Below are 965,212 nucleotides of genomic sequence, written 5' to 3'. Positions count from 1 at the left end.
AAAACTCTTGAAATACTATGCAGAAGTTTCCCATGCAGAGAGCCCTAGGAAGTAATGAAACAGTTACATTTTACACTCACATTTGCAACACTGTTTTGCAGAGCAGTAACTTGGTTACTATGTCATAAATACTTTATTTTCTCTACTGACTTTGACAGTAAAAACGGGTAAAGTCCTATTTCTGAACCATCAATGGAAAAATATGGGGCTACATCCATGTTTTAAAAAATTATTTGAAAAGCCCAAAGCTTTGTTGAGAATAAATGATTAATTCTTGAATTTTTTTGCGCATTTAGATACAGACATAAAAGCTGAAAAAGTACAGAACTCCTTAAACTCCCTGATTATGCTTCCTTTAAGTAATTCCTCATTAAAATAATTTCATGCATGTCCTCCTATCATGAGTGAAAATTAGACTGACTGTTCAAAAAAGAAAAAAAATAAATGCGAGTTTTCTTTCTTATTGCAAAACCAGGTTGAAAAAAGAACATCAACTCCCCTCTTTCTCCCATCCACCCACTCGCCCTGTTTTTGTTTAGTGAAGATCTCTTTTTTCATTCCTACACCTTTAGACCTCCCCCAGGTCTTCCTTCCAACAGTGCCCTGATCTGTCTGTCGTGTGACACACGACACAACCCAGAAAAGTTTTGCAGCCCCTACTAAACTCGGTCAGATCTCAGCTCTGCTGTGACTGTGAACAGGTTTGGGCAGGGTGTGGTCATTCCTCCTTTCCAGCTCCATGCCTAGCCCCTGCTGAAAATCAGGTACTAGGTTCCCCAAAACCTTTTTCCTACAAACAGCTCCAACAGCAAAACTCACCCCCACCTTTTGGTCCACAGAATTAAGAGCTGACACCTTCCTCTTACCTAGAAGCCAGCATACTGCTTGTGTGATGAGCAAGAAAAAACATCTATTTTCTGTCCAGAGCTTTCAACCTGCCACATGTTCTCCATGTTAATGCATTTAAAAACAAGTTACTGGAACTTCCCAGTCCTTTAAACTGTTCCACTGTGCATGACAAAGAAGTAGCCACTTGATGACACCAAAGACAGAGATGATGTGGGATATTATATACACATTACAAACATAAGGGTGATCAATTCTTTCTAAAAAGATACATGGATTTGAGGCCTTGCTGCAAGGACTATTTAATCAGACAGTACAATGCTCCATGTGAGCTCCTTGTGTTCTGACCTTGGGCTAAAATGTCATTCCTCCTCTCCCTTGAATACATACAGTTATGTACTTTTTGTAAAATAAAAAAGCTGCAATATGAGAAACTGAAAAATGCAGGTGCCTTATCATCAGGCTGCCAAAGGGAGCTGATCACAGGATTTTTACTTACTGAATGGACATTAACCATTAGATGGTGGGAAAAAATGGCTATAAAATATGGTTTGTGCACGTAAATGTCCTTTCCTACAACTTAACATGGGGCATAAAAATGTTGTAAGAATTTTTACACTCATATTGAAGACACCAGTGTATCTCTTTCTTGGGCCCACTCTATACACCAGATGAACATTAATTATCAATACGTAATTTATTCTTAGCCAGGTTTATAGCTCTAGTTTCCCCTGACTACTTGAAGTTAACTCCACAACACCATAACTCTGCAAGACCCAAGTCCTCCTGGAGTCCTCCACCTGAAGCCAGTGCAGTGTGTCTTTGACAGATGCTTACCCAGCACTGAGCAGTCAATTGCTCTCTTCTGCAGGAGGTTTTAGAAATCAAGGTGACAATTTACTGTCCTGACTGGGGACTTTGGGCTCCACCTGTTTAATCTGCTTGAGAAGTGTCACCACAGCCGCTATCTGCAGGTTCTGAAGTTGTTACACATTTTTTGAAGTATATAGATAGAATTTTTTTTTCCCCCAATTAAGTTTTCCTATTCCCATGGTTTCCAAATGACACTTCAAATGAACAGTAGCTGATTTTGGTAGCTGTTTTACAGAAATACAGCATTTGGAGCCTTGCCCACACAACGGCAAAGTTTTATGGGTATTAAGAAAGGCAGAATTTATATTTCTAAAAAATTATGCCTATGCTTCCTGCAGCTACTAATATCAATTTGTCTGAAGATAACTGTTATATACATTAGTTTTAATATTTGGAGTTCCCATATGAACAAGGACACAAAAATATAGCCATACTTCACCTACATGTATCCATTTATGCAGGAATGTAGCACAAGAATAAAGGAATAACATTCAGTAAGTTTAATTTTCAAAACATTTTACAGCTTTTAGCAAAACCCAAGTCCTGCCTCACCACTGCTTTTTCCATGCTGTTTCTGGCATCTCTCACAATGTTGTAGCTATCCCCTAAATGAAAACCCTTTTCCCACCACAGGAGTCCACCCTGCTGCTGCTGACCTGAGTTTGTGCCTCTCTGCAGGTGTTCCTGAGACACCCTTGGCTCAACCACACAATTTTGGGTGCTGGTAGGACCCTCCTGTGTGAGATCTACTGAGCAGGGAGGGATCTCACCTCTCTGACACAACCCAAAAGTGCAAAGGGCTCTTGGAACCCACAGCCAAGTGATTCCACCCACTTCTTGCTGTTGGCAGCTCAGTTATTTCTCTGAGCCTTGTCAAAGATGCCTCAGAGGAGCCTGGATAGGATGGATTTCACTGAGTAGATTCAGATTTTTAGTTTGTTATCAAAGAAAGCTCCAGACACCAAAATTAATTTTAGCACTGATTTGTTCAAGCAGGAAAAATGAACACCACCACCTTACAGAAATGGGTCTGAACCTTGCATCCAACATTTCAGAGAAGACAGACACATAGTAAGGAAATCAAACCCACTTTCCTGTAATATTATAAAGTATCAATCTGCATCTCTTTTATTCATAGGATTATCATGTTCCATTATAAACATTGTGCCATATGTCGAAGTACAGTTTGATCAGACTTGCATGAAGAAATTTGTTAACAGATTCTGGAAGTAATAATAAATTATTGAGGTAATATAATGACTTTTATTTGGACACGATTGTAAAAATTTATTCTAAACAATAATTATGTTTTCTCATTTTTCTGTATAAAGGTAATTCAGGTGTCATCCTTGGGAAACAGGATTATTTCTAATTCACTATCAAAACCTGTTTACTATGATAGGTATATTAACATTTCTAAATAAAAAAACCCAGTAAAATATTACTGTCATTCAAAACCAGTTTTAAGATAATTCTCTCTCAAATCAGGGCTTGGCTAGATTTACATTAATTTTTTTCAAAAAAGAATCTCTAAAATGCAGGAATCTTCAAACAGTTACATCTGATTAAACATGCCATGTACAGAGAAGGAACAGCAAAGATTAAGAAGGAAAAAAAAAAAAAAAAAGAAGATTACATTCTCCATGACTTTCCTCCTAGGTTTCTAACTAAATCCTGTCTAATGTAGACAGCAGTGTTTTTTAACTTCCATCTACTACTCTGCAAATTATTTTTATGTCCTGTTACATAAGTACATCTTGAGTGCAATAATGCTTTAGAGGGATAATAAATAAACAGCAACATAATAAAGAATGTTATGCTATAAAGAGCAGTGCATGGGGAAAGTGTTCTGTCCAGCTGATTCCTTCCCAAGTGTGTAGCCCACAAATTCAGAAATATATCATTTAAGTTTTAGCACTTGAGTATCAGATTTTCATTATTGTTCTAATAAAATGGAATAATAGATTGATGCTTCACTGTACTAGTTGCAAATTCATCTGCACTTGTAAATTTTGCCAGGCAAGGTGAACCTAAAGCTAGGAAACAGAGGCAGAGGATTATTTTAGGGCTCATCTGAAGAAAATGTGGGACAGCCTGAGAAAAGTTTGTTACCCTTGTAGATAAAGAAACTTTTAAATAATTTTGAATACCTCAAATGTAATTACAAATCTTCTTCTTCCCTTTGGCTTCTTCAAGGCCATAATAGCATCATTTTCTGTGTCAACATAACTATGCAGGGCACTGATCTTAGAATCACCTGCAGGAATTTTGTACTTCTTTAATGAGCTATGCCCGTAAAGAAACTGCTTATTTGTTTAAAGTTCAAAGCATATTTAAAAATGTGTGCATTCAGAGTCTAAATCCATTTGCATTATAGAACAGAATCACATAATTCATTTAGGTTGGAAAAGACCTCTACGATCACTCAGTCCAACTTAACACAGCACTACCAACTCCACCATTAAACCATGTCTCTCAGTGCAACATCTACACATTTTTAAATACCCTCAGGGATGGTGACTCCACCTCTCCACTGAGCAGCCTGTTCAAGTGCTTGACAACTGTTTCAGAGAATAAATTTCTCCTAAATCGAAACCTTCTCTGGCACAACTTGAGGCCATTTCCTCTTGTCCTGTCATTTGTTACCTCAGAGAAGAGTCTGATCCACAGCTTGCTACAAGCCCTTTCAGGTAGTTGTAGAGTGATAAGGTGCCCTCTGAACTTCCTTTTCTCCAGGTTAAACAACCCTGACTCCCTCAGCCACTCCTTGTAATGTTCCAGAAACTTCATCAGCTCTGTTGCCATTCTCTGGATATACTCCAGAAATGTCCTTAGAGATCCCTTTGCAGAAAAAAAAATAATGTAAATCTTGCCAAGCCCTGACTTGAGAGGGAATTACCTTAATAAAGTCCTCTTCAGTGTCCTCCCTTCAGTGAGATGCCCAAACTGAACACAGAATTTGAGATGTGGCCTCACCAGTGTCGAGCACAGGAGGACAATCAGTGCCCTGGTCCTGCTGGCCACACCACTGCTGATACAAGTCCAGATGCCATTGGCCTTCTTGGTCCCCTGGGCACAGCTGGTTCATGTTCAGCTGCTGTTGACCAGCACCTGCAGATCCTTTTCCATCAAGCAGCTTTGCAGGCACTCTGCCCCAGCCTGTGGTGCTGTCTGGGGGGGTTGTGGCCAAAGTGCAACACTCAGTCTTGTCACACAAATGACCTCAGCCCCTCAATCCTGTCCAGATCCCTCTTCAGAGACTTCCTTCCCTCCAGCAGATCATCACTGCTACTCAGCTTTGTGTCATCTCCAAAGTCATGGAGGGAGCACTTGATCTCCTTGTCCAGATCACTGACAGATATTAAACAGGACTGGCCCCAGTACTGGGTTCTGGAGAACCCCACTGGGGACCAGCCACCAGCTGGGTGTAACTCCGCTCCCCTCCACTCTCTGGGCCCAGCTCTCCAGCCAGTTTTATCCCCAGTGAGCAGTGCTCCCATCCAGGCCATGATCAGCCGGTTTCTCCAGGACAGTGCTGTGGGAAATGCTGTCAAAGCTTTACTGAAGTCAAGGCAGACAACACCCAGAGCCTTTCCCTCATCCACTGTGTGGGAGACCTGGTCAGAGAAGGAGCTCAGGCTGGTCAGCAGGAGCCTTTGCCTTTCACAAACCCCTGTTGGTTGGGTCTGATCCCTGCCTGGCCTGCATGCTGGCACTTAACTGTGATGGCACTCAAGATGTGCTCCATAACCTTCCCAAGCACTGAGGTATTGTTTTGCATTGTCATAAATCACAGTTTTAAAACAGGCTACAATAAATTTTCATAGAATATGCTGAATTGGAAGGGACTCACAAGGATCATCAAGTCCAGCTCTTAAGTGAATTGCTCATATGAGTATTGAACCCACAACATTTGTGTTATTAGCACAATACTCTAAACAACTTTTGGGAAAAAGAAATCCCCAACCCAAACATAAAATAAAACAAAAGTATGAGTATACTTTGATTTTACCCAAGTATTACCTCACTGACCAATTTAGAAGTTTAAGATAACAAGGAACTGTTGCAGTACTCTTTATTCTAACTAATAATGGTCAATTGAATTCAGTTTACCAACAACAAGCTGCTATTATAATAAATGGCTACATTCATTTACTAATTCAGTCTGGTGTAGTAGATACAACAGCCATTTTTATTTGTTAGCCCAAATAAGGGCACTTAAGAATGCTTATTCCTATTACAAGAAAAGTGAGCTGCATGGTGAAGGACAGAGCCACAATGCAGTCCTAGAGTTTATTAAGTTCTGATGGTCAGGAAGCAAGACTGTAGAGTACAATGTTTGTCCTGCAGTCTTAGAAGAAGGGATAATTATTGTGCTTTCTGTGTTAAGTCATCCTGAAGCATGGAATATATATATAAAAAAAATCCAAGTCCCCAAAAGAGTTTACAAATCTGGATTCCAGCCAGACACAACAGTGAGTGAAGCAAGCAGATGGGAGAATAAGGGCTAGGATAAGGAGCAAGTTTCTCCTGCTAAGTAGTAGTCACAGCGTAACACCTGCCTACTGCCATCCTCTTATCACTGCAGAAAGCCAAGTGTTAGTAGTAACAAACACTGTCAAGTGCCATGCTTTTGCAAAAAGGAGGGAGCTCCCAAAGTGTAAGCACTCGTAGCAGTCAAAATCGCTGCTAGAATCACAATTTCTAGAATCATAAAAAGCGCCTGTGATTCAGAATAAAAAAGCACAACCAGATACATTCTTTGTAGAAAATTTATGTTGCCTTCTACATCTCCAGCAATTATCCTAGAAAATAATCCAGTATTCAAACGAAAAAACTAGACTTATAACTACTCAATAACATATAAATGTCAAACTAAAGGTAAACCGTAGGATATATGTACACACAGTAAAATACTGAAGTTCAAAATAAATCATGAAGAACAGAAATTCAAGTTTATTTTAACTCTTTCACACTAGGATTAAAGTGAGTCTTCTAATATTCACAGAGACTTTGTTTTGATAATTAATTATACACACATGTATGCAAATCAATTCAATGAAGTTTAATACCATCATATTTACACCTTGAAGAAGTGTAAATTACGTGTTCTTTTTGGCTGGAATAGACTTGCTACTTCTAAATCACAAAATTGACTTATTTCCCTTAAATGTGTAGAAAACAAACAAACCTTGAAATTTTGACCAGTTTTTTTACCTGCCTGGTTATTGCTGTCTAAGAAACAAGGTGACTTTTTGCTCCCTTACAATGACTGAAAATGCTCTTCAGGGAGACTTCTGTAAAAGATGCTGAAAGTCCTAGTCTGATTCTTTCTTTGCTGTGGATTTTTTTTTCCTAACAATAAACTAGCTGGCATGAGAAGACAGTTTCAAAATTCATGTCTTTTAGATTTTGCATTGGTACAATCCAAAACCAACAGCTTTCAATATTTTTTTAGGTACAAAAATAATTTTTAAAAAATCTGATTATCTTTATTTCATTTGAAGACAATGCTAAGATGATGGACTTCAGCAGAAGCTAAGGTACAATACTGTGCAGATCTTCTTTAGGAAGATGATTGCACAGACAAAATTTGCAAGTGGAAAGCTGTGTACTTTCTGAGAGAAGGGCATCCTGAGGTTACTGAATACCAAAACTGAAGAAGCAATATCAGGAAAACAATTAAGTACTTCAGAAAATAATATTGTTAATTTTGAGTAGGTCAGACATTTTCCTATACTAATACTGCAGGGAAACAGCTGCCAGTGCAGCACTCATTTTTTAAGTGCAAGCAAGGACAAAAGATTTGTTCTAGTGACACTTTTAAAATGCACACCCCATAAATAAATGCAGCACCAGGTGGGTCCCACTGAAAATTTGGTTTCACCTGAAAAGTAGTAAAAAACAATTCATTATTAGCTTATCTTTGTAGGATTAATGCAGTATTTTCCTCTATTTCCAGCATTCCTTTCTGAAGTGTACCCCACAAATGATAAAATTCTGTCAAATTATCAATTTGTTATTTTCTCTCGTCACTGGGAGAAATCAGTTTGAATCTGAGATCAGCTGAACTAATACCAATTGCATCCATTCTGTATTGAAGGAATGCCAATGTAAAAACCCAGTAAATACATTATTAATTCTTTCAGGTCTCCTAGGTTTGTAAATTAAGAGGGTTATTAATCTGGGTTTTAAAGAAGTGTCTTAATAGCGTCAATTAATTTTTAAATTGAATTGCATACTAAGAGCTTAACCTTCAGGTCAAGAGGTGCTCAGAAGCCAATTTAATATAAAAGTCAATGGGACAATTGCTACTCAGGAGTACTGCTCAATCTAATAATTGCAGAACTGGTCTCCATCCACAACAATATTGCTTTCGTACAACTTCATGGCAAAGATGATGTGGCTCAATGAGCAGCTGTGTCAGAAGGCTCCAGAGACTTGGCACACAGCCACACAGAATTACTGCATTGTTGAGATTAGACACGACCTCTGGAGGTCACCAAGCCCAGCCCAATGCCCAGAGCAAGGTCAAGCAGAGCAAGCTGCTCAGGCTTGAGCCCTGTTGGATCTTAGAAGCCTGCAGTGAGTCAACCTCTCAGCAGAGCTTATTCTAGTGTTCAGTCACTCTTAACATCTATTATATGCTCAGAAAGTGATCTTGGAACTGTGTGATCTTGCCTGATTTTACCCCTATTACCCATGATATTTGTACTAAAATCTGTTCAGAACATAAACCCTGACTTATGATGTAAACACATGGCACAAAGCTCATAGTGATGGTAGGAGTCCTAGGAGAATTGCAAGTAATGGTGTCTGACAAGAAGTTCATTGAATTTAAAATCTAAAGTGAAAACAAGACCAAACCAATATATATCACAAAGTCTTCAGGAAGTAATTTAATTCTTTTAAAAGTTCTTTCTAATTAGAGTAGTTCATTCCTTCTTCCTGTCCACTCTTTTAAAACCTCTTTTTAAATAAATCTCAGCCCTGATGTTAGCCTCCTTATTTACCTATGGTATGCTCATTATTCCACTACTTCATTATTAACCTTGGGGTGAAAAAGAATGGAGTGAAGCACTGCAGCAGCAGAACTGTGGATTGGAGTCACCAATGCCTACATCTGAAAGGGACAAAAGAGCAAGTGTTACTGGCTTCAGACACAACAACCCAGGCACTGGCTATGACAGAAAAGAACACGACTCGAAAATAAAGAATCCTTATCAGAATAAAATACCATGATAACATGGTATTATATGATATAACAATAAATATCATGATGTCACGATAACATGAAGGTTATGAGAGCTCCAATATTATTTAGATAGAAAAAAACTAACAAACATATCCTTCAATAAAGTGTCAAATTGATTAAATAAGCTGTAAAAAATTGCAAAAATAATCTAATTGCCCATGCAGTGGTTCTTCTTCACGTGTGATTTTAACTACACAGTGACTGAGAACATTTTTCCATTGATAAGTGATAGAAAATTCAACACCTAGCAAACACAGTATTCCTTTTATCTCCAGCTATCATATAACAAGGCAACGATAAAATATGGTATCTTTTCCTCTCAGCTCAAGAAAACACATTTCCAAAGTCAAAATAGGTATAATTTGACTTCTGAAAGTTTTAAAATCTATTTTTGTATGTTGTGTATTCAACACAGATCTCTCAACTGACCACAGTAAGGGCTAACTTGCACCTGTCTTGCTTCATGAGGGTGAGCCATGCTTCCTTCTTCAAATTCAGTGGAGGTGTCTATCTGGGAGTTTTCCCCAGGATAAGCAGGATTTCTGGTCAAGCATCAAATATTCCTGGAGACTGTGGCCTTGACCTACAATTTACAAAAGCAAAAACCTTGAGTTGAAGTTTGATTGAGGGTTCTGTCTTCAAATCATTAGATTTAGGTCATTACATCAGCTGAAGCTTATTTTTCCCCTGAAAACGTCATCCAAGAGCAGCATCAGTGACCTGACAGTTCAGTGCAGTCCCATCAGTGAGCTGCTATTGATGGAAGCCCCTGTGCAGAAATGTTCAAACTGAGAATCGTGTACAGCCACCAGCTGACAGAGCATGGAGCCACATTCTGACAATAACACCAAAACTGCACAGCAATGTAACTCAGCTTCCCTGAAAGCACTTCTGTTTATCCTCCCAAAAACACAGCAAAGCCCATCTTGTGCTTCTAAGCATGCGTGGACCAATTCCAGGACTACATAAACAAAACTGAATAAAACCTCAGGGAGTGCAAATGGTGAAAATGCCCTTATGTCACATCATCTGTAGCACACACACTTTGGTTGTGGGGCAGAGAAAAGGGCTCTAGATTTATCCTAGCATTCAAGTTTTTGAGTATTTATATATCCCTCTGAAATAAAGCCCTGTTAATTCAAAACCATTTTTGTCACTAACCTCAGTGTGATGATACTTTTACTTAAACATGTCTCCATCACCAGATAATCTAGCAATACAACCAGCTAAAAGCAATCCAAATGTTTCTGCAGTTGTGAAAAACATCAGCAGCAGGGAGTGAGGACAAGCTGGATCCTGATCCAGCACCCCCTGATCAGACAAGGGATACCCTGTCCTTCAGCTGTCATGAGGCAGCACGAATCAGGAGCTCTGCTGAATTTAAAAGTGTGGTAGAGCAGTGGAAATCAGACATCATCCTCACCAACTGAATTCATTAAAGCTTCAGGCTTTCTAAGGTAAAAATGTTGAGAATTTGGCCAGTTCAGTGCTTCAGCACCACTTGCACTGAAGTGCCAAATTGACTGAGGTGTCTGTTCTGCTCAGTTTGGCTCACGGATGGCCTCTGAGCAGTGACAGGCATTGGGTGAGTTTCTGCAGGTATTATTTTAGAGTCATTTTCTCCAAACTCCTCATTGCACCATGCTTTAATATTTATGGAAATGCATCTACAAAACATGTAACCTCTTATAAATTTCCATGGTGATGTCTGTGTGAATACTTCTAACTTCAGAAGTATTTGTTAATTTTCATGACAAAAAGGCTTTGCAATCACATTAAGTGCTAGAATTTTGACATGGAAAAGTTATTCCTCTCAAAGATGAGAGAAATGTGCAAATAAGGTTCTGAATGGACATGCTGTCACAATTTTACATGGAACATCAACAATACATCCCTAGAATAATATGCTTTCATTTTATCTTTTATAAGTTCATAAAATATTCATCTCCTTTCCCAGCCACGCTGTGAGATCAATCTCAGCAGCACTGTTACTTCATATGAAATGTAAAATGAAACCAATTATAAACATGAAAGAGGAAAGTCTCATTTTGTCTAATCTAAGGGAAATGAAAATAAGGCAAGGAAAAAAGAATTCAGAGAATAGGTCCACTGTAGTTTGCTAATCTATAATCACATACCAGAAACAACCAATTGTTTATGGATATTTGAATGGTGAGGTAGATCACTGAATATTAAATATTAAAATGGGAAAAAGGAGAGACTAGAGACAGGATAACTTTAACTAGCAAGTGCACAAACTTGTGCCATGGTGGTAGAGAAGTCATCAATTCAAACCCAGGCTCTTACTGAGCCACTTTATCTGCAATTTTTCAGAATACCAGCCAAAACTCAGCAGCAGTAATTCACAGTGAGCCTCACACTTCTCTTTCACTATAAGAGATACTTGTGGGTTTGCTATCTTTCTACTGTCAGGACAAATTTAAAAGATTATTTTCTGATAGGGTGTTGTGTGCAGTTTTGTTTCTGTCTTATTCTGTCTTCTCCTGTGGATATTTACTGGCATGCAATTTAAACTTGCATTGCTGTAGAAAGAGGCTATCATTTGTGTATTTCAATGGCTCTTTCCAAATTTATTTTGACAGACTGTCTCCAGAACTTTGTCCCTGGGGAAGTTTTTGACCTCCAACAAATCTTCTATATCTCACCTTAATCAACTCATGAGCAGCCAGCAAGAGCACATGGGAAGTATACAATAGCAAGGCTTGACAGGAAGTGTACCATACCAAAATTTGGTAGCAATAGAGAAAAGTAACTGGGAAAGATCACATTTAAAACAAAAGCCAATACAGAGATGAGCAGGAGGGAACAAAATGTTTCCTGCAATCCTATAAACCTGTTGTAAACTATACTATTCACATGAACTTCAGCCTTTGATTTTTCTCCGCTCCCAAAAGTTGCATTTATCTTTCAGTACAGACATAGAGACTATTTTCTTCACATACAGGAGTGATCAGATTCGCCCTCTGCAAGAGCTATTGCCAAAATAGAAATCCTCCAATGGGTTGAGACAGCTGAGTATTACCCATTACTTCCCATTTTTGCCAGATGTATGATTTACAAAATGCTGAAGTTTAAAGTTAAATAAAAAATTATTTTGAAGCACTGATGGCAAAAACTATGGAACATTTTGGTCTAAGACAAATAAAAACCTAACCAAACACACACAATAATTCTTCTTTTGGTCTGTAGTATAATAAAACATGTATTTTTTATCAAACTTGAGAATTTGGAGGACTTGGGAAAAGTTTTTAGATAAATAGCCTGAGGTTTTAGCCTTTCTGAAGCAAGTGTTCTCAAAAGCTGAAGCTGGGAAATAGGAAAAGATTATACTAAAATAACTCTAGCCTCATACTAGTAAAACTAAGCTCATAGAAGATGTGTGTGACTGTAGTAAATGTAGTAAGAAATTTCTAGTGTTTTTTTGGTGATACTTGCAGCTGAGAAGGTTAGGAATTTTAAACTTTTATCCAAAGATATAAAGGACTTGGAATTATCTCAGAATCCCAAGGAGTACATTTAGAACTTCAAGCAGAATAAATCAACTCAGACCTCTGGAGCTCCACTAATAACAAGATTATCTATTACAAATTTTTCGGCAAGTAAGGGTATAGGGAAAATATTTGTGATTTTGGATTTAATCATCTGAATTCCTGATCCTAGATGAATACATGTCCTTTAGTGAATCCATATTGTAGTGCTGAAAAGATTATTTAAGAATAACTGTTGGGTGGCTGACACGCTAAATAGAAAACTGTAGAGAAAAGAGGAATTATGCCCATACTAAAATGGAAAAATAAGAGATAGCAATATCATGTAGTTATCATCCAGTCACACAGGAAGCATGTGCTAAAGAAGGAAATTTAATGTCTTCTGAGTTCAAATCCAACATTACAAACACAATTACAAGGCAGAGAACTCCAGTCCTGCATAAATAATAGAAGGTAATGGATGTATTTTCTTTTTATCCCCTTTGGCATGAGCAATACATCATTTTCTGTTTGAGGAATTCACTTATCTAGAAACATGGTATACTGAAAATAAAACCAGAATTCAGTTACTTTTTTACTGAATCTGTAATGTTACAGTAGGAAGGAATCCTTTCCAGCTACCAAATATAATAATTTATGAAGTCTCACACTTCAGCTTATTCATGTGCTCAACTTTACTCCCAAATGTACAGAGCCTTACTGGTTCCTGTGTTTACAGGCTCAGATTTAAAGGACTAATAAAGGCATTTGTGTTGTTTGGTGAATGTGTTTCATTATGTGCTGCTGTTACTTTTGCTCACAGGAAATCCCTTGTGTTAGATATCCTTACATTCACACTCAGGACCAGTTTGCATGCCCTCCTGGGATGAGCCAATGGAAGGGACTAACAGAAAGATCTTGGCAAATCACTAAGTCCTTTTCAAGATCTTCAGGGGCCAGACAGTAAATCTGCTCACTCACCCCCTCAGCCACATGCTGGGACACTCTCTATCAGAGACAAGAATAATCTTGTTGCACAGATACCCCTCTACCCCTGGAAAAATTAAACTGAAGTGGCTGAAATGGTGCAAAGCATACTATGCATTTCTGATATTACTGCCCAGACCCAAAGCACATAAGGCAGTTATGATATGATGGTAAAATTTAATTCATATGCAGTCAACTCAAAACTCTAAAATGTTATATCTCCTGTAAGAAATGCTGCAGATAAACACTGTCTTCAGCCATCCTTCACTCTCTCCTTAACAGGTAGGACCTGACATTCTACTCATCATGTTTTCTAGGTCTCTGAACTTGCAAACTGCCATCCTTTCCTGACATGAGGATCAACTGATCTCATGACCTGATAACACACAGACCTTCTTTGGGGAAATTGTTAAGGCTCCTTCCATCTAATCTTCCACTTCTCTGCCAAACTCCACATGCCTGTGCTGGGTCTGTGTGGCTCACATCTCCACACGGGCATCCCTGCTGCCCATCTCCAGAAAACAAACTTAATGCCCCTGGAACACCAATTCCACCACCTCTACATGGTATTATTTCAATTAATGCAACTGCAATTAGACATGAAGGGTTTATTCAGCTGGATTTATCCACATCACATGTGAAATCAGAAATGCTCTACCCATTACCTACTGGTAATGTCATCTGTCTTAAAATGGTAATGAGCACTTAAAAAACTCCGATCAATAAATTACTAGAGACTCCTAAGAAACAGAAAAATAACACCCACAGGATGATCGTCCCTCATCTAGGGATATTTCCAGTATTTGTTGACATATTTATTAAAATTTGCATTTTTGGCAGATGTCCTAGTGTTGTACATATATTGTGGTAAACATGAAGTTACTTAAAAATTTATTTTAATTATAAGACAAATCAACAACTGCAATACTATACTAGCAGAATGACTACAAACTCTAAATTAAGAAATGGTGACCACTTTAGTAGAGTGGATTTTAGTAGAGCAGATGACTCAGCAAAGATTGTGGTAAAAATTGTGAAACTGAAGGATAATGAGATGTTATGTCTTGTATTCCTCTTTTCAGCCACTTGCTTCCTACCTCATCTCTGAACTAAAAACCAAGACAAATTGAGAAGGCAGGGCAACAAAGAAACAAACCTACAGATTCTCTTGCTCTCTTTCCAAATGCCATAGCCTCTTTTTGTCCAGACCACGGACTCTGCTCCCTAGTGACAACAGGACATTGATGATGGTCCTTGGAAAAGGAGACCATTACATAACCCTTGTCCCACCAGTGAAAACATCTTAGTACCTTCCAGTCAAGGCACCTTTCCAGCTCCCCTCCCATCTTCAGCTGTCTGTATTTTTGCATTTCATATTTCCAGATATGAGAAATCCACTTGGATTTGTTTATCCTTTGAGCCCACTTTTGTAAAGCCACTCACACACAGAATTTTGCATTTCTGACCAGGCGCCCTCAGCAAAACAGGTGAAATGGCTTGCAGAATACAGATGTCAGCAATTTCTCAGTTTTCTTCCCTTCTGCATGTGTCTGTTCCACCTCTGGAACAGAAGTAATTCTGAGGGAAAATGAATTAAAGAATCCTGGTTTCCCACAGACTTATAGTGAGGCTGATAATGAGCTGTAATTGAAACTTTTCTCATTACCAGGACATTTATATGGTCTCTCAGCCATGTGAATCACTGTTTAATAAGAGGCAAGTTCATGTTACAGCCTTTGGGACAGGATCTCTCAGCCCTACACAGCTGCCTATTTTCATGAAATAGCTTAATTATATTTGAGATAGATTTGGGTGAAACTGCCCAACAGCTTCAAAAGTTATTGGAGAAGTAAAGGAGACAGAGCCAAGCATGATCACATAAAGGCCCGTTTCCATAGAAACCAAGAGGAAAAACAGCAGTACAATTTGAAAAAATTCATTGCAGAGTCATTTTAATTGAAATTTTAAAAATATCTGACCATCTTTAAATGACATGCCATAACACAAAGTACATTTCTGCTGCCTTATCCCATTCAATACCCTGTCTGAGACCCCTGCCTTCATGTGTGCTGCTCTCCTGTATCCCCCAGGCACATGCTTCTTAAAGTCAGGATGTTGTTCTGAGTGCATTTTGTCAACCTCCACTTCGGATGGAAACTGTTTTTTTAGTCCAGGCAAGTTTCCCAGACAGACATGCCGATAGCTACACTCCATGGCTCACACACATGTGAGGCATATGACAGAACTAGTGAAAGGGGGAGCTCGCAGGAGGAGCTACAGTATCACCTGCTGAACAGTGTGTCTCACTGCTGGGGCTCCAGGGAACGTGTGCAGGCTGGAGCGTGGGATTTCGGCCACTAAGGACAAGCAGCAAAGGGCAACCTGTGCGAGGGTGGTGAATACCTGCCGGGTGAGGTCAGTAAATTTCATGGGAAGGACTCTCCTTGTCATACCCTCTTCAGGTGTAGCACCCACCTGAGCCATCAGCTCTGGCCACAGCAGCCAGCGAAAACAATAATGTCCATGTGCAACTCAATAAACTGAGACCTCTGCGTGGAGCGAAACCACTCTGCAAACACGCAGTGACTCGGAGATCCCCGGAGCGAACAGGTGACGCTCGGTTTTGTAGCCACAGCCCGAAGCACAGATGCCTTTGGTCCTTCCCGGCCGCGAGCAGAGCTCCTGGACCGCAGGGCCCTTCTGCGCCCTTCTGTCCAGGCTCGGCCACTTCCCCCAGCCACGCCATGGCCCCGCACGCTTCGAGCCGCTGCCGGTGCCTGGCGGCTGCAGCGCGGGGCGGTGAAGGGCAGGGTCCGGCCGGGGCGGAGCAGGCGGGGCTGGGCAGTGTCCGGCCTGGGCAGGCGGGGCCGGGCAGTGTCCGGCCTGGGCAGGCGGGGCTGGGCAGTGTCCGGCCTGGGCAGGCGGGGCCGGGCAGTGTCCGGCCGGGGCGGAGCAGGCGGGGCTGGGCAGTGTCCAGCCTGGGCAGGCGGGGCCGGGCAGTGTCCGGCCTGGGCAGGCGGGGCTGGGCAGTGTCCGGCCGGGGCGGAGCAGGCAGTGCCGGGCAGTGTCCGGCCTGGACAGGCGGTGCCGGGCAGTGTCCGGCCTGGACAGGCGGGGCCGGGCAGGGTCCGGCCGGGGCGGAGCAGGCAGTGCTGGGCAGTATCCGGCCGGAGCAGGCAGTGCCGGGCAGTGTCTGGCCGGGGCGGAGCAGGCAGTGCCGGGCAGTGTCTGGCCGGAGCAGGCAGTGCCGGGCAGAGTCCGGCCGGGGCGGAGCAGGGCAGGGGGCAGGGTCAGCGCCCTCGCTCCCCCTCCCTCCCCCTCTCGGCCGGGGTAGCGCTGGGGGCCGGGCCGGGGTCGCCGCTCTCCCTCCCGCCCGCCGAGCGCCCTCGCCCCCCCGCCCGGGCCGCTCTCCGCCTTCTGCCGGCCGTGCCAGGCAGCCTCTCTCTCGGCCTTCACTACCGGGTCAGGCGAGGCGGGAGCGGCGAAGCAGCGCCCGCCTCGCTCCGGCACCGACACCGACACCCCTCCTCCTCCTCCCCGCGCCGCGGCCGTCCCTCCCTCCCGCTGCCTCCCTCCCTCCTCCCTCCTCCCTCCTGCCAGTTTCTCTACAACTAGTGCATCCACGCGCAGGAGGGTCCGGCCGCCGCGGCTGCCATGGATATCAGCTAAAGCCGGGAGCAGCGGGCACACAGGCGCTCCCCGACCCAGCTCGCAGCCCGCGGGGCCGGAGCCGCGGCCGCTGCCGCCCGCCCCGAGCCTGCCCGGAGGAGCGGCTGCCCCGGGGAGTGGGGGCAGAGAGGGAGGGGGGGAAGAAGCACAGACTGCAGGGAGGGAGTCGGGCAGAGCATCCCCACGGCAATGTCCAAGGGCTTGAAGAAGAAAAGCCACTGGACAAGCAGAGTCCACGAGATCGTGATCGTGAGGAACCCGGAGGGACAGCTGGGCTTCGAGCTGAAGGGGGGCGCCGAGAATGGGCAGTTCCCCTACCTGGGGGAAGTGAAGCCCGGCAAGGTGGCCTATGAGGGCGGCAGCAAGTTGGTACCGGAGGAGCTGCTGCTGGAGGTGAACGAGACCCCCGTGGCCGGGCTCACCATCAGGGATGTGCTGGCCGTGATCAAGCACTGCAAGGACCCCATCCGCCTCAAGTGCGTCAAGCAAGGTAAGGCGGGCACGGGCCCTGGGGGCCAGGGCAGGTCTGGGGGAGCGCAGGGGGAGCAACTTTGTTGCTGCAGTTTGACTTTCCCCCTCCCCGCCGGAGCCGCCCCCTCCCCGGCGGCGGGGGGAGGATGCGAGCGGCGCTGCGCGGTACCCGCAGCCGGGCGAATTAAATGTGCGTCAGTGACAGCGCTTCGCCATGCCGGGGGGGGCGGCGGGGGGCGGCCGCAGCTCCCCCTGCAGCCCCTGGCTCACCGGGACGGCTCCCCGGCCGACCCGCCCCGACCCACCGGCCCCGGCCCCCGCCGCCCTCGGGGTGCCGCCGGCGCGGCCGGGGCCGGAGCGGGGCCGGCTGCGGAGCGGGGCGGGCTGCGGAGCGGGGCTTGCCCTTGGCTCGCTCCGGACGCCGTGGCGGGGCACGGGCGCTGCCGCCGCACGCCGGGTTCTGCTGGCGCCCGGCGCGGCTTTAGCATCTCCTAAGTGTCATTAGCGGAAAAGTCATTCATTTGATCCCTGGTGAAAACGATCGCTGATCCCGGGGAACGGGGAGCTCAGAGCAAGTGAGAGGACAGGCAGAAGGAAACTTTTGGGAGAGAACGGTATACTCTTGCCTTGCGTCTGTTTCGCTTATTTATTTTGAAGTACTGTAATAGGTTAATGCGTTTCCAGGAAAGTCAAGGGAGAAGAGGCGCCGCAGATGTTGTTTGCGTGTGTTTCTGTCCTCTTTAAACTGTGCTGAGTTGAGTTCTCTGCAGCTGAACGCTTGCGAGGAGGTTTCTGCTGCCCCAGCAGCATTTTTGGAGCACAGGAGCTGCTGTGGGAGCCGGGTCTGTAGGTGCTCCTTGGCCATGGGTGGTGCAGCGGCTGTAGGCGGATCACTGAAGTACGCATTCCAGCCGGGCAGCGAGCCCAGCCATTGAAAACTTGGGAATTTCTGCGCTGGGAAGTTTTTAGATACCGTGCATCAGAGGCGCTTGTGCTCTGCAACTACAGCCATCAGCCTGTGCTCAGAGGACACAGAGGAGAATCTCTCTGACACTGGGTATAATTTGGCAATTTTACTTCCTCTCTGTAATTGATGGCTTATTATTTAAAGTATAATTTGCCATACTTCTGAATGCTTGAAGCACATGCTAATTATTAGTTTATCCAGACATGACAGGACCAGTAGAAAGGATCTGATTTCCACTCAGGCCTCCAGAATGTACTTTATTGTATATTCAGTTATCTTCATGAGGTCAAGCTCTATATACAGATATGATCTGGGACTTTTTTATTTTACCTTATGGGTAAGTTGTGCAATATGCTGTAGATCATATCTTGACAGTCAGGCTATGCAGGGAGACACAATAGTTCATGTGATAAGTGAAGATTAAAAATGAGTATAATGGATTCTTGGCAGTCTTGGCGGTGTAGTGTCATCTCTGGGCACCTGAACTCCAGGAAACCTGCTCTGCACTGTCCTCTTTTTATTAATAATTCTAGTGTGAGTGGTCTTACTGTGACAGTATTCAAAAAGAAGCATCAGTTGAAGTGTCAAAAAGATAAGGGTAGATTGTAATCCAAGGGGTTTTTTGTTTGTTTGTTTGTTTCAGAAATCCTATAAATTCTTTACAATAAGGCAAATTTAGGGTTACTTAGAGTTGCTATGTGAAACATATGTCCTATCTCTTCACTGTTTTTCTAATATTTCTCTTGAAGTCAAAGCAACTACCAGTGATTCATTAATGTGTGCACCCTTAATAAATTACCTGTCATATGTGAATTAGGGACATTAGTCAGGCTTTTAGTCTGGGAATTACTGTGAGCTTCTGCATGAGACAAGGGATAAATTCTAAATTCTGCCTAATTCTGTGTTTCTGTACCTGTATCTGTACATATCCGAGGAGTTTCAGTTCAGTATGTTAACTCACTGCAGTTTTAATGCAAGTTCTCAAGGCACTGGCCACATGACTGTGTGTTTGGAAATGACAGTTCAGCACAGATTCTTGGACTGAGAAAGACTTCCTGGCTGGAATGATCTTTCGTGTGCTTCAGCATCCCCTGTGCCAAAGAGAGAGGCCTTCTGGATCCAACTTCCTATTTGAAAAAAAAAAAAAAAGTCAATGATTTGTGCATTTTACTACCTGACTCCTCCTTCAAGTGTAAGCCAGTGCGTCCCTGCCCCTCGGTGACAAAGCACAGGCAGCCACGTTTCAGCAGCATTACTGATCCCTAACAGTGCTTTGCAGCAGTGTGTAGGAGAGAAAAGGCTGAGCTATAAAATCTTTATATGTTTTTGTAACTTTTTGTACTCCTTTTAATTATAAGGCACCTTTAGTGTGCTGGAACAAGGTTAATGACTCCTTTATCGTTGTGTCCGCATAATTTATCAATGCTATCTCTGTCAATTAGAATAGCATGACCTTGAATGCACCATGTGACTATAGCTGCTTCTTCAGTGCTGCCTAGGAATGAAGTCAGAGAGAGAAATGTGGAGGTAGGACACAACTATTTATAATGTGATCTTTAAGAGACTGTGAGTATTTCTCTTGTTTGAAAGTTTTGACAATTCAGCAGTGAAAATTCACTTGTAGATGAAATCAGGGAATGGCTAATTCAAGAATTAGCTGTTTTGAAGCATAGAAAAGGTGCTTTCATGATTTTTCCTTTTATGTTGTGTTTGATTAAACACCCGCCTCTCTGAAATAATGAAATACTTCATCATTTATCACATTACTAGATGAAATACTTCTTTTGAAAAGTGAGATGAAATATTGCTGTTTTGTGCTAGCTAAACATCATGAGTTATAAAAACCCCAAACATATAATGTAGGAGTTGCTGCATATTATGAGGAGGAGTAAACTTCATGAGAAACTGATTTGCAGTTCCATGACAGCATTCAACATGAATTCTCCTAGGTATGACACCTGATAAATAGGGTTTTAATGCAGGACATTTTGCCTGGGTTTGCACAGGGAGAAGAGACTGTAAGAATCATGATGATGATGATGTCTTGATTGTAAAAGTTCATAAGAGATGAGTCTTGGAGACTATTTTCTGTTTCTTTTTTTGTTGTTGTTGTTTTTAGTTGTTTTTGTTCTTGTTGTTGGGTTTGGTTTTGTTTTGTTTTTTTGCAAGCCACTTGTGCTACTGTTGACAGAATCACAGAGGGTCTCTGGGAACACGTGGTATGGAATCTTGGCCTAGAGGAAGTCAAAGGCAGAGCTGTCCCTGACATCAGATCAAGAAGGCAGGGTTTTCTCTGCCAAACCCCATGCTTTTTTGAATATATACCCTTCCAATGAGAGAATTGTGTGAGCAGTTACATTAATGGGGTGTATTGCAAATGTACGTTCTGACCTTCTGCTACCTTGGGTGAAATAAGAGCCTTGTACTGTTTCTTAAAGAAATACTTCTGAATTTCAAATGTGTTTGTTTTTACATGCAGAACAGTTTGGATTAAGTGCTGTCTTCTTCCCACACATGTACAGATGCGTAGTTGTAAAAGCAGCAGTGTGTTAAGGAAAGGCATCTTAATTTGGATAAGTAATCACATGGGGAAGAGTCATACGGGGAGCAATGTTGCCTCCAGTTCCATTCTGTGTCCATCACTGCTGGCTCAGATCCACAGTGATTCCCACCAGAGGCTGACACAGATCTGTGCTGTGCACACTCACTCCTTGAAGGGCTGCACAAACAACCCACTTGGTTGTGCTGCATAAACCAGGATCTTTATTTGTTAGATAGTGTTATAAACTTCCACAGATGCCCTCAGCAGAATCCCAGTGAACAGTCTGAAAACATGGATTTCAGAGCTCAGGAGCATTCCAAAACATTTTGTCATGGAGCTTTTGCCTGATGCATGTCTTTCTCATGGTTTGGATGTATTAAGTAACCAGGTGATCTGACCAACTGAGCCATTTAATTTATTTTTGGAAGTATTTAGTGGTATGACTATATGAACTATTACTAAACCAGACACTTTATATGGACACTTTCTAATGGCTCTTATCTGACTCTAAATAGTCAAGCTTTAAGCATCAACCCTGAATTCTTTAGCTTCTTATGCAAAAAAAGGCATTTAGTACACATAATGTAATGAGGAACTAAAAACCAGTTTATTTTCTCAGTCCAATCATTTGCTTAATAGTAAGCATATGCTAGAATGTTCTGCAGACTATAGATGTACTTGGGCATATTTTCAAGTGCTTTCCCAGTCAGGAAAAGGTTTGGACCCTCATTAGGATGGGTACAAGAGCAGCCAAATTTGGGCAGACTGCATCCTCCCCATCCTATTCTTGGTGGCTGTGACTGTGGTTGCTGAGTGAAGACTGCAAGGACAGGATGGTACTGTCCCAATACCCACTGATTTGTGGCTAAGGGGTTTAGTAGCCTTGTAGTGTTTTATTTTCTTAATAAGTTCATCCATAAGCTTTGCAATTAAAACCTGGCTTAACTTATTTTAAATTTTTTTTTTAAAAGTCTGTGACAATCCTTTTGACAGAGAAATGCAGGAATGTTGTGATTTTCCAAAGTTCCAACTTTTGCAAAGTTTCCTGCAGACTACAGACTTTTTCCATACACATATTCCTATCTGTAGTTATATTTTTTAAAAAAATCTTGTTCTTTATGGTCATAAATAATTTTCTTCTGCATTCATTAAAACACTTGGTGCATATAGATGGTCTTTTGGTGACCTTTTATTGCTTGATGTCACTAATACTATATTCCAAGATGGGAACATTGGATATAGTTATCTTCAAAAGAGGAACAGTATTTTGCAACAGAAATCTGCATGATTTTCCAGAATAAAAAAAATCACAAGGGTCTTTCAAAAACCAGAACCAAAGAACCCTGAAAACCTGTGTGGTTGTATTTTGTGACTTTTGCATAGATAGTATTTGAATATCAACTGTACTTCAGACCTAGTCCTTTTTTCTAATTTGTGCTCCTTGGGATTTTACTAACTCCTGAAGTGAAATTCAGAATTCTTTTTTTACCCTTACTTTATGTTATTCTTATGCTTGTCCATCTTAATTTAAAGACCATTGAAGCTGACTTCTGACTCATGTAGCTTGTGATTTATTCTTCAGCTCCTCCAGAGAGCTTGTGATGCTTCATGTCAGGGACTCTGTTCACCGGCAGCAGAATTATATTCATCAGTCTTCTTCCTTCCCTGAGAATTACAAATGTGCCATTAAAGGACAGAGCCATGACTTTGTTAGTGCATCATTTCCTTGAAGAAATTAAATAATTGACAGTGCTCTGCTTAGTTCTGTTTAGTCACATAAGGTAAAGTTAATTTTACAGTAAGACTTGTCCATCTGTTGGTACTGTTGACATCAAAGGAAAGTACTGGTGTGTGGGGGTGGAATTGTGTCTGACTTCCTTTATGCATCCCATAACCTCACCTGCATTAATTCAGCGTTTCATCAAAGATATGGATTCTGAGCTTTTGCTTTCAGTGTTCTTGATCTTCTCCTTGCTCTTTATAGATGAGGAGCTCCTTTCATGACATGAAAGATTCTATAAATTATTCATCTGCATATTTTGTATACAAGAAGTGGTGTATACATGGAAAAATACTCCTTCGAAAGGGATTTATGGGAGGAGGTGGCCACAACTGTGATTTAGAAAGGGTGATGGAGAGGAAAGCACTGCAGTGGTTGTAGAAGCAGATGTTTCTTGTTCTTCTTTTCCTCATGGTGCTATTAAAAAAAAAAAGGTTTTTTTCTTTTAAACTGGAGAGCATCAAGACAAAGTTCAAAAGACATAGTGATACTCCTTGACTGTGTTAACATTCTGGAACTAATTTTTTTGCTTACGTGCCTAGGTGTTAATAAATATAAGAATATACATAAAGATTTGTACAGTTTTGGGGTTTTTCTGCAACTGGTAGGAATTTTCATCTGTGGGTTGAGATTGTGTAAGAACTTGTATAGTACTTCTATACAAGTATTGCTACAGTACTACTCTAGAATATTTTTCATTAACGTTTTGGTGCAAATTTATTTATGATTTATACAGTGAACCCATTCACTCTGGTGGCCAAGCAATGTACAGAATGGCACAGGATTCTGCAGTAGGACATAAAATAATCATAAACTTTAGCATGAGATTGACTAGATGCCTATCCAAGCAGGTGCAGTCTAGAGCACAGAGTTGGAAAGTGTTGATTTCAGTGGTAAAGTGCCTGTCATTGGGTTTTTTTGCTGAATGCCATTGCAATCCTGGCCTTAACTGAATTTTCTCAAACCTCAGGGGCTCTGATCCTAGCAGTATCTCTTCAGCACACCTAATTTGTCACAAATCAGCCTGTCTTCAACCTCATAGAAATCTATCCAGGAAGAAAGTGTCATTGTTTCCTGGCCATTTGTTTAGCTTTCTAACTGTAGGCTGAAACTACCCAATGAAAAGTGGAATGGTGGCAGAAGTAAGAGAAAATAAACATACTTAAGGGATTTAACAAAAATTTTTTAGAATTTTTAAACTGGACAGAAATCCTTGTTGGTAAATGATAATCTCAAAAACAGTACTTATGGTTTGAATGTTCTTTTAATGTTAACCTAAAATCTCTCCTTTATTCAAACCTGCTATCCACAATTTGGAGACTTCACTAGAAGCTGAACTGAAAGAAAACTGTTGTTTCTGTGTATCTGCCATGTATTTATCCTCTTTACATTATTCTTGAACTCCTAGTCAGTACCTTCAGATTGCTAGAATCCAGAAAGCTTAATCAAAGGATAGCTTGCTGTCAACACAGCACTACCAGGTGTCTTCTCATTCATACATACATTATGATTAGTAATATATGAATAATGCTGTTTCGCTCTGCTTATCAGCTTCAGATGTTTCTCCTGGGTGTCTTTGATTATTTCCGCAGTGCATGAATTTGAGATGAAGGAAAGTAAGACAAGGAACAAAATGGAGAAAGTAAAATTGTGTGAAAGTTCCATTAAAGTACATTTCTGGTACATGTTATGTCATATTCAAGAGAGTGTATGGCCTTGTGCCTCCAGCACAGGAAAAAGCAGCACAGGGAACATGTGTTTCCTCTGTCTTAGTTTCTCAAAGCATGTTGAAATCTTAGAATCATTTAGTTTGGGAAAGACTTTTAAGATCATTGACTCCAACCATTTACCCAGCACTTCCAAGTGCACCATTAAACTGTAACCCTAAGTGCCACATCTCCAAGGCTGGCTGGCTCAACCACTTCCCTGGGCAGCTTGTTCCAGTGTTTGACAGTGCTTTCAGAGAAGAAATTTTTCCTAATATCCAATCTAAACCTCCCTTGTGCAACTTGAGGCCATTTCTTCTTGTCCTGTTGTTACCTGGCAGAGGAGGCTGACCCCCACCCAGCTACACCTCCTTTCAGGCAGTTGTAGAGAGTGATAAGGTCTCCCCTGAGCTTCTTCATCTCCAGGCTAAACATCCCTGGTCCCCCAGCTGCTCCTCATCAGATTGTGCTCCAGACCCTTCCCTCCATTGCCCTTCCCTGGACACGCTCCAGCACCTCAGGGTCTGTCTTGTGATGAGTGGCCCAGAACTGAGCACACAAGATCACTGAGGAGGATATTGAGCAGGCCTGGCCCAAGGACCGAGCCCTGAGGAGCCCCAGTGGTGACTGCCACCAGCAGGATGTCTCTCCATTCCCCCTCTCTGGGCCCAGCCATCCAGTCAGGTTTACATGCAGCAAACGATGTGCCAGTCCAAGCTATGACCAACTGGTTTCTCCAGAAGAATGCTGGTGTAAAGCTGTCCCTCTAAAATAGGCACAGTGAACTCATTCCAAAGGAAGAAACTGCATTGCTGCTTCTTCAGATGAAAGCATGAGTTATTGTTAACATGTCTGTGTTCCTGTCCTGAGTTCTCATGAAAGTGGGGTGAAACAATGGTGCTGCCTGAGAGGTGGGGGAGAAACACGTATTTGTGGAGGATGACTTTCCTGTGTGTGTGATGTTCCTACAAAAAATGACATTTTCCATTGTTTCATTATGGACAGAGCTGCATGCTGGGTTTCTTGCTGCTGAGGCAGCACCTCGGCCTCCCTGGCTCTGGTTCTGCATCCTTCTTCTCTGGTGCTGCCACAGTCGAGTGTCATGACCATGAACACTAAGCAGTGGTAGTGTAGGACCATAAACACCCAGCTAATTACTGCTTTTCAGGCCTCTGACCTTGGGAAACAAGGGCAGCATTTCAGGTATTCAACACCACGGGAAAATGGAATTAAAATACCAAACGTACATGTGTTTTATTGTTTTCAGAGAAGATAGACTGGCTGTCTGCTGCCACATCCCTAAGTGACATAGTGCCTTTCTATATATGTTTCTATATAACAATTTTGTTACTTCCTTGAGTCATCCTAGGTTCAGATCAGTGCACTTCATGGAGGCCCCCCATACATTTGCATTCTTCAACTTTCTTCTTTCTTGCCTGCTCCCAGCCTTTTCTGCTAGTGAAACACTTTCCTGTGTCACTGGAATTCACCTTGAACCTTTCAGGCAGCACATCTTTCAGGTCTGGCATTAGCACCAACTAGTTTATTCTGCCAGTAAGATATTTCTGCCCTCTGTGCTTGAGTTCACTTCAGAAAGCATGCAGAAGCTTGTTTGGACACAGAATTCTGGCATGCCATGACTCCAGATGATGCCTGTTCTAATGGGAGAAAGCCTGGTGTAACAATCTCCCGTTGTGCCTGGTGTGGGAGGTACGTGACACAGCCTTGACAATATATGGTAGTCTCTATAGCCAGTGATGGCAATCATTTCATTGAATTATCCAGAATTATTAAATTGTTCACAGAGTTCCCAGATTGTTACACTGGGGGCCCGGGTTTTTCTTTGATGGTCTGTTAGGTCAGACACTGAGGACAGAATTGAGATCGTTTACTCTCTGCAGAGTCACAGTGTGTTTGTTTTTAAAAACGCTGGAGAAGTACTGTGTCCTCATTGTGCAGGAAAAAAAGGAAAAAAACCCCTAGAAATAGACTTCATCATTATAAGTAGTACTCGTAGATTTTCTATACATAGCAGAACAATGGAAAACAGTGGTAGAGTATAATGAACAAAATTTTCTACTCTATACTAGCAAGTACATCATGTAGCTGTGTTAATGTAACATTAGTATTCCAGAGTGGAATTCTTTCTGCAAACAGGTACAAATTGACTTTTATTACTTATCTATTTATTGGTATCTTTGTGTCTCACGTTGTCCTTGCATTTCTCAAAATGAAATGTGTGAAATTATTTGTCAATTGTACATTTTAAGGTTCTTTTTGTAATAAAAAAAATTTAAAAATCTTCCAGATTTGTTTCTGTCATGCCAATCATGAATTAATCTGCATATTTCTGATAAAATATTTCCATTTCATAAAACAACACCTAACCTGTCCTACAGAAGCTGAAAGGAAACAAAATTGGGGCATCGGTCTCATTACAGGACATCCATTTCACATGCAAGTTCTTGTAACACATACCATTTTTGTCTATTTAAATTTAGACTGAAAAGTGATGAGCAGTCTTATTTGTACCCCATATGAGTTATACTGAAGAGTTTCTGTCATGTTACAGTCTCAGAGCTGATTCTTTAACTTGAGTGAAATGGAATGGCTGTGTTCATTTCTGTTATTCCCTTACTAAGTCCTTTTTTGTGCTAAATCTGCATTAATAAATGTCACATAAGCCTCTCACATGCTTCCAAAATGGTATGTTAGTATAAACAAGTATTAATCCCATTATATTTTAATTCTCTGTCCTTGTTGTTTCTTTTTTAATAGGAACAGCAGTTTTTATTTCAAAGCATTGCAGAGTCCTGCTATCCTAAAAGCTAAAAGATCATGCAGGTGCTCCTCTCATAGAATTGAAATCCTTGTGAAGTGGGAAAGGGAGCAGCTGCTGAACTCTTGTATCAGACTGATGGAGAAGCTGAGCAGTTCTTCAGATTAAGCTATTGAGTGCTTTGCTTAGATAAAGTGTAATTACCCCCCAAATTCCCTGTTCAGCCACTACACTACTCATTGGGAAAATTCTCCTCGAAGCTCAGGCCCACTGGGATGCCTGTTCTGCACTTGATATTTCATGTTTTCCTCTGACCCCTCTTTGTTTTATATATATATACATATATATATAGTAATTATATAGTCATTATTTTTACTGGCATTTCTGATTTCTCTTTCCATGTGGGTTTGTTATATCTGCTCTTGTCTCACTCATGAAATCTGAAAACTCTTGGTGAGAGAAACTGCCTTTTTGTTGTAGCAACTAGCATGGCAATTTCAAGTTGAGAGTCTCTCGTTTCTATGGCAATATAAGGAAATATTCACATTAAATTTAGGGTCTAACATAATGAATTTCGTGGAATTAGTTGCTGGAAATATTCTGTATCATTTTAACATAGGATCTGTAACTCAAATTGATCATAATTCAATCTTGGTGATACGAGCTTTAAAGTGGATAAAAGTTGAGCAATATTTTTTGATTTAAGAGAATATAGTAGTTATTACTAATGTGGAGCTTCTATTGTTGGTAATGCTGGTCTGTTGTCTTATGTTTTTTATCTATTACAGCTACTGCTAGTGAAGCCTATTCAAAAAAATCTTTGTGTACAGAGAGTATGTTTCCCAAAGAATTTGGTTTTTCATTTTATCTATTTCATTACAGTGGAAGAATATTTCTGCCCTGTAAACTTCTAGAAGAATTACTGGAATTTCTGATAAGCCAGTAAAAAGAGCTTTTTCAACGTTCACTCTGTTTGGTCATTTTCCAGTAAAAATAGCATAAAAGATTTCAGGAAAAGAATCCATCACAGTACAGTACTGGAGGTTTTGTTAAGAAAATAAAATAAAATAAAGATGTTGGGTTTGCTTAATTAATTTTAAAAGTCAGTAATTGAAATATCAATTAAAAGATCTTCTGGATTCCTATTTATGTTGAGTTTTTATGTTAAGCCTGTGATACTTATGTACTAAAATAGTTTTCAGAACAGATGAACCCATAAAACTTAAAAATGCCACTTTTAAATATGTGTGAAATATTGTATGGGTTTGTGTACAGTTAATCTGACTTGCAGAAGTGTAACAGCTGCTTTGCCTCAATAGGGATTCATGTGCCTGTGCTTTAAGGGTAGTGAAATTAGGGTTTCTGAGTGTAAAAGTCAGAGAAGCTGAAAGTTTGGTTTTGATTTTTTTGCATTTGTGAGAAAGCACCTCCTGTATGTGACTAGAGCAGTTCCAGTTCAAGAAAAGTACTAAATCCAATTAGTATTCTTTGCAGGGGGGTCAATATTAAGAAGATTTCTGGTAAGAAGTAAACAACTTTCTCACCAATTGCTGTAGGAACAGGTTGCATGAGCTGCAGAATTTGTCCCTCTGTACCTGTGCACTGCTGGCCAGCTAGTGGGGATGCTGCTGCTGGGAAAGAGATTTACACCTGGGATGTTAAAGCAGAGGTCTTCACTTTTATCCCTTTAGATACTAATATTGGCCCTATCTGAATAGTTTCCAGATTCTAAAAATCATTTACAAAATCTTACTCAGAGTCCCAGACAGAGAGTTACTCTTTATGTCTTCAGCTACATCTGTGAAGTTCAGTGTGAGGAGGGAAGCTGGGACTGCATCAAACTTCCTTCTCTCTTTGGTCTCCTGACCTAGGCTGTAAGATAGAATTCTTAGAAAGCATTAGAAAATTACTGAGTTTGACAATCATTATGATTTTTGTGCTCTGTGCTGTCTTTTTATGATTTTGTTTTTCATTTTTTATGAAATTTATTTCATTATTAAAGCCTGTCCTGTTTTTTAGGAAGAAGGGATCTTTCTAAATATGTATGGATTGCCCATAGAACTGGTGCTGTATTTCTCCAGTATAATTGCTTCATTTTTTCCTTTTATTCTTTAAAAAATTAAACTCTTACAACCTGAATGTTGTTATAGCCTATGAAGCCAGCTGAAATAAGATCCCATGGTGACAGGTACTACAAGCTGGCAGTGAAAAACACTTGCTGCCCCAAAGGGTTTATAAAGGCAAATTAGACACAGAGGATAGGTAGGAATAGAGAGAACTGCACAGTGGTGAAATGGCTTGCCAAAAATCTCAGATCAATCAATAACAGAGTGGAGAACACTGCAGTGTAATTTAAAAGTCTATGCAAGCAGTACTGCACCCAAATAAAGGCACAGAAACCACACGAAAACCTCTCTCCTGTTCAGCGAGGGTGTCTATTGATTGCTTGAGTAAAACATTTTTGTAGGTCTTTATTTTGTATTTTACATGACAAGTCCACTGTAAAGCAGCAGCTTTTTTAATAACAAAGAAGCACAGTCATGCAGAGGTAGCTGCAGATGAGAGAGTGTGATGGAGTATTTTCTCCTAAAATGAAATGCATTTCAGAAATATATTGGAAGTGGTAAACTGTAAGAAACCAAAGTTATATAAATTTATATATTTTAATGAGATACTTATGTTTGTTTACACTGCTAATTGGACAAGTAGGAACATGTGTCACACCTTATGAGACATTTATTAAAATTCTTTTGGCCTGTTAAAGCCACTGTTTGACAAATTACAAATTATAACTAATTTTTGTGGGGCTTCTTTTGGGGTGTTTATTCCTCTGCCCACCCCCTTTGTCTTTTTGTTTTAAAATGTTTGAGAAATACGAGAAGTCATAAAATTGTTACCATAAGGCAGAGTTTGGTTTGCTGAGTGAAATATACAGAATACTAATTAAGAACCCAGTGGGAGCCTCTAACTTCTCACAGTGGTGGAGGACTTCAGGTTGACTTCCTTGGGTGGTGGCTCCTTTCAGAGCCCTGGTGTCACCTTTTGATCCAAACTGGATGGGGATGGGGTTAGTGGCAGAATCTTAGATTTACCCCAACTTGACACCCCACCAAATTGATGAGGCATTGTGGAGAAGTGAGCCTGTCCTGATGTTACGAGGACACCTGGGAATCCCAGGCAGAGCTCTGTTGTTGCTGTGTCAGTCGTGGTTACACCTGGGGTTTCCTTTGTGCCTCTGTCCCTCTGTGAAGAGCTGTTGGTGCCTCTCGGCTTTCACCTCCTCTTCGGCATCAGTTCCTTGTTTCTCACTGGAAACTCTTTGCTCCCACTCCCCCTGGAGAGGCTGGTACACAGGAATGTGTTGCCTGCTCTGTAGGAGTAGGTTTCACTGTCTAGGAGGTCTCTGTTCTCCTCTTTCAGTGCCTGGGGCCTGTGTGGAGTTAAAGCAGTGATCAGTGAGAGGTCAGGGTAGGATTTAGCTTTGCACAAGCAAGGCTGCTTAGGTCTTGAATCCAGCCTTTGTTTTCAGGAGAAAGGAGCTGCATAACATTAAGATGACATCTAGCTGAGGTTCTGCAATCCTTCTTTTAATCCCCTTCTATGTACCACAGTACTTCTAGATCCTTTAAATAGAGCTGGCACAAGCCAATGCAGCACATTCCTGTTTTTTTGTTCTGTTGAAGCATTCATGTGTTCTTTTGACAGGCACGCAGTCCTGTTCGATCTGCAGCACCCATTACTGTATAGTTAGCCTGACAGGACTTTGGTCCTGAAGCTGATCATGGGCACACTGTTGCCTTGTTTGCATTATTAATTCCTCAGGCTTTTTACAGGTGCAGTCATTGGTGGGTCTGAGGACAGAGGAAGCCCTGAAAAGCTGATGACTCCAGCTGCAGAGCGAGGGCAGCTGGTTCACAGTGCATGGTCAAACTGCTCAACAGTTTGCTGCAGAAAGTGTGTAATGCTCTGTGTGTGTGGCCAGTATCACCAGAGAATAGGTGAGATGAGCTGGCCTTTGGCTCAGGCACCAGACTTACCAGTGTGTACTCCTGTAAAGCAGAGGTCAGAGCAGTACTTGATGGAATAGCACTGGCATCATTACCCTCCCTGGACCAGGTGTCCTGAATCCAGCCCGGGGTCAGGGCTCTTCAGGCATGCCAGGTGTCCTCATAGCAGAAGGTAAAAAACCCTGTGTTTAAAGGGTGCTGGCCCATTCTGCACTGGTGAATATTCATTTTCTTATGCCTCTGTATGTGTCTCCCACAGTCTTCAGAAGGATGGGACAGCTGAAGCTGCACAGAGTGCTGGGACCAACCACATTCTAAAATAGACACTGGAGTAGTGCATTGCCATCTTGGGTGAGAGGGAGCCTGAGCCTGCCCTCTGGGAATGTTGTGTGGGGCACCATAAAGCTGGTGCTGAAGACACACTTGCAAGCAGGTGACGTGGACGGGCTCCAGTTTGACCTGTGGAGCAGGTCTGTACAATAATGTCCTTGGTGCTGGACTGCACTTGGGTATAAATTCCTCAACTCATGTTTGAAAGATTGGCTTCTTTCTCCTCCAGTTTATTTCTTAAAAGCAAAAAATGAAACCAAATGCCAGTGATTTATTTTTTAAAAGCAGAATCCTTGTTTTCTGACCAGTTTTTCTCAGTTAGTTTTGTCTGTTTAACTCAAGAGCAAGTGCTTCCTGCTGCTTTGCCTGGCCACATGTTATGCACACTGAGAAGTGTCCTATCCACTCAATCACCAACTAGTTGCAGCTTTCCAGTTGCTGTTTGGAAGCCTTTCTTGCAAGAGGTGACCCCATCACATCATGTTTATCTTCTAAGATCTGATAGATTACAGAACTAGTGTGGCATTGCTCTGAATCAAAAGTTTATGCACATGTTTATTCATGTTTTGCCTGAAAACAGTATTATGTGTCACTGCTGAGAAGTGATTTCTGATGAAATCCAGGAGTAGCCAGGCCTCTGTGGATCTAAAGCCTTTTTAATTTTTTTTTCCCCTCTGGCTGGTAGCTACAGATAAGTGCTGTCTCTTGGAAACATCCTGCAGTTAAGGTGGGTGAACCTGCAGAATATGATTTACACAGGAGTTTTTCAGCAGGGCAGCACAATAGAGAGGAGAAAAAGCCCCTAGCAAGATGTTTCACCCAGACTGGCAAGTCAAGAACCCCTCCTTATATATTTTTACATGTATTTTTCTGTTACAAAGAGCATATCTGTTGAACCTGCTGTAATTATTTTGTAAATCAAATATTTAAATTTTATTATAATATAGAAATAACTTTACAAAGATCAGATTTTTTTTTCTGACCATTTTTTCCCCTTTATTACCCTAACCAGCACACTGCAAAGGCTTTGTGTTCAGCCTTTGGATTATATGTAAAATATATCTTCAATAGTAAATGGGACCTGTAGCAGAGAGGCTCCATTTTTAGCACCTAAAGATATTTTACACATATGGGTTTTATATAAGAAACAAAGAACTCCCTGGAGTGAAATTTTTTTACAAGAGTGTGTAGTGATAGGACAAGGAGCAAAAGTTTCAAATTGAAAGAAGGTAGGTTTAAGTTAGAAAATAGGAGAAATTAGGAAGAAATTACTTACTGTGAGGGCGGTGAGGTGCTGGAACAGGTTGCCCAGAGAAGCTGCAGATGCTCCATCCCTAGAGGTGTTCAGGTTGGGTGGGGCTCAGAGGAACCTGGTCTAGTGAAAGATGTTCCTGCTCATGGCAGGGGGTTGCAATAAGATGGTCTTCATCATGATTAAGTCTTATAAGTCATATAACTTTAAAACTTGGCTTTGAGGGGCTAGAAACTGCAGTTTCCTCAGAGAACATAAATTGCAGGTGTTCTGTAGCTTTCAGTATGAGGTGCACATTTCTTGCAATCTCTGAGCCAAATGGAGCTGCCCATGCTGAGCAGCCCAGCAAGGCCCAGCTGGAAGTGGCTGTCATCGCCCAAAATGCTTCTCAAGCCTGCTGGAGCCAGCTCCTGCTTCCCCTAGGAGCAGCCTGTTCCCAGTGCCATCCTAGCACAAACAATAGCTTCCCACTGCTCCAGCCCACGAGTGGTCATAACTGTTTCCACCTGGGTTTTTTCATTTGTCAGCTTTGAGATCTTCCTTCAGCCCATTTTCCTTTGAAAAAAGTTTGTTAACAATCAGCTGGGCGTCATGTTTGCTTGCAAAACACCTGCAACAGCCCATAATTTCTGCTTTGCTTATGTCAAACAAGATCCAAGGATTACATGCCCATGCTGACTTGCTGTTTGGAATTACATTGGAAATGCATGAATTTTGTGTGTCCTGCTGAGCTTTGCTTTATTTTCACGTACCAGTATCAGCTGCTCAGGGAAATTTCATATCAGTTTTATCAAGTACAGCATGGAATATTTCTCTTATAGGAGAATTCCCAATCAACTGTTTTCAGATACTGCATTTCTGTATGATGGAAGTGTATTTTAAAGGTTTATAACTGAGTTGGTTACTAAACCTGTCTGTAAGCAATGCCTGTAATTTGTTTCTGTCTTACAACTGTTCATGAAACCAGGAAATTTCTGATTGTCTTTTTTTTTTCAGAGATGATTGCAAAGTATTTCAATCAATTGCAAATTGTTTACTATGATACCAGGAATAATCTGGTCAGCAAAGAAAAGTGAGGGAAGGGGAAAAAAAGGTAGGAGTGGAAAGCACTCCTGAGTAATTCCATCCTATCCTAGCCTAAGAGGCTACAAAGATTTGTCAGTCTGTAGTGCTGATGCTACTGCCTGAGAATTTCCATCGTTTCAGATGACATATTCTTTCACGGGGCTCTTCAATTGTTTTTTTAACGAAGACAGCATCTAATTAAGAGCTGGGAAGTTTCACTGGGAACTGGAGATGTCCTGCCTTTGGAGCCCTGGCTGTGATGTGCAGGAAGGATTGATCTGCAGTTCAGCCTGGAGCTGGTGCCCTGACTCTGACAAGAGTGGAGAAGTGAGAGAGATGGCTCAACCCAGTGGGACAATTCCAGGTCCTTGTTGGAAACGATGGGAGACCAAGGGAGTTGTGCTTTCAGCTGGGCTTTGTTCATGGGGTAGAAGCCAGTGCCCTTGGCAGGCTCCTCCACAGTGCCTTGTGAGCCAGAATCCCCATGCAGACATCAAGTGGAAGAGTCTCAGTGTAACAGATCATTAGAGCTGTTTATTGTCCTTCATTGTACAATTCAGATCAACACAGGAAATGAATGTACTTGGTTTAAAAAAATTCTGTGTTCCTCCCAAATTTTATGAATGTGTGTAACAAGAACCTTTGGAAAAGCTGCATGTTAATGCATAAGTGGTTAAGCTACAGTAGCATGAAGGATTTGATTTAAACCAACAGATTCAAGGATTTCCAATAAAACCGAAAATCTGTCTTTTCATCCAAATTTTGTTAAGCGTGTTGTGTATGTAAAATATCCTCTTTTGTGACTGTTTTCATGGACATGCTTCTTTTCATTTTATCAGTGGAAGAGGTTCAGTTTTTCTGTACTACATTAAAGCAGATCCAGAGCAACTAACTGATGCCGTCTGTTTGAATCCTTACTGGTGTGTTGGAGCACGTTCAGCATCAATCAGATAAACACTCCTCTCTATCACAGTCCTTGATCCTGTGATTTGATAGGGGTTATGTGCACAATCTCACTGTGTTTCAAACATCTTGGCTCTCTTGGCTCTTTTCACACTTCTGCCCTGTGTTGTAAATATGTTTTATTATGTAGCTCTAACACTGGAACACTTAATACATGGAACCATAGAAATAATTTGGAAAAGACTGCCGAGACTGAGTCCAGCCTTTAACAGATCACCCTGTTCTCAAGCAGGCCTCAGTGCTAAGTGCCTCATCCAGTAATTCTTGAATACCTGAGGATGATGACTATGTATGTTGTTGCTATCACAGAATCACAGAATGGTTTGGGTTGGAAACAACCCAAGGAAGATCATCTTGTTCCAAGCCCTCTGCCATGGGCAGGGACACCTTTCACCAGATCAGATTGCTGAAATACCCATTCAGCCTGTCCTTGAACTTTAGGGGTGAGGCATCCACAACTGTTGTGAGCTACCTGTTCCACTGTCTCCAGTCTCCCTTTTCCCTCACTGTAAAGAATTTCTTCTTAATATCTAATATAAGCCTATTCTCTTTTCTTTTGAAGCCACTTCTCCTTTTCCTATCACTGCATGTAGTCCTTTTCCTGCTCTCTTGTAGCCCTTTGGGTACTGAAGGATGCTCCAAGGTCTCTGGAGCCTTCTCATCTCCAGTCTGAACAGTCCCAACTCTCAGCTTTTCTTCATAAGGAAAGGTGACCACACCTGTGGTCATCGTTGTGGCCCTCTCTAGGCCCACTCCAGCAGCTCCATCTCCTTCTTATGTTGGGGCCCCAGAGTTGGACACAGCACTGCAGATGAGACCTCACAAGAGTGAAGTAAAAGGCAGAATTACCTCCCTTGACCTGTTGGTCATGCACCTTTTGAGTGGTTGGCATATTTAATGGCCTTGAGGGTGGCTCCTGGAATGTTGATAAAGATGCTATCTGAAGGAGTAAACCAAACTAACAAATAGACCAAGTGAACAAACAAACAACCCCCAAAACAACAAAACAAAAACCTCCAAACCCTAAGAAAAAAAAAGAGCAAACAGAAGGGAAATTAAAGTAAAAAAAATAGAGCATCCAGAAGATGCTTTGTAAACTCCGTAATTTAAAACCAGCATTAATCCATTTGAAGTGATGTGATGCTTAAAAAAATAAAAAAAAAAAAAAGAAGCATACAGCTTGCAGCTGTTCTAGACCGGGAATATCTCTGCTGCAGTTCATCAGTGCCATGGCCAGGGGAAGGAAACCAGGGTGCCACTGCTGGGGGTGTCAGAGCAAGCTTGGCAGGAGCAGCAACAGCAGGGAGGGGACAGCAGTGCTGGGGCCGTCTGAGCCTTGGTGGTGGTGTCTGGCTGGATGGAGAAAGGATTGGAGGTAGCTACTACCACTTCTTGCCATCCATGCCAGATCAGTGCATCTCTTTGAGAGCTCTTGTAGTTATTCATATGCAGCTGTACATGTGAAGGGTCTGTATGCTAAAGTCATGACAAAAGAATGGTTTTTAGTACCTGTGTCACTTGATACGGTGCTGAGATACAATAATGTCATTATTGTGTTTGTTACTTGTTTTAAAGTGGCAAATGTACTGGTGGTTTCCGTATTGTGAGGTGTTTGAAATGTGCAATGGTGTAGATTTTAAGATGCTTAAGTAGATTAGGCAATGGGCAAACACTCAAAGATCTGGGCTCTGTCTGATTCTCTAGAAATCTTAAATAAATTTCTCAGTCTCTCTACCTTAGTTCCCCAATGATAACAAAATCACAGAGATTATTAAACTAATAATAGGTCTATTCCTCAGAAGGAGTTCTGTGGGAACTCAGTTTATGATTGTGATGCATTTGTCTGCAATAGCAGTCAGAGTAGCATACTAATATGACTTACAGACATGTAATTGTGAATTAATCAGTATTGACCTGATCCTTGAAAAGTAAACTCTGGAAGCTGAATCACATATTGTGTAAATATGATATAAATTATAATTAATTTTTTTAAAATTCAAGAGTGTGTTCTTCTTTATTCATTTTCTCTGTATATAGTGCTCTGGCTCAACATGCTTTCCATATCAGTTTTGAGACAAATCTCTGATCAAGTCAGTGATCTTTTTTATTATGTCTTCCTACATTTTTTTTTCTTTAGCTGTGCAGAATGGGCTTTTCCCTTTAGCTGAGAAATATTTTTTCTGCTATTATTATTTTTCCAGAGGGTTAGTCTTTTTTTTTTGCTGGATATAGTTAAGGTGAGATGCTCACAGAGTGCATTATGCTTCTCCTTTTGCCATGGTAGCCTGTGTGCTAAAGGTTTTATTTAAGCACATAAAGATGTTTATGTAAAATTGCTGGCTAAATGTTTGGACTGTGGGGCCGTTCCAGACAGTTTAATTCTTACTTTCCAACAGAACTGTAGTAGCAGAAGTTTGTTTGTGGGTCTTATCTTTGGACTAGATTTTTCTCCTGCATGTTTGTGAACATTTTGGAAGATATCTGGCCAGAAATATAATCTGTGTTAGTTTTGTTTTCTTCTTCATCATTGTTATCATTCTGTGGTTTGTCTGTTTTATTTCTTTGTATCAGAAATCTACATTCTGCATTATATCTCTTTTTTTTCTAAAGTTTTGCTTTTCATTTTCATCCAAATGTGGTTATTCTCATGTTGGTTGTAGATGCAACACTGAAAGTGAAGAGAGTTACAAAAACCTCAGTCTCAGAGTCAATACTAAAGGTAACTAGACCGAAACCTTTATCTGTATTTTTTTGCATTCTGAGCAAAATTCAAACTCTCTTGTCAGATTTAAGTTTTAAAAATCCTTCATCAGCTGTGATGCAGATAAATAGGCAGATTTTTCCAAAAAGCCTTGAGAACAGTCTTGTATTTTAATTATAAATGTCTCATATGAGAGCTTTTTTACATGTTCTAATATAAACCCTAAAGTTTAGCAGTAATTGGAAGCTACTACAGGTTAATTCATAGGGTGGTTAGACTTAGCGTCAGGTTTGCCTTGTGTATTAATAAATGAAAAAATGTGATAATTAACACTTTTACCTAATCAATTTTATTGAGGGCCACTGGGAACTGATTTTTTCTTTTTACAGGCCTACCTAAGAATCACCTGAAAATTGGAAGTATTTTGGAAATTATTAGAAGTTGTTTTGATAATTTGTGTTTGAGCAGTTCTAGCTTTTATTGATTCTAGATTTATGGATGCTTGACTTTCTGGATAGTAAACTTTGATATCAAAGATCTAAATGCATTTGTTCTGAAGCTGAGTTGGAATGGCTTTTCATAGCCTCTATGAATCATTGTTAATCTCCCTAGGAAATATGGACATGTCATGATTTTTGGAAAATCATATTACAATTTTGGGCAGTACAGACCATGGGGGGAAAAAAAAAAAAAGTTGAAGTAGCATATTCACTGTTGAGATACTAGAGTATGAAAGCCTAGAGAAAAACATGCCAAGACTGGGATTTCAAAAGGACACAAGGGAGCAGGAAATCACTGAAATAGAATTCCCCTCATGAAACAGAGAAGTTCTCTAAGAGAATAAGATTGCAATACAGTGTTGGTTTCCTCAAATAATTTTATGATCTTGGGGACCCTGAGAGAGCTGTGCTGAGCACTGATGATCACTCGGGATTGAGGCCAAAGCTTGTCCTGTATTGACAATAAATGCAACTTGACCTCAGTCAATATCACAGTTGTCTTTTGTTCTCCAGGATTCCAGTGTAGGAACTAAAACTGGTAGGGTTATTAGTGAGTCTGGCTTCTGCTGTCCTGTAGTGCATGATTTAGTCTAGTAATTTGTTTAAAAAGGCCATCTGATCATTTTAGCCACTGATTCCATTTGGTGCTGTCTAATTCCACTCAGTAATATACAGGTCTTCATTTCTGCAGAGTCCATTATTCAAGGGGAGGAAGCATATCATATTCCTTCATTGTGTACACATACAAAATAAGAGTCAGGATTTACAGAAAGGGAAAAGGAAGTAGCCATACACCTTGAAGACAATAGTTGATTATATTTTTAATTTATGTTGAAAAGACAAGTAACTGAATGATGTAAAGAGGAGGTGAGAATTTGTGTTGGTTTGGCTTAATTTTTCTACTGGCATTTCTTACATTCCCAATAAATTACTGGGTGAGCATGGTGGAGTCAAGTGTTTTTTCTCTTGATATAATATACTGATTTTCCTAGGGTAAATAACACCAGAGAAGTGGTAACTTGGGAGGTACCTGTAATGCCACACTTACATGTGAGTTCCTTCATACCAAGAATGGCTCACCTCCTTCTGGGAAGGTCACCTGGTGGCTTTCATGGTGTGGATTCTGCTCTGTGGGAATTAGGAATGAAAAAAAAAATACCTTTTTGGTGGGTCACTGCCTCGAGATGCTTGTGTCAGATCTGGGCAGTGGCCAGGGTGCAGCTCTGAGGAGCCCTGGGCTGCAGGTGTTGAGTGCACAGGGACAGAGGTGTCCCTGAGGTGGATCTGTCTGCCCTGCAGGTGTTGAGTGCACAGGGACAGAGGTGTCCCTGAGGTGGATCTGTCTGCCCTGCAGGTGTTGAGTGCACATGGACAGAGCAGTGTCCCTGAGGTGGATCTGTCTGCCCTGCAGGCGTTGAGTGCACAGGGACAGAGGTGTCCCTGAGGTGGATCTGTCTGCCCTGCAGTAACTCTTGACACTTTTGGCAATGTGTGTGCAGTAAGGTGGTTCTTTCCATCTCCTGCACCCATTCATGCAGAATTTCTCCATCTTCCAGTTGCCATAAGAGTTCAAAAAACTTTGTGGGTGCCTTGTAAAAGAGCAGATTACTGGTGTATGTATATATGATAGATTTGGGAGGTATCAGTGACAGTTGTCATGCAAATTTATTGCAATTTCCAATAACTTGTACTCCTTAGAACTGCAGGCTTCATTTCAACACCTGATACAAAAAGCAAAGTTTGGGTTTTTAAAGAAATCTGTATTATATTTCTGGAATTACTAGGAATAATCTGTGAAAGTGAAATAATATGAAAGTTGTCGTCACAACCCAAAGAGTAGTTTTGTGTGACAAAAACAAAAACAAACAACAAAAAAAAAGAGTGTAAATTAGCTAAATCTGGTTTTATTATGTATTAGTGGGGGGAAGAGCAAAATCATGTTCTTCATAGCATAATAAGATGCCTCAATAAATTGTTGTCTCCATGTAGTTTAACACTCTTTTATTTTATTGGTCTGATCCAGGCTACAAGATTCTTCCTTTTGTTTGGCCATAGCTGGTTATAGCTCATGAGCATCAGTATTCACTGAAACAATGTAAAACTAGTGGAGGAGAAAAGTAAAATCCCCCTGTTAACTACAATAAATAAGTAGCTAGGTTTTAATACATAAGGATAAATCAGGGAAGTAATGCCAAAGGTGTGTCAGAATTCAAATTATTATCTACATGGTGAAATTAAAATTGTATCTCCATGGTGAAATTGTGCAGGAAATTCACTTTATCTGCAGAATTGTTGCCCAGAATTCTCTAACTTTGACAAGCTTAAAATTATTTGTGTTTGAGAAATACAAATGAGTTCAAAAGGACACTTTCTACAAAGCAAATTTCAAGTGAGTTTCAGTAGAGAGAACACAGAAGCAGACTCAATTTATGTCTGACTGAGTTTATTAATTTTTTTACTGAATGGTAAAAATGCCTTTCTCTGAACTCCTGTCTGACTACTGAGGATAAAATTTACCTCATTGCTGTTGATTCACATGTTGGAAAAATCTTTTGTACAAAAGAAAATCAGATTTGGTCTCTTATTTGTGATGTGCTGAGAATCATGTGACTTAATCAGTTTGGGTACTAACTGGAACAGATAATCCCCTTGGAGCTTAAGGAAGTGTTCCAAAATCAGGGTATGATCTTTTAGCCCTCAATTACTTGATTACTTGACCAAAGACCATCAGCCCTGTTTTTAAAAATGGGCTTAGTTGAAAGATATAAAAGCAGCTAGTGGGGTTTTCAGGTGGTTGAGGAACTTAGGCAAACTTTGCTTATTAGCTGGATCTTTATACACTCACAGGCCTTTATGTTTTAATAGGGGATTATGAATGGGACCTCTTATTTTATTCTAGCCTAAATATGCTCTTGATTAAATGTCAGAATGTAGATCAACCAGTTTTAATTCCTAAATTGATTAAAGAAAAGTGGAGTGGACCTCCTCTTTAAAAAGCAGAGGGGATTTCTTCCTCAGTGGTTTGACTGGCTGTCCTCTCCTCTCTTTGGCTTGTTGACTGAGGTTGTATGGATGCAGCAGAGAGGAAAAAGCTGCTCTCAGCCAACTTCCAGCTTTTTGGTTTGTTGGTTGGAGCACCCCTACCCCTTAAAGATGACTGATAAAGGGTAGGTTTTTTTGTGGTTTTGCTTCCCTGGGTACCTGTTGCTAAAGAGATAATGCCAATTCTTTGTTTTGAAGAATTGCTGCGGTAGTTTTTAGTAGCTGTGGTGTTCAGGAGCTCACCAGCCCCAGACAGAGTGGTGGCTCTACAGTGCCTTCCTCCCTCCAGACAGCCCTGAGCAGCAGCCAGGGGCACAGGGAGGGGCTCTGGGCTTCCTGGCTCTTTTCTCAGTTCTTTGGCTCACTACATCTTCCTCTGTCCTGTTCTTCCACGTGCTGTGTCCCACCGCTTGAGGAAAGGCCATCTCTTTAATGCTGTACAAAAGACCTTTGTTTACACTGTAAAACTTTTGTTACATTTGCACAAATGGGGAAATTCGAGGAAGTACATTCTTAAACCAGGGAACAGGTTGTGGAAAATAGTTGTGTTGAGATCAAAGCACACAGGCTATTGTGTGAGGAGAGTGGATGTTGAGCTTCATGGATGCTTCACGGATGTTGAGCCCCTGTGAGGAAGAAAGGTTGATGGCGACAGTGTAGGGTTTTTTCTGTGAACCGTAGCTAAGCTGAATTTTAATTTTCTTTTTTTTATCATTTGTGGACAAAGTATTTGAAACTGTTTGAAGATAGCTCCTAATCTAATTATTGCAGAAACTGAATACCTGAACATAAATAAAAAAATCTGTGCAGGATTTTTTTTTGCTTAGGCTGCTTAACAGCTTATGTTTGAAGAATGATTTAAGCATATCAGTTCTAGAATAGAATACCAATACCCAGTTCAGACTGAAGAATGTTGCTTTCACTGTATTTTAGTGAACAGCAGCAGCCTGAAAAATCAAAGCATCTGTACCATATGCCCCATAGGAGCATGTGCAACCACTGTGCAGTAGTTTGCATGCTAAAATACATATTATCCAAACTGGGTGAACAGTTTTGTAGGTTGCCTCCATACATATTTATATGAATGAATGAATGATTAGAGTGTCTTGCTTCTCCTTGCACTTCATAGTTGAAATTTATTCCTATATAATCAGGTATCCATTACACTATGACATTGCACTGCCAAGTCACTTTCCTAGAGGATAATTTATTTATTCTTTTTGTCTCTTGTTTATAAAACTGGTATAGAAAGGAGTTTTACATAAGGGAAAATGAGGTTTTGGCTGTAGGGAGGAAATAAGGAGCCTAAGAGAATAGCTAGAAACCCTGCAGGCAAAGAGGATGATCTGTTTCTTGGTGCTGTTACATCCTTCAGGGGTACATCAATACTATATTACATCGGAAGCAACCCCTGCAGTTTCCCAGCCAGAGTGTCTTGTGAAGCCTCTGAGTCAGCAGATAATGGAGACAAATTTGGGATTTGAGAGAGTCCTTAAAAGAGACTTTATTCTTTTCTTTAAATTGTCATAAAAACAAACAAAGCTTCCTAAAACCACTTTCTTGGTCTTTATATATTTAATTTCTTTTGTTCTTATTCAAGAGTTATTTTTGTAACACTTCTTTTCAGTCTGGTCTGTTTAGGTTTTTTTACCATTCTCATCACTATTGTTTCTGAGTGCATTTGAATACTATATAAAATGACATGACAAACATCTGTCACATGTTGCTCTTTCATCCTCTCCCCAGGGAAGAACCATGCCTGCAGTGCTGTATTTTTGTAAGACCTTTGTTGTTGCTTGAGTTTGGATTTTTTTTTAGCTGTATACATGCTGCTGTAAGTTTATGTTAGAGCAAGATGGCTCAGAAGAGAATCCTTTGTACTTGGAGGAAAAGGAGAGGAAGATTTTGAGTTACTATCTGAATGTCTCTCCCATAAATATGGGAAAGGATGGCATTGCTCAGACACTTTACTTTCAAAACCTCCTGATATTTTTGTGGTACTTTTTGAGCCATGCTATAAGATTATTGTGGGAAAGTTAGAACAGAGGACTTAGGTATGCCTTTGGTTCAGCACGTGGTAAGTCAGCAGCTGTCCTGGTTTGTGTTTGTGGTGTACTTGGAGCTCCTGTGAGGTTTTGTCTCATGGACAAGCCCCCTCCCCTACAAGTGACAAGCAGATACACCCTGCAGGTGCAGTCAGGTGCCCTGAGCACTGTCTGGTAGCACAAACCCTCAATGTGGTAGTGGTGGTGGTACTTTTGGCAGGATTGTCTAGTCCAGAAAAGGGGGGATAATCATGACCTTACTGGAGTATGGCATTATGTCAACAGTAGATTGAGACAAACACTTTTGCAGGCAGAGTTGCCTGCATGGCCCTGCCACAGTGACTGCTGTGGTAGGAGCCTGTCTGCAAAGTCACATTACTGGGCAGAGAGAGATCACTGCAAGGGAGCTCCTGTGCTCTCAAGGCACCTGGCTGCAGCCCTGGCTGGTTCAGTTCTAGCCAACAACTCTTGGTTGCTGAGGGAAACATGAGAATGGTTGCTTGAGTCTGGGATGAAGAAGCTACTGGAGTGGGCAATTCTTCCCTTTAAAAAATGTGCAGAAAATATATGGTCCACCTTTAACAGAAACAGCTTTAATTTTCATGACCAATTACATGATTTCAGAGCTACATTTAAATTACTTTCTCATTTCCGTCACTATATTTCAGGACTGTATAGGATGTAACAATACTGATTTGTGGGTGAAAGTTACTTTTACTCAGTAACGTGATGGGTGACTGTGCAACATCATGCCTGAAGTCACAGAGACATCTATTCTGGACATGTGGATTTATCAGAGAAGGTTCAGCTGAGCCTGGCTTTACTTGCATTACATCTTCTATTGTATTTCATTTCAGGATTTGCAGTTTTTCAGTCAAGCAAGGTCATCACCATTACAACTATTGACTCCACCTCATACTCACCAAGTGATTTCTAATAGATGGGTTTTTAATGAAGGCCATAAGTTTTGGAGGTTTTGAATGTTGTTTTGTGGCTCAAGCATATCTCTTAGAAATATGCACCCTCTTGATTTAAGGATCTTAAGGGATGAGAAATTCGTGATAGGTGAAGTGTTCCATAGCTAATTATTCAAACTCTTAAAAATCTTAATTACTTCTTGCTTGTATTTCTACCTTCAGCTTCCAGTTGTTGAACTTTGTTAGACATTTGAGTGAAAATTAACTCAAAAATATGCTCATACTTAAATCTGGAGAGGAAAACTAAATTGCTTCTTAACCTTCTATGTGTAAACTACACACCTGAAGTTTATTGGGTAATATGCATTTGCCAGCTCTCCAGTTGTTTCTGTAGCTCCTTTTGAACTCTTTCTAATTGATCAACAGCCGCTTAAAACACAGACACCAAAGCTGAGCCCAGTATTCCACTGATGATTTTAGGAAGGCAGAATGGTCCTGCCAGTTCTGAGCACTGTGTGAATGCTCACCTCGTTATCCATACACTGATCTTTTTCACATTAGATCACCTTTTTTCATCCACTGCTTATTATAACTATAACATTTCTTATTCTGAGACACAAAAAGTCATAGGATTTATGCTCTATTAGACAATAAATCTGTGTGAACAGAGTTATGGATTGTGAAACTAGACTGTCTCCTTACTTGCAGGCTTCAGAATGTGTGTGTGTATCTTGCAATTACTTTCAATGTCATAAGTGTGATGTGAAAATAACCATTCTGACAATTGCAATGGGAAAAAGGGCGTAGGTCAAATAACTAACATTTTTTGCAGTGAAAAAGAAATCCATATTAAGAGGTATCTATCAGAAATCAGAATTATATCTTTGCTAAGTGATGTCCTCTATTAGTAATCCAGTTGTTAGTGGGGACTCTTAGGCATAGGCAATTCTGTGAGCTATGGTAGGAAAGGAAGAAAAAATGTTAGAAGATTAAATAATTAATGAGTCAACAAGATTAGATAGGGCTCTTAATCACAGTTACAATTTTGAGAGGGTAGTGAAGCAGTCAGGTTGCTGTGTTACATTCAAATGCCATAGCTGGTAAAGGGAAAAAAGGAAAAGACAAAGTCCATTTTCTTCCCAAAAGGACAGAGTGTAACTGGCAATAAAGACTCACACAGGTGAAGGGATTACAGCCATCAGACTGCTTGGAAAACCCATGCTGTAATTACTGGGTTTAGTGGTGATGGTGATGATGTCTTGGACTTCAGCCTTGCAGGTCAAGCTTGGTCTTAGCTGGATAAAGTAGGATGCTTTGAGCTGCCCTTCTCCCTCCTTAGATGTGTCTGATCATTTTGGGCAGCTTTTTGCAACATAAAAACACATGGCAGGTGTTGGCTGTCCTGGGAGATAACGTGAGGTCTGCTCTGGTATCAGCTCACACAGAGGCACCCTCTGGCTGGCCAGCTGTGGGGCAGCTGTGGAGAGCAGGTCTGGAGCACCTCCCCATGTCTGAGCTCATCCACATCAAATCACACACCAGGAGACACGAGGGAGGACACTAGTTAAGGGAACAAGTAGATGGATCTGCCACTGATGAGTATGAGTGGTTAGGGCTGAAGAGATGAAGAAGAGAAAATGTGGCCAAAGGAGGGCTTGAAAGAATACAGGGGGTAATAGGGAGAGATTTGAAGAATAATGGGGGTTTGCAGAGGGCAAAAAAGATATGTGGACAGATGCGTGGGGAGGGAGTTGGTGAGACACAGGGTGTAGTGGCAGAAGATACTGTGAATCTCAATGTTGTTAAACTACAATCATTAAATACCAGCTGATCAGCACCCTATCTGCCTTGGGCATCATTTGCATGGCTTATGTAGCAAAAGCATGTGATTTTCTTGGGAAACTGATTTAATCTATAAAAAGCAATTTAAGAAGCAGGCTATTCAGAAGGTGCTTAGGGCATGAAGGATGATATGGCAGATAGGAGTACAGTGACTTAGAAGGATAAATAAGAGCAACTTAGCAGCATTATTTGCATTTCTAAAGGTTTTACTAGAGCATGTGTCAGTACAACAAGTAGTGTTTTATGTCTTATCACAGTAATACTCAGCACATTTATTCTACCAAGCAAAGAATAAACATAAACTATAAATAACTAGGGCTTCAGATAGTGTGGGGCTTTTTCCTCTGACTTTTCAGATAAGATACAAAATTGGCTCAGCAGAGCCCTGCTGGAACATGTCTGATTGTTCTTACTTCCCTGCTTTCTCCTGCAGTTTGGGAGTAGTCTGTTTAATTGTCTTGGGTCTACTGGTCCTTGAGACTAAAGTTTACTACCCTAAAGTTACCATCTGCATTGCAAAGGGGGACTCAACCCCAGTTTTTTCAAAAGATACCTAAAAAAGGTGCCATTTACATATATGTGTGTGTATTTGTACGTATTAGCCTATATCATTTATATGTAATAGCCTAATGACTAGATCCCTTGCCAGGAAGTGGGAGGCCCAAGATGCAAATTCTCTTCTCCGTGATGCGATCTAAAATGTAATTTGCCATCTTCTAAGTACATGTCTTCACCCCAGAGGCCAGGCACATATATATGGTATAAGACCCACTCTACACAGTCCATTTTAATTTACACAGCTGTGAAGAACTGAATGCAAGCTGGTCTGATTTATCATTGTGTAATTTCCTTTAATTTTGCCCTTAGAGAGTGAAGTCACTGAGTTCTTCATCACATACAATGGGGGCGTCATCCCATTTGAGATGTTCGGATTCTGAATCATTTATTCCAGCAATTAAATAATTTGTTTGGTATATGAACTTTTCAAAAGACTAAACTTAAATGTTTAACACCATCCAACCCTCTGTTCTATATGTAAATCAACATAAGAGTGTTTTACTTAATTGAGCCTGGTAGGTGGTTACTCTTCTGCTATTTGGCAATAGGTCAAAATTTGCTGAATGTAATTTGTCATGGACAGAAATAACACAATACCTGTGAGGAAAGCTGAACTGTGGTTCTTGTTTCTTCTTTTCTTCTTTTCTTCTTTTCTTATAATTTTTTATTATATTTTTTTAGCATATCACTAAAGAAGTATCAGAAGTATATGTTTAAGATTAAAGCTTTTTGGGTGTTAGCAAGGATTGCAAAATTTAATTCTGATTAGTGAAGCAGAATTTTTGCCTTACGCAGTTGGGGTGAAATCATTCAGAATCCTTTTTGCTCTGAGATATGTCAGAATTACAGTCAGCTCCATTCCTCTCGTTCTGTGCCTTCTGTGTGAACTGAGGTCAGGCTGTCATTCACTGTGGTGAGCTCCTCTCTGGCTGTAGGGTCAGGTGAGGAGTTACACAGAACCTTGGCCATTGGTGGCCAAATGTGTCAGGGACCTTTCACATCCCTCTGGGCTCACTTGGAGAGTCCTTACTGAGGGAAGCAGTGATAAATCACCATCTGCTCCTTCTGATGTGGTCTGGCAGGAATGCTGGGGAGCTGGCCAGAGTGGTGAATTAGCCTTGATCTACGGCTGATATCTCCTGAATCTGGTAAATAATCAGCCTGGGGAGCTGACCAGAGTGGTGAATTAGCCTTGATCTACGGCTGATAACTCCTGAATCTGGTAAATAATCAGCCTAGGGACAGCTCATGACTCCATTAACATTCCATACCTGCATTAAGATTTGCAGGAATTTCATTGACCATGCTGTACATTTGCTATAGTTGGATGTTTATGTAAACAGATCTCTAGAGAGTGGCACAAAAAGCCACTGTCCATAGGGGGATGGCCGAGGTGGAGCTGCTTGGTGAACTTTTAGGGTGGGGAAATCACTGCCATATTTCAACACTCTTTGCACAGTTTACTGGGCATGCCATGTTTATGTAACTGATAAGGTTATAGCAAGTATTTTAGTTCTTACTCCAAAGTTATGATTACTGTTTAAGCACCAAATTATTCCCAAGTAGCACAAAGAATTATATAGATATCCACAGTTCTGAGCTTTCTTCACTTTTGGCAAATGTGGATTCTCTTGTAACTCTGCTGTGTACTGCTAAGTGCTCAGTCTTATATTAGGTCAGATTTTGGAATGTAGTGTCTTTCACTGTGGGAAATAAACAGCATAGAAGGGACACAGAGAAAATTTCAGGAGAATTGAGCCTTACTGGACAAAGCTGTGTTTTCTACTGCTGCTGCAAACTGAAAGACACACATGAAGAATTGTCTGGATGTTGAGACTTGAGATGTTGAGGTTCAGTTTCATGCCCACATCTTTTTTTCTGGGTAGAATACAGTATAAGAAAAGTAATAGCTCAAATGCCATGCGGGCTGAATTCACACCACTGACAATAAGCTCCTTAACACGGAGGCTTTTCCTTCACACAGCAGCAATCATTATGGGCCTTGATCTCAGGGCTGTTTTGTGCAGAGTTCTGTACAGTCCATAATGGTACCTGAATAGCCATGTCACTTAGTGAAACTCCTGTCTATGACACCATAAAACAATTTTTGTTGGAAGTCTTCTATGTATAGAACTGTGAAGTGTTTAAAAATGAGCTCAGAAACTGCCTTGTGTGGGTGTGGAGTGTCCCCATTTATTTTCTTTACAGCTGGAATGCACCTGATTGTCTTAGACTGGTCGATTTAGACATTTTTACCTATGACTAAATCTTTTTTCTTCGTAACATTAATTTTGGAATCTTACTGTAACTGTTTAATTATATTTTGCAATTCAGTAGTTGATTCTTGACTTTATACCAGAAATTACATAGATTCTAAGAGAGGTAGGATGTAAAAGGGATGGCTAATTATCTGTGCTATTTCTAAAGTGCAGTTTTCTAAATGGCTACTTTATTAGCAGCACATCAAAGCATTTTTCTAGAAAAAAATAAATCTGCTCATGAAGGCTGTCTGCAGCCAGAAATGCCTACCAACTTTAAACTTGGTAAGTCAGTGAATCAAAAGAATATACTCCTAATCTGAACACCCAGCATTTTATGAAAATTGTGAGAGTTAAGGATACATAAAATACTTGAGAACTGGTCTTTAATCAGAAGTTTTTATATCCCAAGTTTTGTTCTTGGATAGCCTTCATTTCTGGGAAAGTTAGCTAATTTGGTTGGTTTTTAACATACAGCTATTTCTTAATATATAACTTATATTTTACTGTAATACATATAAAAATTAAAAATAAAGGTTGCATAGTTGTTGTTTTTTTTTTAATCCTTTGGTGTTGGTTTAGATGTAAAAATAGTGAGACAGATGAAATTAATTTATTTCTACTTAGGCACCCTCTGTGGTTTCTATTCAGTCAGTAAGCCTTACAGTGTGCAATCCATGTTTAAGCAATCACAGATGCATAGTTCAGGCCTGTATGGAGTAAGAAGTTCTGGTAATTTTGTGCTTTGCAGCAGGTATCTCTCATCTGGTTCTCTAGCTCATGGTGTCTAGTTTTGGGCATCACATGGGAAATTTGGTAGAGTTAAAAATTTGTGCTCCAATATCTTGTCTGTAGGGATCTTGCTCCCATCAAACTAATAGGAGTCACTCACTTAACTTCAGGCAGAGTGTGTATATCTGTTTGTAGCCACAAAAAGAAGCAAAAACATGACGTTTGTCTTTTCAGTTTCTTCCTGTGAAACGAAAACCTCATACTCACTGAAAGGAAAGCAAGCCAGTATGCAAAGAAAAATGCCCATCCCTTCCTAAGATTCACATGCCAGAGGGTCCTGAGAGTTCTCAGTTTCTCAGAGCTGTATAAGGCTTGGCAGCTTTTAGTCTCATACAGTGAAACTTATTGCAATATGAAGTCATCCAAAGGAGCTGCATGTTTGCACTTCAAGAGATTTTATAATCTGTAAAATATGGAGGAATTATTTAGCAATTCAAGGGAATGAAAGAGTTGCTGTGTTAGCTGACCACGAGGATAGTCTCTGGAGAGAATTCCCCCTGCTCTCTCTGCACCTGCATTGCAGTAGTACCTAGATATATAGTTTTTAATTGCTTCCCTCTAAAAATCCCCTTTGGTGCCTCCTAGAAGCAGGATTCCAGGTGGTACAGGCAATTGATATAATTTGCTATAAGAAGTGTTTTACTATTAGGTAAATTTAAATAATGAAAGAAATATAACAAAGTGAGTGATACAAATAACCAACCAAAAAAAAAAAAATCGAAAGCCACACTAATTTAGCATGGCATGTGACCAGTCAAATCTAGACAAGAAAGAGTACAGCTGTACAAAACAGAAGTGTCCCTTGTGATGAGAGAGGAGCAACGCATATCATGTGTGCTACTGATTTTGAGAACAATCATTCTATTTTTGGACTGTTGTGGCCAACTGTGACACAATATCTCATAGGGAAGGCTATTACAGAACTACCCATTATTTCAGCTACGCTTAAAATTCTACCAGCATTTGCATGATAAATGTATTTCTAAAGGCTACAGTGAGGCGGTAAATGTTCATTCTGCAACAATGGCAGCTGCGATTAGACATTTTAAAAATATAGAAATAGAAGCAGAAGTTAACAAAAACAAGCTCAGATTCTGACATTTGTTTACGGGAATTCAGAAGGTGGATAAACACTGCAAGGATGGGACATGTCACTGGTGTGAGATTGTACAGAACACAGAGCAACAGCTCTGTCTACCTTGGTTTGTGAAAAAGCTGCCGTGTGGTCTTTAAGACCCCAAACCTCTGATTATCCAATTTCTCAGAGCCATTAGAAGTCCCAGATTAAGTGCTGTGAGTGATAATTTTGGACCAAGTCGAGGTTTGAATGACTGAAAATGTCAGGAAGAGCCTGATTTCTGTGAGGCTGAAAGACAAATGCCATAACCTTTCCCCCTGTATCTTTACACTCTCTTGTTGGGTTTTTTCAAGACTTTGCTTGGCACAGGTGACCAAGTATCAACTGGTCTCAGAGGACATCTGTGTCTGTTCTTCCCATGGGAAGAGTGCAGTTGGTACCCCAGCTCTGCCAAAGCCTCACTTGTGTAATGAACTCACTTACCTGTGAACTTCCAGCAAATGGGTCCCAGTGCTACATCAGGGCAGAAAAACTGGAGGAGGTTACATGGTTGAGTACAGTTGCCCTTGCTTATAGGTGATACCTGCTTCTGCACAGATAAGGTTTTATGCAACTTGCTGGTTTTGCCATCCAGTTCATGTTCTTAGGTCAGCCTGTCTGTGGTATGGAGAAGCACAATGCTCATCTCTCTGGAGAGAAGTAGTTTCAGATTTCACCTTAGGTGGAAGTGTCCATGTAGGCTCAGGTTCACCTTTGGTAGGCTTGCACTGTGATAGTCAAGATTGTGCCAACAGCGTGGGAGATCAACCCCTTTCCAGAAACATTGTCCAGTCTTTCTTGGCATGGTCCTCATAATGCAGCAGGCAGCACTTATGCCTGAAACACTCTAGCCTGCAGTCTTTGCATTGGAACAGCCAGTCCTCCCCTTCCTCCTCTTGCCAGCAGGCTCCAGCTCACAGACACGACTCAGCTATTTATCTTCAGGCCATCCCCACCTGATGGTTTCCTGAGAGCCCTCTGACTGGACTGTACACATTTGCCAGCAGACAGGGGTCACGGCTTGTTCTAGGCACCCAGCCCAGAACATGCAGGAGAAAGTTCTTCCTCACGCCTGCTGGACAACAGGCAGGATTAGGACATTGGTGGTCTGGGTTTTGGTCTCATGTTTGGGAGAGGGAGGACAGGTTGAGGTACCTTTAGGTAATTTTAAAAGGTGCAGCTCTGGGGCTATAGTCACATGAAGGCAAGGACAAGCAGGCCTCTGAGAAATGGGTCTTTCACATGAACCTTCTTTCACTTAGCACCTTGCAAGTTTTTTGGTTCAGAGTAGAGCAGCTTGTTCGGACTGCCCAGAATGAAATGTACCTGTTCAGCTACTGCCTAAGTCTGACCCACCTCTGGTCAGGATGGCCAGTTAGGAGTGACAGCCTTGTCCCTTGCTTTCTCCACAGAGCCATCAGGCAGAGTGTCTCGGTGTGATGGGTTTTCCTGTGCCCCACTACCTCTCCAGCAGAAGCCCAGGCTGCAGAGGGCACACCAGCAGTGTGACATCCCAGACCTTCTGGCTCCAGTAGACCTGTACGATGCCACAGGCCAGAACAAAGCTTACCAAGTGTGTAGATGGGCAAGAACAGCTGCAGCAGGATCGTGTAGGGTGGAGGTCTGGTGCAGCTGTGAGCCCATAAGGTGGAAGAACTCAGTGGGGCGTGAGGAGTTCTGGCACTTCTCACATCAGATATGAGAGTTTGACTGCCAATTTTCTGGAAAATTCCATAATGACCTGTCAAGTGGAGACACTCAGGCATCCTATTCCACTTCCATGCAGAGAAAGTGTTTACAATGACTGGTCTGCTGGCTCACTTTTGAGCCCCTGTATTCTCAAGTCAAGGGATTCCACTCACATAGCTGGGTCAATGTGTGATGCAGCTTGGGAGGGCACACCTGCAAACCCATTGATGTAGTGTAGTAGTGTAATGTCCATACCCTTTGATGGGACTTATGCTCACACTATTCTTTGTTTTTTTTAAATGTTATTGTTGTTGTCTTTGACTTTGACATTCGGAGATGCCCTGTCACAGAGTAGTAACTCCAAAATTGGATAAATTGATCTAATGAGCAAGTGGACAGACTGGACCACAAAAATAGGGTAGAAAATACTAGAAATCTTTGTGTTATTAGTACATTTCAACACTCATATGCTGATACTATACACACTTTTATATCAGGTTACCCTTATGATCACAGAATATTTTAGTTCTATTTTTCTCTGTCATCTCATTCAGAAGGATAAAGCTGTAAGAGTGCTGCTTGGTGCATGTAATTTTTCTGAACTTCAGGTCTGTCTCAATAAGGATGGTGAGTTTCTCAGCCTTGTGTGGCAAGACTGTGCCCAATCTCATCTGGTCCTAGTAGACAAGGGTGACCTGTATGAACATATGTACAGGAGATTTCTACTGCTGGACTCCGAGTGTGCTGGCTGCAACAAGAACAGCTGCCTCATTTTGAAATGTCTTCTCTATTTGCTTACTGGTGTCCCATTGTGGTAGGTAATCCACAGAGTTAAATATTGGTTGGCTTTCAGGTCTGCTCCTTGCCAGCAGCTCTTCTATATAAGGTTAATACATTTGCCTTGCACTTGTCAAACCGGAAAACAAATGTGTTCACAATTAAAGCTTATTTTGCACTGTACAGTATGTGACTGTTCTCTGTACTCAGTGTCCTTGGGGAAGATGCTGAGCTTTGTGACTGCCTCAGCCTCCTGTGGAGTTTAATTGCCACTTGTCGCAGGGTCAGGGGGTAGTTTTGGGATGAACTCTCATTTTCTTACAGAGGTAAATGGGGAATTTGGCATGGTCTGAGGGGACCTGACCCTGCAGCAAAAATGCTGTACTGAGGAAAGAATGAATGCAGGCAAATGCATGACTACTATTTTCTGGGCAAACCTGTGGACTTGGCAGGCACCTGGGACATTTGCAGCTCTTCCTTATGCTGATTACAGAGTAACCCTGTAGTTTCCCATGACCCTTGCGATGGATCAAGCTTCCCTAAATTGTGTCTACCAAGCTGAAACAAGAATTTCCCTACATTAAAAATGTGTTTTGGGTGAGTTCAGGGAAGTTTGACATTGTCTAACTCTTAACAAAGCTCCTGTCCTTTTTCACAGCAGAGGAAGAAGGATCTGTTGTCTCCAAGCCTTCTCCAGTCAGTGATAGTCTGTGTCTGTTGTATCAGAAAAAAAATGTGGAAAAAAAAAAGGAGAATTTTTTTTGAAGATCAGAACAGGAATTTGAAAAGATTGGAAAAGCAGGTGAGCCTGAAGTTGCAAAATCAAGCTGATGCAACATGCTAGTATAGGAGGATATTGGTAGTGCATGGGAGTCTTTGCATACCACCCTTATTTGGAGCTGCTGTGTTACCATAGCTGTGTTCAGGGTTATGCTGGGCAAGGGCTGCAGTGTCTCATCCTCAGACAGCCCCAGCAGGATTTTTAATGGCTCCCCGTTGTCTATGCACAGATTTGCATCAATACCTTCTCACTGGCACTGCCACGCAGCACAAGCTAGTGACTGGTTAAACTGATTAAACGTGCTGGTTTATGGCACTAGATGATGGAGAGCTTTGCCAGGGAGTTCCTGTTCTTTGGCAGGAGCAGGATACCAGCATGTCCCAAGAAGTACATGCTGGAGCTCTGATTGTGTGGGGGGTACATGGTTTTACCTGTGGACTTTTTACATCATCATGGAGATTTCTGAAGCCTGGGCATGTGGTGGGTTTATATCCCTTGTCATCATAATGATCATGTGCTTCCTCCTGTAGTGTTGAAGGTGAGAATCTATCACATTTGAACCCTACATCTCTTGGCTTTGCACATCTTCAGTGGGGAATTACAATCAGTACAGCAATGGCCTTGCCAGCCTGACAGATCTGCTGACAGTGGAAGAGTTAAGAAGCCCTTAAACCCAGTGCCTGCTACTGCAGCACTGATGATTGCACTTTTCCATTTTCCTGGCCCTCTGTGGAGCCTTTAGCTCCCTCCTGCTTTTACTGAACCCTGCAAGGGTCCCTCTGTCATAGCAGGGTTGTGCAGTGAGATCAGTGTGAAGATGGGAGGTCTCTGACAAACTAAGCCCTGCTGAGGGGATCATTGATTACCTGTGGAACAGGCAGAGGCTCAGAGAGCTGGGAGGAGCGTGCTGGAGCTTTGGGAAGTCTCTCCTGTTTGATGGAGCACTGAGGCACCAAACACAAGGTCAGTAATTCGGACACCAGCGGGCAGTGGCAGCTCACAGCTGTCCCTGAGGTCCTTGGCAGGTTGTGCCTTCCAGTGTAGGGCAGGTCCAGGCAGTTCACTCCTCGTGCTTTGTTGGACTCTTCAATGTTTCAGGTTTAGTCAGGGTGGTAGAAATTTTAGACAATTTGGTAGGTTTTGTTACCTTTTCGTGTCAGATATCTTAGGGCAAAGTGAGAGTTTACAGTCACGAGTCTTTAAGTTTTGAGGCTAAGATGTGCATAGGGCTTAAAGGGAGCCTAAGAGCTTCATCTGTGATGGGGGGAGGTGTCAGCTTAATGTTCTCAAGGTGTTCACTTAGACCCAGTTCTTCCAGTTTCTGGTTGAATGGCTTAAACATTACTTTATGTTAAATATTTAATACTTTCTTATAAGTTAAAGATAATGGGTAATGGCCAGCATTTTTCTTCCTTTGAAGGAACGTGGCTCTCTCTTTTCAGCTGGACTGAAGATGGTATATTTGTGGCATAGCAGGTGACTTTAGAGCAACCTAACAAATGAGACACCTATGGGGATGTCAGCAGTTATTGCCAGAATACAAATTAGCACAGGGACTTCTAGATGCTTTTTTTGGTTTCCTTGTGGTAAGATGCCTGTGAGATGTCAGGAAGCTGTGCAGTCAAATTGGATTTCCATGGCTTGTTCATATGGATTTATTAAATTTCCTGTTTGTTGTGAGTGGGTAGTAGGACATCTGTACTTGACAAAGGGAGTTTGAGGACAGACTGTTAATAACTGTTGAGTGTTTATATAGAGTCTCCCTTATGAATGTCTTCCTAAATGTAAGAGTGCTCAAATACTTGGGATTTATCAATTATTATTAAAATGCACATAGAGAAAACATTGGTAGTGAGGCAACTATGACATCTTTTAGTTTGGCTGTAGTATTAGATCAATAGGGTTTTTTTAGAAGGAAAGGGAAAAAAATCTGGCCAAATTTGTACAAGATAATTACCATGAGAACAGAATAAAAATTATTGGGCCTAAATATAGGGATAGCAATATAGTGCTAATAACTGTTCTTTATGGATAATTTTTCTAATCAAAATCCAGACTCAGTCCTGGACATGGTACATGCAAACCAAAAACTAATTTTTAGAATAAAATCCCTACAATCCTATTATTCTAAGTAATACAGTAGTGTGAATTTACTGTGTTTTCCTCATAAGTACCCTTTTGAAAGTACCTAAATAAAGTTCAGATCATTTACTACAACAGTTCTGATAAATTTCTGCAAAAATATTCCATGTCTGGAAATTTCCATACAAGGTAGTTTAGCTGCAACACATGGAATTAGGTAGCAAGTTCATATGTGTGGTTTGTAGAAGTTTGTGAACTAAAATACCATCTTAATCAGAACCTATAAATAAGAACACTTCAAAGTGAGAAACTTTTCCCTTCTTTAGGATGCCCCAACTAACCCCACCTTAGGCAGTCTCACGGCACAGCATGAAATGGGATCTGCCTCAGGTGTTGAGTTATATTTGCTTTTAAAACACATCCATAAAGAGCACTCTAGAAGATGGTTTGTGCTAAAAAGGAAAAGCTGTCCAAAGTTAAGGCTCTGTGGGAGATCTTTCCCAGGGCACACTCAGACACAAAACTTGCATCTCACTGCTCAGTGACCCTGATGCTGTCAGGTGCTGAGTGCCTTCAGGGTCCTTTGCTGTCAGTGGGAAAAGACCTGCACACCTCAAGATCAGGCCCCTGGCCTTCAGTATTTGCACACTCATGCTGGCACTGTGTGCAATGGGATGGATGTTTGATGCTGGCACCAAAGACTGGCACTGCAGCTGTCCTGGAAATGCCCGTGATAAAAGCTGAAGGAGCATTTGCTTGGCTTACAGGGTAAGAAGAGCTTTAAAGCTTCTCTGGTATTTCCTTTTGAGATTTCATGCTAATATTTATGGCTTTCTGCTTCTTTCTGTGCTTAACATTTTCTAGCTTGCAGCTAAGTTACTAGTTACAGCTAGTTATCTCTTGGAGACTGGAGATACCTCCCCCATCTCTTCTTCTTCTCTCCGAAAGGTTTCACAGTCTCCAGTAGCCCCCAGTGCTGTGGCCCCAGGCTTCCTTCAGTGCCCAGACCCCACAGGTCTCATCGTGGCTGCCCTGCTGGGCTCTCCTCTGTGGGCACAGCCTGCACAGCTTGCCCAGGGCACCAGTGCCCAAAAACAGGGCAGAGGTGTCATCACTGTGTGTAGTGAATGTTCTCTGCACTGATCTGCTGCAGATTTCTCTGCTGATGTATTTTCTGCTTCTGGATGATCAGTAAGTGTGGCAATTCCTATTACTAATTCAGTGACTTTAAACAAATCCTAGGAAACTACTGAGGCTTTTCTCAAGGGAGAGTGTACTGAAAAAGATAAATGGTATAGGTTTTTTCCCCTTTGGTATTTTCTTTCCTGAGTATACCTGTGCATTTATATAATCATAGAGCCAGCACTACATGAATTTTTGTTAAATTTGAGTTGCCTTTTTTTTTTTAACCCATCACAAATTGTGTTACTGGAAACAAGATGTACATCTGGATTGTGACTAACATGGTTGTAGTTTTATTGGCTAAGTGTGGACTATATAAAATGTTTTCATGTGCCTTGAACTCAGACAAGAATTTTACTTGCATTGATGGATGCATTTCATGGTCTTTCAGAATTAAATGGAAAAGACAGCCTTTCAGGAACCCTTAGTGCCTTTCCATATGGAGGCACTGCCTTGTTGTGCACATGGTCTTTGATTTCTTTTCCGTTCTGAAATTTCTTACCTTATGGCATATGTTCCTTCATTATTTTTCTTTTTAAAATTATTTTTGTTATGTATTTATAATGCTGGAACTTTTCTTGTTTAATGGGAGAAGTTGCAAATATAATTATTCTATAACAGGAGAACAGGTTGCTATATGAAATTGGAATGATTTGTTGTAAGGCCTGTTTCTGTCCACAGAACAATAATATAGGATATAGATTTGTATAGTATAAGAAATACAGAAAATGAAACAAAATAATACTATCAGAAGTACTTTTTTGTGTGTGCTGGGTGTGATTAGCTTTTCTGGTTAGAAATTAAAATAGAATGAATAAACTTAAATAGAGTTTTATGAACTGTAAGGTTAAATTGGAAAACTCATCTCAGGTTTACTGAATGTTAACTTGACTGAGGTTACCTTTTCTTTGTGTCAGGGAATTTGATTTCCTCAACCTTAAAGAACTGCCTGGTATTCAGATGCTAGGACCCAAAGTAAAATCCAGTGCACTAAAATCTTTGGAGGCTGAAAACCCACCAATCCAGACAGCAATCCAGCAAATTTACTTTCCTGAACTGCATAACCTAGTAAACATCTTTCCTTACCTGAAAGCTTCCAGGATTCCTGTTATGGGGAGATAAGCACTTACCTCCTGCCTAGACTGTATTTGCAATTGGATTTAAGGAGGGAATAATTTATACCTCAGCTGGGTCCCTCGAGAAGCCCCAGAAAGCCCAGAATTTAAATTACTGTTTCAGACTGAATTCCTGTCCATCTTTCCATGCTCTCTAAACAGTACCCACAGTACTCAGCTCCCGTGAAGTGTAAGGGTGAGGACTATATGAAGGCTGATGCCACAATAAATTAGCATTTCTTTTAGTACATCCCTAAAAATAGCTCCTGATGGAATGATATTAGCCATGAAGGGAATCCCTCACTCTCAGGGCTGCTGTTCATGGAGGAGCTTTCACCAGATGTGAAATGAGGACAGACAGTGTTGTCAGAGTCTGGATGAACCTTTCAGATGTGGGTGCTGATCCTTTGGGTTTGAATTGTTCTGTTAGGAGAGGGGGCAATGTGGAACAGAGATGTTTGCCTTTTTCCTGTTATTCAGCAGTGTCCCTTAGAACCTCTGAAAAATGTGAGCATGAACAGCTAACAGGCTCAAATTCTGTATTCCCTGTAGCTCCCAACCAATGTACCACACTATTTGCACATAGGAGTGATAATGTGATAAAGCATCAAGAACAGCACTGTGCCAAGCTTCCTAGCATTTTACTTATTGCTAGTATTGTCATTAATTAATCCCTGTGTACAACATATCACAGTCCATTCATAATTCATCTGAATTTTGTATTTTCCTGGTATTTCATCTCCTCTGCTGTGAGTGTTCAATTGTTGGCCTAACTGTGAGCATTGAAGCAGTTCCTGAAGTGATGGAAACAGTCTACAGTGCCTCTGCAATTTGAGACCAGGGGTTGTGCTTCATCTGCAGTGCCCATATTAATTTGAGATATCTCATCTATAAACTGGCAACACGAAGCCTTTTAATTTGTATTTAATATAAGCAGTGTTGTCAGATGCATCTCTCCTACAAAAGACGGAAAAGAAGAGGTTTTTTTCATCAGTATACTTCCAAATAATCTTAATAAAACTGAGTAACTTCAGCTTTAAGTCTGATGGCACATGTATGTAATGTTAACAAAACCAGCTGGAAACCAGACTCTTACTGTTACTATAGTAGAAAATTAGAAAGGTTTCATCCAGCTGAGCAATGTTCTCAAAGTGCTGAGTACCCTTATCTTCCAGGAACTTTAATGACGTTGAAAGCACTGAATTAACTAGATTGACCTGGCATGAATTAATCAAGACATCCCATCAGCCATTTAGCAGAGTAAAGCTGAGCAATGTTTGAGTGGTCAGATCTCATTGTATAAGACAGTGCTCCAATTCTCAACAGGAAAGTTATGTATCTGGAGTAGTACATGATGGTTTCATGCTTGATGGATGAGTGACCTCCAGGATGATGCAATAACTGGTGAAAAAGGCTTTTATTCAATTTGCTTTTAGAAAACTTCAGGGGTGTTTTTTTGTTTGTTTGTTTGTTTTTTTAAGAGCAACATCCATTTTTTAGCTAACTACTACTTTAGTCCCTTTTATGGACACTAATTACGGTAGTTTGAAAAGTTCATTGGAAAGAAATATATATCCTGTTCATCACTGCTATGCACAGTCTAGCATAAGAAAATGGAGACGAATACACCATTTTAGGTCATACACCATTAGAAACTACTCTGAGAATGCTGCAGCTACTGAAGTTCTGAGAAAATGATGATCTGTACTCACCAAGTCAATGAGAGCTGACTCATGCTTATGTAGCAAATAGCTGCTGCACTGAAAGGGTACAATCAGCCCTATAATATAAATGTGAATTGCAGATGCCCACACCTTCAGTTACATCAGTAAAAATATGCCGTTGTATCTCAAATACACTTCTATCAATGTTCTGCAGGTACTTGGAAAGAAACTTTGTTGTAGTGGGGTTGAATCCAGATGGTGCAGGATGAGGGGTAGGACATCTTCTGCAGTAGATCCTGGGCCTTGGAACTACATCCCAGAAGAGGTCCCAAAGCCTTTATGGATTTAGGAACAGGATACTTATTTTTAATACACTTATACTACTGCATGCGTTTTATGGTACATATGCATCCTAATGTACAGAGCAGAGGAATAGGAATTTTTTTTTTCTCTAGTGGAAGTCATATTGTTTTATAATTGTTTGTCATTTCTGTACCTGCTTCATCACTGAAAATACAGTTTAGCATTTGGATGGCACAAGCTTTTCATTCAGGTGTAAACACAGGCATATGCAAAAGCCTGTTCAGGCTGTGTCAGAGTGTCTCAGGCTCACACCTGCTCCCTCCATACTCTGCAGCTCTCCTGTTGCTTGGTTTTGGCAGCAGCTCTGGAAGCATTATTTGTGTCTCTGTGTGTAGCCAGGACCTCCCTCCAGCTGACCAACCTTCCAGGGACACACAGAACACATGGCCAGATATGCTTGGGACATAAAAAGTGCTAATGGTCCCAAGACATCCATGAGTTACAGACAGGAGCTGCTCTGTGTGACTGCTTCTTTGCAGCTGCATAGGCACATCTGGGGACTTTAAGAGGAAATGCTTGGGGTTTGGATTGGTTCCCTGAATTTTCCATCAGTTCTTAAGGAGCTGGAACTGTACCTACAAAAGGTAAAGCTATTTGTCTCTTCAGACTATTTGCTGAACCACGTAACAGAATAATTTCTGACATTTTTCTGTTGAATCGTGGTTTTTATGGGCAAAGACATTATAAATTCTTATTAAAAGAATCGTGTAAAAATGGAGATTACATTTGAGATAGTATGTCCAAGATTCTGCATGCTTGACAGTGATAAATTAGACCATTTAACATATCAAAAGTTCAGTGTAGCAACATTTCAAGAGAATCCCTACAACCATTAAATCCTATAAATTAATGAAAACACACAGAAACTGGAGGGTAAAACTCAATAAAAAAGCATGTATTTTTAAAGAAAAGCAAGAGGATATAGCATGGTTTATGTATTTAGTCCACGTATTCTCCCATGAGTAAAGTATATTCCTGAGTGAGCAGGAAAATTTTCAGTTTATGGTCACTTCCATAATTTGTTTGAATTTATTCATCATAAAATATGTCATGAGAAGATGCATGGCACCCATTGCTTCTATTGTTGGCAAGACTAGAAAGGAAGCTGCATGTTATATACTGAGGAATGCCACTTCTGAGACTAATATTGAGCCTAATGCTTTTTCACACACTGGAAAAGAGAGCAGAAACTATTCTGCTCATGTGAGGTACTGTTTTCTCACATACTTTCTGGTTTTGTTGTTAGAGAGCCTCTGGCAGAAATCATGCTAGCTATAAAAAATTGGTGACAGGGACTTAGCTCTTTGCATCACAAGCAGCAGAAGTTCTTGACATTTCTTGTCATCTGCACCAGACATGCCTTCACCAGGTATTAAAAATTAACCTAATCCTGCAGCTGAGTCTTTCTGGAGTTTGTGTGCCTTTGGGATTTCTGTTGAGGCAGAGGAAAAAGAAAAAATCAGGGAAAAACAACAAGAATAAAAAAAAAGAGAGAGAGAGAGAAAGCAATCAGCCTGGACTCAGAAATAAGTTTCTCTTCCTCTAAGACTGTTGGAAACTTCTCAGTTTGCTTTAGAGAATCAAAGAATTATTTAGGTTGGAAAGGACCTTTGAATCCAGCCATTAACTGCACTGTAAAGTCCACTGCTAAAACTTGTCCCTTGGTGCCACATCTACATGACCTTTAAATACCAGGATTGGGAGTCTTCATCTTTGCACTAGCAGCTCACAACTCAGGCTGTTGCTCTGAATACTGTGCTATTGGGTCAGCAGAGTTTACTCAGGGAACATGAAACTTCACAATTCTGTTGCACCCTCAGTATTCAGTGGGTCGTGGCCTTTATACCTTTCCCCAGAACTCTTTGGACTGACAGGGACTCTTTTCTAGTGTCTGGTGTGTATGATTATCATGACCCTGGCTTCTGGAGCTTTGTCTACAAGACAGCATTTGCTACAAGCATTATGCTATTGTCAGTTCACAATGTCCTTTATAATACAAGCCTGTTATTATAAGCTCACTAAGTAAAAACAAAAATCCAGAAATAGTTTAATGGGGTTTTTTCTGACCAGGGATTCTGTCCCCCACTGTCACCACAGCAGTGTCTGCAGCAGTCTCAGTGTCACTGCAGCAGCAGTGCTGAACAAAGGTACCACACAGACACAAAGATGCAATGGATCTTCCCAGTGCAGTCATCTGTCACTGATGGCTTATCTCCAAAGCAGCACATGTGGTGCCTGAACAGTGTCTTATCCCATTCCCACCATCATCTGCAGAACTCAGCTGTGGTGTTACGTGTCCTGCCTCCACTCTGATTCTTTATTCATCAGCCCTTCTTCCTAGGCTCAACAGAGAGACACAGAGATAGCAGAAAATAGTACCAAAAAAGGCAGGGTTTTCTTGTGTTTTTCTTTCCTCTGGGGAAATTCATCTGAAAGATTCAAGAGAGACAGCAGGACCCACAGTGAACACACGTACACCAAGTACACTCTGCATCCTCACTATCCTTACAAACTTCAGCTGTTGCCAGTAAACATCTACCCTGCTTGGGGGATCTGAAAACATATCACAGATCCGAGAGGTGTTAGGATGGATGAGCTAAAACCCCTTACTAGTTGTTAGATACAAATAAAGGAAGCTGTCTCAGAACTCTGCTCTTTTCCCCATTTTCACTTTTTTTTTTTTTTAAGGCATAGTACATACCCAAGGGAATAATGGATGAAGACAACCAGCCTGTATCAGGATAAAAAGGCCCATAGAATTAAATTCTCCTTTGAACCTGGACTTCAGTATAGCCTTTCTGTAAATGCTAGAAGAAACTGAAGACATAAAAAAAAGTTAAAATAAAAAAATATGGTCAAATTTCTCAAGAAAGTGAGATTAGAAGAGTTTAACACTGAAAAATATAGGAATCGGAACAAAAAGAAAGAAGTTAACTTTTTCTCTTTTTCCCTACGTTTACAAATCATTAAACTCTGACCAAAGCCCTCCAGATATCAGGACATTCTCTTCTTCACACATAGCCTGCAAGAATTTTTCCCTGTGTTGTACCATGGAACAATTCCACAATAACAGCATTTCTTTAGTCAGGTGTGTGAAAGTAAAAGAGTTCATTCCTGCAGTTCTCAGCAGAATCTACTCTAAATTTGGAAAACATTCATTTTCAATTCTAAATGGAAATTTTGAGTGGTATGAATTTTCTTGGTCATCCTCTTTTCTTGGACAGAAGCATATCAGGAAATTGAAGCTATTGGAGCCAGTTTTACAATGGATATGGATTAATCAGTTCCACTACATTACCCCACCATTTCAAGAAATTTGATAATAGTGAAAGATTCAGGTCCATGGAACTGTGGTTCTCCTGCTTTTGAGACCTGGAGGAAAGGAAAGGGAACTTATATCTTTTTCTCTTTTGTCAAGAACACCAACCCAGGAAGGAATGGGAAGAAGTATTACCACTGTCAATATGCTGAAAGCCTGCAGCCTCTATGCTCTGCATCTCCCAAATCCAGAGACTTGCACAGGCTCCCCAAAGGAGGTGTTGAAGGAATCCTCCCAGGTGCATGAGGACTCAAGAGCAAGTTGAAAAGCAGAAGTTTTGTCAATACCCATTTTAGTTCAATACTGCACACAGGCATAAGCTGCTGCCTAAGAAATGAAAAAAAAAAAAAAAAGAAAAATAAAGAAAAAAAAGTTATATTTCTATCATTACTGAAGTCAATTTGGCTGTCATACTGTTTTCATCTAGATAAAAGGAAGTGCTCTGAGAATGTCCATCATTATAAGAATATGATTGCATTACATTTCAGCTCAGAGCACTTCACAAAGCACAGAGCTTTGCAAGCATAGATATTTAAGCCTCTATAGATAGAGAAAAAATAGTGGTCATAATAAAGTACAATCCACAAAAGTGGGAAGACTGCACAATGCATAGAAGTTTCTTGTAATCCAAAAAAAATAGATAGAAGGGGTGCTTTGTGGTCTTCATGCCATTCAATTTGCTACCATGTAAATAAAAGAAAAAAACACCCGAATTCCAAAAATACCTTTTCCAAATTTACCTTTATTTACAGCAAAATTTATCACCTCATTGACTTCTTGTTTAATATATCTTTAACAGTTGTTTTCTTCAGCAGTCTGTAATTAACTATTCTTGTTTTCAACTTAATGAGATTCTCAGTTGCTGAACTGGTAAGGGAGATTTGGTCCTGTGTACTTAGGGTATATAAAGTCCTTGTCATAATTATTTTTGGCACTTTGATCTCTCAGACTGAAAGGCCCATGAAATGCAATTCCAACTTTGACACTTGTAACAGCAAAAAACCACAAGAGTGTTATGAACTCGAGTTTTCACTGTTCATACTTTGCTAGTCATGCTCTGTGTGCTTGAGAAATGGACTCTTGCATTGATTTTTAGGGAATTGTACAGAGAAATACAAATTTTCTCTTATTTTTTCCTGGGAAAGACTATTTCGAACACTTGGAAATTAGAGCACCTCCTGCTGAATATAATTGCAACAGCCATAGGAGACATGATTATTTTTTATTTTTGATGATTACCTTACATTATTCGGTTTAGCTTGACCTGATACAGTATCTTGTCACATACATGATATGAGATATGATATAAAGATATAATTAAAGCCAGTTTCATTTTGCATCTTGAACAACTGATAAAAGGATCATAGCTTGTTTGTGAAATAGTTTATCATCAAAAAACTTCAAATTGTGCTTGCTTTCATAATTTATTTTATGAAACTCAAGAATTAAAATAATTCGCAGCACTAAAAGTTATTTTTAAAGGTTGCAATAAGTACATTATTTTCTAATTTGATAATAGATATCTTGATTTCTGGTCTAAATGACCTTCACTGCCTTGAAGGATTTTTTATTGAACACCTTATGAAATTGTTGCCATTATAAATTTTATACATCATTTCAATCTGTGTGAAGAAATACAGCATCATTGGAATGTTGCAGTGAAATCTGGCCAACTAGATTTTGTCTGTCCCATCTCTCACTCTATGTCTCAACCTTTCCAGCTTGGTGACCTCTGTTCAAAGTGAAGAACTTCACACTCCTCTAGATTTAGTATTAAAGTAGTAACAAAAAAAGAAGACATATTAACAATGATAAACCTGTGTACATTAAAAATGTGTCTGTGTTTTGAAAAGCTAATGCATAATATTCAGCCTTGAAGGAGAGAAGCTTTATGGAATAAGCTGTTCAGTTTTATGTTAGATTTCAACATGTAGCACCTTGCAAGTTTCTTCTGATTACCTTTTCGTAATCCATGGGAACTCCAGAAAACCTCCAAATGTCATGAATTGCAACTGTGAAGTGTTTGTAGAAATAATATACCATGTACATGGAAAGAATTAAATGTTCAGATGGCTGAGCTATGTCTTTGAAACAGGGTCTGTGTAAAGGGATGCAGAAACTGCCAGAGACCTAGGCCAGTATCCAAAAAGAAGTCAATAAATTGTTCCCAAGAACTGCATCTTAGTAAGAATAACTTAATGGAAAGTAGAACTTTCTGTTTTATGAGCACATAGTGAAGACATTGTCCTTTTTTATTGACACTCAAAAATCTTTAACCTAAGAGTTTACCCAATGACCAGGAGAAATTGTAAAACACTGGAGTTTACAGAAATCCAGTGCAAGACCTGTTAATATTGACTGGATTCTGAAAGCAGAACATGGACCTCAGCTTTGGGTTGATCCAAAGAGATTACAACCTTGTGTGACTGAGGAACATAATGTACAGATGATAAACTGACAAAGAATAATGATGTATAAAAGATGAATAATTAGTTGGGACAAAGCACCAGAAGATATACTGCTGAGAACGGAAATAAAATAATAAAATCCTAGTACAGTATAGCTACATTTGTGTGACTGAAGAGGAGTGGTAAGACAAGCAAGATGCAAAAGAATGGAAATGGTTATGGAAAAAGGGAAGGGGAGGTTCTTGTCAGTAGGTTTTCTTCCAGTAGTTCCTAAGAGGTTGGATTGCTTTGGCCTCTGCAGATTGGAAAATTACCCAAGATCCAGAAATGTTTGACCACATATCATGCAACCCAGCTACTTGTGTCACCTTAAACTTCAGTTTATTTCCAAACTTATGCTACTTAAAATACAGGAGCTGTAATTCCAAGACTGCAGAAGAATTTGCACATATAACTGCAGAAATTTTTGTGGGGGTTTTAGGAAGCCTTAGACAAGAAAAGAATTTTCTTCAAGTCTGTGTTTCCATCTCCTTTCCATTTTCTGTGAAGCTAGTTTAATCTCTAGATAATGTGGGAAAGGAGCACCAAACCACAGAGATAAACCTTTTCTATGTGCAGGGGCACTGTACATGGGCATCCTTTAAAGACATGAAAATTGTTCCTTCTCCCTACTAAGCATACCGACATCAGCTGTATTGGTTGCAAAATAGGCAGATCATTCCTGAGCACTCCAGTAAATTTCCAGCACCAGATTTGAACTTCTATTCAACAGTGGATAATCAGAACAGATAAATACTTCCTTACCTCACTGCAGTGCAGGACAAAGATAGACATCAGTACCCCAAATGAGGACAAAGAGAGGGAACTTTGCCTTATTATGTTGCTGCTCAAATTATTAAGAAGCAAAAAAAGCTTTAAGAGAAAGTTTTTTTTCTAGATTAGGATCAATAAATATAACCAGAAGAGGCAGTTTTCAAGTGATACATCTCTAAAGCTTAGCATAAAACCTCAAAAAAGGCAATTTATACTGTGGGCATCAACCATAATTTTCTTTCTTTTTGTGCAAATCAGTCTAAGAAGTTTAATACATAATTCATGTGTGTGAGTAAATTTATTTATTGTCATGGCATGAAATGATATTGTCTAAATAGAAAGGGATGTGAAAGCCCATTCAGTAGGATGGTAAGATAGGATTCATTATGTTCAAATGTATTCTGTGTGTGTTGCCGATGGATGATTTAATGTAATGCAGCTCCATTGCCAGTATTCTTTATGCCACACAAGCTTTAAAAGGCATTATCTGGCTAAAAGGCAGAGGTGGCCTTATTTAGAGCTCTACTTATTATCTGATCTCTGAAAGTGAAGGGAGAAAAAGTCCACCGACTTTAAAGGTTTTTCATGTTAAAGGGAGATATTGAAACCCATTAATTTAAAGCTGAGAAATCTTCCAATGGCCATGGGATGTTGAGATGATATATAAAGGGACAACTTTGTAATTTAAATTCCTACCTACTGCTATTATTTTGCCAACAACATTTTCAGCCTACTTTGTATAAATTCCTGTCTTCCTTACTTCACATTAGACTGTGCTTCAGGAATACCAGCAAATCAAAGATAGGTATCTAGATAAAGGTAATGTTATATATCCTGTGCAAAACCACTTTTTTTAGAAAAGCAGTCTAAAGTAACTCTTCAGTGGATATTACAGTAACACCAAAGGATCAGAGATTCAGTCTTTATCCATTCCTAAGGCTACAAAACCAGAAGCCATCCTGCAGACCCTGGGAGCTCAAACCTCCCAGCACACACTGGGCTCTGGTAGAGAGGGTCTGAGTGGACATTATGCAAAACATCTTGTGTTTGACAGACAGGACACCCTGGTTCTCAGAGTGTTCACAGCTTCTCATCTCAAGTGATGCACTGATAGTCTTACCTACATTGGATAGAACTCAGCTGCTTCATTTGTTTCAGAAAGTGTAGTCTGATGATTCAAGGGCAAGAAACTCTTTGGATTCTAGGTAGGGAAAAGCAGAGTTGCAGGGTGATGTTGTTTATTGAAGCCTGGGAGAGATGCAGGTTTTTTTTTAAGATTCTTGTGGGAGGCAAATAGTCAGGCAAGCAGTATCTTATAACACTTGGCATGATTACATGAATTTTCATGCTTCCCTAAAATTGTTCCTAACTTCTCAGATTTGTTTGGTTGTCCTATATGAAGCAGCTTGTATGAATTACATGTTTGGCTATTTCAAGCATGGTAAAAATGGAGGATTGTTCATTTAAAAGGTCCAGATTTTTGTTACAGCCTCACAGTTTTGATGCATTTCATGCAGAATTTGGCTAGAGTGGAATTATTTCAGGTTTTTTACTGAAGAAGTTGTTTTCCCTCAAAACAATGTGGTATCCTGTAACAGGTCTATTTCTTGTTCAGTGCCAATTCATTACATCCAGAAGCTGAGCTGAAAATACAGAAGTCAACATTATTTAAGGCTGTTTTGATCTCCATGACATTGTTGGCTGTAACTTCTTATCCCAGTAGTATTGTCATTGAGGGTACAGGAATGACCTGCTGGAGAATTTCCAAATAGGCTTGTGCTTGTGATTCATTATTCATTAAAGGAGACAATCTATACAAGGTTTTTAGGGTAGTCTAGTATGATGTGCTGCTTTCTTCTTCATCCCTTGTTTTTCTTGGTTTTTTTTTCTGCTGATTAGAAAGAGTCTGAGTTTTCTAAGATAGAAGGACAGCTTGATTAAAACAAAAGGCAAGAATATCACTTTAAAAAATTAAAGGCCTTGTTTCACAAGGAGAAGTTAGTGATGTGTAGGATACATTTAAGTGACAGAACTCAAACCAAGAGCCATGTTCTCAGCATGCAGATTCTTACTTGTTGCTCCTTATTCCATCTCAGCACCAAGGCAGGGATAGTCCTTGAATGTCTTTTCTCATTGCCCTCATTGCATGAAGGGCAGAGCCCTAGAAGGTGATACTTGATTCCCCAGGTGAAAAAAAACCCAAACAGGTGACTCTGAATTGACAAGGACAAAGGGCACCTCTGTTGCACTAATCTCCTAATAAAAAAACTGGATTATTTATGATGATGATGACTATTGTGGAGTGAAAAGTATAATTAGTGGAAAAATATTAATAAACAAATCATTAAAGAAAAATAAACTAGTGAAAGAGATAATGATAAAGTGAAAAAAATGAGCTTTCTACAGTTACAAAAGTTACTCTGATGTCTGTTTTATACTTGAATGTAACAGCCATTTTGCAAAGAGATAAAGAAGGACATTCCTTCTCTCATCCTAAGCATCTCTCAGACAAACAAATGTAATAAGTGATGTGAGTCAGCACTTCATTCACTATCCAAAATTTAAGAATGCGAGCTACTCAGTTTATTTTTGATTAGTCATATACCTCAATTGAGAGTGCAAATGCATAATTTTAATATAAATATTTAATGTTTGTGCTCTGTAAGTAGTGACAAGTGATACTGAATGTCGAATTTTGAATAATACGGATCTCATTTTCTAGGGCATCTGTGACTTTTTAGAAATGCTTTAATTTGTCCCACGCAAAGACTGTAGTTCAACAAATTACCTACATGTATCCATAGTTTAGTGTGTGTATATTGATTTTAGCTTAAAATTTTGGTCTTTAAAGCCTTAATTTGTTCAACTGCATTGCTGAATTAAGGTAAGAGTTGTTTAAAAAATGTCTTGAACTGAACTCTTTGGGATGCTATAACATTCAATTAAAATTTGCAAATCACTTCCTAGAGCATCAGCTATTACCCATTAATTTGTATTTTATTTAATGACAAGCACAGGATGAAAGTCTCTGTACCAGACGTGGGACACACTGCTTTGCAATGATTCCACCGTGCACCACCCAAGGAGGAAATGAAGTTTTGAGGCATTTTCCTCTGGCAGCATTTTCCAGCATCACTAGAACACAAGACTGTCCCACAACCAAATGTTGAAAGAGGGAAGTGCAGGCTAAAAAAGAGGAAGAAAGCATTCACAGGCTGATGGGGCAGAAAACACAGTTGTAGAAGTGGGATGTGACATGATTTGCCTAGGTTGTTTTTTTCACGTTTGTGTTTATTGGGTTGGGTTTTTTTTTTAGGTTAACAATTCCCTTGACATTGTTTTGTCTGTAATTGTAAATAAGCTGTGCATAGGACTGAAGTAACTCTCTAGGGTTAAGTCTATAACTAGTCAGAGTTTATTTAAGTCAGAGGATTTACAACAGAGCTTTGGCACATGGAGGTTTAGTTAGTCACAAATGTCTCCTCTGATGGAAAGCAAAAGAAAACCAGCTTGAAAGATACTGTGCCCTTTGAGGGTCACTATAATCCTGTCAGTATCTAAAATGGATTTCAGTATTGGTAAATGTGACTGAAGTTGGGTCTGCACCAGATTCCCGGTTCAGCGAACAAAACCTAAGAGTTTGTGTCACTTTGAAGATAAAATAATCTCTCTCAGGACATGCTGTCAAAAGTCTGATGAGATGAAATACTGCAGCTTTGACTGGTTCTTTAGTTGTGCTTTGACTTCAGAGTCCTTTGGGTTATTCTTTATTAATCTAAAGAAATCACACCTTCTGGTTATTTCACACTGTTTGAATTGCTAAACAAGTCTGGCTCCTTGATTTCTAATTCCAAAGGAGTCCTCTGGATCATATGAATGACCTCAGGCAGTATTGCTCGTACCTGAAAACAATTCTCTGCATTTAGTTCCCAGCAGTGTAGTCAATATTACACAGGCTTGTTTCAGGAATTTCTTTGGATGCAGAGAAGTCACAGTGGCAGTACTTGACTTTGGGACTCCAACTGCAATTCGGGGCTTCTTCCACTCTTCTGGACTTAATATTCCATTCTCCATGCTCTGGATCCTATACTAGCAACACTCTGAAATTAATGACTGTTCCAAATTAACTATAGTCACTAGGTTTCTTTGATGTTGAAGTATCATTGCAGAGTCTCCACCTTCCCACATGGACCCTCTAAAACTCAACGTACAGTTGAAAAATCCTTCTTACATAGAACGTCGGAGCAGGTGACTTTTTTATTAGTTTCTTACTCTGTATGTAGTCACTTGCTATCACAAAATACCAAACAAATAATAGTATTGGCAATTGGTAATGATTTATGGGGTCTGGAGAATCATCGTGGGATTATTAAGGGAGTTTTGAATTTACTTCATATCACTGTGTTGACTATAAGCTCCCACAGCCAACTAGGAAGACTTAGTCCTCATCCTAATGAATAGTTGGTTGGGCTTTTTCATTTATATTATTTCACTTGTGCTTATTGAATGTTGAAGTTACTTAATGACTTAGAAGGCAATGTATTTTGTCTAGATCTATTCATCCCAGAAGGCAGAGGTTTCCATTTCCCTCTTTTTGTGCTACTCAGTACAGAGTAAAAGCAGACTGAGTAAGAATTCAAGAGGCTGACAGTAAATATTCCCTTGAGAGTAATTTTTTCTCAGGTTGGAGACATTTGGCTCAAATTCCTTTAAAGTTCTTTTCTTTTCTGTTTTTTTTTTCTTCTTTTTTTTTTTTTCCTGTAACATTTAAATTCTACTGAGTAATTGTACTCTGATAATAACTTCTCTGAAAGGAGATGTTATTTCTTCTGACTTTATTAGCAGTGGTTATTATTATTAGCAGTGGTTCCTGATGTAAAACATTGTGGAAAATGAGAGATTTGCAACACAATAGATTATTCATTAGCTGTTCCAGTAGATAAGTTTGGCGCAAAATCATTTCAATCTACTGATTATATGTTCTGAGTAAAATGAGTTTTAAGTTTTTTATAAAATCCTAGTTGGTCTGAATATTTTTTATCCTTCTTTAAAGGATTTCTGTGGTACATGTTTTTTAGAGGTAATATCTGCAAGATGTGGAAAGAGCCTTCCATTCCCTCCATCCCTGCTCCGTAGCTTTGTTTCCCTAAAGCTCCTGCCCCTGCCTTGGATCCCCCAAGTCCCTGATGTCACTTTGATGGACTCTCAATCCACTGAGTTGTCCTTTCGATTTCTTAATACCTGCAAATTCTCATAGCTCAAGCTTTCCCTGCTTCACCAGTGCCTATTACCCTGTTGTCCTGCTGGTCCTGACGGCTCAAGTCCTCCTGATGAAGCCTGTGAAGTTTAGGGCAGCCAGCAGGATGCAGAGAAATGGGGCAGCATTTCAGGCTCTCAGAAATCTGCAGCAAATCACTCAAATCAAATGGCAAATGCAAATTTTAGTCACAGTGTAGAGGCAGACCTGACCTGCACAAGTAAATCCTTAGTTGTTATGGATATTTTGGGGCATGCAGACCTTGGTGTGTGGAGCCCTCATGGCTCAGTGCTTAACCTGGGTCTGACACTCTACACTGAGTCCCACAGCCTGGACTGGTACCACAGCTGACTGAAAGTTCCTGTGTGCATCTTTGTGGGCAAGATAAGGAGATGTGTCCTGAGGCTGGCAAGTGTTTTGTGTAAGGATCATCAGAAAATGGTGGGAAAATGCTGTCTAAGGGAAATTTCTGTTTTCTGTGACAAAGAGTCAATATTTTTCACTGAAAAATCTAATGAGAATGAGACATTGTATTCTGGGAAAAGATCTGCAGGGCAAAAATGAATTCTAATAAACTCTCTGAGTTTTATTCAAATATTAATTTGCTTCTCTTGCTTCTATTTCTACTCATTTCTTTCTCATTTTTCCTCATGCCAACTGCACCACTTATGACCCTCACATTCCCTTATATCCTTTCAGTTCATTTGTTACCTCATCTGGCAGCACCAAACACATTTGATCTCACTGTATTTTAACATGTTATCTCCTGCCACAAAATAAACTCCCCTATTTGGGAAAGATTTACACAAACTCCTATTTTCTCAGTTGTTTCTGAATAGTCACTTTATGCTTAAGCTCTTCAGACTTGCACTTTGGCTATAAACTCTGTTTATTCCTTCATTTATTAGATTCTTATCGTCCCGTGGGTAATCCAGTTCTTTGTCTTTCCTTTGCATTGTAAATTCCTTTTGTATTGGTTCTCCAGGAATTTATAGTGCATCTGTTGCTCTGACTCTGTGCCTGGCTTTCTGTTAATGATATTGAGCTACTTCATTTAAATCTATGGCAGTGAACAACTGCATGACCTTCAGACATGCTTTGAAATTGGGGAGTAAACATTCTGGATGATCAACAGTTTTCACTGGAACCATCAGAAGATTACATTATTTGTTGTGTAAGGGAGGAATGTGATTGTGGTATTGAACCACAAGTTCATGAATCTTGAATATGAATCTTGATCCAAAAAAGTTAATTCCACTTTGATGTCACATTTATGACCATCCCCCTGCTAAATCAAAGGCTGTTGGTATTGTTCTTGAGAGGAAATACTGCTTATGTAGATTAATTTTTTTCTGAGTATGAAAGGCCACAAATATTTCCAGAATGCTAGTGACATTTAACACTGTTTGGTTGTTGTGTTGCCTCATACACTGTGCTGTTGATTTTCGTCTTCTTTCATTCTTCCCTTTTTCTTTCTTCAGAGCATGGAAAATAAAATTAAAAAAAAAAAAAAATTAAAGCTTGATAATTTGTCTTGTCAAAGGTGAACCAGAGCCTAGATGGAATAGAAATATCTCCTGATGGAATAATATTCTGTAACTGAGGTGTTGGGAGTCATTCTTTAAAACTGTGGCTAAAACAAACATTCAACTCCCTTCTAAATTTATTTTATAGTAACAGTGTTGCATGGAGGATAGAGCCTGAGATGCAGAAGGAAAAAAGAGAAGGAAGACATGTTTGGGGCTTGTTTCGTTTGTTTGATGGCACTTAGGTACCCTAAAGACATTGGGTTTGAGAGCTCACATTTCGTTTCAACTATGGAAGATTTCCTGGAAGCCTACTATGTATTAAAATCACATATTTTCATTTATTAATATCAGAACTTTATGCCTTCTGTTGCACACTCCTGACTTTTCAGTTGTTAGGAAATGAAAAGAATATTTCATCAGATCTCAGAAATTATGATAAATGTGAAAATAGTATTTTGGGGCAAATAGTCGATTTCCAGAAGTGTGCAGACTGTTTATTTATATTTTCATAATAAATTCCAAATTTTTTATTTTGAGCTTTTGCATTTCTCTGGGTTTAATAGTATTTGAGATGACAAGAATACTATAAACCTTAACCACCTCACTGAGGAGGTTTCAGTATCCTGCTGAGTGATTACCTGAAGCTGTGGATGCAGATGAGAGAATGGAGTCCCTGTTTGATGCCTGCAAGCTCTCTTCATGGGCAGCTTAATTGTCACCAGCGTGGTTCTTCAGAGGACAACAACAGGCTTTGATTTTGAACTTGTACATTGAGCTACCACTGCAAACTTATGTCAAGAAGGAGGTTATTTTTTCCTTGATCTTGCTATTGTTTCTAAAATGCAAAAAACAAGTAATGGTTTATAAATCTATTATTCTAGACATAGAATAATAGAATCCACAAAGCCTTCTTTGAGTCACTCTTCATTACTTACTGTCTCTTAGCTGGTATTTCTGGTTTTCAGTGCTGAAATGAATGGGGGTGAAGATGTCCCTCACAAAGGCATGGGGAGTATTAAGTGATTTGTGCCACTCTTGAGCAGCTCATGCAGCTCTTAATGGTTCCTTTGTAAATAGTGAACAGGATTGTTCTCAGTGATTTATTTAACAATATATGATTCACTTCATCCAGATGATTTTCTTAACTGTAAGAACTTCATACACTGAGAGCCATTTAGAGATCTTGGTTAAAGACCTGTCTTCAGCTGAGTCAGATGGAGTTCTGTAAACAGTGCAGATGTTGGCATCTAACTGATTCCCTTGCAAGCCAGGTGCAAAACTCATTTCTGACTATACCAATAGATGGAAAAGAACTGCAGCCAGACTGTAGTGGCATGGATATAACTCTGTGTTGGGTAATGGAAAAGTATTGGTTAATGAGAAAGTATCTGAGGAATTCTCAGATGGCTCAAGGAGGACAGAAGTGTTCAGGTGAGGAAATCCTCCTCCCTTGACATCCAGTGGAGACACACCCAGCATGGGTAAAGATCTCTGTTCATTTTGGTGGATGCAGCCTGCCCTGTGACAGTGCTCTTTTGACTCACAAGCAGCTGTAATGAAAATACACAGCAGTTTTAATTGCTCAACACTGCAAGTGATAATTTAAATATTGAGGTCTGCTGTGTGAGTTTTTAAGGCTGTGCTTCTCTCTGAGTGCTTTGGTTTTCAGCTCTGTGCAGTGTAGTAGACTAATTCTCTCTCAAGGAAAAATAGATTATTGAACTTTGATGTTTTTAAATACAGGCAACTCTCCAATAACTGTAATTGTGATGCTTATTTATGTAATGCCACAACCTTGATTTGTGGTTTTAATAATTTTAATTGGAAGTTTTATTTCAATCTAAACTTGGAAATAAGAGTATCATCAGAAGGTGATTTCTTTGACATCACTGCTACTACTGAATTTGCCATTTATCATGTGGGGAAAAAACCTGCTATTGATGGAGTTTTTCTTGTCTATGTCGTTTTTAACCCCAAGGAAGTTGTAGTTTGCCAGTGTCAGGTATTCTCAGTGAGTGTGCTGAGTGGCAGTGTGAGCACTTTCTGTGTCTGCAAGGGCAAACTGTCTAGTTAAGTGATGCTACTTAGAGAGTGACTACAGATTCTTCTAACACTTTTCATTTGGTGAGAGACTGGGAGTTTGTAGTGTCTTTTCATAGCCTCAACTTAACCTGAGTTTCTGCCCATTTTCACATAAGCTACTTCTTCTCTGTTAGTCATTTCAGTTGTTATGCTACTTGTGAAAATAATCAATAGCCTGCTCTAGGAATATGGTCCTCATGCCTCTCTCATTTCAGGCTGATGGCCTAATAGTCCTGGGTGGCCCCGATGCCTTTTCTTCTGCACAACAAACACATCTTCCTTCCATTGGTTTGAGTGCACATGCACCAATCCATCTGTGATGTTCTTTCACACACTCCTGGCTCTCTTGGGTCAGACCTGACTCTCCTGGGTCAGCTTTTCTTACTCAGTCCTGATTCTTTGACCCTGTCCTGTTGCACAGTCTAGTTGCCTGCTGGCCCGGTGTGGTTATTTTCTATTCCTGCTCCACAGACAACGTCATTAGGAGATTTAAGAGAAGATACTTTTTTTTTTTTCATATTTAATCTTTGCACACTTCTATGTTTTCTGGAGAGCTGAGGTGAATCTTTTCAGTGTTGCCTGGAAAGATGCTTGGCATTGTGCACTGATCTGAATAAGAATCTCTCCAACTGTTCTATAGCCTGCTCTAGTTGTCTTTCTGATAGGTATTGTTAATAACAGGATGACTTTTAATGTAAACAAATTGAACCCAACTCTAGGGTGCTCATAATTATTTTGATTTTTCCGCCTTGATAGCTGGTTTTCTGGTAGTGTTTGAAACCCAAATTCAAACAAGCTTGCTGTTGTTTGTACCTGCATCATCTGATGTCCTCAGATTTGGAGGGGATTTTTAAACAGAAAGTCCTACTGCATCAATTCCCAAACCATATAAAATTTTCTGTAATTTTTAACCATAATTTTCAGTTATGCCATATCTGGCTTTATTTTCATGCTTAGAAGTTTAATATTTATATTTTCCTGTCCTGTCAAAATACTGTTGTCATAAAATCTCACTATATCCTCTGTACCTGGTGACTACAGCATATTGCAAATATATTTGCTATTTGCCTATTGCTTATTTATGAAACATATGCCCAGTGTTTTTCCAATACTCTGGAACACTTCACAAGAGGCAACATACGGCACCTGTTCTTAGTTAAGGAAAATGTTGCTGAATCAGAAACTGATTTAGGATTCCTTTGCTTCACACCCAAAATTCCACTGCCTGAGGGGAGAAAAAAAACCTGAATAACTTTGAAAGAAAGCACCATTCTGTTGACAAATGTCTGCCTAGCTGCTATGTGGTGCTCATTCAAATCCTTCCTCAGGATTTCCCACCATGCTGCTGCACATTCACAGAGCTCAGTAGCAGCCAGCAATCTGCTAGCTGCTTGTGAAGCTAATCATAAATTTATCCTGCTGTACTCCTTTCACAAGTATTTGTGGTTTCTATTAATTGTTTCCTCTCATGCAGTTAATATGATTGTAAAATTGTTGTTCTAAGCTTTATTCCTATCTGAGTCTGTAGCACTTTTTATGTATAGGTGCATACATAATTCAAGTAAATAATTTTCAATAAATTTCCAGCTTGCTGCAAGAGGATTTAATCTATGGAGAGCTGTTGTTTTCATTCAGGGGAAATATTTACCTATCCATCCCCTCAGGCTGTGCAGGAGATATACTTTAGATAAGAGAGCAGGCTCTGTGCAAATGAACTTGAGATTATTCCCTACCTTGAGATGACAAACAGATCACTGTCTGCCTGAAGATTCCCATGGACTTGTGGAAGCAGGAGTTTCCCTCTCCTTAGTTTTATTTAGGATCTTCTGCTTGTTTTATGGCCTCATTATCCCTTCTGTCCCAGTCAGAAATAAAAGTCTCATCTTTGATTTTCAGTCAGCAGTAATTTGGAATTATTTTTATAAATGTATATGATTTTTCCTAAGATTCTTCAGAGGAATGTAAACTATTCTTAATATTGGTACTTTCACCACTAAATTGAGAAATTTAAGTTAAATTAAGAAATGGAGCTTTATTTAGAAAGAGGATTTTTTCCATGCAAAAGAATTATTTACCAGGAAATTGTCTGTGAGACTAGCATGGTATTATACATGACGAATATTGAGCTCTATGCAAGTTAGTGTAAATAGTCTAAACTCATTGCAAGTTGTGTTCCTTTCTCTACTGGGCTGACAATAATAGATGAGAAGGTAAGTAGGGATTTTAGAGGGTCTTTTGTTGTTATTGTGCATTCTTTTTTATATTTTGAGCTATTTTTAGCTTGGAATTTCTTTCTTATCTAAATCCTTTCCTAGCAGTATTTTCCATACCACAAGCCTAAATAATCTGCAGTCTGTCTGATCCTACTATACCCATTGACTCCATCTGAATTTTCCATATAGAGCAATTTTAAGATAAGGTGTTAAATATTAAATCTGCAATAATATTTTTTCATCATTTGCTTGAAGTGTTGTTGTATTAGATACAATGGGCAAAGCTGAGCAGGCAGCAGAGAAAAAACTGTTCACAAAGTCAAAGAGTATGATGTACAGAGATGAAGGACAGAGAATCTGCATGAATCAACCTGCCAGGAAGAGACTCTAAGTCTAAATGAGTAGCCAATTAAAGCAGGTTGTTCTCACATAAAGACTAAATGCCATATTATAACATTGATCCACACCTTAAACACTCATTGATTTTTACAAGGTGTTTCATCTGTGAAACGGTGGTAAAAGATACAGATTTTAATGAAAATTCAGTTGAAGAGGATAAATGAAGGTATAATTGTATAATTTCAGATCACTTAAGATCTTCATTTTGGGAACAAGTGCATTTTATTGGCACATGCTGTGTCCAGAGCTGGGCTGCCCAGTGCATGGACTGACTGCAGGAAGTCCAAGGAAGGGACACAGAAACACAAAACTTGCACAATCTTCTATTTAAGGAGATTCTTAGGGAGCTGGGAAGAGAGAAATGCCACGTGGACCTCAGCAAAGCATGAAGGAAGGGGATAGAGAAAACAGCCAGGCTCTTATCAGTGGTGCCCAGTGAAAGGACAAGAGGCAAAGAAATTCCATTTAAGCATCAAAAAACCCACTTTTACTGCTGGAGTGGCACTGTTAGAGTTTTAGTGTTAGAGGAGAATACTAAACACAAGCAGGACAGGTTACCCAGGTTGTAGAGTGTTCATTCCTGGAATAATGCAATGGGCACAGCCCTGAGCAAACAGCTCTGACTCTTTCCTGAGCAGGAGGCTCGATGAGATCTCCAGACATGTGTGCCAAGCTCATCTGGGCTCTGATTGTGCACTTCTGTCACACTGGGCAGTTTTCTTACTGTCAGGAAAAGATTTCCAGGAGCTCAGATTGTCTCCAGCTTCTGCAAGACAAGATTAATTGTATAGATTTTTAAAGGTATATGTAGGAGAAACACTTTTTTTATGGTCACATCCATGGATTTTTTTGCGAAGAAAAATGTTGTTGTTCTTCCCTAGACTAAGTGGGTCTGAAGGACCATAAAATATTTGTAAAGAAGAAAATACTTCTCAGAGGGTGGAAAACATGAAGAGTTCCCTTTGGAAAAAGAGAGGTATTTTTGAAAGACTGTGTAACGTTGGTTCAGGGTAAACATCTGCAGAATGATAGCCTGTATTGTTCTGTCTGGATGCTCAAAATTTCCGTGTGAAATAACTTTTTTAGTACTTACTTTGCACATTAGTAAATTGGGCCACAGAGAATATAAAGAAGCAATGCAGTAACACGGTGTCATACACAGAAATAGAAACTTATCTAGGAGGTGTAATTTCTGGACTTGGATTTAAGGTTCCATTGCATTAATTGAAAATTACATTCTGCTATACAGTAAGTTTTGTAATAAGGAAATTCTGATTGTTAAATTGAATCCATCAGAAGTTAAAATTAGTAACTTGCTGTTCAAGTGACATTGTAGAGAACAAGTTTGTTCTTGTTCTGTCAAACAGCTGGTTTTTGAGGGACCCATAATGCTGAAATCACAGCTGCAATTGAAATTTAATAAAATCCAAGTTCCCAAGTCCCACATGTGCTTTCAAAAAGTGTACCTTCTATGTCTAACAATACACATTTCTATAAACTCACAGAAAAGTGGCTGGAAAATGGTGCAAAGAAGATGTTTGCAGAAATAAGAAGTTGGGTACAGCTGTTCTAAGAAAGCATGAAGCTAAAATAGCATAGGAAATGGAAGCAAGGAATTCTTTTATGTTTAAAATATGAGTCTACATAGGAAGAGATTAATGAGAATAGTTGTGAAAATGAATTCATTTAAATATGAGCTATTTCCTTTTTTGGACCTGTTAAGTTACGGTTTCATGAATATTTGTCAAAGTTAATGTTGTGAAGCTGAGTTGTTGCTTTTTCTTGGAGAATAATTTTTGTTGTCTTCCTTTGTGTTATATATTCTCTTTAAGAAAACGAAGAGAATGGAATGATTTTTATATATGCTGCTAAATCCTCATGCATAGCTTGATTCAACTATGGAACAAAAACATTTTGCTTCTTGTGAGAAAGTAATGAACTGTATAAATATAGGAATCAAAGCTTAAAGTTGGCTGAAAATGATGAAGGGCTCTTCTCCTTGGGAACTTAATCTTTGTTCTGTTTCTTGACATTCAGATAGGAAGAGCCATTGGGTTTTTCCAGACTTGCTCATGCAGGGTCACATCCATTGTGGTGTTAAGGCTGACGGGAAGAGCAATGCTTTGTCCAGTTGTGAGGAGGTGTACTTGGGAATAATACAGCTGCTCCTGCAGTTGTACAAACAAACAAACAACCCCCTTCATGTTTTACTGCAGTGAAACAGTAAAGCAAAACTGTTGTTAAATGCAGCTTGCATATGTATAAAAAATGCTATTATTAGTTTTATTGATATTATATAAAATTATATATATGCTCTATAATATATGCTCTATAATATATAATATATGCTCTATAATATATAATATATGCTCTATTATATATTATATATTATATATTATATATTATATATTATATATTATATATTATATATTATATATTATATATTATATATTATGTACTGTGTACTATATAATATTATCTACTATATACTATATATAGTGTATATTATATAATACACAATATATATTTTGTACTATAGTATATTGTAATATTATATGATTATATATATAGTATAATGTTATGTAGTAGTTAGAATTTTAATTATATTGATAGCTTCTAAATTCTAACTGCACGAAGAGCAATGAGATGTATACTTAATTTTAATTTTTAAGAAGCCAGTATAATCATGCATGTTGGGCCAGAGACAGTATTCTGCCTGTAGTAAGGGGAGGTGCTCTAAGCACAGCTGCTTGCCTGAGCACTGCTGAATGGTCAACCAGAGCCATGATTGTTTGCACTAATGCCCTTCAACATTCAAACACAAGGAGCTGCATTCTGTTCAGAGTGGTAGGACCCCAAAGTGATGTAGTCTCTTCTGTGTAGACTTTGTTACATAAGATATAGACCTCGATGTGTTGTAAAATCTCAATGTGTGCTTATAGCATGGGAACTTTAAATACTTGGACAAAAAAGTCCCTAGCATTTTTTAAGTCAAATAAAACTTTGCCTTAAATGGATTTTTTTTTCCTGTACATTGGTTGAATGTTGAAAACTTGGTTTATGGTGTTGTTTATTCCTAACTGTTTTCGTGAGGAAGGTAGGTTTTGCCCCATGGAGATACTTTTGAAAGTTAAAATTAAGGCTTCTGTAGTTTCTAGGCTTATTAAGGAGAAATTTTCCTCCATGTACTGAAGTTGTCTCTTGAGTACTCAAAAGTTTGCTTACACATATAATATCTCTAGTGCCATGCCAGATGGCATAGACTGTGGTATGGAATGTCTAGGAAAGAGGTATGGTAGAACATGGATGATAGAACTCCTGCACTCTTAGGACCACAGGAAGGATATCAAAAAATATCTCAACTATTACTGGAAACAATTAGGCAGTTCAACTCTGGGCCCAGGTTATGTGTAGATACCTAAATCTAGATTCTCATTCTGGATCTGAATCTCTGCCTTTGTTCATGTAGTATAAAGGACCTGAGTAAAAGGACACTGTACTACCTTCAAACCACATTCTCTACTTGAAATGTGTTCTTATGTATATACCTATATTTATATATAGATATATATGTATTTAACTGTAAATGAATACTCACACATGGTACATTGGTGTTGGTTTGCATATGAGATCTTTCATCATTGGAGATTCTCAAAAGCCATCTGGACACAATCCTGTGAATTCTGCTGTAGTGACTCTCTTTGTGCAGAGGGGTGGGACCATGTGGCCTCCAGAGGTCCCTTCCAACCTCAGCCCTTCTGTGGCTCTGTGGGATATTTGCTTATAAGCAAATTTTGAGCTAATAGGAATATGCCAGTAGATGGTGCTCATGAATATATAGGTTTGTTCTCACATAATTAACAATTTTTTGGTATTGAATGTTACGAGGATTCCAGCATATTGTTTATGTGGTTCTTTTAACAGCTGCATAATTAAATATGCACATACATAATTGTTTGCAAGGTAAGAGCCTAAGTTATGTCAGAAGGTTGTAGATGAAACTGATCCCATAATAATTCCCTCAGCTGCCTTCATGCTAGCATGAATCCTCCAAAATCAAATTATTTCTAATCTGTTTGAAATTCCCACTGCAGGATGGCATTGTTCCTTGGCTCCAGAACTATCCAAAATCAAAGAATTTTGAACATGTCAGGAAATGTTGAACATGAACTGCTGGCCTCATTGCTTTATCACAGATAAATTAGGATAGTAACATATTCTGTTTGCTCAGGATGCAGGAACTGACCTGAGAACTGTGTTGGACTTGACTCTGTTGAACAGATGTTGTAACAAGATGATAAAAAATCCAATTTGTTCCACAGAGAAAAGGAAGAGAAAAGCATTTTATTTACATGAAGGGCAAAACCACATTAAAACAGTTTGATGAACACGTTATACATTTCAGAAAGTTGTTGCTGAATACAGTTAGGACTAGGGCTCATAAAAGACCCATTTACAATCTGGTGTGTCAGTGGTTGCTGTAGACATCCTGACCCCTTGAATATGCTGGGAACTGGGTGCCTAAGCCCCAGGAAACCGAATGGGCAAGACTGGAAGCTTAAAGAACCAACTTGAAAACCTGAAGCTGAGTGAGAAGCCATTAGAAGTTATCTGTTAATGTGGAAGAATGTTATCTGAATTCCTACCTCATGGCAAGAGCTAATCTCTGTCCTTGGATCTTGCAAAGAGATACCATTTGGAGTCTAGCCACTTCCAGATTTATTTTTATGGAACAAGTGAACAGAACCTACTGCTGTCATTGTAAGGAAATGTGATAGTACCTTTCATAGGCTGTAGTAAGTGGATGGACACTTCCCAGGAAGCAGGAGAAAGCTGCCTTCTGCAGCCTCCACTCACGTGCCTCCCAGGTGAGAATTTCAACCACCCCACGGCTGCCTGATGCAGGTGAGAATTCTCTGCCCAGCCCAACAAACACAGAGATGTGACTGAACTGAGGGGGCAAGAGAGAGCCTGACCTGCAGCTTGGTGCCCTGGCATGCACTGGTGAGCTGTGCAGACATGGACAGGTCACATTAGTCTCTGGTAAAAATGCAGAAACTCTCCAGAGACGAGGCACCATGATAAAACTCTCCATTCTAGGTGATTTTCCCATGTACTTGAGTAGAGCCTGTTCCTCCATGCCTTGTCTTCCTGTGTGCCCACAGTGCTTGGTTTCCTGCCCACACAATGGCTCTGTTTCAAGAGCACAAGAGTATTCCTCCACCTGCGCCAGCCTGCAGCCTGCTCATTCATACATTATTGGCAGTGTGGCTTTTGTTCACCTCAAGCTAAGGAGGAGTTCTGTCCAAAGTCATCTTTATCCCAGGAGAGGGTTCTCTGGTGTAGATCAGGGTTTTTCTCAGCTGGTGAAATAATTTCCATGCACATTTGCAGACATGTGACCTATAATGGAGCTGGTGATTTGGGGAATTTCTCATATTGACTCACTCCCACACTGAAGAGCTTTCTTGCTTAGATCTTACAGAGAATTTGAGCGTGGCCATTCAGCTCAGGTCCCAGAGCAGTGCAGGGGAAGAGCATCTTCCTGGTCAAGAGCAGGGGGAAGAGCATCTTTCTGGCATCTTCTTGGCATGGACAGGGTGCAGCCCACCAGGAAATTGGTCAAGCTGCTTTTGGATCTGACTCATACCTGAATGAAATGCTAAAATTATTTAGTAGCTCATGTGAGTAAAATCATGCTTTTAAGTGATAGGAAAATGGGGGTTATGAATTTTACACAGAAGAGCATACGCTACCCTTATTTTAGTGCAGCATAAGACAAAAGCTGAATCTTTTATGCTAATGGATTCACATACTGTTTACATTATATTTGTATTGTTTTGTTGGTCCTTAAATACAAAAAATCATTATAAATATTTTAGATATTTTCAGCTTGTAAGTTCTTTTGCCACAGCTGGTGGTCTATTTTGCAAATTTGGATTAAAGGAACGTCACCAGTTGGAAATCTAATCCATTTTACAAACAGAGTTAAAAGCAGAATAATTTACAACACCTGCTAATAACCCCCCAGCCTGTTTCCCTGTTTCTTTCGCAGGTTTGTTCTTTTTTTTCCCTTCTTTTCCCTCACGTGCCAGGGTTTGATAATTGACAAACTGCTGTGAAAGGCAGCATTGCCACCGACTTTGGGTGCAGGCTTTGAAGCTCTAGAGGCGGCTGCAAGGCTGAGTGTGCAGTGGAAAGCTGCAGAGCTGCAGCTGTGCTGTGTGATGGACTGCCTGGAGCTGCTGTGGGGCCACCCCACACACATCAGCACTCTCATTTCTGCAGAGGCTGCTCTCAGCAGAGGCTCTGGCATTATCTTTGAGTCAGCCAGCTCAGCCTGCATGTGGCAGAGCAGAGCTGGGGGCAGGCTGGTGGGATGTGCATGTGCCCTTGGAGAGACAGAGCGACTGAAGGAACTGACTGCAGAGGGAACCAAACAACTGTGCCCAAAGGACCAAAACAGGCACCAAGCCACAAATTCAGGGGAGAGGAGGAACAGCAATGCTCATGAATAAATTGAGAGCTTGTGTTGTGTGCTTGTAAAATTCATTTTGTAGCACACTGACTCTCAAGTGCATCATCTTCCATGAGGTACCTAGAAAACTTGTGAATGTGAGAGCACTGCCAGCAGATGGAAAGCTGCTACGATGAGTTTACACCAAGTTGCCTGTCAGTGTGACTCATCCACCCACCTGGGCTGTGCTGCCAGTGAGGTCAGACTCCACAGGTGCTCTGCTCTCTCTGCCTTGTGTGCATTCCCATTCCCATACAGCCCATGGGAGCCTCCCCAGACCTACAGGGACACAGGACCACCCTTCCCTGCTCTGCTCCCTTCACACCTGGGTCTGGGATGCCTGAAGTAAATGAGGCTATCAGGAGTGGGAAAATACCCAGACAACTGGGTAGAATGTGGGTACCTGATAAAATCATACCATTTCTTTATCAGTAGTCTATTAGATTTCCCAGCAGCTCCTTACCAGAACGTGTCCTCATCTGCCCCCTCTCTGTGCACACATGTACACATAACCTCTTGGCAGCCAGACCTCCTCCCATTTACTGTTTTGGAGGCAGGATAGTGGCTGAACTGCCTGACACTCATTCACAACTCCCAAGATCACCAGCCACTGCCACAGTGCATCAGTTCAACCATTCATCTCCTACAACATCTTGCAACAATCACTTCCAAATACTGCTCAGAAATGTCTTACAGTATGCAAGTTATACAACTACAAGCCTTGGAGGAGAATTTTTTTTAACCTCAGGCATCATAGCATCTAACTTTCCCTGTTGACATTTTTTTTTCTCTAGGCCAGAAGGATGTTTTTCTTTGTCACATGCTTACCTTTCCCAGCTTCATTAATATAAAGGTCTTGACAAAAATGACTTTTTTTTTCCAGACCATCTCAGCCAAGAAATGTTTTCCATGTCCTCTGACATTAGTCAGTGAAACCCTATTCCTGTGATGCATAAAAAAGCCACCTTCAGCACTAAAGTAATCTTTAATTTATGCAATGTTTGAATGATTTTCATCAGTTACTAGATACAATGATTTGATTTTCCTGTATAATTACTTCATCTTAGATATCTCGCTTGCCAAAAAAAGCGTGACAGAACTGATGTGAACACTATTTTTTATTACAGTAAATTACTTTGTATTCAGATTTTTTTACATTTTGATACTTGATTACCTTAATAGATAATTCAAAATAATTATACTTGTTTTTCATTTTGAAGTTTTGTTCTTTTAAGTGAGTCACTGATAAACCTGTTAATTCCCTCATGCAATTCAGAATCCAGTCTGCTATTTTAAATAACCAGTTACTTCACAAGGAGTGCAAGTGCCCAATTCCATATTCATGTGGTTCAGTCTGCCAACCATAATTTTGTTTTTTCTCCTTTGTATTCCACAGAGGAGCTTCTGAAGATGTACAGGATCCTGTCTGCCTCATTTAAATACTCCCTGCTCTCCTTTGACTGCGTGGGGTTTTTCAGCACCTTGAGAGTCTTATTCAGGTTTTCTGCCTTCACAGAAATGGAAGGAAACAATACAAATGTTAGAGAAATAGATTTGACACCCAGTCAGCCCAACCTTTTTTGGCAGTGTGTAGTAGCATCCCAGCAGCCACCCTATGCATTTTGATAAGGATGCTTTTCCAACCATGGGGATCTGTGGGCCTATAAAGAACCAGTGAAAAGGAATGAGGACAAGACAGATAATCCTGGTCATCTTAAAAGCACTGTGCAGAGCCCTGCACTTCTATATGCATTAAGGTTATATTCATTTTCCCCGCAGAACCTTTGTTTTTACATTATATTACTGTTGTATAAAACCTCGTGCTGGTCCAGGAAGCAATGCTTAGATCTCCTCATTTTCACTGATGCCAGACTTCAGTGTGCTTTTCCTTAGGACTTCAGCACTCACCTCTGGGGTAGCTGCCCTGCTCCTCGCATGCTCAGGATTCCAAGAGTGGATGCTCAGGCAATGTCTGGCAGCATAAAATGCTGTACCAATTTGCAAATACAGAAAAACTAATATCATGGAATCACCTCATACTTGGTTGATTAAATTAAGGCAGGCAAGGAATTTTCAGACTTACTGGGGAAGTACCTAATTAAATTTCCTGGAAAGCAGAGAGTGGAGCAACATGTAGAAATTTGAGTGGGCTGTGTAGGCCCACCTCCTTACTCAGATAGAAACTTCCCCTTGGTTTACCCTTTAATAGCAATAGATTTGTGCAAATGGCATTGCAAGGTTCAAGCTGGCCTTCTGAACCTGACACCAAGGAAGGTCAGGAGATTATCTGAAAGCTAACATTGACATAGTTTGCACCTTACCTACCTTCAGTAACACCTTAATTAAGGTGTAAAGCCCACACCCTGGCTGATGGTTGACCTTTCTGTTATACTTCCTGGGCTGGAGGCAGGGAGGAATAAGAGGAATAGAAGCAGAAACCCTCAGAACAGATTTTTGCCTAAGTGTACAATTTCGGAATGCGATCTAATTAAAATACACGTAACTTGTAAGTCAATGTTTTGATCCTTCAACAAAATCAGTCCCTTACTCTCATTACTTCTGTGACGAGTCTCAATAAACATAGTTGCCAGAATGAGATACTGAGCAGAGAATTTGATGTACTGCCTGCCTACACAGGGATGAGCTTTAGTTGAGCCTGTAATATTAATACACACATCTACAGATCAAAATCTCCCATTACTTTTTCTTCTAGGGGAGAAAGACTTTTGCCTATATCAGAGAAAAAAAAAATAGTAATTACTACAGCACTTATTCTTCCATATTAATTTTGTATGTTTTTTTAAAACCAAAAGCATTTACATACCTATGAGCATGTCCTTATAATAATTAAACTTAGATGTATTCATAATCTGACTAGTAATTATTTATGAACTATTCGAGACTTAATTTTTTCTTAATGCTGTTTTGGAGACATATGCAATATACAAGTCTCTTGACTGCCATGGTAGAAAGAACAAAGCTTTCTCTTCAACAAGAGTAAAGTAAAAGAGGATACTCCTTTTTTGGCTAAGCATTAAGATGGTTCTGGTTTGTTTGGGTTTTTTGTTTCAAGATTTATACTATTTTAAATTCATCAGCAAAGGCAACTTTCATTACTTTACTCATTCCAATTAATACTTCCCTAAACAGCAGTGCTGAAACACTCTTGACAAACTTTTACATGCATTCATCAAATATATATTTGGGTGACTATTTCAGCTTTTGATGGTACCCCAGGAGCAACAAGAACATGATTTCCCTGCACTGAGTGCCCACAATCTCACAGACTCACAGAACAGTTTGGTTTGGAAGGGGCCTCTGGAAAACACCTTGTCCAACCTCCTGCTAAAGCAGATTCACCTAGAGCAGGTTCCACAGGATTGTGGTTTTGAGAGTCTACTGAGAACTCACAGAGACTCAGCCTCTCTGGGCAGCCTGTTTCACTGCTCTGTCTCTCTCACAGTAAAGTTTTACCTCATATTCAGATGGAATTTCCTGTGTTTCAGTCTTTGCTCATTGACCCTTGTCCTGTCATTGGGCAGCACTGAAAAGAATCTGACCCCATCCTCTTAAGACGTGCCCTTAAGATACTTGTATGCATTGATCAGATTCCCTCTCAGTTTTATCTTCTTCAGGCTAAACAGACCCAGCTCCCTAATCCTTTCCTCGTATGAGAGCTGCTCCAGTCCCCTAAACATCTTTGTAGCCCTCCACTGGATGACCCTCTCCATCTGGCAGCAGACATAACCAAAAAAAATTTCAATTTGCATAAAATTACATACTTTTCCAAAACATCAGGCCTTCTGGCACAAGTTATGCATCTCTTCTCTCCCTCCACCCAAAAATACCAAAAAGGTAATTGATTCCACATCCTCCAGCCCTAAGTTCTTCACAGAGCTGTACTGCTCACAACTCCACCAACAACAGTCCCACAAAACCCACTCTGCAGCCTCTGCTCTTTCACAGACACACACACAGCTCTTCCCCCATCTGCCCCAGGATGCTCCCTCATTACCCAGCAAGGTTCAGGAGTGCTTTACCTCCCCCAGCTTCAGCACAGGCCCTTAGGAGAGGTGGAGTGTCAGAAGGACCACACACTGGCCAAGGTGACAAAGGAATCAGCCAGACCCACTGACACTTGCTATATCTCTGTGTACACTGACTGAGAAATGTGTATACTTGAGAGAGGACACCACTATTAGCTGCTTTTTAATTATTAATCTGAAATCATCCTATTGACTTCTAACTGTTTGGACTCTTCTTCACCAGGTAACTGCAGGAGTGGTCCTGATTCCCCTCATGATTCCCTTGATGTATCAGAGCCAGGGAAATGCCTCTCCCTGTTGTAGGAGAGGAAGGAGAAACAAACAGGTCTCTACCACTCTTCCAAGAAGTAAATTGGATTCTTAATCATAAAGAGTGTGTGCAGCTTGGAGTGGCCCTTGGTGGCAGAAGAGCATTCAGACTTTGGTGCTTGATCTGGTCTGTGGTAGTGAGGCAGTTAGAAGTTTTTGGTATTATACTCATTTGGAAGGACTACCATCAGCATAGAGACAAATGTGATTTTTGAATCCATAATGTTCAAACCCTGCACATAACTCAGGTTCCTAAGAAAAGATTAGATAGTTGCCATGAGTTCCGGATCCTGTCCCTGTGTTCAGCCTGTAAGAACTGGAAAACAATGAAAAACTTTTCAAACAACTAAGCATGGTGTCTTCTTACCCTGTTTGTTTCCTGAGCATGCTGCTACTCATTTTTGTAATAGACTTGTCAATGTGTAAAGATTTGATTGGTTAAAAAGCGCTAAATCATTATTTTTAATCATTATTAAAAGATTAATAATTTAAATAATTATTTTAAATCATTATTGTGTTAAAGAATGGGCTAGAAAACTACAGGGAGGTAAAACTCAAGTCACATTTGAGCCACTTGAGTTGAAATGTAGTCTGTGTTACATAATGCCCATCATGAAAAGCCCATGAATTCTTAAATATGTACTTTGATACTGCCTGACAGATTGATTTACTGTGCACAGACTCCATCACAGGCGTGCACCCTTCCCCTTGTACCAGAGCTCTGAAGAGAATGCCAGGGGAATCCTTCTCCTGGAAGGATTCTAGGCTGCAGTAATTCCATTTTTGTTGAGACCTAGTGTCAGCAACTCTAGATTTTTCTTCCTTTTTTTTTCCCCACCCTTTCCCTTTTTTCCATTCTTTAAAGCATTGTACTTTTAATTACATGCAATTTTTGCTTACAGATGGGAAAGACAATTGTGTTACATAACAGACTTTGTGAAATCTATCTTCTTTTCATGGTGTTTTTGTGTGACGTGTACTAACAAATCTTCTGTACTTAAGGAACAGAGAATTTTTCCTTTATTTGCGTTCCTTAAATGTTCTTACTCATTTTAGTTCAGTTGGAGTAAAAGTTTTTCAGAGCAGGAACCAGTTCTTAACTTGTAAGAAAGTCTTGCACTGTGAGTCCTTGTACTTTCACTAAAGAAGTACAAGTTCTTGTACTAAAATCTTAACTTGTACTGAAAGTCTCCTGATCTTCCTGAGGCCTAAGGACATTACTATGGAACAACAACAACAAGAAAAATATCTTTATTTTATTGGTCCTCCTGCAAAACATGTTCAGTAAAGTACCTGTTCACTCTTAAATCTGTTGTGTAACATTTCATAAGGAATGAAGTGTATTCTTGGGCACATCTCATAAATGATTGCTGCCCTTGTTGAATGTATAATACCCCTTGGCTGAGACACTTCAGGTAAGAAATACTGTTTATTATCTCCCCACAATATGTCAGTCCCTGAAGAGGATCACAAACTCCAACATCCCTAAATATCATGTGGCAAATTCTAATGCTTAAAACCTTGTTTTGCTGCAGTTAGAGATTTTAGTGTTTCTCAAGCCACAATTGCATGTCTTGCTACTGCTTTGCTGCTTCTCCATATTTTGACATGCCATGCTTTATAAGATTTTTAAATTGTTGACAGTTGTAAGCCGCTTAGATTGATATGTAAAAATTATCAAAATATTTTGTAAACACATTATTTTTGCCTTTGACTCTTGATTGTTAATTAATTTTCAATAGAGAGGAAAACATATATTCAAAAAGATGCAAATATTAACTAGTTCCCAGTCTACTTCCTTGAACCTGTCTCCTTCCTGTGCTGTCTCTGCAGTCCTTGAATCAAATAAACTTATAAGTCCTTTTTCTATGCCAGAACTGTCCTCTCCCAGGAACTAAATCACTCCCAGGAACTGCTGCTGTATATAACATGCAGTGGTGTATACATCTGACATACAGAAATTGAATGTTTGATCACTGAGCATTCAGCTGGGATATTTCTATTGTGAATAGTTTATAAGCCAGAAAGTGCCAATTTAAATTTTTCAAGGAAGTGCAAAACTTCCTTATGTCTCAGTGCTTATGTATGCATGTGTAACATGGTCTAGCTGTTGACTCTGATGTATTGATTTAAAATGAAGCTATTCTATTCCAGAAATATATTTTTCCCTAGAGACACAAGTAAATTGAAATAATCTCATGAACTTAGTTTCATTATGTATTTCAGGCATAGCTGCAGATGCTTGTGAATCTGAATACTTTGGTTACTAGGTCAAACTCACTATTTTTCATTTATTTTTACTTTTATATAGAACATGCTGGTGAAGGCTTACAATTTTTAAATTAAATTTCTCATATCTCACTGTAATTCATCTTACTGGTGTGTTTCAGGGATTTTTGTATTCACTGAGTATGCATATCATAAATTGTTGTAATTATGAAAACGTAAATAATGGTGTTCCTTAGCAGCAATATAATTTCTTATTACTCAGTTTTAAGTTGTGCCAAATGACAAACAACACTATTGTGTAGTGCTGAGAACACTACAGCAAATAAAACTTTAAGGATAAATAAAAGGCTTCTGTAGAATATGTCAAACTGAATTTGCTCCAGTCCTTTAGGAATAGCAAACTTGTTCATGATCATTTAAATGAAGAACTGGAAAAGTGAAATGCAAACAATACATGAAATCTATGGCATAGAGTTTATGCTATAGATATAATTAGGTTATTCTGCTTACAAATCAGTTCAAATGAATTCTTTAAACTGTTTTCCTCCACAACAAAAGGTTTATAAAAATCTTAAGGAAATAGATTGCATGTATGCAACAGAAAATGGCTGCTAGAGACTGCAATCTTTGCAGATCTTTGTACTAAAGCAATGATATAATAACTAGGAAAGATTGAGTCTTCTGCACAAACATTGCTACATATCTAACAAATAATTCAGCTTTTTAAAAAGTCTTCTAAATGTATTTTTCTCTTGCAGTACCATTAGACTGGAACACATCTTTTGTTTATAAAGGACCATATACAACTGCAGCACTAAGACTTTTATTAGTAATTAGGTCAATAAAATTCCCATTTAAAATCCCTTAGTTATCTATGTAAGTGACAGATCAACCCTCAGAAAAAAACAGATAGACTCATCAGACCTGTAATGCACACTTAAAGGAAATCTCTAAAATTGATCAGTAGTATACCCTAATACAGAAAGCATGCACAGATCATGTTATCAAATAAATCTCCTATATCTTTACTCAAAATAAGCTAGACAAGGTTTATACTTGCTATCTTTACAGTTAAATTGTCATGTTTCTTGGATGTACTTGCTTTTGTGTGTAGAGCTGCCCTATCCCATATAAAATGCTTCATCTGTTCTCCATAGATCTACTTTAATAATAGAAATTATATTTAGCCCTCCAGAATAACTTTTATGCATTATTGTCCAAAAAAAAAAAAAAAAAAAAGGCTCTCTTTGTTTGAGTGGGTTATTGAAAACCTTTCCTGTGTGAATTGTTTAAAAGCTCATTGAGAAGCCAGTTGGTTCTCTTATACAGCCCAAAACTTTTTTTTATAGCTAAGGAAATTTTCTCTGTGTAGCGTGGCTGGCATTGTCTACCTCAGTGCTGTCATCAGTGCTCTAGGGTGTGCTGTACCCCATGTCAGTCTCTCTCATTAATATTTCTCTTGCAAAGCTGTCCTTTCAAATCAAGTGTTCTTCCACTTTTAATGCCGTCTCCACTGTTACTGAAAGCAATTACCTTGCCAGACAAGGTGAGAATAGAAAAACAGCTTTTCTTCTCCTTAAGCTGGCCACAGATTTCCCTCTGAGGTCACAGGAGTCACAAGTGTATTGCATTTCCTACAGCAGAAATTTGGGTCTGTGTTCCCTTGTCAGCACTTTGATGAGGTCAGCTGGGATATTTCCACTACAGCGTGCTGTGTCCACTGAGGGACAATTAGATTGTTGCTGGGTATGCTTCTTGTTTTCTGAGCACACTTTGTATTGCTTGGGGTTGTTTTCCCTGAACCATGCATGTATAATAATGATTTTGCTCCTGAGGGATTACTGCTTCTTTTATGGATCTTAGTATTTGAGTCTGGCAAAGGATTCCCACCCAACTTCCACTTTATCATCTTTGGCAATTGGTAGAGAGCATTATCTGTTGTTTTTATTATCTCTCTCTGTACTGATATTCTGTCTTAATTTACTTTCCATGTTGCCTTTGTGTATTTGACAGAAGATCTGCTTTTATTTGAGAATATGTTCGCTGAACTTCAATTATTTGATTTACCTGGGGGGGAATATTCTAAAATGGTATTTGATTCTTCTGTGAAAACACCGTAGTCCTGCAACTTTAATTTGGATGTAAATATTTCACAGATTGAGGTAATAAAGACTATAAATTTATGTGCATAAATTAGCATAATAAAATACCTTATTGCCACACACTTTGTGTGTGAGTTTAAGGACTTGAGGAATTTTCACTAATGTCAGTTTATTTATGTGTTTGTACCCACTGGATTTTTTCCCCTCTCTTTATAAATTCGTCTTTATTTTCCGTTGGAAAATTAAAATATTATACTGTAGTAGGAAATTTGTCTTTCTTTTCATCCTGGAAACAAGCACTTAACACTACATTTGGATGACATACCAGCTTTGTGTTTTTGGCGTGAGTATAATAAATCCTGACTAAAAAGCTTATCTAAATATATTTATATTTTAGGCTGAATGGGATGGAGGGAAACATCTTAAGATGATGAAGCTACCATCCCCTGGTCTGTGAGGCTGGGTAGTTCTGCTGCAGCTGAAGTCACTGTCTGAGCAGTGCAATGGGCAGCACTCGAGGCTTGAAGAACAAAGTGGGAGCAGACTCAGGAGCACAGACTGTGGCATCAATTGCCATTGCGGCACTGTGATAAGAGATCCTATGGACCATAAAGTCACTGTAGGTTTTACTGTCATTAATTTGGGTGCCCTGGTCCTCATCTAATTCCACATACTTACCACATATGTACCTTAAGGCATGAACGTGAAAATGCTTTGAAACTGTCACGCTTGCCTGATTCAAAGTGGAGTAACACAACAGCTTGGACACTGTCACAGCTGATGTACATGTGTTTGTTAAGTGAACACAATGAATTCTTGACTTGTGTTCATTGACATAGTGTTTAAATGAGGTCCTAACATCTTAAAATCATCTTGTTGAGATGATGTGTTCATGCTGCAACAGCTTAATTCCTGCTACTCTTTTGTCACGACTGGATAAAATGTCTGGTGATTTTTCATATTTTAAACATGGTACAGTTTAGGAATTAGAGGGAAAGAAATGCTCTTGAAATGGAACAGAGTGGGTGAAATGAAGCTCATTAAGACTGAAACTTTCAAATACGGTACTATGCTGCCAGACAGACACGTAGACAACCACCTTCTTACAGAGAAACCTCTCTTTGAGGCCATGAGGATGGTGAAGAGCTGTATGAGGAGCAGCTGAGGTCACTTGGTCTGTTCAGCCTGGAAGAGACTGAGAGGAGACCTCATTGCAGTTACAGCTTCCATGTGAGAAGTGTTGGGACAGACACCACTTCTCTGTGGTGACCAGGGACAGGACCTGAGGGAAAGCCCTGAAGTTGTGTTGGGGGATGTTTAGGTTGGATATCAGGAGAAGTTTTTTCACCCAGAGGGTGGTTGGACACTGGGACAGGCTCCCAGGGCAGTGGTCCCAGCACCAGCCTGGCAGAGTTCTAGAAGCATTTGAACAATAATCTCAGTCACAGGGTGCAGGGCCAGGAGCTACACCCTGTGATACGGGCTCCTTCCAAGGAGCCAGATTCTGTGATCTGAGGGAAACTTTCTTTATGCCTTTTTAAAGTGAAATAAAGTTATTTTGGGAAGATAGAGGCTTCAGAATATATTGAATGTATTCCTGCCTCGACTACACCTTGAGACTTGCTAAAGTCTGTTTTCAAGTCACTTACCCTTGCTCGCAGTATTTGCAGGAGGACTGTTGTGTTCTAGTTGTCATTTCTCTCCTCTGGCAAGTCAAAATACAGTGCCAGCAATCTGCTTTGCAACCTGTCAGCTCTCCAAGGTTGTCTCTGCTCATGCTGGTTGAACAGATTTTTTTGAGCCAATGTTTTTGAGTGCTGGGTTTTGGGTTTTTTTTCTTTTTTTCTCTCTTTTTATTTTGGAGTTGTATTCCCTTTCACTTCTGCTATTGCTTAAACTTCTTGCTTTTTTAGCTACCCAATTGTAATGCACAAAACTAGAATCTGTGAGTTGGAATTTGTTATTCTGAAATTCTGGAAAGCCTGGGAGCAGACTACAGATTTGTAGTCAGACTGCTCTTCATGGAGGATTGGCATGTGTGTGTTTTTCATCTTACAAGTATCATAGTATCTTTTTGTTAAGAGAATTTTCATGAACAGAAGTGTGATTCTGTGGGACACTGCGGAGAAGAAAGTCTGTTTCATCAGGACAAATGCTTCCAATGCACTTGGAAAGGAGTCTTAAAGGTGCCATTGGACCAAGTCCCAAAATATTGTGGCAGTAAAGCTGGGGCTGCCACTGAGCCTTCAAAAAGCTTAAAATGCAATTGTTATGATGGAAGTAAATGGGAGTATATAGAAACATATTAATTGAAATTTACTCTTTTTAGATGAGCATTTGGATTGATTTGTTCTTTTAAAGTTAATCTTTATACTATTCCACAGACCTGATGTTTAGGGTCATGTCCTTATGGCATTAGTCAGCCATGATGCAGACCTTCTCAAGAGCTTGTGGCTCATGATGCACCTGTGATATTTGTTAACTCAAAAAAATTAGCACTAATTAAACTCTGAATTTTGTTGGGTAGGAAATATTTCCTATTTGTGATTTTCAGCTGCTGATGTGTCCAACAGTCCTTGCAGAGACTGCAAACCCAAACTTGCCATTTTCACCCAAATGTCCCATGCAGGTGGCCACAGACTCAAATCTAAGCTTGCTGCCTCCTTGTGCTAGCAGTTCACAAAATGTGGCCACTCTGCAAGAGCACTTGAAACTGAGGCAGCTCCTTGGCCTACCTTCTCTATACCACAAGACTTAGTCAATGCCTGTAAAAGAGGAATTTGGGTCCCTTGAAATGAGGAACTTATCACATTGGAAGTTATCTGTGGCTCTGAGAAACTGTTGGATAAAACTGGGGCAACTAGTTCAACTTAAAAGAAAGTGATGACTCCTGGCCGTCCTTGAAAGAAGACTGTTGAATGGCTTATGAGTATAAAAAAGAATTCCCAAGACTTTCAGGTTAATATTAAAGGTGCACCTCTATCCTCTCCCTGTTTGTAGTAACTGAAATAAATACCTCCGTGTTCAAGCAGGTCTGCCTTTCTGCCACCTCAGCCCCTGGAGATGTTTATATAAGAAGTAAGGACCAATCTGATTGCTAACCTTTTAGAAGAGCTTGATTATCTCCCCAGTGAGTAGGTGAACTCAGGGTGACTAGCTTTGATTTAGATACCTGAATTCTAGCTTCCTAGAGCTGAAAAATATTAATCTCCTCTTTTTCTGCTAAATGTCTCAGAGTAAGTGAATATCCCTTTCTTTTTTACTTATCAATACAATTTATAATATTTTTACTCTTTTCAAGGTTTTGTGTAAACCTTAAAAGGCTAGTTTAAGTAAAATTAGTTATACTATTACACTAACTTCTGCTTCTCCAGGGCATAGTTGCCCAGAATTGTCAACTCTTGTCTAATGGTTAAATACCATGATTGTGAATATACTTGAGGTCGCACAACTTTTTGTAGGTGCATTTGTGTGTTTTCCTCTTTTTAAAAACTTCCTGTTTATTATTACCTGACCTGAATAGCTATTGTACATCTTACTCTAAGTAGTTTTACTAGAGAATAGGGATAAGGAATTGGCCAAACAGGCCATTTCTGATGGATGATCCTGCTAGTAGTGACAAGTGGATTTCTTAGAATGGTTTGATCAATAAAATTACCCTGAATTTAAGATCTCATTGTCTCGTTAAAAAGTAACAGTGCTGTTCTTGTAGCTTGGTCAAGCACTTGATTTCTGAGGTGAAATTTTATGCTTTGCGCAGTTGAGACTGTCACTAAGAGGTTTTGCAATTTTCAAAATCGTAGTATTTGTTATTTCAGATCAGGTGAAGAATTTACTCAAATGACAACTGAGGCAAGTCTAGTCTACAAAAAAAGCCTGTCTGTAAGGGCAGGAAAGGTGGCTCTGTGGACAGATGGAGGTTAGGGTTATCTAACAGCACAGGTCTGTAAGGAGAGGTAATCAAATCTATCGTGACATCCCTGAGGCGTCAGTACTGGCACTGGTGCTGTTTAATATTTTTGTTGGCACTCACAGTCCTGAAAGCCAACTGTGTCCTGGGCTGTGTCACAAGCAGCGTGGCCAGAAGGTTGAGGGGGTGATTCTCCTCTTCTGCTTCAGTCTTGTGAAACCCCACCTGGAGTTTTGTGTCCAGTTCTGGGGTCACCAACATCAGAAGGATGTGAACCAGTTGGAGTGAGTTCAGAAGAGTCAGTGAGGATGATCAGAGGGGTGGAACAGCTCTCCTGTGAAGACAGACTGAGAGAACTGGGGTTGTTTAGCCTGGAGAGAGAAAGCTCTGGAAAGACCTTGCAGCAGCCATACAGTTTCTAAGCAGACCTACAAGGGAGCTGGAGAGGAAGATTTGCAAGGGCATGTAGCCATAGGACATGGGGGCTTTGAACTGTAAGAGAGTAGGTTTAGATTAATGTGAAGAAGAAATCCTTTCTTGTGAGGGTGGTAAGGTGCTGGAACATGTTGCCCAGAGAAGCTGTGGATGCCCCTGGAAGTATTCAAGACCAGGATTGATGCAGCCTGGTGTAGTGGAAGATATCCTTTCCCATGGCAGAGGGATTGGAACTAGATGATCTCTGAGGTCACTTCCAACCCAACCCATTCTGTGATTCTACTATATGACAGAGGAGTTAATGCCAGGAAATACATTTACTCACCACACTAATCCTGTAGCTTTTGACCAAAGAAAAATGTGCCAAGAATTCCCTTTAAATGAAATTAACTGGTTGTGCTAGCTGGCAGAATTCTACTTCATCTTAGTTTTTCTAAACAGATATCAGATCTTTATAGAATAAAGCCTAATTTCTCATAAATGCTGGTCATAAACGTATATAAACAATTCATGCAGAGTTATTTTGTGGGAGTTAGAGGAGTGGGGGAGTTAATATTTATTGGTACAATGTACTAGGAATGCAGCCAGATATCCTCTGATGCAGACTGTGCTCAGTAGCAGTGAATATAAGATTAGCAGCACATGGAGTGAAAGACTGGCAAAGACAGGACTCTAATTCATAAACAGAGAAGTTGGGTTTGTGCATTAAAGTTGTTATTTGTGCAACACTGTACAAAAGGCAGCACTGGAGAGCAATTTGCCTTGACTTTCTCCCTACTTAACTAATTGTTCCCTCCTAGCTGCTGTTATGGTTATAAACCTCAGCATAAAAGCCTCCAGGTTGCACTGTAATTGATCATAACAAATCTTTTGCTGTCAAAGCTCAACTGAACCTTTTCAGTTTAGTATACTAACAGGTATTCTTACTGGTCTCTCTCCTAAGACTGACATATCTTTAATATAACTGAAGAGGCCTGAGCTTGTCCAGATTATTTACATAAATCTTACATGTATTTTTTTTTTCCTTTTCTTTTTTTTTTTTTCTTTTTTTCCTTTTTTTTTTTTTTTTTTCTCAGAGGCATTTTTAAGATATATTGCTTTTACCTGGGCAGTACTGGAGATCAGATAAATATATTCCATAAGCTTGAAATACCTGTTGGTTTTTTTTAAGGAAAAAAGAAATTTCAATCCAGAAGGGCCTTTGGATATAATGACCAAGACTGAATTTATGTTCTTAATGATTAAAAAAAAATAATCAGCCAAATGGCCTGTGGGCTTGCCTAGCAGTTATGGGAACTGCATGTATGGGAAATGGAATGATTTGGGTTTTGGCTGTTACTCCTAAAGGAAGGAGCAGCTTCAGTGAGGGTAAAGCTAAGGAAGGATGCCTGTTGCTTGCTAAACTGTAGTCTTGCTTTGCATCTGTGCAAACAGTTTTCTCACTAAAAATATCTTGAAAGAAATAGAAAAGGATAAATTATCGGCATTATCTAATAGGAAAACAAAACCAACTAGATAATTAATCTTTATACTAGGTCCCTTTACTAGAGACAATTTTTTACGCAGTGTGCCTGCAATACTGTTCAAATGGCAGCTCCTTCTGTTGATGTCATTGGGCTTGTTCTTTTGGTCCAGGAATTGTGCTGCACAGCACCATTTATGCTGGAGAGGAGGACTTGCTGTAAGGAAATGTCCTTCATTGTAGGCACTTTTTTATTAATGGGGCCACTAAGCAGCAACAACTTCTTCATTTCTGCATCAATACGTCTTGATGCTTTACAGGATTCCACTCCTCTTCTAGAGTCTGTTTCCTCTTGAAATGATGGCCAAGAGTGGGATTCATTAATAAGCAGCAATAGGCTTTACAACAAGGACAACTTAGAGAAATATTAGCATGGCAGTTGTCTGTGGGGTTATCCAGCCAAGGAGGGCACACAGACTTTGTGTTTTGCCCAAAGAAGGGCTCAGAGGACTTGTAGAAAATCCATTTGTGCTCCCACTGTAGGACTTGTTTAAAATACTTGTACTTAAGTATGAAATGCTGAAGTTTTACCTCAGTGTGGCTGTCTTGCCTGTGTCATCAAATGTCTGTGACTTCTTTCATTTTTCATTTCTTCTTCTTTAGTTTTTTATTAGGTACTGTATAAAATGTGATAGTAATGTGTATCAACAGGTGAAAAAGAAGATAAAATCCCAGGCTTTTCTTAAAGTCAGTATTTAATTTGCATGGTACCAGATGGTGTGGTGGATCTGGTGAGGTGTCTGTTTGAAATTAAAATATATTTTAGTTTTACTTCTTTAGGGATTAAAAAAATCAAAATCTTTTTTAGTTCCTCTAATAAAAAATTTTCAAGTTTATGGCTAAGGATTGCAGAAGTTTTTTATTCTGTGTGGTTGGGGCTGGTTTTTGTATTAGTACTTGAAACTCTTAGATTGTCAGTTTACTGTTTGGATAGAACTGCCTGGCTTTCAGTGAATGTCTTGCAATATTAGTGTTTTTTTGCTGACATTAAATGTGTAGGTACATTTTCTTTCTGAGCATCTAGGTTTTTCTTTGTGTAGTGGAGGGATTTGAAGTTTATAGCCTGGATATGCTTTTTTACTATGCCTGTAAAAATCCACCCACATTTGGCAAAATTACGAACATTTGAAAAATTGCATTTCACGCATTCTTGGTCAAGTTCTATTAGATTTTTAGCAGTTGCATTTCCAAAAGATTACATATATATTGGATGTTTGCCTCCCTTAAGACAGGACTTTCCTTGAATTTGCTGCCCTGAGTTGAACAGGTCAAACCAGTACAACCAGAGGAAGTGACACCGAGGGATTTGCCTGCCATGTTTCTAGTGAGCATCCTACCAGTGAGCACAGCAATGTGAATTCAACATTGAGGATTTAACTTCAGCAGGGATAGGAACTGGGCAGGTGGGTGGGAGTGGTTATCAGTTAATTGTAAGTAAAAATGTTTGTTTGCATGGCTAAACAGCAGTGGGCACAGGACTAAGATGAGGATCATAGAAAGGAGCTCTGGCTGACCAAGGGGCAGGAGATGAGCTGATGATTGGGTTGCTGGATTGCATGGAGAGACTATGCTGCAGCTGGAGATAAACCTGAGAGGGGAGAGAGGCTGGGTGGGATGGTCTTGATATTGTAAAGCAGAGAGACAGCCTGGATGTGCTGGATAAATAAAATCTGTGTGACTTCAGTCTGAGTTCTGCCAGGAGATAAAGTATTTCAAGTATGCAAGATGTGTGCTTGAGAACAAACCATGTGGCACCAAGGACAAGTGCAATGAAAACTTTTTATTACAAAATTAATGCATTAAAATGCTAATATAGATGAATTCAGTGTCCCCCAACAATACTTGCATGTGTTGATACACAGCTTCTCAATCATTCAGTTATGTTGGCTGCCCCTTATAGCCAAGATTTTTGTGATCACTCTCTCTCCAATGTTTTTGGCTAGACCTTTTTCCTTTTGTTTTGCATTGTGAAAAATCCTTCTGTTGATGGACAAAGATCCTGAAATTGTTTTTCTATAACTTTTGACTACATTTACCACCTACAATTAGAGAAGAGCCAGCAGGTTGTCCTTGGTGTCAGTAGAGAAGCTTTATGCAACAGAATTTATGAGTTTCCAAGGTTTAAAAAAGAATTTGTTTATCTATTGATTTAGTTCTCTTAGGAGATCATGCATTCTGTCTGCTGTAAGTGGAGACTACATGCCTGCCTTTGTTATTCTTTCTGAAGTCCAGGGTATGGTAACCTTCAGTATCTTCAATTTTATTTGGAACACTGCTGTAGTTGCTTAGTGTTTTCTTGACCTGTTGATATCCTCTATTAGACAAGAGTGACTTTCACATAAATTTAGCATTCCTTCTGTAGTCACCCAGGAAGAAAAAAAGTCTCATCTCTTTATTCTCTTTTCTTTTTTGCTATCTGAGGGTGTACAGGTTTTATAGGCCTTTTATTTCTTCCCATCTCTCAAACAGTCTTGCATAAAGAACAAAAACCAACTGTCTGGCAGAAGTGAAAATCAAATGGTGTGTCAGCAGAACCTGAAACCTCCTGAAATAAATTCTGTGCCCTGACCCACTGAGCTGAAGCTGATTGATACAGCTCAGCATAATTGTTTCAAGCAAAAACATGGGGAAGCAAAGTGAGCATTAAACAAGTATCTCCTTTGTGAATCACTGTATAGCCTAAGAAAGAAAATAATTTCATGACTTTAGGAAGTACACTTTTTTCCTCTATGGATCTGCATCACTGTATTTTTGGCCCATGTGCAGCTGAGGAGGTTCCCAGTCAGAGGAAGCTCCTCTAAAGACAGAAGTTCTGTGTATCTACATCTACACCTTGCATAGAAGTGAATGGTCTGAAGCAAGAATGTCTGTTTTTCTGACTTAATATCTTCCTTCTGAATGTCAGTTGAGTGACATCATTCTGGAAGGTAGAGCAGCCAAAGTATAGCAAAACCTGATTTCTGTATTAAATGATGATTTTTCGACTATGACAAAAAATTTCTAAAGAAAAAAGTAGGATGATACTGCAGCATCTTACCGAAAATCTTAATATTGAATTATGGGATATCCCCTTTTCTAATAGCATTCAGTTGTTTGCTTCAAAGGAGATGGGAAAGAAAGAGCCATAAATTGCTGAATTTATTCGATGTTTTGATTTACTTTATCCTGGCTAAGACAAGAAAATCAAGTAAAGATTCAAAACTATACAGCTTTCTATAGTTGCTTGCTTTTTCCTGATTATAATGTGTTCTTTATGTTTTGGAATCCTAAGAAAAAATGATTTATAACCATGCAGTGAAATTCTTTTGAGATGCATATAGTGTAAAATCTGTTAATGCCCAACAGAAAGGAGACCCAGGGTAGAATTATTTGGCTTCTCCTAGGGCATATGATGAAAGTTTGACCGCAGTTTAGAAAGAGTAATTTAGACCCAATTCAAATTGCATTGAATTGAGTGGAAATTCGCAGTACTTTTAGTGTAAAAAGAGTTAGGGCCTTTATTAGTAACTTTAATGTAGTACTGTCTCAAGAGGTTGCATTCTGCTGCATTTTATGTTTGAATATGACTGCCTTCCTGCCAGTGAAATGGTTATTGCAATTTCAGCAGCAGCACACAATGTCTTGAACAGATTACCATTACAAGTAATGGCACGGAGGGAGAAAAGTTTATTGTCTCCTTGAATATTTTTGTGGATGAAGCACTAGAAACACAAAGGCTTAAAGAGGAGTTGCATTCCTTAGTTTAAGTGCACACTGCTTGTTACAGAAAAAGGGGAGATAAGGGAAAATACATGTGCATGTGGAAAATATGTCGTGAAACAGCTGATTCACTGATGGCTGGAGCTGAGGTGCTACAAAAGGTCCCAGGAAAACAGTTACAAATCTTTGACCAAGCATTGTCTGGAGACAGTGGAGCAAAACTTCTTCCATTCTAGTAGGAGAAATGTGGACCTGTCTCCTTGCTTTACTTGTGGATGAAGCATCTGAGTGCCACTGAGCAGTGCTGGAGCTGGAGATGAGGCAGTGGTGCTGATGCTGGGCTGGGGCAGAGCTGTTTTATGCTGGTGGCCCCCTCTAAGCTCTGGGTAGGACTTCCAATGGGACAGCAAATATGTTACCTACAAACTTTTGCAGGGGTTAGCTTCTTACTTTGCACCTTCATCCATCCTGGGAAAGGAAAAGGACCTTACTATGGACTCTGCTCAGCTTTCCTCCTGCCATGCTGGAATAAATTGGGAATAGCTCCCAACTCCAGACGTGTTTTCACATTCTTCAGTATATCTGTGTGTAGGCTCTAGCTCTCACCTGAATGGCTTCTATCTTTTAAATTTAGAGCCAGCTTGTTGGGAAGCAAATTACATCTATCTGGGTGATTCTGTACGGCCAATTCTAAGTAATGCCTTTCTGAAGCTTACTTTGGTTTTGGCTCCTGGATGTTTAGTATATTTCTGGATTACTTACTTTTTCCTTTAAAGGCAAAATTTTTCATTTCTGTAAATCAGCAAACAGTAAAAATGTTAGATAAATTATACCCAGATGGTTTTCTGACAATTTCATTGTCACATACATAGAAATGAAAGTACAGCATTGATTAAAAAATCAGAAAAGATTTAATTTTTTTAAGCAAATAAATCCAAGATCCATTAAAATTTACTTTTTTATGTCTCTTTCCTCATATTTTAGGATATAAAAGCATAGCATTGTGAAGTGCTAAAATAATAAAAGTTAAAATTTGCATTTCTTTCCTGATTTCAATGCCGATGTGAGGTGGCCCTGAAATAAGATAGGAAAACACAAGTTCCTTATACTTGTCTAAGTGTCATCGTTTAAACATTTAGGAAAACAGGTAATTTCACAAAGACATTAATTTTAAATATTGTCCCGTAAGTCTATTGGGAACCTATGTTAATATCACAGTGTGTATTGAATTTTTTTTAAAGAAGCTGATCCACCTTCCTTTATGGAAAGCAAATTTTTGAAGTCAGCATGGTCTCCAAATAAGGAGATGGAAGTGGGCTGTTTTATAGTGCTAACGACTTTCCTCCTACAATGTTCCAGAAAGGTTTTTTATTGTGACCACACCCAATTCTATTTCTACTCTTCTGTCTTTTTCAAGGTCTTAGACTGTTTCATCAGCTCTGTCCAGATCTCAGTTGATGCCACATAAAGATCCTATTTGACACCCCACAAAGAACTTGGATGTTGGGCATGGAAGGATAAGAGATGCAGATTGCAAAATTGCTGGGTTAGCATCAGTCCAGCCCAGTGGAGGATCTGCCAGTGCATTGGTCACAGGAGGAGGCAGCTGCTGCTTTTCAGTGTTGAGCATTTACTGGTGCATCCATTGGCTGGGTGAAAGAGAGCATTGTTTGGCCCTGGCACCAAATGTTTTGTGTCCCTAATTTTCAGCAGTTTGCATGGGATTAAATACTTACAGATGTATATTTACTAATTAGTTGTGTGAGTGTTTGACTCCAAGTTTTACTTCAGAGATATCTAATTCATATTACATATGAATTCATATTACATATTACTGATTTCATTTACTCATTCTAACAATGTGCATTAGCTAAAAGTGCCCGTCCTGCTTATGCAGAGCACGAGTTTCTTTCCAGAGCAGTGCCAATGAACCTCCTTATCATCAGCTATTCTAGTGCTTCATTCCAATCAGTTTATTATGTAAAGCCAAAATGTCCATTACTCTAGCTTCCAGATAATCACAAATCAAAGTCTAGACTGATTTTCTGCCATTGTTTCCCTTGCAAGGGTTTGTATCTACAGCTTCTAGAATGGAGAACTGATGTTCAGATGCAGCGAGTTTTCTGCAGTATATATTATAAAAGGGGCTAAAGTGGTTTAGCATTGATGTTTCCATTAGGTAAAAAATATGAAAATTTTCTGTAGGAAGCAACATTAAATTAGTACAATTATATATCACTCTAATCTCAGCAAAGAGCATTATTATTAACTGCATTTCCACTAACCACTGTGGGCATGAAGTAATAAAAAATTAGAAAATAAAGAGAAAAACAAAAAAGCAGGGACATGCATAGTACCATTTTTGTTTTTCCTGAAATTAGCAAGTGGAGGGAGAGTCAGTAGAGCAGAAGGCTTGTAAGAAAGAGACTTAGGGCTAAAAAAGCCCTGGGTAAAAATCCTTCAGATATCTGGAGACCTGTTTTCTTTGCCTTGGTGGTGTAGAAAGAACACATTTTGGGGGGGGGAGGGGGGGGTGTAGGGCTTGCCTTTTTTTTTTTTTTTTTTTAAATACACTAATTGAATAAATATTCATTATAATAACCATGCAACTTCTGTGACAAAACAACACCACAGGAGTCCAGGGGGAGATCATCAGCCTTTTCTTTCACCATGTTATTCGCCTCTTTTGTCCAGGCTGGCAGTTTTTTTGGTTACATGTGCCAAATACTCAGGATTATTTGTTTGGCCACACAGCAACACTGCATGGATTTTAACACTTTGGCCAGTCACCTTTAATGCCCCTCCTTTGATTTTTTTTTTTTCTAACACCATTTTGTTTTTTGCCCAGTGGTTGCTAATTTTTTTCAATTAAAAATAACCCTTTTCCAGTGCTGAAATATTTCACTCTGTTCTATGGAGAATTAAAAATTTTTCACTCTTTCTAATATTTTCTTGATTTTGCACTGGATTTCAAGGCTGCATATTACAGATTCTTATTTGTTTCCTATTTAAGGAACCCTGAATTCAGAAAATAGTTATAAACAGAACAAATTATCCAGCAAGTTTAAAGCTGAGAATAGCTATGTAGTTAAGGTGTACATCTCTTGTGAGATGGTATCCAAAAGCTTGTGTGAACTGAGAAATTAAAATTAGTGCTTGGAAAGAAATTCACTTAAATTTTCATTCCATCAGAAATATGCCCAGAGAGAGCTCCTCTTTTAAAAAAACCCCAGTAATTTAAATAGTTTTATACTTACCAAAATTATTTGCATCTCTAGTTGCTCAAAAATAGTTGTTATTTTTTATAGTTCATTCTAAATTTGGATTGTTGCTTTCATTTATTAAACTAAAAATAAAACATTATATAAGTGAAAAATGTAAGTTGTTGAACAGGCACTCTCTAGTGAAGATTAAGGTTTTGGTGTGTGCTGCAGAATCTAGTATTAAATTAATGCAGTATCCGTATTAAATTTTGTGGACATTCCTGTAACCCCTTCTCATTTACATTAGTACTCAGGTGTGGATTTTTTTTCAAATTCATCATCCTTTTGCTTTTAGGTTCATATATAGGAGAGTGATCATTCATATTTTCACAAGTCTGATTGAACCTTGAGAATACACACCCTTCAGTGTTTGCAGAACTAGGTCCAATAATAATAAAGAGAGAGTTCACAAATGTCAGTTTTGTAGTTCATACTACCCAACTACTATCATATCATTTATTCAGGGCAGAAGTAAACACTGATTAGGCTAGTAGGATACTGCAGGGGAAAATCTGAAGGATTTGGATATATCTGTGTAACAGTAATTGTATTTTCTGCCTATCTTCCATCAAGAGAAAAAAATCGCTTAGACATGTGCTCAAACACCTTGTGGAATGGGTTTTTTTGGTCACTTATTCTTTTTTCTTGAAATAATGCATTGGAGAATTTTATTATTCTGTGATTCGGTATTTATGGTTTCATTTGACCCTTCTCAGGATTCAAAATGCACACAGATTTATGCTATGTGCTACTGAGAAAATGCTTTCTTGCATTCCCTTTCAGAGATACTAAATTGAGGAAAGGGGCTTGATTTGTTGCATAGCTCAATCACTTGACTCTTTCTTCATAATTTTGAACTTTGAGTCTTAAATAGACACATAGCCATCTTTCCATCACTGGGCCAGATGGGAAGTAGCTTTTTCACTTAGCACAAAACAATTTGACTTGAGCCTATCTCTTATTTATTTTAATGCATTCCATCTCATGTCTCCAAATGTTTTCATTTTTACCCAGCTCTGTGGGTCAGTTCCAAAATTCACATGCTAGAACCATTCCTCTCCCCACCTCTACCAGAATGAGCAATCACATTTTATTCCTTATTCTCCCAAGTGAGCTACTTCTGCCAGACTTGTGTTTGTTTTGTTTGCCTGCCAAACTCCACCAAATGTCTTGTTTTAAAGATGATGGGCCTGTCTCCACATGGATTCAGATTGTTCTGCAGATTTTTTGAGGGTTTATTTTGGTGAGAGTTTAATTTCTTGTCTTTTGTTTTGGGCCTCTTTATTTAATTTTTACTTGCAGATTTTTTAGTCTGTAAGACATTGCAGCTAAAATGATCTTCAGCTGAGGAGTGAATTTTGTTCTGTTCTTCCAGAATGATACATGTTAAAATATACTTTAAAGCAACCTGGAATTCAGAGACCTGCATGGCAAGATCTTTCACTCATTTGTGAAAGAGCTATCACCTGTCCAGAAATGTGGTTTAAACACAATATTCACAGCTAATACACCTTAACAGGTCTTCACTTTGTTTACATGGCCTGTTGAGGGCAAAACTTATGTTCACTCATATTCTTCTACAATCAGTGTAATCCTAAAAACTGCCATGAAAGTTCGATTTCAGTAGTTCCCTACTGACATTTTTATGAAACTCCTCTGGGATGTGAATTTTTATTTCACTGCTGTGGGTAATGCCTATGTAAATCTGTCTGGGAAAATAAATCAAATTACATGCAAGGCTGAAATAATTATTTAATTTTTTCCCCTAAACTATTTATCAATTCTGTTCCACTCTAGAAAATAATAATGGTGTGGCTGTCCAGCTGTCATCTGAATATTACAATGGGAGTGGGATATTTTCCGCACAGTTGAGAGCTCAGCCAAAAGAAATAGCTATGTTTGAAATATTCTGAGTTTGCTTTTTTAACTTTTTATTTTTAATGTGAATTAAAACCCATAAGTTCCATGGTGCTGTAACATAACTGCCTTTATAGGAGAAATAGATTGATGTGTCATATTCCCAGGGAGGCCATACAAGTCCCTGGGGATCAATATGTCACAAGTTTTGGGTGGTGGGGAAGGTTGTGTGGCCCCTCTTCTAAGATGCTGCTGTCACTTGCTGTCACTGTTTTAGGGAATGGCTCTGAGTGGGCTCTGAAGAAAAACAGGGAATCCTAGGAATGTGTGCTGATGTCAGTAGTGGTTTTCCTCATTAAAATTCTTGTGCTATGCCTGGAGAGGTGAGCCAGATAGGTGAGAAGGAACTCAGTGCAGGGAGTGTGTTATAATCTGTGTCTTCTTCCTCTGGTAGAGGAGTCTGTGAAGGACTGAGAGAGGTGTCATGACCAGTGTTGAGGCCAATTAATATATAAGAGAGTATATTTTTCATAATTAAGACATTACAATGAGTCCTTTCTTCTACTACTTCCTTCCATCTTAGATTTTTCCTGCTTCCTCAATGGTAAATTCAAGGAGAAAACCATTGCTGTTAATCCCAGGCAATAAACACATAGAGGCAAGCAGAAAAATGAGTAATTTCCACCAGTTTTCCTGTTCCCGGCCTATGAAATCTTACGTCACAAACTGGTTATCAAAAAAGGCAAGGGAGGGAGTAAACAAGACATATAAAATAATTTCCTTATCCAGTTTTGCAGCCTCATAACAGTGAAATGAAAAGAGGGATTTGGCATTTGTGAATTGCCCATGGATTTAGCACTTTCAGGCTGCCTGCATTTTGGAGACATTTATCCTGATTGATTCTGCTGTCACTGAAGCAAAATAATCTAGGAGAGTAAAAGTTTGTGGATCTTTTGATCCCAAAGTAAAAGTCACTGGTACTTCTGAATGTCTTGAAGTGTGTGCAGTCATTTACAGCCATGACATGAGACCAGATCATTGTGGTATTATTTTACTGTAACTCCAGGGAATGTATAAAACATCTGTAAGACAGTAGGTGGAGGAACACCTGACCCACTCTTCTCCAGAGACTAATGTTAGCATGTTAATTTAATGTTACCAATATTAGAAATGGCTATTTAGCATATATTAAGTGCATAGAATCATTCAGGTTGGAAAAGATCATTAGGATAATTGAGTCTCAACTGTAGATTTGAAGATGTTGATTTGAAGTTTACATATAATCTGCTTCAAGGTATGGATGAAGAGCTCCCTGTGCTTTCCTGGGGCTGTGTGGTTGGTTGGTTGCATTTTCTCACTTATTTTTTGTCTTTGTTTTTCTTATAAAAGAAGCAAAACATAATGAGGCAAAAGGGATGTACCACAAACATAGATCTTGAAAGGGTCAGTGAGATTTTTACTTTCTTCTCAGCAAACCTGAGGTAGCTAGAATTAGAAAATTCTGGCCAAATATTTAATTTTTTAAAAAAAATTGGATAAGGCTTCCTGACAGACCTTTTTTTGGATCTTCACTTTTTTTCATAGAGTCATGGAATATGCTGAGTTGGAAGGGACCCATCATGATCACTGAGTCCAGCTCCTGGGTCTGCACAGGTCACCCCAAGAATCACACCATGTCTAAGAGCATTGTCCAAATACTTTTTGTACTCTGACAAATTTAGTGCTGTGACCACTTCCCTGAAGAGTTTGGGTGTTTTGTTTCTTTGTTTTTTAAAACCATGTATTAATCATTGCCTCTGAGGTGTCCTTTGCAGAGAGTTAAATTTTGGACTATGGCAGTCAGTTTTGTTTATCTCTAGGTAGCAGTGTGTAGGGGATGCTTTGTGGAAATTTTACTCTATGGTGATTATTCCTTGAACATTTGCACCACAGAAAAAGCCAAAAAGCCACAAATCTGCAGCATTTTTAACACAAGAATTTTAGAGTCCAGCATTTTAAGGCCAGTTAAAGACTGCAATAAAGAGAATGGTGATGCAGCTTGTTGCCACTAGTAGATCATTAACGTTGAAGAGAAGAAAATACAAGAGAGAAAACAAAGGAAAACAAGAGACAAATGGGATTCTACCTCTGCATACAATAACTGGACTAGGAGACACTGCAAGATCAGTGAGGAGATGACAAGTCATGAAGTTTGAATATGCAAAATATGCCTTCTCTGCTATTTTGTTCGTGATGCAGATAATGAGAGACTCAGAGGTATTTTACCATCCTCTGTTGCCAAAGAGTGGATTAAAATAGAAGTGCATCAAATAGATTGATCCTTCAGGGCTTTTTGGGGCTTTGTGAGTGCTGATTTCCTGTGGCAGTGTTTGCCTGCTTCCAGGGAATTGCTTGTAGCGACTTTAAACCGGGTGTAACATTAGACCAAGAGATCAAATAGCATCTTTCCCTTCCTAAGGTGAACTGGAATGTGATGAAACCGTGGATTTGGAGCACTCTTATAATAGCAAATGATGATAAATTAGTTTAAAGACAACCTTTGAACAGGACTAGGATTTCAGTGAACTACCACAGAAACAGAAATAACTCATCTGCAATTACATTTGGCTGTGTGATGCACAATGGAGAAGTTACAAATGGTGTTATTTACCACAAGGCTATTTTTAAGTGCATGTACTGAACCTTCAATGGAAAATTTATAGCTGAGTAGTACTACTTAGTGACTAAAGCTTGCATGCACCCTATAGGAGGCTGTAACATACCGTGGATTTTTAATCTAGAAGAAAAATTACTTTAAAAATGAGGAAAGGAAAAGTGTGCCTCACATGCCCTCTCTTGCTATTTTTACTAAGATGGACTTTGCCAACATGAAAATATTAAGACTTGTCCTCAGAATAAATTTCGAGCCAACCAGCAAATAAATCATTACTTGAGGAGAAGCTATTTGTCTGTGTGCATGTGTGTTTTTCAAGGAAAAGCCAACATGCTTGCACACAAAGACGTGACATGATTTCCTTCAGACAGCTTTCAGGACACAGAAAGAACAAACAGAAGTCACTGAGTTACATATTTGAGGCAGATTTTTGCAGACATGCACAGCATGGGGTCTGCATGCCAGCTCTCCCATCCTCAGAGCAGAGGCTGCTGCAGAACCTGGGCTCAGGGCACATTGTCCTGCTGAGGTCTCTGAACAGGGCCTTTTCTGGGGCATGTCATAGAGGTAAAGCCTTATTTTGGAATACACAGGTGCACATATATGCTGCATGGATGCAATTCTATTGTATTTAATTTCATTTGTCAAAAGAAATGCAGGGAACAATAAGATGTTAAATGCATAGCAGGAGTGAAGAGAGGAAATCCCCAAACCCAACTATATGGTAATGAACACTTCCTGGGATGGTCCTGGTTACCTGAAGGTAATGGATTTGATTTTAAACTCTCTAATTCTCAAAAGTGCAGCTTTGTTTTGTAATATCTGTCTGTCTTTTTCTGATGGAAAAGCAAATCCTTTAGGGTTTTTATAAATTTTTTTCTTTCACTTTCTTGCTGATGAATAAATATATCATGGTAGAGGACATTGGACTCACTGGAACTTCTATCCATTGATGGTGGCTGTAAGCTGACTACCCCAATAACAACATGAAAATGTCAGACTTGTAGGAACTTGCCATTTCAGTGCATCCTTATCTGTAAAGACCGGATTTATTACCAGGCCTATTTCTGTACCTTCTACAGCTGGGTTGGAATAGTTGTCACTGAAGCTTTAATAGACTCACACATCAGACAAGCAGAAAGAAGAGGAGAGTGGCAAAAGCTTTTTAATACTTCATCAAAATTTTATTTCTTCGCTTTTAATAAAATCTGGTTAGGGAAATATATTTATAGTGCTTCTAGTATATTTATGAATTCTGAAATATAAGGGGAAAAGTCTCCCACACTTGCATAGCTCTAAACCAAAACATTGCTCTTCAGACACTTTTTTTGTTCTTCTGTTTTGGGTAACATCTTACTGAGTGAATAACACACTGTGCTAACTCCCACAGTCTGCCACTCCGTACCACAGCCTCTGCTGTGCCATGCTGGATGGAGCCTGTACCTGTGGCTTTTCCAAACACCACTTTGCACTTCAGAGAGGAGCTGCTGATCCCAGTCTGGCGTTTGCCCTGGCTGTGGGGCAGCTCGCCCCGATCGCGCTGTCAGGACGCACCCGCCCGCCTCGCCAGCTCTGCCTGGGCTGTTCTGCTCTGCTCCCATCTCACCCTCCCTTCTGGCTGCCAGGAGCACAGGAGGACATTGTGCTGACAGACGTCTCCATCTGACATTTCCAGGTGCCCTGTCAGGCAGAGAGATCCGCTGTGCCCTGTTCCTGCCAGCCTCCGTGCTTCCCATGCCTGCCTCTTGCTGCGTGCCCACACAGGCCCCAGTGTGGTGGAGGGGTGCTCAGCTGCTCCCTCCCAAACACACGTTCAAGGTGTGCAAGCAGAGAAAATGAAGCAGAGAACCTCTCTGATGTTCTTGTTCCAGTCCTTAATTCTCAGCGACATGAGCGTTCTGCAGGCTCGCTCCTCATCTCGGCCATCTCTGATTAACCAAAGGCTGCAGTGATGCTCCTGAGCTCTTCTCTTCACAAGAGTTAAGGTCTACCAGTATATAACCCTGAGAGGTCTTGAAGAACTCAGCATGTAAATGTAGAATAATTTACAAAGGTTCTTTTATAAATACTTCTCCATGGAAAATTTGGAAGCGCTCTCTTCTGGATGAGGGATTGCTTGCCGTGTCTAACAAGAAATCATGAAGAATGAGCCACTGATGTCATGATGTTATTATGATTAAACAGTCATGATGTTAATCAACATTTTTTATTTCGATCACTGAGAAAAGCAAAAATAAGCAAGTTATAGCTTGTTTTTTTCCCTACTTTTTGCTTACATTTTTTTTAAATTAATGAAATAGCTCATTATTTGACTGCCCAGGATTTCATAAAATGGTTTTTATTCAAAATATTCACTTTCTTTTAAATTTTGGTTGCGACTATTAAATGCTTGCTTATAATAAGTTTCAAAAGGCCTAAATTGCTTTCTAGAAATAAAATCTGCATGTGAATTTTGTACTTGAATGAAGGTGACAGTCTGAGAGTGCTACCAGAGTCTGTGCAATTCTGATCTTGCCCTTTGTAAGTTGTGTTAGGAAAGGTTAATTATAAAATAAGGCAGGCTAGAGGAGCAAATTCAACATTTCAGCAAGAATATGTGTGCTGGTTTTTAGGGGTGTTTTTTTGATTTTAATTTTTTTAAAATTATTTTTTAAGTGCTTCATAATGAAATATTCATGCTTCATTTTATTTCACTTGTAATTTGGTCACATGCTTCTGGAGGAGAGGATTGCCAGGCATGACTGAGCTGTTGGATCTTCCTCAGTGTTGGTCCATTTCTGTTTTACAGATTTAATTGCCTCCAGATTCTCTCTGCTGAATACAAATGTATTGTTTGCTTAAAATCCTGGAATGCAAATCAGACATAGGTCCCACTGACTCAATGGGATATCATTCCCAAGAGTTGTGGGACTGAACTAGCTGAACCTGTTGTGCTTCAGGAAGGAAAAGCAGTATTAATGTCTTTGATATCAGAATTGCATATAAAAATATGATCAGTCTCTCAGTTAAGCAGCAGCAGCTCTTCAAGTTTTCACTCCAGTTTTACTTCTCTTGCAGTTAGACAAAAATCCCCATGGGTGGGGTAAAGCTCTGTGAAGACTGAGGTTGACCAAGCTCTTTTAGGTTTCCCTCCGTGTTTCCCAAATGCTTCACACAGATATTCTCCTTTCTCTGCTAGTTTTGGTTTGCCTCATCCCAAGGAAGCCAGGCTGGAGCCAGGGTAGTGTATCAGGCAGTTTCTCTGGCTGGTGGAAGGCAGAGCCCGGCGTGCCCCGAGCGCTGCTCCGAGCGGTCCTGGCACGGTCCTGGCACGGAGGGCGGCGCAGAACCTGGCACACTGTGGGGCTGCTCCTGGCTGAGCTGGCAGGCACGGGTCAGTCACAGTGTGCAGCACTCCCGAATGCAAAGGCACTGCTGAGGTATCTCACGTTGATCTGGAAATTAAAAGGGATTTGCTTTGTAAAGTATGTAAGCAGAAAGGTCGTATGCTGGCTTATTCCTTGCCACAAGTCTGCAGAAACAAAATAAATTAACAAAAGGTACTTGAATTCAGTGGGGATGAGAACAATCAAATGAACATCTTTGCTGATGCCAAATACAGTCACAGATTCTCACTAGGTAACTTTCCCCAGAATTTGGCAAAAATATGACAATAACTTACGGTAAAAATCAGGGTTGCATTAACTATACTCTGATAGCAAAATCACTAAAGCCTCATTAAAATTCTTATGTAAAACTTCTAAAGTGTTCATAACTACTTTCTGAAATAAGAGCACAAGCTTGTCATTTAGATAATGGCTGAAAGGAATTTCTTTTAAATATAGTATACAACAAGGGCCTGAAATGGATTCCTCAGTCAGAGTAGCTCTGATAAGGTACATTCTTATGTTGTGAGCAAAGGTGTTGGAGTAAATAAAATAATTTGAGAACCTTAATTTTGGTGCTGTGGTAGTTGATAGGATGCACAATGTTTTTTTATTTCTATGTGCTTTAAGATGTAGCAATTTCCCTGAATAATTAATTCAGTGTCAGGACTAATGCTGCAGTAACTGTGGGGTACAAGAGGATGAGATGAGCTGCTGCTGCCCATTGCCCCCAGTTTCAGAGGGTTTCTGTAGGTTATTTGGGTAAAGCAGAAAAAGCTTCAGCCCTACTGTATTAATTCAGTTGTGGCTGAGAGCAGAGAAGAGTTAGCTGGGATCAGGGAGTCACAGTAAAACCTTTGCTGGAAGGGACAGGTCTTGGAGGACAAGGTCTCATGTCCTGAAGAGGAGGAAGCTGGAAGTAAAAGGGTTTCTCCAGTTGTGGGATAACTCGCTGCTACAGAGCTTCCATGCCAAAGCCAGTTTCTCAGAACAGTGCACTTCACAGACTTACTGCCATGTGTCACACTGAACAGAAACAACCATGTCTCCTGAGGTAAAAGGGAAATTAAAGGATTAACTGGAGATGGGACTTCTTCCCCTCGGTAATTAAATAAATTACTTTTATTCTGGAATGGAATTCTCACTGCATCGCAGCAATTCTGGTGATTGGCCAATCTACACCTGGTTTGGACAACTGAATTTAAGCACATTTCTGTGAAATTAAATTTTGAGAAGTCTCCACATTCCTCTGAAATTTGGCTCAGCTATGGCTTGCTTTTCCCCATTTGGAAAAGTGAAAGAGGCATAAGGATTTAAATGTTATCAGGAATGTATTGTTTGGGAAATAAAGGGTGTAATCTTTGCTCTAAAAAAAAACCCCAACTGCTTGAAATCAGTGAAATGAGAGAAGAAAAAAAAAAGAAAGAAAAAAAGGAAAGGAATGTTGGGAAGAGTCCAAATCCACAAACCCCACAGACTTTCCACATCAGCAAATGCCTTTTGTTTTTGATGATGTTCTAAATTATATTTTGGGGGTAGACATAGCATATTTTCCACATAAATTCAGATGATGGCTGCCTGATAAAAAGAAAATGTGTAAGTAGTGATGTTGTTGAGAGAGGGTGATAAAGGTCTAATACCAGGTAACCAAAGAGAAATATTTTAAATGTGTAGATAATTGATGGATCTCACTCCTTGGTCCTATATTTGTGCTATAGATACTATAGGAAGAAGCTACTGACCAACTCTCACACGTATTTCATGGAGGTTGTGATCCACCAGGACTCGTGTGTGTGCCCAGCTTACACAAGGGGTGTTTACCTAATAGGATTTTTCACATGCCTGAGCTTACTGAGATGCTGTAATGTTAAGAGCAGACTCTCTATTTCCCCGAGGTGAACAGCACTGGGCAGAAACCAGCGACGTTGTACCCCCAAAATTCAGTGTAAGGACAAGTCCCAGGTACGAGGCACAGTCTAAACCATGCAGTTGTATGACTGCATGTGCACATGTCTATCTTGTTTGGCAAGGAAATAGGAAAACACTTTCTCTATTTTGACAGATATTAGATCATTCATGCTATAAAGTTCTGGTCCGTTGGATAAAATTATCTGTAAAATGGGATCTCCTTCACTAGCTTTTTGTCATTAAGGAAAACTGTTACATTAGCATCAAAGATCAAATCTATCCCATTTTATTTATAATATACTCAGTTTGGGCTTGTGGCTTAGTAGCTATATACTGCAAATAGTATTTATGATTAAAATGATAACTGATAAAAGTTACTGTAGAAAAATTGATTGTAAGAGTTTATTGGGGGTTTGAGTTTTTTTTATTTTGAGGGGTAGAAAAAGAAAATTTGGTGTCTTTTGAGTTCTTCAGTGAGAGCATACCAGAAGTTTCTGCTAAAATAATTTAGAAATGAGTAATAGACTTACTTTATCATTTTGGTAATTACTAAAAATATAGAAATTGTATCTTTGTTACTTAGAATTAAAATAAGGAGAGGGTTGCCTGGGAACTTGAGAACTCATCCAGCTCCTGTCTTATCTGGAGGCTGGATCAACTATACCTACGTACTTCCTGACAGATGTTTATCTGGCTTTTTCTTGAAAAATTGCAGTAATGGAAATTCCATAGTGTTTGTAGCCAGGCAGTCTGTTCTGGTGCCTCTCTTAGAAATGTTTTTTTCCAACTCTCTTACCTGAATGTGCCTTACTGCAGTTCAAGGTCATTCTGTCTATGAGGAGAAGAGATTCTTTTATTTGTAGCAGCAACTAAAATGTGTTTATTTAAAGAGTTATAATTATCCTTCCAAGTCTTCTGTAAGTTAAACACTATTCATTCTTCACTTAACATTTATCCCAGGATTATACTGAAATTTAGAATCTGTAGTGAAGGGGATATAACTGCACTTACTGTGAGACTGATTTGGAGTACTTTAATTACAGCTCTTAATTATACCTGCTTATTCCAGCAGATAGCTGTGATGCCACCAATGATTGTCATGCCAGAAAGGGAAGAACAGAAACTGTGCAGAATATCAAGAGCTTTTTACCCTTTGGTTTGTGGTTGTGCCTGTAGAATTTTGCTACTGTGTACCACTACTCTGGATACTGTATTGCTGTTACAAGTTTTTGTATACTATTGAAACAAAGCAGAGACTATAAAACCAATCATATTAATTATATCAATTATATGAATTTGGGCAGTTTTGTTATAGAAACAGTGTGAGATATGGGAATCTTTTTGTTGTTGTTTAAATGTAAAATTATAAGGAATGTGTTCAGAGGTTGAATTGGATTCAATTAAAAGATTGCAGCAAACATTAAGATTCATTTGTAATGAACTACAAGCACTAGGCAGACTTTTCTAGCTCTTACTGGTCTTGATTTCATTTCTTTTAGTAATGCTGCAATTCCAGAAGCCGGAAATTTTCATTTTTCCTTTTTTTAAAATGCAGAGGAAATTGCAGCTTGAAGTTAGATGTTCTGAATTATTTTGAATATCTCAGATTTGCATTTGTGTTTGGCTGCTTGATTGGTTTTGTTTTCTTTTTGTTTTCATCTGGAAATAAAAGGAGAATGATCCTAAATATATATATATTATTGAAATGAGAGCCCACAAATAGAGTGTAAGATGGAAACAGAAAGATCTCCAACAATGCTGTTTTGCAGAGTATCCCAGGAAGGGTTTTAACAATGGAGACTTGATCAACTTGAAAATTCATTTATATGAAAAAACAAACCAAACCAAAAGAGTGGCAAAAAAAAACCCTCGATCTTGTTCCAAATGGGAAATGTGTGTGCAAACAGATTTTTGTTTCTGCCAAATGCAGGGCTAGGGATAGCCATGAATGGAACAAAGGAGAGGGGATAGGATGAAGGGGGCTGTCCATGCCACCCCCTGAAGGATGTGCTGAGCTGGACCTCCAGCTTGAGTGCACCACATCAGTGTCAAAGACAGCCACCCCTCCTCCAGACATCGCCTGGAGCACCAGCTGGGGGTAGAGTGTACATTAACATCTCTGATCGTTCTTTAGATTCTCTGCAAACCACCCAGTGTTTAAAGCAGTCTTTTTCTAGATGTGAGATGGATTTCTGTTAATTTAGTTCTAAGAGCTGTACAGCCACAAGCAACTTCCTCATGTTCTCCTGCCTTTGAGGTCAGCCTGTTGGAGGGGGCTGATACACAATTCAGAGTTACTCATCCATAAGGGCCGATAGCTTGTTACCCACCATCTCTGTGCTCTTGTTCTTAATGTTTTAAAAGAAAACTTTTTTTCTTTTTTTTTCCCCCTTCTTCTCTCTTTTCCCTGAAGGCATAGGCCAATAGCAAACAGAAAACATCTCCTTTAACTTCTAGTCTACGCAGCCTTTTGAAAATCTCATGAGCTTCACAGCTGTGGTATTCAGCTGCCTTTTATCTAATCCACTGTCATTTTGTGGTATCTCAGTGACCACAACTGCTCGCAAACACATTTTTCTCTTTTCTGTGGGGATGGCAGGTTCTTCACACGAAGACCTGGATGCAAGTCATTGTCCCACCAACAGGAACTTGGGGATCATTAGGGTAGGGTGGGAGTGGGGCTGAAGATCAGCTTTGTACAGGTAGCGGATGTTGTGGATCACAGAGCAAGGAAACCCATTGATCTGAGCCCTGCTAAGTGCCTGCTCGGACGAGTTCTTGAGATGCAGGAAGCCTATTGATCTCTGAACTCAATAGGTCAGCAATCCATTACTGTAGGTCAGAGGGACAGCCTTCCTTTTACATTTGTGATGCTTTTACCCAATGCACTGCAGTGGTTTTTCATGGTGACTTTTTAAATGACGATTCCAAAGAATCATGTCTTTTCAGTCTTTCCTTTTTGTGGCCATTGTTCCTTGCTATTATGTTGGCAGATACCTACATAGAGAGAGATAGATGATAGATGGATATAGATATAGACATAGATATAGATACAGATATAGATATAGATATAGATACAGATATAGACTAGATATAGATATAGATATAGATATAGATATAGATATAGATATAGATATAGATATAGATATAGATATAGATATAGATATAGATGTAGATATACATATACATATACATATACATATACATATACATATACATATACATATACATAGATATGAATGTATGTAGTAACCCAAATTACGATTTCGTCTCCGGTAAAGTGAATGTTGTTGCAAAAATTAATCAAAGATTTGCTAAGTTAATAATAAATTTCTTTAGAAAAATATGAAATTAAAGGTGGAATTCATCTGACCAAATGTATTCAGCTAAAATAGATCCTAAAAGTGTTTTCATATTCCTACAGAATATGAAAGGAACTTGTTGTGAACTAGATATATGTATCTTCAGTAGAGATTTTAGGGTTGGTTTGCTTTGCGGTGTTTGGGAGGAATAGAATGTTCTCTAGATCTTGCTGTAATTGATTTCTTGTGTAGAAGTGTGTGTTTTTATTTTTATATGTATGTATTTTCATTTATAAATACATATTTATATATATGTAAAAAATTCTGACTCAACTGTGTTTGTATAATTAAGCTTAGCCCTGAATAGCACAAATAAGTATGAGCCTGTAGATAAATACAAGGGGAAAAGAAAGTGTTGACTCAAACACCAGCAGAGCTGCTGCCTAGTTTCTGCATTTTAAATGTATAAACTAAATAAATAAGCTAACGTGATTGTGAAACATTTAAATTGAATTATGGGGCAAAAATAATTTCTTCTTTGAAAACAAGAACACTGCTAGCAGAAATTCAAGTTGCCATTATTAAATTAATGCAATTTCAAGAATGTAATTAAAAAATCTAAGTTTCAGTTATTGAATTAATGCAATTTTAGTGAAGTAATTAAAGTTAAAGCAGAAAATTACTGTTTTGGCATAGTATCAAGCTATAGTTTCAGGTGGTATTATCCTAAACATGTGAATAATAAGCAGATACTTAAATGAAGCACGTGCCAATAAATTAAGAGACTTTCAAAAGTAGAATTTTTTATGGTGACTAATTAAAAAAAAACCCCATGGACTATAGTCAGGAAAATGGAAGTTAAACCAACAACAAAACCCCTTGGTATTGTAATGAATATAGAATTACTGGTGCCATCTACTGTTGGCAAAATAGAGATGACAGAAAGATGTTAAAAGAGTGGTGAATATGAGCATAAGAGAAGAGAGGTCAAATAATTCCATTCCTTAATATCAAACCGAAGAAAAAACATGATGGAAAGGTCAGATTAGTTTTTCATGTTTTTGAGTTCTTACCAAGAGAAAAAAAAAGAAATAGAAATAAGTGAGACTGTATTTGAAAACATCAGACTTTTTTAGTCCCTCAAACTCTATGATTGTTCACTGAGGAAAGCCAGAACCAGATATGTGCAATTCAACTATTTTGGGATTGGAGTTTGTCTTGATAGCTTTATCCTGTTTTTTCTTTAGCTTTTAAATCTGATGGAGTCAGTCCTTCAGCTTGTACAAACAGGTGTTGTTTAATTAATGTTAGTGTTGAAATGCCATACTAAAATGTGACTGTGAGGAATGTTCTCCCCCCCCCCCCCCCCCACCTTTTCCCCTTTGCTTGTCAGGAACAAATTTCCTTCTTTGGCTTCTAAAGAAGTAGATAAATATTGGAGTAGTTTGAAAAGTTTCGGCAAAAATAGCACAGAGATCAAAAGGATAACAGCAATAGAAATAATTCAAGTTTTTAATAATTAAAACAACAGTAAAGGACAAGTCTCTCAACATAAGAAAACATGTTAGGAATTTAAGAAATTCCACTGCTTGTGCTTTCCAAGTGACCTTGAAGCAGTGACAGAGGCAAGCACAAGATGCCTTCTTGTGTGCAGAGAACTTTGAGCACTCTCCTGCTGGTGATTTAATGTCTCTCATTATGGGCTGGGCTGGGTGTTTCTTCCCCCTTTAAAAGTAAACACCGTTTTCATTGGAATCAACATCAAAGGTCTTGATTACTTTAGCCTAGGTAGGGTTTCACCCATAAGTGACCCTGAAATAGGACACTTGTCCATCTCCTGGACAGAACCATGCTCTGGATTGTAAGCTGTTGTTCCCTTCCAGTGTTCCTTTGGAACATGTGAGATAACTCAACGTGACCAAGATTTCATTTAAAGTTCAAGGTCAAGTAGGTGATCACTCCGTCAGTAGCCAGATTGAAATATTCCTTTAGAGGTCAAGTATTTTTCCTTCATGTTGCTAGGAGCTTGCCTGTAAAACCCAACAGGACTTGAAACACCACTGATGAAAAAGAAATACCACACAGAAACACACAGGTAATGCATTGGATATGTTTTAGGAAAACCTTAAAGACTTCATTTTATTTCAAGTGGAAAAAAAAGCAAAATATCCAAAATGTAAACTTGTGCTCTCATAGTTCATACATGACTTAATTAAATTCAGGACAGCTCCCCAGCAAAGCAGAATGCCAAGTGTGAACTGTTGCTCAAGCTCCTTTGGAGATTGTGGGTGAGGATGAAGCAGCTCTGGTTGGTTTTTTGGAAAGCTGTGTCTGGAGCTATGAACCGCTGGGTGTTTCCTGTTCACTGGCTCCTGGGCCTGAGGGAGGATTTGAAATGCTCCCAGCTGACTCAAGGCATGTGCAGTGGTTAGAAATGGTACAGCTGAGCTGTGGTACCAGTGTCCTTCACTGGTTATAGAAAGTGACTGATAAAACGTCCCACATCAAGGGATCCCAGCGTTCCAGACTCCGGAGCTGTGCCGTGCCTTCTCAGGCTGAGCAGCCTTATCCTGCTATTTCTCCAGCTCTCTGCTGACCACGGCTGTGCTGCAGCCTAGGGCATTGGGGTCAGGACAGACACACCTTTCCTGATGTCCCCACAATCCATGTTGTGCAGCCGTTTGGTTACCAGCACCGCCGCTTCCCTGGCAGGGAGCAAAGCCCCTGCAGTGCTGCTGCCATCGGGCCACGTCCAGCTGCTCTTGTGTTGTCCCATTGCCCGGTGTCCTGGTGGTGGCTGGTGGTGCTTGCCTGCCAGAAGGAGCTTGGGTTGTGTAGATGTTGGTACACCTGCAATAACACCTTCACAGTCACATTATTTTAATGTGCCTGGTGCAGAGCTGATCCTCTCCTGCCTGAAATGCCAGACAGAGGGGTGTGCCCACTTCCTTATGGTGCCACTGGACACATCCCTGGGGGACAGGATGGAGGGGATTTAGGCAGAAGGGTTCCTGCACATAGGGAGAGAAGGAAATGGGAGGCTTGAGAACATTTGCAGACCAAGTCCAAAATCGCTCTTTATACATAGAAAACAGTGACATTTGTGGTTCCCGTGATTCTCCTTGAATTATTTTTGCAGCTTTGCTTCACTTCATGCAGAAACAAACTTTACACATGGTGGAGTGAAGCAAACTGGAAGATAGGAAGAGAAGGGACTACCTTCTGTTTGAAAAAGTTCAGTGCTGCTGTGAAGGACTGGATTATAGTAATGCCACTGAACTCCTATATTGTTTAATCAATTTGTTTAAATGTGAATTTTCACAGAAAACAGAAGCTGGGATTGCAGTTACAGGTATGCTGAGCACTCACAATTAACAGAGAAGTTGAATGCTTTGGATATGTAAAGTCCAAGCAATATGAAGAGCTCTAGAAAATAACAGATTCTATTCCTTGCTAAGTGGGCACCAAATCACTAAATATGTGCAAATTTTTTTTCTGTCTCAAAGTTCTTTCTCTTAAAATTTCAGATAATACAATTCTCTTCCTAGAAGGGGTCTGATGAAAATGAACTAATATTTCTAAAATTTGAGATCATGTCAAGGAACACTAGAAAAAATCCACTAGCAAATAATTTGCTTCTGTTTGCAGAGCATGTTTGAATGGGGCATGGTAAACTAAAGCATATGGTCACACAGTGAATACTGAGGAGAAAGCCAGATTTTTAAGTGTCTGTTCATTGAATGAACTTTTCCATCCGTCTTGTACATTAAAATGGACAAAGGTCTTGCAGAAGAGTTTGGTTAAGGTCATGCAGATAAGAATGACATCATATTGCAGACACATGGAAGGCTATCACTTAAATATAGCTTTCTGTAAGTTCTTTGAATGTTTATAAAGATATAGCTGAAGTTGCTCTAAGCAACTTCATCTTTTTAATATACCCTGACCTTTTGCTTTTACACCCCTACCATTTAGTTTGTGTATTTTCTATGTTGCAGCTCCTTTGCAAACACTGTTCTCTGTTAAACTGCTGATTCAAGAGTGAATCAATACATATCAATGTATGTAGACTGAAATTGTATCTTAAAATTACTTAAGGCAAGCTTAGGGAAAAAATTAAAATCTTACACTAAATATGTTTTCCTTACCCAGATAATTGATGATAAGACATATTTTATGTCTGTGCCAGAAATACAAATCATTGCATAGATGTCTCTGTACTGTGAAATTGCTCAGCCCATCCAAGGTCTCCACTACTTAAAATATTTAGTATTAAATATATTTTCACCTGTGTGTAAAATCTGAATAACAGCATTGTACCTTCTTGCTACTTTTCAAGGTTTTTCCTTGAGATTGATTAACTCCCATTTAGGATGTTGGTAATGCAGATAAAACAACTGGATTAATCTTTTTGCTGTGCATGCTTTAGTTTCAGTGTATGTTGCAACAAAAGCTTTTCTGTGCTGTATGTGTATGGTTTTGTTTGAACGTTGCTAGCATTAGCTATTGTTCAATTTTTGTTGGTGTTAGATTAATGCTGCAGCACTGCTGTAAAGCTGTGGTGGTGCAAAGGCACAGCACTGATCTGTGTGCATGGGTAGGAACAGGCTTCTTCTTTGGTTGCTTTTTTGGTGTGTACATGTTTATTTGTATTTTTGGGGGGTTTTATTTGATTATGATTTTTTTTTCTATTCTGGGGTGAGTTTTGTTTTGTTTTATTTTGGTTTTGTGTATTAATGCTTTAGGATTAGTCAATCTATTGTCTGCTGCAGAGGTACTTGTTTGTCCTTGGGGAAATGAGAAGTATTTTCAGAAGCATATTGTACAGACTCTGAATAAGTGATTTGTGCCAGTCTTCCCTTCCCTTCCCTGGCTCCCAGCCTTGATTGAAGTGAAAAGTGATTTCTACCGTACCACTCAATGATTTGATAGCATCTCTAAACCTGGATGGGTCAGGGGGAGAAGTCTGTGTGAAGATTAAAACTTGGCATGAATCCAGGTTAAAGATTTCAGCAGATCCCTTTAAATGAGCAGGGTGACTCAGGTGCACAGCTGTAAGAGCACTGCTGTGTCCCTGGGCAAACTTCAGGTTTACCCCTTTATAAAATAATTTTGAATTGTTTAGTGGTTTAGTATTTAATCACTCCTTGTTTGTAATGAAAAGTCTCAGATGTAATATATTACCAGACTTTCCTTTCGAGATGCTTCCATACAAACTTCATAAAGATGTGTGAGCCAGATGGGTAAAACTGGAAACTTAAGTCATTTTTACCCTAATTATGTTAAAAGTACTTTGCCAACAAGATACACTAACCAAGCATATCAGACTAATGTATGGGTTTGCATCAGTTTGTGAATCTAAATTATGGCTTCATTGTATTATAACACTGGTAGAAATCTATTCTAGATCCAGCTAATCTAAATATCAGTAATGTAAATTTTCTTCCCTTCTCTTCCAGTCCAGAGAAGGTGCCTCAGCTGTTCTGGTGACTGCATCTGGCTACACATTTAAATAGCAATCGTTTTTCTCAAGTGTGAGAAACTCTGGAAACTGTCATTTTTAATTTATTATAGTAGATATGCATATTTTAAACTCTGGAATTGAGATAGCAGCAGCCAAAGTCAGTGCTTGTGGTTTTTTTCAATGTAGGTTCCTCAAATGATTTCTATTCCGGTCTAACTTGAGTGAAATAATTTGAAATCAAAATATCTAGGTTTCATTTTAGTGTATTCAATATGGTTTTTTAAGGCTTTGCATTTGAGTTTCAGATCCCATCAGAAGACAAACTTGATAACACTTCTGGCCTGAACCACTTCTGCTTCAGGGAGTCTTTTGTTGCAGAATGCTTCCTTGGTTTTTGTTAAGCAATTTCCCTTTCTCAGTCAATAGAAATTTGTTCTGGTGGGGTGAGAGAGGAAAATATCAATTTAAGCTTTACAATATGCTGTTGTTGTTGTTTTTAGTTAAAAGCAAAGTGATATTAGACTATATGGTACCCAGACCCCTGGTGAACGAGCTGTTCCTTGCAGTGACCACTTTCCGGTGACTTGGCTGTCAGTGCATTTTCCAACAGCAAAGTGACACTGCCATGAGGAGATTTGTCAGATTTGGCAATAATTAGAATCACTGGAGGCTTAGCAAAAAGCTCAAGGTCAAACTGTTTCCTTGCACTGTTTCTTTTTTCCTCTTCTAGGGATGTGATCCTTGCAGAGAGGGGTTGAGGCATCCCTGGGGTTAAATGGGGAAGGATAGATTTTTGCACTTTTCTAGATAATTAGAGGCCTTTAGTCTCTGAAGTTCTCATTCTGCAGCTTTCATGAGCATTGATTTTTCACTGGAAAAAAATTGGGGAAGGGAGAGAGAGAGAAAAAGAAAGCAGAGGAGGCTGCAGGACACAATTTATGAGAACTTAAGCTAAAATCTCAAACATATGCAAAGGGAAGATGTGCTTAGTGGACTTGGTATTTTTTAAGTGTTTGTTTTCCTCAGAAGACCAGCCTGCCACTGGGTTGTTTTAGCAGTGTCCAGTCAGCAGAGTCCCAGCCACGAAACAGCAGTGACCTTGCTAGTGCAGGGATATTTCTTTAGCAGTGTTTGAGCACTGTTCAGATCCTTCCCTCTCTGTGATCGTGCTCAGGTTAGTGATTTTATATTATTTTTTTTCTTTTGAGAGCTTAATGTTGCATTTTTAAAAAGGGAAAATGTAAATGAAGAAAGTAGATTGAAGAGATGTATTTTGGACTCCTCAATTTAAAAATAATACTTTAAATGCAAAGACTGAAATTAAGCATGTTAATCTTTTCTTAGAGTCAAGATTTCCTCACTCTTCACTGCCAGAATAATAGCAGAGCTGTTCTCACCATCACTGTCTGCATGGTGTGTAAAGGAAGCAGGGGATATTGCAAGTAATTATGTTGGTCTGGGAAATTATTTATTCAAATGTAATTAAAAAAGCTTTAGGATAAAGAACTGACCAATTATTCTATGATATTAACTACCCTCTTAAAAACCATTTGTTTCTGGAATCATCTCTTGGTAAAGAGTCATGGCAGTTTCTGCCTTGCTCATGAGTTCCCATCAGTGGTCTATTTCCTACATACAATTGATGAGAAATGATCAGCCACTGATTTTGTTTTTTCTTTTTTCAAAGTAGGATACTGTAATAAAGCAGTAAAATGCAGACAACATTGTGGTTGCTTATTGGTGAGATGACCAAAGGAAAGGTCAAATAATCAATTAGAGCATCTTATGACAGATAACTCTTAAATTTAGCTCTTGGTTTGGAGTGTTCTAACTTACTGGCAAACAGTAGCATTTGGAAGCAGATCAGGCCACTGCCCTCCCTGCTCTTTTTGAACAGTTAGGAAGCTGTTTCCAATTATTTTTTTAAAGAAAAGAGAAATCAGATGAGCTCAGTTTTATATAATGAACTGGTAGTTCTGGGCTCCCACATTCAAACATGATGTTCTCCAAGTGTGGATTACTTACACACGCTAAAAATTTAGTGTATAGAAGAACTGCAGCATTTAGTTTCAGGGGGTTCCTTGGACCGGTGGTCAGGGAGCTGTGGGTGGGGAACAGGATCAGACCCAGAGAGAGGAGCAGCAATCAGACCCAGCCAAGAGTGTATGGGGAGGCTGTGGGGACAGGGATGGGCCAGGACAGGGGTGTCTGGTTTGGTGGGGTGGGATTTGCAAGCTGACATCCTAATTCCTGCCATTGATATGTGAAACAAGACATAATGGGGAGTATTAATTCTGGGAAACTCAGAGCCATCAGCTGACATGGTGCACCACAAAAACTTAAGTGAGGCCAACTCCATACAACACCATTTTATCTGTTATGGAAATTACTGACAGTAAATGTGCCACTGGCTCCCAAATGTGCAGCCTTGTGACTTTCTCTTCCCTGAAGCACCTCAGGGATGTCACAGAGAAGGGTGGGCTTTGAGGACACTGAATTAGAGATTCACAGCTGTATCCCTTCAGTGGCTCTGGCAGTGACTGTGCTGAACGTGGGCTGGAGGTTTCCTTTTTGCTGGTCAAGTATCAAAGCTCACAGTTGGGTTCCAGCTGTGCTGACTTGGGAAAAAGAGGATTATGTGCCCTTGCTCTCTCAGAAGAGCTGAGTGCGAAGTCTATTCACTTCATTTTATATTGAAAGCTGAAGAATGTGTTACAGTGCCTTTTCAGGTTTGAATGTTTATTTCAGAAGGTTTATTACAAGCTTTTGATAATCTCTGCGAGCTCCTTAAACTGTGTAGTTGTCTAAATGACATCATTGTAGTCTCTATACATCATTGATTTCTAAATACAGAACCACTTGACTAAAACAACCAGGGGGGAAAAAACCCTTATTTAGTCATTTAAATTCATAACTTCCTATTTTGAGCTCCACAGTGTCTTCTAAAACCTAAGATCTGGCATTACTGTAAGTGTTCTGTATTGTCTTACTGAGCTCTGTGATTCGTGTCAGAGCCTCAGAGCTTGCTTTAAGAAAACCTGGGGTTAGTCTCTTCCTTAATATTGCTGTGCTTGAGTAGCCTTGTATCTTGTCCAGCAGTTCTTGCACAGAGCAGGCCATCAGACACATCAGACAGTCTGTGCTTCTTCCTGTGCAACAGGAAAACAAACCAACAGTGTCTGAAAGTTGACTGCGCTACAAGGCAGAAACTGGCTGGAAGAATTTGATCTGCAATGAAAATTTGTGCTCTGAAGAGCAGTGGCATCTCAGTGTGCTTGATGGAATGTGGTTTATGTCTCTCAGGTTGTCTAACAAAGAAAACAGTCCATAAGTTACATTATTGTGCAAAACGTAGAGTAAGAGCAGTGAAAATAAATTGAATGTATTAAAAAAGTATCTAGTCTCATAGTTCTAATATAATAACACTGACACATAGTTCTAATATAATAACACTGGCTTTAAAAATATACAAAACTCACTTTTCTACTTATAAGTGCATTACAAATGTACTTTGTCATTAGTCTGAGTTGCAAAGAGAACATTATACTGTTATTGAAATCCTTCTCCTCACTGGAGAGTTCTTCATCTTCATCCAGTGTTCTTCAAATTATTCTAAATATAACACTGCAATGTCTTTATTTATTCCTTTATTTCATCTCAGTCCAGTGGAATTTGTGGCCCAAGCTGTGCAATAGTCAAGTTTGGCTATTGATTTATTGTTCAATGCCTCCTTGCTGGCATGCTGAACTCATGGGCATGATTCCCTTTGGAATCCCACTGGGAACAGAGTTCAAGAACTGCATTGTTTGCCTAAAATATCCTGACTGCAGAGTGGTCATGGATCACAGGTGTGGCTGTGTGCAGTCCCTCCCACTGGTTAGACCCAGCTCTGGCAGGCTCTGTCCTGCTGCCTGTGAATGGATTCGGTCTTGTGCTTGTTCAGAGATCTCTCAGATAATTTCACTGTCCTCACAGGAAACCATATCAGTTTATGAAAACCCAAGATCCTTTCCAATCCAAACAATTTCAGGACTCTTTGACGAGATTAGGTGAGGGCAGTGGGGGGAAGTCATATTCACCTGCCTGCTCTGCCCAGTCTGCTTTTTGTTCAAGAACATTTTGCCTCTGCAGAATCCCTGTCAACCCTCAGGGCAGGGATGTTTGGTCTCAGTGAGACCATGATCTGCTTTATTGCTGTGAGCAGATGAGTGCTAAAGCTGTGTAACATGGCCAAGGTGAGAGCTATGGGCAGTATTTTTTTCCGGAAGAGTGTATCCTTTGCAGAATGATTGACACTCTTTGGTTCTGGTGTTAGGATGAGCATTTCCAGAATGGCAGTAGATGGATCTTAGTTTGTGCACACAGCTCTCTTCTGGTTGTTCATCACTGTGGTTTGTCAGCCTCATTGTTGTAACACATGGCAGTTCTTGGGAAAGAGAGAAGTTATTTATTCTAGGCTTGGGAAATGTAATTTATTATTCTAATTTAATTTTTATGAGTCGGTAGATAAGATTGCACCAATGTTCTTACCTATTTTTGTTTTGGCTTGGGAAATGTGATATGTACAAGATGTCATAAAAAATCAGCATATCAATATAATTGTGATAGGTAGTAGTGTGCTGTGCCTCACTTTCTCCTCACAGAGGCAGGGACCAAAATGACAAAGCATTTATGGTGCTCCTGATATAAGTGTTCTGTGCATTGGCTCCACATATTAGCTGGTGGGAGACTTAGCTTTTGGGTGGGTTTCTTTTTGAGTTGCTTTTCTTAACGCATATTTGCTAAGAGCACTCTCATCAACCTTTATAAATTAATATGCACAACAGGAAGTTGTGCATATTAATTTGTAAAGGTTAAATTCCTGTGGGTCAGGAGTTCCCTCAGCTGCAACCTGTTTTGAAATACAGAGTATGCTAGGCAAGTACACTTCTTTCACATCATTGTTTCTATATCCAGTTTTGGTGCCTGTTGGAGGCAGGCTCTCAGATGATGTGGATCTTTATAAGAAGATCTGTACTGAGCCAGAGCCCTTTTATCTTATGTTCTTACGATATTCAGGATGGACGTATGCAATAAGCAAAATCTCAACTCTGAATATGTTAACAAAGTTTTTTGTAAAATCATCTCACAATGAAGCAGATATTCTGTCCTATGATACTTGAATTCATTAAAGATGAATAGTACAGCTTTTGTTGAACATTAGAGAGTGTTCAAGTAATATAAAAGCAGGAGACCTTTTGGCCTCAGAGTCATTGGAGAGGTAATTACTGTAATTGTGCTGTACTGCTTCTTTTCATCACAGCTTGATGCAGATACTGTGTATTTTGCTTAATATTTGTATAAAACCTGTAATCTTAAATAACACATGCTGTTCTTTGGTGCATGAAGGTCTACAGTCTATTTCAAAGGAAAAAATTGATGTACTTCATGGTTGGAGAGATGCAGTGTGAGCAAGGACAGCAGACAGAAAGATGGATCAGAGCTACCAATCATTATCATTAGGGAAGTGTTGATGAAAGCTCTCTTGCCTTGTAAAAACCTATTGGGTCAGCTTCAGAAGTTCTAACACTTTGGCTAATAATTTAGATTAGTCATCCAAGTCTAGCTCTTCCTTTTTCCTGAGTCTTTCTGCCTGGATGCTGACAGCACTGTTTTCAAATGGAGGAGAGAGAGCCAGAAGGAAAAGGAGATACCTATTTCAGTAGCTTTTCATAGCACACAGAGTAGCTTTGGGCCAGGAGAAAGAGAACACAGCTGGTGTTCTGGTAGCTTGGCCCAAGTGTGGAAGCTTCAGGTGTGAAAGGTTCGCTGCTTCCTTTTCCCTAAGAGATTCTCTCTGCCAGTGGGCAGTGAAGAGCCACCTGTGTCCTGAGAGCTGTCCTGGAAGTCATTCATGTGGCTGAAGAATGCAGCTTTCTGCACTCAGGCTTGACCATGCAGTCACAGAGCTTAGTGCTGCCTTCTTTTCTGTGCCAGCCCTCTCAGGACATCAGTCCTGGTATCTCAGTCCTCCAGGGACAAAGCTGATCAGAATATTTGGGTCTTGATTTTATACCATTTCCTGACCTTCAAGTGCATCAAGAGTTGTTTGAAGAAAACTGAATTCCTAGAAATGTCTGCATTCAGTTTTGCTCATCTTTCCCCAAGAGAATCAAACGAAGAGATTCCCCAAAGTATATAAACAGGTGTTCTAAAAGATAATCTGTTGGCACCAGTTTTTCTTACATTTTGCAGTCCAATAGGGAGGACTAATCTTTTGGCCTTCAGTTCCCCTTCTGCTCTCCCAATAAATGATGGAGAAGAAAGGATAAGGCACAGATCTAAGCTGATTTGCCAAGAGATTTTTGGATTTTGTTGGCTTTTTTTCCCCTTCTACAGGGACAAAAGCCACGTAACTGAACTGGGAGATTAAGTGGAAGCATCTGTGTATAAGTAGTGAAATTTTAAGGAGTGTGAATGTACTCTTAAAAGGACTGCAAGTATGGCTGCCCCAGAAAAGCAGTAGCCACTCCTGTGTTTAATGCTGCTTGGCAAGCTGAAACTTAAGGAAGAAGGCTTTCTTCCTCTTGTGAAAATCCAAACCAGCATCTGTGTGTTTTCACAAAGTACAGGTACCACTCTGAGTTTCTGTGCCCTTGTGTCTGCAGGTGCAGATTATGTTTTAGTCCTGCTTCAGATGACAGTGTTTTATTCCTGCTTCTTTCTTCCTGTGAGTGAAGGGAAAAAACCTAATATAGAGAAAGAAGTGCCCTCATGCTAACAATACACTTACTAGCCTACAGTTCTGCCTGATTTAATCCCCAGAGACCAAATCTTCTCTATATTTTGGGAGGCTATGGAATTTATCATTCCTGGTAATGTCTGATATACATGTCTGTCTGAAAAGGATTTGTCTCTTGTTTTAACTTAGGGATGTTTTTCCTTTTTCTTGTTAACCTTTCCAGACTTCAAATCAAAAATAAAACTTCAGCTTCCACGTCTCTACATTAAAAAAAAGCTTCAAAACCAAATTTTTGTCACTTAATACTAAGGTAAAGCCTGAAAGGTCATGAAACACTGTGGCCTTGCTTTCACCAGTGATCTAACACTGGTGCTCAGTGTATGATTTCTGCTCTTTTTAAATTTAAAAACCCAAACCTCTTTAAGAGGAGTGAGATACAGCTGTGTCAGCTTGTTTCACACAGTCCTCTGCATCCCTTCTTCCAGAGGTTTTTCTGTAAAAGTGATATATGGGCACTGAAATTAGATGCCTTGGAAAATCCCAGCTCTCAGTGCCAGAGCAGAAAATTGTGCTGAAAGCGTGAGACTAACCAGAATCCATCACAGTTTTTTGTGAGCTTTTTAATTTCTTTTATTCTTTTCTGCCAGAAGTGTTTTGTGAGCTTTTTAATTTCTTTTATTCTTTTCTGCCAGAAGTGTTGAGTGGCAAGTCTGAGGCAATCCCCAAAACAAAAAAAAAAAAGGAGTATCACTTTGGAAGCAGTTTCTGGAATAACTCCAGACCTTAGAACAAGCAGTATGGCTCCTAACCCACCCTTCCTGGACTCGGTCCTTGCAATTAGGAAGGAACTTTAGTCTGGGAAATGACAGCCAGCTATAGCTTCAGACTAAAGGAGAAAAATGGGCATTGTCCAGAGGGGGAAACTAGTGGAGCTGTACAAGAGTCTTGCTGAAAAGTTGTCTGTGGAGTAGAAACCACGAAACATGGATGTTGGATCCTGGTGATGTAGGATCTTTGAGCATCTTTGGATAAAGCCATGAGAAGCAATTTACAGATTCCCTCTATAAATACCTCCAAAGCAGGTGCTGTTGTTAGATTCCCACTCACTGTCCACATCTCCTGCAGTACATAGGTGATTCTATTAATTTAGAGCATTGGCTTTTCTTTGCTACATATACATATACATATACATATACATATACATATACATATACATATACATATACATATACATATACATATACATATACATATACATGATGTTTCATTTTATCTTAAAAATATTTCTAAATATTAAAAGGTCTCCTGGGTTACATAAATATTAAAGTCAGTGTTTAGAAAAATAGAAGATGGAAATGTGTTCTGCTGATCATTTCCTCCAGAGACAGCAGAAAACCTATATGCTCTTTCATGCAATATCATGATTTGTGATTAAAAACAGACCTGGTGTAGTAAGTGCTATACTAGGAAGCCTGGATGGAACATGCAGCCTCATTTAGTAGAAACTGATTTTGGAAGGATGTTAGCTGTTCTTGAAAAGATGGTCATTAAAGACATGTCAGAAAAAAACCCCATAGCTGCTAGGGAAATCATCTGGGAACCATGATTTCATTTCCAAGTGTGCTTCAGTGACTTGGTGTTCATGTTAATCCTTTCCAGTAATTTCCCCATACTGCATCATGTCACCCTACTGGTAGAAGTCAAGATCCAAAATTTCATTAATTTATAAGGGATTCACCTCTTTAGCTGGTGAATGATCCTTAACCATGTGCTATCAGGAATAGCAAAGTGGAATAGTTTGGGGACTGGATAGCTAATAGAGAAGGTGTAATATTCCCTGAATCTCAAAGGACCATTGTCATCTGTCATGAATGACTGCTTTGTTCCTGCTAGGACAGCCAGTGTGCGTGGCAGACTCTGTGCAAAGAAATTGGAAGATACATAATAGTACCTTGTAGCTGAAAAAAATCAGCATCTTTTGTGGACTAGGTAGTAGTACCAAGGGGAAAACTCATCCCAAGGATTACAGGGTCAATGGCATGGAGAAAAATCTGTCCCCAGAATATCCTTGTCCATTGTGTGTGTGTATGTGTGTATATATATATATATATATATATATATATATATACACTCATTTTTTTTTTTAAACTTGATACCAGTTATGAAACACCTTGTAGTCTCTTCAAGCATCAGAACTCGTCTGAGCAGGTGATAAATGATGTCTTGCAGATTGGAAAGGTTGCAGCTATGTATCTTCACAGAGCTCTTCAGAGCCAGATAAAGTACGTGAAGGAAGCAACAGAAGCAATGTTCGTGCCTTTTTGCCAAAAGGGCTTGGCAATGCTGATTAGCATAGGAGAAGAATTTTGAACATACTTCTTTCTTCATTAGGATGTTTCAAGTTATCAAATTCAGCTCTCAGGTCATAGCAACTCAAATAGATACCAGCATGAAAGGATGGTCACTTTCCTGAACTTCACAGCAAAGCCAGAAAACCTGTCTAATTCTTCTACTGAAGTCAAAGCATGACTGAATTTGTTGTCTCTAGTATCTTAGTATTTGTTGAGTTGGAAGCCTTCTTGGATGAGACCCAGAATGATACTTATACTTTGGAAAAGTGCTTCTAGTAGCCATAACCAAAATTTTTGTCAGTAAATGTGATAAATATTTATTTTTTCCTTTCAAGCATAAACATTAAGAACATTAATACTGTTACTGTTACAGTGAAGGCGAGGAAATTGTATGTCCTTTAATGAGATCTGCTTTTTAAAATGTGGTGATGTAGTGAAAACATTAGTATGGGCTTTTGCCAAGTAATTTGTGATGGTCACTTGGTGGCAGATTTGAGCAGGTGTCTTTTTCAGTGGTCAGAACTAAATAAAAATGTGTCATTCTGAATTCTGAACTGTCCATATTCAAAGAGTAATTACATTTCATACACTGGAGTTGATAATGCAGCAAAAATCCTCTTTAGGTAATTCTCATAGAATCATTACAATAAAGAATAGGCAAATTTCCCTCTCCTTCTCCCTCTGCTTTTCCTTTTCCCTTTCCTTTTCGTTTTCTGATGCAGCGAGATGTATTTGCTTGGTCATCACAGAGAATATTTTCCAGGTTTAAAAATGTAATTTTCTATCAGAAGTTTCCATTATATTGAATTGGAAACCTGGTGTGCCTGTGATCTGTGATAAGAGACACTAAGGAAAAACACCAGGTAGGCATAACTCCTCTGTAATTGAGGAAAGCAGAGTGAAATAATGGTTATAAGAGTTGTACCAGAAGATTAATTTCCGGGGTGCTTATTATTATTAGAAGAATGTGACAGTTATTGTTATGATGGAAAGCTGCCATCCATTTTAATGGATCTGCACAAATTATTAAAGAGCATAGGAAGAAAAGCACATAGTTTACAGTTGGGGTAGGGTAAAATGTTTTAGTCTGTTATTTTGTGAAGCTTTGACTGCTGACAAAGACTTCCCGAGCAGAAAGAATGTGGATTTGCCAACACTTTTTGCACGAGAAAAAAAAAGTGTTTGTTTCCTCAGAGAAAAAACCTTCAGAGGTTTTCTGATAATTTGGCTCTTTTTTGGTGCTAAAATGTTAATGAGCATTAGTGGCTCATTTCCATTCATCTCCCCAGGGGAAATGAGACTTTTGCAGTCATAGGATCTCTGAATGCAGGTAGTGGGTGATAGTTTCAAAATCAATTGTCCAATTTAAGCCGGGTTTGACAGAAAATTGGAATTCCAGTGATCATGATACTGAAGGCTTTGGAAAAGGGAGAGTCAGATGTAGTTCAGTTTGAGCACAGGAATATTAGACACTGGAGAATTCACATGGGAAGGAGCTGGTGGAAAGGGCTCATGATGGAATGATGCTTTTACCAATACTTGCCTTATTTTGTTTTTTGTAAATAAAAGGTTGTCAAATGCAGATAAGAACAACTTTATCAGCTTTTCTTCTGTTCCTGTGTCTGATCTAGTGCTAGGAGGATTCACACTGGCACAGGGAGACAGCAATAGAGCTGCATCATGTTCTGCTTAGTTTCGTTCAGAACATAACTTTGTTTCTAACATGGCTTCCGATGTTTGTAAATATCACTCCTGTTGTTTGTAGATTTTTTGAGGAAAAAATAGAGGCTCATTTTTCAAAATGCTGATTTGACTTAAGGTTCATGCAATAAAGTCAGCCAAGAAACACCTTTTACCTTTATATTGTCCCTAAAAGTTTCTAAAAAGGTGTGTCCTTTTTAAAGTATCTTGGGAGTCTTGCTCCATCCCGAGAGTAGGTTGATTCCACAGTATGCACTGCCTCATCTTCCATACCTCTCAGTTTCTGCAGCAAGGAAAACAGGCAAATTCCAGGAAAATCCCACCTAAGGAACACTTGATCTCACAGCTTTGACACAGTCAATGAGTGCTATCCCTTGGGTTGACCTTCATCAGAAGAAGAAAGATGATCTCTTTTTTCCAGTATTTGTCTCAATTCAAATGTCTTTTATAGAGGTTTACAGATGTATAAAGCTATTTCTTTTTCTTCTTCCAACTACTCCCATATTCATGTCTGTACCTCCCTTAATTGCATTGGATGCAGAAATCTCTCTTAATAGAATGAGCAGCACATTTTTCAGTGTCACAGCAGTCCCATCCATCAAGAACTTTATCCATCATCTAATTGTATTAACCTTGAGTGATTTCACTAGGTCAGCAGAACACAGAAAGAAAAAAGGCTTTACCAGTTCTGTCTCTGTACTTTAAATGTAGAAAGTGCTCATATATATATAATAGAGGCAAATAAGCCCAGACCTTATGGGAAATCAGTCATTAGACTGTTGTCCCATTGCAGTGGGCAACAAAAAAAAATCAAATCTTTCTGGGTCTCCTTTTGACCTAGAACATACTTCCAGAAGCCATCTCAGTATCTGTGCTAATCATATGGACAACATGAAACAAGGAAACTTATACATTTCCTTGCTAAAATCCAATTCTAGTTAAGTCCTTGTAGAAGACAGCTGAGTCCCCACGAGCTTCTCTTTCACCATGAGCTCCAGCATCATCTCAGAAATTTAGAAGAAAAGGTCATGAAAGTTTTTGGACATAAGATGATCCAGTGACTTTTCCTTGCATAAAATATAGAAATGTGTTATTTGGGCACAGATTTGGAGGAAAAAAAATTAGTAAGAATTTTTTGGGGATAGGGACTGGTGGTATATTTCTTACAATTCCAGAAATATATTGCCTTATGATATAGGTCATCTCAGTCTGCATTTGACACAAAATAATCATTGAAAAGAATTCTATTCCTTTGTGAAAACATGTCCTAGATTTTGCTGAACACTTTGTATTTTTTGAAGAGTCTGTTTTAAAAACCCAGAGAAACCATTAGCAGGACTCACAGAGCCTTAGAATCTCTATTTAAAGACTTTAGTTCTTAATTTGACCCAGCTTTGATGTAATTATGTCTGGAAAGACGTTACATACTAAGTCCCTAGCTTCACTGAACATGAGCAACAGTTTCCACTGTTCCAATTACAGCAAACAGCTCTAATTCAGTGGCAGTTTGAAAATCTATCAGGAGAGGTGCAAGATGTGGTTATCACACAATCCTGTAGAATACAGAAAGAAGCAAATGAAAAATTCCCTTCACGTATACATAGGTCACTGCTCAGGACCATTTGATCCTGGGGTTATAGCAAATGTTTTCCTGTCTGCCATGCTATAATTACTGCTGCTTGTTAAATACAATGGACAAAGATAATGGTAAAAATTCAGGGCTGTTGTAAGGGCTTTTAAGCAATCTGTAACAGCAGTTGTCTATGTTTATTCTGGACATCATAAATGCTTATGGTAAGGCATTTTGCAATATAACCCTCTGTATCTTCTACCTTTGTCTTTGCTGGGGAAGGTGAGCTTTACACAAAATGTCTTTCATTTTTTATTTGCATCTAGTATTAAGAAAGTAGAAACTGGTATTTGCCTTTTGAATAAAGACATTGAAATGAATAAATAATTGAATTAAAAATGGAGAATTAGCTAAGCATAACATTTGTTTAGAAATTTGTCTTCACAGTGCCACTGTGTATGTATTTCTTTTCTGCATGATAGTTGATTAATCTGTTTCGACAGCAACTTAATTTTACGAGCTAAGATATAGGGCTGAGCATCTATTAGAAAATATTTCTTGTGAGGCACTTGCCTGAGGCTAGTTTCTTATTTAAATGAAGAACCTTCTGAAGCACATCAGCTAAGTAAATGTACCTGGGTGCGTTTGAAATATTATGCATGTCTGTTACTAATCAGAGAACAGCATAAAAATGAGACTGAAAATCAGTGAGTGAAAAGCAGTTTTAAGATGGGGTTATTCCTCTTTTGAAGAGGAACTAATTAGTATTTGCTCCATCCTCCTTTTACTTTGGTTATAAATTTTTTTCTTTTAGGATGCTCTTATTTTAGCTATCCCCATATGTATAAAAAAATTTGACCATGTGTAATGTACAGTGATTTTAAAAGGGGCAACATTTGTGCTATTCTGGCTGATCAGAGACAGGCTGTTGAGAAATCCTAGCGTTTGAAAGAAACAGGAACCAGCAACCTCTCCTGTCCACATCTTTATCCTGAGCAGGAAAATGAAGTGTAAAGGGTGAAGTAGAGCTTGGGGCTGCTAATGTAACAGAAGTGAAAGGTGCAGCAGCCAGGGGACAGCACTGTGCCACGCTCACTGCACCCACAGCACCAAGGGACAGCTCTGTGTCACCCAGGGACAGCTCTGTGTGATACCCACTGCACCCACAGCACCCAGGGACAGCTCTGTGTCACCCAGGGACAACTCTGTGTGACACCCACTGACCCACAGTACTGAGGAACAGCTCTGTGTGACATTCACTGCACCCACAGCACCCAGGGACAGCTCTGTGTGACACCCACTGCACCCACAGCACCCAGGGACAGCTCTGTGTCACCCAGGGATAGCTCTGTGTCACCCAGGGACAGGTCTGTGTCACCCAGGGATAGCTCTGTGTCACCCAGGGACAGGTCTGTGTCACCCAGGGACAGCTCTGTGTCACCCAGGGACAGATCTGTGTCACACTCACTGCACCCTCAGCTGCCTCTTCACGCAGCCAGGGCCACCCAAGCTTGTCTCAGGCACAATCTGTGCAGATACAACCAGGGCTGCTTAAATAAGAAGAGTTGCTCCATGTGCCAGGGAGAGATTAAATTATTTTGTATCCAGGTGATGTTCTAGTCTGCTGCTGTTGAAGGCATTTTTAATACTTTCTCAGTGCTCAAATGAAGCCAGAAATGTGTTCGTACCATTCTGGGGAAAAAACACCCACAAGCAAACCAATCAACCAAACAAAAATACCCAAACAACAACAACCAAAACGCCAAGCAAAAACAAGCAAGCAAACCCCCACCACCAAACAAAACCTGAAGAAGGGACAATGTTTTTTGCATGTTTACTGTATTAAATTCTCAAGTAGCCACAATGACTGTGACACAAGAAAAGATCTGATGGGTTAAGGAATAATGTTGAACATCTGAGTAAGGAGTAAAATGTGTGATGCCTCTGAATTCCCTTTTTATGAGGGATTAATCACCAAAATATTTGGAGAAAGAAACAGCTCTTTGAAGAAACATGAGTTGTGTTTGGGCCTAGAAAAGTAAGAAAAAAGTGCATTGGAGAGATGGAATGGGTGAGGGGTAATAACTTCTGATTATAATTTACCTGAATTATAATTAGAAGTAAAAAGATAACTATTTCTTCAAGAAAGAAGTCTTTCTAAGCTGACCTCTAAGCCTATTTTTGACCTTTCTTTTTATCTTTACTTTCGAACAGATAACAGTTAAAGGGCCATTTTCTTTCCTACTGAAAGGTTTTATTTCCTTTCAATGTGCTTTCTGTCTTAAAATGACTATTCCTCATCCTGGCCTTGTGGCATTTCAATAAAATGGAACAAAATGTGTGTATTATCTGAACAGAAGCCACAAGAAAGGACAGCCATAAGGAGAAGAACATTTGTGTAAAATCGTTGGAGCTGTGATGTTCTTTTGCACTGCATAACTAAATGCAAATATTGTGTTGAATGAAAAATGCTAAAGAGAGCCACAAAGACTGGAGAGTAATGGGGAAAAAAAAAAAAAGGGCACATGAGGTAAAAACCAAAAAAAAAAAAAGAAAAAGGTGGATTCTGACAGGGCATATGTGACATCAATGATGCAAAAATACAGAATGGAGCAGTGTGTGCAGGAGAGGACAAGAAAAATGACTGTAATAGATATTTAAGGGAGCAAAAGAAAAAGTGGAATAAAAGAGCAACAGAAAGATGAAGAAAAAAACTAAAAGATTTGAAATAAGATTGAGTTTTAAGTGGCTAAATGGGGAATTAAAGCAATAAGCAAATATAATCCAGAGTTGGGGTAAAATGCTGTCTTTAACAGTTGATTCTCTATAAACTTTGAATGATGCATGTAAATTTTCTCAAATACCATGTTAATCTGGTGGCACTAATATTATTTAATCTTTCAGGGAACACTTACCACAAAAGTAATTTACTGGACAACCCCAGGAATTTTGAGTTTTAATAAATAAAAAGCTGCAAGCAATTAATGGAACTGCTCTGTTAAGTACTTGCTAGTAAAAATCCCTCTTAAAATACTCTTTCTAGGATTATGCCCCCTGTAGTTTTTTAAATATCCCAGAAGTGGTAGAGTTCCCACAACTCTCCTCAAGCAATTATTTCACAGTTTAAGAAAGCTGTGAAGATAACTTCTGAGCTCAGCTTTGGTCTTTGTCTTTTACTCAGTTAATTGCACAGACACGGGCTAATGAGAAACAACTCATTCAATATTAGCTTTTGTCCCCTGGAAAACTGCTCCCAAGTCCCTTCACAAGCTTTTGTTTAGCTGAATTGCAGATGTATTTGAAACTACTTTCTTAGGTCTTTCTTTCATTTCCCAGGTCATCCTGTAGCTCTCCTGTGGTTCTTTTCTGGACTCTCTGCAGTTTTTCCTTCCTTCCCCTTCACTCTGCAAAACTGAGCTTAGATTTTATGTGGGTGCCATGGGGTGTTACAACTAGTGCAGTATCTTTACCTGCATTGTCTCTAACATTTAATGTGAAGGTCAGAATTAAGTACAAGTAATCAAAGTTTGATCAAATCTAGGGGGTTGGGGGGGGGGGGGGGGGTGTTAATGAGATGTTGGATAGTTTGGGGTTTTTTTCTTTTTTCTCTTTGTTTTCTTAATTTCTGTCACAATGGAAGTGGCACCTCCACCCTGAGGTGCCACCCTGTTGTTTTATGGCAACACTGCTGAAATTAAGGACACAGCCCCAGATTTGTTCCCACATATCTCCAGTGCTTGTAGCCAGGGAGAAGCTGGAGGGCCCTCACAGCAAGTCCTGTGCAGCCCCAGTGCTTTCTCCAGCATGGATGTGAACAAAGGCTGCAACCTGCCAGTGGATTCTTTAAGCATCCACATGTGCAATATGCTTGGAAGTGGTGTCAACAAGCCCCAGGAGGGATGTGCCCCAGGCCTGGCAGACCTTGGAGGGACAGGGGACGTGTGTGTCCCAGAGCCTGGACCCTGGGATCTGGCAGCTCCTCAGACTCTGCTTCCAGCCTGGGCATCTGCTCAGGGAGGGCCTAAGGAGGCAGGAATGGGGCACAAGGCAAGCTTGATCTGTCCATCAAGAGCTTGACTCTGTACATGAGTATTTTAACTTTTGGGTTTTATAGACTGCAGCCAATAGAGTTAGAGGTCTGAGATCTCCTGCATGCCCCGAGCTGGATGTAGTTTGCTATGCTGAACTGTTACATTTAATTACAGGCATGTTCAGCAAGTGTATCTAAGTAAGATGTTGCTTTCATGGAAAAGTAGCTGGCAGGTAGCTGAAGATACCACAAATAAACAGGGACTTTTGGATGGCAAACCACATTTGTAGACAGCTATTAAATATTCCAATAAGGCAATGATGCAGTGGTAGTAAGCCTGAGCTACTGCAGGCCTACAATTAATTTTTTCACTAGGGTATTTCAATTTTGTCAAGTCCTGCTCTGGACAGAGCATGGTTTTCCATGGGGATTTTGAATTTGGTTTGTATGACCGTGCAAGTCTCTAATTCCAGTTCCACATCTGCAGTATTCCAGCTGCAGAAACACTTCTTGTTCTTTCAGTGCAAGTGCTGCTCCAATCTTGCTGTGTTCGAAACACAGGCTTAATTACCACATCGATTCAACAAGGAATACAACTAGGTAATTTTTACCTGAGTAATCTGATTTTGGTTGTACTAAACCCAGACCTGAAATCTATCCATACACTCAGCAGCACCTGCCACAGGTGTTTAAGAAGGCCTTTAAGACAGGATCATCTGGTTGAGAGACTTTCTAGAATACTTAGGTGGTTTCCACCACATCATAATCACAGATCTCATAAATGTTAGGAGAGGACTTGCTACTCAATTGCTGCCAATGGATTTTTCTTCCATAAAGTTGGCCAGCCATTTTGTGAACTGAGGTGAACATTGTAAATCCTTTGGGAAGTAATATCATAACATCTTTATAGTGAGATATATAGAGAAATATCTCTTGTTCCATCCTGCTATATGATGCCATTTTTTGATGCCCCCTAATCCTTGTTTAACAAGGCAGTGAACAAATATTACCTATTCATTCATCATTCCAGATTTCTTAGATTTCTTTCCTGTCCCACTCCAATTTTATCTTTTCCAGGTTCAGAAGTTCCATTGTATGCAGTCTGTGTCTTCTGCTGTAATATTTCCTATTTTGCTTTATTTTAGTTTGGGTTACTGTGCCTAATGGACTTTGCATTCATTCCATCACTACTTCATAACACTCGATACGGTCAATGATTTTCCTTCTCTGAAACCCTAACCTTGAGATCTTATTCCTTTGTGGTGATAACTATTTCAGACTCAACCACAGCATACAGTTTGTTTCCTTACATATATCACTTCATTTTAACTTATATTTCATTTTGTCTTTCTTGCCACTCAGTGCCTTGAAGCTCTTCTGCACCATATCGAGTTGGCCTTTGTCTTTACTCCATGGAATAGTTCATATTATCCCTCATATTTGCTGCTGCACTGTTCATTCCCTCATCCAGACAGAACCTGCCCTTTTCCTAGCTCTTTTTTTTTTCTTTCTTTTTTGCTGTTCTGGCTTTAAATATGCAAGAGAAAATAAAATTGAGATCTCTCTCAGTCTTGAAGAGGTTTCCTAAAGCTTCAGGCAAACTTGACTCAAGCCTGTGGGTAAACCTTAACAGCTCTAAAAATAACAGCTTTACCTTCTCCTCTCACTGACAGGCTATTCCACCTGCCCAGCTAAGATAAACTCTCTGCCTAAAGGAGACACAGCAAGGACAAGAGCAGATACTGCAGAGGCATTTAGCAGAAGAGGTATTCACATCAGCAAGCACAGAAGAGGCAGATGCCTGAAACTTAGACACAGAGGTAGAGAGGACTGGGGAAATGGCAGCCAGTCAGATGTGGTTTTTCCTCCAGCTTTTGCTGAGCTGGCAGGGATCTCAGTTTTTACAATGTCTTTGCAAGGTTTTGAGGAGCTCAGAGGCCCTGGCTTGCTACTAAACTGAGGTGGTGGTAGTTACCCTCCAAGGAGCAGCAAGTGTTCCTAACAAGCTGCTTCATGTGAACTGATAGTTTATAGGTCAGTGTCTGTAGATTCATTACCCAGTCCTTGATTCTTTTAGAAGAAATTATTAAGACTATGGAAAACAGGTTCGGTTTGACCATTTGAAACTGCTTGAAACACATGATTAATGCAGACACTTTACCTTTTATGTCATGATGTTTGCTCTTTTTTCCAACTTCCAGATCTAGGTACAGCTCATTAAGCACACCTCTGTCCATACAACCATGACATATTTTGTCATTCAAGATGCATCCTCTGGTAGTAAACTGGTGCTCATGCCCTGCAGGGTTTGTTTTCTTTATTAACAAAATAGCCACAAATGTGCTTTTTAAAGAAATATTACAAGGAGCTCTGCTGCTTCCAGCTTGCTCACCAAATGGACATTGTGCACTGTGAGGAACGAAAGCAATCAAATTCACTGAGTCAGAAGTTTTCATATGCCTGTTTCTCATTCACAAAGAACCACTGACTACTTCTTGTCCAAATATTATTTGTGTGATTTACTCTAAAGGACCAGCAGAAATGCTATTTCTACTGAAGGTAAAATAACCATTTAGAGCAGTGTTTGGTCTAACTGTGAATTTACTGATTAAGCATTTGATTGTTCACTTTCAGGGTCAGTTCAAGAAACACTATAGAAATATCACAGAATGGTTGAGGTTGGAAGGGACCATAAAAATTATCCATTACCAAGCCCTCTTCCAGGGGGAGTTCAAGTCCTTTTGCTTCCCGAAATAGCCATTAATATGTAATTTGCTTTAATTACTGTTATTAATTATGTAGCCTGTGCTTATCTGTACAGTTTTGAATAACTTAGGCTGTATTTGGCTAGATAAAAACATTATTTCTGAGTAGGTAAAGACCCCTACTCCTTTATCCCAAAGGAAGCCAAACAATATGTGGATGTGGAATATGCACAATGTAGTGGTTTGACTTAGCTGACAATTTAAATAGGATCTGTCATCAAGTACAGCAGCTATCCTTTATATGTAATTGAAAGAATTGTTATCATGGGAAAACAACATAGAAGAATTTTTTTTTTCCATTCAAAGTGGGGTTGGTTTCTTGCTTTCTTGGTTTTGGTTTTTGTTTGTTTGTTTCCCCTAAGATACCCAAAGCAATTCAATCTGAAAAAGAATGTTTGGTAAATTTAAGTAAAAGAAAATCACCAGTCTTTAATTTTGGTGACTTATTTGTTACAAAGCCTTAGAGTCCAGCAGGTCATGATCTTTTGTTGCTCAAATTATTCTGATAATCTTTCTCTGTCATATGCAGGAGGTTTGTTTTAAAATTGTTGCTTTCTTCTATTAGAATCTGGACAAGTCAAATTCCCCAAATGCTGGCAGTGGCTTTTTTACTGTTACCAATAATCCTAGAAATATGAAAAATCAGAATATTATGACAAGATTGATTACACAAGTTAATAATCTACAAAAACTACAGCAAAGCTTGTAAAATAAAACCTGTTAATTAATCCTATGTGCCTGAATAGATGAAGGAGAATAGGAGCTTCTTAAACAGGGCTATCCACAGTAGGCTATTCAAGAAAACTTGCTCAATGTTACTGTAGATTTTTCAGTATTTATTCATTCTTCCAAATTATTTGTATTTGTCCTACTCAATAATACCTTTAAAATTAGTAAATTCGACTGTACTAAATATATCTTCCATTTTTAGTTATCAAAATCGTGCCCTATTTGCACCTGTCTTCTAAAACCAGAAGAGAACAAATACCCAGTTTTCCTAACAAAGTCCCTTAACTCGTGTCTGGCAGGAGTGCTGGCAGCAGCCCAAGGCATTCCTGGAACACGCAGTTAAGGCTGTGCACCAGGTGACAGGCAGTAAAGGTACCAAAGCCTACAGGTAGCATTTAGCTCCCAGCAGGCAATTCCCAGCTGTGCTGCTTTGTATGTCAACCATAAAATTTGTGTTGTCTTTCTGGAGCCTGACTAAGCAGCTTTGGATATTACAAAGGCTCTGCTGCATCTTTTAATTTACATAGATTAGTCTTTCTCCTTTTTTATTACATTGACTAATCAGGAGAATATCTTAGCCCAGACATGTTTATAACCCTGTGTGGCTGTGTTTGGCTACATAGATAAAATATCCTCTCATTTGCATGATTATTGCATGAAAGCAGTAGTTAGTGCTTAGAAGGCCTCTTAGAAGGCCAAAACACTAATTTAATAGTCCTTCCCTGCCTCTCTTTTTACTTCCAGACTCCAATTGTCCAAATCCCCACCTTCTTCCACTTCTTTGCTTTGGTGAAACCTTTTTGTGGCACAGGCTGAACTATTTGGTTCAATTCTCAGGCTCAGAACCAGGGGCAATGTTGGATGTGGATTTGTCAGGGGTGGGTTTGCTGGGGCTGGAAGTTTTGCTGCTCAACATTTCACTGCTCAACATTTGCTCTTCCCCAAGTTGTGCTGGGCAAACAGGACAAGTCCGGGTGTGAGGAAGGAATTGAAGCCATGGTGGGAACAGAGAAAGGGAGATATGGATCAGTAGTTCCCTGTAGAGAAAGTCTTGGGGAAACTGAGGACAATCTTCTGGGTGTTTGCAGGCCCACCACTGAGTGGCTTTTGTGGCTGCAGCCACTTCACAGTCCAAGGGCTGGCAGGAAGGAGGAAATACCTCAACGCTGAACTGCTTCTCCATGCTCAAAATATAAACTGCTCTAAGTGGAAAAAGAAACAATGAGGGTCACCTAAAATTCAGTAAAATAATAGTTTATTTTTTTCATTTCAGGAAACATAATTGTGTCAGTGTTACCAAATCTGCAGAAATACAGCTATAGTAGTTGACTCACTGAACTTTACAAATGTGGGATAAATTCGCAAAGAAACATCTGGCCTTGCAATTTTTCTAACAGATGGATAAAAGAATGGCACAAATTCAGGCCTGAATACTCCTTCCAAGTTTTGTTTGAGATCTGTATTAGCAGCTTTAAGCTTTGGTGTTTCATATCAAGTGTTCAAACCCCTGTAATGAAAACAGAAGACATTGGCTCAGATTCTGATAATAAGGAGTGAAGCTTAGAAATAATAAATGAGTCAAAAAGAAAACAAATTTAAGGATGTCACATCTGAACCAATCTGTCGTTTTAGTTTTGTAAGATTTTCATAAAGCATATTGGATAAACCTTCATCAATGACTACTAACACAGTTCTGAGAGATGAGAATGCCATTTGAAAATGTGGGATTTTTAAAATCTCTTTTGGAAAACTGGAATTTTTATTGTGGAAATAGAAATCGTGTGCAACTTTAACCTGAACTCAGCAAATAATTATGGTAAAATACTTGAAAAATGCTTTGGAAAACCTTTGGAAAAGTGACGACTTTTAAAATTAAGAAATGTTAAACATTAAAAATGTTGCTCAACTTACTTAATTTCAAACACTTTTTTTTTAGTTCACCAGAAAATGTAAGACACTCCTCTTCCCAATGAGTGATCTAGTTACAGCAACTGGGAAGAGCAACAGTGACTCTCATAAGAGTTTTGGGGAGACACATCTCTCACAGCCTCAGCTTATCACATCTAACCCCATTACAAACCAGCACTGGCTGCTTGCTCCCACTGCTGTCGTAAACAATTCATTTAGTTTCTTATACACTCATCTAAACATTGTTCCTAGCAAAGAAAACAGAGTAAACTGTCTTCACAGATGGATGACTCTGCACTCTGATTTATTCTATTGGTTCTGCACAAACAGCTGTTTGACTTAGCCCGTGAACTGCAGTGGCCATCAGAGATCAGGGGAGGATGGCTGATGATTTCAGAGACAGGTAGAGTTGTCCTTGTCCTTGTGCTGTCACAATAAAAACTGTCAGGATGAGGTGTTGTTGTGCACTCATGTACATTCTTGCTTTTCACCTGGGCTTTGACATTTATTTCGTAGCTCTGTCAATCTGTGTGTTCTAGTTCTAGTGCTGACACATTCACACCTTCCAAGTTAAAGCATGGGATCATGGAGCCCTCATTTGCTCCAAATCTACTTGTATTTGAAATAACTACAGTGCACAGTAGAAGGGTTAACTGCAGAACTGTATCATCACTTGTAGCTTTCCTCTTCTTTTCTTTTTCTCTTGTCTTTTATTTTGGGAGCAAAATGCACGTTTTACCAGCCTGACATCTTTCCCTTTATATACCTATTACCTTTGTCAGTCAGATCTCAATTCTAAGCTGAGCATCTGTGCTCTGCCAAAGTATAAATGCTTCCAGACATGTCCTGGATGAGTGGGGAAGTGTATCACTGCACCATACCAGAACATCCCTTAATAGCACTCTTAATAATGGTTTCCTGAAAATGTTTCCTAGTAGCTATGAAGATTCATTCTTTACCCTTATCTTCACCTACATTAAGAGTCTTTTTGCTAGAGATTGTGTGGTAAAGTGTCTGATATTATTATTAATATTTGTTTAAAACATGGTTAGGAAAAGCCAAATGTATAATTTTGTATTCATGGCTTTTAACACGTGTCTGATCTTACTTACTCTGTCTAGTATTGTACAAATCATCTGAGCTTGTCTGGAAAACTAATTTTGTGTTACTTCTTGTTCAGAATAGTAAGTTCTGAGATTTTTTTGGTATGCATGCAAGTGTAGTTTCTTGTTACCTCAATTTTGGGGAGAAAAATGAGACAGTAGGGGTAATGACTTGTGTCTGGATTTCCTATGCCTCTTGTTTTTTAATTTCCTTAGGGTATGGTGAATTGTGGAGAACACCATAATGGTTGGGACATGATAGCTTTCTTTTTCATTTCATTGTATTTAAATTATAGAAATGAAGGCAGCATTTCAAGAGTCAGGAACTGTCAGTCCAGGCTGGGTAGTCAGTGCTTCATTGAAATTCAGGCCCATATTACTGTGATGGTAATAATTTAAAAGTGAATTTATTGAAACTTAGTCATGTGACCAGCAGTTTCTGGTAAGAATTAAGTTTGATAAACATGTGAACAATTTTGCCTTTGACCAATCTGTCTGTGTCATCATAAAGTTGAGTATTTATCAAGTAAGCCTACCTAGGCTTGGAAGTTTTCTCCACATTCTGAGTCTTGCAGATTATTCCATTTTAAATCACATGAATATCTTGCAGGATCACGCTGTCAGATTTCTGTTTCACTAATTGTTATAAACGGTAGACTATTGCAAGTAAATCAGAAAATTTAAGGCAACACCTCTTAAGGTTGTCTTAAGCTGCTTATATTTCAAATCAGTTGATTTGCATAAACCTGTCTTGCTTCCTTCTTACTCAGCAAAAAATAATGTTTTTATTCCTAGAAGACTTAGGTAGGACTGAAAGGTACTTCACAGTAGTTGAATAGTGATGGCTTTTCGCAGATTCCTGGTTTTAAGGTGAAGTAATTTGAAATTTTGATGTACATGACCCCTTTAAGTGCCAGTGACACATCTGGCACATTCAGCTGGCATTCTGTGTGATAGCTTTTGTTACATTAATGATGAAAACTGATTTACCTTTGTCAAAATAAATGATGCAATCATCCAAATAAATAACCCAACCAATAAATTAGAGTTTGACAATATTCTCTAGTCAGTGATTCAAAAAAGTAATTTGCTTATGATTCATTCATGTACTTCTGTGATGGCCTGTCAAACCACCTGATTCTAAAAATGACTCATTAAAATATAGAGCTGTGTCAAATGCATCTCAGTGAATTGTATTCCTAAATGTTTTCATTTTGGTGTCTCAGTTTCATAATGTCTAAGAGAGATGTCTGCTACCTTCCATGTGGCTGGAAGCCAATCCAATGTCTTGTTTCTTCAGTATTGCCTTGAATACTGTCATATCTAACTTTTAGTTCCTTCCTGCTTTTGGCTGACTTTACACAGAGGATGTTGTGACTAAAGTGTTGATTTTGATCTCTGGGTTTAATCTCTTTTCTGAGCGGAATTTTGCAAATCTATGTTGTGCATTTATTCTTTTTTCTATCACTAACTTTAATCATGTCTGTGAGTAATTAGGGTCAGGATGTCAGACTAGATTTCCGCTTAAGAGGTGTGCCCAATAATCATGCTGATCTCAGATGATAAAAAAGATTAATTACTGTACTCATCCTGGCTACTGCTGGAGATTTTGATAGAAGGAACAGCAAGAAGGAGTGCAAAGCAATTAATTAATTGCACTGCATGCATTCCACTGCTTGTTCTCTTACTCCTTGTAATACTTGGGAGTGCTATTTTTTCTGAAGCTTTTATGAACTCTTGTGAGTATTTAAGCACTTTTGAAAAATTACCTAACAAATATAATCTGTGGCACTCATGTACATTATAGTCTTCTGTCCCTCCAGATTGCTTGAGATTAGTAAAGCATGTTGTAAGGAAAATAAATGGCTATTAGCCTTTTCCCTCCACATCACATGTGGCAGCAATTGAGTGCAATTTTGGCTGGTAATCTAAATCCATAAGCAAACATTAATATAGAAAGCATTTACAGTGATTTATCTACCTTTTTATGAAGAGTAAAACAGGTGTGAAACATGCCCAGGATTTTGTACATGACGAATTTTATTTGACTAGCATTTCTCACTTTACGTTAAACCCACAACCAGCTGCACCACCCACCGATTTTACACAGTGCCTGTGGACTACATGGATGAGAGATCAGTGCATTTCCTACTCTTTAAGTTCTTCTCTAAGGAATGAAGGTATCAGTTTTAGTAGAAGCTGCTCAGAGATGATGCAGGAAGTGGAGGAAACATGAAGCAGTTCAAGCCCATGCAGAAGAGCCTACCTGAATTGCTGCTGCTGCCCCAGGGGTGTCAGTGGGGTTTGATGGAGGCAGGGTGATGGGTAACAGAGTGTGCTCGAGTTCCTGGGCAGGGCAGCTCCTTCCTTGGGTGGCAGAATCCTCCCTCCCAGCCAGCAGCAGCAGTGGGAAGGGATACAGACGTTTCAGTGACCTGACTGAAGTTCTCAGCCATTGTGGTCAGTGGTTCTCTGCACTGCCTCCCCTCATTCCTGGGGTGCTATTCCTGCTTCTTGCATTTCTTGGTATTGGCATGGCACTCTTTTAACTCAGTTTCTTAAATAATGTGCAGTGGAAGCGTTTGGTCTTTGTGGAGGTATTTCTGTTCATGAAGACATAGATTGCTATCATTTATTAGTTGTTACAGTGTGGCAGATAAGCCCTAACCAATTATGGCCACACTATACGAGCCAGTGATTCAGCACAAAACCAGAATGTTGTTCTGTCCAATAGCTTTACAGTTCTTACTTTTCTGTTTTATAGAAGGGAACTAAAGGCAGGGCATGAAGATATATCTTTTTTAATGTCACATAGCAAGACACTGACAGAATCTGGAATTTAAGACCTTATTAATCTTAGCCCACTGCTGTAACCAGAACAGCATTTTCTTGCCTTCCAGCAGCTGATATTATTTACTCAGTGTAGCTAAGCTTTCTTGCTTGGTTGGTAAGGAACACTATTAAACTGTGGTATAAGAACACCATAAATCTAAGACAATTAACATTATATTCACTTGGGCAAAGACTTTTGTGTTTTTAATATTTAGAGGGTGTAAAGGCTATTTATTTTTTTTCTTTAAAGCAAAAATGTGTGGGTATGTTGTGTGCAAAAACTGTATTTGCTTGTGTTTTGCTTTTTCCCTAAAGGAATGAACCAATTACTTCTCTCAAACAGAGCATGAAATACTGGAGTAAATGCTAAGAAAAAAAAATTAGTCAAAGCTAAAATAAATAGTCATGGTAAAAACAAAACAAAAGCCCTCTTACAATTCAGGAAATGTGAAGTAAGACTGCAGCATGTCAAGAAGAAAACTACAATAGGAATTTTCTGTATTATAAATTATGCTGCTCTGCAAGCAAGGATTATGTAGATCTTTCTACTTCATTAGGATGCATTCACCTGTGAGATTATGGGATTCCCTGCAATCCAAACGAGGACATGCCCTCCCATAGGTGCCTGAAAAACAGCTCTGTGGCAGTGCAGGGGGAGAGGGAGAAATCCAAGCAAAATAATATTGATTTTTATTACTTGCAATTTATTTGTAGAGGAGGAAGAGGAAATGCATGCTGTTTCTCAGATCTGGTATTTACTATGCTCCTTGAATATTTTGCAGAGACCCAAGCAATGTAAGTGCATTTGCTGTTAGCAATTCAAAGCCAACCCTCAGCTCTAGGAGGTGTTAGAGTGTTCTCAGGTCCAGCAACCCCTCCATGGCCCAGCTCACAAAGCAGGGCTTTGCTAAACTTTGCAAATTGTAGCTGTGTTTTGTGAACAGGGTTTATTGAGTCACAGAATGGTTTGGGTTGGAAGGGACCTGTAAAGGGCCATCTAGTCCAATCCCTCTGCCATGAACAGGGACATGTTCAAATAGATTGGGTAGCTCAGAACCCTGTCCAACCTGGCCTTGAATGTTTTCAGGAGTTTAGGGTCTCTGAAGTTGATTGTACCCAAACTTTATTACCTTTGTCATGTTTTTGTGTCAAGGTCTGGTACTTACAGAGTAGGACTCTCTGTGTATGGGTGATCCATAAAAGCAAACTAATCTCTGTCAGGATTGTGACTGTAGGCAAAAGTATCAGGAAAATCTGTTCTGGAACATTTATAATGTTCCTGCTAAAATTATCCTGCCTTGAATATCCACATTGTTTTCCCTACTTGTCTATTCAGGTCACTGTGCAGAGCAGCAGGAGGGGCTGTTCAGGTACAGAGGAACCCCCTTAGGACCCCTCTGAGAAAACTGGTACATGGAGGAAATACCTCAAAGGCTCCCTGTTTGCTGCAGGAAAAGAAAAGAGTTTGAGGACAAGTGGCATCAGGCTAGAAGAGCTGGAGGTGTGAGCAGCCACGGCTGGAGAGAGCTGTGGTGTGACAGGGGAATGCAAGTCACTGCCACAGAGCCCCTGTGGCTCGGAATATGTGGGAGGGACTGCCCAGCTGAGGGGTTTGTGTTCAACTGGGAGCTCACTGTGCATCAAGGACAACCTGCACAGTTAGAGGTGATATATGTGCTTTTGAGCAGCTGTGTCTCATAAAAGATATTACCTCTCCCTGATAACCTGGCTCTGATAGTCGAGGTGGTCTCAAGGTACTACATTTAATGCAACAGCACTTCACTTTATCTGCATATTTATGTGTAGAAAGACCTGGCTGTTTGGTCCTCTATAAACTTCCCTCAAAAAAAAGCTAATTTCATCCTTCTGAGTTTGAGACAACACTGTGTGTCACAAGAAGTTAATGCCTCAATAATGTTTTCGTAATTAATGAAATATTTAGCTAAACTAAATGTCTACTCTGATAAAACTAGAAATTTAAATGTTATTTCCCTGCTGATAGGCTGACAAAATTTTTGACCATGCAGTTAAAGATTTTCTGGAAAAAAATCAAAGCAAAACAATGAAGAGCAAAATCCACAAAACTTTATTCTGCTGACTACCAGGGAGAGTTATAAGCTTTTAAAATCCTTTTTTCTTAAATTTTCCTCCCCAGCATATTAAGTCACTCTTCAGATTGAAAAGAAATGAAGTGTAATGTACTTGAAACTCTAGAGAATACCTGTGTAGTTCAAATTTGATGCTCTAACTGAATGTAAAGATCTATTTAAATGAATATAGCCAAGATTAAATGGCTGTGGTACTTACACTGTAATCACAGAGAACCTGGAGTTCTGCTAATAAGCAAAGGACAATTGTTTATGAAAATTATGGATGTTTTTATGCACAGTTGAATTCTGTTGCCTATATTCAATTTAAAAATGAAAAGTTTTGTATTATAGTAATCAAACCTGCAATTTTTTGCTAAAACTACCATAGAAATAAATCAGTTAGTGGAAGTTTTCATCTAGATAAAGGCTGCTGGTTTCAGTTTGTAATTACAAATGTATTCTAAATGATTGTCATTACAGCTCCATTATGGAAGGACCAGACACTGTGGCTCTGATTCTGATCTTAAGGTAGGGTAAATCAGGCATGAGGTCAGTGAGGATACAGGTACATAAAATACAGGAGTAAAGCCTGTCCTGCCATCTCTGAGCTGGGGAGAATCAGCCTAAAAATGATCCTTCTCACAGCTCACTCGTGTTTTATGCAAAATGGTAGAAAACATGAATGGTTAAGGCCTAACTAAATTCACTTGGATCTTGATTCCTTGCCCCTGCCTGGTGTGTAGCTTACCTGAGACCACAGACTGCAGAGCTGTTTTGTTAGTTGTTAAATTCCTTGGAGATGAGAGCAGTGCACACACAGCATCAGGATAATCTTTCCAATTGTCTTTGCACTCTGCAAGTTAAAGAGAGAAATCTTTGAATTTCAAAGTCCTGCAGAGCATGTGGACCAAAGATTAATGGAAGTTTTTCCATTCATTCCCTGGGACATTCTGGCATCATCAGCCATTGTTTCTGTGGAAGCTGGTGTTCATGCAGGAAATTAGTGGCTGTAATGTATGTAAGGATATCTGCTGAGACCTGTAGGATTTCATTATTCTAATAAGTTACATATAAGCTTATATACAGAGGAAAGGCTAAGAAAATTAATTTTTTTAAAGGAAGAAAATTAATTATTTAAAATTTATAAAAAGTACAAAATTCTTACAGTACCTCTTAGATCCTGCTTTTTAAATAAATATCCCCTGCTTTATTTCGGAAACATTAACAGGTAATGTGTGTGTAGTAAATTAGGAAGCAGGAAGCTTTCCTTCTGCAGTTGCTTCATTGTTACCCCTCAAGTTTAAATATGTGCTGACTTGTACAGTCACACACCTAACTACTTCCTTTTTAAGTTGAACAAGACTTGTTTTATGATAGCAGGTGGCAAATTAGTTTATAACAATCTTGCCCACCAAAAAAGTAATTATTTCTCTGCCTTATTTAAAGGTTTTGTTTTAAACTGTGCTTTTCATGCTGCCTTGGTTATTTTCCAAGCTTAATACACCTTTTGTTAACTATGATCTGTGGTTGCCAGACTAAAGGCAGCCACTTGTTTGGACAAATAGAATGCAATATTTTTCAAGTAGGTATCCATTATAAGGGATTTGTCTCTCCCAATTTTGCTATCCATAGGATATAAATGAGCTTTACAGTTGAATTAAAACAGAATTAATGTTGTTCATAACAATCTCTGAATATGTTAAAACTTTATTTTTATTCAAAATTATTAAAAATTAAAAAAAAAAATCTCTGAACCTTCATAGTCAGAGTTTAGGTGTGTATCCAAAAACTGTATCTGCAAGAAGCAGACATGCACGGTGAAAATCAGGATGAAGAATAAAGATTATTTTAATTTTAAAAAATTTAATGTATAACATAATTAGAAAGATAGATTAAAGAATGCTAAATTTACCAAAGAAGGAAAAGCCAAATTTCTTTGGTTGAAAAACATTATTTTCTAAAGAAAAGGAAATTAATTCTGAGCTGCCTGAGTTACTAACTTTTTTTTTTTTACCAGACTAAGCTCTGTTGTAGTGAAATTCTCAGATATGTATTTGTCCTGTTTTAGGGCCAGTTTGGGAGAAAACAAGCATCATAAAGTTATCTTAAGACAGTAACTAAAAAATTAACCTGTGTATGGCCAACATCCAAGGAGTGTGACAGTGTAAGAGCTTACAAAAGGAGCATGAGTCAAACTGTGAAGCTCTGTGAGGGGAATTGTGAGTGAGGAAATACAGACAATTTCCAGAATAGGAAAATGCTTTTTGTTATGAAAAAAGCTCATTTTTTTTCAGAAAAAAAAATCCATCAAATATCAGTTAAGAATTTTTTATGACTGTGGGTCAGTCTAGTTGATGGGCTGCTTTTAAAAAGTTATTTCTCTTATGTACTGCTGACCTCTATTGGCTTATTCTCACTATATGCTGATGTTGTGGCACTGCTGTTTTCCTCCCGTGGGAGATACGAGCTTATGTTTGATTTAATTTAGGAAGGTTTGTAGCAGAATGACAGAAATTTAGGCATAAATATATGTGTGTGTGTGTGTGTTTCTTGTCATGAACAAGTACACCCATTAAATTACTTTTCAGTCTCAGGAAAGTCATTGGAAAAGCCATTATCTTGGAATAGTGATTTTGTAGGGGCTTCTTGTGTCCATGAATTTACAAATATGCTTAAATGGTTTTATTGAGGTGCAGTCCTAGATGTAGTATACTATAAAAATGAAAATAAATGCCGTAATTGCAATTTCTTTTGCTTCTGTTAGTCAAAAACTACCTTTTTTTTTTTTTTAGAAAGGATAATTTGGCAAATCATCAGACTGTAGCATAGTCTAATTGGTTTTGAAGCCACAACATAAAATTTAAATTGGGGAAGATATTTAACTGTGTCAGATATTCCATTTTTTCGCTCACAGAAGTCAATGCCATAGTGTCATTTTCTTTGCATTTGCTCTTATCACTTTTAAAGTCTATTTCTGGTTGATGAGAAGCGCAGTGTGACTTGGCAGTGTGCACTGGCAGCCCAGAAAGCCAAGGAGATCCTGGACTGCATCCAATGTGGCCAGTATGTCAAGGTTTAGATTAGATATTAGGGAGAAATCCTTTCCTGGGATGGTGGCAAGGCACCAGCACAGGGTGTCCAGAGCAGCTGTGGCTGCCCCATCCCTGGAAGTGTCCAAGGCCAGGTTGGATGGGGCTTGAAGCAGCCTGGTCTTGTGGAAGGTGTCCCTGCCCATGGCAGGAGGGTGGAACAATGTGATCTTTGAGATCCCTTCTAACCCAAACCATTCTACAATTCTAGGATTCACATACTTCACACCGTCTTTCTGATATTTGTACACTGAGGCGTAATTGTATTTGCTTTTGTAATAACAGTAATGTCTTGGATCAATTCATAGCCTAAAGCCACCTGCACTGACAAATGCAAGTATTAAGACATTCAAGTTCATACTGAGCCTCCCTACCCCAGCCTCGTCCCCAAGATAAGACTTTTATAAGGCCATTCTTTTCATCTTTGAGAAGTGCAGACTGTAATGGAGATTTAATTTCCAGGTTTGCATTTATCAGAGGGAGGGCCTGTGGTTAGCTCTGTGACAATGTACATAGCCCTGTGGAGTGTATGCTGTAGGTAAAGTGATGCTCAGCATGCGCTTTTTAAAAGAAACCTTGGTTTGGAATTATTTTTAGAAGGAATATTTGCTTTAAAAATTAATTGTAAAAATTAATTTTTAAGCACCTTTAGGATTTTGCTGCTTAGAGTACTGTACTGGAATTTCAGATCTTAATGACTTCCCTGTGTGGAGAGGACAATTCAGGGAAATGAATGTCTAAGAAATAAGTTTTTACATCATGGCAGAGTGTGCATGGGTTATAAGTGTAGTCTGTGAGAGCATGATGCTTCTCCATGTAAATGTTCTGTAATCACTCGAACCAGGCTTCAATTGCTATATTAGGCTCAAAATTGCAAAGAATCAGGCCCAAAATAGTTTGGGATTTTCTTATTTAATTCTCTCCAGGGAAACATAGGAAGCAGCACTGAGAGGATGAATAATAAGGCTTAGGAAATGCCATGTCCCTTTGGGTAGATTATATAACACATGCCCAAATAGCAGACTTTTTTCTTATTCTGTCTTAGAGTTGCCAGAGAAAGACCAAGAAATTTCTAAACCCTTGGGATTCCTTCTGATCTAAAACTATCCCATTGTCATGTAGTCATAAAACATGCAGGCATTCTTTTTGGAAAGGAAACTGCTGTTCTGGCTGTTCCCTACTGAAATTTCTATTGGGAAGAAGCATTTCAAAGGTCAGTTGCACTTCCAGAGAAATGTTTTATATTTCTTGGCTTTCCTAGCAATCAAACCTTTGCCAGTGCCTGCTAAGTCAAAAATATCCCATTTGTAGCAAGCTGAATTTAACTGTATCAAGATTCTTTATAGACCATGATTATTAGTGCTCTTGCTATATCCTGAAGATTTTTCCAGCCAAGTGGTCTAAGCTAGTGAAACTCTAATGATGGAGCTACTCACAGTGAAACCTTAGGTTTAGGCTCTGGGCATGTAGCCAGTCTAATGAATAGCAGAGATCAGAAGGGTTTGCTGTGGGGGAGGCAGGACACAAGGTCTGGCACACAAAACATTCATGAAGCAAGTGGAGTTGGGCAGGAAGAGTAGGGACAGGTTTGAATGAGGCAGAGAGCAATGCTGGAAGAGACCTGGGACTTAGATCCAGACTGATGTGAGGATCAGAAGCAGATGTTGAGCAGCACTGACTCCGTGCTGGGCTGGCTGCCTCTGCCTTGGAAAAGCTCATCTCCCAAAGAGGGGTGGTACCTACCTACCCATCTCCTGCAATACCTGCAGGCACTGTGTAATCTCTGCCTTTCTGGAGCCTTCTGGAAATAGGTTTGGGATAAGAACGACCCAGAGCAGGGGAGATTGAAGTTTAAGAGCCTCTGTGAGCACAGCCCAGTGTGGCTGCTTTACAGTGAGTGGAGAAGAGCCACAAAACAGGAAATATGGCATTCTTTTTTCATGAGCTGCATCCTTGACTAACTGGTATCTGATGACTGAAATATCCAGGTATTTCAAGAGTTCTTTTAAATTTTGCATTAATAGCTAATTGTCTCTATTCACCAGATCACTCTCAGTGCAGCTAACCATATTTTCTGTCATGAGAAGGACTTTTAAAGGGTGTTGTTTAATCTTGCCTCGTGAGTTATGTCTTGACCTGCTTGGCATATGCTAATGACTTAAATACTGCCTTTTCTGATTTGGGCTTTTTTTTGGTCTTTTTTCCCCATGAGAACTTTATAGTAATATTATTTTTGGGGAAAAAATAAAATATTAAATAATTGAAGAGAAATTCACTATTTCCCCCTGAAAAAATTTTAAAATTAAAGCGAGAAAAGTCACTCTCCTATTTCCTTTTCTTATTTGAGTAAACAGTCTTGAAAAGCTTCAGATTAATAGAATATGAAAATATGAAAGACTGCATGTTCAACTCAGACTGGTTTATCTGATTCTCACAAGAATTTTACAAATTAGAGCTCTCGGTGTCTCAGTGACTATACAGTTTCATAATGATGATGATTTCACCTGCACTGGTTTCAGAAAAAGATCAAACCCAATACTGAAAAACATCTGATAGGCTGGTACAGTTCTGCTTGCAGGTGGGGAGAAGTCTATTTTAAGAGGCTCTACCCATTTTTTTGTGTTTTCTTGTGGAAAAGCAAAGAGGCATCATACAACACCATGGTGCTGTTAAGACAAGTTTTAGAAAGCTCTAACTGTAGTTGCCCTTCAAGCTTACATTCTTGTTTAGTTGTGTTCCAGAAGTTTAGAAAAACATTGTGCACTGAGTCTCTGTTAAGCCTTTGTCAGGAGTATTTGATATTTTGATCTTGTAGAGAGCAGTGAGTGAATTATGTTAATTAGCACTATGGTTCTCCTGTCTCAGTGGTAGCAAGAATGTTTCTTAAGAAACATGTCTTTAATAAGGTGTCTCTTGTACATTTAATGTGTAAATTTATCCTCTTAAAATATTTATAATGAAGGGATTGTGTACCTGCTCTGAGGTAGGTTTGTAAAGGGGACAGAGCTGTGCAGTGGGTAATTGGCCACTGGGGAGAGGGGCAGAAAGCTCTTTGTGTTTCCCTGTACAACTGCCAGACCAATGTAGTTCACAGCAAAGGCAGGCTGAGAAAAAGTCTTCTGCATTCTGTAGGATTCAGTCTTGTGTATAGGATTAAGCTTTAAGAGTATGTATTATAGCCATAGATTTGCATGAAGCTTAGAATTTAGAAATTCTGTTCCTCAGACACTGAGGAAAAATCCAAGCTTTAAATAATAAAAGTCATCCTTTCCCAAGATCATCCCCATCGTCTGGCATAGCACTAAACAAGTCTAACACCTGTGTGACAAGAGATGTGTAACTCCATGTTTTCTTCTTCAGACTTTCACTCAAAGAAATTTCTGCCAGCATTACCCCTCACACCAAGGACACACTCTGGAAAGTTCCAGGGCTCCATGTATTTACTGCACTTTGTGGCTATAGGGGTTGTTTTCCTCATGCTGTGCAGAGGGCTAAAAGAGTCTGATGTTTTCTGGAAAAAGCCCTGTTGTTCCAGATATAGGTTTAATGGCCATTTGTTTTCACACCTTTACAATGCACATGCCCTACATTCAGAATTCCTTGTTCTTTCTACTTCATCTGGTCATGGGTTGAGGGGGCAACAGTGGCTGACCCATCAGAAAACAATTAATTGTCATTAAAAGTGCTGTTGTCAGAAGTACATCCATCTGACTGGGTGAGAACATGTCCTGATTTACTTTGTTTATTTTTCAGTGCCATCAGTCTGACAGTTGTTTCCATCCAGTTTGAATTGTAGGAACGTGGCCATTTCCTTGGCAGTTTTCAAAAGAACAGAACAGTTGCAGTGAAAGGCTGGCTTTAAATAAAGTACTTATTCCTACAGGATTTCAGACTTTTGTCTTAAGTTTTAGGATAAGAGAAGCTTTGCATATTTGTTTTAACAGGCCTTTCATCTATAATAATAATAACACTTAGCACTTTTCAGTTTCAAAATGCCTTACAAATGATAATTTCACAACACCCAAATGATACAGTAAGGATTTCATTTGCCCAAGGCAATAAAGGGAGTCACCACCAGAACTAGGATTAAAGTGAAAAGAAGAAGTATATATATGGAGAGAAATATTTTTAGGAAAACTCTACAACAATTCTTTATTTCCTATGGGTTCTTCTTTTTTCTTCTCTTTTTCCAAAATACACATTTTAATGCTGAAGTCCTGACAGCAGTAGAACAAAATTAAGGGAGAAGATTGCAGCTTTGGATTTGTTCATGGACATCTCACCTTCCAGAGCTCATTGTACACAGAGGTTTGACACTTTTCTGTATGATTTCAGTATTGCTCTTAAATGACCAGACCAAGGTAAATGTGTCTTCTGGGGAGGTGAGAGGGAAGTCCAGTGCTTGAGATTATTTAATGTACTGAAAACAGTGTAATACTGCATGTCCTTTAGTGGATAACCCAGGCCATAAAAGTTAGAAAGGAGTTGCAATTCCACTTTCATTGTCCCAAGTTTCCAGTTTTTGCTTGTATCTAGAGAGGGCAGCAAAGAGCTGCAGTCTGAAACTTCTGCAGCAGGTAACCTGCCCTGTCTGCTTTTTCTTTGATTACAGCCTTAAAATAACTCATCATGAGGATATTTTCATAGTGTTTCTCTGTTTTCTGACTCCAAGTTTTTTGGGGGTAACTCTAAGTTATGAGACAGAATGGTCAGAATTAACAACTTGACCACAGGCAAAGGATGTTGGCAAACCAAGCCAGTGTCTCATAATCACAACCTAAACTCAGTTTATCAGTCTCAGTGCCTCCAGGTGATTTAGGATATTAGAAACAGAATTTTTATTAAACCTTCTGGAAACCTATTCAATGTCAAATGCATTGCCCTGAAAGAGCAGGCTGGTTGTGTATCCCAGACAGATTTAGCAGACATTAAAGTGAAATTCACTGATTTCATTGCTCTTCAAAAGGAAATCCTACTCCCTCATGCACAAACACTGCAGGAGCAGATGAATTGCTGGCAGAGAGGGCGAATCTTTAAAAGTGAAGGAAGGGAGGTGATCTATGGCATATTTGGAGGGCAAATCCATGAACATCCCATCATTAAAGAAAAAGGAGTGGATTTCAGTGGGTTCAACAGAGATGACTCCTTTGGAGCAGAGATGTAAGCACAGACATTACTCTGAAGTCCAGACACTTAAAACATCTGAACTTTCCCTCCACTGTTCATTATTCCCAGCTGCCTGGCTTATGTACAAATTTTTGTCTTAAATGAGTTAGTGGGAATTTTGCCCCCAATTTCAGGAAGACTGGCATCTGAGGTTAGCAGCAGTGTCCTTACTGAATGTCCTGTGTTCCCTTGTGCTCATCTACAGCATAGCTGGAATATATCATGTTCACAGCTACCCCTGATCACCAGCTTGTTCATTTTGTGGTGTGCAGCTATCCCTGTCAGCCTGAAGAAACCATGGTTTTATACCAGTTGTATTTTTCTCATATCCTGGGACCTAAAAGGGCTCTATTTTTACTGGAGCGTGCCACTCACGTACTTTGATTCTTTAGACAGGCAAAGTGCTGGCCGTGACCTTATGTGCTGATTAGAATTGATTTCCATAACATCTCTCTTCAAAGAAAGGACTGATATCATCTTTAAGTGGGAATTTCTGAAGGAGGGGGATCAGTGGGATGTTATTAATGTGTACAAATATCAGATGGGTTGTACAGAAGGCAAAGTCAGGCTGCTCAACGACAGAGCAAAAGGCAACAGGCACAAAAAATACAGGAAAATCTATTCATGTGTAAAAAATATTTTTTGTTGTTTTTTGAACTGTTGGAATGGATAGCTCAGAGATCTGTGGAATCACCTTTCATGGAGATATCCAAGAGCTGTTCATGACCCAGAGCAAATGGCTGCAGGTGACCTTGCTCAGAGCAGAGGGGTTGGGTGGGAGGATATCTGGAGTTCCCTACCTCAACTATTCTGTGATTGCCCAAATAGATCTTCTAATCATAACCTGCTGGAAAACAGCCAACAATTGTGCAAATACAGTTAAAACTGCATGAAATGTTTATTTAAATATAAAAAATATCACTCCTTGTAAATTAGTTTGATTCTTTTCCCTAATAGTCTCAATAAATTAATGCTTTCTTTTTAAAACATGTAGTAAAGTATCTGTTTAAAAGATGATCTCCTTATCCTGCTGCCTGATTTTCAGAAAAGATTTCTTTTCTTATATCTGCAATGCTGTATAAATTTCCTTTAAATATTCCATTTGATAATCTTCCTTCCATTATAAAGTTTTTTGAACTTCAAATGTGATTTGAAACCCCTGAGCAGAAATAAAATATAAATTATGATGGATATAAAAAAAATGGGCATGTGTTTTGTTATTCTGTTTGTTTTATAAAAGTTGTGACATTTTGACTAAAAAATAAAATACAGCTTTTACAGAACTGTGGGAAAACAATGACTGAATTTTTGCTAGTCTTAACTGAACATTCCTGAAAGTCAATGCATTAATTTCTTACATCACTCTTACAGCCTCAGTGCTGTTAGAGTGAGAACTTTCCTAGACATAGAGCAACACTAAAAATAATCATTATTAAAAAAAAATCACCCTAACAACTCCCCCTGGGGCTGTGTGGAACATTCAAAGAGTACCTGGCAGAGAGAAACAAAACCAATTCAGAAACAGCTAGAGCATGCTGCTTGGCAAGAGGAACTTTTCAGCTGAGCTCTTCAGTAATTTCATCTCTTATTAATCATTCTTAGATCTTGGGTCTGTTATTTGCTAATACTCTCTACCAAACATTACTTTCTTACTCTTGGCAGCAGCCTTTTGAGTAATTGAAGACTGTTTTCATGCTCTCTCTCTCTTCATTGGTCATCCTATTTTTAGACTAGATTGTCATGACTATTTGTTGGTTTGTGGTTCCCCACATCCATCTGTTTATCCTGATTGCTGCCATGTGGACTCTGTCCAGTGGTTAATGTCTCTTGTGTTGTGTGGATATGCACCAACCATGCTGTCTGCCAGCCAGCACAGACTGCTACAACAATTTGCAGTTGCAGTTTTGAAGTATATGCTTTTTTTTTTTTTTTTTTTTTTTTTTTTTTTTTTTTTTTTTTTTTTTTCAAAAAAGGGCATTTCGAAGAGCTCTTCCCTATCTGACCCTTCTTAATTTGGATGCTTTTCAAGCCTTAAAGCTGGAAAGGAGATCCTGGCCCTTGTGGTGCACATGTTTATTTGTAGAGAGGAAAAGCTGCTCTTTTGTGTTCCTGATGAGTTAATGTACTGTCTTAAACTGATTAATGCTGATCACAGCTGTCCAATTGTGCCAATTCACCTGGGCTGAATGGATTGAAAGGAGATATGGCTGATTATGTCCTCCTGGTAAGATGTTTGCCCTCCTGAGATAGCCTGAGACAGTTGACATATAGTTCCCTCTTATATTCAACTTGAGTAAAAGCATTTTTTAAAGTATACTTTCAGTTTGTCAAGATTTAATGATGCTCTTCAGGGTACTGGCAGTTCCTCCCAGCTTTCCTGAAAATTTACTTTCGGTCTATTACCAAGGTCCTTGCTGCTTCTGGCAATTGTTATTTTTTGGAAAGAAAAAGGAGTCATGTTGACCGGACAATATACACTCATCAGTAAATTTCTATGTATGGAGAGAATGTACAGATCATCTGCCATCTGAGTAGCTGTCCTTTCTTCATCATCCATATTTCTATCCCAGATACCCAAACAGTGTGACTGAGAGCATCTTATTTACATTAAAATATATTACTGGATGTGGAAATTTCTATTTTGAGAGGTGGTGTGTAAATCCACCATTATATGCTGTGAAACTTTTTCTGTTTGTCTGCTTGATCAGTATAGCCACAAAAGTGCCTGTATTGCTGTAGTTTGCTTGGAGAAGATAAACTGGAGAGGGTTGCAGGTCACTGAACCTTGGGGTGCCTGAAATGCTTCTGCAGGGCAAGGGTGTAACAGAAGAGACATCTGCTCCCTCTCTGGGCAGACAGGTCAGCCTGATCTCATTAGCTCCATTCCTGAGATGGAAGAGCAAAGAAATTGGGTGAGAGAGAGTAGTGAGAGTAGTGAGAGAGAAGTACGTGAACCTTAAACGTGAACCTTAAACGTAAACCTTATTTAAAGTCCAGCCCTGGGAGCAAAATTCAAGCTGTGTATTGTTAATGTTCTTTATTGTCAAACAGAAGACAAGTCAAGAAATGAGTGGGTGAGGTTTGCTAATATCAGTGGGCTTGTTTATGTTGATAGTGATTTTTAAATTTCAGCTATTCACAGTTCTCTGTTTGTTTTAGTTTGTTTGAACATAGCTCAATTTTAATGAATTAGAACACCTATGCCTAAAGGAAATCATAACAGAGTGAAACACTGTATTAAGAAAACCAACTCAAACCTTCCTGAGTACTTACTCTTGGCATGCAGAATAAAAATTAATTGAAGATAAAGGATCCCAGAAGAAACTCAGAGATCTCAGAGAAAGACAACTTTTTATTTTGAATGAGTGCTATTTTTCATGTGACATCTAAACTCTCTCAAAAAAATTGTTTTGACCCTTGTTGTGACAAAAAAAACCCAGCTAAGGAACCGGAGGGGAACAGACTTTATGAAATAAAGATTGCTTCAGTCTCAGATAATTTTTTAACTTCCTTGTTTAATGCTGCATAAAGTACCAATAAATCTCCCTCTAGGTTTTATGAGACCTACTTTGTAGGTGGCAGATCTCAGGCATTGATAGGCAGTCAAGGACTGGGGAAAATGAATGTCATAGGAAAGTTTGGAGGAGAGAATATACCCTGATGACATAACAACAAAACAACAAGAAAAAAAGCATTCCTCACTGTTCAGGTTTAATACCTGCAGATTTGGAGCAATGTTTGCTGGCTTTCAAATACATCTCTAGTAGCACTGAGTTGCCAGAAATGAATTCTGAATGGTTCTGCAAGTAAGTGTTTCCTGCAATGTCTTAATTATATATTTGTTTTTACCTTCTTGGTGGGATTCCACAAAGCCACAAGCGTGCATTTTAAGATGAACTATTAAAAGGGAAGAAAACAGTCACCAAAGCTTCCCCAGTGACTAATGTTGTGTAAATACTGTCATGGTACAGTTGGATTTATTTTTAATTATTAGGCCAGCCTGGGGAAGTGCTGTCAGAGAGCAGTGATAGCCTGTCCATTGCTCGTTTGAGCAGAACAAAGGGCTTGACTTGGAGCAAGTTGCAATGCAGATAGTGTTGTCTGAGTTCATTCTGCCTTTCTTGTTCTCAAGCAGGAGAAATTTAATCTAGAGCTGCAATGGAATTTAATGCTAGGGTAGATCCCTGTGGACTTGAAACTCAGCTATATATTTCTTAAAATAACCACAGTTTCCCATTTTATTTTTTATATGATTTTGACCATAGTTAGGAAATCATAATTTTAGTCTATCAGAGGTGTTAGTCTCATTCATATGTTCCCTCCTTTACTTTTTCTTTTTTTTTTTTTTTAATTTTGACTTATTTTTCTTCTGAGAAGTGTCTCATTCAAATTGGCATTGGACCCAATATACAATCTTAGGACCTTTTCCTGTACAGATTTGTTCTAATTTTGTTGCTTAGGTTTTCAGGAGTCTACACATATGGAAATACTGTTAAAATAGAATTGGAGTGAGCTAAGTTGGAATAAATAACTTACACAGTGTTTATCTCAACGTATTGTCCTGCATACATGTGCTGTCTTTTCTTATCCTTTCCTACAAATGTTCTGTTTTATAAATCCTCTGTTCAGTCTGACTCAGTGCTGCTGCTTTACAGACGTAGATGTGCACTAAAGATGATGGTTATTTTTTCTGTTACAGAGCTGAGACACCTGCAATTTTGGGAGTTTATTCTATTTGTTTGAATGAAAAAATGACACATGGGAGTAGCTTATGTTGTGACAGTTTGATATTTGGGATATTTCCAGTAGTGGAAACAACCTGAATAATCCTACAAACTCAGAGACCAGTAAATAACCGGGATGTTACACCTGGAGTATGACTCTATTGCTTGCCTATGCCTACCTAATGCAATTTTAGATGTCCTGCAATATCTCAGGTATTTGCAGAGCATATATGGATATGGCACAGGAGCTAATGAAGACTTGTGCTGCCCTAGATGTGCATCTTGGTGGCCAAATGTCCAAGAACCACGTAAAGTAGCCCCAGATGTCTTCTTTATTTTGGTAGGCAATAAAAATTGGCCCTGCGCTCTAAGACAGCACAACAGTCTTGCAGTGAGAAGTGTATCCCAGATGTTTTGGTGTCTTTATTTCATCTCTTTTTCTCTGCATATCCCTGCCCCTTTATGGGTGTGTTTTGTTTGTTTGGTTGGTTGGTTTTTTTCCTCCACACAGAAGTCCTGACAGTCTGGAAGCCAGATATAAGGCAATACTTTCAGACCCTGTGAAACTTAAGTTAGTTTTATGTATGCATTTATATATATAGATTATATTAAGTTTTAGGGGCCTAGATATGGACTCCTTAGCCTACATGTTGGATCTCCTGCCCACACCCTTCTTGCAGAGGTGATGTCTGGCTTTGTGCAGGGAAGTTCTGCACATTGCATGTAGGAGTGCACTTTGTGGGTGCTGAGATATTGGGACAGCCAAACTCATCTCGAGCTCATTGAATTCAGAGGATTAACTGTGCCATAAGCTGTATTTAGTGTCTAAAGGAGCTGTGCCTTATTGAAATCTCTGCCAGATGAAATCTTCTCCTCCAGCAGGCTTAAGTACATACATTTGAAATGTTTAGGATCAACAACAAACAAAAAGTTATTCAGAACTTAATTCTTAGGGTCTTGATGAGGAAGGAAGGTCATGAAAGTACACTGCACGATTTCAATTTTGGCCTTTTGTACTAGAAAGGAGGCATGGAAATACTTGTGACCAGTCTGGTGCACACAAATAGTGCCTAACATCTGGACAGCAGAGCGGTTTTGAGTGGATGGGGAAAGACTGTAAGCCCAGCAGAGACAGATAAGCAGAATTATTTTAACTGTACCTTTTGAACCAATTTAGAAGATCCTGGGGATTCAGGATGGGAACACAGCAAATACTGGCACTCACTCCTTGCAGAGCATCAGGGTATTCTCACAGTGTAAAGAAGATCTCTAAGCAGCTGTAAAAATACTAGAACTTAAAATGTTAATGTGTTTAATTGCAGGAAGTTCAAGGAAGGGTGAAAATGTCACATACAACTTACATTTCATGCTTCCTAGGCAGAATTATCCAACTCATCACTGCAGCCATTTTAGTGAGTGTCAGCTCCAATCCCCCTAGAGAAGTCAGTTCTCATTTTATAAAGGAACAGAATGGCAGAAAGGCTAAATTATTATTATTCAGAGGGACAGGTGAGAAGAATCTGTTTTCTGAGGCTCTGTGTACATATAATAAAGGTATGTTCATAAAAGGACAAATGATCAAGGTAGCTTCTCCCTCATCTGAGAACCCCTTATCTGAGAAGTGGTTACTGCATGTACTCTCCTTGTCACTTGGGAGAAAACACACGTGAGCTGATCTGCTGTCATGGGTAAAGGATGATAGGGGGTGTTGGTTTAAGCTTGAGTGAAATCTCCTGTTCATGTTGGGCTATAAACACACATGTGATGACTTGAGCTGACAGACAGTATCTTGGTTAATCTCAGTAACTGCATGGTGGGCTCTCAGCCCAGAGAGATAAATAGAGCTGCCACCCCCCTCGTCTGTCTGGGGGCTGAGGAAGCCTGTGAGAGCCTGAAGTGCATCCCCTGGGTCCCAGCCAAAACCTCTATCCACCAACAACCTTCCATATTCTTCACAATCTGAAAAATCCTTAAAAGCTTTAGTAAACTTTCACTTTTCAGCATCTGAGATGGAAATGCCAGGCTGTGTTGTCAGTGAAATCTTGAACTGAAAAGTCTTGCAGTTATCTCAGAGAAAGGTAATGGAAATCAAAATACAGTCTCTAAAAAAACTGATAATGCTGTTCTACATTCTGTTTTTATTATCCTTTAAATTTCCTTTGCTTTTAGTCATGCATATAAGATGAATAAATTATTTGCATTAACTACTTGATGCTTCCCAAGTACTGAGAACTGGAAATTATGTGAGGAAATATTTTCTTATCTGTGAGTTAGATTAAATTAGGCCAAATTAGACCATATGTTCTGGAGTTTGTTCCTGTGATGCAATTGTATTTTCTGTGAAGACATTGTCACAGTCTTTCTTCCCAGAAGGCATAACTGTTGAAAACCGTTTTTTTACGAGACTTTTTTTGCATAACAGGTTAGAAATATAAAGACAATGTCATGTGAAAAGTATGTGTGCATTAATACTGACAGCCTTATCCTTTCTATTCCCATTTAGACTTCATTCACTGCTTTAGTCAAGCACCTTATTAAGAGTCTACTGTTTCATGATTTCTATTTGGATGAGAAAGTAGTATTAAGCATTTACAGCAGGTAGGGTTTTTTGGGGGTTTTGTTTATTCCTGACTGACATTGTAATGATAGAAAATTGGCAGCTATCCACTGGTTTCTATCTACAGCTATCTACAAATTTCCTTCTATTCAGAAAAGTTCTGAGAAAAATGTAAAGCAAGTATTCACAGAAATTTGTTCAAATGAAAGTAAAACATATCATTTGAGCTCAGTCTTTCCTCTATTTTGATAATATTATATAAATGTTCTAGTACAAAAGTTAAACATAGAGTTCTGCTCTTAAATCCATTAATTCTCATGGAAAATTTTCTAGCCTGGACTTCCATTAGTGATTCAATTTTCTAACCTAATGCAGAAGGTGGAGACCTCCCTAGTTAACCTGTGCTAAATTACATGTCAAAAGCAGCCCATGATTCATCAAACTAGAAATGTGTTCCCAACATGTGTCTTAAACAGGGACCTCTACACTTACTCTTATTTGGATTTAAATTTTAAGGGAAATAGAGATCATAGACAAAATAGATATATATAGTTTGTATAGATGCAACTAGATGAGTAATATGAATATAAACAGGAATATCCTTTCTGGCTCCTATTGAAAAAATTGTGTTTATTCCTTGGGAGATTGGAAACATGTTAAGTGTGGCTTATTTGTTGTTGACATGGTTAATCTGGTATCTCCTTAAATACCAAACAATTCAGCTGATACGTTTTGTAAATTTTAAATAAATGTTTGCTGTTTTATAAAATATTTAAAAAGTGGTAAAAATGAATGGCATGTAAATATAATAAAAATAGTCATAATCATATAACAAAAAAGCCCCACACAATTATACTTAAAATTCTAAGATATCAGTGCTCCTGGCTGTGGACAAGGACTTAAGAAAACAGTAAAATTCTTGGTTGCTTACCCTGCAATTCCATTTTCATTACATGTAGAAATTAAGTGCCCAAAGTCTTGATTTCCTCACTTCCTTTCTCTTTCCCTGTCATTATTTTTATCCTTGTATCACACCTCCCTTGGCTCTGTAATCCCCTGAAACATTTCACAGTCCTGATTTTCCCATTCCAGCTCTCCATTTTTTCCTGTGCCCAGTCAGCTTTGTGTCCTTCATAATCTTTCCTGCTTTCATGCACATGTGTTTATCTCTGCATCCCCTTATCTATTCGCTCCCAAATCTCCTTATCCTAGATTCAGACCATACCCTAACCTTGCTCATGCTGCAATCTCCCCCTTGCTTTGATGATGCTCTCAGCTGCCTGGCCCTATGTACATGTCAGATTGCTTTTCCTCTGCTACAACTCTTTCTGCCCCACTTGGGTGCAGTGTGAGCAGGGAAGCTCAAATGACTTGTGAGTATCAATGCAAAAATCCCTTTTTTGTCACATCCCACCTGGTGACAAAACTAATATGCTGGTAATCATTGCAGGAAGCTGAAGAAAGATAATTTTTGCTGCAAGAAATGCATATCACCCGTCTTTCAAACCCTGGTCCCTAAAACCTTTGAAAAAATCCCATTATTTTTATAGTAGGAGTATTGTTAATTTATTAACTAGCTCTAGATTGTGGAAGTTCATAAGGACACTAAAAGATCATAGATCTTTTGGGTTTAATCAATTGAGAAGCCTGAAAAATCTCACTGTCAGTATTTAGGAATAACACTCTTAGTCATGTACAACAGCTGTAGTTACAGGTTTACCTGGAGTGGCCCCAGCAAGAGCTCCAACCAAGGATCTCCTAATCATCCACTGCTTGGAAATGTGTCTTTAGCAGCTACTGAGGTGATTGTTGCTTCTTTCACTCTCATTAATAGATAGTTAATAGATAGAAGTGACTTTTTTAACACAATAATGTGTCTGAGGCTTCTTGCTGATTTCTTGATTAAGTATACCAAGTATGTTGAGTCTGTTGTTCTCCAGTTTTGAAGCAGAGTGATTTGGGGGAGAACATGCTAAAACCATGTAAGTTACGTGGAAGAAAGCTGGTGCTGAACTGAGATGTTCCGCTGGTAGAGAGCATCTGCCATCGGTCAGAAAGAGTATGATGCATTTATCCAATTTCACTTTATTCTTAAATTAACACTGAGCTTTCAGGTAGGGCTGGATTTGGTCCTATGTTGTGGCAGTCAGGAGCAGATAAAGGGAGAGCTGAAATCTTCCTTTCTTTCCTGCCTTGTTCCTCCCCTCTTAGCCTCCTTCACAGAGAAATGACACTGACTGGGTGATACAGCAACAAGGAAGGGGAATTTGATTTCTTCTGATGCTTGTGAAAATGCTGCTGCATTTTTCTTAATAGGCATCTCTGTTCTCTTAGAGAGGAACAATTTAATGCACATGGGCACACTTTGCACTGATGGTTTATATAATGTAGTTTAGATGCTGGGTATCATTTCCATTGAATTCAGAGGCTCTGCTGATGTAGATGTACAAATATCCTGTGTCCTGAGATGCCTTTGTAAATTACTTTTTCTTCCTTTTTTTTTTGTCCTGTCTTCAGTGGCTGATTTGTGTTACTCAACATCTGTTCCCTTTTATCACAGTGATTTTCAGCAATAGGCAGAGTGATTCCTGTCAGTTTATATATAATTTTTAGTGTAGTTATGGGAGAAGTAGGAATGAAACACTATACAAATACTGTTAAGAGAAAAAAAAAACCCCTCCAAAACCAGAAAAAAACCCTCACACCTCAACCAAGCAAGCAAACCACTCTGCTGCTGTGTGAAAAAAATAAGTGAAACATGTTGAGTTTCTGTTTCTTCTTGTGGTAGTTTAAATCTTATGAGTGGTTATTCAGATTTATTTCTGCATGATAAAAATAAGTAATTTGATTTATAAGACTATTCACCATTTTTCACAAATGGTCAAGACCGCATTGCATTTAATCAGTTTTTGAAAGAAAATGAAAATTTTGTAGAGAAAAGACCAAATATGACATGAAGATGTCACATGTCAAGTGGATGGTTTGGACCTCCTTCACTCTTTTGTCAAAACCTGAACAGTTGCTTTGAGTGTTTTTGATCCCTGAGATTCAGTAGGTGATTGGTGAAAACAACTCATGAAAAGTTATCAACAGGAATATGATCAGAGCTGAGTAAGCAAAAATTGAGTTACTGTATTAAAGAACTTCCTTCAGGTTTCTAAAGAGAGAAAACTTCCTTTTTTTAACACTCAAGAAAACTGAAACTTTTCATTAAGACTTGGAGGTCCCAAAAGGACCGAGTAGTTAATTATTTAGTATGAGTCGGGTTATTTCATTAGCATCAAAGGGTTTATGAAACACAATACACATGTGGAAGCTCAATAAGCAGGAAAGAGAAGCAAAGGCTCTGCTTGTGTCGTGCAGAGGTGTGCAGTGTTTGGAATATGCTGTAAGACTGAACTTGCTGTATGCAAGGTCCTCAGAGAAGATGCCGATGGGGAAGGGGTACAGGATACAGCCTTTGTGTTCTAGAGCCTTATTTTGTAGGAGTGAAAGCAGTATGCAAAGTTCATAAGACTAATGAGGTAATTAAGTGATTTTCTTTTTTAATGGCCTCCTTCACAGAGACAGGGAATCTGCCTCAGGTTGAGGTGACAGTAGACTATGTTACAGAAAAATAAGGAAAGAATAAGATGCAAGAGAATATGCTTGCACTGGCTAAAAACATTCAGAAAACAGGAGATGACTATGATTTTCATATTAGAGGGTATTCAGTGGTAGATTTTTTAAAAAAATGGTGGGGTTTTATCTGGTCATGAATCAACTGGAAAATTGCAGTGAAACTTGCTGATGATAGTAAATTATTCTCTATAGCAAAGACAAATGCCAACCTGAAAAGCTGCACTGAATAATTGAGAAATGCAATGGCAGAGAACAGGATGTTCAGTACTGAAAAAAAAATGATGCAAATGACAGAGAAATATTTCCTGCTTTTGGCTCAGTAGTAAGCACTGGGATAGGGCCATTTTGGTTTCTATGCTTATAAAACATCCGGGTTGCCTTTTTGTTGTTGTTGTTTTTCTCTATCATTTGATAATTTCAGAGCTGGAGTTACCAGCTGGTGGTTTTCCCTAAAAATAGTTTTCGTGTGAGCACAGTATGTGCATTTTCTTTCACTGATTTTGTAAAGGTACATTACTTGTGGTACAAAATAGCCATAATTTGCTTTTGGATACTAGAACTACACAAAAGATGAATGGGGCATATATCTACTGTATAGACAGCTTTCCTTTTGTTGCTTTGGGCAATCATATAGTTAAGTGATAATATTCCTGGAGATTGAGTCCATGAAGCAATAAATGGCTTTTATAGTTTATTAAATGCTGAAGTGCAGCTGGAGCTACAAAAGCCATCTCAAGCAGTAAGTATGTTATTACCATTATGGAAAAATAAAAGGAGAATATCATGGGAATAGGAATTTCTAAAATCTTGAGGCAGGGATAAGAAAAGAAAGGATAATATTTTCATTAAAAATATTTATACTTACAATGTTCCACCTTAAAAATATACTTATAAAATCCCACCTTATTGTAGGGTAGATATCAACCAATGTTGTCTCTAACCTTTGCAATTTCAAACAAATCCAGATCCATAATATGCAACTAAACATTGATAACATTATCTGTAAAATTTTGAAGCAATAGAGTGGAAAAAAAGAAAATTGAACTGGTTTGGATCTGAATTGAGCTGCTCTTTTCTCAAAAAAAAAAAGCACTGAGAAGGAAGACCAGTGGACTTTTGCAGCAAGAGTAGTTTTGCACCATTTTCCTAAATCAATAAAAGTACCAAATTATGCTGGTATTGGAAGCTGCTCTGTTAATTTTTCTTTTTAATCTCTGGCCTCCTAAGGCATGTCCCTGCCTCTAGCAAATGTCTATTATTATTACAGAAGGTTTGAAAAGGAAGCAACTGTGGAAAGGACAGGACAAAGTTCTTTCTGACTCTGTCTCTAGTTAAGCAAAGTCCTGCAGCAGCTGAACACATCTGCTCCTGGTTCAAAACCACAGAAGTGAGGTTACAGCTCCTTTTCTCAGGTCATGGGTACCAAACTTGATCAGGCCAGGACTGAAGTGAACAGAAGCCTCTTGTGGAGGTGCTATAGCTAGGACCCTGGTCATCAAGTAGTCATTCAGGAAAAAATCTTGATGGATTTTGCCAAAAACTTAATATCACTAAGCAGTTGTGCTTTACCCTAGGTATCTGAACAGACTGATTTTTTTGCCTTCTCTGACCCAGTGAAAGATATAAGAATAACTATATGATACAAAGCAATCCATAATTGTGCTGAAAATTATCAAAAATATGAAACAAATCTTCCCCAGTATTTACCTGAAAATCATATCTTTACTTTTGAACCAGCTCTTCAGGATTGGGGAAGCAAATACATCAGGCACCTGAGGGCATGAACTGAGTGGTGGCACATTCTCTGTCCTAGCCCATTTGAGTCATTGTCATTATTTTATGCAAAAAAAGCAACTGAGTTTACACTGCAGTACTAGGAGTTTAAAACTGTAGCCATCAACTGCTGGCACCTGCAGAAGTGATTTTATGTCACATTTAGCCAACAGTGTTGTGAGCTCAGACCTTGTAACCAGAGTCAAATCTCCAGCAACTATGGCCCAGGGTATGTGTCCTTGAATTCAAGACCTAAATATGAGTTAACAAACAAATAATGGGCTGAGCAGAACTGCTTCTTCATGGCATTTCCATTGCCTGAGATGTGTGACGATCTCCAGGACAACACCTCTGGAGTCTTCCATTTTAGATTAACAGATGTGTCTCCACATATTTTCAGATTCATGAAAAATGATTCAGTAATGAGGGCCCAATCTGTTCCCATGAAGTCAACGAAACTTTTGTCAGTGACTTACATGGAAGCAGACCTGAGTCCAATACAAAAGCATCCTGTCACTAGAAAAGCAAACAAAAAACTCAATTTAACGAGGCATACTTTGGGTATTGTATTGTTTAGATCAGGATGTCTACATGTGTTCCAAGTCTGTACCATAGTTTTAGCTTTAACTCTCCATTGAGCTTGAAATATATTTGTTATAAATAATATTAGAAAGATGTTATTTTCACTAGATCTTGTATGTAGATCTCAAATGGATTATGTGACAATTCCTGACAGCTGTCTTTCTATAATGTGATCCTGATGAACAAAATCTCCCAGGAACTGAATGCCAACCTTTATCCTGAATTACAGTGTTGCATGTCTCTTTTTTCAGCCATTTATCTAAATCTTTGCTTTGTTTCTCTAAGGAATTTTTGAAGTCTTAGGAGGAAAGCAGTCTTTATATCACATTACTCTTTTATATAGAAACTAATATACACGTTATCTTCTTTTGCCTTTGCTAAAGGCATGAGAGAAAAAACATACCTGCACTTTCTCACATAAGTGTACTCTTCTGGCTAGCTCTTGAACAGATTGCAGTTCTTAGCTGAAAACTGTAACTTTGTCAGGTAATTATAGCAGCATATATTCACCCAGGTGGGAAAGGTCTCAAGAGTCCATGTGCTCAAAGCAGAAGCAACACTGGATTCAGAGCAGGTTGCTCAAGGCTTTGTCCAGTGGATCTTGGAAAGTCCAAGAATGGGAACCTGCAGGCTCTGGGAATCCGGTCCAGTGCTTAATTATCCTCACAGTGATTTTATTTTTTTCTTATACCCAGTAGGATCCCTCTTCAAGTCATGCCCGTCACCTCTCTTCTGCAGTTCAGTAGAGAGCTCTCTTCTTTATCACCCTTTTGATATTTATTGGCAGGATGAGGTAGCTTCCCCTGAAGCCTTCTCTTCTCTGGACTTAAAAAAACCCTGATCCCTTAGACCACTCTTGTGTCTTGTGGTCTACAGTGTCTTTAGCTGCAAAGCACATAATTAATTACATATTCTGATGTGTTTTTCCTGAGGTCAGATCATTTTTAGCATCATTCTTTACGAATTTGAATGTCTTTTCAAAGAGATAACTAAGCAAATGGCTTATAGGTGTTAAAGATTAGTCACAGACAATGTCTGTCTGAAATTATTTGAACTTATAATTGCATTTTCAGTCAATAGAGTCCATTACGTTTGTGTGTTTATTTCAAAAAATTGAGGTTCATACCTTTATACTTCATGTGCTTTAATCCTTAAAACATCAACTGTATAAGGAAGTGTCAGGTTCCTTCAGCCTGCTTTCAAATGGACATTTTAATGTAGGGTGCATACAAACACATCCTTTTTGGAGCAGGACAAGAATTGAACATCTGCCTGCTGACACACACACCAGGGATCTCTTTTTGTGCCAGTCCTGTGGTCATCTTTAGAGGCAGCAGATGTACCAATCACAGGCAAAGGTAGCCCATGTGAGCCTTGCCTTCATGCTTTTATTATTTCATAATTGCTGACTCTACCCCAGTGAGGCACAAAAGTTCTTCCATTATTAAATTAGTAACAGAAATCTCAAGTGAAAGCCATGAAAATGTTGGTGTTCTAATTAAATGAGTGTGTATCACATCAGTGCTTCAACATGACAGCTCAGAGATTTCTCAGCAGGCCTTGTTCCTGTAGCATCTCTGAGCTGTGGGGAGCTGTTGAAACCGTCATGTTCATGCTGTGGGACCCATGTTTGAGACTAAATTATGTCCCTTTTTTCTCAGTTGCAAATATGTGGATAGACACTCATAGCTGGTACATGGCTTTGGTAGCTATCCACAAGATTTTCACATTCAGTTAGAGGGAGTGTAAACACAGCTGCTTACTTGTTTCCTACTCTTGTGACTGTAATTGAACCAATGCAATGTGTTTCACTTTTCAGAAAGTGACATAGGCATCCATTGCTGACATTTCAGCTAATGACATGAAATGCTCCTATTCTAACCCATGTTCCACTAGAGTTGTTACGGTCTGTGGAATTTCAGAAACAAAATTACAGTTTGGACCTTGTTTTTTTACCCAATAGCTCAGTTTAAAATAAAAATGGACAAAAAACATTTCCCCAAACAAATCTAATAATCATGCTTATTTTTCACAAAGACTGACATCTGAGTCCTAGCAAAATAGTACTTCATGTTTTGTTTTGTGTTTCACCCATGGAAGCAACTGTTAGGTAAGTGATCTGCTGTTGATGAAAGTGAAGGTGTGCAGGGTAAATTGGATTTCATAAGCCACTGCATTTGAGGGCATGGGACCATTCGGGTTCCTGATTCATGGCAACTGTAGGGAATCAACAGGCATGTGAACAAGTTTTTCCTAGTTGCAAGAAATATTTACAGACAGCCCACTATGTCTAGAATATTTAAATGATTTAAGTGGTGCAGACCTTGTACAGTTCTAACGTGAAGGTTATATGTTTCTGGTAAAATACACAATTTATATTTCTTTAAGGAATTGTGAAGTGTAGATTTATACATTTGATGGCCTTTGGCAATGCAGTATATAAACAAGAAATGATTCTCTGACTTGGGGCATACATGAATCTTTTTTCTCCATTATTTAATCCAACAGTTACACAGTAGGTCATTCTGTCTTAGATGGTGGATTTCTGTGTGATAAACAGAGATATGTTTATTAGGGGCATTACTGACTGAGAAATGAGAGGTATTTCACCTGCCCTTGGCATTATTATTAATTATTTTTGTTGTCCACAAAAATATGCTAAGTACTTCAAAGAACCATTTAAGCAATTTAATGCATTTTGTAGTGGTCCAACAACCAGGGATTTTTTTTACACGTATATTTCTCCTTATGTAGATAATTTTACAAGATATGCTGCAAGCAGTTACCTACCAGCTCCTTGTGTCACCATCATGCATGATGTGATGTGATTTTTCCTGCTGTCTTATTCTTTCCATTTCAAAAGGGATTCTGGTTTATATAGTCACAGTGCTTTATATCTTAGTGTGATAGTTGTTTTGCATTAATTACAATATAGATTTGCTTTCTGCCCTGTTTGTGTTAAACCTGTAGATGTACCCAAAGAGAGAAGCTGAGGACTATCACCGTGGAGGTCCAACCAGGAAAACAGACTGGGGACACAGGTCTGGGTGCAACAACAGCAGCAGGGCAGAAGACCTGCCCTTAGTTTATTTTTCCATTTTATATCTGTGTCAAGGTGACCATGGATTGGAGAAGGGTATCGCCACCTCTCCTGTCACATTGGTCCAGGAGGCTGTCATTCAGCCTCCCCTTCTCTTGGAGAAAGTATTCATAACATTGCCAATATTTACAAAACATGGTCCTGTGTTTACAATTCACCAGCGTGAGAAACTGCACGTTTCTCCTTTAATATGAACGCTCAGCAAACCAGGAAAATTCATGGCAACAGAGGACAGCAGGTGTTCATATGAGCCCACACTTGCCAGAGTTGTACCCTGAGGGAATTTGTTTCAAAGGAGAATGAAAGTGCCTGATTCTTTTGGCGTAAAGTTAGCTCTGGTTGTCTTACAGGTGGTGAGGATATGTGAGAGAAGCAGCCCTGCAGGCACCCGGGTGAGTGCAGAAGGAGGGGCAGGAGGTGCTCCAGGTGCCAGAGCAGATCCCCCTGCAGCCCCTGTGGCAGCCCCTGGTGAAGCAGCTGTGCCCCTGCAGCCCAGGGAGGTGCATGGGGGAGCAGAGATCCACCTGCAACCCCTGGAGGAGTCACCCCAGAGCAGGTGGATGTCCAAGGGAAGCTGTGACCTCTGGGAAGCCTTTGCTGGAGCAGGCTCCTGGCAGGACCTGTGGCAGGAAAGGGGAGCCCATGCTGGAGCAGGTTTGCTGGCAGGACCTGTGGCCCTGTGGAAAGAGGACCCCATGCTGGAGCAGTTTTTCTGGCAGGATTTATGATTCCTGCATCCCACAGAAGGGACCCACACTGGAGTAGTTCATCATGACAGCCTGTGGGAACAACTAGCCTGGGAGAAGTTCATGGAGAATTGTTTCCTGTGGGAACGACCCCACACTGGATCAGGGGAAGAGTGAGAGGAGTCCTTCCCTTGGGAAGGAAACTGTGGCAGAGACAATGTGGGATGACCACAGACCCATTCCCCATCTCCTTGTGCTGCTCAGGAGAGGAGGCAGAGAATTTAGAGATTCAGCCCAGCAAGAATGGAAGACTGCAGGGAAGGTGTTTTTAAGATTGATTTTTATTTCTCATTATGCTATTCAGATTTTATTGGTAATAAATTAAACTAATTTCCCCAAGTCAGATTTGTTCTGCCGAGGATGGTAACTGGTGACTGATCTCTCTCTGACCTTATCTCAGCCCATGAGCCTTTTGTTGTATTTTCTCTCTGTCCAGCTGAGGAGAAGAGGGCTAGAACAGTGTTAGTGGGGACCTACAGGTGCCCATGTTTAATCCAGGCAGAGTTAAACCACCACATATTTGTACAAATTTATGTTTGAGCCAATCTCATTAACATTTTTTCTACATAATTTGTGACAAGGGTTCATTATTATGTTGTTAAACCAAATGAGGATACTTTCACATGTGATATCAAATCTTGCATGTTTAAGCAGCCATCTAGAATGTAAAAACCAGATGGACTGTCACCATCTCTTGTCATTCCTAAGCAAACCTAAATCACATCTTCTTAATTAAAATGTAACTTTTTCTTGCATTTGCACTGACTTGGAATGAACTGTAATAAAGAGCAAATGCTGCTAGGTTTAATAAGAATGAAACTTATATGGGGCATCCAAGTGGAGTGTTGGAATCAGACCTTGTTAATCAGATTGGAAGGGGTTTTTTTGACATTGTAAAAGGGTCCAGTAGCAAAAGACCATTAAGTGCTATTTGAAATAGAAGTGTGCCATTTCTATTTGTATATGAGTTTTTGGAGCTCCATATATACTAGGTCCAAATAAATGTAAACTGCAGCAAATATGCTTCTGTATTTAAAAGGCAGACAAAATTCATAAGATATGGAAGCCAACCTAGTAATTTGAGACAGTTCCACAAAGTAAAGAAAAAAAGAAGAGGAAGAAAAAAGGAGCTCAGTGAAGCATAACTGATTCCATTTATGTGCTGAAATAAAATCATAGTGATAAAGATTTGTTAAAACAGCAGCTCAGGGCAGATTGGAAGTTGTTTTAGAAACAAGTGTGTGTTTTTAGTGCAGGTTTTTAATGGTAGAGCTGCTATATTAATATTTTTCTTTTCAATTAGAGAAAGACAGTGTGTGTTTATGTGTGCATGCATCCTCTTGGCGTTTAACATTACTTCCCTGGAGGGGGTATTGAAGCAGTTTGTTTAAAAGATCTGGAATACAGAGACAATATTTTCTTGATATCCAGAGAGTAGAGTTTGAGTTTATTTTTATAATACTAGAGGTAATTTATAGAACTCTTCATCATAACACATCCCAGAGAGCTCTGCAAGGTTTGAAACACAAATCTACCTACCTGGAGGTATTTATTGCAGCCCCTTACCAGCCTGCAGGTGAAATAGAAAATGTTTATTAGTGCTTTGTCAGCAGCACATGCCTTCATCAGAGAGGGACAGGGTAATTTCTTTTAAGATTATCTGCCTAAGATATGCTTTATTATTATTTTCATTCCAAAGTTGTCCTCAAGTCTATCCAACTTATGTAAAAATGTTAGAGGGTTGTTTTGATACCTGAATGTTCCACATGGTGTCACTTGCTCTTCCACCCTCCTGCTTATGGGTGGTTCTGTCTTGCACACACATGCAAGTGCTTTCAGAGCCCCCACTGTGCAGGCTTCTTCGTTTGAGCTTGGTAAAAGTGTTTGGAATTGGAAAATGAATCAGGCATGACTGAATTATTGTAGTAAATTCAAAAACCTCTTCTGACAACGGTTAATTAATTGATTTGTCCATAACAGATCTTGCTGTGGAAATGGGGAGAGCTTTGATCCCAGTCTAAGGGAGCAGTGAAAAAGTGGCAAATGCCCACGGGCTGTTAGCTCTGGTGCTGTGGTGATCCAGCTCAGTGCTGAGCCCCAGCCCCATGCCAGTGGCACAAGCATCCCCATTGCCTTCATCGTTGTGCAGGATGGTGTTTCCTATTATTAATGAATTATTAGAATTATTAGAATTATTAATGGCTGCAGGAAGGTTCTTCTGCCTTTGGAGGCCAAAGACCTTTCCATAATAAAGCATTATTAACTGTCAAATGCCCTTTTATTTTTTTCTCTGTTTTGCTTCTGTCAGAAATAGAAAAAAGCTCAGTTAAAATCTATTAAATTAAATCCTTGTATTTAAAAGGTCTTGAGATTAATTTCATTACTGAAGCTTACAGAATATCATTATTCAGCATTTTTTATGCCTTATTCAAATTGCTGGGGCTTAGGAATTGTTTGCACGTTCAAGTGTAAAGATTGCTCGGAGGGATTTGACGCTTCAGAAATAAATTGCTCCATATTTATTGCTGTAAAGATAATCTTCCAAACATGAATTGATGCTGCTCTGACTTCCTGGGAATTCAGAACTTCTACTGTAGAAAACCTTCCCAATCAACAAAAGAGGGAAGCTGCTGATTATGTTGATAAAATTTGCTACCTGGAAGCCTGAAGGACAGAGATGGTGTGATGTGACCATAAGTACTTAAACATTCATGGAGAGTTAAGAAATCACATGGATAGTTGGTGGCTAGGAAATGCTTCTGAGCATTTAACAAAAGAATTTTTTTAATTGTAAAACTATGCCAGACATCTTTTTCACTAAACCAGTTTCTATATGCCTTTAGTAGGTCTAATGATCGTAATTCTTCAACTGAGACATAAGATACACTCCTGTATTTGGTCAAGTTGGCTCCATGAAATTAAAAAAAAATGCATAATGGAGAAAGAAATTTTTACTATGAATCTACCACATCACTTTCTTGCAATTTTATTTTGCCCCTGTTGTCTTGGAGATTCTTTGCACATAGGAATGAAGCAAATGGTGGAAAATAAGATAATCTCATAAAAATAATTCCTGTCTTCCTGCTGTTCCAGTCTCCAGAAGAACGGATTGGTTTGGGCACCTGTTATATATAATATATGTTTTGTATTTTTCTTTAAACAACTATGGTGATAAAGAGTTAAGAAATGATGAATTTTAGACACTGTAGGTGCTGAACAAACAAATCCAGAGATTGAATACAAGTCAAAAATGTCTGCAAGATGAATTGCTAAAGGAACAGGATCAGGATGCCTGGGTCAAGATTGATAGTTTGTTTCATCTTAACTTTTCTAGACCTGCGACATGGGGCTTGTGAAGGCAGAGGTAGATAAAAAGGGTATGTTTGGCTGAAAATCTGGGGAAAGGTGGATCAAACCATTAAGCAAAGTTAAAAAAACCCCAACAAAACCAAAAATGAAAAACCAAACAGATTTGTTTTACAAACTTATTTTCAGTTTAAGTGGAAAAATGTAGCAGCCTTAGACTAGGCAAAAACCCCTTAATGTTTTTTATTGGTTGAAATGCATTATCTTTGAATGAGAAAATCAATCCATTGTTGATGCGATTGGCAAAGACTTGTGCTCCTCAAGATTGCTCCTGACGGATTAATTTTCAGGATAGAGGTGCCATTGTTTGGAGTAGTATGTGACATATTTTTGTAGTGCTTTCAAATTACTGAAATCATTGCCTTAGGAAACAGAAGAAAACCTAACGCATTTCCTCTGAATACAAATGTACAACATGTTCCTTTGCCTTCTAGGAGCTAACCTGTGCCTTCCATTACAGGTCTTTTCTATGAGTATGCTGAACTGAGTCACATGTGACATGATAGTCTCATTTCTTACATATGTGACAAAACCAAAGCCATATTAAAAATTGAATTATTTTGAATTTTTTGAAGACACAATCTAAGTTTTTTGAAATAAAACATACACGTTTCAGACCTGTATCTACATTATTGTCTAGTCAGTGTCTCTTTTAAACCTGGAAATATCTATTTCCATTCTTTTAAGGATATTATCCACTGCTACTGAAGTGAAAAGTGAAAATTCTTCAGATTTCATTGTTGTTGGGGTGCTATTGGCAGTGACAAAAGATATTCTAAAATTGATAGCCTTCTTGCTTCTTGGTCATTTCAATTTAAACTTCAGAATCAGAAAAGATGAACCGCATAAAGCCCTTTCATAATCAGAGAATGTATTTCACTGCAGTTATTCAGCACAACAGAAGCACACACCACAATTCCATCTCTCTTGTTAAGGTTTAGAACCTGCTCCAGTGCTGAATAACTTCTAGAGGTGAATAAGCCACCAGCTTCTTTTCTTTCGTGAGTTCTGTCATCCACTCCAACCCATTTAAATGTGGAAGTGATACTGGTGAAATGCAGGCTCCACAGAGATCCTGGGATCAGTTGTCTTTCATGTTGTTACCTCATTATCTAATAAAATCAGAAATTTTACATTAACTTCATATCTTTTGTTAGATTAGATAGAGTCAGTGGGTCTAAGTGACATGTTTTGATGTTCCTTTACCATCTTTTTGTATGTGTTGTGCACATATTTTGTTCTGTGCAAAGTCTTGATGAAAAAGTAGCTCAGCTTACTGCCAACTTGAGACTGTAGTAAAAGAATTAGAAACATCAGGTGGTTTGGTTGTCGTGAGACAACATCCTTTAAATATTTGTACACCGTTATAAAAAATTGCCTGTTGTTGTCAAGCCGAGAAGATCAAAGAAGGAAAATGCTAGTATTAAATATAACACATATGACATTTACATACTCCCTAAATAAATAGTAAATGTTTGAGTTTGTGGGGCATATTTGAATGGTGTCCCCAATAATAAAATATAGGGCTAAATCTGTAGAAACCTTCTTTCCTATTAATCAAGTTAATTTAGTAAAGCCACGTTCCAAATAGCCTTGGACTATGTTCTTCTCAGTAGAATAGAAATAATTCCAATTGATTAATCGATTACAAATTGAAGAAGTCCCAAGTGATGTTCAGAGTAAAGTTCAAAGTCTTCTAGAGTATAGCATGAAGTTCAGTCTGTTCTCTGGCCCCTGGAGCAGCTGACAGAGTCTGGCTCACATCCCTACTGCTGTTCTCTTTTCCAGTGGCAGCAGCACTGCAAGAAACTTCATTATCTTATCCCTTACACTTTTTCCAGTGGAAAATTTCTTCAGATATGTTTTTCACAAATTTAATCTGTATTTTGGGGCTTGAGAAGGTTTTCAAGTGAGTAATCTACACCTTCTTACGTATGTTTGCAGGCAGCTTTAGGAGCGGTTTATACAATTCCCTGTGAGAATTTTCAGTTAAATTTTCACTCTGGTTTACTTTGTAATCCACTTTGTTCCCAGGATGCTAGGCTGCTATTTAAAGATTAGAGCCTGGCATGTTTTTCTAAATGTCAACAGGAGTGGCATCTAATACATTTTTATATTAAAAGGTATGTTTTTATAAATATCCTGATCATCTGTGAGTGCTTTCTACTACAAGGAGATCCCAAATAGTTAAACCGAATCAGCTTGGAGCATGAACACTGTGTTGTTGGGCATGCTCTGCTTTTCTGCTTAGAAAACAGTGGCATAAGAAGGCAACATGAGGAACAAATACATGAGGAGCTGTAGTGCTTAGTGAGGTCTTCAAGGTGAGAGCACCAACCTGGAATTTCATATTGTGCTAAAGAAGGTGATGGGATTTATGATTTTGGCTCCATTCCAGCAGTGTACTTAAAGCCAAAGCACAGTCCCATTAGATAAATCTATTTACGGAGGTAGATATGTTCCCTCTTTAATAAATGCAGGCAATCATTCACATTAATAAAATTTGTGAGTAAACAGTAAGAAGAAAATGTAACAATTAGTTTGAACAACAATTCTTTTGGGTTGGTTTTGAGTTGTTGTTGTTGTTGAGGGTTTTTTTGGGGGGGGATTTTTTTTTGGTAATAACATCTAAACTTTGTCTACAAAAAAAAATACACGCATTAGGTACATTCACATTATATATCTGAGAATCAGATTCTTTTGGCACACAGAGAGCATACTGTCTGTCACATTCATGATTTCAGCTGCAGCTTTTGGTGTACAGCTTTTATTTAAAAAAAAGAACTGTAAATTATATTTTTGAAATCATATGGAAATTTAAGGCAACATCCATAAATATGCTTATTTTTTAAGAATGGAAACCCATTGGTAGTCCCCCTTCTACAGTGTCTTTTAAGAAACTATTCTCATGAATTGTAGGTCATTGATGCATCATTTATTACAGGATCCTGCAATTATTGATGAAAGTTCAGAAGATTAATGTCTAGAGGTTGAAATAAGCATGAAAAAGAAACTTATTCAACAGGCTCTGGAAAGAATAAAGGGATTATTTGATACAAAGGTAGAAGAGACTACAGGCAACTAAATTTTGACAATATATGTTGTTGAGTTACCTTGGAAAATAAGTAAGAAGTAGCAGAGTATTATCTGTGCTTTGGATTCGAATTCAGACAAGTACTGCCTATTACAGAACTGCTGTTAGGTTGCTGAAGCATGACAATAGTTTCAAACACAGCTCTCTTGGGAGTTCAGTCTGTGGGGAAACTGCTAGGGGATTGGCAGAGAGCAGTGAAGGCGGCAGGAGATAAGACCCAATGGAAAAGGAAATAATTTCTTCAAGGTACAAGCAAAGGAAAGGCTTAGCAGAGGTGGAGAAGAAAAGAGGAGCCAAAACATTGTGAGAAGGGAATTTGGAGGCTGGAAGATTCATAAACCTGGGGCAGGGGATGCAGAGGGCAAGGAAAAGCCAGGGGTGATATAGCAGAGCTGGGTGCTGTGGGTAGGCCCGGCCTACTGCAACCCCTAGGCCGGGATCTGTTAATTCTCAGCTTACTTACTACTTACTTACTCATCTACTTACTATTGATAATGAAAAATGTTCATCATCAGAAGCAGCTCAATGCCGCTTGTTAATTCTGACAAAACTGAGTATTTTTGGCTCTAAGTACAACAGAAAAATCTCTGCAGCGTGGGGCAAGAGTGGGAGCACCTCGCTCTGTTTGCATTGCCCTGTCCCAGGCCCACAGGCTGCTGCTGGTGGCAGTAGAAACAGCAAGGCCCTCACCTGGGGCAGTGCCACTGAGGAGAGCTGACAGCCAGGACAGTCTGCCAGAGTGGACATTTACTGATTTTGCCTCTGCCTGAAGCTGGCCTTATGTTCCTTTCTGGGTGGTAAGTCCACATAGAAAGAATGTCCTCTTACTGCCAGCCCCTAGTCTTTCTTCTCGAGCAAGCTATCTTAGCCTGGGCCATGTCCCTAAATAACACTCTAAGACTTTTTTTTATTTGTTTTTTTTTTAAATACATGAAATTGCTTACAGTTTCCTACTTCCTTCTTTTTTCCTCAGTGCCCCTGCACCCTTGTTGTCTCCACAAAATTGTTGTCTCAGTCAGAGCAAGGGATAAGTGGTGATCACTGAACCAGTAACAACTCAATATTTCTTTTTAACATCAGCCATATGGTAAGTCTGTGATCATTGCTGAACTCGGTCAGGGGCTTAGAGACACAAAGCTTCTTATGCCTTTGTTAGGCCAGCTGTTTCAATTGGGAGGCTGAATATCAAGCATCCATGGTGCTGAATTTATCTAAAAAATACTTAATGTGTAGGGGAAGAGTTTTAAAAACCTGCCTCTCATATGTGCTGAGCATTCTTACCTAAGAATTCTTACCAACTATCCAAGGCTAGCCAGAACATGACATTCCTTCTTTCTTATCCTTTTTGCTGTTTTTCTCCTGTTCTTGATCAGCCATCCATGTATTTTATTTTAACTGATTTTAGCAACATCAGAAGGGGAAACAAGAATATTTCATTTCCATGTTTATTTTAAGCAGAGTTCAAAAGTTTCCATAACAGCTGGTGGTAATGCAAAAAACATCTTCTGTCATACTAGTGTAAAATAAACTTTCCAGCAATATCACAAAAGCAGTAGCATTTTGATAAAATTAATTAATGACAGTGCAATTATATGACAGATGTCTAGTAACTTCTCACTTTGCTGCAGATTTTAATCAGATGTGTTTTAAATGCACCTTATCAAATAACACTGTCCTTAAAGCTCTTCAGAACATTAATAAATTTCCTGGTGATGTCATTGCTGGGAGAGGAGAGGAAAAGGGTTATTATCCAAAAAAAAAGGAAAAAAAGCTTGTATTTTTCTGATATACATAATGGTTTTACACTGAGAATAGAGCTGGCTGCTGAGTTGGCTGTGGGTGTGTGCTGTGGTCCCAGGCAGAGACTGCTCAACTCTTGCTTTTGGCTTGCCCCAAAGCTGTCCTGTCAGCTGATCCCATTCCCATAGATGTATCTCCTGCTACTGTAAATTGAAGCAATTGGATAGACAGAAATTATGCTTGTCTTGTGCTTGAAAGGGGAAGAGAAATGGGTTGAAAAAAACTTATTATCTGCCTCTCTTCCTTAGCTTAGGAATTGTGTTAGAGCCAGAAAGCTTCTGAGGATGTGTTAATCACAAAGGGGTTGCACACCCCTTCATCCTCGCTGTGTCCCCCCAGTAAACAGTGCTGGTAAACTGGTAGTGGATGAGGAGGAGGTTGAGGTATTCAACAACTTCTGTGCCTCAGTTTTCAATAGCAATGGGGGTGCTGCTGGATGAGAGGCTGGACATGACCCAGCAATGTGCAGAGGCAGTCGTGTCCCAGTCTGCATCCAGAGCAGCGTGGGCAGCTGGGGAGGAAGGGGATTCTGCCCCTCTGCTCTGCTCTGACCCCACCAGAGCTGCATCCAGCTCTGGGGTCCCCAGCACAGGAAGGACACTGACCTGTTGAAATGAGTCCAGAGGAAGGGCACTAAGATGAGCAAAAGGATGGAGTCTCTCCTATGAGGAAAGACTGAGAGAGTTGGGATTGTTTGGCCTGGAGAAGAGAAGGCTCCAGGGTGTGCAAATTGCATCCTTCCACTCCCTGAAGGGAGCCTACAAGAAGAATGGAGAGAAACATTTTACATGGACCTATAGTAACAGGACAAGGAGGAATGACTTCAAACTGAAAAAGTGTAGGTTTAGATTAGATACTAGGAAGAAATTTCCCGCTGTGAGGGTGGTGAGGCACTGGAATAGGTTGCCCAGGAAAGTTGGGGATGATCCATCCTTGGAAGTTGGGCAGGTTGGATGGAACTCTGAGCAACCTGGTCTCATGGAAGGTGTCCCTGCACTGGAATGAGGTGATCTTTACAGTCTTTTCCAACCCAAACCATTCTATGATTCTTCTGTGAATTTCTGTCAGTCAAAAAGTTCTGTTCTTGAGTCCAAATGCCCAAGTAGAAGTAATCAAATGGATCGTTTAAGATCAAAGTTACAGAGCCATTCCTGTTGCAGAGTCTGCACAGAGGATTTTTGCCCCCTGGAACAGGAGGAAGAGGAGTTGCAATCCAATAAACAGAGCTGCAGTATCAGCTACTCCTTATTGTAACTTTTTACAGTATCTCACAACACATGCTTCAATAACTGCTGGCAAGTATTGACTTTGGGAACGCTAATCACCCTGCCAGCTTGTTCATGGTACCAGAGTTGCTAGTAACAGTGTGTCAGCAGTTGTAGTTACTGCCTCCAGGTTAAGAGGCATTTTCCCATGCTCTGTAATTACCAGCCAAACACCAAAGAATTGACTCTGTCCGTCTGACAGATTCGGTGATACTGTGTGTGATTGCTCCCGCTGAAGCAATAACCATTCACTGACCGACTGGTTCCTGCAGGTGACTTGTTTTATAGCTCCATTCAAACACATTTAAGAAAACAAGAATCTATGAGAGGCTCTATGGCATGATAAAAGTAAAGCTACGATGCTGTAGCTTACACATTGACATTTTCAGAGCTTTGATTTCAGACACCAAATTGTACAGCCATCGGGGCAATCAATTTAGAAATGACAGAAAACATTCACATAAACACAAAATCATCTGTTGCATAAATAAAGGTACAGAGAAAAAAAAGAAGATATAAATTCGACAGTGGAAGGAAACAAATAAAAAGCCTGTCTATAGAAGAAAGCTCAAATAAAACTGGAGTGAAGGAGGGGTTCTCTCCAAATATCTGTTTATAATGTGCAGTCATTTCAGTTTAGCACCATGAAGAATGAAAACTATAAGCCAGCATCCAGGGCTTCAGGCCAAACCTAGTGTTCTGGTTGTCAGCAAATGGTGAAAATGCTGTCAATTAGCAAAAATCGTTCTCTGTCCTCTCACATCAAAGCAGCAATAATGTGCCCTTTGATTGCCTGGCAGCACTAGGATGAGAGAAAGCAGCCTGCTGTTGGGAAAGGGCCCACGCAAAGAGGAACAGCCTGGGTAAGGGTGGAGGGGCTCCTGCAGGGAGCTGTGGCCATGCCATGGCCAGGTACCTATGGGATGGCTGATGGGCTCAGGGGGAACAGCATGAGCCAGGGGGCTGGAAAATGAGAAAACCTTCATTTTCTGCTTATTTATGTCACTTGGTGATGCAGCTAAATCCTCCCCTCTGCTGAAGGAGTGAGGAAAAGGAGACTAGTGGATCCCAGGTAGACATGAATGACTTTTCATTAGTTGTTTAGCATTTAATTTCATTTCTGTCTTGGTTCTGAGATGCAAAGGAGAGTGAGACATTATGAAAATCAGATCCAGTGCCAAAATATAACCAAGAATTATTTAGGAACCATAGATACAGGGGTGCAGTTTTTATTTTTTTTAGCAGAAAAGCTTCACAGGCACTGAAGTGAAATCTGATCTTGATTATATTGCTATAAACTGGTAGTAAACATAGCTGAGAGCAGAAATAGATCAATAAAAGTCAGTCATAAAATGGAAAATACAGAGAAGTATTAGGAGTTTGTAAAGTGGAAAAGAATATGAACATAACAAGTGAAAGCCAAACCCCTTAGCTGGAGATTCAAATTTGGTTCTACTTATCACAAAGTGATCCTGCAGAGTTTCCTGCTGCACAAGGGCAAAGAAACTGAAGACTTGAAACTGGTCACCTTTTGCTTCAAACTGTGGTAAATGGGAAGCAATTTTTCATGATCTTGTTCTTTGAAGTTCTCAGATCATTGAGTTCAACAATAAAAATGACATCAACAGCATAAAGTTTAAAGTAGCGAATTGATTTTTAAGCTCAGACAGCCAAAGGCAAAAGTTCTCAGGAACATAAAAATGTTAAGCCATGGGGTTCTGGGTCTAAACGTTGCTGTAGATCATTTCCACTTGTAGCACAATGTGTATAGGACAAATCTATATCTTGGTAAATGCCTTGCTTTGAATTTTTCCAGCACAAGTACATTAAAATCATTCATAGGTACTTAGAGCATCAGCATCTGAGTAAAACGTTTGAATGGGAAAGAATCTTCTGAATCCTGTAAGTCCCTGTAAGTGTAAATTCTGTATTACTAAAAGGAAAAGCGTTGCTAATAGATATTCAATAGTGAAATATGCTATTTAAAAATGTAAGAGAAGACCTAGCTGATTAGGCAGTGCATGGCTTGTCCAGGTCAGAAGTACTGGTCTGTCATCACATTCTTGGCTGGATGCTTCTCTTAATCCCAGTTCTCTATTGTTAATTGCACCTTTTTGTTGTCTTTCTTGCAGTTTTTGTGAAGGTTTTCAGCCTTTCAGAGCCAAGCCTTTTTCTGCTACAGGCAGCCAACACTGCATAGCACAGTTGCCACAGTTGCTTACTGCAGTAGTAGAGAATTGTAATGCAGGTTGCATCTGCCTGCTCAGTACACTTGAAACTTAATAGAAAAGTCAAAATATTTTGTTATTTGGAAATTGAAAAGACAATACTCAATTAAATTGGAGTTAACAGCAAAGCCTGAAATCACTGCTGATATTAGGAAATGTGTGGTATTCCTTTGCTTGCATTTTGCCTCTGCAATTTCATTGATAATTTCATGCTGCTGAGCAACATTTAATTTATTAATATTTCTATGCTTGTGTCTCTGTGTTTTGAAAAGCAATACTTTCGCACATTTGGGAGCATTTATGTAATAGAAAAGATTTCAATAGAAAAAGATATGTCTCTTTAACCTCAGGACGCATTCTTCTTGCTGCTGCCAATGAACTTGGGGAGAGCTGGCCTTTTCCTGAGAGTGTTGACAATATTATTCCATGTTTATACTGCATGGGGATGTTTTAGACTTTCCCATTTCAAAACCTGGAAGTTGCTAACCCTTTCTACCATCAACTTTTATTTTAAATCAATGTATAGGGCTTCTGATTGTGGGGTTTACAAGATCATGGTTAGTTTGTATTTAATATTTATTTGATATTGGTGAGTAAAGCAGTAAAGGACATGGTCTCACCTCTGACGATACTTTGGTGGCAAAAGGGATAAAATTATTTCCTTCATCCATCTGATACTTTGTGAAATTTCAGTGGGAGCTTTGGGTTAGTGTTTCTTTCAGCACTTGCCAGTCATGTAGTGAGTAACTTTCATAAAACTGCCTGAACTAGGGATGGAAGGAGTGAACAGGAATGTGCACCTCACTTGTGTCCATCCCAGGCTTGATTTTAAACCTTGCAGATTCTTTTGCTGTGGGGACATGTGGACCTGATATTTTTGGGCCTTAGAGAGTTTAGCCTGCTGGTAGCTGCTCACTCCTTTCCCTAGGGAAAAGTTTCTTAGGAAAGCTTCTTCACAAAACAATCTTGGCAGAACAATTATCCTTTCCCAAAACAATCTTTCTGGTTCTCAGAGAAAAACACTTTGGATGTTTCTCTAGTTTGACCAACAGGACGGAGGAGGCGTCAGTCCTGTTCACCAATTGTGTTAAGTCTGTATCAGAACACCTTATAAAATTAGACAAATGTTTTTTTATGCCTTTTGACTTCTGAAATATTTGGAGCCTCTCGTCTTTTGTTCGTGTCCTACAGCAACAGGGACAAACCTGCAAGGCCTCTCTAGAGATAAGGTGTGAGAAGTCTCATCTAAAAATGTGACAATAAGCAAGCCAAAGTAATGTTGAGCACTTGGAGAAAAACCAGCATCAAACTAGATCTAGCAGAGGATCAATGAAATTAAGGACTTCTAAAATTTATCCATTAGTTTCCCCACTGGGCATGTCTGAAGTGTAGGTAAATAGTTACAAGGCAGAATGTTGTATAAACTCCTATTTTTAATTCACGCAATTTAAACACAGCCCCTACACAGGAGCACAGATAGTTCCAAAAGACTGTTATTAACCTGGAGGAAACATTAATCTTGAAATATAAGGTGGTTCACTTTATATTCTGTTATGGATTATTTAGTGCTTTTCATATACTATAGCTCAAAGTGTTTTACTGAGCAATGAACTATGGTAGAGATGTGCCCTGAATGCAGAACTCACCAGAACTAGAGAAAAAAATGCTTTAGAGTTATTTTTTCTGTCTGAATGCTGTCACCTGGATCTATACAAATGATGCATTGGGATAAATCCTTTGCAAAATAGATGTTTGCTTTTATGGACTAACCAGAAACTGTGAATCCAGGAGTAATATTTGCAAAGAGGAGAGGTGTCTTTGAGATAAAGATTTTTACCATCCCATGAAAACACAATTGAGTATGTGTGAAAAGTGCAGGCAGAAAAAAATATTAGTAAATATGAAGCTTATTTTTTTTTAATTTCACCAACAGCTAGAATTCCACAAAATAAGCAAATGCCAAATTTTATCATGCATTGCAGAAGTGTGTGAGAGGAGACAGTTACTCCCAGAAAACCTTTCACTCTGGATAGACAGGACAGGAAAAGGGTGGTAGTGGCAACTAAAAGATGAGAGCTGATGTTCGAAAGCAGATGAGTTACAATTGTATAACAAATTAATGCTGAGCAGCTGCTGAACAGTGCACATATTTTTACCCTGTTCAGTCATGAGGTCACAGTAATGTGCTCCATCATCCTTCACTGGAAAGGCAGGTGAGTCCTGGCTGCTCTGAAGTGACTTTGTTCACTACTGCCACTTGATGCTGTTTGGTCATTTGCCTACATCCTCAGTCACACAGATTAGAGTGGTTTGCACATTCTCTGATATTTGAATCCTGCTATTTCTGTTCCTCTTTCAAGTATCTTGAACCCTCTTATCTTTTGTGGAAGTCTTCTGTCTCGTACTGTATTTATTGAAGCTTATGAGAAGATAGAGAGTCAGGATAGAATTTAGAAAGTAAAGAGAATATTATGTATCTACTGTGCTTCCTTTAAGTCTCATCCTTCTGTAGCACAACAGTATAAAGACAGCACTCTAAGACTCTGGGAATGAGAAAGAAGAAAGGTATCTTAAAAATTAGATATTAAAATTAACTTGAGTGTCTCCAGTCATGTGGTATGTTTACAGCATTTCTTAATGGATACCTTGGGCAAAGTGAGTATCTTCAGTGCTTACTGCTCTTACTGGTTATCACAGAAAAGCAATATGAAGGTTGTTTCAAGTAGAAGAAACAACATTACATTGAAGCAACTACAGATCCTTTTCTCTCATTCTTCCCATTCTTCTTGTTGTCTTTATTCAGAGGAGTTTGGAGGATCATTGAAGTCAAATCATAATAATTTTCAGAACTAAAGTTTTTTCTTATTCTAGAAGAACAGAATCCCCATTTTTCTGTGTATCTCATGCTCATGTAAATGGTATTGCACAAAAAGCACAATTCAATTAATATAATAATTGGCTTTAATGACATCAGCAGCAGAAAACCACAAGAACATTGCCTTTTGGAAGAAATGGATTATGATCTAAGTAGCTCACTTTTGTAGTATCAGTTCTTCATGTCCTGCTGCAGGAAACAGTCCAGTACCTTATCCTTTGGACTAGAATGCTCAAATTTGGGTTTTGAGTGTGGTTTTATTTTGTTTTGTTGCATTTTTGCATCTGTGCAGAAAGGTTGTGGGGTATATCTCCTTCAGGCCTTGGGCAAAGTTAATTTTTTCTATGATTATTAGACTGTGTCTAGTTATTCAATGTCTCTACTTATGACTCTGGAGTTACCTGATTTAAAAAGGCATTAAACTCTTTATTTTAATTAATCTTCTTATTCTAAGGAATGGATAATCTGGTTAGGTGAGCAGTGAAACTTTGGCATAAACACTCCAAGCAGATTGAATAGACCAGACCCATTTCTTTTAAAATCTTTCCTGTTTTATTCTGTGCCACCACAGGAGGTCAGTTCTGATGCCCTACATGATCTTCATGGCAGGTCATTAGAAGAAACACAGTTTCCTCTGTGGTTATTTTGCTGTGGGAGTTTAACAGTCCCGCTGTTCTGTGCTATGAATTGGTTGGTTCTTGCTAAAAGCACACCAGAACATTATTATGTAAAAAATTGTAAAAAATTAAAGAAAAAAAAAATGGGTGGCCTGTTAGCATGGGGTCTGTGTTCGAAGACTGGCCATGGCTTAAGATACCAAGATTTGTGTTCTGACCCTCACTCTCTAACAGCTTCTTCTCAGCCCCAAGCAAGTCACTTTAACTTTCTTCTCTGAGAACTATGGATGACAATGAATACTTCAATATCTCACAGGGTGCCAGAAAACAAAAACTCTGCTGGATAATTTGCAAGGAGAAGGTAGTATGGCAAAGGAAAGATACATTATTAGGCATAAGTTGAAGCCAAATGTGATTAAAATATCAATAAAGTGATATGTGTTTCAAGGAAATGTACCTTCTGAGTAGAAACAGAAAGTAGCAGCTATTATATGCTGTCAGGAGTGGAGAATTAAAATGTGAAATGTGCTCTGCTTTGCTGCAGTGTTTGATGCATTTGTTGTGTGCTCCAGCTCTCAGATTGCCTTTGTGTCTCTCTGGACTGGGGGTGTCTGGCTCATGCTGGAGAGCCCAAGCCAGAACATGTTCCAGAGCTCCAGTTGTACCCTCACCTGTGCCAAAGTGAGGTGGGAATCACTTCCCATGAGAAAGTCACATGGTGCAGAAAGTCATGGAGTGCAGGAATAGCTACTGCCTCCCCTGTTTAAGCTCTTCCAGAGCCTAGTACATGATTTCTCTCTTTAAAACCATAGAAGTCTCAAACACTTTAGGACTGGAGCAATATGAATTCATCATTCTTTTGCCCTAAGGATCCTGGAGGGTGGAGGAATCTGTAGTATCTTATGTGTAGAAAGCCCAGGGTAGTTAGGAAGTAGCCCTTCACTGTTAACTGCTGAGAACCAGTCTCTCTGTGGAACAATTTCATTCATGTTCTTGCAGTGCATGTGATATATTAGTTGCCAGAGAAATAGAATTGTCTGACTCTTCTTATGCACAACTTTTAGTGTTGTGAGTATTAAAAGTTTGCTAGCAGAGACAAAACTGCTGTCAGGAGTGGCATGGTGAGGGAACGATGCTTTCCAGCTATGCCTGGCAGTTGTATAGGAAAACAACTGTGAGAGAAGTCACCTATAAAACAAATGAAATGACTTGGCATTGATAAATACCATGGCAGTTATGCAGAAGTGAGGAGTAGTAGTAAATGGGAAAATATGAAAGCTCATTTACTGAAGTGCATGAATATTGTAACCAAAAGAGTGAGACCCTGTTTGTCACTACTGTTACAAGTCAGTTTGTGATACAGAACATCAGGACAATATTCCAGTATTTGGTGTGCTGATTACAGCACAGCGAAATTGCTTTGCAACTTGTCAAACAGCTCTGTAAAATGGGGAACTAATCTAATGGGTTATTTTTGCTTACTGATAATGCAACACAATTGATATAAAAATATGCACATTTATCTACATAAGTCTTCAGTCACCTTAGAAGAATACCTATACAGGTGAAATCCTTATTTCTGTGGTTATGCTCTGGTTTGGTGAAAATCTATTTTCATGGAAGGGGCAGCAATTGGATCTTAAAGTACATAAGCAATCTCTTGTACTTGACTAACATTTAAAGCTGTCTTATGGAATCTGTTTCTTGCTTTGCTCTTAGCCATTTGAACTTTCCTGTTGTCAGGAAAATCTATAAAAAATGACAAGAGGAGTCTGGTTTATACACAAGTGAACTTTGAGCTCTTCTGAGACAGCCATCACAAGAAAAACCTAAACATTTCAGAATTGTTATTATTGTTATTATTAATTTAGAAGGAACCGATGTCTGATGATTTAGTGCACTTGGTGTTCAACTCGTCCAGCAAGATTCTAAAAAAAAAAAAACAACAAAACCTTTTCCTGTAGTACTGCAAAAATTATCCTTGAGTAACTGGATTCAAGAAAGGGAGACAGAGTGTTTCTTAAGTCAAATGCTTATTTACCCAGCAGTATGTTTTGGACAGCAAACTGAGCAGATCAGTTTTAGCTGCTGTTTGGTTGTGGTGGTCTGTATGCAAACATGTCCAGTGTTTCTGTGGTCTTCAGCTATTAAGACTGTCAAAATATTTCTGCAGGAAAAAACGTCATAGGAAAGCCATGGCTTCACCTTTGAACCACAGCGAGATGTTTTTCCTTATCTAATACAATACTGAGTAAAGTATTGCTTGTTTTGTGCTTGTCTGCATCTATTTCTAATGCATTCGCTGAATTTCTTTACAATTTAAATTCTGTGCTCTTTTTGGATAGGATTCAGAGTGGCTTTTTAAAATATTTTCATTGCATTTATTTCCTGGGGTAAGTATCGGCCAAGGTGTGGTCTGGGGAACAAGTGTTCTTTGAATGCCTAAATGAGTATTGCATTGAGGTTTTACATAAAATTCTAGTCTTCATGAGATATTTGTAAGAAATTACTCTCAAATTGCATTTGACATATGCTTCAATTCTCAGTAGTTTAGGAGGTGACATCTAGTATGAAATATATTCAGAGACATCAGGTACTAGATACAATCAAATTGCTTTCCTGATTCCATGGCATGCTTTATAGAAGCTTGATGAAAATGCAGATATGAGGTTTTCTTTTTCTTTCAGGACTCTCTGGTGTTATTTGGAACTTCTTTTAACAGATGAACATTTAGGTGTTCATCTGTTACAGTATTAGTGACTTCATGTTTAGAAGCTCTTTACAAGATTCACGAAAGTGCAAATCATTTATATTAAGCTGTACCTTTCACTGTAGGTGTCTGAAAGTACTGTTCAAATGGATAAAAATAAAAGCAATTTCTTAGGTATATTATGTTTTATTTAATGTTTTTCAATATGTCTAAGGCAGCATTGCTATGTTTCAACCAAAATTTAAGACTAAAATCTCATATTCACATATAATAATTGTACAGTGTGGAATAAATCATATGTGGAGTATGTGAAATGGTTTGGTCTGAACAGGAAAGGCAACAGCTTTGCTGTTTGATTCCTGACATCTTTAAATATGAAAATAGATGTATAATTCTGCTTGGAAAATAAGCAGCAGGGAGTGGATTGGACTGCTGCACACCTTTCTGCTTTCAGCTGGAAGAGTTTGCAGGCTTCACCAAAGGTCAGGGAGGATATCTGGGGGATTATGGATCCCCTTTGTTGGCAGATGTTACCTGATAACTCTTGATACCAATGCCAGCTCCAGAGGCTGTGCAGGTTTTTACCAGCCAATTTGCCAAAGCACTAAGAAAGGGCAAAATTTACCTGCAATTATCCTGACAAAGCAGGTCCAGTCCAGAGAACCTCAGGCTAAAGCCAGGTATTCTCATGGACAAAAATTTAATCATGTGGTACCCAGGGAGTTTGTTGTATAGTTACTCTTTTTAGATTTTTCAGTATTATTTAATATTAGATATGACAGCTTTGCTTTTTCTTTTCTGTGTTTCTGAGTGCATATAAAACTCCCAATATAAATATATGTGGAAATAAAAATGTTAAAATAATGGAACTGAACAGAGCTACAGGGATAGCCAAGGTCCTCTCTTAAAAAGATATATTTTGAATTGTCTTTATTTCTGTGTCACAAAGGTTCACATCTTCCAAAATGTATTATTAAAAGCTTTTATGACCATGCTCAGACAATTTATACCAAATAAGTCTGATGAAAAAAATTATTGAGCAAGATAGAACACTATGTAGTTATGATAAGCAATAGTTCATGTCCTTGCTAATTAAGAAATGGAGCAAGATAATATTTCACTCATTTTTCTACTGCAATGAGTTTAAAAAAAAATACTTAACTAAATTAGAGAAAACCAGTCCACTTTCTTTATACCTCTGAAATATTTCATTTAAACCCTCTCATATTTTTAAAAGGAAAAGAAATTGTAAAAAGAAAGAGTTATATTGTCACAATCACAATATCAGAAATATGTTTAGAATAGGTAATTTGATAATAAAAGTTATTGTGCCTCTTCTCAAAGGAAAATAGAGCTAGTAATAAAAAGGTATGCTTAGAAAAATACAAACTAAAATAACAAAGAATGAGCCACAGTATCTTTTAATAAGTCCACTTTTGAAATACTATGTACTTACTAGACTTTACATAGTTTTAAGTTAGCTGCCCCAATATCCACCCCAAAATGAAATTGTTCATAGGCAAGTGAAAGCCTTTGCATCACCTGCAGCTGGTAGCAATAAACAAAATCAGATTAAATAAGGATGAGAATGATAACCAGTCTGAAGAAAACTGACCCAGTGCTGATGATCTCCCACTAAGAAAGAGTAGACAAACGAGGGGTTTCACAGAAAAGCAAAGTAAATGATCAAGGACTTGTAGAAAGCAATTCTCATGGGAAAATAAGTGTTAATAAGACTGAAATTGTTTTTCTTTTTTTTTTTAGAAAGAGAAATAATAGTAAATATGTATTGGAGTAGACCTAATAATATGAAAAATATTCTTCAGAATTTTTGATCATAATTAATTTCAATTTTTTAAAGACTGTGAAGATGTCCACATCAAATCTTGTCCGAATCTCTATTGTTAGAAGTAGACATTGATCGAGTACTACTGCACATAGATATGATATGGGCTTCTTGCACCTGTTTCTGGAACATCTGTTACTATTAGGAAAAAGATGCAGAGCCAACTAACAATTTGTGTAGTAACAGACTTGAATTTCCTTCTGATTATGATAAGCTCAAATCCATCACTGGCTCACTGCTGTCTCCAAACCAAGACTGTGAGCATTTCTATCAATCTGTGAGCACTTTTAATATTTGCAATTTTGAATCTTCCATTCATAAAAATAAATCTGTTTTGTTGGATAATCTTTCTGGTTTTCTTTCAGTCTTTCTGGTTCTCCAAGGAATTAATCTTGCTGTCCAAAGGATCCCTTTAGAAATGAGCTGAATTTTTTTGTTGTTTAGTAGCTCAGTACAATGCACTTGAAATGCAGCAATGGCCATGAGTATTTTGAAGGCTTCATTACTCTTCATGTGAAGCTCCTCAGCAATGGGATCAGTGGATATTCTGGTTTTAACTTGCATTGTAAAATGCCTTATGGTCTTTATATTATACTTGGAAATAATATTGGTGTATTATGATTCTCTATGAAAGAAAAAAAAGGAAAAAAAAATTATCAACTATTTTTTATAATTTTGAAGATGCAGTTTTCCCCTTGCTCACATGCTGGGGACTACCCTGGCAAAGGAGATAAATACTGAAGGTCCATCTATGGCCTATACAACAGGCCTGCACAGAAAACTGACTTCTGAGGTTCCTCCCCTGGGAAGCTCGTAGCTGGTTTGATCACACCTACACACAGATGTTTCTGAAGTGCAGCAGCTCCCCACTATGCCAGTGGAAACAGAGAAGGGCAATTCCAGATGGAAATTCGTCTTACTGATTTCCCTGAGGAAGTTGCCCATTTCTTTTGTTGTGTGTAGAGGCAGTTTATGGCAATTATGATGTAATTATATTCACCTAATTTTAGATCTCTGCAGGTATTTGTAGAGTCTGGTTAGTGCAGCATATACTGAAGCAGCTGCTTTAGGGTGAGATGAATCATGTCTGAAAATGTTCATTCCTCCCCATTTACTGTAAGGGAGATCTGTGTAACCACCTCTTAAGAAAATGTCTCCGTTTTCTGTGTAGGAGAATAATTAGGCCATCAGCATTTTCTGTGATGAAGGTTGTAGTCTAAAGTCTTCTCATAAGAGCTGTTCTACTTGGCCTAAACTATTATGATCCATCAACTAAAAATAAAAGAATGTTAATGAATGTTAACATAAAAAAAATGAGGAAAATTTGATGGTCACAGTTAATTAGCCATAGCACCGAGGAACACTAGTTCTGGTTTCAGGAAGTGCTGAGCAAAAAGGTACAAGGACTGGAAGTCAGAACTACCATCACAGAAAAATGCCCTAAAACTAAGCCTTGCACTGAATCTGTCTCTTACCCAGCAAATATTTGTGCAAAATGGAAATGAGAAACGATTTAAAGTTGCCTGCAGGGGCCCTGGAATACCTTAGATTTGTGCTTGGTGAACCATATTAGTTAGGCTGAACCTGAATGGGTTTGAATCACCTTCTGCAGAAGAAGGATTTGAATGCAGGTGTCTTCACACATTTCTGAGCATATTACTTAAAAGCTGAAAGGCAGAGAAGTACCACTGGGGAAACAATCACCACTCATTCCCTTCAGCAGTGTTTTGAAGGACAGTACTCATTTCTCCCTGACTTCTGAAGGACCTGCCTCATGCTCCTGCCTGCAAATGTTGCTTCAGGTCCCACCATGCCTGTGTGAGGTTCCTGCATGTTGTAGAGTTCAGGATGGTTTTGAGGTAGGGGTTTCCTATTCCTTACTTTGTGGAATTTCACATGCAGCAGATCTATTGCAGTGCCTTTCATTTTGTGCAGTCCAGCTCTTCTCAGCATTGCCATCAGCCTCTCTCGTACTGTGGATTCTGCATGGGAAACAGGAAAAATCAGTGTTGCTTTGTTCCTTTAGTGCTGGACCTTTCCAGCCCTCTTCCTATACGACCAGACTTCTTGAACCATAAAGGACATGCCTTCTGTCAGCTCACAGAAGCATTTCAATCTCAGCTGAAAGTCTTCAAGGTTATTAAAATAAATGGAAATAGAGTATGTATATGTGCAAATTACTTTTTCACAGAACAAAAGACAGCTCTAAATTTGTTCCTTCTCTATATTCTTTTCATTACTTAGTGTGCTCCCTGTGTGAGATCTGTTTCATCCTTCAGGCATATTGTCTACCCTCAAAGTAAAAGACAGAGGACACTATATTCTATGCAATAGTGCTGATGCCATAGCTAAAAAAACATTAAAAAATAAATAAGTAAACCCAGACACTTCCAATGCTCCAATGCACTTGACAGATAAAAACCACAATTTTGCTCTGTTCAGTCTAGAATATGTTTGATAGTAAGATCCTATAATTATGCAGAACTTTCCATTTTGTACATTCTGTATGTGGTCAGTAAAGAGACAATCAGTTCATGTGCCACCTTCAAACAAACAATGAGCAACAGAACAGGGAGAAAGTAGGAACCATCTGACCAAAACCAAACTTTTCTAGACACTGGAATTGATTCCTTATTACTTCTTGATGAATTTGCCCTTTGTTTAATCTGAATGAATGGACTAATAAAGTAGCACATCAATTTAAATGCTGCCACCGTGCTTTTCTGATTGCCAGTTTGCCATGTGAATGAGTGTACTTTCACAAGCAGATATTACTCCTGAATTTTTTAATGCTAAAGTTTATCATAATAAAAATATGCATGCTATTGTCACACAGGTGTTAAATTAGATACTTTCATTTATTGATGGAATGAACCAAACAGTAAGGAAACCCAGAAAGAATCAAGGGTAACACTAAAGATGAAGCTAAAAATTTCAGATGCTTTAGTAATTGAATAATGTTAATAACTTTAAGTTATATTTTTTAAATTGACAAGCTTCTTTTTTTTAATAATGCTCCTACTAAATTTTTTATTTACTTCCAAATAACTGCAGTCTGTCATAGTTCATGTATGAAGTATGCAATTAGAAATTAATATGCAGCTATGAAATTTAGGCACACTTAAAATCAGGTAATACATATCTATGCTGTGTTTATTTCACTGTCCTTTGAAACATCTAGATTAGCTACAATCAGGAGTTCACTTTGACTAAGAGAACTTGAACTCCAAAAGCAATCCTATTTTTTGATGCCTGGAAAGAATTATTTTAATTTTTAATTACTATTTTCCTATCAGTAAGCTTGGATAATACATGCACCATAAGGAAAAAAAATCATTATTTAGAGTTCTTGTTGAAGCATCTATGTATTTTTTATATAACCTGAATGAAAACAAAAAAGGAAAATAAATGAATTCTGTCTAGAAGCATTTGTAGTTTGTGATCATTTACTGGTTTTCTCAGAAATCATTGTAATTATTGTGTTGTTTATAACAGAACATGGAAAAATATCAGTTCATTAGCTAGCACTTATTTCAGGCTGCACAGACCCTTGTAAATGTAGTTTACAGTGAACCACCCATGAATCATCATATTTTGCTTGTGAATGTTATGAGGCTGTACAGAAAAAAATCACAAACAATATTTCTCAGGTGTTTTGGGACCTGTCAGGGCAAACATTTTGGTATTTATAACACCGACTGTGTAACTTCCTAAGCCACACTGAGAGACATGATTGGCCATCCAGTGGATTAAAATTGTATTAATTTTTCTTACCTTTTGGAAAAGTGCTTTGCAAGGACTCTTTCTTCTGCACTGAACAAAAGTGGCTGTTTTTTACACTAAACATACTGTATTCAAATATAAATTTAGAACATAAAAAGCTAATAAAACTTAACTCCAAATAATGTGTGTATAGTTAAGACCTGAATATTTGCTGTGTGCTTTTTTTTCTCTCTCTCTAAAGAATAATGATAAAATGTTGGCCTTTGACGTGGATTAGAGGACATATGAGTCACCAACATGCCATGGGAATATCCAGTTGTCAAATCAAATTTATCATTTGTGTTAGCAGACTTGTTTAAGTAGAAATAATTATTTCACATTGGACTTTAGACAATTAGGTCAAAACTTTATTTAAAAATGGAGAAAAAATAAACTGCCATTCTACCCTGCTCCACATCTTACCTGAAACTTATGTCTTGTGAGAAATCACTGTTTTCTAAAAGAATTTATGAGTAAAGAAGAAATTACCAGATCCTTAGGCAAACAAGTAGGTTAAGAATATGTATAATGTGCAAAATAGAATTATTCTTATAATGAATCATTAGAGTTTATTCACTTACATAAATGCACAGACATCTCAGTTTGGCTGAACCCATTGCAAGCAGAATTATAACTCTGCTGGTGTCTAAACATGTCTAAGTGAGTATATTCTTTTTCCAGGGAAAGTATGCCTCTCCAAATTGTTTCTTGCAATTTTTAAGTGGCTTAGATAAAATAGCTTCTAGATTTTGCTGTTTATGAAACAAAGGCTGTAAGTACAAAAAAAAAATTAAAAACAATGAAACAACCAACCAACCAACCAAACAAACAAAAGAAACCACCAAACCAAACCAAAAAAGACAACACCCCACAAAACCAAAATAAAACCAAAACACAACAGCAAACTGAAAAACAGGAAAAAATTACTAAAACATTTTACAAAGGACAGCTACAACTGGTATGTAGAATAACTGAATAACTGCTTCTTCTTCTCCATTTAAATGCTGTTGTTCCCAGTGTAGATCCCAGTAGAGTTTCTAGGAAGACAGCAAAGACCTGTTCCTCCAGGTCAGTCCTTTTCTTGCACAAATTTTCCTTTTCTGCACTGGCTTTGTGCCCACTTAGGGCACCTGGGGCAGCCAGTGCCCGGCAGCAAGAGCTGTGGACCTGGCAGTGGCTGGGGAAGAAGGGCACCAGTGAGTTTGTCTTTGCAGCATCCAAACTGATTGCAGTTTATTAGCCCTAATAAAGAGTCTTTAGCATCCACTCTTATAGCCCCCTTGGAAGCCTTTTACTCAGACACAGAGATAAAACTGAAACCAGCTCCTTAGGAGAGCTAAAGGACTGCCACCCAGAACCATGAATAAACTGCTTAGCCAAGAGCAGCTTTTAGCTTCTCTGAGCAGCTGCTGAGATCTTAAGTAATTACATAGCTCCACAAAAGCCTGCAGTTTCAATGTGTTGTGTGGGGGAGTCTGTATTCAGTTCATTTACCCTGAACAGCTATTCCACAGCTGAGATAGGAAGCTATCCCTTGTCTTTTTGTCTCTGTTTAACCTATAATTATGGTTTCTTAATTACATTTTAATACCATCTGATTTTTAATTCTGCATGCGCCCTCTAGGTGCACTTTAATTCATGCACAAGATGAATGTATTTTTTATTCTAATGTTTTTGCAAATAGGTAATTTTGTTTGGTTTTTAATTACAAAATGTATTTTAAATTATTTAAAAATGCCTAGATCAATTTTCTTATATGTTTCAGCATTGTAATTAAAACCCTTTAATTAGAAGAAAAAAATACAGTCTTACAACTGCATGGAAGGTCATTGAGTGGTAAAAATCATGATTAAAAATCTCATCTTGAAAGTTACCAGCTTCTGCACAACGTACTGCTATCAAAACTATTCACAGGAAATTTCTTAAATTTGAAAAAATTGTGAGAGCCAATCCTCACTTGATTTCTTTTGAAAATATCTGGGAAAAGCTTCTTCTTGCAGGCTTCGTGCTGAACTGCCCAATTATGTTACCAGTTTAAGAATAGCCCACGGTACCTATATTGAGTTTTTCTTCTTGAAATGTGCATTACCCATATTTTCCAATTCCTACTTATGCAGCATCTGTGCAGTTTGGTTGACTTTGGTGGAATTTTTTTTTGGTAAAGAATGGACTATCCTGGGTGTAAACTGTGTGAATTCATGGCTCTTTGTGCTAGAATTCAAATGACACTTTTCCAGCTCTGCATAAACGTAGAAAATACAAAATTGTCGGCAGAATATCTTCTGGGAGAAGTGTTTTGTGCCTGTGCTTAAAAATTAAGATTTTTTTTTAAGGCATTCAGTTAAAAATGCTTCCTGTGTTAAGTACTTGCTGAAAGAAAGGGTTAGAATGTAGTTAAGCATTGGACAGGTCATGCTGTGCACCCATAAAATATAAAGGATATAAATAAAAAGGCTATAGCTATATAAATATGAAGGATATAGCTATTGTGGGTGTTTGACTGTTCAGAAAGTAGAAAGCAACAAATTAGGCAAGGATTTTAGTAAATCTTCAGTGTGTATTCTGTGTGCTGATATGTACAGTAATCTGAGAAAGTCTTCCTAGTGCAGCAGACCATGAACTGAAATTGTTCCTATTAACTTAAACTGGGTCATCTACTCACCACACTCCTACCAGAAGCACACTGCAATAATCTCAGAACCATCAAATGGTTTGGGTTGGAAGGGAAATTAAAGACCATCTCATTCCAATCACCCTGCCGTGGGTAGAGACACTTTTGTCTAGACCAGTTTGCTCAACATCCAACCTGGCCTTGAACTCTTCTCAGGGATGGGGAATCCCCAATTTCTTTGGGCAGCCTGTTCCCAGTGCCTCACCTCTCTCACAGGGAAGAATTTCTTCCTTATCTCTAATCTTCATCCACCCTCTTCCCTGAGCCTTCTCTCCTCCAGGCTGAACAGCCCAAGTCTCAGCCTTTTTTCAAAGCTGCAGCCCTTGGATCATCCTCATGCTCCTCCTCTGGGCTCATTTCAGCAGGTCCGTGTCCTCCTTGTGCTGGAGGCCCCTGAGCCACATGCACCTCTGAAAACAGTTTTGCAATAAAGGAATTATGTTTGAGTCATACATGGGTCACTACAGAAACACTTTTAAGAAATGTTACAAATGTTCTGCACTGCAAGTGGTAGCAGTGCAGAATACCTTGATTTGAAAGTAATTCTTTCTGCCAGAAACTTCTGTAGAAAAAAATCTGGGTTTAAGATTTGAAGAAGAGGTTAGAAGTTAAGGAACTGGAGAGATTACTTACTTGAACTCATACATATTTTATTTCATTTAATACCTCACTTTTCACCCCAGCAAAACAGCTTCTAATGGATTCTCAAGTCTCTAGAGATGATTTTTAACATTATTTTTTGATAGAATAAAGTGCATCCATATGTCTGCTTTATTGAATGTTCCTAGTGCTCCTTGGAAAATCGCCCTTCTGTTGACAGCAATGCTTTTCTGCCTTTTTGCCTTATTTTTTTTTTTTTTTTTTCAATTAAGCATTTTGGAAGACCAGTCCATACAGATTTAGTCTTAAATTCTGATTCTGGTTGCACTGCTATATAATGTGCAGGTTTGACATTTCAATAAATGCCTGAAAAGAATGAATTAAAAGATTCTAGTTTCTGTGTCACTTAGTTGTGTCCTTAGTCAGATAAGGAATCAAAGTGATATTCTTAGGACAATACAAGTAAAACTTAATAAGCCTATTCACTTCCCATATGGTATTGTAAAATGAAGTTAAAAATGAAGCTCGAGGGATACTTTAGCAAATTTTCATTGCTATGTTTGGCTAGGAAGTTAACTGTCCTAGCATGAAATCTAATTAAGAATGATGCCAAAATGTTGGAGGTGGAGGGAAATGCATGGGGAGGAGTGACAAGGCTGTTGGTGGAAGGTTTGCAAGTGGACTGCAGGCAGTCTTATGAGACACTGTGTTCTAAATGCCAGTGTCATGTTTTCTTGCATCAGCCCAGGATAATTTTTTCCCTCTTTCTCCTGTATGATTCTACTTCTCTTCTGCCATCTCTAAAATCATGTCTACATTGTTAGTCAGTGTATTAACTGCCAAGGGAAACCAAATGACTAGTTCAGACTGGATATCTCATTCTTATCTAAAGATGAATCATATTTGTTCTATGGTATCATTTAATTTATCCCCAGTAAGTGAGGAATGGAAAATGAATGGAGCTGTGAGAGTCATGAATCTTTCAGCTTCAGTGGTTTGGGTGCTTTAAACTTTAATTTTCGTGTTCCAGTCACTGTAGCGTTAATTCTGTGACAATTCAAAACCAGATCAGGGAGGTGTTTAAGAAATTAAAGTCTGAAAGCAAATGAAAGCAAGCAGTGTATGATGGTGAAAATGGATGAGGAGTAAGGACCTCTGTAAGAATTGTGAGTAGCCCAGGTGGTGCCTCAGGGTACCTGAGGACAGCCAGGCATGGCCACCTCTGTCCCTCTGTGGCCTGTTTGGCGTTTGCAGGTTCAGAAGATCAGACACAGGTATTTTCTTCTCTAAAAAAAAAAAAAAAAATGGCCTTCAATTTTGCAACTGACCTAAAGGGATTTTGTGAGGACTCTGAAATTCATACCCTTGCAGATACCAGACACATGGAGTTCTGCTTCACAGTATTAATAGAGGAGTGAAAGATGAGAAATGTAGGACGTGGGAACAAAAGCAAATGGATAGCAAGTTAAATACAAAGAATTTGACTTATTGGCATTCCTTTCTTCTGTCACTGTAACTCTCTTGTTTTGTAAGTACAGTATTTTTATTCATTCAGGATTTTTATTCATATTTTTATTTCTATTCAGGATTATGCAGTGTAAGAGCTACAATGCTGCCTTATGTTGGGAGAAAAGAGTGCAGAGGGAAGCAAATCAATTTATGAGAATAAGTGTTAACAGCATAATATCTCTACTTTCATGAAGTTGAATCTTCGAGTTTGTTAGGTAATTTTTTCCTTGAAGAACAAGGACTGTATTTCTGTAATTATGGTAAAAATCCTATTGGAAGCCATCCCAAGCATTTTCAAAGACTCATCAACACATCAACATTTTTTTAAAGCCCTTCTCTAACAGTGCAACAATTTGATTTTTGTTAAAGTTAAATCTTGCTATGGCTACACACGTGAAAGCACCACCAAGGTATTTTTCTGCAAAGACATTTATGTCCAAATCACAAGTGGTGAAGCACAGCAGGAGATTAGCTGTGAAATTTGATCTTACTCATTTTCTGTAGGTATGTAGAATTAGAATTTCCAAACACAGTAAATTTAGCAGTTGCCTGATCCAGAATTCAACTTCATAAATGTTTTGGTTTTACAAATGGATTTCAAATGGTGGTTTCCAAGGCTGCTGAATGATCTTCTAAGGCAGAACCTCAGTAGCATTTTATTAGCCAGCCTGGGAGGTGTCATTTCATTTATCCCCAGTACTTAAACTGATTCCAGTCTATGAACAGGAGGGCAGCATTACTCTGATTGACCTTTGGCACATAAAATCCAAGCAGCTTTTTTGACCACCAAATAAACAATGGAAAGAGAACAAGGCTTTATTTTAAATGTGTATATACTTTAGCAGATACTTCAGCTTTCTGGTGCATCTAACATTTTTAAGGTAGCCTATATATTTAATAAAGAACTCTATTGGGCTTTTTATAGACTTCTATCACCTGTTAAATGTTTGTTCTTCAATGGAAAAGTCAATCATATTACTGTGAGATAAGAGAAGTTCCACCACTGCTCAGCTCCTCTCTTCCACCTCTAATGCACTCGACAGCAGCAGGTCTGGTGTCTGTGATGAATCTGTTCCAGGAAGCCCTCGTTAAACAATTGTTTTCAGTCTAATGCCAGCTGCAGCACCACAATATGTGAAATCCTGCTCTTCAGAAGAAGCCTGGTACACATTTCACTGATACTCTGTATCTTTTAATAAAAATATCCTGTAAAGAAATGTTTTATTCCAAGAAAAGCATCTTCCAAAATAACTTTTGAAGGAATACATGATATTGGAATAAATAGGCAATTGTTACCAAATAAAAATAACCTTTATACACAAACTTAAATTTCTTTTAAAATACAGCTTTAATTTAATTTTTCATTAGTTAAAGCAAGGAAGCTATATTTACTCTTTCTTTCTTGAGACTTTCAAATGCAACAGCTGGAATGAAATTTGATATTTCCTCTCTTAGGCATATGAGCACTGGAAACAAACAAGCAAAAATTCCTTGTTGAGAAACAGGCTCAAAAAGTCCTAAAACATCTGTCTCTCTTAGAAGCTTTTTCTAAGGGAATGACAGTTCATATCTCTTGGAGAAAGAACCTGTCAAAATGCTTGTCTTTAAAATGCAGACAGTTACTTGCAGCTAAGAGTATTTTGTATCTAGTTTGGAATGTAAAAATTAACATACCAGTCACAAAGGATTGAACCTGTTTCTGAAGGTCAGGGCAAAAATTGATTCGTTTGGCACTGAAACTTCTGGAGGATGGAGGAAGGCATCTTGAGGCCTTGAGTGATGAAAAGTTTTAACCACAGTGTTTACAAGCAAGACAAGCTTATACAGGTATACAAAAAAGGCTAGAGTATAATGAATTTTACATGTCCTGTTTTGCCACAGGAATCAGCTCAGAGAAGTGGCACTTTAGTTGGGCAGGTCAGCAGTCTTTCAGATGCAGGAAGACATCAGAGCACCTATTTATCCTAGAAGAGCTTGGTTGTGAAAAAGGTCTTAGTTACAGAAAAAATGTGAGTGATATACCATACCCATCATTATAGGAATGTGCCATAGCTTAGGGCATGATCTAGGAAAAGCAGGGAAAGGTTATTGTTACTGTAAACTGAGAGAATTTGGGAGAAAACTAAGAATTATCATGTCAGATAATCAACAATTTGCTCTGTGGACACTGACTGCTGTATCTTCCATTTCTGAGGGGACTTTTATCTACAGGAAAATAAATGTGAAAATGAAACACTTCATTTGAAAAATCATGTTAGGTAGAAGGACTAATATAATCCTGCCCAGCAAAATGGTATCCTGTCTTCTGTGGTATGCCAAAAGGGGTTTGGAAATTTCAACATACATCTTGTGTTCATTAGAATAATGTACTCATTATTTTGTCCTGCTCATCAGCAATACAGATTTTCCTCTGTAAGTGCAGCAGCTATTTAGCCATCAACTGAGTGCTTTGGGGAGAGGGAGGGACAAGCAACCTAGCAGCAATAACATTTGCCTTAGCTAAAAGGGTGGTGTAAAGAACATCCCTCGAGTGCAAGAAGAATGTTAATGTCAGACAATTAAGCCTTCAGAAGCAGTGAAATTTCAGTTAATATAGCATTATTAACTATTGAATAGTGTTAGCTGTCCCCCATGCACAGGGATTTCCTAGTATTCATTAATGGTATAATTATTTAAAGTTTATCGTTCAATATTGTAAAATGTCACATGTTCTTCATCTGCGGCATCAGACCTGTCTCTGTTATTAAACGTGGGCAATAACAGAAGCATTGTTAATAACAAAAAGGAGATAATTTTCTATTGGCCTTCCCATATGTGTACAACTGAAAGTGAGTAAGACTTTAAATATTTTTATTCTCATTTAAATTTGTTCAAATATTTACTAGATAAAAGAAGTAAAAAAAACCTTAACAAACAGACAAATTAGGGATGGCGAATCTCAGTGATTAGCTCATCTCAATATAATTTTTTCTCATCAAATTGCAGTTTCTTATTTTCTTAAATTTCAAAGATTTAGGAATTAATTTTTTTCAATAACAACAATAAATGTGAATCTACCATAGTATCTTTGGACTGTAAAATTCAGAGTTTCTTTTGCCATAAGCCACTTCACCATTTAGGGATATCAGTACCTATAAACTTAAGGCAAGTAGGTGAAAATTGTGAAACTGTATGAGTAAATGCAAATTAGAATTTTTAGAGATATTTGTGCAGAAAAGTGAAAGTTCCGTTTTCATGTAGGAAATAATGTTTAAGACTTTATTGTTGTTTCTTGCAAGCATTTTTCTATTTGTTTTAAAATAGTCCAGCTTTTGTCCTGCAGTTTTATCTCACAATGCTGAAGTTATCTAGGCCCAAATCACAAAAAAATATATAGCCATGCACCTCCCATTTTAGTGGCTGACTTTGAAATCATAATAAATACCTTTGTCTTTTCAAATAGCCCTTAGAGCATATTTCCTACTGGTCACCTGTGCTATTGAATGCCATGATTGATGGTTTTAATAAAATAGTTCCAATTCTTGTATCGTAATTTTCCTATTTCTCCTAAATAGTTGTGTTGAATCCTCTCATTTTCTGTGTCCTGTGACAGCCTATTTCATAACCATTAGAAGCTTTCCTGTTCTGATACTGAAATACTCTTAAATACACAGAGTTCTGTAGGCACTATGAAGAAATGAGAGGCTTTTCAGAAGTGTCATGAGTTCATTTCAGTAGGTTCCTCTAAAGAAACATCAAATATCCTTCAGTTCCAGTGGTGGTACAGTCATGGGTCCTCTGTGGCTCTTGGTGAGGCAGTGAGGAGTCTGTGTCCAGCTCTGCTCCTATCTTTAAATGGGATATAGACAAATTAGAAATCAGCTGCAGGTGAAAACATCCAAGAGATACAGAACCAGAGAAATTTGTTCCCTCCGTTTGTTCAGTTCAACATTAACAAAAAAAGCAAAAAACCAAAAAAACAAACAAACAAAAAAACCCCAAAACAAAAACAAAAACAAACCCAAAAAGAGCAGGAAAAGGAAGAGAGTTGAAGGAGAAAGAAAGTGGTTTAATTTGCAGCATAAACTTTTTTTCATGGAGCAGTTGCAGGTATTTTATTATTGAAGGGAGAGAGGGGTAATGTAAGCAAAGGACTGGAAACAGAAGTCAGAGACATTCCAATTAAAATTTAGGCATACATTTTTAAGAGTAAGGTCAATGAAGTCACCACAAAAAGAGGGAAGAGTCTCCAGCTTTTCACATCTTCAAGCCTGTAGATGTTTCTGGAAACAGCTGTACCAACATGAATTAATACACTTAGTACAGGGGTCACTGTACTGGTTTAAATAGCAAATCTGGCAACATGAGAGGTTAGACTAAAAGATCTAAAGGGTTTCTCTGACCTTGAACATCAAGCATTAGCATCTATAACTTTAAACTATAACTGCATGCTCATGTTTGGGGTGGTTTTTGATCTTTCCAAATCAGCAGCCACTAAATGACAGATACGACTTATCTGTGTTATGCTTTTAAATTCCCCATATTTTTGATACAGATATTCAGATATCATTTTCCTTAAACAGAAAAGAAGTAATCTTAAGACTGTCTCTTGCTCAGTTCCATGTTTAGATACATAAATATTGCTCAGTGACATTTTTCTAACCCAATCGTTGTTTCAGTAGCCTTTGGCAGCCTTGCTAGTTTGAATCTGAAACTCTGAATAAATTATTTCTAATATCCAGCATTTTTCAGTAACATGTTCTTCTTGTTTGTGGTGTAGTAGTTGGCTGCCATCCCAAAATGCATCCTTTTCCCTTCGTGGTGTTCTATTTTTGGCACAGATTAATACAGCCATGAATGATGATGATGATGATGAAAGTAGCAATAGTACTGAATACTGAAAGTAGCAATAGTAAAGAGTATCTTTTTAGGTATTTTTTAGGGCATCAGATAACTGCTGTGCTTGAAGAACAGAAGCAAAAACAAGACATATAGTGTAAGTTAGTATAGCATGAAAAGAAATAATTTCTAGCATGAAAAACATATTTGCAGTGAGAAATTAATTTTATACTTGAGTTCATCCTCAGTTCAGTATCACAGGATGCTGGCTGGATTCATTTTGGTTGATGATAAACCAGAAAGTACCCAGCTGAGAGGCTCAACGTGAGTCCATGGGCTTAGACTAGTTGGTAGTTTTTAGGAGATGCTATAGTGCTGGCAGCATCCTCAGAAGTTAGCTTTCCTCTTGGCTTTCCTTGATGTATGGCATTCCTTTGTTGTCGAAATATCTGCAACCAAAAAAAGCTGGTGTCTTCATACACTGACCATTCTCTTTCTGAATAAGGGCATGTGCCAGCTCTTCTTTGACAACTGGTGAATTAGTGCATCTTTTTTGTGTTCCTTAAGAACAAAACCCAGATCCCCTTTTCATGGTGTCTTTGGTCTATTGCTGATTAAGAGATGCCTCCAGACTGCAGTACAGGACAGACTGCTCTACTCAATTTTCTTTGAAATGTCTCTCCTCCATTTGTTTAATTAAAGCACCAAAATTCAGATGCCTTTGTGGAATACCTCTGAATTCACCTCAGGAGTAAGATCATAGCTTCCACTGAAGTCAGTCTCTAAACTGCCAGCCATGGATGCTCAACTCCAAGCTTCAACCAACATCACACATTTATAACTTTTTCAAGTGTTTTGGTTTCTTTCTTTTTGCTGGGACAAACATGATTTTCACTTTCCTCACTGTCTCAGTTAAAGCAAGAGAGTTCCCCTGCTCTATATGTTCCCCCTCAGGAGTCCACTATTTTGATGTAGAAGCTAGTTCTTAGTCTGAGTTAAACTGACATTCTGACATCATTGCACCTTGTTATGTGTGCAAAAGAGATCTGATCATTAGCAGGGGATCTAAATAATTTTTTTTGTTTATAATGTTCTTTAACTGCAAGCAAAAAGATTTCTTCCCCTCAGTATTATAAAGTCTGAAGGTCCTTGGTGCAGTTGGCTTGTGCTGTACTGATCTAGATATGTGTGAATATTTCTTTTTTAATGAGTAGATCTGACATCTGTTTCAAGAAAGGGGTATAAAGATAGAGATTTGTTAGGTTCATGTAGATTTATGCAGACCCAATACTTGCTTGTTTGGGAGATCAAGAGCCTTAGTCCTGTGGGGTTCTCTTCCTCTGAGGACACAGCAAGGCTGGCAGGGCCAGTAGGACCTGCTCCCTATTAATACTGATCCTCAAGCTGCACTGTGTTTTCAGTTATCTGTACAGTGTCTGAGAACTTGACATTGAGCGAGTCCAATGCAGTCTTTAAGTTCTTCTGTCACGTAAACTAACTTACAGATTTGGAGCATCACTTGACAGCTCAAGGAGCCTTCAGAAGCAACCTCAACATTCAAATTGAACCCTTAGCATGTTTCAGTCTGAAGGGCCTCCTGAAACAAAAAACCTCCTTCCTGATGTGCAGCGGATGATATGGTTTATTTATTGCATGAAATATGCATTTTAAAGTCATTGTTTCATCCTGTGCCATCAGCCTTTGCCTGTCTTCCTAAAGCAAAAGAGACACTTGCAGAGTCCCTAAATGTAACCATCTGGTTTTTTCTGCTCTGACACCTTATAACCCAAAATCTGAATGCAGACCTACTCTGATGTTAGCATTATTTGGGCTTATTAGTATAGGATGAGAATCTGACTTGAACACTAGCATTGTTCTGCCTGAGTTCACCAGTATTTGTCCAAGAAGCCTCATGGTAGTGTTTCAAAATGGACAAAGGTAAAATACTTCAAGCCAAGTACTGAAGTAATTCTGTTTCCTTTCAGTCTTCAAGTGTATAGAAGAGAACACATGAGATGAACAGAAATTTTCTATACTAGACCTGCAAAAGCGTCCAAGAATCTGGCCGTTTATTGTTTTAATTTCCTTTTTTATTGCAGTCTTAGAGAAACAGAATTTTTTTACTAGCTTCCTGATTTAAAACCGTAAATCTCTCCATTATCTCTGCATCCTAGTTTAATACTGTCAAGCATGTTAAAAATAGAAAAAAGTAAATTGACTGCTGACATTTCTTATATGGTGTAAAATTTACTTACAGTATATTGGGCCTGTAGCATTAAATGAAGGAAATGGCACTGGGAGCTCACAGATCTAATATTTTATGGGGTATGCATCAAAATCTCAACAGAGAGAGCCAGGTGAAATTACAGGTGCATCCTTCTTGATAATGTTCATGTTTGAGACTCTTTTAATGGCTTTGTGCCATATGCAGACTGATATTGACCTTAACATGCACAGATAAAACGAGAAATGTGTAACTATTAATCCACACCTCAGTGGCTTGCCAAATTCTTTATTGTCCCATGATTTTAGCCCTCTAGTTTTCTCTTCTAATTAAGTAACGACTGTGAAAATGTAATAAATTCTGTGCAAAACAACTAAGCATAGTCCTGAACTACAGACTGTATTGATTTCAGTCCAGTAGATCATAGCCATGGGGACAATGTGCCTGAAGGTAACAAAGTGAACCTACAGCTCTTTCATCTCATTTTTGTCCCCTGATGTGACACCTTTCTGCTTCTGGGGATGCAGAATGAGCAATTTTAGTCCAGCTGTAATTGTCTGTTTTGTTCTGTGGCTCAGCAAACTGGGGTATTAGAGAAATGCAGCAGCAGTCTCTTCCCCAGAGGTTGAGGGCATTGTGTCTCTGCAGGCACAATGCATGATCTTGCTGGAGTACCCACCATCTGCCTGCCTGCAGCTCCTGGGAACAGGAGCATTTTATTTCCCTGTTGAAACATATTATGTAAGCACACATATTTTTCACTATCTAATTTTGCACAATACACAGTGTCTCTTTTGGTCATTTGCATTTTCCTGCAGTGCTAATTAAATCAGCATGAGGGGACACAGCTAACCAACTGAGACTGTCCCAGAATATAACAGCCTCTTCATGCATCCAGCAGCTGGTTCAGTGCTCCAAGACCAAGTGCTTTCTTTCATGCTAAAGTACCATTCTACACAAAAGGTACCTTTGATGGCATAAAGATGTTACTCGATTGGCTACACATACAGTAATTTTGAAGTGTTTGTTGAGTGGCATTAAAAAGACTTCATTTTTTTTTATTTTAAAAAATCAGTCCCATTTTTGTAGCTTTTTGAGACCAGGCTAATTTGAAGCTACATTGTGTTTGCGTGCTGGGGATCTATTTTTGTGTGACCCAGAGACATGGGCTCATGCAATCTGGCTGTGCCTAGAAGTGAAGAACCGTGTTGCACTGCTTAGAAAACTCTGTCAGCAGTAAGTACATGGCAATCGTTTGCTTTGTCATCTGCAAATCTCCATGTTGTATTCGGTGGTTATTTATTTGCTTTCGTTTCATCCTGCTGGCTTATCTCTGAGACAAGTACGAAGATTTTCCTTTCCATATGTGTAAAAAAGAGTGACTGTAGGAATTGTATCCTGAGTGGGAGTGACTCAGAGGCAGAATTAGAGAGAGCGTCTGCCCTGCCACATTGCAGCAGCCAGAACATCCAGACTCTGATGGTTCTGTTTGCCTTGATGAAATTTTTGTCACAGACAGACCACCAAATATAATGACCCAGAGTGTGACCCAGAGCAATAGTTCTCTCATGTGAAATGTTCTGGTACCTGGAGCTGAGTGCTTTTATGACAAATATGTTTAATTAACACCTAAGTAGGGTGTTAATTCCCTTTCAGTGGAATTGACAGTATGTATGGTCTTCTTGTAAATCTCTAAATATTACATCTGCTGCTAGTCTAGTTATATCTTGTTTGATTTGTTTTTAAGCCTAATAATGGCTTGTTCCACTAGTAGAGCAGAATTTGTTGCAGGTGACCTCAAGCACTCCAATGTCTTCACTCTCTTCTGCCTTGACAGAAATGCAGATTTCTTAGTGTGCAGGACTAATATCATCACTTCAGTGTTATCCTACTCCTGCACTTGGCTTGGGGACAGAGTGCCACTTGCTCAATTCCCAGCACGATTCGTTTTGGTTTTGTGTGCTGAGAAATTTCCTGCCTGTCCTGGTTAACTTGTGTGATAACTGTGAGGTGGTGCCCCTGTGGGCTGCAAGCTGAGAGGAACATCCCACAGAAACAAAATACAGAGGGTTGTGACACTTCACTGGTGCTGAGTATTGTAATGTTTAAAGAACTGGAGGATACCTTCTCAGCCTCAGGCTTATTTACATGTTTGTGTTGCTTTAATTTCCCATTGCTGCAAAATAGCTGCAAAGCATCTCCCCTTTTAATTTTTCTCAGCATTTTACTCTTGCTTTGACTTTGACTTGTGATATGAATGCCATGACACTTGATTCTATAAATAGCATTTTCAGGGAAGGAACACATTTGATAATATGTATGCAATTCAGTCTCAGAGATTATCAATACTTTTGTGAACTCTGAAAATTCAGATTATCTATTGCAAAACTGAGTTTGCAATTGACAAGTTTCTTGAGTACAAAGTTTGCAAAATGCTGTTGTGCTGTTTATAACTATCAGAAAACAAGAACGTAATGTATTATGGTAGTGATTTTTCATGGTACTTTATGAGTTCAGAGTGAGATGCTACAAAGACTTTAAAAAACTGGGCTGCCATGATTCAGATACCAACCTTAATCATATTTTTAAACTATTATTAGAACTCCTACAATGGTAACCTCTGTGAGCTTACTTCCCTCATAAATTGTGTATTACTGGGATTCTTTTACCCAGATTAATTTTTCTTTTTAAAAAGTGTCAGCAGATAATTCACAGCCTATTAATATGGCAATATTATTTCCAGAACTAAGGAAAATAAGTCTCTATCTCTAGCAATTAAAATTGTGCAGCTATGATTTAAGTAAAATACCTTTCAAATAATTCAAATCTGGTAAAATTATGCCACTATTCTAATTCAGTCTTTCATATTTTATTTAAATACATGTCAGACCTTAAAGTTCCATCACAGTTGTCTTCCACAAAGATAAAATGAAAAGTGTATTAGAGAAAAAGAATATTTGTGTCCCTAGTAGACGAACAGTTGTAGTGATGTATTAATGGAAAAAGAGTATTAAACAGAACAGTAACTTTTCCATTAAAGGTGAGGAGCAGTTTCTGTCTACTTTTGCAAGGAACTGGTTTTACCCATTGCAAAGCAAGGACAGGAGAATGTTTGTCCACTGGAAGAGAAATTTAATCATGTAAGTTCTGCTTTTGCTTGAATAATAGAACTTGTGACAGAATCTTCACGAAGACTGATGGTCTCTCCGTGTAGCTCCCAGCTCAGGGTTGTAGGGGCAGGTGGCCCAGGATGGAGCTCAGAGGGGGCTGCAGAGCCTCTGGATGTGGACAGCAGAGGTGGCTTCTGGTCCAAGTGAGATGTGTGTGACTGCTTCCTGAGGAGTATTGTCCAAGCAGACCCCTCTTCCAGGTGTTCTGGGCATCCACCAGCTGACCCCAAGAGAGCCTGCAGGCTTTCAGTGCTGGGTGAGTCACCCTTGAAGCACAGAGAATTGCACTGACAGTGAGGCATCATTTGTATCCAGCCAGAACAAACGACGTCCCCATTATCACCATTACTGTGTATTACAGATTAATGCTGCCTTTTTCAGAGAAGTCAATTTGTCCTTTTTTTCTAATGAACATGTCAGTAAGCAGCACATGGGTGTTTTTTTCCTTCCAAGTATACACATAAAAATATTTTGCTATAGTCTGATGAAAAAATTCTTACAGCTTTATGACATTTTTTCCTTAATAATTAAATTTTCCTGTTGGACATTTCTGACTTAATATAGATCTTCCCAGAATACAAAACATCTTCCTGGAAATATGTCCAACTCAAATAACAATTTAAACGTTTTTCTGAAGCTAAAACCAGCCTTACTAGTCTGCTGAAACGTTTTTAGTATGCAATAGTTAATCTCTGGTTAAACATATTCTCTGAGTTTTCATCTTTATGTGCCATCAGTTTTCAAAGACAGTTTGCCGTCAGAAGAATACCAATAAGATGTGTTATTTTCCTTTTCCAATTGACTTCCTGAAGTCAGTTTCTAGAACTTTCTTTGGGAGCTGTATCTGGGAGCTCAGTTACATAACAAACATTGGTGTTAGCAAATTTCAAACTCTGTTGTGGCACCCTTTAACCAAATAGAAGGAGATTTCCTGGAGTGGGAGCATCTGAATGCCAGGTAGTATTTGGCTGCTAGTAAAGGCTTCTGTAAACATGTACAAATTTCAAGAGAAACCTTGTGCAAATATTGCTGGCTTCTATATGACTGCACAGGTTGAGTGTGGGTTTTGACATTCTCATTTTGTAAGTAAATGTATAATCTCTTACAATTTTATGTTTGTCAAAAACATCTGTAAACATAATTATTTGCCTTGTAGCAAGTCTTGTAGGAACAATATGAGTCTTTTAAATATCTCAGTAGCTTTAAAGTAGTCATTAAAGTTTTTGTGCAAGTTAAAAATCAAATCATTGATAAACTGGAGGCATCTACAAACAGCTGGTTCATAATTAGCTTTAGCACGTTTGCAAAACTGGAATAAAAGGCAGTTCATGTCAAGACAGGCTTTGTAGAGAACAGCAGCATTATTTGAATATCGCTTTATTTATGCACCTATTAACTGGAAAACCAAATAAAAGATGAGTACTCTAAAAGCAAAGTGCCCCAAACTGTCCTCTCTATTACAGGAATGATAGCTGGACATTTTTTTACCAGCCAGTTAAATCATGGCATTTCCCAGCAGCTTCAGTCTAGAACTGTGCTGAGCAGTAAATCAACAGAGGAAAACGAAACAACATACCTTTAAATAGAAAAGTTACAAAATTATTTTACTGGGTAAATTTCCATTTTTTGAGGTTGACTTGGGGTAACTTTGAGATTAGAAGGGCCAGGTTGCATGCTGCTAGCACCCTCTGGAAGGTGCTCCAGCTGGCTTTGCAATGGAAAACTCTCTGTAGCCATGAGGAGTGGAGCTCTATATTGCAGTAAGAGCTGAAGTTCAGCAATCTGAGGTAAAGTACAAAATGCAGATGTGTTTGGCTCAGTTGATTCTCCTGCTGACACAGCCTCTCTGTATCATTACAAACCACATTTTTGCTTCCAGCACAGTGCACACTCGCATCTTCACATTTCAAACAGAGGCTTGGGGCTAGCCACAAAAACTAAGAAAATAAATCCAGGGAATGATATGCTTTTACAGTGTTCTTAGAATCAGTCTTCCCCTGTGGTGCTGGTCTCATTTGTGGCTGCTCCAGGGTATCCTGTTTATCTGGTCCTCAGACTACCCCAGAAGGCACAACAAAGGCAGGTGTAACTCAGTGGTGAATTGAACCCAGGGTGTCCTTAGGCAGCGAGGACTCCTCTGTTCCCAGAAACAAGGTGGAAACTTTCTCCACTGTGAAGATCAAAGAGTGTGCGAACCTCAGCCTGTCACTTGGTCTGACGAGAGCAGGTGGAATATATCATCTGTAGAGATCAGGGAATTACATATTTGTAAAGAGACCTACATCCAAATATGAATTCTAATAATGTAGAAGATCAGTCATTGGCTAGAATTTATTGCAGATTTTTTTAATACAGTCTGTATGTAGTGCCATCCCCATGAAGTTTGACTTGGAAGTCCTACAATCCTGTATTTTAAAATTTTGAATTCAAAATGCTAGAAGGAAGAAATCAAAGGATAAAGCTAAGGATGCAAATCTAAGTGTTATAAGTATGATGCATGTATGATATATAATTTAAAAGATCCATAAGCAAAAAGGTTAGTAATATAATCCATACCCAAGGAGAAAGACCACAAAATAGCAGGCTATGAAAGAGAAGGCCATTTTCCATCAATAAATTAGATCTTGAAATGTTTTTGATTGTATATAGCACATAGAAGAATATCAAGATCTAATTTTTTTTCCAAAACCTTGAAATTTGTTTAGATCTCCATTAAAATATCACAGAATACAATTTATTGATGTAGCCCCAAATATGAAAGAAATCAATTTTCTCTTTGAGGGTTTTCTTGCATGATTCCTTCTTGATTCCTTGTTGATTCTCACACACGTTCCACAGAGCTGCTAGCTCAAAGGTTTGAGGCTCTGCAGGTAAGTCACATGGCAGACTTGGCTGAAGGTAGTGGTGAAAGGCAGGCAGAAGTGCAAAGATGATGCACAGTTTAATGTAGGGATAGAAGGGCTTTAAAACAGAATGTGTGATCTTCAGCTGGTGACTGGTAGTGTAATAAATGCTTCTCATAATTCACTAAAGTGTTTTTTTTTTACTGTTATGGTGTTACATTTTACGTGGAGACCTGAAGGAATATCCCGTGTTGAATATGCCCATTATATCATGGCTAGTGAAATGCCAACATCATCTTTATACTACTCTGAGCACTTGATAGGTTTGTTGAGAATAATTTCCCTTAAATAACAGCCTTAGCTACAGGCTGTATTTTAATAACGAATCCTTATAAAATCCAACCAAGAGTTTTCATATTACTTGAAATTTTCATATTCGCTCTTAAAAGTGATTTTTCTGTTTAACTGTTGCCAGTTAAAGAAACTATTAAAGTAAATAATACTGACACATAAGTTTTAAATGCCTGAGATCTTTATTAATCAAGCACTAAAATAAGACATATTTCATTTGTTTAAAAAGTATATTTTTTACTACAAACAGAAGGAAATCATATGAGTACTGGTAATCATATTTTTTTCTATTAATGAAGGCTTTCTAAAGGATATTTTTTTGAAGTTTATTACAATAAAATATCACTGAACTTGTGAGAGGGAAAAAGGAATTGTCATTCTCTTCCAAAAGGATCACCTGGGGAAAAACCTGGGGATACAGCAGGAAATTTTGGTTTATGCTTAATATCTGTCAGGGTGTAAGATAGAGGGAGTGTTTGGTAGATGTGGCTGACATTTCTCAGAGCTGTGTGGTGCCCATCCCTCACTGCTGCTCATTGCTGATTTTTGTGCATCAGCCTGGATGTGTGTGGGTCTGGAGAACAGGACAGGAAGAGGAGAATTATAGGTCACCTCACATTAGGTTGTATATGACAGAATGAAAAAAATGATAGAGATGTTTAAAGATAAGTGGTCATGGTATCACTGAAATGATTGGGATGACTAAGATGGGTTCTATAGGGTAATTTCAGGCATTCTGGATTCTTACTGGACCATTTAAAAAGACATTCAGAAATGAGCAATTAGACCATGCACACAGCTTTTTACCTGTGATGACTATGATTTTCTTGATATATTATAGAGAGAGTCACAACAAAATACTCTTGCACTCACCTTCCTGGATAAAAGAATTTTTTATCTCATTGGTAGAGAAAAAAACTAATAAATCAGATATTCCTGATATGGCTGATTTATTGAGTTTAGGTCATCATTTAAGCTACTTATAATAAAGGTCAATTATCTGGGAACAGTGAAGGATAAAATAATCTAGCAGGTATCAAATTGTGCATATTCTACTGAAGAGGTGCAGAAGAAACTTGAGCTGCTGTCAGATGGCCATGGACCCACCCAGTGGTATGGATATAAAGTTCCAGGTACATCTGAACAAATCATTTGGATGAGACTCTCCAGTAGAATACTTCTGCTGAAGCTGGTGAAAGCCAGGTCATTTAAGGCATTTGATTTTGCCAAATATATGGCTTAGGTTTAGAGTCAGAAGTAGAAGCTTGTTAAAAACAAAGGGAGAGCCAATCTGATTGAGCAGTAGAAGAGAGGGGGTAGTTTATACTGAAAGTTTATGGGCTTGTCTGCTGTCACAGAGTAACAGTACTAAGACATTTCCTTTAGTTTCCCCAGATGCAGATCGTGTACAGATGCAAATATGGATCTAAAGGTCTTGCTTGCACATAGATATTTCTAACCAGGAGTATTTATAGAAGCCAGGGAAATTGAAATCTTTTAAATTTTAATCCCAGCAAATAAAATGTCTAAGGCAAATTATTTGCAGATGAGATGCAATTGATTTTACTGTTAAAAAATCCAAATAATTTACCACACCACATTATGGGAAGTCAGTTCAATAAAAGATTATGATACAAGATGAGCAAGTGCTAATGGGTGAATACTCAGAAGTGTTTGTTGAAAGTTTGCTCCAATAAAAATGTGGTAAGGGTAAAACAAATTATTTAGAGCTACTATTGCAGGAACAAGAGGGATGTTCTTGTTTAGATGTTCTTCATGGAAAATATAATGGAAGTGTAGAGTCCAGCTGGAGCATCAGTGAGTTACCGCATAGGACATTACAAAAAACCTGCTAGAATATTTAGAATTAGAGAAAATTATAAACCTTTATTCCTGCCATTTTCTTGGAAATGGCTATTATCTTCAGGTTTGAATCTTCTAATGAGCTAGAAACTATTCAGTACCCTTTTGTCTGTGTGTTCTTTATTGTACTTCTTTTCTGATTGGAATTTTCTACTAGATTTTATAAAGACAAGCAAACATGAGAGAAATGCATTAGAACACTGTAAAAAGTTATACATTGTTCATTAAACTCATAAGTATAACATGAAAACAGAGGAGGTTTTAGTTCAGCCAAGTGTGTCTTATTTTATAATGTCTGGAATCAACTTCAGTCGTGGTTATGAGTTTTCTGTCATGATTGGTAGCTGTACCTAAACCACACATACATTATGCAAGAGATCATTACTGGAAGTATTTAATTCACATCCTATGTTTCTCAGCTAGCAAAGGAAAGGGATTCATTGGAGTGAAATGAAACTGAAACAGAGCACAGGCCTCAAGCCAGCAAAATGAAAAAGAGAAAAAAAACCAACATAAAAGCACTGCATGGCTGCAAGCCAGTGAATGCTCCATCATGCAGTTGTCAGCCTCCTCCTGTGGCAGTGGCCAAAGAACCCTTTAAATTACGGTCTCTGGGTTGGGTTCCCATAGCTTGAGCTGTATTTTACCTCTGACACACACCAGTGCTTCCTGCTGCTGTCACATGCAGTGAGCAGGACGTGGCCTGGGGGAGCTCCTTCCCTCTGAGCTTGAGAGCCACAGGGCAGTGCCGGGGGATTTGTGGGATGGCACGATGGGCACCCGTGGGCCCTGAGCACCATCCCGAACTCCTCCACTGCAGGCAGCCTGGGAAGAAGGGAAAAGAAGAGGGTTAGGGTCATGTCAGGAATTTTTCAGCATCTCAGTAATTTTCAGTGTTCTACAAAAAGAGAAAATAAATGGAAGTTGAATTCTACAGAAACCAAGTCAGTTACTTGTCTAACTGGGCTGGATAGGACCATTAAATAGTAGTTACTGACTGTAAAAATGCTTTTCCCCTGTCTCTTTTTCTATGAACTTGCTGTCAATCTCACTGTTCTTTGCCTCTAAAGTAAACCAAATGATAATATTGTCAGCCTTTCAGAGGACATAGTCCTATTATTATTATTCATGTTATTCTTGATTTATATAGTCTGTAAACACAAACTGTAATTCACTGCTGCTGAATCAAGGCTGGTTTACATATTTGCAACTCACTATAGTTTTCTTGCAAAAAGTCTTATGGACCCATAACTGCACATGCAAGATGTTGTTCTGATTGTACTTCAAAAGCATCAGGCTGCTTTAAAGCTCAGGTACTATAAATACCACAAAAACACGTCTGGAATCAATATGCTTTTAAAAACATCAGGTAAAACTTTTTAGGGGAGAAAAGCAGAAGAATGACAATTGAAAGGATGAACTAAAAATATACTGTATCTATTTTTCAGGGCTCTAGAACTATTTTATTTTTTGCAAATTCGTGGAGGAAAAAGTCATTGTTTTACCAGATTAAAAATAAAAAAGGTAGTTTATGCCCAGAGAATTGAAAAACATTAATTAGTTCACACAACAGAATGACTTCTGAAGCAGAAAATTTGTAATTATACATACATTGACTGTAGTTAATCTGACTGCTCTTTAAAATCAACAAAACTCTATAGTATATACTCAGATATTAGGAAAAAATTATATTGTTTCCATTGCATTTGAAAGATGCTAAGTTTTATTTCCTCTGCACCATGATTTTATTTCTGTTTATTTTTGTTAGAAACTTGCTTTTGAATTGCATGCAACAAATGCAAGGCTGTAGGCATGTCTTCCTGTAAATAAACATTTGTATATCTAGTTTGGAATATGCAATTTGCCAAAAATATCAGGTGACTTTTTTTATAAAGTGCTTAGGAGGTTTTAGTACATTCATTACACATCTTGAACAAAATGAACTAAATTAACTAAATGGCTGTGTTTGACACAAGAGGCTGTAAATAAAAAATGCACTTTGAGGGTCAGAAATCTGTGTAGGTTCCTAAACTTACTAATGTTATAAGTTGAATGATTCGTGTTTGTGTCAGTGGGCAGGCTACAGCTGTTGTTCTTGAACTGGCATTTTCTCAGGCTGCCAAAAAGCATCAGCATCACTGGGCATGTTCTGTATATTAGAGTGAGTAGAGCAAGAGCTGCAGGACCTTCACTGTCTGCAGCCGATCACGAAGGACAGCAGACTCAGAGAATTCCTCTACAGCCTCCTCGGACATCTCACAAGAAATCAGCAGTAAGGATGGTCTCATCTGCAAACTGAACCTATTGCAAGAAACAGGGTTAGTGGTACAAAGCAGTAGATCAATTAGAGCTTGGGGATCCTGGAAGAACTGAGATCCATATGGAAATTCTCAGCCTCAGGGGACCAAGCATACAGGTATTTTGTGTCTTATGAGCTGGGGTGCTTTTTTCCTCCTTCATTTGATTATGAAAGTGTGCGGCATTTTTTGCCTTTAGCTAAAGAAGAGAGAAATTATTTATAAGCTTTTTATAAACCTGGAACAAAAGGTTTTGAAGTTACTGACAAAGAGCAGCAGTAATAACATTATGGACTTATAAAAGGCAGATAAATAAGAATAGCTGTAAGAAGAAATATATTTTAATTTATAACTCTTTGTGCTCTGTAGTGACTTTCATATAATTAGGTAGGGATATTATGTGTTCCTATTTACAGGAAAATCTTTATATAGTCAAAGTCAATAAGACTTTTGGCAGAGGGTTCAATAGCAAAGGCCATTTGAAAAAATGTTTTAGGGTTGTATGTGTGAAGCAACAAGTTAGGGATCTATCTACTTGCAATTTTTCGTTTTGGGAATATATGTCAAAACTCAATGTACTAATGATTTTCTATATTTTTCCTATGTAAAAATTTCAGAGAGAGAAGAAATTGAGTTATTTATAGACTTCTTCATAACTATAAATGTGATCCCTATTCAAGGTTAAAAGAAATGGGGAGGAACTATATTGGGAAATGCTTATAAATCATGTCGGATTAGATTTATAGATATCCTTTCACAGTGGAACATGATACACCAGTCAGTGGCTAAACAGTAGTTTAAATTGTTTTGTCCTAAAGTTATAGTGAAAGTGGCAAATACAAGGTTTTTTACTCAGTTTTTTCCACATTTTCATTGCTTTGCTGAAATGTTGTAATGGTATTTTTGGTGGTGGACATAGAATATGAACCCTTGTTTTTGGTAGTGTCTCTTTCAATTGTAAGTTCTATCAAAAATAAATAAAACAAAACATATAACATTTATATGTTTGCTAAGTACAGCCACATTTTATTCTGGTAACACATGGACTAAAATCACTTAACACTGCAGAGATTTTTGGTTTAATAAGAAATGGCAAATTGGTACAAGGTCATGTACATAAAAACATGTAATAATACATATTATACCTAGCATGTAAACATAATAACATCTAATACTTTATTATTTAGATACATATGTAGGTAGTTGTATAAAAGCAATATGTTCAAGTTTTGTGCAGAAAGAAATTTGACAGCTCCGTCTATATTCTTATATGTATTTTCTGAACTGTACAGACTTAGCTAGTTATTTGTCATGAACTGTTTTTAACCTTTACAATTATCAATAGTAAAAAAAATACTATAGCAACCACATGCTTTAACCAGAAAGCTCTGTGTACTTTTGTTCTCCATCATGACAGAAACGTGAAGGAAAATGAGCCACAAAGTCTTCAAAAGTGATTCATTGCCTCCATCAAACCAATATAATTTTAAATTGTCCTTTCATTTGTCTTTTCCCTGACAGGAGGCATTGTTGATAAGGACCTTCGTCACTACCTCAATCTACGGTTCCAGAAAGGTTCAGTGGACCATGAGCTCCAGCAGATCATAAGAGACAATCTCTACCTCCGCACAGTGCCATGTAAGTAGGGTGGAGATGGACAAACCTGGCTTTTCAGTGGCAATAGACTGTCTGGGGGAGTGCTGCTGAGGCCCTTGGCAATGCATGAAGAGGTGGTCTGTGCATAAAACAGCCTTCCTGTAAATAGAGTTGTGGCTTGGTTTTAGTCTTACACATTACTGCTGAGAAATTCAGCTGTGCAATGCTGATGTTTTTGTGGTGTTTTCAAAATTGTAATTTCATAAAGTCTGGCTCTAGAATAATAATAATCTTATTTCTTCTGTAGTTTTAGAAAGCACAAATTTAAAGAGAAAGAAACAATTTTCTGGGCTGGTTCAGTGGATGTCCAACAGAGAGAGTTTGACCTGCCTCATGTTTCACATATCCATTATGTAACAATGCTACTGGATTTAGAAAGCAATAGGGCAACAGAAGAAATGTATAAACTAGATTTTGTTTGAAAGCAACAGGCATGGCAATGAAAGTTATTACTGTCTTGCATATGTGTTTGTTGCCAAAGAAGTCAATATTCAAAATATTCTGAAACTGCTAAAATAATTTTTGTTGCATTGACAATATTCATCTATTTCAACAGCAGACATGAAATTAAGCAGAGTCACGTAAGCCATGTCCAAATGTCATGGCCATGCTTTCAGAACAGATCTACTTGGCTGACAGACAGTATATCATTTAAAAAAGACTGAAGTTCCATTATTCTTCCCTCATAAAATAATTGCTTAGCAGACATAAAATAGGTCTTCTGGGGTTTTTTTTGCAAAAAAGGGGTGCACTTTTGAATTTACAGGCTTGACACTGGAATGATTGGCAGTGGAAGGTACACTGAATAAGTGGCTGTGCTATTTATATGGTAATGGGTGGATGCTCTTTGAAAGCTGAGTTGTTGTGAATGCTACTGTATGTTTTTTCTTTCCTAATATTAAAGAATGAAGCTTTGAAAAGCTCCCCCTAAAAAATAAATTCCTAATTTCTAACATTTCATTTGCAACTGATCAGAAAGGAAGGTAGAGAAAAACATTTAAAAGTTATTACCTGTATGGAGAAAACAAAAAATGTTATATTTATGTGACACTTATTATGAGAATTAGGTTTGTCTGAAAATGCTGAGAAATATCACAGCTGAAGTGGAAATGCAAGCACAAAAAAGTTTTGAGACTAAATCCCACTTCCAAGGATGCCTGGGAGCATCATTAGCCTTAGGGTATCCTTATTATAACCCCAGTCAATGCTCATTAGGGCTACAGGTCCAGAAGAAGAAGGAAAATACAACAATATTGCAACTGCTGCACACACATTGTGTATGACAGACACTATCTGTCAGCAATGTGGGCACAATGAGTATTTTTGAGGTTGTTTTGTTTTCATTCAAGGCAATAATAAAGTGTTCTCGTGTCAAGTAAAATACAGTACTCACAGAAGCAAATTCATCATCCAAAATGAAACACTACAACCACAAAGACTGCAATTTGGAATCTATAAACATTACAACATTTTCTTTCTGCTGCAGCTTCTCTATCTTCTGTGTCACTTTAGGTGGTTAAATTCTTAGGTCATTGTTGTATTATATAGTGAGTGTATTTGACTGAGTAAAAACTATATTTTGAAAAATACTATAATGTTGCAGATGGCAGATGCTGATTTGCCAGGTAAGCTGGTATGCTCTTGGAAAGTGGGGGACTCTTTTCATTAGTAGTGGTAGGGAAAAAACAAATAAAAAAACTCCATAGTACCTAACTGGTATATTTTCCTCAAAATGTTCTTGAAAATTCTATGAAAGTAATCCTTCTTAAAAGTGGGTATTTAAAATAAAAGAAAGTATCAAGTGCAGACAGGATGATATGTGGTTAGCTAAAGGATTTTTCATAATCAGTCAAATAAAAAGGATACCATCACATAGGTTGCAACCCAAATTTCCTCTAAATCATAATTGTGGGGAATTTTTTTTTAATGCAATTTTACTCTTTCCCCAGAATTCATGCCTAGAAGGGAAAATGTTCTCAACTGTTTTCTTATTTTCATATATCTTACCTAATTTTTGAATCACAAACTTACCTTTCAAGAGCATTGGTATTCAGAATCTTCTACTCTGGGCAGTATTTTGTTTTTAAGCTCTGTGCATAGTCTACGCGTGTTGGTTGGGTGTCCTAACACTGTCAGTATACAGTGGTAATGTTTAACTGGCTGTACCACTGCCCACAAGTTCACTTAATGAGTGCACCTAACCATGAACTTATTACAGATCTTGCCACAGATGCCAACAGCAAAAGCAGCTCTCAGTTTTTTCAAATTCCTCTGCAGAAAAATAGAGAGGGAAACCCAGACGTAGGCAGCATAGACTTAATTTCCAGTGACAAGGTTGTAACACAAAGAGAACAAAACAAATTGAAAAATTGGTGACAACATTTTCCTTTCAAAAATGTGTCTACAATCTTTGCTGTTACAGAGGCATAATTGCCAGTAAAACCATGAGAAGGTTTGTAGAGAGTCCTTGACCTTGACTTTTTCTGTTCTTTGCTTTCTGTTCACACTGGCAGCACTGGCCCCTGCAGTGCAGTGGGAGTGACTTTGGGTTTCTCAGCCATCTGCGTTAGATTAATTCATCATTCACTTGCATTGAATGAGTGAGTATTCTCTGTGAAACCATGAAGCAGAGAACTAATCCATACCTGTTTTAAATCAGGATAAGTCAACTCAAGTTAGACAACTGAACTAGTATTTACTAGAAAGTAGATAAGGTTGGGCCTTGGACTCAACCCTGGCAGTATTTAAAGCCAGGCTGGATAAGGCTTTCAACAACCAGCTCTAGTGGGAGGTGTCCCAGCCCATGGGAGAGGGTTTGGGACCAGATGGTCCTTAGGGACTCTTCCAAGCCCTTAACATTCTATGACTCTATGACTCTAGGTAAGACTTTGAATTGTCTGTTATACAAGTGTACATCCCTGTGAACACCAAAGAATAGATGGGCCAGAATCACATGACGTGAGGATAATGGGTCAGTTCTGCCCTCAGAAATTGTAGCCCCTGGTAATTGGATGAATTGGTTGGGCTCATGATCCTTACATTTCTCTATTTTTGCCAATGCAGTGCCCCTTTCTACTAAATTAGAAATGACCATGTAACCCTGAGAGTCAAATGCTGCCTTCCATAAGTGTCGCAGTTCTCAGTGCCATATGAAACTGATTTTCCCTGCATTGCCAAACAGGAGGGATATATATTATCTCAGGGCAGGATGGACAGTTGTATTTACAGCAGTCAAGACACAGCTGTTAACAAAGCAGTTTTAGGGGAAAGAAAAGTTCCTCATTTTCCAGTTTCAGAAGACCTAGCTGAAGTTCGTGTCATGCATTTTCTTCCCCTTTTCCTGTTGTGTATAATTTCAGCACTTTTCATATCCTAAACTTACTCCTGAAGATATTTAGGAGCACTATTGTGGTTGTCCTGCAATACAGAAAAGCAAGAAGAGAAGCTCATTGATATCCTTTGGGATGTAACCTCAGTTTGACAGTAGCTTGCATGAGTTGGTCTATCCTGCTGCACCGTAGGAGGATGCAGCCCATGAATGCTTTCTTCACAGTGAAAATGGGGAAAAATAGCTTTAAAAACATTATGGGGATGAGGAATCTTCCTTCCTAGTCTTTGAGTTTAGGAAAAAGGAATGATGTAAGAATAGAGAGACTGGGTATGTGGATCAGCCTTACAGCACTGGATATTGAAGTATTACCATTAGCACAGAAATTGGAAGAAGGATGTTTTATTCAAGACACTAATCAGCAGCATAGGAAAAAAAAAAGTTTGTAACTGAGCCATATACTGTATATGAGGGACCAGGGACAAGAAATGGAATCATTATGAGCAGCAGTTCCCCACACACCAAATCACAGTAACAAATCCTCCTTTTTCTCAGCTTGCCTGTTGATGCCATAGGTGTGCTGTGTTAGGTGAATATAATTAACATTGCACTGCAAATATGACACCTATGAACACCTAAATAGTCATTTAAGTCACTTCAGCTGTGGCTTAATTTTTTTCCATCTTCTGTGAATATTTAGATTTAGGCCATTTTGAGTCAATATAAATAAGACACTCATTTTCAAATATAGTTTTGTTCTATTATATTTTGTTTTAGTCTGGTCTATATATAAATTTAACCCACATGCTGCAATACTGTCTGTGTACTGTTGAAATGTTATATCTTACAGCATGCTTTTGTTTGTTGTTTAGTCCTCTTCCCAGAAGAAAAAGTATATGCAGTGATACTTTCTTTTTTTCCTGGGTGTTTGTTTTATTTATCATATATAGTAAACCTGGAGCCATTAGCTTATATTCTGGTGACACTAAAGTCAATAAAATGTGTTTATACTTGAGGCTGCAAGGGAATTCACACTTTCAGACCTGAAGAAATCTCCATCTCGAAAACAGTGCAAAACAAACAAGGTCTTTCCCTCTGTCAGAGAACTGTAATATATTGGCAAATCTTATTCATTCATAATCTACTTCATGGTATCTATCAGAAATAAAGAACTTCTGGGAGTGTGTAAGACTTTCCTCTCCCAATGATAGATGTTATCATAGTTTGTATTTCTTCTAATACTTTTATTTTGGTCACAATAATTAGTAAATACTAAATTAAATCCCCATTACATACTTAGGTTATCATATGAGGTTTCTAATTTCCAAGCTGAGGAAAGATTGCAGAATTCAAGTGGGCAATAATTGTGTATTGGTTGAGAGTGGCCCAGACTCAGAAGCTCCCTGTGCATAGTTCTGCTGCTCTGGATAAGGTTGTGAGGTATACCTGACTAATCCATATTTGGACAGATATGAAGACTTGAAAGTTTTTTTCTGAAAAATACTTTTTGACTTCTTTTAAAAAGTATATAGCCAAGAAAATTCAAAGGGAAATGTGTGAAGCAGACTTGCCAATAGCATATTTTTCTTACAAGTTTGTTCATGTCAAAAGTATCTTACAAGAGGTATTGTCAGTGAAAGAGCTGCCAGTTTGACATCATATGGAGCTATTGCTAGGATAAAATAACCTGTGCTTAGCATACCATACTGCCAAGAAATGTCTGCATCACTGGAAATAGCAGTACCTAACTTTAATGACTACTTTATTCTTCCAGTGTTAGCTATTGCTTAGACTTTGATGGTTCAGAATACAGCAATGCAGAGCTCTTAAAAATGTTCCTGTTGTTGTGTATCTCATGGAGCACATATCCAAAGTGTACTTAAAGTGAAATCATCAGCATCTCAAGCAAAATCAGGTAATTATGTGAGATGAGGGCCCTACTGTGCTGGTTGCAGCACAGCCACGTGTACCAGAAGATGAGAAAGACATCACTGCTTTCAGTAACTGGCAGCCTAGATAGAAAATAACAGCTGACAAAAAATCACAGAGCACCAACAATGCCTGGTTGTCCTGCATGAGGTGGAGTGGTGGTTAAACTGTTGCCTGTGGACTTTGCTTTCTTTTCCACTGCTGCATTCACTATTCCTAATTACCCACTGAAAATGCACATGGGACTTGTTTTTCTGAGGACACTGGGAATGCTGGTCAAAAGAGTTTGGCTCATACATCTTTGTATTGACTTTTCATGTTATTTTATGAGTCCTATTGCCTGTTTCAGAGCAGGGTAGTAAAGGTTGGAATCAGCACTTGTGCTTCTTCTCCATCAGTTTGTACAGAGCATTGCCTGTGCTCAGAGCATCTTCAGGCTGCAGGCACTGCATTGCCTTCAGCAGGAAGTGGATAAAAATAAAACCAGGGAAAAAACAACTTTTAAAATTTATTTATCAAAGTGAACCATAATTTTTATTAAGGGTTAGGGTAAACAGATGTCCAAACTATATCTGCAAATAACAACACCAATGGAAAATACTATACTGTCTGTTAGCTATGGGAGAGAAAATGTATATAATTTCTGTCTTTTTTCCTCAGAAATTTCTCAGTTCTACATACTGGGGACATCAGCTTTCAGGTATTCAGTGACTAAGTACTCACCTTAAAATAACATGTATGCAAAGAAAATAAATACAGCTCAAGAAGAAGGGGGGAAGGAATGTGTCTGTTGTGGTATAATTGCAGTAGGAAGTGACAACAATTGTGACAAAATGGAGAACAGTAGTTGTGTATCATGTCTGATATTGCAACTTAAATGTTCCATAAGGTTGTATGAAGGCATTAGGATGCTTTCATTGGCTTTACAGTTCCAACAGTTCTGTTTCTCAGAGATCTTTTCATCCAAATCACATCTGCAAGACTCCAAGACTGATAATTCTGTCCCCTGCTCCCATTTTTCCCACTCCTTTATTCCCTCATTTCTGCCTTTTTAAATAGCCTGCTTTTCCCCCATTTTAAAAACCAAATCATTCAAAATTAGTATTTTTTTAAATAAAATAGTGCCAATATAAATTATTTTTCTAACAGGTAATCGGATGCCCTGCCAGCTGGAAAGTTGATACAATATCACTAAAGTCTAAACTAAAAGTTTTAGCAGTGAAAAAATGGATAAGAATATGTTCTGAAATTGCAAACCCAATCTTTCTAAAGCAGTTTTCCTACAAAAGAGTACCACATATCTCCCTTAACTGATGTTAGCTGGCATGTGATTTAAAGACTAATATCAAGCATCTTGGGTTGCTCATCACATCTGTCTGGAATTATTTATATGTGATATAGTACATGCATAATTCCAGACTTGAGTTTAGTTACAAGAATTGTGCTGGTTGTCCCCAGGAATCAATATGTGTTTATTTAAACTTTGGGGAGGCTCTCTAGTGTGGCAAAATAGATTCTCTTATTCATGTGATATCAAAAGCATAAAGGATAGTGGCAGTTTTAAATGAATTTTTATGATAGTCCTAATTTTATTGACTACTAGAGCAAACTAGAAGGGCAGTAGCATGAATCTGATGAAGCACTTTGCCTCAGCAGAACAAGAATAGCAAACAATAGAAGAGGCCACAAATAACTTACTTCACAAGTACAAGTCAAAGTTCTTGAGTAGCCTAAAGCAGCTTGAAGTTTGTGTAGAGGCTGTATCTCCCAATGACAGAAAGCTTTTTTAAGCCTGGAAGGTCTTAGACATACTACTGACCTTTCTCCTTAAATAACCAAAGTATCTCAGAAATTTAGGAATTACAAATATGAGGAACAATACTTGCATCATTGTAGAATGTAAGCATTCCTATGACTTCAAAAGCATATTTTATTTCCTACGTGACCTTTCCAAATTACCTTTTGATGTTAAAAGATTTTTAAATATATCCTCTAGATAAATTTAGCCTCCATCTGTAGTCAAATAGGACAAATTTGATTTCTTTCTTAAGGTAAGCTGAGATACTCTAAATATCTGTGTTTTTTCTCAGTCTGGAAAAGATAAACTGCCAGGGACAATGGATAATCTTTACTTGGTGATTTTTTATTGAAGAACAACTAAACAATGAACATGGAACACCAACAGCTGTCTTTAGAAATTCAGAACAATATCAACAACAACAGAAGAGTTGTGTAAAAGAATATTTTGAATTGACCAGTAGTTTAATAAATCCTTTTGAGAAGAAAAAACATTAGAGAATGAAAATTACAGAGGTGGTCTAACACCTGAAGAGGTGCTTAAGACCTGAAGAGTGAATAAAACTTTGGTTTCATCAATAGGGGTGAGTTTAATTTATAATTTACTGGCTGAAAAACTTTCCTTTTCTGCAAGTCTTTTTTTTTATTTTCCTGTATCCTGAGGATACTGCTGTCCTGATTTTGACCCATGACAGTTTGTCAAAACTTTATATTTCTCCTTTATCTCCAGGTTTTGATTCTACCTAATCCATTTTTCTTTTTCTAATGTATTACTGTTATTAACACATCAACCTCTTGACTAGCTATCAATCTATTATGGATTATTCAAATAATTCTGTCAAATTTATTTCATTGAGTCTGAATAGAGAAACTTTCTTACTGTGGAGATGGCAGAAATACATTTTTGTTAGAAAAATATAATTAGAATAATGCAGAGGTTCCAGACCTCTGTATTTCAAATGAAAGCAGATATCTGGATTTAAATGCAGAACAGTGTTGTAATTTTAGCTTTTAAATTCTTGTCTTTGAATTTTAAAAGCTTACATGGAGATATATTACAGGGTCTAGAAAACACTATGCTTTTCAATTAAGAAACCAGTTATTTCAATAATAAATTTTGCAATAAATTACATTTGCTATTATTTTATCAATGTATCTTTGTTAAAACTAATCACTAGTACCTGTTATGCGTTGCTAAGATATTTTCACATTGCTCATAAAAAAAATGGATCATTTTGTATGTATGACAGCACAAAATTCACTCTAGGCTGCTGAAGGTGCGGTCTCCACATGTGTTGTAGTGGCCTTTAGCTAGTGACAAAATGCACACCAGCACTCACTTTAACTCATCCCTAATTTCTGATTCTGTTTGTGATTTTGTCTGGTTATTGAGCTTTCTTTTTCAACTTGGTACTGCTGTGATTTCTTCAGCTCATATTGGTACTGACTTGACCAGTTATTTCATTTGGCATTCATTAATACAGAGAAACCCGGAAATATCTTCTTTTTTTTTAATAAGCTTTAAATCAAAACCATTCTACCTGTTCTTGCAAAAATTGATTTTTTTTTCTGCACTAGAATCTGTGGAGCCCTTCCTGATTGCAGGTGTATCAGAAATCTTGCGGTAAAGCTAAGCCCTGTTAAAGATTCATTCATTTCACAGAACACCTCATTTAATTGGGAAATACACATTGCATTGTACTCCTTCTTAGAACACAGAGAACAGACTGTCATTTCATTACCTTTAATTCACTGAGAATTGTATGCTATGGGGGCACTCAAAATGGTGATTTGGCAAGATTTCCTTTCTTACCTAAAAGTAGAAGTCACTTTTATATACAATATCCTCGTAGTAGCAGCATCTATAAATTTTTTTTCTTGTTCCCTTAGAGATGTCCTGCTTTGACTTTCACTAAAAGGCTGAGTGGTTCTGAGCCTCTGCACGTTGTTGGCTCCATGTTTCTAAACCCTGGCGGACTCTGCTCAGAAAGCTCGTGCTTTGGTGTCTGACTCCAAGCCTTCCATAACTGGTCTAAAGCTAAGACTTCAGGCTGTAGGTTTTACACAGGTTAAAGAAGGTGGCTTTAACCAAAGCTGATGCTTAGAGCATGAACCTTTGTAACTTTAGTTCATACAATAAGCAAGGCCCATTTGCAAATATATTGCAAGGTTTGTCCTCTAGATGGGCTAGTGCAGCCACCTTCTCAAGAGTAGGAGAAAAATCAGGCTGGTTTCATATTTCTCTCTTCTGAGTCCTGTGAGGACATGGTGAAAGGTACAGCTGAGTAGTGACTCATTCGACTGTTCAGGGTTTCATTCAAGGAATATGTGAAATGTGACGCTCCCCATCAATTACCAAAGACAAAGATTATTCCCCCTTGTGTGTCATGTAAATGAGGCTAGTTGTAATGTGTATTATCTAATCTTTCGTTTATCATTGTATACTTCAAAAACAATGATTATTTCCTATAAAGCTTCAAAACTTGCCATGAGATCATCAGTCACTTTTATCTACAATGCAAATGCATCTGTACTTGTATTAAGAGTTGGGCACCAACAAACTATTATTTAAATACACAGTTAAAATTGCACTGACTGAGAAACATGGCACTTGGAGCCAGAAACAATTTAGTAATCTGGACTGTAAACTGTCAGAGAATAGTGGTTGTTCTGTTTTTGTACTTTAAAATGCAATGTCCTGCTGGAAAGTGATGAATTTTGGACAAAATCCTTTCTTTCATCATTTTCACAAAAAGAGAGCATCTAATCACTCCTGTCATTATCCTCGATTTGCATTGCCCAGCTCTGGCATGTCTGGTAGGCTTTTGCAGGGAGCTTTAATTTTCAGAGTCTTCTGAGTAAGATACAGGGTTATTTCTGTCCTGGATCAGAACTGTTCAGTCTGAACTGGAGAAATCAAGTGGAAAAAAACCCAGGACATTTGAGGAATTCAGTAGTGACCTTGCTTCCACTAGCTTACACATTTAAAAAAAAATATTAGAAGTCCACGTGGCACTGTGTTTCTAAGAGCATTTTTCCCTACACAGTTGAGGAAAGTAACCAAGCTCTAAGTTTTGAAAAATTTATTTCTGTTACATAATTCCTACTATATTTAAATTATTTTAAAATTCTGAAAAAGCAATAAAGTCTAAAAGAAAAGAGAAGGCTTCTGTAAGATGCAATTATATTGTCTTTTGTCCCTCTTTATTAAGTGTGGAAGATTTAAGCAACAATAATAAACAGGAGAAAATGTTAGTTCTTGTATAATCTTCCATTAGCATCATAAAAGAGAATTCTGAATAAAGATTAAAAGTTTATTTTTTAAAAAGAAAAAGCCTTCCAATAAAAGTTCTCTCTTCTACAAAACAAAGAGGCTTGAAAGATGAAAATAAAGGAAAATGAAAAAGCAAAGCAGAAGAATTTGTTCAACAAGGGGCAGTGATGGAATCTGCACGAGGGATGGGGCAATCTTGGATGTACAGACAGACGGGAATGAGGTGACACAGAAAGGGACCTAGGGTCCTGCTTGATGCAAACTTGATCATGAATCAGCTCATTAGTCACTGCACCCTTCTGATGGTAATTTTGACTGAGTTTGGAAACATGGAGGGTTGCTGAGGGTGTGTGTTTAACTGCATTATGGGCAGAGGGCAGATCATGCTTTCACAGGAAGGCAGAAGCTTTCCTGACTCGGGCAAGAGCTTCCTGAGGAGCACAGCATCATTGCCGGTGTTAAGAACACTCTGTGTCATAAACTGCTATATGAAGTGCAATAACTGGGGTTTTTTGTCTGCTTTGGGAATGTCTGTGCTCATGAACTGTTACCAAAGACTAGGCAGAAGTTTTAAGAATTTTAAGAGGATAATGAAGGTTTTGGAGAGACAGTAAGCTCTGACCAAAAAATGCGCCTCCTATCCTCCCATGGAGTGACACCTCACAGGTCTCAAGGTTTATGACAGTATAAATGAGGCAGTTGTCTGTGAACCCATTTGGGTGGTGGAGGGAATACCAAAGGTAACTGTAGAAGGTAAATTTATAAACATCTGTGTGATAAATTGAAAGCTTCCTACAGTTTCCTGACTTTTGTTAATACTCAATCTGAAACCAGATCATTGTTTTAGACTGAAGTCTAAAACAATGACTCATTTTTAGTCCAGTTAAAAATGTACATGCAGTACAAAAGAAGAGACTCTGTATTTCATTTCTTGAAGTTTTTCTGATGTGATTACGATTTATTTACCCATTTCTGCTCTGGCCAATCTTAATGGAAGGAAAAAAACTGCCACCTTAGCTTGGCTTAAGCAGTGAAAATAAACTGTAAGTCACTTGAGGGATGATTTTAACCCATTGGGTAAGAACATAAGGAAAATTACATAGGAAGTGTGCAGAGGAACAGTCATAACTTGGAGCACAATTTTTACTGTTCAAGTGAAATATCATCATGAACTCGCATTGAGTTGAAGTGAGAATTAATTTCATTCTCTGTGTCTCTTGTAGAATTTTGTTAAATTATTGCAGACCTTAGTTTTCTGCAGGCTAGAAAACAATGCACCTCTTCCCCAGATAATACAGTGAGGTTTATAGGAGCTTAATTTTCTTTCATTATATGGTTCCATGTAGGACCTATAAAGATGTGATCTGCACAACACTAACAATCCTTTAAAGCTAAAGCTGGAACAAATCAATGTCTTCAGGTCCATTAAACTCAAGCACAAAGCACGTCACGTTCCTGGACAGAAGGATTAATAATGGTGCAAGAGTACACAGAAATAAGAAAACAGTGAATAATTACAGAAACTAGACTCAACCTGATTATTCCAGAAGTCATTCACAGGAGGTTCTGTAGTGCTCTGGCTCTGTGTTCTTCCACTCCACGTTATTCTGGTGCTGATCATGGAACAAAATAGAAAATATCTTTCCTTCCTGTTATGTGGTCCAGCAGAGGTGTTTTAAATAGGTTCACAGAAACTGCTTCTAGTTTAGTGCCATATCAGTGCAGAAAGAGAAGGGGGATTTTAGTGAGTGAGAGGAACATTTAAAATGTGTTAGTCTGGTGTTTTGGTTCCAACCATGTATGTACCTCACTGTGCAGAGCTGCTCTGTTCCCCGTGGTTGTGCACTGTCCCTGTACAGACAGTATTGTGCAGTACTGCAGATGTGACAGAGAAATCTGTCTCCATGCAATACTCCATATGGTGCTGTAGCCCCCCTTCACATCCCAGTTCTGCTTTCACACCTCAAAGAGACATCAGAGAAAACGTGGGAACACAATTACCTTGGCCAGTGTGGAGTGTCCTCATTAACAGTGCACAGTCCTAAGCATTTCAAGGTGATGGCTGTGTCTGTGCCAGAAAAAAACAGAGATGAATGGAAAATAATGAACCTTTAGGCTGATGGGAACACATTTCTTTCCCTTCACCTCCACTTATAAAAACATATGATGTAGTTAAATGTTCCCTTTGTTTGTCTCCACTACTCCATCCATCTCCTATAGAGAGATGCTTTGTTAAATCTGGGCCATATACTACTCCTCCTGTATCACTAAAAAGCTTGAGCAGAATAAAGCAGTCACAGCCCTAAAGTGTGGAAGAGACTTGCAGTCTCAATATTTTGAGGGATTCAGTAGTTCACCCTTACCTTCCCATCACCCTCCAGCTCCTCCATGAGCTCTGCAGTAGCATAGGGGAGAGAGGAGTATTGATAATCAGTCTGCTCTCACTTCATGGGTTCCCTCATCAAGGCCAGGAGTACATGAGCATGACTTGCCTGTTCATTCTCTGCAGGCACCAATGCCACTCTGTTTGAGCTTGTTTGCTGTTCACAGAGGCAAGGATTTGGTTGTCTAAATGTCACTGTATCCAATAATGCTGCAATAAAACCATTGATTGGGTAAATCCTGCTATTGTTCATGGCTAACACTTGAATGATGGGTCAGCAACCATATAGATATTTCAGATGATTAATGCCAGGAAAGTAAAAATAATTGTTGATAGAGCAGTTTGGTGATTTGAGGAAGAATTCATATTTTACATGAATGCAAAGTAAAGGGGTTGGCTATCAGATAAACCCTTCTTCACTTCTTAATATTCTTTTCCGTTTCATGTTTTGTTTTTTCTCCTAAACTGTATTATTCAAATTAAAATTCAGTGCATGATAACTAAAGCATGCCTAACAATTCTATTGCTTTTTAAAAAGGCTGAATTTTCTATTTATCCCCTGGTGCTTCAATCTATGAAAATGTTACATTAATTATGATATATGCTGTTCCCTGTTGATCCTGCCTGGAGTTATGCAGTTGCTGTATTCGTGCATGTTGAGACAATGCAATGCCTGCAGGACTGCAGATGTGAAGGGATCCATATGTCCTTGGTGGGCCACCCACAGCACGTTGTAGGATCAAGGTATAAAGTGTTCATAGGGACTTTGGTGGAACAGGGGACTTGCGAGGGTCAAAAGCTGTGTCTTATTGATGTAACAGCTGAATTAGATCTGAAGGTAGAACTCTTCTCATCCTCTTCTGCAACTTATTCTGTAAAATGAATTTTAAGTTATTACTCTTAAGAGTTTCCAGTATACTGAATGCATACCAGCAACAATTTCTCTGCTGATGTCAATCAGTATAACTTCATTACTGTTGGGGATTTTCAGAAATTAGCACAGTTTCAGGCTTTAACCTTGTTATGATAGCCGGGAAACATCAAGTTCATTTTCCAAATGATTACTGAATTCTAACAGCTCTCTTGATGTTACTGATGTAGATTGGCAAAACTAGCTTTGTTCAATGTTGAGCTAAATATGTTCCTGAAATATCAAAATAATTAAAGTTTTGTACCATTTTTCTGTAGAGACTTGTAAATTGCTTGTTCTCCTGAATTACAGAAGAAATTAGCTAAAAGTTTAATCATAAAAGTGTAAAAGGTTGCAAATCAGAAAAGCATGAGCAGCTTGTTTTCTTTCAATAATGTACTGTTATTGCCATTTTCATAGTTTAAAAACAAACCAGAAAAGCCCAAATCCCAGTGCTCACCCTAAGGTTTAAATTAGGAGAACTGTTTTCATTCAGTTTTATGTTTTTGAAATAATTCACTCTGCAGGGTAATTTTACAGCATGGTGAAGATTGTCATAATTACTGCCTAGGAAGGGATACCTTTGCCAGTGTCGTTTCTGTCACTTCTCCTTATTTATTTCTTTGGCCTTTACCTCTGAGAACAAATGTCATGTTGTGGCTTAAGCACTATTATAAGCAATAGCATGCCTAAGTGCTGCTGTAATTGAGGATCTACCTATTGTTCCCTTTGCAGAATTGGTGTAGGCTTCACAGCTAAAACCAGGTGCTCTGATCACAATTAGGGGCAATTTGGAAAACCGAAATTCTGTGTGCTCTTATTTCCATAAACATTATTTTGATGGGGTTATTTTAACCCACATGTGCTTCTGAAAACAGAAGCAGGGCAGTAAGACCCCGGGCCAGCGTTTTTCACATAGGCAAGAGGTATCTATTTTCTTGAAAGAAAGAACAGTAGATACTGGAATGAGACAGTGTTTTTTATGATGGTTTTTGCTGGGTTTTGTTTTGTTTTGTTTTAATTCTCATTCATGCTGGTTTTCTGCATAAGGACTAAGAACTAGGAATGTGTGGGATGAGGCTGCACAGTGGTCATGAGTTCAGAGACAGCAGCTGGGAAGATGGACAAGGGGAGCATGGGGTTCTCTAAGGTAAATGAAAATAAGAGTTTATATTTTTCACAAGACTGACTGAAGTGGCAAAACCATGGGGGAAGTAATGTGTTATAGGTTTATTAAAGATTTCATTGTAATAGAAATAAGAAAAAAACATGAATTAAAACTGCTAAACTATGACATTTTCTAATTTTAAGTGCTATGGTTTATAAGTGTAGTAATTTTCTTCTGTCAAAAGTTACAGTGTAGCAAGAATCATAAAACTTTTTTTTTTCCTTTCAGGAAATAATAACATTTTAAGGGGGTTGTTAAAAAAATTAGACTTTTATCTTACTTTATTTCTGTTTATTTTTATCTTACTGTTTCTGCTAAACAGTACTTTGGGGAAAAAAAGTTTTCAAGCTCACTTTAATGTAAAATAACTACAGCTCTCAGTAAATGTGAAGACTGAAACAATTTCTTAATGGAAGACCCCTTTAAATATTAAAAGAAAAAATTTAGTTGGCATTCTCAGAGAGACTTTCTTCCCATAAATTTGCACTTTTTCAAATCATTAATTAGTTTTATGCAATCATTCTGATGTAATTAGATGAAAGAAAAATAATTAAATCTGTGTTGGCATTTGCAGCTAGAAACCTTGAGTGATACAGAAAACAAAGATAAATAAAGATTCTGAAAAAGTGAAAGCTTGCTAAGAGTATATCTAGTCCAGCGTTCATAAAATTGAGATTATGTAGTTTATTTACAGCACTTCTGTAAAGCTTATGTGAATCATGAAATAATTTATAACATATGAGAGAAAATTAATAACATATGAGTACCTGACCATTGTGCCAAGCAGGCATTTAAGTATTAGCTGGAAAAGTCAGCAGCATTCTTAAAAAAATACAGTGGAGCTGTGTCAAAGGAGAAGAAAAAAGTTGTGATTTTTTGCTGTCAGTTGATGTGGATTATGCTCTTTTAATCCCAAATATTCTCTAGGGTATCTCTTAAACTCAGAAGCATTTCAGATGCATTGTGAGTGCTGGGGTAGCTCAGAAATATATTGCAGTGGTATCCTGTTTAAAATGAGAGTCGTTTTTGTCTAAATGATAGTGTGGACTGGCTTTCAAGGAGTTTTCTTCAAGCAGCAGTACTAGACAGTGTTCCTTACCAAAAAATGTCCATGAACTTGCAGTCAGAGGTGCTCAGACGTGTCCTGGTTCTTTATGGCTCTTGTGAGGAACCAGGAGCGACTCCAAACTCTGCAGGAGGGAAAGAAGAGGGATATAGATGTTCCTTATGAGAAATGAGATGGGTTTGACCAAATCTTGGAAGTAGACTGCATCAAAAAAAACAACAAAACAAAACAAAAACAACAGCAACAGCAACAAAAATTCTGTGCTTAGTTTATCTTCAGGGGCTTAAAACTTTCTAGATTGGCCAAATATTTACAACAAAATCTTCAGTCTTACTCATTAGTTGGCATTTACCTTTGATTCTAATATATGTATACCTATTTTTCTTGACTCAATATATTAACATTTGAGCAAAATAAGAATGTAGATGTAAATAGTTTCTTGGGGTTTTTTGTTGTTTTTGTTTTTGTTTTTGTTTTTCAATAAGTATTTTTAGTCTCATCTTCACAAGTTCTATCCAGGAGCTGGAACAGCTTCTTGTTAATGACATGTCAGAAGACCCAGTAGAAAAATATTCTTGAAATGTATTTTGTGTTGATTTTAGTCACAGAATGACTGATCTATCAAGGGTGTTCAAATTAATGAATAGTGAAATTATGTAAACATGTTTAATTTAATTTAATTTGAACACAAATAAATGATCATGAAAGTCGTGGTTTCTGTTATTGGCAAAATGCAAGCATCAGTTTAGTGCAAGAAAGATAGGTGAAATAGGAGCAAATCCCAAAAATGAGACACCAGTTTGACCAAGAATTTTATGCTGAATCTAGAGATATGTTCTGTAAAAAATTAAGGTCATCCTGTAGTTAGAATGGAAAGTTATTTAGGGTTCAATAGTATTTACTTTCATTTTAGCATGCATCTTTTTTCCTGTGCAAACCTAATAAAGTCACTAAACTTCTGCTGCAAAATCATTTTCTTCGTATACAAACAAAGAGAAATAACAGCCTTTGTAAGTTTCTCATGAAGGCAGATTAATGAAGACTCGTTAAGTGATTTCTTATCACCAAGTGTAGTGTGAAATGGAACATCCTATCAATAAAATGTAGTTAGTACTGTCAAAATCAAAGTCTAAAAAATTACTCAGAAAAAAACCCATCTCCAAGTAGATTTCAGATAATGACATACTACAACACCCAGTGGTTTTAGATTTTGTTTCTGCCCTCTTTCTGTAATAACTTCTTCCTATGTGTTTTAATATGTCACAATACATGTAATCCTTGAGCAGGGTGTTTTTGTTAAACCCTAAATTTGTAAGACTTCATGATATTGTGCGGGGACTGGGATTTTTTTTATTCTTTTTGAATTAAAAACAAGATTTTTACTTTAATGGTTATGGCTAATAAACATATGATTTCATATCTTTCAAGAGAGAGAACATTTGTTGAGAAAAATGCTAAAACATTCTTTATATGAGTAATTTCCTCAACTTCATGGTCCTCTAATGCATTAAGAGAGCCTTGGGGGAAGAGGTATTTCACGCCTATGTTAGGTAGTTGATTTTGATTATTTTTCATAGAAAGATGGTGCGAAAAAAAAGATAAAAATAAAAATAAATCAAAAATTTCAGACTTGCTATCAATACAGATCTACATCCATGAATAATCCATAGCTCAATACTATTTTTGGTTTATAGAAGTTCACTTAAATGGAAGTTCTGCAATATATTTGACCAAGGCCTATTTCTTATCTCTTACTCAATTCTGAGTTAAAGATTTGAAATTAAATTTGGTGATTGTAAGTTTATTACAGGCCTTAGAGGATTTCTACTTCAGCTGAGGGTACCTCTAATTATTATTCATTTAATTTATTGTTTACAATTTAAAATATATAAACAGATGTTGACAGTACCCTAAGAAGTGTGTTCATAGCCCTGAGAAATGTTTCATGAAGTATCCAGATATTGTCACTTGCACATACAAGCACAGTTTATATGAACAAAAAGCATTCCTGCTTCATTTTGGTAATTTGTGTTGAAAACTGATGCTTAATCTGTAAATAAAAACATCTTCAATTGGGCTATGGCACAAAAAGCATTATAGCTAAGTCACTGACTTAGATGTCAAGGCCCTCAATTACACTTTTATACTCTAGGAGAAAGTAACAACTAAGGAAAATATGAAGTATAATTTCAGTGGTGTACCACATATAGGTGAATTAAGCTTAAAATATCAGTTTTCAGATAATGCCTCATAGCTTTCCATTCAGAAAGCACTAAGATAATAGAGTTTTGATCAACGGGATAAGAAAAATGCCAGTCAATTCCACAAAAAAGTTTTCCTTTCACATTTTCCAGTTTTATTTCCTCCTTTGGTAGGAGAAGGTAAGAGTGCATGACTCAAGTGAACACAGTGAGGAGCTGTACTGAGTCAGTTGACTTGGGAAATTTCACAGATGGGGTAAAGCTTCTGTAAGATGAATGTGTAAATGCATCCAGAATTTTCTTCTAGACAAAGGGAAAAGAAAATCAGAAGGAGATTCAATGTTTAGCTACCAAAAAAACTTATTAAAATATTAATAGTAAGTGAAGAATTTACAAGGAACAGCAAAGACATTTATTGGACACTCTGTTGTTGTTCCATAAAAGATCTCCATGTATAAACTGTCATGGAAGTTGTTATTTAAAGGCTATTGTTGATTTAAAAGCATTATAAATTGAGTAAAAATATAACAAATCTAGAGAATGGAGTGAGAGGCATGTTCCAGAATGAGGGAGTATTCATAAACAGAAACACCTTTTCTTTCCCATATCAGCTGTTTCTAGTGAAGAAGGGCCTTTGCAGAAAAAGACAAAAAAGTGTCAATCTAAAGCTGAGGGGTAGTTTGTATAGCAGAGGAAAGAAAAGAAAAGAAAAGAAAAGAAAAGAAAAGAAAAGAAAAGAAAAGAAAAGAAAAGAAAAGAAAAGAAAAGAAAAGAAAAGAAAAGAAAAGAAAAGAAAAGAAAAGAAAAGAAAAGAAAAGAAAAGAAAAGAAAAGAAAAGAAAAGAAAAGAAAAGAAAAGAAAAGAAAGAAAAGAGAAGAGAAGAGAAGAGAAAAGAAAAGAAAAGAAAAGAAAAGAAAAGAAAAGAAAAGAAAAGAAAAGAAAAGAAAAGAAAAGAAAAGAAAAGAAAAGAAAAGAAAAGAAAAGAAAAGAAAAGAAAAGAAAAGAAAAGAAAAGAAAAGAAAAGAAAAGAAAAGAAAAGAAAAGAAAAGAAAAGAAAAGAAAAGAAAAGAAAAGAAGTACATTAAACCTTTCCTGATGCCAGGGAAGAAATTATACTTATCCTATTCTAATCCCACTTCGTCATGTTTGTGTGTGTCTAAATTAATTTATAACATAACTGTACAAGTTAATTTTTAATAACTGCTTTTTATTTATAAGAAATGAGCTCTACACAGCAGATCAAACACAACACTTCTGCTGTTTAATGTCATCTCATCAGTACAGAAGTGCAGAAGGTCACCCACCCAATGCACTGTGTATCCTCGAGGAAAGACACATTTTGCAAAACAGAAGTAGCTTCAAACACATATTCTGTGTAAAACAAATCATGTACAGTAAAAGCAATGTGACTGCAGTCCTTAAATACATTGCATAAATATTCTCACATCTCCAAAGGGTTGTTTGCACAAAGACTGTCATTGCCAAAAAAGAAAACAAAAATTTATCAATATAATGGTACAAGAGATAAGTACCTTGGTAGTTTAATACCCTGAAGCTTTTTTTGTTTGTTTGTTTTGAATAGAAGACTCAAGAGCAATAAGGAAAATATAATTGACAATGTTGAATTAGATGTCTGTTCCTAGAGTTTCAGATGAAAAAGCGTCAACAGAGAATTTCAAGTAGTGGTTCTCTTTAGGAGTAACTGCTGGATAGGGTGACATAGTATTTTAAGGCTGTTTAGGTCATCAGCATCATCCACAGGGTGTACATCACCCAACATAACTACTTTCCTCATCTGTATGGAATAGTCAGTAGTAAAACTTGTTCATTTCAAATTCTGTAACTCTGTTTCTGGTTATTGAAAACTAAAAGCCTTTGGGTTTTATATTCATTTTCAAAAATAATTTCTATGTCAGTTACATTGTTACCTGCCATCAAAACATTAATTTCTCAATAGTAAGTTTGGGAAGACTTTACACTGGCACAAAGTGAATGCTAACACTTTCTGTTAAGGGCAAAAAAACCCCAGATACATCAAGAAATGGACTTGACTGCAGAATCTATTCACAGGAAATTTTACATTCTGTCTTATGAGAAGGTGGGAGCATTGCTTCTCAATTACAACTGTGCACATTAAACCATTCTGTTAAATTTCTTCATCTTTGAATAGTAAGCTTTTAACGTATTGTGGCATCATAGTTTTACTAAAAATATCAATCTAGAAAATCAGCAATGTCACACCTAGTTAATCTCATTTTAACTTTTATATTGACAATGCATTAGGTGTTTTTCTGATTTGAGATTTTAGAACTTCTCAGTTATTACCAAAAATTCTCAAAAATAATGCCTCCATTTATGAAAGTCTTTTAAAAGGAAAACGTTTAAAATTTCTTTAAAAGCTATCCAGGGGGCCTTCTAATGGTCTTTAAACCATGTGTGTCTTTCATGTAGATTGAGAAAGATACTCAATGAGTTAGGCAGGACTTTGCAGACTATCTGTCTCTGTTATCATCCACCAATGGCAGTGACACCAATGGCAGTGACACCAATGGCAGTGACAGCTGCTATCATTGCAGATCTACATTTATGCACAGAAAGAGAAGTGTAATCTCCCTTCTTTACTTTCTAATCTGGAACCTATGTATTATTGTCTTCTATTTCCCATATGCTCTTCTCACTCTCCCTCAGAGTTTTCTTCATTCCTGAAGGAGCCCCAAATCACCCCTTTGCTGCTTGAAGGGACATCCAGCCTAAGTCACAGTATAATCATCTCGATACAAGCAGGGCTAAAATTGTTGTATTTTTCCCCTGGTTATAAGCATGTCACATTAACCTTTTTCTATATCTCACCCAAAGAATTCGTCTTTTTAGGTAATAAAAATTTTGTTCCGAGTCACACAGCTAAGATGATGCAAATATTTAATGTGCAGATTTCCTTACAAGAACTTCTCATCTATGTAAATGTTAATACATGTGGAATTTATTTATTACCAGCTTTGAACTTGTCATGAATACCATGTTCACAACCTGTCAGTGTCATTAGCTTTGTATATCAGACACTACTACTTTTCTTTATATTTTGCTTGTAATTACTATAATAATCCTTTCCCTGAAAACATAATTTTGGGATTCCAGATCTCAGTGAGCACTGCTTGCATCAGTACCAAAAGATTTCTTTCGTCACATCCTATTAAATTGTGATAGGAACACCAATGTTGCTTTGGTCTCACTTGTGGCGAACAAGGCTGCACCACTGTAGAGTTGTGGTTTTGCTTTGATCTGTTTCTGAATGTATTCCAAGCCATGCATTTGATCAATTCTGACATCTATACTGGGAAAAATTGTTCTTTTATTTTCAACATTTATACATACAGGCGTAATAAGCATTTTAAACACAGATGTCTAGGTACATAAAGTCGGAGTTCCCTTCCAGAGTCACTATTCTGTTCATTGACCTCTTGCATTCATGATGCTAATTGCACTTTTCCTATGTAAATTTTCATCTTTCCCTTCAGCTGGTATTTTAAAATCTCTGACGAAGGCAGTTTGTCAGAGGGGTCCCAGCGGAGGCTTACTTCTAGTGATTTTTGCATTCAATATTTCATCTGGAACCTTTTGTATATATTATATAAGTGATCTTCAACTGTGTCTAAGTTAATTCCAAAGGGGGCTGAAGGAAACCTATGGAAAAAGACCAGAGCTGATGTTAAAAACACAAGGACTGAACTGCATGCAGCACTACCAAATGCAGGCAGAGCTATTTTGTGGCTAATTCCATAGGTGAACAACTCACCACCACTTCCCTGCTCCAATGATGTGTAAAAAACGGAAAAAAACCAGAAAAAACATCACTAGTGCTATATTCCATTGACTCTTGTTCAACTGAAAGTGAAATAGAAATTAATGGAGTTTGTCTGCACTCAAACTCCATGGATCTTACTTAATCCTTAACTTATTTTACATTTCTTCATGACTCTGCAAATGTGATAAAGTTACAAAGCTGTAAAACCCAAGGTAAACTCCCCTTTAAGTCTGGCTTTTCTGAGATATGATCTTTGCAGAGACATCCATTTTGGATGTCGGGAAACACCCTATAGCAAAGAGACATTGACAAAATCTATTTTCTATATTCAAGTAAAACGAAATTGTCATCCTTTTAACATGAGGTAAAAATGAACAGGGGAAAAAGCTGAATTAAGTATCTTATTGTACGATAGTGAAAGCCTGAGACTGCAAATATTTCAGTTACGACTCTGAGACTTTTTTTTCTTTCCCAGTGAAGACATGAAGAACATATCAAGCTGCTTCTGTCCAACCAAATCCCTTTTGTGTTCATACAGAACCCATAACAAGACCCTGACGTTTATTAAAACTTCCAAAGTCCACTGTATAGAGCTGATCATAAAGATTACACTGCCAAAATTATAATTAATATAATCCTGATTTCTTCTGTGCATACCCTGATTTGTTGCTGCCATTTTCTTTGAGTCAAATGAAAAGAGAATGCTTGAAATAATTTAAATAATCTAAAGTTATGTACAACTGTTTTTTATTACGTGTTTGGCAGCCTGAATAATGACATGCTTTCTTTGGCATGTCATAATAGGCTGTGGTAAAAGATATACATTATGATTACATGAGTTAGTAACCAAGGAAACTAAATTGCTATTGTACCAGTGTCCTCCAGGACATATATAATTAAGAGCCTGTCAGGTTTTCTGAGGAAGATCTCCTGTCTCAGGACTTAACATCCTTGTGAAATTCTGATATACAGACTGCAATGTATGAGGTGAGAGAGCAGGTACTGCATAAGCTGTAACACAACTTGTCTTTGTAAAGGTGTTCAGCAGACTATATACACAGCTTTTATGTTTTTCAATGGCAATTTTGATGGCTTCTCAATTGCTCACTGAGAGCAAATGCCTCAAAAATAAAGCCTTCCATTAAATTGAAGCCAACTATTTCACTGAAATCAGAAGCTGTTGATAACGTTAGGCAACTTCCCACTAGATAAGACTGTAGCATTAGAATTATTTTTGACGTTCTCTACATTAAGACCTTCATTCATTTCACCTAACCTTAAGTGAAAAGCCAGTCAATTTTTTCATGTACCCTACTTGAATCTCAGTCCTATGAGCACTCCTATGGGCACCTTTTGCCAAGGCAGAAAGCAGAAGTATCTCAGCTAAGGTTAAATTGGATAGCACTTCGAAGACCCTCAGTGAAAAATCATATCCACTTGAATACCTGAACCTAAATTAGACAGGGATTTCCTTTTCCACTTTTGTTTTCCACTTCTTTAAAGCTGATGCATTTTGTTTTGAAAGTCCTTTTAATTCCCCATTTCAGTTTAATCCAGCTATGGGTCATCTTCTTCTTTAAGATAATTTTTTAGAAAACACCTGCTTAGATATTGCTAACAGCCCTTGTTACCCAGCCAATTTTGCCAAGTGTTGTCCTTGAAAGTCCCCCACAGAAATCCCCTTGTTAAGATCTTACATTAACTAGGGACAGCTATGTAACAGTGAATGCTTCTATTTCTACGCATGAAGTTCTCAAATTTTATTGTCTTACTTTTATGATCTCTTGCACTCTGATTTTTTTTTTCTTTTTTTTTTTTTTTTTGTCATGCACTAGGGCTGTATCCTGACAGTACAATTAAAACAGTGACTTAACACTTCCCTCAAAGCAAGCAGTTGAAGCTTGACAGCTTCATAGTATTTCTTATAATTTTAAAAGAGCACATACTGCAACTCAGAATTAGTTTGCTGTGAACCACAAATAAAATTTTGCAATATGCTCATAATAAGAAATCTGAGAACATCACTTTTCTCTGGTTGGAAAGCATGGTGATTTCCCAGTAATCTATGTCACTTAGTAAGTTTGGGTAGTATGCAAAACTCCTCTTGCACTAAGGAACAAATTATCTGACATTGCATCTATTTATCAAACATCTGGATGCAGAAGAGGACTTCAGAGCACAGAAAAAGAAAACACAGCTTTGTCTCAAGGTGCTCATCTGCTTAAACAACAGCAATCTCTGCTTTCTTTTCCTAATATTTTCAGTGATCAAAAATGGTATCCTGAAAGGGATCATGTAATTTCTGAACACACAAAATGACCAGAGTCATTGGGTGATAGCTCCTAAACTGATGTGTGTGGAATAACCCCTTCTCTTGTATGAGTCTGAGGCAGGGTGCCCAGAGTTTGCTGCCAGTAAGTTTAAGTGATTTCTCCAGTATGTTCCTAAAGAGGTAGAGGCATAGCATAAATATATGTAATGTTTGTAATTTGAAATATCAAAATTAAATACGATGATCTGGTAGCTTCTATTTTGTCACAAATGGAAATTATTCATACTTTTCACAGATAAGAAATTCCATAGTTTGGAGACTTTTTGTCAACTTGCATTTAAATACAGCATTGTTTTTGTAAAGAGCTCATTTGGTTTTGAGGTATTTAGACAATTGGGTGCATTATGAACTTTCTACTCCTTGTTAACTGGCCATGACAGGAGTTGCACTTCTAAAATCAAACACTACAGAGAAGAATCAAGGTCACTTCTAGCATGCAGCAGAGATCAACACAAAAAAGAAAGGTGATTGTTATTTCCAAACACTGTATTATAAAGATCCAGGCACTTTAATATTTTTCTGTCTGCATGCTCCACAGTTGCATGAAAATAATATGGCACAGTGCAAAAATTGTATCATAAAATCATTCTGAAACCTCCTCCAAGCTGTTGTCATGGCAAAGAAATCTAATGAGAATGCTTTTATTTCAACAATGTTTCAGTGGGCCTTAAAAAATGTGAGTTAGAGCCAGATAGAAAACGTTCATGAGTGAATTACAGCCTGGCATCATCTCTGTGTATTTTAGATAGTTTTTCATCATAACCCCAGCAGCAGGAATATTGGAGGGTGAGATCCTTCTGCTTTATACATTGTCAGAGGTAATTGCTGGACAACTTGCAGTGTAATAACGGTGAGGAAGGAATCACTCCGTTGATATTCCCAGTCCTTACAGAGTGTGTGGAAAATGTCACCACACTGGGAGGCCCATTCTTCACATCTCTGAACCTGAAAGATGTAAAATTATCCTCGTTTGCACTCTTTTATGGCACAACTGGAGAAATTTCAAATTACTTCTGCTTATGATTTCAATTTAGGAATAATTTCAAAATAATCTCCTTGGAAAAAAAGTTGAGAGCATTAATTTTCTCTGTAATTTTCACTGTTTCTAAGGAAGAAAATAAAGAGATGATTGGTCATTCATCTGTTCAGTGTGGCGGCTGGCATCTCTGTGCCAGCAAACACAATTAGGGAACAGATTTATTATATGAGCATTTCGGAATCAGTAATAACACTAATTAGTTTTCTCTCTTCCTGGAGAGAAACCCAAGTAACCCATCTTTGTGTCTGTGCAAAAAAAGTAGTTCAAGATCCAACTGCTGGAAATAGAAATCTAAAATATTCAGATTGAAAATAAAATGTTGCTTCCTAACAATGAGGGCAATATGCCACTGTAAATTTCTTGGAATAACTGATCAGAGAAAATGAGAAATTCCTCTTTACTCACAATCAATAGTAGCAGGATCAAAGAATGGCTGAGGTTGGAAGTGACTTCATGGAGGTCATCTCCTCCAGTCCCCTGCTCAGGCAGGGCTGTCTGGATCCAGCTGCCCAGGACTCTGTCCAGACTCCAGTTTCCTACAGAAACTGGAAAGGTTTTTAAATTTCTTTAAGTACAAGATGATTTTTAATTTCATAATTTGAAAGACTAATTTTTTTCTGTAAATTAAATTATTTGCTGAGGGTGCACTGTATAGGTTTGTCGATACAAAATTAGTTGTTCTGGCCTAAAAAATGCCAAAAATGTGAGATGCCCAACATGAATCAGGGAGAGTGGTCTGAGTTTTAGAAATATAACTGCATTTTATTACTAATCTAATATCTTTTTCATTCATGTTAAAAAATTACATCAAGTAAATATTACCAGTTAAGCAAATCTCTGAATTATTTTATCATTTCATGTCATGAAGTTCAAGGGAGAACAATAATGACCAGATGGTTAGATATTGCCATGTTTTAAATGGTTGTTAAGCATTAATTGGCTTATCACTATAAACAAACTGTTTATAGAAAAATTTATATTAAAAAAAAGTAGGTTCCAATTTTTATTATGTTACTTATATCTCACAAAATAAGTAAATATTCATATTACAGTTGATCCATGGTTTTATTTTCTTTATTTCAATTTTAATTAAAATTTATCCATCTGATGGAAATTGAAGATATGCTACCCTGCATTTTTCTTTCCAGGGACTGGAAGGCTTGAAGGCAATACATAGAAGCTCTCATTCTAAATGCAGAAATTTATTATTTACACATAGTTTAGAAGTAATCTTAGTGAGTCTTAGTCTCCTGATTTCAAATATGAAAGAACATGTAATCCACCCTGAAACAGAAGGATGTCAGGTTTAGCTATTTTAATAAAAACAGAAATTTTCAGAAGTGTTCTAGATCTTAATTACTGATGACCCCATTACTGCCCTGGACAGTAATTGCAAGAAAAATAGTATTCTGCTTTCAAATCTGAACCCTAGTTGAAATGCAACAGAGTGCCTGGCAGAGGGAACTGGCAATTTTTTTGAGTGAAGAACTGGATTTCAACAACAACTGTGGCTCTTCCAGGTCAGTGAAGGATGTCTACTAGACAAGTATAAAGATAATCCTGTCACCAGGAAAGTGAAAAATAAATATGAACTCAATAGGGAGCAGGACAGATTGAACTTGAATGCATGTAAGAGCAGTGAAAGCAGTGAGAGGATAGGTAAGTGGTGAATAAAAAAGACAAACTTGTAAAATTCAGTTATTCTACTTGAGAGAGAAAGCAACTTAGAAGCGTGGTAAGGGCATTATCTGAGGTAACTGCATGTCAATCAGTTCTCCCAGTCCTTGTGATACAAGAGTACATCTTTTCTTGGCTTTCCATTGGCATGTAACTTGGCCTTGGACCAAAGAAGGTGAATTAAGTGGATGCCCTAGGAGATCATGATGAAATGAGCAATCCTGCAATGAGTTTAATGATCAACCTGTGTGTGATGTAACCTTTGATTACAAAGTGAGCTGCAGAAACACATTAAATTGTAAAAGAGCAGTACTAAGATAAGAGTCTCTTTGTTGTAAAGAAATAAAATTTCTTGGTGTGGTGTATCTGTGTTTATGTGTATAAAAATCCCAAACCAGAAGAATATGTGCTCCAGGTACCCCAGTTGTACACTAATAGGAGCAAGGACAGTGTAGTGCAGGATAGCAAAGAGATTACTGAGTTTGTAAAAAAGCAGTTCTATCATGCCTTAAGTGACTTACAACACCTGATTTCTACTATACATCAGAAGAAAAATTAATAAAAATACAGGCCTTGAAAAATAATTGAGTGTGAGGAATAGTATCCATAAAGTAATTAACTTCTCTTTATGATGAATCACAAGTTAAAACTTCCTATCCAATGCCTCATTTTTAAAAATAGGGATGTCAAGGAAATAGGGGAAGAGTTAGAACTAGAAATGAGAACTCAGTGTTTAGTTAATCACAGTCACAGAAATGTCACAAGTGAGCAAACTTTCAAATGGTCACGAAAGTAAGAACAGCAATGTACCCATGTGGAAAGGATGACATAGTTTTTGAGTGGGGACGTTATTTGCTTTCTCCTGAGCTGAGAACTTCATAAACTCTAAATAAACTCAACTACACTGAGTCATTTATCATTTTAAGTTCCTTCCTTAGGAAAATGAATAAAATGTTTGACAGTTTTGAGATGTTAAAATGTGTTGCTGTCTGACATGTCTGACATCATTTTTTGTTCTTGCAATTCTGCAAAGTTATAGCTACTAGGATGAAAGTCTTTTATTTATAATTTCCCTTATTTCCAGTAAAGGGGCATGGTATTTAATAATATTTTAGGGTGTCCTGGTCCTTTTTGTCCTTCTGAACTCACAAGTATTACCAAGATGTATACTAATTAGTAAAATGATTCTTCCCCCCCTTCATCAAAAGTAGAATGAAGCTTCATTTAAAGGACATGGGGTCATAGAAGCAGTGATATTATCAGGGGAGATGATAATCAGGAGCAGTGGATATGGGCATTCCATGGTGCTCTGGGTAGAGATCCCTTCCAAAAAATACCCAGACCCACTCTTTGGTCTGCTGACAGTGGTACCTTGAATGGAGGCTGGAGTATCTCTGTCCTCTCCAGATGTATTCATGCAATTTTAGATGCTTTTTTCCTCACAGAAACACACGGCTCCCCTCAGAGAGCACTTTGCCTTTTTTCTTTTCTTGTATGCCTATGACATTTCTAGGGTGCTTTTAACAGCTTGAATTCTGCTTTCAGCTATCTCTGAGAAAGGCCTATTCAAAGGGGCAATTACATGTATGGCAACTGTCTTCTCTCAGTAATTCCTAAATAGCCCACCAACAAAACCTAAAAGCCATGCATGGGAACAGCATTTATCCCAACATTATTTGTATAAAAATTGTGTTTAAAGCTGTTTTCTAGAAAAGTCTCGAGTACAGAATGTAACACTTTTTATATTTTCCCATTTAAAATGTCTCCTAAGGTAGTGTTTCAATTGTGAAAGTGCTCTCTTGATTACCCTGGTCAGATTTTGCTAGAGAAATGTGAAATAAAGGGTACCTCCACAGTTAAAAAGAATAGCAGTGCCTTCTAGATGAAGTGTCACAGAATACTGATGCCATCAGACAGTTGGCAGGTCTCTTGCTTTTTGTACCCAAATACTAAAATAAGTTATGTAGGCTGGTGCCTACCCCTCCTCATGATAAGACCCAGTACTATCATAGTCACTGTGCATAAAGCACAGTATACATACACATAAAGCAGTAAAGAGAATTATAAAACTTATGAGTAATAGGAACGAAAACAGGCTTGTACCAAAAATACTTTAATTAAAGCCAATGGAATAATTACAGGATTTTTTGGAAAGAAAAATTAATGAAAAATCTTATTTCCTAAGATAAAGCCTTCAATAATGTCACTCCTATTTGGTTTTAAACTGAACTATGTTTTTCATAGGCTCCACTAGAAGATTAGATGAAATATTCCATTAAAAAGTGTTCTTTTAATAAATGTTTATTTTGGGGTTAGATTGCAATCTGTTAAAAAGAGCAACTCTTCCAAAACTGTCAGAGTAGATCATGCAGGAATGTGAAAGATGCAGAATATTTACTTAAGAGGAAATGGCCTAAGGAATTATTGCTAATTTTAATTAAGTTTTTTGCATACCCAATTGGTCTGCTATATCTGGACGTCCTTAGAACTACGTATTTCCTGCAGAACACATTGCTCCATGGCTGCAGCAGTACCTTCTGGTAATTCATTCACCAACATTGCTTGATCTTTATTAATGCTAAAGTGGAAGAAACAATTTATTTATAGTATAGTTAAGAAAAAGTGTTTGGTGAAAAACTAATTATGTGTGATACTGTGTCTTCACTGAACTTATTACATTCATAATTTTTTTGCTCTTTGCTGCTTGTGTATCAAATGAAATATCCTGACAATTTCTCAGTAATATCTACATGTTTCTCTTTTCCTGTTGAAAGTAATTGGCCATTTGAGAGGCCACTGAGAGTACTGAGCCCCAGAAATTTTTCTTCAAAGTCAGCTGCAGAGCCCAAGCTGCACTCAAAGACAGTTTGCTAACTGACTCGTGAAGTTTATGAAGGACATGAACTTGCTTGACGTGCCCTGTAATAACCACTAATGGTCTATTCAGGGTAGCTAAGGCATTCTCCTCTTTTCCATCTCTTCTCTTCCATCACTGACCCTTTTTAGAAAATTACTAAGACCTAAAGATAAGTTTAGTATTCCTGTAAAAAAAAAAAAAAAAAAAAAAAAAAAAAAAAAAAAAAAGTGAAAAAAGGCCCAATTCTTACAAAAAAAACCTCTACCCATAAACCAAGCCAAAAACCCCCAAAAACTTCCCTCCCCAAAAAACCCTTACCAAAACAACCAAAAACTACTCTATCCCTTAGCAAAACCTGCATTTTATTCAGAGTAATGACACAAAAGAACAACAGTCCAAGATGGGCTGTTCTGTTGTGTTTTTTTCTGTACATACACATAGTCTGTGCAGTAAAAATCCATAATCCAAAGAGCAACAAAACCACAGGTGTAGGGAGATTATGACAAGTCTGTAGGTAATTACCCAAAGCATTGGCGTTTGAGTTTTCTGTTGTCTTCATTCAATGGCTATAATTAGACTGCGTATTTTACAAAAAGCTTTTTAATTAGCTTCCCATTCCAGTTTACTTGGCAGGTACCCAATTTATCCCAGGAGATTTCTGATTACCTCCAGTGAGTTGAAGGGAAGTGACCTGCCAAAACTACCCCCATTCTCTGAGCAGGGGACCATTTTAACTCCATGAAGATAACTTATTTAGAGATCAAGTTTCTTAAAAGAGCTTAAAATTCAGCAACTACAAATTATTCCTCCTGCGGGTGAGGAGCCCTTCCTGGAAGCCAGGAAATTGCTAGACACCTCATAGTTCCTCATAAGTTGATTGAAAGGAGTTTATTGCCATGGCAATCACCAATTCTTTTTTCCCAAGTGAGATGCTGTTTTGTTACAGTCTGGTACCAGCAGCCAGCGAAGGTCACTTCAGAGAATCAAGTGGGGAATAAAGTGCAGAGTTCTTTGGATATAATGCCTTTTATACAATATCTTTACTCAGATCTTTTCCCTCTTTCTCACCAGCTTAGGTGGGAGAATCTCACTTCTTTCAAAGAAATGGTTTTAACTTAGTGTTCAGAACTTGAACTGGATTATTTTTATTTGGAAATAATGTGTGATTGATAAGAGATAGCAGTGCGCAGTGGGAGGCCTTTAGATCAAAAGATGTCCAATCAACACAAGATTTTTTGGGGTCAAAAGTGTTGATTCCGTGGATACATTTGTTGTGCAGTAAGTTCTCTGTGTCCATGACAATGCAGCTTTCTGGTTTTCTGTGTTTATAGGGATTTGCCTGAAAGATTTTGAAAAATTCTGCCTCCACTTGACTGAATAACTGGATCTGCAAATTCCAGTCTTCCACAGGAGGTTTTATTTCAGATAAAACAGCTGCAGATTTTGGCAAACTCAAGCATGAGTCTACTCTAAATGAATTAATATAACCAGGCATCAGCTTCATCAAAGCCAATATACCAGCATTCCACCTCAGAAAGATTAAAATCCTGTAATTGTAACAAGTCATTAAAAATGCCCTTCCACAGAAGGATTTTGGCCACATCTGTCCTGAACCCTGCAGCACCTGCAGCACCCTGCAGTTGTCATGGGCATTTATTTGTGATCAAAAACTCAGCACCATGAGCAAGAGTTTGGCTGTTGATGATCAGAAAGAGCCTTTGTGAGTAGACCAGTGTTTTCATCAGCCTCTGTGCTCTCAAGAAAACCAGACACAGCAAGATATCTCTACAGGGGAGGGCATTTTCATTTGAAGAAACAGCAGTTTCCATGATGAACATTTTTTTTATCCTGATGCAAAGCTAAGTGACATTGATAGTGACCTGATAATATTAAAATATAACTTGCTCTTTAAATCACAAGTAAATTGAGAACCAATACAAAGAGAAGGTGGGTCTATTGGTAGGATTTTTTTTTCTATCTTTCCCACTGATAGCATATTTCTTAAACATATGCTAATGTAAATAGGGCTTGCACAGTGCAGTGAAGGGTGTGTGTCTTTAATGACTCCTTAATTTTAGATATACTTTACAGTTTCAAAGTGTTGGAGAGTAGTCTCTCCCTACTTCCTCTCATCCAGCTCTTTCCTCACTGCTATCCTATCTAACATGTTATGCATCCCAGAATAATTTCTGTTGGCATGATTTCCAAAACTCATTAAAAATTAATAGGGCAATAGGTACTTTTTACTTAAAGCACTTGTTAGATATTTTCCCTAAGGATGACCTGATCCATCTTAAGGTAAAGTGTTTCAGCTGTGAGAGTGCTCCCTTGGCAATAAGGAATGGTAATAAGTAATCATGAAACCAGTTAGGACATTAATACAAACAATGTGTGTTTAAGCTGGGGACTAACTCTTCATGCCACCAAAGTGAATGTCTGTGAGAAGAGCACGTTTGATAATACCTTTTGTCTGCTCTTCCTGGCTGCACACCAACACAGAGACACACTCTCACACTCATTCCAGCATCCTGGCCAGCACTGCTAGGAAGGTAAAGAATATTCCCTTATGAAAATAAAAATAGGATTATGGGTAGCACTCAGATTTTGCCTGGACCAGTGAACCAGTGTCCATTTTGGCATTCCTAAATCCAGGTGGGAACTTAATCTTGTCAAAACACCACACTAGGGCAAGGCAGGCAGACATTCCTCCCCTAACTTATTTTTGGTGTGAAGGATGCTCAAGAGCATATCCTAGAAGGGAAGTGTTGATCTCTGGTTGGGATGGACAAGGCACCAGGGCTGACCATGGTGTGTATCTGTACTTCAATCTGTGTGTAGGCAATCTGTGCTACCCAGGGTGTCCTTTCCTCCACGGGATGTATTGGATGGCAAGCCTGCCTCTAGTGCACCCTTCCTTCTGCAGGAGCTTCTTTCATCTTTTCGTTCTAAGTAATGAGGGATTAAAAGTCTGAGATAAAAATAAGGTCAGCTGAAAGAGCCTTTTTATGACTGTACTTCTCATTTGTACAAAACCTTAAATGAAGCATCTGACTTGGTATGAGAGCTCAATGACAAGAAAGTTAATATCTGAGAAATGTATTCATGTTTCCTGAGAAGTTAGGAGTACAGTTGTAATTTTTTTCCCCTTTTTAGATCTAGGTCAAAAATGTCAGTACCTATCAAAGAGGTGAAGCCAGTAAAACAAAGAAGAAAAAAAAAAGAACAAAAAAGAAAAATCACTACCGAGTGTGTGAACACTTCCAGTATCACTGCCAGTCTCGAACAGGAGAGAGGTTTTACCATACACCAAAAAGGGTATGAGCATATGTCATGGAAAAGTGTTTTTTAAATGAATATCAGTAGAGGGAAAATGCAGAGGTAAATTTCACTGTCCAACCAGAGTCTGAATATAGTTTAATATTTCATTCTCATTCTTTTTTTATTTCCTGAGAGGAAACAGTTCAAGTTCTTCATTCCAGACAATGGAATAAAAACAGCTTTTAGGCTAAAGTAATTACTCATTATCATAATCTTCACAAGAACTTTCTCAGACGGACATGAGTGTACCTGGGGATCTTTAATCAAATTGAATGGATATTTTCCTTTTGCTAATTAAAGCTAGGAAGTTTGGTGTGAAATAAATTAGCAGAATCTGGTTGTTCTATGAAATGTTAATACAGTACTAGCATATCTTGGTCTAATTGAAACCCAGTATGTCATACATCATAATGAATTCTCTAGAAATGCACATGGAAAAGAATAGCACTTTGAGGACTGTAAAGAATTATATTTCATTTAGGAGGTGGAAACACAGGCTGATACTGCAGAAGGCCATGTATCACTACCTGTTTTGAATAAATGTCAAAAATTTTCATGTTTCATAAAACACTAGAAAAAATTGATGAAATTATATTTACTCATTATGGTTATACATGACATAGATTTCCTAGAAGAGAGAGAGATTTCAATGCAGTTGTAGTTCCTTCTCCCACGCCCACTGGCCTGTGAGGCAAAGACAATGCCTAATATTTTAGGACTGCTTTCCTGCAGGTCAGCAGCAAATTCAGTGAAGGTGGGTTTCTGGTTTAGCTGTTCAATTTCATTTTTTTTTCAAATTTTCTACTGTTTTAATGTTTAGACAAACATATCTGAATCCATGCATATGATATTCAGCTTAGATGTGCCTCTGCTTTTTCTCTGGTGCTTTTTTTTTTGCCATTTAACACGTACAGCAAACTTAGCTTTAGACAATAATTTCATTTCAGAAACCTAAGCATCAAGATTAATTAGGCACAAGCCATTTTTGTTTTAATGTTAAAATGATTGCCTCCACAGAGGATGTGTGAATTTAACTCCACCTAAAAGGATAGGCATATCTAAGTAAAATCAGTTCAGCAGAAAAGATTAACATTGGGTTAATTTATGTTCTGCTAATGTCAAGGTGAACCAAACTGTGACAAAATACATCACTCTCTAAAACAAAAATTGGTTAAGGTCTTAATGTAGCAGAAGAAGTTCAATGGAGATTGAACTGTGAGTTCAATCCTATTGATATTAGTGAAACAATATACAAGTACATGGAGGATATTCCTAAATAGTTTTCATGGATAAAATCTGTAAAAAAATATATGGCCGTGTGTAAAGTGTACAACCATCATGCTATCAACAAGAACTGCATTTAAGATCTTAAAAATGCAAAACTCTATATAATACCTTCTCATATATGACATAACTAGTCAGAAGAGATTGACTCAGTTGCAGGTACAAGCATAATGTGTTAATTTGGCAGTATTTGAACATGCAGCTCAAATGGATTTGGAAATCTGCTGCATCATGTTTATTTTAAAAGCACATTCACTCTGAGGAAAAAAATCTCTGTATGTGCAACTGTAGCAATCTGTCCTTTCTTCATTAAGGCCACAGGAATGACACAGCCTCATTGATGCTCTGCAACTGTTCCTTTGCTGGTGTGTAATTCCTGTGCACTTCCTTCCCACCTCTGCTCCTCCACATAGATACTTGACATTCAAACTGTGTGAATGTCCTTCTGTGGAGGACTTGGGCATGGAAATACATAAAGCTCTTAAATTAGGCCATGATGTTCAAACTCCCAAATGTAAGGCAGTAGATTTCAACTAGTATATGGAATAGAAATTGAACCTAGTTTCAATTTCATTGTCTAATTTCAGTGCTGAACGAAAAGTTAACAGCAGAATGAGATTAGAAAGGGCCTTATGACTGCCTGGTATTTTACAGTTTTCCAATAGTTAATATTCAAAGCAGGATATTTCTTTTGTCACTGTTTAATAAGTGGAATTTTCCCTACTTTTTTTCTACCTGTCAGTGGTTCTCATATGCCTTTGAATATTATAAGCAGTCTCATGTATTTCTATGCTGTCAACATTCAGGTACCAGATGAAGTTCCAGCAAGTTTAGTAATTCATCCACCATCATAAAGCACAATGAACTGTGACTGAGGAAATGATGAATCCTGCAAAGCTTGTGAGTGTCATCTGTCTCACTCTTTGAGTTCCAGTTAAACAATTGTCACAACATGTTCTGAAAGTGGTGAATTGCTACTAAAGATCAAAGAGATGAGTAATAGCAGAGGATCTGAAACCTTAAACTGTAAAAGCAAAATTCCATGGCCAAGAAAATACTCTAATATAGAAACACTATAATGCATCTGGACTAGGCCTACTTAAACTTGCAGATTTCTTGAGGAAATCAGATTTTAAATCTTCCTTTACCTCAATGAATTCTTGCACAACAACTAAAACCAACACAACTTTCTACATTGTTGACTAAGCAATTATCTGTGCATAGACAATTTATATATCACTGACATTAAAGATGCAGTTTCCTTTTCAAATAGTGACACTTTCCCGAGGCTTTCAAATTATGAAATTTCCTTTATTCCTGTTGTGAAGTAAATTCCCTGGACAATACTTTTTGTACTGAACTGTGAACAGTTACTGAATTGAGCAATACATTCCTTCTAGCATCAAGGAAATCTATCATTGTTTCTATGTGGTTTGGTCTTCTAGTTCAATATGTCACCAAGAGAAGACTTCAGTTTTTCAGCCTAAGAACTTCAGGTAAGTAAACAAACTGAGTAGAAGTAAATTAAATGTTTACTTTGCAAATTCTTAAGGAACAGCTTCAGTCACTCATCCAGTAGAGGGAACTCTAATACAGTACATGGCAGGTGACCTGGGATTGCAGAAGAGTAGGATCACAAATACAAGGCAAGTGTAAACTGTATATATGCAATATATCATGTGTAAAGCAAATTACCTACCTAGATATGCCATATAATTTTTAGTGAGCTTATTCCATTTTGTTTATTTCGTTTCCTTCTTTTCCATATATTCGGTGGTAACAGTTCATATATGGCTGCCAGATTTAAGGGATAAATTGCCAAGGACAGAATCACAGGTCTAATATTCATAAATATTATAGATCATATACCACTGACCATTTAGTTGAAATTCGGCCAGAAAAAAAAGAATTAGTTAGTTTTTTAAGATGCCACAATTTGTGGAAAGAGGCAGATAGCAGTCTCTCTTGGAATGACTGTCACACATCCTTTGGAGGAGAGAGGAGCAGTTCACAACCCTAAGACACAGTAGTTACCAAAAAACCCCAATGTTGTATTAAGCTGCCTTTCTATAGAAAGTCCCAAAGAGGAATTCACTCATTTTCTTTTTTCTTCTTTTTTTTTTTTGACCTTTATCACCTGAATATGCTTTCAGCTGGTGTGTCACTGTTTCATTGTTTTTAAGGCTTGGTGTCTTCACTCAGTCATCATTCTGTCATTTACTGCTTTCTTGTTGTTGTTGTCCTTAGAGACAAAATGTCACCACATTGGTTGATCACTAAATAGGCTTCTTAGAGAAAATTGTTTCTTGTTTCTTCCAAACTGCTAGAAGTCAGAAATAGATGTAACATTTCACTGTTGCAATTTGAACTTAAGATCCTTCCCAGGTTTACCTTCTCCAAAGAGCCTTAGTTCTTCTCCTACACGATGTTGGAGGTTTTGTTATTTCTATAAATTGAGGTATTCTTCATCTTTTATAAAAGGTAAAGAAAAGTTTAAAAAATGCAAAATCTGATGACATCACTGAACATTTTTCAAAGCTTTTTCAGAATATATGCACCCAGGATAGAGTATTCAATATTGAGATCTCACATGGAAAGGGATTGAATCATGTAGTTTTAACATGTATTTGTTTTTATAGAAAGGAAAAATATTCTTCTCCCACAGCCACTGGCCTGGGAGACAAAGATTGGCAAAGACAGTGTATGCCAAAAGTTTTAGGACTGTGCCTTAGCAGAATGCAAAAATATGCATAGAAAAGATTTAAATTTTTCATTTTTCCATTTCTGACCTTAAATGTTTACTATGTTCAGCCTCAACATAATGATATAGAAGAGGGGATTTATTTCTTTCCATTTTGCACCTTTACAAGATCATATACAGGTAGTGCTGTATACATCTCTCCCAGGTACTTCTATGATTCCATTATTGTGTTGTCTGGGTATTTCACAATTTTTACTTATATATTTTACACATGATGTGTTGGCATTTCCAGTGGCAGCATTTCAGATCCTGTGCACAGCTGTGAAACAGAGCAAAAGTCTAACCCAGCATCTGCTGTGGACTTGACAAGTGCCTCGGCTGTGGCTGCTCAAGCACAGAACAGTGGCCCCTGCTCTGCTTGCATGCATTTCCAGAATTAAAGTTGCAGAAGGACAGGCTCATTAGCTAGCTAATCTGCCTTTTCCATGAAGTGCTCTGAGTATTGGTGTTTGCAGATGAAACTCAACTTTCCACCATATTTAAGAAGTATCTTTTTTTGAGAGGGAATCAATATGATTGTTAATAAAGGAGGTTTCAGGAAACTGAATTTAGTTCAGTTACATGCGTACAAAAAGATGCTCAAAGAAATGCTCAGTTGGTTAGGGCATCATGTCAATACTGCCAGGTCTGTGGGTTCTGTCTCTGTTTGGGAGACTCACTAAGAGTTGGAGCCAGTTACCTCTGTAGGTCCCTTCCAACCCAGAATATTCTGTGATTCTGTGAGAAGCATGATCTTTAGTACTGTTAAAGTCAATGCAAAGCTATTTTTTAGCTTCTGCAGAACAAAGAAGCAAAAAATTTCAGGAATGAATACAATTTTTACCAGTAATATTTTGTAGTTGTAGGGGAGTATAAATTTTCAACATAAGTGGAACCAAATGAAATATAGATATGATATCTAGTCTTTCTCTTTATTTAAATATTTTGCCGCATCCCTAGGAATAAGTCTAAAATGCTAATTTTAAGTTGTAGCACAAAACCTAGGAGAAAATGAAGCCATGCATTCCAGAGAGCAATTCAGAATGTCCTGAGGATGCCAAAAATGAGGAGAAATTAACTTCATGTTTACCTTTTAATTCCTGTATTGTATTGTATGTATTGATATCCAGATACAGGAAAAGATATCTCTGAGACTCCAGGCTGTGTGCCTGCATAAATTCCCTGTTTAGTGTTTTGTATTAGCTTCCTGTAGACTATCCTCCTATGCAATGGAGGATACATTTTAATACATTAAATATGCTAAAAGCATCAAATCTTCCTTAAATGTGTCTAAACACAAGGGGGAGAAATAGGTGCCTCAATTCATCAGAATTCTGCAGTGGTTTCAGACTCGAGAACATCACTTGAGCTCCCTGAATGATTACACTAATGCCAAATATTTCATTATATAAATTACATGTCTAAATGAGGCATAAAGTGGACAGTCAGAATATTTCCCTTATTCAGGATACTCATACCATAGGTTACTCTCAGGTTGGGTTTTCTATTCTCTGGTCATTTAGGATGGCAGAGCAGGATAGCTTGATTTGTTTAGGAAAACAGTTTCAAAAATAGAAAACTGCAAATGCATATTTATCCACCTAAATAATCTTAATGAGTCTTAACAGATATCTCTAGCTGCTGAAGTACAAATGCTAGATGATAATATTTGTAGAACCTCGACACACCCTGTCTTGTGTGTGTTTACTTTTGGGTTTGGTTCAGAATAGTTTTTACTGATTTTTTTTCCCTCTGTTTTCTGATCTGTATCTAGAGGTAATTAACAAGTGCCAAACATCTCCATAGGATTTTTTTTGATCAAATAAGCAGGTTTGTTCTACAGGAAAAGGACTACCTTGAATTCAGTCCCTTCTCCAAGATGCTATGCACTGTAAATGCTAATTGGTATTGACAGAGGTAAAAGGTATGAAGACATTTTCATTAATTGTTTAAAAATTGATTGTTCTTTGTAAGAGCAGTGCTATAATGATTCAAAATTGCTTGTGTGGCTCTTGCATTTTCCACACATTTCCCTTTTCTTGGCATTTACACCAATTGCATAGAAAGCCTTTGCTTTTGTGTGTTGTTATTTTTGTTGTTGTTGTTTTGGTTTCGGTTTTTTGGCATAAATACTTCTCTGTATATACCGTGCAAGGCAGATCTGTGCAAATAGATTTCCAGTTTATGTTCTCATTTTCCTGATACTGCTGGCATCTAAAATATTTCTCATTTAGCATGTTAGAAATTTATATGGATTGTTAATACATTACTCTAAATGATGGAAGGATAATAATTTCCTAAAGTAAATGCAGATCCTATCATACAATATTAAATAAAATGTGTAGAGGGACACATTTATAAGACAGGAAGGTAATTTGATCTCTGTTAAATTATTTAGAACACATTTCCATTTAAGTAAGGAGCTAATGATAAGCAACCAGGTGAAGATTTGCACATTGACTTATGTATTTGTACTAAAGATTTCACATGATTGATTACATTTCAGCAAGTTTGCAGGGTTTCTCTTGTAAACAGACCATTTTATATTCTGTATATTGAAATGAGAGTTGATGTTTAGTGCAAATGTGTAACAGGACAGATGTAAAAGGGCAAAAGGACAGTTACTAAATTAAAGATTTTCTTTTTTATTGGTAGTCCTTCTGTCATATACAGTGCTAGCAGAACCTCAGGAATGATAGATTTCTTTAACGATTTTTTCAGGATATCAATATGCTCTATTTGAAGAAAACATTGGGATGTTTTAAAAATTTTTACTATCTTGAGTTGTTTCGAATATTGTTAATTAGTAGATTGTGCTATAAATAATGTACAATGGTTGTCAGTGATACAGACAGCAGGGTGGCTGGACCTGATTTATTGGAAAATATTCAATGAGCATTTTTAAAGCTGATACTTTTAGCAGATTCAATTCGTCACTGAAGCCAAAATTAAATCCAATGTATTCATCTACATTATCATCTTTTATTAAATGTATCATGGCTAACTTGAAGGCGTTTATTTTCTACATTATATTTGTAACATAATATTCACTGAATGCTCTGCATCAAAAGATAACCGATGCTAACCAGAGAACAACTCCACAATTCTCTTCTTTCTGAAGTGCAAGATGAGAGAGAAGCCAAGTGCTTGTCTGGCCTTGCATCTTGGTGACTGTAGTACCTAAACTTGACTGAGTGAATTTCCTGATTAAGTAACAGTTTTCCTTGTGGTTTGCTGACCTCACTTGGAGAATGTAGACGAGGTGTTCCAAGCAGCAGCTCAAAAGCAGTCCTTGGTGTTTGGTATTCATTTGCAGCCATTCTTAATCTTCACATTGACTGCTCCCCTACACAACATGAGCCAGAAAGCTGCACTAAAACTGCAAAGTAAATTTGTAAAGCTTGTGATGCCTTGAGCAATGCACCTGCTCAAACAGAAAATCCAGAGGACATATCTGCTCTCTTCAACCCTTAAAGAAAGGCACCATAGCCCTAGGATCAGTGGGTCTAGAACTCTGCAAGTACAACTGATGGGGAATGCATTAGAATGATATTCCAGAATCTCCAGCTGATTTCAAGTCTATGTCTTTAAGCATTAGTGTAAAATTATTTTCTTCCATGTGCAATGGGATTACTCTTTTGAATAACAGATGAGAGAGAATTCAATCTCAGAGAATCTTTCATCTCTGCCAGCTGGTTCAACCAAGCAGCCTAAAGAGGTGTGCAAATTTCCTATATATAAACTAGGAAGAAGAAAATCAGCATTTGATCAATGAATTGTGAAAGTCAAAAGGGCATTTGTAAAAATAGCTGATAACGTTCACTTTATCTGCTTGCCAGTCTGCTTGTTCCCAAATGTTTGCTTTGTGGAAGATGATAAATACACAGTGAATTTTCTAGACATGTATGTGCAGACTTGTGCCTCAGCAGAAAGCAAAATTATGCATATAAAAGATTTAAATTTTTCATTTTTCCATTTCTGACCTTAAATGTTTACTATGTTCAGCCTCGGCATAATGATATAGGAGAGGGGATTTATTTCTTTCCATTTTGCACCTTTACAAGATCATATACAGGTAGTGCTGTATACATCTCTCCCAGGTACTTCTATGATTCCATTATTGTGTTATCTGGGCATTTCACAATTTTTATTCTGTAAATTTATGGCACCTTTGCAAGCAAGAAAATGTAATTGGACCCATTATTCAATTAGGAACTTAGACACACCATTAGGGAATGGTAAAGGAAATAATAGTGGGTCTAGTAGGCTTCAAAGTGTTTTTTTCCCTTTTCTGGCACTTTTTGAAGTGACTTTTAAATTCAGATAAAATGGAAACTGTTTTATATCTAGTATGTCTAATCCAACCAGACCTCTAATGCAGAACTAGATTCCTCTCACCTATGATTGTACTTTTATAATGCAAATTTTGCATTTGAACTAGTTGCTAAACTCATGTTGTAGGCCCTCAGTGGCACCTGGGTGTTGAGGGCATGAGTTATCTTATTAACCACACAGGGAACCTGGATACCTAGTTGAGATATCTACAGAGAAGATGACTAATTAAGCTAAATCCAACTTAAAGCAGCTAGATAACTTAAAGCAGCTAGATAACTTGGTCATGACCATGTAAGAGTAGAACAGGAAGCTGAAGTAGTGTTTCACCATTCCCAGGTCTGTGTGCTAACCTCTGACACAATCTGTCTTTCCATGACCTCTGGGTTCTGATTATAGAACATGTATTGTTGAGGTAGTTATTCCACTGATTATCAGTGGAGATTAGAGGATTATCTCAAAGAGTGTGAGCTTTTTTAGCCATAAAATGTTCATTTCAAACAGAACAGATGAAGGCAACTGAGAAACCAGACATTTGGAAAAAAAAAACCCCTACACTAATTAATTTCCAATATTCAGAAAAAATGAGCAGGAGTCTCATGGCATGATTATTTTTCAGCTTTCTATTGAAGTCACTGTTTGGGATTTGATCCCATTCTTTCTTCAGAACAGCAGTTGCTGTGAAAAAGCATTTGTGTATGGATTTTATACATATCATATACTTTCAGACTACATTCTTGTTATTATCAATCTCTTAGATAACACAAGTTCTGTTCTTTATGTGTAATTGAAGCACTGGGATGAAGTAATTCACAACAGGACCCATATTAGTGATGTAACTTGAAAGAAGTAGAACTTCATGTACTCTTGACAAGTTTATCTTAATTTATCCAGTAAAATTAGGGTCTGTAGCATACAGAATGATTTCTACTTTCTGAACCAGAATTTTTATTGCATGCTCTGTTCTTTGAAAGTAAATTGTGAAAGTAATTGCAGGTAAGTTTTATAGGTTTTGTGCTCCTGTCTGGTTAGAGAATCTGCTCAAGGTGATTTCAAGTTCTTTTTTTTTCCTTTTCTTTTCTATTTGTAGTTCTTTAAATGATATATGAACTCTTGAGACAAGAGGTCTTGTTGTATTTCATGAAGGAGCTTAGGACAACCAAGGTGATGAATTGTGTGATCGGGAATATCTCTAGGAAGCCTCTGGTTTGCTGAGATTTACAACGTAGTGAAGGCTAGTCTTGTACAGTGACTCAAAGAACATATAAATCAACGAAGAGATTTTGATTTGGGTATCCTTTTCATTCATTCAATCTCTGAAAAGAGCAGAATTCTTTCTCTACATCCCATTTCTACCTCTGAGTCTCACTGCAGATTCTGAGGCTTAGAAATGTTGAGATATGACTGCTTTTTTATTTTGGACTATCTTTTATTTGCCCTCTGTAAAGAGCGTAACAAAGACAGCTTATAAAGGTTCAGGAAATATTTTTAAAGTTTTAAAGGGGACAAGGCAGAAAATGGTGATAAGTGGAGTGATTTTCTGCACCTGGGGTTTCTGTTGAGTACTTATTAATCACCCATACTCTCTTTGCCCTCAGAAGTCAGTAAAACCACTCAGCTGAATAATTGTGTAAACTTTCAGGAAAACAGATGTCAACAGGACAGACATTACAATGAACTCAGGTGAGTTATAATATCAGTGAGTAGAAGTGAAAGTATTAACTGCAAGGAAAACAGAACTCTAAAGAGAGAATGATATTAAAAACAACAGAAGAGTTAACAGGGAAAGGAATGGGAATGAGAATGAGAATGGGAATGATGATGCTTTTACTCATTTTGAGAATAAGCCTAATGCTATTATCAAAATAGCTATTTTATAAAGAAAATCAAAGAAAAAGATGGAATTTGCAAGCTGTACTGTAATATTTATGTTCAAAGCCTTAAGGATTTCCCTTTTCTTTGTAGTTTTTCTTACCACATGCTGATAAAGACACAAAATATCTGTGTTTCTAATGAATACAACTGAATAATGTAGCTGTACAAGCAATTAGGTCTGTGTTATGAAACAAGGTGCACACATATTTGCATGTGGCAAAGTGCAGGAAAGAGTTGTGAACTCTGGTCATAGGTAGAAGCTTCATAATAAGGAGTTAACAGTGCAAATATATGATCATTTAAGAAAATAAAAAGAAAAAAGTTTTACTAGGCACTTAATATGAACCTATCAGAAACCTGAATGAACAACTTGAGTCTTGCAGTCCTCAGAAAATCCCAATGTAAAATAAGTGCTGACTGTTGAGGACTCAAAGGAGTTCAAGTGTTCAGTATTTGCTGTACTGCAATACTAGTGAAGTAGCAGCAAACGGAAATGGATATTTTATATGTGTAGTGTGGGGAAAGAAAAGCAAAAGCAAATGAAAATAAAAGAGTTGAATAAACATTACTCTTCCTTCTATTTAGGTCAGCTTCTATAGAACGTGGGAACCACATGCTTTTGACATAGTTTTGTGCCAGATTTGAATAATTTTATTATTTGGCTAAGGAAATAATGTAGAAAGGTTAAGTTCTGAATAGCATGCAATGATATTAAAATGTTAGCTGGAACCAAAAGCTGTATTATCAAAATGAGGTAATAACAGTGCAGTTAGGAAATACTGAAATTAAAGCCACACTTGTGGCTTACATCTCAATAAACAAAAGAATAGCAAGGTCAGTTTATGATTCAGAGTTCAAAGAAATAGACTTTATCTGAACAAGTGGTGGTTTTGTATCCCCTTCACAGAGAGCATGATATGGGATCCTTATGCTTTTCCTAATGAATAAAACCAGGGCCTCACACTTGTGGAAAGAGAAACAGCTCCAGGTTTTTTGTTGTTTCTATGGAAACAAACTCCCACTTTGTTTACGAGGCAGAGGAAATGCTTTTTAATGCATGAATTAAGGGGATGAAGCACTGTTCAAAACAGGTGAGCCTCCAAAAATCCTAGGAGTCAAGACCAGCAAAGCCAGTTAGGGCAGAGTTTAACAAGAGCTCATCTGCGCACTTTGCTGGTTATACAGAGGAGAAAACTAAAGCATCAGCTGCTGCTTCAGGGAGGATGGATCACTGCTGTTATACCGACGAGTGTTTCAGAGGTTCCTAAATTGTCTTCTGTCTCACACTCAAAACTGCCACATTTGAACACTGAAAAATATTGTTTCACTTCCAGCTAAATGCACTTTAATGGCTTCTAGACAGCCATAAAGCTGAGCAGCAGGCATAATTCTTCCAACTGGATATAACATCCAGCGTGTTTCTTGATTATCCAGCTCAGTCTGATGCTCTACAGATTTCCAGTGCTTCACACTTTTCTATAACATATATTTCTAACAGAATGAATTCATTTACCAGTTTGGATATCCTTCTTTATGTAATACTGTGAAGATTTATCAGTCCCCATCAATCTGTATTTTATCAACCTACCCTCTAAATTTCCATAACAAGAAATGATTTTATTTCATGATCTTCATAGCTTCAAGGTCATATTTGGCTTTCTGCAACATTTTTTCAACCCAGCAACTTAGAAGTTTGACTGCAGGTCAGTAATTTGGTTTTAGTAAGCCCAAGTAAACAGGAACATGAGGAAAATTATGGAGTTTTTAAATGCTTTGTAGAAAGTATTTTCTTTCTTGGAGTCATTAGGAAAAAAACTCAGTAGTCAAACCTGTGCATCCACCAGTAACCAAAACTTTACTGCTATCCTCTGAATATCTTCTTTCACCTCCAATGGTCTGCAAAAAATCTGTACTAATAAAGAAGAATATCATAGAACATCTCAAATTGGAAGGAACCCATAAGGATCATTGTTGTTCTAGGTACTGGGTATTTTACTTTATTAGTTACATCTCTGTAGTAAATTAATATTTTAGAGTAATAGTGAGACAAATGCTCTTAAACAGTACTTTCCACAAACTCACTGCACCAAATCATTTGCATAGATGTGCTTCTACTCACTAGTATTAGTAATTCTGAGACTGCTGTGCTGGCTGCTGCCTTGTCTGCAAAGTTCAGTCATTGAGACCGGTTGTTTGGCTCTCATTCATATTGTTTATTCCTGCATCTTAAGTGAATTGATTAACTTCAGGGATTTTAGAGGCTTTCCTGAATGAGGTGGGACGGGTCCTTTTTCTGCAGTAACTCAGAAGAATGCATGGTTGTAATGTCTGGTGAATCTCGAGCATGTGACAACAGATTTAAAAGGCAGGAGATGGCTAAGTATCCAAAAGAATGAAGTTAGGATTAACACTGGCTTTTTGTTTGATTCATTCAATCAATGACATTTGTAACAATCTCTCATGACAGTTGGTTTTCAAAGCTACCCAGTAATCCCAAAGGCAGTGGCATTTTTATTAGGTTCAAATACAGTTATATTGTTCTCCATTCTAGCTCTCTGACATTTTGATAGTAAAATTAAAAAAAAAAACAAACCCTGTAATCTTAGCCATCATTCTAGGGTCATGCAATTTTTAGAAAATAAGATTGGATGAAACATTAGGTATTCACTTCCACGCATTTTTGTTTCTCTCAGCCTTCCAGTGAAACTGTTGGCTCTTCCTGATGCATGGTGAATACCCATTCAAAACCAAAATGAGGATTCATTTACTGTGGTGACAGAGAAATTTATAAATACTGACTGTGATACAATAAAAAACGAAAAAGGATAAAAAAGACCTGGACAATGTGTACTATCGTCTGATTGCCCTGAAATTTCCTCATGTTATTTGATCCTGCATGCTATTCAGTGGCAATTTTTTTTTTTTTAAACCACTTTTAATGCTAAGAAAGATATTGAATGTTGCACATTAGAAAAATCTATTGGCTACATTTTGGTCTCACATATAGCTAGAAGTCTCCTAGTATGATAGGGATCTTAGGAGTCAAAGGAAAAACAGTTTATACACTGAGTTACTTTGTTAAATTACATGCAGAAGTACCCCTGGAGTTTTCCTTCCTGATGATGCTGTCTTCATTTTGAACTGCTGTTTTGACATTTGTAGAGTTTTAGCAAATGCCTCAGGAAAAGGTCAGTTTATAGCGACATTTTCCCTTTAGAAAAACCTGTGGAGAGGACACTGAATACAGGTTAACTTGATAAGCCATTACAGATTTTAAAAACAAGTCTTTTTTTACTATGTTTTTGAACACTTGTTTTTCACAATCCTTTCGTGTTTTTGAACTGTGCTCCAACCATTTACGAGAAAGTTCTTTCCATAGAACTCAGTTCTGAATGTTTTCCTTGCACACTGTTAACTTTAAAAGTATTTCACAGCTTGGTGGTTTTTGATACACGAATGAAGTGTTCAGAAAACATAGGGCTAGGGTATTAATGTTTCTGACTTTAGTCCAAATACACTGAAAGGGTTTCTGCAAAACCTCCCTGCATGTCTGGAGGGTTGTGCAGTGTTTGCTCCTGGTCAGCTGGGCTGCAGTTCTATGTGCAAATGTTTTTTACCCCCCCATTCAGCTGGGCCATTTTCACTGTCAGTTAGTTCTGTGATGGTTTGAAATCCACTAAAATAATTAGATACTGTCTAGTAACATGAATCAATACTTTCCAACATAGCCAGAGCTTCTGTCAATGATGTCATTGAGTAATTTACTGTTTAGGGAATAAAAGCCCATTTATTAATGAGAATATGTCATCAACCCTTTTTCATATTTTCAAAATCAGCATATTCCAGGAATTTCTCTCTGACATATTTTACAACAAAAAAATGGTTCTTAAAAAAAGTTGTCTAAATATTAAGAAATAGAAAATATCTTTTTCAAAAATATAGAATTAGAGCATGAGAAAATAGATTGAGAAATGTACTTTTGTCTGGATATAAGTATGTTCCACGCCCCTGAGAATTCTGTGCTTTTAGGTATCCAGGAATTATATTGGTGCCTTAGTGAACACAAAATTTGTTTCTATCAATGCAAAGCCTCTTAACTTCAAGTAATAAATACTTAGAGAAAACTTTTAAGAAGCTGTTCAATGTTTCCATGGATGAGGTGAAATAAATATGATAGAAAAATGTCCATAAATATATCTTTTAACCATGGTATTAACACCATGAATGCTGTATTTTTAATGATTGAGGGAACTGGCCTTTAGTCATTATGTACTATACACTTTTTATACAGCAATGAGACAGAATATGCAAACTGACCTTTTCTTTGAATGAATTAGAATAGAAATTCTACTGAATTCTCAGGACTGTGTGTACGGAACTCATTAGAGCTGTCAAATTACCTGTGCTCAATGAGCTGATAGGACACTATGAGAGCAATAGTTTATGTGGCCATGATAAATCCCACGAGGAAAATGACTGTGTTTAACTAGGATGAAAAGACTAGCCAGGATATGTCAATGACGTATATTTAGTCATTCTATAGCCACTCTGCCACCAGAAAGCAGAGAGATCTGATTAGAAATACTTGGTGAATCTGATGGATGAGGAGGGTGAAAATACCCACACCAACATTATCCCCTTTTGAGAGTCTGCAGACATTCATGTCAATTTTCAGGTTTTGTTTTCTGTTTTTCAACTTCTGTCATTTTATAGGGTTTTATTTTTCAGCATGTATGAGCATGCCCTTACTGATACACTCAAAGATAATATTTTTGAGTCCATCAAGTCCAAGCAAATTTCTTCCCAAATTGTTTACTTCTCTTTTGACTGAACTAAATTGTATAACAAGAGCATCTTCAAATAAAATCTATGTTCATATGCAGTAAATGAGAAGCATGTGGTTATTAAACAGTTATAACAGTGTTATAACTAGGCCAGTGAGAATATTCATAGCAAGTACTCGTCTGAACTGCTGCTCCATTATTTTTTTTGATAGATTCACTTACAAAGTGTTCATGGTAGAAAACTTTGCCATATCTTAAGTGGAAATACCATAGATGTTTCATTATTTGATTCTTTACTTTAGAGGAAATACATATATTTTATAAATACAAGATTTTATAGCTTTTACCCCTTTAGCTTTCAGTTGTGTAGTGTTGAACTGAAAATTGCAGGAAAATGGAAGTGCAAGTGATATGCAATATAACATTCAAGCATTAATGTTATGTGCAATATTGAATTTTTCATATCTTCCTCCAATAAAAAAATCATCAACTGATCCATAAGAACTTTAAAAGATCTTTCCTTGCAATATTAGCCATATTTTTTAAAACTATATTGTATAAGATTTGTTCTATTTCACCCAATTTGACTCAACATTATTTCATGGGTTTCTGTTGGTAACTTCTTCAACTATAATAATTTATTACCTTTCATTTTTTGTGTTCAAGCCAAATGAACAGATTGGATGAATTATTTCTTCTCCATACTAACTGATTCCATTAGACATTTTTAAGAGAGTTTTTTTTCATTCTTCAGCTCAAGTAGTGAAACTTCCAAAAATTTCCAGCTTAAGCTCTATGAATGAAAATCTCTTTCCTCTTTCCCTTTCCTGTCTTGTTTCTCCATGAAAATTCTGTAGTGGAAAGAAACCTGCCAGCAGAGCAATTGCCCATCTGACCTAGTTCACTTAATCTGATTCATAGTCCATCCTGTCCATAACTGACTAGTGATTATTTGGGGAATTTCAATCTTCTGCCTTTTATGAAAGGGCCTAACTGATTTTTTTTAGCCTAAATGCTAAAAAGTGCCAGAAGGTTTCAGGTGAGACTCAATGCTCCTAAACATGTATGTAGGAATTAAATGCTAAATACTGAGAATACAATTTAGTTTTGTTTTGATTTTGAGGTGGTGATTCAAAACTATATCCTTACCACAGGTCTGTGTACCTGCTGGGGTTAATGCATGAGTGGCCCTGCTGAAATTGTTGAAATTAACTATACATAGAATTAACCATGTGACTTTTTGTTTTCCTAGTCCATTACTTTAATGCAAAAATGAAAAACAGTTTAATAAGGCTTGTAAGCTACCTGAAACGAAATAGAAGAGTTTATCATGTTTATTTATGCCACTACATTTTCTAAAGACTGTAATGGTTGTCAGCTGGAGTTATTTGAAGAACATAATTCTAAGTTTTCAGTAATGTAAGAGATTAGAAGTTTCATGACAGAAGTAAGAGATGTATCCTGTTCAGTAAAATCTGCATATTTGGAAAGTGTTCAGAAAATAACAGTAAAATAAGACTGATTCTAATTCTAGAAAAGCTGAGAGAATCCAAATAATCTGAAAATATAAAGTATAAAGGAAAAAAGAGAAATGAAGATCTGATTTGATCATGCAAGAAAGTACTTAAGAGCCAGTAATGGAAAAAGTAGTTTCTGAGAGGAGAAGGATTTTACTTTAAAAGACAAAGAGTAATAAAAGCTGCAGTGGGGACTGGATGTAGAGAGACCCAAAAAGAAATGAAGGAGAGCAGGTGGCACTGCAGCTCACTGGAGATCAGTGGATTGTTCACTTGATTGTTCAGCCTTCTATAATCTTTTACAGTGTTGAATTGATTCCTGTTGAACATAATGGTCATTAAAGCGCCGGGTTTAAGTGGAGACTCCTGTGTTCAGGTTTCTAAAAGCAAGTCATTCCCTTCATGTTTTTCTTAGGAAGAGCCTCTAGGTCCATGAGACACGATTGATACAGGATTCACCGTATGAAATCCTGTGTGGGCCATGCCTTTGAAAAGGTCAGATTAATCTATCACATCGCCCTGTGAAAGGCATTTTCTTACAGCCTGGAGCTTTTCTTAATTGCTTGCTGTGCCTACATCAGTAGTAGAAATAATAAAGAATTTTCTAGATGCTTTGTCAAATATATCAGCTGAGCTTTCAGGTTATGCTGTGTATTTCTGGATGGTTTTGGTAATGATCATGTATTTCTTCCCTTCTGTTAAAGAAAGGAAATTCATGGCTTATAGCTAAGTACTGAACCTTGCACTTGGCTCAGACGTCTTTCACTGGGAGCAGGGAGGGAGGTGCACTCGTGTGTATTCCACAGGGAATGCACACACGTGGGAATGCACAGGGTAGTTCAAGGGCCTGCTGGAGCTCCTGGGTGCTGATGCAGCAAGTGAGATTGTGTAAAATCATGGGCTGGTCTGATGTCCCACTTGTGTTCCTGGATGATGGTGGGCAAGTCAAACACAATGACAGGAGTTTGTAAGCCAATTACAAGTGGTAAAGGTTGCTTCTGCATTAGAGGTTAGCATCTGAAATGCAGCTGAATAAAGACAAGTGAAGAGTTTGGAAGAGATTTAGGCATAAAATTTATATCCTGTAATTCACACCATCTCTTTTAACTTGAAAAAAATCCTTCTTTTAAAAGGTTAAAAAAGTAATAAAATAAAAAAAGTAAAGAAGCAATTGCATTTATATATTTTTATGCACTAGGCAAATGCTGATTTCAATATGCCAAGTAACCAGAGAATTACATATCTAAATATTTCTAATTACTTTAAAAGTAATGCTGCATATTCTTTCATGTTAATGCAGTGCAATGCCATTTTCACTATCTGTGAATAATATTATTTTCTTCTAGCTGATTGTCAGCAAATTTCAAAATTTGTTGCTCTAGTTTGGTCATGCCAAAATGCACTTATATTCTTCATGGTATCAAAATTTTTTTTTTTTCTATTTGGTCACTTAAAACTTATCATGTTCTGTAAAAAGTATTGAATATTATAAAAAAATCAATTTGGGGTCAAATATATATTGAATGTATTTTCTGCAAGGTCATAAAATATTTCAGAGTGTAAATGAATGCTAAATTTTACATTTAGTTAAGAAGTTCATCACCTTTTAAAGTTTCATATCATCTCTCTTTGAGATTTGTAATCACTTCCACTGGAGCACTAAAGGTTTGTAGTTCACTGGAGCAGTGGTGGATGTTTTCCAGAAACTGCTTGGTCAGTTTTGTTTTATTAGTGTGTAAAGTGCTTTGAAATACCCTAAGTATTAAAGAAATGTTTTTTAGAAGTTATATTCTGTTATGTGTAATTCTAGGCACGCATTTCCTGAGTTGTTGCAGAGATTATCAAGGAGGTCAGACTGGCTAATCACAATGGTTCCCTTGGGCTGTAAAAAAAAATCTAAGACTAAGTAACTAGAAGGAGTTTTCTGTGAATAAGTGAAAAGATAAACACTAGTTTAGTGTTTGAAAAGTATTGCATGGGTATTTTTTTACTTCTAATAAAGTTAGAGAGAAATTGCAGTTCCCTTTTCACTTATGACATCTCATATGTATTAATCTCTTTGAATTTTATCTATTCTGTTTTAGGAGGGTAAGTGAATAATTTCATCAATTTTGTATTACTTCAATGTTTCTCCTCATTTTAAAGAAAACCATTGTAGTACTCTCTAATGATTTATATAACATGTTTTTACAGCAGGAAGAAAAACATCCTCAAGCTATAACCTCTGTTCTCTACTAGTGAAATAACTAGTATTTATTCAGAGTCAGAACTCTGAAAAATATAGTCAAAAATCTTATCACAAGATATTATCAGACGATCAAAATTTACCTGGATTAAAAATTTAGAAGTGGCTACCCTATTACTTTGCTGAAGAAGTGCTGAACCCTTCTCTCAGATGAGATGTGAATGCTCTAAAACCTGGGCTACAAGCTTAACTGTACAAGGAAGATGGACATATATATTTTAAATGCTACTTCACAGTGCAGTTTTTTTCATTCATTTTTTTATCAGGAAGCTTCTAGGTTTGTTGGTTTAAAATAGATACCCATATTAAAATTAAAGAATCCAACACTTTCTTCCATTTCAGCAATATTAAATCCAGCTGCATTTTAAAAAGTTTAAGGTACACAAACTTTTTCAGCCATCTAAAATACAAGGAGTATCTGCTGTTTCCTTCACATGCTTTGTGTTTTATACAAAAGGCAACATGTGAAGTTGAACTGAATGCTGAGAGCCTATTGTGATATTGGCAGCACTACTATGGCCCTTCTGAGGAAATGCAAAAGATATCAAGGACCTGTACATCATTTTAGTGAATAAAAGAAAGGCATGGGGTATTCTGATTTGTTGAGATTTCTTTACATTTTTTCTTTACCATCAGTCCTCCACTAAAGGTCGTTGCAAGATTGTGACAGGTGCATCTTACATTCCAGAGATCTCTCAGTCTAACCTGGCTCTCAGAATGAGTTTCTTCTGGTGAAAGAAACTTCAGTGGAGCTGGAAGGCCAAGGCAACAAGTGATCATCTTTGATGTTCACAACAGCTCCTTCCAGTTCCGTTTTTTGCACAGCAATGAAATCAGGGAACTTTTCCCCCAACTTGGACAGAAGGACTGTGCCAGGAAGATTAACTAAACATATTAAGGGTAGTAACTTCTATGACTTGTCTAACAGAACATTCAGTGACGTTCACAATGCAATATGCCTACAGTGTTACATCTTTGAACCTATGGCCAGGAATGTGCTCTCTCAGCATGGCATAAAGCAGTTTAATAGGGCACAGCAATACTATAAAGCCATTTGGAGCAGGAATAAAGACTGCCCTAATTACATAAAATTCTAACCAGAATTTTGCAGTAGAGTAGGAACTTAGGTAAAAAGACCACCACAACATGATAGACAGAAAAAAACCCAGAAGTCAAAAATCCAGATCATTACAATAAGTATTTAAGAATTTTAAGAATCAGCCTAAGTCATGTTTATCAGGCTTAAGAGTCTGTGTTTCCTGCTTGAGACAGTCTTTCTCATAACATGATGGGAACTAAGGAAAAAAAGCTAACAGAAACATTGGCAGTTTTGCTTACAGTTAGTAAACCTATCTTTTACTGACAGACTTTTATCTCACAAAAGTGAGATCTGACCCTTTAATGGTAAGAATATATGAATTAAAGAATCCTCTTTTTGAGTTTTTGTGTATATGAAAAACCACAGTGCCGACAAAAGTGTCCCTTGTGTATGTAGCTGCTCAACTCATGAAAGATGGGTTTGTGACCTCTGACTCCTAAACTGCAGGTGTGTGCAGAGAGGATCAGACCTAAGCATAACATTTGAAAATAATTTTAACTAATTTTGAATGTCCATATGCCAGATTTCATCAGTATTATGGATCAGTTAGAAGACACTTTCATGTGTACTGCATGTTTGAAAACTCTTGTTCCAAATACAACCACTTAGATAGCAACAGGACTTAGCAAACCATGGTAGAAGCCCAACTACATGTGTGGTTTTTCTTGTAGTCCTGGCTGTTCCTCAAGGTGGCTTTGAAGACTCATAAACCCATCCTCCCTTAGCCAAACATAAGGTAGCTTGATTTGAAAACAACTATCTTTCATGCTATTTACCTTTCTTATGCTGCACCCAGAGTATCTTGCAGGCTGGTTTTTACACTAATAAAACCCAGTGGAAGGCATGATTGGGGACCATTAACCTTTAGAACACAAAAAGCTTAAGCTCAGGGAATATTTCTGAGCTGCCTCACAGGGCTTTGAAGCCACTGCTTCCATCCTTCATCTAAATTGCCTGAATTCATTTTCAGGGCTGATAAACTGTCAAGTGAATTATGAGACATGGGCCTTGGGTTAATTTATAGAAATGCTCCCGCACCAATGCTAAGTAAATCCACCTTTCTTTGTTGACTATAACTGCTTCAGCTTTCAGAACTGATTTTGCCCCTTTACAATCTCTGCATTTCAAATTCTCCTTTCTTCATTTTTAAAAAACTCATTTACTAAACAGATTATTAGGGAGGGGCATTTTTCTATCTCATCTTTCATACTCCAGACACAGTAGTTGCCATACAATATGTAAACAGATGGTCAAGTTGGCCTATTAATTATTTTTTTAATAAGCTGAGAAAGTCTGTCTCACTGCCAGCACTTCACCTGTCAAAAATGAGTTCAAAGGAATAATTCACCTTTTTTCTTCCTGTATTCAATGGCTAGATAGACTGCAATTTATGCTTATCTGGGTAGCTGAGTTCAGAGGGAATTAAAAGGAAATCCTGTATTTGCCAGTTAACTTTCAGTGTTGAGTTTTGGCTCTTTATTTCCATATCTATTTAATATAGGTAATGTGGAACTGGAAATAGCTTGGCTGTCCTTTTTTAATTAACTGTTTTGCATATTTTATAGATGAAGGAGTCAAGTACCTCAAGCTGAGATATTTAGAGTGTATTCCCATGAAAACTGCTAACGAAAAACAATTAATCACTGCTGTGTTTTCCTACCTTTGGGTGGCTCTCAGATTGACATTATTGTTCATATTTAAATATTTGTATCATTGGACATTCAAATATATAATAATGACTTGAGTATACATTATCTTACTGAGGGAAAAGTTGTGAACATATTTTGTTGGAAAAAGAGACAAAAGTAAACTATTCACACTAGTTTGTGGTTTCTTTGCATACATCATTGTCATCTCTTAGTGCTTCAGTTTGGGTAAAAATCTATTTATACTTCAGTCTTTATAGTATATGCATGATTAGTTTTCAAATCCTGTATCAACAAGATCCTTTCCATGGTAATGGTTGTAAAGACCTTGCATGTATAGCAATTATACATAATATGCCCCTAGAGAACACTTGGATTTCTTAGTACTATATAAGCATCTTGTCATGGTTTAACCCCAGCTGGCAACTGAGCTGCATACAGCTGCTCACTCACTGCCCCTGGAGGGGATGGGGAAAGCATCAGAAGAGCAAGAGTGAGAAAACTCGTGGGCTGGGATAGAGACAGTTTGGTAGGTAAGGCAAAATCACTGTGTGTACAAGCAAAACAAAAGGAATTCATTCACCATTTCAGGCAGTTGTACAGCAACCTACTTAAAAGCAGAGCTCTGTCATGCACAGTGGTGACTTGGGCAGAGAAATGCCACCACTGAAAGCCTCCTGCTTTCTCCTTCTTCCCCCTGCTTTGTGCTGAGCATGAGGCCATGCTGTTGGGGTCAGCTGTCCCAGCTGTGTCCCCTCTCAACTCCTTGTGCACCCCTTGCTCAATTGTTGGTCGGATGGGGTGAGGAAGAGAGAAGACCTTGACTGAGTGTGAGCTCTGCTTAGCAATAAACTAAAATACCCCTTATAATCAACACTCTTTCCAGCACAAATCCAAAATCCCATAACAGATACTATAAAGAAAATTGTATCCCAAGCAAAAGCAGCACACATCTGGAAACCTAAACGTCCTGTCAATGAACAGAGTTCACCAGGCAGTCATGAACTGTAAATGGGCTGATAGAAAGTATTTCTTGTTCAGAGAAGAGGTACTATACCTATCACCACCTATCTAATGGTTATCGGCTCTATTTTGGTCACTTCTCTACCAAGAAACCTCCATCATGTCTGCACCCATTACAACTGTTTTCAATAATGAAATAAGGATTAGTAAATATGCATCCTGTTTCCTGCAGCATCTCTTACTAAAAAAAAAGCACCACATTGCTATGGCATACTCCAAGCATTTAATGTTTGAAAGCAAAATGCGTAGAATGGTAACATAAACCCAACAGAGTTTTTAGCTTCAGAGGTCTTTAAACTTTGTTATATATTTAACAAAAAGAACTGTGAAGATCTGCAAGGAGAATGATTTGATTTTTTTTTCAATTAGAATACTTTGAAGCAAGTTTCTTTTTTTGCTGTAAGTTTTTTCCTGACCTGAATAATTAGAATGGTAATTCTAAGTGTTCATAGATCAGCAGTGTATTCTGAAACTTAATTCCCTCAGCACCATAGACAATCAGTATTGAAACAGTAAGCATTATTTTCTGAGGTCCTGATCATACAAAAAGCACCTTGTAAAAACTTGGAAAGAGCAAAGTCACTGTGTGTGGGGAAGGGATGTGAAAGGAGATGAAGAAGATGATAGAGGTTGTGGTTGACTGGCACCACTTTCATCCCTACTGTGGAAATGGCTGTACTGGTAGGCATTTCCCACTCCTTGCCTTCCATACATACACAGGGGTTGTCAGCTGTCCTGAATTTCTTCACTTTCCTTCCTGTACATCATCAGAAAGACATTCTGTCCAAACACAGAAGCCTTCAGATTTTATTGCAGGGCCTCGATAGCCCCATGTAGAGATGTTCTCCCCAGTCATAACACAAAGTTCTTCACCCACAGTTATCCAGGTAAGACACAGCTGCACATCCATGCAGCATTTCCATCCAGTGCAAACCACTGTAGCTTTACAGAGGTCATAGCCTCAGAGGAAGGACTGTTCTCTAGATTTTATGTTGCTCTCACTGTAGTGTCCAAGCTTAATAAACAGAATGCAATAAGAAAAATTGCAAAATGTACAAGAACTAGCCTGATCAGACATGTTTATTCTAGCTATGCATTTTTTTCTGTTATTTACCTTTGGAAGGTATATTTGGGTTATAAAGACTGAATTGATTGTGTTTTCTAATTAAGAAGAAAATGAGGAAAGGGGCTGAATATTTATTTCAGAATTGCAGTTTACAGTATTTAAAATGCATGACGAGCTACAGTCTTGCTTCCTAATTACTTAGTCCCTGTCACTTCTCATTAACATGTAAATCATGTCATAAACATAGTAAAGGTGGAGTAAAATATGTCCTGAGGGGAGGGGGCATACTGGAAAATTGCTTTGGGCAGTGTGGTGATGAGAGTGTTTCATTTGCAGCTCATCTGTATTCCAGTCCTATGGGAAGATGCATATATGAGATTTAAGCAATCATATTTTCTTTGTCCTAGGCTGGAGTGGTTGTTGCACTTAAACAAATCGACCTCAAGGTTCTAAATTATCTACAAGGAAATTAGCATACAAAATCTAAGACTAGCCAAAATATTGAGAATAAATTTAAGGAGTAATTGTATTAAAATTAAAATTTGCTTGCGATTTTAGGTGATAGTCCTGAAAATAAAAACATTATTAGTAAGATGTTTTGATTCATAGCAATACAGCATTGCCAGCAAAAGCCTCTTGGCTCACTTGCCTTTTAGTATCTAATATTTAATATTTGTAACAATAATTGTTTTAAAAAATCGTACAATATCATTAACACTTTTTACCAACTCAGAGGAGTCTGCTTCTGAAAAGACATCAAGACCTATAATTTTAATGAGAAAATCAGTTTATGCGTATGATTTTGCTCTTAATTTACTTACCTATCACTGACTGAATGAGGAATAAGGTAGAAGTAGAAGATCTACTTCTCAAACACTAATTCAAATATGGGGGAAAGATACATACTTCTAAAAAATATAAATTTGGTGCTTTTTTCTCTGTGGACAACTACTTTGGAGTCCTTTACCTGAATGAGAAAACTGAATTTTAAAATTTCACCTTCTCCTTGTAGTCAAATCTTACAATGGCTCATGAAGAAAAATACTTGGACTAAATATTATAAAGGAGTAAGTGGCTTATATGTATTTAGCATAGTTAGTAATCTGATTCAGCTCAAATTTCAGTGAGATGGTGAAAGAGAAATAAAGGTTCTAGAAAGACAAAAAAGAGAAACGAGCATGTTATTGTTTCATTAAAATTACCCTACTTCACATAATTATATATATTATGTGTATATCATGTTATACTGTACTTTTTAGCACTTTCCATATGAATATGGCAGCACATTTAGAAAAGAGATATTGGCAAGTGATTAGTGGACAGCTGGGACTTTTGGCATGAAGGACGTGTATTTCACACATCTAGAGCTTACTGAAACGTTTAATACTGAGGAAAAGAGGAATTTTCTGTCCCATCTTGAGAAAGGGGAAACAATTTGCTTTATTCTGGGAAGAAGGATTATCTTATTCCCCAGCTTCTGCAGATTTTCATGACAGCTGGTTTCCCTAGACCATGCCCTGTTATCTGCCATTACATCCATTTACAAAGCATCATTTCAATCATTCCGCTAAATGATGTGTGTTAGCAATAGCGTAAGTGAAAGTCGCAGCTTTGATTAGAACAATTGGCTTGCCTCTGAGTCTTCTTATTTTAGGAAGCCAGTACTCTCAGGAAGATGTTGTTCTCAAGTTTAGCGTTTTCTTCACAGACAAAAGGGCTGGAGATATATGTTGTAGTGAATTAATTGAAATTTTAGACACTTCTTTGCGGTGTATCTTTTTTAATTAGATGGCAGTGACACTACAATAACCACTCCCTCATCTTGCGTTGTGGTTTGCTGGACATACAAGGCTCTCAAGCAAAAAGAAGATAGTGTTTTCAGCAAACAGTAAATGAACTTTAAACTTCCCGAGTTAAGAAAATTGAAGAGATTTAAAAAACGAAAATGAGATGAGAGTTTTGGTGAGGGGAGAAAGAAAAGGGATGTTTCTCAGGATGGCTGTATGCAGGGATATGGGCTGAAATAGCTGTCATCACATATTTTGGTAGAAGTCAGTGTTTTAAAAAATCTGTTGATTATTACAAAAAGTTAAAAGTAAGAAAGGTGACATATCTTCAGCTAAAAGACCTTGCATACAGCATACCAGGAGGCAAATTAAATTGGGGTAATCGTTGAATTGTGATGTTTTTCACTTAAAGAGACGGAACTTAGCTCATACCTGAAGCAAGATTCTGGCTAAAGGGTCAGAATCTGTAATTTCTGAACAAACTAACAATAAAATGGATTTACAGACCCTGGTAAACTTGTGTGTTTGAGTCACACAGGAGGAAAGGGCTTTGCTCAGAGTGGTAGGAAAAGGGAGGAGATGGGAAGTGACAGGTTCGGGTCTCTCGGTGGCTGCGTGAGGCAGTGCCAGGCAGGAGGAGCTGAGGCTGCCGGGGCAGGGCCCGGTACCGGGACAGGAGGAGCTGAGGCTGCCGGGGCAGGGCCCGGTACCGGGGCAGGAGGAGCTGAGGCTGCCGGGGCAGGGCCCGGTACCGGGGCAGGAGGGGCTGAGGCTGCCGGGGCAGGGCCCGGTACCGGGGCAGGAGGAGCTGAGGCTGCCGGGGCAGGAGGAGCTGAGGCTGCCAGGGCAGGGCCCGGTACCGGGGCAGGAGGAGCTGAGGCTGCCGGGGCAGGAGGAGCTGAGGCTGCCGGGGAACGGGCCCGGTACCGGGGCAGGAGGAGCTGAGGCTGCCGGGGAACGGGCCCGGTACCGGGACAGGAGGAGCTGAGGCTGCCGGGGCGGGAGGAGCTGAGGCTGCCGGGGCGGGAGGAGCTGAGGCTGCCAGGGCAGGGCCCGGTACCGGGGCAGGAGGAGCTGAGGCTGCCGGGGCGGGAGGAGCTGAGGCTGCCGGGGCAGGGCCCGCGGGCCGGGTCGGGAGGAGCTGAGGCTGCCGGGGAACGGGCCCGGTACCGGGACGGGAGGAGCTGAGGCTGCCGGGGCAGGAGGAGCTGAGGCTGCCGGGGCAGGGCCCGCGGGCCGGGCAGCTCAGCAGCACTCGGTCCCCAGGGGTCAGCAGAGCCTCCGTGGGGCTGACAGGAGAGGTGGCCCTTGCTCTTGCCATCTGCAAGGGCAGAAGGGTTACAAGTGCTGAAGTTGCAAGGCAGCCCCTTTCTGAGCCTCCAGGGGGCTCTGACTCATGAGGGACAGTACTTTATGCAGAAAAAGATGCTCTTTAGCAAGCGTGGAAAAGGGAATTCTCAAAAGCCCATAATTTGGGCTCTGGCACTGCTGTCCTTTAGTTACTCAGTGGCGCTCCAGCCCAAAGACAGTTCCCAGATAGGTCAAGCTGAGTACCCTGTTGATCACCCATTTCCTTAAGGCAATAACCAGTTATGTGCCATCATAGCACCGTTTCACCCTGCCTGCTTCATTGGCTCGTAGAAGGGCATGACTCTAGGACAGGCACTTAACCTTCCCTTTGAGCCATCCCTAACCCAGTTTCCTGAGGGCACTTTAACTCCCAGAGTATTAATTCCCAGCCACCCGCCTTGCAGGAGTCTGCAAACTCACTCAAAAGTTTTGCCCAGTGTCATGTATAGGGCCAGCAGGAATCTGTGACCTGCTGGAAAATAACAGGAAAGCACTGAAAAGGTGACCGTTTTCGCCAAAATAGAAAGGAGGATCTGGAGGAGTTAGCACAGAAGTACAAGGTGCTAAAATGCCTCACATACTAAGGGCAAAAATATAGTGGGAAAAAAAGAGATTAGCACCAAAAGTAACCTTTGGAGGACTGCAATAAAGAAAGGGTGGGAAAAAGAATGATTACAGGATGTGGGTGGGCATTACAGTGAATAGGTTCCAAGTGATGTTCTACAGAAAATAATTTTTTTTCTTCTGTACTTGTATTTTGCTGTCTGTGTGGTTTCTAAATGGTTATCTGAAAAAAATAATCAAAAGACTAAGTTGTGTAAGAAATACCAACAAAAACTGTTAGTTTCACTCAACAATAACCAGAGAAGAAGAGTTAAGTAAACCAGAAAATGGACAGTTAAGAATAGTTTCCTGGTAACCAAAAAATTATGTGAATCACAAAGCAGAAAATGAAAATTAAAATAGAAGCTGGGGAGAAGCTATGCACTTTGGTTAAATTTTTCCATTTGAATTCTGACCTGTTATTAAAATTTTCTGAGCCAGACAAAAAATTGGAGGCAGCCTGGGAACTGTGCTCAATGACAGTGACATTTCCTGACAGAGCAATTCTTTGCATATCACTTGTACTAATTGTATTCAATCTGACAGCAACAGTTTAACCCATTCACCAGGGGAATTGTCTTGCTGCGAGACCAGTGATCTATGTTTTCATTTAGATGTCAATCTAGCCTTGTGCTGTATATTTTAAAGGTAGAATTAGCCTTAAATGATTGTACTAATATGATAAACATCATCTCCCCTTGAATTGTTGCACAACAGAATCTTAAAAAAGCAACTTGTTTTCTCCTACAGAAAAGCTTAGAAAATTAAGGGGTTTTGCCTTTTTCAAAGCCAGGCTGAATAAAATCATTTATTTCCTAAGGCAGTTTTCTTTATTTGACCATAAAGGAAAATAATTTTGGGCATCAGAAAGTGTTTTGCCTCCAAATATATCCGGAGTGCAACAATTATTTAGTTGCAACAACTGAAATCCAAGTGCCTGTGCCATTTTCTTCTAGTATGAGTGGGGTTTTATTTTTTACATGAGGGACCCTATCAGGCTGGAAGACAGAAACATCAGATGAAAATCAGTTAAATACATCCATTCATTGTAGGAATTATGCTGCCCATAGAAAACTTAATCGTGGGTGGAAATGGAGAGAGATGAAAATCCTGTATGACTGGCCAAGCTCAGAGGGTTGGAAGCTGCTTTAGATGCACATTCGGTTGTCCTTTGAAAACTGTCAAGCCTTATAAATGCTTCCCAGGCCTGTTTCTCTGCTTCCACAACACTGCTAGCTTCTGCAGAAAATATCACCAGAATAAATCTTCAGAAATTACACCCTGCCACTGGGTTGTACTGAAGATGATGGGTGCCTGAATAGACTTTTGAAATACAGCTAAAGCAGTCACTAAATACAGTTATGGTGTGAAAAACTCACCAATACAGGATAGTCTATTAATAAAAGGTGTGAGCTTAATTACAAAAGGGAAGAGAAGAGGAGAGGTAGGGAGAGCACTGTAGGTAACTTTCAGGACCCGAAGACCTGCACCTTTTATATATGGCCGTTTTCTGTGTGGTGCTATTGGTTTGGGTGGTAAATTGTTCATGGTAAGAATTATGGGAATAGCCCACTCTTCTAAAAGACTGGGCAAAGAGAACAAGCAGAAAGTTTGAAGACAGTTGCAAGAAAGAAAAAAAAAAAAAAAAATAAAAAAAAAAAAAAAAAAAAAAAAAAAAAACACCAAATAAATCAAATACTAGAGAAAGAAGGAAAGTTTTATGGAGAGATTACGGAAAGAATGGGAAAAAAAAAAGAGATGGGGAAAAATAATGAAGATAGTTTGTGTTTTGCAGAAAATTGATACATGTTATCTTAAAAAAAATCTAATAAATTGTTTGATATAACACAGAAAGCTACAGTACATTTATCAGTTGACAACTTTTGCAGAGCCATGCTATGAAAACATTTACCTGGTAGCCCAGATTCAATTGGTGTGGTGAAAGTTTTTCTTTAGATGAAGTCTGATCTCTTTTTCCATGGACCCTTGAGAAATAAAGGCTGTAACGCACTCCTGTAGAGCTTTTAGTGGAGATACTTCAAAATTTTCTTTGCAGAGTGATGAGAAAAAACTTAAACTAAGTAAATAACCAACGTGATGGTGACTGAATGTTTAACTGAAAGTAATGGTCACTGATCAAATGCAACGTTCTTTTAACAGACCTTGTTTGCAGGCTCAACATTTACTTGATCAATGTATTTACACCCAGGTGAGGGATCTGTGCATTGCTGTATAGAACGCAATGAGACATCATGTTATTGTTTAACTACTGTCTAAAAATCCTTGCAGATATAAAAATAAATACAGTATTAAATGCACGTATTCCCATGCCAGTCCTTAAATGAAAGACAGATGATCTGAACAGGTTTAATTTTATGTAACTTCAGTCCTGTTAAAGACAGTTGTCTAATTTCATGCTAGTCACAAAGGCTTCCTTTCCAGTAAATGGAATAAATAGGCATAGCTGAAAGATAAATAATCTGGCCTACTTTAGAAGCTATTTTAGGATGAAATGTACTATCTTTTGGAGGTGCTCATTTCTCTTTGACAACAATGAAGAGAACTGACTGTGACTGACCTAGGTTTAACTTTCAGACCCCCCAAACATGGCAAATCAGTTGCATTCTTTGTCATATGAAGAAGGGTCAAAGTGAAACACTGGTCTGCTGACAAGAAGAGTTTTAATTTTATTTTCACAAAACATGGGTTGTTATCTGTTAGTAATTCGGATATGGAATAATTCAAGAATCTCCTTTGTTCTGCCTTGTTTTCTCACTGTTACCCACAGCTTTTTCTGGTCTATGCTTCAAAAGCTATATCATAAAAGTTTATGAGGAATCTGAATATGATGTATTATTTTTAAAAAACAAGACTATTTTGTGGAGGATTTATATTTCCATATTTTGTATGCTCCACTGAATAGCATAGTAAAGTTAAAAATATCTTCCAATATGAATTTTTTAACAAACAAAATGTCTTTAGATGTTTCTGAAAATTGTATAAAAATAGAACAGAAAAAAAAAATCAGATGTAGAGCAGCACATAGAAATGCAGCTTATTTTGATAGATGACTATAGATTGCTTATTGTTTGCTTTCACATGGTGACTAGTTTGGAACAGCACAGCAGCAGTTTCCCAGAAGCTGTCCTGAACATTTGTACCTGTATTCAAGTTGTGTGCTTCTCACAGTACCACACTAAAGATGGTGTGCTCATCTTCTGGACATTTTCCCAGTGTTATGTGGAAGCATTCTTGTACATGGATCAAAATATGGTATTTCCATAAAATATACAGTCATCTATTTTCCTTTGAATATTTGGAGCTCGCTGTTGTGAAACACTGATTGTAATGAGCCCTGTTGTTTTAAGTAAATATTTGAGGTTCCATCTGAGCAGATCTCTTCTTATGTGGCAAATGGCCTTGCTACAAACTGCCAACGAGATGCAGTGCAGAGCATACACAGGTGTGGTCCAAATGCATACAGCTGCATGTGATTCACTGCAGAAACTGAAAACCCGATAATGTCATTTGCAATTACATCATTTTTCTCATTATATTAATCTCTTTTTTACCATTTTGAAGTTATAGGTTCCTGCTAAGTAAACTGTTGGCTGTTTTATTATTTTTTTAAGGATTTTATGTTACTGTTTATTGAAAGGGCTTTAAAACAGGAACCACTCTTAGCAGAGCTGCTGTAGTGTACAATTGTGATGTTAAAGCTGTCAAGGACACAAAATAGCATCATAACATTTTGACAGAGTATAAGTGACTGTGCTGTAGTTTTGAGATTGTGGTTTGCAAGTCAAATGTCAGTAGAGGTAACTCATTAGCTACAAGGCTTTCAGTAAGAGACCATGTAGTGGATTGGCAGTCACATAATGTTCAACTGTATCTTCATGAGTGGGGTGAGGTTTTTTTGCAGAACACAGCTTCTCAAAAGGTTTGCTTCTAGGTAAGCAAATGTATTTTGGGTCCCTAGACTTCAATCTCTTCCTTATTAAAACACCACCACCAAAGGGAGACTGTTACATTTTCCAAAGTAGGTTAAGCTTTTTCAGAGTAGGCTAAGCTATGAGATGAGCCATCATCTTGGATAAGGGTTCAAAATTTACAACTATCCTGGAACTTGCTGGTCTCTTTTTCCAGACCCAGTGTAAGCAGAGCAATGGGTTTTAATGAGCTATGTCAAGGACCAGATGAATGGGTAAAAATGCTGTGCCATATACACTCAAATGTCCAAAGGCAGCTGGGGATCATGAGAGGTTGTGGAGGCAAGGAGTTCTGGATGTGTGTATGGCACAATTCATATGACGGATTGGTTCAGTGAAGGCAATGAATATCGAAGACTGAGGCTGTTTAAAAAGGGTGGTGGTATTTGCCTGTGAACTGGTCCAAGTTAGATTCACCATTTCTGTTTCAGTAAGGATAGAAGATGAAGAAGGGCTATTTCTCTGCCCTGACATTAAAAAGAAGGGAAAAAAAAGAAGAAAAAAGAAAAAGGGCAACAAGCATGCATGCACAAACATCACCTACAGCCCCACCCCAATAGCAATATTTAACAGTTTAACAGTAACAGAATAAACAGTCACTGATCAGAGAACAGTACAACCATATGCTGACTGCTTTGCTTTGGACAGTCATCATTTGTGTAGAACACCCAATATTAGTGCTGTTTTGAACTGATGTTGTTTCACTTTTTTGGTGTAAACATGATTTCAGATAATATTTTCTTCTGATGTTGAACCTCACCTGTATCAAAACTAGAAGAGGAAATAGAGCATCTCACATAAGAGGTCTTAATAAAGAACACATGAGCAACTTCAGTTTTCTACAGTCATTAAGGGTGCTGATTAAAAGTACATTTTCTTACCCTCTCGTTGGACTCATGTGTCAATCATCTAGAGAAAAGTCAATAGTGTCAGCAAGGTGACAGAAATTTTCTTGAGAAGTTTTGATGTCTAAAAAGCCGATCTTCTTCTGTAAACTGCCATCAATTATATCTAACATGTCTTCTGGATTCTATATTCAACAGTGAAAACAACTACAATTTCTCTCTTTCTAAGCAGTAAGTTTATATCGGGTTTTTCAAAGGTATTTCAGCCAAGAGAAATGAAAAGGGGATCTTTTTTCAGGAAGTGAAAGAATCTTGTTTGAATCACCACAGGCTTCCTCTAGACTTGATGGGAGTTTGAATAATCTTAGAGACAGTTTTAAGTGAGAGTGAAAAGGACTGTCGATAAAGTATTTTATGTATGTGGTATGATATAGGTGTCTAAATAATACAGGAGCTGTTGGAAAATGGAGGACCTACAACAATCTTATCTCAGTCATATAGTAAGGAAAAGAGGCCTGAGGATTCTTTTTGAGAAATACATTGGTCTGTTTGAGAGAAAGATTCCAACAAGGCCATGAAAATTTTCCCATTTAGTTCAGTTCAAATCAAATAACAATTTGAGACAGAATATGAACTTTTTGGTATTTGGGGGTTTTTTGTGTTCTTAAGAAAGAAATAACTTTTTTAAAAAATAAGATGCCAAAAGGTAATAATATTTCTGCCTGTATTTTCAGGCTATGATGTCTTAAAGATATCTAGAAAAAGTGTCCTGTGATTTCTAACTTCTTTTATTATTGAATAGACACCATCGAAGACTTTTAAGTCTTACCCATGCTTTTTGAGCAAATCAAATCTGGCTCTGGTACTCAGAGATTACAATAAGAAAACGATGACTCTTGGAACACCAACAGCTACACCACAGGAGCCTTAGATCCTAGATCCTAGCATATCATGCGTCTAAAATCTTAAATCATGAAATAAGTGAGCAATGGAACATACCAAACATGAAAAGATGTGTCTCTGTGAGTCACTTATGATATTGGTCCACTAAGGGCATGAGACTATGGGAGGCAGAGCTCTTTCGAACACTTTTTTTATCTGTCACCGAGAACAATAGTTTTGAACATGGATGTTAAAGAAATACTGCTTACTTGTGTGAGAAAATTTGTCATTCATAGTCAGGAGGAATCTAGTCATGTTTTTGTGAGTGCACCCTCAGCAGTTTTGCCGCTGATACCAAGCTGTGCGTTGGAGGGAAGGGATGTCATCCAGCAGGACCTTGACAGGCTTGAGAGGTGAGCCTGCGTGAACCTCATGAAGTTCAGCAAGGCCAAGTGCAAAGTCCTGCATGTGAGTTGAAGCAATCCCAAGCATAAACACAGGCTAGGTGGAGAGTAGATTGAGAGCAGCCCTGAGGAGAAGGACTTGAGAGTGAGCTTGTTGAAACAAGCTTGGCATGAACCCGCAATGTGCACTTGCTACTGTGAAAACCAATTGCATCCTGGGCTGCATCAAAAATGGAGTGGCCAACAGGTCTAGGGAGGTGATTTTCCCCCTGTACCCTGCTCTTGTGAAACCCTCCCTGGAGTTCTGCATCCAGCTCTGTGGTCATCAACATAAGAGGGGCATGAACCTGTTGGGAGTCCAGAGAAGAAAGCAAAGATGATCAGGGGTCTGGAGCATGTCTCCTATGAAGGCAGACTGAGAATGAATGATCTATCTAGTCTGGGGAAGAGAACATTCTGGGGTGACCTTAGAGCCCCTACCAGTACTTAAAGGGGGCTTCAAGAAAGGTGGAAAGGAACATTTTCCAAGGGCATGTAGTGGTAGAACAAGGAGCAACAAAGAGGGCAGATTTAGATTAGATATTAGAAAGAAATTCTTCACTGTGAAGGTAAAAAACACTGGACATACTGGAACAGGTTGCCCAGGGAAGTTGCAGTTGCCCCATCCCTGGAAGTGTTCAAGGCCAGGTTGGATGGAGCTCTTCCTGGTCTGCTGGAAGATGTCCCTGCCCATGGCAGGGGGGTTAGAATGAGGTGATTGTTAAGGTGCCTTCAAATCCAATCTGTTCTTTAAATCTTTAAAGCACAGATTGTTCTGTTTAGTTGGTGTGGAACTTGTGATTGACTGTAGTAAAGACATGGTTATTCATTGTCATAAAAGAGTTATCCTTCCTATTAGTGTAAGATTATAAAAGGCCTTTGCAGTGATTTGCATCCTTAGTATTGTACTTATAAAAAACCTATATATTTCTCTTATCTGACTTCACACTGAGAAATTATTTTTTTAGAATTTATAGGACTTGGTATCAAAGTAGGAAACCACTTCCAAAGGCTAGAGAGGTTTAGATGATGGCAATATACTGTTTTAATCAGTACCTCTGAATATGAATTAAAATATAATGCAAATTACAATGTGGAAAGATCAGATGGGCCTATGTAAGTTTTGGGTAATATTTCTTCTAGATGGAACATTAATGACTATATATCGTAGAAGTATTACAGTACTTCTTACAAGCAAGTAGCAATAATATGTCAACAGTGTATCAAAATAATCACAACTCCAGCAAACTGTGTTTTGACAAATGAGGTGGGTTCATTTTGTTTTGTTTTATCTTATCTTGAATAGATGCACTAGAAACATCTACTGCAAACCATTAAGTCTGCTGGAAAAAGAGGAAAGAATATTTCCAAGATGCTTAAAATACAGTATATCTAAGTCAAATGAAATATTAATGGTCTAGATATCTACTGGTACACCACAATCACACAAACAGACATCAAAGGATTTCCTAGGTTATAAAAGAACTACCCTTGTGATTGTGGAAACTGAGATTACATCTGGAAGAAAGGCATTCTGAACTGATTCAAAAAAAAGATTAAATTCTCTGAGAACACACTAATAGGAGAGCTCTACACAAGTAACTGTGAAATCAGCAAGGATGTAGAATAGATTCTGTATTTAAAAATAATTCACAAAATTACTGTGTGAGCTAATTAAAGAAGACTAGAGGGAGTTTTATTGCTTGGGGTGTTAAAAATTAGAGTGGATGAGACACTAGGGGGCCTGTTCAAAAACCTTTGAAACCTTTTGAAGTCATCATAAGCTTGTCCCTTGAATTTCAGCAGGCTTTGAGTCAGCCACACAGTGCTAAAAGAAGTGCTCTCCATTGTTAAGGTATGCAGTACATCAATGCAAAGTGTTTTCATTTTTTGACTTAGACATATGTAAGTGTGGGAGAATACAAACACTTATATTTTTATCTCGTGGAATGAAATTACTTGTAATAGGAATAGAAAAGAAGATAGATGTCACATTTATATGACATAAAGTTATATATTTCCCTATTTCTCAGTATTGGTAAGGGATATAAACTCTGTTCTTTGCTGAAATTCTTGATGTTTTGCTAACCAAGATACAAAGATAGGAGTAAATTTTCCAAGCAGAAAATTACTGCTTAGAGAAGAAAATTTAGTAACTGAATTGGGAGTCAATAAAAAATGTAATTTTTCGTTATCATAACTAATTAATTAGGTTGTAAAGAAGTGTGGACTTTAATATGGAACCTAACAGGAAGGAGCCATCTATTTCCCATAAGTTTTTCATTAGGTATTCCAACATGCTAGAATAAAATTTTCAAAATACTTTAAAATGGATGAGTACATTCCACTAGACTTGCATATTCATAACTCAGTTGTTTTTTTTTCTTAATAAAGACCAAGAAAGTCCATGTGAAGTTTAACTTCTCCTCCTGTAAGTCTTGTAAAACTGTATTTTTTAATAATAAGTGTATTCAAAATTCTCTGTTTGTGCAGATATTTGCATATATTTAGACTTGCATGTGCAAGTGTGTTCATGTGCTCCCTGAAGAGCCAGGTGGATGCAAATTACTCTTCCAATCATTAATGTAGTATCAGAATTGGATGAAAGTGCCAGCCATGTTATTTTGCAAATGTCTCTGTGATCAGAGTCAGTGCTGACCCTCAGCTGCAGCAGACAGAACAAAGTGGAGGAGAACAAAATCACTGACCAAACACCATCTCCTGCTCCTGTGCCAGTGTCCAAGGGGATGTGCCTGTTCACTCTCTAGAGCCATGTGAAATAACAGCAAAACAAAAGTGGCTGATACCTGTTCACTCAACCTCCCTTCTGCACTGGAGCTGCTGCAGAATTCCTAACTATTCCACTTCTGTCTGAAGTGTCATAAATTTATATTTCTAAGTAACCCAATTTCATAATTTCTAACAATCCAGTAAATGAAACAAACATTTTTAAGATCATTAAAAGATGGCAATTTGGAATACCTTTTATATAACTTAGAAATCAAAGCTAAATTTTTAGCTTTTTTTTTTGGTCATAATTTTCTACTCTGTAGACTTAGAGCCTGATCCAACTAGTTTTTGGTTAGCTGTGAATTCCTTTGATTGAGCACCATTCATCTGTATCTTGTTTACACAGAGTTTAAGGGAAAAGATTTTTATTTACCAAAGCTTGAGTACCCATTTAAAACTGAAAAATTGCAGTTGAAAAGAATTCCAAATTGATCCCTTGAAATTTACAATTTCCATTGATCCCTGTATGATGAATTTGTGTCTTTAGATCTTGAATAATCCACTCAGTAGTTTCCACTGAAACAAAACCAGGTAAACAAAGAAGTGAAGCTGAAATCCAAGATAATGATATTTTAAAAATATCTATAGACATCATTTAATTGTAAGAGAGCCTTTACTTATCACATTTTATTATATCTGTATTTTTCAGAGAGGAGTAAACAACAGTTTGTTTTTTGTTTTTTGGGTTTTTTTCAAAAATTAATTACATTCTGCTCAGCAATTTGATTGGTTTAATCACTGGGTTCCACAGACAATGTATGCAGACAGAAAAATACCCCAGCCCCACAAGCCTCTCTTATAATTTTACTATAACATCTCACTTGGCGTAAGAGGCTATTAAAAATTAAATAGAAATTATGCAATTGATGCAACTTCAGTAGTATAAACTTGAAGTTAGTCAGAAAAAACCTCTTAATTTTCTTTTTATTCTAACTAAATACAGATTTAAAAATATGCAAGTAGCATTCGAAATCAATATGAAATATGGAACAACATAAGTTTAGGTTTAGTGATCCCTTATTAAAGTATCTGTTTATGTTTGTGGTACAAAGAATAAAATTAAAATTCCAGTGCTGTTCATATTTTTTGAAAGTCTTTTAGAATTATAACAACATGAAAAAGTGATATGAACCTAGGATAACTCTGTAAGGGAGGCCAGTCACTGAGTCCTGACAAAATGGGTTGAAAGTCATTCTGATCTTTTGGCTATAAACAATCCCCAGTGAATAGGATTTGACATCAGATTTTGTCAGTGACTTGGTTTATATAACAAAACCTTTACAGACTAGACGGAAATGGCATGCTCCACTCAGGGAAAGCTTAGGGGAAAACAAGAGCTATAGGCATTGCATAATTTCTCTTCAGATACATGAAGGATGGTTTTCATACAGTCTTGCAAAAACCCCAGGACTGACAGCCCCTGGATTGGCAGCACCTTGGACAAGGCACAATTGAGTATTGACATCAAATAGAGCATGGGAAATATCACCTTTTCTTTGACCATCACAGGAAAGGCACCATGATGAACAAACTGGGTTTGATAAGACGTTTATATGTCAAAACAAACCAGTACCAACTAGTTTTGCTAAAGTTCAAAGCATCACTGCATTTTCCAATAGTGGGAAAGATGCATCACAGAATACTGTTCCATATTGTCCCTGAATACTGTTAATTTTTTTTTCTTTTATTGCTGCTTATCTGCTTATCTATCCATAAGTAGGCTAGAATGACTCTTCATTTAATATTCTGTATATATTAACATATATCCTATTTTCTTCCAGTATGTTTCAGTTACCTAAAAGCTACTGTTCTACTGAAAACAAACAAAAAACCCCAAAACCCAACCAAACAAAAGCAAACAAATAGAACCACCAACAAAACTGCCATGAGAACAAAAATAGGAAGAAATGGTAGTAATTCATAGTAGCAGAAAGTTTTTACTGTTACCCAGAGTTTTTTCATCTCCAAAGATAAGGCTTAATATTTTTCAAGTATTTATAAAATATTTTCTGCTTAAGCAATCAAAAGACTTTGAAAAGTTTTAAATCAGTATTTATTTGTGAAGATGTGAACCTGAAAATATAATAAGCCACATAAATTTCCTGAGGTCACATGTAAAGCTAGTAGAAGACTGAGGAATAGACTTAGCATTTTTTTCATAATTTAAGACTCCTTGCCAACCAGAAGTTGATTTTAAATTCATTAGATATAGGTTTTCCCACAATTCTTGTGAAAGAAAATATTTTCTCTGTATATGGGAAAATAATTTCAATGCCATTTATGACTTTCCAGAAGTTTCTTCTTTTTTTATGAGACATGAAGATTTTTGTAGCATCATAGAAATTCTTGGATGCTGTAAGGTTAAGGTAGTTTGCATATCACTACCAGCAATTTAAAGGAATCTAAATATTAGGAAAGGCTTTCTATGATTCATGAGTTGACTGATTTTAGGTTTTATTTTTGTTAGTGCAGTTAGTGGCAGCAGAGGTATTAATAACCAGACATTTGAAAAGTAAAAGTTATTTTGAAGTTTCAGTAAGATTTAAAGATCTATTTTGTTGTTTGCTATCAAAGCACAGAAAATGTTTGACCCAGAAAACTAATTTCTAGTAAGGGATACAAGAAAATGAGAGTAGTGTCTTGGAATATGACATCCAAACAAATGTAGAGATGAATTGTGTATCAAATTTCCTCCAGGGCTCAAACCTATGAGCATGGAAACTTGCTAATGCAACCTGAATGATTAGGTTGTGTAACTCCCTAAGTCATTTCAAAATTTATTTTCTGTGAGGAAATGCTATTTATATATGAAACAAGTTGGATGGAAAAATCCTTAGGAGGAAAGGTGGAAGCTTATTGACAAAATGAAACTTATATTTAATTATGTTATTCTTCATCCATTCTTAAATCTAAAAAATTGCAAACATAAACATTTATTTATTGCATCAAAAGTTTTAAATCAATTTTCTCAAGGAAGGTAAGCTTAAATTTTAATTTAACTCTGCAGAAATGTCTATGTGATGTAGGAGAAAAAGGAAATGGAAAATAGTGGAAAATGCATTATGTCTCAGTTATCTAACAGTGCTTGATGATACTATGAGTACTTTTATAAATTCTTTTCATATTAGATTTATGAATTGGTTACTAATAATTTCAGACCATATTAGGCATTTATTTCTGCAGTCCTCATTTACAGTGGGCCTTTGCTATTCACACTTCAATATATAATTGCCTCAAAAAAAAATATATTAACTGAGAGGTAACTGAATATTTTGTGATATTGCAAACATAAGTGTTAGTTTACGTTGATTATAATAATAAAAAATCTTGATAAATAAGGTGAGGGAAATTTAGAAAATTAGCTCCATCAAATAAGACTGTCCTGATGCACATGTAATTGGTCAGATGCTTCTAACATTCTTCCTCAGCAATGTAATGTTATTTGCACAAAGACATTCTTCTAGCCTTAGACATTATCTCTCTGAAAATTAGTAGCTGATAAATTAGGTGCTGATGGGGAGCCAACAGAGTGCAGTCAACTGTGAGTGTGAAGATAGCACTATTTGCATTCCTTATTATTCATAAAGAATTACAGGACGCCCACACATCTGACATGATTAGAACACATGAATAGTAGATTAAAATCATTCTGTATTAAATAGAGAAAATGAAGTAGAAATGAAAATAAATTTTGGCCATTGTAAGAAAGTGATGTTTGTTCAGCATTTCAGTTAGTTCAGCTAACTGATCTCTGTTTCTGTGCCAGCTGTCTTTTCAAGCAATAGAAAGCTTTACCTTTTGCTGGAAATTCTTTGCTTTAGATTTCAGTACAACTTATTGCCTAGGAACTACATTAGAGGCTGTGTTGTAAGCCCTAAGTCACACTGGAACTGAAAACTCCGAGGTGATGTTTCCACCTGCCTTGTTTCTTGGGTTTGGGGGTTTTCTTTGAAATTGTGGTATTAATTATCTTAATGTGAATTTCTAATAGGAAAGGTTATTATTGAAGTTAATGCATCAGTCTTAAAAGGTGGCTGAATCCTTATATTCTGTAAGCAAATGTAAACGTACCTGTCCTTAAATAACTACAGATAGCAATGTTCAATCTTGCAAAAAATAGGACAAGAGAAACTAAATGTGCCTGAAAATATATTTGTCTGGAAGTTGGTGTGAAAACTCACAGGAATCAAACAAGAATGTATTTTGGATCAGCCCCGTGCTCCTGTAATCACAATATATACCCAGACGTGTGTTACTGCTTTCATTTAACTTGCAATTTTCACAAGTCTTGAGTTCCTGTGAGAGCTTTCAAGTCACAAGAAGTTCATTGGCATTTTGTGACAGAAGTCTGATTGACATAAACATATATACTATCCCTGTAATCAAAACATCCAAACTCTATAATCAGACGCTTAAATTCCACTAGACACTTATTCTGATATTTACATTGGTATACTGGAAACCAGTAATAGTTACACTGAAATTCCTCTGATTTGGGTATCTTTTCATGAGCAGACACAATCATTTGTTCACTCTGCCTGCAGTCCTGGTCACTGGTCAGCAGTGGTCCCAGTGCCAAGGAGCTGTATTGGAGTGGTGAGCCTGAGGTTATATACCTATTTCAAAATCACACAGCTTCTGGATCAGGAGGCTATAGAAACAGTGATTTTGTTTGATTTGACAATGTCTGTCACATTGCTTGAGCAAAATTTTTCAAACACTCTCCAGGAAAGATCAAGAGCAGTAGAGGGGATTGCAAATTAAATCACAATAGTTAAGGGTTAGGCATACTTAGCTTCTGAGAGACTTAATGAACCTTTATTACATAGTTGGCATGATAGCAAAAGAAATTTGGAGATGGCAGATGTAAAGTAACGAATACTAAAATATATGTTTGAATTATCTATGTACCTCACTGGGCCTAAAGAGATGGAAATGGCTCCTGCTGAGGAACAAGGTGCCATTTCAGGGAGATTTTCTAATAATTCTGTTTAGAGCACAGGAACTTTCAAATAGACAAAGATGTTTAAGAGATCAAAGACTAAGTAGAAAATAAAATGCACAGTATTCAGTATCATCAGGTTAAATTTTTGATGCTAAATTTTAATCACCTCATTTAAGAAAAATTGAAAGAATTTTGAAGAGCAAAATAAATAGTAGCTGAAGACTTTGAAAGTAATGAAGAGAGCTCGAGAAGTCTGACACTTGCTTAACAAGCAAGATGTAATAGTAAGATGTAATAAATTGGAAGTACTGACAATGTAACCATAGTCCCCTATTGAATCTTTTACCTTTATACCAAACAGGAGTACTCCAATTAGAATTGAAGATAGTCACTAATATTGAGTTATAAAATGATTAATTATTTTCTATTGCTTTTTACTTTGTATGACGCTGAATTTATCTTTGAATAAATTGAATTTCAGAGTTGAAAGTATTAAAAAACACAACAAGAGATACACAAGACTGAAGAATACCCATAGTCATATCAGATAAAGCATGTCCTTTGAGAAGGGATACAGACTCACAGATTTCTGAGTATAGGACAAAACATTAACTAATGGCATTTTTTTGCCTATGGGCTGATTGTTTCATAATTGTCAACTGGAGAGTTCCCTTCACCTTTATTTGAAGCATGAGGTGATGGCCTCTGTCAAAGATGGGATAGTGGATTAGATGGATAATTGGTCTGATTCCTCATGACAGCTCAAATGATTCTATGTAAAGTCAAAGTAAAAGAGAAGAAAATCAAGCTCATACTTTTGTCTGAAGATGAAAGCAACTGTCTAGTGTGGTTTTGTGGGAAGGCTAATTCTTGTAAGCATTTCTGCTACACCTAAATAACACTGCAGTGAGAATTTCTGGAGATTGCTCCAAAATGCAATTCCTTGTAGAAGTAGGTTGTGCTAATTTAAGTTCTGGAAAAGGTTTAGAGCTGTATGAGCATGGCCTTCCGCCTGCAGTAGTATATTTTGCTATGCTGCAAGTCTCATTCAGCCAGGCACAATGCACCAGTAGGTAATGTTCCTTCTGGCATCTGAGCCAGCTTGCCTTTGACCACTGAAATACATGTGTGGGGTCCCCCATTCTGCTGTGTTTATTTATCCTTGCAGAACAAACATCACAGGCCACTTAGGCTGGTTATAGACTTTTTAAGCCTTTTGAGTCCATTAAATTGACAAGATAAAAATAGATGCAGCTATGTTTCAACATCTACATGATTACCAGATCTGTATAATGAAGTCATCTCTTCATCAGAGAAATAGCAGGAGCAGTCCTTTTTATGCTGAAGGGTGCTTGAAAGAAAGAAGAGTCCTTTCCTTCCGTCTTGGCTTGCTTTTGGCTTTCAAGGAGAGTGTGCACAAACAACCCTGAGTTATATTTAATGAATGCAACAAACTTTTCCTCCATGCAGTCTCTGTTGCTTAACAAGTACATCAGGACATAGAGAACATTTTGTTTTTCTTCCATGTTCTGTTGCTGTTTTTGTGTCTGTTTTTGCACTGTTTTGGGCAGCTGTGGTCACTGGAAGGACAAAATGCTGAACACAAGATGAAGGGAAGCTTAGAAACAGAAAAGGAGACAGCGTTTCTGTGAGGAAAGAGAATATATGGGTAAAAAAATAAAATTATAAGACTCATTATTCTCAAACAATGTATCTCATCTTTTCAATAATGAATAATATTGTGAGTTCTGCATTCCTCCAGTGTTACCTCTTGATAGAGGTTTATTATCTACTTTAGACCATTTGTAAAAATTCCAATATGATTTGGCTAGTAAAAGATTGCTGTGGAAAATAACAGAAAAAACAACATTTTCTGGAGAGACTGCTTGTCAAGCGGCAAAAGAAGAGTGAGACTGTAGAAATATGAGGTCAAATGGTCTTGGCCACCATGAATTTACAGCAGTAGCTTTTAGAGCAGCACTTAGCTCCTAATCGCTAATGCCAGACACATAGTGAGATGTTGAGCAAGTCATGAATTCCTTGTGTGCATTTCTTTAGATAGCTGTGTGATGGCCCTTTCAACCCTGTGCTTCCTGGGGCTGTGGGGCTCCTGGGGCATCTTTAAACACATCTAAGTTGTCTTAGAGTCTTCCAGGCTGTCAGACTGGGTGCACTGAATCAGCTCTTTGGTCAGCTGACCAGCAACAGCCCTACTGGGGGATCAGTGAAATCAGAAACACGAGATGGATTTTCTTGTACTCAGTGAAGTCTGAGAATAATGCATGGCATGCAAGAATGATGGAACAAATTTTATAGATAGGGTTTTCCATCTTCTTCATGTAAAGTCGGCTGGCTGTTTGTTTTTCTAGCAGTTTGGTTAGTTGTTTGTTGTGTCATATCTTTAGCTAGCTAATGTACCTGCAAAGGTTAAAATGGCAAAGAGTCCCCTAAGCAAGAAGCTGGTAGTGTTTTGCTTTGCCTTGCTCACGATGTAGCTTCTCTGGAAATATTTTCCAATACCCAAAATACAGATAGTTCCAAGGAGAAATGTAGTACAAAATCTGCCAATAGCTCCCTACACAAAGGTGTCTTGGACTCATTTAATTCACTTATTTGTCAGTGCCTTTAATTTTAGTGTTTTCTGACGTTATAGTGCTAGGGACTGAAGCAAATCCTCCTGTTGATTTGCCCACATTCTTCCATGCAGTGCATGGGTTTTTCTGGGAAACTTTGACCAGGAATTGCAGTGATATGGAAAGCTGCTTAGCTCATGCAGTTGAAAGTGGCAATTCAAATGTCAAGCACTGAGCGAAAAACTGATTTCCACAGTTTCATAATTAACTCCTTTCTTATGCAGCCTTGCTCATTTTGTGGTCCCAGGTGTGAGAAGCAGCTGGTTGGCTGAGCTTGCGTGGGTGGCCAGCTGTGCCTGGCACGTATTCACACGAGAGGAAATTGCAATGAGAAGGTGCATTACCTAAGAGAACATTCTGTGTCCACAGGTTGGTATCACACCCTGCCCCACAGAGCAGCCAGACCAGCCTCTGCTTTTCAGACAAATGCATAAATAAAATGTAACAGTTCCACAGACTCTGTACATGTCCTCATGCAGGGATGGTGCAAACAGCAGATAAGACCAACTGAGGAACCCAGAATGGCATTTCATGCATAGACTGAATTAGATATCTACTTTACATCTAAGTGCATACATACATTTTGTGTCTGAGTCACACAGTTTGACATCCATAGGTAAAGGTTACAAATCCGGTATTTACAATTAGATGTTGTTCAACGTGTACCATGATGCTGCCCCAGGATTCACTGAGATAATAAAGTCTTCATGTGACAAGATTTAAATTTGTCCTAAATGAATAAACTCTATTTAATCTTGCAAATGTTAATATGATTAGGAAAAAAAAAAAAGTGTTTATGTCAATGTAGCTAAATGCCCATTTTTGAAACGATGATAATATGTTTTTCTTGCATTTTTAAGAAAAGATACAATTCTAATAAATGAAAGATTCTGTATTTTTCATTATCCTTGATTGCAAATGCTAGTATTAAGGTTTACTGATGTACATTGCACAAGTATGATGCTTTTAACTATGGACCAAAACATGAAGTAAACAGTTTCATGTGGCAGAGTAACGTGTAATCCTGGACAAGCACAGGCTTACCAGTAATACAGCCTTTAGGCTATACAGTTTTGTGTTCTTGCTTTATTAGACATTCTTAAAAAGAAAAAAATCCTTCTCAATTATTAAATGCCCCAGTTGGACAAAAAACTGCATAGACTGGGTAAGAAGGCTGGAGAATAGATTTATTTCCAATATGTATATATCTCCTCCTAATCCGATTTTTGACACTTACCTACAGTCTGTGCATGCAAAGCATTCAAATACCATTTTCCAATCACTTGTAACAAGAAACAGCTTAAAATATTATTTGGGGTTTTTTGTTTGTGATCTTGTTTCACAAGTTTACAAGATTCTCAACAACATTCTAATTTTAGAAAGGTAAGAGATGTACTTTGAATGTTGAAGAGACATAATAGAGAATAACAGAGTAAAGGTTGTTTTGTGATAGGCAGACAAATAAACCTGAGCTGCTAAAGCAGAAGATGGGCAAAATGAGGTTGGAAATAGTAAATAAGTACTGGACATTGATGGATCATGGGTTTACAGAGAGAGATGGAGGAGAAGAGATGATTCTGAAGGAGGTCAAATGCATCCATTGAGACATGGAAAAGGAAACAAAGCAGAAGGATGACAAGGTTGAGCAAGTGGTAAATGAAAGAGTTGAACCCTGACTGAAACTCAGTCTGGAGGTGGTGCTAAGGAGTTGAAGGGGATGTCATTGCAGCTGTGCCAACTACCCAGTATGAAAAAAAAAGAGGCTTGAGTAGAGGAGGAGGAAAGTCAGCATTATTTTTCTCTTTATTTTCCTCAGTCTATGTAAGCTTTGAAATATTACATGTATCCTATCTACAGGCTCTGAATTTTGGCCATGTCTGTAGTGCAATAGGTACAGTTTGAGTCATAACTCTTTTTCTTTATTTGAGTACTCACTTAAATGGATATAGATTTATGTGCTCAGATATATATTTAAGGAGATTGAAGCCAGTAAGATCAGTTGGTAAACTGCAGTTTTTTCTTACATTAAACATGAAAACACTGCTAAAGCTGTCATCATCACACAGTCAAGGTTGAGGCATCATTGTGGAGCTGGAGGCTCAGGACCTAATCTTTTTGAGCGCTTAAAGAAATTAGATGAAAAAATCTGATCAGGGAAGAAAGTTCTTACGTGGATAGATGGGATTTATAGGCAGCCTCGTTTGGCTTCTGATTTTAAAGAAAATGTCCTTGTCTGAAAGATGAAGAAAATCATGTTAACAAGATTTGTCCACAAGTGTCATTTGGTGTAGGAAAAGAAAAACTGAGTCGAAAGGCTCTCTTCTCTTGGGACTCTGCTTCAGGGACTCCTCAGACTTTGGAGACAGCTGCAAAGGTGAACTGGCATTTTTGCAGAGTATACATACTCATTACTACTCTCCTTTAGTGTTATTTCATCTTTTTTCTGTGTTCCTGGATTATAGAGGGCAGATATAATTTGAACAATTTAATTTTCAGTGGGTAATTAGTATGCCAGTATAAGTGGCCTGATGCTTTTCCCTCAGACAGAAACAGAAAGGAGCACTTAATATTTCTTTTCAAGTTCAAGAGTTAATGTCCTAAATTTGGGCCTGGGAAAGATCTTCCTAAAACCCAACACTCTGAGACTGCTTATGTCCTGTGACCTCTTATGCCACTGCTGTGACTGACCTCCACAAAGTCTCATTGTGCGTTTGTATGAGCTCTAACTAATTTTTTAATTTTGTTAAAAAGAAAGAGATTCAGTGGGGTAATTTATTGAAGCCAAAATTTTACAATATACAGCAGTTTATCCTGCCATGAAAACCAGTGCCTGACAAATAAAATTACAGCAGCTATAAAAGAAAAGTGTCTTGGTCTGCAAAGTCAATGATATCTTTGGTAATTAAGTTACAAAACTAATGTAAACACTGCAATTCCTTAGTTATAGCAGAGCTCATAAAGTGCTTTTGTCTGTTCTGTTTTCTTTCTGACTGAACATATAATAAGTTTATTGTTTAAGTTGAGAATAAACTGAATTACAACATTAAGCCCTTAATTATTTGACCATTTGGAATACAATTAAGTATCTCTAAAAATTGGTTAGTAGTTTAGTTAGCACTCCCAAGTTTTAAATGAAAAACTGAATGATATTTTAAATCTAATTTACTTAAACAGCCAAATCAAATCTTGCTGTGAGCACTTATCAAAGTTAATCTCCACTTGTGCTTTTTATAAATTGGGAAAACCAGCTGTTTTCAACCTCTTCTTTAAACCTGGGATTTTTTCAGTGGTAATGAACAGACATCTGGTTGAATAGGCATTATCTTGAAATAAAGAATTTTTTATTTAAAGGCATGCTTGCTGTCATGTGATGAAAAAAAAAGGTGTAAAAACCTACTAAAACTTTGAAAGAACAGAGGATATGGTAGTAATCTTGCATTTAAATTGTCTTTCCTGCAAGTAGCTATGCAGGCTTTTCAGTTGGATATTTGAATGATCAGTAGGCACTTTCATTTAATTGACTCTCATGATTAAACAGTGAGACTATCTTTTTCCATCCAATTTCTATTTATTCTGCATTGTCCATCTGGATTCATAGAAGGAAGAGAAACAAAATGTTCTGAAATATGTTAATAAATGTATTTGTGATTTGGTGTATTTTTGACATAATAACCCATTTTGATGTTACCTGATTACAGAAGAGATATACATCAGCATCTGGCTGTAATTTGATTTTATTCTGTCCCCATTTCCTGCCTGGTTCTATTTCAAACTGTATTTCTAACTATATGTGCAGCAAAGTTTTCTGGCAATAAAATCTGTGGAGCCAAGTAGGTATTTGCTACCAGATAATTTAATCCTTAACTTTCTACACCATTTTGAACTCATCTTACTTTGTTATCATTTGAACCCCACAAGCCAACAACTCATATTTCCATGAACATAAGCAGAAAAACAGAACTTGTCTGATGATTGAGGGAGCTATATAAACACTGACTGCATTTTATTTTTAAAGAGTGTTGCATTGAATAACCTCTGAAAGATGAGGGGCTGTATTTTTATCTGTATAATGCTGACCAGTGTCTTGGCTGATAGTTGAATTTATTTCAATTTGCTTGAATACAGAACAAAAAAACCAATATGATAATAATATTTATTCAGACTGCATTGACCATTTGGCATTGATATCTACCCAGGATAATAGAAATATCTCAATGTACCAATAAGCTAAGAGTTTGACCCTACTCCATGTGAATTTCAACATTTCAATAGTTTCTGTCTTTAAGTACAGAGATCTTAGACAATTTAGTCCTATGCCAAAACTATGTTGGATGAAAGGGAAAAAAGTGAAAATTAAAATCAAAATAAGTGCAAAAATTATATAAATCTCTTTTTCAGACTGAAAATACTGGTTAGAGTTACTATTTTAGACATGCACATATAGAAGTCTGAATAGAATCATCCTGTCTCTGAATGTTGAGTGGGCAAGTGTGAATAATGGCTACTTTTCCAATTTTGTCAAAGCAACCTGGAGTAGTAAGAGCAGAATATCTGCTCAGTGTAAATGGCTATAACAGCCACACACAGGCACCCTAATGTGGTACCCACAGTTGTAGTCAACAACTACTGCAATCTGTCCTCTACAACACCTCTTTTTATTTTTGATTACTTCAGAGCTTAAGGCACCACCAGGCAAGTTGTTTCCTTCTCAGCAGGAGCTGCTGCAGCCTGTTGTGCCGGTGCTGTGAAGCGTAGTGAGGCTCAGGGTCACTGTGAGATTGAGAGATGGGCAAAGAGGGAAAAAAAAAAGGTAGATAGTCAGGACAGAAGGGGAAATGGAGCAAAATCTCATTTGTATTGGATAGGATTGTGTTGGTGCCCTGGTACAAATCAGAAATCCCTGGATGTGCTTGACTAGATGTCCAAGTGATCAGGGCTCACTATGAAGGTGTAGAGTTTCTAGACCACAACAGAGGATAATGATCTTTACAAGGGATTACTCCAGGAATTCTTACCTCTTTCTTTTTGAATTAAAAATAAAGTGGGAGGAGGTGAAAAAAGGAGGGAGAGAGAGAGACAAGAATTTATTTAGCCTCATTTGTGAGATCCTTCTTTCAGTGCATAGTTTTCTTATGTTCTTTATTCTGATCTGATGGTGAAGTTCCTAGCAGACCTTGAATTTCATTGTCTGTTCTTTGTGTCTGTGTTTAGTTGGAGGTTTGTTGCCTTCTTGTGCCCTTGCTATCAGAATTCCATCTTACCCATGAATGTATCACTTTATCAACTTTCTGCAGCTGAGATGGTAATTGAGATAGATCTGTGGGACCCAGTACCAATGATAAGACACAGACACAGTGGGTACTGAGAAGCACTCCCATACAGCTTGGCTACTGTCCATCACTTTCATATCAGTTTCTCTCTCACAATTCTACTTAGGGGATTTTTGTGGCTAGATATTACCTGTTATGCCTATTTGAAAAAGGGACAGAATGGTACCCCATGGATCACCAGTGACTGGTTTTAGTGCTTGACCTGAAAAGCACTGAGAGGATAATTGTTTTTCTAAGACCTGCTGATGGAAAATTTGCTGCTATTTTAACTGAGCAGGGGGATAGGCTGCATGGTTACCATGCTGTGTGCCTCAGAGACAGCTTTAGTACCTGGAAATGTTCAGGGAAGCTGAGTGAGGAGAGGAGACTTCTGATGTTCTCAGTACCCATACACTGCTGTGAAGACTCTTTAGAGATACTCCTGGAGTACTTCTGACAGGATTTAGACATCCCTTATATCAGCTGTTTCTAAATTCATTTGAACTTGACATCACCTTTCTTCAGTTCATAGGGCCAAGCACAGTAATTCTTCAGCTGTAAGAGAACATCTCAGAAGTTTGTCACCTAAACAGTTTTTATTGTTGGAACAGTCTTTTTTTTTTCTTTTTCTTTTTTTTTTTTTACTTTGTATGTGAAAAAACATGGAAAATATTTTCCCCAATAGGATAAATACATGTGGTTTTTTGAGCCACGTGTTTACATTTCTTTGCCTCCTGGTGAATTTCTTCTTTTGTTATTGGTTAAGTTGACATAATTGCTACAGACAGAGTAAATAATGGCATTGTTTGTAGGAGACTCACAGAAGGCCACTTCTACAGCTGTGGTCTTATTTTTACTTTCTCATGTCCATTTCTATTGGTATCCCCTCACACCCGCCCAAAGCTCCACATTTCTGTTATAACCTTTACCTGGAGAATACCTAAAGAAAGGTGAAAAGTCCTCTTTTAGATATATTTATTGTATGTTCACTGTTTTGTCATCACAGAAACACCTCTGGAGATCATCCAGTCCAATCCCCTGCCAAGGCAGGGTCACCCAGAGCAGGTGACACAGGAACTGGCCCAGGTGGGTTTGGAAAGTCTCCAAACAGGGAGACTCTACAACCACCATGGGCAACCTGTTCCAGTTCTCTGCCACCCTCAGTGTAAACAGGACCTTCCTCATGTTGAGGTGGAATTTCTTGTGTTTAAGTTTATAGCCATTATTCCTTGCCCTCTTGCTGGGCACCACTGAAAAGAGTCTGGCACAATCCCCTTGTCACTTTGAGATGTTTATACTCATTAATGTCTTCTCCAAACACAACAGGCCAAGCTCCTGCAGTATCTCCTCATAAAAGACACATTCCAGATTCCTAATTGACTTTGGGGCCTTCCACTGGACCCTCTCCAGTAGCTCCTTGTCTTTCTGAACTGTGGAGACCAGAACTGAACACAATACTTCAGATGTGGCCTCACTAGGACAGAGTAGAGGGTCAGGATCACCACCCTCAACTTTCTGGCCACAGTTTTCCCTGATACTTTGGGTTATTCCTCTCCCGGTGCCAGACCCTTCTCTTGCCCCTATTGAACCTCATTATTCTCTTCACCTAATTAATTCTCCAGCCTATCCAGGCCTGGTGAAATGGCAGCACAGCCTTCAGGTGTATCAATGACTCACCCCAATTTCATATCACCAGCAAATCTCCTGAGAGTGCATTCTACCCCTTCATCCAGGTCATTGATGTTGAACAAGTTGAATAAGAATCAAAACAAGCTGAAGAGGACTGAAACAAATTTAATGAGACTGGATGATGATCAGTTAGAGCTTTAGGTTGAATGGCTCAATGTTTCTGCAAGCACAGAAGAGATTTTTCTTTTTTATCATTATTTGTACAGAAGGCAAGGATCACAGATCCTCCCTGCCTGCATGTGTCTGTGTCTTTGGGTTCCCTTCAAAAACTTTTGAACTTGATGCATTTTAACTGAATGTGACAGAAGTAGAGGAGTCTAATTAATTAAATAATTAGATTTCCACAGATTTATAAATGTTTCAGTTGGACACCAAGGTCAATCAGTCACAAGACACTTCTGTAATGAATGCTGTTTTATTAGTTCCAGTGACGTCAGATTTTACTGTTGTCTTTCACTAAACATTCAATTTCTTTGGTGCTAGAGGATGTACAAACACACACGATAGATGTAGATGGCTTTAAAATCCATGACTTTTGAACAGTCCAGATTTTCAAACATATTTAAAAGCAAGTGGGGTGGTATTTGAGCATCCAGTAAAATGTCAAACACCTAATAGGTTTCATTATGGAAGCCTTGGGTGTTAAGTAACTAAGCATTTTTAAAAGTCTCTGTGTATCTTTGCAAGCATATGAGAGAACATCTGTTGTACTTTTGTAAGTATGAGCAACAAAGGTTCCTTTTCAGTCCACTGATGTGCTCATTTTTAGGAAACACTGATGCTCTGAATTCCCAATTCCTCTCTGGTTCCATAATTTATATCTATGGACAAGGAAATTTTTAAAACAAGCAAACAAACAAAAATATGGACAAATAATTTTAAAATAAAGCTTCAGATTTTTCAGTCAATTATCTGCAGACATTTTTTTTTCCTGAGGTGCATTAAAAGTGTTCACAAGTAAGGTGTAATAATCTGCTAAACATATAAATCTGAGATAGTTGCCTAGGATTTCCTAACAGTCAGCAGAAAGAGATAGGTGGTGCTGGAGGTTAATTCCCCAGATAAGTTAAGTACTAAAGCAAAGTGGAAAACATTGCCCTGTGGACATTCTTGTCTCTTTTTGTAAGGCAGACTAGATGATTAGGTTATATTTGACATCTATCATTCCTGTTGCTAAAATTAGCCAAAATTACAGCCCCATCTAGTCTGCAAATTGACATATCAATTTCTGTGAAGTAGAAGTGTTCCTCAGTGTGAAACAGGTAAGATCTACCCCTTAATATTCCTTTAAATTGTCTGTTCTATTTCATGAGATTCATCAATATAGTTTTGTCATCATATTTAAAACTTAAAAAATGAGTTCCAGTATTCAAAAATGAATATAAGTTCCGAATTCTTACCTATTCAGAGACTAAAGCAGCTTCAAAATTTCTTTAATCTGTTTTAGAGCTCAGAGGTTGGCTCTGATCGTGCAAGCATTTTTTCTATTGATTCCTATTGTTTGCAGTGAAAGTCTTGTTAATTGAGAACTATTTGCCTTGACCAGTCAAAAATCATCCTGTCGCATGTTCTCTGAAATATTTATCTTCATCATTGATAGATAAACTGTGGATAATCAGCTCAACATTCAGTGTGAAAGTGGAGCTGAAAGGGTTTTTGCCACTTATTAAGAAATACTAAAGATGGCAATTTATCCATGTGTCTGTAAATATATTTTCAAATTCTGCTAGGAAGAATTCAGTCCTAGAATCACTTAGATTGTTTGTGAGGAGTTTGTGTTGTTCTCCTAATCCAAAACAAAACAACATACCCTCTTCTGGGAAGTGTGCAGTTCACTGTCTCCACTCATAAAGTAATCTCAGGCTTGAGAATGTGGACAAATTCTATTTTTTTAAAATTGTATTACATTTTCTTTTGAAATCTCTCAGTACAAAAGATCCTAGTAGCAATAAGCCTGCAAGCAGCTTTCATGCTGCTTCTAAATAAAGCTTTTATTCCAGGCTCCCCTTTTTCTCACTTTACACACACAAGCACACAAGGGACTCACACTTGGCAGTTTCTGCCACTTTGTCTCCTAAAAACAGACAATAGTCTGTCATCCTAACTGTAAGCTCTTCATGTCCTATTACACCAGTGACAATTCAGGCAAAGAGAGCTTCCAAGCTTGGAAAAGGGTAAAGTCTCCTCTCCTGCCTCCTGTTCATTCACAGAAGTCTGTTGGAAGCATGAGAAGAGGGATGGAGCTCACGAGTATCTTTCATAGCCACCACCATGCCACGAAGCAGCAGATCTGACAGTACCACACTGGCCACACTTTAAGGGACAGAGCTATAAACCTTTTTCTCCCTTGTACCATTATTCTTATGCTCATTATCAAGCCATTTTCAAGGACTAACAGAACCAGTTTCTTCCATAACTGATATTTCTGGATGTCAGGACAGGAAGAGCCATCTTCAGATTCTGCTAAACAGGAGGTGGGTTTGCCTTGGTCTTAGAGGACATTGCAGTATCTTGCAAAGCAGCAAAAATAGAAATCAGTCCCTTGTGTCACTGGAAATCTACTTTTTTTGGAAAAAAAAAAAGAAAAAAGTTATTTACCCAATATTTTATTTCTTATTTACTATAATGTGTAAGAACAGAAATAAATGCCTTCTGTTCCTCAAGTGTAAATCTATTGAGAAAGTATTTTTATACTGCTAATTCACATTGGCTGAATTTAGAAAGGGAAACAGTATTCATTTTGAAGGATTGTTTTGGCTTTTATAGAAACTATTCCCAGATTTACAGAGGTGTTGCAACTATAAGAAAGGGATCTGGGTCTTATCCCCTTTTTGTACAACAACTAGACCATAGGCCAATACCCCTTGGTCAGTCCAGCAAAGGATTATGCAGACATGGGGGGCCAAGTGTGGATGCAGACACTTTATACTGGAGTCAGTGGAAATCCTGAACACATTTGCTGTGGAAACCACACAGAACCACAGTAGAAGTTGGTACCCAAAGCAATGCACCAGACAGAGCAGAGGTGCACTGCTCCCTGCAGAGTTACATCTCTCCTGCTGGCATGTGCTGTTACTGCTTATCAGTCCCCAGCAAGTTAATTTCTCCTAAGAGTGTATGTCACATTTGAAAAGGTGCTTAAAGAGGACAATCAGTGCTATCTAGAAATACAGCAAGCAAGGGGTTTAACAGTTAAGTTGCAAACACCAGTGCATGCTCAGTCTACCAGCTGAGCTGTGCTTTCAGAAATGTCTTTTTTTTTTTCCTTTTTGTGATGTAGTATTGTTGGGAAATCAGATGCAAATAAACATTACTTTGGGAAAGATGGAGAAGGAGGACATTATCACATTCATTTAAATAAAATGCAGTGAGCACAACTGACATTTTTTTTCCTTCACTGCTCAGTGTGGTATAATAAATCATCCTTGATGTTTCCCCATTTTATTATCATTATCTGTGAACAAACTAGAAGTAAGTTGATTCTTTATCAGCTCTGACATTCATCTAAAAAACAAGACTAAAAATTCAGTCTCCAGAGGAAAAAATTAAAACCATTAGGGAAATATGCAACAGAATGCCTAATCAAATGATTATATTGGATGAAGGAAAACCATGATTTGGCAATGAAGCATTTTGCTTTGTAGTCAGAATTAACTTGGTAATTATAATGAGTTACGAATTTTGCAATTATTATTTTTTAGAAATGTGTAACTGTCCAAGAGAGTGAATTTCAAAACAACAATGTTTTCAACATCAGGAAAAAATACACTAAAGTACTAAATAGAATTAAAACTTATATACACACAAAGCATAAGTGTAACTCTGCAAGTAATCTTAGTTTGCACCAAAACCACTATTGACTGGTGAAAGCAGGGAGGTGTGATCTGGGAGGGATATGGAAACACTGGACAGACATGCAGGAACAAGGTTAGAAATGTCAGAGCCCTTCTGGATTTGAATCCAGTAGGGAACATGATGGGCAATAAGAAGGTTTCTACAGGTATATCTGCAGAAAAAAAAAACAAAAATAGGGCAAATGTGTTCCTGCTACTGAACTGTAGAGAGTACCTGGTGATGAAGGATGTGGGAAAGGATGAGGTGCCCAGTGTCTTCTTTGCTTTGGTCTTTACTGGTAAGACTGGCTTCAGCAGTGCCAGGTCCCTGAAGCCAGTGAGAGTCTGGAGAAGGGAAGAATTACCCTTAGGGAAGAAGGACCAGATAAGGGAACACTCAAGCAGGCAGGGCAGGATAGGACATGCAAACGTATGAGTGCATCCCAGAGGGTTTTTACCCATTAGTGCTGGGGGAGCTGGCCAGTCACCACAAGGCCACTGCTGGTTGTATTTGAAAGGTCACAGCTGTCTGGAAACATTCCTGAGGACTGAAAGAAAGCAAATATACTCATATATCTAAGAGGAGAAAGGAGGAGGATCCAGGGAACTGCAGGCTTGCCTGCCTCGCTTTAGTCCTTGAGAAGGGGTTGGAGCGAAAAATCTTGGCAGCCATTACTAAATGCACTAAGGACAAGAAGGTGATTGGAAATAATCAGCGTGAATTTATGAAGCAGAAATCAGGCCTGATCATGCCTTTGTGCAGTAAAATAACTAGCTTGGTGAATGAGAAGAGAGCAGGAGATGATGTACATCCTGACTTTAGCAAGGCTTTCTGCACTATCTCCCATATTATGCTCATAGACTAACTGATTAAGTATGGATTAGAGAAATGGACTGCGAGGTGGATTGGAGACTTCTTGAACTGCTGGTGCAAAGAGTTGTGATAAGCCACCCAAAGTCCAGCCTTTGAGGTAAATCTGTGATGTGCAGATCTGTAATATGAGTAACAATGAAGCAACAAAAGCATCCTGCTTAGCAGGTGTCTGTGAAATTCAAAGCACTCTTTGTGGACAGGCTGCTGCAATACAGAATAGAATTTTTGGGGGGTAGAGGAAACAATTATGCTTAAGTTCAGAGTAGTCATATCTTAAAGAGCACCTACTCCTTTGTGCTGGCATGGGCACTGTGTGGCTTGTAAGCAGGCTTGGGACAGGATTTTTCCTATAAAAGGACCTTGGTCAGCTTTGGGACAGATCAGCACCTTGAACCAGCACAATGAACGGAGGAGGAGAGAGAGAGGATGAAGCCAAGGCAAATTCACTCTGCTCTGACAAAAACTGCTGTGCCTTTCTCAGTGTTAAACTATAGGAATAAACCAAAGAGGAAGATTTCAGGAGCTAGACCAGTAAGTGGGCACAGTTGCAAAGATTTTTTCCTACTGCAAATACATCCTAAATTATCTTTCATGTATTTATAGAGTGATTATCTTTCACTGTATAAATCACTTGACACTATACAATAATGTTGAAAAGAATAGCAGTTTAGGCAAAGGCACACTTCTCACATGGAAACAGGACTGCTTTGAAATGTTCCCATTAGCTTGACTTTTTACATATCTGTTTTAAATTTTACTGAGCAAAGAAATATTCCCTTTGAAGCAGTGGATCTAGATCTATATTTTGTTACAAATAAGGTTAGAAATATTTCATTATTGACTGTGTGATTAATTAGAATGATAGCTAGAAGGAAACCTATATTAATGTTCAATTGAATTTGGCTTGTTTTTCTTTTATTGGATAAAGTACCAACTATGTCAAGGGAAATTGCTTTGGAATGGATCAGCTGACTTAAAAGGGTTAACTGCATTTCTGGAAGGGCAAACCTATTTATTTCCTTATCTGTCTTGTACCAGAGAAAAGCAGCTGGCATGGAAAGTATTTTATAACTGTGCCTAAGCTGTTAATTAGAACACTTCTCAGAAACAATGGATTTTGTAAACAAAATGAAACAAATCTTTGAAGAGAGCTATTCAGAGTAGTTAGGTATTGCCCATTACAATTTTCTGCATATTATAATTTAGGAGTTTCTGGTTTTTAAAATATGTGTTTTTAAGATTTGTAGATGCATATTGAAATGTCTTTTAAAATGTGTCTTAGATCGAAAAATACACAAATCTACAAGTATAAGCATAAAACTGTAAGAGCACAAAATCTTTTAGTTTCCTTCTTTTTCACTTAAATGTGCACATCCATAATACAAGGCATTAAGGAAGTGATAATCATAGGCTTAGTTATTGGTGACTTTTTTTCTGAATAATAGTATGTTTCCTGAAAAATGCAGTTCAGGGATAAACTCCATGAGATCTTTGCTTTAAGCTCTTAGATGAATTACAGAGAGGGAAGGAAAATATCTCCTTTCAACTTTTTTGAAACTAGATATTGCAGGTTTTTTATTCGAAAGTATAACATTTATAAAGCATTGTATAAAAGTGAGATTTTGTTGTTGTTGTTGTTGTTATTAAATGCACTGGAGAAAAAATACTTTCTTTTTGAGGTGACCTCAGACTTGGTAGTGATGTTACATGAATGCAAAGGAACTTATAATTTGATTAATTATCACAAAAAAGTAAGAACTGTTCATGCTAGGAGAGAAACAGATGTCCAGAATTTACTTGACTTTGCCATTGTTGTGTAGTACATTATGTATGAAAGCTAAGATTGGAATGCAGTTGTTTCCACCTGAAATATTCCTCAGAATTTTAAGTAGTGGGATATTGGGTTTAGGCATTCATTTGCATTCTGGAAGTTGGTTTTTGTTGGAGCTGGGTTGAATAAAGTGCAAGTCCCCTAAAATATTGAAAGAGTAATATGGATAGAGTCATTATATCATAATGTACTATTATTACTGTAATGTTTTTTCTTTAAAGAATGTCAGTGTCTGCAAACCTTATCCATTTATATTTCTAGTAAAATTTGCTTAAAGGGGAGACTTCTGCATTTGTTAACAAAGATATCAGAGCAAAAATTAATTCTTTATTGTCATTTATCGCTCCTAAATTAAAATCATGCAAGATAATCAGTCATTGTCACTGATGTGGATTGGCAGCATGAGGAGATAGGGAACTTTACGGACTTGGTGTGGAAGCTGAGGTGGAAGCACTTCCACTTTATGTCAAGCAGCTCTTCTCCCACCAGATGGGAGCCAGGCTGGGGAACATTGTGAGGAACTGTGCAACTCTTGGGTTTTATTCATTGTGTGATGGTATGAATTACTAGGCACATTTGCAAAAAGAAACAAAACAAAAAAACCCAAATGAACAAAGAAACAAAAAAAGGCCATGAATGCCTACTTTTGCTTTTATAACCCAAAACTCAGCAGCTGAAGTGTCAGCTAAGGTCATTGGAAAGAATTATTGCTGAACCCTTCAGAAAACAGCTGAAAAGACCTTGATCAGGCAGTGGCTGAGAGAGTCTCACTCATAGACCTCTTGGGTTTTAAAAAAACAACCAAATGTAAGACCAAAACTCCTGCTTCCTTCCTCCAATGAACTACAAATCCAAGGTGACCTATGAAAACTGGCAATTCAATATAAGCAAGTAGGTTTTAAAGCACTTTATAAAAAAAAAATGTAAATCTTAATGTAAATTCCTAAAAATAATTAATGAAAAAAAATCTATGAAAAGGAGAAATAATTTTGTGGCGTGAAATGCAGTAAAGGAGAACTTTCAAAATCAGTTGTTTAGTTACCTCACAAATACCTATATTTTTGCATTTGAATATACAATCATTTTAAACATTTTACATTTACTAGAATCAAAAGAAAATTTTCATTTTTTCATTTCACAAAATGGGGACTTCTTGCAAATATAAACATAAATAAAGCACCTGCACCTGTTGAGTTTAACCACTAAAATCCACTGCTTGTTACTGGGTAGCCACCAGTTTTCATTTGCCGTGAAAACTACAAACTGACAAAAGAAATTAAAAAAAAATTCTTTAGTGAACAAGAAAGGTTTTACAAATATTGAGATTAAATTTGTGATGTATTGTCTGTGTACCACATGTATGCATCTAAGAATGCTTATCTCTCTTTTGATGCAGAGACTGCAAATGACAACCTCTTATATACAAGGTGAGAAATAAAGCAAATACTGAATTCTATTCAGACTGAATAAAATAGCTGAAGAAAATGGTGCAGAAAGATAATCATGGGTCATGAATTTTAATTTTATTATGTATATGACTTTATTTGAGTTTAGCTAGAGAAATAAGCTGCTTCTGGAGGTGCTTGGAGAGTAAGAAAATCAAGCATTATTCCTTATTCAGAAATAACACTGTATTATATGTTACATTAGTTTTGAAGCACCAAACCTCTCAGTGAATTGATTCTATTAAAAAAAAAAGGTGCATGTCCCCAATATACACACCTGTTTTTACACCACTCTGGATGGCAGTATCATTAATTAAAGTAGATATTGAGTTTTTCTTTGTGTACCCATCAAATTATAACTAAAGGCTGCGGCAATCTGAAAGGAATTTGCTTTAAACAGAATTATCTCAAAATCTGCAAACTACCTTACATGAGGGAACTGCCTCTGGAACCAGCATTGTGCTGCATCCCAACTGGTGCATTTTTGCTATCAAATGAAAATCAGGCTTTTTTTTTCTCCTGTGCTCCTACTGTCCTGCCAGCACACTGACAGAAGATGATGAACATCTTGAGATGTACATGACCAGTAAAAGTGTGATTTGAGGACTCACAGTTGGTGACTGAAATGCAATGTTGGTTTTGTTTGGTTTTTTTTTTTATTTTCCTTAACTTTGCCATTGTCTCAAACATAAGCTTCTACATTCAGTTTTACATCATCTGTTCCTACTGATCTTCATGGATCCTGAATGTGCCTGATTTTAAATGCTATCTCAAGTACTTAAACATGTAATTTTTTATTTTTTGTTGTAGTGAGTAGGTAACAGAGCACTTCAAAGGCTGGTTTCCTGTGGCATTTGCTTTCCTAGTTATGGAAGGAATTAGAAAATCCTATTCCCAAGTACTCTACTGCAAGTCCTCCAGTGATAAGTTTGGAAAAGTGACACATTATATTGTTGGGCAATCTTCCTTTCTAACAGATCAACTATTAAATGAATAAATTTACTTTATAACAACTTTAGCAACTTATTCAATCACCGAATCCTCATCAATCAGTAATATACTGATATCATACCTGAAGTGCTAGTTCACCTAACCTCCCAAATTATAATCAGTTGGTCATTCTTGTCAGTACTTGTGTTTGCTAATTTACTCTGCATCACCTATCCCTCTCTGTCTTTACAGAAAGAAACACAGAGATTTCTGTTTGCCTTTAGTCTCTTGCCCTGGAATGAAAATTAAATGCCTTCTTTCCTTCCTTTTCTCAGGTTTGGCATGTTCACTTCTGCTGAATGAGCAAACTTTTTCCATATAGCCAGTTACTTCCTTCAAATCTAAATGTTTTGTTTTGCTCTTCAGAAAAGTGATGTGTTTGCATGAAATTTTACACAGTAGTTTGTCAGCACTTGAAATAAGAAATACTGTTCAACAAATTGTCCATACTGGAGTAATGCAGTTACAGTATAATTAATGCAGCTTTCAGGCCTCTCCTGCCTTCATTAGTGAGTAAGGATATTTTCCATTCATAATTCTCTCCATGACAACTCATAAAATGAACAGTTTGTGCTCATTTTGTGCTAGTACTCGTTTTGTTTCTCAGTCATCCAAGACCATCTGCACACTCCTTTTACTCTAAAGATATATATTTCCATTTCAAATCAACTCACAGTTTGCTGAATATAGCTACCCAAATACTGTGATTGAAGACCTCTTTAGATAAACTCAAATACTTTAATTTCTTCTTCTAAAATTCCTGTAGACTAGGTACTTCTTCCAATTGTATCCTCTCTATTGAGTATGTATAGACATCTAATTTTGTCTTTAATTCAGAAGATCCATAATGATTTGCTGTTTTCCATGCTAAGTTGAATGGGTTTTAAAGCATAGATCTGACTTTTCAATTTGCACAATGTTATTTATTCTAAATAATCTCATCCCCAAACCCAGAAAAAGTTTGGAACAAACTTGGGGCTGACTTTCTAAGAGACAAACCCTTAACTGGTTCTTATGGTAGAAAAAAATTTCCTAGAAAAACTGTCTCCTTCTGAGTCTGCCCCATTTCCTTTCATGACATCAGAAACTGACAATAGTGAGAGCACATCTGTCCCCCCCAATACATTTTTCTGTAGTTTTTATCTCTTCTTTCAAGAATACAGTACTTCTGCACTATCTGTGTTTAAGTAAAAAAAAAAAAATAGGGTGAAGCATTTTGAGATAGCTCTCAAAAATGTGGGAATTTTTTGCTACATAAATGCTATATATTTTGCTGATTTGTTTTAAATTTTGTCCAGAACTTTCTTTTCCAACCTCTGCCTATATTATGTCTGATTTTTTTTTTTAGCTGCAATTTAAAAGGTAAGTTCAATGATTTAGAGATGGCCAGGGGCAGGCATATAAAATCACGTAAAAAGAAACAAAGAATTTCAGTCATGAACACAAGGGCTGGGAGGAAATAAAGTAACATTTATATATTTCTCTGCTCCATAACATCCAGCTCAGGTTATAACTTAAATAACAAGCAGTTCATTTTCCCATGCTCAGGGACCAGGCACGTTCTTTCACAAAGAACCAGCAACCCAGGACACTCCTTCACCATCCAGGCTTCATGCTGATCATTAAGAACCCCCTGCAAGGAGCCTGAGGCCAGGAAAGTTTGGGCCTGTACATATTCTTTCAAAACTATAAATCTGTAAAACATCTGCCTTCTTTTTTCTACTTAGAAGTAGTGTAGCACACAGAGCTTGATGCTATTTAGGTTTGAGAAAAACTAACAATCCATCTCTCTTAGTATCTTAGTAACTCCAGCAACCAGTGGTGGGAATTATAGAAATAATGGGAACGATAATTACTCTTGTGCTGTAGTAATGTAGTCAGGAGTGGAAAAAAACCCAACTTCCTTCTGCCTAATTGCAACAGTAACTCAGCTTTCAACTTCTGCAATAGCTATATCCACCTAAATCAGCTTCAAATCTTGTATAAAAATGGATTTGCTTTTAAATTTTCTCATCCACAGATCTTCACAAAAACAAAATTAATGTTTATGGAAAGCAGTCCAATGTATTAACTGAAATATATGAGTTACCTGCACATCTATAAATTTCCCTCTGTAGCCTGATTCACAAGCTAACCACCACTGCTTTGACCTGTCAAATTATAACTGTGGGAAATGAGGAAATTTAAAATTAACCTTAGTGCTGCCCTTGCTAATCCATGGCCTGCTGTATATATTTTGCATTCTGTTTTTGCAGATAATATAAAAGAATCATGGAAAAAGCACTTCACTTACTTCACAGAAACACTTTTTTCCCTTTAACTCACTCTATATTTCACCACTCTGCCCTGTCATGCACTGCTTTTGGAGATGGGCTGTCACAGATATTCCCAGTGGCTTTTGCAGAGGTAAAATTGGAGTGAGTTAGACTGAGCTGTCATGTACTGTAATTCTTTATTTTATGCTTTTCAGAAGGCTTAATTTTTCTGAAGTGATGCTCTGTAAGAGATACTAGGGAGAATCTTAATTGTGTGTTAACAAAGTTGGTTTTTGGTTTGGTTTTTTTTTAATCAGAGAATGTAATTTCTTAATGTAGGAGGATACAGGTTTGTATCTGATTTCTGCCATATAGGAATGTTGTCTTAAGATTGAAAACCTAACTGAAACATAGAATCCTTCTACAGCAACAAAACAAAGAAAAACCCAACCAAAAAAATCCCCACAAAACAAACCCCATTAAGTTACCCAAACTAAAAGGAAAAAAAATAAACAATGAAAGACACTAGAACTGAATTGGGACTGTTTGGTACGTCAAAGGCACCACACATGCAAGTTTCTCACTATCTGAAGAAGCAAGGACATTTAGAGAGGTGCTGAGGATGCAGTTGCCTTTTCAGCATGACAGTATCCAGAAAAAGGTATATGTAACAATGTTCTGAAGTTTCATGGTAAATGTCATAACTAAAGGTATCACGTGGCATTGGAGCAAGGATCCAGTCATGGTTTGTATGTGGCACCATTATGAACTATAGACTTTTAGATTTTGATGCGTAACCTTGAATATCTTCCAGACCAATATCAGAAAAATACCCAGAAGGTTTTAGATTTTTACATGTGGGATGATGAGTGTTGTATTCTTAGCACAATTATAAAGTTTTCCCATTTTATCTTAGTTTTGCTTTTTCTAATTATGTGTAATTTACTATACAATGATGGAAAAAAGTACCATCTTTACACCTCCAATCCTGCAGATTACATGTCTTTTATTTTTCAAAGAACTGTTGATACAGATGTTATGCTCGTAAAAATTCACATGCATAAATCTCCTACAATAATCCCCTGTACCTTATGAGCATAATTAAGCCCCACAGCATAGTTAATCCCATTCTGGTTTCATAAACAGGTAAACTGAGGCATTGCAGTCATGACTTGCTTAAAATTACACCATTTTAATGATAACATTATTGGTGCAAGCCAGAAACTCTGACTAGAAATTGTTTGGTCCAAATTGTAAGAACATACAGCATTCATTAACCCAGACCAACTTCAACTACAGCCACCCTTCTTTATAATTTTGTACTACAAATGTTTCACTTACATTAAGCTATAATGGTTGTTGACATTTATATTTCATCAGCTACCTCAGTTCCAAGTACCCCTTTCAGAAGGCTCAGCTTTCTAAAGCCACATCATCAATCCCTTTTAATACACTCATATTTTCCCCCTTATTTCTTTCCATTGAGTTCCCACCCTGCTCTGCAAAGCCTCGTCACTCTGACCCTGCAGTGTGCTAAGCACACTTTAAAATTCTCTTTCCTTTCCTGATGATTTGTTTCATTAGTGACATTCTTCAAGCCAAATGTACCTAATCCATGGTTCAGTCTACTAACAGGAAATCGGTTCAGTGAACAGGGGTTTATATAACAAAAGAAGTGCTCACTTAGAGAGTACTTTTAATACTTTGTTCATTGAAAAAAATGCTGACCTTTGGATTTTTCTGGCTTTAATGCTCCAGTGTTTCAGTTTGGATTTAACTGTAAATGAAAGCCTTCAAAAGCCATATAATCCATCGATCTCATACTTGCTGAAGCATAAGTTCCATGGTACATGAGTGGGTTTTATTTCTTTAATTTTTTTTCTGTTGTAATTATGTCAGCTATGTTATTTCCAGGCGTGCCTAATGCTGCTGTTTGTTCTGCTTGCATCTGAGTTCATTTGATGGGAGGAGGAAATGTACTCTTTTTTATTCTCTCTGTACTTCAGTTATTGGACTGTTGGGGTTTAGGTGTTTTGCTCTGTGATTTGGGTATCTAAAGATTAAGTCATCTTACTTGATAGATTATTGTTGTTGTTGTTGTTTACACAGACTTTTAACTATTTCCTGAGAACATTTCCTGAGATTATTTTGTGCATTCTGTCAGGAATATGTTTTTATTTCACTTTGCCTTTAGAGAGGATACAGATATCAGAAACTACAATAGCCTACAGACCATAGATTATTTTATCATCTCTCAAATCAGTTTCACTAGCTGCACAATTCAGTGTTCCAAGGAAATACCAAAATCTACTGTCACCACCACCACTGTTAGCTTGGCTGGCTTTCAAAATTATTAATCTACTGGTAATACTCCAGAAAGGGAGAAAGATGGGCATTAAGGTCAGGGAATGAAAACAAGAAAGGCCAATTATGCCAAAGAAACTCTGTCTTGAAATTGAAAGTCTAAGGAATTATTATGCCAGTTAAATACATTTATTTATTAATTTGTTTCTTTCCTCAGGGAGCAATGATTCCACAGTGTTATTGATTAGAATATTTAGATCCTAAAGTAAAAAAACATTTTTACTGAGTCATGTCATGATTCTTTCATTCCTTCATTTTCAAATCTAGTAAAATAACCTCTACCTCACAGAACACAAATGACCTTGTGCAGCTCAGCTATCATTAAATTATTAATACAAATACATTTTATAGTAGAAGCATGCATGGTGATCACATTTCAAGGAAAGTGAGTTTCTCAAGAAAGGAGGTGAGAAGAACCCATCCAAAATGTGAGCAAGAATTATATAACATGATTTTTTATTCCTAGTATATACTTGAAGAGCTTTTTTCTTATGATTTGTCTCATGGATTTTCTATTGTTCTTCAGTGGGATAGAGGTATTCCTTGAAAACCCTAGCCACAGAATCATGAGATGTGCATATTTTCTATATACAGATCCATAATTTTCAGAAAGGACTTGTTGTGGTGCTTTCTGTCATTACTCCTTGAAGTGATCCTCATCACTCATCTCTGACTATTCTCTTCCTTCCCTCTGGAATACACGTCTCATGAAATGAGATACATAGATGGCAGTTTTAACCATGTCCTAAATAGGAAGGAATTTCCTCCTGATACATCCTGCTCTACCTTCTAAAAGAGGACAGAAGCAATCCAGCTATTCATTATCTAGTTTTCAGTTCAGAATGCACTTTATCTGACTGTAGCCTGGTTTAAAAGAAATGAGTTCTCCCCGTTTCAGTCATCTGTTTTTGCTGCAGTGATGAAATGCCAATAACACTCAATAGCCCGTGCTGCTGGCAGTAAGATCATTGTATTGATTAAGGAACTCTTCCTTAACTGGGACTACCTGTAAAATAGAATATTTTGCTATGATGTGAAAAAGTTGAATGGCAGAAAAAGAATTCCAAAAGCTCAATGTAGCATCTGCAGTACATCCCAGTACTGACAAATAAGTGTTCTTTATTCACAGACAGAAATACCCTTAATATTCTACTTATGAAAATTGTTGCCTGTTCTATCACTGGAATCAGATGCAAGGCAAAAATCCACAAGTGCTCTTATGATTCCTCTAGGCAACATGAGACCAGCAGTAAAGATCTATAATCTAGTCAAAGTTTCAGCTCTCATTTTGAAGTAGCCATATATAAGTTGCTCCTGTTCTACTCTTTCGATGAAATGAAAAATCCTTCTGTATCATGCTTGAATGGAGTGGCAAGCTAGAGATATTTGCAATACAGTATTCTGTTTGTATTTTTTGCTTGCTAGGCTACAAGATTTTGACAATACTCAAAAGTTAGTTCTTATTTTATCAAATTCCATATAAGAAACTGGAAGGGTTGAATGTATATGCACTGAATTTTGGTATCTGTAATCTTTGTTCACAAGAATTTTTTTGTCAGTGGAGAACAGTGAGGTAAACTGTGATATCAGAAATCTTGACATGTGTGTCAAAAATGGGTTTCTCTTCATGTGTGAAGGTGTTCCACAGAATATAAAAAGATACAGTAGAAGAAAAAGTAAATTTAAGCTCTTGGTGTTGATTCTGACAACTGGATACAGGCCTGACACTGGAAAATGAGTAGTTGCAGTTACCTACCTTCTAGGAGAGTGTAAGCTGTGTGCTTGGGATGCCAACTCATAACTGTAAACCATAACACTTCCACCTAAAGTATCATTAAAGATTGAGTGTTTAGTATTTATTTTTGACTTCCACATATCAACTGCAATTGTTCCTCTGTCCTTAAACTGTTTCTAATGTTCCCACTGCATAGCATATAAGACTTAGGAAACCTTAATTTTCTGTAGTTGTATGTCAGGAATTCCTATTGATAACAGTCGCTATTTATTGCCAGTTCTAACTTTTAGCTCACATTTGAATTCACAGATTTCCTTTAAAATCTTTACTTGTCAACTTTCTTTTGCCAAATGGGAGATTTCTTAATTCCAGAATCCTTATAGAAAAAAACCACTGCTTTAGGAGGTTAAATAAGTTTTGATTTCCATCAGAGTCAAGTTAGCAAAGATTCTTCTAGAGAAAAGAGTTTTATTTGTGCTAGGAATAGAGACCTATAGAAGTAAAATATTATTTATTAGGAGCATACTTTACCAGTTTTGGTTTCCATTTGACATTCAGTCAGTGCCTACAGAGTGAGTGGCCTTATTTGCTCTGCTTTCGAATCTGAAGGCATGGGATATCAGTAATAATAACAGCTCCTTCCTTGCTATGAGGATGGTTTGCCCTCCTCTTTCACTGCATATGAAGGTAGGACCTGTGATTTTGTGCTGAAGGAAGAGCTTCTTCAGCCCAATGAGCTTTGTACAGTCTAAAATTCACCTCAGACTTATGAAGTTTGTCTTCCAGACACACTGTTTATCTTCATTGCCAGGTTATTTAATGACCTATATGTTTTCCAAATTGAGTTCTGAGTGATCCATAGTAAGGTGTTGATTCATTGATGGTGTTTGAACGTGTCAGGCACCTTTGACTTATTCTTGTCCAAAGGATACATACCCTTATTCATGCAAATATGGGGGGTTTACCTTTCAGACCTCCCACTGTATATCGCCTGATTTTCCTACTGTGCATTGATAAGTGCTTTGACTGAAAGTGGATCTTAGGTAAAAGGTGCCTTGGAGTTGCTGTAAACAGTCCATTATGGCATTGCAAAAGTTTGACTGTTTTCTTTCGTGGATTTTTTTTTCGTGTGTCTGAATCTTCCAAAGAACATTGCATGCGTGTTTTGTTTACTGTGAAGAAAGAGAGGCTATTTCTTATTCTGATGGAGCCAGTGCTGAGGATGCACTCTGAATTCCATATAGCAGAGTAAACCTACAAAGCCACATATTGAAAGAGAGACATGAAATATATTGTGTGAACTCTCATGGCTTTTGGAAAGAAAGAATGCTTCCATGATGCCAAATCCACAAAAAGGGTCTTTTATGACTCTTGTGGTTGATCTCCAGAATGTACTCATTATTCAGGCCTTCCTGATTCCCCCTGCCCCTTTGTATCTTCACAAAATTCTAAAAACTTGAGAGGTTGAAGATGACTATTGTTTCATAAAAATCATTTGAAATTGGCCATTGTGCTCCAAAACAGTTAGGGAGGCTGAAGGACACGCAGACAAATGCATGTTTGTGTACGTGCCATACCCACATCCTCCTTGCCTTCCTTCTTGCCTCCCTCTCATAATGCCATTACAAAAACCTGATTCTCCTCCTTAAGAAACCAAAATAAAAAATATTCACTGGGCTACACCAGGGAGTCTGTACTGACTTTTGGGAATCACTCTTGATTTATATCTCTGAGTGTTAATTAAATTCTGAGTCTTAGTGAGATCATTGAGGATCAGATCTGCAAGAACATGCCATGTGGTTTTGTGCAGGTGAATAGGTCCAGTGAATGGACTGGGATTATTAACCATTGTAAGTTTTTGCAGAATCAAGTTTTTACTTATGATTTTTAATTTTAGCTCTTTTTTTCAAGTTTTGAAGAGAATCTGAAATATTAAAATGTTTTTAATAGATGCAAGAAGATTTGTAAGTACAACTGCATTGTTATGGCTGTACTGAACTACTTCATATGACTATAAAACCAGTAATTTCTGATTCAGGATATCTATAAAGTAAGTTCTTACAATACACAGTAAAAGAATGCAGTGTATCCAACCAGGTACATATTAAAGCAACAAAACTGTAATGCATAATATAATAGTTAGATTGAATGTCCCATGATGTTATTATCAACATTAAAGAAAAGATATATAAAGATAAAAATAACATAAAAACCAAAACCTAAATTAAAACCAAAACCAAAATAAACAAACACCCCCCCAAAAAAAAACCAAAACAAACCCTCAAAGCCAATACACTGTAAAGAATGAAAGGGAGAGCATTTTGTTTCAGACGAAAAGTTGCTGCAACAGTAAATGCCACTATAAGAGAAAAAGACAATTTGAGGAGGAGGAAGGGAAACATGGAGCAGTCATAAGGGACAGAGTAAGAGAGGACAGCAATGAATGGAACGTGAGAGGGCAGGGCGGGGCTGTGCGGGTTTGGGCCAGAGCCGCGGCCAGCGGGGTCGGGGCGCTGCTGCTCTCCAGGGTCCTGAACGGGAGAGCCGCCGGCTTGGTCAGGAGGAACGCGGGAGAAGGCTAAATAGGGAATTTGAAGTGAATGGGGCCGGAATTGCTGAAGAAATTTAAATGTTGGATTAAATTGTTTGTATAAGTAAGAAGATTCGTTAATTTATTTATCTACTTATTAATTTCTTTACTTATTGCAGTAGGGATTGTGTTTTGTATATCCTGTGCTTTTCACTATGGTTCTTATGGGGAATGTGCATGCTTTTGCATACTCATGCACAATATTTAGAAAAGAGTTTGATGTGTTCTGCTGACACAAGCTTCCCATTGTTGCATTCCTTGTGCATTAGATCTAATCAGAGATATGCTTCCATTCTGCTTTTCATACTGAGTTAATTCCCTCTTCCAGTGGGCAAGCACACCACAGAGTGTTTCATTTACTTGTCATGGTGAGATCAGGAAATCTATTGTTAATTATTATGGCTTCAATTCCCAACTCAGCTGCCTATGTCAGATGTGCCACTGTGTGAGTGTTTGACTATTAATGACTAGATGGAATATTACTATGTACAGTATGAATATGAGGCTTTCTGTCTTTTTTTAGGCAAAATCTTCTATGAAGAAAAAAAATCAAAATGGTACCAGAAAAGTCTCTTACACATTTGTCCACTAATTGATTAAAATACAGAACTATCAGTTTTATGTGTGCATATAGGAATTAAGTGATAGAATTCTTTGGACTTTTAAAATGCACATAACATGCAAACATAACATTTAAAACACTGCATGAATACAGAGTTGGATGCTATTAATAATAATAGCAGATTCTTGTTAATGATAAAATATGAAATATTAAATAAAATCATTTAAATTGTAGCTATCATACCTCATACTTATATAAAGACAGAATTCTTTTATATGTATTCTGAGTAATTTAATGATTGTCTCTTTCTAATAGGAAATGAAAAAAATTACAGAATTCCAGTTTAGACTCCTAGCCTATAGAAGCCCCAATGAGTTCCCCACATTTGAAGTTTCAGAGTGGAAGAACAATTGTATGAAAAATGCTTACCTCCTCTTCCCATACAACACAGCAGGAGGGGGGGGGGGAAGGAAAAATGTGTCATAATTTCCAAATGCTGGGTTTCCCCAGCACAATCATATATAAAGTTTAAAATCAGCCACTTCCCAGTAAAATATTGTTGGCTTCAGAGGAGTATTATAGTCTTTGATCAGTAACCATTAGGAGTTACAATAGTGAGTGTGTTCCCTTTCTGTGAATACCAAGCTGTGGAGTTGGACTATTTGTGCAAATAGTATAGACCTTCCATTTTCTTTTGCAAAGGTATTACAGCAACCCCATAGAAATATGACTTATTTTAAGCAAGGTATCTTAATATAGTATATACAAGCATAACACTGAAATGTATTTTGCTTTCTTTAATGAGTTTCTTCATTTTAATATGACATTAAATAAAGAAAAACATTTTTATAGTCACAATTAATAGGAGTATAATAAATTAGTAGACTTAATGCTTTAAAATTTGGTGTTCTTAATTTTTTATTAGCATTATCTTAATACAAAATATGCAATAGAATTTTTGAGAATTGTTTTAAAAGGGGGTTGTATCATATACAGGGATAGGGAGGACTGAGCAAACATGCAGTTGAGCAAATAATCTCTAGGAGGTAATAACTTGGAAGCACAGTGCAATAATACTAGTTTGAGAAGGCTCAGTAAAGAGTCTTGGTATTTTGAAATATTACATCCATTCCTCCTGCAAATTTAAATTTTCCTATTCTTTGTGTTTCATTCCTACTAGCAGTAGCACACAGGGTTAAGGAATTTTTGCTAAAATGTAATTTAGCTCTTCTGAAATCATGGTGAAATAACGTTTGAGTAAAAACATAGTCGTGACATTAATGTTGATATAACCACAGTGATTTTTCAAATTTACACTTTAATTTACATTTACAGGGCAGGAAATTATTTTTCTCTATGAATAAGTTTTACAAAACTTATTATGCTTGGCTATTAAACAGGAAAAAAAACCAAAATTGCAAAAATATTTTTATTTTAAATTGTATTTAATCAGGATATCATTTACCTAAAAGGAGAACCGGCAAAATCTTTGACCAGTTTTCATGGATTTAGGTAATTGTCTTTGCAACATACTAAGTGCTCTTAGCAATAACATTTGGCGTCTTTATGGTTTCAGATCTTAAACTGGATGACAGAGCACTAGAGAACACTCAGAAAGATAGATTAAGGATTTATTCTCATTTAATTCTTTCACATAACTTAAACACTTGAAACCTAGAAAGATTCTTTCCAAACATTATATTTTCTCAAAAGAATAAACAATTTTTTTTTTTCCTATCGGACAAAAGATAGTTTTGCATAATTCAAAAAATTGTATCTTCCCTGTTCCATAGAGGGAAACTATCAACACATGGGCAAAGTCATAGGTGCAGGAAGATATTCCAACTCTAGCTTCAAATAAAGTAGGTCACATGCTATAAACTCAGACTAGCTGGAGCTTGATTTTTTGCAGTCAGTGCCACGAGAGTTGTGTGATTATGCTGCTGTTTAATAAAGAATGGGGCATCTTGGTGCAATACTTATTCTCTGGGAAGAGGGGAAAAGCTCCTCTAATCAGAGAAGTGAGTCAATCAAATGCCTCTGGAAGAAGAGTGAGCACTGTGAATAAACCAGTAATTGACATCTTGTGGTTACCCCTATTGTAATTCAATTAAACTGTATTGAGTTCCAGCAGGGGCAAGCAGTAGGGGCACAGGTCCTCATAGCCATGCCACCATAGACCATTCTACTGACAGGCACTGGAATCCAATTTAAAAACTTACTTGTCCAAAATAACACGCTTAATGAACACACTGCCTGAAGAGGACTATAATTATCTTCTCCTTCTCCTCATGAGCCTGAACAGGCAATATTACAGCCTCAAAGAGAAACAGTTGAACTATCCCAAGAAAGTTAAATTAATATCATCAAAAAAATAACCAGACATTTTTATGGGACTTATTTCCCATCGCTACCCACTGGCTTCTGCCAAAGTTATTAAGACTTCTGTGTTTAGCACAGATGATGTTTAGATGAAGACACTCAGTCGTCTCTGAAACACAAGTCTCAGAACTGGCTGGCAAAGCAGTTTTGTTAAAGTTTTGCTGGAAGCTGTACATTCCATTCCCCAAATCCTCCATAAGTTGAATTTTATGGAATTTAATTGAACCCTGTTCAAATTTTGTACAAGGGATTGAGTTTCCTCTCTGCTGAGCCCTAGTGAGGCTGCATCTGGTTTACTGTGTCTGGGCTCCTCAGTATAAGAGAGACCTGGTGCTCCTGGAGAGGGTACAGTGCAGTTCTGTGGGGATGACTGGGGGACTGGAGCATCTCTCTTACAAGGAAAGTAAAAGCTGAGGGAGCTGGGCCTGTTCAGTCTTGAGAAGAGATGACTGAGAAGGGGCCTTAAGAATGTCTGTAAGTATTTAAAGGGAGGGTGTCAACAGCATGGATCGGGCTCTTTTTGGCGGTGCCGAGCAACTGGAAAAGAGAAAAGTGCAGAAACTGATCTGCAGGAAGTTCCACCTGAAGACAAGGAAGAGCTTCTTCACTGTGTAGGTGACCAAAAACACTGGAACAGATTGCCTGGAGAGGTTTAGCAGTCTCCCTCACTGGAAATAATAAAAAAAAAAAAAAATCTGAATGCAATCCCCTGCAATGTGCAACAAGGCAAAAAAAAATAAAAAAACATGGACATTCCAGCAGACTTGATGGTGAATTTCTCCTCACTGTCAAAGGAATTTTGTTACTTCTATTTTATCACTAACCTGCTTTTTAAAGAAGGGAAGGTTTCTATAATTTCTTCTTGTGGCTTCCCATAATTTGACAAGGAAAGGTCATGAATTTCAAAGGATATTTGTATTAATGTCGCTAATCATCTCTCAGTTCTTTCTGTCTGTTTTAAAGTCAAAGATAACAACTAATCCATTCCATGGAAAGGCCTTCTATAGAGGCTTTCTCTAGCATGAGTCACAGACCACACATCAAATGGCTTATTTATAATGTAACTGGATTCAGACCACATCTCTATCTCAGCCATCTTTCACTTTCTTCTTTGCAATCTTTAACCTGTGATGACAAAGGACTGTAGATAAAGCCAAAACCCAAACCAAATCTACCTCAAAATTGTAAAATTTCCCAATTAAAATTTACAGTATTTTTAAGGGTGGAAGATACTTTAAATGGTGTAACTACCATTTTTGTTGTGGTTTGCCCCATTGTATAAATTATGCATGTAACTTGGGTGCACATGGATATTTTCATTCATCAATAATATTGATGTAAAGTATCTGAAGTCAATAGCTGTTTTCTTCCTTTAGCTAATTTTGAAACATAGACTTGCAAATTCTACATCTGAAGAGTAATGGAAAAAGAAGCCATTTGTGCCTGTTTGCTACACAAATTCAAAAAGACTTCATAAATACATGACATACCCGTTTTCTTACTGATTGAATGTAGTTTCATTTTTAAGGATATACCTTTTTGCCTTGCATATAAATGAACTGTTAAAAAGATGCAACCTATTTCTATGGCTTCTTTTAGGAATAAATCCAGCCTTAAGGCTGATATTATTATAACTAAAATAGGGAATTTTATTGTTATTTTATGTAGATATATGCATTTTTTACTGTTTTGAAATTAACATTGCAAATACTGAGACTATTTCTATCACAAAGTAGACCATTAATTTATTTTTGTCATGCCTCAATAATTTGATTATGTCTGTGTTGTTGTTTGAATTAAAGCTCTAATTTTTAAAAGAGCATGATTTAAAACTAGTGATTCTTCTGGGAAACTTTCAAATACCTCTCTAAAGATTACAGGAGATAAACTTAATGATTGAAAAATCCTGTATTTATTTCTTGAGTAAAGTATCAGTTTGTACTGATTTTTATTTTGATAAATATTACTGCACACAGTTTCCAAAACATAATTGTTATCTGCCTGGTTGAGACAGGTTTTCATCCATATTTATTACATTGTTTTATTAATTATGTATACATGTCTGTACACATTATTTACATACCTACTTGCATGTATACATACAGCCTTTAGATGGAAGATTAGCCTCCAATTTCTTCCAGTGGATTAGACCTGTACTTTTTATAGCATCAACATGTAAAGTCTGAATGTCTTCTTCCTGTCAATGTGTATGGCAGCCCAGACATTACAAAAGGGGTTGGTGTGTTGGGTTTTTTTGGTTATTTGGGGTTTTTTTGGAAGCCTAAAATCATTGCTCTGTTTCTTAAGAAATGAAATTACTTTCTTTTGAGAGTTGTAAACCATAATTTGCAATAGGCGGGTGACCACAGCATTTCATTGTTGAAGAGCTCTACTGTACTCAGCTTTGCTAAAGGGAACATTTTGATGACTGTAATAAGAGTGCATAGGATGTGATCCTCTTGCTTATCGAGAAACTCATCACATTCACTGGGAGTCCTGTGTAGAATGACACAACCGCATTCTAGTAGTTGATTACATCAGAAATTTTGTCAAGCAGTTCATTATTTTCATACCATTGTAACTACTCCTAAGTACCAGGAAGGAATGATTTGTGTCTATTTGCCTTTTCAGCAATAATAGTTTAGGACTATGTTTTTACTAAAACAAGTTTTATGTTGACTTTACAACAATGATAAGAAGGTTGACAGCATCCAAGTTAGAAAACACCAATCCATATGCAATTCTGAGTTCTGAAGACATGTAGCTTAGCTGCTAACCTCATCAGGTGACTTACTCAGCTGGCTCTCTCATATTTGACCCATTGCAGCCAGTAAATGTCTCTACTCTGCTTGCACTATTGTGGCTTCTGGAAAATGAAAGGAAAAAACTATTAATAGAGTAACTACATGTGGCTACACAGAGTGCCCAAAAGAACTGCAGAATTGTCCTGTAACCAGAAACTCAGACAACTGAGATGAAGTTGCTTGGTTCCTGTCTTGTGTCGGTTCCTATGACCTTCGTTGTTGGGATCATCTTAAACGTGTTTTACTGTTCAGTGTGCAATAGTTGTTAGATATCTTTCTACAAGAATGTGCTTACCTGGGCATGACAAGTGTCCCACTTCTGACTTTTTTTTCAATATATAATTCAATGAAATGTAGCAAAGCAAAAGTCCAGTGACTTTTTTCCTCATGAAGTCTTGTTTGAAATAATGCTTCATATATATATATACATATACACACACAATAATTATGGGAATTTTTTACCAGCCCCTTGGAGTCAGTTTTGGCTTCTGCCAAAAGCTCATGGACTGTGGCAAAAATTTTGGCTATTATAGGAATGATGTGAAACACTCTTACTAGAGCATTACTAGAAAGGATGTGTCAGGGTTAAAAACCTTAAGTCTCTGGAAGTCAGAGAAGATAGAGTTGTTGGTGTCAGTCTAGTAGATACAATAATAGCCTAAAAATATGGTGAAGGTAATCCATGATCTCTCATATAACTCTTTTCCCTCAGTATCCTAAAAAGAATCCATGTTGCTCCTTTGTGTACCTATCAAAAGAATCACCTTACATCATAAGAGTGATAGTACAGAAAGTTAGAGGTGGAAATCTGCATTCTGTGTGTAGTGCCAGAAAAACTGAGGTGTCTGTGGGCAGATCTGCAGTGAATACAACATAAGGAAATGGTTATTTGTTATATTGTTGGAAGTATTAGAAGTACATTGGGAAATATCAGAAGTTCCTGTGATGGATGGTGGATGGATGAGTAGGCTTCCTGGTTTAAACGTGAGTCTTTAGGAACATGGTCATAGGAAAATGGGATTGGATTTCTTCTGGAATAGATGGTACATTACATCTACACATTTAGTTTCTCAGAAAGACTGTTAAAATGCAGATGTCTACTTTACCCTTTGTGCCTAGTTTTGCAAATGTTTGCTGTTTGTTACCATTTATAATGAATGCATAGGAGTATTGGGGGTGAAATTGTGGTCTCTTTAAACATGATAGAAAAATTTTTAATGGAAACTGGGGTTAAAAATGCAGTATTTTATCAGGACTCACGGTTTGTTTCTTATAAGATTTTCTTTTAACATACCATTTGCAAGTAATTCTGACTTTTGTAACAATATCTGGGTATTTCTTATTACTTGGCAATAACTAGGATTCTCACAGAATCAGAATTCTTTCAGTCTTTTAGAGCCTAAATTCCAAAGCCCTGCACCGTATGGTGGCTTTAATCAGGGTAATCCCAGGGAGCAGGGCCATTGGATAGCTTACAATTCAGACAGTCAGTTTTAAATATAATAGTCCTTACATCGAAGATACTTTGAATTGGAATAATAATATGAATAAAGAACTAATAGGTGTTTTTAGTTGAGTACGGACCATTTGCTGATGAGAAATTAAATATGGCTTCAGCATCAATATTTAAAGATGGTATTGTAAAAAATGTGCAATTGGGAAGAATCTGTAAAGGGATACAGAACCAGCTTAGCATGTAAAAAAAATGTTATGTTTATTTAAGAATAAGCCCCTAATTTTAAATATTTAGGAGTTTCATGGTATCCAAAGTATGTACGATTATTGCCACTGAAAAGTTTATTTGCATATCCTTGCGCTGTACCTTCTTGTGTGGATTGCCAGCGGAGAGCTGGGAAGCAGAAGGATGCCTGATGATCTCCTCCGAGCCCTATTCCCCTCCCTGCTTTGTGATGTAAATGGCTAGTTTGAATCCCACCACGGCTCCGTGCGCTCCATCCCCGAGCATCCTCTGGGTGTCTAAGCGGAAGATCAGCTGATCCCCGCTGCCCCTTTTCGGAGCGGGCTGGGCTAGGTGGCGGCCGCGGGGGCCGGCGGCGGAGCCCAGCGCGGCCGGGGGCGGAGGGAGCGCCGGGAGCGCCGCTGCCTCAGCCCTGGAGAGAGGGAAAACAAAAGAGCTCAGCTGCAGTTTTGTGTGGCTGCGTCTGGCTTAAGCAGAAGATTCTAGACATTCGTGCCGAAAAATCAAAGCGCAGCTGAGACTACATCTACCGGGAAGATAATTTGCGTCCCCAGAATGGGCTGGATCCAGTACAGGTGGTTTGCAGATCATGCGAAGACAGACGGGCTGAGAGCCATGGAAAGGTGGGATAAGGCGCTGCCTTCTTTTTCTTGCCTTTTTTTCCTTTCTCCCTCTCTGGATTTGTACAGCAGCACAGCTGGAACCTGAGGCAGGGTCACTTAAAGAGATTAAAAGGGGTTTAATCCCCCAAAACAAAACCAAAATGGGAGGCACTACTGTGTTCAGACAGATGTTGAATCCAAACTTGGGCTGAGTTGGACTTGCTGTGAGCGATCCTTATGTAGCTTTTGATGTTGTCTTTGTTTAGAATAGTTCCTTCGCGAAATACAGGGCTTTAGGACGAGCTGCATGCTTCTGTAACAAATAGCCAGATGACTGTTCCAATGCTAGTAGATTTTTACTAGAGGAGCTGCAAATGAAGGCTTTGGAGGTGAGTTTATGGAAATAGGAAGAGCTGTTGACTTTGAATTCCTTGTGATGCAGGCATGGTTAGAAGTTGAGCCGTGCTTGTTGTTGTACATTGTCTGAATTGTAACAATGGGCAGTTCAAGTAGAGCAAGTTTGAATGGTGTTTCTTCAGCATTACCAAATGCATTTCACTTGTATAATCTTTGGCTTTTCACAGAAGGCAAGGAATTTCTTCCTTTTTTTCTTTTTTTTTTTTTTTTTTTTTTTGAGGAAAAAGCCAAGAGATTTTTTTGAAATACTGAAGAAGAGCAATTATTTGAATGGTTGTTGTTAACACCAGCATGCCTAAACATCTGAAATATATCTCAGCAATTTCTCATTTCTTTTGCTGAGCAGATGCATTTCTTTTGTTCCTGAAAATTTTCCCTGCCTCTTTGGAACAAAGAGCATTTCCTTTTATTTCTTTTCAATGGCAGCAAGAGAGTTATACACAAATTAGCAATTTTATACAGGTTAATGTTCTGCTTCATTCTGAAGTAAACTGCCTGAAGGTATTAGGAGGAGAGGGGGTGGGCAAACCGGGGGAGGCTTGACCGATGCCCAAGAAATACTGAATTTAGATGGATTTAGATCATACAGAGAAGCAGACATTTATCTGTAACTGGATTTCAGCTCCATGTCATGCAAAATCTGCAGACTATAGCAGGAAGACTCTTAGCAACCAATAAATCAGATTTGTAATGGGCCTTTAAAAATGTCTGTGAGGGGTGACTGCCTGGGTCCCCTTTGGCCAAATTAAGATGCAATCTGACAGTACAGTAGCATCTGTGTGCTGACATTTTCTCGTGAACCTAGTGAAAAATGGCTCCAGATCTCTTCTTCTGTCCCCAAAAGACAGTTTCTGAATAGCCATGCATTTTCCCCTTGTATTGTTGTTTGTTATAATCATCATTCTCTCTGGTAATGTCTGACTGGCTTGTTTTGCTTTGCTTTCTTTGACTGTTTGGCTGAGGGGCTGTAGTGGGCTGTGGTTGTTTTACCTGAAATCAGAACCTCAAGCCAATACTCCTGCTTACAAAAAAGAAATCATTTTAGAAAGTGTCTATTGCAAATATGTTGTATAAATACTGCTAATAAAGCAGCTTCTGCCCGTTCTGCTGGAATTAGTAAGTGGGTTGAAAAATGTGTGTCTTAAATAATGTGCCACCCACGATACAGGTGAAAAAGGAATGCCAGCCAGCAACTGCCAGGTAAAACTGAAAATCCTAACAAAAGGCACTGGAATAAAGTCCTTGAAGGCCAGATGTATGTGTATGGGTACAAGTGTTTGTTTATCCAAGGGAGAAGTTCACATTCAGGTAGTCCAAGAGCGAGGGGGGAGGAGGAGCAGGAGAGGCACTCCTTTAATTGTACTACAAGTGTGCTGGGTGGCAGCAGCCCCGCATGGAATGGCCATTCAGCCTGATTCCGCAGCTCTGCTCCAGCATTCCTGAGCAGCAGCTGCAGCCCAGAGGTGGGAGCAGCCTCTGGCTCTCCACGTGTGGGGTGATGGCAGTGGGAAAAGGAGGGGACCGCGTTTCTCCAGAGGGCTCTGTGCCAGGGGATTCATGGCGCGACTGGGAATTCCGCTCCAGTGAAAACCACTTCTTTAAATGTTCCCTCAGATAAGGTGGCTCCATAGCACAAAAGTAGGGCAAGTAGGAGGCAGAAGGGTAGCTGTGAGAAGTTGTCAGTAGTATGGATCCTCTCCAGAAAATGTGGCCAGTGTTTTTTGTGACTGCTTAATAGTGCCTGCTATTTTTGTTGGTGCTTAGAAAGCATGTTGTGTGCAGTACTTACAAAACCCCCAAATGTTACTTGCCAGACTTGTTACAGTCTTTTGAGATCAATTTTCATAGACCTAAATGCTTCCACTACTGCCAGAAAGGAGCAAAAAAGGAACTTTACCACTACGTGCAGATCCCATTGCTCCTTCTGTACAGGTAGATAATTTGACAGTAGTAAACACTTGCTTCATGGCAAGTGACACAATTGCACACTGGGATTGTGAAAAAGAAAACAAACATCTTGCAAACCATCAGACAAGCAGAAATATCAATGAGAGATGTTCAAATAAACAGAGTTTAAAAGCCTTGAGTGACAGAAAGATTCCAGATGCCTTCTTCACACTGACCATAGTTACAAAGCACTGGAATGCAGCTGCAGTTTTGGAAGGTAAACCAAACCAGGATTTTCTGGTGTGTATGTACATAATCAGAATAAAATGGGAGTCTACTACTGAATAGGAACAAATTAGATTTCGGAACTTTACACATTAAGAAAAAACTGGATTGAAGATCCCTACAGGCAGAAAAGTTTCCAGAAGAAATTAAATGAATAAATTTAACTCTAAAGAAATACATACATCCAACTAGGACCATTGTCTATTGATTATGTGATTATTGACAACAACATTATTTAAAGTTGGATTTACCAGTGAAAATCTGATTTAAGAAATTAGGCATGACTTTTGACTTTTATTGTCATTACAAAATGAAAACTGCCCAGGGACTTTGGTTGGAAATGCACATTTTCTCATGGTGCAGCAGTGACACACTGGACCTCTGTAAAGGGGGAAGGGAAACAGAAATGAAACGGTGGCACTAGGAAAATTTCTCACTATCACTTTCTGAAAGCTGTGTAAATATATCCTGAAGATAAACATAAAAGTCAGGATTGTCTTCTGGTTGTGATGAAAATAAATAATAACAAGAATTAGATAGATTAGTATGTACTAACAGAAAAAAAGACTCAGACCCAGAGTACTGAAGTCTGAGAAAATTATATTTACATTGAAGTAGTCCAAGTAGCAATTGCCAGTGTTCCAGCTGACAGACTCATCAAACAGCCCACCTATTTCCCATTTCAGTAGCAAATGCCTATACAGAAACCATCATGCTCTCACTGAAAAATAAGCTTAAGAACATTAAAGGCAATATAGTATTCCCAGCTGCCCTAACGCAACCAGTTTAAATCAAGTTTGTTGTAAATGATGTCACTATAACAGAGCTGATTGTAGCCCATAGGGCCAAGAAAAAAGTATGGTCAGCATAATTTACTTTTTTTTTTCCCTGTAAGACCATCTCTACTCCTATTCCTATTCCTCTGTCATTGCTTCCTAATGTACATAGCATACCCCAGACCCACATGTCTGATAAAAGTACCAGACAAAAATTTCAGAGATCTCTCTCTCTGATCACTGTAGCAACTGTTTTTTGACTACATTATGCTGTGGGATAAAGAGGATGGTTCTTTTAGTGACCTTTGGTGTTTGAGTAGAAAGGATACCTATGTTTAGACTGCTCATTGTTTTGTAGAAAACTAAACATCAATAGTAGAGTTAGCTGAAAACTGTAAACTGAAAGTTGGCTGGGTTTGTTCTTTCTCTAACCATGGAAGATTAAGTTGACTTACAACTAAATAAAGAAAACCACTCTCACCTGGAAACATGCAAGATGCTTCTAACCTGACATTACAATCTTTTTCCTGTCATCCTCCTAATTTCTTTGTATTTCTCCTCTCATACTTTTTTTCTGACTCTCCACAAACTTCTTTATTTATGTAAACTTCCTTGATTTACCCTTACCAACCATCTGTGACTTTTCCCTTCTGCCCCAACTCCATGTTCTGGGACAGTGAGAAGCAATTTCTGCCACCAGCCCCTTCTTTTGTCCAGGTGAAGACAGAACTTGGTGCTGGGTTATAGAGAGGTTGTAGAGAGGTGCATATCCAGGTGCCTACAGAACACAATACTCTCAATCTCATCAGTCTTTCTATGACAAAAAGGAAATCATTTTTCATCCCAACATCAGCCAAGTATACCATAACGAATTTAGCCAATATTCCCATGGTTCAAACTGCTGAAGAGAGCAATGAAAGTTTGTGGCTTTCTTGGGACAATTTTATAATCTGAATCTGTATCCTGAATACTTACATGATCATATGAGTATACTAAAGGAGAGTGGTGTTTATGGCTCAGTTCTGCCTCTGCTGAAATTGGTGCCAAGTTTCACTCTAGAGATGAGACAAGAGAACATTTAGTAGAGAAAATCTGATCTTGCAGAGAGGCTCAGGTCAAATACATTTTATCACCTTCCTGGAAAAGAAAACAAGCAAATAGGATTGATAATGGGTGATCACTGAACCTCTAAACCCCCTAACTGTTATCCCCTATGAAAATATGAACAAGAAAAGTGCCTGGGAAAAATTCTTTAATCTGAAGGTATTAGGAGTTAAGTCTTTACAGCCATGACAATCCCCATTGACAGAATTGCTCATAACCCAGAGGTGATGGAATACAAATGGGCATGGATGAGGGAAGCATTGCAATAGAGAGCACATCACAATAAAAGCTCTCCTTCTCAGTTATCCTTTCTTTTCCAGTCAAATAAATAAATTGCAGTGAAGTACAGTGTGAAGAATTATTTCCACTAGAGTGCTTTCCTGATGACAGAGAAGATGTAAGCTGTAAAATTCTGTCCTAGATAACAGAAATTAAAGATTTCTGGAAGTTCGTAAAGATTTAGGAACTCTTAGAGTCTGGATTGATTCAAGCAGACTAATTGGATATGGATTGTGTAACTTCAGACTTGGTCATCTGCTGAGAAACCAGCTCTGATGGGAGCAAAAAGCCTTGGCACTCCTGTGCTGCTCTTTCCCTCCATCTGTCACCTCTCCCAAGGCTCTGGCTTAAATCTTCAGGGTTGCTTATGACGTTGGCCAAAGTTATTGGATGATTGTTCTCATCTCTGTGACGGCAGAAGCCACGATGAGTCCAGGAGGTGATAATATTTGTGATGAAATATTGGTGAGCAGAGCCTCTGCAGGGACAGGACCTTCAGGGCAGAGTTCCCTTTCATTAAAGGATTTTTCACCTTCAGAATCAGCTTCTTGGAAAAAATTCTGAAAGGTAACTTGGCATCACCCTGTAATGTTATGCAGTCAGATACAATCCAGCATTTTGTGTTTTAACAGTGCCCATAACCCAAAGATGCATGAGGAGCACTGCCTTTGTCACTAATTAAGGTTCTCTATCACATGGTTGGGATCAAGAACATACAAAAGCAAAGCTTGATTATGACACCAGCCACTGGAATAGTCCATAAATCTAGAACATCTGGGGACAATTGTATATGGCTGAATAAAGGAGCTTGATCAAATCATAATTGTTCGCTGATCACACAATTGACTGGGGCAACTGGAAGTGTCTGTGCCTCTGTCTTCAGAGTTCTGCACCTCCTGACTGACAGAAGGAGACTGCAGTTTTGGTGTTTCTTGTTTAGATGATGAAATAGAAAGAGGTTCTGGAAAACACAAGTGAATTTGTGGAAATGCACCCCAGAAATCCTTACGTGATGAGTGGTAGCTGTCCCTCAGACAGCACTTGGAGGAATTTGCTGCACAAAAGGAAAAGGTAACTCCAAACTTTCCTAGATTTTGCATGACTGGATTTTAAAACCTGGAATAACTGAGGGGATAGTGTGTTCCCATTCTGTCATTGCAGCTGTCAAATGCTGTTGTCGAACCAACTGCAGCGACATAACCATCAAAAAACACCTGCCTGTGTGCCTATTGGAAAGTCCTTCTGAAAAAGGAGGTGTGCCAGTAGGGAGCTCTTTATTGTGTTAGGTTTTTTTCCTTCTGCAGATTCAGCAGGTGCTATATATTATCCTTTACAACCTTCAGCCATTTGGAGCTAGGACACTGTAATTATGTTCCCTGTCCATGGAAGTTACTGACTATTACTGTGTGAAATACGAGCTCTGCTCAGAATTCAAAACTAAACTGAGGAAGCATGTTTGCTGCTGTTCTCATACCAACAGAATAACAGCAGTGTTCATTTATGCTAGTAAATGCTCTCTGCCCTTTAAATGGTGGAACCTGTATAAAAATACCTTATTGCTGATATGTAAAGAAGTCAAATTTCCAGTGTTTGCAGTTCTCTCCTACAAGTAGTAGTTTTCATTTGTGTAGTTAATTTTATAAAAAAATAGGTGTTCACTCCTTTGTAAATGTGAAAATGAATTGTGACAGAGAAAGTACAGAACCATTTTTTAACAGAAGTAACTTTCAGTCATCTTTGTAGAGATAGTCAGGCTCTCAGGGCCCTTCCCAACGAGTTGTCTTAATTACACATTGCTCTTGGATTTGTATATGGGTCTGTCTGTAAGTACCTGCACCTGACTCCCCCAATGACTCAGTAGCACAGGAGAAAACAAAGCTGGGTTTTCTATCTTCTGCTGCTCCTACTTTTGCAACCTCATCCACATGAGAATTGCCTTCTGTGAGGTTTCATCACTTTCTGACTAAAAAAATGTAGCCTGTTTTTATCTTGCTCTGTTCTCTCCTGAAGTTATTCAGAGGAAGCGAGATATGGGGAGGGGTGCCTTGCACACTATTCCATTAGGATAAATAATGTATGCTGTCTATTGTGTTTCAAAGAATGCTTCAAAGAAAACTCTCCATGGCATAGTTATGATAACAAGCAGGAAAGAAATAAAAGGAAAGAGAACACAAGAAAATGTAGGTGCTTTGGCATTATCTGCTAGTTCAGCATTACAGTGCTTGATACTACTGTGCTTCTTTTGCCACAGCTCTTTGCAATAGCCACAGCAGTCCATGGAAAATGATGTGTAGCCTACAGCTGCCCCAAGAACATGGAGAAAGTTTTTGTTGCTCTGTATCTCCAGGAGATAAGGTGCAGACTGTCCTTGGCAGAGGCACACTGCAATGTGACCAGCTCTTGAATATTTTCTTGTCCTGGTCATTACTTCTTCCTACTTTCATTTTAATAGCAAAGTGCCACGTGCCCCCACAGTCTCTCAGGGGAATGACCATGGCTTTTTAGAAGCACTGATGTTCTCAGATTGAGATTCTTGGCCCACAGCAGGTGAATGACTCTGTGATAATTGCTACAAATGTTGGTGCATCAAACCCTCCCACTCAGGTGTGGTAGCTCTTGAAGGTAGAGAGCACACTTTTACCTCCTACCAAGCATTATTTTTTTATTGTACTCTGTGTTTTTCGATCACTTCCGTGTATAAAGCTTAGTATACATGAATTATCCACTGTAATAAGAATATGTGACCAGGCAATCTAGATTCCACCTCAACAGCAAATACAAAAATACTGGCAAAATATCCTAAGTGTTTGATATGGAATTTGCTTCCCCAGCTGGAGTAACAGCAGGGTATTTGGCCCAGCATTTCTGCTTTTCACACTGGGAAAGTGTAGCAGCACTAGGCCATGTGGGGTAATACTTTCCTTTTATGCCTCCCAGTTTCCAATATAACTTGTCAAGATACTAGGATATTTTCCAAGTGATATGACATTCTTGTTCTAAAGCACAAATTGATATTTATGTGGCCACACAATGCAGAAGAAATGTCATTTCCAGCGTTGTTCTCATGGCTACACGCTCAGTGGTGTGTATGTAACCAGACCTTTACACCCCAGTACAGGGTGACCCAGTCATGGAGGAAAATTGGTTTGTTATGCCTTCACCTGAGCTTACTGCTGCCTTGTTGATGAGCCTTATATCTTCAAGCACATCAGACCTTCCTGCCATCATTAGAAACACTTCAAAACTTGAAAAGTCAAAAGCTGGGAGTTTTGGCTAAGTCAGCATGTAAATCTGAAAATGTGTTTCATTTGTGATAAAGACATTTCTGTGCATATGAGTCATGCCTGGCAAAGGCAAAGTACAGTAATCCAAAAAGAAAAAAAATAAAAGGAATCAGAATAAATTCTTTTTCAGGAAATTACTATCAAAAAAAAATCTAGGAAAGTGTTTGATGTAGAATGTGCCTTCTCTTCTGGGATCTTAGTATTCTCCATCAAATCACCTCTTCTCTGTTGTGGGAATATTTTTCCCCCTTTTTTTTGCAGGCGTGCCTTTGAAATGCCAGTTCATCTTATCACTTTGCATATTAATTTGTTTTGCCTATTTGTTCATCCATTTTAGGGTTCTGCCACCCTTCCCCAAAGGTGTGAGAGGGGATTGGATTGAAATAGGTAGATGTTGATGAACAAATGCTTTTTCCTCTTCGAGTGCAGTTGTGTGTAAGAGACAGCCTCGGTTTGCCCTTAAAATTACTGACCTTCTCTCTGAAAGTGGCTGTCCTTGAACCTTGGCATGAACATCTTACACTGACACAGAGAATTGGCCATTGTCAACAAAGGTTTGTAACCAACTCTCTCTGCACCAACAAGTCTGTGGGAGGGAAAGTATTTAACAAGCTGGGTGAGTGGCACAGAGGAAGACAGGGCATGGAGGGGAGCTGAGAGCAGAGGGCTTGGAATAAAGCTCCAAAAAGGAAAGAAATCCAAAAATTCATAGAGAAATAGAAAAGGCAACCATAAACAAAATTAAGAAAAATGAGATAGAAAAATTAAAATGAATGATGGCAGAAACAGGAATCCTTATGCACATCCTCAGGCTGTCATGGTAAAGAATATAAGGCCAACAGCTTTTTCTTCACTTCTCCATGGAAATAAAACAATTATCAGGAAGCTATTCTATTTTATTCTTCAAAGAAGTTATTTAAAAGCAGTTCCTCATTGTGGAAAGACTTGACATCAAGAACAGTTACTGTCTCTCACAAGCATTCTTTATGGTTACTGCTTAACTCAAAACTGACACACCATGCTACTTAACAGAAATGGATGGTTTTGCCTTATGGAAGCTGAAGAGTAAGGAAAAGAAAAGTCTTTGAAAAGAAAAATAATTGCGAGGTGAATTGTGTCCAAGGAGAGTTAAGCCAGGGATACATTTTCTTCCCCAGGTGTTAAGGTTTTCAGGGCAGTGAGGTCCTTCACTTCCACCCCAGGCTCTCCTCCTTGCTCCTGATGTTCATGCCATTCCCCTCTTGCTCTAAAACATCTGTATCCCACCATCACAATTTCCTCCCGCCGGAAGACCCCAGTGTCTGGTGTGCTGTACTGGGCCCCTCTCCACCACTGCAGTTTGGGGAGGGTTGATGTCAGGGCTGTCACTGGGGCAAAAAGTCTTATGCAGGTTTTCAGCATGCAGGTTTTCATGGGTCATTGAGGAGGAAGAGGGTGGAAGGCTGAAGATGGAGAAATCCAGTCATTGTGGCCACTACACAGCATCCCTACTCATGAGAAAAGGCAGAGAAGGAGCAGTGTGAGAGAAAGGGTCCAAAATCCTGGGTGCTTTGTGGTGTAATATTATATGAGAGCAAGAGAAAACTGTAGTTTTTGACAGAAAGTCACCTGCTAGCACTTTGACACTCAGGTTCCTTGAAGCTCAGCCTGAATGAAACCTGGTTAAATGAAAATCTAAAACATATGCTTTATCTTAAAGTCTTTGAAGAAGTGTCTTCCCTCCCGAAACACACTGAAGCTTTATTACAAGCCATACTCTGATCTGAGGCACTGTGGTGTAAATCTCCAATTACTTGCTCAAAATCAGTGGTATTTTCCTAGCAGTTGAAGAGAGGAAGTTCACCCCTTCCTCTCAAGCAGGGGGATGGATTCCTTCTAAATCGTTGGCACTGTAAACGTCTAATATAGTGCTGGCAGTTACTTTCATCTGGAAGATTAGAATTAAGTATCACCTTGATTTTACAATTATACTAAATTAAGTTAAATCATTATGTTTTAAACCTTCTGTTACACTGTAGAAAACTTACTTCAGCTAAAACCCATACTTATTATTTTACTTTAAATCCTATGCTTTGGAGTGTTTCCCAAAACCTGGGAATGCATGTTAAAAACATGGAGAGCTAGTTGTCTCTGCAGTGTTGTTACCACTATTTCTGTTTTCACAGTTAGAGATGCATTAAATTTCAGGGTGGTCCAAGGTTTGTCAGTTTGTAATAATGACAGAAGTGCTGGGTTTATCAGAGAAGAGGTGTAGATGGTTGTTAATGAGAAGTCAGTGTTGCAATTTATATTAAAGTGGCAAGAGGCAAAGACTGAATATGAACAAGAGAGGTGAATAATTTCATTTGCTTAGACACTGTATTCTGCATTCCAGGTGGTAGTGTCAAACTGAGAGGATATTCCAGGAAATAATCAAAAGAGTTCTTTTCTAGGACCATTAGTCCTAATCCTCTCATCTTTTTTTTTTTTTTTTTTACGCTAATATCGTGCGCTATTTTAGTCCTCTTTACTGGTCCTTCAAAAATAATTCCTTTTTCACCTCATTAAGATGACTATTTACTTATTAGTGATTGCCTCGGATGCAATAGGTACTAGAGATCTTGATCAGTATCATTTGTACACATTTATAAACAGAAATTCAGTGTTCACCTTAAAGGGGTCGGGGACATGCACTTCTGCATTTGGCATGTTCTGTAGCTGTACAATTGCATTCTACTGTTCAAGGATTTCAGAATTCTTAACATAAAGCATGTTTTGCAAGGTTATTTTTTAGAAGTGTAAAGCATGCAGTATTAAAGCATTTCAAAGAACTTATTCATCCTTCCATCCATCCACCCATCCATCCATCCATCCATCCATCCATCCATCCATCCATCCATCCATCCATCCATCCATCCATCCATCCATCCATAATAGAGAGAGGTTCATATACATTTTAGTTTTCCGCTGATTTTTGCATAGGAAGGACCAAACCTAAGCCTTTCTGCATTCAAATTAAATGATTTGACAATTTCCTGCCAACGAAAAGCAAAATAGGAGCCACCTATTGAAATTACTGGAATTACAGCACTGTATCAGAGATTGCACATTCCCTTTTTAATTAAAATACCTGTACCATTTTTTCAGAAGTGTAGAACTGGAAGAGACCTCAGAGGTGTTGAATTCAGTTCCCCTATAATCACAGGCAACTGAATCATAAAATCTCCTGGATAAGCAAATCAGTTTTCTGTACTCAATGTGTGGAGCACCAACTATGTTCTCATCAGTTATCAATGTTTTTCATTGATTTCAGTGCTGTGCTCTATTCACCAATTAACTAGGCATATCACCTTCACTGACCCAAATACAGACATTTTGCAGAATAACCTCTCATCCAGCAGCCAGATTTTCTGCCTTATACCCTTCCACCTGTCTAGCTGCATTGTGATCATTTTTTTTTCCTACTGAATTATTTTCCTTTTTATTTGTTATTTTAAAGCCACAGTCATAATATTAAGTAACGGGTGATTTTTAGATGTTTCAGTCAATAAAGGGGAGAATAATTTCTAATTTATGCTTTAAAAATGAATTTATTTAAAAATTTTGTTCACAATACAGATTGGTTTGACTTTTGTTGCTACAGTGCACATCCAATTTGTATCAAACAAATCTAATAATACAAATCTAGTAACACAAGCAAGCATTGTCCTTGGTGCTTGAATCAAGGCATGTACTACACAAAAGAGATCATTAAGCTGTTAAAAATGCTTGATGGTGAGACTTCCATTGTGCCAAATCTTCTTCTGAAGAAGATCCTGGTTGTATCTGTGGTAATGATGGATCAGTGAAACAACCCTCATATATAAACATGATTGCTGTATTGGGTGCACTCTCTGTTCTGGATGTCTGACATTTCATTAAGTATATCCCCTTTAACTGTGATTTTTGCTGTGTTCTTAAGTCTTACATGTTTTTAACTTTAAAGGAGAAATCTTGCACCCCTTTAATCACATCACATTTATTAATTTTAATTTTTTGTGCTTCCACAATTTCAACGTTCTCTTAAATCATTCTCCCTGTGACCTTGCTTGGTCCAGACTTTCAATAAAGGAAATTCTTAGAAAATTAATACAGGCCATTTCTTCTACACTGTTGTGTTGTAGGGATCTCAAAAAATCTGTAGTTGACAATTAAAATTAATATTCCATGAGCTACTAGAACAAACCCTTGAGTATTGGGAAATAGCAATGAAGAAACATTTTTTGTCTATAGAGCACCCAACTCTTTCTATTAATAGTCATCCTTTGATCTCCTCCTGGAGCTGACAAGATAGGAAGCAAACTGGTAATTTTCAGGGTTTATTTCTTCTAAAAGAAAAAAAAGGAGAGAGAGAGATAACTGCAAAAGCATGTGTTACACCAGTATGGGACTTGCCTTGCTAAAGATCCAGACAGGCAACAACAACAAAAAAATCTGGGTTTCAGATTTTTTTCAGAATTGCTGGATTGAACTGCAGTTAAGGTACTGTGCTAACACAATTCTTTGGTAAAAATATATATATATATATTATTTCCTGCTCTTAAAATAGCCATTTGTGACATAAATCCTATTACACAAACAAACTATTCTGTGCAGGTGAGGTACCTTTTTTTTCTTGAGTATTTATGTAGCTCTTTGGTGCTACTTTGGCCATGATGAGCTGCTGTGACTCTGGGCTGTTACATGTCCAGAGCCCTTGGTCAAGGAGAACTCAAACCATTTGTGGTTTACCAGCAGCATTGCCTGCAGAGAAATTAGAGACTGAACTCAGTAGTGGAGTGGTAACTTTTAGCCATATTCACGAGTGTCTCTCAGCCCTGAGGTGTCACTTGAGAAAAAGCCACCATTCCAGAATGTTTTGAGATTCTGCTTTTGAAGTGACAGGAGGAGACTGACAGATGGGAGAGCAGGCTAAAGTCAGGTACAACAGGAGTAAGAAATGGCCACATATGGACAGCTGGATGCTCTACCCTTTCATGACAGAGATGAGCGACTTAGAATTTGTACATAAAAGCAGATGACAAACTTTTATTGGCCACAGCACTTAAGACAATCAAAGTGAAAATTCATTTATTTCCCATTTGGTTGGTGAAGATATTTAGCTTCCAGAAACACTTTTTTTTCTTTTCTTTTTTTTTTTTTTTTCTGTAAGAAATGTTGTATAACTTGTAAAGAGATGACTGAAGAATAGAAGTACCACCTTGACCAGTGAATTCCTCATGAGAAATACACTTTCACATAAGACTTCCAAAACAGAGCAGAGCTTTGTAAGCCCCAGAAAGCTGGTATTTTGGTAAACACACACAAAACATTACTGGGAGATTTCTGCAGCTGACATTAGAAATGGAAATTAAAAAGAAGTTTAAAAAACTCTTCACACATGTAATATCAAGTAGGAGGAGTGTGTGCCATGCTTTTTGTCCCTTGTAGCCCACTGACCAATGCTGATATCCCAGGAGTGAACTTGTTATTGGGTTTGGCAGGCCGTGCAAAACCAATACAACAGGAAAGAAATGTGATGAAATGACAAGAAACCAAAACACAACAATCCAAGGATTGTACATCCATATTTATGAGTGCTGAATCAAAACTAAAAGAAACCAAAGAGGTATAAAGTCATTCCAGGAAAAGTGCTAGGACCTGTGAAACAGCTTGTGGTAAACGGAGAAATAATAAAGAAAAATGTTGTGCGTTTGCTTAGAAAATAACAAAGGGATTGACATAGTAGGAAGCTGTGTAATTGCTAAAAGAAGAATATTATTTTTTCACATTAACCTGATGATGGGTTAGTACAGAAATCAAATCTGAAAAGGAAATATTATTGTGAAAACAAAATCTGTAAAGGTTGTTAAGCAACTGGAGGAATGAGTAGAAATTGTTGACATGCATTTCTAAACAGGCTGAAATCAGGAAAAAACCATCAAGATTAACTCAGTATTTTGGAAATTACAAGGAAAGGATTCAGTGGCCAGCACTTTACACTGTGCTGTCTTTATGTGATTGCCAAGCCCGTACTGGGGCAGTATATTTGGGTATATGACTGTGTCCACTGAAACAGAGCTCAGTCCAAAACGGGAGTGGGAAGAAACAGGAGGCACTGGGATGGCTCAGGTCATTATTGCTGCTGTTTTACACAGCAATTCTGATCTCATTAAGATTCCTATAGTTAATGGAAAAAAAAAAAAAGGCATGTTTGGGAGTTTGAGAAAGACACTTTTACTTTAAACATAATCTATATTATATAAAGCTTTCTGTGTTTACACTGTGAAAGTGCTGACACAAGCTGAGAGTCACTCATAAAGCAAGTTTATTTTTCAAATACATCAAGTACAGAATGCACAAAAAAGCTTACGAAAGATGGAACCGTATCGCAGAAAGAAAGAAAAAAGATCCAAAATACATTTTATTAGCCTAGAAAAGATGCTGGTTTTCATATAAATCTTTTATTTGTTTTCCTTAAAGACTTAACCATAGTCTGTGACCGAAATTTAATAACTCTAGAGATACATTGCTCTCAGACTCATTGCGAAACATCCAATATTCTTTCTTGAACCTTCATATAACCTTAGCTAGTTTTACTTAAGGCTAAAGCTTCTCATGAAGAATTAAGGCTGTCCCAGCTTTTCCCATTTCATTTCTTCAACTCCATGGAGTTGAAGAAATGAAAGCACTAATCCTTCTCAGCGTGGCTTTTAGTTCCAGGCAGAGCAGGTCACAGAGCAGTTGGACTGTCAGGTTGCGTCACTCTGGAAGCCACATCCACACTGCTGTGGCAATGACATGCTGGACCTCCTCCTCTGAAACTGTTCCCAGAAGGTGACAAACACGGGTTGAGCACTGCAACCCATTTTGGAGTTTTTATAAACCATTTTTGGTAGGGATGGGTTGTGGAGTCTGTGTGTGAGTGTCCTGTGTAGTTATATCAGTAAAAATCTGACTTAGCGTGTGTTCGCATAGGCTCTGGATAGCAACAGAACTCACCAGCTTTCCATACAAACAGGTTATGCTATGACAAGTGTATTCTCCTGAATCTGGGAATTATTATTACTGATCTCAAGGACACCAATACAAACACAGATATTAATGTTTGTGGCAAAGTTGGGTATTTGAGGCAAGTCCTTTTATTGTGCCCTTGACAGATGTGACTTGGCTGAGTTCTGTTCGGCAGAATAAGCTGTGATTTGGCTTCCTAGAAGAAAAGACAACATTGGAGGTGGGGCTGGGATTCTGATGAGTTCTGGATTTGTTTGGGTTCTTTTTAATAGTGGTCTAGTCTATATTCATACCCAAGTCCCTAATGCCTTTGATCTTTTGACAATGAAATACAGAAATTGTTAACTGTGCTAGTCCTTCTATGCAACATGCTTAGAGATCTGATTATGTGATTTTGTGTGATTATGCATTTTTCCAGAGTGGCCTTGTTTTTATTATCAATAATAAGAATTATAGCTTCTTACAGGTAAGATTTGATGTCTACCCTACATAAATACTGATTAACTCATTTTTAAGGGCTTGTTGCTAAATACTCTTTTGACATCTTATTTTTGTCTGTATCTTTCCTGAGAATGTTGACACTTCTGTCAGGTGCATAGCAAGTTCCATATATATCCACCTCTGGGTGTGCAAGGGTAGGGAGAAGACAGCATACTTATAACAAAATTGCACTCAGATTTCACATATGTTAGCTTCTTCTGCATTGGAAGGTATTGGGAAATGTGAGATGGAAGAAAAGGATTACACTTCTCAAATACACTCATCTTACAAGACTTGCTCTCTATTGATTTTTCCTCAGGATCTCTTTGACTCATGCTAAGTTGATGACAGAAATCCTTGCTCTATAGGGAAGAAAACACTTCAGCTGTGTAGCTTTAAAACTGATGAAAGGTTTGTTTAAACACTGGGGGAGTAATCAAGTCACCTTAAAATCATCTCTGTACTTGAGATGAGCATAGTGTTGTCTCAGTTTGGGAAAATGAATGCTGCTGATGTGTCTAGTACTTTTTTATAACTGCAGATACTGCGTATTTAAAAAGCAACACATCAAAGTGATTTAATGCATTAATTGGATAAAAGGAAAAACAAGTAAGTCTCTAAATGAAGGAAACTTAATAAAGCTGGCAGATCTTTTACAAATAGAGAAGTATTTTCTTTGTATAATGCAGAATTCTTCTGAAAGCGAATTTTTCTTTGATTTAGCCTTGATTAAGTGTTTCAGGGGTAAAAAATCCAATTATGCCTAAACTCAATGTGTTGAAAATACTCAGAAGAGAACTTAAAGCTAATTGATGTATCTGAATTCATATTCAAAGTGAGGAATTACCTAACATATGTCTGTAAAGCATTGTACCAAGGTGTTCATTTCCTTGCAGCGTCTTTCTTCTTTCAAGATACTGCCCTCAAAACTTTAAATCAAAACAAGCAAATCCAGTATCACAAATGCACTGATTGCTTTTCAGACTGTCTGAAGAGTTCAAACTACATGGTGAATTAGTGGATCAGAATTCTCTAGAACACTTTCCTTGACTCCAATTAACTTGTTTTCTGACCTTGAGGGAAGTCATTGGACACTCTTTTAGTCTGTGTGTCAGTAATATAAGGATAATGATGTTTATGAAGTGATGTTTACAGAGTTTCTTTAAAAATCAATTTATACAGAAAGACAAAAATGTGAAGTCCTACTGTTAATACCTTTCAAATCTCTTTAAACACAAACATCTCCAATCTGATGATACTTTTTTATGTTTCTTACTTCCTGCTCCATTATTGTGTGATTATTGGGATGTTGGTAATGTTGCCACACCTTATCAAGGGCAAAGGTATAATGTTGTTTCAGTGGCCTAAGAGTACAGACACCAACAAAAGAAATCAGTGAGAGAATAGTGACTTTCCAGTTTCTCACTCTAAGGAAAGAGCATACTTTGGGCCTCTTATATGAGAAACGTGTCATTTTTCCTTGTCCTTATGAACTGAAAGATGAACTTTTCTCAGAACTGAGAAAGATTTAGGACTACACCAGATAAGGTGGCTTATTTTCTTGGCAGTACTCATTTGCTTTCCTCATGCTGTGCAAGCTGACATGAATAGGTTGTAAAAAGAGGTGATAATACAATGAGAGATAGTTACAAAGAAAATTGGGGGAAAACAATTTTCTTGTAACCAATTCATTTTCCTTTAAAATGCAATTTAGTATTTCCAAACAGCAATAAAGCATAGGTATTTAGGATAGTAAATGGAGGTATGTATATGTCCCAGATGGACTTTTAACTGATATCATCATAATGATATTGGTATCTGCTAAAAATCAGTGAAGACAATTTATATGTCACGTTAAAATAGTTGGAAAATTATATTTCCTGATGGATTTTAGATTTTTACATATGGTCAAATTTCAACAGCAAGGGAGACACTGAGGTACTCCCTTATAGAGCTAAATTGTGCCTAGCAAGATTTGCCATAGCTGCAGTGGCTGGAATGAGTCCAGAAAAGCTTTTTCAGAGCTGGTCCAGAGCTGGACTTGTGGAAGAGCAGTGGATGCTGTGCTGATAGCTGAGTGCATCTGCAGCACCATGGCACAGCCTGCAGTGGGCTGCAGGGAGCCCTGGCACTGGGGTGGCCTCGGAGCAGGGTCCAGAGCAGGATGGCGTGGGGCTGGTTCTGGCAGCACAGGGGAAGGGAGGAATGGAGGTGTCCATTCCCTGCCAGGTCAGGCCCAGGGCTGCCCTGGGAAGGGAGGAATGGAGGTGTCCATTCCCTGCCAGATCAGGCTCAGGGCTGCACAGGGGAAGGAGGAAGGGAGGTGTCCATTCCCTGCCAGGTCAGGCTCAGGGCTGCACAGGGGAAGGAGGAAGGGAGGTGTCCATTCCCTGCCAGGTCAGGCCCAGGGCTGCCCTGGGGAAGGGAAGAATGGAGGTGTCCATTCCCTGCCAGGTCAGGCTCAGGGCTGCCCTGGGAAGGGAGGAATGGAGGTGTCCATTCCCTGCCAGATCAGGCTCAGGGCTGCACAGGGGAAGGGAGGAAGGGAGGTGTCCATTCCCTGCCAGGTCAGGCTCAGGGGATGGGGGGTGGCTGCTGTGTTCATGTGCCTGAGCTGGCAAAGGAAAGCTGTTGTGAAAGCCACTGAGGATGGTTTTGCATCTGCCTCCCAGCCTCAGGGACAACATCCAGCAGACACAAATGGTGTGTCACTGCTCAGCCCTGGCTGATGCCACCACTGCACTGTGTATTCAGAGTGGTCATGTAAACACAGGGACTTCAAAGGCATCATATGAAGGATATAGCAAAGGCTCTGGTCTTCTTTCCTTTGATGTTCTGAGTTGTGGATGAAGTCTGCTATGCTAAAAGAATTTTTCTGTGTGAGGTCTGTTTAGCTCTCAGTTTAGCCCCAAAAACCTGAAGGTGTGCTGTTTTTTGACTTGGTGTTGTTACCAGTTTTTACACAAAGCTGTAAAATGGATATGTTTAAGAATAATTTGAACAGTTATTTCTAGTGTGCTTAATTAGAATTAAGTGAGGACAAACCCAGAACTTGGGAGTGACTTCCACTTAACCAGAGATCACTGGTCCATGAATCTTTTTTCTATTAATATAATTGCTTCTCTCCATTTTCAGGTTGTATTGCATGGATGTCTGATATGAAAGATGTTCACTAATGCTTACTTTGCTTAACTTGGGGCATATCAGAGCATTTAAAAGTGCCTAAGAGGATACATGTGTATAGGCAACACATAGCAGCTGCCTATTTAACTCATTGCTTTTCATTCTCATGAATACATCATCAGTGTCTCAGATAAGGGTCAAATAAACAAATAATAATTAAATATATTTGATGGAATTAGCTTTATTTGCATTGTTATTAACTTCATCCATTCCGCTTTTGTTCTTGGATGATGTGAGTGAACTTTTCAGCTGTTAGAGGCCCTCTTATCAGTTTTGCCAGTGATATGCTTGTGCTTCTCAAAGGAAATGCACTTTTCTCCATGGCTTGTTTCGGAGAATAAAAAGAAGTTTTAGAAACTGTGAAATGTATTATAGAGAATGACTGTTAATTCCCTATCTGATATAGCTGGACTTCAGTCAACAGAAATGCTGTGTGGCTGTAGGAGTTTTTGAACTATGGAGACTGAGATTAAAAGTAATCAAATACTGATTTTTTAAAAAGATATCTATGAACCCTGACTCAATAGAAGTATATTTAAATATTGTTCTTAGATGAGGTAGATATTTTCTTAGTACCTCATGATTTTACTGATTTCAAGTCCTGTAGCAGGACTTGAAATATTAAAATGACAACAGTCAGTTCAGTTATAGAGAAGGTTTGTCATCTTTATATGTATCAATCTGCCTGTGTAAACTGTGTGAAAATGTGTTTCAGATGTGTTCAACAACAGCGCTTCACGAGTCAAAGCATCCCTCCCAGAAGGTCTTTGCCAATGCATTGTACAAGGGTGAACTGGCAAACTGTTCATGTAATTTCACTTTCCCTGTAATCTCTGGTAGCTATTGCTTCATCTTAGCAGGCAGATGAGCTCATTGTGTACTTTAGGAAGCAGTTCACAACTGAGAAAATACAGTTCTGTCCCCTGGAAATCAGTAGTAAAACTTCAGATGATTTCTACAGAGTTGGGACTGACATAGTCCTATGCATATCAAACAGGACCAGCAGAAGCTGCAGCATCAGTTAATCTTGGGGATATCCAGAAGTTATACTTTGCCCACACCTAACATTTGTTATCCAGCAAGAATTACACTGGTTTTTCCCATTAGAAAACAGGCATGGGTTAGCCTTTGTCAATAATCTTCGAGTTTGTGTTCAGCTTTGTGCGTGGGGATAAACTGACCCATGCAAGTATCCAGAAATGCCAAGCAGGCAAGCCAGGGGCACTGCTCAGTGCTGCACTGCAGTCACAAGCTTTCTCCTCACCAGTAAACATACACTCCTTTTTTTTTCAGTTTCTCTACAGCATAAGAACTACAACAGAAACCAGAAAGAATGCTGTCTGCTCCCACTGATTTTCGGTCTGCTGCTAATTGAGACATAGCAGTAACTCTGTGATGCTGGTGTATGTGACAACTCACACCCATTTACTGTCTATTAGTGTTATTCTTCTGGCTTCAGAAACTAAATCTGGCATCCCATTTTACAGTTTGGGAAAAGATCCTAGGAGGAACAAAGCACTAAGATGCAGTCAGAAGTGTCTAGTCACTAATATCAGTCACCATCTCAGCTCACAAAAGTGCCTGGATTAGTGTCTGACAGAAGCCTATTTGTTAAAAGAAGGAAAAGGTTTGTTTTAAAACACAATGTCTTGGTAGGATGCCTATTAAAATAACAATTACAGCCTATAGAAATGGCAGTTTTGGAGGAGCCCTGGAAATGTTCTGCTTGTTTTCTACCCATCCAGTGCAAAACACTTGTGTAGCTGTGATGTCTTGAGTTCATTAAAGGGACATCTGCCAGGCTGACAGAACAGGAATCTGAACTCCTAAAAACACACAAGTCAACCCTACAGTTTTTTCCCCATATAAAAATATTGCAGTCATAGCAAACATTTCAAAGATTAGGCATTTTAAAATTGCAGCAAGCAGGGGACCACTTGAAGCATTGTTCAGGAACCAGGGTTGTTCCTTCTTTTCTAGGAATGCTGCTTCAAATTAGTTAGTAATTTAGAAAATATCTGTACTGCAGAGATACATCAATGTATCCCTTCATTGTTACCACAAACAAAACATGCACAAAAATGGCTTCTTTGAGTGTGCTGGCATGTGAAACCTGCCCTTGCCATCTCCTCCCTGCCCTGAGATGAACTCTTGCTGCACTACACAGACTTGCAATGGAGATAAGCAGGTGGTCAGCTTTCCCTTTCTTGATGCTTCCCAAACCTTCTAGGCTCACTTTTGAGTCTCTAGTTATTTATTCCTATGTTCTGGTATGGAAATGCCCTTCAACTTTAATAAATTGTAAATAATTTTTGGCCCAACTCTGTCCTTACAGCATTTATATATGACTTCTATAAAATGTTTCCATCCTTCAGCCAGCTGTCTGCAAGGCAGCTGTGATCCACTGTGCTGCTCTGGTCTCGGTGATTAGGGAACTTCTTCCCTTTCTGTAAAGTCTGCTAAGTCAGATAGTCCCATGCTCAGGGATCCACATGAGGCCCTGCCACAGTTTGCTGCTATCTGAAATTAATATTTAAGCCTGACAACATATTCAAGGACCTGTGGTGTAGGATTAGGAAGATTCAAGCTTCAGAGCAAACCCAGAACTTCCCCAGCATTTTCTCTCCAAAGTTAGCTGGGAAAAAAAACCCCACAAAATTTCTGTATATAACCACCAACTTTGGAAAAGAGAAAATCCACAATTCCTAATGCAGCACTTATCTTAGAATATACTTGTTTATTAGGAGGCTGAACCTTTCTTTGCCTCAAGCTTCTCTGGCTGGCTCAGAGAAGCTGCATCTGGAACAGACAGTAGCACTCACTACCTCAGTGTACCTGTAAAAAGCTGCTCAGGGAGAAAGAAACCATAAAGATTAGGGAAAAAAAGAGAATAGAGAAAGGGGGAGAGTCATATTTCTTAAAGGCAGGACAGTATGAGAGCATTGAAAGGTCAACACTGTCTGTTTAGGGCCAGGCTCTTAATTTAGTGCACTGAAGGATGCTTCATGCTAGAGGGGAGGCTTTTCAAGCAGTGTCACTTTACATTTGGCCAGAGGAAGAAGGATTATCATCTCCTTTCCTGCAATGTGGAAAGGAGGCCACCATCCCACTCATCTTCAGGCATGTGGAAACAGTGGGGGAAATTAAACTCACGACAGCTCACACCATTTCTCGTGTGCCAATTGGAGATATCCAAAGCAAACACTGCTTCCCATGTATTGGCAGCAGGGCCTCTGACAGACTGCAGTGAGACTCAAATCACTGCTAACTGACAGCGTTTTTATAGGCATTCAAACCTTAAAGAGGGACAAATGGCTGAGGAAATGGGTCTGTAGCCCTTGCAGAATCTTCCAACAATTTTTTTTTTAGTATCTTTGGGAGTTCAGTTTCTGCAGGCTGGCCAGATAGAACTGCAAAAGCACACAGGGCCATCCCACACTTTCTTTGGATGCCTCAGATCTAGCCTACCTGGCTAGATACCCCAAACTAAATGAGCACAGCAAGCTTTACAGAGCCCGTCCGTGCTGCTCTCTGGTGCAGTGTGTCCACAGGCCTGTACAATGGGCCTCACACCATGACCCACTCCTCACTCCTGCTTCACACAGGGCACTCCCACAGCTGGTAGAGATATCTTGTGGCTCCACAAAGGACTTCATTCTCAAGATTGTCTATTGATCATCATTTGTGAGCCCTGCAACTCCCACTATTGCTCTCTTGTGAATCATTCCAAGCTACTCTGAGAAATTTGCTGCCCTTTCTGCTCTCCTGATAAGTCACCACCTCCTTCTCATGAGCTGGCAGCTGATTGAAACGGATATGAGATTTTCAAAGCATTGAAATAAAATTTAGCATTCTAATTATATTTTTGTAGGTGCTAGTAATAATAATGTAGTATTGATTCATCACATCTCAGGCTGGAAAACTCAACAAGTCAGCAAGATTGGAAAATGCAAAATTATTTTTAAAGGCACTCTGTAATGAAATACTGACTAAAAAATTGTGAATATTTCTGCACACTTTTCCCTAAGTGAAAACTTTAAATTGCAAGATACCGATTTTTATATGACAGAATTATACTAGAGCAAGGGAAAAACAAGGAGTTAAAACGATTCGTACTGGGTTGGGATGAAAGGACAGCTGAAAGGAATCCTGTTGAATCACAGAATAAGCTGAATTGGAAGGGACCCATCAGGATCATTGAGTCCAGCTCTTAACCCTGCACAGCACCATCCCCAAGAGTCACACCCTGTGCCTGAGAGCATTGTCCAAACACTTCTGAACTCTGTCAGGCTGGTGCTGCCCTGGGAGCCTGTTCTAATGCACAACCACCCCCTGGGCTTCTCCTGATATCCAACCTAAACCTTCCCCAGCTCAACTTCAGGCCTTTCCCTCTGTTCTGTCACTGTCACCACAGAGCAGAGATCAGTGCCTGTGCCCCCTTTTCCCCTCATGAGGAAGTTGTAACTGCAGTGAGGTCTCCCCTCAGTCTCCTCCAGGCTGAACAGACCAAGTCCCCTCAGCTGCTCATTCTCTCAAGGCCCTTCACCATCTTCACTGCCCTCCTTTGGACACTCTCTAACAGCTTAGTATCTTGTTTATACTGTGGCTCCCAAACTTGCCCCCAGCACTGGAGGTGAGGCTGCCCCAGTGCAGAGCAGAGTGGACAATCCCCTCCCTTGCCTGGCTGTGATGCTGTGCTGGATGCAGCCCGGGACAAGGTTTGCCATCCTGGCTGCCAGGGCACTCCCACTGGGGTGGTGGAGTAAACTCAGGGGTGAGCATGAGTGCTGGAAAACAGAAGATCGAGGTGTGAATTTCTGCCTTATTGACTGTATTTCCTTCTTTGGAATGCTTGCTAGTGTTAAAATTAATTTATCTTTCTGTGGCTGCTCCTGTGAAATTCATTAGCTTTTCATAGGCACGGAGATCTATCGGGCAGGAGGGGCACTGGGTGAGAGGAAATTTGCATTAGTGTGGTTGAGGGTTCATGGAAGCTCTGTGGCTGAGAATATGACTCTTATTTAGTAAGAAAAACATTCCTGAGGCTGCAAAGCCTCAGAAATTGGTTGTTATTCCATCCACTGTGCACACATCTATGCCTCTCTGCTGGTGGTACTGAACAGCAGCTGCCAGCATAAGAGAAGCTTTGGAGACCCCAAGGACAGTTTAGCTTTAGGTTTAAGACATAATCAAGGGGAAGAGGACCCGTGGAACAAGAATGCCAAGAGGTCACAGAGAGAAAAGGCCATTTCATCCCTGTTTTAACAGCTGCCACCTGCATGGGCATGATGAAGAGATGCTCAATGTCTGGAGATCCGCGTGAAGTTGCACACAGGGCACGGGCAGCTCGGGTAAATGAGTGCTCCTCACCTGAGGCAGCTCTGTAATTGCCACTGCCAGTCTGTGGCTGAGCAGGTCTAGCTGCCTGAGGACTTAATATTCCCCAGACTTGCACAGATCTCTTCCTTAATGTTCTCTAATGGATAAATGCCAGCACAATGCAGTAGATAAATATGTGCCCCTAGTACTATTGACACTGCAGATCAGGCATTCGTACTTAAGGCTTATTTTCCTCATTTGTTACTTACTTAAATAGAGAAAGAAAAGAAAAAGGTGCAAGTGGCTTTTTTTGAAGGAATAGCAGCAGTAATAACAGATCAGTCTAGTTATTGAAATGCTTAGAGCTGTCAGAAGGTAAGAACTTCCTGTTCATTTCTGATGGCAAATGGGGAATGTAATCTATTCCCCCTTCTATCCTCTTGTTCTTGAGAGAACTAGTCCTTTCAGCAGAAAATTTGAGTGATGGAATTCATATAGACTTCAGAAAGATCAGATGCAGATGCCAATGGCATCATAGAGATGACATCTTCAAGCTGGGGTGGTCATAGTGCTTATTTAATGGAAAATCATGCAGCTAGCAGACAAGCTCTGAGCAGTTACCTCAATTGCCTTTTCTTAAAAGAGGGGCCTCAGTACTTTACATCCAAAAGCTGTTCAGTGAGTTCATCAGGGATCTAACAAGCAGTTTGAAGAAATAGCATGAGCTCAATTTTAGACAGATTTATGCTGTATTTGTTTTTTAAAGTTCTAGTTACTGCAGAAAACTGCTTGACTTTTAATGCTTGACAGTAAGTGCATACACATAAGCAGGTTTGCTCCCTCACTGCCCTGTACCTTTGTTGCTGCAGGCAGACAGATAAGTGGGATATGCAAAAATCCTACAGTCGTGTTCTGTGAAGTTCTCACAAAGGCAGAATTTTTAAACGTTTCACCTCATCACCATAATAAGAAAACAGAGCAGACAAATATGGCTGGGAAGAGCATGATACGTAAATAAATCTCAGCCTAAACCATAACTGCTTGGTCAGATCTTCTGAGAGCAAAGACTTTAGCTCAGTATCTCTGGTAATAGCATTCATTTTAGCACACACTCCTAGCCTGTCGATGAGAATGGGTTTGGATCAATAAATGTTTCTTGCTTTTATACCAAACACACCAGAACAAGTCTGAACTGAATAATTACAGAGCAAACTCTGTGGAGCAATCGAAGGGCATGAAATAACATCACTTCAGAAACCCTACATATTCCTAATAAAAATTTCAGAATTTGTCTTTTCTCATTAGAAAAAATGTCAACAAAATTTGGAGGCCTTCAACTTTGGAGTTTTATTATGGTTCATACTGAACTAAGAAACTTGCTGAAGTTGTGATTCTGAGTTTAAAGGGGGAAGGGACACAGATGGCTCCTGTAAAGTTGGTTTTTCTCCAGAAGTTTTGTTTCTACACTAACTTCACAAATGTAGCTAGGATTTATAAATAGGTATCGTATGAAATGCAACATGGCCTGTGAAATTGAAGCAGCTCTTGGCCTAACCTCCAAAAGAGTGATTTGGTTTAGCTAAACCCTGCCAAGTCAGGAGTGGATTTGAAGGCAATTACCAAGCCATACATTGTCCTTATCTTTACACAAACAAACCCTTTTATTCTAGCACAACTCCTGCACTGTCACGTGTTCCCTTCCAGGACACAGCCCAGTCTCACAGCAGTGGCTGTTTCCCTTTTGACAGTGCCCACCTGTGCTCCAGTGCACTGGCTGCCTCCACTGCCCTCCTCCCAAACATATTTTGGGGCTTGGCGGGCACAGCAGCCTCCACACTCATCCAGCTCCCTGGGCAAGATGCCACGTGAGCCATTGCCAGCAGCACAGGAAAGGGGAAGCAGGAGGTGTGATCATTAAAATCAGCAGCCACTGCCTGTGCCCATGCAGGAGGAGGTCCCAGGGTGCACCTCACATGTGAACTATTAAAAATTACAGTGATGGTCAAGGGAGGATGCAAACTGGCCCACAGCCTGGAATAACCCAACAGGTGAACATGGCTTTGGTTCTGCTGCGTGCTGAGCTTTAGGGACCATACACTGTTGATGTTGGTTAATAAGAGAGGGGTCATGATAGTTTTATTAACATTTATGTGCACAGAGTTCAGTAAACTCTGGACAAATCTTGGGAAACAGGCAGGGAGTTTGTGTTTTGTGGGAAGGGAAGGGAAGGGAAGGGAAGGGAAGGGAAGGGAAGGGAAGGGAAGGGAAGGGAAGGGAAGGGAAGGGAAGGGAAGGGAAGGGAAGGGAAGGGAAGGGAAGGGAAGGGAAGGGAAGGGAAGGGAAGGGAAGGGAAGGGAAGGGAAGGGAAGGGAAGGGAAGGGAAGGGAAGGGAAGGGAAGGGAAGGGAAGGGAAGGGAAGGGACATGTACCCTTTCTCCAGGGAATAAATGCACTATTGTTCTTCTCCACTACTTTGTAAAGCTTTCATTGTTCATTGATTTGCAAAGAGACACCTGTACTTTCCATGAGACCAGAAAGAATCCATAAAGTCCCTTATTAAATACACCTTACAAAAAAGCCCATACTACCATGATACTGCAAGACTTCAGCAGTGATTTCTGAAGTCTCATGCAAAATTCAGAATTGTGTTTAGCACAGGAGATTGTTCCACTACAATGTATTCTGAGAAATCAGCCTGTTAAGAATAGGGCCACAGGTGCAGAACTTGGAGTACAAAGTTCAGCCTTCAATATTGCCCAGATTTCCTGTCTGACCAGGAATAAATTTCAATCTTAAGGTTTTACATTTTTAAATTGAGATTATGATAGTGCTGAAAGTCCTGCACGTGCACAGCATCAAGGGATAGAAATGGGCACAAATTGGTAGCATTTCTTATCAATTCCATTTCTAAACTATCCATCTTATCCAGCCCTAACCCACCCTATTTGCAAGACCATTCTTCCTTTTCAGATGACTGTGTAAATCAATCCAAGTTTGATACCAGTAAACATTGTATTTTCTTTAGTACTATGGAAGGTACAATTCCTTTAAAGTTATGGTAGAATTCCCTTGGAAAGCCTGTGCCATGACTTCCAGAATGGGATGTTAATATGAAAATAACTTATAATGCCAGATACGTAATTCATACCAAATATTATGTTATATTCTTTGGGGTTTTGTTTAAATATATTTTCAACTTTGAGAACTTCAAGCAACAATCTTCAATATACATTGTCCTACTGATTTTAAAATGGTCTGCTTTTTAATATTTGCATTATTTTTCAAAGACTCTAAATAATTCTTGTTTTAAAAGTTTTATCAATTCATCCTAATTAGAAAGATGCATTGTTTAGCCTTTATACTCTAGGTGGTTCATGAGAGATAGTTGCATAGATATTCATAGCTAGGAAGGAACATTCTGGTCCAACTTTATGCATTTCTTTAAACACAGAATTTCACCTGATAATCCCCAAAGCAGAGGGAATTATTTTTCCTTACTGTATTAGCAAACCTTATTAGCCCTAAGAACCTCTGGTAGAATTCGAGCATATCTTTATGAAAGGCTTTGTATCCTGATTTAAAGATGATTTAAAGATGAGGATGCATTCCTGGTGCCAGCCCATCCCAGTGCTGCAGGCAGCAGAACAGTGGACACATAGGATAATGAGCAGAAAATGCAATGGTCCTTTCTCTTATTTGCCACATCTTTAAATGGAGGACCCTCTTCTGGAAGCTCAAAAACAGGCACAAAGACACCCTTTTCTTTGCCTCTCTTGCCTGTTTCCTTTCCTTAAAATGTCATTAATAAGAAAATGCAATTTTTCCTTGTTCAGTGCACATGAAATGCCAGTTGTGTCATTGCTCTCTTGCTGCTCCGTGCTCTTCACTAAAATCCCTGCATTGTTCCTTCTTCCCGCAGCCCCCGTAAGCCCAGCACAACAGAGGAACACACCCAGGACATGACAGGGTCCTCTGCCACTCCCTGACCTTGCTGCTGTGCAGGGGACTGCACACAGAACTTTTTTGAGCACTGCTGATGCTGTGTTAGGCCACATCTGGAGTGCCAGTGGGAGCACAGGGCCAGGCTGGGGGCACCTCGCAGGCAGAAGTTTGCTCAGTGGCAGGTGATGGACTAATGAAGCTTCAGTGATGCTAAATCAGACTGTGGGGCATTTAAAGCAAGGAAGCAAGGTGTTACACAGTCACACTTGGGGGAGAGGAGGAAAAAAAGATCTTTAAATGATCCCAGATTAGCAAAAAAATTGCTGAATTAAAAGTGTGGCTTTAAAATGCCACTTAGTGTGTTGCCGGCAGGAAGCTGTGTCCTGCTCTCCCATCCATTTTATAGCACAACAATGCCATTGACTTTGCTGTAGTTTTTCCTGATTTACACTCATCTGAGATAAACACAAAGCCCAGTGTCTTTCCAAGCCATCCATCTTTGTTTGTGGAGAAGCACTAGTGAGAGAAACAGCTCAGCCATGCGTAAGGGGGAGTCATAATCTGACTGCACGATCTGCAGTAGCACATTGTGTTATTAGCTCCTGAGTACTCTGGTTTATAGCACAAATGGACTGAAACATGCCTTTTTCCCCCAGCTTCTGAGAAACTATTTTTTAATGCAGATTCAACCATGTCAATAATCTAACATACTAGTTTTTTCTATTTCGTTCATATTTTCACTGTATAAAAACTTGTGCTGCCTTGGTGTATATTCTGCAGTGAATTTGAGCTTGTTAAAATTGGAAAATACATTCCAAAGATGTGAAGCTCTCCTTCCAGAGACCTTGATTTTTATTCCTTTCCCAAGATCCTGAGGTAGATTATAGCCTGCACTGCCTGCAAGACCTACTGTGTAAATTGTGAGCTCTTTAAGACCAGCATCTGGTTTTAGTGAATCACATTTTCTTCTTTGGTGTATTTTTTTTGCTTCCATTTGCAAACACAGGAGGAAAGTAAAATTATACATCCTACAAATATACAGTTCTAAATTGATGCTGGTTTAGGACACACTCAAAAATAATGGTTTTTTCTGCTGTACACAGTGAGTGTGCAGAGCTGCACACACAAAAAGATGAGGTGAAAATAATGTAGATTTCTTCTTTATTATTCTAGTGTACTTTAGGTGGTGATTGCATAATGAGATGAAAAAGATGTTACGTATTATTTTATTTTAATTCAAATTAGTTTCTGTACATTTGCCCTCAGAAAAGGTAGAAGAACAGGAATATTCCATTGCTCTTTGAAAAGCTTTGGATTATTTTTTTCTTTACGTGGACATTTCCAGTTAAAAGGGATGATCTGCACTGTAATTGCACAGCCTCTCCTAATTCTTGGAATGGGGATTTTTTCCAGTTGCTCCATATTTGCTGCAGAGAGCAAACTGGAAACAGTGTTGACCATATATTTTCTCCTGGAACTCGGATCTGTGTGATGTATCCTCCCTCTGTGTTCCTGTTGTCCTTTTCCACACTCTGTAGTCATGCTGGATTCATACTGAGAGTACTCCAAGGCAGTCACTTCATCTCGTGTCTTACCCGTGCTTTGGTACAGTTCTTCTATCTTACCATCATCATATCCATAGTGAAATGTGTGTAGCTATGTATGGAAAGTAAATGGGAGACTAGCTTTACTTTAGACAGTTAATTTATCCTTATACAGTCACTTTTGGAGGAAATTTTCTGTAGTCATTTTCTGGAGGAAATTTCTTGTCACTGCTAGTAGCAGTTTTGTTGGAAAGCTGTACTAATAGCAGTGGTATCCAACTTCTGACTAACTGATCTGTGTTATGGATTTTGCAATACTACAATGTCAGCTCAATTTTCATAAAGTAGTTCCTTTGATCAAGAACCTTTGGGAATATTTATAACTTTGGGGATTTGCTTTGTAATTATTTTCTGTTACAAAATAAAAGTCAAGCTATATACCTGAAAAACTGAGCAAAATAATGCCTCAAAGTAGTAAATAGTGCAGTGAAATACAGGGTACAGCTCACCTTCCATAGTTTTACTGGAGATATTAATTGATACTGTACACCTATTTATTTTCAGAAATTTTCTTTCTTAAAAAAAAAATCTGAAGTAAAAGATACTGAAACATTCTGACCATTCAGTAATAGATATTTTGAATTAAATATCAGTTGTCCCTCCTGCATGAACCCCTGATTTTTACATATACTAAATTACTTCAGATTCAGTAGTTGGAAAATGCTCAGAATTCTAGAAAACTGTGAATACAGACTAAGGTGCCTTTCTTTAGGTGCTCACTTTTGAAAAATATGGCCACCATGTGTAAATACTGCTTATCTATATGTTACAGAGAATGTATCAGCATTGTTGTATTTCCTTTACTGGCTTTAGATCATACTTCACATACCTCTTTATGTGCCAGTGCTGGTGTGTTGTAATGCTAAGGCTAATTATAATAATAGATGCTGTAGTGACTTTTCAGCACTGGATGGATTTTTCAGTAACTTATTGAGGTCACTAATTCCTTTCATGCAGGCTATGAATAGAAGTGATTTTCCAGCACTACTCTAGAAGAAAAATACTCTGTGATCTGTTATCAATTCATAAATCTATGTCTCCTAGTTCTCACAAAGTGACAGATAGTCTATTAAAAAAATTAATGTAAAAAGTGATGTACTGCATACAGTATCAAAGGTGTAGGTTATATTTATACTTCATAATAGAACATTCTGTACACTAAAAGTAGTGCTAATGATTCCCCTGTTATAATTTCCAGCTGCAGAAACTGCAAAGATATGTGTTTTATTTAAAACATATTATGCACAGAAGAAGACTCTAATCAGAGTGCATTCGCCTTTGAAAAACCAAAATTAGTGGTAGTACAGACTTCTGAAAGCTTCTCTGATGGTTCAGTGCCAGCCTGTAGCTCATTCTGGTGCAGCTGGAGCTGTGTGTGTCTGTGTGAGTAGGTGCTGCTGTGAGTGTGCTAGAGGACAGGAGTACATGTGCATGACTTTGGCATGTGCGTGACAGTATTTGGTTTCCTAAAGGGACCAGAAGCCATATGACATGAGGATTTCACAAAAGAAACAAATGCCTGTCTGTTACAGCCAGTTGGACTATTCCTGCAAGCATAACCTCAAGATTTTTTATTGACTGCATTGATGAGGGGATTGAGTCTTTCATCAGTAAATTTGGAGATGACACTAAGCTGGGAGCATGTGTTGATCTGTTGGAAGGGAGGAGGGCTCTGCAGAGAGACCTGGAATGGTTGGATGGATGGGCAGAGTCCAATGGGAGGAAGTTTAATAAGTCCAAGTGCCGAGTCCTGCATTTTGGCCACAGTAACCCCCTGCAGCAGTATAGGCTGGGGATGGTGGGGCTGGACAATGCCCAGGCAGAGAAGGACCTGGGGGTTCTGGTCAGTAACTGACTGAACATGAGCCAGCAGTGTGCCCTGGTGGCCAAGAAGGCCAAGGGCATCCTGGCCTGGATCAGGAATGGTGTGTCCAGCAGGAGCAGGGAAGTCACTCTTCCCTTGTACTCAGCACTGGTGAGGCCACACCTCGAGTGCTGTGTCCAGCTGTGTCCCCTCAGTTTAGGAAGGACACTGAGTGCTGTGTCCAGCTCTGGCCCCTCAGTTCAGGAAGGACACTGAGTGCTGTGTCCAGTTGTGTCCCCTCAGTTTAGGAAGGACATTGAGTGCTGTGTCCAGCTCTGGCTCCTCAGTTCAGGAAGGACACTGAGACCCTTGAGTGCGTCCAGAGGAGGCAATGAGGCTGGTGAGGGGCTTGGAACACAAACCCTGTGAGGAATGGCTGAGGGAGCTGGGGTTGTTTATCCTGGAGAAAAGGAGACTCAGAGGTGACCCTATCAGTCTCTACAGCTCCCTGAAAGGTGGCTGTAGTCAGGTGGGGGTTGGTCTCCTTCTTCAGGCACCAACTGACAGAATGAGAGGACACAGTCTTAAGGTGTGCCAAGGGACATAAAGGCTGGATATTAGGAAAAAGTTTTTTATGGAAAGGGTAATTAAGTACTGGAATGGTCTGCCCCAGGGAGGTGGTGAAATTGCCATCCCTGGATGTGTTTAAAGAAAGACTGGATGTGGCACTCGGTGCCATGGTTTAGTTGAGGGGGTGTTAGGGGTGGGTTGGACTCAATGATCTTGGAGGTCTCTTCCAACCCAGTGAGTCTGTGTGTGATTCTGTGTGTGAAGATTTAGATGTAACTGGCAGGGTGCCAGTTTGACACCTGCACTTTGTCTGCATTTTCTGTGCTCTTCACTTTTCAATGGGAAATCTTAAGGCACTTAAGAGGAGAAGTATTTCATGTGTTATGGTAATGATGACTGACTAGGCAGAGCATTCCAAACTAAAGGACATTATGGCTAAGAAAAGGTCTTTCTTGTAAATCTAGGCAAGTGTGACCGTATGTATTTGATTTCAGAGATTTCATTGAAAGCTACCTTAGACGGAAGAGAAAAAAGGGAGATAAAAAAAAAAAAGGCATTAGGAAGCATATCTGTAATCTTTCTTCACAGGAATCTCTAGAGTCTGTTAAAGGTAAGATTTTATCTATGGGAAAGGACATTCTCCCTCTTCCCTGTGCTGTCTGGTGACCATTGTTCTTCAGTCACCACTGTCTGTGACTAAAGGGAAGAATAAAAAGCACTTTAGTAATAGTAATACTTCTAATATTAGCAAGGACTATATAAACAGGGAATATGGGCTATTAACATGTGCCTGAGCTGCCTTTTGGAGGGTGTATTAAAACTGTGGTTAAAACTGGTTTTGCTGTCCATCCACACAGCCAGGTAGATCCTTGATACAGTTACAGATTATCCTCAGAAGAAAATGTGCTTGGTCCTCACCAGCAGGAAAATGTGGCAGCAGGACATTGTTAAGGTGGCTTAGCGTGTATATGCAGGTGGAGCAATAAATGACATTGCAATTCTCTTGTCTTTCTCTTCATCCAAGTTCTTGAAAGTTCAAGTCATAAAGACACAATATATTCACTGAATGACACTTTAAATGCTGGTTTTAAATGGCAACTTGTGGGTTTTTGTAATATAAAGAAACTAAGGGCAATTAATTTTCAATAAGAAATAAATCTAAAATGCAAGTTTAACATTTGCAATGCACATAGTATTGTACTGCTTGTCTTCTGAACAAAGTCATAATTCCTTTTTACTGAGACACTAAAAATAGCTGTGGCTGTAATATATGTCATGAGTCATAAATCAATAAGAATGTTCTGCAAGACAGGCTATTGATTTAGTGCAATTAAAGTAAAACATCTATTTTGGACTTCTTGGGTGCGTGAAAAGGGTTGTGCTTTTGTCAATGGATTGTCTTTTGGATAAAAGGTTTGTACAGTTCTAGGCTGGTATTATTGAAGCAGGATATTTGACTAAACACTTCCCTGTAGTGCCTAAAACACTTCTCTTTAGTGCCTTGCTCTTAACCAAATCTCCTTATTTCCTGAGATAGGCAAACATGCAAAATAACAAACACATAATAATGTGTTTGCACTTTAAATGAAATTCTTCATTTAAAGTGCAAACATAACGATTTTTAAGGTGCATGGCATTAGTGATAAAATTATTACCTGCACAGTTTTTACACAATCAACGTACAGTTGAAAATGTGACACCATAGATAAGTTTGGAAATATGTTCCAAACATATTTTCTTTTCAAAAAAGTGAGAGGAGCCACTGACACCATGTGGAAAACTTGGAAAGTGCCTGTGACAAAATAATTTCCAACTTGGTAGTCTGTTCTATCTTTCTGACTCATCCACTGTTATTAAGAGAGGGTGAAGAAGGAATGGTTTTCCACCAGTCTGCAGTCTTTTAAAGGTGAAAATGCTGTTCCTTGTACTTAAGGCCACGTCCATCACAAAAACCCATGGAGTAGGCTTGACTGAGTTGGATTAAAAGAATTGATGTCAACAAAATCATACTGTGTGGTTTGCAAACCTGAGAGTCAGGGGAGGCTGTTAACAGCAGTGCCTTAGGGATAAAGGTGGGCAGAGTGTGTCTGCATGCATTCTGTGTCTGATCATAACAGCTAATGTGTCTTTTTGTGGGCCAGGCCCCCCCTGTAGCACCAAAACCCTGTAAATAGAGACAAAAATGTCCCTTATCTTCTGGGGAGTCAGGAAAAAAAACAGTAGTATTATCTTCTTTCTCAATATATATTTTTTTGTCTAATGATAATGTTTCTAAGAATAAATCTTCCTCCTCACCAAATTTTGCAGCAATATTTAGATCATCACATTGCGTAAAACAGAATTTAGTGTTGCCTTCAGAAAGAATCTTATCAGGTGGGAAATGTCTCCTATAGACAAGCTACAGGAGACAAAGACACTCTTTCAGAATTAAACCTTTTTATTCAATATTCCTGGAGATAAAAATGTCCCAAATAATGTACTAGGAGAGGCAAGAAGCATAAATACACAGGGAAAATGACTCAGACATTGCTTTGTTGGAATAGAATGGTTTTGAAAGCATAGAAAGACTAAGAACTTTCTCATGGTGCAGTTTCTCAAGAAAGATATTCACCATAGCCATCATAAATGAAACGTTTGTTCCTTCTTTTCTGAAGGATATGTTTAACAGAATTATGATGCACCATACCTATTTGTGACAAAAACATTTGAATGAATATTTGAAAGGTTTAAGACATTCAGTTCAGCTGCAAAAGAAAAAGCTGTATTAAAAATTTTTTTACTTCATTCAACATTTTCTTCAGTAAGTGCTTCTGTTTTGCTCCGGTGTGCATGATGTGTGCTTTAAAATTAGGATTTCATTCATTTTCTATGTAATTATTTAAAATTGTCTGCTTTCATTATTGAACTCATTCATAATTAAGTGAGACCCATTAGGGTCTTCTAGAGTGCTGTCATTAGCAAATCTGGATTGTTGGATCCCTTTTCTGCAATTAATTGCTTATTATATTTTTTGTGTCCTATGTTTTCTTTTGAATTATTAGTAGTATTATTATTACCTTCTTTGAAAAAAGCATTTAATTAATAAAATATATAACGAAGTACCAAACATTCCCACAGGTATCCCTCCCAAATTTGCCCTAAACCAGGACACCCATTTCTCATAATTTCCAGTTTATTTTTCAAGAAATTTTTGTTTTTATAGGAAATCTATTTATTATATCACATTATTTAAATTAAAATACTAATTGATGAGGGAACATGATAGCTTTTATAAAGAAAGACAGAGAAGTAAATTTGATGTTTAGGTCAACATTTCACAAGTAGATCAGCAGAAACCAATAATGAAAAGTGCTTATACACTTAAAATATGCAATCACACATTAAAGAATGACACACAGATGTTCAGTATCTTATATGAGATGATTCAACATCTCTGTGTAGACTTAAGGTCTAATAAATCTCAATGATTTTGGTGTTTATTCCTATTCACTGTGTCTACTGCTTATTTAAAATAGGTTCTATTAGTCTGTTTGTGCTCAGGTGCATGTAGCATAAAATCATAGCAGTCACAATAAGCCTGTGATTGAAGGAGCTGTGTAATAAAATAGTATCTTGTTTTTTAGCGTGTATTTTTCTGTAGCAACAATAAAAGTACTGATGGAATAATCTTACAGCATTGTGACATCCCCACTATTTTCAGTGGTCATTTTTCATTCCTGTTTGGGCTCCAAGTGATGGTTATTTGGAGGGACACCTACACCTAATCAGATCCCTTTTTAAAGACTTAAGGAGCCCTCACGAGTCCAGAAACCTGTCCAATTGTGGAAAATGCAGAACCAGGACCTTGTTGAAAAAACCCAGGACTTAAATGAACACCAATTATTTTTATTGTATTTAGTTTAACAATTTGAGGATTTTCAACTTCATATATTCCTGGCATTTGGAGTTGAGAAGGAGGAGATTGTCTTCATTTTGCTGCACACAATTGTTATTTATAATTATTTTGGTATATTATCTGGTCTATATTCCCTGTCTTTATTAAGTAGTTTTTTCAAGAATATTGCCTATTGCTGACATTCAAAACATTACCTACTTTTCATTTTTCCTGTAGGTTTTAACTTACATGTTGTGTTTATAGCACCATTCAAATACAATTTTATAGTAAATTGGAAAATGATACTGCAGTTGTTATTGAGTCCTTGTGGCATTAGAAACATTTCCTCTGTAACCTGTAAGATATGAAAATTCTAACGACCTAGATAAGCACTTCAGTAATATCATCATTAAAGCACTCTAAAGATCTGAAGGTCTACTTGGAGACCTACCATTTATGTCTCCTTATTTCTGCTGCATAAGAAGTTACTCCTTGGTCTTCATTAGTTACTTAGGGAACTTGGGCTTTTATTATAGAAACAACTAAAATGTGAGCAGGCAACTAAATGCTATCACACAAATGCTATTTCCACACGTTGGGATGAAAAAAGTTATGCTGAATTACTCATACCATGATATAATATTTAAGATGTTATTACTTGTATATGGGAAAGTAATATAGTCTCAACTATTAAAAAAAAAAAAAACCAAAAACAGAGCTTTTTTCTCTTCTTACATCAGTTGAAGCAGTGTGTTTTGACACATTATATGGCTTTAAAAAAAGCACAGGCAAAAGCTATGAAAGAGGTTCCACATACCACCAATCTTATTTCCAGCTAAAAATACCTGATGGAATGGTAGGCACATGGTGTTTGGAAAAGTCTGACAATTCTTGTGTCAGTTGCATGAGTTGGAGTTAGAAGATTCATGTAACTTTGTGCAGGAGACAGGGCACTACAAACCAGTGACAGAAAGTTTCTCTATGCCCTTTGGCCAGTTACATTTCAGGTTTCCAGCAAAACCATTTCCTGCATCTCCATTGCAAGCTGCAGACTCCACTGTCCTGTTCTTCAGAAGCCTGTAAAGCAAAACTTTGGTATTTTCTTCCTTGTGTTAGCTGCCTGTTGGACATAAAAGGACGAGTAACTCCCACAGTTCTTTTCCTTTGGCTGCTGTGTGGATGCCAGATGCCAAAGTGATACTTGGAGTGGCTGTTGTGTCCTGGTGGCCGCGGGGCTTGAGTCACTCAGATCTCAAGGATGCTTCCAAAGCCTTCTGCATATGTGTTGTTGTGCACAGAATTACATCCTTATCCAGGCTTTAGCCACACCAAGGCTTTAGTGGCTCTGGGCTTTAATACCCTGCTCTCTATGTCAGCCCCATAGACCACTTCCAAAGAGGAACAGAAAGCTTCTACAGCCCAAATGAGCTCTTGGAAGATTGCTAAGGAATGTGAAAGACATCTGAGGAAGGAGATAACTTCTCGTCATGCTATTATTTGACCTGGACATTGGTATCAAGTAATTATTTTTCATACTCAATCTAAAAAAGATATATTTTTTATTTACAAGTGAAACCAAGAAAATTGCATTAGAAAAATATGCTGAAAAGGTTTCTACACATCTGCTTTCACTAGTGACTGATTTCAATAATTAACAGCTAACATACAGATCCATATTTGTGCCTTCAGATACCCATGTTTAATCAAGTATTAATTAATTAAAAATGAACATAATTTATCGTGTTTGATTTTCAGCAATATTCTCCTTACTGCATTGGTATGAAAGGAGTAAAATTTGAAATGGGAATGGAAACTCCAGGACTTTTTTATTCTGATGAGCTTCATTTCACTATTTTTAAAATAGCTAGTGCCAAAATTTTGAAACATTGGAAAAACTGAGTCTGAGTCATGATAAACACACTGAAATCAAGGCTCAATTTAGTGTTCCTGCATACAAGATCAGGTGTCTGAAAACCTATGTTTATATTTAAATATGGCCAAATCTGTTATAATCTGATAAAGTTTCCCAGTCCCATGTTTTGCCAATCATGCAGAATTGGTGGCATTTTTTGAAAGTTATGGCTTAAACTAATTATTGAAAACTAGTCTTTCCTTCTTTCTTTTTAAGGCTGGCCATTGTTCATGCAGTAAGACCTCAGCCTGCTGGTACCTGGTGTCAGTAACTCACTGGAGATGGTTGGGATGGCTCAAGTTCCCAGTTTAAGCTGGTTCAAGAGGGTTTTCAAGGAAGAGTCACTTGCTTGCTGCTGTCAGATTTGTGCTTTCTCAGGTCATTTGACAACTCATATTTGATTCAGGGGAGCTACACAACTGCATTTATGCTGTGTTAGCAAGAGCAAGCAGTACTGAGTTTATGCTGCTTTTAAAACATGTTAGACTTGCAGAAAAATACCTGGACTCCAATGCCTGGAAGGGGAAAAAAAAGCACGTCCCATTATAATTAAGCTATCAGAAATATTTTGACGTGTTTGAAATGAGAATGTGTTAGAACAGGATCAGAACTCTGTGTCATGTAGTTATGGCATCTTTTATCTGGTACTAGGAACCCTAAAGCTGGATTTACTTTATCACTGAACCTCATCTGGGAGTCAGCAGAATCATCCACATGGGAGGTTTCTGTTTGAAAATCCAGACTAAGACACTGACATCTGGGGTTTTTTCCGCTTGTAATGCCACCAACATTTATTTTCTAATAGCTGATTTTAACATATTTACACAGTAAGTAAAGAAATTTATAGAACCTATATTTATCATATATTAAACTGCTCTGAACTGAGATCCAGCAGACTAGAATTGCTGCAAGTCATTCCAGTACATTGGATAAGTACATAATTACTTACATTATTTAAGAGACAGAGATAAACATATAGTAGAGGCATCAGTGGGGAAGGTCTTTAGCTGCTGTAAATTGTTACAAATTTCTATGTAGAACATTTGTAGTAGCTTAAGTTTTAATCAATATTATGCATGTATTTATGGTCTAGACTGTTGTACTACTTATGTTAAATGAATAATAATGCCATTAAAGCAAATACTAAAGAGGAAGTTATCATGAATTTTATTGTGTGAAGAGCAGATCTTTACCCATGCTTAATAGTATTGATTTTAGTTAGAATATATATGAATTCAGCTATTCTTTTCCTTAAATGTTTGTCAGAACTGCTTTTATTAGATGGGACCTAAAGGAGACATCTTGTAGGCTGTATGAAATGCAATTTTCTTCTGGTCAAGTTTTGTTGTAATTCTGACAGTTTTGAGTTTTTACACTTAGAAATCAGCATTTTTTCCTCGTGGTCCTTATTTATTATACAAAAATAATGAGATTCAGCTAATCCTATTCATTCTCAATAGGGTTAAGAGGACTTAGTGAGTCAAGTTATTCATTCTTTAATATGATGCTCATTAAACATGAACTCCAACAAAGTTAAAATAGACATTGCTGACCATGGGTGAGATATACCCATGAGACATAGTTTTGCAAATTCTTTTGCTCCTTCTGGGTTCTTTTGCTGAGATCTTGAGGCAGCCTGTGTTACCTACCATGACATGCAGTTGCTAGAATCTGAAATGAGATGAGTTAATGGCATTGCATTATCTCCTGATGACATATCCCTTAGAATATGTCACTGCTCTCACTTATAATTCTAGTCTCTGCTTGTTTGGTGCTCATTGCAAAAGAAAATATGCAGGTTTTATACTTCCGTTTCTTTACAAATGCTTTGCATAGCTTTATAAGGCTGAGCAAGACATTCAAATGAAGGGCTAATTTGTGTGTTCTAATGGCTATACATAGATTTGTTGTCTTAAATTATTTAAAATCTTCTTTGTCAACTGGAATGACCTACAGTATATAATTCATAATTGTATTAATTATGAATTGCATGGGTTATTTTACTCTACTAAAATGAAATATTTAGATAGCTATTCTATACTCTTCTTGAATAATCTGCTTTGCAGCAACTGTATGCAACATACTGAGACAAGTTTTTATTGTGTTTTACTCTGTGTTAAAAGATACGGGATGACAGAAAGAAGCCTTCTTGGTCCTCATCTTTACTGACCCTCTCGGGACAGAGGTCAAGGCAGGGCAGCACTGCAGAGCCTGGGAACATCTGTGCATTCCTGCATTCCCTAGGATGTGATGAGTTACATTAATTTGGCCCTTTGGGGTGGTGTCACTTATGGAAATCACTGTTCAAACACAGGGCAGGACTGAGCTGGGAAGTAGCACAATGGTTGGCAGACACCATAACCTGTCTAGCTGTTGAGTTTTAATTCTGTTCTTTGCCTCCTGAATTCAGTGCAATAGGCATGAAAGATTTGTACTGAGAATTAGAAGAGAGATTTTTCTGACTTTGGTGAGACAAGGGCCAGCAGTGAGGGAGGGCAGGAAATGTGGTCAATGCATAATAGTTGGAAAAATGCAAAGGGAAGAAGAAGTGGGAGAAGTGAAGTCAGAAATGGATAGATAATTGTCCTGGGTGGAGGCAATAATGAAACATTGATCTTTTGAAGTGAAGATCAGGAATCTGTAAGCCATAGGTGGGGAAGAAGTTATTATGGTCAGAGAGTCAGCTAAAGTAGGGGCATAACTCCATCTACTTAAGAGCAGGGTATAATTGCCTTGTCAGAATACCAGTCAGTAAAATAACTATACAATACTGCATTAAATTTTTTAAAATAAATTGGTTGAATAGCAGACTTAAATAATATCTGTAACTACATCAGTGGACAAGGGAAGAGCTGTGTGTTCTATCTGGACTTCTGTAAGGCCTTTGACACAGTCCTTCACACCCTTCTCTCTAAACTGGAGGGATACAGACTTGATAAGTTCAGTGGAAATGGTTGGGTGGTTGTATCCAGTGCTCAATGGCTCCATGTCCCAATGGGCATCAGTGACAAGTGGTGTCCCTCAGGAGTCCATGCTGGGACCAGTACATTCAATATCTTCAGCACTGAAACAGACATTTGCAAATGACACCAAGAAGAGTGTTTCAGTTGACCAACCTGAAGGAAGGGATGCCACTCCTGGACAAGCTTGAGGAATGGCCCATGGGAATTTTGAGGTGTGGAACAAGGCTGAGTGCCAGTGCTGCACCTGGGTCAGGGCAACTCCTGGTATCCATACAGGGTGGGGGATGAAAGGATTGAGACCAGCCCTATAGAGAAGGACCTGAGGGTGCTGGTGCATTGAAAGGTGGACATGAGGCAGCAATATGAACTCACAGCCCAGAAATCCAACCTTTCTCTGGCTGCATCAAAAGCAGCGTGGGCAGCAGGTCGAGAGAGGGATTTCTGCCCCTCTGCTCCTCCCTGGCACAATTTTACCTGGAGTGCTGCAGCCAGCTCTGGAGTCCTCAGCACAGGAAAGATATGGGCTTTTTGAAATGGGTCCAAATTCACTCCTCCCCACCTTTCTGTGTTCCAGAGAAGGGTCACAAAAGGGATCAGGGGTCCGGAGCACCTCTCCTGTGAGGACAGGCTGACACTGTTGTGGCTGATTCCCCTGGAGAAGAGAAGGCTCCAGGGAGACCCTATTGTGCCATTTCAACACTAAAGTCTTCATTTTGGATGGAATAGTTAATTTTCTATCTAGTAGCTGTCACAGTGCTGTGTTTTGCATTTTGTATGGGAATAATTTTGATAACGCACTGATTGTTTAGTTGTTGCTCTGTACTGTTTGTTCTAAGGACTTTTCAATTTCTCAGGCTGTGCCAGTATGCAGGTGCACAGGAAGCCCAGAGAGGGCATGGGCAGGACAGCTGACCCCAACTGGCCAAAGGGATATTCTATACCACAAAATTACACCATACCATATACCATGCCCAGTATATAAACCATGTGGAGTTGGCTGGAAGGGGTTGATCACATCTGTGTGTCACTTGTTTTTCTTAGGTTTAGTTCTTCTCTCTATAGTAATTACTATTACTGTTGACACTTTTATTATTATATTTTAATTTATTTCAGTTATTGAACTGTTCTTATCTCAAGCCATGGGCTTTACCTTGTTCAGACTCTCATCCCCATCCCACTGTGGGGTCTGAGGGGGAATGAATACATAGCTATGTGGTACTTAGGGTGAAACCACAAGAGACCTACTAGAAGGGTGGGATTATCTGTTGTGATAGAATAAGGGTTAATGATTTAAAACAGAAATAAGGTAGATTCAGATTTGAGAAAAGGAAAAACTGTGTTACAATGAGGGTGTAAAAAACTGGCTCAGTTTGCCCTGAGAGGTGGTGGATGTCCCACTGCTGGAAATATTCCAGGCCAAGTTGGATGAGCAACCTGATCTAGTTGAAGATTTTGCTGGTTATTGTGCAGAGTGACTTTTAAACGTTCCTTCTGACCCAAACTATTGTATGATTCTATGAAGATCAATGGTCTTTTTATAACAAGATATTTATTATTTATTTTTAACTTAACGTGTTTGAAATCTTAAGTAATACACCCTACATTCACCCTACCTAACTTTAAACATTTAACTGATGCTTTAAGTTAGGTCAAATACCAAAGTTAAATAATGAATTGGTATTTAGTAAAGCAGTCATATTCCAGGAAGTGCATAAACTCCTTAAAAGTATCCAAGAAATGAATGTCTGAGCAGGAAGAATTTTCCCTCCTAGCATATGTACTTCATTTTTATTGTCTTCCTAGGTATTCATATTCTATAAATTTGTCTATTCATTATATGAATTCTTACTGAGCGTCTCCTATTTTATAAGATTCATTGCTAAAGTTATGGCCCCATATATGTTAAATACCTACCAGCATAGAAGTTCAGCTCGTTTAGCCAGCTTTAGCTGTCAAATTCTAATTTACACAGCTTCAAAATTTAGCACACACATTTCAAGTTCCTTCTTTCCCCAGTAAAGGCCTTCAGGCAGAGAGAATACAGCAGTGGGGACATTTTATTCATTAGTATTCACTCATTGTTCCTTGTGTTATTCTTTTATGCTTTTCTTTTTCCATTCTAGTTCTCTTTCTCTTTTCTTACAATGGGAACTGATGAGGATTCTCCATTTTAGGGAATCATGGCATGTTTTTTCAAGGCTGACCATGCAGTGTTTAAATTAATTGGCAATGGCTTATGATCTACCTTTTCTCAGTTGGGTTAAAGCAATCAGCACTGCTCAGTGTTACTATATAGGGCAAACACAGCACCATAAAAAGGACAAAAAATGCAAAGTGGCTTTAGACTGCGGGCATAAGAAGGGCAGGTTTTTCTGTGTCTACCTCAATACCTTCTAACATTTAAATCTCTCATTGTTTTGTTCTGACCTTTGGGCAACAAATTTTAAATTTCTTCTTTTAAGTTTGCTTTAAATTTACTATTACAGTTTTCTTCTGAGTTCAAGATATTAGCTGCTTAGGAAATAAATTGTTATTAAATGTTCAACAGATATAGAATGAGTAATTAGGCTTCTCTGGAAGTACTTAGCAAAGGAAGAAAGCCCTCACTGCCACCAATTTATTAGAGACTGACCAAGGCAGAAAGGTAAGTTACCTGCTACCTTCATATTTCCAGGCTGATGTTTTTACACAGAACCTAAGCAACATTTTACTGCCTCAAAGTTTGAAAATTTTCAGACAAAATCTGGGAATCTTCCAATTCTATATAAAAGAGGTTTACGTACCCTCGGTCTTGCATGGTGGTGAGCAAACTCTTCATTCACTGACTTTGGTAGCTGAGAGCACTCAACATTTATTAGATGAAATCCTTTCTAATTATAAATGGGGAATGAGTCAGGCTGTTCCAGTCATGATAAATGAACCTGATTAAACATTTTGTGTCAAATATAGCACAGTGGAAAGGAAAGTTGGGAGTGAGTGGATTGAAGGGCTGCATAATTACCAGGAGCAGAGCTCATTCATTTCAGGAGGCAGCGCAGTGCAGCAGCATCAGTGCTGCGAGGTTTGGGGGAGAATTACAGGAAATACAGGATCTCCATTGGAAATCAGCCTGGAGGATGTGGATTTAGCTTTCTGGCCCCCAGACACCCTCTGAGCTCTGTGTGGGTTTGCTGTACACGCCTCAGACTTTAAAGGTGAACTGAATGACTGCCAGTGACCGGCTCCAGCCTTTATTGGAGGGTTCATGAAACTTCTGCTGGAATTGCCAGTGAGGTGCTTATGCAGGCTTCTGAGCAAATGCCAGCTGAAGCAGATAAATAAGACAAGGATATTATTAATAATGAAATAAATTTAAATATGTTCTATGTTATGCCATATTTACTCTATATTTTAATTGATTTTGAATCTTAAATGTCTGATTTTATAATTGCTGATAATTATTAAGGCAATTTTTAAAATCTAAATAATTTCTTCTTGTATTTCTGCCTTTGAAGGGTTGTTGGATAGTATTCCTCTTGATTAGGAAAACAAAATTGTTTGCTTTTAAGTTTTGCAGGGAGTTCTGATATATACTGTCAAATGAATGGAAGTGTAAAAAAAAGAACACATAAGTAATGGTTTAATGTTTTCTTGAGATTTAATAAGTGAATTTTTTCGTTACCTAAACTGAAATTTATAGAGGTGCTGGACAATGTTTGCTGCACAGGACTGGAATTTTAATTCCTTGCTGGGATTGTTTGCTGTAAGGTTTTTTGCCATAGCTACATTGAAGTTCAAATATGCAAACTAATATTAGTATGGCCACCCTGGGAACACTGGAAGCTGGCAGTTAGTGAATCCCATGTTTCAGATGAAATATCAATAGCGCAAAAATATGCAATCCCACAAGGATCCATGAGCTTGACTCTGCATACACCATTAAACCATTGAGGCTATTCAAGGGCTGCAGAATTCAGCATTTGCATCAGGATCAAACATGGGAGAATGAGTGAAAGCCTCTGACATTTTGCCAGTCGTGGGCACTGCAGGAATCAGTGGCAGACTTCTGTTTCCAAGCACAGCTGCATTTCTCAAAACAAATGCAAACTTGTCATCAAATTTGTATCATGAAAATGGCAAATCTCACCCAGGTTTTCATTTTCATTTTCAAAATGTTTTGTAGTTATTTTGTTTTGCAAGTAGGGTTCTTGGAGTGTAGAGTAGAAGTGTCTCTCTTGTGGTTTATTAAGATCTCACAAATTCACTAAGCTGAGAACAAATAGTACTGGAAACATCTGGCATAATTTGTACTGCAAAAATAATTCAGTCTTAATTTTTACGAGAAGAAATGTCAAAGGAAGATATAGAATCTTCGATTAGTTTTCAAAATTATCCATTTCTACCTCCTGATCACATTTCAAGGACACATGTTTTAATGATACCCATTCCACTACATTTCAAAGACTTTGTGTACTCTTACATAACAAAGAATATACTCCATGTACTTTCGGAAGGATACTATGGGTACAAGATATATTGAAAAGGGATCAGTTTACAATAGAATAAAAAGCACACACAAAACAGCAATTTGCTTTTTCTCTTAGAGAATAAATTCAACTCTGATACTTTTGGAGAAATTAAATAATCCAATTCCATATCTCTCTGGACATGCATGAACATTTTTATTTCAGAAATACAAGCAATAATGAAAAAATAAATACTGTCATACTCTGACACAGAGTTCTTCTTCAGAGCTCTATGATTTAATAATGATCATTTTAAAGTTCTATTCATAAAAATCTTGTATGAGCAGAATCTGTGTGCTGAGAGAGACCTTTGCTCATGAGGTGTTGTCATTACATCCTGTTTAGCTGCTGAATGTGTTATTAAAAACTAATTATTTCTTCTTCATCATTAGTGATTTTTTGTTTTATTTACTGTGGATAAAGTCACCCAGAGGTTGAAAATTTAAAGATTACATTTCTTTGTTATAGTAACTCAATTAAGATCTTTCAGTTCCTGTTGCTAACTAATCATTGTCTAAAACAATGAGATTTTTTTCTATGTGTTGCAGTTCCCTATAACTCAAGACTGATCATGTTTGCCTTGTGTCCCCCACCCTTCTTGGACTTTGTCTCTTAATGTCTTCCTGGATTTAGCTCCTAAATCCCCAAAAAGTGAGAGCTCATTAAAAAAAGGTGTGCAAAGCATAATCCTTAGAATATTCTGGACCATGATGGTAAACTATGGTGCCATCTGAAACAAAGAAGAAAAAAAAAGTACACTTTGTCATTAATGTCAAGTAATTATTGTTCAAAGACAAGTCAACCTTCCAGTTTATTGACAAGAGTACATTAATAAAATTGTGCTTATAAAATTAACAGGCTGTAAAAAAGAACACTGAGTGAATTTGGGAAGACAGGTCTTGTAAGTAGCAGAAGAGTTAAGTGAATACTATAAAATAGTATTTGAGGAACACCTATGGCTAGATTATCCCCCACTAACTTGTACATCCTTAAAGCAAAGGAAGTACTCCAGCTTTGGTCTCCTCAAGACTTTTTCCAGGTAATTGTGTTGGAAGAATCATGCTCCTTGAATTCTTGGCTCATCTAAGCACTGATCAGGAGTTGCTGCTGACACTTATGAAGAATGAAATTTAGTCAGAGGATTAAAAGGATTAGAAGGTGTTTTTAATTATTCAGAGAATGAGGATCTGAAATGAGTTTCCAATATACGGGTCAAGAACTTGCTAGCTTTCATCTGAGGGTTTGATCACTTGAAGTTCAGGGTTATTTGGTAGGGTGAACTCCAGCAGGAGGCAACTGGATTGAGGACATAAGCAATTTTTCTTTTGGTAGCAGTTGATCTGACTGAAGGCCTTCTCTTGAAGAAACTCTGAAGTCTTTGCATTAGGAAAGATGTAGTAGAAAAATGCTGGCATGATCCTTTCCCTGTGGTTGCCTGAGGGAATCTCCCTAGATGTAGTCAGGCGGGCAACAATACAGCCTCAGGCTATAGACACATTTTGGGATAAAATTCCTGTCTCCCCCCTGGAGTTCACCAGATCCAGAAAAGGCACCATTAATTACTGAGGTTTATCTCTCTCAGACATGTACCATGATTGGTCTTGGACACCTCCAAACCTTTCCTGGTTCTTTGTAAAGGTCCTTTGTGGTAGCAAGATTTTCAGTCATTTTTAGTGGAGGAAATCAGGCGAAGAGATTTTTCAGTAGGATTTAATGCTCTGCCTTTTGTCCTGGTAAGAAAGGATTTTTGCACTGACAAATAAACCCCATCTCCAAGGACAGCCAGAGTGGCAGAACTTTCTGCTCTGTGGTAGCTATTACCTGCTACAGCACAGTAGCTCATGTCAGAGGTAGTTTGGCAGAGCAGTGCATTTTTTCAATGGACATACCTGACTTTCTTGCCCAATTCTTGCCCAGCTTTTTTGAGTCCCCAGACCACTGCCTCATTTCAAATTTGTACCTGTGCTTTGACTACATAGAGACATTTTGCAAACATATGCCCTGAAAGCTGGAGAAACTGCCAGTGATTGCATGGCTTCCTTAGTGAAAAAAATGGTGAAAAGTAACTGAGACTCCAATCAGCTGTGATTGTCAACACCTCCTTCAATGTTGGCAACCTACTGGCAATGCTAAAACAGTCTATAATCTGGCCATGGCTCAAGAAAATATCATTCTAAACTAGTAATCTTGCCAACTGTTATCCCAGTTCTAATCTTTTCTACTTCAGTAAGGTAACTGCCTCGATTTTACCTCAAAAACCAAGAACCTTTTGAATATATTTTAATTAGACCAATGCATATTCTTTTAACAATTAAGGAAAAATATACATACTTTTAAATCTCTATCAGATTTCACCCTGGTTCATCAAGAGATTTAAAATGCTTAGAGAAGCTAGCAAACAAAGGCAAATTGAGCTGATTCTGTTATCTCTCCTTATTGAGATGAGTGGTTGTTTCCTCTTGCCAGGCATTCTTATGTCAGTGTCCCTTTACCAGGTCCTGTTTTTCTGAAGTCTTCATCTATTTTAACAGAATCCTACCCTGAAATAGAAACTCAAGCAGTATTACTAGAAAAAAAGTTCATTCTTCTTAAGCAGTATTCAGCTGCAAACTTGGCACCATGGTTGTTTGCCATTTCTTGTATAAATATCTGCATGAATGTATGTGTGTGTCTCAATAATGTCTGTCTCTTCTTCTCTGGATCAGATGTGTGGACATGACTTCTGATTGTTTTCCTATTTTCTCCTTAGTTTTCGTCCCTCTTCACCCTTGTATCTCAATACCTAAATAATTGCAACTTCCTCATAAAACCCAGTTCTGTCATCATAATTAAAATACCTCATCGCTAAATGCTTTGGTTTTGTCTTCACTAATTGAAATATGATTATTTCTGCCAGGTGTATTCAAAATCTCTAACTTTCCTTCCCTCCTGGAATCCCTCAATGGGAAAGCATGGGGAAGGGTCTCTTCATTATCCCTTTTTTATCTGCCACGCACAGTCCTGCTGTTCTAATGTAAGTGTGAAGGCACCGTGAAGAATCTCGACGCATTCTTGATCAAAGACAACAAGGAACAATTTGATTTATGCACATCCAAATGTCGTGGAATTTTGTGGGAAATGTCAGCAAAGTCAGGAAACTTGCTATATGCTGAAAAATTCTGAGGAAGTGAGGAAACTGAGCTCTGAGAGATAGGGGCGTTTAAATTTAGGAGACATAAAATAAGATGTTTCTATCTTTGCTTTCTGCCCACAACTTTGTTAAAGGTTATAGTACCAGCAGCAGTTGAAGCAGGAGCAATATTCTTGTGCTGATTCCTCAGTTGCTGCTATTCACAGTCCTATACTTTGTCTAAAAGCAGCTTAAGCTGGGATTTATGTTAATACCACCCTGTGAATGGCAGTGCCTGGGAAACCGGTGTGTGTTTCTTCTGACATGACAATTTTGAGACTAGTAATTGCTTTCAGAGCACAAAGTGGACTGAAGTACTGGTGTCACCTTCCCCTGTCTCAGCTGTATCCAAGACAGACAGTGTCCAGCTGAAGTCTTTAGAAGTCAAAAACAGAATTAATGGGAAATAAGGAAGTCTTACATTTGGCTTGAATATTTTTAAACTAACTTTATGAGTCCCATTAGTGACTAATGTGTTGTTCTCCATAAATCAGCTTTCAATGTATGTGGCCATGCTGCCTTCATATCATCAGAAAGATGATGTAACATCACACTGCACAGTACAAATGTCACCCAGATTGTTTCTGATGCTTTCTGTGTTGTTGTGACCACTAAGAACCCTCATACATAGAAAAAGTCATTTAGATGATGGGATTTTTTGTTTTGTTCCAATTCAAATTGCACAAATTTGTTTTACCAGTTGGGGGTGTCACTGTGGTGTTCCCCTTAATTACCTTGCCTGGAGAAGTTGAATCACGTGCTAAAGGTCTGGTGCCTTATTGTTACATATGTGTGAACAGCTTGAAATGAATACAGACACTAAAGGATTTCACATAGCTCCTGTTTCCAAAGAAACCACTGTCCTCTTGTCTGGGCTTGTTCAAAGAGGGTAGGTCAATTGTAAGAGCAGCATAAACCTTGCTCTGGTTTCGTGCTGAGAAAACAAACAAGTAAAAAACCCAAATTATGATAGAAAAGCTGATTGTAAATAGCAAAGCATTAAAGAAAATTCTTTCAACACTTGGATGGATGAATGGCTGAGAAGGTGTCTCCAGGGATAAAAACACAAGTTTATGGGAATGTCCTCAACTTTTCTGAGTTTCTTTGATTACTTTCTTTCCTTCTTTTTTTCCTTTTTATTTCCTGTACACAGCTGTTTGAATTGGACCAAGGGAAGGGGAGCTGAGGCAGGGTGAAATATGTCTCGGGAACTTTAATGTTTACATGTAGCGCCTTTTTCCATACTTTCATTATGGGAGACAGCATTTATAAACCTTTTCTGGCACATGTTTTTTTTGCTGAGATTTAGATTTACATTTATCAGCATTATCTTGCTCTTCCCACATACAAAAAGACCTTAACCACCTAAAATCCTGGGATTCTGATCCCTGGACTCTGCCGTTTTGCCCCCAGATCAGATGGACATTTCATCCAGCCATGCTAGCAAGCACAGCAGTGACCAAGGCCACACTTGAGTTGCACATTAGAAGAGGAGGACTGCTAAATAGCAGGATGCAGGCAAGGGCAAGCAAGTGTTAAAGAAATGACTGATCTCTAAAGCTTGTCCTTTCCTTCAGTGGATTCAATACAACAGTCTATACTGCAGTATTGGCTAACAGGTACTGTCATTAAGAGCTGTTCTTCATTTCAAGGCACAACTCTCAGGAAATATTAGCTCTTGTGGGGAATCAGCATGGATCAGTACATTTCTCTGCTGCCTAGGAGAAAAGAAATAAACAAGCTGTTCAACTAGGAGGCAGAGTATAAAAATCTTATTTGATCTGGATATTTATCCTGCATTCCCCCTCAGTCTACCCCAGATACAGACACCCCTGTCTCCCTTAGTATGGTATTCACTCTTTCAATACCATAAGTTCTTCCAGCCCTCTGGATTGGGGTGTGATTTCCACTGCACTCTTTCCTTTCCTGGTGATGGGAAACCAATCTGAGCCTTTCCTTTTGAAGCATTTCCATTTGGACTGAGTAATGAAATCCCTTTCAATCTGTCTGTAGTGACGGGATAGCATTGACAGAGCAGAAAATCCTTGAGGAGACTTTACAAAATCAGAATTTGGAGGGGACCTCTAGAGGTCATCTGATCCAAGCCCTGTGCTCAAGCAGGACCAGCCAAGTTGTCCAGGACCATGGCCAGATGCCTTGGACTTTCTCCAAGGATGGAGACTCTGCAGCCTCCCTAGGCCACCTGTGCTAGTGCTCAAACACTGAACTGCAGCAGCTGGTCATCCCAGTCCAAACCAGAATTTTTAAGGTTTTATTCTGATCACAGTTAACTGTAAATCTGCTGAAGTCAAGAAAGTGACACTTCATTTATACTGCTGTTAGCAAGATCAAAATCTGCCCGGAGGCTCTTGTTCTTACATAAATGTCTTGCAGGGAATGATGTGCTCTTTAAACACCCAAAATACTGGTTTTTTTGTTGTTGTTGTTGTGCTTTGGTGGGGGGATAGGGGGAAGAGAAATGTGCAAGAGATTATTTAAAATTAAAAACAGCAATAATGTACCTGGAACACATATCTGAGGCTTCTTTATAACAAATATTTATTTTCCTGATATAAAATAAGAATCGTAGCAACAGGTTCCTAACCTATTTTTCTTCTATTGAGAAACATGAGTCACTAATGGAAAGACTTTAATTAATTTATCTATAAATAAGAGTTCAAAAGTTCTTTTCAAGTCATCATTTATTGTCTTAGTTTTGCAGGGGGAAAAACAACCAAACACCAAAGTAACAAAAAACAGAATATCCAAAGTTTCTGTAATACTTGAGTGGAAACTTTTTTATTGAGAAATAAAATAATTCTATTTGGGGAGGCATATTCTTTCCTGATTTGTTTTGGTTGGCTAGATGAATGGCCCAGCAATTATGAAATTGTTGTACTGCTAATCAGTTCCTTATCAGACCTTCCACTTGAGAATAATCTCATGTCCTTGGTGGCATTTGCAAAGTACAAAGGAGTGCACTGAAGATGAGTAACATTCAATACTGGTATGAAAATTATAATATGCCAAGTAATACAAGTTGTATATTTTAATTGGTGTAAGTGGTATGTCAGACATTGATGCTTCAGGCTTTCACTAAATACTCAGAAATCTTTTTATGAGGTGTTTGGTTTGTATCTAGATGCTTTATCAACACTAATGTGCACTTTCAAGAATCTAATTATCATAAATAAAATACAGCATTATGGTAGAGCACTGAAAGTTTATCTCACCCATACCATCTTTCATACTGCATGCTTCTGCAATCCTCTACTCTGTTTTTTCTGTTGCTATTTTTCATATAGTTTTCCCCCTATTTTAGCATTCAGCTCTTTACCAAGATTTGCTTTTATCACTATTCCAAACAATTTGTCCAAGACAAAGTTGTATTCAGAAGAAAGAATCTTCTGAAAAAAAAAAAAACCTATGGGCACTTCCCTATGCCAACAGATCTATCTAGAATGAAATTATTCCTTCTTTTTAAGGTATATTGCATTCTTTATTCTATGTTTTTGTTTTTAACAGTAACAAGATACTTTTCAAAGATAGTTTAATAGATCATGCTAAGTATCTCCTATCAACTTAGTAACAATTAAATCTGTGATCCTAATGCAGTACATTTCATCTATTTTTGAATTTCCCTTTTGAGTGTTATCCACTAAGGATTTCTAAAATCTGCTTAAAGTAGATATTATACCTATTTTAAAAACTTTGATCCTTGCCAAGTTCACACAGTTGCTTGATCTGGGCCTAGTAGCAAATAATATACTATTTGTTCACATTGCAAGGCTGAATTCTGTGAAGCCATAGATTCATTTTTATCCCCCTGCATTTGTGTTGAAACAATGGAAGACAATCTGAATATATTGGCTGTATGACAGTCCCCCAAAATAAACCTTAGCTGCTTCAAGAAATATTCCTGAAAACCTGTCATTGCTAATATTTCCTTCTCATCCTTAAGATTTAGATTCTGTACTTAGCTTATTTAGATTTAATATTTAAACCACTGCGTGGTGAACTGGGAAACTCAAGTTTCTCTGGAAAAGCTGAAGTACTAAATACAGCAAGAGGCACCACTGAAGCCTGCAAGGGTGTGTCTGGGTTTTTTGTTTGTTTTGGGTTTGTTGTGGGGTTTGTTTTTTTTGGGGGGGATGGGTTTGGGGTTTGTTTTCTGTTTGTTTTTTTGGGGGTGGGTGGGGTTTTTTTGTGGTTTTGTTTGTTTGTTTTTTGTTTTGGTGGTAAAAATGAGAGCAGGACATTCTCTCTCTGAAGATCTTTGTAAGAGATTGAAGACTGGAGTGAAAGGCATGTATGAAAGTGTCATTTCTTCCTAGAAAACTTATAAGTGATAGAATTTACATTAATAGGCACGTTATTTTCCAGGACCCTTTCCTTTCTTCCTCCCTTCCATTTGTCTATATTGTGGATCAGTAAGGCCATAGGATTTCCAAGTAGATTTTTCTCGTAGAAATAGAGTGTTCTCCTTGGTTCTGGAGTGGTGGGCAGGAGGACAGGTCCTTGGGAATCTCACTATACCCGCATCAGATTCCCCCAGGAGAAAGCCTGAATCTTAACTTCTTCCTGAGTGGACCTCAGAGAAGACCAGCTGGAGGGACAAAGTGCACAAGCACATTTGTCTCTTCCATAAACTCATTTCTCAACTGATTTACCTGACAAAGATTCCATAAAGTTTTAACATTCTGTTTAATTGCAAGGTTCAGCAGCACAATCTTATGTTTATTTTTCACAACCCTCCGTAATAAGCCCTATCCAATTCAGGAAAGTCCTTCTTAAGAAACAGCTTCTAAAGAGTCCTTGAAGAACATCTGCAGAGTCAGGACAGTTTTTTGTTGAAAACAAAGACATCTTGGAATTATTTTGGCTAGATGGTTCCCTTTCAGGCTGATGCAGTGTGGCAGATGACAATTTAGGGCACAGGCTTTCTGAACAGAAGTCACTCATTTGCAGTTGCTATCCATTATTTTCAGAAATATGCTCACTAAAAGCAAAATTATTTGAGACTATGGTTCAAAACAGTAATTTAGTATGTCCAGTTGTAACAGTCCACATTTTAATTCATTCTGTATGAGAAGAATCTAGTGAAATGACACTACAGTATCAGTAAAAAAGGGATCTAAGTCCAAGTGTCACATGCTTATTTGTTCAGTTGAAATGAAGTTATCAGCAAGGATAAATTATTCTATCAAACAGCAACCTTCCTTCACTGACTTCAAGGAGAGTTTAATAAGAAATCTTTTTTCTTTTTTTTCTTTTTTTTCTTTTTTTTCTTTTTTTTTTTTTTTTTTTTTTTAAGAGAGAGAAAAAGCCAAATTTCCTGTTAAGCTCATGATACTTTTTAGTCACTCTATACTGTTTCTTCTATATTGATTTCTTTAAACATTCTTCGAAAAAGATGTCTATTTCAGGAGTTACTTATTCCCTCCTATACCAGAATTGTTTAGAGATGCCCACACACATCAGAATATTATTATACTTACAGTAGTTGCTCTGAAATGTACATATATTCGGAGAGAAAATTCCTACTTTTTCTTTAGGAAATAAAGTGAGCGCGGTCAGATAGGGACAGAGACAGAGAGCAGAAGTTCTGCAATGCAATATGAGGGTTAAAACCGCAGCAGTTTTGGTCACAGTGGAATATGGGTAATGTCCAGCTGTAGCATGTCCTTACTAAAAGCAGTGAACTCCAGTTATGCCCCTTTTGTCACCAAACAGTCGACAACTCGTGAAGAATTTTTGCTAATTTATTGTCTTTGGACTTACTTCAAGCAAAATATTGCAGAAGTTCCTATAGAAAGCAGACTGAATGCTCATGAGTTTATTCAGTTTAACTTGAATGGAAGGATAAACAAAATAGGTCTGCAGTTAAACAGTAATTTTGAATAGGGAAGACTGAGAGATTAAGAAAACTAATTGGTCAAGTCAACTGGAATGAAGAGCTAAGAATTTTAATATAGACAAGACCTGAAATGTAGAGGAACATGCAAAAACTATGAACAAACTTTGAAGAGAAATAATAATTAGGGATATTACATATATCTCAGGGAAAAAAAAGCATTTAATATGGTGTCACATAGGAAATTATTAGGTAAATCAGAAAATGAGAATTAATAAAAGCATTATGGGGTAGTGGACCATAAAGGAATCTAGCTAACAGCAGGCTTTGCTAAAAGGCCACTACTGCTCTGAAAGAGATTTTATAAATAGAGTTAATAAGGACCATTATTAGAACAAATTGTATGTAATGATTTCTTCAGTGGTGTTAGTGTAAAATACAGGATACAGATGAATTTTCAGTACAAAGGATGAATGGAATATCATAGAAGAGTTCAAGTAAAATGAAACCTATGAATGTTTTATTAAAAAAATCTCACAGCTTTGCACTAAATATTTCTGCTATAATTTGGAGACTCATCAACATGAAATGTTGATGGAGATAAAACAGTGTGGATTAAACAGCACAGACTAATTAAACTGATGTGACCATGTCTAGAATTTTATGCATAGTTGTGGCAATGAATATTTGAGAAGAGAAATTGGAATTGTGTTAGGAACAGAAAAGGATATTGTTCTACCGGTCGTAATGAGAGGCTGTTTCATGACAGGAAAGACAAAGAGCTTGATACAAAGAAAAAAATGTGTGTTGATAAATGATCACTTTGTTCCAAGGTGCAAACACAAAGGTGGTAAAAGGTACTTTACTGAAAGTGCAATCTTGGCACAAGGATAAATGGGAATAAATTGGCCATGAACAGATGTTGGCTGAAAATTGGAAAATGTGCCTTATTACTCAAAGCTGCCTGACCAGTTTTTCTGAGAGAAGTGTAAGGGTAAAATCTTAGTTTGAAACAAAGCTGGTAGAATTAGGAAAGTGCAAATAGGATCTGTCTTCCAGGAAGAGTGGTGTGAATTTGGTAACTCAGACATTTCTGTTGTTTAACATATGCAGCCATAAATGCAGATAGATTTTGTCTGCCTTGATTGTTGCCTTGCCAGTGTTTTTACTCCAAATTGCTTTGAACTTGGCAAAGCAGAAGCATTACATTATTCCTAAAATTATTTATGCATAGTAGCTATATAATGCATAGGTTTTTAAAGTATTCTGTTGACATGTCTGACATTCCAACAGTTTCCCAAACACATTAGCTTGCTCAAGGTTATACTACATGCCAGTGGCAAAGATCACACTGGGGGTCCATTAGACAGAAATGGCAATTTTTAGTTGTAAACTCCAAAGTACAGTGTCATTACTTTTCCAGAACAGGGTATGAATGGTTATGAAAGATGTTGGCATGAACTCTTTTTTCCTAATTAGGGGTTCTTCAAAACAAGATTATTTCACTTACAGTCCTTTTGTTCATTCTGTATCAGCATCACCCAAGCATTGCTCATTGCTATGCTTAGAAGGTAAGACTAAAGAGTCTGTGGATAGGTAAGCAGGCAAATAATACTAATTCCAAATAGTAATAAAATTATAGGTATGTAAACCCAAGATGATCTCATTAAAGTAATAAACCCAGAAAGATATTGAAGACCAGATGGAACTCCAAATAGGAAAATCTATAATGGGACATAAGGATGCAAATTACCCAGATCAGAGTTTTTCCACATTTGAATGTAGTTCCTTATGTCATAAAAAGATATATACATAAAATACAATCTGTTAAAGTATTTGTATTGAAATCACAATTTCTAAATAGATATACTTCGAAGGCTTCTGAATTAATGAATATGTATGGAAATGTTTTCTTTCATGCAAAGATTCAGTGGAAAATGTCAAACTTTGTATGGTGTGTGGAATCAAAATTTTCGCATTTAACATGTCCCCAGCTTCTCAGAGGCTCTATACATATTTACGTGTATGCACTTGAAAGTATTTTGCTGAACAGTTTATCTATAAAATATTAAAGAACTTATGGATAACTACAGATCAATTGGATATTTCTTGTTTAGTCAGCGTCCATTATTCTCCCTTTATCTGTCTCTCTCTTTGGTAGTAGAAACCATGCCAAAAGGATATGATCTGGCCAGAATCTGGGCAGTGAAGTGCAGAAAGAGCCATCATACTGGTTTTAGAAATCCATCTGTTCTTCTTATGCAAATAATATTGCAGTACTGGAAAAACTGGCTGCTTTGAACATCCCTTTATGACTATCATAGATCTTGCTTAATTAGTATTTTAGGATGACTATCAGAACATTTCAGTGTTGGAAAAAGTCCTGTATATCTCTCCCCAAAGGCTTGTAGTGTCTTTCTGTCAAATTTGAGACTTGTGTCCTACAGCCATATAGACAGTCCCTCTCCAGCAGTCCATTCTGGCTTGGTGGGGTTATGTTTGTCTTTTCTGTGGAAAACACATTTGGCGTGGAAAATTATGATGCATACTGGAGAATGGAATAAGTGGATTAGGATGTCTGTGTGGGAGCAATTATTGTCTCTGAATAAGTTTCTATCATATACAGACAATATGTAAGAATAAGGCACAAGGAGGTGTTTGCTGGGCTTTAACCATTTGTATCCCCAGAATCAATGAAAGGGTGTGTGCAGCTCCACTCTTACCTGCAGTGAATCAAAGGAAGTAGGAAACAAGCACAATGAAGTTGTGAGTTCACTCACTGGACACTGTGTGTGGTATCATCCTGTGGAGGGCTCCAGGGGGAAAAGCAGGCATTGTTCTTATTGTCTGGTTTTCCAATAAAATATTATTGAGTTCTAACAGTGCAGTGACAGTGCTTAGCACTTGTTTCAGTTGTTAGTAGCACTGAAAAATGGATAGTTTAACAATGGCCCAAGTTCTTGCAAGTATGGTAACACTTTGACTTTGTTTCCCAGACATGCTGGCTAGTCCTGGCCTGGAGATCACCCTCAGTAGCACTTCTGCAGCAAAAGGGGAATAAATGATGTAGCAGAGAAATGTCAGGTGCAAATCATTTTATGCTTCCCTCCCTTCTGCTACTTCTTTCCCTTAGTTACTAGTTTTAAAGAAGACTCCTATGGGGGGTTGGCACAAGGCAAAACAGAGCAGCTGGTGAACCCTCAACAGCACAACAATGCTCGTAGTCCTTTTGCTTTAATTGATCTTAAGTCACTCTTTAAACTACATTGCTTTACACTTAGGTCAGTTTGGTTTTCAGTCAGTTTGGAAATCATGGTAGCAACTACAGGGTTTGCAATCAGCTTGATCTGTTCAGCTTGAGCTGTTTCTGTAATCTGATCTTGTTCTAATGAAAGGCAGGTGAGCTTCTTCACAGTAAAAAAAATAGTGAGACCACATGAAAAGGCTTGGCAACAAATTTCTTAATTGTGGACTGGAGAGCGTAATGGCAATTGACATGAATATTTGGGATTATTATTCTGGATGGCAAATGTTCAAAAGCACCTTTAAGCCCCACTTCTAATGTAAAGTCAGAAGGTACAAACCAGCTCCATCACAAAGCTCACAGCAGACAGGCAGTGTGTATCTTGTACTGGACACTGCTGACCATGTTAAAGTAGGGTTACTTTTAGAAAGCAGTCAGCATGTGATGTGGATTGCATTCAATAATGAACTGCCAGATTCTGACCTCACCCTGTTTTCACTCCAGCAGGAAACTCCAGTGGAGTTAAAGTCAATGAGCCTATTTGAAATTTACACCGGAGGATATTAATTTGGAATCTTGCCCATGCCTGTGTGGCATCTTCTGAAGCAATGTTTCTATTCCAGCAGCTCTCTGAAGTTGGTATTTTCTGGTTATGGGAGTTAGAAGATTACCCTAACTTTATTTGGACAAAAAAATAGCTATTCAATAAAAATGGAATATTGAGTAACAATAGCACTTCATCCATTTTCAAATTTCACATGCTGGAGTCTTCTCTTAAGCCATGAGTGATTTTGAATCATATTTCAGTTTCTAAACATAGAAAATACTAATGTCAGCATGGGGCATGATATATAATCAGCAGCAAAACAATTAAAAGCAATATAGAGACTAGTTTTTGTGAAAGTATGGACTACACAAAAACACTAATATATACAAGTTGTTAATCCTAAAAATTCTGTAGGCTTAATTTCATGAACTACATTGAATAAGGAATTTTCGTTTGTTATTTCACCTGACTTTTCCAGACAAAACAGATGGTCAAATATATATATCTTTACCCTGGAATCCCAGGTCCATTTAGGCAAGTGTGACTTTATCCTATTTGTCGTTACTATTCATAAATTTAGATTATGAGGAAAGATTGATAATTCTCCTCATGTAACAAAAATGAAGATGTTTCAATTTCAAAGTTTAAAAGCAGAAGTACTGTGGATTTATTTTTTAAATGCCGTTTTTTAAAAATATTTTTCACAGTTTGTGAACTCAAATTATTTTGTTAGTTGGGAGTGGTGAAGCCTGAGAAGAGGCAGGGGAGTGTCTGATGGTGGGAGGTCCCCAGTAAACAAAGCTCTTCTCTGTACAGACACCTTGTGGTGCAGACTCATCAGGGTATTGATTCTCCTGGGAGAGAGAACCATGCCTGAGATGAAGTTGTGAGAGGTAGTCACTTTTCAGAACACAAAAAAGCATATTGAACATTTAAAGAGTGGAAAGTTTTTCTTTATACCTTTGTGAGTCTTTCAGTGTGGAATCATAGCATGAGTTCATATTTGCCATCAAGGATGTAAGTGGGTATTTTAGACTACATGTCATTTATTTGCAGAATTAAACTTCCCTAGGAGTCACTGGTGAGCAGTTCAGAACAGATTAGCCGTACAAGGAGGTTTTAAATACTGCTTTAAACCAGTTTCTTTATTCTCTATTTCTCTCTCCATTTACCTTCAGAATCCATTTACAGCACATGTAGACAAAACTATTATTTTCTGTCTTAAAAAAATAAATAGAGCTGGGATAATTGAACTAATTGTTTGGGTTGTGTGTAATAGCTCTTGAGAAGGTATTCATCTGAATATTGTACTAGGATTTCATACTTCCTTGCTGAGCCACAGTCCACTGGATACAGGGAAAGAAACTTCTAAACAAAGTCAAGATATGGAAATATATATCTAATTTCACTTGTATGTATCCAGTCTCTCAATTTTATATGGCTGTTCTGACATGCAAAATGACCAACTCAGTTGAAGTGTGTAGAATATATATTGTCTTCTTAGTTTCTACACACCCCAGTGTGATGATCTTCTGTTTCCCCTGAGTGAAGAGTAACAAAATGCTCAGGGTTTCCTCTGACACCTGCCAGGTGTGATGTCAAACTTACCATGTGACTGGATGTAGCAGAGGTGTAAGGTCCTAGTTTCCCAAAGTTTGAATTGAATCATTTTTTCTGAAAATATAGGATGTGTGGGGTGAGGACAGGCTTTCCAGAAATAGTTCAGAAAACCTGTATCTTCCTTTAATAATAATGTTGATATTTCTTCCCTGTGTAAGATTTTTTTTTAATATCTAAGGTCAGACTGAAGGTGGGAATAGGAATGAGGGGTTCTAGAATAGAATATATTGATTCAGTTTTACTTTCTCAAGTGATGCCACATCAGGATCAGTAATTCTATCCCTTTCTCCCTTCTCCAAACCATGGAAAAGTCTAATAATTGCACAGATTTTAGACTGCTTAGAATGGTTGACCTTTAAGCAGAAAATTATTTTCTGTCCTAGTTAGAGAGAAGATTTTACTTTGCTGTGATAATTAAGGGAGCTGGGGTATTAAAGTAAGTTTAAAGTATATTCATGGCAATGAAATGCATTATTATTAGAATTTAATCATGATGCACGAGTGTGATTGGGAAATTTCATATGTGGGGAGGAAATAAATGTCACTCATCAGTACTGAGCACACCAATGGCTTAAGTTAACCCCTCTTCTTCACACTGCAACAGGCTGGGAACACCCAGCATGTCTTGCCTGTCATCCAAGTATTGGCAGTTTTCATCTTAAAGCTGCTAATTCCTTAAGATGAGCTAACTCTGCTCCTTGAAACCATGAAAGCAGAACCTGTTGGATAAATTGCACACAATTTCATGTTTTACCCTTGTTATTCAAGGAGAAGCAATGGCATTTGGGAAATAAGAAACAGAAGTGAGCAAGTAACATCAACTCAAAGTTAAAATTAAGTAACTCAATTAGTTCCTAGAGTTTTGAATTGATCTATTTCCTGTATTTCCCTCAAGACTGGCAGAAATTACTAAAGTGCCTAACAATGCTATTGAATAGAAAAAGATACTTTGAAATTATAGAAAAAATGGTGAGGGTGGATTTGGTTTAGTTTGGTTTGATTTTAATAGTCTGAAATATTTGACATATTTGATACTTAAGATGTTTTAAACAGGCAGTGGCAGTCCTTGTCATGCATGCTTGTTGGCTCCTCTGTTGGATCTTTTCCTGTCTTTTTCTGATTAAGTCCATTTGCTGCAAATTTTCCCAGACCCACTCTTCATTGATTTGCAAAGTAGAAGTGGTCATTTCAAGCATCCATCATGTCTGACTACATGACACAAAACCCAGACTTCTACAACTGTTTCTCGCCTGAACCTCTCATCTTCTCATAGGCATTATACCCTAAATTCATTTTAAAGGCTTCATATCAGAGAAAGCTTCCACTCTGGAACTTGGCCTCTCTGCCCTGGGTTTTTGATTTTTCCCCCTTGAAGTACATTTAAACTAATGCTGCACATTTACTGATTTTTGCCAATTTCAGTTATAACAAATATACTGAGCTAATTTGTCACAAAAAAATGGCAGTAGTGGGTGGAGCAATACTGAAGTGAGTTGTTTCTTCAAGAAAAAAAGCCTGTTAGAGCCTATTGAAGACAGAAATCAGTTATGTGATGCCATCTGACTCTTTTCCTGTAATACTAGGGTATTTAAATTTTCATTCAAGTCTACTGAAATTGATGTAAAGATAATAAATCATTGAATGAAGCTCTCAGTTATTAGTTGAAGCCCTAAAGCAAGACCTCAGAAGCCTGCAGATTGTGAGGTACATGTACCCTGGCTCTAGGTAGGCTAAACTGGTCCTGCCTGTGCAGTTACATTTTATTAGCACCTGGCTGAGCTTTCAAGCTTTGCTTTTGGGATTTTTCTCCAGAATAACTGTAACCTCACTTGGTTGGCTGTCCCCAAATTTGCTCAGTGACAGAAGAGATTGCTGGAGTGGCACTGTTCCAGATGGCAGTAACACCAACCACATAATGTGCTCAGATCTGCAGGCTGAGCCAAAGATTTCACCCCAGATTTGGCTACTTCCCTCCTTCAGTCCTTCTCTCCTCCAATCTCACCCAGAGCAAACTAATGAAAGAAAACAACCCACAAAATAAAAACCAGAGACTGTAAGAAGGGAACAGGTCCACCAGAGGTTCTCCAAAACTTCTATAACTTTCCTTTTGCAAACAGTTTTGCTGTTTACAGTCTATGATTCTTGTGGTTTGAAGATTTTAGTCAATAATCCTTATGGTTTTCAGCCTGGCTGAGTCAGACTAAGGTAGTGCTACAGCTAGGATAGACATCTCAGCCTACCTGAGTAGTCTCTGTAAAACTAGATTATTTATGCATTGGTTTGTAGATTCTGAAATTATTCATCCCTGCAGTGCACATAGGAGGTCTATAATTTTGATCAACTTGTATTCAAAACTTCTTTCACATGGGACTTTATAAACCATTAAATTACTTTTCACTTTACTGCTTAGAAAAAATATTGCGAAAAAAGGGGAAAAAAGTTTTTAACTGTGTTGAGAAAATTATGTAACTTTTTTAAAAACAGAATGCTGTTCTTGGAAATGGTGTTAACTCATTCAGAGAAATTCAGAAAGCTGCACAATAATTATATTTAAAATCTTTAGCTCTTCTTCAAATTTGCTCAGACAATTCTCCATAGAAAGGTGATCAAACCACATTCTTTAGTCGTGCTTCTGAAGCTGTCTTGGACATTGCAGGTCTCACTTTGGCAGTTCTCATACCTGCCAGACAGCACAGAGAAAAACGGTGCAGCAAACTTGGGAAAGAGGTTGAAATGGATTTTTCTTTTTGTGCTTTCTTGTCCTCCTTCCTGACTTTCTTTGCTCTGCTTTCCCCTTTTTCTCCTTTTTCTTTCATCCCTTCTTTTTCTTTCCATCCCTCTCACAGTCACTATCTCTTTTGCTTTCTCTTTTTCTATGTTGGTTAGTTGGGTGGTTGGTTTTAGCTGTGCTGTGGCTTAGTTCTGTGTAGAAAAATCCTCTTTGAAACTAGCCATTTATGAAATGACAAGGAAAGCTTTTAGCCTAAAAGTGAGAAAAATCAACAGTTTTAACTGAAATATTTGAAGGGTTCTATTCCAAAATTATGTTTATACTGAAAGGAAAACAAAAGTGATCACAGTGATATTTTTTAAAACTATTATAAGCTTAGAAGGCAAAGTTGCGTATTTAATTTTGATTAACAATAAGTACTCCATCCACACAATGTTAAAATTGATTATTTTACATTTAATTTTCAAATTTACTCATGAAAAGTAAATTTGTTTTCATAGCTCTAATCAGAATTCTAACTATCTGTGCTTCCTTTCTCAGCTTCCCATCCTTCCTTTCCTTCCTCCCAGAGAACAGTGCTACAATTCTGTTATACATCAGTTGATCTTTAAACATTTTTTGTTGCTGGCTCTGTGTGCTCTGTTATGTTTCCAATTACAAAAAAAAAATATGACTTTTAATCCAAAATCTGAAGGTCACTAATTAGCTCATTTCTGTTCCATAACAAGAGAAACAATGTTAACTTCCGTAGCATCTAAGCTGAATATCAATGCCTCATTAATCTTAGACATATGAAAGCAAGTATCCGAGGATGGATGTCAGTGTAGAAAAATAGCCCTGGAGAGGAAGACAAAGAAAGATCAGACACTGTTTATTACCATAAAGACATTCTTATGTGCTCCATAGACTACTTAATATCAGGGCACAGTGCAAGGTTCCGAAGAAGTAAAGATATTCTGTTGAGAAAAACATTGTTTGTAAACAGTGAAGTTGATTTCAGGTTCAAGAATTCCTGCCTAAGCCGTGCCAGAAGCTCTCCCAGAGCAATACTCAGCACCTTATTAGTTTTTAAAGAAAATTGTGGTGGTTAATATCCTCAGTCAACAGAAAACTTCCTTCAGAAACAGGGCACTTCCACTTTATTTCCATGTATTTTATTGCTCTCTTCTCATGGGCTTTTTGGGAATGCATTAGGAAGCCTGTCCAGAATCTTGCTGGACTCAAAGCAGGGCCCTGAATCAGAATTTGTGCAAACACCAAGCTGCCTCCCATCTGGTGGAGGCAATCTGCAGGTGGTACAGTGTTCATTTAAGAGAATTAAACTAATCAGTGGATCATTTGGATTTTACATAATCACGTATACGTTGGAGATTAAAACACATTCATTAAAATTGTGAGCTAATTATTTGTTAGTGCTAGTGCACAGCAAGTCACAGAAGTTTTCATATGTAAAACTATAGATACTGATATTATCATTCATTCCAGTTGGACTGAATAGTCAAACTTGATGGGTTTGGGAATATTTCAATAACAAATATACAATATTAAGTACATAAAATAATATTATAATGCATAAGCCAAAATGAATAAGGATGAAATAGTAAAATCCTAATGCCTCATTTCCACACATTTGTTAAAATTTCTTAAATTGACATTTCTGACAATGCATTTTGATTATTTTGAAGCTGTCTTTCCAGTTGAAGAATCTTCCACTGTAGTAATTAAGATTCTCTTAGTTTTCCAGTTAAAATACCCTAGAGAATTGTTTATTCTTTCAAAGTGTTCCTTTTCAAAGAGAAGCAAAACAAACCCCCCAAAAGCTAACAAGCAAACAAACAAAACCAGCAAAAAATCCCACTACCATTTCCTTTAAAAAAAGGTTTGTCTCTATTAAATCTAACTTGGGCTAAGTAATTCTTTGATGAAATCAGGAAGATTTCCTAATGGCTCTTAGTGAAAAACAAAAAGCAAACAAACCCCCAAACAAATCACCAGAAACACAAAAAAACAAAACCAAAACATAACAAACTATTCTTCCCTTATCAACATCCTTCCAGAAATATTATGGGAGCATGTGAGAAACTTGAGACTGGAGAGATCTGTGGTTGAGATTTTTTTTGAAGAAAATTTTGAACATAATCTTAAGACCTTTATATACTTTATTCAATCATCTGTCTATAAAACAATTTGCCATTCACATCCTAGTGGCTGTAGCTGTGAAAATTTGCAAACTATGATATCTTGACCTACAACTATCCATGTTTATTTTCTAAACAGAGAACTAGAAATATTGAAAATAGAGGAAACTGAGTACCACCTCTTAAACTGAAGGAACCTTATTTCTTCTCTGGTTTAACTAATTTTTCACTCTGTTCCCTGAATGGAACTTCAAGAGACAATAGTAATATTTTCTTTTCCCTTATTAGTGTTCCTGGGAAAATCTCACAGAGGAGATTAAAATATGATTTCTGCAATATTAACAGACAGTGCTGTGTCTCAGTGCTACCTTTGTTGTTTGTGGGAAAGTTTTATTTGATCATTGGAAGTTTAATTTGAAGAACCATAATTTGGATTTAAGAGGACTAACCTGTTTATAGGAGACTATACTAGAAAGATGCATGAGATAACTTAAAAATTAAAGATTCTTTTATTCCAGTTGTATTTTTGCTTCCACAAAAAGAAATACAGTGTGTTAGAAGAGACAGCAGTCTCAGATTCTGTTTTAATAGCAAAGCTGTAACATGATGGTTGCTTAAATGAAATTGAGGAAATATTAAAAAAATAAAATAAAAAATAATTTAAAAAAAGAAAGAGTCTCTGGCCTCCTATATAAACAATAGCCTTTGTCTGTTACATTATCACATTGTAATTAGATTTATTACGGCTGCATGCCCCTGGTTTGAGTAAGTGGAATATGTGATGTGAGTTTAATTGGCTTATTTGTCGTGTTGAGTTCACTAGTGCATTAGAGCCCGCCTGGTCCTGCTGCTATTAGAAGTATCTCTTGTTAAAAAAATCAGCCATTCCACCACAATGTTTCAGAAATATTCCACTGCAGCCAATGCCAACATTTTTTCAATTAGACTTAACCCATCAACGAAATAGCTGTTACCTCCTGCTCTTCCCCCACTTCTCATCACATTTGAGAAACCTCTGTCCTTCCAATTCCGGTGCAAAACCCGCTCATCAAAAGCACAAATTCTCTTTTTATTTCTGCCACAGGCCTCAGACTATTTCTAGCTGCTCAGAGAATGAATAACACTGGGCTTCATCTGTCTGTATCTCGATATAGCAGTTCTGTGAATAGAAGGAATAAATCTTAACCCATTTGGAGACTGCTGAATGAGCTATAGAGTAAGAGCATCGTCTGTAATTAATGTTATGGATACTCAGAAATAATCATATGGAGTAAGGGAATAATAGAATTGGCCATGTTTTAGGTCTTCCAGCCTGTACATTATTCCAACCATATCAAGGTGATTTTTGTCTAAGGAATTAGAATCTACAAGTGGATGGACTGAATTTGTTTCTCTTTTCTATCTATTTATAAAAAACAGTTGTGAGGTCTATTTTAATGTCACTAAAAATATGGATCAAACCTAAATGGAATTTAAATGAAAACAGGTAAAAATAGGGGCCAATTAATTTAAACACGATCCAAAGAAAATGTTCATATCCAGTGCAAGGTCTTACGGAGACTGAAACCAGCTGATAAATTTTATGATTTTCTTTGAGGGAGCTGTTACTAATAATAACAGGTATTCACTGCATTTCTGTGTAGACATTTTACAAAGTTCTCCTATTTATATTACATCATCTGTGGATTTTTTTTCACAAATAGATTTTGTGAAATCAAATTAAAAGTGTGCATTCATATATTTAATCTCTAACTTATTAGTATATTAAAAGTGTGCCTTCATATATTTATCTCTAAATTATTAGTAAAAAAAATGAGTTTTTAGTAAACACAGCCTTGCTCTTTAGATAGAGAATTGATGGCAATTTTCTAGTTGCAGCCTCAACTGACATTGTATATGGATTTTTGATTGTCTTGTTATCTTAGAGTGGAGGGTGACCTTGCATTTCAATCATCCTACAATAATTAACAAATAAAATAAATGACATTCGAATATTTGTCAGAATCTGTGAGTAATCTAGACTGAGCTATGGTCTGACATCCTGTCTGGTCAGATGAGATCATTTGAGTTGTCATTGTGCATCCTGAGTTGAAATTTCCCTTTTGTTTGGAATCAGTAGGCTTGCATGGATGGTGAAGTCCTGTCTGCGCCCTTAGGACATCCATTATATTGAGGACTTTAAAAAACAAACGAAAGTTAAGTCTTGGGTTTTGCCAGGTTACTCCATAATTGTGCAACAGTTCTCTTTGTTTCCTCTTCCTTTTTTTAGGAAGAGAATTCATTTGTGGTGGTGATGAGCTCTAGACTAGCTGGGCTTTTTGTTGAAGGATTTATAAAAATAGATCCACGTCTGTCGAAGAGAGAAGTTTGAAAATGCCATCCAAATCAATTAGTTAAATAAGCCCACAAAGTAACATGCAGAGGTCTTTATTTTATAGACTCTATGAAATGCACATAAATCAAGCCCTGAAATAAAATGCAGTAATAAGTATAACCTGTTAAAAATACTATCCTTTGCATACAACTCTTTTTATTACGATCTTGACGAAGAGTATTTGTTGGATTTTTTCAAAAATATACTTCAGATATTTTTAAATATACTTCAAAAGTATAGTTTAAATCAAGGTCTTTGGTGCATGATGGTTTGCAGTTTTTCCCTTGTCTGCTTTGTGGGTGGTGTGGTATGATGTTTACTTCCAAAAATACAAAATTTAGTAATAGAAATATCCTAATCTTTGCTATAGAAGAAGAGTCAATTATGTATGAAACTTCAATTGCTGTTACATGGTTTTGGGAGAGAAGGTGAATTATGTTTTAAATTTAAAAAAGAAATGTGTGCACAAACTGCAGATTTTTTTTGCTGAGCTCTGTGATTTTAAGGACATATTAGAAATTGAGTATTAAAAACAAGTTATCTATGGTGCAATCAGCAATGGCAAATTCTGTTTTAAATTACTCTGCTAAGTGTTAAAAACTGTGTCTTGATCTTGAACTGCTGAAATCATGGGAACTTTATCATTGTCTTCAGTCGGTATGGAATAAAGGAAGAAGAAGAGGGTGAAGGAGTATAAACTAGAAAAGATTCATATAAAAGAATGGATTTGAAAAGTAGGAACTGACAAGGATGGTTATAGATCTTGCCATGTTCACTGGAGGAAAATGGAGAGGAGAAGCATAAAAATTATCTACCAATATGTAAAAATACCATAAAGAGTGATGGATTATTTTTCTTAATTAATAAATACATAACTAGGAGTAACAGCCTTAGTCTTTTAAGTCTTAAGCTTAAATGGTAGAAATACACTTTATAGAACATAATTATACAATGAAATATTCTGCCAGTGGAAATTGTGTAATTATTGGTACAGGAGGTATTTAGAGCTGAACCTTGTAATACATGTGTAGAAGAAGCTTCGTCATGACAAGACATATCCAGCTTTGAAAATTCCAAGTATAGGAGCACAAATCTAGCCACAGGAAACAGGTATAAAAGAGTCCTGCAGTGTAAAAGCTGTAAAAGGCTCCAGCAGTGGCTCAGTGAGCAGTCCCAGAGCCCAGAGTTCACCTTGCAGTCTCACTGAGCTGCTTGGTGATCTCCTTCTGCACAGGAGGATTGATGGGATTTTCTTCCTGCCTATGTTCCAGCTATTAGACCTAGACATTTTAAGGTGTCTTAAGTTGTGGGATAAAGAGAAAAAAATATAGATGGATGGAGAAAAGAGGTGTGTCTGTATGCAGGGTGTGTGTTTGCACTTGCATTTATTTCCTGAATTGCTGTAGTCTCAACTTTTCCTTGTTTGAGAATAAAACCTAAATATGTACATGCACCTGTTTGGGGAAAAGTGGTTTTGAAGGTTTTTGTTGTCATGTCTCCTGGTGAGGTCTGCAGATGCAGTCTGTAATTAATGTAAAATATTGTCAGGTGTTTGCAACTGTACATTTCCATCTGTGAAAATCTGGCCTGCCCTGAATCTCAGTGGAAGGCAAATGTTTTTGAAAGCACTGAGCTGAACCCACAGGAGGACTTGCTGCAGTTGTTTGAAATGTGAAATGTAATTTATATTAAAGGAAAGACGGATTCATGGACTAAATAGTTTTTGTTGTTTTGAACCTAGTGGATTTACATTAGGAGTGTATTTGGCCTTTATACATTATCATTTAAAAGCTGTCACAGCTCTCAGATTCTTCTTCCAGAAATTGCTCTGTAAGAGTTCCCACAGACCATGTAATCTCTTCCATACCAGGCTGTGAGTTTGATTTCCTGCCTCTCCAGGAAATAAAAAACTGATTTCTGCTATATAGGATAAGGCCAATCAGTATATGAAGGCATGAATCAGCATTTCAGTACATCTAGGAAAATGTTTTTGATTCTGCAGGAGGAATGGCATTATTGTTACTTCCTTCTTTTTAGCAAGTAGGTTAGATAGATTTGTAAATTCCTCAGTCAGTAGTAAATAAATGGAAATAGCATCACAAGATAGGGAACCAGCTAAAGAGCTGAGCTTCTGCAAGTCTGAAATGATTTTGAGACTGCCAAAGTAAAGGATGCTTACCAAGAAATCTGAGCCACTGAATCTGTGAGTGATATTTGTATGTCTCAGACTCCATTAAGGGATAAGAGGCAGCAATAGAAATGATGCAACTGAATATGTGCCTGCTCAGTTCATTTTGATGTAAATGTTCTAGTACTGCTCTTAGCAGTATCATATGAACCTTTACTGAGTTGTTATTCTACAATAAACCATCAGTGTTTTGCAATTATTCATCTGAAGACTAATTATGAAATGTTTGTGTGCTTTTAGAAATACAGAATGAGTGTTTCAAATTGAGCGTGAAAATTTTGTAAGAACTCATGTGAGTATAAAACAAAACAAAGTTGTTAATGGTCTTTATTGCACACTGTTTTCCCAAATGCTTTACAAATTAAAAAAATAAGGCCATAAGAATTAGGTGAGAAAAAAAAGGGAGGAGGGGGGATTATGAAGAAATGGGGTAAGTAGTGGTGAAGGGTATTTTCAGTTGGCATTGTGATAAGTAAAAGAGAGTTGCTGAAGCAGAGACTTAACAGGAGTCTAACCCAGACAACATGGTCTGCAAGGACTTAATTGTCCATCACTATTTAGAGAGGAATTTTCTGTATTGCAATTTCCTTAGTGCTATTTGCCCAAGTCTATTAGAACAGGTAGTGCAAGTATCTAGGACCAAGGCAGTTGTAATAGTCTGTGGATACCTGAAGACATCTCAAACTCTAAAATGTTACTTTATGCAAACAAGCAGGATGAAGGTAGGCAGGGCTCTGCCCAAGCTGCACCTTTGGAGCCATTTCCTGTCTAGTCTGTAAATGATCTGAGTGATAATAGATGATGACAACCCTGTAAATACACACAGTCTGTCATGCTATTGTTATTTTTACAGTCCCATGTTTGTCTGCTATCTCTGGCTTGAAATGTTTCTGATTTTGGCCTCAGCACATTTTCTGCAGAAAAAGATAACATCAGTGTTTTAAATGTCTCATTTCTATGAGCTGGAGAATGCACAAGCTCGTAGATACTTAATTCCTGCAGAAGAAAGAGGTCACAGACAGGAGGTGAAGCAGCACTGCCTTAAAAATTACAGCAATGACAGTGAATGTCTGCAGAACTGCTCTACAGGAGACAACTCTTTCTTCCTTACTGCATGCTCAAGACCCCCCATCCTCAGGAGTCTGAGCTATTTTTGCCTATAAATAGGTGTGTTTATTGCTGCTATAACTGGCCACAGACATGGACTCTGAAATTAGTCCTCTTTCTCTTCCTCAGTAGGTGGAATTATTTTAAGAGCATTCAAAGTCTTTTAAAGTCTCAGGAGAAATATTTTTACATGGTTGATGCAGAGTCCCTAAATGGAATTGCCTTCAGGGCGATTCATGTATGTTTCAATTGATTAAATATTTAAAATCCAACCTGATGAAAGCAGACAGTCATGTACACAGTGGAAGAAGTTCAGGAAGGATCAACAGAATTTATGTTTTAAACCAAATCAAGAGTAAAGAAAGATTGTTATATGTTACAGGCATATTTTTATAACATACATACTTACTGTATTTTCATATGTGTGTGCATATGTGCCTATATGTATTGCAGAAAAATCTGTCATGTAAAATCAGCAATAATATGCAAAATGCAAACATAGCTATTTCCCCAGACCCAAAAATGATCAACTTAAAGATAATGAATAAAAAAAAATCTGTATACCTCTTTTCCAAGGGTGATAGAAGTAGCAATGTTCTTCCAAACTGTCTCTTTAAATTATCCTTAATGAATTAATATGCTACTATGGAGTGAGCAGAGAATGCTGAGGTGTCTTGGGGATGAGATGTATAGTCCAACTGTTGAACTTTACTAAAAATTACTTGAACTTTTTTTCTGGCTGTTCTGCAAAAGTGTCCAAAAAGAATTGTTGTACCCTTTCCACCTCTTGGCACTTTATTTAGAAAATTGTTAGCCTGTCTTGTGAACATTGCATTTGTCCTCAATATACGTCTTTACTGTCAGACCTTGTGGTTGTTCTGAGCTCATTTTTTTCTCCCATATACTTGGGGAAAGTAATCTGAACAAAAGTTAACCAGCCCCAGATTATTTGCACAGTTAGACATCAGTGGTGGTACTTGATCTCTACATTAACATGAGCAGAGGCACTATAGACAATTAAAAAAATGCATTTCTTAACTGTTGGATGCAGACCAGACACCACAATGCATATAATCATATGAGAGTGCTTCTGGAGCTGAAGGAGTGGGTTTTGTGATCTTACTCATGATGAAACTCCAGCTCCTGTATTTGCTACCTCACCCATTATTTCTGTAACACTGCATGATAGCATAAAGATATCAAGAATGCATTATTGTTAATTTTTAGCTTGAATAATTTTTCCATCTGTCCTAGCACTTTCATGCTGTGGGAATAAGTACTGAGTTATTAATTTTGCCACTGTTACTGACATAGTGACGAACAAAATTACAGTAGAATACAATAGAACAGAGTTTCAAAAGATTTTTCAGATGTGAGGGTTCTAAATATTACCTGAAATCTTTAATTAGCCTTGTGCATTCAAGGTGTGGGGCAACATCCCAGTAAAGTTTGAAGTTTTGCTGTATTTGTGGTATATTTATATATTAGGTCCCTGAATCAGTGACTGTTATGGCCTGTATTTTCAAAATATAACTTTAAAAACAGAATTTCTGAGTATTTTGTTCCAGACTTTATCCTGTTTCTCAGACTCAGCTGAAATCTGCAGTGGTGGCTCTAGGTGGCACATTCTAACTGTTTCACTAATCCAAAATGAGGATGTCACCTCTGGGTCAGCACCTCACTAATGAGAAAGACACAGTGAACGTACATGGGATAAACATGGGTGAACTCATTCCTGTACCTGCTGGATGGACACCACATTTGGAGCAACAAATCAGTACACTAATCAGAGGAGACTGAATTCTCTTCCTGTGTGAAGAGTTGGTTCTTTCAAGGACATGTGAGCAGAAAGCCACAAGACACTTCATCTTTTGCAGCGTTATTTTTCTGGTTTTTGTGTGTGTAGAAGAGCATTGCATTTGTAATTTTCAGAACGGGTATTAAATAGGAGAGATTTTTTGTGAGAAAAAAGAGTGAAAATAGACAGTAATTTCATAACAGGTGCAGTATGTGCATCATTTCCTACCTTTCATTTATTTTAGGTCAAGGTTTATATGTCAAACTGCAATGTAGGATAACTTTTAAAAAACACTTTTGAACTCTTAATTGAAGGCATTTCTACCCAGTATTTTTTATATTGTAGCAAAGTATTTTAAAAAGCAACAATAAAATATTGAAGTATTAGAAATAAAATTTCATTTTTCATTTTATCATTAATTATCTTAAAATAAACTAGTTTAAAATCTGGATTTAATTTTACCTCTTTTTGCAATATTGCTAAGCAATTTGAAGTCTGGAATATTCTTGATTCCATGACATAAATTGTTGTAATAGTACATTTTATTGCATGAAGGTGCAATGATTTCCCTTCATGCTGTGAACTAAATATACGAGATCATACTGCAGCTGGCCTAGGAAATTTATAAAATGAATAGTCATTATGTTTCTGAAGCAATGGATGTTAAGGGGAAAAATACTCATGCTATGAAAAAACCCAGTATATCAAGGAAGGACACTGGGTACCTCTAAACACAGTAGAGGAAAAGTTTTTACTTCAGGCTTAAAGTGGAATTTTATTGTTCACCTTTCAAGGCTAAAAAACTTCTACTACTTTTACTACACTCCTCTGGACTCTGGAGTATAAATGTCTTAGGTGTTACATTTAAAATAACTTACTTCTTACATTCAATATTGCATTGCTAAGAACACAGTTACATCAGTTGTACTGTCCATATTTTATATGAACTATCACCTGCTCTAGGACTTTTGTTGTCACCTTCATGCCATTTTCTGCTTTCTGATTTTGCTGGTAGTTTTATGCTGTATACTTTGCATGGTTTCTATTCTCTCCTTAATGCTTTTATTTAACTTTAAAAGTTACAAACAGGACCTATATAAAATAATTAAGAATCTTAATCTCAGGTGTGGTGAGACATCAATTTATCATTATTAATTATATTTCTGCCTGCTGTTCATGTGCCAAACAATGTGAAGTGAAATCATTCTATAGCACTTAGTGTTATGCAGCTAAAACCTCTAGAATGTGAAATGGAAAGAAAGATGAAATTAAAAAGATCTCCTTTCTCCTAAGTAGAATGTAATTCCCAATCAGAAGAGAAATAGTACACTTATGTAGCCAATGTATAAAAAAATCATTCAATAAATATAATGTTGAGTTTTATAGGATTAGCCATACTATATTTATTTTACTTCAGTAAAAAATGCCAGCAAAAAATATTATCACTGCCAAAGAAAAAATAGCTATGTATTAACATTTCAAAAAAACCCAAAGTTGTACACTTGAAAATACCTCTTCTTTTATGGGATATGTTTTTATGCAAAAGCAGCTCTTTAGAAGTTTCTTACAAGTAACATAATAATGGGTATCTCATCAAAAACCTTTCAACAGAAATGTAGATTTCTCAATAATGAACTTTTACAAACATTCTTAAGTTCTTCATCAAAGTATCTTGTTAAACAAGCTGCAGAATCAAAAAGTCCATGGAGAATGAAAAGTTAATTTCAATTCTGTTAATTAAAGCAAAGTAAAAAAGTGTGTTGCCGATGGGAAAATCTGTGTCTCCTTCACAACTGTACCCTCATGCAGGTTAAGAAAAATAGAGAAATTACAGATTCCCTCTAAGGTCTTTTCATGCCAGCGTGCTGTAGTGCCGTATGAGGTAAACACAAATCCAGTCATTAGTTTTCTTTGACAGCATAAAATAATTTTACTAAAAAGAAAAAAAGAAAAAAAAAAAAAAAAAAAAAAGAAAAAAAAGAAAAAAAAATCATGGTATTCCAGTAAAGCTGCTGATGTTAGTTCTGTATTCCCTGATGAACAAAACTGAATGATTATAACACCACGAGGGAGATGGCTTTACAGGGTAAGATTTCAGGTTCATCTGTGTCCTGCTCCTTGCTATGAGTATCCTGTAACATCACCCTTCCTCAGCAAACATGCAGCTATCCCATTGTGTACAGCCTGTTGTGTTGGTAACATCCCTTCTGTTAGTTCCAATTAACAGGGATGAGTTCCTTCAGGGCTCCTGTGGGGCTTTAGAAAAGGGGACTGCTGAATATCTTCTGTTGCTTTTTTCAATCAACACTACTACCATTACTTTTATGTAACATTTGCTTTTTATTGTGGCACTACATCTGTTAGCAGAAGGCAGATAGACATTGTTTTTCATAAAGAACCAGATCATTCTTTAAAATATACAAAAACTGAATTTCCCATTTTTAATTCCAAGTTACTGGCTTACTGTAAGCAAAATATAATATATTCCTTGGCTCCATTTTTACATCAGGTAACACTTTCTTAAGTACTCCTGTTTGCAGGCCAGCTGAGGCCAAGAAAGCAGAAGGGTAATTGAACATTCAGGATGGACTTTAGAGCACATGGCACAGTTAGTAGTGACAAATGCTACATGTTTTGGGAGTTGTGTTAGACACTCCCAAGTGTGGAACTGAAAGGAATAGGAGTGTTCCCTCCTAAATGCAGGTTTTATTCTAGATTCAAAAGCACAAAACAAATCTCAAACAAAGCCCCATGCTGCTGGTGCATTTGAACTTTGCTTTCAGAAAGGCAGCATTCTCCTGGGCATTTCTAGTTGCATAGCAGTGGCCACCTTTTTTACTGATAAAGTCCATTATCACAGGATCATCTCATCATCAGCCTGGAAGGTCTCTCTGGAGACCGTTTTGTCCAACACTTCTCTCACAGCTAGAACAACTGCAAAGTTATAACTATCTTGGATAGTAGATCACGTTGCTCAAGTCTTTGTTAAGCTAACTTGGAGAATCTACTATGATATGCAGTCTTTCTGGGATACCTGTCCCAGTGCTTGATTACTTCTGATGTAATTTTTCCCATCTTAATATTTTAATTTATGGTGTTTGGAAGAAGGAGGAGAAGACTTGAAGACTTTTTCTGTCTGTGTATTTAGAATAATTATGGGAGAATTTAGGCTGAGAAAGTTAGTTCCCCACTCATTCTTGGATGTCTCTTAATAAAAACACTGTAATAGTAGATCAAATTTCACTTGGCAGCAGTGGATATTCTTTTAAGTGAAGGAAGAGTGACTGCAGTGTGACAGTTAGAAGTCTGCTTGTGTAAAATATTTGAGATTGGTCACCAGTTCTTTATCAGCACTGAGAAGGTTTTTAACTCTGGGACTGGAAATCCCTGAGATCTAAGTACGTGAGATAAAAGTCATGTCTCTTCCAGAGACTGTCATTTATCCCTGGATGGATGGAGGTAAGCTGTCCATACTATTGGAGGCTGGTGCTTCTGTGTCTGTCTCATCCAGTTACCTGCCTTTGATGAGAGGCAGCATGAGGAAGGAGTACACTACCCAAAAATGAACGTGCTAATAGTTCTGTAGCTAAAATCATCACTGACTTCGTGCTGAATTCACAGAGTCATAAGTTCTACAGCCAGAGGGGATCATTATGTTCACCTTGCCTGACCTCCTGTGTTACATAAAGGATAGAGTTCTTCAACCATTTTAACAATTAAGACAATCCCTATGAAAATAACCTTAAAGATACACAGAATCTACTACATGATAATAATTCAAATTGTTAATTAGCCTCGATATTAAAAACTTACACCTTTTTCTAGTCTCTGTGCATGAACGCTCACCTTCTAGCTACTAGATAGGTCATGGTGCTGAACATTTATTAAATCCTTCCATTGTGGGATCCTAGAACAAACATACTTTGGACTTGCATCTGATTTTGCTCATGGGAAATCCTGTTATCTCTTTATATCCTATCTGCTGTAACAGAGTCAACATATTGTAAGTTCATTTGCTTTATGTGTGTTTAAATGTGTCCCTACAATAGCACAAAATCTTCAGGAACTCTGGGATCATTTGGATAAAGAATGTGCATGTAATTCTTGGTTTTTTCTTTCTTTTCTCTAATGGCTAGTAAATTTATTTCTAGTATATAACTATTCATCGGGTTTTACTGTACCTGTGTTGTTATTACCAAAATGCAGTTAGCAAATTTAAGTATGACTAATGTATGTTTCAGCTTTTGCAACATTGTGACTCTCAGCTCTGTCAAGAAAGAAAAACAATGAGAACTTTTGTCACTCAGTTTTACTTTGTTAGAAGGACAATCATAATTACTTTTAAAATATCCAACATTTTAAACTCAAGACTGTCTTCAAAAACAGCACATCTACATAGCAACATCCAAGGTCAGAGAACCATAAAAAGAAGAAATGTCCACATTGCTATAAAACAAGGTTTTCTGGGATATTGCAGCATGAGGTGACAGCAGAGAAATTGGTGCTGTACATTTGTTCTCCATTCCTGTGTCTTCCTCTAAGGGGGTTTTTGAAAGAGCTTAGGATCCATTACATTTCTCCTTACATTTTCTTTCAGCTTTTTCTTCATTGGGAGAAATGAGTTTGCACTCAGTAAAATGCATTTTTTATTGAGATGGCCACCATAGAAAACCAATTTCTTCTGCAATACTAATTGCTTTATCTTCCTGCTGTTTTCTTTGTGAAGTCTCCTCCTTCTTCCAAACTTTGCAATATGTCAAGATTTTTTCTTGTCTACATTTTAGTTAGGGGGCACATTTATGGATCTCATAAAGATTAACTATTTGTTAAATAACAACAGCCCACAAAAAACTCTACGCAGAAAGGTTTAAGAGGTGATACAGTGGTGCTCTGTGATATTAGAGAACTAATTCACCTGCAGTGAATTCCCTGACTTTATTGGATTCTAAGATCGAAAAAGCAGCAGCAAGAGAGAGATTGTTATTTATTGCAAAATTTTAGATTTAAATTAATATTAAAGTATGAGGAAATTGTAATGTGTGATTTATAAGCTTCATTTCAATTACATGAATTTTTTTAAAGCCACAGATCGGCTTCTTGGCTGGTATAAATCAATGAAATTGCTGTTATTTATGCTAGTTGCAGGTATGATTATATATTGTTAGTTTCTTCATAACTCTGTTCTTTCCTTCAGGTATTTCACAGGAAAAGCTCCATAACCATACTTCAGAATGTCAGGAACTGTAGAATTGATTCTCATGAGAGATTTTCATCAGCTGAGCCCACTTAACTTGATTGTTCTTTATTTGTAGCTGATCAAAAATTCAACAGCCTGTATTGTTCCTTTACCTCTTATCTAGTGCTAGTTTGGGACTGCTCTGAAAAGACAAGAGATGGGAGTGTATTTATTTAAAACTTGGTTTACAATACAGGAAAAAATTGTGAAAGAGGTACAGACTTCAGGTAGCTAATAGGTTATTTCAGATAGAAATATAACATACTCCCTCTAGTGATTAATAGATCATTTCCAAAATCTTCCTAAGTTTATAAGATGACTTATTCAAAATATTGTAGGCTACTAAAAGCTTTAAGCAATCCTTCATGTTCTGGTGGTACATGGTATGAATATGCTTTACTGCATACATATTATTTTATATCTATATATATATATATATCATACCTATATTTAGAATAATATCTCAACAAGTTGAAATGTTTCATTAGATGTACTTGAATGCAAGATTTCTGGACATATATCATCATCATTAGTTCCATTTTTTTTTTAAATCTCCTGTGAATCACAGAACCTATCAGTAGTGAATTAATATTCTCTATGCAGATAAAAATAAATAACAACTGTGAGTTAAATAATAAATAGGCCAATTTGCACTCATAATTCTTACATCCTAAATCTTCATAAACTGTCATTAAAATTCAATGTTCCTTATACAGGCTGATGTGCAAGCAATACATATTTCAAAAATTAGGTTCAGTGGATATGCAAGGGGGTGGGTTTATGCTGTAATTATAGCATTACTTCATTTATAATTATTATCTTTATTAGATGTAATTTAGCCAACCAGTATAATTTAGATATGCACATGCATCTACTACTTTAATAAAAAGTATGCTTGCTGCCCTTGACAGCTTTCTGCCTTAAGCAAATACGGTGTATTGAAAACTCTCTTTTTCTTTTAAGTTTTTTTCCTGTGGAGTTCAGCAAACATAAAACTTTGTTATTGCTGCCCTATTTTTATTTTACTTTCAGAAGCTGTTTACTGTAGCTGAAAGCAAAAAGTCCTTGGTTCTCATAATTTTTCTTCCCCAAGGTCAACTGATGTAGCCATTAGTACTTGACTAGGTTTTCAAAACCTAAAAGAAGTGTTATTAGATTTATCATTTTTTAATTCAGGGAGTCTTTTATACTAGAATTCAAATTAAAAATTTTAAACACATTATTTTAAAACAAAAAATAAAACCACAAAAACAAGCAAAATAGATAATAAATCAATTAACTCTAGTGTTAAACTGTGGGGATTAGACATTAGTCACAGCTTTATGTGAACTGTATTTACTTGGTCACTGAAGATACTACACTATTTTTGTCAAGTGGTTGACAAGGATGCTCCACCAGAGCAATCTGTGTAAATCTATGTTTCCCATAGTTAGGGAAACATAGATTTACACAGATTTACATAGGGCTAATTAGTTTTGTCTGCATAATTTCTTGAGTTCCATGCCTGTTTCTGGTAATCTAGTCCATACAAAGTTGGCGTTGAAATTCAATCTGGTAACCCATCAGAGAAAGTTCATGATTTGAATGTTACTCCCTGTGAGCTGTTTCAACAGCTGTATGGGAGAAATCCTACTGAGTGGGAAACCTGAGGCTTGTTGGTAAATAGGAGAAAAGTCACTTCCCATGGTGTAAATGACTCCTTCCTTCTGCTGAGCATGGCTGCACAAGGGTTGATGTTGGTCGTGTTGATGTGTTTATATGGTGTTGTTCCCATAAAAACTGCAGCTATGGCTTGTCCTTCCAGAGCTCACTGCTGTTCTCCCCTGGAGAAATAATTGTAGCTGCAGAATTAGCTGAGGTTTGGAAGTCTGAGTACAGCAGTATATCCTGACTAGTACCAAGTGTGCACAGCAGTACTCATGTTTGAACAGCTTAGTGACAAATGCCATGTGCTGCAAAAACACAAGGAAGGAGGCTGAGCCAAAATAAACTCCGTGTCCTGGTGTTCTCCACCACAATGCCCATGGCAGCCAGGCAGCCCTGCAGTGTAAGTGTGGGGACACCACCTTTTCCCAGAAAGTGTCACAATGCTGAAAGGTGTGCCAAAGGAGAGAGCTCTCCCCCACACATTATTTGAGATAAAAACCTGTTCAGCTAGAGATTGAGCACTGCTCGAATAAGGAGAAGCTTGGCTGGTGTGACAATTCCTAGAACTGAAGTGTCTGAACTTGAGCCATACTTCATGACAAGCACATATTTGTGGATTTGACAAGCACAGAGCAAGCTAAGGAGCAGGCAATGTATGTATGCCATGTACACTACCTGAAGTAAATTGACAACTTATAAATTCATCTCAAATTTTACATCTATTGAATGCAGAGGCATTTTTACATACTGGGATGAAGGGACCACTGTCTGAATGGCATGTGGCACCAGAAAAAAATCCAAATAAACAAAAAAGAACCCACAACAGCTCAGGATTTGTATCAGAGAGATGGTTAGTGTGAAAAAGCCATAGTGATACTCTACATAGGTATACAGAGCTCTTGGACTGAACTTTGAAAGAAGTAGAAATCCGAAGATGCTTAAAAGGAAAGAAAGAGTGTCACTGAAAAACCAGAATATTCAAGTTCTCTGATTGCTGGGGAGGTAGAATCATTGACCCATGCATTTCAGGGAATTTGGTTTTCTAATACTAATTATTAGAACACAAATTCGTAAATAATAATTAATTGCATATATAAAAACAAGAAGAGGGTAATTAGATCTACCTCAGTTTGAGACAGGTACTTTTAATTTGCTCAGGTATCATCAGTAGCAACAGATGCTAGTTTTTGCTAACTCTTTGGAGTGAAAATAACTGCTCTCTGGTGACTGCTGAATTGAATGTTGAAAGGTTGATTATTAGAACCCATCATGTCAGAAAAGGAAGCCTTACTATATATGAAAAGGATCAATTTTTATTAACCAACCACAGCAACATTTGCTGCTCACCAACTTTTCTTTAAGTTTTGTCAAATACAAGAAAAACATCAAGTTCACACCTGGGAGTGAAATCCTTCAGGTTGTTCCAAGCACTTCTTTATCCAAACATAGCATTAATGTTTTTCTGGAATAAGGGTTTTATCCATTAGTTGGACCATGTAGTCCTCATGAAACAACCTTCACCATGGTATAGTTACACCTCAGAAATAATTCCTGTTGGAGATAAAAATAGCAATGGGTTTCCCACATTCAGAATTATGTGTCATTTATTTCCTCAATTTCATTGTATTTGACTCCTTTGAAGTTAAATCTAAGCTTTTTTTTTTTTTCTACCTTCAAAAGAAGAATTAACAAGGTTTTAAAACTTGTTTTAAAAAACTGAAGATAGTCATGATATCTAAGTTTACATCATGCACTTTTAAGTTTGTATGTTATAAAATAATGACTACTGTATAAATAATCCATTGAAATTCTTATGGAGGAATGTTTTATTTTATTTTTTTTAATTAATGTGAGTTAAACTGAAAATAGTTTATTTCCTAAAAACAGATGGGAAAAATTCTGTTTCAAATACTTGCATTTTATGGGAAGTAATATTTTTAGGGAAATTAATTCAATATAAAAACTAAAATGGTTTGAAAATAGTAGATTTCTTTTTTGTATACCACCATAGAAATGTTTCATGATGCATTCATTGATGTGAAAGAAGAATAAATGTTTTTCCTCTACTATTTTAAACTGGACTTGGTAGAACAGAAAAATAAAACACTGTGTTTCCTTGGAATTTACTGCATAAGGTCTTAGTTCAATGAAATCTTTATGAGGAACAGTGGAAGAAAAAGAGAAACAAAAATGGGTTTTTAGAGGTTGTTACCCAGATAACATGGGTACACCATGTTCTTCTTAATAGATCCTATGGTGTGGGTTAGAGTGAAATTACACTGAATGACTTATGTTTGTAAATATATATATATGTGTATTAAATATATATATATATGTGTATATATATATATGTGGTTTATTTTAGAATAATTTGGTCGAGTTTGGTTGCTAAGGAAAGACATTTTGGCTATTATTGTCTATAGTAATAAAGCAATATGAAAGCATAAAAATATCACTTCTGAAAATGTATAAGGGGAAAGAAAAAAAGAGAAAGATAACTATCCACAGACTCATAATGAGGTTTGCTCATTGCAATGCAGTTTACCATTGGTCAAAGTGATGGTCTTGATCCGAAGGGGGTGGGAGAAGAAACCCCTGAAACACAAATTCCCATGGGTTAAGATAGGCTCAGGCTGGGTGGGGGTGCCCAGGTACCTTCCCCATGAGGAGAAGGTACATTTACACTGTCTCTTGCAGTATTTTAATCATCTGCAGTCATCTAATGGAAGGCCCCAGGGTCTGGGGGCCCTTCGGGGTCTTTAAAGGGTTGTGGTGCCTTCTCAGACACGGCACCTGCCTCTCAGCACAGCCGAGCCCCATCAGCCCTTCCCTCAGGGGCAGTTTTACCCCTGACACTGTTTACAGGACAGTGACCATTACAGAGAGCACCATGCCAGACTGCAGGGTTTGAGCCTCTCCCTCAGGGGTGCAGGCCTGGCCTCAGCAAATGAGGCTGTGGGCTTTGACCTCCCCCCTGCTGAACCCAGCCAGAGCTGCTTTTCAATATAGCTCCTGAGAAAGGCTTCCTTTGTGGTACATTCTTCTCTCTGCAGGCTTGTTTGCTTCTCCTTAGACTTGAGATAACTGGACAATAGCACCAATTGAGGTTTATCTTGTCTCAAGTTGCTGCCAGGTGCCTTAAGTCACAGTCCATTTCCAGTCAGGAGACATGTTCTGGGAGGGTTTGGTGTTAGTGGTCACAGATGAGCAGTTTGCACAGTGGACAGAGGTCCCTCCTTTGGTGATCTTAACAATGTTTAAGCTATTAACCATAATATTTCAATCTCTCACAGGGGTTCACACCATTATTGTGTATATCCCACTTTTGCTCTTTGTACTGGAAAGCAAGGGGGGGAAAGGAGGAACAAGCTGTTTTTCTTACTCTAGAAGCAGACAAGGAAGCATGTGCTTGCTCTCCAGTGTGCCTGAGAGGTGCAGCCTTCCACAGTCTGCAGCCTTCGGATGAGGACTGTGCTTCCACAGGGACAGAGCAGTGCTGCCATGGAATCAGGCCCACAGCGTGACTCCTCCTTCTGCTCAAAGCCCTCCACGGCATGTGGTGGCCTCCCACAGTGACAAACCTGTCTAGCACTGATGGGATCCCTACTGAGGCACTGGCGTTCCCTGGGGCTTGGCAGAGCATTTGCTCTGCTGTCTGGATAGCAGTTGGCCACCAGGGACTTCAGCTGGGAACCTGCTGGAAGTGTTGCACACAGTACTCACAGCCACTCATTCTCTTTGTCAAACTTTGTTCAGTAAAAATGACTGCTCTTACATCTGAGCGCCTTTTTGTCAGCAAACCAAGGTCTAGTCCGGTGTCTGGTGAATGGTACGCAGTTTTGGCTGTGTGTATCAATTTTTGGGCTGAAAGCCAAGGAATACAGCCATTGGAACCAGCTAGGAACAGGCAGATATGAAGCCCGAGTAACACGTAACTCTCTTCTACCTTTCAGACATCATCCATCGTAGTTTTTGAAAGAACTTCTTGATTCAGAAGTGCTCTGGGTTGGGTCATGCTGGCATGCCTTGTGGACAGATACTGTTCAGAGGTGCATCAGAACATAAATCTGAAGGCTATGGAGAGAGAATAGACATATCTGAAGGCTGCCACATTTTAAATACAGATTTTTTTTTTTTACTCAAACATGCTACGTAGTTGCCTATTTTAAGCATAAACTCCCCTCATTTTTCTGTTAGTCATCTGCCCTGATACCCTTAAAATCCTTTTATTGCTTAATACTATCTATTCATTATTAATTGTTCTGGATTATTGACACAAATTTAAACAACTGAAGTGAGTTTGGTTAAGAATACATGTGTGGATGGTTTCTATGGTAGCCTATTTCACAGTCTCTCTTTAAATCCTCTCAAAGTAAGACTGTATATTTAGAAAATATATTTTGAAATATTTCCAGAGATTTAGTAGCAACAGCTAACGACTTCACAAATCCTTTAAAAATGTTCTATTAAATAGACGTTATACAGAGTGGCTGGCTTCCCATGGTTGAATAAAATATAAAAAGCAAATAAGAATATTAGTGGTTTTTTGAGTTGAAATGTTATTATTGCAGGCATTGCAGAACCTTTCAAGGTACAGTGTGGTGTGTGTACGACTTAAGAGAGTTCTTCAGCTCTGTGTGGTAATAAGTACAAGCTGTATAACAGAAGTCATCCATAACAGTTTATCTATAATGTTAATAAAATCGGGTGGTAAAAAAGCAGGTTCTGTTATTGATAGCAGAAATGTTGTCCTTTACTCTAGAAGTGGTGCATTTCCAGGATTTCTGGAGGTATATTTGAATGATGTGCTGTATAAATAGATGTTTTGGCATTATAGCTGAACAAGTCATCCCAAATCTCACTTAATAATATTTTCACTGATGTTCCAATCCATTGAACAATCAGCAGGAAAAACAAATTTGCTAGTACTGGACAAAAATTCATCTGTAATATCTCACTGTTTAGCAGAAATACCCATGCCAACTGACTACTATGCAAATAATCCTCTAACTATATCATCTATCCTCTTGAAGAGCTGCAAAAATCAGGCATTTCCCAGAAAAGACTTTGTTCTTCTAAAGACCCTAAGAAACCATTTTCTAATTAAGCTTTTTTCGGAGTAGAAAGCATTTTGCATGTAATTAGGTGAACTTTTATTTTATTAGTAACATCAAAAATTCCTGTCTGGATCTCATTAGCAAGTGATTTTTATAAATCTGTGTGGCAGCATAAATGTTCATGCATATATGAGTCTCTCCTCATGATGCCCTAATGTGTGTCTTCATTATTCAGGTAGTTCTCTTGTGCACATATATTTATTTTCATGTAAAACCTGTTCTTTATAATTATAGTGAAGATTTATGGGGGTGTAAACAACTATGTGCCATAGGAATCATAGTCTTAGTCTTAGTGTACAAAAGAGGTAAAAGTTTGTCATCATAGTTTAGTTTATATCTTTACCTGAAGGAGTGAAAATCCGTGAAAAAAAGAACAGTGACTGTATAAAGTACGTACAAAAAAAAAAATCTTGGACTTTACTAATTATTAGCTCAACAAGTTCCTAGTTACCCAAAATAAAAGCCCAGACTTTGTACCCCACAATCTACCACACATTAATTATTAGATTTTCAAAGTTTTGTTCTCAAATGTTTCTTTTATCAAATCTTTCTGTTCTCAAATGTATCTGTTTGGAAAGCTGATACGGAATTTTCATTTTCTAATAAGCATGAAAGATATTGGGATATATTGCTGGGGTATTTGCAAAGACATTAACATGTTTTCTGAATAAAATCCTAGTGTCTTCTGGAGCTTCCTGGCTGGTACTAATTTTTACTTTAAAAAAAAAAAGCAACCTACCAACCAATCAAACCAAACACAAAAACCTCTTGAGACAGGCAGTAATGTGGAATCCAAAATCATTGATAGCTGATTTTCCTTCTTTTTATCTTTCCCACTTTTTGAGCATTGAAAATCAGATTCCTTTAGGGACTTGGCTAACCCCTGTAGGGTCTATACTTCCAAATGCCAGAATAGCCAATTTCACAATTTGGCATTTTCCAGGAATTATGAAGAATGTAATTTAAGTGTTTAAGATACCTGCATTAGCAACAGCTTTTGTGGAGTTTTTTTACAAGTATTTTCTGCAGTCATCCATGCCTAACTTTACAAAACGTATTCACACTTCTGGAATCTTCAAATCTTTGAAGTTTATTATTAAGATTTTGAAAACTACTATTGGCAAAGATAATGAAAAATAAGCTATTTTATTTGCTCACATTCTGTATTGGCAATGAAACTTGGATATCTGGCTTAATACTGGGCCAGAGCTCTCAAAATAAAGTACCCTGCAGACTAAATGAGAATTCACCAACTGCAGGAAAGTGACCCAGCTGATGCCACAATAACCAGCAATGTCAGATACCCTGAATAGGGAACACACAGTGCCAAACACAGGAAAAGCTCAAGGTTCAGTATCCAAATCCTTGCACTGTGCAAGGATAACTCTGGTAACTTTGCTTATTCCAGTAGTCCTCTCATAATTAACCAAATAAATAAACAAATATATAATGTTCCTACCCGCAGTCTTTAGCTAAAACTACTGTCATTTGCATCTCTCAGTTTTACTTTTCTGTTCAGCTCCAATATGACTTTATTTTACAGTGCATAAATTATCTTAGGGCTGTTCACTGTCTGTCACATTGCATGAAACCAAGAGAACAAATAGAAAACCCAGACTGTGTTTAATCAAAGGCTTCTGAATGCATACTGAATCTAAAAATAAATTTTTAAAAGGTATTTGAAAGGATGTCTGCATATGGAATCTAATAATCCTGCTAACCACCAGGCAGGAGCTTATCTAGCTTACCTAATCCATATGTTTCAAGTTTAGAAATAATGAAGACCTAAAGAACCATTTAAAGAATGCATATTCCATTAAAGACATGCTTATTTGCTCCTATGTGAATTATAAATCCCAGATTCAGGAATTTGTTGTTTCTATTTTACACTACAAAATATAAAATATTTGTCCTAAGATTTATGTGGTGTTGTAGGATGTGTGCTCTACAACCCATTGTACAGTTCCTTAACACTGCTTTTCAGTCTTTTGTTCAGCTTCTTCAGCAAAAATCAAAATATATCCAACAATATCATTAATCTCAAATTGTAATACAAACTGTGAAAACCATAGGTGAGGCTTTTATTTTCTTTTGACATGAATCAAATTCTCCACCTAATTTCAACACAGTAGAATTGAGCCATGTAGTTCACCTGTTATTTCTGCTGCTCTCAGTGGATGCTAATTATGCAGAGAGATTGCAAAATTTCCTTTATAGTTGGCATGAATTAAGCACCTAGACATGAAGCTTTTAGTTCTGTGATGAAGTATGGCTAAGTGCTTTTCACTTTCTACTAAAACTTGATCAGATGATCCAGGAGATACTGCTTCTTCAAAATAGCATCTGACTTCTCTGTGTACAGGTAAGTTTGCAAATAATGCTGCAGGCTCAGAGCTCAGCAGTTGCTAAATCCCTGCTTTCACAGAATGACTGAGGTTGGGAGGGACCTCTGGAGATCTTGCCCAACCTCCTCCTAAAGCATCTGCCCTTCACCTACACCAGGTTGCACATACTTGTGTCCAGGCAGACAAGTCTCCTTCAAAGGAGACTCCACAACCTCTGTGGACAGCCTGTTCCACTGCTCTGTCTCCCTCACAGTAAAGAAGTTTTTCCTCATATTCAGATGGAATTTCCTGTGTTTCTGTCTGTGCTCATTGACCCGTGTCCTGTTGCTGCACAGCACTGGAAAGAATCTGATCCCACTCTCTTAAGACCTGCCCTTAAGATACTTGTATGCATTGATGAGATCCCCTCTCAGCTGTGTTCTTGCCTTGATGTCTTCAGTTTTAGCTTTTATGATCTTAGCTGTTATGTTTTTCAGTTTCTGTGCTGCCTAGGGGTGTCCTTCTGAGCCTCATATTAAGTGTCAGTCAGCTCTTCACAGAGTAAGTGGACAAAACAAATCCTTTTCCTCCTGAAGACCAAGGACAACTTTCAGGCTCCAAAGCACAAACAGTGGACTGAAGAGAGAAACAAGAAGGATGGGACTTTATAACCTGAAGCTGTAATTGGACAAATAAACCTCAATATGCAAATGGACCAAAACTTATAAAAGTATTATAAGTGACTGGTCATCCAGCCCTGGCCAGGCTCTTGCACTGCCCAAGGTGTACCCTAAAGGCCTTTCAATAAATATCTACTTTATTCTCTATCTCTATCCAGCCTCTGTTACAGGTCAGCCTTCCCAAGGCATCAGCCTCACTGTAGAGCATTCAGCATCTTTGCTAAATTTGAATTGATTAACATCCAGATCTTCTTCAGGATCGTACTTGCCAACTATTAATGCAGTTTGCAACTATTACCCCTGAAAAACATTTTCAGGAATCTTGAATTCATTCCTTTGCTTCTGCAGCTTTTTTTTTTGTTTGTTTGTTTAATAGGAATACATCAGAGAAATTGCTGGTATTGCACACTTGGAAAGGGGAAACACTTTTATTCTTCATGACCATTGGCAAGAAGGGACCTATGCCATCATGGTTTATGTTGTTGTTATGAGAATTGTCATAAACACTTGAAGCTTTTGGCTTTGTAGTACATCTAAAATCACTTTACTTGAAAATCATGTTTATTATTCTTTTCAGCTGGAAATTCAGTAGATCAAGACAAATGTGGTGCTTCTCTGCCTAATGCAGTTGGTAATTTGACAAGATAGGTATAATTTCCCCATACATTTCAGTTCCTCACAGTAATTGTGTTCCAGAGTAATATGGCAAGCAAACAAAAGACCTTATTAAGTACTGTTGAATTTTTCTAAGGCAAAGTGTATACAAGGTCATACCAAGGGCTCAGCTGAAGTTTATTAAAGATTAGCAGTCTGTTTCTGCAGGAGGGATCCCTCCAGCTACTGTAATGTATGACAGCCTGGCAGACCATGTTCCACAGCAAGCTGTTGAACAGAGCAGTTACAGAACAAATTCTCAGTAGAATGTCTAATAAAAGGGCTTCATATATTACAGATATTTTTCTCTTTGCATTATGTTACATTTGGAAGAGATAAGCAAAACAAGACATTATTTGCTTCCATACATTTGGAAAATCACTCTAGAAGTAGGCCATTATGCAAAAAGGACTGGGTTATTCCCATGCTCTTCACTTAAACTGTAAATCCTTGTGGCAAAGACACACCTTTGCTTTTGAAATTACCGCATGCAGTAGGAACCAGTCTGTGAATCCAAATATAAATCAGCTAAATATGTGCGAAGATGTTTGGATAGGAGTGTGCCAGGTTTGCCCTTAACTTCCCAAAAAAAGAGTAATAATTTAAATATTTATAACATGCCTGTATGCTTGGAGCATTGAAACCTGTGAGCCCAGTCTGTGAGTTGGTGATGGACCATGCATGGAGTAAGGCCTTTACTTCTACTTTTCTGACCATCATATAGGCTCTACAAGGACACAACTAGTGTAATATTAGCCTTGTGATGCTGCTAAAGTCTGTAAAATACTTACAGATTATTTGCTGCAAGGATGAAGTGTTCTTTAAAATATGTCTAAAGTGTTGAGTGAGTCTGTCCTGTCATAGCTCTGGGAATTTCAACTAATATTCATATTCTTGTGCTGACACAAAAACAAATAAATTTGCCTCTTTTTCTTTTCCGTAACTATATGGAGTTAGCAAAAAAAAAAATTGAGGGAATACCTTTCCTGCTTTTGAAAGTAGCAGAGCTAGACAGAGACTGTGAAGACTCAGTACCTCTAAGCAGGAGAAATATGTTCATAGTCAGGCTGTGCACTTTGCTCTCAAATAAGCAATAAAATGTTATAAGTATGTAATTGAATTTTGAGATTAAAAAGACGTATAAATTCCTAGTTGTTCTTCTGCCTCTACAAACTGGTGTAGAGCTTTCCAACGCTGGAATTCTTCTAGAATCAATAATTCTATACTTTTTTACTGTTAAAGGTAATGTGGAGTGAACACTACATGAACTGACCGTTTTTTCCAATCTACACTAGAAGTCAACATAAAAGTTCCATTTATTTATTGTTCCCCAAGTTCATAAAAGCATTATTTCAAAAATAGTTTGTTGCTATTAAAATCACACACTCCTTTTTGTTGTTGTTTTTTTTTAAATAAAGGTGAAAAGGTAAAGATTTCTTATGCCTGCCCTCAGGTGCCTTAAAATCATGTAAACAGCACTTAATTCCTCTCGTGGAATATAGCACCATCCTACAACACACACAAGCATGGAAAACCTGGACTCAAGTATGGCAAATCACCATAATTTCCCTGTAGAAGAGAAGAAACCAGCTGCAAAGGGTCTTTTTAAAACATAATACTAAGAAAAAGATATAGCACATACCTTAAATATTTTTAAACTGCACCAACTATCCATCTTGAAGCTATAAATCCAAACAAAATAGTTGCTCACTGAATGACCTTAATATTGGTTTTGTGAGCAAATTGTTTGGTGAATGATGCAAGAAGTGGTCATGAAGTCAAGGAAGGTCAATACCAGCCCAGATCTTGTAGACCAAGGTCCTGAAATTTCTAAGGTACCTACAGGTTGTGTACAGCACTTGCATGACTGGACTGGTCATGGTTACTTGACAGCTTCTCATTTCGTGTCTTCAACAGCACCAATAAATTGCATTTATCAGAAATATGCATAGTGCAAATACCCCTTGTTGGTTTTGGTCCTGAAAGATCTAAAAGTATAATATTCTTTCATTGTGGAATTCAAAGACAATTTTTCATAGGTTGCCTTGGTAACAAAAATCTGAGTTCATTTTTCCATTTTGCATTAATAAAGGGCTAAATATTATAAGTAGTAACTACCGTGTCCTATTAAATCTGATGCTGCATAACAAAAGATGTGTTTCCGTAGAAATGGGAGCCTTGGAATTAGTCCTTTGTTTTAAGTCTTGAATCACCATAAGTTTTAGGCCTGCTTATCTGTCTATATGAATGTTAAAGACAAAATCTATTAATAAGTGTAGCTCTCAGTTAAAAGCAGGGAAAGGATTTACCTGTGGTCTGTAAGATTCTGATATATAGATCTCAATGTTCAGACCCTGATGGGTGTTTAAGATGCTCCAGTAACTGTGTCCAGCTCTGTAAACAAGCACATTACAAAGTTTCTTGTGCTTACAGAAAAATTATAAAGGATGACAGAAGTATTCTTAGCTACAACTCAGTTCCTCCAGGGTGAAAAAGAGGCAATAACCATTGATTATTCCATTAGCCAGGGAGTTGCTTTAACCATTTCCAAGATCTCAGGTCCTCCAGCCTGAGGGAATGAGAACAGATGCAGAAGGGAAATGGGACTCAGCAAGATTTTATGAAGAGCAATAAAGTTCTGCTGGGGATGGAAGCTGCTGGGGTAAGAGTCACCCTGAATTCAAGCAGCTGTTGATCATGGTTTGCTCCTTTCTCCTTCTTTTTGTTGTAGGAAGTGACTGCTTGATCTTTTCTAGGTCTGCAGCCCTCAGTGCACAATAGTGCAGAGCTCTTGGAGCAGGCTCCCTGAGTACTGTAAGGAGGTGGAACCATCCAAGTGACAGTGTTATCTCCTACTGTTTTCTAGGCAGATTAGACAGACTATTTAATTAATAGTTAATTAATGCAAGACGTATGCAAAATGTATCATATCTCTACCATAAGTGAAAAAAATACATGACTGAGTAATAAAAGGGCAGAAAGATTAAGTCTTTAGCTTCCAACTTAAGAGAGGGATTCAGAATCTGAAATTTAGTCCATTACAGTTTTCTAGGCAAGTTGAAGAAAGACTGTGACCAAAGTAGAGAAGCACAGGGACAATCAAGTCTGTTGTTGGACCTCCTGTGAGACCTTGCCATCATCCCTCATGAATGACTGCTGAATATACATGTGTTTAAAACAAACTAGGGTGTGTTAGCACTAAATAGCACAAAATCATTAAACATTTCAATTGTGAGGGAGCTCTTTATATCATCTGATTCAAATTTGTGCTCAAAGCAGGGCTAACATTTTATGTAATTTGTGTTTTTGTTTGATTGATAAACTGGTAATCCAAGCTTGTCTACATTAAAAAAAAAAAAAAAAAAAAAAAAAAAAAATATTAAGAAACAGTAAGCTAGAGATGCTCATCTAAATGTCAGTTTCCTCCCTGTGCTGTGTCTGGGAATAGCCTTGATTTGCCAGAGCATTTTGTGAGGAAGATACAGTTTTTGTCAATATTCTTTGATAGGGAAAGATTTCTCAGGAGAGGGCATGCAGAAAAAACCTCTGATGTCTGTGCTGCTAGCAGAGCTCCCTGGAGCTCAGGGGCACAGCAGAATCCCTGTGCTTAGTTCTCACAAAGGGCTGGAGATCTGCTGCATCCCCAGAGGTCAGATAATCCATGGGAGATAAATTCAGAGTTCTTATGGAGAATCCAAGTGTCTGAGTGCTTTAATCACACCATCTCCAAAACTCAAGAGTAATCACAGAATCACAGAGTGGGTCAGGTTGGAGGGGACCACAGAGTGGGTCATCTCTGCCAGCCTCCCTGCTCTAGCAGGGTCAGTCATCCCAGAGCACTCGGCCCAGGGTTGCATCCAAATGATCCTGAAATATCTCCCAGGAGGGAGACTCCCCACCCTCTCTGGGCAATCTGCTCCAGTGCTCGGTCACTGCACAGTGAAGAAGTTCTTCCAAATACTCAGATGGACCTTCCTGTGCATCAGACACTGCCTCATGTCCTAGTGGTTGGCACCACTGAGCAGAGCCCGGCTTTATCCTCTTAGCATTCTCTCTTTAGATATGTATACACATTAATAAAGTCTCCTCTCAGCCATCTCCTCTTGAGGCTCAGCAGGCCCAGCTCTCTCAGCCTTAACTCATCAGAGAGTCTCAAGCCCCCAGTCATCCTTGCTGCCCTCCATTGTATCCACTTCAGGAGCTCCACATCTCTCTTGTACTGCCGAGCCCAGAATTGCATACGGTACTCCAGATGGACAGAGCACTCCAGATAATAGTATGAGAATTCCCAGAAATTAACAGCCAGTTTTAGTTGTAAATGTTGAGATGAGAAGGCAATTGGAATCATAGAAAATAAGGGAAGACTCTTATAGATTTATCAAAATATATTCCCCACGTTAAGTACTGAGATATTATCTTGACAGGCTCATTCTGTCTTTGCCATGGACTTCAGGCTGTGTCTGAGAGGAAAAAGACTTCTATGACAGGAAATAGAGTTAATCTAACACTTTTCTGTCTCTGTGTCTTCAAGCAACAAAAAGGAGTTTGGACAGGTTTCTAGCCACTTCCCAATGTCAACAGTCTTAAAACCAAACCCTGCAAGTGTGAACTAATCAGTACAGTATTGATAAGAATTGATTAAGATGTTTCAAATACTTTGAGACTGAAGAGAACCTAAACCTAATTAAGTCTCAAAATTCCATTTCCAAATGGAGTTTTGAGACCTAATTAGTGGTTTCAGTCAAAGCAGGGCTAGTCTGACCACAATAAACTGGACCATTAGGAAATCAGGTCAAGTTCAGACTCTTCCCTGCTGACATCCCAACTTCTGCTGGCTAAGCCAAGTCACTTGTCAGGCTGTGTGTAATATCATCTGTCAGCTTTTACAGAGTTCTGTCATCCAGAGATGACAATAGAGGCAATAACTAAATGTAAACACCTTTGCAGTTTGACAGCATGGTTAGCAGGTGATTTTTATCCCATGGGCCCTAAAGCCTAACCATTTGTCAAGTCCACTTATGGCACTGAAGCAAGCAATGTGAATATAACCCTTACAGATTTACTTACAGAGACATTATCTTGTGTTCTAAACAAATAAATATCATGAAGCAGATTAATTGTAGAAAAGACTTTGTTTTGTGTTACCTCTGAATGCCTGATGTCACCAAGTGTCTTTCTAGGAGGGTAAAAAGAACAGTATGATAGTTTTTCATTAGTGAGAATAAATATGGATCCAAATAATATCTGGCATGATTTTAAACATGCATCTCATATACCTCTGTCAGCTTCAACAAATATAGCTGGATTGCTTTGAAAGGCATCCTCACAAGGAAGATGCACTATGTAAGACATTGTGTAAATGGTTTACTTTGTGACTTTTCCAAAGCTTCCAAAAAGATCATTCTACATTTAGGCCATGTGCTTGACAGTGTGTCTTTCATCCTATTAACAGGCACTACAAGGCCACATAAGGAGGGGGAAGTCCCTGGTGTGGACTATATTTTCATCACTGTTGAAGATTTTATGGAATTGGAGAAAAGCGGTGCTCTCCTAGAAAGTGGAACATATGAAGGTAAGCACACTTTTACTGCTAAGTCTGTGTCATGTTTCCATTGTTCTGTTTTCTAATGTGATGGAATTGCACTGGGATATCAAATACAAATCTGATACAAATGATACAAATGATACAATGATACAAATGTGTCATTGCTACTGTTATCAGAAATTTGTGAAGAGCCATATGGCCATTGTGAAAATATTTTCATTTGTAAAAGCTAAATGCAGATGGGTTCGTTGCAATTCTAGTATATTATAATGGTTAAGAGAAACGTGATACTACATTACATACACAGGACAGGAATACTAGTCCTTTACACCAAATACTTGAGGACATTTCCACAGAATTTCAGCAAACAGCTGCTTTTCTAACATAGGACAAACACATTCTACAACAGAAGTCAGGTGTAAGGCTGACACTTTTCCTTTGCATGTGGGATCCTGCAATTACCCATCTATATCAGAAGTTGAAACCTCACTACTTAAATAACAGAGGAAGAATTTGCTATGTCATGTCTTATGGGGTTTGTAAAGTTATTGAAAAGAACTCATTAATTTTTAATATTGCAGAGGGATAGGGGCTGTCCTAATGGCTTTGTTAGAAATGCCTGTCTGTGGGGCAGAGCCAGCTCACTGCATGACTCTGCTTCCCAGGAGAACTGATGATTCATCTGATTTTAAACCTATTCCTAAACACAGCTATCCTGAAAGTGAAACTGTTGTAAAGAGGTAGGCAGTTACATAGCAGGGTATTTTAATAAAACCAGAATAATTATACACTATTTCAAACCAGATGTTTCTTGCAAATACACTAGTATTTAAAACAACGGGGTAATGGATAGTGGTTCAATATTCAGAATTAGAGGGAACGCTCTTTATAGGAAAAATATGTCCCGTAATATATGGGAATACCTGGGTGAGTAGAGCCATTTTACAAAAATCAACCCCATATTTTCACCTTGTGGCAAAAAAAAAAAAAAAAAAAAGAAGACTTTTTTGTCCTGACTTTGTCCCTGACAAGAAAAGCATCTGAAGATAAATAAGAAGCTATTCACCCCAAAAAATCATTAGCTGCGTTATAAATAGCAGCAAAGAAGGTAATTCTTTCCTAACTAATCAGCACAAAGTACCCATTGTCCAGTAAATAAATTTTCATTAAGAGTTTTATCAATACAGAACTTGTAACAAAGATTTCCATTAAAGAAGGTCAAATAAAGGAAAGTATGTCATTTTTCAGGTTTTCCCTTTTTTCACTACATGTAATGGTACAAGTTACCTAAACATTAATACCCCACCAGAATTTTACTTTTATCACAGGTTAATTTAATAAATAACAAGCCTTTCTTGAAGTGTCTTTTTGTCACCTTAGGTGTTTGAAAGTAACATTAGAGAAGCTTAAATGGAGCACAAGTCTGTCATTGCTTGACCATGTAATTTCATTAGTTTGCAGCAAGTTTGTAGAGATTGAACTGCTGCAGTAAATTAATTCACAGTGCTCTTCTGTCCCCCTAGGGATACTCAGATGTGTTTTTTAATACCAGCTATCAGAGCTGAGTGGACAGCAAGGTGAATTATTGGTTGAGGAAGTCTGCATAACTCCTCAAAGCAGCTGAGCACCCAGCTGAAGAGAGGTCCAAAGTCGTGACTGTGCAACATCTGTCACGTCATTTGCTTATCACAGGTGACAAGTTCACTGAAGCCAAGAAATCAGAAATTAAACATACAACTAACTATCGCAACAGACCAATTCTGCCTAAATCCTGTCTTTGATTCCCAAGTTTTCTGAACACCAGATGCACATTCTGACAAAAAAAAAAAAAAAAAAAAAAAAAAAAAAAAAAAAAAAAAAAAAAATTTCAGCCTATCCCTGATGGAAAAAAAATAGGTAACACATGAGAAAATATAAGTGTTTTACAGATGTTATTTCTTCTGTTCCCATGCAAAGTCTTTTGGACATGACTATGCAAAGTTACACCTCCAGTTTCATGGTTAATTCTTGGCTGTAATGCCTTCTTTGGGGAAGAATTTTACTAATCATCCTATCATAAGTTGTTTTTTTTTTTTACGACGACAATGATTAAGATTCCTGATGAAAATTATACCTACTAAAGCAAAGAAATTTTCAATTTCCCTCATGAGGAGATGATTTTTGAAGTCTTGCATAGATCAAGCAACTTATTTGAGCATACATACTCTGGGAGATGAATTTTCCTCTCCTTGTCAATACTGATTATTAGATTTATGAAACAAATTAGCTTTCTTTTTTTAATAGTTCTCAGTGTTAATAGATTGGTTGGGAGATTTCTTGTTGTTGTTGTTGTTGTTTTTTATTGTTGTTTTTGTTTTAAGAAAATCATTCTGTATTTAGCTAAGTTTCTATGCAGTGTAGCTGAGTCAGTCCATGCTGATCATCTAACCACAACTGGTATGAACCAGTTCATCTCTACCAGAAAAATGCTTTAAAGATGAGATTTCTCATTCAGTTGAGATAAAAATTCAGGCTGTGTACGTGTGTTGTGTTCGCTTTTTTGACTAGAAGGTTTGTTTCAGTTAATTTACCTTCTATTGTGTGATTTCCAAAGAGAAACAGAAACATCCAGGTAAGCCAGAGGAGAAGGAGGTCAAGTGCAGACTTACCTGACACTGATTGTTTCTATTGTTCATTGTGGTACCTGGTATTGTCAGGAGGGCAATATTTTCTCATAGTAATGACAAAACCAGTAAAAACAATCAGAAATGTTTTGTTCCATTGCAGTAACTAAGAGTTGTGATTCCAACCTGAACAGGATATAATCTAAAAGCGAAAGCAAAATATATTCTTAGAAAGGTAGAGTTGTATAGTTCTTTTTATTTTTTCTTCGAAGCACACTTTTTTTTTTTTTTTTTTTAGTTTTAAAATAGATTTTTAAGTTATAAATTCTTTAGAATTAAAAATAGGATACTCTGTGACCTCCTTACTGCTTTAGGCTTTGGATATGCCTTTCTTTGTCTACTGCTTTTGTGACGACTGTGAATGACTGTAGTATTTCCAAGTGCCGTAGAACAGCAATAGTATGTTCATGATAAAAACTCTGCAAAAGTCTTTTTTTTTGCAGTTTTGAAAATATGAAAATATTTCATTTCAGTAGGACTAAATGCGTTATTATTTTGACCTTTTCTTCTTATGTCTTTTTAAGCAACTGCTGGTAAGAAAGGTATCTTTTTAGATATTAATTATTTTAAGCATACATAACGTTACATAAACAGTTGCTATATTTTGCAGCTTACCTGTGGCTAAGTTCCCTGTCAATTTAGATAACATTATCCAACGCAGAACAAGAGAAAGGATACAAGAGGCAGTTCCCCTCTCATTCTTTTTAACGGTCAAAGTCATGTCAACTTCAGGGACATTATCATTGAGTTTTGAATTTGTAATAAAATTACAAATTTTGGTATGCACTTTTATCTAAAAAATGTATTATACACCAGCACATTGCTATTTGAGGCAGGGGCTGTTTGCCTAAAGCACATCAAACATTTATTTCAAGGTCTTTGTACAGTAGCACAACCGAATCCTAAAGGTTTCACTTTGTTTGCTTTTTAGTAGAATTTTAATTTACTGTACTGATTAAAGGAATTCTGAATTGGTTCAAAATTATAACATCATTTCCAACACACTTATTTATGACATAACCGTGGTTCTATAACCAGAGGAGGTGTTCCTGTGCAGAATGAGAGCCACTACCATTCAGACTCGTGTAACAGGGAGACACGACCCAGCAAAATAACCCACATCCCTTTCCTTGTTTCTGGGATGGAGATCAAAGATGGTCCTTGAATTGACACAATGTGTCAGCCTATAATATGCAGAGTAGCGAAATCTGTGATGAAGACACAAACTGTGTGTCTCTGTGTGTGCGCAGGCTTTTACAACTTCTCCTGTAGGAGGTTTGGCTCAGCACGCTGTCATCTCTCCAATGTGTCAAAACTTGCATGGAGACTTCATGGATCACTGATATCAAATGTTGCTCCCATCTCCTTATTAGATCAGCAAAATTCTTAGCCACTGCAGTGTATCAGTAGAATTAAAATGTATTTGAACTGTATATTGCTTAAGAATGCCAACACTCATTAACAGGAATGTAACAGCTTCAATATTTCCAAGACCCAGATATGTTAATACACATGACTGAAGGTTAGAGTAAGATATCATTGTGAAGTGTTAAAAATGGAAGAGTTTAAGTGCAATGCATGCAACAGGTAGAATTGCCCCTTAAAAGTGACATATGTAGTGGCATTTCCAGAAACAAGGAGATATGTTCAATGTATAAATACTGCAAGAAAAAGAAACATGGTTGTTGGCAATCCATAAGGATAGAAATGTATTTCAATACATTAAAGCAAGACGTATTTTAGCAATGTGGAACTCTACAACAGGTGAAAACGTGAAAAAGCCTGTCCATGACTGTTAGATGTGGCAAAAAATAAAAACATAAACTCATTTGACCAGTACACTTACCAATAATGCACTAAGTAAAACTCTTTTTTTTCTATCAAATTTTTGTTTTCCTCAGAAAATCTCCATAATAGTTGTTTTGTAAAAGACATCTTATTTGCTTTTAATATAGTAGTCCTTAATTTATTCCATGGAAAGCAATGATTTTAGTTATTGTGCCATTAATTTTGTTCAAAAATCCACTTTTTTCAAAATTTGAAAACACGCACATATATATGCGTGTGTGTGTATGTGTGTATATATATATATATGTATATATAGATGTATGTATGTGTGTTTGTTTGTTTGTTTGTTTGTTTGGAATTGTCTCAAATTCATTCACTGGTGAAAATTCCAAGATCACTGAAGCCATTTAACCACTTACATGGTCATGGACTCTTTGGCTCCACTGAATTCCATGGTAAATTTCCACCTGCCTTAAAAGAAAACAGAATTTCATCCCCTGATTTTTCACTGCTGGAGTATTACTTGACAGAAAGTTGTGAGTTAGCTGGAATTTCCCTAACATTCCAGAGATCTGTAATTATCAAGTCTTTAAAAAAGAGGTTGAGTACATCCCTTGGGTGAAACCTTAGTGTTTTCTATTATTTGATTATTCAAGGACAAAACTTCCAGTTGTTGTAGGCACAGTTTTAGGGGGTCAGCATTTTAATGAGCTCCTCTGGGGCAGAGAATGTGGGTCACAGCCAATGTCTTGCCTGTGACTCTTCCAAAATCTGCACATAAGCAACACTGGGAGGTGCTCTGATTCCATTCACCTGGAGACAGTCCCCATCCTGTCTCCTTGAGAAGACATTAAATTTTACATCAGCTTTTATTTCTTCTCTCAATCCAAATTTAGCCTAAATGATTAAAACCCTTCTGTTCAGCTAATGCATTTTCAATTAACATTTCATTTTAATATCTGTAAATTTTAAAATGAGTTAAGGACTGTTCCATGTAGGCAATGGAGATTTTAATTACTGCTTTGTGGTAAAAATGGGTTTATAAAAAATGGTGTTTGATTCCAGTAGTTTTGATTCCATTCTTCCTTGTAAAAACTGTAAGGTATTCAAAAATTCCACCCACTTACTGTATGCAGTGTTCCCTTGTGTGCAGGACATCCTGAGCACTTCACAGCAGATGGATACAAAGGAAATTAATCAACATAAAGATAATAAAATGCTACCCTCCTAAGACCTAAGCACAGTAGTTAATGAAATATTCTGATTTAAAATGGAAAACGAAGGATTCATGAGGATAGATGCATAGAGATAAAAATAGTAGTCCTTCAAAAGCAGAAGGTGTTTTCAAGGGCGTAGAAGAATGAAAAGAGAAACTTGATAGTAAAAATCATATCCCTGTTGAAAGTGCCTCTTGAAGAGTAAAATCTCATTTTAATGTGATGTCAGCATTTCACCCCCATATTCATCCCTAAATGTGGACATTTAGGTCAACAAATAGGAGAAGAAATCTTAGATACAGTCAGTGACTTCTTGATCTGATATAGTTCTTGCACTTGTTCTTTATTAGTAAGATTTTATGGGCTTTGTTGTGTTTCCTGTCTTACTCTTGGGGCAGAAGCAGGAGCTGGATTTCATCAATAAATATGAAATGCAAAGAACATAAATGGTCAGAAGCTCAAAAATATAATGGCAGTGAATATATTAACATGTATGAAGAATCCTGTCTGTATTTTTTAGTTCATTTTAAGTCATAAACATAATATTTTAAAACTTTATTTAAGTATTTTGTCCAGCAAATGATAAGGAAGGAATCAAATTGAATACATATTATTTCCTTTTTGTATGAAAACCAGCTGCCTTTAAAAATTATACTATTGCATTGTAAATACCTTCATAATTTCTATAGTGCCTTTTTAAACTCTGAAAGGAGTAGTGTTGCAGAATGTATACTTGGTGTCTGTTCTGAGGCTGCATAAATGCTCATTATTTTGATAATTGATATTCCTGGTGTGGGGTTACCAGCAAGGTTTATGGTTAGAAGGTCCTGCCCTATGTGGGTCCATGGCAGGTCACCATCCTCCACAGCACTGCTGACACTGCTGGGAAGCTTACAGATACCTGAGGCTGCAGAGCATGTCAACAGACAAATACTATTATTCCATAAAAATTTAAGATATGGTCAGTTTTGATCTACTGCAAGAATGTAACCAATAAGAAAAGATAACATCCAGATGCACATCATAATGTAGCATTAAAAATGTCACCTGAGGCCACATGTGTCAGTTTAGGTCAAGCCCATTCCCACAGGCCTCCAGGAAATAGAAGCTTAAGGACTGTGGTTTGACACATGCAATTCAGAGAGTGGGGCCATTCAGCCTTTAAACAGACAGCATCCTCCTCCAAAGGTCTGACCATCCTTCATCCTGTGTACTTCCAGAGGAATCCCAGAGATCACTGGCTTCTAACATGGTTCAACTGAAAGCAAACCAACAACCATTGGAATGATCTGTCTCCAGGAGCATCTGTCAGCTCCACCCCTGCCCAGCAGATAGCCATGGATACATTTGATCTGTGTGTGAGTTTGGAAGGCTCTGAGTGGGATGCACTTGGCTGAGCTGTGGTGCACTCAGCATCTCAGCTGAGCTCCCTGGCTGGGCTGTCAGACAGCTGTGCTGCCAAGGGGGCAGGTTGCAGGAGGCCAGAGCACTTTGTGGCTGTACCAGGACGCTGGCTGGTGCTCCTCCTGAGTCAGTGTCTGTAGGAGAAGGGGATAGAGGTGAGCTGGCCCCTGATAAGTAACAGCTATATTAATTACCCAATTCAGCCTCGCTGAGCCACAGCTATATCCAATAAAGATAAGTATGATAAAAAGAACGGGGTGAGCTTGTGAGGGAAGAATGGAGGAGGAACCTCGAGGAGGATGAAGAAGGATCCTGGGGAGAGAGAATCACTGCTGTGAGGTCAGTCTGTGTCTACACTCACAGTCTAGCTGGGTAAAAGCCTCCCTTCAGAGTCTGCACACTGATCCCTGCAGTCCCAGTGCAGCAGGAAATAACCAGCAGTCAGAGGCTGCAAGGGAAACCTCCAGCAGGAGCTTTCTCCAGTCAGTGAATAGTTGGAGTCAGGCTGGCTAAGCTGTAAAGAGGAATAAACCAGGACCCTTTTCATGCTGTGGCAAACAAGAAGTCTGTGTCTGGGCTCATTTCTACCCTCTAACAAGAGGGCTGCTACTACAAGTGTCCAGTGCTCCTTTCAATCACATGTGTCAGGCACAAGGTCCCAGACTAAGCCACAGTCATGTGTGGGTTGGTAGAACCCATAATTCTGCTGGCTGGGGCTGTGTAGTTGAACAGGGACTGTGTGGACATTCAGTTCATCTGATCTGGCATTTGTGGAGATTCTGTGACTGCTACAAGCAGAAACTTGTTCTCAGCTCAGAGTTGCTTCAAATGTTACTGGCTGGTAATTTTCCCAAGAGAATTGGAGGGATGTCTGTTCACCAGGCAGACAACACTCTTTTTTGCCTCACGTGTGTTCCCAGGATGTAGAGCAGGACTGGGTACAGCAGAGCACAAATTATAGGGGTCTGAGTGCTCCAGAAACTCTGTCTGCTCAAACAGGCTCACTGAACCACTGTCAACATACTTTATTTTGTATCAAATCTAGATCAGCACCAAGAGCATCTCAGTTGCAGGGGAATCAAGAAAGAAATTTTGCCTTTGTGCCTTTTCCCAAGCTGGGTTGACCATGTATCAGCTCTGCCCCAATCTTTAGAATTCCATACAGTTACTACTAGAAAAGTATTAACAAACTGAAGTGCCCAGGCAAAAGCAATGCAAATTACCAGGAGAGCTGTAGGGGATAAATTTAGAGAACTCATCAGATAGGGCTTTGTTGAGTAATGATTGAGAAGCTCAAAGAATTTAAAATGTGTGAACTACAATGGATGAATAAAGATAATTCAAAGTTGGGCAAATAAGTAACCAGGGCTAATGTGATGAAGCTGGAAAAGATGAACATTTCAATTTAATATTGGGGGAAAAAAATTCTCATACCTATGTGATTTAAAACCTAAAATAACCTTCAGAGGTGTAGATACAAGTTTCATCTCTTAGAAATTTTAAAGGTAGTTATTAGTAGAAATATTCCTGCACTAGTAGAAGGATTAATTAAAGGCTGTAGTGTAGTATTGTATGCTTCAGTATAGTATATATTAATGCTGTGTGACACATTAGGTTTTGATCGTGGGGTTTTTTTTGTAAAACGGGTCATAACCAGTTCATGTTTGCATTTCAGTTACATTTCTAAGTGAACTTTGCCTGCAGTACATATTGTGTAGCTTTAGTTTAAATGCAAACAGTGTTATAAAAAAAAATCAAACTGTATAGCCTGACTTACCAGGCTATCACACTGATAAGCCACATACACCTCTAGGTATTACAAAAGATGTAAAGAATTTAACATTCAAATTGCAAATCATTCTGTGCTCTGCAGAAATGTTTATCTACATTTCTCAGTTACAGATATCTCCATTTTTCACTATATTACTGGAAAGACACAGTGTTTGTCATATCCAGTTTATATGTATCTCTCATGTTATGTTTTTGTGAAGCTGCTCTGGAGTTTATATCCTTTTGGATGCTACACATTCATATTTGATATTCCTCAATATTAAGCTTCAGATCACCTTGCTGTATCAAATAGTATTCTAAATACCATACACTGTAGTTCAAAAGGTGTTTGTGAGGTTCTTTAGAAAGCAAATTGAGAAAATCCCTTTTCTGTTTCTCCCAACCTCAGAATTTTCCAAAAATATTGAAGCTGTTATATTTTCTAAACTCAAGGTATATTGAAGCTTTCACAGTACCTCTCTATTAACATCTGTCTATGCATCAAAAGATTGGCTTTTTTCTGAGTATGTTCCCTAATTTTTTCTTGCCTTTTTTGAAGACTAAAAAGTGTTTTCTTTAGTCTTTGCTCTCTTGCTCACAACTTTTCAAACATGATAGAGAATGGTCCAGAAAAAAACCACAAGCCAGTTTCCTGGCCTTTTCAGATGCATCCTATCCAGTCCTACGAACTTTCACATGTCCTGCACATTAGCTGATCTAATTAGTACCTAATTTGATCCTTCCTTCTGTACCATGGTAGTAGCTGTCTCTGCCATCCTTTGGTCCTAAGCAAAGACCTGAATGGCCTGGGAGTGAGCAGAAGACTCTGCCAGTAAAGGCTGAGGAAATGAAGATGTTGAGTCCTTCAAACTTCCCTATCACAGGTTACCCTTTCCTACACTCTCCATCTCTTGGTCACCTATCACACTGTCCCACATTCTCCCCACTCTTCCTTTAGTTGCTGCTGTGGCTGTAGAAGCCTCTCCTGTTGCTCTTGATGTGCTTCAGCAATCTCAGCTCCACCTTTTCTTTGGCCTTCCTAATTCTGCCCTGTGTATCCAGGAAACAATTCTTTATTTTTCCTTGCTTGCCTGTCCATGCTTCTGCCTTCCTGACACATCTGTAGTGAGGAGGTTCCTGGGAGGAAAACTGACCCTTAAAGTCCTCCCTTGTTTGCACAATGTTCTATGAAATCAGTATAATGCCTCTCTATACTAGCAAAGATTGCAATTTCTGTTTTTTCAGCACAAATTTCTTTGCAGCAAGACACAAAAAATTCCATGTTATGGCCTTGGAAGAAATTGTGTTTTGTTTTTTTTTTTTAACTCTCACTTTGATTTCTCTGTTTCAATAGCAAGGTATTGTAAGACTTTGCAGTCCTGCATGCAACCCTGGCCATTGTTGCTATGGTGGACTCCAGACAGGTGGGAAAAGTGTGCATCTTTCTGCCTGCTGGCACAAAGTAAGACAGGAAGCATCCTGTCAGGATGACCTTAAAATAATGAAGGACTTTGAGAGAAGTGGGTTGTGCCAAGTGCGAAATAATGCAGTATGAGTGTGGGAAGAAGGCCTGGATTTGTATGGTTTATTGAAAAGAAGGATTCAGCTACTGATACAGCTTTTTCTGCAATAGAGTTACATTACTTCCCAAGTGAGCTAATTAAAGCAAGATAAAAGACCAAAAAACCACAAGCACTAGAAGAAGTGTTTGTGTTTCAAATCAAGGAGTTTCTGATTAAAAACAAAACAAAACAAATCTGAAACCCCCTATTAAAAACAAATGAACAAAACCTTTCAAGTGCAGGGCAATCTCCATATTTGATTTACACTGTTTTCAAAAATAATGACTATGTTTTACCTTGTGTAAATGAAAGCATAAATAGAATTACAGGGGGTTTTGGCCAATGGAAAGTTCTCCTTGTATTTCCAATAAAAAAAGTGGAGAAGCAATCAGAAATCAAGGTCAAATATGCTGCTAGAGAATGAAATATAAAGCACAGGTGATGACCTACATTTACAGTTATTTTATTTTGTGCATAGAGAAAAGAATAGCCAAGAATACAGAATAAGTTTTAAAAGGCACTACTGATGCAGCAGAAAACTACGCCTGCATAAAAAGTTCACCAGCACTGGAAGTGGTGCAGGAGAGGTGCCACAGTCTGCAAAATGAGTGGCTCTTCTGAGATTTGTGTTTCCAGACTCAGTTAAGGGTAAGGTGAATCTGCTTCAGTCATCACCAGGAAGAGATAGGATGCAAGATAGCCACGATCATGACAGGTTGATATCTGACATAGTTTTGAGCATCCTCAAGGCTGCTGAAGATCAGAGGAATGCAAAGACAAAAATCTTGCTTTGATCTAAGTTCACCACCAAATTATGTTACATACTCTATCAATGAATTCAGGACTGAGTATGGGAGAAAAAAATCTACAATTTAAAAAGAAAAAACCTTAAAGGCTTTCTGAATAGCATAACAATGTGCCTGATAGAATACTGAACTTTCAAATTGGTGATTGGGAATCAAATACTTTTACTATCCATGGGTAGACAGATTTGTGGGGTCTTCCACAGATATTGAACTCAATTGTAGGGAAGTGATACTGTTGTTCTTCCTTCATGTTTTGTGTACATGAATGCTCTTCCCTAAAAAGGTTTTAGGAGCTTTGGGTGAAAGAATTGTTGCTATTTGTATTTATGCAGTTTCAGAGAACCCCAGGCATAGACTGGAAATCATTGCCTAGGTACGGCAGAGGCAGAGAAAAATAAAGCCCTTTCTTCTGTGAATTTATGAGTGTATTGTAACATGAAGGACTAGAGATGAAAGCAGTCAGTAGGGAAACCAGCTGAATGCCAAGCAGTGGATGTCCCTGGACCAGCACTTTGACTGCTGTCACGGCTGTGCATTGGAACATTAGAGATGAAAGAAGTGAGAAAGAGGTAAATAGAGGTCTTGAAGAGGCAATGGGCACAAACAGAAACACATGTTCTGTCTGAATATCATAAAACACTTCTTACTGTCACAGTGTCCAAGTGCTGGCACAGGTTGCCCGAGGAGGCTGTGGAGTCTCCATCTTTGGAGATGTTCTAAAGCCATCTGGCCATGAGCACCCTGCTCCAAGTGACCCTCCTTAAGCAGTGGGGTTGGACAAAATGATCTCTGCAAGTCCCTTCCAGCTTCATCTGCCTGAAATTGGTGACATCATAGTGTGGCTATAAATAACTCTTCCTTAGGGCACATCAGGAACAGCAGGAGATACAAAGAGATTTTGTAAGAGCAGGTGCTAACAAGAACAGAAAAGGTAGAGCAAATGCTGCGTTGAGTAAGGAGTTATGCAAGTGGGAAAATAATGTCAGTATGGAAAAGAAGTGAGGAGGGGAAAGAGATGAGTGCTGTGATGAGTAAAAGGCTGCTGGTGATGTGGCAAAGTGTTTAAAAGGTAGGTAAATACAGTGAGCATTGAATGGTTCTTGCAGCCAGGAGTGTAGTGTTCTTTCACTCTGAGGAGCTGGAAGATCCCACCACTGGGAAGATCTGGAACTGGTGTAGCTCACAGCTGCTTTCTTGCTCAATTTTAATAAGAAATATGTTGTATTACTTTAATAACCACATGTTAAAATGAGAGCAGCTGAATGATTTCATCATTTAAAGCTTAAAACTAGGAAAGTTAATTCACAAATAAAAAATCCTTAAAGCACAGATTCTGTCATGAACAATATTATTGTCAGCATTTTTAACACATTCTTTTACAGAGAATTATATTCCGTATGGTTCATAATAATTCCAAAGGATTTATCCAAAACAAGTTGGTTTCATACCTTCTACTACAATAGGCAGGACAGGCTGTGAGCTATCACAGAATATCCCATTAACAGTCTTCTGTGATGAGGCTTTGAAAGGCTTTTACACAGAGACAAAGAGAAATGTGCAAGTCTTTCCTCCTCCCGTGCCCAGTGTGTGCCAGGCCTGTTAGAGACCCCGTGGCAAAGAGTACAGGCTCTGGAGCAGATCCCTGCTTTGAGGAGCTCTTCATTTGCTGTGGATGGACTGAGTGTGACAAGGCAATGAGCATCCCCCTCTCAAGAGCTGGCACCTGGGATATGTCAGGCACAAGTTTTTCTTTACAAGTTAGACTTAACCAAAAGCCGCTGGCTGTTGTAACTTCGTAATTGAGAGTCCTTTGAGAAAAATTCTGTCTCACCTCCCTGTGGAGATTTTGGTTGCAGGTACTTGTGTTGGTAATCCCTAGCACATGTTTTGTTGTCATATTGTTCCCAGCTGTATTTGGATACCAGTCAGGTGAGCATAAAGCTTCACAGCTAAAAGAAATAGAAATAAAATCTTCTGCAGGTTCCTGAAACTGTTATTATCTTTGGAAAGCCTCTACCTCTCTGTGTGAGACAGGATAAAAATCTCTTGATCGATGAAAATTGAAATTAAAACTCTGACTGACTCAGCTGTAAAAATATGAAAGAAGACAGATGGTATGAAGATGTGCATGATTATATGCTCAGTGGCAAAATTTAGCTGGAAAGAGAAAGGAAGGAAATCAAAGTGATAGAAATGAAGGAGCTGCCCTTATAGCACTATTTAACAGTTTCCCTTCATAATCTCACCTGGCAGTGCTTTTGCAGTATCAGCTCTCAGCCTTTGGTGCTTCATTGCAACCCCCACATTAAGGGGTTATCATCAAGGCTAAAGTGGATTGTTCTACCTAAAGGAACAACCTTGAGACAAAGGCAAGTGTGCTTGGCTGATTAGGGAAAAGCAAAAGTTTGGGTTGCCACCCATAGGAGGGGTGGTGCTTTTGCCTTTTCCATACTGGGATTATACTGGAGAGAGAGGTTTAAACCACTGACAGGAACACAGTTAACAGGAGGTGCTTTGTGAGGAGGCTGAGCTGACCACAGCATAGTAATCCTCTTGCCTCACCTTTAATGCAAACTCAGAGAAAAATATTTTTAGGGACTGTGAGGAAAAGATTTGGTATTATCTTCTGTGTTGAGGCTTGGGTTGAATCAACTGGAACAGAGTCTGCATCTGTGACCTTCTGGACTTTAAGCAGTCTTTACCTAAATTCTGGATGCTTTTTTAGTTTTATCAGTTATGAGTAATTTCCTTCATCCTAAACTATTTTTGGCCTTTGGTACTACTGCTTTGGTCAGTGAAAGTCACAGAGAGGGGAAAAAAGAAAATCATTCCAAGCAAAAGATTAAAAGACTGTCTTTTCCTAAGGAAAAGGTTCTGGTTTTTGAAAATTCCATCATTTCTCCTCATTGTACATATAAAGTGTGTTTGGAGTGTTTATCTGAATGGTATGTGACTTGTACAGAGCCTAATTTTTGCCTGTGTCTTCAAGCAGCTAATATGAACTCAAGAGACCCTTTTTTGGAGTGTGGCAATCCAATTAGATAAGCAAGATTTGGGAAGAAACCTCAAATAGATAGTAATTTGCTAGAGACAGCTTTTTTCTCCACAGAAATCCATTGTCCTGCCAAAATGCTGTTAATGTATAGAAAAACTAGGTCAGGGAGGAGGAGACCAGGGAAAAGGTTTGTTTTGTTGCTTGAATGACAGGATGCAGTTTCCACTGTTTTCAGCACTGCCATAACTTTTCAACTTATAATCTTTATTTGTAAGAAAAATATTGGGCAAAGCATAGTGGTCACACATTTTATAGTGGTCTTCATGCAGCTGACCTGCAACTTCCAAAATAATTACTTTTCTTTGCTGCTTTATCTCTTTCTTTCCATTCCTCATTTCAAAGATGCTGAGAAATACATTGGTTTGTGAGATAGCATTTACTTTCAGAAGTGACATTCCAAGTAAGTCATCAAGGCAGAGGAAGGTAAAACAAACCAGCCATGCCTTCTTTGTATTTTTTGATTAGGTAAGGAAAACATTCTTCACAGCACCTCTACTTTATCAGTTGCAAAAGTTTGCATAATACATGTTATAAAGACACACAGTATTCAGATAAAAATAAATATTGACTAGCCTTCTTTCATTTCATTCTGTACATTTTCATTGTATGAATGAGTCAGGAATTCACCAGGAAAAATTGCATGTGACTGAAGGGTTATTTACGTATTTATGTAAATTAAAGTCTTTAACTTTAGTGCTCCTAATCATCCCCTAGAGGCATTCAAATCTTTTTATTCTCTGTATTGAGAATTTTAGTGCTTAACTTTAGGGGCACTAAATTACAGGGCACTTGCTGAAGGAGTTAAGTAGATGAGGTGAACACTCCTGTACAGCTGAAGACCTGCTTAAGATGCCCGAAGAGGCCCTTAGCAGAACAGGGACTGTATTCCAGGACTGGTGATCAGAGGACAGGAAAACACATCAGTGTTTCAACCTGTTGGGTACAGATACAGAGATGAGCTACCATTTCCACCAATAGCCCTGATGAACACCAATTCAGAGGAAGTCAGTTCTAACATTCCCTAGAAATGCAAAAGAAGCCTGACAGGTGGGGGTCGGGTTCCAGGTTTACCCACATCAGTGAAACCTGATATTACTCAGTGCCAACCACTTTGGCTGTGCGGTGGCTGTCTGAGTTCTGACACACAGATTGCCACAGTCTGTCTGCTCTTCTTGTCTGGCACACACAGATGGTCACCCTCAAGATCATAGGCTCACAAAATTGCTTGGGCTGGAAGGTGCCTCTTCAGGTCATAGTGACCATCTTTGTGAATGATGAGAGGGCAGCAAATGTCTCCTGCCTGGGCTTTAGCAAGACTTTGGACACTGTTTTCAACAACACTCTCATGGACAAGCTGGCAAAGTATGGACAAGAGAGCAATATTTTGGATTGAAAACTGGCTGAACAGCCAGGTCCAGAGGGTTGAGATCAGTGGTACAAAGTCAGGTTGGAAGTAAGGCATTGGTTCTGTTATGCCAGGGGTTGATCCTGGGACCAATAATCTTCCACAAACATCTTCACTAATGATCCAGAAAATGGGACAGTGTACCCTCTACAAATTTGTAGATGATACAAAACTGGGAGTGACTGATAGAGACAGTTGTGTTACCATTCAAATGGACCTGAACATGCTGGGGCATTAGGCTGAGAGTGAACTCATAAAGTTCAGCAAAACTGAGGAAGAATAACCAATGCACCAGTGCATTATCCCCAGGCCCTATCTTTCCAAGAGTCTGTACCCAGCCAGTTCAGAAATTTAGTTGGTATTGCATCATGTCTCCATTAGTTCAATGACTGTAACTGCTTTGTGGTTTTCCTGTTGGTTTGCCCATGGTTTTCCTGTTAGTATGACAATCCATTATTGTCAAGCACTTCAGAGAGGCACCCAGACATGTTCACTCACCAGAACAGTCTCAAGGTTTGTTTCATGGGCACCTTCTTCTTAATGGACCAATGCTTAAAGTGATTCCACATCATCACTGGTTTTGTTGATTTCTGTGACTTCTCTTCCCATCTCCCCTGGGCTGTTACATCCTCAGCTTGGTCATTTGCTTTCTGAGGAATCCCCACCTCTCCTGTAATTACCAGTTTAAAGCTCTGAGTTTGGCTGTCCTTGACACACACTGTGTTCTTCTGGTCGCATGCTTTGGACACAAGAACCTCCTCCCTCATTCTGCATCATTCTGTTCTTTCTGCTGTTGTAGACTTATCAAGCTCTAGCTCACAATCATAGAATATCTTGTTTTTATTTCATATGAACATATTGCTCTAGAACATCACTCTTCATCTACATAGAAAATTATCTCTAATTTCTGTATTTTGTTCCTTATAAGCCAACATCATTCACTTTTATGTCAGTACTGGATTTCCTTTACATGACTCTTTGCTTTGGTAGCTAATCAATGGACTAAACATAATTGCCCTTTTCATTTTTGATATATCCTTGAGTGTGACTGATATCCGACATACTTCCTATGTAGGACTGGAAGATATTACATATGACCTGTAAGTATTGCACTTTTCTATAATAGTTTCTAGAGACTACACAGGACAGACTACAATGTGTGAAATGGAACTAAAAATTATGTTTAAATAGTGGTTAATTTTTCATTTTACACTTACCCCTTTACTCATCACCCCTGGCAAATGTAGAATTCTTGTTCTGCTAAGCTGGATGAACCCATGTTGGTTTAGTCACTTCCTAAGGGTTCACTAAAACACAAATTGGAGAGAGACCAGGTTCCTGGTTTTTGACTTCAAAGTATGTTTTAAAGTCCTGTCTAGTTTTGAGGTCAGAACAATAGGCCACTGTGTACTTGGATATTTTTCTTCCTTTCCTTAATATTAATATTTTATTTGCTTTTTTTCAAGCATAAGATTTGATATATAAATTTAATATCTTCACTGCCAGTCCAAGAGGTCCGGTACTGGGTTTCTGGAAGTTACCTGTTATCCCTGTTTGGAGAACGCTGAACACTTCTTTGCCATTTTGCTTTCTCCCCCACATTCTGCAGTGTATAATTACAGATATGTTAATTCCTTTTCAATCATGGAAAATAACTGTAAATAATATTAAAGAGGAGAGTAAAGTGAATTTCAGTATCAGAAGTGGATTAAGAATCAATTAATCATTTTTTTTCTCTGTGTTGTTTTCCTGTAAATTCCCCCAAAGCTTAAGGCTAAATCTTCTCCTTTCTCTGTTTAGCCCATGGTGGCTGGAATTGGGAAAAAAAAAGGAAAAGCAAATTAGGTATTCAGTCCTCTGAAATACATGCTGAAAAACTCAGGGGAGCAAATTTGGAATGTCTTGCTGCTCAGACATGAGTGTTTTCTTATCAGCACTGTCTTCTTTTCTGCTGCTACCAATTCTGCCATGGCATTCTTAAGAAGTGTCTGAAAAGGTAGATATTTCAAGCAGTAGGAGTCCAAAAATAAATGCTCTAACAATAATCATCCCAGGTATAACTAAGTCTTGTTTATGTATTTGATTACCCCTGGCTGGCTCACCTTCTGGCGAGGAAATATTTGTCATTTCAGTAGGGGGGAAAGGAGGAATGTTTTAAAATAACTTCCTAAATAATAACACAAACCAGACCTAGTCATTAGATTTACCTATCAAATGTCTGAATATTTATGACAATTTATGTATTTTTCATTTGTAATGAGTCACTTGAGGAAACAAATATATGAGTGCTACACAGAATGCTATTTTTTCTCATTTTGTTTAATATGAGCAGACTAAAATTAAATGGAATGACAGAAAGGAGAGCTGGTTAAGCCTTGTCAGGTCATTGAGGTTGTCTGCCTGCCAACGAAGCTATGTTGCCTGAGGTATATGCAGGTGCTTTGTTTCAGTCTAATTGTGAATGACTCATACAGTGAAGCTCCTTGCACCACCTCCCTTGGGAGACAGCTCTGTGATCTGACATCCTAACAGGGAGAAAATTCTTCCTGATACTTGGCTGGAGGTTTTATTGTGCACAGGTTTAATCCACTGTTCCTATTTGTATACACAAATACAATTTTTTTGAGGACTTTCAAAATCTTTTTTTTTCTTACTCTGAGTCTGACCTACCTAAGAGAGGTAATAATCCTATTTCCCCCTGATTTTTCCCACACCGCATTCAGACTTGTAACTGGTTCAGTCTAACTAAACTATTCCTAAATACTGTCTGAGTATTCCTAGAAACATTGCATATAGTCTGATACTATTCTTTCATTTTTTCACACTTTTTTTTGGCACTGAAATGCTTCAAATTCTGGATACAAGGTGTAAGTTATCAACATGTCACTTCACTGCAGCTCCTTCAGTCAGTGTTCACTGCTGTTTCTCCACCAGCTTCACTGCTCTAACACCCTCCTCAATGGCACTTGGATGGGTTTGGCATCTGTAACCTGGGACCTCATCACAGAGCATGGCAGGAGGGAGAAGAGGAATCAAGCTGAAAGAAATGGGTATTTGCAGATTAAATTAGAGGGAGTGAGGTGGTATTAAAATTAAATATCCTCTAGTAGAGATGGGAAATTGCAGGGTGTTAGCCTGGAGGAAACTAAAATTTGAGTATTACAAATTATGCAAAATGACTGGAATCTAAGTATATAATATAAGGGGTAAAAAACTGAAATTTAGACAATTCTTATTACAGCAAAAAAGTAATCTTTTTTTGCAGAGAAAAAAAGCACAGAAAGTATGCTTTAGTTCACTAGAATTGGTTTAGAAAAGCCTCATATTCTGTGTCACAGAGGAAAATCAAGTTAATGTTGCTCTGGTCCCTGTGGCCTCTTCACCCAGGCCTGCTGCTCAGAGCAGTGGGGTCTGAGCCAGAATTCCAGTCCTTCCCTCAGAAGGGCTGGGAAAAACTCCCTGCCCCTGGAGGCAGCCTGGGAGCTTCACGCTCTCCACTAGCACCTCCTGATTCATCTAGCAGCACTTGGGTACCAGCTAGCATTACTTAATAATTTTGCTTTATGCAAGAAATTTTCTCCTGATACATTGTATTTGCAAGTCAGATCAAGCACAGCATATGTCCTTTTTCTCTTAGCTAAAATTTGTTCATTTTGTCCTTCACTAATGCATTTTTTTTCCTGAATGCCCTCACTGACTTGTGGCTCTTTCCTAGACATATTATTGTTCTTCTTTTCATGGCAGCAAATATTAGTTGCTCCTGAAGGACCCTTCTTGTCATTTTTTTAGTTCATCTGGGATGATGCTTGCTAGTGCCCAGTACCTATTTGCACCTTTTAAGCTTCCCCAGCATTATTTTGGGTAAAGGGTTTCAGTGGTGCCTTGTGAAGAACCATAAGGAACTTAAATCACCAAAGAATTTATTTCTCAACAGTTAATGCTTTTGCTTTCATGGAAACCACTTCTTAATAAATGCAATCAAATACTCATTACCATCTTCACCAAATATTCCAGTGTTCATCAGGTCATTTATTATTTCATATTCTAATAAGACAGATATTTATTTATTGCACTTATTAATTATTTTTAATTTCTAGACCAGGAATTTCATCTAGAAAATTTAATTTTTTTTCTGTTCTGGTCCTTTTGTGGTATGTTGTGTAATGATACCTTTTCCTCTAGAAAACTTACGAGTGTTTTTAAAGATTTGTGTTTAAGATGTATTTTTATACAACAGAGACATTCCTGAATGGTCCCACATGAACTCTGAGTAAATAACTGAAACTGAGTATCTTTCACCTATAATTGGAGAGCAAAGATTGCAATTGCATTGAACTATGGTAGCAGGAAGTTTAGGAAAATAGACATCCATGAGGCTGAGTTAATACTGCTCCTGAAACACAGCAATAAAATGAGATTTCAAACATATGTGTGAAAAGGGAACTAAATCTGATCACTTTGTCTCGTGATATACAAGGGTATCCATTTAGGTACCAGGTAAATCAAAATTACCATAGCAGGAAAAGATACTTCTGTTTTCCTCCCAAGCAATATAATTTTTTTAAACTAAAATGACATCAGTAGGATGAAAGACAAATTCGGCAGTCACAAGAAACAGAAAGGAAGATGTATAGACATAACCTAGAAGGTTTCTAAAAGGTCTAATAAGGACTTTCAATATTAGAAAAATCATCTTCTAAAAAAGACAAGATAAAAATACTGAATCTCAAGACAATTCTGAGATATATACAATACCTTTGGAAATGTCAGGAATGTTATTAAAACTTGGAATATGAGGTAAAATATTCCTAACGTTATAATAATCATAGTTATTATATAAGTTAATATTAATTAATTTATCCAGTGAAAGCATTAAGACTTGAATAGTATTAATTGCTAATTGAATTAAAGACTTAACACTAAGACATATTTGCTGATATATTCACATCAGTAAAGCCTTCTGAGAAAATGTGCCTTATGTTAGCAGGAGAGGTTTTATAAGGACAGAACTCCCACTGGTTCCATGAATAAGATAAACCATCCCAACAAGAGGCGTTCTTTGATAGTATAAATATGTCCACTCTGAGCCTTTTGCCAAGGCAGTCATGTTAGCTGAGGAGGCTGTGAGGGATTTTTTTTCACACTTCCAATGAAATTACTGTGACAAAAATCTTGATTAGTTCTCAGTCATTTCAGAATTAAGGAAAAAATTTGGAAATCTAGATGATCTTCCCATGACTGTTCTAAGGAGACCATCGAGGCACCTCTGATGTTTTTGTTGATTAGGAAGAACAGAGTACAACAAACTGTAAAATTAAAAGAAAGACACATCTTTATGATCACATTCTCTCGTTTATTTTATTTCATCCCCATATGAACTATTAGAATAGTGAGTAAAAAAACTCTTTCCACAAATGCTCAGAAGAAAGTCTTTATTGTCTACAGAAAATAATTAATGGGGCCCATAAATTTTCTAATTTAATTTCATATCTTCAGAGTTTTTGATTATTGCAGGAGCCTATTGCAGGTTCCTGTATTAGGAGTCACATTTCCGGTATTAAGCAGTTTTGTTCTCAATTATCTCAGCATTAGCTAAAATAATGATATAATTTCTAAAGATTTATCTAGCATTTGAATCCAGTTACTTTAGGTTGAAAATTATGTAAGATGATTGAAAATACTTGTAGCAAAATCTTCGAAGTGCCAAGGTGAATTAGATGCTTAAGGTGCGTTGAATGCTGTTTAAAGTTTGCATTCCAGGTAAGGTTTACAGTAGTATTTGGGGAACAAAAATAGACAAAGGAGTAAGCTGTAAATAGTGTGGATAAAGTAGATTTAGAATTACTCAGAGTATTTATATTTATTCAATTTAATTTTTTTATCAAGCACAGAGAGACCAGAATAATGAAAAAGATTAAATGATTTATATAACTGCAGTGAAAAAGTGATTACAAAACATGCTCTCAAATATTTGAAATGTGTAAATGTCAGCAGGGAAGAGAGGTTATTTACGATGTTGTGAGCAGTATTAGCAAAATAGCTGGATTAAATTTAAAAAGAAAGGATTTCATCTAGCTCTCAGGGTTAATTTCTGACAGCAAAATCCTTTGGGTTATACAATGTTTTTGAAAAGAAGCAGCAGCAAAGTTCTCTTTTAGGAAATCAAAAGTAAACTAAAACACAGACTGAAAAAATTATTTGGGGAAATTATTATCCTGAGTATCCCTGGAATCCAGCTCTAAGAACAAAATAAATCTTTCCCATCTGTACTTTTGACCAAAAATGCTAATTTTTGTGTTTATTTGCCAAGACTCATCTTAGTATTCACATGGTGAATAAGTGTTGTTTGTTTACATTTTTTAAAAGATTGGAGCAGCTTTTGATTAGTGCTATGAATTAAAATTCCTATTTAAAGCTAAAAGGAAAATTCACAGCAGAAACTAACATCTGTCTGCAGATAACAGAAATTTGCTTTCCACAGGCAGTAACCTACCCCCATGCCTCTTGCTTATATATTAATTGCAATTTGTTCTCTAGTAACTGAAGATTTTAGTAATGCTAGGTTTTCTTTTGATGTTTAGTGAAGGGGTTTTGAAGGATATTGGATGGGGACAAGAGCATCAAGGGACTCTGCTTGCCTAGCAGATGTCCAAGATCACCCACAGCCCTTCAACCATTGCCAACACAGGATGGGGCTGTAGGGTGGCTGAATTTTTTCTAGGTAACAAAACTATAGTCCCTAAAAGATTATTGTGATGCTGACACAAATGGTGGGAGTCTGTTCCATCCTAAGACAGGTGTGTCTAGGGTTCTGATGTCCCACTGCTATCTGTTAATGAGATCCAGTTAATTAGCCAAGGGAGTCTGGAGAGGGATTCAGCGATCAGCCACTGTACGTCAGCTTCAGGCTGGACTGAACCATTCCCTCCAGTGTCAGGCATGGGGATTTCAGCTGCTCAAAACAAAGCCCTTTAGCATCATTTTGGAAAATGTAGCCTGCCTTTGCACTGGAATGTAGCATGGGAATATGGACAGAGCTCTGCCAGAGGAACCACTCACATGCTCTGGTTCCAGTTGTGACTGCGAGCATCCTGCGGGTCAGGCTCTATCCCAGCCTTGCCGGTTGAGCACACTTAGGGGGCAGAGGGCATTTTCTGTGTTAGTTCCATCACACTTAGGGGGCAGAGGGCATTTTCTGTGTTAGTTCCATCACACTTAGGGGGCAGAGGGCATTTTCTATGTTAGTTCCATCAGAAGAAGGTGCAGCCTGTGGGCTCTGAGATGGCTCCACGTGCACAGCAATGCATGGGAAATGGGAGCAATGGGGGGTTGCATCACATGTGCACTTCTGATCCAAAGTCAAATGCCCAAATGTATATGCAGGTGTGGTATATCTCACTGCACCTCCAGCTGCTGTTCCAGAAGGGCTTCCCAGGAGTCCTGTTTCAAGTCTAGCAGTCCTGTGTGAATGCCCCAGGCATCTTACTGACATCAAAGCTGCAGAGGGCATTTGTATTTATTCGGCTGGCTTGTAACACTAATCTCCATTTCATATCATGGAAGATTATACACTAAAGGTAGACATGTGGGTTCAGGATTTGTTATCAATTGCCCAGCTCCATACAGTGAAATAGACTGAAGTTACAAAACTCAGTCTCTGCTAATGTTAACAACGAACTTTCAATTGCAGCAACTGAATCTGGTTGTTTTTTTTTCCCATTTTTCTGGCATTGCCAATTGTTTCTAGGTTCACTTCATGCTCTAGTTTCACATACTTCATTTTTCATTTATATTCATGTTTGACTGATGTAATATTTATACATTTGGTCTTGGCATCCAGTGAATAGTAACAGCAGTTAGATGTTCTCTCAGTCCCAGAAGAACCAGCAAAGAATTTTGTAAGTTACACATCGCTTATCACATAAAATCTCAGACAAGTATTTGGCTGTGTGTCAAATGCCTCTAGATCACAATTGTAGAATTAAACTATGGAAGATTTGGAAGTGATCTATTTTCTGCTTTATTGTAGACCAATATTTCCAGTTTCCTTAGCTGGTAAACTTGTGCTCTTTATTTTATTCAGCAGCTGGTAACCACAGTCTGGAGTGAAATTTGTTAGTTAGTTATGGCTGGAGTATGCAAGAGTTTCCTTTACCCAAACTATAATCTTTTTTTTTTTCTTTAGTTGGATGTTCTCAGAAAGAATGATGAAAAACAGGTTGGTCTAAAAGTAGATGTTCAGACAAGACCACATCCCCAGTCTGGTACATATCCCTACAGTATTTTGGAGAAGAAAAGGTCCTCACCAATACTTACATTTATATATATATATATATATAACTGTATGGGATAAATCATCTTATAAATAGTGACACTAATCTCTAAACGTAAATGCTGAATAGATGTTGTGAATGCTACCTGACAAAAGCAGACTGATAATGACTCCTTCCAAACAATTACAGTTTGGTTTTCTCATTTTATTTCCCTTTAATTTCCTGCAACTTTAATAGCCATAGGAAAAATACATTTGCTGATGAATGACTATTGTAGGGTGAGCTGAAGTGGCAAGAGAAACTCAAAATGGTTGAAACTGTGGCATGGTCTAGTTGATCGGGTGGTGTTCAGTCATAGGCTGGACTCTGTTATGTCAGAAGTCTTTTCCATCCTAACTGATTCTGTAATTCTGGGGTGGGTAACAGATCTGGGGATAATTTGGCTGAGGGTTAAGCAGTCACAAACTGATTCAAGCCTACTTCAGAGCGCTGGATCCAAATGGCCACTCCATTCTGTGATCTGTTAATTAACTGCTGCTTTTTCCCCATCTCTTGATCATATTGAAAGTATAACCCATGCTTCTGCTAATCCCCAATATATTATAGCTATCAGATCAAAATGCTAGTAAAAATGAAGCGTAGGAATATTTTGCACATGGCCTGACACACTAAAGTATCTCATTAAATGACTCGCTGAATATAAAATGAATTATTCCAAATGCTGGTGAAGCAGAGTCAGCTGACGCAGTAGTTTATAAATAGCACAAATACCTTTGCTTGCTTTCCTGCTGTTTCTAGCTATTGCAGTTCATTAAGATCAGATGCATGTTGCTTTTCTGTGCTGTTCAGATTATTCAATCCATTAAGAAGTGAGAGAAAAAATCATGAGAACTTTTGTTCAATATTGTTGCCAGGGAACCTCTTTTTATTTCAGTGCATGGGACACTGCTGTCACTTTGAGTCTGAGTTGCAGAAAGACAATTTCAGAGGAAAAGATCAGGGATGTAAAAGAGAATTAAGGAAATCCCAAGCTATCATTTTAAACAGAAAAAGAATAATACCAGTTGTTCCAGAAGCATCCTGAATGGCCTGAAAATTTGGTGGTTTGTTTTTTGTTTTTTTTATAACTCTGACTAGAATTTTGAAGGGAATGTAAACGACTTCTTGGTCTCTCCAGAAATATCTTAGATAGTGTTCCATAGCTTTTTCTGTCCATGCATCATTGTGGTGTATCACCTTTTAAGCAGAATGGTGAATATCTGTCTGGAGTGACAAGGAATTTTTCAATCTTTCCAGAACTGTCCTCTGTTCAGAGGTATCTGTACAAACTCATTTGTACCCCTCTATGCCTGGAAGGGTTTCCTGACTTAATCTAAACACTTTAACCATCCTGTAATTTAAGCAGCTTTATAGGCCACATTTCTTTTATGTATATGCAGTTTTTGAATCAGAATAATTATGAATTTAGGAATAAAAACTAGAAAAAAAATGCAAATAAAATCTATAGCTATGAAGTCTATGTAACGGGAGAAATTTCATCACTGGATTGCCTTATGTCATTTAAAACTCATTTGACATTTTCATTTTGATCAAATCTTCCTGAGAATTAAAGTATACATAAAAGCAAATTGAAGAAGCACCAGTAAAATGATGCTAAAAGTAATATTTTTTTTCTTCATTCTTTAAGGGAAAGAAGCACTGACAGCAAAAAAACATTGCAACAATAAAGTTGCAACATCTCCCCACCACCTATGAGGAGTTGGAGTAATCAGGTGGTGGCTGGATAAATAATGTGTAAAGTGCTCTTTTCAAATTACAATATTTGTGAGATCCTGATTTCTTTTTTCTCAAAGGAATTTATCATAGTTATATGCATTTCTTATTTGGAAGGCATTGGATTTAAAAAAGGGAATTCATTACAATTTATTTTATACCTTAAATATATTTAAAATAGTCACAGAAAAGCAAAATAACTGTAGGGCAAGCAAAACATCTATGTCGGTAGGGGCTGAAGAAGATAATATTATGTGTTTTTTCTGCCAATCATTTGTGATGTTTTAATCCTTAAAGCACCTGGGAGATGAATGGTACTAAATAAATAATAAGTTTTGAGTGATCTTTTGGAACACTAAAAATCACAAAACTTTTTAGAGAGAGTGGAAACGGCAGTGAATCCTAAATAAAACTAAATAGGTTCCTAACATCAAAGCCTGCTGTCTTCACATTTATCTCCTTCTTAAATTTCTTCTTTCTATTTCCTACTCATGAGAAGTCAAAGCTGGTTTTTCATGGATCAGTATCGGAATTGGGTGACAGTCTGAGAAAATTTATATGTTCAGGGTTTTTTCATTCATTTTGAGAAAACTGACATTTTTTAGTTATATTTATTGATGTGTGATTGACACAGAGCGTTTCAAACATAATGTAGGAGAATGTCTTCCTTAATCAGTCACATTAGGATAAAAACTGTATGTCAATATAGCTTGCAGCAGGTCAAGAGGATTAAAATTCCAGTTCCAATCTTTTTTCCACCACATCACATACTACAGCTGTTAGTAAATGTCTGAGTATGTTATGAACTGGATGAGTGCGCAACTAGATGAGTGGAAACCGGCCATAATTTATTATATACCTTACAGATTTATGCATATTTTTAGTATTTTTATTAAAGAGTTTATTTAAATAAACCATGTATGATGAACAGCTAATTGTTTTGGTAGCCTAACTAGGGGTGAAAATATCTAGGGAGCTTCTGTAATGTGGAATGTTATTTAAAGTCTTGATATGTATATGCCTCTTGCTTGAACATTTGAAAAAAGTTTATTAAAGCAAGTGTGAAGAGTCATATTTACATTAGATAAAATTCAGATAAGTTGAAATCTGACTTTGCACTTGCTTGGTCGAGGTTACAGCGTTTCAGTGGCCTGTGGTACATTCACTATATTGTATAACATTTATTCTCCATTTCCAAAGCTGTAGAGGTAACTAATATCATCTCATGTCACATTTTTGCTCCAGCAGTTTGTCATGCAGTTTCTGTCAATAACAGGCTAGAATCCATACCTTTATACATGCACAAATGCCTTTGTTTCCTGAGATTTTGATACAGGTCCTTCTGTTACGTAAACTTGTGTATATCCAGCTCTCTTGAAGGCTTCTCAGTCATAATGACTCATTAGGAAGCAAAATATTTCAAGAAAGTATTTGTGTGTCTGTGTTAGCTTGTCACTGTTAGCCTTAATTCATTTTGTTCTCACAGCTCCTTCTGTGCAACAGACCCACAGACATCTTTCTTATGCTTCAGTAGGTATAAAATGGTATATAAAAATTGTTTTTCTGGTAGGCAGACACCATAGCTTTCAGAGTGGTTGTATACTACTCTGTCTTAGAAACCCAATCCCAAACATGTGAGATGTTTTACTGAGTGGGGAGCTGGTTGCTAAAAGGCAGGTGACCAGTTCTGCATTAGAGGAGCTCAGTAAATGATGGTAGGTTGTAAACATGGAGTTTTTTTATGAAGGGGTGATTAGTCTGGGGCGCATTTATACAGCTCATGATATTTTTTCTCACAATTGGTGGTAGTTAAAGAGCATAGCAAACCACATTAAATGGCTGTGGGTCCTGCTGTGGTGTTAGGGCAAAGAGATAAGGTGTCTGTAAGCTTGTAGGACCTGAGAGGTTAAACTATCTTTGTGTATGAAGCTGCTTGAAGCTCTCCCGGCTGTCTCTGTCCAGTTGTGGTGGATCCTGTGCAAGCAGGAAGATGACAAGTTGGAGAGGAATTCATAAGAAATATTAAAGTCAGACTTGAATCTGTTTGCTTTAGCACCATAAAGGTGAAGAGGTGACTTTGTCACATTTTTCAAGTATTTCTGCAGTGTTTGTAGAAACAGATACCAGGTAATAGATAGTCCTTCAGTCTCACAGCCAAAGTATAATACAATCCTCTGGCTGTAAGTTGAACCTGTTCAGATTAGCCATGAAGCACATGTTTTTAGCAATGGAGGCAAATAATGAGATATCCTGGGTAATCATGTATTAAATTTTTAAAACTAAGGTTGCTTTTTCCAGTCAACAATTCAAATGCCAAAATTCAGGGGTGGGTGTGTTCCCAAGGGTACCATGATATGTTACAGTCTGAGAAGCTGGATATGATCCCCTCTTACCAGTTAATAAGATTCCTGTAGGGAAGAAGAGGGGTGGCTTGGTTTGGATCACACTGGCTCGTGCAGAATGCTGCTAGGAGATTCTTCTGCATTCCCAACAGAGACAAATGCCAGCAGGCCGGAGAGGTCAGAGCTGGGGTCACCCTGAGGCAGGAGTCCTTTCTCTGTCCGTGCTCAGGCTGCAGGCTGAGCCTTTCCTGGTGCAGTGCTGCTGCACAGCATCACAGGTGACTCTGTTCCTGGCATCCTCTGTGTTCACAGCAGATGGGGCCATCTAATAATTTTGGCATTCCCGGAGTTCCACTGCTGCCGGCGGGACTCTATGGGGGAGGCAGACCTGCACACAAAGAGATGCCCTGGCTGTTCTTAGGGGATTGTGAGGTCAGTGGTGCTGCCAGAAGGCACTTTGTGAGGTGCAGGCGTGGCCCTGCACCCCAGCCAGCTTTTGGGAGCACTGCAGTGTGCCAGGAGCTGTGCAGGTGCCTTTGCACCCCGGTGCAGCCGCCCTGCTTGGGCATCGCACGCACACGGGCCTTGTGCACGCGAGGTTCTGGCTGCTTAGCAACTGCATCATGGGGCTGTCCCAGAAGAACACACCGTCTGGTTAGTCTATGAATGTAAAATAGCTGGTTTAAACCTGCACAGTACATCCTAAAGAGCATTGGAGCACTCTCTGTTTTTATAATGCCAGGGGTATTTGGCATTGTCAGAGCAGCACCTCCCCAACACAGGAGCAGTGCCAGAGGTGTCTGTCAGACTGTGACTGCACAATGCACTCACCCCTTCATCCAGTGAAAACTCCCTCTGATTTTCCTCCTGTCCTTCCTGTCCTTGTTCCACTCTGTAGAGAGCATCATCAGCCAGGAAATTGCTTCATTTTCAGTCAGTTTAATTAAGTATCAATGGTTTGGAAACTAAAAATTCACAGTGAGTATAGGAAACAAGTGTAAGTTTCAAAGCGTGCACAGGCAACGCAATTCTTAAAAAATATGTTTCTTAATCTCAGATGTATTCTTTTATAATACATTTGTAAGAAGCTGTAATCCAAATTAAACAGACAAAATACCAGAATGCAAGTAAATGAAGTCACAAGGATATCTTTGCTAAACAATTCACATTTCTGTTTTTCTAATACTTAAAAAAATATTTTCAGTTCAACAATTTTTACTTGACTTAAAATATAACGAGCTGAATGACAAACACCTTCTAGCTTTCCTCAGAGTAAATAGTTTGGCCTGTTAGTTTTTCAGTTTGATCTAATGAAATGGCATGTCAGGAGTAGTAAGAAAAGGGAAATTAACATGTGGCTATGTCTGCTTTTCATTTGGTGACTGGTATCTACATTGGTAGTGGATAGGTTAAATTTAGCTCAAAAGCTTCCATGAAGAACATTCTTATGCAAAGAAAAAAAACAAACAACAAAATGTAAATACAAGGAAAAGTAATTTTCAAAGTAATTGATTATCTTCATTTTTCTCTGAAAAAGAGAGTCAAGTGATTAATCAGCATGGCAATTTATAAAACATGTCACTTGGGTACAAAAAGCATCCATATTCATGGCCATCCATACATTACTTTCCTCAGATAAAGTCTGTGGATGGATTTTGTCCAAGGGTTTCTAACCACCAGGTAATGATGTTTTAAAACTGTCTCTCCCATAAACAGTCCTGCTGTTCTGTGAACAGACAGACTGACCTATGAGCAGTCAAGCTCAAAACCTCTTTCCAAACTGAAGAGGTACTGGCAGATTGGAGCACTTCTGATTGTTTTGTTTTCACATTTACCCAGTACAACTTTACATACACTTACTACCATTCAGGTGTCTTAATTTCTCGTTAGTCATTTCTCCACTGCACTCAGTGTACAACAGTCTTTGTTTCACAGTCATCTGAAGGACACTGAGTTCTGCATCTAGAAAGCTTTTTTGATTACTAACCTGAAATACCTGTATTTAATCCAGGCTTGCATGAAACTAAAGGAGATTTAGAGATAGAACACAACAGAATTAGATATTAAGCTAATGCCAGGTCCAAAAAAAGGTTTTTTAATGAGTTAAAAGTTCCTTATCCTTTGCTGTGCAGTGTTTGAGATGGATTCATTGTGTCAGTATGACAGCTGGATTTCACTCCTCTGTTGGGGCATTGACAGACATCCCACCCAGCACCAGCTGGTGGAGAGCTGGCCAATGTGGCTGTTCACTGTTCTTTCTCCCACCCCTCTCTTTCCTGTAGTTCCCATTTATCTGCCAGAAGAGCAGGTTTTACTCACCAGCCCTCTGATCTGCCTCAGACACAATCAGCTGGGAGCACCAGAGTGAGCTATCAGCAAGGATGATGGTCCATAGCAGGGCAATGATGAGGGGGATCTGGTACAACCTTCACAAGTCTTGGATTTATTCCAACTTCCAACACTGCTGTAGCCTAAAAGCTATTTTGAGAGCTTCACACAAAAATAGGTCTTGCTCAGCAAGGTTGGTGAATATAGTGACAATGACATCATTAGTTCTTCTGGACAGAAAATGTGCATGGAAATTCAGCATTTCCAAAGAAAACACAAAACTTCCTACTAGAGAGGCTCTGATGTGAACACAGCACTGTTATGTTAGCACAGCATTTGAACTAATGGCACACAGCAGCAAGTTTTAGGATCATTCTGAATGACATTTTTAATGTGGAACATCCAGCTTAAAAATCAGAACTGACAGTAGCTCTGTAAGTTTTTCCTTGCAGCCTGCTCAGTGATCATCTAATCTTGCCTTCTGTCTGAGAATCTCATTCTTGTGCATTCTCCATGCCTGGATCACCTTTCATCTTCTGACACTGTGAACCATTAATAGCAAGGCTTACACTGTTGACCTCTTTTGCAGTAGTGACTATATATTCCTTTGATTTCATATAAATTTTGGTTATACTATATGTAGTGTCCTAACAGGGAAAATGTCTGCATCACCTTGTCATTACAGCATTATAGCTTCAACCTGGCCAATCTGCAGTTCTTTAAATTTTGCTCTTTAGACGTACTGAGTCAAATTCAGCAGCATCAGCTGCCCATAATACCATCAAAACTCTTTAGAACTGAGAAGATTTTGACAAAATTATTAATTTTGCAATTTTAGCCTGCTATAATTGTGTTTATTATAAACAAGTGGGACCAAGTGTTAACTACGTACAAGAAGTATACTGTTTTTAGATATATGGAAGAATTATCATTATTGTCATTGTTTTATTATTATTATTACTATAGATTAATCTTTAATCTGCTTGGCTTTCATTTATAGGATTAAAGACACTGATTTTAGCAATGGTGTTCTGGGTCTACATCACAGTAAGAGAGTTCCTTTCTGTGTTTAATCTTAAGAAGGGATTGTTGGTATTGCCCAAAGAAATTGTTCTTCATGGGCCTCTGCATATTCCCACTGGTAACTCCTAGTGACCTAGTTAGGGTCAAGTTAAAATATGACTCTCATATCAGTGGATGAGAAACCTTGCCTGAGCATGATATTACTACTGTGTGCACATAAATGTATGTTCTTGGGCACATCTCTGGCTGCACAAGCTGCCATCTCTGCAGATGCTGAGAGGAATTACAGCTTGCTCCACAGAGTTTCATTATCTTATCTGCCAGTTACTGCTTTCTGTAGAGGAGTGTACCTCATGATTCTGCACACATAATTTGCCAAGGTCATAGACTGGCAGTAGTGCCCAGAGGGGACTTGTACCCATCAAAACTGGCTGAAGACTGACACCCGTGTCTACTCCCAGTTCCTTCTTCTTCTTTGTTCTTTTGGGGGCAGGAATGTGAAATGTGGATCTCAGAACCTGCAGAAACATAGTTCTTCAGAGGCTCTGAGAATCTGAAGTTCATCCTTTACACTCTGCTGCCCTGGCATGTGAAGTAACCCTGTAACTGCAGCCCCTTCTTGTCTCAAGACCATCCTTGGCTGCTAACTGCTGTAAGGGCATATGCCCAATGCCTGCAGATGCCCAGCCAGATTTAAGAAATATTGTCAGGAATTAACTTGTAAGAATCCAACTTATTCTGCAATAATGTATCCCAACCTTTAAGGGAGGAAAGGTGGCAGCAGCCTCGTGAAATTCCATAAGGCTTTGCCAGTCTAGGCAAGAATGATGAGGAGAAATGTTTCCTGCCCTGAGAGTGCAGTTGTGTGTTCCTCGCTCTATCTCCTCAGCCTACACTTTTTTGCTGCTTGTCTGTCCCTGCTGTGATGTCTGCAGGTTGGATGAAAGCCTTTGCTGTGGAGCTCAGGTCGGCAGCGGGCAGAGCTGGGCGCCGCCGTTGCTAAGAGCAGCCCGTCCTCTCCCAGTTGCATGTGTGTGCCTTGACAGGGTCAGAGCGCAACCGAGGAGTGAGAGATGCACAAAAGCAGGGAAGGCTTGAAATTAAATAGTCTTTGAAGCTTTTTCTTGACTAGTCTCACTCTGGCACAGACCCCTGCCTTAGGGGGGGTGATCCAGTGGAATAGCAATGACCTAAAGCTACTGATCTACCTACTGAAACATGCAGGGAGGAAAATTTATCTCAAAAATGACAGTATGAGAATATCTGGGCTGCAGATAAATGTTTGTAAAAGATCCACATTAGCATTATAAGAATGAGGACTTTAAATTTTTTTCTGACTAAAACTGGAGCTTTTTCTGAAGTACTAAATGCTACACAGAAACAAAAAAAGTGGGAAAAATCCTGGTGAGTGAGACCTTCATCTCTCCTCTCATTTATTACTAGTACCAATGGAGTAGCTGTCCTAATTAAAAAGAACTTGCCCTTTCAAACAGAGGAGCTGAATTCTGATCCAAATGGCCTTGTTGAAAAGAAATTGGTGAATGAAGTCATTACTCTAATTAACATTTATGCTCCTGATGTTAACAATGTACTTGTAAAAGGAACCAGTAGCATCGATATTACTCTTTAAACCATCTCACGATCTGGCGTGGGTACTGATTTTAATTGCCCTTTGGTTATCAGTTTAGACAGATCTGTCAGGAGTAATTGCATTCTAAATCAGATATCTCAAGAAATTCACTAATGAGCTAATGAATGATAGTTATTTGTGAGATGAAGCTGATAATGCTTATTTAGACAAATGGTGTACTTATGTGTTCTGTGTTCCATATGGAGAGATGTGGTCATTCAGCAGTAACTAGGTTACAATGTCTTAGCTGTTATTCCATCTACTCTGGAGTTGTATCTTCCATTTTCCAGGAAGTCCCTGGAAGGCTCTTTCTGTGATTTGTAATTCACAGAACTGTAGTTTGGAGTCCTGCATTTCCATTTGACTTTGTTTACATATTTCTTGTCTCCCTTAGCATAAATCATAATGACAGCCTAATTGGTTTACTTTTCTGAAGCAGTTTGAAATGTGAAGTGTTGAGTAAGTGTTCAAGGTTGTTATTACTTTGTGACTCTTCCCAACCATTTTCTGTCCAGAATGAAAATTAAAGAGAAATTATTAGCCATTTACAAGAATAAATGCAGTGAATCTTGTCATAAGTAATCACTCAAAGATCACCAAAAAACACCCTTTTGTTTCACAGAATTGCACTTTTTAAATGCTTGAACTTTGCGTTTCTTTTATAACACAGTAAGTCCATTAGCTTCAGCAGAAATATTTGATTTATGTTCATGCAAAAGGGGAATCAGATCCTTGATATCTGTGAGAAGGTACTTTCATGGTGGAATCAAGGTTGTGGAAAACACAGGTCTTCTCTGAAGATTTAGCTATAATTAAAACACTGGGACATTTGATAAACTTAAAATTTGAGATTGTGAAATGTTTATTTCACAGGAGGGATTTGCGTAGTTGTACCAGAATTTTAGAGATTGGAAGATTCCTTCATTCACAGATGCATAGTTTACGTAAATTATTTAATCTAACAAACTAATTTTTCTTTTTCCACAGAGCACTAACCCTTTAGCTTTTTCAAAGGATCAGACCAGTGCCTAGTATTACCAGATAATTTTTATTAGGTGCAGTTTTCAAAAAACAAAGTCAAAACAAGACAGATGCATTTAATTTCCTTTGTTGCTTCTGCTAGCTCACAGGGCAGAGGTATCCATGACAAAGTAGAGAAGTCTTTTACCCCAGAATGGGATTTTAGGATCAGAAATGAAGCAGGCAGGCAAAACAAGGACAGCCAACAAAAGGTAGCCTGGGGCAACACAGTGTGTCAATGAGAAAGTGAGAGATAAGAAACACTTGGACAGTTGTGCATGTTGGCTTCAATCTGTAATGACTGTGCAGACCACACATCAAAAACATTTGGCTGTCCTTGACAGAGAATGAAAAGAGCACAGATATTTCAGCTACCTCTTTTTTTTTTTTTCCTCCCCACTGTCAACCTGGTGAATAGCAATTAATTTCCTTTACTTCTGGTTTTAATTATTTGTCTAATGGCCTTCAGGCAGTTGTTGTATATCATCTTTGAGAGGCAAAATGAGACCTCTTCATCTTTTTACAACTGTTCTTTCTGCTGTTGGTCAGATGGATCTACAACTCTCACTGTTTTGAACAACATTTCTATTGTACCTTTCCAATGTAAATTAAGGGCAGCATTGCCACCATCAACTCTGGTAACACTTAATTCAGTCAGCACTGGCAGCTGCTGCATTTCTGCTGTACTGGCATTTCTGAGACCTCCATGACCTTGGGACCACAGTGTCTATTGGTGCCTAAATTCTGTCAGAGTCAATAAATGAGTGGAAAGCACCTATTTTTTTTAACCCACTTCCCTAGCAGTCCTATCCACTTGCATAGATTGAGTAATACGAGTTGGCCAAATGGCAAAATGTCCAGGCTCTGATGGTGGTTATGACACTTTCTTGGTTGCCTCATGTCCAAAGAAAAGAATTGGTGAATGGTCAGAGTTTATTTAATGTCTCACCTTGCCGTCCTGGTGAGTGGCTTAGCTCCTGAATGAAGGTGACCCTCCATTCCTTCTTTTGGGAAAATGACATTGTGAAGGTTGTAATTTGTGGGGCCTGAAGAAGAGCGTGCCAGAATGCCTTGTTATTCAGCTTAGGAGCAAGAATTTAGAGGGAAGACTCATCAAGCATGATCAAGCTTTTTCAGTATAAACTTCAGAACTCTCTTTCCCTGTTTTGTTTTTTTTTCTACTAATATGTGATAAATTCACCCCAGGCAATATCAGCTACTTCATTCCTCAATATCTCTTAGTTTGTTTCTAATCAGAAATTTTCTGAATGATTCAAAATAATTAGTTCTTAAACCTTCTTTTTTCTTCCTGGCTTAAAGTTGTATTTTAACACTGGTAGGTCGTGTGGTTTTAGGACAGGTTCTTGGGGCTGTGGATTGCCTCATAGTAGATCTTTATGTAGTAAGTGAACTCTGGAGGAGCTGAAATGTCTTTTTGTAGCACAGGACCTCATTGGCAGTAAAGTTAAGTATTAAAACTCACATGAGAAAGGTAAAGCTCTATATCTCAGTCATCTCAAGGCAAGGTGGTAGACAGAATATTGAGGTAAAAATACCACTTTAGACAGAGGTATCCCACTGGCTTTAGGGAAAACGGGGAACACAGAGCCTCTGTTAAGTGTTAGTTATGGCTTAGTATTTTGAGTTTATAATTCGAAATTACCTTCAAAAAATCTGATGATTATTATGGCAAAATAACAATCTGTTGATGAAAACAGAATTTATGCAGGTTTTTTTCCTCTGGGGTTTTGGGAGAGTTTTTTGGGTTTTCTTTTGTTTTTTGAAGTTTGTTTGTTTTTTGTACCTGGGATCACTGTGAGTCTCTGAGAAGTATTTTTATTTATTCTGACAACTCCTTAAGGGAAGACCAATAGGGAACATCTGATTTATTCATGTTTTGCAAGATGACTATCCAGGACAATCTGCAGATGCCTTTTTAGGCACAAAAGGAAAGGATTCCCTACATACCTCTCCAATTGACAAGATGACTTTCTCTGGTAGCAGCTTGAATAAATGAATACAAAAACTGATTGATTACAGGGATCTCTTTTCTTCCTCAGGTTTGAAGAAACTGTCAGATGAAATTAGCAGTCTATAGTGGCTTCACAAGGTTGTCAAGGCAGTTGGAGACAGATTTCCAACTATAACACAGAGAAAATGCTACTCTGAAAATGTATAAGGTGTCTATGAGCACAGCTTATAAAATAAGCTTAAAGTCTTCTGAAAAAAAAAAAAAAGGAAGAGACACAGCACTGATCAAACCAGGAGTGGGGGCATTAATCCAGCTTCTTATGTCAGGCAAAAGACAGATGAGACAATTGTCATGACTGTAAGACCTCTGCAGTATCATTTTTGAATAAACTTCACATGGGCCCTGCTTCCCTACACATGGCATTTTCAGATAGATCTGTAGTAATAATACATTGATTTAACACATGGGTAATCTCTCAGAAATTCCTGGCATAGTGACTCCATGTTCTTGAAATTCATTCCTATTTTTTAACCAAACCTTCATCTGAAAAGCTAAGCATATCTTTTCCTTCATACCACCCTTTACAGAAAAATAGTTAATTTGTACAACTGAAATGCATTTATTTTTATTATAGGAAGCTTATAATTTTACTTGCTTCTGTTAGAACATCTTTTATTTCTGTAACTTTTTCCTTTAAAAAGTCTGGGCCAATGCTGTATGCACTAAAGTTCTTAACCACATGACGAGCACTGCATGACCTTCTCTTCCTTCAGCTCAGTTAATGATTCTAGCTTTGCTTATTATTTAGCAGAAGGAAGCTGCTACTATACAGTGAGATGTCTGCATTAATGCCAGTCTGACCCTAGAAAGAATAGTAATTTGCAACAAAATAGTTATCTGATTTGCATTAATCAGTAATAAATTTCATCTAACACGATAAGTTCCCCTAGAGTTATATTTTTTCCTCATTTTTAAGCTTTCTGAAACATTCATTTCTGTGGCCCAGACTGAACTAGATAAAATTTTGTCTAGAAATGTTCTTAGATTTTCTCATCTTTCCAGATAATTTGTAAGGGTGTAAAACCATGTAGGCACTACTGTCAAAAGGGAGGGGCTCTGCTGCAAGCTGTTTTCTAATATGGCAAAGGATTTTTACTTCTACAAGAATCTTACCCATAATGTATGAAATATACAAGGGGAAGCAGAAAATCTTATCGTTTTCTTAGTCTAAATCTTTAAATGAAGGAAGAAAGTAATAGCATGATTTAGTGGGTTGGGACCTTGGTCATTAAGGGTCTGAATCACATCCTCTATCATTAGTAAGCTCAAAGGTGTCTGGACCTTCTTGTAAAGTAACAACCAAAACCCAAGTATACTTCCAGAGGTCAATTAATGTCACCACCAGGGCAGATGGGGGGAGAGAGTTCATTATTTTGGGTACTGAACTTCTAAGCAGAAAAGTGAAATTAGATAAAAACCCACTCTCTGTATCACTTAAGGATCATACACATTAAGGGACAAGTGATTGCTCAAGGGTTCCATGCAGACAACGGCAGCCAGCTCACAATTAAAAAGATAAGTGTGGTGGGAAGAAGTATCTGGGTATCTGTGCTTAGCTGCAGTAAAGAACTCACTGTTTAGGATTTGAACCATGTCTCTTTTCTGGGAAAGCAGAGGTTTCAGATTATACTGATTCTTCTTAGAAGATGAGATCAGATTACAGAATTGCTTTAAAGTGTGCAGAACACTATAAAACAGTTACTAATGTATTTATCAAGCTATATTTTTGCATAATCTTGTTCCAATAGGCTGCATTCATAGCTTTGTGTTCCTACTTTTGAAGCCCAAATTCCATTTTGTATTAGTTACTCACTCCTTGCCCTTTGTCCATGTCCTTATGTATGTAAGAGTAGCCTTTTCAAGAGATCTGTCTAGATTTTTCACTTCTGCTACACTGTGCTCAGTAGAAGATCAAATTATGAAAGTTAAAGGTCATTTCATATTTGCTGGTGGTTGGGAGATGTGTGATGATGTGCACCGTGTGCAGCACTCTGCTGCATCTGATAAGCAGTCCTCTCTCTTCCAGGCCATTATCTAAAACTGATGTGTTCTGCTTCTCAGAAAGAAATACAAACCTAAAGAATTTTGGGAGAAATAAGGTCAGGGCCTTAATCTGAGAGGAATCTTAAAGCAAGACAGTTCCCTCTCTGTAGCCACCCCCACCCGGACTTAACACAGGATTGTTTATAGTTGCTTTATCTGAAAGGTATTTACACCTTCAACCCATGGGATTCCCACATCTGACAGGAGAAATGTTATTTCCCAGCTGTGAGAGATTTAATGCTCAAGAGGATTGTATCTGTTCACATGGTTGGTTTTGGTAGAAATTAAAGGGATGATGAAAACAGTTCAGGCAGTACCTGATTTGTAAAGGTGAAATTGTTCTTTCTACTTGCTTCTTGTACTCTTACATAGAGCTTTAGGGATTAGTCTTGCATATGTGCCTAAATTTGTAGATGGGCAAACAGCTAAAAGATTAATTAGCAAAATCTAAGGAATGCAGAGTATTATTGGATAAAGCCACCCTAGTACTTAAAAAGGTGGGAGAAAAAAAAAAAATAAAGAATACTTCTATGAAAAGGAAAAGCAGCTATGTAAAATGAAACTATGGAAACAGTGGTGAAGAAATCCTAGAAGTCTGAACTCTCTGAAATATGCTAAAGTGTGAAGTGATACCTCTGAGGAAAAAATATTTTTAAAAATGAGAACTAACTTATGTATGTTTTTATTTTGGGATCTTCAAAATTTCTGGAAATCAGACCATGCCCTATGCCTATCTGCTGTATTCTAGCACCACCTTAATGTTAAGAAAATTCATTAGCTACTGATATTTATCTTGAAAAATACCAATTAAGAAACAAAAACCTGAACTCATATATCCTTACTTATAAAGGATATATGTCTTTCCAGTCTGTATGGATGGAAAAGAGATGGGGACAGTTGGTGCCCAACAGTAAGAGAACAGCAGCTTTGTCATGTTGGAAGCTTTGACAGCTTGTCTTGTCTCCATAGCTTTATTTGTGAATTTAGAAACTTCCCCTGCTATTGCATTCATTGGGGGCCAGAACACTCTTGGGCAAAAATCCTCAGCTATAATTAGTGACTTAATTTTAATGCAGATGAATAGACAATCCTGAAGCCAGTTATTAAAATGTCATTACTTGACACAGAAGTTAGCATATTTGCCTAATGTCTGTTAGCAGAAGCTGCAGAGACCAACCCAATTGAGAATTCTGTCTGGGGAAGAGGCACAGCAACACAAGGCATCAAAAATCCCCCAGCCCCTGGGAAACAGCTGGATAGCCCCTGCCAGAAAATGCTGAAGTGTTTCTGGGGAATGCACAGGCAATAACTCTGACACCTCTATTCTAGCAGAATCCTGGGATGTCCAAAAGGTATTTCTTTCGAGTAACTTGATTTATAGCTGAAGCCCAATGCAGTTAGGAAATGGAAAAGGGAGAAAAAACAAACTTTGTAACAAGTAGCCCTGGGGATGTCGATATCCAATGAGTATGGAATTAGATCTGTGTATCGTGTGTAACTCGTTCAGACAGCACTCCCAAAGTAAATAAATTTTAATCTGTATTTTTAATTCGGGCTTTAATTTAACAGCAAGGCTCAGAGAACTAAGAAATCTGGATTCAAAGGCTTAGTTAGTAAAAAAAGAGCAAAGAGATCTCCGAGACCATCAGTCTTCTGTCTAAAAGAAACTCAAAGTAGCCACAAAGAGTCATAGTAAAAGTATAACTTTGCTTGTGAATATTTCAGAGAACACAATAGAAGTGAAAAGATGTTGTTTAAAAAACATAATTGTAAATCTATATTTAATAACTTTTTTCCCCTGAATTCTGGGAGATCTGAACTATCACCTTTCCTATTTCTTCGCCATTTTAATGACACAAGTTCATAAGTAAAAATAGCACCAATGTAAATCTAAAATCTAAAGGCTCCATAAGGCTTCATTTTTTAATTCCACTTTCTTTGGAGTCACTTCTTTGGAGTAAGAGTTCTGCAACTTTAATCCATCAAGCAGCTTTACAAAACCATCATGAAAATGTATGAATCCAAGAACAAAATCTACTCACCCAACCTTACAGCAATGATTAAAAAAAGCCCTAATTATAATATAGTCACCCGTCAAAATAAATTACTCAGGGTGAGTGGGTGAAAAGAAGTTTGCTAGACTTCCTTAAGGAGGTGGTAATTGTCTTGGATTTTGTTAAAATACATCACTAATTATATTTTAACAAAGTCTATGTACTCTTTTCCTCTTTAGGAATTTTATAAAATGTTGGTAGTAATACAGAGAAGGGGATTTTTCAGTTTTAGAATGTTCTATACTTGTGTGTTTTTACTGCAGAACAAAAGAGACATACAAAAATGCTCTAAATTACATATACAGATGATCAGAAATGATAGAATAAAGTGATTTCATGAGAAGGTGGCAACTGATTGGACATACATCTATGGCAAAGTGATGTGTGTGCACAGTGAAGTGAGAGCATGCTGACACCACATGCTTGGTTCATGGAAGTCCACAGAACCTTTAAGAATTTAAGCATTCCTGCATTTTAGAGTTCCTTCTTGTCTTTGACATGTATTGCATGCAAATGATGCTCAGGAAAGTGGTTGAATCATCATGGCTGAAAATGCTCAATGAACTTGTAGCTGTGGCACTTAGGGACATGGTTAGAGGTGAACATGGCAGTGTTAACAGTTGTAACAGATGATCTTAGAGGTGTTTTGCAGTCTTAACAATTCCATGGTTTTAATACTAAATCCTTCAAAGAAGATATCTGCAACCCATATTCCTGAGATATGTTGTCCAGGAAATCTTTACACAAAATTTGAAAACTACCAACCTCATATGGTGGTACCCTGCTGGCTGTATCCCCAGGGTCTGCCCTGAACAATACCAAAACCATGAATTTGTTTTCTTGCTGTCCTCTGGAGGTTAACAGAAAGCTACACTTAAACTCACACCCCAAGAATGCACAGGATGTAGACCCTGCAGCAGCAGACATCAGCTTGATATCCCAGGGCTTGCAGGCTGGGGGTCATTATAGATGGGGATAGTTTTTTTTAAGCACTTCCTGGAAGATGATTGCTTTACTTAATACCAATTAAATACTCCATCAGATAAACACGTAGAGCTAGGTGGAGTGAATATAGACCATAATAGTGCGTTTGCAGACTCCAAAGCAGGTTAAGTTAAGAAATAAATATCGTGTTAAGAAAAGATCATTAATTTTCATAGAATCATAGAAAAGTTTGAGTTGGAAAGGACCTCTAATGGTCATCTAGTTCAACCCACTTCAATGAGCAGGGACATCTTCAGCTAGACCAGATTCCTCAGAGCCTTGTCCAAGTTGATCTTAAATGTTTCCAGATGTGGGATATCTATTACCTCTCTAGAAAACTTCCAGAGTTTCACCATCCTTATAATAAGAAAATGTCTTCCTTACTATTGAGTCTAAATCTACCCTTTTTTTTTACTTTAAAACCACTATTCCTGGTCCTATTGCAATGTCTTTCTAAGAAGTCATCCTTTTAAGCCCCCATTGGGTACTATCTGGCCACAATAAGGTCTCCCTGGAGTCCTCTCTTCTCCAGCACGAACAAACCCAACTCTCAGCCTGTCCTCGTGGAGTGGTGCATCACTTTTTTGTCTTTCCTCTGGACTTGCTCCAACAGGTCCATGTCTTTCTTGTACTGAGAATCCCAGAGCTGGATGCAGCCCTGCAGGTGGGGTCTCATGAGAGCAGAGCAGAGGGGCAGAATCCCCTCCCTCACCTGCTGCCCACACTGCTTTGGATCCAGTTGGATCCAGTTTGGATCCAGTTGGTTCTCTGGGCTGTGAGTGCTCCTGGCCAGGTCATGTCCAGATTATTCCCAAAAGCACCTCCAAGCCCTTCTTGGCACGGCTGCTCTCAATCTGTTCATGCCCCACCTGTGCTGACACTGCTGTTGCCCCACCCCAGATGCAGCACCTTGCAGTCAGTCTTGTTAAACCTCATGGGCTCCTGGACCCACTCCTGGAGCTTGTCCAGGTCCCTTTGGATGCCATCCTGTTTTTGCAGGTGTATCAACCAAACCTCTCAGCTTAGTGTCTGCAACTGTGCTGAGAGTGCACACAGTTCCACTGGTGATGTCACTGATGAACATGTTAAACACTGTTTTTCCAATATGGACCCCTGAGGGACACCACTTGTCACCAGTCTTCATCTGGATACTGATTGTAAACAGACATAAATCATGAACAGATGCTTCTTGTTGTATGCAGTTGGCTTCTAGTCATAAATAAATTCAGCCATCTTCTTTTAATCAAATTATAAAATATTCATATTTGTTCACATTATTATTTTATTGAAAATTAAGCTCATTTCTACCTACCTAAATCTCTATATACCATTGTAAACTAATGCATTTCCATTTGTTTGTGAACTGTTAAAATATGAAATGTAACGCAAATCTAGACAATAATTAGACTTAGGAGTACTTCCCCTTAATTTATTTATCCCTTAATTATTATGTTCCCTTAATTATTTATCAGTAGTCAGTGATCACAAAAGCAAATATGTAGAGGTTTAACATTCGTCATAACATTTGCAGTTATTGTTCTCATAACTGAAAAATAAGGTTTGTCTTTTATTTCCTAAAGTTGTGGCTGACTCACATAATTTTGACTGATACTTCAGCAATTCAAAGCTGTATAAACAAGAAAAAGACAGATCAATCTAAGTGAGGGTGCTGAATAAGCAGAGGCAGGTGTGTATTTGTAGCTGGGTATTGTTTCATCCCACTCTAAAAATAAGTGTGAAAAGGAATGTGTCTCTGCCCTGGGCTCAGAATGTGAGTTACACCATAGCTGGAAGTGTTAGAAATTCATCCTAAAAAATTCTGGCTCTGACACAGCTCTTGTTTTCTGTCTGGTTGTTCATTTTTTCTATAATTTCCTAATTCCTCATACCTATTTTAACTTTTAATAACACTCACATTTTTAGACCAGGGTTTTTAATTTCTTAGATGGGATCAGTGGAGCTTCAGGAGCCAAAGGATGCTCTCACCAATGATCCCCTTTCTCCACAATGGCTCAGGCTGGCCTGGCCCAGGAGCTGAAGGAGCACATCCTCCTCCACAGCCTGGGGTGCAGGCCTGGCACAAAGCCCTTCCTCTCCCTTCTCTTTCCAGAAGGATGGCAAGTGGAAATGTCCACTCCATGCTGCATTTTGGATCTTTCCTCACAGAAAGGGAGAGAGACTGGGAAGGTCAGGCAGAAGAAAATGTGTGTAGGTCAGTCCCTGCAATGGAGCACAAAGTAGAGCACAACACAAGAGACACTTTTACAACCCTGCCCAGTGACTGGGATCACTGGGTGTCAAGCACATCAGTACAGGCACTGGCAGTATATCTGAGTCTGGTTAACATTTCAGCAAAAGGATTTTTCTGCTTCTTTACTACCACCCAAAGGCTCTTTTTTCTTCCACAAAGGCTTACCTTTTTCAGGAAGCAAGTTAGGATATTGCTTTATCATCAAACACTTTATTGATAAAATAAAAGTCTTACTACATCCTGACACAGGTGAACTAAAGTTAAGGAAAAAAAGTAAGCTTTTTCTTCCTCCTTATTTCCTCGTTTTTCTACTCCTTGTGACTTTCTGACTTCCTGATCTGGCCTCTGTCATCAGAGCAAACCTACCCATTAATTTGTGTGGCTCTTCCTTGCAGAATCAGGGTGCTGATCAGGGTTCCTGCAGCTCAGGGGTGACAAGGGACAGGTAATTGTCCTGTCACTGTGCTATGGCTCCCAAGCTGCTTCAGCAGCCAAGTCAAGTAGTTTAGCCCAGAGCATCTTCATCCCTCAGCTGCACTCAGGACCACTGGGAGCACTGAGGCAATCAGGAGCAGCAGCCAGATGGGTTCAGCAGTGCTGCTTTTTCTGCACTGCCTGGCTGAACAGAGGCTTTGATTCAGGCCCAGCAGGAAGAACTTCCTTAGGCTTAAGCTGACCTCTTGACTGTGAGGAGTGGCAGGTGAGTACACACACATTTTTTTGAGTACACAAAGGAGGGACCTGAGTAAAGAGCAGCAGCACTTAGTCAAATGGAGGGAAAATGTCTCTACTACTGCCGCTTGGTAGATCACAGAATCACTGAGATTGGAAGAGACCTGGAAGATGTTAAGGCATAAAATACAAGAACACAGAAAGCGAGTTACATTCTGCACTCTACCAATCTGATTGTATAGAACTCTTGATTCAGAATTTGTACCTGGACATTTAATAGGCTTTCATGGTCTTTTTTTTTTTTTCTATGACTTCGTATAATTGCTTTCTGACTCCATTTATGGTATTGGAAGCATGTGACAGCAAATGCCACTATCCTCTTACTTTTTTTGCTTGTTTTAAACCACTTCTTTTGCTTGTTTTAAACCTGCTAATTTCATTGGGCATCCTCTTGTTCTCTAGTAGTGGGCAGCCAAGCATCCATTCATGATTTTCTAGGCACTTTCCCAGGGTTGTCCTGTTTTTATACATATCTGCCATATCCCCCCTCAGTCGTCCCATTTCCAAGCTGAAAACTCAAAATTAATTTAAGCAGTTTCAAGCGTTAATTGCCGTTCTTTAGTTCCCCCATGTAATTTTTGAGAGGCAAATACAAGAACAGCAGGCAGTGTACAAAAGAGAGGGTACTATGTGGTTTTGTATAGTGCTATAAAGGTGTTGTCTGTTTTGTGCTCCATTAATTTTTTAAAAAATCTCCTAACTGCTGTTTTTTCTGACTGACAAAGAGCATGAGATTTATGTTTTCTTCTAGTACAATTCCTTTTTTTCTTTTTTTTTCTTTTTTAAATAATTCCTTTTCAAAAATTAACTGCAGTTGAAATTGTTTATTTGGTGTTCCATTTTTACCAACAGGAAAATGAATTTCAGTACCTTATGATTAGTGTTTCAACAATAACCTATTGAACCAGCCCTAGCCTTGCTCAGGGAAGACGAAAAAGAGATCAGAAATTCTCAAAATTTCATGGCAACAAAAGTTATGGGGTTTAAACATTTAGTCTCTATATTATGCCTAGGTATAACATTTGCCAAGGTTTTATGAGAGTCTCCCATTATCTCCAATGGGTCCCAAGTCTTAAGAAAGGAATTTCAAGAAACTGAGAATCTCTTCTTAATAAAAGATACAGTTTACACTGATTCTATTTTTTCTGTAATGGAGCATTGGTCCTTCATTGAAATGGCTGGACATCTCACCCTATATATTTTTTCCACTGGAGTTTAACTAATTTTTTCATGACAAGCTGATTGTATCAATATGTGTATAGTTTCTTATTTTTATTCACATTGTTTGTGCATATTTTTGAATTAAAGGTATAGTATAGACCAATAGATAGGTAGCAATAAATAATTTAAAACTCACTTTTAAGTCATTGGTTATTGGATCATAAATCACATAAAGTGTTACATTATGGGACAGAAGTTAGAAATTTTACAGCATTTTCAGTTTGAAACAGAATGAGTTAAATCCTCTTTGGTGCCTGATCTTACATGTGCAATTTTTTCTTATATTTTTATATATGTGATATTCATAGAGCGTTTTTGGGGTTTGTTGTTTGGTGGGTTTTTTGGTGAATTTTCACTCTTTCACTAATGCATCCAGTCAGTCAAGGTGAAAAAGTGTCCATTATTTTAAAATAACATGAGAGTGTCCTTCACTTAAAACACCTCATCTACTATTCAGTATATTAGCATTACTGCTAATTACTACTGCACTCAATTTTATGTGACAATGACAAAACTAAGAACAAAGAAAATAAGCCAAGATACTTCACTTTAGTTTCACAGTTTGTGTCACACTGCTGCGATATCTCTGGGATATCTCTTCTGATCTTCAGGCAATCAATGGAAATCAGTGCATATTTGACAAGTTTTGTCAAGCTTAAGGCCTCTGAGGCACTGGCTGAGACTGGCAAAATGGCTTAGGCCAGGGAGCTTTTCTAATTGAGGAAATCTTTTTTCAAAATATGTGATATTTCAGACACACAGTCTCACCAATAAAGGTAACATGATCTTAGAGCAATACAAAAGTAGACTTCCAGTTGAGCACTGTTGGTTTCCAGATTCTCTCAAAACAGCCTGTACTGTCAGAGCATAGAAATTTGACTGCAAATTCTGATTTGATCTTGACATTTTTTGGAGGTACACTTTTGTGAGCAGATCAATGTAGATTTTCTTTTTCCCTCTTAGATCTCAAATCCTACCCCCTGCTTTAACTCTGGCAGTCAGAGAGCTCCTACAGTCACTCCTGCAGAGCCACATCTCATTGCCCTACTGGGGCTCTTGGTTAGACCTGCTGCCAGCTCACAAAATCCAAAAAAAAATCTGCCGTGAGTCAAAGTTTCATTCAGACACCCCTAAGTCCAGAGTGACTATGAGTGTAATTTAACACAGAACATTTTTACTGGGTATTACAATTAGAGAGACATCTGTTACTAATATTGCTTTGCTAAACTGCTGTGAAAAATTGATTGAGTATTCAGTAGTTGCAAGGCTGTTCAGTTACTTGCCTGGATTGAGGTGGTCATGTGGCTGAACATTTTAAGTCCTTGGAAACACACAGAAATACAAGTGCCAGTAATAATTTTTACTCTGACTGCAGAATGTATTTTATGATGGTTTACTGTGCATGTATAACATATGCATTTATTTTTGTCATACCTGTGTGTGGTTACAATAATATTGTCAGTTGCTACTGCTATTTGATCATACAGGAGTCCTAAATAGTGGGAAAGGAAATTTTAAAAGGGTCATAAGGTCTACAAATATTGTCATTATCTTGATATGCTTACAGAGGCGCACTTTTTTTTTTTGGCTGGGGGAGAAGTGGGAAGAGAGGACAGTTTCTCAGGCCTGGACAGTACTTCTATTTTCCCATAATAACTGCTGTAAATCTACTTGTAAAACAACCTGCTCATTGCCCTTCAATGCAGCTTGCAGTTGAAAAAAGATAACTGCATAAATACCATGTTTTCATCTTTTCATCTTATACTACTATTTCTGTTTTTTTCTAGAAAGCAGATGCTTTTTAAAATATTATTTACATTACTGATCTATTTTAACCCTATTTTTAATGAAAAATTTATGATATCAGTAAGACCCTAATTTAGAGGTCAGATGTGCTAGAAATGCAAACATACAGATATTGATAGATAAGATGGGACTGTCCATCTAATCTAATAATCCTTCTCTCTGAGATGACTCAGAGGAAGTTGCCAGAAATTTCAGGAGACACAAATAGAGGGTAATCTGTCAGCCACCTTAAGTCTTCTCAGAATTCTGTAGTACTTTGAGATAATGTTAATCTCTAAAGCATAAGGTTTCAACTTTCTTTGAAAATATATTAGCATTAACTATTACGAATTTTGAAGTCGTGAATAGCAAAAGTTTGACAAATATGGAAAACAAGATAGTGAAAGTGTTACTGAAAACTGCAAATCCCTGAATCATTGGATGGGTTTTTACTTTATAAGCAGTTGAGATAATTTGATAGACTTAATAAACATTAATAAGTATCAGATAATAATAAAAATAATAAATAATCAATATTCTCATCATCATTTTGATCCTTAAGAAACTCTTGTTTTGTGGCATAAATGTGGCAAAACAGATTTGTCCTAACTAATAATTTAAAATGAGAGAATAGCTCTGGTACACTGCAAGTTGGTCAGGTATTTGGATGAGAGCAATGTAAACTTAACCTGTTACAGTTTCAGACATTGTTAATAAGATGTATGTTTGTGAGCATGATTGGATCACTTGTGCTACCACCAAGAAAATTATTTACCATTTCAGGAAAAGTAAATATTCAATTTTGCAGAAAACATTTTGAACTATTCTTTATTTCAGCTGATGATCCAGATCCTACCTCACACATCCATTAATCTAAGACAAATGCAGCAGCAGCCTGTGTATTTCTGCAATCTTAGGTGTTATTCCTTTTCTTTCCTTTCCAGACAACTATTACGGCACCCCGAAGCCTCCAGCAGAACCGGCGCCGCTGCTGTTAAATGTGACAGACCAGATCCTCCCAGGCGCCACTCCCGGGGCTGAAGGCAAGCGGAAAAGGAACAAGTCTGTGAGCAATATGGAGAAGACAGGCATTGAACCCCCAGAGGAAGAGGAGGAGGAAAGACCTGTGGTCAATGGGAATGACGTGACAGTAACACCAGGTCTGTCCTTCCTTCTTACTTTGCAGTGAGTTTCTGTTATTGAGTCCTCAGTTACCTCCTTCTGCAGTGAGAATATGCATGTCCAGCTAAGGATGTTCTTGCGAGAGGGAAAGGCAGGAATCCTGAGTATTAGGATTTTTCTGAAGCCTAAAAAAAATTACTTAACCTCTGTTTTGGGGAGTAATCTCACTTACCTCAGCTACTGTAAAGATTTCTGTCTGAACTAGTCTCTTTGAACCCTCCTTATAGACCAAAGAGAAAAATACCTTCTTTCTGAGCATAGATTGTGACCAGTTTTAGGTTTCTAGGTTAGGAAATTATCCACAAATGCCTGTTCCTCTCTGTTGACTATAGAGGGAGTCTAGAGAACTGCAGTTTGTTCAGATAAATAGTCAGCACTTTATGAAGTGAACTTTTGTAAAATGTCATGAAGACTTAGCAATACAGTGGAAGGCTGAAGTCACCACATTAACAAAGTTGTGGCAGTGCCATTAAAACTTAGCTGGCAATACTGTCTGGAGGAGACTTTTCAGGAATATTTCAGAGCCTGCATAAAGCTGATAAGGGTTTCAGATGTCAAGTCCTGGAAGACAATTGTTTTACTGCTTGGATCACAGTGCTTCAGAAAAAAAAGGGGTTCTGGGTACTGACTGGTACCTCAAGTGAGAGCATTCCAGCCTATTCTGAACCAGGTAATCAACTTCCCCCTCAACCTGCCAGCAAGATAATATTTAACAGAATTTATTAATTCTTATCCTGAAATAGAATTTAAGAAATTGTTTTGTTGTTGTTCATGTAGAAAATTAAAGAATTCAGATTTCTATATGGCTGAGAAATAATTCTGTGAATACTTTTTGGTAAACTTAGAAATTCAGAGACAGATTGTTGAAGTAGAAGTCTAGTGACAATCACATGGATGAGAACATAAAATCAAATATTGCAGGTTCTCTAAATGTATAGGTTACTGTGAAACAAAAAAACTATTACCTAATCTTTTAAGCTCTGTAGAAGGATTTTCATACTGCAAAGTCTCTATGTACCTTTTTGATTCCTGGTTCATTACAAAGTATACTGAATTTGATATCTTCCCATGCAGGATGATTTCACCATATGCTTTTCTTTAGCTGTTGCCTAACATTACATATAAGGGAAAACCCCTGTGCAGAATCCGTCCCCCTCTACCCGAGGTGTCCAGGAGCAGTGGGGTGAGGGTGGGTCTGGTTCTTCCCCCTGGCTCTCCAAAGAACTGCAGTATTGCTCCCTGGCCACTGCCACCACACGCTGCACCAGCCTTGCTCATCCCTTCCACACCAGAGTGCCTCTGTTGGCATTGCTCTGGCACTAAGTGCCTTCCCTACACAGCTAGGCAGGAGAGGATGAAACCCAGAGATTCTAGCATCAGCACTGCCACTGTTGCCAGGATACTTCCACAGAGAGAGAGGCAGAGGCAGGGTTTGGTCTCTGATGTGTATTGTAGAAATCGTTAGAAAGAGCATTCTTTGTAGTTATCCGAAATGTGCCACATTAGAGACCATTGCTGAGGAGCAATTTCCAGGACAATATGTTTCAGCTCCAAATAGATCAAGAGGCAATATTTACCTGCATTTTTCCTTGAATTCTACACCTATAATATGCTTCTCCCAGGCAGTTTCTGTGTGAACAATGACTAGGCAGCAGCCACGAAGCAGGCTCTGGCATGTGCTGTGTAACAAAATGAAAAACATGAGCATGGGTGTAAGGCAGCCCCCCTTCCCCCTCCTCTCCCCCCCAGAGTAAATCCTGTCGGTGTGGCCAGCAGAACAAGCAGTGCCTGTGTTGGCTCTCATGGTTTTATAAGCAGGGTTTTGTTGTTCAGTTACACTGATTGAGGACTTTGGGGATTGGAGCAAAGCAGCTCTGTACATACATGCTGTGTTGCCTTTGTTGGGCAGTGTGGCTCCCACAGACCCTGTTACTGCAGTCATTTTCTCTGTGAGCTGACAGAGGCTTAGTCACCTCTAAAATGTCAGTGCATTTGTAGTTTGTGTCTTTGAACAATTAGGAAAACTGGAATGTTTTAATTAATTTATTTTTAAACTCTTGGTGGAGAGACCATTTTAGGTTTTATAAAGAATCAGCAAAGGTAGGACATTTGTTATTGCCAATTCTTTTAGAAAGTGTGTTCTATTTTAAATACTTCACTTCCAGGAGGAGGCTTTTATTAATTATAAGGCTCCTGGGACATCTGAAACATTGATTCATTTTTTATAGATGCTCAGCAATTTAATGGCTTATTAACTGCATATCTGAGCCTGTCAACTCAAAGGACTGCTCTAACATAGAGGACCATGAGGTGGAGATAGTAACAGATCTAAGATGGTTCTGAAGAAAAGAAACCCATCCTTATCAGACCAATTAGGTGATATCTGTGGTTACAGAGATCTTTGTGCTTTTGCTCTGAAGTTTCAAGGAACTTTTCAGTGTCTGTTGGCATAATCTGTGCAAGTGTTGAGCTTTAGCAATTTTTCATTAATACCTTCCATATGCTTTGCTTCATGGCCATCAGAATCCTTCTCAGGGCTCCAAGATGGGGCTTTTGGCCCTTTCAGGATGGAGCACTCTCAGTCCTTCATCCTGGATCAAGTTCTCTCAGGACAAAATAATATGATTTGGGAGATGGGATTTATCTCATTTATGCCTAAATGCCTTACTTTTTTGTTTGAGCTATTTGTCTCTGAACTGTTGATATAAAATAAGAAGAAAAAAGAAATTTTGAAGTGTAAGAGAGCATAGCTGCTTTAGATACACATTTTAGGGGATCACCTCTACAATTTAGAATTATTAACTCAGCCTACAGATACAGAAGAGCCTCAGTGGCTAAATTTAAATTAAGAACCTTACTATTTGCCAAGAAACATATGAGAGACATAATCTACAGATTAACTGTTAAGATGGGCAAGTCTAGACTTAGTATTGGGTTTCTTATGCTTAGTGTAATTGTCCTCATTACTGGGTGAGAACTATTGCACCTGAGAAGAGTTTCCTGATGGACACTGTGTTGAAAGTAATGATTTCTGCAAAACTGGTGCTTTGACCTGAGAGGTAAAAAAGTCTTGATCAGATTGTAACCAGAAACTTGTCAGACATCCAGCAGTTTTTACTGCTGTCACTGTTTATGTCTGCAACAGATTGAGTCAGTCTCCTTCACAACCAGCAGCAGTATTTGGCACTGTGTTGGTCATGTCACATTTGCTTTCCACTGCTGACTGATGAAGTTTATCATCCAAACTCCAGAAGAATCACTTTAACATTGAAAGCATGCTTATGTATGTGCATTATTCTGACAGTACTTGAACAATGATAAGTTGCACCCAGAGAATGAAATTCTGTCAGGCTCAAATTAATTGAGGTATAAGATATGACATAAAGTTTCAAAATCATCATTCCAGGCCTTAGGAATGAGCAAAAGACCAGAGTCCCAATGCCATCAATCACCATGCAAGGTGCACTAATCCCAGGCAGCTGGTTGAGTTTATTGTTTTATTATTACACAGCAAAGACAGCCAGAGGCATGAAAACAACATACAAAGCTTCCGAGAGCCACGAGATTTAAAAACATACAAAAGTCGGTATCCATTGATTTTTTTAGGTGCATTCTTTAAACTCAATTTATCACAGCTAAGTCACATTCTATGACCCACAGCATACCCTGTTCTCACCCAGACTCCATGACTCGTGCTTTCCTTGCCCAGGTCAGCTCCTGGTTCTCACTGTGTCAGGAGTCAGTGGGAGAGGGGCCTTCATACCAAAGCACCAAGCCCTGGTTATGGCTACAGCCCTATGGGAAAGGGAAAAACTCCAAGGCTGAAAACTTACATCTTTACAAGAAAACAAACAGATATATTGGCAAACATGAATTAAACTACTTCTGTATCCGACAGTTATTTTAAAAGGATGGGGGTTTTCCCCAGAAAAGAATTTAAGAAATTAGCCATTTGATACATTAAAGGTATAAAGATAGGAAATACTTTTATTCAGAACTGCTAAAACCACCCCATAAATTACTATTTAATAATATATTTTTATTTTGCTCATATTACTTGGGTCATGTTAGTTGGTTCTTCTGGATAAGGAGACTAAGTTTTTGAACTTCTCTGTATGAATAATCTGCAGCATTAAAATAAAGGAATAAAGTGACAAGGTCATCTTACATGTTTAGATGGTAAATTTCAAGAATTAGACTGTAAATAATAGAAACAATTTTCACTTTTTTCTCTCATCATAATAGCTGTGATTTGTTAATATAGTTATTGAAAATCACAAATCTGACCTCTTCAGATCTGTTGGAAATAAGCTTTTGAGGAGGAACACATGTTAGAAAGATCATGGTAAAATCCCAGGACACAGCAGTGTCACCACATCTGTGCTCTATCAGAGGAATTGGCTGATCAATAGTCATTGTGTGTGATGCACCTGTGCCCCAAATGAATTTGTTCTACTGTGATCATACCTGCCATGTGACCTTATGTCTTAGATTCAGTTTCATCTGCGTGTCTTCCTTCCTGTGGTAGAAATGTGGTCAAGGCTGCAGAGAGCCTCAGGAATACAACTCACAGATCTGTTAATAATGCCTGAAGCAGATGAGGACTTTTGCTTTGCAGAGATAAGAGCAAAACACCCCCAAAATTATTCAACAATTAATACATTGTCCTATTGTCAGGGGAAGTGGGGACTGTATATCATCTCTGCTTTGCAGGAAGCTTTTACGTATTTGAAAATGCTACAGACAGAGTGATGTTTCAAAACAGCATAAAATGATTGTAAATCCACATAGTTCAAGCATGAGTTAAGATTTAGCAACATGAGCTGCATGTGGATGCAGAGGTGTAGATCATCACCCTTTCCAAGGTTGAATCTGGGGTTTTTTGCATGCTGTTCTGAAGTGTTGATGTGTCAATGTCAAAAGTATGTTTGAAGATCGTGGTATATACCATTTATCCCCAAGCAGCAGCACCTTTTACTATGTCATGTAAAGGAAAAAAAAATATTTTGACACAATTTCTTCCTGAAAAGTCTTGACAAATATTTATGACCTCTGAAGAGTCTACATGTAGTTGGTTTGATTCTTACTTCCAATCCTAGGAATTAACAAGAAAAAGATGTGCAGTTACAGTTTCATGGATCTTCCTCCTCCATTTTTGTTTTAACAAAAAGACAAAATGGCCTAATTGAGGAAATCATTTCAGAGGAAGGTTGGGTACTCAGAAATTAAGAATATAGAACTATCCAAAAACCTAAATCATAGACACTTTTCTGAAACCAAGGTTGTGTTTGTCCTTTCCAAGTTTCTTTTCCCCATGAAGTCTGGAAGGTGTTGCTGTTACTTGGCTTGAGTCTGCTGAGGTGGTACTCTGTACCCTAAGTTCCACTTCATCCAGCTTTGCCTATGGAGAAGAGCTGGTAAATCTAAGTTTCACCTGATCTGTTCTCAGCCCACTCCACCTTCTCTAGCCCTATTGCTGATGTTATGTTAGTCATTTAATCACAAGTGATTTTTTTTGTACTAGTGGCTGAGGCAAAAAGAGCACTTGGGGTTTTTATGTGTCATAAACCATTAGCTTTCCTTCCCACACAGTAGCATGAATCTGCTTTTTGTATTATTATTTTTATTTATCATTTGTTATTATTGTTGTTGCTATTGTTATTATTGCACTTATAAAAAGTTTTCTTGTTAGCCCTAATGTCCTGACTGTATCCCACTTTCTAGACTGACTGTTCTATTTTGCTGTTAGATGCCCATGTTGTTTTTCTGTGCTCATCCTTAACAATTTGATCTAGTTTTCACCTTTTGTACAGTTCTGTCTCAAGTAGCAGATCCCTGTAAATTCATTACTTAATTATCTTGGATTATATTTACTATTTTTTTTCATTAGAACAATTTGTACTTGCATTCTGAGTATTGCTTCTTCAATCTTCACTAGTTCTCCTAAACTTTTTCTCTTATCGTTGTTTGCCATAATATCACATTTCTTGATTCTGTGGGTTAATTACAATCTAGGCCTTTATAAACAGTTTTTGGTAATGTTTTGTTGCTCTTGTCTCTTGCTTTTGTAAGCATGACTAATTAAAACAATTCACCCAAGCTGTCTTCCACCTTCCTACATGTTTCACAAAGGTATCTGCGTAGTTCCTTGCTCTAGGTGCACTGTTAGATCATTTAATAAATTGTCATCTTCTTGAACTTTACTGTAGACTATAGTGTTGACATGTTGAAGCATTTGGTATTGGCTGTGGGAAACTAAGCCTCCCACAGGTCATACCAGCAATGAAATCATAACCACTTTCTATGTGGTTAATATATTGCTATGAGTTGATGGCTGTCATTGGTTTCTTTGATGTATGGATACAGATAAAACAATTAGTGCACATGCTTTTTTTACATGAAAAGGATCTGTAGTCTGTAGTAAAACAGTGAGGTCATTGTTTGATGTGTATATATGTGTTTATGAGTATAGTTTGAAAAGTTAAGACAAGAGACAGTAGAGCTGCTGGATATGAAGCTGCCCTCTGCTCAGTGCTTACTGCTGGTCTGGAAGGACTCCTGGGACAGAATGAGCCAGAACTCTTTACTAGTTCCTTGTTTCAGTTTGGTTTTATTGCTTTATTTTCTTTTATTGTGTTCCAAACAAAATGCATCATCAGAGGGACCCTTGTGTAAACCAAAGAAGAATTTTCTCTTTATTTCAAGACTAGCACTTCACAGAGACTTGCACTCAGTAAATTCTTCACCATGAAGATGAATGTCCAAAACCTGTAATTTTTCTTCTGTTGTAGAATCAAGTGAACATGAAGAGAAGAGTACAGCTGTCTCAGGTGAGGCATCCAGCACCCAGCCTTGTCCTGCACCAGGATATGGTCAGCCTGAAGAAGCAAAGGAGGATTCGGATGTAACAAAGCAGAGTAAACCTGAAGAGAATGATGACTTGGGCCCACTGCCTGATAACTGGGAAATGGCTTACACAGAAAAGGGGGAAGTCTACTTCATTGAGTAAGTCTTATTTCTTCTGTTTTTTAATAGCTGTATTGTATTTAACTGGGTGGGAAAACGGCTTGTATGGTGAGGTGGATCATTGCACTCCTCCTCATTAAAACAGCAGGAATGCTCTGGCTGTCAGGGCCCCTGAGGGCTGGTGGCAATTCCTGCATTAGTGATTTAGAAGGAAGCCTGCTGTGTTTTAAGACAGGTAACTGGTCTGCTAACTTTGATGGCAGGAATTAAAGCTTTTGTTTCTTCTGTTGAAAGCAAGGCCTTCCTGCACTTCTGGTGCTTTCTGCTGGGAAAGTAACACAGTCACTGGTTTTGTTCTTTCCTTATGTGGACAGAGGTGGAAAGCATGAAGCTTTTTGCCATTAAAAGGAAAGGCAAATGAGTGGATTAAAAACTAGCCAATGAACAGTAGAGGGAGACTATGCTGTATATAGAAATAGTAAAATAAATAAGTGGACTACAAGGAGAATTTGTCATGTGTAGAAACTTTTCCCTGTTGGTAGACTATAGATACCTGTTACTAATTAGTAAACTCATAGAAATAATGGATATGAAAGTTCTTTAAGCTCTATGTGCTCTCATTAAGCCATTAGAGAGCTTTCAAAGGTGGGCCACTAGGATGGTGAAGGGTCTGGAGGGAAAGCCTTTTGAGGTGCAGCTGAGGTCACTTGGTTTGTTTAGCCTGGGGAAGAGGACACTGGGGGTGATACCTTGAGAAGGCTGACCTGGAACAGAGACTGGACAGAGCTAAGAGAATAAACTAGGTATTTATTTATCAAAAGGCCTTAAAGGATACGCCTTGGGCAGTACAAGAGCCTGGCCAGGGCTAACCCAAGATGGACCCAAAATGATCACAAAAATGGACAACCAGTCACAAGGTTTGACAATTTTACACGTTTTGGTCCCTTTGTATACTGGGGTTAATTGTCCAATTATAGCTTCAGGTTATGAGGTTTCATCCTCCTTGTTCTCTCCCCTCAACTCTCCATTTTTTATGCTTTTTTGGGCCTGAAACTTGTAATGGTTGTCCTTGGTCTCAAGCTGGAAAAGGATTGTTTTATCTACCTACCCTGTAAAGAGAACTCACTGACAATATGAGGCTCAGAGCTACACACCTTGGCAGCACAGAATCTGAAAAAATATGAAAGCTAAAACTTAAGGCATCAGGGGGAGAACTCAATGCAGTCTGCATCTTCCTCATAAGGTGAAGAGGGGGGGTAGACACTGATTTCACTCTTGTGGCCAGGGACAGGACTCAAGGAAATGGCCTAAAGCTGTCAGGGACATTTAGATTGGATATCAGGAAAATTTTTTTCACCACAGAGGGTGGTTGGGCACTGGAACAGGCTCCCCAGGAAAGTGGTCTCAGCCCCAGGTCTGACAGAATTGAGAGGGTTTAGACAATGCTCTCAGGCACAGGGTGTGATTGGAGGGTCCTACACAGGGCCGGAGTTGGACTTGATGATCTTGATGGATCCCCTCCAACTGAGCACATTCTATGATTCTGTGATTAATGTACATTACCAGGATAAAAATGCAGCAGGTTTCTGTGTTGTTATAGCATTATGTTCCTGAAAAGAAAAAAGAGAATGGACAAACCAACATTTTCATCAGTAGACCTCTGTTACAGAGCTAGAAGGAGCTTTTATATTTGCTTTAAGGAACTGCCACAGCAAGGAGCATTATCTGTTATTCTGATTATTAGTAGGTAAAAATAACATTTGGTGGTGTCAATTATGCATGAAATCCTGTATTTAATTTAAAATGTTGTGACTATCACATGAAGTGTAAACAAATGTTAAGAATAAAGTTTGTGCATGTGACTTTTTAATGAATACTGGCATGGCCAACTATAGCTTCTGGCATATACAAGGCTGAAAATAGCAGTAACTATTCAAACATAAGTTTGTTTGCTGAAAAGGGCAAAAATATGCTTATTCTCGAAAAATTATAATAATTTTGTACAAGCAAGCAGAGAAGAGCTAGGATGACCTCAGGGATAGTTGAAACCCTTGTTTCCTTCTTACCTTATTCCCAAATTTAAATTTTCTGCACATATTGAATGCTCTGAGAGAAAGCAGACAATTTTATATAGCACTTTTGTTTCACTTGTAACAAAAACCTGTGGTACATTTGGGGGACAGAGGAAGGGATGATGGGTAGGTCGCTAACACGCCAAACTATGAGAGTAGTAAATACTGCAGGAGGTAATTTAATAGAAAATAAATATATATTTTGTAACAAATTCAGTTAATGCAAAGAACCCTGACACTCTACAGAGCAGCCATTGCACTCCTCAAATTCCTTTGATGTTACAGCATACTTCCTATCCTGGAAATGCTCTGGTTTACACTGCAGTTCTGACAATGCTCATCATTCACTTCCACTAGCTGAATGTTATGTAAAGCAAATAAATCAATCAGAGGTGCAGACTGAATAGAAGGGCTGTTGTAAGGGCTTCTTGCTTTTGTGATTATATTCTTGAACAATGTACTTGCAAAAAAGTGCAATTACACGTCTGTAAAAAGATTACATTATTTACTAGAATCCTAGGAAAAGGAACAACTCTCTGATCATTTGAGTTTTCGCATTGCAGTCTTTGCAGGGTTAAGTGGGAATGTAATGCTGTGGGGATGCTGTTAAATTGCCTCTTTGTTTACAAGTCACTTTGGTTAATGGCATGAAGAGACTCCATTTGCTTTCACAAAAAAACGGAAAGATAAAAAGACAACAAAAACCTATTTGTCTAACAACATCTCCCTGAACAGTAGTAAAGATTGTACTAGATTATTAAATAATGGATGAAAAACAAACATTTTTAAAGTGTACATCACAATGAGTAGGAAAAAAGTCACGCTAGGCAGCTTCTTTTATTGCTTTATTTGAGGCTCATGTGAATTGTGCCTTTAAACACTAAAGCCTTCCAGCAGCAAACGATCCCAAGTTCCAGGTTGTCACAGGTATACCCAAACGTCTTAGATTTCATGACAGCATTTTCACTCATTCACCTCAAAATAACCTCTAAAATTCAGATGTGATCTCACTTACCAAAACTGCCAGCAGAACAGTGTGGCACATTTACAGTGAGGGAGGAAGTGATTTCATAAGGGGAAAGATAATTGTCTATAGACAGGATTATTTATTTGTTAATCATTAATGGTTCAGTTAACATTTTGTAAAGCACAGTGGAAGGAATTTCTTCTGCCTCAAGGACTACAAAGACAACAAAAAAATATCATCTACCAGATTCACTGAATGATTTAGAGGATGGTTGTATTTTAGAGCATGTCTTGGTCTGTTTCTTCCTTTCGTTCCTTTTTTGACATAGGTGCATGACCTTATGTTTATCTATTTTAGCATTCACAGACAGAACAAGAGATTTTGATCATCTCTTCTTGCAACGTAATACTTACCAGTGTTTTTCAGGAAGAGCTACTTAAGTACATTTCTTGGGCTGTTTCCAGCCTCCCTTACATATGAATCTGAATTTTCAAATACAGGCGCACACTACACAAATAGGACTCCATCTCTTACATTTGGTTTCACTGGGAACATATGCTAATGAGAACATGCAATAATTAACAGACTGTATATAAATTGGAATGCCATCAAAAACCCCTCATTTTGCTCCTTCTTTCCTGCTTTAAATATGGCTGATAAGTGTGGTATATTTTGGCATGCTTAAATAAATCATAGTCATTACTGATTTTTAGCTTTTTCCTCTCCCAGGGCTAAGGAAAGGCTGTGATTCTCCATAGCCTTCAGGCCTTGCCTTGCCAAACCACATACTAGAGACCCAAGTTTGTGTTGTCCTCACAAAGTCAGCAGATGCTGGTTGTGTTAGATCCCAAGCAATCAGTGTTTGCTGTGTTGGTCCAGTGCAATGCTGAAGAGAATAAAAAAGGACCCAGATTCTAGGTGTATGTGCTATCATGTGCAGTCAGCCTGAAATGTGGCCCTCACCCAACTATCCAGCTCCAACCCATACATTATTACATCATAAACTGTCCTGTACAGTTGGCTACACATTTTAATACTTTTTTATAGAAGGCAGAATTGGTTTTCTGTCTGTCTCCAGCCTTCTCTCCATGCATAGGCAGCAGAACTCTGAAAGGGCTGCAGGGACAGTAGGACATGAAACCAAAGCTATTTGTCTCTATACTCTTCAAAAGTATGTATGGTTTCCTTTGCTTATACTACAATAATTGTTTTCTTAGTGGAGAAATGTCTAGAATAAATGCAAACCACCATAGAACATCTTTAAAGGATTATCTTTTTTCACTTGTGCTGATGAATTTTAGGAGAATGTGGCCACATAAGGTTTAACAAAACACCTTCCAGTACATCTTGCAGACATTTGGTCTCTGACTACTTCAACACCTACTTCTTAAAACAGATTAGTCAGCATTGATTTTGGACCTGTTGCAGTATCTTTTCTAGTTGTTAAAGATTTTTTTCTTCATAAATGTACCATAAAAGACTAAAAAACAGCTATAAAATAGTCCTTTGCCAAGGACTCCCCTTTTCACTGTAAAAAACAACCATTAAGGTTTTTAATATAGCTGGTGCAATTTCAGGTGATATCTGAAGGGTACAGCTACAAGAATATTGCTATGGACTTCAGTGGGATCAGTTTTTATTCCTAGTAGTTTTTAAGGCAGAAAAGTTTTTTGACTTCAGAAATAACATTTATCTCAACGTCTTGTTTACCTGAAGAATCATGATATATTTAGTTGTTCCTGATTGCTCTACCAGTCCACCATCAGAAAGCAGGATATTTTAGTTAAGCCTGAATACACCATTATTATATTTTGTACTAGAAGATTCTAAAAGTACTGGGTAGAAGCATGCCCTTCTACCTACAGCATAACCCTCTAACTACAGGAACTTTTTAAAGTTAGTTTGGCACTTCTGTGATTATGTTACATCATTGGAGTATCAGTCCATAATACTGAAATGTTTTGGTTGTCTGGATATTTCTGCTACTTGAATTATGTAGCAATTAGGATTAAGGACTTGGGGGGGTGGGTGTGTTTGTTTTGTATTGGGGTTTGTTGGGGTTTTTTTTTGGTGGGTATTTTTGGGGGTCTTTGTTGGTTTTTCCCCACATACTGTTATAATATTCACTTCTTATGGGATTTTTCTTTGAGAAATAAGACATCTTGTATTAGTATGATACATTGTGTAGACAATTTTGATCCATCAGGGTCTTGTGAATATCACTATAATTGTAATTCATTTGCTTTGTTTATTTGTTGGATGGGGTCCATCAGCTTTGGTCAGCATAAAAAATCAGATTTCTAATGCACTTTGGAGTTCAACATGACATACAATAGGACAGGCAGCTGGAAGAAACTGAGAGGGATCTTTTCTCCTGAGACCACCTCCTTGCTTTATGACAAGTTAATTGGGGACATGAAGATGTAGAACAGGAAAGAATTTGTGGAATGCTGAATTCTTTTTTTTTTTTTTTCCTCTTGTCTATTGATGTTATAAAGACATTATCAGTCTGTACTAGTGGTGTGCTGTCCCTTGCTCTCACTTGCTGTTTTCATCTGTGCTGACATCCAGGTCAAACTGCCAGCTTAACTCCTCTTGTCTTTCTTTACTTTCTTATTTCTGGTCTTTCCCCCAAAGGTCTCTGCTGCTGTGCTCTGCAGAATTAATCTTCCAGCACATTTCCTCTGATATTTGTAGTGTTGTTATAACTTTTCTCCTTTGTATTTACTGAACTAGAAGAATCAGCTCACCTGCCTTGCCATATAGCATTAGGTATCTAACATAAACCAGTTGCCAAGATTCCTTCTGTGGTCAATGGAGAGAGAAAATTTCCTCCAGAGGCTGACTCATCCTGTCCATGTGTAAGGGCAGAATTAATTTGCCAAAATACAGCTGCTTCTACCAGTAAATATGTCTCCAGATAGCCAAAACTATGTCTGCAGTAGTATGTAATTTGTTTCAGGAGTACACTTTTGAAAGAAATCTTCTGGTTGTCTTCACACGCTGTGATTTAGCTCACATTTCAGTGTACCCACATTGGATTCCTTTCAGATGAAATTGAAAAAAAGTTGATCCCTGGGAGTGCACTTAGTTTTCTATAACCTCTGGACCCTGAACTCCATCCATGAGACCAGATTTGAGTTAAAACCAGTCTGAGCTCCTTCTGATCTAAATCGTTTCCATATCTAAATTAGCAAAATCAGAAGACTGCAGAGGGAAATTCCTGGTGCTGATGACCCAGCAGCCACAGCTTTCAGGTCTTTTCGGGTGCCATGGGCTGCATGCTTGTGAATGTAGTGCAGTAGGTGAGCTCCTGCTGTGCATCTTTTGGTTTAAATTCAAGTGAAAAGCTTACAAGCTCGCAGAATGCTTAGTGTGAAAAAAAAAGATAACTGAGAGAGGGATTCATTTGAAAAGTGATCTCCTGATCTAAGCCAAAGCACCACTGTAGAGGCACAGTAACAGCCCAGGACATCTCTATTATCGTGACAGATCTGACACAGAACGTGTCAAAACCAGGACCCTTCTGGAGTGACAGCCAGAGGCCATTTGGGAGATGACATACCAGCATTATGTCACTTAAGAGCATACGGTTAGGTGGTTCTGCTGGATGATAGGTAAGATAAATTATTCTGTATAGGTGTCTCTCCCTTGAAGAGAGACAAACCCTACACAATTAGCTATGTAATTTTTGTAGTCACGTGAGATGAAACCCATTCTTTGTCAGACATTAAACTGCCTCAGTCAAAGAGAATTACTTCAACAGCAGAAATTACCATAAGAGACTTTAGGTATTTATATATTCCCCAGAAAGTCTTGCATAAGCATCTTCTGCTCCTGTGAATGCCTAGAGGCAGCACCGCTGTCTCTGGGCTGAGTGCTTAAGTGCTTATCTACTGCCCAAAGCCATCTAAGATTCACGGGAGAGGAACTCCCAAACCCAGGTCTCTTAAGGACCATGAACTCTGAGCACACTGTGAAATGCAAGGCAAGCTGGCAGTCACAGCTGCTGCTGTGCAAACCACTGCCAGAGGACAGCTCCCTTTTGTGTCTGCTCCTACATGTGTGCAAGAAGTTTAGGTAGCATCCCACTATGCATGGATTGCAAAATTGCTGGCTTCATTCTCTGTTTTCCTATCCGTGCCCCTCCACACACACAAATCACTTGAAGATCATTATTGTGCCACTTGGACATCTCTGCAGATCTCTTCAGCATAAAGAAAAAGAAGGGAGGGGTTAGCATTTTTGAAGTTAGGAGAAGGCCCCCTTTTTTGAAGTTACAGAGCAGGCCCCCTAACTTCCAAATGTGGTTTGTGATTTTCTTCTTGTATGCTCCCCTTTGCTCAAGCTATTAGGTTGAGGACCAGCTTAAATTTAATTATTCACAATAAAAACCCAAACAAACCCATATGTGCTGCCCCAAACACACTGAAACAGCACACTGGTAAATGTCCATTTTGAAATGCTTTTCACAATAACATGCAAGTTACATACCTTGCAGGATGCACAATTTAGACTAGGTTTGCAGTGCTTTTAAGGGATATTAAGGCTATTCCAGTCTGTAAGTACTTTCTATATTTCCTTCAAAAACATTTCAAGAGATTGCCTGAAGGCTTTGTTAGTACAAGAAACTTTATCTGTCAAATTGTTTTAGACTGATTGTTAACACCAATCCATTCTATTCAAATCGTAAGTAAAATAATATACTGTCTAAAAAATAATTATAATAAAAAGATAAAACTTTGTTAAATAAGAAAAGCCATTCTCCTAGTGTTTTTTACTTCCTAAAGATATCAAGTAGTATCCAGTGGGATTCCCAGAAAGCCTCTGGTCCTGGTACCCAGCTCCAGAGCTATTAATAGGGAACAGAGGCATTCAAACAGTCTCTGTGAAGTCTTAAAAGCAGAGCTGCAAAGAAAATCTGGAGAAGAACATGAGGTTGAGTCAAGGCTTCTGGGAAGTATTCTGTGCTTTCTTTCACTCTGTTGAAACCAGTTGAAGAACATTTTTTCCACAAATATTTAAAATTGTGTGCAACTAATACCAGATGACTCTGATTTTAATAAACTCTTTCTGCTAGGTGCAAGTACTTGGCAAAGAGAGAGGATTTAAGTTAGTTCAGCAATAATTATTTTCTTGACTTTTGGCTAAGCTATTAAGCTCCACTGCTTTACTGAATGACCTTAAATAAAAAACAAACTGCAGTACACTTCAGGCCTGTATGCAGTTTCTATTTTGTGCGTAGGTAACAAATTTGGATGAATTTTAAAAGGTTATGCTCTTTCCATGCTCCACCCACTTCAAGTAAGAAAAAAGAGATCCTTTGTTAAGGAAACTTTGCTTTCAAGGTTCCAAAGATTAGCATTTTACTTTTGATTTTTAGAGAGATTCTAAGACATGCATTGTTGATTTGCCAGTTCTTATCTCAGTAGTCCTAACTAGTAAGCAAAATAATTGAAATTAGGTAAAGATGGGCTTTCTAGGCATGTTTTTAGTGATAAGGTATTAGTTATTGCCAAGTAATGAAGCATTGGTCAGTGTAAAATATTGCTGGAGCCACAGCTGTATTTCTCATAGGATGCTTTTTTCCCATCACTTCACTCTCATTCTGTCACTGACAACTCCAAAAGCCTGTTTGAGCATTTATTCTCCAACTGCTGCTGCAATTGATCTGCAGTTCATTCATAAGTAATCTGTAAATCCCCAGCCCCTTTTCCCTCTGGTCTGTCTGTAAGACTTCCCAAATGGATACACATGATTAGACCTAATGGGAAGGTAGGCAGGTTATGCCCCCTACGAGGTTTTTAGTGCTTAAAAACTCAGTCTGCACAGCCTATGCAGCAGGTATGTGTTAATGTTACTTTTGCCATTAGTGTTAATTTGATCAGTTTCCTGTTCCTTCTGTCTCCTCTCCCATAGCTGAAACTTTCCCATCAAGGATTCCTTTAAATTATATTAAAAACAATTTAGGGGATAAAGGTTGTTTCCCACTAGTTTTTACAGATTCTAGTCCTTTGCAGAGCTTAAGAGGGAATAGCTGACACAAGGGAGACTGGACGAACACCCTGCCAGGTAAACCTCCTGTGCAGGACAGAAGTAGATATCCATAAAAACCACGATGCTGTACTCCAGGGCTATTCATTTCCTCTTACTGAGAGCCATGTGACAGTAGCCATGCCTGTCCTCCTTGAAGGAGTCTGTGTGTGTCGTGTACCTGTTTGCTAAGATGATCCAAGCAAACAGCACTAGGGAGAGCATAAGAGAACACTGATGGAATTGTGGAAGTGTTAGAAGTCAAGTGGGGTTGGTTCTGCCTTCTTTTAAGTCCTGCCTTCAGAGCAGGAAAGGATTTTTTACCCACTAAAGCACTTGTCTAGGAGCCTTTAAAGTCCCATTGCAAGAGTTGTTTAGTCCCAATGCATTGTATGTTTAGTATGGATTGTGGAGAGGCAGGGCAAGAGAAAAGGCACAGATACAGGCAAGGAGAAGAGGGATGGATTTCAAAAGGTTCTTTGCTCCTGCAATTATTTGTTATAGATAACAGTTCTTGTGGATGAGTTTTGCTTTTACTAAGTAGATGAACAGATTTGACAGATATCACCTAGAAGAGGAGATTGAGTGCTGTAAGTGCTGATCTAAATGAAATATCATCTCCATTCTGTGAAATTTCACTGCACACTGCAGGATCACTCTTCTGTTGGAAGAGCTGTTGATTTTTTAGGTTTTTTATGAATTTGTTTAATATGACCGTCTTGCACAGAACTGGGACATCAGTCCTGCTGGGTTTGTGGAAGCCACATTTATGCTAAAGGGAACGGTAACTGCTTGCTCTTCTCAGTTTCAACAGAAGCCTTGAAGGTTGTCATTCAACTAATTTACATTTTTAAATGTATTGATATTGGATTGGGCTTGTTTTCAGTTTAGTGGATACTTTGCAGATACTTGAAAACTCTTTCTAAAAATATTGTAGGGGTATTTTCAGGGCTGGTGAATTGGCCTAGTCTGATGGGTGGACATTGGCCAGTTGACTTGCAACAGAGCTGGCTTTTAGTACTGCTGCTGTCACTGGCTTGTTTGGTGGCTCTGGACAGTGATTTCATGACTCTGTGACCATTTTCTTGCCTTTAAAACAGGGCTGGTTATTTTTATTTCCTTTGTAAAATGCTTTGAGATTTGCTCTATACCACAGCAAACACTGCTAGTAGTAGTTATATATGGCTCTTTTAAAGCCATAGGAAACTATCTGCGATTCTAATTTAGTCCCTGCAGTCAGTGGGGGGTCCCTAAAATAATTCAGAATTAAAGCTGGGAGAGAGTGGCTGTTGCCCAGACATGCCCACACTCCAGAGATGCAACTGCAGCTCCCACAGGTATGCCCAAGCTCTCTCTGAGCCCTGGCACTGCTCACAGGATATCCTTTGTGGCATGGAGCTCAGCATGTGCTGCTGGATGCACCCAAGGAGCTCAGGGCATGGATGCTGGGGTGATGAGCCCACGCTGAGCTCCCTCCTGCAGCACTGACACTGTTGGAGCATCTCCCCCAGTTAATTTAAAGCTAGCTCAAGTATGTCTGCACAAGCTGTGGTTGGGCTGTGACTGCAGCATTAAAATGCACCTACAGGAGACCACAGGCAGCCAGAGCTTCTGAGAGAGTGTCTTAGTTACACTTGCAATCAAGCACAGGCTGCTAGCATAATTTCAATTCACCTTACCTTTGGCTCATCATTCTTCATCCTCTGCAAATATAGCTCAGCTCTCAAAGGGAAGAGTTTATCACCTTGACCTGTCATACATGGTGTTCTAGACTAGGTAATGTTTTTAAGAAAAAATAAACACCTCAATTTTCGTTTTAGTTGCCATTTTATCCATACATGACTCTGGTCTACCTTCTTTCCCATTCAAAATGTGCAGTAAGCTTTAACATGGTGACAGTTATGCTGAGAAGTAGGCACTGTCTCACTGTTTTGAGAGAGAGGGAGAAATAGAGGCAGAGGGAAATTTATCTGCCATGGAAGACAAGGTGGGAGAAGGAATTGGTTCTATTTATTCATTTTTCCCTAGGGAAACCAGTGGTGTTGGGATCACATGGACTGTATCAGTAACTAACAAACAATTGCATCCTAATCCATTTTTTTTGGCAGGTCCCCTGTTTTTGTACACCTTATACCAATGTTTATAAGAGAAGTCGTAAGCACACTTTAAAATGACACAGCAGATTAATAAAAAACTAAATAATTCAGTATTGTATGGAATGAGCTTCCTCTAGGACGTAGCAGATAAATAAAACATGGGTTAGAAGTGTCTCTGAATGATGGTATTGTAGAAAAGGCATCTCAAAAAATCAAGGAGTAATGATCACATCATTTTCTGGTTTATAGTCTTTTTTAATATATTTGCAATATTTGGCTCCAAATTTAATTGCTTATGGGTAAGGTATACATTGAAAGGATCTGGCTTTAAGTCTCATTAGCTGTGCTACGTATCAATTCATTTAGCAAAATAATCTCCCAGAAAACAATTTGTGCCAGTTCAATGCTCTTTGGTGGCTGATTTCTCAAAGATCTATTCTGAGTGTAGAAAGGAGCCACATGATTCATTCTGCTTGTGCATATCTATTTTATCTCTATAGAAGGATTATATATGGAGAGATAAAGGTTTGTTAAACAAAGTATCATTAATCACCCTGTCCGGAAATGTAGACTTTGCAGGAGCATGCTGTAATTTGCATCACTTTTGCTCTGCCTTGTCACTGCTGCTGGAGAGAAATAACATACCTGTATTTATGAAAAGAACAGGTTTAAGATGAAAATAATTCTATCCGAAACTGTGAGAATGGTACAGAATCCTGTCGCCTGCACTCGATCAACGGGAGAACACTGTATTTGTAATAAATTCCTTTTGCTCTGGATGAGTTCTGCATTTTCAATGAGGTTAACTTGGCAACATTCTAGTTGATTTTAATAAAAATAGCTGCTTTGAGGACAGGGAGCTGAGGTTGCCAAATTTACAACTGCCTTGCACAATTACTCTTACACCTCCTTCAGGGCTACTTAGAACCAGTAAGCAAATTAAGTGTATCGATTGCAATTTTGTTGGACTAACCCTTTTTTCTTAAGGAATAAACTTGATTCCTTTCAGTATGTGTCTGCTCAGAGTGATCTCTTTCCTTTTCAGCCATAACACAAAGACAACATCATGGCTGGATCCACGACTTGCGAAAAAGGCTAAACCTCCAGAAGAGTGCAAAGAAAATGGTAGGTGATTAAGTTTTCCTTGCTGCTCAGAGGGGATTTTCCTTTGTGTGTGTGTGTGTCTTTCAGTTCTTATAAAAATCAGGCATTTGGGGGGAATGATGAAAGGTGTTTAATTGCTGCTTTGGTTAGAAGCCCGAAGTGATACCAGTTCTCAGTGTGCCATGTGTTTCTGCTTTTTATTCCCCTTTCTGATGCTATCCAAAGCTGAGGATCACAAGTGTGTTTTCTGCCTGTTGTGTGTGTGACTCCGGGACTGACCCTCTCCCTCATCTCCTACAGAGAACTTTGGTCTGCAGAACAGAATCCTTTTCAGATTCTGAGCTTTTAATCTACAGGCGATTCAATGCATAAGGGAAACTAGCAGCACCGTGGGAATATGAATATTGTTTGATTTGTATTTAAAGGTACAGTGCTATGCTATTTAGTAGCCAATTTAAACAAAATAGTGGCTGATAAAACAGGGTGTGGGAGGGAGAAAAGAGATCAGTGTCTGTCAGAGTTCAAGGCTGGATTCGGGGGGTACTACATTGCTAATGTTTTAAAATTTAAAAGCATACATACTGCTGAGGATGCTTAAAGGAGCTGTAGCTGCTGTGCAGGAGAGATTATACTGACAGATTCAGAGATTTGAAATAATACAAATCATATCAGTATAATTTCTAATTTTTCTCTGGTAAAGTTTATCAGTAATCAAAATCATTTAATAAAGTCAAGGCAAGAATGTGTTGTAATCGATCTGTTTCTGATAAGGTTTTTTTTCCATTGCTTTATACTTCCATGTCAGCTTGATTAGTCAGTTGTTATGATTGCCAAAATCTGCTACTTATTTTATTGTTGTGAGATACAGAGCATTAAATGCATGTATGCTGTGTGCGTTAATTCAAAGCATTTTTAAATATTTTAAATGTATTCATAAGTTTTCATCCACTGCATCTGATTTATTTTAAATTTTCCAAAATACATTCACTTGGTTAACGTAAATACTATTAAAAGAAAGGAAACTCAGCGCTGATTAAGAGGTCACTGTGGAGTCCTGGCTATATGAATTGCAGGGTCAGTTGTTTGGTAAAAAAATATTTCTGGGTTGGATTTTTTTTATAAATGGCTTTCTTTTGCTAGATTGCTATATTCCAAAATGCACTTCCTTATTTCAGCAGCAATTCTGACGTTCTCTTCTGACATCAGAAATTACATGTCTGAATGATTTTGTGATGCTTATTCTAGCACAGACAACGTGAGCTCCCAGACTGAATTCTACAGTGTTACAATAGAGGTCTGATACTGAAACAAAACAAGGGCACAGGAGCTTTGCTTTCTAAATCTCTCACATTACTTGTGTGAACCTATATCTCAGCCTGCTCCTTAGAAAATATTAATAGAAAAAGCAGGAAAAAAATTTCACCGATATCTGTGGAGTAACATTGGACAGAGTTACTTGGAGTACATATGCATTGTTTTGGTTTTTTTTTCTATTTCAGTTAACTGTTGTATACTGCGATCAGAACAGCACTGAGATATTAAAAAAAATACCTAAGTATCTGAAAAAAATTAAAAGAATATCAGTGCATTGAAGAAAAAGCATTATTTTATAGTTATTTGACTACTGGATTACTGAATTACTGTAGTATGCTGGGTCATGTTGTTCTTTTAAGGTTGCTCAGCTCATTAATGCAAAGTACTTGGAGTGATGCATAAAAGACTTTAGGGAGAGATTTTCTATTCTTACAGTGATTGTTCTTCCAACATCCTCTCTTTTCTGAGGTTCTTCTGTTTTGCAAAATTGTCATTCGTCTTTTTTTTTTTTTTTTTTTTTTAAACCAATACCTGCAGAGGAAAAAGTTTTTCAAAATCACTTATATGCCCTAAAATGACTGTACCTTGCCATGGAGGTCCATCACAAGGGACTTTGCTATAGCACAGAGGGATTTGAATTTTTTGTTTAAATTTAATCTAACTTCAAGAATTAATTTCAGCTATGGCTTGGTAGATTTTTTATGCCAAGCATCTTTCCTGCTACACTTTGTGATTTATTCTGGCATATGTTACTCAGAGATAGAAAATTGTAGAAAGACATCAGTGTTTAGATAGGAAATGATACTTACCTTGATGCTTTATCACTACAAGCATAACTCTTGCTTTTCAGTGACATTCATTTGTCACATCTGAAACTTGTATTGATTCTCTGAGATACATTATGATGTCTTTATCATCTACCAGATTCTGCTATCAGGTTTTCATTGTGAATAACCCAACTTTGGTGTTCTCCTTTCAGTGCAAATCCTGCCAAATCCTCCTTCTTCATTCTGCCACAGCACACAGTTTCCACACCAGACAATGTCCAAGCAGAGTACGATATCAGAGTCCTGATGTTCTGGGCTGCTGATATTGAAGGCCCCCTCTGCTCCAGGCAGTTCCTCTCTTCCACTTTCTGCTCTTCAATATTCCTTTGACAAATACGATTTCTTCATTATCTCTGGCTGCTGTAGCTGCAAATGCCAGTGCTTGCTCATTTCCTTTCACAAAATCTGAATCAGCCTTCCAGCACATCCCTCCTCTTGAAAAATTCTCACATGCTTTTGCCAAGAGATTGACAAGCTCTACCAAGTCAGGCTTTCTTCACCTGCATGCTGTGGGTTCTTTCTGTTTTTCTTTAATGACACCTACTGCTCTAAATCCCTTTGTAGGTCAGGAGATTTTAAGTGCTGATCTTTATTTCTGTCTCTATGTCGTGGAACTTCTGTGTGAGTTTCAGCAAATTACTTTGACTTGTGCTCTGTCAGACCTACTTAGATAGGAGGACTTTGAAGCAAGAACTGCTTCTTATTCTCTGTTTTTACGGTGCCAATCTGAGTTTCATAATAGCAATAAGTAGAAATCTTGAATAGAATCTCTATTGGCAGTTCTACAATAACAGCTGCAATTTTTTACACATTTCTGATTTCCTCCAGAAAATCTTGACCTTAATAGAAATAACTGTGTTTTCCCTGTTGAAAATATAAATTAAATATTTTTGACTTTCTGAATTTAAATACTACTTCTAAATTATTTTTTCACATCAAAATTGGTCAAACAATTATTATGTGTAGAGTACTAGAGAAGTTCTGCCCCCTTTGCATCTGTGAGCTAGATTCTCTCATTGCTAAATTTCCTGTAAAGTCGTGTAACATAGCAGATTCCCAGGCTTTGCATGATTATGGGTATGAAGGGTCTTCTGATTCTGTTCTTCATGAGAGAATATGGAAAAGAATGACAAGTCCCATAAGGCAATAAGAAATGTAGTTTAATACTGAAAGGCAGCTCAGCTGTAGTGACATGAAGTATCATAGGTTTTAGAAAGTTCACTTTTCATTAAGAAATGTAGCAATTAAATTTTTCAAATTCTTTGATTTATTTTAGGGAACTTTTATTCTGCAGAAAAATCAACAGTTTATTCTAATTTTCAGATTTAACAGCTCTCGAAATTTCCTGGGATCAGATATGTCAAGTTTCATTTACTTCCTCTAAAAATTTCACTAATTTCATTACTAATCCATCTCAAGCCATAGTCACTCTTATCCCTCTCTTTCTTTTTATGTCAACCTCCTTTCTTCTCTCCCGTAGTTTTCAAATACAAGTAGGCCTACAACTATAAATAAAACTTTGATTTCACCTAGCATTCATCCGTCATCTCTTTCCATCTCTTCTACACCCACCAACTTGACTGCAAAATATGGATATTTATGTAGGGTGAGCTGAGTTGTCTTTATGCTTCATTGACTGGGAATGTCAGCTCTGCTTTGGCACTTAGGGGCACAGACCCCTGATTGACCTGTGTGAGCCCCTGTGCAGACAGACAGACTGCTGCATTTCCTTGCCTTCTTGTTGAACTGAACCCCACCCACCCCGTTTTGTTGGGATGTGCTCCCCATTCCTGCAGTCACAAGCAGTGCCTTTGGTGCTCTCACTGCCCCACACAGCTCTTCTGCAGAATTTGTCATTGCTTACCTGATTCCTTACTGTGCTGCAGTAAAAAGTACCAACCTTTCATGGTTTTGTTTTATAGATGCATTTGGGTATAGGCCTGCTGCTTTTATGGGCAAAGCATGGCTTCTTGATTCCCTTACACATAGTTCTCACTGGAAGCCATGTAGCAAACTTTTCTCTTATATGGATACTGTTTGTGTTTTCTGATGCTTGCAACTTGTAGAGGATAAATACTTTCCTACAAATAGTTTTTATTTCATTGTTTTTACTTAGAACTCCCTTTTGCAGATTATTAACCCCATTTTAAATATTATTTAATCAGTTTTGTAATGGAGCTGGCATTACTTGTAATAATATTGATCACAGCGTGGTTTTTTCTGTCATTATTTGACATATTGAAAATGGTTTTCTCAGCTTGCATTTTCAATTTTGAGTAAATTAAACCATAACAAAATATCTTGAACTGTTATGACCTTTGGAAGGGCATTTCATGCTGGCAACACCATCTGGGCATTCACTGACCCAAACACCCTTCCATGCCAAACTCACAATAACAGTAATAAAAATAAGAAAAGGGTCACCTCATTAGATTTTCTTCCTGGGAGAAGTTCAGAAGACACTTCTCTGGATAACCTGGTTCAGTGACACAGCCTATTAGAGTAATTCTCCATCCTTGTATAAGTTTCAAGACAAAATATCTGTCCACATGTGCATACCTTGGCTGTCTGTGCCCCGGGCAACTTTCTGGTGTCTCCGTGGGAGAGGCCTTGCATACAGTGATGCTTTCTTGGAGGACACTTATCAGTGTAAGAGATAAATCCTTTAAGCTTTAATGGACTACTAAGTATTACTTTGCCTTCAAAACCATTACAGTTTCTCACAGTCTCAGCCATACAAATCCCTGTAGAGTGCTAACACTAATCTTAAATAGAGTTGCTAATTGCAAGGACAAGATGGAGTAAAAGTAGAGAAAAAAAAATCTATTTTTCTTGATTATTTAGCATTAATCTATTTAGAGCACGTGGCTCCCTTGCAGTCACTGCTCCCACTGCTCACCAGTGCATTTAAATGGGGATGTGTCAGGGACCCAGAGGCATCCACAGCTGCTGCTCTCACAGCACACAGCCTGCAAGGATCCCTGTCTTTGAAGCCATTGGCAACCCATAATAACACTTCCACTTAAATCTGAGGAGGTTGCTAAATGCAGGTTGAGGAAGCTACTGGCTTGTCCCATGGTCTCTCATGAGGAAAACCACAGGCTTTCATTCTAATTGTTTCATGATGATATGAAAATAAATCACTTCAAATTTCTGCCTTTTATGAAAGAGGGTCATGTAAACACACCTTTCATGTGCCTGTGAAGCTTATTTGCTTGTAAAGTGCACTGAGATTCACAGCCTGAAAGGTTCACAGAGATATTATTTTTGCTAATGGCCCTTTATGCATAAAGTATTATAATATTTATAGCAAATGCCACCTGTAAGGAGCACAGTGTGTTCATCAGTGGTGTAAGATACAGTGAATAATGCATTTTCTCACAGCAATAAAGGTTCAATGTTATTTTGTAAGACTTTTTCAGATTATCATTTAATTTCAGAATAAAATAAACACATTCACCAATGACATACCCCAAAACAAAGCCAGCATACTGGAGCTAAAATGATAATATACTTTAAACTACACTGCTGCTGAAAGGTGAGGTCCAAGGCTACATGACCACCACAGAATGGCTATGGTAGCTTAAGTTCCTGCTGGAGCTGCTGAAGCAACTCACATCCAGTTTCTGAGGGCATCTCTCTTTCATTTTGCTGCCAAGTTAAATGGTTAAGCTTAAGTGGTTTTCAGCTAGAATGTGTAATGAAATTTAGAAGGGGAGGGAGAGAGATTTTGTAAAGTCATTGGGAGAAACAGGACCAGAGTTTTAGCAATTCACATCTTTAATGAGCAATGAATTGGATTCCAGTCACCACTGAAGCAAGCAGCAAAATTCTCATTGACAGCACAAGGCTGGTTTTTGCCACTAAAATGCAAATGTGTGGTGTGAGAATAGAAGTGGCCTGAAATACTCCTACAAGGACCATTGAAAGGAATGGTCCTGTCTTTTCACACAGAAAAGAACTCACACCACAACATTATGCAAAGATCAAGGCTTTGATGCCAGTAAAGAACAAAAGGTTGAAATTCCTTCTGAAATATGCACCTTATTTAATCATAGGCAGAAATCAACGTACATGACTTTTAATTCTATTCTCCCTATAGCTTTCATCCTTCAGGCTCTGACTTCTCAATGGCAATGAGGCATGATAGATTTAACAATGGGGGGCTCGTGGGATTATATTCATTACAGTATGTCCAGCTACCTTTGGTTTTGTTATTTCTCCTCCCTCTGATTTTCTGTGAAAGCTCTCATTTTTAACAGAGATCATTAATGAAAAAGGAATGTCATTCTTCTTTTTAAAAACTTCTTCATAATCATCTCATTTTGAATTTCATCTAGAAAGTCAACTATTTTATCAAGTTTAGAAGCCAAAAGGCAATTTGGTGTTCTTTGATGGAAATTTTGACTTGTTACAAAGAGTGGTTGGCTATTTCTGGCAATCATTTTGAAGTCCATTACTGCCAAATAAGAAATACGATGACTTGCTAAAATCTCTAGTAACACTTGTTATTTTGAAGATAGCTTTAAGATGGAGTATTTGTCATTAATTCCAAACATTCCTTGACTGCTCTTTGCTTACAAGGCATTACAATTAAAGAGAAGATGTATCCAAAACTTTCTGGTTTCTTAGCAGTTGAGCTTCACAAATACAGTTACCTCAGGGTTTTGTCTTAATGTTAAGGGAATTCCTTGTATTTATGATTTCCAATTCTTTTTATTTTTGCAGTATGCTTTTAAAAATGTCTCAGTTATTTTCCTTTTGTGACACCTGGTCTTTGATTCCAGCCTAAAATCCTCAAAGTGTGTGCTGGAGTCCCTGTTAAATAGAACTGGGAAATCCTGTCTGAGTGCAGATATCCTGTATTTAAGATTTGACAGATAATGCAGCACTTTAAAAAGCCTCTGTCTTTCATGACTAATACCCTCAAAGACCAAGTGGCAGATAATCACTGTTTGTGGGATAGGGGAAGAAAACGTGGTAGCATTTCAAGTTTTTTGAGAAGTGTATCTGCCTGAGTGGGAGGAAGACACAGTCACTTAGTGTGTGGATGGGAGACACTGCAGAACTGTTGGGAAGGGAGGAACTGCATTTGCAGGATTCATAGTAGAAGGCTTTGGAATAGAATAAGTGCCTATAAAAGGTGGAAAGTATAAAAAGCAGAGATGTGGAGAATGTGTTGCTGGCTATATAAAAAATATTTGGATTTGTGATGTCTTTAAGCATCAGAATTATTTCAGCATAGAAACATGAAGAGGGAAAAGTATCTCTGGATATGAGCAAATCATGAGTCCTGGTAAAAGGACTGATAAGGCAAACAGGCAGGATTTTGGAATCCTGACAAGAAATGTTAGAATTTGTTTCCATTAAACATCAAACCTTTATATGTAATTACTTTCTACAGAATATAGTCTAATGTTTCATCAAAATAATAATTTCTGATTACACATTCTGGTGAAGCATTGGATCTTTTTGTCTATGCAACTGTAAAAATTAAAAGGCCATTGAAATGCAGAATGATTCCAAATGAATGTAGTCACTTGCTATAAACACAAATGAGCCTTACTTAGATATCAGTGTGTGCATATTTCTGTAGCCATGCAGGCCAGGTTCTGGTAACTCCTGAGTCTGTGAGATTGCCCAAGGATCTTCCAGCACAAAGATGAAGCACTCAGCTCTTCTGTTGGATCCTCTTCCTTCTGGTGCATGAAGGAGGGGAAAGATTAATATGAGGGGGAAAAAGCCATATTTTACTATCAACATTATCAACAGCAGCTCAAACTAGCAATTTTGTCTGAGAAATTATTTAGTCTAGATAACATCTCACTACTGATAAGCTTTCTATACTGGCATTGCAGTGATAACATTGCTCTGCTTTACTCTGGAAGTAACAGAAGCTAAAACTTCTTTTGTCTGCATGCTTAAATGTACTGGACATTGGACTTTGTTTCAGTGTACTTTTGCTCAAATAGACTGAAAATTTTGAGAAATGTTTTAATTATAGAAAATTTTATTTAATATTTCAGCTCTTAACATCACCATGAAAGAAAGGAATTGCTCTGCCCAAAAGTTTTGTTGTTTTGGAGGGAGGTTGCAGAGATGGAAGGAGAGATGGATTTATATTTTTAAAATGCTTTTTCTTCTTTCAATCCCAGCTGGATTTCTCTTATCTATTTTCTTTTAAGTAGTCTGCGAGTTTCCCTTTTTACAACAAAAATCTTTGCCTAGAGAATTTAAAGTTGTAGTTTACCGTCTCTATAGTAGAATATTTACTTGAGAGAGCAAGGTTTTTCCTTGCAGAGGAATACGGTAAATGGTATTGCATTAAAATTTCATTATGCCCAGCTTAAATTCTGTATTGTTTCAATAACTGAATTTAACACATGTTTTAAAAAGTAGAATTTGGTCTAGCAAGGAGTAAAAGCAAATGATATTCCCCCCCTAAGATTAATACTGCAAGAAATACAGTTCTGAGGTTAAGGAACATTTGTCTTAGGAAAGAACTGAAGAATTTTTTTCTACCTGCACTACCACTAGGTAGGCAAAAGAACTAAAATAAATTGTTATGGATAAAGAACATTAATAAACAAATTTTAATCTCTTACTTAAGCACAAGTAAGATTATAAGTGACACTACTACAAGAGAAGAAGGCAGAAAATCCTGTTGTGGCTTTTTTAGATTAATTTTGAAAGAGCCCTACTGATTTCTTTTTTGTTTAGAGAAGCCCAAACATATTCTCAGTTAGTGAAAGGTGATAGGGGACTTCTTCAAAATCCACTGAAAGGCTTCTGTTGAAGAGTGTTGGATTAGGTGGAAAGATTATACATCTATAAAAAGGAGGATTTGCCTTTTTCTCGGTAAGCTTCCATCATTGATTGACTTGAAGGGTTCCCTATTCAGACGAGGAGTGTGCTTTTTGAGATTTTGTTTATGCAACACCAAATATTCTAATTATGTGCTCATGCATATTCTTTCCAGAGAGAACAATATGCATTCTTGTGGCAGTGAAATCCCCATTTAAAATGTGTGTGCCAGCAGTGGTTATTCTGGATTGTTTGTGCCTTTGTAAAACACTTTCCTTTTCTCACTTCTAATTGTTTTTGTATGACTGTGGCAGTGGTCAGTGACAATTATTGACTGATGGGCAAATTGCATGAGTGCTGGCTTTGTTCCCATGATTATGGGGACACTCTAAAAACTAAAATTAACACCACCCTAATCCCCCACACTTCTCTTCAAACCATCCTCTCTGAGATACTGAGCTGCTCATGTTTCCTTCATTTGTTCTTGGGGTTTAAAAAATGTAATAAATTTTCTCTCCTTGCAACAACTTTTAGTAATGACCAGATTGATAGAGAGCCCAGCTATAGATAGAGAGCCAGAATACTTAGTGTGTCAAGGTATTTTTTGTTACATAGTTCTTAATCTAAGAAAGACACATTACGGCAGGTTCTTATTCCTTTTCTGGGATAGTATATGTGCCCCATTATTGCAACAGTAATTAAGTTAGGCATTGTTGTTACAAATAGAAAAGGCTTTGAAAAATCAATAGGAAAACCTTTTAAATGTTTGTCTAGTGGAAAGGTGGAGCTGATATTTATATAATGTCCTTCTTTGCAAAATAAGACCTGTGTTCCCAGGAAGATTAATTGTGCTTTATGCTCCTGTTGTACGTACAGAGTTACACAGAGGTGGTGAATTTGCACAAACTTCAGAGTGCATTTACTGTTGTTGATGTGGTTTATTTAATACTTTGGGCAATAGTGAGGGCATGCTCATCTCATCCTGTTGATCTAATCTAGCTGTTTCTACCATTCTAATCATTATCACTTTTGAGCTGCAGGTTCTGTGTTTTGCTCTCCTGCCCTCCTTATGTATGCAGATCTCCCATTGATGTTGCTGGAGGGAGCTATCTAAGATAAGAGGAATATTGATATTCATTAGTATCATGTGCAGCAGAGAGGAGATGTTTGAACTGGGAATATTGCCCTTCAGCTTTGGCTGTTGTACATTGCCTTTCACATGACTAAGTGCCCAGCAGCTGAGATTTCATAGAGACTTGAATTTGAGGTTGAAATAATGCCACCATGCATTTGATCCTTCTGAGAACTGAGCCACAGCTTTTATTTTTCAAACATTATGTGTAGCCAAATTCTAGTCCAGCTTTGTGTATATTCAGACACACAGATTTTGCAACACCAAGCAAAGCAAGATAAGCTTTAAACTGGTTGAAATAATTTTGGATTTCTGCTTGGAATTTCTACTTCTGTGTAATGTATTTCCAACACTGTAAGTCTTTGAGATTACTGCCAGAGATATATTTTCTCCACTAACTTTAAACATTGCCTTTGGGAGTTGCTCATCAAAGGAGTTAAACTAAAGGGATAACAGGGATCAGGTGTTCCTAGGCTGCTTAGTTCCTACAATGAGGATTTTTGTCATGCTGTGATGAGAGTCCCTGATGAGAGTTGAGAAATACCTTGCTATCATTAAAATTAAAATCATGTACAGCTACCTCAGCTTGAATTTATAGAATGTTGTTTTCTACTGGGCTTTAACATAGTTTTAAGTTGTATTTTTTCTGTGAAAAGTGTTTCAAGAGAATTTTGGGGGTGTTTTTGAAGATACAGGAAGTCAATTCCTTCAAACCTTTAGGACCAGAATAATGCACTAGGGTTGTCTAAAAGCAGCTCTGTGCATTGCAGTTCTTTCAAGCATTTTAAATGTTGGCATTTTTCATGAACTGTTGTCAGAACTGGGAAAGTGTAGTCCTGCAAAAAGTTTTGTAAATATCTGGATTACAAGCTGTATAAGTCTTTTTTGGTCTAAACTTAGGTGTGATATTTGACCAGAAAAACTAGACGCACCCATTATTTGAAAGCAATTTTTATTCTTGGATAAATTAAACATAGTTTTCTTTTTATTTTAGCAACTATTTAAGTTATTTTAAAAAATCATACATTTTTAAGTGAATTAGAGCTATTTATTTATATTAGCATGTTAGATTTAGAAACAGAATTCTGGAGTCTTTTCTTGTGATTCTGTAGCTGAAGGAAAGTTGAATCTTATGCTGAATAGAGATAAATTCCTACTTTACACATCGTGAGGACAACATAGTAAAAGCACAAAATCTGTTTTACTGGCTCAGAATAGCTCTCTGTCTAACATGTATCCTGTCTCTAAGTACTGCTTGGAGCAAATGGTTCAGAAAAGGCTACAAGAAACAAAGCAGGCATAATCTCTTGCACCTTCCTACTTTTATCTCTCACTGTGTTACAGAATGTCTGAGCTGGTGATGGTCTCAGGATCACTGTGCTCTAACTGTCCTTTCACAAGTGTGTCTAATTCCTTTTTAGAGCCATTTAAACTTTTCCACCCACTGGGAAAGGTTTCATATTCCATTATCATATCCCTTAACATGATATTTCAGCAGGAGAACCCTAGCCCACAAAATCTCACGTTGGCAAATGAGTCATCCAAATCTCTGACAGCATTATCTCTCCCTCCTGCACCTCTGCAGGTTCTGCTACCTGTTTTGTGGGTTTTTTGGTTAAATGTCCATAACTACACACAGTACTTAGAGTATAATTCCACTATTGATGGTATAATGGTGTTTCCTGTTTTAGCTTCAGTTCCTTTCCATTGCTGACATCATGATTGCTTTTTGACTACCCATGGCCTTAAGGTGGTTTCTTGAAGATGTTTTCTCTGAGTGTTAATATGTACTTTAGAGCCCATCATTATGTGTGTACATACAGTTAGCATTATTTTTTCACTTTCTGCGTTTCTTTGCATTTATGGAGATTAAAACTAATCATCTATTTTACACTCAGTGTTCTTGAGAACATGAGAATTGTTCTTCAGGTTCTCACAAGCAGTTTTAATTTGATTATCTGGAATAAGCTTTCTGAGTCTTTCAACAATATCTCGGAATCAGGAAAGTGACTTCAGCATCAAAAGATCTTGAGAAGGAATGTGTGGCAATTTTTATTTACCTTCTTTATGCTTGATCCCTTAAGATGATTATTTGCCTAATTTTATTCACCAGTAAAATGGACTAAAACTGTGTTGAAAGAGAGTTAATACAATCATCTTGTTTCTGAAATGGAGGCTTTAGGAATGCATGGTAACAGCAGCTCCATTTAATTAGCTGAATTTAATTACTCCACAGAAATGAAACCAGCTGGCCCAACTTAGTGATGGAAAAGTGAGGTGTTGAAATCCAGAGCTGGACAGCAGGGACTCTTTGTATCTGTAGACAGGTCCAAGGAGGGTTTCACCCCACCCTTAGCTTTCATGCTAAATTTGATGGATTTTCCTTCTGACACCCCTGTCTACCCAGGTGGACCTGAAGGGAATCAGCAGAGGTCGACCGTGGGTGAGAGTGACATGGAAGTCTTTGAAGGATGTGAGATGCTTTTCATTTCAGTCTTGGCAGTCTCCAAGAAAAGCCTTCCCCTTTATAGTGCTGAGGCAACTAGGTTGGGGGATTGACAGAGAAATTTATTTAGTGTGGGATCTCCAGCAAAACTGGTGTGACAAAGCAGCAGCAACAGCAGGCAGTACCTTCCTTTTCTTCTGCAAGGCACTTTGAGACTCTTAGACTTGTCCTTTATTCCTCTGCAACTCCTGTTGGTGCTGTGCTACTGAAGAGCTGTGTAAGAGGTGACAGCAGCCAGATCTGCTAGGGAATGGGCTTCTGCCTTCACTTTGTTGCTTTGAGAATGTTTTCTAGAATCTGCTAGGTGTTTCGTTCTTAAAGGAAATAGTTATGCTCTGATAGAGCCTGGAGTCAGGACTTTATTTGATTAAAACTGGAGGTAAAGGGAAAATTTTGTAATATATATACACACACACAATTTTTAGTTTTAAAAATAATTTTTCATGGTGTTACCTATCCATCTAAGGGCTTTGAAGAATTTGAATGAAAGAATAAAGTTTAAATTCATTTGATCCAAATTTTGAAATGTGATGCATCAATACCATAGTAGCATTAAAATTGTTACACTGTTTTTCAAGATTAATAATTTTAATAATTTCAGGAAATAAAACTTGTAGCTTTAGAAGATTTTACTACTGTGTCACATCTACTGAGTAACCTTAAATAGCACAGAGAATAGGAAAAAGAGGACTTAACATTAAGGGAACCTTTTGAGAAATAACGCTAATGTTTAATTGCAACTTGGTGACCCAGTACCTGGATTATTTTGGCTTATTAAGAGTATATAATACTCAGAAATTCATATTTATTTGTGATATACTAGCATCACAGTTTAGTGAAACTCTCCTATAACTTGGTAAACTGCAGGACACTGCATCTGGGAGTTTCTGAATAATTTATCTGAAGTAACGAGGATCACCATGTGATGCTGTATCAAAGCAACTGCTCAAATGAAAGCCAGCTGGGCACAGCCGTTGTATATCAAATAGCTGCTTGAGTTGTCTCTCTGGAAAAATTAGAGAACATAATGAGCAAAATTAGAAAACCTGGGGAGCAGCCTCCATGGATACCTATTAGCAAGAAGTAATTTGATTAGTGTGAAATCTGTGAAAGTTCATTATTTACAAAGCTTTGTAGTTTTATAAGAGGAATACATGTCTACATACACACATCTATTTATAGAGCATGAGCGTAAAAATATATAAAGTATGAGATGAGTACTAGATGTACTTATTTTTCTGTATCAGCTTTATGAAACACTAATAGAATATTGGCTCAAAATCTAAGGACTCATTTTGTGCCCAACAGAAACTTTTGGGTTGTTTGCCAAAAGGCTTTATGCAGTCTCACTAAAAGCAAATGCTTCAAACACAAGATCCAGGAGAAGCTGACAAAAGAGATTTGCTAAGGAAAGATGCACAGCTCTGTTAAGTATTAGAGTGATGCTTTTATGATGTGGGTCTATTGGAAGTGCCATTTGTGCCCACTCTGCCTGATGCTGACTAGGAATACAGAAACTGAGATGGGCAGAACTGAGAGAAGGGCAGACCTGCACAATTTTCAGCAGAGTCAATGGATGCTGCAGCTGGCCTGCATCTCTCGGGATCAAGCCCTGCTTTAAACATTATAACTGTTTTTACTAGCTTCTGTCCTGGTCTCCTAGTTAATCTAAGATCAGAACAGTTTAACAATGAAGTCATTTATGGCACCTTTTGGATCCACAGTTTGAAATCACAAAACTAATTTGAGGATCTATTTGTGTCAATGGCTTTTGTAGCTATGGCTAATTGTTTTTTTCTGAGAGACATGGGAGAAATACTGCTTCATAAGGTTGTCATTAGCCTGAGAAAAAAGAGGCCATTGATTAGAGGCATGAATAGAATGGCTTGTAAGCCAAATTACCAGTTGGGGATTCCCGAATGGCCAAGGGCACAGCCTGTCTGATCTTAGCAAAACTCTGCATTGCAGTGGGGACTCTCTAAAGGATGCATTATCTTGTGATCTTGACCTTAAATCAAGTCTTTTTTGGAGGAAGTAAACCAAAAGTCTTTCATTTTCAATAACAGATTTGTAATATGCTAATTCAAATATAATCCAAAACCAGAAAAATTCTTTAGCAGTTCACAGTGACAGGCGTATTTTTTATATATATTTAGGTACATGTTTGCAGTATATGAAAGCAAGAGAAGGATCCTTCTATAGTACACGAAATGTGAATATTGCATCATTATTACACAGGAATTTGAAAGGGGAGGATTGCATAACAATTCTCTTAGATATACTAGTATAAAGCAATTACTCTCTTAAATTGTAAAGATAACCAGAAAAAATGTACATTGAGACAGTACTTTTGTTTCTTTTCTTTGAAAGATATTTTATAAAAATATTCTTTTCAAATGACATTAAAAATGACAAAGTGGAATCTTTAGGTATCCAAAGACCTACTGATACTTTGTTAAAATTCAGTTTGCTAAAAACATCATACAAACACTAAAGGTGTATTGGAAAATTCTTATGATTTATTGAATTTTGCTAGCTAATATCTTTCCAAAGGAATAGATATTAGTATATTCCCTAACCTTCATGTGAAGTGGTCCATTCCACATATATGTACAGAAATGTGCATCATCAGTACATCAACTTGTTTACAATTTAATGATGAAAGGTAAAATTAAAAGAAAATCAATTCATAAAAAGCAATTTACAGTAGTTACAGACTGAATGAAGCATTTTATTATTTGCTTTCTTTTTGGTTTTTTTGTTTTGTTTTGTGGATTTTGTGTTGTTGTTTTGTTTTGTTTTGTTTTTTGTCATAAAGGGTAATTGAGTCAAAATGAAAAGGACAAAACCAGTCTCTTTTACAAATTGTAATTTGACCTACAGGTTTTGGACCATTACAGGAACATAGATATTTGTAGTGAAGTCCACACTATTGAGATTTCTAGAATGTCATATTTTAATGATTCAAGTTAAATTGCTAAATCAGTGATGAGCAAACAGAGCTTTCATTTAGCCTTGTCAATCTCACCCATTAACCTTTTAAGAGAGCTAACATCAGCTAGCCATGAGTAGCACATTGTGGCACCTAAACCTTCACTGAAATCTTAAAATCCATTTATCAAATTACTAGTTAGCATAGATGGGCAAAGCTCAATACATTTAGAAGAAATACCTTTACAGGAGCTTTAAGCACACTGTCCCAAGAACCACAAAGTGTTCTTCCAACTTCCCCTTTGTGGAGAATGAGGTTGGTGAGTGGGTCTGCAACACCTCTGTTAGAGCACTGTCTGTTCTGCAGAGAACTGCTGTAGTGGTTGCTGTTTGAGGAGCTTTTACCTATTTTTTTTTTTCTTGATCCCACCATTGATACTGTTCTGTACTACCTCTTTTGCCAGTAATTGAATTCTGAGTGTCCTCTGATTTTCACTCCCTTCCCTGGAAAGGCAAGGCAAAACAATGATACAACTTAGTCTACTGGCACTGGAATTGTGAGTGTTAAATGCTCTATCACCACTGGGCTGAAAATTGAGTTATTTATTATCAATTTGAATGCCATTCTGGAGTTCCACTACAGTTAGTGCTGCACTACTTTCATTATAAAATCAATTTCCTGAAGATGCCTATCTCCACTGGTTTAATATATACCACACTGAAAGTTGGCATAGAGGAGCTGGTGCTCTTCCAAGGTAGAAGTATTGACTGCTGAAGAGGAGGTGTAGTAAAAATAGGAAAAAGCAGTAGATTCCCCATGTTTCAGACTGGCTGATGCTCTCCAAGCCTAAAGGACACCTCTCAGTGATTTTTTACTTAAAATTCCCCATTCCCACTTTAGCTGTGTGGGGAGCAGCTCCCATTCTATCGTGTCTTTCAAGAGGGACCTCCTGATTAATCCCAGCTGCCCTTTTTCTCTCATCTCTTGGGTGTCCTTTAGTGAGAATTTTCCCAGGGATGTGCTCTCGACTCCAGCTCAGTGACCTCCACTGCTCCAACACCAAGGCCACAGAGGGCCAGAGCTCTTTCTGGGATCACAGACGGGGCTGCCTGGCTCAGGGGGCCCCACGTTTCCTGGGGTGCTCTATCATTGCAGGCACTCCCTGCCCTGCAGAGGGGAGCTGCTGTGCCCAGCTCTGAGCAGCCAGCTTGGTGTGCTGCCAGCAGAGCACAGCAGGCTCAGCCACCCTGCTCAGAGCAGGGTCACCTGTGTCCTGCAGATTTCAGACTGGGAAATCCCCACAGCAACAGGGAATGTAAAATTTACTCAACATGGAGAAGTTTATAGCTGCCTCTGCTTATGCTCTGGCAATGTCACTGCAATCACAAGGTCACAGGAACAACAAGGACACTACATCATGCTATTAATACATCTAGTTTGGGGCTTTTTTAAGAGGATTTTGCAGCTTTAACAGTTTTATGTGCCTACAGATACTCTTAGTCATGGATTTATTAGCATATTTTTTCTCTTTAAGTATTATTAGATATATCTTCAGAAATGGGGTTTAAACCTGTCTCTTTTGAGGTAATTTAGTGTGTATTAAAAGCCCAAGTTTTCTTCCTTTAGACTAGAGGGCTACTTCAACTCTTAAACTGTTTATCATCCTCATAACCTTCCTTTATCTCATTTCTATTCATCCTATTTCCTTTTCCATCTCTCTTCCCCTCCTCTCCCTTTAAGTGATCTTAGCAGATGCTAAAGATGGCAGGCTGATGGCTCTGCAGATACAGACTCTTTATCAGACTTTAAAGATGTTGTTAATTCAGGAGTAAGCAATGCCAGTTCTATATCACAGATTATCTGTCATGGACTTCACCCAGGCCCCTATTTAGAGAAGGAAAATCTATACAGCATGTTCTTTATCTTCCTCAGTGGTGACTGCTGAAATATTTGCAGATTGACCACTGATGATGAATTAGTATGTAAGAGGTGTATGCTGCTCTGCACCGTGTCATTGTGTCACAGCTCCATGTTTGATGGCGTTTGGGCCATTAACCAGTTACAGTCATGGTGATTTAGTATTTGCACCACATAATGCCCCAGATAACCCACTATAAATTAATCATTAAAAGCACAAAACTGAAGGCCACAAATGCTGAGCTAATTAGAAAAAATACTAGGCAGAATGAAAAAAGGAAGGAAACAGTGGGTTTTTTTAATATATAAATTATTAAATTCTCCCCTAATTCCCTCTTTTTATAACAGTTTAACATTTAGGTATTTTCCTTTTGCTGTGCATCATAAATTAGGCCCGTTTTCTCCTGCATTTTTTCTTTTTAAAAACTTCAACCTATGTGTTTCTGTATTTTTTTTTAATTTGTTAAATTCCCCTTTTCTGCTTGCGTGTCTTTTAATTAGGCATTTGCCCATTGTCCCTCCTTCTGTGGAGTTTATCCAAACTCTGAGCCCCTATTTCTGTAGCCTGCCCTTGGATTTCTGCAGGCAGGTGTCTCTGCCCAGACACAGACCAGTGAGCTACAATGAATTGCAGATGTCATTACCCTGCAATTATTTTGTGTGTATGTACATTGTTTTGTTCTCTCAGTAATTATTTTTTTCCCCTAGATCCTGGTTGGGATTTTTTCCTTACCAAGGTCCTCAGACAGAGGATGTCTTTGTTAGACAGGCAGCCCTAAAATCCCTCTCTAGGGAAGGAGGCTGCATGTTTACAGTGTTGGGCATGTAGAGAAGATTTCCACTCAGCAGACCAAATTAGAACCTAAAGGATGATTTTAGCTCTGCTAGCTTCCCATTCCATCATTTCAAGGAAATGTTTTGGAATTAGGGTGTATAAAGCTATCAAAAACCTTACCATGGTTTATCAAGCTACTTGCTCTAGTTTCAGGATTATCACTTTCCACGAAAAGAAAACCTATAGTCTTGTTCTAACAAAAGATAGATGAATGCATTACTGCATGAAGATAATCCTTACCAGTTCCTTTTATTTGTTTAAAATACCTGTTGAAAATCATCACTATGAAAAAGGCTAGTGATATCAGCCTAGAAATCTGAAATATCAGCTCAGAAATCCACCATCTTATTAAAATCAACTTTTCAGGCACTTGAGGTGTTACTGTACACCATTAACAATATAAATTTAAATTTAGATCTTGGCAATTTAGAGTCAAAGAGCTTGGCAAAAGAGAGTCACCTGCTTGGCTGTTATGTAATGACATGTCCAAAGTTATTGAGCTGTTAAATTAAACCTTGCCTGTTTTAATGCTGATAATCAATACACTAATATTTATATAAATGTGCTGTGCAATCTGGGGGGCGGGAAATTATGTCTGTAGTATACTTTTTGCATTTCAATTTGTTTTTTACAACAATTGAATTGTGCAAGCACTGTCATCTGTTACTGGAAAGATTTACTTTGCTGTCTGGTCCTAAGCTCTAGCTAGCCCTAACCATCTCGTCCTTCCTTAAGCTCATGTGTATCAGTAGTTTGAAGTCTCTTACATGAACTTGCTCACACCCAAGGTGCAGTCTGAACTCACATGTGCTTTTGTCTTTGCTAGTCCAAAATGCACCTTGTGGCTATTGTCAGACTTTGAGGGGATTTAGCAGTAGAAAGCTGCTCCAAAATCTTCCTGGTACTACAAATACCACTGGTCAGCAATATCAACCTTTTAATTGTCACTAAAACTTGGGGTACTCAGTAAATGACCAGCTTTTAATCACTTAAAAGTGCAAAAGTCCTATTCCCTGCTAAAGATGGTTAGAGTTAACTTGTTAAACTCTGCACCTCTATGAGGCAAACTTATCTGGCAGAATCATCTCTGAAGCTGGTGCACAGGCAAAGGTTTGACTGTACCTTGAGTTTTTTCTTAGCTCTCCAGGAGTGCCCAGGGCTTTATTCTCCACAGAGTATCTAAAAATACAGTTAGTCAAGGTGTCACCTTCCTGAGAGAAAGGACTTCATCAGATGATTGATAATGGCATCCTGATATAAGCAAACAGCTTTATGAAGACAGACAGGACGTGTTTTGTTGGCTCTCACCTAGACTTGCAACACAGACCTGTCCTTAAAACTTCTGACAGGAAAGCACAGAGACTTTTGAAAACCAGGCCTTTTGTACCAGGTTCTTTATCACAACCAACTCTAATTCAGTAACTTAGTGTTCATCTAAATGCATAATACAATGAATAGTCAATCATTTTTCATTTAATAATGCAACATGTCGTTTTTCCCGTTTGCCACTTGCAGCTGGCATTTTTGCAATACATTTTATTTTTCAGACGTCTTTTACTGAATCACCAGATAGAGCAGCTGTGGCAGCTATCCATTAATTATATCTCTGTATTAATGTCTAATGAAAATATGACTTTCAAGGGAAAGTCTCCACTAGTGCCCAAGTAGCAGCAGTTAAACCAGCACTATCTGGTAGTTGAATTGGTGGTTGATTAAATATTTGTATAGAGATTCACATAGCTTTATTAACCTCAAATATTATTTATGAACAATTTGCCTTTGGGATTAGAATGAAGAAAATCAATAGAGTTTTTCTGTCTCAGTAGTAATTAGTATTGCCTTGATGCACATTTGCACTATGCCAATCACAGGCAATCCAAAATCACCCACACATGTGCCATGGCCCTTCCCTTGACTTAGGCCAAACAGAGCTTCTGTATTTCAGATACAGGAAAGTAGATAAGTTCCCTTATTCTATCTACTCCAATTTATAAAAAGTGAAAAGAAAATAATCAGCAAGGGTTTAGAGGTCTTTTAAGGTATTAAAAAGTGAGTGATGTGCGAGATGGAAGCAGCTATTTGGCATCACTGGAAGCAGAAACTGAAATCAGAAGGCAATACATAAATGCACTCATAATTTTGTATCACAGGTCCTGTGAGTTCCCAGTCAGTGTCTGACTGGTGTGAAGTCAGATAGCATCACCCTGGGACACGTTGTTAACCCAAAGGGCAGCCTCTCCCTGTGGGCTGGGGCTGGAGTGATCCCACAAGCTGCAGCCGTTCAAGGGGGGCAGAAATGAGGGGAGTTAATTATGCAGACACCTACACAAGGGATGCTCGGGTCTTGGAGGGATTCCCAGGAAGATACATAAAAGCCCAATTCAGTAGGTTTCTGCTACAATCTCATTCAAGAGTTGATAGACTGAAGCTTATGCTGGGGAGGAAGACCTGTTTCATTGATTACTAGAACTTTCTCATCATCTGTTTTGTATGATTTTGACCTTTTCCTAAATGAAATGGAAACTTTCTTATTTTCTCATTGAAAATAGATGTAAGTGCTGTCAGCAGGAACCATAGACTTACCATTTCTGTCAATTTTGTGATTTTCCTGTCAGTTTTTTCTTTTTATTACTGGTATGCCATAATGTTGACAGCATTAAGTCTTTGAACAAAGCCTAGCAAGGAAGTTTCTGTTGAAATGTGATTATTCCTTTCACCTAGATAGATGGGGACTAGATGTTCCCACTTCTGATTCTGTAACAGTGCTCCTGAAACTGTCACCCTTCACCTTTGTTGAGTTTTTTCAGATGCCAAATATTTTCTAGGGTCTGGCAGAACTCCAGAGAAAGTGCTGCTGTGTTCCTGCTGAAATCATCATCAGACTTCCTGTGTATTTCAGTAGCAGTGCATTCAGGCATAGATTTTTGCTTACCACAAATACAGAATATTGCTTCACCTTGTAATATTTTTTTTTGTAAGCCACACAAATGAGGCTAAATTTAGAACACATTTCTCTCTAGATCACCTTCTTCTATTTCTGCTGGTGGGAAAAGGTGGGATTAGTATCACAGATTTATTGCCACCAAATTTAATACTCCACAAGAAATAGTATGTTTATTAGTTCTTCTCTGGAAGGTTTCAGTATGGCCCAAAGTCTAAACCACTTAACATTCATCTCATCCATTACGTGGTACCCACTGCCTCTCTGATACAGCAGAATTAAGCCTTCAACAGGGAGAGGAGGTATGAACCTCAGTTTTCACCCTAGCCTAACTGGATGTGCATGAACCTATCCCTCTGCTCTCTTCTGTGAACTTGAATTTGTCGTGGACTGTCTGCTTGCATTTACCTGGAGGAAAAAAAAAGTGTCTATAGAAGTTTTCTGGCAGTTCTGAATGGATCCAGCCTGCTTTCTATATGTGGACTGCAAAGAAAATCACAAGATCAGTAATATGGTGCATTTCTTTCCCTGTCACCTCACTAAAGATCAAGGAATCCTGATGGAAATATATCTGAAACAATTGATTATTAATAAATATAAACTAAGATATATTTCCTTTTACACTTGATACATAATTTCACCCTTTTTTAAGGAAAATGGGATGGAGAAAAATGAGATGGAGAAAATGGGTTGGAGAGGTGGCTAAACAAACTTAGAGGGGCCTGTCCAAAGGAAGGAAGGGAGTCCAGATAAGCAGAGCATAACAGTGGGACCTAAGGCCTTGGTTTGGGAAATAGCCACGTCTGTAAGGAAGGACGCATTAAACTTTCCCTTAAAGAGGAGTTGAGAAGGAAAGTTTTGTTGCTCTTGTTGTTATGATGACTTTTAAAATGCTGGCTGTTAAGTGCCAGATGAATGCTAAGAAATTTAATGATAAAAAATAAACTTATAATTCATCTGAAGTGTCTCTCACTCCAAATCTCCAAACTGGGAAAAGGAACATGTATTTTAACTCCCTCATCCTTGATCCATGCCCCAATAAACCCAAGTGCTTACCTTGTGTATGGAACATATGGTGAAGCTGTCTGATATGTTTAGGCAGTCTAGTCTACAAAAATAATCACTGCTGTTAAATTTACTACACCTGTTTGCCCCTAACCCTGCTGCTAGCACCCCACAGAGCATTAGCCTCCACCTTCTGCTGCTGAAACCCAGCTGTTACATGGAGATGTGTACTTTTCCCTCCAATCCTTGAGAATAATCAGACACTTCATCCAGCAAGATCATGTCTATATATGCCAGCTTCTTCCAAATGACCTCTGGACCAGCTGATGCCTTATACTACATGGTTACCCAATATTTGGAATGGCTCTAATTCTTTTCCACTAGGTTTTGACACTGTAGGAAGCACAAACTTCATTGAAACAATCTTGTTCAGATATGAACATGGGCATTAGAAGGATATGATTTGTATCTCATTCACCCCTCATATCCAGCCATTAATTTATGCCAAAATTGTAACTAATAAAGATCAAGACAATCACCAAAGTGAATACATGTGGCAAATACAGTTTCTTGCTACTAGATTTCAGAAAAAAAATTGCGTAGTGTATTCATAGTATTTCCAGTTGATTTCATAGGGTTTAAAATAATCTCTAGGCTTCTTAGAGTATTTTTAGTATTTAGAATCATAACTTCTTACATTCTTCCTTTAGATTTCATCTTCATCAAAGAAGTATTTATAAGGTACCCCTTCACAATTCCTTCCACGTTCTTTAGCTTAGATGAGACAAAATGCATTCTGTAATAAAAGACAATAGAGAAAAATTACAAAGTGTTTCTAAATCCTAGTCCTGTAAAATGGTTTTAAAATAAGGAAACTAGCATTATTCTTGAAATTAGTTTTCTCTTGTTTACCAGTCTTTCTGCTTCCTCTGTCTAAGGAATTCATCCATTGAGCTAAGGACAGCATTTCCACAGTCAGCTTTGTTAACATTAGAATACGTTACATAGGCTGGCTGGAGCTGATAGAGGTCCTTTTCCTTTTCCTCTGCAGTCTCAGAACCCCAAATCTAATCAAGTCGTGGAAGTCCTGGGGAAAAGGTCAGGATCCAGTAGTGCTAGGGAACATGATGGACAGCAACTGTGTAAAGGACAGTGTATTAGTTAAAAAGACCTCCTATCCTCTTTTTTAGCAGTTTTGAGAAGAAAATACAGAGCAAAAACATTGAAGGACTTACTCTAGTTCAGAAAAATTAAAGCAGACTTTCTACTGTGATTCTTCTAGTGCTCATTTTAGATTTTAAATCTGCAGTCTGCCAGGTAGAAAAAAAGACTTTACAACTTTTCTGTACATTAGTTCAGAATGTAGTGATTCACATTATTGAAGGAAAAAAATACTTACAAAATAATACAGAAATAGATACAGAATATTTGTGTTTATGTATACCAAACAAAAGATCAAGATATTTGTCCAGTTGTACAGGAAAAGCTTTCTTTTGGATAAAAGAGCAGATTTTTTTTTTTTTGTAAAAGTTAAAAAATGCGGGTTTCTTGGTTTATCAAACCAAGGCAATACTCTGAATAGCTTATTTTTTGCTCCTGATCTTATTGTTGAAAATGCTGATTTTATAGAAAATATATTATAATTTACCTTTTGCCATGGAATTGAAAACTAGTGAGTTTAATTTTTTTTATGTTTAATTGAAAATGGCATAATATTTTTTTTTTATGAGCTAGTTTAACTCTGTATGCACGTTCAGTTTTTCAGATACTGTTATATTTCTATTGTCCTGGGCTGTACAGAGAGGGCAGGCACTGGTAGTTCCTGATGTTTGGATTTTCCCTCTGGGGCAGAGCGCCTTGGAATGCCCAGTGAACATTGAGTACAGAGATATTGACAATGCCAGGTGTTTAAACCATGTTGTTAGGATTTTCGGATGGCACAGAAATAACAACATGACTCTTCATGATGGTAAAGATGAGAGCAAACTTTATTCTTCTAAATTCTACTTTTATAGAGTAGTTCGGTACAAAGAACATGATTGGTCTTTAGAGTCTACACCCTTTTGTAAACATCTTTTTCCAGTAAACATGTTGGAAAAACACCACCTGCAAATGGTTTCTCACTCCCCAAGGTTTGTTTTAATTCCTCCTTTAGATTTCTCAGGCTAACATGAGAAAGTTGCTTGCTTGCCTTTCACACAGGCACTGGCAGAGCCTGAAGCCTAAATTCAGACCAATATCACACCCACAAAACCACATTGTGCATTCTGCTCTAAGCATTGTATGCACAGTATTAGATTCTTTAGCCCTGAACAACATGTTTTCTTAAATCCTGCTTTATGGACCTAGCTCTCCCTGCCTGGGCATATGGGATATTTCATAACCAATGCTTCTAGGTTAGTTACACATCACAACAAAAGAGAATTCTTCTGGCATTATGAATAGCTCTGGTTTAAGCATACATCAAAACCAGAAAGTTTTCTATGTGAAAAGCACACACAGTGGACTTCTCAGTTAAGAATTCAGTGTGTTTAAAGAAAAACCTATGTATTTGTTAAAAACACTGCAGGTAGAGCCTTCCTTGAGAAATAAATAACTGGAAATAACTGGAAATGGAAAACCAATCCTGTCTAGTTCCTCACTGTGATTGTTATCACTTGGTGGTATGCCATGTTGTCAATAAAAGAGAGAAAAAAAATTAAGTAAATGCATTACAAGCATTACTGTTGTGCTTCGGTGGACTTGCTGTATCGAGTTTTTTAGTCTTTATTAATACACTTTACAAAGGATAATGGTAATGTGTTGTCTGAACTTGTCACTTAAGAGACTAAAACCACAGTTAAGAGAGCAAATGAGAATTAAAATTTTCCCTGAGTGATACATGCCAATGTTTTTGCACTATTTGCTAATCCACTAAGCAGTAGAAGCCATCTTTCCTCACAAAAATCTTGTCTTTGAGGAAATATTACTGGTTTACTGTTCCAAACAGGAAAATTTAAATCAAGAAAAATGTGCTGTGTATTTTTTGGCTAAATTTGAGTTAAAAAGGGGATGAAGAAAAATAAGAACATTATGAGTATATGCACCTTGATTAGAGTTGGTGCAGAGCTTAGGCTGTGCAGCCTTAAAAATCTGTGTCTGGGGTCTCCCCTCTTGCCATATAAAATAGGTCAATGAGGGGTTTTAATCACTGTGTGAACTGTGGTTCTGATGATTTGTTAGAAGACACATTATTTTTTCAGGCTCTCCTGTCCCAGCAATAATTTCTGCTGAGATTATGAGAGAGACATGAGTCTCACCTTGAATCCCATAGCATTTATGGCACAGATAAAGGCACACCAGTGCACTCAAAGCCCACCCATTCCAATATACAGGCTGAAATGATAAGTGTGAAACAGCTCTCCACCCATCACAACACCTTCAGTACTCTAGTTCCTCCCTAAAAACTGGGATTTATTCAGAAGTGGCTGCAAAGAGAGTAGAATGACAGACAGACGTCACTAGCTCCTTGTCTGAGTTGGGCCCTCATTACTGCAGACTCCAAGGAGTGAATTTGAAAGACCTGAAGACTGCAGTGCACTGCTGTAAGGATCCACATTTGCCTTTCTGGACTTCTTCCCATCATCTCCTATACACCTTTCTCACCCCAGACTGAAATATTGATGGCTCAACTCTATGGCAATGAGAAAGCGACTTGTGTGTCAGGGGACAACCAAATTCACTCAGCAAACTAGATGAGGTTTATGGTGATGTTGTTCAGTGTTTTAACAGTCTCTGCAACTCAGCCACAGCAGGAGATCCTGTCGCTGTACAGTAAACAAGAGCTGATTGATTTTGTAATCTCAGGAGGGACACCTGCCTTCCCATTTGGCTAAAGCTCTCATTTCTTTTGCTCTAGTAAATCTTACAAGCTAGAGAACAAACAGCACTCTAGTACTTCATACATTTTAAAAAAGAAAATCCATTTCCATCTTCCAGAAGACAGAACTGTAGGTGCAGAAGGTCAGCAGTGCAAGTTCTCAGGCACTCTGTAACACCACGCTCTTGAAAAAGAGCTTTTTCTTTTTGATACAGCCAAGACAGTTTTAGCATCTGTGTGGTATGAAATGTGTCTTCCTCATTGCATGCGTGTTCCTTTTGTACAATTCTATTTATACAAACAATAAGAAATAGTTTTTGTAAAACCAAATAAAAAAGGAGAAAACCAGTCTATAGGTGTTAGAGAGTAGTGTAAAATTTAGGCACTTAAAAGAAAGCCAAGTTTTCCATAAATTATTCTTCATGTGTTTAGAGTCTTCTCATATTGCTTTCTTCTCACCTTTTTTGGTTTGTTGTTGGGTTTTTTGGTTTGTTTTTTTTCACATAATAATTTTGAGAGGTATGCCTGAAGTTATTTAAAAGACATGTAGATGTGGCACTTCTCTACACACTTTAGTGGTGGACTTGGTAGTGCAGAGGTAATGCTCGGACTTGGTGACTTTACAGGTCTTTTCCAGCTTATTGGAAAGTTGGAAATTGTATGATTCTATGGTTCTATTTGTCTCTTGGGGCCAATAAATCTGCCTCTTGTGCCGTGTGCCCAGAGTTTAGAAAGGCCACTCCTGTTTTCATCGCTCCCTTTTAATGCATTGTAATTATCAGATTGCAGTGCTGTGTTATCTTATAATCCCGAATTATATAATTATATAATCATATAATTATTTACTGTGACTTAAAATAAAATTAGACATCTTTAGAAAGATTACATAGAATAACTTTTCAGTAATTCTAATTCTAGGGGGAAGTATCTGTTTGATTTTCACACTGAGGGAGCATCTGGTTTATTTCTGAGGAGCTGAGAGCTGTCCCAGGAGCCGTGGTGTTGGATGGGAGCTCCCAGCACGTTCCTGAGTCCACAAACACCAAGGATGCCTGCTGAAAGCCCACCCACTCCTTGGGAAACTGTGCTGTGGGCAAGCCAATTTGCACAAACCAGTTTTCTTTAAATTCATTTAATTTCTTTAAATGGACTCAACCCTTTCACAAAATTCAGAACTACTCCTAAGCCTCATTCTGCTCTCCAGGCTGCATCCTGGGCCCTTTGCTGTCTATTTGTAGAAAAATCCCACTGCAGGTTCTGCACACCACGTATCCCAACATTAATTTCAGTTCCTTGTAGAATTCAGGTGGAAGATATGTCTCTGAAAGCTCTTAGTAAATTTATACAGCTCTTAAATTCACAGTTGTGCTCAAAATAAATGCATTCAAATAATAAAGAGATTTTTTTCAACATTAAACACTAAGGGATGAGGAAATACCAAAATTTAGGCAGTATTACCCACTCTAGTCCAATCCTTTTTGTGTGAATCAATGTATGTGTTAACTGCATGAGTTTATTAAAAAGAATTCCTGGTCTGATTTAGTATGGCAGACACCCAGCACATAAGTTTTATCTTAAGCGGGTAAAGATGTGCAAAATCTTTAAGCAACTAAAGTTTATTTTAAAATGGGATGTATCAGCTGTCCTAAGCTCAGTAACTGTGCTTTTTGCTGTCACCTACTCAGCCCACTTCTTTACCTATAGTCTTTCTTCAAATTTAAGTTCTACTAGCTTCAAGAGACCACTGAAATTGGGGTTTAACATATTAAATAATCCCATTAACAAATACTTACGTGTGTATTTTAATATATCCAACTTCTTTGAAAGAAAATTAATTTTCTAACAACATTTCCTCTGAGGTGGGAACAAGTTTTGTTCATTTTAAATTCAAGGAAAATTTTTCATTGTGAAGAGCAATGACTAAATATTGCAAGGTAATTTGGAAGGAAGATCATAGACATTCAGTTAATCTACAGCTGAGTTATGGTCAAAGGAAAGTAGTTTCTCTTCAGCATCTAACAAAACTTCCACAGCAGCAATTGTGTTGAAAGATAATATTAAATTCTTTAAACTTCTAGTCAGCCTATCAGAGATTCAAAGCACTACTGAAATGTTGTTCTAGCAATTGAGGAGCACCTTCTCAGGTACTGTGTGCCCAATTTTTCTGGTGCCACTGGGAGGCACAATATTTTTCTAAACACTTAAATGCAGTTTGTCATAGAACTGGGGTGCCTTCAGTAGTATTTTGTCTTTGTATACCAATTGCTTGCATTTTCAGTCTTGCATAGCAAAAGAAAGTGGTAATATAAGGAAGAAAATGAAATCCTGAAGCAAATGAAATCCTAAGTGAGAATGTATTTTGCAAGTGTGTAAAACAAAAACTTAACATGTAAATATGTAATTCCAAAATAAAATCAGCTCTGGTTGGGTTTGTTTGGGGGGTTTTTAATGCCTTTTGAAGTCAATGTCAGTTTCAAAACTGTAAGAGAAGAAATGAAAAATCATCAAGCACTGCTACGTCCTTAATCTTCAGGTTTTACTCCTCCAGGCTGTCATTACTCATTGATAGTCTGACTGATGTGAGCTGGACAACTTTCATGTTATTCTGAAGTACCCATTTTGACAAGGCAAAATTAGTAACATTTGCAGAGTTCTTAGCAAATCTCAGTTATATTGGCAGGCAGCGTTTATTTCTTCAGCCTGGAAGTCCTAGAATTGAGGATGCAGTGTCCCAAGGGAGAATAATTCCCTTCAGAGATAAGTACATGTCAGCTTTCCCTTCTGAGAGGTGGGTGAATTTTAATTGGGAGCATCAGGGACTTCTCCCATTCCCAAGTCTCCCCGCTGCCTTCCAGCTCTAGCAGGGTCGTCTCCCCAGCTCCTGAGTTGCATTTGATCCTTTGAGAAAGTCTCAGCTGAGATTTAATAAATATAGCTCGTGAAAAGTGTGCCTCCATCTCCATATTTACAGCTTTAACAAAGGCACATCAGAAGCAGCAATATAAAACACACCAGCTACTGAAATGGAGAAAGGGAGGAACTTATGCAACCCTTTATCTATTGAGGTTAGATAGCCAAAAATAAAATCACCACTATGAAACTTCCAAAATTACAAAGAAACTTATTTCATGCACTTTTTTTGTGCTATACATACCCAGAAAGGATTGCAAAAAGGATTTATGAGAATCAGATGGCTTGGGCATCCCTACCCCACACTGTCCCCCTATCCCAATCCCTGGTAACCTCTATCCCATGTTCTCCAAACCCACCAATTAGATACTTCCTGGTTAAAGATATTTACACCTGTCAGTGAATCCAACTTCACTGGAAGCTGTTTCTCTATCACATATTTTACATTCCAGATTTGGAAACCTGTACTGATTAGCTGTGGTCCATAGTCCTTTGCATGAAGCCGTTAGCTTTTAGGGAAGGTTACATTAATTCCCCAAAAACTATAGGATTGCTTTTGTTTATAACAAAATCAAGGGACTGCTTTTCTCTGAAAAGAAAATAATGCTAGTAATGCCAGTTAATGTATGGTTCTTGTTACCCCTGAAAAGGAAGAAATCTTCCAAAGCCTGTGGTCATTTACAGCAGTAAGATTTGATCTCATCTCTTTGCCCTTCAGACAGCCTCACATCACTCTCCTAATACATTAGTAACCTTCCTCACCCAGATCTCAGTGAAATGCCAATAATTATCTGCCCTCTAGAAACCCAGTACCCCACAGGAGGCTCATGTCACCTCTGAGAGTGTGTCTGAGTGAGGAAGGGAAGCAGAATCATGTCTGACTGTTTGCCAAGAATGCAGAGGAAAGCGATACCACCACCAAGAGCTCAGTTTAGTGAGGCTGGAGGGCATGAAATGACTGGAGAGTTTGGGTACCCTGCACTGAAACAAGGTCAAGCTGAAGATAAGATCAGAATTAGTTCTTTTGCTATGATGGGGTTTTGTTATTTTTTCAGTTCATAATATTTTTTAAGAGAAATGTTGTCAGCAGATGAAAATTATCTGAGACACAGAGCAAAGTCAGCTGCTACCTTAAAGATGTACCTTGGAATATATAATCCCCATTCTCCGTGTCTTGTCTGATGTCTTCCTTTCTGGCTAGCTGGAAAGATATTTGGGAAAAATCACCATGCCTAGAAGTTAGAGATATCATCAAAAGAGTACAAGTGAAAAAGATGATGTGAGAAATGCAAGTTGGTGTGTACAGTATTGAAGTTCAACCTGCATAAGGCTGCAAAATGCTGAAATTTCATAATGGACATCTAATTAATAATTGTTGTTCTTGATGTTCATAAGGTCTGTCTTGGCACTGGATACTCATATTTCTCTGTCTAGCTTCATCAGGTCTCTGTCTCTGATCAGATCTCTAGTGAGACAGACTTTGATAGAAACCCACTAAGTTATTCCACCACATGAAAGCCTGTGTCTTGGTAATATACATTTTTAATTGGTCAGAGCTGTTGTTTATGCTGGACCAGACGGTTCCTTTACAGTCTCATGTTTATCATTTAATAGACTATCAGGAAGTAATTATCAGGTTTGTTTCCCTTTGTCAGACTCGCTGCAGTATATTTCCATTAAGGATTCAAATAAATGTTGAATTGTGTGTACTGCTTTCCAGCTGGTGAAAGTACACACTAGTACAACATCCAGAAGAGAAGTATCTTTTTGCTCAAGGTACTGAGTAGCTTAATTCTCAGATGATTCCTTATTTCTTTTCTTTTTATACGTGAACATAAAAAAAACTCATTTACTTAAGCATTGTGGTATGTCATTAATTCTATGTAGAGTCTGTAAGTACCGTGGTGTTCTAATCTATAATTTAAATGAGGCTTTGCACTTGATCTAACTGAACAGAGGAGGTACCATAATAGCTTGAAATAATTGACCTGGCAGAGCCATTTTGGAATCATTTGAGAGTAATATGCTTGACCCTGCAACCTTTCCTCCCACAGACTGTCTAATTTCAATCTTACAGTTCCAACAGAGGCTATTAGCATGGCATCATCTCTGATTCACGGGGATGTGAAGAATTAATGCATTATATATGGAAAAAAGCTTTTTGGTCTCTTGGCCATAGTAGGATGTTGGAACTGAGAGGGATCAAAACATATTGTTTGAATCTTGTAGCTGAGATGATGGTAGTGATTGACACAGTCACATAGACGGGATGGATGCCAAAAGGTTTCCCTATTACAAACTGGAAAATTTAAATATCTTACCATTGAGTTCGTCTGTCTGAACATGAACCTTTTGTGGGAGGGGGAAATTCCACTCTGACTGAGTAGTATTGTCCTTTTCTCTCCCTTTTTCACTTGGGAGGTTCAGTTTCAGGTAAGACGATCATTCTCAGAGGAAGCCAGATTGTGACTTGTTGCATTCCCCGTCCTCTTCAGTAAGAATTTTAGGAGCAGCAGCAGAAGCAGAGCTGGGGTCAGAGATGTGAACAACCATGGGATGGTTTTGGTGGGGTACCTAAAGAACAGAGTGTATTTGATGACAGAATGGCTTGGGCAAGAAAAAAGGAAGTAATGATTTGTTATAGCCCTTCCACCCCAGTCAGAGCTGGGCTCTGCTGACTCCCCTTGCTGCTCTCAGCTGTGGTGAAGGGACACGGGGTGTTCCTGCTTGTGTGTGCACAGGCATTTGCTGAGGTTAAATGTGAGAAACAAGACATGGACTTCCATATGAAATTGCATCATATGGACAAAAGGAGCAGAGCTTATGAATTTACCTCGCTGCAACTGAAATATCAGAGTAAAATCACACTGGCCAGTCCCTTCCCACAGGCACACCCCACACCTGGCCACTGTGTCCACTGTGTGCATTGCACATGGCTGGGTATACTTGTGCATTGAAGAGCTCCTAAGAAAGAAGTAATTTAGGGCAGACCATCCTCTGGCCTTGGGATTCCTCATACTGAAGGCTAAACGAGTTGAAAGGGCAGCATCCCTCTTAATAATTGAGTGTGCCTTTTGTGACCAGGGCCAACAGTTCCCAGGAAGGGCAGCAAACATGTGCAGCAGCTGGAAGCTGTATGGAACTAAAAATATATAGACTGAGGATTGCTGTGGCAATCTGTGAGTCAGGCAGGGAAAAATGAGCAGGGCATGAGGAGAGCATTGCCATGGAAGCTCCAGACACTGCAGGTTGTCAGAAGGGGTGTCAGGCCTGCCCTGCAGACCCCACACCTGGGCTGGTGGGGCTTTTTGGAGGTTTGGTAGGGAAAATAAGAGTCATTCCCAGTGGATGCCAGATGCCAAAGGCTTTCCTGACTGAACTTAATGACCTCATGATTCTGCTCTTTGCCAACAAAATAACCTAAACAGAGCCTAAGGAGTAACTGGAAAGGTGAGGGGAGTGGGCAGAGAGGCTTTGGACTTCTCAGCTTCTGATGAAGTGATGCTTCCTTACCATCATTTGAGTGGGAGGAATTAGCCCCACAGATAACATCTGAGGCTTCAAACTCCTTTCTCTTGTCAGAGTAAAAAAAGTCCCTGATCCTGCAGGAAAGGTATCCGTGTTTCAGGCCTGTGGGGCACAGCAGGGCAGGTACTTCTCTGAGGACTCTTGTGCTTTTAAGTGGCTCCAATTATTTTCGAACGACTAGGTGGAGTGCTCATTAAGCATTTCCCTTAAATGAAAATAATGACCTACAAGGTCATGTTAATTAAGAAGCACAGTAAGTCAGTGAGAAGAGGTTCAGTCAGTACAAACAGTGGGCCCAATGCTGCATAACACCATGCTCACAATCAGACAGGGTTTGTGTTCATCCTTGTAATATTAAGAATTTGTAGGACAGGATCATTGCACAAATTAAAATTGCTGCAGATCAGTTCAATCTGACAGCAGCCAGGGGCTCATTATGTGGCCATGAGCAGTATCTGCTTTTAGATCACACTGCCCAGAGAGCTCTGCCTTACTGTGACCAGCAGAAGTGCCAATTTACCCTGTTGAGAAGAAAACTTGACATATTCCAAGACTTTTACTCGCTTTTCAGAGTTTGTCATTTGGACTGGTATGGTGCAGGATCATACTCAGTGATGAAATTTCACAGTTGAATCATCATATTTCAGCTACAAGTCCCATTAGCTGCAGGAGGCTCTGCCTGTCAGACACCCTGTGACTCCAATTAGAGCAGCACAGCCCAGGCTGGGCATGGATTTCTCCTCTGTGCTTTGCATGTGCTGACTCTCACATGTTCTTGCACACATTTACTAACCCTCAGCTGCTCTCTCAGACTGTCTCAGCTCAGCCCCACCATGTTCCCATGGATCTGGGATACACAAGAGCCCAGCACAGGGAAAGGCTTTAGAAGTGCTCTGCAGCCTGGGGTTCAGAGCCCCACACAGCCCTGTGCTGCCATGGGTCCTCCTGGGCAATCCTGTGGTGACCAGCTACAGCTGCATCCCCTTCCCTTTACATAACAAACTCGTCCTAGGACCAGTATTCTGTGTCTGTGTGCCCCCTTATCTAACATCAGGAGCCCAGAAAATTCCCAGGATATGGCACTTTGCATCCCAAATGTTTGTACTTTGGGAAGATGTAGCATGCATGCTGTTCCCAGGATGCAAAAACCGAAAATCAAGAGCCCTCTCAGAGGGAATGTAGAATTGGTATAGCTGACAGATCCCTATGAAAATCGAGGAAAAAATGTATTTGGGCCTAAAACTGCAGAAAATTGGCTTTTAAATTTAGGTCTTCCTTTGGAAAGGAGTTAAAAAACTCATTTTTTAAATGCCTGCCCATATCCATACACTCCACTAAAAAGGTATCAGAGCTCAGTGGAATATTCTTGCACATCCATGTGTAGTAAATGCTGGTTTTCTTCTGGTTATTAATAAAACTTTGTAGCAGCAGAGGAGTGACACTGGTTCTAATGCATTTATATCCTAAAGTCTTTACCTTTTCCAGCCAAACAAGGAGTTATTAATTAAAACCTACATGTTAAAAAAATTAAAAGTGGAAATTAAAAAGTCTGGCATTTGACTGAGCAGATTGAGTGACCTCATGAAATATTAAGATGTTGTGGTGGAAATTTGTGCCTCATGTTACAATATTGTGCCTCTTACCATTGCTTTTAAGTCACATACATGGATGGGGATCTGCTTTTTTGTGTGCAATAGTCTAGGGCATCTCTCTTCTCACGTGACCCGTGACAGCTCTGCTGAAGCCAGCAGAGCTCAGGCAATACACCCCAGCTAAGATCTGCCCCTTCCTGTCCACCCCCATCTGCTGAGTGACTCAGTCATAGCAGAACTGCTGAGCACCTGCCTGCCTGATGTTTTTTTAATGAGTTGAACTCTTCATGTTGGGTTTGTGTCTCTGCCAGGTTCCAGTTTAATCACATATAATTTTTAGTGTGAAGTTTCACCTTGGGCTTTGAACTTGTAGGCACAGAACAAAAAGTCCTGTTTCTAGTGGAACTTGCATAAGTAGTAATAATAATAAAAGATAGGATACAAAGCAAGTACTTTAATTCATAGGTTATGACATTCAGCTTTTATGAACAGGAAGAGAAATTATCCTCAGTAGACAGGAAATAATGAGGTTGACCCATATTCCGTAATAGTGCATGAAAATTAACTAAAGATTTGTGTAGCTAAGATAATGAGCACTTATATTTAAAGTTATGGCCTGGCCTAATTGCGTAAAAGTTTGTGGGAGAAGATGTGTGTGTACATTAATAGATTAGTGGCTGTCTCTGGAGTTTCTACTCAGCTCCTGTAAAGCAGTTCAGTATGTAATAAATCAAACTCAAATGGCTTGCTTTTAAAATGTTTGGCTAAAAGTATCCTAAGATGCATGAGCCCTGCTTTCCCAAGAATGGGATGTTCTTTTTCAACTTTCAGATTAGAGTCAATATGTGATGTGTGTTTTGCAGTTATTTAAGTAATAAAATGTATTTATTTATCAGGAAGTAAAAGTGTCACTAAGGAAAAAAACTCCAAAACTTAACTCTGACATCCTGGAACCATGAACATCAAAAACATAAATACTAATATATATTGAGATTTGCTGAGTTCTTGCTTTATCTTTATAGAAGAAATTATTTTAATCTTTAAAATTCTGATTTTTGGAAAAATGTTGTAAAGGAGAAAATAAACAGGCACATACAAACCTGTTAGTGTACGTGATTTGTGAATTTGTTAGTTGTCATAACTATAGCATTTGATTGGTACTAAAAATATTAATTTACTGTCATTTTGTTACAACATTTATCTGGGAATTTAAGTGGTTTATGTATTTTGCCAGTGATTAATAAAACAGAATAGAAGTTCAGTCTGGTTGAATATTGAAAGGTAAAGTGCATTAGAATAGCTTCATGACATGAAATGTTAATAAACATTTTATAATAGGAAGTGAAAAGAATAATGCTAATCTACTGAAATGGTAGGAGGTATTTGGGGTAACAGTGAGTTTTCCCTTTGCTGAAGTAGGAATTCCACTGAATAATGTGCATTCAAGTTGTCATAAGAATACGAGTAGCCAGTCTCCAGTGACTGAAATATGTATCTAGATCTTGTCTGAAGAAAAAGATTCTGGAATGTAGTTTCTGTCACTTCCAAAGGAAAGCCGTCAGGGAGCAAGTTCAATGTGATTATTTAAAAATTGCATACACAACAAATACTCAGCTATAAAACCCTTTAAACTGCATCTCCTGGTTTGTCTAATTTGTTCTGAAAACCGAAGGTGATTTCCAGTGCACTGTTGCTGTTAAAGACAATCATTTGGGACAATCTGAGGACAGCATATCAAAGAAACTCAGGCCCACAGTTCTGCCTTTTGTTTTGTTTGCAGGGATGCATCCTGTCTCACTGTATACTTCCTTTCTGTTTTTCCCACTTGCTGTGACTGGTAGGGTGGTATTGGTGAATATTCTTTTTGCAGCCTGGAAGGGAGAGTCCATCAAAAAAAGACTGATACAGACAAACCACAACACGCTGCCAAATCACAGAGTTAACAAACACACGCACAATTTTCTTAGTGGCTGTTTCTTGCAGTAGAAATCACAGCACTTGTACAGAAATCTGTGGAGGATTTAGGTTAGTGGTCTTGTTTTGGAGAATGTTATGAGCTTAGGCACTCCTATTGCTGATCAACACCAACAATATCACGTGCTTCAGAGAGAAGCACAGGAAGCCCAGGACTGGCAATTAAAGTTTAATTTGAATTAGAGGAAGTTTCCTCTTAACCTTCATGAGTTTGTGATAGGACCTCAATCTGAAGGATTTCAGTCTGAAACGTTTTGAAAACACTTTTCCTTCAGTTATTTTCCCAAATATTCATTATACTTACAAATTACTAAACCTGTTTTAAATCCTGTTAAGTCTTGGTGATACTCTGTGGTGCTGAGATAATCAGGTCTTATGGAAAAAATTTATTTCCGTTACCTAAATTCACTGGCTTTATATTTCCTGTTTAAATGTGCAGAAGATAACCATGTTCAATTTATTTTATGTATATTCATCTCTAAAAAAAACCATTAAAAAACCTGATCTTTTCAACCTCCCTTTGTGTATAATTAATTTGCCTCTACCTTTTTATTTAATAATAATTAAATTTCCTAGCATAAGAGTCAAGGGCCTTTCCTAGCATGAGAATCATCTGGCCTGCATTACTGCCCTGGACTGCAGGCAGCCTTTCAAGTTGTTTCTACACCCATTGCATTGTTTAGAAAGATGTGCTTGCTCAGTTAATCTCCTTACAGAAGTTGGAAGAAGCAACTATGAAAGCTTTTCCCCTGCCTGCCAGCTGGGTTTGCAGCAGTTCACTGATGGGCTTGGGTGTTCCAGGGGCAGGAGCCCAAGACTGGCTCCCAGTCCAGCTCCTCAGGATATTTCTAGAAGTGTTTCCAGTGCTTCCAGGAGGCAGTGGTGCTGGTGGGAGGAGGGCTGGAAGCGGGCACATGCAGCAGTGGTGTTTCTCAGGGTGAATGCCCTTGCCAGAGCTGATGAGCTGCAGAGCAGCCCGTGGTTGCCAGGAGAGCTTTTCCCAGATGCAGTGTGATAGTGGATGCCGTGGTTCTGGGCTCCCAGGTTCGTGTATACACAGAGGAGAGGCAGGAGTACTGGAACAGGAGGGAGGCTTTACTGTGTCTGGCTCTCCCAGGACAGGCAGTGTGCAGTGGAGCCTACCCAGACTGGCTGGGCTGCAGTGGCAAGGCTGGAGGCTCCTGAGCAGCTGGGACCTCCTGAACCTGTTCTTATGTCTTGTTCCTAAGGGTTACAACATCAGCAATACTCAAAAGTTGTATCTAAAGCTCCCACTTAGAGCAGTAACACCTGAGCTGCCTCAGAGCAGCCCTTGAGAGCATTTCTGAAGGCAAGAACATGGCTGGCTGGTGAATTCAGTCCCAGACCTTGCCTGAAGCATGCTCTTACACTACATTGTAAGTACAAGTGGTGTGGGTTGGAGAATATTACATTTTGCCTTAGCCAGATTTCCAAGCAACTTTTGTTACAGAAAAGTTCTGTGAAGCTTTCACTGAAATTCTGATCAACTTCTAAGACCAAGTACGTGTACCATTGATCACTAGTTCTGCTGCATTTGGGGTACCTCTTTTCCATGTGCCTAGATAAGATGGCAAGAAAAAAACTTCTGTTGTTCAAAGCATTTGGTGTTTTGATTTTCTTCATAGTGGTTCTCCTAACCTCTCCAAAAATATAAACTGAAACTCTTTCTGTAATATTCTAAAACCAAATTAACTAGAAATATTACTGCCACAGCTCAAGGGAAACTGTCTCATTAATGCTGTGGAAATTGTTATAACAACAGTATACTTTTACACCTGTCCAGCTGAGAAGTAAATACAATATCAAGAAGACAATTTTATTAACTAACTGTACTGTGAAATCACTATTTCAGTCTATGCATTTCTTCAGTAGCAGAAAAGAAGCTGGAATAGTATTAAGAAATAAAATAATTGATGGCTGGAGCTATTTATATACTGAAGTTGGTAACTACCCTTATATTGTTGAATGCCTGCTGCTATGTAACTGCTAAGCATATTGCTGAATGAGATTAATTAACAGTATTCCTACTCACTGGTCAGATCACCTTTTGTGGATATCAGATAATAGAATCAGTAAAACCTTGCTATTTAGCTGTTGGGTTACTATCAGATGGAATCTCTAGAGTTATAATCCACTATCTGCTTTTTGATTTTATTTATGTTTCAAATACTGTGCAGTAGTGTGGTAGTTTAAATTGGTTTAAATCTGCTTAAACCTCAATTGCCAGTTTGAATACACACATACAAGGGATTAAGTTGTCCAGTTTCCTTTTTTGTCACTGTGCATGGGAATATGCAGCTGTTTGGCTTTTGTGACTCCATATTCTGGTCTCTTCAGAGACCCTTCAGATCTTCTAGGTACCTTGAAAACTTGTATCCTTGCTCAGACTCAAATGTTATTTGCATCTTGCTGTATATATATATATTAATTAATTTACAGTATTATCGTTATGCCACCAAGTAATCAAAACCAGAAACTAAAATGTTCATCTCACTCTGCATCCCATTTGAGCTTTGAAGAAAACTAGGATTTTTATAAGTAGGTTGGTTTCTCTGTGATCATATCAGTCTGAAATGTGTATTTAAATAAATCTCAGGTAAGAAAAAATTGCCATGTGGTAATTGTCTTCCTGAGTCTTATTATACACGTGGAGACAGAACAAAACTTTGGCCTAGATAATATATTCCAATACATGAACACACACAAAGAAAATGAGACGGTCAAATAATGCTGTTAAGATGATAGAAACATAGACCTGAAAATCCAAAAACATTAAAATTCAGGTTTCTTGTGTGAATTCGGCTTGGTTGTCTTGTTCATACAGACTGTGATATTGTCTTTTTGTTATGTGGGTATGAGTACCTTTCACTTAGGCTCTTTCTTCCTCGAGTACAAAGGACAGAACTTTGTGTACTCTGGCATGGGTCAGAGCTCTGTAGAAGAGACTTGTGGCTGTGGGATGTTTTTGCTTCTTTTGCAAACTGCTTGATGCAAGGAATTGCAGGGAGAATTGGCCAAGTGGGGCACTTTGAACCTTGATTTAACTTGCTCTTGCTGAATCTAGCTCTGAAGACCTGCATTCTTACACTGCAGTTTGGTGGTGTTCATTTTTTGGGTTGTAGGTTTAAGACTCTGGAACTCATCTTGAATTCTCAGTTTTAAATATAATTTTTTTATTAATTTCCATATATTTTATTGAATTCTTTTTCAAAAGCAGGCGGGGGGGAATGACACTGAAATATTTCTGTTCATGTGATTTATCTGAAACTTTACAAAGAGCAGCTTCAATAACAGACTTTCCTTCACATGAGAAAACAGCAGAGTGGATGGGTTGTGGCTGCAGACTGCTCTGCAAGGTCTATAGGGCTTTCTGCTAGCAGAGGGCTGGATAGTCTGCAGCACACAAGGGCTCCCAGCAGCCAAGGAATGGTGAAATTCAGGTATCTTGGATTACATGATCTTGGAAAGAACAAGTACTTACAAAGTCTGATGTTGTCACTTGTCCCTCTGTTATCTCATACAGATACGTTTGCAGTACAGTTGTGATAAGAGGGTGCACATTTCTATCTCATCAGCAGACACATTTATGCATGCTTAGAAAGGACAGGATCTGCAGAAATTTTACCTGACCAGAGTTTGAAACATTTAGTGATTTTTTTTGAGTCTACAAAAGGCCCGGCTTGATGTAAAAACATTCTCGTTAAATTCTGTTCCCAAGCAGAAACCTTCTTATAGCATTTCAAAATCAAGATCTATTGATTTTTTTATCAGTATCCCAAATATATATTTCTGAGCCTTTTCTAGGAAATAGCTGGACCTTTGCTAGGAAAGAGCTGGACCACTTCAATTTCAATTTTCTATCAGAAGTTCAAAGCAAGTAGAAGGAAGGTTCTGAGGGGAGTTTTCCAGCAGGTTGGTGACAGTCGTGGCCAGTACTGCCCACAGCTTAAGGGTCCTGCTCTGGAGCCACTAGAAAGGAGCTCCATGGGCAGCTTGTCTTCCAGGCTGATGTCCTACCCACAAATGTTCACCTGTTTGCCTGCAGCATAGCCAGGAGAGCCACCTGAGTTCTGGGCACGCATTTTAATAATCACAATTGCTACAGAATCATGGGCTAGTTGCTTTAAAATACAGTTGACACCTGTGTGAGTGCAAATATTACCTTGGTAAAATGGGCGTATTTCTTGGTATGACAAGTTTTCTGGACAGTTTCTCTTCTCCTTTTCTTGATCAGACAGTGATGCCCCAGTAACTGGTCAGGTCTGAGCCCCACCAGACCTGGCTGTAAGCAGGAGGTACCATCCCTGCTTTCCTTCATGTGATCATTCATACTTTTCTGACCTCCACTCCAGCACACCATGGGCTGGAACTCCTATTTTATAACTCCTGTTTTTCTGCATTGCAGTTGCTCTTTTTATTTTTTTTCCTTCCTAGACAAATTATTTCTCCTTGCTCTCCAGATCCTAAATTGAAGTGAGTCACACTTAAAGCTTTAAGTGTACTTGAGGAAATCCAGCTGAATTTAGTTTAAAGAGACAAATCAGGTAGATTTCTGTCTTCTGAGAAACTGAATTATAGAGATGTTAGCATCAGATAGCCTGGCAGGATTTTATTTCTTTTGTTGGGTTTTTCTGTGTTCTTTTATCAAAGAAGTTTAAAACTACTGAGTTCAAATTCTTTAAATCAGATTGTTCTCCAGCATGGTTTCTCATAAAAAAAAAAAAAAAAGTTAAGGGCTGTTTCTAACTGAGGTTATTTAAGGTTTTAAAGATGGTAATGCAGTGTTGCACCTTTAACTTTAATATATTCCTCAGTAAGATAGTACAGACTTGGTCACTGCCTTACAAAAATCTTTTTTTCCCTTTTGGTTTGGTTTTCCATTTGTTTTAGAGCCATTCTCTGCTGGCTTGTTATTTCTGCAAGAGGAAAAAACTGTGTCAGTGTTAAAAAGATAATACTGTGAAAACATCTACTGAATTACAAAATCATGCTTCAAATGTCTAAATGTTCCAGAGTGAGAGCCCCAGAGCAGTGTGTGCCTGTAGATGTACAAAATTGGATGTGTGTTTATTTGGGTGCCTGCTCTGTTCAGACTCCAGCCTGGCTGCTCTTCAGTCTGCTCCTGGAGCTGTGCACCAGCATCAGTGGGGCAGTGAGCCCAGCTTAATACACCATCATTTGGGTCTGAAAATGTGGGTTTCTTTTCCATATTTTACATGCTACTCTAACAATCCAAGTGCCTGTACAGTTTCCAAAGCCCTTTGAGAGATGAATTTATTATAATACTGTTGTCATAGTTTCCTTGGTCACCTGCCATTCTCCAAAATCTCTGCTATTTGTTGACTGGTGCTTTGTTACATCATTTTGATACTGAAAAGAAGTGAAATGCCATATTTGTACTATGCTTTCAAAGCATCCACCACCACTGCTGGTTTGAAAGATTCTGTGTACTTATGATGCCTGTGAGCCAGGAATAGAATATTTCAATAGTTAAGAATTACAGATGAGCTAAAAAACATTGTCACAAAGGCGTTGCTGTCTATTGCATCATGCAGTGTTTTCAGATGTTGATGGGCAAGAGGTTATTAAATGTGCTGGTCAACCTTGCTCAGATTTACAATTTTTATGTGCAGCACACATGCAATGTTTTTTACTTCCACAAAGCACTCTAGTATACTAACAGTACACCTGGAATAGCATCATAAAAAGATTTATGCTAGACAATATTTCACTGCAAATTTTAAAAAGTGAATCACATTATATTTTACAGGGATTTTAGAAAGTAACATAATTGTCATAATAGTTTGGGAAAAGGGTGAAGAAAAAAATTTGAACAAGTATAAATCTTGGATGAAACATTTCCACAGGAATGATTTTGCCTACCATTTTCTCTGACTTAGGAGAATGAACTTACAGATGAGAATTCATATTTTTAAAGTGTCAGTTCTAATTATTGAATGTTTTCAGCACTTTTAGCATCAGAATCAACAGAATATCACTCTTTGGAAGGTCTATTATAAAGAATATAACTGTGGTCCCTTCATCATTTGCTTCTAATGTTCAGATGGACAAACAGATTCCTATGTAATAAATTCAAACAATATTGACTAACTAGGGCTGAGAAATTATTACCATGTAGTCACCAAACATCTAATGAGATTAGAGAAAATAATTGAATGCCTAATTTAGAAGTTACATTTTGCTGCTTACATAATGCTATAAGCAGTTTTTAATTTTTCATGTAACTAGTTATACAAAATAATACTTCTTAAAATATTGTGATGCAGCACTTAGAAACTCATTTTCTGTGAGAACATTTTTTTCAGAGGTCAATTTTAAAATTTTTATATAGCACAAAAAATTGCCCAATTTTCAGATTTTTAGTGATTTAATTTCTACTCTGTGATTGGAAAGAACAGTTTTCAGGAACAGTGCAGTGAATCACTAAATTTTCACAATTACCTCTCTTCTAATTCAGCCTTATCATTCATAAAGGTGTTCGTGACTGCTAGCTCCCACAGTGAGAAAAGTAACAAAAAAGCTGATGTGAGCATAGAAATGGCACATATTTATGTGTCTACCCATTCCAGTAAATCCTCAATACTGTAGCGTAAGACACTTAACATAAAATGGATGTTTTGTGAATCATGTCCATCATAACCTTTAAAGTCTTGGTGTGGGCAGAGGTTTCCCAGTTACAGGTTTATACATCAGATTTTCATACGTCATTGCTTTCTTAATCCATCCTGTGCTTAATCCTTTCCATTTTGTGCACGGCTAACCAGTAAAAAATGCAAAGTATGGGTAATTTTTTAACCTAGTGAGAAGGATGCTCCTTTATAGGAAAATATGTGAAGTCCAGGTTCCAGTCAGTTAAACAACTAATCACAGGAATTGAAAAAGCAAAAGCAAATGAAAACAGTTGCTTTTAGCTTGAGAACATCAGTAGGGCTATACTTCTGGGAAATGGTGAATTTTCTTCAAATCTTCTCTGAATATGAAGGCCATGTCTTGATGGGAGGTAACTGCACACTGTGTTTAAATTAAACAAGTATTATTCTTATGAGACTCACCCAGAAAAAGTAGCGGCAGCCAAATCTAAGTCTTATTTCCAGTTTCTGAATAGTTATGGGTCTGTAGGTGAACTTACTTATCATCCAACTCCATTCAGAATAAATATTTTAAAGATTAATTTTTATCATATTTTGGTCTCTAGTTATGGATTTTGTGTTCTTGTAGCATCACTCCAACTTACAGTGACAAAAGTAATTCTATGGTAATTTCTCAATTTACAATACTATTGCCCACATTATTAATTGTAATTAGCATTATCTGATCTCTAATCCATGTTTGGCTGAAACTCAAGGCTCTCAGAAGCTAATCCCAAAACATATTGTGAAGTCAAAAACCTGGGAAATAGGATGAGTGGAAAAAATTTGACTTAGAAGTACTGCATGTGAAATCCAGCCGACAATCTTTTGCAAAATTATATTTTACAAAGCTTTCTTCTGAGACTGAATGTGTCTCTTTAAATCATGCTGAGAGTAGTGTAGTCTAGTGGTTCAGAGAGAATCAGCAGTCCTGGACTCTGTCCCATGCACTGCCAGAGATTTAATGTGTGACTATGAGAAATTGCTGCTTTTTTTTTTTTGTTACATCCCCATCTGCAAAAATAAGCGTATTAGTATTTGCTTAATTTGAGATTTAGAAACACTGGTATATTCTGAAGAAAAGACATTCTAATGCTTTTCCTGTGAAATAAAATTTTCCATCTTTTCCTTTGAGTATTTCTACCCCCCTGCATGAGCAAAAACGTGTTATTAAAGGGAGTATTTAAAGATAATTTCACTAGGAGCAAAGGACTTGACATTGTGCCTTTGAAAATATCCCTATTTCTGCATTCCAGAAGTTCTTATGACAACCATTGCTTCTGTAAGTAAAACAACCATGAATCTAGGAAACTAAGTAAACAATACATATAATTTTGCTAGCTCTAAATGTCATGAGTTCATTTCTGATTAATTTCAGTGCAAGCAAATCTCCTTTCCACTGACTTTAATGTGTGCTGGCCCAGGTCCAAGGGATTCAGCACAAGCTGCAGCTACCAATCTCAAAGCAACTTTAACTATGTCACCAGTAATAACAGCTCCACATTCAGAAGCAGGTGCCATTATTTTGTCAGATTTAATCAGCTAATCTCTTGGTTTAAATATCATGAATCAAAAGCACAGCTTAAACTATCATATCTAAATGCTTCTTAACATAATGTTATTGTACTTTGTGGATATTTTGGAGCAGTGTGTAAGCACATATCTGTAGTCTTGTGAAAAAAGAAAGCTGAGCACAGAAACCAGATTTGGCATTTTGTATGGAAAAGACTCTGCTAAGCTGTTGGAGAATTAGTTATTCAACTACACATTGGGAAAGCAAGTATTGCTTTGAGCAAGTAATTTAAAGAACAAACATAAAATACCTCAGTAGTGAGGGTGATGCTGCTGAGAATCATGATTTACCTGAAGTCAGCACATAAACTCTTGAATATAAGGATCCTTGCAATTCAATAAATGCTGAGTTGTAACTGGAGGCAAATTCAGGCTTAATTGAATAGAAACATATCTGCATATCCTGGAAATCTCAGAAAAGCAAAAATGCTCAACAGCATGGCTCAGAAGCTGAAATGCCATCTATTCCATTTTATCAATTTTTCCATCTGCTTCCATCCCAGCCTGCTAAGAATATAGAATTCTTTTCTAATTTTCTGTTTATCACAGATAAAACATTTTCATTATATATCTCAGATAAAAACTTTTCAGCAGTCCTCTGTGTCTTTATTGTATTTGCTTATGTTTTACATAATGAACAATTTTCAGTTACTCTGAAAACACTGTGTTTTGCCACTGCTTGAACTTTTGCCACTATAACTTTATGATTATTAATATGTACTATCACATAGAATAAAAGAGAGCCTTTTTTGAGGTTACCAAACAAATGGGTATTGGCTGATCTCACCCCAGAAGAACTTATAATCTAAGAAAACTCTTGACAACTCCAGTGCAGCAAATTCAGTATCAGCTTTCAAAACACGTTGAGGGGATGCCTGACTAGCTCTTAAAGGTCTTATTCTGCATGAAATGAAGCAAGATAAATTTCATTTTCTTGCAGCTCTGTGCTGCCAAGTCTATTGCTAGACTATTTCTGAGTCCTAAGTTGTGCAAATGTGGCTGCAGTGGAGCTTACACACTACAGACTGAAGGCAACATTTAGTACCTTCTGTTCAATGGAAATCCTGCAAGTACACCTCACTTCATCGTGAGGAAAAAACTGAGGGCTTGGTTGGATCTGAGAAGAGAATTCAGATGAGAGAATTTAAATCAGCCATTTTGCTTTTCTGAATTTTACACCTTTCCATTTAATTGGGGAGGAGTGAGGGGTTGTTTGTTTACTTTCTGCTCTTTTCGTAAGCATCAGAACAGATGTGTTTAATGAGCTGGAACTGAAATAGGTCAATAAAATGTTACCTGTGTGGTTAGAGAGAACTTAATGGATATGTAAATATGATTAGAAGTCTTACATCTTAGATTGGAATGTGATAGCATTTACAATTAAGGATTAAGGGAATACTTTGTGAAATGAGAAAGCAAATTTCCCTTTAATATTCAATTAATTTCCATGAGAAGGATTTAGATTTAAAAGATCTAGGCAGTAAAAGCAAACATTCAGGAACACCTAAGCATTTCAGGTGTGTGCCTCCTGAGTAGGGTCTGTATTGAAACATCTTAAAACCAGAATCAGAGACTGAAGCTGAAGTGGACAAAAAGAGCAATAAATACAGAGGCTAAATTTATTTCACCCATTATATGCTATTCCACATTTCACTTTTTTGTGCACTTGAATTGTCTTTCTTGTGCCTGTTTCTATGCAGTTCTTTGAGGATTTTTTTTTAATGCTTTTGGCAAATAATTCTCCAGTTATCTAGGCTACCTTAGATCTTGGAGATGCTGCCAGTGTCTTCTGCCCTAAGAGAATCACAGAATCCTTGATGTTGGGAGGGACCTCTGAACTCCACTAACTCAAGGTCACTGCAGCCAAGGCTGGCTTTGACCTTCCCATCCCCAACGAGTGAGTGTGACCTTCATCAGATCACTTCTCCTCTTCGTCTTCACTTGGATGAGAAAGTTCCTGCTGCACTCCAGGAACCTCTGCTGTGCTGTCCCTTCAGAGATACTGGGCTGGTTGAAATACCCCATGATGACCCAAATGTGGAGCTGCTTCTGTCTTTCTGTTGAGAATTTAATCTGGTTCTTCTGTTGAGGGTCTAATCCACCTGTGCTTTCTGGTCAGGCAGCCTATAGAAAACACAGCCCACCCCTTACCTCTCTTTAATCCTCATTCACCCCCAGGCAGAACTCCATGCATTCCAGCCGTTCTATCACATAAGGGACAACTCTACCTCCTTGCCTTCCCAGCCTGTGCTTCCTAAGGGGTCTGTAAGAAATTCTCTTTCTCCACCTACAATGTTGGTTTCTGTCAGGCCAGTCAGGTTTTGCACACTGCACTGGATCAGTTCACAGACCTTCAGATGCTCTAAGATCATTATTTTGGGGGGGAAATGCCATATAAATGACTAATGTGTCTGCTTCAAAAAAGTAGTGGCAATGACACCTTGCTGGGCTGAGAAACACACCTACAGTATCATCGAGAACCAGCAGTCCTGAGAAAAGCCACTTTTTGACAAATTTTGTGTAAGTCACAGCACTTTTTGAGATTTCTGATTCATTTTGAATGCTAACTCGGGGTGAATCAACACAAATTATTAGAAGCAACATGCAAAAAAATACTAAGAAAAGAGGGAATACATTTGTGAGAAGATAAATGGAACTGAGGATCTGGAAAAAGTATATCAACAATGACTGGTTGGAAGCTGTAGAAAGAAAAAAAGGAATTAAAGAAGCAGCAAAAGAAGCAGCTTGTCTGTAGAGAAACTGTCATTCCTGGAGATAAGTTGTCCACATTGCACATTACCAATTATCCTTTATATCACAGAATGGTTTATGTTGAAAGGCACCTTCAAAGATCATCTCGTGGAACTCTCATGCTGTGCATGGGGACATCTTTCACCAGACCAGGCTGCTCAAAAACCCTCCTCATTTCTCCTGAAGATTGCAATTCTATTGGAGTTTTTAATGTGATTATTAGCCCATAGGTAATTATTCCTTCTTCTGAAGATAAAAGGGAAACTGAAGAATCCAGTAAATCTATATACTTGGGAAGCAGAACCTTGAATACAGGGATTTTTCCATCCTTTTCATATTTCCACCTCCATCCCTGTGTGTACAGAATTGTTCAGAATTCAGCTGAAGGTTAACCTAGTAAAAGGTAACCTCAATTCAGAACGATGCCCATGCATAGAGATAACTCTAGAAAAGCAAAGCACAGCCTGCCTTAATCCTAAACTTCTTATAAGGGGAAATAAATTTTGATGGGAAAAATAAAGAGGGTTGAAATGAGAAAATCTAGACTTGTATTAAAGCACTAAACTAGACAAGTCACATGTTTCAAGTTTAAAAAAAAAATTGACAGAGCAGCATATACAACACTATGATTTGATGCTGTGAGGACCACTAATGTGTGGGCTGAGATTTTTTGATCTAACAGACATAAGAAGCTTACATATTCTCAAGTTATCCAAGCTATAGTTCCCGGAAGATTTAATTGTAAGAAAAAAAAAAAAAATTAGCTACTGGTCAAAGATTACATTAAGATCTCTAATGGTAGTGAAAGAACTTTAATGATACTGAAAGAACCTGTAACAATATTAATAATGGGAAGAAAAGTGAAAAAAAAAAAGAATAGGAATGTTGAAGGAAAAAGGAGATTAAATTGATTTATTTAATTTAAAACTGTTATCTTACCCATCTTTTAATTCTTTAGTAGATTTTTAGGGTACATTTATCTTTGCTGCCTTTTTATATGATAGTGATGGGGTGTTAGTGTACTATAATTTGCTTCTATACTGGAACATATGGCAACACTGTCTGGTTTTGTTATCTTCATCTTTTTCGTCTTGCATCAACTGCATACAAATGGAGTTACAAGGTACTTTCTTTGGCAAATGTGAAAAAGAGTCTGTGGATGTTGTCAGTCTACTACATGGTTTGGAATGGACATCAGAAAAAAGGCTATCCTTACTGAAAATTGCACTTTGACATTTTTGAAATCTGCTTATGCACATTTGTTTTATTTCTGTTCATTTAATTAGCGTATATCACTTTGAAAAGGAATGTGAAATGCTAGAGGTAGAACCATTAGCAAAGTTTCCCATTTTCTGCCCTCTAGATAACACAAAGGTTATCAAACATAGCCATTAAAATGAAAAAAAAAAAAAAAAAAAAAAAAAAAGGAAAAAATTGGTCTAGGAAAAACATTAAGGACTTTTGTGTGCTGTCCTGAAGAGATCAAGATATTATTTTGGGAGAGAAGGGGAAAGTTATGCAGTTGATTCTGCTCTCTTTTCTTTCTTTCAAACATTTTCATCTATTTAATAAGATTTGCATTAGACATGAGTTCAAATCAAAGACTGCAGACATACACTACACTTTTAGATAGATTAAAATTGAATTTTATATTCATATTTGGCATCTCAAGACCATTCATTTTGCAGTAACTGAATGAACTTTCCCTTTCTTTAATCCAGTGTTTTGTTCTCACAAGGTCATGCTGAGTCCTTGATTTTGTTTTTTTCTTTTTTTTTTTTCATTTTACTGTCACAGTCTTTAATTGTCCTGAATATCAGAAATGTTTAGCAATTTCTCAAAATTAAAAACATCAGTTGCTTACTTATGAGGCAATAGCAGTAGTTTCCCTTGAGGAGTGATGTCTCTCTGACCATTAGATTAGCTAATACAACAGAAAAACCCCTCCATAAGCAGTTTCTGATCTTTAAGATAAGACAGTGGATAATGGAGAGTTACCAGGGGTTAAACTGCTGCTTCCCATCGAGTGGTGACCCTGGTGCAGGTTCTTTGGGAGAGGAGCCTGCTGTGCTGCAGAGACAGTCTGGATCCCACCAGGGCTGTGGGAGATGTAAATTCATGTGCCCATGCACAGCAATGTTCCTACTGCAGCAACTGCGTGTCTCTATTTCCTCAGTCCTTTTGCCTTCTAAATATCCCTCCTTTCTCATTGCTCTAAAATTACCCAGATTATCTCAGGTTTGCAGAGTGTCATGGAAGAAAGGTTTTGGCTTATTGTGTAACCTTGAATTGTAGAAGAGTTTAAAAGTATCTGTATCAAAGTTGTGTGCTCTGCATCACAATTTGAGTCCTTTATTGAGAGCTCTTCCTCATGAGAGACAAGTGTGATTACACAAAATAAGATAGTCATCAATAGACCCACAGAAAATTTCCAGTCCTTTAAAGATTTTTTCATGTTTATTCTTAATAAACAAACCTATAAATGAATAAAACTATTGCTATAAGCAGTTAAGAGAAAGATCCCAAAAGGCTATGGGAAAACTTTATTAAGAAAGATAACAATGTAGAATCATGAGCAGGGCTGAATAAAATCTCCCATCAGTCAAGGATAATTTGATCTGTGCAATGGTTTAATTGTTGTCTGGTTGCAGTGAATTACTATTGCTACAGCAAAGAAGGTGTTGTTGCCTGCAATTTTTAGGGTAAAACAGCCTCCAGACTTCCAGTTTAGCTGCGTGAACACACTGAAATGAGAATTGATGATTTCTGGGACCTTGATACTAATACAGTATTTTTCATTACTTTTGTTGGCTATTTCAGTGTGTTGTCACCAAGTGTGGAGGGGAATGCCTGTGTTTGATTGCTATGAATAGCTGGTGTCTCAGTTCACTTTATTAAATTATTTCAGAACCTTGGTAGTGTCCAGACAGCAGAAGTCTGACCTGCAAATCGATGAGTGGGCAGAGTTTAGCTCAGAGACACTGACACCAATTACTTTTAACTGCCCTGTTCTGAAGGGACATGAGAACGACCTTGATGTTTGCAGTATTGCAGTTGCTCAGGAGACCCCCAATTCTGCAGGTAATTAGATATCATCATAGCTAACACAAAAGTGCAGGACACTGGAAATCTGAGAAAACAATGTGTATTGGGCTTGCATGGCAAGGATTTGGTGGCAGATGGCTTCCCCCGTGTCCAACGGAGCCAATGCCAGCTGGCTACCAAATGGACCCACTGCTGGCCAAGGCCAAGACAGTCACTGACAGTGGCATCACCTCTGGGATAGCACAGTTAAGAAGCAAGGGAAAAAGGAAAAAACAACTGCTACATTGCCCAGAGCACGGAGTGAGAATCTGTGAGAGAAGCAGCCCTGCAGGCACCCAGGTGAGTGCAGAAGGAGGGGCAGGAGATGCTCCAGGTGCCAGAGCAGATCCCCCTGCAGACCCTGGTGATGCAGCTGTGCCCCTGCAGCCCAGGGAGGTCCATGGGGAGTTCTCTTCATGGGAGAAGTCCATGCTGGAACAGGGGAATTATTATTATATTTTATTATATTTTATTATATTTTATTATATTTTATTATATTTTATTATATTTTATTATATTTTATTATATTTTATTATATTTTATTATATTTTCTCTGCCCTGTCCAGCTGAGGAGGAGATTGAGAGGGTGGCTTTTGTAGGCACCTGGCATCCAGTCAGGGTCATCCCACCACACAGCAAATAAATGTTGTGAATATCAGAGAGTGCAATGTAAAACTGACAGGCCTTATACAGCCCATATTCATCCTGTTACAAGTTGTAATCCTAAAAAACCTGAGTGGCATTTATTATAAACCTTTATTGTAGGAAGGCAAGGAAATGCAAACATTCTCAGGAGGACCTTAGAGTGCCATCTAAATGAGTTTTAATTTCATAAAATCCTCGGGATGTTAAGCACTCACTGGTGAGTTACATATTCATATCACTGGGGGATTTGAGTTTAAAAGAACAACCAGCATGTGATTTTAAAATCATATTACACAACCCCCCTTTTCTTTTACTCCTTGTACAGATACATAGACTCAGCTTCTGCAAACTCAGAAGTTGTAAATATAAACATTCTCTTTTCTTTAGACTATATGGTACAAACTGTATGAAAAGTTTTTCTTATTTTAACTTGCAGGAGATACCATTGTCTTCTGTCACTTTTAGGAGACCAAAGGGTATCCTGCTTATTACTGACTCAATTTCAAAAAATAAAAGGGGGAAAGAAGCTTAAAAAGATAGAAAAAAGAAAAATAGAGGAAATAGTACTGACAAATGAGAAGAGATTGACAATTCAAGGAGAGACATAATATATGGAGAGAAATGAGCAATTCAGGGTCAGTCCAAGCAAGACTTGCCTAGCTATCATGCCATGTCTTCCACCCCTCACAGGTACACCTGTAAATATTTCTTTATATTGAGAAGTTGCTTTCTCTCAATATTTCCACCAGTCTTCCTGTCCTTTAGTCCTTTCTATCATCCAGTCTTTTTAAAATGCTGGAAGGAAAAGAGAGAATAAAGACAAAAATGAGACAGTTGTGAAGCAACACCATGTTCCCTCCTTCCACTTGGACTCCTTTACTGTTAAACAGTTCAGATTTTCCTGTAGCACCAGCTGCCTCATGTAATTAGCACTGCACCTGAAAAGTGGAAAGCTAATACATTTTTATCATTTCACTGTGTACTAAAAGGCTGGCAGAGCCTGCCTTTGCCACAGGTGTTAGAAATGTTCCAGCACAACCAGTTTACAAACATGGCACCTGCACAACTATTTTTGTCAGTGGAGCAGAGACAAATAGGCGCCTAAAATGCACATAGCATTCAGTTCCCTGCATTTTTAAGGCTTCTAATAAAAGATTGGAGGCTTATTTTTTTCCCATGGTACAGGAATTGTCTTTTTCTGTGAGCACAGACGAGTGAACCAAATGTTAATTAAGCCTGTGAAATGCAAACACCTATACACAGATCAAGCAAGAAAGTAGACACGAGTTTAAATCCACAAGTGCTCACTGTAGCTCAGCCCAAAAGGCAAAATTAGGAGCTGAGCAGACATATTCAGAAGGCATATAACATTTTGCTCAAAAGTAATTAGTTTGCCAAGGAAAACATAACCAGCTTTTGGTAAGTGCATACGGTGGATATATCATAAATTACATAGAAACATAGTTTTTCTCATTCTCCTGCATCTGAAGGCTATGGCTGATAATTCCACCATTACTTTATGTATCAGTAGAGTCCCTGTCAAGAAATGTAAAATCAAGTCCATTCCAGCTCTGCTTGCCTTTAAGATAATAGTCTCTACACCTGTCCAATATAGAAGTCTTGATATATTTTCATCCTCTGAGTTCTGTCAGCAGTACAGTTTATTAAGCTTCATAAAGACTGCAAATGACTGAAAAGAAATGTAACCAGCCACAAAAAGTTCTGTTCTGTACTTATTTGCTCTTCCCTGGTTATAATGCAGCTATGCATAGTTACACACAATGACAACAAAATCAATCTTATCATTTCTTCTGCTTGCAATTTCTGCCGTTTATTTGTCTGATGTACTCAGACTCTTTTCTATTGATTTAGGGACAGCCTTGGCTGAACAGCAGTTTTTATATTATCTTTTGGGCCCTCATACATGTATTTTTGTAAATAACTGAGGCTGTAGCCAGTCAGTTATTTACAAAATAACTGTATTTTATACTGTATAACTGTATAAAAAAGGTCATGCTGCTGCCTTTCTTACTGGCTTTCTGAACAGAATGTGTTGACAGTGAGGGGCCTAGCCTAATCACTCTGTCTGAATTTTTCTCCTTGGCCATAGGGAGAAAGCTTCAAAAAATTTCAATCAAGTGTCACTTGGTCAGTCTGTAAAAGATGTGTCTTTGTATGCCTTTATCTGATTGCTTCTAAGCTGGTTTAGAGAAGAATTAGAGAGGCATAAAATAGTTAGACAAAGCTAGGCTGAAGTGAAAAACTGCGATGAGAGATCTGTTCAATTTTTGTGTTTCGTGTTCCTATGTTCTGTAGTAACTTTGTGGTAGACCATACATCTTTTAGGATTATTGTAGGAGAAGTCTGGAGGTCTCTTTTATTTAAAGAACTTATAGTGACCTTGGTATTTAAGAGATTGGAGGGACTGGATTACAGTAAAGAGCAGAAATTTAAATACTGGCAGAAAAAGAGGAAATCAAATTGAAATTGTTTTTTTCTTCCACTGTGTTGGTACAGCATCAATTTAGATACTTACCTTCAATCATTGAGCACAAATGCAATTAAAATTAATTAATTTAATTTAAATACCCAATTTATGTAATACCCGTGCCAGGGCATACACTGAGGAAAAGGTTCCTTTCTGTTGGAATTTAGTAGATCAATTAGCTGATTGCAAAATTGTGTGTATCAGTATCATGAAAGTCATATGCATCATCTGTCTGGGTTGGTGTTTATGATAAAGGCAGCCATGACTGAGTAACCCGAAAGTCCCTGACAAACAAATAGTCTCTTGCTGCACTCACATGAAAAAAGTGAGCAGACACCCTCTTCTTCCAGTAATTGTTTTTTTCCATCTCATTCCCATCTCCATTCCACTAACCCAGTATCCTCTCAATCCCCTCTCTAGTGTTTAGGTTGTTACTCTAGTCACTCTTAGGGAGGTTTTACACCAAGGAGGGAGAGAGAAAAATAAAAGGAAGGCAAAGTAGTTCTTTCATCTTCTTTCGTAGTAATGATTTTTTATTTTTATGTGCTGAAATGTCATAAAAAGTGACAACGCACATATTTTGTATTCCCTTTGCTTTCCTTTTATTTTTCTTTCTTCCTATAACTTTTCTTCCATTTTAGGACTTGCCAACACTATTAAACATTGAAACATGAAAAAAACATGGGTAGATATTTATTGTATTATTATCCCACAGAGTTAAAACTGTTGAAGGAAAAGCGACTTAGAAACCTGATTTTGTCATTGACACAAATAGATGTATTAATTAGAAACTAAAATTGCAAAGTACCCTTATGAGTGCAAGCACATTGTGTCTGGCACATTAACAAAGGACCACCACACACCTGTTTCTCATGCAAAGTTCCTTTCTGATGCTCTCACGGAACCATACTGAGATGGAGTTTGGGCAGATGGCATTACAATTCAAATAAAGAAAAATAAGCTTGTGAATTCATATATATTTCCCTGTCCTTCAAATGCCAAGGGATTTTTTTAACATTATGCTTAAAGTATGGAGTGAGTGTCCCCATAAATATCACTAATGCATAATGATGAATAAGTTATAACTAGAAGTTTCAGAAAACAGTTCCATCCAACCAAAGCAGCTTTTTATTGATTGTACAGCAAAGCAAGAAGTAATAAAAAATAAAGTTCTCATCCTCAACAAGGCAGTGAAGCCACTGAGAAGAAAAAGCAGACTAATCTTATTTCACTAGTGTAAATGAAGAATTGCTGCTTCAGCAGGTGCAGTGTTAACATGAATTTTCCCCAGTGCAATGTAATCTCTCTCATCAATTGTATTGATTTATCTATTTCATCAAATACTATTTAAACAACTACTGTATCTGCATTATGTATATGCAGCCAAGTTTAGAACTGTAAAAACATGTTATTAAAAAGCATGGTAGTCATGGAAACAGATCATATAGAAAGTACCTTGAGAAGGATTATTCTATCTGATTGTATAGAACTTCACTGGCCCCTTGTAAATAAAACAGAGAAATGTAAGATGCCCTGTACTTGATCAGAGCACTAGTTTATTTAACCTGCTCTCAGATTTCCATCCAGGGTCAGTATCTGGTGACTCTGAGGCAGTTGCAGCTCATCACAAATAAGTAATGTGCCTTTGAAATTTTACAGTCTGGGCAGGATAGCTTTTTATTTGTAGACCACCCACAGATAATCAGTTCATTGTAAGCATACAAAGTAGTACTTGGCTACTCTTTTTTTTTACATTATCACTACAGATGCTACATTTTTTTGTCTCTTTTTATAATACATCTATCCATTTGCATCACTGCCCTGTCAAATAAAATCAAATAATTGCCATTTGTTGTAATAGCAAGACAGAAAAAAAGCCACCAGAAAACCAGACAGCATTATTCTATGTGATTTATTTTGAAACATTGACTTGAGACTTCCAAGGCCCAGTGAGAAAAAGGCAGTCATGGAACACATGTTTTCTAATGCTGATTGAAATTTTAATTGAAGTTTAGTGTTGTTATTTAAAAAATCCTTCAGAAACAAGGTAAAATAACATGTTGGACCAGGAAATATGGTTAGAGGAGAAGAGGAAAAAGGGGAATCCTCCATGCACAGGAACAGCATGGCTGTGTGGAGCTCTCATGAGCAGCTGTGGGGCAGGATCAGAGGGGGGACAGTAAAGGAGACCACGCTGGGTTGTTGTTACAGATCCCCTGATCAGGGTGAGGAAATGTACTTTAAACAACTCAAGTAAGTCTCTGATCACAGATTCTGGCTTCCATGGGAAACTTAAGCTCCCTGACCCCTGCTGCAGGGGCAACAAGGAAGACAAGCAGGCACCAAGATTTCTGACAGTTTGGGAGAATTAGCTCTTCCTACAGGTACCAGATAAGAAAATCTGAGTGATTTTTGATTTGAGTGAGGCACACCTGGACCTGTTATGAGCTAATAGCAAGAACTAGCAGGAGATGTGATAACCAACAGCAGCTTCAGCTATAGTGACCATGGAATCAGAGAAGTTCAAGATGCTGGGTCAGAGGAGCTCGGAACACGGGCACACGTCAGACCCTGACAGTGTCCTGGATGATACATAGAGCTCCCTGAGAACATTTCTGGACACCTGAAGAAGAGGGTGGTGACAGAGTATGGTGGGTTGCCCTTGGCAGGATACCAGGTGGCCATCAAGCTGCCCTACCCGTTTCCTTCTCAGCTGGATGAAGGGGAGAAAATAAGGTGGGGAAAAAAACAAGTCAAGATAAAGGCAGTTTAATAAAGTAAAAGCAATGGTCAAATGTGGAAGCAAAGATTTTGCTCTCTTCTTTCTGTCAGCAAAATGATGTCCAGCTACTTCCCAGGAAGCAGAACTTCAGCACACATAGCAATTGCTCTGGAAATGTCATGAATAATGATTGTTCTCCTTCCTTGTGCTTTCTCTTAGCTTTAATTTCTGAGCAGATATCATATGACACAAAACATCCCTTTTTTCATTTCTGGTCAGCTGTACAGGCTATGTCCCTTCCCAAGATCTTGCCCAAACGGGTGATGTGGGAATGCTGGGGAGACACCTGTGATGCTGTGCCAGCACTGTTCAGCAGTAGCCAAAACACTGGTGTGTTATCAACACCTTTCCAGCTACTGGAGCAAAGCACAGCACTACAAGAACTGCTGTGGGGAAAGTTAACTCCATCCTGTCCATATCCAGTGCACTGGGAACAGCTAGTGTGGATTTACCTAATGCCAATTATGCCTGGCAAGCTTGTTTGCTGTGCTAAAATTACTGGATTTGTGGATGAAGTAAAAGCAGTGGAAGTCATTTATCTTGACTTATTCAAAATTTTTTTTTTTTTGCTATCTGTCACAAAATTTTGTGTGTTACATTTAAGACATTAAAAATCTGGGTGGATGGAGAGCTGTGCATGTAAGTAACTGGTTGGGTGTTGAGGCTTACAGGGTAGTGGTTAATGGGCCACACTATGGATGCCTGTGGAAGAGGAGTATTGCAGCAGTTTATAGACAAATCTGCCCTGTCTGACGTCTCTGTGTCTGAAGCAGAAAACAGAGGCAGCTTTGCAGGTGACCCCATGGGGACCCATCAGCGTGGTCAGGGGCAGGGCTGCACTGGGACCTGGCCAGGCTGGAGGACTGGGCCAGCAGTGACCCTGTGAACTTCAACAAGGACAAATACAGAGCTCTGCACTTGGGCAGGAACAATATCTTGCAGCAGTACAGGCTGGGAACTGACTTGTTAGACTGCACTTGTAATACTGAATCCAGTTTTTAGACCCATGATACACAGGAGTTCAGCAGAGGGCAACCAAGACAGGCAGGAGCAGGGGCACTTATCCTGTGAGCAAAGCTGAGGGTATTCCTGTTTCCTCCTTAATAAAAGCACTGAAAATAGTACTGAAATAATTCATTTGGGTTTGTTACAGAATGTTAAACTTTTTTTATTTGTTATACTAGAGGTTAAGAGGTGAACAGATAATTAAAGTTGTTGAATTTGACTAACAAAATACCTGGCAGCCTCCCATAAAATTTGGCCTGCGCTGTTAGTAGCTACATGCTTTTATATGGATCTTTTTAGGTCAGTAGCCAAATTTGAGGGTTTAGGTTTTATAATAAGAGTAAATTCAGTTACTCCACAAATACACAGGGTATGCAGTCAAATGTTTAACAACAAAGCAAAGAATATAAATAAAGTAAGAGACTGAAAAGCAAATAGAAGAAAAGCGTGACTTCATGACATCATGCATTTTTTAGATAGAAAACACTGGTTTGTATCAAGGCTGAATTGATACAGTCAGTAATGAGATACAAGCATTGAAAGGTTTGAACACCCAAAAGATCAAAAAGAGTGTTTCTTTTCAGTCTGTTTTTTCCAAAGTCTAAAGAATATAGAATATAACAGCTGTGTTAATAAAATCAGTTTCAAAGGCAGAATCTTCCCCATTGGAGCCCTACGTGGCATGAAGCAAATCTGCTGAACTTCCGGCATACAAATTGATAAAGCAGCGTGCAGCTGATGAGCTCAGGGCTCCTGTTCTGCAGGGCCAGATCATCTTTTCGCACCCCCCTGGCACAGGGATGCCTTTCACCAGGGCAGGCTGCTCCAGTCCCCATTCAGGCTGGTTTTGACACTGCCCGGCTGAACCGTGAACCAGCCTCTCAGGGTTATTGATTCCCTGAGATTCTCCTTGGGGTTGCTGTTCCCCAAGGTAATAAGGGTTCCCCCAAGGTTGTTGTTCCCTGGGAGTTTCCCCTGGGTTGCTGTTCCCAGGGGTAATAAGGTTTTCAGTCTTCTCTTCACCCTGGGTGTTTCACACCGAAGCCAGAGACGACAAGTTGAGTCCAGCAGTTCGTGTTATCAAGGCTGTTTATTCTCAATTATCTATCAGTTCTTGTCCAGCTTTGCAAGGCGTCCCCAGCAGAGCAGGACACGCGGCTGGACTGGGCGGATCAGAGAGCCCCGCACCTTAAGTACGGTATCTTTGACCCAACCACTGTCCGAGACGTATTTTTTATTTACAAAATTTTACCAATACCTACTACCTATACTAACATGTCAGTTCTACTCTAAGCCAATCTCTAAAACCCAACTCAGTACAAGATTGGGGACGAGAGCAAGAACAAGGAGGACAGGGGCCACTCCCCAATTCCTCCATCTTGCCTCTTCAGCCCCATATACTAAGAATCCTAATTTCTATATTTATATTCTATAATAAACCAGCTACTACTTATTTTAAATTCTTAGGGTTTGTGAGTGTTCACTCCCATGGACAGGAATCAGAGTCAGTGTCCTCCTGGGATCTGTGTGGGTCTAACTGACCCCCCTGTACAGATCCCAGACCCCCCTGTCCAGTCTCCAAACCCTCCAGGGCAGCCAGAGGGATATCCTGTACTCCAACACAGCCTGCGGTGCCGCCTCAGCTCGCTGCCATGGAGCCACAGGTGAGCTGGCAGAAATCCTCATCCTGAAGGGAATTCACCCCTGTCAGTGCCCACATCAGCTGGTTAAAAGCCGTGAGCTGGGAGGGTGTGGCAGTGACTCCGTTTATGGGTACCCTTTGTCACACTGAAAATGAGATGGTGTGTAATTTAACACAGAATTCAGAAATTTTACTACACTCATCTTGGAAGTTAAGGCACACTGCTGTTTTATTATTCCAAGGAACTCTGGATGCATTCCTATCCAGGCTTCTGAGTAAGAAATTGCAGCTAAAATGTGAGCTAGCTCTATTTCCCCAGCAGAATGCTGGTCACTTTAGTAGGAACTTTGAGATCAACAAGGAGCTGGTTTAAGCTTCTCTCTCCATGGTTCTCTAATATGAACCAGGCACCTGACACAACTAATCCAGGAGTAAGGAGAGAGAACAAGATGAAAGGATAACAAGACTTGATGAAAAAAAAAAGTAAAGTTTTAGTAATATTTTTTTCAATGTGCCTGCTTTCCTTAAATCTATTCTTTATTAATATGTGGAAAACAGGATTTTGTAATTTGTTTGAAATCTTTTAACAGAAATTCTTGGCTTTCTCTTGAAAAGGCCCATGGATGATACTTTAGACCAGCTTCAGCTATTGCCCACATCCCTGTTAAGCACTCAATTCCTTATTAAACCTTTATTAAGGAAACCATCCCAGGCACTGCCTACCATAATCTAGATAAGTTCTCAACATGTAAGTTCTTTTCCCCCTATTTATTTCTAATTGATTGGGGGTTTTAATTTTTATTTGAATGAAAAGCTAACAAGCCCTTTATAGACTCTTTTTGATTAAAAAACAAAAAACAAACAAGAAAAGAAAAGAAACAAACAAAAAGTAATTAGGCTGACACTTTTTCACTGTATTAATTCAAGTCTTAATTACCAGTTGCACAGTTCTGCATGTCAGAGGAATCAAGTATACCTAATGTTAAAAAAGATCCCTACTGCTGCCAGTATTTCACTTGCTCACAATGCTGAGAAAAAATATTATTGAATTTATAGTAATATTAAATAATCTATGTTCTACATAATTAAGGATGTAGCATGTCACAATAAGCTGCACAGAAGGAAGAAGATGCATTTATCAGATGTATTACTTAGACATTTATTTCCATTCTGCAAGGAGAAATTTTGCATAATGACATTTTATTTGTGAGAATAAATTGCACATGAATGCTTTTAGATTTCAGACAGAACATAAACACTCATGATTCTGTGAAATTTGCTGATATGAGAATGGCAGTTGGAGAACAGGAGTTTCATTGAAATTGAACCTACATGGCTTGACCTGGAGGTGGTACATTCCCTACGTTTTCCAGATCTTCCATGAAAGAACTAGTCAGATTTGGTAGGGTTTTTTGATGTTGTTGTTGTTTTTTTTTTTGTGGAGGTGGATTTGTCTGTCCTAGCTTTGTTGTTATTCTCACTGAGAGAGTGAACAATTCAACTTGCAACTTTTTTATCTACTTTTTTTCTCTCCCCACCCATTCAGTGTTACCACAGCATATACCCCTTTGTTTGGTTCATTTTTGGAGCTCCAGGTGGAATGCAGATAGGTGACCTAGCAGAATTCACATAGGTATGGGGGTAGTAGGTAAAGTCCTGATTTTCACTGGGTGGTGTTATCCTCTCTTTCCTTTGGTAACCTGTATCAGAGGTTTCAGGAGCAGCAGCACAACCACAGTGCGTTTCATGTATCAGCTGGACAATGTGGACTTGCACAAACAAAAGCATCCAATCCAAATATCTCCAACCCTGAGCTCCTGAGGGAGCAGCCCAGCATGCCTGGAGCAGCACCAACCCCTGGGAATCTGTGTGCTGTACCTTAGGGTATTACAAGCAATGTTTTGTTTGGTTTTTTTTTGTGTAAGCTGTGCTGTGAGGAACACTGGTTTAGAGTTAGAGATGAACATTTGCAAAGACTGTGTCTCCTAGAGAAACTGGAAAACTGTGACACTGCATTGGACTGTGGGGCTGCTCTGGTTTGTAACTTTTAATCCAAATATTTTGATACCCTCTGCAGCAGGTAACTAACTTGAAAAGGCAAAACCGAATTTGAAACAGGGAGAAAGAAAAGAGAGAAAACAAGAAATGAAAAAATCCACAGATTTGTGAGTGGGAAGATACATTATGTTTCTGAAAAATCTCCTGTATAGGTTAGAAAATGATTCCTGGCCTGTGCCTAATTTTTAACAAGGAAGGTGAACCAAACTCATATTGACTTCCACAGCTTCCACATCCTTATTGACAGTATTTTCAATAACAGCAGGCATTATATTTTCTTTTTCTCTCTCATGCTATATTCCTTTGAACTATTCAAATGTTTTGATTGCAGCTGAATCAGGAAATATGCTCTCATCTTTCTTTCCAGCCTATCAGTGGGATAGTGATACAATGCTGTCTGTTCTGAAACCTTAAGTTTTTATGACTCTCTTTAACTCAGTTTGTAAATGATAAACTTCAGAAAAATTAATCTCTGAGCTTGGTAGTATGCTTTTTCATCTTGGCACATTGAGATCCAATATCTACTCTTTCCTCCATCCCTAGAGAATGTTAAGTGGCACCATTAAAAATCATTCTGAAATGCAACAGCTTTCAGAAGGCAGAATAAGAGCATCTGCACCATTAGCATAAGCAGTCTGTGATGAGAAGGCACTACAGTTGTGTTAAAGTGACCTGCTCGAATTCATAATAGTGTTTCCTTTTATTCCCTTTCTTTCTTTCTTTCTTTCTTTCTTTCTTTCTTTCTTTCTTTCTTTCTTTCTTTCTTTCTTTCTTTCTTTCTTTCTTTCTTTCTTTCTTTCTTTCTTTCTTTCTTTCTTTCTTTCTTTCTTTCTTTCTTTCTTTCTTTCTTTCTTTCTTTCTTTCTTTCTTTCTTTCTTTCTTTCTTTCTTTCTTTCTTTCTTTCTTTCTTTCTTTCTTTCTTTCTTTCTTTCTTTCTTTCTTTCTTTCTTTCTTCTTTCTCTCTCTTTCTTTCTCTCTTTCTTTCTTTCTCTCTCTCTCTCTCTCTCTTTCTTTCTTTCTCTCTCTCTCTCTCTCTTTCTCTCTCTCTTTCTCTCTGTCTCTCTTTCCCTTTCTTCCTTCTTTCTCCCTTCCATTATGACTGGGCATTTAGCTTTTATAAATACAGTTTCTTCTGAATTAAAAGCTCACCCAGATGTTTACTGAGCAAAAGTTGGTTTGGATGACTGGTTGTTTTGGTGTTGGCTAGATGCTGCTTCTCTTGTAAGGAATAAAGCATACATTGCAGAAACTGGAGAATATAAAGATACAATACAGATTATTCAGCACCTTACATCCACTTATTGTGTCAGCATTGCCAACCACTGCTCAAACTATTAATGATTTTTAAAATGTGATTTTGTAAGTATTCCTGAACAGGCCCTGCACTGGATGATAGAAGGATATTACATATATAAGATTTAAAAATAAAAGGTAGATTTTTAATTTTATTCCTTCTATGTAGAGAAAGCCTTCAGCAGTCTAGAGACTTGGAGGACATGAGTGGTAGAAATGTTGAGCTCCTGAAGATGAAGATGTTTGTCATATCAGCACAGCATCCATGAACTAATGCTTGCAAAAATTGCACTCAAACGAGCGTGCTGATGCTACTAAATGAATATCAGCTGTAAGATATAGCTCTTTTTCCTATTCACATCATGGTGGCCATCAGCAATCTCCTTCACTAGTGTTTTACAACAATTCTCTTTTACAAATATTTACTGTTCACTTTCATCCCTAATGATCATCCCTGGGCAGAGTGAAATCAAAAGCAGAAACTGTAATGCCCTCACCCCTAATCTGGCAAATGCTTAGCTTCCTGCTTTATGAAGCAGTAAAGTACTTCTGTCCTTTAATCTTTCATTTCAATAGTGAAAAATGAAATAGATGCCACTATTTAATGTAATGAAAAATAATCACAGTGCTCCTGAAAGCTAATGTAGCAGAAGATTCTTCTTAGAGAACCTCTGTAGTAAACTCCACTTCACTAATCTTATCTGCCATTCTCGACAGGCAGGGGCCTGGGGTTGGTGCTCTAGCAAATCTGTTTTACTGGTCAACACAGAATTTTAATTAAACATAGCTTATAGGCTGAATCTTAAATGAAACAATAAAATCAGAGCACAACCTTACATGGAGTGTATTATGGTACACAAACGTAGTCGTGTTTTTCTTTCATCTGAACCCATGGCTATCTTATGATGTTAAATAGTCAGTCATTCATTAAGGCATTAATCATGCATTTAAAAGTGGGTTCTCCTTGGTATGTCAAATACATTAAATTTTTACAGACTTTTACACTAGTATATGGAATTTTTCTTTTTCCTTCTCAGTAGTTGTGCCAGTTTGTAAGTACAATTAAGTATTACTTTAGGAAGAAAAAGGGCAATAGGTCAATAATGAATCCTGAATTATCTCAGATTTTTATGAATACTTAAATGCATTATCTGTATCTGTACACTTGTAGAGTATACATTTACATAAAAATACCCACTTTCAAAATTAGACAAAATATCCATTTATTTATTTATTTATTTATTTATTGGGAAAAAAATGCATCTACTAATGGACTTTGGGGGAGGAACCAATGCACACCTGTGTGTGTATGTATATGGGGATGTGTGTGTGTTTGAGTGTATTTCTATGTACAGGTTTTACTGGTACCTGAGTTTTCTCTAGGAAAATATAATTTTAGATGGACAGATATGAAAACAACATTAAGTTAATTAGCAGGAGAGAACTGTGCAAGGTTACATGAAAATAAAGTGTACCAATATTATTGAAGTTAATACTTTATATTCATTCTCTGTCATTAGTGTTTGGTAAGAGCATTATTTTTCAGAGCAGGTTTTTTCCTTGTTTATCATGCATGAGTTGGCAATGAAGCTTTCTGTAGGGGCAGTACAGGATTTGTGCATCAGCTGATTTTATTTTTGAATATTTATGGATTACATTACACATTCTTGTCCCAAGATACACAGGATTTGTGAGAGCCATTGTAGGGTGACCCACCTCATTTTGCTCAAGTTCTGAGAAGGTCTGGAAAAAGAATCAGCAGGTCTTTCTAATGCTTAGAGCCCTGACATGCCAGGGATGTGCCCCTGCAGCAAACCAGGTCAGCAGCCTCCTGGGCTGCACTGGGCATCACCAGCAGAGCAAGGAAATGATCCTGCTTCTCTGCTCAGCACAGGTGAGACACAGCTGCAGTGCTGGATCCAGGGCTCCCAGGGCAGGAGAGACATGGGCATGAAGAAGAGAGTCCAGTGAATGGCCACTAAGACGATTAAGGACTGGAGCATCCCTGCCATGAGGAGAGGATTAGAGACCTGGGATGGTTTAGACTGAAGAAGAAAAGGTTCAAGGGAGATTTTGTCAGTCTAAATAAATACATGAATGGAGGTGCAAGGAGGACAGAACCAGGCTCTTTGCAGAGGTGTCTGGTGACAGGACAGGAGGCAAAAGGGCACACACTGAGTTCCCCAGAAAGGTTGTGGAGTTTCCGTCCTTGGATATATTCAGGTGCTGACTGAAGATGGTCCTGAGCAATCTGATCTGTCTGGCCCTGCTTTGAGCAGAGGGGTTGGGCTAGACAACTTCCAAAGCTCCCTTCCAACATCAACCATTCTGTAATTCTGTGACCTGCTGGAATACCTTATGCTGCCTTTACTCCTATGAAGTGACAATAACAAAATAGCACTGACAAAAGTAGTTCAGAGTGTGGACTTAGGAAGATTTCAAAGCTAAAAATATTCTAAATCAGTTCTGTTCTGTCTAGTTCAGTACTCGTTGTCTCCAAAAAGTTACTTTAAAATAGTGCAATGGAGTTTAAAGAGAAGAAAAAATCTGACAGAAGGAATTCCAGAGTCAAATCTCCTTTTAGAATCTCAGTACTATCCCCATACATTGTGTCATAGTCTTTAACTGCACAGAAATCAATACCTGTGCATAATAGGAATGCTCATCCCTTTGTGATCTCCTCCATCCAAGTCATCACGTCTGGTACTGAGGTTTTTACCCTGTTCATGTCAACTGAGATACTTCTTGTCTCTGTCTGGTGCCTTTTAAACACAGAATGAAATTCTGTTGGCTGTATAGTAATCTTTTAAGCATTCATTGTTAGTGATAATAAAATAAGTATGGATGCACATGAATATGTATGTGGCAGTTTGGTTATAAATGAATGCAGATTGATTTTCAAGATTATTGAATTAATATTAAAACATTTTCATTGTTAAGAAGACTAGAATGTTTTAGGGATTTCTGTTTCTGAAAAAATGTAGTTAGCTTTATCTCCAGAGAATGCCACAATATCTTATTTTGGTTTGTACCTTCATGTACTGTTCTGTGCTCCTGTGTTCCTGATATATAACTAACCTTTGGAACAGGATGCCTTTGGAGATTGTGAAATTGCCATCACAGTAAGAAAAATAATGCAAACGTTTCAGTATACTGACTATACTCATATGGCAAGAGACAAACTCTTTTCATTCCTTCTAGACCAATTTTTCCAGGATTCCTAAGATAAAAAGGTCAAAAAGCAAATTATTTTTTGTGTGTACCAATTTGTGAAAATGGAATGCCCTCACTTCCTCTGGTGGTGGTGTCACACAAGATGTGCTACAGTTGTTGGCTGGTACAACTGTTGGAACAACAAAGAAGTTCACTAAAATGTGTTGCTCTAGAAACTGAGAGCTGGTTTTACATGCAAATTTCCAAGTTATTAGTACTTGTGGCTGCCATGGGGTGTGTTCAAGATTTGGCATTTGCTTTAGTCACTCTATCTAATTTCACTATTATTTCCCTCAACACCCAGCAAAGATCCACAATTTTGTTATGAGAAATCTTTGCATTCTGTACTGCATTTACTGAGAGGGATTAACTCTTTGTTTTTCAGAGCTTCCATATGGCTGGGAGAAAATTGATGATCCCATTTATGGCACTTATTATGTTGAGTAAGTTCCCAAGTTCAATATTAAGTTGCTGTTAATATGTCATAACCTAACACTGGTATCCTCTGCAATGCTCAGCCTGGCAAGGAATGGCTACAATTACTTGGCATGTTAAACTAAGGGTATACCAGGAATTCTCAGTCATCAATGGAGTTAATGTACACAGATATATCCAAAGTGTCCCAAATCAGTCACTCAGGCATTCAGCCACTCTATCTAGGGTCTGGTTTCGTGCTACCCTTCCAGCTGACACTTGTACAAAGAACATATCCATTAAAGAGAAGTTGCATTTTCTAACTAAGCTTTGGATATCCAGGAAGGTATAAATTTTGTTGATCAATGAATAGAACAAAGCATAATCATTTTAGCTCAGTTAAGATCCATTTCTGGGTAGTTCTTGCTGCAAATCAGGTGTTTATACTAAAGACAAGTTATTTATATGCTGCATGTAAAATTTTATGTTTTATTTTATATCTAAAAATGCAGCTCTAAACAATATAAATTCTATTTTCATAGTACAATCCTTGCTTTCATTTTCTTCAGATTTTATTTTAGTAATGAGACAAGAAAAAAAAAGCTTCTTTCTCTGTGCAAACTGGTTATCAGTTTGCACAGAGGCCAGTTTGGCCAGTTTGTACATAAAATAAGTAAATCTTATTTTATGTACAAAATGAGTTGTACAGAGCTCATAACTTGAGTTGTACATAACTTGAGGAGAGAAGGGTTCCTCTGCTTTTTGACTTAACATAGTGAAGGAGAGTTATGAAAAATTAATCTAGATTCAGATTATGACGCCTGTTTGGGAGGGGTAAATTCTCTCTCTGCTCTCTACAGTCACTATGCAGGAGAGGAGACAGAAAACCATTCTTGTCATTGTGCAGACAGCACTTGAAAGGTTGAGAAACAACTATTCCATTAGTGCCTTTTATTAAACACGAGAGATCTTTAGAGAATATGGCCCCTGACCTAAAAATCTGTTTCAAATCCTGACACTCAAGAAATCTATTTATCTAGTTGTTCCATAGAAAATGGAAAACTTCCTTTGTGTCTCACATTTTTCCCTTGGTCTCTTGAATCCATACCAACACACGGGCTGCAGGATTGCCCTGGACGGGTATTGGAGATGCAGCTTTTCCAGGCTTCAGGATATGCTGCTGTTATGCAAGGGTTCAAGTGTGCAAGGATATCAAAAAATCGTCTGATTTCTGGAAGTTTAGAAGATGTAAGATGACCCTTTCTTACCTGCTTGTGGATGCCCTTGCATGTCCCCCAGACTTCTACAAAACAAACAAACAACTGAAAATGGTGTTTGATCACTGCTCTGCTGACTCCTTCTGTCCCATTCTCCAAATGCCAGAGCACCTGCTCTCCTTCTTTGTCCCCAGCTTGCTTCCTGCCCTCAAGTGAAAGAGGCAGCAGCTCCATCTACTTTGCTACTCAGCTCAAGTCACTTTAGTCAGTCCAGATTCAAGCAAAAGGATAAGTTTTGAAGTCCCTACATAATATTATTGAATTACTCCACCTTGTGATGCCTGAGTTCTTTTATGATGTCCCCAAGTAGATCATTTTAAACTTAACCCCCACCAAAGACTTCTATATGTGCAATTATGCAGCTGCTGGGTGTGAGTAAAGCCTCTGCCCCAGTGGTTTTTAGTGTATTTTGGGGTGTAGCAGGTGTTGTGCAATTTCTGTGCATTAATCTCTTACTGAGACTCCACTTGGTTGTTAGTACAGCCCGAGGCATTCTGGCAGCAGCAAGGCTCACCCTCCACTGCAGAGCCAGAAAAGGAACAAGTATTTATCTGCATTTCATGTCCAACCACAGGTAAACAGACGCAAGGCCCAGATGTTGTTGTGCAATTACATATTTTAAGGCTGTTAGTGCCAAATTTATTAATCCTACCACAGATAAGATTTGTGGACTGGTACATCAAACCTACTGCAGTCTCTGAGGTTTTTAGAAGTGGAATGGATGCTCAGGGTATGGTATTAAAACTGCAGCCCTGCTAAATTCACGTGGAGTTTTATAGTCACTAAAATGTAGCTGTAGTTTAAATTGATGCCTGAGCTCAATAAGTTTGAAACAAAGACTGCTTTCCATTTTTCCTGCTACAATATATGACAGTCAACAGCTTTTTATTACCAGTATTCAACAGATGAGTTCATTTTTAACTGGATAAAATCAGATTACAATAAACTCTCTTAATTTTGTCATTAAAGGAGGTAAATTATGACAAGCAAGATTACAAACTTCCTCACATTTAGGTTCCAGTCCAAGTTCACATGCAGGCCTACAAAATCCTCCTAAAAGAAGGGCTTGTACTCTGCTCCCTGAGGTACTTGTATCCCATGGGAAGTTTGTAGGGTTGAGCAATGAGGCAGGCAGACTCCATTTCACCTCAAGGAGCAGCCCTGTTCAGCTCAAACATTCTGAGACCAGAGAAAAAGCTAAAAAAGAAAACAAACCAAAACAAAGAAATTTACACCTCTTGCTAGTCGAGTTCCTAAAGATGAATCACAACATATTTGCAAATTCTGTTAAAAAAAAAGTCTCCAGTATAACTATCTCTCTTAATTGTGCATTCAGGTAGGTATGAAATAATATTATAATTTTCATTTGCTTTGTTATGCAGGTCCAGGCTTCATTTGTAATGTGTAAATGAAAAGTGTTTGCTGTATGTTTGTTAACTTTCATGCAATCTGGTCTTAATCTGTAAACTAAGAACTAACAGCACTGAGCTGTGCAGGACTATGGAAAGAAAGTAGTCATTAGAGTGCACGAGGTCTTTCAGGATTCTAATTGCCAAAAGATTGTTTTCCTCTTTAAGGATGATTAACTACAACACAGAGCTTAGTTTCCAGACATGGTCTCCTTAACAGAACAGCTAAATTAACTGTAGGTATTTATTCTAGAAAAATGTACCTCCTTGTTTCACAACATCTGACAATACTCTGTTACTACTCAAATAAAAAAAGTTATCTCAGGTCTTTTTGTCATTATAAAGTGTTATCAACTGAAAAATGTGAATATAAAGAGTAGATAGGCACTAAGAAGTTATGCATTAGAATATCCATTTTATAGGCATCCTGATCCCCAGAATTACTTTGTTGGGTTATAGGCAACAATTTCAAAAGCTATAGGCAAAAACTACAAAAAAACCCACCCCACATATTAAAGTAGCTAAGAAAAGGAGATAGTTAAAATTCTTCTACTGGTGCCCAGGCTCTGACCAGCTACCATTTTGTTAGAGCTCAGTGCCTTGACCATCAAGTAAAGTCTGCAAATTAGGCACTACAACCCACAAATCTAAGGATGTGTTTCAGTTTCAGTTTCTGAAACTCATCACAAAAACAACTTAGCCTGGCCCCCCTGACTCCTGAGAGGGCAGAACTGTGTCTATGTTTTATAGGCTGGCTGGTGGTGATGGTACCTTCTTATCACGCAGGCAATATTTTGACAAGTAAATACAGCTCAGAAGAAAATCCCACCTCTGAGGGTTTGTCCCCAGGTAAGATACAGGGAGCTGGCAGGGGCCAGCAGCCACTCCTTGTTCTCTGCACAGCCACAGTGGCACTAGAAGAAATTAGTTAGGTTAGTCTTTGGACTAGGATTTTTGATTCAGTATATACTGGATAAAAATAAAAGAAGAAAATTGAAGTTAGAATTGTTCACTGAATTAGATCCTATGAGCAATGAGCAATACATTTTGGCTACCATCCAAAATCTGTTCTAATCACAAAAGCACTTATTTGTAACCATCTCTGAAACTCACATTTGGCTTGTCTTATGAAGGCCTAGGCTAGTAATATATATTTTGTATGCTCTTGAAGTAGCTAGATGAAAAGCTAGAATGTCCTTTCAAGAGAATTACTCAGGTTAATAACTTCTTTCCCAAGTAAACTCATCAGGAACACTTATTCTGATTTAGCCATGAAGCTGTATAGCATTTAAAATTGCATAAAAGAGCTGTGTTTCCTGTATCATCAGTATAGAAGTATAATGCAATGTTACTGACTCATAAAAATGACTGGTTATAAATATAATTTTCTTTCCTTTGACTCCTCTTGGGCACAATATTTAATGCAGTTTTTTTTTAATTAGTTGGAAATTTCACATTATGCTTTTGAGATTGCACTCTACCAACAAACAGTCAAAATATGGGAATATATTGAAGTTTAGAATTATTAAAGTTACACCAACAACATGAAATGCTTCAAGAACATGTGTTAGTCTTCCTGTCTGATCTGATAGGACAAAATGTCATTTTCAAGATAGCTGTTATCAAAGATATTTCTGTTTAAATAGACCAAAGCACAACTTGAAGTCTACATAGAAACTGTAGGTAGGATTGGATTCTAGCTTTGATGTCAGTACCACAGTAATTAATCTTGCTTGAGCCATGAACACATAATAGCTAAAATCCCAACTTTTATATCACAGATTAAGCTGAATCTTAGTCTGCAAGGGCCCTCCTGCAGCTCTGGGATGTGCCCTGCAATTGCAACATGACACTAAGCATAATGCAAGGTCCTGAATGAAGATCTGGAGTTTAATCCTGGATATCCATTACATCTGCATGATATGGCACAAAAGCCATGGCAAACCTCTGCTCTTGTGGAGGGCAGTTGGAGAAGAGGGCAGGATACTTTAGAGCCCCTAAAGAAGGAGATGATCCCTATGTTGAAGCAATTGACCCACGTGTGTAGCAATCCTGGTTTTAACTTTATCAAATGCTAACATAAAACAAGCTAGATATTGTACTCCGTACCTCCTACTGGAAGCTGTCCTCTAACTTCACACTTCTCTTGTGAGAAGCCTACAGACTTCAAGTCTGCAGTCCTGGCATCTTTAATACATTCTAGTATTTACTTCCAAGTGTATTCACACAATGCAATTATATATCAGAATTGATTCTGCTTGAATAAAAAGCTAAAATTCCTTTGATCTTTTATAACAGAATGCTCTATTCCACTGGTCTTCTTGTAAAACCTTTCATATAAATTCATTTCATTTGATCATGGATGCTCAGACCTTTATGTGGTATTTGAGTTTCATCACTGTCTTGTGTAAAGGCAAAAGCAGTATTTCCTTTACTACATGGAAATACATCAAATGATAAACATATTACACAATTACTTTTTTGATACTGATGCTAGTTGTTCATGATTACCTTTTTTAATGTACGTAAGTCTTGCTTTCTCCATTTTTAACTAGTGAAGCTTTTCTCCCTTTTATCTTAAGTTTCTAGTTTTGCAAAAGAATAAGGTGCTGAAGAAGACCCTGACAATTACTAGAAATAACAGAAAGCAAGAGTCTAGGAAAAGAACATCTACAATCTTAAGCAACCTGTCTGAAAAAGGCAAGAAATGAGAGGGACTTTCTCTGTCTGCAGCATAGACCAAAATTTACTGAAAGCTATAAATCAAAATTTTAGAGTATGAAAGTAAGCTAGCAACCACTTGAATGAGTTATAGCCATGTGAACAAAGCTACAGCTTAAGGATTTATCACATTTACTTCATCTCATTAAATCAAATATTCTTTTACCTGACTGAAAGTCTTTTTATTTCATTAACACTGGCCGCTAAATCCTATTTTGCAAGTGTTTGCACTCCCATAGGACTTGCTGTCTTTCCTCTACCTCACTTCCTAATGGCAATTCCACTTATTTTCTTTGAAGCAGTGTAGGATCAAAATCTCAAAGGACCTGAAAAGTGCTTAATGTGGCACAAAAGGTCATTGCAATGTAAAAAAGGACCATTTAAGGATCTTAGAGTTGTGAAAGCTACCAGATAACCTGTCCAAGTGCTTAAACCCATGTTTGGGATTGGATTTTTAGAAGACCTCAGTAGATGGTAACCCAGTGAGAACAAATAAGTAATGACATAAGCCTGCCTTTCTGTACATATGTATTTGTTTCCCTTGAACAGTGTTTTAAGCACAAGCCCCTTCTCTTTGTTGTGATTCTATTGTGATCCTATCTTGCAGCTATGTTCTATGCAGCCTACTACACTGTTTTGCCTCCTTCAGAAATCATGCAAAACATATCCCAGGACAGGACTGAAGGATAGCTCAGTGACTGATAAAATGTGTGCTTTAAAGAATTTAAACCAAGGGTGTGGTGACAGTAGTAGAAAAGATCATAGTCCTAAACACAATGCAGAAAAAGTGACGTAATGCCAGAGATGGACTTAATGACCTGTAGCAGGAAATGTAAAACACCAAGAAAAAATGTGTGTACTAACTTTTGTTATATTTCATATATGATCTATGTATTTCTAATCTGCCACCTAATTTAGTTTCTGTATCTGATTTTTCTGTACAGCTGAGCAGATACTCACCATAGTACGAAAAAGGAATAATCTTCAATTTATTACCTATGTTAGATTTATTTGTAAATTACCATCATAATAACACTCTGTTGTCTAGGTTTTTCTTTTTCTCTAAGTATTGAGTAAATTCACTTACATGTAATTGATAATAATGCACAAGACTAGTTGAGATCCTTTGAATCATACACAGAACAGTGACCATGCTGAAGGCATGAAAAACTGTAGCACATTTCAGCAGTGCTGCTGTTTTATATGTAGTCTCACAGATCAAACCCACTTGTCTGTAGCAGAGTTCAGAATATTGAAGTGATAGGATGCTGCTCAGTGCTGTTCATTACACAGGGCACTGTTGTATGTTCCCATCCCTAACAGAAATGTGTGGAATGTAAGGGACACACTGAGGCCACTGAGGATTCCTCATGGTTTTACTCTGTAACCACTCACACCTTCGCCACATACAGCACCCTACTGTGAAAATTATCATTACACCCAACCGAACCCAGTTTTTAATCAAAACCAATTTTTTTCCAGCCACATAAATAGAAGAACTCAATTTGAAAACCCTGTCCTAGAAGCAAAAAGGAAGCTACAGCAGCATAACATGCCCAACGCAGAAGTTGGAACAAAGCCTATGCAGGCCCAAGGTTTCCGAGGTACAGTACTATGTCAGCTATCTTAAGTTAAGATGATAGATCCTGCTCTCCTGTTTATGTGATGGTGATTTTGTCATAGTCTGGTTAAAATAGTACTGCTGCCAATGCTCAAAAGGTTATCGCCTGTATCTTAGAAATTTTCTCCCTTAAATGTCCTAATTCCAATAATTGCAGGACTCACTAGCCAACTAAAACTTTCAGAGGTGCAGAGAAAAAACAGAAAAGTTGAATGTAGCGTTTCCTAAAGTCTAAGAAACTAAAGGCACAGTAAGACTCCCAAAGTAATTTTCTAAATAAAATCATAAGTTCTGTTCTGGGAATGTACGACTCTCTCTTGAGCACCCGAGGTTGGCAACACTGAAATACTTAATTGTACTTTCTCTAAATTACTCTTAATTGATGTTTGGTATGTTTCTAAGCTAGCTCATCTAGCAAGCATCAATTAAGTTAAAAGCCTCAAGCACGGTGTTATAGGAGTTTACAAGAACGCAGCCACTCGATAACATAAAAATTAATGCGCTCAAAAGGATCTGTATAAGCAGCAAACAGTACTGGTACAGAAAAAAGAACTTTAATGTGAGGTTATAGTCAGAGAATGAGGCTTGTTCTCCTTTGTAACAGTAGAAAGCTCCTCATCAACCTTACCCAGGCCCAAATTTGCCCGCCTGCGCCCCGCTCCCAGGAGGTCCCGCAGCGTGAGCGACCTGTCGCAGTGCCGGCGCGACGCCGCCGGGGCCCACGGGCGGTACGGTACGTCCCAGGCAGCCCCGGGGCCAGCTGGGGCACCAACTGCACGTTCCTTCCCCAACCTCCCTCACCGAGGGCAGCACGGGCCCCCCGGCACCCACACTGCACCCCCAGGCACGCGGAGAGGGGACACCGAGTTTGCACAGCAGTCGCGTGTGTCACTTGTCGGGTGCCTGAGCCCCGTGTGTCTGGAGAGAAAGGCTTGTCTACTGTTTACCTCCTCTTGGCAACAAATGGAGAGAGACAGTCACAGGGGATATTTCCCTCGTTGTGGTTGGGAAGGAAATGATGAAGAATGTATTACTTTGTAGACAAAGCTGAATTTATGGGTTAGGAAAGAGGTTTTTAAATTACCTCACAGATCATTTTTATTGTTGTAATTATTTCAGCTATACAATATCCACTTCTAAATGGATTTCTAATACCAAAGGAAATCTATATCTTTTCATTTATGGCTGATCTGCCATAGATAAAAAATACGTTTTTAGCTTTGTATTAGTACAAGAACCCACAAATATTTTTCCTGGAATGCCTGCACTCTTTATTTTCTTGCCTTTGATACACTGCCACTTGGTGCCAGCTGATATTATCTTCAGTCCCTGCTATGTTATGACTCGATCAGAACTTTTGTCTTTCTTGTTTGTGTTGACTGATGTAGAAAAACCACTCTTCACCCGCGATGCATCACAGCTGAAGGGGACTTTCCTCAGCACAACCCTTAAGAAAAGCAACATGGGTTTTGGATTTACCATCATTGGTGGGGACGAGCCGGATGAATTTCTCCAGGTGAAGAGTGTAATTCCTGATGGGCCTGCAGCACAAGATGGGAAAATGGAAACAGGTAATTATGAAGGTTCCTCTGTTCTTTTATATGAAAAATAGAATGAGAAATAGATTTCTCAGTCTCACTCTCTCCATGAGTGCATACATTTTCCACACGACTTTCTGTGTTAATATGTAGAAAAGGTAAGTTTCTTGGTAATAAATTTCTTGCTAATAAATGCCAGGTAGCTTATTTTTCCCATTTCACAATATTTTAAGAGAGAAAAGATCTCTGCATTTCCCTACATAAAAATGGTTTATGGTTTGTAGGCTGTTTATTCAAGGGAAGTATACATGAAAAGAAAAGAGATAGAGAGCACAGACTACTAAGTGCAAATTTATTTCTTTAGAAAGGATGGTGTTGCAAAATAATCAGTTGAGTCTGATCCAATACTGTTCTCATTAGAACCATCACAACAAGAGTTTTCAGTGTGGCATATGGACACATAGGCATTTGTGTCCTATTAAAAAAGAATCTGTGAAAACTCATGAAATAAAAGAAACTTCTTCTGAAGATACTGAAAGCTGATCTGAGAATCTGGATCACTACAACCAACATTTTCATGTTCACGGATTGATAAATATTGCAAACCACTATCTGAAAGGTCACAACATGTATGGATGGATGTAACTTGTATGTATGGATGAAACTTTTTTGGAGGAAGATGAATTCAATTTCCAAGCAGTTGTCATCTTCTTTAGGAAAAGACAGACAATAATAGAGTTATTTCAGTTGGCAGGGACCTTCAGTCACTAGCCCCCTGTTTAAAATAAGGCTAACTTTGTGCTTGGATCAGGTTTCTCAGGGTCTTGAGAAAATTTCATAAGACACAGATTCCACAGCCTCTGTGGACTCCTGCCCCAGTATTTCTCAACTCTCATGGTAAAGACTTTTGCCCAGAATTTGTGGATGCCTCATCCCTGAAAGTGTTGAAGACCAGGTTGGACAGGGCCCTAGGCAACCTGGTCTAGTGGGTAGCAAGGGAAGTAGAGGATCTTGAAAGCTCCTTTCAACACAAACCATTCTATTGTTCTGTGATTTTTGTTCTTTAGGTCCAGTTGGGCTTTCCATGGGTACAGCTGGTACTGGAGTCCTGTGTTTCTGTGTTTGTGCAGCCCTGTCACTCTGTACTATCTCTCCCCAGCATGATTTATCCCATGTGCATAAATTATCCTTCTATTTCTCACCAAGACATTGAAATAAAGAAACATTAGTTTGGGATATTTGTTGCCTCTGTAGAAAACCCATTTCATGGTGGCCAGAGTCACTATGAAGACAATTTTCTAAACTTTCATAACATACTTTCATAACATATCATTGTGGATGGATCACAACAGCAGAGAAAGATCCTTTCAGTGTGTTACAGTGCAGGGAGCAGACACAGAAACACATGCAGGCACAAATGATGCTAGTGGAATAGTCTGAAGTGAATTTTCTGGAAATTTCATTTTATCCTTCTTTTATTGTAGTCATGTTCATATGTCAAAATAAATCACCCTGGATTCTAGTTTATTTTGTAGGACTCTCTAGGACTCGCCAAGTAGGAAGTGTAAAGGTTGTGAAAAGTATTATTAAAAAAAAAACCAGGATTTGCTTCAAAGCTAATGTTATAGCCAGCATGATGTTTCTCATGCCAAATAGATAAACAGAAAAACTATATGAAGAAATGAAATGTTAGAAAGAAGTAGAATATAGCTTTTTGGCACTGATTTTACAAAAAACATCAATCTAACAGCTTTTTTATTCTCAGTTCTTGTTGCTATTTTAACTTAAAGCAATTTAGTTCCCAAAGTAAATTAACTGATTAGATGAACAAAGGATACAACATACTTCCTGAAGTTCAGAAGATTGCAGTGACATAAACTTCATTTTTCCCTAATATTTTCATACTATCTAATACATGGCATGAGAGATTTTCCTTTTTTGTCATGGTTTAGCATTCTCAGATGCAGAACTAAATATAGTTATCTGCTAATCCCTCTGAAGTGTGGGTTGGTTATTAGTGAACTTGGTCATATGGAGTTACTTTCTCAGGAAAACAAGGTATCGTTGCAACTTACTTGAATTTTTATGCTGAAATTGAATATGGGTTTCATAGTACTGTTGATGGTCATTATTGTAGTCATGGATTGTGATGAGAACATGTACAAAAAATGTTCTTTAAAATGCATAGAAATAGTATTGGTTTTTTCCTCAGGTAATTAATTCAACTATATCAGGAATGCAAACCAGAAATGTACATTCAAATATGTAATCACTCTACAATTATGTGACCCCAAAACATAAAATTAGATCTCAGAACAAATTTTGGCCTCAAATGTCTTCATTTTTAAGAAGAGTGACAGATTCTGATGTAAAGTAATTGGAGAATCTCAACTAATGATTGTGCCATCTAACATGGTTTCTATGAATAAAGTAATTTCTGAATATGTTAATGGTAAACTGAAAAAATATATTTAAGGCCAGAATGCTTATAAAAGCACTGTTCAACCAAGTGCTTGTATTTCCTGATATCAAGTCCTTTTCAAATTTCCTGATTTTGAATTTCTCTCTCTATTGAACTATTTTACAATATAATCAACAGAAGATATGAAAGCCTCCCAGGGTCCATCAATAGCTTTTTGTTCATAAACCTGTTAAAATTTTATGTTGGAAAACGACTTGAAATTACATCTGTTTCTTTTTGTTTGTTAGTTAGGGATCATTGGGTAATAAATAGAGCTTTTAAAATAGGTTTTATTTATTCTTTTGATACAAACTGTGTGTCATTGTTCAATTTATGTGCACTCCAGCTATGATCAGAGTCATGGGAAGCTTTGGTTAATGATCAAATATCAGGTTGTGGCAGTAGGGCATCACAGTAGAAAGTGTGAGGGCAGTAACAATGATCTGTGAAGCAGCCTGAGTGTGAGGGGTAATCACAGCACTGCTGCCCCCAGCTCTAATGTGATTCTGGACCCTGTCCCTTGCAAAGCTGATACTATTTTTTGGCCAAGTAGTTATCGAAATCTTCATACTTCAGACCTGCCTCAGATTTGGGGAAAATACAAAGAAAAGGCATTATTTCATTTATCTTACCTAAACTTTGGCCACAAGCTGAAGACCCCAAAGCTGTGCTTCAAGCTAACTGTTAAAGAAACAAGCTCATAGAAAACTACGATTGTAACTTTGGTTTAGTTCTCCACCCAAAATCTAATATAGGGGTCAGATACAAATGCTGTTCAAAGAGGGAGTCTATGTAAGTCATTGTCACCCTTTAATATGATCATAACAAAGCAGTTTGACCTGAAGGTTTCAAAATGGAGCAATTTTGGATTTCATCCTTTGGAACATAGAGCCATAGAATGATTTGGGTAGGAAATGATCAAGACCATCCAGTCCCACCTCCCATACCAGATACCGGTGAACATTCCACTAAACCAGCTGGAACTCCAGCGTGTGACCACACAGCTTGATGTCATCGTTGAGGGTACACTCAGTCCCTGTGTCCCAATCACCAGCTAAGATGTTAAATGGTGCCTGTCCCAGTGCTGACTCCTGAGGAGCACTGCTGACAGCCTGGAAGCCACTGGGAGCACAGGAGCAGCTGCCTGACCGTGACGTGGCATTGCTGTGAAACAAAGCAGTGAGGCAAACCGAATGCACTGAGATGCAACAAGAGATATCTGAGGTCCTGAAAAGCTACCAGAACCACTTGGTGCCCAGTGTTGAGCACTAAGACGTGTTTATATTTGTCCTAGACCCACAATAAACCTCACAAGCAGACTCAGAGGAATCACATCTCAGTGGATGAGTCAAAAACAACCAAAATTGCATTCCTGATCCCATTTGCCAGATGTTTCAGAATTCGTAGGGGCTATTATGTCCTCATCTAAATCTAGCATCTGTGCACTAATGGTTGTTAATAATCCTGAAAATGCCTTTCTAAGACAAGTTTCAGCATTTGGAGCTCAATCAAGCTGCTGGATATAAAGATTACACTCCACAGTGTCTGTGTCTATCTCAGGACAGCCTGAGAGCTGATACCACATTCTTTCCTGGGAGAAAGATTCTTTTCTTCGTCTTGTCTGAAGCCTCATGCAGCCAGCAGAAAACTCTCTGTATTTACGATGCCCCTGAATTTGATTAAAATGGTGAGTGAACATCACTGGTAAAAGACTGCATCTACATGAAAAGATTTTTGTACAGTGAGTGATTTTGACTGACTGCTGTTCTAAGGCAAACAAAGATTTAGGCCCACGGCTGAGTCAGATAAAAGCTCGAGCAGCAAAGGCAAAAACTCTCCTACAATTCTCAAGGTTATTCAATGGACTGGATAAACTGAAACACTCCCACATAATCAAGCTCGAGGAAAGATTCTCACTCTCTGCATTTCAGCAAGCTCCATTTCCTTTGGTCAAAGTTTCCAGGAAACAGCTCAAAGGCATGGTGCAAAAGTGGTTCTTGGAGTCTGGTGATGACCCTTCTGACTGATGAATATCTTTGGTCACTGCAGGTTGAACTTTCCAGAAACATAAATCTGTGGGGAAATATCATAGCTCAACAGTGTGAATCAAGAAAGGGGAAATACGTTCTTTAATTTCATCTGCCAGGCATGTACTTGGCCAGCTTTAAGATGCTAAATCATCTGTAAACAATGCAAACTTGGGCTTTTTTAGATGCTGTTCTCTCAGGAAGGGTAGTTTTTCTATATGAGTTGATCTGTTATAGAGGTAGAAATTCATAAATTAAAGATAAGGTTCAGGTAATAGATATATTTCTCTACAATACAGATGTCTACACCTGCCATATAAGCAGACATCTCTTACTTTTGTATGACTGTAATAGGATGAAGCCTAGAGAAAAAAGCTAGAGATTGGTCCCACATCTACATCTCAGAATTTTTACTGCTCTTTAGAGACCTCCAAAGGGAATGAGCTGTTAGAAATGCTGGAAGGAGTGACCCATGGCCTTGCTTTTGTCCATGGACATGCCATCAAGACCCATAACAATCTTCTGCATATGATGAATTTTTCAAGAAGCTGAGGTTACTTTAAATGTAAGAAAATTGGAGAAACCACATGTGTTGATCTACAAAACCATAAATGTCATTATTTAAGTGAATAAGAGCAAACCCAAAGCCATTATCAGGCAGTTGACCCTACATGTCACTAGGCTTAGGAAATAATTATCTCGTTTCATTAATGCATATTTTTTCACAGTAAGGCTAATATCTTACAACCTTTATAGAAAGTGGAGTACTCAAGACAGAAGGAATTGGGGATATCTGCAAAAGGATGCATTTTTATAAGTTCAAACGGATGCTTAATTCTGTTCCCTGTCTATCCACTGTCAGATCATGTGAACAAACCATCACCTCACCTAATGTGAGCTCAGCTGAGATGCAAGATGTCTAGTTTGAGCAACAGAAAAGATGAACTATGTATGCACAAAGAATTCCTTCAATACAAAGAAGCAAATATGTAAAAATTAAAATCTCTGGTTTGGCAGTCATCTGGAAATGTTAACACTTTCAGAACATCACTCAGTGGATCATGACCACACATGACACATGACACCACAGTACCTATACTCTTTTTCAAGCAGGTCATGACTTTCTGAAGTGCTATCAGTCAAAACCCAACTGGATAATCTCTTTTGCAACATTCCCTTCCCTTGGTAGCCAACTGTTTAACACAGTTGCCATCTCAAGAGGTGCACTGACCAGGAGCTGGTCACATACATGTAGGGCTTGATTTCAACAGTACCTGAAGCTGGCTGAAATTTTTTTATCTCACCTGCTTGACATCTTCTCATCCCTTGGCTCCAGAAAAACTGGCCTCAAAAAGTTAAGGCATGGTGTTAGGAAAGTGAGAAGCTGTGCTACTAGCTGGACTGCTGAGGAAGGACGATCTTTTCATTGGTCTTATGCATCTCCTGGCTAAAACACTCCTTTAAATATATACCAAGGCCTCATGAAGTGTCAGCCTTGCAGCTGCAAGCTGATGCCAGGTGAGGAGGGACTGTGAGAGTGAAGCAGTATAAAACCAGCAGCATAAAATATGTAAAACTAGCTTGTATTATCTGCTTTTCTTACTACCCCTGCTTTATTTGGAAGCTAGGATGTTTCATCTGATGTTTTAGTCTAGCTGAGACTGCACATCTCTCTCTGTCTCCATATGTTGCTGATCATCCCATGGTGTTCAGAGAAAGAAAATTAACTGTTTGGAAAGTAGCTAACAGCAATAACAAAAATTACTTCAGGCATCATGGAGAATGATTTTTCCCACCCACGTTAGGCCAGTCAGTGTGAATTTGTGTTATATTTACTGCTTGTATTCCAGCATCCTGCAGGCTGATGATGAAATGGTGCAAAGCAGAGCAGAAGCTCTATATTTGCATCAGGTACAACCAAAACCTATGTCTTGTTTGTGAGACTTACAAACATTAACTCTTTGTCAAAACCTCAGCCTGGTTTTGCAGTGCCAGTCTTCTTTCATTTCACAAGTTATTTTGGCTTTTTAAATCAAGGAGATTGTGAGGGTCTGGAGACTGAAACCACAACGTGAGTGCTGTGGTCTTTGCACCAGACATGAGGACAGAGTTAACAGATGTCCTGATAGTTCATAGCTGAGACAAACTGATATAACCTTTTTTTCCTTTTTGCAGTACACAGTATCCCATTTAATTTATTCCACTTTACATTTCCCACCATAAAAACTTGCACGTCATATAACTAATGCCAAAACTATGCAAGACGTGTAGAGTTAAACTTAACCCTGTTTTAACAATCTATCAATATTGTTAGTCCTCAAAGTTTTATCCTGAGTCTCTATGTAACCAGAATTCTTTAAAACAAAACTCTTGATTATTTTTTGTTGTTTAAAGGGGACTAAATCTGAATCTTATCCTAAATTTTACAGGATAAATCTTCTGTTCCTCTGTCACAGAGGAAAGTTCCGAAGTATGACCACGTTATATTTAAGGGGTTTCAAACACAAGACAAAGGAAAAATGCCAGTTTTACTGTTTATTTGATATCATATATTAAGGCTCAATTTAGCTCGGGAAAGGGATATGACTTGTGATTTTAAATGTGTGACAGTAAAACCAATACTTGTATCTTAGGAATATTAACAGCAATTAAGAGATTCTTTTTCAACCCCCTGTTCTTTCAAATTTTGAGGCAGGCAATTCATTGAGCTCTGTATGTAAATAGAAAGACAAGAAAGGAGTACTTAGGTTGTTAGAAATTTTTAGTACTTGTGCCGCTTTTTTTCTAAGATCAGTTTTCCATTATATTTTTTATGTTTCTATGGCTTTTAGATAAGTTGGTACAGTGGTCACATTAACGTCTAAATTTTTCTTTATGTTGACCAAAGGACTAGTAAAGGTGTCTACTTTTGTCACAAGGTTACTGAATTTTAATCTCCATGAGGTTCTTATTTTAGTGTTTTCTTCATATTTTCCTTCTTTTGATATTCACTATATTGTGAGGTACTCATTGAATGATAGCCAGGACAGAGATAAGCCTAGACTAAAAAAAGTACCCATTTTTTGTATACCACACACTATTACTGTCTACATCTGAGGTCTTTGGGTGCACCTTGTCAGATTTTTCAGTTGGCAGTGTGATATTCAACATCCTTGTGTTCTGTCTGAATTGCAAAAAATCCACGTGTCACTCTCTGTTCTGCCTGATAGGGATTTAGAGCTTGAGTCTGTGCTGCCCCTCTGAGCTACTGAGCATTCGTTAAGTAGTGCCCACAAATAGACATTCCTCAAGCTTTGAAGAGAGCTTTTGATTCTTTTTAGCCCTGTCATTTGTCTATTCCCTTGAAGTCTTCAATTAAAATTACTGATGCAAGCTGAAAGAGCAATTGTAGCAGAGCATCTAAATTGAATTTCAAAATGCTTCTGAAAATGGACAGTGTGTTGTTTAAGTCACAGGAACAATTACAAAAAAAATTCTTAGGAACTTCTTGTCTCCACATCACATGCTGTCTCACTTGATGAGACGATTCTGGGCTTGTATTATTAGTACAAATGGAACTCAGTGTTCTCTGACTCCATATCCTGGGGTTTAGGATATCCTCCATATCCCAAAGTCTGCCACAATGTGGAAATTTTGGGAATCTTCTGTCTCCCATTTTACTCTTAGTAAACCACCTTAACTGGAGGTGGTTCAAAGCAGGACACTAAGGAAAATAGATTCCCAAGAAGGGCGGCAGTAGGGAGGAAAGGGGAGATACCTGAGACTCCCAATATGTGTGTGCAATTCAGTTGTGCAAACGTCGGTGTCCAGTGCCATTAGAAGTTCCAGGGATCCCGCCTAGCCTCCTCCTGCTTTTCCAGGCAACACTCTCTTGTGTCCTGTGTGGTACCTGCAAGTCACATACAAATATCTCAAATGACAAAGGCTGTTGCAAATGACATTAGACACCTCCTTAAGCAGCCTCATTCCTCCTTCAACAAGGAATGTGTCAACAGACTTCTTTGGTTTTCTTTATCATCTATTAGAGCAAGCAGTGTTTGATTGATTAATTACTGTAATAATAATCCTTTTCTGACAATTTTAAGGATGTTTGTTTCCCCTAGCCTAGTTCAAAACTTGCATTAGTGGTTTTATGAATACTTTAAAAAAGCAACAACAAACCCTTTTAAATTAATAGCTTTAATTCTCTCTCATTTACTTGTTCAAACAACAACATCATAAGGAGTTTGATGATTGAGTTTATCCCCTCGTATACTGGGGATTATAAATTCATTTTCATCTCCAGCACTTACAATATTTTGCTTCTTATATTATTGGTACCCGTAAAGAATATGACAATATCGGGACTGAATATTGTATATGTAGCTTGTTTTCCTTCCTATGGTGACTTTTCTTCAAAATTCATTTTGAAGTGAGTCACTCATTTTTTTCAAGTCCACATATTACATGGAAAAGCAGGAGGAATCCAAAAAGAACAGCAATCTTTCATTTTGCTTTGATAAAATCCATATTTATACACAGGAAAAAACTCACAATACTCATGGTTTATGGCACTTGCCTCATTTGAAAGAACTTTGCATTTGTTGAGACTATATTTTGATCTGTGGTTATCAGTCCCAAGAATGATAATATGTGCTTGTTACTTGAAACAGCAAAATACAGGACATGTAAATAGGTGAAATTCTGGGTTACTAAGAGTGCCACATGATCTTCTGTAGGAGAGAGTATATGAGCAGGCCTGCTTATATGTGCTAAGATTTTTCTAATATTTAAGCCATTAGAACAACCCTTCCAGCAGCAACTATAAAAAGCTGAAGATGTTTGATTAGAGATGGCTGAGGTCTGAACATGCCCAGCCATGCCAGGTTCCACATGTACAGCACTTAACTGTCCTTTATTCAGCTGTTACACCTTTGACCAGATTCTCTCTGCAGTTATGTTTTTGTTTAACCCAGAAAGCAATGGGGAAGTAATTTGATGGGAAGAGAGGAAATAATGGAAATATGATCTTTGATAATACAAAAATCCTATCTCTTATGGACAAATGCAACACAAGCCATAAACACAAGGCATACACACCCTGTTCAACCTAAGACACCACCCTCGGTCTCTTTTAGAAAGGAGTAAATGGAGATATTCTGGTGCTCAAAGGTGCTCTATCTTTAGCAGAAAATGAGATCATACACAAATCAAGAAATATGGTAAAGCAAAATGTGAAAGAGTAAAGGTGAAAAAGCAAAGAGACTATTTGGACACAAATTATTCAAGTATGTGCAGTCTCATATTCCTATTAATGCAAGGTCTGACTCCATGGAAAAATGGCCACAAAGGGCAAAAGCTTAGACAAGGGTACTAAAACTATGTCATACGCATTTTAGTATGCAAAATACAAAGGCAGAAAAAATGTTAAATTATTTATTCTGGTCACTATCACATCCAAATACACCTTTATCCAATTTGGGTGTTCATATTGAAATAAACACTTGTTTTGTGTATGAAAGTTCTAATAAGTCCATAAATTCATTCTTCGGTCTGAACTTCATCATGCGAAATCTGCAGATTCTGCCAGGACATTTAACATAGACCAGGAGATGACAAATACATTGTCATAATCCTCACATTTATTAGGACAGTTTTTGTAATTTTTGCAAGTTTCCACTTGAGTAAGCAGCATGCACTGAACTCAGTGGCTGCCAAAAATGCTGCAGTTGCAGAAATTACTTATTTTCTATCAAATGTAATTAACATTTATCTCGCATGATTTGGCTATTTGTATGAACAGACAAAAATATACTTTGAAAATAATAGTCATCATCTTCTCATGTATTATTTCATTCAATAAATAATGACTTTTTGTTTCTTAAGAAAAAATAGATTGATGTATATTCACCTCTTCCTCCACATTTGTGCAAGCAAATACAATCTGTACCTATATTGAAATCTTAGAGTTCAAAACTTCACTCATTTTTTGCCTTTAGTCATTTTTGAGAACAAATTTTAAATTTTTTGAGAATTTAAGAAAAAATAAGGTAATTAATTTTAAGAAACAATTTCTGCTGTACATTTAGAATGGCAAATATCTGTCTTCACAGTTAGAAAATATTTGACTTGAGTAAATTAATTTACATCCATGTACCTGAATTTCCCCATCCAAAAGGAGAAACAGTCATTTTAGAACTTAAAGTCCAATAATTATTGAAGTTAGCAGTTCCCATCATAACTGCTAAAAACATAAGAGAAGAGAAGCCTAATGGATTTCAGCTTAAGATGTTAAGGCCAAATGTCAAAGTCCAATTGTTCAATGTATATTAAAAGAGAAATCTGTGCTCAGTCGCTCATGGATCAGTATTTTTGTCAGTGCTCTGAGTTTTATCATTTGATGCATGGGATGAAGTAAAACTATCCAGAGTTTCGTTAGAGATAAAAAAAACATTTCCAGGCATATAAATCATATTTGAGGAGCTTTGTGAACTTTTAACTAATGGGCAGTTACAGAGACATTCGAGGCAATTTTGTTAGAAGTTCACTTCTAAATCTTTCACTGTCTGTTGCCAGAATCAGGATATTAGCACAGATGCACCTTTCATCTGACCCCGTTTAGCTGCTCACACAGCCTTTATAAGAAGAGCAAAGTTTATTCCAGCACTTATGCAACTTCTTGTTTGTAATTGATGATTCTGACATTTAAAAAATAGCCTGTTTGTAAAGACCTGTAATGAAAGTTTCTCAATGACATAAGGAGCACTTTTCTAATCAGGAGGCAGGCATGAAGTGAATCCTCACAGAAAGTGAGAAGCCCCTGAAAAAATTCCTCCAGCCTTTTCTCTCTGCCCCACAAAATCTTCTCTCCTCCAGCAGTCGGGTAAGTGTGATGTTGTGTCTGAGGTGGTGGATGGAGGTGGAGCTGAGGTCCCTGCTGCTCCCAAAGGCTCTGTGTGTGCAGCCCTGGGAGCTGCCTGGGCACCCCTGGCTCCTCCCCAGCTCCTCCTTCAGCAGGTACCACAGGGAAGCAGTGCCACGGTGGTAGAGCCAGCGTGTCCTAAACACTGCCCTGCTGCCATGCCCATGGAAGTGAGGGCTGTGTACAGGAGACAAATTTAGACAAATTCTTGGTGTCTGGAGCTTTGGTGTTTTGCCAGGCTTTGGCTGTCAGCCTCAGGGGGTGACTGCCTGGTGGAGAGGGGAGAAAGGGGTCACCAGAGGCTGGGTGCAGAACAGGGAGAAAACTGGCTGGACTAGAATATGCTGGAGCTGAAGATGACATAATTTGTTTTTGTTCTGCAGAGAGGCAGAGAGAAAAGGCAGTAATTTTATGCTAGAAATGGCTGGAGAGTGGGTGTTTCTATGCATGTGTGAGTATGTAGGAGGCAGGAGGGGGAGGGCAAGGTTCTAAGGAAAAGAAGAGAGGAGCTCTGCAAGAAAGGTCTGAGAGCACTGATGTGAGTACAGATCTTTTAAACACTGGCAGTTTCACTTCTTTTGATGTATTGCTTTCTTCTTTAGCTCCAAATGGAAGTAAATTAAAATTCTTTGTATTAAACTAATCTCTTCTGCATTAAAATCAGCATCATTGTACGCAGTATTTACTGAGACTCTCTCTGCCATACTGAGCATCACCTGTAGTACTGCTGGGGAAAAGTCAGATAATACTGGACACCCTATATTGATCAGTGTTCTTTGAGAATTTCTTCATAGGCTAAAAGTCAGTCATGAAGCATGTAGGGTTATGCTGCTGCTCTGTTATTTGTGATCGCTTCTATTCCACTTTTGCATAAGCAAAATAGCAAGTCTTAGTAAGCAAAGGCTATCAGCAGTTCATGATTATTGGCCTGAAATCCTGCCTGTGAATCCTGCAAACCCATCAGTTTTGAAGAAGCTGTCAGAGCTAAGCCTGTAACATGGTGAAGGGATGAAAGAGCACTGAAAAAATTGTTTGTTTTGTACTAGGGTGATTGAAAAATATATCAGAAAGAGGTGGGAAACTGGCAAATGCAGAAATTGAGGTAATGATGAGAACCTGACAGTGTTTTCTGGTAAGGGGGAAGTGGAGAAACATCATTGCATGGGACTGAAAAACACACCAGATGTGTGGGGCAGCATTAATCATACCCTACTCACTAGCATGTTACCAGGATTATTCTCCTGATATCGGGCAGAGCCTCAGCCAATGCTCTTGGTACTTGTTTTGTTTATTGGAGTCTGGTTGAATTTCTTGAACTGAAAACTCCACAGAAGTTTGTGTGCCACACAGCAGCCTGGTGTGCTCAGGCAGGTTTTCCTCAGGCAGCTGAAGAGGAGCACATCCACCCACAGCAAAGACACTGCCTCCTGTCAGCCCTGGTCACTGCCACTGGAAACCAGGGTGTATTTAACCTAATTTGATTGACAAGTGGGATTGAGGGGAGATTCCCCTGTCAAATTCCACAGAAAAGTCATGCAACACAGCAGTGCTACACGTGGCATGAAAATATTGGTCACATTTATGTGTTTATACTTTTAATGTCACTGTAGAAGTTTGTTTTATTTTAATGGGAGAGAGTTGTTCTAACACAGATGGGAGAAGTTGAAAGCACTCATATCATCTCTGGTCATTTTCTAGACAGGTCACAATGGCAGCATCATTACTCAGTTCAATAAAACTTCCCTTTTTTAGCAGATTTTTTTTTAATCTCTTTAGTCTGTCTCGTTCCAATTATTTTCTGCATATTGGACAAGAGTATATTTTTTTAGACCAAACTTAGTTGCATCAAAAGAAAACGCCATTGACTATTATATAAGAGATTCGAGTGGTTCTAGCACAGTTGAAAAAGTAGTTCTGAATTGTTTGGGGAAATAGGGATAATAAAAAGAATTGTACTTGAGCAATTTTTTATGCCAAAAATTCCACTCCAGCCCAGGTACTGAGCTGATGGATTTTTATTTTAAACTGTGCGGTTTTGTAAATACTATCTTTCAATAGTCTGTTCAGTTCTGAAAGCAGGACTGTGATATTTTAATCATTTTGTTTGCTACAAGAATAATGAATTCGTCTTTGCTAGGGCATAATACTTGTAATCTCACGTCAGCTGGAAGTAATATTTTTCCAAAAATGTTGGGGGATATTAAAAAAATCAAATTGAAAATATTATGAGTTGAAGAACATTCCGTGAAAAAAAAAATCACAATACTTCTAATTTTAGAGGGCTTTTTAATTTACCTGTTCCAGAAAAATTGCCACAGACTGAGAAAATCTTCTACCCAACCCCAAGCTAGATGTGATCAGCCTGGTCCCACATATATAGGATTTCATCTTTTCCACATAAAAATATAACCACACTTAGATGTTAGTCTCATTTTGCATGTGTGTGTCAGAGTCAGGTGCTAATTTTTTTCTCCAGTATGAATTCTGTGTTAAACATGCTTTACCACAGGCTGACAGAAAAAGACAGACTTTCCCTGGTTTGGGTTTCCAGCTAAGTTGTGCAGTAGTGGCAGTGGCTACAGCAAGCTACATCAGGCTGGCTCTTTCTCTCTCTTTTATTCTCTCTCTCCCTCTGTCTCTCACATAACTGGAAAACACAGCCATGGGAAACAGCCAGGCAAAGTATGGGAAAAAGAAGGGGCTAGAACAAAGACCCTAGAGCAAAGAATAAAATACAAAGTGTGATCTCAGTACAGACTATATCAAAATCTGTTTGCATAATGCAAACACAATCGAGACAATGTAGAGAATCTTTAATCTGTCATTTTCAGAAAAATTTAGAGTATATAATAGAATTCATAGAAGACACTTGAAACAACCTCTATCAGAAAGTCAGTGTGTTTAGTCAGTGTCTACAGCCATCCCGTGGCAGTGCAAGCAGCCCTGTCCAGTTGAAAAGCAGAGTGATGCATGATACCTGTACAGAGTAATTGTATCCACTTCAAAAGACTGCAGCAAGATTTTTACTCTTTCTTGCAGTGACAGCAAGTTCTTCTCCCAAATAAAAGAAATTACACGAGATACGACTTTTTTGTGACCTCTGCAATTGCAGGATTTAGGGACAGGCTAAATGTCAAACCTACTCCTTCAGAGTAATTTAAAATTCTCATGCACCATAGCCTTACTATTTTATTGCTATTAGTGATGGAGTTAGATATTCTTTTATATCCCATTTTATCTGTAAAAGAGAAAAATCACATTAAGCTCATATAATTTTCATTCCTTTTTCTTTCTTTTCTTTGCACTTCAGACAATTTAATGCAATAGTATTATCCTTCCATTAGATAAAGGCACACCTTGTATTTTTGTGTCTGAACTAGTCAGTGCATCTGTCTTTTAATTTGGGAGAGTGAGAGGTTTGAGGAAATTGCAGAATGCTCATGTAACTAATTTCTCTTTTAATGGCAACAGTTTTTAATCTCTTTCACATCTTGTTGGTATCTAAGCACATCTGGGTCTTACTTAGGTATTCTAAATCCTTGTTATGCCTCAAGAGCATCCTTCCCAAAAGGATTCTATCTGTGCAAATGAAAAAGAGGAATATATTATCATTCATCTTAAACAGTCTTGCTTTTGCAGATTAACTTTAACTACACAAAAATAACCATACAGACAAGTATTCATTCTACTTATCATGGCTGGGGGGAGGGCAGGCAAGAGTCCTTCAACAGAAGAAATGCAGAGTGGGTAAGAGAGAGTTGAGAAAATATTTAGTTCTAACCCAAAATAGAACCTGCATAGACTCCAGTGGAACAGAAACACATCTGTTATGTGCAAACATAACATGTTTGTTATGTGCAAAGTTCCTCCCTGTGTGTGCAGAAGGGTTGCCATTGGACCTGAACCTCATTTGTGCTATTACTCATTTTAATGATGATTTTTTTTTAATGACAGCACAAAGCCATTAAAAGCTTTGGAGAGCATGCTCTTTGGAAGATTATCTATGGACTGGCAAGGACTGTGCAAATACAGAAATGCCTTTCAGCTGCCTTGGCCAGCATGGGGGACAGTAGGCACTGTCAGAGGGATTTGTCTCACAATTTCTTCACATCATTATATTTCTCCTTCCATTGCTGCTACTATTGGTTTTTTTCTCTATTTCCATCACTTAATTGACACTATCAGTGCCAGTATTCCCTTGTGCTAGGCTGGCTTTGAAGGATCTCTGGGGCTCTTTCTGAGAGCAGCAGCTGAAGCTGGACATGTGGGCAGGTGCTCTCTGTTCCCTCGGGGTGAAGGTTGTGCTGTGCCTTCAAGCCCAGGTGAACAGAGCTGGAAGAAAATGTGCCACCTCTGTTTATCAGCAGCTCTGCACCAGAGGAACAGCTCTGCCTGCTGCTCTGTAGATTCCAGATTACCTCAGAATTCAAAACATGCTCTCCAGTTTTTAGAGTAGATGGACAACTTATTCTCCTTCTAAATCAGTACTGTTTTTGAAGCTAGCTGAAGATATATGAATAAGTGTGAAAATATGCATACCTTTGTTTTCCAAAGGTACCTTTCAGATGAGTTCTACTAGGTGGAACTGTGGTATTCAGCATTTAGTTTGCAGCTCATTGCAATAAATCTGGGAGGACAGTGAAGTCAGAGAAGGAAAATGTGGTCACTGCTAATATCAAAGGTGCTGTCCTCTCTTTTTATGGTGTCTGTCACATAACAAATAAGCAGGCTGAGAAGCATTCACACTAGTTATCCTGAACATATTGAATAATTCATAGCAGTAGTGTTAGAAATTGTGCTATAGGGACATTAACAACATTGTATTGATTTTTTTTTTCATAAATCCCTTCTACAGTCCCAGTTAATCAGAATACTTCTTGCCATGGGAGTTCTCTTACAATAGTTTTGCCATCAGAGATACAAATATACATACTTTTGGAGGGATAGTGAAAAGATTGGATAGTTGCAATCTGAATAAAAAATATAACTATAGAAGTCTTCAGAATTTGTTTCTTCACAGTGTTTAATTGTAATTCCACTTACTCATTTACACTGAAAGCCTTGAAAATGTTTCAAAAGCAGTTTACAGTACTACAGGCTCACTAGACATTTAATACATTGATCGATTGGTTCATCTTTATGCATGTAAAATTTCTCAAGGCTAAACAATTTGGGGATTCATTGCTGAGAACAGCTAAAGGACTGTCAGTTTCAGCAATTCATTCTTCTAAATATTAATTGAAAACACAACATATCAACTATTAATGGAATAAAATTAGGGACAAAACATATTTTGTACATTTAGTACATTTTTATCAATTATTGTAAAAGCTTGTTCTATTTTGTGAATTGGTTTATTGTTCTTTATTTTTTATTGTACTGAACTGGTCTAAAGTCTCTTGGATGTATCATCATAAAATCTATGAAATCAAAATGCACTAGGTCAAACAAACAGTGAATTCATTCAACCAGCAATGCTTAACTCTGCTGTTATGACAATATTATTTGTGGTGCTGTCTCTCTTGTTAGTGTCAGCAGCCCCATCTTTGGATTGAGTGATTCACAAAGACAATCCTGAGGGTATTTTCTGAGCTCATAGTTTGTAGTAAAAGCAGAGAGAGCTAAAATAGACAAGAAGCCATACTTTCATTTTTATACCCAGGGCTGTTTGCACTTTTTTTAATTTGATCTTAGGTACATGAGCTTCTCTGATTATAATCCCCACTGGAAATAGTGACTGTGTAATTTCACTGTGTTTCTAAGAATTGCAGTTGACGTATGAGCAGTTGACACCTGACTATGTTTTTTGTCTGGAAACCATTTTCAGGTAGTGCTTGCATGTGAACATTGCTTGCATACAAGTCTGAAAATTTAATAATTTTGTACTTAAAAGGCCATAAGAAGCAGAAAGAACAAAAGGAGTTTTAATGTAAATTGCCCTCCATTTTAAAAACATCAGCTTTTTGGAGCAGGATTCACTGGTATACTCCAGTCTGTTTGTGCCTTCCTGAAGCAGGACAGGGCTCTTAGGCAGGAAATTTAGGTGTTTTTTAAAGACAGGGTAGAACAAAGCATCCAGTGCATAGCAACTTCTGCTTTCTCTCTGACTCTGCTGCTGGCTATCGTGTCCCACATTCCTCCTGTCCCTTCCATTCCTGTGCCCCACAGCACCCACACTCACCCCCTGCTCACCCTTAGTTATCCCATCTCCAGTGCTGCATCCAGTAACACGTGGCACTCTCGCCCTTCTTTGTGCATTTCCCATGCAGCATTTCCTATAAGGAAGTTTGTGGAATGTCTGTCCCACTTCCCACCATTTTTACAGGCTTTCCAAAGAGGAGGAAGTTGTGCATATGATATGCTTGGGAGAACTTTTCCATGAATCACCTTCAAACACTGTGGCTACCATCTCCAGTGGGGTGGGAGATGCAGCTTGATCTCGGTTTTTGAAGGACACAGACGTGATTCACGCTCAGGAAGGATGGTGCCACCTGTCAGGAGCAGGACAGAAATATTGTGTGGAAGCAAATGACATTAAGTGGTAGCCTTTATCTAGTAGGAAAAACTAGATACAATGATAATTTTGGGAAAGGCTTTTTAATTACCATGAGATGATTCACAGGGGACATTGGGAGATGACAGGCATAGTGTGAGATGCTTTTTCATGGTCTGAAAAAATAGTCTGATGTGGCATCACAGTTGTTTATAATAACACATTTTAATTTACCTTTATTCATTAGCTAATTAACAAATGAATAAATTTAGACATCCAGAAAATTAATTCTTTTCTGAAGAGGAAAATGGTTGTTCTCATACACAACAAGGTTAATGCCCCTTTATATGTAAGATCTGGGATTTGACTACTGAACAGCTATTGATGTATTCATATTGCAGCAGTTTGTGGCCAGAGTTGGGATCCAAACATTCAGCTGAACCCCTACATTGCAATAGAAAATGATGGAGTATTTTGTTCTGCAGTGGTATTGTTATTGGTCATATATTTACTACAGTGGAAAGGAAGTCCCAACAATATTGTGACTTCTCAGTGCTTTAAAAATTCTCCTTTCTCTCAGAAACCAAAACAGAAAATAGAAAAGGTGGATGAGACACAAAAGGAAGAATAGCTAGTGGGAGACTGGATAATCCTCCAGAGGAGGGCAATAAGAGGGGAATGGGATTCTTAGCCATAAATCTATAAGAGTAGAAAGTGACCTTTTCCTAACTATTACAGGCTGGAGTTTTCTGTTTGTTATAAAGCAGTTTTTGCTTGGTGGGACTTTTGTTAATGATTTTGCCTCCTTCTTCTTACAAAATTAATATTATGCAAACTGAATTTTGTATTTTTATACTCAGTGTAATATTCAGAAATGAGCTGAAGGTGAAAGAATAATTACTCAGTGATGAAGGTGTTAAATTGTTTTGCAAAGAGTAAAAATATATTGTCCTTGAAAATGAGTGCTTGGCAGTGCAAGAGGCTCTAGAGATATTAAGGCAACCAACATTTGCTTGGAAGGAAGGTCAGTTTGATAATGTATTACCCTCTATTAACCTGGAAAAATAGTGTAAAACCTTAGAGAACCTAAAGGAACTCCACTATTTCTCTTTGCCATGCAATTTTAAAGCAAGAAATATGTTCATACATGCCTGAAAAACTATTGAGTAGATCTTTTGGTATAGAAATTATGTGAGAAGCTGTCTGGAGTTAAGGTAATTTTTTTTTTGTAGATGATTTTGCTATCAAAAAAAGAAATAAAATATAGAGGTAAGATATAAGACAAGCACATATAAACTAAAATTTGAATGGCCTTTATAAAAGTTTTGAGTAGGTAATTACTTATACTAGCCATACACGTGTATAAGTGTTTATTAATGAATTAATAATCATATGTAGCTGCATTTCAAATGCACTGAGGTATTTATATGTAGTAGACTACTAGTAAAAATCCATTTATTTAACTGGAAATTATTTAACTGTTTTGATACATTTGATACATTTAATAAGTGCTTGATAAAATGCTCCCTGTCTTTAATTTTGCATAAAAGCATTAATCTGTACTGATCCAGACCTCTTTGAAATATCTGTCTCTGAAAGGTGCTGACCTTGTAAACCCTGTTGACCACTTTCAAGATACAGCAAGATTTGAGGATTTATATATATGTAGAATCAGGAGTGCACATATCTATATTCTGAATTTCTGGTTTGGCATTCAAGCTCCAATAACTAGGATGAAGCAGTGAATGAGCACACATTTCATTACAACTAATGGCATGATAAAGATGTTAATCAGTCAGATTCTTCAGCATAACGTTTGGTAGTGAATTTATAGCATAGAAAGTTGCATCTGGGACAACAGTAAACTTTACTTTTGGGAAGAATGTGGATGCATATTATTATTATTATTATTATTATTATTATTATTATTATTATTATTGTAGATTAACATTGCTAATCAATACAATTCAGATTTGGTGCCTGAAGTCTGGCTCCACATGCACAGTTTGGATGTGAAATGAGCACACTGACAGCTGGCAGCTCACCTTGATCTCAGTCAGCAGAATGTGGACTTGAGCAATGAATACACAAAACATCCACAAATCAAAGCTTTAAGTCTTCGCTTTAAATTAATTAATAACCTGACTGATAGTCAAATTAGATTAGTACTGGTCTCAGAGAGTCAGCTGGGGAATTAGGTACCTGGATGGTCACTGTGCAAGCTAGCAGGAAAAACAAACTATTGCTCAAACAGTGATGAAAATCGCAGTTTTACCAAATGGATAACAGAGTTATAAAACTGACCCACTTCTGGCAGTAATGCCCACTGCAGTTACAAGGAATCTCCTTGGAAACCATAATATCTCTAAAATAGAAATGAATTTTCAAGTTGTACCTCTATACATTTTAAATGGAGATGAATCCTACTCATCTATCTTTGAACATGTTTTTTTTAGTGTCCAACAAAGTGTTGTTGCTTTCACAAATTACTAATTTAGTGTGTGACTAGTTATTCTTGTCCTCATGAATAGCTGCCATTACTCAAAGAAATAAAATAGCTCTATTAACCATTTCAGTTCACAACATGACTGCCTATTACTAAAATTTCCCAGTGACATATACATATTTATATATATTTCAACAGATGAAGGCATTTGTCACTGTGCTGCAGTGCAATCTTTATAAATTCTCTATCTAATTCCTCACCTCATCCATCTCCCTTTTTTCCTTCCTGGCAGTTTATGTCAGGAAGCAGCAGTGGCAACGGTGTGCAGATGACAATGCTGCTGCAAATGTCTTCCACCAGGGACAGGTGGCACAAGGCCAGGGTTCCCAGTGGGGCACAGGGGCTGCTTGGTATTTACATCATGCTTTTCCATCCCCCTGTGCCTTTAGGCTGCCTGGGCTACTTTCCTCCTCCTGGGAGCCATTACCTAGATAAATGCGATGCGCTGCCTACAGAAATAAAATGTGCGTAAAAAAGCAAATGGGTTGTAAATTCTGACCTCCTTTTTCTAAAGGAAAAGAAGGGTTTTGTTTCTCCATGAGCCTCTGTGCACAATGACACCTTTCAAAGTGATCCCAGATAGCTATGCAAACACGGCATACATTTTTTATCTCGCTCCTCAGATCCACTGACGCTCTGTCACACAGTTCATTCACACCAGGAGTTTCAGGATGCACAAGCAGCTCCTGCAAGCAAAGCTTAAACAGAACAAGCTTACATAATTGGTAAATAAAACGCTACCTGGAGAACTGGACCTTTTTCTTCTTATGTGGTCTTACCCCTAATATACTTACCATGTTTTAAATAATTACTTTTTTTTTTGTAAAGTAGCAGTTTTAACATCTATGCTATGCTTTCAGATGCTTGAAGTGAAAAACTGTTTCTAGGAAGAAAATCTGCCTACTCTTTACTGCTTTATGACCAGCATTCATTTAAGTATGCTTTTGCTATTGCATTACTTACATTTTTTAATTTGCAATGTTTCTTGTTTACTAGATCAGCAAATAATCAAGGCCTTTAGATTTTTCTGGAATATATTTTATTCTCTTCAAAATAAATGCCTCTATTTAAATAGCTTTTACCACTATATGCAAAATACAGATAAAATGGAAATAGTTTCTTCTACTAATCCACATCTGCCTGAGTGTAATTACATGATACATGCTGGTTAAGCACAAAAATTTTGAATAGACAGCTTTTTAATTAGGCATATGCATTGGGTCAGAGTAGAACTAAAATGGGTTCTAAAAAATTGATTGTATAAAAATGGCACCTGCTTACTCAACGGATCTGAGTCTTAGATAAAGTTGCAGACAAGTGTCTGTGTCACATATTTTTGTTGGCCCCTGCAGCAAAGTTCAGAGGCAGAGCTCAGTCCCTCAGGATGGGAATGATGAAGTGCAGTGATGGGAACAGATTCTAGCCCCAGTTACCACCCATACAATGCTGTTTTGTACAAGTACTGACTCAAATCTGAAAAACAGATGATTTATATCTGTCGCTCAGGTTTCAGAAAGAGGAAAATATAGGCCAGTTTGAGTGCCTGAATGTCTCGGAATACATGTTGGCTTGACTGTTTGTCCAATTGAAAGAAATAATAAATTACAATAATAATAAAAGGATGATGAAATAAACAATATTTTTATCACCCTGATTTTTCCCCCTGAACCTCAGTTCCCAGAGTTCAGTGAGTGAAAGAAGGAGCTGTGGAGTGGTTACCTGTCAGCTCTGCCAAGTTTGTCACACACGGGTAAAACTTTCTGTATGTGATGAAGACTGGGAAATGGTTCTTCCATGCCAGTATGAGCAGTGATATTTTAATGGACTATTTAGTGTTCTTGCATACCAGCAAGTGGTCCTGAAACTATTTCTGAATGCAGAGGCAGCTGCCCATTATGTCTCCCAGCAGCTCTTTTCATTTCCCTGTGGCTGCTGCACTACTGTCTATCAGAGAACGTTGTTATAAAGCTGACAATAATGTGGTCACTTTTAAATTTAGCTCTTTTGATCAGTAGCTGTACTTACTGAGTTATTGTATGCATGTACTTCTCCCCAGGTTGCCTTTTTGATATGTTTTAGCAGTTAATCTAATGTTCCTCTTTAGAAGAACTAAGTAAGTATTTTCTTGGCAGGTGCTTTAAGTATTTCAGTACTAATATGCAATAGTCATCTTACACTGCAATCTCCTTTAAGAAGTTGTTGTAATTCCAAAATTTTTGTTTAAAAATAAGAGTAATTTTATACTGAGTATTAACAAAATTAGGGCTTTTTTTCTTTTTTTCTTTCTTTTTTTTTTTTAAGACAAATCAGGCTACCATGAACTACAAGACCCCAGGCTTTATCTTTTGTCTGTAAAAGTCAGGCAGTCAAATCTTAGCAGCTAGAGCCAAAGAGGTTTTACAAGGTTCTGTGGTAAGTCAGAGTACAAGAAATCAGAGAACTTCTGTTTGTGCAGATCTTTCTGAAACCTGTAACAGCCAAAAAATGCTTCCAGCCATTTGTAATGGAAATTATTTATTCACACACTGGATTAACACCTATGGCAAGTGGAGGGAAGCTGAGTTTCAAAGTTTCAGAGTTTAGTTTGTCTGCTAATGTTTAACTAAAGGATCCCTCACATACTAGTTGTCTGTACTACAACCTGTATGTGTGAATGTAAAAATGGCTCATTTCTTACAAATCTTGGCTTCTTTCATGACCATCAATCACATGCTGTTGTTATTAAAATTACCTCCATGTTTCATGTTTTGATACTGGAAACGTGCTCTGAATTTATTATTAACATGCTCCAGTGCCAGCAATCCTGCAGCACTCTGCAGAAAGAGAAGACAAGGTCACTGCTGAGAAGTGACAGAAATATCTGGTAATGACAGTAGAGAGTGTGGGTGGGCAGGTGAAGGGAAAGCTTCGACGATGAAGTAATCATGTATTGCTAGTTCTGAAACTGATGCAAAGCATGCATATGCAGAATTTAGATTATATGGGTGAGAAATGCAAGTGGGAATAAGCAATGCTGGGGAATTTAGCTGAGTTTATGTGAGCTATAAATGCAGCAAAAAAAATATGCAGCCCAAGTCCTGCAGAGCTGGTGTGTCCTGTGCTGACTGGCCAAACCATGAGCTGGTTTTAGCTCCATTGCTATTGGCTTGTGCTGGCTGCAGGGGGCTAGCAGAGCTGTCCTCACCCCAAATCATAGCATTCTGTCATATTTTAAGCACATAAACCCAGCAGTAAGAGCATGATCAAAAACCAGTCAGGAAAAATGGTGACATTTCTACTAAATTTTGATCAAAGATCTAATCTGCACTTTTTTCTCTGCATTCATACTTCAAAGTTTAGTGAATTCTAATTAATAATGAGAATGGCAGTTTAGTAGGCAATTCAGTTCACTGAAGTACAGCCAGAAATCTAAGAATACAAGAAACGTAATAAAAATAAATAGGCAAAGTGTTTGTATACAAATAGTGGGAACATAGGTAAGAAAATGGACAAACTTTACGTACAAGTGCAAGATGTTGACACAGAGAATCTAGGGGTAACAAAAACCCATCAGAAACAATAACTGGAGTCAAGTGAAAGTACAGGTTCTTCAGAAAGGAGGTAAATAGAGCTGGTAACATTGCTTGAAAGTATAAGACAATTTGTGATGAAACTAGTTATGTCAATAAAACAAATTCTGTTTGGATCAAGCACTTCAAGCATGAAAAAAAATTGGGAGCTTTTTTCAGAATTAATGCTAGTGGAAAATCCCCAGGGTGTCAGATTTAATTCTGCAACATTATTGTAGAGAGGAATGTAAAACAGAATCTGTCATTAAAATATATTGAAGCTCAGAAATTTCTTCACCAGTTACTAATCCAACTAAAGATAATGACAGTATAGGTCTGGGTTTTGCTTTGAAATGTGTAGGTAACAAAATGTAACTTCTAATCAAACATTCAGGCACTGAGTCAATTAACATTACATGACAATAAGTAATGATCAGCAGACTTTAATAAGCAAAACAGGCTAGTTAAATATATGAAATATTATGGGGATTTGTGGTTGTTTCTGTGAAGAAGACATCAAATTTCATCAGGTGTACCATGCTGTGTTGTGTCTGGCAACAGGGGACTAGTTTCATCCAGGAAGACCCCTCCAGACCCATTTTTCTAAATTTTTCAGTTAAATGCAAGAGCCTTAACTAAATCAGAGGTAACTTGAGGACAGTTTGACAAATTTGCTTGCTGTCAGCATTCTTTAAAATTCTTCAACTCAATGCTGAATTTAGACATTGAAGAATCTGTTTTTGTGGCAGTGTAGATTTTTGAGATGCCAGGGTATCTGTTGTCTACTGAGTGTCTATCAAACCTGCCAGTTCATCTAGAGAGTCTGATTCAGATGCCTTCTCCATAGATCAGCCCCTCTGGGCTCCCTCATCCCTCAACAGTCTCAAGATGGGGGTGGTAAGGCACAGTTTGTGCAGGCTAGTGAGGAGGATTAAATTGGAGAGCACCTGATAGAGAGGATGTTCATCCTGGAGAAGAGAAGGTTCTGGAGGATTTAATCAATCTGCATAGATACCTGCACAAAGATACAGCCAAGTTCTTTCCAGTGGCAAGAAAAGAGGCAATGGGCAAACACTCAAACAATGAAGGCTCCCTTTGAATATCAGAAAACACTTTCCTGCTGTAAGGGTGACTGAGCACTGACACAGGCTGCCCAGAGAAGATGTGGAGTCTACCTCTTCGAAGGTTCTCAAAAGCCACCTGGACATGATCCTGGGCAGCTGTTTCTAAGGGATTCTGATTGAACAGGGTTTGGACAATATGACATCTAGAGATCTTTGCCAAGCTCAGTCGTTCTGTAAGCAAGCTCCAGTCATTTTAGTAAATTTAATTCTAAAAGTCAGGCAAAGTTTGATGCTTAATATAAATGTTCCACATAACTTCAAAGATACCCACTCACTGTGAAACTGTGATTTCTGGAGGCAGACTATGGCTTGCTCAGAAAATCAGACAGGAGTTATAAAGTGGATCACTATTATGCTTGTCCATATGCACCCATTATTATTAGAAGCAGCAGAAGAGAACAGGCAGAAAAGATGCTACAGGAACCTTTAAGGGAGGTTTCCTAAAGAAGAGAGGTTTTGAACTTTGCATTAGCATGGCACTGGCTCTGTAATGCTCTTAACTTATCTCTCTCTTCCTACCAAATGCTGAGTACTTCTCTCTGTGTCAGCAATGAGGAGCTCTCAGCCTGGAAAAATGAGTCAGGTTTCGAGAAAGTACAGTTGAGAGATTATTTGGAAGGATTTCTGAAATTAACCCCTTTTTTTCCTCCTTCCTGTCTCATGATCTGAAACTGTTTCTCCCCACTGCAACTCCTTTCTTTGAGCTGAGCTGAGTAACTCATGCCCTTGTGCTCATCACACTTAACCTGTGGCTGTATATTGTCCATGTGACAGTACAGCAGGTGGGTCCCAAACAGTCCCACTGTGACTGAGTTACAGCTTCAGCATCTGCCCAGGCTGCTATTCATGTTAGAGCTCAGAAACAACAAAGAGCTTTAAAGATATTGATTCAGGAAATGCCAAAGGGTTTTCTGCTGGCCTGTGAGGGATAATGGAAGGCTGTTATTTGAAGAAGTTCTTACCTGAGATGATCTAGTGCTCAGTTTCGCCTGGTTAGGGGCAGGGAAAAGGGACTACTTGGCTTGTATGTTTCTTGACTGCACTCCTTTTGCAAAAGCTAATTTCGCTACAGATCTATATAATGTCAACTAGTTTATGTAATTTTCTGATATATCAAAACCATACTGATTTAAGTTTTATATCATAGCTAATCCTATCCAAATACTTAAAGTGAAGGGCTGAAAGCAGGCAACAATTTACTTACCCAACACAAAAACTGCATTTTTCGTTTTGCTCTCTGCTAATGTATTGTAAGAGATGATGAACAAACAGATTGGTCTCCTCCCACCACATAGCTGCATTGCCAGCTCCCAGAGAAATAAAGACTGCATGGATTAAAAAGTCGCAAGGTTACTATTAAGGCACAGCTCCTGAAACAGGAGTGTGCATTGAAGAGCTCTCAGTTCAACAGCAGCAGTCCTGTTGTGGGCAATGTCAGCCTCACTGCTAACGTGGGAGCCAGGGATGAGAATGCAGGTAAGATCTTTCTATAGCAGGGCATGAGCAAATCATGATGAATTGCAGCCATTGCCACAGTAATTTGTACGGTGCATATTTTCTTTTAAATTTTGACTTTTGAAAACTGCTTTTTTTTCAGCTGCTTGAGACAAAAGCAATGGAGTTTTTTCAGCACTGCCTATGAAGTAATGTTACTTTGTGCTTGTTTTGAAGTCTATTTATAATCTATTTGTAATGCACGTTTAAGAAAGCATTTGCAGCTCCTAAGGCTTATGTGTGTAATACTCACAATCATTTAAGCAAACTTCCTGAGTCGTTTTCCCTAGGCACCCTCTGAAGAAATCTTCCTCTGAATCACAGTTTGTGCATATGCAATTAATTACTGTCAGGCTGTTACACAGTCTGGTCATGTGGGAATTGACCATTTAGATTTCACATAGAAACAGCCTTTGCCTTTTGTCCTCACTTAGAAACAGCGCTTGCATTGGCATCTTGATGATACTCTTATCCTTAGTTTGCTGGATTAGATATTTTGATTGAAGAGATACTTGAAAGACATAATTTCATAAATACACTTAAAGCAATTCCACCCAAACCACCTCATTCTCCCTAAATCATTCTCATTTGATTGCTGAGTTTTCAAATACCTTTAAAAAGCTTTGTGTTGTGATGTGTCAATTTTTTAATTGTGTACCTTGTAGACATCTCACAGTATCCTGGTGATTAATGATAGGATAATAAGACAGTCTTCACTTAGAAAAATACTTCAACTTCTAGAGTTCTCTAACCAAATATCCTTTTCTTTGTCTATAAAGATGCAAACTTTTTATAAAAGTGAAAACAGACTGTAGGTTATCAAACTATTCTGAATTTTTTTGCACTGATAACTTATTTTTATGTTAATGTGAACCGTAACAGTATGATAAAAAATATTTATGGCTATAAATCTATAGATCTATTCTAACACCAAGAAGAATCCTGAACTTATTTCTGAACTTTCCAGTAACAGTAGCTGGTTGGTGCATGGGCAATATGGAGACCCATAAGTAGCCTGTTGACTTAAAATATTCTGTTTCCATATGCTCAGATTGGTAGGTCTGCTATACATGAGACAAGATTTGAAAATAAAGGTGTTATCTTTGGTTTTATTTGACCAGCTGCTTAGGTGAAAATATTAAACTGATTTTCATATATTTGCCTAGATTTTTCTAATGTAAAGCTATTGAACCTACTGAAAAAAAAATTGTTGTCATTGTCCTTGAGCCTTTTGACTACAACAAAATGCTATGAAACACCTCTATGTTATGTAAGATAGATAGTTCATGCCTAGAATAGGAAATTACATTAGCAACTCTGAATGGCTGATGGCAAGTAATCACATTTAACAGAAAAGTGTCAATATCATGATCAATGCAAAAAGTGTTTCCTTATGCACATACATACACAATCTTGCATTGCTATTCATTGATTCTTAAGTCCAGGAATACTTACTTTTTCTGTTTTACTCTTCACCAAATAATGGTATTTCTTGACAATACACTCTCCAAATAATTGTCCATTTCACCTTATAAAAAAGTAATCTATGGAGACTACACTGAAAGGAGTTGGAAAAATAGGGAGGAAATGTTAAGAAAAGGTGAATGCCTGGATCCATCTAAATTTTCCATCTATGAGCTTACACAGAAAATAACTGGTATTGTTGTTGTGTCTTTGTATTACATTTGCTGCCAGACAAACTTTACTTTTTTGTCTCTCCTAAATGAGTCAGTATGTTGATTGAATTTATCATGCTTTTTTTAGTAGACTTCTATCTCATTTAACAAAAAAACTGCACTGCATATACAGCAATTGAAGTTGTCTCATGTTGTCACTGTTTGTTCTTCTCGTTCTAGGTGATGTGATTGTCTATATTAATGAAGTTTGTGTCCTTGGACATACTCACGCAGATGTAGTCAAACTCTTCCAGTCTGTTCCTATTGGTCAGAGTGTCAACTTGGTGCTATGTCGTGGATACCCTTTGCCCTTTGATCCTGAAGATCCTGCCAACAGCATGGTGCCACCCCTTGCAGTAATGGAGAGGCCTCCGGTAGTGGTAAATGGAAGACATAACTATGAAACTTATTTGGAATACATTTCTAGGACTTCTCAGTCTGTTCCAGACGTAACAGATCGACCACCACACTCCTTGCACTCCATTCCAGCAGATAGTCAGCTTGATAGCACATTCCCACCACCTGCCCATGATGATAATGTATCAATGGCTTCTTCTGGGGCCACCCAAGCTGAACTCATGACCTTAACCATTGTGAAAGGGGCCCAGGGCTTTGGCTTCACTATAGCAGACAGTCCTACAGGACAGAGGGTGAAGCAAATTCTAGACATTCAGGGATGTCCTGGTTTGTGTGAAGGTGACCTCATTGTTGAGATCAACCAGCAGAATGTACAGAACCTGAGCCATGCAGAAGTAGTGGATATACTTAAAGAATGTCCTGTTGGAAGTGAAACTTCTTTGATTATCCATAGAGGAGGTAAGTTTGGAAAGTCTGTACAATTACAAAAATGTGTATAAAAGGTTCAAAACCATAAGACATACATATACTCACTACATCCTTGTTTGCTAGATTGGAAATTAATTTCCATGTTGTGAGAAGTAACACCATTGGTTCTGGAAAAGTGTGTCTGTAATTAAGTATCCTAGGCAAAATCTTTCAGTTTGTTGTACATTTCTTTATGTGTTTTGAGTGTCAATGATGCCATCTCTGTATAAGGGTAAAACTAGAGCAGTCCTGGACCTTTCACCCCATAACAGTTTTTGTGGTGTTTGCAGCAAACTCATGTAGTCCCAAAGCAGTGCTGCAAGCTTTAAATATAGTTGTATGTATTGACTCATTAATGTAGATCAAAATCAGAGCAATTATTTGCCCTTTACAAGGTTACTGGTTTTCCTAAGCCATTTTGCCTCCTTTTCATTCATTGTAAAAATTTTGTACAACAGTTGTTGGGGTTATTTTCTTTGCTGATAACAGAGATCCATGGTATATATTTCTCTGATTTTAAAAAAAATAGCTTCTGGCAACGTGTTTTTTCTCACCAGCCTGACACAGTAAGTTTGACTGTTCACCATCGGAAGGGGAGAGTCAAGACTTATCTATGAAGAAGCAGTAAGAACAGAAATAGAGTTAAAAACTTGACAGAGATAAGTTATTTTGTAGCTTTTATTGTTTTCGTGAAACAGAATTTCTTTGGTGGTTTGAGATGAGCATCCATCCTAATTTATTATTACCTGAAGTAAATAATAATTGGATTTTTTAAATTAAAAATCTTTGTTTCTCTAAAGGCATTCATATGTCACTTAATGTACATTACTCTGTGCTTAAAAAAAAAGAAAAGAATTCTATGCACAAAGATGCAAAAATACTAACTTCTTTTCCTTCTGAAGAATAGAAATTGGGAAGTGAAGCTTTAGTGTTTGCATATGACAAATGTTTATCATTACAATACCTAAAAATCCTTAGAATAAGGAATATAGTAACATATCAAATTGCAGAAGTAACAAACATAAGGTGATCATAGATGATCTATAGTCACACAGTCAATAAAGGCACATCGTAAATAAATTATTTTTCAGGTATATATATAAAATAATGATTTACAAGAGACAGAATCTCATATTTCTTTGGAATGTAACCAAATTAGGATGATAATTAAATTGGAGTTGTTATAGTATATGAATTGAGAGAAAGTTAATGGTTGCAGAGAAGCTATATTCATTGGTATTAAATCTTGTTCTCCTTAATGGCCATTAAGAATCTTGAACAATGGAGTAAGCAACATTTTTGTGTTATTAAGAAGTTGACAAATTAGGGAGAAATTCATAGCCAAAAAAGAGCATAAAGAGGATTAGAAGGGTTAGTGTAACCCCAAAAAGGTGGAATTTTATTTTGAAGACGGTAAGGTAATCACCCTCTAGAGGAAAACAACTTAGAACACAGTCTTCAGAGAGAAGTGGAGTGTGAAATCCAGTATGCTGAACAAGCCTGAGTAATAATAGACAACAAAATAGATATTTCAGCAATCAGTGCAGGACAGTAGCAAAAAAACCTGAAGCAGCAACAAATTCAAGCCCTTGAGGATAATTCCTCTCTCTGAAGAGAATTTCTTCGTAGATCATTGATTCGTGATCAGAACATGATGGTTTAACATTGATCAACATGATAGTTTAACAAGTTCTGGTACATTAACTGAGCTGTGGTCACGTTCCACACGCTGCTGTGGCAGGTAGGAGGTTCTGCACCGAGCTCGGCGCTCGATGCAAGCTCTGTGAGCTCACACCATCTGCTCTGTCTCAGCCCAAGCACCGAGGTGCGGGCTGCTCCCCTGGCTCAGCTGACACAACGTACTAGGTCCAAATGCAGTAACACGTAGCCCTCTGTTGCTGGGGCAGGAAATGGTTGGTTGCTTTAGAGAATGCAAAGAAGAGAAAGAGAGCGTTTTGTTCATGGTGGAACAATGTCAAGACTGAAGCAAATGTTTACAAGTATTACAGAATCATTAAACTTAAGGGGATGATACAGAACAAATGCAAGTTTACTATCATAAATTTTTGTGCATCAGAAATAATGACTATACCTTAACTCAAGGTTGTGAGACTATGAAATTAAAATTAAAACAAAGCTTACTTTTTTGAGTGATTCAAAAGAACAGGAAAAAATAGTATATGAATCAAAGCTACTCTACCTAAGAGATAGCTAAATCATATCTTAACACAAATATGAGAACTGTTTTAAGATGAAAACAAGGTGTTTGTTTCTTTTTTTTTTCATCTATTCATAGGAAAAGGGAACCTATATGACTAAATATATACCTAGAATGCAGGTTATTATGTCTATTTTAGTCATCATGTCTCCTTTTATAATTCCTGTGTAGAAATAGGTTTTTCTATGATGTAATTCATGTAACTCCACTGTAGATGTTTCAAATAAGTCAGGTATATATAGGTATACCTTAAAACAACATTTGCTGCTTGACTGATTATAAAGGGTGTAGAGGATGACTGATTCTGGTGTATGTGTCTATCCAACATGTTATGTAATAAACAGGTGATAAGATTTGCTCATATGAGATAATCTGAATACAAAACCAAATACTTAGAGAAATTTTCTTTGACTTTAGAATATTTAGTCAGTGACACCAGTAAAGCAAGGCATACTTTCTCATTACTCATGGATCCAATTTTTAGTTTATTATCTTTGATGTGTAACGACACTTGAATTATGCCATCCTTTTCCATCATTCCCTATGCATCCTGTCTTTAATGTCTCATTTTTAAGATTAAGACCAAAGGGCTGTTCCTGCCTGTGGAGGACAGCAGTGTTTTGCATAGGGGTTATGTGTTGCCTTGTAATGTTTCTGTCTCTGGTATGAATATGGCCTGACTGCACACCTAATTGTGGCAAATCCATTTCTGTAAGTGACTTAATTTCTCTTTCATCCAGCAATCTTATCTACATTGCAGAAAAGAAGCAGATTGACATTGACTGTGATTTATTCTCACTATAGGAAGAAGTATCTCATACTGGAAAAAATACTCCCTTGGATGCACATAGTATGCATGCTACAGCATTTTAAAAAACATCTAAAAATTCAAGCTTAAAAAGTCAACAGCCAGAGTATGCAGGAAAAGGAAAGGTCTGCATGTTTCAAAAGGATGGAGGGAATAGCAGTATTCAAATTTAAAGAGGCCAGTAAAATCTCTCTCACCATCACCAAACAGAGACTTGTCATGGGGTACAATCCAGCTGGAGGAAATTCTACAGCTCATAGTCTACTTGTTTTAAGATTTCTAAAGCAGTAGCAATGTATCTGCTTGTTTTAAAAAAGAAAAGCAATGGAAATAATGACTGTCTATAAAAGGAAAGGCAAAGCATATCTCTAGCACTAGCTAGACATCTTACTTTTTCTTGTTTGTTGGACAAGTTCTTTGCTAAGTAGATGCATCACAATAGTTCAGTATCTTTGTTTTTGCTGAACAGCCATATTGTTTCCATTGATTGCTGACATAAGCTGACAGATGTGTTTGTACTGAAAAACAAAAACTAAAATTAATGGAAAAGTTAGTGGAAAAGTGTTATCTAAAAAAAAAAAAAATTAATATAAAAGAATTGAAAATAACACCGAATGAGATTTACTCCTTTCCAGCTTTGCTTCAGACTTTACACTTTGTCCTCAGCTTCTGCAGTAGATTTCATTGAGTAAAGGCTGCTGAAATAGTGTGGAAGAGCTCTCAAAAATCAGTCTTTCTGAATGTAGATTGAGCATAAATTCTGAATTAGTCCAGTCCTACTGAAAAACAGCACTTAGTGGTTGAAGTGTTATGTAGTAAATTTATGTAGAACAAAATATTCAGAAATTAGGATTTCAAAAACTAGGTTTGGCATGTTCTATTAATTGAGCTGTCCAAGTATTTGACATACACCATCTCTTTTGGAAAGTACCTTTGAAATATATGAACCTATAGACAGCAGTGTGCCCAGCTCCAGAAGTGTTCCTGTCTAAAAAAGAACTGATAGATCCAAATGTAGATCCATCAAGGCTATGTCTGAAATGCTGTTGTTAAGGAAACCTGCAGACAACTCAGGACTGATTCATGAAGTTATGGCAACTCATAACAGGTGTTGAGAGAGAAACATTAAATGCAAAATGTGGGAGACTGACAAAATTCCTACATCAGATGGCTATTTTATAATTATGGAATCAGAGAATGGTAGATTCCAATCTGGCTCTGAGAAACTGAGAAGGTTGGTGCAAAACTGAGCCAGAGAACTGACACACTGTGAACAGGGTTTAATTGTTAGCCCAGTCCTGGTGTGGGACCAGACTGTTAGCAGCCAGTGTCACCAGGACACAGCATGGGAAATGGTGAGGGCCACGTGCAATGCACACACAGTCAGGATGAGGAGAGAGAATCCAACTACGAACTTGTGAATTGTGTGAATAAAAGGAAGGCAAATTATCTTTCTCAGATACTGTATAAATCTTACTAGAAATGTGTAACTCCTTAAAACCACTAACAGATACCAGTAAATCACACACAGCATTATCAATTTCAAAAACAGGCAGAAATTTCACAAAAACCCTCTGAATATTCTAGTGAAAAGCACTAACTCCTAAAAATAAGCAGACTTCAGTGAGAGGAACCCTCCATCCTCAGTACCTTTTCCAAGGACTTAATTCAAATTTGCCAGTTTTGCCTTGCTCCCATAGAGGTGAGATAGATAGATAGATAGATAGATAGATAGATAGATAGATAGATAGATAGATAGATAGATAGATAGATTTTTATTATTATTATTTTGGGGTTTTGTTGAGTTTGGTTTTTTGGTTTTGGTTTGTTTGGTTGGTTTTTTTTGGCCAGGATTGCTAATACTTCTTTATCTCCAGGTTGTTGTCTTTTGGAAAAGCTGCACAAGGTAAAGCTGAGGCAGCATTGTTACCCTGCCAGCACTAGTCTGGCCCAGGAAATTCTGATCTCTTTGTTCCATGAGCTCAGCCCACCACTGAGGTCTCTGTGGCTTTTATTCTCATTCTGCAGTTCTGCATTCAAAATATTAGCACAGTACCTGTAGCAAACTGAAGACCCTGTATCTCATGGCTTGCTCATCCCCAGTTCAGAACTTTCTAGTCAACAGTCCTGAGGATTTAAAGAAATTAAAGTCTTGGGAGTATGTTGTAGGTTTTTGATTTGGGACTTAAAGATGTTTTCCATCATCCTACTTTCTCTACTGTTTTACATCCCTGGGTTGTAAAACAAATTTGTCCTTTCCAGTCCCTTCCTAAAGGAACCCAATCTTGGGTTGCATCCTATGGATACTTTAAATTAACAGTAGTCTGTTCATACTTGCCTTGTTCATGAAGTTCTGCTTCTTTCATTGTTTCTGAGATGAGATTTTGGGACAGACAGTGTCTCATATCTCTCCTGTTTCCTAATACACTTTCTACTCTCCAGATGCTCACTTCAACTGTACATTTGCTCCTGATCCATTTCCCTCTTATTTCCTGAAAGTAGTCTAATGTTGACAGGAGTATTTGGCAATATCTGCATTTTCAGCTGTCCTGTATTCTTAAATGTCACATGTATCTCGTTTGTGAGCTTGGGACATTTGATCACACAAAGGGAATGTGCACGTGAATCTGACTGTGAACCATTGACCCATTTGAAGTGAACCACTTGATCCATTGATACCTGGAAATTGGAGACATAAATGCCTTCTGCCAAACATGCTGCTGACAGCGTCCTCTTACAATTTTCTCTTTCCAATTTGCCACACCATTTTACTTTGCCATCCCCTAAGTGCTCTGTTGTTCTTGGATCCATCTGCTTTAAAAATGATGGAAAACAAAGGTCCATAGCTGACCTTTTTCCTTTCCATCTCAAAATTATGAGCTATTTTTATGACATCATAAATTCAACAGTTTCCTCAGCATGATTTCTCTGTGAACATATTCTTCTCATGCTGTCTTTTGAGTTCTTTCCCTTTATTTTGTGCTCATTTTTGTTGCTATTTTTAGCTAGTAAAGCCAAAAACATTTAATGACCAAAAATATTGTGAGTCATGCTATATTGTCCACTTCACTGACTTTTCTGTTAGATATCATGTTGCCCTTTTCCCAGCCATGGACACTTGCCCCTTCCTACCTTCCCTACATAGAACTCAATATTTTGTGCAAAATAGTTTCCTAACAGCCTTGTGAGAACAGTTGTCTTTCCTTTGTTAATTCCAGAAATAAAATTTCTGAAAGGTTTTTAGCAAATACTATTAGCATGCAAAAAAAAAAGTTAAATCTGTTGTTAAACATTTTTACAGTTGTTAAAAAGTTGTAGAAAGCAGCCTTATTAACAAAATTCCTGAAGCACTGCTTTTCTGACTCATTTTAGCAAGGCATGTCTCACCTTGCAGAGTACCATATTTTTAACTGTGAGATATGTACTCTCTAGTAACCTTCCAATTATTGACATCCTTTTTTCCCTACACATTGTTTTATACTTTGGATCCACTTGAAATACTTTTTAATCATCTTGTTGCCACTATCTGGTATAAAATCTATTTCAATAAATATTATGCATTATAGCAGATAAAAAATAAGTTAGATATAGAGCCTTGTTTATGAAGGGATTCAATATAAATCTTTTTACTGAGAGAAATTGTAACCTTTCAGTAACACAGGGAATGACAAACTCGTACAGGAGGAGTTAGGGCAGGAGACCAGTTGTCCTGAAATTTGCACTAATGAAACTTTCATTTCTTTTCTTGTATGGCTCTGATTAGCAGTGAAACAGTGTGCAATTGCTTCCATATTTCTGAATAAAAGATAAAGACACCCATAGACCTCCTTAATGAATATGGATTCTTGAAAAAATAGACATTAATAATAGTTAGTAGCTGTTACACTGTATTACCAGAAGTAATATTAATTGCTTTGCATTTCAAAGTGGTAGTGCTATGGTTTTGCTGCTTCTTTCTTATTAATGTTTGTGCACTGTGTGGTACATTTATGGATAATTTTGCAAAGCATTAGATAAACCCTTTTCACATATATTATACAGAAGTTTTTTAATGACTATTAGAAAGCATTTTGTTTCAAAAGTGCTTTTATCACTGGTGAAACTGTTTTTAATGTAGGCTTGTATGGTCTGTATGGTCTGAAATTTGAACAGTGCTTCTATTAAAACTTGAGGACACTTCTCCTAGGGATATGTGTGCCGAACTCTCGCTGACATTGGAAGGAGTTAGTTTGCACACTGGAGAAATGGGTCCCTGTAGAAAACCTTTTAGCAAAAAGAAACACGAGTGTATAGGTGTATATTGTCATCATTGCATGCCATAAAGAGGTGACCACCATTGCTCCAGTGGCTATTCTGGCATTAATAAACCTCTGCTTATACCCAAGAGGCTACAAACAGTGAGCAGTCAGACATTAGAGTTATTAGGACTACAGAGAGACTGACTGTGCACACGGGATTTGTGCAGGAACTCTGCCTTCAGGACAGGCAACTCCTTGTCTCTCTTGAGGAGCACAGGGCTTGTTATTGTCTGCTAGCTGCAGCCCATGTCACTGCTAGAACCCAAGAGCTCCACTGAGCTGTACTCGAGACTGGTTTCAGTCTTACTGATACTAGTAACTGAATTCACACAAACTGAAGAACAGTTTGTTTGAGAAAACAGACTTTTTGGCTTGTCTACCTTGGAATCTGGCCAGGCCAGAGAAGTTTCTCCTCTGCACTTGCAAGCAGTATTACGAGAAAACTTAATGGTATTCTCTTGGACTTTGCATCTCAGTGAAAGATGACATCTTTTGAAGCCAAGTACCTCCCAAGCATGGTACGTGGGAGAGCCTACTGCAATTCTGAGGCATGAAGAAACTTGGGGTTATTTCCAGTCACCCATAGTCTAGTTTCTGAGTGAATCTCACCTTCTTCAGAGGAGATTTGGGAGATCTCAGCCTAAGGATGGAGAACTACAGAGCTGGACTCTAAAAATTACCATACAACCTGTGCTTGTGTACTGAGGCATGTCTAAAGTTTAGTCTAAATGTGTTGAACAATGTTTTTGTTGGTTCAGTATAATGTAATGTCCTATTAAACAGCATTTGTTTGGCTTCCAAATCTGTTGTCAAAGTACATTGTGTAGACGTTGTGATGTGGTGATTTGTAAAATAGTGCAATATTTTATAGTAATAAAGTAAGCTAATACACTATGAAACAAGTGACTACATTATCTATCGTGCTACAGACTTGAGACACAGCACTGGGGAGATGGGAAGGTGTGCTTTTCAGGCACTTCCTAAGCCACAGAACTCTCTTGGCCCCTATGGTTTGCATATCCAGTAAAAATGCAGAAACTAAATTAGTCTTCTAAATGATGTATTAATCCCTGTACAATTCTTTGAGCAATTTTCATTTACATTCTTAAAAAGGGAAGGAAGGCTTTAACAATGGCTATGCTTGACCTCTATGATTCATGCTCAACATTTTTTATTTATTTTTTTTATAAACCAAGATTATAACATTTATTAAATACAACACTACATTCTCAGAAAGACTTTGGGTGATTCATAATTCAACAATCAAAATCATCACCAGAATACACACCCCTTTGTTGTGTCACCTTTAGTTTACAGTTTTAAAAAAAGCACATGGAAGCCAAAGCTGCCAGGCACAAATTCTGAAAGTTGACTCCCAACTATGTCCAAACAGATTTCTAAAGGAAATAAATTACTTTCCAAAGCCAAATTTTTCATAAGTTGGAACAGTATTTCAGCACAGAAGAAATATACTGTGCAGTGTTCCTTTTTGGTAAATGAGAGAAACCTTGACTTTCATTTGTTTGGTACCTTTTATTACCGTAAACTAAAAGAAGGCAAGCTTTCTTTTTACACATTCCTTATTTTTAGTGTATGTTTCAGATATGTGCAAATTATGCTCAATGAACTTTTTAGAATATTTTTCCCTAATTTTAGCATTTTTAATTGTATTCCATGAGTTCTAGATCGAGCACTCGTAAAAATTCTCAGATAATTTAAAAATTGGCTGTATGCATGAATACAAGCACAGATGCAAGATTTTTGAATGAGAAAATGTTTTAATGATCTCTATATCCATTTTATCAATTCATTTCCATTTCTATAATTAGGTTTTTTCATAGCAGAAAATTTGCTAATATTTTGAGTTGATAAATGATCATGATGATAGTAATAGTAATAGTAATATTATTAATAAGGACGTCATTTTTCTTAAAGAACTTTAAAAAATTATTAATACTTCAGGGATGATTTGACATCATAGAACAGGTTTGCTGATTATGGGAATACCACAGTATAATCTATATTTTAATAGTTTCACTGAATTCACCTATCAATATAAAGCCAATATCTTTTTCTTACGACCCCTGCATATCTTCTGTATTTTAACTTGTTCTCACTAAATATGATTATTTTAGGCATCTGGGACCAAGCAGTGCCTCTGTACTGCAAAATAAACACTATCATATCTCTGAAGTACAGCTAAAGACACCTTTATCTGTTCCTTAAGGGGAAAAAAAAGAATGACCAGTTGAGGAACTGTAACTGTGATCCTAGTGGGGTGGTGTATCAGAAGACCTGGATTCTCTTTTGCCTGGCTCTTAAGCCACACACCATGTAACATCTCATGTTCTCTGGAATAAGTATGAGGAAGTACTTAGTGAAAATGGAAAGATTCTGACAGATGATTCAGCTGTTTAGCCAAAATGCAGGAGGATTACATCGATGGAAGGCCCCAGAGCAGCCCAGAGAGAATTCTGGGAAAAGTCCACAGGGCTTTGATCTGTGGCCAGTAAGAGCCAACAAATGTGGCAGAGTCAAAGACAGTCTGCTCCATCCACTTTCTGCCATTCTCCACTAGCGCTTTCCATGTTTTATCCAGTCCTTCTTCAGTCTGCATGTTTATTGTTTGTCATTCTGGCTCCATTTTTCTTCATTTGGCAATTCAGAGAAGTTGCCATTCTTTAATGTCAGCCCAGTCTTTGAACTTAGCCTTGCTTTGAGCAAGAGATTGGCCTAGCTGGACTCCAACTGTCCCTTCCAAGCTAAATACTTGGAATATTCTATTTGGGGTCCACATTTAGGCCCAGGATGCTAAAAGAGAAGGTCTCTGGTTGAACAGATCATCATCTGGATAATTTTAAACTTTTTCCCCAGTACTTCTCAGAAAAAGAAGCTTTTGAATCTTTTCTCCTTATTGCACCACATTGAATATATATTTCTTTATACATGAGAGTTTTTTAAAAGTCAATGCAAGCAAGAATGGTGACATGCTTTTTCATTTCAGCTTGTCAGATGTATTCCTAAAGATTAAATACACAACAGATTATTCTCACACCGTAATTGAAAAATAATGCAGTGTTTATTCATTTATTTTGTAGCATCTCTGGGAGATCTCAGTGGCTTGTGGAGTTGGCTATAAAATAGAAACATCTGGGGAGTCTGATGCAGCTAACATTCACTGCATGACCACCAGCTGGAAAGATTTCTACTGAAGTTAATCTTGTGTACGCAGGAGGATTCTCTCGTAACTAGTTCATTGCATATCAGACTTTTAACTTTATGAAGTTCTTTATGCTAATGGCATCACATTAGGATGTGTTGTACTAAAAGACGAACCATCTGTATAGAGCTTCACTCAAAATTGTCTTTTTTTAAGTGTTCGTCTCACAGTGATTTTGTGTTTTTTTACATGTCCCTTAAAGCAAATAAGCTGAAAATCTTTTACATGCAACGTTCTTCAGCCTGTCTTCCCAGTCGTGCCTTGCAACACCCATAGCCACGTTCTCCTCAGCCCTTGGTATCAGGGATCCTGTGTAGGCAGCTGCAGTGAACCCTTCCTCATCGCTCTGGGCAGCAAGCAGGGATCCTTTGTGGTGAGGGAAGCAGGCATCTCTATGGTGCCATTCAGCTGTAAATATCTAAAGCAGCTGAAGTCAATAGTATTCTAAAAGAACCTATTCTTCCCTGTGGATTATTAAAGTTTAAAATACTCACCTACCAACATTTCAAATTTAATTTCTACTCACTTTTGGTGACATCCCAGCTTAACTGTAAAAATAGTTAGATTTCTAGTCTACACGAGTCTAAATATTTATTCCTACAGCCAGTGGTGGAAAATCAGCACCTGAAGAAGATGAATTAAATAATTTTATTCAGTCATTGCCTAGGCAGCTTGTTCTCTGTTTGCCCATCATGCTGCACAGATTGAAGTATGGAGGATAACCTCAGGTTAACTGACGACCCAAAGGAACAAGGGTGCATGGGATGAGTCCTGCCCACACACCAGAGGAAAGCATAGGTAATAATCAAAGTTATTAAAAAACCCTGCATTATTGCAAAGGCTGAAAGCTGTCTCATGCACTAAGGCTAAATCTGGAATCCCATTCATGCTACTATAGAAAACAGCCTGGATTTCTCTATAAAAGTGAAGTTAGAAATGTAGATTGCATAAAATATTTCATCTTAAATATATATTAATATCTTTAATAATACTTCAATTTTTATGATAACAATTGTTTTTATGTAATGGACTTTTTAAAGTCTTTACAAGCAACAACTCCACTCCTCACCTAAAAACGGAAACAAGTAAAAATAGTATGCCTTACATTGGATTGAAAAATTTCTTAAGTTATCACTCTTTTAACATAATTATAAGTAGAAAATCAGTGAGGGAATTTATTTTTAATGAACTATCTCTAGGAAAAGTTCCTGGCTTCTGACTAAATGCACTTCCTTTGAAAATCCTGTAGAAAACATAAAATCAATACTGATAAACTTTGCAGTTGGCAGACAGTTTGGTCCATGTCATTGACTAGATAAGACATTACTGATAAAGAGCAAAGTGGAATACTTAAACTAAGCATCAGCAAACAGGAAGTGATTTTGTCCAGTCTTTGCAAATTAATTCCTGAAAGAGAGTAAGGAATGCAACCCAAACTTGTAAAAGTGCTTTTGAATCATTATATATAATCACCTGAGCATAACATCACAGTGAAAAAAGGCAGATTCAGCAAAACTTCCTAAAACTAAAGGTTTTGTTTACAATTTTCTTAGCAAGGTGCCACTGGTAAACTATTTTATTGCAGTTATTATTAATATTAAGAAAATCAATGAGGTCCTGTTCCAGATTGTCTTTCCCTACTTCTTCATACTTGTCCTTCCATCTTATTTTTCCATTTTTCCCATTTATTTTAAAGTTACTTTGTGATACTTTCATATACTATGCAAAGATCAAGCATCTTGTAGCTGTCATATCTTTAACTAAAGTTGCTTTTTAATTAGACCTGAAATATGGGATTTCTATAGGATTTTCTTCATTATTTCTCTAGGATTTTCTTCCTTAGTTCTTCATTAACAGAAGTAATGGTTGATTCAGTTGTCCACATGCAAGGTAGATAGAAAGATGTTTCCTTACTACCTAACTCCTGTAATAGATCTCATTTCCTGTGCAGACAATTAGGCATGCAATTTCAGGGTTTATTTCCTGAGGGAATCTTGCAAGTAGTTGTTGATTAAAGGCTTGTAAAAATTAAAGAAAAGGACTTTGCTTGGGAGAAGTAGTCTAAAACAGAGCTGAAAGGATAGAAACCAGCTAGTGAGGAATTAGACATTCAGAAAAGATGTTCTGGGTCACATGAAGAGTACTGGTAGGAGCCGTGTTGTCGGGTGATCCTTTCTTCAGCAGATAGGAGGCACAGTCCCTGACCTACACCTCTCTGGCTGTCAGAGTCTATTAGGCATAGAACTGCTTCAAAGACATTTGTGGTTACCATGAGTAAATATTTACCTGAAACAGCTGCAGCCATTCTCTGTGTCAAATAGATAACAGCAGTCTGATGGAGAGATCTCTTTGGTTTCTTCCAAGTGTGTAGGCTGCCTCTGGAAAGTGCCCGAGTTAGGCAGGTCCTTCTGCAGTGAAGACAGGCCCCTCCTGCCTGAGGTGCTGATGGAGAGACATTTCCATGGCTGTGGGTTCTGAGCAAGTGGAAGAAGGGTCAGGGCAGAAAGCTGGAGATCAACAACGCAGCAACCCACGGAGAGGAGCAAAGCACAGACACGTGGGCTGCATGGGCAATGGCATGAAAATCTGGGGACCAGCAGGGACTATTGCAGAGCTTTTTGTAACTCATGGAGTCATTGATTTCACTGGAAACAAGGACCTCTGCTATAGGGACATCGTGAGCAGCGCAAGCTGTTCAGAAGTTTCTTTGATTTCTGTGTTCTCCAGTTAATGATTTGACATCTTCCCTATTTGAAAACATGTATTTTAGTTCTATTACGATAAAGCTAAGTGGTTTGGGTATTTGTTTGGGTGTATATATGTAACCAAGCCTTTGGAGCTGTTTTATGAAGGAGTCTAGTCAGTTCTAGACAAAATTTTTGGCCAGCCTGGGATCAAGTTTATGTGGGGAAAAACCCCGCCAAATCAAAACCTGCTGTGTTGCCACAAAATAGAAAGTAATTTCTTCACCAGTTTGGTATATCCTTTGCCTTGCAGATTAAAGGTTTGAATTCTGGAACTAAGAACTGAAGCTGCTTTTTCTTCTGAACTGATAACCATTTCTGTGTCTATTTAATTGTGAAGTAATGAAGAAACAAAAATCACACAGAAATTCTAGGGATTTCAGAGATTTTTACAGAAAGGGGAAGTCCTACTTCACCAGTTCTACAATTTGGGGTGATAAAGACAAAAAAATATGCATTATTATAATTAAAAAGTCAGGAAAAAGGAGACTGAAGTTGAAATATACTACTATCACTTTCTCTTTTGCCATTTAAAGCTATAAAATTTTTATTTAGAAAAAAATACAGACATCAAAGAAATAAAAAATAAATAATAGTGGCTTCAAATGCAATATAATAAATAAGAAAATAATAATTTTGTGTATTGAAAATAATGTTGCAAATTAAAAAACAAAAATTAGGAAAGAAAAATTAATGCCTCTGAAATTTTCCAGGTGGGGGATCAGGCCTAGTCTCTAGAGAGTGAGTATTAATTCTGAAGTACTCAAAAGCTTTTTATTTTTTGCACCTCTCTGTTGTCTGAAAGATAAAGAATTGCAGTGTAACAACATATACACTTTTATCACTAAATCTAAATGCATCTATTGCAGATTACTGGTGTAGAATTGCAGTTCAGTTCCATTTCTAACTTGTTCCTACTAGGAGACAGATGAATAAAAATTCATGACTTGTGTTTCTACAGAGCTACCCATTTTTATTCATTAATATGTGATAGCTATTTGCACACTGGTTTGGTTTTTTCTGTTTGCCTCAACAGTAAATAAACTTTACCATATTAAGGAGAATAATAGGTATTTGCTGTGTCTCCCATTTAAGGTCTCTTTGTATGTCAGAACACACAATTTTCAGAACACTCTTCAGGAAAAAAAATATTCTGTGGAGAGTCTGAAAACAATTTTTTTTGTTTTCTCTTGTATAATGATTTTATTTTCAAATGACAGCATTTTTTTCTGAATTACTAACTTCTGAGGTGGAAATACATTTTTTAAAAAATTAGAATGGATTTATAATTTGTTTGCTCTATCCTATGAGTCCTAATGCTTTTAAAAAAATTCACCAAAGAGAGTATCCACCAAGAAGTAAAGCAACTTTATTTAGAACTGTCAGTTGTCTGATAGTTCAAAAACTTTTTTGATGGTATGAAAAGCAAAGGCCTGCTTATAACTGGGTAAATTACTTCAGGCTCCATGTTATGAGGGACATCTAATATTTAGTGCTTACTAAATATTAGATGATCCTGCTAAATGTTAGATGGTCAGTAGGTATTTTGTCTAGAACCTGAATAAAAATTTCATCTGAGATCTGATTTATTATATTTTTTTACCCATTAAATGTTCAATACATTCTGGAAATGCATCTGCTTTTCGCAAAAAATGGTGTTAGAGAATTACCATTAACCAATGAAAACTCCCTTTGATAAAAGGCTCTAATTTGACTTCTCCTTCCCTTTCCTCTGTAGCAGACCCTTTGTTGTTGATCCCTGTGACATGAATCATACTCTTTATGGTAACTTGTTACAGTTAAAAAATGTAAATTTTTGAAAAAGAACACCAGGGTAAATCTCCTCTACAAACTATTTCCTCTCCTATCAGATTGGGATTATATACCCAGTAAGCCTGTAGGGTGACTGGGTAAAGAGCATACAGATCTACACTTAGTGGCATTTTATTTATCTGTTCTTTGGGGAAACCCAAGGAGAATCTATCATGACCATCACAGATTAATTGTGCTGTTTATCCAGAGTCCTTCAGCCAGGTATGTTCTTCAGGCATAAATTCAGTTTTTGTCTTGTGATCAAATGGGGATACTGAGGTATAAGGGTAGAATGAGGAAGAAGATGGTTTATGGATCCAAAGACTACATTCAAGTTGTTTTCTTACACAGTAAATTCAGATTTTAAGTAAGGAGGGCCATACATGCAATGTACCCTGGCACGTCTTTCTAAAAATGCTAATTTTTAAGGTCCACAAAGTGCTTCACGGTTGTCAGCACCATAATCTCCTCCGTTTAACTTGTCATGTTTATGTACTCTTCCAATTTTCTCAGTATTGAGGAGTTTATTTCTATTATGTTGGACATGTCATCTAACTCAAGTCTGAAACCAATCTGTGCTCCTCTGAGACACTGCAATGTCACAGGGAAAAAAAAAAAACCTATTCACAGTTTTTCTTCCTTTTCCTTGTAATACATTCATTTAATACTTATCACTTCCCAACTATCTTGTCAGGATCCTTTTTCAGCATCATTTTTTAGTGTTCTGTTCATTAACTTTTTAAAGTACTGTACAGGACTACATGTGACCAGCACATAATCTAAACATCATAAAATTCACATCAATACTCTTCCTCTCTCATTAGACTTTAGGACACAGCCGTTCTTTATGTTAATTGCTCAACTCCAAACTTTCAGGAATTCATAAAAAATTGACGTTTCTTAATGGGTTTTTTTTGCAAGCCAGGTCATCTTGATCAATTTATCATGCTTTATACTCTTCAGTGTTCTGTACTGCAATAATATCATGCCCATCGATCATTATTGCTCCCTCAATTTTTTTCTTTCAGGCTCCTGTGGTCTTATGCTAAACCTGAACTTCATTTTAACCAGAAAAATTTAAATAACTCAAGTGATCAGCAAAGCTTTTACTAATTCAGTTTTGTTCTTCTTGATAAGTAAGTTGTATACTGAGAATTATTTCCTGAGTGGGAACATGAAAGCAAAGACATTTACCTCTACTAGGTACGTGTCAAAGTGGACAATATCAAATCTTCAGTAGATCAAAGCGAAGTGTCTTACCTGGAGGTTCAACCAGGGAACTGCAAATTTAGAACTTCTCTGTTCTTTTCAGATTTGTTACCCTTTGTACATGGGTCTTCCACTAACGTCCCTTACCAAATATTCTGCTTTTCAACACTAAATGTTGTATTTTCACATCTAAGACTTAACCATGTAAACCTTGGTCTTGTGATAAGTTTTGCTTCTCCAGCTGGTCTTCTCTTTCACAGTCTGCAATGGTTTGTCAATCTTTCTGTTCTACCTGAATCCCTATAGCCGGGAATAAACTCATCTGTCAAGCTGGTGTGAAGGAGCAGGAAATTGGAAATTAATTATTCCTTTGAATAACATCTGGATCCAAAGCATCAAATAATCATGCTATTGCTTATCCCAGCTTTCACCACTGTGGCCAAGTGGCATGATTACCTTTTTATTATGTTGCCTTTGAGTGTTTGTCATGTGGTATGGAAATGCATCAATTATGGTTAACACACCTGAGCTCCTGACACTTCCCATTTCTACAGCACAGATTTCAAAAACAAATTAATAGAATTTAGAACCATGCAGACAGCTTGATGCGTTTTAAACACAAAATACTGAAGTCACTACTGTGTAATTTAGTAATGACAAGCAGTCAGAGGAGGCCAGGAAGTTCTCTAAGTCTCTGTAATTACGCTTATTTGTTGCATTATGATGAACTTTTGTCCAGTGCTCCCAAATTTTAGAGAAATCAGGAGGAGGGAGACACTGAGCTCATTAGCAACATCCAAGGCCACCTGAGATGTACTAGCATACCAAGGAATCTCCACTGGAATGGCAGAGTAAGTATGACAACTGAAGCTCTGAAGTCTCCCATAGACTTAGATTCTGTGTCATATCTGCCAGTCTAGGACAGATTTCTGAATAACATTAGGTACGGCACCCTGGATGCTAGACCTGTTTCTTCATCTGTGTTAAGTTCCTAATTCACAGGCTATGACATGAAAATTCACTTGTCTGAATATCAGTATCTAAAGCTTGCATATGTGTTTGTGTTTTTGGTATAAGTGATGGGGACTTTAATTAACTGCTGACATATAGACATCCTATTCTGTTGAGATGCCCGTGGATATTCCATCTCAATTCCCACCAAAGGTCCTTTTCTCACAGTTGGCAACATTTGGAGGATACACATGCAAGCAACAGAATGGATTTAGTATTGAACATTTTTCCCCCACACTTGCTGAAGACATTTTGTGAATGTATTTTCATGAAGAGGACTTTAGGACACTGTATTGAAATAACTTACCCACCATTTACATTTTAACAGAAAATATTTAGAACATGCCGTAATATTCATCAACGTGACATACTATAATGCAAAGTGAGACTTCTTTATTGGGCCGAGAAAGTGTTAAAGCTTAAATGGGAGCAGAATCTAGACACATGAAAGAGCAGAGAGAGTGATACAGTTAGGCAGAGTTTCTGACTGTCAGAGAGCTCCAAAAATATGATGCAGTATTCCTGAAAGTTTTTGAGGCTTAAATTAGCTTTCACTAAAGCCAAGCTGAGTTGTCAGACGTGTTCTTATCTGGCATACAAAGTCTTTTTGGGTATGGCAGCACTTGTAGGCCCTTCTAGAAGCTACAGCCACAAGCTGTCCGGGTTCTGAAGTCTCCCATTTATATTCCAAATGATGTTGCTGATTCTGAGGGTATGACACATACCAGGCTTTTCACCTTGCTGGGTTTGCTCTGCTCAGGGGGAATTGCATTAAACAATATGTTTTTGCCCAAGACAAGGCATTGCTTTCATTACCAGTTCTCACAGCTTTAGAGCAGTACAGTCAAGGGTGTAATTGCTAGTCTGGAAGGAGAACCAGTGACACTGTTTTTAGCAGCAGTCATTAGACAACACACATGGGCAAGCCTGGAGATTCTTCAGGAAAATTTCCCTTCAGCCAAACAAAAGGTTCCTTTTCATGTCTGTACAAAAATATACCCCTGACCTTTTCAAAATGTTGATAGAATCAACAACCTGTGAGCAGACATCTGAGATGTCTTGCTCATCATGTATGAGTACCTATGCACACAGACTTTTGCTAATTGGGTTAGTATTTAAATAAAAATACATATTCTTAGACTTCAGAGAGGAAAATAACAGTTCATCCAATACTACCTGCATCTCCAAATCAAAAACTAGGATATATACCTAAGGATTTGAACTTTTAGTAGAAACTTCTGTCATAAAAAGAGACAAGGCTCTTCCTTAATTCTATAAGATAATGTTTTCTACTCCGGATCAAGTTGTCCCAGTAAAATCTGTTCTGCAGCAGCATTTTCTCTATTCCAAGACATGACTGTCCTTCAGACAATGTAGTTTGCTATCAGCAAGGAAATAAAACTGTAACAGAGTAACGTTGTTCTGGTAATCAGTGTCTGAAAAGAGAAGACAGTTTGTGTAAACATGAGACATTCTATATTTAACTTTGTCCTTGGAAAATAATTCGTTCTTGTTGACCACATACAAAGCTTGTTCCAAAAATCTATTTTTCATTTCCACAAATTGAGATTTTTATTATTTTTTCAACGTCTAGTATAGTTATGCATCAGAAACTATCATTAACTGTTGCATTTGCCTCTGCACTATTAGATATGATGCAAAAGTTCTCTGCCTCACATCCAGATTAATTAGAAGGGCATGGTACTTATAGGGATTTTTTCCTGGTTTCATAAATTATTTTAAATCTTTGACTGATAAGCAATTCACAGAGCTGTAGCAGTCAAGGAAAATAAATACCTGTATGTCCATTAGAATGTAAATTAACTCATTACCATGCCAGCTTCTGACCTTTTCTGATGGCTGTTTTCTTGCTAACAAAGACTCTTTGCTATTCATGAAAGTGAAATTTAATGGCAGCTTGAGATTCTCTGGTGTATTTTAGATTACATTCTGATAGACTCAGGTGACTGGTGAGGGTTCCAGCTTGAACAGCAATTACTTCTACCATTCATGACTTTGAATAGCTATCCTTTTTCTAATTATTTGTGAAGATTTGAATATTGTTAAAAATTTGTTGCTTAAGCAGGCTGGGTCAGTGAAATTTCATGAACTGCACAAAAAGTGCTCCTATGTTTGAAAAGCTGAATATTGATAGTACCTCATCTCAGTCATTTAAGCTTTTGTGTCAGCTCTATAAACATAGAGACTTAGAATCATAGAATCATAAAAGGGTTTAGATTGGAAAATACCTTAAGATCATCAAGGCCAACCATTAACCCAGCACTGCAAAGTCCATCACTTAACCATGTCCTGAAGTATCACATTTACGCATCTTTTAAATACCTCCAGGGATAGTGACACAACCAACTCCCCGGGCACCACGTTCACTGCTTGGCAATCCTTTAGGTGGGGAAATTCTTCCAAATATACAATCTAAATATCCCCTGTGCAACTTTAAGCCATTTTCCCTTGTCATGTCTCTTGTTACTTGGGAAATGAGATCAATCCCCACCTCACCACAACCTCCTGCTTGAAATGTGTAGAGCTAAAAGGTCCCCCCTGAGCCTCCCTTTCTCCAGCTTAAACACCCCCAGCTCCCTCAGCTGCTCCTCATCAGACTTGTGCTCCAGATCCCTCACTGGCCCTATGCAGACCCTTCTCTGGACCCATTCCAGGGCCTCAAGGTCTTTCTTGTCCTGAGAAGCCGAAAATCGATTCAAGGCGTGGCCTCACCGTTGCTGAGTACAGGGCAATGATCACCGCCCTGGGCCTGCTGGCCACGCTGTTCCTGATACAAGCCAGCATGCTAGCAATTGTAAGACTTCTCCCAGGTGCTTATGGAGTATTTCATGTGCCTCTTCATCCTGGTTGGCTGGTCTACAAAAGAGTCCCACCACATTACCTGTCTAGTTGGCCTTTCCCCTGATTCTTAAACATTCAACCCTGTCATCACATCATTAAGCTCCAGACTGTCAAGACTGGCCCTAACATACAGAGCTGCCCCATCGCCTCTCCTTCCTTGCCTGTCTCTTCTGAAGAGTTTATGGTCATCCATTGCAGCAGTCCAGCCATGTGAGTCACCCCACCAGGCTTCTGTGAAGGCAGCTATACCATTGCTTTCCTGCAGTACCAAGAACTGTGCCTCTGGTTCTTCCTGCTGGTTGCCTGTGCTGAGTGTGGTGCAGGCATTCTCCAGCTGGGCTATTGATCCTGACACTTTTTGGGAGAGAAGTCCTAATTCACATGTGACCATTGTTGGCTGCTTTTATGGTTTCTAGTGCATCAATAACCCTCATGTCTCTGCTGCTGCACGCATCTCCATCCCCTACCTCCGCTGAGACAGCAGACCAGAGGACATTGCTAGCACACTGTCCCTCAAGCAGTGACATGCAGCCCCCAGAGTTACCTTTAGCAAGCCTGGTTTTATCCCTTACCCCTTTCAAATCTGGTTTAAATCTCTTTCAATGAGTCCTGCTAGGTCCTGTGCATAGATTCCCCACTATAAGACAACTGTACCCTATCTGTTTCCTGAAGTACTGGTGTTCTCTAAACTAACCCATGATCAAAAAACCGAAACCCACACTTGTGCTGGTGGCACCAGGCTCAGAGCCAAGGATTGATCTGCTGTTCTTCCTGTTTCTTCTGTCATAATCTTCCACAACTGTGAAAACAGAGAACACTACCTGTGCTTCTGATCCCTTAACCACTCATCTCAAGGCCCTGAAGCCTCTCTTGATTTCCCTCTAACCTCTTCTTGCAACTTTGTCACTGCCTACCTGAGAAATGAATAATAGGGCTGTGTCAGGGTAAGAAGCTTTCTCTTAATATCTTTAACCAAGGCTGCGGGGAGGCAACAGGCTTCCATAAGAAGTGGGTCTGGGCTGCATATTGGGCTTTCTGTTCCCTTCAGAAGGGAGTTCCCTGTGACAATGACCCTTCTTTTTTTTGGAAGGCAGCTTTGGCACAGGGAGCAGGCCAACTTGACGACAGCATTGCACCCATGCTGGATGAAGCACCACCCTTATTATGTTTGGTTCCACTTGAGAGCCTCATACCTGCTATGCCTGGACACCTGGGGAGATGAGGCAGTCCCAGAGGAGACAAGCACTGGGCAGGCACTTGTCACCACTGCCAGCAATCCCTTAAGTCACTGTGTTCAGCCAGGGGGAGAGGATAACAAATTCTATCATGTGTCTTGTCTATCTGGGGAGCCTGTCCCAGGGAAGACAGGGAAGGAAGGTTAGAGCACAGTGCTAATAATGCCAGGGTGGTGGGCCATTTTCTTAGAGTCGGACTCGATGATCCCTGTGTGTCTGTTCCAACTCAGAATATTCTGACATTCCAGTAGTCTGATACTCTTACACTCCCCTGGATTCCTCAGCCTGCTCACTTCCTCCCAGAGGTGTCACTGAGCACAGGAGCTCCTCACCGTGCCAGCAGTCCTGGCACAAGGGCAGTGCAGGGGTGGCATGTTCCCACTGGAGCTCCACCTGGGCAGCTGTGTCCCTCACGGTGGGTGCAGAGTTAGAGAGGCCGTGTCTTTCTTCCTATAGCTGGCACGGGTTCAGCTCCATTTCAGCAACCCACATTTCCTGGGTCTCTTCAGTGCCAGTTGCCACCAGACTGTTACATCATGCCATTGGTGCCACACCAGGCCCTGTGGGCCCACCCTGCTGATGGTGCTCCTGGCCCCTAGAGATTCCTACAGGCTTCTTTTATCCTTTGGAGGAAGGCTTGGCCTGTTGCTCCTGGTCCTGTCGGCCGCTGTGGCATGAGCTGCAGGCTGCTGTTGTCCCTCCCCTGAGCTTCCCAAGTTCAGACAACTCCCCCGTGCACCTCACAGGAGCACTCCACAGCCAGTCATGTCAGCACCAGAGCCACTCGCCTCAGCAGCTTCGCTAGGATGAGATCAGGTACATTTTCCTAAGGTACTCCTCTACCTCTACATCATTGCTGGTAAACTTCTGTCTCACACTTTATGCTACGTGTCAAGAAGTCTGAAATTCTGAAGAGCTGAAATAAAGACTTGGACTCAAGATGCCCCCAAGTCATCAGGAGTAGAGATAAGCCAGCCAGGGTGGTAGCCTAATGGGTGAAGATCTAGCTGACCTTCCTTTGAACAGTCCCTTCTTTTTGCCCATGCCTTCACAGATTGTCTGTAAGCAGGAATGTATTCATTCTTTGGGATCACTTTTCATAGGTGTGGTAGGCCAAAGAGTGAGAACAGTGATGATTTAAACTGGAGCACTACTTGTTTTGCAGTTTCATTTGGGTTGAGATCCAGAGCAATCAAGTAGCAAAATGCAAAATAAAGCAAAATGCCAGCACAAGCAACTACTGAGAATCAGGTTTTTTCATGAACAAAAGAATGACTCTCTTTTCAGGAAAGCCTGGTTTTTGTAACATCTGGGCATATGTATATAGCCATAAAAAGACAGATGTATTTCTCAGTCTTATTAATGTGAACTTGCATTTGAAACAACAACTGATGCCTGTAACCAGCCCTCATCTCAGTGCAACACGGTGCTGTGTATCAGTTACTTGCCATGCTGCTTGTGTATAGCCTACTGCAAGGGAAAAGGCACTGCCTCTAAACACATGGAATGTTGTGGCCTGATCAAAGGCAGTGGGTCATTCATCTCACTCTGATGTGGGATGTGTTGATTTCTGACCCATTGCATCCCAGCTAAAGACCAAATGGATCCTCCACAGCATGGCACCATCATGAAGGACAGCTGACAGCAGGACTAGCTAACTATGCTTGAAGAGCTAGAGCTCCCAGTCTCCTTACACCTACTCTTTATTTCAAGGTAAATCAACTTTTTGTTGTTGCTAGAGTAAGAGCTCAATATTTAGAGCTGCTTGAACAAGATGGGCCTTTGAAAGATATTATGTACAATGGTTAATTTTATTAGAAATGGAAATACTAATTGCCATTCCCTATACATCATCTGATACTTTAAATATGACATGATCAACTGAAACTTTTTATCACCTGCTTGTTTTCATGAGTATTATTTCCATTTATTTTCATTCATTGTCTCCTTCTAGATTTTGTTTACTACAGTATGTAAATGAATTGAATGTACTCCTTCCTCATTGATCATGTTTCTTTTCCTTAAAAGGGGAAAATATTTGAAGAGCAATTGAATTAATGGTATATATATTTGTTCTACATACACACAAAAAATTACCTCTCCCGCAAGTATTTTCAGAATTTTAGTTGTAGGGTATTTTAAATCTTAATGAGTCAGCACAATGTAGCATTAATTCTATGCACCCAATCTGACCACTCTTAACAGAGCTCATACCTGTTGTTACAGGTAAACATGCAGAGGGAGAAACCAAGTGTAATGGGAATGGTAAGAAACAGTTCCCTGAACCCTGCTAAAGGTGAACACATGAATCTGAACTCTCAGTTCTCCCCTGTCACATCCGTTTGAAGTTAATGAGTATTTGATACCTTTGGAAATCAGGCCCATGTAGACAACTGAGAGACATCTCAGGGATTCCAGTAAGAGAAAGAAAAAAAACACAGGAAAAAAAAATCTACTGTTACAGTAAATTTATCCAGTAACTTTTCTAGAAAGGAAAACTTTTCCTTGAAGTGTTGTCACATGGATGTTGATAAGATGCCCGTGGAGTCATTTAAGGCTCTGGGAGTGCTCATCAGCCATCTGTTCAGTGACTTGCAAGCATCTAGGAAGGAGAAAGGTCTGTTCAGTGCTTAAGACAGCTTTGTTCATGAAGCCATATGCAACAAGGATATTAAAGCACAAAAAAAGCTCCCAAGAAGCCTGGTGGAAGCTAGTGGGCTTTTGCCCATTAGAAGTGAAGGTGTGACAAGTGATGTAGAGGGATGTTGGTTTACCTTGAACGTTGCTGTAGATTAAAAGGCTTTGTGTTTGATGCTGTTGAGTTCCTCCCTGCAGCACACGCCGTCACTGCAGAAATCAAACTGTTCCCAGGCTTCAGTTTAATTATCCATATACATCTGCCACAGAGGTGAACATTGTTGAAAGTCCTGTGACTTTGCAATAGCTTTTTAGTTACTTACGATTCTGCAAGGCGTGAAGAACTTTTCCAGGAAACAATGCAAAAATGTGAGAAAAATGAAGACGGAAATGAAGCAAAAATCATCCCCATCGTAGCAGACTAATAAACAAGGGCTGGTTTTGTGTTACTGACATTATGGAATTTGCCAAATTCATGATTTTTACTGAAAAAAAAAACTGAAAAGGAAACAAATCACAGCTCTGTCTTGCAAATGCCCTAAGTTCTGCCAGATAAGCTGCTTTTAGGAAACTAAACTTTTCAACAATAAATCCCTGCTGAAGTGTAAGGCACATGATATCTGTAAGAATATTTTACAACAAAAGCATACTTAACCTTGGATATAAGAAGGAGTAGATACAATGAGTATGATGTGATTTGTCTTTTGTTACAGGATATCTTCATCAAAAAGAAGTACAGTAAACTGAAGCTGGAATTTGCCTTGATCTGAAAAAAAAGGAAAAACTTTTTTCTTTCTTATATATTTGAATCCAAAATTTATTTTCAGTTCACACTGGTTTTTAGTTAAGTTACAACATAGAAACCATCACAGCTCTGATTTCCAGTGAAGCTCATTTTGGAAGGTGGTAAATACAACTTAAAAAGCAATTTCAAAAAAAAATGTTTGTAACACTGCTTTATGAGGAAATGTAATTCTGATTTTTAGAAAACATGTGGTTGTTACTGTACCTCAGCTTATTTTTTTGAAATTGAATAATTAAAATGTTCATATGTGTTGGCCACCAGCTGCTGTAACCTTATTACAATTTAAATAGCCAACCTTGAATAAGAAATCATATTCTCAAAACTGATTTTGCAGAAGCCTATGAGGTTATGTATTGTTATTGTTGCATGCGTACGTGTATTTTCCTGCTAGCATCTGGATGACTGGTGGTGGTTGCTCTTTAACAAAAGCCAGTAACCCCACTTTCCTTTCCAAAACTGATGAAGATCTGTACTGGCTGGCTTTACAAGGGATATTAATAAAAAAGGTACAGAAATCTTCAAAAGATGGGCTACAGCTTGTGTGGTGAGGTTATTATGAGAAGGGGTGGCTGTCAGGCACATGGGTGAGCCAAAAGCCACTCATGGCAAGAACAGGCTGCATGAAGTATTTTTATGTGGATCTAAGTTGACTTTTATTTTTTTTTATTTTTAAACATGTATGTGGATATGGAGTTGAGGGGTGTTTATACCTAAATGTATATAATATCTTCAGCTACTCAATTTTCTATGAAGACATCGCAAGTTGGACAGCAGGGGGCTGGGAGTTTGGGGAGAGAGAAGCAGAAATCTGGAGGTGGAATGAGGTTGTAAGAGCTTATCCAGTATATGTTTCTAGTTAGATGTGAGTTGATCAGAAGTTTGGGCAGTATTAGTATTGAATTAGTACTCAAAAAAAGAGCTGCATTTTTTGGAGAACAACTTTCAGCCCTGTTGATAAATCAGTACGTGTATATGAACTGCTGGCAGCTGTCGTTCAGGTGGGATCCTGCTGTCCCTGGTGGGGAGTGCTCACATGGATGTAAGGAGCACCAGCAAGTCAAGGGAGAGTGTGATGTGAAGTGGGGTCAAGCTAAGTGAAAGTCCACTTCTTCTCATTGCCCACTGCAGATGTAGCTGCAGACAGCCAACACTGTTGAGTGGACACTGAATATATATTATTAGGATTATTAAGGTATATTCTTTGGGTGAGATTTTAAGCTTCCATTTTCTACATATAGAGGATTTGTTCTTGTACTCATGCAGAGTACTATTTAAAAGTGAAAATTAGAAGGAGGGGTGCAGCATGCCCAGGAAAGTGCATTTTGCTTTTATGTCTCTTCATGTGAAGTTTCTTTAACATTTGCAATGTGCTACATATGCAATACTCCCTTGAATTCTTGAATATGCAGCATTTGTAGCATGTGTTTAAATACCAGTGATAATTCTGGATGTTTGGTACACAACAATTATCCACGATCAGTCTCTTACTGAATAACTGATAATGCCATATATTCTATAAAAGTCAGTTTTGTTTAGGTTGGGAAAAGGATTTTTAGTTCAGCTGTGAGTGTAGATCTTATGTGAGACAACATTAAAATTGTCAAGAAATACGTAAAAGATATAAAATTTGCTTTATGGAACTAATCCCTCACTACTTTAATCTAGCACCTAGTCTTTGACAAAGGTGAGAGATTATCTCATTTTACATGAGTTCAAGGTATATCAGATGAAATTAAATCAGAAGAATGGATTGTACTATTGGTCCCAAGGTTTGTTACCTTTAGAGACTATTGCTTCTATAACATCCTTTTGTGCATATATGGATCTCAAATTTTATTTTTTTTTAATTTTCCTTTGGATCTTTTACTTCTCTGGCATCCTATATCTGTTAGTTTTCTTAACATAATTTCATGCTATGTGAATAAATTTTGCCTTTTATTTGTTTTGAGTGTAGATGTTGTCATTTGTATGTTGCAGTCTGTGCCCATAACCTCCAAGATAAATATAAGTTTATTTTCTCTTTATTTGAGTGAGTAATTGATTTTTTTTTAATTGAGGGGCTTCTTAAAAAAATTTTGACTTGATTTATATGTCATTGTTTATTTGATTTTTAAGTACTTATTATATTTTTAATTAATAGTAACTTTTTTATGATATCTCCAGCATAACTTTTTTTTATGTGGAGACAGTAAATAAATAGGGGAAAAAAAAAGACTTTTCAGTTTAACCAGAGGTAATTTTTGATGACAGTAAGTTATGGGAGGTGCACTAGTATCAATGGGTAAGGAGTGTTACCTCTATCAATATTTTCTGAACAACAACAAATATTTTCTGAACAACAACAAATATTTTCTGAACAACAACAAATTGGGGTAGTAAGTTGATTTGAGCAAGTTTCTAGTCTTATCTTTAGCTCAGAGTGGAAAAGTACTTTTTTGTTTTCACTCTTATTAGCAGTACAGAAACAGAGCAGGTAATAAAAACGTAGCCATCTGCCATCCAATAAGTCATTAAATAAGTTTCTGCTACAGAATCTTTAATACTGAAAGTGATGTACAAGCCAGATCTATCAAGGATGCCTGTTATCTCAGCTTGAGTCTGCAGATGGAAAGAAATCTGTCCACTTGTTAATAAGGCAGTTTTTATCCAGGCACTGTAGAGTCAGTAAACATAAACCTTTCCAAGATTACTTTTTTCAATAGACTTTTTTTTTTAAAGCTTTCAAAAAAGCACATCAGCATTACTGAACAGCCAGTGTTTCACTACAAATGGCTCAAGTGCTTTTACGCTGCAAGATATTTCAGTTGAAATTAATTAGGTATCAGGACAGAAAAGATTACCTCATTATCACAGAATTCTACAAACCTTAAATATATGTGCAAATATAATTTCTGTTGTGATTTGTCTGTAGAAAGATACTATGCTAATGCTCTCATAATTTTAATTTTCTTTTTAGACTCATGTTAGAAAAAGAAATAATGAAGTCAGTACTACTCTTAAAGCTGAATTCATTTTTTGAATGCAAGAGCAGCCCTCCTATTAGATATCTCAGTTCAAGCCCCATTTCTTTTTCTGACAAAACAAATGAACTCTTTGTTATTAGCTTTTAATCTGACCTAGGGAGGTCCATAGTGTCTTTTCTAACTGCTGTTAAACTGAGAATGAGTTTTTGAATGAAAGCTGTGTTGAAAGCCGGTATTCTAAAAAACCTAACCCTATACCCTTTGTAAGGCTTTTTTAAAATTTAATACTTTGTAAATGTTTTTAACGTGGTAATGCATAAAATAGGAACAGTGTTTACAATGAGTGTTTCAAATTATTTTCTTTTATGAAAGAGACGTATTTGGAGTTTTAAACATTTGCAAGCTACAAGAGTTGAAATTTAGGAAAGTCACTGAAGGAAGTTATCAATCAGTCAATAACTAAGGAAAAGGAGATAACTACTTGTGTAAAAGAGGTAGTCATGTATGACTGCTTGCTAACTAAGACCAAAACCCAGGACAGTGTCAAAATAAGCAATCCGCTCAAGACGTGGCCACCTTATCTAGACTGATGAAACAGTTATTTTTCTTCAGGCTTTTCTTCTAAAAAAATCTCTTGTATTATTAGGTTTTGTTGATGGGATGTTCTGAATGCTTCTTCCTAAAGGTGCGACTGCATTTGACACATCAATACCAGGTCATTTGGTGTCTTATCCAATGTCCACCAAGACATTTGGAAGTCCTTTTGATTAGTTCTTTTAATTTCAACCTAATCCCATGCTGTTTGTAAAGTATGGCAATGATCTCAATAGCTCCACTTGCATATATATATATATGTATGTATATATATATATATATATATATATATATTTCTATTTTTTCTTAGAATTTATCCCTCGTGTTTTGTGTTTTCACCCCTTCTGTGTAGAGAATTCTCATATCTATCAGTATTATCTGCAGACCTGAATGAGAATGGGAGCATAGACACCACTTAGCTTCCACTCTTTATGCACCAGAAAAAGCTGCTAACATTATTTTTTGTTTATTTCAGGTTTCTTTTCTCCATGGAAAACTCCAAAGCCTGTAAGTTCCCTTTCAAAATTGTACACATTGAGTTCCTAGGATGACTGTCATGCAAAGCAAATTCCTGTAGACTTTGATCTACCCATCCTGTTCCCAGCTCATGAGACACCTCTCAGCAGTGCCTCAGCTCCAGGTGACACCAGGGGTGGCCTCCCAGATAAGCTCTGAAGGTCTGTTGACTTGGAGTCTGCCAGAAGTGCTCTGGAAAAAGGAAAACCTTAATGTTAAGATGGGTGGACAGAACCAGAAATGTGGTGGCTTAAAAATAAGAGGTCTGGAGGAGAAGGCAGCAGAAATGAGGCCAGTGTAGTCTTTTAGTTGGAAAATTCTTTGAAATGAACAATATGCAGTTTTTCTGCTTTACAAATGGCTTAACATCCTCAAAGAGTTGGTTATTCTTTCTTGCTTTAGGAGACCTAGAGCTGCAAATAGTCACACTGTCACACTTCAAATAAGAGCTTGGGCTCAGAACTGACTGAGGTGCCTTTTAACCAACTTTTCTGTGTTTCTATGATTTTGACAGTAAAACCCAACATGTAAAGATTTTTCATGCTGTAAGACTTTAAGCAATGGCTGTATTTATTTTCTTGCCACCACATTGTGTAATTTCCTGAAATTGTGACAGCATTCACAGTATGACAAGAATTCATAGGCTACTATTTTTGGTTGTCTGGTTTGTTTTATTGTTTTAGGGTGTTGTTTGTTTTTTGGTTTTGTTGTGGTTTTTTAAATTTGGCTTTTTTTAATTGAGATTTTATAGACTTTAGAGCAATTCTTAATTCTCATCAAGTGTGTGTAGAGGAAAATAGATACTGAAGACTCCTAAGAGCAATGGGAATAACAGTAGCAATCAATACCTTTTAAAGGACTTAGAGTCTTCTTATTGGGTGGCAGGCAGGGGAAGTACATTAAATCTGAACAACTTTACATATTCTCATGTTGGAGCACGACATGCTTAAGTTTTGTCAAAATAATTTTTGTACCCTGTCAAGTACAAATAGCAATTAATCAGCTGTTGCAGCTTCATCAGACTGCTTCAGTATATAGTGGTTTTGCTGTAGAAGAATAGAGTCTGTAAACAATATATTGAAGTATTACATAAATTGCTTTGTTCATCTGTGTAGCAGGACATTTGTGAAAATAAATCAGATTATTAAAGGCTGGCTTGTTCTCACCAGTTTAAGACTCCTGAATGGCTGGAGTGTTCAACCTTTAACCTCAGATTAAAAGTGAGGAAATAGATATCTTGGAGCTCACTTGTTAAAGATCCACATTGTAAGACCTCCTTCTGTCCATTCTTAGCCTTTCCATGTACACGTCAAATATATAAATATCAGTGTATTTATTGTTGATGATTTTCTGCAACATTTCATTATATAAACAGTATGGTAGTTCATGCTCAAGTAGCATTTGCCAATAATCAGAATCTAGAGAAACTACCTGAGTTGATGCAGTTTTTCATTCAACGGTGTGAGGAAACCAGGGCTCACAGCATAATAGAGCACCATTGTGTGCTGTACCTGCAGGCAGGCTGACTGCTCACTGCTACTCTGTTCTGGGGTAATCTCAGCAAGAGATTTCACTAATGATTAACCAAGTTAAGGTAGTTCCTCTCTCTGTCACCACTTTTAACTAGAGATATAGTCAGACATACATTTCTCATGTCCAAGGCCTGAAGATAAGATTGAAACCAGGTGCCTGCAGCACTGTCTGCAGACAGTCTGAAGCAGTAAGGCCAGCACAGGAGGTTTAGAAAGCCTCCCCAAGCCCTCAGCACAGCCTGTATCTGTGTTACAGCAAAGGAAACCTGGGGTAACAGATATTTCCAGCGGTTCCTATGTATATACTATATGCATATACTATATATGCATATACTATATATGTATATCATGTATAATGTTAGTGCAAAATGACCATGAGCAATGTCACCAAACCATTGCCCCAGTTTGGATTTGATGTCCTGCCTTACTACTGTGTTTACTCATTTTCAAGAATGCCTTCTTTTCTGAAGTAGCATTATGATAACTTCCACTAATGAACGCTAGGTGACTGTTTAATTAGTTGATATGGGTTTGGGAGATATACTTCTCCTTCTATTTATCTGCTTATTTAGCTGGTTGAACTTCACACTTGAAGATTTAGAGCAAACCAGCAAGCAAGAATTAGACATTGGGAACCAGTAGGGTTTTGCCAATTGATCTCCAGTTTCCTGTCCTTTCTCCAGGGTAAAGTTTGCTCATCAAAGATAATTATATTTTCCCTTCTTTTTTAAAATCTTTCTTTAAGTAGTCTAATTTTGTCCAGTTACGCATTTTGAAAGAGGTAAGTGATCTATTTCCCCAGCACTTTCCAAGAAATTAGGAGTCTTTCACTTCTAGATAGACATGGCCCTGCATGTCTTTCATCTTCATAATGATAAGATAGATAGTTTGGTTTCACTGGCTTGTGTTCTTCTTTCAAATTCCTTAGGAAAGGTAAAGCCTAACTCTATTTTTCTGGTAATTTCCTTTATCATAAGGAACTTGAGTTGAGCTTAGTTCTTCTTTCCTATTTAGACATAGGGATCATAATCTGGTGTGTTTCTAGAGATCTTTGAATTTACACTTCCATAATGCAATTATATATTGTATAAGTGTTCATAGCTACTGGAGGTAATTTCTTTAGGGCTGTCAGAAGTAGTACCGTGCTATTCATGTGACTTATCACATAGGCTAATTTAGCTAATTATTTGAAGAGGATAAATTTATCTTGGTGTAAGGGGTACCTGAAGGTACCCAAGGTACATTCCTGTACCTAAGCTATTTCCATGGCAACTCAAGTATTTCCATATGCCACTGTACTGCACAGAATGTTATACTTACATACTTACAGTTTTGAATGAACCAGCCCTACTTGCTGCTGAAATTCTGACAGAAACACAACTTGAATTATAATAATACTTTGTAAAAGAATGAGGTCCTTGACAATAAAGATGGCCAATATCTATAATCTGTTTATTCTTAAGTATGAGCCTAAGGCCAGGTCACCTGGGATATGCAGCAGGATAGTTATTCAGCATATTCACCAGTAGGACACTAAGACATCTGCAGTCCACGCATACTTGGTGTGAAAAAAGCGTGGTGCAGTTAATCATCAGAACAGAGAGGAAAGCCTACCTGCTCACCCAAACACCCTCTGAAACCAAGGAACTAAAGACAAATGATAGTCACAGAATTTGTAGAGCAAGCTCACTGTAAACCTGCAATCATCTTTGAGAAACCTTTGCTAATACAACAATAGAAGTCAGTGGAATTTAATTACAGATCATTTTGTTTCCAAGTGGCATTTTTTGTGTAATTAGCCTTGTTGGGTTATGTGTGAGAACACAGTGTTCTGGAGGCTTTACCACCCTTATCCTCAGAAGGGGTTATATGAATAGCCAAGTACTCATTTCCTGGGATAAACATTTGTGGTTTTTTAGTTTAGCCTCTTCAAAGAAATTTGCTAATGCAGTCTGATTTGTAGCTGACTTCTTCTGAAAAAAAAAAGAAGCAGGTCCTCAAGCCTTCTTTTGCACAGCCTATCATATCTTCAAGCTTGATGTGTATGTTGAGACTGCAAAAGAGAATCTTGAAAAAAGCCTGAACTGAGGTGTCTCACATGCATGGACAATAGGCTGCTGTAGACTTCTTTCCTGTAAATGGCCTGGAACAGTTGAAAGCCTTATCCCATGCTTGGAAACTTGTTTGTTTAATGCCACATTAATGGGGTTTTTTTGAACACTAGATGCTTGAATATGTGCTGTAATAATTTTCTCTTCGTTTTATTTTGATTTTCTTTTGGGTTTGATTTTGGTTTTTTAAATCTTCAGTTGGAGCTGTAAATTCTGCTCCCAGTTACAGTTACCTACTTTGCTTTGGGCAGGGATTTATTTTCATGTATTCTCAGAAGATACAGCATTAAGGTCATTCACTTGCTGCACAGCCTGTCCCTTCTTTGTTGAGCACTACCTTCATATATGTTATGTACTTTGATGAATCTGATAATTGTGCCTTTACAAACCTGCAGATTCCACCTTTAGCAAATAATTTCCAGTAGCTCAGCACATTCTATGAGAGGCACTCCATATGCTTCAGAGGTAATGCTGGGCCTAATCTAACCTGAGAAAGGTCACATCTTGCCATGAGCAACAAATTAAGTAAATTTAGCCAAGGCGTTTTATAAACAGCACAACACACAGCTTTCATTTCAAAAGGCAGCAAATAAATTCACTAATTTTAAAAAAACACATCTTCAACAGAAATCACTGTCTTTGGTGTCATTGTAGAAGCCACAGTTTTTACAAAACTTCATTTTTTTTCTCTGTATGTTTTTATTCCAGATGATGGAACGATGGGAGAATCAAGGCAGCCCTCAAACAAGTGTGTCTGCTCCAGCTATGCCACAGAATATTCCCTATCCACCCACTCTTCACAGGAGTTCATTTCCTGATTCAACAGAGGCCTTTGATCCACGAAAACCTGACCCATATGAGCTGTATGAGAAATCAAGAGCTATTTATGAAAGTAGGCGTAAGTGAAAGCTCTCTTGACCCTGCTGACCATTTAGTACCTAAAATTTTACCTATTAATGTGTCACTATTGACATAATTTTCTGTAATTATCTTTTTAATTTAAAGAAACTACATTTCGTTCCAGTAAATAGAGCCCATTGTAAATGTTTCAACAATTGTACACTTACATATTTTCTTAGATCCTGCCTAGCTTCTAATATTTGGCTTTCATAGGTGTTTTTTTCCTTATATTTTTGATCTCCCCATTTTGACTGGTGAAGCACAGTATATGTGCCACCACATTTTACTGTGGGTTTTTTTTCATCATCAACCAATAGGAAGATGTGAATTTATCAATGAAAAAAAGAATTTCACCTACTTTCACTTCAAAGTGACGTTTATTAAAGAAACTTCAAAAGTATTTGTTTTTATAAAATATCTTTGACAAGTTTTCACATTGTCCTTGTTAGTTAAAAAGTAACCCATAGCATAAAGTACTATCTGAAGGCCTATACAAAACAGTACTGAGCCATTATGATGCTCATCTTGATTTAATTTCTCATGGTTTTGGAAATATATCCCATATTTTTGACAACAAGAATAAAAGGGTTTAGACTTATTTACTCCTTTTGTAAAGAACATTTTAGCTAAAAATGTTGTTCTAAATTGTCTGAAGCCTTTTCACTTATTAAGATAAAGTCTTTAAAATAGTTTACTTTTTTAGTGAAAGCTTCTTCACCCCTGCCATTACTTGCACATGCCGCCTTACAATTCATTTTGTAAAATACTTGAGCCTATAGATCAAAATATGGTATAAATTACACATAAGATATTGGAGCTGATTCAGACCAGCCCATTAATATTAGTTGGGCCCAGAGCCCTGGAATGTTCACATTCTTCAGCAAAGTGATAGTCTGAAGGAAATACATTATTGTTCCCAACACTGGGTTCATACTGTTCCTACTTGCCTTGGCCTGTACATTAGTTAGAGTATCAGCATCTCCTCTTTGGCTTTGGTATTCCCAGTCCCCACAAGAATAGATGTGCTGGAAGAACACCAGAGTTCATTTTACATAACTCTCAGTAAACCCTGATCTAGTCTCGAAGCTGCATTTCATACTGCTCAGTTCTTTGCCACTGTGGCCAGTGCCACCATCTTCTGCCACTCTGATCCTATTAGTGGAACACTTCTCAGTACAGATTGTCACCCTAAAACTCACTTCCCATAATCCAGATTTTTTTTTAGATATTTGTTGATGTTTCCTATTTATTTACCAAGTGCCTGAAATTAAGATCCCAAATTTAACTCTACGTACTCTAAATAAATCACTGGGTTTTTTTGAGGAATACCAGGTATCTTAATTGCCCTAAATATGGATTGGAGAACTTACTTAGACCCCTCTAAAAAGGTATTTAATCTTCAATTATAAACTCACAGAAACTAAACTTAATCACAGAAACTAAACTTTCCAGTATATTTACAAACACCATGTAGTCCATGTTGGCTGGTATTCCCAAGACAATGTACAAAAAGAGACTATAATTTTTTAATTGTAAAACTCATTAAAGTAGAGATCAGGATACTATGTGGACTAGGCCAAATAGGTTTGAAAGAAGTAGGTCTAGTTTTGAGCAAAGATTGGAAGTAGTTTTCAGACATCTCCCGTCTTTCCCTTGTGCAATAAGGGCTAGACTAATATATAAATAAAAACGTTTGTTTGAACTGAAATGTTATTCCCCAAAGTTATAAAATTTGGTATATGATAAATTAAGGAAAGGAATCCATTCCATAGTTAGAAAGGATTTTATCTAGTTCAGCTTCTCTACTTAAAAAGCTCTTGGCTTTGTATAAAGCTCTAACAAACAGAAAATCCTTTGCAAATAATCATTTCCCATATCTATAGCTTTGGAAGTTATATAGTTGAACAAAAATCTTTCCACTCAGCAGTCAGCACCATCTTCTGTGGTTAAAGTCATCAGGCCAAGAGTGCAGACCTCCTGCATGGAAACAAATAGCTCTGTGAGACAATTAAGAAAATACTATAAATGCCATATGGATATATGACATACATATTTATATAGCATTTTCTTTCATCCTGATCCCCAGTATAGGCTTGATCTTACTGGGGAATGCCCTTCACAAAACTGTGGGAATATAGACCTGATGTCAACTACAAAGACTCACTAAACCCCAAAAGATTATATACTGCATTACAAGATATCTTACACCATTCAATATTCATGGGTGCTTTCTTCAAGTTTTCTGAGCATTTCTTTGACAAACATGAACTCTTATCTTTTACTTATATGATCTACTGTGTTAAGGAGTACACACTTTACCACAGGAAGAGCATCTAATACATGGGTTGGAGTTATGCTAAAGCCTGAGTTTAAATGGTGTAACTACATTTGATTTCTGTCCAAAAGGCAACTGGAAACTGTATGTGAGATGTTTTCAGCTAGCTGCCTAGAAAAACAAAGAATTAAAAACTGTAAAGCTGCTAGACCCAAAACAAGAAAGGAAGGGATAAAAAACAAGACTGCAGTAACCTTATCCTAGATTTCCAGCAGTGTCCCATCTTCCAGCTAATCCTGGAAACTTAAATTTCTTATCTTCTTTCACCACTATCCCCTCAACATTTTATCTAAGACTTGGTTCCACTGTTCCCGACCAGATCTTGTCTGTATTCATTCATATCCCTTATTTATAAATAGCTGCCTCCAAAGATCTCTATTCTCCCTGACATTTTTGTTTCATGAATGCCATAAGGACACATTTTAGCAAATTCAATTTGTCAAGCCTTAGCTCCGCATAGTTGCCCTGTTTCCTGAAGATGGAAACAACAGGAAGGAAATCCATTTCTGAGTCAAGTGTCATCTAATTTGAGTATCTGTGAGGGAGAGTTTCAAGACAACAGTGTTTCCTGCCATTTGGCAGTGTCAGGTTGGTTATCTTTGGGAAGAACTTACCCTAAAAGTGCACAGGGAAAGTTCAGCTACTTGAGGTTTTTTTAAGTACTTCTTATCTCAAAGCAAGCTTGTCTTATCTCCTTATCTGGCAAGACCTTCTTTTCATCATCATCTTCTAAAAATAGGGCAGAGAAGTGAACAATCATGACCTGGAAAATTCAAAAAGAAAGAGAGTGCAAAATTTTTGTTTCTCCCATTGTGAGACTCTGTTACTAAACAGTTCATTTTTGTACTTCTATAGTTCTGAACTTCTACAGAGCCTTTTATCATAGGGTTCCCCCCAGTCAGCTCTCACCAGGGCCTCATAAAAGCCTCCTGCTTCCCAGCCAGAGAGGGAGTGAAGCAAGTTATGAAAAGCAGGGTAGTTCTGTGAGGAGCACAAGCAACATGACTCAAAGCAGAGCAAGAACTAGACCAATGTGTTGCCTCTAGCTCATCCCTACCTAACGATAGCAAGAATGGGATTTCAAGCAGGAAGTCTCAATGAAAAAGTATGATTTTCATTCTATAGGAATGTTTTTCCACCTAAGGAACATGAAGAACCTGCAAGACCCTGTGATGGGAAGATTTCAGTTTGTAATGATTACATATGAATTACAAAGCGCTGCCACATCTGCATGGGAAATAGTTTCATAGAGTCAGTCAAATGATGCATTAGTACAAGAACAGGGTGCAACTTTATTTTGGAAGTCACAGTACCTCTGAAAATTGTTTGTCATGATTCAGTTGTTGCCCGCCAGCTCTTCCTTCCTAGCTGTCACCAGCCTCTGCTGTCACCTATCACCTATGCTCAAAGCTCCAAGGAGATAAAAAAGGAGCATGAGGGGTTTCCAAATACTAAGGAGGACTACCACATCATCTAAAGCTACTGCTTTAAAGCAAAAGATGGGAAATTGGTTTATGCTTTCTTCCTTTACTGTATCTCTCTGGTTTGTTTTGTTTTGTTTCAGTTTTGTTTGGTTTTTTGCTTTTTTGTTTTGGTCTTGGAGGTTTTATTTTTACTCTCTTCCACCCTCTCTCCTTATTTCCTCTCCATGGTGAAGAATACCAACATAACTTTCTTCTCAGCTGGATACTTTTTCCTTTTTTCTGTCCTACTATTAATTCAAAGCAAAACCTTTAGCTCCCTTCTCCTTACAAAAACTCTTAGATTCTAAGTGACAGTGTGACTCTTCTGATAACCAGGTTGGGTAGAAAATGGAACATCAGAACAGGAATTTCCTATTAATGAAAAAATTATGACTTCATATGAGGCATAGTGTTACAGATGTAACTGGAACCCTCGAGATATCATTAGGAGACTTCATTCACCTGAATTTTAAATTTTGCTTTTATAAATTCTCCTTATCCTATCTTATATTTTATATTGAACTTTGTTTATTGTAGATTCACAGTTTATAAAAACTTTGTTCAGACACCCCTGTAGGCAGACATTAGTCAACCAAGAGTCTAAAAGCTGTTGGGAGTCATAATGCCGTAATATTTCTCTAGTTATAATAGAAATTTGATGTTATATTCCTCTAAGGAAAGAGGCAAATCTTTTTTTTTACATTGGTTGGGTTACATTTGTCTTTCAGTTAGCCAAGGCTGGTGATGTGACACAGAAGTGCCAGTAGAAGGAATGAGATAAGCCAGTGATAAGGTTACTTTCTTTCAAATCTCCCATGTTATTTTCTCCTCTGACCACAGTATTTTGAATTTCTCAAGTTCCTTTCAAATCATCTGTTTTATGTATTTTTTTTTTACTGCCAGAGATTTAAAAAAATTGGAAAACAACCAAAAACCAAAGTTCACCGACACCTGTGAAATATGTAAATAACAAACGTATTTGCATAATTAGCTTCCACAGAATAAGATCCATTCTTAGGCCGACTTATAAATACCTTTCTGTAAGGGTCACAGAAAAGCAATTCAATTCATATCCACGGGCTACCTTTTCTCTGGAGGATCACTCCAGGTTTTCAGCACAGCTATGTGTTAAAGTAGGAAATATTCATCAGACAGCATTATACTGATCCATAATGTGTAACTACAGAAATATCAGTTTTGCAGAAAAATACTAAGGCAATCGATGTTTTCTAAATTTGATACTCATGAAACATAAAAAAAACTATTAGGTGTCTAGCACTGAATGCATTTCCACCTGAGGGTTTTTTAGTCTACAGCTAAGCAGAATTTTCCTGCCAGTGCTTGTTGGCTGAAGAGCTACAGTTTAAAATTAAAGACTGAAAATATTAAAAATTTAAGGAAATTTTTCACATGATTGGTACTGCCAATTTTTTCAAGCAGTATTTTTCTGAGAAAAAAAATACCTCTAACATTTTTTCCTATTTTTGCTCGTTTTTAGTCTAAAAAGAAATCATATGTTGATTATGGTGCTTTAACATATATGTATACACATCCATTTACAGATGCATATATATGCTGAACTATGATAGCATTTAATACTTAATATTCTGAACTATTGCATAAAGGAGATTTTGTATGGGGGAAGGCTTTGGGACTGTAAACTAGAAAATCAGGTTCTAGTTTCAAACCTTTCTTGCATATCTCATATCTTTCAATATTTATATTCACCAGTTAGTGCCCCTTATGTCAGCAAGTCATGCCTACCTTCACTTAGTAAATAAAAGTATTGGGAAATTCCTAATTAAGGTCTATTATCATCAAACTCCTCCTTGACCTAGAGTATGAACAACTGATGTATAGGAAGGGAATTTCTCAAAGCAATCTCCAAACAGTCCATGTTGATTTTTTCCTTCAATCTATTGCTACCCGAAGCAACAGCAAGGAGAGGATCTAAGAACTTCTATTACTAAAGGAATATAAGCATTTCTTTTTAATAAGAGATGATATACAATAAAAGGAGAGGAAATTTAGCAGACTAATGTCAAATGGTTTTGTATTGTTCATCACTGCAGAAAGAATTACTCACCATGACTAAATGGATTTGTTGCTTATATGAACTGACAGTGAAACCAAAAGCATTTTCAAATGGAATTATGAGTATATAATCATCACAGTACCATGGATGTAAAATGATTTTGATTGCTGGATTGCAAAGTAGGTCCCTAATGACCTCTGCTAATATGAAGTGTCAGTTTTACAGCTGATGGCGGTGTTAAAGATGCAGTGTTTCTTTCTCTTTAACAATTTACACTTTACTAAAAGGTATACAAATAGATTTTGATCTGCAAAGTGACAGCATGTACTTAAGAGTCGAAGTAAAAATTTAACAGATCTGACTTGTAGGCGTAGGGGAGTTGGCCACAGGTGCATGAGACAAGTGGGTGCTGCAGTGCCTATGAGCTGTGCCAAACTGCTGCTTGCACAGCTTTGGAAAGGACATTGCAGCATAATCACACTCATTCTTCTCACTTGTGGAACTCCCATTTACCTAAAGCATGGCTAGTACTCATATGCTGAAATATAGATGTTCTCTTGTGCTGGTTTTGTTCCATGTATTTAGCATTCAACGAAAGCTGATCCAGAAAAGAACAGAATATGGAAAACAAATATCAAATATTGTCCCTACCTTTCATCAGCATAATTCTTCCTCCAGGGAATACCAGTGGCTCTCCTGGTGTAAATAAAAATATCCTTGTGTCATGTTGTGGGTGAATTGTGCTCCTATGGCTGTATCTTGACAGCAAAGAATCCTGCTATTTTCACCACTGATTTCATATAAATCAGCATTATGTCCCAGGTCTCATTTATTGATTGTCTATTTTCACAAATATTTTACAGTTTTCAGTTTAAAATGAATGAATGAAAATTAAATAAATCTATGAGTGTAATTAATTTTAGACTAAACATGAAGGCAGATATGCAAGATTTTTACCGTTCTGTCTTCTATTAGCAAAATTAATCTTTGCTTTGCATTCATCTGACATGCAAAGAATCATATAATGATTGCCATAGAATGGTTTGGATTGGAAGGATCTACTTCCAATCCCCACATCTTGATGTATGGCAAGACATCTCAAAATGCACAGCTGCATCCTTGTTCTCCAGAGCACAGGGAGTCATCACTGTGGTGGAGATTTACTTTAATTACAGTTATATACAAATAACAGTTCAGAAGATTTCTTAGTTTTACTTTCTTGATTCTTGTTTTTAGGACAACTTAGCTGAACCAAAAAGAAATTATATTAGTGAATGTAACAAATGTTTTATTATATTTTCAAGCTCTACTTTGTAGGTACTTCATTCCTATTTCACATGAAAGACTACAAATACTCATGGCAATGCATCTGCAGATGTTTGACAAAAAAGGAATCATAGGGAGACTACAAAAATCTTATGTCATCATTTTAAAACTTCCAACACTTTGAATGCCTCTTCCCCGTGGCAGTGTTGGGTAGGCTTGTCTCTTTGTCCTCACCTCTCCAAAACTTATTCTTCTACCTCATTTCTTATGAGGTGGAGGCAGGAGATCTAATATATTTTTTAAAATCTATTAAAAGTTTAGAAAATGTCAAAATTAATTTAATAATAAATAAATGGAAAGTTTCGAATTAGCTTGCGTAAGGTTAGTTTCCTATAAACCTAACTGACATATTTCTATAAAACAAAGCTCACTGGAGTCTCTCAGTATTCTGGTAAAATTACCAGCTCAATTTATCCTTAGTAATAGAAGGCACCAGGATGTGCACAAAGGACGTGCATTCTGCTCAGCTGAGGACCAGGCCCAGCAGTCCTTCCTCCTCTGTTGGAAGTTGCTTTTCTGTAGGGTCTTTGAGCACAGAATTTGGTGAGTTTTGATAAAAACTACTTATCTCTGCATATTGCAGATGGAGATAGTGCTAATTCAGTCCCTTCCTCTATGTTAAAGGTTCTGTACAGATCTTTCTTCTTTTGATGTTTTCTGCTATTTGCTAACAGTTTGCTGTGGCAGGAGCACAGGTGTTGTTTTCTGAAGTGTCAGTGACATTATCACAATTATATGTGCTGCTGAGAGACCCATACTGCTGACAGCAGGTTCTTCCTAATACAAATATTGCTTTGCTATGGTTTCCAAAACCACAGATCTGCACCTCGGTTTATCTTTCTGGTGATCAGATAGTTAAAAACTTTAGGGTTTGATTCAGCATCTTCAGCATAGCACAGTTCCAATTTCTGTATGTGTGAATTCCTAAACTACAGTGAAAACACATGCTAGGTGCTGAATGGTTGATTACAAGATTTTAATTAACACTTCGAGAATCTACATGAAGTTCTGCAAGGCAAAGGAACAAAAGCCATATCAGAAGACTTCATGAGATTAGCTTTGAAGGAAACCATTGACAGGCACTTTTTCTTGACCACAAATAACAGTTCCCAGAAAGGACACTGCTAACTTACTTAAAATATAGGGCTGGCTGTCTTAACAGAGCAAGTTGTCCCTAATTGGTCACTGTTTGAGAATGGTGGTGATTCTTTCACTTTGCTGCTTGAGACCAGTTCTGGGTGATATTAGAGTGACTGGAAGCAGAAATGGAAACAGAGTAAGAAGCTTAAGAGGAAATCTTACAGCAGCTCTGAAGAGCAATTCTAGCTGAGTGACCAAGAGAAAAACTTGTGTATCTTCAAACCCAAAAGCTTATTGAGACTATCAAGATGAAATTGCTTTCTCTGTATTAAAATAATTTTGTCTCTTGTAAGAATTCCATTACAATCTTGAAAGGTTGTGAGTAAAAAAATCATTTCTCCAAGTCGGCAGTGGAGCAGCATCAGTTTCAATGGTTTTGGTTTTCAGGAGCTGTGCTGGTGGAATTTTTACATTTATAGGTGTGTGATTGCACATCACACCTGAAGGATCCCAAATCACTGTACAACATCTGAAATGTGTGAAGGAATTGTCTCCTTTAACCATCAAAGTGAAGACATGCAGCCACCTATAAAATCAAACAGCATAGCCCATGTGACACAACTCAACACAGACAGTAAACACAAATGCAACAGGAACACCAAATCCAAATGGATGTTCCCATTCAGTGGACCTAGATTTGGACAGGACAAGGCTGTTATCTAAATATCCTTACCAAAAAAATCTGCATTCTTGGGAGACATCTTTTGGAAAATACCTTTGCCCTACAACAACTTGTTCAGTACTATGTCAGGTGAACTCTGAATCGCTCAGCTGCTGCCCTTGCAGCCCGTGCTGCCTTTAGGAAGCAGAAGGCAGGTGGCTTTAGTCTAAACTCTCAAAGCACACGGCTTCCCACAGAGGAAATGCTGTGTTATGTCTCTCACCCCTCTGTCTTAGGAAGATAATATATACTCATAGGTTGCATCACTGTCCTACAAATGCTCTTGTGAAATAACTTATCTCCTTTATAGCATGAAATATGCATGGTGTGATATTGTGGCTTATAGTCACATAAATGCCATCGCTTATTTGCCCCTTTGTTGTGTGTAGGCCAATAGAAATCACTTCCAGGTTGGAATGTTTTGCAATTCGCTCTGGACGCTGCCAAAATAATAAAACAGAAATTCTTGTTCAGAACATTTCAAAATTAGCAAAGGAAGCACGACTGAATTCAGCTACATCAGCTTCATCCAGATTCCTCTAATGCAATCAAAGTAGTTTTATATGAAAATAAGAGTTATTTGCTGCACTTCATATAGTGAAATGTAAATACTTTGAAACTCCCTGCATAAAAAATATGTTAAAGGGATTTACGTGCATTTATCTTCGTGTACAATCAGTTGTTCTTATTGGAAACATATATCCCTCTAGAGGAATCTTCCTCTTGATGAGAAAAGACAGTTTGCAATTGAGTTGTATCAAAGCAGGAGTCAAGTCATCTGAGGTCAAGTCATCCAAACACACCCATTAAACTTCTCCTTTTATTGCTGTACTTGAATAAGCACAAATATTGTCACTATTTTTCAAAATTTTAACAAAACTAAAAATTTTATCTTCATCAGAACATTGTGTTAAAGAAATGTTACCACCTCACCATCTTTTTCACTCTGCACAGAAAGGGCCAGGGAGGTCTTAATCTAGCAGGAATATGTACATGTACCTCATGGAAAGTAAAGAAGGAGGGGAGGAGAAAAAAAAATGTCATTAAAAATAGAAAATGCATTTTAGTAATTCAAAACACAGCAGAAATTGATGCTGCATCTTTAAATAACTTGAGAAATGTATTTCACCTTTAATTCCCCATTTTCCTATTCAGAACAAGTGCTGCCCAGGACTGGTTTTCGAGCGGATTCCTCTGGCAAGTATTCTTCAGCCTTTGTTTTCTGTAAACTAGTTGTCCTTCATTTTATGTTTTAGCTGTTCTTCTTTTTTTAAGTCATTTCTCAAGATGATTGACAGTCGTGACTGCCCAGTCACCATTTTATTGTGTATGATCTTTGTGGGGTTGTAGAATGCTTATGCCAAATCTTTTTATAATAGATTTGCATTTTGAGCAAGGAAAGGTATTTTTTTTCTCTCAGCCAATTTTCATTTATGTTGTACTGTGTTTTATGTGTACTTTCATATTAGTGTTCACTCTTTAGCATACAAGTGTATCTCTATAGCTCATGCCCAAATCTAAGCTTAAGCAATCATTTTTTTAAATCTGAATTTAATTCTATCTTAATTCTGTCACCAATTCCTTGCTCTCATACTATCTTGTGCTGTAAAAATGTAAAAGCAAAAACCTTCAAAATCAAGAGATTTCTGGGGTATCTGAGTCAACACTGATCTTGTAAAATGGCAATGACATTTTTAGAAAACAGCAATATTTGATTTCCCAGTGTTAGCATGCTAAGTGAACAGCTAAAACAGGCATCCTATATTAAAAAAAAAGGCTGTTTTGACAATCCTATCAAAGTTTTTCTAGTCCTACACAAGTTGGACAGGGATCCTAAATTAAATATAACATTGGACTGGTTTTGCATAAACCAGTAGGGTTTATACATTGAATAACTGTTAGCACACCAGTTCTTTTTTCTTTTCTTTGATGATTTTCATGCTGAAGTTTTTATTTGCCAGCTTTCCTCTCTATAAATATCAAGAGGGAATTTGTATGCTTTTTAAAAAAGCTACTCACATTGCAGAGCAGCAGATCCATGACTGTTTTCAAGCTTTTTACATCTTTCAAGAGCATCTGAAACTCAGATGAAGTTATTGTAGTTTTGTGTCAATTATAATTCACTATTTATAATCATCTGTATGAAACTGAAATCTTCACCATCTTCAACAAAGGAGTCCAAATTAGTTTTTCTTTTCAGTAGGTAGCTGAATACATCCAGAAAGACTGTAAAATTATTACACCAAAGCACTTCATCTTGCCTTTAATTGCAATATAAAAGAGATTTAATAAAAAAATTTATATCAACATTTACGAGATCATCCCGAATACCAGGTTTATCACTGTAAAATCACATAGTACTTGTTCAACTTGTCTCATACAGAAAATTATTGAGCATTTTCAGGTATATATTTTCTCAACATTTAAGAAACTGCATGCATGGTTATCAGTGTGTTGTTACCCAGTGATACAGATGAATACAGTGCAGAAAGGTAGCTGGCAGTTGGTAATCACATTTTCACCCATGAGGTCTCACTATTGTTCAGTAACAATCTATTCTGATAAAATTACATTTAAAGCAAATCCCCCATCATTCAGGAAGCAGAAAGAATTTCCCAACACTCTTTACTGTCCTCACTGTGCAGCAATGATCAGATCACAGCTTGTCCAAATACCATTCTCAAATTCATGGGGGAGCCAGCTGGTTTTATAGCCTAGCAAAGTGAATTGGTGTGAGGTTTTTTTCTTCCAGGCCAAATGAACTGTTAAGAAAGTTTTCCTTCACACAAAAAGAAGAGACAAAGTGGTATAACTACAGAAAGAAAGAGAATGAAGTTGTTGGCAGGATAAGTTAAAGTTGTTTTTCTAACAGAAATGTGTAGAGAGGCAAGGAAGGACAGGGAGCTTTGTCACTCACATATGAGATGAGCCAAAATATTGACTTTAAGGTGAAACTCTCAGTAAAATTGGTAGGAGACAGGTCATTAAGGTACATAAAGCTGACTGGAAGGATAAGCAAACTGGAAAAGACAGTGTTAAATCAGTATTGGCTTGCCTGCAAGCCTATTCTTTTTACTTGGCATGAACCACAAGATGCTAATCTAGGTTAGCAAGAGAAAACAAAAAGACACATTTTCCATAATGAAGTTATATTAACCAACACTTTGTAGTATATTGCAAGTCACAGGAGTGTTATTTTCTGTAAGTACAGGTAATTTTCTCTGTATGATCAACTGAAAATCTGCTCCAGTAAGAAAACACAAAATTTAGTCTAACAATCCTTTGTGAGGAATAAAATAGTACCAGAATCCTGGAGAAGCAAGCGCTAGAGGAATATCAGATGAAATGTAATCATTTATATGGGTAAGAATACTTAATCAATGTATATTCAGGAATATTGAAACTGCTGCCACATAATCACAGGGGCTTTTAGTAAATCTACCAAACATGAGCTCCTGTGGAAAAGCACAAAGTAGTGAACAACTTACCTGTCTTTCAGAAACAAGAAAAAAGGATCTCAGCAGCAGTAAGGCTTTAGAACATGTTTTTGATCAAAGACTAACTGTCGATATGGAGATAACTTGAGAACTATGCAAAAGGAGCTTAGCAAAAGTTGGTTAGTCATAGTAACCTGGTAACTGATTGTTTTACACCAAACAAGTGATATGTGCTTAATTAATGTATACTTTACATTTTACAAAATGCCAGTTATAACTCTAACGCTTCCATGTTAGCCTGGAAAAGACAGAGCTTAGCATGAAATGTAGAGATGACTGGCTAAAAAGTAGCTAAGCAATTCTACTAGAAGAATCTGGAATGCAAGATTAATATTATTGGAGAGCCTTGCAATAAGTCTTCTGTCTTACTTCATGAATCACTTGAGCACAAAAACCAAGGGTAGAAGTCACATCCACTTTCAGGTACGTAAATTCAGGAATCTGTGGTGCATCTGTCTCCAGAGCAATGGAAAGCAGTGAAGCCAGTGGAGTCATATCATACCCAACACGAAAGCTCAAACAGCACACAGGTTTGGGTACCAGTCAGGCAGTGGAGATCCTGTCTTGACACTACTGCAAGGTGGGTGACCTAGTGACAAAGGCCACAAACAATTTCAGTTGCCAGTGTCTTCTTTGCCTTTGTCTTTACTGGTAATATCTGTGTGCTGCTTGCTTGCAAAGGTTTGCAATAACAAGGAAGCTAGACTTGATGACCCAGGGATCCTTTCCAGTGTTTTATTTCCTTAGTGGAACAGAAAAGAACATGAATTTTTAAAAGCAGTTTTCAGTGACCTGTTAGCAGAAAATGAGCTCCACGGAATTCCAAGCCTTTGGGAAGGAAGGCTCTTCTGAACGAGCATTGTAACCCAGTGAATCCAAAGGCCTCCAAACTGTGTTAAGGCTCATAGAAAAGTGTGCCTCTATACAGGATTTTTTTGCCTAAACTTTTTCATGGTCAACTTTTTCATGGCTTATCTATTCCATTCTAAATGGGGTAGAAAAACAGCATCTTTTAAAAAATAAATAATACCCCTTATTTTAGAATCTGTTGCCAACACTGGTTTGGTCAGCTTTGTCAGTGTTATCTGAGGGACGTTTTCATCTCAGTTTGCCAGAGCAAACATTCTTCACAGCCTGACATTCTTACATTTTTTTATTGTATTCCCAACTGTGCATTTTCATTCACTTGTGCACAATAAAGACAGTGCTCAGTTTGTGACAGACTGCTGGAGACAGTGCCTTTGAGTGTTAAACCTGGGTTGCAAATGGTGATCACACTGTGTCTACAAAACCATTTCCCTAGTGCTAAGCCCCATCCTTGTAGGCACAGCAAACCAGGTAAAGTACTGCTTTCATCTGAAATTCCTTTGCTTCTCACTACTTTTAAATGATTAGCATTAAGCTAACATACTGTACCCAGAATTCATTTGCTCCTTAGTGTTGAGACACATTAAATAAATGGAAAAAGTCAGTATAATAAGCTTTTTGATTCTGTTTGAGTTTGTCTTCTCAATATATGAGAAGCAAGTTCATAGGGAAATAATATTTTTATTTTACCAATTGAAATATTTGTGTTTCAGTCTCACTTTCACCAATACAGATTGTTGAAATAATGCACTACGCTGCTGTTTACAGAGGTTTTTTATTGCACATAGTATAGAGCTAGTGCATGTCATTCTGTATCTGTCTTTGCAATAATACCTGACTGAAATATATCCGGCTTTAATCCCATACTAAACTATTTGGCATGGGCCAAATTCCACAGTTTATGAGATGTCCACTTATGGCTTTGAGGGGAGATCTATAAGTGAGAGCTGCTGAAGTACCATATTTCAACCATCTGCAATCCCTTCCACCCTGAGGGAACAAGGCACAAGTGGAGACACTTATGAGCAGTTTGCTGAAATAAACCTTATCATCCCTTTTTCTGTTGGGACCAGCAACGAGCTGACACTGGCCAAAAGCTTTTGTGTCACCCTGTATAGGCCAGAGTACAATCCATAGGAAAGACCATTCCTGTCAATCACTGCTTTAGGTGATGAGACTAAAGCATCTCTGATGAGCATGCCAGCAAAGCTATAGTCACAATACACAATAGACAACTTCTTAGTCCTCTAAATGCTTACTGATCCACTTTATAATATTTGAAATTATTATTATTATTATTATTATTATTATTATTATTATTATTATTATTATTATTATTATTATTATTATTATCATCCCAGAACACTGTGTTCTTTCAAGTGAAGCTAAAGACACTTTTATAAGAAACTGACTTTTAAAAGATTCTGTATTCCTCAGCTGATATATTACAAGTTAAAGACAGGTTAGGCAGGCATATGGAAATGCAACCTTATTGTTTCATAAAGCTGTTGAAACTTTAACTGAGTAGAATTAAGGAGTTCAAGTTAATGATGTTAGCTTTCAATTTAAACTCTGAGAACTGTGAGGTTTATAATAATTATTTTCATCAAAACTCCTTATTAAGGGTATTACCTGGAAGTGGAATACGTAAAAGCTACATTACATAAAAGACATACATATATATCTGTGTTTGGAACTTAAATGGACTGTAATGATTTTCATATTTTGTGAGTTGGACTGGTGTATCTCTGTCTCCCATTTCAGTTTATTCCTTGTAGGATTTAATGATCTGCAAGGAAAGACAAATTAAAGACCTGGGGTGGATGAAGAGCAGTCCATTATTCAGTCAGTTTTCAGGAAGAAGATACATTTTTAACCTCTATTTTGGACAGACTTTTACATATTGTTCTTCTGTGAATGTATTCTAGTTTGTTTTAGTGTACTCTACTGAACATAACCATCCTCCAAGAGGCACCTACATTTTCAATTCTCCTCTTTGTCTGTGGCCCATTTGTTTCCACCAGCTCCAACCAGGATGCCATTAGTCACGTGCAATAAACACAAGGTGGGAGGGAATTTGATGCAAATTCTCAAGTTAAGACCAAAATGCTTTGCTCAATGGGATTCTCTTTAAACCAGGTCCCGATTACAAGGAGCTGGATGTTCACCTTCGGAGAATGGAGTCTGGGTTTGGCTTCAGGATCCTGGGAGGAGATGAGCCTGGGCAGCCTGTGAGTTATTTCTTCCCGATTTTCCTTTTCCTTCCACATTCTATAATATGTGTAAAGATCAGAAAAATATTACTACATAACTGAACCCAAATGAGCACCATGTTAAGGCTAAAAGTAAAATGGCTTTTCATCTGTAGAAAAAGACAGAACTCTCAGGTTGTTCACATCTAAAAGGTGTCACAGAGAATTAAGTTAGAATAAGAAGGCATTTAAGGTGGAAACAGAGCATCACTCATCCCATTGCTGAGGAGTGTGACCTGGCATCTCATAATCTGGATTTTCTAAAATCAAGTTTAAGCAGAAGATTCCAAAAATCCATTTATGTAAGACCATCCATAACCATGTTTCAGAGTAGGCAATTTGTATGCAAAATGCATGTGTGTGGTTAAAAGACACGGTCAACAATGCAGTTTATTTCCAGAAACAGAAGATCTCACCAGGGAGTGCCAGTCAGTGTTCCAGGTTAAATGACAGCATCATGTATGGCAACAATCATAAAAATGATAGCTTTATACCATTAGGAGGGAGGTACCCCTGTAACTAAATAACAGGTAATAAAATAAGCATAGATGTTTTGCTAATAAAATATAATATAAAATAAACCATATGCACAATATTTAAAAGAAACAGTGTAGAAGCCCAGAAAATAAGGGACAAATGTGCATGACACACCACAAATTTGTACACATTTTGATAAATTACTGATCTATCTAAATACTATAATTTTGAGAGCAGGCAGAATCAGTACAATTTCAAAAAAAATCTAATGGTGGAACTAATAGTCTGACAGCTAGGACTAATCTCAAGTCAGTAATGATAGTGCTTTATCACAATTTTAAGCACAGTCTGAGTCCTGTGTTACCACATTTCTGAGATAATGTATAATTAATTATTAGATTTGTATATTCTGTAGTCGATAATTTATATATTTCATATTCAAATGAATAAAGGATAGTATATTTTTCATTCAAGCCTTAAGGTTAACTAGCACATGGCTTTGAGAAACAAAGAAGCTCTTATAGTTTAAAATTGTCAGCATCTGTCAAGGTACTGATAAATCTTAACAGTTTATTGGTGTCTCCCATAAAAAGAAAAGAATGTAGTGTATTCTAAAAGAGATGCTTCAAATGCAGTTTGAAATTCAGACTGCTTTAGAATAAGCATTTTCAATATTTTTTTCAAATATAAAGTATAGCTGCTCAAAAAGCTTCCAAGACAACACTGCTTCATCCTCTACACTTGCAGTGTGCCTGAAGGGCCTGTGATGTGTAACTTCCTTCTGTGGAGCGTGTCCCAGTGCACATGAATGAGGCCACTGAGCCATCATCTGCACATTCTCCAACTCAGCATTATTCCTGTCCCTTCTGGACAGCCCAGCCACGGTAAATTCTCAAAGCACACTTACTGGGTGAAGCCAAAAAGAAAATCTGTGAGGTGTTAGTGGAAGTGTTCCATTTTATCTTTTTAGACTGTTGGAAATGACACTAGAAAAGGCACTTTACCACTACCAGGTTGGATGGAGTTTTGAGCAACATGGTGTAGTGGAAGCTGTCCCTGCCCATGGCATGGCAGGGAGATTGGAACCAGAGGATTTTAATGTCCTTTCCAACCTAAATCATTCTATGATTTTGTAAAGATTTGGAAATCTCCTTCTATCTGCTCTGGACAGTAATGTCCAATGGCATTTCCTATCTCCCAGAAAAGTGTCCCTTGCCATAAGGCAGCTCAGTATTTTGTGAGAGGCTCTCTTGGTGTCTCCTTTAGTGCGTTTTTCACTACAAATGGATAATTAAGCAGTCACAGACTAAATGTCTGACTGGCTCTGCTTGTTGGAGGTTTATGACAATCTCATGGGGAAAAGTACAGCTCAAATGCCTTGTCTAAAAGATGATTATTTCTATAAAACTGAATGATTTCAAACTAAGGGACTAAGAGAAAACTCATGTAGAATATCTGCTACTCTGGTAGTTCATATCCATAATACATGCTGGAGTTGTGAGTGACTTGAGTCTCTGCTCAGCAATCCAGTAGAAAAGAAATTTTGAAAAAAGCCTTTTGCCCTGCAGCTACATGCAATATGCACTGAAGTATTACAGAGGATCAGCTCTTTCTAGTGTCTCTTCAGCAAAGCACTGACCTGACTTTACTGTCTGAAGTCAAAGAGCCATAGCTCGTATCAAGTGCAGAGAAAAGCACCTTTCTATTTTTTGGGAGCAGGACCAAAAATGCTGCCCTCTGTGAACCACCCTTTAACACATTTCACTGTCCTGTAGAGCAGGCTCTTACCCTGCCCTTAGCCTCAAGGCTGCTGTCTCTATCCCATGGTTTGCACATACAAAAGCATTTTTCCCCAAGACTTATCAATCCAATGGGTTTCATGTGTCTTTGCAAACATTTCTCAAAGTCCTCAGGAGTTAATAAGAAGCTAACTTGAAGCTGAGAATTATACAAGGCAAAAAGGCACCTTCTTAGAATTAAGTGTTGCAGTGCTGAGGTTTTCAATTCTCACTCCCTTGTTGTTGCCCGTCTTGTTTTCACTGCTCAGATTCAACACCAATAAACACAACAGATGTACTCTTTTTAGTGTCCCTCTATTTTGTATTCAAAGTACAAGACTTAACTCTGTTCTCTCTCCTCCACTGCTTCTCTGCTCCCCCATGGGCAGCCTACCTGCAGCCTCCCAATCCTTTCACCTCCGGAAAAGTAGAAGCAGTTTTTTCCTGTTCTCCAAACCCCTGCTTTTCCTATGAAACAAGAACTGAGTCACTTTGAAATTTTTATTTCAGCTCTCCTGCTGTGCAGTCAGGTAACACAGAACAAAAGGAAGCTTTTGTCTTTGTGGTTTGAATTTTTAAAAGGAATACAGATTCTTCAGCATAAGGCAATAACTTTTTCAAAGAAGCAGAATCCAAATAAAGTTGTTTTAGAAGGATAATACTGACACTATAAAGGGACTGTGGCTTAGTTTCCTTCTAGTTATATCAGCTACCTGGCACTGTAGAAAGAGAAAATGCTGCTGTACCACTCCACTTCCCATATTTGTAAGCATAAAAATTCTTTTGAAAGGAAATACTTAAATTTATTGGGAACTTTCAAATATCAAGACTGTGAGTTATGCCAGTGCAAATCCCCTCTCAAGTCTTATAATATTGCACTACAACAGCTATTTGTCACATCTCCCAATAACCTCAGGATTTAGAGATAATCTGATTCTGTTATGGTTAATTATAATATTACTGAAATGTTGCAAAAGCACCTAAATTGGAACTTTACTGAAGTTGCAAATTGCTGTCCCAAAGGGGAGATGTATTTTGCATACATTTGTGCAGCTCAGACTCAGAATCACAGGGACATATACATAATTTCTCTAAGAGTTTTACCTTTTCAACACAGACTGGGATTTTTCTCAAACATGTCCTCAAGATATATGTTTATATTCTTTTTATTATCAGTGCGAAGATACATTCCAAGTATCTTTCTACATTTCTGAGACATAGATCTCCATAGAGCAAAATGTTAGGATAAGGCCATGCCTTGGTAAGTCCTATTTTAGCAGTTATTAGACAGAGTTCAGATGATTAGCTTGGATTTAGATATCACTGACACTTAAAATTAGGTGAATCACCCTTTATGTGTATATACGTAAATTTTGCTGTGTGTCTGTGGAACTACTGTGTTATATTCAGAGAAACTAAAATACAAATTCAGATAATTACCAAGAATCACAAAGTCAGTATCAGAACAGATGAACCTGTATAAATTAATCAACACAGGCTTTAATTCCAGATTAGGCTCTGCCACAATCATCTGAATCCCAGAATTTGTCCTGTTTAATCTCAAACAATGGGAGAAACTTTTCTCTGCAACACACTCTTTATTCCTTACATGCCATCATCCTTCTCCTCACGCATTCAAAGCAATCTCATGGCAGTATGAAACCACATTTCAGAGGTAATAAAATCCTGATATATATTTTTCCAATTTGTGCTTTACGTGTAGAATTGATAACTATTGTGGCAACTTCTCAGCCATGAAATGAGGGCAGATACTGCATAAGAAACAAATTCAGACACAGAAAATGAAAAAGTAGGAAAATTAAGTTATTCTTGCTATTAAGTATACCAAATAACAGATATGGTGGCCATCATCTTGACAAACACACCTAGCTGAAGTGTTTGAAGTATGACTCTGCTGCTTATGTTAGGAGTCCGACACTGAGATGAGTAACACAATCACATTCCATGGTGGAAATATGAAATATCAGTAATAATTACTTAGTCAGAACTAGAAAAAGTTTTTCCAGTTTGCTGTGGATACTGATGACCTACCATGTTGTGATCTGCATTTTTTTTCCCAAAGGTTAAAGATGCTCAAATTGTTTAACATTTGAAAATTATTCTGATATTTGAAAAATATCAAAAAATTATGAAAAAAATGCAAATGCTCAACAAAACAAAGGGAGGAAGCCAGTCCCTACAAACTCCCAAGCTGCAGAGAGTTATCACCCATCTCTTCTCAAAATAACTAGGAATAAATTCTTACTCATGTGAGATGCCTAATTCTCAAATGTTTTGAGAATACTTTGTGGATAACAAGCTAAATGTAGCCTAGAAGATCTTTTCTTCTATCTGGTAAAGGAGCATAATTGCATATTTCATAGTTGAATTTTGCACAAAGTATTTTCCAAAGCTTTGAGGTATATTTTTTCACCATTTGAAGAACAGAATGGAGAACCTAAAACAGTCTCTCTAGCTACTCAGCCTGGCACTGCTTAACAGGATCCCAAGAACCCCAGAAAGCAGGAAAAAGCTGCCTCATGTTCTCTCTTTGCTAAGTTTTGAAAGCAAAAGTAAGCCAAAGGAAGGCTAAAACCAGGGGAAATTCTCCAGGCTCCACAGGAGATTTTATTTAAACACTATGCTGAGATACTTGCAACTCTGCAGCTAAGACCACAAAAAAACCACAGGCCCACCTGTGTGACTACCACATCTAGCCTTTGCAATTCATCATGAAAAGCAATGCTTCATAGCTGTTATCTTTTATTATTTAGAGCAGATTGTCACATGGCATGTCATATCCATCATTTTGTGCAGACTCTCACAGTGAAAAAGAGAACAGAACATTTGGAACACGCTCTGTGAATGCTTTAATATTCTTTCAAAGAAAGCAGGTTCTGTTTGAATCAATCTCAACTGTTCTAGCAGTTATTCCACAAGGGAAATGTATACGTCTTCTTCTAACAGACTATGTGAAATTATCTGCATAGGAAGTGGAGAAACTCATTAAAAGGTTTTGGACAGATTTTTTACTAGTTTGTATGTTCCATACAAACTACATTTAAATGTTGATTTGGGAAAAAAACACCTGCCCTGAACAAGCTGACATTTTTTCCTCTTTTTTCCATTTTAATCAAGCACTGTGTGAGCAATCATTCATTATGAGTAATAACATTTAGTAGAGTTCTTCTTTGCCCCTAACGAGTCCCAAAGCGAACTCTGTAGTGGGGTCACTTCCACTGCTGACCTCAGGTATATGACTCCAGGTGCTTAAAACACACAGCTTTGACAAGAAATACACAGAGTTGCTAATTTTAAGTAAAAAAGGTCCTTACATGGAATTAATCTTTTTAAGTCTTCTATATAACATAGCATATAGCAACTCAACACTCCTGAGAGGCAGATTTTTCTTGATTTGAACTTATCAAGCAGAACTCACATTATGATTCTCTGGTGTATCTCTCCTATGCAGGTAGGAAACACCTTGCCTTCTTACCAAAGGCAAGGAAGCATCTTCATTTATACCAGCAAGAGGACAGGCAAAGCTTTCAGATACACACCGATCTCTTCACCTGTGCTAAATCACTAGCCTAATTTCAGAAGAAAGAGACCATCACTGCAATATCCATGTCACTAAATGGGAGGCTCAGTGTAATGTATGACAGGATTTTGTTTCTTTGCTGCCTAGATTCTCATTGGAGCAGTGATTGCCATGGGCTCAGCAGACCGAGATGGCCGTCTCCACCCTGGTGATGAGCTGGTGTATGTGGATGGGATCCCAGTGGCCGGCAAGACCCACCGATATGTGATTGACCTTATGCACAACGCTGCCCGAAATGGGCAGGTGAATCTTACTGTGAGGAGAAAGGTGCTACCCACGGGTGAGTGAAGGCTGGGAAAGGCAAAAAGGAAAACAGATCCCAATGCTGGCAGCACAAACCAGTGCTGTTTTTAAAAAATAGAGGAAATTAAAATGAATGTTTGTGTCATTTTGAGGAAAGAATAATTGTAAATATGTGTGCCTTGTTTCTCTGACAAAAATACTCTGAGTGTTGTTCCCTTCAGAAGTGGAAACATGCTGGCAACCCTGGTGTGGTGACCATAAGTGCTCTGGGTTTGTTCCATGCTGTCTTGGTCTGTGGTGTCTCCTCTTGTCCACTTTGGGGACTAAACATTCACCTAAGTTAAAGCCATTTGAGCTGAGTACGTCAATAAAAGAAAGGCTCAAAGACTGTTAACTGTTCAGGGCAGGATCTCATTTCACTTCTGTATGTGTTAAAAGCCCATTTCTGGTCTCACTGATGTCATCTGGAATGTCCCACAGAACTGCAATGCAAGCTGGCTGAAAATCTTCTGTAAGGCACAAGTGGCTCATAGGAATAGGGCCGGATTCTTCTGTCAAGCAGACACATTCAGAAAATGAACCTAAACCAATATGAAATACTTGCAGTAAATTAGATGTTTAGACTAGCTCAGTCTCAATTGCTGAAAAACATCAGGACCTTGAAAAATGTGTGGCAGCACCTATTAAAGTTTTAATGGAAAAATTTGATGACCTTCCATTACAACCTTTGCCTTGTTATGGAAAGCGTTTATTTAAGAACTTTTAAAACATTTGTGGTGAGTACACTTCACTGAGGTACCAGAAATGAGCAAAACCACATTGCCAGCCCGTCCTGTCCTCCGCCTGCTCGTGCCCCAGATCCACTGTCGCTGCCTGCGCCGTTCCCCTTCGCTCCTGTGCCAAAAAGCCGCCCTCCCACTCGCCCTCGTCCTGGCAGTCCCTGTCCCTCCATGGCACCGCAGCCCCCTGCCAGCCGTGCTCCTGCAGGACTGACTTTCTTCTGTTGCTGACTCCAGAGCCCTCCAGCCAGAAAGGTGCCCCCGCGCCCGGTGCGACGCCCCCTCGCAGCTCCCCCAGCGCGAGGAAAATGGCCAATAACCAAGGTAATGCCAGCCCTGCTGCAGTGCCAGCTCCTCTGCGGGGCAGCCGCTGTGCACACCGCGGGCAGGGCCAGCACAGGGCGGCCGCAGCCCTCCGTGCTGCCCGTGAAACTCCCAAGGGTCAGGGCTCCTGGGGCAGGCAGCGAGCGAGCTGGTAAAACTCCTGCAGGTATTCTTGGGCCTTGAGAGTGCCACACCGGGGAATGTAGCATGGAGCTCTTTAATGTTTAAGCGTTCCAGGAGCTGAACAGGGTTTTAATGTGGTGCGTTACAATATAAGCTTTGTGGAAAAATTTTAAACGAGTCATACTGGGCGTGACTGAAAAATGTTATATTAATACATGGGGCTAATTGATTTCATGGGTATTTCTCACTAGCACGAATGTATACAACAGAGGGATCTGGTGTTTTCCTCACCTGTCTGTAGCTGGTATATGCATCTTAGCCCTCACCTGGAATTACCATTTTGTACATATGCTTACCCAGATCTGGAACAGAAAATCACAATTCACAAGATATGGAAAACAATTTGATTAGGAAAATATGATTTTTGGAACAGCATGGATTAAAATGTCATTTTTTCACAGGCAGGAGCAAAATGTAATTTTTCTGATTAATAGCTATTGCACAGTTGACAGTTGAATAGCCGTTTAAGCTTTTCCTCTTTTATCATTTTTTTCTATATTTAATGGCATTCAGTTGCATTCTTTTATGGCCAAGCCAGCTCTTGGTCATTCTACAGGGTAAGAGAATTTCCTTTCTATTGCAGCCATACTGACATAAACATTATTCAGCTTTCTGAAACACAACAGAGCCAGAAAATGAGAATTCTCTTGTCATTGACTATGGCATTTAGCTGTAGATTTGGTACAACAACTCTTAGAGATTTTCAGGAGTTTAATAATTGTTTGTTTTTCTTCCTCTTTATACTCTCTAATTACTTTATTTCATAGTTGCAGAAGGACTGATAAAGGATACACCTGACTGAGAAAACAACAGCTTGTCCTTGGATTTTATTTTATTAATATATACACACACTGAGGGTCTAATTTGCAGACTCTCTACCTAGGATGTATTTGTATATGTAGGAGCTCCTCACATGTTCAGTAAAATTTCTCTGACACTCTTGTTGTTTCAAACAGAAAACATAATACTTACATTTATCTGAAAGTTCTGTATTAAAACCATCAATAAATGCTGATTTGTGTAAATAACTTAAGTCTGCAAAGAATATATATATTTTTTTTTCCCATCTGGAAGTGTAAATTTACTGTTTTCCATTGCCAAAATGCTCGCACTAAAAAATGTGTAAATCCCACAAGTTTTAACTTGTTTTCTGTTCTTGTTACTGTAGAGCAATACTAAAGTGTGCATGGACTCCTTTTTCACTTCTGCCCTTTTGAACTTGCCAAACAAAAGCATCTCCAAACCTTTTAATGACCGCTGCTTCTGCCATGACACCCTCAGAAAAGCTACTTGTGATCATTTTTCATTGTATAAAAACTCTGCTCTTTGAACATCTTTTGAACATGCTAATCAACTTGTAAGAAGAACATTATGCAGCTAATCCTAATTACTCTGTTAGCTCCTTGCTTAAATTCTTGTAATCCAAACACAAATAATTTTTTATTGGATTAGATGGTCACATTTTCCTCTTGATGACAGGTCCACCAGCAGACAAGGGAGTAGCACTTGGTAATGTTTTTTGCAATCCAGATAGACACTGTTCTTACTTTTCTTTCCTCTCTTGTAGCTAGCGTAGCAGTCAGCGTTCATGCTTGCTTTATCTGATTGCCCTTGAATGTTCTGCATAATTGTGTAGATTCCTGTCGCTCTGCATCTATTACAGCTCCTAGTTTAATACTTGGGGTAGTCTGGTCTGTAGACAGTCAGCTGTATTCATGTTGCGCTAGCAAATGTACTGTAAGTCACAGAGCCACCGAGCAAGTCAGCCTGTGACACTGGTGTGATCTGTGTTGTAGGAGAACCCTGCCCAGAGAATGGCAGAAGCCCAGGCTCAGTGTCTACGCACCACAGTTCTCCAAGAAGTGACTACACGACCTACGCCAACAGTAACCACGCTGCCTCCAGCAGCAACGCGACGCCGCCCGAGGGCTTCGCCTCGCACAGCCTGCAGACCAGCGACGTGGTGATCCACCGCAAGGAGAACGAGGGCTTCGGCTTCGTCATCATCAGCTCCCTCAACAGGCCCGAGTCTGGCTCCACAATTAGTAAGTGAATCACATTCTTCTGTATTTCTCTAAATTTGCCCCAAATTTAAAAAAAGAAAAAGTTAATTTAAACCTGTCTGCTAATAATTTATCACTGCAGAGATTTAAACTGAAGATACTCTCAGTGTTTATTCAGGGGCACTGTTTTTCTGTTTTGTCTTGGACAAAACCAAAGGTTATTCTGGCCTCTCAAGCTCTGTGCTTCACACATTTCTTTGACAATCAGAATAATAGAGGATTCACCCACAAAGTAGATTTTCTCTGTTACTATGTCTCAAAGAGACATACTCTGAGACATTATTGTAAGTAACAAGTAGAGTTATGTGAATAAATTATTCTCCTCCAAGCAACTGATTTAGACTTTTTTTTTAGATAGATCAAGATGAAGTTCAGCAAGTTGAAAAAAAGCTTAGATCACAGCAAACCCTATGACAACAGCTGTCCAATTATGGGACTGCAGAAGCAACTGGGAATTGGGAGAACTTGTTGTATGCAGGTGCAGAGAGAGTGATTTAACTGGGTGGAGTATAGACAGCATAAAAACTACAGCTGAGTACAGGGGATAGGTGTGTCTCTCTGTACTCAGTGGTACTCAGGTGGCAAGAACTGCCCTTAATAATTATAGCTCACTTTCTGTTCAGAAAAATAATTTTTTCTGTCGGTCAATTTTATTGCTTTAATATAGACATCAGGTGCCAGTTGAGCTGTCCTGGGTACATCTAGGGAGAGGTCAGACAGATGTGACATAGACCTACAGAAGACTCAAACCCAGGTAGTGGCAGCTGGAGGCACAGGGGCACCTTTGGAGCTTTCCAATGATATTTAACCCAATGAGAGATGAGCCCTGTGGAAGAAGGAAGCAAAAAAGGCTTTATGTTGAGAGACATCCACATGGCCCACCAAATAATGCCAACTACAGCTGGAAAACCAAGAGAAGTGAGAACATTTATAATTTTGCAAGTTGGAGCCTAATACAATGCTTTCCCTACAGAAAAATATGTTTTGAAGGAACTGTTCTTTTGCCTGAAACTGGTTCCTGACAAAATAAAATCATATTTTCAATGACAGGACCAAACATCACTCTTCTAATTTCATACATAAAAAGCAGCTAAGGGAGTGCTGGGAAAACCTTATCTCACAATAGGAAGTTATCTCAGAAAACTTTTTTGCAGTATTTCATGATTGTGCAGTTATTAAGAGTTGCTTTTTATGTTACCTCAGCTGAATTTTAAAACTTCATGATTCCTGGAATTAATATTGTAACAAAACCATAGCTAATTAGCCTCTTAGGACTCTGAGTTTTCACATTACTGAATGTAATAGCCAAAGAACTGGAAGTTCTTTGCAGAAGAGAACAAAAGAAAAAAAAATAATCCATTGAGGTACATACATGTTAATCAGTTAAGTCAGTCATGATTTCTTCAAGAAAATTATTTTATAAAGAGAATTTGTGGTTGGGGCAGATGGAGAGGGAAACAGGAGAAGCAGAGCAAGAGAAAGAGAAAATGCTCAAGCAAACAGAATTTCTGTGACTGGAATAGTCTCTTGAAGACTACAGACCCAGGTTCAAGATCCTGCCTTGCCTCTTACCCTCCAACATGTTCTTTCAGTACTTTTCTTTCTCACAAGCAACTATGTAAGTAGTCATTTTTGACACTCTGTTGAACGTCTCCAATAGTAAAGAGAAATGACAGCCTGCTGTGGAAGTGACAAGAGAATTTATTCAAATAATAACTACATTGAATTTCAGTGATCACAAAAAGTACCAAATCCTAAGTTTACAAAAAACAGCAGTGAACAAAAAATTACATTTTCTGTAGACAGTGACAGAAAAGAGAAGAAAATACCCTTTCTATATGAATTCTGTTAGAAAACTGTAGTAGAAAAAAATATCCTGACTATTACATCATCTGTCATCAGCAATGAAAACAATATAAAAATTATTGACTGTTTCTAGAGTAAGAGAGGTTATTTTTTTACTTAATATTTATTTGGGTGAAGTAATTTGAGCTTTATTAACAGGTGCATAGCCAGTAGATTGAGAGAATTATCCCCTTTTACTCAGCACTCACTGACATCTATTCAGAATACAGCATCTAATTTTTGGGCCCTTTGGTAGAAAACACAACAGGGAAACTCTCCTGAGGTACCTTTTAGCTTGAAACAACACAAAATCCTTTTATTGAAATGCACAATCAGGAGTAGGAAGCATACCAACAGCAGGAAACTATCAAATGGATAGAGGAAGAGCAATGTCCAAAATATATTTAGATACATAACTATCAGAATGTGTATCTGCACAGCACCATGCTAACAGCTTGATGGTTACTCCTCCTCATAGCAGCAATATGTTAATTGGGTGAAATGTTGTGTTCTGGTTCCAATGCCCCTTGTTTCAGAGGCAGTGCACTTGTTGCCAGCTCCTGTGATCCCAAGTGGAACAGACTGATGTTATGCAGACATGCATGCACAGTTAAATGTTAATGTTGTAATTGCAAAGCAATTCTGAAAAAATCAAAATGGGCAAAATAGGGGAGTATCATGGAGTGCCAGACACTATTAGGAGGAGCAGCTCCCAGGAAGTTCTCTCACTGGGAGCATCCTCAGGGCAAAGTGAAGAAGGGTTCCTTTGATTTAACAATGTTTATTTCAATATCTCTACTCCCTCCTCTACTTTCTTGCAAAAACAAAAGACTTGAGGTCTTGGAAGAATAAGTATCATCACCACTTTTACTCAGGAAGGCAATTAATTATGCACTGAAAGTATTTTCCTTGTCCTTGAAATCACACTTAGGATTGATAGTTTACAATCCAACAGACTATAACAGCTCTTGCTGAGTACAGGAGCAAGCACTTTGTGTCACTGGGTGCGTGTGCTTCAAGCACTGCTGAATTGAGGCAGTCATTCCAGCAAGGTTGCTGCTGGCTACAGAGCTGCAGGTTCATTATTTTGCTGCTTTGCAGTTGGCCTGAAGCTGAAGGGGTTGCACTAAATCTGACCTTCTGTTTGCCAGGAGAGTTTCTCTGTCTCTGAAGCTGTAGGATGATCCCATGAAGTCACAGTAGCAGTGCTCCAGCTGAGTCTCAAATCCCTTTCCACCCTCTGCTGAGGTGTGGGCTGCACTGCTCCCACTCAGCCTCTCAGGAGTGCTTCATGCTCATTCTGATCTGAGAATGAGCCATGAAAGGCTCTGGAGCTCCCAGAACTAGAGATTAAACTATTTTTCCAGGAGGTTTAAGGTCTTGGTCAGCTTTTCTTTCTATATGTTTTGCAAGGGGTTTGTTGTTACTGTTGATTTATTGGGCATGCCTTTGCCATGCAGTAATTTTCAAAATACTAAATGCTTTTTTTTACAATTGATGTAGACACAGAGTGAAGTCAGACTACAGCTGTAATTAGGAAACACACTATTTTTTCCCATTTTGTGATGGGCAGCACTGTAATAGCTGTCATTTTGATAAATTAACATTGAGTACTTTGGAGCCAGCCTTTAGATCTGAATGTGATTTTTCCTTACTGGTACTTGCTTAAGTATCCAGTTCTTGTGGCACACTTATTTTCCTGTGTCTGTAGTGGTAGGAATTTTGTTTCCCCTTTGTCAAAGCATTGCTTGGGATGTTCTCTAATCCAGCACAGGGGATTATCTTGCACTGAACTACAGTTCTGATGTGGGGAGATCAGGAGTGGAAAATGAATGACAAGGATTGAATGAAGAGATTTTACAGGGCAAGGCAGGGGCATAGAAAAGGTCAGCCATGCTTCAAAATTGTATCAGTAAAAGGAGATAAAATGGATAAATAAAGAGCTGTGCTTGAGTGGTATATCCAGGAGCAAGTCATTTTGCCTAGTGCAGCACGCAGAGGATCTTAGAGTGCTGAGAGATTAGGAAAAGAAAATACACCTGTCCAGGCTCCTGACCTATTTCTAACGAAAGGATTAGCTTCCACTGCCTCTAAAATATATTATTGCGCCTTCCCCTAGATCCTGTTCCAACATTAAAGGGGAATGTGGCTCTCATCCCTTCTCCACACATGAGAAATTACAGCTAAAATAGTTAAATTTAAATAATTAATCTATACTTTGCATTACATTTAGGGAAGGTTTTTTAGGGTATCAAGATAATTTCACTATCTTCAGCCTGTGGAAAAGCACTTGCAGATTTCTGGAGGTGGCCAGAATGAGATTTCTGCATGAATGTGTCCCAGAGTTTTAGGGAGTAAACTTTTAGGGAGTAGTCCTGGCCTAACTCATATCTTCCTGACACTTTTACTTTTTGTGTTTGGGATGAAGCTTCATCTAGAACAAATACTTGCCATCTTCTGTAAATCTCTTTACAATATAATTTCTTTAGAGGGAAATCATGTGTTGTAAACAGACCTTTTTAACTTCCAATGAAATTGGAAAATTGGCAATATTTTCAGGAATTTTACTGTAGCAGGTACTTTCAATTGGCACAGTTATAAAGTGTAAACAAACTGAAAATACAGGCCTAATCAATAAACAATTTTCAAAAAATAAAGACTGTACATAGTTGTTATGATCTTCCTCCTGCTTCGCAAAAGAGGAGTTGTAGATTTAATTTGCCCCTACACTGCATATGCCAGTGCCTGCTGGATTTTGAAAACATGATAAAACAGAGTCTAATGAAAGAAGTTTCTTTCATTTCTCAAAACATGCAGTCTTAACTAAAAAACATAAATCCAAAATAAGCCTCTGCTGACTGCAGAAAACAGCATTCTGAATAAGTCTCATTCAGCCCAGACTTTCTTTGAACTCCTTACAGTTTAGAGGTAAAAACCAGTTTATAGATCAGTGATGACTTTGTGATCTGAGTTGTTTGTGCAGCAATTTCACCTATGCTTTTCCTGGCTAAGATGGTGCTTAGGGACATCATTTTATGTGACCAATCTTCAAATTCTAAAGGATACAGAGCTTTGGAAAATAGGATGTCTGTCTACCCCACCTAGGACATTTTTGGAGCACAGCAGTGAAAACTCACCCACAGTGTGCGTCCCCTGTGGAAGATATTTGCAACTTGTGGGCAAGGAATCTGGATTCTCATTTCCATGAAGCTTTGATATTCAGATTTGAGCTGTTCTGCCTCTTCAGCTACAAAAGCACACTTTCTGAGTATGTTTAAGTGATAGTAAAACGTGCAGCCAGAAGAAATTTCTATATGATTTAGTTTTTCAAATCAACATAAGCAATTAGTCATAGTGAAATAACCTTAAGAGGTCAAAGAGATTTTTAATACCATCAAATCACATTGCTGCAGTTTGCAGGCATGAAATACTGACTTGTCTGTTTGATATTTTTTGGAGATAAATAATGGAGGATCTGCATTACTCCCCTCTCTAGATGATTTCTGTCCTCTTCTCTGTTTCTGAATACATCATTTGGGCCTACAGGTGCTGCTCATGTGTTTCCAAAGAATGAACACTGTGAGTTTTCTTAGCACAAACCCATCAAGGGAGCCAAGGTTTTTCTAATGATTCCACAGGGCTCACTTTGCTTTCATTAGAAATGTGAACTAAAGTCTATAAGTTCTTTTATTTTTCTTAGATCTTCAGCTTTCTAAGGTATGTGCACTCTTTCTGATTAACTTATTTGCCTGTGCTCTGCAAGCAAATATGCTCCATGTCATCACATAATGGGATGTTTCCATTGATAGATTCATTAATCTTATAAAGAAAAGGGATTATTTTCACCTGCAAGTATGCAGCATGCCACAGATTTCTATTTTTCAAGTAAATGTCACATAAAATATTCTATCAATATCAGGTAAATATTTTTTAGCCCTGATGGAAAGTCCACCATATTCAAGTTTTCCAGAATTTAGATTTTTCCATAGCAATGAAATTACAGGTGTTTATATTTAATATATTCTTCCAATTAAAATCTGATTTGCTGGAGCCTGCCAGTTGAATGAAAACTCTTGCATGTTTAGAGAATTGAGAATATAACAAATATTCATTTGATCACTGTATAACATTGAAAAGGACAGCTGGCTCAGGAAGGCTCATTTGCTTGGCTTACTGTCTATATCTCTTAAGATTAGAAAATATTGCGAGAATTTATCTGCCAGAGAGTTTTAATAGATAAAGCAGAGGTTTGATTATTTTCCCCTTAACTGATACTTTTTGACATTTAGCTACTATACTGAGGGGGGAAACTGGAAAGTTTCTGTCTAAAAAACTTAGTCTCGACAGTCATGCATAGAGGGACTTCATAGGTGTAAAAAAAATACTGATGTAAATCATAAAAGCCTTATATATGGTAATGTTTTCTTAGAATCCACTTTTTTAGCTTGAGTGTCTTTCAAATTAGGGGAAATTATTTTCATATTCAAAAAGCAAGAGGCTGATAGATCTATCAGTTTTGTTTAACTTATTCATCAGTGGTCTGGGTGAAAGGACAGGGTGTACCCTCAGCAAGTTAGCTGATGTTACAAAACTGGGAGGAGAGGCTGATATACCTGAAAGCTCTGCTGACCAAACCTGGGCAGTGTGGAGAGGTGGGGGGAGAGGAACTTCAAGAGGTTTGAACTGGCAAATGCAAGGTCCTGCATTAAGGGAGGAATGATCCCAGGCACCAGCACAGGCTGGGGCTGACTTGTGGAAAGCAGCTCTGTGGAGAAGGACGTGGGGGTCCTGCTGGACAACAAGCTGTCCATGAGCTGGCACTGTGTCCTTGTGGCCAAGGAGGACAGTGGTGTCCTGGGGAACATTACCAAGAGCAGGTGGAGGGAGGTGATCCTGTCCCTCTACTCAGCCCTAGTGAGGCCACATCTGGAGTGCTGTGTCCAGCTCTGGGCTCTTCAGTCATGAAAGACATGAAACCATGGGGAGGAACCAGTGAAGCACTAAGGGGTGAGTAGGGAACAGGAACATCTCAGAGGAAAGGCTGAGAGAGCTGGGCCTGTTCGAGCTTGAGCAAAGGTGGCTGACAGGGGCTCCTATCACTGCATACAAATATCTTAAGGGTGGGTGTCAGGAGAATAGAGCCAGACACTGAGCATTCAGAACAAACTGCAACACAGGAAGATCATTCTGAAAATATTCTTTCCTTTGGTGGTGGCTGCCCACTGGACCAGGCCCCCTGAAAGGTGGTGAAGTCTCCTTCTTTGGAGATATTCAAATCCATGTGACTCAATGCTGTGCTATTTGCTCTGAGTGAACCTGCTTTAGCAGGAGGTTGAACTGTGTGATCTCCAGAGGTCCTTTCAAACCCCAGCCTTTCTGTGTTTCTGTGATGTATGGGGTTATAAGCAGTATCTGTGTTCAGCAACTGCTCTGGGTTTGTGTACAGCTGACCCAAGTGTATGCACACTCAGGTGTGATGATACAAAATCTGTTCTCTGTTCTGTGACATGCAGGTGTGATAAGGATATTAATTTGAATCATGGAGGGCAAAAGTGGGTGATTTGTATCAAGTAAAAATATTAATACAGAGAAGATGTAAATTTGTGGTTATCAGTAAGTTTCTGAAAGCAGACCTTATCCACTTTATAAATGCAAAGATTTCTTTGAATCATTTTGTCTTTCAATTTTTTAATTTAATTGCTCTTTAATGAGCTAATAGATGATCATTGCACAATTAAATACCTTCTGGGAAAGCCTCAGCTGCTACATGCCAACTCTGGGTCAGTTTGTGCTGTAATGCTCTAAGTATCTGAGTGAGATTTAGGAGGAGAGATTAATGACTTCAAATATCATACAAACTTTGGTGCTCTCAGGATTCAAATCTTCCCCAAGTCACAAAATTTTGAAAAATACACTGCAGAAAAGTTACATTCCTTTGTAAGACTTTTTGTTAGATAAGGTTTCTGCAGTGTTGCTACTTTCTGCTAGATTATTTTGGGTCTAGGATTATGCTTTCTGTCTTGAAAGGATTTCTTTTATCTTGAGGTAGAAGTCCAACTATATCACTGCTGAGTATCACATTTTGCATGAGTTGATAGTACTGGAGAAAAAGACCTTTTATGTCTATTTTGAGAGGCTGTGTGGTTTGCATACATATAAATTCATGCTTAATAATGTCCCATATTTTCAACAGTTAAAAAATATGTATTAATCCTTGTTTACAGTAATTTTTCCTTTGAAGTCTCATTGTGTAGTGTGAGAGAACCAATAAATGAATTGTTCTGCCAAGGAGCAACTTGTTTTCTGCATTCACTTTTAGCGAAATCAATGGGTTTCTTGAAGAAAAAAAGCCACAAGTCCAAGTCTTTCTGTATAACCTCCTGCTATTAAATGCTGCTCAGGTAACTCGGTGTTTTGAAACGAGTGGATCAGATTCTCTGCAAGTCTCATCCAGGCACATGCTGCCACTCTTCAATATATACATATGTTTGGAGAACAGTTTGTGGCTAATTGTTAAAAGAGGCATGAATAGATTATTAAAAATTTTAAGGGTGATAGGAAACATCCCTAGTCAGGTGATCTGGGACTTCCTTTAAAAGGTTCCATCATTAAATGCTCTGCTTACATGCAATTTCAGGAGGGAAAAAAGTACTATATGTTAACAAAACCTTAATTAAATGCCAGACATGGAAGGTTTCTTTCCAAGAGGAGACCTGCCATGTTGGGAGAGACAAAGTAGCCACATAGCTCCTTGCTGTCCCTTTGCTCTGACCAGCAGCAGAGAGGATAGCACCTACAGCAGACAAGACCTTTCCCAGGTATTGTCTCAGCTTTCACAGCCAAGGTTTTCTGATTTAATCAGCAATGGGTCATCCCTGTAGGTTGGTCTAATCCCTTTTTGAATCCTTTTATTCTTCTGCCTCTCCAGAAGGTTGCCCCAAATTCTCTTTTGCAAGGTGTAGACAGTGAGTTCATGGACAACTCCTTTGAGCAGAGGCTATTTTCTGCTTCTGACTTCCATGTTTCCCTTCTCTGAATCTTTGTGAGTTCATTGCTATGATTTTTGAGATGAGGATACTGAAACAATCAGCAATACTCAGACTTGAGGTGCAAAGTAGTAACTAGCAACAGTTTGTTTCACTTGTTGTTCTTTTTGTAACTCTTAGTGTCACATTGACTGTTTTAATAAGTTTGTTTTTAGAGAAGTAGGCACACATTTCAAGGTCTCTTGAGTGATAATAATTAATTTAGTGCTCATCTCTGCTTAATCTTAGGCAGGGTTATTTTTTCCTTACTTACATCATCTTGCATTTCTTTTCATGAGATCCCGTCTGCCACTTCAGTCAACCCACTCCCTACTGACAGTTCACAGCTCTTCCCCGTTGTTTTAGATGTGACCATTCTGAACAATAAAAATTCCCCATTATGGAAATTCACAGTTCATTTCTACCTTTGTTCCTTAGCTTTCACCTGATTAATCCCCTATGAGTAGTTCCTTCTTATCTCTAAGTATTTCACCACCAAAAGCTCTCTCTAAAAATTGAAAGTTTTCTAACATATTTTAACATGGTTGGTTTTTTGTGAACAACCTTCACATCAGATAAGCTGCACCCCTTAGAAAAATTCATGCTTTTTAAAAAAGCCCTGAATAAATCCTCCCTTCCCAAGGAAGCATTTGGGAGCATGGCAGCTGGGATATTGTGGCTTAGGAGGGCTCTCAAGCAGAGTTCCACTGGGAAGAGAAGCAAAGAACAGAAACTCTTCAGGATAATATTACTGGGAGAGAAGGAGCCAGGAGATAAACTTCTCATATTATCTAGAAATGTGCATAAACCAGTTTCTGCTGAGTGGCCATGAGTTCCTCTAGTAAGTCACTAGATTTGCCCATAAAACCCTGTAGAGCAGAATAGGATAACCTTGAATCCAACAAAGATTCAGATTCCTTCTGCAAAATTTTCCCACACCCTACTCTGCAGCAAGATCAAATGGTAACATATGGCACCAATACAACCTCGGAAGGGAAGCATTTAATTCTCAAATAGCAAAGTGGAGTAGAAAAGGTACCTTGACAGACACAGGCTTTGTTCTTACGGTCACCTACTGTTGATCCTTTCATAACACAACAGAATGAAGGGAGTTCAGGGATACCAACACATTTAGAGTGGGTATCTTTATCAAGAAGGTGAAGACCATTAGGCTTAAAGGGAAGAAGAAAAGAACACCAAGTTCCTCCTCTTTCTCCCTCCCTTTCCTTTTCTCAGGATTTGGATCTGAATTAGACTCTCGTGGCTCTCCCACCTCCAGCTTTGATTTCAGCAGACATCTCAAACATGCAGACATCTGCTCTATTCATTTGTCAGGTACAAGAAGTCCAAAAAAATTTTTTTCTGGCAAATTAATAGGACTTTCCACCCTCCCACACCCCTACTACTGAAATTATGTCTCTACTTAAATATTTAGGCTACCAAAAACATCTTTAGGGTTTGAAATGGCAAGTGTAGAAATTTTAGTTGTGGATTCTCTATCATATTTCCCCTTCTTTTTTACTACCAAATTTCTTACTTTTTTACATAAGACAGTCTCATTTTCAGATCTCCAGTAATATATAGTAAAGACATGACAATTTCAGGCAGATCCTTTATTAAATATGCAAGAAACAGGCACATTTTAGTATTAATTTAAGTGATTTTTTGTGATGCTTTAAGAACTGATTTTATGAAAATTGTTTAAGAGTCGAGTTACTCTTTTATTTGTTTGCTCACTGATATATATGCATGGCAGTTATATGTGTGCATTAAGGGTAAAATAAAAACAATTTTTGTAGAAAGTGTGGCTATAGATACTTAGTACATTTAAAAGCATAGAAATGTTTAGACATTGTGACATAAATTAGGTATTTCCTAAGCAACAAGACATTTCTGAAGTGCATTTGTTATGTCTGCATTGCTAAAGCCATGTTTTCATTTATATTCTTGCCTGAACCATAGTGATAAAGAAGCATGCAGTTTGATTATGGCTTGCACTTCAGAGTACTCACTCATATTTTCAGTGTTCCAAAAATTAATTTTTAACACTGTAAACAGCACTTACATCCATCCTAGAAACAAAAGTCACTTTGATGTATGTCTATTGTGACTTTATACCAGATGTGCAGTCTGTGTTAGTCACCAAAACCTTCAGTAAGTGTTTATCAGGGTGTTGAGAAATTTGTTCTGCAGCAATGTGTTCTGAACACATCTCCTGTTAGAGCTTTGGTTTATATGAGCATTGATAGCCTAGATATTTCCCAAAAAGTGTTTGAACAATCTTTTCTTTCATTTTTCCAAGTTCTCTGTAGGTAATTAATTGTTAAGGTTATATTATTTTTGGAAAAGAAAAAAAAAAAAAAAAAAAAAAAAAAGCCACACTGGTTTTAAATACCAGTTTAAAGGTGGATAGTGAGGCTGAGCTGCTTTGTGCTGTGTTCCAGGACTGAAATGTGGGACTGCAGAGGAATACTCAAACATTAGGATATTAATAGACTATATAGTAATTTAATTGGGACAAGCATATTTATGAGTAGTTGGGAGAAAGAAAAATAGCATCCTCTTTGGGGAGCCTAGGAAAAAGGCTCAGCTACAGCATATGAATTTAGTTAAAAACCAGAGGATAACAGAGAGAAACATTGGTCAAAAAATCAAAACAATATTTAGAAAATTCAATGAAAAATGAAGGAAGACACAGAACAAGAGCATGGATGGAGTAAACAGATGAAGAACCACAGAGAAGAGCAAAAGGAGAAGCTTTGTTCTGTAATGTTTTGAGAAGAGAGCTGAGATGTTTTGATGTAGTACATGTCTATGTACTCATAGCTGTCAATTCAATTCTATTTGTTTATTATTAATATCTAATTAGAGAGGTGCACATCTCAATAAATCTTCAGCATTATTTCTACTTATCAATAAACACATTTGAAAGGAGGAGAACAATTTCATGTACCCCGGGCATTTTCAGTAACAAGTTTTTGTATATAAAGAAAACAATGCTTTTGGTGCCTCTATTGCAACATACAAATAAAGAAATTCTGTAAACCAGGAGGTGGGAGACAATTTATGACTGCTATTTATTGTGTAAATTTTTCCCCTTTCCCTGTTTTAATGCCTTATTGTTTTTCTGATCTACTTATTAGGTTGTTTCATGCCAGGTTTGCAAAATAGCTGAATTATAAACTTATTTTGGACTTCTTATGTATATGCCATGTGTATATATGCATCTGGATTCTGAATTTTTAGTGAAAAAACACAGTACAGTGTTACCACAGATGATATTGCATAAGAATTTATATTCTTATAAGCTTTTACACTAGCTGTTTTTTAATTCGTATAGAACTTTCTTTCAAAATGAGGTCATTTTCTTTTGTTTGTGAATATCCCCACTTGTTTCAGCATAAGTTAACTGTGTCCATTGTTTCTTGTCTAGCTGTACCCCATAAAATAGGGCGGATAATTGATGGAAGCCCTGCGGATCGCTGTGCAAAACTTAAAGTTGGAGACCGGATCTTAGCTGTGAATGGCCAGTCTATCATTAACATGCCTCATGCAGATATTGTGAAGCTCATTAAAGATGCAGGTCTCAGTGTAACTCTTCGCATCATTCCTCAGGAGGGTAAGTCAATGGCCCTTAAAAACAGGAAGAAAATTTTAAGTAGCCTCCAATTAGCTTAAATTATGTCACCACTTGAAAGAGCAGCTTTTGTTCTCCTTCCTCCGCTGTAACGTGCAGCACACCAGAATTACAAGCTTGGAACTAGCTCAGATAGGATCTGAATTCTTGAAAAGGTTTCAAGTTATGAAAGGGGTATTTAAAGCAACCCTGGAGAAACCTGACAGAGAGAGAGAAAGAGGATGTTAAGGTCTTTTGCAAGAATTGTCTTCTACATGGAAAAGCACTCTACAGGACAGCCAAGTTTTGAATTTGTTCCCTTATATCTTGCTATAAGCCAAGCCAAAGTTTGACAAAGTGGTTCACAAGAGGCTGCAATGGCTGTCACTAGGCATGTTCAGCTACATGTGACAAAAAGTGATGTGAAGGAAGGGTTCACATTTGGCAGTTTTCTCCATCACTATCATATAGTGATACATCACTGTAAATGCACAAGGCAGGAAAGAACTGAACCCTGAATTATCTCGTTTCTAGGGTGAGGATAAGGGAATAGACTCATTATTCTGGTCATTACTCCACATCTAATCAGTGAAGATCTTTTGAGGTTGGTTCCATGGGGTTTGGTGTTGATTTCAGGGCTTTTTTTAGTTTAACAATGTGCTGCACTGCTGCATGAGTTTTACCACATTAATGAGACTATGTTTTTGTATCTCAGCAACAAATACCAGTAGAGCTGGGAATGACACACAGAAAGTAATGGAATTACTTAATGATCCATGGTCCAGTTAGATGACCTTCACTCTATGCTGCTGCACCCAGCAGTGGAACAGGGAAATAGTCTGACACTGGTCATAGACTGCAACTGAGGGAACTCATCTACTTGTTAAATAAATTCAGTGAGGGAAAAAACACAAACATACACAAACTTAGAATTCACATCAATTAGCACCCTTGTAATTACTGGAGGTCAGCTTTGCAAGCATCTAAAACAAGTGCGATGCTTCATACAGTCCATGAAGTTTGTTTAAGCCTCCCTGGTATCCAGGGATAATAACATCATTAATAGTTCAGTGTTAGAGATGGATACATTAAATTAGAAAGAAAGCAAATGTACAGCTGAGTTGTAGTACTACAAGATGTTCTGAGGTGCTAGTGGTGAGAAATGATCTGTGTCCAAGGCATAGTTTCTGTGTGTGACAGTGTGACACTGGAACACCTCATTCACCTTCTGATATTAACTTCCCAGCTTATAAAAATTGGTAAAAAATCTAATACCTCTGTAATATACTTTCAGATAAAAAGTACCATATAAATGCAAAGCAGTTTTAGAAGCAGCCCATGATTTTACCAGTTCATCCATAGTTATGAGAGTAATGTAGAAATGAAGGACAACATTTCCAATCTTTGTCTCTAAAACTTGCAATACGAGAGACTCAAAGATGCAAAATGGGCAATTACAGCCTTAAGCATGGTAATTACAAAGACAAGTACCACTTATGCCTGCATAAAGAGTGTTTTAAGGGCAAATATACAAGCTTTTTTGATAATTCATCCTAAATTGAAAATATTTTTAATAAAGTAGATAACATTTTTATAATAATTGTGAGCATAAATTAGATAACTAGAGAATATGCATCCATAGGGAAAAACTCACATGTTAAAATTAAAAAAAAATATATTAAAACTAGATTTAATATATTAAAACTAGATTCAAATGTAAAACTAGGAAAGATCTATATCATGTGCAGCTATTGCTGTTAGGGATGCTCAGCCATATGTGTGTCCATTTTGTTTGTTTTGCACAATGCCACACTGGCCTCACTCCTTCTGTTGGAGGAGGAATAGAAAAAATATAATATTTACCTTTGCTACTGATAATGCAGGAGCTTCTGCAGTGCTCTGTTGTCCTGTGGGCAGAGCCTCTATCATTTATGCATCCTAATAGGTAAACAGTGAGCTGGACTGTCCTAGGGTGTTCAAAGAAATATATTTGATGAGAGCTCAGTAGCAAATGTGTATGCCCCAAAGTCCAGCAGGTAACCTGAATGAAGACTGGCATCTTTTATTTATAACAGAGTTACAAAACCATATCTTCTATGTCAATCTGTCTTTTTGTATTTTGTGTTGTTTGGAAAGAATGATTCTGTTTTTCTGCACTGTTCCTATGTGAAACCTTAGTTGTTTGACATAATACAGTGAAATAAAGCATCGGTTTAAATGGTTAGTCCGAATTTATTGAGATTGGGTTTGCTGTTTTACTGTTCACACTCCTCAAAAATTTAAAAAGACAGGAAACTCTTGATGAGCTCAAAGACAGCAGGAGCTAATGTAAGGACACCAGTGTTTTAGCTTCAAATATCTTGTAGCTGTGCTAAGGCACATGCAGGACAGGGAGGTGATTCAGGACAGCCAGCACTGCTTTACCAAAATCCTGCCTGACCAACCTCGTGGCCTTCTACCATGGAGTAACTACATCAGTGGACAGCAATGGACAAGGGAGGAGTTCTAGATCTCACCTATCTGGACCTCTGTAAGGCCTTTGACACGGTACCCCACAGCACCCTTCTCTCTAAATTGGAGAGAGATGAATTTGATGAGGGGACTGTTCAATGGATGAGCAGGTCGAGGAAGGTGATTCTGCCTCTCTACTCCACTCTCATGAGACCTGACCTGGAGCTCTGAATCCTGCTGTGGGGTCCTCTGGACCTGTTGGAAGCAGTCCAAAGGAGGGTCAAGAAGATGATCAGAGAGCTGGAGCATCTCTCCTATGAGGAGAGGCTGAGAGAATTGGTGTTGTTCAGCCTGGAGAAGAGAAGGCTCCAAGGAGACCTTATTCTGACCTTGCAGTACTTAAAGGGGACTTATAAGAAATATGGGGACCAACTTTTTAGCAGGGTCTGTTGTGATAGGCCAACTGGTCTTACAGTTTTGAACTAAAAAGGGGTATATTCAGATATAAAACAAGAGGGTTTGGGGTTTTTTTTATGATGAGGGTAATGGAACACTGGAACAAGTTGCCCAGAGAGGTGGTAGACGCCTCATCCTGGAATTCCTGACAAAATTCAAGGCCAGGTTGGACAGGGCTCTGAGTAGCTTGGTCTTGTGGAAGATGACTCTGTTCATTGCAGGGGTGTTGGACTAGACAATCTTTAAATGTCATTCCAACCCAAGCTATTCTATGACTCTGATTCTGTCATTCTGTCATTCTATGATCAGTATTTTTATGCTTTAAAAGAATATGTGAAACATGGAAGCAATTTCCCTCACTGAATTGTGTTTTAAATAATGACGGTGTCAACCAGAATTATAGAAGTCACCATGATTTCAGATCCCACAGACTATCAAAAGGAGGCCATTAGGTTCAAATGTCTTAAAATCTAATTATAACCTGAGAGAGTAAAAGCGACAAAGCATAAATTTGCAGAGGTAGCGCGTGACCAAAAATTATTATTGTGTACCTTTGCCCTTTATTAAACGCTGCGGTGTGACAGGTCTTTAATCTCCATCTCCCCATTCTGCAGAGCTGAACAGCCCAGCCTCGGCCCCCAGCTCAGAGAAGCAGAGCCCCATGGCCCAGCAGCACAGCCCCATGGCCCAGCAGAGCCCCCTGGCGCAGCAGAGCCCCGTCGCCCAGCACAGCCCCGTGGCACAGCCGCCGCCTCCACAGCCCCTCCAGCCACAGGGACACGAGAACAGGTTTTGCATTTTCTCAATGGTCTTTTATTATTTTCCTCGTGTGTTACTCTGGAGTCAGGAAGATATTTTTTATGGAGTGTTTAATCTCTGGTGTATCATTTACCAGCCAACTTCCCATGTATAATTTATGTATATACATTAGCAAATTTGTCTGTAATGGAAATCGAATGGTAGGAGATAGAAATTTTGTGACCAGCTTCATTAAAAGCTGTGGGGTGATACAACTTCCTGTGACCTCCAATCAGCACTATTTAGTCTTTGCATTATATTTTTAGCATATTAAACAAGGTTGATTACACTGACTGTCTTTATGCTAATCTTCAGTAACCAACACATATCATCAAGATCTTCTTCCCCAAGTGATGCTGGTTACAGATTGTAACTTTTCTCTTGTGAAAATACTTGAGTTCACTTGTGATTCAGACACTACACCCTCTAATTCTCCTCATTTAACAGATGTCATACTTTCATTTGCCCAGAATTATTTCCTTTCCATTAGTCATACTAGGAAAATTATTTTGCCTTATACTTCATTGAGTACTTTTTCCAAAAGTGATCACCTTTTGGTAGACGTATGGTTCTGACAAAATTCAATACAAAGTTTTTACAAAAGTCATTCTGTGCTGTTGGAAGTCAGTATTAAATATCTGTTAAATTGGGAATTTTCAGATGGGACCAGCAAACGATATTAATTTAAGTTCTAGAAAGAAATTCTGTAATAATTATACTGAAAAGTGTAAGCTCTAATTCCTCATGTCACCATTTACAAACCCAGCAAAAATTACAGTGCCTCCACCTGTGAATTAAAACATCTTCTGATATCCAGCTGTGGCCATATACTGGGAACCTGCCTAAAGGTTACTCTTACTTCAGAAAAAGGTCAACTATCGCTACTTCACATAGTATTATTTTTCACAAGATTTTATAAGTGAAATTACAGCTTGTTTGTATAGCCACATACATTGTTTCTTTACCAAAATAAGAGATTAAAACTCTTAAGAATATTAACTAGTTTTTTTACTTCCAACATTAGTAAGGCTCAGTATCACAGTAAGCCTGTTTGTCGTCTATCTTCTTTTTACAGCATCATGATATTGATAATCTTAATAAAGAGGATTGCATGTATGCAAGCAGGTCTTATTATAGATGCTATGTACAGGTTTTAAAAGAACACATGGCAGCAGTCTATTTTAATCTTCTCAGAAAAGTCAAAAGGAAGTAGTTCTGATGTTTTTGTGTCTGGTTAGACATTCAGATTATTAAAACTATTGTGTAGGAAGATTAGGCATAATCTTCTGTAACTACATTAATTAAAAAATGAAGTGTTGAAACATATCAGACAATTTGAAACATTTAGATTCATATTTCCTTTTTATATATAAATCAACATAATCAAAAACAATGAAAAAACATTTTTTCAGAGTGTAATTTTTGTAATCAATAAGTACATTTCAAAATCCCTTTTACAGTCTGTATGTGTCTCTGTATCTGTATATGTCCATGAACAGACATGGTCACTTGGTTGACTGAAAACTTCCAGTCCATTATTAAAGCAGAATTTGAAATGTCTATTTCCTGTATAGGAAAGAAATATTTCCTTTGGCACCTAGGGAAGAGTGTAAGAACATCCACTCTGTGAACGTTTATATTAAAATATTAGCCAAACCACCATTACAGAATTACTTTGCTAAAAGAGTTCAGGACTTTCTTTATGCTTCTTTAGCACACCACATGGCTGAGGTAGGAAAGTTTGCCGTAAGGAATGTCCCTTACATCACCCTGAAGTGCCATTATGTGCTAATTTCCATGTGTCAAGGGCAATTCCCATCTGAATAAAGTAAATAACTAATCACTGTATCTCAGAAAGTCACATTTTCTTTCAAATTTTAGGACCCATCTCCGAGTAACCAGTTACCAGCTAAAGCAATATTTTGCTTTTTATTAATTCCTCATAACCAAATTTATTTTCTTTCCACCTTGTGTTATTTCTGTGCATAACGACTGACATGATTTTACTGACATAGTTTTTAGCCAGATAGCATCATAGGGAGTGTATAATAAAAATAACACACAATGTATTAACAAATGTTATATCAAAGAATACCTTTCATTTAAAAGGTAACAGCTAAGACAGAAAATTCATCCTTTTTTAACTTGAGAAGCTCACCATAATATTTTATGTCAATGAAAGAGGATATAAACTGCACTGATATCCCACTTATTCTAGAGAAATATTAATTTTGGAAAAAAGCACTTTATAAACTCAGTGAATTATTTTGTAGTGAGTATAGTGGGTGTTTTCACGTGCAGTTTCATTTTCAAAATAGGCAAGGTAAGTGGGAATCGAGAGGCTTTTTCTGTTCCTGTCCCTTTGAGTCTTCCTGATCTCACTGATCCAAGCTGGAAAATTGCGTAGTACCACCTGAGGGAAAATTGCTTATGCCCATGTTTCAAAAGTGCTCACTGTTTTTGGATGCCTCAACTAGTTACCCTGGAGAGTTTTGCAAAATTTGCTCCATGCAATTTTGCAGCCAGGCAGCTTCACCCCTCAGTGCTGCATGCAATGCACATTCTCAGTGGTTTGCTGCTCTCTGAAACGAAGCCGTCGTGCCTTCCTCAGCTACAGGTCAGAGGTAAAAGCCAGGCAGGATGTGAAGCCTGATATCCGGCAGCCCCCGTTCACAGACTACAGGCAATCCTCCACGGACTACCGGCAGCCCCCGCTGGACTACCGGCACCCGCCGGTGATGGACTACCAGCAGCCGCCGCCACTCGACTACCGGCAGCCGCCGCTGATGGAGTACAGGCAGCACTCCCCCGACACCAGGCAGTACCCGCTGTCCGAGTACAGGCAGCCCCAGGTACGGACACACTCTGCACGGAGGGGATGCAGGGAGGGCTGTGCGTGTTGTCTATTGGGATTTCAGCGCTGTGTCCCACAGCACACTCCTGGAACAGCTGGCAGCCCATGGCTTGGACGGGAGCACTCTGTGCTGGGTCAGGAACCGCCTGCATGGCTGGGCCCAGAGAGTGGTGGTGATGGTGCTGCATCCAGCTGGGGCCAGGCACCAGTGGTGTCCCTCAGGGATCTGTGCTGGGGCCAGTTCTGTTCAATAGTTTTATTGGCAACAAGGATGAGGGTATTGAGTCTTTCATTAGTAAATTTTGCAGACAACGCTAAGCCAGGAGCGTGTGTCAGTCTGTTGGAAGAGGGCTCTGCAGAGAGACCTGGAACAGTTGGATGGATGGGCAGAGTCCAATGGGAGGAAGTTTAATAAGTCCAAGGGCAGAATCCTGCATTTTGGCCACAATAACCCCCTGCAGCAGTATAGGCTGGGGATGGTGGGGCTGGACAATGCCCAGGCAGAGAAGGACCTGGGGGTTCTGGTCAGTAACTGACTAAACATGAGCCAGCAGTGTGCCCTGGTGGCCAAGAAGGCCAAGGGCATCCTGGCCTGGATCAGGAATGGTGTGTCCAGCAGGAGCAGGGAAGTCACTCTTCCCTTGTACTCAGCACTGGTGAGGCCACACCTCGAGTGCCGTGTCCAGCTGTGTCCCCTCAGTTCAGGAAGGACATTGAGTGCTGTGTCCAGCTCTGGCCCCTCAGTTTAGGAAGGACATTGAGACCCTTGAGTGCATCCAGAGGAGGCAACGAGGCTGGTGAGGGGCTGGGAGCACAAACCCTGTGAGGAACGGCTGAGGGAGCTGGGGGTGTTTAGCCTGGAGAAAAGGAGACTCAGAGGTGACCTTATCCTCTCTACAGCTCCCTGAAAGGTGGCTGTGGTCAGGTGGGGGTTGGTCTCCTTCTTCAGGCACCAACTGACAGAATGAGAGGACACAGTCTTAAGGTGTGCCAAGGGACATATAGTCTGGATATTAGGAAAAGGCTTTTTATGGAAAGAGTGATAAAGTATTGGAATGGTCTACCTGGGGAGGTGGTGGATTCTCCATCTCTCAGTGTGTTTAAGACTGGATATGGCACTTGGTGCCATGGTTTAATTGAGGTTAGGGTTGGGTTGGACTTGATGATCCTGGACGTCTCTTCCAACCTAATGATTCTGTGATTCTGTGAAGGCAGCAGGGTCTGTAGGGACAGGTCATGGATATTGGTAAGGAAGATGCCACCACGGAAGGAAATGACACATTAAAGGGTTTTACTCTGAGCTGCTATTTCTCTGTAGAGGAAATTACTTCCAAATCATTAATATTAATGTATAACTGTGTGGTCTGTAAATGAACATTACATTTATAATTGTGTGACTGTAATGTTAAATAAATGACATTTTTAAGATACTGGAGAGTTGAAATAAAAATTCTAACATAAAAAGCCTTTTCATCAGCAAAGGAATTTTTTTCATTCTTGGAATATACTCATCAAACTATTGTAGGTGTACTTAGGTCAGACTGCACTTCTATAGCATCCTTGAAAATTAAGATTTTATCTAATAGGAATAAATAAATAAAGGAATGAAGATCCTGACTGATAAAACTAAATTTCTGTTGGTAATAGTCTGGAGGAGTAGAAACTAGCCCATGCAACTAGTTTCTTTGACATCAAGACTATCTGACAAAATCAAAGAGATGATGAATTAGATGGAGTTATGGTACCTTGGACATGACTCCTCTGATGACAGATACTTACTGACAGTTTTGAAGGCTGAGGATTTAGCTCAAAGTTCAGACTTAGGAAAAAATCTTCCTTTCTTCTTACATAAAGGCAGGAAAAACAGAGGTCAAAAAGTATTAAATTGTAAACTTCTGGTCAGTGTATGCCAGAACCATTGTAGTTTGTACATCCGTATTTTCAAAACCAGATATGTAAACCACATCAAGAAAAAACACTGTAATTCCTAAACAGAATCCAGAAAACCCTATGAAAATACTGTGCATTTCATTATCTAAATAGCAAATCTCTATCCCCATGTGCATACCTTATAACATGCTTCTTAGCATCTAAAGCTTTTTAGCTTGGGTTGGCTGTTTCCCAGCATCTCCAGTTTAATCTCTAATCAGTAGACTGCACAACCCAAGCTTGCTCTTTTTCTCCTGCTCCCATGGATCTTGCACTCTTGGCTGATAATGGATCAGAAGCTACATCGAAATTTCCCTCATGGACCCTTCTATGGACCTTTGCTTATATCAAGTGGATCAATATATTTTGAAGACATCTATTTTAAAGTTTTCTTGAATGCATATCACAATGTCCATATAGTTAATTGTCTTTCATTTTGTATTTGTCTGTACAGGACTTTGATTATTTCACCGTTGATTTGGAGAAAGGAGCCAAAGGATTTGGGTTTAGTATTCGAGGAGGAAGGGAGTACAAAATGGATTTGTATGTATTGAGGTTAGCAGAAGATGGACCAGCAATAAGAAATGGAAGGATGAGGGTGAGTAAAATGCATTGTGACATTTTTTTCAAAATATACAGATATGTTTGGTGATGGAGCCATAGAGAAAACTTTTTTTTCACCTCTGACCTTTTAAAGAAATAATGCCAAATACCTCATAAAATAAAATCATTCTGTAGGAGTTCAAGAAATTAGTTGATACATGTAGTAGATACCTGTAGTTTCTTCACAAATAAATGTATTACTTCTGACTGATAATACCTTTTATCATGTTATAATTTTTTATCATTATTATTTTCACACTTATCTAAGCAAATTAAAAATCTCAGACAATGTTTGATGTTTCTTAGATAATAATAATAACAGAATTAACATTTGGGTCTCTAATCACAAAAGCAAAGTGGTAACTAGATGACATGTATTAGATAACTGAAACCTAAGACCTCTTCTGCATTATTTTACTAATTTAGGCAAGTCATCTTTGTAGTGTTTGCTAAATTTGTTTATTGATCTTAATCTTGTTGGTAGGGAGCATGATTTTAAAAAAGTAAACACATTGTCTAGATAGGAAAAATCACCTAATCAAAAATAGAGACATTTAATCTGTCCAGTTGTGAACATAGGCAAGACTACAAGAGTCAACATAAAAATTTGTTTATGTATCTAATTAGTGCAGTCATGTTCAACCAATATTTAATTTCAAAGATGGGCAATGAAAATTGTGTTCTGTACAGTGGTAAGAAAGATTTTACAAATGTCATGGTTGTTACACTTCTTGTGTTTCACAGTCTAAACAATCTGATCAAATTTGATGTCTTACTGAAAGAGCACTGTCTTTCTGTGTATAACTCAGGAGTTTTGCTGCACTTCAAATGCCTCTTAGAAGAACTGCAAAATTCAGTTGTTCCTCAGTTGTATCATGGAGTGCAAGCCCCTGAGACTGGCAGTGGTGGCAGAAGCAGTCCCTGTGTCAGGAAAACCAGTGAGACAGTCAGGCAGGCAACTGGTAATTGAGGTACACTCCCGCTGCATTTTTTGTGTGAAATACAGATGATTTCATGCTGCAGCTAGAATTTTAGCTTAAGAGTATCTTCTCTGGTCTTCATTCTTTCCTTTAATTTAGTATTATTGTTGTCAGTTGCTCTTCACAAGAAGCCATTTGCAAGATGTACATTAGTAGCTATAATGTCATTAAAGATGGAGAAAAAGCTGTGCTTTTAACAAGCTCTGGAATCACATGTTTGGAAACATATGGCTAATAATACAGAAAAAAATAAAAGAAGACCTTTGAAGAGGGTTAATTTCAAATAATAACCTGTATAAAGTAGAAAATTAACATCAAAATCTGTGCATCATTTAAACAAACTAGTGCTAAGGAATGAAGTTAGACAATTCACTTTTTGAATAGCCAAAATGTAGGAAGTATTTAACATGAATATGGTTTGGGGTTTTTTTCAATTACATTAAGAAAAGTTCTGTATGCTTTAATGAATATTGGTAACATAGTTTCTAAAGTAAGTTGATTTAAAGCTTTTTCATTATTCTGGCCACAACACATAGCCAAGTGTTATTCTGGCCAGATAGCTGTAATTGGGATTTTTTTCTCCCTTTTAAAAGCATCATTATTTGGAACCAGTTCTACCATACATCCTTGTCACTGAGTCTTCTCTTTTATTCTCCTCCATCACAGACATTTTAACTTGACAAATGGGTTTGGAATGTGAAAGATTTTTATATTCAGTGACCTGTGACTGACGGACAGCAGAAGCTCAAGAAACAGCTTCAAATCAAAAACAGCAAAAGTAGAAACAAACAAAAAAATCTTGAAAGAAATGTATTACATAGGAAGGTGGGCAAAGGAAGCAGAATTCTGTCCCCACATTTCCCTCCCTAAGTTTACATCAGCTATTAACAGTACAGGTTCATTCACACTTCTTGGCTGGTTGTTGCATCTCTGTATCCCTCTGTTTCACAGGTGCATCTCTACAGCAAAAAATGCAAAACTTAGGGCAGTGTTTCTTGCTTTAGATACCATTGTCGTTAAAGACACAATTCCCTGATCCTAGGCTTTCACCAAGCCATGCTGAGGATACCAAACCATGCTTCTGTGGTAGGATCTTGTTGGAACACTTTCCAGCTAAGAGTTCTTCTGATGACCTCCTTGTCTCCATTATTGTTCTGCTTGCTGTTTCCTCCTTCTTGAACAGCCTTCTTTAATTTAACTGAAGCTTTACAGAGAAACGTTGAAGCAGATAGCACAAGGTGCAGATCATATTTATAAAAGGAAATAATGCACATAATTCCAGCCCTATTTCCACTCACAAAACCAAGAAAAGAAAAATAAAACCAGCTAAGTTGTTGCAAAAAATAGATCATGTAAGGAAACATGTGTACCTGTAGAGCACTTAGCTGTAATAAGCAAACATATTCCACAAATAACATTTTGTTTTCAATCTAGGTACAGCCAGAAAAAGCCCTGATAGAGACTGATTCATATTGATATAAAGCTCCCTATTTTACAGAAAGAGATAAAATAATTACCTTAAAGTAATACAGCTGAAGCTATGCTAGTGGTTTTATAAAATTGTGTAGTTGAAGAAGTGAAATCTTGAACTGAAGACAGCTCCAGGTGGGGAAGTCAAAGTCTGTATATTTACTCTATTATTTACTGCAAAACCACGGTGATGGAATAAGTTCCCAACAGCTGTATTCCACTTGTACCTGTGCTAAAAAAATCTGAGAGTCCACCACCATACATTCAAAAGGTTCTAAGGTCTCAATACACATAAAAACATTAGGCATAACAGATGCAGAGTATATTAAAGTAAAAGATATGATTATAGGAAAAACGGATGTAAATAAAGAATTGGAATGGAGCTATCTCTTGTAAAAGAAATTCCTCCATTACTGAGGAAGGTAAGTATGGAAGGAGTACAATATGCCAATTATAGCAAAGAGAACTTGAACAAGAAAGCAGTGATAAAGCAAGATGAAGAAAGTGACATCAAAATCAGGACATCCTTATGAAATTTTCAGTTTGATCTTCCAGCTTTTATGAACTTCAGTGAGACTTGTGAGCAGACAGAGAGCAGACTCATAGAACCAGCCCAAGAAGTGATGATCTTCCTCTGGCCCTGCCAAAACTGTCTAGATTTGTAAATATTGATGTAAGAAGGAAAAAGATTTTATGAAGTTAATTGTCACATCAACATTTACAATCATAATTGGATTATTATTCTTGTCTCCCTTCCCACTGGGGATGGCATGCTAGGCACGTTGTGTTTTTATTGGAAACAAATTCACCAAGGAACACCCCATTGTAGAACTACAAGATCTATAATAGTCTTCAATTGCACTTCATGACAGATGAAGCTTTCTACTTTGATTTTCTGCACAATTGTTCTGGGAACTGGAAAGGTGGAAGAGCACTGAGTTGATGTCATACAGAATTCATCAATTTTCTGATCCTATTGCTCTTCTACTCAGGGATCCCTTTCTGCCACCCAGATAGATACTGAATTAAGTCTTGAGGATCAACAAATTACTCCCTTAAAAGCAGGTTTGAAACTTTCATGGTCTTTTTACACTTAGTCATGGCACCTTCACATGCACTGAGATTTTTATTGGAGCCCATAGACCCTGCAGAAAGCCAAGCATATATCTTAGTTTAACTTGGATTCATTCATCACCAAACATGGGGAGGAAATGCCCATCAAAGGACCCAGAGGTCTAAAGGAAACTGATTCTTTACAGGCATCCTCTGCCCATGTGGTTGTTAAACTCTTCTGAACCAGTGTTGGACAACCACAGCCATAAGTGCAGCTGTGATTGTCATATCATATCAGGTCATACACCACAATTACTGTGGCAAGATTTTACTGCAATTTATGGATAAGAAATATGGCAGCTTCTCACAGGAGACTGCTGTAAGGGAGAACCTCATCACTACACTGGAATTTAATACTGACAGAGTATTTTATTTAGATATATAAACTGTATTTAATATATGTAAATACTGACTTAATTTTGACAGCTGAGCAGAGAGCAAACTATAATGTTGAATTCCCAAAAACCCACCTATGACTGTGCTCCATGAGACAAGGATATATTAAAATAACCATGAAAAAGTTCAGATAACTATTAGTGCCTTTGTTATCTTTTCTCAGAATGGCAGACATCTCAGCACATCAGCATTCTATTTCTCAAGCAATCCTAACATCAGAGAAAAACACTGAAACTAGTTGGTGATGGCAATATTAAGAATAAAGCTGCAAGGTCCAGTCTCAGAGTCTCAGGGAAAGGACATGGCCCACACACTGTCAGTGACAGTCATATTGAGTTGAATCTGTCACCAGAGACAAGGGACATAACACAGACAATGTGGAGCACAGTCCCCACAGCCTTCGAAGATTCAGACACTACTGGAAACAATTTTACAGGTCTATTTAGATAAGGCTCATGCTTACTTATATTTTATTCTTGTCTCATGCTGAGGACAATGATTGGCAGAACTCTGCTTGGAGATTTCTATCCCTTCCTGTCTTAGAAGGAAGGGATAAGTTCCTTACTGCTCTCAGGGGAGTTGTTAAGTGTGGTAATAGTGTTTGCTAGACATGAGATACGATCAACAGATCTCTCATTGCCTTCAGTGATATCTCCAGCAGCCAGCATGTTTATTGAAACCAGTGTCAAACAAACAGCCTGTGGCTGAGGGCTGCAGAGGTCCAGAATAACATGAAATTCTTGAAGAATGAGGGTGAAATGTGCTTTTTTATAGACAGTGTACATCTGTGTCATTCTGTCACTTTGTGAGCTACATCCTTTTTTTCACATCTTCTGCAAAAGTGATATATCTCATCCCTGACATTTCTAGTTTCATTGTCTTGTCAACTCATTTTTTCTCAGTCCTCATGCACCATTTAGCCCTATCTCTAGCTTCCTGCTATCTCCTTATGCTACATTATTTTTCTTATTTTATTGTTTACTTTTCTTATATTTTAGCAGGACAGATATCCGAAATCCAGGCACGGCAGAATTCTGTATCTTCATGCTCTGCAGTTCTGCTTTGACTCTTCTCTTTTCCTGTTTGTTGTATTTCTGGGGTTTGCATTCCTCTTTTTGTTTCAGCCATACACAGCTGGGGATAAAACCAGGCACAATGGAAAGGAGACTCCTGTAGTGTCAATTAGGAGTGTGTTGTTCTGTGTGTTGTTCTGTGTTGTTGCATAAAGGTCTGTGTGGCCTTGCTTGGTTGTTGCAGCTTGCCAAGTTAGCAGCACTGTGATGCTCACACCAGTAACCAGTCTCTGCTGTGGTCAGGTTCATGACATTCTGTAAACCGGCACAGTTTATGTATTTAATAATTTCCCATAATAACAATGTTCACACCAACCTCATTTGTGGTAATTCAGAAACCTTCATCCACCCACACCAAAAATTATTCCTAGCAAAAGGGGAGAGTTGGGTATTCAAGAGCCAAGGGTCAAAAAAGGCAGGCAGAAAGAGGGAGTCTGTCTCTTATTTGGAAGGAAACAGACCTGAAGTTTGAAATAATGGAGGACATAAATATTACATTTAAAACTGCTGTCAAAACCCATGTATGAACATTCAGCAACATTCAAAACTGACAGTTTCCCTTTTGTATGTGTCCTAAATCATATTTGCAAAAAAGTTATAGAGCTCCTGTCAAACTCATAATCTGATATTAAAGCCCTCTCTTGAGCCGTAGGAGAAATAACTTTGAGTCTCCTTTGAAAAGTCTGGAGTCTAGGCTTCTGAACAGTATGGTGGCATGTAATAGTTGGCTATAACTATGTCTCACAGAATAAATCTGATACCATTAAGACTCTCTAGGCTTCTCAAAGGATCTGGTGGTATGTAAACATCTGGGCTCTCTAAATGCTGAACAACTGTGGAGTTTAACAAGGTAACATAAATGAATTTGGAATAAGACATTTACAAACATCTCAAGTCAGGGTTCCCTGAAATCACTTAAGTTCAGGGAATAGATAGTCAGAGATGAGTTAATTAGGACCCTACAGTGTTTGGTAAGTGTCTCTCCCTCTTGCTTCATCATGGTGTTTTTCCATTTCACCTTTCTTTATTGCTAGGTATTGCACACGTTTTTCTTCGTGTTCATCTAGTCACTGAATCACTGTATCCCTTTTTTGCAGCCCATGATTTTTAGATTCTTAGTAGATCAGTCATCTGTTTCCACCAAATAAGAGATCATTCCCTTTCTGAGGTTTGGATGTAATACAGCTTCCATAGACACTTTTTTAAGTCCATATTAACATGTGCAAAATATCCTCATTCTTTTTTAAAATTAATTTTCAGTTGCTGTTGTCTTCCATCTCAGAGATGACAAAATCCAACAGAAATGCCTGGACCACATACCACATACAATTCTGTTAGATTCCTATTACACAACCAAATTTTGTACCAGAAACCACATGCAGTTCCTGTAGTTTCATAAATAGGAACCTTCTAACATTTGTGATTCTGGTCTCCATATGTTATTGTTGTATTTTTGCAGTCCATCTAGTCTTTGCAAGGTTGTCTCGGCTGTTTGTAGTCCTGTTGCTAAAGGAATGTGGAAAATGGGTAAAGATGAAAAAGCATTGATAATCAACAGGACTGATATTTTTCTGTCAATGACAATCAAATCAAAGCTTAAAAGGAAAAATGAACAATTTCTTACTCTACAGTAAATAGAAATCCTTGAAAGCATTTTGCCATGCAGACCCCACAATCTGCACTGACTCCTCACTTGTGTAGAGCCTCTCTGAGATTTCTTGTTAACGAAGAAAAGAGCATCTATTTGGGATGCTCCATCAGTGATTAGTCCCACATTAAAGGATGATTTCCTACAGTCTGCAGTGGAAAACACCCAAGGTTGCAATCAGTAAGTATAGTTAGCAAGAAGTAGCTCAGCTCAGCTAGAGGGTGATTAGAGCAAAAAGCATTAAAAATAGAGAGAAACAGTTGTCACACAATAAAGACAGTAGGTGACATACTGACATTTCTTTATCCAATCAAGAAAGCTGCAGGAAGGAAATAGGAAGAATGCAGAATAGCTTGATCAGTCATGAGTTTTTACAAAAATTTAATGCAATTCCAGTATCCAAAAATGAATGAAAGATTTACCAGTTTAATCTGTAATTTCTGATATAGCATAATTTGGAATCCTATTTTAGATTGGAAAGAAAGTACAAGACTGACACACTGCTGAGTGACTTACGAAAATCCTCAGGTTCTCCAGGTCCTAAAAAGCAGTGAAGTCTTACATTCAGAATATTAGAGGAAAGTGGATATTGCTGCTGGGAAGCCTCTTTGCAAGTTTACTCAAATCACAGCAAACACAAACGTAGGAGGAGCATTGATAAGCCCTAAGAGAAAAGGGTTCTCCAGGTGGTGCCCTTGCACTGCAGGGATTCAGCCACTGAGCCCTCAACATGAGTGAGGGCTTGAGAAGGCTGTCAGAAACTCCTCTGAAAAGTAACTAATATTTGGAATAATCCCACACATCAGGGGCAGAAGTACACTCCTGGAGCATACAGTGCTCCACCACCAGCAGCTCAACTAAGGTTTTGTGCATGTATCTGGAAGACAAATGCCCACAGAGTGATTCATGCCAGTTAAGTAGGCCATCTTTTCTACATAAGTAGCACTTACTCTTAAAACCTGCAGCATACATGGCTTACTTTATGCAGTAATATAAATCTTACCTTCATAATAAGCATTCAGTGAATGTCAACACTGTCATTGCAGTGGAACAAAAAGACAAAGATATTCTTAGTCCCATCCATTTATTCTGTGATTTGTGATCCAGCTGAGCATACAGGAAGATGTTAGGTATTCCCACGGAATTGCACGTCCCTTTGGGGTAATCTAACTCACACTCCAATTCCCTACTACATTCATCACTGTCCAACCTCACTTGTAGTGAGACTAGGTGTGATTGATCTGAACCCAGAGAATTCAGCTGGGATGCTCAAGCACATGAGCTGGATGCCAGCCTGTGGCAAGAGGAGCTCAGTGCCGGGTAAGTGTAATTGGCAGAACTCAAGGAAGAATATATTGACATGCAGACATAAACCTGATCAACATTCTACTGTCTGCACAACAAAGAAATGCAAACTGGGGCCCTCAGGGGTCCTGAATACATTTTGACAGTATAAAAGCTTAATAAATCAAGAGCAAATTTACTGTAGGTGAACTGTATTATTCAGCATTTCTCCAAAAATCTGTGTGTGTTTTCTAGAATTTGTTTGCAGAAAGGTAAGGAGAAGATATATTCCTCTCACACACTTAATTAACATCCTTCTTGCAAAGTTGTATCCAGTTTGGCACATTTGAAGCATCCTTCTAACTCTATGCCTAGTAGCAAAATCTTTCAAGCCAGCTGTGGAAAACAGCCTAAGTTAATAATCTTGATAAAAATAGTTTAGTATTAAATTTTAAGACTAAAATAGTTGACAGGCAGGCATCGTATTAATCGTATAAATTTGGGGATTATGGAATATTTATGAAGGTTTTCAGGTCTAAATAATTAATTAACCCTAACTTAAAAATTAAGAGTAAAGTGTTAAAAAAAAATGAGCTCACCACATGATGCTGCTCTGTAAACATTTTGTTCAGCAACAGGAGTGACTTAGGCATTGACTCCTCTTCTGTGTTTTCCCAGATCACTAGAAGTGGAAACTGGGAGAGGTCATCTCTGAAGGTACAAGGATAGATATGAGGCCCATTGTTACGGCCCACAGCCTAGCATCTCATTCCAACAAGGACAAGTAAAGGATGCTTAGAAAAGGAATGTAGGACAAGCATGAAATGATTCCTCACTCCATGTAACATCCAAGACCCTGGCAGTCAGAAGTTTGTAGATTTTTCTATGCTAGGACTAGTGTAAGGACTATTTTTTAACCATATGTTTGAATGTACTCATGCTTTTGACATTCCAGATGTAATGTGTCATTGGATTCCAAGTCTTGAGTGCCTGCATTGTTTGGAAAAAACCCTCTTTTTTTTTTTCTTTTTTTTTTCTTTTTTTCTTTTTTTTTTTTTTTCTTTTTTTTTTTTGTAGTTATAGTATAATAATCTTACTTCATCATTGTCGGTATCATTCTTTATTCTTTTGATCTATATCATATCTTTTTTCCCTCTGAACCTTACCAGTATATTTCATCTTGCATCAAAAGGGAGCTGTTCTTTACCCCTGACCAGCCTCATTGGCCTCCTCTTAACCATTTCTCAGTGTATCACATTCATTTGGAGGTGGAAGCACCAGAACAATTTGCAGTTTTCAGGATATTGGTGCTACTAAATGACACAGCGATGGCTTCTCCTTTATTCTCCACTTTCCCCCAACAGTTGGGATTCTGTTTGGGGTTTTGGCCGTGCTGACATTTTCAGCTTAGTGAGCTAAGCATGAGGACTATGGGATCTATCTTTTCAGAGGTGATGGCTGATTTGGAGTGATGGAGTAGACAGTTTTCCACATGTACTATACTTGGTGCTTAGCACTCAGCACTACTGGATTTCACATGCTGCTTTAGCACACGGGATTGGGCCATCTTTTTTTAGAGCTTTTGAGTTTAGATGTGACAATACTGCATGGTAATGTGCTGTCTGCAAATCCTATCAGCTCTTCCCCACACCATTTGCAAGTATGCTGAGCAGAATAATCACTGTGGTAGTCTTTTGATTGTGAAAATTGACCACTTATTTAAAGCATTTTTTCCTAGAATTTAATCTCCTGTCTAGAAGACCCTATTCTTTTTCATCCCACAGCAGAGCCTCTATTGGAGACTTAACTATTAAAAGCTTTCTGCAAATGTCAGTATACTAACCAGATCACATTAATCTATATAGTCACTGAGAGCTCCAGTGACCTGCAATAGATCTGTGAGGAATGGCTTCCCTCTACAATAGCCACACTGACCCTTTCCCACTATATCATCATTATCTGTGTGCCAGCTAAGCCTCACCATCCTTATTGCTTCCTTCCCTCTGCTCAATTGAACATGAGACTCGCTTGGTTACTTTCCAAGACCGTTCTTAAAGACTAGTGTCACACTTGCCACTTCCCATTCCTTTGAAATTCAGCAATTTACTGATTTAAGCAGTAGATTATATCCTATAGCTACTGGTTGAACAGCTTCATATCCAAATTCCTTTAGAACTGAGGATAAAAGTCATCTGCTTCTGGTGGTTTCTCACTATCTGTTTCATCAGTCTTTTATAAATTCTTTGCCCCTGACCCTGCTGTTGGAGTCAGTTCCTCACTCAGCCCTGCAGTGAGCAGACCCTCTGCAGGAGTTTTGCTGCCCTCATCTTCAGGGAACATTGATGCAAAGAATTAATCTGTTTTCTGCAGTCTTTTCTACCTTGTGCCCAAACTGTCTTTTGAGATCTGCCAGACTGCATGCCTCTAGTGTGCTTGAAAATATCTTCTTAGATCTTACATTTCAGCATTTTTCCTCCTCAAAATTTTGTTGTGATTTCATCTTTATCTTGTCAGAGTTTATGTTCTTTTCTCTTTTGTTGCATGGATGCAACTTTGGATGACGGAATCAGGTTTCTCTGTAAGATCTATAAAATCAGCTTCTCATATTTTGAATTTACTTTGCTTTTGCCTGATGAGAACTCCCTGAGACCATCAAGAAGATACCAGAAAATTTTCTTCTTCCTTTTCATAATCTCTATTGGTTCCCATCCCAATTGTAATGGTGAAGTACATGTTATTAATATTACATTATGCTACAATAAGTTATCCCACATCTGTTTTCAAAAAGCAATAGTGTATCAGATACAGTAGGACAATGCATTTTCCTTTTATCTTTGACAGCTTTATTTCACATATACATGGATTATTTTGCAGCAATGTTGTGAAAGGCATCAGGTGTGCTGTAGTACCAGAAATCCATTTTGCTGTCTTTTCAGCCCTCGTGACTGAAAACTCCATTTTTCCCTCTTGCACTCTACATTCTTTGCAGACAATCAAGTATGCACATTTTCCTCTTTCCAAGCTCTCTTTCTCAAATAGCACTGCTCTTTCTCTCTCTCTCAGGAAAAGGTGAAAAAGCAAAAAGAAAAAAGCTAGAGCTCCTGCTGAGGAGTGGTGTGAAGGCCTTTTCTTGCTCTGCATCATGTCCTGTGTCCCCTCTTTCCCCCTTTTTTTGGGCAGGAGTCAAGACTCCGTGGGAACAAAGGGCCTGGCATTTCCAGGGGTAAAGGAGCTGCAGCTGCTTAAATAGGTGATTGGCCACAGGAAAAAAGACTTTTTCACTCCAAATATTTATGTGGTTGGTTCAAAAGTAGCCTGGGACACTTACAATTACAGTTATTGTAATTGTCCCAAAGAGAAGTACCATATCTCCTTCTGAGACATCCAAGCTCACACACCTAAAATGCACTGGAGGGAGACCAAGATTACCAAAACCCCATAGCTTTGCTCAGGCTGTGCATCACACCAGGCAGTACAGATTCTCTGCTGGGAGGAAATTTGCACAGCACATATCCAGCCTGTGCCTAACTCCAGGCAATGATACTAGAGCTTGACAGTACTTGGAAATTCACCAAAATAGATACTCTGGCATTGCCTTTTTGTCTCAAATTTTTCAGCCTTTTGGACCAATTGACAATAACAACCGCAACAAATAATATGTAGAAGTGTTTCAGTTATAAAAATAGAATGCCCATATAAAAATAATTGAATGTGATTAGTCTCTTTCCTGAGGTGTAATTATAAAATGCATTAATAAAATGACAGATAGCAATGCCCTCCACATAAATCATTTGAGGATGCTTTTATCATTAGATTTAACATGGACTGAAAAAGTGCATACGCAATTAATTTAATTTCATGCAACTGGGAACCATACACCTTCTTAGAGACTGTTCCTTACATGCCAGCAGAGGCAAACATACACAAGGCTCTCATCCATAGTTTAAAAGCACACTCAAGCAAGAAAAAACCTCTTTATTACATTAAAGCTGTGTTTCCCTGCTGGTTCACCCTGTTTCTGAAACGCTGTTTGTGTCTATGGTTGGCTTTTTTTAACAAGACCAGTAATAATTCCTTTAAAATATGGCCAGAACAAAGGCTCTGCAGATAAACCCACATCTACTTGAGGCACTTTATTCTAATGATTTGGAGAAGCTTTACAATTTTCTTTCTAATTAACCTAACAATAATGATGTCACTTAAACATTCCTTAGGAATATTATCTCCTCATTATTGCCAGAAAACATGTTGCCCAATTTTATAGCTCAGTTGTTCTTACACATGGATGGAGCATCTGAATTAACTTGAACTGAAACAGATTTTTTAAAGAAACACTTTCCATACACACAAAGTACTTTCATAATTACATTTAAGTCGTTAATATTCAAATTTCAAAACATTAAGGGGGTGAAGCATTCAGTGTTTACTTTGTGCTTGCACATTGTAAGAATATAATAGAGGAGTGTTCTGCTTACCAAGTGGCATTGGGTTAGGAGGAGAACCAGTGGGTTTGGGTAGGTACTTATCCCAAACAGCATGGAAAATCAGCAATGGACATATTCTTCAGGAAGAAAAAAAAAACAACGCAAAATCAGCATATATAAAACTTCCAGATTCGTAGCTGCAAAAAGCACATTTCTTCAGAATACATAGAGCTCAGGGAGCAGCCAGGCAAGCTTCCCAGGCTGTCTTGCCAACACATTTCACCCTGAAGTTGCTGAGAACATCTGGAGGACACAGAGGCAGATCACTCCTGCTTTGTAGTCTTTGCTGAAGATTGCCAGGAAGGTTAAAAACCAGAGCTGATGCCAGTCTGGGGACTGTCCCACAATCAGGGCTTGCCTGTTGGCACTGGGAAAGGGTAGATCCATCTGTTTCACATGTTTAAAGAAACATAAAGAACTGGAAACAAAGAGGTCTACTGCCTGATGAGAATGAGGAGATGGCTGAAATATTCAGTGTTTTCTTTGTATCAGTCTCCATTGAGATGCTCACAGGAAACATAAACAGAAATCAGTATAAATCAGAACGAAGAGAAAACTGCTTGAAGCATACTTAGATTCAAGTTTGCAGAACTTGCTGATGTATGTTCATGTGTGTATATTCATGTATATTGATGTGTGCTCACTGACTAAGGTAAATAAATGTATAGAGTATTAGTAATTATGTCTAAGAAATTCATTGAGGACAAGTTAGACTAGAGGAAGCAAAACATATAGCCTATTTTTAAAGTCAAATAAAGAAAATTTCCTTTAACTCTTGTATTCAGAAATAATCTGTGACAAGTTATCAAAAAGTCAAGAAACTGACATGTGAATTGTGGAAAGCAAATCCTGTCACACCAGTCTAATTTTGCTTTCTTATGTCTGATTTTCATTCTTATTTCTATGTGGAAAATGGGGAGGAGAATGTACAACCTTCCTTTCACCTTTCAACACTACATTCTGTGAAATTCACATTAAAAGGCTGAGGAAAAAGGCTCCAGGTGGAATCTCTTTTAGCATGGTTACTGACAATAATTCCTCTCAAAGGCTGCTCTGAATGATTTGCTCCTTAATAGTAATTACAAGTGTGGTTCTGAGGTGTCTGAGATGAAAGCAACTCAGTTCAATATTCCATTAATAATTGGAGACCTACTGATAAATTATAAAATAAAATTTGCTGATGCCAGTATGTCACTATTCATAGGAAGTTTAAAAAGACTTTGAGAAACAGATAGTTTCAAAATAAAAATTTTATACTAAAGCAGTCAATCTGATAAATTCACTGAGGTGTACAGTGCTCAGTTTAGGGCAGAGAAATCAAATGTACGATGTAAAATGTGAGATAACTCCTTAGAATCCAAACTGACCATGACTTTCAAATCTGTTATTTTACAAAAAGGGAAAGAATTTGTTCTGTGAACATCATTAGTAAATGTGGAAAAAATGTTATCATTTTGATCTGTTCTACCTACCCCCCACCTTCATAATATCCTCCATTTGGACATTGTGAACAGACATGGAAGGATCCAGAAGAGAAGAGAAAGAGAAATTCTGTGCTATAAACTGCAGGAATCAACTTTTGATCCTAAAAACAGAAATGAGGATCCCACGTAACAGACACTGATTTTATGCTTGCAATTACCTCTGGCCTCACCTTGGTTTATTTTCAATATGTGGGTATATCTAAGATCCTCTTATAAAATTGCTGGATTTAGAAAAGACAGAAATAACTCCACAAATCTAAAAATTTATTCCACAACAGAAAAGTTGAGGGGGAAAGCACATTTGAATTCCTAGACATAGAGAAAACATACAGCAGGGTTTCCTCCCATATCAGGCATGAGAAAATCTACATCATGGAGGGAAAGGAAGGGAAGGTTATCAAGGTTTAAATGCAGGGAAAAACCAAGAATTGTCCCTTACTGACACATGGGGAACCCTCCTCAGCCAAGGTTTTCTCTTTTGTATGAGTTTCCAGATTTGAGCATAAAGTCTAATTGAAAGCTTTTCTCGAGGTAAGACTGTTGACAACTTTTCCTTGTTGTTTTCTCATCTAATCAGAGCTGGGCTCGTGCTGCAAAGGCAGTATAATTCAGCTGTACATCACTCAGCCACAAGACACAAAAGCAAGGAACACCATTAACCCACTGCTCCTGCAACTATTCATTATACCTCTGGTCTGACCCTTTCTGATGTAGATTTCTACATCAGAATTTCTACAATAATTTTTGCAAACTTGTTTCTCTCTCCTCCTTCAGTCACATAAACAAGATGCTAGCCTTTTTCAAAGCTTTTCCAAGTTATTTGCACGTAATATTTCATAAGAAAAGGAAATATCAAATCAACTACAATATTTTATAATGAAAGAAAATATCAAATGAACAACATGCTGCCTACAGAGAAGAAAATTCGAATTCACAGAAATACAGCAAAGGTTACATTAATACAAGGTAGTTCCTGCATAGTGACCAGTGAAAACAGAAGGAAGGCAAACAGCAAGGGAAAAATGTGACATTAACTTAACCTTTTTACATATTAAACTATATTAAAATCTTTCTGTCTTTCTGCTCTGGAGTGAAGAGGATTTTGTTTGAGGGACTGTACATTCTCTATGCAGCTTTCAGTACTAATTTTAAAAGCTATTCATCAAGGAGTGTTAAAAACACCTCTTTCATTTGATCTAATCTGGCACTTCTCTCAAGACATGCTAACAAGAACATTTTAAATACCTTCTGCAAAATATGGTCTACTCAGGCAATGTAGCACAAAAAAAAAAAAAAAAAGAACTGTCCTTAAGCCTCCTGAAAATCTGACTTTATTTTTACAGGATTTCTACAGAGTTTAATTGTTTCATGACATTTAGAAACAGGTTTTGCCAAACTCATTGAATTTTATCTGTATTTGGCCTGACTAATATCCTTGCGGGGATGCTACAAATCCATCTTCTGTCTGTGTTACAGGAGTAGTAACAGAAATTTTCCCTTTTTGCTCCACATGAGTTCACCAAATGTATTCTCCAAAAGTCAGGGGGATACAGAGAGCCCTGAATGGCCAGACCTGGGGGAGATCTCACCATGGTGCAGAGGGCACCTGTGTTGTGTGTCAGTGTGGCCTGAAGGCCAGCAGAAATATTTTAAATTTTGCACTGCATGGTACAACCAAATGCATTCTTTATAACAGAGAAAATCAGCTGAGAAAGAAATTTGCACTACAAAAATAATACTGCACAAAATAATTTTGATATTTTTTTCCCCACTGTTAATTCTGCAGCATTTACAAAGTGTAATAGCAAGGCTAATAAGTTTTATTTGGATCAAAGGCTTTTTAGTTACGCAAAGTACCAGCATAGATTGCATACAGGATCCTGAGAGAATGCAGCTCCTATTGACAAAGCATTAATTCTATGAATTCCTATTGAGAAACATAGTACTTCTACTAGCATTCTTTCTGTCTCTGAGTAAGTAAAGTAAGGACTAGATAACTTCTTGACATCCTTTTCAGTTTTCTTTGATGCTAGGTGTTGTGCTGACATGTCACACTGGGCGCATTTATTTGGTAAATACTATATTTCAAACTCAGGAAAGAAGGTAAACCTCTGAAGGATTACACTTTTAGCTGACAGAAGCACAATTGTAGCAAAGACAACATATAAAATAGAAGATATTTCAATCTCCAAGGCCAGCTAAGAGCTGGTTTTGTTAAGACAGTCTTGTAAGAGGGAAAGAAAGTGCACATCACCTTGAAGGCTGTATAATGTCCTCTCCAGGATGTGTAGGCATTGTTGCTTTAGTGAAATGAGGAAGCTGTAGGTGCACACTGGGGCAGGTAAGATCCTGCTGAATTGATGTGTTCCTCTGGCACTGACAAATAAGTGTGCTGAGGCACTCACACCCTCATGCCCTGCTCTTAGCTGCCCATCACCTGGACCAGCACCTCTACCAGCTCCAGGAGATCATCCCTCCCTCTGGGTTTCTCTAAGGATGCCCTTCCAAGAGGGCTGGGAGGCTTCTGCAAGCCACTAATTCCAAAAGTTGTGGTGCTGCTAACACGAGGCTCAGGTGCCACCTCACTGTGTTGCCTGTTTAAGGCTCTCACAAAGGGGTGTCCCAGCAGGCTGTACAGTGCTGCTCCCCACGTGTGCTGCGCTGCCCAGGCACAGCACAAGGCAACTCCTCCACTCCTGAAGGAGAAGGTTTCCAGCATGGAAAGCCAGCCAGAATCAAAACATGCAGGCTGGAAGCAAAGCCAGGGTAATTGGGTGGATGGGATATGCAGATATCAGTGCCCCCTTTAACTGCTGTAGAAATAGAGCAGAACAATAATAATGAAGCCAACTCTGACTGGAAATCTGGCCAGGAGATGAGTGGCAGAAATGCATAATCAGAACCCTGGAGTCAGCTGCTCTAGCTAGACAGTTCAGCCACAGGCTGTGCTTACTCCCAGCAAAAAGCTCCTGTGGTAAGTAATTCAAAGCATGCTCTTTGAACTCCAGCAAACCTGCTTGTCCTGTGTCATAGCACTAACCTTTCTTTGTTTAAGGGCATGCTTCACAACTACTCTTAATTTGGTGTGAAACTTTACTACCAAGATTTGGAAATTCAAATGATGGAAATTTATATTTGTGCTTTGAACCTCTCTTTTCTCTATGAAAACAGCGAGTGCAACAAAGTTCTTCTCAGGTTCACACAACACTGCATGTTACAGAATAGCGCAGATAATGTTCCAGAGATTCCACCGTATCAAATTCAACAAAGCCTCTTACATGCAGAAGATGTGAGGCAAGTTACACTGATTTCAGCAGAACACAAGCAGTATTTGATATACCATATTCAGAATCCACTTTGGAGGTTATTTGATCTGCCAGTAATATTCCTCAGATAGACAGGAACAAATTTATCTTGATGTGTCTGTCTGTCATTCAAGCAACCTGTGATCCATTGAATATGTCTCTCCCTGAAACCCTCCTTTTACTGCAATTCTGTCTGACTCAATATTCTTCTTACCTGACAGGTAGGAGATCAAATAATTGAAATCAATGGAGAAAGCACAAGGGACATGACACATGCCAGAGCAATAGAGCTAATCAAGTCTGGTGGCAGGAGAGTGCGACTGTTGTTGAAACGTGGAACAGGCCAGGTCCCAGAATATGGTGGGTTTTCATCTTTACATTTTTATATGTGCATGACTCTATATAGATTAATTACGCTGCTTTTGAATTAAGTATCAGTTGCAGATATTTATATATTGTAATTTCCTGGAGCACATGAAGTATAGTTGCTTACCTGTATAGAGGTGGACTTACATGTGTGTACATCACCTTCATCTGCTGCCCTCCCGACACAGGCAGTGGCTTTTAAGATGTGCATTGGAGGAAGCACTACAAACCTCCTAGGGGACATCTCTGAGCGTGCTGGGAGTGCTGATTTGCCCATAAACTCTCCTTTTCTTCCTTTATTGGAATTTCTTCCTTATTGGTACTTCTCTGCACATTTTGAGTCACAGCAGATGATCTTGTTGCCATGCAATTGAGTGGCTCAGGTTGAAACTCTAAGCATTATCAAGAAAGTGCTCCTTTCTTTGGCAACTTCACCCATTGTATTCTCTCTGATAAAATACACAGATGATCAACCAGAACCCAATTTTGAATTTAAAACACGAGATTTTGCTCACTGTGGTGAGAAAACAGGATCCGTTCTTCTTATGTTTTGTTTCAGAAGGACTTCTGGGACTTTTAAAGTATTTCAAAAAGTGCGAGTCATTTAGACAATATAGAAACCTTCTTTCATAACTGAAATGACAAAAAGTAAAAATAAATTATCCAAAGGTAATTTCAAAGACAAAAAGCTTTTTTAAAACTGAAATTGGAGCTTAATCTCTGGTATGGTGTAACAGTTTCATGTAGTTACATAAGCTGTATGATGTGCACCTCTGGGCCTTAAATCTCTCAGGAAAAGGGCTATTTTTTAATGAAAAGTCTTTAACTTCTTTATGCTAGGAGGCCCAAAATGCTATTAAACTTTTTTACTTTTACTTTTGAAGTTCCAGAATGCTTTCCCATTAGAATCAGAAATTACAGCCACATAAAAATTCAAATACTTCATCTTAACTAGAATTTCAGGTGAGCCTTTGTTGCCAACATAAATTCAATACCTCTGTTAAAGTCAGCTGCACTGAAAGTCAGTTCTTACCCTGCTGTCAATACACATGGTAATTGCATTCTTTTCTTCTCTAAACTAGAGCTAATTTTATGGCTAAGCCAATACTCAAGACAGTGCATGCTGCATTTTTTACAACTTTCAAGAGTTTCTAAATAAAGGCAGAAAAGATGGGCCATAGCCCACTCATCTGGTAATAAAGCTAATGATTTATACTTCTGGTGAGTAGAAACAAAGCCAAAATGGTTTTCAGGGCCTCTGATAAAACAATACTAAGACTTTTAGTATCAATTTTAACTAGTGTGCAATCCTTTCAGAGAGACCTCCAACAGAAATTCAGGTCGCTTCCAAAACTGTTTCATAGGGAGAGGTGCATCACTTTTAATAAAAGAACAAACAAACATCCAGGACTGATATAGTGGTAGTAATCCTTCTCAAATAGCAGAACTATATACCAGCAGTTCCCTGGTTCCTCAAAAAACAATTTAATCTAAGATAGGGCTAGAGGGCTATGATGAGCAAAGAATCTGTTGCAGTTCAGACCCATTCCAAATCTGAATTTCTTAAGATCCCAGTTCCAAATGGCACTTAGACCCAAAATAAATTTCCATTGCTCGTATAATCTTAAAAATTTCTACATTAATAATAAAAAAACCCCAAAAAACAACAACAACAACAACAAAAAACCCTTCAGTGTAAGTATCATTGATTTAGGAAAACAAATCTTCCAAAATGTGCAAAAATCTTCCCTTCCATAAAAGATGATGAGTAGAAAATACATATAAACCACTAGAAGTCCAGACACAGCTTTTAGTGCTAACAGAAAGCAGCACAGTGACTTTGCAGTGTTGTTCAAAGCCAAGCTTGCCATTTGGGAAGGCATTTGGAATACTTAGCATTAGTTGCTTAAAAATGCAGATTACTGAGAAATAAGAGTTGCTACTAAGAAGTGCAACAGTTTGTTAAACAGCAATGTTTAATCAGACCATTTTCCAAGCTGCATCTCCAGCTTACAGCTCCATACAGGAGAAGAACTAAGTAGCCGTGCTTGAAAGCCCCTTTTTCCTACTGCACTGAAAAAGGAGCAAAAGTGTTCAGGAGTTACTTCATGGTGTACACACAACCTGCAGAAAGCATCACAGCAAAGGAAAACATCTGCACGTCTGCAGTTCATAATCTGTGCTTTGTGCAAGCAGAGAAATGTTAGAATTGTATCCAGTCTGGAGGCAGAATGGAAGCAAAGTAAGAAGATGCCTGTTGAAATTAACTGAAATAATTAAAGTCCTCCCTAGATCATTTCCCAAAGGTGTAAGAATTAGTCTGAGAACAAACAGAAGGTGCACTTAAATTCCAACAGCAGCTGCCTAGGAAGTTAAAACCAGAAATTAACAAACAGAACAAATTAAAATGGGAGGCCACATCTCAAGCAAGCCAGATCTCAAGGTTAAGTCATCATGCTGTGAAGAACATCTGTCAAAAATCCCCAGAAACGTCTTTTCCAAATAATGTAAAACTGAATGCAGAGAAGATTGTGACAGTATGCTTGAGGACAAAGTGGTCCTGAGGACAGCAGAAAAACCAGTCAATATTTAGTAGCTCCCTCTTCCTTCAACCAGAATTTCACAGCTGAGACATAACAAGACTAATTGGAGCTCTTTTTACTGAAATAGTCAGGGTTTTTTTAAGCAAGTACATGTCAGAAATATTTCTTATACTCATCAGGGTCCAGCTGTGGAGAGCATCAGTGGGAAATAAGACTTAGTTGAGTATAAAAATGCAAGGCTGGAGGACAGAGCTGCTATTGGGACTGCAATGTTGGTGTGCAGCAGAAGCCTAGGGATAAATATAAAAATAGCACAAGTTTACCAGGGTCCTCTCCTGGATATTCTCTCTCAGTCCTGACAGACAAAATGGTCTGGGACTTCCCAAGTCAGGTTTAGTAATGCTGTGATTAAAGCCCTCTCCAACAGCAGCAACACCCAGATCACAGGTTTTCACAGCAGAAAACCTATCTAGAGCTACCTAAACCAGCCAGCCAAGACTATCACATTATTGTCTTCAGTCTTCAGCTTCTTGGCTTTCCTTGTGTTTTAAACCCCAGTGCAATGTTTCTGTTAGTACAAAATATGGTGGTGTCTACTTGAGTGCAAGAAATGCCAGTGTTTGAATGATGATGTGATTGACATCAGTAAAAACAGTGTAAAGGAAAATTCATCAGTAATAAGAAAGTGATTTGTGAAAGAAAAGAATGTGTGCTGAAAACAAGAAAGCACTTAGTGAAGAAACAAAGAACGAGCTGCTGTGAGGGTATAAATCTCCTGAATGAGTTATGTGAGTTTATACCGCCTGGAAATCTGTCCATTTCCAATCTTGGAACATTCTGGCTGAGCTGAAACACTGTTCAAAGCTAGGGTAAGAAATAAAATGTGCTGCAAATGCATCATTTACCTCCATTCCAGCTGCTGATTTTGGTTGAAAACAAATGCTAAAGAGCCCATACCATTTCAGAGGCAGAAATCTCCTTGTAGCAGGCGTGCTACCATCAGAGTGTAAGCAAAGGAGCTCAGGTGTGATTAATGCTTCAAAACTACAGCTGATTTCACAGCAGGGTGCAACAAAAGAATCATTGAAAGCAGGTGTTTTATCACCCAGCATCTCAGAACATGTTTGCTGAGGATAAGGATAGCCAGAGGAACTGTGCTTCCGTGGGAGGTGAATTATTACAGCCCATCCAAACCCGAAGAACATCAGCCTCGTGTTTCATCAGAAATAGTCTGCCAGCTGAGTTCTCCAGAGAACCAAGCCATACTAAGAAATCATATTAATGTGAAGAAAGACTAGAAGTACTGCTGGGAATCCTGATCCTGAAAAGCACTTAGTGCCTGGGAAGTCTGGCTGCAGAGAGTGTGAGGTTTCAGTCATGTCACAGGACACAAAACCCAGAATCATCACTGCAGAACTGAGCACTTCTCCCACCAGCATTGAAAACAATTTGAGTAAAGTGATGGATCAAGACATTTCTTGCAGTGGCTGCCTAATTTCCCATGTGTGCACCTACCTAAGGGGTTGCTGACTTCAGCAGGAGCTATTGGGTGTGCAGCACTCCTAAAAATCTGTCTGTTCACACTGTGGGAGCCTCATTACAGATGCTTATGTATTTCAGGCCGTAGCTATAGAAACACCACGAGAAGGACACGTACTTTGCATAGCCAAACATTGGGATGAAGAATCATCCTTAAAGGCAAAATGCGGGAGAACTGTTCACAAGATCCCAAAATAGTAGAGTTCAAGAGGAAGTAAAGCTGACAAATCAGTCTCTCTGTCCAGCTATGAGTTCTGCAAAAAGTTATCTCTAACAATTGATCAGCCCTGGAAAGCTGCAGGGGTTTTGGGGAGCACCTAGTCTTTTCTCTAGCTGTCTTTGAAGGAAGTTCCCTAGCCTATGGTGTTTCACTCTCAGTCCCAGCAGTCCTGGCAGCTTGTTTTTTCTGGCTTACTGCTCCTGGCCTTTCCTAACTGGAGATTTTATTACTCATGGTACATTGAAATATAGAAGACCCTAGAAGTTTCTGAAAGCAATGAGCCTTATAATCAAATGACTGTCAACAGGATGTAAAGGTGGAGAAGACCGAGGCAGGTTGGCACCTGCAGGTGGACTCCATCCCTCCAGCAAGGCATAACCCCCTGCCCCAGCTGCTTTCTGTCTGGTAGTGCAGAGGGAGCAAAACCACTGAATTTCACCCACAAGGAGCATCTGGAAAAAACTAATTTGTTTCTCTTCCTACTTTCAGGACTAGAAAATCATCTGCTGGGTTTGATATAAGGTTTCAATTAAGTTTCACTTATCAAGTTTTGAGTTGCTTAAGAGCTCCTGCAGGGAATTATAACTTCTAGAGAGTCCAGCCCATTTACACTGAGATTTTAGAAAACTTTTCCATTGCCCTGTCTCAGACATCTGGATCTGGCCCTGAAGCATTCTAGGTCACACTGTGATACTAACAGATGCACAGAGCTGTGGGAACTGGAATCGCTGAGGTTTGGAGAACAAGGAATCTGCCTTGTGTGGTGATGGTTGGTGCTGTATGGATCTACACAGTGATGGTCCCTTTCCTTCACTTCCCCTGCTTGGTTTGGCTGTATTAGAAGACATGCCTGGGGCTGCGTTGTATGTTTTTGGAATCTCTGTGTCTTCACACAATGCCAAGTTGTGTACACAGCTCATCCCATGGATTCATTACACACAGGTGCTTTTACAGAACTAGAGTTTAGATTCAGTTTGGGCTGTTTAAGGGAAGAAGAATAAAGTTTCAGTATATGCAAACTGCTGGTTAAGAGATAAATCAAGTTATTTAGCAATAAGTCATTTCTGAAGGGCCTGGAAGAAACTCTCGTGTCTTGCTTCAGCACTACCCCGGGAAAAAAACCAAAAAATGTCAGAGTTGATACCAATACAAGGATTTTTCTTACAAGTAAATTGGCACAGTCCTTAAATGCATTAAACCCTTTGCTTTTGATTTGTTATGACTCCTTCAGGAAGCACCTCAAGATGTACTCCATATCCATAGACCAGGTGAATCTATGTCCTGAATATATATGTACAGTAGTTTCAATAATCCACTAATATGTAGACTTACAGCATGCTTATTTGTCTTAGCTTTACAGAAATACTTCTTTCCTGTTACATATAAGCTTTTCACTCAGTTGTTCTAAACTTACTAAGAATTCTCTGCTCTAACAATAGTAAAATGTCTGTATGTCACTGGTTCTGTTAATTCTAATGATTGGTCCTAGGCTGTTCCTCCCCTTCCTTTAGGAATGGTACCTTCCAGTCTCTCCATGTGCATGAAAAGTGACAAGCATGGGTCCCCATATTTCTACTTATTGGGCCACCCTAAAGACACGGTTTGTAAACTCTGCATGTATATTATCTTTCTAATACATTTTGTTTCTCACAACTGTTAATAGAGTATTTTCCAACTTCTTCTTACATGCTAGCTCACTTAATAGTTTCTACAGTGTTCAACTTTTCTTTCATAACTGGTTGTCTAAGACATCCAAGCAACTCTGCATTCTACAAATTTATTTTAATATCCTAAATAATGAGTTTTGCATGTTACACTGCTACTAGTGCAAAGGTCTGGTATATATCCACTTTTTTCATGACAAAATTTTATCTTCTAAATATGACTTTTCAGGTAGAAAATCTTAAACTTTTGAGTTTAAGCCATAATTTTCCTCTTCTTTATGGCACTTGGCTTTCAAAAATATTAACTATAAGAAGGTGGAAGTTCAAACAATATTTATGTGTAGCCTCTTGACAAAATAACTAATGTAGAATTGAACACATTTTGAAATGTGCTGTAAGGCAATACTCACTCATTCAACCCTGTGGTTATCTGAATTTACACAAAGATATTTGCTCTTGATTTCAAGCAATTTTGTTCATGGCCCCAGATCCAACTGCACAGATTGTTCAGATATATCTAATTTGTAATACAGAGCCAGGGCCCAAATATGGTACCTGGAAAGCAAAGGAAAAGAAAACCTTTTTTTTTCCCTATTTTCCTATTGATTGCTTTCCTCACAGAAAACACAGCAGTGTCCAGATGTGTTCAGCTCTGTCTGCTGCTGGCTTTGCACAATGTAGTACGTTTGCTACAATTACAAGGACAGTCTCACACATTGAAGTAGACAGATTGGAGATAGAAAGAAATGATATCCAAAGATGTCTTCCAGCCTTTGAGATTCAAAATGTGATGCTCACAGAATTCCTGCCCTCAGCAACCAGGCACTAAAATGTTAATTCCACCATTCCTTGCATTCTCACCTTACCTCTGTTTCGTTCTTCACTAAACCCAGAGAGGTCATTAAGGCCATTTTACAAATCCCAGTGTTCAGTCCAATGAACTGCAGTTCCAACACAAGTTCTACATACTTATAACTTCAACTTTCTGGGCATCATCTTTATTTTTCCTCTTATAGAAAAACATACACAGGAAATAAGTATTTTTTCTGAAATAAGTAGAAATGTTGGTACTCCATAATATAGCTAAAGTTAGTTTTGCAGAGTCATCCAGCTGTGAATGGTTCTCATTTATTGTCAGGAAATGTTGCAAGAGAATTTTTTTCTCAGTAATATATCCAGAAAATCAAAAGAACTTTAGTTCTGGTCAACACCAAAACTGAAATACTTCCTTGATTAAAAAGCAGTATCATGTCAAATAAAAATATGATTGTTATAAAATTACTCCATTTCAGGTTTTTTTAATGAAAAAGTTTGGAGGGGAAGAATTTTCTTTAAAAGCCCATTTAGATGGGGCTTATCCCAACCAAAAACGTGGCTGTGCATTCATTGGAGCACTGAGCAAGGAGTCAAATTTCCTGATGCAGAGCAGATAAATTGTCCATTCTAATATGCCTTAGGAGTGGCCCTACCATATCATAGAGCAGTCTGTTATAAGGCCACATCTTAGACAGAGGAATTGTTCCCTTTTGTATAAATAATCACTTCTGGAAGATGATCAGCAGGCTTACTTGAACTTAGATACAGCACAGGAGAGATGCAGGTAGTTTGAAAGGTACCTCCAGATCAATGGTACATGCCTGTGATTCCTTGCACCACTGGTTTGGCAGCCCTTACTAGTGACCACAGCATTCATATTTACAAAAAATAGATTTAAAATTGGGAGCTTATACTGTGGGGTTGTTGTTTGAATATAGTTATATCCTTCAGAAGTCTCCAGTTTAAAGTCTGCTACAAAGTGATTTTTCTAGTTCTGTTAGAATGTCTGAAGCTTTTACATTTGTCTAATAAATGGCTAAACCATCTTGGCCTGTACTTTGAAGCCAGATACTCCTGTCTGTTCAGAGTACTGATCAGATAATCCAGTTCATCCTTTTTTTAATGCTCATTTTATAAATCTCCAGAGCTGAGGTTGGGTGTTATTTGAAACTTGAACTATCCCATATATCATTTATCTGATGTGAGTGCAAAAATCAATAGTCATTTTGGAAAAGCGCCCTTTTTGCCTTTGACCACCTTGGTGGAACTGCAAACATTCATTCGTATTCCTGCTGCATTTCCAATACCACCTTCTGATTTCTAGCAATACCAACTTAATTTCAGGAACCTGTGGTGTGTAAAAAAGAAAAAAAAAACCCTAACTAAATGAACCAATATACTGGTTAATAAAATTGGTCTAAAACCATCAGGCAATTTGAATATGGGCTCCCAAAGGTTCTAGAATGTTTTATTGCTACGGGTAAAAACTATTCAAGGGCAAAATTGAATATTAAAACCTGCTTTACAAACATGTCTTTAGTATTTAATAAATATGTAGCAGCTGGCAGAAAAGTAGAACATCCTTCTATTAAATAACAGTGGATGTATATGTATAAGTGGGTGCATATAGTTATTTCTGTCTCATAGCAAATTTCTATTTCAAAAGACAGGCAGACCTTTTATCCCTTGATACAGAAATAGAAAACCCTGTCTTGAAAGAGAGAGGGGCACATGGCATGAGACTTTCAGTTTTGTGGCAATGACTTTGAGCTTCCAGGAAGGCAATATCTTTTCTTCACTTTTTAAATGCAAAACTACCAAGTCCTAAAGACTGCTTTGGCAATCACACTCCCAGTGGATTCAGACCAGTCTAGCTGAATAGTCTAACCCAGGCTTCCCCCGTCTGTGTAACAGGGATAGTAATATTTACTTACCTATCTCATGGGAGTGTTCTGGGGATTAATTATTTAATGCTTGAGAAGCACTTTAAAGATTAAAATTCCTAGTTGACTACTCAGTATTATTACTAAAGCAGAACCCTGCTAATCCACACTAAATTGGCAGTGTCCCCCCATATCTGAGCAAAGATTTATTAATAAGGTTGTTGAGCAAGTTCTCTTATAATTAAAGCTTAATTATTCTAATATAATATTCTGGAGTAGATTTACTAATATGGTGTAAAGTGTAGATAATTACAGCAAAACTACAGATGAACAAATATTATCCCTGCTTTGGTTCACATAAACTGGCAAGCAGACTTCCCAAAGAAGGGGAAAGTCCGACCCACCAATCTTTTTCTGACATTTATTTCCATGGCTCCCTGTTTGACAATACTGGAAGATAAGCATCCAAAGTACAGGACCTGAGAGAGTACAGCCATACCTCTGTCTCCACATCAGTTTTTCCTTTCCTCAAGTAATCCAGATAAATAGGTAAAATAGGAATTCAGTAACACTTACTGTGTCTCTGCAGTTTGCCATAGGACTAAGTCCAGTCTTCTGCTGTTGGAGAGTAATAGCCCAGAAAATCTCTCTCCTACTGCTCATCTCACAGTCCCTTTCATTTGCAACAGAACCCAATTAATAGCAAGAGTGCATCCCTGCAACTTGTTCTTACTCAGAGTTAGCTTCCCCACATATCTGGGAAGGTATCCTTGCCACAGGGAGCTGTGTACCCAAGGGAACAGTGTGGAGGCACACAGGAATATTCCTGGATCACACAATCCCTGTGGCAAAGAGCCTGACTCTGTGATGCCCAAGACTAAATTAAACTAGCAAGGCTTCTCATAATCTCTCCTCATTGACACCAGAAATATGATGAGTCTGAATGATCACACAGAGAGAGACACCAAAACCTGTTGTTATTCCAGCCACTGGGGAGGTGAAGGCAAGGGCTGTCCATAGAGGGGTTTGCAAGTCCTGCCTCTGTCCCCCCAGCCCATGGTGCATGGCTGATGCTTTGTGGCCTGACCACAGGGAAAGATTAGCAGAGGTCATGGCTTCTGTCAGATTTCTCAGAGCTTATCATTCCTAGCTTGGGAAAAAAAAACCTCAAAAAATGAAAGGAAGCTTTTTTACTTTGACAATATGACTGTGACTGTGACTCTCAAACCAATGCTTAACAAACGTGACCATGGAGAGTGTTAAATTTTGTTGAGCAAGAGCAACATCTCATTACAGAGTTTTCAGATAAATTTGTCTCAGCATTCCAAAGATATCAGATACTACAACAGCCCTGACAGCACGTGTGGTCCCAGAGTCAGCTCTGCACCTTCACTGCCTAAAGGCCCCCAGTCTAAAAAGTTTGCTGAAGAGACACTAAACTGCTTCTGCAGCTTCTGCCCTAAGCAGAGCAGGACTACTCATTCATGAGCTTTGTGACTCAGTTCAAACCAAGTGTTTTGCTTAAGATCCTGCTCTCACTCGTAGAGTGGAACCTCGGTGCCTACCAGAAACAACTTTCTAGGAGCATGTCATACAAAGTCAAAATGCTCTGAATTCCTCATTATTAAGTAAATTTTATTTATCAACATGCTTTTAATAGTGACAGCTATTTGTTGACCTGACTTGATGACTACTGCTAACGCCCATTTTAGTTGTGATAATTAATAATTTTAATATTGAACTTTAATTAAGTGTGTAATATTCAGCTCTTAAATTATTCAGTTTCTTCAGAATGTTTTTCATTAATACCACACATTTTATTAACATATTTATGAACACCTTTTATGACTTAATTTGGCTTAATTCTATTAATAAAAACTAATTTGAAAGTCATTATCTTTTTTAATTATACAGTAATATAGTTTTTCCAGCTCCAGCATGGCTCTGGGAGAGAACTGCTGAAATTTCTCCAGTTCTACTCTGCTGCCTGACCACACAGGAAAAATTGACAGGATGAGTATTGCCTGAGTAGCTCTGATCTGATAAATGTGTGAGATGCTCAGCACTTCAAAAAGGGCACTAAACCACCTGGAGGACCTGTTGAATGCTAATGTGTGGTTAGAGCAGCACCACTCAAGACTGGTGCTTAAGCTGTCTACAGACTTAACATTGACATAACAGTGAGGAGCTTCCTGTGGAGGGTAAAAGGCCCATGCAGGCTGCTACTCTTCACTGGAGCTCTTTCAGTATTGGTAATCCTGCAGCATTTTTGCAGATGGATTGAGCTGATTCAAGGAAAAATCTGATCTACCAAGTGTTAGCACCTGTCCCTGGAGGCAAGGGTAACTGCAGCTCTTGTTAATAGATCCCTTTTGGGGGGGACTAGAGTGAAGGAACATTGAGTGATGGGTGTTTATAAATAAATAAATAAATACAGGGTTTATTTTAGAACAATTTGGTTGAAATGGAAAGCAGGTACATGGCCATTTTGGTTATTATTACCTATAGTATATAACAATATAGAAGCATAAAAATCTCACTTAAGAAAATATATGAGGGAGGGAGGGAGGAAGGAAGGAAGGAAGGAAGGAAGGAAGGAAGGAAGGAAGGAAGGAAGGAAGGAAGGAAGGAAGGAAGGAAGGAAGGAAGGAAGGAAGGAAGGAAGGAAGGAAGGAAGGAAGGAAGGAAGGAAGGAAGGAAGGAAGGAAGGAAGGAAGGAAGGAAGGAAGGAAGGAAGGAAGGAAGGAAGGAAGGAAGGAAGGAAGGAAGGAAGGAAGGAAGGAAGGAAGGAAGGAAGGAAGGAAGGAAGGAAGGAAGGAAGGAAGGAAGGAAGGAAGGAAGGAAGGAAGGAAGGAAGGAAGGTTGGTTCTAAGGTGTGACAGCTGCCTCTCACATCATTGTAGCTGAGCCAGTTATGCCCCATTAGAGGGGATAAATAACATGAATATCCTGATACCTTCCCCAGAGGGGTTTTATAGCTGAGCCAGTTGTGTAAGGGAGGACACTGGCATGATAAAAAATATTATCCCACTGCACAGGATCTGCTTCTTAGCCTCTTATCTGGTTTAAAACCCAGCTTGTCCCTAAACAAAAGTTCATGCACACGTGCTCTGCTTCTGGGCTGTGACCTTGCACATCCTCAGCAAAGCACCTGCTGCTTTTGCAAATGGACAATTGTTTGAGTCATTAATCATTAACATTTCAGTCTCTTAGACCAAGTTGTCTCAGACTGATGATCACGATGATTTAAATATGTAGTTGATAGGACTGTTTATTAGAATCATATCCATGGAATAAACTAAACTGGATCTTGTAATGAGAAGTAAATTGTGTACCCATAATCATCTGGCCTTAAGATTTACAGCCAGAAGACTATTACGGTAAATTAGTAAAGTGAATTACTACATGAATGTACCTGTTTCTGAAATACAACTTGCTTATAGGTGAGCCTCCTTATTTTTTCGCCCTCTGCCATCCTGTCCTTTGGATAGCTTTTTTCTGCATAGAAAAATGACCCTTTTTTACTCTTGCTATTTTTAGGGCAGTATCAAAGTCTCAGCCCTGTTGTAAGGTGTGAGTAATGTTGGAGAAAGCCCAATTATGCAGAAGCTGGGGCACTATTGCAAAATCACAGTGAATTATTTATGGATGCAATTTATATTTAAGGGGTGCACAGTGGCAGAGTAACCAGGAAAGGGCTAAAGCAGCACCCCAAGGTTATCCAAGACAATCCAGGCCACCTGCTCTCCATGGCAGAAAGTCTGAGTGTTTCTGATTTTATTAGTTATCTCCTGTGTCAGCCTGAAAGGTCTCAGGCCACTTATTTGCAGTGTCCTGTGTTTTCTAAAAAGGACCTGATGTGGGGTGATGGGTGTAGATTTCTCTGTTCCTCCACTCAGCTTTGATCCACAGCCTCCAAAAAGGTTTCCTGAAAGGAACTCCCCAACAGTGGTTGTGTACATGTTCAACAGAAGAGCAGACATCTATTTCCAGAGGTCTTATGAGACACCTCTCTCTCTGACTCTGTGAGGCAATTAAATTATTATCTCAAGTGGTAAGGACAGTAAAATACTGGTGAAACAGTGCCATAATTAAAGAACTAACTCAGGGAAAGGGATTTACTGATGATGCCCTGGGTTTAATAACGTAGGATCAAAACTAGTGCAGAATAATAATAGGAATCCTCCAAGTGAGATCAGTTGCTTCCCATATTTCTTTGTTAATCATATTTAAAGTCTACATTACATAAAAAATTGAAAAGTGCTTTCATCCATGGTGGTGGCTACAGATTCAAACAAACACAAATCAATGTGTGTGGCTTTCTTGTTTCAAGAAAACATTCAGCATTTTTCTAAAGAATTTTTAAACATTTTTTCCTTGCAATATACAGTTTTGCCCTCTCTTAGTGAAGTTTAAATTTTCCCTTTCTCTCTGTTCCTTTAGCTCCTACACCAAGTAAGATCATCTCCTGAGCTTCTGTAGATTTGGTCTTCCAAGTTTAACTAACAATCTGCTCTTTCTGAAGTGTTGCAATAATTCTAAAATTAGATCTCTGAACATGAAAGCACTTCTCTAACAAACCTCTAAGCAGAGTACAGAAAAGGTGATGAAAGTGAGCTTTACCTGAAATGAGATCATTCAAAGTCTCATTAAATAGCCCCTGCAAGAACTTTATGAACACTGTGTCTGCTGGAAAAATATTTAGGGCATCCTCCATTTAATATCTACGTAAAGTATACAGTGGAATAGGGATATAATGAACCCAAATAGTTGAATGAACTAAATAGTTGTTCATCAGTAATGGCCAGGAACATGAAAAGAAGTAGGGCATCTGAGTATCAGTGGCACTAGGACCTGAGCTGTGCTTCCCAGTGCTGGAATGGGTCAGTGGCTGAATTTTCTGGATGTAAAATTAAACATTTTGAGTTTACAGAGGAGATAGAAGCGTTCATCACTTATGCTACACTTACATTCATATCTTTTCAGTTCTTGTGAACATCTGCAGAAGCCATGGCACCCATAGCTCCATGGAATAGGAATAGTGGTCACCTCTTCCAGTATTAGACCAGTGACAAAAACAAAAATGCACAGGGACTTTGGGGACAGAAAAACTAGGTCTGGCATTGTTTCGTGCCCCAAATATCAGTCTTTCTTAATGAATCATTCTGCTCTTTTCAAAATGCCAAGCACAAAATTTAGAAGTGAAAGATGTCAGGACTCAGATACATATTTGTTTTCCTACAATCTTTTGGGACTTGTAAATTAACTCTGCTTATCCTGAGCAACCGTCCTCAAACTTTGGAGAAACAAATGTGTGAAGCCAAAAAAACGAATTACTAAAAAGTAGAAAGACTCCACTCTTGAGCAAAGCTACATTTCAAGTTATATTTATAAAGTACTCCAAACATTCAGAGTCACTGTGACATTGTTGAATACAAACAGGCAAGTGGTAGAACAAATGTGGCTACATTAAGATAGCAAATAATTAGATTGGGTTTTCTTTATATCAGAAACAAGACTTCAAAATACTAAGGTAATCACTCAACTGTACGTGTGAGGAATGAGAAGTAGCTCATACACTAAAATAACCAAGTATAACCTGGGTTTATTTTTATATATGTATATGCCATGTATCTAATTCCTATACATAGAATTAATGTGTTGACCCATAGCATGCTGCCATCATACATTTGTAAAGCATGAGAGCAGTACTAATGATGGAAAGTCTGTCCCACCTGGATAGGGTGTCAGTCCCACAGTGACTGACCAAAGGAAGCACCATATCACAGCAGAAGGCACCCAAACCCCTTGAGGTTTGCTTCCAGGGCCACTGGTGTTCGAGGATATGGATGTGAATACGTTCAGTGGAAGGGGAGATGAGCAAAGTGTAATTTTATGCCAAGAAAAGCGCAATTTGTGAGAAAACATTTGCATAGGATATTGAATAATTAACAGGAATTACCATTTACAGCTATAAGTACAGGCAGGCCCTAAGGTGGGAGCAGAGCCCATTGCCACTCACATTCTGGGAAGGCTGGGGGAAAGGGTGACATATTGTGTCACATTTCCATAAGGCTGATAGTTGAACAGAAAGTACCAAGAGCTTTTCTAACCCTGAAATCTTCAGAGAATCATTTATTTCAGGAGACAAAGGGTGCTGTGTGTTTGGGCTGTGGAAGTGTGAGGATAAAAGATTAAAGATTCTTCATATATTCTGAAATATCCCTCCTTAGAGAGTGTTAAAGAAAAGCTTCAGGAGACCAATGCAATCAGGAACATCAAAGACATGTCAAGCTATAATGAGAAAGATCCAAATGCATTCCTGGTGTAGCACTGCCAACATTAGTGGATACTCACCAGGGGACAGTTTGTCCCATTTTTGTTATTAGCAGCATCTGTCAGAACTGCTTGCCACCTCCTGGCAATACATAATTTCAGACAAAAAAAGGGGGGGGGGGAAATAAAGCACCATATTTTTTATTCAGTCAAACCCTCTTTGATTCCCTAGGAAAATAATTCTGGGTAGATATGAGAACAGCTGCTTAGACATTTCAGAAAACCCTTCATTCAGACTAATGAAAGTGTTCAAAGCTTAAATATATTGTACATTATTCATATAATTTGAAAATTAAAAAGGCTTTGAGATTTTATTGTACTTAAGTTATGAAATGTGATGTCAGTTCTACTCTTAATACTAAATATTCAATAAATTAATATCAGTACTTTATGGATAATTATATCTGATGAAAAATCACATGTCCCTCATAAATTACTAAACAATTATCTAAAATATTTTGATGCTAAGGGAGAACCTATCCACAAATCAGTGGTCCACGGGCATAGCTCTCTTTTCTATTAGGACTAAAGCCAGGGTTCTTTTTCTCATGGTTCAGCCATCAGCAAGCACTGGATGCAGGTAGAGCAGCTAAGAAGCAGCAAACAGGCTCATGAGAATAGCATCCTCATTTCCACTCCATTGAATGTGTGAGCTGACAGAGCAAAACAAACAATTCATGTATGTGGCAGCTCTACCTCAAATAAAAAAACCCTTTAGACAGAAAACTTCTGCTCCTGATGTTTTCCCTGTGTCACTCTTCCCCCAAAATGGTTATGTTCATCTTCCACTTGTCCTCCCAAGATCCTGTGTCTGTGGTGGCTCTTACTCAGTTACCAATTTGCTCCTTTGCCTGGGAGTTATGCAAAGCCAGTGGTAGGTGAGTCATTCTTACACATCCCATGGAGAAGTGCCACCAACGTGTGTTACAGTAGCTTGTGGAAGCTCAAAGCCACCCAGTGAACACCTACTAAATTACACCAAATGAAATGCCATCACAGTGACAGATTATAGTGCTGCTCCCAGCTCATTTGTCTTGTCTAAATTAGTAGGTCAAGGGAGATTTTCTCCCTTCCAAGAAAGAAGGAAGGCATCTATTAGCCTTCAGTGAGAGCTATGTTTTTGAAAACCTATTTCTCTCACAATAAAGATGTTATCAATGGTGACAAAGTCAGAAACAAGTTTAAAACTATGTTGTCCCTAAATCTCTCCAGCAGTTGCAACTGAGTGCAATATTCTTCTCATCTGCTTGCAAGTTGTTTGGGCACTAGGAGTTCATGCTCTGTTAAACAAATACTGTTTTCAGTTCCTCCCAGAGGTGAAGGAAGAAAAAAGTAAAATCAGTGCTCTGTCTCTGGTTTATTATGTTTACAAAATGCTTTGAGATACGTTGGAATAACAGACAGTAAAACTATTATGTTACCAATTAACACAAAGGTTGTATAAAAAGCCTTAGACCAACAGAAAAAATATTTAGAAATATTAATAACTCTTAATAGCTAGAAACTGACTATAATCATGAAAATAAATGACTAATTTAACTGTTCTGCAGGATAAAATTTTACATTTTTCTCCTGTTTATATTTGTTATGGAGAAGCAATCATTTTAGTGCTGGTTGAACAAGTCCAAATGAACCCTTATGGCTTGAACACAGCTCTTTAAAAGATTTTTCTTCCGAGCAACAAATTACTTACACTCCTGCACTTTGCTCTACTCTAGTAATTTTTATATTTTTCTATAATGTTCAGACATTAGAGGGAAGTTGGCTACAGTACCCTCACCTGAGTATTCTCCTCACTAGCCAGAGACACATTGCAGCAATGGCTTGTTGACATTAACATCTACCAAGGCTGAGGGTGACTGTCTATTATAATGTCATTTCATTTGAAAGAAAAGCAGGTTAGGTTGGGTCTGGCTGTCTCAGAGTGATGGTACTTAAATCTAAAAGAAAATAATTTTCTTCTTACTTGCAAGTGCTGTATTGCAAATAATATAAACGATAGTTTTATTCCATGGCAACATTGTTCCATAACCACTGAAAATACAACCTATACATAGGTGCCCTCCCAGCAAGTATTTTAAACATGGTGCAGCCAGTGACCCACCTGGGGTTGTCCCACAGCCAAACTAAGCTGTGGTTGCAAGTTTTCTTAGTTGGCCAAGTTGGCTTTTACTTAAGGTTTTCTGGGGGAGAGATAAAATCCAGTAATGCATATAATATGGCATGTACCAGTTTATAGACACCTATACTTATATATCAATATATGTAAGAGATATGCTGACTCGCTTTTGTTGAAGTACATTCTAACCCACTATGATTTCTCACTACAACATTTGGTTGCTTTTCATTGCCTTTAAAAAAGAAAATAGAAGAAAATCTGTCATCTCCAGGAAATAAAGCAGTAGGCCACCATCCCTCAGGTCTCCTCTGCTAAGCATCCCACAAATAACTGGTACCATATTATCCTTTGTGCCTCAGAGGACCCACAAAGGGTGTTTGCAACCTTGATTTTGAATGATGCCTCCCTGGTTTGTCCTCCTGGAGGAGAAACAGCTGATTTGAGCACAGTGGTACATTTTCCACAGAGGCAGTCTTCTTACCCAAAAGCATCCTGCTGCTCCAGGCTATTTGGTGTTCTTACTGGTGTGCAGCTGATACTACCCAGAGTAGCAGGCTATTTCTGTAATCAGAAGCTCTCACAGCCTAACACGAGATTGGATAATGGCCCACTGCTCTTCAGTGACACTGAAAAACTGAAAAACATCTCATGGACAACTAAGAAAGAAGACTGTGATTGAGATGATTATGTTGGTCCAACCCTTGGCACCACCTCTACCCTGGGTAGGAGTGACAATGCCATGAAAGTATAAACTTAATTTTCCAAAGCTCAAGCTCAAGGTGGCTTTTTCAGAGTTGGCTCAGGTACCTTGCTGGTGGACACAGGCAGCTTTATGCTGAGTCCCAGGATAATTTTAGTGCTTTGCACTCTGTGCATGGTCCCTGGCTCAAGTATTAAATAAAATGAGATCCCCTGGATTTCAGATTGAGGAAGAGCCAGGGTGGGGTCTGTTCTTCCCCCACCAGGCACAGGCTGGTGGTGCAGAAGAACAGAAGTAAAGAACAATCCCATCAAAGTCAATGCTTTTTGAAGGCAAACTCCTAGGAGCTGATCACTCTACATGCACGAGTCTTCCTCTTATTTTTTCTTGCTTGAGTGCCAAGCTGGGAGCAGATGGTACATCAGTCACCCCTAACTGGAGGGTAGAGAAAGTGTGATTTCTTTTTTTTCTTAAATTCAGTTGAGACCCTCAGCCCATTTAGATTCCCAGCTCAATGTTTATTTGTCTTACACAGAACTTGTACTTTCTACCCCTCTCAAATGCTAATCCTCTCCACACATATGCTCATTATGCAAAAGCATATGACAAACACCATCTGGGAAAATAAATAGCTCCTCAGCTAACTGTGCTGCTGCCTCCCTTTACGTCACCCACCTCACTATTGTCTCTCCTATTTTTATCTGCAAGACAGCAGTCACTCAATCCAGCTATTAACTTGAAAGTACTGTTTAAGTCAAGCAAGCTGTAGATCCCAGGCTGGACAGTAGAATCTATCCCAGTTTTTGAGACAATGTGCATCTCCATGATAATTTGAAAGCAGCCATAGCACTGAGAAAAATGTATGTTACTTTTTTAAAGGGCAGTTGATATCACTGAGAGATATGGGTCCTGACCTGAAGAAGTCCACGCTTGTTTGTTAGCTAGAAGGTTACATTTTCTCCCCCATAAAATATGCAGCTCTTGCCACAAGTTCCACCTCGTTTCCATGGATTCCTGAGACAGTCCTTCATCTCTGACAGATTATTCCTCATACTGTTCAAAGCCAGGCAATGGTGCTAAATAGGGAATGACATTAGCCAAGTTCAGTGATTTCTCTAACCTCTAAGTAGACGGTAAAGAATAGGAGCCATGCTGTCATTAATCATGATGGATTTGTTTTCTGCCAGAAGGTTAATCAAAAGAAATGAGGATGTATATGCAACAGAAAGGCATCCCAGAATATTCTGGTTTGGATTAGGAAAATCATCATGATTCAGCAAAGGAGACATTTATTTAGCTAAATTAAACAGGATCTGCACAATTCAACCATATTGTGTTGAGGCAAAGTAACCAGGAAAAATTCAAAATGCACAACCAGGAGACTCAGCAGCTGACGCTGTGATATAAAGGCAGAGCTGTGTAATACCCTGTAAGAATTGTGGGGCCATAAACACTGCAATACTATATCTGTTTAGAAAAAATATGAGACAGAATTCAATGATGACCTTATCTGAGCTACAAATTCTTGTCAATTATCATATGCTTGTAGGGACATGTTTAACAGATGACAGAAAGTCCTTCTCATTTGTCCTCAGAGACAGCTCTGATATTGCCCAGCTAAGAAATCCATTATACAGGTACAAAAGAGGCTATTTGATTTCATGAGCACGTGCCTTTATTATTTTAAGAATAATTTAACATAGGCAGAGGAAAGAAAGCAGGATCTGTATTAAAAAAAAAAGATTGTGATTTCCAGCATTTGCAGTTACCAGTACTGTGGTTTTTGTGTCTGCTGTACTTTTTTTCTTTCTTTTTTTTTTTTCTGTTTTTTTAATGGAAAGATTATTTTTTGTTTTCTCCTATTAATTCCACAATTGAGGGATTTTCACCTCACCTGAAGCAGAGGGGTTTAAGGCTGGTGCATGGCTTGGGTATCAGTGTTGCTCAGAATACGTGTGCAATACACTCTGCTGCTGATGCGCCCTTAACTCTCTTCTCTTTGTTGTTAAACAGACGAACCAAACTCCTGGAGTGCTCCCTCTGCCACCTCCCCAGGTCTGCCGGAAGTAGCTCTTTCCCTCGACGACATAATCTCACCATTATCTTCATCACACATAGCCCCACCCTCTGACCCTTCTCACCAGATAAGCCCAGAGCCAACATGGGATATCAAGAGGGAACACGATGTAAGGAAACCAAAGGAGCTTTCGGTGAACGGTCACAAAAAGAAAAGGTTAGGAGAACAAAGAGAAAGGTCAGCAAGTCCTAAAAAGGTAGACAGGTCAAAGCACGAAGAGGCTTCTTGGAAAGGATATTCAGAAGGCAAAAATAAGACCACTGACGGTGGCAGGCCCACCTCAGAAAGCAAAGCGGTGGGACACAGCGTTATGATCGAGGCTGGCGCAAGAGAGCACGTGTGTGCTGGAACCAGTGATGAACAGTTTGGGAAGCTGAGGAAGCCAGAAGGCAAGAGAGGAGGATCTCTTAGCAAAAAAGAAGATCACAGATCCGCGAACACCAGTGAGAAGAAGTCAGCTGCAGCACCCGACCATGTCAAGATCGATACGGGAGCTACCAAGACATACAGTAGCAACCGCTGCAGCTCTCCTGGAAGTGATCTGGACCACAGCCAGAGGGACCCTGATGGGAAACCCAGCGAGTTCCCCAGGAAGGGACATCTCCACTCCATTAGCACTCGCAGCACCAACAACACAGTTCGAAAGGCAACGGTCTCTCCAGGGCCGTGGAAAATCCCTGGCTCAGATAAGCTACCTGGCGTCCTGAAGTCTGGTACTTCTGCCATGAGCAGATAAGCAAGGGACTGTTGCCCTCTAACTGTCTCAAACTGACGCAGAACATTCTTCTTAGTTTTTGTCTCACATTGGTTTGTTTTAATTTATTTTAACTTTCACACATATACACAAAGCATTGAGGAATGAGAACATTAGTGTGTAATTCCATGACAATGTGCACAGTATCTAATAAGTTCAAAAGCATATAGTCAACACAGAGATTTAAAATCGACCCTAAAGTCCCAGTTCCATTTTAGGGACTTTGGCAGCTATGGAAGAAACCAAAACAATATGAAGGACAGTACATCAGAGAAGGATAGTGCAGTGTAGCTTTAGCATTTTTTTCCCACTGCATGAAGGACTTGGATTTCATTCAAACTTTATATCAAGAAACTGGAACAAGTTAGAGCAATCACAAACTGGAACATCGCCTTAAAATAAAACTGCACGGAGCAAGCTGAAACCGAGAGAGGATCTTTTCGTGGAGCTAAAATGTTGTAAATAAATTGTTCTCGACATATCTAGACAGGGGTTAAAGGGTTTCTTTAAAGCATCGTTTGGAACTGTACACCCATGACACGTCTCCACTGTTAACGCTTTGGGAGAGTCCACGTGGTACCCTGTAGCAGAGTTCACCAGGAGCTACGGGAGGAGTGGGGAATCCAGAGGATTAGTTTCTGTGATACCATTTCTACTGCCATTTTTGTGAACAAACCATGTTTCTGTACATTGGAAAGGAGTTAAGGTGGAGTTGTATTTGCAAATTATTCTCAAAAGTGATTTATTACAGGTTCCCCAAGTCCTGCGAGGTAGCACACTAACCAATTGGTCAGGCTCAAACCCCAGGCATCTGCAAGGCCCTTGCAATGAAAGGAAGAGTGCTACAGAGAAAAAGCTGCAGTTTCCTTAAGGAAAGGCCTTTCCTTCCTGCAGAAGATGATAGTGTCACTTATCAACAGTGCTATGTTTCATACCCATCCACATTTACTTAGAACACTCTCGCCTCTCATCCCCTCAGTTTGGCAGAGCAGGTGCCCTTCAGGCACATGTCAACAATAATTAGACTGGTTTCTGAAATACAGTTGTTGCTGTCCTCATTCAGTAAATTCAGTATTTTTCCATTTTCAAAATGGTTTCCATTTTACCTTTCTTTCCCTATCTCCATTTTTTTTTCTTTTTGTTTTTATCTTTCTTGCTTGTCTGTTTTGAATTTTAAGCCTTAAGTGCCAGGTAAACATTCCAGTCTGCCTTCACAGGAAATAACTCCGAGTTCAGTCAATCAGTCATTATCTTGTTTCAAAAAGATGTGTGTGTGTCTGTGTAAGTGTGCATATGCTTATTCGTCTGTCAAAATTAAAACAAAATCCTGGGCAATAATACATTGGTAATTTAAAAAAATCATAAAGCTAAGTACTGTCAAAAATTCGTATTTAAAAATTATTGTTCACTAGCAATCTTAGTTCCTCACATGCTCTGCTGAAAAACTAGATTGAGATTGGCTTTGTTCCAAGAAATTAGCACATTACTGTATGTCTCAAACATTGCACTGGACTGCAAAATTTATAGACATGTTTCTTCCTGTCCAATTATTTGAAAAGCCTCAAGTCAAGGATTTTGCAGCTTTCAAACATTTTTTTTTTAGAAAGAAAAATCCATTTATAATTTCTAAAAAAGCACAAATCCATGTAGCTGTTTATAAAACTCTTATTTAATGGAAAAAAAAAATCTTTATCCCCTGAACTAGAATCCAATATAATTTGCCATTAATTTATTGAATCTGATTTTGGACAATGCTTCTGTAGTGTAGATGCACGTCCCGGTATCTTATTTTTATGTATAAAGGAAGCAAACAATGAAATCTGAAAAACAGTTGAGATTATGCTTGCATAAACTCTAATTTGCACAGTTCACAGCTACTCCTTGTGCAGTAATTGCTTTATGCGGCTGTAATCGATAACCTGTGAAGACAGCACATCATCTAAACCCCATTCCAAATAATATTTCTGTGTAGTGTTAGCTGTGAATTTACCTTGTACAGCTCTATCTCTATAAATATAATTCCATGTATTAATAGTCACAGAAAGGCTGTAAGTGAGCAACTATTTTTATGAAACGCACCACTATGGATAAATTAACTTTTACAGAAATCTTGTTTACTGTATGATATTCTAAACCACTGTCAAATAAAATATATATCCAAAAATCTTTCATTTTTTCAATTGTATATAGTTTGTGTTAATTTTGAGTAACAGGCTTTAGTGTTACCCTGAGAAACAATCATTTTCTTGCATATAAGTTGAGTTAATTAGCTACTGCCATATAAAAAGCAGAATAGAACATTTTAATTTCTTACTCCAGTTTATGAATAAAGATGTAGGTGACCAAACAAATTTTATAATGGCAAGTTAAGGCTTATGAGGTGACACAGACACACAAAAACCTCTTCCTTGGTGGAGCAGCCTAAACTCTTATTCTCCTTCCAGTCCCAGGAGACACAGGACCAGGGTGGCCAGACTCCCAGCAGTGAGAGACAACTTGTGAGTTGTCTTACCACATATACAGAATTAACCTGAGCATAAAACCTTAAAACCATATTTACCTCAGAAATTGGGCAGTTCTAACTAGCCCTAGAAAGGTTTTGTTGACAAGCTCTGTGAAGGGGACATAATTACAGAAAAAATGTCTCAAAAAACATCATAATGGTGTAAAAATATTGGTAACCAGCCAGCCTCTTTTGGGACCAAATCCACCCCTCAATGAATGCTCCTTACGTCCAGTTAGGCAAAATAAATCATCAGTTTATAGGATCTAGACACTGTAAGATGTCTACCCAGAAAACAAACAATATTTTTCATACAGATACAACATTTTTAAAAATAAGTACTTCCTGTTTCCTTAAAATATGATTTTCTTAAAAAAATAATAATTTGTCTTCATACTGCCAGAGTCAACTTCTGCAGCACCTTGTTTTTTCAGGTTAATGTTCCCCATAGAAAATTTCAACCAGCTGAACTAATAACATAATTTTGCATTACAATAAACACATAAAAAATACAAAGCATCTTTAATACTCAAAAATAATTTGCTGCTGTTTAAATAGCCACTATTTTCATGGTTGGAAGTCTGGGTGTGTGCCTGGTTCAGACCCAGAGGTATCACAGGGAAGTGCTCTGAAGCCATAGGGCTTCATGCAGTCTAACTTTATTATTAACTATTAACTTTTTCTGTTAATAACATGTCCTTTGTCTTTTAAACACGATGGTACAGCATTTGCATTGCACTGCTGTTATTATGACACCTTTAATATCTCTTTGTCATACCTGTGCAACAAGACAAGGAAATGGATGCCTTCTTTGATGCAAATTCTCTGCTCCAAACTGCAGTGCAACCGTGTGAGTAAACCTGCCAGCCTGTGATCACCAATGCACATTTGGGCTGGAGTTTTGACAAAAAAAACACTACAGACAGATGTCAGTGCAGCCCTTTTCTTAACCAGTGGCAAATGTGGGCTCTGGAGCTTGCTTCTTCTCCAGGTACCTCTCTGCCTTAGGCTGTTCACACAAACTGCAGAGCCTGGAAGAGCTGACCTTCAAACAAATTTAATAAAGAAGCCAGGAAATTTAATAGCTCCCACAAGATCTCACCAAAGATGACATCTTTTCTTCCAGAAAGCTGCTGGACAGACAGCACTCTTCATTTTGTTACAACAGAGCATAGATTGCACTGGTTTCACTACACTGTGCTCTCCTAAACAGGAGGGGCATTTGTAACCTATATATCCACCTATTTCATGGCCTCAGTGATTAGACTGCCAGTGTGGGTTGCTGCCTTCTAGGAACTGATGCAGAAGTTCAAACATGGACCCATTTTTCCCCTGACACTTTTCATCTGAATGTGCTGCTAACCACCATTGCCAAAACCTTCTCATCTCCATCAAAGGTGAGATTCCATCTGATTTGTGCCATCTCTGCTAAACACAAACATTTCATGCTTAGCCCTCTCTACATCCCATGTGCTCTCATCACCACCAGATTTATTCTGAATCTCTTCCTCCTCAGCTCCCCACTGCTTCTTAATCCTACCTCTGACATAAGTGCTTCTGCCATTCAGTAAATCAAATCTTCCATTCCTCATTTTCTCCTTCTGTCCCTCAGAACCTATTTTCTTCTTTTTCCCTTATTCTTTTGGCCCTCTAACACCATCTGGCATCTCTCAGCCTCTACCTGATGTGTAACAGCAGCTCAACATGAGATACCTCATCTGAGAGGTGTCACAACTACCAAGTCATTAACCTCTCCTGGGTGTCACACAAATGTAAGGACAAACCCAACACCTTGCACTGCAGCTCAGATCACCTCCCTTGTCCTCCAGAAACCACCAGTGGTTACTTATTAGACATACTAAGTCTACATGCAGCCGGTAACTACTTTTGCAAGTACAAATAATGTTTTATCTTCTTTGCTGAATATCTGTACTGATAATGGTTCAAGCATTCAGGACAGGGTTTGTGGATGCAACATACCATGATCTCTACTGGAAGTCTCCAAATTCATTTTACAAAGGCAAGGACAGGCAAAGCTGCAGGCACATTTCTGTCTTAGCCACTGTGCTCTTTTTGTACATCACTGCTGCCATGGAAACCTTGGGGCCAGAACTGCAGAGGCAAAAGTGGAAGAGCACACCTCAGCAAATGAGGATGTCACCCTTCAAGTTTCTCCTTGCTTGGAAGGAAGCAGCTGTGAAGTGAAAAAAGTTTCTTGCCATGGAGCTCAAAGCTAGAGAAGGCTTTGGACTCGCCCAGGGATGTCTGACCCCGTTAGGGACTGACTTCACATAAATCTCCAAAAGATCCCTTTCCCTATTCTGCCCCTAGAATTTAGGATATTTTCTCTAATTGCTGCTTAAAAGGTCACACAGGCAGGGCAGGCTGCCTACTCTCCTGACTGCAGAGGGGCTGGGAGAGAGCTGCCAGAGGTGTGTCCTGCAGGACCCCCACCCTCCACAGCTGTCAGGCTGCAGCAGTGGGCTGGCACTGCCACGGTGGGCCAGCACCACTGGGACAGAGGAGGGTCAGAATTCAACCCCTGGGACACTTCCCTTTATCTCTGCACCCAGGAGTGCTGCATAGCACCAATGGACCTGTTGTCCACCCAAAGATGGAGATGTGCAAACAGTGGAGGGAGCAACTAAAATATGAAAGCCAACCCCAGACCTGTGATGAGAGCCCCAGTGCAACTGTAAGCAGGTAGAAATATTCTGAGGAACAGCCAGGAGTGAGACCAGGGCACTGGCATCATTCTGTCCTTCCCCTCTCAGTAAATTGGGGACATTGCTGTCACTGAGGCCACCTGAATATTTACGCTTCTTTACTCACACTCTAAAAGGAATGCAGATTTTCTTCCTGGAGTGCCTTTTGCTCAAAAATAATGAACAGGCATCCCAACCAGTCCAAAACTCTCCTGCCGCCACCAAGCAGCAGGGCTGCCCATGGCTCTGAAGTTTCTATTCATGCATATATATGGAATTAAAGAATTTTGGTGTTGGTACTTTTCTAAAGGGATTAAAACTGTGCCAAGAGCTTTAGCTGAACTATTTAAATTATTGCAGTCCATAAACCAGAAAATTGTTCATCCTGTCTCTAAACCAGCAAGTACAAAAAGCAAGATTTAAGTACCTATTTAATACAGAAAGAAAATCAGACTTTTCCCAGCATAATCCAGAAAGCTCACCGTTTATGAAATCCCTATTCCAATTAGCACTTCATTCACTCCAGAAGCTTTTAAAAAATAAGCCCAGCAGGCAACATGGAGCACTGCAATCTGTTAGTACAGAATATTTCAGAGCACTTCTCAAACCTCAAACATCACAAACAATACTAATTGATTACTCTTTTATATTGCTCCAGGAATGCCAGCATGTGCCTCCTCCCGAATGACTCCTGTCTCCCATCTCCCTGGTACTGCCCAGCTTTTCAGGTTGGTTTCTGGTAGAAATGTCACTGTGCCATGGCAGCTGCAGGGGGTCACAGAGCCCTTTGGAGGCACCTTCCCCTCTGACTTGCACAGCAGCACCAGAGCACTGCCCCTGCCCCCAGGAGCACAGAGAGCCACCCTGCGTGACATCCAGCACAGAGAGAGAGCCCCCCTGTGTGACATCCAGCACAGAGAGCACCCCTCTGTGACATCCAGCACAGAGAGAGAGCCCCCATGTGTGACATCCAGCACAGAGAACCCCGCTGTGCGACATCCAGCACAGAGAGATCCCCCCTGTGTGACACCCAGCACAGAGAGCCACCCTGTGTGACACCCAGCACAGAGAGCCCCCCTGTGTGACACCCAGCACAGAGAGCCCCCCTGTGTGACACCCAGCACAAAGAGAGAGCCACCCTGTGTGACACCCAGCACAGAGAACCCCCCTGTGTGACATCCAGCTGAGAAGGGGTCACAGCTCTGGCTGTGGAGCTGAACAAACAGCTCTGCATCCTTGGGCGTGTGGCACTAGGTCCTGCTTTGTGACACTTCCCAACAACCAGAGCCCTGCACCACAAGCCTCCAAACAAGCCTCACATCAAGGCCAAAAGCTCTTTCCCTAACCACCAGAGTTTATTCTGAGAGTCTGTTTTGGGGTGTACAATCTCCTTAACCTGGCTGTTTATTCCTTTGCCATACTAATTTAAAGTGAGGCACTCTTCCTGAAAGAGGTCAGTTCCAGCAATGCTTCTGCCCTGACTTCACATCTCAACACAAGATAAGCTTCACAACTGACAAAACTGAAAGATCACAGCCCCAGGCTCTGGTCATGAAGCAGCTCTGGAGGATCAGCAACCTCATCCCCTGTGGGAACATGCCTGAAGCAGCCCAATTCCCTGCTCTCATCTCTCATCCTGCTCTCTTTGTACTGAACATTTTTCACACTGGCATACAAATTGCAAGTGCAGCCCAAATTGATCCCCTCCATACCTTCAGTCCCCTGAGGTTAACAAGTAGGTCTCTACCTCATAGTTTTATAGGTCCATTATGTTCTTTGATTAGCAGCTCTGTCCCAGACTCAATGGCTTTGGAATAAATTCAGAAGGTTTGATAGCTAGTGTTTTTAAAACCGATCATTATAGTATTTTGCAAATTACATAGAAGTTATTCATATTTCAGCCCCACTTACAAGCCCCAGCATCTTTGGTCTTCCTTAGCTGCAGTGAGCTCCCCAGCAATGAGTGGAGGTGACAAGGTCACTGGAGGTGATGCCACCAGAGCTCTCCATTTTTTGTAAGACCTTCCCACCAGGTGTCCCTGCTCTGACTGCAGGGCCTGGCAATCCCCATTGCTTATGCAGCTGATGAAGTCCGGATGGAATAAATGATGGATCAACATGATGACAAATTCCCCCTAATGTCTCCATTCATTTCAGGCGTTTTCCTCACAGCAGGAGGACACAGTAAACAATGTGCACAGCAGCTCTGATACCATCAGCCCAAGGCTGGCCTGGGGCAAACTACCCTGCAGGATCAGATGCTGATTTTCCCCATCTGGGTCTGGATTGCCTCCTGGTGACCCAGCCAACACAGAAAAGTGATTGGGGACCACTGATCCAGGACTTGCCATGTAAACATTGCAGGCTCAGGTGGAACAAATGGGCCCCAAGAGTCAAAGCAGGGGAGCAGGAGCTGCCACTGTACAACAGCAACAATTACACTCACATCAGGCTACCAAGCACAGGAAACCTCAGCCAGCATAGCCTGAGGGACAGTAAGGAAGTATTCCATGTTTCTTTATAGAAGACTGTATTGAAGTAATAGATTAAAAAGCAAAAAGGCAGTTGTAGCATTGTGAAATACAAAGTATGAATTGACCCGTTCGTTTAATAACATCTCTTACTTCCTTTTCTTGCCTTTGTATGTCAAAAAGCTGTCATGGCCAGCTTTTATAGGACACAGGAGTGGTGGGAGCTGCCCCGGGGAAAGGGGGATAAAGTCAGGCCGAGTGGGAGGCTGCAGCCTTTGCTCAGGGCCCTGGGACACTGCACACGCCTGCACAGACACGTGTCCAGGGCAGAGGGGATGGGCAGCGCTGCCACAGGGCTGACTCCTCCTCACTGCTGGGACAGGGCAGCTCAGACCTGTGATCTTTAGCAGGCATGGCCCTGCTAAAGCTCCTCTGCTCTGTGTACAGAGTTATTTATAGGCAAGAGAAAATAGAGGCTGCAACCCAGTGCTGATCTTCTGAACTTTACCAAAAAGCATTAGGAAAAAATGAAAGCATATTTTTTACTAAGGTCTTTCAGTAGAAAGGTCATTCACCAGCAAAATAAAAGCCAAAATGTTTTAAAAGAAAACACTTTTGTCCTCTAAATCATAAATAATATACATAGTCACAGAATTCTTATCATTGGCTAATATTGCACCATTTAAAAATATTTTAAATTACCATGTATGTGACCTTAGGGAACTACCAGAGACTTCATGGTGTCTAAAGGAATCAGGGCATGAAAACACAGAACAAAATGGACGGGAGAAACTATCAAGTCATAAGAACTCAAATCACAGCAACACAGTTCCACAGAGTGACCTACAGCTTAAGTAACACAATCAATATAACCCATAAAAAGTAAAGGAAACTGGAACTGCATAAACTTATAAAAGTAGGATGAGAATATCAATTAATTTAAAAACAGTCAAACTTTGAGTCTTTGGCAGAGAGGAAATATCCTCCCCAGGCTGGTATCCACAAGACATCTGGTCAGCTTAACACCAACTGGAGTCATCTTCTCAAGAATAAACCTTCTCTGTGAGTTCATTGTGCAATGTCTTCTAATTTCATTTTCCCCTTGAAACAAACTTTTTTGGGTTTTCCTATTACTTCTCTAATGGCAAATGTTGTGCAGTGTGTCGCTGTCAAAAACTCAAAGGACATCAATACTGGGAATTGGTGATCAATGGATAGGACTCTTGCACAGCAAGGAGCTCTGAAAGCACAGACATCCCAAAGGATGTGTCAAAGAATGGGATGGCAGCAGGAGCCCAAGGTGACAAACACAAAGCACAAATCACCCATCAGTGTTCCCAAAAGCTGCGAAGAATCTGTTTTAAGGCACAGCTAAAAACATAATGTGAATATCCTGCACAGGGTGACAGTGCAAAAAAGGCAGCAAGGGGGTACAAAAGGCAGTTGTGGACCCCTCAAGACCAGGACTAAAGAGGTTAAAGAGAGAAAACAATTGCTCCAGCACCATCTTCCTTGCTGCCCTCAACATGAGTGGCATTGCTGTTCATCTGCAGCAGTTCCTCCATCACCTCTGGCAGAGAAAGAGCTCTGCCCTTGGATCTCCCATTGTCACATTCTGCCACTGCAGCTCAAGCAGCCACTTCTAGAACGTTACCTTTTACCATCTCACTGGGTAGAGACAATCAGGACTTTAAGTGCAACATCTTTGTGTGCAAACCTGGTCTCTGCTCCAGCTTTCCTCCTCCACAGCTTCATGCAGAGCTCTGAGGCACAACTGGTCATTGTGGATTAAAGGCAATTCATCAGTCCCTGTAAACATTTATACAATATAGAGCAAATGAGACAGAGAATATCCAGTAGCCCAATGTTTAGAAAGATGAATTTTCTGTCTCAAGTTCAGTTCCTGTTCCAGAGATGACTGGGATACAAATACAGAGCAGAATTAATCTCATCCAAGTTTAGGTATCTACATCACCCTTCGTCATCCCAAGCTTTTTGCAAAGGACATCAGTGGGCACTTTTAGAAAACTATTTCTCTGACACTTTGAGGAATGAATTAATTATTCTGCAGAAGCATCTAAAAATTTCCACTGTCTGGAAAAAGTGTGCACTGCTTGCACAGCCCCTGCCTGCTGCAGCCCCAGAACACAAGTCAATGCTCAGAAAGTAACACAAAAGTGAGTCACTGTGGGTGTCACGGGTTTATAAGAACTAATTTTTCACAGTGCATCTAACTATCAGGTAATTACTGATCTGTTTGCAAAGGTGTCACGTTGGTAACTTACAGTCTCTCTTTCCAGAGTTCACATTTGCATGGCAGATCCTGTGTCCTCTTCCGAAGGGATGATACTGCTTTTCACTGTGATGTGATTCAGTGTCTGGAGAGCACAGCTCAGGGTTTGGTGTGAGCTTAGAGAGGTGTGTGTGTGTCTAACAGACCATGCACACGGTTTCCTTCAGAGTGCAATTCCTGGTGGGCTCATCACAGGTCCCTTCTCTGAGTGCTTCTGCCTGGAACCTGTCAGCACATCTGTCCCTGACCCACAGCCCACCATCCAAACTCTAATGCCTCACATTTGTTTACCTTTCCTTCTTGCAGATCTTCCAGATTATTTGATTTTTGGCTCTGGTGGTTTTTTCCCCATAAATTGTCCCTGGGGGGTTTTTGTCATCGTAGGATTAGGGACGACAGAATAACAATGACACAGACTCTCCATTCCCAGAAGGCAAAGAGAGCCATCTTTATTTTTTCACCATTATTTTATAGACATTTCCAAGAAAGAGAAATGATTGGACACTCAGAACAACACCCCTCGAACACACTTGCAAGTAAACAGCAAGTAGGACAAACAACACCTGTGGAGAATGTTTTCTCAGCTTCAAGGAGTATTATGACTCCTCCTCACAATTTCTCAGGCCACTGTGAGAAAATTATGTGACTCAATTTCTCACAGAATCTGTTGTTGCCTGATTTCTCTCTCTGATCAGGTTTTCAGCATCCATGGGGGTTTTATTCTCTTTTAAAAGAATACCAGATATTTTCAAAATCAAAGCTTGGGTGTCTCAGAAATAGGACCAGGTCCTCACAGAATATGGAAAAAATCAATACCTGGGTACTAAGTTCTTCCTTTGGGGGCACAGAAGCAGAATTATTTTCTGCTACTTTGCACATGTGATAGGATTGGTGAAGAACAGAAAAATAAATGGAACTTGCCTACCTAAAGAGGGCACAGCAAAGAGGAGCTCCACATGCATGGACAGACACACCTGTTCACAAAATCACATCCCAACCATGGCACAAGCAACCCCTGCTCAGTGTTTCACCAATAAAGCCTGTGTAGGTACATTCAGGTCTGACTTTCTTGTGTACTGGGATCATTCTGGCTTTCTATCATGGTACCTGAATTTTGTGGGCTTTTTCTCATGGCAGTCATGACCTTGTAGTTATGTATATCAAATGATTATTCTATTCTCAAGGAGATAAAAGGTGATTCATATGAAAACAATGAAGTGAGTGTGTTTAGTGAGCACTGTCTGTACCATGCCTGAATCCCAAAATAGTCTTTAGCTTCCCTGGGTTTCTGAAATATGGTTAGGAGCTGGTATAGAAACCCAGGAGATAAGGGGATAATGTGTATGTCCGAAATACCAATAGCTGGATGGCTGTGGAGCCAACCAAGGATTGTTGGTAATAACACCCATGGGAAAGAACAAGATGTGTCTGGAGAAAGGGAACACATTGAGGTAGGACAGTACTTTTCGGTGACAAAGATCCTTTTCCTGACTGCTGGAGGATGTGCACAACACAGTCCAGTGCAAGCATGAAGAGAAGATGAGAAGTGAGCATGGAGCAGAGGGGGGCATCAAGACCACCAAGATCCCTGAAGACATCTGACTCATGTCCAGAAAGGTCTGAAAGAATGGACTCTGCATGATCACTAATTCACACAGAAAGAGAGGAAATGGTCTTCAGGGCAGAGAAAATTCTGTACAAAATGGTACCACCACCAAACCTGGGCGTCTTTCCTTTTACTCTTTCTTTATTTTCTTCTTTCTTTCTTTCTTTCTTTCTTTCTTTCTTTCTTTCTTTCTTTCTTTCTTTCTTTCTTTCTTTCTTTCTTTCTTTCTTTCTTTCTTTCTTTCTTTCTTTCTTTCTTTCTTTCTTTCTTTCTTTCTTTCTTTCTTTCTTTCTTTCTTTCTTTCTTTCTTTCTTTCTTTCTTTCTTTCTTTCTTTCTTTCTTTCTTTCTTTCTTTCTTTCTTTCTTTCTTTCTTTCTTTCTTTCTTTCTTTCTTTCTTTCTTTCTTTCTTTCTTTCTTTCTTTCTTTCTTTCTTTCTTTCTTTCTTTCTTTCTTTCTTTCTTTCTTTCATTCATTCATGTCTTTCTTTCTTTCTTTCTTTCATTCATTCATGTCTTTCTTTCTCTCTTCTTTTTCATCTTACCTCTTTATCCAAAACTCACTGCCATGTGCTTATATAGAAGGTCAGGGACCAACATACCAATTTCCATGCCAAGTGTATAATTTGCTAATAAAACTTCATGGTTTTGGGCCCCCTGAGTTTTGTGATTCCTTACAACCAGAAGCATTTACAAATTTTGAGGGCATTTGTGTCATCCCTTAAGGGTGGGATGACACAGCTGTTTGACAAAGGGATTAGAACTGTTATCCCCCTGTACACATAATATCCTACTCTTCTACACAGTGGCACTGGTGGAGGAGTAGGAAATTATGGTCCTGATATGCACAGCTGAACTATTCCAGGCTTCACCCATCCAGGATTTTTCACATCATAAAAATAAGGAGAATACCAAGCAATGACTGTAGTTGCATCTACTTGCACCATTCACAGCTCACACTGACACTCTCTTGCCAAATAACTGACATAAAAGTTACACTACAAGTTGGGGGACTGGTGGCAATTTTTTATTTCTTACCTAGGTGGTACATTAATCAGTTGTGTTTGTAGCATAGGGATTTTGAGAATGGAAATTCAAAAGCACTTTTTTTCCTAATCCTTTTTAATGACTACAGCACTTTTGTTTCCTTCTAGTATTTCCTCCAAGGAAGCAAAAAGCCTTTGAATTAAACTAATGTTAGTTGTCTATTACTGGGTAGCACAAAGAGAGACTGAAATTAAGGACTAACAATATTCTGAAACTAGCATGACCTTAAATTACAGCAGGTTAATAAATCACTTCAAATGTAAATCTCTCTCTGCTCTCACCTTGAGATCTGAATACCTTTAATCAAGTTGCATAATAGAAATTTTGATGATCAAAGCCTGCAACTGCTGGTAGAGTGAGACTACAAGTTGGAGAGACAGCTGGGACTTAAAGTTTGTGCTGTTCAACAAAAAATGCTTTGGAAATTCAGTCTCTCAGGAGCCCGTAAAACATAACAAAGGGTTGCAAAAGGTTTCAATATTTAACAAAAGCCATTGTAAATCGTTTGAAGCCCAGCATGGGAACTCAGGGGGGGCAAGGAAATGGGAAGGGATCAAAGAATCTTTGGGGCAAGTCACAAGGTTGGTGTTCATGAGCACAACAGTGGGGTGGGCTGTGGCAGCTGTGCCCCAGCAGGGCTCTCCAGTAGGAGCTGACACCAGCACAGCTTGGGAAGCTGCACCTTGCAGCACAAGCACAGGGGATGCAGAGCCAAGCCAAGCCTCACAAACCTGAGAGAACCAAGGATAAATGTGGGGGTTCTGTCCTGCTAAGGGACTGGAGGGCAGCTGCAGCACCAGCATCTCAGCACTGCTGTCCTGCAGCAGCTCCTCGTGGGAGCTGAGGAAAAGGTCCAGTGTCACTCATTCTGTGCTCTTCTTTAACATCAACAAAAAATAGACCTGCAGGCATCTGATTTTTTTTTTTAGTTACCTACATACCAAAATTCTGCAAGTATGAACAGGCAGTGTTCATAAGCCTTCAGTCTGAAAATCTGGGAGGAGGAAGACAAAAGGGCAAATTGAAGACAGAAGAAAACGCAGAGTGATGTTAACCTCCTTGACATGTTTCCCTCTCTATGTTGTACCAGGCTGCTAAATTTAAAGTGTTTGTGGTTTTCTGAGAATGTTCTTGTTCAAGCATTTGCTCTCTGGGATCTTCCTGCTGGGGTGCAAGGCAGCATAAGGCTTGTCATGGTTTTCTGCCTGTTTATCAATATTACTGTTCCCAGTCACAAAAAGATCCTCATCTTAGAGATGTAATTTATGGAAGTGTGTGTGTCCCTCTACACTTAGGAAAGCTTCTAGAGGCAGGGGGGAAGTGTCCTTACAAGAATAATAAGTTTTATAAAACTCTCAATCCTATAAATCACACCAAACTCCCTGTGAAACAAAAATGAAAGCTTGGCTCCACTGGAATAAAACATAAACCTCTGATTCAAGGTGGACAGGATTTCACATAAACCTGGAAGAGAAATGAGTTGTAATGCCTGGTTTATTTCAGTGCAGGGGAAACATCCCCAGCAGAGTACCAGGCTACTTGAGCTCTTCAAGCCTTTTACGAGGAACATAAAAGCCACAAATCTGGTGCCAAATCCCCTGGTTGGGTCTCTCCAAAACGAGGAGCAATTCTTAACATACCACAGAGGATTTCAGCAGGTGCTCAAAAGCAAACACCTGGATTTGCTTCATCCAGAGCAAAGCAATGTGTGCAGGTGTGCAGAGTGCTGCAGTGCCCTTCTGCCCCTACGTCCTCTGCAAGCTGAGCTGGCCTGGAAACATGGACAGCCACAGTCCCAGGGCACTCCAGCTCAGCTCAGAAGCAGGATGCACTGCAGCCATCTCTGATTATCAGTGTAACTGCAAGCTGGATCATCTACAGTCCAATTCATCCCTTCCCAGAGAAGCAAAGGCAGATTGCCAAGCTGCCCTTCCCTGCTGCTTTGTGCCCCAGAATAGGCAATGTTAAAGACATTTAACATGTCTTTGTTAAGGCCATGGCTTTGTTCATCCAGCATTTTCTGTTTGACATGTACACCAAAGCACATTCAATGCATGTGTATGTGTACATATTTATATGCACTCCACATATTTCAGCCCATTTCTTACAGCAGTCTGCACTAATAGACTGTATCCATCACAGTCCTCAGGTTCCTTCTGTCTCTCAGCAGAGGACCTGGGAAGGCAGCTCAAGGGGAAGGGCTGCTGCTCTTTAAACGCTGCATCCCCCCACACCCATGAAATGCTGGTCTCAGGAGGAGGCAGAGCCCAGCTTGCAGCAGAAGAGTAATTGCCTTCTGGAAGTGAGCTGCAGCACTCAGAGCATCTGTGCCTTCAAAACGCAGTTTTCAGTCCCCCTCTGCAGGCAGGATGGAGCAGGGCAGCTCAGCACCCCGGCTGAGCTGGACCTGGGGCTGGGGGAGGCTGAGCTGAGCTGGGTAAACCAGGGCACTGCAGGGGAGGATGAAGAACAGCCATTCTGTCCAAATCATGGCAGGGATCTGCAGGTAAAATTTTGTCTACCCTTCACCACTTAATCACCAGCCAGAGCTTTTAAGGGTCTGTTCTGCACAAGTGGTTGTAAAGGGGCAGTTCTGCCAGGGTCAGGCTGGGGGTGGGTACAGGTGTGCAATACATACACACCTACCTTGGATGAAATGACAGAAATGTGGGGACAAGCTGCAGGCAGACACATCCATGTGTGCAGCTGGGGCAGAGCAGGTACATGCATGGCAGTGCCTCATGCTTTGGGGAAGCATCAGGGATGCAGAGAAGAGCAGCACAAAACCTGCAGAAACGGGGGTGTGCATCCAGTGCTCAGGCTGGTGCCTTGCTCTAGTGACCCAAAGCAGCCCCAAACCACAGCAGCTTCCCAAGCCTCACACCAGGCGAGGATTTTATGACAGCTGGAAGGAAAAAAGACAACTACCCACCCAGACAGCAACACATGAGCAAAACCAAATCAATTCCCAGATTTCCAGCTCGAGGAAATGGCTATACACATGACAAATTTGGGGAGAGGGGTGTGTGCAGCTGAACTGTGAGCTCCACAGCACCTGTGTGGTGGCTCACTGCTCCCTCAAACACCAACAACCATCTAGCTCCTGCTTATACCAAAGATTTTGTCTGCTTAATAAATTGATGCCCAAACCCTAAGGCAGTAAAATCCTAAAGGCAAATTTTCCTTAGTCCCCACGCTGGAAAGCAAAGAGTAACATGCTGAGCTTCAGCCCAAGGCAAAAGAAAAGAACAACTCAATCAATGCTTTCAGGTGAGAGATACTCTTCCCTTCAGCTGAGTAGGCATGAGGAAGGTTTGGATTAAAGTCCCCCTTCCAGCCCTTTCCCATTTTAGGAAGTTTCATGTAAGCACTCTCGTTCACCTGCTCACAGACAGCTTGCTAATATAAGCAGTGTTACCCAAATTTGTCAAAAGTAGTTTAAAATCCCATCAACACCAGAAAACTGTAAAGGGTAATATTAACCCCAAAGTCCAGCAAGTCAAGAACTGCACTTCCACTAGTTTCTAATGAAAATTACTCTGTAGTAAGTTTGTCTTCATTTTCTGTTGTGACACAGTCCTCTAATTAATACATTTTTACAATCAAAGTAATGAGTTTTCTATATTATATCTGCCTAATAATGTATCTCCCAAGAAAAATGAGATTCATCATTATTTTAAAACACTGGCTTTATGGGGTTTTTATTTCATTTATGAGATCTGCACAGATAAATCAAGAAAACCACCAGTTTCCATCACCCTCCCAGAATGGGATTAATTTACCATAACGAAAATGGATGGGAACATCAGAAGAGCTCACTCCAAATATGCTCACAGTGACTAATACCAGGAATATGAAAAACTATCTTAATCGATATCTAGGTTGCAGATAGATCTTGGCAGAAAGAAAGGCAGAGGAAATGAATGTAATCACTGCAAAATATGTAAAAATGACAGAGAGGAAAGTCTAGACAATGCGAGATGATTGCCTTGCTCCCCAGCTTGGAATGCAAAGCTTGTCTTCTGATTGTTCTGAGCTTTAAACTGTTGAACACACACTGCTCTTCAAACCCATATGGGCAAGCAATTTGCCATATGTTTGAGAACATGGCACAAGTACCCAGAGATGCACTACTGCTAATGCTGCAAACAGAAAAATGCAAGAAATGCCATCCCTGTCTCTGATACACTAACAAGGGAGTGGAGTGCTCCAGCCTTGTTTTCAGAACAATACCAATCCTCTAGGTGGTAACTCTTCCATGTTTGTACCCGTGTGATCTTGCCCTGGCTCCCAGAGCCTGGCACCAAAGAGCTGATCTGGGGCTCTGGGTTGATGGTAAATGGGCAGCAGTGTCCATGCAGTGGCAGGGGCCAGCTGTCCCCTGGGTGCATCAATGACAGTGCTACTGCCAGTCCAGGGAGGTGATTGTCCTGCTCCACACTGCCCTGCTATGCACTCTGTGCAGTTTTGGGCACCTCAACGTGAGGAGCATAGAGAGTTATCAGAGAGCATCCAGGGGAAAGTGGCTAAGGTGGTGAAATCTCTTGAGGACAAAATTTACAAGGAGTGGCTGAAAGTTGCTTGGCTTGTTCAGTCTAGAGAAGGGAAGGCTGATGGGTGACATCATGGCAGTCTAAAACTTCTTCAGGAGGGGAGAAGAGAGGTGCTGATCTCTTTTCTCTGGTAACCAGGACAGGACAATGGAACAAAGCTGCATCAGGGGAAGTTTTGGTCAGACTGGTGAAAAAGGTTTTAGAAAAAGGTTTTTCACAGAGAGGTTGGTCATCACTGGAACAGGCTCTTGTAGGAGCCAGTAGTGATGGCACCAACACATAGGAGTTCAAAGAGCATCTGAATGATGCTCTTAGTCATATGGCTCAGTTTTAAGTTGTCCTGAAAGAAGCAGGGAATTGGACTTGATGGTCCTTATGGGATTCCTTCCAATCTTAAATATTCTAAGATTCCAAACCGTCCAGGTCCACCAGTGCACTGTAGCCACCTTAATCTTGTATGGAGAAAAGGCCCAGGGACAACTGTCTCCAAGTCCTCCCACCCCCTCTGAAGCACAGGAAGAAATCCTGGGCACCAGGATTTGAAGGAAAACACATGCACTCCATTCAGCTTGACATCTTCCCTCTCCTGTCCCTCGGCCTCTTTAAACCATGAGGAGGTTACATGGGCAAAACTGTGCTTTTGTGAAACCTTACTCCCAATTTCTATCATTATTCTAAACATCAACATTCCGTGCACTCAGCCTTAATGAGGCAATGCCACCTTTCTGTAGGCAAAGTGTGTTCTCCTCAAGATCCCAGCTGGTGATCCTTGGCCTTCTTCTAAGCCTTTGTTCTGCCCCCATGCACACACTGCTCTCCCTCTCCACGGCTCAGTGATCCATTTGTCTGCTCCTCCCAATCACATCACACACAAACAAAATACCACTAACACCACTCCATCATAGAACCAACATCTCCTGCAAATATTAAAGGAAAACTGTCAGCTAACGATGGCTCATTCAGAGGAGAGTGTGCAAAATTTCTAAATATATTAAAAAAATCTCTTATTATTGAATGGAGCCTCTAAACAGCCTGTACAACCTCATATACCTGCCAGTGTTACACATTGCTGATACACCACTCACCTGGAGAGTTGTCAAATGTCAGGGCAGGCTGTGGGCACTTGCACATAGGATATTTCTGGTCTTTTGAGTCTGATTGTGTTGATGCTGGTTATAACTATTTACAGACTGGAGTTTTAGGACACTAACAGCATTTGCTTGTAGTCAGACAGTCAGTAACTTGCTCCTGCTTAAGTCTGACATCTTAAGCCAAAAATGTAGGACTTCAATTTACCTTCAAATAAAAGTTTGCAACCCGATTTCAATACTAAGATTTTTTTCCCTGTGCCATATCAATTAAGAAATAGATTATCCTACTGCTGATATTAAATAAAGTGCATTATTAAGCACAGAAATAATAAAAATAGGAATATTCTTAGAAGAATAATAATAAGAAATGGTGCTCATGGCTGATAATTCTGTGGCTGCCCCAGTCAGAGGAGCATGCTGTCAGGGCTGATCCTCACAACTCTATCCCAAAGGCTCTGGAAATGTTTTCTTAAATAACTGCATTTAAGAAGGAGCATTGCAGGGAATTAACAGTCCTGCTGTCTTGCTTGTTGGGTTTTGTCTTTTGGTTATGTTTTCTGATACGATGAAAGCCTTTGCATTTTTAGGACACAGAACTGCATATGCAAAGAAATCTGTGGCTGAAATAGGCAATTTGTACCCATTGCCCCTTGTGAAGGGAGAGCTACACTCTCTTTGTAGCTCTCCCTTAAGCACTGTAGTACTGTCATGAGACACTCCTGAGCCTTCTCTGCTCCAGGGAGGAGACCTGACTGCTTTAGGCTTTCCTCATAGGGCAGGTGTGGATGGTGGCTTGGTCCTCTCCAGCCTGTCTGCATCTCCATCTAAGGTCAGTAGATGTTCTTCAGTGTTTGATTCCACAAACACTACCCAAGCTACTTAATACACATGGTTTTCTTGTACTGCAGTTACAGCTGTAAGTTCTATAGAGCTGGGCTGGTATCTCGATGAGTTGAAGTCACAGCTGCTGTTAGCAGGATCTTGTTCAAAGACTGAGATCTGGAGAACAGAGCTTTGGTGTTCTCAGTATATTCCCCACCTGTGAAATCCAGATACTGTATCTGTATTATCAGTAGTAACTTCAACAAGGCATCAACCTAATCTTCAGTGAGACCCCCACTTATCTTCATAGGTGGGTTTAAATGTTATTCTCAAACATTAATAAATCTATTTTGCCTTTTATTTCAAGTGGCTCAGTTGAGAGAATTAGAAAGGAACAAAATATAAAGGTAGTGGCAAAAGCTGCTCCACAAGTCCCAGTGGAGCATTCCTTGGCTGTGCATTATTAAGCCAACACAAAGCACATTTCCAGGAATACCATTATACTGCTGCATAGAGAAAAATGCTCCTGATTAGCATGTACTTGATATGCTTGGAAAATTAGTTCTCCTTCAGAGAATTCCAGCAACAAGTGAAACATCTGTTGTTTCCTCCAAGTTATAACAATTATTTTACAATTACTCTTTTGCATACTTTGAATTTCTAATTTTTTATTTTTATCTAGAAAGGCAGGATTTGTGGTGCAATTGGAATTCACAATGTGCACGTGTGTGTGGGAAAGAATAGGAAATAATGGCAATCCCTAACTGCAGCATTATGTCACCCCAAGGCTAAAATTATTGGCCATCTACATTATTTGCATTCACTGTATTAATTCCCCTCTATACACAATGGGAATTAATCCCATTTCAATTAATTCAATGGCTCCTGTTCATTCCAAGGTTGATGGCAGTGATCCCTATTGTTTGTAGCCACACAATGTGCTTTTTGCAGCCAAAAATCCAGCTTCCACCCCTTCCCTCAGCACTCAGCTTGTGCAGCTGTGACAGCAGCAGCGCTCGGGGTATAAACAACACTGAAATAAATGGTGTTAAAAGAAAACCCTAAGTGGGTTGGGGTAGCAACAGCATGGCAGCAGAAATGTGCAGAGCCACTTGGGAGAGGCAGGAATTGCTTCAGCCAGTTTCACACGAGGAGAAAACAGGTCACAGCATGGGCAAAAAGGAGCTGTGAAGAGTCAGAGCCCTGGACAGCGCAGAAGTCAACAGAGTGGCAATATTCACATCTGTAATATTAGAGACAGACTCACCTCATTATATTCAGCAGTTTATCTGCTTTCAAGAGCTACTGCTTCAAAAGGTGATGCACAAAGGAGAGGTGAGGAATGCAGGTGAAATACGGTACTTTGCTCTTCCTGCTGTGTTTGCCTGCACAATGACAGAGCAAGTGCTGCGGGGAATGGCCTGTGAGGAAACAGGGCTCCAGCATCCTCCAAGGGTCATTGTAAGTTATTTCTCTCATCCACACAGGCTGGATGAATAAATTACCCAACAAATACACTTACAAGCAGTCTAACTTAGCACCGGTTTACAGAAGACTGGAACCAGAACAAGATGTTGAAGGACAGGGGTAAGTAGAATAACAGTGGTTCCTCTTCTGCAAGCTGGAGATTTTTTGTGCTATATTTATCTACCCCAAACAATTTCAGGCCAGCCAGCACAGGCCTTTGAGGAGTATCTTTGACTCAGCTGCAGATCCACAGCCTGAAGATAGCACAGGAGACATATGGCAAAGCCCTGTCTGTCAGCCCTACTCCCTTTGAGCAGAGTATCCTTGATGCCAGCTGCCGGGAGGACACATCACAGGGACTGCTCTGCACAGAGATCTTGGCCAAGCAAGGAGGGCTCTTCGCTTCTGGGTGGGTTTTACACCTCAGTGGCATCACACCTCTACACCTGGCAGCAGAGTTGCCATAAGGGATTTCCAATGTAACAGGAAAAAGAACGTGACCCCTACAACTCCGCCAAAACAGGAACAGTGTTTCACCATGTGTGAGGTCAAGGTCAGAGCCGAACATACCCAACCTTCAAGTTCCTTGTTTTAGTCAAAAAGACAGAGATCTCGCCTGTGTCACCCTGGTAGAGGCTGTGCCTGTTTTGGGTGCTGCTGCTGTGCCTGCACAGTGCTGCCTGCAGGCTGTGGATGGGGGCAGCTCCACAGCTGCCAGACCACAGCACAGAGAGATCCGAGTGTGGGGCAAGACTATGGAATTCATGTTTGAAAATCTTTTCCAAGAGAAAGCTAATAAAAAAGAAAAGAGGAAAGCAAATGTCTTCCTTTCCAGTGGCAGCTGAACTAATTACGCAGCTGCAAACACTGTTAGAGTTTCACTGCAGAACAAAACACTAAAGTTGGACTATCTGCCCTAATTTAAGTGGGTTGAAGTTTTACATCTGATTCTGAATTAACCACACACTTTCCCTTTTACACTCAAGAGCTAAATATCCCAGAGGATCACTAAAATGAGGGTCAAAGATCAACTGGATGAATTCCCCTCTAAAAATAAATGTGACTTCTAAATGACTGCCAAGGAAGCCCTGGGTCAATTTGGCATCTAAAATTTAGACATCTCAGGACAAAGAACCCTACACAAAGTAGAAGACCAGAGCCCTGGGTGCAGTAGGCAGGGCATGCAGAGCTGTTGGAGAGTGACCTTTTATTGACGTCAAACCTTTATCCCTAGGCTGGTTGTCTTTGACCCCAATCAGCACTACTGTAGAGATGGTTTAATGAAATAATGGAGTGCTCCAAACAACTCTTTCACCAAAACTCACTGGTTTAGTGCCAACTTCCACTTAGGTTCCATTTGTTTAACTGCAATTTTCAATTAGTCAGGTAATTCACTTCCCATTTATTTACATGCATGAGACAGAGCAAAAGCAAAAGATTTCATTTGATTCATAATCACATACCCAGAGAATGAGGCTTGGATTGTGATATGGGCAGAAGGCAGCCAGCTAATTCCTGACAAATTTCATTACCAATAAGGCCATGCTCAAGAAGCAGGAACTTTTATGAGCGCTAGAAGTGAAAAGTTGGTGGGTGTTTAGGAATGTAAGCATGCCTAAACATAAAGTACTATCATTTTTCAACAAAAGACTGAAGTAATAAATTAAATGAGTAAGAAATGGAATATTTTTGGGAGCTTGTCCCTAAAGTGAATCTGCTTTCCTCTCCTTGAAACTATTAATCAAAGGCAGGGGGAAAAGAGAAATAAAATGGAAAAATCCTTCTGCAGCATGACCTTATTTCCTGCTCTGGATCATGAACTTATAGCAGCTTGTATTGGAAGAATTTAATCTGACCAGCTATCAGTGCTGTTTATTTTATCAGAGGTGCTGGTGCCCATACTGAATGTTGTAGCTTCCTCTCTGAAGAGCCAGAGAGGAAATCTCTCTTGATTTCTCTCTCCAGAGAGTTCCTTTACCGACAGCAGGAGACATGGCATTGCTTACAGCCCAGAGAATTGACTTCTTATCATAAAACCAAAACTGCAGCAAATCCAGATTTCTCAGTTTGTTTAAGGATGGCAAACACTCAAGTGTAAAATGATTAAAGAGTGGGAAGAAATAGGTAAAAATATAAACCTTAAAAAAATATCTTATTTAGTAACACGTTTGGAAGGTTGTTTGTAACATATTGAAGTACACCACCAGTGCTTTATCCAAACTAACTAGTCTGAAGTAATGCTCTACGGATATTTTATACCTGCATAATTCAGACATTCCATAAGAACCTGCACACACCAAAGGTACGTGGGGGAAGCTCTCAAACAGCAGCCTGACAGACAATCCAGATGGCATCAACCACATGGGTTTCTTTCCCCTTTCCATCTATTCCTACAGCCACACTGCAAACCTTCCCTGATGAAACCAAAGGTAATGGTTTTGACCTGAGCTCCTACATTAACATCCAATTAAAATCCAAGGTCTAACATACCTGCTTATAGGTAAAACTCCAGTGTATCTTTGGCATGGCAGCACTAAATCACGATCTGCTGAGGCCTCTTTGCCAGCAGGCCCAACCTGCCTTAAACATGACATGACACCAGCTGGAGTGCTGCCCAGCTGCCCAGGAGCCCGGGCTGCTGTGGCAGGAACTGTGTGCTCCAACACCAGCCCCAAGCAGAGCCCGCTGCAAGGCACTGCTCCTGGGCTGGAGAAGCAGATCCAGCTCCTGGGACTGCAGGCTGGCAAACTCTCCTGCACATGAAGCTCCCCTGTACCAAACACCTCACACTGAGCAACACTCCAACTGTACCAAACACCTCACACTGAGCAACACTCCAACTGTACCAAAGACACTGAGCAACACTCCAACTGTACCAAACACCTCACACTGAGCAATGCTGCAACTGTACCAAACACCTCACACTGAGCAATGCTCCAACTGTACCAAACACACTGAGCAATGCTGCAACTGTACCAAACACCTCACACTGAGCAACACTCCAACTGTACCAAACACCTCACACTGAGCAATGCTCCAACTGTACCAAACACCTCACACTGAGCAATGCTCCAACTGTACCAAACACCTCACACTGAGCAACGCTGCAACTGTACCAAACACCTCACACTGAGCAACGCTGCAACTGTACCAAACACCTCACACTGAGCAATGCTGCAACTGTACCAAACACCTCACACTGAGCAACACTCCACCTGTACCAAACACCTCACACTGAGCAACACTCCAACTGTACCAAACACCTCACACTGAGCAATGCTCCAAATTGTACCAAACACCTCACACTGAGCAACACTCCAACTGTACCAAACACCTCACACTGAGCAATGCTCCAAATTGTACCAAACACCTCACACTGAGCAATGCTGCAACTGTACCAAACACCTCACACTGAGCAATGCTGCAACTGTACCAAACACCTCACACTGAGCAATGCTCCAACTGTACCAAACACCTCACACTGAGCAACACTCCAACTGTACCAAACACCTCACACTGAGCAACACTCCAACTGTACCAAACACCTCACACTGAGCAACACTCCAACTGTACCAAACACCTCACACTGAGCAATGCTGCAACTGTACCAAACACACTGAGCAATGCTGCAACTGTACCAAACACCTCACACTGAGCAACACTCCAACTGTACCCAAACACCTCACACTGAGCAATGCTGCAACTGTACCAAACACCTCACACTGAGCAACACTCCAACTGTACCAAACACCTCACACTGAGCAATGCTGCAACTGTACCAAACACCTCACACTGAGCAATGCTCCAACTGTACCAAACACCTCACACTGAGCAACACTCCAACTGTACCAAACACACTGAGCAATGCTCCAACTGTACCAAACACACTGAGCAATGCTCCAACTGTACCAAACACACTGAGCAATGCTGCAACTGTACCAAACACCTCACACTGAGCAATGCTCCAACTGTACCAAACACCTCACACTGAGCAATCCTGCAACTGTACCAAACACCTCACACTGAGCAACACTCCAACTGTACCAAACACCTCACACTGAGCAACACTCCACCTGTACCCAAACACACTGAGCAATGCTCCAAACTGTACCAAACACCTCACACTGAGCAACACTCCAACTGTACCAAACACCTCACACTGAGCAACACTCCAAATGTACCAAACACACTGAGCAATGCTGCAACTGTACCAAACACCTCACACTGAGCAACGCTGCAACTGTACCAAACACCTCACACTGAGCAACACTCCAACTGTACCAAACACCTCACACTGAGCAAAGCTCCAAACTGTACCAAACACCTCACACTGAGCAATGCTGCAACTGTACCAAACACCTCACACTGAGCAACACTCCACCTGTACCAAACACCTCACACTGAGCAACACTCCAACTGTACCAAACACCTCACACTGAGCAATGCTCCAAATTGTACCAAACACCTCACACTGAGCAACACTCCAACTGTACCAAACACCTCACACTGAGCAATGCTCCAAATTGTACCAAACACCTCACACTGAGCAATGCTGCAACTGTACCAAACACCTCACACTGAGCAATGCTCCAACTGTACCAAACACCTCACACTGAGCAATGCTCCAACTGTACCAAACACCTCACACTGAGCAATGCTCCAAATGTACCAAACACACTGAGCAATGCTCCAACTGTACCAAACACCTCACACTGAGCAATGCTCCAAACTGTACCAAACACCTCACACTGAGCAACGCTGCAACTGTACCAAACACCTCACACTGAGCAATCCTGCACAGCATCCTCCAGAACACTGTAGTGGCCCATGCAAATTAAACTGCACGGGGTGTTGTATTTGAGGATCAAAATGACCGAAGAGGACAGACACATAGTGGCAGCAGCTGATCAGCTCTGAGATGCAGGATATGGGGATTCTCTGCATTTAGAACCAATCTCTCCACTTGCTTTAGCCTCCTCAAGATGATTTGGGGAAGCTGCAGTGATCCACAGCCACAGGCTGACAAAGCTTTTAGCTTGCAATATGACCATCCACAGCAAGACTAAGAAGCAACAAGACTTACAGCTGCAGCATCCTCTGATTTCTCTTATTGTCCCTAAACTGTCCTTTCCAAGTTCTGTCCTGTCCCAGTCCTTATCAGGGGAAGTAGCAGCACACTATGGAGAAGATCTTGGTGTCCCTTTCCTACTGGAAAGGCTTCACATGAAGGCCCTTCTCAAGGCTGTGTGTCTAGAGAATGTGCATGACATGCCAGACTCCAGCAGTGACTGACTGCTTCAGACAGGAAGGAGGAAATCTGATCTCCACCAAGCCCCAGGCAATGCTGGGCTCAGAGGTTGATTTCATAATGCAGATATCCAACTGTGACAGCAGAACTGTCACCAGAAGTGGATCACCACTTCCAGGTATCAGAGGTACCACACTCCCTTTCTTTGCTGAGTTATGCCTCTCACAAACTGCCCATGGCAGCCTTGGACACCTCCCCTTCCCAAGAGAGCTGTTTGGTGGCTGTCACCAGTGGGGTCTATTTGCTCAGTCAGGAAGGCAACAGGCAAAAGGGGCAGATAAAATGAGCAGAGCTGACAGGTATTATCACAAACACCCCTATCAGCCCTGTCAGGAACACTGGCAATGCAGGAATCTCCTATGTCCTGTGGTCAGACACTGCCTGAGGCCCAGCAGAATTGCAAAGATCACCTTCTGTCTGAACACTCCCCATAGAGGGACTTCCAAGGACATATGCAAGCTGTGTCCATCACCAGTGACTGGGCTGATTTTCAGGAAAAGGAAGCATCAGCAAAGCAGGATCCTAACAACCCAGCTGAGGCTCGCTGCTTCTCCTAAGACTGACAAGGTACAAAGGCAGTATTCATGAGGAAAGCCACAGCAAAGTGGTGAATTGTGGGGGTTTTTAAACAAACAATAATATGGGCACCTTCTCAAGATGACTTCCTCTGCTGTCTTGCAAGAATTACATTGGAAAAGATGACTTTGTCAGCTGCTATTTATTACTAAAAGATTTGCTTCCCCAGCTCCTGCACCAATACAGATGTATTTTGTGCAGTCATGGAACAAAACCCAATTGGCTTTATGGACTGAGAACAAAGAATCATGCATTCCTCCTTTGAAATCTTCTCTTACATTCCTACTGAGTGAAACTCATAACAAAAGTCTACCTAAGGAGGCAGCAGTGGGCAGATCACCACCAACAACCTTTTTCCTCCTTTATCCTCAACAGACAAACTGGATATCTTAGGGTTTGAAGTATCCAGTAAAGACAGCAGCAGCAGTCCACTACCACCATCTGTAAAAAAGATAATTCTCTCTACTGTTTGCTGCTGGGTGCCAAAGATGGACCTCTGAAATCTAAACCAGTAATAACCTTTAGCATTACCTGGAATGAAATAAACCTGTCATCCAGAGAAGTTTCTTGAAGTTACTAAATTTGATAGCTACCCACCAAAGGGTTTTAAATGTCCCATTCCTAGAAGATAACATGGAGAACTAATCAAATTATTAAATTATCTTTCTGCATTTCACCTGTACTTTAACTTGGGTTGTTCTACATGATATCCTATTATTTGCATTCCACATGCAGGTTTCTTTCTCAAAAGTGCTCTAATCTAAATAGACTGTATGGATTTAAATCAAAAGAGCAGACACAGAAATACGCTGGACATTAGTAAAGATATAGATCACTGCATTTTTTTTTCTTTTTTACCATCAACCATAGAAAGCTTTATTCCAAGCCTGATCACACTTTCAGTTACAAAACACGTGGCAAAAAATAACAGTTAACACTCAAGATCTGCCATATTTCTACTTGCCTCTATTCTTATACTGGACTTTCCACATTGAGGAATGGAGAATGAACCTCTCTCATTTTTAATGTAATGAATATACCTAAGGGTAGCAAATAAAGGTTTTTATTATTTTTAATTTCATTTCACAAATGTTTTACTTTCCCCAAGCCGCTGTTTGTTAGTGCAACAAACGGCACAGTGCGAGTTATTGAGGTATACATGGTTAAACTAATTTCATCTTCAACCCAAACTGCAGATTTTTCTCTCACCTTTTTTTTTTGAAGTAATGAAAGCCATATAGTCACTATTTCACATTTCTAAAAATAATTCCACTCCAGAGTAAAGAATGGTTTTGTAATAATGACAGGCTGTAGAAAGCCTTATTTTTTATCACCCATCAAGCTCCTGCTGTTCTTTTTTTTTTTTTTTTAAATATATTTTGTGCAAAATTAAGTTCTGTGTCGGTCTGTACCATAATTTGGAAAAAACTGTGTATAAAATGTATTTAATTTTTAAAAACAATCCCAACGTCAAACAACAGAGAAAGGAGAAACAGATCAGAGGCAGCTGAAGTTTTCACATGAGAAACTAAATATAGTATGTTCTTAAAGCTCCAGTAATACATTCTTCCAAAAACCAGAATGCACTTTGGTCATTATTAAACATTAGTACAGAGGCAAATAAAATACAAAACGCTTGTTTGTGTTGCTTTATATATAAAAATATTTTTATACCACATAAGTTTAAGACTCAATACTTCCAATCTTTGAAGATTCTGAAGATTAGCAAACACAGGGCAATATCCAGACTCTTGTCAACAATTACTTGTTATTTTTCAGTATGAAGCCAGTATTTTAGAAACATAAAATATAAGAATACTCATGCCTGGTGGTATCAATCCTCCCAAAATAATTTGTAGAAGGAAAGTTTGTTACAAGTTACTTAATTCCACAGGGATGGACACATTATTTCTGTCACACTGAAGAACCACGAGTCAGTATGACTGGTCCTTGTGGGAGGCAGAGGGAGAGGTGTTGGAAACCCCAGCAGAAAGCACATGGGAATGGCACCTGCTGGGGAGGAATGGGACTTATTTCAAGACACAAACCTGCCAAGTTCCAGGCTTTGTAGCTCTGCTTCTCACCAGGGCAACTTGTTCTTTGTGTTTAATTGTTCTTAAACTTCTATGTGGTATGAATGGCATATACTATAGTGTACAAGAGGAGAGCATCTATCTATCTTTTGCTCAGTCATTCAAAGCATTCCTTTCACCAGTAAATAATCTGTTTGTTTAAATATTCAACTTCAACATATAATACATACTGCTCCATAGTTCACCATAATATATCCCAATTAATATACATTTATATGTATAAAGTTTCTCATTAAAAGTAACATTAAAAAGTGCACATGCACAGTCAGAGCTGTGCAGAACAGCCCAGTATTTCAAATAAATACAATATTTAGTTTTTATCAAAATATCATACAGCATGGTAACCATTTACAATTATTGCTCTAATAACTGTGTTATCAAAGAACACTTGTTGACTTCTTATATAATACCTTTTTTAATATCCCAGGATATTTAAACTGCAGTCTATATGAGTTTAGATCCTGGAATTACTCAAAATATTAGAAATTCCCACTTGTTTCTAATAGTAATATAAAACATTCTTCCTACCTGTCATACTGTATTGTCAGTACTTTATTTTTTGAGTATGTCTCACTTTTCTATTGCAACCAAGCATCTATTGACATTGCCCTCACAAATGACTGGTGCAAATGAAATATTCTAGGCAATTTTACCGCACTATCAAAAATCAAATTACTTCCATATAGTGTTACTGGTAACTAAAAATGTCCAGCGTTGGCTTAGCTTTAACAACAGATAGAGCAATTTAGTGTAATAGAATTTCAGGATTTCAGACTCTCAGACACACAGTTTTTGACCTTTCCTAAATCGGACCCTTTCAAAAACTAAGCAAGTAATCTGAAAATAAAACATAAATGTCAACTAAAACAAACATAAACCAGTGAGAAGATGAAATAAATACAAAGATTGCACAAGACAGATGTAAACACTTCCGTTTTCCAAATGACTTCCTTGAAGAGGTTGTAGCTTCTGAAATACAGATTCAGTGGCTGCTGTGAGGCAGTTTTGTCCATCAATGAGCTTTTCTGTAACACTGTGTTATTTCATCTTCTTTCTATACTGTCAAGATTTGATCTTCCAGAGCTGAAAAAAATCAAGTACATCAACTTATTTCTCAAATTATTTCTGTTTACCAGAACTGCAATACCAGCATGTCTTTTCTTACTGCATTTGCTACATATTCTGATGACACACAAATACTTTTTACATCCACTTACTTCTAACAAGAAAAGGATAGAAGATGTAAGCAAACCTAATGGCCAATAAAGGGCTTTGTGAAAGCTACAAGCTTATGCCTCATCATGTGAATCTTGAAACAGTTTCAGACTTTGCAGTTCAGGATGGGCCAGAGAGGAGGATTTAAGGGGACAATCCTTCAGCAATGACAAACCAACACCATAGGGCTGGTCACAGCAACACCATTCCTACTGCAACACCTCACTGCAAGACAAGGAGAGCCTGCTCTGTCTGCCTCCCTTAAAGAGCTACAGAGTCAACAGTGAGGAGTTCAGGAGAGAAATCAAATCTGGCATATGAAGAAAAGTTAAGGAAAGTCTTGTATTTATGTGTTCAAGTGTCTCCGTATTTATGTCTCGTAATTAAGTGTCCAAAAATTAAAAAGCCACAAAGTGAAAGAAAAAGTTTTAAGGGCTGCTCTGACAAATAGACCATTATTCTTCTGATATAGATTTAATTGAATATTTTAGTAACAGTTTTCGAACAATAAATCTTCTAGTTAGCCTAGTTAGAAACTAACTATGCTTCCATCTGTAACAACATGGGGAAAAAAGGATGCTTCTCAAGTATTTACCTTTAGATTAAATCCAAGCAAGTCACTGATGACACCAGAAACAGCTGACAGGATGACAACTTGGGTGATGTTATAAAGCAGTGGATTCATTGTAAGCCCATATAACCTAAAGGGACTGTCCAGTTCCTAACGAGGCAAAACAACAGCATCATTAAAAAGCAAAAATGACACAAAAGGGGTTTTGCTCACATGTGTGTTAAACAATATTAGATACTTTAAGAAGTCTTGAAGTCCCAGTGGAGTAAGACATTTTCCTATTATTCCATATATCAAACACAATGTGCAGGAAAATATCCATCACAGGAACTGACTGGTGACTGCCACTGTCTAAATAACTCTTCAAAAACTGGGGAGTATCCGTGTACAGTAGCTACCAAACTGCTCATGAAGCCAAGAAAATAAAGAACTAGGTGCCACCATCTCCTAATTCCTTACATTTTCCAGAAATCACCTTCAGTGCTAAAAGAACTGACAGGCAGCAGAACCACAAAAAGTAAGAAAAGAGATTTTTGATAAAGACAGAAGACCACCTCACGACTAGGAAAATTAACAAGAACGTCTTCCCTATTGCCATTTCCTTCCTTTTCCATTAATTTTGAAACTAACAACTGATCAATATAGCCAGAAAAGGATGATAAAGGAAAAAAAACCCCTAATAATCATTAGGCTGCCAGTATTTCACTCCTTTTTTATTGGAAGAAACAAAAAATTAGCCCAAATTAATCTGCAACACAACTTGAACAAAGAAGCTGTTTCACTGATTTTCAATTACTGGTGTGTGAATATAGTCACCCAAAATTTCTGGCCTAAAAATATGTCAAATAAAGGAAGGAAAAATAGGTTTTAAAATATAAGAGTGGATTATATAAAGTCTACCAACTATCACTGCTTTAGTCATTTATATTTCCTAGCTTTAAATTCATCTTCATCCCTCTCCTGCATTACGTCCTGGCCCTTGAAAAATGCCTTATAAGCCCTTTCCTTAAAATGAAGAATTTCAAAGCTATGATTCTTCTTTCAAAAAGGTGAAATAAGAATGAACAACCTTTTCATTTAGATGTAATGTCATATAAAACTCTGCTGCAAATACAAAAAATACAAAAGACATGATCCTGAGAAGGACAGCAGAGAAATTCTGCAAGGAAAAAGTTTTTAGATTTTGGATTCATCTTACCAATTTTGTGAGCAAGAAAACAGTAAGAATATTCAATAGAATCTAGTCTTTATAAAAGTTTAAAGACCAAAACCATCCAAAATCAAATTTAAAAAAACCTGAGCCCATTTAGCTACTGGGCATGCAGTATGTAATTGCACTGATCACCAACTACCAAGAATTTATTTAAAGCTCATAGTAGGTGGCTTGGAAATCTCACTTTTCAGTATGTTCTCACAGTAACTAAATGATGGCCCAGGTCTGGGATTTGTGCCACAAAAGCTGAATTCCCCACTGGAAAAGGCTGTGAGTTGATGTACTTCTGGCAAGAGGAAAACATGAACACTTTACTTGAAACACCAAGAAGATAATGAAAAAAATGGAGGCAATTTAGACCAAGAATTGATCATCCTCCAACCTACCCACATTCCCATAGCACACAAACACTCCAGCCCATGAGATGACACCCTGAAGCTGTTGGGCTCTGTCTGCTCTTTTCCAGTTTCTCCTTGAACCCAGATAACCTTTCTGCACCCACAGTGTCCTCTGACCACCCGATGCACTGGGAGTACTTATTTTCATTTGCTCCACAGCCAGGTCCTAAAAGCCTTGCAGTCCCTTCTTCTTACACCAGGAGACAGCCACTGATTTAGTCAGGCTCTCCTTAGAGCTGCAGCACAGCTCCCAAGCAGCTGCTTTGTCACCTCTGAGTCCTTGCTGACCCACCAGTCCCCTCAAGGAAAGTGCTGTGTATCATTTCAGAGAGGAGGGAACCAACACACACCTTGCTCGAGGTGTGCTGGTGGGAGGGATAACTCACCTAACTAGAAGAAATACTCTGAGCTCAGCTCCTCTCCTCTGGCTCAGTTAAAGAGAGTTTTAACTTCATTTTAAGGGCTGCTCTCTGGCACATGGGAATCAGCAGGCTAAGGGACCCAAATTTGCTGTGTGGCAGAGTAAAGCCACAAGGTCTTAAATCACCTCAAAACAGACAATAAAATTGCATCATTTATTTCTCAAGTATTCATCATCCTGACCACCCTGAAGTACCTTCTCTCACACTGCTAATATACATCTAAAGAATAAAACTTACTGGATACAATAATTTGCAATGACAGCAACATAACAGACTGCAGTACATGAACAAGCAGCATCCCTGTGAAAGAGGGAAATTTAAACCAATGCACACCTTACTGCCTGCACAAGTAACACAAGTGACTCTTTAATCAATCTAATTTAGTTCTTTTGGATAATATGGGAATACCATTTTAATTCTTACCTTCAATAACTTAGTAGCAAGCTTTAAAACATTGTTCACTAGTGTCAGTTCTTCCTTCTTATTAGGCTTTTTCTCCATTTTCAAGTACAAGTTTATCTGATTTAAAACAAAAACACAAGTATCACCACCTACTCAGAATTGAAAGGAATTAATTTGGAGCTATTTAATATTTCAACAATGGGATTACTCAGTAACCGTATGACAAAACTGCAATGACATTTCTGCAAGCAAGCAAACTTTTTGTTTCCTTTTTAATATTCAAGAACAAGTACAGGCTCAGCATCATAGGAAAATACAATGCTTTATGATATAATAAATTACATTTGACATTATTATAGCACCAACTTTGAAGTTTAGTCTGATCCATAAATTAGGCACGAAAAATCACCAACATAGGTAGGGTTTACATAATTTCTTCTCCTCATTCAAGGGTTGCCTGAGGTTTGACAATTCATCTCCAGAAGGTTTTTATACTAGTGGGCAGACCTTACAAGACTTTACATCCTCAAAAGTTATTGAACAGAATGAAATGCTAAACCATAACTCTGCTAAAGTGTAATTTCTTTTAAAAGATTCTAGTGTAATTCAGTATTTCATGAGCACCTTGAGTGCAGAAAATCAATCTTTCCAGTGCCTTGAAATATTGGAAAAATTATTAAACTCTTCATTGCTGTAGGAGAACAGCATATTGAACATTTCAATACTTCTGTGATGCAGACTTTTTAAGTCATTATTTCTGAGAAAGTTAAGAGTTCAAATCAGCTTTCTTTTGGCCTTTTAGCAATTTTGAAACATCAGCTTTCATTCTCAAACAACCTATCTTTGATATCCAGAGCAGACAAAGGCTGTTTTTTTCCTTTTCTATTGCATAACCAAAGCAAATCAAAGGAAAAAACGTCTTGAAAAGCCATTAATGTTTTATCTTAGGATGACACCCTTCAAAATAAAAAATGAACAATTTAATAACACGCTGAAGTAGTCCTTCAGATGACACTTACCTGACTACAGAAAAGAAGTGATGCTATATGATGCTATGGTATATTTAACCACCTCACTGTATGGTGGTTATTGAAATAAGGGCCATAAGACATCTAAAACAAGTAACAGATTATCAGACCTCCCTAAAAAGACTACTGTAAGTTCTGACACAGGTTAAAAATCAAAGTCTATGCCTAATATATTCCAAGGCATATTAAGCTCCTGAACTACTACCATTGCATTTTTAAAAAATTAAAATTAAGCTTTCAGAGCCAAAGAGATTTTATCTTTAAAGATAAAACTATTGATTTCAACAATGCAAGATTTATAAGCAGGACTAAACAAAAAATAAAGGCTCTAATTAGCAACTCTGAAAACCCTAGGAAGATTCAAATCTCTTTTAAGAGATGATTAATTATTAGTTCCTTAATTTCAATAACAAACTTGGCATCAGGAGAAGAAGTGTGTATGCACAGCCATCTACCACACCTATTTGAGATTCAAAACTGGCAAAACTGACAACTAAGGTCAGACCATACATTCTATTTAGCTCACAGATTTACAAGACCAATTAAAAACACTTTCAGAAGGACCTGAGAAATTACAACCAAACAGCATAAAATCAAAAAAATCCCTTTTAGTTTCCCATCATGACTCCTAATCATGAAATTCATAGGTTGAATATAAAGCACAAAGAAGTGCCTGAAACTTTGCTGGCAAAAGCAGAATTTTCAATTTCATTTTATCTGTGGAGCATTTAAATTGTATCTGGGAGTTGAGATTCATTTGTCTTTTTTTGTTATTGCTGTTGTACTTTCCTGTTTGTTCTCTTTCCAGTAAGCCTAATAATGGCAGTGTGCCATTTTCCAGGACCCTGGATCAGAGGTGTGTTTTTAGATAAAATGAGTGTCAGTCAGTTTTTTGGGCTTGACCTTTCTTCAAAAGCCAAAATGTTAGACTTCCATGGGTCTGCCTCAAGAATACTGTATTTATGCTGTAGTACCCAGCTCTAGCCAATGAAACCAGTCTAAAATGAGTCCTACCCAGAGTGAAGTGTATCCTTTCAGTTTTCTGAAAAACAATTGTGAATTCTATTTTGGTTTTCATTTCATAAAGCTCTCAGGCATTTTTGAGGAAAAAGACTTGTAACAGGATAAGCTGCATTCAATGCAAAGCTAGGTGTCTGATGACATAACACTTCTTTAAGTTCTGAGGACATACAGGAAGTGTTTCTTTCAATATCCATTCCAGATTAAAATATTTGAACATTGACTCCCAGGAAGAGTATAGTATAGAAATCTATGAAAGCAAAAAAAAAGGTTTGACAATCTCTTTCCCCTTGTTCTCTGCACTGCTTTCCAATCCTTATCCTGAACACTTCCATTTTCATTCCAGAAACAGCAGACAAACTTCACTGGGACATTCAGCTCATTGTACTCCAAGGATCACCAGAACAATGGAAAACTCCCCAGGCTCAGGAACTCAGAGTTTTCAGACTGGGGCAAAACACCTCATTCAGAACAAGGCAGAAGGGCAATCAGGATTCTCAGTGCCCAACCTCATCTTTAATAAAGACAGAATTAGTAATTTGTATCATCAGTCACAGGCCTCACATGCTGCCTTTGGGACACAGAGTGTGGAAGATTTTATTGTCCTACTTTAACACATTTTCTGTAGGAAACCTGTGAAGGTTTCTGGAACTGCCTATTTACCTCGCCCTGAAAGGGTTGTTTTGTACCAGTGTGAAACTTCAGAAGAAAGAGATTTCTTTCTAACCTAACACTAACTGAACATGTTTAGCTTGGAAAATACCAGCAGCGCCAGGCAGAGCAGAGAGGGAATTTTTAAGTACAAACACCAACCAGAACATTCCTGAGAAGAAACACACACAGACCCAAAGTCCAGTTTGAAAAATGGTTGAAAAAAAAGATTTCCAAGAAATCTAGAAGAGGCTATTTGTAATCCATGCAACCTAGAAGTCCTAAGCCATTGGACTGGAAACAGCAATTCACTTCATAGTGGGTTAAGTTTGTTTTCAAATCTTATACTCACTCATCCAACACTGAGACTCTAGGGGGCTTTTTGTATTTAAAAACTAGTTTTTATGTTGGTGTTCTATCAGATGTTAAATTATATCAAAGGAGATGGTACCTCTAAGCCCACTAACTTCAACAGAAATTGGGATAGAGTCAAACACTTATCTAAGAAACTGAATTTTGGGTTGCAAAGTTGCTTTACTTCCCCATAAATAACTGCCTAATCCAAACTATTTTAATAAATCTACAAGGCCTGAGACCTACCAGATGAATTATTTAGATATAGAAACATAGGTCTGTACAAGTTCTCACCTGCTCAGTAAGTAATATTGAGGTATTGCTGTACTTTTTACTTGTTTCAGATCCAAGAGTAACAAATCTTAAGAGAAAAAGAGTTAGAGAAATGCACCAAATTACGAGTTCCCAGTTGTAGTGACAATCAAGGAAAATTTCATGCATGTGAAGTAGCTGGAAAAAAACAAAGAGAAAAGAAATCAAAATTTAATTTGAAATAATAATTACATTACAATACAATAAAATGGTTAAGTATCTCCACAACTTGAAGAAACATATCCCAGTAATAAATACATGGAAGGTTTTTAGGCCTATAAAATTTGACTCATAATTTTAAATCAACATGGTATCAGAGATATGAGGTCTGAGAAGAGACAAAAAAAAATACACTAAGGTCATTTTAAACTCCTGTTCAAACTTGCAAAGGCACTACATGGGATAAAAAAAACACCCTCACATGTACTAAATTTTATGTAATTACATTCTTAATAAAATACTTATAGTTAGCTAACAGGCAAACACAATAATTAGAAATTGGAAAGAAAACACAACCAGAAGCCATTCAGAAGATCTCCTATATTTTGAAACAGAAGCTCAAAGCCAAATCTTAAGTACCAGAAATCTTCTTTAAACATAGATTTGCTTACTAAAAGATTTTCCACTAGAGGGCAGGCAAATATAGCCAACAAGCCTGTTTCTCACAAAATGCATCAACCGAAGTCAGTATCAATTGTCTTTGCAGAAGTGCATTTTGATGCAAAATGAAGGGGAAAAAACGTGTTCCAAAAACCACAAGGGAAAATGAAGGACCCAGATGTAAAATGTGACAGTGGTATCACAGAATATCCTGAGGTGGCAGGGATACACAAGGATCATTGACTGAGCCAACTCCTGGTCCTGCACAGGACACCCCCAAGAATCACTCTGTCCCAGGTGTAGGATCCACCACTTGTCCTCATTAGACTTCTCACCATTCGTGACTGCTCTCATTTGTTGCAACAAAATTTTCTTTTGCTAGTACAAAAAAATATTCTAAAGTAGATGAAATGACGTTACAAAAAAATGGAGCTCTATTCCAAAAAGCTCTAACAGCTATTACAGATTTTTCACTGGTGTCTTGTAACTTCCTAGAAATCACCATGCAAAAGGCACTAAAACTGTTTTAAAAACTACTCAAGTCATGGCTGTTTCTCTACAAGTAACATTTGCTCACCTGTGCACAACAGATAAACACAACTGAGATGGTCAGTAGGAAGGCAGATGAAACTATCACATCCACTGAGCGCTGAGGACCTCGACGCTGAAAACACAGGATAAGCACAAGTGAGTGAAACCCCCCTCACCCAGCACTGGAAGTGAGCATAACTAGTTAGACTCACACTCTTCCTCACTGGTTATTTCTCAGCTGAGTCAGTTCCCTCCACACCTCCTCTAACCCCTTTTTTGCTAGCCACATTATCACACAAATGTTCCCGGTGGCACAGAAAAGGTGGAATATACAAGCGTGGTTACAAGGAAAGAAGGGAAGACATTCCACAACAGGGCTACCGTATGCAGAAATTTAAAACACTCAAACTGCATTCTATTATCCAAGTGATGCTATCCTCCTTTCACCCCACCAGCACCACACTGAATTTTGTTTGTTTATGCTTCCTGCTTTCCATGCTCTCCAGCCTCCACACCGTAATTCCTTGATGTTTTCACAAATCCTTTTCTGCTTGTAAAAACTAGTGACAGGAGACTTCAGGGATCATAATGTCTCACAGATAATATTTGGGCATTTCTAGCTTCACCTGGCACACATACACTCACAGCACAAATACAAAAGAACTGTCTTGCTGTATAAATTCCTTATGTTAGTGACACCAACTGGTGAGACTCTTAAAATAAGATATTGTCAGTATTAGACTACAAGTGCTCACTTTTTATCCAACATACTCACACAACTTTTCAGCTCATGTTACTAAGACAAGACTCCAACTCTGAACACACTCAGGTTTTAATCCAAGGTGAAAACCACACATGAACTTTCTCAAAATCTGTCTGCCTGCAGGCACTGTTGGTCCAAGGTCATGAAAGTGAAACATATATGGGCCATATGCACTAATCATAAGTGTACAGGAAGAAATAACCAGACTACAACACCAACCTTCTATCAGCAGCATAGGAGACATTTTATGTTAGAACACAAACATACATTATTTTAAGACATCTAAAATTTCTTATATCTGCTAAAATCCTATTAAAGCAAAAATATACATTATTTTACCTTTAGATAGGACCTGAGAGAAAGCCACATTTTTATATTCTGCACTTTCTTTAAGCGGAAGTGAGGTACCTCTGATTTTCTTGCCCTTCTAGCAGATGTTAGATGACCAAAAAGTTTGGCAAAAAGTAGCCTCTGCAGAGAAAAAAAAAATTACCTTAACTGTTAAATGATTTTCAGAGGCACTAAAAAACAAGAGAAAAGGCTTCACTAAATATGTCAACGTAATGTGCAACATACATAAACATACAACATAAATTAAAATATGCTAATATAAACCAGAAGTAAATACAGCATATCATTAAAGAGAGAAAATACACTAAAACATTTTAAAAGTCTCCACATTCTAATGAGTAACAAAATTTAGCTACACTTTGAGTTCCTTTCTTCAAATTTTAGACAACAGATCTGCCATGCTCTTAAAATTTGGGGAAAAAACCCCAGACCTGCCAACTGTTTGCATTAGAGTGCACCTATACCACCAAAGTTCCTTTCAATAGAAATCATTATTAGAAGCAGGTTCATTCTATCCTACTGTATTACATCACATATTTTGACTATAATTTCAAGAATTAAAAGAAGAGAAAGAATAAAAACGTTTCTTTTGCAGACAGTAAGTATTTATATGCTGCAGCTAGTAAGGTTGCTCTCCGAAGTTTCGATTGCAATAGGAAGCAATGATGTAGAACTTCAGAGAGCAGCTCTCACCATCTCCAGCTACAGAACCAATCTAACAACAAAGCAGGCAGGGCCTTGGCTAGGGATGCACAGAACTTTGGAATGCCCCATCCCTGGACGTGTTCAAGGCCAGGTCGGATGGGGCTCTGAGCAATCTGGTCTAATGGAAGGTGACCCTGCCCATGGCTGGGGGGTTGGAACTGGATGATCTTTAAGGTCCCTTTCAACCCAAACTATTCTATGATTCTATAAGTTAAATTGAAGTTTTTGAATGAAACATACTGGAAATTTATAGAGCTCTTTTTCAGAAACTACTTGTCCTTGTGGAAACCTGAAACAATTTGGGACGTGACTATGCACTGGGTTAATGTATTGAGCCAGTTTTCCCCAAAAATTCTCTCAAGGGAAAAAAAAAAACCCAAAAAAAAAAAAACCAAAAAAAAAACAACCAGAAAACAAACCTTTTAGCTTTAGAGACTTCAGTCCACTGGAACTGAGTCATCTCCTAAACTGCAAGCCCACTGAAATGTTTGTCATCACTGATCTATGACTCAGAGCGTGCTGAAGAAAATACCCACAAAGTCAAAATACCCACAAAGTCAAAAAACGCCAACATTAAACCTTGGTTAGCTTTAGATGAAGTCTCCTGGTCTGCTGTCCATACCTGTTTATATGTTCTCTCGGCTACACAGAGCAGAAAAAAGAAAATCCACACTAGAGACAGGCGGACCACGAAACTGATAATAACCATTGAGAGAACCAGGACATCTCCATCTGATCCAAAGGCAGTCATGCAAAGCTCAGTGGCAGAGTGTGCAGCTAGTTGCTCTAAATCTTTAGCTTGGGAGAGTCGAAAGACAAAGGGCATTAAACCCAAGATTAAAGAGATGACATTTCCAAAAATCTGATAGCCAATTCCTGGTATATAGCTGTTCACCTAAAAACAAAAGAAAACAAGGTATACATTTAATAAATAAATAACAATAAACTATATATTAATGTTTTTATTTTATCACAAAGAACACTTTATAATCTGGTAAACTGTATGAAAACTTCAACCAATCATCCTCCCGTTTTACTATTAAAAAGCCTGGAAGTCTTCAAAGGGCACCTAATGCACAGGAACCAAATAAGACAAATAAATTTATTAATCGCAACAATAAAACACTGCAGTTAAACACAGTGTATGTTCCTGCATTAAAAATTCACTGAATGCTGGATTAGCCGAGTGGGCCAATCAGACTGGGCTGCTTAGATCCTGTATGTTGCTCCTATTTCAGTTTGGTTTAGGCTGTATCCTTTTTAGTGGAATCAAAGTTTACAGTGCAGACAGGACTGCAGCTCTGTTGTGCTGGTTATGGCTTGCTGAGTTTATCTCTGCTTATGTACTGCATCCAAACCTGTAAAGTCTCTGAGTCAGGCAGAGATCAGAACTAGGTTTGTGAATAAGTTGCTTTTTAACAATTTGGAGACAGTGAGTATCAACTTGTCAGAACTAGTGAGAGTTTTCTTCAGCTATCCTTGGATTTTATGAGCAACCTACAAAATACCCACATTGTCTATATTGAAAAAGAGCACATAAATTAAATGCATTTCCAACTGTTTCCTGGAGAGGAGTACTAGGAAAAGGGAGGGAGGACTAGTGAGAACATCCCACTCATCCTCTTAGAGGTTTGCTTCCTAAAGAGGAAAGCTTTCTTTTCCAATCCTAACTTTAGCATCCAGATACTCAGATCTGTATATTCCTAACCCAATAAATTACTTGTTTATTGAAATCAAGGAGATAAACTCATATATTCACAGCATCTATCAATAAAACTGAGGTTGGTTATGTGAGCAAGGACTTAACAATGCAAACACCTTTTATTGTCCCAACACTGAACATCTGGTAGCTCTTTAATCTAGTAGTAACAAGTAAAGCAAGTGTGATGTAAGCCACAGAACAATAATGTGAATAACAGATACTTAAACAATTACATGAAAAACAAAACAAACCCACAAATTAAAAACCCACAACCAACCCATCATCATCAACAACAACAAAACAACTAAAGAAACAAACAAAAAAACAACCAAACAAAAAAACCCCAACCAACCATAAACCAAGCTTGGTAGTGATAGTGTTGACAGTGGTAGTGCTTACACTTCTAAATAAAGTATTTGCATAAAGTAAAACAAATACTCACTCTGTTCATTATCATACCACTGATTTCAAGCACAGACATATCTGCTTTCTTGCAGTCATTACCCTCCCATACAATTGCACTTATTTTTTCTAGTCCTGGATTCAAACTGTGGATCCAAGGCAAATGACTCTGGGAAAGACAAATAATATCTTCCATCAGAAATAAAAATCTATTTTCATGTCAATATGCCTTTGTCAGCAATATACTAACAAACCCCCCTCTCCCCAAAAAAACCCCAAACAAAACAAAAAACAAAAACTGCCCCCTCAAAAAAACAAACCAAAAAACCCCACCAAACCAAACCACTGCAGACTGACACAAATATTGCTATATAGCATTTATTTCTACTATATGTTAACCTCATTCCTCAAAACCATCTCCTTCATTTCCAAGAAACAGCTGTAAGAACAGAAATCTCCCCTTTTCTATACTCCATTTTCTCATTAGGATGAGTTAATGGGATTAAGGATTTATTGGCTTTTTTTCACTCAAACATACTGAAGAAGAGAGAAATATGAAAATAAAGCTCTACATATGTAATTTTTAATTCTGACACATTTAATATTTTTTTTAATTTAACCCCAACATTCTGAAAAGCACTCTTCTCAGGTTAAGTCTGAGGGAAACAGGTGATTTTTATTTGTTCTTTATGGTATTTGTACACTTCACAATCCTTGTTATACACAAAGACCCCCCTGTGCACACTGTATCTGGCCAGCCTCAGAGAGCAGTAGGTGTCTCAGCACTACAGCTCCTAGAGCCAAGCACTCCCAGGTTAATCTTCTGAATGCACTTAGAGCTCAGGGATCCTTTTTCCTACCACAGAGCCAAGAGAGAACTAAAGGATATAGAAAAAATGTTGAGGTGACAAGTACTGCTGTGGCCATTTCTTGATTCTCCTCAGCCCTGCCTCCCTCCTATCCCATTCAGGAGATTAAAATTGCTTCCAGCTTTAGTCACCTGGCACTATATGCATCCCACTGCTGGAAGGGGTGGTGCTGGCAGGGGCAAGGGCATGTTACTTTTTTTAGATTTTGATTATGATTGATTAAAAGTAAAGTTTTATTTTCATTTTATTCCTTGCTTTGTAAGTACCAATCTGAAATCTTTGTAATCTCCTGAGTACTCAATTATCTCCCTTCTTACTTCCACTGGGTGTAGAAGAAATTATTTATAATATTAAAATAGCGTAAATATTTGTTGCAGGTTTTTCTTAACCACAGTTTACCAAGCTCTCCCTCTAGAGGGAGTATCAACACCAGGAGCTGAAATTCAAAAATTTACAATCTGCAATCAAATAGAAAAATTCTCAACTGGTCAAATCAATATACATCCTCAAGTCAATATATATATTGTAATTCAACTCACTACTCCAAGGTTTAGTGTTTTATGGAATGCAAGCAAGAAGAACTAAAAATATATAAAAAAAGAAGAAGACTGCATGAAATAATCAAAATTGCTATTATTACCTTAGGGTAAAAAAAATCATAACCAAAGAGAATTTAGAAATGTACACCCATGATATCACATATATATACACATAAAGCATGTTATCCTTCTGTCTGCTTTTCTTATATATACATTTTAAATAAGCAAACAGAAAGATGTCTGATAAGTGCTTATAACAAGCAATTCTACTAGAGAAAAACAAAGTAGGGGAAAATCCACCAACACCTAAATAACAAAAAATTAAAAAACAAACAAACAAAAAGGAAAAAACCAAACCAGAAAAATAACCAAACAGAACCACTCATCACAGAGGAAACTTAAATCAATCAGTACTTGCCCTAAATTAGAATAAAGATTCAAACAGTCAACTATTCTATATGCTGTTTTGATATATTGTCACACCCTCTTCCTTTGACAAATTATTGACTGAGAAGCAGAAATCAAGTTTTATTTGCTTTAATTCTATCAAATCACTTTGGCTTTGTTACTTCCATCTAACACAGGTCTTTCTCCCAGGCCTTTTGTGACGTATGACAGATAACACTGAACTTGTGTGCAGTGCAAAAACCCCAAATTGGTGGACACCAACCTGATGAAAGGGGTCATCTCTGAATTCCTTCTTCATGCACGGATTCACTTGAGGGCTCTCCACGTCTGTCTCGCTGGTACAGGACGAGTGGCACTCAGCACAGTGCAAGAGGTCCTCCCACAGCACATCCTCAGTTTCTGACTCTGGCCTTGCACTCTCAGAGTCTTGTCTGGAGCTTGAGCACCGAGAACTGCAGCTAGTACCTGATTTAGGTGTATCCTGAAACCCAAACATCCCTTGGAATTAATGCCACTCTTATTTCTATATCATTTCCTGCAGAGATGTCATTCCTACAAAATTCAGATTAGTAATCTGTGTCTATCTAGATTTTTAGGTTCTAATCTATTATCCTTGTCATCAGAAAGATTTGTAAATTTATTGCAAGTGTGTCTAAGAGGTTGCATACTTTAAGATAGTGTACCAAAAAGCAATAGTCCATGGCCCCTGCTTTTTAGGGAGAGAGTCACATAAGGAAGAATCAAATCATACTCATAATTACAAGGAAACAACTACTTCACAGATTTTTAGAGCTCATTAGTTTAAAATTGAACAGCAGTTATTGAGCCACAGACTGCAGCTATATCTCAAACTTCTGAGGAACTGACCCTCAAAGCCCCCTGAAGTCACATTGTTGCCTTCTCAAAGAGAGAGTGAGATGCACCAGGTGTAGAGGGGAAAAATAAGCAAGGGTACACATAGCTAATGCCAGGTTTATGTGTAATCTGCACAGTTAGACATAAAATTTTAGTAATTTTAAACAAACTGCACTTGACAAACAAGTCTGCCTTTGTAAACTCAAATCTTTTACCTAGCTCTTAGATAAAGAAAGAAAAATCTTAAGTTTGGGTCATTCAAATTTCCCAATGCATACACATGAAACAATCTACTGTTTTCTTCAGAACAACAATGTAGAATTTACACTACTTTCTACAATAAACAAAATCCATTTCCAGCAAGAGAGGTATTAAAAGCAGTATCAGGCTACTCACTGCCATCACCTGGCAATTTCCATTCCCTCTTAACACCAAGTTTCTTTCTACTAATTTATCTTGGGAACATAAAATTTTTTACACTGAAAAAAAATTAAGCACTATTCCAGCAGCCATACTAACTTACAGTGATTCATAGTCCCTTACTATGTGAAGAAATGTTCTTCATTCTTTCTGAAAACCATGCTTAACGTATTTTATGCAAACCATTTTATAAAGAAATGTTCAGAAAAAAATTGGTCTGAACTCCTTCTCCACCTTTTACAAAGAGAGAGATAACATAAATGCAGAAAGAGTCTGAAGTTTTTTTTTTTAAAGCAAAAAAGAAGATATTTATAGAAGGCAGTCACTACTGGGTACCACTGAGGCTGAAAGTTACTAAAGTAAGAACATGAAAAATAGCTTGCTCAAACAACAATTAAGTAGACACAGAAACATGAAAACAAAAGAAAATGTAGGACAGAATTTGAGAGTACATCCACTGACCTCACTAAGTTTTTCTTTTAAATACAAAGAAAGCCTTCACTGATTTGAAAACTATTGTTGCATTTTTTTTGTAATGTTGTGGCAAGAAAGAAAAGCTTCCTCTTTCATTTCATCAGTCAGATCAGTGAACAGGGAGTAAGTGTGAAACCCAACTGCCACAGCTAAACATGGATTACATTTTGTCTCTTTAGTTTCTGAAGGTATCTACAAAGTCTTCTCTAGCTTTGAAGCACTCTATTCAAGAGAAAATATATCTAAGCTGAAAAACAGAAGCAATCAATTGTAACTGTGTCTTTCTGCTTCCTCCTGTGGGGCACTATGGCTGCACAAGCACACAGTGAAGGGACATCCTCTATACCATGAAACAAACCACACATGCAAAAGGCATTAAATGCTGAGATCAACTAACATTCTGAATCTTTCTATCCAAAGCCTGTGAGAAATGAGTGAAAGAACAGTTTATTTAATCCTGTTTTTTATGCAAAGCATCAACTTCAAGGCTTTGCAGTTGTGATCAGAGCAAGCAATACCCAAGCCCTTCCAATACATTTTCCCTATATCAAGTAGAGAGTTTACTTATGAGACTCCTGCCTATCAAGCCCATCTGTCAGTGAACTTTTGTCAGTGCTGATTTTACTCTTTGCTTTCTTTGCTCAGCGTTAGTGAAAAAATAGCAATACAGCCTTTTAAAAGTGTTCCATATCTGTAAAGTTGCATACCATTAGCAAAACAGCATAATTTTTTAAAAATAATGAATAAATGAACATAATCACAATAAGAGATCCCATTCTCTTTCAATATCTGAGTCCTTTTAATTAAGGATTCTGCTAATATGGAATCTGTGAAGTCTCCTATTATAAGCTGTAATGTCAAGCAGTTTTCCTAAAATATCAGGGGTTTTTTCACTTCAACAATTTTGTTAAAATTTCATGACAAGATTTTATACTTTTGTTTCAATGAACAAGGAAATGAAAACTCAATCAGACTTCTCCACAAGAAAGCGAGTGAATCCAAAATCCTAAATGGAGAGAAACAGGAGCAGTACCATGCTGAAAATTTGCATATTCCCAATTACCACTATTTCTGCAACAAATCGAATTTCCAGAAGAAATAACTTGTGTCACAAGACAGCAACAGTTACCATAACCTGATGCACAATCTACCAAACACATTTTAGTCTCCTTATAACAAATTGAAAAATAGAAAGAAACTAGATTACAACCTCTTAATTTCAAAACAGTCATTAAACAAAAGCAAAAAAATTCTCTGTTCCTCACTAGCATGACTTCCAATTTACAGACTCCTAAAATCCAATATAGGAAAAAAGAAAATCTGTGGAAATGTCATAGTTTAACTCCAGCCAGCAAGCCAGATCAGGCAAGCTGCTTGCTCCATATACCTTACTCAATAAGAAGTCAAGTGGTTTTAAGAATTACAGGCAAGAAGCAGTAGAAATGACCATACCTCCAGAGGGTAGTGCTTCTTGTAATGGTGAGGTTTCCTGTTCCGCAGGGTACAATCACTGGACGTGCGTTCCACGCTGCGGCGTAAAGGATAGCCAGGTTCAGGCCCTTCCTCACTGGAAACTTCATCTGATAAATTTGTCACAGTCCTGTGAGTATCCTAGTGCAAGAAATACAGTATCAGTAAGACACAGTCATATTTATTAAGTCTTGTTCTCAACTAGTGAAATCAGACTTCTTTCTACAACTTTGGGATCTGTGCTCAGTTAAACCAGATATTAATGCATTTTCAAGACTCAAAAGTAATTGGCAGAGCAGGAATTATGGAATAGAAATTGTAACATCAAAAACATTTTTTCAAAGGAAGGCCTAGTTCACATTAGCCTCAAGAAAGATTATGATGCTCTTATTTTAAATATAATTTTTCATAAACGTAACATGCCAAGATAGGCTTAAAGAAAATGTATCCACATCCAAAGAGAGAACAAACCAACCAGCCAATCAAAAGTAACAGTATAACATTGAATTATCAACATATTCAGGACAAAGTTAGCATTTACCACCTCTTACAAGGACGAAGTGTTTAGAGGATGTATGTTGAATACTGAGGTCACTAATGTGTGTTACTTTGAATACAGGATATCCAGGAGATAATAAGACCCAGACAAATTAAAAGTTCTGCTTTCTTCCGTGACCACTTCCAATGGTTCTGTAATGATTCTATTATTCCCTCTCATTCCTATTCCTCATTAGAGAGAGTCCTGCCAATTTCACTTGGAGGGAAATCCTGCTTTCCTCATCTTCCGCACAGATCAATTTAAAAAATAAAGGAAAAGGAAGATGATTCACAGGCTAATAAATGCTCAGAATGACCTTAAAATTACAAATTGTCAGTAACCCAAAATGTGTTCCATTTTATCACAGAGACAGACCACAGATGCCCTGACTCTCAGAGAAGTTACAGAACATTTACCTGGTCAGGAAATACACACAGATAAAGCACAGCACACAGATTTGTGCACTGAAATACAGAACACCAAAGAATGTTAAACACCATTAAGGTTCCTCCTACAGGAAAAAGGAAAGGCCAGGAATATGACGAAGTAAAACAACTCACTATAATTTTTGGCTCCAGGACCCTAAGCCAAATTTAATTTTTAGAACATTTTAAAGAATAAAGTAGATAAAAATGCATCAAAGGCATCCTACAAAGCAACAAACACACTTACTTTGTGGTGACTGTGGTTGCTCAAGGCATCTCTCACTGTGGAAGGGCTCCACCCTGTCTCTTCTGGCCTGATCACTTCACAGCGACGGTCATGGCCCTGCACACATTCTTCACTGCCTCTACCTGGCTTCTTCCCATCAAGGGACACGTAGCCATTATCAGTTTCAGTGGATTTATCTATTGAGTTTTTTGCTTTCTTAGATCTATATTTAAAACAAATACATGTATTAAATTAATTAGTCTCATAATTATTTCCCAGTCTAAATCCTGCTTATTCCTATCAACCAATGCTTTAGCTTTACTAAGATGTCCACAAACTAACAACATTAACATTTGATTTTGATGTCATGTTTGTTACCATTTAATCTTCTAAATAACACTCATTACCCTTTTCTAAAACTGTTATAAAATAAAATGTCAGTGTGTGAAAGAAATGTACATCACTAGCTACAGAAAGAAAAGGAAACCTATTTTAAAAATAAAACTTCACAACAGCTTTGACAATGGAAGAACCACAAGCTTCAAAAGTAAAAGAGAAACCCCTCTGTTCTATCTTAAAAAATAAAAGATGTATGCTAGAAGTTAATAATTATTAATTCAAGGTAAGTATGCAATTTCCTGAAGCTGCAAACAAATATGCTGTTTAGTACTCTGTACACTGATATTTGGTGTTGTTTTGAATATACTCTGCTTACTGACAACCCTACCAAACAGAAGGGGATCTACTCTTTTCTGTATCATCCAGTAATACCCCAGGCAATATTTTTGGTATCTCTTACAAACCAGTTAAGCTGCTTTTTAAAGGACAAAAATCTCAAGACCACTTACACTGAAAGGTCTCCAATAACATCCTCCAGAATCAAGGCCCTTTCCTAGACAATAAATGTGCCAGCAAGATTACCTAATGCAAGAAGAAGGCTCTCTCAAAGCAAACATTTGGATGATCATACTCCCAAACTAGAAAGTGCAGGGGATGAAGGAATGAAGAGGAACAGCAACTTGTCACCTTACTGACAGGGACTTTTAGTCTTCTCTTAAGCTTCTATATTGTCAAAGTAAATTAAATTTTATTTTTTATATTCTCAGAACGCTTGGTGGGAAAAGGGGGGAGAGAAGACAAGAAGAAAGCTTTATAAATAAGGCTTCTAAAATTTTGTATTTTTATTTCAAGTAGAACAGTGGGCACAGGTCAGGGAACTACCAAGAATCTGTTCAATTGATCTTGTGCTCCTGTGAGGGAATATGCACTGCCTTTCGCTTTAAGGACTTCTGAGGTATTCTGTGAGGGCTTAGATTACACAGCAGAAGATTAAATTCCTCTTTAATATGTACATCAAACAAATTGAGGGAATTTGGAGAGTCGCCTCACATTCCTTCCAAGATAAGGTATCCCACATGTAAAGGGCAGTCCTGAACACAAAAAATGGCCAGGGACAGCTGGATAAAGTAGGAAAAAATCCAAAAAGGACCAATTCAGCTCACAAAATAATGGCTTGCAGAAAAAATGCAATAAAGGGATGCAGACAAAATGATCAAGAGAAGAGATAATGTTACTAAGGTGTTTAATCCTCCTTTCCCATCTCTAATTTCATTTTGTCACCCTAATGAGGAAAAAAGTTAACATTTATTGCTCTTTTAAAGCAAAGGGACTGCCCTTCAGTCTCACTGAAGGAAACTCACTGCAAAATAGTAAGGTCAGTTGTGAGTACTGAGGAAGTAGCACTAAAGTTAAATTATCTGCAATAAGGAGGAATCCAGATAAGCTAATCTGTAATTCATTAAATATTGCCCCAGCACTTTTTAAAATTTTCTTTCTAACAGTGCAGAAGTAAATGCAGTTCTCATCACACACACACATCCAGTCAGAAACACTTCCTCCACAAATTACTAAACTTTATGAACAGATTAATGGGACCACTCTTCCCAGTTGGATTTGAGAAGCTTTTATACATTTTATACAAAACTTTAAAGCTAGAAGAAGTAGCCTAAAACAGTTGAATAGGGCTAGATAAGAAAAAGAAAGAAGATATGCATGTATGCACAACTTTTTCAGATGGGATTTCACTACTCAAGCAATGTTTGAGTGCTAAAATCACAAGACCAAAGCTATTTGTCTGGTATCAACTAAGGCTCATTCTAAATATCAGGGAACTTGACTGAAGTCTTTATTTGCTTCTATCAGAGAAACCAAAATTGTTTTTTGTGAGACTCCCTAAATTTAAGTGCAAGCCTCAAGCCAGAAAAACACAAATTTGAGCTTAAAGTTAGGCTTTTGTGCATGGGTTTAAAAAAACCAAAATCCCCACAGTAACAAATAAACAATATTTCTCTAGCTGATAAAAATGTATGGTTTTCTAGAATTACTACATATACATACATCCTTAATCAACTTCTACTATTTCAGACTTAAAAAAAGAACACCAGGAATAAATACAATGTCTTAAAGGTTTGAATATATGCAAAAGCTAAATCAAGAACGACTTTCAGTCTTATTTATGCATTAGCCAGAGAAAATACTAAGGAAAAGGTAAATAAAGTTTCTGGAAGAGTGTGAATATGCACTCTCAAGTATTCTTTCAAAGTATTTTAATTGGGGTTGATCAGAAAAACTCTTCTCTCTGTTCCCACTGCAAAACTTTTAGAGAAGTTACAAGATTTCCACTGCAGTAAGGACACATGCAGAGGAAATTCCCAAATCAGTACTACATTCTGAAAAAATCACCTGATTGGATAGTGCCCTCTTTTTAGTAAAACTTATCAACATTTTTCTATCAGTATTTTATAAATTGCCCCTGTGCTGGATTAAAGTTTAGAATTATATTTTTTAAGTCAGACTGAGTTCTGCCAGTGGAAAGGATATTTATTGAATATACAGTTGCAGTTTACCAATGACCTGAGCACAGGCAAACGGTGTAGGTACACAAGATCCTGCCCTAACACAGAGAGCCTAATTTCTGAGGTTAATCTGAAATCATGTATTTATGACCTACATTTAAAATTGTAGAAAACAATATATCAAAGATTAACGTAAGTGAAAAACTGCTGAAAATAAATACTAATGAGACATTCTACATAAGACATTCTAATGTGCTTATCTAAAGAGCTTCCAAGCATGTCTTAAGCAACAGGACAGGTGTAGCTGTGAATCTTCCTGGCACTGAGATTTCATAAGATTTTCTTTAAGCAACATCACAAAGTAGTTAAGGTACTCCACACTCTGTGTTTCCTCATTCCCAGCTCCACTCCTCCATTGTGCTGACAAAACTGTTTGCATTGCCATGAAAAAATTACATGAAGCAACTGAACAGCATGTTCCCCTAGGAAAAAAAAGTTATTTTTCATCTGGACAAGTCTGTATGGCTCTAGACATACAAACAAGTGTGCCTCTGTGGTAACAAAGGACAGCATTCTCAGTAACTCCATGTTCTTTTTCCTTTGAAGACACTGTATATACTAAGTAGTCATCATGGAGGGTTAACATCTCTATATATACACACACCACCTCTCATTAAATGGTTTGAACAAGTCTTTAGGCCAAGTTCCACACAGCCCTTCCCAACTGAAAATACACTGAGCCCAACAGCAGGAAAGTCAAGGAAAAAAAAATCTTCCAACATTCTTTTTACTGCAGATCAGTGTCTTCAATAAAGGGGAAACAAAATATTAAAATGTTTACAAGATGACACTTGAAATGTACCAGAGAGTAATGCCCACAGATCTCAAGAACAGCCCTGGTGTCTATCACTATGACCTACAGCTTATCAAAGAGAGCTTAACCCACACAGGAAAAAGTAAAATGAACGCTCCCCTTGTAACACTTCTAAACATTTTTAAAACTTGTCCAAGGCTTCCAGTAGATACTCCCAGAATGTAACAAGTTTTACCAGTGGTTAAGTGCATGGATCATGACAGACATGTTAGTGTTGCTGTATTCACAATGCAGCATGCACAGCAAAATATCAATGTAATAACTTGCATTATCCCTTTCTCAATTTAATACCACTTTATTGAGTATATTTTCACTTATGCTGATACATAGCACTCAAAAGGCTGCATGCATGGCCTGGCTTGCACTGTAGAGCTATAGAATGGGGTTTTTTAAAAACTCTTTTTAAAAGCCCAATCAGTGTTTATTTGAATCTTGAAGAAAAAGTCAGTGTCATTTGATGACAGTGACAGAGTTGAATAAGCATATTCTTGGAGTAACAAGAAGGTAATGCAATAAAGTAAAATTAGAGTTGAACTTTTCTCTTTGGATTAAAACTGAGAAACTAAGGTGCTTTTTTCCAGATAGCTTACACAGTGTAGTAAAACAACAAAATACAATTTAACTAGAAGTTAATTCTGTACTCTGCTCTCACAAGATCCCACCTGGAGCACCGTGCTAAGCTCTAGAGCCCCCAGTACAAGGACCCGGGACTGTGGGAACAAGTGCAGAGGAGGGACAAGATGCTCAGAGGGCTGGAACATCTCTCCTGCTGAGAGAATTGGGGTTGTTCAGCCTGCAGAAGAGGCTCCAGAGAGATCTTTGAGCAGCTTCCAGAGCTGGAGAGGGACTCTTTACAAGAGCACATAGTGACAGGACAAGGGGCAATGGTTTCAAATAGAAAAAAGGTAGGTTAAATTTTCAGTATGAGAAAGAAGTTATTAACTGTGGAGGTGGTGAGAGTGGAACAGGTTGCCCAGAGAAGCTGTGGCTGCCCCATCCCTGGAAGCATTCAAGGCCACACTGGATGGGGCTCTGAGCAACCTGGTCTAGTGGAAGTTGCCCCTGCCTACACCAAGGGGAGAGAACTAGATGCTATTTAAGGTCCTTCCCAACCCGATTTACTCTATGACAATTCAACATTTTTTCAAAATTATTGCATCAGCATTTGCAAAAGTCAAGAAACAACACATTAGTCCATTTTCAAATACTCAGATGAGTTTGCTGTTAAGAGCAAAAATTACATTAACAGAAGTTTAATCATTACATCAGCATTTACTTAATTAGAAAAGGGATAGTGCATCTCTAACACATATGTAGCCTTGAATAAATACAAACCCTGATAAAAAGAAAGCAGCATGCCAGATATCTCTGAAGACAGCGCCAATACTGCAAGAGGTGCTTGTACCGTAGCTCTGCACTGTTCCCTCCTGTGTGTTATCTGTGGTACTAGAGCCATCTCCTTCCCTATGTACTTCCAAATGTGCTGCTTTCCTTAATTTCCTTCAGCAGAAGAGATCAAAATGGTAAGGTAGTTTTGTAAGTGCAATCTGCTAGTTCTTTAATGTGTTCAGCAGCTTAAGCATGCAAAAACAAGCAAGATTTCAAATTATTATGCTAAAGCCTTGTCCTATCAATTTACTAAACTCTGTTCAATAAAAAAAGCATGATACATTCATTATCATAATACTTAAACACAAACCACATTTCATTTCATCATTAGAAGCTTAGACCTACAAAATTCATTGCTGCAGTGGTCCCTATTTTAATGGGACAATTCACTGCAGAAAACCACAGTCAGTGGAGTGCTTGGAAGACTTAAATTCTACATTTCCAAGAGCATCTCTTTTCACATATATTTTCCATAGATTATTAGCCAGATTTATGAAACTAAATTTGCAGTAATATAAACACTGTCACTCTGCTACTATTCAGATAACTGTTCTGAGACAAAATGTCAGATTTAATGCATTAAAATTCAAATAAAACTGTGCCTAAATTAGTCAATACATAAAAGTTAAAGAGCACCAATTAAGCACCATTTTGAAGTTTCAAATAAAAACAGAGCACAAATTTCTCATCTCTAGCAAAGCACAAGCTGTAAACCCTTACATTTTTTTTTTTCATGCACATTCTCTGCAGTAGTTTAACAATCCTAAATGACAAAGTACTTTAACACAGACTATACCTTCTCCTTTTTCCCCCTGTGCTGGGAGGTGGCTTAGGAGTTCGTGTTGAAACAATCTGACAGTGCACAGTCCCAAGCAGCAGCATGAGCCATACTGGCCCAATGACTTCAGTCAGAGGTATATTATGTGGGCTCTGGGCAGTATAGAATAGCACTACAGCAGCAACTGGAACAGAAAGGAAATGAAGGTGAGTTTAATGTCTGAAATAGCCAACTCATGGCTTTTGTCAAAAACAAGCCAGATGCAGATCTTACCTGCATTTTAAGCCAACTCACTTAATTCTGAGAGAACAAAATTATTATTTTGCTGAAAAACAGTAGCAATCTAACCCTTTAGTAGGGTCTAAACAGTTGACTACTGTCTTAATACCCATCTTTTCATACTTGTGATATGATGTATTGATCAAAAATGGGTGGCTGAATGAAATAAGAGGGGGGAAAATGTTTGGAAAGCTGTATCTGTCATGAAACCACTTTAACTATGGTGAAATGCCAGCAGGAGACAAAACCAAAAAAGGAAATATCCTTAAAGCAGCCCAAATAAATTTAAATCTGTATCGTGTGCTATGACAAAGCACAACCCAGTGAGTTTGATGAGACTTGAGACTGTAAAGTCCTTACACAGCAGAATGCATTTTAAACTCCATGTCCCAGCCAAGGGACAAACTTGCCCATATGGACAGGCAGCCATGCATAAGTATATATAGAACCCTATAAACATTCTATATATACTTGTGTGCACATTTCTTAGCAGTGAGGAAAGATCAAAAGACAAACCATGTAAACAATGGGGTAGCCCAGCTGAAGTGACCAGGACTCCAACTAGCACTTGTGGTTGGAAAAAGGGCCAGCTTCCAACTCCATAGCTGTTAGTTTTGTAACCCTATAAACACTTTTCATATGCAGCCAACATCCTGTAATTCATATTCAACATCCTGCATTCATATGGATCCAACAGGCTCCTGTACCCAGAGCATAAATAGGCAGAAACATCTTTACAGGCTCCAGGTCAACCTGAACACACCCACCAGGCATAAAACAGGTGGAAAAGGCAAAGGCAACCCCTCTCCTCTCTGCTTATTCTACATCTCCTCTTTGCTCTGGCTTGAAGAGCTGTGATGTGTAACTCAGCTGAGAGAAGCGATCGAGAAAAAATAAACCAAAAAACCAAAACCACCCACAGACACTCCAAGAAGCAATTCAGAAACAGAACTGGGAAATAATTCTGTGTCTAACATCCGAACATCCCATGAGAAAACATCCGAACATCCCATGAGAACTTGGTTTTGTTCTTGTACTACTGAGAAGTGAAAGTCCCATAATTACAACCTATTTCTAGCACAAGAAATACAAGTTCAACAGCTGTCACCAGTTCTCTATTGAAATAGACTGTAAAAAATGCAGCCACATACATAAAGCTACATGCCATATTCAAACATCTAAAATAAACCCCATGAAGCAACACCTAACACAGCAGATACCTGGATGGGATGTTCTCCACTAAAAAGAGTTTTGATGTGCTTTTCATGAACTAATCTTTACCAAGGTAACCAGTATTAGAAACATGGTGAACATACAAAACAATGGAATTATTTTTGATTGTGGAAAAACTATTTCTAATTCCTTCTCTGTCTTTTTCCTAAATTAAAGAACAGAAGTTTTGCATGGGAATATCCTTTATTACGATAAGTGAACTACATTTTTGGTGTATAATGTTTCTCAAAGACCACATGCATCAATGAGAAATCCAACTTACTAAAAATCAATAACAATAGGTACAGATAGCAAAAGATAATGCTGTTTCTTTCTAACTGAGCTCATCTGGGTTCCTCACACGTACAATTAGCTCCATGAGGTATAAAACGTAAAGAAGGAGCTGATTTTGGCTCCTATCATACAATTTGGATAAACACCTACTGCTGAGAACACAGAGCTCCACAGATCCATGTGAAATGATTTGCAGGAGTAGGCCTACATGAAATAATTTTGAAATTCAATACTGCTACTTAAAAAATATAAAATAAAGCAGAGCTGTCCAGAAGAAATCATCTCCAAGAAGGCAAAAATCTGCAGAGTGCAGATTCCTACCACGTTTCACACAGATTTAGAAAAATATTACCAATCTCCTGATTGGCATTCCCTCCCACTGTACTTAGAAAACAGGAGGGAAATCCAAGAATTTATTTCTGCACAGTGTGACAATACATTCTAGTTCAGGTTATCCAAGAATTGCTCCTACCAACAGCTAAGTAGGATTGGTTGGAACGGGATTTCTTACAGTATTTTCATCTCTGCTTTTCTAAAACACAGTGGCTTATTTTGTAAAACAGACACAAAGGAAATAATATCACATTGAACAAAAAGCTGCCTCAGAAAAAGCAACCTTACATTTCAAAGACCAACAAGCATTTCTTTTTAAAGAATTTAAAGTTTGGAAATATTTTTAATACCCAATTTCAAAATGCATACATATACGTATCTCACCACCACAACAAACAACCATCATATCTATTAAAGTTTCTTGCTTTATACTTAAGAAATACATAATAAACATTAAATATGCACTTCATTTTCCCATTAAAATATAAAAATGTTTAAAGTTAAAAATGAGGTATTACTATATACTAGATAAGGAAACAGAAGAAAAAGGCTTTATTTCTATCTGAAGTCACTGCCTGTTCCATGACCTTGAGCATAAAACATTTCTCTGTAGTTCTCTTATCACACATTGTGCTAATCACTTTACACTAAAGGAAACTAATGCAAATAAAACCTGGAGCTTAAATCTACAGCCAAGGAAAAAGGTTTTTTTGTAGATTTACATAAATGCCAACAAGCCTCTTGGTAAAGGTAATTAAAGCAGTAATTCTAAGCAATGCAATTCATAAATCTATAGAAAATACTTTAGGTAAATCATTAATTATGAACACAAATAAATGAAATATTTTCATTTTACAGAAATGTCAGTGAGAATCTGCCATGATGACAGCAAGTCCAAGCTGCACCACAAAATCCAGATTCAGGGCAGAAATATGGCCACTGGAATTGAGGTGTTTTATTTTTAAGCTTCCATCATGGATTCTTCACATTTTGGTGCTACCTTACCAATCCTGTACAAAATTAATAACTGAGCACACTTTCTGAGTAAAATAAAAGCAAAATTTCTATACAAGTGCTTGGGGGGGTTGTTTTGAATAGTTCCCAATAAGTAAATATGTCCATTTAATTTCACTTACCTGTTTATTGTAAGACTTTTAATTTATTTAAAAACTATCAAAATATCTGCAGCTAATTCTGTACAGTTTCAATATCAAATAATTCAAATAGTTGGATTATAGTGTAATATGAGATACTATTCATTATCTCCTGCTATTTGTTAACTCACAACCACACTATAAGGATTAGGGAGATGATGCATTCCAGCCACAACTTAGCAAACCAGAGCCCCTAAGAAATATGAGAGGAAAAAGGCTAGTTACAAGGAAGCTCTGTAAATAATGTCCTAAAAACTTGCTTGCACTCAGAATCTGCATTGTCTCACTATTTTTCTACTCTTAGGGTCTTATGGAGGTGCCACAAATTAAGTAGGAGTATATTTTTTAAAAAATAAGTTTACAAATAGGAACATAAAAAAACTACTGCAATAGCATCCTCAGAACAAGACATCCATGAACATGGCAACAAACCAAGCACAACTTACATATTTTACTACCTCTATTACTATAAATGAGATCAAAATTATTAACACTATAACACTATGGGATCTGTTACCATAGCACAGACAAATTAGGAATCTATCTCAGAAAAGGGAATAAGAAAAACTTCTGATAGAATGCCACATGAGTATTTGTCAGTACTGCAGGTCTTGGGGCGCTGGCATGGTGAGATTAATTTTACACCTGCTAATAACATCACCACACAAGAGGTACTGCCTTGCTTTTTAAACTCCATATATTGTTCTAATTAAAATTTCCAAATGATACAATGATTCACAACTGAGATGACAGATGGTGAATTTGAAAAAGTAATATTGTGTGTTAATTGGATTTCAGTGGAAAATTCATTAGTCATTTAGCTTCTCAGGGTACTTATATTGCTCCCAACTTTCATTAACCTTCTGTTCCATATCTGTTGAACAAACTTCTGAAACACTTATTCTTTTGGTGACTTTTATACTGATACACAGTGACTCACTCCATTACATTCTTCCCTTTCTGATTTTCCTCTTATGTATCACAGCTAAGAGACTCACAAAGTCAGACTGCTAAACTCAATACTGAATTTCCCAAAAGCTATGAACTGCCTTCTGTTTGTTAACCGTTGTCCTGAACTGAATTAGATAGTCTTGAAAACCTGAATTATATTCAGATGTGACAAACTAAGGTGTGCCAAATGCTGAAGAAAGCCTGTGAGGAGAGTGTTAAATTTTTCATTATTCATCCTTTATATTTGTAAAAAAAATGTTAACCAAGAGACATATGCTTGGGACTGTGTCATTCCAATATTTTCTGAAAATACTGGAATAGACCTTAACAGCATGAAGTGAACCAAGCAGCACACTGCAGCTTCCATACAATTAAAAAAAGACATTCAGTCGAAGCTGATGCTGTAATCCAACTCTACCTTGGAGAAGGTAAAGTACGAGCAGCCAGAAAAAAATGACCCTTGATGTCACTTGTAGCCACCACCTGTAGAAGAATGGAAAGAAAACAACTCTCACGATTCCTTTGCGGGTCAAAGATGTCCAAGGACTTTCAGGTTTTGCTTTAGCAAAAGCAGATCCTTTAAAAAAAAGAAAAGAAATTTGAATTTATTCTACCATTATGGCTAATAGAAACCTCAGTTTTTCAGTAGCAGAGTAGTTGAGATAGTCAAATGGTGGAAGTACAACATTTATTCAAATAATTGTGTTTAATAATTGCTCCTTTAAATAACTATCTCCTCAATACAAACAACATAAATTGTTGATGCTCTCTTGACTGCCATTATCAGGAACTCCTACAAATACCTGTATTTCAGAATGTTTAAATTACAAAACATTGCCACATCAAAATTATTCTAAAATGAATTACTAAAAATTGTTGTGTTTCATAGAGGTATCAGAAGGTTGATATGAAGCAACAATTCTCATGAAAACTCTACATGCCCGTGCAGGCACAGCAGAGTCCTTTCCCAACACAGAAAAGGGATCTAAAATACCAGCATCTGTAAATTGCACCAGCTATGCCATTCAGGAAAATGGAAGGAGGCTCACTGAAGTGAATCTGTCCAACTGAGGACTAGCCCCAGGAGCAGGGAAGCTACCCAAAGAATAATTTATCTTTGTGTCTCCTTGTACAACATTTTTTTAATGTCTCTCAGTCAAATATCCTTTCTCTCCTACATCTCTACAGTTCTTTTTATTTCCAGCCAGAAAACTGTGTAAAATTTACTTAATGGGGATGTGACTTAAATTATGCAAAGTTATTGACTGAAAGGGTAACTACTGCATGCTGCTACACCATCCCCATCTCATTTACGAGCAGCACTGGCAGCAGTGAGCTCTGTGCTGCACAGATAAAACACTGCCAGCTCTGAAACTACTTTAATGCCAACTTAGACATCCATGCAATCATTTAAATGGTTTTCATGTACATTACTGCACTGAAAAGGCCTAACATTGTTTCTCAGTTTCTTTTAAGTTCAAATATTATTTGTTTCTTTCTCTCACATTTCCATTTTTTAAAAATTGTACTGTTAGGTGATGTGAGAACAACCTATCTGCACAACCACAGAGGAGTTCAAAGAGAAAACTGGAGGGGAGAGCCCAAAAAATACTTTGCAGGGTCCTTCCAGGGTTCTCCTCATAGATCCATCTGTGGAACCATCAGCCCATCTCAGGCCCATCTCCATGAGGCCAGAGCAGGACAGAGGCACAAAAACAGGTGGGGATCCAAACCATGGAATGAACACCACGGCCAGGCCCCACCTAGGGCTGTGCCAGGCAGGTGTGAAGCCTCACCATGCCCCGCTGGGAGCAGCTCTCCCGTCACCTTTCAGAGGAAAAGGGAGGCTGCCTGAGGGGTGCGACTCATGGCAGGATGCCAGGGAAAAGCAGCTCAGATGGCACAGCACTCACAGGGCATTTAGGGAAGAATCCAGGGTGGGAGAAAGAAAGGCTTTGGGCAATTTAGGGAGGAACAGGTGTTGTGAAACTGAGGGGTCAGGGGATAAAAAGGACTGATGACACAGACAGCCACTGCCCAGAGTGCTGTTAGTCTGGCCATGCCACAGGGCTGCTCAGCACAGCCTGCACTGACTTCTCCCTCAGCTCCCTGCACTCTCCTGGGCCAGACAGTGTCTGCTCTGTGTCCAAGGACAGCGACATGGGGCTGAGACATGGGGCACAGTGCCAGCACTGGCAGTCAATGCCAGGGCCTGGGGGAACTGTGTGTGCATGGTGGAGCAGCCCCAGCGAGTGCGGCACAGCCGGAGAGTCCTGGCAAGGACACAGCTCCCATCAGGGGGACAGGCTCCAGGGAGAAAGGGGTGAAGCTCCGGGGGCGAAGCTCCAGGGCTGAGAAAGGGCCCCGGGCAGATCTGGGGTGAGCAGGCCGCTGGAGGCCAGCGCTGGCTGTGAGGGTGCCCAGAGTGCACTACCTGGCTTCCTGGAATGGATGCAGGAGATTGTGCTGCTGCTGGGCTCACGGATAAAAACATTAAATAATGTTTTCCTTAGCCTTCACGAGGCATGAGGGAAATTACATATAGATAAGAATAAATAAAGACTAAATACAGACTTTTAGCAAAGTGTCATATCATCTGACCTTCTGTTGCTGTTTCGTTATTTAAAACAGGCAAGAAACAATCAAGGCCTAAACACTTTTTACCCTCCAGGAACTTCCACATAACATTCCCTCTAGATGTCAGAAGACTTGAAAGAAGACTAAATGCATGGCAGTACGAGACTTTTAAACTAGTAACTCTAAAATGATAGAAGACAACAGACAAATTTCTTTCCTTTTTTTTTTTCAAAAGATCAATACAACAAAATTTAAATTAAATTCTTTACCTTTCACTTTAATCCCAATATCATTATTTAACAGTATATTCTATCCATCTGCTTTAGGGAAGAGTAATGTAGGATTGGCCATGTTTTGTTTCATTTGGGGTTATTTTAAGCCCACTGATCCACTCTTGTTATAAGACACAGGATGGCTGTTACTTTAATACTGAGAAATTCAGCTTTTTCTAGCTCAGAACCTACCTCTTACAAGATCAACATCTATGAGGTCTGGTTTCACATGTCCTGTTTTCTTTGGTTTGTTTCTCAAACCCTGCAACAGACAAATACTATCAAAATACTTTCATGCAGATGACAGACATTACAAAAGACAAAAATATCTATATGGTCAGTAATTGTATTTAACCCATATTGCTACTGAAAATTCAGACAAACGTGTCAACTTCACAAATCTAAAATAGTACAAATTAAGCACTCCAAATAACAATGCACAATGGATGCCTTTTACACACTTTACAGTCCCTATAAAACCCAGCCAATTACTGTCCCACCAGGCTACTTTTCAAACAGGCACTGAACACTCATGGCTTTGCATTATGCAATGTATACACACACTTGCAAAAATTAGTAATACTGTCTATTAGCTTAGAATTCTTTTGCAATAAATTACATTCTTGAATCTCTCTTATCCTTAGATGTCTAACTCAACTTCACCAAACACACTGCAACTCTTTAATTCCAAACCCAGATAGCAAATCACATTGCAAAGCAGGAGCCACTTATCAGCAAGCTCTCAAAAATCCAAATTCTAGAAAAGTACAGAATTTTTCCTCAGTAGTGAATATAGATTAGCCAATTAAAAGAAAGAGAAAAATTCCACACAACAGGAATGCATCAGGAATAAAAGCAAGCTTATTTTGTCTTTTAGAAGCAGCATCTTCCATCACCAAAGAACCAAACTCTCTGGCAAAGCTTTCAACTTTGTTTTTATGTTAGAATGTGCTGCCGTACTCCCAAGTCTCAGAGACAGCTGTGAGTTTATTCTGCTCCCCTTAGCTTAGATTCTTGGTTACATTAGACAGTAAGAAAATCACAGCATACAATTCATACAGAGTAAAATAAAATATTTAAAAAAATATCTAGGATACAAATAGAATTATAATGGAAGTCACTGAAATGTTCTCATTTGAAAAACATTTAAATTGGTAAACTGTACATTTCTACCATTGCCATGATTCATCCATGTGTAAAAACACTACTAAAATGTAGTATAAATGAAAACAAAAATGAAATTATTGTCAATGAGAGAAAGATCTGTGAAATCTAGTAGTGTTAATCTTTTTGAGAACAGTATCAAGAAAAATGCTCAATTGAATGCACCTCAAAATATTTCACAACTAAATTAAACTGGATTTCTTTTTCATGCAGAAATAAAGATAAAATCAAACTGAAACAATCTAGATATGGAGTCATTACGTGTCTATTAGAAAAATTAGTTTGCTTGAAACAAAAAAAAATTAATGCACAGAACTGAAATATGAATAGGACAAAATGTGCTCTGAGGATGACAGACAACCAGTTGTATTTAAATTCAAGCACTACAAAGACCTTATAATTTAAGATTTTTGCAGAACTGCAGTCCTAAAACTGCAGTAATTTTATGAGGAATGAGAAAAGTAACCCATAATTAGAATTGGAAATTACTATAATTCTAGAATCAGCTACAGATTCTTGTGAATCTTGGGTAAGTGAGCCACTCCATTTCATAAAGAAAAGTGAAGCTTAAAAAGAAAATGCTGAATGATATAATCATTTTCAAATGTATTGGTGTTTATGGGCCCCAAGATCTCTCTTGAAAGTCTAAATAGAGGTGTGCCTCTTGGAAGAAATAATCTCCTAGAAACACATGCTCCATCCTAGGAAAAATTTACCACTGTGACTCAAATTCTGTTTTCATGTTAAAGAAAGAACTCTGAAAAAACAAAGTCAAGAGGACAACTTGATGTGACCTTCAGAGGAAAAGAAATGGTGACTCATTCTTTAAAAATACCATTGGTCAAACTACTTTCAGCATCCATGGATCCACTGACTGGGCTCCTGAACTGTTTGCCACACACAGTAGAAGCATTCCATTTATTCAGATGCAATTTTTACACTTTCTTAATGCAACACAAATCTCTAACATATGTGGAAAACAGCAGTGTTTCAGACTAGGGTTATTTTTAAAAAAAGTCCATTTTTTTAATAACACTCAGACACATACAGTTAGTTCATATAATTTCTATTCAGCACCAAATACATCTCAGGTAAGCATTAGCAATAGAAGGTTTAAATAAAAATGCTTAAAAGTACTTATATTGTAAAAACTCTTTGACACAAATTTTAAAACTAATCTTAATAGATTCTATTACAGTTATAACTAAATTATAAATTTGTAGTAAGAGAAATATATTTTCTACTAAAATATAAGAATTTTTCAGCTTTTTAGTGAAGTTAATTTATAATCATTACATAATTATTTCTAAACTTCTATGTCAAAGCACTGTAGGAGCTCTGAGATTAAAGCACTAATGTGCAATACCTGAACTCAGTCACTTCATTCAGTCAACCCAAACTCAGCCACCACCAGTAATTTGTTGTTACTGGAGTCCTGAGCCAAACAAGACACTATTTCCCATCTTTGCAGTAACCATTTGAATAACACGCTGTCACACAGCAGTGAGCTCCTCTCCAAGCTGTGATGGGGTTCATGGCCATGGGAAGGACCCTTCAGGAAAGCCCAGGCTCAGCTGTGCTGCTCAAATACCATGGGCTTCAAATTGAAGTGTGTATTTCTGTATAAAATCTCTGTAGCTCAGGTCAGTAACAGTTCCCACAGAAGGCAAACAAGCCCCCACATACAGTTTTGTTTAAAGTACTGCAGAGTGAAAAAACCCATGCCTGGGGAAACTGAGGCAATGTACAATTTACTGATGTTAAGTAACAGCAACACCTTGAAACTCATGCAGAAATTGCACAATACTTCCATGCAATGTTGGAAGAAAAAAAAAGGTTAATGGCAAGAAAATGTTAACTAAATTAACATCATGGGTATTTCATATACAAGCCACAGAACTAGTACCTATAAGATTGATTCCTTTATCTCCAAAGCGATTCAGCAATGTGGCAGACACTGAGGGTACTGTTAGTTAAACCAAAATGCACAGAACACTGTTAAACTGCTTGTTCAGAGAAACAAAGCCTGAGGTACTTACCAGTCTAATAAACTGTACAAAACAATGACAGCATCATAAAGGAGGGAAAGTAAACTGCAGGTATAAGGTAACTAACTGAAAGCAAAGAGAGCTCAGATAACTGACATTAGAATTCATCACAAAGAAAAGTGAAAGACAGAGGTATTAACACAATCAAGCCCTGTCTTAAGATAAGTGAAAAGGAAAAAAAGTACCGAGATACAGAAAGATGTATCACACTAAATGCTGCAGTTATTAATTATGTAAAATAAATAGAGCATAGTATGCTGATTACATTTGGTTACACTCCAGAAGTCTAGTTTTACTTTACCAGTATTAAATACCACCACATACAATGTAGATTACTTCACTACAATCACACACACAAAAAATTAAATGCTGTATTGTTACCTTTATTTCTCTTTGCTCTACTGATTTTTCCCATATTTGTTGATCATATGCCCCAATCTAAAAAGAAAAAAGTCTACATTAGGATTTGTAAGATCTGATCAAATCAAAATCAACCTTTAACAAGAGAAGCAGAAAACCAGCAAGTTATTTCCTTGGGAATTTACAAAGAAATTTATCTTGGCTGGACAGGATCAAGCTGATCTGGAATTGAACTGAGATAGAGGGGAGAGCTGAGCCTCACACAAGCCCAGCCTCATCCCAGGACTTGTGCAAGCCCAGGGAAGCCCACGCTCCCTCCCACCCCAGCTCAGGATTCCAGCCCTCGTGAAAAAGAGCAGAACCACAGCAGCTACACTGACATAGTCTTTCAGATAACTTCAAAAGAAATATGCACATCTAGTTGATCCCATACCCTCACTTAATTAATTTTTTTAAAACCATCTATAATTCCCATTCCATTCCATGTACTTTTAAAGTCAGATTGTCTTGAGCTTTATGTCTTAACAGTGCACAGCAACCAGATATATGGTCAGGCTGGTAATCAACCAGCTTATAGCCCAGGGGGCACCCAAAGAATATCAAGAAATAGCACTTTTCCTCATTGACTGTCAGATATTTAGAGGAAGGGCAAACTTCAGACAAGAACAAGACAATATGTGAGACAACATACCCAAGTCTTGTAAGAAGTTAGCAAAGATCATCAGATTGCTTTGAACTCTACACAAACAGTATTTCTAGGTAATAATCAGTAATAATAATCTCTTTTACTGTGGCAATTTTAAAGCCTTGCCATCTCAGCTGTTCTACCTAGACACATAAATCATGTTTATCTGGGCATCCATTCAGATCACAAACTCTGAGCAGTTACGTGTGAGATCACTTTTAGGCCACGAGAGAGAGACAGATGCAGTTCCTGAGATTCAAAGATCCTTTTCCAGCCTGCAGAGGTGACAAGCAGCTCAGTCAGACACCTGACAGAGAGGAGAGAGGAACAACTCCCAAATCTGAGCAAACCTGCATCAATTCAATCTTACTGCCAGAGTGTGACTCCTCCTTCCAGTTCACAACTGCAGCAGACATAACAGACCCAAGCACAAGTCGACATATCTTGTACCAGAAAACATTGTTCTCATTTCTCTTTTAGTATTTCAGCCTTCAGCATTAATTTACATGTTATAAAAGAAAGCAAGAAAAAGACATTCCTAATTAAAAAGGATCTTTTAACCAAGGATCCAACATAAATGCAAAAATATACTCAGGGAAACCAACTCACAAACACATAAACAAAGACATCTAAGGGCATCTTCTGTGCCTCTGAATCTGACCAATAAGCGGAAAAAAATATTAAAAAATCTAATTTAGAGCAGCAAATGCCAAAGCATATCTAGCATTGAAAGTGAGAACAGCAAACTGAACTAGAATTACTGAATCATTCTTTCCCAAATTTAAATAATATTTCCCATTCATAAGAGCTAAACAATTTCTATAGTTTGCTACTTTGGAACTTTGCAAATAAACCAATCTACTGGCTTTTTGATACTAATAAATACACCTTGCATTTGGAAAAAAGTAAGAAATGGTGGAAAATAACTAGGGAGTCAGGCACAGTAGTGGGCAGAATAAGCACTTAGTACAATTAAAATAATTAAACCAAAGGAAGTTTAACAGCTAACTCTACCTGGATAACAGCCAGCAATTAAAAAGTCAATATATTGAATAACCACTCCACCCAGGCATTTATAGCTAATTGTTCTGGCTTTTCCTCTAAATACATTTCAAATGAAATTTCAGGCCTTTCTGATTTTCATTACATTTGCTAAGAAGAGCCCTGGGTAAAATTTTTGTACTGTGTAATATTGTGTCCTCCCCTCCCCACTGCCAAAAAAATTTCTTTCTACAAGGGCAGAAAGGGGAATGCAAGTCTGTGTCCCTCTCTTATGCAAGAGCCAAACACAGAAGGAAGCCTTTGTGCCAATAAAGCTGCAAAGCAAACTCCATTCGTAATTCCATTCATAGCTGAAACTGGTATAGAGTTGAAAGTCTTTAAAACAGTGCTCTTCTTTTAGACAAATAACAGATCATTTCTTGAAGGAACTCTGGGAAACAGATCCCAGAAGACATCTGACACAGGGAGATCGACTGATTAAAAATCTTAATTATATTTTCCTATAAATATTTCTTTTCCCTCTTTCGGCAGCAGCTTCCATCGCCATAAAAAGACAAGAATTTTGGATTCTGCCAAGACAATGGATTTTGCCATTCACATTTCTCTTTAAACACTGCCCTATAAAGCAATTCTTCCATCAGGAGTTAAAATAAGAGAGCCAGAACTACTTTAAAGGACAGGGTCTTTTATAACTTTTACTGGAGAAGTGGATCTGTCCAACCACCTCTGATCAAATGTGGTTATTGACATCTGAGCACAGGACTATTCAGTAAGGCATGCTGGTGTGAACTGGAAGGAGTGGAAGAGAGAATTACAGACAGCAAGTACCATCACAATCTCTCGCATGGGTTTTGTTATTGTTCAGGGTTTCTTTGTCAATCTAGCTCGTGTCACCTCTGTGTTTTAACAAAGTCTAAGGAGCACTTCAGGGACCAGGTGTGTGTGCCACTCAGCACATCAAATTCCAACCTGATACTCAACTTCCCCTCTCACCATCTGCACAAGCATCCCTCTACATTTCTCTTCTGAATGTATCAGAAGAAAATACATGAAAACAAAGGCATCACCACAAAGTAGCATACTGGATACTGGCACACTTCATTTACCACATTAAAGAAAAATAGGAAGAACTAGTGTTACTGAAACAAGGCAAATAAAAAACACAGGCATTATTTTTTTTCCTCTCCTTTATGTCAGGAAAGCAGATGTAGAGTTTGTGAAATGTGTCTTGCAGAATTCATTGAAAGGTACATTTTCATTTACAATAAACTAAATTATAACACATAATGATTACCAGATATGCTAGACACGTGTATGAATTAAAATCAAGAACATAATTAGTGAATGAATTGAAGAACGTAAGTTAATACTAGCAAACCTTCCTAGTTTTAAATTATTGAGTGCACCAGCCAACTCCTGCTTCAAAGAGTTTGGATTTACAAGTATTTGCATTTGAATTCTGTTTTATGTTAAATCCAATGTAAATCTAAAACAAATATAGGCTCTTGGCTATTCAGGTATTTCCTTACAATTGTACATACCTGCAGGACATGGAAAAGAAGCCTAGCACCTAGTCTAGCACCAAAACATTAAGCTCTAAAGGCAAGTAAAAGGAAGGAATAACCTTGCAGAGATAAGATCAGGTTGGAACCTGAATAATTTAAATATACACAAAACTTGATCAAAGCAAGGTCTCCCTCAATATGCAGCTGTCCCTCCAGGCCAGGCATTCAGGCTCCCTTGGCTGGAGCTACTCTGCCAAGGGAATGCCCTGACCAACGCCAGCACCCATTTACTGCCCACCCACTGTGCCTCATCCCTCACAGCTGCAAGTTCTGCACCATCCTTGGGAGAAAAATTAAAGTACAAAACACAGGAATCAAAAAAAATGGTCCCATTTTTAAGTACACAACTGCAAGAAGTGCTTCTACAATCTCTTCAAGATTTAACACAAGACTCCTTGTGTAACACCTCATCACTGATACTTTCAATCCATCAGTCTTGCCTACAACTGGCAAGCTTTTCTCAAAGCAAACTATAAAACACAATATACCAATTTTAAACTGATTTCACACAAATTTATTCTAATTTAATTTATGAAATAGCTAATCCAAAGTTGTATTGTATAGTGGGTTTTAATTTGTAGTGACTTGGTAGAAAATAAATTAACAAAAAGTTAGATAATAAGCCATTTGCCTCATTTTGAAATGTAACTTTTATCACCAAGCATCAGCACAACCCTGTTGCAGGAAACTTGTCAGTAATATGCTACAGATAATAAAAATTGTGGTATAACCTACCTGTAGCTGAAGTAGATAAAGTAGTAGATGTTATTTTATACACAGTTTAAATCATGCATCCCAGGCCTCCTCAATGCCAAGATTTTATCCAGTCTATCCAACTCAATTACCTCTAAAACACTCAGTTCTGAAGATCACAAACCCCAATAAATACCAAGTAAAGAAGATAAAAAGGATTCTGTTCGCTTATGCACTTGCAGAATGAGCAACCATTCTTCAAGCAACTATAAAAATTTTCAGTATATGAGGGATTAAATGCAAATGAAAACTGCAGCTACTCTTAAACACCTGCTTCTCTGTTGTGAAACATTGTAAATTAACAAGGTATAATAAACTTTCAAATAGGTTTTCTTGAAAAAAAATTTTCTCACAAGTAATCACTTTAAAAAATCTAACTTGTATGTGACTTGGCATGGGAAATTACAATTACACATTTGGTAAACTCGATAAAGCTAGCTCTTTACTGAAAGATTAAATAAATTTGAGATCCCTTTTAAGTGCAGACTTCTCGTAACATTTTCTGGGTTTAAGAGATATGTGCATCCCTTGCAATTATCTAAAATAACTGCACTTACTCTTTCCCAGCCAAATACGTCAGGAAGCATTTGATCAAATTTCTTCATACATCTGAAATTTGGCACCTCTACAGTTTGGTTGTATAACAGCAATAGCAATTAGCTTAAGTAAATAGTTAAGCTATTGAAAACACAGCAATATTCAGTTCAAAGCACAGTGGAAGGGGCTGTAGCACTGCACGGTGCTTCTTCCCAGGGCCCTTCTCTAACAAGCCACGTGTGCATCAAGATTGAACTTGAGCTTTGTGAATGACACTGATATTCACTTTAAGCTAATGTAGTGATGGTATCAACCTGTAGCCCAATACTCACAAGGCCCTTCTGATTCTAATGGAATTGATCAATATTTCAAGAGGCATTTATAATTTATGACCACGCAGACTAGCAAAGATTATAATCCTAAGAATACATAGTATTTCCTCTTGGATCTTAAAACTTTAATGTTTATCAATAATGAAACTTGTGTGCTAAACTTTGCTCCTTAAAACCTCTAAACACTTTTACAAGCCACATCACAATAGTATTACAAATCTGAAATATGTAAGATCTAGAGTTTGGTAAATAAATAACAAAGCTGCTTCCTTGGACTGTCTGACACCTTATTAAAATATTTAGTGCTAAAATATAAGATAGTATGCTTTATAAACTTCTACAGTCCAACATAATTAAAATAGCTGTATGATTTTTCTGTACCAATTTTAGTATTAAGATATCCATATATAAATAATTTCTATATGGGCAATATTATTAATTTTTACAATATGCCTCATTTTCTCCAAACTCAGAACAGGATTATTAAAAGTTATTTCAAACTCCAGTTTATTTCTTACATGAACTGATCCCTGTTGCAGTAAAGGCAATACTCTAGTAGCTCAGCAGTATAATTATCTCTGTTGGAGAAGATTCCTAGTCTTGGGATGGTTTTTTTTCTGGATATTTTTCATTTTCAAGGGTGGTAGATTTTTTCAATTTTGTTTATGGTGGATATGTGGACTGGACAAGCTGAACTAAGACAAACTTAGCCAATAAACCACTATATGATCTGAAACCACTGATGATATGAACCACTATATGATATGAAATCACTATATGATAGCTGTACACTGTCTGTTAACAGGAAAGAGTTCAGTAACTTTTAGTCAAATGGAGAATGACAGTGAAAGGATTAAGACAGAATGACAGTGAAAGGATTCTATATTCTAAGGTACAGAACTTTGAACTTATAACTGCTGAATTGTTACTTCTATTTTTAAAATATCCCAATACCCCTCCCTTCTCCCTGTTTGGTGCCAGAGGGAGAGCTGAAAGCAGCTGTTCAGAGTAAAATTAAGCAAGCAAGTCAGAACTTTAGTAAGAGTTATTTATTATTAACTATTTGAATTGCAAACTAATGACCCACTTAAATTTTGCCAATAACTGCAACAGTACTGTATTTACAGCCATTTCACTGAACAATAATTTTACTAAGGCTTACTTTAGAGATACCATCCCTCTCAGAGTCCAATAATAGCTAATTAAACATTTATCAACTACATACTAATAGTTTTTCTGAATTATTCTTTACAGATTAATTTCTCTTAAGATCTGTCAGCCATACTTATTTATTGCCCTGAGTAATGGTTTACAAATTTTATCATATCTACGAAAACCACAAAACATCTCTTTTCATCACACAATTAAACATAAACTAAATATCAAAGAACAGTTAGAAACTGCTTGCAGGTTAAACTAAATGAGAGTACAGGAATAACCAAAGCTGGACACGGCACCCTGGTGCTGTCTGAGATGAGCTGGTCAAGAGCCACCCCTTTCCTATCCAAGGCAACACTTCTGCTAACAATGCCCAGCTACTCTCCAATCCTTAAGGATTTAAGACCTCTGAAACTTTTTTTTTAATGATAATGTACTCCCACAAAGCAAAATAGCCTCAAGATGCAACTGGGAAAAGAAAACCACTCTGACAGGCTCATTATTCAGTATAATTCCCTGAAGACCTCTGAAAATCCAGCAATTTTACTGGTATTGCAACTGGGATTTTAGAATAGCATTGCCCTTATGTCCCTGATCATTTCCACTGCCCACAGCATGCTTTCCTTGTTGCCTCTGCTTTTGTCTGGGTGGCTAAAAGATCAGATCATGCAGGAAGAGAAAAGAAAATGTTAGGCTATAATTTCACAAGGCCTAATTAAACAATTTAAGAATCAGAGAAGCCTTCTCAAGACAGAGGGGTTTCATCTTGTCTCTCCCCTGCCATCAGATAGGTTCATCTCCTTGTAGACTCGCAGTCTTAGTTTTAGCTGGATGAGTTTCCGGACCAAATTCACTAAATAGATGTGTGAAAGGCTGGGAAGGCAAAGCAGGCATGGGAGCCTACAGGCAGGCAAAATTCAAGCCTGCTTCGCTCAGCCACAGCCCCTGTTGGAGTGATGTCTTCCAGCAGATTCAGAAACCAGAGTTGCCTCAGCAGACAAGGCACTGAAGGTAAATCCCCACTAGGTCAGGCAACTACTTGAGTACCAAATGTGGAAGGAAATTTTATCTGAACATAAATTTTCTTCCTCAGTGCTCTGACAAATGCCAGCTCCAACACTTGCCAAGTTTCAGCACTTGAAATCAGATGCTTTTAAATCAATGCAATTTCAACATCCAAAGTTTTAGGTAAAATAGCCATGCAGCCTGTGCATTTGGCAAAATCTGCCTTCGATGCCAGGATGAATAATGCATCATATGAATTCAGTGCCAAAAAGGAAATCAGGTGGTTTCAAGGTAGGACATAATTTTTGTTATCTTTTTGTTACCTACAAATTTTGTTACCTTTATTAACTTAATACACGGACCAGGTTAGGAAAGTTAAAGCACTCATAGAGTTAAATGTGGGCAGGGACCTCAAGGGCAACACAAACAAGCTTCTACAGGTTTGTTGATGACAGAAAGAATGCTAGGAAAAATGTGGGTCCTCTGTGGAAACAAACAGGAGAGTTGGTTACCAGAGACATGGAAATGTTTGAGGTACACAGATATTTTTGCCTGGCACTTCACTAACAAGTGCTCCAAGCTGCAATCTGCTCTGGTGGAAGATGTCCCTGCCCATGGTGGGGGCTTGGAACATGATGAATTTTCAGCTCCCTTCTAGCCCAGGCCATTCTATGAATCTAAACAGGTAAGTATAATCTTGGACTGATGAGCTGTAAAACACTGAATATTAAGATCTTAAAGCAATGTCATTAGAAGTCTAATTTTGCCCTTTAAAGCCATGAGAGAGAAAAGATCTCATTTGTTTTATTGTGCCCTTTAACAGCTGTACCCAAGGGACACCCAAAGGAGCAGAAAGCTGCATTGGCAAAGTTAAATGATATGCAATCAGGTGCAGGATTCAGCCCCAATTCATTAAGTTTCATTCTGCCTTCCCCTACAACCATCCCCAGGAGAAGGAACAACATAATTGTACAAATTTGTTGGTAATATTGCAGGAGAAAGAGTTTCCCATTTTAGCAGCAAGACTTCTGTAAGGAGTGAAAATCAGAAAGTCATTAAGGTAAATTTACATATCTTCTCCAAACTGGAAACCAAACCAAAAATTCCACCAATTATTATCTGTACAACTTGAAAGCAATAGAAGAAATGAATGCAAAAAGTTACAAGCAACAGAAGCAGTATTTTAAATTATTCATTACTTTCTTATTTTTAACATCAGTTACTGTTACTCAGGCAATACTTAAAGTACATATATAGTATCAGTATCATGCAAAAGTTATACCACCAGACACTGAAATTGTTTTCAATAAATGTGAAATTTTTTTCACAGGAAACACTATTGTCCTGGTTTGATGGCTTTCTCCATAAAATGAATCAGTGACCCAGCAGAAGCAATTTCAGCGCTGTGGTACATACACACAATCCTAAGGATATTATCCAAGAGGATATTATCCTTAGGATAATATCTATGTGGGCAGCACTCGGTAGCTGTCTGGAACCCCTGCAGAGAGCGATGCACACACTCCTGCCACTCCCTTTCACTGCAAGAAGCAGGGCAGCTCCAAGGGCTGAAAACAAGCCAGACAAACCCTCTGTCACACATAAGTGTCTCAGCACTGTACTCCCTGATGTACTCCCTGCATCAAGAAACGCAGCAGAGGTTTCATTTATTTTCATTTCTACAGAGACAACCTGTATCTAGCAGATTTCATGCCTTGAAAAAGTATTTGTACTGGCTGGGAATGCCAGCAATCACTGCAGGCACTAAAACTCTGTCCATGCAATCGTGTATCTCAAATAACAAGCTGCTGTAATATCACTCTGAAATCTTACAATCCAACTTAAAATAATCCAGAATTGATTACTGTATATTTACAAGACAGTAATCAGGAGCTCCAGTGCCCTAAAAGCAGAGTAAATCTATTGTCAAAACAGAAAAAACATGTTTACATAATAAAAGGTCTGACCTTTTAAACAATTAAGGGTATTACAAAATCATCCTGGTGTAAGGAGCTCAATTTCAGACAATAGTATGAGTCATGAGTAAACTTGCTGTTTGCAAAACTTGCCTAAAGTAGGGTTGGAAGAGCTCAATTGCTTAACTCTTTCCATTGAAGAGATATAAAAACGTCTCTTGTTCAAGAAACCAACAGTCCTTTGAAACTCAGTGGAGAGACACATGTAATAAATACATTAAAAAAGACATTAAAACTGAAAATTAAGAAAGACAAAGAGCAAGTCATCTGCTCAGTACTTCTTACACAGCCTCAACCTACTCAAAAGCTTCTTAGTCAGAAGTTCTTTTTCAAAGCATTCATAGATAAATTTATTAATATGAAAACAACTCCCCAAAACAACAGCTTTTTTTTTTAACTTCATCATAGAGGCAAGTAATATCAATTTGATCAATACTGACTGCAACCCTCATTCTCTCTTGCCCAGAAACAAACTTCTACTACCAGAATGCAGTATGTTTTTATCCCTCCCCACTTTCAATTCCAGTTACAGCTGTGATGAGTCAGGAGATCTAACCAGTGGGACAACTCTGACAACTACAGTAAAAACTGAAATTGAAATTTAAAACTGGAAGCAAACAACAGGTCATACAGTTCAGTTTCTTGACATCATAAGCAACAACAGAAAAAAAAGTCTGGTGTCAACTAAACAGTTGTACAACTCTTTCTGTTCTCCAAATTGAAATCTTTCGTTTAAAGAACACAGGTAAATCCACAGGTAAAAAATACTGTGCCATGTAATAGAGTTAAACAAATAAATAAATAAGCATAATCAAGGGCATAAGTGAAAGAGTCTCAATACTCCCAGGAACAGATCACACACAACACACTACAGCGTTAGAAAACTCTTGGGGGTTACCAGCCAGATCCAGGAGAACCCTCAATACATGTAGCTAAGAAATCACAGCCTAATTCACATGAACATCTGCAACTTTTCTGCAATACAGCCATTTGTCTCAAAACATTACACTTCCTCACACTAAAGCAACATAACTTGCTCATTTGGCAGATCCCAGTCCACGTGTGGATTGCAATTAAATTTTGCTCACACCAGGGAGAACATCTGGTTTATACATGACCTTATACCTCCTGAAGACAGCTCAGTCCTTCCAAAAGTAACAGAAGTCACTTTACCACAACTCCTTGACATAAAGGCACTGTGCAATTCCTGGCTGAGCAACCCTCTGTAAAAACCTACAGAGATTCACCATAGAAATGTTGGGTTTACTATGAACAAAAAAAAAAAAAAAAAAAAAAAAGGAAATGTGTGTGAAATCATTGGAAAAAACACAGAACAAGGGTTAAAAGAACGACCTGTAGTGATAACAAGTAATCCTGCTAGGAGCAACGTCCTGGGAAAAGAAAAATTGAGGAATGGGTTGTTTATAACAAGAGCAGGAGGCCTGCCCTCTGTAAAATCACACCACTGACTCATCCTGCCTTCCTATCATCAGCAGGATGGAAAGTTGGAGCACGTCAAATATGCCATTCCTCTTACTGTATAACCAACAGGAAAACAGAGAGGCATTCAGAAACAAAACAAAACTAAAAACAACCAGACAGCAAACATGAACTTCACTTAAGATCTACAGAGACTGCAGGCTTTTTCTTGCATCAAAGGACCATCTATGTAAAGCTGAATATCATAAAAGATCTGTCCACAGGATAGTGCATCATCACCAACAAAAACAACCTCCGAGACGTGATGAGGATCTGACACCCAGCACCTCTTGCACTGCACAGAGGGATCCTGGCCAGACCAAACACAAACACAGCTTGGTGTTTGGATATCAGCATTCTGACATCACTACACAGTGAGTGAATCAAGTGTATGAGAGAATGAGTGGAAGCAGGTAAAATCAACATCACTTTCCCCTTTCATGAGGTTTTGTCCCCTGAACTGTCCCCTGAACTGAATTTCATTACATTAGATCCTTTACAAGTCGTCTTCCAAATCAGAGTACACAGTAAACAAACAAACAAATCATCATTAAACTGCATGTTATTTTCAAGTTTTTAACACATAATTGAATGATCAGTATAAATTAAGTCAGCAAAATTAATTTTTCTGCTCTTTCAACTGCACATTTAATTCACTGTTGTAAAGCCCTAACAAAGCAGACCAGTACTATCTTATTTCTAAAAAGTAACTGTTGCTTTGCTAGAAGCTAACCAGAACTTCGGTTTTGAAGACCATTGCCACTATTTGCTTAAGGACAAGATGTACCCTCTCCAAAAGACAGCTTCAGACCCAAGGAAAACACTAACTCACAGAAACTCAATAAACCATGGAGAACCCGGACTCTCTCTTTTGGGTAGGTATTATACAGGTTTTTTGTTACTGACAGAAAATTTGTTTCAATTCCTACTTTCTACTTAAATGCAAGGATTATTTTCTGTGCTACTGAAACAACATTCTCCTGTACACATTAACACTCTACCAAGAATGCAAAATTTCTTTCTTTTGTAGAGCACAGGTAACCAAGGGAGTAAGGAGTTTTCAGCATAGACCAAAAGCTATTTCATTTCACTAAATATTTATTTACCTATGGAAGTTTCAAGCTACTCACTCTCATCCAATGCTAACAAGTAATGCATAAGTATTTTATATTTGTTACATTAACACATAAACACAATAAGCCACCACAAAAACAAACAGAAATCTTACCTTTTTCTGGTACCAAACTATAGCATCAGTTACTTTGGACGCCATTTATTCCACTGAATTCACAGAGTCATTTTAGGCTGTTAACAGAAAGAGACAGAACTTTACTTCCACTTCCCTACGAAGGCCAAACAGGGAATGCAGAAACACTCCCGTTACCTGCAAATAGCTGAACAGCTGTATTTACTTTACACATTGCCTCATTTCTATTTTAGTGAGAGTTTGGGCTTTCTCCTCTTGGCAAACAAAAAATCCAAATCTGCTGCTACAGGACATCAAAGGACCCAGTTCTGTCCTTCCTTCCCAGTGAAACACCCAGGCTGCACAGAGATGAGCTGTCACTGTCTCACAGGAACCTCACAAGTGTTATATTACATGCAGCTTTTTCTTTTCTGATAAATTAAGCAACCTGTAGTTATTAGCTCAACACAGTACCCTGAAGTCCAGAGTAACTATAAAATGCAAGAAAAAAATCATACAGACTATTAGATATACTTGGAGAAGAAAACAATACCAGTGCTAGAACTTCACCATAAAATTAATATCCTCGTGAAAACTGTAGACCCAAAGTCAAAAGTCAAAAATATAAAACCAAGGAAAAATTCTGTGGCTGTTTTATTGGTAACAAATAGGAATAGCATTAGTTAATCTTTGATGCCACTGTAATTGGTTTTCAGTATAAAAAAAACCCCACAACCCAAACTTTCAGCCTACGTAAAATATTTGTATCTTGAAATTAATTTTTACAGCCTTCTTTTGTGCAATCAGTCAGCCAGAGTTCATTAAAAAGAAGAAAAAGAAAAACATAAGAAGCCTTCAGGTATATCTGTGTGTCTCTTGTACTTGGAAGCCCGGAATTGGACTCAGCACCCCAGGTGTGGCCTCACTGATGGCAAGGACGTGGTTAAGGATTTCCATAAGGATGGCAGTGGCTTAGTCCCCAAAGACCAAACTACAAATCAAGCATTTTCCAAGATCCACCTTGTAAATGTAACATGTAAAAATATTGCACTTACTAAAAGATTGTCAGTATCAACAATAATATTACACCTTATATTTCTTCATTAAGAGGAAGCAAGAATTATTAATTAACCAGCAGGCAGATTTTATAGTAAAAGATGATTTGGGATCTACCTCCTGATTTAAAGACATTTGTTTACAGCTTTTACAGAGATAAGAAAGGCAAAGGAAAATGCAACATTCAACAAATGGGATGGAAACCAAAACAGTAGATTAAAGTGAGTGTCTTTAGGGAAGACCTAAGCATTAGAGTAACTCATGACACTTTACTGTACATTATTCATCACCAAAAATTTCAGGGTTGGGTTTTTTTTTTAAAGCAGGTATTAACCATATGAAGTTCAACAAGGGAAAGTGCTACATTCTGCAGCTGAGACAAGCCTGGTTGTGTATAAAGACAAGAAAGGAACAAGAGGCTGGAGAGGATCTGCAGAAATGGACTGGGGGTCCTGGTGAGTGGACAGCTGGACATGGCCAGCAGTGCCCTGGCAGCCAGGAGGGCCAGCCCTGTCCTGGGGACATCAGGCACAGCATGGCCAGCCAGGAAAGGGAGGGGATTGTCCCACTCTGCTCTGCACTGGGGTGGCCTCATCTCGAGTGCTGGGGGCACCACAACAAAAAAGACATTAAACTATGAGACAGCATCCAAAGGAGGGCCACATCCATGGGACTGTCCTGTGCAAGGCCAGGGAGATGGACTTGATGATCCTTATGGCTCCCTTCCAACTCAGCATGATTCCATTTATTTTAAAAAATGACCCTCCAAAAGACTCAGTTCTGTACTGACATTTGTTCGTTCATTCTTCTCCGACTTGTGCATGGACACACTCCTATTTTATACAGTGCATCACTTAAAAGATGCAAATAATACTGCCTTTAGTTTGGACATGCACCATATACACTATAGTACAAACCTTCAACAAATGGATTGATACATCAGTGCCTGAGGATTTCTTAGAAACATAATGCCATACATGTTCATGTTTCCCAAACAAAGCTATTTTTAAGATTTCTAACAATGCAACTCCAGTATCTTTTATGCAACTTCAGATAAAACTACAACTCAAGAGAAAGAAATGTCTCAGAGAGCTTAGACATTGAAAATTCCAGAAATACCAGAACACTGACAATTGGTGCAACTGAGCAAGAAAACACCTCAGTTTTTCCACTGTTGAAAATATCATGTAAGTCACATCAAGTCAGTTAAAGCTGGCAGCCATGACTCTGTCAACATCTGTAATTGTTTCTGATCTATTTGCTTCTGATAACACAGTCTTTCTAAGAGCAGCTATCCATTATTAAGAATTCATTGGCACAATAAATATAAAAATACTATCACATAAAAGGAAGGAATCCAAGAGAGACTCTGACATAACCTGGCATATCACAGATTGGTCACCTTTCTTCCTCATCCATACAGAGCTCACAATAGGACTCGCTTTCCTATTGGAAAACCTCTTCAATTAAACTTGACTTTAGGAATCCTTTGCTACATTGGACTCAAGAGTGACATAAAACCCTTCCCATACACACCACCCACATCACACAGCCAGTGGCAGCAGTTCACTGCCACGGAGGTGCCAGTGCAGGAAGGGGCCACACAGATACTGATCACACTTACTCCCTCGCCTTCCCTGCCTTCATGACCTCATCTTGGAGGACCTTCAACTCCTTCTCATTTCTCTTAAATGTCACCCCTCTCAAATACAATACACCCTACTTCCTACCAGCCTAATCACAGGATGAGAGAAAGGTTGGAACAACTCATTATCAGCAGTAAAGAACTGCTTGAACCTGGGCAGAAACCTTTCCCTCAACAGCTACTTTAACTTGATGCCTTTCTCCAAGGTCAATGATTTTTCAGGAAACCAAACATTAACTCATGAATCCAAGACTTTGAACCGTATTGAATATGGCTAAAAATGGATCAGCCATTTTAAAGGCAGTAACCTTTGTTTGTAGTAGCTTTTAAATTCACTCAAAAATCCTTTGCCTCAAGAAACAATTACCTCACAAAACCATAAACCAAATAGAAAGAAGTAGCTTTATGTGATTCCTATCAACAAACCTGTTATTTAGATTATCCATGGTTTTCATATTTTTAAGAAACTCTCTGCATTAAATCCTCCATAGAATCTATTTTGGTGGCATTTAAAGCTTATTTGCATACACATTTGCATAAACAAATGTAAAGATGATGCTTACAAAAGTAAATATGACAAAATCATGGGATGGATGTCTCAAAACACAGTTTGGTGTGCTAAGTAAAAATACCTCTACTAGGAAATATCACATGCTTTCTGTAAGAGGTACACAACCATTTCTGAGACAGCACAGTAATGAAAGGTGAAAAGGTTTATTTAATTATTTCTGTACAGTGTTTCCATTTGCAGGAGCTGGGATTTGTCTGTGGTTTGATTTTTAGTTTTGGGGATTTAGGTTTTGGGGATTTTAATGAGGTGAGATGAGACATTATGAGTTTAATAGACTCAGCCTGAAGCTAGCTTATCTGGGTGAGGCATGGATGGAAACAATTCAAGGCACTTCAGCTGCAGCCCTGGCTCTGACTATCTGCCCACAGCTCACTGAACACCTTAGACTGGAGACTAAGCATTTTAGCAATTTCAGAACTCTGATGTGCATTACAAGTTCCTCTGTCACTCACGTTTCCAGCTGACATTGATGTGAGGTCAGCCTGTAAAGCCCAGCTCTAAAGCTCACCAGTACAACTGGGTAAAAGTGAACAGGTGAAAACAGCTGAAAGACAAACACAAGCACCACAGAGCAGTGCCTGTTCTTCTGCCTGGCTCTCCCCTCTCCCTCTCTGCACCCAGCCCTCTGTTCTGTGTTAAATACCTGCATCTAGGATAGGGACCAGCTTTAGCTATACAACATCCTGTGCAAGACTAATTACAGCAAGATTAACTTAATCTTTACTAGCTGAAGACTAAGAGCAACACAAAAAATACTCCCAGCTTCAGGGATTAGACAGAGCATCCAGATATAAAAGCATGATCACAACATCTCTGTAACATTCAACAGAGCTTTTGTTACATTTCCATCAAACTCACAGTTAATGCTATGGATAATTAGTAATATTTTAAAATCAAAACTTCATTACTTTCTTAAAGCTTAATAGAGAAGTCTACCTAGTTTTGGTGATCCCTGTTCAGAGGTGGGGTTTCTTAACTACTTCCCAGCTCAGGTCATAATCATATTACACAATACACCTTGCAATCAATTTGCAGTTTCTCAAAAGCCACAGAAATTTTATTTAGATGTCTTTAGGCTGCTAAGAGCTCATGCAAGCCCCACAGTACTGCAGTGCTTATTGTGTAAGATAGGATTTAAACAAATTCAAAGTGTATTTAGAAATTTTAATCATATCCACAGGGCTTTGGTAACCCTAGTCAGACAAATATATACATATTTCTAAATGACAGTCTAAAGCAATCTGAACTGACAGAAGTTCAGAATAAAATTGTGCTCTTCCATAGTGACAAAGAAAAAAACCACTTCTTTTAAGAATACGCAAGTCTAAGCAGCATCAACTAGCAAAAGGACATAATTAAAAATACAGCACAAGCAAGGAGCCATAGGCAAATAGTTGCTTTCCTTGCCTGTAAACACTGTGAATCACTAAATATTTCAAGGAACCTGCTCCCTTCATAGCAATCTCAACCTGAATGGTCAAGATATCATTCAGCTGTTGAGTCAAGTCCTGAGTGTCCTTCTGAACTCGTTTTGATCACAGACTGATGAAGCAATGAAATTGCACGTTCGCTATACATCATCAGAATTAAAATTGCAAAACTTAGGTTGCTTTTGTCTCAAATGTTTTATAAAAACTCATTGTTTTTTAGTACCTTCAGGAGCTTAAAGGCAGTTTGCAAAAGGTTATCATAGAAAGCCATGAGAATGCTACAACCTAGTTTCAACTGCTTCCCAAGACAGAACTGTTCTACCATTTGCATTAGATCCTCCATATTGCAGTTTTGCAATCATAGGCATAATTTCACTAAGATTCCCTGGCATGCAGAGTAAGAAAAGACAATGAATCAGAACAGTAAAGGCTATGGCCTACACTACTAATTTTATAGCAACATTTGTATCACACAAACTCTCTTAAAGCATTACACTTATTTATCCACAGCTAGAAAACAACTTTAATGAAGAAAAATCTCTCTAGGTTCAACATCAAAATACAAGTTAACATTATCATCAAATTGCTGGCATTATTTGATATTTTAAGTTAAAATGAGCCAAATAAACAGCCTACTCACATTAGGCACCCGCTGTTGACTGAAAAGCTGCTTCTGCCATGAGTAACAAAGCAAGGGAGGTATCCCTGTAATGCAGATACAGCACTAAACTTAACAGGAGCCATCCTTCCTTCCTCCACTCAAACCCAGGGGAGGGAGTTCTGCCACTGCTGAAGAACAGGATGAAAGCCTTAAAGCAGTGCTCCAAAAGAATCCAAAAGAATTACTTTTTATGTGCATTACACGTAAACCATTAAACCTACATCTCCTTTTTGAAAGGGAACATCAAATACTAAGCAAGGTGCTCGCTGTTCTTTTTAAGTACTTTATCTATGCATCACTGTTCTCAAAACAGCATTTCGGAATTGCAAATTGTATACAAGCAAATGAGAAACTTGTCACTCCCAGGTTCACACCTTTCAATGGAGGTTTTATCATGTTCCTTCTAGCTTCCCTTAAGAAAACCTGCATCAGTCAAAACAGAAGGAAAAAAGTCAAATTAAGAAAATCCCAGACACTGCTATCCAAAGGATGATGGCCAGCAACCAGCATGCCATGCCTGCCGAGCCCCTCCAGGCCATCTTGCAAACTCAAGGTCATAACAGTTTGTAAATAAAAAGGAATTAACATATTTGCTTTCCCCAAAGAAGACCAAGAACTCTGCTAAAACTGGACACTAGCATTCCTAGGATGCTGCTAATAAGAGTTAATTTTCAAACTCTGCCCTTTACTCCATCTCAAAAAAACCCAACCCTCCCTCAAAAAATCTGAAAACGCAAAATATCATCCCCCTCAAACAACTGATTAACATCCCTACACGCCTATTTCAGGAGGTTTTTGTTTGTGAAGGCCTGCTTCATCAGGCCAACAGCAGCAACAATAAGACATGAATCAGACCCTATGCTGGCTGCTGTGCTCTTTATGAACAGAGATGTACCAAACGTGATATATGATGAGAGACAGACATCTGGCAGCATGTCCATGCCTGCCTGTGCCTCCAGTGAGATGTCAGGAAAGCTGATCCTTTCTCAGGCCTCAGTACTCTGCCCACAAACCACTGCATCTGATCCTATTGCTGCTGCTGCATATTTCCTTATAAGCTCATGCCCTTTATCACTCACCAGCCAAAGGAAGCCAGCACAGACACTCACAGAGCATGTACTGAGAACCAGCTTTCAAAATGTGAATGGAAGTACACTCAACTGAGCCATCTGCACTTCCACAGCAAACCCACCAATATCTGAAGGAAAAAAGTGCCGCACAAAGTAACTCTCACCCATGGAATACTTGTTTTGCCAGGGAATTACACAACTGTCTGAAATAGCAACAAAATGTTGACTAGCAGGATTTCTGAGATTTATTTCAGGTTCTGGTAAAAGAACATTGCGTGCAGTTGTTGCAACTGTTGCAGCCTTTTCTGGAATCTCCCTAAGCCTTAATATCTGTGCAAGCTTCCTAATTTTGTTACATAACTGGTTCCTGGCTCCATTTGAAGTACCATGACAATCTCATAGATACCTTACTTATAAAAATAGGGGCGAAGGACTCTGAACTGAGAATTCCAAGATTCTACACCTCCCATAATTTACTTTTGAGCCTGCTGCAGTTTTTATTCATTAGCAAAATGTTTCCAATATTTAAACATATTCTGCTGTTCAGTAAAGTAGAAAAATCCAAGTCTTTAAAGGGAACTAGACTCAAGTTAATTTTGTTTCTTATCTACTATAAGAAATGTCAGCTTCAAAATTCTCACCAAATACAGGAATAGCTGTTAGCACACTGGATCTACAAGCCATTTCTGAGAATGCTGTATCTTTTTAAAAAAAATAAATTAAAAACAGCACATGGTCCATCTCAAGTTCTTCCTATTCCTCTTTTTTTGTACTGAATACTACATGCACATACACATCCCATGAAACATTTGCAACTTTATACTGATAAATCCCTGAAACACTGCATATATACATCAGGTCTTACAACTGCAACAACTTTATTAAGGAACAAAATTTCTATAAATACCAAGTTTTTAATTTATATATATATAGCTGCCTTAACAAATACTTGGAAAAAAACCCAAACCTCCAAACAAACAAATATAGTTACTACCTTGAAATAAAATGCCATGTTCCTTTCTTCTTTCTTGATATTCTTAACACAGCAGTAAATCTTACTCACTGGAAATACTGACTTGTGTTTAGGAAGACATGTTTATCTGTCACCAGGCACTGCACGGCAGAGTTGTGGTTTCTTGATGACTACAGTCAGGAAGCTGAAAACCACTCCTAAATCACTAAGTTAGCATCATGTTCTACAAATAGTTATCCAGCAAGTTTTTGAAGCAGCTGAGGCATGAATTGGCTGAGCTGTCAGAAAAAGCTGCTGCCTCCTGTAACAGCCGCTGCTCTGTAGGAACACAGTTGAAAATGTTGAGTTTCTATTCTTAAAAAAAAAAAAAAAAAAAGTCTCTGGAGTGATCCTAGCAAGGAATTGCAGAGTAACAAGCCTTACATGTGTATCTGGCAAGGTCCTCAAAACAATCATTAAAAATGGAACACCATTATGCCCGAAAGACTATCTGATAGGGTCTAATCAGCACTTTCTACACAGGACGATCATGTCTCAGTCTATCAGTATTTCTGGACATGTCAAACTAACTGATAAACAAGAGCAAGTGACAGAACATATGTGGACTTTCAAAGAACCTTTAGAAAGACTTCCAAACAGTCTGTTGTCTATGAAAAGCAAACATTGCCACAGATCAAAACCAGCCAAAACACTGAACAAAATCTGGAATCAACATTCTTCACTGCAATTAGCTAATTGGACAATGAAGATTAACAGCAGCATCAGTCTGCACAGAGCAGGCTATTGATCACCCGATACTGGTGCCCAGAAGCTCCTTGGATCACAGACCACTGGCCTGCAGCTCTTCCATTCAGTGCCAGTCCAAGGCAAAGTGCACACAAATCCCCGTTCTCCTTCATGCAGAACCATCCTAATCCTGAAATCAAACAGACTAAATTTTCCTGGTCTGGTCTGTTTATGTTCCACTAGCTTTCACATACCTCAGCACACTGCAGTGACAGAGGCAGACATTCAGACTCATGCAGCATACACGAGCCTGCTGACCACCTTATTAAAGGACGAGAGCATCCAGAAATGGCAAATTCCAGGTAAGTACTCCAGCCATCAGATTTTTACTAGAGAGATGAACACAGACACCATGTCATTGCTCATCAGGCCCTGACAGGTAAGGGTAGCTTACAAATCGAGATGTCCCACATTCCTGCTGGCTCCCAGAGCTCTGGAGAGGGAACCTCAAGCAGAAGCACTCTCTTCCTAAAGACACATCCACACAACTGAGGGCGAAGGTCAGGATGGCCCTGTAAGGCTCCCCAAGGGTTTTAAGCACTCTAAACCAGTATCAGCACAGTCCAGTGTCCTCAGCCAGCAGCTTCCAGCCCCGGAGCCCACTGCACAGGAGCCAGCCCCAGGGTCTGGCTGCCCCTGGGAGTACTGCCTAAATTAAATTCTGAAACAGAGTGAACTGAACCCTGCCCAATTATTCCAAATTTTAAGCTTCTGTAAAAAGGTCTAGCAGTGCTCACTATATTTATCTTTTATACAGCAAAGAAGAAAAGAAAACCTGAAGCAGTAACATTTATAGATGGCAATCTTAAACTAGCAAAGCTTAAGAATATGTATAAACTTTAACAATGAAAAGGCAAAATAAATAGAATTCAGAATCAACCATGTCAATGTTATCTGTAAGGGAAGGCTTACAGGGGAGTGAACTATGAACACCACTCAAAGCCTTAAGAACTGATATCTCAAATCCAGAAAGGAACTTTGGCAGCTCAGGGTCCTCTTCCATCCAATATAATACAGTCAGAAGAGCAGGGAGACCTGAACAAAATGGGAACAACACGGAAAACACTGCAGTACACCTCTGTTAATCGGCTGTGCAACCTGACTTGAAATACACCTACTTTATTGGGAGAAGAATATTAAAATGTTGGGGGAGGGGTTCTGAGAAGGGCTATGAATTACCAACCACTTGAAAGACTCTCGTATTAAAACAGACACCCATGAACAGAAAAATAAGGCATTATAATAAATTAAATGAGACTTCAAGGGAAAAACAGAAAATAAGAACCAAGAAAACAACAGCTTCCCTATAATACAGGCAACATCATTTATTAACTAAGATGAGAGGATAGCGAAGCCAAATTTTTAACAGAGAAATATTTTATTACAACACATAAGTAGACTGTTAAACTCACTGCCACAGGAAGTCACTGAAGCCAAGATTTTACTCCCATTCAAAAAGAAAGCAGCTATTTAAACACACAATAACATTAATAATAAGGGAAAAAAAATAAACACACAGCTGAGGGAATCTCAAGCTTCATAACCCAGGATGCAAGAAAGCATCCAAAGAGATCACTGGGCTGTATTCGACCATCCAAACACTCCCCTGAACCCAACCCCACAAGGGCCAGAAGCCAATACCAAGGAGAGCATGAGCCACACACAGAACAAACTGTCCCCTGGACAGATCAACACCAAGAGTGTTCAGCTGCCAAGCCAGCATCTGCCAGCCACCTAAACCCCAAAAGCATCTGGCGCTGGCCACCTTCCAAAATGCAAGGCTTGCACGAGTTCACGTTTGATGTGATATTGCTTTAATTTCTTCTCCCACTCTGCAGTTGTATTTTATTTTTTAAGAACAGAAATTATTTGCAAACAGGAGTCCAGTGCTTGGACTCATTCCAGGAAGCCATCTAGGGTCTTTGGAGAATGTTTACCAAGACCACCTCAAATGAGTGAAGAATTAAATACTGAACACTACACGTATTTCCAGCAGAAACAAATTTGGAAAAAAATCCCCTTCAAATACATAAATTAAAAAATAAGACAATAGTTCTGGGAACTCCCTGATATCCTCCCCTTCAACTATAAAAAAACAAAACAAAACAAACGAACAAACACCACACAAAAAACCCCATCACAAACACAAGCTGTATTTCCAAATTCCCTGACAACACAATGGCTATCTCTCTATTTGTGTTTGCTCTAACTTTGAAGCTGTTCTCAGATGGGGTTGGACCAGACTGATGACTTCCACTGACCCTTTCCTAAATTATTCTATGATTAACATGTAGAGCATACGCAAACATTACACAGCAAAACACTATAGCTGTAATTACTATTAACTCTTGTTTCCCCTATGACAATTAATTAAGCTCTTCAGGTTCTCCTTAAAAATTCGAATATAATTTCCTCAAATAGTTACCCATTTCCTCTGCATCCCTCAAGAAGGACCTTTTGAATAATAACACAGTAAACTCAAGGGAGAAAACATGACATTTAAAGCTTTCAAAGTCTGTTACTTTTCACACCATCACGTATCTTTGAGTAAATGGTGGTCAATTGTCCTCGAACTATCAAATGCAGTAGTACCTCTGACAGGTACCCCAGGAGTTTTGTTTTGTTTCCTTCACAAAAAAACAAAGAAACATCACTGAAAAAACAGGCCTACCTTGCTCTGTGGGCAGAAGCAATTAAGTCTGCCTGCTTTTACCATTGTCCCACAGCTCCCTATTGTCCTGTTCCACCCCACCCATAATTTTTCCTGCCCCCCACCCATCATAACAACCATCCCATGTTTGGCTGGGCCAGTAGAAGTAGGCTAGTGCTGATGGCTCAGAGCTTAGCACATACACTGCCCAACACCTGCTCCCTTCTTGGAGAGGGGAGAGACTCAATTATGACTACCTTTTTAGGTAGGAATAATAATTTGGGTCACTGCCTGTCAAAAGTTTTATAAAAATTTGTCACAGTGTAGGTAGTTAATGTCTTCCAGTTGCCATTAACTTTGGTTTCATCCTCTGAGTAAGAAGTGACTCAAATGGGAGAAGACAGACAAAGAAAGCAATTGTACAACCTTTGCACCCTTAATAAGTCTCACTAAAAATCCACACAAACTGTCTATGATGAATCCATAAACAACACTGTTTATTATGGGAAAGACTTCCTCACAGACAAAAGAAAACCCAAACCCCAATCTTTGACTGCTATCATTCTCACTTACAGGGGTCCTGAGAAAAGAAAAAAAATCTTCAAAAATATTTCTACTAGAAATAAGTCAAGACAGATATATAGAAAAAGCCAAGGAAGACAGTATATGTAACACTGAAGAACTGGGAAAGAAATAAAGTGCATTGCTTTCCAGTGACCCCTGCCAGCTGTGACAGGAACAGCATTGTTCAGCTCCAAGAGTGCTCCACTCCTCACTGCCTGGTCAGCTGGCCCAAACTGACTGGAATTCTTTACCACACCTATGTCTCCCCCCTTAAACACACCAATACTGTTTCCTATTTCAAAACCTGCAGGGCTTTGATTTCTCTCAGAATTCACACCAACACCCGGCAGCTATGGGATCCAGTTTTCGAGACAAGCTGAGCTAACTCTGCTCTGGGAGAAATCCAGTATTACCAGAATACTTGAAATGCTCCACGGAGTTCCCAGCCATTAATGACAACTTATTTGTATGTCACATTCCACACAACACAAGAGGAAAAAATTATAGTACAAACATTGAATTAACCAACCAGGTTTCCAAATTCTTTTTCTGGTGACTCAGGCTCATGTTTTATCCTTGGTAATATTTATACCCAGAATAAAAACATACATTGGCAGTAAAACGTAGCAACAGAACGGTTTAACTGCACAAACATTCCACTTCAAACATTAATTGGGACCTTAAATACACAAGTTCCAAGCACTGCTCTCAACCTTCACCTTCAGAAATGAAAGTTGCTTGCAAATACTGTACAAAGGAGTCCATCAAGGTGATGTGTGTACATACATCCATAAACACCTTACTGGAACAGAAATAAGACTTCCGAGAAAAGGATTATCCTTTCCAGGGAGTCCCAAGCAAAGAGGCAAACCAAAGAAGATCACCAAAACTTCAGAGCTACAAAAATAGCCAAATGCATACAGCTATTTATAACCCAGAGACTTATTCACAGAACACTTTTAGCCTCTTAACCTCAGGGAAATAGAAAGTCTGATGCCAAGCACTAATGTATGTAACAGAAATACATCCTTCTGCTGCTCACTGACCACTCCAAGTGCAGCTGAAGATATTAGGATTCACTTACTAGGATTAACAGGTTATTTCAAGTGATGCACTTCTCCCTGATAGAACAGATACCACCATCTGTTTAACATCATCAACAGGAAGATATAAGCAGACAAATTACTGATGACACATCACACGTAGTCTCATTCCTATTAGAGAACTCGCATATCCAAAGTGTAAGACAAGCTGTGTTTTCTGTAGAAACATTTCATCACACACACACAAAAAAAATCAGAACATTAATTAAAGAACTTTCAACAAGTCAAGTTTTCCAATTAATTACTTTTTCCAGTTAATTATATGACAGATGGATAAGACACTGGCAAATTTGGAACACAATGCAAGACTCAGCAGCATTACTTTTCAAGTGACCAATAACATGTAAAAGCAATAAAAGGCAAAATACCAAACACAGAGCTTGACACTACGGACTCAAAGTTTCAGCGCGTCTGACACACCTGAGTAACACGCACTCAGCTAGGGATGAGAAACAGGAGTAAAAGTTACAAACACCTGGACAGTTCTAGTACTGTGGGATAAATTTGCCCCAGCTCCTTTGTTTCTCACAGAAAAGACAGCAAATAAACACCAAGAAAATGAATGTGACGGCATAAATTTTGAGTGATGAGAAGCTCCCTAACATTCTGATTCCCAAATGGAAAACCAAGGATAAGCTGTAGTCAGGTTGTCACTGTTTTAGGGTGGTAAAGGGGGGGCAAAAAAAGGGGTCAAGAAAAAGCAACCACGAACGCATGTAGAACACAAGAATACGAGAGACGAGGTCAGAGACGAACACGAAGATGCTGAAATTCAGGACCTTTCAAAGGAAGCAGAGGACACGTTCTATCACCTGACACAGGCACTGAGGCAGCTCACGGTGCGTTCCAGCAGCCCAGTGGGGAGAAGGCGCCTCACAGCAGAGCCCCAAGCACGGGGAGGGCCCGGACCGTACCTGCTCCTCTGCCGCCCGCACCGACGCCGGCGGCAGAGGACGCGGCAGCCCGGGCACCGACGGCTCCGGGACGGCGCGGCCGCTGCCCGGCCGGACCCAACGCGGGTCCGCGGCGCTGCGGGCAGGGGCCGCTCCTGCCGCGCTCGGACCCCCGCCCCGGCGGCGCCGGCACCCGCCGGAGGGAACCGCGGCGCCGCGGAGGCCGCGGGCCGCCCGCCCGTGCCCCGGCCGGGATTCCCCCGGGAGGGGGTGAGGGGCGGCAGCCGCCCCGCTCCCGCCGCCCAGCCGGGAGAGCCGCGGCGGCACCGCTGATGCGCGCCCCGCGCCTCCGCCGCGCTGTGCCCTAGCACCGAGAGGGCACCGCCGCCTCGCCCCGGCCGCCCCCCGCGCCCCGGCCGGCCCCTTCCCCAGCCGCGCGGGGAACTCGGCGCCCCGGTTCTCGCCCGCCGCTGCCCCGGCGGGCCGGGGACGCACCCGGATGCCGGAGCCCCCCCGCGTGCCGGACCCCCCCGCCGCCATCTCACCGTTGGCCGGTGCCGCGGGGCAGCGCGCGCCGCACGCAAGGGCGGCGGGAGCGCGAGGCGGCGGCGGGAAGGCGCGCGCGAGGCAACAGCTGGCGGGGGCAGCGGGAAGGGGGGGGGAGCGGCGCGCGCGGCCAGGCGGCAGCGGCGGCAGCAACAGCGCGCCACCCGCGCGCGCCGCCGGGCCGGGGGCGGGGCCTGCTCGGGCCGGCAGCCAACGGCGGCCCCTCCTGCCCCCGGGGGGGCGGGGACAAGGCGTGACTGGCGGGATCGCCGTCTAACGACAGCGAGAGGGAGGCGGGGCTTCGCCTGACGGACAGGCTGCGAGGCAGAGGCGGGGCCGCGGTGACGGACAGCTCCCTTCACCAGTTGGCGACGGGGGCGGGGCTCCAGGCTGAGCCGCCCCCGGAGGGAGGGACGGCCCGAGCTCGAGGGGCGTCACCGACGGCTGAGGGGAGGGAGGCGGGATTTAGTTGAGCGACGTCGCTATTGACCAATGATAATGGAGGGCGGCAGGACGCGCGTCCCCGCTGGCCAATAGCAGGCGCGGGGCCGGTGAGGGAGGCGGGCGGTTCCCTGAGGCGGAGCGGGAGGGGAGGGCCCGGAGCCCCCTCAGCTGAGCGCGGGCCCCGCGGACCGGGGGATGCGCCGGGATCTGCGGTAGGTGGCGGGCAACGAGGGGGGCTTCCGCCGCGGGGACCTCCGACACGGCCGGGGAAGCGGGGCCTGGCGGGACAAGGCCGTGAGGCCGAGAGAGGGGCCGAGGTTGTGAATACAGAGTTGTTCTTAAACGGGGTTTTAAACCGGGCCTACTGCAGTATTCCTTTCGAAGTGTTAAATTACCCTTACGATCGGAATAGGCTCTAAAACGGTATTTAATCGAAGTAGGGTTCTGTTTAATATGGTTTCACTATAATACGAATCTCAGGACTTTTTTAGGAGATGTTCAAGGTTTAAATCTAAATGTTCATGTTATCGTTTCTATGAGCTGAGTGTCATGTATAAGTTGCCTTCCTCTTTATTTTTTCCTTCTAAACAGGACAGAATTAGCTATCATAATATCCTCGTTATGCAGATCATCCCACCAAGGTCAGTGATGCTCCTTGGGTAGTTTCTCCTCACTGAAAATTTTCACTCCCTAATTATGTAGGTCCTATAATAGGAGTCAAGAGCTTTTTATTTCCACACTCTGACATCCCATCAGTGTTCTCGCTGAAGAGCCAGCTCAGACCTGTAGCACAGCTGCATCCTTCTCCCAGTGTCACCCGTCTTGTTGGGATAGATGGGCTCCAGCAAAGAATCTGCCCATCATCCTTCTTTCAGCATGAGATAATCAAATGCTCCCTGTAATCAAACCCTGCATTGTTATGTCAGCTCTATACCCAGCTCTCAGCCTTCAAAATCTGGTAGCTTTCTGTACTTGGACTCTAAGATTTCAAAAGTACACTTGGATTTGCTTGAGTTTTCATCAAAAAATGCCTCTAAAACTGAGTGGAGCCTTGCAGTCCTGCCCAATCTGGCAGTAGTGTCTGTTAGGTCAGAGAAAGGCAGCGTAACTTCTTCCCATGCAGAATTTTCTGCCTGTTTTTTCCAGTTGTTGCAAAGTGGTTCTTGGCAAACTGAAAGTATTTTCGAGTGAGCAACCTTCAAATGGAGTAGCCCTGTGTAATACATCTTCAGTAGCCTTGTGTTTCCTCCAGAGACAGGTGATAGCACCTTCTTCGAGTATCTGATAACCTGATACTTCTAAGAGTGTTGGATTTCTTTGTTCCTTTCAGACCCAAGTTTCCAGTCTGTTTCTGTTTGGTTTCTGCTTTCTCCTGTTTGCTAATAAGAGAGTCTCCTTCTTGTAGTGTTTGTAGCATTGACTTCTAGAATTGGTTTTGAAAAACATTCTCATTAAAAGGATCTTGAAACTTCATTTCAGAGCATGACTCTTCACTTTAGCCACAGACTTGCACTTGAGAATATTGGAAGTGTTTTCAAAACACTGTAAATGCTTTAGGCCAGACATAGGAATTGTTCTGTAATCCCCTGCCAGCTGGTTTAGGTTTGTTTCTGTAACAAGAGCAAAACAATGCTATCCAAACCTCCTCTGATATTTTTGTCCCCTTAACTCTCGAGTGCTGCTTCTGAGCTTCACCTCTTCCCTAAGGAAGAGAAGGGTCTTGGTTCCACCCTGTCAGAACTGGCTGTCACCAGACCCTTTGGTGATCTGAGCAGAACTGAGACTGTGAAAAGCAAAACTACAAAATCCTACTTTAAACTTCTTTTTTTTTTTTGCTAGTTAGCTCAGGGAACTGGCCTGCTTTGAACACAAGTGTCAGCCCAAAACAAAGAGAGGATGCACTGACTGCAACTCCAATTTAGATTATTTTAAGGAAAACTGGATCTTCTTATGAGAAATCCCACTGCTATCCACTAAATCAAATCCATTCAAACTTCAAACCCAGATGGAACAAAATAGTAGATCTGTTGAACTGTGGATCAGAAGATGCAGATTTAAACCGTAGGATGATTTTAGTGATGTACAAAATTGTTATCCCCTCACGGTAAGGTGGCAGGTCATCTCATAACCAGTTGAGACAGCAACTTTTACTTCCTCTTCTTCCAGTAGCAAATCTTATCTGAGCACAGAATTTGTTCAATTTCCTAACCTGGCAAAAATCTCTCCCACTTAGAGGGAGAAAGGTGGCGATAGATTTCTGCTTGTTGGGTGAGTTCAGCAGCCGTAGCCCGGTGATGTTGTGAGCATTGGAAACGACACTGAGGACGCAGCAGCAGCCTCTGGGCACTGGGGCACAGAGGGGGAGCAGCCCCTGTCCATCCCTCAGCACCAGCTCAGGATTCCATGCTTCAGAACAACATTGCACTTTCAGTAATTCAAATGTTTTTGTAGTCTGGGACAGTCAAATCAACGCTCGTTTTCCTATTTCAGGTGAAAGACTATTAGTGTTCTAAAAAGAATTATTAACATTTTTAACTCAATTTTTTTAGATAATGCAAATACCTATTTCAGCACCATTTCACTGGTAAAAATTATTCATTTTTGCAGCACGAAATCTAAAGGAAGATCACAGTCCTTCACACTTCTGTTTTTTACACTTGTAGTGAAAGGCTTTTGGCAGATGCAGTGTTAAAACTTGCCAGTTAGGAATATAAAACCTTAACTTTTATGACTGTAGTGGCAGATGCATTTGTCTTGTTTTTCTTTCATCATGACTACAGAGAAATTTAAATATCCTTACCCAGCCAATAAACCTGTCAGCCAGTGTCTGAATACTTGAGATACCTGCCAAAAAGCAAACGTTATCTGTAGTTTTAATAATTTCAAGATTGCTGGCTGACAGAAAGCTGGACAGTGCTCCCCTGCTCCGTTTGAGCCCAGGTCACTTCAGCTGCAGCTCTGCAAACTGCAGGGTCCCTCCGAGGGGTTTTGTGCTCCTTTGTGCAGGGCTCACATTTTACTGCGGTTGTTTTGTTTTCAAGTATTAGCTATGAGTGCCTCGGTACTGGTGGGAAAGGGATCTAAACATATTCTTAGCATTCAAAAATCCTTAAATGAATCTGACAGCTTGTTTAGGATTACAGTACAGTCCGTTTCACAGAACAAATTTAGATTAAGGCACTTACACAGCTGACTTAAAGCACTCCAGGGGAATGGTGGACTGGAACCAACACTGTTCAGCTGTGAGCATGGTAGTCATGGGAAGTGCTGGGAAGCACTGTGTGGGTGAAGAGTGGGAAAGCAAGAGCAAGGAATTGGTCTCCTCTATGGGATATGCCTGGGGGTGGTGTAGTGCCAGCTTTTGATGCCCTCCTCCCCCTTTCTGTTTTGTTAGGTTGTTGCTGACAGCGAAGGGCTCCCTCTCAAAGCTGTTTAAATGAGAATGTCCCTGGCGCAGAGAGTGCTGCTGACATGGCTTTTCACGTTACTCTTCCTCATCATGCTGGTGCTGAAGCTGGATGAGAAAGCACCATGGAACTGGTTCCTCATCTTTATCCCGGTGTGGATCTTTGACACGATCCTGCTGGTGATGTTAATTGTGAAAATGGCCGGGCGGTGCAAGTCGGGCTTCGACCCTCGCAACGGCTCGCAGCACATGAAGAAGAAGGTGTGGTACCTGACAGCCATGCTGCTGAAGCTGGCCTTCTGCCTGGCGCTGTGCGCCAAGCTGCAGCGCTTCACCTCCGTCAGGCTGGCCTACGTCTTCATCCCGCTCTGGGCCCTGCTCATCGGGGGCATGCTGGAACTGGGCTACAACATCTTCTATGTGCGAAGAGACTGAGCTGGGCCAGCTGCTTTCCAGTGCCAAATTGGCACCAAATCACTAGGTTATTGCCATTCTGCCACAAATTTGATCTTTAAACTAGAAAGGCAAATGAGTCGAGCTGGTGATTTAAGCTAAAGCAAGCTGAAGACTGAAATAGACTTGTTTCATTTTTTTATTTTAAAACTCACATATGCTCTTGTAAATAAAAGTATTTGTTCAGCATAAGCTGTTCTAATATGATTACTGTTATTTGTTACATGGAATAAGATACAGGTTCTTCACATGCAGGCAGAGGACCTTGTCAAAGAAACCACAAATGTTCTACCCAGAGGATTCAGCACATGAAGTAATCCAAGGAAAGAGGACCAACATTTCCTGCCACTTATGCTGTAAGTCAAGAAATAACCAGTTAACAGTAATTTCCATAAGGAGCTAAATTTGGTTTAAAAATCAGTAACAACTGACAGCAGCCAAATAAGAGCAAGAAAAGGAATAAAATAATACACTTTTTTTTTGGCGGGGGGGGACAGTGAGATTCCATTTCCAGTCTAAAAATAAGCAGTGTTTTCTAACTGCTGAAACAGCCCCTAAGCAGTGTTAGGGAATCCTGGGGAACACAGCTGGGAGCTGAGCTGTGCCAGAGAAGAGGGAGACAAGGGGGATTCCTTTCCAGGTGAGAAATCACCAGGGTTGCAAGAGACTGAAAATACTGGGGGAGTTCAGTTCTGCATTTGTACCTGCTCAAAGTGGTGCTTGAACTCTTGTTCAAGTTTTTGAAACCCGAGGATATGAAATTTTGGGGGGTGAAGCCTTGGCTTCATGGGGCACCAGCTAACTCAGATGTGAGGAAATGACCTTTTTCAGGTAACAAGTGAATGGGACTTCAGGAAAGAACTGGAATTCCAAGTGTGTTTTGTGGACTAAGTGTTCTTTCAGGAGATACAGTAACACCAAGTTCAAATGTAGCAGTTACCTGGGACATTATTAACATGCATGCTGAAAGTACTGATCCCCTTACTGTTCTAGAGACAAAAGTGAATGAAAACAGTCTAGGGTAACAGGACATACCTAGACCAAAGTGTCTCACTAATAATATTTTAATTATGTACATTTAGCTGTACTTTTCTGTGAAAAAAAAGTCTTCCTGAAGTGTCTGGATTTGCTCTTGCTGTTTCATCATACAGATGTGGGTAAAAATACAGAGGAACCATATTGTGGGAGACTGCTGAAAGAGCTTGATCCAGGAAAACATGTTCCATTCTAAGGCAAGGAATCTCAGTTCAGAATATCAAGGAACAAATGATCTTTAAAATGAATTTAAGTTGCATTTATTTCGGAGTGGTTGACTGTACTATCTTGCTAAAAGAAAAGCCAGGAAAAGACCAAAAGAATTCTAAACCGTAGCTGTTGTTTAAAAATGTAAAATATTTATAAACCCTTTGTTTTTATTATAACAACACATCAGCTTTTACTAAGCAAACCCATGTACCAACAAGATATCAGGTAATTTATGGGGAGTGCCTAGCAGGAACAGTTCTGTGTAGGAGGTGTATCTATGCATTGTGCAGTTCTGAAAAATACTAAATGGAAGGACCTTGCTCTGTGTTTGAGGCTCTCTGCCCATTCCTGTGAGGTTCCTGTGGAGGACTGACCTTCCTTCAGTCTTGAGTGACTTTTCAAGTACAGTGGCCCTTGTGACAGGATGTGGGGAGGGCAAGAGCACACGGACCTCAGAACAGGCCCAGAGCTGCTGGCAGCAGAGCTGTGAGCGGGCACACCCCAGCAGTGCCATGGGCACACCCCAGCAGTGCCATGGGCACACCCCAGCAGTGCCATGGGCACACCCCAGCAGTGCCATGGGCACACCCCAGCAGTGCACGGGCACGCCCCAGCAGTGCCATGGGCACACCCCAGCAGTGCCATGGGCACGCCCCAGCAGTGCACGGGCACGCCCCAGCAGTGCCATGGGCACGCCCCAGCAGTGCCATGGGCACGCCCCAGCAGTGCCATGGGCACGCCCCAGCAGTGCCATGGGCACGCCCCAGCAGTGCCATGGGCACGCCCCAGCAGTGCCATGGGCACGCCCCAGCAGTGCCATGGGCACCCCCAGCAGTGCACGGGCACACCCCAGCAGTGCCATGGGCACGCCCCAGCAGTGCCATGGGCACGCCCCAGCAGTGCCATGGGCACGCCCCAGCAGTGCCATGGGCACCCCCAGCAGTGCACGGGCACACCCCAGCAGTGCCATGGGCACACCCCAGAAGTGCCATGGGCACACCCCAGCAGTGCACGGGCACGCCCCAGAAGTGCACGGGCACCTGTGTGGGGAGCACAGAACGGGCTCGTCCCGCCCGGTTCTGTTCTGCAGATGGGACCTGGGCCACAGCCCCTGCCTGGAATGGAACACGGTCCATGGCAGGCCATTGAGACCTTGTGAATCTGTTATGGCTGCTCTCAAAACTCATGAAGAGTACCTAAAGCCCTGCCTCCAATTCAGGTAAACTCTGATCACCCGCTTGAGAAGCAGTGGTACATGGAACAAGCATTCAAGCACCTCAGACAAGACGATTTTACCTGCACACACACAGACTTACCTGTGGTAGGTATGGGATCAAACATAAAATAATGCCCATAGTCCTCTGCCATCCCATGACTCTGGAGGAATAAAATTCTAAATGCCCTTGTTCAGAGGATGCCAGAACACCCCCATGCTGCTCAGGAGAGCAGAGCAGCTTTTCTCAGCCGAGCTGATAATGGTAATTGATTGTTACAACATAAAACAAAAGATGGAAGAATAAGAACTGGCTTCATTGGAACTGGATGTATTATTAGCAAGATAGGCTGTGAATGGTGAATCTGCCCCCTTAATAAACCCCTTCTCTTCCACAGATGCAACAATTATCTGAAAGTTTGGCATCTCTAATTAACTAGAATCACACTTAGTCCTTACAAATCTCCTTTTAATTGTTGCCTCTAATTCAATAGAAAAAGATCAACAATTTCAGTGTTGGTAGTGGGTTTGTCTTCTTTCTTCATTTTTTTTTTTTAAAGTTTACAAACCTTGAAATAAATTATTTGGAAAGCTGAAGCAGACACTTCTTGCTGGTGTCATACAGAAGCCACACACAGCCAGACAGAAGTGCTCAACTCTCAAAGCTCCTTGTCCTGACAGGGAAACTTGGACACAGCACATCCCTTTTGAGAATTTTGTATCATATTTGAATGACCTGAACCTGATCTTGGTGCCCACAGTGTTGCTCCTCTGCCTTATGAGAACTTCACTCAGAAGGATTTATTACACAAAGTACACTATAGCCCGCTGTGGCCTTTCCAGAAACTGCTGCAGGAATTAATTACATCTGTTCATAAGTACACTGTTCTCAAAGGTACTGATCACAGCCTGGAAGTGGAACCAATGCTCCTGACACGTTTTCCTAAATTTACCAACTGACCAACTGATGGCAAAGGAGAGAGCTTGGCCTTCAGGAGCTTTGCTTTAACTGCAATTCAAAAGCTTGTTGAAACCAACTGGAAGTATTTCTCTGTACTGATGATATATATTGGATATGGAGAGATTTATTCCACATAATTTCTCCCTTTCCATCACTTACAGAAGTTTGAACACTTCAGCATGCACTGCAGGCAAGTATCTGCTTTTGTCTGATTACAGGAAATACTTCACACACATGTGTGAAAGGTAATGAAACTGAAATTTTCAATTGCCAATTCATACTGGTTTTCTTGATTTGTCACCATTTCAGAACAGTATCCAGTTTTGTGGGGTTTTTATACTTAAATGCAGTTATGTGACATGTACATCCCCGCCTATAACGAAGTTTAACCTGAATGCTCTGAGAACGTGTGCAGACACACACAACATGCACTGCCAGGCACAGAGGGCAACACCAAAGCCTGAACTACCACAGACAGGAGTACACAACCACCCGAGAGATGTACCAGCAGTATTATCCTCTGACACATCTGCATCATAGCACAGAAGCAAAGTGTCAGCCTAACCTCATGAAAATGTTCACATTTCCACAGCGTAAAAAGTTGGGTGACACAAAGTGGAATTGAAAGTGAAAATTATGAGGATCCAGAAACTCAGAATTTTAACATCAGGTGTTCTCTTCTTTAATATCGGTATAATTTGGGGAAAAAAATAACATGGCTTTTCAGTAATAAAGCTCCTCAATAATTGCACCCTCAGAAATAAGTTGTTTGAATTTGCCACCATGGAAAACACAGCACTATCATATAACACATCATGTTTTTTAATTAGGATTGCAGTAAAAACAGCTATGCTGAATTGTGAAAAGAACATTTGCACCCTTTTGCTGTAACTTTACTGTTTTTTAAGGTGTTGATGGAGTTCATCTCCCATATGAGCCTTGTAGACCTGAATGGGCCTGGGTATTAATTTGCTGCTGAAAAGCATCAGGCTTTGAGAACTAAGGCAATCTAAGGAATCTCTGCAGCTGGACCACTGGAGTACTGTTCAATATAAATTCTGCATTTTCTCCTTGGACTTATACTGAAGTGGGATAAAGAATAGGAGAATCTGCAACTCAGTGATGCCATTCCCTCTGATCTGCCTTTCCTAACAAAACCAACATCCCAAGCAGACAAGTACAAGAAAAGTCTCCCTACAGTGCAGAACAGCAGAAGAGCAAGAAATAGGAAAGCAATGAGAATGTGAGCTTAGTTCATCCATCTTAATGTGTATCTCAGTATTCTTTCTGGAAGTCATTTTAAAATCAAGACTTAAAGATGGTTTTTTTAGTCTAAAAATGCCATTTCTGTGATAACCTAATACTCAGTTGTTTCAGTTCACATTGGCAAGTACCTGAGTGTTACTGTTGCACGATAAAGATTTAGCAGCCTCGATTTTTGTTACATAGTCTCCCACACACAGCTCTCATTCCCAAGGGTTTCATTTCCACCACCCGGAACAGCTTTCCCTGCTAACTGCCCCACTTTGTCTCAACACAACCAGATAAAAACCTTCCCATAAAAAGCACAGTCCTTAGAACACAGGCCTGAGCTGCACCCAACATGGCACTGTCATTCCAGTGGGTGGCAGATTAAATGATAAAACATAGTACCAAAATAGCTATTCAAAAATCAAACTTGATAAAAATAGAAGTTTAAACTGCTGTTTTAATCAATGTTTGTATAACTGTACACCAAATATTAAAGGACTATTCAGGACTAACGCCCTCATCAGTAGGCTCATCTATCAGCATGACCAGAACAAGAGAAGATCAATGTTTAGCTGGCACTCGAGTACAGCACGGCTTCAAAGCAGAGATCATATCAGCATCAAAGCACAGAGAAAAACAGTGGTTAGAATATAATACACTAACTTTGCAATGTCAATATCCCTGATGATTCTAACAGAAACAGCAACCTAAATATTGTGAAGTTAATCACTGCTTCTGAACAGAACACAAAATAACTTGCATTTTTAAGAAAAATGAAATGAGTGACTGATGGGAATCATTTCCCCAAATATTCCCATATATGCTGCAATTTCAGTGGGATCTGCACAAAATATCAGTAACTTCTATACAATTTTAAAGTGCATTTCATCTGTTTAAGAAAGTAATAAAATATCAGCTGAACACAGTGACTCATAATCAAATCAAACATTCTTGACAGTCATTCACAGCAAAGCACAAAGCAGTGAAAATTTGTCCTTTCCATTTTCAGCTTGGATACATCCTGGTAAGGTACAGGTGCTGTGCTGCCTAAACACAAGACTCTCTACGTACCTGACCACAAGAAAATGAATCAAATGACACTTGAGAAGCTCGAGGAGTTCTCTGATCTCTTGATCAGAATCAGAACAGCTTCCAGCCTAGCAGGGTCACATGGCAGTGTACTATCTCACAACAGTTCATTTTGCCAATGAACAAGGAAAAATCATGGATTTATTTTGGTCAACTCAAAATCTTATTCAGTTGCAGATACTAGAAAACAGTCATTTTGATAAATGAATGTCAGTCTTGTGTTTCTTGGAAGACTTACTCAATTTTCCAAATCTATAATGTTCAGATCCCTTTCACACCATTCTACTATTTCAGATTTCCATTTCCTACATCTTTTGAAATTCCAACTTATTTACTGTGCACATGTATATCCACTTAAAAATCAACTTTATTCATCGCCAAGGAATTCTTTCACAGACGAAGAATTAAATCATCACTCTCTAAAATAATCCTTTATTTCTAATACTAGACAGAATTAATGTTTCAGTTAAAGTAGTATTGAAATATTCATTATAGTAACAAGGAAGGGAAAACCTGCATGCCAGCAGTACCTGTAATGAAAATGTTCTTTCAGAGTCAGTTTCCAGGCATTTGAAGGGCTGGGGGTGACACAACACTGAGTAACTCTTGTATGTAACACATGAAGTCAGTCGCCAGTGAAATGCAAAAGATCCAGTAATAGTAAAAGAAAAAAAAAATAAAAGTAGCTACCCCCTTGAAAGCTTTTTTAGCAATTGTAACAATGCAATTCTTTGCAACCCAAAAATATGTACCAGGATCTAGGAAAACATCTAATTTTCTGCACATCATGTTATTAACTGGAACACCACTGCACGTGCAGAGAGATAGGAACAGCACCAATGGGCTCGGGCAGCTCTCTCCAATCTGCACAGAACAAGGGCCAAGAGAGACAACTCAAACTCTGGAGATTCCAGGCAAAAGAACAAGGAGTTATCTATCACCCAAATCCAGAGAGGGGGAAGAGCAGTAAGCAAGGACTAATTTCAGTACAGCAGAACACATGGAAGATTTATTGCTGAAGCAAAAGTCTGAAGATGAAGTTGTAAGCAGCAGGAATAAAGGCTGTAGCACAGGACTGAAGCAAGGCCTTTGTCAGACTAATGAACAATTTGGGAGGTAAAATTACCAGAAAAAGTACTCCCTTCTCAAAGGACAACCTCATTAAAATGAACATACCACAGCGAGAGGACAACACTTCTTTTAAATCTTTTCTTTAAAATAGCAAGTAAGAAGTAAGCAGTGATGCAGCCAGTCAGCCCAGACTGCAGACATCTGTAAATGCAAAGGCAGGTCTGCTAGCCATTGATAATCCTAACACAGTTCAAATTCTGTATGCAAGGAATTCTGCCTAAAGTGAGAATCTAGTCTGCCTCAAAAAAACAAAAGAATAAATAAAAACTGCAAAAAACCCTGCCATTTAAAAAAAATCTCTTAAAATTCCAAAAGTGGTAAAAAAAAGAGTTGAAGAAATGGGCACTTCAGAAGCAAAATCTCAGGACTAAGATACCTGAGCAGAAGTCTCAGAACACATCAGCCAAGACCACTGAGCAGGTCTCCAAAAGAAAACAAAGTTCTACTCATAAGTGTAATGTTGTATTTGCTAATCATTTTCAAAGATTTCTTATTTCTGTCTGGACAGGGCCTAGGCTGCAGAAAGTTGGCAGCTGTCCTGGGAGATGTCTGTCCACACTTCACTAAAATCTGACAGGTTACCAAAAATTACTTGAACCCAAACAAATGGTTGGTGTATGCATGACCAGCACACTGATTGTTATTCTGAGTCAACGAAATAGTTGTGGGAGTTTGTGTGCTTTTTATTTTAAAAAGCAGCATCTGGCAAGGCTGGCTTTGCTAAAGCTGGAGCTCTCCTCTATCCCGCCTGCAGAGCTGCATGCTTGGTGCAAAGTACAGCCTGCAGCTCTGCTCTGTGGCTGTATTCCCATGGGCAGCACAGAGAACAGGGATGGAAGGCCAAGCCACTGCACAGGGATGTTCATGAAGCCAGAGATTAGAGGTGGAAGCATTATTTCCAGAAAATCCAGAAAACAAGAAAGAGAGCTGAGACCACGTTCCTGCTATAAGGAAGGCTCAAATTCTTACATGAATTAATTCATTTTTCAGATCAGAATCTGCTAAAGCAATAACTTACCACATCACACGTGAATCATTTGCTCATGGCAAAGGGGAAAGCAAGATCCCTGAGGCTGAGAAAATGGTAGTAATCTCTTAGCCAGCATTAAAGAAAACAGTAGTAAGACTTACGGACGTATCAGCCAATCCAACAGACTCACATTTCTATTGCTTCTCTAATACATAATTATGGCTATGTAGGAGTAATGTTTAGCAATTCCAATATTGATTTAATTAATAGTTCCTTGACAGACTTATTTTGGATTAAACAATCAGGGCACTCATCTAATAAAGATGATTTTAATGCCACTTGTGAGTAAATAACATTTTAAATTTTAACAACCTATAAAGAGAAAAACATTTACAACAGAAGGACCTCAGGTAGTTGAACTGGACATAGCCAGAAAATCACTTTGTTCTATTGCTACAAGTGAAGCCAGCATGACCACTAAGTGCATCAGTTTATAAACTGGGTACTTAAGGATGTACAGCTTTCAAAAATGCTATACAGAAAAATCCTAGCAAAAATCAGAGATACAGAGGGCTGTGGAAATAATAGGCCTTGGATCTGAAGTTTGACATACTTAGCTGAAGGACAGGCTGTAGGGCACTTTACTGCTGTGTGCTGCTACCCAAGAGATGCATCGTTTGGCTGTGTTTGAACTACACAGGAGTACACTACACAGAAAATAAATAAGTCAAATGACACAATTACCAGATCAGATGCTAGCTGGCCTTGAAGTTCTCTTCCCTCAGAACACAAAAGAATCCAAGTGTTCGATAGATGGGGAAAGAGAAGCACAGTTAACTTGGATACTGCTGTTATTTTCTTAATGAAACACATCTTGCTTCCAACTATGACTCATGAGGAACCTTCCCACTACACATATTGGCAAGCCTCTTTTTGCCTGGCACCATCAGCACAGGGAGCAATTCAAATCCAGGTATGTCTCTGTGAATTACAGGTCACTGCTAAAGTTGAGGCCTTTTTACCTTGGTAAGTAACCACTACAGTATTCTTTTAATTGTAGTCAGACAACAGATCTGAGGGAGTGGTTGCTTTTTTGGCTAGTTTTGTGGGTTTGTTGGTTTTTTGGTTGGGTGGTGGTTTTTTTACATGCAATGGAACTGTCTGAACTGTGCCCTGAGCAGGGCCAGGAGGCAAAGCCCAGGAGGGAGTTTGCTCCCTTGCACCAGCTCAGCCAGAGAGATGCAGGCAGGTAGTGGCAGTGCTCCTGGAGCCCACTGTGTGTCCAATTGCCCTCCAAACAGCCAGCCTGACTCCCTGTTCCACGTGAATATCTGACAGCAGGAGTGTGGGGCGTGCCTGCAACGAGCACCCGTGAGGAAACGTGTGAAGGGAGGACTGATTCTGCCTTCTGACTTATCTGCATTTACCAGGATGCCTCAGCTCTACCTTGGTTTGCTACAGCTCCTCACCCTCAAGGCATAAGGGCATCCTATGCACTAGTGGCAGGTAGAAACATAACCACTAAGAGAGGCAGTTGGACTGAATTATTTTTTGCAGACCCAAAAATAAAACCAATCTGTTATTATGAACCTTTATTAAGCGGCTCACATTTCAGTATAAATCACACTAAAAAGATTCTTAAAAAAGATATTTACACTACAGTGCTGACACATTTAAAATGAAAAAATTGGTATAAATAAGCTCTATGGAAAAGCCTGGAATTGTCAAAAAGAATTCTGGCTCATCTTACAAAAAATATATATGTTAAATGTCAGCTCTACTCTAAAACCTACAACTCAAAATTATTTAAAGACCTCTTTATGTTAAACCTGCAGTGTTTACAGTGCATCTGGCCCTAAGTGCTTTGATACTTCACAGTTATGGACAGGCACTGAGGAATGTTACAAAGCTACATAACTATTTTCTGTAACAGATGCGAAGACAAGTCACAAACTTGCCTCACAATTTATGATCTTTACATTATTACATCATTAAGTTTAAAAAGGAATTTAAAACCATATATACAAATTTAGCACAAAAAATCATCCTCTCTTTGTCCATGCAATTTTGGATATGATGAGCTAGGCTGTCTTGTATCATCTGGATGTACGTGACCTCCAGAGCACAACTTGCCTTGTAAGTCCTTGGTGCCAGGTTCAAATTTAGAATCCATTTCCAACTTTAGTGATGTCAACCCAACGTGATCCAGCCTAGCCTGAACATTCTGTCCCCCGATGTCATTAGGTGTCACCGTCTTTTCAGCAACATCAACATTCATGGGTTCTTCTTTTACTTGGAAAGATGCAAGAGGTTCATGTTTTATTGGCAGAAATTCCTGCTGCAGGTACTTGGTCTGCAGAGCATCTGGAAATTTGGTGTCTTCGGAGGTATCTTTGCCCACGGTACAAATTCTGTCAGTCTGAAGTCCAACACCCGAAGACTTGGGGTCTGCAGAGGTCCCTGCTTCACCAGTACTTGTGTTTTGAGAGGCCTCTTCCTCTGAATGATAGAGCTTGAGCCGGATGTGCCAAGCCAAACTACACACGGCTGAAACCGTTTTGAACTGGTGCACAACATTCCTTGGGATGAAATAAATGTCATTATCGAATAACTGGATCCTGGCATACCGAATGCCTTCCCTTCGCAGCTGATTAAGTTTTGCATCATCAACCCACTGGACACACTGTAGGGAAAAGGTGGGGGAAAGGTGAAAACTCTGCCTTAGTACTCAGAGAACACTGACATCAGTTCTTAGTGTGCTTACCTGTGAGAGTGGAGGCTCGTGCAAATCTAACTGCATTCGCTGAACTACCTCCAAGAAGTCCTCAGCATGAAAACAAATTACATCTTTGGTTATACGAGGCTGCTCAGACCTACAGAAGAGTGAGAAGTGCACAGTCAGAGGCTGAAACTACCATGGTGCAGAAAATAACAAAAGGTCTGTAGGCAAGCATAAAGCAAATTTTTTAACTTAAAAAACTCAAGAACTCTACCATAACCTACATTTTTAAGAAAAAACATTGATCAAAACAGTTAATTCTAAAACACAACCTCATTAAACTGATTAACCAAATTAACTACCGTTTCTTTATAAGTGGAAGTAAAGGCAGCAATAAAAGGCCAACAAAACACACTATTTTTCATTTCTATTTTTAACTGGCCTCTTGGCTGCTTAGATGCTGAGAGACAGCTGTCCCAGATACACTGGGTTACTCTGTCAGCACTCCAGCACGATGCACCCATCAGGTACCTGAGCACGCAACCACTGACACCGTGCTCAGAGCTAGGAGGGAAAGCTAAACCCAGATTAAGCTGCCACAATGCCAGCAGTCAGCCAAGACTGGCATCCTCCACAAAACATCTCTTAAAATACATCACTATTTATGCTCACTAGAGAGAGCTACACAAGAGCAAAGTCTGAATTAGGCTGTCTCACATTCTAATTGTTAGGAGAAACATCTCTAGTTCCAAAGCATCTCTCCCAAGGAAATGCACACCATTTATACAGTTCCTCTGGAGACATCGCCTAGAATCAGCTCACAAAAGGCAAAAGCAGCTACAACCCTTGTAACTTTCTGATCTAAAGGCCGAACTCTGTTCCTCATTGAAAACATGTAAAAAAAAAAAGTTTCACATACTTGCTTTTAAGGGATGTTTGCATTTTAAAAGAATTTTTTTTTATTTACATGTGATAAGATTTCATTCATTAAAGATAAAGCTCACATTGGATTAGTTTTGCAAGGACAGTTTCTCAGCCAGAAAGAACCTGGTTAAAGATTTCTTTTCCTCCTCTCCCAGAGTCCCCCAGGCTGACGGGAGCCATCCCACCCCATCCGCTGCCCTCCCACCCACAGGGCTGGCGCCTGCACCCCTCCAAAATCGGGGTACAAGTCACCCGTAGGGAGCCTGGGGAGCAGCTGATGCAGCACAACTGAAACATTTCAGAATCTAATACCAGAGCCCTTTTTTAAATGCATGATCACCTGATATATATATTTATACACATACATATATATATATATGTCCTGTTATTACTGTTTTAGGAAGCAGGCAATGATGTACACTTCATTCAGGCTTTTTAAACATAGGAGACATGTTTGTTTTATTTAGGTCATGACCTCAATAAAGCAAAAAATAACCACTCTGAGGCTAGGAGAAAAAAAAAATCCCAGATCAACTACTGAAAGTATTTTAGGGAGAATTTTCAGACTATGTATTTTACTTTTGGTTTTACAAAGATTAAAATGTGTCTGTGTATTTTGATCTACATACTCCTGAAGAGGATTTAAATACTGAAAGCAAAAAGCTTCAGAAACACTCCTAATAAGTGGCATTAAAAACATTAACTACAATTAATCTATCTTTTATAATGCAGGGAGTTTTTTTGAAAATATGAATTTTCATTTGGACTCCCCAGTATCTGTAAATGAAGTTAAGTCTGGTTTATGCATTGTCATTCCTAGTCTCAGTCCATATATATCTGTCCAAGAGGATGGATCATCACTCTGTGCTGCAATTCTGTCACAGAACACAACATTCCTTTTGCAAACAACTGAGAAAAAATACCATCAGATAATTTTAAATTCTGTATTTGCAGCTTTTATCTTTAGCACAACTTTGAGATAGGATTTTGCAAAACCTTTGATTTAGGTATTATGTACCTACCCCCAAGCAAAACTGTAGCACAGAAGTTCAGTTCATGTCCAAAAAGACATTAAATGAAAACAAAACATAAGATAACTTCAGAAAAACCCATTTAAGCCTCTACTAGAGAATTGCTAGAACTGGTTTTGGCAGTATTTTTTCCCCTTAACCTCATTCTTCAAAAGAATTGGATTCTTTTTGCCGTGACTCTTCGAAACAGATTCAAAACCAGAGGTGTTGCCATTAATATTTCTGGCCTAATGCATAAAGACTGGCAATATATAACAAATTTCCATGATCATACAGAGAAGCACAACTTCAGTCTCTAGAACACAAACTTGAAAGTTGCTTGCTGAAGCACAAGTTTCATTTTACTAAAAACAATGCTACAAAATGCCTTTTGCTGTCCCTGTAAAAAACCCATCCAAATTTCCCACATAAAAATCTCATAAATTTCCATAATTTAAAATTTCACTGGCACTTCCTAAGTTCTAAAGCTCAGTTGGTATCACCTATGAAAATGGCATTAAGTAATCAGCATGATCACACCCGCATTTATCAGATTTTAGTTCAATCCTTAAAATGTTTGCTAGCAATAGACAGAGTTCTTCTGTAAATAGTAAATATTCAAAGCAATAAAAAGAATATCATAATACAGTATTTTTACAAAATATTTCAAATGAAGATCCTGTCACATTTGGGAAAGGACAATTTTTTTTTCCTCTTCAAAACACTATGTTTAGTTTCCATGTCTGTCCTCTAGCACCATAACCTGCTTTTTAACATTTTTGTTCCTGTCTGTTCTGAAAGACACCATTCATCCCATCTGCCATTAACATTCAACCCTATCAACTAGGAAATAAATCCTACTTTCTTTACAGCAACTTATAGAGCTCTTTTTGCACACTCAATCCATTTTTATGGATTTAATTCAGGTAGCGCAGGAATTGTTTTATTTCTCCTCACAGAAAACATTATTTTTATATACATTATGTCATCGCTAGAACGTGTGAGTTTTTACTGCCATGGTGCCTTAATCATCCCAGAATATCTCCAGCTTTTCAGGTTTGTTCAACTACTAAAACAGATTAAAAAAAGAAACAAAACAAAACTGAACAAAAATAAAAACTGGATTTTTCAAAACTTCCATTCATGTTGTTTCCTTTATAAATCCACCCACAGATTGCAAATTATGGCAAAACTAGTACCTTAAATTATTTTAATGTGCTACATTAATCAATGATGCTTCATTATCATAAGCCCTGATTAGTTCTCATTTTGTAAGTACATTGAAGTGGCTTTTCAAAATTGGAAAAATCAGAAAATTTCCACAAAAATTCTACAGAAGTGGAAAGGGAAAGCAGGAATTACAGGCCAAATATTAGGCCAAATCAAGCCTGAAATACATAACTTTTTGTTATGTTGCTTGTGTTGTATATTTTACTCCTCTCCATACATCAGTCACAAGTTCTTTATTCTGAATTAAAAGATACATTTTCAGTCTTTACACTGAAATGAAATGCTGGGGGTTTTTTTATTCCTCAAACCAAAGGGCTTTCAGGTATGCTATAAAGCTGTAGGATAAGAATGGGAAGTTCCCAGACACTTAAATTACTATCAGTTCAACTCCTTAATTTCCACAAACATCCAAGTTCGGGGAGTGGAGGTTTGTTTGGTTTCTTTACTTCCCTGGCAAGCCCCCTTCTCAAATGTGCAAAGTGTAACTTAAAATACCCAGATCTACACAATTATCTCAGCTCCTGCCCTGCCACTACTGCTCAGCCTTGATTCACCACAGCACAGCCAGAGCAAGCAGGAAGTTGAAGCTCCCACTGCCATCAGCCTGAAGAGGAAGGAAACTGAAAACCTCAGAGCCCAAGAGACAAACACATTATCACCTGAACAACCCAGTTCTTCCCCATGACAATTATTCTACTTTCTATGTCAGTGAACTCATGCACTGTAACACAAATTCACATCATTTTATCCAAAAGGAATTCATTCTTCTAATTTCTAGACAGACACAAAGAGAAAAAGGTATTTATATTGTTTACAAATGCAAAGGTAACCTCCAAAACTAAAGTCATTCTCCACAGTCTGAAGACATTAATAAATGCCTCTTGACCTGGATAAATAAAATCCTCTAGATCTGGACCAGGAAGCTCACATGGTTATGGGCTTTTTATTTGGTTAACATGTACACAAGCTTCAAATGAGGCACTTCTCATTTCCTGAATCCCACAAAGGAATTCCAGAGATAGACACCAAAAAAATATCACACAATTCCAACAGGATTCCTGTTAGATGAGCTTCCATACATAAATCAGGGTTGTAACAGCCATAACTTGGGAAGCAGAAGCACAAGAATTCTGCTCATCTCCAGACAACACAAAGAACTCCCAGAAGGTCTCCATGGGCACCTCTGCCACAGTAACAGCTCAGTCTCTTTAAGCAAAATGCACCACTTTAAGCAAAATGAAGCGTGAGGTGTTTTTATATCTAACATAACCTCACTAACAGCAGCTCAGTTATAGCTATTGAGCTGTCACTGCAAGGTACCTTTCTGGTTTCAACCACCCTGCAAAGCCACACGCACTCTAAAGAGGGCAGACAAACATCTAATGCTCAGCCAGGACCTTTGAAGTCTCATTGAATCTTTAATCCTAGATGAACCTATTCTGTACTCCCAATTCAATTACAAATGGCAGTTAAGGCAAACACTTCTCAGCCAGCTAGGTGAAGCCAATGAACACGTACCACTCCCCACAGTGCACAGCCTTCAGCACTCCCACAGCAGCCGTGGTCTGTCTCTCAAAACCTTGTCCTATGTGATCCGCATGGGCTCGGGTCCGGTCCTCAAAGAGCATTTCACGGGGTTCACTGGTTCGAGGTAGGTACTGCAAGTTTTTGATTTCATTGGTAGTTCTGCATAAGAAAAACAGTAACAGTGACATAGAAATGTCTCTGAATTATCTAATTTCCACCACAGCTAATAGGACTGCTCATCTATGCAAAAAAATAAACTTTTTTTCTGCCTTATTTTAAATGGATTTTCTTCTAATTCAGTTTGTGTCCATTCTCTCTGATCATGTCACTGAGCACGGCTTAAGTAAGTCCTGTTTACAACCTTCTATGACGTGCTTAAACACATTGCTATGATCCCACTGAGCATTCTTTTCTCAAGAGTAAATCCCAGTTCTCCCAGGTCACCAGACATACTCCATGCCTACCTTAGCCTGGTGAGCCCAGAACAGGGCATGATACTGCAGATGTGTCCCACCAGTGATGAGCAGAGGGGAAGAACCCTGTCCCTCAATCTGCTGTGCTGTTCACGCTTGAAATGGCAACTTTCCCAGCATGAAGGTGAGACTGACTGGCCTCCAGTTCCCCAGATTCTGCTTCTTACCCTTCTAAATGACTGGAGTGGCATTTGCTTTCAGGAATCTTTGCCAACTGCCATGGCTTTTCAGACAGTGGCCTTGCAATGATATTGGCCAGCTCCCACTGCACTTATGGGATGTGACCTATCCCAGCAGGTCCCATGGGTTTGTGTCTGTCTAGTCTGCATGTCTAATAAGTTTCTTAACCTGATTTTCCTCCACTGAAGGCAAACAGCCCTTGCTCCAAACACTCTTACTGCCTCCAAGACAGAACAATTCTGAAAGTAAAACTCACTAGAAAAGACAAGGGCAAAGAAAGCACTATCTCAGCCTCTTCCATGTCTTTTGCCCCATTCAGCAAATGCCTTCCATTTTCCTAGTCTTTCTTCTTCTACTGTCCATACACTGCTGGAAGTCCCTGCTGCCTTTCACATCCCTTGCCAAAATCAACTCCAGGTGGTCTTTGGCTGTAACTGCACCCCCTTCATGGTTGGACAGTGTCTCTGTACTCCTCCTGAGGCACTGCCCCTGCTTCCACTTCTCGTACGCTCCCCCTTTTTGTGTTCACATCCTTAAAAGAGCTCCCTTGACAACTCCTTATGACATACAACATTCAATTTCTACAGAAGCATTTCCCTACTTGTCAGATGATTTTTACTCCCAATACCACAGCAAAGCTTAAAGATTTCATTTCATATTGGAGTTGTTACCTTCCAGGTGAGAGAATAGCCCTTGCCCCAGAGGTCATAACACATCCACTTACATGTAACAAACAGGGGTATCAATTCCAGCCTCATGGCACATATCAGTAATTGCATGGGTATACAAATTTACCTGAAGTTTTCACCTTAAATTTCTACTACAACTCTAAAAAGGACCAGCACATTACTTAGCCAGACAGTAAAAATGAAACCAAAAAATTCCAGATTCTTACATAACAAAACAACAAAAAAGTGGTTTTGGAGATGAAGATTTACAGTAATTTATATTAACATACAATACAAAATAGTAAAAGGGTTGGGAGAAAATGAATTTGTAAAGAAAAAAATACTAACCAGACATTTGCCAAGTAAAATAATTCAACTTACCTCTTCCTTTTGAAAGGGGACTTTGGCATGTCAGCCACAGGGATCATCTGTTCTCCTGGACGTACCCACATGATGGGACCATCATCACTGTCTTTACGACTCTCTAATTTTAAACTAGAAAGTGTTCCCCATGGCAGTGTACACTAATGGGAAATACAAGCCACAATTTTCAAGTGAGTTACTTTAAAAAAACTTGTTAAAAGCAGCCTTTATCTCTCATGATGAAACCATTTCTTAGAACACTCAATTATCTAAACAAGTACCACATACTCTCACTTTATTATTATAATAGCACCACACAGCATGTTGTCCCCCTTCTCCCAGCCCATTCCCTTCTGTCCTTACTTTTAAGAAGGGTGATTCTTCCAACATATCAAGGAATTCAGGGAAGTAATCCCCCACTTCCTCATCAACTGCTCCAACCAGGCTGATCTGTCTCATTGGGCCAGCTCTATACGTACCATGAGAGTATGTTCTTTTTACCTACAAGCAGAATATGACAACAGAAGTTATACCAAGTCCTCTACTGTGCAAAATCTACATTCAAAGAGCACCTGTAATCTCTGCGCTTACGGTTTCTGAGATAAAAAGACTTTTTTTAGTCCTTCAGTCTCCAGTGTATTTAAGATTATTATAAAGTAAATTGCTACAAACTCAAAGACAGAAGATCTTATTAAACAGCCACAACAATTTGTATTTTATTTTAACACCTGAAGGTAAACTGGAGTAATCATTTCTTGCCTTTCAAGAAGATAACATTCCAAACCAGTAACTCTAAAAAGGTGTAAGTAGGTGCTCCTATGCTCAGTAACTAGTCAATAAGGATTCTTACCTGAATTAGTCAAGCCTAGCTGAATTTTTACTTTTTCTTGCAACAGGCAGAACTCTGAGTTACAAGTAATTTAACTCTAAACATTTCCTCTGCTACTCATCCTCTCCATACTGCCTCTTTGTGAGCACACTAACTGGAGCAATTACAACAGAGAACACAAGGCTCATAAAGAGTTGTACAAAAAGCGAGACAATGATCATCACTGCTTCATTTTTGCTGTGCTAGCACATCTTGTGCTCCCTTCAGACTTTAACAGCTGTAACATTCACCTCTCGTAAGAAATCATCTACTGTGAAATTTGAACAGAAGCACATTGTTTTAAGGTTTTTGTCAACAATCTGATCTGTTGTGTGAGATCACCAAAGTACTCAGGCATGAGATTGATGAGGATCATGTCCACTCTAAGTTTCTGATTTCCTGTTTAGCAGACTGAAAGACACAGTGGCATTATGAGATGAAATACGAAGACATGAGAACAGAGGAGAGAGCAGATGGATTACTGCACACACCAACTAAGGCTCCTGTATGGCACATCTGGACATTCTGCATCCAAAGCAAGAAAAGTAAAAAAGTGCAAGGAAAACAGTTAATGAAATACTGCTTAGCTATGCTCCTCACCCAAAGAGACCATCAACATTCCTTGTAGTTGGGGCAGTGTAGAGGAGAATTAACAGCAGTTCCTGAAAATAAAACATGGAACGACACTGTGCCCATCTGAGAAACTCAACTAATGTAACCAGATCTTTCCAGAAATGTAGAACCAAATGCTGTTCCGATCTCTACTCATCTCTCATTCCTCCCAGCAAACAGATTTATGGCTAAAAGTAGGATTTTACAAAATGTCTTAGCTAATGCTACAGCAAGCCATCACAGACAAACTGAAAAGAACAGTCCAATAATAATCCCCTACTCCTCAAATCCTTAGTCATACATTCCTGCAGGGTGTTTTTTTTTTTTTTGCAGAGACAGCTTGTGATTTTGTGATAAAATATCACTAAATACTCACTTCTGCTGAATCTGCATAAGCTCAGTACTCAGCTACATCTGCACTGGCACAAAGCATCAGGAGCTTGTACAACTACAGCAACGAGCAAGAAAGAGCCCTAGAAGCACTTTCTGAAGCTACAGACACACACAGATCTGTGACACTTCATTAAAAAGCCTAACATGCAAAAGGATGTTTCTTCCACTGACATCAGTAACTTAGTATTCCACCACTCCAGTCCAGGATATTGAGATGCTGTTTTAATCTACATCCCTGATTAAAAAGAACCATTTTTCTGCCTTTTTCCATGCTTCCTTATGTTACCTACTACCACTCTCCCAAGTAACAAGTGATAAGACAAGAGAAAATCACCTCAAGTTGTGCCAAGGTAGGTTTACATTAGATATTAAAAACATATCTTCAGCAAAAAGGTTCTCAAGCACTGGAATATGCTGCCCAGGGAAATGTGGAGTCACCATCCCTGGAGGCATTTAAGAATAGGTAGATGTGGAATTTAAGGACATGGTTTAGTGATGGATTTGGCAAGATTGGGTTAGCAGCTGGACTCTTGAAAAGGTCTATCTGTTTTTTTCATCCTAAATCACTTTATGATTCATATAGAATATGGTAAGCTGGTTGTGAAACTACTCCAAGTGAAAACTCTAATAATTCTCCTAAAAATACTAACTTAAAGCTTGGAAAAGCTGTGAAGCTTCCAGCTGGATCAACCCACCCATTTGGTTTATATACCACTAGATGTTGGTAATGAAACATCAAGTCAGCAAAATAATTAGCTGCAGCATAATGCTTGCATTAAGAAGGATTGATTAAGTAATTTTCCACTTGTTCCTCCAAAAAAAGACCATGCCACTGAAAGTTAAAACTGAAAAATGAACACAACTTTTCCAAGCACTGTTTGTCCAACCCCTTTCACCTCCAGCTTTCCCAGTCAAACAACCTTTCCCTGATCACAAGGCAGTACAATTGCTTCTCAAAATCCAGCTTAGGAGAAGAAATACCAACATGAATGCTTAAATAATGTCAAAGTTACAAATGATGAGTGGTTTCTGCTGGGTGCATATTCAGAATCACATCTTTACAAACACAGAATGAAATGTCTGAGTGATTATGAACTCTGCAGTGGCTTAACCTCAGGCAGCACATACTGATCTTTGAGCCCCTGCTCACTCAGCTGCCACAAGGGTGACACATGGGAGAGAAGAGGAAAAGCGAGGAAATGTATGGGTCCAGATAAACACAGTTTATTCAGTGAAGAGGAAACCAAAGAAGAACCTCCAAGTGGTGTTTTCCACCACTCACCAACTCCCACAAACAGACTGATTCCAGCAGTCCCAAGCAACAGGCACCTTCCAGCCAACCCAGCAGTCCCCTCAGGATGTTTTGCTGAGCACGGTGTTGTACAGCACAGAATATCCAATTTCAATATTCAATATCCTTGCAGCCAATTGGGACCAGCTGTCACAACCATGTCCCCTCCCAGCTCTTTGCCCACCCCAGCCTACTCACCAGGGGGGTCCTGGAAGCCTTGACACTCTGCCAGTGGGACCCAGCAATTGCCAAAATACCAGTGCATTACCAACAGCTTTAGTCACAAACCCAAAACACAATCCACAAATAAAATTAATGCATCCAGACACAATACAAACAGGAAATAAATCCATGCTGGTGATCAACAGGGAAGATTTGCTCTCTCTTTTCCCTTCTTTCCTCATAGCATTAGGTCCTCTGAACATGGACTGGGAGCAAGCCTAAGGAACCGAATTTAATCCACGAAACATCTAATAAATTCTCTATTTTAGAAAGTAATATAAAATAAATAAAGATACATAAAATAAATAAATAGGCCATAAATACTAATGCCTGGCCAGAAAGAGCAAGAGAATTTGAAAGATGAAGCAGCTGTGGGCAAGTGAAAAGCAACTGCTATCTCATCTCTTCCATTAACTGGGTTGTAGCATCCCAAACTCTACTCTTAGAGAGGAGGTTAATGCTTGAACTACATTACTCCAGACTAGGCTGAAGATTTAGACAAGCACGTATAAAAAAGTGAGGTCATTCTTAGTGAGGAGCTAATTTTCACTCACTCCCAACTTAAGACTGCTATTCATCAATAGTGTGGAAACACCAAAACCTCCCATTGAGGTTAGACCAATGACAAACAAAGTTAATCCTAATAAAGACAACAACCCAATAAATGTAACTTATGGCGTATCACATAGCAGCAACATTTTCCCTTCCTTTTACTGTCAGTACCCGTTGGCTGGTTTGCTCACAGGAAGAGAAATAGATTCCTCTATGTATTTCTAAACTCAGAAAAAGAGTATTGATCTCCTAAAACCTGCACGTATCAAATACTATATTAAATTATGTACTGACCACTAATGAAGCACTATATATAGGATTTTTTAATATATATACACATATATTTTATATATATACACACACAGGTTCTAGAAAATAATCTTCCCAGACCTAATTTCACAGCTTACAGTGTGACTAGGTTTTTAGAATTTTACAGACTTCCTCAAAACTTGAACAAAAGAAGTCAAGGACATGCTGTTCTTCCAGCATGTCAAGAATAAATACACACAAATCACCAAGTACATGCAGTGTAATACTATGGACAGGTAAAAGAGATAGAACCATATAAAATAATAAATATGACATCCTAACTTCTTTCTTCTCATGTAGCTTACATCTGAAGTATGTCACCTAAAAACACACAAAAGGAGACTGTCATTCTCTTGCACCACAGTAATGGAAAATTGTGACAATAAAACCACCACTGAACCCACAATTAGTAAAACTTGAAAATTATCTACTTCTGTGACTTGCATGGCCTCAACTGATTTTTTAATGCAATAGCAAATGTTTCAACAGAAATGTCTTGGTGTCTGACAAGAATCTGAAGACTAAATACAAAAATAAATATTAAATATATAAATACCAAAAATATATTTGAGCATTATCATCCAACAAACAGAAACATTTTACACAATACATGTTAAAGACTCTGTGTTTGAATAAGTCACAAAGGGGAGGGAACAATCCAGAGAAACCATGCATTTCCAGAGAGGAATTTAAAAACTGTAAACTGAGGCAAGTAACAATTGAATTCTGATTTTTTTATATAGTAGGGTGTGGGTTGTTGTAGGGTTTAGGTAGAGGAGGTTTTTCTTAATTGAAACTTTATCATTTACCTGCTACAATTTTAAGGTTTTAATTTATTTCAATTTTTCACCTTTAAAACCAAGCAAGTCTGGAAAAACAGTCCTCAGAAAAAAACGAACAACAACCAAACAAAATTATCCATCAACTGAACTCAAAATAATTTTAAGAAATTTAAAGTTTCTTAAAATGAAATCCCACCAAAGACCAACAAAAAACCCAAACACATGACACCACCTAAGAATACGAAGGACATTGAGGGAAGAGAGGGTTTTGCTACAAGTGCACAAGCGATGCACTTACATGCCTGTATCTCAGAATGGAAAATATCTAATTTCAGAGTCAGTGTTAATGTCAAATCCTACAGCCATGAAGACGCCATTACCATTCCTGCTCATTTGGTACATTTCAATGAAGTGCCCAAGCAGTTTTCTGCTCCTTGCCAACTTCATTCAAATCCTTAAAATGCTTCCTTATACTTCCAGTTTCAAATAGGAGCCAACTGAACAAATATTCATCAAAATTGCTCTGATTTTACAAATACCCCTTAATCTGTTCAGCTGTTTTTTCCTATTAAACTACATGTACTTCATATTCCTCCCTCCACCTTTTTTAGTTCAGGGTTTTGGTATCAGAATGGCATGTCTTGACAGTTCTGGCACTACTCAAGCATCATTAAAAATCTAATTTCAACGAACAGTATTTCCCAATTGGATGTTTTTGGAAATGCAGTCTCAAGATTTTTACTGTATTATTAGTTTCACCAGCATCCTTTTACCACTGTAGTTCATTTATCACCTGACATGTTTCAACTTCCATATGAAATCCTCGAATAATAATGTGGACAGACAGAGGTTTTTAAAAGTAAAATGACTTCACTTTTATTCTGAATTCCAGCGACACAAAAAACAGTGACGCAGCAGACAAAGAATTTTTAAAAATAAATAAGGATAGAACCAACTGGATGCCTTCATAGAAAATGATGTGGCAAAAGTGACATAGCTACTATTGCTCTTGTAGCTCAGGCAGATCCATGGCAGGGTCAGTCTCAGACTTTGTCCAAGCTGCCAGACAAACCTCCAGGGTTTTATTTAGGTTTGGCTTCTGCCAATAACAACATATGTGACTAAAAGGAGTAACACAAGACTGTCATCTAATATTTACTGGATGTAACTATCAAGAAGAAATCTAGAAAGGTAACTCTTTTCTAAGCGGAAAACAAAGGAGCACATGTTGCAGCTTTCCCATGTCATTCCCTGTGAACTCATTCTTTGTTCAATGGTATTCAGTAAGTGAAAACTTGTGCTTCAAGACAATATGTTGCCATCATTGACCAAAAAGTCTCTTACATATAGTTCTACAGATCAGTTTTATAAAAATCAACCATTTTTTTAGATTTTATAGATAATATTTTTAAAGATTTTTAAGAAGAATTTTTTAAAGAATCAATTTTTTTAGATTAAAAAAAGAGAACATGGCAATGTATTTGCTTTAAAAGAGATAAAATTTAATTTTTCATCATCCACAAGGAAAAATAAGTGTAGGCTTCTGTTGGAGTCCTGGAAACTTAGAATTTGGGGGTTTAGTGTATAGTAATACACATGAGTTAAGATGGAGGATTTGGGGTGCTGCCTTTGTCCTTCTTTACCTTCTTCCATCTTCTTCATGGGTTTAGGTGGTTTTCTGTAACTGGGTGAAAAAGGTCTGCACTGAGGGCCTTGGGTGGTCATTATTGGGTCAGAAACATAAATAGGTGTCACTTCGTTATTGGGGTTTATTGCTTCAATAACCTTGGAAAGAGTTAAAAGCACTCCATTTTACCCTCATTTTCCAAGAGTTCATGGTGTGTGTGTTTGTTAATACTGTAAATAAATAAGAGATAATAAACGACCAAGACCAAACTCAACTCTACGTTTCTCGTGTCTTTCTTCCTGACCTCAGCAGAGATAAAGAAACCTGAACTGTAACAGGCTTTATTTTGGAGAAATTGTAACAGCAAGAAGCTAAAAAATGTTATACCTTTTAGTAACTAACCAAACATTTGATCAGACATAGTTTCAATATAAAAGAATTCTTTCTAGAACATAGTAAAATAACACAATATGTAGAAATAGATCCTGCACAAACCTTTAATGATAAGGAAATTAAGCCCTAACCAATTATTTGAGATTTTCTTTAAAAAATATTTTCAGCAATTCCCCTCAAATACTAAAGGAACTAGTGATTTCAAGCACAATTTCACGAAATACAAAAGAACTAAACAGCAAAAACCTCTCTTCAAAAGAAATGTTGAAGATCTAAACAAGGAGGACAGCAAGGAGATGATGATATTAAAAGAGAAGGGGAATGACAAGCTCTGTGATCAGAACCTGAAAAATTGAGGACAACCCTTCACATAAAGTCACACCATGAACATGAACTATCATTACTATCAGAGGTCTTCCCCCAAAATACTTATTCATTAATATTTGACTATTCAGTGTCCATCACAGCTAACATAGCAATACGAATTTATTCCAAACTGGAAACAGAAGCAACAGAAATTATTTCTCTGAAGATGCAATTGCCTGTTGTTACAGAACGGGGCTGATTGTGTAGACCCATAGTCATCCTTGAGCTACCTCTGACACATTTAAACTATATAATTTGCCAACTCAGTAATAAAACCAGTCCCTCAAGAGTAGTTAAGTAGTTCTGCTGAATTAATGAAACAAACAACTCACCAGTTCAAGAAGCACCACATCTTGGCACAAGAACGGACAGCTGGGAGGAAAGAAGGACTAAGGACATTTTCTTTTAGCAGCAGCAGGTATCAGATTGGCTCTGGCCATTTGCCTAATTGCACACTGTACAGTTAGAGTGACTCTTCCCAAAGTAAACAGCCTGAATGATGTGCATCCTCTCATACCTACAGCACAAAGGCAGTAAGGTAAAACCAGACAAAGCTTTAATAAACCAATGAGAACTCCAAGCTGTGTAGTGCAGGTGACACTATGGAAGGGATGCCATCCAGAGGCTTGAAAGATGGGCCCTGACAAGCTCATGAAGTTCAACAAGGCCACATGTAAGAAGGTCCTGCATGTGGGTTGGGGTAATCCCAAATATAGCACGGAGAACCAACTGAGAGCTGACCTGGGGAGAAAGACTGGGAGGTGCTGTTGGATGAGAGGCTTGTGCACTTGCAGCCCAGAAAGGCAAACATGTCCTGGGCTGCCACCCCATCAGTGTGGGCAGCAGAGTAAGGGAGGGGATTCTGCCCCTCTGCTCTGCTGAGACCCCCCTGCAGTGCTGCACCCAGCCCTGGGGTCCCAGCGCAGGGAGGACACCCATCTGCTGGAGCAAGGCCAGAGGAAGGTCATAAAGATGATGAGGGATGAAGCACCTCTCCTATGAAGACAGACTTTTCACAGAGAGACTGGAGTTGTTCAGCCTGGGGAAGGGGCTCCAGGGAGACCTTAGAGCAACCTTCAAGGAGCTAAAGGGGACTACAGGAGAACTGGAGAGGGACAGTGTACAAGGGCATGTAGTGACAGAACAAGGTGGAATGGCTTCAAATTAGAAGAGGGCAAGTTCAGCTATTACAAAGAATTTCTTTGCTGTGAGGGTGGTGTTGTGAGGCACTGGAACAGGTTACTCAGAAAAGCTATGGATGGCTCATCCCTGAAAGTGCTCAAGGCCAGGCTGGATGGAGCTCTGAGCAACCTGGTCTAGGAGAAGGTGCCCTGTCCCTGGCAGTGGTTGGACTGAGATGGTCTTTGGGGTCCCTTGCAGCACAAACCACTCCATGATTCTAATTCAAAACCACAAAATAAGTTATTCAGATCTAGAAGACAGACAGTAACACACCCCCTTAAAGAAATAGATGTCTATCGAGTTTTCTCTCAATACCTCCGAGGGTCCAGCCAGCAGAGCAATGGCTTAATAAAATAGCGAGACGGCTTCCCAGGATATGCTTTGTAAAATAAAGCTTTTAATAACAGCAAAAATAATAAACATTACAAAATGAAGAGAGATAAGCCGAGCACAGTGTACCAAGCACAGTTACACTGGCTAAGGCATTCCCAAAAAGCCCCGTGCACCCCTTGTGCTGGCTCTTTAATACTCAGTGGTCTAGGTGGGCTATTTGGCTCTTTGCCCAATGAGATGGACACTGGGCTTTGAGGTGCACTTCCAAAGCCCTATCACTGTGTCTGTGCTAGTACTGAGCCAATTGCAATGAGCAGGCTATAGAAAATTCTAGTTTAACTTCCTTATATAGAAACACCTGCTCGGGTACAGAAATGCACGACTACAGGTGTCAAGAGAAGACAGAGGAGCTAGAGACTACTTAGCCTAACTCCAATTTACAGAAAAAAAAAACCACTTAGCCAGATACAACTATTAACTACCTAAAAATAAGATAGTAAGAATAAATAAACATGGTAATGTTAAAAAAAATGGAAACCATCAAGTCAAACCTACTTGTGTTAGTATGACTGGATAGGCTTGTTCAGAGGACCAGCAGACACCTTGGCATTTGACACTTCCATTATATTCTAAAAACTGCTACAGAAACGTGGTCTAGTAAGAGCCAACTGTGGGCAGTTTTGTCTGTGCTCACCTAACTAATTCTGAGGCAGGAAGCAAGGATCCTTCCTCTGAAGGCAGTGTCTCCTCATAAAACCCACATGTATCACAACACTGCAAGTCCATTACAGAAAAGGATCAAAATTAACAAGATCTTGAAACTGGAGAGGGGGTCTGAATGCAAAAGATGTAATTCAGTTTGAACAAAAGAACTACACTCACATACATATTTAATGAACTGCATAAACTGAAAAGGGAAGTGACTCAATTAGCAGGAGCTGCTGCTACAGCAGATCACAAACTGCTCTGAGAAAGGAAGAAATAGATATAAGAGCAATACTTTGCAAGACACTTGCAGCAATCTTCTCACAGTCTTTGACATCAATAAACCAGGTAGAGGCTGTAGATTTTTAGTATTGTATATTAAGAAAAAAATATAGAGGACTGAACTGAACATTAGGGCAGAGCACTACGACTAACAAGGGTATAACACAATCATAGACTGAAATAACTCAAAATAGTTGATTTAGGGACATGGAAAAAAGGAGCTGTTAAGCAATCTTCAGATATAGAGAAAGCTGAATGAAAAGGATAAATTGTTTGCCTTGTCCAATAAAGGGCAGAATAAAAGTATAACAAGTCAAACAAGGGAAAAAGAGATTCTACAACAGATTTCTTTGGAAAGAGTGGAATCACTCTGAGATCTCCTGCAAACACATCAGACAAAGACTTGTCAAATATGGCTTTAAAATGCTCCATCTTCTTTTGCAGCAGAGGAATGGTACTGTGCAGCATTTTACTTCATCTGTGCTAAGAAGCTGCCCCTGATGCAAGACAGTAAAAACAACACATTAAGCATTGCTCCTGTCAAACATCAGCTGCGAGCTTTGGGGTCTCAGCACAGCCATAGAAACTTACACAGCATGAGGAAAAGAGTAAGTTCAAAATATTAATATTTGTCTCAACAGTACTAAATAGCTTAAGTGAAGTGATGTAAGCTGCAAGTAGGTGGCAAAAGCTGATTATTTACGTTCTTTAAAATCCTCATAAGAACCTAACAAGATTCACGGCTATCGGGTAACTGATGCAGCTGTTGCCATGTACACAAATACAGAGCCCAGGGAAGATGGAGCTCCAAGATAGGTTTTCACCACCTGAAGGACTGACTGACTGGCTACAAGGATATCCAGACTAATTTCATTTTGCCCAGTTACAGAAACTGTCTGACTAAGCCTTGCAGTCAGTTCAGAAAGAGCTGTTCCACTAATACAAAAAAAATTTAAGGAGTACTCAGGCATAGGCCCAAGATGGATGATGAAAAATTCCCCAGTTCCTTTCCCTGCAAAATTTAAAAGCTAATTCTCATTAGAAAGAACCAGTCCTAAATTCGTCTCTCCTGCACCTGCTGTAAATATTTGCACACATCTGTGTCCCTTATAATCTTCTAACAAATAAAATTACATTACTCCTATCTGACACAGGTGTATTGGCAAGCAAGCTGCAAGAACTCAGTTTTCAACTCTACAATTGTGAAAACTAAGTAAATCACTCAGGAGATGCAGCCTTCCAGATAAATTCAGGAGAACTCCAACTTGACCTCAGCAACAGAATTTACTGTGTAATCTGCCTCCTGTCACAGAACTTGATGACCTAAAATATGCATAACTTAAAACCAAAAAATCCCAGATCCACATCTGTCACAAAACAGGAGGTAGAAGATTGAGTAGTAACAAAAAGATCAACTTGAAAAACAGAAGTTGATGAAGCACTCTATAAATAACACTTTCCATTTCAGGCTTAACTCAACCTTCATTCTTCTTTCTATAATACTTTTTTTGATCTTTTTAAATACTTACATTTGTCAGACTGATTACATGTGGTACATGAGCTCTGAGAAACCACCAAATAACCTCTTGTACTGAAATGAGCTTCATTCCAGTGTTTTACTTAAAATCAGCAAAGGAATACCCAAGTTTCTTAAAGCTTTTGAAGTCCAAGGTACATACCCAGAGCAGGCTTGATAAAATCAGCTTCCTACTTGGACCTCAGAAAACAAATCCTTCCTCAACTGAGGCTATACAATAACAGCTAGACATTGCTCAGGCTGCTCAGGACAAGAAATACCACAGCACAAAGCTTGGGCAATGTAGGAACAGAAAACTAAATACATTTAAACTTCAATCAAAATAGACTGCAACAAGATATTAGAATCCCTTTAAAAGATTCACAAAGAACTCAGTGAGATAGGATGATGTTCTCCATCCGCACAAAATGTAACAAGATAAAAAGGAGAATACAAAGCTAACAAAATATTTTGTAGCAGACCACATTAAACAGCCAAAGTAAAACAGAAATAAGAAAATCATAAGGAAAAATACCATCAATAACTAGGCAACCAAGATACTAAATATTTCAGGAAACAGGAATGCTCCACAGAAGACAATTAAAGTCTGATGTTTGCCTGTACATGTTATTTATATACCATAATAGCCCTTAGTTATCAAAACTACAAGGAGCCAAGCATTTTCTGTCAAGCAACCAAACTGAGAAGTGATAAAATACCAAGAAAATTAAGAAAAAATTAAGGAACAGAAAAGAAGATACCAGAACTAAACCTCCAGCCAAGTAAAATATAGCTTAGACCACGGAGCTGATCAGTTGAATGCTGTAATAATACAGTTTGGCTTCTTTCATCTACCACAGCCTCTCTGTTCCTCCTTCACTTACACAAAAATGGGGAATTATGATTTTAACCCCAAGGAACACACGACTGGTTTAACTGCAGATGTTGATGTTACCATTGTAAAACTAATTTTATCTATCATTTCAGTAAAATAATTTTATTATAATTCACAACAATAAAATTCGGGATTTTCTTAACTATTTCTTTAGGGCAGGTACTAGCACACAGCTATGCCTGTGCAAATGCTGCCCAAGACAACCAGCTGAATTTAAGGAACAGACTTACAAGGACAGATCCAGCTTTTCTTACATAAAGTGGCCCAAGATAGAGCAGCTCTGGAGAGTTGCCCATCATATGTTTTGTGATTTTTATTATTAATAATTCAGTTTACATACTCAAGAAAAACAGTGACTGTAGTTCACAGAATATTCATATTCCATGGCAGTAGATGTTTTCTCACCCAGCACTACAAATGTTCTCTTGAGCAACATTTTAGTTCTGCATATCCTTGAAGATAACACACACCTGAAATTTGTCAACACATGCAAGTGTTCTATGCAAATGTTTATGCAGCCAAAGGAGAAAAAAAGGCATGTTTTTCATGAAAAATGACAGTGTAACTTACACTTGAACTCTAATTGTCTCAAAAGTGAAGACTAAAATAGTTTAAAGCTGATCCATACAACATCAAAGTTCACAAATACGGGAGTTAAAAGGGTAATTGTGAGATAAAGCTGATGCAATTAAAACCAGGATTGAGTTTCTGCATAAATTGTTTTATACTCACTATAGGGACTTTTTGCAATAACCTCATCATCAAGGTGGAAATCAGACAGATTTTTTCCTAAAAACCAGTGCTATAAATAATTTCTGTGCAACAGAAATGCATTTTCTACAGCAAGTTAATAAACACTAGAGGTGATGTTTAATCAGTAGCTGTTGTTAAGAGAGTATACAGTCATTTCTCTCAAAAAAATTAAATAAAAAATACTCAAAAGCTGCCAGTCATTCTACCATTTAACTTAAGAGCTTTCCAGAGAATCCAGCCAAGTGAGAAGAAATGCAAAGGGCTAAGGACCTCATCAGTAGCTACATTAACCCCCAAGATCTTCTTTAAGGATAGATTTAGAAAACCCAAACCTACAAATGCAGCTAATTTAACTGTGCCCTATGTAAGTTTTTATGTGTAACATTGTATCAAAGCATTTCAGTTTTATGATTAAGTTTATACAGATAAACTACTGTTCAGACACACAGAAAGCAACAGCTAAACCATTTTAACCCTCCAAAACTCATGGTTCATCTTCAGCTACAGAAACAAATCCAAACAAACCTACACACACAAGCATGCAAACACTTGCCCTCCCACCAAAAATCCAATCTGATGTCTCAGTTAGCAATTTTATGTTTCTTCTCATCTTCAATAACACAGAACTGATTCATGAAAGAAATCCCTTGTTTCTCGTCTTCTATGTCATCCACACAGCAGAGCTAATAGCAACTACTCTACAAAAACCCGTTCACAGTTGTTTGAAACCATTATATGACTTTAGAAAGTAAAATGCATAACCTCTTACCTGAGCATGAAAATTTGACATAGTCGTTGTCTCTATATCTTTCTTTCCCAAAATCTCCATTTTCACTGGTGAATTGGGAAAATTAAACGAAAAGTAGTCTAAAAAGTCAGGTAAATAAGTAGCTGCCCCATGAACAATACCCATTACATAGTAAGCTGCACAGTTTTCATTTTCACTAAAAACCAGACCCACAAACTCTTCTGCAAATCTCTCCATCTCCACAGGAGACAAGTGGGAGAGTTCATTACTGTAGGCATGGATAACTGATGCACCTCCGTTAGGCTGGTGCTCAATATGAATCAGCTGTTTGAACTCCAATGTGTCCAACCTTTTGAGTTTATTTTGAACCCGTGGCTCCTTTAACGAGACAAATGGAAACTCACTGTTCTCTGGTATCTTGGACTCACAGTCCTTCTTGGGATCCATATTTTTCCCATTGAAATCCTTAAGATGATCATCTATGATGCCTTTGGCTTCCTGATCCTCAATATCAGAAACCAATCCTGAGCAGATGGTCTGAATGGATTTGCTGTACATTTTTGGACGTTTCCTCTTCTCATTCTCTTTATGTTTCTTTTTCTTTTTCTTCTTCACTTTTTTAATCTGTAGCTCTTCGGCATTGGTTTTTGGTTTCTCCTTCCCACCTGTTGAGAGTTTAAAAAAAGGTATCTTAAGGATATTTTTATACAAAAAATGTATTTAAAGATTGGGATTCAAAGTCACCAAACCCCTCACCATGGCACACAAAGACCAGAGATCAAAAGCAAGGGTCACAACACGTACCTTACCAAAAGTGAGGAGGGTAAGAGACACCTGCCACGGTCACATTGCAACTGATAAATAAGCTGAGACAACAAGGGAAAGACATTACAATAACCCAAGTTTCCCAAGGCTGCTTTCACAGTGAGCTGCAGTCCATCAGTTCCTTTAGGTGGTCATTAGCAGTTACTGTCCCATACAGTCCAGAGCCATCACAGGAGAGCTGTCCATCACTGCCAGACAAGGGGCTCACAAACCCTGAACCCACAGCAGCAAGCTGCCCACGAGATGCTACTGCCACAACTGAGCTGCTCTGATGGCCTTCTTCACACGGCCACACCTTCACTAGATAAAACTTGGTTGAAGTACATGTGGGGACATCTAAAATCTGATGCCATACATACAATAACATAAATAAAATTAAAACAAAAGACACGTAAAAGAAAATGCCCACAAAAAAAAGAAACTAGCTTCAAGTTGACATAATGTACAAGCTGAAGTGAAAACAAACTGTCCTAAATGTCCAAAATGTCCTAAAGGCAAAATTCTCATTTGGGGATAACACATTCAAGTGATTCCCAAGCAAATGTTCTCATTTGTTTTAAACAAGTGAGGGCTTTTTTTTTTTCAAGACACAGAAGTGGTAGCAAAGAAAACTTCTAGCACTACACTGCCCTAAGATTAAATACTCAAAATGATTTAACACATAGTAAAACAACATTAGTGGGTATGTTACAGCACAAAAATCATAATCACACCAGCGATTCAAGACCAGCATGTTCAAATACAGAAGCTTTTAAGTTTCGAAATTGTGTATTTCATTGCAAGAATAAGCAATATGAAATCTGCAAGAGTTATGTTAGCCGGTCTCTACTACTATGTTGCGGTAGACTATTTTCAGGTTGCCATCCTCCACGCAAGTAACTTACAGAAGTCCCTAAAAAAAAAAAAGTGAGACCAGAACTGTTGGTGCATGGAATCACAAATTCTTGCTGATGATTAAGAGGTTGGACACAGAAGATGCAGATACTGGAAAGGAAAAAAAGCAATTAAGACACTTGGGTCTGAGTCTCCCGAGGGCCGTGACAGCAGCAAAATACTTCTGGGATTCCTGAAATGGAGGCAGATTCAGTTATCTCCCTGGATTCTATTTTCTCACAGAGAGGGGAAGGAGAAATGCCCTGAGGTCACTTCATTTCTTATTTAGCCCAAACAAGGAAATGGATTCTAGGATTTCTTCACCTAATCCATACAGTTAATAACTACAAAGACTCCGTTCACTCAGAATCAGATTTAACACGGCACACTCTGAACACAACTTCACTTTTAGCTAAGCAAGTTCAACTGCCAAAAGGCAGAATATCTTCATGGAAGTCTGTCCCTTCTTAGGCTAAATTTATGTAAATCCAGCATGAAACCTCTGCAACATCACTGCTTCATCTGGTAAATGCAATATTCATCACTTCTTTGTTAGTATCTTCTTTCTGTCACCAGAGTCTTTAGGTCTAGAGAGCATGAAAAGACCACGAAGAGCAGCAACAGATGTTCAACAACTAAGTACCCCAACCTTAGAGGAATCCTGAAAATAGTTCATTAAGGGTGGCAGGGTCCTTGTGTGTAATCACCTGACAAAAATCACCTACTGCTACATTCTGGGGTATGCAATGGTGTCATTATGGCACCGGCTTCAGTCAGCAGGATATAAAAACAAAGAAATGGTTTCTGACAGTGGGAAGTTAAGTACTGAAATCTCAATACAAGTATCAAAATACAGACTCAGACATTTTTCCATTCCTCCTGACTGCAGGAATACATACCCTGAAAGCATCCACGAGTATAAAGGTATTGCAAATTCTTAAAAACGCTTTAACTTAGCATTTTAAAATTGTTTCCCTCTAAATATGAAAATTATTTGCTATACTGATGGACATTACAAAGAAGTCAAGCATTCTGCAGATATTATATTAGTTTGAATATACAGACTATGGAATTACAGCACCAAATGCTGGAGAGCAAGGTGATGCAGGGGGAAAGCAGGAGTTACCTGCCCAACCCACTTCACTTGTATTTAAACAGAGCTCAGATTTTTGTTGAAACTAGTCACTCAGATCTGGGATGTCATGCATGGCAGGGAAAGGATGGAAATTTATATTTACTGGGGTTCAATCAGAGTAATATAAATGGCAACAAACTTCAAAGCAAGAAGCTATTTGCTGTGGTAAGAGCCCAATTACTCCCTCCTACTTGAGCATGTTTGTAATCACCAAAGAAAATCCTAAAGCAACTGAAGATCACTACTTGTATGCTCTTGCTGAACATCCAGCTATTAAATTACATTCCATCATTACTAGCTGAAATGCAAAGTACTTATGTAATAGATGGGTATGAATCAAAATCTGTGGAAAACAACAAAAACAACTGACTTCCATTTCTGAAGTACAAGAAGGAAGATTATCTATCTGATTTCCCCTTTTAATCTGTCCCTTTTGATTTCATCTTCTGAAAAGTTTTACTAACAATAAATTTCATTCAACTGCTCCTATAATATGTGGTGGCAGTTTCTTTAATCCATCATTTAATGTATTTCAAGAATGCAGCTATGCAATAAAATTAAAAAACCAACCAAACAAAAAAATTCCACTATTAAACAACAGGCTTCCTTAGAGAGGTGGTCAATGACCCAAGGCCCTCAGTGTTTCAGAGGCACTTGGACAGTGCCCTTGACAACAGGGTTTAACTCTTGGTCAGCCCTGCAGCAGTCGGGCAGTTGGACTGGATGATCACTGTAGGCCCCTTCTAACTGAAAAAGTTCATTTTTTTCTAATCATCAGGGAGCAGCCCTCAAAAGAGCACATTCGTGGTCTTGAAAGCAGTGGTGCCTTTAAGACAGAAACAACATAGATGGAATTTAAATCAGTCTCAAATTATGCCAAGTTCATGTGAACAGATCCAAAAAAAGTTTGTCTTCAAAACTGGTTGTAAAATACTTTTTTTAAAAACTTGATATACATCTATGAAAGCACTTAAAACCTTAGAAGGAATTACACTAAGACATTTTTAAGTGAAGAACATTTATCATTCTCTCTCTTTTCACACCATCTCTACAAAACCCTCAGAAGTTTTTAACCAGAGGATAAAAATTATTCTTTTTTGGGTATATAAAAGAAATTTTCCACTCTGCTTTAAATTGATTTTAATATAGACTGCTTTTACTTCTGAGCACAAGATAAAAGGGTTATACTATTTACATATATATCAAGTATTGCAATTCATCATTGTACACTTTCTCAAATCACACCAGGTTGCAAAAATGATGCACACAATTTGGAACAAAATAAGGATTTGTCCACAGCCCCTCACTTCTGTGCACAACTCTCTTCCATGGATTTTTTTGTATCTCTAAATATAAGAAAGATCAAATTGTAATCAGTTTTAATTTTGAAACACTTGGAAACCAAGAGAGCAACAATCACTGAAAGAACAAAAGGCTTTATAACAAAAAAATCCACCAGAAGATCTATAATGGAAGGTAGCAGGAGCCCCTGAACTGCTACTTGCAACTGAAAAGAAAGAAAAATGGTGTTTATCCTTGGGAGACAAAACATGAATCCCATCTTCAGGGGTCTGACCTACTGATGCCATTGAAGTGGAAAAAAGCCTTAAAACACAAAAATCAGACGACAAAAAGAATTCCAAATGGGCTTTTTTCAAAACATTACTAGAATTAAGGACTTTGAAAAAAATTGCATACAAGAGTAAAACCACTCTAAAATCACTTCAAGCAGGAATTAGGTAACACACTTCAAAATCTGCCTAGTTGTTTTGAGCCTTTTTAAAATTCACACAAGCTTTTACTACTGCATACATAACACAAGTTCTGTCAAAAACTCCTTTTCCCCACTAGCAGCAAATGACATACATATGGAAAATTATTTTTATAGATACTTCATACACCACATTGCAAAGAAAGACATTTTAAAATCAAATCGTACATTGGAAGACTGAAAAAATGTGACATTCTTAATTATTAGTTCAGCCTTCAAATGGATGTGACACAGCTGAGCAATGTATGAGCTCAGTGCCAGATGATCCCACCCCCAGACTCCTGTCACTGCTCCTGGCACACAGTCCTGTACCACTGCTGCTGCTGACTGATGCTCATCGACTGCACAAGAACTGAATGGCTCAGCAGAAAACTGTTCACTCTGCTGCTAGATCAGAGAGCTGGCTCACACAGCACTGTCAGACAGGAACTAAGGCATACAGGACACAAGGGGTGCCAGCATCCACCCTCCTCGGGGCAGAAAACCACGTGCTCTGCTCAGCTACCCTGCACCCCACACCTACATACACCCCAGCACTGAACAAAGCTCAACTTTTATGGTTAAAAGAAGTCCTACCACCTCCCTCAACAGTATATTTTTGAGACAGGATCAATTTACTAGCAAACCTTAATAGAAATTATTGTAACCTGAACATTTGAAGTTTTACATTTAATAAAGAAGTTATAAAATTTATCTTTTAAACGTAACATTTTAGTTCATTTAACTGTAATATGGATCAGACTACAATTTCCTCCATCTATCCTCTTACAATGAGCATGAGTGGTGCTTTCCCTCCATACTGCTTTGAAACCTGCATAAGCCAAATTTTAGAATATTTATGTTCAACTATTTTAGTGTGCAGACAGTTCTCCTGAAGAATACAAACAGGAAAAACTGATTTCTAGATGTATTTCAGTAAAGCTTGAACAGAATGTGACAGATAGAGAAGGAAGCACATTTCTAGCCTAAGGCTTCTGCTCTGATGAATTTCAAAGATCCACTCTGAAGTCATGTTTAATGCTGCTCAGAAGCTCCAAATACTTAAGAGCAAAAGGAGTTAGCTTGCTGGAATACTGGAATTGCTATCAGCAATGCCAATATATACTTTCTTCTTTTTCTTCTTCTGCATTAGCTGTAGAGATGAGCAGAAATACACTCTTTCAGTCACTCCTCTGCTGCATATATCAAAGTATTTAAAAGTAAAATGCACAGCTTCTTCCAAAACCAATAACACTGCTTTGACACTTCACTAATGGACACCAAAAAAGAAGAGCAGCTTTCCACATCTCTCTAGGGCGTAATCAAGTTGCTCCAGAGCAGACATACAGAATTCAGTGAAAACATAAATAAGCAATAGAAAAGTTTAAATAAAGATCCAAACACAAGGCTGAGATAGCCAAACTACTTTAAGTCTGATTTGGGAACAGCAGTGCAGTACTTGATGCAAGCTAACTGGATTCACCTCTCACTGCTGAGGCACACTGGCAACCCAAAACTTTCAAGGCAGGTGTTTCAGGAGTCTTCACCAGCACACATAGTACAGGTGTGTACATACATACATATACATGACACTCTTCTAATCCAATTTCATACATTTTGAAGTGCATGGCATCTTTTTGGCATTTCAAAACAAAAGCCAAAAATTAGTAACACTAAACTCTTTGCTTCCCAGTTTTCTAGATGACAGCTAGTAGTAGCAAGATGGTGCAAACATCTTTAAACAGCAGCCAGTAATCAAAATTGGCTTTCACTTCCTTACTTTAGGACAGTTCATTCACCAAAATTTAGCATTTTCATTCTGATGTACCAGAAGTCTTTGCTTCAAGCTCCAGATCCCCAGCTCCAGCAGAAAGCTTTCCAGCACAGCTCTCCCTCCAGCTGCCACTTGCTCCATCCCATTTGACATCTGTTTTACCCTCTACTCATACATTTCACTGGTAAAAGTTGGTAACTCGGTGCACAAGGACTCTGAAGCAAACTCAGTATCACAGACAAATCAATGTGGTGGATTGCATGCCCTGCACTCTTATCTCAGCCTCAACTGAAGTGCACTGCATACAAATACTTGAACATTTTCCCTTAAGATACACCAAGACTCATGTCTCAAGTTCGATATACTGACTTCGTAGTTGCTCATGTAAAAAAGCCATCCATAAAAATTTTTGACGGTTCATAAGAATGTACAATTAAATGTAATTTCTTCCAGAAGAAAAATTTTAAAAAAGCTTTAGAAAACAAATTGTATTTACATATGTTATATACCAGCAAATAAACATTCTTTCAGTTCAAGTTCAGCACTTTCAGTGCCTGGATTTTGGCATTCAATAAACTAAGGCATTTAATCTTGCAGAAACACATACTAAAAATTTCTCCTACTGCAATTTTAGCACTTGCTGTGCTCAGATATAAATAATCAGAAAAACAAGACTGACTGTTTTTTTCTAAAATGAAAAACAGAAATGGGACTGTTTACAAATAAGCCTATTAATAATCCTCCTTTTTGCAGGACCTCCATAACTTTGTCACATCACATTGGTGCAAACAGTCTGCATTAAATACTCCATTTCTAGACAGTAACTATTTATAATGCAGATTTTTCTTAAAAACATGTTTAAATCACTTAGAGTTTCTGAATTTTTAACAATATGCGTGTGCCATGCAACTTTTGTCTGAAAACTGAGCTCCTCCTCCCACATAGCAGACAGAGACATAGAAGCAATTCTATAGCCTTATCTACAGAGAATACATCTTTTAGGTGCAAAAGGATGACAAAAAAGCCCTTTTAATTCTAGGTTCATAAGAAAAGCCATCAGGCTCTCTGAAAGAGCCTCATTTCCTTTAGCAGCCTCAAGCACAGCAGAAAAACCCTTTTTAAGAATTGCCCTTCTCCAACACGAGGCAAGTTTTATCACTGCTTTCAACAGAATGCCAACCCAAGTTTAGGCAGATGAACAGCTCACAACCCAGAGCCTCCAAGTATAAATAAACTCTTCCACATTCAGCTTAGAGCACCAAAATTAGGCTTATGCACCAGCTCTCCCTCAAAAGGCATCAGTCCCTCAGTACTGACCTACTCTATAACTCGTCACCTTTGACCTTGGACAGCCAGCTTAGCTGTCTGCAGTCACGTAGGCTGTTACCCCCACCCCCTCAACCAAAGTCAGCCACAAACAGATGGTCAGAGCAGTATTTTACAACGAGATATAGATCTAATACATAGAAGAAGGAAATAAGCTGTCTTTAGGCACTGTACTGTTGGCCTCTAAACACACACACACACTAAAAATAGAAAAAACAACCACAAAAGCAAAAACTGAAAGAAATGGAAAGACTCATTCCAAAACTTTGTTCCAAAGCCCACACAGTAAATCCTGAGCTCAAAACAATAAGGCTTGAAGCTAAACTTTTTTTACACAGGAAGAAGACACTCTTAGATAAAGAGTTAATATTCAAAAAGGTCAGAGACACTGACCACTGATACATACAAGAAGCTGTATCATAAAGCATTTCTGCCTCTGTTCTCCCTTGCCCAGGATGTAAAGTTACATCAGCAGCACAGCTCAGGAAATGTTATACAAACCTCACTGCACATACAAGCACATCCAGTCAGATTTTGGAGGCCCACAGAAGACAAGCTGCCATCCTGAACACGACACAAACCCTGTGGGGATGATCTGTCTGCTCTAAATAACTGTCTGCTCCCCTGACTCACTCCCTTCTTTTCCTGAAATAAGATTCAATTTTGCAGGATACTGGCAAACCAAACCCAGCCTCTACAAAACACTTAACAGCGAACACCTTAAAGAAAACCTAAAATATACTTGAGTGATAAAAAGGTCAAATGAAATAGGGGTAAAGCATCTAACTTGTAGCACTGTTTGCTGTGAAAATAAGCTATCCTGCTTCTTAGCAGAGCTGTTCCAACAGAGTTCCTGGGCATATGCACTTCTACATTAACCTGAAAATAAAGCACAATTTTAGGCTCAACAGACCCATTAGGTATCATCTATTAGATCGGTGTAGGACAACTTGATGTCTTTGCAGATTGCACCTCATCTGCTGAATGGCAACAGAAACAGGACCCAGTGTAAAAAAAAGGCTGCTGCTCAAACAGAGCCTAAAGAACCCACTGTTCTGGCAGTTAAGTGTTGCCCAGTATCTCAACCACTGACTTCCTTCCCTGCTCAGCAGAGACGAGCACACCTGCCCTCTTCACAGGAAGCCACCAGCTTACACAATCATCAAGGCAAGTTCAAGGCAATACTGTGAGATCTGATTAACACAGATTTTAAGGTATCATTGTTCTTAATACAGTTATTGTGTGTAGAGTATAATATATGATGTAGTAATTACAGGGTTCTGTGCCTCTGACCTCATATGAGCATTCTGTAGTTCGAGATTTCATTTGAGGGTTTTAGTTTCTGGTTTGCAAATTAAATTCTACACTATACAAGGTAACAGAAAAACATATCAGGAATTTGTTCCTATCTTCAAAGATAAAGTTTGGAAACAACAGATTACAAAAGCATCTGGTCTACTCAAATAAGCAACACCCTCACAGAAAATCTGATGCAGCATGACCTAAGTGAAGAGTAAGGTGGTTCAAGTACTGACTTAACTGCTGTGTTCAAAGGGTTGTGAGCAGCAGCACAAATTCCAGCTGGGAACAGTCACTCCTCGAGTAATCCAGACCTTAATATCTTGTGTTGGTATTGTTCAGCCTCTCCATTAATGGCGTCATGGGACAGAGCACACCCTCAGCAAGCTGCAGCTGATCCAAAACTGGAAGGAGGAGTTGATGCACCACTGAGCTGCACTGCCAGCAAGAGGCTGCCTAGAGAGGCTGCAGAAATGGGCCAACTTGGGGGACTCAGGAAGTTAACAGAGGGGTGGGCAAAACCCTGCACCTGGAAGGAATAAACCCTTGAAGCACAGGTTGATGACCTTCTTCATTCCCTTTCATCAGTTTTTAACACAAACTGATGAGATCCTCCTTAAGCCTCCTCTCTCTGGGCCTATCAGTCCCAGCAGTCTCTGCCTTTCTTCACAAACCATACAACAAACACATAATTTGTGTTGAATGGACCTTTAAAGACCATCTAAGCCAACCTGTTCCAATAAGCAGGAACAACTTCACAACTAGATCTGGTTGCTCAGAGTCCAGTCCTTGAGCTGACCTTGAATGCTGCCAGGGATGGGATATTCATCACCTCTCTGGGCAACCCAGAGGTTCCAGTCTCTTGCCATCATCATTATAAAAAAGTCTTCTGTATATATAACCTGAATCTAGTTGTCGAGTGAGACTCTCCACCCTTGGAGATAAAGAGTCTGATAATCCTGGCCAACCTGCTCTAGTTGATCGTACTTGGAGAGTTGGACTAGATCCCTTCCAAGCTCAACTACTGTACACTTCTAAGATTCAATGGATGTATAAGCCACATGAGAATGTAACCTTAACAACCTTTCATTACAGAAAACAAAGCTGAAGAAACTAGCCAAAATTAAGACTGCATGTTGCATACAACTTTGTATGTATGCAGTATTTGTATGCATGTATGTAGTATTTGACACAGCTCCTTGATTATGCAGTCTTGTACAATTAATTTTAGACATAAAATGTAACACGCATTCATCTTTCTCCTCCACCATATATAAAAGGATAACCTACATCTTGTCAGCAGTTATTGAAGAATAATTGATAATGTTCCTTGAAGTACTGGTCTTTCCTATTACTACTAATGTATATGCAACACTGTGATGATAGTTTTATCCTTATTTCCAGTACCTAGCACAGTTGACAAAAAAAATTAACATCTAGATCAAGTTTTAATTCACAACTCTCGCACCAACTAACCAGGAAAAATGGCTAAGCTAAATGAAAAACGTAGTTTTAAAACACAGTATCCAATCACAAATACTTCTAGCACTAGAATGAAAAACCACTACATAGTTTGAACCTACCTTTCTGCAGCAATTTTATCTCTCCATTTTCTTTCTTGATTTCATTCATTATTTTGTGCTTCTTCTTCTCCTTTTGCTTCTTTTCCCTTTCTTTAATTTTGTCTTTGATTTGACCTGAAATGCAAATATTTCACAATTAAGCAAGAACAGAAAACTAATTGTCACATACATGTTTCCTATTACTCTTATGCAAGCTCTATTAAGAGGATATAGAGGAGAAGTTACAAGGAAATCTCAGTACTTACAATATGAAAAGCTAATATTTATCTGTTGTGTAATCCAACATAAGCTTCTTTAACTCAGAAAAGTTTTGTTTATTATGTCATGGCTGTATGCAACAACCCAGCAAGTTAACTGTACAGTAAATTTTGCTTACTCCTGTACCTTCTGCTCTTATTTTGCACCTACAGTCAGCTCATTTGTCAAAGCTGGAATTGCATGCACTACATAAGAACTAGGGGGAAAAAAGAGTAATGTTTGCATTTTCTTGGATGCACACCTACGCTGAAAACCTCATAACTATGTATATGTACTCTGAACTTTAAGTCTTTTGCAAATACCTGGGAAAGATGGTTTAATCTGTCAACTGAAAAATCTTTTCTATTACAGTCACAGGCTAATGCATTAATAGCAGTCAGATATAATTCATAAAAACATGAGATGTGCTGTATTCACACAGCAGATTTAATTTAGTGGTGCTTCCCTTGCTTACCTACAATCAGCAACAGCTTACCTGAGCAGTCTCATTATTCATTTACTTGCTTGTCAAGTCACTCCAAGTTTTTAAATCCCTGACATAGAAAAGCAGAGCCTTTAGGCATGCTTTCTGCATGTAAAATACTAGACCTAGAGGAATTCATAATTTCAAGCAGTCATCTTTGAAAGTCAAGTTGAGATTCACTTATGAGGCCAAGCACTACAGAAGTCAGATTTTACTAGGCTGATATGCACTGCAGCCAGCACTTCACACCTTATTTCCTGGCCTGAAGCCAGTCCCTGCTCCAAGAGCTCACTGGGCTTTTTAACCTCCACAGGGAAAGAGAAAATCTGATTTCAAGCTTCTATATGTTTCAGTAATACAGCTGAGAGACAGTCCTGATGTTTTATTCATGGTACTTGCATTATAAACCCCAAGTGGAAGCAAAGAAATCCAATTACTCCTCCTTAAGCATTCACATCAAATAGAAGAAGTATGTTCACTACTAACAAATCAGAATTATTTCAGAACCAAACTAAAGAAAGCTCTCAATTCTAGAAGGCAATGTAGAGTGACCCCCTAACCAAACTACTCAGGAAGCAGGTTGATAAAGGTGCAAAGAGCTGACAGTAATCCACATAAATTGATGTTCTAGCAGTGATCCCACAGCATTCACATCTTTCCTCTGAGGAGCATTCTAACAAGGATACAGAACTTAAGCCCTCGCAATTCTTAGGGTGAAGCAAAGAATGTATTTTAGGGAGAGTCTCAAGAAAATCAGTCAAGTAAAAACCAAAATAGACGGCAATTGAGATAAGTCTGTTGCCTCTCCACAGATAAGCAGCAAGGAGAGAACAGAAACTAGACTGGCACAAATATAATAAGGTAGCTGCACTTACAGGATGGCTTAGTTCTAAGTGACTGAAACAATCATGTCCAAGAACAGCCTCCTCCTTTCACCTCTGTGGAAAGGGAGGGATGACAAAGCAGATTTATGTGTACAGCAGACCATGGAAACCAAACAAGCTTTCCTAAGCAACACAAACCTTTCTAGGAATAGGTTAAACAGACATAAATCTTCCTTTCCAACCCTTTCTCCCCAAAAAGGAATCCCTAATTTGTAAATCCCCTGCAAGGTGAAAATTGGTGAATTTTGAAAAATGAAATTGGGTGAATTGTGAATTGTTAACAGGAGTTAATGTAGCACTCTGAAAGCAGACATTCAGCTAGCAGGCAGTAACACCAGGCTTGATTTATAACCTGTGCTAAACGATCAACTCAGCCAGAATTACAATTATCATGGGAAGACCGAGATTTTATCTCAACATTTTTGTGTGGTTAAGAGGCACACTTGACTTCTGCTATCACTTACAAATCAAAGCAAGATTGAAGAGCATATACAAATGTTGAGTCTTGCTGAAAGAGGACAAAAGACTGAAAGAATCCTTTACTGCTACCTCATGAAAAGCATTACAGGCCAATGAATCTTCCACAATTGTCAGAAGCAACACATAAAGACAGAGAACCTTTTAAAGAGCCTCTAGTTAATTTTCACATCTACAAAGCAATTAGAGTCAATGGTGAACTTTACCAACAAAAGAAACAATGAATGTGTTTGTAACATCCCCAGCAATTGCCACAAGTACATCATACCTTAAGAGACTGCAAATACAACCTAAATGCAGCTGAGGGAAGATTGGAGAAAACTTTCCCTTCTAGAAATCACAGTATAGTAACAAAACCAATGTAGAGCCTGATGCAAGCAAAAAACAATTGAGAAGCTCAGTTTAAATGTTCAGATGTTCTGGCTTCCTCCCTGAAAGCTCACAGAATAGCTTAATAATACCAGTAGTTCAATTAAAAAAAAAAAGTATAAATATTGGAATTTTAAAACAAATCTTTGTACATTTAAAAAAAAAAGTGTAGAAATGATAGTTATTCTATGGATTAACACTTGAACTTAATTCTCAGTTCATATGTCTCCAGTTTATGAGTATTAATAAGTATTTTCTAGTCTGGCTTGCAGAATTTAAACACAACTCTCAAAGAAAATTCTGCGGATTATTCTCCTTGAGACATCCAGAAACATGAACGTTCTTCACAAAATTTCTGCTTGAAAACGAATACCCCCAACATTAAGCAATTTATAACCTACATATCATAGAATAAACAAGCAGTGAGTGACACTGGCAAGGGAAAACAAGAAAATCTTGTTCTGTTGAAGTGACAAAAACCTGGAATGCTCTTGTATGGCTTTTTTAAAGTTTACCATTAGAAGCTACTACTGGCCTCTATTTCATTTGTAGGGCAACAAGATCAAAAAGTGGTAAAAGGTAAAAAGATGTTTATGATAAGCTTTCCATGTCCACAGAATATTCTGTAGCTAGCTTCCACCAAGATCACTCCTAACAAATAAAAAAGAAAAATAAAAAGAGTTCTTGAGCAGCTGAAGATGAAATGAGCCTCCACAGAAATAACACAGCCCAAACACACAGCCTCCCTAAGCCTTTACATAGCTCCAAAAATACTAAAACTAAAAGGCAACCAGTGGAAATAATTTTATCCCAGGGCAAAAATGAAAGAAATCTATCTTTTCATTAAACTTGTCCCACCTACAGAAACACCCACTTTTACTTTATATGATTTTGACAAAGAAATACACTGCTCAGGAAATAACTGGCCCATATACACTATAGTGGTTGCAAATACTCCCTACCTGGGTTCAAAAAAATATAAATCCAAGTGCAGTAAGAATCAGCTATTGAAGTTCAGTAAGAATTAGGTTCAGTCCTTAGTTTTCAAGCTCTACTGACTGAGGGAAAAAAAAAGTCTCTATTACTATAGAATTATTTCTTACTCTTGTAGCAAGTTGACCATGGCTGGACATTAGGGTCACCAAATGCCACCAAAGCCACTCCAGGACTTCCCTCCTCAGTTGGACAGGGGAGAGAAAATACAATAAAAGGCTCATGGGTTAAGAACAAAGAGAGATCGTATGTAACATTTGTTATTGTCATGGGCAAAACAGACTCAACTTCACAAAAAAAAATCAATTATCAATCAAAAGTAGAGTGCAGTAATGAAAAACAAAATTAAATGTTAAAAACATCTTTCCCCCGCCCCTCCCTTCTTCCCAGGCTTAACTTCACTCCCCATTTTGTCTTCTTCCCTCCCCTGAGTGACAGAGGGAGATGGGGATTGTTGTCAGTTCATCATATGTCACCTCTGTCACTCCTCCCTCTTCAAGAGAGGGGGGACTCCTCTCACTCTTCCCCTGCTCCAGAGTGAGGACCCTCCCATAGGAGACAGTGCTCCATAAATTTCTCCAATATGAGTCCTGCCAGTGGGCTGCAGCTCTTCACAAACTGCTGCAGTGTGGGTCCTTTTCCACATGGTGCATCCCCTCGGGCACAGCCTCATCCAGTGGAGTGCCCCACGGGGTCACAGGTCCTGCCAGGAGCCTGCTCCAGCACGGGCTCCTCTTTCCACGGGGCCACAGGTCCTGCCAGGAGCCTGCTCCAGCAAAGGCTTCCCAGGGGTCACAGCCTCCCTTGGACATCCACCTGCTCTGTGCTGGACTTCTCCAGGGGTTGCAGGTGGATCTCTGCTCCCCCATGCACCTCCCTGGGCTGCAGGGGCACAGCTGCTTCACCAGGGGCTGCCACAGGGGCTGCAGGGGGATCTGCTCTGGCACCTGCAGCACCTCCTGCCCCTCCTTCTGCACTCACCCAGGTACCTGCAGGGCTGCTTCTCTCAGTTATTCTCACTCATCTCTCCAGCTGCAATTGGGCCTGTGCAGTAACTTTTCCTCTTCTCTTAAAATATATAATCCCAGAAATGCTACTACTGTCACTGGCAGCTTCTCACAGAAACCACCCCTGTTATCTCCCCTGCTACCAAAACCTTGCCATGCAAACCCAATCCAACTCTAATAAATAAACCAGTGCATACTTTTTAAAACACAGAGCTTTGTAGGAATAAGCATCCCTGTTTAGAGAAAACACCCAAGGAATTAAGAGATTTCTACGTCTCATTCAAGTTCACAGTGAAGAGTGTCACCATAAAGTCGATATTCTTTGCTCTGCACGTCACAGAAACAGTACACCCACACACAAAAGAAATGCTGCAACAGCAGGACATTAAAATAAAAGAAGGGCTACATATAGACAGAAAGAATTTTATTACAGTGTGTGCCATCTCACCTTTCTAAAGGGCATCTGAAAAATATTTTCACTTTACAACAATTCTACACAACGAACTGAACTAATTGAGAACTATATGCATATTTCCTCCTCAAATTCCAAAGCTATTTTTCTGGATGTTAGGATAAGCACATAAATAAAAGAAGGGATACACTATATTTATAATATAAATAGCCGTTTACAACCAAAGGCTACAGTAAAAGTTCTGAGTTTCCCAATTCAGGAGATACCTTCTCATAATGACTGCCATGATTTCCACAAATTCACAGATCACACCATCCTGATTTCAGAAATCTAATCAGATCTATGCCTCTACTGACAGCTTTCCACAGACAAAACTGTGAACTAAGAGCATAGAGAATGAGTGGGAAGTGGGAAGTGCTCTTTAGTGGATGGACCATGTGCAATGTGGTGGTTGTCACTTGGGGAATTTTCACCTTGAAGCCCATGCAGGAGCGCAAAGAAGCAAGTCCATTTCAGCACTGAAAGGGGAGAGCTGTACAACCCTGTCAGATGCCAAAAGCTGCAGCTGCTTTGTATCATTTTCCAGATGGTAACTCACATTAGTAGTCAGTCATAGATTATGTTCAAAGTATTCTGCCTCTCTCTCCTCTGTTTGATTTAAGGGCTGTCACTGCACATGCAGCAAAATATTTACAGACTACTGCTAAGGGACACCATCAATATGGATAACACCACCAGGAAGGGCGAATAAGGAGGGGCATACAAGAACATCAGTTCCCATCCTTCTGTCAGCACTCTCCTCACTTTGAACAAACATCCATAAAAATAAAACCTCAAGAGGCCATGTTTAACTGGTTATGCAGGTGCATGAAGTACATTTAACATCATATTAACAGCTTTGACACCTGTACTTATGAAATCCTACACTGTACACTGCAGAGCAGGTTTCCCAACTTAATGAACATAGACAAACCCATACAGTATTTCCAGAATACAAAAAAATGGTCAAAAAGGGATAGGTTTCACATCCCAGCAACCAGGAATATATGGCTGACACCTCTTTCAGTAATTTAAGTTTAAAATCCAAGACACAACAAAAGAAATCCCCTTATCAGGAAAGAACATTTCCCCAAGTTCCTCAATGAATGGAAAGGAAGATAGACCCCTTTCAGAATTAAAACACTTCCAAAAAACTGAAATATCATCTTTACAGCTCCCAGTTCCTTTAAGCTTTGCACTTCTAAGGAGACCTTCTACACACAGAACTGAATGAACCAGGTTTAAGCTCAAGCACTGGAGCATTGCATCAGGAATCTGTAACAGATAATGTGGCAGCTGCAAACAAGGCCTCTTCCAGAGGTTTCAGATCAAGTGCTTCAGCCTTCTGATGTTATGTCAACTAAATTATTTGGTATTCTAAAATCAGAGTAAGATTCTGCTGCATAAATTACACACAAAGCTGGATTCTGGGGTACAAGAAGGGCATGGTTCTCCAGCTCAGAAAGATTTTGCTCTGCCTTTTGCTCTAACCTTCAGGTTATCTTATCAAAAAGGGGCCAGGGTCCCTTAAGAAAAAGATGCACTGGTCCAAATTTATCCCAACATTGCATACTTACACTAATGTCACTACCAGCTCTGAAAACTGAACTAAATGTAAATCTCAAACAGCAACAGAAATTTGAGAAGTCTCTCTTCCTCCTCAATACCACAGTGAAAACCCTAAACACTTTCTAGATATGACTGCTACAGTAGGGTATCTTAATAGAAATATATGGAAGAATTCAGAGTGGTCAGAAGCCCCATAAGCATGGAAATGACTGCAATATTTAAAAAATTTAACAGAGAGGAGGGGGAAGTGAGTCAAGCTACATAGTATAAGGAAAAAAAAAAAGGGAAATAGAAGTTAACAGAAGGAGGAAATGTTTAGCAGAAGAAAAAAATAAAAGAATCTAACAAGCAAGATGCATGGCACCTGTTCTAAAGCAGGGAAGAAAGAAGATCCAAAACTTTCTTCAACCTACTTTGGTAACAGAGACTATGAAATGAGCATCCCTGGATGCAGACCAAAATTATAAAGACTGAGAAGTGCAGCTTCTTGAAAGCTAAAATCCCAGAAGGGTCACGCAATACAAGGTAACAGTTACCAGAAGAATCATTGCTAAATGCTCATCTGAAATCTCATCTTATCTATCCTTCAAAGGCAGCAGGAGAAAGAAGGAAGGTAGGGAGGGGGAGGGCTAAAGGAGGGAAAGTTTTAAAAAAATAGACTAATAGTAAAAACAAGAGCTACAGCACCACATTCAGCTTTCCTGCTCATTCGGGGAATCCCCATCTGCAAGTCAAAAGATGTCAATCTCATTTTGCAACTGCCTGCACAATGAGGCAATCTTATGAGCAAAATAAGTCATTGAAGAAAAAAAAAAAGGGAGGGAAAGAAAACTTGTTCACAGAAATGGCAAAAAAAGCAGAAAAGATGGATCATGCAACTGCACTGCACCTTACAGCAAGCATAGGGACCAAAGCCACAGATCTGGACAGGCGCGTTCTAATGAAGTGGGGAGTGGCTGAGCTGAGCTTTGCACTGTTATGAAAACAATTTCAACTATGAACTGCTCAAGCAGAATATCAGTTAAATGACTAACTGAATCAGCATAGCATGAACAGCAATCACTTCTGTCAGACCGACACCGTGTTTTAAAAACAAAAACATTGCACAACTTCAGTTCCACTATCAGAACGTACATGACAAGTGAAATTTAAGCTTATTTTAAACAGCCTAAACCTCGTTATCTGCAGAATAAATCATGCATCCAGCAAAAGGCTCTTTCAGGTTCTCTGCATGGCAGATCATCTCTGAAGGGGTCACTGAACTCCATTCATTTAACAAGCTGTAAGGCCTGGTTATGACTCTGCAACTTAAAACCTCTTCGCAATTAATTAAAAGACCAGAGAAGTACTTAAACGAAGACTTGAAGAAAATACAAAAAATTTTGAAAAGCTTTAAACACATCATCCATCTTGGCTACTACCAAGCTTAACACCTTCCTATCACTTAGGAAATAAGGGTGCCTCTGAACTAGAGTCCCTTCCCTCATAAATCACTACTGCAGGTGAAGGACACACGTCAGCTCCTACCATCAGCTTTTCTGAATGCAAGGTGAAAAATCTCACTATTTCCTGCTCAGTGTCAATACTCCTATCACCACTACCGTAATTAAACTAAAATTAGGAAATTGCAATTGCTACTACTCTCAAGGCCAGATCTCACATTCATTCACTCCACATCACTGCACACCCTGATCTCCTGTATTATTTTGGCTACACCACAATCCTAACAATCTCATGAGACAAATTCTGCCATTCTCCTGATTCCCCCAGCTTTGCTCCTCATTTTCTGTAGTACTGAGATCTGTGCAGGCCCTCAGTCTCTCTCACAAAGGTAAAGCTTTTTCTCCTCACACCCTAAGAGCTCTGTGCAGCACAGCACACAGCTCACTGACCAGGAACACGACTCCTCCTCATTCATAGGTACAGGGAATTCCATCTCATCCCATGTCCCCACCTGCAATGCATCTCCATTCTGGCTGCAAACTGGAAGATGGACTTTTTCCATTTTCAGAACCTCAAAATAACCAAGAACTCTCACCCATTGCACCTGCTTATTTCTTAGTATTTCTGCCTCCACACCTCTAGTCTCCCCACCGGCACAATTTTCCCTCTGGCAAGTGTAACACTGGCACGTGTATCAGTTTTGAACGCTAGGAGAGAAATATGGTCTACACCATCAATTCCACATTGCTGCTTCTTTTGCACTGCACCAAAAGCAAAACGGTGGTCTGACTGCAGACTCCAGGAACAAGAGGCTGCCCTTGCCTGCATGAGGTTGATTTTCAGAATGCACAGATAACAGCTTCTACAAACTCACCTCATTACACCTAAAGCAGAATATTTTATTTCGAGTTCCCTGCCCTTCATATATTCTGTATGTTCAAGACTTTCAGTTTTTCATAATTACCCCAAATCGTCTGAATTTACCCATGTCCTATATGTAGGCTGCCTAAAAATTTTATTCTCCTTCTATGCTACCCTCCTCTAACCTTCCTGGCCTTTCCTACAGCATCTTTTGCCCTAAAACAAGACCAGAATCCCCTCCATACTGCTGCTGTCTGCTGTTTTCCTTTCCTGTCAGTATTTCAAATTTATTCCACGTTCACTCATTATATGCTGCAACCACAGTCCCTCTGGTATCTTTTTCCAGTCTGTAACTTCAGCACTCCCAATGTACAAGTCCTGACTATTCCACCCACCCACCTTAATGTAATTCTTAGCTTTTCTCTGTACTTAGGATTCTATGTGCCTGCCCCCCAGCCATTCTTTTCTCCCTGCATCGTAATTGCATTTTTCCCTTTCCTCTCTGCAAAGAAAAATATTCACAGGATTAACAGCACAAACCTGTTCTTTAATCTACAGTCAAATACTGAATCACTTTTGAAAGGCTGGCAGTGAAAGACTCAGCAGAAGACTCAGTACATCCTTCACTTTCTCACAGCCTTCTCTGCAGAGATATACAGTTTAACTAAAATAAAGTTCTTCTTTTATATAGGAAATTATGCCATGAAATTTTAGCATTAGCAGCTACTTTCTCTGAACAGGAATTTGTAGACTCAGATGCCAAACAGGTATCACCTGCCTTTGAAAATTTATTTGGTGCATGCAAATAAGCTTTCAAGGAATAAATGTAGGGTAAAAAGATCTGTTCTGAACACTCAGAAACTAAAAAAAAAAAAAAAATAATTTGTGCCTGTGAGTATACAAGCTCTGAGTATATCTTCCAGAGTGTATCTTCCAGATACACGGTGCAGAATCTCTTCTTTAAAGACAAATCACATCAACTATTCAGTTAACACTATCGCTGCCAATTTTTTTACCAATGTGAAAGAATATTTCATCTTGCTGTTGTAATATGGTTCCAAGATTTACTAATGTGACTCTTTAACACTGCTAGGACACTACAGCAATCTGAGTAAACATGGTTATTAATTGCATAGCTTTGCAAAAAGGATATTGAGTGAGTTTCTTAGCAGCTATCCTTGAAGACAAAATGATTTCACCAACATCAAACGGGTACTGAGCATCATTGCTAAAGGCTTTTTCCAAGTCACCTTTTGGATAGGAACAAAGGGGGGAAAAGGCCCTAAAAGGGAACACTTGAAAGCACTGAAATTACACACTTAAAACTGACTTGCACACCATGAATCAAGATCCAAGTAAATTTAAAAAAAAAAAAACAAACCTCAATGGTAAGTAAATCATAGACTAAGATACTCATGGAAATTAGTGGAAAATGAAGTATAGCAGCCCAGACAACATAATCAATAGACAAAAAGGCATATTGATATTTCTCTGCAAGCTTCGCTGATCCTGTCTTTACAGGTATAGGCCACAATCAAAGTAACCTAAATTTACACAACAGTAATTTATCTTTCCCTTAAAAGAAAAGAAGCTTGATTAAATTAGGTAAGGGAGTGCACGTTTCAAATTCCTCATATTTCAATGTAAATATAAACGCATCAACATCTGGTTTAAGGTCACTGGAGACTGGGAAAGGACACACTAGAAATAAAAGCATGTATTCTTGTACTGTCGTCAGATATTCATGGATTGTCTTTTAGTTCCCAAGATTTACTGTTGATCACAGCAGGAATCCAAGCAAGACTCTTGCCTGACATCTTGTCCTACCTCGTATGGCCATTTCCATCCAACCCCACTAATGAACTAACCCAGCACTCCTCCCCTTATCCTGAAGGCCTCGAGCATTCCTTGGGAGATGTGATCTTCAAGAAATAAAGCAAGCCTGAAGCAGCAACTACATGAGATTTCAAAAGCCTAAGTATCTAAATTTCAACTGCATGCTCTCTAGTATTCAGTGACTTAGCCTGTAAAAATTACTAGCCTGAGAAACATGATGATTCATGATTTAATTTTGAAATTGCGGTGATTTTTTGCAACGTGTTCTGCGTTTTTCCCCGAATTCAGTTTTGTTCGCACATTTCTAATAAATTACTCGGCATCCTCATTTCCCTAATAGGTAAGAAAACCTAAGGCCTCTGGCAGCTTCTGGCTGACGCCATCGCTGATTCCACACCCCCTTTTTTGACAGGATTGACGGCGGACTGAGCCGCCGCTGCCTTCCCCAAGAACTTACACAACGCCAGCGATGTGTGACCGGGAGCAGCAGCGCCCGCCGTCCCCGGCCCGGTCACGGCCCCCTCCCGCTGCCGCCGGGCAGCTCCAGCGAGCCCCCCGCGCTCGCTGCCCCTTCCAGCCCTCCCTTCCCGGCTCCCGCCGCCGGCGCTGCCCCGCCGCTCACCTTTCGGGAACAGCAGCTTCACCTCCCCGTTCTCCTCCCGGCTCAGGGCCCCGCCGCCATCTCCCGCCGCCGCCACCACGGGCAGCGCCCCGTGCTTCCTCCTCTCCTTGTCCCGCTTTTCCTTGGGTCTCTTGGGCTTGGCGCTGCCGCCGCTGCCGCCGCCTCCCGCCTCGGCCGCCAGCGCCAGGCGGTGCCGGTGGTGGCGGTGCTGGTGCTGCGGGTGGGACGAGGAGGGGGAGGCGGACGGTGGCAGCAGCACCGCGGGCGGCAGCAGCTTCCGGGACAGCGGGGAAGAGAACGCAAAGCTCCCCGCGCCCGCCGAGGGGCCCGAGGGCAGCGCGGCGAAACCCCAGGACCCGGGGCCGCTGTAGCTGGGCACGACCGCGGGCAGCGGCTGCTTGGCGCTCCCGCCACCGCCGCCCCCTTCACCGTTGACGCGTTTAGCGCCCTTCAGGCTCCGCTCCTCGGCTCCCTTCACCTTCTTGGCGGCCGGCTGGGATCCACGGGAACCTTTCGCGTCCGGGGCCGTCCTGGCGCCGAGCAGCTCCTGCTCGGGGGGCGCCGCGCCACGACCAGGACTCGGCAGCTCCGCCATCTTGGGCTCCGGCGTCTATTTACTCTCGGCTCGCCTCAACCGACAGCGCCGGGGGCGGGGCAGCGCCACGGCCTCGCCCAATGGGCCGGGGAGGCGCGGGACAGACAGCGAGATGGACCAATCGCAGGGCGGGAAGGGGGGCGGGCTCTCAGGGGATTGGGGGCGGTGGCTCGGCTGAGTGTGCAGGGCGCGCGGGGGCGGGGGCGCTGTCGGGGTGGGCCCGCGAGTGGAGACGGCGTGAGGGGAGCGCAGCGGGAACCGGAGCGGGGGAGAGGCGGCGCTTCTGAGAAAGGTGTTTGTTGGGGAATAAGGAAGGTTTGGATCCCAACGCATTCCGGGGATTTCGTTAACACCTCATGTTTCGGGCTTCTTCGCTCTGGGAGTGGCTGCCGGGATCCTTGCGGCCCCGCAGCCCCGAGGGCTATTCCTGGGAAGGGCGTTTGTTTGGGAATAAGGAAGGTCTGGACTAGCGCCGTTCCCGGTGGATGTGCTCCGGGAGGCGATGAAGCTGTCCCTCGGGATGTCCCGGGGCCGGGGGGTTGTTCGGGGGTGCTTTCTGAACCTCAGTTCTCCACGCACTCCCGCATCCTTGGAGGGAGTCAGATAAAGCTTGGAAGCCTAGGAGGGCCTGACGGGAGAAAGGCCGAGGCTGCCGAGGTGAGCGGCTGTGCGAGGTCCAATGCCAGCCCGCCGGGACAGTCGGGTGTCTGTCACCAGGGGATCACTGACCGCCGTGCCTCAGGGAAGGGATTTCAGCTCAGTGTCCCAAATAGGAGCCCCCATCTCCTGCCTTTGGCGACTAAAGCTGCCATATCCGCGGTTCAGGAGCAGACTGAAATTCCCCCAAGTTCTGGTGTGAGCAGGAAGCGTTGTGGAAATGCACAGAAGTTTCTTGGAGTGTTGGCATTGCCGGGCTCCTGCTCAGTCAGTCACACCTCGGGTCTCCTGTGGAGATCAGAGTCGCTGCCACGTTAAACCGAACCTGGCAGATGGCAGCCACATGAAATTGCTCTGAAAAGTTCTGTACACGATGTATCAGCAGGCAACAAGGTTTGAAGTTTAGATTGTTTTTTGCTCCACAAAGCATTTTCATTTGAGCTGCCACTAATCAGCCTCAGAATAAGCTGTTAGCACTTGGGCCGTCTTCTCCTTAGTTTCTTTTGAAATTGTAAACCAGGCTGAATGCAGTTCAGTGTTCATCTCAACAGCAGCAAAGAATAGATTACCTGTATCCAGACAACTCTGCTTTTTCCTCAGATGTTTCAAGTTCCACTACAGCGAGAGTGTATCCTCAAACTGTATTTCTGGGCCTGATGGGGAAAATGGCACCTGGGTCAAAGGAAGAACATTTCACAGCATGTATTGCAGCAATAGTCAACTCCCATCCAAGCCCAGACTGAAATCCAGTACAAATCTACCCAAGCGTACATAGGCTGGTAAACAAGAGTGGGCCTATGAGTATGGAGGTCATCTTCAGCTCCCCTCAGAAATGTTTTATTTGTGTCAGTGGGTGAGAGAAATGTGTGCATTTTAATGGATGTCTCTTTTCCAGGTTAAGGGAAGGTGACCCATCCACCTTTGTCCAAATCAATGATTTTTCTCAATTGATGTTAGAGGTGCCACAATATGCACATGAGGCCGTGGGTATCCCTGTGTACCAGTCCCTAATGAAAACTGGATTGTGGTGGCTCTAGAGTGAGAATGTGAGGCATGTCATGGTACTGTCTCAACTTCACAGGCTTTACAAACAAATTCATCTCACTTCTATGCCAGTATTGATCCCAAGTCAACAGCATACTAAGTTCACTCAAACTCCAGAGAAGTCACAATCATATTTTCACCTCTCGCCTTTAGGGGCTTTGAGAAATGGAAGAGCAGTGTTTCTTTGTTCTTTAACTAGAGTAAATCCTGAGGCTTGATTTTGGTTGAAGGAACTTGATGAGAATCTCTGTGAAATGCCAGTCACCTAGGAGTGCATCACTTTTCTCCATGCAGCAGGCTTAGCCAGATTTATTAGGCTAATGAGGCTGCATATCTTGATATGTGCACTTACATCAATGTTAATAATTCAGGCAGTTCATATTTCTCATCTTCCTACTGGACATGCTTGGAAGTCTTAAAAATGCATTGAACTGTAATACAACCCAGCAATTAGAAAAATACAAAGATAAGACTGGTGAAATAACTCATAGCCCAACACTTGATTTAAAAACTGACAAATAAACTTACAAATGTGCAGCAAACTTTAACAGTTGACAATACGCCACTAAACTCAGGTCAAGCTGAAGTTGTTTCCTGTGCTTTCTGAAGCAGCATATTGTGCTTGTAAGCATAAGCCAAGTTTTTAATAGTGAATTCTTCATAAAATTCAGCTGGAGCAAGATGACAGAGTACCTATTACATGTAATTGTTGCTTGTTGGAAAGCAGTGTGACTAATGTTTGGAGGTTTGCTGCTGCTATCTCATACCCGTTTGTCAGCAGAGGAAATTGCAGGGTACATGAAATTCAGAAGCCGGCTCTGTTTCAGCTCCCGCAGTTGTGCTGCTGTACCGGCATTAGAGGGAGGGGTGTTGTCCCTGTCACTTGTTTTGTCACCAATCACACAGATACATTAAAGTGTTCCACCATACCTATAGTGAGCAGACATCCTAAAGCATTAAAACTAAATTTCAGGGTGTCTTCCTTACTACCTGTTTTTACTTTAATTAAAGCTCTGGCTGCTACTGCACACGTCCTAGGCAGAGGCTCCCAAATGAGGCAGACAAAATGAGAAACACCAAAACTGCTTCAGAATAAAGAGTAACAAAAAGGGGGTATGATACAGGTTAGAATCATAAATTTGTTCTGATGTTAATTGAAAATAATTAAATATATATGAAATTATACAATCTCAAGAAACACTGTCAAAACACTGCCCCAAACCAAACTACTACACAGAAATACAGTAGTGTCTCATGTCACTAGTCCAGTCCCCTGCAGAGAGAGCTGTGTGAACTGGGAGTCTTTGTGGGCATCAGTCCCTGAGGTGCTGGCAGCACCCCACACACAGAGACCAGAGAGCTCATTTCAGCAGGAGCCTTTAAACTGACTACAGAAATTATATCACTGTACTTTTGTCTATAGTTTTATATGCACTTGGGGAAATCCATGAAGAGTTTCTAGACCATGGAAACTGAAATGAGGCAAAACCATAACAGTAAAAATGTCAGGCCCCAAGCAGTCCAGTATCCAACATGCATTAAGAATAAGCTTCCCATGTTATTAGCCTGCTTATTGCAAGTGCATTGCCATTTTAATTAGGATAATTATGAAATGCTGATATAAATTGTTATTAATCAATGCATTTATTTAAACAAATTAGTGTATATGCTCACCTAAACTTAGATTAATTTCAGACATCCTCTATAAAATAAAAAGCTGAATATAAATGCCATACACAGGTTGAGTTACAGTGTTTTGGCTTTATACTCTCAACTACCTACCAAAGTGATGCTTTGTAGCCTTACTCAGGTCTCCAAAAACAGCTTTCAGAAATGTTATTTTATCTTTTTATACTTTCAACAACTTGCTCTCCATGTGCTTACTTCCTTGGTTTGGCATCTGCTCAGTTCTTAAGTCAAGCATGGAAATAATTGTGCCAAGTGTAAATTGAAAACATTTATAACACTTAGATAACACTTAGATGTCGTTATGCTGGGTTTTGTCTGCAAAATTAGCTAACTGTAATTTTTAATGTTATTCATTTTTTCCTCAAACTCATTGGAAGTCAGTTAATTCATCTCTGTAAATGGAGGTGAAAACTAACCTTATGTGCACAGAAATGTACCAACAAAGGTGATCTCATCACATGAAAGTGTGATTTATTTTAGAAGAGCTTCATTTTCCACAGTCAGGGTTTTCAGAACAACCAGTGACATATCCAAATACTTCTGCAATTACCACCCAAACAATTGAACGTAGTGAGACACTGGGGACTAACTTGGCTCATAACTGGGAGCTGCTGACAGCACGACGAGCCCTGCTGCAGGGGGATGGGAACTGCCCCCTCCTGCCCTTGTCCTTTGGGGACAGTGTCCCCACAGCTGAGCAATGGGAATGTGCAGCCAGCAGCTTTGATCAAGCTGGTGACCGAGGCAGCAGTTATCCCAAAAAGCCTTTTTTCCCCTCAGAAGCAGCGGGTGTCTCTGCTGGCTGCTCAGGGCTGGCGAGTTAGACATTTGGCAGAGTGGCAGAGCAGACAACTGGGGACACTCATGGGTTTTATTACACTCTTCGTCTGCCAACATTTTACAGAATCCATAAAAACCACAAAAAGGAGTTTGCACTTCAGGGAGGACCGTCATTACTTGTTTCTTGTTTAATGTTTCTTTCAAACAGCTAGAGATTACTGCTGTAACAGCTCTTTAGTCTTTACAACTTGTTTTCTCACTTGTGTTGAACATGTGAAATACCCCAGCTCCAATATTTCTTTTTTGAAGTGTAATAACAATCACAACAATGGAACAAACTTGGGAAGTTTCAATATACACAATTTTAAATGTTATCTGCTTCCAGTTAAAAAGGTAATTTTCTTAGCTGTTGCCTTCATAGCACCCCAAAATTTTTGACTATTTGAAAGATCTTTAGAGTTTTTCAATATAAAAGATACATAATGACAAAAATCTGTATGAAAGCAAGAGGATGCAAGCCAAGCAAAAATGTATTTCCTTACATATGGAGGAGATGGATCAAAGTCTTATTTTATCCATTTTCTTATTTCTGTAACAAGACATTAATTTTCTTCAAATGAAGCTGCTGGCTTGCAGCTCTGGATTTTTACAGATTAACAGGCTCCTCAGTGCAATTGGAGATACCTGAATTCCCTGTTGCTCTGCACAGATCTGTACAGATACTTAAACAAGTAGTAATATTTTCATTTTCCTTAGAATCTGCTACCATTAGATCCACCTTCACTCAAATCCCTCCAGAGTCCGTCCGCTCCCATATTTGTTCACTACATCCTGGCTGCATTTTTAAAAATAAAATACAGAGCCTAAACCTTATATGCCAGTTTATCCACCAGAGCTGCTGCAGCAAGGCTGTGGCTGCTCCTGTCCTCAGGGAAAGGGAGACCATGGGAGAAGAGCTCTTTCTGTGGGCTGTGCCTGCAAATCACCATCTTTTCTGCTTGTTGATGCTCCAGCTGCAGGCCACTCCATCATGGAGAGAAGGACCTGCAAGTCTTTGCTTCAGCAGGCACAGGAATCAATATCAATTTGCTATTACAAGGACTTAGATCAGCCACATTTCCAGCTGAGCTGTGCCTGCCTGGGCTGTAAGTAGCCCCATATCCCATCCTTTATTCATATCGGCTTGGAAATTCTACAGAAGTCTTTCCACAGGAGATTCCAAGGGTTTCACAGGTGATTGTGCACCTAGTTTTGTTTTGACTGAGGGCTTTTTTTGGTACAAGTTTTGACACAGTTTCTGTTATATATCTTTAAGTTCTCACCCCACGATTCCATTAAAGAAAATGCACAGACTGTTCCACACTAAACTTTCAAATTCCTTAACACGCCATTCTATGAGGTGTGCATACCTCTTATTGTTACCAAAGAGTTCAAATCAATGAACTGAAATCCATATGGATTTCTTGATGGCTTTTTTCCCCATCCCTAAAGGCTTATGGAATGATAAACAGATCAAAGAATGGTCATGGAATGGTTGGGTTGGAAAGGACCTTAAAGGTCATCTCATTCCAACCCCTCTGCCATGGGCAGGGACACTTTTCACTAAACCAGGTGGATCAGAGTCCCATCTAACCCAGCCTTGATCTGGAATACATTTATTTCTAGGAAATTTGGGTCTTGTGTCCTAGGTACAGACACTTAATTGCAAATTGGCAGTTTATATTTGTAAGTGTATATATAAAAAGAAAACAAACAGCTAGTTATATGTAGCAACTAATCTTTCTCTGCTCACCTCAGTTTCTTGCTCACAGAACCATCTTAATGGAAAATTCCACAATAAAGAGCTTTCTGTCTAGTCACAAATTTCACAGTAGAGGCTGCAGCTCTTCAGATCAGTGACCACAGTGATTCTGGGAAACAGTTTAAGACAAACTGTTGAAAGTAAAAATGCATTTGCCATAATCTCAGATTTTCTCTGATGTCCCAATGTAACTGGAAGATAATTACACCTGAAATTTCTAAGCCATAGCATTAGGAAAGCATCTCACAGTATAAAGTCACCCAAAAATGTTTAAATACATGTTCTGGATGGCAATTAGGGGCTTTGGGAGTCACTCGGGATAGACGGAATAACTTCAGTGTAAATCTAACACATCACTCTCAGCCTCAGATCAAGTCTTGAAATGGGAGATGAGCAGGCTCCTCCCAGCCTGTTCATGTCAAATCACAGCTGTACCTTGTTGCTTGTACAGTCTTGCTCTGGCTTAGAGGCAGGAATGCTGAGCCTTGGTGATGGATAGCCCCACTTCCAGCAAATGTGCAGGACAGATTTGTCATCTGACCACAGACTCTGGCCCGGAGGCTGCTCCAAGGGAGCTCCCTCATGCTGGTTCCTTCTGATGCTCAGAGTTAATGGCAAGGGAGAGGAAGAAGCAGATGGAAAAATTCTTCATGCATTCTTAATCACTGAAGGAAGAGACGCTGGAAAGTGCTTGCTTGATATATCTACAAAACATCATTAAGATAAAAATTCTAATAAAAACTCCAGCCAGCTTTCTGAGTTGTGTAACTGAAGTGTGCAGCAAATTTACAATCAGTGACATAACCTGGTGCCCTCTTTCTGGACCTTACTGTTACACATACTTTGGTCTCTAGCAAAGAGAGGATTTGTGTCATGGCTTCAAATATAAATTAGATAGATGCACAATGTGGTCTGTAAGAGCACCTATCCATTTTTTGAGTTATGGGGAGTCCCTAGAGCACATCCCATGTTCCAGAAGTGGTGAGGAGAGGAGCCCTGAACGGCTGAAACACAAAGCATATGGTTTAGTGACAAATGCTGCTCCCTTCCAGAATACCTCCCTGTGATCTGAGGACTGCGGACAGGCCCCAGAGCAGAGCTGCCCCTCTTGGAGCCAAACCCCTCCTTGAGGCAGGGTTGAGCTTAATCTTGTGGACTAACATGGAAGATCTCTAAGAGAGACCTTCTGGCTCATGTAGCCATTCCAGCCTAGCACCCAGAGGGGCTGGCAGGTGCCTGAGGTCCAAAGGAGGCCTGATGGTTTTCATTTTTTCTAATTGTAAGACCAGACACCCCCTTTCCTATGAATCAGGGAGTCTGAGACCACCCTCCCTGTTGTGGAATAGCTGCCCAAAAGAGGGTTCCATTCTTCTAAATGAAACATGTGAAAGGCAGTAGTGGCAGAGAAGTAAATTCAGCACAACTTTGACCACCACCCAGTATCCAAACTGTAAAGAACTAATTTATCTGTAGAAATATTTTGTAGAATCTGAAAATTTATTTCCAAAAAGGGTAGATTTAAGGGAAAAAATACACTTGTGTGTTGTGTCCAGCATCAATGAACTGGTATGAATTTGCTGATGCCACAGAAGGGGAAAGAGCTGCTCAGCAAGGCTTTTCAGAGCTGAACTAGGTGTCTCACTAGTCCTAATGTATAATAAAAGTTGGTTTACATTATAAAGAGAATTACTTGCTTTGCTTCCTTCTTATCAGTGATTTACATGTCAACAGGCAAAGATGTATTCATTGCATGACAATGGTATCACAAAGTGCCCTTGTTCAGGTATCACTCTGAGGTCTCAAAATCCTCGACAAGAGATGGCTTCCTGAATTTTACATTCTTCACATTTCCACCTCTTCTACCCAACTCCAGGATGTTTCAAGGGACAGTTTATCCTTATTAGGTTATTATCCTTATTTTTCTCCCACCCTGTAATCTTTGTTTGGGCCTGATCAGGCAAAATGCAGGAGACTCGTTCTCAACTGCAGATCTGAGTAGCAACTCAAACACGACAATTTATTTAAAGAAGCTTCCTCGTACTGCATTCCTGTTACCCAACCACACCTCTCTGCCCATCTGAGGAGCTTATAAAACTGGGAACCTGCTTAACAAGTTCATGTCAGCCTTTTATTACCCACAGGCAAACAGTTTTCCCCTTGTACTTGTTACAATTCAGCTCTTCCCACCTCCTCTCCTCTGGCATTATGTGCTCCTTGTTCTTCCCAACCCTGCCAGACTCACTTTTTACCACACACCAAGCAGAGACCATTCTTTGGATCACTTTATCCAGGCAACTTGCTTCACTTCTGAAGTGCTCACACATTACTCCCCACGAATCTATGACCTGAGTTATCAGTAATTTTTAAATTAACTTTTACAAAAACCAGTGTACAAGTGCTTTTTCAGGAATGGCCCCTACCATCAGGAAAGTAGGGGCCATTCACATCACTGGGAAGGGTAACCCTAGATTCCCTACTGGAGTTCACAGGGATGGCTATTTTAGCTTTTGATTGTCCCTAATAAAACAGGTCAGAAGGTACATTGCTATTTTTTAACAAAACTGCCAGCCTGTCACTGTGGGTTCAGTTGTGTCCAGATACCACAGTAACACATGGAATTAGAATGTACCAGCCCCAACCCTCCTGCACTTACAACAGAGTGTTCAGTGCAGGCAAGACTGAAACCCTGCGACAAGAAGTGCACTGGGCAGGACTAATACAATGTGTAATTGACATTACAAAGTTAAATATTCACCATAAATCATATATATGCCAATGGACACCAGAGCTGGCATGTTTCTTCACAAGGTTTGTGTCTTCTGCCAACTTCTCCAGGCTCACTTGAACAATGAATATACCATTTAATGTAAAAACAGCAAGAAAGCAAATAAAAATCTGAAAAAATGGAGCAAAATACTTGAAAACACTCAGATTATGAACCTGATGGGGTTTCTTGGCCCATTTAACATTAGGCCAGAGATGTAGCAGGTGGAATATATACAGGGATGGAACCACACACCTGGTGTCTTCTGGTGAAGAGTGGAGTCGAGTAAGCAGAAAAGCTCAGCAGTCTTTGATACTTCATGTTTGAAAAATGGGATCATCTTTGATCCAAGTCCTGCTCTTCTTTTGACTTGACAGTCAAGTTCTCTCTGAGACTGTGGCACTACCTACCCTCCATTTTTTTACCTGTCTGTGATCTTTTATATTAAGGACTGTAACTCAGTGGATCAAAGTAGGAATTTTAGATGTGAAAGACAACTTCCACCTCACTAGCTGAAAACTGTGGAGCTCAGCCACAGTGCCTAAGGCAGAGCTAACCCCTGTCCTTATGAGTGCCTCAGAACTGGGAATACAAACACATGACACCCATGGATGAATAGCTGCATTGAGCTCACCACAGCTCTTTACATGCACAGCATATGAAACTTCGCAGGATTTAAGCCAAAATGCAAAACTGATTTCTTACCTTGGCTTCACCACAGTAAGTTCTTCATGCAGACACAATACAATTTCAGAGGCAAGTGTCAAGTTTTAAAAGAAATCAACTGTTACAACAACTATGACTGAATAGACAAAACAGCAAGTAACATTTTATTTACTCACTGCTTTAGGACTGCAAATACTAAGCTTTTGCCACGTGGTCTTAGAAGCGATGAAGGGAAGCATTTGGTACAGATCTTGAGGACATGACAGCATTGCAGCCAAGAAAAGAGTTATTTTCTTGTTCTGTTTGACCCAACACTTGACAAACGTGTGTTTTGATTGAGTACATGCATTGAAATGGTTAGGAAAAGTCACATCACAGAGCCTGGCTGTTACTGGGCCTGTCAGTAACCACTTCACAGCCTTGCTGTTTTAACAGGCTTTAGATACTCAGAGGCCCCAGAGCAGTCAGTGTTGTGCTGGCTGGCCCTAGCTATGCTCTGTCCTAGGTTCATGTGTTCCATGCATTGAACCTTGTTCTTCAGCCCACACAGGACAACCTCCCTTAGAAGCTATCTCAGCTTCTTAAGAGCTGAAGAGCATTTTGAGCATTGTGAGAAAGGCCCTGCTTTGGCAATGGGATATAGGAATTGTGACTTGTTTGTTTATACTGCAGGGATGTTACTCCTCCCTCAAGCCTTGAGAAAATTCTCAAAGCCTGAGTTGTATGCAATCGTATCTGGTTGCTCAGTTCCTTTGTCTAAAGTCCTTAACTCCTTGTTGTTCCTCCAAATCCCCTTCTGAAGGTGATATTCATTCTAGTCTTCCCCTAGTCCAACCCTCTCTTGGCTAGGTTTCCTTTCTGTCTGCAGCGTGTCAGGGTTATGCTGCAGGCAAGAGCTTTGTATTTGGGAGCTTCCCAGTGGTCTGACCCGCAGCTAAAAGCAACTCCAGCAGCACAGGGTTATCACGCTGCCCAGTCTGCGTCGCACTTGGCCTCATTCATTCTTTTAGAGATTTATCTCCAAAGAAACCAAATCCAAGATTCCAATATACAAAACTCCAGAGGTAATTCTTCAACATTTTCATTGTTCTGTCCAGTTCCCAAGTTAGAAACCTCCTTAAGGAAAATTATGTGTAAAAGGAGCAGGTTTTCCTAGCAGAGAAGAAATAAAAATGGTGGTGTAATGCTCTAATTACTACCAGAACAGAATGTTACCTGCATAATCAATGCACAACCTTCAATATGCTGAGTAATAGAGATAAGCAATGGTATTAGTGGAGGTCAACTTTCTTCTGAGTCTTGAGAATTTACATTTCCAAAACAGAGAACTTATTCTTCTTTTGATGTGATAATTAATTCACTGCATGCTTTAATTCAATATTAATACCTTTAGAAAAAATTAATCAATGGTATATTAGAAAAATACTGAAGGACAAACAAGCCAATGCAGTGGTTATTAATAAAAATAGCTGGGTCAAGTAGCATTACTGCTTCTTTGCTACAGTGATCAAGTCAATGCCTGAAAAGCTGCACTTCAGAGATGAAAGTTGAAGACTGCTTTCAGAAAAAAGAACATGCAAGACTGGAACTAAACAGGATTGATTTCAATATACGTACAAAATGGCTTTGTGGTAATTTGCAAGCCATTGTAATGCTCTAAACCCTTTTAGACTCCATTTCAAATAAACCACAAGGAAAGGTGTTGGGTTTTTTGATGAAGCTGTTAAGACGACAATATTTCAAAGTTACGATTCGAATTTCAAAGGAACTCCCCAGCATAAAGCATCCAGACCTGCAGTTATCTCTGCAGCACCCACAAGAGCAGATACAAAAAGGAATGACATTGGGCAGGCTTCACCTTGCTCTTAAAACTGCCAGCTTATCTGAAATACAATAGGTGAAAATATAAAACCCAAAGCAGGGAACAGCAAGTTGTCAATCAGCTCTGTCAAAGGAAACAGAAATCTGCACTGGACAATTCTATTTTTTATCACTAAAGCAAAGAAAAGCTGCAACCTCTTTTGAGGTTTTTTTTGGTGACAAACTCAGCCTGGAATATAATCCAAATCTGTGCAAAACAAAGGGGGGGAAATAAGGTGAACCGGGATGTATTTTAATTAAACATAACCAGATGGCCTGTATGTAGTGCACAGATTTAGGTCAGCCTTTGCTATTAAGTGAAATTCATGTGTGAAAACCAGAAAAATCTACTACGTGCACAGATTTGTGTTTTATTGGTTGACAAATATGGAAGGGATCCTTGAAAAGTACATCCAAAACATATTTGGTAATTTCCTTATTTAACTTTTTTTTTTTCCAAAAGTTCCAATGATTTGGACTGCCCAGGGGTGCTGACAGCCCATCCTACATTACAAATCCACAGGAGCTCTGTAAGAGTGAAAGTCTGAGCTAATCATCTGCAACACAAGGGAAGGAAGACAAAGTTCAGGCCAGCCTTATTCTGCCAACTGCAGAACATTCCAGCTGTCTGAACTGTTTACAAATCAGGCATATAGTTGATATAGGTTATCCCAGATGGCATATATCACTGAATGATTTATTTTTAAACAAATAACTGCAGGACTACATCCATGGGAAGTATTTATAGTGCACACAGTTCTTTGAAAGAGCTCCCCAGCTTGCCAGCCTGTCACATGTATGAAGCACATGGTGATTAAATCCAGAGTCAGAGACAGTAATTGCAAGTTATGCACCCTCAGGAAATTACAACAGAGCTGCTATCAGGGCATTAGCTCTCTTTTAGCAGAGGCACTAAAGGTACAAGTAGTAGATCAGACAATGTTTCCAGCTAAAGTTCAGATTAATATAGTTTCACTACCTAAAATGAACATTTTCTTCTAAGCATTCTTCCTTGCTTCTCTGGCATTATTGCTAGCCAGAACTTTTAAAGCAGTTACTAAAAATAAGGTTCTGAGTGTCAGTGTTCCGTTCAAGTATGAGATGTGTAAGCTAAGCCAGACTGCCATCCTTCACTCTGTTCTACTTTGCTTTTGGACACAATTTTCTTTCCTAAGAGTAAAACCACCCAGAGTGAGATTTTTACTTTCTTTAATTTAAAGATTGTATTACAGAAAAGTTTAAGTAAGGAATCCTTATAAGGATTAACTCTTGACATAATATATTGCCAAGATACAGTGTAGCTGCAAGGGCTTCAGGTGAACCTTCATATAAGTTGCTTTCTTACATACAGTTGCTGAACAACATAAATCATATTCCCCATCTGTAAGAGAAGACAGTGGTATTGAAACAGTCCTTTTACCAGTGTGTTCTGGTTTTCCCAAATTAGAAACATGCCATATTAAAACTGTAAAATCCTACTATACAGAAAGGTGATAGAGATGAACTTTCTAAAGATTGCAACTGATGAAACATTAAAATGAAAACTAAGGAGTGTTGATTATGTAAAATGGTTTCTCTTTTACTGGCAGGTCAAATATACTAAGAAACATACAAATATTTTTGATAATCTAATTCCAGATGAACTCAAAACACTGAAGTAACATACACAGGCTAAGAGAATTCAATACTGTTCCAAGGCACTTACTGAATCTCCATGACTAGATGAAAACCAGAACAAATCAGATCTGACAATTAAACAGTATATAATATAAAAATAACCTTTTGCTTACAATTTACAAAATGCATTACAATCTTTATCTCTGCTAACCTGCAATTCTGGCTGTGTGTGTCCAGCAATTTTTGTAAAAAACCCCAGAAACTATTTTCTAAAACTTCAGGGCAAATAACTTACAAATAAGGTACACAAAAATTTAGATCATGCAGAGATTTCTTACATCTTCTGTTAATATTTTATGATTGCAACTTTATCAAATTATATACTTACTTGCCCTGTACATATACAAAATAATGCATACATGGTAATCAAATGTTAGCAAAAAGTAGTCCATAAACACAATCTGTCAAAAGTATTACTATATTAACATATGTCTACAAGCAGCGTGTAACAGGGTTAAAAGACATTAAGGCAATAATACTTGAAGTTACAAAATAAATCATATGTAATACTTTCTCCTAAGTGTAGTAAGGCAGGTAGATGGCCCAGCAAAAGGTTGTAATACTGGAATCCACTGTTGTGAACCATGTGTCAGGTTTGCGTGGGATGCACTGCAAGAATGTACCATTGATAGTTAGATCTACACTGCTCTGTTAGTTGCCCCCCAGGAAAGTGGAACACTGTATCTCTAGTTCTCAGTGGCACTTGAGTTTTCCAGTATAATTTATCGATTGTGTGTCCATCGGTTCTTGCATCATGTCCATTCTGAGGGTGGCTCTCTTGGTCCTCTGGGCTTTGCACAGCGGTTACCAAAACCTAAGGAAAGAAATGTGTTTAATAATTCTGTGCTGGGACAACACAGGCTCACAAAGGCTTCAGCTTTTAAAGAATGGATTTACTCTCAGGGCTAGAAAACAAATTTGTAATACGAGGAATTCTGAAGGCACTCTGGCCACAGGAAATACAAATATGAAGAATTTGTATACCATTATAGTTCAGCACTCAAACCTCACTGGAAAGTACTTCTCAATAAATACACTATTACATTCTTGATTTTCTTGTTTTGTTTTCTTTTTTTTTCGTTTTTTTTGTCTGCATACCTAAACAGTTATCAGGTATTGTTTCTGGAAGTCCTCAGTGCTTCACAAAAATTATAACCCATTTGACAAATTCCGTATTTTATACACTTCAGTTTTTTCCCAAAGTGAAGAATTATTTAATAATTTATTCTGGGGAAAGCTCCTTCAGCACTGCTGAAGATACTAGGCAGGCTTATTTGTCTGGGTTCTACATCTCAGTGAGTTGGAGGCAGGCTGTAGTAGCAGCTACCCAAACCAGTACTGATACTGAATCCCCTGTTTAAGTCATCTAGTGATTATATTTTGAAAAAATTGTAATTACCAATATCTGTTACTTCTGCAGGAAATTCTGAAATTTGACCTCTTGTATCAGTGGAACCAGAAAAAGAAATCTGAGGTAAAATGTCAGTTGGTGTTTTGTTGCTTCGTTCAGGACAATCTGGAAAACACAAACTCTTCACTTGTAACATTCACTTGGTCACCACTGTGGCATTGCCACTTGTTAATACAGTCCACAAAACAACTGGCAGCAAATATGATGTACAAAAATAAAGCTCTGAAAGCCAATTCCTCATTTCCTAAAAGCGATACTTGTAAATTGTTTATGAAGTAATGTTCAGTGACAGAAACATATTCCCGCTTTCCAAACCTGGATTATTATTTTGTATTAGTTTGTATGGATAGCTGAAATCCCACATCACATCTATTTATAGCAAAAGCTCACAGTGCCACTTAATACATCAACATAAAGGCATCTGTTCATGTTCTTTCTGAACTAAAGGTGCTTAGACATCATAGGTAACAATTTAGTATAATGTAAGTATATTTGACAATATACTTAGATATATTCAAAGCTAACACCAAGTTCAGGCAAATTTTTGTTCAGAAGAAAAAATGTATTTTGAAAAACAAATAGAAAAGCTTTTCCACTACTTACCAGGTAGTATAGGTGAAGTTGTTTTCAAACCCTGTTAATGAGAGATATATAAAATCTTACACAGATATAAAACAATTATACAAAAATATATAAGTATATTATATATAATATATATAAAATAATTACACAAACCACTTCCAAAAAACTAAAAGAAAGTCAGAAATTTAAGATTATGGAGACATCACCAAAACCATATTACATTTACAGACATACTTACCTGCCTCTACGTTTTTGATTTAACTCTACATTGACAAAAAAAGCTACATCAGTTGGTATGAGAATTTACAATAAGAACCTTAGCATTTCATAAAAATTTTGAAAACATGACACTGAAACTTATTTGGCAATTTAGGTAGGTTCGTTCTCACACTACATTTACAGTCCCTGAAAATTCACATGTATCTTTTTTGTCATATTTTTAAGTGAGATAGTGGGAGCACATGAAAAAATGTGACAAATGTAAAAAGGACTTATATGTTTTTAAAGTTTTGCCAGCTTTTCATGCAGGATGACTGAAAAGTGAAATCTGATGGGCAAAAATGGTTTCTTTAAAATAAATATGGAAATAAGGGAAAACCATTTTCAGACAGTGAAACAGGTTGCTTGTAAGAAGTGTCCATCTCTGGAGGTTTTCAAGATGCAGCTGGAAAAAGCTCTGGTTAGCCTGGGCTGAGCCCCTGCAGCAGGTTAGATGAGAGACTGCAGTTCTCTTCCAGTTTGAATTGACCCAAGATCCATTAAGGGCAGACAGCAAGCTCCCTAAAAGCAGCACATTTACACTCTTAAGGCCATAGTTTAACACAGATTTAGGATTACTCCTTTGAGAAGTATTGCTGACCTTAGAAAGCCAGATCATTTTCTTGGAAAGAAAACGTGCTCTTCACATCAATTCAGCAGCTCAGGCAGAGGAAAAACCAGCCAGTTGTAGATGACCAACAGCTGCAACTTCTCACAAAGCATGTGTTTTACTTTTTGCTGTAGCTCCCAACCAAACCAGAACTGACTGATCAGTACAGACTTGTCTGCTGCACTTACTGTGGAGGCTGTTTGCTCAGGCAGGCGCTGATCACGCAACGCGCTCCACTCCGACTGTGCAATCACAACCGGCCTCGGCAAGGGCGTGCCTGGGAAGAATTAAATCAACTCAACATGCTTCAGTTCTCCTCACCATGAGGCATTAGTATACAGCATTAGAAATGTGCTCTAAATCTTGCTTTTTTTTTTCCCTTAGATTAAATGCCTGAACCTGATTAAAACCATGAAAATCTCTGTAGTCGTGCATTTCTGTACCCGAGCAGGTGTTTCTATATAAGGAAGTTAAACTAGAACTTTCTATAGCCTGCTCGTTGCAATTGGCACAGACACAGTGATAGGGCTTTGGAAGTGCACTGCAAAGCCCAGTGTCCATCTCATTGGGCAAAGTGCCAAATAGCCCACCTAGACCACTGAGTATTAAAGAGCCAGCACAAGGGGTGCATGGGGTTTTTGGGAATGCCTTAGCCAGTGTAACTGTGCTTGGTACACTGTGCTCGGCTTATCTCTTTTCATTTTGTAGTGTTTGTTATTTTTGCTGTTATTAAAACCTTTATTTTACAAAGCATATCCTGAGAAGCCATCTCACTATTTTATTAAGCCATTGCTCTGCTGGCTGGACCCTCGGAGGTATTGAGAGAAAACTCGATAAATCTCTTTAATGTAAAGTGCTCCAGAGAAGGCAAAATGCCACAATATAACTCAAAGCACAAGACTACAGTGCTTGCATTGTGGATGTTTTGTTCCTTTGGGGGCTCTTAATTGGCTTCCTTTTCAAGGACAATTCAGAACTTCTGTCACATCAGCTGGGCAGTAACAGTAAGTGTTTTTCAGATCTCCTAAGTAAACATACAAGTCAGGACAGCCACACCTGTCCTTTACTGACAGTGCAAAATGACTCACAAAATGGAAGTGGTTTTAGTGATTCCAATCCTGAAGAGAGATTTTTTTTTTTAAGAAAACAGCTTTGTTCCTTGTGTGGTCACAGAAAAGCAACAAGTCCATAATATCCAAAGAAAGGAACACTTTGACTCTGAACTACCTATGCTTATGATGCTCAAAGAACACATTTACAAAACTTCAGCATTTTCATGCTGAAAATATCTAGATTAACTACTTGGTCCAAAATTTTTGGCGTTTCAAAATGACACTAAACAAAAGTCTCAGTAAATAACGATATCATTTTAGATTTTCTGGAAGGTACCAAGCATCAACCTAATTTATCACTTCATTTCAATTCATCTGTTTTGTATTCTGCCATTACTAGCTTGATGAATGAATTATGACAACAGGAGCACGTCATCTGTGTCAGCTTTCTCTTGCAGTTATCCTTTTGACACAGTCAATGGATGAACTACATTAAACTTGACAAACTGGACTTGTTCACTACATGCAGTGAGGAATGAAGTGTTGTCATTTTTCCTTTGCCCAAGAAAGGGGAATCAGATAAACACTGTTCATGTGCATACCCATCCCCTACCTGGGAGCAGTAGGAAATTAAAATAGCTGGGAAATTCCCTAACTGTACTGCATTTCCCCACAGTACCATCTCATTTCCATACCCTTCAGATTGAAAACCAGCTCTACTAATATTCAAGTCTCCAATTCCTTAAATATCATATAATACCGTATTTAGTCAGAAAATGAAAAGTGATTTCTCTGTGTTCAAGGGTGTGTAGAAGTTAAACCTCAAAATAAGCTGCTGCACATGCTAGATTTCATTCCATTTTACAATTTGCTCCAACAAACTAACCAAAAATCAGGGGTACTCAAATACAATACTGACATGCTCTTCACATTTTATCTCCAAATATCACCAAACATCAAAAACTCACTCTGTTCACTTGCTAATACAAATGACTCTGGTGTTCTTTCTGGGAGCGGGGGAGAAGAATCTTCACTAGCATCAGCATCTAAATCAAATATGACATTTAGACAAGTTAAAAACATAGATTTTTCTTCTAGACCTTTAGAAGTTAATCTTTTCAAATATGAGATAATCCTCAACTTGGTATTATATCTAAAACAAAAGAAAAATTTTGTCCAAGTATTATAAAACATTTTGGTTTACCACACTAGCACTGTGGAGCAACTTCATCTAACAACATTAACTTCACATTAAGGGCGTAGGATCAGTTTGTGTGTTATGCAAGCAAGAAAACAAAAACACATTTTTATTCTAAATAATTTGGAGGAAAAAACTCAGTAACTCCAGTTGAGTACTTCTTGTTCATTCTTTCAGGTCTCAGCTTTGCTCACCAAGTCCATGTTGAGACCACTGATATGGTTAAACAGCTTAGTGCAAGGTTTACTAGGCAGAAGGGTCAATAGGAGCCAGAGGAGATGGCTACTGTTGGTGCCAGTGCCACATCCTGTCCCCAGCCTGTTCCTCTCACCTCCCAGGAGTGAACTAACACGAGCTGTTCTGGCAGCAAAAGCCCCTCTCCGACCTGCTAAGAAACTTGGAGTAGTAATTAAATGTTTAAAACGATTTAAAGTAGCTGCTGCCGTAAGAAACCTCATCTGACATCTGTACTCTGCACCGGATTCAAAAATACAAAGACACATTTCAACTAATAGAGCCATGAAGCTTGAGCTGCCAGCATGCCCAGCTGCTGCAGGGACAGAATTCCATCAAGTTCCACAAGCCATCCTCTTCCAAGTGACTTCTGAGACCTGCTCTATCTCAAGTTTACAGCACAAGAACACCTTCATTAACAGTAAGAGCCTCTATAAACCCATCTGATAAAGTCGCCATAGATATGCTCTAATTGAAAGTGAGTTTTTAGGGTTTTGTTTTGGTGTTGTTGCTGTTTTATTGTTCTCTTTGCTTGGTGTTGGGTTTTGTTTTTGTTTTTTTTTTCCTTTTACCTCAGGGTACAACTACTTTTGACTTCATTTGAATGAAAAAGAGGATTTAACTGTGTGGTAAGATCATGCACACCAGCAGTTATGGTTAGACACTAAGGGTGCTGGTAAGTTCAGACAAGTTTCTCTGGTGATTGCAGCCACATTCCCAGCTTCAGACAGAAGAGTGCTGAGTCAGTATGAAAATGAGAAAGCCACTGTAAATAGGGTTTAGGATCACTGGTGCAAAGGGATCTAACCCTATATACTCGAGTCCCAGAGGGATTACAAGACCTGCAACCGCAATGTAAAATGGGAAGTGTTCCCTATCATACAAACAGGGAAGAGATACATCCTCATTAACAAGAGATAAATGATGAAAAAATTAATGCTAGAATTTTAATCAATTCCTGTGAAATCATCACCATACCAGCAGCATAAGGGCTGTACTGTTATTTCAAGACGTTTCTGATACGCAGTTACATGAAACAAATTCTAGAGTGAAATTTCTCCAATTCTTTATCATATTTATGACATATGACTTATTTTATTTGCATGTACTTATAGCATCTACATAATGAGATGCACAGAGAGGAGATAATTTCCAAACAGTGATAAACAATGATTGCTCTGGGAAAGAAGAAAAAAATTCTGGCTAAAAGGAAAAATACAATAGCCTGCAAATCCATAAAACAAATCCAAGGAGAACTGCTTGCAAAGTTGAAATAACTATGACAAAAGGACTTTGTCAGATCTGCAGAACATCTTTTAAGTCACAGTGTTAAAAAGATACCGGTATGTGCAAGTATTGTCCTGTGTTTACACAATGTCCCAAAATCTATAGATCTATAGATACAGTTCACAAGATCTATACATCTATATCAAGATCTACAGAAACAGATTGTTTTTAAGGCTGAAAACCAGTTCACATCTCTGGATGTATGACTTTTGGTGAACATTCAGTTCACAAAGCCAGCATTTTCAATTCAGCTGGTTCTGCATCTTGCACCATACACTGAGGCCCATTTCACTTCAGAACGTCACAAAGTCTGCGCAGACTCCTGAGGTAAGGCCATCCCTGTACACAGCTCCAAGCACAGGAGTCTGAGCTGGATCCAGTTCATGTTCTTCCTTCAGCTCCACAGCCTTACTTCTTGTTTTGTTGGGCTTTGCACAAGCACTCACACCAAGGCCTAATCTGTTCTTTCCAGCTACATCCTCCATCTGCTCTAAGTGTGCCAACCTGACTGAAGTCTGCACCTGCATGTTTTGGGACCCTTTCGCCTTCAATAAATGATGTTCTAACTTGTAAACTTTCACAAAAAAAACCCTCAAAAAAGTAGTAAAAGATAAAAAGCCACTAAATAATTTTCAAAGTGCTAAAGCATAACTTGGACTTCTAGATGAACAGTCTGTCACCCTCAGCCATGTACAGAGAAAGAGGAAAGCACATCTGAATATTTACAACACCATCAAAATGCAGGAGCCAAATCATGAGCAACTTCAAAGACCAATGCAGGGAATGAGGTTACAGCTACATTTTTACGAACGGCACATCAACCAATAAGCATGAAATTATTATGTATTTGCACAAGCCTATTGAAAATGCTTTGACTAGTCAACCCCCAATTATTATAGACACTTCCATGAAATCGGGCATAGAGAAAAAATATGCACTAAATAATAACATAGAAACCTACAATTACATACAGACCTACAGGAAGGCATTATAAATAAAACATTAAACAAATGCTCACAATAAAGCTCACAGTACAGCTTTTGAAGCAGCTAACCATGGTCTGTAGTACCTTATACCAAAAATAGCTCACATGCAAACTGAAAGCAGTCATAAAAAGTTGTGCCCTCTCTGAAGCTGCCATACTGCACTGATTAAATTACCTTTAGAAAATTGCATTGCAAAGAAATTTATGTTGTCCAACTCTACAGATGCAGCTAGATAAAGAGCAGCACTTCTGAATCTCAGTGAAACCTACCTTTGCCATCTTCAGAACATGTTACAGCTGTTAAGTCTTGCCTAGCAATAGACATTGGCAATACTTTTCTGGCAGAAATGTTTTCAGTATTAGTGGCAGCAGAGACTGTGGCACTTGCGGTTGACACATTGGACGCGCTTTTGCTCATGGCTCTGTCCAAGTCCACCTCATCCGTGTCAGAATCATCTGCATGGAGAGGATTAGTAAAACAGAGGGGTGCTCGAACAGAAAGAGGAGTATGATCAACAGTATCACTGGAAGGATGTTCAGCTGGGGTGTTTGATGCTAGAGACAGAGTTTTAACACCGTGACACAAAGTGTCTGAAGACAACTCTTCAGACACGGACGTACGCAGTGCATTTTCAGGCCCCTGTAGTGACCATGTGGCGTGTCCCTTCTCTGCCAGAGGCAGACGGTCTGGCCTGGGTGGGGTATCAGACACCTGCTGGCTCTGCAGACTTTCTGGTGAAGATATTAAGGCTGTGTTAGACTGTGGCACACTGTATTCCATACATGAGTTTTGAGAAGCATCTACAAATGAATCCCCTGAAATCTGTTCCTGTGGGTTAAAGCTCTTATCAATTACACAGGATGACGCAGGCTTAATTTTAATTGCATGTCCCCTGTTCAACAGGGAGTTCCCATCAAAGCTTCGTGGTCCCTCCTGAAGAGGCACCTTCTTGATCTCAAAACTCAAGTTGCGCTCCAGCCTCCTCTCTGTGTGTTCGCTGGGTTCGTTCTTCCCTGAATGTTCTGTGGACTTGTTATAATTCTCGTTGAGGTCTGTTGAATGCTCTGATGAAACCATGTGCAAAACTGGCTTTGGATGGTATCTGTCATTGTCCTGCCACACCGTAGTGACTGTTGGATAAGCTGATGGGGGAGATGGTGTTAGGATCGGTGGTACTGGCTGAGGCTCCGGAGGCTGCAAGATTTCTTCTTTAGCATCTCCTTCTACAAGGCAACTGCAAAACAAACAAGACACAATTATCTAAGTTTTCTGGATTTTGACAAGATTTTAGATATCTATCATCCATTTCCCACTGCAGTAATTAATGCTGTAATACCAATATCAAACTTCACAGAGCTTTCATCGTGCAGACAATGGTTATAGAATGTGACCAGTGGGGTAGGCAAGAATTAAGTCAACACACTCAAAACGTCTTTCAGAATATTACAAAGACATTCATTCAGGCCACAACTAATCCTCACTAATAGTTCAAAGATTGCTCACATCCTTTCCCAGAAGCATTTTGCAGACATTGCAAGACAGGCCCTCTTGTGGCAGCATTTCACTACTTTTTTCCTTAAGTGGTTCTGAGAAACTTGACATATGGATTTCAAATTTCAATAAAGCCAAGAAAGATTTCTTTTAAAAAAATCCTTATAGCCCACTTACATGAATATCTTGCTTCAATTTTATTTTTTGTACTTGTCCAAAAGGACTGTATTTTTATGTTTGCGTATTTGATGGTCTCTGCTTAGTCACAAACCAAATTTAGCTGACATGAGGTACATACAACATAAAAAATATTCCCAGTAGAATTTATTATCCAAATTACAGTGCATATTAGTGACACGGCAGCACTTAGAACTGCAGTTCATCTCAAGATACTTAAAAGGAGAAGTTCTTCAAGCATATGGTCAGATTAGATGCAGAGTAGTTGACTACAAACATTTTGCATAACTGATGAAGGCATTTTTATAATTTCCATTTCTTTAAAAATCCAGGAGGACCTGGACAAGCTCGAGAGGTGGGCCCACAAGAACATCATCGTGCTCAACAAGGCCAAGTGTAAGGTGCTGCACCTGGGCTGGGGCAACCCCCAGCATCCACACAGACTGAGGGCTGACCAGATGAGAGCAGCCCTGTGGAGAAGGACTTTGGGGTGCTGCTGGAAGAGAGGCTGGACAGGACCCAGCAGTGTGCAGGAACCAACTCACCACAGTCCAAAAACCAACCATGACCTGGGCTGCACCCAAAGCTGCGTGACCAGCACATGCTCTGCCCCTATACTCTGCTCTCATGAAACCCTCCAGCATAAGAAGGACCACACAATTGTACAAGAACTCTGCCTACAAGAGAAAGGCATCAGACAGGCTCTCATTATTTGTCTGCATGCCACATAATGAGCAAAATCAAAGTACTACTTTGGCTTCTCTGCTTCCAAACCATGCCTAAGAAGGACTCAGCAAGTGCAAATTCTTGAGACCATCATGACATATAGGAAAAAAACCCAGAACAAAAAAAGCCCAAGGACTGTCTCACAATTGAGTCCTGCAGAGAACTAAAAGCATACCTGACTTGGGACACTTGCTACAGCATGTTTCACCCTAGTGACTTTGTAAGCACCAAGCTATAGCAGTATGTGTTACAGAACTAAAATCTTTATACAGGGGATTCCATACCAAAGAGAACCGTTGGGACTTCAGTTTGTGAAAATCCTAACCCCCGAAGAACTGCAAGCTTCCCAGCTTCCAAATTATCTCCTCCAAGTTCCTGTATCTTTGTATCTGGAAAACCCCAGATCCCCTTGCAGTTCTGGCTGATCTCTTCTATTCTCTGCCTGACTCCTGCCACAAAGAGCTGGGCCTTGAATTCCTTCTTTTCCTCTCCTCCCTGCACTGGTATATTGCCATTTTTCTTTACATTAAAACAGGAGAAATGCAAAGCATATCAAAGCAGTTTAACAGAAGTAATTTGGCAACTGTTGCCTCTAAACACTGTTGAAAAATGAATAAGCTTGAGAGTAAGTTGTTTGCCAGAATTAGTAAAGACAAGACAGGAATGGGGGGCACATAAGTCTTGCTCCAATTTGATACACACTAAGGACAAGTGAATTCCCTCCTCTTGGGTTTCTCTCCTCTGTTCCAAATGGGGAAGGGAACATGGGGAGGGGACAGTGAGTGCACTTGCACAAATGTTTACATGCCCCTTTTACCAGCAGTGATGCTCATCAGTAATCTCCACTAAATCCTCCTACTGAAAATAATGGGTTTCCCTTATTGACCTGATTTTACTGAGCCACAGTTATTTGCAATCAGCAAAACTAATTTCTTATCTGGTACAGACCTAACATTAAGCATTTACAATTATCTAAAGGAGCAAATTAGTATTAAACTAGATATAACAGGGTTATAGGTCAACAATACCAGTCAAAATTCAGTAAGTTCTTCACCAATTACTGCTCAATAAAATCACTTCACCCTTTGATCTACTGGCAAATAGAGCCTTGTGTGTATTCAAACAGTTCCCTCAGACACCTCCATAGAACTGATGATACAGGAAATGCTGCACAAATCAGCAGCCCAAAAGTTGATTAAACAACTTCTTCCTACACATCTCAACAGAACTACTACAATGTGCCCAATTGCATTTGAAGTTAAATGTCAGTCCTTCATTCTTAAATGAAAGCTTACAATGAAAAAATGAGAAATTATTTGCAAAAATCACTCTTTGCCTTATTAATACTGAAGGATATCTGCCCTCAGGAATTTGCTTTGGAAATAATATTTCTGTTTGTTTTCACACAGCAGAAATATTAAGATATGAACACATTCAGGAGATCTGTTTGGCAGCAGTTTTTTTCTAAAACTCTTGTGAGTCTTGGGCGTTTTGGGTTGCTGCATAATGCTGTCTTTGGGTATGTCCTTCAACAGCTGTGCTCCAGAGACATTCTGCCCCCAGAGGCAGAAAGTTATCCAAAAATGAACTAATATTGTTGAAAACAATGGGAGACAGTAAGACCAGCTTGATTTAAAATACCAGGAAGCTCATGAAAGAGGATACTGAGACAGAAAAGAGTCAGTGAACCAGAGAAAGCCATCCACTCAAGTGAGAGAAGTAAGCTTCCCTGTAGTGTACCTTTAAATAAACACATATGGTTGCAAAATCTCACTGTGGGATAAAAAAATAGAAAGCTTTGTCATGACTCAGCCTTCAAGTGCCTCTTCAGATACAACTGCTCCTGATTATCTTGGAATGCCACTGCCTCGGCACCTCCTCATTTACAGCTGGAGGTGCAATTTCCCTGGGTGGCTGAGGCAGCTTTTCCGTACACCTTTGCTGCCACACAGCCTGAGCAGCTGTGCCCTAGTGCCAGTGGCTTCTCAGGTGTCAGGTAAGCCATGAATTAGGCAATAACAACTTTTTAAAATTATTTGTCATAGTAACAATTGCACACAATTTGTCAGGAAAAAAACCCCAACCTTCCCACAGCTTTTAACCAATAATGTATACATGAAAAAAGCCATTTATTGCTCTCTCTGCAATACATGATAAATTTTTAGAATGTTTTAAAATCTAATGCATTGTACCTCTAATGGAAAAGAGCTGTATTACTAAAACTGTGCACAATGGGTTCAGATTGAAATGAAACTTGGCCAGTGTTCAAAAGAAAAAAAGCCTTAAGTAATCCACAGTTATTCTATGGAGCGTACTGGTGTTTCAAATAAAAGAGAGTGATGCCAAGGTCATGGAGTGCAGCTGCTATGAACAACCAAAAATAGACACCAAGCTCTACATCCTCCCTCATCATTAAAATAGGAAAATTAAACTCAACATAAGCAGGCTGAAGCTAGACAACCAATTATTCTACTTTAGCATTAAATCACTGCCATCCACGTGAAAGAAAAGCTGCAGTCCAGCGAGTGAAGCTGTTGCAAATGTACCACAAATAATTTATATAAAAATAAAACTAATTACTAAAAATAACCAGCTGGTGAATTCATCTCTTAAATTTACTTACTGAGGCTTTTTGGTTTTTTAAATTGAGGCATACAAATTAGAGAGAGTTAACTAAGAAGGAACACCCATCAATGAGTTTTATCTTCACTTTGCAGGGGATAGAAAGAGATGGTTTGCAGGGCTTGAAATGAAACAGAATAACATATAACCCTGGAAATGTATTTACTGTGATTAGACTGATGTCCAATCAGAATCTGATGAGAAGTTAAATTGCTACAGTATTTCACCTTTTCTCCTTCAGACAGCAGCACGTAGCTCTTCATTACTTCATATAAAAAAGCTGTTAAATCATCTTTGCTTTTTATGAGTTTATTCTAAGTTTATGTTTTCATTTCTGACTGCATTTGAACTTGAAAATAAAGAACTTTTCCTAACCAAAATAAAGCCTGACTAAAACAAACCACCTCTTTTCTCAAATACTATAGAATCGACTACTAAGCATACAAGTATTTCAAGGACTGATACTTGAAGGTATTAAGGTGCTCCCTCTGAATTCTGACACATCAGTCACGTAAAATCAAGCACAGTCCTAAACCATGCACTTAAAACTCAAGTTTTTTGCAGTCTTATATCTAACAATATGCCCTCTTCTTAACCTGAACATAATTAAAGCATGTCTAGCTTTCCATCCCCTCAAGTCCTCTAAAGAAAGGTGACTTGCACAAGAAGTGATCATCAATTGCCAAGCCAAGCACTTGCTAGGAGGAGGTGCTGATGTATGTGCTAATGAGTTGTTCTTGTTTACCTCTAATAATTAAGGAGTAATATTAGAAATTTTTATGTTAATGTCAACTGGGGAGAGACATGAAGCTAAATGACTACACTCACATATTGTACAGCAAGTTTAATTACTTTACAGCATTACGAGGTGATAAAAGATTGGAAGGCAATACAATTCCAAAACCTCTACAAAACAAGTACAGCTAGATGCTTCATGGCGACCTAATTAAATAAAATACCAATTTAACACCCTAAAGATACTTATAACTTCCAAGAAGACCTAAAAGCAGTCTAGAAAGTATCACTCCTTCCCCTATACATGCCCAGGCCAAAGCAAGTGCTAAAAGGATTAATTATACCTCTCTGAGTAAGCTTCCTACCTTGCACAATAGAAGTCTTTAGTGACATCTTATCCTTAGCACAGACAAAAGAGTTTACATGATATTAGCTGCACTTTCAGAAGAAGAGATCCTAAAGTCTGAAGAAGATACTGAGATGATTTCATTATAATATTACAAACAGAACAAGACAGAGTGACAAAGCCACCTTCACAGAAAAACTCTGCCACGTCCTGAGTGATTGGCCATGGAAAGGGCTGCAGAGGAGATGTCACCATCTCACCCAGCAGACATGGGGCTGTCAGAAAACAGCTAACAGCTATCAAAGACTTTACTATCTAAGCAAACATGGCTTAGTCCAGTAACAATATGGAAAACAAGCATCCTGAGGCCAAGAAAAAAATCCCAACTTTTCTCCTGCTCACTCAGGATCATCTCAGGCAGGTTCACCTGAAACCAAGCTGACCCAAAGTACTCTGCAGTGTCAGTCCCTACAGACCTTTTCGCTTTAGAAAACAAAGCAAATGTTAAACCTTCCCTTAAAAAAATGCAGCTTGCTTTACTAAATACACATTATAAAGCCATTTACAGCACAGATTATAAAGAATGTAAAAACCTTATTTCTTTTCAAAAATAGTAGCTTTAGCAACTTGCTTGTAACCTCTTCAGAGACAGCGCATGTAAACTCAAGTACACATTTGGCTGGCAACCTAAAAATGTTTCCTTGTGCATATGTGGATTAAACTAGAATGTTTCACTGATTCTGCTCTCCCATCATGCCCAGGAAAAGGATGTTAATCTATGCCAAAACATCCACAATACACAAAACCTGGCTCTATGTCTTGACTGAATCAGGCTGTAGAATTGAAATAATTACCCCCCACATCAAGAAAAAAAATGCTCATTAGTGGGTATTTTCAGCAGATGTGACTAATAGCAAATAAAGTCTTTCCTCAGAAGCATCTTCCAGGAGGAGTTTAATTTTTTTTTTTTTTTTTCAAAAATAATCTCCATTTTAGAAAGATAACAGCTTTGGTAAAAGCTTCCATTTATTCACCTCTAAGAAACCAATCTGCCTGCCACTGCTGGCAGATGGGAAAGTATTATTTTATGGAAACAGGCCCAAAAAAACCCCAGGCTTTACGGAGAGATTAAAAGATTTTCACTTAATGCAGCAAGTAAAGAACAATCAGTGCAGATAAGACAGATGTGTGCTTAAACATGAATTACATGAATTATACATATATTAATATTACATGAATATATAAAAATGATATAGACTAAGGTACACCTGAGATTATTTCAAGCAACACTAGTAAGGAAATCATCTATTGGATAGAAATCATATTTCTAAGCTCAGTGATGATGTTTCAAGAGCTTGGAACTCATCATGAACACAGGTTGACTGACTCCTCTGTCATTATCTTGATCTACATAATTGAAAACAATCATATTACTATCAATTTCAATTAGGAAAAAAAATATATTGCCTACATAGCACCAAGCATGAAATTTGTTTGTAAAAAGCCCAACTAACTTCCATCTCTTTCTTTATTTTAAAGGAGTTATACTTTCCTTATGCCTAAATGTTATGCAAGAACATCAGCTGGCTGGTGCCTTCTTACATCATTCAACAACTACAGGAAACCCAAGTGCTCCCCTCATATTTAACTACAGCCAATGTAACACAGGCAGGATCACCTGGCAGAGGCCACTGCAAGCTCTCTACAAACCTGCTGGGGGAACGGGACACCCAGCTTAGGAGAGCTGCTTCTTTAGGCTGATGAATCTGTTCAGATTTACTTTTGGCTTCTGTAAAGCTGTGTCTAGGCATTTTAACCTCTGCTGAATGAAAGGATTGGTGAGACCAATGCTTCTCAATAATAACATTTTGTTACCATACTCTAGTCGAAAACAGTACTTGTCTGAGATTTTCTCTGGAATAAATGGGTATGCCTCATTATGGTTTTGTCTCTAAAAATGAGGGTTCAATCATTATCTGAGGCTATTTTAAGTTTGTTTTGCTGCTACCACCTAGCAGAATTAAAACACAAGTAGATCTAACATATCTGACTAGTAAATTTGTCTACTCAGAGATGATAATTGCAAGGTTGGTATATTTAAACACAGACTTCCCAAAGATATTACAGCTTATATTTAGAGTCAATTACAAGACTTCTATTTGCATTATGTATATTTTTATTTATAAACACAACATATTAATCTCAAGTCTTTATAGTATCAGTAGCTTTACTCTACTTTTTATTCATCTTTCAGCTTCAAATAGTATAGGAACACAGTTAACTACCTGCGGGTCCGTGGAGGCTTTGGTGGAGGAGAATCCTGTTTCTCAGCATCTGAAGAACTGACAGCATTTTCTGTATTATTTTCATCCTGATTAAAAGAAAAAAGGGTATTTTCACTCATGGCTGTAAAGCAGATACACACAATATTTGACCTGTGAGGTCCAAAGGTCTGTAATGACACTGGGCAGTAATATAAAACACTATGACCTATTTTTGGCTATAATACAGAGATCACTTTGAAAACTCTATTGTAAATGCACAAAATTATTTTTTATCTTGTGTATCCAACTTCAGGTTTTTCTGACTGAAGATTCTGGTCTGCTTGCCATTGAACAATCCACTAGAGAAAATATTCAAAAGCTGATCTTTCTTTAGTAGTGAGCAAGCTCTAGTACACCCTCCCAATTATTCATGTTGAATAATTAAATGAATAATTGGATAACAAAGCATTTATTTTCCAGTCAGTCTAATTATTTTCATTTGCACAATCACTCCAGTGAAGATAAGAATAATCTACAGTGTTGTAAGAAAATAAGAATGATCTTACCACTTGTCCCCTAATGCATTGATCTAAACCACTTTTAAATCATCTCCTATTTGCATACAAGAAAGGTTAATTTACTCAGCAAAGCATGAAGATTTTTATTTCCCTTTAGGACCATAAATATAAAAGACATATTTTATATATGCATGTATTTATAAATCCATCCTATATACATGTAAAATACTGTTGTGGGTTAACCCTGGCAGGCAGCTAAGCCTCACAGAGCCACTCTCACTCATTTCTCCACTCCACCCCTGGGGGGAAAGAAGAACAGCAGGAAAACTCGTGGGTAAAAACAAAATTGTTTAGCAGGCAAAGTAGAAGTGGGAGCAGACAAAAAGAAATCAATCAAGCAATGCAAAAGCCATCACTCAGAACCTTCCACAGGCGGCCTTTGCCAGTTCCTGACTGTGCAAACATCCTTCAGCAATAGCTGCAGCATTGGCTACACACCACCAGCAGCACTGTTTTCAGCACAGATCCAAAACACAGCGCCCCAAGAGTGACTGTCAACACTGTTTCAACCCAGCCACTAAGCAAAAATAAGGAAAAAACCATGTGTGATTAAAAATCAACACAGAACATGCAACAGTCTAAAGCTGACATAGCATTTCCAAACATGTCCCACAGCCAAAGACCCAACACAGCCAAGGAGGACCTTAGTGTTATCTTAACTTTAATGCTCATTTTACCTAATGGCTTTTCTTGCAGGAGTTGTCTTTTCAAAAGTAATCTTAAAAAAGAACAACAAATATCCCAATTCGGTGTAATACATTTCAAAGCACCATATCCCATTCAGGCAATAGGGTCTGCTATCTGCCAGCCTATCTGCTGAGACTGGTGATAGAGACTGACCTTCTTCAGTCTTACAGAACAAAGGGGAATTCCCTGTGAAATTCCTGCCTCAGATATGATAGTTGCATTTGAATTCACTGAGCAATTTTTGCTTTGGAAGGTAAGCTACATGTTGCCTCAACAGTTAACTAACTTCACTTAAATTTAATTAGTTAGTTTTGTGTTTTTAATTTCTATTACTTGTCTTACAAGTGACCATACCACTGTTGGCTACTATGAAAGTCTACTATCAAATTCTATTCCTCGGTGTACTAAGTGGAGCTTTACCTGTGAAGAAAAAAATTAAATATTTTGATCTTTCTCACTGTTTTTCCTAACTGCCCCCATTAACTTGCTGTCAAATATAATATTGCACAAGTACTCAAGCAGAAATACCCTATTGTTCCCTAATTATTCATCCCTAATGAATGAATTGTGCTAGCCCTTTCAGGGAAATTGCACAGGGAGTTCGTTGTTCTGTTGACCACTAGCTGTAACTATCAGGGTTTTTTTGGAGTAAGATTCAATTAGCAGATAAAAGCCACTCACATTTAAATGAACACAACTGAAGCTCCCACTGCAGTCAATCAAAGTTGTTTGGTTTTCATAGAATCACAGAACAGTTTGTGTGGGAAGGGACCTTCAAAGGCCATGAAATCCACACCTCTCTGTAATGAGCAGGGACATTTTTAAAAAGATCAAATCACTCAGAGCCCTGTCCAAGCTTGGCTGTTGTCAGGAATGCCAGGATGGGGCCTCTACAGCCTCTCTGGGCAACTTGTTCCAGTGTTTTATCACTCTCATCTCATAGAACATTTCTTCTTTCCATCTAGTCTGAATGTCTTTGAATTTAAAACCATTACATTTTGTCCTACTGCAACAGGACCTCCTAAAGTCTGTCCTCATCTTTCTTATAAGCCCCTCTGAAGTACTGCAAGGCCACACTAAGGTTTCCCTGGAGCCTTCTCTTCTCCAGGAACAACCACAACCCTCTCAGTCTTCTCAGGTGACCTGTTCATCCCTCTGTTCATCTTTGTGTCCCTCCTCTGGACTCCAGCTGCTCCTTCCTGTGCTGGACACCCCAGTGCAATGCAGTACCCAAGGTGGGTCTCACAGGCACGGAGCAGAGGGGCAGAATCACCTCCCTGTTTGCATCCACATCTGGGTCCCCAGCACCAGAAACATTACCATGGGGCATGAATATCCAACCCCTGTTACCAGCTCCTCTCAAAAAAGTAAAAAAGCATTTCCTACTTTTTGACGTCAAGTAATGAGTGACCACACAGATCATTTTGCCTTTAACAACTATGGACATCAATTTTATTGCTTCATTCAGGCAGGGGACCATGCTGAAGCTTGGTGCCAAAGATGTTGAGGCTCCCAGTATTCAACAATAAACTCCTTTTCCTGCTCAATGGTTGTGTCATGCTCCTCCCCACTTCCCCCAGTTGTGCAATGCAAACTCTGACTCTCTCCCTTATGTACTGGTTACTATGGATAGCATTAAGTGCGTTGGGATTGTACAAAAAAGGCTCCCTTACTCATAAGTACTGACAACCCAAGCTAGAAATGAACACATCCTGAACAACTGCCCCCTGAGAACAGAGCAGGCTGTGGCCTTGCTTCAGCACCACAGCACATCCCCGTTTCACAAGGCAGAAAGATACCAAAACAGCGAGACTCCACAGGAGCTCCTCCCCCTCACCACCAACTTCTCCATCCTACAACACACTGGAAAAGTCTCCCAGTTCAGTTCCACCAGCACAGAGGTTTTCAGGAACACATTTCTTATTTATGCACTCAGTTTTCTAAAGGGTATTGGCAAGGGAAAGGGTGTGCCTGTTGTCTCTAGACTAACTTGTCCAGAAAACAAACCAGCAGCTGCATCCCTGTCCCTCTATGTTTGTAAAGTGAAGTGTTTGTGAACAGAATGTTTCCTGAGATATGCTTTTCTCACAGGCTGAAGAAAAGGCTTATTAAAGAAGCTAACATATGTCAAAGCTTTTTAAAACTCCACATATACAGTAAGAAGCTGCTTCTAGTTGAGACAGGCAGAAGTAGTGAAAAGGCACTGCCATTTTTGCTACTGGTAACAAAATGTATGTATAAGCCTTACAAAAATGTATAGTATCTAAACTCAAATGTCCAAGGCACATATACAACCACAGAGTTTACAAAAGCAATTCCTTGAAAAAAAAATTTCAATCCCCAACAAGAAAACCTGCACACAAAAATAGTACTTTCAAATTTAACACCAGAAAAGCCAGTGGTAACCCCAAAATCATACACAGACAAGGCTTCAGGCAGAGAGGTGTTCAAAACTTTCACCTGTGCATCAAGCTAAACTCCAGACCCATTCACTGTTTTAGTTACATTGAACGAGGAGCAAGAATGATTACAGGAATTACTGTCACCAGAAGAGAGGTACTTTGCTACTTTCCTTAATTAACTCAAAGGATTGATGTTTCTGTGAAGTCTTCGCTTACTTTTAAAGAAGTCATTCCCTGTTACTTGTTCTCAGTTCTGTGTTACAAGAAATAGGAATAACCAGAATTTTGAGTATTTACCACCCTTGAGTGACACCAACTCACAGATTTCCCTGTCACATATCACACTAAATGAACAGGGCAACATGCAGAAAAACTAGCACGGAGCGGGAGCGAGGAAGCTCAGCCCTGAAAGTGAACGTAGGGTATCTCACTGGCTGACTGCATCTGTTGAGAAGAGCAGATGGTGGTATTAAGAAAAAGCCTTCCACAGCCTACCTAAGCACAGCTTATCGACATCACTCAACACTCCCTTGCTTCTCAGACAGATGTTGCATTCTCGGGTAGAGCACAATTTTTAAAAGTATCAGCTTAGACAAACCAGGACAACATATGTAGCTCACGGGGGTCATCATACAGAACAATGTTTTAAAATGGATTAACAAATGTGCAATTCACTAAGTGTTCAGTGTAGCACCCTGCTTTCTCACAGAAGACAACTATCCTACTGTGGCAGGCTTCTCACTGCAACATGGGTACACAAAAGAACAGGATCTTTCCCCAACCTCTGTGCAATCTTGCATCAAATACTCCACAGTTCAGGAGTTCCCTTGGAGCTGCTCCCCTGAGGGAGTAGCTACTGAGATCAAGTGAAACTGCTCATAGCTAGGAATTCCTAAGTATTCTGTTAGATTGCACATATGTAGTGTGTATACCTGCCCATGAAAGACTAATTAACAAATGACCAGACCACAAATTCAAATACTTGGTGTAGATTGCCCCATGTCTACTGAAATGCAGAGTAACTTCTGTTGCTGTAGTAATGCAGAGAAACAGGGAATTCTCACAGCAGAGGCAGTGTCTGAATCCAGCTTGCTAAGGTAACCCAGCCTGTGCTATCACCTCCCAAGGGGACCTTTCCCCCACTGCTTCCTCCACTGGCTCAATCCCAAAGAGAGCTGTCACTAACTTCAAGCAAATACAGGATCACAGTCTTAGACTGAGATTTCACACACAGTGCCTACAACTCAAAACCTTTTGCCCAGGGATTACAATGTATCCTTTTCTTTTGGAGCTCACAGTGGAAATATTTCATGTCATTCAGAAGCTTTGGTACTGGTAAAATACTGGCAAAATTACTGCAAAGACTCCTCCAGAAGTAATCTCATGTTTTCCCTTAAAAGGAATTGAGGCATTCCTTTTACCCTTTTCATAAAGGAGCATGGGAATCACTGAGCATCAGCAGATAAAAAGAGAAATACTTCAGATTGAAATGATACACTCAAGTGACTCAGATTAAACAAAACATTCCAACAGAGGCAACGAGATGTCTCTGATGATTTTTTAGAATGCTGCGATAACAAGAAATATCCTTCCAAGCTGCCAAACAGCAAAGAGAATATGAACAGCAGTCTTCTCACTTACAGTTTCTAAACCATTAATGTTTCAAATAACATTCTTATAGCAGCTGATTGCTCCACTTCTAAAAGTGCAGTCAACCACAGCAACAGAGCTCTGTCGCTCTTACAGCACGAAATGCAAGAGACACTGGAGAGTGCCAGCACTGCCAGAATTTGGAGAAAGTGTTTGTTAACACAAGCTTCCACTCATGGATAAGGACAAAACAAGCACTGGCAGTACAGTAACATGCTTGGTACTGTCAAGAGAAAAAATTCAACGGGAAACATTTTTGAATTGAGAGTGAGCTTGGTTGTTTGTCTTTTAACCAATTTTCTGATTTCCAAACAGAACATCTAACTTGATTAAATTCCATGTGATTCAGACTTTCCAAGACAGCTACAGTTCACTTCAGCTCATGAAGAACCTTCTCACATAACTCATAAAATATTTTACTGATACAAATCTGACAGATACCTTATCAGATGACCAAAACTAATGATCTCACATATATTCCAAAGATTCCAAATACAACACTAAGTGTAATATTTTCATAGCAGCACTAACAAAGCCAATGATGGTGAGAAGCACAGCTATTGACTTGAAATAAATGACAATATGATCAAGAATTTCAGTGGCAAGGGATTCAGTCCAAGACTCTGTTCAAACTTAATTATTTGGTAATTTGAAAGTACTACTAAGTAGGGGAGGGGAATCATTCTGATTTTCAAATTCAGCATCTGAACTCTTTTCTTATCACAAAAAAAAAAAAAAAAAAGGCTCCTGAGCAGCAATCCTTCACCCTAAAATTTGGCTGCTTTGCGGTACTGTTAAAAGTACTGGTATCTGAGCAGAGCTTTCCTTATTTCTTTTCATTTAAATACTTAGTGTTATGTTAAACATTTGTAGATCTACCCATGCACAATAAGTGTAAATATATGGTAAGAATAAACATTTACTACATTAAAGCACATTAGATATTTTCTACATGGTTTCAAATCCATCACATTCTAGTGGAAATTCTAACCCTATCCTAAGTCTGCTTTCAAACACTGCATGCCTTGCAGCTTTTTACACTACTGTTTCCAGCAAGGCAAAGCTGGCGAGTTCACAGGACACACGTTTGGGACTGTGTCTGAGCTCCTTCCCCATGAATCTCGCCCCTCACTGCCAGTCAGATTAACTTTGACTGGATGTCACTGCAAGCCCTGCCCACAGAGCCTCTGGAACTCAACCCACTTCAAACACTGCTTGAGATGAGAACAGCAACAGGAAAACAAAACCATGAAACCAACCCTGCAGAGCACTCTGGCTCTTCACAGTATTGTCAAAAGAGAATAAATGACACACTTCCTCTTCAGCCCAGCAGCATCTCCTACTTAACTAACAGTAACATCCAAAGTATTTTACTTGGAATTGTTTTCACTGGATATAATTAAAACTGTTCACATATTGAAGATTTCATAGTTGCTCTAGCATGTGCAGGCAGAGTAACATACATGAAGGAGCCTTAGAATATTACACTGTATTTAATGAAGTTACTTGAAAACCTCCTGCCTCAGAATTAGTTTTTTAACCAAGACACATCCCAGAAAGCTTGTTTGTTTTTTAAAAGAAAGCAAAGTAGAAAAATTCTGGGGAAAATCAGACATTATACACAACAGATGCTACATGACATCCCTGGAGGTAAAAAAGGAGCTTTGTCAGAATATCAAAGTGATGTCTCAAGTGAGCTTCAAAGTTCTGAGAATAGGTTAAAACTACAAGAAAATATTTAACTGGATATGGTAGGTTTCCCTTATAAATCCAGAACAGAAGCTAAGCCTATACCCACTAATTCCTTGAAAGCAAATTTTCTAACAAATGGACAGTACCAAATTGAAGTATCAAACTTTTAGACACAGAAATTCTTCATCCATGAGACTTTTTTCCCCTCAACCTTTCTGCAGAATTATTCAAGTAACAGTAGGAAGTATCATCATTTCCCAAAACAAAAAAGGCTATGGTAGTCAGACAAAGATTTACTTTGCCTGCTTTCAGCAGTGATCAAAAGGGAACTCCCAGGGAAGTACAAGATCAGAGCAGGCATACAGGGATCCTTCCCTAGAATGTTTTCCAACAGATTGTAACTCTGGAATTTCATGGGTCAGAGGTTAGTGAAATTCATGGAAGAAGATTCCAAGATGGTGAGATATTCACCCCAAAGATACAGGCTTTCAGCTGCAAGGAGCCCTGCAGTTACATGTCACACTTTTTATACAAATGTTACTTTTTTATTAAGTCTTTTAGGTCTCACTGGTATTCCTTAGAAAAAGTTCATAGTAATCAGCTTTCTGTTACTCAGCCTCATTTGTATCGAACCTCAGCCATTTTTTTCTCCACCTCAGTCTGGCTGTTCTTTAGATTAAGCCTTCCAACACCTTTGATCCTTGTCCAGTTGTTCAGTGTACAAATTCTGTAAAATGTTTTTGAGATAAGCAGATTTGCCATGCAGTCAGTAGTCAAACTGCAAGGTACCCACACAAGGACATGACATTCTCTGCTCTCACTAGTTTCCAAGTAACTGCTAAAATTCAATTTCCTTTACAACTTGTTGATCATAAACCAAGACCACATCCAAGTAAGACTCAAAACTCACACTCCATCACTGCCTTTGCAGAGCTGGGATTTATCCCTCTCTCACCCCTATGTACATTACCTAACCATTTTCTATTTGGTCTTGTTTTATCAATCAGAAAATCTCTCAAGCTGTGCTGAAGACAGCACTTGCCTTTGTTACAGAGTATCACTGTATTGTGCCACAGCTTTAATCATTTCTGGAATATGTAAGTCATTGAGTATATGTAGTAATAGGAATAAGTAAATAAGAGACATTTTTTCATTCTATATAAGAGCACAGACACAGGTCAGATTTAAGCCAAATAACCAGAAGATACAGTAGACTGATCTACCTGTTATTTTATGATCACAGCTCAAGAACTTAGAAATTACTTGTGTACAAAGCTAATCAGCCTGCATATTCCAAACCCTGCCATGCTCAATTCTCAGGAACAAAAAAGTCACCCATCAGCTTAATCAAACCTGTAACAAATAAAAGCAGTCAGGCCTATCCATACTGCATTTAGTCAACAGGCTTCTTGTCATGACTCAAGACCTCAGAAGTAAAGCATGAACTGATACAAATTCTCAGGAGCTAGCAGAAGGGTGGGTGCCTTTAATCCAAGAATTGAAAACATTCTAGACTTCCTAGAAAGCACAGCAGAAGACAGCTAAACACCTAAAATAAATGGGATGCTTATTAATACAAGGTAATTTAAAATTGCTTCCAGATATTTCAAAAAGTCCTGAAGATACTTCTCATACTCCCTCTAGAGAGCTATGGAATCTACATCAGTTAGGGACAGAAAATCACTGAATAAACAAAACACAATCCAGGGACAAAGGGTGGTAACCGAGTTCTGGACTGTGGGAGAGAAAGAATATATGCATCCAAAAAGCCATGTTTCACACAGCACCCAGCAACAGCCAAGAAAACAAATCCAAACATAAAAAAGAGGATAAACCTATAGGGGACATGAAATTCAAAGGGGAAGGCCAGAAAGACAGAAAAATCCTCAAATACTGTGAATACCAATGAAGAATTTTTTTCCACTTCCTTCTCCTTTCTTAAAAGGGTAGAGCATGAAGCTCCCTGACAAAAGCATTTTAAGCTTGTTTTTCTCTCCCCTAATCTATTTCAATGCAAGCAATACTTTAAAAAACATGAGAACTTAATAAGATCACACCATTGAACACTTTAAAAACAACTTCACAGGAGAATTTTCATCAGAAGCTAACAGCTACATATGGCAAAGACACCTACCACTCCATCTGCAATCTTCCAGTCTGCACAACTTTCATATTTTTGCAGTTGCTTTTCAAACAGTTGTGCTATGGCTCGATGGACAAGTTCATACTGCTCCTACAATAAGGTACCAGATAAAAATTACTGCACAAGATCTTTTTAAAGAATAGTGATATGTTATCACATTCATTTAAAAATAAACTTTACCTTTGTTTGCACTGCAGAATGCCTCTGCGTCCTCATTTCCTGTATTAAATTAAATACATTGAATTCTTCAGGTATTTTCTGAAATACAGAAGCATGTTAATTACAATGACATAACTGTCAGAACAACAATACAAAAGCTGTTAAACATAAAAAAAAGGGCAACTTTTATACGTAAAACTAATCTGTTCTCTCCACGCTGCAACTATTTAATTTTTTTTCAAAGCAGCTCCAAAGTGACATTTGATTTAGACCAGATGAGAGCATTTCAAGCATTTTAGAAATGAGATATGTCATTAATATGACACTGCAATGTTAACAATGCTTCATAATCTAAAAATCCCAGAATAAAGTTGTCCCTCTATATTTGAACTGCATGATAAATCAAAAAGACTGAGAAAGCTGCATTCAAAAATCAATTTATGTTGAAATTTATTTTTTAAAAATTAGAATTTACAGTGACCTTTTCAGATAAAAACTTTCTGTCAAATGGAAGTAAGTTCATACTAAAGCATGAATACAATGAAACTAAACATCCAACCTGTCAAGAGAGTTCCAGAATGTCTTAAACATTTCACTATTTTTGAACACTTGGAAGTTCAATCAATCACTGTTATGAAATTACAGAATATCATGAAACTTCTTTTAGGATTCCTTACCCCAGCTTTAAGCAAATTCCATGTATAATCTATGGCACAGATGGCTCCTGTTCTTCCACACCCTGCACTATGAACATGAACAGATAGGTGTTAGATATTATTTCAATTTGATAAAAAAAAAAAAACTATAAGCCTTACAATTCATAAGTACATGTTAAAAAAAAAATCCGAATCCCTCAACTATCATTTTAATTTCATGCCTGACACTACAGTATCTTAAAAATAAAATCAGCAGTGCAAAATGCAGCATTGAATCTTTTAATGCAAGTTTTCATAGCCCTTTGGAACTGAAGTCATGAAAGATGATTCAGTGCTGACAATTTTATGGCCTCTTTCTTTTGTCACACTATTCCCAGGTACTGCTGCTTCATCAGGTGTTGTCTGCTCCAAGTTTAATGATAAATAATGTAAAATGGCAGAACAGAACACATTTAAAAAACTTGCCACAATTTTCTGACTGAGCATCACATCTGTATTTTCTGCTTTTTAGGTAAAAACCTAGATCTGGAAGTTTAAGAATGACAGCAAACTATCTTATTTATTTTTCTTAATTATATGAATTCCTCTGTTTTACACATGCAGAGTTATAATTAATGCATATGTATTACATGATAATTACACTGTTGTAAAGAATCAACATTCAGAATTATCCTGACATTCAAAATGAACAGGATAAAGTGAATAGATTTCAGTGCTTAGTCAGTTTATGGTTTTAGACCTCGCTTAGGAGTGACAACTCAAAAAAGAATGCAGCCCTTGAAGGGAATAACTCAGCTCTAAAGGGTTAATCAGTCCTGGGAATTTAACATGTCCTGGCTTATAAATCTGTACTCAATTTTTCCTGACATAACACATGAACTTTTGTTGCTTTAAAAAGCCTTAAAAACAATAGGCAAGATTTCCAGATAAATTGTCAGAAAGTGTCAATTCAGCAAAATATTTTCATGGCAGTTCAGTCTCAACAGTTCCTTCTGTTAGCCAGATTTCAGGTCAAGGATGGAACTGTTGCTCACAAGTAAAGACTTCCCAACTGGAAACCACAGCCTGCTCATTAAAGATCTTTTTGTCATATTAGAACACAGACAGAGTTCTTGGTGAAGCATGTGCTACATAGTCTCTCCTATTGAGAATGGAGCCTTTACTCCCAAGCTGATTTGCAGTGATCTTCAAAGTCTGTTTTGTCCTCATGAGGATTTACACCTTAAGAACCTCAAAACAGGTCTCCTTTCAAAGGTTCATTCTCTTCTGATTGATACTCTGCTTTAAACTGAAGCAAAAGCAAAATTTCACTGTTGCATCAGTTTGAGAAAATTAAACCTGCATGATTTTGAATTAAATTTTGACATGAGAAAAATTTTTTAAACTAAAATAAGTAAATAAATTATGACTTAGAATCAAAATTAGAACATCCCATAACAAAAGCCTAGACATCAAAAAATGAAAATGCTTAAAAATGAAAAGATAAATACACTTGATACCTGCAGTGTATGCAAATAGGAACATCTTCATGCTCCTGGTATTCTCTCATCAAGCTGATCATATCCAGAATAGAATCAAAAGACGAAGGGACATCATGGTCAGGCCAATTAACATAATGAAATTGATAGACACTCCGAGTCTCCTAAGGGAGAGGCAGGAGAAAGGTGTTAATGGTAACACATATTTGAGTTTGTACTAAAGAAGTAGTTCCATGAACCTTTGCTTTGACATGCAAAGTCATTTACTGGATTAAAAAGCCCTACAGCTTATACCACTTCAAAAATAGAAGAGAAATTCTGAGGTCATATTGCAAGTGCTGATAATGCATAAGATGCCCTATGGGACAGTTCAGAAGCCCCTCTATATTAAATGGGTAAAAGACCAACAATGCTGCACCATAAGAAAAGGTTCTATGTCTTTACAGCTACAACTTGGAAATGGAGAAAGAATCTTTCATGTGGTCTTTCTTCTTCTATTTGTACCTCATACATATGAACTTAAATTGAGGAAAAAAACCAGGGGCAAAGGTGTTGTTTTGTCACATTACAAAATAAAATGTGTGCACATGTGCACAGGTTCACAGAGGAGAATTAAAAAAACAGAAAAATTGACACCATATTTAAATATGGATCACACTTGCAACAAAAACAGGTACACTTTTATTCTAGGAACAGGAGCTACAATAGTGCTAAAGACAAGGTAGGAAGCAGGCTTTAGAAGAGCTTGGTTACTCAGCTACCTGAATCCCTGAAAATCCTCTCTCATCACTAGCCAAAGCCTCTCCAGCAGACCCAGTAGCTGGTTCTGCTGCACCTTTCCATGCTGGTGTCACACCTCTGGTTCCAGTACACCCCTCAAAGCCGTGTCCTGCAGAGCATCAAGGTTTTGATCCACATTCCAGTCTACAGCTTTGAGACCTGCACTACACCTTCTGTTTAGTTATGAGGGAAGCAACATAGCAGGTCTCTTGAGCTTGCACATTTATCTGGTTTTGATGCTTGACTTTTCCCAGCTCTATGGAAACACCATAGCTAATTAAAACAAGAGAAAACACAGCCTAACAAAGCACAAATTTAAAAATCTAGATGATTATGTAAAACCAAGGTCATCAGTAAAAAGGGAGATTATAGCTATCTACTAAGCTCCTCCAAGAAATTTCACTTAATTACTCTTTTAAAGATCAATGATTTTTCATATTAGCAGAATAGTAAGGAAAAAAAGATTTGTTTTTTATATGAAAATCAAAAATTTAAAAGAACCTTTATAGTCCTTTTTTTCTACTGCCAATTATAAACTAAATAACAGAAGTTCTTTCTTGAAAATAATCAAGTTTTAGTCAAACTGATTTTCCTTCTAGAAACTAGAATAACTTTGTAGATTTATGGAAATTTTAAATCCTTTTGAATAGTTTCTTTTTGTATGATAATCCACTGCAAATGCTACAGAAGTGACAAAACATATAATTATTCTGGAAAACCTGAAAGCAAACTGAAAAGGATATTACTTTATGTCACAAATACACTTTTTCTCCCCAGTGCAAGGCTATGCTTAGAATTCTTCGAAGAAAGATGAAACGTCTGCAGTTAATTTTACAGGAATCCTCAAGCAAATCTGCTCCATAAATCTGAAGAAAAGCCACTTTATCAGATGCACATATCAAACATCAACACATCTTGTTAACCCTTTCAGTTAAGTTGCTCCTCATAGAAACAAACTTCTGTTTCCTTGCTAGGATCAAAAGCTCAGCACCAAGTGCAGCTTTTTGTAGCTGCTTAGTTTTTAAAGAGTACAGAGGCTTCTAATTGGGACAGAACTCCCCACAGTCAACAGCCAAACATCATTTGCATGTATGGTACAGGCAAGCAAAATATACACCAGCTACAGTTTCTGTGTAAGTAGTTTGTACAATATTCAGGCATTAAAAGGAAGGCAGGTTCTGCTTTGGGGTATTTGGTATGCAGTTCTGTTTTGAAATGCACCATTTCAAAAAATGTCACAAACCCTGATTACTACACAGAATTTCTGTTATCTAAACTGTCTCACAGCCCAGTCAGCAATGAGCACTAACAGAAACAAACTGATTAAGTTCATGCATTCCTAGCAAATACTGCAGACAAAAATTATTCCCCAAAATTACTCCCCTCATGATTAAGCAGTTTTTATAACTGCTGTGGTATCTGTTCTTGAATTGGAACAAAGCTTTGCTAAAGAAAACGTAACCACAATTGAGACTAACCTGTAATAAATTATTTATTAATGCAGATTGACAATTAAAATGACAGGTATTCTGTAAAATGGACTTTATGTCCATTTTTATGTTATGCTTTGTGTTTTTACAGGAGGGCTCTACAGTTTTTATTTACTGGTAGCTGCTTCTCAGTCAAGTGAAGTCTGACATTTGACATCTGACATTTCAGTGTAAGTTTATAAGAAAAGCTTAAGCCATTTGGGAAAACAAGAACATAGATAAAAGGTGAAGAGTTTCACTTTTTCTCCTTTATATACTAAGATTTTAACATCACTTCCAAACTTTATCATTTACATACATAATCAGTACCTAAAAAAGTGAAGATATTTTCACGACATTTTCTGACACTGTATAATTTTGGAGACTTTTGAGCAACCATTGAAGGTGAGACCAGAAGCGACTGTGTACTTACGTTTTGAAATTCAAGTAATAATGTTCTAATGAAGTAATCTGTTCTTGCTTGCTCAGCTTCCTAAACATGGGAAAATAATGCATTGGAAAAAAATATCAAAAATCAATATTCAACATACAGGACATAACTAGAACTCAAACTTTAAATTCAGGGGTCTTTTTTTAATTTATTGGTTTTGTATTTTTGATCTCCTCAAGAGAGGGGCAATCAAAACACTGATTAACATACCAGCAAGTTAGCTGGCTACACAAGATGTGCAAAACGCATTACTTTTACTTACATGCGCGACTTTTAAAATAAAGTCTTGTCTGTTCCAAAGTTATCAATGAACCATGTAAGAATATTCCTAAGTGTCTCTTTTGCTTCATTTCTCCATACTTTTAATTTACAGATTGCCTTTCACAGCCATCCCTCTGTAACACTTCTGCTGTATAAACTTCACCCTCTTAGCACTCTATCCTGCAATGTCTCCTATATTCTTTCCTTTTCCATTGTTTTCAATTAAAAGTATCTAAAAGAATCATTAATTATCTTAGTTGTGACCAAAAACCCAGCTTCTAGCTTACAGAATTTTCAAATCTTCCTTCGGAATATCAAGGAAAGTTTGTAGTGCAGAAATCAAACAGTATTATTGTACTTTAAATACTAGTAACATCAGAATTTGAAGATGCCTTTAAAAACTTGGTATTACAGCTTCCCATGGAGAATTTAGGAGACTTCATAGATGCTTTCAAGTGTTTATCTCCTGAGAATTTACCATTTCCCATCAACAATTGCCACACTTTGCAGGTTTCAAAGCAAGGCAGCCCACATACACCTGAGTCCCTAAAGGTAACAGATTCTCAGCTGAAGCTAAGAAATCAATTACAGCAAACACACAAAGCCCTTTCACCAGTATCACAAGGAACAGGGCAAAAAGCAGCCAAATTGGAATTGGAATTAACTTACCACAGGAAAAGGTTACTCAGAATCTTTACAGACTAAAATTTGCAAGTATATATTTTCCTGACAAGATGAATTGAAATGTATTTAATTCTTGTTAGACTATTTCAAAGTAGTATTAATAGCTGAATAAACAGGCATGTAAACTCTTTTTGAACACCTTAAAGCACTTCATGCCAATTGACATAATAAAAATAACCTATTCCAGTATTACTTTCAGTTCACTCAGAATGCACAAGTCATACAGACAAAACAACTGCACAAGATTTTGATTTCTTGAGTATGGTACAGACATTCAAGCAGCATATAAAGCTCAAGAAATAATACATAAAAAGAGAAAAGACCAAGGGACACAGGTTCCCTTTAAAAAAATAAAACAATCATGGGGAATTCAAAAAAACCACAGAGATGTGAGATGTGCACATTCCTTTGAGAGTCCTTGTGTCAAATTTAGAACTGAACAACTAAAAAGCCCACTACAAACTGTTCATTGAACATTTAAGTGACAAACCCACTAAATACTTGAAAATTAATTAATAAAGCTTTATACTTACACAAGAAACACGAAATGGTCCAAAAGTTACAGCTGCTTCTCCATACAGAGGCCAGTAACGCTCACATTTTTTCTGTTGAAGTAAAGAATTCTAATTTAATTCACCCGTGATAATGAAAGATGATCAACAGAAGCAGAGCAGACAAAATCACAACCCTGAATGCCTCACTCTGGACTTTTTTTAAGATAGTAAAGTAACTTTTCTTTTGGATAACAAGAGAAAAACAAAACCAAGACTTCAAACAATCAATCTAAATACAGGTAAAAGACACTGTGCAAATTAGGATGTAAACTTCATGTCTGCCTGTACCATATGCATAAGCATCATGCAGAGGGAAGCAATGAAAGCTTAGTTTTTGAGAAAACTGGGAATTCACAATTCTGCATTTCCTTCTAAGGTCATAAGCAAAAAGAAGAGATATTTTAAAAAGAGTTGTTTTTGCAGCTGTATCAATTGACAGGAAATTCTGAAGGACTCAGAATTTTCATAGTTGGCCTACATCCCACAAAGAGCAAGATATTTTTTCCACAGTGGCACGGCCAGAAACAAACCCTTGGTACAGTTCTGTACACAAACTCATATTCCACTGAGATGACACCTAAATAATCATGTAACCCTACAAATGGAGCAAAGAAATGCAGTCTCATGAACTCCTGTCTATGTACAAATGTAAGGATAAGCATTCTCACTTCATCTGACATATTATTATCACAGTTACAGATTTGGCATATGAAGCTTCACAGCTATTGTCCCATATGGGCAAAGCTCATTTATTTTTGTATTTAGGACACATACCCTTCCCATTTCAAATTCTCGACAGGCCATTACAATTATCTGAAAAGAAAAAAAAAGATGCTCCAAGTTAGATGGTTTTGGATCATGTAACTTAAACCTACACTTCACCACTTGCTTCTGTCAGGCAGATACTGACACACTTTAAGTGGTTACTATGGAAGAGACTAATTATTAATAATATTTTCTTTCTTGCATACACATGCTCTTCTAATTCTAAAACAGCAACCAAGTTTCATCCTTCACAAAATCAACATCACTAATACAACACTTGAAGGCTAATTAATTCAAATTCACTGTAAACCTGTATAAATACCACATTCATTCAGTCTGACTGTAAAGTCTAAACTTATGAAAATATAGAACCATTTGCCAACTGGAAGAAACACAGCTATATTTGCTTAAAGTGACATAGAATGCATAAAATATGAACAACCCTCCCAAAAAAACCCCCCTGACTCTCAATCAAATATCTCCTCATTGAAGCCATTTCAGAAAGCATGAGTAGCACAATAAGAATGCACCAACAGGTAAGCTATTTGTTACAGTAACCATGACTTAAGTGTCAAACAACAACCCCCCCCCCCAAAAAAAAAAAAAAATTCATAAATAATTTGTCAGACCTATCCAATTTCCACAAGTCTTTAAAAGTTAATTCCTGACAAAAGCTGTTTAAACTGATGTAGAATATATAAAGCAATAACTAAACCAAATTTAGCAGAAAAGAAAGGTAATTAGTTTGGGATTGGTTTTTTTTGTTTGTTTCACATGCTGGTTCTGTATTTGATTTTGTCAGTCTACATTAAGTCAGAATTGTAAAGTCTCCTACCTTACAGATGTAACTGAGCAAGAACCTATTCATAAATATGAAGGACTTAAAATTCATTCAACAAAATTATTACTCTGAATTTACATTATTAACCTGAGTAAATAATATTAATGCTATTTAACTACAAAAAGCAAGATTTGGGAAACAAAATATTCTGAATCCTTAAATCACAATATTTTGATAATAATAGCCAGCTCAGGTAAAAAAATACACAATCACAGTGCCATGAAATAAGGTAAGAGTGAATTTTTCTGTAGCTACTTACAGCAACGTTGTATTCCCATATCATCCTCCAGAAGTCGATGACTGTATTGGCTAATGGACCCTGGGTGGCAACATAAGCTTTTGGCCCATGTACTCCCTGGGATTGCAGAAAGGAACCATTAATGTTTATAAAGAACATTTATCTGCACTGAATTCAAAAAGGGCTTGGGTTATAATGGTATAAAATTAAAATATCCTTTTTTAATATATTTAACAGGAAGGGTGAATATGAAACATGTCTCCTAATTACATTAGTGGGAATTTTGCTGCTAATCTCAAGGGAGTCCAAGATCACAACAGCTACAGCACTGCCAGACACTGTCACAGGAAATCAGTATGTTCAGATACTAAGATTCACTTTAAGTCTGCATTTTCTTCGTTACTCAAACATTCAGTGATAAAAAATTGAAAATCTTTCTGCAGCATCCTGAACAAATTTAAGTTCCTCTCTCTCTGTAATATATTTTAAAAATATGAAATTTTAGAATTTATTTTATATAAATTTTCAGTACATTAGTGTTCAGCTTTTCAAGCTAAACATTCATGCAGGCAGATTTACAGGAACATCTGTTTCTGAAAAATAAATGCTGTGTAGAAGCAGCATCAGAATAAAGCTAAAAAGACAGCTCAAGATATGAATACTTTGAAACAAAACTATGACAGGTTTTTTTGTCAAAGTCTGGTTTCTCTTTAAGAATGCTAGATTAATGCTATTGCCATTGTTAGATTAAAATGTTAGAATGCTAATTCCATTGCCACACTTCTTCCATGAACAGAGCAAAACGTACATTAACACACACAATTTGTGAAACACCTCATTTATGGTCCCTAAAAATGTCACCTGTTAAAACAACAACATCTGGATTTTCCTATGGTATAATTCACTTGCCTGCCACCTTAAAATGAAGTACTTTCATTATATTTCCACTTAGGAATAAAATCAAAGCTTTAAAGATTGTGTTATAAATGGCCGCATGTTTGCAAATTTATTCAAGTCATAATAATATCTTCCCTTACAGCTTTAAAGTCTTATGTTAGACTATAATATTAAAACTGCACTGACAAGAAAAAAAAGCTTAAAAAGAATAGAGGAACTGTAAACTAGTACCACATACCTTAATAAAGTTTGCATTGATGTAGTCTGAATCTTGTGGGGGAGTTTTTAAGGTTAGTTTAACTCGGCTGTGATCAACTAAAAAACAGACCAAAATATTGTTTTGAACAAGGAATACAACACATGTAAATCAATACAGAACAGCAAATATAACATATACAGTACTTAAAGAACCTTCTCCAAAGGTAAGTCACACAAGCAAGTCAGCACATTTGATTTATGGGTAAAGCACCCCAGGCAGTGAGTGATGAGCAGAGTCACTCCCACTGCTCTGTGCTTCTGATGCTCAAGTTCACAGGTACCACCTCTTGGAATCCCAAGAGCAATTCATTACACAGAGGCAAAATACAATTAATCAGAAGCCATCAAAACTGCAGTTACACAACATTAACACAGATGATGGTGGTCAGAATGAAGCCACACTATGGGAAAGCAGAAAGCACAAAACACCAGAGCACAGTGAAGGCAGCTGGCAGCTCTCAGAGTCTCTGCCAAGGAGGACTCCAGCAGGTACCACAACAGCAAACAGGCACCAGGGTTTACTGGTACAGACTGATCCCTACCCCCCAAATACTGGGCCAGGCTCTGCTGGAGCACCTCTGCACTAGAAAGCAGCAGATTCCTTCATTTAGGGGGTTTTGGACATGTCAATGTCTGCCTCAAACATTGCTGACTGCTCAGAGAAAGCTCCTGATAAAACCAGTAGATCTTTGGAGACTAAAATCCTCAGCAATATTAAAATAGCCTTATTATTTGTTGACAGAATAAAGTGAATACTTTGTTATTCTTTTTGGCCTTAAAAAATTGCATCTTTAATGCAACAACTTGATTGTTACTAAAATAGTGTAGGTGGTTGTCAGGTTTGCCAGTCCTTTCAGCTCTTGATGATAACAACACTTATTAGCTATCATATAAAAATTGTTCAAACTATCTCTACTATAAAGGCTCTTTTACTTGGAAATCCATATAAAAAAAAAAATTATCTTTAAATGGGGCAACAGAAGTATCTACAGAAACAGCAGCTGCTCAAGCAATTTGTTACTTTCTGCTCCCAGGGTCAATTCCTCAACCACAGAACAGCTGCTAAACCTTTGACTAGACCTAAATTCAAGAAAAAAGACAAAGAATAAATATATTTCAAAAGAGGAAATATGGTTAGGTTGGGTTTTTTGTTTCGTCAAAACATCACTAATAATAAAAGAGGGAACCATGCCCAGAAGAAGTAAATGTTAGGAGTTATTTCTATACAAAAAGCTCTCCCAAAAAGCTTGCAAAATGCTGATTTTTTTCTGCCAGAGTCCTCATAACATGCAAAAAACTTTGTGTTACTATGTAATACTTCTTTAAAAAGCACAAGGGTAAATTACAAGACTTTTAGATCACAAACCTGAAGACAACACACTCATATAAAGGCCTAAAAAAACCCTTAAAACATTTTTTGTTACATGCTGATACTCAGACTGTAAAAGCAAGAACATTCTCTAAGCATGAAATGGTGTCAGAGACTTGACACTAAAAACCGCTTTTAAGTGGGAGAACAGACTAATTAAAGCAGTAGGCTAATGAGGGATTCTATCTTCTGAGCACAGTAGATCCAAAATCCTAGAGCAGTTTCCAAATGTCAACATCACCATCCTCTCTCTGTGTGCCACAGCTCATCTGTTACAGAGTCTAAGGTCTGGAATAGAATTCCCCCCAAAAAATCCACTGCGGCTCCCAGCTTCTGAAGATTAAGTTGGATATTGCTATGTAACTTAAAGGTTCAGTTCACACTAATTGGTTCTTCAGGTGGCCAGTGAACACCATGTTGCATTTAACTACCCTTTAGGATGGCTCAGTAAACTGTAATGGGAACATGCATCTTTTACTCTGAAGCCGGTGTTGAGTTAGTGCTGAGGTACCGATCTCTCTGGTAGCAGGAACAATTTCTGATAAATACAGCACAAATATCTGATTAAGTTACAAATGTACATTATTTCCTGGATTTATGAGAGACAGACAAGGGTATGCTCCTGCTTCTCATTCCAAGCTGGTCTCCCATCACTTCATTGCCAGAGACTTTGGATGTTTGAGACATTCATTTACAATGGAAATACACCTTCAATTTTCCTCAACGTCAGCTTTGAAGTTTGCTCATTTCCCCACTGTGAGCTTCGTTCCCTTCCAGATCCCAGAGACTCAGGTTTTATTTCCATGCAGATGCCAGATGTGCTCATCCACTGCTGCAGCTGCAGCCATGCACTGCTGCAGTGCTGCAGTCTCACCAATTCAGCCTGGCTGCCACCAACATTTCACTATATTGTTCATGATCTACCAAAATGCCAGGACACTGTTATTAAGATGACAATAACAACTTCCTCTCTCTTTTTCACTCTACCTATTAAACATTTCCTCCCAACTAATAAGCAGAGTAAAATATACCTGCTGCTGACCTTCTGGGACAAGAGAAGTGGCATTTGTCAAAGGATTACCCTTTAATCTCACTGTCAGCTGTTCAGATATGAAGCACAGTGACAGCTTCTGAAACACATGGCCTGAGGAGCTACACAAAGTGAACATGTAACAGAGCACTGATCTGTACTATCCACGTGATGGTGGGGTTAAAATCTAAATTGTGCTCTGACTCTTGCTTTCTGTGTCCACATATTAAATAGAATTTCATTTGGGCTCTAGCAAAATAGAAACCAAAGCTAATGGAGCAGTGAAAGTGTTTCAACACCATTTGCAGGATACAAACAGGCAAAAAGTATCTATTTTACATCAGAACATGTTCCTAAAGCCTCCTTAGAATTCCACCTAGAGTATATGCTGATATTTGTTTTCTACCATGAATAACACACTCCTAAGGAAAACATACATTTAAGCATCCAGCAGAGTTCTTAGGTATTCTGAGCTAAAATGAAAGTGTCTGCTCGATATAGGTTCAGAACGAGAACACATTTACCTTCAGGTGATACCTCTCTGATAAAATATAAGAATATTCAGTCACTTTGCCTTCCAAGTTTAAAAAAAATAAAAGAATTTCAGAATGTCATCTTTCAGCAAATTATCTCCAATTTTGCCTTTCAGTAATAACTAAAAAGTAAAATTCAAAATAGATGGAGAATAACAAGACTTCTCCTTTGTCTTTTAATAACACGTAAATCAGACTTACATGGCAATATATCCTTGTATCTATTCTTTTTAACATTTTCTTCTTTTTCTCCAGTGGCTGTTGGGTAGATCTTCTCTGTTCTGTATTTTGTTGATAATCTTCTTAACCTCTGAAATAAAAGATTTATGTTATATTTAATGATATTCACTACAATGACGTTTAAACACCCCGGTATCCAGTACTTTTAGCACATCAACAGGTTATACTCAAGCTGATGCCAGCCCTGTGCATCATGAGACATGGAACTTTGGAAAAGCCAGCTCAGCACAGCATGAACTGTGGCCACACTTTATATACATTAAATATTACTGCCCTGGTATGCAGTAACAACTGCATTGAGAATAGCTGTGAGAAACAAACACCTCGGGGTACCTGGAGGAAGAGCTCAGCATGGGCTGCCTCAGAACAGCTGGTACTTGGCTCTGAGGCACAAAGCTTCCAATATACACTGACAACTGAATAGAATCCAAAATCTCACATTTAACTGGGGCCAACTCCTCATGCCCAACTCCTGTTGAGTGTCAAACTCAAAGAAAGAAGGTCCCTGTCTCTCAGGCACAAGCTATTCACAATTAAGATGAGTGGCAGGAGGTCTGCTGTATTCACAATAACACATGATTTTTCCCCCCTGCATCTATTTCAAATCCTAGAAATGTGAGAGAGTCAAAACCTCTAATAATAAAAAACAGCCCCTGCAGAGCAATACAGCTTTTATCATTCCAGACAAGTTAGGCCTTTGCAACCTTAAAACTGAGGACTAAAAGTTCTCATTGAAAAAAATAAATAGAAGAGGAGCCAGCAGTGCTTGTTATTTTAAACTGTGTAGACATCCAGATTAAAAAAGGAACACCAAGGATTTAAGAAATTTAACTCTGGTGGTTGCAAACCCAGCCATTCTATCAACACTGACTTGGTGGTGGTGTGTAAGACTATCAAGAGGAAGACTGAAAGTAGCTTCAAACCAGTTTAACATCTCCAGTGGAGGGGTGTTCTGCAGAGATGGAGGACAGACATTCTTCATGTTTCCCTCCCTCTATCTTTTGCACCCATCATTGTACACTTGAAGACTCAAAAATTCATGATTTGTATTCTTTTGGGGAAGGCAGACAATGGGAGAGATTTTTTGCCAGTTGAAAATGTAAATCTTGTTTGTCACTGACTATGCAGCAACATACAGGCAGAAAGGTATCATAAAAAGATGATCTGTTTGGAAAGCCAGTTTTAGTAGCATTATAAGAATTCCAGAAGAAAAACTTGGGGAACTCACCACACATTTTAATTAAAAAAATGTTTTGGCAACTCCAGTAATTCTTCCTAATTTATTATGCAATTGAGGTGACTAATTATGCCTATATAGGTCCAAAATTGTTCTAGCCCCACCCTCATATAAAACTTAGTATCTCTCTTACATACAGAAAAACATTTTCCTGAAATTTATATGGATATAGCAAAAAAAAAAATCAAATTACCTATGCAAATGTGGATAAAACTTGTCATTAATTTGAGTAATACACATCTAATAAACCAGAAAAATTACATTTGCAGGGCAAAAACAAATGGTAAGGTAAAAAAAATAAAAGGCAAATCGAAAGCCACCAGTTTTCAATTTTTTTTCTTTTCTGCAAGGACTTCATCACAGATTCAATCACTGAACACTAAAAAGAGCAACAGAACTAGCCTGGATTTTTTTTTTTCTTAAAATGAATTTTCTCGAGAAATCTGCAATATTAACCAATGAAGAAAAACAAGTATCTGGAAGTGTGGTAGTAAGTGTCTGACCACACAGTGATTAAGCTTCTAAATTTAACCTGAAAGCATTGTGAGATTGAGGAACAGGAAGATTCAATTCTTAAAAAGACACAAACAGTTCCTGGAAGCCCCCATGTAGATTACACTCATCTTTGCAATGCTAAAAACAAATTCACAGCATAACCTGAACACACAGCAGGCAGAGAAACCTGGTTTGTCACACAGCACAAGGAATACCACTGCACATAGGAGACACTGTCCTGCATAACACTGACCTTTCCTGGAGTCAAAAAATATCACTTGTGCTAAGACTGAACACATCCAGGAGTCTAGAAAAAGCCAAATGAATGCACATAATTTGGCTAAATCAGCTACGAACTTCAAGGCTGAGAAATACTTTGAAATAGGCTATAAACCTCCAGTCAAGAGGGGAAAAAAAAGCAAAGACCAACAATGATACTTTCCAAGCACAGTCATTAATATGATTTTTGTGTATTCTTCCAACATGATTGTGAGTCTTAAAGAGTTTTTCCTTCCATCTTACTGATTTTTATAGGGCAAATGTCATGACTCTGCTTAAAAGAACTCTAGAGGAAAAACCACTTCTACAAACCGTGACTAGAAGCAAAAGTTATTTTACGTGAGAAGGAACTCACTCAAGGAAGTCAGGTTAGGTATCAAAAAGCAGGAAGACAATCCTTTTTGCCTAAGGCCATTTGAAAGGCATGCAAGAAAAAATACTTTCACCAATACAACTGCATGAATTGTAAGCCAAAAAGGCTCGAGTGACTAGCATCAACTTCCATGTTCTAGAGAACGATGCCATGGGAATCCAGCACAGCCCTCTTCCCTACATGATTCAATCTCCCCTGCTCTGCAGTCTTCTGAACAGACCAGAAAGTAGGATTAGCTTAGCCCAGCTGCAAGGCAAAGCTGGAAATGAAATACATGTTGATTTTAGCATACATCTGTTCCTAAAACACTTTAGGATCCACACTTTGAGTACACATTTGCCAGCTGCTCTGTGACATGGTAATAGAAGATACCCAAGTACAGTCCTGAGAGCAAACGAAATGAGTAAGGAGCATTCTTAACAATTTATAGTACTATCTGCTACACAGAATAACACCTATTTCATGCTTTGGAAGAGGAAGAATTGACTAAAGAGTAAGGAAATAATTTTTAAAACTCAGCTTTGAACAGAATAGCACAGGAATGGAAAGGTGCCAGACTGAACAGAAGATTCTGCTCTACAGGCACTAGAGAATCCTGCAGGAGGCTACTGCAGAGTGTGCTCACAGCCTGCTGTGGGATGCAAGGGATCCTCTGCTGCCTAGGTTACAGCCCAGAGTGACCAGAAGGAGGAGAATGCACTCAATAGCAGAACAGGGGTAATGACAGGGCAGAAGAGAAAAGAATTCTGTTCAGACTACACTAAGCTGACCAAACAGCCAGCAAGATTCATCTCAGCCCGGTTTCAAGCTAATTCTTAATAAACAACTGTCTAGAGTACAAAGCAGCCCTCATTTGGGTTACGTCAGGCCAAAATGAGATACTGAAGATCCTCAGGCACCAAGAGCAGGGACAGGGGAGGTCCAGCCCGGTGCCTCTGTGATAACACTGGGCGCTCCCATGACACTTGCCAGCTCAGTGGGACTGCCATGCTGGTACCATGGAAATCTTCACTGGTGTGTTCTTTTAAGAACAAACAAAATGGGCAAAGAGTAAGCAGGATGAGCCATAGATATACACTTTAAGAACTACATTCACAAGGCCTTTAGTTCCAGTCATTAGAAAAGCTCAATTTTAATTCTGCTTATTCATTGTGTGACAGAAGTGGTTTGTGTGGTGGTGGCAAACACCACATGTGACAGTGGGGAGATGAGTCTTTGAAACAATTCAAGTTTCAGAAATATACTTCCAACTTCCACAGTGGTTTTACAATCTGTACTACAAATCTACTTCAGAGTTTTTGTAAAAAGACAAACCAGCTTTTCAAACCCAACTTGTGGAATCCTACCATATTGCGAACTTTGTACAATCAGATCAGGAAATACAGATCTTTGACTTTCATTGTCAGTTTATTTATTTAACACTTAACATTTAAAAAGCCTTTAAAGACACAATGCCTAATATCAAACAAGTGCTGTTTGTGGATTAAAGAAAGCATTTATATACTGAAATTTAAAGAACTCACTTCAAAAGCATAAACTTTATTAAGATACAAGAGTTCCTTTGACTCCTTTCCAGGCTCTTTTCAAGGAGAACAAGACAAATATTTCACCAGAGTTTCTGTTATCTCAAGTCCTCAAACTGCCTCCTAGCCTTGTCTGACATTTTTAATTGACAAAACAAGAGATAATAGAACAGAGATGTTCTCTTGACTCTCCTTTGACCATTCCTGAGGAGCAGGACACACCAGAGTGTCAGATTCCAGCTGCTACAGTACTCCACGACACCCACTTGCCATGTGACAACAGGCCACAGAACCAGGCTCAGGCAGCTCTGGCAGTGGTCTCCTGGGTGTGCCAATCACACAGGAACGTATTTTGTTCAGCAAAATTTGCCAAATTAAAAAATACTCAAAGAAACAAGCAATTAAAGAAAAACTTCCATAAAAGTTACCTTAAAAATCGGAGCATAAAAGAAGATGCTAGGAAACACTTTAGAAATGTTGTATTAATGCACTCATCTCATGAAATAAGACAGCTGTTTCTATCATAAGGTGGACATTGCATTTTTCTTACTTACAGGAAGGGAAGAAAAAAACCAAGAATTATGTGCAACTCTGGTCTCATTCAAATAATTTAGATAAAGCTTACTATGCAGAATACATTCCCTAGTACTTACACAGTGAGAAAAATGTACCTGCATGGAGCAATGTGAAGTAAATTACCACAAAAATTTCAAAATTATCTTCTGGTTATCTATAGTCAGATAACCCAGGTTTCAGGTTCTGTGTCTATGAATGAAGAAATGCCAGAGATGCCTTTGGCAACAGCAGACAATTGATATCAGTGCTCAAATGCAGCTGTGACTTCCTAAAACTGCTTTGCTTCCAGTTGTTCAACTTCAAGGCCTTGCAAATCCAACTGGAGTTTTCCTATACCATGTCCCCATCAGTGAGGTCTCTGGGAAACACAAGACTAGCTGATGGCAGTAAACTCAGGTGGAGAACAGACTATTCAGGAGTGCCTGTGCAGTTTGCAATAGCAAGGAATAAATAACCACAGTGAACACCACTTTGTCTTAGCAGTGTTTGTAAAACAGCATACACCTGTGAGCCATGTCAGTATTTTCCCTTTGATTCCTGTCAGCTTTCAAACAGCAATTGTTTGCAAGAATTCCCAGCCCTTGTGAAGGAGGGAAAAATCCTTCCCAAACACTAGCAAAACAACAAAAGGAGAATTACTTCATTTTGTAAAACTTCACTATATTTCAACATTTAGAGATGGTTTTGGATGCAAAAAAAAACCAGGCTAGCAGTCTGCACTAGACTATCTCTCTGAAACAAAGCCCTGAAAGGAGACTGCAGGCTGAGCTGACTGAAGAAGTTCTCATTGCCTTGGCATTCTCTTCTGGCAACACTCACTAACCCTGGAGCTCCAGGTGCTCCAAGGGAATCTCTGCTGAAGTGATTAACAGACAGTCCTGGTAACTCCCCTCCCCTGGGAGCTCTGTCTTCAGCATTTCATAGCAGGACAATGATGACTCCAACAAACCCCACTGCATTCCAGGAAGCTTGTGGGAACCACGTAGAAGAAAAATCCCTCCAAAATTACCCAGACAACTGAAAACAGCATTATTTCAGTATTAGATTGTATGATATGTTCTGTACAGGAGTTAGACTTCAATGATCCTGATAGGTCCCTTCCAACTCAGGACATTTTATGATTTTACATCATCTTAACTCTCTGATATTTTCTCAGGAAAGAGGTGAATTCATGTTACTGCACTAATTGGAGATTTCTATTCCATAAAGAAGTATCAGCCGAGGAAGACAATGCTGGTACATCCTCATGTAGAGAAGGCAAAATAATAACACTGCAAGCAGCCTGTTAAGGGGTACATCCTACTTTCTTCAGTATCACATTAAAACCAGAATCAGGTAAAAACCTCAAACCAGCAGCTGACTGTTGAGAATTAGGAACTGTCAAAGTAAGACCAACATTTCCCACCTTTCCAAACCTATATTTTCCATAAGAAAGAGGTTAGAATCAGACACATCTCCCACATTGCTAATAACTAAAGATAGCTTTACATAGACACTATCAAAATGTGGGCTGACTGCTTCCAAAGTCTCCTTTCCTCTCCCTCATTTCTAAAACTATTTTTCTACTATCTGCATGTTAATCCTAGTCTAAACTAGCAGTACTATCAATTACAGTTAATTTATGTTCAGCATTATAGTTAAGCCACATACCTACTGCAGTTCTACAAGGCTGGAGAAGACTAAGGAGATCTGTGGTTTGGCAACAAGCAAGGAAATAATCAAGCAAAGCAGAACACTAAATTACCAAAGCATAATCTGGTTTTAGCTAGCAGGTTACTAATGTATGTTCTGAGATATTTTCAAAAGTTCTGCAGCACACTCATTAAAAATTGGAATTGTAACTTCTGATCTCTGAACCATACTGTTTCCTCAGCATTATTGCTGTGCACACTCACATTATTGCAGTGACTACTGTGAACACATTACAAGAAGCGAAAATATGCTGGATATGAAACAGTAACAGTTCTTTATAGACTGTGAGTGAAGAACATGAACAGTTCTAATAGTATGAAAGCACACAATTAGAACAATTAGAGTCCTGCTTTGGACTCAAGTCTAGGAAGCACCTTGATGCAAAACCAGAAAAGGTTAACATGAGCACACATTACAAATAGCAGGCTTCTTAACAGTGTTAGAGCAATTCCAGAACAATTGTTGATAATTCAAAACAGAAATAAGCCTCAAAATTTTTGCAAAAAGATGCCTTTTTGTCTTCACAATATAAACCCCAACAGCATATGGAAGCAAAGCAGTTAGAGAAACAAAGAAATAAAACTCATAAACCAGGGAACCCCCTTGTTTAAAATAATGATTTCCAAGTTACTGGATTCATTATTTTCCTCTTATTCCTTCAGTATTAGGCTTTATGCATGCTGACAGCACAGGTATATTAAAAGCATCACATTTAATCTTTATTTAAAACAAAAAATGGTTATAGGTCTAGGTAAACCTCCTTTCAAGAGCCACTCTCAAGTTCTCCAGGAGAGGTGACCACACTACAGTCCATTCCATCTTGTCAGTCTATCCTAGGCTCTGCCTCTGAAGTAAATCAAATTTTGGCATCCTGGATGTGACACCGTCAGTGCAACATTTGAGTGAAAACTTCTACAGACCACGTCCTTCACCCAAAACAGAGATGAAGTAGATACTTGTTCTCATCTCTGTTACACACCCGATTTACTTCAAAACCCAACACCTCTGATGTACCAGGAACAGACACCAAAGTAACAATGTACCTACCACGAACCCTGGGAAACCCAGAAGAAAGTATCTAAAAGCAAGTTGAGACTTTTTCCACAAAAAAAACACCCCAAAGGCAAGAGGTTTTATTCCAGGTCAATCAGCTAAATGGAACACAAGCCGTATTTTCTCATGGCCACAGGAGGGGCTGGATCAGTCACTGTTTGTGACAGCTTTGTGACTCTTCAGCTCCAGTGCTTGTGTCTCAACCAACTGAACATCCTGAAACACTCAAACACTGACAAGCATTCACAGGGAAACCTGTGCAGCAAATACACGAGGTACAACTCGTATCAACAAACAGCATGAGGATCTAAACAAGTATTAGCCTCTATCCTTGAAGAATAAAGAGGGTTTTAACCATATCAGTTCTCCCTGAAACATTTCATCATCTATCACCACCTATTACTCCCCACAGTCTTTACCATTCCCTTGTCTGTGACCTCAAAGTATGTGGCATGAAGCACTGAGATCCATGGAGAATGTATCTTGCTTTTGTTTCTGCTCAGCAAGAAAGAAAAGGGGGGGAACCAACCCAAATTCTCCTCCCTCTTCCTTCACAAGATGCAAAACCCTTCCTCTTTTCCCACGCCTTGGAACACATTTCCTTGAGGTCAGTGTTTGTTTTCCAAGCAATTCATACAAGGTGGGAGAAAAAAAAAAAAAAAGCACCATGACTGAAACAGGAAACACTGAGCTTTCACTCCAACAGAAGTAAACTGGAATTTCCTACCTGCTAGTCCCCCACTACCAAGGATGCCATAAATAAAGGCAAGGCACAGGAGAACAGTCTTAAAGCCTTATTAAAACCTTATTTAAGCCTTTTAATAAATCTACACACACTCCCTCAAAAAAGGTCCGCCATAGCTGTTATGTCCTGCCCTCCCAAAAGGGTTTTAACAGCCATGTCTTGCAAATTTATCTGAAACACAGATCCTGCCCTGTAAGATTTTCACTGAGAATGACTTAAAGTGGAAAAGCTGGAACCTAACAACTGCTCTGGGTAAAAAGCAGAGCTGTTTGTGCAGTCAAGAAACACTGTAATTGTGATCTAGTTTGAGTCCAAATCACCTTACTGAAAGATCTCTAGAGCTCAGAGCTGCTGCTCCTTTCAGTGACATCCTTGGGCATACAGCTGAATTGCTATTCAATGACACATGTTTAGTGTTTCATATACAATTGCAATAAAAAATATGCCAATTTTGTCTTTCACCAGAAGTCTTAACTTTTTACTTTTGAAGCAAGCTTGAACATTGTATAGGAACACAGTATCTGTAGAAATTTTAAGCAGTTTAGAACCCCCACTATCCAGCAGGTAGAACTAGGATACTGACAATATAGTTATGCCAGTTCATAATTAGCAAGTAAAACTTCCACTATTTAATAAATAAAAATAAGAAAACTTGACCAGTGCTGAATCAGTACTTCCATGCAGCAACTCACACAGGAATATATAAGGGACTGCAATATAAAGATAAGATAGCAAACAGAAAATACATTTCTACTATTTTCTGGAGAAAACATGCTTACAACTATTTTCACCCTTTCTTTGAGGCTGTGTTTGGAAGCCAAGGAATGTGCTAGTTATAAAGAGGCCATTTAAGATAGAGTTCAATAGCATTTTAAGAGCTAGAAAGAAGTAGCCTCATTAAAGTCACAAACTTGTACTAAGATTTCAACTGTAATAACCCTAGCTAATAATCAGCACAATATTTACAGAGATACAAAGGAATTTTGTGTTGTTATCATTTATATTTGCAGTATCTGTCAATTTTTGCCTAATGAATTTGTCCCCAACAATTCAGAAGCACACACCTTCCAAGCATAATTCTGGTTTCAAAAAGAGACAGGACAGGGAATCCAATGGGCAACAAAATTCTCGAAATTCTGGCAGAAAGAGTATAAAACAACTATTGAAATGAAACCCAAGCAGCAATGGCTAGTACAGAAAAAATAAATTCAGACAACCAGTTATTTCCATGCATGACTTTAGATTATTTCTCTCCATTAAAGTTCTTGCTTTAATGGCTGAACATTCAAGTATAACTGCTAAATGTTCAAATGCTTCAACAACATGAAGTTTGTCATTTGTTTCTGCTGAATTCAAGAAAAGGTCCTCACATCTCCATTTGTGCTATATTGAATGCAATTGCCTCCTACAAGAGGAACATGAGCATCTACACAGCATTACCATTAAGAGTACATATTATAGTATTAATTTAGTATTACATTAATACTCAATACTCAAACCCAAGGAGAATGTTTCTTACTTGCCTCCTATTTTGTTCAATAAGCACTTCAAGAAAAGGAAAAGATTGTGGTGCTTCTCCAACATGACCATTTATTGTTGGCCACACCATTTACACTTTGAATTCCACTGTGACCTTAATCCCAGGTATCCTCAGGCCATGCCAATCCAAAAGTGGCTACAAAAGGAACAGTTGTCTCCTTGGCAAGCCTGTATCTTGACAAGATACAAAGACAAGAATACTACAGTGAAGTTGCCAAGCAGTAAATGAAAATACTGCTTTAATCAAACAGTTTGAAGTTTAATCTTTTTAAAACCATGAACATTTTTGAGGAAATTTTTAATTCTGAAGAGTCACGAAAGCTTGTACCTAAAGGGTCAAATAAAAGACATTCATTGTACATCCTCTTAAAACCAATATTGAAAACCTGTACCACTATACTCCACATACTTCTACAATAAAGTCTTTATAGAAAATTTTATTCTGTACATCAAAACTGCAGTTCAAATTTTAAGTTATTTTACAAATAGTTGCAGGATTCCTTTTTTACACTTACAATGCAATCATTTCTGCAATTTTTATATTTTGAAGAGCAAAGAACCTTACCTCATATGAAGTATATGCACAATCACCTAAAGTTTTTAAGTATTCCACAACTTAAATTTGCTACACAGCTGATGAGCAAAGTACAGTCCTTCTACAGTGCCAAATTTCAACAAATAGAAAGGTCCTCAAGTCAACTGGCAGAACAAATCTCATTCAAACAAGGGCCTTGTCAATCAAGCTGCAGATAAATTTAAAATAAACCTCAGCTGCCATTACTTTAAAAAGATTAATATTTACAATCCAGAATGTATAACTGGATAGTTTGTTTGGTAAACAGTAGAACGGGGTTTTTATCTGATACACAAACAACTTTATTCAACACCTCCGGGTTGTGGATGAGAGATTTACTTCCAGGTATTTCAGAAACGCACGGGAACACCTTCAGATCCCACCTCAAGATCTTTATCTACAATTCTCATCGAGGTGGAATATGTGACTCCACTTCCTTTCTTGGAAAAGGAAACTGTTCCAATCTGAGCTTCAAATAAGTATTTGATACGGTGCCAATTCAAAAGAAGAGTATGTGAATTTCTACAGGAATTCAGTCGAGACTAGTCTCTTTAGTTTATTTTTACAAGGAAATTTTTAAAAAAAAAATCATCTGACTGAAGGGATTTCACAAGCAGAGATTCTCAAAAAACCTTCCCAGCCCAAGCAGGCATTTCCCTTCATGACCTCTCCAGCAAAGCAGTGCACACTAACAAACATTGGATGGCAAACCAGAAGACAGTAAGAGATGAAGATGGGAATATAACATTAATAAAAAGAACCAACTTTCAGGGTAAAAGAAAAAAGAATAAACCTCAAAAATGTCAAATACAGTTGTAGGCTAGAAGTTATAACGAAGGAAACACAAATGCATATCACAAATAACTAAGTGGCAACTCAAGAGTTACAAAAGTCACCAAGATAAAAAAAAAACCAAAAAAAACCCACAGAATAATTACTGATAGCCTGTATTCAGCAGTTAGTCCAGCATACTGGTAAGCTACAGATGAGACAATATAAATTCTCAATAGACAACAGGACAAAGTAAAATCTAGTTTTTCATCTTAATTTACATAATAGGTTAGTTAAAGCTATGATTTTTTCTGTTTTGATGGCTATGTTTTTAATTTTCTTTGTGGTCTGATATTAGTAAAACTAATTCAAGTTGAAATCAATTAAATTTTCCTATTAGGACAGAAACACTCACATTCTATTGGTTGCATAGCCTAAATGCACACAAACAGCATTAATAGCTTTTACATTTGTTTCCTGGTACTTCATATAAAACATGAATTCTTTTTTATGGCAATGGTTTTGGTTGTAATAGTCTGGGTTTATTTGGGGATATTTTCAAAGTAACCAAAGAATGCTAGCAAATATTAGCATCTTTCAGGAAAAACAAAAATCAGTGTTTACTCTGGATAAAGAAGCAGTATTTTCCTTTTAAAAACAGTCCCTGAACATTTAAGCCTAACACCCTCATCCTAAGCAATATCAACCTGTACTTTCTATGACTCCTGTACCATTAAAGGGACCTGAAAGGCTTTTCTTTGATTTTAAGTCCTAATTTAAGTTCCTTGAAATTGTCTCATTCTAACCACATTTACAAAGTTACCAGATGGTCAACAAATCCAAACCCAGGACATTATTGTTTGATGAGTACTAGTGCAGAACAGTTTAAACACTTGAGAGATCAAACAATAATCTGCAGCAATACTTAAACATGGCAACTCCTGCTGTCAAGCTTTAGGCAGTGTTTATTTTTTCTGATAAAGAAAAATGGATTTTATTACTTCAGAAACAAAATGTCTATTTTTGTCTTTAAAGAAATACTAACATTTGGATGAACACTTTCAGAAAGTTTGATTTCTAAGAACTGTTTTCTGCTTAGGAACATTCCTGGAAAATCTGTGGTTTTGTTAAAGCTTCTCCTGCTGCTTGGTTCCCAGTTGAACTAACACATCCAGGACGAGCTGCAAGGCTTTACTAGGCTTCAATTTCCAAAGAGAGAAGAGGCACAGAACTGAAGGCAGCTCAGAGGCTCTGTCTGAGGTGAGAAGCTGGAACAGCTGCTGAGAGTTGTGGATGCTCAGCCTGGAGAAGACCCCAAGGGGAGCTTAGAGCAGCCAACAACAGGCATGGAGAGGGACTTTTCCCAAGGACAGCAGCCACAGGAGATGGGCAATGCCTTCAGACTGAGAGAGGGCAGGTTTAGCTAAGATGTTAGGAAGAAATGCTTTACTATGAGGGTGCTGAGACACTGGAACAGGCTGCCCATAAAAGCTGTGGGTGCCCCATCCTTTGCAGTATTCAGGGCCAGGCTGGGTGGGGTTTTGAGCAACAAGATGTCCCTGCCCACAGCAGGGCCATTGAAATTAGATGATCTTTAAGGTCCCTTCCAATTCAAACCACTCAAGGATTTTATGATCTGCCTCTTGCTGTGCTCTACAGGTAAATTATGTTCTTCACAGGCTGGGAGAACAACTGCCAATGCCCTAACTTGAATCATTTTATTACAAACAACTGAGGCTCAGATGCAGGTGACTTGAAGGAACAAAAAAACCCCCAAAACCCAACAACAATGAAACACAACTACTTTGACTGCACAGACTTCTCTCTTTAAACTCCAGAAGTGACATAAAAATTGACTGGCCTTTTTCTTTTTTTCCTTTCTCCTAACAACCCCAAGGATCTAGATGAAAGAAAAATTAGGTAAAAGATTAGAAGAAAGATGGCCACTGAGCAGCAGCTCTCTTGCCCTGTGTCAGTGGAACCCATCCACTAGATGTCAGTGTCCTCTTGGGCAGAGGAAAACCTTGGATCCCAATGGAAATAGGGGAGCTGGCAGTCCTTGGTTGTATCAGTCCAACTGTACAGGAGAAAATTCTTTAAAAGCATCCCTGGGCCACAACAGAAGCAGCCAGTAGCAGCAGCATTTGTGGGTAAGAGACACAGAACAAATATAGCCCTAGACATAAAGCTCAGCCAATAGAGTTGAGACACTAATGACCAAGTACTCTTTCGTGAAACGTTACTGGCATTTTTCAGGATGCTGAACATGGGTGTTAAAAAGATCTGAAAGATGAAGGTATTTCTGTTTCCTACTTCCTGAAATATCCAAACACCAACCAATGGTTTGGGGGAGAAAAAAACATCAAAAACAAACAAACAAACAAACCATACAAAAACAAACCTCAAAAGCAAACAAAAAACCAAAAAACAACCAACAAACCACAAGAATGGGTTCTACCTCTACTAAAATGTAAGTCAGGCTTAAAGAGGCTTAAACTTGGAAGTAATAACAAATTATTACAGCACAGTGTAAAATCCTCTGATAGGCATGAAACACCACACCCTAAATAAAGGGCAGAGCCAAAGTCAAAGTTCAGGCACATTAAGTGACTGCTGTCAAAGGAAATGGGCAGATCTTTCTTTTCACCTGCACTACATGAAGACATTACAGCAAACTAAGTTTCAAATAGAACATTTCAGTTGGAAGAGATCTAAAATTATCATCTATTCTAGCTGCCTGACCTCTTCAAGGGTGTCTAAATTTAAGAGTAAAAGGAGAATACTGAATATAAAAGGAATCTTAAACTTGACTGCAGGACCATACTTGTAAATTAATGACACCTCTACAAATTATATTGGGTTGATGGGCAAGGGCACACCAGAGGGGAAGCAGCATCGTGCATTACAAAGAATACAGACAAACAAGGAAGGTGAGAAAAAGCAAGTCAAATTTTTACATTATATTTTAATGCACCTAGGATTGTAAGAAACCTATACAATCAAGGAAATGATCACTGTAGTGGTAGCACACACAAGAAACCTCTTGGTTCTTGTGGAGGAGACTAGGCAGGCCATGAAGTTGAAAAAAAGAAATTAAGTATTTCAGAGGGTTATTACAGATTTCCTTCTTTTTAAAGATACTGAATCAGTTTGCCAGAGAATCTTTCGATCCCCCAGCAGGAAAAACACCTTGAAGCCAATCTGAACAAGCACAGGACCTGGCTAAAGACATATCCTGAAGAATCACTTAGATTTACTGCATGCTTACATCTGTTATTCTTGCCACACAGGAAATGGCTAAAAAAAATTCACCACAACTTTTTCTCTTCAAAATAGCCACTTTTTTTTTTTTTTAAAAAAAAAAAAAAAAAAAAAAAAAAAAAAAAAAAAAAAAAAAAAAAAAAAAAAAGGAAGAAAATGGGAGAAGTTGAATGATAGGAAATTATACAGAACTAAAGAAGTAAAACATTTGAAAGCTGTCCAGGACCTGTTGAAGCATGCCAGGCAGCAGTACCTGCCACTGTCCTGATCAGGGATGGGCTCTGGTGTCCTGTGCTCACCAACCTGCTGCTACTGTGGACACATTCTGAGCTTCTACTCAGGATCTGCCATTGAGAAAGACTGGGAGGATGGCTCCATCTCATTCCTGACATTCTCACAGTATCCTACAGTCACAATAAAGTATTAGACTAGGTGCACATTTGATTTGACACATTACATTGTTTTAATACTCTGAAGGACCTGAACAGCATCATATGATCCTAAAATTTATCTCCTTATCTTCCTCCCCCATTACTTATATATCTATTGCACTATGTACACCAGCCTGCATTGCACTGCCTGGAAAGGATTAAAAAAAAAAATCTCATTCATGTTATTATTTTCTCCCAGCCACCACAACTGCAATTAAGATCACTTGAACTGGTCATTTTTTTATAACCAAGTTATTTTTGAGGGACTGTCTTCTACTCAGATCCTGTTTGTCCATGCAAGTCTAAGACAGTTTTACCCTTTTGCTCTTATGCTGCAAATTCAAAGAAATCTCAAGAAAATTGTCCTCAATACGGAAATAACTCCAGGTTTTATTTCCCATGTGCATATGTGCCCTACAATAACACTGTGCTTGCTAGTCCATTTCATTCCAAGATAATTGTTTTGATTATTTTAATGAACAAGTAGTTCTTGAGAACAGCAAAAAAGGCAACAAGGGGAACATCCTGGCCAAATTCCAACTTTCAGCATTTCCTCTAAGCCTTATTTAGGCCACATCTTCATCCACCTTGCTAACACCTGGTTGGTCACATACAGTGATCTGTAGATTCATTTCCTCACCTTCCTTCCAAATTATGAATATACCTATTGGACCATATGTAGCAGATTCTAATTTCAACAGCACTAAAAAAACCCACACACCCCACAACTTCCCCAAAAAAACTCTAGAAATGTTTACAACATTTTGAGCTCCTTTCAGGCAGCATAAGACAATCACATTCATATTATTCTATTGTACCAAGCACAACTATTAATATTCAATGATTTAGTGTGTTCAAGTAACAAACCCATCACCTCAGCACACAAGTAGCCTTTACAAAGCAATACTTCTTTCATGGTTTATTGATTCTGATTTAATTATTATTATTATTAATTATGGACCTAAATGTTTAGATACCACCCAAACCCTGTAAATGACAAATGCTGAAGGGTTAGAGAGACTGAATGCAACTCACAGGTTTCTTATTTTAAGAAATCCTCAAAAAAAGCGCAAAAAGCAGCTCAAGTAGATTCTAGGCTTTTCTACCTTGTAGAAAATGGCAAGTTACCATCTTGGATACAATTCTGAGGCATACTGATTTTAAAGAAGTTTCCCTCTAGTTAAAACCATGAATGTATAAACCGCTGTTTATCTGCTTCCTTCCATCACATATTGCAGAAGTTAAATGGAACACAGGAAAGACAGGTTTTGATGATCTACAGGATTAGAAGATAAGGATAAAGAGGTTCCTTTCTTTCTAACTTTGGGATTCTTTGAGTTTGGTATGAGCCATGCTTCATTAATGCAATGAAACTTCTGGTGCAATGAATTCTATGAGGACAGAGTTTCATTCCCACCCTACAAAGGGTCGCCTGGTTTGTTTTTCCTGTACCAGAGGCAATAGTTAACATCAATGGCAACAGCTAATTATATATTGAGATTTTCTTTAACTGTTGCATCAAGTTTTAACAATATTTCACCTCTTAGCTTTTTACTCCAATTCTGTCACTTTAATCTCATTCCCTAAACCACTCATCTCCTTATTGCCATTCCTTCCTCATCTCAGAGCAAATGCTGTCTGTACACGAACTTGCTAGGGACACTTGCCCATCCAGGAACAGGAAAGCTGCTCAGCACTCAGTTGAGTATTCCTCTTTTCTCTGCTTACACACACATTAAAAAAAAAAATCTGAGCTGTGGTCAAATTCACATTCTAATTCTGGGAAACCAGAACCTATTTGAGCAAAGCCACAGAATGAACAGTGTGACACTGTCAGTGGACGCTCTGGATGGCATCACAAAGCTCCACTGCCTGCAGAGACCAGAGTCAGGCCTTGCTCAAATGTAAAATACTGGTGACAGCTCCTGGCACAAGCAGAACTTCCCTCACATTTTTACTGTTCTTTCAACACTGCTCAACATACATTAATCATGGAGAGAGCATCAGGCTGCCAACCTGCACACAAATAAGCTATGAACATCCTTCTCCTTTAGGTCACTAAAATGCAATGCAATCTCCACAAACTCCTCAACAGCTTCCTCCCAACCTTTCCTCTTCTCTGCTGCCTTCTCCATTAAAATGTTTTACCTCCCTCAAGAATCATACACATTATAGCATTTTACTGACTATTGATCTTACATTTCCATTATTTCAAAGCATAATTAGGAGTCATTTCTCCAATTTTAGATCTCCAAATTTGTGAAAGTGCTAATCACAGCTCTTAGAATGACAAAATAAGTAGATGAGACACAGGAAACGAGGAAAGTTGCATTACCAAAGTTATTTCCTCTGATCTATCAAAGCCACTCACAGGAAAAAGTTAGATAAAGAAGAATGGAATTTAAAATTTCACAAAGATAGCAAATACTTAACCAAAGTGGGAGCTTCTTTTTTATAATAATAACAATTTTAAAAAAACAGCACAAAATGAGCAAGTGGAAAAAATGAGGCTACATAGCACTCAACAGCTTAAAAGGAACAAGTATCACTGCTGCTTACAGCCATGAAAACCATGTGACTCACTCTTCAGCATGGAAACAGATGTGCCTTTAGTCAGAAAAAGTCCAAACTTCTAAATTCCTGCAGATACTGAGGACTGACTATTGCAGTGTTTCTAGCTAGAATATAAGCTATAGATATTGCATGAAATTTGCACAATGACCCTTTCCAAATATCAGAACTCCCTACACTTACTACTAGGAGAATTATTTAAGCACAGTCAAATAGGACTCGACGTTTATCAATCTTATTTTCTCTTAATGGAAGTGGCAGCATTCCAAACCAAATCCATACCTTTAAAAGCCCTCAATTAATTTTCAACATGTCAGTTAGATTCAATCACAACCTCTCTATGTGCTGCTGCAGTTTGATTTTAAAGAACAGTAGCATTTTTCCAAAGCAATGCCCTCTTTAATCCTTCCATTGTGACCTCCCTTAAAGGCTACCTTCTTCTCATTCCCAGTTTCTAGCATTGTGCATCAGTATTCCACTGAGCAACCAGAACAGCTATTAATGCTAATAAGCCCAGACAGGAATACACATTTGTTCTAAAGACGCAGTAACTGCATGACAAGTAATAGGATGAGACATACAGGATTGCTAAGTCCTGGCTTTAAAATGCAGGATACAGAAACACATACTCTACAGCCAAAGCAAATTAATTCACAGGAGCACTGAAGTATCACAATGTCTTATCAGGATGCAAGTGCTTCTTATAGATGCATTATGGTGAACAGCACAGGATGTGAGCACGCTCAAGTACACCACTTACTAGAAGATTGCATCCTGGCCCCAGTGCAAGCCTCACTGCTACTGCCTCTGAATACTGACTGCATTCCTTGTAGCTGTCAGGACTCAATATTTATCTCTGAATACTCAATTAGGCTTTGGTCTCCATGAATCTCTGCAATAACCAAGCTCAGACAACAGCTCAACACTACAGTGGCTGTTTGGAGGAAAGGGATCCATAAGCAATATTTCCTGGTCCATTACAAACCCTGAAATATTATTCCTGGTGAAATGAACAAACCACAACAGGAAAATTCATCAGGGACACTGCATGAAGATTCTTACAAAGACCATTTAAACCAGTTTGGTTAAATCTCATTGTCCATTGACTATTAGAGCCAGGTAACATTTATAAATGTAACTTTCTCTTTAAGAGGATATCAAGGTCAATAAAATGTGTGGCTAAGCTACTCTGTTCTGAATTTAAGACCAAGTTCCAAATAGACCAGACAGTTCTATTTTGACCATTGACCTAAGAAAAAAGACAAAACCCCCACACATATACTTTCTTATAATCCAACAACCAATCATGCAATACTCACATAGCTTAAAAGGATACCAAATTATACTATAGATAATCATTTACCTTCAGTTCATCAAATCCATGACAACCTGTATGAAGCTAATGCTTGCTCCGAAGAGCTTCTAGTCTAGAAGTGAGGCAAAGTTGAAGAAGTGCATGGAATTTATTCACATGGTTTTCCAATCATCATGCAATGGCTTCTGTCATTCAAAACCAGTAAAAAACAAAAGTTTTTTAAAAATAAGGAAATCTTTTTAGCAGCCCAGGAATAAGGTAGCACAAACAGAAATGAAAAAAAAAATTAGTACAATCCAATCATAACATAAAGAGAGGGGCAAAATTCTTCTCATTCAAGGCAAATGTTCTAAGATCAGAGTTGATATGGCTCAAAAATACATGTTGCAATTTGGATAAGATCTGACAGAAGTACTATGCCCAGTGGAAAACTACACACTTCATAGGATGATTCAACAACTAGCTGATATAAATATAGTATTCCTGAAGAATATCTTGTTTATATAATGTCCAGAAGCTAGATCCAATAAGCTAAAGACAAGTCAAAGACAAGGGTATGAATACAAGAGGAAGCTCACATGAGCAAGCATTTCTGTCTTTTCTTCCACAAAAATCCTCCCCCACAGCCTTTGAGATAACCTCCAGAAGCAAGCTGGATAACTTCGGTTATGCAAGATGTGTTGTGAATTTTAAGGGTTTCTCAAGCCCAGCTGGTAAATTAAAAGATTTTAAGTACTTAACTTTTCACACAATATGACAACCATATACTCACTACCCTACCAACCACAGGAAGGAGAGAAGGTTGGGATCTCCACCCAAACAGCTCTGCAGCTCAGGCATGTGAATTTGGTAGCTGCTGTAGTGGGTTGACCATGGCTGGTGCCAGGTGCCCACAAAGCCACTCTACCCCTCTCCTCTGCAATGGGACAGGGGAGAAAAAACTATAATGAAAGGCTCATGAGCTAAGGACGGAGAGAGATCACTCCCTGACAGCCAACATGGGCAAAACAGATTTGACTTTGGGGTATTCATTGATTTTATTACCAACAAATAATGAGAAGTAAAACAAATATTAAAAACAAACGAACCAAAACACCATTCCTCCATCCCTCCCTCTTTCCCAGGTTTTATGTCCTCCTCCCAAGGAGTGGGGAGATGGGGAAGGGCTGTGACAGTCAATTCATCATGTCTTTCTTCTGCCACTGCTCAGGGAGAGGAGTCCTTCCCCTGCTCCAGCATGGGATTCCTCCCACAGGAGACAGTTCTCCAGAAACTTCTCCAGTGTGAGCCCTTCTCACAAGCTACAGTTCATGAACTGTTCCAGTGTGGATCACTTTTCCATGTGGTGCAGTCCTTCAGGAACAGACTGCCCCAACATGACCCCTACAGGGTCACAGGTCCTACAAGGAAACCTGGTCCAGCACAGGCTTCTCCCTGCCAGGAGTCTGTTCCAGGGTGGGCTTCCTCCAGGGTCACAGCCCTCTTTCAGGCACTGACCTGCTCTGGGGTGACTCCTCCAGGGGCTGCAGGTGGATCTCTGCTCCCCCATGGACCTCCCTGGGCTGCAGGGGCACAGCTGCTTCACCAGGGGCTGCCACAGGGGCTGCAGGGGGATCTGCTCTGGCACCTGGAGCACCTCCTGCCCCTCCTTCTGCACTCACCCAGGTGTTTCTTGCAGATATTCTCACTCTGCTCTTCTCTGGCAGCAATTGCTTTTTTTGGATTTTCTTCTTAAATATGTTATCCCAGAGGTGCTGTCACCATCACTGAAGGGCTTGGCCTTGGCAGCAATGGGTCTCTCTTGGAGCTGCTGGCATTGGCTCTGTTGGATGTGGGGGAAGCTTCTGGTGGCTTCTTAAAGAAGCCACTCGTGCAGCCCCAACCCACTACCAAAACCAGGCCACGCAAAACCAACACAGCCACATTCCCATAAGAACAACATTTCACCCTCTCAGCTGTCACCAACAAACACAATAAACTTGCCAGTACCACACTAAAAAGAATCTGTCAGCAGGGGAAAGAGGGGGAAAAAAACCCCAAGATAACATGTGAATATTACCTGCTTTGTTATCATTTATCTTGTTCAGGTGTTCCATGCAAACTATTCCATCTACACCATCAGTACAAAATTTGGGAAACTCCTGACTTCCTCAGTTCTGGGGGTGTTGAAGTGGTAAGTAATACAACAAAGTAATAACAAATAAACCACATGGCACTCAATAGAAGAAACTCATTTTTGCATTTATTCACAAAAGCCAATTTCAGTGCATCCCTGACATGCCTTACAACATCCTCTACCAAGCAAAAAATTATGGTAGTTTTTAGTTTGAAAGGTACCGTCTCTAGAAATAAATCAGCTCTTTACCTACTTATATCCCTTCACTGAATTCCCTTGTTACTTCATTGCTGCTTTTCTCACTTCTAAACATATCCTGACCTCATATACAGTTAATATATCTGGAAGTTATCTTTCTCCATGAGAGTGAAAGATATCATCACTGAGATATTTATATCCACGTACTTGCATTGGATGACCATATTGTCTTACTGTACCAGACAGGGAATATTTTTTCTGTGAATACAGGAAGGGAAGCCCATTATGTATGCTGTAAGGCTGGAGAAACAGGATGCTGGCTTCATTCTCACATGAACACAAATTTAAACAGTGCTAACGCATTTTAAATTGCCATGCCAGAACGACATGTTGCTATAGCTTTGCACCAAAAGTACTACAGTGTTTAATCATGTATAAGGTACCAAATGCAAGCTCACATACAAGCTATTCCATATTAGATTAGTTATGGAATTAGCTAGCATTTTAGAAAGAAATATTCTTTCCCTTTAGGAAATCACACTGATTTATGGCAACAGCTTGGTGACTTTGGGATACACAAATTTTTTCAGTATTATTGGTCTCTCACTTTAAATAATTCATCAACAGGCTATAGATTTCTGTAATTCGTAAAAAATAAAACCAGGCTTCTCTGCTACAGTTTCACCTGCTCTTTTCAAAACAAAAATAGGAAGTTGACATCTCAGACAATTTGCAAGCTGCATTTTCACCACAGAAGGGAAAAGAAACATTTCTTTTTGTAATTTCTGATGACATTTCATCATCTTAGTCAAAATATTGAGAAAATAGATGACACCAGCTGAAGAAGCAACTGTGGCAGTGTTACTACAGAATGTAACAGGGCAATCTCCGCAGCAGTTCTGTGGAATAGCCTCTGGAAAAGTTCTTCTGTTTATAAGGAAAATATAAAAGGTTGTGATAGGGCTTAACCCGCAGCTTAACTTATTTCAGAGTATTCAGTTTGAAAAGCAGACTCATGTCCAAAGCTTTAAGTGCCTGAGTAGCACTTAATGCAATTCTGTAGCAAAGAGCTATAAAAGGAAACAAAATATATTTCTCCCTTCTGGGCCTAGTCTTCATGAAGTAGAAATAACAGAAAAATAAAACATCTATAAAACACTTTATTTCTTTACTAAAGTAAATTCCAGTGTATGCCTGTAGTACTTTCCAAGTCCTTTCTACCTGCCTAAAATCAGTCATTTTTCTCCATTAACATTTACACATAGTTCCCTATATGTCCATTAACATCACAGTTCTGTTTATGCAACCTCAAAGAAAATGAGTTAAAATTAATTTTACAATCTAATTTGGCCATAATAAAAATCCATACAGTTTTCTGTAACCACCTAAGCTACTAAAATTGAAATCTTAGAAGTAACTGTTGAATATTTAGAGCTATCTGGGGACATTCACAGTATCTAAGAGATTATTTCCTTCCTTTAGCAGTTTGTGCAATAGGGGTGCTGCCCTATAGGCAATTTATAATTAATTCAACTCTGCAGGAATTCTCAGTTTCTTGAAGCAGTTCAACTAACCTACATATGCCCTTCCCTCCAGAGCACTGTTTCATTTTCCAGCTTTATTTTGAGCTAAATGCTTCCCCTGAGTATTCCTACTGGACAACTGTATTCATTTCTATGAACAATTACCTATTTGCTAAAATTATCAGAATATACATGAGGGAGTAAGTAATAACAAAAGCATTCCAGTTGTAATCCTGTTTCCCATGCATGAAGGTAAAGATTCAAGTAGAAAATAAAGGAAAAATTAAGACTTCTTTTCTACATGTGTAAAAACAGTACTTGAAAATACACAGGACATGATATATTTGCCACTGAGACATCTCCATGATTAATTTACTCAATCACAGAGCAGCCAGTCATCAACTTCCAACCCAGCCTATGCACAGTCTAAGAGCAGTGCACTACTCCTATCACTTGTTCTTCTCTGTCTGTTCTGCTTTTTATATTAACTGATCTCTCAGTTCGTGCAGTGAAACAACTGGACAACTAATCCAGTAAGAACATTTATCTAAGCAGGAAGCTATAACCAAGTACCACACATGCTACTCACACACTTGAGGGAAAAAAGACACTGTCCATCACAGGGTTATGCACTACAGAGTCAAACACAGTCAAATAAGAAGTGAAACATTTAGGACAGAGTAGAACACTATTCAGGCTTCTCAAGAGCAATGCAGTTCCCACAGCACTCAGTCATTTAAACAGGATGCATAATCTACACTGACAAGTCCTCTGAAGACTTGGACAGGAAACCCATCAAACATCCTTTCAGTTTGGAACCAAGTTGTTCAAAGATAGCTGTGTCCTCCAACAACTACCAGGAGAATAAAATAATGCCATACTATCATAATGGAAGATAAAATGTATTTAAATATGTAATTAATAATGGAAAACAATATGAAAATCCTGGAACAGGCCCCTGAGACTCTCAATTGTGACAAGTAGCTGGAAATCATGCTAGTAACTCCAGGAAAAATTTGCTTGAATCAGAACCTAGAACTAGTCTAGCTCAGTACAAGAAATTAATTCCTCATCCATGATACTGACCTTAAAGCAAATAAGAAAGATAGCAAGGATAGCAACAATAGCAGAGGTGCTGACTGCCCAACCTCAGTAAAAGCAGGAACATAAGACATGCTCGTACCACATTCCTTTCAGCCTCTCTTTGATTGCATGAGCTGCCCAGAGGAACAAGCCTTGGCCCCTTGGTCCCAGTGCAGCCCAGCTGGAAGATGCTCATTTACCTCTCCAGACCCCCAAAGACCCCACTCTCCCACTGACCCACATAGAAGCTGCTCTTCCCGTGATCACAGAGTACAAAACATCTGTGTGTTTTCAGAAGAAAAACAAAAAGCAGATGTCACCCACATGAAGCAGCAAGAACGACAAGACAACAGGACCAATGCAGCAAAATGTAAAATTGTTTAAGAGGACGCCACTGAACTCTGACCTTAGGAAAACAAACCCAGCTACACCTTGCAAGACTGCACAGAAAGGAAGTTAATGTAAAAAGGTTTGTTTAAAAACTACAAGTTCAGTGTCATAACTAAATGAAAGATATTAAAGTAGTACATGCATTCTTTAAAGCAATATGGTTTTGACTAAGCTAACTTCCTCTTAGAGACTGATGTTTTCCAACCCATAACTTTAGACACCAAAAATCATAGCAAAGATCAGGCAATTAAAACTAGTATATTTCAATAATGTTTAGAAATCGAGGCCTGCTCTCCAACATGTAAAACATGAAGCATATAGCCCTTCTGCCAAAAAGGGAAGGAATACAAGTCATATGGATACCCTTAACAACCGAACAACTGTGTTAGGATTTCTCCAAATCACAGCAAATTAAAGATGTAACAATCCAACCAATCCATACAGCACTTAAACCTTTCAGTCTACTCATGTAGTTGCCCTTGGCACCTTCCTGACACTAGGCAATTCAATTCTTTCTGCAGAACTAAGGGAGCTCAGAAGTAAAAGTAATATAGAAAATTAACTGTCAGAAGCATTATGGTTGGATTTCCTTCAAAACTATTGATGCTTCCTTCCAGAAATCTGAATGAATGAATGAAACATATTTCTTTATTTGCTTTTGTTTCTAATGACATGAGTAGCCCATGAGGCATTATCATTCATAGCTTCTGTCGTCTTCTAATAGATATTTCCCCCATTGAAGTACTGCCTTACTACTTTTTAGAGCTGATAATTCAATTCTTCTAGGTTTTACTTTCACAAGACACTTCCATTAGGACAATATTGCCTTTAAGTCTTTCCATAAATTAACACCAATAAAATTGCCTTTTAAAGAAATTAAAAGTATTGGCTTGTAGGAGGACAGATAGGAGCAAAGAATTAGGTCAACTCAACTAGGTCATCCATTTATACCTCTATTTATCTGGTACCTTTTGGGAAACATTTTTTTCTACTTGATCTTTTTAGCTGTGTAAGAACTTTTTCATTCTAAAGCTGATGACAAAAGGGTAGCTAGAACAAGGCCCTCAGGGACACAAGCAGTAACTTTCCTATGTAAACCTCAGTGACTCAAACATCCTGACACCAGTATTCAGAGATACTTTAAAACAACAGTTTCCAACCAGAACGACAGTCCTAAAGCCTGACAGACCTGACTGTTCTTGTGCTCTTACAACTCATTCCTTACCTTGCTGCACTCTCAGCTTTCCTGGTAAAGCTACTGGCTTTGCACTCATATTGTCTTATCAATTTTGGGTCTGAACACAATCCGGTTTCTTGAGGATGCAGAGGGACTCCAGACACAGCTCCAACAATACAACTGCTCTCTGGGGCTGCAGGTTCCAGATCCAAAACTCCACAGCCACACCACAGTGCTCTCCTTTCATAAACACATTCTGATTGTTCAAATTTGAACAACTAATTCACAAGTTTATATTAGCACTTTTTTTTTGTCAGATGAAGCAGGAAAACAAAGGGCTTAATCTCTCTGCAACATTCATGTGCTAGTTAAAAGGAACAGAAATGCACATCCATGCTTCACTTAGGGCAAACACACAGAGCTGAGTTATCCAAGCCTGTGCTGGCATAACCATAGCAATTACAGAGTACAACAGCTTGAGAAAAACACCAGGATGCAAACACTGCACTTCCTAAAGGCACAAAGAGCTCCTGCTCTACCTAACCCACTTCTGCTTTAGTCAGTTCTTTATCTGACCTTTGACACTGATGCCTCTCCCTAACTGAAGGCCGTTTTATAAGACAAAGAAAAAAACACCATCTACCATCTGATTTCAGTTCTAGAAATGCAAATCCAAGGTACTGCTATAGTGTCACACTTTCCCAGCACTAAGAAATGGATTACTATTTCCCTATGACAAGAAGTCCTTAGTACTAAGCATACTAGCCAAACTGTAGCAGTACACAATGGAAAATCCACAAATCTTAAATACTAATAGTGAAGAAGATAAAAAGTAATTTCTGTTTATTACAAACCAATGGCTTTAAGAGATTAATATAGAAGCCTCAGATTTTTGTTGCACTTATGATCTGAATATCTGCTTAACCTTCCCCTGCTCGCAGAGCTGATAACTTACATTTAGCTATAACAGCATCAAGGAAAAACAACCTGAACCTACAGCAATTTTAAAGTAGATTACATGCAATCCAAACTGAGAAATTCATTCTATAGTGTATGTGACACACATGCAGAGTAGTACACAGACATATAACCATGCATATACAAATACATAAGCATGTACATGGAGCTACAGAACTATAGGTTAGGGTCTAAGGTTGATAAATTATGGTTACATGAGATACCCATAGATGTATACATAGATATCTATCATAGATAGTAGATATCTACTGATATGTATCTCTCTATATACATATATAACTAAACACAGCAAAAGGTGCTGTAGAACTGAGATAAGAATAAAAACAAAGTACGTATTTGACATGCTATTTAAATTATTTGGAGTGCACAACCCTTTATCCATGAGAACAGTAGACTTACACACGGCTGTCTTTGGAAAGTGAGCAAACAGAACTTATTACCACACAAGCTATTTGACACAACCCAGAGCATTGCCTAACTGACTTGGTTTAGTTTCATGTGCTGAAAGAACAGCAATTTTAGGCAGAATTTGCAAGTTCTTATACCCCAGGGTCACTACAGCAGCTTTGTGGCAATATTCAACTGCCCCTATGAAAATTCAGAATGGCTTCTTTGAAGCAACAGAAACAGCACTCACTTCCTTAGAAAGGGACAAAGAAGCTGAATATTTAAACTGAATGATTGTTCATGTAAAAATGTATTTTCATATAACATTGAATGATCAGTATGTCACAAAATTTCACAAGCCTCTGAAGTTTGGGTTTACTGAAATGACTATTCAGTCACGTTGCTCCAACCAGATTTGGTCCATGTAAAAAGAAGCTTTATGAATGGCCTCAATGACCAGAACCACACACAATGAAGTCATGTGCTGGGGTGTGCCCCCCACAGACAAATTAACAGCATCTAGCTGAAACACAATTAATGGAAACAAACCTTCAACAATATATTTACATGCAAATTAAAGCACAATATGAAAGATGACTACTAGCAGATCCAATATTTAACCCTGAAATGATAAAAATGCACAAGGCATATCTACAGTGACAGTTGCCTATGACCTATTAACTCATTGCTTAGAGCAGAGTTTCTTATAACTGATCAGCTGTACAACACACTTATGGGTCATTTTCTTCAAGGCAATTACTCCTTCTGTCACACTTTAGGGAAAATAAGTGCTTCAAACAGTTGATGTTTTTCAAAGGAATCCAATTTACAAGAATGCCATGCAAATCTCTGCTTACACCAATTAAATCTTGGATTTGAAGTTTCAAGAAACAGTTTACCATCTAGTTGATTGGACCAAAGCATTTTTCCCAGTTTAACCTTTACAGATACAAATAATATCTCTTGAAAAGACAACATGCAATTTATAACATATATGACAAAGCATTAGTGTTTTTAATAATATATTACAAGCACGAAACTCATTAAATAGATTCTAGAAAACAACACTTCCAAAAATGTCTATATGGTGGAATCTTAAAAAAATGCAGAGACAGTAAAAAACGATAAATGTTTTATACATTTCCAGATTATATGCCTGCCTTATAAATTTGAAAGATATCTTCACAGATACTCAAGAGGGGCACTAATAGTATTTGAATCAGAAAGGCTTATGCAAATGCACATTAATACACAGACAAGCTTTTAAGAGGAGCATTTCTGAAGTGCTACAGTTGAATGGGTATTTCTGGTATCCCTAATGCTGTTCCAAAACCAGAACAAAATCTATGTCATGACTGGCATCAGTATGTGACTTTCACTTTGTGTCTTAGTAGTTTTAATCAGTGATTTACTATAGTGTAGACTGTTCACTCATTTTATGCAGCCTTTAGGCACTTTAGAAATTGTGCCTTTTCCTGAAAAAATAAATCACCGAAAAATAAAACAAAGACAAAAGCCTTAAAAAAATGCACAAAGCAAGTTTTCTAACATGTGGTGTAGCACTTCCTATGATCAGCTACATTTTATCCTTACAAGTCAAGCAATTCCATCTCCCATTTTTTAAATAGTGTTTTCACAAAACAATCACTCCGAAGTGCTTAAATACAAAAATGTCAAAACCAAAACCAAGTAGAAGTAAAAAGCATAGAAACTAGTTTTTTACCTGCTTCAAACCATTCAAATTCCCTTTCACACTTCAGAAAACAGCACCCTGAGTACTTTACTGTTTCCAAACCTAAAAGTTTCAGATTAGACAGATTGAACAGAACACAGATACACAATATTTACTTGAGTTAGTTCCTGTGCCCTCTTGAATGAAAGGTAGAGAGAGATCTGTGACTGGGTATAATGAAGTTGTTAAAAAAAACACCATTGTTATTTAGACTGATGATCTAAGACAAGATCATTTTGACACCATTACCTCCAAACAGCAGCTGAGGGTCCCCATCACAAAAAAAACCCCATTCTCAGCCACACACGGTGTTCCATGACAACAGATTAGCCAGACATGTAACTCAAAAGATGAAGCAAGACTCGTATTCTATAAAACAATTGAAACATGTGATTTCTGAAGGTAAAACTTCACACTATTCCTATTTCAGTTCTCCTATAACAAAGGCAACCTAGATCAAACAAGAGAAATGGGTGTCAGAATGCTTTTGTCATGACTATAATGTAAAGAAAACAAAAATGTGTTAATTGTGGGTAAATTAAAATTTAAAAATAAATCAGCAAATAGTATTTATCAAGGCCTTTTTAAATTCTAGAATAGCTGTTTTCTTTTCCTTTATATGGAACTTTGACTTTCAACCCTTGTTTGATGTAAGACACATGTTCATTCCAAAAATTCAGACTCTAGACCACGCTGGTTGTATTCATACAGCATGAAACACCACGAGGAAGTAATCTATATTTATTTCCTTCTACCCAAATAACAATGTCAGCAAAAACATAGGAAAAAATATACTCCTGGATGCACTGCAACCATAGTAGCAAAATCCTAACCTCCATTATTTTAGGAAAAAGCCCACTTACCCCATATCCACATACACGATTACTGCCAAGGCTTACAGACATGCCTGTCCTGTTTTCAAACTATCCACCTCATTTAATCCTAACTGTGCACACCCAGAGTACTGAAGTGATCTATTAATACATCCTGCTTACTTCCTAGTGCAAATTAATTAAATAAATTTGATTTCCAGCAACAAATTTGCTACTGGTGCCTGGATTATAGAATTTATCTTGCTATGGGGGGCAGGTGGGAAGGCAGTGGAGGAGTGGGTAACAATCAATGCTCCACCTTCCGAGCGGAAGCTGTTTCCAGGTATGTCGGTGGCATTATTAAATTGCAGTCTTAGTCATCTACACTCTGGACTTTCAATAGCAATCAGCCAGCCTTATCAGCTTACCTGTGCACACCTCTAGCTTCTCTACCCTCCTCCAGCACTCCTCAGCATCCAGCACGTACTTAGTTCATTCACTCAGGCCTATATACAACTCTCGACACATTCAAAGACAATAAAAACCTAAAGGTAAAGAATTGTTTTCATTTGCATTCACACACTATGCCATTCATGTTTTAGATTCCATTTAGACTTGGAAATGAAGCAATGAGTAACAGCAATTCCTATTCCACAAAGTTGCCGCTATTTAACAGCCACAGAACATCCTGCACTTACATGAGAAATCAAAAATTCCTCCCTTCTCACCCCTCAAAAAAATCTATTAATTCTTTAACTGAACAGAATACTGAAGCTTATATCCACTTTACCTCTTTCCCTCTTCCTTTTCAATCATTTCAAAGAGGATCTAAGCACGGCTGTGTTAAGATAGCCAAATACACCCCAAAACACATACCCCAAAAATCCTAAAATACCCCAATACACTTACAGTGAAAAAAAAATTTTAAATCAGCAATTAAGATTCTTGCCACCACACTAATCTATTTCTGCTTTACTACACAAAGGTGAATATTAGATATGAAGATCCTAATTTCCTGGTTTTCCTTTAATTTCTGACACAAAAATCAAACGTGAAAGTTTGAAATACAAAGTGTTAAGACCACAAAAGAAATTTTCAACAGAATTCTCCCCCCAACATTAAGTAATACATCTTTCTCCTGAAATGTCCTGCCCATTTGTTCTTATAATCCTATTTTCCCATTTTTACCTGTATTCTCTTTTCTTGCTGCTACAGGAAAACATGGGAAAACTCTCTGTCTGTACAGCTGAAAGCTACAGAAACAACATGCTGTCAAATAGAGAAATTGAAACAAAAGCTATTTTTCCATACAGAGGTGCCACTGCTTCAAAGAAAGGATGACAAAAATATGCATTGTATATCATTTGACTACAACAAAGCTAAAACATCAGGATAATTATCAGATATGAAATGATAAAGGAGGATTAGGAGATCTAGAACAAAGTACTAAACACAGAGATTATTAAAAATGTCCTGCATTTCGCACTAGTCTAGGCCAGCCTTTCTATAAAGTATATATAATTTCCATGAATAAGACGGACTCAGTACAAGACAAGATGTCAATCTGTGTTAAATAGCAATTATATTACTAAAACTATGACTTAATGAAAAGCTTCTGTCAAATTCTGTAACCTTTAAGCTCTCACGTAAAGATTTAGGAGGGTCCTATCGCTCCAGTGCCGTTCTTCATTTCACACGTTTCTCTCTTCCTTTCCCACACGCTCAGATGTTTCAGCAGCATACTTTTAGTATTTGCAGAATCCTGCGCAGGGAGCGTGGCCCATTTCCCACGGGCTCGCTGCCCACCCTGGATGAACTCGGTGCTTCCCAAGTCCACTTCCTCCTCCAGCCCGGACCTGCCAGCGCTCCCAGCGCCCCTCGCCTTGCGCAACAGCCGCGGCCTCCTCCCCACATTTCGGACCATCTCCGATGCCACACTGACATTGAGACTTTCTTTTTCTTTTTTTTGTTCCCAGATCGCTAGCACAAACTGACAGCTTAAAGGGCTAACGATGTGCTTTTAATCCCAAAGAGCGACGCATAATGAAACGAGCTACAAAGACGGATACGGAGGACACTAACCCGCTCTCCTTCAGCTCTTCTGTGGGTCTAACTGCATTTTGATATAAGTATTTCAATTATATTGACAAGTGCCAGCAACACCTGCCCAATCAAAATTATTGTTCACGACCAGTGAACGACCAGCTCAGACGACCAGAACTCCCGAGATATTGCAACAGCCCGATTAAACAGCTAAAATAAACCAGGAAAAGCACTAATTCTCCAATAATTTTTTCCCCGAGCGCACATGTTAACCAAAGGCTGACGGTGAACTGATCTGGAAGGAAGAAAGGACGAGGGATACAGGCAGGGCTGCGATGGGGGATGGGAGATGTTAGCGAAGGGAAGATGAATATTCCTCCAAGGACTATCAATACATTTAACACATCTCCTCGGAAAGGAGAGGAATCTCAAGCAGGCAGCTACCGGGGCAGATAAAATGGGAAGGAGGGAAGGGCTGCCCGATTATCCCCAGCTGATATCACAGACGGCACCCCTGCAGAAAAGGGGCGGCAAGGGCGAGGAAGCGCTCGCAGCCCCCCCGCCCCGCCTGTCCCCTTTATGTGCTCAGGGAAGCAGCGGGGCGGGTGGACGAGGAGCCTCCCAGTACATTTTGCAAGAGCCGATGACCACCACGTCCCCAGGAGCGGGGAAGGGCCGGGGCCGCGGTGACAAACCTCCCGGGGCCGGGGGCAGGAAGGAGGCTGAAGCCAGGCGGACGCTCTCCCTCCCCCCGCCAGCTCCGAGGTGCCGGTGGGCACAGGGAGCCGGCCGAGCCCCGGGGCACACAATAGCAGGTCACCCCCAGGGATGCGCCGCCCGCCCGCCCGACACCCCCTCGCTGGCGGGGGGCTGGGGAGGGGGCTGCGGGTCACCCCCCCGCCCCGGGGAGCGGCAGGAGCCCCGCCCGCCCCGCCCGCGCCGCCGCCCCTCACCATGAAGTCGCTGGCGAAGTTGTCCTCCCCATTGTGGTCCGTGTCCTTCATGGCCTGGACTCGCTTAATGAATTTCCTCAGGATCTCCTCCTGGCTCATCCTGCCCCGCCGGCCGCCCTGCGGAGCGGGAGCCCCGGCCGCCCGCTCGCTCTCCGCCCGGAGCCCCCTCCGCCGCACGACCCGTCACCCGGCTGCCTTCCTTCCCTGCCTCGCCTCGCCTCTCCCCCGCCCGGGCCTGCCCGCGGCCTGCTGGCTCCGCTCTGGCTGCGCTCCCGCCCCGCTCACGGCCGCCCGGCCGCCCGCTCCATCCTCCCCTCCCTCCGCCCGACCCTCCCTGGAGCAGCCGACACGGACACGACACGGCCCCGCCTCCCCCCCCGCGCACGCGCGCCGCCCGCCCCGCCCTCTCCCTGTGCCCCGCCCCGCCCTGCAGCGCTCAGCGCCCATTGGCTCTCCCCACCGCCGCCTCGCCCTATTGGCGGCTGCTCACGCCAATCACCGGCCATCCAGGCTCCGAGGGAGCACTCGCTGGGCTCCGCGCCTCGCCCCTCTCCGCCGGGCCCCCCCCGTTTCCCGTGGATGGGACTGTCCGGAGGGCGCCTCATGGAAGGCTGGAAGGAACCACTTGGCTCGCGAGGGGGGAGGCTGAGCGGAGCGGAGCGCGGTTTCCCCTGGCTGGAGCACAATGGGCGGCGGTGGGTGCCCGCGGCGTCGCGCCGGGAGGCAGCGGCATGTCGGGACATGTAGTCGCGACAGCGCCGCGTCCCGAGGCTGAGGGCTCACGCAGCATCCCACTGAAACGCCCGGATCAGAAGGGTCCCGCCCCGGGTGGGAAGCCTGCAGCCCTGGGAAGTGCCGGGGGTCCCTGCGCCGGCGGTGCCGAGGCGCTGCTGCGGTGGACACCGTGCAGCGAGCGGGAAGATGGCGGGGCGGGACAGGGCAGGGGACGGGGACGGGCGCGGACACCTGGCCGGGGACCGCTCCTCGCGTATTTGTATGTATGCATATTAAGTATATATATATGTGTCTGTGTTTGTATATTAATTTTATATATATATATATATTTAAGTGTATATTATTTATGGCGTGTGTATATATATATGTATGTGTGCGGATAGATGGATTAGATAGATAGATAGATAGATAGATAGATAGATAGATAGATAGATAGATAGATAGATAGATCTACTTAATAGACATGTCCGCAGGCGAAGCTGGATCATGGAAGTGCCGCGGGCTCCGGGCCGGCGCCAGGCGGGGAGGGGGTCCCGCACCCCTCGGCGCTGCAGCGAGAGAGCTCAGGCACCCCGCGCCTTCCTATTTTAAACATAGCCTAAAATCTCCGCTTTCCGTGGTGTTCTAGGATTTGGCAATGTGTTATTTCATTCTTAATCTTATATGGAAAAGTTAAACTTTTTCATGTTTAGTGTCCTGATGACATTTTTAACTTCTGCTTAAGCAAAGCAATTATAGGGGTGTGCGTATGTATAGCCTTATAGCTTAATAAATAATCCAAATGAAGTCTTTAAAAATGTAGTTTATTGGTGGAGATCTACAGGGCGTTGAGTGATGCTGTTGATCCAGTAAAACTTTGTCACACAGGCAGATAGATAAAGGTCCGAGCTGAGATGCATAACCTGGCTAAGTCACTCCTGCCCAGCCGCCCGTTCTGTGCTGCTCCCTCCCAGCCCCGGGAGCGTCCCTGTCTGGCAGGACATCGAACCAGCCCGGGGAACTCAGTCAGCTGCAATATAAGTCCATAGAAAATCGGTGTGATTTCTCCTCTGATCGTTCCATTAATCTGGCTTTGTTACCAAAAGAAACCTACAAAAAGCTTGGTCTTCCTGTGTTGGTGTAAGTTATTACAGAAGGCTGCCAAAGAATACCGCTTCCACACCAGAATTAGTACAATGGCACATTACCCCCCTCAGCCCAATTCAGTGCCCACTAACTCACCATCTTCCTAGTGGAGGGAAGTTTTCAGATATGGCATAGGAGCCGGAACTGTAGCTGCTGCTGCATGGACACACATTTCTTTCTCCTGCATCTGCTGCAGACACAGCCATCTCTGGCACAGGGGTAGGCTGGAAAATTGAGAGGCTTAGCAGTTTCACATGACTTGCTGCAGGCTGCAGCATCTTGTTGAGGGATTGGGTCTTTTAGCTGTTGATGTTCATCAGCTAATGTACAGGAGACATAAGGACACATGAAGGAGCATGGAAAGGGCATCGGTTCTGTTCTGAGGTATAGTAAAGCCTGAGCACTCCACACAAACACATCAGCTTGTCAAAGCCCAGTCTCCTCTCCAGGTCCTTTGCACCAGCTTCCATAATAAGCTAATCAATTGGCCCCAAAGAGACACAAGGATACCTGCTTGTCTTGTTTTAATTCCTCTCTTCCTGCTCCTTTTCCTTCTCCAAACCTCCTTTTTTATAATACCAAAAGGTAGCTTTAAAGGGAAAGACAGAAATTAGAGACACCAGAGACCACAAAGATAGCTGGGGCTTGGATCACCAGACAGTTTTGCCATGTCACCTCGCTGGATTTCCATCTGCTTAGGAAGGTTGCTGTTTGCTCAGCAGTTGTGCTGGCAAACCTGCTCCCAGTGCCAGGTGGCAGGTAACTTCAGAAAAGTGATACTTGAGACTATACAAACAATTAATCAAGTCTTGAATTTTATATGGTTTTCTTCATTTATTCACACAACCAAGTTATAGAGGAGGAAAAGAAAGATGATGAATCTGATATTGTTACTGCCTGACACAGAAAGGACCCAGTTGTTAGTCTGGCCTCATTCACAATCTGCATTTGAACTGTAACAAACTTGTAAACCATTAAGTGTAACGGTAGCCTTTCATTTGGTTTAACTGATAAGGTTATACACTCTCAGAAGACAAAAAAGCCCCTAAACTAGGCATGTCACTAGCCAGAACAAAGGTATATATATGAAACAAATTAGGAATGGCGTGGAGAACTGTGCCTGGCATTGGCAGCCTGTGCATGTGCACCTGTACCTGTGAGAGCTGCAAACCAAACAGCACCACTTTTATCTCCCACAGCCCTGCAAATGCTGCATGAGGTTGTCTCATGTCTGTGCTGTGAACAGACACCTAAAGCCTCAGCAGCAAAAATAGCATTTTAACTCAGACTTTTGATCTGAGGCTCATACTATCTGAGTTAACCCCAGACATCTGACCAATGCAGCATGTGTGCATGACTGCGTATTTGTGTAGCTGTAGGAGAGGGGTGGAAAAACAGACACACAGAGTGAATTACTCACCCTATAGATAGAACAGGAAGTTTCAACCCAAATCTGTAGAAGAAAATTCTAGTATTGTCTTAACAATCCATACAAGTATGGCCCTTGAAGAAAAGCAAGTAAATCACCTATAGCTTCTCTGCTATGATCTCATTTTGCCTTTCTGTGCACAACTCGGGCAGCTGCAGGGAAGGAAGACAGACATTTTTTTCTGTTCCAAGGTGGCTTCTCATGTTCCCACAAGGTAATTATGGTGTAAATTGGTAAATGTGCTTCCTGGCCTGCATACCATGGTGCTGCCCAGTCAATTGGTGGGACTAGCACACATTCACCAACCTTCAGAGGTTTCCCTCAAGCTGAGATGGAGCCCAGGCTCACATCAGAGCTGTTTGGCTTCAGTGCCTCTGTGGCTTGGAGCTGTGTTCAAAACCCAGCACATATCTCCCCAAAAGTGCATTTCAGAAAGAAATCAAAGAACTGGGGTGGGAGGGAAGGGTGAAAGAATCCTACAGCTCTGAGTAATGGCATCACCTCCTACAGTTTGAATTCCTCCTTTGTCCAGCAAAACAAAACCTTGTGTACTCCTAGTAATTTCATTGACTACATTACAATGATTGCTCACTTTGTCACCCGTTTCTCCTCTCCTTTGCAATAATCTGCAGACTCATAGACCTTCACTATTTGGAGTAATGCAAAAGAACCATAACGACCCATAACACTTTATTGTGTTATATAATTAATAATGTCATACTGAAATTATAATTAAATTATGATCAATATATCCTATACATGAAAGCTCAATTAATTTTATCTATACTGGGTGTCTGAGAAGTTTTTGTAATCAAAATTATCTAGGATAAAAAATAGATGTTAGAATTTATAGATTTCATAATAACACTCCTGAAATATACTTTAAGCGCAGTTAGTTGGAAGTTTTCTAAAAATGTGGTGCTTCAATGGAAAATGCTGCTTCTGTAAAAGTTACATTTTCCACAGGAAACAATTTTGCCAATGTTTGTCTGCTTTCCGACGAAAACAATGCACTGTTATACTTACAGATGCAGAAATGTCTTTACCATTGAAGTCAGCACAACTTGGGTTAGGGACTCAGCACATGAAAGAACTGAAGCATGGAGTATAAATACCAGGAAGCTGTTGAACAGCTCAAGGGTATACATAAAAACTAAGTCCAAGTGAAACATTTGTCTTTGATCTGACAAACTGAAATGCAATGTGTCTTTCCACAAATGTCAAAATGTTTCATGCTGGTTGAAAATAGTTAAATGAAACATTCAGGAATATCAGGATCACATATTTTTTGTATATTCTTATCCTCAAAACATTTCAGTATTTGGTCACTTTTGTTTCTGAAGAAAATAAAAACAATGTATCAAATTTTCTGGCTGATCTTCAGCTACAATTTAACCACTTAGACTATAAGTCACAAACGAAAAGACAGCAACCCCCATGGAGCCTCAAAATTCTAATTTTGAAAACAAAAGGCACTGTGGATAATAGATCTGAACAAGATATATAGTATCCCTTGTATACTACAAATAAATTGAATTTCTGATTTAAACCTGAAACTAATCTCATTTTAAATGAGTCAGAAAGACCTGATCAGTGTCTGTATAATATGTTCCATTCATATTCATTAAGTGCCATGTGACTGCTGGATCTCTTGACATTTGCCTCTCTTACTCTCAGTTCAGCAATGACAGACTCCTGTAATTACCACTGAAAATACTCCTACTACAATTTAATTTTACCTGGCTTGCTTAGTTTTTATTTATTTATTTACCATCTTCTGGGATTCATTACGTGATATTGTTAAAACCCTTTAAATGTGACATTTCTTATGTCGGTAATAAATATTTTAGACTATAATTACTTTCACGATCAGTGCATATTTTGGAATCCTGTCTAAGTGTAACATACTCTCCCCCCCACCCCATACAAACTCAATTTCAGTACACAGGAAATTTTGTTCTTGCTGCAGCACTTACTGAAACAGCATTGAGGTTTAAAGTGGTTTTTAGGTATTGCTAGCATGCAGCTGAAACAAAAATATGAGTGTGCATTATGATCATCTGCATAATCTTCTACCACCACCATCTTTTAAAAGAAAATAGCTGTGAAATACTGTCCAGACTCAAAATATTTCTGCCTTTTTAAAAATTTAATTTAATTAAAGATTGTTGACTGAGGTACTTCTCTGATTTTTGTGAGTGAAAAAAAAGTTTCAGAATACAATCAAGATTTTCTGCAAGTTTTAACAGTATTAAAATAAATAGCATATGGGTTTCAAATTAATTTCTGTGTGCCCTTTTGATAGCTGCTGTTTGATAACCTCACTGTAAACCCATTCCTGAGAGGCCTGATGACTGTTATTTATACAAGTATTTATACATGTATTAATGCAGTGGGAGACCTGCTTTGTGCTACTGGATCAGGACAATCAGGAGCCATTTTCCATCTGTATCTTCTGACCTTATTCAGACTGCACACAGGATTTCTGAGGCAGTGCCTGTGGGCCGGGGTGCGGCCTGGGCTGCTGCGGGGCAGCTGCAGCGTGCGGGGCTGCTCCGCCGAGCCTCATTTGCCTCCCTGTGACAAAGCTTTCCTCGAGGGCATTCCCCGGGCACGGCCGCAGCACATCTGAAATGGAAATTGCAGAGCAGAAGGGGAGCTGTGCACAGGCCATGCTGGGTATCTGTGCTCTCGAACCTTTGCCTGCAAGTGTCAGAAAGAGCACGATTAAAAGACACCAGGGAAGGATCTGGATGTTCTGATGGGAGGCACTCATTCAAAATGTGATTTTGAAGCGGGTAATTGAATAAAAATGAAGTTTGCAGTATCACTCGGAAAAAAAAATAATCTCAGTATGAAATTTTGCATCGATGAATCCAAAAGATTACTAAAAACTGAATGAGATTTACTTAATTTATCTTGTTCAGTTATTGTGAATCAGCCTTGAGAACAAAAGAATTAACCAGTTCTATTTCAGGGTTCGTATCTATTAACATAGCAATATGTGTATCATCCTTAAACAAACCTTAGACTTGTTTGTCTCTTGTTTTACATTCATCTTTACACAGTAAAGTATTCCCACTTCTCTTAAATGCATCTGTAATGAAAATAAAACAAAAAATTGCTAGACAGAATTTGAGCCAAAATTGTTAAACACTGCTCTTTTACCTGGCATGAGCATTCTCTGGATGCACATACTATTCCATTTTATTCTGAAAATCCTATTAAAAGGTTTGCTGTTATATCTGTGCTCTATAGCAAAGTGACATAAGCCCAGCATATACTGTGTCCAACAATATTCATATTTCACTATCAGAGAGCACAACAATAGTTCCATTGTGTGGGGCAGCTCTCCTTGGAGGTGGAAGGAAGGCTGCACACAAGCTTCCAGAGTGGTCCAGAAATACGATGGTGACACCAGACTGGCTCATGTAAACAGGAAATCAAACCAGGATGTAAACTGGACTGCTTCCATATTCAGTAATATTTAGCTAAAAATAAACAGTTTGAATAGAGGTAGGAATGCCAATTCTCTCTGTAAACTCATTTTTCAACTTGAATTTTTCAAGACCTGATAGAAAATTCAAATAAAATGAGTGCTAGTGTTTCTTTATCAATATGTCTGTAATGAGATTGCAGTAACTTCCAGAAGGCCTATTAGTGTGAAAAGGGCAATGGAAAGTCTCTTTTCAGAGAATAATAAGGACTTTGAGATGAAGACTGAAAAGAGATACAACTGATCTATAAGTATATTAATGGATTAAAAAGATCAAGGAGAAAGAAGTTCCACTTAAGCTAAAAGACAATATAATAATAAGTAAATAAAGACTGTGAAATCTAGAACTGATGAACCATCCCATTCTGAGAAGAATAAGGGGTTCTCAGTCAGCCCACACAGAGTGAGGAGGAGAAGCTGGGGGGGGGGGGTTAAGAGTATTATCTAATGATATTTCTGTCTTCAAGACCATCATGTGGAGGTCTCCAGGGAGTTCCTCTGCAATCTGAAGTTCCTTATGAATTCTCTGACTGCTGAAATTAACCCAAACTGGTCTCCAGTTCTAGAATAGGTAAATACAGGGTAAGAACTGAAAAAGAAGAGCAAAAGTCACCAAGTCCAAGCTCCTGCCATCACATGTAAACATCACATGTAAATCCAGTTAATAACACTGTCAAGCTTCATCTCCAAATAAATCATATTATTTGTCTCCAGTGGCCACACAAGAAGACTATTCCAAACCTCATTGCTATAACTCTGGGATTTTTTCTTATTCTCAACCCCAGTTTTTCAAGGATATTCTTTCTTGCACAAAATATCTCCTCATCACAATCTTTGTTTTAGTATATTAGAAAAATTATGGTTTTGCTCTACTCTTATGTCATAAACAGCTTATCATTTTTAACAGGGTATTCTTCATAGCTGGAGAGTCAAATTAATTCTTTAAGATGAATCAATCTTTCTTGGATGGGGAAGATTAGGTATGTGCCAAGTTCCAGATAATTAAAAAACTTCCCTAACCTCTGCATCTGCTTGCAGAGGATGAAGGCTAAGAGACACAGCGAGTAGATGTAATTCTGAAGGAAAATAAGGAAACACAGGAGGAAGCTTTTTGGTTCGAGTTCCACTGCTGGTAAGCAAGAGCTGTATGTCACTTCCCAGAGCTATGCTTGCTGCCTGAGAACAGCAGGAATGGCCAAAGGTTCCCTAATGGGTGGCTGTCATTATTCTCACCTGGAGTACTACACCCAGTTCTGGGCTCCTCAGCACAATACAGACATGGACTTGCTGGAGGGAGCCCAGAAGAGGCCACCAAGATGGTTAGAGGGATGGAGAACCTCTTGTACAAGAAAAGGCTGAGAGAATTTGGTTTGTTCAACCTGGAGAAGAGAAGGCTTTGGGGTGATCAAATTGTGGTCTTTCAGTACCTGAAGGAAGCCTACAAGAAAGATGGAGAAAGAGTTTTTACAAATCCAGATAGTGACAGAATATGGGGAATGGGTTCAAACTGAAAGACAGTACATTTAGATTAGATATTAGAAGGAAGATCATTGCTCTGAGGATGGTGAGACATTGGACCAGGTTGCCCAGAGAAGTTGTGGATGCCCCATCCCTGGGACAGGCCAAGATGGATGGAGCTCTGAGCAACCTGGTCTGCTGAAAAGCGTCCCTGTCCATGGCAGGCAGATTGGAATAGGATGATCTTTAAGTTCCCTTCCAACCCCAACCATTCTTAGCACATTCCATTAACAGCTAATCAAAGCTTTGGCATTGCAATAGACTATGTGACACTGGAATAGGAACCCAGAAAGCAAGTAAGCCAACTGATTTAGCCTTCAAGGAGGGCTCTTTCTCAAGAAAACAGCCCATATGATCCAATCTTGTCACCTCAGGCCCACTGGAAATGTTGGATAAGTAAATAAATAAGATGCCAAATTTTTTCTCCCCCTAAATTTAGAACTTCCCTAGAAACTTGGAGGCTGTGGAAGGAGAAAAGCCCAGACAGACTTGGCCAGACATCTTGGTTCAGGAGTCTCAGTTCTGACCTGGAGACACAAAGAATATCCTGGATGGCAGAGGTAGAATTTAAGTGACTGCTGTTAGAAAGAGGAATCACATATAATAGAGGTGGTGCATGTTCCCATTCATGTGCAAGCTCAGAGGGGAAAGGATTTTTACACTACCCAGAAGCTGATGAGAAGGTGTAGATGCAAACCCTGTGACAAGGCCTGTAAGGGAACTGCCCTCCAGTGCAATGGATTTTACTCCAATTTCCACCCTGTTCCTAGTTCTCAGGTCCCCAAGGACTGCCTTTCTTCCTTCTTTAGACTTCTGCCACCAAAAAGTTCATTAGCATATTCTTATTTTGATCACTAATGAAGGTGATGAATAGTACCATTGGATGATCCTGTGCTCATGACTGAATTCTGAGAAATTCCACTTGCAAAAGAAACAAATCCAGAAAACCAAAAATACTAGCATGTGACTTCCAGTAGTTAAAACTGTTCCATTTTCATAGTACAGACTTCGGGCTTCTTCGCTTCATAGCAAACTAAAGTGGATAAAATCTGTAAATACGAACTAAAATAGAAAGAGGAAGACAAGAATGGTTCAGTTGTGATAAAAGGAAATCTGCACAAAGAATGAGGGTAAAATACAATGCAGCTGTTACATTTCAGCATCACTTATTGAAGAAATTTAATATCAAGCTCTTTTAAAATTATCCTTTTTCCTCCTTTTATTTAGCTCTTATGTACAAAAATGCAGTAATTGCTTGAATAAATGAGTCATAAAACTATTTTGCACATGTATTTAATTATAATTGTCAAGCCTACACTCTTGAAAGTGCTAAGATCTCAGTATTAACATAACTTGCTGGCAGTATTGATTGTATGTATGTTTGCTGGTTAATTATTTAACTTTGAAACTGCTCACTGTTTTGTTGTTCCTGGTTGTTCCACCAATATAGATTTCTGGCAAGCATCAATTTCTACTCATCACAGAAGAAACTCTACTTGATTAGAGTCAGAAACCATTCTATTTAGATATCTTTTCTAAGTGCAACATGTTCTCTGTACATGGAATAAATTATGTACCTGCTACATTGCCAGATGCATAGTCAGTAGGCAATCTTCTGCAAACATGGCAGGGGGGGGAGTGTTTTCACATCAGTATTAACCATCTCAATCAAAATGCAAAATTCACACTCACTGCCATCTGGATGGTTGTAAACACAAAGTCTCTGGACAGTATTGTCCGAGGACTTTGTGTTTACGAATGGAGAATGGCTTTCCCTCCTTTACTGATGTAACTTCAGAAACAAAATTAGCAAGATAAAAATCACCATAAGGTATTATAGCATACACTAAGCATTTTCAAAGTATTTGTGTCAAAGAATTTAACAGGATGTAAATTATTAATATCAAGGAAGCAATGGCATAAGCATGTGGGCAGAGAAACAAAGATAAAATTGTGCCTTTCATTATAGAGAGCATCAAGCAGATCGAAGGTATGCATGATGGAGAACACATTTGAGTATTTCTAATTTACAGCAGCAATAATCACAGGCAATGTACAAAAATAATAAGAGGCAAATTTCTTCCACTAATGTTTTTTGAAGTTGCAGCCCTGGGAAAGACACACTGCCTGGACCATTAGTATTTTTTATGAATTAGTATGCTGTCAGTGTATTGGAAGGATATATCTGCCAAGCAGCCAGGAAGTCTCCCGGAACAAGATACATAATTGACAAACATTTAATAGATGAAATCTGCTATATATACATACAGGCTGTCTTATTGGAAATACCTGCAGAATCCATTAGCAACTCTTTGGATTACCAAACAACCAAGAACCAAGGAGCTTTACACATAGCAAAGCACTTACCCTTTTTTCTATAGTCTATCTGGCAGCCAATGAGTAGGCAATAGTATGTCTGAACGCTTTGAATACTAAACATAAAATTAGAGAAAGCCAAAATATTCTCAGGTCCACATACAACTACTAAAGTGGAACACTCACAAAGTTATCTGTACTCATGATTTAAATCTGCTTTTAATTTTAGCCCTTACTTGCATTATACAAATCCAGTCAAGTCAACAGTCAAATTCTGTAAAACTGGTATAACCAAATAAACATCCTTTTAACATGCTCAGCAAAATTCACCATTCCTGAAAAGCCTGATCTCTGGTTAAGTGCAAATCTACATGTTGCCTGAGTAGTTTTTTGGTTTTGCTTTGTTTCATTCTAAATGAAACATGAATGGTTGTCTTCTACATTGCTCACAGAAATGGAGATCCACAGGAGAGCAAACACTCAACAGGATTTTTATGAAGAGGCTTCTCAAATGCAGTGATCCCAGCAGCACTGCTCAGCCCATGCCAGAGCATGGGCACAGCATCTTGGGGTTGTCTCCTGCGTGTACTTCAAAGGCAGAGATCCAGCTGCCTAATTGTGTATCTATTTTATTCATCTTCCTTAGAGACAGCCCCAGAGAAACCATTGCTGTACTTATTGCTCACTGTCCTGATACCAGTTTTTAAGCAGGACTGCAGGGCAGTTCAATACTCTGAACTAATTCTATGTACTGACTCAAACAGAATAAACAAAAATAAGCATCAGAATTGGTAGACAACAAGGATAAATGTGGTACAATGAGGAAGAGTCAGCTGCCATGTCAATAAAATATTGGCAGCACAGATCTGTTTGATACCATCTATCTGGATTTCCAGAAGGCACTGAAAAAGTTGCCTCCCTTGAGGCTCTTGAGGAAGCTAATCAGACATGAAGAAATGTTCAGAAGATGGAAAGAAATGAGGTAAAGTAGTAGTTGCCCTCACAGTAGAAAGAGATCACACATGGAATCCCACATGGCTTTGTGCTGAAGTCCACATTGCTCAACACAGATCACAAGGGATCAGACAACAGTGTCAAAAAGGGATGAAAATATTTGCTGATGGCACTGAACTAGGCACTGATACAGACTGTGGCTGATTGCAGACTCACATAAGAACTTCCTACCCTGTAATGACTAGGCAACAAAAATTCACTGTAGAGGAATGTAAAATGGGGACAAACATTGCTAGAAATCACTACAAAAGGAATCAAGAATATAAAATATTATTTTTCTGTTGTGTTAAATATATGACATATTCACATCAGCAGTGTTTATAGTTATGTGTCCATCTAAAGACAGATATAGAAGTTCTGTAAAAGGTACAGGTAAGTGCAATGAGTATGATTAAAGATATTATGATAGGATGAAGACCAATAAAATAGATTAAGGGTTTTTTGTTTGAAAAAAGAAAACATATACTAGAGAATGGTAAAATAAGGAATGGCTTGAATAAGGTGAGTAGGAAATAACTGTTTCTTTCAGCCCTAAATCTGGAAGATATCATATGAAGCCAGAAAATGCCAGTCTCCAGGCAAACAAAAGGACCTGTGTCTTCACTCATCACATTATTAATCAATAGAACTTGTGCCAGGACACTGCGGATGCTAAAAATGTACCCAAATTCAAAATAAGATTTTGATAAATTAATGGAACAAAAGGACACCTAAGATAATTCAATAAAAACCCACATCAAATAGTTTGGGAAGTCACAGAATCACTGATCAGCAGACACCCAAAAGGTATTTTGGGACAGGCTTCTAGAGGGCCCTTATAACCTTCTCAGGAGACTTGCTTGGTAGTCACTGCTGGAAACAAGGTGCAGAGCTAGATGACACTGCTCTTACCCATAAGCAATTATTCAAGTTAGAATCGGAGTTATGCACTGTCAGTGTTGAGTCACTGTGCACAGAAGTAATCTGTGCTTCACCTGCAGAATGAAACTGGAATTTCTGGGATGTGCCATCAAATTGTGCTCATGCAGCTGCACTTCTTGGAGAAACATCAAGCCTGCTCTACATATGGAGCCACATTCTCCAATGTGTTATGAATGTCCAGGGTTTCTAACTTATGTCAAGCCTCTCCTCATAACTGCACATGTTCACTGTCATTGCACAACTGTCAGATTTCCCAGGATTGCTGCATACCTCCAAATCTAAGGTAAATACACGGTTTCTCTGTATTGTGCCAGACAATTTCTAAGTGAGAAATAATTTGTGTTCATGAGAAAACACAAGGATGGTAATCCTACTTGGAATATCTTATCTGGAGTGAATGTGGCTTCTCTGACTTGAACCACAGTTTTTATATCACTTGGAGGTTCTTGTTTTCATTGTCTTCAAATGAGCAGCCTCATTGTCTCTGCTTGGTAGTGGTACCTAAAGGTTTGCTAGGCAGTTACATTTCTTTACCCTGACCATTTTTGTTGCCACAGTTCACAGTCCTACAATGAGAGGTGCTTCAGTTCATGAGAACACCCTCAAATTTCTTTTTGCCAAACTGATCTCCCTGGTCCGTACTGTACACGTGACTGAGGCTCTCGAGTACAGAGGTGTGGTTTTGTAGTGAAGTAAACCAAGACAGGCTCTTAATCATGTTCATTTGCCTTAGTGTTTGCTTTGCTGTTTCAACAGAGTTTTCCAAGTCTATTGACCTCCGAATAATACAGGCTGCAAGTGTATCTATGAGATCTCCATAACTTTCACATATCTGAAATTCCTGGGATATTTAATGTGTTCTATGAAACAACTTTATCATAAATGTTGCTGTTTAATGCTTTCCTGTTGTCATTAATTGCCTTGCTGACTAATGAATTATTTAGCTGAATTTCATTAATAAAACTTCCTCAGTATCTGAGGGATTATTTGTAGATTATGCTACGTGCATTTTCCTGTGCCTTAGTCCTACATTTTGTATTTTGAAATAGAGTGAGACCTGTTTGACAAAAAGTAATGAAAGCCTCCAGTTTTACATTCAATTACAAGCTATATTTTCACATCTTTTTTCTCACAGAGAAAGATTTTCTCACAGAAAAGTTGACAGCAGGGTATACCAAACCTTGCTTAAGAATATTTTCTAGGAACTGTTTATACAATTTACTTCTCCGGAGCTTGTCCAGATGGTTTTCCTTGCTGTCCTTTCATTGTGTCTCACTTCAAAAGCTCTTGTAGACATGTTATGATTTTCATGAATCTCACAAATAAATATGGAAAGTTTCTTACTGTTACTAATGTGACTTTCACCTGGGGGGGTGGGGAGGGCTGGTGCTTTTGGATGTTTCTGAAAGGACACAGATAAACATTCTGACATCTAATGACAATGTGAAATAATTCCTTCTCTGCTTGAGCACAAGTTTGCTCTCCCATTTAAGTGTTTTCCATTTGCTCCATTCCTGCCACAAGGCTGCTCCAAGGGCTGCTGGTGAAGGAGCTTAGAAACCTGTTCCACACATGTTAATGAATTATCAGACTTTCCAGCTCACTCTGCTTTCAGTAGCCAGCTCAGCAGAAACAGTCAATCCCCAAAAAGCTGGAGCCTTCATTGATTTCAACTGCTTGGCTTTTCTAAAGGGAAATATAGATGGATATAGATATTTATTATCAATTCCTCTCACTTTATCTTCTAAAAGCTTAAGCAATTAATCAGTAGTGAACAGCCTCCTTTATATTTTGCAGCCCCATTTTAAGCTGAAAAATAGCCTGAAAGACAACACATGTTGATTGCAGACATCCCCAGTAGCAGCTGCAATCCACCTTCTGTGGGAGATTCTTCTGCAGCCAACACCAGGACAGGGGACAGTGTGGGAGCAGATGTTTGTGTCTCTGTGTGCTGTACAGGGCTTCTGCCACAGGAGATCAGCCCTTATTGTCCCACCAGCGCTGTGAGGAGGAGTAGGGGTAGCCAGCATCAACACTCATTTGGATCCACCACCAGAAAAGGGGCACAAATAACAAATTATTCAGGATAGTCCTGCTGGAGTGTAGCTGGCACTCACTTTGGGTGTTGTTTATTTAGAGCATACTGAGAGCTGCTGAATTTGGAATCTCCTCTTTGTGGCACAGCCACAAGAAGTGTAGGCTTAGGACTTAAGCTTAAGAATATTAATATTAGGGGATTCTGACATGCACTTTTATTCTGTCATTACCTATAATTTGCAAAGGCAGGAACAAAATCAATCTCATAAATAACATAATCCATCTTGGCAGAAAATGCACATAGAGGCATTAACATTTTAAAATACTTCCAGCTTCTGCATGAAAAACTGAGGCATCTGTCTCAAAAATATAAGGGTTTTTAAATAGTTTTCTGGAGGTCAGGTAATTTTTTACACATTATTACCTCATAATTTAGTTGGATGCAGATTATGGTCTATGAACGTCAAATACTTGATCTTCTCACTCCTTTTGCTGACATTTTTGTGCACATTGCTCATCATACACTTCTCTAATGCAAACTTCCTTTTGACTAACACTGATCTCAACTGCTTTTCTCAGAAGAACATACCTTTCAGCAATGTTTATAACAAAATATTTTCAACTATTATTTTGTTGCCATCTTTTGATTTTATCATTCACAATGGGTTATGGTTGGTGATTACTAAATGTAGATTTATACTCACTAAGGCTTTAATTTCTACTAAAACTGAATTTTAAAAGTTTTATGACTCAAGATTTAAAAAGCTAGACATTTTAAAAAAATCTTTCTAGATTTTAAAACAACTTTTTATGAGACAGATGGAGAGAACATATTAAATTAATTTTGCTATCAGGAGAAAGAGTTCAACAAAACTGGAATTCTTCCAACAATACCAGTTGAAATAGGTTAAAATCATTAGGGTTAGAAATTAAGTGTAATAAGTGTAGGTTTGATGAATGAACCTGAGATATTAATGTGCATCCAACTACTGGCAACATACATTAAAACCCTTCCCCATTTCCTTTTCCCTCAAATGCAATGTGGGCTGTTTATTGGCAATGGTCTCTCATCATAATAGTAGGTTAAAGATTACTCAGTAATAGTCACTAAAAGGCATAAGATTAAAAATTTGACTGCTTTGACACTTTTTTGTGTATGTGTGTGTGTGCTGGTAATTTGTGTTCACGGAGGTCAAAGAGTGAATTTCAATGAACTTTTTGTGTTTCTTTCCAAAATTACAACAGAAGAAGTATTACAACATGTTTTGATCATGGCAGGTCAGAGTCCAGCTGGCTCCATGGCAGCTTTAACCTGTCTCTAAAGTGGCCAGTAGTGGGTGTTAAGGGAATGAAGGCAAGAGATGAGACAGATCCACAGCCAGGTCATCCCCAGGCACCGGCACTTTGCAGTTCAGGACATGCTTAATTGGAGTTTAACATTGACATCCTGTGCTACAGTTACCAAACAGTATCTGCGAGTGTTGCAGCTCCTTGACATGATACATTTTAAGTCCAAAATGTTCTATAGTATCCAGTACTGTAGCATAATTATATGCTACCTGGGAAAGTACATCCCTTTGTTCATTTTAAATCTGTTGCCCAACAGGATTTCATTTGATTTCTCCTAAATCCTTGTATCACCAGAAAATGATGGCCAACACCCACTGTATTCACAAGTTCAGAGTTCTCCCTCAAATCCCTCCTTAAATTTTCTTCTGCAAGCCAGTCAGTTCAAAACTATTTTGAGTTTCTTCATACAGAACTTATTACATTGCTCAATGTTTGAAATTTTCAGCTGCCATCTTTACTCTGGACTATCCTGAATAATTTGTTACCATTCCCAAGCTAACCTCTACATACCCAAGATTGTTTATGGACAGTTGATTGAGTAGTGTCCATCTCAGTTGAGATACTTTCAGAGACTCCTTATCATCCTTCATTGTGAAGAAAAGAACTCTGAAGTGAACTTTTTCTTTCATTATATGATACCTCCATTTCTTTCAAATGCTTTGGTGAGGGACTTAAGCTTTTAAAAAAATCTGAAAACATCAGTGTACTTACTATAAACACTGGGCGACCCTTGCCCACTGACCTCTAGCATCTTCAGTAACTTTGTGAAACACCACATCAGATATAGAGGTTTTGTTGATTTTTCTCCAATGTATCAATCTGAATGTAGAATTTACTTTTTTTATTCTTTTGTATAGCTTCCAGCAATATATTCATATGTACTTTCTTCTCATATGCCCTTTCTGCTTTAGAACAGCATCTGTAAGGAAAATGTCTTTTCATTTTTTGTGCTCTATGCACAACAAGCCAAAGGAACTTTAATGAAAAATTAATATACCACATTTGCAGAGCTTCAAGGGCAGGTTTAACTGTAGAGAGGCTTGAAGGCCTTTTGGAAGTAATTCAAAGCCCACTGAGTCTTTTTGCAGCTACAAAGATTTCCAATGCATTTAGATGACTTGGTCACTGTGTGTTTGATGCAAAGAAAAATTTGCAGCCAAGGCTCTGCTGTTGAAAAGGCTTCTGACCAGTCATAAAGTTCCCCATGAGGCTGATGGTGTTCTGCAGACTTCAAATACTTTCTACTGCCTTCACTGAGCACAGAATAAAGCTACACCACCCCACTGCTGCTTTGGGAAGCAAAGCCCATTTCAAGCAGAAGGAATTCTTCCATGAAGAAGAATCCTATGCCATGTTTTGGGAGAACCAAATCACCAAGTCTCTGGAAAACTCTGGAAAACTTTAATCTGAAGTAAAAGCTTAAAGCAATTCTGCACAAGATAGTAAGTGGCTAATTATTAAAAATCCTGCATCAAGGCAAGGAAAGAAAAAGCTGGAATTTTATTGAACTTCTTTTCATTTGTAAAATATATAAATGAACAGTGACAAAAATGTCAGTACTGACATTTTATCTATCCTTCTTCCTTTTCTTACATATTTTACATTTCCAAATATCTCACCA

At 38.6% G+C, this 965,212-nt stretch overlaps 6 protein-coding genes across 23 annotated transcripts; 2 read left to right on the top strand and 4 right to left on the bottom strand.

Annotated features, from left to right (window-relative positions):
- Positions 1–17,160: 17,160 nt before the first annotated feature.
- Positions 17,161–720,206, top strand: MAGI2 (membrane associated guanylate kinase, WW and PDZ domain containing 2). 13 transcript variants are annotated; one of them, XM_063396970.1, is made up of 24 exons: positions 17,161–17,608; positions 225,595–225,711; positions 428,732–428,851; positions 476,930–477,145; positions 483,959–484,172; positions 496,347–496,426; positions 562,071–562,128; positions 568,989–569,110; positions 569,732–569,860; positions 570,516–570,698; positions 599,076–599,711; positions 628,612–628,643; positions 633,004–633,193; positions 643,311–643,352; positions 648,659–648,750; positions 654,715–654,907; positions 655,887–655,973; positions 657,953–658,201; positions 670,523–670,708; positions 674,227–674,401; positions 677,022–677,262; positions 679,648–679,791; positions 697,255–697,393; positions 717,233–720,206. In XM_063396970.1, the coding sequence occupies exons 1-24, from the start codon at positions 17,308–17,310 to the stop codon at positions 718,030–718,032; spliced, it is 4,746 nt and encodes a 1,581-aa protein (XP_063253040.1). In that variant the 5' UTR covers positions 17,161–17,307; the 3' UTR covers positions 718,033–720,206. The 13 variants fall into 13 exon arrangements, with proteins under 13 accessions (XP_063253040.1, XP_063253036.1, XP_063253037.1 ...); XM_063396966.1 differs by lacking the exon at positions 643,311–643,352 and adding an exon at positions 703,213–703,301 and having other exon boundaries at positions 717,233–717,417; XM_063396967.1 differs by lacking the exon at positions 643,311–643,352 and adding an exon at positions 703,191–703,301 and having other exon boundaries at positions 717,233–717,371.
- A 25,634-nt stretch (positions 720,207–745,840) lies between these two features.
- On the bottom strand, positions 745,841–807,744 carry PHTF2 (putative homeodomain transcription factor 2). Of its 4 annotated transcripts, none has more exons than XM_063396954.1 (18): positions 807,612–807,744; positions 793,707–793,783; positions 782,008–782,064; positions 778,607–778,676; positions 775,984–776,142; positions 771,361–771,526; positions 770,511–770,675; positions 765,468–765,669; positions 764,240–764,398; positions 761,301–761,519; positions 759,263–759,391; positions 757,741–758,013; positions 756,402–756,533; positions 755,346–755,432; positions 754,151–754,306; positions 750,825–750,920; positions 748,393–748,518; positions 745,841–747,665 (listed from the first exon to the last, which is right to left on the bottom strand). In XM_063396954.1, exons 2-18 carry the CDS (start codon positions 793,749–793,751, stop codon positions 747,645–747,647), a joined length of 2,262 nt encoding a protein of 753 aa, XP_063253024.1. In that variant the 5' UTR covers positions 793,752–793,783; positions 807,612–807,744; the 3' UTR covers positions 745,841–747,644. The 4 variants fall into 4 exon arrangements, with proteins under 4 accessions (XP_063253024.1, XP_063253025.1, XP_063253027.1 ...); XM_063396955.1 differs by lacking the exon at positions 807,612–807,744 and adding an exon at positions 806,986–807,129; XM_063396957.1 differs by lacking the exon at positions 770,511–770,675.
- Positions 807,745–808,124: 380 nt separating this feature from the next.
- TMEM60 (transmembrane protein 60) lies at positions 808,125–812,107 on the top strand. Of its 2 annotated transcripts, XM_063396953.1 has the most exons (3): positions 808,174–808,268; positions 808,648–808,697; positions 811,451–812,107. In XM_063396953.1, the coding sequence occupies exon 3, from the start codon at positions 811,493–811,495 to the stop codon at positions 811,895–811,897; it is 405 nt and encodes a 134-aa protein (XP_063253023.1). In that variant the 5' UTR covers positions 808,174–808,268; positions 808,648–808,697; positions 811,451–811,492; the 3' UTR covers positions 811,898–812,107. The 2 variants fall into 2 exon arrangements, with proteins under 2 accessions (XP_063253022.1, XP_063253023.1); XM_063396952.1 differs by lacking the exon at positions 808,648–808,697 and having other exon boundaries at positions 808,125–808,268.
- A 9,245-nt stretch (positions 812,108–821,352) lies between these two features.
- On the bottom strand, positions 821,353–865,145 carry RSBN1L (round spermatid basic protein 1 like). 2 transcript variants are annotated; one of them, XM_063396950.1, is made up of 9 exons: positions 864,497–865,144; positions 853,264–853,377; positions 843,103–843,363; positions 842,720–842,784; positions 829,233–829,370; positions 828,888–829,030; positions 827,177–827,344; positions 822,540–822,648; positions 821,353–822,458 (listed from the first exon to the last, which is right to left on the bottom strand). In XM_063396950.1, exons 1-9 carry the CDS (start codon positions 865,089–865,091, stop codon positions 821,805–821,807), a joined length of 2,247 nt encoding a protein of 748 aa, XP_063253020.1. In that variant the 5' UTR covers positions 865,092–865,144; the 3' UTR covers positions 821,353–821,804. The 2 variants fall into 2 exon arrangements, with proteins under 2 accessions (XP_063253020.1, XP_063253019.1); XM_063396949.1 differs by having other exon boundaries at positions 842,720–843,363; positions 864,497–865,145.
- On the bottom strand, positions 865,107–865,424 carry LOC134549467 (proline-rich protein 13-like). Its single transcript, XM_063395010.1, has one exon. The coding sequence runs from the start codon at positions 865,422–865,424 to the stop codon at positions 865,107–865,109; it is 318 nt and encodes a 105-aa protein (XP_063251080.1).
- An 11,604-nt stretch (positions 865,425–877,028) lies between these two features.
- On the bottom strand, positions 877,029–948,009 carry PTPN12 (protein tyrosine phosphatase non-receptor type 12). Its single transcript, XM_063396948.1, has 18 exons — positions 947,651–948,009; positions 915,785–915,893; positions 912,632–912,708; positions 911,518–911,613; positions 910,427–910,465; positions 909,632–909,703; positions 908,136–908,195; positions 905,475–905,617; positions 903,997–904,063; positions 903,341–903,418; positions 903,152–903,250; positions 894,030–894,115; positions 885,917–886,881; positions 882,911–882,988; positions 881,079–881,167; positions 880,044–880,074; positions 879,429–879,545; positions 877,029–878,843 (listed from the first exon to the last, which is right to left on the bottom strand). The coding sequence occupies exons 1-18, from the start codon at positions 947,747–947,749 to the stop codon at positions 878,782–878,784; spliced, it is 2,367 nt and encodes a 788-aa protein (XP_063253018.1). The 5' UTR covers positions 947,750–948,009; the 3' UTR covers positions 877,029–878,781.
- Positions 948,010–965,212: the final 17,203 nt, after the last annotated feature.

This window comes from Prinia subflava, chromosome 4 (assembly GCF_021018805.1).
Source record: "Prinia subflava isolate CZ2003 ecotype Zambia chromosome 4, Cam_Psub_1.2, whole genome shotgun sequence".
NCBI lineage: Eukaryota > Metazoa > Chordata > Aves > Passeriformes > Cisticolidae > Prinia > Prinia subflava.
This window is presented reverse-complemented; position numbering and strand designations above follow the sequence as displayed.

Bases quoted from the DNA above. Each gene is read 5' to 3' on its own strand.
- MAGI2 (XM_063396970.1), top strand. From the start codon at position 17,308: ATGTCCAAGGGCTTGAAGAAGAAAAGCCACTGGACAAGCAGAGTCCAC. The intron at 643,353-648,658 runs GCAAGTATTCTT...TCTTTAAACCAG, and splicing joins TTTTCGAGCGGATTCCTCTG to GTCCCGATTACAAGGAGCTG. The intron at 654,908-655,886 runs GTGAGTGAAGGC...TGCTGACTCCAG, and splicing joins GAGAAAGGTGCTACCCACGG to AGCCCTCCAGCCAGAAAGGT.
- PHTF2 (XM_063396954.1), bottom strand. From the start codon at position 793,751: ATGGCGTCCAAAGTAACTGATGCTATAGTTTGGTACCAGAAAAAG. The intron at 765,670-770,510 runs GTTTGTATTTAT...TTTTAAATATAG, and splicing joins GCTGCTTTCTTTTTATCAGG to ATCTAAGAAAGCAAAAAACT. The intron at 754,307-755,345 runs GTGAGCAAATGT...GTTTTTTTCCAG, and splicing joins TGTTTATCTGTTGTGCACAG to CTACTTCACATGCATGAAAT.
- TMEM60 (XM_063396952.1), top strand. From the start codon at position 811,493: ATGAGAATGTCCCTGGCGCAGAGAGTGCTGCTGACATGGCTTTTCACG.
- RSBN1L (XM_063396949.1), bottom strand. From the start codon at position 865,091: ATGGCGGAGCTGCCGAGTCCTGGTCGTGGCGCGGCGCCCCCCGAGCAG. The intron at 829,031-829,232 runs GTAAGGACAGAA...ATTTCCCATTAG, and splicing joins AAGAATCACCCTTCTTAAAA to TGTACACTGCCATGGGGAAC. The intron at 827,345-828,887 runs GTAAGTTGAATT...TTTCTTATGCAG, and splicing joins TCCCCTTTCAAAAGGAAGAG to AACTACCAATGAAATCAAAA.
- LOC134549467 (XM_063395010.1), bottom strand. From the start codon at position 865,424: ATGCGTTGGGATCCAAACCTTCCTTATTCCCCAACAAACACCTTTCTC.
- PTPN12 (XM_063396948.1), bottom strand. From the start codon at position 947,749: ATGAGCCAGGAGGAGATCCTGAGGAAATTCATTAAGCGAGTCCAGGCC. The intron at 886,882-894,029 runs GTAGTTAACTGT...TTTGTTTTGCAG, and splicing joins AAGCCTCCACGGACCCGCAG to TTGCCTTGTAGAAGGAGATG. The intron at 878,844-879,428 runs GTAATTACAATT...TTCTTTCCTTAG, and splicing joins TGCAGAAGTAACAGATATTG to GTTTTGGTAACCGCTGTGCA.